This window comes from Lissotriton helveticus, chromosome 9 (assembly GCF_964261635.1).
Source record: "Lissotriton helveticus chromosome 9, aLisHel1.1, whole genome shotgun sequence".
In the NCBI taxonomy this organism is placed as follows: Eukaryota; Metazoa; Chordata; class Amphibia; order Caudata; family Salamandridae; genus Lissotriton; species Lissotriton helveticus.
Genome location: NC_136070.1, coordinates 636,579,951 through 637,684,351, shown reverse-complemented (window position 1 = coordinate 637,684,351; position 1,104,401 = coordinate 636,579,951). Strand labels below are relative to the sequence as shown.

The 1,104,401-nt window shown below is 46.0% G+C and overlaps 1 protein-coding gene across 6 annotated transcripts; it reads right to left on the bottom strand.

Moving 5' to 3' along the window:
* Nucleotides 1–200,545: 200,545 nt before the first annotated feature.
* Nucleotides 200,546–1,053,581, bottom strand: LOC144782893 (uncharacterized). 6 transcript variants are annotated; one of them, XR_013601298.1, is made up of 10 exons: nt 1,053,277–1,053,581; nt 943,968–944,001; nt 789,650–789,681; nt 695,356–695,421; nt 617,609–617,782; nt 604,609–604,674; nt 451,797–451,925; nt 425,963–426,117; nt 225,353–225,416; nt 200,546–200,865 (listed from the first exon to the last, which is right to left on the bottom strand). XR_013601298.1 is itself a non-coding variant. In XM_078662146.1 (10 exons), exons 4-9 carry the CDS (start codon nt 789,678–789,680, stop codon nt 225,382–225,384), a joined length of 501 nt encoding a protein of 166 aa, XP_078518272.1. In that variant the 5' UTR covers nt 789,681; nt 860,915–860,979; nt 943,968–944,001; nt 1,053,277–1,053,576; the 3' UTR covers nt 200,546–200,865; nt 225,353–225,381. The 6 variants fall into 6 exon arrangements, 5 of the variants coding, with proteins under 5 accessions (XP_078518272.1, XP_078518271.1, XP_078518274.1 ...); XM_078662146.1 differs by lacking the exon at nt 425,963–426,117 and adding an exon at nt 860,915–860,979 and having other exon boundaries at nt 1,053,277–1,053,576; XM_078662145.1 differs by lacking the exon at nt 425,963–426,117 and having other exon boundaries at nt 1,053,277–1,053,571.
* Between the last annotated feature and the right edge of the window lie 50,820 nt (nt 1,053,582–1,104,401).

Sequence of the window (1,104,401 nt, the reverse complement as noted above, 5' to 3'; positions counted from 1 at the left end):
AGCCCGCTTGCCACTGCTTCTCCAAATGCAGTATCCTCTTGTCTAAGAATGTCAACTTAAACTCAGAATAGAAAAGTGACAAGGAGAGTTGCTTAAGTGGTCTAGTGAAAAGCTGTTTGTTTTTACACCTCCATGTATTTCAGCATTTTGCGTTCTCCCCATTGTTTTAAGGAAATATGAGTTTGTAAAGGGGAACGGCAAATGGAAAATTGCCTTTCTACCATATGATGTTGTTTTAATTTTTACTACCAGTACTTAATATTCTAGTAAGAACCATGTAGTTTAATCTCAGAAAAAGTAAGACATAAATGCATTAAAAAATGTGCTGTAAGGCAGACAGCGCAAATATGTTTTAAAGATTGTTACGTGTTGCTTCATATGGTAACATATCAGCTTTGTGTTGTGACTAGGAAACCATTCCTACCCTGAATCTTGTCATTATCAATGCAGATTGGTGACTCTGCATCGCATTTTGTTTTTGAATAGCTGTTCAAGTCTGTCCTTGAAAGAAGATTCACAACAAAAGTGTCTTGTACATCTACTGAGACGAGAATGTTTTTCTGGAACTCTAAAAGGTCTGCATTCCCATGGAATGCAGAAGTTAATAGTCTCTTACAACGCTTAAGGAGGTCTGGATATTGGAGCTTTGCTTGGCGGTTTTCCATGAAACGGGCCCAGTAAGAGCTGAACATGTGAGGGAAGTCGTGCTGCTTTACAGATGAGCTCTCAGGTATTTTATTGTGGACTTATTCCTCTTGTACCACACCAACTATTTAACTGCTAACCCATTCAACAGATGTTACCCTACAACTAGTGCCTGCTACAAAATAGCAGAATTCTGCCATTGCTCCAATATTTGGCATAATCAGTAAGCAGTTATATGTTTGCAGGGATGAGGAAGGATTTATCTAAAGGAAGTTGTGGTGTGATGTAGCAATTTGTCATATTTTGGTTCTCTAGTCACAAGCTTCAGACATTTTTAATTGAATGTTATCTAGTCCGCTTGTTTCCTAGCTTTTATGAAAAGTGTGTGGTCTGTGGTACAGCTTAAAGAAGCACAGTGCTCTGATAATGGCAAATATTGATGCTGCCTTCTGAATGCACAATCTAGGTCCATTGGGATCCTTTACGCATTTAGATTGATGTATGGTTGCTATTTATTCTTCATACACCTGTTCCTCATGAAAGAGTATGTGATACAGGGAGGCATACCCCAGTTTCTTAAGCTGAAAATGTTCTTCAGGTTTGGTAGGATTGAAACTTCAATAATTGCTTAATTCTACTGCTTTGTACTTCTCTGGGTGCGGTGGCTCCGATCAGGAGGAACAGAATTCAGCCCTCTGCTCATCCTTATTTCCGTTATGCTGATGTGCATTGGGCACCAAGTTTTTGTTTTATTTAGATGGTGTAGAAAGCAAATGGAATCCTGGTGGTTGAGTGCTGCTTACTATATAGTTCGAAAAATGTCCTTCTGCACCCTCACTCCCACCCCTCAGTAAGACAGAACTTTAGTTTTGCAGCATGAAAATCATTTTCTGGATTCACATGCTGTTAATTATTCCCGCTATCTAGTGGTTGGGTTCCGGAATAGTCTTTGTAGGTTTTTGGGGGGGGGGGGGTAGAGGGGGGTCGCCAACCGCCATTTGGTGCTAGGTCCATCCTTTGTGTGACTTCAGACGGCGCCCGGGAAGTTCCTATGCATGGTAGCCATCTACAGATTATTTCTTCCACCATTGGGTCTGGAAGCAAAGTGAGACAATCCGAATAGCCCAGCTCGTCACGTAACATGCGGTTTCGCAAAAGTCAGCGTACGAGCGGAATTCCGCCCGCACGCATGCGGTTAAACAACAATGCACATGGATCAACAGACGGCAAGGTGGGGGCTATGGAAAATACCCCTTTTAAATGTACCCAAAATGCCACCACAAGTTTGCTCAGGCGATCCACACGACGTTTGTAACCTCTGCCTGCCGAAGGATCACAAGGATAAAGACTGCGAGGCCTGCGCAGTGTTCGTGTCAAAGACACTCAAGGTATGCCGAAAGGAAAGGGAGGGGTATTACGCATCCATGCTCCAAAGCCAGAAACAACCTTTGAGGGACTTAGGCCTCTCAAGAGACGAGGACATCAGGGAGTACCCGTAGAATCGACACACGGGGGGATCAGAAATTGAGTTACTCAAAGGGGACACCGAGAAGAGCCGTACGACCAAGAAAGTGACAAAGGACACTGAGAAGAAGACTGACAAGGTAAGAAACCCCAATCGTCGGAAACCAAGGGCCATGAAAAGAAAGTGCAAAGGCAGCCCAGACGTTGAAAAAAATGACTAACGATGGTCAGCCACAACCAAAAGAACCCCACAGACCCCACACCAGGGATACCAACGAGGGACGATCGTCAAAATCGACAATGGCAAGCACTGAGCGAGAGGCCACAAAGGGAAAGTCCACACCATTGGAGCCTGAAATCACCACACCCAAGAAGAGGATCTCCCTGGCCTAAGACGCCGAAAGAGCACTCGAGGTAGAGAGAAAGAAGGGAAATTCGGAAGCAGAAATGGCAGCACTCCTTCAAAAGAAGGAGTTCGATGAGGCGCTGAAGTAATTCCGAATTTTCATGAAGCCCACCAGCGAAAGAGGAAGATATCCTCGAATCACTGGCAACACCCGAACCGCACAAAGAGAATGTCGAAGAGGAGCTCGACGCTCAAGAAGTGGAGGAAGCCTCGGGGACTTTCAAGGAAGCATGGAGCGACTTCGAAACAGAAAGCCCAGAAAAAAAGGTCTGTAGCTATCCCTCTAAGGCTTCTCCACCAGACGACATAGCCTTCTACAACAGCCTCATCAAGAGAGCAGCTGATACCTTTAGGCTCCCCTTGGAGGAGGAAATAGACTCCTGCTTCAACCTAGAGATTTTGGCACCATCCACCAAGGGGATGCAATACCTCCCAATGCTTCCAAGCACCAGGTAAAGGAGGCTTTCAAAGAGCCTGCCTCAGCAAAAGTGGTAACACCAAGGGTGAAGAAAAAATATAAACCCTCAACAAAGGACCATAAATACATTCAGGGAAGCACAGTGGCAGACTCCATCATTGCCACCACGGCAGGAAGAAGGGGCAACGCCCACTCCTCCACTGGTCCACCTCCAGAGAGAGAAAGCAAAAGAATCAATGTGATAGGTAGAAAGATGGACAAAGAAACTGCATACAGTGCTGCATTGCAAACTCCAATGCTCTACTCAACAGGTATGGCCACCAACAATGGGATGACCTTTACGAACTGATGAACAAGCTCCCAAAGGATGATAGAAAGAGGGCAAAAGCCATCAGACAGGAGTGAAAGAACATAGCTAACACCTGCCTGAAATCAGCCCTAGACACAGCCGATACAGCCTGCAGACAAATGTGCACAGGCACATCGTTGAGAAGGCACACCTGGCTCAGAGTGTCAGGCTTCAAGCAAGTGGTCCAGACCTCCATTATTAACAGACCCTTCACAGGAGACGCCCTGTTTGGAAGTGAGGTAGATGAATCACTTCAACAAATAAAGGAGGACAATGAAACAGCCAGGGCTATGGGAGCCCTACAACAGGGGGGACCTACAAGAGAGGAGATTTTAACACCAGTAGACCCTCAGGAAGGTGATTCTTCTCAACAGGGCAACAACAACAAACTTGAGGCGGTGGACAGCAGTCAAACTAGCAGTCCGGATACCAAGCCTGGCAACAGCAACCAAGGCAGCCCTTGCGAGGCAGAGGAAGAGGTATGGGACAACCCTCAAGAGGTGGAGGAACAAATTTCAAATGACTTGCCCACAACAGAAGACCCCCACACAGCACCAGTGGGAGGCAGGATAGCACACCACCTACCTCAATGGGAAGACCTCACCAGAGACAGTTGGATTTGAACCAAGCTGACAAAAAATACCTCCGGTTCCTCCACGAGAATACTCCCTACCAATTCAGTCCTGCCTTTCGGGATAAAATCAGTAAAATCAGCACCAAGAGTCTTCACAAAGTGCCTAGCAGCGGAGGAGAGGAATCCACATCTATCCCTACCTAGATGACTGGCTGGTGAAGGCGAATTCAAAGCAAAACTGTTATACCCATGTCCATCAGGTGATCAGGACACTAGGACAATTTAGGGTTTCAGTAAACCACAAAAAATTATCTACAAAGCCAGAACAAGAAAAACCTTAGGAGCAAGATTAGACTCGAAAGTTGCACGGACATACCCGACCCAAATGAGAATGCAAGCTATCAAACAAGCAACTCACCTATACCAGAAGGGTCAGTCTCTGACAGCGAGGACTGCCATAAAACTCATGGGCATGTTTTACCTCAACAAACAGGGAGGAACAAAATTATTCACCCTAAGCAAACTAGCGCAAGAAAAATGGAAATGTACCAATTCAAGGAAAATCAGCCTACACAAAATTCACCTGCCAGAAAAAGACAACACAGAAGCGGATCTACTCAGAAGACAGAACAGCAGCTCGTATGAGTGGGGGATAAAACAAAGGACCCTGCAACAAGTCTTCAAACTCTGGGGAACCCCCGAAATAGACCTATTCATAACTATGGAGAACAAGAAATGCCAATCCTTCGCCTCCAGATTTCAACACCACCTATCAAAAGGGAATGCCCTGTCATTAACTGGTCATGGACATTTGCCTACACTTTTCCTCATATTCCTCTACTATAAAGGGTTCTAGGGAAAGCCAGACAACCAGGAACAATTCTAATCTACATAGCCCCTCAATGGGCAAGAGAAAACTATTACTCAAGCCTACTTGAACTGTCCAAGGGACAAATGATCAAGCTCAAGGCAGACACTGACCTCCTCACAATGCAAAGGGGCAAATCTTTCACCTAGAATCAGCGATGCTCAGCCGAGCAGACTGATGCCTGACACACCTTGGACGGAATCTGCACAAACTTGACCGCCCTAGATGCTTCTACCCCTGTGCCACAAATATGGACAGACCACTGCCTCATTCCCTTCTCCATCAATAACACAACCTTGCCCTCCCCCCCCATGAAACTTCCTCACACCCCCTTCCCCATTAATTGGAAAAAGGTAGCTGAGTACATCAAACTTAACCCTCAACCGGCTGTACCCCCCCCCTTCCATCACGGGTGATGCTTCATTAGATTCCACAAATTTCCACATGTGGATTGAGAGAGTAATCTCAGCCAATGCAAAACCCGTCAACCAAAAACCTGTCCGAGGAAAAAAGAAACCCAATGCTCCCTGGTATACTCCGGCCCTCGCTGACTGCCACCTTAAGTGTAGGCTTTTAGAGAGAGAATGGAGAAAAACCTACGATCTAACGTCCAGATCCACATACATTCTCCAGAGAAAGCAATATCTCTCTAATATAAAAAAAGCAAAAAAGGCATTTTTCACTCATGCAATAGACTCTGCTAAACAGAAACAACAAACGATTTTCAATATCGTAAAATCTTTTACTCACCCCAAAGCACTGGCACTTGAAATCCCCCCCTCGCAAGCCCTCTGTGATCAAATTGCTGATTTCTTTGAGGAAAAAATTAATAATATCCACAAGGACTTCCCCCCTGCTCCCAACCCCACCCAGGGGCCTCACACAACGTTTCCCTCACTAAACCAATTCAAAACAGTCTCCCTATTGCAAACGCGTAAAGCCATACTAGCCTGCAAATCTGGTGCGCCCACGGATTCCTGCCCCCCAGTCATCTTGCACCATCTTATTGAGGCCGTTAACCCTCTAATCAATGCGATCGTGAATGAATCCCTTGACTCCGGCATTGTCCCCCTTGAGTGGAAGAAGGCAACAGTTAAGCCCCTCATGAAAAAACAAAATAAATCCCCTACCGATTTGTCTAATATGCGCCCAATTTCACTTCTCCCTGCGCTAGGCAAAATCACGGAACAACTAGTCCATGAGGAATTAAAGAACTTTGTGGAAACTCACTGTATCCTGCACCCACAGCAATCTGGCTTCCGCTCCGGCCACTCCACAGAGACCGCTTTGATTGAGTTGTCAGATACCATCAAGTTCTTACAGGATGAGGGCAGGCAGGCTGTCCTCATCCTGCTCGACTTAACCGCGGCCTTCGACACCATCTCACATGCTATTCTAATTAATAGGATGCGTGAGATTGGTGTCTCGGGCCCCGCGCTTGCTTGGATAACCTCATTCCTGTCCAATCGCTCCCAAACGGTCTCCCTGGGTCCCTTCCTCTCCGGTGAACGATCCATCATCTCAGGGGTACCTCAGGGTTCCATCCTGAGCCCCCTCTTTTTCAATGTATATATGGCCCCCCTTCTCACGTTGATTGAGTCACATGGGATTCTTGTGACATCCTATGCTGACGACACCCAGCTTGTCGTCACTATTGATAAAAGACTTCCGGACGCAGCCATCAGATTTCAAAACTGTCTGTCAGAGGTTTTTTCTTGGCTTAACCGGCATCACTTAAAATGCAACAGCGCCAAAACAGAAATAATTCCCCTAGGTAAAGGCACACTCTTTTCCCCCAAAGACTGGTGGCCCCATAACTCTGAAGCACCACCAAGCGCGGTCGCCTCAGCACGCAACCTGGGCGTTCAATTTGACGCGTCCCTCAGCTTCGACGAACATGTGCGTATTACCGCAGGGCGCTGTTTCAGTTTGATTAGGCAACTAAAGAAATTTTTTAATTTTTTGCCTATCACAGCCAGGAAAGCAGTCGCGGTGGCACTTATCCTCTCCCGGCTGGATTATTGTAATGGCCTCCTTGCAGGCATCAAGAAGTCCTCTCTGAAAAAGCTGCAGAGTGTCCAACATGCGGCAGCTAGGCTTGTTTTGAAACTTCCCCGCAGGTCCTCAGCCTCTGCAGCCCTTGACACTCTCCATTGGCTACCCCTCCATAAGAGAATCTTATTCAAGCTCTTGGTCACTGTATTCAAAGCCAACAGGGGCTTGGGCCCATTCTACCTGACCAAGCGCTTCCAACGTTACACTCCAACCCGCTATTTGAGGTCATCTGGTGCCAATTTTATTTCTGAACCCCGTATAAAACTAAAATCCAAGGGTGGAAAGACCTTTTCTTTTCTGGCGGCTAAGGCATGGAACCGTCTCCCCCCAAGCCTCAGGCACGCTCCCTCAGAAAGCCTATTTAGGAAATCTCTGAAAACTTGAATCTATTCTCAGTCTGACTCCTTGGTTCTTGCAGCTATTTGATCCATGCCCCCCTAGATGACCTTCTGTGTGCCCAGCGCCAAGATGCTCCCTCCGGAGCGAAAGTTAGCGCTTTATAAATGCCAATAAATATCAAATACGCAGAGTTTGGACATTTAAACTTACTTCAAAGAACAATGGAAATACTGAAGTAGGCAAGAAAACAGACCACAAGGTAATGCTACGAAGCAAAGTGGAAATGGTGAACCATATGGTGTACAAAAAAACAATACACTAAGCTCAATTTCTACACAGGAAACCGTGCTCATATATCTGACACAGTTGCTTGACAGTAACATCAACTACTCAAGCCTCAAGATGCACCTGGCAGCAATTGCAGCTGATACTGGGTGAAATTAATGTATAAGCTTTTCCACAGCACCAATCATCAAAAGATTCCTTGAGTGGTCCAAAAGGATTGCACCCCCAAGAAAGGCTCCAGCCTCAAAGTAGAGCTTAAGCACAGTTCTACCATAACTAATGACAGGACCATTCGAGCTCATGCACAAAACCGAACTCCAATACATCACCATAAAGACTGCCTTCTTAATAGCCATAACATCTCTACGAGATAAACTACAAGCGTTAACGATTGAGTAACCATACATGCAAATCCACAAAGACCAGGTTATCCTAAGGACAAACCCTCAATTCCTACCTAACGTAGTAAGCAAATTCCACATGAACCAAAGCATACAGCAGCAGATTTCTTCCAAAACCCGCAAACACGACTAGAAAGAAGCCTTCATACCCTGGACGTAAGAAGTGCTTTATATAATATCTATAAGAGACAAAACAACTCCATAAAGGCAATCAATTGTTCGTCTCTTACTCGAGGTCCAACAAGGCAGCACCTGTGACAAAGGGCGCAATTGCACATTGGATTGTAGAGGCAATTGAAGTATGCTATTCCTCAGTAGGAAAAACTCTAAACACATGGCCAAAGGCCTACTCAGCAAGGAGAAAGGGGGCAACCCTGGCCTTCATGGCCAACGTGCCAATGGACACCATATGTGCTGCGGCGACATGGGCATCCCCACACACATTCACCAAACATTACTGTGTGGATATACAGATGACTGAGGAGGCTTAAGTGGGACTAAAGGTACCTGTTTGCAAAGTGTTTCTCATTTTACCACAGCTACCTCAAGAAGGGGCAAAACGCTACATATTCTGATGCACAGCATGTGAATCCAGAAAAGGATTCATGCTGCAAAACGCAATAGTTGCTTACCAGCAGGAGTCGTTTTGCAGCTTGAAGAGTTTTCTGGATTCACATGCGACCACTCACCTCCTCTAAAAAGGAGGAATGCTAACAGGTGGGACCACCATTTCACTGAAATCCAAAAATTAACATCTAGAGACAACAGGATTTAAGACCTTCCCTACAGAAAAAAGGGGAAAAAAGAATCCGAAGATTGCTACCAAGCACAGGAACTTGACTTGGGTCCAGGACAGACTATTCCGGACCCAACCACGAGATGGTGGAATAATGCATAACATGCAAATCCAGAAAACTCTTCAAGCTGCAAAACTACTGCTACTGGTAAGTAACCATTTCGTTATAGAAGCATGCTGCTGGTATTCTTGTCTTGTTGCAGCTGGAGCAGAGCCTATAAACTATGGGCATAGGTGTGAAAATGCCAGTTGTATTGTAATGGGTCACTGTAGAAACCAAAATTATTAGTTTTTTCAAAACCTTGGGACACTGCTATTCATTCAGTGCCTTATTTTGGATAATCGGTCTCCCTCTGACATGGAGGCACGCTATGCTTTCACTACCATTAAGAAATGGAAAATGATGCTTGTTAATGTTAAAAATGTCAGATGTGTTAGAATGATTTCATTCTTAAGTATGTGTGATTTTACGTTTTTTACTCTACATTCTGTCCTACATAGTCTGACTCCTGGCATGTGAATGTACAGTTTAAATATTCCACATAGATCACACCACTTGTCTTGCCCTTTTTTTCTATGGTGAATCCATCTACTTGCTTGTAACACAAATGAAAGTCTCCTTTGTTGAAAGGATCTGGGGTGGGTGGGAGAAGTTGTTGGAAGGATAAGAGTTGTGCTTTGGATTGGGGGTTCTTGGTATGCGTTTAAGATGCTGTTCGATCTTCTCTACTGGATTCCTTCCCAGTAGTCCTAATACTTGTCCGTCGTTTTTAGCTTCTGTGAATTATAATAAAAAACAAAAATGACCAAACGTTTTTTTTATATATCGTGGGTTGTTGCACTGCTTTAATTTTGAAAAGCTAATGGGATGTAATTTTAATGTGGCACTGTGTGTTTTAGTATGGTGTGTGCGTGTAGTGTCTGTATTCAGAAATAAAAGTACAATATATTTTATATTGTTCAGTTTGCTGTTTTAATACTAAACCGTTTTTACATTGCATACATGTGTTTTGGAATTTGATCAGGTTGTTTTCACACCTCCGTTGAAGAGCTGCGCCATCTGTTGACTACAGGTTTAAATGGGTTTCCTACTTTCCAGACTCTTTAAAATTACCAGTTATTGGACACTTGACATGTTAGTGCAGCTGCAAGGTCATTCGGTTTGTAGTATGTGCCACGATTATAAATGTATTGTAGTATGTTAATGTTGAAACAGTTATTTTCTTGCCAGTTCCTCAACATAAACTTTCTCCCCACATTGTTGGCTGGATCTGGAATCCTATTCTTCACCAAAGGCAGTTCATCTGTATGAAGGGGTGCAGTTGTACTGCCAACGTGGACTTTTATGGGTATGACAAATAAAACATATTCACATGCTGTTGATTACATAAGTTCATATTTTCAGCCACAGTCTCTAGGTTTTTTTTGAGTTCTACCATTTTCAGTCTTTGAAATTAGATTTTTTTTTCAGTACCACTCTTCCCACAAATTGAATAGTTTAAGCCCTTTCCATATTGTCACATACAAATGACTGGCTAACCTACACTTGTGTTGGCTGTAATGATTAGTCCAGACTGTAAAGCGATGAGGTAAGCTCTAGTGCTCTTTCTACCCTAACGCACCTAAAGTTGACTAGAGGAAAGCACAGTTTTTTTTTTCTTGGAACTACGAGAGGTTCAAAGCAAAATATAAAACTACCCTCTTCCCACCAACTTGCAGAGCTGATATCCTCATAGAGATTAATGCGGACTGTGGCTGCAACTCATAGTACAGAGTCCAAAGAGGTGTACTCAGTTTTCTTTTCTCTAGAGCTTACTGCCTCTGGAACACCTCCAAACTCCTATGTTGGGACTTCTGTTATCACAGCTAGTTTTCGTCCCACTGGGGCAGGTGCTTGATGTACAGGAGGTCACAATTGTTATCTTTAATCTGCATCTGCAGCTTTTAATATTTGGTTGGTGCAGAGCCATAGCATTTCCCTTTACGGCTACATTCAGTAAAACTGACCTCTATTCCGAAAATAGCCACTGGGCCAGTCTACTCTAGGCACTTTTCATCTTCTGCATAGGACATGAGTTCACTGGTGTCAGAATGACCCAATTCCAAGAGCCTATTTGGTTCTATGGTGTCTGCGAGATGATTGGTACCAGTTTTGAGGTGCTCTTCTTAAACCGCTGAATGGTTTAAGCCTTTAGACCATTAGGAAGAAGTTGTCAAATAACTTGTGGAGGAAGAGGTGATGCAAATAGTGAACATTACAAGATCAAAGGCTTTTGGGATTCCTGGATTTGTTTGGCTCATACTCTTAGGCTTTAGGGTTACTTAGCCCATCCCCGGTTTTCATGATGAGGTTTGAGTGTGGCTGGTAAGCTCCTCCCACCTGAACATTCTACATACCACCTCCACTGGAATAAAAATTGTGAGTGATGTGTCCTCTCAATTGGAACTTTATGGGCACGAGGGACCACTGTTGGAGGACTATATATATATATATATATATATATATATATATATATATATATATATATATATTAGAAACTGCAGCTGGTGCTCTATAATTGCTCTTCTCACTGGCTTTGGTGACAGTTAACAAAATGTCTATCACACACATCTCAAGATTGAGCCCCTTGTACCATTCAATGTGGTGGGCCTGGGTGCCATCAGTATGGCATGGGAAAGCCTACATTCAATTCTAGTAGCCAGGAATATTAAACCATTACCTTTAATCTTATGTGCCTCACAGCAGAGTAGTCTTCGCATCCTTGACCAGATAGAAACATAATGTACATCTTTGGGCTGCAGTGGATAGAAAATCCAAGAGACTAGAAGCTTTGAAATACAAAGTCTTTGCCTATCATGCTAGTAGTACCTCATGCCTGAGTAGCAAGCTTCTCACATTTGTTGTGGGATATTGCCTTTTGTTTGCCAGATTACTTTAGCACCCTCTCTCATCTCCTAAAAGATTGCAAGAGGGCAGGCAAACTGTATGCCATACACTGTTTGTTTGCATAGTACCGTAGACTTGCAGGCTTCTGTTGTACAGGCCAAGACAACAACCTCTGCCCCTACAGTCGGGGGTGGGGAGGGTGGGGTTAGGGGGGGGGGGGAGCTTTACTAAAGACATTATACTCCCTGTCCACTACAAAACCTCTTTAGGGCTTAATTCTTATTTTTTTGTGATAATCCTATTTTATTGGTTTTACATTATGAGAAAAAGAACAAAGTGACACACTATTGACACTTCAAGTAGGATTAAATTTGGCAAATGCAAGCAGTGACAGAAAATAAGTAAACACATAATTACATTGCGGTAACAACCCTAGCACGGCAATCCCAGAAGCATACTTCAAATGTATAAGTCCAGCCATTTCCCCCACACACAGCCGTCTTTACAGGGGTAGCCCCTAGACTCATAAAGAGGCAGCACCTGCACTGCGCACCAATCTACCCCACAGCACCACTGGGAAAGAGTGGTAGGCGCAGGGGACTTCCGGGCTGCAATGTCCCTCTTTGCGACCACAAGGCCCGTTCCCAGGAATGTTCGGTTAGTCCTCATGCCATCCAAGACCTTGAGGACCCCAAGCAAAAGCGAGAGGGGAACCTCCCATCCCAAACCCCCAAATAATTCTGCAACCAGAACCCCTGAATGACCAGGTACAACCACATGGTAAAAATCAGAGGGAGCATCAGCACACCGGGGACAGGTAGGGTCTAGGATAACCCCCACTCTGTGGAGCTGGGCCAGTGAAAGATAGGCACCATACCAGTAGTATGTTTGGATCAGGCGTAGTTCAGAGGAAGTGGTGATTGTTCTGGGTGCCATCAGTGCGTCGCACCAATCATCCTCAAGGGTACCAACCATGTTTCCCACCGAGTCCTAAGGTGGTCCAGGTTATCAGGGGTGCTAATTATCAAAGAGCAATACATTTTAGTGATTCCTCCTTTGCCCAAGCTACCCAATAACAGTTTAGCCTCCGGTGGATTAAATTAAATCTATATTCTTATAAAGTTTCTTAAGTTGTATGGGTCTGCGGTTCAGTCAAAGAGCCAGGTCTTGAGGTCTTTCCTCAATTATAGCAGCAATGGTGATTGCCTGAGGTGCAGAGGCAGGGAGTTCCAGGTCTTCGCAGCGAGGTTGGAGAAGGATCTTCCTCCAGCCGTGGTCTTGTGGATCCGTGGGATGGTGGCCAGGGCCAGTTGGGAGGAGCGGAAATGTCTGGTGGTAGTGTTGAAAGAGAGGCCGTTGTTGAGGTATGTAGGTCCGGCATTGTGAAGGGCTTTGTAGGTGTGTGTGAGAAGCTTGAAGGTGATTCTCTTGTTAACAGGTAGCCAGTGGAAGTCTCCCTGGTGGCCGGTGATGTGGTTGCGCCGTGGGATACTCAGGATGAGCTCAGAAGTGATGTGTCCAGATCGAGATGCGATTGAAGTGCATGCCTCAACTGGAGATACCCATAGAATTGTGTGTGCGGTAGGGTGTATGTAGTTTGAAGCTCCTGGTAGGAGCGCACATGGGTCCCCGACCATACGTCTCCCAGTTTTGAAATCCCAGTGATGTTCCATCTCCAGAAACCGTGCAGCGATGTCCGCTCTCCCAACCAGATGCCATGCCAAAGAGGTGTTGACTGTGTGAGTTGGGCATCCCAGTGAATGTGTCGTAGAGTAGCTCTCCACGACTGGACGGACAGCTTGGTCACCGAAGGCATGGAGTTAGGAACAGGGGAGCTGTATAACATAGATAAGATGCAGGGAACCTCAGCAGGGTGAGTTCCAGGCAGTTGGCCAGGTCCGACCACACTCCATTGAACCAGTCATGGATGACCAACAAGTGTGGCACTAAGTAACAGAGGTATAAAATCAACATACCCAGGGTCCTAAGGTCCCTGCTGGCGGTGAGCAAATGCTAGGCGTGCCCTTGAACTGTGCCAGAGAAAGGATATTGCACTATTATCTAGTGCTCTAAACCAGGTCTGCGGGATACGAAGTGGCACATTTTGAAAGACATAAGGAAAACCGTGCAGAACCATCATTTTATGAAGAGCGATGCGTCCATTACATTTGACGGAAGGGGTTGCCACTTGTCCAAGTCAGCCCTGGCCCTCTGAGTAAAGGCTCCCAATTAAGAGCCCAGGCCAGCTCAGAGTGCAGTGAAACCCAAATGCCCAGGTATTTGAACATAAGCCAAAGGCTGGGTATTGTGTCTTGCCAGTCCATGCAGTCTCAAGAGGGGCCCAAAGGTGCCAGTACAGGCTTAACCAGAATTATCTTGTCTCGATGCACCTCCAAAACATTGTAAAAGATGAAGACAGTGAAGCAGAACATCGTCCCCGTACAAGACAATGCGGTCTTCGTGACATGCAGTCCATTTCCAGCCAGTAGTCAGCGTGTCAACTCGAATGAGATGCTCCATGGGGCTTGATCGCCAATGCAAAAAAAGGAGCTGGGATAGGGAACAGCCCTGCCTCGTACCTCGACCTATGGAGAAGATGTGGAAGAGGACACCGTTAATCTGAACCCTTGCCCTTGGGTTAGAGTATAGTGCATGGACCAATCCCTTGAAGCGGGGGCCAATCCCAGCCAATGCCAACGCCATTTGGCTTTAACCCCTGATCCTCGTATCGAATGCCTTTTCAAAGTCTATTAGAAGTAAAGCTAGATTCTGGTGTAAGAGATGACTCTGGGCTAGGGCCACATGTAGGTGTCTGAGACAGTGTCCCGAGTCTGCATAAAACCACATTGATCGAAATGTACCAATGTGGGGGGACTCTCGAGCTGTGCAACTAACAGCTGCAAAGATCTTGACTTGCCCATTAATCAAGGAAATTGGACAATAATTCGTGCAGGAAGTAGATTGGGGCTGTGTCTTGGGGATCACCAATAACATGGCAGTGTCTGTCTGCAGGGAATGTACTCAGTTCACCTCTTCGTAGAGGGCAAGGAGGTATGGGCTCAGAATGTCCCGGAATGCTGGGCAGGGAACCCATCAGGTCCTCGAGTTTCCCCAGGTTAGACGCTGGACAGGGCCTCTTCCAGTTTTTCCAACAAGAAAGGTTCATCTAGAGCCTCATCTTTGGCCTGTGGAGGAGGAGGAAGGGGAACATCCGAAAGAAATGAAGTGGCTAGAGTTAGATTCCAATCAGGGGGAACCGCTTAGAGGCAGTGATATAGCGAGCAAGGGCCTGCATTATCTCTGAGAGAGACAGAAGGGAAGCACCGTGCTAGTCGGTGCCCTCCTGTATGACCCTATTCGCGTGATGGTGAGATGCCAGCCACTAAAGTATTATCCCATTCCTGTACCCTCACCCATAAATCCTAGCCATTGTGGCCTGCCACAGATGCTTGGCTGCTTCCAGGCGGGGAGGTGAATGTCCTTGTAGATTAGGGCCAAATGTAGGGAGGAACCATTGTCTTGTTCTGACTAAGTCTGGGATTTTAAACGGAGGGCACGTTCCTCCAATTGGATAATACACAAGGAACGTGCAGGCTCCTGCAAACGGATTCTTCCTTCCGCAAAGCCGCGCAGTGTAGCTTTGCTAGCAGCCGAGAGAGTACCCACTGCAGCAACTGACCCTTTATTGTTATGAAAGTAGGCTTGTAGTTAGACTTTTATGGCCTGTACAAACTCCCTATCCTGTAGATACTAGGCATTAAGATGCTACATAGGTTCGTTACCCTCCCTGGGAGAACCCAGATAAAGAAGGACCTGGGCATCGTTGGAAATACCATGGGCCAGTATCTGATTGTGACTAATACTATGACAGTCGGATGTCACTAAGAAAAAAAAGGTCTATGCGGGAGTGTGAGTGAGGCGCAGCTGAGGAATGTGTATTGAGGGACTCGTGGACGCCATGTCCTCCACGCATCGCAGAGCCCCAGGGCCGTGGCCCAATCAGAGAGACAATGGGCCCGGTGCACCGTGAACCAGATGGAGGGTCCAGTTGCATTAGAAGCAGGGACAGGGAACGCGTTAAAGTCTCTCCCATTACAGTCAATCCCTACGGTAGGTCTAGGAGTATCTTAGTAAGGTCCTAAAAAATACAGCGTGAGCTGCAGGAAGGGTGAAAACACTCTATATATTGACTGTTTGGCCGACAAGTGTCCTTGTGATTGCAAGAAAGCGTCCCTCTGTGTCACGGTTTTCCTGGGTGACCGCTAGATGAAAGGAGCACCACAACCCTATAGCCCCGAGCGTTTCTTGCATGTAAGACCCAATCATATCCTCTGTGTGCCAGGAAGGGGCAGTGATTCCCCATGAGATGAGTCTCCTGGAGCAGAATGGCTGCCGGGTGAAGGCGGTGAGCATAAGTAATGACGGCAGTGCACTTCATCTGGTCTATGAGGCCATAATATTCCGAGATAGTAAATGGAAGCACGCCATCAGGGGGAAAGGAAGATGTAAGTGCCACTAGACACAGTGGTCCCGTAGCCATGTGAGCAGGGTGGAGAACAACGGGCCAGGTACAATTAAATGCTAGCGATCTGGGTGCATTGCGCAGTATAAGAAGTGCTTGTGTCTCCGAATAGAACTGAGGAAGCAACCTTAAGGCTGGTCATGAAAAACAGTATCAATCAAACAATTAGATAACCCCACCCCCCAACTCCCCCCTGTAGGAAGCTTTCTCTGTATATACTATACCAAAGAAAGGTATAGTGTGAACAGAGTCCAGGGTGTCCCTATAGGTATATCAGATGTTAAATTAGATAAGTGCTAACAGCTTTCTTTGTGGTAGTGTGGATGAGCAGTTAGCCTATCAAGATTGTGTGTTAAGCATTTATTATATTCACTCAATCAAGGACTGATTTCACACACTCGGAGACAGAATCCAGACCAATTGGGTAAGGGGTAAGTATAAAAAAGGTATACATACGTTTTATTTCTAGAACCAAGCAGGACTTGGCACAAGTAGGTAAAATGTATTTGCAATCGTAAACCTTTACAAGGTAAGGCAATTGGGGATGGAGTCTTTACAGGTTTATGTATGCTTTGAAAGCAGTTTAAATTACAGAGAAATTACTTTTGATTACTTTTACGTTACTTTTAGGTTTACATCCACTACTTGGCGGGGGTGGTATGCCTAGATACCACACCGTGGATCCTACAATACAAGGTAAGTAAAACTTTTTCAGGGTTGCAATATAGTTACTTTTCTGTCATACGAAAAGTTCAGCTCAACAGAGCATTTTTAGGAATGAACTCGTAACATTGGTTCCTATGGAGAAAAAGGATTAATGGTTCTCAGGTAAGTAAACGGCTTATGGGAGTTTTGGGGGTTAGGACCAAGGTTTCCTAAGGTCCAGTTGGGCGCTCAAGTTGCACCACATATGGCACTGGGGCGGCCGGGCACAGAGTGCCTGGGCCCAATGTTGACCAATGGGGCTAAGGGAGCCTTCGGTCAGGGACCGCTTACGAGCAGACCACTCTGTTGTGGAAGCAAAGTTCTTGGTGTTAGGATCAGCACTACAGGGGCCAACAATCCACACAGGAGCTGCACCCCCAGCGGCACGGGGTGGCTGGGTGCAGTTCCAAGGCGTAGTTGGGACCCTGTGGATTTCAATGGAGATCTCCGGTTCCGCTAAGATGCAGCAGGCTCGAGCAGGGAGGCTTCCTAAAGGCGACCACCAGCTAGAGAGGTAAGTTCGGTTCTTGGAGGATGTCTAGACACTGTTGGTTGGTCCACTCAAGGCCTTGGAGCATCTGGTGCTGGGGTGTCTTTTGGTGTCTAGTTCTTACCAGTTCCCATTGCTGTCGGGGGAGGGGACCCTTCAGGTTGAGGCTGCAGGCGGCGTCTTGAAACTTGAGGGAGGTTGGGGATTACCAGATCAGGGTCCCTGAGGAGCCCTCATCATGGTGTTGGGCCACTGAAACTCAGGCAGTGGGCGTCTGGTGCAAAGTGGTGCAAAATCCCAAAGATGCTTGGATCCGGATTCTGTGGGTGAGTCTTTGCCTGAGAAAATCCGGTGCACATTGGAGACAGAGGGGCAGATTTACAAGCCCCTTGTGCCACTTTTGCGTCACTTTTCCCATGTTAAAAGTGATGCAAAAGTGGCGCATGGGGTTGTAAATCTGCCCCGAGTCTTTAGGTTGAGTGCAGGGCAGGTTTTCTGGAACCACCGGGGTTCTTGCTGTGGTCTGGTCGGAGTCTAGACAGGCCGATAGGCTTGGCGCAAAGCAGTTGGTGACCTCTTCTTCCTGGGTCAGCACGGCTCTTCTGTCCTTCTTTCTTGAATCCGAGGAGGCAAGGCTTGGGGTTGCCCCTCAATAGTAAATTTAGGAGCGTTACAGGGGTGTGAAGGTTGGGACCAATGAGTCCCTCCTTGGGGTGAGTACACACCTATTATGCCACCCTCCAGTGGGAGGAGGGACATGAGCCTCTTTCTAATTGGCTGTGTGCCCTCATCTTCAAGATGGAGGGGACTGAGATGTGTGCTTCACTTGGCCTCCCCTACCTGAGGTGTGGGGTTGGCAAAGGTGGGCACACCTCTCCTCCTAGCTCTGTTTTCCTGCCGATTCTCCTGCCCAAAGTGGGCATCAGAACTGGTGGGAGCTGACCGCTTACAAAGGCGGCAGGCCTTTGAAGCTTCCCTTCTTGGGCCCAACCCATTCTGGGGAGGAGGCATGGCACCCCTGCCCAGAATGGGCTTTGTTTCTGTACCCAGAGAGCAGAGGCTCTCTACCCAGGGGTCTTGAAACCGGTCTGGTAGTGGCAAATGGCAGGCAGACATTGAGGAACCACACCAAGACTGGTTGTTTTGCGTGATGCATCTTAAAGATGCCGCCTGTGTGCATTTTACATTAAACCCACACAGATGCCAGGGTGGAACTTAATGTGCTGTAACGTTTGCTACCAAACTTCTCAGTTTTCAATAATGTCATTATGAAGCTGTGGGGTTCCTAATGACCAACTCCAAGACTTTATATTTTTTATGGCTTAACTGCACTTTAAATGTCTAAGAATGGACTTAGACACTGTAGGGGTACAGTGGTCATGCAACTGTACCCTCCACTGTGGTCTAGTGCACCCTGCTAGAGGGGTGGCTTACCTAGGCCACAGGCAGTGGATTGCCGTCAAGGCACACAGGGATGTGTGCCATGTTGCCTCTTCACTTTTCTCTGCACCAAAACAAGCAGCCTGCAATGGCAGTGTGTTACGGTACAGGGCCCCTAAGGGTGGCACAATAGGTGTTGCAGCCCGTAGAGGCCTTCTCTGGTCACGGTGCCCTTGGTGTCCATGGTCCCTTTTTACAAGGGGCTTACCTGTGGCCAGAGATGTGCCAGTTGGGGTACCAAGAACGGATATCTACTTGCCATCAAATGGAAAGGGTTGCATACAATAAAGGACGTGTCTGGTACAATCGAACACCATTACACTAACAACACAGTGCAGGAGTCAACAGTAGAACAAGGTCTTGTAATGTCCCAGCTGGCAACAGGATATCTCTTTAATATCAGAACTGGGTTTGCATGAGGTGTCGATCGCTCATTTAGTAGTTAGATGCTTATTTTGTACATCAGGATTTTCGCATGTGTTGCATTCAATGGTGTTGGAGAAACACCCTATTCCCCTGATACCTGATGCTCAAAGTACGGCCCTGGGGCGGCATGCAGCCCTCCTGACCTTCACCTGCCTCCCCCAGCTAAGTGACTGCACTGAGCTGGTGTTTACTGCAGAAAGCACTAACATTCAAAAATAAGTTAAATAAACGGGAAAGCTTTTTTTTTTTTACAGGTTAACTGAAGTAAATGAATAGAACCAAATAAAGTGCCTTGAAAGACGTAATTTTAAGAACACATTCATTTTTCAATACATCTTGTAACAAACGTGTAAAAATGACAAAGTTGCTTCAAAATTGGAAAAGTGTATTTCATTGGCATGCAGAAGCGTTACACCTTAGTACATCAGAATAGATAAGTGCATTTAAAAGTATTTTATTTAAAACTGATCGTTTTAAAAAATGCGTGTAGAAATATCCACACCTCCTCACACCCTGACAACAATGTCAAAAGTCAACTAAGAGGCAAGTCAGCTGCCATGTGGAACCCTCTGGGTGTCCAGGGTGTTGTTATACATGTACAACAGTATAGTTTATTAAATCAAACAGCAGAGGTCTGTATAGCATATATCCTAAACTCGTGTATTTGAAGGTGCTCTTACTTGCCATAATGAAAAAAAGGAGGTAAAGAGAAATTAGGCAGTTGCCTAGGATCAAACAGTTGGGTCAAGTGGAGAAGCCGTGATTGATCCTAGATTTTCTGGTTACTTTTTACACTTGCATATCCCAAGCTTGCAATAGCAAGCAGAATGGCTTACCCCAAGGTGCGGTAGCGAGATAGCAATTTAGATACAGTATAACGCTGTATTATCAAATGCATGACTCTACTAGAGACAGGGGACTTAATTTAGAGGGCAGTAAGGAAAGAACCCTTCAAACCATTCCATGACTCACTGGCCACACAATGTATGTGATTTGCTTCCCTTACGTCCACCTTAATCCCCCACTCCCACCGTGCTGCCATTAATGCTAGCCTTGGGCACGCCACAGACCATAGTTGTGGCCCAGGGAAAATGTTTGAGTGTACCCATGCCCTGGTACAATCCTACGATTGGTGAACACATGCTATTTATATGAAGCACACGCCATTCAAATAATTTATAGTTTGTTCTGAAAAATGGCCAGTTCAAAGTATTTGGTTATGCAGCACAATATCCTTGGTGCAACAATGTCAACCGTTGCATGGCTAAACACTTGTAAGGTCCCAAAGGCGAGACCTATTGTCTATGCAAATGCTTGTTTTTATTGCAAACATGAGACCCTGCAGGTGATGAAAGCTTCATATTTAAGTGTCCGCTATTTTGTATATATATTCTGAGTTAATCAGAGCCAAACAGAAATGGCCTGTTTAACACAACTATAGATGCCACTGGTCAGACTTAAATGTAAATAAAATATTTACTGCAGGGTAATCTCTTTTATTATTTTTCTTTACTAATTCAGTGAACATAAAAACAAAGACAGCTTGCTTGTAAAACGAACAAAATTCCGTATTCTAGTTAAAAAAAACACATCGAAGTAAACATTGTTTTTTTTTTTATTCATTTGAATAAAATTACAAGTGCACTCATTCAGTGGATATAAATAAAAAATACTTGAAGCGCAAGTGTGCACATTTGGGAACACTCAGGATATGCGCAGTATTTAAAGGATAGACTTGGTGAAGGAAGGTGAAGCTTTTGTTCTTTACCTAAGAGATTGTTACAAAGCCTTGGGCGAGTTCTAGAGAATGGGAGACTTAAATGCTTTAAGAGCGATCTGTGAAAAAAAATCCCTCCAGAGGTAGGCTTGGCTAGAAAAAACACATTACTGCACACGCTGCCGTTTAGCTCAGAATTGCAGGAGGGGAAAGCAGTAGGTGAAGAGAAGTACGGGGAATGGTAGGAAAGAGAAAACAAGAGCTGATGCAGAATCCGGAATTAAAGGAAGAACAGTGGGGGAAGAAACGCAAGAGAAGCCTGGGAGTTCTGTGCGAAAGTGATCGCTGTGCACTTTATGAGGCCAGCAGAGTGACTAGATCTGTGGTGGGTGAGGGGGAGGGAATTGAAGTGCAGAGAGAGGCATGCAAAGCGCGCGCCCGCCCACATGCACTCAAGCTCTAGGCCGGCCATGGCAGCATTTTCTGAAGCCCTTACAAAAAGTCTCGCCTGTCCAGCTCATGCGCTGGGTCAGGCGAGACCTAAAAAACATAGCTTCCTCTTAGAATGGTGAAAAGCGGAGGACGGCTGCAGGTCTATTCCGTATTGTTGTGCGTGTAGCGGGTTAGTAAAGAATGAGGAATTGAAACCAAAATTGATCCGTTGTGTCCAGAGGCAATGTGAGAATTGCATTAAATAGATAAATTGCAGACCGGACTAGAGACAAAGTGATACTAATGTCAGGCAAGCGATGGCCATACAAATAATAACTGATGTGAAAATGCTCCGACTAAGAGCATGACGTCACAGTGTAAATGGGTGAGTGTGGGCTGTCAATGCAGTAATCAGCCTTGCCCGCCTAGAAATGGGCGCCATGTTGCGGTAAAGAGATATATGAGAATAAGAATCATGAGAGGCACTGTCATCATGAGGAAACACGTTGGAGAGGAACTAATGAAGTGCTCTCGGGGAACATAAAGTGGTAGGAATAAAATATAGTTCTAATGCCCATAATGTGCGTGTTTGATATTGAGGCCAATGTCAGGCAAGTGACTGGCTAAGAATGGTAGCATAAATCGACATGCAGTATATTAAAGGATAGTAGGCAGAAAGACCTGTTAGTATGAGCGAGTCCTGCTGAACTATAAGATAGGAAGAGACGCTAGTCACCGCCCTTGTTTTTTCATCACTAGATTACTGCAATGGTCTTCTGCTTAATGCACAAAACAGAGTTATCAAAAAATTACAGACCGTGCAGAACGCAGCGGCACGCGTGCTGTCTAAAAAACCTAAATTTGCACGCATTTCAAACACTCTGAAAAGTTACCACTGGTTAACTATCGGAAATAGGGCAAAATTCAAATCGTTGTGCATAGTTTACAAGACCCTGCAGGATCAAGGCCCGCTTTTTCTTAAAGAGCAATTAATCCCCTACAATCCATCCAGAACACTTCGTTCTTCCTCACTCAACCAACTAGTGGTCCAACGCAGTAGAACAGTTTCTTGGGGTGACCGCCGTTTTTCAATCGCGGCCCCTAAACTCTGGAACACCTTACCAAACCATATAAAAACAAGCTCTTCACTGTTGCAGTTTAGGAAAAAACTGAAAACATGGTTGTTTAATCAGTAAATCCAGCTTCTAAATTTTCTGATCAGGGAGAGATATCATCGCATATTAGCGCCGAGACGCCCACGGGTAATTGTACGCGCTCTATAAGTGTCATTAAATAAATAAATAAATATAGAACATGAGGAATACCTTGGGAGGAAGTGAACCTGTTGCTATCCGTGACAAAGTCGTCGGGATCGCTCCCATTGTACAACGGAACACGTGTTGGCTAAAAGAAGGTCACCGGGAGAAAAGAAAACACAACACTTGAAAACAAAACTGTATCTGCTTCGTTTGCTTCTTCGCCAGAAGCCAGGTTTCTGTCCGACGGCGAAGGGGACAGCTCCTGCTCCGCATTGACTGGCAATGCGGTTTCTTCTGCGCAATTTGGCCGCCAGCGTGTTTCCAGGCAGTCCCCTCATTCCACACCCCAAAATGAGGTCTCTATGTTACTTCGAAGGGGTTGGTCCTCCGTGATCTACATCCACGCTGACCCTGGAGTCTCAAAGAAATGGGATTTGTTGGTGTGGATTACTTGGAGCTTGGCTTGAAACAGGAGGCGATATTGGAGCCCCATCGCCCTGAGTTTTTAGTTTTTAGTTTTTCTCGGTGTAAGATCGGCGCCTCTGCTGCACCATGAAAACCTCTGCATCCATGCAGCGAAGTTCTGGCCTGGCGCGCACTTTCTGAAAAACCGCATCTCGGAATTTCAGCATCTGGGTGATAATAGACCTCAGAGATGCACCTGGGGGAGACTTTGGTGTCCAAGCATGGTGGGCCCTCCCTATCACAAACCAGGAGGAAAGACGTTCAGCTAGCATGCAGGTTTTCATTCATGTTTCAAGAAAGTCTGCGACTTGCTGGGGTACAACCCCTCGCGAATTCCGATCATGCACACATTATTGCGTCGAGAGTGGCTTCTGGCGTCTTCCATACGTCTGTACAGTTCGGAGGTGTGTGTGAGAAGGCTGTTGACTTGGACCTTAAGGGATATAACCTAATCTTCCACTCTAGGGATTCGCTCTTCTGCCTCTGTGATCCGCGCTGTAGCATATCTGAGGTCCTGGCGGAGCAATGCCATGTCCATGTGCACCTCACCAATTTTGTTTTCAACAGCTGCTTGGGATGTTTGTATGGCTTGGAGAATTGTGGCTAGGTCGGTGGTAGAGGGTGCACAGCTCGACCCCTCCCAGGCGTTCCGCTGTTGACTGCTCGTAGACCCAGTAGTGAACTATTCCATGTGGGCCTGCAAGATTGCTGGTCTCACAGATTTGTCTTTGCCTATGATGATATGGTTGTGTTCCTGTCAGATTCCCTTCATGTGAAAGCAATGATCTGTCTGTTCCAGCCTTGCAGCAGCCCACTTGGCTATCTGAATGCTTGGCGTAGAGCTTCACAGCGAATGGGCTGGACAGTCAGCCCAGTGTCCTCTTAAGGCTGTCATGGGCAGTCCGGATCAATCCATGCCGCAATCCCCCATGCAGGGCTAAGGCGAGTGAAGTAGGCAGAGAGCAGAGCAGGCTGCGACCCCCACGCCAGCCGCACCGCAACCGGCGGAGCAGGAGCACTCCTGAGAGAGAAGTACAGCAGGGTTTTCCGTAGCGGAGGGAGCACCGACAGCTGGACCCCGGGATACAAAAGTGTGGAGGGAGGAATCACCACAGGCCGAGGAACACAGATCATCGGCTGCCCACTGCCGCACCTGACTAGGTATGGGAATGCGGCAGCAGGCTTTGGTGGTGCAGCAGGGGGATTTTCAATCTTCAGTCAGCATTACCCATAAGACTCGCTGGTGTTTCAGACCAAGGAGTATGTCCTTAGGTCAGCGGACAGCGCCCCCTACCCCAACGGCCCATGGGGATGGGCGGGGGGAAGCCCAGGCCAAGGATGCAGTGCGATCAGGCCTGGACCCAAGCACCAGGCCCACTTCTCTTCCGATCAGTGTGTAGCTGCCAGGAGTCAGGTCAGCACCGCCTCGGCAACTCCTCGGGGTGCACGATAATATGGGGACCTGGCCCACTTCATAAGTCTGGGGTTCCGGGGGGGGGGAGGTGTCCCACCTCCACACACGGCACAGTTGTCAGGGGAGGCTCCAGGGTGACCTCGACCACGCTGCCCATGGGCCTCTGTGCCCGCAAGCAAGATGGCTGCTCGATCGATCCTCTCCAAGCCCCCTCACCTCTGTTCTTCGCTGCCCTCTGTCGGCTTCAGCAGTCTGCCACTGTGGTTCTCTCTGCCTGGCAGATACACCTCATCCTCTCCATGGGCTCCACAAGCCTGCCGCCTCCTCTCCGCGGCCCACACAGACCCATGGCATTTCTGTCGATGTGGCGGCTCCCACAAAAAGCTCCCAGTCCCGGGATATATCGCCATCTGTGCTCCACCTTCAAGGTTGTCAGGGTGAACTTGATGGGTAGTATGGCAGTTGGGAGGATGAGGATCAATACAGAGCTCTGCTAAAGAACAGCCACCTTGTTCGCTCTCCCTGGGGCTTAATTCAAACTGCTATAACTCCTGGTCACAAATGGAATGATGGCAGTCTTTGTTGAGGTGAAGTGAGATTTCCTCCAAGTGGTGAATCCAGTGTAGACATTCAAGTTGGGGGTGCTCCCTCATATTTCAGAAAAGTCCTCTACCCATTGCTCCATCTTTCTTGTACAGACTTCTTGATTGAGGACAAAGTGTTATTTAAAGAAGCGTTAATGTTACTAGTTCAATTCCTAAAAGAAGGGGAAAGATTGTTTCACCAGATGCTGCTTATTATCCATGTAATGTAGGAGTTTACCCCTAAGATTCCCAAGCTAATATCTAAGAAAGCAGTAATTAAAGCACCTCACAAAGTGGATGGGATGCTGTCCTCGGATCGTCCTCGTTTGTTTTCCAAAACATATTAACCGCTACCGCGTTTTCCCACTGTGCGCTGATTTTTGAAAAACGCGCGGTTTGTGACAAAGCCAGCTCGTCATCCGCGTAGCGCAGGTAACGCCCATGACGAGCTGGCTTTGTCATCAGCGCGGAAGGGGTTAACACCTGCCAAAGACGATACTTGAAATTTGTGATTGGAGGGGAAAACTACCAGTTTTATATCTTCCTATGTGTCGTATTTCATTGGCACCAAGTGTTCACTAAATTAGTGGAAGTAGTGATGGCAAACCATCTCCAAACACATTATGCATATCCTTAGATGCCTTGGCAATAGAGGCTAGGTTTCCGAAAAAAGTAAGCAAACCCTTCAAATTTCACTCCCTTTTTTGCATTTGGCTAGTCCATAAAAAGGAAATATGCTTCCAAACCAAAAAATGCAGTTCAATGGTGCCGTGACTTGGAAAATGCTCGTTACAGGCTTTCCTGCCAAATGGAAAGTGATGATATAGCCAGAAGATTATCCCCCATGGGCATTTAAGAATACTGTAGAATTATTGTTTTTTGGTAGCCTTATCATAAAGATCAGAATCACTTCTATGTTGGTTTGGCATCTTTAATAGTGGAGCCTGCCAAATAGTTTGAGTGGCGGGGGGGGGGGCTGTTTTTACCCCATGACCACAAAATAATTATTATGATACTCAAATGTATTGGTTTTCAAACAATGAGACACAACTTTTCATTATATTGGATAACACCCATTCGCTGCCGAACATCCACTTTACTGTGCTGTTGGCCCTTACAAAACCTTTGGAACACAGTACAATTCTTTAGTAAGATCAATATTGAAGATCCCCATGCCCCGTCCCCACCCTTTATTCCAACAATCCCAACCATTTACCCCATATTCGTTTATATTTGGTTGGGCAACCCCTTGATTCATATACAGGTTGTTCTTGTGCGGCACACCAGTCTCGTCCTCTCTGCCATTGGGTAATTGTAGGGGGGGTTGGGTCTTTACATCTGGTCGCTATGTCTCTGCCTGACTGGAATGAGGTATGCGCAGTGGAGATAATAGGTTTGGATCAATCTCAGCTGAGCTGAGAGAGTGATTACTCGGGGAGCCATAAGGGCATCCCCCAGTCCTCGTCCTCCATAGATCCTGTCCGTCTTTCCCATCTGGATCTCAGGTGATATAAGGTTTTGGGGAAATTATTACCAAGGGTTCTGTAAATCTGGGAGATCGGGAAGAGTGGTACCCCTGGTGATATGTATCGGGAGAGCGTGCCGAAGCTACAGGTATTTATAGAATTGTGTGTTGTTGAGAGAGTGTAAGTTTTGCAGGTCTTGAATTGTTCGAAGTTGCCCCCCTTTCCATATGTCGCCTATTTGAGTGATGCCAATAGGGTCCCATTTTTGGAACCCTTCTAGACGCACCACTTCTTACAACCATGTCCCCTGACACAGGGGTGTTTGCAGTGTGATTTTGGCATGCCATTGGGTTTGTTGCGAGTGCCAAGCAAGGAAGGTTGATCTGGTTACGATCAGGATGTTGTAGGGAATTGGCGAGCCATACAGCATTACTTGGATTTGTGAGAATCCCAGAGCTTCCAATTCTAGTTGGTATGCTGGTTCAGACCACCTCCCTGAAAACCAGTCGTTGATCACCAGCAGGCGCATAACTCTAATAGAGGAAGAGATTAGTTATACCCATCCTACCATCATATAAAGCTTTTTGGCAATGGACCAACGCTACTCTCGGTCATGACTTGCCCCAGAGGAACGAGGTTGTCATTTTATCCAATACGCGGAATCAGTACCGCGGGCTATGAAGAGTTGTGTTCTGCAATATATATAGGAATCGGGGAAGTATCATTTTGTATAGTGCAATTTTACCCATCAGGTTCAGTGGGATATTACTGCCATTTTGAAGGTCGTCCCTGGTCTTTTTAAGTAATGGTGTGAGAGTGAGGGACCATGTTCATTCTAGGTGAAGTGTCACCTAGATCCCCAGGTAACGAAAGTTTAACCGTCTGATCGAAATGTTAGTTGGCCAGTCTACACAGTCCTGGGAGTTGTGCAGAGGAACCAGTACGGATTTGGCTGGGTTAAGCTTCAGGCCGGAGGCCTTCTCGAAGAGTGCCAGGATTTGCTGGCATTGGGGGCCCGAGTGAGCAGGGTTGGCCATAAACAAAAGCAAGTCATCCGCGTATAGGGCGATATGCTCCTCATGGGACGCGTTCCATTACCATCACTGGATTTGGCCGTGGCATCTGATAAGACTGGCTAATGGCTCAATAGCGAGGGCAAAAAGTAGGGGGGGGGAGAGGGGCAGCCCTGCCACGTCCCTTGACCTATGTGGAATTCATCCAACAGGAGTCCGTTGGTCAGGACGCACGCAGATGGCTTGGAGTATAATACCTTTACAAGCCCTCTGAAATATGGGACAAATCCTGCACAAGTCATACAGCCGCCAGGTAGCACCAGTTCACCGTATCGAAGGCCTTTTCAAAGCTGATCAATAAGAGAGCCAGATACAGTGAAAGGAGGTGACGGTGGGCCAGGGCCACATGCAGGCATCTCGGGCAGTGTCTCGTAGTACGGCAGGGCATGAACCCGCATTGGTGTGGATGTATTAGGGTTGTAATTACTCTTTTGAGACGGGTTGCAAGAATAATGGCACATAATTTGACTTTATGCATTGATTAGGGAAATTGGACGATATTCCGAGCAAAGGTCAGAAGAAGGGTCCGTTTTAGGGATGACCACTATTATAGCCACGTCTGTGTCTCAGGGAAAGGTCCCTACTTCTTTTGCCTCCTGGTTTAGTGCCTCAAGTTGTGCTACTAGGATCTCCCTAATTCCAGGTAGTATTCAGCTGGGTAGCTGTCAGGGCCTGGGGTTTTACCTGTGACCAGTGCTGATATGGCATGAGTTATCTCTTCCTGTGAGAGGGGTTGGTTGAGCATTTGACTATCTGCTTCTAATAACTGCGGGAGCGGAGGGTCTCTTAAGAATTCAGACCCAGCATCTGAGTCCGGATTCCGTGCTGTGGAATGGAGGCGGTTGTAATAGGACACAAATGTCTGGGCTGTCGCCTCTGATGCACTCTGGGTATTCCCATCAGTGTCCACTATTTCGGGAATTATTCGAACGGCTAAGTGGCGAGATTCCTCGGACAAGCGTGTGGACATTTGCGACCAGACGGCAGTCTGGGGCAGGCATGAACAAATGGTCGATCCGCGATAGGGTATGATGGGTGGCAGAAGTGTGAGGTTATTGGCAGAGACATGGGTTCTATACTCTCCAGACATCACATAAGCCAAGCTGGAGGGCCCAGTCTGCAAATTTCTTATCATTTGCGCTCCTGTGCGGGTTGGGGGCGCCCGTAGCCTCCGTCTGCTTTCATGACAGCGTTAAAGTCCCCTCACATCAAGGTTGATGCGTTCTTGCATCCATCACATTTGGGGGCGATCGATCATATTTCTGGGCTGCGTGAAAGGTCTGAGTCTCCAGTTCCATTAAGCACCAGGGTTGGTGATCAGGTCCGGGGCGCCTCTCCACTCAAGTACCACTCTTGCGATAAGGCACCTGCTCTAACTGGTGGGGGAGAGCCGGGGGCACTTCTCATAGTCGCCTCTGGTGAGGAGGATTTCTTCCTCTGTGTTTCGCCCCCGCTGGGACCAAGTGCATCTTAGCTGCAGTTTCACCGAGCCTCCCATTGCGGTCTTCAATTTCCTGTGTGTGAGAGAGAAGGATACCATTTTGCTCCCAGCAAGGGGAACTTCCTCTGTGGCCCATGTCCACGCCACCTCCAGGGAGTCGAAGAAGTGTCTCTTGCTATTGTGGATAACCCTGAGCTGGGCTGGGAACCGTAGTCTGTATGAGAGGTTTAGGGCTCGTAGCTTCTGCTTGACTGCCATGTAGGATCTCCGCTGTGCCTGGACCTCTTTAGTATAGTCTGGGAATACCATAACTTTGGACCCTTGGTAGGAAAGCTCAGACTGCGAGTGTGATTCTTATAGAATAGTGTCTCTGTCTTTGAAGTTGAGGATGTGCGCTATAATGGGCCTGTGAGGGGCCCCCGAAGTTGGTTTAGGTGCAAGTGAGCGAAGGGCCTTCTGCACCACAAACCATGTGGAGAGGCGTTCCGCCGGCATCAAAGATTTCATCTGTGTTTCAATTAAAGTTGACACCTGAGTGGGCTCCGATATACCTCTGGAATTCCCACCAGGCAAAGGTTGTTCCGGCGGGAACAATTTCTGCGTCTTCCGCCTGCTTGTGTAGCTCGGCTGTGTGATAGAGGAGTTTTGAGACTTGATGTTTCATTGCTGATACCGCCTCCTCAACGGTGGATAGACCGGATTCAGCCTCCGAAATCCTAGTTGCAACATTACGGAGATCTTGCCTAATGAGTGCCACATACACATGCACCGCACAACTTTTGTTTCCACTGAGTCTTGTGAGGCACAGATCACTTGAAGGATAGTGGCCAGGTCACCTGCAAGCACTGGAGATCTGTGTGAGGTAGCTTTGTGAGTGTCCATGTTGCACGTGGCATACTGCTCCAATAGAGTCTGGGAGGGAGGCAGCTTTGTCTGTCTGTCCTTGCCCATGCATGGCTCTCGATCTTCTCTCCAGTCACCAAAGCCCAGTTGAACCAGCTCGGGGTGGGAGTCTCCCGGGGTTTTCCTCACGGTCTTCTATCCACCCCGTTCCGGGTGTTCTCCACCACACCGTAGTCAAGTCTCAGGCTAACAGTCTGCACCAAGCCGCGCTCCAAGTAATAACTTACTTTCTGGGTCTTCCGTCTGTCCCAGGCTGGATTCCTCTCTTCTTCTCCGGCTGTCTTGTTTTTCCAGCCGTAGTTTTCTCTGGTCGGAGCTTCGTTTTGGGGTTTCCAGTGCAATTAGGGAGGGAGTGCCAGCCTGTGTAGCAGCCGCGGGGCCACATGGAGCCCATTCAAGTCTTCTTCCTCTCGGAGTGCTTTTTGTTCATTAGGATCCTGACTCCCCACTGTGGGATCTGGGACATGCTCCCTCTAGGTGCCGCAGCTGAGGGCACAGTCACTGATCATTTCAGGTTGCTTGTGGTACAGAGAGAGAGCTCAAACCGGGGAGCTGCCAATGCCTTCACTGCTGGCCCAACGCAGTCATCTCGACACTCCTTTCAGCCCTATGGTCATTTTAACCTGGTTCACCTCCCCGAGGACCGGCGGTCCCGCCTTGTACACAGCTTTGGTATTTCCTGGGTGGATAGAGGAGTGAGATGGAGATTCCTGCTGTGACAGGGCGCCTAGCAAAGTCTTCAGTCCCCCTGAGGGGGCACCTGCCACTGCCTTGCTGCCTCACTGTCACATCGAGGCGGACTCATCCCACGTGAGCAGACCACCGGATTGGGTGTCGGCCGGAACTCTAGGCATGTGTGTGTTTGTGTGTGGGGGAGGGGGGAAGAACCTCTCCTTGACCGTCCCGGTGCTCCTACTGACCCCCTTTGTGCAGACGGCTCCAGCTCCGCAAGATAGGCATAGCCCGTCACTAGTTTTAGCTGCCCATTTCAGCCGGCCCGCTACTCCTTACCTGCAGGGGCGGTGATTCTGGAGTGGCCGGGCCTTGGTTGGTGAAATGACACTTCTCTGGTCCTCTCGTTATGGGACCTTCTTTAGTGGGCCCACCACGTCTTCTACCTCTCTCTGGGGGGGCCACGGTTGCAAGCGGTGGGTGTCGCGCCTCTGGTTTGATTCCTTCAGGGTCCCTCGTCCTTTCAGGTCTCCCTTGGGTCACTCTGATCCACTGCATTGCGGAGGGAGCCCTCATTGTCCACAGTTTAGGACCCGGCCCAGCCATGATGTCTGATCCTCGCTGCAGGCAGTTGCTCAGAATCACAGTTCACCTCTGCCTTCTGTCTGTTCTCAGGCACCTCGTTGCTCTTCTGTGTCCAGCAGTCCAAAGGTTAGGACTGCGGCGGGCTGTGGCCCCGATTAAACTTAATTACCCCACTCCCAATCCGCTGGTTGTATTCGCACCGCCTCTGGACCGGAATTTACCACAGCCCGAGCGCTGCCATTTTGTGTCCGTGTCTCGTTATTCCTCCGGAGCGGTCGCTGGACTTCCCAACCGCCAATGTGGCTTAGGATACCCCTGTGCCTGATAAGGCATTCAGAAAGGGCTGGGGACAGTTCTGGCTTCTTATCTGTGGGCTGGATTCGAGCAGATGACGGAGGGGCCCAGAGCACTCTCCGAGTGCGACCGCCATCTTGACGCTCGCGGCCACCCCCCGACTATAATTTATGAATTTGTGGTCGTGAACCGGTTTAGGCGTATCGTGACCCAGCACCTATCTGCTCATCTTATCTGAACTACTACATTTCTGCTGATGTACAGAACCGCGTTCCTTCCGTACCCCCAAAACAACCCTTTTTGCCAGATGCCTTTGATGCTGACACCGATATTGTTGCAGATTACCTCTGCGTTTTAGTTAACCTAAATATTTATTTTGATGAACTATACACAAATCAAAATCCAGAGCCTTCCTTTTGAAACTTGAAGCCCTGAGCATCTTCACACAGGTCTCTCATCCTATACATATATGTGGATAAACTCTTGATGAAGTCCTCACAATGGTCTTGCAACCCACACATACAGGTAGACAGACTCTTGGTGCAATCTTTTGCCCTGCCTGGATACAACAGTGTGAAAAAAGCCCATCATACGGAAAAATTACTAAAATTAGCTCTTGAGCAAATCTGATGGAAAACACTGACCTCTGTCCACTCAAACTTCTCTCTCGCCAGCAATTGAAGCTGATCTGGAGTAAATCTGTACTAGAAGTACTACTAACTTGCTAGGAAACCCACGCCAAGCACAACCATTAAGCAGTATCCTATATACCACTACACCCTCTTCACAGAAACTATCATCAATGAATCCATAGGGTCGGGTACGTTTCCCAACAATTTCAAGACACACATGTGATCTTAAAAACAAAAAAAGACATCAAACCAGCAAGTCCCATCCAGCTTCAGACCATTCTCTAGAAAACTGTTCCTAAGCGAGGTCATCAAAAAGAGTAGTTCTCATCAAAGACAGCAACTTTACTGGGTGATTGAAGAGTTTTCTGTCCTAAGAGAAGTATGGCCTCATTCTTGATTGTGTTTTTGGCTTATTTGATGACCCATGCCATGATACATTCTAGTCTCCACACCACTGCTCTAGAACCTGCCTTCTTTCTTTGACAAAGTGCATTACCTCACCTTAATTAAGAAACTGAACAAACTCAGTTTTCCTGGTGCCGCACTCATCTGGCTATCTTTCTATCTCACCAAAGATCTATGTTTTTAAGCTTTCCATGTTCTTAGTTCTTTTCAATTTTTAGGTCATCGCTTCGGGGGGATTCTTGGTTCTCCCCTTGAAACCAAATGTCAGCCTTCTAGTGGACCTCATCAAATCTTTATTTTTACCTGATAAAAAAAAAACTTAGAGTATACATCTGTATCTCTAAATATATATATCATCATGGAGCTTGAAAATTCCACAGGCCTCAACTCCTGCTCCTAGGCCAATGCCTGTAAAGAGTGGGCCACTGGATGCTACTCAGCCGCACCAAGTTCATCTTATCCAGAACAGCTTCTCACTTGTGGAATCTGGCCTAGTAGTTCACATACTCACCATTCGCCTAAATGCAAGGGAGGAATGTGAAGATGATCATAGAAACCAACTTGTAGCTTACACTGGAAACTCTACTGGTCAGGCTCCTGACCAGATGGAGCTATAATCCTGTGAGAACGCACCCTGACAGTCAAGCAACTGGACAGACAACGAGTAATCTGAGGGGCAGTGTTTTTTGACTAATAAAAAAAAATTCTGTTGGCACTTTGAGTGGTAGATATTTGGAAGAATACTTCCTACAGAACCATACGCTTATTATTCGGGCATCTATTACAAATTCTCACAAATTGACTAATAACAAGACAACTTGATGCCCAGAATTGCAAGAGGGCAGTTCCTTAAATAGGGAGTCTCATTATAGTCCGAGCTTAGGTATAAGGGGATAACGAGGTGAGGGGATAGAGGTTGACCCCTGGTTTTGGCCAGATAAGGAGATAAACTCCTTGGGGAAAGCTACATTGGATTACTTTCAGACCAACAGTGAGAGACACTGCTCTGAGTTTATCGCCTGGGAAGCCTATAAAACGGATTATAAAAGTCACGTAACCGCTCAGACTGCTGGGAAGAGGTGAGAATTGAGCAAATAGAAAAACTGCTGCTCCGGGTGGAAAAAGATCACCTAGAAATGGGTAATTAGAGGCCACAACTTCTCCTCAGCCTTGAGGAGTTCCAAGTGTTAAGAATGAGGCCAGGAATCCATATTTGACGCTGCTAGAGAAGCTGTATGAAGTGGGCAATAACGCTGAAAAATGATTAGCCTGGCTGGGACGGAGAGAACAGGGCAACTGATGGGACTAGATGGCATTAAAGTGAGCAGTAACAAAAACGTACAAGCCTTCAATAGCCACATTAGGTAACTGTACATCACTTAGGACAAAGGGAGCTCGGGAGACATTTGGGAATCCCTCTCTAATCTTCTACTGTCAGACTCGATAGGGAAGACTGGGAGAACCTGGAGCAGGATAACACCACAGAGAAGCTAGTGTGAATTATTAGTGGAATGCAAACAAGGAAGGCATTTGGCCCAAGCAGCCTGGCAACCGATTTTCTTTTTTAAAGAAGGCTAGCCCACTTACAATCCCGAGAGATATGTTTAGTGTGTCCGGAGATGAGGGACGTTTGTCCGAAAAGCTGAAACTTGCCAAATCGTAGTAATCCAACAATAGAGGAAACTCAAGCAAGAATGTGCTTCATGCAGGCCAATTTACCCCCTGAATATAGAAACCAAAATACTGGCCAAACGATTAGGGGACGTTTTTGTTACAATTGTGCGCCCAGATCAACCTGGGTTTACGCCCTAAAGAAGCACTGTGATGAATATTAGGCAATTGTTCGGCTGCCTGGCTGAGAGGGGCTGAAAGAACTTGTTGTAGTGCGGTCATTATACATTTGACATTCTTGATTGGCATAATGTGATGGAGGTGCTCCACACCACGGGGTTTGGTACACAGTTTACTACATGGATGTACATCCTGCCCATGGCCAGAGTGAGGGTAAATAATGTAATGTTGGGAATACTCCCCATGGGAAGGGGCTGTGACAGGCAGGGGTACCTGCTGTCACCATTGATTTCTGCACTGGCTCTAGAGCCGCTGGCAATATGGGTCAGGAGGGAAGTGTTGATTTGAGATGGGAAAAGACCTGAGAGGATTGTATTGTATTGAATGTAGATGATGTCTTCCTATATGTGATGAAGCTGGCGTTCAACTTGGACACAATACTGCGGATATTTGACCTCTTCGTAAAGTACTCTGGCTTCAGAACCTACTAGGAGAAATTGCTGCCTTTCCCCGATGGTTCCGGGGACTTGAAAGGGTCTTAAGGAGTCCCTAGAAGGACATTGGAGCGATGGTTCTTTAAGGGAGTTTCAGTATTACCATAGAGAATCAGACCAGGTGATGTATGGTTTGAAAGTATATAAACCCACGAAAGAAATAGGTCCTGAGTTTTGTGTCAATAATCACATACAGGGCAGGGCTCCTTAACACAGAAGGAAACTGCCATATCGCACACCACAAGTTACTGATATTGACATTTGGTTTACATTTTACCAAGATAAAAATTATATAAAACATAACAACGTGACTGTTTTGAACCCAAGCCCTTTGCACTGCTCCACTGCAGCATCTCTTCTGCCACATCGCTCGCCACCACAATTGAGACCCATGCAAACCATGTAATCTCTCCCCCACTCTGCATCCCATGTGTCAATTAAAATGTAAATGCTCCAGTTAAGAGCGCTGCCTCCAAGTACAGACCCCGTAGTCCGCCCATCATTTCCAAATTTTGGGGTACTTTTGCAGGCATCCCATGGCCTTAAATATCGGTATCTTTAAGCCCATACAGTCTAGTCCCTTCTTCCGGGCTGTCAAAGAAGGTGAGGCAGGTGCCTTCCATAGCCTTGCAATATCTCTTTTGGCCAGGGTGAGCCCCAGCAGCAATAAGTGCAGTTTATAGATTGTGCCCCCAATACCCTCCATGATCTGTAGAATTGCCAATCTTGGTGAAGCGGGGACCTCCCAACCTAATACTTCCGCAAGGCATGTCATAACCCCCTGCCAAAAACGTACAAGCGCCATACATTGTCAAATTGTTGGATGAGGGACCCCTCCTCCCGACCACACCGGGGATGATACCAAACCTGCCCTCCATGGCTTTAACCAGGTGTAGTAAACCCGGTGAAGATCTTGAAATTTAAGGCGCAACCGGATTGCTATTGCCGCCCCCAGTGGGGAGGCTAGCGCTTTCACCCAATCATCCCCATCTATCTGACTGAGATCGAGTGCCCCTGCCTCTCTAAGCTTGTCCAATGTGGTAGAGCTATTAGTCACAAGTGATTGATACATTTTTGTGATTTTGTGATCATTCAGGTCGCCCTTACTCACATTGGCTTCGATGGGATTGAATTCAGGAAGGGCCTCTAACTCCAAGATGCTAGGGGAGATAGCATGTATAAATTGAAGATACTTATAGAATTAGGTTCTAGGCATCTTGTATTCTTTTTGGAGATCTTGGAAAGATTTCAAGGTTGAACCCTGCATGAAATCCCCTAGTGTAGAAATCCCTATGTTATCCCGCCCACAAAACCCAGATAATGTGGCCAGTGGTGGTAGTCTTCCATTATTCCACAGTGGGGTTTTCCCCGTTAGTCTGCCTCACCACCCAATGTTGTGGAGGGATTGTTTCCAAAGCTATAATACCACCTTTGTTGCCAACGGCAGGGTTCGGCACAGGGATGGTGAGTATAAAATGGTATGAAGGGTTGCATCTCCCATCCGCCATCGCTCTACCGCATAAGCGGGGTCTTGCCTTTTTCCATACCACCATTCATTCAGCACTAGCAGATGGGATGTGGCATAGTAGGATTGAATGTCCGATGTGACCAACCCCCGCAAAACGTAGACTGAAAACAGGTCTGCAACGCGACACGGGAAGATCACCCGCCCACAAAACCTGACCCAACGCTGCATTGACCTGGCGGAACCAGGCTTGTGAAATAGGATATGGATGGTAGAGCAGACGCGGAAGAGATACCATTTTGAAAATAACCGAGCTACCATAGATAGAGAGGGGCATATGTGACCAAGTTTTCATCTCCTCGCGTACCCGTGTCCATACGGGAGCAATATTTCTGTCCCTCAAAGTACGTTGTGTATCTGACAGGAAGACTCCCAGGCACTTTACCACCCCCCATGTCTCTACCTGTACTGCCGATGCCCAGGGCCCCAGTCCACCAATCCCCCCAGCACCCAAAGGGTAGACTTAAGGGGATTCATAAAGAGACCCGAGGAATCGCCAAAGATTTGCATAATGCGGAGCAATCTCAGGCCCGTCCTATTGAGGCTGTTAAGAACAATACATTTTCTGCATATAGTGCTATGCAGTCTGAGATTCAGTGTGTCCACTCAAAGCCCTTTACCTGTGCGTCGATCCGCACCCAAGCCACCAATGGCTCCATAGCTAAAGCAAATAAGTACGGTGACAGGGGGCCTTCCAATTGGAAAAGTGCAAGAGGTGGATCCCGCGACAACGACCAAGGCCGTGAGGTCCATATATAGCAATTTTAGATATGACAAATATCGTGGCCCAATGTTGAGGAGACTCCGTAATGCGAATAAATACACCCATCTGAGGGAGTCAAACGCCCCATCCATGTCCGCTAATAGCAGGGCATCCGGTTCCCCATCTCCCTGGATGGCCACAATTGTGTTGTGGGCCCTGCGGATATTAAGACACGTAGCTCTCTGAGGCATGAAGGCAGCCTGATCAGAATGGATCAGATTTGTTATATGCGGTTAAAGGCAATTGGCCAGCGCCTTGGCCAATATTTTGGCCTCAACATTCAATAGCGAGATGGGGCGATATGATGCATGCTTTTCCGGAGGCCGACCGAGTTTGTGACAGACAATCACCTCGGCGCCCTCCACTCCCGTGGAAGGCAACCCCGATCCACTGCCTCGTCCACCACCACGAGAAAGTGGGGCCCCAATTTGGAGTAGTATTTCTAGAAGAATTTACATGGGAATCCATTGGAACCCGGCGCCTTGCGGGAAATCAAATCTCCCAATGCAGCACATAGCTCTTCCGTGGTGAGTGGGCGTCCAGGTCCACCCTTGCCTCATCCGAGAGTGCCTGAGGTGGTAAGTCGTCTATAAACGTTGTATTGTATCCTCCTGTAGGAGCTCCTTAGGGGTATAAAGCTCCGCTATCAATGAGGGGTCACTGAGAACCCTCCTATCTGGGACAGGTATGCTGGGGACCGCCTGGGGGTGCAGAGCCCCTTGGCATAGCCTGTGTAGTAGTTTACTGGATTTGTCCCCCATTGACTTATTCTGCTACGTGATGTCAGCCATGCCTCGTCCATCAATACACTAGCATGAGTCTGCTGCACGAGCAACAGCTGGCGACGCACCTCCTGAGATTTTGTTTTAACTCTCTAGTTGACAAGCTGTGGGGAAAGGTCTGATCCACGTAAATGTACCCTCTGTTCTGATGGCATGAAGAGGAACAAGCTTATCCTGACTGAAAACCTTCAGATCAAAAATGGCACTTCCAAAACCACAAGGTTCCCACAGCTAAATCTCAAAGAATGTCTCTGAAAAAGGATACAGTTGAAAACAAGGGAGTGGACACTAGCTGCCCTAGAACTTGTGGCAGAAATCACAATACCTGCCTGAATTCAAATCTCTCCTGTGCCGATAGGAGACTGAAACTTCCAATGTCATTTAAGTGAATCAGAGGTAATGAAAAATTTCCTAATAGACACAAAGGAAAGTTTCAATTCTATTAAGGACTCGGAGGCGAGGATTATGCTCTACTTTCTTTATTTTTCATCACCAGCAGTTTTTAACATTAACAGAAAAAACTCTCTTTCCCATGAAACATTGAGAAAGGTCAATCCAGGACGTCAGCCAATCAGCATCTGCACACGTCCTAAAAGGTCAGGCTGCTGGGATACTTCCTCTTTCTTGACTGCGATAAATCAGCCGTCAACAAATTCCACTAGTCTGTTTTAGTAGGTTCTGATCCTGAAAGAAGCCAAAGTATATCGAGATGAACCAGAACTTAACAACCACAAGGAACACAAATAACATAGCACCTGAGAGGATTAATTATCGGGAAACACAATGCCGATTGAGCTTTAATTCATGAAACAAGACCATGTTTACATAGAAAACTGATAGAAAAAATACTTACCATACGGAGTGCTGATCCAAAGTCGAGGGTGGGTAAAACAACTGACTGAATCCTCAGAAACTCTGGGTGGGAATAATCCTCGCCTCCGAGCCCTTAATAGAATTGAAACTTTCCTTTGTGTCTACTAGCACATTTTTCATTCTATGGCAGGACCGGAGGCGAGGATTACACTTGTTCAAAGCTTGTCCACCACCAGGGAAGCCATGTCAACGACTAGTTTAAAATAGAATCTTTTAAACATAGAGTCCGATGACCAGTCAGCGGCATTGATAATATCTTCGAGGCGTGCCCTGAGAAAAAATGTTTTGGGTACAATTGCTCCTCTGACAGAGTAGGCACCGAAGTGCGAAATGTCAATGCCTGCTTCCCGCATGACCCATCTGATGCATCTTGCTATGGTGGGAGAAGAGACAGCCTTGAAGGGTTTCCTGAGAGAGATCAGCAGTTGGTTCACGCCATGAGGGCGATATTGATCCGTCATGCTCTCATAAGCCTTGAGGCAACGCACCACACACAGCTTAGGGTGTTTATCAAAAGCCGGGTATGAGATTACCCTAGAATCCGACTTAGTGCGGCGGGAAATATGGAAAGTGACCCCTTGAGGGATAAAAATCTGACCATGGAGATCGAGGGCCCTCACAACAGAAACGCTCCGGCAGGAGACCAAGCAGAGAAGCATGGCTAACTTAGCCGAAAGCTCCTTGGGAGACAGGTACCTATTCGAATGCCAGGACTGAAAGAGGAATAACACCTTGTTGACATCCCACAATTTAGAATACTTAGGCAAAGGTGGTAGGGATAAGTGAATTCCCCTCATCACTTTACAGACATAAGGGTGTTTTCCTATGGCGTTACCCTGTATCGGATCGTGGCCTGCTGAGATTGCTGACCTGTACAAATTATTTGTGTACTACGCCAAGCCCTCCATGACCACTTCGCACCCCACAGGATCCTGATCCCAGCCAAGACACCAACCCACCCACCTGGACCAAGCCGAACGGTATCGTTTGTTGGTGCCGCCTGCCCATGCTACAGCCAAGATGTTCTGAGCTTCTCCTGATAAGCCTCCGAGTCTCCAAGGTTACCGGAAATCCGCCTAGCCATGAGGGGCCGGTTCTGCAGGACCAGTGGATAAGGCCCTCCCTGGGGATCCTAAAGAATCCTCAAATCGCGGGGTAGAAGGATTGGAGAATCCCAAGAAAGTGCCAGAAGAAATGGAAACCATACTTGAGACCTCCAATAAGGCACATTATCATGGCGAACGGGGGAAAAGCGTAACCCGTCTCCGTCGACCAATCCTGAAGGAAGGCATCCGTGGCCGCCGCTAGAGGGTCCTGCTTCCAACTGAAAATCCTGGGTATTTGGTGATCCAGGCAAGAGGCAAAGAGGTCCACCGAGAAGGGGCCCCAAAGGTCGTGGAGTCTCTGAAAGACTGGTATCTAATTGCCAGAGGCTCACATCCGACCACTCTCAGGAGTACGCTGTTCTCCAGGCAAAACGTCCAGAACTCCTTAACCATGTCCACTAGCACCTTGGATTTTGTGCCCCCAAGGTGGTTTAACTAGCGGACAGCCGACACATTGCCCATTTTGAAAAGGACATTGCAGCTGATTTTGTCCTTCGGCCAGCATTTGATGGCGACGGAACCGGCCAAAAGTTCCAAGAAATTGATGTGAAGCCGGTGTTCTTCTGCTGACCACTTTCCTCCTGAAAAAAGTCCCTGCAACGCGCTCCCTAGCCCGACCTGCTGGCTTCCGACTCTATGACGATGACCGGGACCGAGCCGAAAATGGCCCTCCCATTCCAGGCCTCCATATGTGCAGCCACCACTGCATCTCTAACCTCACCTCGTCTGTGAGAGGAACAAGCTCCGTGTACTGAAGACCCTTCCTGAGGTGAGTGCTTTCAGCCGTTGAAGGGCTCTGTAATGGAGAGGCCCCGAAAAAATAGCCTGTATGGACTATGATAGCAGACCCACCACCTGGCAACCTGCTGGACAGAGATGGTTTTGCGAGCCAGGGTTTGTCTGAGTTCTCTACAAATTTTGGAAACCTTCCTAGAGGGAAGACTCAGGGGTATATTCACAAGAACGTGTGATAACTACTGCAAGAGTAGCGTAATGCAACTTTCAACATTGCAACCTATCGCGGGAAAATAACCCTGTGGCAATGCGGAATTCACAATGCATGCGATAGTCTGCCGAACTCGCGGACGATACAACCACCTCGATGGAGACAAAAACACAAACCACAACACCAAAAAACCTGCTATGGGCCAAAGCATGATGAGGAAATCAGCGATAAGCAGCGCCAGGCCTGCAACACACACCTGGGAGGCAGTAAAAATCACCATAAAAGTAGAAAAAACACCCAAACACAAACTGACCAACACCCAAGCACCATGGAAGCAGCCGGAGCAGCCGCAGAGGACGAGCGCAACCCCACAAGCACCCCGGATGACCAGCCTATGACCTCGGGCACAGGGAAGGGCAAGGACAAGAAGAAGAGGAAGACGAAGTTCAGTCTGCAGGTGAACAGGATCATAGTCACGTAGGTGATGGAACACCATCAACAACTGCTCGTCCCCTCCAACGTGTCATTGGGCACCAAAAATGGAATCTGGCGGGACATCGTGGACAAGGTGAATACCATCGGTGAGCACAAGAAGACAATGGTCGAGATGAAGAGGCGATGGAATGACATCAAGCGGAGGACCAAGGAGAAACTCTCCGCCAACCAGAAGGCAGCAATGCAGACTGGAGGTGGGGGCCCACTGCCACAGTTCGAGCTGGATGAGATGGAGGAGCTGGTGTTGACAGTCATCAGTGTGGAGACTGTGGCCAGAGTCGGGGGATCGGACACTGCGCGACAGGACACAACCGCAATAGGGTGAGTGACCACTAGATGGGCACAATGGCACACATGCACAATCAAGCAGTGCATAGTGCACACCCACAATGACTCTGGGTCCTCGTCCAGATCTATAAACTGTCACAATGCTTTGCTGTCTGATTGTCAACATGTACCATGCAGCTACATACATGTAGACACATTGTAATACACCATCTCCCATTCACATCACAGGGGCACAGTCAACACCTCCTGCAGAGCCGTCCCAGCCACTCTTCACTGATAACGAGGAGGACAACACCAGCATCGACACCCAAACCATCCAAGACATCATTGATCTCATCAGCCACACACCTCCAGGATCAGGGCAGCCTAGCTACATCGAGGAGACCCCCCCACACTACCCAAAACACCCAGCAGGAGGCACCCATTGCCCGGCACTCCCCCAAGACCCCCAGGAACAACTCATGGCCTTCCAACGCCATGTGCTGGAGTGCCAGAGGGAGACCACAGAGCAGGTGTGGTTGGGCTTCGGCATCATAGCAACCAAACGATGCCATCCTTGGGTGTGTAGGCCCGCTCCATGGTCTCCAACGAGCCCTGACCGACAACGCTGGAGTCATGACGCAGAGAGAAGAACATCTGTCCGCTCAGAGTGGCTCCAGCAATTCCAGCCGTGAGCTGGCACACATGCGGAGGCTCGTGAAGGACATGGTGCGGATGGAGGCGGAAAGGATGGCAGCCACCGCTGCACATCAGTGGAATGTAGCTGGGATCAACCATGGCCTCCAGATCCTCATCATGACATTCCTGCCACAAAGCGTGGCGATGATGAATGCTGCTGCCCCCACACCATCCACATCTCTGCCCCCTGGTGTGCATCTGCCTCCCAGTGTGGTATGTCTATCCACTCCGGCACCTGATGTGTCAGTGGCACATAGTGCCGCAGCCAGGACTGCAACACCCCCAGGTAGGGCAGAGCACACATCCGGGGACGAGGACGTGGATGTGCCTGTGATCAGAAGGACTCAGTAGCATTCATTTCCGCCACCTGGCCTGTTTCTGCTTGATCCCGCACATAGCCTCAAGACCTTCCACTGACCCCTGATTCAAACAGATGCACTCAACTTGAACTACGACATGGACTGCCACATCCTGTTTGATGACCAATGACACGGCGACCAGCCTGCGGACTGCACCCCTCCTCTTCCGCAGTACTGGTCATCCCCGGATGGACTCTTGCTGTCCCTCCACGAGTTTTAGTGTAGTGTGTTTGCATTGCCCTGTACCGTTCCAGCTGCAGAACTGCACTGGATGTGCAATAGGCATGCAGTGACGCACTGCTGTGTCATGTCTTTCATCATTCATGTATGTATTTGTGGATGAATTTAGGGTCAGTGATTTCCTTTGCGTCAATGATGCTCATCCTGTGGGATGCCAGTTAGAGGGTGCTACATAGCAATTTGTGTTACGGGTCCCGTGGACACCACAACAGGGACACACGCATCAGCCAGTTTCTTGTCTGGACATTGACTGAACCATGACTAGAGCCCCCGAGTCATTAATGCAGACCCTTCACTGGTACAGCATATGCCAGGCCACCCCACTCCACTTGCGCTCCGAGCGGGGCCTCATTGCTACCCTTCATAGGCCTACTCCCTGGTGGTGTGCAGGTCACTGGTCTAGTTGTCAGCATGTAACAGCCAATCCCTGAGGGCAGGCTTGCACGCACACCACACCCATCCTGCACAGGTGTCACAGGCCATGTGACCCAGCAAATATAAGGGGCCAACGATGTCACATATCCCTCTGCCGCTGGTGACTGTATGACAGACCCGAGGCCTTGAGGCAGGCACGGGCCCACCAACATGTGGCCCTGACTGGGGTTGAACAGGGTTTGTGGCACACGCTGCATTGCGGCCGGCACAGGCACTACGCCACGGGACGGTGACTTTGGGTGCACGGAGTCATTGTTACCTTAAGCTGCTGAGCGGGTGTGCAGCCTGCGATGATGCCCCATCCCGGCGATCTGGACTGCTCAGAATTTGTGTGCCTTGCTGGACCGCAGTGTAGGCCGAGCCAGCGGGCTGTGTGGACCTACCGCCATGTGGATTAGCTTCCGGGATCACAAAGTTAGTGGCACCCATTGGGCTGAGCGGCTGTGCAGGCTGCGATGATGCCGGGTGCCCTGGTATGTCCTATGCCATGGTGTAATCAAGACCCAGCACCAGATGTGAGACCTGGTTGCCTGGGCTGCGTAGCTGAGTGGTGTGGAGGGTGCAATGTCTGCGGGCCCCCGGCTAGTGGCTTGCAGCTGCACATGGTGGGACCTGCTGTCTACACGCCGGTGGCGGAAGGTGAGCAGTGCGGCCCGGATGTGCATGGGCGGGCATGCTTCGATTTGCGCCAGGAGGGGCTGGGATGCCTCTGCCTCGGTGTGCATGGGCGGGCGACATTGTCTTGTCAAGTGTGTGTACTGTGCCAGTCATGTATCTGAACTCTGTTTCAGATGATGGCTCTGACTCTGATGTGTGACCTAGTGTACTGCTGTACATACCAGCAAGTGGTTGGAGACACACCGGTGGCAGCAGGTGAGCAGTGTGGCCTGGGTGCGCAGGGGCAGCACTCTCTCTCTCCCCCTCTCTTCTCTCTCTCTCCCCTTCTCCTCTCTCTCTCCTTCGCTCTGTCTCTGTTCTTTGATGTGCGCAGGACACACTCTCTCATCATGTTTTTTGTCTTGCAGGCTGTGACCAACGGATTGTCCCAAGGGGAGCCGCCATGTATCTCCATTTCATTTCTGTGTTAATTTCAATAAAGTTTCATTGGTTGCTTCGAAAGTGAATGTGTGATGCTCATTTCTGTGATGACACATGCATGTCACCAGTTGTGATTGCACAACATCAGGCGGATTATTTTGTACATGTTTAGGTGTAGCTGATATGGCATGTCTTTGGTCAGGGGTGCCAGGGAGGGGTTGGTCCGTGGTGTTGGTGGGTGTTGTGGCTCTCTTGGGTGTCCGTGCTGCATGTTCAGTTGCTCCATGGCATCTGTTTGTCTTCAGGTGTGGCTGTGGGCAGGCTCCGTTTTGTGGTGCAGGCTGTGGTCCGTCTTTAACACCAGGTCGGAGCAGGTTTTAATTTCCAGCTGCTAACGCGCCTTATCGCGTGTTTTGTGTTCTTATCGCCGATTTGGCTGGGGTTTGTGAATGTTGATGTGTCGCTTTGTCGTGGCTTTTTGCACAGGAACGCCTGCTCTGCATCTCATTAGCGATAGTTGCGGGGGTCCTCTGTGGCAATGTTTTTTGCGGCTGCTATCGCGGGAAAACTGGTGCTGTGGGCTGTTAGCACCAGCTTGTGAACGGGGCAGTACATTTATCACGATTTTGGCTGCAATAAAATCTCGTTAATTTGGCGATAGCTCCTTGTGAATATGCCCCTCAATGTCTTGTTGACGGAGTCTATGACGAAACCCAGAAATGTAGTGTGCTGGGCCGGGATGAGGAGAGATTTCTTCCCGTTGTTGACGAAGCTGAGGTTCTGCAAGAGAGTTACAGTTGTCCGCAGCTGGTCTGTAAGCACGGTTGGGGATTGAGCCCGAAGGAGAATATTGTCTCAATAAATGATGAGGTGGAAGTCTCGTGCTCTGAGATATTCCACTACCGGCTTGAGCACCTTGGTGAAGCACCAAGGTGCAGATGAGAGGCTGAAGGGCAGTGTCTTAAATTCATAAACTTGCCCTTTCCACTGAAACTGAAGGAACCTGCAGTGCGGAGAAAAAATCAGGACGGCTAAATATGCGTCCTTTAAGTCAAGTTGCACCATCCAGTCATTTGGATAAAGGAGGTTGCGCAGCTGTTGAATTCCTTCAAATTGATGACCGGGCGTTGCCCCTGTCTGTTTTATCTACAAAGAAGATATTGCTCAGAAAACCCCTTGGATGGAGGGAGGAGCACACTATCGCCCCTTTGAGAAGGAGATCCTGAACCTCATCGTCCACCAGTGCAGTCTGGGCTGACGTGAATACTAGGGGCTGTGGCCGGGAGTTCTGTATCGGGGTCCCGTGAAACTATATGAAAACCCCTGATGGTCTGAAGAACTCATGAGTCTGAAGTAATGGTCTCCCAATTGTGAGCGAATAGAGCTGGCCTATCCCCTACAAACAAATGGGGGTAAGGGGAGAGACTCAACTGATTGGTTCTGGATATGGCCTCTGCCTCTGGCTCCTCTGCCTCTGTTGTTTCTCCGCGACTGGAAGAATTCCTGCTTGGGCTGGTCGTGTGCCTTCTTGAAGCCTTTGTTAGGGGCTTGAGTGTAGACTCGGCCGGACGAGCACCCCCGGCAATGACCGACCCCATTGAAAACCTTAGGGTGGAACACTCGCTTAATGTAGGCCTACGCCTTGTCCAGGGTAGTGAAGGTAGAGACGAACTTCGTGAGCTCCTTCACAAAAGACTCTCCGAAGAGTCTCCCGTCTGCTACAGCCCCCGCCTCCGAGGTGGCCAAATCTCCGAGCCTGGGGTCCACTTTAAGTAACAAAGAGCATCTCCTCTAGGACGAGAGGGCACAATTCGCATTCCCAGGAATACGATAGTCCGCTGGGCCCAACCTGACACTGACTCTGGGGAAAGCGTAGTACCGGAGGCCTTTGCCTCCTCCGCAAGGTCTAGTATCTTGGTGAGGGGTCCGCAGGCCTCCAGGAGCTTATCCTGACAAGTTTTCCAGGACCTATCAATCCCTCTTTTGGGATTGCAAAGATGTTTCTGGAGGAAAGTGGCCATTCTGACATCTATTTCAGGAGTGACGGTCACCTTGCCCATCAGGGCGGGGCGCGGGAATGCCGCCCACAGACAGACCCTAACCTCCTTCTCTAGGGGCTTCTTCATCCGACTCACGACGAACTGCGCCACCTTGTCACCCGGGGTCCACTCAGAGGAACGAGGGTGCAAGAGGTCCTCGGGGATGAGCATGTCCGGAGGAAGTTCTGTCACATTCGTGGACGGGCGCGAGGGCCTAGAAGGGCCCGGTTCCTCAAGGGACTTGGTGAGGGAATCCTCACCATCATTGTACCCCCACCCCCGGGATAAAGGGACCACCTCTTCTACTGGTTCTACTTGTTCTAAAGGAGGGCACACCAAGAAGGCGTTTTTAAGGCGGTTCGATGGACCCCATATCCACCGCAGTGTCTGGTTTTCTCTTAGGGGGGAGCGAGCGGTTCAACGTTCCCCAGATGCACAGAGTAGGCAACCTGCATGATACGCTTCTCAAAGGGACCCATAGCTGAAGCAACTGCATGGTGGATGGAAGCATCCACCGCGTCACAAAAATCATCATCTAGGGGCAAAACCTGGACAGTTTCTTCTTCAACATAGTCCCTTTCCATGGCCACTGCAGGGCAGCAATTCGGAAAGACTTTCAGGTCAAAAAAGTTTTGCGAACCTGAGGTTCTACGAATTTTGCGGGTCTGAAACCCTAGATTTGGCCTACAAAATGCAAGAATTATGGGTAACTACCCTAGGGGCTCAACCCCAACTGATTAAAAGGGGTAGTGAAAGAAATATGGGAATAGCTGCATGGGCCAGGGCCATTGAATGGTAATGACAACCTAAACAGATCGGCTTCACGCTGAGGAGTACTCCTCTTGTGACCCGATAACGGGCGTCAGGCTGCAAGTCTACAGACCCGGGAACCGGGCATCAAGGCTTCCAGGCGTCCAGGCTTGTTGCTCGGCGGGGGACGCACTGACAGGAAAAACGCGTTCCCGTCGAGCAACGAGTGTACGAGACGTGATACTCGGGCGCCCCCCGAAAACCCTTAGGGTGAAAACCTTAGGGTGGAACACTCGCTTAATGTAGGCCTGCGCCTTGTCCAGGGTAGTGAAGGTAGAGACGAACTTCGTGAGCTCCTTCACAAAAGGCTTCACCCTAAGGCTCCTGGTGGCCGTATGTGTCACCGTGAGCCTGCAATGAAGCCACGAAAGGAGTGATGAGGAACGTTCCTGCGGCAGGGAACCACCCGGCGAACAAAGCCGCAGAGACACACTTGCGCAACCTTAACACAATCAAAGCGCTCACGCTGCAACCACAAAACCGAAATGAGCACTTTATATTAAAAGCGCTATAAAACCATAGAGGAATTAAAAGCGACTTAACTGCTGGTTGGAGCAGGAAAAGAAAGAGGAGGTATCCCAGCAGCCCGGACCTTGTAGGACGTGTGGAGATGCTGATTGACTGACCTCCTGGATTGTCCTTTCCCAATGTTTCATGGGAAAGAGAGTTTTTTTGGTAATGTTAAAAACTGCTGGTGATGGAAAATAAAGAAAGAAGAGCATAATCCTTGCCTATGGTCCTGCTATAGAATTAATAAAACTCACGTTCATATGTAAGGGGACATTGAGCAGACTATCTCTTTTATATTCTGTGCTCAATTAACAGATAACCACAATATGATACCGTCTGAATAAGATTCACCGCCCCCACGAGTTGGAATTATTGCTTCAGTTGAAGATTACTTTATAATGGGAGTCTTGTCTTTGTCAGTGCCCTAGTTGCTTTCTGGGTGGTAAATCACAAAGTGGACATAACAGATAGTTTAAAACCAATGGGTCAGGACAAAAAAAGAAATTCCACTTGTGGCTCCATTGCGTGGTGAACCACTGATTTAAAGGTAATATTGTAAGAAGCAAGAGGCGAAGAAGGATTTAAAACTAATTCTAGATGACCTGAAATATTGTAATAACCCCTAGCCTGTTGACAATGGAAACTCTATTTTGTCCAATTTTGGAGCTCCAAATATCCTGGAGATGGGTACTAGACAATTGGAACCTTAAACCACCATTGCAAAATCTGTGTAGATTGAAAAGAACAATTTACTTACCTTTGTTACGCTTTTCTGGTGGATATTCTAATTGCAGATTCCTCACCTTTTAAATCCTCTCTACTTAAATTCCTCCAGGCACCCCACTTCATCTGGATCTTGTTTCAACAATTGCTCTCATGCAGCGCTACATTGTCCCATCCCCTGAATTGACAGCCCAAAGCTATATACTTGAGACACCCCTCCACCCTTACACACCCATAGAGGTGTAGAGTCAGTAACAGACTCAGAGTAGCAATAGTGCGTAGAGCCACATGGACCCTTCTCAGCATCTAAACGTGCACTCTATAGAATAGGGTGGATGCATGTTGGTGAAAAATCTCTGGTTGGTTAGGAGTATTCCTCTCAGAGAAATAGGTTCCAACCTATTTAATCCCCCTCAATTGTTTTTTGGATTTGTTTTTCGACAATCCAGTTTAAGGACTTCTGCCGCAAGTCTCACTGTCTGAGTCTTGTTCAGGGTAAGATCTGTTAAAATAGATTGGAATAGCTTTTGGAATTAAGGTCCATTGTTGCTAGGTTAAACTCTGGCTGGTTGCACTTGAACACATGCGCGCAAGTGTATGCATACTTCGGACTTAGTCTGGTATCTGTAGATAGGTAGCATGTTGTAAGGGTAAGCTTCATGGATTGGTGCACTAAAATGTGTATGTCGTTTGCTGAATTGTTTACTACGGGAGGAAAGTTTCTAAATAGTTGGGCCTAGAATCTAGGTTGAGGCACCAATATTATGGTAAATCGGGATCCCTAGTGTGACCTGATGTTAATTCTACATATCTTCACCACTTCTGGAACTTCAACATTCATAATTTCTCTCTGCTTCAGATTCTGGACTTGAGTCACCCTACTGGGCCAAGTTAGTTTCTCTGCTGAGCAGCCAGAGGATCAAAGTTCTCTCCACACAATAGAGCCATTTAATAATGATCAGGCCTGTTCCTGCGCGAGGGACGGTCAGGATCAGGATCAGGATCAGGATCAGGATCAGGATCAGGATCAGGATCAGGATCAGGATCAGAATCAGAATATGCTTGTGCTCATTAGTTTTCAGTCTGCACCTGGCCTGGGAAGACCCTATCCTACTGAAACAAAGGAGGGTAGTCTGACCTCTGGAGCGAGTCTGAGGGTCTCTTATTTGAAGTTTTGGAGGGAAGGGACCAGGCAGCTTTTACCGTTAGGAATGGGGCTTAGGCTCCTATAGAAGGTCTTTCAACACATCACTTTTTAAGTCAATTTATTGGAAAATCCCAAACTGTTGAGCAGGAGGGTTGGGTTATGGGTGGAGTGTTGATGTGTGATTTTAGGATTGGATTGCTTACCTTCTAAAACTTTCTATCCCCATTTAAAAACTGTTGGACGGTAAAAGACTTGAACATAATCTGGACCTGGGGAAGCAACACCAGAGGAATGCCTAGCTAAAGCAGAAGCGATACCTAACCCCTGCTGCCAAGATGGACTTGACTGCTTTTGATTTCTGCTGGCATCCCAGTGGCACTGCCCTCCTCACCCTATGGGGGACAGTTGAGAGATATACCCGCTGGGGCAAAGCCTTGATCCTCTGTTGACTGGTCCTGTAGGAGATAGACCTCTAAAAAAGAGGTGCCCCTGACATCCACTGGCACAGGTGTCCTCCAAGTGGTCTAAGGAGGAGAGGAACCTGAAAGGTGTACGGAGGGAACTATGCTGTGTAGTTCAGGATGTACTGTTGAGGAAGACCTCCTTTCCAGTAGATTTGCCAGGTGCTGAGACAGGTGACCATTCCTGTGTAAGGTGCAAAACGGCACAAAAACATGCCCTGCGCTCTCCACTTCGTCAGCAAATATCTTTTGTAACTTCATATATAACCAGTGGCTGGATAGATAGCCAATGATTAGAATAAAAGTGATCAATGAAATGCCCAGGGTCCGACTTCCCCTGGTGTTGTCACACAGTGGCATCTTATAGTCTCACCTGTTCTGTAGGTGAATGCCCATCCGAGCTGATCTGGAAGCGAGTACAAAAGATTCCCCTGAAGCAGGAGGTGTTCTGCAAACCGACCGAATGCTGATTTGTTGTAGGCTGCATGGGAAGAAATGAGTGACAGTTCCTATAAAAGGAAACAGCAGACCCCTTCAATGGAACAGAGTTCAAGGCATCAGGCCCTATCAGCCATCTTTCCCAGTCAGACGGTGCTCCAATGTGCTGTTGGGTCACCACGCTCATGACATGCCTGCACTGTGGCGGGGCTGCTCTGCCTCCATGTTTGTGTGACTTATTGCATCACACCATCCCACTGACACATCCCTAGCTAGACACTCTGACAAGCCTGCAACAAGACAAGCTTCTTACCTAGCCCTGGTTGTCAGCAAATGTATCAAACACGCTTCCAGCTCACTTCCCAAACCCTTCATTTTACTATGGGATGAAGGCAGTAAATCTTGTTTTATTGAAGTTTAGAAACAAAACCTCTCACATTGAAGGTAATCTACCCTAGCAGTGAGTGCCAGCTGTTGGGAAAACTCTCTTTAGAGCTGCACAACTCGTTTTTGCAAAGGTGAATGTTATGTTATGTTATGTTAAACTTTTATATAGCGCACGGCTACTCTAAAAGAGTGTCCCGGCGCTTTCCACAGGCAGCTCAGTACCAAATAACACAACAATGAAATCAAATACAGAAAGCAAATAAAACAAAACCCGCCCGAAAGGAACTACAGATTAAAAAGCCACGTCTTCAGGTTCTTCCTAAACTGGAGCAGATTGGGGGTACTGCGTAGTGCCAGTGGCAGAGTGTTCCACAACTGGGGAGCCTTACAGCTGAAAGAACGGCCCCCTGTGCGGGCCTTCCTCACATGCGGAACCACGGCAGTAAAAAGAGATTCTGACCGTAGCGAGCGGGTTGGACGATAGAAGGCCAACCTACGCCTTAGGTACCCGGCCCCTGAGCCGAAAAGTGCTTTATGCATCAACGTCAGGGATTTGAACATAATCCGCTTCCGGATAGGTAGCTAATGGAGCATTTGCAGCAGCCCAGACGCTCGTGCTCGCCTATGCAAACCGAAGATGGCCCGGGCAGCAGAGTTTTGAGCCACCTGCAGGCGCTGGACAAGGTAATCAGGGAGGCCAAGAAAAAGGGCGTTGGCATAATCCAGCCTGGATCCGATAAGCGCCTGGACGGTTATCTGCCTGTGCTCCGCAGAAAGCAGTGGAAGAAACTTGCGGAGCATTTTCAGAATGCCGAAACAGGTGCCGGCCAGACCCAGGACATGCGCTCTCAGCGAAAGCTTATTGTCTAGTTTAACCCCAAGATTTTTTGCGACAACTGAAGACTGTGCGGGAGGGCACATTTCAGACGGCCACCATAGCCGCCACTCAGGGTCGATAGCACAGCCGAAGAATAAAACCTCCGACTTGCTGGAGTTAGCCTTCAGGCTGTTCCGCTGGAGCCAATCGAATACCATGCCAAGACAACCCCGGATATTCTCTCCATCGAATGCTAGATCTTTACCGCATGTGAAGAGAAGTTGCGTGTCATCGGCGTAAGACACGATCCGGGCCCCATGAGCCTCCACCGCCGCCGCCAGAGGGGACATATAGATGTTGAACAATGACGGGCTCAACACAGAACCCTGTGGAACCCCTACTCCCAACGGCGGCATCTCGGAGGAGCTCTGGGAGACCCAGACCGTCTGGCGGCGACCTTCCAAAAAAGATGTAAACCATTTGAACACCGTCCCCCTGATGCCGATGTCATGGAGCCTGGCAAGAAGAATGTACCCGCTTTCAATCTGTAGAAGCATACTTGGGCTACTCTACTGCATAATTTATTTTGAATAAACGCATATTTCCCAGACGTAGGGTTAAACATTGGGCACTAGTTCTTGGTCGTACATAATGATCCCCTTATTATAATGGCAAAGATGTTACAGATTTCCCGCCATTATTAATTACTTCTATAGTACCCCGTCGTAATTTCCTTTTAAATCTATTGCTTTGTAACCAAAGTGTGTTTGCTGATTAGAGAGCACTCTGCTGGGGACTTACTTGTCTTGCCTGTCGACCCACTGCTCGCGGTACCCGCTCCGCGGGTCCCGCATCGCGCTGTGTGAACTTCTACAGCCTGGAGATTGGAGGGTCAGCTGGGGGAGATTACTGACGGGGCTGCGAGCGGCGTGCGCTCACGGAGGGACTTCAACTCCCAGGAGCGCCTGCCAGCCCGGAGGACCAACACCTGGGCCGCTCTCCCCGACCCCTCCCACCCTTCCACCGACCGTTTTTAAGCAGCATTTCCCTGTGAGCGAGTGGGACGCTTTGCTGATTAGAGAGCACTCTGCTGGGGACTTACTTGTCTTGCCTGTCGACCCACTGCTCGCGGAACCCGCTCCGCGGGTCCCGCATCGCGCTGTGTGAACTTCTACAGCCTGGAGATTGGAGGGTCAGCTGGGGGAGATTACTGACGGGGCTGCGAGCGGCGTGCGCTCACGGAGGGACTTCAACTCCCAGGAGCGCCTGCCAGCCCGGAGGACCAACACCTGGGCCGCTCTCCCCGACCCCTCCCACCCCTTCCACCTCTTTCTACATTAATCCAATACTACTCCCGCAGCGCGGGAGAAGCCCAGGACAAGGGCGGGACCGTCTGTGGCCGTCCGGGGCCGCAGGAGGCCGGGCAGGGCCACCCATCTAACATTTATTCTTTCCTAACTGTGGCTTTTACTTGGTCTTAATATTTGGTATTGTATATTAATATTTTGAAGTATATATTATGTATATTTATTAATTGTTTATTGAGACCCGTGACATCTTAGATTCTTGTAATCTCTTTACAAACATGCCCCTAAGGTCAGGTAAAGAAAGACATGTTCAGGTTTCCACCTCAAATGGCACTTTTACCGGGACTATTGATCAATTTTTTACACGCTCTACTGCCGTTTTGGAAAAGGAGATAGCCTTGGTTGAAAAACGTCTTTCGCTTGATATTATTACTGGCAAGCGTTCCTCTCTTGGTAAAATTAGCGCGGTTGTCTCTCCTGTCCCACTTACATTGTTGACTACAAATAGTAACGATATTAATGTGGAGTCGTTATTGTTAACTGCTCCCGATAACTATTCTGTGGAGGTAGTGGGGACAAACCAAGAAAGTGTATTTAATACTGCACAAGGCAACCTTTCGAATGGTGGGACTACCGATTTAGATGTGGTTAGTGAGAAATCTGGCCTTTCAGATTCGCCTAATTTCAATGTCAGTACTGAACATATGGATTCCACTTTTAGTTCACAACATACATCTTCCCATAACCGTGGGAAGCGTAAAAGGGTAGATTCACCTGATACAGATGTACAAACCGAGGGTGCGGGAAATTTTATTTCATCCCCCTCGCAGCCACCTAATACTAATCTGATTGTCCATCCTGAGGAATGTAATCCCACAATTAGTATCTCAGAAGAAATTTTCCTGGCCAGGACTGAGTTACTACTCAAATCACTTCTTTTACCACTTTTCGAAAGGACTAGACTGTTAAACGATAAAATGGATGCCTTAGACAAGTTGGTTAAAGATAATATAGTGTCATCGAATAAAATCCTTGCTAGCTTAGTGCCAAAAGGATTGAATCCCCCCGCCCCTCCCACTAATTTGCCTACTACTATGGTCAATAATATAGGGGTCAATAATAATCATGGTAATAATAGCAAAAACACCTCTAAAGCGGGGTTATCTATTCCCAAATCAGCACAAAATATAACAGTACCAGTTCCCAAAAAAGTAACCTTGGAGAATTCAACTGGGCTAAAGTCTGCTGTAAACCCGCAGAATCAGAGAAACCCAACTCCTACACAGAATAAGGCTTTAAGTCATCACCCCAAATCTATCCCAAGGAAGCATTGTGTGAATCTCCCCCCAGAATCAGTGCCGTATACTATTATTTTAACTGGTGTGGCTCCCCTTAGTAGCGGCACGAGAGAAACACACAAGGATCTTTACAATAAGGTCATATTCTGGCTTAATAAAAACCGTCCGCTTCCCCCTGATCTAAAACCCGAAATCCTTAATGTAAGGAGGGTGGACTGGGTAGGCTTTGAGAAAAAAGACCTTGAGGGTGACTGTGTGGTTATTAGTTTTAGAGAACCATGGGTAACTGAATTTATTAGTAGGGAAGCAAGATTTGGAAGAGTTGGAGATGTGCAAACATTATCACTGCATTATTTTTATCCTGCTTTACACGCAACTAGACCCCAAACTCCAATTCACCACACAAGAAGGGATAGGTTTAGAGGCAGATTTCAACCCGAAACTCCGATCTACCCAATGTTTTATCCTCGCCTTGCAAATCGGTTTGCACCATTGTCAGGGCTGGAAGGTGTAGATTGACAAGATGTTGAATCTTTAGATATTGGGGTATCTGAAGATGTAGTAACCCAGCCCCTAAATAATGTGAAAACCCCTGAAATGGAGATTGCTTTAGGGTCCATTGACGTAGTACAGAGGGAGATAGAAAGGGATATACACCCTAATTGTACACATAGTCCCTTGAATACAGTAGAAACTATGAGTCCAACGGTATTTATGGGAGAGAAACCACCTCATATCCTGACAGTTTTATCATGGAATATAGCGGGATTGAGGGGGAAAATGTCAGAGGCTGAGTGGTGTTCCTTTATAGATTTATACGATATAATTGTTCTGCAGGAAAGTTGGTCAACAGAGCCCATTTATCGAGTTGGCTATCTTAACTATTATAAACTAGCCTGCAAAGGATTGAAGGGACGTCCCTCGGGTGGCCTGGTCATCTGGATAAAACAATCTTTAGCCCTTGCGATAACAGACCTCCCCACCGCAAGTACTGATATTCTGGCCCTGAAATTATGTGGTGTAAATAAACAGGTTTTTTTCCTTATTAATATTTATGCAAGAGGGCTACCAGGAGGGAAGCCCGCGAGAGTGGTAGCTGAATTAGAATCTGTATTGAATAGTATTAGTAGAGATAAATGTGTTATGGTGGCAGGAGATTTTAATTGCTCTTTTGAACCTTTTCCTAGCCTTGATGATGGGGGTTATGGGGAGATTGACCAGTTATGGAATATCCCTCATTTAACTATTCCACCAGTTAAAAAAGTCACTGAGGCTGCTATGCAGTGGTTAGGTCTGTGCCTTGATTGGAATTTGCGTGCAGCAAATGGCAGGACCAAATCAGACACAATGGGAATGGTTACATTTGACAATTCCCTGCACTCGAGTCGCATTGACTATTTCTTGTTAAGATTAGAATACTGGAAATTATTGGAGGATATGGCGGTGGTCACCAGATCTGAAAGTGATCACAACCCCCTGGCCGTAAAACTATTATTGCAGGAGGGTTTGTTTTTGGATCCTGCAACCAGCATCTTTACTGCAGATGCTGGTCTTACGAATGACTGCAGAAGGGTAAGATGGGCCAGGTTATTAGATAACCCCTCTATTTTCAACAAAGTTGCCGATGAGGTCATAACTGCAACAAACCTGATAGTACCCTTATTTGCTGAAGGAATCTCACCTGATCAAATTGGGATGATTCACGAGTCTCTTTTTAATAAAATTAAATCTTTTTTTATTGAACCAGTTAAAGGAAGGATAATAGTGCAAACTAAGTCAAAGTGGTACGACAAATCTTGTCGTGCCGCCCATAGCTCTTTGTTATCTGCTATCAAATCTAAAATAGCCAGGGATATAAGGTTGGCTAGGGCAAACTACAAGAAAGTACTTAAAGAGGCAAAAACCAAATGGGATGACCAGCGTTGGTTGGATTTAAATCAGGCAAGCACCTCATCCAACCAACAAAAATTCTGGGAGGTTGTTAAATGGGGTGGGACGGGTGATATGCATGTTCCTGTTAATTATGTTCCAGTTGAGCAATGGGTCAAGCATTTTGAGGCACAGTTTAGTGTCGCGGAACGGATCTCCCATAACAATAGGGAAGATGCCAGCGTACAGTTTCCTGTGCCATCTCATGATCACATTGTCTTTACTAAATCAGAAGCGATCACCGCCCTAAACCAAGTGCAGAATGGTAAAGCCCCAGGTATGGACTGCATCCCTGCGGACCTTTTTAAGTATGATCAATTGCATTGGGTCCCGTATATAACACTTTTGGCAAATGCAATAGCTAGAGGGACTGAGATTCCCATTTCATGGAAAGGGGCAGAGATTCTGCCCGTGTATAAAAAAGGGGACAGAACTGATGCAGGGAACTATAGACCCATCAGTCTTATTGATGCCCTTCAAAAGGTTGTAGCTCGAATGCTGTTAGGAAAAATTCACTCATGGATGTCCGAAGCTGACATTCTGTCTCCCATGCAGGCGGGTTTTAGGGAATATACTAGCACAGTTGACCAGATATTAAGATTTGTCATGATTTTCTGGAAAACTGTATTCCTGAGAGGTGGCACGATATATGCTGCATTTGTGGACCTCAAATCAGCATTTGATTTGGTCCCAAGAGCAAAGATGTGGTCAGCCCTGAGAAGGATGGGTGTGCCTGCCGCACTCCTTGATCTCACAATCAGGATGCATGAGGGAAATTTTGCCAGAGTTAGATGGGGGCGGCAGGGTCAGGTCACAGATACCTTCCCCGTGACACGTGGAGTGAGGCAGGGCTGTGTCCTGGCTCCTACCCTGTTTATACTCTTTATTAACCAGGTGGTGAAATTCCTCACAGACACTCCGACTGATGCCCCTTCATTGGGTGGGACTAAATTTCCTCTTTTAATATTTGCAGACGATACTCTTATACTGGCTAAAACACAGAAGGGTCTGCAAGTGGCTATAAATAAATTTGTGGACTTCTGTAATGAGAATGATCTGGAAATTAACATCAATAAAACTAAGTTCATGGTCTTGACAAAAAATAAACCGAAGAGGGGTCATGTTACCATGAATGGGTCTAGTTTGGAGCAGGTTGAAGCTATGACATACCTTGGTGTTTCAATAGACTATAGATTAAGATGGAAAGAACAAGTGGCTGCGCTCAGTTTGAAATTTGCTCGCTTGTCCGGTTGTTTAGTAAAGGAGCAGCGATGTTCTCTTACTAAAAGAGTTTTACCGGCTCTTAAAATCTATAGTGCCAAAATTAGTTCAGCTATTTTATATGGGGCCGATATTTGGGGCTGTGTGGATCTGTCTGTCTTAGATAGGATTCAGAGCAAATTCCTTCGAAACCTTGTCAGCCTGCCCCCTTCAACACCAGTCCTACCACTATTAATGGATATGGGCTTGCATTCTATTAAACATCAAGCCCTCTACAGGATGGTGGCACTGTGGAGGCGCATATGGTCTACTCCAGAACTTGCCATGTTTGCCCGAGAAATACAGGATGTGAGAATGCAGCAGGGGGCTGGTGACATACCGTGGTTTAAGCAAATTAAGATCGCTTTGATCAAAATGGGTCTTCCTTTGCTCTGGTCTGAGCCGGGTTCTAATACTTTCCCTACAAAAAAAGACTTCAAGCTACTTTTCTGGTCAACGGTAAAAGTAGAACATGTTGTTCTAACGGAGAAACAGAACTTGACAGGTCAGTTTCTGCTTCACAAAATAGTCCCTCACATAGAGATCTACTGGGATGTTATTCCTAAAACATTAGATAGAAAATTATACCATCAGTTTCGTGTGGGAACACTTCCACTGAGGGTTTTTACTAATGGTTGGCAGAAGACCGAATCATCCCTTTGCCCCTGTTGTACTGTCTGCAGAGAAACATTAGGTCACTTTTTATTTGTATGTACTGCTTACAGTGAACCACGACGTAAATGGTTGAAACCAGTATGCTCCAGACTTAATACCCGAGTGAGTAGCGAAGCCTTGTACATTCTGAGAACAAATACTGCTGAATGGCTATCCATTGGAATGGCTAAATTTCTTGGATGGGCTTGGCTAATCAGGATCAAGTCAGTTCGAAACTTATCGTCTTGAATAACTTTGAATAGTATGCTTTTGCATTATACCACGGTCTGATCAGAACTGATGTCCAGTTTTCTCTCATATACAAATGTATATTTGTAAGTTTTTTTTATATTTTTAGTAATTTTTGCATCTTGACGTCTATAAATGTATGTTTAATTGGGAACTTTTATCTAATTAATTACTGTTACTTTTTATTTGCTTGTTAGTATTGCTTTGATACTTCATGATTCTGTTAAATCAATTTGTACTGTTTGTTTTGTATGTGTGTCTTTTATGAATAACAATTCGCAATAAAGACGTTAAAAACTGAACTGAAAAACTGTTAAAAATTTCCAGTAAATTGCACGATTTTGCATAGTGGTCTTAATTTTCTCCTACTCACTTTGTCAAGTAGTCTTGCTTGGTTCATCAATATCAATCACTCTCTGGAACTTGCCACCAACACTACTGCTTCGCCACCTTCACGTCACCAGCCGCTTCTGCCTTTAACATTCCAGATTAAGATTTTCCTGAAAATTAGACGTGGCCCTCGATAAAACTGAGTGCAACACAAACCAAAAACAAGGGACAGAAATTCGGTTCTTTTCCTTATGGTGACTCATTCCCCTGACACCATAACATTTATTTTAGGACGTAATTTAAACATATTTTGTTCACATCGTTCTCTGTTACAAACCCCATAGATACTAACCCACCTTATCCTGATGGGACCCCCAAAGCTGTGCTGCCACTCTCCCTTCTCCGTTGAGCATATTAGAATACTGAAGGAGAGGAGCAGAACGCGGCGAGAGTACAGCGACGAAAACTACTGCAACACCGAACAGCGGATCGAGCCTGGATTGAGCCCCACAGACAGTGAACCGGGCCCCCAGCCTGGCCCCCCTTCACCAGAGGTGAGGCGAGGCGATCAGCAATTTATCACGGGGGGAGGCATTTGGAGCCGCGATGGTCTGCTGGGTCGGCACAAGAGTGTAGGCAAGCGTAATCAAGCTAAACAAGTGCTTAACCATGGCGGCAGGAGCCGTGGGGTGTGCTGCCCAGCGGAGAGAGCTACTCAGCAGGAGCAGTGAAAGCTTGCTAAACGAAGCAAGAGGTTTTCATAACGTGGACGGAACCACACACTAGAGGGCTGTCTATGCCGAAATAATCTTACCTGGTGTTGTGGAATACGCAAAAGTTGGATCAAAAACACAGGCACAGCATATTGGAAAGGCTGTTTTATCACAGTAGGAGCCGCGAGCTAACTCAAAAGGAGACGCTTCGCATTTTGGAGAAACTCACGAGCAGCAGTTGGGGGCACAACTCAAAGCCCTAGAGAGCAGCGGGGCCGTGCGAGGACCGGCAGCCCCTCCCTTTACAACACCTGTGGGTATTTAATTGTCCGCGGATTCCCGTGTCGCGGGACGCGCGCGGGCGTGTGCCAGGCTAAGCCCGGGCAAAGGGCGGGCCGTCTGTGGCAGGCTGGGCTGGGCCACCCCCCTTTCAGCGTTGAACTGGATTTATTTGGACCTGGTTAGTCTGATTGCAATATAGCTATTTTGGTTATAAGTGTACACATTAGAGTGTAACAACATTGCTATTGGGTTGTTCACTCCATCATGAGTAGGGGTACCCGCAAGACGGGAGGGGGTCCAGGGGTTGTAGGTACTTTGGATGCATTTCTTCTACGGGTTGAATCAGTCTTAAATCATGAAATACCGCTAACACAAAGGAGATTATCCATGGAACCTTGTTTTACCCTGAAAGCAGACCCCCCAATCAATCCCCCAATACCTATTGATTCAACATTAAATAGTAGTGTGCCCGATGACGAAAGGTCACTACCAATTGTTGTCGAAGTGGCAGTACACCATGATCTTAACCCTCCTTCTCCCACCCCTTCTCCTCCTAGACAGGTTTGCACCCGTAAGCAACTGCTGGTGCAGGCGAAGGAAAGGGTTTGTGTTATTCCAAGCAAAAAAAGGAAAGCGGCCACATTACCAACAGCAACTTCTCAATCTAACAAAATAGCTAAAACGAGGGGGGCGTCCAGGGCGACGAAAAATAACTCTATATTGCCAACTACAGGTAATCTTTCTAGCCACCCGGGCGACAATGTCCAGGCCCCTCTTACCCTAACAGTGGAAGATCAAGTGGTTCATTTCCTTGGTAAATTAGAGGAGAGGCTAGCGATTTTACTTGAGCCCGTACTAAACAAATTATCAGATATAGATGCAAGTTAATTGAGCAACACACTTCCCGCCCCAAACACTTACCTAGTTTAGAGGGTGGTAGGGTCCCTACTGAGACTAAACCAGCTACAGTGTGTCCCAAACCCTCTGCCTATTCGGATGTCATAGCTAGCACTACTAAAACAGTGTGTACTTCTATAGCTAATTCGACAAAATTTCAATCTACAGTAGAGAAGGCACGGAATACGACAGAGCACACAGAGGGTAGTGACCCGGTCAACTCAGGGGTGGGTTCGACACATAGGAGGGAATCCTTAAAGTTACCACCCGAATCCACACCGTATACAGTCATACTTACCAATGTCCCATCACTTAATATAAACTCTGTGGAACATTGGTCTTCCTTCAAAAACAAGGCCCTTCACCTACTATATAACAGAACTGGTTTGGGTATGCACCTCTTTCAAAAGTTCAAAATGCTACGTAGAACTCTGTGGGTAGGTTTGTCACCCAAAGGGCGTAGTGGTGATTGTGTGGTTCTGAACTTCGGGTCCACGAACCTTGTAAGGAGGATCTTGGAAAGGGCAGGGGCTAGGCATTTGAGTAGGGATGGTATTTCAATCATGCCACTCGGGTTTTTCTATCGTAAATCTATTGCACCCATTCCCAAATCGGGCAGTCAATGGAGTGATCAGCAGGCCCAGAATCACTATGATTACAATGTGCCCGTTTGCAATAGATTTGACCCATTCTCCAGTCTTGAGGAAATTGACTGACTAAGTTGTTTACCTCTATCACAGCATAATTCCCATACCGAATCTGAGCCGGGAAAGGGTGAAGTAGTGCAAGACCCAACACCTGTAGTTGCTTCCCCTTTGCGTACTTATGATGTCTATCGTTCACAACCATTCACCATTTCAGGGTTTTATGGTAACTTTGCTTAGTTCTGGTGACCCAGTGGAGTTCGGCCAAAAAAATGTTAAAAATCATCTTCCATCAGGGTGTGGTCTAAACTCTATAATAAGAGTCACTGAAAACCCATGCGCCAAATTGATCTCCTGGAACATAGCGGGCCTTGAGGTTCTGTAATTCTCGAGTCTGACTCCATTTTGTTCTGTTTCACCATTTTGTGTTGCCCTCACGTAGGCCTGTAAAGGTAGCCTGGCGAACAAAGTGGCCTGGCCTTCTTAGTTCATGTATACATTAACTAGGTTTCTTTTTGACTCTGAAATGAACTGTAAGAAACTGACCTCTTCACCTGAAACTGACCTCGTAAAGCCGATTTCCCTGATCGATCTTTGTCTGAGATTGCCAATCAATGTTCAGGACATCATTAACTTTTTAGTTTCCTTGCACATGCCTTATCTTGTTCAGCATCTGTTACTGTTTCTTTTTTTATGTTTCTTCATTACATGGGTTATGCTTTCAATTATAGGTTTGTCCGGCTTGTGGAGATTGAATTTGGGACAATCCTAATAATTAACTTTTGGGTTGGGATACTGTAAATTGAGTTTTTGCTATGTGATACTTTGTTTGAAAATGTATCTTATTGGCTAGAATTTTGTGCAGTGGGTGTACATTTATAATGTGAATATTGGGTATAAAAGGAGACGTCTCGCCTTAGTAAAATGAGCAGTCTCCTGAGAATTTACACCATGATGTATTTCTAGGATCACTGTTACTAGCTGCAGCTAATAAACTTGGTCTCTGACGCCATCCAGAAGTATTCCGTGTCTTTGAATACCAAGACAGGTGAACTCGAAGATCTTAGGCGTGCTCCTGACGCCGCTGGGTTAAATGTAAATGTAAATGTCATGGTACTTATAGAGCGCACTGTCACCAGATGGTCACCTTGCGGTGTCGCCTTTGCGGCTTCCTGGCGCTGATACTCATACCGCTGTGGAACCCCTCCTGGCTTTCCCTGTGAAGTGTCCACTCCGGGGCACCCCCAGGGTGAAGCCAGGCATCCTTAGCGCTGTTGGGGCCGGTGTGGAGGCTAAGCAAGCTATTGCCCAGAGTTGCAGCGTGGGGCCCGTGATTAGAATAGGCACCGAGGCGAGAATTAACAGGTCAGAGGAAATTGAGCCCGAGACCCCGCCGAGGCGGGAATCGAACCCTGGTCCCTGGCCTGAACTCTGCATTAGGGTCTGCCGCTCTAACCATTGAGCCACACTCCTCCATAAACCCCGGTTCTTCAACTGGCGCCCAACGTGGGGCGACTTCAGCGGTACTGGTCCAAGCCTGAAGATTGTGAGGAGCCCCGTGAGGAAATTCTGGAGGACGGCCGCCACTTCATTGACCCCTGCATGTCGACGTGGACCGAAGGTTTTTTCTGCGAGGCTTCCCCTTTCCGACGGCTGCGAAGGACTGCTGACCTGACTGTCGCCCTGTCTTGGACCCTCTTGTGATGATTTGCAAGGCGAGACGTTAGACGATCTTCTGGTGGCGTGACAGACATTTTGGTTAAGTATAAGTGGGTCGCTCCCACGACTTTGTTTTGTTTCTTGGTTTTGATTCGGCCATTGCAATAGTCGAAGCCGAGGGGTTCGTATATTTACGAGTGTATCATTTTTTGATAACCCCTTGAAGTTTGAAGCAAGACTAGTGAGCTAAAGATGTCTGGTTTTGGCAAAATTAGGAAATGGTTTTGTTGTAGTTGTAATAAGGATTCCCGATTGGAGGACTCATTTCCGATACCTCCGGTTGGAACTCCAACTTATGAGCTCTATTCAAAGCATGGTGTGGGTCCCATTACCTTTAATGAAGTATGGGTCCGTTATCCAAGGAAAGATGGTGTTTTACGATGGCCCCAACATGGTAGTTTTGAATCCGATGTTTTAGATAACCTAGAAGTTGTGCTATTTAAGAAGAAAGCCCGGCCGGCGATGTTTGACTCTTTCCGCCTTTGGTGTAAGGAAGCCAAACAGCGAGAAATTAAGCAAGCTAAGAGAGATAGGAAGGAAAGGAATATGTCGGTAATGCAAGCTGCTAGGCAGTTTAAGGAAGATGAAGAAGATCGTGCGATTGAAGTGTCAGATAGACAACATTGCATGGCCATTGACAAATGTTACCTGGCTTTGCCACCTCCCCTTTCAAATGTGACTGAAGACCCTGAAAAGGATCCTTTGATGTCACATTTACTGAGATTACCACCCCCTTATGTGCAGGGTGCTACTGCACCTCCGTTACCTCCAGTTGTTGCACCCCTTGTTGTCGTTCAACCCCCTGCAGTTGTTCAGCCATCTGTTGCTTCACAGGTGGTTCTTCCTCCCGCGGCGCAGCCCCCTCCAGGGCCGCCAGCTTTGTCACCAGCCTTGCCTCAAACTCCTTTGCCTTACACTCCTTTATCTTCGACTGCTCTTATTTCTGTCCCTACGTCTCTCTTGCCTCAAAACACTTTGTCTCCTGTCCTCATGTCAACTTCTTCTCCTTCTGCTCGGCAACGAATGACTGAGACTGTCACTAGTCTTTTGTCTCCTTTCTTTGGGTCACTGAATATGACCCCTGTTTCTGAACATAAGCAGAGACGTAGTCAGCTTCCTGGTCCCGAAGAGCGGGCAGTGTTAGATCTCCTTGCTAGTAGATGGGTTTCCAATGCCTCCAAGTACGGTCCACAAGTGGTTATGGATATCTTCCTACAGTGGGAGGCACCAAAACAAAGGTATGTTTTTGATTTCATGTGTACCTTCCTTCGTCAGGAGTGGGAAGATAATGAGTTGGGTTCAATTCCAGTGGAATTGATTAATGTTCAGTCTGAATTTGCTAAAGGAACGATAGTGGGTTCGGATGTTGAGGAAGCAGTAGAGACACAACTCACTTTTAGGTCTAGACTTCCACCTCAGTTATTGTTCAAACCTGACCCTTCTGTTCGGAGAAAAGGGAAGCAGTATCCTATGAGAGAGGTTCCCCCTGTATGGAGAGAGGCAGTTGTGGCTGATGCCGCTCATGGTATTACGGCTGCACCGGCTAATTTTGAGCAAATGTGGGTGCATATCCATTAGAAGAGACCTGAGGTCCTGGCTCTTAAGCAGACCTTGCCTGACCCCCGTAAAAATCCTGCTGGTTATTACAAGGAGTTGTCTCAGACAGTTGATGCGTGTGTTATGAATTTAGCTGACATAGATATGTTGATGGGTAATGTAGTTCCTCAACCCTTGTGGGCGAAGATCCGTCACTAGGATCATGCGCCAGAGTTAGGAGATAGGTGGGTTAATATAACTTCTGCAGATGGTCGGCAGGTAGGAGGTGCCAAACCTGAACCCTTAGTTGCAGAACTACCTGGTAGGATTATTAATTTAATGGAAACTATGATGCCTCCTTTGCGGGTGAATTGGGACAAGTTAGCAGCATGCAAACAAAAGAAAGATGAGAGTGTGTCTGATTTCTTCACTAGGTTTGAGGAAACATTCATTGATCATAGTGGTCAGGACATGAGTACAGAAGGTGGTCAGAGGTTGTTTGTAGATAAGTTTGTTTTTAATTTACTTCCTGAAATTTCTAATACGTTAAAGGACTCTGAGAGTTCATGGGCTGTTTCTTCTTTGGCCCCTATATTGGCTACTACACAATACTATGAGAATAGAGATAAAGATGAGAAAGATAAAGTAGAGAAGAAGACTAGAGAATTAAAAAAGAAAGTTCTTCTGCAGCAGGCTTATCCGGCTCGCCCTAATCAGCGTCAGTTTCAGCGACCCCCTCAGTTTCAGAAACTGTTGCAGAAGCCTGAGTCTTTTGCTTTGCGACTCCCGCTAGGCTCTAATCAGTGTGCTTATTGTAAAGAGGAAGGTCACTTCAAGAATAGTTGACCGATCTTGCTACAGCGTGCGAATGGTATGTCTGGTCTGAGAGGTCGTGGTGGTTACCAACAAGTACCTAGGGGTAGGGGACGTGGTACGTTTCCCCAGAATGAACGTTCCTTTTCCCCTCAGAATTCTATAAATTATTTTGACCAACAGAATGTTCCGACCGTCCAGTCCGTTCAGTACTACACTGATGATTATTATGTTGTAAGTGAGAGTGCTGGTTTTAATGATAGTTAGGACAGCCATGGACAAAGGGAGGGAGTAGTGTCAGTTCCAGTAGACCAGAGTGGAGCTTATGTTGAAGTGATTATATCAGGTGTGGCAGAACCTTTTCTTTTGGATACTGGTGCAGCAAAGAGTTCTGTCATGCACTCTAAACTCCCTGGCGCACTTTTGTCTGGCTTGACTAATGTTTCGGTAGGATTTTCTGGCGCCCCAGTTCGTAACCCAGTTTCTTGTCCTTTGCCCCTTTCTATTGGTCCTTGTGAATTGGAGGCTCCCCTTATTCTAACGACTGGCTGTGGCGAGAATTTCTTGGGTTTGGACTTGTTGAAAAGATTGCATGCGACATTACATTGTTCTCCTTTGGGAGTACAGCTTACAGTGGGTAAGAAAGTGATTTCCCCGATGTAGCTGTCTAAGGATCGCCTTCCACTGGAACTGCGTTCTCTCCCTGATACACTTTGGGCTGCAGGTCCTAATGATGTTGGTCTCTTGCAGATTCCACCCTACGTTGTTACCCTTAATTCGAATGCTAAATTACCTCGCATTCCTCAGTACAAAATTTCCAGTGATGGCGAAAGAGCTCTTTTAGCGATTATCTATGATTTGGTTGAGAAAGGTGTGGTTGAAGAAACGAGAGGTAATGTGTGTAATAGTCCTGTTCTGCCTGTCCTTAAGCGTACTGACTCTTCTCAGCCACCTGTGTATCGGTTTGTGATCGACCTTCGAGAGGTCAATAATATTGTTGTGCCACAGTTTCCTGTTGTCCCAGACATTACTGCTTTATTGACTATGATCCCTGCCTCAGCTGCTTGGTTTTCTGTAATTAATCTGAAGAACGCTTTCTTCAGTATCCCGATTGCTGAGGAAAGTAGGGATATTTTTGGCTTCTCTTTAGGAGGCCGCGGTTTCCGGTTTAAAAGCGCTCCTCAAGGTTATTGTGAGAGTCCCTCCATTTATAGACAGGCTTTGAAAACTCAGCTTGATACTTTTGCATTGCCTTCTGGTGCTACTCTTATCCAGTATGTTGATGATCTGTTGGTTGCCGCAGATGATGAAGAGATTTGTAAAGAGGTTACTCTTTCTTTGTTGCGACACCTGTCTGCCCTTCATCATAAAGTGTCACCTTCGAAGTTGCAGTATTGCCAAGAAGTGACCTACTTAGGTCATCTCTTGTCGAAGGAGGGAAGACGATTGACCCCAGAGCGTATTCAAGCGGTTGCCCAAATGACTGTGCCATGCACATAGAGAGAGGTGCGTGCCTTCTTAGGTATCACCTCGTATTGTAGACCTTGGATTCCGAATTTTTCTTTGCTAGCGAAACCTTTGTTGGCACTTACTCTTAAGGACACACCACACCCTCTTCCTTGGTCTGACGAATGTCAGAAGAGTTTTTCTGAATTGCGTGATGCATTGTGTTCTGCTCCGGTGTTGGGTACCCCCGACTATAGTAAACCTTTTACACTTTATGTACACGAGAGAGAAGGTTGTGCGTTGTCAGTGTTGACGCAACAATTTGGAGACAAGCAGCGCCCATGTGCGTATTTTTCAGCCACTTTAGATCCGGTAGCTAGGGCGTTGCCCCGTTGTCTAAGAGCTACAGCAGCAGCGGCTGTTTCTATCCGACAGTCTGCTGGTTTGGTATTGGATAATACATTGATTGTGATGGTTCCACATGCAGTGGATACCCTATTGAACAGAACAAAGACTCAACGTCTTACCAGTGCACGTTTGTCAGGTTATGAGTTGACGCTTTTGGCTAGCCATGTGCACATCAAGCGGTGCAACACATTGAATCCAGCTACATTGTTGCCAATTTTTGTAAAGACAGATGTTCAGGAACAGCATTACTGTTTTCTCCGGACAGAGGAGGAAACGAAGGGTAGAGTTGATCTGAAAGATACTCCTCTTTCGAATCCTGATGGTACCCTATGGGTAAAGGGTTTGTGCTTTAAGCTTCCGAATGGAGAGACGACTGCAGCATATGCTGTCACAACTTTGCACACGATTGTTGAAACAGCACGTATTGCACAGAATTCAGCACAGGCAGCGGAGTTGATAGCATTGACTAGAGCGTGTGTGTTGTCAAAAGGAAAGAGAGTGAATGTTTTTACTGATAGCCAATATGCATTTGGCGTGGCTCACAGTTTTAGTCGTTTGTGGAAATTGAGAGGATTTCTTACTTCCCATGGTACGAAAATTCAGCATGGACAATTAGTGAGTGAACTTCTTGAATCACTTACTTTGCCGACCCAAATTGCGATAGTAAAGTGTAGTGCGCATAAGAAGGTTACGGATGATGTGGGTCGAGGGAATGCGTTTGCAGATGAAGTAGCGAGAGAAACAGCGAAAGATGTGACAAGTCGGATGTATGTTGCAGGTCCTGCCAGATGGGTTGTGGAAGGAGGAATGTGTGAAGATACAACAGAAAGTGTGAAGATGATTCAGGCAGAAGCTACTGAGAAAGAATTGAGTATGTGGAGAGAGAGTACGGGAATGTTGGATTCGACAGGCTGTTGGGTTGAGTTGTCAGAGCACCGGCGATGGTTGTTGCCGGATGCATATGTGCTCCCGGTGGTTACTATGGCTCATGGGTTGGCTCACATTAGTTCAAAAGGGATATGTAAGTTGTTGGCTCCGGTATGGCAGAATGGTGGAATTCCTAAGTGTGCTGAGAATTTGGTTAAACACTGCATAATTTGCTTGATGCATAATCCTGAAAAGGGAACCCCAACTCCAGAGGGTCATTTTGCTCCTCCAACGTATCCGTTCGAGGTGCTGCAGATAGACTACATTCATATGGAAAGATGCAATAACTTGAAGTATGTCCTTGTGGTTGTTTGTGCCTTTTCCAGATGGATAGAGGCCTACCCCTAAAGGATAATACTACCTTGTCTACAGCCAAGGTTTTGCTCAAATAATTTTTTGCCAGATATGGCTTGCCGAGGATGGTATGGAGTGATAATGGAAGTGAATTTGTGGGTCAGATTATGAAGAAAGTATGTGCAGGTCTGGGTATTAAACAGAAATTTCACGCTGCGAATCACCCCCAGTTAGCAGGCCTGGTCGAGTGCTATAATGGCACTCTGAAGCTGAAGTTGGCCAAGGTGCAAGCGAGCTCATGTCTTACATGGCCCGATGCCTTACCATTGGCACTTTTGTCCACGAGAATGACAGTACATTCTCGCGTGGGACTTAGCCCATATGAGGTTGTTTTTGGACACCCGGCGAATGTCTGGGGTGTGCCGAGGCCTAAGAAGTACAGTGATATCGAGTACCCTATGTTGGTTAACTACTTACATGATTTGACTGCTAAATTGCGTGTTCTTCACCAACAGGTCCATGACACTTTGCTTTCAGTTTCTTTAGACGCAGCCCACACGATTCAACCTGGCGACTGGATTCTAGCCAGGAATTTCCAGAGGTCAAAGAGATTGGAACCAAGATGGACCGGTCCATACCAAGTCCTGTTATCAACTTGGACTGCTATTAAGGTGTTCGGCAAGAAAAACTGGGTACATGGTACCCATTGCAAGAAGATACCTTTGCCCTTACCGTACGATAAGTGGGTCCGGGAAGGTGTTGCCGATTCCGAGAGTGAAAGGGTTCCAAGATTTGTACCTTTTAGCGATGCACATCTGGAATGGACTCAGGCAGAACGTGCGGATAATGAAGTCTTGCAAGAAGCTGTGCCGCGTGTTTGAGATTTGATACTACGCATCCAGAGACACTCTTTCAGGATCAAACTGCGCCTGGTAAAGAACGCTACAACTTAAGGTCTAAAAAGAACAAATAAAATCAGATTTTTTTTTGTGAATTACACTCTTTCAGACAAGAGACTATTTTTCTTTTGCTTTTTTGAGCCACCATCCAGGTTCAGCTGCAGGGTCGCGGTATAAGACTTAAGGGGTGGCCCGCGTATTGACGAAAGGTCTGCGGTTCTCGGGACTTCTAGGACGGCTGGACCCACACTTGAGTGAAGAAGGAAAATTGCCGCGAGCAGCACGTTAGAGGATGGAGTCTGTTGTAACTGAAAGAGATGTTGAGAGAATAGATCTTAAGACAAGATTTTGTACATTGATATATAGCAAATGTTTTATAATGTGCTTTTTGATGATGTTTTTAAGTATCACATTAGCTTGTGTGGGTTGGATTGTCTATGTTACACAACAGACATCTGCACCCACCTCCCAACCTATGCTTTCTTTCACTACTGCTTCTTTGCACCAGTTTTATACGTTGCCTGAACATGAACAAACAAGGAGATCAGAATTTGTCAACAACTCGTTCATACAGTTGTTGCATCAGCATCAGTTAGTAGTAAATTCCACTAATTGTTGGGTTTGTGGTCTTATGCCTCATACGACAGATAAAGGTATGCCATATTTGGTTTTGCCTTTTTCTTTTAATGGGTCTGTGTGGGCTTTTCAGACCATGTTTATCTATGCAAATGAGGTACGCCCCTTACGTTCCCTTAAAGATAACTCCAGCAATAGTGCCTTGATAAGGGGAATAGTAGCTATGATCCGAGATATTGATGCATATAATGCTATCCCCAAGGATGGGGTGCAGGCTTATGTTGGTTGGAACGTGACTGGATATAGTACCAGCTTGACAGAGAAGGAGAGACGAAAAAGGTCTCTCCCTATTTGGATTGTACCCCACCGAGGCCATTTTTGTTTGCAAGGTACTGGTCGGAATCCGAAAGCTCAGCTAGGTAACAGTGTGTGTGCTCAAACCTATGTCTATTCATCCCGGATTTCTCCACCGTTTGTGCCAGCTAAAGGCACATATTCTGTTTGTCATGACAGCGCCTACACATGGTTGCCACCTGATTTTTCAGGAACATGTTATGTGGCGTTTTTGCTTCCCCCTACATACACTACTGCTTCAGACTATCATAGAACGAGATATGGTAGAGGTGTCTTCAATAAGGAAGATACTGCAGCACACGAAGTAGATTTCTTCAAGGGCTTCTTGCCCTTTTGGGGTCCTATGATCAATAGTAGGCATATTCGACAGCTTTTCCGCGTTGTTGAAGCTACTATTAATGAGACAGCAGGTGCTCTTAGTAATGTTACAGCTGAGCTTCAAGCGGACCGCCTTATGACTTTGCAGAATCATATGGTATTAGACATCATACTTGCAGATCGAGGAGGAGTATGTAAATTGATTGGATCCAGTTGCTGTGTTAACATACCAGATAATGTCCCTACAGTGTACCAAGCCATCTCTAGGTTGCATAAGCTCTCTGAGTCTATCCATGTAGACGAAGGAGACTGGTCATTGACGGGATGGTTTTGGGGACTGCTGTCCAAATGGGGATGGAAGATTCTGACATTCCTTGGTATGGTTTTAGCCATCCTTTTCTCTTGTTGTCTTTGCATCCAGTGTGGTCCCGCCATTTGTAGTCTTTGTGCTACTATGTGTGTTCGGAGATCTCTCCCGAGAGAAGTAGAGAATAATAAAATGATGCTACAGCAACACTTTGATGACCTAATGAATATCGATATAGACCTAGATTCAGATTAACATGAGTTTTAGGTTATTGCCTACGTAATGGCAAAAGGAGGGTCTGAGGTTCTGTAATTCTCGAGTCTGACTCCATTTTGTTCTGTGTCACCATTTTGTGTTGCCCTCACGTAGGCCTGTAAAGGTAGCCTGGCGAACAAAGTGGCCTGGCCTTCTTAGTTCATGTATACATTAACTAGGTTTCTTTTTGACTCTGAAATGAACTGTAAGAAACTGACCTCTTCACCTAAAACTGACCTCGCAAAGCCAATTTCCCTGATCGATCTTTGTCTGAGATTGCCAATCAATGTTCAAGACATCGTTAACTTTTTAGTTTCCTTGCACATGCCTTATCTTGTTCAGCATCTGTTACTGTTTCTTTTTTTATGTTTCTTCATTACATGGGTTATGCTTTTAATTATAGGTTTGTCCGGCTTGTGGAGATTGAATTTGGGACCTTCCTAATAATTAACTTTTGGGTTGGGATACTGTAAATTGAGTTTTTGCTATGTGATACTTTGTTTGAAAATGTATCTTATTGGCTAGAATTTTGTGCAGTGGGTGTACATTTATAATGTGAATATTGGGTATAAAAGGAGACGTCTCGCCTTAGTATAATGAGCAGTCTCCTGAGAATTTACACCGTGATGTATTTCTAGGATCACTGTTACTAGCTGCAGCTAATAAACTTGGTCTCTGACGCCATCCAGAAGTATTCCGTGTCTTTAAATACCTAGACAGGTGAACTCGAAGATCTTAGGCGTGCCCCTGACGCCGCTGGGTTAAACCCCAGTTCTTCAGCCTAGCGAGTAAAACGGCCAATACCGAATGGTCCGCATTTATAGAAGCGCAGGACATTGTATTTATGCAGGAGACCTGGCCCATGGAGAAACTTTTTCGTCCAGGTTATTTAAACTTTTCAAAATCTGCCAAACAGGGACAGCGAGGTTGGCCCAAAGGGGGATTGGCTATATGGGTAAGGCGGTCCCTCCAATTCAAGCTGGAGGAGATCTATATTGAATCAAGGGATATCCTTATTATTAAGCTGTTCAAGGGAAGTCTCCCAGGTATGTTACTCATTAATGTTTATTCCAGAGGAAACCAGGGTGGTAAAGCTTCGGAATCGGTTGCCATTCTAGATTCTTTGTTGACCAAGAACCAGGGGAGAGACCCAGTCCTCATAGCGGGAGATTTCAATTGTACTTTCGAACCTCTTGATATCAATGATATGTACTTCAGTGTTGAAGAGGATGGATTGTGGTCTATACCCATACTCGACCTCCCTCCTATTAAAAAATGGTCCAGCGCCGCATTACAATTGAATATTTTCGGTATGGAACATGGGGTGAGAGCAGCAAATGGGCGCACTAATTCGGATAAATCAGGGATGGTAACTTTTGTAAGTGGGCACCGTGCAAGTTGTATAGACTTTTTTTTGCTTAGCAAAGAACTTTGGCCGAGCCTAATGGACATGGAGGTAATTGTCCGTATTGAAAGCGATCACAATCCCCATCTTCTTTAATTATGCTATAATGGCTCCATGCACGCAGAGGGGTTGGTAGGTAGTCCAGTCCATGTAGAGGCTCACTTGACCAATGATACTCGTCGCCTCAAATGGTCCAAGGTGGCGTTAAACGCCAAGAGTGTGACCCATATGAATATGTTGGCTTCCAATGCTGTAGCAATTCTTCTGCCAGAGGCAGCACAAGAAGTACAAAGCGATAGAGCAGTGGATGTCCATGAGCACCTTTTTAACGATCTTAAAATGTATTTTATCACCAAAAATAAAATATCCAATAAACCGGCACGATCGAAAGCAGCAGAATGGTACAATTCATCCTGCCGGACAGCTTATGGATCGCTAGTTGCGGCTATAAGGTCTAAAGACAGGGCCTTAATAAATAAAAGTAGGTCTTTATACAAGGCAGCGCAGGTAGCAGCCAAAAGGAACTGGGATGAGGAGCATTGGGCAGCCCTGCTGGAGGCAAGTACCAGGAGAGATATGACCACATTCTGGCACTTGGTGAAGTGGGGCAATGGCGTTTCGGCTAATGTACCATCTAACCATGTGGAGCCGCAGCAGTGGGTCTCCTATTTTGGAGGTCAATTCACCTGTGATTCCGTAACCAGTGTCTACACGGGTATGCCTTCAGAAAGCCCCTTTCTTCAGATTACAAAGTTGGAAGTTGAAAATGCCTTGCTCCGGGTCCCCAAGGGTAGGGTGCCGGGGCTCAACTGTATCCCCGCTGACCTGTTCCTCCAAGATACAGGACTATGGGCTGAATACATCCAGCTCCTAGCTAATGCTATTGCCAAAGGAGCTCGCATACCCTGTACCTGGGCTGGAGCAGTGATTTTGCCCATCTATAAAAAAGGGGACAGATCCTTACTGGCTAATTATAGGCCCATCAGCCTAATAGATTGTATCCAAAAAGTAATCGCAAGGGTGGTGCTGTGCAGAATCCAGGCCTGGCTAGAGGAATCTGCCATTCTTTCGAATCTCCAGGCAGGATTCCGGCAATGCACAAGCACTGTGGACCAGGCTATGAGGTTCATTCTGTTATACTGGCGCACTGTGACAATAGGGAAGGGTACCATCTATGCAGCATTCGTGGACCTTAAGTCTGCGTTTGACTTGGTCCAGTGCAATAAGATGTGAAGCACACTACAACAAACAAATGGGCATGCCGGCCGACCTGTTGGCTTTTGTAGTGAAACTATACACTAACAACTTCGCACAGGTTAGATGGGATGAGAGGGGCAACACCACACAAAAATTCCCAGTTGACAGGGGGGTGAGACAAGGGTGTGTCCTTGCTCCCACCCTCTTTTCTATATATATAAACGGGGTGGTAAACTTTTTCAGGGATTTCCCCACAGATGCTCCAACATTAGTGGGGAACAAGATACCACTACTAATGTTCGCGGATGACACCCTCATACTTTCTAAGACCAGACAGGGCCTCCAGTGTGCCCTGGCCAGATTTGAGGAGTTTTGTCTGGAACTTGAACTTGTTGTCAATGTTGACAAGACTAAGTATATGGTACTGACGAACTTCCCCAAAGTGGTTGGTGTTGTCCGGATGAATGAGGGAATCCTTGAACAAACTGAGACCTTCTCTTACCTGGGTATCTTAATAGACAGGAAGGTTACTTGGAAACCGCAGGTTACACAACAAGCGGTTAGACATGCTCAACTTGCGGGAGCCTTATTGAAGGAACACAGACAATCCCACACGAAACCCACTGCACCGGTGTTCCAGCTCTATATATCCAAAATTGGTGCTTCGATACTCTACGGAGCTGATCTGTGGGGCTATGCTAATGTTGACAGCCTAGTCTTGGGTCAGAATACATTTCTGCGTTCTATAACTGGTCTTCCACAATCAACCCCTCTAGTCCCCTTGTTTTTGGATCTAGGATGCAACTCTTTCAGAGAAGTGGCACATTATAGGTTGGTGGCCTATTGGAGAAGATTATGGGTTAACCCAGAACTTATCCACTATGCCATAGCCTTCCAGGAATTCAAGGACTTAGATGTCAACAAGAAACTGGGGTGGTTTAGGACGGTACATAATATACTATCAGATTTGGGTTTGGTCCACTTGTGGACATCTCCAGCGGATAGTACATTTCCTTAAAAATCTGAGTTTAAAGCTGTCTACTGGGCCATGGTCAATTTGAAACGTATCCAGTCCTCCTCTGGCACCTCTCTTTCTAGTGTCTTTTTGGATGTCAAGCTGGAGCCCAAACTTGAGGAGTATTGGGATATCATTTCATCGACCCATGATAGGAAGCTGTTCCACCAGTTTAGAGTGGGGTCGCTCCCTACCAATAATTTTACAAACAAGTGGGCCAACACACAATCCAGTAGCTGCCCATTTTGCGTGGACACAGTAGAAACAATAGGTCATATTTTCTTTGCTTGTCCTGCATATAGCAAACCAAGAAAGAGGTGGCTGAAACCAACCTGTGCTAATATGGGTATTAGGTCTAGTTTTGAGGCCCTTCGAATTCTTAAAACTTCTGTGGCTGTTCCATTGTGGTAGCAGTAGCAAAGTATCTAGGGTGGGTATGGGTGCTTCGCTGGAAAGAGAAAATGCAGAAGCGAAGGCCCATCCCCAGTGAGGCCTCTTTAAATCTGAATTATCCCCCAGTACTAACCCCCTAGATTAAATGTACCTCCAGTTATTGCTTTGAGCCAAAACTTAGGCTTTGAATTATTTGCATTTTAAAACGTGTCAATGCTTTTTTAATTATTTATTAATATGAAGTTTTAGATTTTCAAATAAGGTGCTAGACTGTAGATACTGCATTCTTTAATATAACTAATTGAGCTGCCCTGTCACTGTTTTCATTATGTATTTTGTATATGTGTTTTAATTTTTATGATTTTATATAAATCGAAATAAAGTTATAAATGAAATGAAATGCATATTAGAATGAAATACTGAACACTGTGAGGAAAGAGATGATGGAACAATGAGGGTAACTCACATCGTCCTTGAAAGATTTCCTCTCTTTTTTCGAGAATTGGTTCAAGTGCACTGCAGACATATGGCAATATTTGTGATCAAAACCTTTACCTTTCCCAGAATATGAAGTAAGAAGGGGAAACTGATTTTCCTTAATCACTAAACTTCCACTTCCTTTAATTCGTTTCCTTTAATACATTTATCTGGTTGAATCAAGATTTGAGCTTTCCCTAATGGGAAAAGTTTGCAGAAAACACCTTAATTAACACCTCACGTTTCTTGGTTCTTCTTACCTTTTCGAGAAGCCTAGGTAGGCTCTATCTGTAAGTACAAAATGTCTGTCTTCAGATCGGCACAATTTTCTTTTCATTAGTACCTACCTCATCGTGCAAATTTTTTTACCACAAAATCTTTCAATGAGGTGTTAATTTCAGCCTTGCCAGAAATACCAATCAGCCATTAGTCAGTCTAGGTGAACTACTTCTCCAAATGTTCTAGAGCATTTTCATGCCAAAAACCCCCTTTCTCCTAAGAGGACAAATAATCCTTGTTTTCTTTAAATCTGCAAAAGGTGTGCTAAGTCTGAGGTTCTGAGCAGATAAAGTTACTGTTCTATCAAGTTTGAGATCTTGGCTTGCACACTACTCAATGACTTCTCAATGTTGCTTCAAATCAATTTGAGTGCCACCATGATCTCAGCCAGAAAAGCCTCTATCTTTTCCATACCAAGAGTAGTGCGGAGTTTCCTACTTGCCCTCTCAGTTTGTTCAATTTCTTCAAGGTTTCCGCATCATCCTCATCACTTTCAGCCTGGAAGTAGGAATCATACTCACGTTGGTTTTGTTTTCTAAAATTTCCACTCTTCCTACATCTAACACGTCTGATTTAAAAACTGTTTTCTGATCTAAGGTGTCTTATCAAATGAGCCTGTTAACGAGCCAGACCAAGAGCTTAGGGTCAATGAAGTTATGCCAATCAACCCCATTATAACATATATGGAGATTCCTGCATCTCCTGTATCCTTCAAACGCACTACATAAAGGGTCTGAGGGACTTTTAAAGACTCTCACGGATTAAATCCCCCTACTTCCATTAATCACAAAACAGCCAAATAATCTGTGGTCTATGAAGAACGCTGTTACCCTAGATACAATTCTAGAATCACAATACGCCAATAGTGCTATTATACTAGGTGCAAACAAAGAAGATCAAGATACAGAATAGAAATTCATGAGCGAAGTGAAAAAGAAAGAACCCATTCAGGATTATTGGTATCCCATCATTTCACTTAAAGTGCCCAGTGTCATCATCTGGGGTTCCAACCAACTCTTCTTCTTTCCTCAACAGTCATAGAGGAATAATGAATGAGTTGTAACCTCTTGTTAAGTTCTTACCAGATTAAAAAAGAGCATAAAGGGAAGTCTTTTAAGATCATTCCATTCCTTACCTTGCTGTCTGCCCCTTCCTCCTTTTTTTTATTTTACCAATTTCTAAAGGATTAGCTGCTTGCAAGACAGTTGGAGGACTCAAGGCATTACTTTTATTGGTTTTTCATTTTCAAAACAACATCCAACAACATGTTTTACCAAAATAGATATGGCACACAAGTTAGACATGGGCAGAAATGTATAACCGTTGTAACAGAAATATTAGCTTTATCACTTGCAAGGGAGGTCCAGGCTGACTGAGTCTCAAAGTCACTAAACTTTTGCAGCACTGTGTGAAAATTTGCTGCACTGTTTTGAGCAAGGATTTGAAAAAAATGTGCAGCATCGTATTTATCAATAGTGCACTGATGATGTCATTAGCAGTGCTTGCGTTTTTTTGTACTACACTAAGCATTGCACCAACATGCAAAGGTGAATGGGTAGTAGATTCGTCAACTTCTGAGTATCCTCCGGGTGGGAAACTTGGTACAGAAACTTTCCCCCTCAGCTCTCCAGCTTTGGTGCCACCATGATGTTTCAGCCCTGGATGATTTGCACCCTCAGCCCTGTAAGTGACAAGACTGGAGAACATAATACATCAATAAGCAGACGGCTGTCAGTTTCTTGCACTTTTTCTGCGCCCCATTGAAATGTGTGGCAGGAAATAGATACGTCATTTGTGGTCTATGGTGAGAGCCATGCAAACAGGAGGATCTTTCTAAGCTAGGGTATAGCAGAAGTTAATACAAAGTATAAGCCCACCGAAGCCCACAAAGAGTTCCTCCTCTCTTCAGTCCTGTTGAGTGAGGTTAGCGTAGTAGGATAACGCACGCCTGGGGTCCAGTCTAAGGAGCTGCTCTTTCTTTGCTGAGACGAAGAGGTGGGAAGAAAGATGGAAGAGTAATGTGCTGGCAATAAGAAAAGCAGATACCGCTTTTTAATAACTAAATGTTATTGTTTTAATTAATCATAAAGTCAAATTATAAAAGTTCCACCATTTTCACCAAATCTTGTGATGTTTGTGTAGGTAGCCCCTCTCTTTTTTGTTGGGTTGCTCCAGTTTTGCGCACCAGACCATTACTGCTTGCCATTTGACCATAAGCGGGGCCCAGGGGACTTCTAGTGTCAGACAATATCTTGTTTGGCTATCATCATTCTAATCCCAAACAAGGCATGTTCTCTTGTGCAGCTACCCAAATCCTCCAGGTTACTCCAGTTATTCAAGAAAGAGAAGAGGCTTTCAGATCAGTTCTTAACCACAACCGGACAATACCAGAACATATGAAAAAAATTGCATTCGCTGGCATTACATCTGGAGCATAAGGGTGAGGGAGGTTTGACTTTCTGCCATAGTCGCATGTGGAGGGTAATTATTGAGTTGTACGAGACGTAGCCTTGGGGAGATGGCAAGCTCATTGGGCACCATCTTAGTGCCCCTACGATCAGCTCAGCACTGCCATCATTCCCTAAGCACCATTAACCAGTGTGTGGCATTGATTTGTAAATGTGTGATGTACTTTTTTGCCTAATAGGCTTAGGAGGATTTTAGCTTCCAGTGCAGGCTCACTCAAGGTGGATTGGTGAACCGCCAGTAGGTGCTGCAGCTGTAAGTACCTTTAGAATTGGGTATTGCAGAGGTCAAATTCTGCTTGAAGAGTCTGGAACAATACTGATGGAGCATGATTTTTGAGAATAATTTTGCTTGATCAAGTCTGCTCATTTAGGGCCCGATGTAGGTCGCCAATTACCGGTCGGTAACGGCCGATTTCGGCTGTTACCGACCGGTATTTGTGATTTGACATGTAGGTAGGCTTAATTTACAGAATCGGTATATTTACCGATTCGGTAAATACAGATGTAGGTGGCACTGAAAACAGTGCCACAGGCCATTACCGATTTGTTATTTACCATGTAATATTATTACATGGTAAAAAACGAATTCCAGTGTACATGCACATCTGTGCATGTACACCTGTGCCATGTGGCACAAAGACATGCCCTAAGGGCATATATGTGTGTCACGTGGCACACAAGCCAGAAACAGGGGTGCAACAGGGTGTCAAAGTGACACCCTGTCCCCCTTGTAAAATCGGTAATTTTACCGATTCGGTAATTACCGAATCGGTATTTGCTATTGAATTCTATGGGCTTCAAGGCCCATAGGAATCAATGGCAAATACTGATTCGGTAATTACCGAATCAGTAATTTTACCGATTTTTTTTTCCTACATAGCAACTACCGATTAGTAAATACCGAATCGGTAAAATTCGTTATTTACCATTCGGTAATTTGCTATTACCTACATCTAGCCCCAGGTGTGAAAACTAATATGTATTTTATAGAATTACTAATAGTGTGGTATTTTTAAGAAACGTGAGTTTGGTTTAATAAAAGCACAACGCACAAATGTGCAAGAATAACATAACATTCATTTAGTGTTCGAAAAGCTGTATTGAGAGGCATGCAGAAGGGTTGCAAACTGGAGTGATGAGAGACATCTTTTTTGTCATGGGAGAGAAATTTATTAAATATACTAAAGACTATAGTGCAAATGTAAATTGCAAATGGTAATAAGAAATATGAAAATTAAAAGGCCTAATAATAACTGATTCTTGCTTATGTTTCCCCTGAACATGAAAGCCATAAATAAGTGGTTGCATACACTTATAGAAAAATGTGTATTAGACTATGCTTATAGGTTTATTTGAAAGATGTTCTTTATTATATTGTTTCTTATGTATTCACTATTTCTCATGCATTATTAATAGTGGTGTGTTCTTATTTCTTAGAAAATTATGATTTCGTGGTTTTCCCTGTTGGCCTCAAAACCTGTTAGTTTTATTTCTTTCCTAACGTAGGACTTAGAAAAATGTATTTAGTCTTTCATTATTAATAAAAAATGCTGATCTATTTGCCTCAGTTATGAATGTTTATCTTTAGAGTTTCCTTCCTATGGTTAGAGTATTTTTTTCTATGAAAATTGTGTCTACTATATTGCAAGCTAATGTGGAAGCGAGCACGTGGATATGAAAAGTTTCGATGTGCTTCCTATTTCCGAGGTGACATGACGTTGTGCGAGTGAACAAAAGCATCTTGTTAAAGTTCTGGATGAACTAGACTGGAGAACGATCACACCATGGTTTCTAACCAATGGAAACGTGTACAATTGTGAAGAAGCTACATTTGGGGGCTGGAATTGCAAACATTGAGGGGGTATAACTACTCCGTAAGAAAAAGAACTCGAGCTGGCCTGGCTGGGTGTCTCTGACTCGCTCAATGCTTTACTGGCTGCCAGCTATTTCCTTGTGACTCTGGACATGAGACTGTCAGACCGAATTTTGACTCTTTCCCAGAACTGAACTATCCTGATTTTCACTGCACTTCATCGGCTGGTGATGTTGCACAAGCTATACCTTTTCGGCTGAAGGGTTAGTTGATTCAGACTTTTGCACGCTGTGCAATAGTTCCTTGACTTTAGGTTTGTATAAATCTCGAATTGCATACTGAAATTGCAATGTGTATCTTTTGTTTGTCTCTCTCTCTCTCACCCTACCCTCATGCCAGGTATTGATTTTTGATGTATTTGCAATGATTTGTATTTTATATTGTGAATTTACCTGCCATTATTTGAAATAACAAAAATTTGGAACATACCAGTGTATTCTTGTGTATTGACCAGTCATCTTGAATCTTAGATAAAGGTACCTTGATAAATATACAGAGTTTGATTTTTATTTGCGAGTTTTAACTGACATAATATGTTTGACTGATTGTTGTTTGCTAGGGATTTTCTTCATTAAGGGTCCTCATAAAGAAATTGCATCCATCTCTAATTATCTGAGTCCCTATTAGCTCTTACGAAGATCTATCCGTCTCTAATTATCTGAGTCCCTATTAGCTCTTACAAAGATCTATCGGAGGACCTCATGATTTGTAAATGGTTATAGAGTTTCTATGTGCCCAAACTATTGGTGTGGTAAATGATTGTATAGTTTGGTTCATAGTATATTGGATATTTTGTGAATGTTTATAAAATGTACGCTGCTTCCGCTGGATCAATACTATTTGTGCACCCTGACAAACATTACCAAGCTTCAAAATTCTGAGTCATCATTCCAATGGAATCCCTATACCCAGGCTTCACAATCCACTCATACCACCAGAAGCACCTCTACTAGAGCAGAGAGGGGCAGTGGGAGAAGGTACCCCTGCCTGGTCCCTCTATAAATCAGGAATAGGAGAGACAGGGTGCCATTCACTTTCACCAGCTCTTGGGGTTAAGTATATAGCACTTTCACAAAAGACATAAAGTGAGGCCCAAATCCCATTTGAAGGATTTCTTGGAACAGGAAAGACCAATCAAGGGAGTCAACTATTCCTCTCGAAATCTATGAGCATTAAGTGCAAAGAGGTCTCTAAGCTTATGACGCTGCACCAGCGCAATGTGTACCTGCAAATGCAGTGTGGGGTATAAAATCACAGTTGTCCGGGTCAATAAGCGAGGTTATCACCTGGAAGAGTCTGTTGGCCTGGATTTTGGCCTAGATCTTGGGCTCCGCATTTATGAGGGAAATCAGGTGATACAATGGGCACTGGCCCAGGTGTCCTACTTTGTGAATGACCAAAATTGTGGCCAAGTTAAGTTCAGAAGGATTCTGGCCCTTCTCTATGGCTTCCATATATCTATGCATGAGGTGGGGAGAGAATATCGACTTGAATTTGTTAAGGTGTTCAAGCAGGAACTCATCTGGACTCAGTGTCCTTACAGACTTCATATCATCTATAGCTTTCTGATTCTCCTCCAGTGTGAGGGGTTGGTCCAGGGGGTCTCTTTGCCAGTGTTCACAGGGTCTCCAGTAGGATATCCTCAATGTGGGGGTTGGAGCACACAGAGATACGCCATGCATAGAGGTCTCTATTGTAGGAAGCAAAAGCAAAAGTGATTTCAGTTGATGTGTTGATCTGTTTCCCAAACAAGTCCCTTATTTCAGGGATCAGTCTGGAGGCAACATCTCTGGTCACCAACCAGTAGAGCAATTTTCTAGATGTATTACCCCATTCATAGACATGTCTGTTTGAGGCGATCCAGCACTGCAAGGATTCCTCTGGCAAAGCTGGCTGAGGAGGTCCCTGTCCGTCGCTAGTTGGTGCTGGATTCTCTTGTCTCTCCTAGAAATGTATTCACGCTCAATTGCCAGGGTTCTTGCCTCCAGGTCAGACACATTATGGTTTTTCCCGAGCACTCTGTTAATTAAGTCTTTGATTGCAAAAGTTCATAAAACTCTTATTTATCTTGATTGACTGATGGCACCTACATTTTCAAAGGATCTAATTGTATGAGGAATATACGGATCAAACCGGTGACCATAACGTTTACGACTAATTAAAGACCACTTTACAAGTGGATGATTTTTTTCGTTTGTCTGGTTAAGGACAATCTAAAGTTTCACATGCAATGGGTGATGCATGTAATTGGTGTAGGTTTCCTTTTCTTTTCAAAGTTTCCTCTATCTTTCCACTGGGACCTTCTGTTACTACTCATTCTTTAACCTTACTATTTGCTAAGTGTCAATGGTTGGAGAGGGGGTCCCATATATTTATGGATATTATTTCCCTTTTGGGTTGCAGCCCTGAGGAAGTCAATGTGTACAATAATCACGACGAAACACGTGTTGGTTGCATCGTTTGAAGATACCATTTGTCTATGATTAAACTTCAATGTGAAGAAATAAAAGCTGTTGGAATATACACTCCGGGATATGGAAATTTGAATTTGGACTTGGTGCTTGTGTCAATCAAGATAAATAAGAGTTTTATGAACTTTTGCAATCAAAGACTTAATTAACAGAGTGCTCGGGATGAATCTGTTTGGTTTGTGGTTCTATTGAGGTAGAGCCTTGTGGATGTTGGTAACCACATCCTTTCCCTGGAAGCACCACGTGACAGTTGAACTTTACTTACCCAGGATTTGCAGAGTGCCCTTTTTTCTGAGTGTTACCACCCTCTTCTTACATTATAGTTTTTGTCCTTATGCTTCCTTCTGAGGAAGGTCGTGGCCTTACTGTGCAGTGTGGCTTTCCCTGCAGCGCAGAGTGCCCCCGTGGACTCTATGTAATCAACTAAAAAATCAAAATAGGATATTAAACTTTCATTGCTGGGTTTAATGCTGCAGCATAGCTAATGCAAATACCAGCTCTGGATAATGGACCTGGCCCTGCTATTAGGGAAGCGGTTTATTGCACAAAATTGGATACCCATGAGTGCCACATGTGACAGAGAGCTCTATAAATGGGCAGCAGCAGAAGGGAATACTATTGCCTGGCAACAGAGGCAGAATATGGGCCATACCTCATGAATACAATAGGATGCGATGATGCTGCCACGTCTAAATGAGATGCCCCATCCTCCTAAAAATATTGTATTATCTATGGGCAGCCACCTGACCATTCTTGTTCCGCTCACAGAGAGGGTAATACTCCAAGTCCAGGAGACAGTCTTCCATTTCAAGGCGTTCTCGTATTGCTTTCACCCCTGCTTGTTGATTGTTTTACAAGTAAAGGATGCTCCTTTAAGGCTGCCATACGATATGATTTGATGATGTTGGTGAATGTCTGTAAGTGCAAGTTTATGCAGTTTTGTTTTTATGCCTTGATGTATCTCTTATGACATTGGATTTTCTCCTCCCCTACCTACGTCATGCGGTACCCATGCCTATACTTGTGCTGGACCTCGGGCCCACTCAAAAATTATCTCCAGATCAAAGATCGTCATAGCTGCATGAGAGGTACAGGGAGAAAACTATCACTTCTTAATATCTCATTACATTGTAACCAATGTGGTCACATAGTACTAGTCCACTCAACAACTTTGCACCACCTTTCCCACATCAATAAGTTGCCACTTTGTTCGTCCTTGATCATTCCTCTCCTCCTCCGTGAGAACTCGCCTCCTTGCTCGTTACAGCTCTTCTCCTTATCAACTTCATCTTCTAATACCTTGCTATCTAATGAAAACAAAAACCTTCTATGCTAACTAATGAGGCTTTGTCTATATTTGCAGTGGAAACAAAATACAAGCAAATGCATTCTGCATTGAAGGTTAAATAAGCATTATATGTTAGATATTAAACGTGAGCATGAACTGAACTTCTTTCTTGAGGCCCACTCTAGTCAACTTTAACGGTGCACAGGGTTACGGAATATGTGCACATTTTCGCCACACTCGTACATACAGTTTCTTAAGACACATACGTAGTAAAGGATTACAAAGAAGTCATTCTAAATACACCTGCATTGAAATAATTCTTGTCACACGTATAATGGTTAAACGTTCGTTTACACATACACATTCAAGTTTATTAACCTCACAATGGGACACATTTTGTTAACTTGTCCTGTCACATTAATATATAAATGTTATATAGACCTTTATTAATTACGTTCTATACACAAATTCTCCAGGAGGAGTACTTTAAATATGCAATACTTAACTCTCCATAGTAACATTAATCGCACAGTATATATTAGAGTGCTGACTACTCATGATTATGATGCACTCCTGCGGTATTTCAGATGGGATCAAGATTACACTTCTCCACTTGATACATCTCTTGGCTATTCTTTCCTGTTAACATTTCTATATAACTTGCTAAAATCGAAAAATTGGAAGTTCATTAAAAAAAGGTTCAAAGTAGCATTTCTGTTCCTACAACAAGTACTTTGAGCTTTGCACATCGACTAGGCAACATTAATTCATAAGTCACACTGGCCGGAATAACATCCTGGACTCCACTCAAATTGTAACTGGAGAGTGATCAGAGAGTCCTCAACAAAGTATGTCTGTTGCTGTCTTACACAGCACATCTGCAGCTGGAAGGAAAAGATAATGACTTGTAGACATGCTTACATGCACTACTAAGCATGGGTGTAGTCAGCCATGCGTAGAGGCCATACTCCCTAGACATCACAAAAGCACGGTTCATTCTGTCAGGCAGCACAGCATTCCTCTGTGACTTTGCTGCCTCTGCGGAATCTAGTGTGGGGTCTAACACCATGATGAAGTTCCCGCTTGTGATTGTCAGACCTTGGGGTAGGCCCAAGACTACTTCTCTATGCATTTGCCGAGGGAGGTTTTTGCTAGCTGCAGAGGAATGTACGTGCTAAAGAAGTTATATTGAAAACCAACGACAAATTGGCGCTACTGGGAGGGGGCCTTAATCTAGTGTTTGATAACTCCCTAGATAGATCGGCCCAGAGGCATGGGCAAGCTGGAGCCCTGTCTGGGGAGGGCATGAATGTATGAGGGATCTAGGGTGGGAGGACAGTTGGAGGACTAACCACCCACACACCTAGAAATATTCCTTTTACTCAAACGCACACAAGACTTATGCTAAACTAGACTACTTGCTAGGCATGAGGGAATCAGGGACTGTCACAAAGGCCACAGAAATACACACAGTGGTACTCTAAGACCATGGACCGTGACGAGCCCGCTGTCCCACCCCACCCCCCCAACGAACCCCCCTGCCAGCCATTGGCACCTACATGACACCCTGTTACATCGTCAGGAGGTTAAGACACAGATCCAGCAAGCAATCATAGACTATCTAACACACAATGACACCCCAGGGGTCTCTGGCTGTATTGTGGGAGGCACTCAAGGCAGTAATTCAGGGTGAATCAATAGCGGTTTCAGCGGTGGATAATAAAATTTGCAAGGAGAAAAGAGAAGACTTTACAAAACAAAGCAGAGAGCTGGAACGCATGCACCAGCGCACAGGCACCCCAAGAGTATGGCACCAGCTATATAACACTTGCTCCAAACTAGCAGCAATAGACTTAGACCAAGTGGAATATGCCGCTCTCCGCCTGCGTCACTCCTTTTATTTAGGAGGGGACAGATGCGGTCAGGGTTTGGCTAATAAGCTGCAAGCTAAATGACAGAAACAGGGAGTCCACTCGATTCGCACGATGACATGGCCATAGCAAACGTCTTCAAAGATTTCTATTCCCACTTATATACAGATCAACCTCTAGATCCCAAAGCCGGAGCCCAGTACCTCCAATCAGCGTGAATGATACCCCTCACCCTAGATGGGGAGATCCATATAGAGGAAGTCATATAAGCCATCTCTCTGCTGAAACTCGCAAAGTCATCTGGTCCAGATGGGTACTCCGCAGCTTGTTACAAATCCATCTATCCTATCCTTGCGCATATACTGGTGCGACTACTTAACTCTTTCGCGGACCCAGGGTTGATCCCGGCTTCAATTTTTGATGGACTCCATAATAGTGTTCCCCAAACCAGGCAAAGATAAATCGCACTGTAGCTTGTACAGACCAATCTCCCTCCTAAACATAGACCTGAAACTATTCACGAGTATTATAGCACATAGGCTCAACACAGGCGCATCCTGCATATTATTGAAAAGGCCTCCAGCACTCAATGGGAATATATGCTGCTAGTGATCGACGCACGGAAGGCCTTCGACAGGGTTCACTGGCCTTACCTTGAACAAGTTCTCACTCACTTTGACATCGGGGAAAAGTGCAAGACACGAATCCTCAACAGTTACCATGCACCCATGGTGACGGTCTGGCTCAATGGCTAAACTTCCACTCCCTTTCCAATCAATAGGTGCACACACCAGTAATGCCCCCTGTCTCCCCTACTATTCACTCTTTACATGGAGCCAGTGGCCCACAGAATACAAGACCACCCCATAATTATAGGGGTGACATTCAGAGGCGGCTGCCACTCCATCAGCTTGTACATAGATGATGTGCTCGGGACACTAGATAAACCAACCACAGCCTTGCCAGCTTTTTTGGATGAGCTCGGGTCCTGTGGAACAGCTTTGGGCTTCTAGGTTAACGTCAGAAAATCACAGGCACTTTGCCTTTCTCTGTCGACCCAACTAGTGGAACAACTGGCAAACCAAATCCCATTCAATGGGCTGCTGAGATGATCCTGTACCGGGGGATCAACCTTGCCACGACCACACAAGAAACAGCGGTCAATTACTAGTAAATATTACTCTGGCAAATTCGTAACGACTTTGGGAGGTGGAAGTGCCTCCAGATCTCCTGGCTGGGAAGGATAGGTGCAACCAAAATGACCACCCTCCCCAAGATACTGTGGGGCTTATTTATGAGCCCTTGCATCACTTTTACGCCGCCGGTGTGTCACCTTTTGTGACGCTCCGGTGGTGTAAAAAACGCACCATGTTGCGCCCTGTTTACAAAGTGGCGCATCTAGGCAGATGTGTCACTTTGTAAACCCCTGTGCCACATTATACCTGCACCAGGTATAATGTATCCAGGGTGGGCTTTCCCCCACAAAAAGCCATGTAGAAATGGCCTATTGAAATCAATGAGATTTAAGTTCGCCACTTGTAGGACGCCATTGCGTCAATATCTTACGTATGCCTCACAGCAGGCATAAGACTGACGCAGGCCCAAGCCCCATGTGAAAGGACACATTGTTGGAGTTGTGTCTGTTTTCAGACACATCCCAGCAATGCCTCACTTTTACCCCAACAGATACATCAGAAATACTGACGTATCTGTAACTCCTTGCAGCATGATGCTTCACACAGTAAATATGACGCATCCACCATGTCGCAAAGAGGGTGCAGTGAAAACTGTTGCATCGCTGTTTTCATGCAGCGATGCGTCAGATTTCATAAATGAGGCCCTTTATCTCTTTCAGACTCTCCCCCTACCACCTCCCCCGGGCACTTTCACAGTTCATTTGGCAGAGCAGGAAACCGCGCATGAAGAAGACCTTGAGCCACCTCCCCTCGGAGCCTGGGAGTTTGGGTATCCCTGACTTCCATCTCTACTGTCAGGCACTGCAACTACGCTACCTAGTCGAGTGTAGCTGAGCCGATTCCGAGAAGCACTGCTTGTTTCTGGACAGGGTGGTGACTGGAACTTACCTATGGAAGGTCCTCTCCTTGAAGTAGAAGCACAGACCACAAAATCTATAGCTATTGCCGATCACGAGGGGGACTATGACAGCCTGGGATAAGACCACCACTAGGCATGACTGACTACCTTCCCATCTCCGATTACCCCAATATTTGATAACCCAGACTTTGCTCCAGGGATGGAGGTGGAGGGGTTCGCAGAGTGGAAACAATCGACCTGCCGTTCCATGGGCCACATACTCGATTGCAAGGGTGTGCTCTCTTTCCCCCAAATGCGTGAAGAATATGGGCTCCGGGAGTCAGAAAGACTTCATTACCTAGTAATATGACATTGGATTGTACACCCACAAAATAAACCTAATGCACAGTGGCACCTCACCCAATACGAGAGATGGCTTCTCGCTAAAGATTCGGATAAAGGGTTACTATCCGAATTAAATGCTTTTTTAATCCAATACAATAAACATGAACATAATGCTGGGCAGGCTAGGGGGGAAGACAAACTGGGGAGGCTATTGAGTGCCAAGGTGTGGGGAAAGATATCATACAAATCCAGACACACGGCTAGCAGCAACGCCCTTACAGAAACCCTCACAAAAGTAGCCACATACTGATATTATACCCAGTGAGACTACACAGGGTCAAGCACACATAAAGCGTGAGTTGCTGGCGGGGGTGCGGGATGCGGGGGACACTGACGCTCATCTTGTGGGAATGCCCCCCCAAATCCAACAGTACTGGTCCCTGTTACTCGAAGACAAAGATAGGCACCTGGACACCCAATTGCCGCGTTTCCCTCATACATACTTCTGGGCCTTCCTAATCCCTTAACATACCCTCTGAAATCCAGAGGCGGGCGGCAAATAGGCATGGCATTGGGAGCTGCCATTCAAAACATTCTCAGCCACTGAGGCTCATCACAGACCCCCACTCACACCAAGTAGCTCCAAAGGCTATGGCACATCCTGGTTATGGAAAAGATCACAATGACTCAGGTCGGGAAAGAAGCCGTATTCGGGGATCTGTGGTGTCCGTACGTGTCCCTGCTTTCACAGGAATTCAGGGAATTTACATGTTCAAGATACCTCCGACTACTGCATTTAACAGAGACGAATCAACCGCCACTAACCTCAAATCACTGAGCACTCACTGCTGAACATTTCAAGATTCCCTATGTGGGGTTGTGGGGGGATGGGAAGGGTGGTGGTTCGGAGGTAGGGCTTTATCCGCTAACATGACATTAGCAACACTAGGCCTCATCAGTGGTTATGTATCTACTGTGGATTGAGAAAACTGCTGTTGACAGTTTGTTTTGCTGAAATTCTAATAAAAAGAATTGAACAATAAAGAAGTTATATTGCTTCCCTTCCAGTTGGTCATCTACAATTGCATGTGTACCAAAGACGTCTGTTGTGAGTTGGGTGATAGACAGTGGGAACGTTTTGTGCAACAGGATTGCATTGCCCCTAAAACTTGAATGGGCTCTACATTAAAGACCCTATCATATCCAAATCTTGTCAGGACGAGGCAGTGTGTACCGAGGAGGTGCGTTTCCTACAGGAGCAATGCAGCCAGGGAGAGCCATCTAAGAGTCGCACCTCTCTGTACGCGATCATTGAGGTAGCTGATTCAGATATCCCCCAAAAAATATATTGCTCTTTTCGGTGCAGTTTAGAGGTTTTAGCCAGCGGCGACAACTGCTAAGGCTAATCGAGGTGTCTCAAAACATTGTATTGTTCCCTTTGCAGCAGTGTGGAGTGTTTAGGAGATACCATCACCAGCAACAGCAGCAGCAGATCCTGTCCACACTATCTTCTGTTGGCTCTGCTGCGTCAACACCTCTCTCACTCCATTCTCCTATGCTTCTGGGGGACGGTTCGGGGAGAGAAATCCAGCTGACTTGCAAGGGCGTGCCCCCGTCATGCTGTCTTCTCTCGTCTTCCCATTTGCTCTGTCAACCTTCCATTTGAGCACATCCTCTGGCAGATGCCTCCGTTTTTTAGGCAGAGGTTCTTGCTCCGCTGAACAAAGCGGACATAGAAGTTGTGCCATTTGAAGAAAGAAGCATTGGATTCTACTTCCTGGTCCATAAGAAGGAATTAGGTGTGAAACCCACCAGCGACTTTTGTCCTGCCGAGAAAAGAGGGTCCAAGAGGAAATTTCAAGATGCTGTACATGAGCCAAGCACCTGCTTTCCCCTCAATGTGTGCAATTAACTGCCATCCTTTAACCTCCAGTACAACTGTCTCCATGTACTAATCTTCCCCGACCCTACCACAGATATTACTTGAGGATCACCAAGGGTCCCAACACTCATAAGTTCATGATCCTGCCATTTGGACAGGCAACTGCACCTCATGTTTTCACATAAGGGCCATCCAGTTGTGGCAGCTTCACTGCAAAGATTAGGAGTCGATGTATTTATGTACTTTGAGGACTGACTGACGAAGGTAGGGCCTCCAGTGCTGGTCATGGATGCCCTTCAGGGTACTCTATCTTTGTTTCTTAACTTGGACATTATGATCAATGTCAAGAAGTCGCATCATACACCCGTACAGATGAGCAAATTCATAGTGACAATGCTGGATAGGAACTGCATGAACACGTTTCCTCCTCCTCTGAGGATTGAAGATATTTGGGATATGATTCTGATGTTTATGACTTGGACACAGATCCAGGATCTGAAAGTTCTATGCCTGCTAGGTCTGCTGGCCTTGTACAGGCCGCTGTTAGTGTACCCCAGGTGGCAAATGAGAGCTCTTCTCTGGTGCCTTAGAAAACAATTGCTCCAACATCATGGGAGCTTCTTGGTTCAGGTGAAGATCTTTGTCAGTCCATCCAAATCTGCACTGTGGATCTGCCCATCAATCTGTCTGTATGTTGTCCATTCAGTTCTCTGCAGATGTAACCATCCATAAACTTGGGCACCTATGTGTTGGGCTAGCACACCATCTGGGTGACATAACAGTACATAAATTTACTGTAACTGTGGGTGTTCCATCTTACAAGAAGGCCTCCCTCTCTTCCATCTTAGAGAGCACCACAATTATATCAATAGGAAGGGCAGTTTGATGTCTTGGGCCCTCTGTGAGAAGGCAATACAACTGTGGTGGTGAACCCCAGCAATGGGTTATTTCCCAGTGGCAGCACACCTTACACGCTCCGAGAATTTAGTGGGAGCTTCACCCCGAAGTAGCAGAAATGAAGTTAATCAGATCGATGCGTCCATGTGTGGATCTCTTTGTCACCGACCAAAAATTGAAGTATCCTTGTTGTGGCATACAATTCCCTATGAACGGTGCTTTGAGGTTTACCTTCAATCAATCAATCAATCAATCAATCACTGCATTTATATAGCGCGCTACTCACCCGGGAGGGTCTCAAGGCGCTGGGGGAAGGGGTGTGATACTGCTCGAACAGCCAGGTCTTGAGTTGCTTCCTGAAGGAGAGATGGTCTTGGGTACGTCGAAGGTGAGTGGGGAGGGAGTTCCAGGTCTTGGCTGCCAGGTAGGAGAAGGATCTTCCTCCGGCGGTGGTTCTGCGGATGCGAGGTACGATGGCGAGTGCGTGGCTGGTAGATCGTAGCTGGCGCGTGGGCGTGTAGAAGGTCATTCGGTCGTTGAGGTACTTGGGTCCCAGGTCATGTAGGGCCTTGTGTGCGTGGGTGAGGTGTCTGAACGTGATTCTCTTGCTGACGGGGAGCCAGTGCAGTTCTCTCAGGTGTCCGGTGATGTGGCTGTGTCGGGGGATGTCCAGGATGAGTCGTGCGGAGGCGTTCTGGATTCGTTGGAGTCTTCTCTGGAGTTTGGCTGTAGTTCCGGCGTAGAGGGCGTTCCCGTAGTCCAGTCGGCTGGTGACGAGTGCCTGGATGACGGTCTTCCTGGTTTCAGTGGGGATCCATCTGAAGATCTTACGGAGCATGCGCAGGGTGTTGAAGCACGAGGAAGAAACGGCGTTGACTTGTCTGGTCATTGACAGGGAGGAGTCCAGGATGAAGCCCAGGTTGCGTGCGTGGTCTGTAGGTTTGGGGGCGGTGCCCAGGGCCGGGGGCCACCAGGAGTCGTCCCAGGCGGAGGGTGATGATCCCAGGATGAGGACTTCCGTCTTGTCTGAGTTCAGTTTAAGACGGCTGTTTCTCATCCAGTCGGCGACGTCATTCATCCCTTCGTGTAGGTTGGCTCTGGCGGTGGTGGGATCGTTGGTGAGGGAGAGGATCAGCTGGGTGTCGTCGGCGTAGGAGATGATGTTGAGGTTGTGTTGGCGTGCGATGGCTGCGAGGGGGCTCATGTAGACGTTGAAGAGGGTCGGGCTGAGAGAAGATCCTTGTGGTACGCCGCAGATGACTTCGGTGGCCTCGGATCTGAACGGAGGGAGGCGGACTCTCTGGGTTCTTCCGGTTTATGAACGAGATGATCTATTCCAGTGCTTTCTCTCGGATTCCGATGTTGCTGAGGCGCTTCACTAGGGTTCGGTGGCAGACTGTGTCGAACGCTGCGGAGAGGTCCAGGAGGATGAGGGCTGCTGTTTCCCCGTTGTCGATCAGGGTTCTGATGTCGTCAGTGGCTGCGATCAGGGCGGTCTCGGTGCTGTGGTTGGCCCGAAATCCGGACTGTGAGTGGTCGAGCGATCCGTTCGTCTCGAGGAAGGCGGCAAGCTGTATGTTGACGGTCTTCTCGATGACTTTGGCCGGGAAAGGAAGGAGCGAGATGGGACGGTAGTTCTTGAGGTCAGTGGGGTCCGCTGTTGGTTTCTTCAGGAGGGCGGTCAGCTCGGCGTGCTTCCAGATCTCCGGGAAGGTGGCGGTGTGGAAGGAGGCGTTGATGGTGTCTCGGAGATGGGGTGCGATAGTGGCGGCGGCCTTGTTGAAGACGTGGTGTGGGCAGGGGTCGGTTGGTGATCCGGAGTGGATGGAGTTCATCGTGCGGGTGGTGTCTTCGTTGCTGATCGGGGTCCAGTTGCAGAGGGTGGTGGTGGCGGGCGTTGGTTCGGTGGTAGGGTGCGTGGTCTGTGAGTCGAAGCTGTTGTGTATGTCGGCGATCTTGCGGTGGAAGAACGAGGCGAGGGAGTCGCAGAGGTCTTGCGTGGGAGTGATGTCGCTGGTTCCGGCGCTGGGGTTGGAGAACTCTTTGACGATGCTGAAGAGTTCTTTGCTGTCGTGGGCGTTGTTGTCCAGTCGTTCTTTGAGTGTCGTCTTCTTGGTGGCGCGGATCAGTTGATGGTGTTTGCGGGTGGCGTGCTTGAGGGCAGTCCAGTTGTCTGTGGTGCGGTTGAGCCGCCAGGCTTTCTCGAGGGTGCGGCAGTTCTTCTTGGATTCCTTGAGTTCGTCGGTGAACCAGGGGGTTTTCTTGCTGCCGGGTCCGCTGGGAGGGTTCTTGAGTGGTGCGAGGTCATCGGCGCAGGCGGTCAGCCACTTGGTGAGGTTGCTGGCTGCTACGTTGGGGTCCGTTGTGCTGGTGGGAGTGTTCTGGCTGAGGGAGGCGGTGAGTTGCTCGGCGGTGATCTTGTTCCAGCTGCGGCGGGGGACCCGTTGCGGATGGAGGTGGGTCGTAGTTCTACTGAAGCTGAAGTGGACGCAGCTGTGGTCTGTCCAGTGGAGTCCGGTGGCGTGGCTGAAGGAGACGTGCTTGCTGGATGTGAAGACAGGGTCCAGCGTGTGTCCGGCGTAGTGGGTGGGGGTGTCCACCAGTTGCTTGAGTCCGAGGTTGGCGAGGTTGTCCAGCAGGGCGGTGGTGTTTCTGTCGTTGTTGTTCTCCAGGTGGAAGTTGAGGTCCCCTAGGAGGATGTAGTCGGCGGAGGGAAGGGCGTGCGGGCTGATGAAGTCTGCGATGTCTTCGCTGAACTGCGTGCGTGGTCCCGGTGGTCTGTAGATGAGGGTGCCTCGGAGGGTGGTTTTGGGGTCGGTGTGTATCTGGAAGTGCAGGTGCTCGGCGGCGGGGAAGGTTTTGTCGGAGTTAGTCGAGATGCGGATGGTGTTCTTGTGTACGATGGCGATGCCTCCTCCGGTCTGGTTGACGCGGTCCTTCCGGGTGATCTTGTAGCCGTCCGGGAGGGCTGTGGCGATGTCGGGCGCTGAGGAGGCGTTCATCCAGGTTTGAGTGCGTTGAGAGTGGTGGCGTCGTAGGTCTGTCGTGGAGTCTTGCATCGGCGGTGGGGACCAAGGGTTCTGGCGCTGGGCGCGGTCCAGGCGCGGACAGGTATTGTTGGTCACCCGTCCTGTTGTATGCATTTCCACTGACTCTGCTTCCTTTGGGAATCCAGCGGAAGATGCAGGAAGATCAAGCCCAACTGACCCTGTTCAGCCTGCACTGCGCAACAGGGGTATTGGTATATTTATCTGTTGGCATCCAAAATTCGACCCACTTCATCTCCCGCACAGTGTGAAGCTGTCAGGAAACCCATCACAAATAATATTATGCAGCTCACTCAAACAAATTTGTTCAGTCGTTCAGGTCTGAAGACCTTAACCCATTTCATTAACACCTTACCTGTGGTCTGCGGATCACAGTTTCTCTTGTCCAGCAAGACCTAGCAGTGGCCACGTAAAAAAGTTATTTAGCTGTCCTATCCATTATCAGGTCTCTCTACTATCTTTCTCTTTTTAAGTTGCCATTAGTGGCACATTTACTGTACTTGTGTCCTCTTACTCCATTGATTATTCCTCAGTGGGAATTGAAACTTGCGTTACTTTCTAGAGAGCTGCGACACCTGACCCATAATATAGGCTCCCATCCTGCTGCTGGCATAATTCAGGAGCTATTTTGCCAAGGGAGGCCCATGGGTAGGGGGGTGCTCCAGTTGCTAGAGGCCCAGTCTTCTTCCTTGGACATTACCAGTGGCAAAAGTAGACTTGTGCAGCTGGCCCGCCCCAGGAGGAAGCTGGGCAATCGTGGCAGTGAGCTGCACCGGCCCTGAAACTGAAGATGCACCTGAGGCAGATGATACCTTGACTGGATTTGTGCCATTGCTGGCCCTGTGAGGGCCGGTTTCGTTCACCCTCACTGCTACGATTAGAGATAAGAGCCACTCCCCGGAGAGGCTGCGAGGGCCTGGAGTGGTCTGATTTTGCTGTAAACAAGCCCTGAAACGCATTGGCAGCCCCACGGAGGGGATTTCTCTGCTAGAATGTCGCCCCACTCCCAGCCTGCCCTGATCTTACCGCTGCTATCCTTGACCATGCAAGATTTACCTTTAGTACCCTGTTACCATAAATCAGTTACTGGGCCCAATGACTTAGGGCCGCCTCGGACCATCCCCAACAAGCCCAATCTGCCTGAGGAGCCCTCTGGGTCCTCAAAGAAGATAGGTGTCATATTCTTGGTTGTCAGAGTTGTAGATGTTGCCATAGTCAGAATAGAAGGGGATACCTGAGACGCCACTGTCACCGCCAATGAAGCAGTCATCGGGATAATTCTCGCTGACATTTTCCGTCAATAGCTCCTTCAATGGACTAACAGGAGCAGATAGAGGGGAGAAGGTAGAACTTCTGTGAGAGGGAGAAGGTTGAGCACGTTCCTTGCTTTTCGACCTCTCAACACTGGCCTCCGTTCTTTGGCATTTAGCCCTTGTCAGATGTGGAGGACCCCTCATTTTTCTTTTCTCTGAGGAATAGAGTCCTCTTTCTTCACACTCCGATTGAGACTGGGCTTACTTTTTCTGGAGCCAAAGAAGCAGTCTGGCCTACCAATCTTTGAGGGTCTTTGCTGAGAAAGTGCGACAATACTTGCACTCCTTCGGTTTGTGCTGTGGGTAAAGGCTGTACAAACATTCCTTGTGAGGGTGTCCTAAGAGAAGAGCCCTGATTTCCCACAGGACTTACAAGGCCTGAAAAGGCTCTTTTTGAATCCCTCAGACATGGTAAAAATAGGAAATAATACCACCTACTTGACCTCAGATATTTCCTGCAGGTTTGAAAGTCGATTGGAGCACTTTCTGGGAGCATTCAGCCGGCCGTGAGGGAAACGGCCTCCCAATCACCTCCTCACTTTCCAATCTCGCCGTGAGGGGAACGGCTCCTGCACTTGCCGCCAGCCACCCGGTGCCACACGCAGCTGGGGAACCACAACACCCAGCAGCCCCGGGGCTCGCGCGGCAGGAGTGACGCTCTTCACGCGCCAGGAGGCGGCTTATCAGCAGGAGAGCCTCTCACACCCGCGAGTCGTGCGCGGGAGCGACCGGGAGAAGCCCGGGACAAGGGCGGGGCCGTCTGCGGCCGTCCTAGGCAGACCGAGGCAGGGCAGGGCCCCCCTCCTTTCGAGTGACTTGGACATACATCAGGGCACATTAAGGTACTGTGAACAATTCATAGGTGTATACCTCATTACTGGTCCTTCCTCGTGAGTGCATCATTAGCCACTTCCGCATTAAAACATCGTCATAGCAACATGGGGAAGAGAAAAGCCATGGAGGGGGTGGGAGTCGCTGTTACTACAGTAAAAAAAAGGAAGAAGTCTAAGAAATTATCACATGCTGCTGTCAATTGTGTAATGTCAAATATAGAAAACATTGTTGCAGACTGTGAGAACATATTAGCGACCGCTACGGCCTCAAGTAATGTGGATAGAGCTGATCCTGTGGTGGAAAGTTTATTGCTTAGAAAGAGTAAAATTATTCCAGCTATTTTTACTAAAAGTGCAAAATCTAAGTCTTTACTGGATAATACTCATACTGACTCCCCTAACCCCATAGAGGTAAATGTTATTGAGGCAGAAAAAGGGGTAAATGTTAATGCTGTCATAGAAATGCCAAATGTGAATGCAGAAAAGTCCCTGTGCTCCATAAAAAAGGAAGTGGATATTACGTGTTCCAATCGATTTGCGGTGCTGGAAGGGGGGTCAAGGTAAATAGGTGAGGTCTTAATGCAAAGGTTGGGGGAGGATATGAAGGATAAGAATAGCCCAGATGGCTGTCCTAGATGCTCGAACTTTAATCATAGGCTAATGGGAAAAGTAAAAGGCCTGGAAAGGTATATAGCCCAAATCAAGGAAATGATGATGGACCTAATAAAATGTAAGGCTCCACAAAAACAAATCTCCCCACACCCAGTGCTAGCTCATAACCCTGTTAAAGCTCCCATTCCACGATTGACTCCATTACCCAAGATTGTAGAGACAACATCATCTAATCACATACCACGAACTGCTCCATTGTCAGTTGGCAAAATCGTAGGGGATTTACGCACTATGCACACAGCACAATCATCCCTTGCCAAACCCATAGACAGGAACAACACCACAGGCCGAAACCCCATAGTAGTAAAACAGAAAGATCTAACACTACAACGTAGGGAGCTCCAGGGGCACGCCACTCACTATGGAGATAGGGATAGATTATCCTCTGGGAGCAGGGTGACAAAATTCCCCAAGGGCACTGTCTACATGACTGGGGTTACTAAGCTGGAGGCTACCAGTAACTATGAGAATACTGATTCTCTACGTAACAAGGCCATACATTGGCTTTGCCACGTTAGAGGGTGCAGGTTAGTTATTAGGGAGGACATGATCAACATTAAGAGGCTCTCTATGCCTGGATCTGTAACAGACTGTATTGAGATCGTGCTTGGCAATCAAAGAATTGCTGAGAATTTAGTAGCTTTGGAGTTTAGGACTTACCCCCCCAGGAATTCCAATATTCAAATCAGATCAACGTCACTATGGTATAATTGTGGGCACAGAGATGAATCAGGCCTTGATCTTACAAATTGGCCATCAATGGCCAATTGTTTGAACAATACAGCACAAAAATATGATACACAAAGCCCTGAGCATCAGACTAACTGCTCTGAAAATACTGTAGACAAGGAGGGCAGGGCAACTGATGCTGAGGTTATGCCACATGGGGATGAAAGCCCTAATGAAGTGCCCTATGTTGGTGGGCATTTAACTACAGCCACAGGAGGAATAGCCTCAGATATAAACATCACCAACTCTAATCCAAACATGAAAACAATTAAACTGATTTCTTGGAATATAGCGGGCCTCCAGAAAAATATGTTAAATCCTGAATGGAGTGAATTTATAGATACGTTTGATATCTGTATGTTTCAAGAAACGTGGAGCATATCCCCCAATATAAATGTGGATATTCTACCCACTTTATTCTGGCTGTTAGTACAGGGAGAGGTCGCCCTTCGGGGGGTTTACATGTCTGGATTAAAGTAACGCTTAACCTGGTGGTTATTGTTCATTCCTTGCCATCTCAGGATTATTTATTATTATTATTATTTAAGGTTTTGTAGAGCGCGTAGTAACCCGTGAGCATCCCAGCGCTGAAACCCAGAAAATCCGGAGGGAGTGGCAGCCAATGAAAACGGAGAGATCAGGGGAAGAGAAGCGTTTTCAATGATTTTCTAAAAAGGAGAAGATTCGATTCCATTCTCAGTTTCCTGGGAAGAGCATTCCAGTGTTTAGCCGTATTTACAGAGAATCGTCGTCCCCCAGACCGGGCTTTCCTCACTCTATGGACAGTAATGAAGTTTCGTGGTCTGAACGGAGCGATCTAGCGGCTTTGTACGGAATGATAAGATTTCCGAGTATGGGGGGGCCTTTATTGTGAAGGAGTTTATGTGCCAGGCAGAGAGCTTTGAACACAACTCTTTCTCTGACTGGCAATATAGATATAGATACATATATATATATATATATATATATATATACAGGATATACTGTACATCTCTGTTAAGGGCAACCATTGCATAAATTCCTTCGAGTTGTTCAATGTGTATGCCCGAGGGTCCCCAGGAGGCCAAACCTCACCCACTATAGCCTTACTCGAGGGAGTGTTGACAGATATTCCTTCACAGTCCAGTGTCATCATAGGGGGTGATTTTAATTGTACCTACGAACCCCTAAGTGTTGCCGATATTGTGGACATGAATGAAGATGATTGTAAAAAATCTATCCCGCCTCTGACCCTAGCCCCAATCAAAAAATGGACCCCAAGAGCGATCCAATTAAATGCTTGACAACAGAATATAATTTACGTGCCCTCAATGGTAGGACAAATTCGGATCCAAATGGTGCCAACACCTATAATGAACTTAGCTGTCCTTCCAGAATTGATTATATTCTGCTTGACATAGGATCTTGGAGTAGACTAATTGATATGGAAATTGTACAGTCGCAGGATAGTGATCACAACCCGCTTTGTATGGAAATACAATGGGGGCTGGAGAGGGATTCCGAGGATGACTTATTAATGATAACAAAAGTTCTAGTCCCATCCAACTGCAATCGCAGGCTTAAATGGAACAGGGTGTTGTGTCAGGAAGACAGTCTATTGTGTATTAAAGACCTGGTGGAACAAGAAACCAGGGAACTTGTACCCAAAATCTGTGCTCAGCAAGTTAATCCAAATTTCAGCCTTAGAGACTCTTATAATACCCTAATAAAGAAAATTGGCTCCTTTTTTACAATAAAAAATAAAGGGGGATTAAAAAATAAGAATCCAGCAAAACCCAGTACTTTTTGGTACACGGTACAATGTAGGGAAAAGAGAAGGGCCATAGCAAATGCTATTAGGAAAAAGGATACCACAGCTGTCCGGTTGGCTAGAAGGGAATACAATCTGTGTATCAAGAGGGCCAAGAGGGAATGGGAGGAGGAATATTGGCAGGAACTTAGGGTTGTAGCCAGCTCAAAAAACACAACTCTGTTTTGGAACCTGATAAATAAATTAGACAGAGTAGGCACGGAGCCCCTTGCCAACCATATAACTGAACAGCAATGGCACTCACATTTCACAAATTTGTATTATGGTGAAGATGAGGCAGGCTCATTTGGTAGGGCACAAGTTAACCACAGTAATGAGGGGTCTGCACCCGTAGAACCATTCACAACCCGGGAAGTCCAGGATGCAATTAAAAACATAATCCCCGCAAAAGCGGCAGGCCCGGATGGGCTACCGGGTGATTTATTTATACATGATCCCAAATTATGGTCAGATTTTATTACCCCCATTATGAATCTAATTCTCAACGGTCATTCTGTACCCGACTCCTGGAAGGGTGCGGAAGTGGTCACCATACACAAGAAAGGTGACAGGGAGGACCCTGCCAACTACAGACCGATTAGTTTAATCGATGCTATGCAGAAAGTAGTTGGCAGGGTCATTGTAAATAGAATGGATAGATGGTTAGAGGAGGGGAATATTCTATCCCATTTCCAGGCGGGGTTTCGTAAAAATGTGGGTACAATGGACCAGGTTTTTAGGTTCTGGGCAATATACTGGAAAACAGTAACTATTATGAAGGGCAATCTCTATTTGGCCTTTATAGACCTTAAAATAGCATTCGACTTGGTCCCTCGTGACAAACTCTGGAGGGTGTTGCAGGACATGGGGTTCCCGGGTTACCTCCTGGAGATGATAGTCAAACTCCATGAGGGCAGTTATGCTAGGATTAGATGGGGGAGACAAGGACAGCTAACAGGGAGGGTGTCTGTAAACAGGGGGGTACGCCAGGGCTGTGTGATGGCCCCGACATTGTTCTCCCTCTTTATTAATGGGGTGGCAGACCATTTGAGGGAGTGCAGTGCCGATGCCCCAGTCCTGGCAGGGGAGAAAACACCAACTCTCCTCTTTGCGGACGACACCCTCCTGTTGGCCAAAACCCCATCTGGACTACAAAAACTATTGGATAGATTCAGCTTGTTCTGCCACGAACGTGGGTTGAATATTAATACGACCAAAACCAAGTTGATGGTTCTGCCCGTTCCAAAAAATCGAAGAAAATTGACATCACTTTTGATGGTTGATCTCTTGAGGTGGTTGAGGATTTTGACTACCTGGGGGATCAGAATCAATAGCAGAATGAAGTGGGATTCCCATGTGGCTAAGATGCTGCTAAACCTCAAGAGAGTCTCAGGTGCTATTCTTAGGAGCCAGCGGAAGTCAGTGAGTAGACCAATTGCCCCAGCCCTTGCTGTCTATGAGGGGAAGGCACTGCCCTCTGCGACTTATGGGGCGGAACTGTGGGGAGGGGAAAACGTCCCAGATTTGGTGAGAGCAGAGAATAAATTTATAAGGGACTTAGGGGCATATTATCAAGGGAGTTTATCTCCGCTTTTTTGGCTTCAAAAGCCAAGAAAGCGGAGATAAAATTATCTCCCTATTACCTAGCTGTCGCTAACACCAGTTAGCGACAGCTAGTAGGAGATAGCGACCATCTTGGGCCCCACTTTGCATGTCAGTGATATTTATCACTAATGACATGCAAAGTGGGCGTGCCAAGATGTTAGCGACTGGAAACAGTTGCTAACATCGCTATCTCCTATTACCAACTTTTGGAGATATTCGCGCTAAGCGCGAATATCTCCAAAAACTAACACCTGGCCTGAGCAGTTCTTAGCCATGTTATCCAATGGGAGGTGGATAACATGGCTAAGAGCATTAGCTCGGTAATGCATGAATATCGCTGACTTTTCAGCGATATTCATGCATTGCAGCCGTTTTTTATCGCATTTGCGATAAACCTTGATAATAGCAAGGTTTATCTGCGATAATTTCTGACGATGCTTAGCGGTAAAAAATTAGTTGCTAAGCATCGTTAGCGATAAATATCGCTTAACGTTGGTAATATGCCCCTTAGTTTCCCTCCCTACCTCAACTCCGCTTAAACCGCTCTTTCATGACATGGGCAAACGTTCTATCCTTGATATAGTTAATCTTCGACCCCTGCTGTTCTGGGTGCGCCTGAGGAGGACCCCTGAACTAGCAAACTATGCTCTGGTTATGGATGAACTTATTGCTTTGAATAGTGGGAATAAAATACAGTGGGTAAATAAACTGAGACAATCGATCATAAAATTGGGATTGGCTGAATTTTGGATTTCTCAGAAGCCCCCGCCCAAACAAGTAATTAAGAACATTTATTGGGATTGGGTAGACGCGATGGAGCAGAAGAACCAGAAATGGGGATCACTGACCACACAGTTTTTAGATCATAAGCCCACTAGGAAGTTGGAACCGTTTTTGGATTTCATTAGAATACCATGAGATAGATCGGTCTACCTAAAAATGAGGTACGGGATATTACCCCTCAACAAATTTACAGAAAGATGGAAATGTTCAAGGGCCTCAAATAGCATTTGCCCTTGTTGCCCGTGCAAATCAGAATCGTTACCCCATTTCTTGTTTGGCTGTATGGCTTATGAGAGGGCTAGGCTGGGATGGTTGAAACCAGTGTGTAGAGAGCTGGGAGTCAGATATCCGGGTTGCCCTACGTATCTTTACAACTGATACAACATCCCTCCTTACTGTATGTGGAGTGGCTAAATTTTTATCCTGCGCCTGGCTTATCCGCACTAGGATGTTAAATACTAACAAAGCATAGATTTTATATATATTGTTATTAATTCATTTCTATTTTCATACTGTTGTACTCTAGTATTGTCATCAAATTCTTTTTATAACTGTAAATAACATTTCATTGTTTTTAATGTATGAATTACATATTTTTATTAATATGCTTTTATGATATGACAATATCGAATAAAGTATTACAACAACATTACAACAACGATTGGAGAGCTGTCAGGTCAAAAGTTAAGATCTGAAATACTGTGACTGAGCAGACCTCAGGGAGACTCCCTAACACACAACGTGCAAAAAGGATATGATGGCTCTGCATGGGATGAGTTCTTCAGGGTCTCTGCTCGGATTGGTTGAAGTTTGGATGTTTTAAGAAAATGTGAATTGGCTACCAATGTCTACTGTTTTCAATTGGGACTTAATGCTGCTGCTTTAGCACTGCTTATATTACTATTACCGTTGGGCTCCCACCATGATGACGGGGAAGATTCAAGCATGTGAATCTATGAAAGATATAATACTGGAGAAACCTTTTGCCAGGCCCAAGCCTTCCCTTTTAATACATATAAGTTACCTCTAAAAAATGGCCCAGGACAGCCCAGAGGCAGGGTCAATGTGTTTAAAAAGTAGGATATGGGCTTTCAACTTTTACATGCCCCGGTAGTGAAAAACTCTGAATTTCTTGTTTCTCTACAGCAAGGCCTATATCTCCAATAGGATAACATTGGGATTACCATATTAGAGTTTCAGTGTAATTTCCAATAGGGATGATAAAACTGATTCAAGTCTGGTGTCTCTGGAATCCTAATTTAAAATCCTACCTTATGATGAAATTGGATTTCAAATTGTAATTCTGAAAATGCCGCTTTTAGAAAGTTGGTATTTTCTGCTTTAGCCATTTGGTGCCTGTAGCCTGTCTCTGATCACATGACTGGCTGTAGTTGGCAGTTGGGCTTTGTGTATTCCTCCTGGAAAACCACACACACTGGGAGTTTAGGTGTGCCTCAATGGGCCATCTCTGACAGAATAGGAGGGAGGAGCTGGGCACAGTCTCACTTACACCTGACTAGACTGTGTCCTGTCCACACACAAAGGGCTGCATACCCCCTGTAGTAAGTCTGGAGCCAGGGCAGGAATTAGGGGACATCTGTGCACTTCAAAGGCATGTCTTTAAAGTCTCCACCACTTCAAAGGCACCACTGGGTATAAGTACTGGACATTAAGACACCACCATTGAGTTCCTTTCTGGATCTATGGATACTCTGTCTGGAAGAAGAACTGATGGGAGGCTGACGGATTGCCACTCTGCTGGACTCCTGCTTTGGTGTGCTGATCTGCTGCCCTCTAGTCTGGATGAGAAGGATTGGACCTGCATCTCTTGACCCCAGAACCCAGAGTGACTCCAAGGGCTAGTTGGCTGGACTCTAAACTGAAGTCTCAGGGACATAACAAGCTTCCAAATTCTGCACCTGGACTCTGCTATCTCTGAGACTACCCTGCCAAGTGGTACCACCCCAGTCCTGGACCCTTGGAAGTGGGCCTAAGGTGCCTGCCAGTGGAATCAACACATCTTCTCTGCTGAGCAACGCATCCCTGTGCAGAACGAACGCATCTCCTTGGCCGAGTGGCACATCCCTGAGCAGAATCGATGCTGCTGTCTGGATTGGACCAGTCACAAAACACTTGCATCGACACTGCCTTCCGCATCTTGGTACGGACGTATTGCCCTAGAACTTGCGTTGCGTGGCGCCTTTTCCGGCACAAGTCCTCGCAGCCCTCATAGACGGTGTCTCGATGACTATGCCAAAACTCTGTATTGCAGCTTCTCCGCTCATCGAACTTGACTTATTTTCTCTGTTGGGCCTCGCGTCCTAGACCACGGACTTCACATTGTATGCCCCATCAGCAAGATCCTCGATGTGGCCGCATCAGAACCTCCCACTGCAGCCTCGTTGCATCTCGTGGTCGAAGATTGCTGAGAGATGCATCTTTGACCTGGATCCACGCAATGCTATGCAACCAGGATTTAAGGTACTTTGTTCAGCAGGCCTAACTGGGTCCCTATATCTGGCCCACACTCCATCGTGGTTGGCCTGAACTTGTGACTTTGTCCCGGTCCGTCGCAACCAGATATCCCCAATAGTACTTTGTGCTCTATTTTTTAGGAAGAGTTCAAAGCTGACTAGGATTGTGGTTGCTGCTTGACCAGGGCTCATACCAAGGCAACCAGTAACCCAACTTATAACAATGGCTCTAGTTAACGTGGCATTTTTGTTTGGCGAAAGAGAAATCTGCAGTAGAAAAGGAGCAGATCTAATCCTACCCTCAAGGTATTAGGCATCGGGCTCTTGGTGAACACAGCATATCCCAGGTCTATATTCCACTGTATGGGTCATCCCCTGTAGGGAAATGGACAACCTCAAAAGCTCTTGGGGTTTTCACCCTTCATCTATTTAAGCCATAAGAGCGGTGTGTGATCTGTCTAAACAATTAAGTGAGTGCCAAACAGGTTTTCGCCTCAGCTTCTTCAATGCCCTGACCACAGCAAAGGCTTTCCTCTCAATGGCTGACCAACAATTCTCCCTTGGGGTCAACCTTCTGCTGATAAAAGCAACTGGTTGAACCTGGCCCCCTACCCCTATCTCAGGGGCATCTGTCTGGACACTGAAGGTTTTAGAGTAGTCAGAACTTTGCAGGATGGGAGCAGTGCAAATGGCCTGCTTCATGTCATCAAATGCCTCTTGACAGCTTACTGTCCATTGAACTTTCTTGGGCATTTTCTTAGATGTAAGATAATTCAGGGGAGTCACTATGGACCCATATCCCTTGACACATCTTCTGTAGTACCCAGTCAGGCCCAAGAAATCTCTGACCTGAGTCTGGGTAGTGGGAGCAATCCAGTCCACATTGGTCTACATTTTGCTCGCCAATGGTTGAACCTGGTCTCCATCTACAAGGTGGCCCAAGTACACAACCTTACTCTGCCCTATCCGGCACTTGGTGGCCTTGATAGTGAGGCCTACCTTCTGCAGGGCCTCCAGAACATTACTGAAGTGGACCAGGTGATCCTACCAGCTGGAGCTAAAGACAACAATAGCATCTAGATAGGCTGCCCTATAGGTTTCCAGACATGTGAAGACTTTGGTCACTAACCTCTGAAATGTGGCAGGTGTATTCTTCAGATCAAAGGGCACCACAATACATTGATAAAGCCCACTAGGGGTTGAAAATGCTGTTTTTGGCATGTCATCCACAGCTAGTCTGTTCTGCCAGTAGCCAGCTGTCAGGTCAAATATACTCAGGAATTTGGCTGAGGCCAAAGTATCTATAAGTTCATCTGCCCTTGGAATAGGATGGGCATCAGTCCTAGTGACTGCTTTAAGGCCTCTGTAGTCTACACAAAACCTCATCTCACTTTTCCCATTCTTGGTGTGAGGTTTTGGCACAAGTACCACTGGACCAACTGAGGGGCTTTATGAAGGCTCAATCACCCCCAATTCCAGCATATTTTGGACCTCTGTCCAGATGCAATCCCTGACGTGGTCAGGATGTCTGTAGATTTTACTCTTCACAGGCAGGCTGACACCTGTGTCTACTTCATGGGTACGCCTGGTAGTTTGACTGGGTGTCAGGGAGAACATATGTCTGTACTGATTGAGGACTTGCCTACAATCAGCTTGCTGTTGGTCAGTGAGACTACCTGCCAAGGCTACTCCATCCACTGACCCATCATCACGGTTCTGAGAGAGGAGATCAGCGAGAGGGTCACTCACTTCCTCCTGTCCATCATCAGTTGCCATGAGCAAGGCCATGTGAGCCCTGTCCACAAAAGGTTTCAGGTGGTTCACATGAAGTACCCTATGGGGACTTCTTGGAGTACCTAGGTCCACAAAGTAGGTGACCTCACCTTTTTGTTCAAGAATAGTGTGGGGCCCACTCCACTTGTCTTGGAGAGCTGATGGGGCCACATGCTCCAAAACTCATACCTTCTGGCCTGGCTGGTAAACAGTCAAGACAACCTTTTGGTCATGCCACGCTTTTTGGAGTTCTTGGCTGGCCTCCAGGTTTTTACTGGCCTTCTTCATGTACTAAGTCATGAGTGAACGCAGGCCAAGTACACAGTCCACAACATCCTGTTTAGGAGGTTTGAGAGGTAGTTCCCAGCCTTCCTTCACTAGACACAATGGACCCCTAACTGGATGTCCAAACAGAAGTTCAAATGGGTTGTAGCCAACCCCCTTCTGAGGAACCTCTCTGTAGGCACAGAGAATGCAGGGTAGTAAGTCATCCCATTTACGCTTAAGCTTTTCTGGGTGTCCCATAATCCTACCCTTTAGGGTCTTGTTGAACCTTTCAACAAGCCCATTGCACTGTGGATGGTAGGATGTGGTAAACTTGTAGTACACTCCACACTCATTCTCTCATCTTCCCTGGTAACCAGTACTTAGCGCCAGGACACCCCAGGGTAACCGTGCGCTCTATAAGTAAAAATAACATAACATAACATGGGAGTGATGTAACTAGACATGACGTTTGTAACTCTTTCTGTTAAGACCTCCTTAGCAAAACCCACCCTGGAAAAGATTTCCAGGAGGGCCCTGGCCACTACAGGAGCTGTAGTGGTTCTAAGGGGAAGAGCTTCTGGGTACCTAGTGGCATGGACCACCACCACTAGGATGAAACTGTGCCCAGATTCAGTTGGAGGGTTCAAGGGACCAACAATGTCAATCCCTACCCTTTCAAATGGGACCCCAACCCCTGTAAGTGGAATTAAGGGGGCCTATGTGGTGCCACCTGACTCACCACTGGCTTGGCAAGTGGCACAGTAGCGACAAAAGTCTTTAATGTCTTCAGACATATCGGGCCAGTGAAAGTGAGGGACATGCCTGTCCCTATCTTGCTTTGCCCTAAGTGTTCTGCAAGAGGAATATCATATGCTAGGGACAGGAGGAAACCCATGAACCTCTGGAGTATTACCAACATTTTGGTGGCACCAGGCTTGGGGTCTCTACCTTCAGAGTATAGAAGCCCATCTTCCCAATGGATCCTATGGGACCCACTGATATTCCCTGCTTCCTCAGCAGCAGCTTTCTGTCTGAGGGGTTCAAGAGATGGGCAAGTCTACTGCTCCAAACTCAAGCTTGCACTGGAAGGGCCCCTTGCCCCCTCAAACCTCCGGGATAGTACCCTCACAGGGGCTGAGATCATCTCCCTCAGAAGGCTGATCTTCACTGGGAGTTTGTGAGGAGGAAAAAGCATTACCCTTCCTGCTTCTTCTCTTGGGAGGCACCTGGTCAATTTTTCCAGGATCTAGTGCCTTGTCAGTGCTGAGCTGTTTGGCCTGAGCCCTGGTGACAGCAAAAACACTGGCAAAGATGCCCATCATCTCAGCATGAGTCTTGAAATCTACTTCAGCCAAGGCTGATGTTTCTAGATCAATCTAAAGGTAGTTCTGGAGACACAACAACCTTTTTTTAGGTCCAGTTACCCCTCCCCAGCTAAGGTTCACTTCTGCCAAGGAATGGTTAGTTCTGACATTGCTAGCGTTGGTGACTTGGTACATTTGTCCAAGTATGATCTGATCAGGGGACACAAGTTTATCTGTCACCATAGTGACACTGGCCCCTGTGTCCCTGTAAGCCATTGCTTCTTTTCCATTGATGAAAGGCTGTTGTCTCGACTTTCCCAAGTTAGTGAGACTTACCAGTAAGGTGGGAAAGTCAATGCCACCATCACAGACTAGAACAGCCTGAGCTGGAGTTCTGACTCAGTCAGAACCCATCTAAGAACCCAAGGTTAACCCGATTAATCCCTTATTTGCTGTACAACCACTTGTGCTAGGGGGAGCAGGTGTCTTAGGGGCAGTGGTAGTAGGAGTTTCCTTGGCATTTGGACAATCAGCATACCTTGTCCAATGGGTCTTTTCCTTGAAAATGTAGCACCAAGGTTTCTTTTTGCCTTTCTTGGAATTTTGGGTCTCACCCCAGGTGCAGGTTTTTGGGGCCCTGGTGAAGACTCGATTTCACCTTTACCCTTGTCCCCACCCTTATCCTGGGAGTTAGAAGAATTTCTTCTTCTGGTCACCTCCATTACCATGGGTTTTCTGCTTAACCCTGGTGCGGACCCATTTGCACGCCTTCTTTCAAAATTCTTGGGGAGAGGTCAGATAAGAGTCCACCTGGTACTGATGCAAAAGTTGGTTCTCACAATTATTAAGGATGTGCCCCCTCATGATCAAATTGTACAATCCCTCATAGTCCTGTAGCTTGCTTCCATGAAGCAAGCCTTCTAGAGCCTTAATAGCACTGTCCACAAAATCTACCCAGTACTGGGTGTGTGCCTTCTGGGTGTCTCTGAACGTAATCCTATACTGTTCTGTGGTTAAAGCCAAACCCATCTATGAGAGCACTCTTCAGTACTGAGTAATTGTCAGCATCCCCTTCTTTAACAGTCAGGAGCGTATCGCTTCCTTTGTTGTTAGCAAAGGAGAACCATGGGATAGCTCCCCACTGACCTTGAGGGCCCTTCTGTACCTTAAAGGCCCTCTCTAAAGCAGAGATCCATTTGTGGATGTCATCCACCTCCTGGTAAGGAGGGACTATCCTGCTCAGGTTCCTAGTGTCAAAGGAGGGTTTCCTGATCCTAAGGACACTGGGGTTGCCACCATGGGACTTTAGTCCCAAATATTTCCTAACCTTCTGTACTTGCAGGGACTCCTTGTCAAGAGCCAACTGATCCTTCCAGAGCCTGAGTTTGTTTTTTCCAGGCAGATCCTTTGGTATTCCCTATCTATGGAGTCATCCCTCTTGTTAGAGATGGCTGTTCCTACAGAACGTTCAGAGGCAATGGACTCTGCAGAGGAGGAACTAAGCTTCCTTTGCCTACCATGTACCCTCCCAGGTGGAATAAAGGCGGACCTACTTCTAGGGACACCCTCTGTGCCATATGCACTATCCTCTGGGGGATCTGAGTTCTCCAGGGGTGGGGGGAGTCATTAGACTCTTCCTGGTTAGGGTCAGAATCTAGGTCAAAGAGGGGGTTCCCTCCTGACTCATCTTCTGTCCTTTGCCCACACACTAGGTCCTGCTCCTTAAGTTTTCTAGAGGAACACAGGGCTCTCAGTTCCTGGAACGTGAAGCCAGTGTATCTAGAAGGCAGAGAGCCACTGGCTTCTCCTACTGAAGACATACTAGGTGTAGTGTGGTGTTGCACCTACCTAACCTAGTGGGAACTAAACTCTATGCGGTTGGAGAAAGGTTTGTGCTAGCCCCTTAACTAACCAACCCTAAGTTCAGTAGAACTTACTTATTCTGAGCTGTATTATAAGTGCTTAATATTAGTGATGTTTTTTCAAATAATCCACACCAAGATCATCCGGTAAAACAATGCCGGCTTGACTCCCAACCGCGGTGCACCAATGTGAGAAGTTGGTTTAGTTTATGGTGCACACTTATGTAAGCGGGCACCCTGCGCTAATCAGGCAACCCTTATGGTGATTTTAGTGATCTTAGACAACCTTATAAAGCTCTCTAAGTGGTAGCTTTGGAAAGCTGCCTTCAGGCTTAGTCCAGGAGGAGTGTAAAGCAGCTTGTTTTAGCAGAACATAATCTTATTGGTTTAGATTAAGTGAAAAAAGAACTACACATTGTATTTAAAAAAATATGTATTTATTATAAGACACTCACTAACACATACATATATCTCCTTCCCATAGATATACACAATGCACACAATACAAAATTCTGCAACTGGCAGTGTGGGCTAAAAACAAGGGCGCACTGGTGTAATATCAGGACAATTCTATTAGCATACTCTCATGCTCAACTTTAAGTGGTCACACTGCCCCAGGGCCACGTTTATGCAAAATCCAATTTTAGAAGAAAAGGAGCGCGTAAAAGTCCATCCTTGATTTGCCTTTCCAAAATTTAAAGAATAATACTGTTCATCCCTTAATTATCACCAGTCCATTAAAAAATGAATCACTTGGGAGTTTTGTGTTTTTTAGGAAATTCTACGAATGAAGTTAGGAAGGAAAAACGGGGCAGGGGGACAATGAGAGGTAAACGCAAACACCGAAAATACCAGACTGGGTACCCGAAGTCAGAACGGGAACAAAGTATAAAGCATGGCAAGGGCGAGACAGAGGCGGACCATGATAGCCACACTAATTTATCAATTTATCAGACAGGGACCTCAGTCCAAATGAGTTGTCAGTGTTGAAAAAGGGTGTTTCTTTCTGTTTGGATATTTCATGTGATTTCATGGAGCTCCAAATTGATTTGTTTAAGTTTTCTAGACAATTGAAATTAAAACTTTTTTGCGACTATTGACAAAAGTGATGTAACTCATAAAACTGGAATAAAAAGATTAGAGCTTACGATAGCTCACATGCAAGATGTACAGTTGATTTTATCAATGTTTGATGATGACACTGTGGGGGTGGAAGAATTATCAGATATGTTGGATGTTCAAATGGATTATGATAGTACAAGTGGTCTTGCCCTGCTCTCAAAGTGTGTACCTCAAGGTAGTCAATTCGCTGCCATAGACCTTTTAAAAAAGATACAGAGGCTCTACACAGATTGGAAGATCAAAGGTTAACAAAAGCTGCTCACCAGAGTAGGAGGGCTAATATTTCAAAAGAGGAAATAAGGGGGCAATATAGTGGTGATGAGGAGAACAGTCTACAGTCATGAGATTAAAAGGCAATTGAGTGATAGCAGTGGTTATAGAAAACTGACGGCGAGCCCTTCAAGGGAAGCAGGTACACTAATCACTGAGAAGCTTTTCACATGGAAGGAATTGGGATTGTTGGACGAAAAGGAATTTAAATACCTATAGATCACACACCCTAGATTCCCTTTTATTTATACATTGCCTAAAATGTATAAATCAATGGAGAACCCCACGGGGAGGCCAATTGTTTCCAGCATAGGAAGTTTAACTGAACATCTTTCAGAATTTGTGGATGTATTATTGAAGCCACTTGTGGTTAAGATGACATCATGGATGTGCTGAACAAATTGCAGGATGTGATCTGGGACCAGAATATGAGTTTTGTCACATTAGATGTTATAGGAATGTACACGTGTATTGGGAATGATCAAGGGCAGCGAGCTTTGAGACACTTTCTGGGAAGCAGGAGTGCGAGTTTACAGGAGCACTCACGTATGTTGTTGGAGAGGAGCTATTTTATATTGAGGAACAATTTTTTTCTCTTTGAAGGGGAATAGTACCTCCGGGGAACATCCTTTACAACGCGGATGTTACCCCACAGTACCGTTACAATGCGTCTTTTACAACGCAAGTCGTAACCACGACTTGCGCTGGAGGGCGCTCAAGGATACGGAATAGTAGATTTACTATTCCAACACCTTCCCTACTGTACGTAGGCTGGTGTTGGAATAGTAAATTTAACTTTTCCTAAGTCCGCACCCCTACAGCGCAAGTCGTGGTAACGAGTTGCATTGTAAAAGACACGTTGTAACGGTACGCGTGGTAATACCACGCATTGTACCGTCATACATCTGTACCACCAAATCAGAGGAACGGCCATGGCTTCCAGGTTTGTTCCCTCTTACACAAACCTCTTTATGGGGATGTTTGTGAGGGAGCATGCCTGATCCAGGAAGGCTGCCAAATGGATGGATCTCGTCCTCTTTTGGGGTCGTTTTATTGATGACATTTTGGTAATCTGGAGAGGAACTAATAATGAGCTGTTAGAATATGTGGCGTACCTTAATAACAACAGCTTTAATGTAAATTTCACGACGCCCCATAATGCAAATGATTTTTTGGACGTGCAGTTGTTTGTAGTTAACAATGAAGTACAGAGCAGATTGTTCTATAAGGAAACAGCCACAAATAACATTTTAAGAAGGGACAGCGCGCATCCTGCTGCAGTCATCAAGGGTATCCCATATAGGGAGATGATAAGGACCCGCAGAAATTATAGTAAAGATGAAGATTTTAAAAATAATCTCATGGATTTGAGAATGAGGTTGTTAGCTCGTGGCTATTCAGGGCAGAGTCTGGAGAAAGCGGAGACCAGGGTACACAGGATTAAGAGAGAGGAAACTCTGGTTCAAAAATTGAAGAAACCACCACAGGAAAGGTTAGCCTTCATTTGTACTTATAGTACAGATCATAATAGGATTTTTAAGATATTGAATAAGAATTGGAACATCTTAAAGGGGGTAGCTGGACTAACAGTATTACTGACAGGCCATTAGTAACGTACAGAAAATGTCCCAAGATTAGGAACAGGGTCCCCAGGAATTATTTGGAGTCAAATATGGACATTGGCCACAATTGGTTACTGAACCAACCAAGTGGCGCATGTACAGTGTGACGGTTGGACACCAACAATTTGAAGGAATTCAAATACAATACTGACAAATGTTATTATGTCAAGTAATTTATTAATTGTAATAGTTGTGGTGTTGTGTATGTCATTAAATGCGAGTGTGGGAAAATGTATATCGGCAGTGCCAAGAGAACATTGAAGACTAGGATCTAGGAGCATAGGAAATCCATAGTCAATAAAGACAGCAGGTCCCCCATTTTTTAAAACATGAGGGACAGCCACCCAGACAACATCAGTTTTACATTTTATGGTATACAAAAAATTGTTCCGAACAAGAGGGGAGGGAACTGTGAACTGAGACTGAGGAAGGTGGCTAAATGGATTAGCAGATTGAGGACAGTGCAACTGGGCCTAAGTATTGAAAATTAATTCGACTACTTTTTGTAATCCTGACTCCGGCGGTATGGCAAGGTCTTAGGATATGGATGTGGCACACATTGTCCTTAGTGTTATGGGTCACATAGTGGAGTTATGCAATGGATGGGTGAATGGTTGGGGCGTGAGAATGGTACATGGATGTAGTTGAAGGAGATGCATAGGAATTTGGGCTCGGCAATACACAGTCTGATTAAAGAGAGGTCATTGTGATGCCAATAACTGTCTGATTGAAATGGCACGGGCATGTGATGGGACAAAGTGATTTCAGGAGATTTGAAGGATAAAGGTTACACAGGCCATTCAAGGCCAACAGCAGTGATCGGACTGATAGAACTTGATAGTTAGGATAGGTTTACATTTTTGGCTGGGTCCTCTTTTGACTGATAAAGTGACTGACTATGGATGATAATTGAGATGTGGAAATGAACTACTGTTGCCAGAGTAGCTAGTATTGCGGCCGACAGCAGCGACTTCATTAGAAAAATGTGGCCTTCAGAATAGGTTTATATGGGGGTCTGGTTCCCTTACGATTGGAGTGGAGACTGACCACATAGGATTATTGAAAAGTGGAAATGTTAAAAATAATTACTACTGGAGGAGTGAGCACAGGCTTCTATGTTCAGTACACGCCCTAGCGTCTCAAGGCACTTTGATTGGTCGAGCGATCAGTGATTCTTTCAGAGGACAGTTCACCTTCAGGTCCGGCTTGCAGGTGATTGGCTAACGAAATGGAGCCTAATAGTAGAGGGTAAGAATAAGAACAATGCACTGGTTGTCATCCCGTGATAATAAGTTTGGAAGGAATACTCTATATATTTGGAATGGTGGCAGACATCTGGTCTCGGCCAGACATAATACGCATTTAGTGTGGGGAGGGGTGGTTTCAGTCCCCCTAGCCTTCTAACATGGGGTTCTCTTTCCGATCCGTGTTCTATCAGCTCTAGATATTACACAGGCTGAACGGTCTGTGATTTTCTCTTCCTACGGCTCCCCCTCTGGTCCGGTTCGCAGGTGATTGACTTAGGAAATGGAAGCCCGAAAGTAAGGGCCATGATAGAGATTTTTAGCCCAGAAGGAGGATAAGTAGTTTATTCTAATGAGGGTATAGAAATCCAGACTTTCTCATTGGCCTGGGAGGTAGAGTAACAGATAGAATAAATTATATGCATATTCCCTAATGAGAGGATAGAAACCCAGATTCTGGATTGGCCCTGGAGGGAGAGGACCAGATAGGGAACTTGAGCTCAACTTTTGCTGACTAATGGATGAGGGATAGAAATACAGACTTTTTGATTTGCCCGGGAGGTAGTGTAACAGATAGGGAACATGAACATAATTTATTCTAATGAGAGGATAGAACTCCAGATTTTTGATTGACCCCATAGGGAGAGGGCCAGATAGGGAACTTGCACGCAGCTTATTCATACTAATGAATGAGGGGATAGAAATCCAGACTTTTTGATTGGCCCGGGAGGTAGAGTAACTGATAGGGAATATGCATGTAGTTCGTTCTGAGAGGATAGAAATCCAGATTTTTGATTGGCCCCAGAGGGAGAGGACCAGATAGGGAACTTGTAAGCAGCTAATGCATACAGATTCATGATTGGATAACTCAAAAGTTTAAAAAGGGACGAGTGGCAACTATGACGAGTGGCAACTATGGCTCAGCATTTAACTAGATTATACTGGATGAGCAGCAGTAAGGAGGTTTCCATGAACACGTTGTTGGGACTGACAGCTTGGTATGGGAACAGGAGGAGGGAACTGTTTGTGGGGCAATTGTGGAGGATTTGCTGGAACTTATGGTGGAGGGGAACTGGAGGGAGATTGGTAGTTTTGATGGGTTTATTTAAAGAAATAGGTACAGTTGGAGAAGAGGCAAGGAGGACACCTTTAACATGGGCATGGAGAAGGGCTTGAAGAAATTGTCTAATTGATGATTCTTTTTGGCCAAAGTAAATGGACCATTTTAGCATGTATATTTATCGACTCAGGTTAATAGACAGTGGTTGGATGTAAAAGGTAATCAACTGGGTTTGAAGTGGTGTCTCTTTTATTATAGAGAACAATGAGAACAGCATATGAAACATTTATGTGAATTGTGCTGCACCTTGATAGACACAACAGAGGAATTAACAGCGTCTTCTACCTGAATTGTGATATTGAGGTAATATTTACGTGTTTTTTGCGCACATTCGAAATTTAACTTTTGATACTTTAAAGGGAGGGAGTGAAGTATTCCAAAATACACAGATGGGAGGTTTTCTAAACATTACATGGTGGTATACAGCCATTGAGGGAGTGGCTGGAAAGGAGAAAGCATATCAATATTTAGAGATGTTGATCATGCATAAATAGGGGGGTATCTAGAGAAAATAAAAATACAAATAAAAACCTTTTTGTTATGTCACTTAGATGTTATTGGACAGACTGTCCACAGTAGAGTGTATATAGGCAGGGTGTCTTGTGGGGGGATCCTGTGAAATTTGTTGTAATAATGGGAATTATGTTGTATATTTGAAAATATGTAAATTATAAAGCCAACTTCCTATGATTGATACATATGTTTTGATTTACAGTCCTGATGATGTCCGTAGGGACGAACAGCGTTGGCTTGGTTGCGTTGACTGCTTTTGATGAAAAGCATTGATTGAATAAAAAATGTTGGATCTATTAAGCAGCACAAGATTCCCAAGGGATTATTTTTTTAATGGCTTGATAACAATTAAGGAATGAAAAGTATTATTTTTTTAATTTTTGAAAGACAAATCAAGGATGGACTTTTACACAATCCTTTTCTTCTAAAATTGGACAATGCACACAATGCTTTGCAATAGAAACAGGTAAGAAGCACTAATACACAGTGGTCGTCAGGGGGAGACCTAACCATACACTAAAATAGTGGTATGCGAACCACGACTCAAGTCAAGATAATAACCAGAAGACATAGAAGTGCTGGGGACCCAAGGAACCACCTGAAGTAAGTAACCAGGAACCCCACGGAGACCATGTGCAGAGTGGGAAAACGACCGCAGGTTCAGTACAAGTCAATGAGTAAGTCACGGTTGCAAGTTGAAAGAAGAAGGACCCGGCCGGCATCAGATCGTCGGTGGGATTCTGGAATGGCCTCCCGTTGGCCCCCGATAGGCCAGGTAGCCATAGCCAAGATGGTTCCCTGGCTGTTATACAACTTCATGAATTTGCCAGTAATTCCACCCAAGCCTTTCTTTCAGGACCTAGACTCGCTCCTCCGCTCACTTATCTGGGGAGCTAGCAGACACCGGATAGCTCTCACTAAACTGTAATTGCCCACCAGGCAAAGGGGTCTCAACTCCCCTGCCTTCGAATTGTATTTGCTGGCGGCGCAGCTCCAGTGGCTGTCTTACTGGACGGCTGGTAGGCATACTGGTGAAACATATACGGCGCGGGGCCCGCTCCCCACCCCAGAACTCTACCGTCTGCTGCTGCCGGGTACCAAACCACAAGCGGTACAAAAGGGGGTGGTGATGGACGGAGCATCTGAATCAATCAAACACTCACACCCAGTCAAAAGATCTGGGTTTAATCCATCACCGTTCTTTAGCCCACTCTGCCACCCCAGTTCAGACATGGCTATATGCAAATCAGTCTGACCCTGTGCCTCATGGGAACAGTCCAGCCCGAACTGCCAAGCCATGTCTTCCCAAACCACGGTGGACGTATCCGCTGCAAGTGTCAGTGGCCCGAAGGTGTATGCAAAGAGTTCACCGCATGTCGGCAGGGACCCCACACTACTCCTCTCGGCTGCCGCTGGTCGGCTGGCCCAAACGGGAGACATACTTCACAACCACCACGCTCCGTGCATGGATGAAACGTGAGATAACCGAGGCGGAAGCACTATTCATAGATGGGCTGCTCCGTCCCTACGAACAGCTCATGGAAGAATATGATCTCCCCGGGGACAGTTTTTAACCCACCGACAGCTCATAGAAAATTACGCCCACACTCTGACCTTACTGCTGGCGAGCCAACAACACACCATCAGTGCAACAGCAGTCACAGAGTGCTTGGTGGAAGTGTAAGGATACAGACTAGGGAATTGAAGGTATAAAATACAAGTGTGCAAGTAGATACAAGACAACATGCATAGTGCATAGGGGTTTGAATCAGTTCATGCCCTAAGGCCTAATTCGCTGCATGAGTACTTGTGTACTGACTGACTGATCAGAGTACTGTAAAGAGAGTGTCTAAGTGAATATATAAGTGCTTCAGTTTTAATGAAGTAAATGGATTAGTACCATTCACACCATCCTATATATGGGTATAGGCCGGCACCTGGTTACATGGCTGTATAAGTCCATAAGAGAACTTGCTAACAGACCACTGCATGCTCTCCGAGCCACCTGGGAAGACGAATTTGGGCGACAACTACACAACGGGGTGTGGGTAAGAGCGCTGGAATTCCCCAAAATATACAGTTTTATGTTCTGCATAGAGCGTATCAAACACCAGTGCGCCTGCAGCAGTTCTACCCAGACACCCAGTTTCTCTGCCCCAGATGTCGCACACCAGACGCGCACTTTACGACCGTACTGGTCTACATTCCTTGACACAATTAAAGAACTCACAGGACTTACAGATCTACACACATGGGAAGCAGTCGCTCTAGGAATATTCCGAAGCCTGAAAACACACAAAGTGCAAGTCCGCTTCGCGGCACTAGCCACGCTCCTAGCGAAAAGAAGTATCGCCATGAACTGGCAAGCGCATTAGGCCCCCCGATAGATGCATGGGTCGGAGCAGTACAGAAATGGGCAAAGGCAGAGGAGGAGACCCTGAGGGAGGACGAAGCAAAGGGTCTGCCAAAGCACCCCATATCATTGGAGTGGGCCATGCTATCCCACCAGTTTAAACAATTGCACACGCGAACAGATCCAAACGCCTCTCAACACGACCCCACGAACTTGGCAGCACAAACCTCGCAACAGAGCATGCATGACACAGCCCCCACTGCCACGGCCATCACGTGATGTATGAGTATTCCGCTACACGCTGCACTGTATACTGCACCTAGCGACGTCGTCCAACTGATAGCCCTTAATCGATGCTATGCCACGCCTACAGACTGTAGCTGACATGACCCAGACGTCCTCCACGATGCCCACACCCTGACTCCCCCCTCAATACACCCCCAGTTTATTCTCACCAGCTCCCTCCGACATCACGTTACAGAGAAGACAAGTGGACTACAACTTCCGGTATCCCTGCCGAGTGCAGGATGTATGTCCTTTGGATGAACAACAGCATCACTGTTGCTAAATTATGCATGACATGATGTAACGTGATTCTATTGCAAAAATGTTAATAAAAATATTTATTTTTAAAAAGAAAGAAGAAGGACCCTTCCCAGTGGAATCTGATGACACCCTGGTCAAGACAGAAGTTTGGAGAGCTACCCCACCCGTGGATCCCCTCAGAATCAGGATACCTAAAACCACTGTCGAGCACAATCGAGGACTTTAGGATGAGACAGCTGTTGTAGAAGGATGAAAGAGTCTGTTGGACCACGGGTGCGGGTTTGTGTTAAAAAGTACCTGAAAGCAGAGAGGACAGAGTCTATGCCACACTGGGTATCCAGGAGGCACGGAAGACGAAAGCCACTCAAGGTCAGTAAAACAGGTCATATGATGAAGAGGCTTCAAGTATGGGTACACCAAATAGGTAGCTCTGCCTGAGCCACAGGGATGCTAAAGATGACTAAAAACGTTCGTTCAACCAACCGCATTGGCATGGGTCAGTTATAGCGGGGACAGACTCGTCAACAGAACCTTACGATGCATGAGTTGGTCGTGGAAACCAATGCGGTTACCGTGTGATGTAGCAATGAGGCGACATGGTACACAGGGGTTTGCTTGCAGAGTATTCTACGAAGGATGCTGGCCTAAACTCGACGAGAGGACAACTCAGGCCTTGAGGGAATGCAGAACCACCACCTGTCATGCTGAGCCTTTTGGAGTCCAGGGACCCAGGTTCGGGAGACCAGTCGATCACGTTATGGTGCATGCGCATGCAGGGGAGTGACTCCTTCAACCCAAAGGAGATTTCTTTGGATGCCTTTAGATGTCCACAGGCCCATGGGGGAACCTGTATGGAGCACAGACACTGATGGTGCAGCAGGTTGCAGGACGATAAGATCAGGATCAGTCTTCTCAGTTGCAGGCTCGGTCCCAAAGCAAAGGACGATGCGATTAGTCTGGCATGCTCAGCACAACTCGGCCAGAATGTCCAGACGGTCAAAGTTGAAATGGAGTTGTAGCTGAATCAAATCCCACGACGAATCTAGGGACTCACCTACAGGTAAGCCCTTAAGTACCCTAAGGAAAGGGTTGGGACGATTCAGGGTTTCCTCCCAGGGAAGGGGTTGGACAGTGGGGAGGATACTCCCATGTCCTTTGTCCAGTTTTGCACTAGAGCTCCCTGAGCTGGCTTGAACTGAACTATGCAAGGAGGGCACCAAATGTGTCCCTCAAGCAGACTGAGTGGCGCTGGCAAGCACCTTCACCCGGCCCAATATACTAAACGCTGTCTGTGAGGGGGTCTCATCTCCCTGTGACAGGATACCTATTGTTCTGCCTTCCTCTGCTTGAGCTTGGCTCAGCAGCAGGAGGGCAGAATCGTGTCTCTGGTCGGCAGCAGCCATGTTGTGCTGTCCGGGTCTAGAAGACTTGTACCGGGCGCACGGAGGGCCTCCTGGAGGAGCTTTACAGTGCATGGAATCATATCTCCCACACTATTTGTGGTGTGTGGGTATGATTCCAACATGTTTGATACCAAACATGACAGGGTTTGTTACCGCCAGTTTAGAGATGGTCATCACATAATGACGCATTGCCACTTTATGTATCATAATGGCTGATGCACTTACAACCTGGGAGAATGGACTCCGAAGGTTGTAGGGGTGTTCTGATCATGCTGGGGCAACCTCAGACTTAGAACTGAGCACCCTGCCTTCAGGATTGAAAGGCCTGCTTTAGGGGTGACGTATAGGTTTGAAGAGTAGTGACTTTAGATATAGGGAAACCTAAATCTGTCGTAAGTGGTGCTAGCACCAGCTTACACAGGTAGCAATGGCCGGCCTGTAGTTACAGTTTGAGTGATGGGAGACCACTCTTAGTATCATATACTAGGGAATTACAGGGGTACACCAGTATGCCAATTGTGGGGTGTACAAAGTACTTACCAGTCAATCTAGAGGAAGGAGCACCAGCACTGGAGTCCTGGTTAGCAGGATCCCAGTATACTACAATCTAAACACACTGCCACCAAGCAAGAAGTGGGGGCAACCATGTCAGAAATACTCTACTTTCCTACATAACCCCCCCCAAACGAAAGATGATAAGACTAACCTTGCCCAGTTGAGTCTTCATTTTCTAAGTGGAAATATCTGGAAAGTCCATCCGCGTTGGCATCGTTACTCCCAGGTCTATGTTCCACTGAGAAGTCCATTCCCTATAAGGCAATGGACCACCTCAAAGGTTTGGGGGTTTCACCTTTCATATGTTTAAGCCATAAGAGGGGCTTGAGGTCTATCTGAACAATGAAGTAAGTGCAAAACAGGTATGACCTCATCTTCCTTGAGGCCCAGACCACAGCAAAGGCCTCTCTCTCTATGGCTGACCAGAGTTTCTCTCTGGGGGGGTCAACCTTCTGCCTATAAAAGCTACTGTTGGATCCCTTCCCTCTTCATTCAGTTGTAAGAGTACAGCTCCTATTCCTATTTCAGAGGCATCGGTCTGGAAAATGAATGATTTGGAGTAATCAGGACTCTTCGGAATTGGAGCTGAGCACATGGCCTCCTTCAGTGTATCAAAGTTAATGGTCCAATTCATCTTTTTAGGCACTCTCTTAGAGGTAAGTTTATTGAGGGGTGTCACAATGGACCCATTCCCATTCACAAATCTCCTCACCCTCTATGAACCGCCAAATCAATACTGTTTTGTCCTCCTGCTTTCATGCGCTCTGCCTGCTTCGCAAGATCTTCAAGTGGATCCCCACTGAGTCCAGGAAAACGGTCACCCATGTACTCGTCAGCAACAGACTCGACTTAGGCAACGCACTCTAAACCGGCACCACTCAGAAACTCCCCCAAAAACTGAAGAATGTCCAGAACGCCGCCACCAGACTCATCCAGGACATCCCACGTCACAGCCACATCTCCAGCCACTTGTGTGACCTTCACTGGTTATCTGTCAACAAAAGAATCACCTTCAAGCTCCTCATGTTTGCCTACAAAGTCCTCCACAACACTGGACCCACATACCTCAACCACTGACTCCTCTTCGAGCTCCCACCAGATATCTCAGCCCACCCAACTGGCCCTGGCCAGCATCCACGGATCCACAAGACCACGGCAGTAGGAAGATCTTTCTACCTCACTGCGAAGACCTGAAACTCCCTGCCTCTGCTCCTCAGGAAATCCCCATCGCTACCGCAATTCAGGAAGGACCCCAAGACGTGGCTCCTTGACTGAAGACCCCCAACCCCCGACCCCTCAGCACCTTGAGACCCTCATGGGTGAGTTGTCACGATTTATACAAATTACTGATTGATTGAATCTTCTGTAATACCCAGTCAGGCCCAGAAAAACTCTGACTTGAGTTTGAGTAGTGGGAGCAACCCAAGCCATAATAGTTTGGATTTCACTCTATAAAGGTTGAACTTGGCCTCCACCTACCAGGTGGCCCAAGTATGCAGCTTTGCTCTGCCCTATCTGGCACTTACTGGCCTTGATAGTGAGACTTGCCTTTTTCAATGCCTCAAATACACTCCTGAGGTGGACCAGGTGATTCTGCCAGGTGGAACTAAAGGCAGCAATATCATCTAGATATGCTGCACAGAAGTCTTCCAGGCCTGTCACAACTTGATTCACCAACCTCTGGACTGTGGCAGGTACATTTGTCAACCCAAAGGGCATTACAGTGAACTGATAGTGCCCATCAAGAGTTTAACTTGCTGTCTTAGGTTTAGCATAATCTGTGAGCCTGATCTGCCAATAGCCTGCAGTCAGGTCAAAGGTGCTGAGATACTTGGGGCAGTCAGAATATCCACTAGCTCATCTGCCCAAGGGATAGGATGGGCATGAGGTTTGGTGACTACATTGAGACCACTGTAAGCAACACAGAAATTAATATCTCTCTTTCCACCCTAGGTGTGAGGTGTGGGTACAAGGACTACCGGACTAGCCCATGGGATGTCTGAAGGCTTAACGACTCCCAACTCTAGCATCTTCTGGGCCTCTGTCTAACATGGTCAGGCTGCCTGTAGATTTTACTCCTCTTAACAGGCAGACCTGTGTCCAAGTGACAAGGGAGTCTGACTGGGTGCCAGAGAGAAGAGTTCTGGAAACTGACTGAGTACTTGTCTGAACCATCAACTGGGTTGTGTGAAAGGAGATCAGAGAGACCCTCTCTCTGATCTCCTTTCACCCAACCCTCATCAGTAACCATGAGTTAGCTCATATCAGTCCTGTCGAAGAAAGGCTTCAGGCGGTTCACATGAAGCATCCTATCTGGGAGTCTTAAAGTGCCTAGGTCCACTTAGTAGGTGGCCCCACCTTTCTTCTCCACAATTCTTTGGGGCCACTCCATTTGTCTTGTAGTACTCTTTGGGTCACAGGCTTCAACACCCACGCCTTCTGCCCCTGCTGGTAAACAGGCAGAACTTCCTTTTGGTCATGCCATAACTTCTGTAGTTCTTGGCTAGCCTGCCGGTTTTTAGTAGCCTTCTTTATGTACTCAGCCATGTGTGACCGGAGGCTCAGTACATAGTGTACAATGTCCTGTTAGGGAGGTTCAAGAGGCTGCTCTCAGCCCTCCGTCACCAGACAAAGTGGACCCCTAACTGGATTTCCAAACAGAAATTCAAAAGGACTCTAACCCACTCCCTTCTGTGGAAGATCTCTGTAGCAAAAAAGGTAAGGTAATAGGAGATCCCATCTCCTCCTAAGTTTGTCAGATAGTCCCATAATCATACCTTTGAAGGTTTTGTTGAATCTTTCAACTAACTCATTGCCCTATGGATGATAGGGTGTGGAGAATTCATAAATCACACCACACTCTTTCCACAGAGCTGTCAGGTTACAAGATTTGAAGTTTGACCCTCTGTTTGACACCACCTTCATAGGAAAACCCACTCTGGAAAAGATTCCTAAGAGGGCTTTGGCCACTGCAGGAGCTGTAGTGGTCCTAAGGGGAATATCTTCTGGGTATCTGGTGACGTGGTCTACCACCACCAGTATGTATCAACTCGCAGAGGGTGTTGGAGGGTCTAGTAGACCAACTATGTCAACCCCTATCCTCTCAAAAGGAACAACAACTGGTAGTGGGATTAGGGGGCCTTTGTAGGGCCACCTGACTTGCCACCGGCTTAGCAGGTGACACAGGAGTGACAAAAGTCCTTGGTGTCTCCAGACATGTGGGGCCAGTGAAAGTGTGGAACATGCTTGTCCCAAGTTTTGCTTTGCACAAGATGCCCTGCAAGGAGGATGTCATGTGCCAGGGTTGGGAAGATTTCCCTAAACGGCTAATGAACGCCCAACCTCCTGGTAGCACCAGGTATGGGGTCTCTAGCCTCAGAATAAAGGAGTTTATCTTCCCAGTAAATCTTTTGGGATCCACCCCTGCCTCTTCTGTAGCAGCTTGCTGTCTGAGGCTCTGAAGAGAGGGGCAGGATTTCTGCTCCAGACTCAATTCCTCCCTTGAGGGCTCCCCTGCTCCCAGAAGCTCTGCCATGTCAGTCTCAAGCTCTTCTGGGGCAGTTCCCTCTCAAGGGGCAGGATCATTTCCCTGACGAGACTGATCTTCACTGGAAGTGTGGGTGGAGAATCATTTCTTACCATTCTACCTCTCTTTTTAGGAGCTGTCTGGGCCATTATTTCAGGCTCCAGTGCTCCTTGCTGTCCCTACTTCTTGGCCTGTGCTTTAGTTGTCACAAAAACAGTCTTGGGAGACCCAGCATGGCTGCACGGGTCTGTAACTCCACTTCAGCTCAGGCGGGAGTCTTCAAATCATTGCCCATAAGACACTTTACAGGAATGAATGAGGATACCACAACTTTTTTTTGGGACAGTAATCACCCCCCCCATCTGGAATTAACCAATGTCATGGGGTGGCACTTAGTGATGTTATCTGCATTGGTCACTTGGTAAGTTTGCCTAAGTAGAATCTGCTCAGTTTCTCAGTCACCATGGTGACACTTGCACCTGTGTCCCTGTAAGCTTCTGCATCAATACCATTAATGAAGCGATGCTGCCTATATTTCCTCATTTTAGGAGGGCAGGCAGACACAGTGGTAAGGTCAATGCCACCTTCTGATACTAGGACAGCCTCTGTGACTTCTCTGACTAGGCCAGTGTTCACAGCAGTTCCCAAAGTGAACCTATCTACACCCTTGGAGGTAGTACTGCTGCTAGTGATACTGCTAAGGGCACTAGGGGAATATGTAGCAGTATTGGTGCTTTTCTTGGGATATATAGGGTCAGATGATGTATGGTCTTTTGTTTTACAATTAATGCACCAAGGTTTCTTATTAGATGAAGAGGAGGATTTGGATCCTCCCCCACAGAGGAAGATGTTTTTGGATCTGAAGAAGACTCTTTCTTTTTGTCTTTAGGTTTTACTCCATCTTTCTCTTGGGACTTAGAATCATTCTTTTTTGTCTGGTCACCCCCACTATGAGACTTCTTGCTCACTCAGGTGTGGACCCATTAGTCTGCCTTCTTTCCTGATTCATGGGGAGAGGTCAGCTCAAAGTCCAACGGTATTGTTGCAGAGTTTCAGACTTACAGTTATTAAGGTTGTGCTCTCTTATCATCAAATTGTACAGCCCTTCATAGTCATGTACCTTACTACCATGTAACCAGCCTTCCACAGCCTGAACTGCACAGTCAATAAAATCAACCCAGTCTTGTTAGGACTCTTTCTGAGTTTCTCTAAACGTAATCCTGTGTTCCTCATTAGTACGCCCAACCCCATCAATGAGTGCACTTTTCAAGATCTGATAGTTGTCTTCTCTGTCAAAACTTTCTCTCGGATTTTGTCTGAAAAGGAGAGCCACAAGATAGCTGTCACTGCTTCTGGGGAACCTCCTGGACATGTACAGGCCCTCTCTAGAGCAGGAACCTACTTGCGGATGTCATCCCCAACTTTGTAAGGAGGGACTATACTGTTGAGATTCCTAGAGCCAAAGTGTTCTGCCCTGACCCTGTAGTATCTATTGCTGCCACCATTGGGATCTAACCCCAAATTCTTCCTTTCTCTCTTCACCTCTAGGGCTTCCCTTTCAAGATATATAAACACAACATATATCCCGGGGTCTACCAACAAGGAACACGGATACTGTGGCTGCCCAAGACTATCTCTCAAAATAAATCCTAAAGGAATATACAAAAATTGTATGGATTCCCATCACTCACCGTTCCGGTGACATGCTTCATCATCTGGGTCTCCATTAATAGGGCTGCAACTCCACCCTATTCATGGAGGAGCCCAAGGATGTTTTTATTTTCTTAAATCATTGATATTCAGAAATGAGCTAACCTATTATAGAGTGTATGGGAAAAATGCAGTGCAAATATAAATGTGAAGTTAAAATTGAAGCGTGACCAGAGCACAATTTTATTCTTGTCTGTCACGATCAAATGTTAAAAACAGTGCAAAAGAACAGTTTCAACAGATAGCTGTCCGTAATAATCAATTGGTCAACATTTTTTAGCACATATAGGTAAATATGCACCCTGTGCTTTCATCAGGACCTATCAAGTATTAATGCTACTGCAATAGTGAGAAAATGAAATGTGAATACAAATATAGAATATACCATGCATGTATCTACTGGGAAACAATACAACCTTGTCACTTGTTTCTCACAGTTCTCAAATCTCGTATCTCTCGAAGGATCTATAAGAAATACAAAGGGAATACATGGCAATAAGACAGCCTTGGGTATCAGTATATGTGTCACAAATTTACAACCTCTGTAAAAACCAACTTGTTATCGGGTTAACCCTCATTATGGGCACTCGTCCATCAATCCTTACCTCAAGAGTATGGAGATAATACCTCACCCCACCTGGCAGCGGCTCAGGGTAAAGGAGGCACCGCTCTAGAAAGGAAGAGACAGGATACACCAATATATCAATTATGGTGCTCTTCCCTCCCTTAACATTTAAAAAAAAACTAGTATCCGAAACACAGCTTGAGCAGATACAGCACTCAACACATAAAAGGTACTATCCTTCGTAAAAAGGATGTACGATTATCTCAGCACTCAGTACTTTATGGTGCAAATTATATCAAACTTAATTACACAGAAACAAGGATCCAGCTAGGTAGCTAAACATAAATAGTGTCTTGTTGGAGATCATATTTCCAATCAGAATTCAGGAGTACGTAGGACCTGAAGTCGGTCAAGGAGAAGACGAAGATACTGAGGAGCTGTCGACCGAAGAGTGGTGGTATCCGCCGGAGGAGGCTGGAGAGCGGCCGCAACTCAGGAGAGTTGTGGCAGAGCCGGTGAGTGGTGCCGCCTCTGAGGACTCGGGAGGTGACGGCGGGAGGCGTATTATGGGTAGGGGAGGAACACGGGTCACCTTGCATATTCTTCACCGTGTTTTGGATACATATTGCAACCCTGTGCCGCGCTGCCTGTAAAACCGTACATTGATGCATGATTTAATCAGCTGCTACAGTTTAGTACAAGTGGCTGCACGTGGATGTTATTTTTCTGCCATTAATAGTGAAATATGAGCACCCAAATCTTTCTAGACCACAAACCGTATTGGACTTTACTTTTATTCCTTGTTACGTCCCAATCCCGGTCATATTTCGGCACACATCTCATCGCCGCTTGATATTGTGGGAATTGAGGTTCTCTTTCCTTTTTACCCTGTGCACATTTTTCCGACTGGCCTTTCCCTCACTTCCAGGTGTGGTGACTGGTAGAGAATAGACCACCCTAAAAACAAAGTGTCTGACAGCTCCAATTTTGTCTCTCCTTCTATGAGCCTCCGGGGAGACCCCACCAAGATTGAAGAGGAGCCCGGAACAACTTCAACAACAAGTACCTTTACCTCCCCACTCGGTGCTTCAGGAGAAGATCAAGAAGAAAGACATTCTGTATTGGAAAATAACGCTTTGACTGTTAATAAACCATCCCTTTTTAGAAAATATATACAGCCTCCTCACCTGTTTATCAAGCCCGCCCTCCCACAGCCCCTAATCAGGTAAATCGTGTTTCTATATGTGTGTCCTTGGGACCCCAAAACCAAGAAATAGTCCAGTCTAGCCAATGAACACGACGCGTTGGACGCATGTGAAAACTGTCTGTCCCCCAGGTGTAAGCCAGGCCAGAGATCCTACAACCCTAGGGCCCCCAAGAACGAACATAGTCGTGGATCCTTCCTGGGTGGTCCCCCCGTCCGCACCATATGGTCAATCTCTCCATGAAGTGTCAGGTTGATGTCACCCCCTACTAGTAGCAATGCCTCTGGGCAGTCTGTAATCTATTTCCCCGGCCCCTCCTGTCCTAGCCCCTGGAGACCGGGCAGAAAGTACCAGGAGGCCAATAATAGGTGTTCCCCAAGCCAGGAGCCACCCACCGCTGTCCAGAACCCTGACAGGTCTGTCCAGGTTTTTGTAATTAGGAATGGTGTAGACCTGGGGATCAAGATCCCCGCTACCCTGGCCCCAGTGGAGTATCCCGTGTGTAGCAGTCTTTTATTCCTGCCCCTCCCTAGGAAGTCAAAGTAAGCTCCTTCAGGTGTGTCTCCTGCAACAGAATCAAATCCGGGGAATGCTGTGCCAAACAGCGCATCACCACCCCTCTTTTCAGCTGATTCCAAAGCCCATTCACATCCCATGAGATAATTCTAAGGAAAGTGTCCCTACCTATTGGTTGAGACCCCTTCTGTACCAATGCTTGCAAGTGGTCTGAGTCGTCCCTTCATTTCTTAGCCGCAACAGTACCCCAAATCTAAGTTTTATTGCTACAGCTTCGTTAAACAGGTCCCCCATACCTCCTCATGGTGCAAATATAAAACGACCCCCCAACGCTCGAGGTGCCTGTCATCCCCTCCAGCTGTGTGTATTGCTTTCCCATTGTGTCCAACTCATTCAACAAGGAGCCAGCGAGGCTGGCCCAGCGGCTCAGACTCCATCGTAACACAAAGCACCCCATTAAAACACCACCCTGATCCCTGCAGAAGCCCATCCAGCATCCTTCTTGTGTCAGGCCACCTCGTCCGCTGCCATGGAGTTAACCCTCAGGAGCTCCAAGTCCTTGACCTCTTTACCAGTCAATCCTTCCTCCAGCTGTCCCAACTACCTGGCCAAACGTTCCCACCAGTTCACTGAGGGCTGCAGAAGGCCCTATTGCAGCTCCGCGACCACCTTGTCTCACTTCTTTTGTGCCTACGCCTTGCTGGGGGCACAAAAGAAGAGGGCACCGCCGAGGGCTCCGAGTATATGCCATCCAGGGGAACAACCTCCACTGCGGTTCTGTGGCATCAGAAGGCCCTGCCTCTCCATCCAGTCCTACACTTACTGCCCCTCAGTGAATAAGTGTGCTGAATCACTCACTGTGACTTGTAGGTGGGCCGGGAAGAGCAGGGCATATTCCAGGTTAAGATGAAGCAGATGTTTCTTGCCGCCAGGAACGTCCTACACTGGTGGTGGACCACTGTAGTATAGTTTGGGTAGACACTCACTGGACTGCCATTGATATGCCAGGGCCTGTGGGATCGAGCCAGTTGCAGTATATTATCACAGTCTCTAAAATTGAGCTGTCTTGCCACTATTGGTCTAGGCGGTGTTCCAGGCACGGGGGGGGGGGTGCCCCCGGAGTCTGTGCGCACTTTCCACTGAGAACTGTGTCAGCACCTTGCCCTCCAACATGTCTGAAGATAAGCCCTTGCTCCACAATAAGTTTTGACGAAGGTCCATCTGCCCTTCCTGGCACTCCTACCAGGCATATGTTGTTTCAGTGGAAGCGCCCTACACGTCCTCCACTTTGGCCAACAAAACGTCCACCCACCTTTGCAGTTTAGTTAACCTGTCCTCATAATCCACCATGGTGGGTTTAAGTTGGGGTGCAGTCGCCTCTGTGTCTGCCAATTTTGAATATATCTGCTCTCTGGAGGCTGCCATCATATGTTCTCTGCACATGCTTTTTCTTTATAATCAGGACATCCAGCTCCAAAATCAGGAGCCTCCACAAATGATTTGTACCCCACGAGTGGCGACACCCACATTCATGTCACACTGCCTCAAGGGCAATAAGGAAGATAAAAGTTACTTATACCTCAAGGCTGGTCACTGATTACTAACTGACTGTAGATTAAACCCATAAATTTGTTCATGGCAAATTATTATGCACCCGGATGGACTGTGATGTTTTAATATTCTATGTTTTAATACTTTTGAAATGAACTATGTATATCTTTTATGGTGATATAATTACCGAAATAAAGATTTTGATGATGATGATGAAAAAAGTTACTTACCTGTAACTGCAGTTATCCAGTATTGGTATCTTTTATATATTCACATGCCTGAATCATTCCCCCGTCGTCGTAGTGGGAGTTCCACGGTACAAATAACATAGCAGTAAGTAGTAAAAAAACCCTAGGCCTAATATATGCAAACACGCATTGAATAGCCGATTAGTCTCCTTTTGTAAAAAGGACCAAACTGAAATACACAGCCAATCAGAGAGTAGCACCCTTTAGAACCTTCCCAAGACAGGCTGGGTTCCTCAGATTTTCCAACATAAGTGTGGTAAGTACCATAGTATAGAGGAAGCCTCTCCGGGGAGGAGGATGGGTGCATAATGGAAACTTATCCATAATCATATGCACTCATATAGCTGATAAGCACTATAGTGTTGTGTTTCTATCTAGGACCCTAATTTGATATTCCCGATTTATGCCTTATAAGGTTATAATAAATAATATCCTTATAAAGGCATAAGAATCATATCCATATTTAGTAATAGCCCATGCAGTCCAAATACGGCAAGGCTACTCCCTTAGACTCCTAGAACGTACAACGCGTTCTTTAAACAAACCAAGCCTCCAGCAGCCCGGGAAATCCCCCTGCTCTTGTTTTGATTTGCACAAGAACTCCTACTAGAGTCCAGAAAGAACTGTTAGTTCTTAGTGACGTCCTTTTGTCCAACCTTACGTCAAACCCGGCACCTTTCAGGTATAAATATAGGTTAAGCAAACACACGGTGGTTTGGAGCAGAGCGGCTATCTACTTTCCCGGAAGCCCAACAGAATGACCCGAATGCTATAATCATTCCGGTAAATGTAAGAAGAACTATAACTAAAAAACGTATAGAAAATGGAGTATCACCACGAGGTGGTACAGTCATATTCGTGGTAGAAGCCCATGAATATCGGCAGACAGAGGTATTTTATTCATGGGTAAACTTTCCAGCAGCAAATGCTGTAACACACGAATTCCACTATTACAAAATAGAGGAACCTCCGGATGAATACGCTCCTTTCGAGGACGTTGAAATCCCACTAACATACCAAGAGCACCTGCTCTGGTTTAAAGGCGCCCTAAAACATCAAAATCACATCACCAGGCTCGGTCCACTAGGTAGACCAGGAGCCACGTGGCTGGTTCTAGCCAGCTACACACCAGAATCCGACATTAACAAAATGTCAAGCGAAGAACTTTTAGTTAAAATAAAAGAATTAACAGAGGCATATAGAGAATTAGTTCAATTGGCAATGGACGACATAACATACCTGCAGAAATTGAAAGTAACTGATATAGCAGAACAACCATTTGAACTTGCCAGAATCATAGAAAAATCCTATGAAGAACTAGGTAGAGATAGTTTGGGTGGGAAACCAGTAAAACCCCAACTAACTGAAAAACCTGAAAAAACATTTATTAAAAATAATCTAAATACTCCAAAAAAGAGTTGGGATGGTAATAAACAATCCACTCCCAGAGAAAAACGATTCCAGTCCAGAGGAAGGTCTCCTCAACGGAGAGAAAGATCTCCGGACCGAGGAAACAAGTCTCCCCAGAGGGAGCCCTCTGAGAAAAGATACAACCTTAGAGATAGGGATAAATTGAGAAAACCTGATAGATATCAAGATATTGATACACGTCCCTCTCGATCTTTTTAGACTTCCACACAGAAATCGGAAAGAAGAGAACGGTTAGAACACAAAAGAAGAGCACGTCAAGTCCAAAGACAAGGAACCTGCTCATCAAAGTAAAAAATTACAATTTCCAAGAAAGAAGGTAGCCAGTATTAAAATAAAACATGCTGAGGATACTGAGGACACAACTGAAAAACGGAGAGTGGGCCCAGACAATGCTAGACAGCGCAGCAGAAGTGACAATAGCTCGCAAGATCTTGATGAATCTTCTGGAGACAGTGGACATGAATGAATACATTCAGGTGGAAACTGCAGACACAAGAGTTAGCAAACCCCATAAAATATACGAAATAACATTGCGTATAGAGGGGGACAAAACTAGGAAAGTAAGGGGTCTCTTTTGGGATAACCTTTCGAAAGGCTATGACATCCTGTTAGCAGAAAAAGACTGGCCACCAGAGCTTGTCAGGGAGTGCCCTCATGGCGAAGAAATGATTATGCCTGCCTTCTCAAATCATATTCCAATTCATAAAAAATATCCATTTGCAAGAAAATGGGCAGTGGCCCAAGCCCCTGCATTATATAAAAATCATGTAGGATGGGATGAGGATTCTCCTCTCCACAAAATCCAATTAAAAAATCAACCTACTGCACAAAGGCAGTACCCAGTTAAACAAGAAGCTAAAAAGCAAGTCAGGGAGATCTTAGATCAACTTGAATACTAGGGGGTGATTGAAACATGCACCTCGCAAATTAACAATCCTTTGTTTCCTTTAAGCATGAGCGGATTTAGCGAATCTGGCGTACGCGAACTTGCGTATTTACGGATTCGCAATCCGCAAAATCCGCGAATTCTCGCGAACTTGCGGATTTTTTTGTTTTTTGTGTTCGCAAGGGTTCGCGAGGATTTGTGTACCAGTTCGCAATTGCGAACTTACTTGTCGGCTCGCAAAGGCCGCGACTATGTTGTTTCTACGTCTGGTTCATCATCACAGGTTCACAGCACCCTCTGTTTCACCACTGCCACCCTCTGGTACACCCATGCCACCCTCTGGTACATCCTCACTGCCACCCTCTGGTTGGTTTATCACTGTAGATTATGGGGGTGAAAAAAAACAAGCACACCTGCCCTGCTTCAACTGCCATGAATTAATTTGGGGTTGATTAATGTGTCAGTGATTTTGAAACTTCCAGTCTGGCTGGCACCTGCTTCCTTCCTTATCTGTAATTTGCTTTCTGTTGCAGTGCAATTTTTTTTCACAGGACCTTTATGGCCTACTTGTAGCTATTCTATGAGCCTGCTGTTTGGGTCAGAGCAGGGTCATAGAATAGTTGCAAATAGGCAACTGAACTCTGGAGGGGCCCCTCAGGAAGCACTAGAGTGAATGGTTACTAATGTTAAGATTGAACTTTTGCACCTGCTGATTGCTTTCAGTTCTGCAAAAATCGTTTTTCTGCAATTCCGTGCGATTTGCGGGGCGCGAATCCGTGCGAGATCGATTTCGGAAGCCGCGAATTCGTGCGAGTACACGATTTGTTTTTTTTGCGGCGTGTTTGTTCGCGTGATTTTTTGCGTGTTCGCAAGCCTCTTGTAGCGCTATGTTTGCGAAGTTACCCTAGCGGTCGTACATGGGCGCGGCCATCTTGTTTGCGTGACGTAATTCCGTTTCCGGCCGCTATGTGTAATCTCGCAAAGTGTGCGGCTCGCTAGTACAATTTCGCGTGTGATCGCAGGGAAAATCTTGCGCGAACTTACCCACGCGGTCGTGAACGGGCGCGGCCATCTTGTTTCTCATTCATTGCTATGGTTCTGGGCATGCTCTCTGTATACTTTCTTAATCTCTGCCATCCTTTGCTTGTTTGAAGTTTTTTTTAATCTATTTTACTTATTATCTATCCCTCTATTTTTGTAGCTCTGTATTTTTGTGTTTTCTGCTTTTTTTTTTAATTTTAAACTACTTTTTTAAACGCTTTTCTTTTCTTCTTCCCTGTTCTATTTCTTCTTTCTTATTTTGCTTCCTGTCTGCCCAGACCATGGCAAAGGGAGCCGGGAAGAAGCCCGCATAGGGGAAGGGTCCCGCACCCCGTGCCCGGCTCCCATGCGGGCGTTTGAGGGGGGAGACAGTGATAGCTCGGGAGATTTTTAGTGCGGAGGAGGTGGCCGCACTAATATTTCACGTCCAGCGCTGCCTCCCCAAGACCATCATGGGAGGCGGCAAGATCGCTACCGGCTACGGCATCCGGGAGCGCCGGAAGCGGTGGGAGAAGGTGTGCCGGGCCATGTTTAAACACTCTGGGGTCCGGCGCACCTATAACCAGGCCACCCACCGCTGGACGGATGTCATGGACCGGGAACGCGACTTGCTGGACGCGCTCGGCGTAGAGGTCCCCGGGCTTGGTGAGTAGTAGTAGCTATTTCATCACTACTCTGTTTTATCCCGCTCTGTTATTTGCAAATTTTTGTTTTTTACCAAGAGCAATAATGCTGCCGATTACATTGTAGGTAAATTATATTTCAAAATCTTCTATGCATTTCAGGTGCACTGCTCTCCTTTTCAGTAGCCTTGCTACTATGCTTATTTGTTTTGTATTTTGTGTTCATTTCATTGGCCTGAGAAATTATGTATGCGTGGAGTGTAAAGAACTGCGTAATGCTAGACACTAAGGATCATATTTTCAATTACCGGCGCATCCCTGCAAAGTAGCAGGGATGCGTCAGTAATTGTGCGCCATGCCACCACCACCCATGGGCCCAAAACGTCACAGAAGCCTTACGCATCTGTGCCGTAAAGGCGGCGCATTGCTGGAGTTGCGTGCCAACGATGGCGCAGCTCCAGCAATGCTCTGGGGTGCCCTATCTCCCCAATGCTGCATCAAGCCGTACGTCGGCTTCAAGCAGGCGCAGGGTTTGAGTCACGCATCATTGTCCTAAAAGTGACTGATTGACATCTTGTAGATTTCCCTCAGCCACTTTTAGGATTCGGTCCTGCGCAGGAACTCCCTCCCTTGCGCCAGAACGCCCCCTGATGGCGCAGGGCTTTACAACGTGATGCATCTCCCATATGCGTCACTTTGTTAATATACGCCGCACCATGGCACCTCTTTTGTTCTGCCGCTGCGTCACAAAAGTCACGCAACAATGGAGCAAAAGAGCCGCAAGGGGCTTCTAAATCAGCCCCTACAGACTCAAGTCCTGTCCTTCCTTTAGACACATGGCTATAAGAAGAAATAGTGGTGGTGGTCGGTGGATTGATAGTTTGAGTATTCACTGATCTGCAAGCACGATGGACTTTGTCTGTCACTTCGCGTGCTGCGGACTGCTGCCTGCCAGGCCTAGGCAAACCTTTTTAGTATTCTGTTTAGTGATTTACATAGGAACTTTCAAAGTCAACGGTCCGCAAATCAAGCAATAGTAATAATGTAGTAGACCACATGAGATCGGTCAATATATCCCGTGGAATAGTTGTCTATCTATTTGCTATTTCGCCAAAATATTTTGTTATTGTTCTTTTGAAATGTTTGATTTGGTTGACAAATATCATCCATGTTTTCTGGTCTTTCTTTCTTTCATGTTGTACATCAGCTCCCCCCAAGGGCAAGAGGACACAGGAGGAGGAGGAGGGTGCTGTTCAGGATGCAGGCCAGGATCGGGCAGGCGAGGGCTCCTTTGCTGGCCCCAGTAAGTTTTAATTTTAATATAGAGTACCTATTTTTTCCTAGCGTTCCTCATTCAATTTTTTTCTAAATCGTCTTTGATCTTCTTGTAGACTGGATCTAAATTCTTATCCTACCTCGACTATGACTCCCTGTGGTATTACTAGATCATTCTTATTAGTCTGTCTGTGTAGCTAACTAAGATTGCACATTTGGCAATTCCATTGGACTCCCATTCTAGTCAGCAATAGCTCTATGCACTGAGTGCAGTCCTCTGGGATTGTTCATAATGTCTTTTCAAGTCTTCTAAATGTTTATGCTTTGACAATTGCCAACAATAAAAAGGTGAATGACCACCAAGAAAGAATAAGATACTACTTTACTTTTGGTTTGGATAGTAGGACAATCCATTCTACTACTGTTGCAGGGACAAATCTGCACAAACAGAACTATGGTCACTAAATAATGCATTGCTTAGCTTATCAATTATAATAGGTGCTGTTAGACTTTCCACATACCTCAGTGATTACAGACTTTGTAGTTGAACCCCCACTCTCCTTACTGACTAGATAGTGTGGCAGAGTCATTTAGCTCCCAAAGTCACCGATGATTGATCCCCAATGATGATTAGATTATCCAACGCAGGACAAGAGTACGGAGTCAGAGTCAAGAAGTGTCAGAGGCACTCATGCTTGCAAAAATTCCAAAACCTTTAGCTCATCCACTCTAGTCTGGAGGACCAAAAACCACGGAGTCTATTTAAGTTTAAAAGCTTTATTAAAAGTAAACACATTTATTAAAATCAACTTTGTCATAAAACTAAACGTTTAACTGAAAATGGAAATGTACTTAGTGCTAACGATTAATTGGACACATTTCTTGTGGTCGAGCTGAGCTCTCACCTGGTTTGAACTTGAGCTTGACCCTGCTCGTGTTTTTAGAAGTCAAGCTTCTGTTAGGAGAAAAAGTGGTGCGTGTTAAAAATAAAAAGCAAGCATTCATCAGTTGTGCCAAAAAGTGCAGCAAGACAACAGCCTTCCCTGGAAAAAGGGACATTTTTACTTTAGAGTAGACAGTTACAAATTATTACATTGTATTCAGTTTTTTTCACATTTCTTTATTCCTCCTAGACCAAATATTATATAGTAGTGAGTGGTGTATTCTAACATTCTTAAATGTACTTTGTAGGTGGAACATCTGGTGGCGGGGCCAGCGCGGAGGTGGTGGTATTGGACGAGGGGGACAACTCTGGGGAGGAGGCGGTGCAAGTGCCGGACGTTCCTGTGAGAGTTCACACGGTGGTGGCGGGAAGAGGTAAGCTATATATTCCTTACTTAGTGAGATTGAAGACTGCATAGTGTGCTTTCTGCACGGGTGTATTATATATTTATAAATCAACCAGGTAGTAGCCTCCTCTAAATGTACTTCGACTTAGCTCTGAAGTTTTTGGCGAGAAGAATCCCAATAAGATCTGAGATGAACTTGATGGATGGGATGAACGAAAAGCGAAAGAAGGGTGTAAGTAAGTGTGGAAGGACGAGAAATTTAATGATGGCTGGCAAAGAAGAATGATATGTGTTTGCTTGGTCCCCGAGGTGGCTGGGTACTTGGGAAGGAAAGAATATGGTATGGTGCATGGCTGGGTGAATGATGAAGCAAGGATAGGTGGAAGGAGAACAGCCTGGGTGGGTGAAACAGAAACTGTATGTGTGCATATACTTTGAATGGATGGGAGAGAGTAGACGGTCACTGGATGAACTAAGTGTTACCTTGAAGAGCATGTAACACCGCACCCGCACGTCCGTTCCAGTGTAGGAAAGGCAAGGAAAAGAAGTTGTAATTTTGTCCAAATACTACCATGAATAGTAGCAGTAGTTTGTATTGCAACTGCAAGCACAGCATATAATCGGGTTATTACGGTGGACACTCCCTACCTCTCTTAATAACTTTAGTTTAGTAGTAGTACGTCATTCATGTGTGGGTGTATCACTGTTCACTCAATAATAAGCAAAGCACCTAAAGTCATCCCATATGTCATCAAATACATCCCATGTGAAGTGATAGATAATCAAATTATTTAGCTTCTTCATTTTCCTTTTCTAGTACTCATTTGCACTGTAGGGTGAAAGCTAAATTAATTAAGCAGTAGCCCTTGTAACAGAGTATTCTCAGTGCCACCCGTAATAGAAAAGTAAGAGCTTCACCACCTGCATGTACTGGACCGGTACAGTAACGCAAGTCTGTCTCACTCATCATGGTGTGCGTCTGTTTTTCTCGGGTGCAAGTTCACTGCGCTGGCATTATGCCGGCTTGCATAAGATAACGTACCAATTTTCCTAAACAGGAGAGAAGAAGAAGAATAAGACTGGTGTACTGTCATAGTCGACTGTAATGGAAGTCCATAGTGCTCGTAGAATTTGTTCCTTAAACTCCTGTGGTATATAAATAAATAATACCGGATCTATTTTTGAATGAATGAATGAATAACAGATAGCTCAATAAATAAGAGTCAAAATTCGAGGTAGTAGGAGTTTTGCAGGTTTATTACAGCATAAGGACAGGAACAGGACAACCTGCACGGAATAGGATGGCAAGCCTGGCAGCGCTGCCGTGGTCAGGGTCTAGAATGGCTCACCAACAGGATCGGGACTGGGAACACTTTTTAATAACAATACATGAGCATATATACATAACGCCAACACATAGCATTGCATTGCAATGGGCGTAGCAGTGGGTGGAGCAAGAGGCATGACGCGAAACAGTCGCGAAAGATAAGGGCTAAAGAGGGTGTAACTGGGTGTGCACATTGACATGTGATGCAAATGTAACAGAATATGTCATGAATGGGCGGAAACATTGGAGGGGGCTACCTAAGGAGCCGGGACCTCTAACCTGATGGTGCGCGCAAACTGGCAATGACGTGTTACTAGGAGAAGCTGGGGGCTATGAACTCTGTGCTAGGAGCAGAGACTAAAGTCTGGAGGGTCGGAGCGACATGTACCTAAACCCTATCTGGTATCTAATGTTTAGGGAACATGTTGATATAAACTAGAAGTCATGAGGGGAAAAGCTAACAGACTCTAAGGCTAGAGCATGCATTTATTCTACATGTAGTGCGTGATGAAGAATATTAAATGACCATTAAATACAGTATTTCTCTTAACATGGGGCCGAATAGGCTAGACAATGACGGAAACTATTGATGCAGTTCAGTAGCTTGGGAATGCAGAGAAGGAGGACTAAACTGATAGCTGGAATCATAACATAGTCTTGGCAGACTCAGAGGCAGAGCCAAGCTGCACCGGGCACTGCGAGGCAGGAAGTAAGCGAAAGGTCGAGGATACAGGTGGGGGCTGGATCGCTCCTCAGCGAGGGTTCGGGAGACAGGAGCTGAATCTGATGTCCGGGCCCTGTTGAGGCCTGGAAACGGGGACTTTATAATGAAATAACGTGCACACTGAGAAACGTGGCAACATAACTTTACATAGGCCTGATACTCATATTACTCATGAGGACTGGGAAATGACATACCAGAGGTGGACACAACTATAATTGCGTCTTGAATCGGACATGGGGAATAACATATGCATATTGGTCATGCACACATAACATATGATGGATGACACGTAGGGACATAGAACATGACAAAATTTACTTTTCCACATTCCCTCCTTGTCACTACGTTTCCATCAGGAAACATCAATATTCATGATACCATCTATCATTTCATACAGTACCATTTGTTCATCTCGAATTGTCTTGGAACGAGATTTAGAACGGGGCTTGGGACTAGGAATACAAGAGGTAGCACACATACCGCAAATCGCAGGGCCACATTGTATACAGAGGCAGCAGCTGAATATGATCGCTACTGCGATACCTAGAAAGGACAAGACTTTCCATCCCCAGGCGGAAATTATATTCCAGAACCAACCGGACCATGTCCAGGTGCCTGGATCTTGGTGTAACAGATGGGCAATTTTATGAAGTCTGGTTATAGCTGAATAAACAGACGGCGCGTTATTTGGAATGAAAATGCAGCAACTGGATCCGATGAGTCTACAGGCCCCGCCCCTATCGGCCAGTATGACGTCAAGGACGAGACGATTCTGGAGCACAACAATTCTCATAAAGGATTGCTCTTCGGTTAAGTTACCTAGAGCGGAGGCAGTCTCATCTACTACAGCTTCAAGGGTTCTTGTTAACCTACGGATTAGCTTACTATTTACAACTGTACCTAAATAAGGGAAAACACCTTTATCAATATCAATGAATTGCTCTGCAGCAGTTTCAGTATAGTCGACGAGATTTCTCTTGTGTCTAGTATGTACTAGGTAGGAATTCCTATGGTAGTCAGGTGGGGCTAGAAAAACAGGTGGCAGTAGGAAGGCAATGTAACAGGTTCCCTCCCAATCGAGGGGCAGACGAACATATGCAGTTTGACCACAAACAAAATAAGAATGACGTGAAGCTTTAAAAATAGATTTCCCACTGTCACTATACTTGACAATAGTAGTACAATCACTATGTCCTACGTGTACAGAACCATAATTTCGGACACATAATTCGCCTTTGACTGGTAATACTGAAATAGCAGGTGAGTCTGGAGTAGTATCAGACTGAACATTCAGGACCATGAAATTCGACGACGTACCTAAATTGTACACTTCATTTTCTAGATCTAAACCTGTTCTGTGGGGGGGACCATGCTTGTCTGGGAAACATGTGCTGTTAAGAAAAGACATATCTGTTGAGGATGACGTTAACGTGGACCATGCTCCACACGAACCATTATGGGAAAAAGGATAAGGAAAAAGTGGCAGAACTCCCTTTGACGTCTGGAAAGGGGGGAGTCGACCACACACCCAACAATTAGTGGCATTGCTGGTCTGGTGTGAATAATGCAACATGCGGATAAAAGTATTGTTACGCATAGCGAGGCGGTATGAATATTCATGAGGAGGCAGATCACTAAACGTGTGCTCTACTGTAACATTAGAATGCTTATTTACATGAGGAACTGGAAAACACAGATAAAATGCGTAACTAGTGCAGGAAGTCAAAAGGCTGAGAAATAATATGAAACTTAGAAAAACGATACATCGGATTGAGTTTTGACTGACTCTCTCACTATGGGGGTCTATTTTATACATGTCAGAAACAGTCTAACCGTTTCACCTAGGGGAGGACTTATACAATCAAACTGGCTGACTTATTTTACTAGACCGTAGCTTTTGCTTATACTCCTGCTGCGGAGTTTTCTCTAACAGGGGAGGGGTTGTGCCAATGTCATTTGCGGGACAGTCCTTAGGAACAATGTTTTGACAAGTTTTTAAATCCTGGGAAATGTTCTTGGAGACCGGCTTTAATCCGTAGAATTTCTTGACGTGCGAAAGGTGTACCCAGCCGCGGCGTCCTTCCAATTTCACGGCTGTACGGGTGGTGAGGAGGACCTGACGGGGCTCCTTCCAACGTGGCTCCAGCGGACTTGATCTGTCGAAGTTACGTACGAGGACCATTGAACCTGGAACGATTTCATGCGGGGCCACCTCGGTATTGTCTGGAAATGCGGCGGCAACCTGTGAACGACATGAGTTGAGGGCAGACATCAAGGAAACTAGGTAATCTGTCAGCATATTACATGAAACATCAGTAATACTTCGGGTTCTAGGAGTACCCCACATGTTAGGGGGGCGGCCGAAAACGACCTCATACGGGGACAGACCTGATCTGGAATGTGCGACCATGCGCATATAAAACAAAGCAACTGGCAGAGCTACTAGCCTGGACTTCCACTGGTACCCTAACAACAGGGAAACGTGCTTCATGAGTTCAGATGAGAATGGCTGACCGTTATCAGAATATACGACTCTAGGGAGTCCATATCGAGGGAAAAACTCACGAACCAACTGCTTGGCAGTGGTCGCGGCTGTGTAATCTGGGACTGGATATGCTTCTGTCCATCTGGACAAAGCGCATACAACTACAAGAACATACTTGAAACCTCGACATCGCTCCATCTGAATATAATCCATCTGGAGGACCTCAAAAGGGTGGTCAGGAGGCTGGAATCCCCCTTGTTCCACCGGGACACTTTTACCTGGATTAAACTGACAACATATCATACAGGTACGGACTTTCTGCTTGGCTGCAGCTCGTAAATGCTTGTTGAACCAAATGTTCTGGATACTGTCTAACATTGCTTTTTCTCCTAAATGTGCTGGACTATGTGCGGTATTAATGATAACTTGAACCATAGAGTCGGGGAGAAACCATGTGGTTCTTCCCTTCGTCACCCATCCTTGATCTGTCTGGACCCCTCCTTGTTCAGACCATTTCTTGATTTCATCGGGAGTAGCATGTAACTGGATATCTATGACATCCTGGGTGGGGTCCTTAACTGTCATACATGTAGTCAGATCTGGAGTTTGTGTCTGTGTCGGATTAACTTGAATGTCTGGAGTCTGTGCTGTAAGCTTGGCTGTGCGATCTGCTAGATCATTACCTTGGGAAATAATGTCAGTAACTTTCGTATGTGCTTTGCATTTCATAATAGCAATGGATGTCGGTAAATGTATTGCATCTAACAGAGCTTGGATAAGGAAACCATGCTGAATTTTGGTTCCATGAGAAGTCATGAAACCTCTCTCCTGCCAGAGCACTCCAAAGTCGTGAACGACTCCAAATGCGTAGCGTGAATCTGTGTAAATATTAACTTTCTTTTCCTTGGCGTGTATACAAGCTTGTGTCAGAGCAACTAGCTCTGCTGCTTGAGCGGACAGAGTGTCAATGCGGTGTGTCTCAATAACTTCAGTGTCAGTAGTCACTGCATACGCGGCAACTAAATCTCCTGTACTAGTTCTCATACATGACCCATCCACATAAAGTGTCAGGTCGGGATCTAGTAACGGAATGTCTGTCAGGTCTTGTCTTGGCTTTGTCGTAATGTTGACTACTTCCACACAATTGTGTGCGGCAGAATTTGAACTAGCTGATGGCAACAGTGTAGCAGGGTTCAGGACGTTGCAGCGTCTGATTTCTATGTGTGGCTGAAACAGTGTCAATTCATAACCCGTTAAACGTGCAATTGTCAAGTGCTGTGTTTGTGTTCTATTTAAAAGAAATTCCACGGAGTGTGGAACTTGTACTGTCAGGGAGTGTCCTAAAACTATGGAATCACTTTGTCTGATAGCTAGTGCTGTGGCTGCAACTGACTTGAGGCACGCGGGCAAAGCCTGGGCGACTGGATCTAATGTGCTAGAAAAATAAGCACACGGCTTGTACTGTCCTGCTTGATCTTGTGTGAGAACAGATAATGCTGTACCTTCGCGTTCAGTGACGAAAAGTGTAAAAGGCTTACTGTAGTTCGGTGTAGCTAGAACTGGAGCTTGACATAAAGCTTTCTTTAACTCGTTGAAACTAAGTGTATGTTCAGATGTCCAAGGGAGAACAGTCGATACGGCTGCCTCCTGTGTCGTTAACTGTATCAGTGGCTTGGCTAGAAACGCATACTGAGGAATCCATTGTCTACAATAAGAAGTAAGGCCAATAAAGGCACGTACCTCCTTCTGGGTCCTGGGCTGAGGAAGACTCGCTATCAACTGGATGCGATCGGGTGTCAACTGCCTACCCCTCTTGGACAGCAAGTGTCCTAAGTAAACCACTTGCTGGACACAGAATTGAAGCTTCGAAGGGGACACCTTGTGCCCCATCTCGGCTAGGAAATACAGAACCGTCAGTGACGCTCGCTCGCAGTCACGTTCAGAACGGGCTGTGATCAATAGATCATCGACATACTGGAGCAGGGCAGTGTCAGTTGGCATGTGAATATTGTCTAGTTGTCTCTTAAGTGCTTGACTGTAAATACTAGGGCTTTCTGTGAAACCTTGAGGAGCTCGTGTAAACATATAGCTCCTTCCATTTAAACAAAATCCGAAAAGAAACTGGCTGTCTGGATGGATGGGAACACTAAAAAATGCATTCTTAAGATCGATTACTGTAAAGAACATGGCTTCGGAATCAATGGCTGTCAATAGGGAAGAGATATCTGGGACAACTGGGTACTGAGGAATAATACATTTGTTAAGTTCTCGTAAATCAATCACTAATCGATATACTGGGGGTGCATTTGGATCAGTACGTTTCATGACTGGAATGATCGGAGAGTTACATACATTGGAGTCAGTTTCTACAACTACTCCTTGAGCCATGAGCTCGTCTATAATTTTGGATAAGGCTGCTACAGCCTCAGGTGGCAATCTATACTGCCTGATTCATGGTAACACTACACCTGGTTTGAGAGTCACACGATGGGGTGTGATTTGCATGTAACCTACATCAGTTGGACCTTGCGCCCATAAATGCTGCGGGACATTAGACAATCTCGGATCAAAATCTCGTAATACATAGTGACCCTTAAAGTCACGTAGGAACAATCGTATTCCCTCGGGGGAACAACATATAACTGCACCTAACTCTTTCAATGTCTTAATGCCTAACAGATTTTCTGGACATGACTTAGTAAGTAACAGATCAGTAGTGCGGGACAATGGACCTACTTCTAGAGTGACTGGCTTTGAAATCTCATTTACGATAGGCTTTCCTGAAAATCCAAGGGAAACATTTCTAGAGCCTGAGAGCGGAGCCCCTGGAACTTCGGCGTGACTAATTGTGGTCCTACTTGCCCCTGTATCAATCAAAAACTTTCTGTCTTTCCCTAATACTTGACTGTGAACATAGGGACCCTCTTGATCTACAGGTATCTCGATGAGAGGCAAGCCTACCTCCCTCTCTAGGCTGTTTCATGAATACTGCTGATACTCTGGATACTCAGACTGTGCATACTGGTACATCTGCGATGTAACATGCTGTGTTGCAGCAATAGGCTGCGGTGCTGTAACTGTCTGTGGTGCATTCTGTGACTGAGGAGTCTGTGAAACTTGTTCTTGTCTAGGCGGACGTGGTCTTTCTTTAGTCTTACCAGTAGCTATGTTATGTTTCAGAACTGTACACTCGTTTATGAAATGACCTGGCTGTTTACAATAATTGCAGTTCCCTTTAACGGGTGCTGCAGGATGACTGGCTTGATTCGGACCCCTCTTCTGACTGTCGTGAGGAACAGATTGTGCAACTAGCACTTTCATTTTCGTGTCTTTCATACGTTTTCTTTCGTGTTCTTGTTCTTCTCTGATTCTATTCTGGTGATACTGGAGCATCTGGAGCATCTGGGACGGAGTATTAGCTTGCCAGGTACTTTCGACTTTCAGAACTCGGTTTTTAATTGGTGGACTTGAATTCTCGACTAATTTAGTAACGAAAAGGTGAGGGTACGACTCACTACTTGTCTTGAGACCACTGTTGATACTAAAGCACTTTTCAAACCTAGAATAAAAATCACTAATGTCTTCATCTTGCTTCTGTTTACAGGCTGAGATTGCATCCCAGTCTTCCTTTTTCGTTGTTAATAATCTGGGTAAAACTTGAATCAATAATTCTGGTAATTCTTTACATTTCTCTCCTAGACCAGTACCTGGTACACGTATCTTATCTTCTGCATCTAGGACTGCCCAATCTATCTTTTTCTCTCCCACCTCCCATTCTTTCTCTTTGAGCTTTTCATACACCCCGGCGGGCAACAGAACCTTTAACATTTTAATTATATCCGGGTAAGTGTATTCTCCCATACGGAGCATATCTTTTAATTCTCTATGGTACCCTGCTGGATCTTTGTCATGACAGGGAATTAATTTCTTCATCTCTAGAAGTTCCATCTTTGTGATTGGAGTGTATACAAACACTCGCTGCATTTCGCCACCCGCTCCTCTGACTGGGTGGACTTCTCGTAACGGATTCTGTCTGTCTATGTAGAATGATTTACTTTCTGGGGGTGAGACATGAACGAAATGCGGGTTCAAGAACATTCTATATTTATGGCGTTGTTCTAGAATGACACTAATTAAATCGGTACCTAGACCTCTCCATCTGTACTGGAGTAACTCGTTCAGGATATCATGTAACGGGCCTGGATCAGAATGTTGACCCTCATACAGAGTAATGAGGTGCTGAATCATATACATACCCACCAGTCGCTGCTCGGCTGGGGGCATTTTCAGAAACATTTGTGCCACTATTTCGTCTGGAAAAGTGGTAGAATCAGTAATCCATCGGACTGCTGACCGAACTATTTCTTGTTCATGCATGGTACTTAACTCACTATAACCGATTCGTGATTTCAGAATGTGATCGGTAGCTTGGAATACTTGTTCTAGGGAACCTTGTTCTGGTGCTGAATGATGGGAAATTGGCTTGTGTTCTAGACGTAAATGGCGATCTGGAAATCTAGGTTTTCCTACATACGCTATTCTGGCGGTATTCTCATCGTCTTCTTCTTCAGGATCAGAGGTACTTTCTTTCTCGCTTACTTGTGCTGCTTTACGCTGTTCGTGTATCTTTATTATCTCTCTACGGATTTTCTTGTACATACTTTCCATGGCACCAATGGTATTGTGCTTTCCTTCGGCTATATTATCACTCCACTTTGTTAGAGTTTTCATTTCTTCCGGGTCTTTAGACGGATGATCTTGTTCTCTTATTAGACAGTTAATTAAAAACTTTAATATCATGCGCTGAATCTCGGCTTTCCTTTGAGACATGGCATCACTAATACTTTGTGGGTCATCCCCTGTACGGATGAAACGATATATCCTGTCTAGATCTTCTTTCATATTCGGTAGGGTGACTAGATACTCGGTCACTCTCCTTACGCGTACGGAATATAAAACCATATTAAACTCGCCTGGAACTGGGTCATAGACACATTCGCCAAGGGTTTGCCTGATCTCTGCAACAGACTTATTATTTTTAGGAGTACGCTGTGATGCTTGAGCATGTAATTCGAGTGCTGATAAACGCTTGTATGGCGGCGGGGTTTGAGGAAGACCTCCTCCTGCAGCCCCTAAACTAGAATCATCAACTGATGCTTTTCGTCCTGGCAGGGTGGGTAATTGTAACGTGGGCTGGACTTGTATGGCGGGCTGACCCGGGGGGGCTGTTAAGGGCACCCCGGTGTCTGGGGGAGTAGGAATTACCTGATTTACAGGGACTGGCGGAGCGCGGACAGGATTTACATATTCAGGGATTGTGTCGTCCAAATAGGACGAAATAAAAATATCAGCTGCGGTCGGTTTGTGACGTAGCTTGGTCGGAACTAGTGGTGGCGGGAAATTACTGGATGCCTCTGGGGTCGCTTTTGGCAAGCCCTCGGCAAGAAGAGGATACATACCCTTAATAAGGGCATGCCTCTGTCTGTCTGATTGCTCAGTTCTAACTCGTTCACCTATCTCGATTAATTCCCTTTCTTGGGCTCGTTCTTGGGATTCTCTACTTAGTTCTGACTTTCTGATTTCTTTTTCGGTTCTTTTATGAGCTTCTTTGCGCCATAGCTCGATGGCATCTTTCTGTGATTGTCTGGCTTTCTTTTTCCATAATGCCTCCTCTACTCGCATGATGCATTCGGCATCCCATGTACCCGATACGGGCCATCTATACTTTTCTTCTAACTGTTTGGTATACTCTACCCATAAATCTAGATACAATATGGCACTTATGCCATGTCTCTGATACATAAAGTGACCTGGACTGTCCCTAGGCGGGACGGGAACTGCTGCTTCCAGCAGACCCTTTCTAGTCTTTAACTGACGTAATTTTGAGAAGAGCGGCATGACTGGACTATAATCTGGACATAATACAATACACAATAAACACGATACTTATTCCCCATTCATACCACGACATTAAAATACATGAAGGACATTTAAAATAACAGTTCGAACAGAATACTACCTGGAAATACTGCGAACAGAACACTTGAAATTTCTCGAGAACAGAACTGACTAGAACAGAAACTAGATGCACTGCTGAAACAGTACGAAACTTACCGGTCTCTTAAAGAGACACGTCAGGACCCGCATCCACCGAAGTGGACACTTCGTTTGTGGGACTGTGTACCACCAACCCACAGACCAGAGTCAATTTAAATTGACCCTGTCTAGATACCACCCCAGTAACGGTACTCACCGGGCAGCAAGAACGGAAGGCCTCGGACTGGACTGCACTGCTACGACGATGACGACGAACTTCGGACTTCAGTTACGGGTGGACCTCCGGATACCTCGGACCTTGTACTCTTGGCTTGGGCTCTGGTCGGGACTCGCCGCGTTCCTCCACCGTCTCGTTTGGATGCTGGACCGCCTCCTCCGTCTTCTCCGTGGGTCTGAGGGATACTTGAGCAGAAATATCTGCCACTGCGCAGAAGAGTTCCGTCACGACTGCAGAGGGTCAGGGGGTCGGCGTGGCTTCACCGACGCGTGGGGAAAGGGCAAGTCCCTATTCGGGCGCCATTATGTGGTATATAAATAAATAATACCGGATCTATTTTTGAATGAATGAATGAATAACAGATAGCTCAATAAATAAGAGTCAAAATTCGAGGTAGTAGGAGTTTTGCAGGTTTATTACAGCATAAGGACAGGAACAGGACAACCTGCACGGAATAGGATGGCAAGCCTGGCAGCGCTGCCGTGGTCAGGGTCTAGAATGGCTCACCAACAGGATCGGGACTGGGAACACTTTTTAATAACAATACATGAGCATATATACATAACGCCAACACATAGCATTGCATTGCAATGGGCGTAGCAGTGGGTGGAGCAAGAGGCATGACGCGAAACAGTCGCGAAAGATAAGGGCTAAAGAGGGTGTAACTGGGTGTGCACATTGACATGTGATGCAAATGTAACAGAATATGTCATGAATGGGCGGAAACATTGGAGGGGGCTACCTAAGGAGCCGGGACCTCTAACCTGATGGTGCGCGCAAACTGGCAATGACGTGTTACTAGGAGAAGCTGGGGGCTATGAACTCTGTGCTAGGAGCAGAGACTAAAGTCTGGAGGGTCGGAGCGACATGTACCTAAACCCTATCTGGTATCTAATGTTTAGGGAACATGTTGATATAAACTAGAAGTCATGAGGGGAAAAGCTAACAGACTCTAAGGCTAGAGCATGCATTTATTCTACATGTAGTGCGTGATGAAGAATATTAAATGACCATTAAATACAGTATTTCTCTTAACATGGGGCCGAATAGGCTAGACAATGACGGAAACTATTGATGCAGTTCAGTAGCTTGGGAATGCAGAGAAGGAGGACTAAACTGATAGCTGGAATCATAACATAGTCTTGGCAGACTCAGAGGCAGAGCCAAGCTGCACCGGGCACTGCGAGGCAGGAAGTAAGCGAAAGGTCGAGGATACAGGTGGGGGCTGGATCGCTCCTCAGCGAGGGTTCGGGAGACAGGAGCTGAATCTGATGTCCGGGCCCTGTTGAGGCCTGGAAACGGGGACTTTATAATGAAATAACGTGCACACTGAGAAACGTGGCAACATAACTTTACATAGGCCTGATACTCATATTACTCATGAGGACTGGGAAATGACATACCAGAGGTGGACACAACTATAATTGCGTCTTGAATCGGACATGGGGAATAACATATGCATATTGGTCATGCACACATAACATATGATGGATGACACGTAGGGACATAGAACATGACAAAATTTACTTTTCCACACTCCCACTAATGTTAGAGCAAGGATGAAGAAGTGGGAGGTTAGATAGATACTGTCCTCAATAGTTATGTACTGTGCTTTCAATTTGCTACTTGTACTGTGACACAACTTTCTGCTCAATCACTTTGTGTTATTAATCTTAAGGAGCATTGGTTACAGACTATGTCTTTCTTTCTTCATATAGTTGCTCCTTCCAAATCAAATAGACCATCACGGAGGGAGCAGGCTCGAATGGCCCGGCAACGGAGGCTGGATGCCACTGTCGCCGAATATCGGCGGCTGGTGGCCCTGGAGGAGGAGGACACGCAGTCAACCAGTACAACAACAACAACATCCACTGGCACAGCTGCATCCTCCTCCGTGCCCCCACGGGCTGCCAGCCAGCGCAGTGGTCCAGCGGTACGGAGCCGGGCTACCAAAGCCAACCGCCGAGCAGCAAAGACACCAGCTGCCCCCCACAGGAGTTGCAAGGCACGCCAGCGCCGCTTAGGACTCAGAGTGTCCTACCTGGAGCAGGAGGTCCTTAGCTATAAGAACTTGGTGGAGGGCCTTCGCTTCGACCATGCCACCCTCCGCAAGGAGTATGATGCCCTGGCCGCTAAAGTCAACAGCACCCTCCCGTAGTGTAGTGTCCCTTGCCCCTTTTTTAGAGACTTTTGGGGGGTGGGATTTGGGAGTTGGGTTCTTTTTGGGACTTTTGAAAGACAATCGTTGGGGTTAGGGAGGGTCTTGAGGGAGATTATTTTGTTAGGGCTACATAAATATACTTTTTGAAACTTTATCTGACCATACCTGTTTTTTACTGCTTTTGAGTCTGGTGGGTGGGAGTTTAACAGTAAGTTTGTTTTCCTGAAGAGTCCTAGGACTTTAGTAGTACTACCGTCAATCTCTCGTCTAGTCCTAATAGTCCATTATACTACCTCCCACCAAACGCTTATCTTACCTGTAATTTGTGTTTGAAAGTAGGGCTAGGCCCAGGGCTGGCTCCACGGGAAATGGGGATTAAGGTTGGCAATCCTGGGCGGATGGAATGTCCTCATTGCGGTGGTACTAGTGGTGTGACACAGTGGCAGTTGCATGCCTATGGAAAAAAAGAAAATGGAACCTGGTTTGTCCTTACTGCAGCATTACAACGGTACGATAGAGAATATAGCAGGTGACAGTACACTAGAACAGTGCCACAATGTAGCCTAACAAATGGTAAAGTATTGCAAGTATAACTAGTACTTGCGTTGAATTTCTTTGACATTGGCTACTACTACAAGAAATAGTACTGAAGCGGAGTTAGTCTAGAATATATCCTCGGATTCCTTCACCAGCCTGTTGCTATGACCTTATCCTCCCCAGCAAGCAAAACCACACAGCCCGGGGGAAGAGGGTTAGGGTTAGGAAAATGGATGGGAATGGGGGTTTCTTTTTGGGTAGGTTTTGTTGAGAGAAGAAAAAAAGCACAGCATGGACAAACAATAATTGAAGATAAAGAAATCTTTGGGTACAAAGCTAACCACAAATCTTTTAAGTGACATAAAGGAAGTGCATGCCCTACTGCATGCATTGTTACTGAAAAGTAAGTAGTACTAGAATGCGACAGTACAGGGCTGCAGCGTTTTCACTTGCCTATCTCTGCACTCAGAGAAACACTTCTTACATTAAATTAGGTTTAAAAATTAGCCGAAGTAAAACCTATAGAATGGCTGTAGGGATCAATTTAGAAGCAGAGAGAGATCCAAGAAATGCAGTCACACTCATAGAAGAAAACAATGGATACTGTATCTGTATGTTGTTGTAGTTGTCCTGTTGAATTTGGTAAGTAAGTTGCATGCAGCAAACAATTCCTCTTATTAGCGGCACTCCTCCATTCCAGCTGACGCTTCGTCCATCAATGTTGGTGACCAGAAGACACCCTGTCCACTGCCTGCCTGGCGGATGTTGAATTGCGGCTCGTTAATGTGAAGCCTGACTCCATCTTTTTTCCCCATTGCACAGACTGAAACCCGGCCTGTAATTATTGAACGAAAAACAGGAAGTGCTATTACAATACCACTGATAAATAAATATAAGGTATGTACGGTGTGAGGTGCAAAAAGTCACACTTTGATTTTCCTAATAGACAGTACAATATTTTTGAAAGTGCGTACTCTGAGTCACCTTTTGAAGGATAAATAAGTATGGCCAAATTAATTTAGCGGATCTTTCCCCTCAAGCTAGGTGTACTGTAAACTGTGTTTTAGAACAAATTTAGACCTTCCCAGCAGTGCTCCCACCCAGACCCTTACTAAAGCCAGTCGCAAAAATGTAGAAGACCCCCAATCAGATCTCAAAAAATGAGGCCTAGCAGAAAACTGGTGACAAAACGTACTTTGAAAGTAAAAGTAGGCCCAAATACCCCCTTACCCACCGTGGATTGTATTCAAACCACTTGCAAGCAAGCAAAAGTATCCATAGCCAGCATCGCTCCAAGACTCGAAAACCCCCCCACCCAAACACATGCAATAGAAATACTGCTAAGTGCTAACCCTAACGAGCCCTAAGTTAAGAATAGTGGCAAAGGCTTTCTTTAACTATGCCAAATCCCCCCTTTCCCACCATGGATTTTCTTCAAATGACTTGCAACCAAAATTACACATTCTCACGAGTGCTCTAAGACCCCAGAACTCAGTTGCAAAAATCTAGAACACCCCGAAACACATGCAATCCTGCTGCTAGGGCTAACCCTAACGAACCCTAAGTTACAAAAAGTGCCAAAAGGCTTTTCCTTATGGATTTAGTCCAAACCACTTCTATCTGGTATTAGACCTTCCCAGGAATGCCCCAAGACCCGCCAACCCACCCGCAAAAAAACACAACACCCCCAAACAGCCAAAAAGGAAAATCTCATACTTACAATATTTCTCGGCCTTCGGTCCAAACGCGCTGTGCAGCTAGGTCATAACTCCCGTTTTCCACCACGGATTTCCTGAAAAGCAAATGCAATCAAGATTAGACTGTCGCAGCAGTGCTCCCAGACCCCAAAACTCACCCACAAACACCCGGAACCCCGCCAAAGAGCACCTCAAAGGCAAGCAAGTCAGCAAAAACGGCAAAAAATGTCCACCTCCGATTTGGTCCAAACCACTTTTATCCGGTATTAGAGCTTCACAGCAATGGCCCCAGAGACGTCAACCCAGGAGAAAACTAGTAAAAGGCCCCCAAACAGCCAAAAAGCAAAAGTACAAAAATGGTCACAGTCATTTTCTTGCCAATTTCCAAAATCACTCCGCGCACGCTCTGCAGCTAGGCCCTAACTCCCCTCTGCCACCATGGATTTGCTTCAAACCTCTTGCAAACTAAAGTATCCATAGCCAGCAGTGCTCCCAGGCCCCGAAACCCACCAACAAACACCAGGAAGCCCCCCAAACAGGCCCCCGAAAACGCTACATTGAGCAAAATGTCAGAAATAGCAAAAATAAAATTCTGCATGGATTTAGTCCAAACCACTTCTATCCGGTATTAGACCTTCCCAGGAATGCCCCAAGACCCGCCAACCCACCCGCAAAAAAACACAACACCCCCAAATACATCCCATGTGAAGTGATAGATAATCAAATTATTTAGCTTCTTAATTTTCCTTTTCTAGTACTCATTTGCACTGTAGGGTGAAAGCTAAATTAATTAAGCAGTAGCCCTTGTAACAGAGTATTCTCAGTGCCACCCGTAATAGAAAAGTAAGAGCTTCACCACCTGCATGTACTGGACCGGTACAGTAACGCAAGTCTGTCTCACTCATCATGGTGTGCGTCTGTTTTTCTCGGGTGCAAGTTCACTGCGCTGGCATTATGCCGGCTTGCATAAGATAACGTACCAATTTTCCTAAACAGGAGAGAAGAAGAAGAATAAGACTGGTGTACTGTCATAGTCGACTGTAATGGAAGTCCATAGTGCTCGTAGAATTTGTTCCTTAAACTCCCACTAATGTTAGAGCAAGGATGAAGAAGTGGGAGGTTAGATAGATACTGTCCTCAATAGTTATGTACTGTGCTTTCAATTTGCTACTTGTACTGTGACACAACTTTCTGCTCAATCACTTTGTGTTATTAATCTTAAGGAGCATTGGTTACAGACTATGTCTTTCTTTCTTCATATAGTTGCTCCTTCCAAATCAAATAGACCATCACGGAGGGAGCAGGCTCGAATGGCCCGGCAACGGAGGCTGGATGCCACTGTCGCCGAATATCGGCGGCTGGTGGCCCTGGAGGAGGAGGACACGCAGTCAACCAGTACAACAACAACAACATCCACTGGCACAGCTGCATCCTCCTCCGTGCCCCCACGGGCTGCCAGCCAGCGCAGTGGTCCAGCGGTACGGAGCCGGGCTACCAAAGCCAACCGCCGAGCAGCAAAGACACCAGCTGCCCCCCACAGGAGTTGCAAGGCACGCCAGCACCGCTTAGGACTCAGAGTGTCCTACCTGGAGCAGGAGGTCCTTAGCTATAAGAACTTGGTGGAGGGCCTCCGCTTCGACCATGCCACCCTCCGCAAGGAGTATGATGCCCTGGCCGCTAAAGTCAACAGCACCCTCCCGTAGTGTAGTGTCCCTTGCCCCTTTTTTAGAGACTTTTGGGGGGTGGGATTTGGGAGTTGGGTTCTTTTTGGGACTTTTGAAAGACAATCGTTGGGGTTAGGGAGGGTCTTGAGGGAGATTATTTTGTTAGGGCTACATAAATATACTTTTTGAAACTTTATCTGACCATACCTGTTTTTTACTGCTTTTGAGTCTGGTGGGTGGGAGTTTAACAGTAAGTTTGTTTTCCTGAAGAGTCCTAGGACTTTAGTAGTACTACCGTCAATCTCTCGTCTAGTCCTAATAGTCCATTATACTACCTCCCACCAAACGCTTATCTTACCTGTAATTTGTGTTTGAAAGTAGGGCTAGGCCCAGGGCTGGCTCCACGGGAAATGGGGATTAAGGTTGGCAATCCTGAGCGGATGGAATGTCCTCATTGCGGTGGTACTAGTGGTGTGACACAGTGGCAGTTGCATGCCTATGGAAAAAAAGAAAATGGAACCTGGTTTGTCCTTACTGTAGCATTACAACGGTACGATAGAGAATATAGCAGGTGACAGTACACTAGAACAGTGCCACAATGTAGCCTAACAAATGGTAAAGTATTGCAAGTATAACTAGTACTTGCGTTGAATTTCTTTGACATTGGCTACTACTACAAGAAATAGTACTGAAGCGGAGTTAGTCTAGAATATATCCTCGGATTCCTTCACCAGCCTGTTGCTATGACCTTATCCTCCCCAGCAAGCAAAACCACACAGCCCGGGGGAAGAGGGTTAGGGTTAGGAAAATGGATGGGAATGGGGGTTTCTTTTTGGGTAGGTTTTGTTGAGAGAAGAAAAAAGCACAGCATGGACAAACAATAATTGAAGATAAAGAAATCTTTGGGTACAAAGCTAACCACAAATCTTTTAAGTGACATAAAGGAAGTGCATGCCCTACTGCATGCATTGTTACTGAAAAGTAAGTAGTACTAGAATGCGACAGTACAGGGCTGCAGCGTTTTCACTTGCCTATCTCTGCACTCAGAGAAACACTTCTTACATTAAATTAGGTTTAAAAATTAGCCGAAGTAAAACCTATAGAATGGCTGTAGGGATCAATTTAGAAGCAGAGAGAGATCCAAGAAATGCAGTCACACTCATAGAAGAAAACAATGGATACTGTATCTGTATGTTGTTGTAGTTGTCCTGTTGAATTTGGTAAGTAAGTTGCATGCAGCAAACAATTCCTCTTATTAGCGGCACTCCTCCATTCCAGCTGACGCTTCGTCCATCAATGTTGGTGACCAGAAGACACCCTGTCCACTGCCTGCCTGGCGGATGTTGAATTGCGGCTCGTTAATGTGAAGCCTGACTCCATCTTTTTTCCCCATTGCACAGACTGAAACCCGGCCCGTAATTATTGAACGAAAAACAGGAAGTGCTATTACAATACCACTGATAAATAAATATAAGGTATGTACGGTGTGAGGTGCAAAAAGTCACACTTTGATTTTCCTAATAGACAGTACAATATTTTTGAAAGTGCGTACTCTGAGTCACCTTTTGAAGGATAAATAAGTATGGCCAAATTAATTTAGCGGATCTTTCCCCTCAAGCTAGGTGTACTGTAAACTGTGTTTTAGAACAAATTTAGACCTTCCCAGCAGTGCTCCCACCCAGACCCTTACTAAAGCCAGTCGCAAAAATGTAGAAGACCCCCAATCAGATCTCAAAAAATGAGGCCTAGCAGAAAACTGGTGACAAAACGTACTTTGAAAGTAAAAGTAGGCCCAAATACCCCCTTACCCACCGTGGATTGTATTCAAACCACTTGCAAGCAAGCAAAAGTATCCATAGCCAGCATCGCTCCAAGACTCGAAAACCCCCCCCACCCAAACACATGCAATAGAAATACTGCTAAGTGCTAACCCTAACGAGCCCTAAGTTAAGAATAGTGGCAAAGGCTTTCTTTAACTATGCCAAATCCCCCCTTTCCCACCATGGATTTTCTTCAAATGACTTGCAACCAAAATTACACATTCTCACGAGTGCTCTAAGACCCCAGAACTCAGTTGCAAAAATCTAGAACACCCCGAAACACATGCAATCCTGCTGCTAGGGCTAACCCTAACGAACCCTAAGTTACAAAAAGTGCCAAAAGGCTTTTCCTTATGGATTTAGTCCAAACCACTTCTATCTGGTATTAGACCTTCTCAGGAATGCCCCAAGACCCGCCAACCCACCCGCAAAAAAACACAACACCCCCAAACAGCCAAAAAGGAAAATCTCATACTTACAATATTTCTCGGCCTTCGGTCCAAACGCGCTGTGCAGCTAGGTCATAACTCCCGTTTTCCACCACGGATTTCCTGAAAAGCAAATGCAATCAAGATTAGACTGTCGCAGCAGTGCTCCCAGACCCCAAAACTCACCCACAAACACCCGGAACCCCGCCAAAGAGCACCTCAAAGGCAAGCAAGTCAGCAAAAACGGCAAAAAATTTCCACCTCCGATTTGGTCCAAACCACTTTTATCCGGTATTAGAGCTTCACAGCAATGGCCCCAGAGACGTCAACCCAGGAGAAAACTAGTAAAAGGCCCCCAAACAGCCAAAAAGCAAAAGTACAAAAATGGTCACAGTCATTTTCTTGCCAATTTCCAAAATCACTCCGCGCACGCTCTGCAGCTAGGCCCTAACTCCCCTCTGCCACCATGGATTTGCTTCAAACCTCTTGCAAACTAAAGTATCCATAGCCAGCAGTGCTCCCAGGCCCCGAAACCCACCAACAAACACCAGGAAGCCCCCCAAACAGGCCCCCGAAAACGCTACATTGAGCAAAATGTCAGAAATAGCAAAAATAAAATTCTGCATGGATTTAGTCCAAACCACTTCTATCCGGTATTAGACCTTCCCAGGAATGCCCCAAGACCCGCCAACCCACCCGCAAAAAAACACAACACCCCCAAACAGCCAAAAAGGAAAATCTCATACTTACAATATTTCTCGGCCTTCGGTCCAAACGCGCTGTGCAGCTAGGTCATAACTCCCGTTTTCCACCACGGATTTCCTGAAAAGCAAATGCAATCAAGATTAGACTGTCGCAGCAGTGCTCCCAGACCCCAAAACTCACCCACAAACACCCGGAACCCCGCCAAAGAGCACCTCAAAGGCAAGCAAGTCAGCAAAAACGGCAAAGAATTTCTGCCTCCGATTTGGTCCAAACCACTTTTATCCGGTATTAGAGCTTCACAGCAATGGCCCCAGAGACGTCAACCCAGGAGAAAACTAGTAAAAGGCCCCCAAACAGCCAAAAAGCAAAAGTACAAAAATGGTCACAGTCATTTTCTTGCCAATTTCCAAAATCACTCCGCGCGCGCTCTGCAGCTAGGCCCTAACTCCCCTCTGCCACCATGGATTTGCTTCAAACCTCTTGCAAACTAAAGTATCCATAGACAGCAGTGCTCCCAGACCCCGAAACCCACCCACAAACACCAGGAAGCCCCCCAAACAGGCCCCCGAAAACGCTACATTGAGCAAAATGTCAGAAATAGCAACAAAAAAATTCTGCATGGATTTAGTCCAAACCACTTCTATCCGGTATTAGACCTTCCCAGGAATGCCCCAAGACCCGCCAACCCACCCGCAAAAAAACACAACACCCCCAAACAGCCAAAAAGGAAAATCTCATACTTACAATATTTCTCGGCCTTCGGTCCAAACGCGCTGTGCAGCTAGGTCATAACTCCCGTTTTCCACCACGGATTTCCTGAAAAGCAAATGCAATCAAGATTAGACTGTCGCAGCAGTGCTCCCAGACCCCAAAACTCACCCACAAACACCCGGAACCCCGTCAAAGAGCACCTCAAAGGCAAGCAAGTCAGCAAAAACGGCAAAAAATTTCCGCCTCCGATTTGGTCCAAACCACGTTTATCCGTTATTAGAGCTTCACAGCAATGGCCCCAGAGCCGTCAACTTACCCGCAAAGAAGTAGAACACCCCCACAAGTGCTGAGTCTTACTTCATTGGGCGTAATCCAGCCCTCTGCTTTGAGGGAAATAGGAGTCTGGAGGAGGAGGATAGAGGAGCATGTTCTTCTGAACTTGTGAACCTGAGGAATGCAGACTGCGGCACCTTCAAATCAATAAGCAAACAAGTGAAGACAGTTCTGCTGATGGGCTTGTTTTTGTGATTAGGTGATTAAAGTTTGAATTAAATTAACTGTGCAAAACAAAGAAAGACAGACACACAGGAATAAAAGTGAATAAGGACGAAAAAGAAAGTTATTGATTCATTGTCTCATTTTCAGGGCTCGGTGTCAGGGAATAAGAATAAGAGTTTGTCATCATACTCTGCGAATTCAGGCAGGGTGAGGTGAGTGTCACCAAACAGAGAACAAATCCCCTCATCTACGTTGCTGTCCTCCTCGTCTTCATGCGGCGTGCTTTCTCGTACTTTGTAATCTGGTGGTATGAGGTGCTGATTCATCTTGATCATTGTTAACCTCTCCACATTTTTGGGTGAGAGGCGGCTCCGTTTGGGAGTTACAATGCCACCAGCAGCACTGAAAACACGTTCAGAAGACACTGCGAGTGGGTAAGACAAGTAGTTTATAGCCAGGTTGGAGAGCTGTGGCCACAAATCTTTTTTCCCATGCCAATACGCCAATGGCTCAGCATTAAGATAGACCTCTGTTGAGTCATTCAGATAGTCCTGCACCATCGACTCAAGGTCCTCAACGGTTCCTCCACTTTGCTTACTTTTTGCTGTGACCTTTTGAGAACCAAACCCAAGCCAAGTTAGCCAATCCTCTTCAGCAGCCAATGTTACTGTTGTGTCTGGTGCAGATGATCCGGTTGCCGGTGTCTTTAACGGCTGAGAGGTCACTTGTGCCACAGCCACAGGTGCAGAAGTGGATTGTTTTGACTGGGGTTGGCCTGCTGATGCTGATGCTGATGTACTGCCTTTTCCTTCAATATCCTGCCGTTCTTTTTCAAACCTCTTGGCTGACCAGGCTAGCCAACGTTTGTACTTTGTAACATCTTCACCAGCAAAAGGAAAGAATGCTTGGCCTGCCAGCGCCTTTTTGTAGCGTGGATCCAGAATAGTAGCACAAATGTAATGCTGTTCTGAGTGGATCATTTTAAGACGTTCATCACCACATAGGCGCTCTAATAATTTCTCTGCCAAAACCAAAGGCTCTTTGTTTTTCTCATCTTTTTGAAACACAGAAGACACCGCCTTCAGTTGGTGCTCCAGCATGCACAACAATGGGATAGCTTTTCCCAAATTACAGTCCTCCTTGCTGACTGCACGCGTGAAGACCTCAAAAGGACGAAGCATGTCTGTCAGGCTTTTAACTAGGTCCCATTGCGCCGCATCCATCCTCAGGTCCTTCTGAGCTGTACCCTGTTTTAAGAAATAGTGATCGAGTACCGTATACTGCTCATACAGACGCTCAAGCATATAGAAGGTTGAGTTCCAACGTGTTGCCACCTCCTGGATGAGTGCTTTCACTGGCATTCGACGTTCATGTAGCAGGCTCCTCAGATGCTTCCGGGCCTTAAAAGAATGGCTGAAATGGTTGCACATTTTTTCGGCAGGTGGCCATTACCTCGCACGCTGGATTGTCTTCATCACTCAAGAATTTTTTAACAACCAGGTTTATACAGTGCGCCAAATACGGCACTCTGAAATAGTCACCCAGCTCCATGGCCTTAACTACATTGGCGCCATTATCTGTGGAAACATAACCAATCTGGCGTTTTTTTGGGGACAGCCAGTGAAAGACCTTTGTGTTAAACTCATCCAAAATGTTTTGTGCTGTGTGACGTTTCTCCAAGCCAAACATGGCTAGTGTTGCATGTTTCCGAGCAGCTTTAAAAACTTGGTCCGGGTCAACACCTGCGTTTAGCTTTGCTTTAACCCCTGAAAAAGAGACCCAGTGTGCAGTGATGCACATGTAATCAGCGCCTGCGCCACTGGTCCACATGTCTGTTGTCAGATGTATAGTGTGAACAGCACTCTTCTGCAAAGCTGCCCCAATCACCTCCAGCACATCTTCATGTAGTGCTGGAACCGCAACTCTGGCAAAATAGAACCGGCTAGGAACCTTCCATTTAGGGCAGAGCGCTGCCACTAATTCTAGAAAACCTACCGCTTCTACAAAAGAAAAAGGGAGAAGGTCCAGAGCTAGCATTTTAGCCAGCTTAGTGTTATACAGACGCGTCAGTGGGTGGTTGCGTTCATATGGCGCGTCTGAACAAAACATGGTTCTAATGTTGCCCTGGACCAAGCATTTACGGGATGATAATGACTTCTTTGACCCAGTTATGCTCGCTGATGAACTTTTTTGCATTGGTGTCTCACTCGCTCCCACACTCTTAGTGTGCCTCACATGGGGTGTGCTGCTGACAGGGGTACTGGGTGTAAGTGAAGTGTTTGACACGTCTTCTTCCTCCTCGTCATCATCAGATGAAACATCAACGTTTTCTTGACTTCCAATTCGGGCTTCCTTGATCTCCTTTAGGTGCGCAAACCATTGGACAGCGTGCTGTCTCCTAAGATGACCTCTCTGGCCATAGTTGGTACCAAACTTACCATGACTAACTGCAAGCTTACAAATGCTACAAATGGCGAAATGTTCCCTTTTTGGGCAAACACTAAAGAAGTCCCAAACTGGGGACTTGAATTGTCTGTGGGGGCCGGAGGAGGCGGCGATACTGGTGGTGGTGGTCATGCTGCTAATGCCAGATGAAGTGGAGGATGTGGATTGCCGAACTTTAGTACGTTGTGCACTTTCACCACCACTAATTGAGGTCGAGGTGGATGGAGGTCCCTTCTGGCGAGGAAGAAATATGGAAGCGGTACGAGTTGGTGTACTAGTTAACTCCAATGATTGTGGTGTTTCCACTGCCTCCTCGTCGACAACATCATCATCATCACGCTCAGCAGCTTTTCGGGCTAGGGTCAAAATGTCTGTTTGCTGCATGCCCCCTGGGGCTGCAGTGACCTTTATGATGACTGGGTCGTCGTTGTCAGAGTCTTCATCAGCAGCAGTATCCGCCACTTCTTGTTGAGCCTCATCACACTCCATAACTCTGAGACTTTGGACGAGCTTCCTTTTACGCTTAACTACCTTTGTCAGATCATGATGTGCCTCACTCTCAGACGGCAGTGGTGCTGGTTCCCAATTTTGATCTGTATCATCAGAAGGAGGTGTGCTTGAAGAAGATGTAGACACCACCCTTGATCTCTTCCTTGCTAGGGGTGTGGAAGACAATGAATGATCATCAGGAGGAGTGGCTTCCTCAAATGATACCTCGCCTTGATTGTCGATTTCCTGATGTGCCCCTACTTCGGGAGGAACAACTATTGTGGGCACTTGTGACCCTCCATGCACCTCTGCTTGCGCATCTCCTTGCGTTGCCTCTCCTTCCACATGTACTTGGGCTTGTACTTGCACATGTGGTTTTTGTTGCGGCTGTGGTTGTTCAACATTCGTCAGATGAGTTACAACAACCTGTGTTGATTGAGGGACATTGCTGCTACTTTCTTGCGATGAGCCAACATCACTGGTCGATGGTGATTGAACAACTAGACTAAGTGCCTCTGCAGCAGTCAAGGGCTTGGACTTAAGTTGGCGTGGTGGTAGTGGTGGCACTGAGCCCAATGGAGCGGGGGTGCTGCTCCCAGCTTGGTCCCCAGCAGATCCCGCTGCTGCTGCAGGCGTACTTTTTTCTTTCCTCCCAAAAAAAGGGGCGGCCGGCACACCAGTCTCCTTGGTAACTTGCTTCTTCTGCTCCTTACTGGCAACTTTCTTGCTAGAGGAGCTACGGGGAACTTTTTTTGGGGCAGAGCAGGTCAGAACAGCAGGCCGCAGTTGCACGAGTTGCAGAGTTGTCTGTGTCCAGACGTGACGTCGCGTGACGTTATGCTGCACACACACACCGCTGCAGGACTTCTTCCTGGCACTGGTGATTCTCTTGAGTCTTGTGCACCTAAAAGCAATGGAAGACAGAGGAACATCAGTTCAGTTATACACCCCAAAAAATCGAAAAACACAGAACAATCAGCACAATCCCATGCCATCCATGTTTACATTCAAGACAAGTCCTTCTTATAATCACGATTTTTCATCCAAATCCCGTCACTGTTTTCGTTTACGTAGCTGGTTCCTGAAAGATTTTCCTCCCTTCTTGTATTGGATTATTGTGGGCACCTTCCAGTAACCTACCAGTATTAGGAGGATCATCACTATTCAGGTGATTTAAATATTATCAACACGTCATTATGTACAACTTTTAGTAATAATTCTACGACAACAGCACCTCTTATGTCCATTTTTTAATCTCTAGATTTACAGCTTACAGGCTCCTAGATTAACCTAGGGTTTCACTTGAGAGTATCGGACATCGTCCCTCAGCGACATATCACTACATAGGTATGTGACGTCATGATGATCGTAATGGGTTGATATTAGAGGTAGATTAATAGTGCTCAGTTGTGTATTATGTACAGGGTCATTTATTCATTTATTTTCAAAGTTACTTCTGATTGTTCGGTACATTTTCGCACGTTTAAGATGTTTATGTCTCTATAGCAATGTATCATAAGTAGGCTCACATTGATAAAAACTTGGGAGACACATTTATTCACTGTGTTGGTATGTTTAAATAACATGGTATCATCACATGTACTGATGAATGATATGTTTTCCGCGTTTACCTCGTGTTCCATCCGATGTACCACTACATATAGATGCATTATTGCATGAATTTATGAACTGGGTTACCTCTCTGTTCCCCCTGAAGTGTCTGTGAACTACCATTTGATTGTTAACTTCTGTGATATTAGTCTGCACCTTAACCTGACATTGATTGACTGTTTGTATATATTTTAGGATTTTCCCCTGATGAAGGGTACCTCCTGGTCCCGAAATGCATTGGGCACCATGTCGTGTGAAAATTGCATCAACAGTTTTATGAGTGATTAATAATCCTGTTTCCACATCCGACCAAGAGACGAGTCAGCAAAACATATGGTCTTCAACTTATGAACTGTGAAAAGACCAATTTTCATTTATTGTTTTTTCATTTATTGTTTGTACAAAAAGATATTTTGAAAGAATATAGATATGTCATACAGATATGCTAAATAAAACACTAAATGTGTATGTGAACATTTGTGTATAGTACTAATTACTAGTAATATGTTGTTGTAGCATTGGGAAAGGGTCTCTTTTCCCCATAGGAACAGTGCACTCTACAAGCAGGTTTTCCTGCTTGCCTTTATGAGTAAAGCCCTAGTTTGTGTCAGCCAAACACAAATCTGTAGAGTAGCACCTTTGGATTAAATTCAGATTACATTGTGATTATATTTTTGAGTGCTCCTCAATTCTCACTCTTTAGATTTTCACTTTTTGGCCTCTTGAGGTAGCACCATTTACAATATTTCGAATTTTGATTACAATTATGGCTTCTTTCGATAGCATAACTCACATCACAGAAAACAGAGCTAATACCCTCCATACACAGCAGATGAAGCAACAGACATATATGCATTGATCAATGAGATTAAATTGGTAGACACCAAAGGGGGTTCAACCACCCAACGTCTAAAACAACTAGAATATGTAACCAGAAGACAACTCAACCAGCGTCTTCATGCATCAACGCTTGTCCAATACCATCGAGCCAAAAGAATTCCAAGGGGACTGAGAATAGCATTGAGACCTATGTTATTTATATTCCATTTAAATCCACAATTCATGGACAAATGGTTTTCTATCCTTAATAAATGTTCTCTAGATCTGATTCTTCTAATTATAGAAGAACTATCACGTACCATCAAAGATTTAGATGAAGAAATCTTCAACATAAAAAAAGACCTATCAGCAGTTATTGACCCTACTATCTGGCAGACAACATTGGAAGAACTTAATGCAAAACTAGATCGCTATAATCTTGAATTACAGGAAGGCAAGATTAGGAAATACCGCAGAGACACCATAGATTATAAACTAAATGAGGTTTACACTTGGGCGGAGATATATGCCAAGAGACGTTTTATTCCACGTAAAAACATGACTTCTAGCGAAGAAAGTATCACGACTGACCAGGATGTCTCAGCATCACGACAACCATTGTCAAAAACTGGTATACCGTCCACATCAGCATCTAGTTTTGCACAAGCAGGATCTTCCATGATGGCACAGCAGCTTGACAAAACTACACCGATTCCTTTTTTAGCACAGGCCATGACACAAGGGCAACCACCTCCATCGAACACAGGAGTCTCGTCAGGACCAGCAAGCGTCCCACCAGGAGAGGCAGAGGGAAAAACATTACGCAGTGGGAAAAATCTACCCTTGTCTTAAATATCTCTTCCTGTGAACTATCCAAAAAACAAATGATGATTTTGAACAAAGGTATGTCCTTTGTGCCAACTACCAACACTACATCTTTGGAAACCAATATTGCGTTTTTCAAATTTATGCGCAAACTTAGATTATGTCATTACTTCAAGAATGTCATGGAATGTCAATCTCAAACAGATCAATCACTGGAAGAGTCCAAATTTAAACCTAAAAGCAAATACATGGCTCCCACATCCCATAAGATTCTTGATTATTTTGAGGATACAGCCAAGAAAGACTTGTCCAAGATTCGGTATAAATCCATGAGACAAAAAAACTTCACGGTTCATGATTACCATACGGTTCAATCTATCACGCAACAGTCTCAACTTACCCTTAAACCAGCTGACAAGGGAGGCGCTTTGGTGATTATGGACACCGAATATTACCACAAAAAAGTCAACGAGCATGTACAAGATCTGCAAACCTATCTACCACTGGCAAGTGACCCCACCATTTTGCTTCAAAATGTTCTATCTGAACTACTAAATGAAGCATGTCAAGAAGGGATCATTACTGAGGCACAAAAAATGTTCCTCACTACACTTAATCCACGAAGACCATCTTTGTACATGACACCCAAGATACATAAACACCCCACAGATCCTCCATTTCGTCCAATTGTATCTGGGTGTAGCTCCATTTTCGATCCCATCGGGAAATATTTGGATTATTTCTTGCAACAATTTGTACAATCGTGGTGCTCGTACATTAAGGATACGACACATTTTCTAACCAAACTAGAATCCATCCAAGAATACTGGCACAAGGACTGGATATTGTGCACGATCGACGTGACAGCGTTATACACATCCATCAATCATCATCAAGGAATGGAAGCAGCTGAATGGGCTTTACTGCAGATGAATCTCCCCCAAACCAAAAGTGTATTCATTCTTAAACTGTTATCCTTTTGTTTGCATAACAGCTACTTTCGGTGGCAAGATCAATTTTTTGGACAGATGACAGGGACAAGCATGGGATTCTCAGGGGCTCCATCGTATGCTAATATTTTCATGTCCCATTTTGAGCATGAATATATCTTGATGAAACAACAATGGAATGAAGGACTAGTCATCTATGGGCGATATATTGATGACATCTTCCTGGTATGGTCCAAGAGTCAGTCAGAACTTGAAGATCTCATTGCTGATCTTAACACGAAGAACCCAAGAATTCAGTTTACTCATTCTATTAGTTCAACATCAGTACATTACTTAGATGTCCTTGTCACTAATGATCAAACCAACAAAAAACTCACAACAGACATCTATTCTAAACCCACTGATAGGAACAATACTTTGATGTTTACAAGCTTTCATCCTAGAAGTTTAATCATGACCTTGCCATACTCTCATCTCCTGAGAATCAAAAGAATTTGTACTACACAGTCTTTATTTGAGAATCAGATCCACAAGCAATGTCAGAAATTTGAAGAATGAGGATATCCCAAAGATATCCTAAACCAAAGCCTAGACAGACTTGCAATAATTGACCATCAAACATTGTTGAACCCCAAAACTAGATCTAGTAAAAATACTTTTACATTTGTGTCTAAATTCTCAACAGCTACTAGGCAAATCAAACAGAGTATTTTAAGGAGATGGGAACTTCTTCAAAATGAGAGTGAATTCAATGGTATATTTCAAGAGAAACCTATATTTGCCCACACGAGGGGACGCAATTTGATGGATTTATTACGCTCACCTCAAAGTTCGCAAATTTCTCCTGAATATAAAGGTACCATGAAATGCAAAAACGGTGTACATTGCAATAACATTATTGTTGGCAATAGTATTACCCACCCTATGACAGGTAAAAAGATTATAGTCTAAAGCACACATCAGATTGCAATAGCACCAATCTAGTTTACTGTCAAACTTTAAGTGGGAAAAACAGAACGTAAATTTAAAATCAGACTCACAGAGCACAAGAGTAACATTAGGACTAAACAAAAGAGTTCCCCTTTAGCCACGCATTGGGATGAAAACCATCACAATATATCACAATTACGAGGACAAATTTTAGAATTAGTACCCAAGAAAGAAGGCCAAGATAACTCTGCCAAACTATTACAACGAGAAACATATTGGATAGACTTTTTATGTACAGGAATTCCTATTGGTCTGAATGATAGGCTAGATCTAGGGTGCTTTTTATGAATACGTAGTAACACTGTATTGTATCAATGTCCTATTGATGCACAGCTAGTCTTACCCTTTGTCATTCGGATGATGCATTGCTATATACTGTATTTTTTCTGTTTCAATTCTTTAAGGATGTTTTCACTACTGTACATTTCTTTTTACAAAAGGTTTCCAGGCGAGTCACTAAACTAAGGATTGCCCCGTCTAGTAAAAATATTAGACTATTTAATGTTAGGAGCCCCCCTTCAGAAATATCGTGGCAAACTTCTGAAAAATTAGGATGTATCCTAATAATATTATCATTTAAAAGTTCATCTCCCCGTGCACCAGCTTTGAAATTTGAATCGACATGTTCTGTTTTAGAGACAGCTTACAACTGTAAATGATACCCTTGTAGTCATACATTTGAGTTCAATGCCTTAAACTACATCTGGTGTAGTGACTACATTTCCCAGAGTTCATTCCCCTGGGGCGGGTCCTAAGGAACTCTTTAAATTGTTGTATGGTAACCTTGCGCGGTAAAACGGTTTCACCAGACAAGCAGATTTCCAGACAGGGCTACACTCCTAGCATACAGGTACATCATTTTAAGAATAAACAGAAAGATTCTCCTGTTGACTTTATTCTAGTTATGACTAGATTATTTTTCACGTTTTTTTCCGTAGTTTGGTAAACTCTAAGTCAAGTCTACTTTTATGTCCCCAATAGATTTGGCAACGGCACGATTACAAAACCCCATACTGCAATTGTCTATTTACGTGCAAACTCTCTGCACGTTACCAGCTAGCAACCATTAAGGTACATTCCCTTTCTTCTATACTATTTACACTAGACGTGTTTGGGCGTTTATGCTCAGGACTTAAGTGACATATTGGCATTTATTTTTACAGACTAGTAGTCTGGACGAGTTATTCCTTAAAGCTAACTGGTATCCTCAGATTGTCATCGGTGACTCCTTGAAACTTACGAAGGTATGCAATTTCTCGTTAACTTTAAGCACATGGTAGGGAACAGGGTCCTTCTTATAATCACGATTTTTCATCCAAATCCCGTCACTGTTTTCGTTTACGTAGCTGGTTCCTGAAAGATTTTCCTCCCTTCTTGTATTGGATTATTGTGGGCACCTTCCAGTAACCTACCAGTATTAGGAGGATCATCACTATTCAGGTGATTTAAATATTATCAACACGTCATTATGTACAACTTTTAGTAATATTTCTACGACAACAGCACCTCTTATGTCCATTTTTTAATCTCTAGATTTACAGCTTACAGGCTCCTAGATTAACCTAGGGTTTCACTTGAGAGTATAGGACATTGTCCCTCAGCGACATATCACCACATAGGTATGTGACGTCATGATGATCGTAATGGGTTGATATTAGAGGTAGATTAATAGTGCTCAGTTGTGTATTATGTACAGGGTCATTTATTCATTTATTTTCAAAGTTACTTCTGATTGTTGGGTACATTTTCGCACGTTTAAGATGTTTATGTCTCTATAGCAATGTATCATAAGTAGGCTCACATTGATAAAAACTTGGGAGACACATTTATTCACTGCGTTGGTATGTTTAAATAACATGGTATCATCACATGTACTGATGAATGATATGTTTTCCGCATTTACCTCGTGTTCCATCCGATGTACCACTACATATAGATGCATTATTGCATGAATTTATGAACTGGGTTACCTCTCTGTTCCCCCTGAAGTATCTGTGAACTACCATTTGATTGTTAACTTCTGTGATATTAGTCTGCACCTTAACCTGACATTGATTGACTGTTTGTATATATTTTAGGATTTTTCCCTGATGAAGGGTACCTCCTGGTCCCGAAATGCATTGGGCACCATGTCGTGTGAAAATTGCATCAACAGTTTTATGAGTGATTAATAATCCTGTTTCCACATCTGACCAAGAGACGAGTCAGCAAAACATATGGTCTTCAACTTATGAACTGTGAAAAGACCAATTTTCATTTATTGTTTTTCATTTATTGTTTGTACAAAAAGATATTTTGAAACAATATAGATATGTCATACAGATATGCTAGAATAAAACACTAAATGTGTATGTGAACATTTGTGTATAGTACTAATTACTAGTAATATGTTGTTGTAGCATTGGGAAAGGGTCTCTTTTCCCCATAGGAACAGTGCACTCTACAAGCAGGTTTTCCTGCTTGCCTTTATGAGTACATTCAAGACACCCCACAGAAAGACTAGGCCCATGCAACACTCACTACCCCTGGGCATAAAGGTTGAAAGCTAGGCAAAATGGTTGCAGACTTAAGAACACTGCCTGCATTCAAAATGGCCCCCTGCCTCCCAGCACATGGCCAGGGCCTGCCTGTAGCAGCACTCAAAATGGCCCCCACCCACATGGCCTGTCCCCATGAACACCCCAAAAAAACGAAAATCACAGAAAAATCAGCACAATCCCAAGCCATCCATGCCCTCCATGATGTTTACATTCAAGACACCCCACAGAAAGACTAGGCCCATGCAACACTCACCACCCCTGGGCAAAGGGCCCCACCAGCAGCCCCAAAAAAATGACAAAAAGCACAAAAATCAACACAATCCCAGCCCATCCATGGCCTCAATGGTGTTTAAATTCAAGAAGACACCCCACAGAAAGACTAGGCCCATGCAACACTCACCACCCCTGGGCAAAGGGCCCCACCAGCAGCCCCAAAAAAACGACAAAAAGCACAAAAACCAGCACAATCCCAGCCCATCCATGGCCTCAATGGTGTTTAAATTCAAGAAGACACCCCACAGAAAGACTAGGCCCATGCAACACTCACCATCCCTAGGCATAATGGATGAAAAGTAGGCAAAATAAGTGCAGGCCTCAGACACTGCCTCTCTTCAAAATGGCCCCTTGCACCCCAAGCACATGTTGCCTGTACCAGCAGCACTCAAGATGGCCACCACCACCAACCACATGGCCAGTCCACATCAACAGTACACCCCAAAAATAAAACGAAAAACACACAAAAATCACCACTATCCAATGCCATCCAGGATGTTTACATTAAAGAGAGTGAGACCCCACAAGCAGACTCAGTCCATGCACCACCACCCCTGGGCAAAGGGCCCCACCAGCAGCCCCAAAAAACGACAAAAAGCACAAAAATCAGCACAATCCCAGCCCATCCATGGCCTCAATGGTGTTTAAATTCAAGAAGACACCCCACAGAAAGACTAGGCCCATGCAACACTCACCACCCCTGGGCATAATGGATGAAAAGTAGGCAAAATAAGTGCAGGCCTCAGACACTGCCTCTCTTCAAAATGGCCCCTTGCACCCCCAAGCACATGTTGCCTGTACCAGCAGCACTCAAGATGGCCACCACCACCAACCACATGGCCAGTCCTCATCAACAGTACACCCCAAAAATAAAACGAAAAACACACAAAAATCACCACAATCCAATGCCATCCAGGATGTTTACATTAGAGAGTGAGACCCCACAAGCAGACTCAGTCCATGCACCACCACCCCTGGGCAAAGGGCCCCACCAGCAGCCCCACAAAAACGACAAAAGGCACAAAAATCAGCACAATCCCAGCACATCCATGGCCTCAATGGTGTTTAAATTCAAGAAGACACCCCACAGAAAGAATAGGCCCATGCAACACTCACCACCCCTGGGCAAAGGGCCCCACCAGCAGCCCCAAAAAAACGACAAAAAACACAAAATTCAGCACAATCCCAGCCCATCCATGGCCTGAATGGTGTTTAAATTCAAGAAGACACCCCACAGAAAGACTAGGCCCATGCAACACTCACCACCCCTGGGCATAATGGATGAAAAGTAGGCAAAATAAGTGCAGGCCTCAGACACTGCCTCTCTTCAAAATGGCCCCTTGCACCCCAAGCACATGTTGCCTGTACCAGCAGCACTCAAGATGGCCACCACCACCAACCACATGGCCAGTCCACATCAACAGTACACCCCAAAATAAAACTAAAAACACACAAAAATCACCACAATCCAATGCCATCCAGGATGTTTACATTAAAGAGAGTGAGACCCCACAGGCAGACTCAGTCCATGCACCACCACCCCTGGGCAAAGGGCCCCACCAGCAGCCCCAAAAAAACGACAAAAACCACAAAATTCAGCACAATCCCAGCCCATCCATGGCCTCAATGATGTTTAAATTCAACAAAACAGTTGTATCATGCACCCATAACCAACCCTGGTCCTACTGGATACTGTGGCTACCCACAATATATTTTATTAAATGTTCTGAAAAAGTTCCAAAATTGTAGTTGCAGCAACTGTAATGCCCCAAACAAACTTACTTGTGAAAGTTGATTTCTAATCCAAAAGTACAGCCCAGGATTATTCTTAACAGAGTTACTACAAATATATGATGATGAGGCATTATCTTATGTCGATGACATCTATCTCACAGATGATGACCTGGAGACACACTTGAAAAGAGTGAACACCATAATACTTGGGTTCGCAGCTGAAGGGTACAAATTCAACTTTAAAAAGTCACAAATTGCTCACCTAACTGTCCTGTTTTTAGGATATGAATTATCAAGTGAAGGCAAGAGCCTAGCAGACAACTTCTTAGAGAAGTGTGCTGTACTCCAAGCACCAAAAACGCTGAAGAACTTACAATCAATACTAGGTTTCCTGAATTTCGGCAGAACATACATTCTAAATTATGCAGAGAGGGTTAAACCTCTCTATGAATTAATAAAACCTGATTTCAAACCAATCAATTGGACTCAGAAACACACAGAAATTTTAAGATCATTGCAAACAGACATGTTAGCTAAAACAAAATTGCAAACTCGCGAAAACGTACGCAACCTTGTAATCTGAGTCATCCCAGGAAGATGCGGATTCACGTACCTGACCTCTAATGAGGGAGAAATGGTACCAATAGCTTACAAATCTCACTTGTACACACAAGCTGAAATGAAATTCAGTTCTACTGAAAAAATTCGAATAGCGGTTCAAACTGCTGTAGCAAAAGAAAGAGCCCAAGCCTAAGGCAGAAAGATAACTGTTTTAACAGCAGAATCAGCCCTTGAGGCATTAACAAGCCCACACAATTTGAATGCTGTGGCATTAGATCCAAAATGGATACAATGGGAAAATTCTCTTGCTGCAGAAGACGTGAAATACTATTTTGACCCAAAAATGAAAAAACTAGAAAATCTAGAATATGAAGAAGAATATCCTCTGCCAATCGAAATTCTGTCTCTCGAACAGTACACATGTGTAATCTACATGGACAGATTTGCACAACACTACGATGTAGAGAAAAAATCCTACAACGCAGCGTGCGCGATTGTTAAAGGTCGCCGGCGCTTTGGTAAATTCAGACCAATAATCACCAAAACTGAATCACTCAGAAACTGTTCAGCTCAGCGAGCTGAAATCAGATCTTTAAAGATGGCGCTTGACAATGCCGATCATGAATTCCCGACACTAATAGTGTGCGATTCGCATTTCTGCGTCAGGTCTTACAATAATGACTTGCAGAACTGGGTTCAAAACGGTTACAAAGATGACACAGGTGCCACAATAAAGCATAAAAAACTTTGGGAACAGGCAGTTCTTTTGCAGAAAGAACTACAAAAGACTCACATGATACATACACTGAGTCATCAACGTGATGGCGTTCACGTTGCAGGGAATTCATTGGCTCTCAGTGCCACAGCAGAAGCGGTTCAACCGGCTTCCGTAGCCACAAAAAAGCATTCTAAAAAACACATAGACGGAGAAACCATGCTGGCGGTAAAAGCTTCTTTAAAAGGCGACTATGCAGCATTACCTCTGAACTATCCACTCAGTAATACATACATAATTGATGCAAACTCCGTTCCTTTTGCTCAAATCCCTGAAGTGTGGGATAGAGTAATTCCAAACACGAACAGGAGAGTCTACTTGATTGAAGCGGCACACATGGGATTGGGTCTTAGGCACCAAGAGATTGTGAAATCTCTAAAAGAATTACAATCAGAATACTGGTGGCCAGGGATGAGCATGCAACATTACAAATTTGCAAAGGATTGTCCAGACTGCAACCGAGATCGCAGTCGTGAACCGGACCAGACTACTGCCAGGACACCTTTATTAGAAAGCATTAAGCTATCTTTACGCAGAAATCCAGTAGGAGAAATGCGTCCCTGTTGGACTCGGCCTTTCCCGAGAAATTTTTCGCTTTTGACCCCCTTGCCTAGGATGTCTCCCCCATGGTAATAAACCTGTATAGGCCATGTGTGGTAGGAGTTGCCCTGTTTTAAAATTGTAATGTCATGTAATGGTGTGAGCACTTGTAAATTTCCCCAATTGTAAAATGTACCCTGGTGAAATGTTCTGTATTTAAAATGGATGCCATGGCCATGGGTTTTGCCACCTGACTGCCGTAGGTCAGCGGTCTAGATATTATTACCCAGCCACCCCTAGCTTTTGGAGGGAAAGCCTGGCACCCAGGGTGCTCAACCCCTCCCCTTGAGCCAGTTTAGGCCAGCTTTGCCAACATTCTAGAAGGTTCTGGCACTGTCTGGGAGGAGGGTATAAGTAAGGGGGATGTGCCACCAGAGAGTCAGTCAGAGCTGGGACAGGAACATGAGGGGACCTGCTGCGAGGTGTTACCGCCACATGGGCCTGTGAGCTGGGCTCTGCACCCCTCAAAAACCCCCTCTCCTCTGCTGTCCCCTGGGCCCCTGAAGTAGGAGGGTCCACCTAGGTCCCTGGCAGTGTGGGGGACCGTGAACCACGCCGGCGCTGCACCGAAGCCCCCCCTGGAAGTAAAGAGTGTGCCCCTGAGGCTGGCTGTGGAACTGTTCGCCCCCTGTGAGGTGTGCTTGGCAGGCGCTGTGCTGCAAAAGCGCTGTTTTGGGGAGGTTGATGCCCCCAAGGAAGCTGTGGCGCTGTGAGGCACTGTCTGTGAAGCGCTAGAAACTCGAACTGTGCCCTGCATAGCGCTGTGTGCTGGAAGCGGCGAAGTTGTGTGGCCCGAGAAGAGGAGCTGGGCGCCGTGAATAGCGCTGTGGGTGCCTACCCCACGTGATTGCGCCCTCTCGGGCGGAGGAGATAGCGCCGCGTGTTGGCGCGCTGATGTGGTGTTCCAAATAATTAAATGAAAGGGAGCCTACCCCTTATTGCCGCTAATATCACCGCCGCAGCCCGAGGAGTGGTGGCGCTGCCTTGCGCCGGTTGTAAATTGTCAAAAATCACCGCCGCGGCCCGGCGCTGTCGTGGGGACCTCCCCGCTGTGGTGGGCACCGTTGCGGCGGCCCCCGGTGCCAGGAGAGGGCCGCCGAAGTGAAGAGGCCCTGAAGCCTCCCTCATCCCCATCACGTGACGGGGCCATCGGCCCGGCCTCGTCATCGGCCCGCCCCCGCCGCGCACGGATTGGCCCGTGCGGCCGTGCCCAGAAGGCCGCGCAGGGATTGGCTGCCGGCCCGGGCAGGAAGAAGCCGAGCCTAAGAGCCCCGAGTCCTCATGAGGTAGGAGGGGGAGTCCCGATTGTGCCTGTCGACCGGAGCGGGAGGTCACCCCACCGGTGAGTGCCCCCGCCGGAGGATGCCGACGGAAGCCCCGGGTCCCCGTGTGGAAGAGGAGGGGCCCGGGTGAAGCTGAGGAGACACCGGTGCGGGCCCCCCTGTGCTCTGGAGAGAGCCCCGTTTGTGCTTGCAGCCTCGCGGAGGCTGCCTTAAAGTCCCGGGCCCCTGTGAGGAAGGAGGGGCCCGGCTGTCGTTAGGGAGGAGGGGGCATTGAGGAACGTGTTCGGTGCCTGCCCCCCTCCACGGAAAAGAGCCCTGCTTCCTATTGCTGAGAGCCCCGGGTCCCCGAGAAAGAGGAGGGGCCCGGGGTAGGCCCGAAGCCAGCCGGAGGTGTTTCGCGGGGCTCCCGTAGTGGAGAGGGAGCCCCGGTTGTGCAGCATAGGCCTGAGTGAGGCCTTGCGGGCCCCGAGTGGCCTGCGCTGGATTGAGGAGCTGAGAACCAAGTGTAGTCGGTGAGTGGGGCCTTGGTAAGACTGTGAGGAGGGTAGAGGGCAACAGGGCACAGGGCCGGTGTCCGCCCCCTCCCCATGACTTGGAATATTAGAGACCTTGGGATGGAGCCCAAAGTGTGAGGGCCCCCCCCCAGTTAGCCCTGCTTGGATGGTAAACATACCCTGAACTGGGCGACGGCCTGCAGTGCGAACTGGTGTAAGCTGGAGGTCAATGCTGTGCCCCTGGGTCCCCCAAGGAATTATTAAAGCCCCAAGAGCTAGGGCCAGGACTTATGCTTATGCTGGGTTGAGGTTCAGGCCGATGGTTTCGCGCCCAGTGTGTTTATGGCCTAGTGTTAATGCCCCTGTTAGTGGTGGGCATCCCCATGCGTTATGCTGCTGAGGCCGACTGCCCCTCTAGGGAAGTGTTAGTCGCCTGAAGAGGTATTTAGGGTTGCCCTAATGAAATGTTTATTCCTGCCCAGTGACCAGGTTATAGGAAATGTTTGATTGGTTGTGACCGGTTACTACCGTTACTGATGCCAATGTATATTGATGTTTCACGCCTGTTAGGTGATCCTACGCTGATTCCAGGCTGTTATACAAATAAGGTTGTGGGCCCCTGCGGATGTTATTTACCTGCCTATGTGAGCCTAATGTACGCACTGGTGAGGTGCACAATGTGTTGGATGCCCAGGGTATTGCTCAGGAATAATGCGCCAGTGTTGATATGCTTATGATTAAATGCCTAATGTCACAGCGTAATGTGTATGCCTAAGGTTCTGTTGCTTACAAGGTGCCTACTACCCTGATGAGATGGTCATCTCCCTGGCCTAAGGTGATGAGACCGATATCTAATGTTGATGTGCCCTTTTACTGCAGGTGTCCTGCCCCTGTGCTGGCCTGACGTGTCATTCCAGGCCCCTGGTTATATCCCATGTTAATGAGCAAGCATTGCTGATTTATTACAGGTGCTCCTGTCTGTTGGGATTTACTATGATGCCATGAAGTTTTCCTTTACAGGGGTCGGGTTGGAGTTATACTGTATGGGGTGTCCTGATGCTAAAGTTGTACTTTGTAGTTACAGTCTACTGCTAAAGATGAGAGCCTGAGTTGGCCCCGACATTGCGACCCCAGGTTTAATGACAATTTAAACATTCTTCTTTATTTCAGCCATGGACTTACGGACTCAGCCCTTACTTCCCATGTAAATAATCCCCCCTGATACACTTGGCTCTGGTGCCAGTTGGTGCCGTGTTGTGATACCTCTGTTCATGTCATTTTGCTTTGCTGGTTGGAGCTACACTAAACTACTTACTAATTTTCCAACGCAAGCTGGTGTCCTGCCTCTTTTGTGGTGTGCCTGGTGTGTCGTCTGTGGGTACTGCGTGAGTGCTTCACATGTCCTCCGTAGTTTGGCCTGCCCGCTTGGTTCCGTGCTACCCCCCCTGGAGATTTGGGAACCCCATTTCTTACAGTCCCCATAATATTTAAGACTAGATTCACTTAAAATGTAGACACCAGCGCTCGGCTGACGCCAGAACTGTTTGTACAAAGAGTTGCGAGTCTTTATCGGCACATACGCAATTGGCATGCTACATTCTGACCAGGGTCCTGCGTTTAGCTCTCGGGCTTACAAGGAGGCCATGGCCAGGATGGGCATTGCATTGCGGTACTCTTCTCCATTCCATCCTGAGGGAAATGCGGTAGTGGAAAGAAAAAACCGGGACATAAAGCAATCTATAACGGCGAGGGTATTAGGTTCGGGTGATGGGTGGGTCAAACATTTAACAAGTGTCCAACGTAGTCTTAACAATCTGCCAAGAAGTTCTCTAAAAGGTCTCACTCCATACGAACTATTGTTCGGTACTAGAATGCACATTCAGGATCTAGATTGTCACACTTCAGTGGTAAAAGAAAAAACCTTTGATATCAAAGACCATTTGGCTGTTTTACAGGACTTAAATGAAACAAGAAGAAGTCTGAGTAATATAAAGTTAAAGCAACAGCCAACAGCCACTGAAGAAAAACTACCTGTCCCAGCAAGACCTGTCTGGATTCCAAAGATTGGGGATCTGGTCAGAGAAAAGATCGCGGTGAAGAAGGAATTTGGGCCTTCTTACAGAAAAGCAGTACCTGTCTTAGCTGTCAGCGGAACAAAACCAGTTGTACTACTGCCCCTTGCTGGTAAAAAGGAGAACCGAGTTGTATCCATCGACCTGGTAAAACCACAATCATGTGGCCAATAATAAGTAGTAGGCCCAGTGGACTCCCAAGAAATAGCAGAAGACCAAATCTTGCTACAATCCAAGAGGTTCAAACTGAGAGACTAATCACATTTGATAAACCTACAGTGAACAAAAAAGGACTATGCAATAAAGCCATGGAACTTGTGCCTCTTGAAACCCAAATTGCAACAGTTCGTCAAGAAACACCTGTCTACAACGATGTAGCATCAGACTATGCTAATGAAACAAAGAAAGAAACAAAGACTATTGAAAATCCGGAAGCAATTCCAACAATTGACAGAACTGCATCTGGCTACTTCATCAATTTTGATGACTTTTCTGAAGATCCAAGCGAGCATGAAGAAACGCCAGCAACAAAAACTTTCAAAGACAAAGTAACTGAACTTTTTCACCAACTAAAATAAACATATCTGATTTCACCATGGATTGAATTTTGGATTGTGTTTGGTGTACTTTTCCTCCTGCTTTGGCTCATCATGGTTCTATGTTTGGGAAAATTCATTGATGGAAAATATAGTACAATGGACACAGCAAGTCAGAACATCAACTAGGTCCTAAAGCCTCACACATCCTCTCACATCGAGTAAAGGGAACTGTCATCAGTGAACATCACAGCCAATCCAATACCCGGTGGGGTAGCATGGGACAAAACGGATTATGAAATTTATGGCCCGATTGAGCTCTTGAAATATCCACACCAGTTTGGGGTTTCCTTAAGTGACTTTGTGACACCAAGTACTTTCTCTGATGATTAGGACTTTGAAAACATTAATAATATGATGTCAGATTTAGTAATGTCAGCAAAATTTACAGGACATGATTATTTGCAGGGTTCATCAAATTATGAAGAGTTATATTGTTATAATCATTTTGGTGATCACTATTTGCATAAAACTGCTCAGCCTAGAATTTTTTTTTATTATAATCAATGGGAACATTGTCCAACTCCGCCAAAAGGCAGCTCGAAAACATTTTATGAGAAATTCCAATACTTCTCAGGGTTTAACAACAGTGATCCAGAAACGTTTTATTTCAAAATGTTAAATAAGACAGGAATGAAAACAATGTTGACAAATACTAAATTGATTTATTCTGAAAAATTTTATGACAAAATGTCTACATTTGGTTTTGAATTTTGGAAAAACAACATTGAAACAAAAACCATCTGGGGTTCAAAAGATTGGCAGGTACAAGGCCTAGAAGCATTATTTAGGGCCTGCATGATCCCAGAACAAATGATATTTCTGAATGACACAATTCAACAAACTACTTGTCTTGGCCTAGCTAAGATAAAAGACTTAAATAAACCGTCTATTCCGAAGCCAATACCTGATAGTAATAGCACTACACATGTTGAGATAGACGTATCCCATATTTTACACCAAAACAGAACAAATCCTGATTGGAAGAAATGGTTGATCTGGCCCACAGACACAAATAACTGTCAAGATAGATTCCTGAACAAAACACAGGGGTTTAAACAGAACAGGCCAGACCCTAGATATTCACAGAGACAACATCCAGGGATAGTTACAACATACAGTGTAGGGAAACTATGCCTTGAGGGGCTACAGAAATCCACACTGGCTGAAATTAAGCAACACTTCACTTTACTTAAAGACGGTGCTGACTTGCGTGATTTCATACTGGGACCACGCAAACAGCGTCAAAAACGTTTCATAGCGGCCGGTATATACGCTGCATACAACGAGGCTTGGAAAGTAACACAAATTGAAACAGCTGAAAAGATACGAGAAATTGATCGTATTAATTTGGAAAAATCACTTTCTGTAGTGGACAATGGGTTAATGACTCTGTCCTCCAGAATATATTCACTGGACAGCATTGTATCATCTGCTATTGATATAATAGAGCAAGACTTACTAATGTTACAACATGGTCAGTCTCAATTGCGTTCTATTGTACAGCTTGGCTGGACGTTGCAAAATCTGCGTTCAGGCTACGTGCCATGGCGTTTAATCAACACAACGTCATTATTCTCTATCTTTAACCTTACTGATAAACAAATCAGTTTGGCACAAAAAGGAGCAGACTATACGATTCTGAGCATTGAAAAACTTGAGAGATTACCATTGACAATGTCAGAGAGACCTGTCATTGAATGGATAATACACAGAACAATTACAATTCCGATAACAACTTTCCAGTTTAAATATTGCCAAGAGTATATACCAGCAGGCCAGTATGAAAGGTTGGGTAAAGGATACATCAAGTCAACATGGAATTTACCTTATACACACAAATGTTATAGTGAAGGGAAAAAAAGAGGTATTTCTTAGTGGTAACAATTGTAAAAAATCACTAAGCGGTACACTTCTGTGTCAAGGTATTAACTTGCATGGAGCCTGCGAAGGGTCTTCAAACAACCTTTCATGTCACCTGCATGGCACTCCTGCAAAACAGATAGAGGCATTTTTCAGACAGCTTTCCAACGGCAGTTATGTTCTAATAACTGACCACAGCTGTTGTGGCATGGTGCCAGGAAAAGCCTATCTCGTGAGCGTTACTTCCATGGCCACTTGCTGTATGCAATTATTGTATCCAAACAGCAATCCAGACATGGAGGCTGCGTTGTGGCCTTTTTTGAATATCTCTTCTATTCGAATTGATACTTTAAGCAGAATGAAGTCTATTCTTTTACAGACAACTGTGCCTTTAACCTCGTCCAAAGAGACGTATGAACTGCAAGTTGCAAGGACAGTGGCAGAGATACATTCCCTATTATCAACAAATTGCCCCGTCCATTTCGTAGAAATGTTAAGTCAAATCTTAAACATGTATTTAAGAAAGTTTTTTCGGGACTGTTAGCACCCTTTGAAACAGTTCTGGGAATCTTTCCGAATTTTGTCCATTCTGTCTTCGGCGGTCTGCCTCTACTTTTGGGACTTGTAGCAGGAATTTTATTTTTGATCCTTCTGCTTCGATATGGCAAGCCAAGCCACAGACAAGACTCCAGCAACAATGGGAGAAACGATCCTAGCTATACGCTACCGGGACCGCATCATTAAAGTCCTCGGATTTGCTCGGCTAAGAGATCTAAGTACAACTTGGTTTCTTTCATTCAGACCAATCTGGCAAGATTGCATCTTACCTGTACTTCGATGTATGCTATGCGGAGAAGAATGCGTGTTGGACGTCTGTCTTACACTACCATCAGCAGTACCAATGGATATAGATACCTTGCTAGGTCCGGTAACGACTCATGCATCGTGTTGTCCCCAGCGGTTACCTATTCTGATGACGGCATTCATTGAGACTTCACCACTACGAGTAGGTGGCGGCGGAGTACGAGGTGAAAGCAGCACCACACAGGTACAACCTTCTGTGAGCATTGCTGATCCTGACATCGATGATAGCAATCATTCTCACATATGCACAATTTCAGCAGTTTCGAACTTGGTCGAACTTAGACCTGATGTTGTAGACCAATTTTTTGCAAGTCTGTCTGATATGATGTTCTCCCCTGAACAACGAGAATAACTTTTAAAAACAACGAGCACACAGCATTCCCTGAACTCTGAATTCGGCCTTCAGTTTTGATAAACAAAAGCTACTGAAAACATTTGGAACTATTTTTTCCCCTGAAAGCGAAATTATTTTTTTTCACTTCCAAAATATTTACCCTTTTTCTGGCACATGGTACTCTGCTTAAAGTAGAACTATTCTTAGAGAACAGAGCTTCTATTTTAGGATAACTAGAGACAATATTTTACCTCAGCCTCTAGCACATGTACAGCATTTGTATAAATTTGTGATGAAATGGTCTCGACCTTCTTTTCTGTATTCAGAGCCATTTCATGTGTAATTTTCGCAATTCATTCAGCTGATATATATATGGCTTTAACTGAATGATGACACTGCTTGAAAAGCGTACAGTACCAATACTCATTTTCGTGTATTTACCATATACCATTTCAAATGCAAATGATGTATTTTGGGGTGGATTGGAAAACACACATGCATCGTTATATGTTTAATATTGCTTAGTTCTTAGTAATGATGGACATTAGTACGTGGAGTGGGTGTTGTGTTTCTATCTAGGACCCTTATTCGATATTACCAATTTATGCCCTTATATGGTTATAATAAATAATATCCTTATAAAGGCATAAGAATCATATCCATATTTAGTAATAGCCCATGCAGTCCAAATACGGCAAGGCTACTCCCCTAGACTCCTAGAAAGTACAACGCGTTCTTTAAACAAACCAAGCCTCCAGCAGCCCGGGAAATCCCCCTGCTTTTGTTTTGATTTGCACAAGAACTCCTAGAGTCCAGAAAGAACTGTTAGTTCTTAGTGACGTCCTTATGTCCAACCTTACGTCAAACCCGGCACATTTCAGGTATAAATATACCAACGTTGCCTTAAGCAAACACACAGTGGTTTGGAGCAGAGCGGCTATCTACTTGCCCGGAAGCCCAGCTGATGCGAGGAGCCGAAGGACGCCACCCCTCCCTTTTGACGCACTGAGAAAGACGCTGTCTTTTTCTCCAGCCGAGAAAATCCAGCTCCGGTGTTTCCTGTCACCCTTGCGGGTTGCTGGGAGATCGAGTCCTGAGAGAGAGATACAAGACCTCCCACATTCTATTACCAAGGTACGGAGCTGACTAAACCCTTGAGAGAATTCTTGATTCAGATTCCTTGGCAAAAACAAACTTAACTTAAACTGCAACTTACTTACTCCTTCCGACGTATTAGGCTTAGGTCAGGTACACCGGGGTAGGCGTATTTAGAAGCACCAGTTGAGTACGCTAGTCAATGTTTTTATGTATGTATATATTTTATCTATTTTAAAGTATCATATGGCTAAGAAACCATATCAATGCTTTTACAGTATTATTTCATAATACTCCTTTTACTGTACGCACTTTACTTCATGATAAGTATTGCAATTGTGGCAATTCATTTCTCTTGCATGAGACAGAAGAATGCTCAATAAATAACACCTTTTATTGAAAACGCCCGTCTCTCTATTTCTCTGACCTCTGGTGAAACTAAGTATGCACGATTGACTGAGTGAAATAACCGTCTATTGTTTTCACACGACTCTAGAGATACCCTCTTTATTCTGAGGGAGCAAAGTTGTCATGTTTATGCGGTTGTCAGAAGCTAATCCCTTCTTGTCTAAGTCCGGAGAGTTAACTCTTTCCTGAACATTCGAGAAAGTTTCTAGTGACCTCTGAGCTAGCTGGCAAAACTAATTAAGTCTAATATAGTCAGTAGAGACCTAGTCGACCTCAGTCCTACGTCTACACTGCTGTTTATATTATTCCAATGCGCAGAGGGAATATAGGAACTACACTACAATAGAGGACGGTGGGTAGTGCTAATATATATTGCATAGTAACCATACTACGTATGAGAAATGATGGACGTAACACAAACACGTTCCATTACTAAGAAACAGACAAAGATGCTATATAACACAGCAAGTGCATTTAACAAAATCTACCAGTACATGGTAACAGGAAGATACATATCTACATATACTCCTTTTTTTTTACAAAACCTCTAACAAAAAATGGTTTACCTTAGTGAAAAAAATTCCGTAGTACTGCCTGTCGCACAGCTGCATCCGCTCTGTGCAATGACTACAGGCAGTAATGCTGTGCGAACGTGTGGGTTGTCTTCTACGTTGCCGCTATGCAGATTTTGTCAACTGGCACTCCTGCAAATAGAGCAACAGAAGCGGAGACTGCTCTAGTAGAGTGTGCTCGTACAGTTTGTGATAAAGGCTTGCCAGCCTTGCGTGGTAAAATTGTATTGCATTTGCTACCCATCTAGCTATGGTAGCCTTTGTGACTGCAGTTCCCTGGCAGTTTTGACCATAAGCAACAAATAACTGATTTGATTTGTGGATCTGTTTTGTACGTTGCAAGTAAAACTTGAGAAATCTTTTTATGTCAAGAGCGTGTAAAGTTCTTTCAGCCACAGTTGACGGGTTAGGAAAGAATGTTCTGAGGATCACTGGTTCGTTCAAATGAAATTGAGATGGCACCTTCGGAATGAACTTAGGGTTTGTTCTTCGAAGGACTGTATCATTAGAAAAGCGTAAGAACGGAGGAGAGATAGTGAACGCTTTAATTTCACTAACCCTTCTTGTGGAGGTGAGAGCCTTGAGAAGGGCAACTTTCCAGGTTAAGAATTTCAGGTCCGCCTTATGTATAGGTTCGAACGGTTGCCTCATCAACTGAGATAACACTACATTCAGTTGCCATTCTGGAGGTTGAGCCTTGATGGGTGGAAAGGTTCTAAATAAGCCTTTCATCATAACAAAGGGCCTTTGGGTAATCACCTTTATCTTGATATAGCAGCCAGGTGAACCCTAACCGAAGAGTGTGTGAGACCAGATTTCGCTAAAGAGAGCAAGTAAGCTAAGACTTCCTCAGCAGCAGAGTGAAAAAGATCTACAGCTTTGCATCTGCACCATACACCAAAACGCTTCCATTTAAGTTTGTATGTTCCATTGGTGCTGTCAGTTCTTGACTTGGCTATAATTTCTTTACAGTCCTGGTCGATAATTAGGTCCTTAAGTTCAAAGAATTCAGGAACCAAGCATGTAATTGCAGTGTTCCGGGTGACACACTTGGCCACTGTTCCTGGATAACAGTGTTGGTGTTGGGAGGAGGTGAATGGGGATCACTTCTGACAACAGGAGAAGTTCTGAGTACCAGTGTTGCCTGGGCCATCTGGGGGCTATGAGCAGAATGTGACAACGTTCCCACTTGATCTTTGTGAGGACCCTGGGAATCAGGGGTATGGACTCATTGCTTGCGGCCAGAATCACGGCCCCTGTGATGTTGACCTCCTTCTAGATCCCTTCCGAGAGAAACCAGATGTGGTTGGTTGGCGGTTATATTGTTGATATCCTTGTCTTGGTTGGTAAGACTGATATGACTGGGAACGCTGGTAATTGCTCTTGTAGTTTGAGATACCCCAGCCTCGAGTTCCCCGAATGGGAACCTTGCAGAACTGAAGGGTACCTAGAGCTCTAGTCGTGTCAGTATCTTTTTTGATCGCAGTCAAAGCTTCATCAATGTGGCTGCCAAAGAGGCTATCACCATCATAAGCCATATCCAAGATTTTTGATTGCATCTCCGGGCGGAAACTTGTTGCTTTCAGCCACCCTTGATGCCTCAGAACGGCAGCACTCGTTAATGTCTAAAACAGCTCCGACGCTGCTCTTTCACCTTCAGTGATGATTTTAATGAACTCATCCTTATTTTCTTCAGGGAGGAAGGATGTCATCTCCCCTACATCAGACCATAGCTGACAATCGTATCTACTCAGGATTGCTCCAGCGTTTGCTGCCCTCACAGAAATTGCTTCCCTTGACGAGAATTTCTTCCCAATGGTGTCAAGTCGTCTACCATCCATATCAGGTGGTGAGGCAATAGGAGCAGACGGATTCTTAGAACGCAGCTGAGCTACCTGAGAGATTACAGAATCCGCCTTAGGGTGACCTGGACAAAGAGGAGAGTCCTCAGGGGCTCTATATTTTTTTATCCAGTCTAGGCAGTACAGGGATTAGAGAGGCTGGTGTTTTCATCACTTTTACCCCTTCCTGCCAAATGTGGTCGATGATAGGTATTGACCTCACACTTTTTCTGGATTGTTCCTTAAAGTCATACAGAAAGCTGTCTTCCTGAAGTACCACAGTTGGTAGGTGGAACCTCTATTTAGCCCGGTCCATAATATTATGGAAACCTCCTATATCTTCAGGAGGTGAATTCAAATGGTGATGAGGTGGTGGTGAAGGCGTTGGCCCGACGTAATCATCCCATTCATCAGCGGGTGTCGCACGGTCTGGAATCTCCCATTCTTCTTGCTCTTCGTCAGAGGTAGGTGGGTCCTCTTGTGGAGGGGGAGGGAAAACAGGAGTTGGCATGACAGGAGGCGGCAACAGTGGTGGAGCCGCTGGCTGTGGTGGAGGTACTACAGTTTCCTGTTCTTGAGGAGGGAACCTCTTTCTGTAGTCCTGCAGCATACTCTGGAGGTCTAGTAGTAACGCTGGTGAGAATTGAGCAGGTTGTTGCACAGGCTGCTCCATGTATCTATATTTTCTATAGTGAGCAGGAGGGGCTTCATACTGTTGGTAGTAATGCTCCTCCTCCGCATAGTCATCATCCTCCTGACACTTAACATTCAGTTTCCAAATTGATCCTCCTCGTCGTCAGTATCTTCAACATCTAGAAGATTGCTGGGAGGCAGAGGTAAAATCTTTGGGGTTTCAAACTCCATGCGTGCCCACTGGCGTTGAAAAAGGGGCATACATAACTGCTGGTGAAATCTTCGTCATCGACGGATCCGTCATCGACGGTGATAATATTGTCGTCGACGAGGTTATCGTCGAAGGTGGTGTCGTCGTCGACGATGGGGTCGTCGTCGACGCCTGTGCCGTCTACGATAGTGTTGTCGTGGACGCCATCGACGGTGGTGCCTTCGACTGCGATATCGTCGGTGATGGTTTCTTCGACGACTAATTCTTGCTCTTCTACGGTGCGGTCGACGTCGAAGTTTTAGGTTTGGATGCCCTCAAGGACAGAGGTGTTGTCAACGATAAAGGCAATGTCGATGAGATAGATCCTTTAATACTTGCCGTTGAATAAGTCATCGTCGTCAGTCGACGGTCTGGACCATGACATAGTTGAAGTCGTGGGGGTAACAGGTAAGGCTTTAGAACCTGAGGAGGTTTTCTTAGCAGATTTGGCTTTAGTAGTACCTGCAGACTAAGGGGATGAAATCCCTGAGGAGACTTTATGTTTTTTCTCCTGATCAAAGGATTCTTTTGCCATATGAGCGGTTTTCAGTTGTTTCCTTTTCTCCTCATGCTGACCCTAGGCGACCTCTGTCTCTTATGAGACTTAGAGGAATTATCACTTTCTGCATCTGAAGATGCATCATTCTTCTTTTTCAACCATAATAAACGCTGTCCTTCTCTATCCCTCAAGGTTTTAGTAGGGAAAGTGTGCCAGATCTTACAGTGCCTTGCTTCATGCTTTGGATAAAGGCAGAAAATACAGTCTTTGTGGGCATCATCAATGGGGACATTCTTCTTCCCACAGGATTGGCTAGGTCTAAATAGTCCTTTAGAATCCGACATATTCCTGATAAAGTATAAGATATACACTGATCTGAAATCACTGAAGAACTGAGCCAGGCTCAGGGAGACTCCCTTACACAATGAAGTGCGGTGAAAATCTGAGGAACTCAGCCTCTCATGGGAAGGTTCTAGAGGGTGCTACTCTCTGATTGGTTGTGTTTTTCAGTTTGGTCCTTTTTACAAAAGGAGACTAATAGGCTAAGCAATGCGTTTATTAGGCCTATGGTTTTTTACTACTTACTGCTATGTTATTTGTACTGTGGGACTCCCACTATGACGATGTGGGAATGATTCAGGCATGTGAATCTATGAAAGATACCCCAATACTGGATAAATCATTCTTCTCTTGTTATCTCTGCTGTTATTTCTTTGCCATGGCAGACATACTGGACACAGATTCTGGGCACTTTTCGTGTGCCCTTCATTTTCTAATAGGAATCAATTTTCTTACAGTGTGTTACTAGTGTGTTAATCAGTGTGTTGTACCCTGCTAGGACGCAGCTCTGAGAGAAGAACCCTTAACATAGTAAATAGGAAAATACCCAAATGGTATTTGGCTTTCTCCTATTACATTTTCTTTTTATATATTTTTTTGTTTTGGAAATTGGTTTATGCACAATATATGATGTAGTGAACTATCTGGGGAAACATTGGACCCTATGGAGCGGAGCCTTCCCCAACCATACTTAATTTTCTTTAAAAATAAAATAAAATTCCTAACTCTTAGTAATGGTAACATACATGTGGACCAAGATATATATATACTTATTAGCCTGGTTCTGATTTCCCCATATTACTTATTTTTAATAGAGTTCCACAACATTACTATCTTCTGGAAGCTATTGTATTGTTGTCTGGTCCTGAAGATGGTGGCTGGTCGAACTTTATGCCCACACCGAAACGTGCGTGAACCGTTCTTGGAACAGTGATCCCAACTCGCAACACCTCAACGGATAAAAATTTAATCTACTTTTTCGTTTATATCTTTCTAATATATGTGCAGTATGCTGGGATGTGGTATGAAAGTTGAGTCAAGGTGTGTTTGATTTCGGATGCATATGTGAGTGAGTGGATTTGCTATGTGGGGCATTTTTCTGAATTGTGCCATCTTTTTTATATAGTAATGACAAAAGCATATTGCTATTTGTGATACAATGATTATGTAACAGTACATGGAAATAATTGTTCAAATGTACGTGGAGACTCTAAAAACATTGCAAAGATATGTTGCTCGAGATTAACAAATATGAGACACTTTGAAAAGTAGAATAAACTTCGTTTTGTATAAAATAAAATGTATAGCTATCACATTTCCATTTGGGGAACACGAAGAGGCATATGAGAAAAAATACAGGTCATGTAGGTGTCTTTTTTTCTATTTAGTATTCTTTTTCCCCTCTGCCAAGACCTAAAATGTCTTATATAAGGGGGTACCTTTGTTTATTATGAGCGCCCCCTCCCAGAAGCCTGTTTTAATTCGCCCCAGTTCTACGAGAAAAAAGAGGGAGATAAGGGGGCAACTAACAGTGCAGACCTCTTTTGGACCCAGTAGGGTCCAGCAAAAATGTGCCCCCTAGTTGTGCCTCTCACTAGTCGGGCTGGCCAGTTCCTTACAGTATCCCCGGGGCACATGGTAGAGCAGCACCGTTATCGCTATCCATCTACACTCAAATTCTCTAGAACGCAGGCCCGCACTGATCGCGACGCCCACTTGGCTCCAGGGACATCCTTCCAAGCTGCTGTGCCCTCTGGGTAGTGAGGGGCCCCCCGCAGCAATGGCCCTACTGCAGTTTTTCTCAAGCTGCTCCACGGGTAGTGGCCGTCATTTTGTTCCTCTGCGGCTCGGTCATGCGTCCCCGATGGAGATGCCACCTGGCCGATACAATATAATGTATCAAAGCATCACAGCTCGTGACCGGGCGAGATCCGTGGGTACAAATAAAGGAGCCTAGGGCTAGGGTCGCACATGACCTTCAGCTAAAAAGCAAGCTAGTGGCCGTGTATGTGTTTCCTGAAGTGTCCCACTTATGCCTCGCACCATACCTGAAATATGAAAAGTGTGCCTGCACTCCTAGTGTGTGTGAAATTAAAGTTAAATTTGAAAAGTTCAAACAATCTTGGGCTTGTATGCGTGCTACCGCTTGAAAGAGATCAGACCCCAATCTCTCTCAATGTAATAGAACAATCACAAGAGGGCTGTGGATCACCACAACCTGAAACGGAGCACAGCATGGATGGACGGCATCTGTCGTCTCAATATATTACTCATGAAATTAACAATCTTAACTCTTTTAGCTCAAAGGTATATCAATTTAATCAGACCGGTGTGTGTGTGCTATTTTTTCAGCAACTTAATTTCGAACACGATTCCTTGTTATGTACACAAAACATCAAATATCACAATAAAGTTCATCATAGTCTTCTTTACAAATCACAAAAAGATGACCAAAATCAATCATTTGCAAGAATACATTGCCAAAACTTAAACAAGAAGATCCCAATGCATTTCAGGTTCAAACACCGAACCCTTCATCAGGGGCTATATGTCAAATATTCGTAGAGAACAGGAGGTGTCCAAGTGTTCTGTCCACAGGAACCTACAACACAATTAATATAATTTTGGTACAAAATAATGACTTTCTGATAACAAGTTACAGATGTTTCAAAATTATAACATTGCTATTTAGAATTTGCACTCTCCGAAACCTAAAAGCATAAGAAAATGTAAACGTAAAAAGTGAAACCCAACCTAACAATCTAAAACAAGTGTTTATGTGAAACTGATAAGTTAAATGCCTGCCTCTGGCTCTGCCTTCAGGTTAGGTCTCCCCCACGCCGCTGCCACCTGCTCACCCCGGTCTCCTGCTGCCTCCTTCGCCGCACTTTTCCAGCCGCTGCCTCCCTGCGGCCCCGCCCCCTGATACACCTGACACCCCATTCGCCGCCCCGCTCCCGCCACCCAGCTGCTCCTCCCTCCCGTCAGCACTCTTAAGGAGTTCGCGCAGCAGCGCAGGGAGCGACCTCTGATCCTGCCTTCAGGTTAGGGCGCCCCCACGCCGCTGCCGCCTGCTCACCCCGGTCTCCTGCTACCTCCTTCGCCGCACTTTTCCCACCATTGCCTCCCTGTGGCCCCGCCCCCTGACACCCCTGACACCCCATTCGCCGCCCCGCTCCCGCCACAAAGCTGCTCCTCCCTCCCGTCAGCACTCTTATGAAGACCACTAAGCGGCCGCACCGCTGGCGGGCCAAAGGCAAGCCAGTCTGCGTTGTCCGCGCCTGGACCACACCCAGCGCCAGGACCCCTGGCCCCCGACGATGCCAGCCCACACGACGGACTTACGACGCCGCCACCCTCCACGCACTCAACGCCGGCCGGAACCCCGCCTGCTACCGAGCCATCCCGAAACGCACCCACGGACCCTTCACCTGACAAGCATGCAAATTCACCTGCCTCCGAACCTGCACCGCTCCCGCCAAGCCAGGCTCCAGCACCACTCACCTCAAGTGCATCCTGCTCAACACCCGCTCCGTCCACAGACACGCCATCGAACTCTGGAACCTCCTCGACACAACATCACCAGACGTTGCCTTCCTCACAGAAACCTGGATGAACGCCTCCTCAGCCCCCGACATCGCCATAGCCATCCCGGATGGCCACAAGATCACCCGGAAGGCCCGCGTCAACCAAACCGGAGGAGGCATCGCCATCGTCCACAGAAACACCATCCGAATCACGACCAACTCCGACGACACCCTCACCGCCGCCGAGCACCTTCACTTTCAGACACAAACCGACCCCAAGACCACTCTCAGAGGCACTCTCATCTACAGACCCCCGGGATCACGCCCACAATTCAGCGAAGCCATCACAGACTTCGTCAGCCAGCACGCCCTAACCTCCTCAGACTACATCCTCCTAGGGGACCTCAACTTCCACCTGGAGAACAACAATGACAGCAACACTGCTGCCCTGCTGGACAATCTCGCCAACCTCGGACTCAAGCAACTGGTGAACACCCCCACCCACTACGCCGGCCACACGCTAGACCCCATCTTCTCCTCCAGCAAGCACATCTCCTTCAGCCACTCCACCGGACTACACTGGACAGATCACAGCTGCGTCCACTTCAACTGCACGAGAACCACAACCCACCACCACCCGCAACAGGTTCCCAGCAGAAGCTGGACAAGATCACCGCCGACCAACTCACCACCTCCCTCAGCCAAAACCCTCCCACCAACATGAGGGACCCCAACGAAGCAGCCCGCTACCTCAGACAGTGGCTCACCAACTGCGCCGATGACCTTGCGCCACTGAAGAACCCTCCCAGCAGACCCGGCAGCAAGAAAGCCTCGTGGTTCACCAACAACCTCAAAAACACCAAGAAAACCTGCCGCACCCTCGAGAAAGCCTGGCGCCACGACCAGACTACAGAGAACATGACGGCCCTCAAGATCGCCACCCGCAAACACCACCAGCTGCTCCGCACCACCAAAAGGACAACATTCAAAGAACGTCTGGACAACAACACCCACAACAGCAAGGAACTCTTCAGCATTGTTAAAGAGCTCTCCAACCCCAGCGCCTGCAACAACGACATCACACCCTCGCAAGACCTCTGCGACTCACTCACCTCGTTCTTTCACCGCAAGATCGCCGACATACACAACAGCTTCGGCGCACAGACCACGCTCCCAACCACCGAACCAGCACCCCCCACCACCACCCTCTGCACCTGGATCCCGGTCAGCACCGAAGACACCACCCGCACGATGAACACCATCCACTCCGGCTCCCCAACTGACCCCTGTCCACACCACATCTTCAACAAAGCCGACTCCATCATCGCACCCCAACTCCGGGACATGATTAACAGCTCCTTCGCATCCGCCACCTTCCCGGAGAGCTGGAAACATGCCGAGCTCAGCGCCCTCCTGAAGAAACCCACTGCGGACCCCACGGACCTCAAGAACTTCCGCCCCATCTCGCTCCTCCCTTTTCCTGCCAAAGTCATCGAGAAGACCGTCAACAAACAACTCTCCGCCTTCCTCGAGACAAACAGATCCCTCTACCCCTCGCAGTCTGGTTTCCGAGCAAATCACAGCACCGAGACCGCCCTCATCGCAGCTACCGACGACATCAGGTCCCTGCTCGAAAACGGGGAAACAGCTGCCCTCATCCTCCTGGACTTCTCAGCAGCCTTCAACACCGTATGTCACTGAACCCTGATACAGCGCCTCAGCCACACCGGAATCCAAGGAATGGCCTTGGAGTGGATCATCTAGTTTCTCGCCAGAAGAACCCAGAGAGTCCGCCTCTCCCCGTTCCGATCCGTGGCCACCGAAGTCATCTGCGGCGTTCCGCAAGGATCCTCGCTCAGCCCCACCCTCTTCAACGTATACATGAGCCCCCTTGCAGCCATCGTACGCCATCATAAACTAAACATCATCTTCTACGCCAACGACACCCAGCTGATCCTCTCCCTCTCCAACGACCCCGCCACCGCCAGAGCCAGCCTCCAGGAAGGAATGAAAGACGTCGCGGAATGGATGAAGCTCAGCCGTCTGAAACTGAACTCAGACAAAGCGGAAGTTCTCATCCTGGGACCATCCCCCTCTGCCTGGGATGACTCCTGGCGGCCCCCTGCCCTGGGCACCACCCCCAAGCCAACGGACCATGTACGCAACCTGGGCTTCATCCTGGACTCCTCCCTCACGATGACCAAGCAAGTCAACGTCGTCTCGTCATCCTGTTTCAACACCCTGCGCATGCTCCGAAAGATCTTCCGGTGGATCCCCACCGAAACCAGGAAGACGGTCACCCAGGCCCTCGTCACCAGCCGGCTGGACTACGGGAACACCATCTATGCTGGAACCACAGCCAAACTCCAGAAAAGACTCCAGCGCATACAGAACGCTTCTGCACGACTCATCCTGGACATCCCCCTTCACGGCCATATCTCTGCCCATCTGAGAGACCTGCACTGGCTCTCTGTCAGCAAGAGGATCACGTTCAGACTCCTCACCCACACACACAAGGCTCTCCACGACATGGGCCCCGAATACCTCAACAGCCGCCTCGCATTCTACACACCCACCCGCCAGCTCCGATCCTCCAGCCTCGCCCTCGCCACCGTCCCACGAATTCGCAGAACCACCACCGGAGGAAGATCCTTCTCCTACCTGGCGGCCAAGACATGGAACTCCCTCCCCACCCACCTACGGCTGACCCAGGACCATCTCTCCTTCAGGAAACAACTCAAGACCTGGCTGTTCGAGCAGTAGCGACTCCCCCTCCCCCCAGCGCCTTGAGACCATAGCGGGTGATCAGCGCGCTATACAAATCTGCTGATTGATTGATTGCTCTGACTCCCGCTGTTCATAGACTCAAAGCCTCTCATATTTACAAGAAACCATGCCTAGATTAATAAATTGCTGAAACAATGGAAATCTTACCGGTCAATCTATGCGGGTCTGAATGTAGCGATGTTCCATGTAAAACAGTATTCCCGATCGCACCAATATTATATAAAGTCAGTCAACCAATACACAAGTCTTTTACCAAAAGGACCTCACACGGAGTGTAAACTGTGAAAAATAAGAGTAAAAAACGCCTCATTGGACTACTATGAAACATAAAATACCCCAAATGTGTACCACCACAAGAAACAACTCTTACCACGACACTATATGAACTTTAGATGGTGACCTTCAGCCATGTGGTATTGAAATGTAATCCCAAAATCATACAGTCTTATCTGCAAAGAATCACAATACAACGTGCTTTAAAACCAAACACTCTCAAGATGTACCGAGATCGGTAATACCAAAAATAGAACTGCCCTCACCAAAAACTGTCCCGTCTCTCGAACGCCAAACAAGGTTCGCTGCCACTCATCTCTCCCTTCCGCATTCAGTGACACGCTATCCCGGCATGCTTAGCGATTTTAAAGGCGCCGTGTCGTCTTCCTCCCAAAATTCCGGGGAGTTCTACAGTGTTCGAGGCTACCCACCGTTTAAAATCAAAACGTGCAAAATGCACATGAAATTACACCGAGTGTAAAATGAAATCCTAATCTTTAACGAAAAAAATTAATCATGGGAAAATATATAAATGAAATGAAAAAAGGTCATACTAACTTGCTGCTTTGTCAACTGCAACTTTATAGATCGCCTAGCCACATACAGCGAGACGTATAGTGCTGTCCTAAAAGGTATCACTGTCAAGGAGTTCCATGAACGTTAATGCAGTTCAGGAGAAAGATTATCAAAGTGAATGAGAGAAAGTACAAATAAATCAATGCCCGAAAAACGTAAATAACAGCTAAAAAACAACTGATCCAAATCATGAAACACTGAAATCTCCTTTGAGAATCCATAGTGAAAAATATATCTCAATGTGTATACCAAATATGTTAGATTGTTAAGGCACTGTGGATGAAAGTGAATAACACCACGCTATTAAAAGAGCACTATAGATATATCACAAGAAACAGGGCAGGGAAAGAAAACAGAGTGCAAATGCTGTACCTAGTTCTGAACCTAAGCAATGTGCTTCACAGAAAACATATCATTTCGTAATGGTCATTCAACCCTCCCGGAGTCACGGTACCTAAGGTTTTTATCAAATGTGTCTCCCTGCACACTAGAGCAGTGTTTATGTCAGTCCTGATCTTGGGGTAATATGCTCAAGCACCGTGAAGCGCAGCTGTGGTATGGTATGTGATGCCTGTAACCAATGTGCAGCTAAGGGTGATGTGGTGTTCTGATTGCGTATTCTACTCTTATGTTCTACTATTCTAGTTTTGATTTTACGGCTAGTTCTCCCGACATAAACTAAGCCATATGGACATTTGATGGCATAAATGACTTTGTCTGTATTGCAATCAGACCTGTGACGCAGTTTAAGCTGTTTTCCTGTGTGTGGATGCGTAAACATGTTGCCCAAGATTACGTTACTACATTCCCCACAGTTATAACATTTGCGCATGCCTAGGTGGCTGTTTATATTTGTCTCACTTGGTTTCAACAATTCCCGTAAATTTCTGGATCGGGTGTGAGCGAATAATGGTGGACCCTTGAAGATACTTGTGAAATCGGGTTCATGGTCAATGATCTCCCACCTTTTCCTACTTTTATGTCGATGGTTACTGCAAACCATAGTCCTACTTCTAAGTCAATGACCTGTCCCCGTTTTTTCTTTTGAGAATCTGGTCACCCTACCTAGGATCGCACATGACCTTCGGCTGAAAAGCAAGCTAGTGGCCGTGTATGTGTTTCCTGAAGTGTCCCACTTATGCCTCGCACCATACCTGAACAGCCCCAACCACACTGGGGGAGAGAGATGGATCGGATCCTCGCATCTCCCTACGCCGCTGCACTGCCGTTCCGGTGGGCTGCGTGTGGCCGGTTCTGCTGCCAGTGCCTCGGTGCGGCCCGCGAGCTGGCTCCGCCTGCTGTGTACTCGCTCACCAGCAACGGTGCGCGCCGTGTCACCACGAACGACGACAGGCCGGAGCACCTAAGGCCTGAGAGAGACAGGCCCTGGTTGGGTAAAAGAGCCCGCGGCGGAGCCTCAGTGCATCAAGGTGCAGCCTGCACGAGACGCGCAACGTGAGGGCGGGGCTTTAAGGCCCAAGCAGCAACTCCCTCACTGGGCCGGTTGACAGCTCGATAAAGACCGGAGATCCCTCCCTGCTGGCAGCAAGTGCCCCAACTGAGGTACTAGCTAAGAACAGAAGAAAAAATAACAGAAAGGGAAGCGAAGAATTCAAGCACATAGTGCACACAACCAGTGCAGGTATCTGCAGTCATGCAGTCAACCCCCAGCACCAGGTGGCAGTACCATCCAGCACAGCCATCACTAGAAGGGCACTGGTGGAAGTGAGCCCCCACAGCCAGCACGTCAGTCACGGCAGCCGGGAGGGGGTACCACAAAGTCCCAGAGGGGAGCACTCCTGGCGCAAGACGAGAGGGGTCATCCTCACAGGAGGCAGGACCGCCATGAAGCATCACGCTCGGCGCACATCCGTGCACTTACCACAGAGAAAGGCCAGTCCAGGTGCCTCATGGGAGACCCTCCCCACCACAGCCTCCTGCACATGCACCAGTGGCACCATACTCGCACGCATCAATCACGCCAATACCCCTGTTCAGCCAGCTTGCGGACCCGGACACAGCTGCGCCCAAATGGAAGCTCTGGGTAGATTGACAAAACCACTATTTCACCGGGACCGGAGACACCGACGGGATGGTGAATCGCTCCCTACTGATGCACTTTGGGGGCGATGAGCTCTATGAGCTGTTTGAGACACTAACCAACACAGGAGCGGCCCATGAGTACGATGCGGCCATCGCAGCACTTAATAGGTACTTCGACCCACAGATTAAACCTGATTATGAGCAGTTCAAGCTACGCCTGGCCCGGCAAACTGAGGCAGAATGTCATGATTCGTTCCCTGTGCTCTCGTACCCACCACCAGGGGGCCACATAGTGGGATTTTCCAGTCTTCTAATACGCTTCCAGACCCTCCACTGCAAGCATATCCTGACTTCCAGACATTTGGACACTTATTGGGAAGTGACATCCATTCCCAGTCCATGCTGGGTTTTGTGAAAGCCAGCCTGCTTATACTTGAAGCCAGCCTACTCATGCCTGAAACTCCATTACCCAGAATTCCCTGCTCACTGCTTTGTCTCCACCCCTGCAGGCCAAGGATGGGTGGAGGAATTCAGCTCACCTGTGGCTGGCTGCTGCTAGCCTGCTCACACCTGATGCATGTGATCACTGTGAGCTCTTATAAGCTCCAGCTCCCTTCAGGCCAAGGTTGGTCATTGTAGCTGTTTACCGGTGAGACCGATCCTTGTTTCCATTGCTCCTAAGCTTTTGCTGTTCTTGTTTCCTGAGCTTTAGTTATGCCTTGTTCCTGACCTGCTGCTGTTTTCCATGTTCCTGAATTAGCACTGCCTGAAGTGCTACCCTGACCCATGAGCCTTAGTATTCCTTGTTCCTGAACTGCAGCAGTTTCCCTTCTCATGAATTAGCACTGTTTGCAGTGCTACCTTGTTTACTGAGTTCCTGTGCTATAGTTATTCTTTGCTCCTGTTCCTGGGCTTCGGCTATTTCTTGTTCCTGATTTGCACTGCTTGCAGTGCTCTCTTGACTCCTGAGCTGTAGCTAAGTCCTCTTTCTTGAACTAGCACTCCTGTAGTGCTACCTTGGCTCCTGAAGCTTCAGTAATTTCCCTGTACCTGAACTAGCACTGCCTGCAGTGCTACCTTGACTCCTGAAGTTGTGGTAATTTCTTGTTCCTGAACCAGCACTGCCTGCAGTGCTACCTTGACTCCTGAAGCTTTAGTAATTCCCTGTTCCTGAACCAGCACTGTCTGCAGTGCTACCTTGACTCGAGCCTTAGCTTAATTCTTGTTCCTGCCCCAGACCTGCCTTCTATGCTATTTTGTTTTCTTGATTCCTTAGCCTGCACTATTCTAGTATACCCTTGTAGCCTCCCCTTCTGTATATCCCTTTCCAGTCCCTGCATTTCTTCCCAATTCCTTGGTTCCAGTTCCTAGTTTGCTGTCTTTCTATTCTTTGTCTTGCTTCTGCTGCCTTGTATGCATGTTACCTGCTTTCTGCCAAGTGTGCCCTGTCATTTCCCTCATTTCCTGTTAAGCACTCCTCCTTGCCAGCTCCTTGTCTATAGTGCTTGTGTTTAGTTTTACCCTTTGCTTTTACTGCCATGCGTGTTCCTGTTTGATCATCAGGATCCGTGGGCACAGCTGACTACCTAGGTGGTGTTTCTTGTTCACTGTGAGTATTGTCTTTGAGTTACATTTATAACATCACCATAGGTATAAAGCTCCACAGACCCTTCCTTTGCATCCATATCCTACATGTGGGTATTTGCAGTCAGTATCTGTAACAGCAATTGTGGGTAAGAAACTTTCTTAGCTTCAGCCTTCCCGTGTGGAGCTCCTGAGAGCTTTACCCCACACCCCCCTTTATTGTTAATGTTGTTTTATATATATGTCTTGCACATTCGTCCTGGGTGTAGTTATCCTGAATGCTAAATTGCCTCAAGGGTATCCCTCCTTTCTGAGTCTTAGTCATCGTCTGGCACATGCATCAACATTGGAGTTTGCGATTCCTTAATTGCGAAAAATAAGGAATCGCAATTAAGGAATCGCAAACTGCAATGCATCAAGAAATCGCTAAATAAATTGCGATTTCTTAAAATTCTTTAATTGCTATTCTCAATTTAAGAATCGCAATTAAGGAATCCCTTCCCATTCATTCCTATGATGAATGGGAAGACATTCTCATTTTGCGAATCGCAATTAAGGAATCGCAAAATGAGAATGCAATTTCAAGGGTGCAGGGGGGTCCAAAGGACACCCTGTTGCACCCCTGAAATTTGCCATTAAGTACATTTTTCACACACACATGCCCCAAGGGCATGTGTGTGTGTAAAATGGTACTTTGAAAAATGCACTATTGTGCATTTTTCAAAGTTTTCGCAAATTACCATGAAGGTCAACTTCATGGTAATTTGCACCCCTTATTTGCGAATTCGCTAATTTTAAAAGTTTGATGCATTGCATTTAAGGAATCTCAATTTCAGATTCCTTAAATGCAATCGCAATTTAAGAAATCGCAATTTTGCGATTTATTAAATTGCGAGAACAACAAAATGCATAATGCATCCCAAAAATGGAAATTGCATTCGCAAACGGACGAATTTTGCGATTCGCACCGTTTGCTAATGCAATTTCCTTTGATGCATGTGCCCGATTGTTCCTTCGTGCAGACTTCCCCTTTGGATCTCTTTTCTCCTCTAGCTTCTTGTATGATCCTGGGCAGCGCTGTACTCCTCTTTCTGTGTACGTTTTTCTACCCAGTTCCCTGACTGTGTTCCCCAAATAGTCCCGGACAGTCCCTGACACAGAAACTGTGTATATGTTCTATGCCCGACTCAGGAAGTTGGCGTGCACGTGCACTGGAATTGGCCAAAACGAGAAGATCAGGGTGCAGATCTTCCAGGGGTGCAGATCTTCCAGGTGTGCAAGTCTGTCGCACTGCAACGACAGATGCTTCGACAACCGGGGATATCTCCTACCCTGCTGACACGAACTGTCAGACCAAAGGGCCAAAGAAATGGAAACCGTTCGAGTGAGAAATACTCCATCAGCGTCAATGCAGAAAGTAGTCCAAGTCAAGGAAGAGCGGTGGACGTCATACAAAGGTGCCCGCGCCAGGACAGAGGCGAGGCACTGGGAGCCGGCCAAGTGGCAAGTGTGGGCATTGCAGATTCAACCGCAAAGAACAAGATAGGTGCCCAGCAAGAGGACAAACCTGTTTCAAATGTGGCAAGGCCAATCATTATGCCAGCGTGTGCCCCAGAGGAGGGGGCGATCTTGAGAAGGCACTTCCAGAGGGCGCCCAATGACCCTTCGACACCTCACATTCAAAGAGCACAACAACCAGGGGGAACATCAGAACAAGGCACCACCGCATATTATGAAGACGATGACGACACGTTTGTCATCTCATTTGCCGGGAGGCCAGGACGCAAGAGGCGTCCACCTCCGATGTGCAGCATCATGGTCAATGGAACCACCATACACGCCCTGATAGATACGGGCGCATCGATAAATGTAATGGACTCAGATCAATACGAGCGGCTGTCACCCAAACCACACTTGACACCTAGCTCGGCTAAGATTTACACCTATGGAGGCACAGAGCCATTACCTCTCCGGGGAATGATGGAAGACGAAGTTTTGAGCTCCGAACACTCAGTAAGAACCAAATTCCATGTGACGGAAGGAAAGAAAGGGACGCTGCTGGGGTGCCACACCGCAGATGGATGGAGCTGGTATTTTTTGGTATGTGTTTTCTGAAGCGCCCAGCTTATGCCCAGGGCCATACTTGATCAGCCCTCACCACACCCCCCATTGCCGCCTCCGGGCTCATCGTGGGAGTCACGAATCCTTGCAGTCGTCTCTGGATGCATTCTGGCTCCCACACCATCTTCCAGAGTCACGGGAATTGAGCGTAGCCTGCACCCTGTGGTCCGGCGGCGTTGGAACTCCAGGCTACAGGCCTGACTCCTTGCCACCGTGGTCGCGTCCCTCCAATCTCACAAATATTGTAAGAAACTTGATCTTTGGTATATCACTTTTAAAGCAGCCTGGGATTGTCCCCCAAAACATTTCTGTTTTTGAGTGCAAATCCTACTATAAGTATCTGACATTGTTTCGAGGATGACATTTTCACATTTTTCTGTTGTAGTTCACTTGAAGTTCACTCATGAAATCCATGCCAGCCGCATCCACTTCTTGGACATTGAGATTGAGGAGACTGCCACAGGATTACAAACATCCGTGTTTAGGAAACCCACTGACGTAAATAATGCGTTACATTTCACAAGTGCACATCCCTATTCACTCAAAAAACATCTACCGGTGTCGCAGTTCATCAGAATTAAAAGAATAACTTCAGATCCTGTGCGCAGCTCACTACTGATTGAAGAACAATGTAACTGATACAAGGAGAGGGGCTATCCAGAGGAAGTATTAACAGAAGCTGTTAATATTGTTGCAGATAAGCAACGTGAACATCTTTTTATTAAGACCAAAGAAACATCTTCAAAACGTGGTGTTTGTCTTACAACATTCGGTACAATCAACACAGATAAAAACTATCATTTTAAAAAGATGGGATATGATTGAACAGGAATTGGATTTTATTAACGTATTCCAGCATAAACCTCTGTTTGCGCACAATAGATCCAAGAATTTGAGAGAACTATTAAAATCACGTCCTTCACTAGCTAAACAACAATTTAAAGGAATGAGGATAATGTTGGAATTGCGGACAGTGCAGCAACGTCATCCCAGGAAATACATTTTCACATGGTCACACGGGCAAACAAATTTCATTACGACACACCTCGGATTGCAACACAGAGGGGGTGATTTATGCCATCAGATGCTCGTGTAGGGTTGTGTATGTTGGCCGAACTTCAAGGAAGATCAAAACACGAATTATAGAACACAAAAGCACGATTAGAAACAAGAATTTGAATTCATGTTTGGCCACACATTGGGTGAATACCTCACATACCATTCCATACCATCCCACAGTTGAGGTTCACGGTACTTGAGAAGGTAGATTTAAAACCAGGCATTGATCACCAAACAGCCTTAGCACGTAGAGAGACCTTCTGGATTAATTTTTTGTGTACGACTATTCCAGGAGGGTTGAATGATCACTATGAACTATTATGTTTTTTATGAACATCTCATGTTACATATTCATGTTGGCATATTTTCATGTACATCTGTCATCCTTGTTATAATAGTATTTGTACAGGATTTGCACTCATTATCTAATTCACTGCACCTCTTAATTTCGTTTTTAGTTAAGGCGTTCGTCACTGCACAGGCATAGTTTGCGGATATCCTCTCTCCTAGAATACTTAGGTTGAGATAGAGAATGTTTCTTTAAAAACTTCCAGGTAACACTGCATTTAATTGGCAATATTTCACTACCTATGGCGCTTCAGAATCTGCAGTCCCCGATGACCGGGTATGATTTGCCAGATGAGTTTATATTAGTGTATATTAGTTTATATTAGTGATTTAGCATTTTTCACAATAAACATTTGAGGCATTGGGTAAGCGAGCTAGTTATATCATGGTGGAGGTTATGTTGATAAGGACATGGCTGTCCAATAGTGAAGGGAAAATGGTGATGACAGAGGTTTGACTTTCACAGTGGCACATGTACTCGAGGAGTTACGTCACATTTACATTTGCAATTTGATGCATGCGGTACGTTGGGAACTAGTCATGGTGTTTTCGAGTGCAAATTCTACTATAAGTATCTGACATTGTTTCGAGGATGACATTTTCACATTTTTGCATTTTCTGTTGTAGTTCTACACAGAGGATCTCCGCCTACTGTTTTTGATGTTCATATAATCACGTTGTTATGGAATACCCCTGAAGAAGGGTTTATAATTATCCAAAATGCATTGGGATTTATTTAAAGCTGCCCGTCTCATTGTTTATAACAATTTGGTACTGTATTTAAATGGAGTGATTTCATGAATTGATGACAAAATAATCATGTAAAGTGCAGAAGCACTAAGCTTTATTTTTATATTTACAACTGTTAATACAAGGTTACTGAGTATAACCAATAATCTTTATGAGTTTGAGTTTGAATATATTGTTTAAAGTTTTTGATTAAGAATGGTTAAATATAGGATAAGACCTGAGTGTCTTAAGCTGTGCATCCCGCAGGTTTGGGGCATACAGAAACCTCAGTTTTGTTCATTAGAACTTCCCCTTTGACATTGATGTGGGCTGCCTTTATATGAGTAGACAGTGGACCACTGCATGCACCAACACCTCACCCAACCATGTATTCCCTGGACGTCAACATCTTCAAAGAGGCAACTGTCCACTTAAGGGAGTTGTGCTAAAAAATAATCTCATTTAGGTGAAGCAAATGGAGGTCTGCGGTCACTCATAGGCCTACTTAATTGTGTTCATAGCCATTCATAAAGTGTAGGAAATGTCTCTTACTTTATTAGTAATGTGGCAGGAGGAGTTGTAACGTCTGCGAATGTACATTTTACGATGTGACTGATTAGTATATTAGTCGCCTTGGAAAATGAAGAGATGGTCACAACCATATGTTTCAGCTATCACTCTGGATTTATTTAACAAACATATCCTTTATATGATGATAGAACAATGGTACTGTTAAGGAATGGTGTGTGCAGCATCAATAAAGATAAAATATATGGTTGATGTGCTTTACTATGTTTTAATCTTCAGTACATGAAATCAGCAAGAAATGTTTCTTGATAAATAGGTATCTTACAGAGAATCACATGGCAAGCAATGATGCACACAATAGTATTTAATGCACAATATTCCTGAAAATCCTCTTAGCTCAGAACAGCTGGTAGGAACTGGATTCATGACATTTCGCTCAGTCTCCGGAGGTTGGCACAGGGTATAAGAGTGTTGAAACTGAGTACTCAGTCCTTGAGGAGATGGTGCTTTAGTGATGGACGATTGTTGACGTAGAATAATCTGCTCAAAGCGGGCCAACAATAGGCGTCAAACTATACAGAAAGAGGAGGAAAATGTGTGGTTACCAATGCTGTCTTCTCTAAACTTTCTATTTCTTAAACATTCTTTTAAAATATCTTCTCATAATTTGACCTTCCATTGCTCTCCCAGTCATCAGTATAACTGCAGGTTCAAGGTAGTCTACCATGTTGCTACTCATGTAAGGATTCTGTTCACAGTGGAAAAGCTCCTCCTAATACATCCCTGACCTGCCTGATGCATATGTTCTGACTGAAGGAAAGATAAGACTATTCATGTTCCCTAGAGAGAATTTCATACGTCAAAGAAGAGATTTTGTTGACATCTTGGGGGACATAACCACTTCAGTAATGCCTTGCTACCATTGTCTGCCCCTAGGAGGAACTTTTCCATGCTGCCTCTGATTTAAGATATTCCTAAGGAAGTGCAACCATAGAAGGCGTTGGTAGTCTGGAGCTCATATGCCATGTGATAGAGTAAATAATCATCAACCCTAGAAGAGCTTAATCTGACAGAACAATCACTATTCCTTCATCATTCAACTGCAAGACTACCAAACTGGGTACAGGTGGTACCAAGGGCTCTGCTAGCAATGGAAACGATCAATCCTTTCAGCTTATTCACACCCCAAAAGCAGGTATTTTTTAAAAGAGGGGTCAGTTGCCTGAAGTATGGAAGTATCAGTTGCTTTATGTTTCGCGTCTCTGAGTCACGGTACGGAAACCTTGCCTTTCTGTAATCCTAGTTTCCTTAATGGAATCTCAGTTGAAATCATAAACTGCGGATAGTCCTGTAGTACATGAATATCTATCTATCTATCTATCTATCTATCTATCTATCTATCTATCTATCTATCTATCTATCTATCTATCTATCTATCTATCTATCTATCTATCTATCTATCTATCTATCTATCTATCTATCTATCTATCTATCTATCTATCTATCTATCTATCTATCTATCTATCTATCTATCTATCTTTCCTGTCTGTCCACTAAAAACAAAAAACAAAGATTAAAATAAAGTTATGGATAGCTTTGGTTATAATGCCTTAGCGTGTTAAAAATATCCATTATTCATCAGAAATTCACTGAAAAACCACAGTTAACTCATTAACTGCGGGTGTTGGCCAATGGTCCTCACAAGGACTCCAATTGACCTTGGTTTGATCCGTTCCTGTACCAGGCACTAGGCCCAGCCACACAAGTGGGGCAGCATTTTTATCATCACAACTGGGTTAACGCTGGGTGGTAGGAATTTTGTGGATTCCTGCTGATTCCGTTGGTTTCCATCACAGAAATGTAAGGAAAATGTGTGATGTTAGGCAAAGTTTAAGATTTGCAGGGTATTGGGGGTAGGAAAACCTTGTGGTATTCAAGTAAGGCACGCCACCCTGGTATCCCCTGATTGTCTAGCTTTCAAAAATATCTGTGATTGGTAGGTTTGCATAGGAGGTGCCACAACATCCTCAAATACCGCAGCTACTCCTATTGCTTATTTCTCAACGTAGCGCTTCAGAGCCCTTTGTGTCATGGTCTCTTGGACCGTCTACACAAGTGGGTGTGGGAACTCAGGGTTTTGAGAAAATATGTGGCTGGCTGCAGATTACAGAACTTTCTATGACAGAAATGTAATGAATAAGTGTGTTTTTTGCCAAAGTTTGAGGTTTCCAAGGGATTCTGGTTATGAAAAGCTGATGAAAACCCCGCATGTCACCCCACCCTAGATTTCCCTAAGCGTCTAGTTTTGAAAAATGGATAGGTTGGCTAGGTTTACCTGGGTGCAAGCAGAGCTAGAGCCCAAAATCCACAGCTACCCACATTGAAAAAAAAGGCAGTTATCAATGGAACAATGTGATGTGTCCATGTTGCGTTTTGGAATGTTTCCTGTTGGGGGCACTATGCTTACCCACACAAGTGCGGTACCATTTTTATCAGGAAACTTGGGGGAATGCTGTTTAATATGAGATTTGTGGCTCCCGATAGATTCCAGAAGTTTTCCTCACATAAATGTGATGCAAATGTGTGTTTTTAGCCAAATTTGAGGTTTGCAAAGGCTTATGGGTAAGGAAACTTGGTATACGCCACACAAGTCACCCCACCCTGAAATCCCCTAGGTATCTAGTTTTTGAAAATGTACAGGTTTGCTAGGTTTTCCTAGAAGCCACCTGAGTTAGGGCCCAAAACCTACAGCTACTAACATTGCACAAATGGGCCGGTTTTCAGTGTAAAGCTGATGTGTGATGTGTCCATGTTGCGTTTTGGGCAGTTTCCTATCAGGGGCAGTAGGCCTACCCACACAAGGAGGTACCATTTGTATCGGAAGGCATGTGGAAACATTGAATAGTAGAGCATGTGCTATTACTAATTGGCTTTTGCTCCATTTGTGCCTTACAAATATAAGCCAGTGTGTAAATGAGATGTACAAATAACCACTGCTCCTAAACTCCATTTCTGGTGCCCATTTCAGAAATACATAGGCTCCTTGATGCCCATTTTAACTCTACATATTTCACCATGTGAATTGGTCTATATTAGGTACACAATAAAAATTCATTGTAAGGTACAATGCAGGGGCTGGCTCTGGGTACCTAGAGTTCTTGGACATCCTCCAAACCCTATGTAGTCCCACAAACAGAACAGTCCAGCAGATAAGAACGTTGTCACAAATTCCTATTGTTACCTACCCATTTTCAATAATTCCTTATTTCAGCAGAACGTTTCTTGAATAACCTATAGGGATCTACACACATGACCCCTTGCTGAATTCAGAATGTTGTCTACTTTTCAGAAATCTATGGTTTTCCCAGATCACTCATGGCTTTTACACAAGTTTCCACCACAAACTGCAAGCACAACAAATAGGAAAAAAGGGCAAACCCTTTCAAAAATGCCAAAACTGTGATAAAAAAAATAGTTGTTTGCTACAGCTATGCATGTTTCCTGAAAGCTAGGAAGAAGGTGACTGAAGCACAGCAATCTTTACAGAGGCAAATTTGGCATGGATACCTTATGTGGGTAAAAGTTATGGAGGCCCAAGTGTGAACTGCCCCAAATAGCCAAACAAGCATTGGAAATGCAATAGGGCTCGCATTAGGAAAGTTTGAGCTATTGGTCTTATAAATGATTTTTTTTTAATTGATGTGTTATTTTTTAAAATAGCTAAATTAATAGCTTTGTCATTTACAATGCCAGTAGTTATAACTTTCGCAAACACCTATAGCATTTGTAATGCAACATGTTTTGTATTTACGTGACTTAGATGTATTGATATTACAAATAACAATGTCTTTTCATTTTTTTAAATAATTAATACTTAAATAATTTATTTAATTTGTAATGGCAATAGCTTAAACTTTTGTAAATAACTTTTGTGAAGATTATGTTCAGTGTTTTTTATTGTGACGAAAATCCAAGAACAGAAGTGAAATATTAACATCTTTTTGTGATTTGTAATGAAGCATGAAAGCTTGAAAACAGCTTGAAACATTGAAAGAACATATTTGAACCAGTGATGCTCTGGTTGCGCTGAGTGATGCTGTGGTTGCGCTGAGTGATGCTGTGGTTGCGCTGAGTGATGCTGTGGTTGCGCTGAGTGATGCTGCTGTTGCGCTGAGTAATGCTGTGGTGGTGCTGAGTGATGCTGTGGTTGCGCTGAGTGATGCTGTGGTTGCGCTGAGTGATGCTGTGGTTGCGCTGAGTGGTGTGTGCATCGGTGGAGCTTAGTGGGTGCATTGGTGGAGCTGTGTGGTGGGTGCATTGGTGGAGCTTAGTTGGAGCATCGGTGGAGCTGTGTGGTGGGTGCATCTGTGGAGCTGTGTGGTGGGTGCATCGGTGGAGCTGTGTGGTGGGTGCTTCGGTGGAGCTGTGTGGTGGGTGCATCTGTGGAGCTGTGTGGTGGGTGCATCTGTGGAGCTGTGTGGTGGGTGCTTCGGTGGAGCTGTGTGGTGGGTGCATCGGTGGAGGTGTGTGGTGGGTGCCTTGGTGGAGCTGTATGGTGGGTGCCTCGGAGGAGCTGTGTGATGGGTGCATCGGTGGAGCTGTGTGGTGGGTGTATCGGTGGAGCTGTGTCGGTGGAGCTGTGCAGTGGGTGCATCGGTGGAGCTGGGTGGTGGGTGCATCGGTGGAGCTGTGTCGGTGGAGCTGTGTGGTGGCTGCATCGGTGGAGCTGTGTGGTGGGTGTATCGGTGGAGCTGTGTGGTGGGTCGTTCGGTGGAGCTGTGTGGTGGGTGCCTCGGTGGAGCTGTGTGGTGGGTGCATCGGTGGAGCTGTGTGGTGGGTGCATCGGTGGAGCTGTGTAGGTGGAGCTGTGTGGTGGGTGCATCGGTGGAGCTGTGTGGTGGGGGCATTTGTGGAGCTCTGTGCCTATTGCTATATTTTGGATATTAACATGGTCCTAATGAGGTGCAACCAATGCCCAGACAGTGTTACCAAGTTTAAAATTACGAAATAATGAAGTAATACTGTTACAAAATGTGGCACATTATGCTGCATTATTTGCCTTTTCTTGCCGTATAATCTACTCACCCCTACCGCATAATTTGGCCTTCTCCTGCCGCATAATTTCAGTGGCCCGGAGTATAGTGCACTTCTTGGGTGAGTTGCATGAGTTAGAATGACACAATAAAAGCAAGGTGTGGCTAGTGCTGCTTCACATAAGCATTTGGTGTAGTGGAGAATGGACATTGTGCGTGCAATCGATTATCAACTTGTTGCATAAAAATAAAAAAAATCACACAACGAGCTACGTAGTGTCCACCCATTGAAGGCAATGTTAAATCTCCAAGGAAATACTGTGCAGAGGGACAGAGCACTTTTGCCATAGCAGCGATTTGTGGAGGAACCTTGTTGTTTGAATAGTGCACGTTGTGTGGTACTCATTTTGTCAACCTTGGAAGGATGAGAGGCTAAGTGGTTCAAACAGGATTTAAATCTGGGAACGCGGCATTAAACACAGATCCGTGAATACATTAGCCCGCTGTGCTACCATAACCGGCTGTTCTGGTCTCTGCGTTGTTCCCTTCAGTTTAATCGTTTTTTATCAAACAAAAATACATCTTATTTTTTGCAGCAGTTGCTGTGGCAGTTGTTGTCATTTTTAGCACTAAAAATTACAAATTTCCATAAATTCCATGATACCTATGTTATCACTCTGAGGAGGAAATTTTGAGACACACAACCTGGGATTTAGATTTAGGGGTTACTGATAGATCACTGCAGTCAGAACAAAACTAGCACACAGACACAATCATATGCACCAATGAGAACAAGAGAATTGAATTGAAAGTGAAATGAGAATTCACCACATCATGCATTGTTTTATGAACCTCTTGAAAAAACTAAGTACAAAAGACAAACTCCTTTCAACATTTCTTTTCTAATGTCATATTCCTTGTTTACTTTCAAAGACAAACATGTTTTTCACTTGTTTCTGTAACATCACAGTGTTGATTTATTTACAATTCCACGAGAGCTTGTATTTCTGTCTTTGGTAGGACAAGGCTGCAGGGCACCCGTGCCGTTTTGATGGTTTTGTCCTCTCCCTTACACATGGTTATCTTACACGAGACAGACCAGGTCGAGTGTGGCGCAGGGGGCACAGAAAGCAAAGGCACAATAGACGCGGGAGGATTACTGCACGTGAGACTGACCTCCAGTCTGGCAGCCCAGCTGACGAGGGGGAAGGGGCGGTGCCAAAGCCCTTTTAAAAAGTTCAATGGTTGTTGCGCCCCTTGGTGTAATTAATGTAAATACTTCCGAATACTGCAAGTGGGAAGTTGACCCTTGACCTTTCAGGTGGGAAGGGTTTACTGGCGCATGCTGAGTACTGATGTCATTTAAACGTGAAGGAGTGCGGAAAAGCCGCATTCCTGTGCTTGGAATGTAGCTCTGCCGGTTCCAGTCGAAGTACGGAATTTTACAAGCGCTCTTACATAGCAACGGGGCGTTCAAATAATAAATCTGCACAAAGCGAAATGCGGGGCCAAATAAACTAAAAAACATTTCAACATCATTTGACGTAGTGAACAATTGCAAGCATCATGCGATACCTAAAATATACCTGTAGTAACCGTGCGCACAACTGCCACAAACCACTGCGATGCCATGCTAATGGCAGTGTGTGTACTATAAGAGTGCTAGTTAACGAGAACAACAAACAAGCATCAAAGAGCATAAAAGGAGACACCGGCGGCGGCCGTGAAACTGAAAGTACGGCCGGCCGGCCGTGAATAATTAGAGAAGCTGTGGGAGGGAGGCTGGGCTGCCTTTGTTGTGGTAATTCGAGGCAGGCAGGCGGTTGGTGGCATTGTGCACGCGCTTTTTAGGGCTTGCGCAATGACCTAAAAAGCACATGCACTGCATGGAATCGCCAGTGGTTAAACTCTGGATAAGCCACTATAGAGATTCGCCAGCTATGCGCATGCGCATCACCAGGCGAGCCCTAAAAAGGACTAAGCACTGGGTGGGTTGTTGCCCCAGCAGCTAAGTGGTAAAAGTTAAAAGTCTTGGCTGCATTGTTCAGTAAGAACAGTTGAATGGTTGTATATATTATTTAGATATGCTGCACTCCGTGTGATTACATACTGAGGTGAGGGTATAGGGAAGAGATGCTTTTTTTTTGTTTGATGTTGATGTATATGTTGTTGCATGTTACATGGTGATAGTGTATGAAGGTATGTGTTTATGTTTCTCGTAGTCAAATTACCATAATTTTCAATTTTGCTGCATAATATAGATAATCCAGGTTTTATGCACGCAAAGCTTACACAGCGATTGTCTCTGGATCTCTAGTAGCGTGGGTGTCAACCCGCAGCGTTTACTCTCGTTTATAAACAAAGCGTTCTAAGTCGCGTACAGCTGCAGCTCTTCATTCCAAATGAAGCGAGCGCAGGGTAAGGTCATCTTCTCATCTTACCAAATATCCTCTTCATTATTATTAACACATTTCATGTTATTTTACCTAATTAAATTTAATTTCCCATTACCGACTACTGTTGATTTTTCCACCCTGATAGTGCCCTATAAAACTAGCGAGTAAACACCAACGTTGTCGCATTTCATGTAATTTCCAATTGGGTAATGCTAGTTAAAAGCAGCAATTTTTCATTCATATATTTTTACCCTAGAGAATTACTAGGGGCTTTTTCACCATAGAGTGGTGAGTAGACCCATCCTTTACCACTGCCCTTGGTTTATTTAATTGAGTCACTTTGGACCCATTTTCATATTTATATTTCATATCACTGCCATTCAGGAGTTTTTACCCTGGCATTGGCTTATTTTGGTGAGTAGTCATGAAGCTCTTTCTTCTATTAGATTATGCTGATAACTTGTTTGGTAGTGATTACTTAACTACCCTCCAATTAACCATAGAGCAGCCTTTTAGCCCCTGTCGTAGTGATTTAATTCGCCAGTTGGACTTTCTAGTCGCTCTGGAGGTGAGTTGGTAAAAATGATATTCTGCCATTCATATACTACTAAATTATGCATATCCCTTACACGAATTCTTTGACCATGCAGGATGTATACACCTCATAATGTCCTAATGAAGATCTGGTCTACTAGAAATCAACATATAATCGGTCGAAACATCAACAATAGTTGTTAATGATGCCTGAATGTACATTTTGGTGATTCAGCAATACTTTTGTGAACAGCAACACTTGTTGAAACAAGATAGTATTCTAATACTACAAATGATTTACCTTGTGACAAATTGATACAATATATAGCCCAACTAGTGTGGATCACTTCCACTGCATGTGTACTGTATTTTCTTCTGTTGACTTAGGAATAGAACTTTCTTCAGGCCTTTGTCATAAGTCTCAACTAGTAGGTTCTCAAAATGTAGCCAACAGAATAATATTTTGATTAAAACCGTATTGCTCACCCAAATTCTGAGGAATACTGGGTTACCCCCATTACCCCCATCTTAAAATAAATATAAATATACATATATATCTATAAAAAAAAAAATATATATATATATATATATATATATAATACCTACTGGCAGTCGCCAGTAGGTAGTTATAGTTAGGACCTATTATCCATAGGAAAACCGCAACATTCTATTGCCAATAACTTTGGTGTCGATTGATGAATCTTCTTGAAATTTTCCAAACTTTTGGCCAGCTCAGTTCCGCTCATACCCTGAAAGTTTGGGGGTAATTGGTGAAGCGGGGGCCGATAAAAAAGGGGGTCCCAAAACGCGTTTTCCCCATGCAATTTCTCATAGGACCTTTAGCCACGGCTACAGCTCGAACGGCGGAACGGAATTACACCAAATTTGGCAGAGAGCTAGTCCTGAGTTCCGACGTGTGCTGGTGTCAATATGTTCAGTAGTTTTTGAGAAAATTACAGTTAAAGTCATTTATATATCTATGGACACGGAGGATCCGCGGATTGTGCGAGGATTGGCCTCGTAGGATAAGCACACCCGTAATAATACGCGCTGAATTCTAATTGGCTGTCAAGCGGTTGTAAAAATTCAAAACCAGGAACTGTTGGCAGCCATTTTGTGTCTCGGTAGAAGCGAGGGTGAAGAAGTCTGTGAAATATGTTGGCAAAACGTGAACAGGGGAAGGTTAGACACACCCTGACCCCCTAGGTCTGCTCAGGGGGTGACATAGGGACCCGTAGGGCAAAAAAAGTAAGAACAATTTTTTGCAAAAAAAGTCGCGAGATGCGCGTAGGATCCGCTCATTTGGTCGCTGAAAAAAACAAAGCATGTATTCTTGAGATATATATCAAGCTTATGTGTATAGATGTTGGGTGGTTCTAGAAAGAGCCTTTGTGTTTATTGAGAGATTTTAGTAATTACAAGTAAGTATCGATGCAGAGTCTAAAGTTCATGAGGAAGACTTGGTTTCCTTCATCTGTAAAATGTACACAATCTCTTTAATAGATGCCATGCATTTTGAAACGCAGATTGTTGTGGTATATGGACAATATTCTATAGTCTCGTAGAAAAGTAGAAAGATTTATTCACTTGTTTATTCACTTATCTGCGCAGATCAGGTGTTCCAGTCTTCCCCTATCTCGACGACTGGTTGTTGAAGGGGGGCTCACCCAGACAGTCGTCTCCCACCTCCAGGCTACGGTCGACCTCTTGCACCTGCTGGGGTTGTCCATCAACGTGCCAAAGTCGCACCTGTGCCCCTCTTAATCGGAGCGGTTCTGGACTCGGCGCAGTTTTGGGTTTTTCACTCCGAACAGCGGGTTCGAGATATTTAGGCTCTGATTCTGATCTTTCAGCTTTTATCCCGGGTCTCGGTCAGGTTGATGCTGCAGCTCCTGGGGCTGAAGGCCTCCTGTATCCTAGTGGTGCATCACGCAAGGTGGCATGTGAATAAATATAATCATAGGCTACGCAGTTTGCGTTCCGTAATACAACAATTTCAGGGGGTGGTGGTTCCCGGGGCTTGAGGGGGGTCGTTGAGGCCCACATACTTGTAATGTTATAGGGGGTGGTTGGACGCGGAAGTGGTGCAAGGGGGTTGTAAATCTGGTACACATTGTTTTGTTTTACTTTGCTTTCCTTTCTGTGATTTAGAAGATCCTGGGTAAATATAACGGTGTTGTACAGCCAGTAACATGTAACCCTACCCCCAAATGGCGTTCTGCCTGTTACCATAGTAACAGTTCATGGAACACTTACGTGAGCACAGAGGTTAAAAGTTCACCACACTATGTTGCTAATGAGTTAGCCTCAGAAATATACTTCAAATTATAAATATAATTTCTATTGATGACTGCTACCCCCACAAAAAAAACAGATGTATGTACTTTTTTAATTAACTTTTATTAAAACAATACCGGGAACTATAACTAAAAGATAACAATACAATAAATAACTAGAACTATAACTAACAAAACAATATAATAAACAACATATAATATGGAGTCCAAAAGAAGTATTGTAGTTAATCTGCAAAACAAAAACAAAATTAGTGTTTAAAATTAGACTGATGTGACTAAGTGAGGTCAAACATTACAAGTCAAAGTAACATTTGACGATATATATATTTTTTAAAATCTTTGCAGTGTGCCTGAAACGCTTCCACTGGCATTGTACATGCAGACTTTGGTCCACATTTTTTATCAATTTTTGCAGTTTGAGTTATAACGTCCTACTCTGTTATTCATCTCCTACTTTCTCCTTTCAAATTCTTTTGTAAAGAAATTAACATACATTAAAGGGAACATTTTCTGCATATTTTTAATAAAGCATTTGACACAATGCATAGTGACACCGTATTTATTGAATGTTTTGAAATTAATTTTCACAAGTCTTAAAAAAGGTGAATGCAAGAAAAGTTACTTGCCGCATATACAAGACTGCTTTCAATGGGAGACCCCAATAAAGAGGACTGGTGTGGAACTGCAAGTATGCGGAAGCACTTGCAGACTAAGAATCCGGTCAACTTTGCATGGGAAGAGTTAGGGAGATTGAGAGAGGCTCTTCCTGCTTCATGAGGAGGCCCAAGTACCAGCAGAGTAAGAAGGTTGGGAGCTCGAATGCCATCCTAAAACCTAATCATCCATTAGTTATACAGGGATCCACCCTGTATCAGAGTCATTCCTAGAAGTGTGAATTTGAGATTATCTGCCACCGAAAACCCCTCAAGTACTTATATCCGTTACTTTTTAACTTCGCCGAGTAGTCGTATTGTGAGTATTTACCTTAAACTTGTCCGTTAAAAATTTGTGAATGTGCATGGCTTCGGACAACTAGTAAATGCCATATTTGAGACATCGGTGTAATCAGCTGGAACAGGAGGATATAGTTTTCTTCAACCTCGGTAACAAACATTCTGCAAACTGAAAAAAGAGTTAAAAATGTGTATGTTGTACATATGTCCAAGATTAATTTAAATGTACATCAAAACATTTGTTCTCAATAGGATTGGGGATGAAAAGCAATTATCAGAGGTTATATTTGGCAAGCAAAATAGGAAATAGCATTGCATTATACAAATGTTAGGCCGAGATTGGTCACTCACTTTATTTACATTGCAATTTTCGGCTGATAACATATGGAGAGCAGTCAGTGGATCTGGTGTGTCGAGTTGTTCACCACCACGTGGTATAGTGTATGGGCAGGGCAGCTTGTGGCGACCAGCACGTCTCATGGTTGAGATATCTGTATAATGAGATAGAACAGGGGGAAAATGAAGTTTCAGGTTATTAAAAAACATGGAGAGCGTGCTAAAATACAACATTGACCAATCAATTACATGTGCAGTGCATAGGGAGGAAGCAGCACGTGAAGCACTACTTAAAAAATTATATGCAGCAGCATTAAGTGATTTGCTCAGAAACATCGCCTACCAAGGCAAAACATTTAAGTTATAAGAGCTGGAAACCGTGCTAAAATATACTTTTGCCGAAAACAATACTTTTGCAATGCATGGGGCACGTGACGCACTACTTACACGAGAGAAACTACATCGTATTCACTTGAACAGCACGTTAGCACACTGCTGTAGGAGCGGCCACATGGCGCTTGACAAATTAAACAAACACACCAGGATTAGGTGATTGCACAGAAACAAAAGTTACAAAGCCAACTTTAACGATATAAAAAAGCAGGAAAGCGTGCTTAAATTCAGCATTGTCAAATCGAACATAAATTTGCATTTATTTGCGGGTTTGTATAGCGCTTGATTCGACTCCTGGAGGAGTATCTCTGCGCTTTGGCAGCCACAACGGTAAGATGAATGGAAACTTAGCTATATTAGATGTTAAAGTTGATACAAATGGGTTTTAAGTTGTTTCCTAAATTGTAGGTGTTCTGGGCATAGTCTGGGGGCTCTAGGGAGACTGTTCCATAGAGAGGGTCCAGCCACAGACAGTGCCTTACCACCGTGTCTAGCCTTCTTCGTCCGAGGGACACATAGCAAATCCTGGTCACTGGACCTGCGGGAGCGTGTGGGAATATAGGGAATGAATTTGTTTTTTAGATATTCGGGTCCTGAACCGTTAAGGCATTTATGAGTAATGCAGCAAGTTTTGAATTTGGTTCTCTGTTTTATGGACAGCCAATGGAGTTTTACCAACAGAGGTTTGGAAGGGGTTCGGGTAGGGGCGTTAAGGACTAATCGAGCTGCAGTGTTCTGAACCACTTGGAGTTTTGCCAGAACTCTTTCATTAGCGTTCAGAAACAGGCCATTGCAGTAGTCTATGCGGCTTAAAACAAGAGCCTGCACCAGTGTTTTTCTGACTGAGTCGGGAAGCAGTGGGAATACTTTCCGTAGGAGACCAATTACGTGGAAGCATGAACCCACAACTTAGTTGCTATGCTGCTTTAATGAGAGTTCCTGATCTAGTCTGACTCCTAGATTTTTTACAACCTGCTTTGGCTCTGGGACTGGGCCAAGATCTTGTGGCCACCAGTCCGGAGTCCACAGAAGTTTAGCTTCTCCAAACAACATGACTTCGGTCTTACCGACATTGCATTGAAGATAGTTGGTGGACATCCAATGTGCCACAGCCTTCATACCCTGGGAAAAGGAGTTCTTGACCTCGGGAGTGAGGTGTTTAAAAGGGAAGAGGAGCTGGGTATCGTCGGCGTAGGATACCCGAATAAAGCCATACGTTCTCATGATGCTAGCCAGGGGTGCCACATAGATATTAAAGAGGGTAGGGCTCAAACAAGAGCCCTGTGGCACCCCTTTTGAGATCTCAGTCTCTTCTGACCGATAGGCCCCCAAGGTCACACGTTGGGTCCGGTTAGATAGAAAAAACCTAAGCCAGGCTAAAGCCTGTTTTCCAAGCCGATATTGGCCAGCCGAGTTGTCAGGATGTTATGAGACACGGTGTCAAACGCCGCAGACAGGTCCAATAGTACCAGGACCACGGAGAAGCCCTTGTCCTGATACATATGTAGATCGTCTGCGACTGACATCAGGGTGGTCTCGGTACTGTGCTTGGGCCGAAAACCCGATTGAGAATAGTCCAATCCACCTGCCAGCTCAACATGGTTAGATAGATGGCGGTTGACATATTTCTCAATAAGTTTGCCCAAGAACGGGAGAAGAGATATTGGCCTTAGATTGTTGAGTTCTGTCCATGGGATAGCGGTGTTTTTCCTAATAGGCCTGACCAAGGCCCTTTTCCATTCCGTGGTATTTAAAGATTGTTCAGATTAATTAATTTAATTACTCTTAAAAAAAGTGCTCACCTACGAAGAAGTGAATACAAACACTCTCAATGGCTGTGACTGCGGAATAGGAAACGTTCAAGAAGGTTGGCAGCTTATAAGTGCTTTGCAGAAGGATGATTGGTTGAGCATGATGTCACTGGGTGTGAGAGCTGTGATTGGGCATGTTGTAATTGAGCATGTGAAAATAAAATGAAATACGTTAGGGGTACATAGCCAGACGGTGGGACGTATTGTGCGCATGCGTAACATTAACACGCATGCGCTACCACAAACATGCATGCGCAAAGTGAAGGCAACTCCTATGGGGTACATACATAGATGGAGTTCGGATGTCCCCGTGGTCTTGAAGTAGCTTGAGGAGGGGTGCTTTGCAGCCTTCCTCCATAAAATAATAATATATAATTAGCCATGCCCCGGGGGCTGGGGACCCCGGTGCCCGGGATTGGGCACGGGAGGGGGGCCACGCAGCCCACTTCCCATAAAAAAATTGAATACGTATACTCCGCTTATTATCATCGTACCATAAGCGCACCCTTCCGATCACGCACTGAAGGCTAATTGGCTGTCAAGTGGTTGTCAACATTCGAAACTAGAAACTGTTGGCAGCCATTTTATGTCTCGGTACAAGGGAGACTGAAGAAGCGTGTGAAATGTGTGTTTAAAACATGAAAAGGGGGAGGGTAGACACACCCTGATCCTCTAGGTCTCCTCAGGGAGTCCCAAAAGGTCTCCCAGGGCCCCTTGATGTGATGTGGGCTTCAGCGCTTTTTTGGTAATTTGCATTCTTTCAACTGTTTAGAGAGGAGATGCAGCAGTGCTGTATCCAGGATCCACCATTGAGTAAGAAAAGGTAACAATAACACTATTTACCTGCTAAGTGAATTTCCTGCCATAGGATAACAGTGATGTACTTTTTAAGAAAGTTAAAGAAAATTATTAAAATAATAACCTCAGATAATCTCTTGTCTTAATATTTATATTAAACATATATAAAGAAGTTTTTCAACATTGAAAAAAATCGCAGAAGTCGCGCACACACCACGTCTGATATGTATATGACATCGCACTCTACGGCGCGTCCGCGCGTTATACGTACATCTCGTGTATGCGCAAGGCGGCGCGCACAAGTCGCATAGCAACCGCATGGGAAAAGTTGTACCCATCGCACACCCTTCGCGGATCCTAGACAGCGACCCTAAAATGGAGGACATGTTTAGCGCAGTAAATGAATAAGGTGTTCGTAGGGTGCGCAACTGCAAAAAAAAAGAAAAAAAATATAAAAATGATTTAAGTATATTATAAACAATATAAAATAATGGAAAAAAAATATTTTTATGTAAAATAAATTTGATAAAAAAATGTGTAATGTAATTTAAAAAATAACATCTAAAAATAAAAAGATTAAAAACAGTAGTTAGAAAATATAAAAAAAAACAATAAAAATATTTACAAATTAACATTTAAAAAATCTTTGAAATTCACTGAAAAAAACATAGGTTTCAGACATGTTATAGTTAGGAATTAACATTTAAAAAACCTTTGAAATTCACTGAAAAAAACCATAGGTTTCAGACATGTTATAGTTAGGAATTAGCATTTAAAAAACCTTTGAAATTCACTGAAAAAACCATAGGTTTCAGATAAGTTATAGTTAGGAATTAGCATTTAAAAAACCTTAGAAATTCACTGAAAAAAACCATAGGTTTCAGGGGTGTTATAGTTTGCTGGACATTTCACTCGTATAAAACCATTGAAATTCCTGCGCGCCCGCAATCCACTGCTGATGATGTCACATATTACATCATTCATGACATGGTCAGTGACATCACTGATGACATCTCAAATGACATCACTGATGACATCACTGATGACATCATCCATGTGACAAGCTGATATACCTGATCATACAGTAGCATAATCTTTTAACACACATTATAAAAGATAGAGTGATACAGGTATTCATACAGTTTAATCACTATCCCATATATTTAGTGAGACACTTAAAATTCCTCACTTAGACAGTCAATCACATTGGTACTGAATCCTCCATTCACACACTTATACATCCACTCAGTCTTCAAGGCGGATTGCTAAATATATATATCTATATATATACGTGAGGATGAAGGATCACAAGAAAACAACAGCCAGCCAGAGCAAAAATCTGGATCCCAAAGGATACAATGAGTCACAAAGAAATAAAATATCCAAGAAAGCAGTGACTCAAACAGATAGATTTACCAAAGAACAAAAATATATTTCCACTACAACGTTTCAGCTTCCGCCTTCCTCAGGTAGTTTCAAGATGGTAAGCTCAGTGGCTGCACAGATGACACAGCTGAATTTTCAAAAAGCATCATGAGTGAAGATTCCATTTGGAATGTGGAATAAATGCAGTCCTGAGAGTTCTTGAGATATGCAGTAATCAGGTTGTATTGTCAGTAATGTTCAGTCCATCTGGATGCAATGACTTTAAACGGTACATCCAGAAGTTTTCCCTGGAGTCCAGTAGTTCTTCCTTTGAGACAAGTTCCACGGGGAAAATCTTCAAATCTGATAGTGAATGATCCACAAGGTTAAAATGATTGGCTAAAGGCTGGTCAATTTTCTTATTAATTATTGCTGATTTGTGGTTCCTGAATCGTGTGCGGAGGTCATTCACTGTTTGGCCTACATATTGTTTTTTACAGCTTTGCCGTTGGCACTGAATCACATAAATAATGCATGTTGAGCGACATGTAAGATGCTGCCTTATTGCATAGGTCTTTCTGGTACCATAACTAGTAAATGATGATGTTTGTAAAAGGTATTCACACGTGATGCACCTTTTAGAGTCACAGCAATGAACCCCTGCATTTGTTACAGGTTGCTTGAGTTCAGTTTTCACAATATGAGATCGTAAATTTGGAGCTCTGCGGTAAGCAATGACTGGCGGTTTTGGAAAAATCTTTTGCAATTGTTCACAATTTTACTGTCCACTTGTGAACACTGAAAATATTTTGCACATTTATTTTTATACATTTATCAATATCCTAATTCATTGCTAGGTGGGCATTTTCCATTCTAAACATTTCATTAAGCGGGTACATATAAGGTATAAGCAGGAGTATAGAGGAAACAGAGCATTGGGTCATAATTAACATACAGATTACAGGAGAGAGTAATGACTATTATCACAAACAGAACTATCAATTTTCTAGTCCTAAGCAAATCCTAGAACCATCTAGTAAAAACATTTTCGGGGCTCCTATGCATTTCAGTGTCCATCCATTTCAATTTCAGAATAACCAACAGCACATATCCAATAAAAACATTTTCATTAGACTTTTCCAGTTTTTCTTTATGAGGGCTAGAACATCAATTTAATATATTCAAGGAATGGGCAAAGTGACATTTTTCAATTGCTCAGAATTTTTTTTTCTCGTGCAGAACAAACATAACTAATGCAAATATTAAAGCAGTCAGACACATTATTACAAAAACAATCCTGGCTCCAAGGGACCAGGAGGACCACACAGGGTCATAGGAATTAGGACAAGGAGCCACAAAGGGCTGCTCCTCCTAAAATATGGGACGACCAAAGGGGTACATTATTAACGAAAAAGAAGCCCTTGGGGAAATTGAAGCCGCTGTACAACCAGCCAGAGGGGAGTCTTCTCCCTGTGTCCATTTGAGCTTCACAGGCAGGCTCTTGTTGATCCACGGTGGAGCTGCACAACTCGCAACTCAAGAATCACGACCCAGTTTTAAAAGGAAAGTTTCTTCTTCAGGATAGGGCAATCACCCACCAGGGCAAATGCACTCAGCGATCCTGTCCAGTGTCTCAGGCAGTGCACCGGTTTTCTTCACTTAAATCTAACAGGCACCAGAGACACAGGACATGTACCCTAAACTCAAGTCCTTCCCTAACTCCTATATTACTCTATTGGCGCACTGCTCTTTTGTTAGGGCCACTTATTGCATCCAGTGTGCCCACTTATATCTTGACCAACAAACAAAGGTGCAAACTTGCATTCAATTTGGGACCAGGATTCAGAGGCATGATTCTGGGATCTCTGAAGCAACCCTTATTTCAAAAGGGGTCACCTCAAGCAAAGCCTCCTCGCCGTTCTGGTCGGTCTGTGACTCTCAGCTGGGCATCAAAAAACTTGATCCACGATTTCTCCTTTCTGATTTGTGACCCCGTCTTTCGTCCAAGACAGTGGCAGGGGTACAGCATTAACGTCCCTGGGCTTCCGCCTTCACTGAGGTCCTAGTTGCCAGCAACGCCTGTGCTGGTTACCTTCACTTTTACTTCAAGCTGGACTAATGCTGACTCCCCAAGCTGGATCTGATGTCCGTGCCGCTTTGGCAATGGGTGTAAGACAGCAAATATCTATTGGTGGACAGAACAAACAAGGCACAGAAATAATCTACCAACAGAGAGGATAGTCTCAGAATACTTCCTAGTCTTGGGGGTGGCCCATATATTAGCAAGGCATCCAAGAACCACTTCATTTATGATTTCTTTTAATAAAAGCACTTACATTGTACACTTAGGACCATGCTCTCGTGTTATAGGTACAACAGGAAAATCTAAAACTGCTAATTTACCAGGGATTCTTAGTACAAAAAGAACTAAAAAAAAACTTCAACATAGTGGGAACATTTTCTCCAGCAGAACATGTTGTGACAAACAAACCTTATAAAACAATATTTTCTTCAAAAATGTTTGCTAAGGATCACTTGGGCATCTTTCCTGCATTCTACTTTTTACAATCCAAACTAGGAACATCAGCTCTAATAAAGACTGTCAGCTTATTTATACAGATTAGCTAATAATAATGGTGTTATCACCTGAGAATTTTAGAACAAAAACTACCACATGTAGTTCCCCTTAAAGATGAAATAAGGGAACAGCAATCTAGACTACTCATCCTTTCATAATTTTATCAAACAGGAAGGGCAGTAACATAGCATATATATTTTATTCATTTTATTAATGCTAACAATGTTTAAAACAGTATTACTGAATAGCCAATTAAATGTCTCATGGCTATTTCACAGACAGCTTAGACAGGCTAAAGAAAAGTAAGAAAAAGAGTGAGAAAACACAAAGTTGCCTACCCTTAATTTGTAGAGGAGCTAGCCTCGTTCCCCCCAATTTGACAGTAGGAAACCTGAAACAGGTTTCACTTCTGTCAATATTATCAACCCCTATTTGTAGCAACTGGGCATAAACAAAGTTATAGGAGGTAAATAGCATATTGAGCTAGCTAAAAACATGAATAACCAACCACCAATCCCTTTAGCAAGTATACTAGTGATAACAAGAGGGCACATGAATTCAAACTAAATCCCATTACCTCAGCCCTTGCACAGTAATCGTCAAACTTAAAGCATTAGTGCTGTATATATGGCAAAGCTATCTGTTAATCAGAGCTCACATACACAATTATATTGCCTTGTTCATATGAGTGCATAAAAACCTGCGTTCGTAAAAAAAAAAGCAAAACATTTGCTTCACTCCTTGCGCTGCCATCTTGTCTTTCAAAAAGTTTCAGAGGTCAAAATGTTAAAGGCAAACCTTGCTCTGAGCCCTGCTAGGCTTCTAAATGTAGAACACGACCTTTAACTCTTTACCAGCTGTCCTATTTTGTGTGCAAGGCTTTCCATGCGGTTCTCCCAATTCAAAGTGACCCTGGAGACTGATTGCTGAAAAGAAGACCCACTCCATTCCTGTGTGTCAGTAATTTAGAGGTAAGGGAATAACTTCTGCTGGTTTTTATATGTATTTTCAATTGTAATCAGTGTGCAGTATACTTTTCTAGCAGTATAGAGGTCAGATGTTTGTGTTATACATAAATGTGTGCATTTACTAAAGCCTGAGAGCAGTTTAAAAGCTGCTCTGAGTGGCAGAATTGCTTTTAAACAGTGAATTTTGCCCAATTTTGACTTTGGTGTTTGGGGCAGTTAAAAATGAATATCCTACAATGTTTTTGCATAATAATCATCCCCAGAGTGTTCTCTAGATAGCCCAGAGATGGGGCATCAGAAATGTAGAAAGTATATCCTTATAAAAATGAGTTTTGTATGCCTGCGTAGTGACATTGCACATGTAAGTTTCCTCATACTGCGGTAAAGCACTGCTTAAATTCAATTTTGATGCTAGGAGTTCACAGTATGATTATTAGGCTTTATAAAGATTAAAAACGAATTTAATGCACTGATTTTTAATAACTTTTTTTTCCTTTCATATAATAATTTTTTTTTTAGTAATACCAATCATTTTGATAATTCCACATATGAAAAGCAAGCTTCATCCCTTGCCTATCATATTTCGGCGGATTCATTTATAACCCTAAGCACAGAAGCCTAACTTGAAACATGAAAAATCTGCGCCACTTTGTAAAGGCCAGTTATTATTTAACATCAGAACCACAGATGTGCTTATGTAAAAAGGCATTAAGAAAGGAAACCCCTACCGTACATTTTTCCCTGTTATCGAAAATAATTAACCTGATTTTTTGAAACTTTTTAAAAGCATGCAAGCCTCTATACCAGGTTGACACTGACTTAAAACCCCAGCTGACCAGCATCCCTTTCTCTCTGTCCTGCAGTCAAAAAGACAGCTGCTTCTCAGTGAGACAGTTAAAACACAGCTGTTGAAAAGCTTCTCTTTTAGTGTTGAAATGTAAGCACGGTGACAGTCTATTTAAAACTGAGGCATTTCAATGCAGTCAAATATATCGTTCTATAATGTGTGTTTAGTTCAGCAACAACCAATTTACTCAGATGATATGAATGCCTTTTAATATCTAACACAATGTTTCTAAGGAAAATGCTGTAACATTTTATATGTTAGTCATAATCATTACAAAGTTCACATTTTCGTTTTTGAGGCCTATTTTATTCCTATTGAATGTGAATTCTAATTTTATCTTTAGCATTGTGGCAATTTGCACATATGTATGGTGTCTTACTCTGTCAATTTAATAGTAACATGCAACTATTTAGCATATGTTATATAATTCATTTCTGGATTTTGTATTTAATATTAATTAAATTACATTTTGCGTAACAGAATGATGACAGCAAAAACACAAACACATTGAGCTCATTCCAGACATTTACAGAAGGGGTTCATACATTCAGAACACAAAATACAGCACGCTTGAGGCTAGCCATTCTTACACAAAAAGCGCAATCGCTATTTACTCAAACAAGTTCCACCAATGTCAAACCACATAGACATTTAAACTCACATTTAACCCACAAATCAACACTTAGGACAGAAACAAAAGAGAGCCCACAGACTGTACTTAAACCCAACCATTTGTAAATACTAGTTGTAAGTTATATTTACAAGAAGAGCTTCTTAATAGTAGCCCAAACGACTGCACAAAAACAGCCCAAGAACTGTTCCATTTTCAAGAAACCAAAATACACCAAATTCACTAGATTTGGCTGGCAGAACACCAAAAATCGCACTGCATATCTCCACTTATAAAAGTGTGCAGAATAGGATCCTTTTTTATGTACATATTTTAATTCCATGGGGTACTTTGTCAACAAGGAAGAAATACGTTTTTTATACCTAAACCTATTTAGGTATCACCTCTAGGGGAGCCGGCTGAGTCTATTCACATCCCATTATGGTACCTCCAAAAAGCAACACATTCTTCGATGTGCGCTTGAAACAGGCATGCCAAAAATATTTCAAAATATACAATATTAAGCGCAAAGTAGCACTTAAGTAATGTACCGTTCAAATGTTATAAAAAGTAGAGAAAAGTCTCTTCATTACCTGCCTACACAAATTGCAATTCATATATTTCCATATTGCCTAATATTGGCCAATTTCCAAAACAAATCACATGTCGACGACCTTTCCAAAGCACAAATCTCACAAATCTCCAAAGCACAAATCTCCAACCTCTCACTGCCAAGTTCTGGGTGACCTAATGGTCGTTTAAGAATACTCACTCCAAAAAGGTTCTCAGTCAGGAGCGGTAAACATTTGGAGGATCAAAATCAGGAAGACCAGAAATATACTGAGCTGCAGAGGCAGAGAATCTCAAAGCACAGGGTAACTCCCTAGTAGATTCATGTCCTGTCCTCCTCAGTAGATTCTTGTCTCCTGTCAAGACCACTCTCATGATTAGCCGCTTCTCTGATGAGGTCCACGTTGGGGCACCATTTGAAGAAAATAGAAACCTTCTCAGGGGTCTCACTGTTACACCTGGTCCTTTTAAACCAACAAAGAAGAGATCGGCACAGAAGTTGCAATATAAAAGACATCTTTATTAACCTCAGATGAGGGAGACTACGTCACACAGTACCCTCAGGTAACTGTAGGAGGCATTCTAAGAAGTACAGACAACAGAGGCCTTATATATGCTTAGGTTACATTAGTCAGCATAAAACCAAGGGGAGGTCCTGGCATTAAACAGCATGCAGAATGACTAATATGGGTATACAAGATTTGCTTGCTCAACAAAGTGGGAGGGGAGTCATTTCTCCTTACATCAGCAAGAATAGCCTGACAGTTATAACATAAGAGTAGGTGCATTCTTCTAGCTAGGCCCTTCTGACCATGTGCAAGGCTCTAAAAGAGGGAAACAGCACATGGCGAGCATATGGCTAACTAAAATGGCTGCCAAGTACAAAATGGCTTTCAGCTCATGCTAACAGATCCCTGCAATCTTTAACAACTAAAGCGGGCCATGTCTGTTCTGGCAGAGTCAACATGCCTAAGCATACATTCTATCATATATGGTAATCTCTTTTGGAATGGGGTTATATGCTCTTTATAGGCAAAGCGTACTTCCAATAAAGACATACAAATCATATCAGGGAGGAGGATCTACAGTGGCATATTTTGAGATCAGCACTGCCCCATCAGCATCTTCCATTTCAAATCATGAGTAGAATACTGCAGCAGAATACACAGGATCTGTTCTGATCACCAGTGTGATTTTGGCGACAATTGATGATAATCCCCTGACTGGCCAATGGGCAGTAGGGGCGAAGCACACATTTTCAGGTACTGTCTCCCATTCTACCTTCTCCATTTCTCCCGACATTGCTCACAAAGACCCATTAATCCGTACAGGAGACCTGGGCAGATCCATTGTAACTGTTTAGAGATAAGCGAACATATGATAAATAAGCAGAATGCCTTTCCAATTACTGAGGTGGATTTTAAAATACTTCTGGACTTCTCTAGTTGGGTTTGTGTGTACAACTTAATATTTGGAGGTCTTGCGCTCCATGTTAGGAATGAAGTACTTTTTACTCCAATGTTAATGGGTCACACCCGGTAGATCCCTTTAATCCCAAAAGGAAATGTACCTGTTTTAGAAAAAAGGAGAACTGGCAAGTGCCTCTTACTCCTCTTTTAGAAAGTTATAATATGTCAGACAGTGAGTGTTAGGAGTCTGATCAACCTGCCATCATGGCATCTTGCAGTCATATGTTTAGGTATTATGCAATATTTTGCTACAAATCATGTGTAGCAGAATTATCATAATTATAATAAGCACCACAACACATAACATGCAAATCAGGGGAACGTTAGAAAGGACCCAATCATATTTCACCCCATATGTATCAGTCTATTCCATGCCAAAAATGCCTAAAATGCTGTCATCCATCCACGTTATAAGGCTGTACTAGTTTGCTAAGTTTACATTATGCCTTTAGTGCCAATGATATATTGTGCAGTGGCTAGATGTAACCCATGCTCGCGCCTCCTTTGCTATAAAAATGGTCAAACAATGCCCCTTAGCAGAAGCATACAGAAACTAATGCTAGTATTCCCTCCTTCCATCTAAGACGGATCTCATTAAGGTCAATTTTCCTTGCAGCTGCGACTATAATGCATGTACCAGAGAAATTGAAAGTTTTGCTTCTCTGCCATGTTGGTTTGAACAGTATCATAAAACACTGAGTTGCTAAAGAGAAAGCATGGCGACTGAGCACACATTTGTTAGCATTGCAATTCTTATGCTTTCCTAGGCATTGTGCCTATTTTTAGGCACAATCTCTAATATTAAATTCCGCCATGCAACCATACAATCAGGCCTGTCCAGTATGTCCCATGCATTATCATCATACAAAAGTCCTGTCAAATACGACACCCCTATATTGTGCAACAATCCTCATCGTTAACAATCATTTGCAATTTTTGTATGTAGAATCACAATTTTGACAACTTCAGTATCTCTCTAACACCTATGGAATGTACTATGAATATTATCTTATTGGATATGACTCGTAAGCGATAGTCAGTGTGGCATTTAGAGGTGTATTCAGTACTTCAGACCAATATTTCTTCATGGTGCTATTCTACAGTGAATCAGTGGAGCGCTGAGTTCCATTCCTCGGGCACTTCTGAGGAACAGCAATTCTCAGGTCAGAAACACTCAGTTTCATTAGGCGCCGGTATTTTCAGCTGATGCGTTTGTGTTTGTGGAATGTCTTTAGCCTATTTTCAATATTTCTTGATGGAATCTATATACAGCGGTCAAATTTTGTGCAACGGGGAAGAGAGATGAGGATTGCAGGTGATGCTGGAATTTGCAATTTTTGTGTTGGTGTTCAACAAGCTGCACTAATCAGTAGACGTTAACGTAAAGATATATAGGGGACCAGTATGTTAATATCTTCCAGCTTGAAAGAATTTGTATACTTCATTGGTTTTCTTTAAGTCATAAATCTGTCTTATTTTGAACTAGTTTGTTCTGTTTTTATGTAGACATCAATTTATGCTCAGTTTTATCCTAGATACTTCCATGTTGTCAGAGATGTGTTCTATTTGGGGAGAATGGCAAGGGATGATTTAGGGCCTGTTTTAGAACATAGTGACAATAGAAATGCCTCCTCTCCTTTCAGAAGAAAGTGGAAAATACTCCACCGAAAATACCTCCAGTAGAAGAAATGTATGACCGAGTTAATTTCCTGAGACAATATTTGGCGAAGAATCCTAAAGTATCATCCACACTTTCTCCACAAATCAAAGGATTTTCAGTTACCACCCAACTACAAATCAGGCCAATTGTTGTAAACATTTAGATGTACAAGACTATGGCTTGATGGGTTTGACAGCAGTTCACGCTGTCTTCTCCCAGAGAGGAATTTGCAAAGTCGTCATTAGTGGAAAAAAGGTTTTCTTAAGTCCTTCTTCATGATGTCCATCACACTTTTTACTCCACAAACATTGGTTTCTTCCTTTCTTAGGTGCAGAGTATATTGGACATTTAACCTTTCACAACTAAAGTGCCTATTGTGCCATAATTGCCTGAGAGTTAGAAGTGAAAATACCAGTAGGTAGTCAAGATAAAATCTCTTACCTGCAGATTCAAGGAACTTGTCTTCCTAATCAGGGTGATGCTGCTCGACTTTTATACAGACGGGCTGTGGGATGAGTGAAAACGTATGTTACCATCAAACGGTAATTTGAACTTTTTTCACATTTCACTTGTGCGTGAGGCAATAACTTTCCAATTCAATCAGTATCTATATTTATTTAAGCAAAAAGGGATAAATATCTCGAGGGGCTACGAAGGAGATCTTTAGGCCTACATAAAGGATTTCAGGGAGTGTGACCTGGCGAAATGGCTGACCAGATGCTCTTGACTATGGCTCCGAGCTACTCCACATGCTCCTACATGTCTCGTGGTGAATCGATAAATACTGAGTTGATCCTGATGATTTTAGAGGTGGGGGCTCCCTACACAGACCACCGATGAAAACGCCAGCATCTGGTGGGGAGGACTACAGCCAAGACCTTTTTTGATGTGCGGTACCTTGGCCTAGGTTTGGCGCTATGTGAACTGGGGAGATGGGCGGAAAATAGAGCTGCAATCAGTTGAGGCAGCCAGAGAGCTGGGGGTGGGGCAAGTGCCTTGGCCCAGCAGCTAGGGTGACCAACTGACATGAAGGTACATTCTTGACAGGAGTGTAAAAAATTCTGGACAGAGGGTCAACATTTATAACAAAGGGTCGGAATTCAGGACAAAAACTCAGGACAAAAGATACGTTTTATGGACACATCCAAGGAGAGGCAATACCCCCTCCTTTATAGTGCATTTATTTACTAATTTCTACATAGCACTATTTATGTGGCCTTTATGTGATTACCTCTAGGTACACTACATTCAGGTGACACATTATGTCCTTGTTCAACAGTAAATTATTGACCTTGAGCACGATGTCAAAGGCATCACCCCTCTCTAGATTTACCCAAACGTTCTTGGAGGGTAGGCAACAGCAACATTTTGATTATGTTTTTAAAGATTGCAAAACCTCTGGCAAACAAATTTGGAAACATTAAGGTAAGTGACCATCTGCTAGTTTAGACAAGTTGAACAAAAACATCTGGCTCACCTCAGTCTCCAATCAATGTTAAACTTACAAAGCATTAATGAGGTAGAGCAGATGGTGTGAGCAACGTTCTCACACCCAATGTCAGGATGTGATGTACCCAGAAATTGTCTGTAGTCTCATAACACTAGAGTGTGCTTTTGGGACTCTACATTCATTTCAGAACTGGGAGCTTAGAATACCAGACAAATAGAATTAAAAAGAAGGACGAAATCAAGATCAGATGGGAGATCCACAGCAACTGATTCAAAGGGTTGTCGCTAAGAACTGGAAACATAAGGAAGAGAAAAACAAGGTGGGACAGTTCCTAAAATTAGACACAGTGGGCTGCCATGAGTATCGGAAAGTATTTTGTACCTGGGGATTTGTCTCAGCAGAGAGAAACAGAAAAGACACTGTCAAGTGGTTGAACAAGCAGCACCGACCCAACCTTGCAAACTCTGCTGTTACAATGGTCCGCTGGTTGTGCTTGTGAAGAGTGAGCAGGTGCATGACCCCTTGGAAGGTGTGCTGAGTAATTGCCAACTCTGTTTTTTTTTGTTTAAATTTCTTTATTGGGAGTTTTACTTTTCATGGTACAGAGTTACATATCTTTATTAAAACATGATGACAGGTGTATGCAGACCGTTGAATTTCATCATTGCGTCTTAGAACAACCATATCGTCGTATATGTTACTTCACATATAAAAAACAGTAAAATGAAACGGAGAGAACATTTCAGATTGACTATTACGGGCAGTAGTATGTTGCCTGGTGTCTGCCTATGTGGATTTCCGCAGGGTGTGGGTTGATATTCAGTCCCCAGCTCCATCCCTGTACACCTTTTTTGCTCTCGTCCATGAGTGTGTTCCCTACTTGGATAAGCCGACTACATGGGTGTCGGGGGGAAAACGTAGAACAGTTAACTAAGGAGGGGAGCGGAGGGGAAAGGGGGGGTCAGGGAGTTTGCAGATTGTATTGTGGCATTTGCCTAATTTGTGGCTATTGCCCACTCTGTTCATGTGTTAAAATGGTTCTCTAGTCAAACCAAGGCTGAACCAGTGATCTGGCTCATCCTTAAGTGCCAAACTACATGCAGATTCTGCAAAATTTTTGGGATGTAAATTGCACAAGCAAAATGTAAGAACATAATAAAGATTTTATAACATAAGACGTGTTTCTTTAACATATGGTAGTGTTTCCCTTTTATATACAGTTAGACCCCAGATTGACCTGGGAATTGGCTACCTTTTGTTACCTAGGGATTAACATCTACCATTGCTCCACTGACTTTCAGGATGAAAATCTGGGCAGAGCAGCATGTTCCTTCTGAGCCCAGTTTGCTTTTTGGCCTTCTCTTCCACTTTCATTAATGGGCTACGTTGAACTAGTGAAGATGGTTGTGCAGCCCCAGTTATTGTATTATTTTGCAAATCTTCACCTGTTTATCTCACATTCCTTCTTCAGACACCTTAACACACCCCACTTCTGATTTGGGGGCTGATGCACTGCCAGCAGCTCTTTCCAATTTAAAGCTAGTTGTGACTGTGGGTGGATTACCTTGTCTGGAATTAGAATGCCATTATTTAGCTGCACAGCTCCAATGTGTTTTTCACTGGCTGTCTGGCTGCCCCCTGCATAAGACAGGATTTACCTGTAAAGTGTTTAAGGATGTTTACTACACTACTCATTGTTTCCTAAGGACCATTCTATCTAATGCCAACCAGGGTTATTCTACTCAGCTTTCTCTTACCTTACTAGATAGAACCCATAAACTCACAAGAAGAATCCCTTCGCTCCTGCAATAACTTTTCTATGCCTCCCCACTCACACAGGACGGCTTCGCTCAGGGGAATTCCATCAGTGGCATGGTACAGGCCTCTCAATATTGGGAAATTTGTTTGTAGATGGTGAGCTACTAGATTTCCAAACCTTTATGGCAGACTAGAGCTTCAGCGGGGTAAGCCAATTATCTGGTGTCCCTCACATATGGCCAATATAACTGTTATGGATGGTGGAACACTTTAGGATAACAAAACATACAAGTGATTTTTTTGTACACAGACCATATTAAACTGAATTACTTGAAGGTGATCTCAGATATCACTATCAAGCAAGGCCGGACTGGCCATAGCAGGCACCGGGCAATCCTCGGTGCGCCGCATGGGTGGGGGCCGTTTTTATTACAGGGCCGTTTTTGCAGAATAGCTGCAAAATCGGCCCTGTTCCAAAATGGGCCAAAAGCCGGCCCGGCAAAGAGCTTGGCGGGACCGCAAAACCCCCCCCGAGTGGAGAGGGGGGCCGGCGGAGCACTTTGCCAGGGCCGGTTGTGGTTCCCAGTCCGGCCCTGCTATCAAGTAAATTAGACCCGTGAAGTAAATTGATTCGGCTAAGATCACACAATTTAGCTATGCAGGAAATCTTGGATTTGGACCCAAGCTTCCCATTCACACATAGTGCACTTAAGCCACTGACTAGATTAATTTATTTTTCTCAATCCCCTTTAAAACCAGAAGACAGTGTTTTTGTACAATTCTGTAAGCTGACTAGTATACTGTGTTAAATAAAATACAGATCACTGGTTAATTTGACAAAATATCTAAAACATACAAGGTCCATAATGAAGATGGGGGAAGGCAGGACACCATATCCTAATATCACTGAGTTTTTAGACTTTATATAGCTATTCTAGAGTTGGGCAAGCCACTCTAAGCTTCAGCCAGGCTTGAGCCCAAAGCCTGGTTCTGGTTCTGGCTCAGCTCGAGCTCCTGTTGAAACCTCAAACCCAAAATAAGCCAAGCTTTCATGTGGCTTCTGCCTGCCTCCTTCCATCTACCCAGGATGTGGCATTAGGGCCACGGCTACAGTCTTTGAAACTGGGCAACCAGGTTTGAGTCTCGGCATCAGTTCAACCTCCTGTGATTCTGGGCAAACCACTTAATTCTCCTCCCCATGCCTATAAATAATGAACATGACCTTATGTAATGTAATTGACGCTCATTTAAAATGCTTCAATACCTTTGGGTCGAGTTCACACTATATATAAACTGCAGAAAAATGCACAAAGAAGTGAAAACAAAGGATTAACATAAGGGAAGACAAATACCCATTTCCTGGCTGATTTGTAAAAAGTTAACTTAGAAATCAGATAAATCGCTGCTTCCCTGCTTAAATTGTGTGATCTTAGGTTTTCATGTATAATAATCAACCCCAAGGATAGGGGCAGAGGACTTATAAATGGTACTAATATGCATGAGACAACCAGTTTGGAAGGCCGCAAAGCGCAGGTTGCTCCAGAAAGGGAAACTGCTCCTGACCAAATTTTGGCCGAGAATGTCGGTGGCTCCTTTAATGAGAATGTTAATGGAAATGATATTTCTCATGAACAGTCAAATGTAGCAGAGATAGTGGGTAACTTATTGGCTAATGGAACCCCCCATCTACGAGCAGAAGACGGGGTCCCCTTGATCGATTTTGCGGCGAAGAGAACTATAGAAACCTGCAAAATACTAAGTTGGAATGTAGCAGGACTCATCTCCAAACGGAATGATAAGGAGTGGTCAAGCTTTGTTGTGGGACATAATATTATTGCCCTCCAGGAAACTTGGCATACAACTGCTAGCTTTTGGTGTGATGGGTTCACTAGCTTCGCCAAGGCGGCTATTCCTAGCCGCACTGGCAGAGCTAAGGGAGGTTTGTTGATGTTGTTTTCCTTGGAACTGAAGGGCTCCCTAAAACAGATTAGCACTGACTCACACAACATCCTCATTGTAGAGAGAGAGATTAACCCCATTAGGAGGTCCTTATACATTAATTTCTACAACTCAGGGAACAGGGACAATAGCGGTAGCAATATCGCTACCTTAGACGCTATTTAGACAAAGTTTTGAGAAATAATTATCAGCACTCCTATGAACAAATAATCATAACAATTAGGGCATAAGTTGAAGGCCCTGCCAATCTCAAATTTTTTTTTATATCAGACTCTATTAATTCTAGAGTTGTTTAAAGATATCAGCATGTGTTTTTATCAAGACAGGGAGTCCAAAAATGTATAGTCCACTTATTTGTTTTTTCTTCAATCTTTATTCTTTCAATTAAACAGGTATTTCCAGCAACAAGTAGAGATCACCAGAGATCACCAACACGTGTTTCGTCCTACACAAGGACTTTTTCAAGGCAAAATCATAAGTAGTAAGCAGGGCTGGAGATGCGGGCCGTGGAGTATGGAGCAAAAGGATCACCACGTGTAATGGCTGACCTAATTATAAGTAAAAGGTTGACAATTACGCATATAGAGTGTGCTACCGGAATCCGAATACGGACAAACGGTGCCAAGTAGTGGTTCAAACAAGCAACCATAGTAAGTTGTAACGCATAATATTTTCCGTCACGAATATAAGATGTGCTACCGGATTCCAAATGCGGACACTCGGTGCAGACTAGTAATTCAAACAACCAACCATAGTAAGTTGTAGAGCATTATAACTGTTATAGCTGCCGTCACATCTCAATACCCCAAGCCGTCTTGGTAACGCATCTCCAGCCCTGCTTACTACTTATTGAAGAAAAAACAAATAAGTGGACTATACATTTTTGGACTCCCTGTCTTGATAAAAACACATGCTGATATCTTTAAACAACTCTAGAATTAATAGAGTCTGATATAAAAAAAAAAATTGAGATTGGCAGGGCCTTCAACTTATGCCCTAATTGTTATGATTATTTGTTCATAGGAGTGCTGATAATTATTTCTCAAAACTTTGTCTAAATTTTGTGTGTATCACTCTGTGTACACTAATGGCACCTCAAGGTGGTAGGTGCTTTGAGATATTCTGGCACCCTATTTGGGTTATTTGTTAGATAAACATATATATTGTGTACGTAATTTTGGAGATATTACAAGTGTGTGTAGAGTGTGTGCGGACGTTTCCCTTTTAGGGAACACTACCACCAGTCCTTTTCTTTTTGTTTTGTGTATAACCTTAGACGCTATATTAAGGTCAGGCAGTCAGAATACTCAGCTTGATATAGAGTATATTTTATTAGGTGATTTTAATATCCATCCCTGCATGTTAGCATGCAGTTTAACTAACCAGGATTGGAGCGAAGGTCCCGAGGTACCTCACTTTGAACATACTACAGAAGGAGGGGAGCTAGAAGATCTTTTGGCAAATTTTAACTTGTACGATCCAGAGGGTGGCCCAAGAATAGCTACCTTCACTAGCACCAATCCCGGAACCATAATTGATTATATCTTTATTACTCAGGGAATCCTAAACCGGGTGATTTCCTACTGCACTGTGCCATCTCACCACAGTGACCACAACCCTGCTTCGCTTGAAGTGGCTTGGGGAGAACATATGGGGCCAAATCCGGGGAAAGTGAGGCCGTACCACACTTTGCGTACCTCTGATCAGGGTAGGAGAGTTAAGTGGGCTAAGGTGGTCCCAGAAAACTTCTACGCGGAGGTCTTCCTGAAAATCAAGGAACAGGTTGAGGTTTGCCAGAATCCCTGTGCTCCGGGGCGTGAAACTATAGGGGCCTTTGAGTCGATCTGTGGACAGGTGTCGCAGGACCTCCTGGCTAAGCCAAACAAAGGAGCACCGAATAAGAAGCGCTGGTTCGACACCGCATGTTCAAATGCACACAGGGCTCTGATGGTAGCTTTGAAAATAACACCTAGGGTAAGGGGTGAGATTGTTAGACTGAGGAAAATCTATAAGTCAGCTATAAAAACCAGACAAGAAAGTATTAAACGGGAAGCTTGGGAAAATCTCCTTTCCGTGGCTATCCTGAAGGACAGTCGGAAATTCTGGGAAATAATCAAACAGCCATTCTTTTCCGACCAAAATAACGAGGCCATGGACTGTGTCATCCCAGATGACAAGTGGTTGACTCATTTCAAAAATGTGTATGGGGATAATGATCGGGCAATCCAAGATGTGTCGTTGGCCACTTTAGACGCCACTCCAATACATTTTTATAGCACAGAAGTGGAGAAAGCTATTTTGGCTACAACTAAGCACAAGGCCCCGGGCCCCGACGGGGTGCCAGCCAATTTTTTCATACATTCCCCAAAGCTGTGGGCAGAGGTACTGGCTAATGTATTTACTGCCGTGAATAGCAACCCTACACCATCCTCCTGGGACATTTCTACCATCGTCCCCATTTTTAAAAAGGGCCAACGGGATGACCCCGGGTGTTATAGGCCCATATCCCTCTTGGACTCGTCGGTGAAGATCTTAGGCAGAGTCCTTTTGAACAGGCTGAGGGATAATGTTGAGAGTTGTGGAGGGTTGTCAGAGATCCAGTATGGGTTCAGAGAAAGCAAAGGCACAATCGAACAATGCTCTAACCTACACCTGCTCATATCAAAGTACACGGTGGCCAAGGAGGGGTCCCTGTTTCTAGCATTCATGGACCTCTCCTCGGCCTTCGATCTGGTAAACAGGGCTAAGTTATGGATGACCTTGCTTGAGATGGGAATTGATGAGGCATTAGTGAGATTCATGGCCTCCCTACACCAGGAGCTTTTTGCGGCCGTACGGGTCACAAATGAGGGTAGGTGCACGTCTCTTTTTAAATCCCTGAAGGGTGAGGAAAATGAAATTTTGCCTGACCAAGATGCCCCCTAAGTGTACCCTATGTTACATGTATGTGCATGTCACCCATGCATATTTCTCTTAGTGGCCTGAATCACAAGGCCTCTGCAATCACGTCCTGCATTAAGGTGCCTGTCATCAAGTTTCCCAAACGTTAAGCTAACATGAAGGCCCATGTATTTGCATTGTGCACTTTTAAATAAATATCGTAATGAACCCTTTTTGTGGTTCAGTCTGAGCCACTTTCTGAATCAGGGTTTTCATGACTCCTGACACACTGAAGCTGCAGTTACGTATCTCTGACCTCGCATACTTCTAGCTCAGCCGAGCAAGGGTTGCCAAGACAGTATATTTTGCTTAACAGTTATCTGCATGCCCGGTGAAAAAGGTAAACAGAACCCGTCTGCTGAGATAGGGCCCAGCTTTTCTGTCTCTGTTTAAATGAAATTACAGTACTTGCATCTGTAGAAAGCTCACAGCCCCCATGTAATGAACGAAGAAATATATGCTTTTTCTGATTCTTAGTGATGAGCAACCTTTGCTTCAGATAATACATCCCCTGACTTAAGATATCAGTTAGTACCAGACGTGCTGGTCGCCTTGACACTAAAGATCTCTCTACTAGACTGAAAGTCAGCTCTCCTCCCAGTTACACGTCAAATGCACGTCATGATCAAGTTGCGTGCACAAGTAGGGCAAAGTTCCAGCTGGCCATGTAACTCCTCCTCTATGTAGCCACCCACCTATCACCCACCTATGACTCATCAAGTGTACACCCTCATGCACGCCCACATGCTCTTATCTCTCTTTCTTTCTTGCTCTGCCTGGAGCGCTCCTCCCTATGTACAAGAATAAATGTATAAATGTATGTACTCTACAAATAATGTTAGAAGACCCTTCCTGAACCTTAGAGGTGATGGAACAGATTCTCCCTTAACTCGAGTTATTGGAATAAAGCCCTTTAATTCGGACATCACGGACTCTGCCTCTCATTTAATGCATGATGCATGTTTATGCCTAGAAATTATGAAAGGTAATATTTTATTTACCACATTAATCTGGCGCCCCGAACAGGACTATCCCTTTCCCCACGCGGCGGCGACGTAGGTCCAGCCTTTGCCCCCTTCTACAGCCGTGACGGACTTCAAAGTGCGCACGCAGCGGGACTTCCTGCTTACTCCCTCAGGCCCACGGAGGAGACGGACTGCGACCAGGCGTCCACACGAGGCGGTGAGGATCGCGGATCATCCCAACCAGAGCCCAACCCGTGAGAGAGCAAGGTCCGAGGTTTCCGGAGGCCCACCTGTTCCAAGGCGCATGCGTAGTAGCAGTATCAAGTTTCGCAGTATCAAGTTTCCGAGGCCTTCAAGTTCTGCTTCCCGGTGAGTACCATTATGGGGAACGCATAAAGTTCAAGTTCAAGTTCAAGACGGGTTCATTTTATATGAACACGGTAAAGACGGGTCCACGGTAAAACGTGGGCACGGTAAAGACGGGTCCACGGTAAAACGTGGGCACGGTAAAGACGGGTCCACGGTAAAACGTGGGCACGGTAAAGACGTGTCTCATTTTTGGGACCGGTATGGTTGTACTGTATTCCAGTGCATAAAGTTAACTGTTTTCAAGTGTGTGTTTTATTCCATGTATCAGGTTAGACTGTATCTGTTTTAGTGTTTTAATGTTGTAGTGTGAATGATTGTTGATTGTTTCAGTCTATTCTGTGTGCATTGTATTTCCATTGTGTTGGTTTCAACATGCCACTGTTTTCGAAATTACGTCAGATAGGGACCAGGAAAGGTATACTAGAAGAGTCAGTTAACATCCCGCCTAGAGACACACCTGGTCATTATATGTATAATAAGCACGGGCTAGACGCCATTTTGTTTTTAGACTTATGGGTACATTACACGAAGGATTTAGAGGAGCAGTATAGATGGCCTGTCTCGGGAACATGGGATTCTGAATGCATTATGAGAGTAGAGGAAGCGCTATGGAAAAAGAAGTCAAGACCCTCTCAGAAAGATGCCATTGAGTTATGGCGCAAAGAGTCACATAGGAGAACAGAGAAAGAATTTAATAAAGTAGAGAGAACTAAACAAGCAGCGAAAAAAAAAGCCAAAGAAAAAGACCTGCGGGAGGAGGGGGAATGGGTCAAAACAGAACAGGCTGATAGAGAAAGAAATGCCGTCGTTACTGGTATTTATCCCGTCCTCTCAGAAGAACTAGCTAGAGTGACCACCTCAGAAACACCCAGTAGGTCGCGAACGCCACCACCTGTACCATTTAGAGTATGTTGAAAGAAGCCAACAGCATCAGAGGCTTTTATTTCCTCCTATCTAGAAGAGCCCGCACCGGACTACGTAAACGCAGATTTCCCTCCGCCCCCATCGGCCATATAAGTTTACTGTGGAGTTCCTTGTAAATAGCTCCTTGTAAATATGGTTTATGAAGAGCATGTCATTATTATAGCTTGTTGAGTTTCTTGTGAATATGGCTTGTGAATAGCGCCATGTGGTTATGGTTTGTGCAGAGCATGTTATCATTACGTTAGGCAGGAGAGAGCTGGATCTCTTTCAAGTGCTTGGAGAAAACGTTTTGAAGATGTGCGTACGTGTTATGTGATAACGTGGAAAATGAGTTCATGACTTTCCCATGTACTGCAGTCATTGGGGAATGACTGTGCTTCAGCTGCCAAAGGGTTAATATCTTGTATTGAGAAGGCAGTATTTGTTTTAACATGCTGTTTAACATGCATGGTTATGTGAGCTGACACTAAAAGTCAGTGAGTGTTTAGATGAATGATGTAACCTTTTCATTGGTTGCTGGGTCTGCCTATGTGCTTTGTCAGCTTGCTGACTGAAATGGTAACATCTTGCATGGAGAGTAAAGAAGTGTTCATTTAACATTCTATCCACGTATTTGTGTGGGTTTTTCCTTGGAACACTTGATTTAATGTGTTTGACTCAGAGGTCGGTAAGTTGTAAATAAACCAGTCGGATTGAGATAAGGGTTTGCACGGAGGGTGCTTTAATGTTTTCACGGTTGAGAAGAAAATATAAAACAGACCCATCATAGAATGGGCTTTTAATTAGTGTAGTGCAACCGTGTGCTAAAATGTGTTCTACAAAATATGCATTATTATTTTTCCCAATGCAAGCTGCCCTTTAGAATAGCGTGTGACAGTTAATACACTCAATTAGAAAAGATGGTTTTTTGAAAAATGATGAATCTGGCCCTTTTAATAGGTAGAATAGAAGAGCTTGCACACTTAATTATGAAAATCTTGGTTATGCAGTGCAAAATTATGGTGTTTCACATGTTATTTTCAAAAAGTAAAATGTGGTGTGTTTCAATGCCATGTTGTTCTGTTTCTTTTTTTCCTTTGCAGCTAGTAACAATATTTTATGATATAATTATTTTAAAATGCTAGCATGTGTCTAAGTTACGAAATAATAAAAAAAAATGTCCTTATTAATTACTGATTTTAGGATGCTTTTTATCACGTTTTAAATTTGCTTCAGTTAAGTTAGAGAATGTTGGTTAGCTCTCTGGCCTGGGTACAGATATGTTTTGAATTACAAAGAATGTGTTTTTCGACCTTGAGGTGGCCTGGCTCCCAGGGAAAGATATTTTGTGAAGGGAGGGATTTTCCCTCTTGGAGCTCCGAGCAGTGCCTGTCTTGTTATTATTGGCCATACTCCAATTCCTTTCCGCGGAGAAATGTTTATATAAGGAGGGGGTCAAGTTGCTCTTCCTTACAGTCAGCACTGAAAGCTTCATTGACTTCAGATAAGGCATGCTTGCAAATGTATAGTTTTTCCCTCATAGTGTAAACAGAATAATTGGCAGGAGTTTCGCTCTTGCACTGAGTCCTAGCATTTACAGTCAAGCATTGAAGAGACAGCTGGACAGTATTTATATGCCTACCAACACTACGCTACTCCAGTACGTAGATGACATCCTAATTACAGCACGATCAGAACCAGAATGCGAGAATGCATCACTGACAGTTTTACACTTTCTGGCAGACAAGGGGCACAAAGTGTCCCCTTCGAAGTTGCAATTCTGTGAAAAGCAAGTGGTGTACCTTGGACACTTGCTTTCCAAGGAGGGTAGACAGCTAACACAAGAACGTATTCAGTTAATTGCTAACCTTTCCCAGCCCAAGACACAGAAAGAGGTACGTGCCTTTATTGGCCTCACTTCATACTGTAGGCAATGGATTCCCCAGTATGCCTATCTAGCCAAACCACTCATACAGTTAACTACACAGGAGGCAGCCACTTCGACTCCCTTGGACACAAGAACATACCTTGGCATTTGAGGAATTAAAAAGAGCATTATGTCAAGCACCAGTTTTAGCGACTCCTAGTTACAGCAAACCTTTTATGCTTTTCGTAACTGAACGGGATGGAACAGCATTATCTGTCCTCACACAAGATCAAGCAGGAAAGCACAAGCCGTGTGCTTATTTTTCTAGTACACTAGATCCAGTGGCCCAGGCTCTGCCTGCGTGCCTGAAATCGGTTGCAGCAACAGCCCTAGCCATAAGACAAAGTGACTCGATAGTGCTGGGACACCCTCTGACAGTACAGGTACCGCATGCAGTGGAAGTTCTCTTAAACAGGACACAGACACAACATTTGACTATAACAAGACTGACAAGATATGAACTGACATTATTTCAGCCACACATAGAGATCAGACGATGTAATATTCTGAACCCTGCAACACTTTTGCCCTCAAGTACAGTAAATGCACCACCACATGACTGTGTGGAAATAATGAATATAGTGACGAAACCAAGACAAGACCTGACAGATATTGCACTACCAGACCCTGACCTAACACTCTATGTAGATGGATCATGCATGAGAACGAGTGCAGGAGAGTTAGTAGCAGCATATGCCGTGACCACTGCTACTGAAGTCATAGAGACACAAAGAATAGACACACTATCAGCACAAGCAGCAGAGCTCATCGCTCTGACACAAGCCTGCATAAGAGCTAAGTACTTGAAAGTGAACATTTATACCGATTCACAATATGCCTTTGGCGTAGTTCATGATTTCGGAGTACTTTGGAGGGAGAGAGGTTTCTTGACCTCTCATGGAGCTAAAATTCAGCATGGTCCGCTTATTCAAGCCCTGTTAGAAGCAATACATTTACCTACAGCCATAGCTATCCTGAAATGCAAAGCTCACACCAAAGTTACAGACACCATTTCCCAGGGTAATGACCTGGCAGACCGAACTGCTAAACTTACAGCCCAGACACCAACAGACACGACAAGGACAGAGGTACCATTACTGACAAAATGCATGACAGTCAGGGATCCTTCTCAAGATGTACTCGACATACAGACACATGCCACTACAGATGAAATAAAGAAATGGACTGAACAAGGAGGGGTCCAGACTGACCAAGGTTGGATGACTAAGGGAAAAGGCACATGGTTTCTTCCAGATTCCATGGTACAAGTAATTATAAACACAGCACATAGTCCAGCACACTTGGGAGAGAAGGCAATGTTAGACAGCTTACAGAACATCTGGTGTAACAAGCACATGCGTGCAGCAGCGAAACAGAAAGTACGAACATGTATGATCTGTTGCCAGTTCAATCCAGGTAAAGGCATACCGGTGGAACAAGGCGGATTTCATCCTCCTGACCACCCTTTTGAGGTTCTCCAGATGGATTATATCCAAATGGACAGATGTAGAGGTTACAAGTATGTCTTGGTAGTTGTGTGTGCACTTTCTAGATGGACAGAAGCATATCCAGTTCCAGATTATACTGCTGTGACAACAGCCAGGCAATTAGTGCGCGAGTACTTCCCCAGGTATGGATTGCCTCGGGTCGTATATTCCGATAACGGTCAGCCATTCTCCTCTGAATTAATGAAACAAGTGTCTCTTCTGTTAGGATATACTTGGAAATTCCATTGTGTAAGACACCCTGAAGCAGCAGGCCTTGTAGAAAGACATAATCAGACAATCAAAACAAAGCTTGCTAAGATATGTGCAGAAAAAAGGCGTGGATTGGATGGTAGCCTTGCCGGTTGCCCTCTTTTACATGCGTATGGTAGCCCATTCCAGAACAGGCCTATCTCCGTATGAAGTAGTTTTCGGTAGACCGCCAAATATGTGGGGTACGCCTATGCCTAAAAGAATAACTGATGTTGACAGTAACATGCTGACAGATTACCTGGCTTCCTTGATGTCTGCACTACTCTCTTGTCGTTCACAGGTTGCTGCCGCCTTCCCTGACAACACCCAGGTCAAGGAGCATGCCATATCACCAGGCGATTTTGTATGTGTCCGGAATTTTGATCGTTCAAGCCCCCTCGAGCCTCGCTGGAAGACCCCGAAATTAGTGCTTCTTACAACAAGGACCGCGCTGAAGGTGGAAGGACGCAAGGGGTGGATCCACGCTCAGCATTGTAAAAAGTACTTTGGACAATCTGGAACATTGGTAACAAACACAGACACTAAAGACATTAAGGACAATACAGACTTTGCGCCGCTTGCGCCGCTTTTGCTAGAAAAGACTCCACAGCAAGAGTATAGGTCTAAGTTACGATCTAGTAAGTCAGACGTAGTTTGATTGTTTAAGCCCACTAGGTGGTGAATCGGTTAGACTAGATTTCTGACATGTATAAGATCACATACGAGAATAGTAAGAAAAGCAAGATGAGAGAAAAGTACTGCAAGTTATTACGCAGTAGATGTATAGTTTCTTTGATTATTTTATTTTTTCTGTGCATTGTTATCATCTGTGTCAGTTTATTACTACAAGTTTTCTTTCCTATTTCCTCACATATACACTCTTCCAGTAACAGCACCATAGAGCATACATTTAGTGAACTGCCACCTCATGAATTGTCATATCGACTTGCATTGCGTAACAATACCTTTATTCGAATGTTACACCATTCTCACCAGACCAGCAATGCGACTGATTGCTGGGTATGTGGCCAACTGCCTCCTTATCAAAAGACGAAGGGAGTTCTGCCCTTCTATCCTCTACCGTTCTCACACAATGGTTCATGTGGAGCATGGTTTGCCTTAATGACCTCAATAGATAGAAAGTACATAGCTTATCCAGGTGGCTGGATATATGGAAACCTGAATAAAGTAATGAATGAAGCATGTTTTCCAGACAAAGACGGATATCCCCAAAGGAAGGGAACCGATCTAGAGAATGAAGAGTACGAGCAGGGAAATGCATCCGTTAATTTTATAATGTTAAACGTTCAGCCCAAGCAAAATACAGGTCCACCGTTTATTTCAGTTCTACCAGCAAAAGGTGATTTATGTGTTAATAAGGAAGGTTCAGTACATATGGGACACAGCGAGTGTAAAGCCATAGTAGAGTTTAATGATAAAGGACAGTCTTCTTTCAAAACATCACGCCATACCTATTTCATTTGCGGTCAGACAGCCTATGTACATCTGCCCTTAGACTGGGGTGGGACATGTTATATAGCGTTCCTGCTTCCACCCGTTTTTCTAGCCCCATCCAATTATCATCGAGATTCCCGACTAGAGTATGTTAGACAAAAGAGAGAGACAGATACCTCAGGGATCGACCAGACTGAAACAGCTTGGGAGCAATATACAGATTTCAACAAAGGATTCTTTTTCTTCATAGGTCCCGTCCAAAACAGTAAACTGATACGCAAGTTAACAAGGACTCTTGAGGCAGTAGTGAATGTGACTACATCTGCCCTGGCGAACTTGACCCAGGAACAGTCTGCTATGAGACTTGTCGTTCTTCAAAATCGCCTCGTTCTAGACATCATCTTGGCGGATAGGGGCGGAGCTTGTAGCGTGATCCGATCTAGTTGTTGCATTTTCATCCCAAATAACGCGCCATCTGTGTATGCAGCGATAACAAGGCTCCACAAGATTGCTCATGTCATACATCAAGACCCAGGCACATGGACTTGGTCCAGTTGGCTCTGGGGTGTGATATCTGCTTGGGGATGGAAAGTGTTGTCCTTCCTAGGAATGATCCTACTTATGATATTTGGTTGCTGTCTCTGTCTGCAGTGTGGCCCGGCCATTTGCGGCCTGTGTGCAACTGCATGTGTTCCACATCCAAGTATACAAAGGGTTAAGGACGAACAAATGATGCTGTATGATCAACTATACGGTCTCATGAATATAGATGTATCCTGAAGGGTTAAGTAGGGGACAAGGAGGGAATGAGGAAAATGAAATTTTGCCTGACCAAGATGCCCCCTACGTGTACCCTATGTTACATGTATGTGCATGTCACCCATGCATATTTCTCTTAGTGGCCTGAATCACAAGGCCTCTGCAATCACGTCCTGCATTAAGGTGCCTGTCATCAAGTTTCCCAAACGTTAAGCTAACATGAAGGCCCATGTATTTGCATTGTGCACTTTTAAATAAATATCGTAATGAACCCTTTTTGTGGTTCAGTCTGAGCCACTTTCTGAATCAGGGTTTTCATGACTCCTGACACACTGAAGCTGCAGTTACGTATCTCTGACCTCGCATACTTCTAGCTCAGCCGAGCAAGGGTTGCCAAGACAGTATATTTTGCTTAACAGTTATCTGCATGCCCGGTGAAAAAGGTAAACAGAACCCGTCTGCTGAGATAGGGCCCAGCTTTTCTGTCTCTGTTTAAATGAAATTACAGTACTTGCATCTGTAGAAAGCTCACAGCCCCCATGTAATGAACGAAGAAATATATGCTTTTTCTGATTCTTAGTGATGAGCAACCTTTGCTTCAGATAATACATCCCCTGACTTAAGATATCAGTTAGTACCAGACGTGCTGGTCGCCTTGACACTAAAGATCTCTCTACTAGACTGAAAGTCAGCTCTCCTCCCAGTTACACGTCAATTGCACGTCATGATCAAGTTGCGTGCACAAGTAGGGCAAAGTTCCAGCTGGCCATGTAACTCCTCCTCTATGTAGCCACCCACCTATCACCCACCTATGACTCATCAAGTGTACACCCTCATGCACGCCCACATGCTCTTATCTCTCTTTCTTTCTTGCTATGCCTCGAGCGCTCCTCCCTATGTACAAGAATAAATGTATAAATGTATGTACTCTACAAATAATGTTAGAAGACCCTTCCTGAACCTTAGAGGTGATGGAACAGATTCTCCCTTAACTCGAGTTCTTGGAATAAAGCCCTTTAATTCGGACATCACGGACTCTGCCTCTGATTTAATGCATGATGCATGTTTATGCCTAGAAATTATGATAGGGTAATATTTTATTTACCACAAGGGGGTAAGGCAGGGCTGTATATTGGCCTCCCTGCTCTTCACCATTTATATTAACGGTGTGGGTGCACATTTGGAGGAGAAGGAAGTCGACATTCCGCGTGCAGGAGCAGTTAAGATCCCAGCGCTCCTGTACGCGGATGACGCCGTGCTAATTGCGCGCACGGGTGTCGGCCTTCAACGCCTCTTAAATGCCTTTGGCACATTCATGGAACAGCTTGATTTAAAAATAAATGCTAGTAAGTCGCATACCATGGTGGTGGGCCGAGAAAGCAGCAAGAGGAGAACAAAAACCTTCACGTGTAGAGGGGATATGGTTTCTAGAGTTCCCACTTTTCCCTACCTGGGGGTCCTTTTTGACCAGAGAGGAACCTGGGGTCCTCAAGTGAGGGTGAAGAAGCTGGCGGTAACTAGATCATCGTCTGCCCTCATGGGCTTTGCGGGTAGGTTAGGTGCCAGGCCCATGAAAGCGCTGTTAAAAATTTATAAGAGTAAATCTGTCGCTCTCGCGTCATATGGTTCACCACTCTGGGGCTACGTAAATGTGGAACCAATCCAGAGAGCGGAGAACAGATTCATACGGACACTCCTCTCTGTGCCGCAGTCTACACCAACTTACTCTATACACATGGAGGTGGGCTTAGATTTCCTCACTGATGGGTTGAACATGGCTCTCCTGATCTTTTGGTTAAAGACGTGGCTCAATGAAGACCTCCCACTAAACCATAAGATCATGTCCGACGTCCTGTCCCTAGACCATTTTAAAAAGATCCCTTGGCTGGCTTATCTGTTGAAGGCATTCTCAGATTTGGGACGACCAGAGCTCTTTACTTCCCCCCAAGACATCATGGTCCAAGACATTGATCTTGTTAAAAAGCACTTTATGGGGAGGGCAAGAGCATTCCATGAGGAAAGGGAATTAGTGAAACCATCAGTAAGGGGTCATTACTTACTTGTCAATTCATTTTCTTTAGCACCCTATCTTGGTTTTGTTACAATCCCATTCCATAGGTTTCTTTTAACTAAGTTTAGGCCTGGTCACCCCCACGCTCCTGTGCCTGCTGCCGCTGCCGCAGCCCCAGCCTCCCGAGGGCCGCCGAGCCCACACCAGCTTTTACCGCCGCCCCAGCCTCCCGAGGGCCGCCGAGCCCACACCAGCTTTTCCCGCCGCCCCAGCCCGTGGCCCCGCCCCCCCGACAGCCGATTGGCTCACGCTCCCGCCTACCCGCAGACCCTCCCGACCGGCTCCCTTCTTATGACGTCCCCAGAGCGACCGCGCAGCGGACGCGCGCAGCGGGAGCACCGATTGAGCGCCGAAGGTGCGCCAAAGGTAAGCCCGTCTACGCCCGTCCGCGCCTGGCCCGCGCCCAGCGCCAGGACCCCTGGCCCCCGCAGACCCCAGCCCACCCGCCGGACGTACGATGCCGCCACCCTCAACGCACTCAACGCCGGCCGAACCCCTGGATGCTACCGAGCCACCCCGAGACGCACCCACGGACCCTTCATCTGCCAGTCCTGCAAGTTCTCCTGCACCCGGACCTGCACTGCACCAGCACCCACCAAGCCGAACTCCAGCAGCACCCACCTGAAGTGCATCCTGCTCAACACCCGCTCCGTCCACAGACACGCCGTCGAGCTCTGGAACCTGCTCGACACCACAGCCCCAGACGTCGCCTTCCTCACGGAAACCTGGATGAACGCCTCCTCAGCGCTCGCCATCGCCATCCCGGACGGCTACAAGATCATCCGGAGAGACCGCGTCAACCAGACAGGAGGAGGCATCGCCATCATTCACAGGAACACCATCCGCATCACGACCAACACCGACGACACCATCGCACCCGCCGAACACCTGCACTTCCAGATCCACGTCAACCCCAAGACCACCCTCAGAGGCACCCTCATCTACAGACCCCCGGGACCACGCACACAATTCAGCGACTAACGGTTGGTGAATTCGGAGTTGGGTGCCTATTTTCCATGTTCCTGAACCACGAGAGAGAACGCACGAGTGCAGGCGGCAGCCGCTGCTTTTTCGAGCGCTTATGGAGGGACTCATGCCCGTTATTTGAAGCTCTTTCTGACCGCGGAATTGTGTATAATTCACGTGTGCCGGCACCCTTCCCAGTGACCTCTTTAGGCGCATCACTAAGGGAATTGTTCCAACCGCCCAGTCACTAAGGGACAACGACCCCCCAATCCATGTCCTGATGAGAACCCTTTAAACACACTCGGGTTCAAAACGCGTCGACGTTTTTCCTGCAAGATACCAATGTCGGAAGGCGCAATAGGAATGAAATTATGCATGTTAAATCGTGAATTGGCTTCCATGTTATTCCTATTGCTCTAGCACTTGATGTAGAAATGCACTTGGTTTTTTCTTGCAGATGCTAAACAAGTAGGCCAGTGTTCCATACTGCTAGACCACTTGTTTGTATTATATCTGGGATTGGTGCCTCATAGACTACTTACTTGTAGGCATATTATAGTTGTCCGTCCAAGAAATGTTGTTTTTTGGATCTCATTGATTGATAATTTCATTTATTTGTGTGTATTTATGTAATGTATTGTTGATGTAATTTGTTGAATGTTTTGCTGTGTCTTTTGACGCTTAAAATTTTTTTTTTCAAAAACCTTTTTATAAAATAAAAAAGTAATTCCAGACACAAGTCTGTTCCCCTTGGTAATTCATGGTACCAGGTCGTGTATCGATATTTCCACATAGGCTGTCCGGCCATTTTGTTTGTTTACTCACAATTCAGCGAGGACATCGCCGACTTCATCAGCCCGCTCGCCCTCCTTCAGCCGACTACATCCTCCTCGGGGACCTCAACTTCCACCTGGAGAACAACGACGACCGCAACACCACCACCCTGCTGGAAAACCTCGCAAACCTGGGACTCAAGCAGCTGGTGACCACCCCCACCCACCTCGCCGGACACACACTCAACGCCGTCTTCTCATCCAGCAAAGACATCGCCTTCAGCCACGCCACAGGACTCCACTGGACGGACCACAGCTGCGTCCACTTCACCTTCAGAAGAACGACGACCCACCACCACCAGCAACAGGTTGCCCGAAGAAGCTGGAACAAGATCACAGCCGACCAGCTCGCCGCTTCCCTGAGTCAGCACCCTCCCGCCAGCTCAGCGAACCCCAGCCAGGCCGCCGACAACCTCACGAAGTGGATCAGCAACTGCGCGGACGAACTCGCCCCTCTGAGGACCCCGCCCAGCAGACCCGGCAGCAAGAAAGCCCCATGGTTCACCGACGAACTCAAGAGCTCCAAGAAGAACTGCCGAGCCCTCGAGAAAGTCTGGAGAAGGGAACCAACACCGGACAACATGACCACCCTCAAGCTTGCCACCCGGAAGCACCACCAACTGATCCGCGCCACCAAGAAAACTGCATTCAAGGACCGACTGGACAACAACGCACACAACTGCAAGGAACTCTTCAACATCGTGAAAGAGCTCTCCAACCCCAACGCCGGAAACAACGACATCACCCCATCGCAAGACCTCTGCAACTCCCTCGCCTCCTACTTCCACAACAGCTTCAGCATTCAACCATCGCACACAACGACCGCAGCAACGCCGCCCACCACCACCCTCCGCGCCTGGACTCCGATCAGCACCGATGACACCGTCCGCATGATGAACTCCATCCACTCCGGATCTCCGACCGACCCCTGCCCTCACCACGTCTTCAACAAGGCCGACGCTGTCATCGCACCCCACCTGCGGGACATCGTCAACACCTCCTTCGACACCGCCACCTTCCCGGAGAGCTGGAAGCACGCCGAACTCAGCGCTCTACTAAAGAAACCAACAGCGGACCCCACCGAACTCAAGAACTACCGCCAGTTCTCGCTCCTCCCGTTTCCAGCCAAAGTCATCGAGAAGACCGTCAACAAACAGCTGGCCGCCTTCCTCGAGACGAATGGATCCCTCGACCCCTCACAGTCTGGCTTCCGAGCCAACCACAGCACCGAGACCGCCCTCATCGCTGCCACCGATGACATCCGAGCCCTGATGGACAACGGAGAAACAGCGGCCCTCATCCTCCTAGACCTCTCCGCGGCATTCGACACTGTCTGCCACCGCACCCTAGTGCAGCGCCTCAGCAACGTCGGAATTCAGGAGAAGGCACTGGAATGGATCGTCTCCTTCCTCGACGGAAGAACACAGAGAGTCCGTCTACCACCGTACAAGTCAGAGGCCACCGAAGTCATCTGCGGCGTCCCTCAAGGATCCTCGCTGAGCCCCACCCTCTTCAACGTCTACATGAGCCCCCTCGCGCCCATCGCACGCCAACACAACCTGAACATCATCTCCTACGCCGACGACACCCAGCTGATCCTCTCCCTGACCAACGACCCCGCCGCTTCCAGAGCCAACCTTCACGAAGGGATGAAAGATGTAGCCGAGTGGATGACGACCAGCCGCCTGAAACTGAACTCAGACAAGACGGAAGTCCTCATCCTGGGCTCCTCGCCCTCCGCCTGGGACGACTCCTGGTGGCCCCCCGCCCTGGGCACCGCACCCACACCGACAGACCACGCACGCAACCTGGGCTTCATCCTGGACTCCTCCCTCTCCATGACCAGACAAGTCAACGCCGTCTCCTCGTCATGCTTCAACATCCTGCGCATGCTACGGAAGATCTTCCGGTGGATCCCCACCGAGACCAGGAAGACGGTCACCCAGGCCCTCGTCACCAGCCGACTGGACTACGGCAACGCCCTCTACGCCGGAACCACCGCCAAGCTCCAGAAGAGACTCCAGCGGATCCAGAACGCCTCAGCCAGACTCATCCTCGACATCCCCCGACGCAGCCACATCTCCGGACATCTGAGAGACCTGCACTGGCTCCCCGTCAACAAGAGAATCACCTTCCGTCTCCTCACCCACGCACACAAAGCCCTACACGATCAAGGCCCGAGCTACCTCAACAACCGCATCAACTTCTACGCTCCCAAACGCCACCTCCGATCAGCCAGTCACGCCCTCGCCGCCGTCCCCCGCATCCGAAGAACGACAACAGGAGGAAGGTCCTTCTCCCACCTGGCCGCCAAGACCTGGAACTCCCTCCCGACCGACCTGCGCCTGACCCAAGACCACCTCTCCTTCAGGAAGAAACTCAAGACCTGGCTGTTCAAGCAGTAGCAGCACCCCCCCCCCCAAGCGCCTTGAGACCCTCCGGGTAAGTAGTGCGCTTTATAAATGTCCTTGATTGATTGATTGAATTTGTTACATTTTTATTTAGGCACTTTTAAAACATGGGAAAAACCGGAATTAGCTTTACCATGCAGCTGCGATCATTTCTCACCCCAAGATAATATGCATTTTGTGATGTTATGTAAGTGGAGAAGCGTGGCTCAGTGGTTAGAGGCGGCAGACCCGGAAGCTGAGATCGGCCGTGGACCAGGGTTCGATTCCCCGCCTCGGCGGGTCTCGGGCTCAAAAATTCCATGGACTCGACAATTCTCGCTCCGGTGCCTACTCGACTCACGGGGTCACACTCTGCGACTCTGGGCAATAGCTTGCTTAATCTCCACTACGGCCCCTCGCGGCGGGATGCCTGGCTTTCACCTGTGGATACCCTGCCGGGGTATCTCACAGGGGAATACCAGGACGGGTTCCCTAAGCAAGCGCCTTGATGCCTTCGGGTGATACGTGCGCTATATAAGTCGCAATACATTTACATACATACATTTACATGTTTTGTGGGTTTTATGTAGAGCCAAGGAAAAAATATCTGGTACCAGTTTTGAAGGAGGCAGGTATTACACAAGTGAGACCGGCTCTGCTCTTTTTACAATCATTGACCAACATACGTATTACTTTTTGTATAGCTAATTTCTTGGTAGCTGCAGCTAGGATGAAAAAACATACCCATTAGATCCATTGTTACCCCTTTTTAACCTTTGTATGCCTAGATTTGTTTTAATGTAAATGGTTTTATCGTCATATCTTAACATGTATGAAATGTTCCTAAATCTTTGTATGAAATGTTTTTAAATTCTTTGTATGACTTTTAATTGAGTCGAATAAAGATATTTTGACTGACTGACTGTGTGATCTTAGGCAAATATTTTACTGCACCAAAACTCATTTTTCTTCATTAATGCTATGAAAGTACTTTCAAATACGTGAGTGCTGAATAACAGTTGTACAAAAACCTATTGTATTTGATTTATTAGACTAAAGAAATACACTTCACTTGAATTTGATAACATTTTGCATGATGTTTGTTATATGATTTACATTGCAAACACATCCGGGCTTGGCTCATGCACAGGCGCCAAGATCAGAGCCAGACCTTTGGCTCGGCTCTCCTTGTTAATTTAATGGCTCACCAAGCTTGAAGGTTTTCAATGGAGCAGTTAAAGTGCATTAAAAAAAGTACGGATACTGCTGTGGGGACAGGTCCGTGAGCACAGAGGTGGAATAAAAGATGTGAATAAAAAGAGCAACATATTCTGTAACTATGTTGTGGATTCCTCACCATCAGGTAACTACATATAAAATAGTGCTCACATTACCTGAACAATAAATAAAATTTAAACTGTGGAAGATGAACTGTTTTATGTTATGTAACCTCTATTGGTTAATGCAATCATTGCAGATGTATATGTGTGCAAACAGAAGCCCACAGAATTGAATTCTGTTTGGTGCAGGAGGAAATGTGGCTTGTATACTTTTAGCGGTAGGTAGTCCCTGAAAGCACTGTGCATGTTTGTCTTTATCTTAAACATGCATTATACAGAGTATAATATAGGTTGCCACTAAATGCACACATAAATTTAGAATAAAGATAAAAAGTGCTTCCAAAGTATAGATTCCAGCAATATGCAGAGGGTACCTAATGCAAACTTTTTTTTGTAACTGTTCATTAAAAGCGTACCCCCCACTGCTCAGCTTGCAACACCCTTTCAGCACCGTCAAAATAAAATATTTTTGCCATTAGGAAGCTTCATGTGACTCCAATTAATGCCTCCCAAGCAGCCTTAACATTTGTCAATTAACCAATTGCACACATTTGCATTTCTTTGAGGAAGCAGACACCCCGACAAGAAGGCTCATTTCTTTTTATTTTAGCTGTCTGCCCCTCTCAATTGTAGAAATTAACATTTGTCCTTTAGCTAAAATTATGGACAAATGCCGTCCGTTAAGACATCAATCATGGTAGGGCTAATTTACGTACAGTACGTGAAAATTGCGGACGGTTGGTCACCCTACCAGCAGCTGTGGCTAAGGCCTAGCGATGTGGCCGCTGGGACCGCCCACCTTCCCACAGGTGTTCTTGCTGAATGTGGAATCAATGGTCACTGCACCCTATGAGGGACAACAAGACTATCTGCCAAGAACATTATGGCTGCTAATTGAACAAATGGAGTAAACTGATTAAGGCTGCAGTACTGAACCGGTTCCTGTTTATGCTGTCATGAACGTGAACCTGTATTTGGGTATGCCCCTGATCGACAAAAGCTCTGAATGAGGGCAAATGCTGAAGAGGGGCTGTCACAACAAGTCATACCAAAGATACAAACCCCACAATGAGAACTTGCAGCGATATGAAGGCTAAAAGTGGGTCCCACCATCTGAAAGTCACAACAACTAAGGAGACAGGTAACTTGGGAACACCAGAGCCACCCTCTACACAAATGGTGATGGAGAGCTAAGAAAAATCAACACATTGGGCAAAGACAGGGAGAAAACCTCACTCAGAGCCACAAGATAGTCCACTATGCCATCCGTAGAGAGGGTGAAAGCCAGTCTCTAATCAAAAGGTGGGCAAGGCAACCAGGGGCTGCAGAGAGGGCCCTCCCCATCGGATGTTATGACTGCCAAACATAACTCTAGAACAGTACAAGAGGGGAATATTGACACAGTCACCACTGGGGTCTACCTACTTCATGTAGACTTAGGAAAAGTTACAGTGCAAGTTACTGAGTACATCAACATGTTGCAACACAAAGTAAGTACTCTAAAAGTTATTTTAACTTCCCTACTCGGACGTAGTCAAGATGGAGGGAAAAACTGAACATGCCGAGGGACGCTTGCAGGGTAACAACTTCCAGTTTCTCTGATTGCTGGAAAAAGCGGAGGGGCTCTCTGCTGAACTGTTCATGGAGGAATGGATAACAGGTGCTCTGAGGCCAAAGCTCTTTAGAATGGAAAGGGCCCACAGATTGCTGGCGATGCCACCGGGCACCCTACCACAGTCACAGATTGCTAGACATATCAGGTATAGCGGCCAAGATCCCATTTTGCAACATGTACCAGTGGCTGGTGTACTGCAATTTGAAAACAGGCCTATACTCATCTTCCCTGGCTATATTAAAAATGGTGCAAGATATGCACAAAAACCTTTTGATGGTCAAGAAGTAATTGAAAGAGATGAAACTAAAACTAAAATACAGTCTAATGTTCCAAGTGAACTTAAGAATTCAGTATGATAGCAAGGCCCATTTCTGCATTTCTCAAGATGACCCATTGGGATGGATTGAGGTTATGGCGGGCATAACTTCCTAAAATGGAAATTGGCAGCAGCACAAAAAAACAGGGAGGCAGCACAGAGCAGCAGGATAATCAAGCGCTTCACTGATTGATGGAAGTCGTACTGCAACATTATTAAAGGAAGCTGGCTCTCTATATAGTGCACTAAAAAGAAGTACATTGTGTAGAGAGTCTAGTGGGTCCCCAATTAGCTTACAGAGGTAATACTAACACTCTCTTTTCTGGTAATGTGGGCAAGCAGTTAGGCTTATCAGAGGGTAGTGCTAAGCTTTTGTTGTACTTACAGAGGCAATAAATGAGACACACACTGAAAGAATAAATCCGAGATCAAATAAGAAAAATAACACTTCTTTTTATATATGTTGTAAAACCAAGAACTTCGTTTTTGTTAGCAAGCGGCTGTACAATTCATTACAGATAAGTAAATCTTTCAAACCTTTGCGCCTTTACGCACAATGCAATCCTACAGAAGGAAAAGTCATAAATGCATAACGCTAAGTACAGTCAGTTTCAGGGGGGGTTGACCTTCTGGATTTTGAGTTGTAGTGGGCCAAGGTCCAAGGACTAGCAGCAGTTCTTTTGGAACTGCCTGTGTTTCACCGGGAGCAGGGAGCTGGTGAGGTGGTAGCTGGGCGCGCTACGGTGAAGTGGTGCCACCTGAAAACAAGCTGCACACGGGGACTTCAGAACAAATCCGAGAGCTTCCAAACGGGGGCTCGGTTGCAAGATGTTTTGGAGCAAGGGGGCACAGCCGGTTCTTCAGTAACCAGGAAGAGTGGCTCTGGTGCAGAGTGATTAGCTCTGCTCCTCGCGGTTAGGGACAAAAAGCTGGGAGGGGCAAAATCAGGATAGATGGGTCACTCACAAAGTGGGTGTCAGTGATGCTGACAATCCTCGACAACTGCTCGGTCATGGTGCAGTGAGAATCCGGATTAGATTCTGGCTGTTGGTGTTTGATGCAGGGTGTCTGGTACCCCAGGGGTTGGTGCTACACAGCTCCAGTTGGTCCTGGTATCTTCACACTTGGTGGGGAGACAGATTTGACCTTCCAGAGCATGAGTACCTTCTACTGGTCGTCCGCAGCATAGGTCAGGCCAGGGAGCTGCAAGGTGGTGGACTGGACCCTACCTCGCTGTGCCTGAGGACTGAAGGGGAGTAGCTCCTCTACACCAAGGGAGACTGCAGGCAGTTTTCGAAGTGCTGGCAGGCTACCCAAGTTTATGGTGAATTTCCAGTTTGCATGACGAGTCACTGAGTCTCGACTGACAAGAGAGTTGAAAGCAAGCAAGGTTTCACACCAAAAGTTTGCAGTTCTTCTGCAGTACTCGCCAGGGAGTGACTCTTCTTCGTCCTTCTTCTCTTGTTCCGTTGAATCTGAGTTCTTTGGTTCAGGAATGCCACCTAAAAACTCAATTTAGGGGTGTTACATGGAGTGACAGGTAGTGGCCAATGGGCAACCTACCTTTACGGTGTCTAAACTCTCTATTTGACCACTTCCTGTGGGAAGTGGGCATAACCCTGACACTAGAAGCCTAATTCAATCCAAAACAAGATGGAGGAATTTGAAAAGGAGGTGTCCACATCAGCTAGTCCACCTTAGAGGGGATGCCAGCTTGATGTGGCACACCTCTTAATCTTACACATTTTCCTGCCTGTCTTGCTGTCAATACGTGGGTAAACAACAAAAGAAAGGTGCCAATACTGATACTTGATTTCAAAACAAATAACAAATAAATTCCCAATGTAAAGATCACAGTTCAATACAAGTAGGTGCTAATGAATAGCTATTTATTTCGAAAATTTTTTTTTGTTTATGCACACTTTTTTGAATTAATGCAGTGGTTCAAAAACACAGTTATATAAGAATAATCAAGATAAGGACACAAAAAGTGGGATAAAAACTTCATGCATACCGTCATTCATAATTCTTCAAACATCTCACAGTCAAACCTCTTACATTCCAACATTCAAACAGTGTACTCAACACACACTGGAGGGGCAGTAAACCAGTTTGTGAGTGTGAGAAGTTGGCCTGGTATATGCTGCTCACTAGTTCTAGTGATCACCTTGTACCATGCCAAGCAACCCTTATGATGATTGGTTGTAAGTCAACCTTATAGACCAGCTATCCTAGTGGTAGCATGGGCAAAGCAGTCTTAGGCTAAACTCTGTAAAGGCATGTGAAGCAAACTGTTTTACCATACACAATCCCCTTGAATACCAAATGAAAGGACACCACACAGATATATATTGAAAATATATATATATTTATTCACTACAAATATCCCCTATACTCTTTATGAGCACAGAAGCAAATGCGTTAAAACAAAACACAGTTTAAATACACGAAAGTTGCACAATATGGATGAGCCCTAGGAGCCACTTAAACCATATACTAAAATAGTGGTATAAGAACCACCACTCTGAAAGGGAATAGGCCTAGGGCCTGGGGAATCGCTGGAGCTGTTCGGGACTAACAGTGATGAAGTAGGGAAAGGCCCGCGGGACTCAGGTGCAGCGCTTAAAGCGCACGCATGCTCCAATGTTAAGTCAATGGTGCGTAAAAGTTACAAAGGTAGTGTTTAAGGAACCTTCCGATGGACCTAGAAGGACAAAACTTTAGACATAGGCACTAGAGGTGTGTACCAGTGTGGGAACACCGGCGTTGCTGAGTTACTTCACCCACAGGAAGCGGGTGCACAGGTGCCAAATAGTGTCGGGTTTTCGTCACGCAGGTCGATGGTGCCTGGAGATGAAGATGCTGCAGGCGGGTCGTCGAGGAGAGTTCCGGTGGATCCAAGGATGGATCTGAAGAGGTGAAGACCTGAAAGCAGAGGGGACAATGTTCAAAGTCACTAGCCAGTGACTACCGTGGAACCAGGACGGAACCAGGCGATGGCGGGTGCAAACAGGTGAAAAGGTGAAGATTGTCTCTGCAGCCACGTGGACACGAAGAGGTCAAGGACGTCCAGGTCACGAAGGCTCTAGCTGATGGCGGTGTCCGCTTCTTGATCGGAGCAAACAGGCCTTGGCTAATGCAAGCCACGCAGAAATCGATGCAAGCTTCTCACTCGGACCAGCAAGGTCAGAGCGGGTGCTCCTTTTCAGGGGAGCGAGGGCCAGTCTGGAGCAACCAGACCAGCGGTGTTGTTCGTAGTTTTCGTCGCCAAGATGGCCGCTAGCCACGTGGCAAGTGGCCGGGATGGCGCGTCGAGTGGCAAAGTGCAAAAGGGCCCCACGCAGATCGTGGAGATGCTGGGGGGCTGATCTTCGGTGCAAATGCTGCTCGGTGGTGGGGCTTCTCAAACCCCAAAGCACAGCGTGGAGGGTGCCTCGGGTGCTGCGCAGTCAACTTCTCGGGGGTCTTTCAAGGGGTCCGGTCCCACGTCTCTCGGTGCCTCCACGGGTCTCTTCTTTTCAGGGACTGTGGATCGGGCTCTGAGATGTCTGGGAGTCTGGGTCTTGTCAGGCTCTGGGCTCAGGCTCCGGCGGGAGGCCGCGCAAAGCAGACGTCGAGTTGCTGGTTGGTGCCTGTATTCACAGGGTGGTCACTCCTTGGCCACAAGGGAGATTCTCTTCAGTCTTCTGTGCAGCAGAATGTCGAAGTCCAGTTTTCTTCTTAGTTTCAAGTCGAGTTCAGGATGATCTGAAGTCTTGGGACACAGCTCCTACTCTTATTCCAAATCTAGGGGCCGGATTACCTGCTAGGTCCCTCCTCTGGGTGGGACCAGGAAGGGGGGTGGTTACACCCCCTTTCCTTTGTCCAGCTTCGCGCCAAGACTGGGGCTGGAGAGCCCCAGCACCGGTTTGAACTGGCCTATGCACAGGGACACCTTGTGTGCCCCAGGCATGTCTCATTCTATTCAGCCCTGTCCTACCCAATACACAAAATCCTGTCTGGGGTGGTGCTAGCACCTCCCAAGGCAGGAAACCCTTTGTCCAAGCCTCCCTCGCTGGAAGGACTCCCAGCAGCAGGAGGTCAGACTTGTGTCTGTGGTGGCAGCATCCATTTTGTGATGCTAAGGCTCACGTTTAACTTTAACCGGGGTTCAGGTTAGGTACATGTCGAGTCCCTCTAAAAGGGTGGAATGTTACCCCCGTCGGCAGAACTGGCGAGGAGGTAGTATTCCAATTTGTATGACACCTTACTCGACATGTTTGGATAAAGCCAAACCAAAGATAGCATTTAACCGCGAGGTTCATAATGCACTTAAGAGTATATGGTATGGCAGTATCATGGAACAGCTAAAGGACGTGGTTCCGAAAGCTGCAGACAGGCTCAGCTCATGCCAGAGCACCATCTCACATATTCCCAAGCACTCTGCCTCCAGGATTGATGAGGCCTTCCATAGGAGTGGCTGATAGGAACATATGTGTCCATTTTAGGTTAGATATAGGCATACTATACCTAAGTAAGGGGTGATTACACCGAGTTACCCCCACTGAGTGATCAGCCAGTTGTGTCAAATATGGAGGCCAGGTCAGGGGTGGCACAATACGTGCTGCAGCCCCTGGTAGGCCTTGGAAGCACCTATGCCCTGGGTACCTGGGGTACACTGTTACAGGGGCCAATAAGGTGAACCAGTTCCAATTTCGTAATGCACCTAATGTGCATTGGCATTAATTTAGAGAGAGAACAGCAGGCTGTGGGTCTGATTAGCAGGCCCACAGCCACATTAAGTCATAAACCAGTGAAGCAAAAAGCAAAAATTTGGGGTGACCATAGGATAGCAGACCCTACTCTCCTACACAACCCCCCCAAACGCAGGGACATTAGACTAACCTTGACCAGTTGTGTCTTCATGTTCTAAGTGGAAGTACCTGGAGAGACCATCTGCATTACCATGGTCAGTCCCTGGGCGGTGCTCCATCGTAAAGTCTATCCCCTGTAGGGAAATGGACCACCTGAGCAGTTTGGGGTTTTCACCCTTCATCTGATTAAGCCATAAGAGGGGCTTATGGTTGGTCTGAATCTTGAAGTGAGTGCCAAACAAGTATGGTCTCAACTTCTTCAGGGCCCACACCACAGCAAAGGCCTCCCTCTCAATGGCTGACCAACGTTTCTCTCTGGGGGTCAGCCTTCTGCTAATAAAAGCAATGGGCTGGTCTTGACCATCTACATTAAGTTGTGAAAGCACAGCTCCCACTCCCAACTCAGAAGCATCTGTTTGGACAATGAACTCTCTTGAGTAGTCAGGACTCTTCAGGATAGGTGCAGAGCACATGGCCTTCTTCAGGTCATCAAATGCCTTTTGACAGTTTACTGTCCACTGAACCTTTTTGGGCATCTTCTTGGATGTCAGATCATTAAGAGGAGTCACAATGGACCCATAGTTCTTAACAAACTTCCTGTAGTACCCAGTCAGGCCCAAGAAAGCTCTGACCTGAGTCTGGGTAGTTAGAGGGGACCAGTCCTTTATGGTCTGGATCTTACTCTCCAGGGGTTGAACTTGGCCTCCACCCACAAGGTGGCCCAAGTTTACAACTTTACTCTGCCCTTTCTGGCACTTGGTTGCCTTGATAGTGAGGCCTGCCTTTTGCAGAGCCTCTAGCACTTCCTTCAGGTGGACCAGGTGATCCTCCCAGGTGGAGCTGAAGACAGCAATATCATCCAGATATGCTGCGCAAAAGTCATCCAACCCAGTAAGGACTTGATTCACCAAACTTTGGAAGGTGGCAGGTGCATTTTTCAAACCGAAGGGCATCACCACAAATTGGTAATGACCTCCTGGGGTAGAAAATGCTGTTTTGGCTTTGGATTCCTCAGCTAACCTGATTTGCCAATAGCCAGCTGTCAGATCAAATGTGCTCAAATATTTGGCAGAAGCCAACTTGTCAATGAGCTCATCTGCCCTTGGAATAGGGTGTGCATCTGTCCTGGTGACCACATTGAGTGCTCTGTAATCCACACAGAACCTCATCTGTCTCTTCCCATCTTTGGTGTGAGGTTTGGGGACCAGAACCACTGGGCTAGCCCAGGGGCTCTCTGAAGGCTCAATAACACCTAATTCCAGCAACTTTTGCACCTCAGTCTTGATACAGTCCCTGACATGGTCAGGTTGCCTGTATTTCTTGTTTTTCACAGGAAGACTGTCACCAGTGTCCACTACATGGGTACACCAGTTAGTCTGACTGGGTGTCAAAGAGAACATATGTCGATATGACTGCAAAACTTGTCTACAGTCATTTTGCTGATGTTCAGTGAGGCTGCCATCTAAGGCCACACCATCAACTGAGCCATCCTAAGGGTTCTGAGTCAGCAGGTCTGGGAGAGGGTCACTCTCTTCCTCCTGCCCCTCATCTGTAGCCATGAGCAAGCCCATGTCTGCCCTGTCAACATATGCCTTCAGTCTGTTAACATTATTATTATTATTATTTAAAATTTTATATAGCGCGCAGTTACCCTAGGGCATCCCGGCGCTTTGGAGCACCCTGTGGGGGCTCCTGGGAGTTCCTAGGTCCACCAAGTAGGTAACCTCTCCCTTCTTTTCAATGATAGTATGGGGTCCAGACCATTTGTCCTGGAGTGCTGCTGGGGCCACTGGCTCCAACACCCATACTTTCTATCCAGGCTGGTATTCAGTCAAGACAGCCTTTTGGTCATGCCAAGCTTTCTGTAATTCTTGGCTAGCCTCAAGGTTTTTTGATGCCTTCTCTATGTACTCAGCCATCCTGGAGCGGAGACCAAGTACATAGTCCACTATGTCTTGCTTGGGTTTTTTGAGAGGTAACTCCCATCCTTCCCTCACCAAACACAGGGGTCCTCTTACAGGGTACCCAAACAACAATTCAAAGGGGCTGAAGCCAACCCCCTTTTGTGGGACCTCTCTGTAAGCAAACAGAAGGCAGGGTAGAAGGATGTCCTCTCTTCGCCTGAGCTTTTCTGGTAATCCTTTGATCATACCCTTTAGGGTCTTGTTAAATCTTTCAACAATCCCATTACATTGTGGATGATAAGGAGTGGTGAACTTGTAGTTGACACCACATTCCTTCCACATAGCTGTTAAGTATCCTGACATGAAGTTGGCACCTCTATCAGATACTACCTCCTTAGGAAACCCCACTCTGGAGAAAACTCCAAGTAAGGCCCTGGCCACAACAGGAGCTGTTGTGGTCCTAAGTGGAATTGCCTCTGGGTACCTGGTGGCATGGCCCACCACCACCAGTATGAATCTGTGCCCAGATACTGTAGGGGGATCCATTGGACCTACAATATCAATCCCCACTCTTTCAAAGGGCACCCCCACCACAGGTAGTGGTATCAGGGGGGCCTTTGTGGTACCACCTGCTTTGCCACTGGCTTGGCAGGTTACACAGGAGCGACAAAACTCCTTGGTATCTTCAGACATGTGAGGCCAGTGAAAGTGGGAGACAAGCCTGTCCCACGTCTTATTCTGGCCTAGGTGTCCTGCTAAGGGAATATCATGGGCCAAGGTAAGAAGGAAGCCCCTAAATTGCAGAGGTATAACCAACCTCCTGGTTGCACCAGGCTTGGGGTCTCTACCCTCTGAATAAAGGAGCCCATCATCCCAATATACTTTATGGGTACCTTGAGCATTCCCAGCAGCCTCAGCAGCAGCCTGCTGTCTGAGGGGTTCAAGAGAAGGGCAGGTTAACTGAGCCTGCCCCAAGTCTGCCCTAGAAGGTCCCCCTGTCCCCATAAACTCAACCTGATTAGGTTCAAGTTCTTCAGGGTCAGTTCCTTCAGGGGTCTCAAGATCATCTTCCTGTGAAGGCTGATCCTCACTTGTAGGCAGTTGGGAAGGCACAGCCTTTACCCTCCTGTCTTGGAAGGTGCTTGGTCCATTGTTCCATGATCCAAGACCTGAGGTTCAGAGAGGCACTTTTTGGCCTGTGACCTGGTCACAGCAAGGACATGTGATGATATCCCTAACATCTCTGAATGAGTCCTGTACTCAACGTCTGACCATAGAGAGCTCCCCAGGTCATTGCCCAACAAACATTCAACTGGGAGATCAGCACTAACCACAACTCTTTTTAGACGAGTTACCCCTCCCCAGGAAAAGTTAACAATTGCCACACTATGGGTAGTAGTGACATTGCTGGCATTGGTCACCAGGTAATTATCACCTGGTATGTATTGTCCAGGGTCCACAAAGCTAGGTGTCACCATGGTGACACTGGCACATGTGTCCCTGTATGCTTGAGCCACTTTTTCATTAATCAAAGGCGTCTGCCTGTACTTGCCCAGATTACTGGGACTGACAGTAGTGGACACATCTATTTCCACATCACAAATCAGAACAGCCTGTGTAGGGGTTCTGACTAGGCCAGAATCTCCCTCAGTTCCCAAGGTGATACCCACTACCCCCTTAGTTTGTGGACCAACACTGCTAACTGTACTAGTGGGTGCAGGTGCCTTAGGGGCTGCAGTGTTGGGGGCTCCACTCTTTTTACACTCACTTGTCCAGTGAGAGGTGTTTTTACATGTACTACACCAGGGTTTTCTTTGACCTTCTTTCTTCTTCTTCTTGGAAGTTTGGGACCCACCCTCAGTATTAGTTTGGGGCCATGTTGAAGACTTCTGGTCTTTAGCTTTCTGCTCCCCACCCTTCTGGTCTGTTTTCTTTTGGTCACCACCCTGATTCTGGTTCTGGTTCTTTTGCTTAACTCTGGTTCTAACCCATTTGCCTGCCATCTTTCCCAATTCTTGGGGAGAGGTTAGATCTGAGTCAACCAAATGTTGATGCAACTGCTTGTTCTGACAATTATTTAAAATGTGTTCTCTCATAAGTAAATTGTACAATCCTTCATAGTCTGTAACCTTACTTCCCAGCAACCAGCCCTCCAGAGCCTTAGTGGCACATTCAACAAATTCAGACCAGTCCTGAGTCTGTGTCTTCTGGGTGTCTCTGAACATTAACCTGTACTGTTCAGTGGTTAAGCCTAACCCATCAATCAGAGCACTCTTCAGGACCAGGTAGTTTCTAGAATCCCCATCACTAACTGTGAGGAGTCTGTCTCGGCCTCTACCTTCAAAGGAGAGCCACAAGATTGCTGCCCACTGCTCCTGAGGGATCTGCTGCACTCTGCAGGCCCTCTCAAGTGCAGTCATCCATTTGTGGATATCATCCCCAGCTTTGTAGGGGGGCACAATCTTACTCCGGTTTCTATTGTCATAGGACCTGTCTTTATCCTTAGGGATAGTGCTGCCACCAGTGGATCCTAATCCACTCTCTCTAGGCTGTCTTGCTCTAGCAAGTTTCTCTTTGGCCAGGGCAACTTCTAATTCTTGCTTCTGGATCCTAAGTTCAGCCTCTCTCATTTTGGCCTCATGTTCCCTTCTCTGAGGGCTAGTCATCACTCTTCTGGAGTGACCATGAGAACCTCTAGAAGCTTGGGAGGTATTGGATTCACCTGAGTGATTCCTCCTCCTCCTTTGCTCCTGGTTAAGTCCACTTGGGGGTCTGAATGGGTTGGACCCACTTTCAGTCCCAAATAGGCTTAAGTTAGCCTAGTTAAGCCTGCTGACTAACACCTGACTATTTCTCTCATCATCAGAATCACTTTCTTCCTCCTCCTCTTCCTCTTCTTCCTCAGGCTGAGTATCTCCAGTGGTCTAGTTTTCCTCATCTATCTGGATGACAGGGACAGGGGCATCAGTGTTATCATCTTCAGAGGGAAAGCCTCCATCTCCATTCCCTGAGGGGCCTGGTTTGGAGGTCTTTAGAGCTTCAGACTTTTCTAACAGCTCTCTGAGGTGGTCTGCTGTAGGGGTAGGGCCCGTTTTGATAACTCTTAAGGTACACAGCTGCCTCAGTTCTTTAAAGTTGAATATAGAAAATTTGGATGGTGCCCTTGGAGGGTCACTCTCAACAGGGATAGGTCCAGTGGACCCCTCTGCTCCAGACATTGCTCTAGTGTGGGTGGATATGTTGCCATCTACCTACACTGGTGTTTACCTACTAAACCTATCTAGTAGTTGTAGTCAGGGTGTGCTACTCCCTATCCTCTACAACAACTAAGTTGAGTAGAACTTAAGTATACTAGTCTTGTTTTTTAATGTACCTAACAGGTACCTGTATGATCTTTCAAATGATACTCTCAAAGATTGTAATGGTAAAACAACAGCAAACTCAAATCCCAAGTGCTGCTCACCAATGTGAGAAGTTGGCCTGGTATATGCTGCTCACTAGTTCTAGTGATCACCTTGTACCATGCCAAGCAACCCTAATGATGATTGGTTGTAAGTCAACCTTATAGACCAGCTATCCTAGTGGTAGCATGGGCAAAGCAGTCTTAGGCTAAACTCTGTAAAGGCATGTGAAGCAAGCTGTTTTACCATACACAATCCCCTTGAATACCAAATGAAAGGACACCACACAGATATATATTGAAAATATATATATATTTATTTACTACAAATATCCCCTATACTCTTTATGAGCACAGAAGCAAATGCGTTAAAACAAAACACAGTTTAAATACACGAAAGTTGCACAATATGGATGAGCCCTAGGGGCCACTTAAACCATATACTAAAATAGTGGTATAAGAACCACCACTCTGAAAGGGAATAGGCCTAGGGCCTGGGGAATCGCTGGAGCTGTTCGGGACTAACAGTGATGAAGTCGGGAAAGGCCCACGGGACTCGGGTGCAGCGCTTAAAGCGCACGCATGCTCCAATGTTAAGTCAATGGTGCGTAAAAGTTACAAAGTTAGTGTTTAAGGAACCTTCCGATGGACCTAGAAGGACAAAACTTTAGACATAGGCACTAGAGGTGTGTACCAGTGTGGGAACACCGGCGTTGCTGAGTTACCTCACCCACAGGAAGCGGGTGCACAGGTGCCAAGTAGTGTCGGGTTTTCATCACGCAGGTCGATGGTGCCTGGAGATGAAGATGCTGCAGGCGGGTCGTCGAGGAGAGTTCCGGTGGATCCAAGGATGGATCTGAAGAGGTGAAGACCTGAAAGCAGAGGGGACAATGTTCAAAGTCACTAGCCAGTGACTACCGTGGAACCAGGACGGAACCAGGCGATGTCGGGTGCAAACAGGTGAAAAGGTGAAGATTGTCTCTGCAGCCACGTGGACACGAAGAGGTCAAGGACATCCAGGCGTTGGTCATGAGCTGTCCCACGAAAGCTCTAGCTGATGGCGGTGTCGGCTTCTTGATCGGAGCAAACAGGCCTTGGCTAATGCAAGCCACGCAGAAATCGATGCAAGCTTCTCTCTCGGACCAGCAAGGTCAGAGCGGGTGCTCCTTTTCAGGGGAGCGAGGGCCAGTCTGGAGCAACCAGACCAGCGGTGTTGTTCGTAGTTTTCGTCACCAAGATGGCCGCTAGCCACGTGGCAAGTGGCCGGGATGGCGCGTCGAGTGGCAAAGTGCAAAAGGGCCCCACGCAGATCGTGGAGATGCTGGGGGGCTGATCTTCGGTGCAAATGTTGCTCGGTGGTGGGGCTTCTCAAACCCCAAAGCACAGCGTCGAGCTGGCGAGGGGGTAGTATTCCAATTCGTATGACACCTTACTCGACATGTTTTGATAAAGCCAAACCAAAGATAGCATTTAACCGCGAGGTTCATAATGCACTTAAGAGTATATGGTATGGCAGTATCATGGAACAGCTAAAGGACGTGGTTCAGAAAGCTGCAGACAGGTTCAGCTCATGCCAGAGCACCATCTCACATATTTCCAAGCACTCTGCCTCCAGGATTGATGAGGCCTTGCATAGGAGTGGCTGATAGGAACATATGTGTCCATTTTAGGTTAGATATAGGCATACTATACCTAAGTAAGGGGTGATTACACCGACTTACCCCAGCTGAGTGATCAGCCAGTTGTGTCAAATAGGGAGGCCAGGCCAGGGGTGGCACAATACGTGCTGCAGCCCCTGGTAGGCCTTGGAAGCACCTATGCCCTGGGTACCTGGGGTACACTGTTACAGGGGCCAATAAGGTGAACCAGTTCCAATTTTGTAATGCACCTAATGTGCATTGGCATTAATTTAGAGAGAGAACAGCAGGCTGTGGGTCTGATTAGCAGGCCCACAGCCACATTAAGTCATAAACCAGTGAAGCAAAAAGCAAAAATTTGGGGTGACCATAGGATAGCAGACCCTTCTCTCCTACAGTGAGGTACTAAGTCTGCTTATACAATTCAAAAGAGCTTTCCTATAATTCTGAACAATACACTACAAACAATGCAATTTTTAAATCATAAAATTCAAATCACAATTATCAACATTAGAGTGTAAAGATGCAAGTCAAGATGCGGAACCATTAGGCACCCAGACGCAAAAAGCAGACCAACAGGCCTACGTGTTTCGCATCCTTGAAGATCACAGGATTCTCATCAGGGCCAAAAAGCTCTGTAAAAACAAAAAAGACAAGTGTCTAATCTCTAGTGTCTCTAGTGTCAAAGAATCAAGAATCGTAGAGAGTGCTACTACACATTGGTACCCAGCCAGCTTACCAATTAGTCCTTTTTCCAACAGATGCCTTATTTATAGAGGTGGTCTCCTGCAGAGGGGGTGAGGGGAGGAAAGGGGGGTAAAAAGAAGAAAGGGAGAGCGAGATTTAATCAAGCAAGCACTCTTTAACACCCTAATGTCCTAGGCGTTGACGCAAATTGAGGAGGAATGACAAAACAGGTGGCTTACCTTAAGGCAAGAGCACCATAATCTACACTTGCTGGTATATAATCCTCAATTAGATGAAATTAATCTGACGTATTGAAGAACCTGCAGGGCCAAGCATTGTCACCATGAGCATAGTAATTTGCGGCGACTTGAATGTCAAAGGTATACAGAACAAACGGAGGGAAACCAACAGGTTCTTACCAATTTAGTTGAAGGACGATCATGCAAGAAGGGGCTGTGCTGAGCCGATGAATCTGGCGTGGTCCAAAACAAGGTCACCAAGGCATCGCACTAGGCGGAGAAACAAACACGCTTTAGCAAAGTCCTTAGAGCCAATGTGAGGGATAAACGGGAGGCGATATTTGAAAAATCGGGAGCACAACACTTACCGGTAGCTATACTGGGAGAGCAGCCGAGTCCTAGATTCAATCAGGGTTAGTCGTACTGCGCAGGTGCTAGCGCAGTCAGTCCTGGGTAATGTAGTCTCAGTAAAAATCGAGACTCTGGAGGCTGCGCACGCGCTTGCTAATGCGCGGAGGTCATGGGTAATGTAGTCCCCGAGGGTAGCGCTGTGACGGGACTCTAGGCTGCGATGTAAAGACTAGCGGTGGGGGTGCCCACCTCTATTGGGATGGACATGTTTGTTTATTAATCAGTGGTGGCCATATGAACTGACCCATTTCTCTTGATACTGAAAACATCAGGAGTGATGTAGGGAATGCCTTATCAAGGAGCATTTGGAGAATGCGGGTGGCGGAAAGGTAGGGGCACTCCTTTGGGGGTGGAGCCTGAATGGGCAGGATCTTGTCTAATGGCTAAGGAAAGGTATCAGTGCCACTTTAACCTAGAGAGGTGTGGCGGGCTGGCAGGTCTATGCTGATGATCCAGTTGAATCCAAGACTCTATAATTTATAGATCTCGGATAATTCATTTAGGCCTGATACAGCCGTATCAAACTTGACGATCAGAAGTGCCTCCCTTTTGGATAGTTTTAGATCCAGATCACCTCCACTTGGATCTTTTTCAACTTTGGAGATAACTGTCCATTTAAGGTCACTAATTTGGTGTTTTAATCTTGTCCAGTGATTCACAAAGGTCAATACATGGGGCCAGAACAGGGGGAGACATCCCCTCAATCTGCAGAGGCCTGGGTCACATAACAAAGGCGGCAGGGCCTTTGAAGCTTCTTGCCCTGGAATGCAGTGGAGGGGGCTTTATTCCTGGTCTCTGAGAGAGATAGCTATCACCTCAGGAGGTCAGAAACTTGTCTAGAGTGGCTGCTGGAGACCGGTCAGTCGACACGCTAGTGATCAGTTGGATTTCAGGGGCACCTCTAAGGTGCCCTCTAGGTGTATTTATTAATATATCCAACACTGGCATCAGTGTGGGTTTATTGAGTTGTTTGATACCAACATCTGGGGGTACAGTGAAGCCATAATGTAGCTGGGGAGCTCGTAATCCTGAGAGTCAATGTCCCCAGTATGGCTTCCCTGTGCACTTGTGGTATCTAAGAGTGAACTTAGATATCACAGGGACACATCCACTCATACAGATTTGCCCACACATGGGTATAGTGCACCCTGCCTTAGGGCTGTAAGGCCTGCTGTAGGTGTGACTTACCTGTATCACATGTAGTGCTTTGGAGGCAGGGCACACAGGGAGGTGTGCCATATCGACTCTTCACTTTCTCTCTGCACCAAGACACGCAGGCTGCAGTTCCAGTTTGCCTGCTCTTGGTGAGGGGTCCCTTAGGGTGCTACAGTTCATGCTGCAGCACTTAGAGACCACCTTTAGGCCCACTGCACTAGGGGTACCATTTACTAGGGACTTACATGGAGTCTAAAACAATGGTACAGTTTAGGGAAAGAACACTGGTACTGGAGAACTGCTTAGCAAGAACCAGTACACTTTTAGTCAAAGTTGCATCAGATACCAGGCAAAAAGTGGGGGGTAACCATATAACAAGAGGTACATTCCTACACAGCCCCCTACCCCAAATGAAAGAGGATGAGACTATCCTTTCCCAAGAGACTCTTCATTGTGTATGCGGAAGAACCTGGAAAGGCCAGCTGTATTGGCATGGCCAGTCCCAGGTCTGTGTTCCATTGTAAAATCCATTCCCTGTAGGGAGATGGACCACCTCAAATGTTTTGGGTTTTCACCTTTCATCTGCATTAGCCATCTGAGAGGTCTGTGGTCGGTTTGGACAGGGAAGTGTGTACCAAACAGGTATAGTCTCAGATTCTTCAGGGACCAAACCAAGGCAAAGGTTCCCCTCTCAATGGCACTCCAATGCTGTTCCCTGGGAAGTAGCCTCCTTCTAATGAAAGCAGCAGGCTGGCTATGGCTATCAATGCTGGTTTGGGCTAGTTTTGGGATAGGACCGCTCCTATCCCTTGTTCCAAGGAATAAGTCTGCACAATTAACTCTCTAGAATAAGCTGGAGTTTTGAGAATGGGTACTGAGCGCATTGCCACTTTCAGGGTGTCAAAAGCTTTTTGACAACTAACTGTCCAGTTTTTCTGTGAGGGGAGCGACAAGGGTACCATACAGCTTCACAAACCTCCTGTAATACCCAGCTAAGCCAAGGAATGCCCTGACTTAGGTCTGAGTAGTTGGAGCTTCCCAGTCCAGAATTGTCTTTATCTTGGGCTGTAAAGGTTGAACTTGTCCTCCACCTACAATGTGGCCCAAGTATACAACCGTGCTCATTTGTTTGAAATGGTATTTGAACTGCTCTTGTAGCCAGCATCTGAATAGCACCTGGCCGAGGGCATGTATGTGTTAACTGGTTGTAATAGGTGCTTGGAGATTTGCGCGTGCACTTCGCTGCTGTGTGTTAGGGCGTGCAGAATATTACATTATACAGTTGTTAAGTAGAAGTAAGAGCCATCAGGGCCAAGTGTAGTAGGGTGCACTTTTGCGTAAGGCGTGGGGGGATGCTAGCATTTTTTAAATATTTACCTTTCTAACACTTCAAGGGGAGCCTGACCTGAGTATAGCTATCAGGATTTCAAATCACATATGTGTAATCTGGCTATTTTGATAATATGAGGAAACGGAAAGCAGTTGAACCAACCCATGCAAAGAACTGCCAAATATAGTAAAGCTACTCTACGAATTGATAGCCAAACTTTAAATGAGATCGATCGGCTAATCGAGAATGTGGAGTGCACAATAGGGGCTGTTATTGCTAATATCCAAGTGAATAAAGGATGCAAAACAATCTCTAGCTACTTTAATACAACAGTGAAGCCACCCACCACCAAATTTCATAGACCTTTTCAAACAGAAGTTTCAGGGGCTACAGTGTTACCCCCAGGCACACCAATATTATGCCAAAAGCGTTTCCGTCCCTTGATGGAAGATGAGGATGGGCTCACATCTACAGCTATTACATATAGAAGTGCAATAGTATAAAACATTCTACCAATCGACTTTTGACATGGCCACCTATCGTCCTCTTATCGTGGAGTTAAAAGCTGAGGTGGGAGAGTTGAAATCATCCTTAGGTCTCCTTATGGGTAAAATGGACCAGATTCTGACTCTACATGGGACAATGACGCAGCACAGGGGCTCACAGACACCTAGGACTGGAAATGCAAGAGCTGCTACTCTAGTAGAACCAATGTACATGCCTGCCAATATTCCTAGAAGACTTTGCTTAGGCCAGCTTATTTGCCTCAAGCAACATCTAGTGAACACCAAATTCACAGATCACGACCATGTGGCATTTAAATGGGGTCTAAAAGGTGTAAACTGTTTAGGGGATTTGTTTGATCAAGGTGAACTGCTGGCATTTTCAGACTTAGAGAAAAGTTTGGGCTAGACAAGCAAGATTTTTTTAAATATTTGCAAATTTGGAGCTTCATGGGTAAAAATTTGGTGCAAGGATGGGCAAACAATTTGGGAAAATCGTGCTAATTGAGAAAATGAAGAGGAAGATAACGATAGGGCAGTACTATCAACAGCTGGTTGAAGCCCTCTCAGACGATTTAGAGGAGTGTCAAAAGAAGTGGGATCGCAAATTTGGGGTGCAGGACGTCAATATAAGTAAGTCGCTGGAGCTCGCCAATAGTGTTTTGATGACAGGAAGATCACGCAGTCAGCACTATATGGCCTTGTATGATTTATATTATTCCCCTAGGAAGGTTTCTCGGTGGGGAGGAACAGTAGGGGTTAAGTGCAATCGATGTGGATTGTTTGCGGCTGATTCAGTCCATATGTTTTCTTCATGTCCAAGATTGGTGGGATTTTTTCAAGAACTGGAGGGATTTCTAAGTATTATATTTCGAATCCCCACAGTGATTACGGGTGATCTAGTGATCATTGGGGTAGACTCGGATTCAGAGGCCATTGCAAGAAATTATGTTTCAACCACACTTTTGTTTATTATGATGGCAGTGGTTCGTGCGTGCATTACTAATGAGTGGATTAGTCCTGATCCTCCCACTTTTTTGAATTGGAGAGCCAGATTGTTGGCTATGTATAACTTTGAATCGTCAATTTATAGAACTAAAGGGACAAGGAAGAGAAGATTGGGTGTTAAAATCTGCCCCCCCATTCTGGATTGGATTTCTTAATTGTTGGGGTGATTGAGCTGGGGTGACCAAAATAATTCAACATTTAAGGGTTTAATTTAGGGCAGGCAGGGAGGTCTTATCAGAGATATAATAAGTTGCTGTATGCTATTGTTTATTGTCTTTCTTTTCTCTGTGTTTGATTTGACCCATAATTATGTTGCATAAGTTGTATGTTTCCTAATGTGCCTGGGAGAAAATGGGGATAAAAACTCAATAACAATAAATAAAAAAAAGATTCGCAGATCAATGGTTAAACCTAATACCCCTAGACCTGGCAGCAGAAGTAGGAACACTGTCCCTTTACCCACTGGGGAAAGAGATGGGGTCCATCCAGGGAGAAGAAATGGTCTAAATAGCCATCCCAAGACCGGCTTTAGACTGCTGATGATTAATGTCCCAAAACTGGCAGGCCCTAGGAATTCTGAAGACGAAGAGTTGCTAAATAAATTAGCCCATTGGTTAAGACATACCAGGGGATGTTATTCAGTTATTAGGGATGATATCATGGGAGCCTGAAGATGTTCCAATGCAGTGACACCTTTCGATACAATCAAACTTGTGTTCAGGTTTAGGCACATGGTAGAATATCTTGTCACACTAGACAGTCCTGCTAGCCCAAAAACTCAAGCATACAGTTCAAATACATAGGTTCAGTGGGAAGGGGACAGACCAGTGGTGGGTCTTTTAAATGGGCGGAGGGGCTACGCCGTCGTCCTTTGTCTGCCCCCTAATTTATGCTTTTTATTTAAAATTACAAGTCAAAACAAGTTGTGCCAGTAAACTGACTCAGGCTGTCTGGTGACTTCAGACACCGTTCGCAAGTCAGGTTTCGTTTATAGCAGGCCACAAATCATGCATTGTGAGCATGCGCCAGCAATCCTATATCTGCCGGCTGAGGCGCTCACAGCCCCGAGGCTTGTGACATCACCAGCTCGGCAAAGCCATTGAAGTCCTTGCTGAAGGACCTCCCCCGCCAATAAAGTTAGCCCTGGGCGCTCTCGGCTTCAGCTCTGCAAGGCCAGGGCTACACATCAATCATACTTCACTAAGCCTTTCTGTTAACCCCACCCCACCCCACCCTACCCTGACTGTGACTGTGAAAAGGGCAGGTTAAAGTTAAAGAAAGAAGCTGCGATTAAAGTTAAAGAAAGAAGCTGCGCCATGATTCCTCACACCTCCGGTAAGGGAAATCTCTTCGAGATATGGTAGATAACAAATGGCATTACAAACCATTTTGATAGAACTTGTCTCCATATGTGTGCCATATAATGCATTATGAATTTTATGTTTACACACAAACATGTACCTATTTTTCAATTTTTACTCTGCCAAAAGTCACGTTATAACATACGATTCATTGTGCTCTCCATTCCAGAATGTAAATGGACCGCTCAAGCACATCATTTTCTTGTACTTTATTAATTTCTAGATGTGTCGTCTAAGCAATTTATGTCCAAGTTAATTAATGTAGTTGATTACAGAGCCTTCATGTTGTTTAAATGTGTGCACTACTGAGGGCCTTTGCACGTTCTTCCTTTCTCCATTTTTGCTTGTTGTTACAGTTACGATCTTATGTGCGATGGCTTAATTGACCACGCTGGTGACTCTCTGCTAATCAGATGCAATGCGTCCTTCCTAGTGTGATCTTAGATTTCGACTATCTGTTCACAGGAATTGCAGGCACCTACAGGGTGTTGCACCCCCTGGAGTTAGAATAGTAAGTTTTACCCCTACATTATCCAACACTTACCCTACTGTTGCACCCCCCTGGAGTTAGAGTAGTCATTTTTACCCACACACTATCCAATACTTACCATACATGCAATGTAATGGTATGCGTTGTAATGCAATGCGTTGTAAAGGTAGTTTTTAAAAATGTGTTGTAATGGCATGCGTTGTAATGGAATGAGTTGTAATGGATGTTGCGTTGTAAAAAATGCGTTGTAAAGGTATGCGTTGTAAAGGTATGCGTTGTAACGTCGTACATCCACAGGGAGGAATTGCGGGCACCTAACAGTGACTTCCGCAAATACCTGTGCATTCTGTATTTTTTTTTATCCTCATTTAGCAATAATATTAGTAAAGGAGTTGTCGGGGGCCCATTTATTCTTAGTCCTGATCCGTCTCTGCCTTTGTATCTGGGTTTAGGCAGTTTCCCTGCGATTTTAAAGAAGAGGGACGCCCCTTATTTCCAATACTTTTCTGAAGGTTTTACCGAAGTAGGATTGAGCTAGCCATCCTGGCTACTCTAACAAACCTTCAATAGATTTCTTATTGCTATTGCATAATCATTGGACTGAAAGAGAGTTGAGCCGACCATTCTTGTTTTATATTTGCCAAATGTTTAGACAATATTAACTTATTTGATAGTTTTCCCATATCTCCCAAAATTTATACTTTTTGCTAGGCAGTTTCCTCTTATCCAATTTGTAAATTCTTAATATTGAAGCCAGCCATTCTCCATGGAGAGGAGGGGCTGAACTTACCCATTTCACACAGATTTCTCTTCTGGCCAATAATATCAATAAAAACTGTAAATTTTCTTGTGAATTGGATAACCTTTCTAACACATTGGAATCCATTATTCCAAAAATGACAAAGTCGATACTTACATTTAGATGTCGTCCTAGTACTTCATCTAGCGTCTTACCCACATCATTTGAGAACCCATCCAAAAGGGGACACTGCCAAACCATATGTAGTTTATCAGCTTTGTGGAGTCCACACTTTGGGCAACTCTTCACTATGGCCCGTTAAATTTGGATAGTCTTTTCGGGGGCCAGTAGGCTCTATGGACAGTGAACAGATGGTTCCTCTTTAAAGCCGCAGATGTTACAATTGACCAGCATTTATTCATAGATACTTGCCATGAGATGTGGACATCCAGCGTCGGCAGTTCTTTCCCCCATGTTTGATCTGGAATCTGGAAGTTTACCTCTCCTGCTGCAATAAGGGCCCAATACCAGTGGGAAATCTCCTTATGAAAGGGTTCTTCTTTTTGCATGTCAGTCTCTAAAGTTAGGTTTCCTTTTCTGGTTTCTTTTAATGATTTTGCCCAGTTCGAGAGTTGATAGTATTTGAATTTAGCTAATGATGTATTACTTATTAAGGATAATAATTCCCAATCAATCATTTTGTTTTGTGGCAGCAGTTGTCCCCAGTTTTTTACAATAGCTGCTTTGAGGGGGAGTGCGAGTTTATCTTTAAGGTACTCTGGTGTGCCCGGCGAGTCCCATATTGGAGCCAAATCACTATAATAAGGAATATCCAAAATGCACCTTATGTGATACCACAATTTGAGGCAGATTTCAGCGTCTTTAGTTTCACTTTTTTAAAGTACTTCGGATGACCAAATTTATATAAGAAGTGATTGTTTTTTTTGGTCATTGCTTGAAGATATGGTGGAGTATTGTCGTACGTGTTTAATAATGTTCTGCTAGCTTTAAATTGGAAGGCTCTGCAATACTCCATGAGGTCGGGGCTGGCAATTCCACCTTGCTCTTTTCTCCTTCTTATTTTGCTCCATGCAATTCGAGATCTTTTTGAAGACCATATAAAACTTATAAGTTCCCCTTGAATTTTTTTAATTATCTCTCTCTTAAATTCCAACGGAATAGCGCTAAAAACAAAGGTGAATTTTGGGATGATAGACATTTTTACTATGTTGGACTTTCCCAATAACGTCAAAGGTAAACCTCCCCATACTTTTAGCAACTTTTTTACCTCCCCTTCAATTCTATGGAGATTAGTTTGTGCTACTTTATCCAGGTCCTTAACAAGATCTATCCCTAGATATCTTATTTTATCCTTATCATAAGGGCTAGCTGTGAGATCATTCCAGCTCATAGTCTCTGTTTTGGATTGATTAATTCGGTACCCCGAGATTTTCCCAAAGTTGTAGAGAGACTCTTCTATTGCATTAAGGGACTTACTAAGGTCCTTGGTAAAGATCATAAGATCATCTGCATAAAGGACAATCTTTTTAAACCAGCCTTGGTAAGAAAAGTGGGGTATTAATGGGTGGTTTCTAAGACTTTTTGCCACAGGTTCAATATATAAATTGAAGAGAAGGGGGGAAGGGGGCACCCCTGTCTTGTTCCTCTCTTTATTTGGATGTTTTCTGTGAGGTTACCATTTATTAAAATGCTTGCCCTAGGAGAACTATAGATCTTACTCACCATATTCTGAAAGTTTTCCCCCAGATAACATTTTTTCAGTACTTCATTTAGATAGGCCCAGTTAACTCTATGGAACGCTTTGGCCGCGTCGATAGTAATTATGGATAGGGGAAGATTTTCATTAATTGCTAGGTCGATAGCCCGAATTAGCTCATGTGTTAGATCTTGTAGGTGTCTTCCTGCCACGAAGCCTTTTTGATTAATGTGGATCAGTGAGCCTGCTATTTTCCCCAGTCTTTTTGCCATAATTTGCGTATAGATTTTATAGTCGCAATTCAGGATGGAATTTGGGCGATATGATTCGCATTTTCTGGGACTTTTACCAGGTTTTAAAAGAATGGAGATTGTAGCATCATTCCATGAATCTGGAAGATCACCTTTTTCCCAAAAATGTTTATTCAGGAGAGCTGTTAAAGGGGTAAGTAATGACTCTTTCAGTTTTTTGAAGAACTCATTTGGGAGGGCATCCGGACCAGCAGCTTTGCCACTCTTAAGATTTTTTATGGCTTCCTCCACTTCCTCTTTTGTTATTTTTGCGTTTAGTTCTTTCCTCCCCTCACTAGTTAAGGCTGGAAGGTTCTGGGCGTCCAAAAACAGATTTATTTAATCTTTTTTAGGGTTACAATCTTCCGTATAAAGATCTGCGAAAAAGGCTGTAAACTCCTATCTTATTACAGCTTCTTCTGAGCTGGGACTACTGGCATTGCGAGGTTCAATGCTAGCTATTTTATTACTAGATTGATCAGTCTTGATTTTCCATGCTAGCATTTTTCCGCATCTTCCTCATATTCATAATGGGCCAGTGTGCTAACCTCCCATTTTTCTCTTACTGTTTCTTCAAATATTTCTGTTAGATATCCTTTTTGTTTTAGTCTATCCTCCTCCAAGCGCTCTCTGTTAGAGGGTATTGTTTCGGCTAAAAGCTGTAAATCAAGGGTTTTGATATTCGTTTCTAGGTTATAGATCTTCTGTCTAACCCCCTTAGATTTATATGCTGCCAAATTAAGGATTTTTCCCCTAATAACTGCTTTATATGCATCCCATGTGATCTGTACTGAGACGCCCTCCTTATTATTTTCAAAGTATAAGTCAGTTTCTTGCTTAAGCTGTTTAATAATCTCAGGATCTGAGAAGATGGTACGATCTACTGTCCACCTTGTACTTAGGGAACTAGCCCTCAGTTGTATTATAATCTGGACAGCGGAATGATCCGAAAGATGTGCTGGAATGTGTACCACCTTCAATGTTCTATCAACTAGACCTTGGTCAACCAGAAAATAGTCAATCCTTGATTGTATGCCCAGTTTTTTATTCTTGAATGTAAAACTGTGTTGCTTGTCACCCTTTTTCTTCCATATATCAGCTAGACTTAGATCCTTCATGCATAATCCTAACCAGTCCCTCATTTTTGGCAGGCTAGTTTGTCTTCCCCGAGGGAGCCGGTCCACCTTAGGGTCAATAATAATATTAAAATCCCCTCCTACAATTATTGGGGTAGTTGCTGAAAGTAATTGTGTATATAGAGATTGTAGGGGAGCTGGATCGTCTTTATTTGGACCGTAGTATCCTGCGACCATGAAAATGTCGCTAAGTATCCTTACTTCGGCTAATGCACATCTACCCTTTGGGTCAGTTTCCGCTAGCTCCACCCTTGCTTTTAGTGATTTTTTAAAATAAAATGGCAACCCCCTTGGTAACACAGTCTTGATTTGTACATATATATGTATCAACCCAGTGTAGTTTTTTTATAATCTCCTCCCATTCTTTTTTTAAAAGGTGAGTCTCTTGGAGTATTATAATTTCACTATCTATTGTCTTCAGATACTCTAATATTCTCCTCCTCCTACCTTTTGTTCGTAAACCATTGACATTCCATGATGTTATTTTCACATATTTCAGATCTTTTTTTATTTCTTTTTATTTTTTGTTTGACCTTCCCAACTCCGACTGCTGGCTCCCGATTCTCCTCTCTTTCTTTTATCATATTGAGGACATAATTTTAGTTTTTTTTTCCCTAACTTGCTCCCATCTCCTGTGCATATTTTATTTTGTCTTTCTTATTCTTTTTTATTCTATGTGAGACTTTGTTTTTAAGAAAAATATAGATTTCCCTCCCTGTAGAAGCCTCCCTCTTTCCTTCTTGGGCTTTGTTGATAGCCCACTTTGAGCTCCGTGTTCGCATTAAATTTAAAACAAGCTATTTATGTATTCTTTATGTATTCTTAATCCTGCGTTTGATCTCGTATTTGATCACGCATTTGTTCCAGGAATACTTCTACCTCTTTTGGGTCGCGGGTGTTATACATCTTGTTCCTCCACATGATCCTGAGGGAGGCCGGGAAATTCATCTGGACCGAGGCCCCTAAGGACTTTAATTCTAGCATCAACTGCCCCAGCTCCCATTGTCTATCTTGAGTAGCTTTAGCAATATCTGAGCGTATTCTGAAAGACCAGTCATCTTTATTATAAGATCCAGTTTTCAGGGCTTCACTTAGAAGCCTCTCTTTAAGAGTGTAGTGTCCAGAAGTTCACAGGCATCTTGGATCTCATTTTGATTCCCTTCTGAAATTTAGAGAATAGACCTGATTTCATCCATCATTTTCTCTAAGAAGGCATCGATAAGCTTTGGCTTTGACTTTGGTTATTTTCAACTGTCAGCTCAGATAGAGTGGGTTCTTTCGGTAGGTCTCTTAATGTTGTATTTATTAGAAGAGTAGGAGCCGGGGAGACTTCCATCCTTGCTGGACCCTGTTTTGGGGCTTTTGCTTGTTGCTTCTCTTGTTTTTGCTGTTGATTTAGATCCAGCTGTTGCACTTGTTGAATCTTGAAAAAAGACCTCAGGGAGGGGGTAGCCTTAATTTTGGATTTTTCCAAATCCTCCTCAATGTCTACTTTCCCCCCTGTCTGCACTTTTTTTTGCTTTGGTTGTGTCTTGGTTATTTTCCTAGATTTTCTTTTAGTGCTGTGCGGGGCTACGGTTTGTTTTATGGCTTGGGGTTGGTTCAGCTTAAAAAACTGCCTATTCCTCAAGCAATAGGATGACCGACCTCCCTGGCTGTACACAGATTCTTCTCAACCTCTGTATTTTTAATCAACTCTACGGGGTTAACAAGGTGTAAAGACTCAGATGGCCCCTCTAGAGGTCCCTCAGCCCCCTTCCAATCCTGTATAAGGAGCAATTTCTGTGATCTCTAACTGTTGCTCTAGGTACTGCTCTCCAATGTTACTCTGTGCTCTTACAGCTATCTCTTTTACCCCCTCCACCCTCTTGCCCAGGACCCTGCTTACTTTTCTCATGTGCTGGATGGGGGGTTCTTCCGTGAGCTTTTTCCAAAATACTTCCTCTACATGCTGTTTTGTTTGGTTTGTGGGCTTGGGGATTATTCTGTGGCTCTCCAAATCTTTCCCACCCCCGCTTGTGTGAGGGCTTGAGCTTGAGCTTGTACTGGCTCCGTCTCCCCTGCCCCAGAAAATAAAACGTAATCCTTCCCACCGCTCACCGGCAGTTCCTGTGGGCTGAGGAAGCCGCCTCCCACCAACCAACAATCGGCTGAAGCCTGGTGCTCCGCGGGCAGTTCTCCCTTACCGCCGCTGCTCTTTCCAGTAAGTTATTGTCACTTTTTATGTTTTCCAACATTTCCTGCTGAAAAATGAGTTTAGTTTCTATCAAGTGACCAACTTTCCACTTTTCCGATTTTCGAAAGAGCCTCGCCTCACCTCGCTAAATCACTGGCCGCTTTCTTGTTCCGCCCTGGGGGAGGGTCCGAGGGTCCAAGCTCGAGAATCCTTACAACGCCTCGTAATCCGGGATAACAAAGCTATAAACATTCCATGCCTTTAGATCCTTGCGGTGAAATTTTTTATCCGCGTTCATTGAGAGTTTTCCTCCTGGAATCCTCAGCGCATTCTTCCTATTTAGAGTGCATCATGCCGGAGCAAACAGGGAGCTCCCGACCGGGCTCATCATCCGGCCGCCATCTTCTCCCCCTCTGCAAATACCTGTGCATTCTGTTACTTGTAACACCAGTTGAATGACATGTGTGCTTGTGTGGCATGTGCTACGAATATAGGCAGCACTATCCATGTGTGAATCAATATGGGCACTCCCACGCATGGCCACTCCACTGTAACACAGGCAGAGGGTAGAGGGGTGCGGTTGGTTCACTCGCAGTTCTTAGTGCACATAGCTGCACTCACTCTCACTGATGATGCATTCAAGTGCCTGGCCTCTATGAGACATGTGTATAGCTGTCAGGACAGCAGTACTCGGCTGGTGCTATTCCTCTTACAGCCGGAATCCTCCCTTGGTGAACGCACCACCTGACATTTAGTACACAAGTGCGTTTTAAAGTGAAGAGGAGTAATAATTGTGATTGAACTCATGGGGGTTGTTCGAGGGAGGGGTGTACGGGCTGAGGCATCCTATCATTATATGAGTGACAACACTTAAATAATGTATTTAAAAAAAATCCCATACTACCTATTGGCAGAGGCAAAAGATGTCAATGGAGTTATCTGACCCACGAGTCTAGTATTTTGTTTCTCACCTGTACAACAATGTGTGATTCTGGGAGAATGTATTTTCGTTCCTGTGCCTCTGCTAGTGTTTCTGCATTAAAGTGTGTGTGTAGGGGGGCTAAGCATTTAAAATGGCAAAGGCAAACAAACGAGGGGCGTTTGGTTGGCATTTTAAATATAACCCTAACATATCAACTCAGGTGTCTCACATAGTTGTTTGCATTCGTGGTTGATTTTGTAATATATGTGCGTTAAAGATAAACATAGTTGTGATGACAGAGGCCAGAGAATAGGTTTATCTGCACGAGTTGCAGCCACCTGGCTTTGTTCTTTCGATGTCTGTGGGCAGATAGGGATTGATTAAGCACAAATTTTGTTTTGCTGCAGGTGAACTTGTGGCTCAATGTTATAGTATTACAAGCATTAAAAGGCACAGGGTGTCCGGTCTATGGTCAGAAAGGTAGATCCCTACCATTAATGTTTGCACACAGTATACAGGTGTGATCTTCTGCACATGGGTTCCCCGCGGATGCGGCTGAGCTGGGTGTGTTTACGAATATCAAAGAACTGAGAGACACTAGAGTTCACTCTCGGGCTGTGAACTCCAAGGCACACACTGAAACAGTTTTGATTAACAAAGCTTCTATTGGAGTATGTTTGAGTGTCCGAGAAGCAGGGATGTTGGGAATTATAATAGTGCAGTTCTGGTTCCACACTCTCATGTCCTGTATCTGCTCCTAGAAGATTGCCTCGAAAAAGTATATTCCTTCAGTACTAAGAGGTAAATAGACATTTAAAAAAAAGGAATGCTAATCTATAAGTGCATAGAATTCGACCCGTGTAACCACACAGATAGTAATAAGGGTCCCTGACTGTGCAGGGGACTTGTACAGACAGTAGCGCAGACATAACCAGGGCCACACTGGACTGCCTCGAGTCAAGAGGCCCTGGCAGGATCGTCCTTTCTTGGCTCTGACCCTTGTGAAAACATGCGCTCGTTGTGCCTGTGCTAGTGTGCTGAGGTACATGAGGCGAGAGTTATTATCTAAAAATTCACAGTTTGCTGAAATATAATTTCTGTTTGCCTGGCTACTACTAAAAAAATCAAGGATGAACTCCAATCCTGGGATGGATCTCTTTTGCCATTTAATTTTTAAAGTATATGCCATGTTCGGTATTACCAATGGTACAAGCCTTGATGACTTCATCAACCAATACAGCAAAGAGGCAGAGATGTGTTACAGGTAGAAGATAATTGGACGCCCTGTTTCCATTGGTTGTGTGTGCTTGGCTTGGGGGACATTTTGCAAGCAGACCAATTTGAGGATTGGGGACATTTTTGATTTGTTTCTAAGGTCTTCTTCACACTTGTGCTTTAAAGTGCTACATTTAGATCCCCCTTTTGCAGCAATTTGCTGTAAATATGTGGTGTTAAAAGCCACCGTTTTAATCAATTTTTTCCAAAATTTTCTGCACCCTCCTTTTGCAGGTCGGCTCGCTCGCTTCGCTCGCTCGCTATGCTTCAATACATTTTTCAGCCCCACCGCTTTCAAAATTCCACCATCTGCCACTTGGACACACATTATCAGGCTAAATCTGCTCATCTGACTGATGTCACATCCCGGCTTGATAACAATGACTGATTTTGGAATGGCATAGGCACTTCCTTTCAGCATCAACTCCAAATAAAAGGGGCATTTGAAGTTATATGTCCTTGTAATAAACATCAGGCGTTGTCATAGGGGGGGCCTAACAATATGTAGAAAAATTAGGGAAAATGACTTGTTCATTTTTGAAAGGGCAGTAGAACCTGGTGAGGATCTTACTATTTCAAGAACCAGAGATATGCAACAACAGCCCCTATCGTCTAGGAAGGGTTCACAGTGTGGTGGATTTACCATCTTCTGCTAATGCCCCACTCCATGTGTTCTAGAAAACTCCACTGAGGGCATTAACTGTCTCTTGAGTAGTGCTCAAGCAAACCACTTTCAATCAACAACTTCACTAATGTATTGGAATGTAGCACGACTTAAGGCTAAGCTGCTACTTTCCCACTGGTGCCATTTTATTGATCATTTTTATATATGTTTTGTTTAAGAAACTTGGTGTACATGTCCGGTAAACAGACTAGGCTTTCTGACATACTTTATCCTGGCAAGACCGAGCACAGGAAGGCGGCCAACAGGTAGACTGATAACATGGGTTAAATCCTCCCTAAATTGCAAAATTCGACAACTGAAAATTGATCGTGAGCATATACTAGGCATCAAAGTAAGTAGTAGTAGAAAGCTTACTGTGTCCTTTTTATAATATCTATGCGAGAGGGGAAATGGGTGGGACTGCCTTGCCAACAATCCAATCCCTGGAAGCCTTCTTGGATAGGCAGCTGCCTGGTGTAAATCTGATTCTTGCCGGTGATTTCAATACTACATGTGAGCCCCTTGATAGGGATTACATTGAAATCACAGCGGCGGAGGATGAAAGATGGGCCATCCCACAGCTGGGGGTTGCCCCAGTAAAGAGATGGACGGTGGCCACTCTCCAGCTAAAGGCACTCACCATTGAACTAGGTGTAAGAGCTACTAATGGAAGGAGCAAATATGACCTGAAGGGGCATACACGTTTAACAAGTATAAATCTAAAAGCCGCTTTGACTATGTAATGATTGATTTGAAACTGTGGCATTTAGTTAAAGACATGATTATACAAGTAAGGGAAGAGAGTGGCCATAACCCTCTATGCCTCCAGATGGAGGATTTATTTAACAAGTTTGAGGTTGATTGTTCAACTCTTAGTTGAACCAGGAACATAGAACATACAGCAGACAAATGCCGGCTAAAATGGCAGCAAGTAAGTGGGAATCCAGAGCTCCTATTTCCTATTAAGAACAACGCTCTAGATTTCCTACCTAAATTAATGAACTGCAGGGAGGCAAACAAAGGTAAACCAAGAAATTATTGAGATGCACACAAAGTTTTTATAGAATATTGACCCTTATTTTATAGCTCCTGTTCTAAGTAAAAAGTTGGCCCCAAGTGGAGGTGGTAGCAGGTTCAACAACGAATGCAGAAAGCTAAGGCGTATACTAGTTGAGGCCAGAAAAGCAAAATATTCTCCTTTAACAGCAACCACTAGGAAATCATATAAGCTGTCATTGTCTAGGGCCAAAAAAGAGTGGGATGATAAGAGATGGCAATACCTACTGGAGACATGTGCATCCAAGGATGATTTTCGGTTTTGGAGGATAGTGGCCAGAGGAGAGCACACAGCAGGGTATAAACGTCAGAATTATGTCTAATCCACAGACTGGTTCAAACATTTTTCAGCCCTATATCACAATGAAGCCATTAATGTGGGTGAAACACCCCTGAATGCCACTTTAATTACATTTAATTCGCCACCCTTCTCTAGGGAGGATGTCTCTAACTCGCTGGCCACTTTTTCCAGAGGGAGAGCTGCTGGACCAGATAGCATTCCAGTGGATGTCTATCTTGGTACACAGTCAAAATATCGAGTTTTAAATGTCGAGGTACAGAAATATTGAGTTCTAAATATCGCAGGTAAGTAATATCGATGTTTTTCATATCGAAGTTAAAAATATCGTCTTGTGTGATTGTATGTAATATCGATGTAAATAATGTCGAAGTAAGAAATATCGATGTTTTAAATATCGAAATGTTAAAATATCGTTATATGATGTATTATATTTATGTTATTTTTAACAGATATACATTTTTATATAATAGGAATAAATATTAATTATTTAAAAATGTTAGATTTTTTTAGGAGCGGGATGTTGGGTTTATAGGGGATAAGGGTGGGGAGTGTTTTAAGAATTATAAATTGTAATGTAATTTTTGTACTATACATATAAATTTCAAAACAAAAATGTGCATTTTTTAATAAATATATTTGTGTAAAATGAAATATAAATTTAAATTTGAAATTGAAATTTTAATTTAATAAATAGTATCTAATTTTTGGAGCGGGATGTTGGGTTAATAGGGGATAAGGGTGGGGAGTGTTTTAAAAAATATAAATTTAATTGTAATGTATTTAAGTGAAATTTTTATTTGAAAATTGAATTTTTTTTAAATAATTAAATTTTACTATACATTTTAAATGTAAATATGAATTATAAAAATATAATCTCCAAAATTTTAAAATACAATTTGAAATTGAAAAATATTTTATTGAAAAATTGTTAATAATTTAAGGAGCAGGATGTTGGGTTAATAGGGGATAAGTGTGGGGAATGTTTTAAAAATTATACATTTAATTGCAATGTATTTTAGTGAAATTTAAAATTGAAATTCGAAAATGTTTAAAAAAAATTGTATTAAAAATTAAAATATTCATTTAAAATATTAAATTTAAAATTTAAATGTAATGTATTTTATAAATATAAAATTTTAATAGAAATGTGTAATGTAAATAGGAAATGAAAAAATATATTTTAATAAAATCATACTAATTTGTAGAAGTGAGTTTTTGTTTTTTATAGGGGATAAGGGTGGGTAGTGGTTAACAATTTAAATAGTTTCAGTGTCCAGCACCTACCCTAATTAAATGTAGATTGGAGTTGGAATAGTAAATTAAATAGGTTCAGTGTCCAGCACCTACCCTGATTACATATAGATTGGAGTTGGAATAGTAAATTAAATAGTTTCAGTGTCCAGCACCTACCCTAATTAAATGTAGATTGGAGTTGGAATTGTAAATTAAATAGGTTCAGTGTCTAGCACCTCCCCTAATTAAATGTAGATTGGAGTTGGAATAGTAAATTAATTAGTTTTAGTGTCCGGCACCTACCTTAATTAAATGTATATTTGAGTTGGAATAGTAAATTAATTAGGTTCAGTGTCCAGCACCTACCCTAATTAAATATAGATTGGAGTTGGAATAGTAAATTAAATTGTTTCAGTATCCAGCACCTACCCTAATTAAATGTAGATTGGAGTTGGAACAGTAAATTAAATAGGTTCAGTGTCCAGCACCTACCCTAATTAAATGTAGACTGGAGTTGGAATAGTAAATAATTAAGTTAAGTGTCCAGCACCTACCCTAATTAAATGTAGATTGGAGTTGGACTAGTAAATTAAATAGTTTCAGTGTCCAGCACCTACCCTAATTAAATGTAGATTGGAGTTGGAATAGTAAATTACATAGGTTCAGTGTCCAGCACCTACCCTAATTAAATGTAGATTGGAGTGGGAATAGTAAATTAAATAGTTTTAGTGTCCAGCACCTACCTTAATTAAATGTATATTTGAGTTGGAATAGTAAATTAAATAGGTTCAGTGTCCAGCACCTACCCTAATTAAATATAGATTGGAGTTGGAATAGTAAATTAAATAGTTTCAGTATCCAGCACCTACCCTAATTAAATGTAGATTGGAGTTGGGATAGTACATTAAATAGTTTTAGTGTCCAGCACCTACTTTAATTAAATGAATATTTGAGTTGAATAGTAAACTAATTAGGTTCAGTGTCCAGCATCTACTAGAAATAAATATAGATTGGAGTTGGAATAGTAAATTAAATAGGTTCAGTGTCCAGCACCTACCCTAATTAAATGTAGATTGGAGTTGGAATAGTAAATTAAATAGGTTCAGTGTCCAGCACCTACCCTAATTAAATGTAGATTGGAGTTGGTATAGTAAATTAAATAGTTTTAGTGTCCAGCACCTACCCTAATTAAATGCAGATTGGATTTGGAATAGTAAATAATTAAGTTCAGTGTCCAGCACCTACCCTAATTAAATGTAGATTGGAGTTGGAATAGTAAATTAATTAGGTTAGGTGTTCAGCACATACCCTAATTAAATGTAGATTGGAGTTGGAATAGTAAATTAAATAGGTTCAGTGTCCAGCACCTACCCTAATACAATGTAGATTGGAGTTGGAATAATACATTAAATAGGTTCAGTGTGCAGCATCTACTCTAATTAAATGTAGATTGGAGTTGGAATAGTAAATTAATTATGCTGAGTTTCCAGCACCTACACTAATTAAATGTAGATTGGAGTTGGAATAGTAAATTAATTAGGTTCAGTGTCCAGCACCTACCTTAATTAAATGTACATTGGAGTTGGAATAGTAAATTAAATAGGTTCAGTGTCCAGCACCTACCCTAATTAAATGTGGATTGGAGTTGGAATAGTAAATTAATTAGGTTCAGCGTCCAGAACCTACCCTAATTAAATATAGATTGGAGCTGGAATAGTAAATTAAATAGGTTCAGTTTCCAGCACCTACCCTAATTAAATGTAGATTGGAGTTTGAATAGTAAATTAAATAGATTCAATGTCCAGCATCTACTAGAATTAACAGTACATTGTAGTGGGATTATTTTTTGAAAAAATACATTTAGAGAAATGGGTACATTTATTACATTTATAGTAAGTAAAAACACCATGCACTGTTTTTCATATTGTTATTATAACATTTACATAATATATTGATACTAATATTGTATACAATATTTCAAAAAAAGATTTTTTTTATTATAATGTCATTTTTATTTCTAGTAATATTAATATTAATATTGAATTATTAATATTAATATCTTTCAAATTTTAATATAAAAAGTACATAAAACGTATACATTTTTAACATTTTTTACAAACTTATATTTTTATAATTATAATATTAAATATTATATTTTAATAATATTTAATTTGATAATTTTACAATTTTTACACATTATAATATGGTTTATAATACATAAGCATACAAATGCAAATATAAAAAAATACAAGTTTTGTAATGTTTAACTAATTTTTGTTTTGTTAAATTATTTAGTCATTCATTTAACTATTTTTATGTTGTCATTATTGTTTGGGTGTTATATTTTGTAACCGCTCTTAGGGGCTGATTACGATGGAGGATTTTCCGCATCCTCCGGGCCGGGGGAAGCCACCGCCGGCCCGCAGGATGCGGAAAATCCTCTGCCGACTCACCAAAGACCCACTGCCACATTAGGATGGCTGGTGGGTCCTGGTTTCAGTCCGCCGCGGTTGGCTTACAACCGCGGCGGAAAAGGCCTAATATGGTGGCGGTGTCTCTCAGACACCGCCAGACATATTAGGATGGCTGAGAAAACATGCTTTTCCGCGGCGGCTTCTCCGCCGAGGAAAAGCATGCGGATCTTCACCTCGGGTGAAGAGGGGGTGGGGGGTGCACATTTGTATGCAGAAATCGGCAGGCACTGCACGGTGCCAGCCGCTTTCTGCATACAAATGCAATGTATGCATTTGCAGCTTGAAGCCGCACCCGCCGCAATGTTACAAATAGAGGATGTGACCGCCAGGGTGGCGGTCACATCCTAATTGGACAGGAGGGAACTCCGCATGCCCATTTGGAGGTTCCATCCTGCTCGGTGATCGCGGACGGACTCAAGTCGTCCGCGATCATAATGGGCAGCTACTTCTCGTCTGAGAAGGTAAGAGTTCTAATCTTTAAACTTAAGTATTGTAAGTATGTTTTGAAAGTAGTAGTTAGTTATTTATGGTGTGTGGACTAGGGTTTTAGGAGTTTTGATGTTTGTAGTTAGTTATTTACGTTTTAAGTGTTATCGTCGTTTGCACGTAATTAGGCCTAGTTTGAGTTGTTTGTTTTGGGTATATTTCGTTAGTTTTAGTGTTAAATATCTTATTATTGTTAGTGACTAATGTATATTTCTATATTTTGTGAGGGTGGGAGTGTTTATTTTTCTTTTACGGGTATTTGGTTACAGCGTTTTCGTTTATGGAAGTATTCCGTTTTTTAAAATAAAGGAAGTATATTTAGCTTGTTTAAAGTAATACTTTTTTTACACTTTCTTTATTATTTGGGTTTCCTGGAGCGTTTTTTATATTTTTACACATTTTCGGGTTTTTAATGGATTCAGGTTTGCCGATTTTTTAGGGAATTTTGATGGATTTGGCACAGTTGTATTTTTACATTTTCTTGGGCTTTTTATTTTAATTGAACATTTAATTGGATGTGGATTATTTTCGATCACTTGGATTTGGTATTTCAATTGCAGTGCAAGGTAAGTGGTTTTATCTTATTTTTATTGTGGGTGGGGAATGTACTATTTATATGCTGATGTTGTTTATTATATATTTATTTTGTCTATTTATTCAATTTTCCAAAATAAGTAGACACAATAAATACTTGTATTTTGTAACAGAAAAGTGTTTGTTGATATGGTAGGATTATTTTATTTAATTTTAATTGGACAGAGTTTTTATTGTTAGATTAGTGTTTTGGCAATCATTTGCAAGTATTCTAATCCTTTTGTTGTAGGATAAAGTTGTACTTGTTGCTGTAAATATTGGTACATTTGAGCTGTTTGTCTTGATACTTTTGGTTTTAATTCCAAGACTGATTGCCCCATTCTTAATTCTTGAAAACTTTGTTCTTTTTGTATTGCCATTAGCAACTTGTGTAGTTGTAGGAGTTGTACGGCTAGTTTAAGCTAGGAAGGCATTATGTCAACCCTCAACTGCATTGTTTGTTTTGGCTTCTTGATTTAATGTTGGGAGATATACATTCCACCAAGGTATTTGGAATCTAGGTTGTCGTCTGTGGCCTGACCTGTGTAGTCTCCCCACCCAGTTGTCCTCGAAATAATCTAGAAGGGGGGCTAGTTTTTGTTCGTTTTTAGTATAGTATGCACTTTCAATTAAAATGTTATAGTGTTCAGCCACGTCTGTTATTGGCACGTATGCTAGTGCTATTATGTGTTTGATTTGATATGCAAATGTTATATTGGTTGCATATTCAACACTTAGGGGCCGATTATGATGGCGGACGGACCTGAGTCCATCTGCCACCCCGGACTAGGATGGACCGTCCGCAGGGGCAGCGGAGGTCCCTCCGTGCAAATTAGGATGTGCCCTCCACCCTGGCGGTCACACCCTGTATTTTTAACATTGCGGCGGGTGCTGCTTGAAGCAGCACCCGCCACAATGTTAAAAATGTAAGCTGTGCATGCGGCAAGCGGCAGGCACCGCGCGGTGCTTGCCGCTTTGTGCACGCAAATGCAGGGGGGTACCATAGGTACCCCCCATGTGCATTCACCACCCCCCCTTCACCCCTGGGGGCCCGCAACGGGCCCCCAAACAAAAATCCGTATGCCTTTGCACGGCGGAAATGCCGCCGTGTAAAGGCATAGAACGCCAGACATCCTAATATGCCTGGCGGTGTCTGATAGACACCGCCAGCCATGTTAGTGCTTTTCCGCCGCGGACGGAAGGCCACCGCGGCGGAAAAGCTGCGGACGGAAAAAAGATCCCCCAGCTATCCTAATCTGGCGGGGGGTCTTTTTTCAGTCCGCAGCGGTTTTCCCGCATCCTCCGGGCCGGCGGTGGCTTCCGCCGTCCCGGAAGATGCGGGAAAACCGATATCATAATCGGCCCCTTAGTGTTGATTTTTGTAAGTGTCTCCAGAGACATTGGTTGAAGTGAAAGTAACATCCTTGTATGGATGTGTGAGGGTATATTTTCAGGATGGACTGTATCATGGCCTGTTCAAAGTCGATTATTATTTTCAGGGGAAAGTAGACTGTGGTTTTTTCTTTTCTTTTATTTAAAATTTTTGCATACGTTGAAGCTTGTTTGTTTGGTAATAAACAATAAATAAAAGGTATGCAAGTGTTATGGTATTGTCCATGTATAGTATATAGTTGATAGAATGGTTTAGGGCATATGCTAAATGTGCCATCCATCATCCATGTTTGGCTTTCTTTTAATTTTCTAATATTGTTTACTGTTGCAAACATTATTATCCTTTTATCTTTGTTATTATTATCGTAGAAGATAAAAGGTTCATCATTGTGGGTTATTGTAAGCTCAGGTGGAATTATTACCTCTTCAAAGGTTTTTGGTGTTGGTATTGTAGGCCTTGTGGATTTTTTTGTTCTAGCTATTGTTCTTTTTATGGAAGCAATTGTTGGTAGTTGACCTCTTGCTTCTCTAGGTATTTTAGGAAGTAATTCTTTTAATATGACACTTGTTGGTAAATCAGAGGTGCTACTTAATTCTTGAATGTTTTCTAGAGTAGATCTAACCTCTATATCAGAAATGTTAGGTGGATGGTTGTGTTCAGTTGTATTTATGACACTAGTTTCTCTAGTTGTTGCTCGCCCATAACATTTGTTAGAGTAATACTTTGTACATTTTCAGTTTACTTTAAGGTCTTTTTGTTTCTCTTGGGTATAAGTATACCCCATATAGCATAACAAAAATTTCACTTTTTGAGAAGTGATAAATTTTGCATCTTCAGTCATAGTGAATTTCTTTAATCTAGGAAAGATGTATTAAACATAATTAGAAAATGTTTTTATAAAATAGGATTAATTTATTGTATTTCTACTTTACTTATGTACTTACCAATTATCGATGTGTTGACTTTGAAAGTAGATATGTGTTTGTTTAGTTGATGCTGTTTTGTCTTTTAGTGCTCTGTGAAAATAAAGTTAAATATGTTTTAGTCAATGTTTACATATGTATGTTGGTTTAACACTTTGCAGGATAAGACATTTCATTATGGATACGTTATATTAATTAGAAAATATTTTAAACATGTTTTACAAATATAAGTTACTTAAGTGAAGTTTTACAATATGCTATTTTTCACTAGAAATATAGTACATTTCTATTTATTTTATACTTACCAAGTGTTATGTATTTGAAGATTAATGTAGATGTTTTGTTGATCTGTTGCTTTTTTTATTTTTAAGGTGGTCTGTGGAAAGAAATAAAAGAATGTTTTATTTAATGCATTATATTTAATGCAAAGTTGGAGATTTTTTGAGGCAGTTTGTCTAATATCTTTATTTTAAAAAGTTTGTACATTTTTATACATTGTGGAAATTTAACATGGACTTAGCTTGCTCCTTTTAAATTGTGAGCATGTGTTTTTGCTTTTTTTAAGTGTAGAGAAAAATAAATTAGTATACTTACTTTTGTAGTTTGTAGTTTTCGTTACTTTTAAATGTTTAGATTATTTATAAAGTTGGATCTGTTGTGGAGATATAAAAAGAAAGAAATGTTAAGTATTTTAGAATTGTTAAAGCATAGTAGTTTGGTATTAGTTATCTAGTTATTTTACCAAGTTGTGTCTACCTACTTTTTGTAATCTGGAGTAGATTTCTTTTCAGTGTAGTATGTGGTATTGTTGAAAATTGAGCAGAGTTTCTTCTTCCTGAATTTTCTTTGTAGGTGTTAGTGGTTAGAGTTTTTTGGTTTATAAAGTGTGTGTTTAATTGTTTCTTGTATTTCATTTGTTAGATCACTTTCAAAGGGTTTCTATTGGTTAGTTGAATTTTTTTGCAGTTAATTAAATGTGTTAGTTGTATGTGAACTACTAATGTTGAGGTATTTGTTTTATTCGTGTATTTCAAAGCGTTTTTATAAGTGGTTTTGCATTTAAAAATGTATTATATTATTTTTGAAATGTGTATAATTTAATTGTGTTAGTTTATAATGTTTAATTTTATATATTATTTTTAAATTATTAATGTGGGCATATTTTAATTTTAAGATGTGTTAGGTAAGTATTTTAAGTATTATATGCGTGTATTTATTATATTTTAAATTTATAGTGTTTAAAAAATATATTTTTAGGTGTTTTTGTGATGTCGATAATTTTTTATTGCGATAATATTGATGTAGGTATTTGTGTTATCGATGTTTTTGTTAGGTGCTATCTTTATTTATGATTGCCGATATATTTAAAATCGATCTGTTTGTGTACGATATTTTTTGAGTCGATATTTTTGTTTAGCGATAATGTGTCATCGATGTTTTTGTAGTTTATTAGTTAAATATAGAGTATCGATGTATTTGTTATCGATATTTAGTAGACGATTATTTTGTATGTAGATTTTTGTATGGTAATAAACAATGGTTTAGAGCATATGCTAAATGTGCCATCCATCATCCATGTTTGGCTTTCTTTTACTTTTCTAATATTGTTTACTCTTGCAAACATTATTATCCTTTTATCTTTGTTATTATTATCGTAGAAGATAAAAGGTTCATCATTGTGGGTTATGGTAAGCTCAGGTGGAATTATTACCTTTTCAAAGGTTTTTGGTGTTGGTATTGTAGGCCTTGTGGATTTTTTTGTTCTAGATATTGTTCTTTTTATGGAAGCAATCGTTGGTAGCTGACCTCTTGCTTCTCTAGGTATTTTAGGAAGTAATTCTTTTAATATTACACTTGTTATTATTATTATTATTATTACGAATTTTAATATAGCGCCTGGTTACCATTAGGCATCCCCGCGCTCATCCAGAGCAGAGCAACGTCACACCAGCACAAGAAATCAGGCAGGAAACAAAAAAGTTTTCAAAAGTTTACGAAACCGTAAAAAACTTGCTTCCGAGCGCAAGTACAGAGGGAGGGAATTCCACAGGGTGGCCACCCTTATGGAAAATCTTCTTCCACCAGTTCTTTCTTTCCTCACCCTCGTGACCTGCAACAGGTGTTGATGGTCAGAGCGGAGAGAGCGGGGGGCCTTATACGATTGGACCATATCCTCAAGGATAGGTGGCCCTTTCCCCTGTAGAAGTTTGTGGGCTATGCCAAGTGCCTTAAATTTGACCCTCTCTCTGACGGGGAGCCAATGTAACGCCTTTAGTGCGGGGCGAGCAGACTGACGCCTAGGGAGATCCGTCAGGAGCCTGGCGGCCGCATTCTGCACTTGCTGCAGTTTATTTAGTGTACCTTCCGGGGCACCCAAAAATAGGGCATTACTAAAGTCCAACCGCGAGATGATAAGCCCCTGAATGAGTAACCTTCTAGAGGCTGCTGGAAGGAGAGGTAAGATCTTCCGGGCTGAACGGAGCAGGCCAAAACACAAACCTGAGATCTTTTTCGCGTGTGTTTTAAAGGAAAGGTCCTGCTCGAGCCAGACCCCGAGGCTCTTGATCTCCTGCTTGGGGGTGGGCACAGGTCCCAAACAACTGGGCCAGCTGCTAGGAGATAAGGAAGGCGAAGAATTCCCCAGCAGCTTGTTGGTAAATCAGAGGTGCTACTTAAGTCTTTAATGTTTTCTAGAGTAGATCTAACCTCTATTTCAGAAATGTTAGGTGGATGGTTGTGTTCAGTTGTATTTATGACACAAGTTTCTCTAGTTGTTGCTCGCCCATAACATTTGTTAGAGTAATACTTTGTACATTTCCAGTTTACTTTAAGGTCTTTTTGTTTCTCTTGGGTATAAGTATACCCCATATAGCATAACAAAAATTTCCCTTTTTGAGAAGGGATACATTTTGCATCTTCAGTCATAGTGAATTTCTTTAATCTAGGAAAGATGTATTAAACATAATTAGGAAATGTTTTTATAAAATAGGATTAATTTATTGTATTTCTACTTTACTCATGTACTTACCGAGTATCGATGTGTTGACTTTGAAAGTAGATATGTTTGTTTAGTTGATGCTATTTTGTCTTTTAGTGCTCTGTGAAAATAAAGTTAAATATGTTTTAGTCAATGTTTACATATGTATGTTGGTTTAACACTTTGCAGGATAAGACATTTCATTATGGCTACGTTATATTAATTAGAAAATATTTTAAACATGTTTTACAAATATAAGTTACTTATTTAGTTTAAGTGAAGTTTTACAATATGCTATTTTTCACTAGAAATATAGTACATTTCTATTTATTTTATACTTACCAAGTGTTATGTATTTGAAGATTAATGTAGATGTTTTGTTGATCTGTTGCTTTTTTTATTTTTAAGGTGGTCTGTGGAAAGAAATAAAGAATGTTTTATTTAATGCATTATATTTAATGCAAAGTTGGAGTTTTTTTGAGGCAGTTTGTCTAATATCTTTATTTTAAAAAGTGTACATTTTTATACAGCGTGGAAATTTAACATGGACTTAGTTTGCTCCTTTTAAATTGTGAGCAAGTATTTTTGCTTTTTTTAAGTGTAGAGAAAAATAAATTAGTATACTTACTTTTGTAGTTTTCGTTAATTTTAAATGTTTAGATTATTTATAAAGTTGGATCTGTTGTGGAGATATAAAAAGAAAGAAATGTTAAGTATTTTAGAATTGTTAAAGCATAGTAGTTTGGTATTAGTTATCTAGTTATTTTACCAAGTTGTGTCTACTTACTTTTTGTAATCTGGAGTAGATTTCTTTTCAGTGTAGTATGTGGTATTGTTGAAAATTGAGCAGAGTTTCTTCTTCCTGAATTTTCTTTGTAGGTGTTAGTGGTTAGAGTTTTTTGGTTTATAAAGTGTGTATTTAATTGTTTCTTGTATTTCATTGGTTAGATCAATTTCAAACGGTTTCTATTGGTTAGTTGAATTTTTTTGCAGTTAATTAAATGTGTTTGTTGTATGTGAACTACTAATGTTGAGGTATTTGCTTTATTCGTGTATTTCGAAGCGTTTTTATAAGTGGTTTTGCATTTAAAAATGTATTATATTATTTTTGAAATGTGTATAATTTAAGTGTGTTAGTTTATAATGTTTAATTTTATATATTATTTTTTAATTATTAATGTGGCCATATTTTATTTTAAGGTGTGTTAGGTAAGTATTTTAAGTATTATATGCGTGTATTTATTATATTTTAAATTTATAGTGTTTAAAAAAATATTTTTAGGTGTTTTTGTGATGTCGATAATTTTTTATTGCGCTAATATTGATGTAGATATTTGTGTTATCGATGTTTTTGTTAGGTGCTATCTTTATTTATGATTGCCGATATATTTAAAATCGATCTGTGTGTCTACGATATTTTTTGAGTCGATATTTTTGTTTAGCGATAATGTGTCATCGATGTTTTTGTAGTTTATTAGTTAAATATAGAGTATCGATGTATTTGTTATCGATATTTAGTAGACGATTATTTTGTATGTAGATTTTTGTAGTTTCGATATTTTGTCAGTGATTCGTCTATCTTCAGGCTACAGATGTTTGGGTAAACTACATTTTAGTTTTTGCAAATGAGATAGCTATGGGGGCTCCTATTCTGGCATCTTGGCGGAGAGCGGAGGTGGTTCCTGTGTATAACAAGCATTGGCATAGCCAATAGGTCTTGCTTTTGGACCTTATATGTGTTTAGCCATACAACAGTTGATGTTGTTGCACCAAGGACATCGTGCTGCATAACGAAATACTTATAAGGTCCCAAAAGCCAGACCTATTGGCTATGCCAATGCTTGTTTTAAAAGTTATCCACCTAAGGAAAAGTATTGTGTTAGTTTCTGTTGAGGGTATATGATTGTTATGTGATGACATCTTAAAGGATTTTATCGTTTTATAAATCACATTATTTGAATTGCTTTTATTTATATATACTTTCATTGCAGTTTTTACTTGCCGATTAAAGTTCTTGAATTGAGTGGTTGAATATATCGAAAGGTATTACCAAATTTGATCTGGACATTTATTTGATTGTTTAATAGAGCCTAAAATGTTCGATATTATGTTGATTACAGACTAAAATATAGAAGTGGTACCTGACGGAAAAGGATCATTGCTGGAGATGTGGTAACATCATCACTTGTCATATGTTACTGAGATGTCGGACAGTGAGCGAGTTTTTGAGGAGAAGTTGTTTTACAAAATTTCTGTAAATCTGCGGTAAGAGAGAAGGAGAAGACCTCCAAGGTCCCCTGAAAGACCCAAGTTTGGACTGTGGATGGGGTCAGCTGCTGTCCATAAAGTAAGCTCTATTTTCATGGGGTTTAGCTTCAGGTAACAGCATCTGGATGCTGTTGAAGAGCACAGTACTCTTCTACCACAGCTTGTTTTGTGGCTGTGGCAGCCATCAGCCATGAGGATTAGTTAATTAGTGTTTGAGGTGTCTGTTAGCCATGTTCCTGTAATAAAGATTGCATCTACCTTGAGATTTAGGAGGATGTAAGTGTGCCTGATGCAAGCATGAGAGAGCATACCTGATCGTTCAGGAGAGGGAAAGTTTTGTAGGTCTCGCTGAGTCAGCGCATGCGCTGCTCGGCGAGACATTTAGTCTGCGGGCTTTCAAAAGTCCTACCAGACTCTTTTGCTGGCCACGGGCCTGCGGTTACGCATACAATGACAAGCAGAGGCACCATATGGCTTTCCTCTCTCATCAATGTGCGTGCAAATCGCACACCACTCGCCAGACGTGCAGCTGTTTTTTTTCCACTTTTTCCACAGCGCGCGCACCACTCGCATGCTTTTTTTTCTTTTAGTGCGCTCGCGCGCACACAACTCCTGGGCTTGTTTGATGTACACCACGACCAGGCATCATTGCACAGATATACTAGTTACATGGTGCGAGTATGCTGTATCCTAGATAGTTATCTACGGCGGCATCCATTTTCAATGCGACATGTCATGGGACGCGCTTTACGATATGCCATATCATGCACCTATTTTTCTCGCTTCCAGAAGGGGCATACTGGCTGTGCTGCACGCCATGACCAGGCATTATTTCACCCATATTTTAGTTACATGGGGCCAGTATGCAGTATTTTGGATGGCCCACTTGGGTGGCCATGTATATACCAAAGATATCAGTAGGTCAAAGAACGCGGTAATCTGTCTAAAACTATGTGTTTGATTAAGGGAACAGTCACGAAGTCCATTTTGAAATGATACGTGGTGACCAGCAAATAATTCCCATCAGATACCACTTGGGTGGCCTCCGGACGCAATGCGACATGTCGCGGCAAGCCTATAAAGTTGTGTGAATCATAATCTCAGGCACACATTAACATTTATCAACGTGGCGCGCTTGACATTGCAAAACAATGTTGGCAAACCTGATCCCAGTACAATGGATTATACATACCGGGCCTTGTCAAGTGCTTTTCATGAATTAAAGGAGTAGACCGCTCGCAACACCGACATGCATCAAATTAGCTAGTTTGAAATAATTGCCCAGTTTTGTACAATGTATCATTTGTTTTCCATTTTGGTTTAATTGTACATTATTGTATAGAGCCTAGAATGAATGTATTTGTATTTTACTTCACTTTGATGTCACCCGGTAGTTAGTTGAAACATAGTCTGTTCACTATGTTCTTTATGAAAGCGATTGGAAAAGCACTTGAGAAGGGGTGCTAAGCTGAAACGAATTGACATCGCAATAAACCTGTTGTGATCACTCTAGAGTGCCTCAGACTACTTTTTTTTATAATTCAACCATTGCAGCCCACCTTCTGGCACCAGAGCAATCGTGTGGATGTTTCTGCCAATTTGCGGACTTACTTGAAGGATATATATCCCAGTGAGCAGGGCGTGGAGACTCCAAAACGCATTGGGTTACTTTCAGCTTGTTGATGAATAAATCCAACATTAAATAAATTATCCTGGGATCTATCACTTTATGGACGGGAGTGGGTGTTTCCGTGCTGTTGCAGCATTAGGAGGTGAAGTGAAAATATTGGGCTCCTCAACCCTTACATGCACCAGTGCCGAGATGGGTCCCAGCCATTTGAAGATTGGTGCAGCAGGTATAAATATATATATGTAAACAAAATGTTGTTTTAATGATATTCATTGGATCTAGAACAACCTCCAATTTTTTTTAAGTATTATGAAAATCATTAAAATATTCATTCTAATGGAAGAAACAAGATGTATGGTTAGTAATCTCCAGGTATCTTTGCAGTAACAACATGGAAATGTGTTTAGTTGTTTGGTAACACCGTATCCGTATATGCACCAAATTTGGCACAAAAGATCACCATTCAGTGGAAGAGGTTACATGTTTATCAGTTTGAGCAGTGCTTGAAATGGAAAAATAGAAGTGCAGGTACTCTGTATCTGAGTACCAGCTTGTTTTGAGAAGTGCCGGTACTCTCCAATTAAAAGTACTACATTACTTTTGAGAAGTGCAGGTACTCTCCCTCTCAAAATTAAAAAGCATTGGCATAGCCAACAGGTCTCACCTTTGTGACATTATAAGTGTTTAGCCATGCAACAGTCGATGTTGCACCAAGGATATTGTGCTGCATAATTAAATACTTATAAGGTCCCAAAGGATAGACATTTAAGAACAGTTCTTACATGCACATTAGATTAAATTGTGTTAACTAAACTGCTCAAAATATAATGTGCTAGCCATGGACGCAGATTAGACCCTCATGTCAAGGGTTGTGTTCATGGGCTGCAATGTCTGACCATCAGAGCTCTCGTGCCCAGGACTACTAGTACTTATAGTGGCAGAAAAATAAATACCTGGCCCAATACAAGTCGGGCCCTCAATGTCCATTAAGAATTGAGGAAAGAATCATTCCGGGTCTGATTCCTCATTTTGACCTGAACTTTCACCCAGAAATTTCGGTTGCTTTCATCAGCGGAGCATAGCCAGAGCTGCCAATTTTGGAGCTGGGGAAGCAGGTTTGAGCCTCGGCGTCAGCTCAGTATCCTGTCATTCTGAGCAAATCTGTTCTTGTGTAACGTAACTAGTGCTCCTGTAATGTGCTCCAATACCTTTGTGTCGAGTTCGCGCTATATTAATCTGCAAAATAAAAAAGTAGGTAGCTCTGTGGCGTTCCTGTGGACCTCACAATGCTGATGGGGCTGGCGACTGTCATTAACTGCCCCTCTGTAATTAATTGGCTGCTCGTAGCGAGGGCTTTTGAGATCACCAAAGTCGCAGCCGATGCCCTTGTTGTGCCCTTTGATCTTTACGTGGCACTACCACTGGCACCCTTAGCCTCAGGGCTTGTGAAAGCAAAAAAAGTGCACATGACTTTAACTACAAGTTTGTTTACTGCCGTATCCGATTGTAATTTTCCCAAAAATCCCTCCGAGATAATACCAGTGGGATCAGAGGGTGCCAAAGAGTGTATGACATCACTTCCGGTAGCCCAGTGTATTTTTGTCAATGATTGTCTGTGTGTTAACATGATATTTTTGCATTTTCTGACTGTCTTGTAAACGGAAAACTGTTTTGCAAAATCATGGGAAAACTATTCATACAAAGTCTATCTTTTTGTGTTACTGGCACAAATGCAGGCAAAGAAAATACTGCACTTTGTAATAAGGATGCTGTTCTTTTCTTTGTTATCATGCTTTTGCTGGTCAGGCGTGCATCTCTTTTCCAAATAATCTGTGCCCTCTGTGGACCTGATTCATATTTATTGTGATTTTCGTTTTTTTGTGTGTGAAATCCATTGTGTAAACGCAGGTCACATTTCGGCCATATGTTTTCATGCTGCCCTGCCAGCAAATTGCTACAAGCAATTAAGGGTTATTCATGATACGTCATCTATACTTGGGATAAATAGTCCCTGAAACAGAAATACGACCCCCATCAACTGACCAGTCAACCCTGCACTGCTCCGTTTTGGCATGACCAAGATAGTTACTGCGCACACAGGAGGGAACGCGGGGCCTAGTAAATCTCGTCAGCATATTGCATGAAAGATATTTCCTTTGGAATTAATTATAAAAAAAGTTGTACAAATCTGCCTTTGTTTCATCACGGTAAGGGGCACTCAAGTGCAACTGTTTGGACAACGGAAACATCTATTTATTCTAATTAAATCAAATTAGGGCGAGTTCCTATAATGAATTGCTCAATTGAAAACCTTGTGAACTTTTTTGAACCACCATTTTCACTTGATCATAAAATCATGGAACTGTAAGCGCCGGAGGAGGTCATTGGACTCTCGCTGGCGCCTCCGCAGCTGCATCTTGGGTTGTTAAGCATTCATTCTTTATCGTTTCCCTTACACGTTAATATGTTCCCTTTTACATGCTTTTTGGTTTTTTTTTGCAGAAGGAGAATGATTGGTTTTATGCTGATATAATCAGCTTGTCATCCTCTCAGCATGAGGGAATACGACTACTTCAAACAAAGACGTAAACAAAAAAAAACAAGTGCTGAATCACAAACGCAGCCCCGCGAAAGTGAAACAGTACTGGGATAACAAGTGGGAGGGGTGGGGGGAGTGTGAGAGAACACACAGAGATTCCCTTGCGGGAGCGACCAAACATATGTTGCCAAAGCTCGCTCCCGCAATGGAATTGCCAAACGTGCACGCATTGCCATTAAAACTAATGCGTGCACGTTTTTGGCTGAAAAGCCAAAGCGATTTTTATAGGTCTTTTTCCAATGCAACGCATGCGCGCTGTGTAGGCGAGACCTAAAAAGGGGGATAAGAGTCTGCCAGCCAACTATAGGACCATCAGTCTAATCAACTACTTAACCCCTTGGACGCTCATGACGAGCTCAGCTCGTCATGGAGTGCCCATTCATTTCAATGGAAATTACATTGAAAGTCTAAGTAGAGGCTTAGCATCCAAGTGGTTTTAAAGAAAGTCTTTTGTCGAATAGTACCAGTAAAGATCCAAATGAGATGAAAGTAACAACATCATAAATCCGCTACAAGCAGGTTTTAGAGCCAAGACATCAACAATTGGTCAGGTCGTCAGATTTGATATAATATACTGGAAGAAGGCCCTGAACGACAAGGGTAAATTATATGTCACCTTTGTCCATCTTAAATCCGCTTTTGATCTGATGCCACGTTCAAAGCTATGGTCAGTTCTTTAAGAAATGGGGATGCGAGGAGGAGCAACGCTGGGAACCAAGATGGCCGCGTAAGCTCCCGGCTCCGCCGACCTCCGCCAGTTGCTTATAAATCCTGCTAATGATCCTGAATTCGCACCGGACTCCCGTGTGGCTGAAGTCTCGCTGAGCCTAAAGCTGCAATCCCGAGCTTTCTATCATTTCGAATGGTGATGCTACGCCGTGTTTTCATTCTCGGCTTAACCCAATGCGGAAGCCGGGGCCTTGATTTCTGACCCATCCGGGTTGGAGTAGAACAACATCGGACGCGGGACCTGGGTGACGTCCGGTCTCTCGAAGTGGAAAATATCCTGCCTGGTTTGGATGGTGGTACTGTGGTCGGGTTGATACCAAGTGTACGGCGGCCAGAAGCACCGGTAGCTGTGGACAGGGTCTGTCGCCCGAAGACCCTGCTGACCCCCCGGGGTCCACGGATTCGGATCCTCGCAGACGGCGTTGGTGTTGAGAATACGACCTTAAGGGATACACGCCGTTACCGTCTCCACCGCCTGTGCCTGTTACCCCGGAGTAGTCGACCTCCGGGGTTAATAGATCTGATTTGTCGCTTTGCGAGAGGAGATGGAACGGGCGGAATGTACGCCATCGCTGCAGACCGTAATGGCAGCCATTGGGACGTTTCACGCGCAAGTCACCGCCACCATCCATAAAATGATCGCAACAGCTGGAGATTTGTGCTTGAGACCGGACCATGACCCTTTGCCAGATTTGGAACACGCTGTGTTACCCGCAAATCTGATCCCGCCTGAGACAGAAGGCCCCGTACGGAAACTAGATCTGGTGTTTTTTGTCAGCTCCCAACCAACAGCCTACGAACTTGGAACTACCAAACACTCAGCATTCTCAATGGTGATACCGCCCAAGATGGACATAGTTGATTGTATACTCCTGAACAACACCCTCAGTGCCTAGGGGACTGATTTATTACTCTTCCCCTCCCAGTTGGTTCCGGTACGTTCTAGTGACTCTCTGTTGATGGACGGATATCCTCGTTTGGTTTGGGGACTTCGAGTACTAACACTGTGGTGTTGATTCAACTGTAAGGAGTAGTTTCTGTCCTGTAACTCCAGTTCTGTAGTAGGGGTATCTCTGTTATAGTCATAATCTAGTGAATAGTCCCGCCCATGTGCGTGGACCCCGGAGCAATCAAAAATAATCTCTTACAGTGTCAGAAAATGCAGAAATGCATAGACACTTAAGAGAGAATTTAAAGACAGATAATGCAGCCTAAAAAGGCTACACTGTCCAGTACTTCAACTAGACATTCCACCATAAAATCCACAAAACAGCAAAAGCCTGTACAGATTTCCCTTGCTTTACCAGCAAAATCCCTCAGGAATGATAGAGAGAAGAACCTGTACAGACAAGCCCCAAAGGCTGCCATTATGTGGCTCAGAACAGGATACTGTGCCTTTAAGAGAACTTTCCAGAACATCACAGTATCCCAGAATGCCCTGCAGGTCCCAGTTACTTTCAGTTCTTTTTGATGGCGTAACACGCCAGACCTGTAGCATTCCTTACATGAATATCTCTCTCCACCGGGGAGGAGGGCGGGCGCTTATGACTATAACAGAGATACCCATACTACAGAACTGGAGTTACAGGACAGAAACTACTCCTTCTGTAGTAGGGGATCTCTGTGTATAGTCATAATCTAGTGAATAGAATGGCAAGCCCATCCCCACACCAAGCGGCGGTGGAGAAAGAAGAAATAACGCCACTATTGTGCGAACAAATTCCGCAGCGAAGCCTGCCCAACCTGAGAGTCTGCCCTGGCATCAGTGTCCAGGCAGTAATGCTTAGAAAAGGTATGGACCGACTTCCAAGTGGCCGCCTTGCAGATTTCTGCAATGGGAACATTACGGAGCAATGCTGTCGTGGCAGCCTTGCCCCTGGTGGAATGAGCCTTAGGTTTGCCCCCTAAGGTCTTATTAGCTTTGTAGTAACACAATTGTATGCAGGACACAATCCACCTAGAGATGGACTGTTTAGAGGTAGCAAGACCTGTCCTGACCGATCCATAATTGATGAACAATTGGTCTGACCTACGAATATCTTTGGTTTTATCCAGATAAAATTTCAGCACCCTCCTAACATCCAGGGAATGCAAAGACCTTTCCGCTGGAGATGAAGGATTCTGAAAGAACGTAGGTAAATTTATAGTCTGGTTGATATGAAAATCAGACACAACCTTGGGAAGGAACTTAGGGTGAGTGCGCATAACAACCTTAGCAGCATGAAACACAGTATAAGGTCCTTGGCAACACAATGCCTGAATTTCACTCACCCTGCGGGCCAATGTAATGGCCACGAGGAACGCCGCCTTCCAGGACAGGTGCTGCAACGAAGCCTTATGAATAGGTTCAAAAGGCTCCTTCATCAATCTGGACAGCACCACATTCAAGTCCCACGAAGGCGAAGGAAGCCTGACAGGAGGGAACACTTTCTTCAAGCCTTCCAAAAAATCTTTGATCACAGGGATCTGGAAGAAGGAAGTCTGTGAAGGGCATTTCCTGTAGGCAGTCAAAGCAGCCAGATGAACCTTAATGGAATGAACATTAAGGCCGGACTGCGCCAGATGCAGCAGATATGGAAGGATGACATCCTCCTTGCATGTAGTCGGGTCATAGTTCTTAGACTTGCACCAGATGCAAAACCTCTTCCACTTGTAAGCATAAGAAGTCCTAGTGGAAGGTCGCTTAGGCTCCTTCAGTATGTCCATACAATCCTCAGGGAGATTCAGATGGCCATATTGCACTATTTCAGGAGCCATGCCGCCAAACTCAAAGACGAGAGGTTGGGGTGCACCATCCGCCCCCCGAAGTTCGTGAGAAGGTCCGGCCTGCACGGCAGCTTCATGTGAGGAAGGAGAGACCGGTGAAGCAGGTCCGTGAACCACCACTGTCTGGGCCATTCCGGGGCAATCAGTATCATCCGCGCCCCGGACTGGGACAGCTTGATGAGAACCGTCGGAATCAGGGGAATGGGCGGAAAAGCTTACAGAAAGCTGTTCGACCAGTTGATCCATAACGCGTTTCCCAGCGTCCCTGGCTGGTAGTACCTGGAGGCGAAGTCTCGGCAATTGCTGTTTTCGGCGGTGGCGAACAGATCTACGTCTGGCGTTCCCCACCTTGCGAAGACTTCTCCTAGTACTTCGTAGTTTATAACCCATTCGTGGTTTTCCTGAATCAGTCTGCTCAGTTCGTCTGCCTGAACATTCTGTACACCTGGCAGATGCGTGGCTGTGATCGACAGTCCTCGAGCCAGAAGCCAATGCCAGATAGCCTGCGCCTCCTGTGACAGAGTGCGTGATCTCGAGCCCCCCTGCTTGTTGAGGTAATACATCGTTGTCGTGTTGTCCGTCTGAAATAGCAGAGAGTTGGTCTGAAAGGACGGATGAAAGGCCTTCAGTGCCAAGTGAACAGCTCTGAGTTCCAGGAAATTGATGTGGTACGTGGACTCCGTCGGGGACCACGTCCCTTGAATCTGTAGGTCTCCGGAGTGCGCTCCCCAGCCCTGGAGAGAAGCATCCGTCACGATAGTCTGAGTGGGAATGTCCTTGTGAAAGGGAACCCCTCTGAGGAGATTCTCCGCTGAACACCACCACTTCAGAGACTAAAGAGCATGCAGCGACAGTCGTATCTTGTCGTCCCAAGATCCTCTCCTCTGGTCCCACTGATCCTCCAAGCACTCCTGCAGCGGTCTCATGTGCAGCCGTGCATGTGGCGTCAGGAAGATGCAAGAGGCCATCGATCCCAGTAGAGACGACACCGTCCTCACTGTTGTAGATGGAGCGGCTAGAAGAGCCTGAGCCTTCCGAAGGAGTGATAAACATCTCTCCTCCGAAGGAGACACGCTTGCTGACAGCGTATCGATGGAGGCACCCAAGTACTGGATGCACTGGACCGGAGTCGGGACAGACTTGGACATGTTGATGTGCAACCCCAGCTTGTTCAACAGAACGCACGTTTTCTGGAAGGGTGCTTGAGCTTCCGAGAAGGAGGAGGCCTTGATCAACCAGTCGCCCAGGTACGGGTAGACAAACACCTTGTTCTTCCTCAGGTGTGCCGCTACCACTGCCATGCATTTCGAGAATGTCCTGGGTGCCGACTTCAGCCCGAAGGGAAGCACCGTGTACTGATAGTGATTGGTGCCGACTTGAAATCGCAGAAACTTCCGGTGTTTGCATGCAATGGGCACATGGAAGTATGCATCCTGTAGGTCTATAGCACACATCCAATCTCCTCGTTGCAGCTGAGGGTAGATCTGATGCAACGACAGCATGCAAAACTTTTCTCTGCGAATCCACTTGTTTGCCTGTCGCAAGTCCAGAATGGGCCTGAACTCGTTCTTGTCCTTCTTGCGGACCAGAAAGAACCGGGAGTACAGACCTCTTCCTCTTTGAGACAGAGGTACGTCTTCTATCGCCCTTTTCCTTAACAGGATATCGGCCTCCGCCTGCAGCTCTCGTAGCTGGTACAGCGAGCTGACCGGAGGAATCGATGGAGGAGGGCTGATGAACCGAAGACTGTATCCATTGCAAACAATATTCAGCACCCACTTGTCCTGAGTAATTTTTCTCCACTCTGCCAGAAAAAATTGAACGCTTCCCCCCACCGGAGCGGATAACGGATGAAGGGGAAGTAACCGCTCAGGGTCGAGACCCGGCCGGGCCCTTGTTCGCGGTAGAGGACTGCTGTCCACCTCTACCCCTCTGACGTTTCTGGAAGGGTCTTCTGTATTGCTGCTGTTGTTGCTGCTGCTGCTGTTGCCCAGAAGACTGTCCTCTGCCTCTACCCTGCGACCCGAACCGTCGTTGGAACTGGCGGTAGGGTTTCTTGTCCTTGGGCTTCTCCAAGCCCACAGCCGTCAGGGTTTCAGCTTCGGCCTTCATCCGGGCCATTTCGTCATCTGCATGTTTCCCGAATAAAGTCTTGCCGGAAAACGGCAGATTCGCCACTCTCTGCTGCGCCTCAGGCTTGAGCGACGTAAGTCGGAGCCAAGCATGGCGTCGCTGATTGATACCGTGGCAGTATCCATGCGCAGCCAACAGGGAAATGTCCGCCGCAGCGCTGATAGCCTGGTTCGAGACCAGCATCCCTTCCTGGACGATTTCCATGAAGTCCTCTTTCCTGTCACGCGGAACAAGATCCGCGAACCGTTCCATGGAATCCCACAGCGCACGGTCGTACCGCCCCAGCAACGCCGAGTCGCTGGAGGCCTTCATCGTCGTGGAAGACGTCCCACACGCCTTCCTTCCAGCCGAATCAATCCAGCGGCTCTCCTTATCCGGAGGCACGGTGGAGGACGGGGAGGTAGCATGTAGTTTCCTAGCCGCCGTCACAATCACCGAATCGGGCACTGGATCCATCCGTAGGAAGGCCGGATCCGATTTGGGAGCCCTGTACTTCTTTAGAAGCCTGGAGGGAGCGGCTTTCACCACCGCTGGCGTAGGGAAGAGCTGTTCCGCAGGCTCAACCAGTCCTGGCACCAAAGGCAGTAGAGGGCGAGACAGGTGCTTCTTGTGCAAAGTCTCGAAGATCACGGACGTCGTAGGTGTAGGAGCCGTCACCGTGATCCCCAACTTCGCAGCCCCCCTCAGGAGAACCTCCTGGAACGTACCAATGTCATCGATCGGAGACACCCGCGTCTCCGGTGAATCCGACAATGTAGGTGAATATGACCGGGTCCTAGAGGTGGAACGGGACCTGGACCTATGCCTCCTATGGCGATGTCTGGATCTAGTGGAGGACCTGTGTCTGCTCCTAGATTTGTCTCTCTTCCTTGAGCGAGACCTCGACCTCCTGGGTCTGGGACGGTCTGCCGGCTTCCCCGGGATGGACGTCTTGGGCTAAGGAGGATCCTTTGACTTAGGAGTCTTCTTTGGGGGTGTCGGAAGCCTGGGCAATGACACCGATCTCGGTGGAACCGGAGGAGGAGGCGTGACAGGCACAGGGGCCCGTGGTCCCGATGGAAGGGGAGGTAGAGGAGGCAACGGCGGAGGAGTCGGAGCCCTCGGCGGAGGACCCCTGGGCAAAGGAGGAGGAGGAGTAATAGACTTCTTCGGGGTATACACCTCCGAGTACACCAATCCCGGTGACCCACCATTCTTTCCGGACTGAGGGGAGCCCCCCACAGTCCTCGGTCTGCCCTCACGACCCCTTGACTTCGAAGAATGGTGTCCAGACGTCGAGCGAATCTCCCTCGACGTCGAGCGTCCCTTCAGTGTCAACCGTTTTACATGCCTCGGCGTCGACCGGCTTCTATGCCTCGACGTCGATCCTGACCAGATAGACGATCCTCTATGCCTCGACGGCGAGTGCTTGCGCCTCGACGTCGACCTCGATCGCCGCGACGGCGACCTCTTCGACCGCCTCGACGGCGACCTCGATCACCTCGACGTCGACTTCTTCTTCGCCGGAGACCCCTTCCGCCTCGACGGCGATCTCTTCCGCTTCGACGGCGGCCTCGACGACGAGGATCCCCTCGACGCCGATGTCCTCGTCCCGGACGGCGGTGTCGCCTCGACGGTGAGCGCCGACGCCAGGCCCGTCGACGCCGTCCACTCGACGTCGACGCCGATGGCGACGACAATGACATCGTCACTGGGTTAACGGCGGCCGGTGTAAGCTCCTCGACGTCGACGGGCGACGTTTTCTCGACCCAGAGCCCTGGGGAGACCGTGAACTGGCCGTGGACCTTCCTCTCGACGTCGTGGTCGGAGCCACCGACCCAGACGGAGATAATGGATGTTTGCTGGACTTCCTGCCCCATGGGAGCCCCCCAGAGGCCACAGCATGGGCAGATGAAGCCCCAGCAGACCCACCTTGAGCCTTCAGCCTCCTTTCCTCGAGGCCCTGAAGTCTGATCTTCATCCTGTCCTTCAGGGTCCTGCCAGAGAAGCCTTTACAGATCTCACACTCCTCTGGAACATGGGAAGAGGGCAGGCAGAGGATACACACCTCATGAGGGTCTGACTTAGCCATCTTCCTGGAGCACTCAGGGCATTTGTCGAATAAAGAAGGCATATTCGACAGAAAAAGAGTGCAAACACCAAGAAGAAAAGTCACCAAGTACTTTGAAAGTACTTAAAACGAATTTGTCAATGAAAAAACACTAATAAACCCTAAAAAGGGAGAGCTCAATGCTCCAGGGTCCTGCTTGCAAGAGCCGGAAAAAGAACTGAAAGTAACTGGGACCTGCAGGGCATTCTGGGATACTGTGATGTTCTGGAAAGTTCTCTTAAAGGCACAGTATCCTGTTCTGAGCCACATAATGGCAGCCTATGGGGCTTGTCTGTCCAGGTTCTTCTCTCTATCATTCCTGAGGGATTTTGCTGGTAAAGCAAGGGAAATCTGTACAGGCTTTTGCTGTTTTGTGGATTTTATGGTGGAATTTCTAGTTGAAGTACTGGACAGTGTAGCCTTTTTAGGCTGCATTATCTGTCTTTAAATTCTCTCTTAAGTGTCTATGCATTTCTGCATTTTCTGACACTGTAAGAGATTATTTTTGATTGCTCCGGGGTCCACGCACATGGGCGGGACTATTCACTAGATTATGACTATACACAGAGATCCCCTACTACAGAATGGCTATGACTCTATTGAACGTTTTGATTCTCCCCTCAAGATGGCAGCTCGAGCAGAGAGAGTTTGCACGAAAGATCGCAGGGGCCAGGGATGAGTTATATTGTTTGGGTTTAATATAAAGACTTCATTTGAAACGGGACTTGCAGCTTATAATGTGGCGGGAGTAACCTTCCTCGGTTTGTCTGGCTTGTAATCACTGCTTACGCAATGTTTTGATTATACTTAGGGCTGGTTTGCTTCTGGCGGGGGATACGGGAGACGGGAGCCTGTATGATCTCTCCTCCTCCTACTTTTAGGTCTTTAGTTTTTGGGCGACAGGCACGCTGCTAGTGGGGTTAGGCCGTAGCCATTGCAGGGGTGCAGGGTGGGGGGAACTGGGGGGGGTTGTTTTGTCTTTGTTTTAGTTCTATGGCCTTTTTCTTTCCTTTCCCCTTATATGAGAGGTGTTTGTCTATCCTGATTTGATCCTTTCCACATTTCTGGGTGTCTACTCGAGCTTTAATTATCCTGAGTCGTGGGTGGACGGGCATTGACGTTTTCAGCTTAACGGGGTTGATGATTGTACTGTTTTCTTTACGTACCTATTAATGTTCACATTTCATACCCCTTGCTTGATTCTATCGTATTGGTTTATACGCCTGCTCACCATTGAACAGTACCTTATTGTATGATGCCCGTTATGTTTACTATTACCTCTCGTTTTTCTCTATTAATAAAAATAAATTATCAAGAAATGGGGATGCCTCCTGAGATACTATTTTTACTGGTTAGACTACACGATAACAACTTTGCCCAGGCATTGTGAGGCTCGCATTGACAGTTTACTGATAAAATCCCAGTGTTAAAGGGCATACGGCAGGGAGGTATACTGACTCCCACTTTATTTTCATTATTTGTAAATGGGTTGGTACACTATCTCTCAAAAGTTGAGGCTGATGCCGCATCCCTGGAAAAGGACAAGATACCCTTATTGTTGTTTGCAGATAACACTTTGCTGATTTCTAAAATACCTAGTTGTCTGCAAAAACTTTTAGCCAGCTTCAGTGGCTTTTGTTTGGAGGGTGCCCTAGAAATAAACAACTTACAAATGTCAGAATTTTAGTTTTTTCAGTTTCTTCACAATAAATTGTATTCACATCAGTAATGTATACAACATAGTGTATCAAATTACATCCATATTTGCTCACATATGAATTTTTACACAATACATATTAGATTTATGCTCATCTCTGGTGTAACTAGTTTGAATGCTTGCTTGCAACGTGTATTAAATTGTTTCCTTCACGCCCAATGCATTTCGGGACCTGTGTACCTTCATCAGGGGAAAATCTGTATCAATACACAATAGCAATGTACAGGGTAAAGTTATCATCCTTTTGGTATGCTAATACCCTAATGTTATGGTGTGGTAGAGTGGTTACTGTCATGCTTTTTCAGAAAAGTGAGCATGCTCTTTATTAAACTAAATGTATTCCGATATGCAAGAAATCTTCATGCAACCTTCACCTCGTGTTCGATTAGTTTGTGACTAGCATGACAATTATTTAAACATTGTGCTGTCTTTTGTACATTAACCTTATCGCCCATGATATGAAACTGATCGAGAATCAAACTTACTCAATGTCACCCTCTATAACACCAAACTCCGCTGGGTAGCTCTCTCACTGATGTATATAAACCGAAGTACAATATCTCATTAGAACCCAAATAAAAACCTTTTACAATGAATGACTCTAGGGTCTGACCGCAACTGACCTTATTAATAGATACCATTAAATGGGAGGTAAGAGCGACGTTGTTCACTGTAAAAATAGAAGGACACCAAATATCCAGTATGCTTATATTTGTGACACCACGACTTTTTGGGATCCCAATTCTTACCTTGGTACCCAGTTTTAGTTTTGAGGCCCACCCTCCTGAGCAGGTGTTTGTGGACCTCTAAGCCCTTAGGATGTTCAGCCTCTTTCGCCTGGGGAGATTTGGTAACCCCTTTCTTTTGGTCACCCCCACCAGTGGTAGTTTTGATCACCCTAGTCTTGGCCCAGTGGTGTGCCTTCTTTCCCAATTCTTTGGGAGAAGTACGACCTAGGTCCACAAAGTATTGATGCAACTGTTCTGAAACAGTGTTACTCGACAGTTATTCTTTCATAATCAAACTATACAGACCACCATGTCTTGCACCTGGCTTCCTTTTAACCAACCACCTAGTGTCTTTACTGAAACATCTACAAAATCAACCCAGGACTGACTCGAGTTCCCCTGAACTTAATTCTATACTATTCAGTGGTGAGTTCAAAGCCCTTAATCAGGGTACCCTTCATATGGTCAGTGGACTCAGCCTCTGCCTCGTTCAGTGTCAGTAGTCCATCCCTGCACTTACCAGAGAACGGTTCCCAAAGTAGAGAGTCTCAATATTTCTGGACGAGTCTCCTCATTCTACAAGCTCTCTCAAAAGCTGTAAACCATTTGGTGATATCATCACCCTCTACATATTTGGGGACAATCCCTTTTGAGATTTTAGGGTTGAAGGTTTCCTCTCCGTCCCTAGATATTATGTTGTATTGTATTTGGAATTTATAAGGTGCACTGTGAGCACAAAAGGTATCCTGGCGCTAACTAGATCACTATGTGAAAGGAGTCGCTGCGGAGAATCTGAAAGAGCTAATACCTGGCTATTAGTGAGGAAAAAGCCAGGTTTTCAAAGACCTTCTGAACTTTAGTAGGTCCGAGTGAAGTCTTAATGGGGCTGGCAATTTATTTCAGATCTGAGTTGCTTTTGCGGTGAAAGCACGTCCTCCTTGTCAGACTTTTCTAAATCTAAATTGTTCAACAAAGTTACAAGTCGCTGAACGAAGGGGTCTGCCAGGAGTGTATTTTGTTAGTTTGGCCTGTAAGGGTTTTGGTCCTTTATTGTGTAGTGCTTTGTGTACAATACAAGGAGATTTGAATATAATCCTTTCTTTGATAGGCAGCCAATAAAGATCTCTCAGGGCATTTGTGGTAGAGGAATATCGGGGTCTATGTAGTGTTAACTTTGCTGTGATTATCTGGATGCGCTCTAGCTTCTTTAGTAGAAAGCCAGGGGCTCGTAGTAACAGGGCATTACAATAATCCAACCTGCTTAATATAACACCTCTAGAAATCAGTGATCTGGCTTGAAGGTCAAGCAGTGTGAATAAGTTCCTGAAGGCACGAGTCAATGCGAAGCTAGTCAAAGTGATTCTGTTCACATGTTTTTCTATAGTGAGACCTTCGTCCATAACTACCCCTAAGTTTCGTACCACAGTTGAGTTGCTCAACAGAATGTCCGTGAGCAATGGCCAGAAGCTGGTGGATAAAGATATAGGAACTTTATTAGATGGACAACAGAGGAGATCTATTTTACTTCCATTCATCTTAAGTGAGTTTGCATTCATCTAGTTAGATATATCCAGGATGCATGCCTGAAAGTTGCACTAAAAGTCATCCTGCTCTTCGTTTAGTGATAAAATCAGCTGGGTGTCGTCCGCATAATTTTTTTTTTGTAAACTTCTTTATTTGCGACTGCATCGTATATCACAGTACATAGTATGATATTATAAACAAAGTACAGTCTTTTAACTTTTTCCACCACCCCATATTCTCCCCTCGTTTGTTTTTGCACCATTTCCATTACGCTTGCAGCCAAGAACACAAAGAACATGCACATCATTATTAAGCACCTCTCCAACGCCTCCTCCCCTGTCCCCTCCCAGCCCTCCCTATGCGTCAGTCCCCAAAGTCCAGCGCCTAAGTAGTCCCCCAGTACGAACAGCAGAGTCCATTGCATTAATATCTCCCAGCCCCAAATGTTCACTCCCTCTCTGATACCCAAGCCTGCAAGTGTCTGCGATCTCTCATAGTCCTCCATCAAGGCCGTGATAGTGTCTCCATTTGCCCCATACTCTACGGAATTTCTTCGGGCAGCCCCTCGCCCGATATGTGACCCTTTCGGCTGCCATGTATAGGTCCATGCCCCTTCTCCATTCCTCAAGCAGCGGAGCATCAGCCGCCCCCCATTTCCTAGCTATATCCCTTTTGGCCACTACCAGGGCCAGCCCTAGAAAAATTAGGAGTGGGCGTGCTAGGTCAACATCATTGGTCATTCCTAATAGTACTACTTTCGGGTCCGGCGGGATGTCTGTCTCCAGCACCTCCCCCATTTCAGCTAAGACCTCCCCCCAATACGTTTGAATGCGGGGACAGGACCAACTAGTGTGCAGGAAGTCTCCCCTATCATGGCCACAGCATAGACAGCACGAGTCTGGTATCCTCCCCATTCTATAAAGCCGTACTCTATCAAAATATGACCTATGCAGGACCTTAAATTGGATCAGACGGAGGCATGATTTGATTGCTACCTCTCTAGGGTGCATCAGTATTACCCCCCAGTCTACATCATCCATTTCTCCCACCTCCCGTACCCATGTGTTCCTGAGGCCTTCTAATTTGTTTAGTCTATTATTCATGATGGTTTTATATGTCAGGGACACAGCTTTCCCCGGGATTTGTTCCTGTAAAAGGCGGCCTTCTAGTGGGGCATATTCGGGGAGTGCCTCCAGTGATGGCCCTTCCGCCCTCCATGCATGTCTGAGTTGCATATATTTAAAGAGCTGGGCGTGGTGTAGTCCATACTCCTTTTGGAGCGACGGGAAGGATTGTAACACTCCTTTTTTAATCACATCCCCCAGAGTAGAGATACCAATGGCATCCCACTCCCGATACCCCTTCAACTTGTGTAATTCCTTCAACCAGGTGCAGTGCCACAATGGGGTTTGCTTCGTCGGTTTGTGTTCCCACTGCGTTGCCTTTGTCGCCCTCTTCCATGCTCCCAGCGTGATTCTAGTAGCCGGTAGTAATCTGGCCTGCCCCCTTCCTCCATAGATGTAATGAAGACTGCTGTGGCTGCCCATCTTGTGTCGTTCTAGTGCATAGGTGGGGTGTGTGGCGGGTGCGTGAAGCCATTCATTTATGGGTGCTAAGTGTTCTGCTCAGTAATAGGCCTCTAGGTCAGGCAAGGATATTCCACCATCGTATTGATGTCTCTGTAAGGTCGGGAAAGCTACTCTAGGCTGCTTACCCAGCCACAGGTAGGACCTCAACGCCGCATGGATGTCTTGAAATGTCTTGCATGGCAGGGGAAAGTATTCATTCTGAAATGCGTATAGAAATCTGGGGAGCGTAACCATTTTAAACATAGCTGCCCGCCCCAGAATCGTCAGTGGGAGTGATTGCCATCTGCTAGCGTCGTCAGAGAAAGTGCGTAGGACCCGGCTGATATTAAGTTTGTAGGAGAGACTACCATCAGTCGTGACAAATATTCCTAAGTACATAAACCCTTCCCTAGTTGTTTTCAGTCTCTTGGGCAGCATGGGCCAGTCCTCCCAACCTTGTGGATCGTATATCGTCGACTTGTGCCAGTTAATCTGGTACCCTGAGTTATTCCCGTAGCGGTCTAATTCTTCAAACAGTGCCGGTATGGTAGTGTCCGGGTGTGTAACATAGAGTAGTACATCGTCCGCGTACGGGGACAGCTTCTCGTCTGCTCCGTCCGCTGGCCCCATCCGGAACCCCGTAATCCCTACATTTTGTCTCACTGCACATGCCAGCACTTCAATGGATAGCGCAAACAACAGGGGGGATAAAGGGCATCTCTGTCTGGTGCCTCGTTGAATCGGGAAGGCCTCCGATAACGCCCCATTCACCCTAACCCTAGCACTGGGGCTGGTATACAAGAGACTGATCTTATGTCTATAGTTGGGTCCGAATCCCATGCGCTCCAGCACACCCTCTAGAAAGGGCCAGTGGACAGCATCAAATGACTTCTCGGCGTCTAGGGAAAGGAACCCGTGGGGCTCAGTCCTGTCCTCCACCTCCCTGAGCCATTTATGGGTCCGTCTTAGATTGTACCTGGTGGCCCGTTCCGGGATGCACCCCGTTTGATCTAGGTGGACCAACCCCGATACCACCCGTCGCATGCGGAGTGCTAAGATCGTGGCATACAGTTTGGCCTCTACATTGAGGAGGGAGATGGGACGGTAGGACGAGCAATCGTCCGCCGGCTTCCCCTGCTTGTAGATCGGGACAATTGTTGCCAGTCTGAGGTCCAGGGGGAACTGCCCCTCCTTCTCAGCATCAAGGAATAGGCCCAGCAGGTGGCGGGTCAGGAGATCCGCCGTTTTCTTAAAGAATTCTGCTGGGAAACCATTTGGGCCTGGGACCTTTCCCGGTCGGAGCTTCGTCAGTGCCACCCTTACTTCTTCCTCCGTTATGTCTACCTCTAAGTCCGCCCGGTCCGATTCTTCAAGCTCCGGAATAGTAATATGTGCCATGTGTTGCATCCTCTTTTGAGCCCAGGTCCCGCGCTTCATAGAAGGACCTATAGAATGCAGCGAATGCCTCCGCTATCTCAGCATCTTTGTCAGCCCATTTCCCCCGATCGTCCTTCACTTTATCTACCCAGCGGTCATCTCTCTCTTTCCTACTTAGCCAGGCCAGGAGCCTCCCGGACTTGTCTCCTACATCTTATAAACGATGTAGAGTAGCCAGGGTCTGTGTCTTCGCCTCACCCGTCACCAGTTGCCTATACTGAGTTTTCAGATCAGACAGTCGCCTAAGTGTTCTCGGTTCTTTGGTTTGCAGATGTTCCGTTTCAAGTGTCAGTATCTGTGATTCTAGTTCCTGTACCTCGATCTGGATTTTCTTTCTGTCTTCTGCAAGCCTACAATGGGCCCTGTCCCTAATTACCACCTTAAGTGCCTCCCAAAGAGTTACCCTGTAGTGTAGTTCCTATCTTCCCAATAGGCTCTGCGCATTGGAATAATACCTACAGCAGTAAAGGCCTAGGCCAGACGTTAACTAGGTCTACTACTGTCGATACTAGACTTAAGTTTTGGGTTTGCCAGCGTAGCTCAGAGTTCGCTAGAAACTTTCTCGAATGTTCAGGAAAGAATTAACTCCCCTGATTAGACAAGAAGGGATTTAGTTTCTGACAACCATAGAACATGACAACTTTGCTCTCCCCTAATCAAGAGTGTATCTCCAGAGTCGTGTGAGCACAAGGCAATTATTTTACTCAGTCAGTACGTGCATTCTTAGTCTCATCAGATTGTAGAGAAAAGGAAGAGACGGGCGTGTTCAATAAAAAGGTGTTATTTATTGATCAGTCTCTTTTCTCGTACAAGAGAAATGGATCGATATTATTGCAATACTTATAGTTAAGTAAAGTGCATACATTAAAAGCAATAGTATAAAATAATACTGTAAAAACATTGATATGGTTTCTGAGCCATATGATGTTTAAAATGATTAAAATATATTTACATACACATATACATTTGACTAAACGTACTCAACTGGTGTTTCTAAATACGCCTACCCCGTGTACCTGACCTAAGTCTAATGCGTGGGCGGGAATAGAAAGTTACAGTTTAAGTTAAGTTTGTTTTTGCCAAGTGAATAACTAAAGAATTCTCTGTGAGGGGTTATTCAGTTCTGTACCTGGAAGTTAGGATGAATGAGGAATGGTATCTCTTTCTCTGGTCTCGATATTCCAGGCTGCCTGCGAGGGCTGCCCGAAAGCGCCGGTGCTGGGTCTCTCGGCAAGAGATAGCAGCGCGTCTCTCAGCGCGTCAGGAAGGCGGGGCTGCTGCCAGCGGGGTCTGCTCTGCTTCTGGGCTTCGGCAAGTATGGCTGCTCCGTCTCGTCACCACGCGCGTGTTTGCATAGGGCAAGATCGGCAATATTTATACCTTAAAGGTGCCGAGATTGACGTAAGGATGGACATAGATGCGTCAATAAAGATGTCATACGACTTGCTCGTTAGCACATTCTTTTACTGAAGTTCTCTGTGAAATCAAAACAATGGCCGCACGGATTTTCCAGGTTGTCATAGGTTTGATTTGTTATGAGAACGTCGTATGCCTTATCAGGGGCTGGAGGAATGTCGCTTGTCTAATTAGATCTCAAGCGTTATGACCTAATCAGATAACACGTTCTTGTGCCGTAGTGTGACTGCGTCAGATAACGGTATCTGCATCATGGGGGCTTTTCTTGCCTCATGGGCTGACTGTTAGTTAACTTGATAGTTAGTTTAACCAGAATAGGGTCAGGAATAGGGGGATCGATTCAGAACCTATAGGAATACATGACACCCACTCCACGCTAACTATGGTCATATTTACTAATCTATGCATAGTATAACATAGTACAACATACTATAGAGTATAGTGTATACCTCACCACCCCAAAATACATAAATGCATTTTGAAATTTTCAAATATACTGAAAAATTGCAGTCATATATATTGTATGCACTTAAGCTATGAATTAAACGCTAAAGTAAACACGCATTTGAAGACATTATTGCTTATTTGGTATATGAGAAATACACATGAAATGGCTCTTAATATGGCTATACAGAAAGAAAGTTCGAGACCATTTCATCACATAATAAAATATTTGTGAACATACCATCGGGCAACTAAAGTTTATAAAGTATCTAAAAATAGAAATCTTAGTTCTCTAGGAATAGTTTCTTACTTTAAGCAGAAGATAAGTGTCCCGAAAATTTTGTAAAAAATAATTTGGGGCTGCTAAAAACTTGTTGTCCGTGCACTGATGGGAAAAATTGTTCAGGTGACTTTATTTTCAAAGTTGAAGGCCGAATTCAGGGAACGCCGTGTGCGAGCTTGCTCAAAAGTCTCTATTTCTGTTCTGGAGAGAACATCATATCATTAAGGCTTTCGAAAAAACTGTCAACAGCTTCATGGGAAAGTTCCACTAAGTCGGAAATAGGTGTAACCATGCATTCGTGCGCATGATTGTCTCCATTGACATTCTGATTCGCATTGCTGACAGAAGGTCGTACCTGATTAATGCTGCTTTCATCTTGAACTTCACTACTCTTCAATCGCAGTGGTGAAGACTCCACGAATGCCGTCATCAGGATTGGCAGCCTTTGAGGGCAGCACAAAGCGTGAACCTTGGTAGGAACCAACAATGTATCTGCATCCACTGGCGCATCCGATTGTAGCGTCAGACAGGTGTCTAACACGCATTCTTCTCCGCATAGCAGACATCTCAATACAGGTAAAACACATCTTTGCCACATTGGTCGAAATGATAGAAACCAAGTCATGTTCAGGTCTCTAAGCCGGGATAGTCCCAGGATTTTTGATATCCGGTCCCGGTATCCAATGGCTAGGATTGTATCTTCCATTGTCGCGAGAGTTTGATCTGTGACATGGGTTGCCATAACGAAAAATAAGGACTAAGAATAGGATTCCTGCAATTAGTCCCAGTATCAGGGGAAGTCCGCCAAAAATCGAATGGACGAAATCTGGAAAAATACCCAGTATGGCTTTGAATGGTGTTAATGCCATCGAAAATACTGTCTTAAATACCTTTGAGACCCCAGTGGTATCAGAAATATTTAAGATTTCGCTCAGGATTTCCGCGAAATGTACGGGGGAATTAGTCAATAATAATGTATGTATCTCAGCAGTCGTCCTTGCGACTTGTAGATCATACGTTTCTTTTGATGACGTGAGCCTTGTAGGCGTCTGAAGAAGCACTGTTTTCATTCTGCTTAAAGTATCTATTCGAATAGAAGTAATTTTCAAACTGGGCCATGCCCTTGCCTCCCTGTCTGGAAAGGAGCTGGGGAACAAAGAACGTCCACAGCACTTGACCTTCGCAGTCGTAGTGACTAGATAAGGAGTCCCGGGCATAAGACTACAACATTTGCGGTCTACAATAAGAATGTAACTCCCATTATAGAGTCTTTGAAAGAATGGTTCTATTTCGGTTGCAGGTGCGCCTTGCTGGTGACATGAAAGGTTGTATGAATTCCCTTCACAGGCTCCATGCAAACTAATTCCGTTACACAGAAGCGTGCCGCTTAGTGACATAGCACAATTGTTGCCACTAAGAAACACTTTCTGTCCTTTATTACTGACACATGCATGCGAATAGGGCAGGTTCCAAGTTGTTTTAAGGTACCCCTTTCCCAATTTCTCGTACATGCCAGCCTGTATATATTTTTGGCAGTATTGAAACCTGAAGGTTGAGATTGGAATATTTATGATTCCGTGGATTATCCATTCACTGACAGGTCGTTCTGACATTGTCATTGGTAATCTTTCTAGTTTTTCAATGCTCAAGATTGTATAATCAGCACCCTTTTGCGCCATACCGATTTGTCTATCAGTAAGGTTAAAGATTTGGAATAGTGACGTTGTGTTGATTAAACGCCAAGGCACATAGCCTGAACGCAGATTTTGTAACGTCCAGCCAAGCTGTACAATAGAACGCAATTGTGACTGACCATGTTGTAATAACAGTAAGTCTTGCGATAATATATCGATTGCTGACGACACAATGCTGTCCAAAGAAAAAATTCTGGAGGACAGAGTCATTAACCCATTGTCCACTACAGAAAGTGATTTTTCCAAATTAATACGGTCAATTTCCCGTATTCTCTCTGCTGTTTCAATTTGATTAACCTTCCAGGCCTCATTGTATGCTGCATATACAGAGGCTGCTATGAAACGCTTTTGACGCTGTTTGCGTGGTCCCATTATGAAATCACGCAAGTCAGCACCATCAGTAAGTAAAGTTAGGTGTTGCTTAATTTCAGGCAGTGTGGAAGTTTGTAGCCACTGAAGGCATAATTTGCCCACACTGTAGGTTGTTATTATCCCTGGGTGATGTCTTTGGGGATATCTAGGGTCTGGCCTGGTCATTTTGAACCCCTGTGTTTTATTCAGGAATCTGTCTTGACAGTTATTTGTATCTGTGGGCCAGATAAACCATTGTTTCCAATTAGGATGTGTTCTGTTTTGGTTTAATATATGGTTTACGTCTATCTCTTCATCTGTATCAGAGTGATTGCTAAACATTGTTGGCTTTGGAATAGACGGTTTATTTAAATCTTTGATTTTGGCTAGGTGGTTTGTTGAACAGTGTCATTTAAAAATATCATTTGTTCTGGGATCATGCAAGCTCTAAACAAAGCTTCTAAACCCTGTACTTGCCATTCTTTTGTACCCCAAACACTTTTCAAATCAACATTTTTGTCCCAATAATCAAATCCAAAAGTATTCATTTCTTCGAAGAATGAATCTGAATATATCAACTTTGTGTTGGTTATCATGGTTTTCATCCCTGTCTTGTTTGACAATTTAAAATAAAATGTTTCAGCATTACTTGTGTTAAAACCTGAAAAATATGAATATTTGTCGTAAACAGTTCTTGAGCTCCCTTTTGGAGGTGTTGCACAATGTTCCCATTGATTATAATTTAAAACATTTCTAGGTTGTGCAGATTTATGTAAAAAATGGTTACCATAGTGGTTATAGCAATACATACTATCATAATTTGTAGAACCTTGCAAATAATCATGTTTTGTAAATTTAGCAGACATTACTAAGTCAGACATCATGTTATTAATGCTTTCGAAGTCCCAATCATCAGCAAATGAGTTTGGTTTTGCAAAGTCACTCAAGGAGATCTTGATTTGGTGTGGGTATTTCAGGATCTCGACCGGACCATAAATTTCATAGTCAGTGTTGTCCCAGGCTACCCCACCAGGTATAGGATTGGCTGTGAAGTTGGCTGAAGAAAGTTCTCTTTTCTCGACGTGTGAAGATGTGTGTGGTTTGAGGACCAAGTTGATGTTCTGACTTGCTGTGTCCATTTTAGCATATTTTCCCTCAATGAAGCGTCCCAAAGTTAATACCATGATGAGCCAAAGTATGAGGATAAATGCACCAAAACCCACCCAAAATTCAATCCATGGAGAAATCAGATATGTTTCTTTCAGTTGGTTCAAAAGTTCCTTAGCTTTGTCTTTAAAGGATTTTGATGATGGCTGTGTCTTTGATTCACTGAGGCTTTCAGAGGAATCATCGAAGTTGATGAAGTAGCCGGAGCAGTTCTGTCAATTGTTCCAATTGCTTCAGGATTTTTGTTGCTTGCATTTTCACTTGGTACTTCATTATAGATTGGTGTGTCTCTGCTAAATGTTTTTATTTGGGTTTTCAGAGGTCTGAGTTCTATTGCCTTGTTGCATAGTCCTTGTTGTTCTTCTGTAGGCGTTTCGAATGTGATGAGCCTCTTTGTTAGGACCTCTGTACTGGTAGCAAACCTTGGTGTTCTGCTACTTATTGGGAGTCCACTTGGCCTACTGTTTGTTATCGGCCACATGTTGTGGTTTTACCAGGTCGATGGATACAACTCGGTTCTCCTTTTTACCAGCAAGTGGCGGTAGTACAACTGATCTTGTCCCGTTGACAGACAAGACAGGAACTGCTTTTCTGTAAGAAGGCCCAAATTCCTTCTTTACCGCGATCTTCTCCCTGACTAGATCCCCGACTTTTGGAATCCAGACAGGTCTTGCTGGGACAGGTGGTGATTCTTCAGTGGTTGTTGGCTGTTGTTTCAACTGAATGTTGCTCAGGTCTTTTCTTGTTTTGTTTAAGTCCTGCAAAATAGCCAAACGGTCTTTGACATCAAAGCTTTTTTCTTTAACCACTGAAGTCTGACTGTCGAGGTCAGAGATAATCATTCTAGTTCCAAATAATAATTCGTACGGACTGAATCCCTTCAGAGAATTTCTTGGCAAGTTATTTAGACTACGTTGGACACTTATTAGATGTTTGACCCACCCAACTCCCGAACCTAATATCCTTTCCATTATAGATTGCTTTCTGCCTTGGTTTTTTCTTTACACCATCCCGTACCCTCAGGAAGGAAGTGAGAAGATTCCCGCTGGGCTGTGCTCATTTGGCCATGTTTCCCCCCCGGCCGGAGGGCTAGAGTGAAGACTATGGTCAAACGTAACATGCTCTTAGCGTATATGCCATTTAGACTCGCAAATCTTTGTATAACAGTCCGGACGTCAGCCGAGTGCTGGTGATCTACATTATAAGTGGAAACTTAGCCTGTATATGTTAATCGCAAGCCCTGCTTTTTATTGGTCATATTATCTGCCTTGATACGACGAGGTATTAAACTGTTTCTCTCCCCACTGCGATCTCTGTTGCAGTTTGGGCAGTTTTTTACAAACATGGTGTAATGCAGGCTCATGCCTGGCCACCAGTACCGTGATTGTAATTCTTCCAGAGAATCTTTCAGTTTGAGGTGTCTGAGACCCTCGCCCATGTGTGCGTCTGCGATTAACAAGCTTCTCCTGTCCATGTTTGGAATCACTCTATCCCCCACTCCAGGGATTCGAGCAAAAGGGACGGAGTTTGCATCGATTATGTATGTATAATTGAGTGGATAGTTGATCGGTAACGCTGAGCAGTCGCCTTTTGATGACGTTTTCACCGCCAGCATTGTTTCACCGTCAATGTATTTTAATGTACGCTTTTTTCGATCTACGGGAGCCGGTTTAGTGGCTGCCGCTGCGGCTGTTTCAGCCAATGAATTCCCTACAACGTGAACGCCATCACGCTGATGACTCAGTGAGTGTGTCACGTGAGTCTTTGGTAGTTCTTTTTGTAAAAGAGCTATTTGTTCCCAGAGCAATTTCTGCTTTATTGGTGCATCTGTGTCATCTTTGTAACCGTTCTGAATCCATGTCTGCAAATCCTTGTTATATGCTTTGACGCAGTAATATGAATCTGACACTATAAGTGTCGGGAATTCGCGATCCGCATTATCTAGCGCCATTTTTAATGCTATTATTTCCGTTTTTAGTTCTGAATTAGTTTCAACTGAGTGTGTTTTTGTTAATAGAGGTCTTAGTTTACCTCCGCGCCACACTTCTTTTGTAATCTCACATGTGGGGTTGTATGCATGTTCTCCCCAAACGGAGAGTTGAGCATGTCCGTCTGTATAGATTACACAGGCGTAATGTCGTAGAGGCAGAATGTCGATTGGCAGAGGATACGTCTTTTCATATTTTAGATTTTTTAATTCTTCTAGTTCTGGATCAAAGTAGTAGTATACTTTGTCCGTTGTGATTGAATTCACCCATTGTATCCATTCCGGATTCAATGTTGTTGTTGGTAAATTACACGGTGTTGTTAGTGCCTCAAAGGCTGATTCTGCTGTTCTGACTGTGATATGTCTACCGTCAGCTATCTCTTTTTCTCTAGCTATTGCGGTTTGAACTGCACAAATCAATTTTTCTGTATTGCTGAATTTCTGTTCAGCTTCTGTGTACAAGTGTGATTTGAATGCAATTGGTACCTTTTCTCCCTCATTAGAGGTTAGGTATGTGAATCCGCATCTCCCTGGGATGACTCGAATCACAAGATTGCGTGTGTTATCACGTGTTTCTAATTTTGTTTTAATTAGCATGTCTGTTTGTAGGGATCTCAAAATTTCTGTGTGTATTTGAGTCCAATTGGATCTTTTAAAATCTGGTTTTATCAGATCATAAAGGGGTTTGACCCTTTCTGCGTAATTTGCAATGTATGTTCTTCCGAAATTTAGGAAGCCTAGAATTGACTGTAGGTTTTTTAGTGTTTTAGGAGCTTGGATTACGGCACATTTCTCTAGGAAATTGTCTGCCAGGCTTTTACCTTCACTTGATAACTCATATCCTAAGAACAGGACTGTCAGATGGGCAATTCTGGACTTTTTAAAGTTGAATTTGTAACCCTCTGCTGCGAACCCAAGTATTATGGTGTTCACTCTTTTCAAGTGAGTATCCAAGTCATCATCGGTTAAGTAAATGTCTTCGACATAAGATAATGCTTCATTATCATATAGCTGTAGTAATTCTGTTACTCTCGCTGAGAATACCCCCGGGCTGTTCTTGTACCCCTGGGCTAACCGACAGAATTGCTTTTGAGTGCCATTTACTGAGAATGCAGTTAAATATCTGCTCTCTGGTGCTATGTTTTGACAAAAGAATCCATTGGAGATGTCCAAGGTTGTTTTGTATTTTTTGCGCACTATGTTATTCATTAGTGCAGCACTGTGTGAGTTTTGCACTGCAAAGGTTTTGCAACATGTGTTAAGGTGTCGGTAATCCAAAACTAGACGATATGAATTGTCTGGTTTGGAGACCGGAAACAAAGGATTGTTCATTTGTGAGGTGCAAGTTTCAATCACCCCCTGGTATTCTAGCTGATCTAGTATTTCATTTACCTGTTTTTTTAGCTTCTTGCTTAATTGGGTACTGCCTTTGTGCAGTAGGTTGTGATTTTAACTGGATTTTGTGAGGAGGAGAATCCTCATCCCATCCTACATGATTTTTATATAAAGCAGGTGCTAAGGCCACTGCCCACTTTCTAGCAAGTGTATATTTTTTATGAATCGGGATTTGATTCGAGAAGGCAGGCATAATTACTTCTTCGCCATGAGGGCACTCCCTGACAAACTCTGGTGGCCAGTCTTTTTCAGCTATAAGGATGTCATAGCCCTTGGAGAGGTTATCCCAAAATAGTCCCCTTATTTTCCTAGTCTTATCTCCCTCTATACGTAATGTTATCTCGTATATCTTGTGGGGTTTGCTAACTCTGGTGTCTGCAGTTTCCACTTGAAGATATTCATTCGTGTCCACTGTCTCCAGATGATTCATAAGGACTTTGCGAGCTATGCTCACTTCTGCTGCGCTGTCTAGCATTGTCTGAGCCCACTCTCCGTTTTTCAGTTGTGTCCTCAGTATTCTCGGCATTGTTAACTACCTTGATACTGGCTACCTTCTTTTTTGGAAATTGTAATTTCTTTTTTTGTTGAGCAGGTTCCTTGTCTTTGGACTTGGCGTGCTCTTCTCTTTGTTCTGATCGTCCTCTTCTTTCCGATTTCTGCGAGGAAGTCTGAAAAGATTGAGAGGGACGTGTATCAATGTCTTGATATCTATCAGGTTTTTTAATATTATCCCTATTTCTAAGGTTATATCTTTTCCCAGAGGGGTCACTCTGGGGTGACCTGTGTCTCTGGTTCGGAGATTTCTCCCTTCGCCTAGGAGACCTTCCTCGGGACTGGAATTTCTTTTCTTTTGGATTGGATTGTTTGTTTCCATCCCAGTTCTTTTTTGGTGAATTATTATTAAAAAATATTTTTTCTGGACTTTCAGTCAGTTGCGGTTTTACTGGTATTCCACCTAAACTATCTCTACCTAGTTCTTCATAAGATTTTTCTATGATTCTGGCAATTTCAGCTGGTTGGTCTGCTATATCTGTCTCTTTTAACCTCTGGCGGATCGCCACGTTTGCTGCTTCACCTTTTATATTGGCTAATAATATAGCCGAGACCTGCTTGAAGTCTTTCAGTAATTTCATACCAAGAGTTAAAGCTGGTTCTGGACCGTATTCATCTTGAATTTGTTTTAGCACATCTGGTATTACCGAAATGGATGGAACACCGTGCGTTTTTGTGTAGATTGAAGCAAAGACTGTACCCCAAGTGTCACAGTCCTCTATGTGTGGTGCGATTCCCATTGGGAGACATATAGTCAGAATCCTGTGTTTTTCTAGCGGGGTGGTGTCAGGAAACACCGCCTCTATTTGGGTGATTTTCTGTGCCAACCAGAATGGTATCTGTTCCCGTTTAGCCGGAACTTTACCTAGGCAGGATTGGATGTTCTGTGGTGTGATTTTATTTGTGTTCCCCTGGTGAGGGGTCAGCTGTGGAAGTTTAATCGCTGGCTGAATTGTTGAAGTCCGCATTACATACTGGACTAATTGTCTATGAATTTTTAGTAATTGTTTTAGCTGTATTAACAGCTCTCCTGTAGACATCCCTTCGATGTCTGGGTGTGGTGTGTATCCGGCTAAGACCGGCCACGTTGCTCCTGGTCTACCTAAAGGACCGAGCCTGGTGATGTGATTATTATGTATTAGGGCGCCATCAAATAAGAGCAAATGCTCTTGGAATTTGAGTGGTACTTCCACCTCCTCGAAAGGAGTGTAAATGTCGGGTGGAACCTCTATTTTGTAATAGTGGAAGTACTTTGTTACAGCATTTGCTGCTGGAAAATGTATCCATGTATAGTATACCTCTGTCTGCCGATATTCGTGTGCCTCAATTACGAATATGACTGTGCCACCTCTAGGTGTCAGTCCATTTTCTATAAGTTTTAAGGTTATAGATTTCCTTTTGCTGACCGGAATGAGTATTATATCCGCGTCTGCATCCTTTAGTGCAGTATCTGCTGCTGCTATTTCAGCTGCTAATCTAACTGCCTCTCTTTCATCATCACTGTCTGACATTTTACCGACAGGATGGTTATTTTGTTTGTTTGCAGATCAGGTTTCTTATGGAACAAAGATTAGATGCACAATATTTTGGAACAGTGTATCCTTCAACGTTGGCTGTACCAAGAACCATACATAGGAGTTCCCTCCTGCGAGGTTTTGGAGGATATTACCTTTCACCCACTCCAGACGTCTTTGGAGTATTATGGGAAAAGGGGTCTGAGTGAGAAAGCACGACTGAGTTACTCTAAATGTCTTACGTTAGTTTTATCGCCCTTTCCAAACGCGTTGGGCGCCATGTAGTGTAGTTCCTATCTTCCCAATAGGCTCTGCGCATTGGAATAATACCTACAGCAGTAAAGGCCTAGGCCAGACGTTAACTAGGTCTACTACTGTCGATACTAGACTTAAGTTTTGGGTTTGCCAGCGTAGCTCAGAGTTCGCTAGAAACTTTCTCGAATGTTCAGGAAAGAATTAACTCCCCTGATTAGACAAGAAGGGATTTAGCTTCTGACAACCATAGAACATGACAACTTTGCTCTCCCCTAATCAAGAGTGTATCTCCAGAGTCGTGTGAGCACAAGGCAATTATTTTACTCAGTCAGTACGTGCATTCTTAGTCTCATCAGATTGTAGAGAAAAGGAAGAGACGGGCGTGTTCAATAAAAAGGTGTTATTTATTGATCAGTCTCTTTTCTCGTACAAGAGAAATGGATCGATATTATTGCAATACTTATAGTTAAGTAAAGTGCATACATTAAAAGCAATAGTATAAAATAATACTGTAAAAACATTGATATGGTTTCTGAGCCATATGATGTTTAAAATGATTAAAATATATTTACATACACATATACATTTGACTAAACGTACTCAACTGGTGTTTCTAAATACGCCTACCCCGTGTACCTGACCTAAGTCTAATGCGTGGGCGGGAATAGAAAGTTACAGTTTAAGTTAAGTTTGTTTTTGCCAAGTGAATAACTAAAGAATTCTCTGTGAGGGGTTATTCAGTTCTGTACCTGGAAGTTAGGATGAATGAGGAATGGTATCTCTTTCTCTGGTCTCGATATTCCAGGCTGCCTGCGAGGGCTGCCCGAAAGCGCCGGTGCTGGGTCTCTCGGCAAGAGATAGCAGCGCGTCTCTCAGCGCGTCAGGAAGGCGGGGCTGCTGCCAGCGGGGTCTGCTCTGCTTCTGGGCTTCGGCAAGTATGGCTGCTCCGTCTCCTCACCACGCGCGTGTTTGCATAGGGCAAGATCGGCAATATTTATACCTTAAAGGTGCCGAGATTGACGTAAGGATGGACATAGATGCGTCAATAAAGATGTCATACGACTTGCTCGTTAGCACATTCTTTTACTGAAGTTCTCTGTGAAATCAAAACAATGGCCGCACGGATTTTCCAGGTTGTCATAGGTTTGATTTGTTATGAGAACGTCGTATGCCTTATCAGGGGCTGGAGGAATGTCGCTTGTCTAATTAGATCTCAAGCGTTATGACCTAATCAGATAACACGTTCCTGTGCCGTAGTGTGACTGCGTCAGATAACGGTATCTGCATCATGGGGGCTTTTCTTGCCTCATGGGCTGACTGTTAGTTAACTTGATAGTTAGTTTAACCAGAATAGGGTCAGGAATAGGGGGATCGATTCAGAACCTATAGGAATACATGACAACCCGGGATTCTACCGTGCCAATATTTTCCGCCAAGTACACCCTTACATCTGCTCTCAGGCCCTTGAGTAGTTCTGTGTTCTGTAGGTCCCATGCTGACCGCCTGAGTATCTTGGGTCCCTCCCCCTTCTCTTGCCCACCTCTATCAATAGGGGGGAGTGATCAGACACTCCACACGCACAGTACTCCGCTGTGTCTTATACCTGCAACGCCTGTCGTAACATAAAAATGTAATCCAGGCGGGAGTACACCTTGTGGGCCCCCGAGAAAAAGGAATAGGCCTTGGTGCCCGGGTGGAGCCACCTCCACACGTCCAGTAGTCCAAGCGCGGACATAGAATTGGCCAGGGGTGTCATATGTGAAGGTGTAGCACGGTCTCCTGTCCTGTCCTGCCTAGGGTCCATTACGTCGTTAAAGTCCCCACCGAGGATCTGGGTCGTATCTGCCGTGCCAAGGAGTATATCAGAGACTCCCCGTGGTGTGCCTGCCTGGAGTTTTGGTGGGGCGTACGCTGATATGAATGTGTACTCCTTCCTTCTCCATCTACCACGCACCCCTACATAGGTTCCTTGGGAGTCCGTCCAAACCTGTGCTATTGTCATGGGTGGATGTTTTTTAATCAGGATAGCCACTCCTCTAGAGCCCGAAGTAAAGCCAGAGTGAGGCAGGACCCTATACTGTCCTTTTTCGTGGAGCTCCCGTTGTCAAGGAGCTCCGTCGCTGGCGAGTAGGGCGCTGTCCAAGGGCCCCCAGCACTTTGTCAATTTTTCGGTGCACCCCAGCCGTTGGCAGGTTCGAGGCTGGGGTGTATCTCCAGCAGCGCTCGGCACCTACATCGTGGCTCCGGCCGCCATCTTGTTAAAGTTCCCGGGCGCCACCGAGAGCCCGAACGCTGCAAGGGGCCTCTCCCCTGGTCCTTGCTGGGTATGATGGCACAGCTCCTCGTCTCCCTTACCGGAGCAGCAATTAGTAGGGTGGGGAGCCGGGCTCTACCGCACTCGATGCGTTCCACCGGCGACGGCCGACATCTTGCCACAGTCGGGTCCCCCGAGCGGTTGCTAACTGGCCAGTTTTCTTCAATTGTGCACCGCTTTTTCACAGTTTCTAGTCCCTTACGGGGTCTTGGACCTCTATAGACTGCACTCCTTACTTTTGGTGCAGCGGGACTGTGTTGAACGCCGGATCATGGAGCAGCTCATCGGGGGCTCTGCTGAAGCACATCTTAGCCGGCTATGCTGTTGGCTGTCGTCCGCATAATTAATCAACTTCATCTTGTGGGACTTAATAAGAGAGATTACGGGTTTGATATAAATGTTGAATACAATTGGGATGAGAGAAATGCCCTGGGGGATGCCATTTGAGGTCGTTCTAAATTTAGATAAAAATGAAAAATGGGGGAACAGATACAGCCTGATAGCGGCCAAGCAGCTAGGATTTTAGCCAGTTTAACGCTGGGCTGCCAACACTGACTGACAAAAGTCTAGACAGAAGAGTGCGGTGGTTCACTGTTTCAAACGCAGCTAACAAATCAAGGAGGACCAGTACAACAGATTGTCCGTTGTCTGTTATCCTCCGTATTTCATCGGTAGCGCAAAGCAGAGCAGTCTCGGTTCCATGACCGGGACGGAAGCCAAATTGCTCTTCTTCTAACCATACATTGTCCTCTAGGTATTGCGACAGGATTGTGCTTAAGCAACGCTCTCGAATTTTTATTGGAAAAGATAGGAGGGATGGCTGCCACCATTCATGGATGCTAAATCCACATCAGGTCTCTCCCTTTTTATGGCCAGTATCCTGTACTCCAAGGCTATTCTGCAAGCCAATCTCACCAGAAGAATCTCCTACTTAGTAAGATATTCCTTGTACCTTGAACAACCTGAGCCATCCTTGTTAGAGGCAGGTGCTCATGACACATTGGGTCAGTGGCTGGATTCAGGAGCTGCAACCTCTCCTTCGAGTGGAGGAAGGTTTTAGGTCCTCCTCCTTACTCATTCCACCCTGGTTTCCAGGGTTGGAGGCCTCATCGGAAGGATGGGCCAACTCATACTCTGCCAACAGCTTCTGAAGCATTGCAGCAGTAGGGTGTGAGCCATTTGTTATCTTGTACCCTTTACAGAGGGTCCTTGGCTGTCAGTATTAAGCTGCAGAAAAGGGATTAGGTTGAGCTGCTTAGCCACACTGAGGTACTCTAACAGAACTTTTGGTCCTAACTACAGTAAGTTTTACCCAAGGCTCTAACTGTTTTTTTAGAAATATAGAAAAATCGACCAGTTGAAAAAATGCAATTTAAGTAAAGGATTTTTTTTAAAATGTATTCGTCTATTGACCAAGTGGTATCAGCAAGCGCAAAGTCGTAGACACCACCGCTGATCCACCAATGTACGAAGCTGGCTCTATATAGTGCACTAAAAGAAGTACACTGAGTAGAGAGTCCAGTGGGTCCCCAATTGACTTACAGAGGCTTAAATAAATAATACTATCTCTCTCTTTTGTTGTAGTGTGGGCGAGCAGTTAGGCTTATCAGAGGGTAGTGCTAAGCATTTGTTGTACTCACAGAGGTAATAAATGAGATGCACACTGAAAGAATAAATCTGGGCCCGAATTAGAAAAATAACACTTTTTTTATATATGTGATGTAAAACTAAGAACTTCTTCAAAAGTAAGAACTATTTTGTTAACAATTTTTACAGGTAAGTAAATCTTTGAAACCTCTGCGCCTTTACGCACAATGTAATCCTATGAAAGGAAAAGTCATAAATGTATAACGGTAAGTACAGTCGGTTTCAGGGGATTACCTTTTGGGTTTTGAGTTGTAGTGGGCCAAGGTTCAAAGTATTACCACCAGTTCGTCAGGAACTGCCAATGTTTCACTGAGGGCAGGGTGCTGGTGAGATGGTAGCTGGGCGCACTATGGTGAAGGGGGACCACCAGAAAATAGGCTGCAGAGGGGGACTTGCCAAGTCCTAGAGCTCACAAACAGGGGCTCGGTCGCATGGGCTCTTGGAGCAAGGGGCACAACTGGTTGGCTCAGGTGCAGAATGGTTAGATCGGCTGGGCTGGATGCGTAAAGGGAGAGGGTGCTACTGAGCTGGATGCCCCTGCAGCCTACGCAGTCCATTCTCTTGGGTTGTCAGTGAGGCAGTCATTTACGATATATAGAGTGGCATTATGCGACCCCGTGATGACTAACGCTAAAACGACTGAAATAAACCCTACTGTGTTTGGTGTCAAACATGTTGGAATCATACCCCCACACCGGTAACCGATGTGGGAGGTATGATTCCACCCCTCAGAAGCGAGCTTTGTGCGGTCCCTGGCGTTCCTGGTACCAGCCTTCTAGTCTCAGACAGCACAAAATGGTTGCTGCCGACCAGAGATACATTTCTGCCCTCCTGCTGCTGAGCCAAGCTCACATTTGGTGTCCCTGTGCATAGTCCAGTTCAAACCAGTCCACTGAGTCTTGCCAACCCTCTTCCTTGGGTACTTAAGGGCTTACCTGGTTGTAGGACCTTAGATTCGACGTTGACAAGATTCTGAGCAAGAAACCACTGAACGACCATCTAGACTGCACTGGACTTCATTTGGGCCCGACTTGATCTCCCACTCAGGTTGCTGCATCATGTGTGCCCGTGCACCATACAGAATCCGTGCAAGACCTGTGGAGCATCAAGGACAACCGAAGATATCTCCCTTGGAGTGAAGGAGTCACTCCCCAGCATCCACAGGCCCAACAACACTGCTGTACGGTCTGCTGATCCTGAGCTCCTATGGACTCTGAAGGCTTCAGCAACACAGGAGGTGGGTTTCTACGTCCCTCGAGGCCCTAGTTGCCATCTCACCAAGTTTGAGGTCAGAATCCCTTGTGGGGGCTGCAATACCCAAATCCCTGTGCACCGCTTACATTTGCAAATGTATAAGCTTGTTGGTGTTTCCCGAACAAGTGCATTGGGCTCCGAGTAGCCCTAACCTCTGGCACCATTTCTTACCAAGAACTTTGACCTCCTCGTACTGAGTGCTCTGTGGGCTGGTATTTGGTGAAACCGCTCGAGGACCTCTCGCGACTACTGTGCCTCTGGCCTGTGGGTCCACTTGAGGGTCAACTCTGCTTTTCTTGGGCTCTCCTGATTTCTCCAGGCTCGCCCGACTCCCCTGTGTTTGGTGAGTCTCCTGGACCTTGCTGGTCCGAAACTTACACTTCCTTGACCTTCAGCATGGGTTGCCATTGTCAAGGCTTGTTGGTGCTCCCGCCGGACACCGACCACTCAGCACTTGACATCCATTGTGGGAGAGCTCGTACCCGCCCCCCCCCCCCACCCCCATAGCTGCAGAGTCAAGGACTCAATCAACCAACCTGAAGCACCCGACATCGGTGGGCTTCGTCTACCGAGCCCTTGGTCACTCCTAAGTGACCCAGACTCTGTCCCCTCTTCTTTCAGGTACTCTTCGACAAGAATCCACCTTTGGATTCCAACTGACACTTTTGTTTCTTCCAGCAGCGGCTCTTCTTCAAAGTTCTCCATTGGGTGTGACTGCGGTTTCCGACGCCAATTCAGACCAGGTAACTTGGGTACCTCGAAATCCACGGGTTGGTTGTCTCTCCAACCTCCTTTCTTCCACGGTGTTTCTTCGAAGTCCACTGGGAAGGTTCCTCATACCCTAAAACATCAACTGCGACTTTCCCATAGAATTTTACGGAGCACGTGGTTGTGTTCCCACACTGCACTCATCTTCCGTGGGGTCCCTATATATATTCACCTTGGGTGGTTTCTTCGGGTCCCAGCAATTCTAAGTCCTCTCGACACTGTCTTGACTCGAGATGTGGTTCTTATACCACTGTCTTAGTATATGGTTTGGTCCCCATCTGGGACCCACTTTGTATTAGTGCTATGTACTTTCATTTCTGTGCTTAAGTATTGTGTGCTTTGTGTTTATCTCTGGCGGACCTGGCCCTTTTGGCAGGTTAACCCCGAAACTTTTTGCTTTTTCCTAGCCTATTTCTGTAACCTGGTGTTGATGATTTTAGGCCTCTGCGCACTTTTTCACTGTGGTCCAGTGTAAAGTGCGTGCCCTCTCTGTGTATGTGTGGTGAGAGTGACCTGCCCTCCCATAGGAATGCATGGGGAATATGTGTGACCATGGTAGTTCCTGATGTGTGGGGTGTGCAGGGTCGAGTTTGGTATGTGCGAACTCGTGAGATTAAATGCTGCGCGATGATGTGTGCGGCGTTCATGTGTCTAGTGTGGAAGTGCCACTTCTAGAAGTTGGTGTGTCTGTGCAGTGAATGTGCTGGTGTGTGATTGGCTGGAGCTGGCTGGTGTGCCTGGCTCCAGGAGGCAGGATGGGTCTGCCCCGGTGGTGAATGGGAGATCTGCATGTTGATGGCTGGGGAGAAGTGCACCTGGGACCTGAATAGAGCTGGGCTTTTCCCGCACAATGCTGGCTCCGCCCCCTGTGGTGCGACTGATGACCCTAGCCTGGCCAGTGAATAGTGAGAGGGGCTGAGCATAGCAGAGTGCTCCAAAACCAGCTGCGTCAGGTTTTTCCCCCACCCTGCACCCTAGAGACAAAGGGATTTTGTGTATCAAATGAGGCTGTAACCTCATGTTCAATGTTCTTGTTTCCTGACTTGAATCTACCAGGGGCGTGCTGCTGCTGGGGCCCAGGAGAAGACTTGCCTCCCTGTGGCCCTGCTCAACCTCTGGATGCCCTGCCCTTGGACGCTGGAGGATTTCTGGGGACCCTGCTACTGGCTTAAGGAATCCCTTGACCTTGGAGAGACTTTGGGGCTGCCCCAGCACCTTGTGAGTGCTGGCTATAGTTCTTTTTGAGGCCCCTAGTTCTTCCTTCGCTGCATTTCCCTCTGGGAGCGATTCTTGCAGCGCTGGGCGCTGTTGCTGCATTATGCCCGCTTATTTTATTATTTACAGGCAGGAGCCCACCCTACCTTATGCCCGCAGTTATTTATTTATATACGGGTGGCCACCCCATTTATGTGTGCCTTAGCTAGTGCCCACCTCGCTTCGACATTTTAATTGCACCGCCGCGACCCAGAGGAAAACCGGAAGTCAGGCGTCCGGGCGCCTGACGCAGGGCTGGACTTCCGGTATTCGAAGGAAGTCCCGCCCGCCGCCGCGCTGTGATTGGCGAGCGCCGTGCCAGAGGAGGGGACTGCTGCCCCGGAGCCATGAAGGCTCCACATCCAGTCCCGGTCCCGAGATGGGGGACCGGGAGAAGACCGGGCGAGGCGGGTGAATGGTGAAGGCAGGGCTCCCATGAGGAGGGAGAGCCCCGCCGAGCGCTACCGCCGCCCCAGGAAGAGAAATCCTGCCGAGCCCGGTAAGTGAGGGCTGGGCAGGGGGAGCACGGCCGCATGAGTTCTTGAGCGGCACCCGTCTGAGAGGGGGCCGCTCCAACGAAGGGGGGCAGTATCTGAGTCCGAGTGGCCCCGTGTGCTGAGCGGGCCGCTCCAACGATGTGCACAGTGGCAGGGGGCATTTAGGGCGGCCCCGGATGGTAGTGGGCCGCCCCAACGTCCCATTATGTAAAAATCCCCCCGCGGGGGTCCCCAGGTTTGTGGCCATTTCGGGGCATGTTGTCGGCGCCGGGCGGCCCAACTTGCGAGAGGGCCGCCCCAACGTAGGGGGAATTGTTGTATTTGGCACCCCCGAGGCTCCCAGGGGCATTGTTGTGTCTAGAGCCCCGTGTGGCTCCAACGCTTTAGGGGGCATGTTTGTGTAAAGAGCCGGTGTGGCTCTAGCCTGGCCTTATTTGCTCAAAGCGCCAGCGCACTTCCTATACTGCGCCTAGCTAGTTCAGGGGCCGAGGTCCCCAAGGCAATGTTTATTTACAGAGCCCCGTGTGGCTCCAACCTGCGCATATTTGTTTTCAGTGCCAGATGGCTCAGTTTGGCGCAGTTTTATTTACTAGGGCCAGTGAGGGCCCTGTCGCAGTTTTGCTGATTCCCAGCTGCCCAGCAATTAGTGGGCAGCTGCACCGTTTAGGCGCCAAGGGAGAGAGAGCCCCTGAGAGGGACAGAAGTGGCACGAAGGTGCCAGGCCTTCTACAGCTGCGCAGCACTTAGTGCCAGCTGCAATGTTTAGGCCCTGTACTTGTTCTCAGCTGCCCAGCAAGTAGTGGGCAGCTGCAACGTTTGGTTTGCGCCGGTGGCGCACCCCTGACTGGCGTTGCATTAGCAGCGCACCCTGACATTCTGGACACAGGGCATTTGAGCCCCTCCTGGTTTGTGGATAGGGCGCAAGGCCCTAAATGTGAGTTATGTGCCCTAAATGAGGCGCAAGGTGATTGCCTACTGTATTTATACTGTTTGGGCCTAAATGTGATTTCTGCGTAATGTGCTTTGCCTTTATGCTTGTGTTATACTTCTAAATGTGCTCATGCTTAGGAGTTTGCTTTGCCTAGTATAGTTTATACTAGAGAGGTTATGTGTCCATGCGTGATCTAAGCCTATGGTTATTAATATGGCGTAGTGTATACCTATCTTTACCAGTGGTTATTTGTGGTGTGCTACAATTGTTCTAAGTACTAGTTCTAACAAGTGCTTGATCCTGACAGTGGCCCACGTGGCCCTGTCCTGTGTAAATAATCCTGTGTGAATATTGCCCGTGTCAGTTGGCACCATGTATATTGTGTGACTACTATCTGATGTGTTTTTGATAATACAATAGTTATTTTTATATGACCTTGTGTGGAGTTCCTTTTGTAGTGTGCCTGGGATGTTGTTGCTGTGTGCAAATGCTTTACACATTGCCTCCGGGATAAGCCTGTCTGCTCGTGCCAAGCTACCAAGGGGGTGAGCAGGGGTTATCTTGGCATGTGACTCCCTTGCCCTGACTAGAATGGTGGTTTCTGCCTGGCTTGGGCGTACGCCTTAGGCAACCAGAAATCCCAGTTCTAACAATCTCCATGTAGGAGATACTGTGTCGGACTAGATAGTGTTATAGCAATAAATACATATTTTTATAAATACTGTGTCGTTCTCCTTTCATTTAACCAATACTATAAGGTTGCATTCTGGTAAAACAAGCTGCTTAACATTCCTTCAAGACTAAGCCTGAAGGCTGCTCTCCACAGCTACCGCTTAGATAGCTTTCTAAGGTTATCTTTGTCGTCTTAAATCACCATAAGGGTTTTTTGGACTGGTGCAAGGTGCCCACTTTAGTTAGTGGACAGCATATACCAGGCCAACTTCTCACAGTGAGGAAATGCAAATTTTGTGTGAAAGAAGTGGAATACTTAGGGCACACTTTAAATCATGAAGGGTATGAGTTTTTCCCCTTCCTTTTTCTTATTCTTCTTCATTGAGGGTTTTCTGCTTGTCACAAGCATGGCGTTATGTTTTCGCTGCCCTTGTTGGGCCAGATGGGCCTTATGCTGCGTATAGCAGCTGGCATAATAGCTGACCCTGCATTGTTATATTTTGTATGTTGGATCTTTAATAAAGAGATTTAAACCATAAATCATGAAGGAATTAGACTCAAGCTCAATCTGATGGAGGCAATACAGAAGGTCCCCCCTCTGCAAGACAAATATCAGCGGAGGTAAGTCTTGGGACTCGTGGAGTCAAGACTTACTAAATGACACAGATAACATTGTTCTATATCATTTTCATTTTTTTCTTTATTTTTTTATATAAACACATTCTTTTATTTTTTTCCAAAAGTTGAGTATTTTCACTGTATCAAAAATTATTCCACAATTTATATAACCATTAAAAAATGCAATACATTATTCAAATGTTTGAGAAAGAACAAATCATTTGAGTGAACCCTGATACCACACATCAACCAACAATCACTCTCATTCATACATTCCACAAAACATACTACACTCAACAACTAATTTCTGCGATAGAGGTAGTCCAGATGATGCCAGTGACTAAAACGCCAGGTCAATGCGTTTCGGTGGGTTGGTACCACCTTCCTCAGGACCAACAGAATTTATCTTCCTGCATTTGTGGTTACAGGGTATCTGAAATAACAAATATATTTACATGTATCTGTGCCTATTAACTATACATGAACAACCAATTTTGAACGACCATTAATTAATTCAAGGATTACTTCTAACTGATTAGAGACATGTGCAAACAACTAACCCACACCCAAGGGTGTTGCATTAGTTGATATATTCTTATTCAAGTAGAGTTTTTGAAGTATATGGATAAATTCACAGAATATACGAACCATTTCATCATATCAATATTTTTTTTTAAAGTTCAGCACATATTATGTGTGATGTAGTTACATTTTTAAATGCTAATTCTAAGGACAGTGCTAAGAGAGCAATTCCTAGTGTTCTATAAGTTTTATAAGAGGGATAGAATTGACAGTTTTTTTGTACCTTTTTATGTCAGGCCATGCCTGAAGTACAGCTGTGGTTTGAAGATATTTGAATCAATAGGCGCAATTAATTAAAATGTGCTCTAGAAGAAAAGTATATATACATATAAGGGTCTGTTAACTATAGATGACATTTGAATTTTTGCAATAGAGTGGAACTTCTTAAAATATTACCTTTTACATCAAGAGCACTGCACAACTTCAGAGTTTGGTATTTTTTATTTTTTTTTGTCCTCATTTGCCATTACCTCCGTTTGGGAAGATACCAACCACCTTGCGAGTCCTTCCCTAGGGACCTCTCAGAAGACCCCTCGAACGATTGCCTGGACTCGAGCGTGTAATGGGTGGGAGATTGAACCCAACTAAATACGAGGTAGTCAAGTGACTCCATCTAGGTGCGTTACCACCAGTAGGACCGATGTCGGAACTAGGTTATGTCCAGTCCAGGGAGTATTATCGGCATAACCATAGGACCCGGGGAAAAAACAAACAAAAAAAAAAAAACCCGGATTCTATCTCCAATCGATAAGCATTTCCCAGAATGTCAAATTACGCCTACTGCCTGATCTATTAAGGTCTGATTTAGATGTTTCATATAATGATGTAAGCCATGCAGAGTGCAAAGGAGCAGCTTTCTCCAGCCATTGTATACATATTTGCCTTCTAGCCAGCAGGATAGCATAAAAAAGAAATGACCTTGCTTTCCCTGTGATGTTAATGTCCCAACCAAAAATGATAAGTGGTAGTGTGATTGAGAGTGATGTATTCATAATGGAATTTAAAGTTTCCTCGACTTCTGACCAAAACCGCCTTATATCAGGGCATTCGAAAAACATATGTACATCTGATGCTGCTGTTGCATTACATTTATTGCATTTTTTATCCGGAAGAAATTTGGAAAGCCTTCTTAGCCACGAGGGTTTAACAATCTTATACAAAAGTGAAAAAGAGGTTTGCCACGTCTCCTCATTGTGAACGCCCATTACTGCCCCCCACAATTGGTCTGGGAGAGAGAATTCTCCGTCAATTTCTTCAAGCAGTTGCCAATACCAAAATGCTACCTCTCTTTTCCCGATTGGTTTCTCCACTAGTTGTTGTTCTAAGGGGCTTGCTTTCCCCAGATATTTGTCTTTTTTTCTCTGGGCCCTTATCCAGCTGTCCAGCTGCATATATTTAAATCTAGACAGTCTGGGGCCGACTTGATCTTTTAACTCGTCCCATGTGGTTAGAAATCCATCGTTTAGTAGCTGACCCCATCTTATAATCCCTGCTTGTTCAAGTACAGCTGACAGACTATCTCTCATGTGTAGTGGGAGCCCGGGCGAATCCCAGATTGGGGCGAAGTTAGAGTAGTATGATAGCCCGAGTTTCTTCCTTATACTGAGCCATGTCTTACACAATGATTGGAGTATTTTAAGTTTAATTTTTTTGAAGAATTTCTGACTGGCGAATTTGGACATAAATCCATCTGATGGTAAATTTGCTCCGATTAACATGGCTTTGTACATTGATCCATTCAAGAGGTTTGTTGGGGTTTTTAAAAGCATCCTTGAATGTGTCATTTGAAATGCCCACGCATAGTACGTTAGGTCAGGCAGAGCCAGACCTCCTTTCTCCCTTTTCCTCCTGAGCTTCTTCCAAGCAATTCTTGATGACTTATAATTCCAAAGAAAGGAGTTGATTTCTTGCTGGCTTTTTTCTATTGCCTTAGGGTCGAAAGCCAAAGGGATAGTGCTAAATATAAAAGTGTATTTGGGGAGGATGCACATTTTGACTAAATTTACTCGACCTAATATCGAGAGTGGTAAGTGTGTCCAAGTTTTCAGCAGCTTTTTAGTCTCTTTATAGATTCTGTCGAGATTGGTTTGACAAATGTTGCCCACATCCTGGGTAACTCGGATTCCAAGGTACCTCATAGATGATGAAACATTAATACCCAGGTGTTGTTCTGGAATGTTCCAGGTCATAATTTCCGTCTTGCTCGAGTTGATGTCATACCCGGAAATAAGCCCAAATTCTTTCGCTCGCTGAATGACTATGGGTAATGCATTTTTTGGGTCAGATGTTAGGATCAGGATGTCGTCAGCATATAGTGCAACCCGTCTCTCCCACTCCCCAAAACGAAACGGTGTAATATTTGCTTCGACTCGCAAAACCTGAGCAAATGGCTCGATATATAGGTTAAAAAGGAGTGGGGAGAGCGGGCAGCCCTGTCTGGTACCTCTGGTGATTTGGAATGCCTCGGTCAAGATGCCGTTAACCAAGATCTTGGCTGAAGGAGCACTATATAGCTGGAATATTGCTTTACGAAATCTATTTCCAAAGAGTTTGGTTTTTATTAAAAGAACTGGTTCTCCTAGTCTTCCTAATGTGCAAGGTAGTCCTCAGATCCTACAAACAAAATTGGCGACCCGTATGATTATCTGTGTCTAGCAGTAAGTGCCAATTTGTAAATTACATTAGTACTGACACATATAGGCATTGTATCCCCATACTAACCTTATTATTGTCAGTGAAAGGGTCCGATATTGAATTACCTTACTATTCGTTGTAGTTTCCTCAAATGTTATACGGGCAATGTGACTTCCTCAGATGATCTCTTTCAGTTTTAGCTGTAAAATTTAAATATACCAATCATTGGAATATAATTGCCTAATAAAAGTGAACCTATTTCGAAAAAAGCAGCCACACTAACCTTTAAGTAATCGGAGATCACTTTCTGTCAGGCTTTCTTTTCATGTATTCTTACTTTGGTAGTTTTACTAAAAAACAAGATTTATAAAAAATCTAATTATAAAGCTGGTCTGAAATATAGGATGTTATATTGCGTTTTGTAGTTGTATTTCATATATTTATGCAATATCAAGCGTATCTCAGTCCCTAAATACGAATACCCCATTCTATCTAGTTCTACTTCCTAACGTACTGGTGCTTGAAAATGGCCATAGTTCCCAGTACCCATTTCCATATGCGGTACGAGTAAGTCTCAACATCCATATTTTACGGCGTCTCTAAAAAATATACCGTTCTGTTTCTAAGATGTCAAAAGACCCGCTTGGTATAACGAAGTAAAATCATGCCCTCATGCTTGTAGTTACGGGTATATATCCCGCAACTGTCTATATCCCTGTCATTACGTCATACAAAGCGTCTATAGCTCCTAACATGAATGTCGGAACTCGAGGTCCTGGCAAAGTACTTACAGTCCATTCATTTAGAGTTGATTTACTCGAGTCGCCTTGCTCCACGCCGTACGGTAACATTCAGGGGTGTGTTCTCTCGAAGTTACTTCTTTTAAAGGTAGCCGGTTATCGGGAAATCCGCCAAACCCTGGTGTAACCCGGAAGTGGAATACATTGTTACTTTAGACTATCCTCTTCCTCCTTTATCGCGGACGCCATTTATACGTGGTGTTTTAACACGGTTTATATCAAGCTTACTGATTTGGTACATTGTGAATGGGGTACATATCTACATGTTTGTACCATACAGAATATTGGCTTAGACCGGGAGTAATTGTAGTTGGAGTACATTAATTGCTAATAGATTTAATGTGCTGGATCTCTGTATAAAAGAGGATCATATCAGGTAATGATTTAACCCGGAAGAGGAAGGTGTTCTCAACTGATACAACGTCTACGCGTCGATTCTGGGCGCCATATATAAGATGTGTAATCTGTTCTGAGCTGTCATTGAAATAAAGCTAGTTTTATTTAGCGTGTTTGTGGTTACTACGCATATAACATAGAATTAGATAGCGATTAATTTGTATATGCTTAAGAGTCAAATATATTTGATACTGGTTGGCACATACATACAAATCATATGTATGTCCACATAATAATTCTAGCTTACATTGGTTATGATATCTAGGTATTAATAACATCATTATATTATAAGAAGAAGTGCAGAATTGATATGTCGTTCAGGTATATCAGGGTTGACCATATTAACTGATGTTTAACACCTATGTATTATTGGTGACATACCAAGCTATACTTTCATTCAATCCTTTGCGAACACTATCGAATTGAAAAATCCAAAAACACTCTCTTTTTTTCCGGGTGTTTGTCATGATTTGTTCTAACCTGTATTGTACTTTTTCTATGATGCACCATTTCAGATCTTCTTCATTATGGTTGTAATCTATACAATGTTGGACCATAGGTGCTGTGGTTCTCCCCATTCTTATTGCAGATTTATGTTCGCTAAATCTGTTCCGAAATTCGCGACCCGTCTCACCAATATAGGCAAGCCCACACGGACATAGAATTAAGTAGATAACATTGCTGCTTCTACAATTGGTGAGTTATTTTAGGGTTACATTTATGTTATTATAACTGATGGTATTAGTTGTTAATGCAGCATCACACGCATGACAGGCTCCACATTAATGATTTCCCAAAATCAAAGGGAGACCTGTAATAGATGTTTGAGTTTCATGCGGTTTAGGGTAATTCCTAGTGTGTACCAGGCGATCCCTTAGATTTCTGTTCCGTCGGTATGCCATTAATGGTTTTGAGAGCTGTGTTTCTCCATCCTCTGTCTCTAAGATTCTCCAATTCTTACTTATAATATTCTTAATCTTATAATTAAGCGTTGACTGGTTGATAACACATGTTATCCTGTCTGAGGGTTTACGTTTTGTGCCTCTGAGCAGGGCATCGCAATCAAAATATTTCGCTCTCTTAAATGCTTGGCGTATGAGTCTGTGGGGATAACCTTGTTTCATGAGTCTGTCTTTGAGTTCTTCGCCGTGTTTCTGATAAGTCTTGTAAGTTAGTACAATTTCGGCGGATTCTAAGGTATTCTCCAAATGGTATTGAGTCCTTTTGGCAATGTGGATGGTAACTGCCGAATTGAAGAATTGTGTTTTTGGCCGTAGGTTTCCTGAATAGGTTCACCTCCAAGACATTATTCCTTCCATTGATTTCCATGTCAAGAAATTCGACTTTCTCATTGCTGTAATTCGAGGTAAATTTCAGGTTTGGGTCACTTGAGATCAACCATAAAATGAAATCTTTCAGATCACTTTCCTCCCCGCGCCAAACAAAAAAAATATCGTCGATAAATCTTTTCCAATGAAAAACATTTTTAAAAAATGGGGCAGCTATGTTAAATATGTTTTTCAGCTCCCACTCTCCCATGTACGTGTTCGCTACACTGGGGGCACAAGATGCCCCGTACTGGGAACTATGGCCATTTTCAAGCACCAGTACGTTAGGAAGTCGAACTAGATAGAATGGGGTATTCGTATTTAGGGACTGAGATACGCTTGATATTGCATAAATATACGAAATACAACTACAAAACGCAATATAACATCCTATATTTCAGACCAGCTTTATAATTAGATTTTTTATAAATCTTGTTTTTTAGTAAAACTACCATAGTAAGAATACATGAAAAGAAAGCCTGACGGAAAGCGATCTCCGATTACTTAAAGGTTAGTGTGGCTGCTTTTTTCGAAATAGGTTCACTTTTATTAGGCAATTATATTCCAATGATTGGTATATTTAAATTTTACAGCTAAAACTGAAGAGATCATCTGAGGAAGTCACATTGCCCGTATAAAATTTGAGGAAACTACAACGAATAGTAAGGTCATTCAATATCGGACCCTTTCACTGACAATAATAAGGTTAGTATGGGGATACAATGCCTATATGTGTCAGTACTAATGTAATTTACAATTTGGCACTTACTGCTAGACACAGATAATCATACGGGTCGCCAATTTTGTTTGTAGGATCTGAGGACTACCTTGCACATTAGGAAGACTAGGAGAACCAGTTCTTTTAATAAAAACTGAACTCCAAATTTGTGCAGTGCTCTTGATATAAAAGGTAATATTTTAAGAAGTTCCACTCTATTGCAAAAACTCAAATGTCATCTATAGTTAACAGACCCTTATATGTATATATACTTTTCTTCTAGGGCACATTTTAATTAATTGCGCCTATTGATTCAAATATCTTCAAACCACAGCTGTACTTCAGGCATGGCCTGACATAAAAAGGTACAACAAAACTGTCAATTCTACCCCTCTTATAAAACTTATAGAACACTAGGAATTGCTCTCTTAGCACTGTCCTTAGAATTAGCATTTAAAAATGTAACTACATCACACATAATATGTGCTGAACTTTTAAAAAAATATTGATATGATGAAATGGTTCGTATATTCTGTGAATTTATCCATATACTTCAAAAACTCTACTTGAATAAGAATATATCAACTAATGCAACACCCTTGGGTGTGGGTTAGTTATTTGCACATGTCTCTAATCAGTTAGAAGTAATCCTTGAATTAATTAATGGTCGTTCAAAATTGGTTGTTCATGTATAGTTAATAGGCACAGATACATGTAAATATATTTGTTATTTCAGATACCCTGTAACCACAAATGCAGGAAGATAAATTCTGTTGGTCCTGAGGAAGGTGGTACCAACCCACCGAAACGCGTTGACCTGGCGTTTTAGTCACTGGCATCATCTGGACTACCTCTATCGGAGAAATTAGTTGTTGAGTGTAGTATGTTTTGTGGAATGTATGAATGAGAGTGATTGTTGGTTGATGTGTGGTATCAGGGTTCACTTAAATGATTTGTTCTTTCTCAAACATTTGAATAATGTATTGCATTTTTTAATGGTTATATAAATTGTGGAATAATTTTTGATACAGTGAAAAGACTCAACTTTTGGAAAAAATGAAAAGAATGTGTTAATATAAAAAAAAATGAAAAAAATGAAAAAAATGAAAATGATATAGAACAATGTTATCTGTGTCATTTAGTAAGTCTTGATTTTGAAATGCTTCTAGAACTGTGTCGAATTTAAAAGCATAAGGCCAGAGGGGAAATTCTCGTGTTTATCTCAAACCGTTTGGTCCTGAGAACAAGACTATGATTGTGACTGATGCTAGTAGCTTGGGTCTTGGAGCAGCATTGCTGCAGGAACACAAAGGCAAAAAATTGGTGGTAGCATATGCATTGTGCACCTTGAAAGGTGCAGCGTGCCTATTCCACAGTGGAGAAGGAGGCATTAGCATACTGGTGGGGAGTGAAACACTTTTGTATTTTTGAGTGGGGGGCTGCGTACCGACCACAAGCCATTGTTGAAACTGTTCTCCATGACGGGGGCTGGTAGAGCTACGCCTCATGTGACAAAATGGTTATACCATAAGTAAAAGTATCAATTCACAGTGAAATATGCGCCGGGGTCAAGAACATCAATGCTGATTGTATATAAAGACTACCCCTGGATAAGCATGTCGAAAGTGAGGAAGATAAATGGATGGTAGCTAAAGTCTCAGAAGTGTGTGAAGCATTCAAAAACAATGAGTGGAAGCAGGCTGTACTATTGGATCCATTATTAGTGAAGTTAAAGGAGATCTTGCCACATAGAAGGACATGGAAGGTGGCTGGAGAGTTGGAAGTGTTAAAAAAAGGTGTGGGAGGAAATGTCAGTTGTTGATAGTGTGGTGAGAGGATGTGAGTTACTAGTGATACCAAGGAGTTTAAGAGAGAAATTGCTGGTGTTGGTGCATGAAGGACATGGAAGGATGTCAGCTATGAAAAGGAAGGCGCGTACAGACTTTTGTTGGCCAGGGATGGACAGACATATTGAAAGGTTTGTCAGGGAGTGTATTCCCTGCACATGGAGTGACAAGTCCCATCAGTTGCAAGAGTCATCTATTTGTACGGCTGCCTTACCTGCACATGCTTGGGAGAAAGTGGCTATAGAAATTGTGGTCTGTTAAAATGTTTGGGAATGAGTGATGGGTTTGCTGTATGCTGATGGATTATTTTTCAAAATGGCCAGAGATGGCATTTATGAGAGAGATCAAGACTAGTTATGCAATTGCTTTTTGTGAGGACATTTTCCATAGGAAGAGGTGTCCTGCAGAAACAGTGAATGATAATGGACCCTCCAATTTGTGTCAGATGAATTTGGAATGTACTTGAAGAAATGGGTAATAAAACACTGCAGGACTCCTGTGTATCATCCTTGGGGAAACGGTCTAATCGAGCGCTTTAACTGTGTGCTGGGAGAAAGCATTCAGCTAGCAATATCCAGTGGTACAGGTTAGAGGAATCAAGTGCGAGATATGTTATGGAATTACAGAACTCATCATCATCATAACTTTATTTCAATGACGGAATCGTTAGTATGCCACTTATTACAGAACAATTTAGTGGGAAGGGACTTATATCCGAATTGGAGGAATAATTTACGTGCGAGGGTGGAACAATTTCATTGATTGTTTCCTCAAACAACGGAAGAGGTTTAAAGTTCATAAACTCCTGGGTCAAAGTGCCAGGGCCGGACTGGCTACCGGACGTTTTAGTGTGCTGCCAAGCTGGGGGCTGATTTCGTTGATGGGGACCTGCTTGTGCTTAAAGCCATTAGATTTGCTGTGTTTATTTATGATCACACACCGGTCCCCATCAACGTAATCAGCCCCCACTGCAGTGAAATTAGCCCCTAGCTCGGCAGCACACCAAAACGTGCCCACAGAATTTGTCTCTTTTATGGTTTTTCCTTTGTGAATAAGACGAATAAAGAACTTTATTATTATTATTATTATTTGTCTCATCTTTCACCAGGGTGGACTCCCAATAGAGGGTTTTAACCCTACTCTTCGAAATTGAACATAGATCCTCAGGACTTGACCAATAATCCCCCATCCCTAATTTCCTCAACAGATCTCTTAAAGTACTAAACCAGGGGATTGTGATTACCTTATGCTCTCGGAGAAGGTCCATAATCGCTACTCGGTGGGAGGGAAACTCCTCAATTGTCCATAGGCGATGCCAGAACATTAAATGCTTGTAGTCCAGCTTGTGGGCCAATTTTCTTTGGGATAGATCCAGGTAAATTGGGGTCAGGGGAGTACTGGCTGGTAACTTACAAAGGGATCTTATAAAGCTGTGTTCTGTGACAATACGATGATCAGTGTTCCCGCTACCCCACAGTCTTGCTCCGTATAAAACTGCTCCTAAGGCTTTGATGTTGTATGTTTCTAATGCTGGGGCCACTTTCCTAGACACCATATTTTTGTGGATATTGCTTATAAGGGCTGTCTGCTGGATCAGGGACAACTGTGTTTTCTCTATATGGGGTGCCTAGCATAAGTTTGGAGTTAAAAGGAACCCCAAATAGTCAAAGACAGGGACAAGTTCTATTGTACGGTCCCCTACATGCATACGTCTCTTAGAGGGATTCAAAATCCCCTTAGAAAATATAATATATTTGGTTTTTGCCTCATTGAGTTCCAGGCCACGCTCATCAGAGAAGAGTTTAAAATCACTTAGTAACTGTTGGAGCCCTTGTGTGGACTTTGATATTAATAGCATATTGTCAGCGAAGTGAAGTGCGGGCACTCTTCTCACCCCAACTTTTGGGCATCGCACCTGTCCTTATCGAGGAAGCCTACCAACCCATTGATAAAAAGCAAGAACAGAGTAGGTGCTAAAATGCATCCCTGGCTCACACCACGGTTTATCATAAAGGGCTCAGTTAATGACCAACTTCCCCCCCCCCCACCTAACTTGGCTTTATTTGCTGAGTGCAGACAAATTAAAATATCTAGCTAATTCCGAAGGAGTCCCAACTTTGCCACCACCCTCCTGAGGTTAGCTTGAGGGACCAGGTCAAAGGCGGTGCGCAGATCCACAAAGGCTACATACAGCTTCCCCCCCTTTGATGGCAACTTCTCTCCAATAAATACACAGAAAGTGGAAGACCTTGTCAAGGGTGCTAAAAGCCCGCCTGAAAGTCAGACAGGATATTTGACTCTAGGATACAATCCTGGATGCGGGCCAATAGCTGCTTGCAGAAGAGTTTCTGCAAAGAGTCAATTAGACTAATCGGTTTATAGCTGTCCCTGTTTCCCATATCTCCTTTCTTATAAATAGGTATGATCTCAGCTACATTCCAGGAAGTAGGAATTTCCATACCTGAAAGGATAGCATTGGTTAACCTAATAATGTATATGGGGCACAGACTTCTAAATCGTCTCTATATAGGTCACTGGGGATTCGATCTGGGCCAGAGCTCTGGCTGGGATACAGCATCTAATGGCTACTCGAATTTCCTCAAGAGACATTTCTAGGGCTATAACAGTGCCAGATGGAGCTTTCTCTCTCGTGCCTACACACTCCTCTTCCTCCATGTTACCTAGAGCATATAGACCTCCCAAACCTGGGATCTTCTGACTGGACTGTAAACTCCAGAACAGACTCTGGTCCATTAACACAGTGGGCAGCTTTGCTCAAAAAGGACTTATTATCTTTGGCTACCAATGCACTTTGTAGAAAGGACCATAAGGAAGATTCTTATTGTTTACTGGCATACTCTAGTGCCCGTCTGTATCTAGCTCTACATGCCACTATATCACGGCGGATCTTGGATTTCACTTCATGTAAAAGTTCACTCTTGGCTTTTCTGCATTCCTGGTTGTACCAGTCTGCCACAGGGGCCCGCCTTTTCCCTCCTTTTTTCATGGTAATCCTTTCCTTTTTCCCATTGGCCCAGTGTTTCCCTGATCTACCTATAAAGTATCTCATGTTGGTTACGCAGCTTCTCTGTTATTTCTGCTTTAAGGAAATTGGACAGCACCTCCACCTGGACTTTGGATTTAACTAATTCCAAAGCCCCCAGGGTTTCCTCCACTCAATCCCATCTAATTGTTCTCAAATTATTAGTGATGGACAGCTTACACAAATCGGTCCAACCCTTAACATCAGGTTCGCTCTCTCCCACTATATCACGGTGGATCTTGGATTTCACTTCATGTAAAAGTTCACTCTTGGCTTTTCTGCATTCCTGGTTGTACCAGTCTGCCACAGGGGCCCGCCTTTTCCCTCCTTTTTTTCATGGTAATCCTTTCCTTTTTCCCATTGGCCCAGTGTTTCCCTGATCTACCTATAAAGTATCTCATGCTGGTTACGCAGCTTCTCTGTTATTTCTGCTTTAAGGAAATTGGACAGCACCTCCACTTGGACTTTGGATTTAACTAATTCCAAAGCCCCCAGGGTTTCCTCCACTCAATCCCATCTAATTGTTCTCAAATTATTAGTGATGGTCAGCTTACACAAATCGGTCCAACCCTTAACATCAGGTTCGCTCTCTCCCTGATTTATTAGGGAAAGAATCTTTTGGCCACTATCATATCAGATACGATGGGCCATAGGCTAAGATCAACTAGGCAGTAGTCAATTCTGCTGGCATAGCCATGTCTATTGAAGGTCAATTCACCATTCAGATCGGATTTCGTCCTACCATTTTGGCCCTTAAATTGTGCTGTAAGGGCTAACAACTGGCCTCCTCTCTTTAAGCATCTAACCTGTGGAAGGTCCAACTGTGGGACTTTCCAAGACAATTAAAATCCCCAGCTTCCGATAGAGGGGCATTTCCAGTGCATTTGGACAGGACATAATCTAAACTACGAATAGTATTAGTTTCGTCTGAGCCCAAGGCCACTCTATTTAATGCATTAAAAATTCTCATTTTTAGTCCATTGCGCTGTGCAAGATCAATTGCTAGGATTTCATGGGATCAACAGTTACTGGTTTGACTTTCGACTTAAGTGCAGTTTTCACCCAGATTGTTAAGCCTCCGAGGGTCTTTCCCATCTATTTACTTGTTGCATTAATGCCATAAGATGAGTAGCCACACATATGGGGGATGTGCAGACTCCAAGTTTCCTGGAATAAAATCCCATCATGGGAATCCACATAGTTACCCCATTCTGGGTCGACTAGTATTTTGGCGATCCCACAACATTCCATACCAGAACTCTTAGCTGCTGGTCTGGTACAATGGTGGTAAGTAAGAAAGTTTATTATGCATGATTAATTAAAACCATTCAATACACATGATAATAAAAATTCCATATAGATTATTCAGTGGATAAAAACAATGGGTTCAATTCACAAAAGTAATCTGAGACAAAATCCTAACTTTACGACTTTCGGTATTCACAAAAGGCATTTAGGAGTAGTAAAGTTAGGATTTTGTCTTAAGTTTGTCTTAAGTTTTGGTCTTAAGACAAAATCCTAACTTAAGTTTAACTTAAGTTAGCATTTTGTCTCAGATAACTTTTGTGAATCGGGCCCAATGATAAAAAGCCTTCATTATGCATTGTGTTAAAATTCACATTTAGACATTGCGCTCTTCAACAAATCTAAAGTGCATGTGCGTCAAGGAAAGCTGAGCGAGCGAGAGCTTTGCCAAGTTAAGCAGCCATCATTATACATCCTATTCAAGTTCACGTTTTAGCGCCTACAATCTTCGTCAGATCTGATGTGCCTGTGCGACATTTGGTGCAGTAGCAAAAGCTTGCCAAGTCAAGCGACAGTAACAGCCCGGCCCGGCTATTTTTATTAAACCAATGTTCTCTTGTGATGCTTGTTTGAGTTACTTGGTTACTTTGTCAAAGAAGTTTGTGATCCGGCAGTTTAATTGTGTTTCAGCCGGATTAAAGAAGAGCTTTACAGCCTGCCTACAAGTCCTGGTGCCATTCTGCCTGAATATTGGTTGAAGTAGGGTGCTTCTTATGTCCTTTAGGTTAGGGCACATGCAGACGACGTGCACAAGATCTTCGTTTCCACTTTCGCATAGATGGCAGAACTGAGGTCCTGATCTCCTTTCCCATGACAGAAGGTGTGGGAGCACCGGTAGGATACCCAGCTGCAACTTTAGGAATTTTTCCTTTATCCTCATTTTGACTTTTACTTTCAGATAAGATTGTGGTTTGAGAACTTCGTACAAACTCAAAAAGGAAGGACTGGGGGCTATTTAGAGGTCCAGCATATGTGTCCCGACCATAGTCCATACAAAAGGGTATGTAGTTCCTAACTGTTAAAGGGGGACAAGAAGTTAGTTGGTCCAAAGTTACAGGGGGAACGGAGAGTTTCTCCTGTTGGAATTAGGGCCCTCACACACCCGGTTGGGTGTCATGCTTCCTCATAGGGCTTTCTCCTTGTCAGTACGAAGCTGCAATACCTGACAGGCACCCATTGAGGGGCTCTTTGGCAGACATGAACATAAGTTACTTACCTGTAAACTGTGGTTCTCCAGTATTGGTGTCTTTCATAGATTCACATGCTTGAATATTCCCCGTCGTCGAAGTGGGAGTCCCACGGTACATAGAATAGCAGTAATATATGCATATATACATGAAAATTACCATAATTACATATATACATACATATAATGCAATAAAATATATAAAGTTTAAAAGTACCATAGAACAGAATAGGCCCATAGAAAGCCTAAGGGAGAACTCACTTTAGTAACATATCAGTGTCATTATGTATTGGTCCACATTCTAGCCAATCAGGCTGTAGCTCCCTCTAGAACCTTCTCCTCAGAAGCCCAAGTCCTCAGATTTTCGTAGCACCAAGTAACCAAAAGTGCCTGAGGAGAAGGGAGCCTCTGAGGGGAGGAAGGGAGGGTCGTATGTGAATCTATGAAAGACACCAATACGGGAGAACCACAGTTTACAGGTAAGTAACTTATGTTCTTCTCAAATATTAGGGGTGTCTTTCATAGTTTCACATGCTTTAATAAGAGTAGAAAGCAGTAAATCATCATATAAGTCATAAAGGTAACATAAAACTCCAAGCATACAATCTCATATCATTTAAAATGCAATATATCAAAATTTAAGAGAAAATACCTTTATGACTGGAGGCGGGTAGCAACAGAGGCTCCCCTTTATTGGAAAAGATTCCGCAGCACCGCTTGTCCCACTGCCCCATCGCGGCGTCTGTTGATTGTAGACAATAGTGCTTCGTAAAAGTATGGCTGCTCGAGCACGTAGCAGCTCTGCAAATGTGTCGTAGAGGTACCCCCGCAAAGAGGGCAGAAGTTGACACAGCTCTAGTTGAATGAGCTCGTACTGGAGCAGGAAGGGGCTTGCCAGCCCGCTGGTGACAAAAAGTAATGGTAGAAGAAATCCACCTAGTAATAGTCTGTTTGGTAACAGGTTGTCCTTTGCAGATCGGGCCATAGGCCACGAATAGTTGGTCTGATTTCCTGAATGGTGTAGTACGCTGAATGTAAAACTTAAGACAGCGTTTCACATCCAATGAATGCAATGAATGTTCAGCAGGAGTTTGTGGATCAGGAAATAAAGTCTTTAGAATGACAGGTTCATTGAGATGAAAATCACTTGGAACCTTTGGGATTAATTTTGGATTAGTACGGAGCGTAACCGCCTCATTGGAGAACTGGAGAAAAGGAGGCTGAATCGTGAATGCCTGGATGTCACTAACACGTCAAGGCGAGCAGCAGAGCAACTTTCCACGTGAGGAATTTTAAGCCTGCGGAGTGGATGGGCTCGAAAGGAGGTAAGAGTTGAGACAAAACCAGATTCAGGCGCCAAGAAGGTGGAGGGCGACGAATGGGTGGAAACATCCGGAAGAGGCCTTTGAAAAACTGTTGGATGACTCTAGAGGAATACAGTGACGTGGAACCATCATGACAGAAACGGGAAAGTGCTGCCAGAAACACCTTAAGAGTGGAGTGAGAAAGTCCTGACTTTGCAAGGGATAGCAAAAAAGGCAGGATCTGTTCCGGTTTGGCGGTCATTGGATCCAAGGCTTTGGTGTGGCACCAAACACAGAAACGCTTCCACTTCAGCTGATAGGTTTTAATGGTGGATGGAGCGTGAGCTTGCGCCAACACTTCCCTGCAATCGGCGTCGATGGTTAGACGTGAAAATTCATTGTGATCAGGTTCCAGGCATGGAGCTGTAGATATGCCGGATCTGGGTGGCAAATCTGCCCTTGCTTCATCGTGAGGCGGTGAGGCAGAGGACAAAGCGATATTGGCTTGTTCTGGGAAAACAACAGAAGGTCCGAGAACCATGGGCGCAGCGGCCACTTGGGTGCGATCAGGATGACATGACAGGGTTGAAGCCTCATCCTGTGCAACAGGCGCGGAATCAGAGGAAGCGGAGGGAAAGCGTAGATTAATTCGTTCGACCAGTTGATCGAAAATGCATTTCCGCTCGACTCTCTGTAGGGATGACGACTTGCAAAGCGTTGGCATTTCCTGTTTGCGGCAGTCGCAAAGAGATCCATCTGCGGCTGGCCCCACTGGTGGAAAATGAACTCGAGAGTTGGTTGGTTGAGTTCCCACTCGTGATTGTCCGAGAGAGATCTGCTGAGTGAGTCCGCCAGAACATTGGAAACACCCGGCACATGGATGGCTGTAAGATGAACTTGATGATGAATCGCCCAGTCCCATATCTCCTGTGCTTGTCGGGAAAGCAGAAGGGACCTCGTGCCGCCCTGCTTGTTGAGGTAGTGCATGCTGGTGGTGTTGTCTGTTCTCACCAGTATAGATTGGCCCTGCACTAACCTCTGGAAAGATTTCAGGGCAAGGAAGATCGCAAGAAGCTCTAGGCGGTTTATATGCCAAGTGCGCTGGATGGCAGTCCACTTTCCTTTTATTAACATTCCTTCGAGGTGCGCTCCCCAACCCTCTAGGGACGCATCGGTTGTAAGCGTCAGAGTCGCGTCTTGAAAAGACCGACCGATGGATATGTTCGGAGGGTGAGACCACCATTTTAGTGCCACCTGAATGCGGGGCGTGAGAAGCATCCTGTCGTTGAACGATCCTGAAATCTGTTTCCACTGCTTGTCTAGTTCCTCTTGAACGACCCTCATATGTAGCCTGCAGTTGGGGACCAACTGTATGCACGAGGAAGCCATGCCGAGGAATGATTTTAACATCCGGACTGAAACGTACAGCTTTGACTGCAGGAATCGTACAATCTTGAGCATGCGGTCCTGTCTTTCCTGGGAGACGAAAACTTTTGCCAGCCGAGAATCTAGCGAGGCTCCTAGAAAATCTCGTCGCTGAGACGGGTGAAAGTGTGACTTCTGGCAATTGATGGAAAGGCCCAAGTTTTGAAAATGAGAGAGACAAACCTGAGTGTGCTGATTTGCTAGCTGGAGGGTCGGGGCCTTTATAAGACAGATGTCCAGGTATGTATAAAACTGAATGCCTTGCAGGCGCAGAAAAGCAGCTACCGGGGCCATAATCTTGGTAAAGACCCTCGGTGCTGAGCGTAGGCCAAACCGCAGAACTCTGAATTGTAAGTGGAGGTGTCCGACTGTAAAACGGAGGTACCCTCTTTGCCTGGGGTGAATCGGCACGTGAAAGTACGCGTCATGGAGGTCGATCGTAGAGAAGAACTCTCTGTGATTGAGATAATTCAAAATTTGGAGCAAGGTCAACATTTGAAAAGTTTTCGAGGTGATGAATTTGTTCAGGGCCCGTAAGTCCAAAATGGGGCGCCACTCTCCCGACTTTTTCTTGACTAAAAAGAAGCGGGAGTAAAAACCCTTGCCTCGCTGGCCTTGCGGTACCACCTCGATAGCACCTTTTCTGATCATTAATTTGACTTGAGCCAATAGTTCCTCGAAATGGGGAGGGGGCGGACCAGTAGGAGGGCGATTGGGAGGAAATTTTGTAAATTCCAGGGTATGTCCTTTTGAAATCACATCTAGGACCCATTGATCGGAGGTGATGTTTGACCAATTCAATATGTAGTTGGAGATTCGCCCTCCAATTTTTACAGTCGGTGGAAGGTTGACGCTGGGACTGTCACTGTTTCTTTGCATTTGAACCACCTCTGTATGTGGTTTTCCTCTGGTATGGTCTGGAGGAGGCCTGTCGATTTTGGGACTGGTAAGTATTCCTTTGACGGTTTTCATTGTAAGAGCAATATTGGTTTGATCCACGAAAAGTGGAAGAATTGCCGCCTCTACCACGTGCTTCTCGAAATGGCCGTTTTCTATAATGGAGAGTTGCTAAAGCCTTGGCCGTATCTGTATCCTTTTTGATTGATTCGAGGACATCGTCGACATGTTTTCCGAAGAGCGAATCACCGTCATATGGTAGATCGAGTACTCTAGCCTGAACCTCCGGGCGAAATGCTGTAGATTTTAACCAGTCTTGACGCCTCAAAACTGCAGCTCCAGCCAATTACCTGAACCCCGTAGAGGAGATATCAAGGGCGCAGTCAATGATCTCTGAATAGATCTTTTCTCCCTCCTGAATGATGGCTTGTGCTTCCGCACGGATAGCATCCGGAAATTGTGGAATGAATGCTGCAATTTCGGACCACATTTGGCGGTCATACCGTCCAAGAATAGCCAAGGAATTAGCCGCCCTTACAGTCGTGGCTGCCATGGTGGTAAACTTTTTCCCTATGGAGTCCAGCTTGCGGCTTTCCTGATCCGGGGTGATGTGAGAGGTGTGGCAGGATTGCGGGACCTTTTTTGAGCTGCCTGAGTAATGACGGAATCCGCCTTAGGCTGTGACACTAGGCATGCCGGAGAATTTGGTGGCGCTTTATACTTTTTATCCAGCCTTGGTAAGACAGCAGGGATCGAATTTGGTCGCTCCATCAATTTAAGGCCTTCCTCCCAGATATGGTCGATTATCGGAATAGTGTGAGCTTGCCGTTGAGGTAAGTCTTTGAAGTCGTATAGAAAACAATCAGTCTGTTGGACTTCTAAAGTGAGGTGAAACCTCTTCGCAGCGCGGACCATTAAGTTATGGAAACTGCCAATGTCCACAGGAGGCGAAGCTAAAGGCGACGTTGGTGGGGTCGAAGGTGTATGAGCCCTGTAATCGTCCTACTCTTGAAGGCCGTTATCATCTTCATCATTTTGATCTGGGTTGTGAGGGTCTTGATCCTCATTATCCGTATCCTGTTGGGTACATACTGGTGACCTGGGTGGAACTGGTGCAGGAATTTGAGGCTGTGGAGGAGGTTGCGGCACTGGAGAAACAGGCCTAGACGGTGGGAATCTGCGATTATAATCGTCCAGCATGTGCTGCAGACTCATTACCAAGGACAGTGGTATCTGTGTCGTTTGTTCCGTCATAGGTGCCTCTGAAGTGTCCACAGGAAATAGATCTGTCCCATCTTTGACGTTCTCTTCCTCCTCCTCATCATAATCTTGGCACTTGATGTTTAGCTCGGATGGGCTAGACGCTTGGCCAAAGACATTCTCCACCTGTGAACCATCATTCGAGTCCTCTTCAGCAGACTGAAACAATTGGTCAGGAAGAGTAGAACCACTCTTGATAGGACTCAACTGTATAAGAGGCACTTTTTTGAGCGTGGAAGCAGTGACCACTGTGAAGGTGGTAGCCGTGGCTAAAGGATGGTGCAACGTCGACGAGCCCGTCGACGTAGTGGTGGAAGATCCAAAAGCAGGTTGAGAATCCGTAATTGTAGACGGATGTGATTTTGCCTTCGTCGACGAAGATTTTTTCGCCGTCGACGACGTCGTCGACAGGGACAGAGCCTTGCTCGTGGACGAAGATGGTCCCATCGACGAAGGTTGGGCCGTCGACGGTGCGACATCTGTCGCCGAAGTCGTCGACGACGGTGCAGTACTCGTCGACGAAGTTGTCGTCGACGATGAGGGTCCCGTCGACGGACGGCGCCCGTCGACGATGCTGTGATCTTGGTCGATGACGAGGAGTGCGTCGACGGATGACGCGTCGACGGTGGCTTCTTCGTCGACGGTGTTGATTTGACAGTCGTCGACGTGATCTTTAAGATAGACGTAGTGGGTCTCACCTCATGGGTCGTCATTGAACATGTCGTCGTCGACGTGGAGACAGCATCCACGGATTTCGTCGTCGACTGAGGCGTCGACAAGCCCGTCGATGAGCCAGTGCCCTTTTTAGAGGATGATGGCATGGCTTTGGACAGTGACGCCAGAGAGCCAGGTCCCGTAGGCGTAATAGGAGGCAAATCCTGTGGGGAGACATCCATAGAGATTCCCACGAGTCTACTTATCTTGAGAAAAGGAGAAGGCATCTCCGTCTCCAACCCACGCTTCTGAGAGGTCTTTGACTGGAAAGAAGAGACACTCTCAACCTCCGAGAGCACCGTGTCAGTAGTCTTCAACATCTGTAGCCACAGAAGGAGACGGGCCTCTCTGTCCCTTAAAGTTTTAGGTGGAAAAGTACGGCAGTACTTACAGTTCTTCACTTCATGGTCCGGGTAGAGACAGTAAATACATTTACTGTGAGGATCTTCATGAAAGAGACGCAATTTTCCACACAATGGAAATGGCCTGAACAAAGATTTCCTTGAGGAAGACATCTGAGAAAAAAAACAGCTATGTAAGAAGAAAAAAACTGATCAGAGCTCAGGGAGACTCCCTTCACACGACGTGCGGTAGAAAATCTGAGGACTTGGGCTTCTGAGGAGAAGGTTCTAGAGGGAGCTACAGCCTGATTGGCTAGAATATGGACCAATACATAATGACACTGATATGTTACTAAAGTGAGTTCTCCTTTAGGCTTTCTATGGGCCTATTCTGTTCTATGGTACTTTTAAACTTTATATATTTTATTGCATTATATGTATGTATATATGTAATTATGGTAATTTTCATGTATATATGCATATATTACTGCTATTCTATGTACCGTGGGACTCCCACTTCGACGACGGGGAATATTCAAGCATGTGAATCTATGAAAGACACCCCTAATACTGGAGAACTTTTATTCCAATTAGCCATATGGCGCCGTGGGGGTGAGAGGCCTAAAAGTGTAGATGGAGGGAGTGGAGGTGAATGAACCAAGGAAAGCTAAAAGAGGATATGGAAGTACCAGAGAGAACAGATCAACAGGGCTTCCAACGTGATTAAAAACTATATGGCGCTCTTTCTGAGGTAATGTCTCAGGATTGGCGCTCTGTCAGATGGTCAACATGTTTCTCGCCTAATAGTCATACGATCTAGCCGTGATTCGTCAGGACCAATATGAACAAATCTATCTACACGAAGGTGGTTGTCTGCTGATATGTCCCTTCATAGGCAGGTCGCTCCCCATGCTGCACAGCACCACGAGTGTGTGTTGCCTTAGCCCCAGTTGCCGCTGCTGAGGAGAGTTGAGGCCCTCCTCCACCCGCAGGCTACCACCTGCACCTCATCCCTGGTGGCCAGTGGTAGGCTGTAGGTCTGTTTTACTGTATTTGTATTGCTCCTGCCTTATTTGTGGTCGTTTCTTTCCTGGCAAAAAAAACAAAGGTTTCCCTTTTCCTGGTTGTTGTGGACAGATAAGGCTGGACTTGACCAGTCTTATATGTCGAGTTGAATTACACTGATATGAGGCACCACAGTAGGTAACAAATTTACACATAGACTATTAGATACACTTGTACTTATTGCATGCAACTGTCTTATATCAAGATGATAAGAGGAAATTGAGTGCCAGAGTCATAATAAAATTCATACATTTATTTAGCTTGAGTAGTATTTAGCAAAAAACAAATTTATACAATTTAAACAATTTTCACAATTTCATTAAAAACAAACATTTAAATATGTGAGATACAATGTAATTAAAAACATGAACGTGAAAGCACAGGAATTGTCGACGCGGCGTTTCGGTGAACTGGCTTGAACACCTTCTTCAGGACTATGCTTTATACAGGTTAAAAATTTCTAAGTAAAGGATAAAAAAGAGTATTTTAATTACACATTCTGGCGTCACAACAACCTCGCATCATAGTTGCCCTCTGTCCATTTTGCTCATGGCTGATTCATTTATACTATTAGATTGATACATTTTACAAATACAGCAGTTGGAAAAACGTTCTACTATTTGTTACTCTGTAGTGCCTCATATTGCACTAATGAACTCCCTGTTGTTAACTTCAAAGGGGGGGTTTCATTGAGCATCACTGTTCCCGTGGTTTACCAAATTTTATACAGGACTCTCAGTGTCCTCCTCCCTTTTACATTATAAGGGGGCCTGTGGTGTTACTAAGAGATTCCTAAATTGCTCTCGCATCCTTGATTATTTTAAGGTATCACTCACTTCTTATTTGTTAGTATAGGAAGGATTCATAGTCTCATTCCTATTCCACTTGGGGATTAAGCACCCTGTAAAGGAAATTTATAATTCTCAGTCTGGATTGTACAAGTTATATTGGTATTACTCAAAACAGACTCACAGTTCCGTACTAACCTTTTTATTTAGGAGCGGATAAGTTCTATTACTCAAACTGTAGTAGTGGTATTTTAGTCCCAGGTTGATTTTCAATTTCTTCCTGTGGACTTTGTACTAGGATTCTGTGGGAGTGATGTAATTTTTTATAAGTATTTTAGTTTATTCTTCTTGTTTTAGATTAAGCTGTATTAACTGTAAGTTCTTACCTTAAATTAAAACCCTATGGATCCCTGGTAGGACGGGTGTACGTATTTGCTGAGTTATAGAGCTAGAAAACATAAGGGACAGGACTGTTTTATTATTCAGTTCCCCAGGTCCAATTTATTAACCAACCTTTAAGTTTTTCTATTTATTACCTTTGACTTCTATTCGTTATTCTCATCAATATTCTTGTTGGGTGCTGCTCCCTGGTAGAGTTTCTTTTCTTTTCAAGGGGATTTCTAAAAAGAACAAAATGTATCACTTCTATATTGTTCTAAAGTTTATTTCTAACTCAGGAGCTTTCTTCTTCTTGGTTTTTCTTACCTTAGATAACTGCAGACCCGCATCCACTCCGTCCTCTGCTGAGATTGTGACTGAGAGTGAGGTATCGGGTTGCTGTTTATTAATACCATTCTAAATTGGTTAATTAGTACTAATTTGCCGCCAAAAACGGGCTTGATTAGAGTTGCTTATTTTTTAATTATTTGATTATCTGACCCCGTTTTATGAGCGCGCTGGGGAAATGCTTGCGTTCCTAGGAAAGGATATAGGTTTATTTTAACTCGGATATATTTAAAATAAACCTATATCCTTTCCTAGGAACGCAAGCATTTCCCCAGCGCGCTCATCAATAACTGGTCGTTCCATGTCGGAAATACGAACAACAGTATTCCTTTTAAATTATATTCTAGGTATTGCCATAACCTCGAAAGAAAAATGAACAAAATGAGAACTTGGATAATTTTAAAATAAACCCACAACGAAGCGAAGGGTAATGTGGATACAGCCTTATCACTGAGGGGTCCTTCATTTCAAGATGGCCGACGCGGTTACGAACACCATAGAGCGGTACTAATATGAGAACCTGGCACCAGGGCCGGTAACACGTGACCAAGCCAGCAGCACCCGGCGGTATACAAAGCGAACAAACTTTCCGCAAATAAAATAGTGCTATTAGACAATATGTATCAAATCAGACCAACGCAAATAAAACGGGGTCAGATAATCAAATAATTAAAAAATAAACAATTAAAAATGAATAAGTCGCAAACCATCGTAAATGACGAGGACCACTGACAAATGGGGTTTATACATAATATAAGTCGATAGGGAAGTTAAGTATAACTACACTACATAACAGCTAGCAAAGCTTAGTCACGAGTGAGAATTGGTGGATCTCACTATGAAAATAACACACTACAAGATGGCCGACAGGTTTGATGAATACCTTTGAAGCAACTCTAATCAAGCCCGTTTTTGGCGGCAAATTAGTACTAATTAACCAATTTAGAATGGTATAAATAAACAGCAACCCGATACCTCACTCTCAGTCACGATCTCAGCAGAGGACGGAGTGGATGCGGGTCTGCAGTTATCTAAGGTAAGAAAAACCAAGAAGAAGAAAGCTCCTGAGTTAGAAATAAACTTTAGAACAATATAGAAGTGATACATTTTGTTCTTTTTAGAAATCCCCTTGAAAAGAAAAGAAACTCTACCAGGGAGCAGCACCCAACAAGAATATTGATGAGAATAACGAATAGAAGTCAAAGGTAATAAATAGAAAAACTTAAAGGTTGGTTAATAAATTGGACCTGGGGAACTGAATAATAAAACAGTCCTGTCCCTTATGTTTTCTAGCTCTATAACTCAGCAAATACGTACACCCGTCCTACCAGGGATCCATAGGGTTTTAATTTAAGGTAAGAACTTACAGTTAATACAGCTTAATCTAAAACAAGAAGAATAAACTAAAATACTTATAAAAAATTACATCACTCCCACAGAATCCTAGTACAAAGTCCACAGGAAGAAATTGAAAATCAACCTGGGACTAAAATACCACTACTACAGTTTGAGTAATAGAACTTATCCGCTCCTAAATAAAAAGGTTAGTACGGAACTGTGAGTCTGTTTTGAGTAATACCAATATAACTTGTACAATCCAGACTGAGAATTATAAATTTCCTTTACAGGGTGCTTAATCCCCAAGTGGAATAGGAATGAGACTATGAATCCTTCCTATACTAACAAATAAGAAGTGAGTGATACCTTAAAATAATTAAGGATGCGAGAGCAATTTAGGAATCTCTTAGTAACACCACAGGCCCCCTTATAATGTAAAAGGGAGGAGGACACTGAGAGTCCTGTATAAAATTTGGTAAACCACTGGAACAGTGATGCTCAATGAAACCCCCCCTTTGAAGTTAACAACAGGGAGTTCATTAGTGCAATATGAGGCACTACAGAGTAACAAATAGTAGAACGTTTTTCCAACTGCTGTATTTGTAAAATGTATCAATCTAATAGTATAAATGAATCAGCCATGAGCAAAATGGACAGAGGGCAACTATGATGCGAGGTTGTTGTGACGCCAGAATGTGTAATTAAAATACTCTTTTTTATCCTTTACTTAGAAATTTTTAACCTGTATAAAGCATAGTCCTGAAGAAGGTGTTCAAGCCAGTTCACCGAAACGCCGCGTCGACAATTCCTGTGCTTTCACGTTCATGTTTTTAATTACATTGTATCTCACATATTTAAATGTTTGTTTTTAATGAAATTGTGAAAATTGTTTAAATTGTATAAATTTGTTTTTTGCTAAATACTACTCAAGCTAAATAAATGTATGAATTTTATTATGACTCTGGCACTCAATTTCCTCTTATCATCTTGATATAAGACAGTTGCATGCAATAAGTACAAGTGTATCTAATAGTCTATGTGTAAATTTGTTACCTACTGTGGGTGCCTCATATCAGTGTAATTCAACTCGACATATAAGACTGGTCAAGTCCAGCCTTATCTGTCCACAACAACCAGGAAAAGGGAAACCTTTGTTTTTTTTGTCTGTACGAGACCCATTCCCCTTTCATTGAAGGGTGCCTCCTTAAAATCTTTATGTCGTTTCTTTCCTCCCTGCTCCTTGTGTTAATCTGTGCCCTGTGCTCTTTTACTGCATTTGTATTGCTCCTGCCTTATTTGTTATTGTTTCTTTCCTCCTTGTTCCCTGTGTCATTTCTGTGCTCTGTGCCCTTTTCCTTCTGTTTCCTCGCCGTTCCGCCCATTTTCCCGCCGCGTGTCCTTTCGCCTCCCCAGACGTCGCCTTCCTGACGGAGACCTGGTTGAACCCCTCCCCGGCACCCAACATCACCATAACCATCCCGGAAGGCTACAAGATCACCCGCAGGGACCGCACCAACGGAGAAGGAGGAGGAATCGCCATCGTTCACAGGAAGACTCTCAGAGTCTCGACCAACACAGACGACACCCTCAGCACCGCTGAACACCTGCACTTCCAGATCCACACTGATCCCAACACCACCCTCAGAGGAACCCTCATCTACAGACCCTGGCCAAAGTTCAGCGACTCCATCGCCGACCTCGTTAGCATGCACGCCCTACATCCTTCTCGGGGACCTGCACTTCCACCTCGAGAACAACAACAACCGCAACTCCACTACCCTGATCGACAATCTCGCCAACCGCGGTATTAGACAACTCGTCACTACGCCTACACAGTCCGCCGGTCACACGCTTGACCCCATCTTCTCCACAAGCTCCCACCTCTCCTTCAACCACACCACCGAACTTCACTGGACCGACCATCGCTGCATCCACTTCACATTCCGGAAACCTACCATGCACCACCGCACCCAACAGATTCCCCGCCGCTGCTGGAGCAAAGTCACCGAAGACCAGCTAACCATCACCCATGCCCGGAGCCCACCCGCCGACCCCACCGACCCCGACAATGCCGCCCGCAACCTCAGATAATGGATCGACGACTGAGCCAACACCCTCTCCCCGTTCAAGAAACCCTCCAACAGACACAACAGCAAGAAAGCCAGCTGGTTCACTGAAGACCTCAGGTCTCCAAGCAAACCTGCCGAAAGCTGGAGAAGAAATGGCACCGTGAACAGACAACGGACAGCTACGTAGCCAAGAAGAACGCCACCGCAGACACCACCACCTCATCAGATCTGCCAAAAGGGCCTCCTTCAAAGACCGCCTAAACAACAATGCACACAACAGCAAAGAGCACTTCAACATCGTGAAGGAACTCTCCAACCCCAGCTCTAACACCAACGACATCCCACCTTCGCAAGACATATGCGTTTCTCTAGCCACCTTCTTCCACCGCAAGATCGCTGACATCCATGACAGCTTCAGCGTCACGACCGCCCGACAACCACGAGACTTCCATCCCCATGGTCACCATGCGCACCGACTCCCTGCTCGCTTGGACCAAAATAAATGACGACGACACCATCAATATCATAAACACCACCCACTCCGGATCTCCGTCAGACCCATGTCCACACCACAGCTTCAACAAAGCCAGCACCACCGTCGCGCCCCATCTCCAGAAAGCCATCAACATCTCCTTCGAGACAGCGACCTTCCCGGAGAGCTGGAAGCACGCCCAGATCAAAGCCTTACTCAAGAAACCCAAGGCTGACCCCAAAGACCTCAAGAACTTCCGGCCCATTTCCCTGCTCCCGTTTCCGGCGAAGGTCATCAAGAAAACCGTCAACACACAACTGATCCGCTACCTCGAGGAGAACAGCATCCTGGACCCATCCCAGTCCGGGTTCCGCAGCAACCACAGCACCGAAACAGCCCTCATCGGCGCCACTGATTACATCAGGACCCTGCTCGACAACATAGAAACTGCGGCCCTCATCCTTCTGGACCTCTCAGCCGCCTTCGACACTGTCTGCCATCGCACCCTTGACGCTGGGATCCAAGACAAGGCTCTGGACTGGAACACATCCTTCCTCTCCGGCAGAACCCAGAGCGTCCGCCTGCCCCCTTTACGCTTCAAAGCCACCGACATCATCTGCAGCGTACCCCTGGGCTCATCCCTCAGCCCAACATTGTTCAACATCTACATGGCACCGCTCGCCCACGTCGCCCAACTGCATGACGTCAACATCATCGCCTACGCCGACGACACCTAGCTCTTCCTCTCCCTCACCAAGGACCCCCTCACCACCAAAACCAACCTCACGAAGGAATGAAAGCCACTGAGTGGATGAAGAACAGCTGACTGAAGGTAAAGTCGGACAAGATGGACGTCCTCATCCTCGGCTCCACCCCCTCGACCTGGGACGACTCCTAGTGGCCAACCGCACTGGGAACTGCTCCTACACCCACCGAACACGCAACCTAGGGTTCATCCTTGACTCTACCCTCTCCATGACAAAGCAGGTCAACGCCGTCTCATTCTCCTGCTTCAACACCCTCCGCATGCTCCACAACATCTACAGGTGGATCCCCACCGAAACAAGCAGAACGGTCACCCAGGCCCTCATCAGCAGCAGGTTGGACTACGGAAACGCCCTCTACGCAGGAGCCTTGGCATCCTGAAACTACTCCCACGCGTTCAAAACGCCTCTGCTCGCCTGATCCTCGACATCCCTCGCCGCAGCCACATCACACCCCATCAGAGACCTGAACTGGCTCCCCGATCCAAGAGGATCACCTTCAGGCTTCTCACCCATGCACACAAGGCACTCCACAACACCGGACCAGCATACCTCAACAGACGGCTCAGCTTCTACACCCCCGACCGCCAGCTCCGCTCCGCTCCGCCAACCTCGCCCTTGCCACAGCCCCCCGGATCGGAAGAACAACCTCCGGCGGCAGATAGTTCTCCCACCTCGCCGCCAAGACCTGGAACACCCTTCCCATCCTCCTACGGCAGACCCTGCTAACCTTCAGAAGACTCCTCAAGACCTGGCTATTCGAGCAGTAGCAGCTCCCCCCCCCCTCACAACCTTGAGACCCTCATGGGTAAGTAGTGCGCTTTACAAATGTTCTGATTGATTAATTGATAAACCAACCTAAACAAACCTACAGTGTAGTACCTGTAAAGGGATGACCAACCTAATGTAATAATAATAAGTATTTAGACAACAAGTTCACTAATGCAGTCAAACACAAAGCACACGTGTCCCCATAAAAATGACATGTTCAAAGCACACAGTGGTGAAAATAAAAAACAAAGTGAGAGCCAAGTGAGTGTCAATCCCTAAGATATTACATTGGCTCTTGAATAAATATGACGGAACACCCACCATAGTAGCAGAAAGAAATGACTCGCCCTAATTGGGTCGTTAATTTACAGCATCGACACCCGGTAGTTAAGACACCTGGAATTTCCTAGTGTCCTGGGCAGGGGTCATAGATAAGAAAATGTATCAGAACCCAAAATATCGACTCATTGTGAAAGTAATGCGGGCGATGTAAAGATGGTGATATTGAAGACATGGTGAACGTCTTATTTAGCATAGGCCAGGTGGTAGTAGACAGAGAAAAGTAGGCACTGCAATCAAATAGATTTTCAGGCCATTTTGTGTAGAGTAGCAAAAGAACATTGCAAGCGACTAATTCACAGAAGCCAGATGGCACTGTACGTCATGTATCAGTGCCACAAACATTTATTATGCCGAGTTTAGAGGAGGGTAGGAAACGCAGCTCTCTTGGAAGAGAAGAGTCAAATAAGGCACGGCATGTCAATGCAGGATAGTATGAGATGCGGCTCTCGAAGGAGAAGAGGAACGTAAGACACGGCATACGCCGTGTAACTAAGACAATGCATGTACTCACATTTGCTTAGTCGCAACACAGCCAGACGACCAACCCATTTGCTGCCAGGGACCGGGAGGTAGTGAGCTGATGCCAGAACCTCCTAAGTATTACCGCTGGTCCGGCCCAAGTGGGCGGGTGACCCCGCTCGCGTCTACAGTAAGCAGATGAATGTGGACAAGGGGCAATGTTCGTGGCAAAAAATGGTTGCCAACATAGCAATGCCGGCGGCGGCGGGATGGCGGGGGTGGGGGTCGCCCACAGATGTTCCCTACAGACTGTTTCACCGAAGTGACGCGGTCAAGCACTGCGACTCCTGAACATTTGGTGTGGTATTTTTAGTTGGGTTGGTTGGAGTTAGGGCAGGGGGGTAAGGTCTGATATCCGTACTTCACTGTTGCACAACTTAATGGGGTCCCTCGACAATTCCAAGAAAGGGTCCCTATACCAGCATGTGCGGCACCCATCTAAACACAGTTGCCCTACTAGGCTGGGAGTTATGCCATTACTTGGGCTCCGGCTTAGCTTTCCCCGACCACCCTGACTACAGCCATGGCAATGAAATGAAAATTAAATACCAGTATTTGTAAAGCGCACAGCTACCTCCGAAGTGGTGTCCCGGCGCTGGGGGCCGTCGGGAAGATTAAGCGAGCTATTGCCCAGAGTCACATGGTGCTGGGCTAACTTGCTGCCGGCACCGGGGATCAAACCGTGAACCCCGTAGTCCAGAGTCAGTCCCCTGGCCGCTGCGCCACACCTCTTCCACCACAATTAATGTAAAGGGGCTTAACAACCTGGTGAAGAGGCGCGCAATCCTATCCTATTTGTAAAGCGCGGAAGTTGATGTGTGTCTCTTACAAGAGACACACCTCCTCCCAAAAGATCATCACCGGATGCGCTCGAGGGTCTGCCCACATCAATACTTCTCATCAGTGGGGGAGAAAAAGGCGGGTGTGGCCATTCTTATATCTAAGCGCTGCAAGGGGGAGGTAAAGGAGAAGGTGGCAGAACTTAAGAGGAGGTTACTGGCCTATACTATTCAATTTGGCAATCAGCTTTTAGTGGTAAGCTCTGTATACGCCTCTAACACAGGTCAGGAGATATTCCTCCAAGCTGCCCTGGCTGATGTCCTGGCCCCGCATGACACTGGTGGGGGGGGGGGGGGGGGTGGCCTCAAAACTGTCATGGACTCCAATTTGGACAGATCACAGTCATCCTATTCCCTGGGGGTGGCAGATTTCGAGAGACGGGAAGGAATGGTTGAGGGAGATGGGCTTGTTAGACATCTGGAGGGTAGCTTAACCTTCTTCGAAACAATACACGTTCTACTCCCATGCACATAAGTCTTATGTCCGCCTCAACTCCTTCCTGGGAACTGGGGAAGTAAACAGCGTGGTCAGGGAGACATGCATTGAACCTATGGCACTGTCAGATCATGACACATTGACAGTACAGACACAGATGACCCAGCGGGTCTTCAGACCAGGGAGCTGGAGACTTAATGAGCATATGCATCATAATAAAGAGGTGGAACAACAACTTCTTAAATGTATCAAAGATTACATCACACTAAACGACACCCCAGACGTGACAGTCACGACACTATGGGAGGCATTGAAGGCTGTGGTAAGGGGTGAGCTTATAGCGATCGCGGAGGCCCACAACAGAGAACGCAAGGAAGTGTGATCCAACCTCTCCGCTCAGGTGCAAGAGCTCGAACGGGTGCATGGTAGGACCGGGCCCCCTAGGGTCTGGAGGTAATTGAAGGCGGCCAGGGTGCAGCTTGCCGCTCTGGATTGAATAGAGCGGAATCCGCGGTGTACGCCTAAAGCATTACTACTATATTGGGGGGACCACACAGGCCAGCTCCTGACAAACGGGTTGAGAGCTCTAAGACAGCAAACACAGGTCTCCTCGCTGCAGGGAGATGGCGAGTGGGAAATCAGCGGAGACGACGGGAAAGCCCGGGCATTCTGCGATTTCTATGTGAAGCTTTACACAGCAGATACCCAGCCTGACCGCAACATTGTGGCTTACCTGCAATCTGTTACTATGTCCACCCTGTCCTCAACTCAAGCCGAGTCCCTGGACTCCCCCATTCGCATAAAGGAGGTTGTAGCAGTGATATCTTGCCTGAAAGTGCTCAAATCACCGGGTCCGAACGGGTTCCCTTCACTCTTCTAAACAAAATGTTGCCCCATCGTAGCTCCGATTCTAACCAGGCTTTTCAAAGCCTTTAGATAATCTGCCCAGATCCCAGACACCATGCTTGCGGCTGCGTTAGTGGTCTTGCCCAAACATGGGAAATATAAACAACAATGCAGTTCGTACCGCCCAATTTCTCTACTTAACGTAGATTTTAAGATCTTCATGGGAATCCTCGCAGCCTGCATGAGCCCACATATGCCCAACCTGATTGAACCCGACCAGGCGGGGGTTCATTCAGTCCCGACAATGCAGTGATAATACGAAGAGAATACTCCATCTTGTGGATAAGGCTCACCAAGCTTGGATGGACGCCCTCCTGTTGACGATCGACACTGAAAAGGCGTTCGATGGGGTGGACTGGGGGTTCGTGGGATACACGATGGCGAAATTTGGCTTAGGTGAGAGGTTCCGGGGATGGGTGGACTGTTGCTATGCCAGGCCAATGGCTTGCATTAGGGTCAACGGGGCCTCCTCTGCGCCCTTCGCCATCCGAAGAGGGACCAGGCAAGGGTGCCCACTGTCCCAGCTGTTGTTTGCTCTCTACATAGAGCCCCTGGCGCAAAGGGTTAGGGATAACCCTGGAATGAAAGGGATCCCTTTTGGGGGGGAAACGCATCTCATCAACCTCTATGCAGATGATGTCCTGGTGGCTCTGGCGGAACCCAGACTCTCCCTCCCCGATTTCCTTGAGGATCTGGATGCATTCAGCCTGTGAAATACTTGCGTGTTTAGAGCAAGCATCATCTTTCCCTACTCGGATAGATGGCGGCGGTCAAAATGTCCTTACTGCCTAGGGCACTTTATTTGTTTCAGACCTTGCCGGTCCAGCCTCCCGCTGGAGTGCTTGCCTCACTGCAACGCAGTATCAATCAATTTGTGTGATCAGGGACACGACCAAGGCTGAGTAAGGCTCTAGGATACATGCGACCGTACAATAGAGGCCTAGGGATCCCGGACCTCCTCAGCTACTACAAAGCGCTCAGCTGAGGTATCTGGTGGAATGGGCGAGGCCGGAGTCTGAAAAATGATGGCTTTTTCAGGACAGAGCGCTGGCAGGCATCTCGCTATGGAAGGTCCCCTTCTTACGGAAGTACGGAAGTCACAGCGGCTGCGGGCCTGATTGGTTCGCTGGTCACTAAATCCATGTTGGTAGTCTGGGAATGGGTGGCGACAACCAAGAAACTTATGACTTTCTCATCCCCACTAACCCCCCTGTTTGGCAATAGCGACTTCTCTCCTGGAATATCCGACAAATCATTTGGGGGATGGCGAGACACCGCTTGTCGATCGGTGGGTCACTTATTCAATCTTTCTGGGGTGCTCCCGTTTCACCAAATGAAGTTGGAGTATGGGATCTCCGAGTCCGAGAGATTGAGATATATCTGCAGTGGAGACACTGGGTCCTTCAACCAGGGATGAGAGAACAGGGGGGCCGTAAATTGACCAAATATGAAAAATGGCTAATCACCAAGCTCACAGATAAAGGGTTGATATCTGAAATGTACGACATGATTAGGGACAGCCAACACTCACAAGCAACTCCGAGTCAGAAGCGCTGGGGGCGAGAATTGGGAGGTGATTTTTCACGGAAAGACTGGGACGGAATTTATTACAGAGCAAAGCACACTGCCCGAAATGTGGCCAGTATTGAAACCGATATGAAAATAGCAACCTATTGGTATCTAACACCTGCACGCCTCCACAGAGGCAACCCACAGAGGAGCACCACCTGCTGGAGGGGTTGTGATAACGAGGGAACCTTGCTCCATATACTGTGGGGCTGCCCAATACTGTCCTATTGGCCTAGGATACTGGATGAGATAGATCATCTTTTTGAAACTGAAATTCCGAGGCTCCCGGTATATGTGATTCTGGGCCTACCGAATCCCATTACTTTTCCCTTGAAGAGCATGCAAGGGCGCCAGATGGGGCTAGCATTAGGGGCAGCATTACAGAACGTCCTAATGCATTGGGGGTCATCCCCTCCCCTGACAAATGTAGGGTGGCTGCATAGAATATACTACATCATTGGGATGGAGCGCATTTCAGCCACACTGAGCGGCTCGGCTGACACATTCCAGAAAATATAGAGCCCCATTTCAAAATTGCTCCTGGCCAAATTCTACAAAATTACCCAGCCCAAATACCTGAGGGTGCTGAGATTTTTGGATCTGGGGACAGATTTGCAACCTTCCTTAACTGTGTAAGAGGGGATATCAAAGGGGCATGACAAGGTTGGACAGCCAGGGACTGTGGGATTTCATAAGGGGTGGGTTGGGGGGTGTTTACGATTCCTTTTTTTGTTCTTATGAAAGGCGGCATCTTTCACAATGTAATTTTCCTCTGCTCTGAGCATGTTCCAATTGCGCAATTCTATCTGTGAGCAATACGCCTCTCCGGTCATGCAAGCTTGTACGTACAATTTACTCTACTGCATCTCAATGCTTATGCCTTTGAAATGTTTTTTGCTTTTAAAAATGCCAATAAAAACATTTAAACTTAAAACGAATACCATTTTTGTTACCTTTGTCACAGTCTTTTTAAAGTTTTGGTGGTCTGTGGATGTTCCCCAAAGGTCAGACAGTCCCAGTAGGCTTAGGAAGTTAAACAAGGACTCCCTGGCAGGTGATTTTTCATGGCAACACAGCTCGATCCAAAAGTGCAAGTTTAGGGAACCCACCTCGGCGCTTCGGATCTGGTGCCAGCTTTCTGTATATGCGCCCCTCCCATACACTGATTGCTTTTGAAGCCCAAATTCTAAGTGTTTTTGGGCGGGTGAGATATATTTTGGGAGATGAAAAATTGCTCTGTAGGTGTTGGCTATTACTTTGTCCAAGGCCAAGCATCTATCCCTTTTAGCGATTTGCTCCCATACATTAGCGCTGTTTGTAGTTTAGCACGTGTCACCTGTAATACGGGGTCGAGAGTTAGATCAGGCAGCATTTTTTTCAGCAGCTTCACTGCTATGTAGCTCATGGTGCCCTTCATATGTAAGGACTCCAGCTGGGGTTTAAAAGAGCCTTTGTGATCCAGCAGGTTTCCTAGGTATTTGCAGCTGGTTTTCTGGTCCAGACATTGCCCTTCTAAGTACCAGTAGATTTTTTCCCTTTTGATAGTGTATTGCCATGATTTTAGTTTTCTTAAGGTTTAATTTTAGGGCATTGCGTTGGGAGAAGCTGTTGGTGGTGTTCAAGAGATGTTGTAGGCCGATGGGGGTCTGAAATATCCACACTAGGTCGTCGGCATATAACAAATTAGACAATGAGATTTTTCCCAATTTCGGGGCGTGTAAACTACTTTTGTCCAATTCCCCCGGGAGATCAGCTAGGAAGAGGTTTAAGAGTAAGGGTGCTGAGACAAACCCTAGCTTTAGCCCGTTAGAAGTGGTGATTCGCCTTGAGAGATGCGTCCCTGTTCATAGTTTAATCCTGATCCAGGTATCAGTGTGCAACAATATCAGCTGGTCTAAAAAGGGGTTTAGGTAGCCCCCAGCTGTCCACTTTTTGCTATAGTTTTGCGTGATCTACATGGTCAAAGGCTGCGATATAATCTATAAAGCATAAAAATAAGGGATACTTTGCCACTTTGGCCACATCCATCAGCAGGGCTAGCGCCATGATGTTAGTAGTTGTTCCTTTTCCAGGGCAGAACTCAGTTTGGTTTATTGGGATGATGGAGTTTTCTGATGCCAAGGATGTTAGTTCTTCCAAGATTGTTCCCGCATAGTACTTTGCCTCAGTATCGATTAGGGCAATTTATCGATAGTTGTTTGGAGCTTTCCTGTCACCCTGTTTAAAGATGGGGCTGAATATCGATCCTTTCCAGGACTCCGGGATTGTGAGAGTGCCTTTTATGTCCTTAAAACTTGTACTAATGCTTTACTCCAGTATTCCACATCGTGCTTATACAGCGTTGGAGGAATTCCGTTTGGGCCTGGGGCTCCTACGAGTCTACCCCTAGCTATTTGTCTCCTGATCTGCAGTGCAGTTATTTCATAGCACTCTTCGTTGTTGAACGATGATGAGTCAGGGTCTACTACAGTTTCTACTCTCGGGTATTTTTGTCTACTCCGGGGGAGTCGTTATGCATTGCTTCTCTGGGGTTTTGCGTCATTTTTCCCATGTAGGTGGTGCCTCTGCCTTTTTTACAATCCAGGGTTCTTTAACTACCTCATCCTCCTTTTGCACATTGTTGTTGAAGTGGCTGAAAAGGTATTCTGCTCAAACAGCCTCTGTTGTGTTGGAGTTTATCCCTGGGTGGTTTGGTTGTGGAATTCTGTTGATCGTTTGCCAGAACTTGGCACTGTTCTTTTGTTTGGCATCACGGAGAATCTAAGCCCATAATTCATCGTTCTTTAATCTTTTTTATCCCATTTCTTTCTTCTTATTAGTTCCTTCAGTTTCCGCAGATCGCTTTCCAGATCTAGGTTTTGAGGGGTTTTGCGAAGCCGCCTTAACGTTTGGTTAATTGTGCGTTTCAGATTCTTTAATTCTGGGCTACTTGCTGCCCTAGATGGGGTGGCCGCAGATTTTCCTGGTTTCTTTCCTGTCCCAGTGGCAAATTTCTCCCCAAGAGTTGTTATTAAGTTATTCCATGCTTTCTCAGGTTGGATTGGCATGTATTTTCTTGGCAGTGAAGTATTTTTGAGGTGGCTGATATTTCCTCAATGGTGTTAGTTTTGCACCTTATTCGTTTAATATCTGAGGTTGCTTCTGTGCCAATTGTTTTGCGTGCCTCTAATAAATGAACTGTATTTGGTTTTAGTATCACCTCCTGGAGTAGATGGTCACTATATTTATTGTCGCCTATTCTGTAAGAATCGATTTTGTTGAAGATAGGTAAGGTTATGAAGGTAAAGTCTAGGTAAGAGGAGGCTTTTGTTGAATAGAATGTAGCAGCCGGCTGGTGGTCCTCCTTAAAGCAGCCATTCAGTGCTCTCATATTTATATGTTCAAGTTCTTGGGGCAGATGCTTCTAACATCTTGTTGGTTTCCCAACGTTTGCTAGGCCCCGATTCGTTATTCCCCACGCCAATACATTGAGAAACTGTACAGTAATAATAATGTGCAAGTACAAATGGTGGATTTCAATGATGTTTCATCTGTATTTGATTGTCCTTCTGAAAAGGAAATTGAATCTGCTATTATGAACATGCGTTCCTCGGGTGCGATGGGGCCAGATAAAGTCCCTATCTCAGTATTAAAACAACAGAGTGAACTCTGGAGCAAGATCTTATTTCCAGTTTTTAAATTTTGTTTTTTTAGTGGAACAGTCCCCCCCTCCTGGAAAGGAAGTATCATTGTCCCCTTATATAAAAAGGGGGCAAGAGACCTTCCTCAAAATTATCGTCAAATCGCTTTGCTTGATGCCATAGGTAAAGTTTTCGCAAAATGTATCCTAATTCTAATGAATCAATGGGTAACTGATTCTAAAATTCTACCTATTGAACAAACAGGTTTCAGACAGAATCATGGAACTCTAGATAACCTGTCGGCTTTACAAGTCCTTACAGAAAAATATGTTAAAGTTTGTGGCGGGCAGGTTTATGGGGCTTTTATTGATTTCTCCACCGCTTTTGATAAAGTGGATAGGATATTATTGTGGAGAAAGTTATCTGATTTGGGCATGCCCTTATATTTAATTAAGTTAATTCGTGCACTTTATTCTGATACTTGGTGCAGAGTTCTATTGGGAGGTGAACGTGACTTATCCAAATTAATTTTTACCTCCAATGGGTTAAAGCACGGTTGCCTTTTGGCTCCCTTGCTGTTTTCCCTCTATACAGTCGATTTACCTGTTGCACTTTCAGCGTGCGCTGGTATTGCTCCGTCCTTGGGGGGGGGTTCCAATTGCATGCCTCATGTATGCAGATGACATCCTGATTTTGGACCTTACCCCGAAGGGTTTAAATAACCGCTTACAGGCACTGTCTGAATATGCCGAAAACCATTACCTATTGATAAACGCGGCAAAAAGCAAAGTGATGTGTTTCTCCGGCAGGAAGAAACCTAAATTTCTGAATTTTCCATGGTTTGTGGGGGAGAAAAAATTGGAAACTGTGAAATCTTATACCTTCCTTGGTAAAATTGTCACAGCTAATTTAAGTGACAAAGCTCATACAGATAATAACTCCCGAAAGGCTATTTCTCAGGGAAAGAGTTTAGTAGCCTTGTATAAAGCTACAGGTAGAAGGCATTTCTCAATTCTCTTAGATGTCTTTAGAGCAAAAGTCCCTGCCTCCCTGTTATATGGCTTAGAATTAATAGAACAAAATCAATGGAGTTTTTTATCTTCAACGGAAGGGAAAATCTTGCGTAGCTTACTATCGGTTAGTTCAGCAAGTTCGACTGTTTCTATGAGACAGGAACTTGGCCTGCGTAGCAGCTGGGCCCAAGGTTTGGCTGGCTCCATTCGTTGGGTAGTAGGCATAGTAAAAAGCGAACCTAATACTTTGAGATTCCTTATAAAAAGTGAATTGTTAGGAAGTCTAAATGAACATTCTTTGATTGTAAAATTTTTTAGATTTGCTGTGGCCCAACTGAAATTGGATGAAGAAACCTTATTTTTATTATCCTCTTTCCAATTAAAATCTATATTGAAGATTTCTTCATGGGAATTGGGGTTTTGTCATGACAGAGAGTCCCGTCTGTTAAAAAAAGGTTGTACTCCTGTCATTGAATCATGTCTTTTGCGGAAAGCGCAACCTTATATGTACTGGAACATCCCTCATGGCGTTCGTCGCTTAGTGTACTTATTAAGACAAAACCTGCTTCCGCTAAAAGTTCTTTATGGAAGATGGTATGGTCACTCTCCACTTTGTGATCTATGTCAAAAGCATGTTCAGGACTTAAATCATGTTATGTTTGTTTGTCCGGCCCTGATGTCTTACAGGCGCAGATGGTTACGTCCAATTTGCTTACAACTTAATATTCTTTCTGCACAGTCATTTCAGATGGCCTTGATTAACCCTCCTAATGAAATGTTTTGTTTTAAATTGTATGGCTTCTTTAAATGTTTCTTGGATCTTTATTAATATGTTATTTTTCGTTTGTGTTTAGTTTTAAAATGACATTTTATGTATTTTCTTGTATATATTTTCTGGTTTTTTGTGTGGACCTCGAAAGAGTTCCTTATCATAATAAATAAAACTTGAAACTTATTCCCCACGCAGTGGTTAGGTCCTCTGGCCCAGACCTGATACAATGTAAATTAAAGTTGCCTGCCAGGATGATGTGGTCTGCGTCCTACTCTTCCATAACCCTTTTCAGCTCGTTGACCAGCTCTTTTACAGCTTTTGATTTTTGTTTGGGGTGCACCTAGGTGTTAATTATTAGGATTTCCTGGCATTCCATGTTATACTTGAGTATTATCATCACTGCCTGGATGGCACTTGGAGCTTCGATTTGTGCCTCTATTGATAAGATATCTTCTATTGTGGTTATTGAGGCAAGTGCCATCAGTCCCCCCGAGTGGTGACCAAAATCGGATCCTTTTTTGTTGGAACAAATTGTGACGTATACCCCTGGAGCTCAAATGCCTTGTCCGCCCAGGTTTCCTGGAGTAAAATCACATTGAATGTTTTTAAGTAGTTTAATACCTCGAGGTCCTACTTCTTATTCGCTAGGCTATTAATGTTCCAAATGCACATAAAGATTTTGCTTTGCTATGCCAGGGCTGTTGGTAAGCAGGGCATTCCTTGTCAATGGGATTGCTCTATTGCTATTGTTCGCTTTACTTGCATCCAGCTCAGATCTGCTGACGTGAGGTTAAACCTTTATGCTCGAGGCCTGTGTTCAAGTTAGTGAAAAAACACCACTGGGTTTGGGCTCCCAACAGTAAGGCCAAGCCACTGACCAACAAGAAACAAAACTACTGAGTGCACAACGGGGAAACATGGCGGCAGCCGCTTGAGCTGCTGCGGCGCTCTGCTCGTGGGCTCCCGTTTGGAGTGAATTAAAGCGTAACCAGGTCGGATTGTTATGCGGTTTTCAATTATGTGAGCCCTGTAGTTAAAACTTTGCGCTCCAGATGCCTAACAACTAAATTCACCGTATTTAAAATCGGCGTTTATTTCCTCCTTGTCTGCTCTCCCACTCGTTGTTACTTCATGGGTCTGGAGAGGGCGTGTCTATCCACGAACGCTGCCGTGGTGGAGAGGATCCCTGCTGCTGAATTCGTCTGCCGGCAAGAGATTGTGACCGCACGCCGGGGGTATACACAGTTATCAGCTGGTTTTTCGGTGTGGTGCCTGGCCGCCCTGGAGCTCCGACGAGAGCGCCGTACCCGAAGCCTTCTCCCTGGACGCCGAGGGGCTGCTGCTGTGCGTACGGTTTCAGAAGTGGAGGCGACTGGGACCACCACTAGGAAGACGTCGAAGGTGGGGGAGTCGACATCGGAGCAAGAGCAGAGAGAAGGTGGAGGCTGCGATAATGGCGGTAATGGGCTAGAGATAGCTTATAATTTGAGAGGTAACAAATATAAGGCTCGCAAGGGGGAAGCCAGTAAGGATAAGAACAACAAAACTTTGCCTCTAGACATTAGGCTGTCTCCGGATGCCGGTTCAAGTTTACCCACGGCAATATGTTTAGACAAGGCTGAGTCTGTAAATAAAGCGGTGGAGTTTGTGGGGGCTGGTAATTCTATTCCTGATCACCCCAGTGTAAGCAGCAAAAAGAAGCCCTCTTCATATCTGACGGGCCAGGTTAAAGCAAAGCGTGCTTATACCAGCAAATCAGCTAAAGGGTCTAAAGGTAAAAACTCCGGCTCTGTGTCAAAAATAACGCCGTCACTGAGGTCATTTTTTAAGGTGATTCCTCAAGTAGTATTACTACCAGACAGACTTGAAAAGCCATTAGCAGAGGATACAGGTTTCGAGGGAGAAATGAGCTCTGAGGATTTGCTTGATAAATCTGTTACCCCGGTAGAAATGGCGACAGGGGGCGCAGAAAGCCCTGTAAACCTCGGAGCGGGAGTAGAAGTTGGAAATGACCAAACTGAGGATACAGAGAGTGGGATTAGTGATTCAATTGTTGGTACATCAGGTCACCTCTCACCTCTTGCTTTGGTTTTGGCGCCCCCATTGGCTCCACCTTTTATGTTGGCCCCTCTGGCCGTAACAGCTGGCTTAGGCTTACAGGAATCTATGCAAGGAGTTACAGCAACTACATCAGCTACTTCCGTTCCCCTGTCTAGTGCTATCTTATCTAGTAGCACAAATACAGATTTGGTTGCCACCTTGCAGGCTTCTTTTCAGGGAATGTTTGCCTCTTTATCGGCTGATATCAAAAAGGGATTCGAAACCTCTGCAGCTAATCAAGCGGATATTAGGTGTTTTTATGAAATTCTAAACAAAAAACTAAGTGACCTAACAATGAGAACAGAAGCACTTGAGGATAGGGTAACAGGTTTGTCCTTACACCTAGATGAAGACAAATTAAATATCACCACACTTAGGAAAGAAGATCAAATCCTCGCAGATAGGATGGAGATGCTGGAGAACAATGCCCGAAGGAATAATCTTCGTATAATGAATATTCCTGAGGATAAGGAAGGCTCAGACATCAAGCAGTATGTTATCTCGCTGTTGAAGGAGGCGTTGAGATTAGATCAGTCAGAGGAAGAATTAGCCTTAGACATCCAACGCATTCACAGAGAGCCTTTTAGGAAGAATCCTCAAAGAACCAAGCCCAGAAAAGTTTTGGTCAAATTTCTCACATATTCCCTTAAGGAAACTATTTTAAATCTAGCTTTAAAGCAGAAATCTGTCAGTGCGAAGGGTTTCAACTTTCAAGTTCGATCAGACTTGTCCAGGATTACTCTGGACAAACAATGGGAATTTGGAAAAAGGCTTGAGGCCTTCAGAAGTTATGGCGCAGTGGCTCAATTAGTTTTTCCAGCTGCATTGAGAGTCATGTATAATAACAGCATGCACAATATTAGATCAGTGCAGGCAGCGGATGAGCTACTTCTGACTATAGGCAAAGAAAAAGGAGCGGGTAACTAGATGAAGTTTTCTGGGGTAGTTAAGCTAATTTGTTTGGCATTCAAAAAAAAGAAAAGGGGTGAGAAGAAGGGAAAGAGAAAGCACATAAGGAAAAAAAATATATATATAAAAAGGGAATCTATAGGTATGAAGAGGGGAAGAAAATTATAAGTGAAGGAAAAGAAGAAATTGGAAAAAAAATGTTTGGGGTTAAAGTAGTGAAATGTACAACACAAGTAACGCACCCCACATACCCTTTAATACAACAGGGTTTAGGTAGAAGGTATAGGTCATGCAGGCCAGATTTACCTCTTTCCACTCATATTTCCTGACGTTTCTCTTTTTCTTTTCACTCTTTATCCTCCGGCTATAAATAGGATGGGAGTCCATAACAGAGTGATATCTTCTGGTTTTCCAGATAGATAGAACAAGGGTTGCAGGGGAAAAAATTAAAAAAGAGTCCTCATTTTCGCGGCAGTTTGGTTTTATGCGTGAAGTGGTCATTGTTAAGATATGTCTCAGTTCAACTTTTTCTTTACAGGGGCATATTGCGTACCGATTCCCTTAACTCCGGGGGTGTGAAAAAAGTAAAGAAGTGGAAACACGATTTTAATGAGTAAATTGGCTATTCTCTCCTGGAATAATAATGGTTTGCGAACTAGCCCGAGGAAAAATAATATTATGCAATATCTCCGAGATTCAAGTGCGCAGATCATAGTACTTCAGGAGACACATTTGACCGAGCCGGAAATGCATACATTGGTTAAGAGGAATAGATGGATTGATGTTTGTATAACAACGTCACAAGCAACACACACTAGAGGTGTGGCAATCCTATTTAGAAAATCCATTAAAGCGAGACTGGTTTTTAAACTCGTAGACCCTGGAGGTCGATGGGCAATAGTCTCAGTTATAATATATGGGTCTCCAATCACCATAGTGGGATACTATGGCCCTAATCAGGACGATCCATCGGAATTGAAGGTTCTCTTCTCACATTTGTATTTGTTTCCTGAACCAGTTATCTTAGCATGTGATTTCAACATAGTCCTGGATCCCTTAGTGGATAAATCACCTTCTAATAGAGCTAAAGTTCTGTCCAAAACTAGGTCTTACCTGCAAGATAACATGAAGCAGTTAGGATATAATGACATCTGGAGAACAATGCACGGACTACAAAGAGGAATCACATTTCGAAACTATAGATTTCATCATCAGTCTCGAATTGATTTTATTCTGATTAGTCAATCCTTAGTCCACCTGGTTAAATTGGTATCTCATCTACCATTTCATCTTTCAGACCATGCGGCGATTCTTTTAGATCTGGAAGGGTTTCCTAAGAATCGATCAAGTAATTGGTCATTTGATCGATCACTATTGTCCTCAACTAATATCATTGATGCTCTCAAGGTAGAGGTCCAGCTTTTCCTGGATGAAAATATAGGGTCCGCCTCTCCAGGTGTTACATGGGATGCATTTAAGGCATTCTTAAGGGGTCAGATAAACAACAAAGCTTCATATAAGAATAAAATATATAGAGAAGCAGTGGCCTCCTTAGAATTGGAGTTGGCTAATCTTCAAACAGACATTGCTAGGCACCCGGATGCCCGCTCATCCACAGTACATGAGTGGCAGAATAAAGTGACCATCTTGAAAGGAGAGCTAAGCACAGTATTAAATGCTAGGGTCTTAGAGAGATGGGAAGCCAGTAAACTGGCACATTTTGAGTATGGCGAAGGTGCCAGTAAATTGCTGGCATGGAAAACGAAGACCGAGCTAGTTCGTAATAATATTAACTCAATTACGACTGGTGGAATAATATTCTCTACCGATGTTGACATTAGGAGAGTGCTCCGTGACTTCTTCAGTGAAATATACTGTGAAGATAATAACGTTGAGCCAAAGCAGGCTGAAGATTGGTTGGCGGGCGTCGCTCTTCCTGCTCTGACATTAGAACAAAGTAACAAATTAGAAGATCCTATTTCACAGGAGGAGGTCAGGTTAGCTGTAGCTAGTAGTAAAAAAGGTAGGGCATCAGGCCCGGATGGTCTGCCGTCTGAAATTTATAAAGCTCTGATTTCAACTATTCTTCCTTTCCTGACTGAGCTGTTTAACAAGATCCTCCTTGAAGGGATGCCCCCTCCTATATCGTGGGATAGTGCTTCAATCACATTGATTCTAAAACCTGGAAAATCAGCAACAAGTTGTGGGTCTTACAGACCAATTTCTATTTTAAATACAGATTATAAAATCTTTACATCTGTACTCGCAAATAGGTTGGGGGCAGTAGCAACAAACATCTTGCATACAGACCAAAAAAGCTTTGTAAGGGGGCGTCAGCTGTATGAGTTGACCTATGATCTTATAGGTGCCATAGATATGGCGACGGTGGCATCACTTCCTCTTGCAGTGATGACCTTGGATGCCACCAAGGCCTTCTATAGAGTTAATTGGGCTTACCTATCGGAGGTCTTGGGAAAATTTAACTTCGGCAAATATTTTAGGCGCATAGTCAAACTCTTGTGTAAGAATCGGTCAGCTTCTATACTCGTCAACGGAGAACTATCAGACCCATTTAACATCACTCGGGGTACCCGCCAAGGCTGCCCCCTCTCCCCCCTCTTATTTGATCTGTATATAGAGCCTTTTGCTCAAAAGATCCGAGTCAATAGTAACATCATGTCTTTTGTGTTTGAGGGATGGGAGAGGAAGGTAGCCTTATATGCGGATGATGTTCTCATTTTTACATCCGAGTTACGGTCAGCATTTCCGTCTGTAATCGCGTTGGCTAAGGAGTTTGGAGCCGTATCAGGTTACGAAGCTAATGCTGCCAAGACGGATATAATGGTCTGGAATGACCCTGAGCCCGTGGCAGGGGCACATATAAGTCCAGTCCTTCGGTATTTGGGTCTAAATATATACAAAGATATAGACGAGATAGTTCCAGCAAATTTCTCGCTTATTGCCAAAGAATGTCGTAGGCTAATGAAATCATGGTCTTCACTTCCACTATCTCTTCTGGGTAGATCTAATATAGTTAAAATAACGATCCTACCAAAGGTTACATTCTTATTCAACACCATTCCCCTTTTTTTGATCCTACAATGATAGCGAAGCTCCAAAGCAATATTCGTTCTTTTATTTGGAACAATCGCAACCTGAGAATTGCTTGGAAGAAGATCAGGCGGCGTAGAGAGAAGGGAGGTTTGGCGGCGCCCGATTTACAGCTTTATGGGTGGGCCTTTCAGATGTCCCATGTTAGGATGTTGTTAAAATCCCCGATAAACTTGGGCTGTGGGCACATGTTTGCTGCATTACTCAGAGGGAAAAAGGTTGCAGATCATGAATTTTTGTTTAAGTTTGGGGATCCCAAGTTTTTTAAGAAAATAAAACTGAAGGTGCTTAGAGATTCATGTAGAACATGGGCTAAACTTAGGCGTACAATTAGAATTGACTACTATTCCTGTAAGGCTCCATTCTGGAACTCACCTGGTTCCCCGAGCTGGCTCTTGGATAGCCTTGCAGTACCACTACGAGAGGCAGGATTGGTAACTTGGGGGGATCTCTTTGTTGATGGTAGCCTACTTCCGTGGGAGATATTGAGTTTAAAAATAGGGACTCGGTTCTCCAGGTTCAAATATCTTCAAATACAAAGCTGGGCACACTCACAGATTTCTGTTAAAGGCAGATTTCAGCTGGGAGGGGACAAAACATTAGTGTCCCTCCTAACAGACAAGCCTCTATTCAAGAAAGAGGTTTCACTCTGGTACAATCTCTTACTGGATGAAGCAGAGGGTGAGTTCCAGCTACCGGATCTGCTGTGGTCCACACATATTACTAACATTAGCGTGGAGAATCTTTTAAGATCATGTGGAACATTGTGAAACCATCTTGGCTACGCCGAAACCATTTGTTCCCATTACATAGGGCCTACTATTCGCCCCAACGCTTGTCGAAGTTTTCGGACAACTCGCCTGTTTTATGCCCCAAATGTGGCTTGGCAGAAGCTTCGGATTTACACATGTTCTTGGACTGCCCACTCTTATCACCGTTCTGGAATTCAGTTTGCCTATCATTATCCACCTCCCTGGGATCCCAAGTAATATTATGTTCTGCTCTTGTTATTTTTGGTATTTCTCCAGAGTTTCATGGGCCAGCAAAAGATCTACTTTTTTTTGGTATTTTGTTGGCTAGGAGGGAAATATGTAAGAAATGGAAAGATCCCTTACCCACTACCTTGTTTGATTGGCACACGTCTGTGCTACAAACATCAAAGTTGGACCTCTTAAGATCAGGAAACCTAAGCAAGAGAAACTTCTGGAGACTATTAAAAATGGTAATGGGCTTTAACTTGATCTTGCCCCCCCCCCCCCCCCCCCCCCAAGGTCCAATGATTACGCTGCTTGGCACCTTCTCTCACCCTTGACTATACCCAATAAAGTTGAAATCGGTATAAGAATGGGTATATGAATGCAGCATGTGTCCCGGACGGTTGTTCCAAGGTGGCTTAGTTGGATTATGGCACTACTTACTGTGGGGCAATTAGGGCGGCCCCTCTTGGAGCTCCATCCAGTTTATCTGAGACAGTAAGGTCATCTCCACATGCTACTAGTTGGTCACCAAGGGCGAAATACGAGGACAAAAAAAAAAAAGAAAAGAAACAAAACTACTGCCAATACTGTTATCCTACTTACTTTTAATTCAACATCAACATATTGGATTTCAACACAACATGGGTCAGAGACTTATTGTTCAGTCTGAATAAATCTTTTTATTTTATTTTTGGTTTTTAACACATTTCAATTTAGTTTTTTGTCGTCTTAACATTCATTACATCTACATCACAATCCAAAAATGTATGATTTTTTTATTTTTGGATTGTGATGTTGATGTAATGAATGTTAAAACGACAAAAACTAAATTGAAATAATGTGTTAAAAACTAAAAATAAAATAGAAAGATTTATTCAGACTGAACAATAAGTCTCTGACCCATGCTGTGTTGAAATCCAATATGTTGATGTTGAATTAAAAGTAAGTAGGATAACAGTATTGGCAGTAGTTTTGTTTCTTGTTGTGTTCAAGTTAGTGGCCTTTGTTAGGATCGAGTGGGCTCCTGGGGTACTACTGCGGTTCCTTTTAGTACTGATGTGGTGGTTTTGAGTAATCCATTGGTGGGAACATATAGGAAGGGTGTTGGGTAGGGTGGGCTTAATTCAGCTTTTAGTTTTATCTCCCATTGTAAAAACGTGTTTTGTTCTTTCATGATTTTGTTACCTGTCTCATTAGTATTACATTTTGTTTAGTTGCTTCTGGACATTGCAAGTTGTTGGTTGGTTGAAATTCAATCAAGAGCACATCTGCTGAACTTAGGTTTTCCAGACTAATGATGGAGTGTAGGAGCCGCAATATGTTGCCTCTATTTAATATGTCTGCTCTTCCCCGAGTTTCGTATTCAGGAAGAAATATGATGGTGTCCATTCCCTTTGCACCTTTAGCCTCGGTGTCCTGGGGAGGCATTGCTTCATGATATTGGGGCCTTGGTGGAGCATGGTTGCTCTTGCTGGCTTCTTGTTTAGCATTGGTGTGGCAAATTTGTCAGGGTTCAACTGATGTCTGGTCTTTATCCGATGTGTTGGTTCTATGCTCGTTCTCCCTCTATGACCTTAGTGGTGACTCCCTCGAGTTGTTCAATGCGCCCTCTCTCAGTTTGAACCTTGGGGTTTGTACCATGCTGGTGACCTTGCTGGGTTCCTGCGTCATTATGACTAGTTGCACTTGTTCGATTGTTGCCCTGTTTGTTGTCATCTCTTGAGATGCTTTGTGGTAATGGTCTTAATAGTGGGCCCGCGGTTAGTGCCTGGGTGGCGTTGAGTCTTGTGGTAGGGTGGTCTGGCCTGCCATCCAAGGTGGGGGTTGGGGCGCACCTGGTGTCCTCGAATTCTGCAAGGGTTGCCAGAGGCTAGTTTTTGCCACAAAGGCCCAAGGCGGCTATCTTCCGATTCCTTCCCTTCCTACTTTGTTTGCGACGTGCTCTCTGGAGCGAACAATTTCTGCTGGCTGCGCTCTCTTTAATTAGAGTTGTTGCTTTGCTGCCTCCTGGGGAGTGGTGTAAGCTAATCGGCATGTTCACCGTTTTATGGTGTCCAGGTATCATTGTGTCTATTCTGGGTGGTCCATCAGTGCCTGGGTGGCGTTGAGTCTTGTGGTAGGGTGGCCTGGCCTCTCATCCAACGTGGGGATTGGGGCGCACCTGGTGTCCTCGAATTCTGCAAGAGTTGCCCAAGGCGGCTATCTTCCAATTCCTTCCCTTCCTATTTTGTTTGCGACATGCTCTCTGGAGCGAACAATTTTTGCTGGCTGCGCTCTCTTTAATTAGAGTTGTTGCTTTGCTGCATCCTGGGGAGTGGTGAAAGCTAATCGACATGTTCACCGTTTTATGGTGTTCAGGTATCATTGTGTCTATTCTGGGTGGTCCATCAGTTAAGTGGTTGTGCGGTGTGGTGTTTGTTTTTAAGTCTGATAGTAGGTCTCCTAGTATTGATGGCAATGTGAATAGTTTGTCAATTATTGGGGTGCAGGTGCATTCAGGGTGTAGTATTTGAGTTCCTTGTGCAGCTTCTTGTCTTCGCTTTCTGAGACCATTAAGTTCTTCTAGTTTCCTATCTATCCCTGAAGTAAAATCTGCTAAAGTTTGAAGAACCGTAACCTGCAGGTCCAATTTATGGGATTAATATTGAAGCGCAGTGGCTGAGTATTGCATAGTGCTTAATATGGTTGCCCCTATGGATTCTGTGTATGTTGGTCCTGTGGAGTTGCTTCTTTCTGCCCTAGACGCAATTGGCAGTATGAACAACAAGGGAACCCGTATAGGTAGTTGAGGACCTCGGGTAGTTAATGGAATTTCAAAACAACAAAGGTCCTAAACTTATATCAATGAGATTGAAGGCAATAACCATAGACTTCAATAAGAACTATGTCTTTTTGTTCCAATGCCCAGCCGGACAAAGGAATATTTATTTTACGAAATAAAGGGAAAATTCAAGGATACGTGGATCACAAAACAATTCATAAACTGGGCACAAGCCTGTACCAAGTAAGAAAGGGAAAAGGACAATACACGGGGAAAATAACAGGCAAACAAAGTGGAGCAAAAGGTGGCTTACAATGCAATGCAATCTTGTGTAAGCACAAGCCAACAGGAACCGCAATACATAGTATACAAATGAAAGTTGCAGTACTGTTACAACAGTCGACGTTTCGATCCCTATCTCCAATAATAAACTGGGATCATCTTCAGGACTACATGAAATGCTATTGCCTGAGTTTGTTTATAGAAAGCCTGTGGGAATAAACAGGAAGCAAAAGGGAAAGAGACACACATTTAACCTCAAGGAAAGTACAAGTTTAAAAACCAGCATGTCAAATATTTTGAACATCTGTGACAAGTGTTCAAAAACAACAGTGCAAGGTGCAGTCATGATGACTGATGTAAAATGGCGTCTATTGTACACAAGGGGAGTGACAGACAATAGAATTGACTACTGGAAAGGGCATTGGAGTAATTGTGCTCATATTTCTGGTAGTTTTTTCCAGTGTCTATAGTGCAATTGTGATTTGAACAAGGTTTAGGGGCCATCGACGGTTTGTGGTGCGACCGGGTGCGGAAAAGGTGTTCACATCGGCGACGCATGGTTTGGTGACCCGTTGGGGTGTGGAGCGGGTCGTATCTTAGTGTGCAATTACCGTTTTAGCGCACTGAACGATGGACGACGATAGTGGTGTTGGTGCAGAGAAGCCATACTGACCTACTGAGCAGGCAGTGGGGAGCCGTTGGCGTCTTAATCTGGAGCCTCGAGGTTGGTGCTGTACACCTGAGGGCAGCAGATGGCAAGTTAGAAACTTAGGGAGAATCACGTTTGCTGTTAAAGTTAGGAGCCATGATCAGAAGCAGGGGAATTACCTGATATGGTAAGAAGGGGAACCTGATGAGGCTTTGATGGTTGGTGGCAGGGTGCCAGAGACGCGTTCCTGACCCAGTATGGGTGACATGCAGAAAAAGGGGATGCTTAGTTGGGGGTGCCAGCATTCAGAGTGAAAACAGTGAGTGGCATGCAGCGAAGTGAAATACCTATCACGACTGGCGAGGTAGCCAGGCAGAGGGATTTTAATAATACAGGCCTAGAAGGCTGGCGGCAGGGGGCGGCTACTAGGTGTTGCAGTCCGTATTCTGCGGAGCCTGTAGAAATAAAAAATAGATAAGGGGATCAGGTCAATTGTCGCGCTGGGAACGGGGTTTCCAAACGCACGGGTGGAGTGAAATCAATAAGCGACGTGCATTAGAGTAGGTTACCTATCCGCACTGGCGGTTAGCCAGGCAGTGGGAGTTCGATAGTGCAGGCCTGGAGGGCTGTCGGCAAGGGGCGGCTGCTAAGTGTTTCAGTCCGTTTCCAGTTGATCCTGTAAAAATAATCATTACGGGAATCAGGTCCGTTTACAAGCTGAAAGCAGAATAACAAAGCGGACTGCGTTGTCACGCTAGAGGCAAGGTCTGATTGCGGACAATAGCGGGCATAGAGCAGTCTTACCTCAATGGGATCCCGAGGGCGGGCTACACTGAGTCCCGTCCGGTGAAGCGGAATGGCTGATTGCGAATGGCTCTGTGGGATCGAGATAATAATAATAATAAAAGATTTATAAAGCGCATGGCTGCACAACTGTGTATCCCCGCGCTAATTGCCAACAAAACTCACAGAGAATAGATAAGGGGCAGTCAGAGAAAGCAATTATTGAGGAAAGAGGTGGGTTTTAAGTTTAGCTCTGAACAGAGTCTCTGAGGGTTCCATTCTTAAATGAACAGGTAGAGCATTCCAATGTTTTACTCCAAGATAACGAAAGGAGCGGCCGCCTATTTTTGCTCTGTGGACACGTGGGATTTTGAATTGTGACATTCCTGAGGACCTAAGGTCTCTGGTTGGACGGTGGATAGTCAGCAGATCTCTTAGATAGGTGGGACCTTTGTTATGGGCAATTTTATGGGCATAGCAAAGGCTCTTGAATTCGATTCTTTCCCTAACAGGGAGCCAGTGCAATTTGGACAAGGCCGCCTTGGCAGATGTTCTTTTGGGAAGACCCAGTACCATGCGTGCGGCCGCATTTTGTAAGCATTGAAGCTGGTGAAGGTGTTTTTGATTCAGTCCTAATAGGAGAACATTCCCATAGTCCAAATGAGGTGTGATAAGCGCATGTACGATGGTTTTTCTAGCTTCAATAGGGATGAGATCAATGATTTTTCTTAAAATTCTTAGCGTACCAATGCATTTGCCTATTATTTTGTTAACTTGGGAGTTTCCTGACAAATCAGAGTCGATCATAATCCCAAGGTTTTTCACCTTTTCAACAGGGTGTGGGAAATCGCCCAATGTTGTGGGCCACCACGCCTGCGACCATAGAGAGGTTTTATTTCCTACTACCAATACCTCTGTTTTATCTCCATTCAGCCGGAGGCAGCTGTTATCCATCCACATGGCGACAGCAGCCATGCATTCCGAGAAATTGGAGGCATATTTCTCGGTATCCGGAGTGAGCTTAAACATGAGCTGGGTGTCATCGGCGTAACTGACAATGCCCACCCCAAAACTCTCTACGATCTGAGCCAGGGGCTCCATATAGATATTAAACAGTGTGGGGCTCAAACTGGAGCCCTGTGGCACCCCATAGCTCACGTCTCGAGAAGATGATTTAAAGGGTGGGCAGTGTATCTGAAAAGATCTTTTCGTAAGAAAAGATTTAATCCACGCCAGAGCATGGTCTTTCACTCCGATGTCTGAGAGTCGGGACAGCAGCGTGGCATGTAGCACAGTATCAAAAGCTGCGCTTAGAACTAGCATGACCAACGCTGCTGTCTCACCCTCGTCCACCATTTTGCGGATGTATTCCGTGGAATTCAAAACAGCTGATTCCGTAGAAGAGTTAGATCTAAAGCCGGATTGAGTAGGGTGGAGTACGTTTTCTGATTCTAAAAAATCCATCAGTTGTTTATTTACTACTTTTTCAATTATCTTGGCACATTGTGGCAGGAGGGAAATTGGCCTAAGATTTTGAAATTGGGTAACCGGGATGTTGGGCTTTTTTTTGAGAGGGATAACTTGAGCAGTTTTCCAAGTTTCCGGAACATAGCATTCTATAAAAGAGAGGGTTATCATCTGGCTTATTTGATCCATAAGGGTGTGGTCCATGATATCCTTGCTTTTTTCTATAGGGCACACATCGTTAGGGGAGCCAGAGTGGATACTATTAATTATGCTAGACAGGTTTTCTTTGTCAGGTGTGTTAAATTGGGTGAGGAAGGTTTTTTGAGAGGGGGACATTTCCTTTCCGGATGTGGAGGGGATGGGAAAGGTAGCGTGAATTTTCTCTACTTTTTGGACAAAGAAATCCGCTATTTGTTCGCATAAATTGTTTGAGTATGTGTCCTGGATATCTAGTCTGGAGGTGTCTGTAAGTTCCTTATAGAGCCGGAATATTTCTTTTGTTGGATTGGTGGCTTCTTCGATTCTGCTTTGGTAAAAGAGACTTTTTTCCTCTCTTATTAATTTCTGGTAAGATTTTAATTCCAGTTTATAGGTTTCCTTAAGTTCAGTAGAATAATTTTTAACTGTCATGCATTGTGAAACGGTCGAACTATCGAACTCCCACTGCCTGGCTAACCGCCAGTGCTGATAGGTAACCTACCCTGCTGCACGTCGCTTATTGATTTCACTCCACCCGTGCGTTTGGAAACCCCGTTCCCAGCGCGACAATTGACCTGATCCCCTTATCTATTTTTTATTTCTACAGGCTCCGCAGAATACGGACTGCAACACCTAGCAGCCGCCCCCTGCCGCCAGCCTTCTAGGCCTGTATTATTAAAATCCCACTGCCTGGCTACCTCGCCAGTCGTGATAGGTATTTCACTTCCCTGCATGTCACTCACTGTTTTCACTCTGAATGCTGGCACCCCCAACTAAGCATCCACTTTTTTCTGCAGGTCACCCATACTGGGTCAGAAACGCGTCTCTGGCACCCTGCCACCAACAATCAAAGCCTCATCAGGTTCTCCTTTTTACCATATCAGGTAATTCCCCTGCTTCTGATCATGGCTCCTAACTTTAACAGCAAACGTGATTTTCCCTAAGTTTCTAACTTGCTATCTGCTGCCCTCAGGTGTACAGCACCAACCTCGAGGCTCCAGATTAAGACGCCGATGGCTCCCCACTGCCTGCTCAGTAGGTCAGTATGGCTTCTCTGCACCAAAACCACTATCGCCGTCCATCGTTCACTGCGCTAAAACGGTAATTGCACAGTAAGATACAACCCGCTCCACACCCTAACGGGTCACCAAACCATGCCTCGCCGATGTGAACACCTTTTCGGCACCCGGTCGCACCACAAACCGTCGATGGCCCCTAAACCTTGTTCAAATCACAATTGCACTATAGACACTGGAAAAAACTACCAGAAATATGAGCACAATTACTCCAATGCCCTTTCCAGTAGTCAATTCTATTGTCTGTCACTCCCCTTGTGTACAATAGACGCCGTTTTACATCAGTCATCATGACTGCACCTTGCACTGTTGTTTTTGAACACTTGTCACAGATTTTCAAAATGTTTGACATGTTGGTTTTTAAACTTGTACTTTCCTTGAGGTTAAATTTGTGTCTCTTCCCCTTTTGCTTCCTGTTTATTCCCACTGGCTTTCTATAAACAAACTCAGGCAATAGCATTTCATGTAGTCCTGAAGATGATCCCAGTTTATTATTGGAGATAGGGATCGAAACGTCGACTGTTGTAACAGTACTGCAACTTTCATTTGTATACTATGTATTGCGGTTACTGTTGGCTTGTGCTTACACAAGATTGCATTGCATTGTAAGCCACCTTTTGCTCCACTTTGTTTGCCTGTTATTTTCCCAGTGTATTGTCCTTTTCCCTTTCTTACTTGGTACAGGCTTGTGCCCAGTTTATGAATTGTTTTGTGCTCCACGTATCCTTGAATTTTCCCTTTATTTCGTAAAATAAATATTCCTTTGTCCGGCTGGGCATTGGAACAAAAAGACATAGTTCTTATTGAAGTCTATGGTTATTGCCTTCAATCTCATTGATATAAGTTTAGGACCTTTGTTGTTTTGAAATTCTAGACGCAATTGGGGCAACGTGGTGAAGTGAAATGAAGCATGCTTAAACCTGTACATAGCAACAAATTCGTCCCATTTCTGCGAGGCAAAGAAGGTCATGTCTCCGTCCGTTGAGTGGGAGTCTTCATAATGAAGCAGCAAGCAGCGCACGGATGGTGTGTTGTTTAATTGTTCATTGAGAGGTGACAAGGTGTCAGCTTGTATGATTGATTTCTGTAAGGGAGAGCTGTTTTTTTGGCTGTGATAATGTGACCCAGGCATTTTGTTCTGTCTGTTGGCTCTGCTCTGGAGAGAAGGCTTGGGGGTCCTTGGGGCCCGTTCGTTCATTAATTTCCCCTTGTTTTAACGTATTTGTAGGGTCTGTGCCCAGCTGGCTCTTGTTTTCCAATATGGAATTTTTTCAACCTTAGGGTTTCTTTTTGGACTGTCTTTTATGCTTCTAGATATCTCTAGGGCGGGCTCTCCACCGGCTTTATTCCCCTAATGGATTGTTGGCTTCACTATTTATCCTGGTTTCTGTAAGTATTTTGTCAATGTCCATTTCCATGTCGTGCCTTGTTCTTTTCGTGGGGTTTGTCCTTTGCAGGTGATGGTGATCCAACCGGGTTAGCAAAAATCTGCGGGGTGTGTTCGAATCTCCCTGGTTGTAGAGGGTTTGTAACCCCTTAATATCCTGGTTTTTAGAGTAAATAACTGTTCTAGGGTCTTTCAGAAAAGAACATTTTGTATAGATTGTTGGCTGAATGGTACATGGGTTTCCCTTTGAGATGCCCCCTCAATGCTTATGAGCTCTTTTGGCTCCTCACGTTTTGATGCCAGCTTCAGGTGAATAGTAGGTTGGAGATTTTTTATAGACGGTGGACTGCAGGTTTCACTAGCTTCTATATCGCTGAGGGTAGAGAAGAAGCTGATGTCCCTATTGTCCCTGTTTAGGGGATTAATAGTTGTGTTGCTTGCCACATTTTATGTCGAATTCAGGGGCGTCCTCACCTTTGGCTTTTCTTTGCTTTGGTTTAGGCCACGGTTTTGTTGGGGAGCTCCTTACTCTGCCTGACCTCATATTTTTCTCGTTTCCTGATTTACTTGTTTCCCCTTGGGGTATTCTTTGACTTCCCCTTTAGTCCCTCTAGGCCACTGACCATTGGTTTGCCACCAGTTGGTGCTCCTGGAATGTTTATTGTGTTTAACTCCTTGTTTGTCTGCTAACTCCTCAAGAATGGTGCTGGAGCAGGTGTATGCGGGTTCCCAGTTGATTGGCGTCTCCCTGTTTTCACTCTGTGAGGGAAGACTATGCGGTGCAATGCGCTGGGAAGTTGTAGTGAGAGTCATGGCACCGTTTAGAGACTACTCCCTGTCCTCAATTGGCCCCCACGTTGGGTCGCTCCCAATTACCTGCAATACGGGATCTGCAGGTATTTGTCTAGTCAGGTGGAGTGGAATGAAATAGGATGCTAGGGGGTAGTCTTGACTAATATAGGGCTCCAGCAGTTCCTCCGCTACCTTATGGTGTTCCTGGGGTACATCTGGCACTCTGTGCCTGAGGTGGGCTATGGCACCCCTGGTAAAGTTAGTCTTTTGGCTTGCTTGATGTCTTCCCTTATGATGGAGTAACAGTGCAGTGTTAACCTGAACCAATAGGTTACCCTATTCTTGAGTGAGTCAAGGTCCTCTTGTCTGTCACTGCGGAGCTTAGGATCCTCCCCAAGATAGATTACCACTTCTTCTTTCTGGTCATGAGTTTGAGTGTAAAGGCCATCCTTAATTACCCCTCTTTCAAATGATTGAACAAGGCTAGGCATAGGCGAGCACCCCTCATCTAGTACCACCTCTCTTCTATAGGGCTCTTTACCCACCCCCCTAGCCTAGGGTATTCCTCAGTATGCTACCGGATTGTCATTATAGCCAAAGCGGCATTGTTCAGTCTGAATAAATCTTTTTATTTTATTTTTAGTTTTTAACACATTTCAATTTAGTTTTTTGTCGTCTTAACATTCATTACATCTACATCACAATCCAAAAATGTATGATTTTTTTTATTTTTGGATTGTGATGTTGATGTAATGAATGTTAAAACGACAAAAACTAAATTGAAATAATGTGTTAAAAACTAAAAATAAAATAGAAAGATTTATTCAGACTGAACAATAAGTCTCTGACCCATGCTGTGTTGAAATCCAATATGTTGATGTTGAATTAAAAGTAAGTAGGATAACAGTATTGGCAGTAGTTTTGTTTCTTGTTGTGTTCAAGTTAGTGGCCTTTGTTAGGATTGAGTGGGCTCCTGGGGTACTACTGCGGTTCCTTTTAGTACTGATGTGGTGGTTTTGAGTAATCCATTGGTGGGAACATATAGGAAGGGCGTTGGGTAGGGTGGGCTTAATTCAGCTTTTAGTTTTATCTCCCATTGTAAAAACGTGTTTTGTTCTTTCATGATTTTGTTACCTGTCTCATTAGTATTACATTTTGTTTAGTTGCTTCTGGACATTGCAAGTTGTTGGTTGGTTGAAATTCAATCAAGAGCACATCTGCTGAACTTAGGTTTTCCAGACTAATGATGGAGTGTAGGAGCCGCAATATGTTGCCTCTATTTAATATGTCTGCTCTTCCCCGAGTTTCGTATTCAGGAAGAAATATGATGGTGTCCATTCCCTTTGCACCTTTAGCCTCGGTGTCCTGGGGAGGCATTGCTTCATGATATTGGGGCCTTGGTGGAGCATGGTTGCTCTTGCTGGCTTCTTGTTTAGCATTGGTGTGGCAAATTTGTCAGGGTTCAACTGATGTCTGGTCTTTATCCGATGTGTTGGTTCTATGCTCGTTCTCCCTCTATGACCTTAGTGGTGACTCCCTCGAGTTGTTCAATGCGCCCTCTCTCAGTTTGAACCTTGGGGTTTGTACCATGCTGGTGACCTTGCTCGGTTCCTGCGTCATTATGACTAGTTGCACTTGTTCGATTGTTGCCCTGTTTGTTGTCATCTCTTGTGATGCTTTGTGGTAATGGTCTTAATAGTGGGCCCGCGGTTAGTGCCTGGGTGGCGTTGAGTCTTGTGGTAGGGTGGTCTGGCCTGCCATCCAAGGTGGGGGTTGGGGCGCACCTGGTGTCCTCGAATTCTGCAAGGGTTGCCGGAGGCTAGTTTTGCCACAAAGGCCCAAGGCGGCTATCTTCCGATTCCTTCCCTTCCTACTTTGTTTGCGACGTGCTCTCTGGAGCGAACGATTTCTGCTGGCTGCGCTCTCTTTAATTAGAGTTGTTGCTTTGCTGCCTCCTGGGGAGTGGTGTAAGCTAATCGGCATGTTCACCGTTTTATGGTGTCCAGGTATCATTGTGTCTATTCTGGGTGGTCCATCAGTGCCTGGGTGGCGTTGAGTCTTGTGGTAGGGTGGCCTGGCCTCTCATCCAACGTGGGGATTGGGGCGCACCTGGTGTCCTCGAATTCTGCAAGAGTTGCCGGAGGCTAGTTTTTGCCACAAAGGCCCAAGGCGGCTATCTTCCAATTCCTTCCCTTCCTATTTTGTTTGCGACATGCTCTCTGGAGCGAACGATTTTTGCTGGCTGCGCTCTCTTTAATTAGAGTTGTTGCTTTGCTGCATCCTGGGGAATGGTGAAAGCGAATCGACGTGTTCACCGTTTTATGGTGTTCAGGTATCATTGTGTCTATTCTGGGTGGTCCATCAGTTAAGTGGTTGTGCTGTTTGTTTTTAAGTCTGATAGTAGGTCTCCTAGTATTGATGGCAATGTGAATAGTTTGTCAATTATTGGGGCGCAGGTGCATTCAGGGTGTAGTATTTGAGTTCCTTGTGCAGCTTCTTGTCTTCGCTTTATGAGACCATTAAGTTCTTCTAGTTTCCTATCTATCCCTGAAGTAAAATCTGCTAAAGTTTGAAGAACTGTAACCTGCAGGTCCAATTTATGGGATTAATATTGAAGCGCAGTGGCTGAGTATTGCATAGTGCTTAATATGGTTGCCCCTATGGATTCTGTGTATGTTGGTCCTGTGGAGTTGCTTCTTTCTGCCCTAGACGCAATTGGCAGTATGAACAACAAGGGAACCCGTATAGGTAGTTGAGGACCTCGGGTAGTTAATGGAATTTCAAAACAACAAAGGTCCTAAACTTATATCAATGAGATTGAAGGCAATAACCATAGACTTCAATAAGAACTATGTCTTTTTGTTCCAATGCCCAGCCGGACAAAGGAATATTTATTTTACGAAATAAAGGGAAAATTCAAGGATACGTGGATCACAAAACAATTCATAAACTGGGCACAAGCCTGTACCAAGTAAGAAAGGGAAAAGGACAATACACGGGGAAAATAACAGGCAAACAAAGTGGAGCAAAAGGTGGCTTACAATGCAATGCAATCTTGTGTAAGCACAAGCCAACAGGAACCGCAATACATAGTATACAAATGAAAGTTGCAGTACTGTTACAACAGTCGACGTTTCGATCCCTATCTCCAATAATAAACTGGGATCATCTTCAGGACTACATGAAATGCTAATGCCTGAGTTTGTTTATAGAAAGCCTGTGGGAATAAACAGGAAGCAAAAGGGGAAGAGACACAAATTTAACCTCAAGGAAAGTACAAGTTTAAAAACCAGCATGTCAAACATTTTGAACATCTGTGACAAGTGTTCAAAAACAACAGTGCAAGGTGCAGTCATGATGACTGATGTAAAATGGCGTCTATTGTACACAAGGGGAGTGACAGACAATAGAATTGACTACTGGAAAGGGCATTGGAGTAATTGTGCTCATATTTCTGGTAGTTTTTTCCAGTGTCTATAGTGCAATTGTGATTTGAACAAGGTTTAGGGGCCATCGACGGTTTGTGGTGCGACCGGGTGCGGAAAAGGTGTTCACATCGGCGACGCATGGTTTGGTGACCCGTTAGGGTGTGGAGCGGGTCGTATCTTAGTGTGCAATTAACGTTTTAGCGCACTGAACGATGGACGGCGATAGTGGTGTTGGTGCAGAGAAGCCATACTGACCTACTGAGCAGGCAGTGGGGAGCCGTTGGCGTCTTAATCTGGAGCCTCGAAGTTGGTGCTGTACACCTGAGGGCAGCAGATGGCAAGTTAGAAACTTAGGGAGAATCACGTTTGCTGTTAAAGTTAGGAGCCATGATCAGAAGCAGGGGAATTACCTGATATGGTAAAAAGGGGAACCTGATGAGGCTTTGATGGTTGGTGGCAGGGTGCCAGAGACGCGTTCCTGACCCAGTATGGGTGACATGCAGAAAAAGGGGATGCTTAGTTGGGGGTGCCAGCATTCAGAGTGAAAACAGTGAGTGACATGCAGCGAAGTGAAATACCTATCACGACTGGCGAGGTAGCCAGGCAGAGGGATTTTAATAATACAGGCCTAGAAGGCTGGCGGCAGGGGGCGGCTACTAGGTGTTGCAGTCCGTATTCTGCGGAGCCTGTAGAAATAAAAAATAGATAAGGGGATCAGGTCAATTGTCGCGCTGGGAACGGGGTTTCCAAACGCACGGGTGGAGTGAAATCAATAAGCGAAGTGCAGCAGAGTAGGTTACCTATCCGCACTGGCGGTTAGCCAGGCAGTGGGAGTTCGATAGTGCAGGCCTGGAGGGCTGTCGGCAAGGGGCGGCTGCTAAGTGTTGCAGTCCGTTTCCAGTTGATCCTGTAAAAATAATCATTACGGGAATCAGGTCCGTTTACAAGCTGAAAGCAGAATAACAAAGCGGACTGCGTTGTCACGCTGAAGGCAAGGTCTGATTGCGGACAATAGCGGGCATAGAGCAGTCTTACCTCAATGGGATCCCGAGGGCGGGCTACACTGAGTCCCGTCCGGTGAAGCGGAATGGCTGATTGCGAATGGCTCTGTGGGATCGAGATAACTGTCATGCATTGTGAAACGGTCGAACTATCGAACTCCCACTGCCTGGCTAACCGGCAGTGCTGATAGGTAACCTACCCTGCTGCACGTCGCTTATTGATTTCACTCCACCCGTGCGTTTGGAAACCCCGTTCCCAGCGCGACAATTGACCTGATCCCCTTATCTATTTTTTATTTCTACAGGCTCCGCAGAATACGGACTGCAACACCTAGCAGCCGCCCCCTGCCGCCAGCCTTCTAGGCCTGTATTATTAAAATCCCGCTGCCTGGCTACCTCGCCAGTTGTGATAGGTATTTCACTTCCCTGCATGTCACTCACTGTTTTCACTCTGAATGCTGGCACCCCCAACTAAGCATCCCCTTTTTTCTGAAGGTCACCCATACTGGGTCAGAAACGCGTCTCTGGCACCCTGCCACCAACCATCAAAGCCTCATCAGGTTCTCCTTTTTACCATATCAGGTAATTCCCCTGCTTCTGATCATGGCTCCTAACTTTAACAGCAAACGTGATTCTCCCTAAGTTTCTAACTTGCTATCTGCTGCCCTCAGGTGTACAGCACCAACCTCGAGGCTCCAGATTAAGACGCCGACGGCTCCCCACTGCCTGCTCAGTAGGTCAGTATGGCTTCTCTGCACCAACACCACTATCGCCGTCCATCGTTCACTGCGCTAAAACGGTAATTGCACAGTAAGATACAACCCGCTCCACACCCTAACGGGTCACCAAACCATGCCTCGCCGATGTGAACACCTTTTCGGCACCCGGTCGCACCACAAACCGTCGCTGGCCCCTAAACCTTGTTCAAATCACAATTGCACTATAGACACTGGAAAAAACGACCAGAAATATGAGCACAATTACTCCAATGCCCTTTCCAGTAGTCAATTCTATTGTCTGTCACTCCCCTTGTGTACAATAGACGCCGTTTTACATCAGTCATCATGACTGCACCTTGCACTGTTGTTTTTGAACACTTGTCACAGATTTTCAAAATGTTTGACATGTTGGTTTTTAAACTTGTACTTTCCTTGAGGTTAAATTTGTGTCTCTTCCCCTTTTGCTTCCTGTTTATTCCCACTGGCTTTCTATAAACAAACTCAGGCAATAGCATTTCATGTAGTCCTGAAGATGATCCCAGTTTATTATTGGAGATAGGGATCGAAACGTCGACTGTTGTAACAGTACTGCAACTTTCATTTGTATACTATGTATTGCGGTTACTGTTGGCTTGTGCTTACACAAGATTGCATTGCATTGTAAGCCACCTTTTGCTCCACTTTGTTTGCCTGTTATATTCCCAGTGTATTGTCCTTTTCCCTTTCTTACTTGGTACAGGCTTGTGCCCAGTTTATAAATTGTTTTGTGCTCCACGTATCCTTGAATTTTCCCTTTAATTTCGTAAAATAAATATTCCTTTGTCCGGCTGGGCATTGGAACAAAAAGACATAGTTCTTATTGAAGTCTATGGTTATTGCCTTCAATCTCATTGATATAAGTTTAGGACCTTTGTTGTTTTGAAATTCTAGACGCAATTGGGGCAACGTGGTGAAGTGAAATGAAGCATGCTTAAACCTGTACATAGCAACAAATTCGTCCCATTTCTGCGAGGCAAAGAAGGTCATGTCTCCGTCCGTTGAGTGGGAGTCTTCATAATGAAGCAGCAAGCAGCGCACGGATGGTGTGTTGTTTAATTGTTCATTGAGAGGTGACAAGGTGTCAGCTTGTATGATTGATTTCTGTAAGGGAGAGCTGTTTTTTTGGCTGTGATAATGTGACCCAGGCATTTTGTTCTGTCTGTTGGCTCTGCTCTGGAGAGAAGGCTTGGGGGTCCTTGGGGCCCGTTCGTTCATTAATTTCCCCTTGTTTTAACGTATTTGTAGGGTCTGTGCCCAGCTGGCTCTTGTTTTCCAATATGGAATTTTTTCAACGTTAGGGTTTCTTTTTGGACTGTCTTTTATGCTTCTAGATATCTCTAGGGCGTGCTCTCCACCGGCTTTATTCCCCTAATGGATTGTTGGCTTCACTATTTATCCTGGTTTCTGTAAGTATTTTGTCAATGTCCATTTCCATGTCGTGCCCTTGTTCTTTTCGTGGGGTTTGTCCTTTGCAGGTGATGGTGATCCAACCGGGTTAGCAAAAATCTGCGGGGTGTGTTCGAATCTCCCTGGTTGTAGAGGGTTTGTAACCCCTTAATATCCTGTTTTTTAGAGTAAATAACTGTTCTAGGGTCTTTCAGAAAAGAACATTTTGTATAGATTGTTGGCTGAATGGTACATGGGTTTCCCTCTGAGATGCCCCCTCAATGCTTATGAGCTCTTTTGGCTCCTCACGTTTTGATGCCAGCTTCAGGTGAATAGTAGGTTGGAGATTTTTTATAGACGGTGGACTGCAGGTTTCACTAGCTTCTATATCGCTGAGGGTAGAGAAGAAGCTGATGTCCCTATTGTCCCTGTTTAGGGGATTAATAGTTGTGTTGCTTTTTTTGCCACATTTTATGTCGAATTCAGGGGCGTCCTCACCTTTGGCTTTTCTTTGCTTTGGTTTAGGCCACGGTTTTGTTGGGGAGCTCCTTACTCTGCCTGACCTCATATTTTTCTCGTTTCCTGATTTACTTGTTTCCCCTTGGGGTATTCTTTGACTTCCCCTTTAGTCCCTCTAGGCCACTGACCATTCGTTTGCCACCAGTTGGTGCTCCTGGAATGTTTATTGTGTTTAACTCCTTGTTTGTCTGCTAACTCCTCAAGAATGGTGCTGGAGCAGGTGTATGCGGGTTCCCAGTTGATTGGCGTCTCCCTGTTTTCACTCTGTGAGGGAAGACTATGCGGTGCAATGCGCTGGGAAGTTGTAGTGAGAGTCATGGCACCGTTTAGAGACTACTCCCTGTCCTCAATTGGCCCCCACGTTATGTCGCTCCCAATTACCTGCAATACGGGATCTGCAGGTATTTGTCTAGTCAGGTGGAGTGGAATGAAATAGGATGCTAGGGGGTAGTCTTGACTAATATAGGGCTCCAGCAGTTCCTCAGCTACCTTATGGTGTTCCTAGAGTACTTCTGGCACTCCGTGCCTGAGGTGGGCTATGGCACCCCTGGTAAAGTTAGTCTTTTGGCTTGCTTGATGTCTTCCCTTATGATGGAGTAACAGTGCAGTGTTAACCTGAACCAATAGGTTACCCTATTCTTGAGTGAGTCAAAGTCCTCTTGTCTGTCACTGCGGAGCTTAGGATCCTCCCCAAGATAGATTACCACTTCTTCTTTCTGGTCATGAGTTTGAGTGTAAAAGCCATCCTTAATTACCCCTCTTTCAAATGATTGAACAAGGCTAGGCATAGGCGAGCACCCCTCATCTAGTACCACCTCTCTTCTATAGGGCTCTTTACCCACCCCCCTAGCCTAGGGTATTCCTCAGTATGCCACCGGATTGTCATTATAGTCAAAGCGGCATCCTGTAGGTTGGTAAGTGCGCAGCTGAAACAGACAAACATGGAGCACAGTAGGGCTGATGGGTACTGGCAGAGGCTATACCACAATCAAGCTTCCTTGCTAAACCAGGGTGAGTAAGTGGAAGGGCCTCGTGGTCACTAACTAGTGATTTTGTTTGTGTCCCTATCGATTTAGCCTTTCCACTGCATACCCTCCCCTCCAAATCAGCAACCACCATTCTTAAAGATGCAACCTCATCCCTAGGAGACTCGATAGTGACCTTCAGGCTCCGCAATAAGGAGGAGCCTTCATTGCTCCTATCATTAAAACCAGTATATACTCGCCACGCGACTCCATTAGCCTCCTCTGAGAGCGCCTCGTATCTGTTGTGGCAGTCAACTTGGACTACCTGTACTTCTACAGGAATGTCTAAGTGCTCAGTAGAGCCCTCTAGAGGTTCAGGTTCTGGGTTCCTACATCCTAACCCTTTCCACTACTCTTTTGAGGTTTTTTTGAACATCTGTGCAATACTTCTAGGGGGCTTCTTGGTGGGGGAGGGACAGGAGAAAGCTCTAATGGTATCTGAGTTACTGGGATTAACATAGGAGGGGAGGTGGAGTAGCCCCTACATGCGCAATTTCATGGCATTCCGTATGTAGGGTCTCTATCCTATCCATTGCTTCAGAGCAGATAGCACCCGTGGACTTTTCTTTAGAAAGAGAAATACCCTGGGCTTTGTCCTGAACTTTCCTTTTTCCCATAGCTCAACAATAACAGTTAACGCCAAAGATAAAGGGGCGGCGTAATAGTTTCAGGGCTATGGCAAAGAAAAGTACCTTTCAACTGGGTGCAGTGCCCAGAACTGGTATCGACGAGCGCAGGAAGGGCGCAGGACGGGCCAGCCCTTGGCCCGGGCTTGGCACGCGCTGCAGGACCGCTCCTGATTTTATGGCGCTCCTGCCCTGAAAACGAAATTGCGGCTCCTCCTCTGACCGGTGGCAAGCTGGGAGCTGTAGTCTCTCAAATATGGCTGGTGAGGTACGGGGGTCCCACGCTGCGGGATGGCTCCAGTGATTTTAGGGTGCTCCTTCGCCAAAAACAACGTTGTGGCTCCTCCTACAGCACTAATCCACACTCAGACAGGGGAAACACTGTTTTGTTTGCTGAAGCCTAGGGTAGGGTGCCATGCACTGTGGCCCTGCTAGCATGGATGGCAAGGTTGGGTCACCAAAGGTTGATCGTGATAAGATGAAAGAGAAAGTTGAAAAGTATCAAACATTGTATGAGGAAAGGCACAATGACAGAGTTAAGGTGAATCGGGTGAGGTTTGAGGAAAGAATGTTGGTGAGAGTTTGCTTAGGAAACATGGTTTAGAAGGGAAACTCCAAATAGTTCGAAAGGACTACGGTAGAGGAGGTGAAAGGCAATGTTTTGAAGTTATCAGACGACAAGTGGTGAAATATAAGGAACGTTTCTGTGTGTAGGGCTGTGGAGAGACAGAAATGGTTGAAGACTAAAGATGAAAGGAGAGGGGTGAGCTCCGGTGCAAAAGGTGCTCCAGAATAAAATAATTTGAGCAAAGTGGCTTCGGGTCTTGGAGGCGGTGTGAGGGAACCAAGCACCTGTGTGAGGTCGAAACCTCAATGCTTAAAGGATTATATTTGTTCTTGAATAATAAATATTGTAATCTGTTGAATCAACATATAAGGAATGTTTAAGATGCATAGTGGAGTGTATTTTAACTAGTACATGTTGCGTTAAAGTTGTATGTTTGAATTTGGTTTAAATAATTTGTAAGGTAAGGGGATGTGTTGTAATCTTTTGTTGGAAAGTGGATTATTAGTAGTGGTAAATATGCATCTACCACTGGCCACAAGGCCACTAACACAGTTTAGGGCTCAGAATGGGTCTCAGAAAATTATTCCCATGCTTTGTTGATAGCAAGAAGGATTAACTTAAGAGACTGGTATGTAAAGCATTTAAAAACACCAATTCAGTAAATATTTAGGACACAACACACAATACAAATCCAACACTAATTTATAAACATAGAAAATATTTTTATCTTTAAAATTACACCAAAACGAAAAGAATCCAAGGTAGGGAACTGGCGATATGAATGTTTAAAGATTTAGCACTATATAGCACATAGAAACCTGGTCGCGCTAGACCGAGAAAAAGTCAAAGTTTCAGTCTGACCGCGATGTAGCCCTGCGTGACTACCCTTCACTGTAGGCTTCGGTCAAAGTTTTACCTTTGTTCATAGAAACTTTTCTGGAGCTTTTTCTGCAGGGGTCCCTCGATGCTCTTCTTCAGTCCAGGTTCGGTGAGGGCTCGGCGGGCTAGCTTTCCAGGGAGCTCCCAGTCAAACTCTGAAAGTCAGACCTCTGGAGCTTTTCAGCGGGACGAACCAACAGGGCAGGCTGGCTCACGGTTGAAGGCTTGGCTCTCGCGGTTGAGTCGGTCCATCTCTGTCACTATTTTTAAAGTTGCTCCAAAGTTCTCCAAACTTCTGGAACTTCAGAGGCTCTCCTCCTCTCAGATACTTATTCAGTGTACTCTGGGGGTCAAGCGGAAGAGCACTCCGGTTCAATGAGGTGCAGGGCAATACCCGAGCACATAACCACTTCCTCCAAAGTTAATCATAATGGTCTCCCAGAAAGCACTATTCCTCCAAAATCCAATATGGCTGAAGCCTCAGAAGAGGAGCAAGAAATAGTTAAACCAATCTCCTGTATGGTTCATTTCCATAGCTCTCCTCCCCTGACATCTGCAAATTCCTTCCTTAAGCCTGCCATCTGGCTGGGTCAGAGGGGGTAGATAGACCTGACCTTCTCTACCTGTCCCATTCTTCCTTTAAAGATCATGCTTTACAACCCCTATCCCCTGCTCTGGCATTCCTGTGTAGCAGAACCCTCTCCCACTAGATAGCCTCTCTCCCTGGTTGCCACTTATCACTTCATCAAAGCAGCCAGGTTAATCAGGGAAAAGGGCAGGAAGGCTGAATTTTGGCTTACAGACTAAAAAGTATTAGAACTTCTTTTCAGTAGAATTTAGACTAAATTCAACAATAGCATGTGGTTGGCTTTATCAATACCATTTTCCTAAGTCTTTGAATTATATTTCTTGGTAATCCCTAATGATAGTTATGAGTTAATGAACTATTGCAACCCACCGTTCTGGACGTGAGCCACGGAGGACGCTTCTCGCAACATAGGAATTACCGGTAGCAGACACACACCCGTGTCTTCTTGTGTTATCCCCATATCTCTTAGATTTACGTTAACTGGGGGATACACTCTGTCACGCCGACTTGAATCATTGAATTACCCCAATCTTACCCGTATACATAGCCGTGGGCCTTTGAATTGTCTTAACCATTTCGACCAGACCATGCCATAGAACCTTCGTTGCTCTACTTACCCTTCAGTTTCTTGCTGCCGGGTTTGAATTATCACAGGCAACTCGATTACACCGCCTTAATTCCAGTATCTCAGCCCTGAAGAAGTCAAGGGAGTACTCTCCTAGACGAAACACGTGTTGGCTGGTTGTTTTAAAGCTGATTACTGTCTACTTGAAATAAATGAAAAAGGACAAAGAACAACTCTTCTGTGAACTTTTTTGAATACTGAACTTTCTTATGGACTTACGTAACACGATTGTTCTCCAAACAACTCGTTATTTGTGTGACCAGGACTAAAGAGTACAATTTTAGTGTAGGTGTTCCTACGCTCACATAGGGGTTACAGGGGTCTCCCCAACCTGGTTAACACCATATTTACTTGAACTTTTTTCACACATATACGCAAATACAGTAGAGCGCCACTACTTCCTATCTACTGAAAACCCTCCCCCATGAGTATGTTTTAAAAAAAAAAACTTTTATTACGTTTCGCACATGTTATACAGCTGTGCGCCTACAACCCTGGGGGCCGGCAGCAATCCAACACCTTGCTTGATCTGATATTACACAGCCGTATGGCCGACAACCTGGGGGTCCGGCGGCAAGTTCGTATAAAACATAGGAAATATGTAGCGCTTATGTTATGCGGTAGTGATGCAAAAAACTTCCAGTGCGTTATAACTTTTGTATTAACCCCGTCCCACCCACCATGCCAACGATTTGAAGCATTGCGTTCGTATCTGTACAGCTTGCTAGTGAAATAAGTTTCTATGAGGGCGGCCCTTTGGCTCCACCACTTTAAGTGCCCATACTCATCATTGGTACCCACTAATTTGATTCATTTCTGTGTATGTCTCGCCCAGTCATACATAGATCAGAGCCACCCTGCTCCCACCATGTTACCAGAGGGTGCCATATGTCGGAAGGTCTAGAGCTGTTAGGAAGCAGTCCCCAGTAGGTTGTCAATTGATCCTTACAGTATATTACTGTATTCAACCAGCCCACCACTGTAGGGGGATTTAATGTTTTCCAATGCACTGCCACTTTACGTTTGCCCAATATCAATAGCATTGCCGCTAACTTGCGAGATGCAGTGGGTATCTCCAGAACAAAACCCAGGAGCACCACCAGTGGGTCAGCCCTCAATTAATATTTCCCCAATGTGTTGTATAATGTCCAACCAATAGTCTGCAATCAACCTGCACTCCCAAGCCAGATGCAATAATGAAGCCTTCGGTGTCCCGCATCTCCAGCAGCACGTGTCCTGTCGTAGGCCCATGCGGTGCAATTGTATTGGTGTACGGTATGTTCTATGTAAGTAATTGGAGTGTATGAGTCTCAATCTATAGTTGGGTGATAGTTTTTCCAACTGGGAACAGCAAAATTTCCGCTGGTTATCTGTGATTGTAATATCTGCCTCCTTCACCCATTCCTCTCTAGATGTGTTAAGAACCACTGGGGATGTCTCCTGTGTCACGCTGTAGATACGAGTAATCAGGTTCCTGGGGGAATTATTAGTCAGAAAGTTTTCTAATGCTGGCAACTGGGCCGGAGCCTTAGGGAAGTCCGGGTATCTGGCTTTGCACGCTGCCCTTAATTGATAATAGAGCAGCATGTCAGAAACCGCGGGCGCCTCCGCTCCACAAATTTTCTGGATTGACAAGAACACATCGTCTGGATATAGGTCGCTACCCACCAAGAGGCCACGTCTCTTGGTGCGCTCAGACACCGCCCTATCTGTTAATGGGCCAAATAGTGGATTGCCTCCCGAAGGCATGGATGGTGCGTATAATTATTTGTGTCCTGCACGCTTTGCAAGCTTGTTCCACGCCCAGCGTGTAGTTTCGACCGTGTTTATGTCAGTGTGAGAGCGTTTATATGGATGATATACCGCCGCATGTAGTGTAGCAGGCGCGACCACATCTAATTCGATTGCGACATGCGGTTGGTAGGGAATAGGATGCTGCCAATAATGCAGATACTGCGCCTGTGCACTGTACGCATATAATTCAAAATCAGGGGCCCCCCTGCGAAAAATGGGAGCGTCAATAGTGCCCAAGCAACCCGGGGTTGACATCCTGCCCACACCAAATCCAATATCCCAGTCCGTAGTCGCCTGAAGAAGTGAGTTTTTAACGGCATGGGAATATTAACAAATAGATACAATAATTTCGGTAAAATGACCATTTTCAGGTCGAGCCTGTCCCATTTCACAGGAATGGATAGGGGAGAATTTTAGTGTTGCATCAGGAAAGCTAAACCAGCCGGCGGATTTCCACAAGTGCATGTGATCGTGAACGCGCATCCGCCTACTGGTTTAGCTTTCCTGATGCAACTCTAGGGATCCGCTCCGCCCCCTGCTGCACGCGCTTTCCATCCGCCTGCCTCGAGCGCGTCCACTTCAAAGCCATCTGTTGCTCGGCCTCACTTCTCCACTTCTCCCCCCCCCCCCCTAATTACATCCCTGTTCACGGCCGCGAGGCCGTGCTTCAAAGGGATCCGCAGTCCCGCCCCTAAAAGCTTCTTACCTGACTCCACTCTTCCCCTCCTCTTTACTTTCCTGGTTTTCTTTCCGTTCTCTCTTCGTATCCCCCCTCACCCCCTCCTCTCTCTTTCTCTCTCTCTCGCTCTTTCTCCCTCATTTCTCTCCAACTCTAGCCCTTCGTATCCCTTTCTCCCTCTATTTCTCTCCCCGACTCTATGGTCTCAGCTCTTTTCTACCACTCGACCTTTCTTTCTCTAATGTTCTCCTCTCTCTCTCTTTTCTGTTTTCTTTCTTTCTCTGTCTCTTTCCTCTCTCTCCCGGCCTTCTCCTTCTCTATTCTTTATCTCCGTGCTTGTCTGTCTTTCACTCTCTTCCCTACCTCTGTCTCCTGCATTTCTCCACGCAGCATGCCGAAGCACCTTTATTTATTTCATAGCAGCTGTGCTTTCAGCCCCCTCAGCCACCCCACACAGTATGCCCACCCCTCCCGCCTCCTCCACACAGCATGCCGAAGCGACTTTATTTCATATCGGCGGCACTTTCAGACCTTGGTAAAGCACCTTTATTGTTGCAGCAGACCTCTTGCAAAACTTTCTTAGCTTTTCACGTCTTTCCCTTTCTGTTTTTGTTACCAGCTTGTTTGATATAGCACTTGCTGTCACACTTTTACCTTTTAATGTTAGCACGCAACTCATCGATACTTTATTGTCATTGAAACCAGTAACACAGTCCTGACCCTTACAATTCTCTTCCTATGATGTTCCCAATCAGTAGCAAATTTGCTGCAGGGAGAGCCATGGCCCGTCTACCACCTCCCCGTCAGTGTGGGGTCCACGCCACTCCCGAGCTGCGCTCCTAAGAGCTCTTAGACACTTGACGGTCCTCTCTGCTAATGCATTCACTCACCGCACATCTGAGAGGAAAGGGCAGGCAACCTGTGTTTAGAGTCGATCCGTTCCTAAAATGTACAGAAGTAGTGTTTGTACTTCAGCGTTGCCAAAAGGCCAGCACGTGCTTGGCTTCACTCTTTCCTGCATTCCTTTGTGGCCATCTGCTTTTCCTGCCTCTCACACCTGCCCCTCCCTCTCCCCCACCACAGAGCAGCCTCAGGCTCAAAGTACAGTCGCATGCCACCACCTTCCCGACCCCTCCACACTCTGACTCACTGTCTTCCGACCTTTTCATTTCTAAACTTCACAATCTCCTTTCGCGTTTTTTGAATCCACAACTGCAATTACTCTCACTCTCTCTCTCAGTCTCTATCTCTCTCTCAGTCTCAGTCTCTCTCTCAGTCTCAGTCTCTCTCTCTCAGTCTCAGTCTCTCTCAGTCTCTGTCCCAGTCTCAGTCTTAGTCTCTCTCCAAGTCTCAGTCTCTCTCTGTCTCAGTCTCTCTCTCAGTCTCAGTCTCTCTCTCAGTCTCAGTCTCAGTCTCTCTCTCAGTCTCTGTCTCAGTCTCTCTCACAGTCTCAGTCTCTCTCTCAGTCTCAGTCTCTCTCTCTCAGTCTCGGTCACAGTCTCTCTCTCTCAGTCTCAGTCTCTCTCTCAGTCTCAGTCTCTCTCTCAGTCTCAGTCTCTCTCTCTCAGTCTCTCTCTCAGTCTCAGTCTTAGTCTCTCTCTCAGTCTCAGTCTCTCTCTCTCTCAGTCTCGGTCACAGTCTCTCTCTCTCAGTCTCAGTCTCTCTCTCAGTCTCAGTCTCTCTCTCTCTCAGTCTCTCTCAGTCTCTGTCTCAATCTCTCTCTCAGTCTCAGTCTCAGTCTTAGTCTGTCTCTCAGTCTCTCTGTCTCAGTCTCTCTCAGTCTCAGTCTCTCTCAGTCTCAGTCTCTCTCTGTCTCAGTCTCTCTCTGTCTCAGTCTCTCTCTGTCTCAGTCTCTCTCGCAGTCTCAGTCTCTCTCGCAGTCTCAGTCTCTCTCGCAGTCTCAGTCTCTGTCTCAGTCTCCCTCACATTCTCAGTCTCTCTCTCAGTCTCAGTCTCTCTCTCAGTCTCAGTCTCTCTCAGTCTCTCTCTCAGTCTCAGTCTTAGTCTCAGTCACTCTCTCAGTCTCAGTCTCAGTCTCTCTCTCAGTCTCTCAAAGTCTCACTCTGTCTCAGTCTCTCTCACAGTCTCAGTCTCTCTCTCTCAGTCTCTCTCTCTCAGTCTCAGTCTCTCTCTCAGTCTCAGTCTCTCTCTCAGTCTCAGTCTTTCACAGTTACAGTCTCTCTCGTAGTCTCAGTCTCTCTCTGTCTCAGTCTCTCTCTGTCTCAGTCTCTCTCTCTGTCTCAGTCTCTCTCTCTGTCTCAGTCTCTCTCTAAGTCTCAGTCTCTCTCTCTCAGTCTCAGTCTCAGTCTCTCTCTCAGTCTCTCTCTCAGTCTCAGTCTCTCTCTCAGTCTCTCTCTCAGTCTCTGTCTCAGTCTCTCTCTCAGTCTCAGTCTCTCTCACAGTCCCAGTCTCTCTCTCAGTCTCTCTCTCAGTCTCACTCTCAGTCTCAGTCTCTCTCTCAGTCTCTCACAGTCTCAGTCTCTCTCTGGCTCAGTCTCTCTCTGGCTCAGTCTCTCTCTGGCTCAGTCTCTCTCTCAGTCTCAGTCTCTCTCTCTCAGTCTCAGTCTTTCTCACAGTCTCAGTCTCTCTCACAGTCCCTCTCTCAGTCTCAGTCCCACTCTCAGTCTCACTCTCAGTCTCTCTCTCAGTCTCAGTCTCTCTCTCAGTCTCTGTCTCTCTCTCAGTCTCTGTCTCTCTCTCAGTCTCAGTCTCTCTCTCAGTCTCAGTCACTCTCTCAGTCTCAGTCACTCTCTCAGTCTCATTCTCTCTGTCTCAGTCTCAGTCTCTCCAAGTCTCACTCTGTCTCAGTCTCTCTCTCAGTCTCTGTCTCTCTCACAGTCTCAGTCTCTCTCTCTCAGTCTCAGTCTCTCTCTAAGTCTCAGTCTCTCTCTCAGTCTCAGTCTTTCACAGTTACAGTCTCTCTCGTAGTCTCAGTCTCTCTCTGTCTCAGTCTCTCTCTAAGTCTCAGTCTCTCTCTCAGTCTCAGTCTCTCTCACAGTGTCAGTCTCAGTCTCTCTCTGTCTCAGTCTCTCTCTCAGTCTCTGTCTCAGTCTCTCTCTCAGTCTCTGTCTCAGTCTCTCTCTCAGTCTCTGTCTCTCTCTCAGTCTCTCTCTCAGTCTCTGTCTCAGTCTCTCTCACAGTCTCAGTCTCTCTCACAGTCTCAGTCTCTCTCTCAGTCTCAGTCTCTCTCTCAGTCTCTCACAGTCTCAGTCTCTCTCTGGCTCAGTCTCTCTCTGGCTCAGTCTCTCTCTCAGTCTCAGTCTCTCCAAGTCTCACTCTGTCTCAGTCTCTCTCTCAGTCTCTCTCACAGTCTCAGTCTCTCTCTCTCAGTCTCTCTCTAAGTCTCAGTCTCTCTCTCAGTCTCAGTCTCTCTCTAAGTCTCAGTCTTTCACAGTTACAGTCTCTCTCGAAGTCTCAGTCTCTCTCTGTCTCAGTCTCTCTCTAAGTCTCAGTCTCTCTCTCAGTCTCAGTCTCTCTCACAGTCTCAGTCTCTCTCTCAGTCTCAGTCTCTCTCTCAGTCTCAGTCTCTCTCTCAGTCTCAGTCTCTCTCTCAGTCTCAGTCACTCTCTCAGTCTCAGTCACTCTCTCAGTCTCATTCTCTCTGTCTCAGTCTCAGTCTCTCCAAGTCTCACTCTGTCTCAGTCTCTCTCTCAGTCTCTGTCTCTCTCACAGTCTCAGTCTCTCTCTCTCAGTCTCAGTCTCTCTCTTAGTCTCAGTCTCTCTCTCAGTCTCAGTCTCTCTCTCAGTCTCAGTCTTTCACAGTTACAGTCTCTCTCGTAGTCTCAGTCTCTCTCTGTCTCAGTCTCTCTCTAAGTCTCAGTCTCTCTCTCAGTCTCAGTCTCTCTCACAGTGTCAGTCTCAGTCTCTCTCTCAGTCTCAGTCTCTCTCTCAGTCTCTGTCTCAGTCTCTCTCTCAGTCTCTGTCTCAGTCTCTCTCTCAGTCTCTGTCTCTCTCTCAGTCTCTCTCTCAGTCTCTGTCTCAGTCTCTCTCACAGTCTCAGTCTCTCTCACAGTCTCAGTCTCTCTCTCAGTCTCTCTCTCAGTCTCTCACAGTCTCAGTCTCTCTCTGGCTCAGTCTCTCTCTGGCTCAGTCTCTCTCTCAGTCTCAGTCTCTCCAAGTCTCACTCTGTCTCAGTCTCTCTCTCAGTCTCTCTCACAGTCTCAGTCTCTCTCTCTCAGTCTCTCTCTAAGTCTCAGTCTCTCTCTCAGTCTCAGTCTCTCTCTAAGTCTCAGTCTTTCACAGTTACAGTCTCTCTCGTAGTCTCAGTCTCTCTCTGTCTCAGTCTCTCTCTAAGTCTCAGTCTCTCTCTCAGTCTCAGTCTCTCTCACAGTCTCAGTCTCTCTCTCAGTCTCAGTCTCTCTCTCAGTCTCAGTCTCTCTCTCAGTCTCTGTCTCAGTCTCTCTCTCAGTCTCTGTCTCAGTCTCTCTCTCAGTCTCTCTCTCAGTCTCAGTCTCTCTCTCAGTCTCTGTCTCAGTCTCTCTCACAGTCTCAGTCTCTCTCTCAGTCTCTCTCTCAGTCTCAGTCTCTCTCTGTCTCAGTCTCTCTCTGTCTCAGTCTCTCTCTGTCTCAGTCTCTCTCGCAGTCTCAGTCTCTCTCGCAGTCTCAGTCTCTGTATCAGTCTCTCTCACATTCTCAGTCTCTCTCTCAGTCTCAGTCTCTCTATCAGTCTCAGTCTCTCTCTCAGTCTCTGTCTCTCTCTCAGTCTCAGTCTCTCTCTCAGTCTCTCTCAGTCTCAGTCTCACCACAGCATCACTCAGCACCACAGCATCACTCAGCACCACCACAGCACCACTCAGCACCACCACAACATCACTCAGCGCCATCCCAGCATCACTCAGCACCACCACAGCACCACTCAGCGCCACCCCAGCATCACTCAGCACCACTCACCATCACCACATCATCACTCAGCGCTACCCCAGCATCACTCAGCACCATCACATTATCACTCAGCACCACCACATTATCACTCAGCAACACCACAGCATCACTCAGCATCACTACAGTATCACTCAGCACCACCACAGCATCACTCAGCACCACCACAGCATCACTCTGGAACACTGCAGCATCACTCTGGAACACCACAGCATCACTATGCGCTACCACAGCATTATTATGTGCTACCACAGCATTATTATGCGCCACCACAGCATCACTCAGGGCCTCCACAGCATCACTCAGGGCATCCGCAGCATCACTCAGGGCTTTCCACAGCATCACTCAGGGCCTCCACAGCATCACTCAGGGCCTCCACAGCATCACTCGAGGCCTCCACAGCATCACTCAGGGCCTCCACAGCATCACTCGGGGCTTCCACAGCATCACTCGGGGCTTCCACAGCATCACTCAGGGCCCCCACAGCATCCCTCACGGCTTCCACAGCATCACTCACGGCCTCCACAGCATCACTCACGGTCTCCACAGCATCACTCACGGCCTCCACAGCATCACTCACGGCCTCCACAGCATCACTCAGAGCCACAACAGCATCACTCAGGGGCACCACAACATCACTATGCGCTACCACAGCATCACTGAACGCCACAGCATCACTCATCGCCACCACAACATCACTCCGCGCCATCACATCATCAATCTATGCAACCATTCAACAACTGGTTCAAATATTTTCTCTCAATGTTTCAAGCTTTATTACAAAAAAAGTTAATATTTCACTTCTGTTCTTGCATTTTCGTCACAATAAAATACACTGAACATAATCTTCACAAAAGTTATTTACAAAAGTTTAAGCTATTGCCATTATAAATTACAATCACTTTTATTTAAGTATTAATTAATAAAAATAAGTAAAAGCCATTGTTATTTGTAATATCAATACATCCAAGTCACGTAAATACAAAACATGTTGCATTACAAATGCTATAGGTGTCACATTTGCAAAAGTTATAACTATTGGCATTGTAAATGACAAAGCTATTAATTTAGCTATTTTCAAAACCAACACATAAATAAAAAAATTGTCATTTACAAGACCAATAGCTCAAACTTTCCTAATGCGAGACCTATTGCATTGCAAATGCTTGTTGTAATAGCTATCTTCTCTGTTAATGAGAGGGGCAAACGTTTCCAGCGCTGAATCTTGTCCTCCAACCAGTCAATTACCAGTCAATTACCCTACCATAGTTAGCTAACCATAGTTCCTGAATGGATATATTGATCCATATACCCAAATACTTCACATTTCCACTTGTCCACTGGATGGGGAATTCAGTGTCCCACCTCTCAGTATCATCAGTTAAGGGGATCAATACTGATTTAGTCCAATTAAATTGTATGCCCGTTAGTCCACCATATCTAATGAACTCCCTCATGACTATATCAAATTTATCCTTGGGGTTAGTCAAATAAATTGTCATGTCATCCGCATACATGGATATCAGCAGCCCTCTAGAGGTGAAGCCTATACTACGTTGTGTGTGGTGTTGTCGTAATCTCGCAGCTAGCGGTTCAGTTGCTATCGCAAACAACAGTGGTGAAAGTGGACACTCCTGTCTTGTGCCTCTCGTTATAGCATAGGTGTCAGATACTTGGCCATTCACTTTTACTCTCGCTACTGGACTTGAGTTAAATGCCTCCGTGGCATCCAATAACGCCGCCACCACGTAAACATGAGGGGTCAGATAATGTAAGAGCCCAAATAATACTCGAAGATTATGGGAGGTGGATCTGCCTGGTATAAAGCCAGATTGATCTTTTAATGCAATTTGTGGGAGCATGGGTTTTAATCTGTCAGCTAATAATTTAGCATCAATTTTGGCATCCAAATTTATTAATGAGAGAGGACGATATGAGTCAGGTTTTGTAGGGTCCTTATCAGGTTTCAATAGGGTGATTATCACTGCTTCTCTCAGAGTAGGGGGGAGCACTCCAGTTTCCATTGCCTCCAGGTAAACTTGGAGCAGCCTGGGTGCCACAATGTCTACTTCTTCTTTATAGAAGGCCTCAGTGAGCCCGTCTGCTCCAGGAGCTTTATCAGCCGGCATTCCAGATATTACCTGTTTCACATCTTCCAACGTAATGGGAAGCTCCATATACGGCCTCGCCCCATTATTGAACCAAGCTAACGCTATAGTGTCCAAATAATCTGTGATGTCTGCTGGAGATGGTTTGGTGTGGGAGGTGTAAAACTTACAATAAAAATCTGTCATGGTCCGAAGTATGTCGTGCGGTGTCCTCACTGCCTCCCCGACCTCTGTCTGAAGTTCAGTTATGTATACAGCCCCCCTTGGAGTGCGCAATAAACCAGCCAGCGTTTTCCACGCCCGATCCCCTTCTCCGTATCGTCTCGCCTGTGCATATTTATGTAAGTAAGCCGTTTCTCTTTCGGCCTCCTCCTGGAATTCAGTGAGCTTAGCGCGCAGTGTAGCCTGAATAGCCGGGGAAGGTTGCTCCCTATACTTTGCCTCCAGTGTAGCTATATCACGTTCCAACGTCTTTAACGTAGTTTGAATGGCTCTAAGCACACCTACCTTCAGTGCCATACAGTGACCCCTCGCCACCACCTTAAATGCTTCCCATAATGTCCCCGGTGAGTATACTGACCCCTCGTTTGTCTCAAAGTATTCTGTCAGTTTTCCTCTAAGTTCTTCACGGAACACCTGATCCAACAAAGCTCGAGACGGGAATCGCCAACTAAATGGCTGCACATACCGTGGGGGAATTTGCATAGTTATCCGAGTAGGTGCATGATCCGAAAACGTACGTGGAAGGTGTGAGGCCCCTACCACTAGAGCGTTTAAGTCTTTGGAAAGCAACCAATAATCCAGCCTCGACCATGGATTCCTGTGTGCCGTCACCACCGTACCTACTCTGGCCATTGGGTGTAGTAACCTCCAGGTGTCCACTAAATGACCCTCCTCTAATATATCCCGTAGGACCACTGCTGCCTTGGGATGGTGTTCGCGTGCCGCACCCTGCTTATCCGCCGTAGGGGATAGCACCACATTAAAGTCTCCACCCCACATTACCGCTGTCTGCCCTAACGAGTTGATCTTATGCCAGATGTGTTGAAAAAAGAGAGGGCTATCCATATTCGGACCATATGTGTTCACAATAAGCACTGGAGTGTTGAACAAAGCACCCCGTATAATTATGTATCTCCCTTCTTTGTCGAGGATCGTGGCATGTGTCTTCCAGTGCAACCCTTTACGAATCAAAATAGCTACACCCCTGGAGTAATTTGAGTATGGAGCTTCAACTATCTCACCCCATCTACTGTGTCGCAGCAAGTTCATGTGCGCTGGGCTTAAATGCGTTTCCTGCAATAGACAAATATCCACCCCATGACGGGTCAAATATGAATGGATCAAACGGACCTTCCTTCTATCATTGAGCCCCTTTACATTCCATGATAAACATGTAATGGTCGTCACAGTTGCAAGGAGAGATGTATATGTCCATAAGCCTTGTTACACATGGGTGTACCCTGTGGCATGTACGCAAGTCCAAGCATAAGTACTAGTGGTAAAACAAAGCAGAGCAATCGCACACCAGAGACATTTCCCCGTCCCGTGGTAATGCCCAATCGTGTCAGAAGGCATGGTAGGTAATAGAACATAACAAATACCCCTGTCCCCCTCCACCCATACCAACCCCCCAATTAGGTTGTGCATTTCCCCCCCTCGCTCCAACAAAGAGAAAATAGAACTTAAAGGGAATCATCCCATGAGGGAACATGAGGATGCTGGCAAACTACCCCCACTCATTTGGTGGGGTGGCCGACACAGCAGTTGACTGCCACTGTCCATGCCCACAACAGATGCCCCCCCTGACTAATCAACGCATACTTTCAGGGTTCACAGCCGCAACCCGGGACGACTGTTTACCCACACACAACTGTTCCCAAAGTGTAATGTAGGAGAAACATTCCCCGTGTCGTTGCATATACTTTCAAACTTATCTGCTCATCAAGCGATCATGTCAAATTCTTCAGTCATTATCACTCAGGTTTCCTTCCTGCCTCGGATCAGTCGATGCAGCCGATTGTTTGTGTTCTTCGCGAACTGTTTTGCAAAGGCCAGGGCTGCCTTGGCGTCTGTAAAAAAAAAGGCAGGCTTTCCGCGTTCCTGTACACGCAACTTAGCCGGATAAATCAAAGCATATCTAGTCCCAATTTGTTGAAAAATCTTCTTAGTTGGAAGAAATTCTCTACGGGCTGCCTGGACCTGCAAAGTAAAGTCCGGATAAAATGTGATGCGGTTTCCTTTATATTGGACCTCACCTTTCTCTCGAGCGAGCCGGAGATTAGTGTCTCTGTCTCTGTAGTTAAGGACTCTGGCTATTATTGGTCTCGCCGGTGCCCCTGGCTTCGGCCTCGGCCCCAACGAGTGATAAGCCCATTCAATCAGGAACATAGCAGAGAGCTCAGGGCCAAACAGCTCACTCATCATCTCTTCCACATATTTTTCCATGTTTTGAATGTCAGTCGATTCTGCCACTGCCGTGATTCGTACGTTGTTGTACCTTGACCGCCCCTCCAAATCCTCATTCTTCTGTCAGATCAGCTGTAACACTCCATCCATCCCACGCAGTTTCTTGTCTATTTCCGTTTGACCCTCTTCCGTCTCTGCTACTCTCGATTCCAGTACAGACATAGGGCCCTCTTGCTTCTCAACACGCTGTGTTATTCTATCCATCTGTTCCGCCAAGGAGTCCATTTTGGAGTCAATACCTTGGAGGCTTGATTTGAGCTCCTTGAACATTTCCCTTATGTCCTCTGCAGGGGGGTTTTCCGCAACGCCGCCACCTGGCAGGTCCTGCTGTCCCACATCGCAGACCGTCGATTTACTGGATTTTTTATCAAAGTAAATTTTTGGTTGTCTCGTTTCCGGCTTTCCCATTTTGATATCTCTGACGCAAGGCAAAGAGCGGCACTATGTGGTGGAGACCCGTCTGTGTTTAAGAAGTCCGTACACGCCCTTTACTCTCAGCCCAGCGAAGCCGATAAGCACACCACGTTTTCCACAAAATGGGCGCTACCTGGGCAATATAGGATCAGCACACTGTCAGCCACCAACTCCCTGCTGCGTCGCTGGTCAATTCACGCTATAGCGATGTGTCGCGGGTGACCAGCGTCGTCAAAATGCGCTGTCCGCTATGTAGCATTCAGCAATTTACAGCTGGGCGTCGCAGAAGTGGAATGGCGCTCATTAGCCCACTGCGCACTCAATAGACAGATTCACGACCACACTGAGAGGTTCCTGCTGTGAATATATTGGCTTGTAATATATCATTCAATAGCAGTGACGTCCGCACCTATAAACGAGGCGGGGGGAAGACCGCCAATCTTCCTGTATCAGTGGCCAACTCCTCACAATATAGTCACTTAACCTGAAGTATTTATTTCGTTATCCACCCATAGTCATAATATCTGCAATCTAGTAACTTATCCATGCAACCACAAGACATCAGTCATTTGGGAGCGTTTGCTGCTTCTACTTATTATCCATGTCGAGTGTAACCACTCGTATATACTTAGTCTCCTTCTCCGCTCCACAAGATGGCGGCCCCTCAGCAATGTCGGATCTACTGCAGCCAATTCGTATCGCCGCCCTGTGATTCCTACTTGCAGGCGGAGGTGCCAGAGCCAAATTTCACCACCTCGGCCAGTCCGCTTGTAGCAGCGTCTGCCTCGTCTCCCCCGCACACTCCTCTGCTCCCCCAACCCGTACCTCGCCTCCTCTGGCCCGCAACAGCTCTTGGTCCAGGCCCTCGCCGTCAGCTGGGTCTACCAGCCTCAGCCTCCGGTAGCGCGCTGTCGCTCAGTCTTCGAGGCGGGCCGGGGTGGGTCGGGGCTCCAATCCTGAGCACATTTCACTGCATCAATCCGGCCCCTCCGGCAAGTGACACACTCCCTCCAGGCTCGGTGCGGCAGCCGCGGCTCACGGGTACGCGATGTCGCGGCTTCACCTGCAGGCCTCACACGCCCGCCTCAGTTCCGGGGAAAGCCGCTTCCGATATCACAGCGTTGCGTCCTTGCCCGTGTTCACATAGGGTGCCTCCGGGGGGTGAGCATCTCCCACAGCACAGCAAGGACCAGTTTGGCATGCCTCTGAAGGATTTATTACGGATTTCGTTGTCTGAGCCGGCGGAGCCGAGCTAAAACGCGGCCATTCTGCTGCACAGCGTAGCCACGCCCCCTCCCCCTTGAGTATGTTAACCTATGTAGCTGGGGATCTTCAATGGGGAAAATGAAATGTGTAATTTCTCCAACACCGGCGCTTATAAAACATCTTTAAAAAAAAAAAAATTATAACTTAATTCATCAAGTTTCGAATACGTAACAAACACCACTTTCTGTGATACATTGCATAGTTTTACGATTCTATGAACATGAAAAGATAGCACAGTAAAAAGAAATCAGAGTCTGCCAGGTTGCTGTAGAATAAGAAATGCATTGTATGTCTGAGGGCAGAGCGTATCATGTTTACCTAGGCAGGTGTGTCCATGTGAGGGGTCAGGGTAACAGTTGTGTAGTGTGGCTGGAAGGGAAGGTGCCTGCATGTTGTGGCGATAAAGGGCAGGGCCTGGCAGTGGTGGAGGACTATGTAGCTTGGGATACTATTGTTCCGAAATGGTCATGCCTGTGAGTCTGCCTCCATACGCTGCAGGTAATCATGGAGAGGTTGCCAGATGTTCAGTGGGCGGGATGAGGGAGGTTGCATCAGGGCATGGAGTTCACATGTTGTATCGCAAAAGGTGAGACTCTTGAGCCACTGTGTTGCCGTAGGGTGCCGGCTACTCCCCCAGCACAGTGCGATCTCCTGCCTTGCCAGTAACAAAACCAATGCGGCAAATCTACTGGATACCTTCGGAATGCCGTGCACATATCCCAATACTGCGAGCAGTGGGTCTGGGGCCACCTCCAGCATTTGGTAAAGCCATTCAAATATCTCGGATCAGTATCGGTGGCTATAAGGGCATACTATGCTAAGTGAAAGAAATCAGTGTCTTCGAAGCAGCATTTGGGGCACGTAGAGGAACGGGAGGGGTCCACCCTGGCCATGAGCTTGGGGGTCATGTAGGCACGTCTGAAGAATTTAAAGTGCAATAACTTGTGCTTGTGGTTGGGGTTGGGGTAGGCCAACTTGGTCTGAAGGCAGCAGTAATACCAGATGTCGTCTGGTAATGGGTGCTGTAGGTCAGCACTGCACACATCACACAGTTTGTTATCTGCAGCAGCGACCATGTCCAACCACTTGTGGTATAGCCGGGATACAAGGTGGTCTCCACACTCATCATCGATAAGACAGGAGAGGAGGACAAAGTCATCGGGAGCGATGGGATAAAAAGGAATCTGGGCTCGGAGGGAATTTTGAATATTGTGTAGAGGAAACCTCTCCAGCAGTGTAGCAGTATCAAAGCATGTGTCCTCTGCCCATGTGATAGCATGGCCTCTGGGGAACAGATAGCCTATGGTGTGCAGTGCTTAGTGGTCGAGGGTACGCTTGATGACAAACTTGCCCATCGGGGGGGAGCCAACGGTTGTCTACCAGTGGCATGGAAGGGGAGTATAGCATTACTGGCCCTGACATGCACAATCAAGCGGCGCCACACCCAACAGGTAGTGGCAAGCAGCTGAATGCCGTTTGAATCCAGCGGCTGCCCCACAGGCAGGATGGCATTCAGTGGTACACCCCCTACCAGCTCCTGGTCAACGCAGATATAGGGCAATCGGGCATCAGCGTGGTACCAGTGGTATGCATACTGACACTGTGTCACCAGGTTGTAGGGATGAAAGTTTGGTACTCCGAAAACAACCCCTCCCATATGGGAGTATCAGCGTTTTCCACCCAACTCGCAGTCTACGTCCTGCCCAGATCACGTGTAGCATTAAGCTGCGCAGGGTATCAAAGAAGGCATTAGTGAGGGGAATGGGGATATTTAAGAAATAGGTAGAGGAACCGGGGAAGCACCACCATTTTAATGATGGCCACTCATTGGGCCAGCAACAATGGCAGTTTGATCCATGATTCGACCATTGCGGTGAGCCTGTCCATAGCTGGCCCATAATTCAATTGGATAACCTGTTCCCGATCATAATGTATTTTGATACTGAGATATTTAACAGTGTTACTGTATGGGGTATAACACAACTTTTATAAGGACCCTGCTTATAAGTACATGACCCCTCACCCCTAGGACACATAGGGGAGACTATAGGGCTCGTGAATATGCAAAAATAGTGCAGATCCCTACTTCCCAGTGCTCCTAGCACAAAACTCAATTTTGGGAAGCCCTTTACTAAAGTGGGGGAAAGTGAAATGTGCAATTTCTCTATCCCCAGGGCACATCAAACCTCTTTTAAAACGGTCCTTCTTATCAGTACCTGACCCCCACCCCTTGGACACCTGGGGGAGACCCTGGGGTGCCCAATGAGCCAAAACATTTTTAAGTGCCCATACCACCAATGTCAGGTTTAGGCATACTTTACATCTAAAAGCTGTGCAGCAACTTAGGGATACATTTTTTTTAATGAATTCAGGCTCTCAGCAGTGCACACATGCAAGTGCAGAAATGGCTGCTGGCCTCTACACTGCCGTATCCTAATATATTCTAAGGCCTTAAAGGTAGTTTTAATCCCCTTGCCCTGTTATGTACTAGGGACTTATAGGGTAGGTCAGGCCAATCATAGGGGTATCCTAACACATAGTATACCCTAATGTGCGTGTGTTTGCACTATGTTTTCATTGCTGCACTGGCCATAGGCCTGGTTAGGCAGAGCCCAGGGACAGTCAGAGTCAGTTACCACCAGTACCAGTCAGCAAACAATGGGGGAACCCAGGCCACAGGAGGACTGTGCAACATCTGTGTATTCCCTCCCTGAAGGATAAGTTACTTACCTGTAATCCTAGTTCTCTTCCAGGGGTATCCTCATCAAAGTCATAAGCACTGAATATTCCCGCCCATGTGCGGGACCCCGGAAACAATATAAAAATATATATGTATAAAACACATATATCTCGCTCCACATATATGTATGTACATATATCATTTTTCTCACATCAATGCAGCCCCAAAACTGAGGCTAAACAATGCAAACACATATACATGAACTGCAATTAGTAAGGAATCAAAAAACACATTAGGTCAAAAAATCCTTGAACTTTGTGTTTTAATGAGTCAAACCACTCATAAATCCTGAAAATTGCTTATAAATAGACATTGTTAGCCCTCAGGCTGCATTGTAAAACAATATCATAGAAAATGAAACAATTTTCACAATAACTGGCACCGTGCCTTTAAGGCAGCCATGACCCCAGGCTTCCCATCATGCCTCAGGGGTGACAGTTAGGTCAGTTGTTCTTTGCATAACCCTGAAGACAGGGCTCAACCACAAGATTGAAAACAAAACAGTACCAAATCTCATTTACCTGGGGAGGCGGGTGGGTTGCTTATGACTTTGATGAGGATACCCCTGGAAGAGAACTAGGATTACAGGTAAGTAACTTATCCTTCTCTTCCAGGGGATCCTCATCAATAGTCATAAGCACTGAATAGAATAGCAGGCCCATCAACCACCTGCAGGTAAATGAGAAGTACATGACCCAACCAATCATAACAGCCAAAAGAAATTCTAGCTGTTAAACAGATTCCTCAGGGAGGCCTGGCCCACCTGGGTATCTGCTCTCGTGTCAGAATCTAGACAGTAATGTCTGGTAAATGTATGGACAGACCTCCAGGTCGCCGCTTTACAAATCTCAGACATGGGCACATCCTGTAGGTAAGCCGCCGTGGCTGCTCTACCTCTAGTAGAATGCGCCTTAGGGGAACCCCCTAAAGTCTTCTGTGCCAATTGGTAAGCAAGCTTGATACACGAAACGATCCACCTGGAGATAGAACGTTTCGAGGCTGCATGACCAGTCCTGATCGAACCGTAGTTAACAAACAATTGATCAGAATGTCGAATAGACTTGGACCTGTCCAGATAGAACTTTAAAACCCTTTTCAGGTCCAGAGAGTGTAATGCCCTCTCAGCTGGAGTAGAGGGATTAGGAAAGAAAGTGGGTAAAGAGATAGACTGATTGACATGAAAATCTGATACCACTTTAGGCAGGAAAGAAGGATGCGTTCTAAGCACCACTCTGTTCAGATGAAAAACCGTATACGGTTCTTTAGTACATAGGGCCTGAATTTCGCTCACCCTACGGGCTGACGTAATCGCTATCAAAAAAGCCGCTTTCCAGGAAATATGCTGTAAAGAAGCTTTATGAATAGGCTCAAAAGGTGAACCCATCAATTTTGATAGGACTAGGTTCAGCTCCCAAGGCGGAGCAGGAGGCCGAACAGGAGGGTACACTTTCTTTAGACCCTGCAGGAAATCTTTTACTGCAGGAAGCTGAAAAAAAGAAGTTTGTGAAGGTGATCGCCTATAAGCTGTAATAGCGGCTAAATGCACCTTAATGGAGTTAAACTTCAAACCTGCTTTAGTCAGGTACAACAAGTATGGGAGAACTGCTTCTTCCTGACTTTTTACCGGATTGTGACCATTCTGCATGCACCACATATAGAATCTCTTCCACTTGCATGCATACGAATGTCTAGTGGAAGGGCGTCGTGCTTCTTTCAGAATGGCCATGCAGTCCTGTGGCAGCCCTAGATGGCCGTACTGTATGACCTCAGGAGCCAAGCTGCCAAGTTCAGTGACGGAAGGTTGGGATGGTGAATCCTCCCGTTCATCTTCGACAACAGGTCCTGCCTGCATGGAAGCCTCTTGTGAGGAGACACTGATAGGTGAAGTAGGTCTGTGTACCACCATTGTCTCGGCCAGTCTGGGGCAATCAGGATCATCGTTGTGCACGAGTGGTTCAGCTTGCTCACCACCTTCGGGATCAGCGGAAGGGGTGGGAAGGCGTACACAAACTGCCCCGACCAGTCCATTAACAGAGCATTCCCTCTCGTTCCTGGTCGATAGAACCTGGAGGCGAAGCTTGGGCATTTGGTGTTTTCGTCGTCTGCGAAGAGATCTATTGAAGGACGACCCCAAGACTGGAAAATGTCGTCTAGCACTTCGTCGTTGAGAACCCAGTCTTCTCTGTCTTCGAAGTGCCGACTTAGAGCGTCCGCCCTCACGTTCTGCTCTCCTGGGAGGTGGACTGCCTGAACAGACAACTTGCGAGCTAGAAGCCAATGCCAGATGCGCTGCGCTTCCAGAGACAGAGTCCTTGAGTGTGTTCCTCCCTGCTTGTTTAAATAGTACATCGTGGTGGTGTTGTCCGTCTGTACTAGAATCATTTTCTCCTGAAGCGAGGGAAGGAACGCTTTGAGAGCCAGGTGAACCGCTCTCAACTCCAGCAAGTTGATATGATAAGTGCTTTCCTTGGGAGACCACAGACCCTGCACTTGTAGGGGTCCCATGTGCGCTCCCCATCCTTGCAATGATGCATCTGTGATGATCGTTTGTGTTGGAGGCGGTTGATGGAAGAGAACCCCCATCTGCATGTTCTGTCTCTTTGTCCCCCACTGGAGGGAAGATTGAGCAACCTCCGACAAAGTGATCCGATCGTCCCACTGATCTGAGTGTTGGTCCCATTTGTCCTCCAGATCCTGCTGAAGAGGACGCATCCGAAGTCTGGCGTTCGGCACTAGGAAGATGCAGGAAGCCATCGACCCCAAGAGCGAGGCTATCTTCCGCACCTTCTGGGACCTGTGGAGAAGAACTTGTTGGCACTTGAGGGCTATCGAAAACTGTCTCTCCTCCGAAGGAAACACTTTTCCTACTTCGGAGTCTAGCAGAGCTCCTAGGAAGTGGATCCTCTGAGTTGGTTGTGATACAGACTTGTTGAAATTGACATGTAGACCTAGACGTTGACAAAGTTCTATGCATGTCTTGAATTGATTCCTTACATTGCCTGGAGTTGGACCTTTCAACAGCCAATCGTCTAAGTATGGGTATACGAAGACTCCCCTGCGGCGTAGAGCTGCCGCCACCACTGCGACACACTTGGTGAACACTCTGGGAGCCGACTTCAACCCAAACGGGAGGACTTTGAACTGGTAGTGAGAGGTCCCCACCCGGAACCGAAGGAATCTTCTGTGATCTTGCCGTATTGGAATATGGAAGTACGCATCTTGAAGGTCCATCGAACACATCCAATCCCCCTGCCTGAGATGTGGATATATCTGATGAAGCGCCAACATGCGAAACTTTTCTTTTCGTACATGCAGATTGAGTGTTCTCAAGTACAGAATGGGCCTGTATTCTTCCTTCTGGCCCTTTTTTCTGACCAGAAAATACCTCGAGTACACTCCTTTCCCCCTTTGGGACACCGGAACTCTCTCGATGGCTTCTTTCTCGAGGAGTGTAGCTACTTCTGCTTTTAACCTTTGTAGCTGGTGACTTGATGTTGACATCGGGGAAACGTGCGGAGGTAGACGATGGAAACGAAGACAGTACCCATTCTGCAGCGTAGACAACACCCATTGATCTTTGGTGATGGCCTGCCACTCCGTCCTGTGATGCGCAATGCTTCCCCCCACTGGAGTGGGTAACGGCGCTGGGGGAAGTGAAGACTCATTGCTTCTGCTGCGCTTTATTGAAGTTGTTGCCTTGGCGCTGATTTCCATTTCCCTTGGAATTGCCCTTGCCTTTGTACTGTGTCTTTTGCTGGCCCTGCTGGTTCTGGCCTTTCTGCCATTGAGGGGTTTGAACCCTCTGCTTCGAATAACCCTTGTTGTTCGAACGGAATTTCTTCTTAAATTCCTTTTTCTTCTCGAGTCCCACCGCTTTGAGAGTGTCCAACTCGGTCTTCATCCGCTGCATTTCCTCATCCGCACTTGCTCCAAAGAGAGATGTGCCTGAAAAAGGAAGGTTCAGGATTCTTGCTTGAGCCTCCGGTTTTAATGCTGTGAGGCGTAACCAAGATGTTCTCCTTGCTGTAACTCCGTGCACATAGCCATGTGCCGCCAGAGTTGCCCCATCTGCTGCCGATCCTATAATCTGGTTGGAGACTTGACTGCCCTCCATCAGAACCTCCTCAAAGTCCTTTCTGTCTTCTTCAGGGAGCTTTGCGGTAAATCTCTGAAGTGAGTCCCACAGAGACCTGTCATACCTGCCGAGCAGGGCGTCCGCGTTAGAAACCTTGAGGAAAGAGGCTGAGGTGTTACACACCCTTCTCCCCCATGAGTCCTGCACCTTGCTATCCTTATCCGGAGGTACCGTGGATGAGGAAGCCACCGCATTGGATTTTCTTGCCGCCGTAATGATCACTGAATCTGGCGGGGGATCAGCTTTGAGGAACAGAGGATCCTCTTCCGGAGGACGATACTTTTTGAGAATCCTCGCTGGAACGGACTTCACCGTTGCCGGAGTGAGGAAGACTTCATTCACATGTTCCATTATACCCGGAACCAACGGCAACAACGGTTTGGGTGCTGATCTATGTTGCAGGGTTTCGAATATGACAGTCGTCTTGACTTGTGGAGCTGTCATCGGTACTCCCAGTTTCAGGGCTCCCCTGCCCAAGATATCTTGGAACGAGAAAATATCCTCAGTTGGAGACACTCTTGAGCGTGGACTGTTAGTAAGAGTCGGGGAGTAATCCCTGTGAGATCGTGTTCTCGACGAACTTGAAGAACTACTTGTCCTCCTGGACCTAGTTCTTCTGCTAGAACGCGTCTTGGAACGAGATCTCTCTCTGTGACGAGAATGTCTCTTGCTTGAGTGTTTAGAACGAGACCTTTCTCTGCGAAGAGGTTGGTCTCGATATCGCTTTAGGCGCTCCGCCGTCTCCTTGTCCTTTGCCCAGTGGTGAAGAGGTCTATTCCACCTTGGGGAAAGATGAACAGAAGGAGACTTGTGGATGGGATCCTTCTCAGGTGTACGCGACCGTTGAGGTCGTTCCGTTCGATCCTGTTGCGATCTTGCAGGGGATTCGGACCTCCCCCTATTAGATGCGCCGCCCCGTCCATCCGAGGATCTGCCACTCCGAGATGATGAGGATGATGAGGAAAGACTCACCAGAGATCCAGAGGGAGACCTTGAGCGAGATCTTTCTTCTGCAAGTCTCCGTCTCTTGGCGGGGGGATCCTGCACTGGAGATTGTTCCCCCTCCGCAGCCGATGCTGAACCTGGAGAACCCAACTGTGGCTCTAGGGCATGAGTCTGGACTAACAAGTCACTTCCCTTGTCCCGAACCACCTCCTTTGATTTTGTAGGAGTAACGTTCTTTGTTTGCGAAGAACTTCTCTCCCTGGATCTTTGTTGATCCCTCGACAGTGGTTGTATCGACGCCGAGCGCCGAGCAGGAAGACGCTCCCTCGACGTCGACCGTGATTTCTCCGTCGACCTCGGGTGGCAATGGCTGTCCTTCGACGTTGAAGGCTGTCTGTTCGACGTCGATGGAGGCTGTTTCGACGCCGATCGCCGTTGACTTGATGGCGACTGGGCGTGCCTCGACTCCAAATGCCGCTCCGACGTCGAACGCTCTCGTCCAGGCGTCGACGTTGGCTGCATCGACGTCGACCGATGATGTGTCGACAGAGGCTCCCTCGACGTCGAACGACCATGGCTAGTCGTCGACCGAGGATGGCTCGACGTCGAACGTCGATGGACCGACGTCGACGGAGAATGCCTCGACGTCACAGCATGACGATGCTGTTTCGACGTCACACGGCTCGCCGTCGAGCTCTTCCGCTTCGACGGCGACCTGTCCCTCGACGCTGACTGAAGCGGAGGTACCTTCCATGTAGACGCTGAAGACATCTTCTTCGTCGCCGTCGACTGCTTCTCCAACGCCGATCCCGACGTCGAATGTGAACCAGTCGGGGCTCCTCTCGACCGCGTCTTCCGACTTTTCTGCTTCTTGGGAGATCTTCCTCTCTCAGAAAGCCCATAAGCTCTAATCCTCTCTCGATCCTTAAGAGTCCTGGAAGATAAAACCTGGCAGTGTTCACAGGTTTTAGAGGAATGAGAGTCTGGTAGGCACAGGATACAGACTGAATGAGAGTCAGTCTTTGCCTTTTTCCTTCCACATGAAGGACAGTTGTTGAAGAGAGAAGGCATCTTTGACAGGAAAAATACCTTTTTTAAGCACAAAAAGTGTTCAAACAGCACTCTATGTCTAAAAGACGTCGAGTGAAGTCAAAAATTCTAGTAAAAGCTGAATATTTTTTGACAGAAAGTCAAAAAGAAAAGGAGCTGTTTCACCAGGGTCCTGACTGAAGGAGCCGGAAAGAACAACTGACCTAACTGTCACCCCTGAGGCATGATGGGAAGCCTGGGGTCATGGCTGCCTTAAAGGCACGGTGCCAGTTATTGTGAAAATGGTTTCATTTTCTATGATATTGTTTTACAATGCAGCCTGAGGGCTAACAATGTCTATTTATAAGCAATTTTCAGGATTTATGAGTGGTTTGACTCATTAAAACACAAAGTTCAAGGATTTTTTGACCTAATGTGTTTTTTGATTCCTTACTAATTGCAGTTCATGTATATGTGTTTGCATTGTTTAGCCTCAGTTTTGGGGCTGCATTGATGTGAGAAAAATGATATATGTACATACATATATGTGGAGCGAGATATATGCGTTTTATACATATATATTTTTATATTGTTTCCGGGGTCCCGCACATGGGCGGGAATATTCAGTGCTTATGACTATTGATGAGGATCCCCTGGAAGAGAACTGGGATGTTATTTCCTAGCAACTCAGGCTACCACTTCTAGAATCCGGCTTGTGGATTCTTGTAAAGCTGGAGCTGTGGCAGTTGCTGGGAAGGAAGACAGATCAGGGGTCATTAGTATCTGTCTTAATAAATCCTTCTACTACAACCTCACTGTGTCGTGTGATCTCCACAAGCAACCCCCATAATCAGGCTCACAAGTATGGAAACACTGAACCAGGAGACAAGACTATGCTATCTGAGACAGACATAAGCACCGGAAGAATTTGCCTATGGCAGATTTTGCACTTCATAAACACTATCCAACACAGAAATCCACCTACTGGACCACTTACTGCTTTGCTAAACATTGTACAAATGTACAAGGTATGGCCGTAAGACTGTAAAGAAGTATCATGTTTAGGTATTGATGGTTTACAGCAACCCTCTTGGCCCCCGGAGCTCTTTTCTCAATGTTTTAACCATTCTGGGTGTGGCCAAGCTGCCAAACAAAATGGCCACGTAGCTCTGAAGCTCCGCCGGCATCCCTGTAATCCTAAACAATCCTGAGCTCCTACACGAGCATCCTCATGGTATAGCCCCGAATAGCTTTGCGGGCCACAGCGGAAAGTCGATCACCGAGGCAGAGGATACATAAATGCAATTACTATGGCTGTGATGCAGCCATCATACTACAACCCATCTGAGGCCGAGCGGGACATGAGTGCGGCCTGTTGCTGAGACGCTGATGAGAGGGCCCACCCTAAGCGGCGTAGCAGAGCGGTGCTTTCGTGTGTGAGGCCGAGATGCTATGTTGCTGGGCCTGGACCCCATTGGAGGCCAGTTGAGGCAAGGAGGAGGACGCCTTGCCCTGCAGTGGGTGAGGGCCGCTGAAGCACAAGCAGTGAAGTGGCAAGACCTGGGCCTGCGGTGGGCCATCCTTCGAGCAGGGGGAACCACGTGGTCCGCCGCAGCACTGCAGTGCAAAGCTCCTGCTGAAGATCACTGGGGATAGAGGTGAGTCTGGCTTGTACTCTCTCTGGAGGCCCTGTGGTGACAGGGGCCGCAGGTGAGCCTGGGGACGGCTGCCTCATTGCAATCTTGCTCCCCGTTGCTACCTACCAAACATAACATAACATAACAGGTGTATTTCTAAAGCGCACGATTACCCGTAGGTGTCTTGGCGCTGAATAACAGATGTTTATTGTTACCCAACTCAATGGTACTTATTTTATCGACCTCAGATGGATGAAAGGCTGAGTGGACCCGCCGGGATTTGAAACCTGTGACCATGAGGTCGAACACAGGCCCCTGTAATGGACGCATTAGTCCACTGAGCCACCAGACTCGACCTGATGCACCCTGCTCTGCAGACACTGCCTGGTACCGGGGCAGATGCTGTGACCAGTGTCTGCACCGGACCCGATGAGCTGCGGATGGGCACAGCCTTGGTGGGGCTCATCTCCCTGGCTGCACAGCCTAGGTGTGGTGCGGTCCTGGGGTATAGCTATTGACGTCTGCACCCGTGCCGCCTGCTAGTACTACAGTGATATTGGTGATCACCCCGGTGGGTGACCCCCCAGTAATACGGACCCATGTGCCCTAAAATGGTGACCAGCATACTCCCTAGCCGCCTGCATTCATTACTCAGCCACATTACCTCACACTCAGGGGTGTAGTCCAGCGGTGAGAAGACCAGTGACACATAACCCTTAGCGGCTGACGGGCAGGGGGGTCGCCGCCAGGGAGAGGTGACAGTGGGGAATCTGGGGACAAAGGGGGGCCCTGCTGTGGACATACTGAGAGGAGACTCGGTTGCTTGTAACACTACAGACAAATTCCCATCCTTGTGCATCTGAGCTGCACGATATCCCTTACACATTTCACTGTCCCTCATGCTGACCCCCCCACCCACTGGGCCCAGAATATCGTGCACGGGACCAGTGCTAATTGACCTTCGATAAAACTAGAGCCTTGAGTGCCACTCCGGTGCTCACAATTGCAGATTAGGAGGGGAGCCCATGGCCTCTGTGGCGCTGCCGACTGGAATGGATGTCATTATGGCTGAATTACAGTCAGGATTCCGAGCAATGGACGCCCACATCAGTGTCCTAGACAGGAGACTGGATGCAATGGGTGAGCTCCTAGACTTCCATGAGCACAGATTGGGCACTGCTGAGGGCAGGATATCTTATCTGGAGGATGGGGCGACATGCTGCGAGGAAGGTGGAACATCTAGAAAAAGTCTTGAAAGCAATGGCTCTAATAAATGAAGATTTGGAAGCCAGGGGCAGATGGAATAATATCCGAATTATAGGAGTACCCAAGTCTACAAACACCGGCCTCCTGGATCAGTTCATGGAGAATCTACTGACGGACCTCTTCGGGAGAGAATCCTTCACATATACATTTGTGGTGGAGAGTGCTCACCGCACTCCAGGATCAAGGCTGAATCTCGGATGCCCGCTGACACCGCTCATCGCCCGCCTATTGAATTTCATAGACCAAGACACAGCCCTGCAACTGGTGTGAGAAAAGGGTCTGCTCAACTGGCAGTGCTCCACGTTGGCCCAATTCCCTGACTTCATGACAATGGTCCAAGAGGCCCAGCAGAAATACACAGGAGTTAAGGATGTACTCCGGAACTTGGGCCTACGCTACGGGATGATAGACCCAGCCCTTCTCCATGTGGATGTGAATGGCAAACCACATATCTTTGATAATCCCATGGATGTGCAGATTTTCTGTGGCAGTATTCTGTGGATAGTCCCCCCACTGGGGCGTGGATCACCTGGGGTCAAACCTCCGGATGCCCACTCCTGTGTTAGTGTGGACCTCATCTCGAAAACGTAATGGTCCATAATGCAGGAGGGACTATTCCGGACTGATGCCCAGGGTGATGAACAAAATATGCCGGAACCTGGACTAAATATACTATGTAACACACTACTGGACTCAGGATATGGCGAAACATGTTGCTTCTCTTTCGAACACCACTCCGTTACACTGTGGGGACCCAGTGCAGCGTTGCCACCCCTATGTGTGATATACACAGAACCAGATTGGTCACGTTTGTTTTGTTATAAAGGATAATGTTTCTATTGCTTCTATTTGGGGGGGTCCTCAGAATATGGAGTCGGGGAACGGGAAGGGGGGTGGGAATGGATTAAGAATCAACCTTGTAATGATAGCCAACTCTGCTCACCATTAAAACCCTTATGATCTCAGACCAGGGCAAGAATACCTAAGTCCGCAAGCTAACCTTTATCATTATAGTGGCACACAATCAAGGCCAGGGGTGTAGGAGCCCGTATGACCCTCAGAGGGCGACATTGTCCACCAACATTGATATCCTCCCAGGAAACCTAGACAAACATGAAATACTGACCACACTGAGGGTACTATTCTCGAACGTTGCTGGCCTAAAAAATAAATTGGACTCCTCAGATTGGGGTCTTTTGAAGACCAACACGATGTATGTTTGTTCCAGCAAACCTGGGATAGGGAGGATATATTGAATGGGATTTGCTACCTTCACAATGGCTGCGCACGGCAATGACGTCAGACGCGTGAAGAGGGAGAGCGATTGAGCGAGAAAAGAGCCCCAAGGAAGAGACAACATCAAGAAAACCAGTACAACAAAGAAATTGAATGGACACTCCACTATACAGAATCACAGACATAAATCGCCCCACCACAGAAGAAAGGACCTATTGAAACTAAGATAAACGCTGGAATTGAACGCAGCACACCGGAACGAAGGACAGTGGATCAGTAAAAATGTGACCCTAACCCCTTTTTTGAACATCAATAGAATCAGAAAATTGTCCTACGTGATACATCGTGCCCTGAGGAAGACCTCATATACAATAAGTGGTCCATATTCCATCGAGGTCGAAACACGTTCATCAATAGAATCAGAAAATTGTCCTACGTGATACATCGTGCCCTGAGGAAGACCTCATATACAATAAGTGGTCCATATTCCATCGAGGTCGAAATGCGTTGGCATTAATTATAGAGTATCAGAGCGAAATATTTTTGGATTGAAAACGTTAAAATTAATGCAGTGGAGCTAGATCACTCAACTCACTTACCTTTAAGAAAAGGCTCTGAACTCTACAAGGACCAAAATAGTAAAAATTACCAAGAGAAATTGACTCTAACTCTGATAGTACAGTAGGACTTTGACCTGAGAATCTGTAATAGGGTCATGTTTTTGTAACTTATTGTATTGTTTGTTTGTTTTTTATAAATGAAAGTAATCACATTGATGTTTGTCTATATGTATAAATTTGCACTTACGTGTTGTTGAGAAAGCAAGATACTCTGTATATATCTTTGTGCAAAAATTAAGACATGAAATGTAAAGGTATCCCATGTATATAGAGTGAAAACAAGCCTACCCTAAGAGAAATAATGGAATAAAGAAAACAAAAAAGTAATAAAAACAACAGAGTCAATAAAAGGGACTTCTGTGCTCAAAAATAAGCGTGTATGATCAATGGTGTCAGAGGTAAAACTTTTGTTAAAATTTACCACCAGGGGGAAGGGCATACCATCCGGAGGTTTTTGTAAATTAGTAGGTACACACCTGGGATGCACGGTCAAGCAGATGGAGTTCTCCACCAATGATATTCAGTGTATCATTCCTACCTTTACCCCTAAGTTCAAAATAGCATTGGTCAATGTCTATTCTAGACCCCTAAGGACTGGTCAAGTATCTCCGACCATGGACCAACTGGCCTCTCTTATGTCCGATATACCGAAGAGAGCCTTTATGGTGATAGGAGGTGACTTTAACTGTCCATTTGAGCCCCTGGGCAAACTCAATGGTTGGAGCTGTTTGTGAATAAGGTATGTTCTGGGATATTCCTGAGCTGAATATTCCACCAATCAGGGCATGGAACTCATTGAGGCTCCAGATCAAATAACTCACTCTAAACCATTTATTAAGGGGCTGTAATGCGAGCACAAAATCTGAACCTCCGGGGAAGCATACCTTCAATAGAGTTTGTCACTCTTCCATGATAGACTACATCCTGGTAGAAAACAGCATGTGGCATAGGGTTGTTGACTTTGCTGTCCTGCCACTGTATGACAGCGACCACAACTCATTGATCCTGGAGATGGAGCTACGGGTTCCTCGAAATGGTCCTGTAACAAAAACATCCCTAGATGAAAGATTAATATTCACCAACAATAGGAGAAGAATACGTTTGTCGGTGATGCAACAATCTCCTGGTAGGATGGCTTCCCTATACGAGGCTATTACTTTGTCCCTACAGGATGTGAATAAGTTTATAACAACAGAAGAAGGTATTATCACCTCCCTATTAGGGGTTGCAGAGACTCATAAAGCACTGACTTCCAAATTGGCCGATTTATTCTTTCCAAAATGACATCCCAGCACAAAAGGAAGCCCCTGTAATCCTGGTTTGATGGCAGATGTCGGGAGGCCAAATCAGCACTGATAGAAGCCATTAAATCTAAAGACAGGCTACAAATTAAATCAAAGAAGCCCTTATATAGGGAAGTCATTGCTCTAGCAAACAAAAATTGGGAGTTGGACAAACGGGATTCTCTAAGAATGGCCCTATCAGTTAATGATCTGAAGGCCTTTTGGAATATAGTCAACAAATGCTGCAGTGAAGGTAAAGAGGATCAGGAGCCCAATATTGCAGCAAAATCCTGGAAAGCCCTTTATCAGGCCTTATATACCACTTCTGAGGCCGAGGGAACTACAGTAAACTCAATAAAAGACCCACAGCAGAATGCACCCAGGGAGATCCCAGAGATAACCCTGACTGAAAAACTAAGTGTTATAAGTAAAGTAGCCCTGCAAAAAGCACCAGGGCTAGACAAAATACCGGGGAAACTCGCTCGCTCAGAATTGTCAATCTGGGGGCCATATCTGTGGGCTTTATTTAATGCAGTACTGCAGGGAATGCCAATCCCCATAAGCTGTGCTGGAGCAGAAATTCTTCCTGTCTCTAAGAAGTGTTCCCCTTCTACTTGCTAATGACAGACCTATCAGCTTAATCAACGTAACACAGAAAGTCTTTGCCCGGGAACTATTAGCACGCCTCCAGGTCTGAATGAGGGTTCACAACATCGTGAGTCCTTTTCAAGCTGGATTCAGGAAAAACACCTCTACTGTTGATCAATTGTTTTGGCTCTAGCTTCTGTACTGGAAAATGGTGATCTTAGAGGGAGGCAGTCTCTATTTAATATTTGTCGATTTAAAAACTGCATTTGACCTCGTACCATGGGACAAGCTTTGGTCTGTATTAAGCAATATAGGGGTCCCTACATATCTCTGCCACATGATCAGGAGATTGCATGAAGGTAATTATGCCAACATGGGGAGCTCACCATGCCTCTCATAGTAAACAGAGGAGTCAGACAGGAAAGTGTGCTAGCCCTCACCCCTGTTTTGTCTATATATTAATGCACTAGTTGACATATTGAATGAGGAGAAAGATATAAATGCACCAAGTTGGCGCAACATAAAATATCGGCAATTATGTTTGTTGATGACACTCTCCTGCTGTCCAAGTCACCAATGAGAATACAGAGGATCCAGTGCTTTTTTAACAATAGAGGGCTGGAGACCAACACTCAGAAGACCAAATACATGGTCTACAACCCAGTAAGTACAACACACCCTCATCCTTGTGTGAATGGCACCCTGCTTGAGAGGATATTTGTGTTTGAATATCTCGGGGTCACCCTAAAGGAAATAATGGAATGGACAACACAAATAGACAAAACGAGTCTTAAGTTAGCACAGACATTTGGGGGGTTGGCAAAGGTATATAGGAATTCACTTTACAAACCTGTTGGTCCAATTACTGAGATTTATACAGTACAAACCACGAGCGCCGCTATGTATGGGGCTGAACTCTGGGGGCTTTGTCCTACAAAAAATATAACGAAGATTGAGAATAATTTCATTAGGCATCTAATTGGACTCCCTCTATTGACAAGAATTATATGATGCTAGTAAAAGTAGAAACATGGCAGGATTTTGGGATTTGGTGAAAAGGGGCAAGGGGTGTCCCAGAGCCCAGCCGCAAAATAATGTCTCTCCAGAAACGTGGGTGTCGCATTTTAAGAACCAGTTTGCATGCCCGGTTTCGGATTTGGGGACAAGTTTCAATATTTCCCCCGTTAACGTAACTTCCACGCCACTACAATTTAGTTTAAAAGAAGTTGAACATGCTTTAAAATCTGTCCCAAAAGGCAGAGCACCAGGGCTAGAGACCATACCCGCGGATCTTTTTATTCACGGGAAAGAGGTATGGGCAAAAGGCTCCCCAATTCCAGAAACCTGGAAGGGCGCCGAAATAATCCCTATTTTTAAGAACGGGGATCGTTCTGACCCCGCTAACTATAGGCCTATCAGCCTGATAGACTGTATCCAGAAGGTGGTTGCCAGGCTCGTGTGGTCTAGGATCCAGAACTGGATAGACGACGCTGATGCCTTGTCACCTCTACAAGCTGGTTTTCGCCCACACACGAGCACGGTGGAACAGGTTTTTAGATTTGTTGTTATTTATTGGAGGTGGGTAGTTCTTGGAGGTGGCACACTATACGCGGCATTTGTCGACCTAAAATCGGCCTTTGATTTAGTACCGCGTATGAAGATGTGGCGAGTCTTCCAGGAACAAGGTATGCCACCGGAACTTCTCGCATTTTTAATCAAACTCCATTAAAATAATTTTGTTCAGGTCCGGTGGGGTCAACAAGGCCAGGTCACAGATAGGTTTCCAACCCTGAGAGGTGTAAGACAAGTATGTGACTTGGCCCCAACATTGTTTTCCCTGTACATCAACAGGGTTATCGACTACTTCAAGGATTTTCTGACTGATGCTCCAAAGCTCAGTGGTGTGTCGATACCTCTGTTGATGTTTGCAGGCGACACCCTCCTAATTTCCAAAACTCAACAAGGGCTTCAGAGAGCAATCGGCGTTTTGAGACCTTCTGTACTGATTATGGCCTTACTGTTAATGTTACAAAAACAAAATGTATGGTCATGCACAGGCACAAGTTTGTGAAAGGAAGCGCGAAAATGAACGGGGAGTCGCTCGAGCAGACACAATCCTTTACATATTTGGGAATTACATTGGGCACAAGGCTTGAATGGAAACCCCACATTAATCAACTAGATACTAGACATGCCCAGTTGGCAGGAGTACTTCTAAGAGAACTGCGTTCCTCGGCCATTCAACGCATAGCTCCAGCGCTAAAAATCTATGATACATCGGGTGGGTTCCGGGTGGGATCGGGGAGTTGGGTGGGTAGGTAGCAATATAAGGTGAAGGTGGGGTGACTGTTTTCCGGTATCCTTAATTGCATCATCTCCTTGCTTGGACACTTGGTTAAGTGCTGTGATTGTATCGTAATGTTTGGTGGTGTAGTCCTGACTGTGGGCTGCCACTATATTTCATATGCTCATCTTCACCAATAAACTAGTTGTGAAAAAAAAATCTATGATACAAAAATACGGGCTTCCGTATTGTATGGGGCTGAACTATGGGGGTCATGTAATATCTCTGATCTGGCAATTTCCCAAAACAAGTTCATGAGGGGAATAGTGAGGCTCCCTCCATCTTCCCCGCTTCTACCCCTATATTTAGATTTGGGATGTCAGAGAGTAGAGGACGTAGCACGATTTAGACCGGTTGCTTACTGGCGGAGGATCTGGGTTACCCCGGAACTCTCCCAATATACTCGGGCACTCCTTGAAGTCAGGGAAATGGATACAGCAAACAGAATAAATTGGTTCAGAGAATCTAAGGCGACCTATAATGCCATGGGTCTGGGTGAATTATGGGATAATCCCGTACAAAATGCTTTCCCCTCACGCAAGACATTAAAGTGGAGTAGTGTGGCTCACTGGTTAGAGGCGGCAGACCCGAGAGCAGAGGACGGCCCGGGACCAGGGTTCGATTCCCGACGCGGCAGGTTTCTGGACCAGGGTCAGCGGACTCGATAATTCTCTCGCCTCGGTGCCCACTCTGATCAGCGATCACACTCGGCAACTCTGGGCACTAGCTTGCCTCATCTTCACTAACGGCCCCACCAGACCGCCGGGGATGCCTGGTCTCACCCTGGAGATACCCATTAAGGGACCATCTCTCAGGGAAGCCAGGAAGGGTTTCGCAGCGGTCGAAGCGCGGAGGTACCCCTTCGGGAGTGATTCCAGCGCTATATAAGCACATAATTAATTAATTAATTAAGGAGCTTTATTGGTCTATGGTATCATTACGAGATTTCCAAAGATGTACTGTTCCTTCAATACAAAGTGTCTTTTTGGAGCTTAAGCACTTACCAGCTTATGAACCATATTGGGATTTTATTACAATCCCCGAGGATTGGAAACGGTTCCACCAGTATAGGGTGGGCACCCTCCCAATTAATACTTTTACTTGTAAATGGTCAACCGGCAGGGGTGTTATGTGTCCCTTTTGTACCCCCCGACCGGAAAGCTTAGCTCACATTTTGTTTATATGCCCTGTGTACAAATCTCCGCGCCACAGATGGCTAAGGCCAATCTGTATCCAGATGGGCATCAAAAAAGGAACAGAGGCACTAAGGATTCTTAAAACGGATTGCTCTGAAAGCTTAATAATTGCTGTGTCTAAATTCCTTAACTGGATGTGGGCAATTCGAAGGAAAAAATTAAAATCACTCGATGCCCGAATTGAATAAATGTTCCTTTTTTCTTACCTATGACTTTTTATTAGGATTTATGAATTGTAAATAGGGTTTTAGATTAATTTGTTTTTCTTTTTAAAATATTTATGATCTTAAAGTAATTTTTAAATGATAGGAAGTGAACAACCAGAAGACAGAATTAGTCAGTAGGACCATTGTGAATGCCCCCTCTATTTTGCACAATTGTTAATGAATTACTGTTGCTTATTGTATTACCATGGTACTGTTGATGTTTTTTTTATTCATTTTTAACATGTTCGTCTTTTGTGACATGATGTCGAAATAAAGACTTATTTGAATTTGAATTTGACTCCCTCTTAGTACCCCACTCGTCCTTCTGCGTTTGGATCTTGGTGTGAGACCGATCACAGAGGAAATAGGTCTCAGACCGCTAACCTACTGGCGACACATATGGGCGACCCTGGAATCGGTAGCATGCAGATCTGAGCTAAAACCTAGGCTCCTGAAATACAACACCAAACAGCTTATTGTATTTGTAGTTTTGCGCTTCCTATTTTCTATATGGTGTGCGCGGAAGTCTCTCCTGAACTCTAATTCTTAGATATAAGCCAGTACACTTTACATTCTGGAGTAAGACCAGGCCTCTTAATTAGGGGGCAGGAATTCAAACTGGAGATAAGAGGTGGTCAAGCGGACCTATTCCAAACCAGCTAAGGACTAGCCTGCCGACATTGGAGGGCCATGCCCCCCTTTCTAAGTGTTTCATCTTATCGGCGATCAGATGGCTATCCCTTTCCTGGTGGGCTTTAATTAGAATGTATCATGGACCTCCCTGTATTAGCAGGGGTAAGCTACAGCAACGGGCAGGATTTTTAGTCAGAGGCATTTGGAGTTCTTTGGAATACCATCTTGACATATTGCAACCATACAATGGTTAAACTGTTACAAGGGGTCCTGAAGTCTCTGTCCAAAACTCAATACTATAACTCCAAGGTCCCCTGCACACGCTAGTGGTACATAGATATAAGTTAGTACAGTAATGAGTGTAGGAAAGAAAGAAACACTGTTCATCCAATGCTCGGTGTGGTTCCAGGATTTATTGTCCTTGTTGTGACATACACATACAGACCGCAGTTCTTTATACTTCCACTGTATCGTCAGCAGCCAAGTGCAGGACTCAATACTTGGAAGAGATCGCAATGGTGTGGCTTCCCATCACGCACCAACAGTTTCTTGCTGAGTCTTTTAAAGTGGAGGAGATCCAACAGACTATTGACTCCATGGACAGCTCCAAAGCGTCGGTCTTAGACGGATACTGTAGGAGGCTGGCTTAGTATAAGGTGCTCACTTATGTATGTGTAGCACCCTGCACTAATCCAGACAACCCTTATGGAGATTTTAGTGCTCTTAGACAACTTTAGAAAGCTTTTTAAGTGGTAGCTGTGGAGAACAGTCTTCAGGCTTAGTCCAGAAGGAGTGTAAAGCAACTTGTTTTACCAGATCTTAATCTTATTGGTATAGGTTAAGTGAAAAAGAAACACACAATGTAGTTATAAAAATAGGAATTTATTATAAGACACCCACTAACACATAATAATATCTCCTACCCGGAGATATAACACAATGCACAAAATACTTTGCAATAAAAACAGGTAAGTAGCACGAATACACTGTGGTCGCTAGGGGGGGGGGAGACCAAACCATATACTAAACTAAACTAGAGGGGTGCAAATCGTGACTCAAGTCAAGACTGTACCCAGAAGACGTAGAAATGCTGGGGACTCAAGAAACCACCCAAGGTAAGTACCCAGGAACCCCACGGAGGCAGAGTGAGAACACAACTGCATGCTCAATTCAAGTCAATGAGTAAGTTGCAGTTGTAAATTTAAAGAAGAAGGACCCTTCCCAGTGGACCCTGAAGAAACCCCACGGAAGACAAAAGGTTGGAGAGCCACCCACCAGTGGATACTCTGGGAACTAGGATACCTACACCAGGGTAACCGGGTGCATAGTTGTGAAGTGGTGTCGGAAACCGCGTCAAACTCATTTGAGGACTTCAGGAAGATGCCGCTGTCAGACAAGGGATACTGGCCTCAAACTCAGTGAGAAGACAGTGCAGACCTCGAGGGAGTTTTAGAACTACCACCTGTGTTGCTGAGCCTTTTGGAGTTTGTGGGAGCCCAGGAGCAGCAGCCAGTTAGCTTGGTTGCGGTGCCTGCAAATGCAGGGAAGTGACTCCTTCACTTCAAGGGAGATTCCTTCAGGTGTCTTGGATGTCCACAGAACCTAGAAAGATCCTGTATGAGCAAAGGCAAAGACGTTGCAGCAGACAAGCAGGATGACGAGAAAGGTAGCAGCAGCAGTCTTCCCTATAGCAGTCTAGTGCCCAGAGCAAAGTCTAGAGTGCCCAGATGATCGAAGACAAAGTGGTATCTTGATCTCAATTTTGTACCATGACGAATCTAGGGACCCACCCACAGGTAAGCTCTTAAGTACCCTAAGGAAAGGGCTGGTACGATTCAGGGGTCCCTCCCAAAGTAGGATACTCCCATGTCCTTTGTCCAGTTTCGTGCCAGAGTGGGAGTCAACGGCTCGCTGAACTGGTTTGAACTGGAGTGTGCAAGGAGGGCAGCAAATATGCCCTTAAAGCTGTCTCACTGGTGCGGGCAAGCGCCCTCACCTGGCCCCAATACACTAAACCCTGTCTGGGAGGTGTGGCAGGAGATCTATTGTTCTGCCTTCCCCTGCTCAGGCTGGGCATAACAGCTGGAGGGCAGAAACATGTCTCTGGTCGGCTGCAGCCCTAGCTTGCTATCCAGTTCTTGAAGACTGATACTGGGAGCACTGAGGGCCTCCCGGAGGAGCTTTACAGTGCATGGAAGCATACCTGGGAGGGATGACTCCAACATGTTTCATACCAAACAGCCAGTTTAGAGATGGTCATTGCGTAATGATGCATGGCCACTCTATATGTCGTAATGGCTGATGCACTTACAACCCTGGAGAATGGACTCCGAAGGTTGTAGGGGCGCCCTGATTATACAGGGGCACCCTCACTCTTCGAACAGAGCACCCTACCTTCAGGATTGAAAGGTCTGCCATAGGAGTGACTTATAGGTTTTAAGTGTAGTGACCTCAGATATAGGGAAACCTATATCTATATTTGTCATAAGTGGTTCTAGCACCAGCTTACACAGGCTGCAATGGCAGGCTGGAGTCACAATTTGAGACGTCTCTGGGTGGCATAATGCATGATTCAGCCCATGTGTGACCCCTGGTGTACCTATGCCCTGGGTACCTTGGTACAATATACTAGAGACTTATGAGGGTATACCGGTAGTCAACCTGGGGTGTACCTACCTACTTACCATAGGCAATTTAGGGAATAAAGCACTGAGACTGGGGTCCAGATTAGCAGGATCCCAGTCAGACTAGTCAGAAACACTATAACACCAGGCAAAAAGTGGGGGTAAACATAAAAGCGGATCCTACTTTCGTACACAACACCCCCTCCCCATACGAAAGGAGATGAGACTAACATTGCCCAGTTGAGTCTTCGTTTTTTAAATGGAAATATCTGGAGAGTCCATCTGCATTGGCATGGTTACTCCCAGGTCTATGTCCCACTGTAAAGTCCTTCCCCTGTAGGGAAACGGACTACCTTAAAAGTTTAGGGTTTTCACCCTTCTTCTGTTTAAGCCATAAGAGGGGCTTGTGGTCAGTCTGAACAATGAAGTGAGTGCCAAACAGGTATGGCCTCAGCTTCTTCAAGGCCCAGACCACAGGAAAGGCCTCCCTCTCAATGGCTGACCAACGTTTGTTCCTGGGGTCAATTTTCTGCTGATAATAGTTACTGGTTGATCCTGGCCTTCTGGATTAAGTTGTGATAACGCAGCCCCTACCCCTATCTCAGATGCATCTGTCTGGACAGTGAAAGTTTTTGAGTAGTCAGAATGGTAGCAGTGCACATGGACTGCTTCTGGTCATCAATTGCCTTTTGACAGCTAACTGTCCACTGAACTTTGTTTGGCATTTTTTTGGGATGTGAGATCATTCAGGGGAGTCACAATGGACCCATATCTCTTGACAAATCTTCTGTGGTACCCAGTCAGGCGCAAGAAAGCTCTGACCTGAGCCTGGCTAGTGGGAGCAAACCAGTCCATAATGGTCTGGATTTTACTCTCCAATGGTTGAACCTGGCCTCCAACTACCAGATGGCCTAAGTACACAACCTTCCTCTGCCCTATCTGGCACTTGGTGGCCTTGATAGTGAGGCGTGCCTTTTACAGGGCCTCAAGAACATTTCTGAGGTGGACTAGGTGATCCTCCCAGGTGGAGCTAAAGCCAGCTATATCATCTAGATATACTGCATTACTGGCTTCCAGACCTGTAAGGACTTTGTTCACCATTCCCCGAAATGTTGCACGTGCATTTTTCAGACCAAAGGGCATTACTATAAACTGATAGTGCCCACTAGGGGTTGAAATGGCTGTCTTGGGTTTGGAATCCTCAGTTAGTCTGATTTGCCAGTAGCCTGCTGTCAGGTCTGATGTGCTCAGATATTTGGCTGAGAGCAATTTATCTATAAGCTCATCTGCCCTTGGACTTGGATGGGCATCAGTCCTAGTGACTGCACTGAGACCACTGTAGTCCACACAAAACCTCATCTCTCTTTTTCCACCCTTGGTGTGAGGTTTTGGGACCAGGACTACTGGTCTAGCCCAGGGGCTATCTGAAGGCTCAATGACCTCCAATTCCAGTATCATTTGGACTTCTGTCCTGATGCAATCCCCGACAAGGTCAAGCTGTCTGCAGATTTTACTCTTTACAGGCAGACTGTCACCTGTGTCTACTTCATGGGTACGCAAGGTGGTCTGACTAGGCGTCAGGGAGAACATTTGCTTGTACTAATTGAGGGCTTGCCTGCAATCAGTTTGCTGCTGGTCAGTGAGGCTGCCTGCCAGGGCTACTCCATCTACTGACCCATCAACAGGGTTCTGAGACAGGAGATCAGAGAGAGGGTCACTTTCTTCCTCCTGTCCCTCATCAGTGGCCATGAGAAAGCTCATGTCAGCCCTGTCCACAAAAGGTTTTAGGCGGTTCACACTTCTGGGAGTGCCTAGGTCCACCAAGTAGGTGACCTCAACTTTTTGTTCAAGGATGGTGTGGGGGCCACTCCATTTGTCTTGGAGGGCTGTTGGGGCCATAGGCTAAAACACCCACACTTTCTAGCCTGGCTGGTAAACCGTCAGGACAGCCTTTTGGTAATGCCAGGCTTTCTGAAGCTCTGGCCTCAAGGTGTTTAGATGCCTTTTTCATGTACTCAGCTATACGTGAACACAGGCCAAGGGCAAAGTCCACCATATCCTGTTTAGGAGGTTTGAGAGGTTGTTCCCATCCCTCCTTAACTAGACGCAATGGACCCCTAACTGGATGTCCACACAGAAGATCAAATGGGCTGTAGCCAACCTTCTTCAGGCAGTTTAGTAAGACATCCTATTTTCGCCTAAGCTTTGCTCGGGGTCCCATAATCATACCCTTTAGGGTCTTGTTGAACCTTTCAACAAGCCCATTGCACTGTGGAAGGTAAGGTGTGGTAAAATTGTGGTTTACTCCACACTCTTTCTACATGGCAGTGATGTAACTAGACATGAAGTTTGTACCGGGAAATCCACCCTGGAAAAGATTTCCAGGAGGGCCCTAGCCACTACAGGAGCTGTAGTGGTTCTAAGGGGAATTGCATCTGGATACCTAGTGGCATGGTCCACCATAACTAGGATGTAATGGTGCCCAGATACAGTTTGAGGGTTCAAGGGACCAACAATTTCAATCCCTACCCTCTCAAATGGGACCCCAACCACTGGAAGTGAAATTAAGGGGGTCTTTGTAGTGCCACCTGACTTACCACTGGCTTGGCAAGTGACACAGGAGCAACGAAACTCCTTGGTGTCTTCTGACATATGGGGTCAGTGAAAAGTAGGGACAAGTCTGTCCCAAGTCTTGCTTTGCCTTAAGTGTCCTGCCAGAGGAATATCATGTGCTAGGGAGAGGAATAAACCTCTGATCTTCCGGGGTATTACCAACCTCCTGGTGGTACCAGGTGTAAAGTCTCTAACTTCAAAATACAGAAGCCCATCTTCACAATAGATCCTATGGGACACATTCCTATTCCCTGTTTCCTCAGCAGCAGCCTGCTGTCTGAGGGGGTTCAAGAGAGAGGCAGGTCTGCTTCTCCAAACTCAAATCTGCCCTGGAAGGGCCCCGTGCCCCTAAGAACTCTGCCTGGTCAGGCCCAAGTTCCTCTGGGACAGTTCCTTCACAGGGACTGAGATAACCTCCCCTGGAGGCTGATCTTCACTGGGAGTTTGAGAGGAGGATAATTCCTTACTCTTCCTGCTCCTTCTATTAGGAGGCACCAGGTCCATTTTTCCGGGATCCAGTGTTCCTTCAGTGCTAAGCTGTTTGGCCTGAGCCCTGGTGACAGCAAATATCACTAGCAGAGATGCCCATATGATGTCCCTCTTTGTCTGGAGGAGTGGTAATCGATGTTGCCCTGCTTTTTGAATGCCACTGTGCAGCCTGAGATATGGCCGAATCTGGTCTCGGGTGACCCACGAGGCAAGATGGATTGTTCTCTGGAGCGCTGTATTTTTTTCTCTACATGAGGTAGCACCGCCGTTATGGATGCTGGCGTCTTCATGATTTTCACTCCTTCCTGCCAGATGTAATCGATGATTGGAGTAGAGCGTATGATCTTTCTACTATCCTCCTTGAAGTCATGTAAATAACAGTCCGTTTGTTTGACAGTAATAGTGGCTGCTCTCTGCATCAAATTATGAAATCCTCCAATGTCTTCTGAAGGAGAATCAGAGGGTAAATGCGGAGGCGGAGATGGTGTTTTGATGATATAATCGTCCCAAGGATCTGGAGCATTTGCCTGGTTAGGTAATTTGCCTTGCTCAACTTCTTCATCCGAGGAGGAAGTGTCTTGGTGTCCAGTGTCAGGTGGACCTTGTACAGGAGCTGGTGTACTAGGTAGAGTAGGCTCTGGAATTGGAACAGGAACCTCTACTTGCAGAAGTGGGTTCTCTGTTGGAAGTTGTTGAGGGGGAAATCTCTGACAATAATCCGCCAACATAGCTTGTAGGTCTTGAATAAGTGTCGGAGGAAGATGAGCCATTTCTCTATGACGAAATTCCTGCCTGTGATGGAACTGATAGGTATGACGTGGAGCCATATATTGCTCATGATAATAATGCAGATGTACGTTGTTACAACGCATGCTTTTAGCACGCATGCTGTAACAATGCGGTTTTTATAACGCATTCTTTTTCAACGCGTAACAGAAAGGGGTGTTGGATAGTGAATATTTTAATTTACTATTCCAACACCAGTCCCCGTTGACACTAGGGAAGGTGTTGGATAGTAAATTAAAAGTATTCCCTATCCTTGAGAGCCCCCCAGAGTCATGCGTTGTAATAGAATGCGATTTAAAGACCGCGTTGTAATAGCACTGCGTGCTAAAAGTTGCGTCGTAAACGACGTTCCCCTAATAATGCTCCTCCTGGTAATGATTGTCCTCATCAGTGTCTTGGCACTTAACGTTGAGCTCAGATGGACTATGAGCCACTCTGTACGGATCCTCCTCCTCCTCCTCATCATAATCCTTGTCTCCTATGAAGCTCTCTAAGAGGTGGGATGGTGGTAGAGGCAACATTTTACTATAGTCCTGAAAAGGCTGTTGAAAAGGCCTCTGAAATGTCTTTAATTGAGAAACTCTCGTCGACTGGGGCGTCAACATTGCTGAAATACGAAATTGTAGGAAGGTCTCCGGTCGGCGGTCCTGTCGCCAACGGTGGAATCATCTGAAAGCTCGTCGTCGACGGGCCCGCCATCGACAATGTAGTCGTCAACGGTGTTGTTGGAATTTTCGTCGACGGTAGCCTCGTCGACAGACTTCGACGATGGTCTTGTAATAGTGATTCTCGTCAACGAGGTAGGAGATGAAATCGCCATCGTCGTAACAGTCACCATCAAGGATGGCGTCGACGACGTAACACATATCGTCGACGATGAGGTAACAGTAGTCGTCGCCACAGATTTCTTGATGTGTTTTCTACTTACAGAGTCCATGGAAGATGATCTTAAACGCTCTGTGAGTGGAGTAGAAGGCGAAGACAACGCTGGCTAAGAGGATTGTTTAGAACTCCTCTCTTTAGGAACAGGTTTATCCTGGGAAGTTCTAGGATGTTTCCTCCGCTCACCTGAGGAGCCTTCTTGAAATCTAGCCCTCTTGCTAGATGTGAAAGCTCGGTCCTCTTCCTCAGCCGAAGAAGGAAGACATTCTTTAGACTTGAGCCATAAGAGTAATTTTGCCTCTCTGTCCCTTACAGTCTTGCTGGGAAAGGTACGGCAGATTTTACAGTCTTTAGTCTCTTGTTTGGGGTAGAGGCAATAAAGACAATCTTTATAAAGATCATCAACGTGGCCCCTCTTCCCACAGGTCCTCAGGAGTGGAAGAGGTCTTTCTTGTCAGACATACTTGCTTGAAGAGCTGAAGAGGAGAAAACTGAGTAGCACTCAGGGAGACTCCCTTCCACACGACGTGCGGTGAAAATCTAAGGAGAAGTGCTTCTGTTGGGAGTGCTCTAGAGGGTGCGGATGGCTGATTGGTTGGAGAAGACTTTTGGTCCTTTTCCTATAAGGACGTAGATAGGCTACTAAGATATGGCCTTTGGCCTCTTTTGGCCTATTTATTATTTATGGCACTACTTTTGCATTTTCCCGTGAGACACCCATCTCGGCGACAGGGAATGATTCAGGCATGTGAATCTATGAAAGATACCCCAATACTGGATAACTTGCCATACACTGGGGCAGTAAACACCAGCCCAATAAACAAACACAGATTAACAGCCTGATTCACTGCGACACTAATAGCGAGCTGTATGCAGCTTTACAACCCTCCCCTCAACCTGGACTCCTTCACTAATGCGCACACAAGGCAAGTGCCATCACTCCAGGAGACGGGAACACCATTGATGCGCTATTGCCGCTATGGTGAGCTATGTTTCTCCTCAGACCCCTTGTAATCTCTGTACGTTGTATATACCGCTCTGTTGAATATGTGTGATACACAAATGTATTCATACCATCTGAAAGAGACAGTTAATTGTAGATTCCTTACCTTAGAATTTCCCCTAGGTGTCAGACTTGATCCGGAGATTTTTCTTAACAGTACCTCTGCGTGTCGGTAGGTGATGTGGTTGACTCACCGCCCATCGTCGTGGTCGCCTGGATGACATTGTGGTGCCTACTAAGACGCCGCCCCTACGCACTGACATCATTTCTTTCTTTTTCCGCCAGCTTACCGCAGATCAGGAGAGAGCTAGCCCTTAGCCACTTTTTGGCTAGCCTTTTTGCGACGTTTTGTCAACTTCTTTTCAAATCTATCGACTCCTAGTGCGCAAGGGATATCCCAATGTCAGACCGATTTCAAGCCTTGCTGGTTCTGTCACAAGATGATGTCAGTGACAGAAACGCACATGGTGTGCTTGTGGTGTCTGGAGCGGGACCACGACCCGAAGTCGTGCTCCGCCTGCTTGGACATGCATCCAAAGACTTTCTGGAGCGGTATCGAAAGTTGTTGAAGGCCTAGCTGTCGGCTCTGCGTCGTTCCAGGTCTTTGTTTTAGAGGTAGGTATCAAAGACGTTCACGGAGCCCCCACTCCACATCGCATTCCAAGTTGTCGAGGTCTTCGGGTAAGTCCAAACACAGGAAGAGGACAAAGAAGAAAACGAGTTACTTACCTGTAACTACGGTTCTCCAGTATTGGTATCTTTCATAGATTCACATGCCTGAATCATTCCCCGTCGTCGAGGCGGGAGTCCCACGGTAAATAAAATATATAATAGCAGTGCCTAAAATTTCTTGTAGTAGGCTGGAAAAGCCTAAAGGCCTAACTAGGCCTCAAAACTTAGCAGCCTATCTACATCATTATGTAAAAAGACCTGAAATATTAGCCTCAGCCAATCAGCTGTCCTCACCCTCTAGAACCTTCCCTGCTCAGGCAGTTCTCCTCAGATTTTCCCAGCACAAGTGAGAAGTAGTATCCATAGCCAGAACTGCCCTACCGGGGAGGAGGGTGGGTGCATGTGAATCTATGAAAGATACCAATACTGGATAACCGTAGTTACAGGTAAGTAACTCGTTTTCTTATCCAGTATTAGGGTATCTTTCATAGATTCACATGCCTGAATCAGAATAGCAAGCAGTAACATCATGTCTGTCGATAGAGGAAGGTGGGAGACAAAGAAAATATAAATCAATCCCCACACAACCAGGAAGGTAATAGAGTACAAAACATGTCAACATAACATATGCATCAAAACCTTCGAATATAACAGATAGGACAGCATTATAAATATGTAAAGTTTAAAATATATAATATTTCCAACCTTAGTGAAGAAGATGCTGCAGCACTGCATCACCAACAGCTGTGTCATCTTGAACTGCCGACTGCAGACAGTAATGTTCGGTAAAAGTGTGCACACTTTTCCAAGTAGCAGCTCGGCAAATGTTCTCTAGAGTCACTCCAGCGAAAAGGGCCGTAGAGGTCGACACTGTTCTCGTGGAATGAGCTTTAACCTTCCTTGATAAAGGTCTATTGGCCTTGTCGTGACAGAAGGTAATTGTGGAGGACAACCACCTGGCAATAGTTGCTTTTGTGACAGCTTGACCGAAGGTGGGTCTTCCATAGGCAACAAACAGTTGTGTAGATTTACGCATGTCTTTTGTCTTTTGCAGATAGAATTTCAGACATCTTTTGACATCTAGAGAATGTAAAACCCTTTCTGCAGGAGTTTTCGGATCCGGGAAAAAGGTTCTAAGCTTGACCGGTTGATTAATGTGGAATTGAGTTGGCACTTTAGGAATGAATTTAGGGTTGGTCCTAAGTGTAACAAAGTCCTTAGAGAACTGCAGAAAAGGTGGAGTAATAGTGAACGCCTGTATTTCACTAACTCTGCGAGCAGAAGTAAGAGCCAACAGAATTGCAACTTTCCAAGTCAGAAATTTCAGTTCCGCTTTATGGATTGGTTCAAAGGGCCTTTTAAGAAGTTGGGAAAGGACTATATTAAGATCCCATTCCGGAGGAGGAGGACGAACTGGAGGAAAAACTCTGAAGAGACCTTTAAGGAATTGTTTGATCAAGGAGGAAGAACATAAGGAAGGTTTGTTGGAGTGCTTCCTGAATCTGGAGATTGCTGCCAAATGTACTTTAATGGAAGAAAAAGCTAGACCTGATTTAGCCAGAGAAAGCAGGTATGGAAGGATGGCTTCAGGAGGAGCCTGCAGCGGATGAACATCATTATCTCCACACCATGAACAAAACCTCTTCCACTTGAAACGGTATGTTTTGATGGTACTTTGTGCACGTGCTTGCGACAATATTTTCCTGCATTCCGAGGGAATGTTTAGGTCTTTGAACTCTAGGAAATCAGGAGCCAAGCGTGCAAGTGCAGCGATTGAGGATCTGGATGTTGAATCTGACCGTCCTCTCTTGTCAGCATCGACATAGTCGGTTTGAGCCGAAACGGAGGCTGTTGAGACAGCAGGAGAAGTTCTTGAAACCAATATTGTCTCGGCCAACGTGGAGCAATGAGAATGAGAGTGCAGTGTTCTCTCTTCATCTTTTGCAGGACTTTCGGAATGAGCGGAATCGGAGGATAAGCGTACGCAAACATTCCGGTCCATCTCATGAGGAGGGCGTTTCCTCTTGACCCCCGTACTGGGAACCTGCTGGCATAAAACAGGCACTTGCTGTTTTGCTGCGTGGCAAACAAATCCAGCGTTGGTCTCCCCCAAAGGCGAAAGACTGTGTCTACTTGATGTTGTTCGAGTTCCCATTCGTGACAGTCCACAAAAGTTCTGCTGAGACTGTCTGCTAGAGAGTTTCGAATCCCTTGAACATGCTCTGCTTTGAGGGATATGTTGTGCTGTAAGGCCCATTCCCACATTTCCTGAGCTTGCAGTGACAGGGTAAGAGATTTCGTTCCTCCCTGTTTGTTTATGTAGAACATGCTGGTGGTATTGTCCGTGCGCACCAGGACGGACGAATTCACGATCCTTGGTAGGAAAGCTTGCAGGGAAAGAAAAATGGCCCTGAGTTCCAATATGTTGATGTGCATCTGTTGGTACTGATGAGACCATCTTCCCTGGATTTGAAGGTCCTGAAGGTGACCTCCCCAACCTTCCATGGACGCATCCGTAGTCAGAGTGTAGTCCGGAATCTCTTGGAGGAAGGTGAGACCCTGCGACAAGTTGTGTGTCTTCGACCACCAGAGAAGAGCCTGTTTCATTTTGACAGTGACCTTGATGCGGTCGTCGAATGATCCTTCGACCTGCTTCCACTGACGAAGCAACTCTTCCTGCAACGGTCTCATTCTGAGTATTGCCATAGGAATGAGATTGATCGCAGCTGAACACATCCCCAGAAGGGAAGCATACATCCGAACTGAAAGTGACTTTTTTGCGGATATTTGTTTTGCCAGTTTGACGAGCTTGTTTTGACGCTCCTGTGTCAAGTATGCCTTGCACTGGCATGTGTCCAAGACTGCACCCAGAAAAGTTAGTCGTTGATGAGGGTGGAGCTGAGATTTTTGAGAATTGAGGGTCAATCCTAGGTTCGAGAACAGTGAAAGTGTTTTGTTGACTGCCTCCATGGTCGAATGACTGGTGGGACCCTTTAACAGCCAATCGTCGAGGTATGGGAACACCTGGAGTCCCAGGGACCTCAACATTGCAGCCACTGGGGCTAGACATTTCGTGAAGATTCTGGGGGCCGATTTGAGGCCGAATGGGAGGACTTTGAATTGGAAATGGACGCCGGCCACTTGAAATCTCAGGAATTTGCGGTGGTTGGGGTGAATAGGGATGTGAAAATATGCGTCTTGCATATCCAGAGAAGCCAGAAAGTCTCCTTCGTTCAGACAATTCAGAATGTCCTTCAACGTTACCATGCGGAAACTCTGTTTCTTTAGATATTTGTTGAGTTTGCGCAGGTCCAATATTGGACGCCACTCTTCTGAATTTTTCTCCACAAGGAAGAAACGTGAATAAAAGCCCAGCCCTTTCTGAGAAGGATGGACTAGTTCTATTGCATTCTTGTGTAGCATCTTTAAGGCTTCTTTGAAGAGTAAGCGCAGACGAGGGGGAGGGGGACCCCTGGGCGGCGTTGTGGGAGGTTTTTGTAAAAACTCCAAAGTGTGTCCCTTGCTGACCAAATCCAGGACCCACTGATCTGAAGTTATTTTCCTCCATTGATGGTAAAAGGCGGAAATCTTGGCGCCCACGGGAAGGGGAAAAGGAGTGGCCGACATCCGGCAAAGCTCATTGGCGCTTGTTAGAATCTCTCCTTTGATTACCTGAGCGCCGTTGTCCTCCCTGCCGAGAGAAAGAACCAGAAGCAGGCTGCCGGTTAGAAGATTGATAGTATGGTTTGTTGTAGGATGATTGATACTGTCGATTTTGTTGGTTTGAATAATTTCCTCTGGAGGAGTAACCACGACCTCTTGCACCTCTAAAGGACCCCCTCTTGTATTGCAGGGTTCCCAGAGATTTCGCTGTATCGGTATCGGTTTTAATAGCCAATAAAGCGTCATCAATGTGCTTTCCAAACAAGGACTCACCATCGAAAGACATGTCCAAGATCTTGGTTTGGACCTCAGGTCTAAAGGTGGTAGCCTTGAGCCAACCTTGACGTCTAAGGACAATTGCTCCAGCCAGTTGTCGAAAGTTGGTATTAGAAATGTCTAGGGCGCAATCAATAATTTCTGAGGCCGCCCTTTCACCTTCCTGCACAATTCTGCGTACATCCATCTGATGATCCTCCGGGATCAGCTCAAGATATTCCGAGAGCTCCGACCACATCTGCCTGTCATATCGAGCCAGGATAGCTAAGGAATTAGCTGCTTTAATGGATGCTGCTGCGTTTGCAGAAAATTTCTTCCCAATGGCGTCAAGCCTTCTTCCCTCCTTGTCAGGTGGCGTTGAGATGGGAGCAGAAGGATTCTTGGACTTTTGCTGCGCCGCCTGAGAAATGACCGAATCCGGTCGAGGATGGCCGATCAAACAAGCAGGTGTATCGGATGGTGCTCGATACTTTTTATCAATCCTTTGTAAAACTGCTGGAATGGAGGCTGGTGTTTTCATAATATTGAGGCCTTCCTTCCAGATATAGTCAATAATAGGTATGGCTCTGATCACTCTCCGATACCCTTCCTTAAAGTCATGTAAAAAGCAGTCCGACTGCTCAACTGTGACGACCAATTGAAATCTATTAGCAGCTCTCTGCATAATATTGTGAAAACCCCCAATATCTTCAGGTGGAGAGTCTGAAGGACGGGGAGGAGGCGGAGAAGGTGTAGGGATGACATAATCCTCCCAAGGGTCCACTGGAATGTTATCCGGTAATTCTCCCTCCTCTCTACTTTCGTCACCATCAGAGGACGAACAGTCCAAAACCTGAGGAATTGGTGAAGTACGTGGCTGTGGAGACAAAGGAGCTCTTGGCGACTGAGGTCGTGGCACAGTAGCCGGAGCAGATGACCCAGCGGGCGCACCCTCAGTTGGAGGAAATCTCTGTCGATAATCTGCCAACATAGCTTGCAAGTCCTGTATTAAGGAAGTAGGTAAATGTGTTGTGTCCTCAGACCGAGGAAGTCTAGAACGAGGTGACTGATATGGAGTGGAGTAGACGTCATGCGTATATTGCTCCTGAAACTCTTCTTCATCATCCTCTTGAAGTTTAATATGCAATTGAGAAGGGTGACAGGCAATCCCAAAGGGGTCATCATCCTCTTCTCCTTCTTCTGACTCTCCTTGCATGTATGTCTCCAAAATGTGTGATGGCAAGAGCGGAGATATATGTGAATAATCCTGCCTTTTGTAAGTTTTCATTTGGAAATGAGTGAATTGTATCTTTGCAGGTGGGGAACCGTGCAGCCGATGAGCAGAAGCCCCAGTAAACGGATTCTCCGTCGACGGCGCTGCCAACGCCAAAGATTTTGTCGTCGACGAGGCCGTCAAAGGTATTGTCAATGACGAGTCCTTCGATGTTGAGAGTGTCGATAACGCCGTCATCGACGAGGCCGTCATCGGCGGGTCCCTCGTCGTCGAGACCGTCGCCGGCGTCTTCGTCGACGGGTCCCTCGTCGACGGGACCGTCGATGGTATCTTCGTCGACGGGTCCCTCGTCGACGGGGCCGTCGATGGTATCTTCGTCGACGGGTCCCTCGTCGACGGGGCCGTCGATGGTGTCTTCGTCGACGAGTCCCTCGTCGACGGGGTCGTCGATGGTGTCTTCGTCGACGGGTCCCTCGTCGACGGGGCCGTCGATGGTGTCTTCGTCGACGATCCCTTCGTCGTCGGGGTCGTCGATGGTGTTCTCGTCAACGACGCCGTCGTCGACGTGTCCGATGGTGGCGTCTTCGTCGACGAGATCTTCGTCGACGAGGTCGTCGATGATGTCTTTGAAGACATTGTTTTCGTCGACGACGGCCGTGCGGTCGTCGACGGAGTAGACGTTTTAGTCGATGGAGCCTTCGCAGAGAAGGATTTCAAAGACTGTGACTTGGTTTTTGATGTTAAAGGTGGCACAGACATCAAAGGTGACGTGATAGCTGAAGTGGTAACCACAGAAGTAGAAGAGGAGGTAGAAGTCCAAGTAGTAGTTGGTACAGACACCAGAGTTAAAGTTTTGGTCTGGGTAGTACTCACATGTGAAGAAGCCGATGCACTCTGAGAGGGTTCTGAAGCTTTCTGAGAGGATTTCAACAATTTCTTTCTCTCAGGAGAAGCATTGTCCGTGGATCTAGCTCTCTTGCTAGAAGTTGAGGCTTTGTCCTCCTCATCAGCAGATGAAGACTTCAGCCACAAAAGAACCCTTGCCTCCCTATCCCTGATGGTTTTCTGAGGGAAGGTACGGCAAATTCTACAGTCCTTCACCACATGTGAAGGGTGTAAGCAATAAATACAATCCGAGTGCTTGTCATCCACATGGACTCTCTTCTTGAAGCAGGTTCCACAGGGTTTGAAAAGAGCTTTCCTTTCAGACATTTTAAGCTAGAAAATCCAAAAAACTGAGTAGGCACTCAGGGAGACTCCCTTACACACGAAGTGCGGTGAAAATCTGAGGAGAACTGCCTGAGCAGGGAAGGTTCTAGAGGGTGAGGACAGCTGATTGGCTGAGGCTAATATTTCAGGTCTTTTTACATAATGATGTAGATAGGCTGCTAAGTTTTGAGGCCTAGTTAGGCCTTTAGGCTTTTCCAGCCTACTACAAGAAATTTTAGGCACTGCTATTATATATTTTATTTACCGTGGGACTCCCGCCTCGACGACGGGGAATGATTCAGGCATGTGAATCTATGAAAGATACCCTAATACTGGATAAGCACAAGCGCTCTTCACCTTCTCCGCCTCGGTCAACAGACGCAACACGGAATTCTGAGCATTGTCGCTCAAAGGCTCCGTCTCTGGTGCCAGATTCATGGACAACTCCACGCCTCCCGCATTTCTGGGAGCCGGAGCATCCTCTACCCAACTTCGACAATTGTACGAGGCCTTACACCTCATCTTTGGGAAGCCTGACTCCGCTGGCGCGCCTTCGGGTCGGGAGACCTGGCTATTTGGTGCCGGAAGCTCCAGCCCTGGCGCCGGAGGAGACCCGCGGATCCAGTCCTGGATCTGAATTGTCACAGGTCGATCTCACTTGACCTTCCCTGGTGCCGATCCCAATGACGACGCCTGCGGTGCTGGTCGTGTGCCCGCATGACGCCATCCCCACCCTCATCCCCGAGTTGGACCCGGACCGACGTAGGCCAACGTAAGAACCAACGCCGGAGAGTATTTTTGTTCCCCTGTTCATCCTTGGAGTTCCCTAGCAACAAGATGGTGGCGATGAGCACTGGGAGGGGTCGCTGGACCCTTTAACTGACCAGCTGGAAGAACCGGACTGGTGAGAGGACCTGGGTGATGCTAGTGGTCTGGACACTTCTCCAGACACTTGCTTGTTTTCTCCCCCTACCGTGGCTACAGAGGGGGGAGCGTCCTATGCTGTGGTAGTGAGAAGGGCAGCCGAGGTCTTAGGCCTTTAGCTCTTTTCAGTGGTGGTCAGGACTAACCTTCTGACAGAGGTGCTTCAACCTAGGGCGTCCACTTTGGAACCCCTATTGTCGTTTAACAAAGCCCTCACTGACGTCCTCCTGGGCACCTGGTCCAAGCCCAGCACGGGGGTTTCTGTGGAGAGGACGATTGTTGCCGCCACTGCCCACCCCAAGCGACGCAGTGTTCCTAACCCAAAACCCTTCCCCTGAAAGCTTGGTGGTCCAAGCCTCTTCTACAAAGGGCGCATTCCCTTCTGCTCCTCAAGATAGGGAATCCAAGAAGCTGGACCTTCTTGGGAAGCGTATGTTCTCTTCCTCTAGCTTGGCACTGTGGTCTGTAAATACCATGTGCCTCTTGGGCCGATACTCCCATACCACCAGGGACCTCGCGTGTCTGGGAGTCAGCTGTCGGGCCATTCCTCCCTTTCCTCCACTGCCGCAGCCTCCAAACCTTTCTAGTCTGACTTTTCAGGATCATCAAAAGCCAGTGGGAGGCAAGATTCACCATCCCCTCCTCCACTAGCAATCCATCAAGTCAGACAGGTGGGTTTGGCTACTCCCTTTCGCGACTACCCCTCCCTCCATGCCACCATCTTTCGATCGCATGTCAGAGCATCACTTTGCACCTCTCCGCCAGGAGGTTTCAGCGCTCTTGGTGCAGGGGGCTATAGAGAGGGTCCCTGCACTAGAAGTAGATCATGGTTGCTATTCCCACTACTTTCTGGTGCCCAAGAAGAACAAAGGCCTGCGTCCTATTCAAGACCTCAGGGTCCTCAACTGCTTCTTCCGGAAGGAGAAGTTCAAAATGCTCACGTTGGCTCAGGTGGTGTCTGCCCTCGATCACTGAGACTGGATGGTGGTATTGGACTTGCAGGACGCCTATTTCCATATTCCTGTCTTGCCCGCCCACAGATGCTATCTACGGTTCACGGTAGGCCACAAGAAATTTCAGTTCACCGTGCTACCCTTTGGTCTTACCAAGGTGATGGCAATGGTTGCAGCTCATCTGCACAGATCAGGGGTTCCAGTCTTCCCCTATCTCGACGACTGGCTGTTGAAGGTGAGTTCGCCGTAGGCTGACGTCTCCTATCTCCAGACTACGGCAGACCTCTTGCACTCGCTGGGTATCGCTATAAAAGTGCAGAGGTCACACTTGGCTCCCTCTCAGACGCTCCCTTTCATCTGGAGCTGTTCTGGACACAGTGCAGTCTCAGACCTATCCTCCGGAGTCCAGGATATTCGGGCTATGATTCCAATGTTTTTGCCACTATCCCAGATTTCGGTGAGAATGAACGAGAGGCTGCTGGGCCTTATGGCCTCCTGCATCCTGCTGGTGGATCATGCCAGATGGCCTATGCAGGCTCTGCAGTGGGACCTGAAGTTCCGGTGGGCGCGGCTTCAGGGGAATCTTTCAGACTATGTTCAGATCTCAGAGGGATCTGTACAACAATTGCAGTGCTGGATAACGAGCCAAGCTTGGGCCAGCAGCAGATCTCTCTACCTTCCCCAACCGGATCTAACAGTGGAGGCAGATGCGTCACTCCTGGGATGGGGTGGCCATCTGGGAGAGGCGGAGATCAGAGGCGTCTTGTCTCCGGCAGAGTCCGGGCTCCATATCATTTTGCTGGAGCTCCGGCACTTCCTTTCCTCTCTCAAAGGGAAAGTGGTGCAGGTGTTTACAGACAACACCACCGCCATTTGGTACTGAAACAAACAGGGCGGGGGGTTGTGGACCCTATGTCAGGAGGCTTCTCACCTCTTGACATGGCTAGAACATCAGGGCATGAGCCTAGTGGTTCAACACCTGGTGGGTTCTCTGAATGCCAGGGTGGACTAAATCAGACATCAGTGCTTGGTCGATCACGAAAGGCATCGTTGTTCGAAGGTGGTGCAAGGTCTCTTTCAGTGGTGGGGAAGCCTTGGTTTGATCTGAGAAGCGCAATGTCAGCAGTATTGCACGTTTGAGTTTCCAAGGCGGCACTCGCTCGGCGACGCTTTTCAACCCGAGTGGACATGCGGCCTACTGTACGTCTTTGCACCTGTACCACTTCTGCCCAGAGTGCTGAAGAAGATCAAGCGCAACCGGACCCAAGTTATTCTTGTGGCTCCAGACTGGGCACGAAGAGTTTGGTACCCTGAGCTCCTGAGCATGGCCATCGATCCTCTGATCAGACTGCCCCTTCGGGAGGATCTTCTGTTGCAGCAGTAGGAGATGATTCTTTACCCGAACCTGTACAGTCTCCATCTCCTTGCTTGGAGATTGAGCGGCGACAGTTGACAGCTTTCGACCTTCCGCGTGATGTCTGTAATGTCATCTTGGCAGCCATGTGTCCCTCCACTAAATCGGCATACGCCTGTAGATGGAACAAGTTTGTGGCATGGTGCATAGCAAAGGCTGTGGATCCCCTTTCTGCCCCGCTTTCAGAGATCCTCTTGTACAACTTTCTTTGGCCCAGCAAGGTTCTGCTCTGAGCACTCTCAAAGGCTATCTTGCTGCTATCTCTGCTTTTCTTCAGTTGCCAGATCAGCTATCCTTGTTCAAGTCTCCTATAGTAAATAGATTCTTTAAGGGCATTGCTCATATATTTCCTCCATCTCCTTTCATAATGCCCCAGTGGGGCTTGAATCTTGTTCTAACATATCTTAGGTGCGCTCCCGTTGAGCCTCTTCATAACTGTCCTCTTAGGCTCCTTACTCTGAAAACTGCCTTCCTTGGGGCCTTCACCTCTGCTCACAGGGTGAGTGAGCTGCAAGCTTTGTCTTCCAAGCCCCCTTTCTTCTCTATGCATCCAGACAAAGTGGTGTTTAGCACGAGGCCTTTGTTCCTACCTAAAGTGGTTACACCATTTCATGTAGGACAATCTTTTACCTTGCCCACCCACCTTTTTCCCACCTTCGTACCCTTCCAAGGAGGAGTGAATCCACTGTCTGGACCCTTAAACATGCGCTGTCATTCTACCTTGACCACACCAAAGATTTCCGGGTGGATGGTCAGCTTTTTATTGGATATGTGGGTGCCAAGAAAGGCCGGGCCGTTCAAAAACGTACCATCTCTCGATGAGTTGTCCTTTGCATAAAGATCTGTTACGCTTTAGCAAGGAAGGATCCTCCAGTGGGGCTGTGTTCTAATTTTACTAGGGCTACGGCAGCAACCACTGCATTGGCACGTGGAGTCCCACTCCTTGACATCTGTCAGGCGGCAACGTGGGCATCTCTGCACACGTTCACCAGACATTACTGCTTGGCCAGTCAAGTACAGAGGGACGGCTATTTTGCCCATACGGTCCTCCAGGACTTTTTAGTCTGAACTTGGTTCGCAGACCCTCCTCCCGGGACTGTATTGCTGAAGTATCTAATCTAATGTAAGGAATCTACAACTAACTGTCTCTTTCATATGAACTAGTTGCTTACCTTCGGTAACAAAGTATCTGTAAGATACATAGGTTATTTGTAGATTCCTTATCGCCCCACCCATCCTCCCTATTCTGCAAACTGATTTCTAGGGCTAGGGACTCCCTTACAGGGCCCTAGTTGTGGCGCACCAGTGGTCAGTGTCTTTCATGGAACTGTGCTTCTGGTGTTGAAAGTCGTGTCAGAACTGACGTCAGCGTGCAGGGGCGGCGTCTAAGTAGACACTGCAACATCATCCCAGTGACCACGACACCGACGATGGATGCGGAGTTGACCAACGCCACCTACCAATGCGCAGGGGTACTGCTAAGAAAAATCTCTCGATCCAGTCTGAGGCCTGGCAGAATTTCTAAGGTAAGGAATCTGCAACTAATCAATGTCTCTTACAGATACATCGTTACTGAAGGTAAGTAAATTATTCTTTAGTAATTCGTGTGTATGACATTGGCTTTGTAGACATGACTCCATTTCTGAAAATGAAAAACAAAGTTAAAAAAAAGTTTTAACCATTATGAAACAATGTAATCACTTACGCAACACACTGAAGGGAAGAAAAACAAGGAGCATATACTTACATAGTGTGTAGATAAACAGCATGATCAGGAAGGCATACTGAATGATCAGACTTGCAAACGTTACCAGGTAAAGAGTGTTGTTGCACTTTCCGTAATAAGTGCTGAAATGTGGAAAGGCCCAAACGCTGCCTGCGCAGAGAAACAAGAGAGTAATAAGGTGACAATAGTTTTGGAGCACTAGCAATGGCTAAGGAACATATAATTGTGTTTGCAGTGCGGCTTGACATGCAGTTTCAGCTTTTAATTAGTTTGAGAAAAATCATTATTGGTCCACTATAACTACATCCCAGAAGGTATTTGGTTCTCTCACACACTTCTCTTACTCCAGCTAACACTCTTTTCTGGTATGTGTTAAATATAGATACTAACCACCATTTGTAGTTGCCTATGATTTATTTTGAGTCCCAAACATTAAACTCTGACTGGTGTTCAGATTTCAGCTAAACAACATGTACACAGTCTTGGGATAATCTGCACGGTTTTTGAATACCAAAACAAGGGAGAGGGAGCACATTGCCTGGCATGCCAGCCCACAATTTGCTGAAGTGCATTGTGGTTAATGCACTGCTTGACAACACTCACTTCAGTTGAAAGTCTTTAGTTTTCACCATTGTTGGTGAGCCAGTGCTGTGTATCTCTAGACACGTGTTTCAGGATGGCTGTCCTTCTTCAGTAGAGAGTAACACTTTAAATGTGGGTTTGCTGGCAATGCTGCTCATAGTCTTTTCAGGTTTGTATTTCACTCCCAGAGCGCAGATGTATGCCAACGGGATCGACAGCCCCAGGACTCAGCAAGGAGCCAATCAAAGCAGTGGGGTTGGGGGAAGCACACATCCCGCGAGGGCTCTCTTATCTTTGAGGCTCGTTACTGTCAGTGTAAATACCATCAACTTCCCTCGTTATTAATGTCCCAACCGTCTCATCCAGTTCTCCCAAAAATTTGGGAGCGTTTGGATGAAATTCTTGGATTAATTCTCGGAAAATGATATTATAAACATGCCGGCTCATGCCAGAGGATTTTTAGATCATCAATGGCTTTCCTTACCACTGACAATTTCAAAACAGTTGCCCATGTGAACAGCACTTGTTGCAGGGGTGGCTTCTCCACTAGGGCGGAGGAGCGTCACCCCACTGCTTTCTCGCAGTGTGAGAAAGCCAAAACATGAAATGGTAATAACTTTTGGTAATTACCATTTTATGTTTCTTTCCGTATTGCGGGCGGGTGGGCAGAGCTGCCAGGCAGAGCAGGAGTGGTTTGCCCACTCCTGAGTATGCATAACTTGTTTGGTTGGCCCTCCTGGGCCACCCAAAACAGTCATGCGTACTCTGCACTTCTCCATGCAGGCTGCATTGCAGCCTACATGGAGAACACGCAATCCCCTACAGCCCCTGGTTGGGTGGTGTTCTGACCAATCACAATGCTTAACTGGAGCATTGTGATTGACTTAGGGGAGGGGACGAGAAAATAGCATTTTAAATTTTCTCAAATTATAAGGATATACAACATCAATGTTTCAAGCCGAATGTACTCCACTTTTCTGGCCACTTATTTTACATGACTCATGCATGAGTCAGTCTACCTGACGTCTCCTGGCAAATTGTACTCTTGCAAGAACTTCCTCTTTGGTGGTTCATTATCTACAATTTATGCAGCAATATTGTCAATAATGGTGCAAATAAACCACAACTCTACAACTGAAGCTGACATCAACCAGAAAATGTTTGGTAATTACCCCCTTCTCATTTTTTTAAACATATTTTTATTGATTTTTACAACAATACAAATCTTATAGCCAGTGGTTCCTATCGGAAACATAGCATTTATTGCCTGTGTATTATGACCAATCCTTCACCACAGATATGCGTGTTCCAATTCTACGGTTGTAATTCCAACATTGCATTCCATTCTAACGAAATAGGTATCTTTCGCATCCCTCTTTGTTCTTCTCGAGGACCAAACCATGAAAAGAAACATAACAATAACTCTGAAGTTTCCATAATCAAGTGCATTCGCCTTAGGGGGAGTGGCCACCACCCACCTCATATAGCACTGCACACAAAACTCAATGTTCAGTTACATCAGAGCTCCAGCCAGAGCCCCATCCTAGAACCTGTGATATAGACATCAAGACTATCCAGTGATAAAACTGGCATAAGTGCTCACACATCTAACGTAATCAGCATAACTTATATAGATTTATACAATCCATTCCAGCGGCAGAGGAAGAGCACTGTAGTCAACCCAAATAGTCATTGAGAGTCTGTGGAGTGACCAGAGGGGACAGAGCCACACTACTCTCAGAGTCAGACTGGGCATTAGCATCTTCCGAAGAGTCCACAGTTTCTGCCACTGACTGCGTAACATGTGCTGCCAATGCTACTGCTGTCAGTATAGCGTCCCTTTGACTGTCCGAGATCTGCTCCCGCGATGGGTTTCCTCCACTTCCAGGTCCCGTCTGGCGCCTCTTGTCAGTTCTGTCGCGTTGAACGGCTGTTGTCGTTGGCTGTATTGGGAAGAGTACTGTGATGTTGGTGGTGACAGGGTAATTTCTATCCAATCCGCCGCCTCTTCCGGACTGTCAAAGAACAGGGCCTTTTAATCATAGATAGCTCTGAGGCGAGCTGGGAATAACAATGCATATTTCAAGTTATGGCGCCAGAGTTTCTTTTTGACTTCTTGAAACGTTGCTCTCGCCCTCTACACCGCCAGAGTGAAACCTGGATAGAGACAAATTGTTTTGTTCTCAAATGTTATTGGAGCATTCTCTCTGGCTGTGTGCAATATCGTGTCCTGGTCTTTATAGTTCAAGATCCACGCTATAAGCGGCCTAAGTGGTGCCCCAGGAAGGGGGGGGGGTGGCCTAGGTGGAACTCTGAGCACGTTCCACACTGTAATGTTCCGTGAGACCCACCGGTCCACCCGCTCTCGCAGCCATTGTTTGATAAATTGGGTGGGGTTGGATCCTTCGCTCCTCTCCAGTATTCCCAGTATACGTACATTGTTGCGTCTCGATCTCCCTTCCGCATCATTCACCCTTTCCTGTAGTCCTTTCAATTGGCGCTGTAGTAGTTCTATCTGAGAAGAGTGTGTTGTATGCTGGGGTATGAGGTCATCCAGTGCTATTATGTTAGATTTGACTTTGTGCACCAGCTTCGTGTGATCTGCTTTCAGTAAATTAAAACTGGTAGTTAGTGTACCAATTTGAGTTTCAATAGCAGTACGAGAGTCTCGTATTTCCCTTATTTTCAAATCCAGTTTGTCCTTGCTTCGAGTGGGCTCCGTAGGCTCCCTAGGCGAAATCATATCCAGGTCAGGGGTTTGCATCTGGGTATCCTGTACCGTTCCCAGTGGGCCAGGCGGAGGGTCCGCTTGTTTGGCCCTGGGACGCCCCATGAAGCTGAGGATATAGGGTAGGCGGCACCGCCTCGCACACACTACAACACCACTTGTTGGGCGTTAGTTGACAGCCCTCAGTATTCCCACGTCAGGTCACTGCGTGATTTACATCTTCCCATCACAGGGGCTATTTTGTGCACACTGCAGTGTATCAAACTCTATTTCAGTCCAGTCCAACGCACTGATGCCAGCTAGTGTCCGTTTCGTCCTCAACTTGGCCCCACCTCACTATACCAGCACCGCAAAGGCTCTGTGCGTAATCAAGGCAAAGACCGTGTCAGCGTTCAGTTAGTTCTAATACTGGCTCAGCTGGAAATCCTGATCCGAGGCCTGAAAGAAACTTTATCTAACCTGGTCACGAACGAAAAACCCACCCAGCCCCCTACCGCACCGCCTAATAACACCCAACCCTGGCGTGCCAAGGTACTGCCATCCAACGAGCCCCCAGCACCTGTCATGTCCTGGTTATCTGTTTGTCCTCTCCGCACTGCTCTTCTTGTAGTGCACTTCCGATACTTCCACACTCCCGGGTTTTTGCTGACGGTACCTACCTCGTTCTGAGACCATCCCAAAACAGGACAGTCAACCTTACCACCTTCTGTTCTTCTTTCCTCTCGGTACCCTGGGGAAGTCCAGCCACCACACATCTGGAAGAAGACCGGAAGGAAAAAAGGATACCATCCAGCGGGAGGACCCAAAGACACTTCCTTTATGAGCTGTTCTGTGACTCCGCCTAACAATAAAAGACGCCATCAATGAGCCCATACTAAAGCCTCCTCGATTTTTATTCTGACCTTCCCTCTCACAGTCACAAGTTGCCAGCTACAAAGAAATTAGAGACAGGCTTTTAACACAGGGACTGCAGAATTCCATGTACTATTATCAACTACGTTGCATAAGGAAGACCTCAGGGTACCTTCCTAACTCTCCATTTATCAAAGTCGTAGGGGTGTGGATGCCTTGCCCATGCAAAAGTTCAAATACTTCTGTAGCACCTCCACATACATATGAAGAGGCATGGCAGGGCGACATCACATGGTCACAGTTTCTTTTTTTGCTCAAAACATCCACCATGTTCTTGAAAATGTTAACTCTCTCATCAAGACAGTTCATTTGTGGGAGGCATGAAATAGAAAACATGTATATAAAACCAGCCTCTTCCACATGGCCTTAATGTAGGTCAACATGACTTTAGTTTAATTGTTGAAGACTGCATACTCGTGGAAGGCAACCACTGAAAATAGGGCAATTCGAACAACCACAGAGTGCCCCTCACCTCTACTTTTGTTTGCCAAATAAATAAAAGTCATTAAGTTGGGAAATCTCTTAGATTGTTCCTTCTCAAGCATGTGGTTTGATTTCGAATTAAACATTAATATAAGCATTAAAGAGAATCTCAAAGGGTCCTACGTGGTGTATGTGATATACATGGTTAATGGATTACTGATGGCCTTGATTCCTACACCTACTATACATTTTAGCTTCACTCAAAATCAGAACTGTTGAACATTTGTCATTCTCTATCCCCAGGTTTTGATCAATGCCATCTATAATCTCACAGATGACTTTTCAAATATTATCTCTTGCCTGCGTGCAATGAGGAAAGGAGAACTTAACAGCATTGCTACAGGATCCAGTGACAATGGAGTAGATTGCCCAGGGTTGCTATTTGTCACCCAGTCTGCTCAACACGTCCCAAAAACAGTAGGGCATATTTACAAGAAAGTGATGTAGCGCAGCACCGCAAGCCATTTAGCTGTGCCACGCCACTTTCAAAGCACAGGGATGCGTCATATTTACAACAATATGTTGCATCCCTGTGCTTTCACTTGCATGCCGCACATATGGGTGCCATGCACCAACGCAGGCACCCTTGCACCATGGTGCAATGGTGTCTGCGTTTTAGGGTAGATTGTTTTTGTGCAGGAAGGGACACCACATGAGGTGTTTTCTTCTTTCTATGTGTGCTCCAGAATGCAGCACGCATTGAAAGAGGAAAACATGAGGAGACATTTAAGTATTTCTTCTAGCTGTGACTCCCTAAGCATAGGATACTGACGCATTCCCAGGTTTACGAAATATTGTAAATCTGGGAATACGTCAGAATCTGGGTGTTGCGTGGAAACACCCAAAGCAACACCCTGGAGCCCTACACACTTTGATTGATTGTTTTTTTCAGCCTTAATTCTCCAATGTGCCTTCTCCCAGGTAGTCAATAGTTGTTGTTGGGACACAACTATCCTCTGCATGGTAATGGACATGCACCCCAGCCAAGTGCACTGTACTGATGTCTGAATTCCTATTGCTGATTTTGGTGGTTATAGGCAAACACTGATTATGCAGGTGCACCATGATGAACACGTTACTTACCTTCGATAACGCTTTTTCTGGTAGATACAGTATCTGCCTGTGCATTCCTCACCTTGTGAATATCCCCCTTGCATCAGCAACATTCGGAAATTCCTTTCGTAGCCTCGCGCCGACGTGGACTTGGACGTCATAGAGACACGGCATCGCACGCGACTCCGCTGACGTCACCGACGCCTATAATAGGCCCACGCCGGCGTGATGACATCAGTTCTGCCCTTTTTTCCGTGCCTTCGAGGCACACGGACGGACCAATGATAGTAGAAATATACATAGCATACACAGTACACGATAGTCAAAGTAACACACACAGTGCGAAGTCAATGCAAGAAAACATTAGAAATAACACATTTTCCTTTGACCATAAAACAAATATAATACAGATAATCTGGTATAGAAGACTGGACAACGGGGAGGCGGGTGGGTCAGTGAGGAATCCACAGGCAGATACTGTATCTACCAGAAAAAGCGAAAAGCGTTACCGAAGGTAAGTAACTTGTTCTTCTGATAGATACATCTGCCAGTGGATTCCTCACCTTGTGAATAGATTACCACAGCAGTCCCCACTCCCGGAGTAGGGTGTACACTCTCCTAAATCAGAAAATCCTGGAGGACAGAGCGCGCAAAGTGTCCGTCCCTCCTCACCTCAGAGTCCAAGCAGTAATGCTTCGCAAAAGTGTGGAGGTAGGACCAAGTTGCGTCCCTACAAATATCCTCTACAGGAACACCACTAGACAAAGCCGAGGTTGACGACTTAGCTCTTGTAGAATGAGCCCTTGTACCCTCTGGAGGTTCCTTACCAGCCAAAGAGTAGCAGATCTTTATACAGAGGATGATCCATCTTGAAAGAGTTCTTTTATGAACCGCTCTTCCTTTCTTGCAGACAGGAAACCCAATGAAGAGCTTGTCATCCACACGACAGTCTTTAGTTCTGTCCAGGTAAAAAGACACCGCCCTCCTAGTGTCCAGACGGTGTAACCTCTCCTCCTCCTTGGAAGGGTGAGGGGGAGGATAAAAGGTAGGGAGGGTAATGGATTGTCCTAGGTGAAAGGGAGTCACCACCTTAGGGAGAATAGCAGCCCTGGTCCTAAGAACCATTCGATCAGCATGAATGGTCAAGAAAGGGGAGTTGGAACTAAGAGCTTGAAGCTCACTTGCCCTCCTTGCCGAGGTAATTGCAACCAGGAAGACTGTCTTAAAAGTCAAAAGCCTCATAGGACACTTGTGTAGGGGCTCGAAGGGAGCACCCATCAAGTATGTTAAAACAAGATTTAAGTCCCATTGAGGCACAATAAAGGGAGTAGGAGGGAATTTATTAGTGAGACCCTTCAAAAACCTTAAAACTACAGGAGATTTGAAAAGAGAAGGCTGGTCCGGCAAACATAAAAACGCCGACAAAGCCGAGAGATAACCCTTGACTGTAGCAACGGCAAGACCTTGCCGCGCTAAAGAGAGAGCAAACTGGAGAATATCAGACAAATGGGCTTTCAAAGGGTCTACAGACTTCTCTCCACACCAGGTGATAAATCTAGACCACCTATATGAATAGATGGACTTAGTGGAGTCACGTCTAGCTGAAAGAATGACATCCACCACATCTTGTCGGAGAGAAAAAGAGTTCAGGTTGCCCCGTTCAATCTCCAGGCATGAAGGTGTAATGTCTGGAGGTGGGGGTGTAGAACCTGCCCCTCCATCTGAGAGAGGAGGTCTGCCCTGTGAGGGAGACGGAGCAACGGGTGAGAGGAGAGGTGGAGAAGATCCGAGTGCCACACCCTTCTTGGCCAATCCGGGGCGACCAATATGACTTGGGCCGGTCTTGGCGAATCTTCCTCAGAACCCGAGGAATCAAGGGTATGGGAGGAGATGCGTAAAGGAGTTGACTTCCCCAACTCAACTGAAACACATCCCCCAAGGCTCATTGCATCGGATACTGGAGACTGCAGAATGACTGGCAGTGAGCATTCTCGCGAGTGGCAAACAGGTCCACCTGAGGAGTCCCCCACGTCCGAAAGACGTGACGAACCACCTCTGGGTGAAGCCTCCACTCGTGGTCGGCCGAGAACTGCAGACTGAGACTGTCCGCTCGCACGTTTAGAACTCCGGCCAGATGATTTGCCATCAGACAAATCTGGTGGTCCTGAACCCAGGACCAGAGACGCAGAGCCTCTCTGCAGAGACACTGCGACCCCACTCCTCCCTGCTTGTTGATATACCACATCGCGGTCGTGTTGTCCGTCAGGACTTGAACCGACCGACCGCGAAGGGAAGGGAGGAAGGCCTTGAGCGCCAAACGTATCACCCGCAATTCCAGAAGGTTGATATGAAGCAACCTTTCCTCTGGAGACCAAAGACCCTTGACCTCCAGGTCCCCCAGATGAGCACCCCATCCTAGAGGGGAAGCATCCGTTATCACTGTGGCCACCGGAGGAGGCAGTTGAAAAGGCTTCCCCTGAGACAGGTTGCCTTCCACGCCCCACCAAGTCAGATTCTTGTCCTCCAGGTCCCCCAGATGAGCACCCCACCCTAGAGTGGAAGCATCCGTTATCACTGTGGTCACCTTGGTAAAGACTTGAGGCGCAGTAGTAACTCCAAAAGGAAGGGCCGCAAACTGATAGTGTTGCGATCCCACCGTAAAACGGAGATACTTCCTATGCGACTTCAGGATTGGGATGTGAAAGTATGCATCCTGCAAGTCGAGAGACACCATCCAGTCTTCTTCCATCAGCGCTTGAAGAACCTGAGCAAGGGTGAGCATCTTGAATTTCTCTTGTTTTAGGTAGAGATTCAAGACCCTGAAATCCAGGATTGGACGAAGTCTGCCATCCTTCTTGGGAATCAGGAAATACCGGGAGTAGCATCCCTGACCCCTTTCCTGCTCTGGGACCACCTGTATCGCACCCTTTCGTAACAGTGTCAGCACTTCCTCCTGCAGAAGTAACAGATGTTCCTCGGTGCAAAAACCCTGGCAAGGCGGGTAATTGGGAGGGAATTCCCGAAAGGGAAGGGCATACCCATTTTCTACGAGATTGAGAACCCAAAGATCTGATGTAACCGATTCCCAATCCCGTAGAAAATGGGTAAGCCGACCCCCCACCGGACCCACATGATCCTGAATGGCAGATCTAGGGCTGCTTTTCTGTGGCTGGAGGGTTGGAGGAGGAGGAGGAGGAAGAGGCCTGACGTCCACGAGGACGCGCTCTTTGCTTTCCCCTGTAAGATCTTTACATGGAATTTTGCTGCTGCTGTTGTTGTTGCTGCTGCTGACTTTGTCGGTAATTCCGAAAGGAAGAGCGACCAAAACCTCTGAATCTCCTGGCCGAAGAACCCTTGATCTGGAGACCTAAAGATTTAGCAGTGGCCCTACTGTCTTTAAATCTCTCCAGGGCCGTATCAGCCTTCTTGCCAACGAGGCCAGATCCATCAAACTGCAGATCCAGCAAAGCCGCCTGAACATCTGCCGAAAAGTCTGAGGATTTCAGCCAAGCTGATCTTCTAGTGGCAACCGCAGTGCCCATGATACGTGCCACCAAGTCCGCAGTGTCCAGACTACTCTGTATCACCTGGCGTGCCGCAGCCTGTGCATCCGATATCACCTCCTCAAAATCATTCCTGTTGGCATCAGGAATCTTAGGAGCTAAAGTACGCATAGTATCCATAAGGGCATGCACATACCTCCCCATCAGGCAAGTGGCATTTGTTGACTTCAACGCCATACTTGCAGAGGAGAAGGTCTTTTTAGCCACCTGATCCTGTTTCTTTGCCTCTTTATCCCCGGGGACCTGAGGAAAGGCACTCACATTCTTTTTGGAACAGGCTGCTTGAATGACTAGACTCTGTGGTGATGGATGAGACGTCAAAAAAGCAGGGTCTTCAGGTGCAACCCTGTAACTTCTCGCCACACTCTTGGATACTGCAGGAGCTGACAGTGGTTTTTTCCACACTTCCAAAATGGGTTCCTAAACGGCAACAATGGTTCTACCACAGAGCTAGGCGAATGCAAAACTTCTGTAAGAAGATTGGACTTAAACTCCACTGTTGGTAATGTCAATTGCAGAAGATCTGCCGCCTTCCTCATCAATACATGATAAGGCTGGACGTCCTTAGAAGGTGTATCTGAGCCTGATGGCAAATCCCACTCTGGAGAGAAATCCAGGCTACCAGCGTCAGCCAGATCCTCAAAACAGTCCTCCTCCAATTCACCCTCCTCCATATCAGGATGTAACTCTATATACCTTTGCTCTTCCAAAAGGCGTTGTGCTTCCCTTCTGGACTTCTCCTTTTCACGCTTCGCAGCCGGATCCACCAACGGATCCGACGGAGTCGGGATAGACGCCGGTATCGAATCCGATGGCACAGAAGGATGCCCTCGAGGTCGAACTGGAGCGAGCGACGCCGGAACCGGCGTCGACGACCTCGGCGGAGCCGGATATTGCCATGGCGGCGGCGGAGCCGGCATATAGGCATGAATTGAGCAGGAGGATAGGAGTGAGGGACTCCTAAATTGAAGGCCAGAGGACCCATGGGACCCGAAGGTGCGCCAGAGGGGTACCACGTCCTTGAAAAGACGCCATACATAGCGTTCAAAAACGCCAATGGGTCCTGGCCTGGGGCTGGAAAGGGTGGCAGGAAACCCTCAAGCTGGTCTTGCGGAGGGTTCGGATTCAGCTCTTCGGCAGGCGCAGAATCCACATCCACCTGAACCTCTTCCTCATCTCGGGCCGGGGACGGCGCCGGAGACGGATTCGAAGCTGGAGTCGGCGACTGAACCTACGACTCCGAAGGCGAGGCCTCACCTTCATGTTCAGAGACATCCAGCGTAACCACCTTAGAACGAACCTTCTTCGGTGACCTCGACCTCGAGCCCGACTCCTTAACGGAACGACGTTGGGACTCATGCCTCTTCTTCTTATGCTTCCTTCTCGACTTCGAAGCATGGTCTGAAGCGGACCTCGAAGACGACTCCTCTCGAGATCTGGATCCTGACCTCGACCTCGATCTCGACCTTCGAGAACGAGACCTCGAAGATTTTCCTTTCACTTCAAGGGACAGAGGCATATGAATTCAATAGGGAGAGTAAATGACTCTCCGAAAGCGGATTGGTGCTTCTAATTGGCCGACATGAATTGTTGTAGAAAGGGACTGAGGGCCAATTGGGGTGGTAGGGATTTATGTTCGTTGTAGGTTGGATTCTGGGCCAACTAGTTTTGGGATGTCTTGTTGCTCTAATTCCCCAAGGTTGTTTCAAGAAACAGTCCTTGAGTGCTTGGAGTTCTTCTTTGATTTGATTCAATGATACTATGATCTCATCAGGTTTGTCGTTTTGTGCAGGCGGGCGAGTAGAAAGTGGCTGTGTTGTGGGTGTGGATATGGACGCATGCAGTGGAGTCAGGCCTGGTGTGTAATTTGTTGTATGTGAGAGTGAGGATAGGAGGGGTGCAGCAGGTGGGAGTGTGAGTGTTGGGAGACCTGTGGGTGTGGCTACGAGTGAGGAATGGGTCTGTGTTAAGGGTGTGGATGTAGGATCTGGGTGCTGGTCTGGATTGCGGTTTGGGGCCTCTGTATGCAGGGGCGGTGAGGGTGTTGCAGGTGTGAGTGTGTGTGTTAGTTAGTTAGTGTTAGTACATGAAGGATGTAGTGCTGCGCAGTATGTGTATGTTGTGTACATGTGATGGGTGTATGTGTGCCTGTGAATGGCACAATACGGGGATAATGCGGTTCGTGCATGTTACAATCATGTGCGGGTGTATGTGTGCCTGTGAGTGGTACAATACATGGCGGACTCTGGGTTCCATTTTAGGAGACCCACAGCTGCATGGTGAAATATGAGGAGAGGAGGTAGAGGAATCCCCCAAGACAGATTTGCATGTTGCTGCATTCCTGTACACTAAATGGGATACACTAAAGAGAGGGCAAGCACCAGCGCCTGCTTGTTTGCTTGCCAAGACTAGTGTGTCCTGTGAGGAGAGGAGAGCGTTAGAGCTAGCGAAGTTCAGTGGGGAATCCTGTGGAGTGGATTTCTTTAGCGAGGTGTGAGGATTCAGCTGCTGCACCACTTTCGACAGGAAAGCAGCTTTGATTCCCAACACCAATTTGTCAGGATAAAAGGTGGTGAAGAGTGGCGAGATCTGAGAAATTACAACCACCTTAGTTGTCTGGCTGAGGTAATTGCCACTAAAAATACTGTCTTTAAAGTCAACATTGTAAAAGAACAACTGCGCTCGGCAAGGGAACGTGTGAACTGCCAGACCTGGATCACTTAGACTGTAAGAGGTACATGTAGTTGTTGTCCGCGCACCAAGCAACGAAGTTGATCTAATTTCCAGAGTAAGAGTACTAAGTGGAGTTATGACACACAGGTAGTATGATGTCTACCCTCCGGTAGCAGTTGAAAGGAGTTCAGATGTCCCTGCTAAATCTCCAGGCATGAAAGTGAAGGCCTTTGCAGATTGAGGTGCAGAACCATCTCTCTTGACTGGGAGAGAAGGTCCAATCTGACTGGCAGTTTGAGTGGGGATAAAAGGAGAAGCGCTGAAGGTTTACTTACCACACCCACATTGGCCAATCCAGAACGATGAGATTAGTTGGGCCCTGTCTTAGTGCATCTTTAGTAGAACTCGAGGAATCACAAGCAATGAGGGGAAACGCTTTGTGCAGCTGAAAGTTCCACCTCAACTAAAACCTCCCAAGGATTACCTCAAAGGATCTGGAGGGCATAGAACTGCAGGCATTGAGCATTTTCCAAATAGGCAAAAAAGTCCACTCCAGGAGTGCCTCACTGCGTGAAAATGCACTGGACTACCTTCAGCAGGAGACGCCACTCATGATAGGGAACATAACACCGGCTCAGGCTGTCGGCTCTGACATCCAGAGAACCCAGTAGCAGATTTGCTGTTAAGCTGCAGATCTCTTGTCGGTGTGCCCAAGAACAAAGTCTCCACGCTTTTCAGGCAAAGGAGGAGAGAACCTCCTCTTCCTTGCTTGTTGATATATCACATCACTGTTGTGTTGTACATCAAGATCTCGACAGATCGAACTTGGGTGAAGGAGGAGAAGGCCTTGAGCACCATCCAAATTGCCTGCAGTTCCAACAGGCTTATGTAGAGAATCTGTTTATCCGGAGACCAGAGGCCGCTGATCGCCAGATTCTCCAGATGAGGTGGAAGCATCGGTTATTACTGCAGCCAAGGCTGGAGGGGAAACGAAGGCCAGTCTGCAATTGAGGTTTGCCTCATTCTCCTTCCAAGCCATTTCAGTAGTAGCGTTGGGGGAGAATAGGTCTCCCTGTATTGTAGCCACTGTTTGTGGAGGCACTATCGCAGGGCCCTCATGTGGCAATGTGTATGCGTGACTAGGAGAATACAGGAAGCCATAAGAGCCAAGAGTTGAAGGACCTTCAGAACTGGGACTTTTGTGCCGTGTTGGAAAGAGGGAACCATTTCACGAATGTCGGCATTGCTCAGAGGTGGAGGAGAGGTGCAGAGTAGAGTAATGTCTAGTTCTGCCTCTATGAACTGGAGTTGTTGGGTTGGATTTAGTCTTGTTGATCAAAAAATTCAGGTCAAACAGTAGGGATATCGTTGACTGCAGATGGAAAGATACCATCTCTGGCGATCAGGTTTTGATTAGCCAGTTATCTGGGTATGGGAAAATCGGTATGCCTGGCCTTCTTACATGTGCTGTACCACTGCCATAACCTTTGTGAAAACTCAAGTTGCCAAAGTAAACCCAAATTGGAGAACTTCAAATTCGTAGTAAGTAGAACCCACTGTGAAACACAAATACCTCCGATGTGACTGCCTGATCAGGATGTGGAAGTATGCATCCTGCAGGTCTAGTGACACCATCCAGCCTCCAGAACTAGCAGTACTTGAACTTTTCCATTTTGAGTACCATGATAACTTCTCTGAAATACAGGATCAGGTGCAAACTGCTGGAAGTAACGGAGTAGCATCCTTGACCCCATTCCTGCTTTGGCACTAACTCCACAGATCCTTTCTGTAGGAGTACTGCCACCTCTTGCTGAAGTATGGCAAGATGGTACACAGGGGGGTTTACGAAGTGGAGCTTGAAAAAGGGAAAGGTTTAACCTCTTTCTACAATTTAGAGGACCTACTTCTCCAGAGTAGGAACTTTCCATGTTGGGTGTAAGGAGGACACTCACCTCCCCAGTGGGGAAACAAACTAGGCCTGCTTTCCTGCTGGTGCAGGGGAGGAGGAGAAAGAGGAGACTTGCTAGGTGGATCCATGTCCCTTTCTTTTGGCTCTGGCTCTGCCACTGTTTGCCCAGAAGAATTTGCTGGTGCTGATGGGATAGGGATCTGGGAAGGCTGTTATTGGCAAAAGGCAAATCCTCTCAAGAAGCCATGAAAATGTCAAAATCGGGAATAATACGTCATAAGAAGGGGCATTTGAAGTTCTAGGGAGCGACCTGTAGCGTTCCTGGCCTTGAACTTTTACAATGCTGAATACACCTCATCTCTAAACAGGCGTGCCTCCTCAACTAGACTATGCATGGTGAAAGGATGTATGACTGGCATTTTGGCATGTATGTTTTTTCCTGAATAAGTCTTTTGATTTAAATTGCTTGCAGTGGCTTAAAGGCTTAAAGAACATGCTTTCACAAGATCATTTAGTTTTACCATTTTTATATGGGGTCTGTTGTCAAGCTGATGCTTGCTTCGCATCTACATTTCCTTGCTTGCAAGGTAGCTTTTTTGATGGGTAACACATCAGCCGGAAGAGTAAGTGAACTTTAATCTCTTTCTAACTGGACCTCCCCTTCATTAGTAATCAAAATGACATGTTGTTCCTCATTTGAAACCATCTACCAAAAGTGATGTAGGGAGTAGCATCCAGGGGGTGGGGCGGTGGGGGGTTGCACCCCTCAATAAATGCCTTCTTGGCTTGCCAGTCGAGTATGTGGGCCCTGAACAGAGTCTACTGTGCCTGTGTTGGTATTTTTCATCATTCTGATTTCACTTAGAGGTTTTAATTTGTTTATTTTTTGGATCTGAAACTTAAATATATATAGTGACCATCAAGTCAAGTTAAGATTATTATGTTTGATTAATTAAAACCATTGCATATACAAAACATATAAAATGCTTAATAGAACAGGTTAAAATTTGTTAAAAAGTCCTTAATTTTAATTAGAGTGGATATGATTGAGTGGACCCACAGGAGAATGTCCCTTGTTTCAGTTGCTTCTTGCTATCAGCTGTATGTGTTGCTATATGCAGGAGCTTCTCCACTGTATTAAGGAGTTTTGTGAAGTGGCAGATCAGTTGTGTAGAATCCGATTCAAAGCAGGTGAGCACCGCCTGTCTGCAGGTACGTATCCCTGCTTGATAGAAGAAAGGACAAAGTAGTAAATGTCTACCTTTTCCCATGCTTGGGCACATGCAGATAATATGGACGAGATCTTCCAGTCCTTTATTGCATAGACAGCGGTTGTTGTCACCGGGCAACCTCTTTCAAGGTGGAAGGTGTGGCAGAATTGGCATTGAGCCTAGCTGATACCTGTAAGTATTTCTCTTTCAGCGTGGTGTTAAATCCTGCTCTCAAATATGATTGTGGTTTAGCTACGACATAGTCATTGAGTACAAGCCAGCTGGGAGTCCTTTTTGTAAGTGCAGCATTATTTTCTACGATTGACAGTGCTTTGATCGATTTACAGACCACTTTCTTAAAACTGGTATGTGTCGCAGATTATTCCCATTCAATTTCCAGCCCTAGCTGTTTTAGGGAGCCTCTGAGGTATACCGCAGCAGGCATTGTTCCTTTTTGTTTCAGGTTGGCCTAGAGGTGCCAGTTCAGTGTGTTTTCCTCTGCTGTTCTGATTTTCTGCCAGCATGGAGCCCAAACTCTAACCTTATTTGTGCAGGAGAGGTGTATTTTGGGATGCAGAAGATCGCTCTGTATGTTCAGGTAGTTCGTCTTTCCACAGTAATTGCGTTTCTTCCTCGCATTGCCTCACTCCCATATGTTATTGTAGGGATGAGCTTGATTTGAATGACCTCGAGTAGGGGTGTCAGTAAAGGCCCACAGAGTGATTTCTTTAGGGACTTCATGGCAAAGGTCATGGTGTTTAATTTCCGTTGTAGTGCTTCTTTCTCAGGTGTGAAAGAGCCTTTGTTGTCAAGCAGAACTCCTAGATATTTATATTCCTATGTCATTTCTAGTCATTGTGTATCCATGAGCCATTGGAATGTTTTCTTCTTTAAAAAGTTTATTGCCATTGTTTTTGTCTTCCCTAAGTTTATTCTCAGTGCATTTTTTTTAGAGTATTCTTGTGTTACGTTTAATGGATGTTGTAAACCGATTGGTGTTCGCTTACTAACACTAGGACATCGACGCATAAGAGGATGAAAATAGTCGTCTTGCCAAGCTTTGGGGCGTGCGAGTTGCTTTTGTCCAGGCTTGCAGACAGGTCTGCCATAAAGACCGGCCAGGACGCACCCTTTTTTCAGACCTTTGGTGGTTGGGATTCGCCTTGATAGACGTGACCCTGCCCCGAATTTTATATATTTCACCCATGTGTCTGTGTGTAGTAGTTCAAGTTATTTAGGAGTGCCGGTGGACTGCTCCATTTTTTCAGCTTCCGCCATAGTTTTGCTCGATCAATATGGTCAAAGGGGGAGCTGTAGTCGATAAAACATAGAATTAGCAGTTGCCTAGTTTGTTTTACGCTGTCAATCAGTAGGGTTAGGGCTATAATGTTGGTGAGTGTTCCCATGTTTTTGCAAAAGCCAGTCTGGTTTAGTGGGATGATGGATGCGGAGGAGGCCCAACGTTTCAATTCTTCCAGGATTAGTCCTGCATAGTATTCACGTTGTTGTCGATCAGGGCAACAAGACAATAGTTTTTCACATTGCCCTTGTCCCCCTGCATATGAATTGGTGAAATTAGCAAGCCTTTCCATGGATCTTTGTTTGATCCTCTAGCCATAATCTGATTGAATACTGGTTCCAGAGTTATGTTGTTCTCTGTTTTCAGGTGTTGCTTTACCTGCCTCCGTGGTGTTTTTACTGTTTCTTGCGCCTTGAGACCCTTACGGGTGAGTAGTCGCGCTTTAACAAACTCCTGATTGATTGATGTTTGTATTTTGTCTCCTGACATAGGTTGAAGCTCTGACCCTTGTTCGTTTCTCTCTATAGTGACCGGTTTACCAAATAGTAATACGTCAGCACCCATGTAAGTATTTCCCGAATCAATGCATATGTACTACTTTTTGAAATCCACATACATCGGCAGTAGTAGGCTTGGAAAGCTGCAGTTGTTTCAGGTTTCCAGGCAGACTACTAATCAAACACCCAAAGGGTAATAGGACCAATGTTTGCAAATCGTCTAACCACTGGCAATCACTTGGGATAGCATTCAAAATTATTGTTTTTCCCCCCACTGTGCTACTCTAGAAAGAGGGTCTGAAATAGAGTTTGGTGGAAAAGAGTAAAGGCAGATACACTGGTAGAGGACTTTACATCAGGCACCTGCTTTTACTCCACCCACAAAAATTTGAGATGTCCGCTGGTCCCTAGGATATCTCCTTGCATTGGTAGGAACTGCTATCATGTCTGTGTAGGAAAAGTTTGATGGACAGCTCCGCCAAACGATGAAGTTTTTTATTTTTCAAAAACAAACTCCTACAGCGGGAGTGTGTTTTTGAAAAATAAAAAAGTAATGACTGTCACTCCATGGAAATTATCTTCCATGGTGGGGGGGGGGGGGGTCGTTTTTCTGTTTCTTTACTGTCCCTCTAGCAGTAAACGAAATAAAAATAAAAAAATAAAAAAATCCATCTTTCCACTAAATAGGGCATGTTAGAAATGGGGTCTTCTGGTTGGCTAAAGTATGCATGCACAACAAGAACCTGTTCACATGGTGAATCTAATGCTCAAATCCCTTCCAATCCATTATGGTTTCTCAAAAAATCTATTGGACCAGCGGTTAATCATATACCGTCTGTACTGATGGGATCTGGGTCACCATTTTTTTAAATTAAAAATTGGATGTTGCGTTAGTTCTGACTGATGTCTCCCACGGTCAAAACCATGTGATAAGACCAAGCTCAAGTGAGCAAAGAGAAAATAGAAAAATGTAGGAATGAAAAAAGTTTGGGAGGGGGTTGGCAGTGCCTCACGGGAGTAACACCATGGGAGTCAGCAGGAAGGTACTCGCTTGCTTCCTCAGGTTCTCATCATCAGCGACCACCAACCCATAACAAAACTGTGATTAGGTGAATGAAAGAAATGTGGACAAGGTGCTAGGGAGTGGTATTGAATACTGCCTGTACACCAGACAGTTTATCTCAGTGTGCGGCAGAGCCAACCCAAAAATTGGGACTGCGGGGTCCAAACCATAGCTCCGCCTGTCCCAGTTAAAACTGAGCTAGATCACACTGGCTGTTTTAATTTTATTTGATGCTGTGTGTCTGCTCATTTAAAAGCCGACATGTTTCATTGCCAGGGAAAAACTCACAGCAATTTCTTCAGGGCGTGGGTCAATCACTCCACCCTGCACCAATACTTGTCTGTTTTAGTGTTCCGGGCAATTGCCCCACATGGGCATACCTGTACCCTTATGGACATGTGAGTGTGTGCGTGTTCACTGTCTCACTGGCTCTCGCAGTCACTGCCACCGTCGAACTCTGAATCTTCCTGCTATTCCACTTACCAGATTGTTTGCTGTCCTGTTGGTCTAGGCTGCCATTTGTGGGGGACTTCAGCAGCTCTTGCGGACGCTGCCGCTTTCACTGCCAGTACCGCCATCACCGCGCAACAGAGAGGAACTACACAGCCCAGACAGAGGTCCTCAGTGGCGCAGGTACAGTGCGCGTCACTGTGCAGCGCCTGGAGGCGCTTAAAATCGAAGGGGGCCCCACGCAGCGCGGGACGTAGGTCGGGCCCGTCCGCGCCGTTCGTAGCCAGGAGGAGGAAGGGCGGGGCAACCCCCTTTTCAACGTCGTATCGGTGCTCCCAAGGACTTGGTTAGTGACTTTGGAATTTTATCTGGTGACTTTATTTTATACTCATAAAGTTTGGATATATTCTTACGTTTCTATTGGGCAGCCTTTGTTTTAGGGGAACTCAGAGTTAAATTTGTTGCATGATATTTATTTCCTGTGGCTTTACTTTCTTAAGGCAAGATTAGGACATTATTTTAGTGCTGTAATTATGGGGAGGCGTAAGATCCAGTCAAATCAGGACCGGGTTTAGGTAATGTAAAAGCAACTGTAACTACCATGGATGCCTTCCTGTCTAGAGCTGCTACTTTGATAGACAAGGAGATTGACATGGTACATAGACGCCTATCTAGATCACCTACTAGTGGCCTTTTATCTCTTTTGGATGGGGCTAATAATCAGTCAAAAAATTGTTCCGATGAGGTTGGAAGCACCATACTTACACAGGGGGTGGGTAGTGACATTCAAGATATGGTTGTGCTCTCCCCTGTTTTGGAGTCTCAACAGGATGTCCTAGCTATGCCCTTGTCTCCTGCTGTTAATGTGGCAAATAGGCAGGGGGTTGTCCCTGCAGCTCTTAGTAGAAAGGGTGGGGAAGGAAGGGCAACCTCTACTACTCATATTGAGGCTACCGGCGACATTAATCTGCCGCATCAATTGGGGGGTGCATGCTCATCAAACGGTAGTACGAAGAGAAAAGGCAAAGCAATGGGCAGTCAAGCCAAAAAGAGTAAATCCAATGCACTGTTAATACCAGCACCAGAAATCAGGGCATCATCGTCAGCAGTTTCTGCTGCGACTGATCTCCCTTTGATGGAAGTGTTTAAATCCACACTATGCAGTATATTGGAAGATAAACTCCGCCCAATTATGATTAAATTACATAACATTGAGCAAAATGTAGCAGATCAGCACAATATTATACAAACCGTTCAAAATCGAAGTTGTGCTGTGTCAGCCCCTTCTTCTTTAACCCCTTCGATGCTCATGACGGAACAGTTCCGTCATGAGCATCGGTTGAGCTGTGCTCATGACGGAACCGTTCCGTCATGAGCCCATAGGCTCATTAGAACCTTCAGCACAGCGCGAAAATTCGCGCCGCGCTGAAGGGATTAAATAAAGAACTGTCGAAGGTACACATAGAGGGGATGTCTGGAGCCCCTTGCCCTCGAACTAATTGTGCTCCTGCTGTTACAGATATGAGTCTTAGCTGTTCAGAAGGGTTGAATGACAAGGCTCCTGATTGTTTGATAACGGATGGAGCTCAGGCAACAAAGCAACACGGTGCAGCTCTTAGTGTTGTGGGCATGTCGCAGGGGTACACTAATGATGTACAGCAGAACTTACCTGTAATTGATCTACCGCTGCAATCAACACCGTTGGTGGCTATTCTAAGGAATGTGCCGTCTCTTCCAATGGGCTCAAAGGAGGACTTTTTTCAGCTTAAAAATAAGGTTACTCATTGGCTGTCCTGTAACATTGATGCTGGCCCTGCGATTGCACGCAATATTATTATGGTTCGTTGAGTTGCTTGTCTGGGAAGCTCTAGGAAAACAAGGGAGGTGGACTGTATTGTTGTGAATTTTAATAACCCATTGCCCGCAGAGAGAATTTTCTGGGAGGTAAATGCTAGTTCAGCAAAAAGGGGCCAAGGCATTCAGATACTGCCCTAGGGATATTTTTATAAGGAGATGAACCAAAGGCAGACTCATTTGAATTTAGCACGCCATACCTGGCCTCAAGAGTTGGTAGAGCCGACTAGGACCGGTTCATTTAACCCTTGGGTAGAAAGGTATAATCTACGGAGGGATTGTTATTTCTCTTCTATTGCACAGGGGCCAAATAGATTCGCAGTTCTGTCAGAGTTGAATGACTGCGATTGACTGAGTAACAGCTCAGAGCTTTTAGAATCAACAGTCCAGATGCCTGCATCTGTTGACCCTATTCCTCCCGATGCAGGTTATCCAGACCAAACGCTACTAGAGATACTTATAGCAGAGTCATCAGAGGCTTTAATTGGTGCAGGGCCAATAGCTCAGGAGCAGCGAGAAATATGAATCCCCGTGCTATTGGAGGATTTACCTATTGTACTTTCTGTGGACCAACCCAAGATAGAGGACTATAATGTTCTATCTTGGAATATTGCTGGGTTGGCAGAGAAAATTGTAGACCCACTATGGGTGCAGTTCATCAGGCACTTCTCCGTGATTTGTCTTCAGGAGACTTGGATGGTGAACTGTAACCTATTTTTGGAGGGGTATAAAGCTTTTTTTGTCCCTGCATCCCCAGCAACTAGTGGAAGAGCCAGGGGTGGTTTGGTTATTTTTACATCCTTGTCCCTGAAATGTAGGATTAAGGATATCTCCTCTGCCCATAGCGATTTTCAAGCGATTGTTTTAAGGCGAGGAAATTCCAGTATATGTCTGATTAATTTCTATAATGCAGTGTACAGACAGGGGGTTTGTAAGATAATCCAGCTGAACAGCTTTGTCAAACAGTATTGTGGCCCTTTTAGAAACAGCCTTATGATAGCAGGCGATTTTAATGTTCACCCGTGTGGGGACCCTGAATCCACTAGTATGGGTGATAGGGGTTGTGCAAGGATCCAGGGTCTTCACTTCGAGCATTCGCCACAGGGAGAAATACTTAACTATCTGCTTAATGAATATGATCTATTTTCTTCCATGCGTTTTGTAGCAACATCCAGTAAACAGATGGTTCCGTCTTTTAAAGGTCGCAGTGGTGGATCTTTTCAGTCCCTTTTATTGGGATTTACAATATTAGAGAGTGCCTTCAGCGACCATAATCCTGTGTTGCGTGCATTTGGGGGGAAGCATATTAATAAGGCAGGACAGGGTGGTAGAACCAGGTACGCTGAAGCTTACTGATGGTAGGCGTCGCCTTAAATGGGCCCAAGTAACCCCATCCCTTTTTCAAGAAAAGGTTCATGAATCTTGTGCGGTAGAACTTATTTATTGTGTGGAACCTGACTCTACTGCCAAGGGTATTCTTAATGCTTTTAAAGGGATTGTTTCCAAGTTGGGGGCATTGTTATGAGTATATATAAAACTAAACTTCACAGTGGGTCAAAGGGGAAACAAATATATTTAAAAACCTAGTTGCATCCTATCCCCCAATCCATTTATACCAAAACATACATGGATACTACTGGTCTATTAACATGTGGCTAAGAATGGTGATGCAGTGGTGCAACGTGTGTTATCAAAGTTGAATGTGTTGTTTCGCAGATGGAAATAAAACCCATCAGCCCACCCAATGGCGGAGCATCATCATCTGGGATTTTATATGAAAAACTGGTATCTGCTAGGTATCTCACTTGTTGGTATCGTGAGAACAAACCTAGTATAGATCCACCAGTGATGAAAAGCCAGAGGAAGTAGTATGGTGGTGCTGATTTTTTTTTTGCAGTGCTTAAATTGTGATATTAAATCATAAATGTGAAACTAAAATTTACTATTATGATGCAAAAACAAATTTTATTATGGGGTCATCATGATGTCAAGACTAAAAACAGCGTGTGGATAGTATGGAAAATAGTAACTATCATCTGGTGAAAAAAGGGGTCGACATGTTTCAGCCATGCAAGGTCGAAAAGTAGACCTGTGGCTTTCTTCAGGACCGAATAGACAACACTACTGCAAAAAATGTGAATAAATTAACAAAAATTCATCCTACCATGTATCGAATTCCAAGGGGTAGGAGAGTTGTCTCTAGGAATAGATTTCTTTCCTGAAAAGATAAACATGTATATACATATATACAAACACAGACAGTACGTTAAAACACTACAAAGACATATAATAGCCACAGTAAATTTACTGTAAATTTTAATCAATTGAACTCACCCAAAATTGCTTGGGGAAAAGCCTCACCTCTCCTGGCACTCGCTCAGGTAATGAGGCCCGCTCTATGAAAATGAAAATAAATGGTATGGAGCACATATTATCCCTCCATCATTTATCATCTTAACATATTGCCTTGGTGCTGTGATTTGTGGAAAAGAAAGCAGTCTGTAGCAGACCCTGTGACGTCCGGTGAAGACTCTGTAATCATACGAATATATAATCAATGAACCAAACAGATTGTACTTGGCTCGGTTTTGCTTAGAGTGCCATTAGTGAAACTCTATGAAGAGAACGTGAATATTTACTTGTATGGCAAACATAAGTACAAGGACAAGACATATAATGGAAATGCCTTCATAATTTCAAAGTGAACTGGTCACCAAGTGCAAGAAGCTGTCAGTGATGCACCCGGTGAACAGAAAAACCCTCTTGTGAAGGTCGACTCGACGAGAGCCCAAAGCGCCCCAGATGTATGGACCGGCGTGACAAAAATGGTGGTGGTCGGAAAGCCAAAAAAAGCCAGAAGAGTCCATTGTTGTGCAGCGTGGCCCTACCTGTCCGTCGGTACCCAAGGCTTAATCCTAAACTGAGGGGGAGGTACCCTACGAGACAGGAAGGCTTCCTTTTATATCCTGTGTTCGTGCCAATATCTGAGGGCATGCGGACCAGAAAGGAAACTGTCGGCAAAACCGGAAACTAAAGGAGTTTCCTCTCAGTGCACAAGGTGATTGGTTGAATAATGAAAGGTGAACAATGCCGTAATGCTGGATAAAGCATCGGACCAGACAGAGACACGTATATGTGAATTTCGTGGCCAATCACACGCTCCTTGAAATAAAGAGAGTTTCCTGTTAGCGCGCAAAGTTGCAAAGTGTCGGTCCGGGGGAGAGCTGGATCAGAGACTAACTCTGATCCTCTTCTATTGGTTGTGTACGTATGCCTCTATTAGCCAATCCCGATTAGTTTATGTACGGGAAAGGCCACCATAGTTACTATAGTTACTAGGACTGGTGAAGCGCCGCAATAGAACTGAACAATGCCGGACACACAGGTATCTCTTAACCGAAACCGCGATCAATGCATGACCATACTGTGCGGCTCCTATAGGCAAGGCAGAATATGTCCAAGCAATTTCAGATCCCATTGATGTATTTAGAATGGACACGCATGCGCACTCGAAAATTACACAAAGTTACGTGGAGGGTAAAACCAGTAGTCTCCATTGTATTTCTCCCGCGCGTCTCTTTGTTTGCATGTATGGTTATTAAATCTCTATGAAGAAAGGATAATTAATTGAGTGTCATGTCACTCGGGGTGTATAGCCCCTAACACTGGGGGGGAGTTAGGGGAAAGAAATCTACTCCTAGAGACAACTCTCCTACCCCTTGGAATTCGATACATGGTAGGATGAATTTTTGTTAATTTATTCACATTGTTTTGCAGTAGTGTTGTCTATTCGGTCCTGAAGAAAGCCACAGGTCTACTTTTCGACCTTGCATGGCTGAAACATGTCGACCCCTTTTTTCACCAGATGATAGTTACTATTTTCCATACTATCCACACTCTGTTTTTAGTCTTGACATCATGATGACCCCATAATAAAATTTGTTTTTGGCATCATAATAGTCAATTTTAGTTTCACATTTCTGATTTAATATCACAATTTAAGCACTGCAAAAAAAAATTCAGCACCACCATACTACTTCCTCTGGCTTTTCATCACTGGTGGATCTATACTAGGTTTGTTCTCACGATACCAACAAGTGAGATACCTAGCAGATACCAGTTTTTCATATAAAATCCCAGATGATGATGCTCCGCCATTGGGTGGGCTGATGGGTTTTATTTCCATCTGCGAAACAACACATTCAACTTTGATAACACACGTTGCACCACTGCATCACCATTCTTAGCCACATGTTAATAGACCAGTAGTATCCATGTATGTTTTGGTATAAATGGATTGGGGGATAGGATGCAACTAGGTTTTTAAATATATTTGTTTCCCCTTTAGTGAAACTCTATGAAGAGAACGTGAATATTTACTTGTATGGCAAACATAAGTACAAGGACAAGACATATAATGGAAATGCCTTCATAATTTCAAAGTGAACTGGTCACCAAGTGCAAGAAGCTGTCAGTGATGCACCCGGTGAACAGAAAAACCCTCTTGTGAAGGTCGACTCGACGAGAGCCCAAAGCGCCCCAGATGTATGGACCGGCGTGACAAAAATGGTGGTGGTCGGAAAGCCAAAAAAAGCCAGAAGAGTCCATTGTTGTGCAGCGTGGCCCTACCTGTCCGTCGGTACCCAAGGCTTAATCCTAAACTGAGGGGGAGGTACCCTACGAGACAGGAAGGCTTCCTTTTATATCCTGTGTTCGTGCCAATATCTGAGGGCATGCGGACCAGAAAGGAAACTGTCGGCAAAACCGGAAACTAAAGGAGTTTCCTCTCAGTGCACAAGGTGATTGGTTGAATAATGAAAGGTGAACAATGCCGTAATGCTGTATAAAGCATCGGACCAGACAGAGACACGTATATGTGAATTTCGTGGCCAATCACACGCTCCTTGAAATAAAGAGAGTTTCCTGTTAGCGCGCAAAGTTGCAAAGTGTCGGTCCGGGGGAGAGCTGGATCAGAGACTAACTCTGATCCTCTTCTATTGGTTGTGTACGTATGCCTCTATTAGCCAATCCCGATTAGTTTATGTACGGGAAAGGCCACCATAGTTACTATAGTTACTAGGACTGGTGAAGCGCCGCAATAGAACTGAACAATGCCGGACACACAGGTATCTCTTAACCGAAACCGCGATCAATGCATGACCATACTGTGCGGCTCCTATAGGCAAGGCAGAATATGTCCAAGCAATTTCAGATCCCATTGATGTATTTAGAATGGACACGCATGCGCACTCGAAAATTACACGAAGTTACGTGGAGGGTAAAACCAGTAGTCTCCATCGTATTTCTCCCGCGCGTCTCTTTGTTTGCATGTATGGTTATTAAATCTCTATGAAGAAAGGATAATTAATTGAGTGTCATGTCACTCGGGGTGTATAGCCCCTAACACTGGGGGGGAGTTAGGGGAAAGAAATCTACTCCTAGAGACAACTCTCCTACCCCTTGGAATTCGATACATGGTAGGATGAATTTTTGTTAATTTATTCACATTGTTTTGCAGTAGTGTTGTCTATTCGGTCCTGAAGAAAGCCACAGGTCTACTTTTCGACCTTGCATGGCTGAAACATGTCGACCCCTTTTTTCACAAGATGATAGTTACTATTTTCCATACTATCCACACTCTGTTTTTAGTCTTGACATCATGATGACCCCATAATAAAATTTGTTTTTGGCATCATAATAGTCAATTTTAGTTTCACATTTATGATTTAATATCACAATTTAAGCACTGCAAAAAAAAATTCAGCACCACCATACTACTTCCTTTGGCTTTTCATCACTGGTGGATCTATACTAGGTTTGTTCTCACGATACCAACAAGTGAGATACCTAGCAGATACCAGTTTTTCATATAAAATCCCAGATGATGATGCTCCGACATTGGGTGGGCTGATGGGTTTTCTTTCCATCTGCGAAACAACACATTCAACTTTGATTAACACACGTTGCACCACTGCATCACCTTTCTTAGGCATTGTTATCAGTCCTGGCACAAAGAAGGTTGGTCGACGATCCTAAGTGGTTTAATCCATTATGCTCCAAATCTGCTAGAGAATTAAAGGCCGCTCTGAAAGCAAATCTTAGGAATCAATCTCAGATTCGTATTCTCCGAACTAACTATAAAAAGAAACTGGCTAATCGTAAAACGGAATTGAAGGAGGCCACTTGGCGGGAACGTTTAGACTCTTCCACATTATGTAGCAGCTCTAGATTTTGAAGCATTGTTAATAGACCTCTCTTTGAAAGGGACAGAGCCGAGGATTTGCGCACTAATATAACAGAAGAGAAATGGGTGTCTCACTTCAGCTGTATTTTTAAATTTGCCTCAACCTTACCCTGGTTGCAACAGAGAATTCAGAAAAAATTACGTGGTTGTATTCACTCAAAGAGAAGTGGAGGAAGGTATTGCCAGTCTTTTGTGTGATAAGGCACCTGGCCCGGACGGTATTCCACCTGACCTTTTTAAATCTAATCCCTTCTCTCTGGGCATCGATTCTGGGGGCTGTGTTTAATGCCGCGGCGAAGGAAGGGTGTCCAGAGTTATGGGCTATCTCCACAATAGGACCTGTTTTTAAAAAGGGTGATCGTACCAGCACTATGAATTATAGACCAATTTCCCTTATCGACTCTGTGGTTAAGGTAGTCGATTTAAATAGATTGGCGGCCTGGACGGAAGAAAATAGGATTCTTTCTGATATTCAGTATGGGTTCCGCCCAGGTCACTCTACTCTGGCACAATGCCTTAACCTCTATTTGATCCTCGGAAAGTACACTGTGGCCCGCCAGGGGACAATCTATATGGATCTTTCCTCCGCTTTTGACTGTGTCAATCGGGGGAAGATGTGGCAGTCCATGAGGGCCATGGGGGTGGAGGCAAATTTGGTGGACTTTCTGATGGATTTGCATAGAGACACTAAGGCAAACATCAGATTTGCTCAGGACCTGAGGGTCTCTAGGGACTTTAGCACAGAAAGGGGTGTACAGCAGGGATGCATCCTAGCCCTGTTTTTTTTAAATCTTTATATCAATGATTTAGATAAGACCTTGATAGAAACGGGGGCTGACTTCCCATTTGTGGGACGCAGGGGACTGCCCGTCTTGCTTTATGCAGACGAAGCAGTTCTCCTGGCCCGCACCCCAAAAAGCTTACAGACTTTGCTCAACACCTTTCGTAGGTTTATGGCCGAACGAGATCTGGCCATAAACAATTCTAAATCCTACGTAATGCAAGTTGGGCTGTGCCCCAAGAGGCAGTACTCCTTTAAGGTGAACGGAGAAAAAGTACCTTTAACATCAACTTTCTCCTACTTGGGTGTCCTATTGGATGACCTAGGGTCCTCTACTTAGGAAGAAAAGGGGGGAAGTGTCTAGGACTAATGCAGTGATTTTTAACTTTGCTACAAAAATGGGCAAGCGCCCGATAGCGGCGATGTTAAAAATTTATCAAGCAAAGAGTGTAGCGATTGCCAGTTATGGTAGCGAATTGTAGGGGTATACAGGTCTGGAGGGTATTCAGGTGGTAGAAAATAACTTTCTAAAACAGTTGTTGGGCGTTTCTAAAGGGATTTCAAACTTAATAGTTCACGAAGAGACTGGACTAACATTCATCTGTGATATTCTGGCTATGCACCCATTGCTTTTTGGCTCAATTGTTGGCTGAATGAGGCTCTCGGCCTCACTCAAGAGCTAATGAAAGAAATTTTTAGCCTGGATCACATGATTGAAACACCATGGTTAAAATACCTAAAGGACTGCTTTGGAGAGCTGGGACGTCCTGACCTTTTTTAAAAACCTGATCGTATCACTAGAGCAGATGTGGCTTTTGTGAAGCAATTTTTTATTTTGCAAACAAAACTAAAGAGAGACAGAACGGAATTGTCTAAAAACAGCGTCTGTAAGTATGTGATGCTCAAATCCACCCCAGATATGGAGTAATACCTTTCATGGCCTTTGTCGGCTCACAAGCGGTTTTTACTAATCAGGTTTCGATTGGATTATTTCCATCTTTTACTTGCTGTACCGAAGGGGTGTCACAAAGGACAAGTGTTAGCACCCTGTGGCTGCGACAGTGTGTCTCCACAGGATCTGCTACACTTTGTGTTTTTTTGCAGTTTTTATGAAGCCCCTCGGAGGCTCTTTTTAAAATCATTTTTAAAAAAGTAAAATTTTAGCCAGGTTTGCCCCGTTCTCTATTTTTTGCAATTATGAAAGCCAGAGTGTATTGCATTTGTGGTTGGTTTTCTGAAAACTTCTTTAAGGTACAGAAACGATGTGGATCCCTAAAAGTCGGCTGCTGTATTTTATGAAGTAACTTTTTAAATTTCAATGCTGTTGTGTCCATATCTTTTCATATTTGTCGTATGTATTGGGATATTTGTATAGTATGTCTGGATATGTATATTTGTGTTTTGTATTTTAAGATGAATTGCAAACTTTTTATGGTTTTCTATTATGTAAACCGAATAAAGTATATTCGGAACACACTGCCTCCGTCAATCGTGACAGCGTCGGTGTCTGCCGTTGACTCAGCACCACCCTGCTGAGTCAACGCCAGACACATGCTGTATGTGTATTGGTCAAGTAAAAACCGTTCTCGTGGTGAAAGAACAAAACTTACGAAGTCTTTGAAAACTTTCAATAATCCGGTCCCGTGTGACGCTTTTAGGTAAAGTGTAACCTATTAGAATATGCAAACGTTTAGTACAGAACCAATGTTTCTATATGAAAAATAGTTACGACTCTCGTGTAGAGAGTTTCGCTTACCTTGACGAACAAAAAAAAAGAAAGAATCATCAAGTTTTCAGCGATTTCGTCCTGCGTGTTATTGAACGAGAAAGTGAGCTACATATTTAACCCTGATGTCCCGTAAAGTTCTTTGTCACGTGTGTGTGTTGCTGTAATAAAAGTGGAAACCAGACTGCATGTGAATAAACACGATTGTCATTGTGAAAACAAAAAAGTCTATTCAAGTATTTTTTAACGTAATGTGAAAAAATGCGATGATGCAATATAAATTCGGAGTGAATGATGTGAATTTGAAAGATGTACAGAATGTGTTAATAAAGTCAAAGATTGTTCACGTGTATATATTGAGATAATGAAAATAGAAAATGGACAGCATTAGAGTGAACACGATTGCCGTGATGAAATTGAAAAAAGACTATTAAAGTTTTTCTTAAACGTGATACAGTATAAAATCGGGGTGCGCAATGTAAATGTAGAGGAGGATAAATAAACAGCGCTAATAAAATCTAAACTGAAGATTAATAGAAAACTAATTTCTATGCTAATGAATTGGCCTGATCTTTTAATTCTGGTATTGAAAACTTCAAACATTCGTTGGGAAGCATAAATGGTACACGTGTGTATATTGTATTATACATAAGTATTTGTATGAGTGCCAATGATGACACTTGATTTACTAATGGAAAATTAAGCCTAATTAAAAATTATAACAAAAAAATATGAATAAAATTGTACTGGTGACGTCGAATAATGTTCATTTATACAAAAAACAACTTAAGTCCAACCGTTCATCTCTGACCTGGCCTCACCTCTTTGCAGTCCTACAGGAAATACAGATTGGCCCCATACTAACAGCATATACCAAACTTCTGTACAGGGGCCTCACCTCTAGGGTGAGAATCGGGAAACTTATTTCAGCCTCATTAACGGTGGAGAGGGGAACCAGACAGGGATGTCCCCTCTCCCCCCTCCTGTTCGCATTGGCGGTGGAGCCCTTGGCCATACGGTTGCAGCGGGAGGGGGAGGGATGGGAAATCCCAATTGCGGACATGCTACATTGTATTTCATTATACGCAGATGATCTGCTTGTTTATGTTCGGGACGTAACGGGACATCTCACCTCGATTTGGCAAACCTTACAGGAGTTTGGAGACACGTTAGGTCTCAAGGTCAATTGGGGGAAATCGACAATCTACCCACTCAGTCCTCAACTGGCACCACACAACATACTGATAGGCACGCAACATTGAAATGGAGCGAGGCAGCCCCAGATACCTAGGAGTGCGACTATATCATTCCCCGGGGGACCTTTACGAAGAAAACCATCGCGGAGTGCTAGCGAGCCTTCACTCCGCGGTGAGCTTCTGGAAGACACTCCCCCTGGCACCCATCAGACGAGTGGCCATAGCTAAAATGATAATGGTACCCAGAATGCTGTATCACTTTACGAATCTCCCAGTGATCCCACCTCGGTCCTTCTTCTGAGAGTTGGATATGCTCCTCACAAAGCTGATATGGGGGGATGGACAGCAAAGAATAGCCCTGCGCACTCTACAGTTGCCTACCACGCGTGGAGTTCTGGGTGCCCCGGCCTTTGAATCATATTTCCTAGCCGCACAGCTTCAGTGGCTGTCCCACTAGACGGCCGAGAGGCACATGGGAGAGACGATTACTGAAAGTGGTGGGCTGCCCCTTCCCGCCATGAGAAGAATGCTCTTACCAGGCACCAAACCGGCCCGCACACACCCGATACAGGTCACCATAGCCCACAAATGCATGATGCGAATACTCAGAATGTCGAAAGGGCAACTGTTATACTCTCCATCGATCCCATTGGTGGGCTTCCCCTGGAAGGAAGACTATTACACCGAGAGGGACCTGCAGGTGTGGACCGACAACGGGGTGACGGAAGTGGAAGCCCTGTTCCACGAGGGGCCGCTGAAAACATATGAGCAGCTAGTCGAATGGTACGATCTTCCACAGGGACAATTTTTAACACACAGGCAACTAGTAGATAGCGGTCGTACCTATTGGGCCTTGTGAAGCGGGGAACCCCCAACACACCCAGTACTGCACACGATGTTATGGAAGGGGGCAGGCAGACACCTAGTGACATGGCACTACAAGGCAATCCGGGAATTAACTATGATTTCTCTGGACAGACTGCGACAGTCATGGGAGGACGACGTAGGCCGAGTATTCCATGATAAAGAGTGGACCCAAACGCTAGTATACCCTAAAAAAGTCTCCCGAAACGCACAATTAAAAAATATACAGTTTAATGTCCTGCACCGTGCTTATCTTACACCGGATAAGCTGCATAGGTACTACCCAGACACAGAATTCAAATGCCCCCGGTGTCAGACACTAAATGCGACCTTCACGCACATGTTCTGGGACCGCCCGTCCTTGCAACCATACTGGAACAAAATACACGACACACTACAAGCAATAATACACCTGCCACACATTACCACATGGGAGACGTGCACCCTAGGAATCTACAAGAAAAAGAAGTCTGAGAAACTGCAGTGGCGGTTCGCATCCCTAGCTATTCCTCTGGCCAAAAGAAACATAGCCATACACTGGAGGGCGCCTACAGGTCCACCAGAAGCAGCTTGGATAGGAGCAGTGAACAAGTGGGGAGCAGCGGAGGAAGAAACCCTGAGGGAGGAAGAAGTAAAAGGTACACGCAAACACCCAATCTCTATGGAATGGGCGCATCTTTTTAATACAATTTAAGCAAGAGACAACCCCTGAGCCGACACAACCCCTGCCCTGCGACCCCACTCGAAACCCTAGCCCACAGGCCCAACCACTGAGTGCGTAACACCCCCGGTGCGAGGCTAGAATGGGATGGGTAGTCAGCGCTGCTGAGCCTATCACCTACCAGCGCTGCGGATCCCTCTTCCTCCCCCGAGACACACACAGCCCAACTCCACCGGCCGACAGCCGGCCCACACGCCAACCACGTCTACAGCTCACCCCCGCCCACCCAATGCGCTCCCCCCCTCCACTTTTTCCTTTAAGGAGGTATTCCCTCCCACGGTTACCAGTTCAGTTCAAGTCGGCAGTTCGGAATCCGACTTATTTACATAAAAGTTAACGATTACACACGCCATAAAGGGTAGCATACTGACGGAGGGGAAGCACTTACACCTGACCCCATCATCATACCACCCAAGGGACCAGGCACAACCAGACACGGCATCATGCGGCACAATAGCCCAGTGGCAAATTCAGGGGGCATGATGTATGACCATCGTATTCGGAAGAATGGAACCAAACTGTTGATATTGAATCATAATTGTAATTGATGTGTAACACTTACACATGTGTTGACTGATCTGTGACCTGTCTAATGTCCCACATGGAAATTTAAAAAATGTAAAACCCTAATAAAAAGATTTAACCCCTTCCATGCTCATGACGAGCTGAGCTCATCATGAGTTGCGCCGCTCGCATGCTCATGACGAGCTCAGCTCGTCATGTAACGCGGTATTTCGAAAAAAGCCGCACAGCGCAAAAATTACCGCGGCACGCATGCGGTTAAACAAAAAAAAAGTCCAACCGTTCATTTAATCCTTTTGGGTTGACTGTGTTCAAATGATGAATCCAAAATGTATATATTTGTAATAAGTATTGTGTATTGTCTCTTCCTGGGAGAATCAGCACTTGTTACAATACCAAAAATCTTAACTGACATGTGTTGTGATTGTGAGAATTAAAGTGGCATGCCACTGTAGATTTAGGGTGTTTTAAACATGTTACTTTTGTGTTCGTTCAATTGAATCTTAATTTTTCTTTCCATTTTCCCCACGAAGGCATGTCCGCATGGGCACTTTAACATGTACACTACGTTGCTGCTGTTGCAAGTGGCTGTTACTTGTAACTTCACATTTGTTCCTCGTGTGCGATGTGGAATCATATTCCCTTTGATAATTGCGTTGCAATTTCCACAATTAAGACAGGGAAGGGTTCCCCTGTAATTTAATTCAGCATTCTCTATTTTTTATTGTTGAGTATCTCCTTTAAGTTCCGTGCTCGCTGATATGCAAATCTCGGGTTGCTGTTTGAAGATTCCATTAAAATCTTCTTCCAGTGCTAACATGGGCCAATGTTTTAATATAGAATTTATATTCTGATACTTCTGGATGAAAATTTAGACACGAATACCGCTCAGCCTTCATCCTGGTTGACCCTGCGTAATTTGTCTTGTGTCTCCTTGTGTGCTTTGCTGATTGCTTCCTGTAAAACATTTCCGGGTATCCTCTTTGTTGGAATTTCATGACTGTTGTATTCATGCTTTCCGTGTATAGTTCCTCGGTTGATGAAAATGCTCTTTAATCTCATTAGTTGTGAAGAAGGTAAATGTTTCTTTAGAGATGGTTGATGAAAACTTATGAAATGTAAAAGATTGTTACGATCAGTGGGCTTTGTATATACACTTGTAATCAATTGCCCTTGTTGATTTCGAATCAAGACGTCATGAAATGTATTCTCTTTTTCATGAATAGTGCTTGTAAAGCCAATTCTTTCATTTATTTATTTCAGTTATTGTATCAAGTTTTTTATTTCTTTTATCAGATTCTGTTGTGTTCCTTTTCCAAAGGATAAAAATATTGTCAATGTATCTCTTGTACAGTATTAGATTCTTGTTTGCTGAGTATATGTCAAATTCAAATCTATGCATGAATATATTCACATACGCTGGGGCTGCGCAGTTTCCCATAGATGTTCCTGATGATTGAATAAAAATACTGCTTTGCCTTTCAAGTAACTGTGTAATAATGTGAAATGTAATAGTTCCATAGGAAATATTTCCAGGTCTTCTTCTTTCTCAGTCTCCATTAGGAAAGATTCCACCGTTTGTAATCCCAAATTGTGTGGGATTGAGATGTAGAGTGATTTTACATTTACGGTACACACCATTGTATTAACAGTACAATCTGATTTTACTGTCCCCAGTATTTATGCAACATACACAGCAACACAATGAACACACCACTAAACGACTCCACACAGGGTTATTTAAAAATAGGTTTCTCTATTATGCACAAAACAAGACCAAAACACTGAAAATCACATAAGTACTTTGCAAGTTATTCTGGTTTCAAAATAATGCTAGTACCGATCAAGCTTTCCCGGTACTAACACACAGTAAACCGAGTGCTCAACTCCATACTTGGCGCATTCCATACTGTGAGTCACACTCGACTGGGTTGGAGTGACCCTCCCCTGACCTAGAGAGAGTTCCTGGCACTCGCTTCTCAGTCTCATGGCCCAAAAACAGTGCCTAAAGCAGTCTCAAGTATGTGGATAGTTTCAGCCACCTGCAGCAGGGACCACGCAAGTCCAATGACCAAGACGCAGTACCTTTGTTGCTCTGAAAAGAAGCGGTGATGCATTGAGAGGCCACGCAACCGGTTCTGGAGTAATCTGGCAGGCTTGGCGGTCCACTGAAAACAAAGGAACACTGATGCGGCGATTCTTATCCCATGTAGGGTTTCTCTGGCAGGGATTACGCAGCTTCAGGGCCGCGGCTGTACCACATTCAATTCTGCTCCCTAGAGGGGTGGGATGAGGCGCTGCTGACGTCATCTAGGGCCTCGCTGTTGCCTAGGCAAAACATCTCAGAAGGAATGTAGCTTGTCGGCTCGGCACTCACAGCGTCTGCACCGCAAGTCAGAAGGGGGGCACACTGGTCCTGGGTGCTGCACTTTGCCTTTCAGAGCACTCGTGGGCTTGTACACTTTGCCAGAGTAACACCAGTTAGACCAGGGTAGGGCCAGTCCTTCATGAGACATTTGACCGTGCAGTGCAGACAACGCTTACTCCTAAAACAAATTGTGTATCATTCATGTGCTGATCGTGCCAACGCCCAGCTTCCGGACTCACCAGTTGCAGAGTCTCGCTGCAAGGGCAGGCAGGGGGAATCTTTGATGTCCCTGAGATTCCAAAAGAGCAGGTGGCATGCCAACAAGCCCTTGGAGAACACTCACAGTGGGGCACAAAATAAGGTAGCAGGCCAGCATAACAAGGAAAATTGAAAGGTGGCAGTCTCTCCTGCAGCCCAGCAATCGGCAGGCAGCAGGCAAACACAGCAAAGCAGTTAGCAAAGTGGCAGTCCCTCCTGGCAGCTCAGCAGTCCTTCTGGCAGTGTGCAGATGTAGAGCAAGCAGCTTCTGGTACAAGTCCCACGTAGTGTAAGATTTTAGGGGGTCAAAGCTGCAGGACTTATACCCAAAAGTGCCTTTGATGTAGGGGGTGAGTTCAAAGAAATTCTCGGAAGTGCATACGGTCCCTTTCAACCCAGTCCTGTCTGCCAGACTATCATTGCAGAGTTATCAGTACCTTGTGTGTGGGCAGGACACTACCTATTCTAGTGGAGGGCGAACCCCTCTCACACCTCTCAGCCCAGGGAGACCCATCAGAAGGCAGATGACTGCAGATGCAGTTGAGTGACCTGTGTTGTGGCTGTCTAGAGGGAATGCACAAATGTAGCGGTCACCCAGCCCAACACATACGTGTATTGAAGACAGTCTGTCAGGCGCATAAAGCAATAAGTGCAGAGAAATGTCCACTTTCTAAAAGTGTAATTTCTAAAATAGTAAAGTTGAATCCAACCTCGTCATTAAGGATTTATCAATACCATACGAAACATCAAAATGCTACCTCTCTCTGATCAGGAATTATCACTTTAAAATTATGAGGGAATTCAAAATGCTAACACATGAGAGGGGTAGGCCTCACAGTAGTGAAAAACAAAATAGGCTGTTTGTCACTACTAGGACATGCAAACCAATACAGTACATGTCCTACCTTGTATTTACATAGCATCCTGCCCTTAGGACTGCATAGGGCCTACCTTAGGGGTGACTTATATGTGAGATGAGGGGTGTTTGAGTCTTGGCAAGTAGTTTTGAGGCCAAATCGAAGTGGCATTAGACTGCACACACAGGCCCTGCAATCTCAGGCTTGAGACTGGTTTGAAAGGCTACTTCTGTGGGTAGGGGCATAGCTTAGTCAGTATGATTGTAGGGAGTGAGCTTCAGATTTCCCAATAATCACGCTGAGGCATCTTATTAAAACACCTTATATGAGAAGCAGGACATGAGGGGGCTTAAGGGGCGTGCAGATTGTTGAGGGAACTTAAATCACAATATTTTTCTAATCATCATTTTATAAGGCCTTCAAAACATAGACAAGAGAGAGTGTTATATTTTTGTCAGTGTGGGCATGTAAAACCCAGGTGAAATCCGACAGACACTTCAACTTATCCGACTGAAAGTCCATGTACCCAAATGTTTAATACAGAATACATTTTCTGTGGGGGTGTAACACCCCAAAGACCCCCACCCACCCACCCCCGGATCTACGCCACTGTCTATGTGTGATATAATCAGTGCTGCAGGCCCACCAGTAGCATTTGAAGTACATGCCTTGGGTATATATTGTAAACCACCTTACAAGGGACTTACGAGTAAATCCAATGTGCCAAACAGGTGTAAATCCATTATATTATGTTTAGAGTGGAAGGCACATTCACTTTGGCACCGATTAGTACTGGTAAAGTGGCCAGAGTCCCAAAGCCAACAGAAAGAAGGTCAGACAAATAGGAAAGTGAAGGCAAAACGTTTGGAGTAAATCCACAAGAAGAGCCATTTCTAACACAACCCCCCTCCAGTCTAAAGCCATGGTAGCCCAATCAATACCTTGATGGACTTAGATGCTTAGGGCGATAGAAATGGATAGTAGCCCACTACTGCAGGGGTGCTGGCAAGGTCTACGCCTCTCCGAACCCTGTCAGCCATCCTCCCAGTTTCTCGTGAAAGTATGGGGCTTCCCTCAGTGGGTGGACTCTCTACAGACTAGACTCCCCTACTAGTGCTCCCTCTGGGAACTATTCAAGCTGTGGGTCGGGGAATAGGGTACCCTGGACCTCTGCCCAACCCACCTCTACTTAGAAGAGACTTGGGACCCTTTACCCCCCTGCCCCCTAACCCCCCCCCCAATACTGGTACCTGTCTGGGTTACTGTGAACTTCTCCCGCCCTCGGTTGGGGGAAATCTAAGCAAATTCCTTTATGAACACTCCCAGATTCCTTTCTCAACACTCTGGTACTCACCCAGAGGTCTGCCTCCTTTGCAAGTTCCCTGGGGTCAGGTAACTTACACTCCACCAATGAATATAGGCGTTTACAAAGCATGCGATTACAACGCTGTTGTTACGACCACGATGTTACATCGCAGTACCATTACAACTCAAGTCGTTACAACGACTTGCTGTAGGGGGCACACTGGACTTAGGAATAGTATAATTTACTATTCCAACTCCAGTGTGTGCAGCAGTAGGGAAAGTGTTGGAATAGTAAATTATACTATTCCTTAGTTTAGAGCGCCCCTACACCAAGTTGTAATGACTTGCGTTGTAATGGTAGTGCAATGTAACAACGTGGTTGTTGTAACAACCGCGTTTTAATCGCATGCGTTGTAACTCATGCAGTGTTATGGCTGTTTCCCCCACCAAGTGTTGGCGTAACTCTGGAAAACAATCACTAAGCATGTGCTCCCTGGCAATCAAATTGTACAGCCCTTCAAAAGTGTTTACCATGCTACCCTTCACCCATCCATCCAGTGCTCTGAAAAAGTACTCCACAAAATCCCCCAGGACTGGTGAAACAGTTTCTGACTGCCCTTGAATTCAAACTGCACTCTTCTGGCCTGAATACATACTTCTTAACCTGAGTCTCCTTCATGGGGGTATACTTCAACCTGTACCCGTCATTTAGGGCCAGTAGGGTGTCCCTTTCACCACCAGGAATACGAGTCCATATGCCAGCTTCCCAATCCTCCTTAGGGAGCCTGTGCACCTCCAGCTACCTCATATGCCTGAAACCACTGGTGTATGTCAACCCCTCCTTGAAGCTAGGCACCAAGAATCTGGGTATGTAGACCGTATCTTTAACACTGAGCACAATAATTTTGCTGCCACCACTGGACTCTACTTGCTGTGCTTGTAAGTCTAGTTCTTTCAAACTACTATCATGAGCCAATTTTCTCTCTTCAAGAGCAGGTTTTTCCCTGGCTAAGGCCCTTTCCACCTCCGCCATCCTCTCCTCAGCCAGGGCTTGGCCAGCCTCATCTCTTCTCTTTTTATTGACAGCTGAGACAGCTGTAGCCTCAGGTTCCTCTCAGCCTGTCTGTCCTCAAGCTCCTCAGGCGACATGGTCAGCCTCATCTCTTCTCTTCTCTGCTGACAGCTGGTCCAGCTGCAGCCTCAGGTTCCTCTCAGCCTGTCTGTCCTCAAGCTCCTCAGGGGACATGGTTTGGGTGGAGACACTGCTCCTGGCAATAGATCCAGCAAGGGACTTCCTCTCCATGAGGTCCCCTCTCTACATTGGAGCCTTTGCCAAGTCATTTATTTCCTCCGCCACATCCTTCTCAGGGCCTCTATCCTCTTGGGGTTCAGTTATGGAATCCTCCAGGAAATTCCAGGGTTTGTATCCTTCAAACTTCCAAAGGGGTTCTCTCCCTCAGTGTGCTCCCAAGAATCATCACCCTCCTGGTCCTCTTTTGAAGCCTTTCCCCAGATCGCTTCCTCAGAAGCATACAGAGCTTCCTGAAGATCCAACCTTGTGGATCTCCCACACATAATCAGCCCCCTCTGCCTGCAGAAGTCTTTCAGCTCACTCCTAGTGTAGTATGTCAAGAGATTGGAATCAAGGATCAACCCTATTCTGCTAAGGCACTACTAATGCAAGAACAAGAGTCTCAGGTGCAAGAAGATGAAGCAGTAGTAACTTAAAAATAAAACGACCAATGTGAGAGAACAGGAGAAAACCATGTAATGGTCTAAGTGCAGAGTTATGGTGAACAATTAGTTATTATGGTACATTAAATCCAATTATAACGTGGAAAGTGCTGCCGTCATAGCTAGGGAGCCGACCCTGAGCCAAGCACGTACTGAGGGTGAAGACCACAGCAGCTTAATCATTGGACCGGGAAAAATAAATAAATAAATAAACCCGGTTAGTTAATTCCATTTAAGCATGTGCCAAAAAGCCCTTTTATTCGGTTCCCGGATCTGACCAAGTCAAGTTTGGCTACTTGTAGAACGGAGGCTCTCCAATCTGAAAGTGTAGGTGGATGGTGATCCTTCCACTTTTTACATATTTCTCTCCTAGCCAATAAAATTGAGTAAAAGAGAAGATTTTTCGCAGGGCTCAGCTCTTCATTCATAACACCCATGATTGCTAGAGGAAGATCAATCGAGATTTGCAGACCCAGAGATGATGTAAGTACTTTACTAATGGCGTCCCAAAAAGCACTGATAGAGGGGCATTCAAAGAACATATGGGCGTCATCGGCATTTACTAAGCCGCATCTGGCAAATGCCACAGAGGAACCTTGAACAAATTTTGCCAACCTATATGGAGAATAGTATGCTCTGTGAAGGGTGTACAGATGATTTCTGCGCAACCATGCGGGCTTCACAATATCCCACAGGACCTTGAATGAGATGGACGATAAATCTACCAGATTGCCACAGACTAAAGAGGGACCCCACAGCAACACGGGTAGTCGGAATTCCCCTTCAGACTCCTCTAGTATCAGATTATACCACAGCGATACTTCTTTCTTGCCTGGCGGTTTGTCCAAAAGTAAAATTTCCAGTTGGTTGCCACCCCCAACTGGAGCTACCCTTCGACCTGAGGCCTGCATCGACTAGGACTGTGCCCAACTGGCTATCTGGATGTACTTAAATTTAGAGAGATTAGATCCTATTTTGTCATTTAGGGTTTCCCAAGGTAATAAATTACCCTCCACAAAGATGTCACCCCATGTCTCGAGCCCACCATCTCGCAAGGGTGCTGCTAGACTATCTTCCAGCCAACCAGGATTCCCAGGGGAACCCCATAATGGGGCTCTACTAGAAAAATATCCAAGATTTGTTAGATTCCTCACCTTACACCATACTCTTGCCTTCCCCTGTAGAACCTCCAATTTTATTTATTTTTTTAAACTTCGGGTCCATTGGCACTGTATTGTGCCCGGGCAAGGTCCAGGGCCACCTGTGCTTCTTATCAAAAGACCAGATTTATGGCCCTATGACTAGGCCAGGATTTTTGTCCCCAAAGGAATGTACAACTGTTATATGACACCTCATGTAATGTATACAATGACTGCTGAAACCAATGTGCTTTGAAACAGTTGTCAGACCCCAACTGTATTGCCTGTTCTCCTGGTCACCTTATTCCTGTTTTGCCAAATGCCTCTTGTCATTAATTGTTTTCAAAAAGTAAATTCTTATTCGAGCAAAATTTTGGATAGCCAGACAGCAGAGATTGGTTCTTCGAGTCAGACTGCAGCCGAAGGAAAAAGACCCCACCCAGACAGATTCACATATGCGCAACAAGAACGGTGAGCAGACAACATAATTAATTGGGAGTTCTGCTGAATCCGCAGGGCGGAGGTCCGTCCTTAAGCCGCCGTCAGTGGGTAAGAGACTACATCTGATCCTTAGTCCCAGCATTTGGTGTATGGCAAACTAGGAAAGGTGAGAATTGTTTGCAACTTGGACCGATGGGTGTGGCACAGAGGCTACGCTTGTCTCTGGGTGTAATACATGGACCGCTTGGACCACTGGACGAGACACAGAGGGTACACTTGTCTCTGGATCTGATAAAAGGAGCGCTTGGACTGCTGCGCAAGACACAAAGGGTACGCTTAATCCCTGGGTGTGATACAGGGCTGGGGACTCACCGCTTGGACCACTGAGCGTGACACAGAAGGTAGGCATAGGCTCTGGGTGTGATATAAAGCCAGCAACTTAATCTTATTTTTTAGTCTAAAGGGGTTTCATCAGTATCACCATGTAACAGAGGGGCCCTGGAGTCTTGTGGCAGGAGCCCTGGGGGAACGGCAAAGCCCTGCTTGTCAGTCTCAACGTAGTGAGACATGTCCTCACTTCCGAGTCCGCATGTATGTGAGCTGGTGTCAGAAGCAATAGAGGAGGACGGGAGCGGTTTCAAGAGGCGAGATACATCGGCATCGGAGGCAGAAGCACAACGGGAGAAGGCGGGAGAGGAGGAAAGTGACGGTAATGTCGGGGACGGAGAAGGCGTGGTTCTGGCGCAGCCCACTCCGGTTTCAGGGGTGGAGAAGATGTGGAGTGGAGCAGAAAGTCTGGATACCCAGTGGGAAGGATAGACAGGCAGGGCAGCCGTGGCTCAATAACAGAGCCACGGCTGCCTCAGGCAAGTAACACAAACAACCTCCCACTACGTGAGCGAGTGGGTTTTGACTGACGCTTACCTCATGGGCTTGTGAGGGTGTTGAAAGGGGGCACTTTAGGAGTCCTGGGAGCGTGATCTCTTTGAGGCGGTGGTCTTGTTTATTTTGTTTACAATGTGTAACCTGCACGTTTATGTGGGAACTAAGTGTAAGGGAAGGCCTGGATTTCTTGTTTTCATCTCCCTCATGACTTAATTTCCCCTTCTGTGGGTAACACCCTTGAAAATCTTCCATCACACGATAACAGTGTTGACTTGGTGAAGGACCTAACAATTCCCCTTTCTGCCTGGATATTACCAGCCTGTGCCTTTGTTTTCCCAAGGGTACTCCGCTCCGGAGAATAGAGGAACAAGGGGAAAATCAAGACAATCCCAACAGTGAAGAAACTTGAAGGACAAAGTGAAGGGGAAGACCTGAAGAGCCCATAAAAGAACAACCTGGAGTACTTGGGACTGTTCATTCAGTGGATACCTCAAATAATACGTTGTATTGAGCAAATAATATCCGGCCTGCTGCCTCGTCCTGTAACACACCAGTCACTTCAACACTTGTGGTGTCTCAAAGAAGTGAGAGATGTTATTCGCTTGGATCACTGGGCGTGACATGGAAGGTAGGCTAAGCCCCTCGGTGTGCAACAGGGTGCAATTCTGATGTTAGGTAAAAATGTGGACCATGGAGAGTAAGGTGCAGCTTGTGTCTGCCAAGGAGGGCCTGTAGTTGTCAAGTTGCTCCTTCTTCTCCTCGTAAATTGTTGCAATTTTTGTCCTTGACCCGATACTGACAGACTATCTGGGTCCTTTAGTTCCGTGTACCGTGCAGAGCTACCCCTTGTCATTCAACGGCCTGAGCTAGGAGCAGGCTAAGGTTTTTTGGACAAAGTCATCATTTTTTCTACTGTCACTTATTTACTTCTATTTTCATTGTGGTTTTCAATTGATGCAAGTTTTGATGTTGTGGTGCTGGTAGAATAGTGCATACTTTGTTTTATGTTAAATGTAATGTCTTTAACAATGGAATTAACTTTGCCTGTTTGCAACGACTAGGCACTGTGGCTAAACAAATTGACTTATTCAAGAGCTGTTTTAAAAATAGTTTGATAGCATCACAATTAGAGACCTGGATGTGAGGGGGACAGAGGTCATCTGGAGACTCAGATCTTAGAGCAAGAGCAGAATCCTCCAGCAAAATGAGGAAAAATCCTGCAAACGTTGTCACTCAAAAGGCAACAGAACCTCCAGCTGAGCTAAAGGGCCATGAGTACTCAGTGGAACCTTATTCATCAGGAGAAGGGAGTCAACAATAGTTTTAAGTTTAATATAAAAAAAGTCAAGAGTTTAGAGCAGAGTTTAGGCGAAGATGTTAAAGGCTGAAGGAGGGCGTCTGAATGGGTGAATTTCTATACAAGTTTGAAAAGCTCACCAGGTTTATTATCTGAATCATCTATTTGAGCTGTAAGAAATTCAGATTGAGTTTTTAATAGCTTTATGATAGTCATTTAAGGCCATCTTATATCTTATGCGACGTGTTTAGTTTTACAGCTTTATCACGGTGCGGTCAAAACCTCCATGCTGCCTAATTTACATACGTGATCAACGATATGGAGAAGGGACAACATTTAATCTACGTTATTCCCTTCTTCCACCAGCGCCATATTTGAATGTCTCGCTCAAAGTCAATTATCACTTTGCATATGCCAAAACACGTTTAATTCAAATATTTTTTACACTACATACATTGGCTTATATCATACTTTTTTAAATAAAATATTTTTTAACATCGTCATAATTATATGAAAAAACTTGATATATTTAATAGTAGGCATATCACGTGCTATTCGCCCCTAACTCTTTGCCCCCCCCCCCCCTCTTCCCACCACAAAAGCACCATACAAGTGGTTGGTCTTCACTGCGTAGTCTTTATTAATTCTATGGCAGGACCGGAGGCTTCAGATTATGCCTTACTTTCTTCACTTTATTTTTCACAGCAGCAAGAAAAAACATGTAAAAACTACTTTTCCCATGAACACGCGGGAAAAAACACAGGAAACTGAATCATAAGTCCTTCGTTAGTCTCTACACTCCGGCAGCATCCATCATGCATTGCAGCTGCTTCCTCTTCCTCTTTCTTCGCTGCTCAGCAGCAAGTGAAGTGCTTTTTTCACTCTCTCCTGGGTTTTGGGGATTTCTGTGGGTAGCGTTTGGCTTTGTTGTTTAGCGCTGGTGTTTTTTCGACCCCTACAGGTCCCCTGATCATCGCGGGACGCTTTTGCGATCCTAACGCGATTTGCTGGCCCAGCGGAGTGCGGTGTGCCTCAGGCGCCGCTAGGGGGCAGTGTTCTCTCTGCCTGTAGGCGCGCTAGAATTCGCGTTTTAAACGCGTTTTTTACCGCGTTTTACACAGTTTCGGCACTGTCCCTGGCCACCCGGTGCTGACACCCTGCGGGGTCGTACATTAGGTTTTTCCCAGTTGTGTGACGCCCAGAGTGGGTTTTATACTGTGACGAACACCCTGAAAGGGTCGTAATTAGCGCTGGTGTGTAGCACAAGGGGACGCTTGACCGGGTGGTGCCCTAGTACATAGAGGGCTGTTGCGTTCCCTGGGCTAGTCCCGAAATTCGTGCCTCTGTGCCACCATATCCTCTGGGTTGCCCCAGTCCCACAGTGTGCCCTCAGGGGTTTTGCAAGTAGCTGTGCTGTACCTCCCTTATCTGTAGAGCCCAACTTACCTCAGTATGCAGGGGGAGTCAGGCCAGTACACGGAGGAAGACCCTCTAAATTATACCTCCCGGGATGATGACTTCTACCAGGCGGTTGATGACTCCATCTACAAGGCGGTGGATCAGGCGATAGTGCCCCTGGAGCAACGCCTGGCGGCGCGTTTGGAAGAGGCGTATGCAAAAATTGCGGCCCTCATTCCAGCGCCTGTCCCGGCATCGGATCCTTCCCTGTCAACGGTCCCCCCCCCACCTAAGAAACCTTGTACTGAGGGGATTGATCCGGTGGCCTTTGATAGGGTTAGGCACGCCTTTAAGGCGCTTGAGGATCCTCTAACCGCTCCCACCCCACCTGTGGGTGCCCCACCTCCTACTCCCCGCACTATGTCCCCGGAGCCACAGCAGGATGACGATTCTCCGGACTCGGAGGAAGAGACCTGCTCTTCTAGGTCGTGGCTCCCTTCCCAGCCGCCCACCTCCGCGGGCCCTTCGGACATGTTGGACCCGGACGATATTGTCCACCCACGGTCCTCAGAATGGGTCCCGGAGGATAAGGTGGCCCTCTATGTGGCGAACCGTCTCCGAAAACCGGTGGACAAGGATGCTCGTAGCCGCCTTAGGGCGGAGTGCCCGCCCTTCCCTGGAAGGGAAAGTGGCAATGACCCCCGGACATTAACCCTAAAACGGCCACTTTCCTCGCTAAGTTTGTTAAAGATCCCCGGAAGGGTATAGATCGGTCCTGGCGTACTTGCCAGGACAAACTTCTGGACGCTGTAGGCCCCATGACCAAAATCCTCGACATGGCAGAGGAGGCCAAGGTGTCGGGGGACCTAATTTCTCCGGAAGTCTTATCTAATTGGGCACCACGTGCCATTATTTTCCTAGGCAATGCCAACTGTGCCCTCTATGCGGAGAGGAGGAGGTCACTGCTAATTAAAATTGACCCTAAATTGGGTGACCTCGCCTCTTTGGAGGCTGGCGCAGGGCGGTTTATTCGGAGATCATTTTATTAAGGAGCTCGGTAAATTTGTGGCTACGTTTACGTCACTGGACCGGGCCCAGTCCAATATTAAGAAAGTTTTTGCCCCTCTGGTTTTTGAAGGGGCCGGACGAGGCAGGAGCCGCTCGTTCGGTCGAGGCAACCCCTCCGACAGAGGACAAGGCTCTGGACGCGGGCATGGTCAGGAACACAGCTCCCGCTTCAATAATTTTTACCCCACGAGAGGTCAGAAGTTCCGAGGACGTGCGGTCTACCGAGGTCAGCAACAGGGTGGACGAGGTGAGTGTGCTACCCTCTGCGAGTTTGCGGGTAGGGGGGCGCCTGGCGCAGTCTTTCCCAGCATGGCTTTCCCTTACCAAGGACGCCTGGGTACAACAGACGGTTCAGGGCTTCCAGCTGGAGTTCCATGGCCGTCCGCGGCAGCCCCAGTGTCTTCGTCCCATTACGTTCTCTCAGCATGATGCGGAATTGGTGCGCGACGACGTTTCCGCCCTCCTTCACAAAGGGGCGATTTGCTGCGCGTGCGAGCATCCGGACGGCTTCCTCAGCAACATCTTTTTGGTCGACAAGGTCGATGAAGGCCGCCGTCGGGTATCAATCTAAAGGAGTTCAACGAGTGGCTGGTTTACCGCCATTTCAAAATGGAGGAAATCCACCTCCTGAGGGATGTGCTGCGACCGTCCGACTGGATGGCCAGGCTCGACTTAAAAGACGCCTATCTGGAGGTCCCGATTTTCCCTCCGCACCGTCGTTTCCTGCAGTTCAGGTGGGACAGGCAGGTCTACGAGTTCACCACGCTGCCCTTCGGGCTCTCCTCAGCGCCGTGGTGTTTCTCAAAGGTGCTGCGCCCAGCGTAGGAGACCTTGCTGGCGCGCGGTGTCCGAATGATAGTGTACTTGGACGATATGCTCTTCATGGACCAGTGTCCGAGGCGCTTAGCGTCCCAGCTGCAGTTCGCGGTGAACCTACTGCAGGGTCTAGGGTTCGTTATCAACGAGAAGAAGTCTCTCCTAGTCCCAACTCAGTGCACAACCTTTCTCGGGTTCAGCATTGACTCGGTTTCAGCCTCCTTGAGTCTTCCCGCCCGGAAAATTTCGAAAATTCGACACGAATTGCGCCAGACCCTGGCGAAGCCACTGATATCATTGCGTCATCTAGCGAGGATAGTGGGCCTGTTGTCGTCTTCGATTCGGGCCATCTTCCCGGGCCCGCTTCACTACCGGGACATGCAGCGGTTGAAAGGGTATCATCTCAGGAAAGGTCTGACGTACTCTCAGCTAATTCCGCTGACGTGAGGGACGAAATGCGATGGTGGCTGACGTACATGGAGGCCTGGAATGGTCGTGCGATATTTGGCTCCGCCCCAGACATAGTGATAGAGTTGGACGCCAGTCGTTCGAGTTGGGGAGCCAGGTGCGGAGATTTCTCCATGGGCGGCGCCTGGTCTGCCCTCGAGCAGTCGTTACATATCAACTGTTTGGAGTTGCTGGCAGGTTCCTTCGCGGTCCAGTGTTGGACCAAGGATCGGGTCCAATCGTGTGTCCTTCTGCGGATGGACGTGTCCGCGGTCCGCTATATCAACCATCTGGGTGGCACCAGATCCAAGATGTTGGCGGATCTCGCGCGGGACTTTTGGCACTTCTGCCTAGACCATCAGGTCTCGGTCACGGCGGAGTATTTGCCGGGCCGTCAGAACGAGGTGGCCGACTGGCGCTCCCGGTACCTCCTGGATGCCAGCGTATGGAAGCTGGACCCGCTGGTGTTTTCCCAGCTGATGGACCGTTGGGGTCCGTTTTCGGTGGACCTGTTCGCCTCGCGGCTGGACCACCAGTTACCGAGGTATTTCAGTTGTCGCCCGGACCCGTCGGCGGAGGCGACAGATGCGTTCCTCCAAGACTGGTCGGGCGAGCAGGGTTATGCGTTTCCACCATTCTCAATGATAACGCGAGTGTCAGCGTTGCTGCGCCGTCAGTCAGCGCAGGTGGTGATGATCACGCCATGGTGGAGGTCTCAAGTTTGGTTTCCGGTTCTTCTGGAACTTTCCTGGGATTTTCCAGTCCTACTCCCCCACTCTCCTCACATTCTCCTGAATCCGGACGGGAATCCCCACCGGTTGGTTCAGGAGGGCTCGTTGAAACTGATGGCATGGAGGATCTCCGGCGTCGCTGGTCTCTCCCAGGCCTTTCGGGAAAGGCAGAGGATCTTCTCTCTAAGGCCTGGGCGGACAGCACCTCCAGGAGATACCGTTCAGCGTGGCATAGGTGGCGTCGCTGGTGTGTGCGACGGAGTTTCAATCCCGTGGGGCGGATGTAGTCCATGTCCTTAACTTCCTTGCCTCCTTGGCGGAAGAGGGTTTAGCCTATAGGTCTATCAATACTTTCCGATCAGCCATATCGGCGGGGCACGACCTGGTGCAGGGTTCCCCGATCGGGGAGCACCCTTTGGTTTGCAGACTGTTGAGGGGGATTCGCCTCTCGCTGTCGCCCGAGCCGCGGTATTCAGTCCTGTGGGACGTAAACAGGGTTGTGAATTTGTTTCTTTCTTGGCAGCCGAACAGGTTTTTGTCTCGCAAAGAGCTTACGGCTAAGTTAGCGATGCTATTATGCTTGGTTTCCTGCAGGCGGGTCTCAGACGTACGAGCGCTCGATGTTACAGCCCGGGTGTTTTCCCCGGAAGGGTGTCCTTTACAGTGAGCAGGAGAACTAAGACCCTTACGAGGGTTATTTCATATCCGGCCTTCCCGGATTCCCCCAAGCTGTGTGTGGTGCAGTGCCTCTGTGCATATGAGGATATGACTGATGACACTCGCCCTCCGGGTGAGAGACAACTTCTTATTGCCCTACGGAAACCATACAAGGCTGTTTCTTCCCCAACAATCGCCAGATGGGTGCGTTGGGTGATGCAGGAGGCGGGGATTGATACGAAGAAATTTGGTGCTCACTCAGCACGGGGAGCTATGGCCTCGAAGGCTTTTGCCCTAGGGGCTCGGTTGGAGGACCTGATGAGGGCTGCGGATTGGTCCACGGACTCCACGTTCAAGAGGTTCTACTTTAAGCCAATAACAGAAGTGGCTTGGCTAGTTGTCGATAAGCTTTGAACTGGCATAATCTGAAGCCTCCGGTCCTGCCATAGAATGAGAATTTGCCTAGCTTTAGTGCTGGTAAGTTCCAATTCTATTAAGGACTCGGAGGCGAGGATTATCCCCCCCAAGGACTTCATCGAAGTGGACCCTCCCCGTACAGAATGTAAGTAACCTGTTTACGGAATTCATGATGTTGGCAATGCTATTGTTCTGTATGCATTGATGCTAAGTACCTTGTTATATTCAAGACGGTCAGAGTCTGATTGTGAGGTTTCTTGCAGGGAATGATGGTCCAAAACAGGATGCGTGAGATTGCCGGAACATGGGCTTCGCGAGAAGAAAAAGCAGCTGCAATGCATGATGGATGCTGCCGGAGTGTAGAGACTAACGAAGGACTTATGATTCAGTTTCCTGTTTTTTTTCCCGAGTGTTCATGGGAAAAGTAGTTTTTACATGTTTTTTCTAGCTGCTGTGAGAAATAAAGTGAAGAAAGTAAGGCATAATCCTCGCCTCCGAGTCCTTAATAGAATTAGAACTTACCAGCACTAAAGCTAGGCAAATTCTCATTCTCAGATAATGCCATCTTTATTTGCTGATGAACTGTCGTCATTAGACCAACTTTTATTCAAACCAACACACATTGATAAGCATAGGGTTGCACAGTATTCATTTCAGTCACAGTTTACAGTTACAATTGTATTTACAAATCTAGATCTCCAGAGCCACACTTGATGCAGGTTGTACCAGTAGGCCACAACGCCACACTTGTTGCGGGTTGTACCAGCAGGCCACAACCCATCTCCATTGCTTCCAATTTGAGGTAACTACCAAGCGTCTACCTCTAGACGCGGCCACCAAGGCACTGCTTTGCGCCTTTCTTGCGCACCAGTTCTCACAAAGTTGCTTCTTACCAAGCACCGGCATCTCGGGTAGGGCCGAAGAGTCCAGGACCACCAGCAGGACGGCCCACTCTCCCGCCAGCCCGGAGCCCCATTGACTGCCTCCCTGTTCCAGGATCAGGCAGTCCCCGCTAAAAAGGAGTCCATGCCATTTCCTTGCCTGGGACCCCGCCAATTCTACCTTTAAAATTAGGGTTGGGTGGGTGGGCAACTCGTTTACGACTGCACCCGCTGGGCACCCGAGGCAAGAGGACCAAGAGGGCTTCTCCCTCGTGTCCGGTGTTTTTATCTCCTTCTTGAGGAGGGGTCGCCTGCGTCTCTTAATGACGCGCTAGGTGCCTCCCTGAATTCTCACATTTCCTTGCGACCCCTCCCACTCCCCTTGACCAGCTGTAATCTGATCCAGCTTGCCTCTAGCACGAAAATGCCACTAAAGGCACCCCTTCCCTAGACGTGGGGGGTGCCTCTCAGTTCCATCATTGCGAGACTGTAGAGGACAGCAAATTATATACAGATGCACAGTGGACAACAATAATGATGTCCCAATTTTCATAACATGACGCCATTATGGCCCGGTAATTCTAGTGAGGAGATGGTGGTATGTAACATTGCATCCTACCCAGGAGAACAGCACAGGTTTTTATCAACGTTATTCAGGATCGCAATAACGTTTAATAAATCTATAGTCCCACAACCATAGATGTTAGGTACTTGTGTACCCATTCTATCCTCTTCAGTGTTAAACCTTCTCCATACTAACCCGAAAAAATTAAAAAAGTGAAAGAATACCTTATGCGTACATAATCTCTTTTGTGTGCGCATGATAATGTGTAAATGCCTGTTATTAATAATGATATGCCTTGTTATACTCTATATGCACCATAGGGTAAGCACCATTTAATAAGTACACTCACACTTAATTGCTTCAATGCTTCTTAATGGAACTATTTGATCCTATTTAATTCAGTGCTCCTCTATATGATATCTGGAACCACTTCTATTTACTTCTTTGCGATTGTGTTTCTGAAAGAACATAATATCACCATTTATGGGGGGCGGAGCTTGTCTGACTCGAAAATGGCCACGAGTTAGTCCGGCTCCCCGGATTGCCACCAATAATCCAGCAAAATCCTGCTATAAATCCTACCTGGGACCCCCGCAAGAGAGGTTGCTAGTTTACTGTCAATAAGGGCTGTCGGAGAAACTACGTAGATCTGAGAGCGAAGCCATGTGATTAGAGCCTCCAGTGGAAACCGCTGCGGCGCCATATGTGAGAGCAGGACCTTCGCACTACACAGCAATCACTTTCCTCCCGAGCTTGGGCGAAGAGAGTACTGACGGTCCCTGGCGCGCTGTGGATTGAGGTGCGTGGGTGCAGCACTACATTGGACCAAGTGGCAGCTTGCTGGGCTGTGGACCTCGAAGGGGGCAGTAGCCTGGTACCTGTGGCGGAGACTGGAGTCGACGGCGTGGCGCCTGTGGGTGAGAGCCGTCGATGCTGCAGGCGGTTTCATTCCTCCGGCCGGTGGGGGCCCTCACTTCCTGGGGAACAGCCTCCGACAATACTCGAGGCACGGAGATCGTGCGCCTGGTGAGATTGCATCAGCATGGGGACCTGCTAAATTAATAGAGCGGGAATCGGCGATCTGGTGAGGTGGGCGGCGTCCTCTGGGCCTGCATTTGAGATTCCCTACGCGGCCCCTTCTTGGATTGTGTAATTGAGCTTCTCCCTTCTGAGGCTGCTACTCGTTGCCACATGCTCCCATGCCTGCACTGCATGCTAGTAATCCAAAGTGAACATATGGCATGCATGTGCTGGTGGTGGGGCCCTGGGGAGCTCTGTGCCTACATAACACTGCTGCTCACTGCCGGAAAGACCCTTGATTGATATAGAGTCTCTTGGGTACTTGCCTGATGTTGCGAGAACTGAGATCTAAATTGCCACAAGTGAGCAGCTGATGCAGTGATGTGGTGAGTTGCTCAGTTGAGCTGCCTCAGAGCACATAGCACTGCTGGCAGGTTGATCGCCTCTCCCCTGCGAAGACCTTGTGAGGTACCAACGCAATAGTCCAGAAGGAGTATCCCTTCTCTGAGTTCTCCCACTGTAGAATGGGTAAATCAGACAAACTCCAGTCAAAATTGCCATGGCTGCCGAACAGGAATCTGCATCCGATGACCAAGACACAACAGCATAGATGTGAAACAGGCGTTCCGTACTATCCGGCAAAGTCTCTCTAAAATAGATAGCAAAATCGACCTACTGTCGTTCCGTATGCATAGGATGCCAAAGCGTCTGGACAAACATCGGGACAGGCTCAACTCGGCGGCAGCAAATATCTGACATGGAGGATGTCTTAAGGGCGGACGCTGAGACCGACAAGGAAAGAGATAAGATCCTGCAGACGCTACAGGCCATGGCGGAGGATCTCGAAGCGAGATCGAGATGGAACAATATTCCTATTTTGGGAGTGCCGGAGACATCTAACATTGGAAACATGGAACATTATGTGGAGCAACTGCTCATCACGATTCTAGGCCGGGACACATTTTAAGACATATTCGTTGTTGAGCAGGCACATCGATCCCTAGCACCTTGCCCGGTCCCTGGGGTACCCCTCAGACCTATAATTGCAAGGTTGTTAAACTAGAGGGACCGGGATGCAGCTTTGCGAAAGGTGAGAGAACTGGGGACCCTCTGACATGAGGGCATGGACTTATCGCTTTTCCCGGACTTCATGATGCAAGTGCTGGAGGCAAGACGGCTCTTCCTTCCTGCCAAAAAGAGATTACGAGAGCTGAACCTGGAGTACAGTATGCAATATCCTGCCAAACTTAGGGTCAGAATTGACGGTAAGGTACACTTCATCACAGCCCCCAAAGCAGTCCTGCGTTTTCTTAAAGACAAGGGGCAGCGTTTGAAGCACCGAGGTTCACCGATCACTTTGCAGCTCCGCATGGACGACCCTCCTAGTACAGATGGAGAAGGTGAAGACTGAGAGACACCAAAATGGACTCTTATGAGTAATGACATAGACAATGAAGAGTGAGCGTGTTCAGTATGCAGCTAAAATCCCATGGGAATCCTGGATAGGGAGAATAGTAGACTACTAATGTGGATGGAAGGTATACTTCAGGCGTAGCTCTCCACTATCCAGGTGTAGAGTATCACTGCGAGTACTATAGGGCTGTTAATTATGTGTCAAACTCAATGTCTATAATGATTCTGTATCAATGGGCAGAGTATTAGGCCGAGATTACCACATTACTTTCGCCAAATGATTGTGTCGTAGTGACCCTCACAGCATTGTATATTTGGGCAATAGCTCTTGAGAGTGTAGATATGGTGGTGAGGGACTTCAGAAAAAGATGGCAACATCTGCCCCCAAGTGTATCACACTATCTTGTTTGCTTTGTAGGGTGTTTTGTGTTGTTAAAGGGGTAAGGGGTGAAGGACTGGACTATTTAAGGCCCAGCGGTGCCAGGGGACAACACCTGAAACCTTCGTGGGTTACCTGTTCTGGCGCACAAATGACAGAGACACGGGAGACTTCCTTCGGCGTCAAAGTTCAGCGTTTATTACTGCAGGGATACAGAAATCGCAAGAAGTACAACAACGTGTAGGTTCTGAGAGTCTGCTTCAAATTGCAAATGTGGATCGCTCCTTTTATACACTTTTTCGTCATTGCACAACATACGAACAAAAGGTTACAACTCAGTTCCCACAATAAACTTCAAAAGGACTTCTTGAAACCCGGAACATAATTACAGTAACATTGCCGGTTCCCAACTGTAAAAGCACATCTTCTCACCGTTAGGCACATTCCACTCTAGTTGTAAACGAACGAAAGAAAGAGACAAGAACAGCTGCAAGGAAGACAGACAACAGTAGAGAAAAGAGTGTGAGGGTAATATCGGAAGCATGATCACAGGATCAAAGGATTCGATCCTAACACATGCACGGCTGAAACAATAGACCTGCACGGCAAGATTACCCTCGAGCGGAGCCATCTGCCTTTGCAGAGTCATCCCCCTTGCCATAAAAGGACGCACAAAAGGAATATGCATCTTCCTTAAGGCTTGGGAACTAAAGGTCATGACGCGGACAGTTGCCTGCTCGCTGACTACGTGAGGGCAAGAAACAAAATGGATGCCGTATCTAAAATGGAACCCGAGGGTTCAGATGAAGAAACGCGTAAATAAGGCGAACCCTTCCAAGTAGTGTAGCGAAAACGCGTACACTTACTAAACTCGTCATTTACGGTTCATAGATACCAAACTTGCCCATATTCGATCATGCCCAAAACATCATAACGATTCTCACGGAACCTCAGGGGGAGGGGGTGGGGTGCAAAATAGCCACGGAAGTTGTGGGTTTACATGGCGTGGGAGGGATGCTTATTTTTGTGGACAGGGCTATATGCTGTTCTACAAACGAGCTGTGGCATTTCAGCAATAGGCGTGATGTAGGCATATTGGTCCATCTTTCATGGTTGTTAGGCTCAAAAATGACACCTGAGGGCGGGAAGGCACAATTCTTACATCTCTTGACCTGCTAAACGACAGCAGGAAAGTTCAGAGAGTGGCAGCCTACTTAAAGAGACACTCGGTGGCTATTGCCATGTACAGGAGACAAACTTGGCGCTGAAAAGTTGCGAGAAGGTCTACTGCAAATTAAAAGGGCAATGTTACTCTGCAGAATATACCTTGCGTGCCACTGGAGTCCTGATGTGGGTAGATAAGAGATCAGGGGCGATAATGACTGGACTATGAAAAGACCTTTGCAGTAAGGGAGACCTTAAATTCCTCGCTGTCGGCGTATATGGACCGAACCATGACGATCCTCATTTTTATCGCTCATTAACAGCACAGCTGGCACAGTGGGAGGGTATCCCACAGGTGTGGGATGGGGATTTTAATTGCATTCTTAATCCAGACATTGCTAGATTTCAAGGCGATTTCCTCCCTATTCTTTACTAAACACGGTTTTTAAAGCTGGGTTAGTGACTGCCATAGAAGATTTCTTTGCAAACAATTTAGGCTATGTCCCAGTATTCGCTACAGTTTGGGATCCGATTATTCTGGAATACTGCGTTCCAAGAGCTAGGGACTATTTTCAGTGCAGATTTGAGAGCCAGATCCCAAGATGGCATTGCTAGGGTGGGAATTATCTGTGGAAAAAACACTGTGTTAAAACGAAGTATGGAAGCTCAGAGATACTTGTAGATGGTAACAGTAGATTTATTCACGTAATAATTCCCAGGTATGTAGTTACAAGAAGATCCTTAATAATATCTGGTAATCTCTGGTAATGTCTAGAAATGCCCCACCAGGAGCAAGGTCCTCTCTGCTCAGCCCATCACACCAACTGATTCCCAGCTACATACAAACCAACCCCAACATTCCAAGTGACCTCACCACTGGCTGAGCAGACAGGCAGAGAACCACAGTGGGGAGACTGCACTAGTAAATAGCACATTACAACACATCTCCCTTTTTAATAATCAAAACATTCAAAAGAAACAGAAGAAGATAAAATCACGAAATAGAAGAAGATAAAATAAAGGAGTCTGGAATGGAAATACAAAAGTACAAGTCAGGAAAGAGAATACACAAATCAGGAATAGAAGCAGATAAAATACAGAAAATATAGAAGTCAGAAAAAGAAGAATGCATTAAAACAATATATAACACATCTTTTCCCCACATAAGTCAGGATAAGAAGAATGCATTAAAACAATATATAACACATCTTTCCCCTTTAATAACGATCATTAACACAACACAAAAATGCATCAAGATGGTAAATACACTTTTGACAGAGAGAAGAAGAGGACGCACCACCAAAACATTGTAATACATCTTTACATTCTTCTCCTAAAAATGATCAAAACAAAAATTATAGCAAAAAAACAAAACCGCACCCATTTCCTAAAGTGCTGCACAAATCTCAAAAACCAAGGGTAAAATATAATAGCAAAACTGATAGAGGAAGTTACACACATCAGAAGTAATCCCCCACGTGTGTACCCGTCACACACAGTCTAAGTAATGTGTAAGTAACACATTACAAAACTTGAAAATTTAGGGTAACCCTTAACCCAAAACAAAACTAGGGTATCCTTTTTTTTCCAAAACGCACTAGGGTAACTTTTTAACCCAAAATACTCTTGAATCATTCAAAGAGTACTAATAAACTCAGAAATCCTAAAAACTAAGGGTAAATCTAAACTGATAAGAGAAGTGTGTACCCGTCACACACAGTCTATCTAATCTGTTTAAATATAGAACATAGCAAATCTAAGTAAATCTAAATCCAAAACAATAAGAAATACATTCATGCATTCCAAAAAGTCGTCAAAATAAATGTGTGAAACAAACTAAGCAGATAGTGACCTTCTAAAGTTACGAAAACATAAAGCATTGGACACACCTGCCTCAAAAGATACAACCCTATATGCACACGAAAAGAAAACTGTGTAGGTAATTTTTTTTAAAATAAATCTCCTTTGCCCCGGTGAACTCAAGAATTGCACGACCACAGCAGACTGAACTTGAAAAACATTAAAGCCAAAACAATTGTGTTAGACCTGGCATCATTGGCATGAGTCTCTCCTCCATTTTTTCTGTTTGCCTCCTCTGTTTACGATGTTTTTGCTGGTATATTGCTTTGGGCACTGTGCCACTGCTGATCAGTGCCACAGTGCAAGTGCTCCCTATGTGAAATTGCTGTATTGATTGAATTCCATGTTTGGCTATTTGGTTTACTGTCAGTCCCTAGTAGAGTGCAACAGGAGTGCCAGGGCTTGTAAATACAAATGCTGCTAGTGGGCTTGCAGCACGTGTTGTGCCACCCACAGAAGCGGCCTAGTAAAAGTATGTCTACAGGTCTGCCATTGGTAGACCTACGTGCAGTCTGGTACTGGCACGCCGACTGCGCAAGTACACCTACTTGCCAGTCCCTAAACCTTCCCTTAACTTCATGTTAGTCACCCCTATGGTAGGCCCAAGGGCAGGGTGCATTGTAAGCATAAGGTAGGACAAGCCTGACAAGGTTGGCATGTCCTAATAGTGAATTACAGCCAGATTCGTTTTCACTATTGTAAGGTTACCTGTTCTCAATCAGTTAGAATGGGCTGCCAGGATTATTAAGGCTATAATCCTAGCGGGCTCGGGGAGCATGGTGCAATGTCGAGTTTGGTATCCCTGAACTCAGGGTTTAATAACGCATCCGTTTGGGTGGATGGTTTTTGGACTCTGTGTTTGAAAATAGCACTTTTAGAAAGTAGCAATTTTCTTGTCTAACTGTCTACCGGTCTCTGCTGGTTCTGGTGTGCGTGTGACAGGAGCTGGGTGGCTCCAGAGGTCTGAATGAGTCAGTGTGGGGTGAGTGGAGCATTTGCATTGAGAGTAGGGGAAGAGTAGCTCCTGATAGCCTGCCCTGCCTGATACAATGCTGGCTCCACCCCCCTGCCAGGCGACGGATGACTCTGTGCCTGCCAGGGACTTTCCTGGCCCCACCTCTTACCTGGCGACTGATGGCCCTGCCCCTGCCAGTGACAATGCTGGCTCCGCTCCTGCTGGGCGGCTGAAGACTCTGCCCTGCACAGTGAATAGGCCAGGTGCCTCGGCCTGGCAACAAACAAACCCAAGATGGGGGGAAATTCCCCTGCATGGACAAAGGGATCAAAGCCAAAAAGGGGTATAAGAGAAGGACCCCTGAACCAAGAATTCAGATCACTTCTGACAAGGAAACCTGAACCAAGGACAAGAAGCCTGCTGATCCAAGGACTTGCCTACCCCTTCTGCCAGTGTGCTGTTTGTTGGGTGAATCCTACAGTTGCTTCTTTATTTTTGCCAAGAAACCAGGAGAGAGGAACTGAGTGTGTACTCTCAAACTTTGCCAAGGAAAATCTCCAAGGGCTGGAAGAGTGCCAGCCTCCTGTTGAAGTCACAGGGCCAAAAGACTTCATTTATTTGCTGAAAGTGCTTGTTGCTGGAACCTGAAAATCCAGCACCTCTGAAGAATCCAGCAATCTCGACGCCGACGGATGCCGCCGAATCCAGCTCGACGTCGTGAGTGCAGCTCCCGTGTCCCGCACCTTCGACACTGGCCGCCGGGCCCGATTGACGCCAGTAGCGACGCCAGTGAGTAGCGAGTTCGGCTCCAGCTCCAAGTGACCCTGTGTCGACGCCGCTGCTGATCGCATCGACGCCGAGCCCTCTCGACGCCGTGAGCGCTGCTGACTCTTGCAACCTCGACATCGACGAGACGCCGTATCCTGCTTCATCTCGTGAGCGCTGCTCCTGCCTGACATCTGTCGACGCCGCTGCAGATCGCCCCGACTCCGAGGCCCGATCGACACCGAAGATGCGACGCCGGACACCTTGACGCCGCTGATCATCGAGTGCTTCACTTTTCCACGGTACTGTATTGTGGGGGTCTGTGCGACTCCGGGCTCGACGTAGCGCTCCTCGCGGTCGACACCGAACCTTTGGATTAACTTTGCCTCGACGTCGTGTGACTCCCGTGTGGGTTACATTGTTGCCAAGAACTGTGTTTTAAAGAAGAAGAGTTGCTTTTGTTACTAAAGACTTTGTGCTAAGAAGAAACTACGCTTGAACTATTATTTTTCCTTCCAAGAGTATTTATTAAGATTGTGGTATATTTTTGTCGTTATTTGGTCTTGTGCTAAGCCTTATATAAACATCCTTATTTTTATAAATACTACTGTGTCGTGTCCATTTGTAGTGTATTCACTTTATTACTGTATGTGGTCATAAATGCTTAATGCACTGCCTCTGAGATAAGCCTGTCTGCTTTGCCAAGCTACCAAGGGGGTGAGCAGGGGTTATCTAAGTGTGTGATCCCCTTGCCCTGACTAGAAAAGGTGTGTCCCTATTTGTCAGAAGTGTATACCTTTGCCAACTAGAGACAGCCGCTTCCAACATTGGTGGGTCCGCGGTGAGGATTTGAACTTTGCATTTATGACCCATGTGCAGTGATTAGTGTGCGCTACATAGTGAAAGCAGACCATAGCGCAGCCACAATCTGTTTTGGTTGGATATCCTATTTTTGTTCTCCGCTTTCCTGGAGCTTGATTTTTTAAACTGCCAGTTTTTGACCATGAGTGATGCCGGAGTCACTACCCCTGTTGTTGTGGAGGAGTTTGATAAGAGTAAGATAAAGGATTACAAGTTACAGGATCTGAAATCCTTTTGCAAGCAATTTAAAGTTCCTACCACAGGCTGCAAAAACAAACCAGAATATCTCAAAGCATTGGAGGCCTGGTTAGAGGCCAGAGATCCTTCTAATGTGGTGGTGGTACCGCTTGTGGAAGGGGAGGAGGAGGTGCCAGTGAATGGGCCCACATCCCCTCCCGGCAGCAGTGTTTCCTCCAAAGGTCTTTCTCCTGAAGAAAGAGAAGAAAGGGTGAAGGCGCGAGCATACACCATGGAAATGGCAAAACTTAAGATAGATGGGCAGTTGGAGATAGAGAATGCAAGAGGCAGGAGAGAAGCTGATATGGAGATCAAAAGGTTGGAGTTTGAAAGAAAAAAGTTAGCTTTTGAGCGTGAGAAAATGGTGAGGGACATGGAGCTCAAAGCTAAGAATTTAGAATTGAATCCCTCTGGTGGCAGCATCCCATCTGTGCCTGCAGAAAGTAGGTTTTATTTTCCCAAAGATGTGATCAAAGATTTTCAGAAGCATGAGGATATTGGTCAATGGTTTAAAGCATATGAGTTAGCATTGTTGGCCCACCGGGTCCCTGAGAAGGATTGGGGTTGTGGGGTCGCTTTGTGAATGAGGGACGAGATACCCTGTTAGACATTCCTGTGGAGGATAGGATGTCTTATACTCATATGAAAGATGCTTTAATGTTTAGGTATGGCCTAACCCCAGAAAAGTACAGACAGACCTTTAGAGAATATAAGAAGTTGCCTGGTACTACGTGGGTTGAATATGTGTCATTTTTTTGCAGAGCCATGGATGGTTGGGTAAAGGGCAGCAACGGGGAAAGTTATGATGCTCTTTATGATTTGTTTGCTTGGGAGCACTTGTCTAATAACTGTTTTCCAGAGCTGCGCCAGCACCTTATTGATAGCAAGATATCTAACCCTAGAAAACTTGCTGAGGAGGCGGACCGCTGGGTCAGTACCAGGGTCCACAAGGGTCCAGTGGGAGACTCAGCCAAAGGTGGGCAGGGTCCCCAGCAGAAGAGTGGGGGGGACAAGGGTAAACAGAGGGAGTTCCAGAAAGGGCCCCAAAGTAATCCCCAAGGGAACCAAGGGAAGGGTTCCCAGCCTCCCCCAGTGAAGAAGTCAGAGGCCCGACAGGTAAACCTGTTCATAGGGGCCCAATGACCTGCTACGCTTGTAAGCAGGTGGGACACCGTTATTATGATCCCCAGTGTCCCTTGAAGAACTCTAATGCACCACCACGTGCACCCCCCGTCAGTTGGCGAGTGTAGCCCTGGGAGGGGAGGAGATGGTTGGCCATGGTGGGTAGGGTCCCGCAGAGATGTCCCTGGTCTCTTTAGGAGACATGGAAATGGTCCCTCCACCCCCTCTGCCTAGTAACACTAAGAAATATAGGCAGTGGGTGACCATTAATGGCCATAGAGTGGAAGCTCTCAGAGACACCGGAGCGAGTGTGACAGCTGTCAAGTGTCACTTGGTGTCCAGAGAGCAGGTGGTTCCCCACGCATTCTACCCTGTGATAGCTGCTGACAACTCCCAGAGAGAGTGTGAGGTAGCTCAGGTTTCCTTTGAATGGGGGGGAGTTTCAGGTACACTTCAGGTTGCTGTAAGGCCCGCCATGCCTGTTGATTGTCTCCTGGGCAATGATTTGGAAGACTCCCCTTGGGCTAAGGTGGAGAGGGAGACACATTTGAAAATGTTGGGTGTGCCAGAGTGGGTGGGTGCAACCACTCGATCGATGACAGCAAGTAAGGGTGTTGATGGGGTTCTGGAGCCTGAAAGTATGGCCCAGGACCCAGCTGTGAAGAGAAGAGGCAGGGGGCGCGGGAAACCGTCCCCCGTAGTTCCCGTGGTCCAGGAGGAAGCAGACCTTGAGGGGGATGCCCTGGAACCCACAGGCGAACAAGTTGCTGAACTGGGAGACCTGCCCGAGCAGACCCACTGGCAGCAGGATGGTGGTCCCTCCAGGGAAGAATTTTGTGCAGAACAGAAAGTGTGCCCTTCTCTTGTGGGTATGAGGCAGCAGGCCTCAGCCCAGACAACAGGTGATCAGTCAGGGTCACATTTGGTCAACTGGGAGAACGATCTCCTGTATAGCGAGCCTAAGGCTGCTGAGCCTGGGTCAGCCCGTGTGCTGGTGGTGCCCCAGCGCTTCAGAGCCTTCCTACTGGGTTTGGCTCATGACGTTCCGTTAGCTGGACATCTGGGGCAGGACAAGACCTATGACAGGCTTGTCACCCATTTTTATTGGCCTCAGATGAGAAGGGATACAGATATCTATTGCAAGACCTGTCAAACTTGCCAGGCAAGTGGGAAAAGCGGGCGGAAGCAGAAGGCTCCCCTCCAACCTTTTCCCGTGGTCAGTATCCCCTTTGACCGGGTGGGGATTGACATTGTTGGGCCCCTGGACCCCAAGACAGCCATGGGCAACAGGTTCATCCTGGTCTTGGTGGACCATGCCACACGGTACTCGGAAGCCATCCCTCTCAGAACAGTGACGGCCCCCGTGGTGGGACGGGCACTGATGGGTGTTTTCTCCCGCATGGGGTTCCCCAGAGAGGTGGTGTCAGACCGGGGCACCAACTTCATTTCCAACTATATGAAGTCTCTATGGAAGGAGTGTGGGGTAACCTATACGTTCACCACTCCTTACCACCCCCAAGGTAATGGGTTGGTTGAGAGATTCAACCGTACCCTTAAAGGCATGATTATGGGTCTTGAAGAACCAATGAGGCGTAAATGGGACGTCCTCTTGCCATGCCTGCTGTTTGCTTACCGTGAGGTGCCACAGAAGTCTCTGGGGTTCAGCCCCTTTGAGCTTTTGTATGGACACCCGGTAAGAGGACCTTTGAGTCTGGTCAAAGAAGGCTGGGAGCAATCTCCCAGGAAACCTCCCCAGGATGTATACAGTTACATGCTGGCCTTTAGGAACCAGACTAGGCGCTTCAGAGATCTTGCTCAGGCAAATCTGGAGGCCAGCCAGGAAGAGATGAAGCGGTGGTACGACCGGAATGCCACTCTGGTGGAGCTTCAGCCTGGTCAGAAAGTTTGGCTCATGTCCCCTGTGGAACCTTGTGCGCTCAAGGACAGGTGGACTGGACCATTTGAGGTTGTGGAGAAAAAGAGCGATGTCACCTACATGGTTGGCTTGAAGTCTCCCAGGAACCCCTTGCGGGTCCTGCATGTCAACCGTTTGAAGCCCCACTTAGAAAGGTCCGAAGTGGGCATGCTCCTAGCTACAGATGCTGGAATGGAGGAGGAGAGTGAGCCTCTTCCTGACCTCCTGTCTGCAAAAGAGCAAGATGGGTCAGTGGATGGTGTTGTCCTCTCTGACACACTGACCCCTGAGCAGCAGCAGGATTGTCGCCAACTGTTGGGACAATTCCCTGATCTGTTCTCCTTGATTCCCGGTGTCACTCAGTGGTGTGTCCATGATGTGGACACCGGGGACAGCACTCCTGTGAAGCACAAGGCTTACAGAGTGACTGACAAGGTCAGAGCATACATCAAGGAGGAGGTCTCCATAATGTTTGCCTTAGGGGTGGTTGAGTCCTCTAGCAGTCCTTGGGCTAGCCCAGTGGTCTTGGTCCCAAAGGCTGCAGCGCCTGGTGCTTTACCGGAACTTCGGTTTTGTGTGGATTACCGAGGACTCAATTCAGTCACCAAGACTGACGCGCACCCCATCCCCAGAGCTGATGAGCTCATAGATTGGTTGGGGGCTGCCCGGTACCTTAGTACGTTTGATCTAACGTCTGGGTACTGGCAGATCGCCTTGACTGATGGGGCAAAAGAGAGGTCAGCATTCTCCACACCAGATGGGCACTACCAGCTCCGGGTTATGCCCTTTGGGATGAAGAATGCCCCTGCCACCTTCCAGAGGTTGGTCAACCAGGTCTTGGCTGGACTGGAGGATTTCAGTGCCGCCTACCTGGACGACATCGCAGTGTTCAGCGCCAGCTGGGAGGAACACTTGCGCCACCTCCAGGAAGTGTTGTTGGCCCTGCGCAGAGCAGGCCTCACAATCAAAGCCAGTAAGTGCCAGATTGGGCAGGGCTCAGTGGTGTACTTGGGGCACCAAGTAGGGAGCGGCAAGGTGGCCCCCCTGCAACCCAAGATTGATACCATCCTGGCATGGGCACGGCCCAAAACCCAGACTCAGGTGAGAGCCTTCTTGGGTCTCACGAGTTACTACAGGAGGTTCGTCAAGGATTATGGTAACATTGTGCACCCCTTGACTTCGCTGACTTCCAGGAAGCAGCCACGACTTGTGATCTGGACTGACGCCTGTCAGACGGCCTTTGACACCCTGAAAACTGCAATGTGCACAGCACCCATACTCCAGGCACCCGACTTTTCTAAAGAATTTGTTGTCCAGACGGACGCTTCAGAGCATGGCGTGGGGGCTGTTCTAGCTCAGGTGAATGAAGAGGGCCGAGACTTACCTGTAGCCTTCATCAGTAGGAGGTTACTTCCCAGGGAACAGAGGTGGAGTGCGATAGAGAGAGAAGCATTTGCTGTGGTCTGGGCGCTGAAGAAGCTAAGACCCTACCTGTTTGGGACTCACTTCCGGGTTCAGACAGACCACAGGCCCCCAGATGGTTGATGCAGATGAGGGGTGAGAATCCAAAACTGTTGAGGTGGTCCATTTCCCTATAGGGGATGGACTTCACGGTGGAACACCGCCCTGGCACAGATCACGCCAATGCGGATGGTCTGTCCAGATTTTTCCGCCTTAGTGATGAGGACTCCCTAGGGTAAGGGTAGTTCTCCCCACATTTCAGCAGGAGGGGACACGTGTTAGACCTGGCATCATTGGCATGAGTCTCTCCTCCATGTTTTCTGTTTGCCTCCTCTGTTTACGATGTTTTTGCTGGTATATTGCTTTGGGCACTGTGCCACTGCTGATCAGTGCCACAGTGCAAGTGCTCCCTATATGAAATTGCTGTATTGATTGAATTCCATGTTTGGCTATTTGGTTTACTGTCAGTCCCTAGTAGAGTGCAACAGGAGTGCCAGGGCTTGTAAATACAAATGCTGCTAGTGGGCTTGCAGCACGTGTTGTGCCACCCACAGAAGCGGCCTAGTAAAAGTATGTCTACAGGTCTGCCATTGCTAGACCTACGTGCAGTCTGGTACTGGCACGCCGATTTCGCAAGTACACCTACTTGCCAGTCCCTAAACCTTCCCTTAACTTCATGTTAGTCAGCCCTATGGTAGGCCCAAGGGCAGGGTGCATTGTAAGCATAAGGTAGGACAAGCCTGACAAGGTTGGCATGTCCTAATAGTGAATTACAGCCAGATTCGTTTTCACTATTGTAAGGTTACCTGCTCTCCATCAGTTAGAATGGGCTGCCAGGATTATTAAGGCTATAATCCTAGCGGGCTCGGGGAGCATGGTGCAATGTCGAGTTTGGTATCCCTGAACTCAGGATTTAATAACGCATCCGTTTGGGTGGATGGTTTTTGGACTCTGTGTTTGAAAATAGCACTTTTAGAAAGTAGCTATTTTCTTGTCTAACTGTCTACCGGTCTCTGCTGGTTCTGGTGTGCGTGTGACAGGAGCTGGGTGGCTCCAGAGGTCTGAATGAGTCAGTGTGGGGTGAGTGGGGCATTTGCATTGAGAGTAGGGGAAGAGTATCTCCTGATAGCCTGCTCTGCCTGATACAATGCTGGCTCCACCCCCCTGCCAGGCGACTAATGACTCTGTGCCTGCCAGGGACTTTCCTGGCCCCACCTCCTACCGGGCGACTGATGGCCCTGCCCCTGCCAGTGACAATGCTGGCTCCGCTCCTGCTGGGCGGCTGAAGACTCTGCCCTGCACAGTGAATAGGCCAGGTGCCTCGGCCTGGCAACACCCACAACAAACCCAAGATGGGGGGAAATTCCCCTGCATGGACAAAGGGATCAAAGCCAAAAAGGGGTATAAGAGAAGGACCCCTGAACCAAGAATTCACATCACTTCTGACAAGGAAACCTGAACCAATGACAAGAAGCCTGCTGATCCAAGGACTTGCCTACCCCTTCTGCCAGTGTGCTGTTTGTTGGGGGAATCCTGCAGTTGCTTCTTTATTTTTGCCAAGGAACCAGGAGAGAGGAACTGAGTGTGTACTCTCAAACTTTGCCAAGGAAAATCTCCAAGGGCTGGAAGAGTGCCAGCCTCCTGTTGAAGTCACAGGGACAAAAGACTTCATTTATTTGCTGAAAGTGCTTGTTGCTGGAACCTGAAAATCCAGCACCTCTGAAGAACCCAGCAATCTCGACGCCGACGGACGTCGCCGAATCCAGCTCGACATCGTGAGTGCAGCTCCCGTGTCCCGCACCTTCGACGCCGGCCACCGGGCCCGATCGACGCCAGTAGCGACGCCAGTGAGTAGCGAGTTCGGCTCCAGCTCCAAGTGACCCTGTGTCGACGCCGCTGCTGATCGCATCGACGCCGAGCCCTCTCGACGCCGTGAGCGCTGCTCACTCTTATAACCTCGACATCGACGCCGTATCCTGCTTCACCTCGTGAGCGCTGCTCCTGCCTGACATCTGTCGACGCCGCTGCAGATCGCCCCGACTCCGAGGCCCGATCGACACCGAAGACGCGACGCCGGACAGCTCGACGCCGCTGATCATCGAGTGCTTCACTTTTCCAAGGTACTGTATTGTGGGGGTCTGTGCGACTCCGGGCTCGACGTAGCGCTCCTCGCGGTCGACGCCGAACCTTTGGATTAACTTTGCCTCGACGTCGTGTGACTCCGATGTGGGTTACATTGTTGCCAAGAACTGTGATTTAAAGAAGAAGAGTTGCTTTTGTTACTAAAGACTTTGTGCTAAGAAGAAACTACGCTTGAACTATTATTTTTCCTTCCAAGAGTATTTATTAAGATTGTGGTATATTTTTGTCGTTATTTGGTCTTGTGCTAAGCCTTATATAAACATCCTTATTTTTATAAATACTACTGTGTCGTGTCCATTTGTAGTGTATTCACTTTATTACTGTATGTGGTCATAAATGCTTAACGCACTGCCTCTGAGATAAGCTTGTCTGCTTTGCCAAGCTACCAAGGGGGTGAGCAGGGGTTATCTAAGTGTGTGATCCCCTTGCCCTGACTAGAAAAGGTGTGTCCCTATTTGTCAGAAGTGTATACTTCTGCCAACTAGAGACAGCCGCTTCTAACAAATTGCAAATAGATAAAGTAATGTCATTGCGGCATTTCTAGATTACAAGTTATTATTCTCATCAACATTCTTTCATGCACCGGAGCCCGATGCCTGCTCCCGAGTAATATATCCCCACTAAATTCCGCTGCAGTGTTAGTTTGAGAAAATTGTAAATAAAGGCGAAAAAAAAAGATTTTTACTTGCAAAACTCCAATAACTTCAGATGACTATTTCTCCGTGTGAACTTTCTTTCCATGTTTAAGTGTCAATGTATTGCAAAACCACTGTTAAAACGATGTAATAGCGCAGACATGTCTTGTGGAAGGTATAATAGATTTATTCACGAAGTAATCCATAGGTATACAGTTACAAGAAGATCTTTAGTAATATCTGGTAATACCTAGAAATGCCCCACCAGGAGCAAGGTCTTCTCTGCTCAGCCCATCACACCAACTGATTCCCAGCTACATACAAACCAACCCTAACATTCTAGATGACCTCACTACAGGCTGAGCAGACTGGCAGAGAACTACAGTGGGGAGACAGCATTAGTAATTAGCACATTACAACACATATCCCTTTTTAATAATCAAAACATTCAAAAGAAACAGAAGAAGATAAATTCTCTAAATAGAAGAAGATAAAATACACATAGTAATACATCCTTTCATCCTACTCCTTGAAAATGATCAGAACAAAAAATTTGCAAGAACCAAAACCGCAACAAATTCCTCAAGTGCTGCACAAATCCTAAAACCAAGGGTAAAAACAAAACTGATAGGGGAAGTCACACACACCAGAAGTAACCCCCCCACGTGTGTACTCGTAACACACAGACTAAGTAATGTGAATATAACACAAGATAACACCTGAAAATCTAGGGTATCCCTTAACCCAAAACACTTTAAAATCATACAATAACTCAGAAAACCCAAAAACTAAGGGTAAATCAAAACTGATATGAGAAGTTACACTACATCAGAGGTAACTCTTCACGTGTGTATCCGTCACACACAATCCATGTAGCGTATAAACATACGACAATGCAAACCAAAAACCTAGGGTATCCCTTAACCCACATGTGTAGCCAATACATGCAACAAGCATACATACATAACTCAGGGTAACCCAAAAACCTAGGGTATCTCTTAACTCAAAACACTCTCGCTAAACTAAAGGTAACTTTAAACCCATGACACCCCAAAAGAAAATAGACCCCAGTCACACACAGTCCAAACCAAAAATAAACAAAACTCTCCCTCCCCCACACAAGGGTAAAAACTAATAAACCAATACAGAGGGTAGTCTCTCTGTTGTGCGTACCAGTATCGCACAAAGTATGTAAGCCAAAATACAACCCACACTCCCCTTTAACATACAACTTGTGAGGTGAATATACAAAAAAATCAAAAAGTCTACAAGAAAATAAAAAGTTAAAACAAAAAACGTAGTCACCGTAGTCTCAAAGGCATACAACAGGATGAAACACCTTGTCAAACTCACAAACTGCGTTGGTATGGTGAGCGATATCTCACCCGAGGTCAACAAAAATCCAAGTCATACTGTAATAAGAACCGGAGCTCGATTTATGCTCCCGAATAAAGTAAGACACAAAGTGAACGACAGTATCTTCAAGCTCCACAAAACACAAAAGTCCATGAGTAAGGCTCGGGCAGGAAGTAATTAGTTCCCATGGTGACAATCTTAGAATGATGTAAAGTTTTCTCAACACAGAAACTAAAAAAATAAAAAAACTACCAGCTCTCCGTGTACGATGTTGTGGCTGTCCAGTAACCATGGATACCAAAAATGGCGGCATGCGTGCGCGATGATGCTTATGCGAGATGACATCATACGCATATCGCACCACAAGCCAGTCAAACAGAATGAGGAAAAGGAATGACAGCGCAAGAAGCGCTTCTGCTTCACGACTGCCCACGAGGATTCTATGACGCTCAGGATCGCCAACACTGCCAGAAGATTCTGTGACATCATCAGTCACAAACTGAGGCGGCAGGGGAAATGACGACTCCGGACATAAACCGCCAACTGTCACCTCAAAGGAAAGAAAGCGGTAAGACTTGGTTTTCTCCGATAGCTATCGAAAATTACATTGAAGAAAAGGAAAAAAAAAAAAACAAGACATCAGCACCACCCAGTGGCTGAAAATAAGTACTTTCCTTCCCGAGGTTTGATTTTTTCTCCGGATATAAACAAAGTATGCAGAAGCTGATTTCCAATTAGCTTAACAATGCAAGGCTCGATTTTTTCACAGGACCACACATAAGCTTGTAATAATCCTTGACTTTACACAGAGGTTCAGATTTCAGTTCCCAACCACAAATACAAATTTTATCTCTTGTTGTTATTGAGGGATTTAGCACAGCTGTAGACAAAAATGTCATTCCAAAGATTAAGAGCAGAGCAGAAACAAAACTTCTGAATTTACACCAAGATTGTCCCAAATCAGTAATTAAATTTTTTTTATACTGGGAACTGAGAGTCAGTTGATAGCCATTAATAATCATGTGAAACTGGCAGATTTCAATTCGGGGCGACTGTTGACAGGGTCACTGGTGGGGCAATTGGGTGCCTAGTTTCATCAAATCCATAAGTCTAAGTTCACTTACTTGAGTCTTTTAAGTCCCATAATTTCCAAACAGTAGGAACATTTCTTAAATTCTTTACTTCTTCAAAGCGGCTTTATTTACTTCAGTTTTAGAAGTTAAATCCAATCCAAGGTAGTTCCATGGGTTCTTTGAATCGTCGCCAGTGTTAAAACGAAGTATGGAAGCTCAGAGATACTTGTAGATGGTAACAGTAGATTTATTCACGTAATAATTCACAGGTATATAGTTACAAGAAGATCCTTAATAATATCTGGTAATCTCTGGTAATGTCTAGAAATGCCCCACCAGGAGCAAGGTCCTCTCTGCTCAGCCCATCACACCAACTGATTCCCAGCTACATACAAACCAACCCCAACATTCCAAGTGACCTCACCACTGGCTGACCAGACAGGCAGAGAACCACAGTGGGGAGACTGCATTAGTAAATAGCACATTACAACACACTGCGTCCTCTATTAGCTATTGGACGTGTGGCAATTCACTGGGCTGGTGGCCCGGTACCAACCTTACAAGAATGGCATGCCATATTGTTGTATTGCAATACAAACATGGATGTATATCACAAACTGCTCCCTCCCACGAGCCGGACCAAAAGTTGTTGAGGTCCATATCAGTACAAAAGGGGATGGTGAGGACAGAGCATCTGAACCAATCAAACACTCACACCCAGTCAACAGATCTGGGTTTGATCCATCACCGTTCTTTAGCCCACTCTGCCACCCCAGTTCATACATGGCCATATGCAAATCAGTCTGACCCTGTGCCTCATGGGAACAGTCCAGCCCGAACTGCCAAGCCATTCCTTCCCTGGACCGGAAACAAGCTTCCGAGGAACGTTTTCGGGCATTTCAGCCACCTTCAGCCCGGCTTGCTTGAATCCAGTGGCAAAGTGAGCAAGGGAATCATGTCTGAGTATACCCTGCCAAATTTATGGCGAACAAAGCAGTACAAAAGGGTATGGTGATGGACGGAGCATCTGAACCAATCAAACACCCACACCCAGTCAACAGATCTGGGTTTGATCCATCACCGTTCTTTAGCCCACTCTGCCACCCCAGTTCAGACATGGCCATATGCAAATCAGTCTGACCCTGTGCCTCATGGGAACAGTCCAGCCCGAACTGCCAAGCCATGCCTTCCCTGGACCGGATTCAAGCTTCCTAGGACCGGTTTCTGGCATTACAGCCGTCTTCAGCCAGGCTTGCTTGAATCCAGTGGCAAAGTGAGCAAGGGACTCACGTCTGAGCATACCCTGCCAAACTTATGGCGAACAAAGTGGTACAAAAGGGGATGGTGATGGACGGAGCATCTGAACCAATCAAACACTCACACCCAGTCAACAGATCTGGGTTTGATCCATCACCGTTCTTTAGCCCACTCTGCCACCCCAGTTCAGACATGGCCATATGCAAATCAGTCTGACCCTGTGCCTCATGGGAACAGTCCAGCCCGAACTGCCAAGCCATGCCTTCCCTGGACTGGATTCAAGCTTCCTAGGACCGGTTTCTGGCATTACAGCCGTCTTCAGCCAGGCTTGCTTGAATCCAGTGGCAAAGTGAGCAAGGGACTCACGTCTGAGCATACCCTGCCAAACTTATGGCGAACAAAGCGGTACAAAAGGGGTTGGTGATGAACGGAGCATCTGAACCAATCAAACACTCACACCCAGTCAACAGATCTGGGTTTGATCCATCACCGTTCTTTAGCCCACTCTGCCACCCCAGTTCAGACATGGCCATATGCAAATCAGTCTGACCCTGTGCCTCATGGGAACAGTCCAGCCCGAACTGCCAAGCCATGCCTTCCCTGGACCGGATTCAAGCTTCCTAGGACCGGTTTCTGGCATTACAGCCGTCTTCAGCCAGGCTTGCTTGAATCCAGTGGCAAAGTGAGCAAGGGACTCACGTCTGAGCATACCCTGCCAAACTTATGGCAAACAAAGAGGTACAAAAGGGGATGGTGATGGACGGAGCACCGGAACCAATCAAACACTCACATCCAGTCAACAGATCTTGGTTTGATCCATCACCGTTCTTTAGCCCACTCTGCCACCCCAGTTCAGACATGGCCATATGCAAATCAGTCTGACCCTGTGCCTCATGGGAACAGTCCAGCCCGAACTGCCAAGCCATGCCTTCCCTGGACCGGATTCAAGTTTCCTAGGACCGGTTTCTGGCATTACAGCCGTCTTCAGCCAGGCTTGCTTGAATCCAGTGGCAAAGTGAGCAAGGGACTCACGTCTGAGCATACCCAGCCAAACTTATGGCGAACAAAGTGGTACAAAAGGGGATGGTGATGGACGGAGCATCTGAACCAATCAAACACTCACACCAAGTCAACAGATCTGGGTTTGATCCATCACCGTTCTTTAGCCCACTCTGCGACCCCAGTTCAGACATGGCCATATGCAAATCAGTCTGACCCTGTGCCTCATGGGAACAGTCCAGCCCGAACTGCCAAGCCATGCCTTCCCTGGACCAGATTCAAGCTTCCTAGGACCGGTTTCTGGCATTACAGCCGTCTTCAGCCAGGCTTGCTTGAATCCAGTGGCAAAGTGAGCAAGGGACTCACGTCTGAGCATACCCTGCCAAACTTATGGCGAACAAAGCGGTACAAAAGGGGATGGTGATGGACGGAGCATCTGAACCAATCAAACACTCACACCCAGTCAACAGATCTGGGTTTGATCCATCACCGTTCTTTAGCCCACTCTGCCACCCCAGTTCAGACATGGCCATATGCAAATCAGTCTGACCCTGTGCCTCATGGGAACAGTCCAGCCCGAACTGCCAAGCCATGCCTTCCCTGGACCGGATTCAAGCTTCCTATGACCGGTTTCTGGCATTACTGCTGTCTTCAGCCAGGCTTGCTTGAATCCAGTGGCAAAGTGAGCAAGGGACTCATGTCTGAGCATACCCTGCCAAACTTATGGCGAACAAAGCGGTACAAAAGGGGATGGTGATGGACGGAGCATCTGAACCAATCAAACACTCACAACCAGTCAACAGATCTGGGTTTGATCCATCACCGTTCTTTAGCCCACTCTGCCACCCCAGTTCAGACATGGCCAAATGCAAATCAGTCTGACCCTGTGCCTCATGGGAACAGTCCAGCCCGAACTGCCAAGCCATGCCTTCACTGGACCGGATTCAAGCTTCCTAGGACCGGTTTCTGGCATTACAGCCGTCTTCAGCCAGGCTTGCTTGAATCCAGTGGCAAAGTGAGCAAGGGACGACATGGCTTGGCAGTTCGGGCTGGACTGTTCCCATGAGGCACAGGGTCAGACTGATTTGCATATGGCCATGTCTGAACTGGGGTGGCTGAGTGAGCTAAAGAATTGTGATGGATTAAATCCAGATCAGTTGACTGGGGGTGAGTGTTTGATTTGCTCAAACGCTCCGTCCATCATCCCCTTTTGTATCACTTTGTTCGCCCTAAGTTGGCAGGGTATGCTCAGACGTGATTCCCTTGCTCACTTGGCCACTGGATTCAAGATAGCCTGGCTGATGATGATTATGAATCCGAAACCGGTCCCAGGATGCTTGTTTCCGGTCCAGGGAAGACATGGCTTGGCAGTTCGGGCTGGACTGTTCTCATGAGGCACAGAGTCAGACTGATTTGCATTTGGCCATGTCTGAACTGGGGTGGCTGAGTGAGCTAAAGAATTGTGATGGATTAAACCCAGATCAGTTGACTGGGGGAGAGTGTTTGATTTGTCAAACGCTCCGTCCATCATCCCCCCCCCCTTTGTATCACTTTGTTCACTCTAAGTTGGCAGGGTATGCTCAGACGTGAGTCCCTTGCTCACTTGGCCACTGGATTCAAGATAGCCTGGCTGATGATGATTATGAATCCGAAACCGGTCCCAGGATGCTTGTTTCCGGTCCAGGGAAGACATGGCTTGGCAGTTCGGGCTGGACTGTTCCCATGAGGCACAGTGTCAGACTGATTTGCATATGGCCATGTCTGAACTGGGGTGGCTGAGTGAGCTAAAGAATTGTGATGGATTAAACCCAGATCAGTTGACTGGTGGGGAGTGTTTGATTTGCTTAAATGCTCCGTCCATCCTCCCCCTTTTGTATCACTGGGGTCCATATCAAACATATCTCCTGAGTAAAACTGTGAGTACAGAGGTAGACTCCAATGGCAACGCTACCAGGACCTCATCTCAGGAGTCGCATGTCTAGGAGACCACGGTACATGGGGGCTGCAATACAGCCCAGTAGATAGTGCTATTTAGTAATTGATTGACCTTGGATGGGTTCTCACATAACGGAAGTAGTTGGGGGATAGTGCGTGGGTGCACGATTTGTTCCAGGTGTACCACATGTATAAAGTACACCCCTCAGATGCCTGCATTGTTAAGTGTTAGATTGTAACAGGTATTATGCACGGTCATGCTGTTACGCCCGCACATGATACAACAGGTTTTGTTAAGTTGTTTGTATTATGTAAAACAATAAAATATCACCATTTATCACAACTAAAAGGCAAAGTCCACTGCCTAACTAGTTCAAAAATTCTTTCAAATCAGTACTCCCTCTCCTTTAAATTATTGGTATTAACCTCTGAGGTCATGTTGCCTTTTGGGATGTATGGCGTTACAACGCATACAATTACAACACATGCTTTTACAACGCAATTTTTTACATCGCAAGTACTTTTACAATGCAAGTTTTAACAACGCATACCATTACAACGCAAAAATATGTAATCCATTAAATGTGCCATTACAACGCAAAACAACACAACAGATACTTTTATAACACATTTTTTTTAAAAGTATAATAATCTCCTGGAACGGGATGCAGGGAAAATAGGGGGTTTGGGTGGGGAAGTGTATTAAAATGTGGTAAAAAAATAACAGCACCATTGAAGAAAAAACATAATTGTGTAATAAAGTAATACTCGGGCACTAATTTTAATACTCAAGTACTTAAATCAATAATCGTACATTTTAAAACTTGTTAATATACAACACAAAATAATTTCAATAAAAGTTTCAACAAAATATATGCAAGGGAGATAAAACGCAAATCAGAAAAAGGCAAACTACAGGAAGGTAAACAAAGGAACCACCATTTTAAAAACTCACAGAGGCTTAAGTCCTACAACACTTTCAATTAAATTTACTTGACCCTCATGTAGACAAAATGGAGGACAAAACAAACTGTACCACAGGTAACTGATTAAAACGTAAACATAAATTAAATTAATGTTTTACACAGCAAATGAATGCCAGAAAAAAATATACACAAAACATATTTTTCTGAAAATTAAGGTGCAACACAAAAAAACGTAGAAAGGAGCCGACCACCATTTTAAATTCAGTGCTCACCTGACTACCAGAGGTACCACACGCATTTTGCTGCCAGACAGTGTCACATTGCAAATTTACCAAATCAATAATAAAAGTAAGTTTTATAGATCAATTATATTAGTAATATATCTGTTACCAAAAAAAGAATTAGAACACAAAATACGTACATTTTTTACAGGATCTTGTCAGCGCTTTCTTGAAGTTGGTGAAGGTGGCTCACCTTTTTTGGACGTTACATTTTAAAAGTAAATGAAAAAATCAAGTAACGGTAATAATACTAATAACAATCAATATAAAATATATTATTTTAAAAAGGATATTTGATCAAATCCATTTTTTTTAAATTACTTTAGTAATTGGTTTTTAAAAAGTATTTACTTCATGGAAATAACTAGTGGTTAGTTGTGATATATAAAAAAGTGATTTTTTTAAAAATCTTAAAACACCAAAATGGTTCCTGCCTCCGGAAAAATGTAAAATACTTTTTGGGTTATAAATACTCTTCCTACTAAAAGAGTTGACAGCGTCAGAATAAACACTGGATAGTTGTCGGATTATAATTACGATTACTCTTCATCATTCAAACTGTGCATTCAAAATAATAAGCAAATGTAATATCTGTATTTAATTGCTAATCATTTTCAAAAATATCACAATATTGATTTATAACTAATAACAAGTTTTGTTTTTCAAATTAATTAAACCTTTGTTTACGTAATATTATACTGTATTTTCTATTCTCCACAGATAGCAAGATATTTCAATCAATCAATCAATCATGCAATTTGTATAGCGCACTACTCACCCGGGAGGGTCTCAAGGCGCTTGGGGGGAGGGGTATGCTACTGCTCGAACAGCCAGGTCTTGAGTTGTTTCCTGAAGGCGAGATGGTCCTGGGTCAGCCGAAGGTGGATGGGGAGGGAGTTCCAAGTCTTGGCAGCCAGGTAAGAGAAGGATCTTCCTCCGGCGGTGGCTCTTCGGATGCGTGGTACGGCTGCGAGGGCGAGGCTGGTGGACCGTAGCTGGCGGGTGGGCGTGTAGAAGGTCAGGCGGTCGTTGAGGTACTTGGGGCCCAGGTCGTGGAGAGACTTGTGTGCGTGGGTGAGGAGCCGGAACGTGATCCTCTTGTCGACGGGGAGCCAGTGCAGGTTCCTCAGGTGGCTGGAGATGTGGCTGCGTCGGGGGACATCCAGGATGAGTCGGGCGGAGGCGTTCTGGATGCGCTGGAGTCTTTTCTGTAGCTTGGCTGTGGTTCCGGCGTAGAGGGCGTTTCCGTAGTCCAGTCGGCTGGTGACGAGTGCCTGGGTGACAGTCTTCCTGGTCTCGGTCGGGATCCAGCGGAAGATCTTGCGAAGCATACGCAGGGTGTTGACGCACGATGAGGAGACGGCGTTGACTTGTCTGGTCATCGAGAGGGAGGGGTCCAGGATGAAGCCCAGGTTGCGTGCGTGGTCGGTTGGCTTGGGTGCGGTGCCCAGGGCTGGGGGCCACCAGGAGTCATCCCAGGCGGAGGGCGAAGATCCCAGGATGAGGACTTCCGTCTTGTCCGAGTTCAGTATCTGGCGGCTGTCCTTCATCCACTCGGCGACGTCTTTCATCCCTTCGTGTAGGCAGGTTCTGGCGGTGTCGGGGTCTCTGGTGAGGGAGAGGATCAGCTGGGTGTCGTCGGCGTAAGAGATGATGTTGAGGTTGTGCTGGCGTGCGATGGCTGCGAGAGGTTTCATGTAGATGTTGAAGAGGGTGGGGCTGAGTGAAGATCCTTGCGGGACGCCGCAGATGACTTCGGTGGCCTCGGAGCGAAACGGGGGGAGGTGGATTCTTTGTGTTCTTCCGGCGAGGAACGAGATGATCCACTCCAGTGCCTTCTCTTGGATACCGATGTTGCTGAGGCGCTGGACTAGGGTGCGGTGGCAGACCGTGTCGAACGCAGCGGAGAGGTCCAGGAGGATGAGGGCCACTGTTTCCCCCTTGTCGAGCAGGGTCCGGATGTCGTCGGTGGCTGCGATGAGGGCGGTCTCAGTGCTGTGGTTGGCTCTGAAGCCGGACTGCGAGGGGTCGAGGGATCCGTTCATCTCGAGGAAGGCGGTCAGCTGTCTGTTGACGATCTTCTCGATGACTTTAGCAGGAAAAGGGAGGAGCGAGATGGGGCGGACGTTTTTGAGATCGGTGGGGTCCGCTGTAGGTTTCTTCAGGAGGGCGCTGATCTCGGCGTGCTTCCAGCTCTCCGGGAAGGTGGCGGTGTTGAAGGAGGCGTTGATGGATGTTCCGGAGTTGGGGTGCGATGGTGGAGTCGGCCTTGTTGAAGACGTGGTGTGGGCAGGGGTCGGTCGGTGATCCGGAGTGGATGGTGTTCATCGTGCGGGCTGTGTCTTCGGTGGTCACCGTGGTCCAGGTGCGAAGGGTGGCGGAGGGGGGCGTTGGTTTGACGGTTGGGTGCGTGGGTGGGGCGCCGAAGCTGTTGTGGATGTCGGCGATCTTGCTGTGAAAGAACGAGGCGAGGGAGTCGCTGAGGTCTTGTGACGGAGTGATGTCGTTGGTGCCGGTGCTGGGGTTGGAGAACTCCTTGACGATAGTGAAGAGCTCTTTGCTGTCGTGGGCGTTGTTGTCCAGTCGTTCCTTCAGGGATTTCTTCTTGGTGGTGCGGATGAGCTGGTGGTGCTTGCGGGTAGCGTGTTTGAGGGCGGTCATGTTGTCGGTGGTCCGGTCGAGGAGCCAGGCTTTCTCGAGGGTGCGGCAGGTCTTCTTGGAGTCCTTGAGGTCGTCGGTGAACCAGTATGCCTTCTTGCTTCTGGGTCTGCTGGGAGGGTTCTTTAGTGGCGCGAGGTCGTCGGCGCAGGCGGTCAGCCACTGTGTGAAGTTGCGGGCTGCTTCGTTGGGGTCCGTTGTGTTGGCGGGTGGGCTCTGGCTGAGGGAGGTGGTGAGCTGGTCTGCGATGATCTTGCTCCAATTCCTGTGAGGTACCTGTTGCGGGTGGTGGTGGGTCGTGGATCTTTTGAAGCTGAAGTGGACGCAGCTGTGGTCGGTCCAGTGGAGTCCGGTGGCGTGGCTGAAGGTGATGTACTTGCTGGAAGAGAAGACGGGATCAAGCGTGTGGCCGGCGTAGTGGGTGGGGGTGTTGACCAGTTGCTTGAGTCCGAGGTTGGCGAGGTTTTCCAGCAGGGCGGTGGTGTTGCGTTCCTTGTTGTTCTCCAGGTGGAAGTTGAGGTCCCCGAGGAGGATGTAGTCAGTGGAGGGGAGGGCGTGCGGGCTGATGAAGTCTGTGATGTCTTCGCTGAATTGTGTGCGTGGTCCCGGGGGTCTGTAGACGAGGGTGCCTCTGAGGGTCGTCTTAGGGTCGGTGTGAATCTGGAAGTGGAGATGTTCGGCTGCGGCGAGGAGTCGTTGGCGTCGGTCGTGATGCGGATGGTGTTCCTGTGGACGATGGCGATGCCACCTCCGGTCTGGTTGATGCGGTCCCTCCTGATGATCTTGTACCCGTCCGGGATGGCGATGGCGATGTCGGGTGCAGAGGAGGCGTTCATCCAGGTTTCCGTGAGGATGGCGACATCCGGTGATGTAGCATCGAGGAGGTTCCAGAGTTCCACGGCGTGTCTGTGGACGGAGCGGGTGTTGATCAGGATGCACTTGAGGCGGTTGCTGCTGGTGTTTGTCTTGGCGGGTGCGGGGCAGGTTCGTAGGCAGGAGAACTTGCAGGTGCAGCAGGTGAAGGGTCCGTGGGTGCGTCTCGGGGTGGCTCAGCAGCAGGCGTGGGTCCGGCCGGCATTGAGTGCGTTGAGAGTGGCGGCATCGTAGGTCAGTCGGGTCATCTTGCCTCGGCGGGGAGGGCCAGGGGTCCTGGCGCTGGGCGCGGGCCAGGCGCGGACGGGCGCAGACGGGCTTACCTTTGGCGCACCTTCGGCGCTCAATCGGCGCTCCCGCTGCGCGCGTCCACTGCGCGGTCGCTCTGGGGGCGTCATAAGTAAGGAGCCGGGAGGGAGGAGCAGCTGGGTGGCGGGAGCGGGGCAGCGAATGGAATCACAGGGGGCGGGGCCGCAGGTAGGCAGCGGCGGGAAATTCCAAGAAGCAGCGGGCAGCGGGAAATTCCCAGGAGCAGCGGGCAGCGAGCGAAGGAATCTGCAGGAGGCGGCAAAGGCAGGCAGGAGCGGCAGCAGTGAGTGGGGCGACCAAGCCCTGTGGAGGGCTGAGCGGTAAAATCAACTTGTATAAACCTGTGTAAGAACACCTAAAAAAGAGCAGATTTAATAATAAAAGGTAAAAGATCATTCTAAATTTTCAAAAGAACAATTTCAAAATTAATAAAACCTGTCCAAGGTGTGCATGCATCATTTTAAAATTTGGTCAGTGGTGGTGTTTAAAATTACTATTCCAACTCCAAAGGGGTGCTTGCCTCAGGCAAAATGCTGGATAGTGCTGGTGTTTAAAATTACTATTCCAAATCCAAAGGGGTGCTTGCCTCATTGATAATGCTAGATAGTGGTGGTGTTTAAAATTACTATTCCAACTCCAGGGAAATGGATAGTGGTGGGGTAATCTTTAGCACGCCCCATAATCTTGTTAGGTTGGAGAGTAGTGATATTTGGATGATGGATGGTACGTTTAAAAGCACACCCCATCCATTCACCCAAATATACACTATTCATGCACAAATTAACAACACAGTAGTCACCTTGGTTTTCGGTTTGCTACCAGATAAACAAGCCTCAACATACACTGAACTTTTAACAGTGGTAAAATCTAAAACATCAAACAAAAGTCCTCAAAAAGTAATAATTGATTTTGAATTTGCAATGATTAATACTATTACCAAAATGTACACGGATACCCAAATTCAAGGATGTTTTTTCCACTTTTCCTAGGCGTGTTGGCGTAAAATACAAAAAACATCCTTACTTGAGGACTATATGTCTGATAGCAAACTTCAATTTCAACTCAAAAAACAAACTGCACATTGTTTTGTTCCTCCTGATAGTGTAGATGAGTTCTACACTTCCATTACTGAATCTGACTACTTTACTACAAAAGAGGAAAAATTAGCACCACTACTAAATTATTTTGAAGACACATGGATTGGCCATCTAAGCAGGTCGGGTCGCAGAAGGAAGCCAATGTTCCATATGGAGTGGTGGAACTGCTACTCAACCTGCTTAGAAGGAGGAGCAAAAACAAACAATGACATAGAGGGATGGCACATCTCCTTCAATCATACAATTGGCAAACATCATCCTAATTTCTATAATTTTGAGGGAAATTTTGAGGAAGGAGCAAAGTTTCCAAGAAATGAGATTAGCACAAGCATTAACAGGTAGTCTGAATCCACGTATTTCCAAAAGATCAAAGGAAATGTCGAGAAGACTATTGGTTGCACTACAACAGTTTACGTTGTGTGTGGCTTCAGACTACCTCGATAATCTTGCCCACATCCTACATTACTAACTCACTCTACCCTATTACTAGCCTGTTTTGCCCTAAAAAACATTCACTATACAATTTGGAATTCCTTTTAAAATGTAAACTTAAAGTCGGGTTACCTTACCTTGTGATGTTTTCTTTTTTCAACTCCTGGGGTCAATTAGGATGTCGGGCGGTGGCACCACCGTGGTGCTGGTGGGGCGGAAAAATGCCTTTTTCCGCATGCGAGCAGCGGGAAACACATCCGCCATATTAGTATTGCAAAACATAGGTCAATTCCCGCCCGCCGCGGACCGACACGCACCGCAAACAAAGTGTGCCCGCCACTGCGGCAGTGGGAGCCAATGGAGACTCTCCGCCGTGAGGAATGACGTCCGCCCCGCTCCACAAATTAGGATGGCCCAAACAAGCATACGCACCGCAGCGGAGACACCGCCCAACCCAAGAAGGAGGAAAATCGACAGCGGAGCAGGATACCACAGTCCTGGTCCTCTCCACCCGGTCACGACCACCATGGACCCTGCCCTACACGTATTTCCCGGTGCTGTACCTGCTACAGCACTATCATCTCATGGGCCGCCGCGGACGCCGCCGCAGGTACGCAACTACACAAATACAACACACAACACACGGGCTGACACAGGGTCCAAATCCACAACAGACACCCTTCTGGGGGCAACAACGCATCCACTAGGGCACCCACACATGACCCACCTGCCACCAAGTCACCCCACTGCATCCTGGACACACATCTACCACGAACTTGCAGCAACGTCCCGGTCACCGCAAAAGTCAATACATGCGCACAAGGCAGAAGGCTGGGCCAGCCCAAGACATGGGCAGGGCACAAACACCCCAAAGACACACCTCCTCCACCACACATTAACACACCCCATGAAGGCACAGGCCTGGTGCCTATCCTGTGCACCCCCATGCACAGCAACAAGCACAGCAACAAGCAAGCCCAATCCACACCCTGAACAACACAACAAACAACCAGCGAGACAGCCACTGCAGGAGTGGCTGCCCAGGAACACACAACACCAGTGCCACACACACTGAAGGCTGCCAATACTTGCCAGTACATACACACACAGACAAACACACACCCTGGGTGTAGCCACAAACATAACAGACACACAGGGATGCCTGAACAGATGTCTGCCCAAAAACAACACACAAACACAAAACACTACAGAAACACACACAGAAACCCATCAGAAACTGACATACCCTGTCAGCAAAACTGATGAAAGGGAATGGGAGCACAGACACCACAGGAGTGCACAACCTCATCACTCAGGAACAAAACACACACAACATACCACAAATCACACAAGAAGTGCACTATCACAGAAATACATTGCCACATGAAACCAACTACAGGTGCACATGAACTCAAAAATGAACAAACACTACAGGACATCAGGGGATGCACATCAGGCAATGCCAAGGCCACATACACACAGGACTGTATGCACAACAAGCAGTGTGCACACTAAGCAGAACAGTCACACGCAAACATGACTGATACAACACAAATCAGCACAGCACAAACACAACAGCACACCCAGGAAGTGAAGGAACATCACAGCCAACACACATACATCCAACACAACAACAACAGATGCGCCACTCTGGGATACAAAAGCAGAACCATCTTGACCAGAGCACTGGGTAGCACACACAGCTGAAGTGCACATGAGCAATCCTAACTGATTAATAGCACAAGGACGTCACACATAAATCATTGGGGCAATGTCCATACTGGAACATCACACTTGGCTCAAGAACTGCATCACAAAGCACAGTGTCACAAATGAAGTGATGGGGAGGCACACACACATGTAAATCAAGGGGACAGCTGACATCAAAGTGAACTGTCTTGCATGTCAGTATTCAACATGTAAGGGTTGTACCATACTCAGATAGAGGGAATGTAGACTCACAATGGGCAGGCATAAGTGGCACATATAGGGGATGGCATAGTACCACACACACCATGCCATACAGGAGGATAAAAGGCACCATGTGCCTGCAATGCATGAGAACCACAACCATAATGGTAGTGTGGAGCAGTAGGACTGCACAGTCTACACAAACACTATCAAGACACAAGGATGATCCAACAAACACAACACTGATGTGCAAATCACACATTTTGCACACTCTTAAGTGACACGAAAACAAGGAGTCAGATAGAACAGCACAGACACACCAACACACTGCACAGTGCACAACAGACAACTCACACATGTGCATACAGCCACATCCACAGGGCAGAACAATCCAAACAACAGGCACACACGGTGGGGTGACATATGCATGTCTTTCACAATCCAGGGGCACACACACATCCACACCCTTCACACTACACACCTCTTGACTACCCAAGAGCACACATCTCATGTAGGCCACGGGACCAGGATTAAGGGCCAACACAAGATGACCATACACATACACCGCTGGGCACACATAAAGGAATAACACACCTACATGATGACATTGCCCAGCCTGCATGCAAACCTGTGCACAGCATCCACACTGTGCTGGCAGTGTACCCCAACCTGACATCTGAACAATGTAGCCAACAATAGCAAACCACAAAAAAGAGAATTGCATTATAGGTCAAATAGACATCACAGATAACACAAGTATCAGTGTCTGAATGGACTGAAGACCCTGTAACCCCTGTTAAGAAATGTGATGCGGGCAAAGAGCTTGGCAATGTTGAAGTGACAAATAGAGTATGGGGCACAGTCAACCAAATGCACACACCAAAATAACTTTAATCAGCAAGGACACTGACAAAACAGACAACAGGAGTAACTGTCTTTATTCACATATTGCACAGATGTGACAGTAGAACAACAGTAGACAAGAGCAAGGCACACAATGCTGATCATATGCAAGATAATCTACACAGGCAAACTCTAAACAGGAAGGCCAGTGTCCATGGCAGGTGGCACAGCAAGTACATGAGAGGCTGCACAGGGGAGAGCAAAACACAGCAGAGCAACAGGGCCAGTGTCCATGGCAGGTGGCAGAGCAAGTACATGAGAGGCTGCACAGGAGAGATTACAACACAGCAGAACAACAGGGCCAGTGTCCATGGCTGGTGGCACAGCAGAGCAACAGGGCCAGTCTCCATGGCAGGTGGCACAGCAAGTACATGAGAGGCTGCACATGGGAGAGTACAACACAGCAGAGCAACAGGGCCAGGGTCCATGGCACTGGGCACAGCAAGTACATGAGAGGCTGCACAGGGAAGAGCACAACACAACAGAGCAACAGGGCCAGTGTCCATGGCAGGTGGCACAGCAAGTACATGAGAGGCTGCACAGGGGAGAGTACAACACAGCAGAGCAAAAGGGTCAGTGTCCATGGCAGGGGGCACAGCAAGTACATGAGAGGCTGCACAGGGGACAGTACAACACAGCAGAGCAACAGGGCCAGTGCCCATGGCATGTGGCACAGCAAGTACAAGAGAGGCTGCACAGGCAAGGGCAGAACAGCAGTGAATGACAAGGCCAGTGGGCATGGCAAAGTGCAGAGTCAGGACATGAGAAGCTGCAAAGGCAAGGGCAGAACAACAGTAAATGACAAGGCCAGTGGGCATGGCAAGGTGCAGAGTCAGGAAATGAGAAGCTGCACAGGCAAGGGCAGAACAGCAGTGAATGACAAGGCCAGTGGGCATGGCAAAGTGCAGAGTCAGGACATGAGAAGCTACACAGTGAGTGTGTTTGACTGTATCCTTCCATGGCTAGCAACACACCCAGGTGGTAAACAATGGGCAGAACTAGCACACCTGTATGAGAGACAGGTGTGTGAGGGGGACTACCACTCTCTTGGCTGTCAGGCGGACTTGGAGCTGGCTGTGTGTCGGTGACAGCAGGACCACTTGACTGGGGAGAGAGAGGCCCAGGTGATATAGGGCTATCAGTCGCTTGGCAAGCTGGAGGGCTATTTGGACCAGGTGATGTAGTGGCACAAGGAGGTGGAGTCATGCAGACCTGTGACACAGTGTGGGTGGGAGAGTTTTGAGGGGTGCCTTTCACTTCTTGGGAATTCAAAATGCCTTCCCTGTACTGGGGTCAACGGGAACTGGTGATGACACAACAGGCACACACACCAACAGACCCGCATCAGGTGCAGACACTGGCACTCCCTCTGGTGAGGTGCTGGATCCTGCGGAATGCTTTGTCTGACTACGCCTCTGGACCACATTCCCCTGTTTGCCAGGTATCCCCCCTACAGTGCCCTCCAACCCCTGTTTGCCAGGTGTCCCCCATACAGTGCACTCCTTCGCCTGTTTGCCAGGGGTAGCCTCTACAGTGCCCTCCTTCGCCTGTTTGCCAGGGGTAGCCCCTACAGTGCACTCCTTCACCTGCTTCACTGGGCTTGGAATTGTTGATGTGGCGAGGGAGTGTGGCCCTGAGCCCGTCCTAGGTGTACCCTTGCCATACAACACCTCCTCAGTGGGCATAGACACTGCACGCCAAGCTCAGCGTGAAGTTTTAGGGACAGGAGAGTCCTTCGCTGGTGATGCCTCTGAGGCATGTGAGCCTGATGTCTGTTTCATTGCTTTTTCGGCCTTGCCCTTCCCTGACGGGCTCTTGTCTTTGCATTCTGGGGTGCCTCTGTTCTTCTGTGGGGATGGTGTCTGCGGGCGGGCAAGCTTGGGTTGTCTCTGCTGGGTGCTTTTTGTGCTGAATCGTGACTGTGACGCATGGGAACCGTGGTCCCTATCATCCGATGTGGCCACTGACTGGGGGTGGACAAAGGCCCTGGAGCAGGAATGGGAGTATGTGCCTGTTGAAGGCCAGACGTCACTGTGGACGACAAAGCATGGACAGTACAGTGTAGCACACCCACGTCAGAGTGTATGCCCTACATGTAGGCAATCACCTGGCCTCATTTTTTGTCATGGTCACTGAAGGCATTGAGCAGGGCTGTCTGGCCCACACAAAGCTGGCGCAGGAGCTCAACAGACTCAGCACTGAGGGCAGCAGGGGGGGACAGGTGCAGGCTCAGCAGTGCCAGGTGTGAATGTAACTCGTCCCCTCTTACTGACACCGAGACGGGCTTCACCAGAGGAAGTGGATGGGAGGGTGGGCACTGGCCGCCGTGTGGTAGAAGATGATGCAGAGGCCCCATTCCCTGTGCCTGCCAACATTGATGCATCCCCGCTGGCATCAGATGATGTAGTACTTTGTGTCTCAGGCAGGGATTCCTCCTGCATACTACGGTCCCCCTCTGATGTGCTGGTGACCTCTGTGCTACTGGACTCCTGTGCAGCTGTAGTGCTACTCTTGCCACCACTGGTTTCCGGCTCCTGTCTCTCCGTGTCCACTGGCGAATCTACATGAAAGAGAGATGTAGGGTTGGGTTAGTGTCCTCAACAGGACAAAGCAATTCAATCAATGCAGTACAGAAGATGACCAAATCTACATGTTGACCACCACACTCTGCAATCACATTGCAGCAACTCACTACATAGACCACAATAGTGCCTGTATCCCTGAATATCTGCCATGACTGAGCCATTTTAAGGCCACACAGCACAACACCCTGCCCGTGGATGAAGTCTACCAGACACACAACTTGCTCTGCCCACACCTAGGAAAATGATTTGGGCACACCACTTGTTGTCACTGACAGACCTTGAGGGAACAGGAGGGGACAACACAGACACCTATTAGGACATGACAGTCCACAATGGCAAGTAGCCCAAGCCAAACACCATGTTGTACTCTGTGGCGCATTGTTGTCAGATGTGTGCGACTCAACGATCAAGGTGCATGCAAAGTACGCATACATGACGTCACACTCAGATAGTGGACACTGTTGTTCACCCCCAAATAGATTCCCCACACTATCCCAATGCTGAATGACCATGTAGATCCTAACACATGGGAATGCACGGCAGGGAGGATCACCTTTGTAAGGCCAGTTTGGGCCAATGCATGACACTGGCACCCATCCCAGCAGCCACTCACATGACACAGCACAGCACCACCCCACGAACATCACATAGGCCACCGCTGCCACAGGCTCTGTACACATGCATCTGCCAAAGGCACCCTCCCCAAATACCTACCCCTGCCTTGCTGCTGATGCTCCTTCAGACGTGCATCCAGCTCAGGATGAGTCACTGCCAAGATGCGGCCCATCGATAGTGTCATGATGCGCCGTGCCAAACGCCCAGTGCGTGGTAGCAGCCCCAAGGTCATCTCTGCCACGTTCTTTGCCAGCTGGCTGATGTCGTCCCACCTCTTGTGGCAGTGGGTGCATCTTCAGTTAGATACCCCCAGGGCTCGCACCTTTGCTGCAATGGCCCTCCACACGGCCTTACGCTGGTGTACCTTGAGCTGCAGGCATACGAGAAAAGAGGGGGAAATGATCAGTGACACAGTGTCATGTACCAACTTCTATCAGTACAGTAGCAAGACACAGACTCATTACCAAATGTAATCTCTGTCCATCCCACTCTGGGGTACACCTCACATGGGCACTCTGCATGGGCCAAGCGGATGTGATTGCATGAATTTATGAGGGCGTACAGGGTCCCTGATAATCTCACACACATGCAGGATGAATGCACTGAACCCCCTCTGTGGCTTGCACACATCTCCAGTACTATGCATGTCTGGCCACTACATACACCACATATCCACCTGTGTCTGTGTGTAGACTCACTGTGTGCATGACTGGGCAGCATTCAATGAGCATGTATTGTGAACATATCTGTATGTAATGTGTGTGGCATCGGGGTACATGGACTCACCAACAAAATATACATCAACACAAGTGTGGTTGTGTGCAATTATACAGGGCTGAGATGGTGTATATTTGGATTTCAGTGTGAATGAACAAGAGTAAGGATACAGTAAGTGCAGTGATGTCATCTCGTCTTGGTGGGCGGGCACTGTGCAGAGCATCTGGGTTCACACTGAGTCGGACAACAGGGGCACACAGAGACAATCAGCCAAGCAATTACTGTCCTGGAACCTGCATGTCCAACATCCTGTGGCTCTGTATGGCTGACAATGTAACACACTCCACTCAGACATACAACTGCATGCAGGGAAAACCGTGACATTGGGACACACACTCCTTCCCCCTGGAGACAGCATGTTTGTCAGTTTATGACACAACCCCATACCCTCAGGCATATACTGCAGCAGTCCAACTACATGTCTGCCCCCCTGCCCTACACCTCCCTTTACAATGACTTACCACGACATTTGGGGCACCATACAGCCTTGGGTACTGAGAGAGCACCTCGCCCACCAGGACCTTCAGCTCCTCGCTTATGAATGGACTGGCATGGATCTACTCTGTCCTTGCCATCCCTGTGGACATGGAACACCTGAGGTGGAATTGGGTGGTGAGGGGTCCCCGGCAGCAGGCTATGGAGGCAGCAGCAGATGTGGGTCTCTGGCAGCAGGCTCTGGACACAGCAGCAGATGAGGGTCTCGGGCAGCAGGCTCTGGAGGCAGAAGCAGATGAGGGTCCCAGGCAGCAGGCTCTGGAGGCAGCAGCAGATGAGGGTTCCAGGCAGCAGGCTCAGCAGATGAGGGTCTCTGGCAGCAGGCTCTGGAGGAAGCAGCAGGTGAGGGTCTCTGGCAGCAGGCTCTGGAGGCAGCAGCAGGCGAGGGTCCCAGGAAGCAGGCTCTGGAGGCAGCAGCAGATGAGGGTCTCTGGCAGCAGGCTCTGGAGGCATCAGCAGATGAGGGTCTCTGGCAGAAGGCTCTGGAGGCAGCGGCAGGTGAGGGTCCCAGGCAGCAGGCTCTGGAGGGAGCAGCAGATGAGGTTCTCTGGCAGCAGGCTCTGGACGCAGCAGCAGGTGAGGGTCCCAGGTAGCAGGCTCTGTGAGCAGTGGAAATGAGAGGCTCAATCCCACACATTTGTAGCCCCCGGGGTTGTTTCTAAGGTGGCAAGCTGCAACAATCGGTTGTCCAGGCCTGCCTCTTTCAAAAGCATCCAATGACCGCCTCCCCAGTGGCGGAGCACGCCTACTGCGATCCTCAAAATTGCAATATGCCACCGCAATCATCGCTCCCATTGGCTGTAGTAAATGCTCCATGGCGGTGATGCACCGCAGGGGCCCGCGGTGCGCTACCGCGATGGTGCATCTTTCAAAAGCATCCAATGTCCGCCTCCGTGGTGACGGAGCACGCCTACCGCGATCTTCAAAATTGCATCATGCCACCGCAATCATCGCTCCCATTGGCTGTAGGCAATGCCCCATGGCGGTGACACACCTCCGGGGCCAGGCGGTAGCTACCATGAGTAGGGTGGCGGACCATGCCCACCGCCATTTGGGCATGTGTCCATGCCAATGACTACTGCACTTGTGTAAGGGGTGGTACTGGTGACACACTGCCGGGGCCAGGCGGTAGCTACAGCGAGTTGGGTGGCAGAGAATGCCCACCGCCATGTCTCTATGGCTAGCACTACCGCACTCGTGTGAGGGTTTGTGCTGGTGACACACCGCCGGGGCCAGGCGGTAGCTACCACGAGTTGGGTGGCGGAGCATGCCCACTGCCATTTGGGCATGTCTCTATGGCTAGCACTACTGCACTCGTGTAAGGGGTGGTGCTGGTGACACACCGCCGAGGCCAGGCAGTAGCTACCGCGAGTTGGGTGGCGGAGCATGTCCACTGCCATTTGGGCATGTCTCTATGGCTAGCACTACCACACTCGTGTGAGGGGGGGTGCTGGTGACACACCGTCGGGGCCAGGTGGTATCTACCGCGATTTGTGGCACATACAATGTCAATGTCCATCAGGAACACGTCAACAGTACACAGTGGCCACATGGTGAAGTGCACATCAATTGCACACAATGTCAATGTTCCATTGACTCTACAGGTGCCTACAAGGGTCATGGTTGTGTATGTGTGACATACATTGGTCTGTAGTCCCTAACATGTCACAAATGCATTAGATGGTTGGTGAGGTAGGACAGGGTTGTAGAGGACTCTACAATATGTACATATATGAATGTGTTGTGGGGTAGTGATGACCACAGGCAAGGCTTGTCTCATTGTATGATGTTGTTACTTACTTGTGCTTATCTATGTGCTCATAAAAGCAAATGTCAATTCACCGCCAACTATGATCATTGTGTTGCGGATGTGTGCCAAGTTTGAATGATGCATTGAGGTGTGACAGGTACAGCAGATGAGTGTGAGACAGTTGTGTTGATTTGTTGCACAATGGCTGGATGACACGCTCCCAGGCGTGAACATGTGGAATGTGGCCTTGAAAATATGTGCATTCACATTGACCTATGTGGTGTTTTACGCAATGGTGTATTGTAAATGGAGAGGTGTGCCCTCTGTGTGGCTCAAACTTACAGCCATGTAACATGGTGTGTCATACATCCCTCAAGTCAGTGTTTGTTCATTCTGTTCCATCCTGAACGTGATATGCTGTGACCATCTCATGATGGATATCATTGACATGTGTCCAATTTCATCTCAACTAGGAGGAGGCCGAATCTGATACGTCACTTGACACTGCTGGAGGAGATGTAGGATATAGCGATCATTCGCAAGTTCCGTCTCGACAGAGCCACCCTGAAGGTGATGGCAGCCCTCCATTATTTTACCACTGGATCCTTCCAGGAGACCATGGCCAGCGCTGCTGTGATGTCTCAACCCATGTTCAGCATGGTGCTGCGGGATGTTCTTACAGCCATGATGATCTACAAGGACAGATACATACATTTCCCAGAAATTGGCAGGTGTGATGGGAGACTTCTAACCCCTTGGGCACATCCCCCATGTTGTTGGGGCGATTGATTACACACGTTGGTCTTGTGCCACCACAGGCGAGTGAGCACATTTTCCGTAATAGAAAACATTTTCACTCGATCAATGTGCAAGTGGTGTGCCTGGCCGATATGACCATCTCGCATGTGTGTGTCAGATTCCCCGGCGCAGTCCATGACTCCTACATCCTGAGGAACAGCATTGTGCCCAGGCTGATGGCTATTCTGCTTCCCGAGCGTGCTTGGATTGTGGGTGAGTATACCTAGTCGTATGGCGTGCTGGGTGTGTGACTTGCTGCCCTCTGCCTGTGCAACATTGCAATGTGTGTTTGTCATTCCTAGGTGACTCTGCATATCCCAGCCGTTCATGGCTGCTGAGCCCACTGCATAATCCCAGGACCCCGGCTGATATCAGATACAATGAGGCCCATGGCAGGACACGTTGTGTGGTTGGGCGTACTTTTGGCATGCTCAGGTCACATTTCCGCTGCCTTGACAAAACTGGAGGTGCACTGTCATACTCGCCTGGGAAGGTGTGTAAGATCGTAGTGGCATGCTGCATGCTCCACAACCTGGTCATTCGCAAGCAGATTCCCCTGCTCCTGGATGATGATGAGGACCCAAGGACCCCGCCTGCACAAGAACCTGAGTCCAGTGATAAGGACAGTGGAGAGGAGGAAGGAGGTGACATGCATCAACAGCTCATCACCCGCTACTTCACTTGAAGGTGGGTGACAAAGTACAAAATGTACATTGTCTGGGTGTGATTGCTGTTGTCGTGAAGGCCTATGTGCAAATGGTACAGACAGCGAGATGTAACGTCACCTGTGTGTGGATGTGTGACAGTGACATGTAATCTGTGAACGTATACAGGACATGTTTGTTGACACTTGTTGCCCATTGTGACATCTGCATGTTGGGTTATGTAGATGGTTTATGTAGTGTAATGTCTGTGACATGTGAGGGGGCGGGCAGATAAACATGAAGGTGGTGATGGAGCAGCGAGGTGACAGTCATGGTAAATGATATGAATGAGTGGACACCACATCGATGTGGTGACCCAGTCCAACAGACAGGTGCCATTCCCAAGGCAGTGTGGCAAGGACAGTCCAAACAGTGAATGCAGTGGGGAAGAGGGTTGCCATCAGGGCTGGCTCCGTGACTGGCGTTTGGCTGGTGCTTTGCCTCCAGAGACTTCCAGGCTCTTCTTTGAACGGCCCCTTGGTTGTTTCACTGGGGTGGGCTCTGCTGTGGTGCCAGCGGCGTCTGAGCACTCACCCTTCTCAGTGGCCACAGGGGAGGATGGTGAACTATCATCCTGCAGCACACCAGAGAGGGGTGGAGGTGTTGGTTGGGACGCAGGCCTGTCCCTCAGTAACGCCACTTGCTGGCCCATGAGGTCCACCATTTTACCGGTGCGGGTGTCGATGGACCTCATCAGCAGGACGATCTTGCGTAAGGGTTCGGCAGACCGGCCACTTTGTCCCTGGACCTGTTCGTAGGCCCGATGACTCTGGTGAAGTGGTCCAGGGATGGGGTTCCCAACCTCCTGATGTCTGGGGGTGACCCTGGCCCTCACACCTGCCCTGCTGCCACGGACCTGTTGCCTCACCACTGTGGGTCCACGCACATTCTCCCTGCCATCCACAGTTGTTGGCGTGGGCTGGTTATCCCCTGGGACAGGGAGGGTGTTGCAGGTGGCACTGGTGGTGGTGGCGATGGACGCACAGGCTGTAACAGCAGGGCTCTGCTGTGCAGTTGTTGTTGCATCAGACGTGGTGATGGGGAGGAAGGGGTCCTGGGACCTGGTGCTCCCTGGCACACCAGATAGGCCGGCCTCAAGCTCATTGTCCTGAAAATCCTGGGAGTCTACATCCGAGAGTCCATGTACCGGGGGTGGAGACTGGCTCTGCTGGTCATTGATGTGGTCCTCAGCAGTGACTACTTGGTCACCTGTGGATTAGATGGGGAATGGTCAGTGTTGTGCACTCACCAATAATTCTGTTAGCTGTTTGTCATCCAGTGTCTGTACACTACACAATTGACTGATCTTCACATCTTTTGCTATATGCAATACTGTGCCTCATGACATGATGCAGAGGTACATACATTACTCGTCAGATGTCGATGCATTGCATGCAAATATTGCTGTGATCATGTTCACAGGGACCAGTTGCCATGTAGGGACCAGCACAAATGATTTTAATGGTTCTCTCAATGTTGATTAGTATGCCCTGGCTGACGTCACATCTGGCCATGGAGTGGCCATTGTATCGTACTGCATGACTTTGTCCTGTAATGTACATATTTGTATTTATGAGCCCACACATGCTTCCTGTGATTTTACATGCTCCTTGATGATTGAGCCACATGGCAATGCACTCATCAGTGTGTGCTGTGCATTGTTGTGCACGGTCTTCCTTGTGCATGTCCATTGGTGTGTGACTCTTTGTTATCTGTGACCGTTCCCTCTGCTTACCTGTGTGCACACTGTATGTCAAGCGGAGTTGGTGTGCATATTTGTGCATGGAGAGGGCTGGTGTTGGCACATGGCACATGTTAGGTGAAGCAGAACAATGCAATGACTGCCACATGCTTGTGGGTGGGAGGGAGTGATCCATCCTGCTGGGGCGTGGGACAGGGGGCATGGTGGGAGTAGTGGTACAGGCCTCCCTCCCCCACACTGACCTCCCAGGCAAGATGGCTACCTACCTGTTAGGTGAAGGTGAACAATGCAATGGCTGCAAACTGCTTCTGGGTTGGTGTGGTGTGCTACTTCCTGCTTAGGGGTGGGACATGGGGCATGGTGGGGGTGTAGTGGTACAGGCCTCCCTACCCCATACAGACCTCGCAGGCAAGATGGCTACCTACCTGTTAGGTAAAGGTGAACAATGCAATGGCTGCAAGCTGCTTCTGGGTTGGTGTGGTGTGTTACGCTACTTCCTGCTTAGGGGTGGGACAGGGGGCATGGTGGGAGTAGTAGTGCAGACCTCCCACCCACAAACACCCTGCCTGTAAAGATGCCTACCTACCTGTAAGTTTGATGAGGGTGATGCAATGGCTCCCAAGTGCTTCTGGATGGGGTGGAGTGCTATAGCCTGCTTAGGGGTGGGACAGTAGGTATGGTGGGAGTAGTGGTACAGGCCTCTCTCCCCCAAACAGGCTTCTCAGGCAAGATGGCTACCTACCTGTCGGGTGAAGGTGAACAATGCACTGGTGTTTGGGTTGTGCAAGAAAGTACATATCAGTTTGTTGGTTAACATTTGTTTGTACTTACAAGCCTCCACTCTCCCGGATACTCCTGTGAGACTCTCCGGATGCAGTATGGCAAGCACCTTCTCCTCCCATGGTGTGAATGTTTTAGGTGGAATGGGAGGGCCGCCGCCAGTCCTGTCAGCCAGCTCCCGGTTCTTGCTTCTCCTCTCTTTGACAACCCTCTTGAGATCATGCCACTGTTTCATGATCTCCTTCTTGGATCGCGGGGGGTGTTCCCTACTGCACTGACTCTTTGGACTATCCTTTGCCACATTTGTGTCTTTGTGGCTAATGGTGTCTGTTGCATCAGGCTACCAAACAGTTGTGGTTCCACTCGATCTATCTCATTTACCATGACTGTCAACTCACTCTCTATGAATTTGAGCATTTTCTGTGATGCCATGGTGTGTAGTTTGCAATGTGTTTGTGGCTGCAAGGGTGTGGGTGGTGGGTGTGGTGTTTGTGTGTGAGGTGTGTTATGTGCTGGGGGATTGTTGGTGCTGGTGTGAGGGTGGTGTTGGTGGTGGTGTGGGTGCTGTGTTCTCTTGCCTCTCCTGTCAGGTCTGGTGTATGCCCTTCTCTTCTGGAGTGTTGCAAAGGATTGTGGTCAGTGAAAGGGCTGGTTTTATACTCAGCTATGTGGGTGTGTCCCAATGGTGTTTTGCTGTCAGGTGTGTTGTGGGAGTTGTCCTGGAAATTGTATGTTCCTGTTTGGCATTTATTTGTTTGATTGGGATGTGTTTGGTGTATTGGGGGGGGCATGGCTATTTTTTTGAGCAATGTTTGCCTTTGTTGTGGTGTTTTTGCATCATCCGCCATGTTTTGTGAGGATCGTCCGCTGTAGTGGATCTGCTGCAGCTCTTCCGCTGGCTCTGCCATTCACTCCAGTGTGCGACCGTGGTGGTCGGAAACAGCGGATCGTACCGCGGGACCTCGGGGATATCCTCATTTCCCATGCGGTGTCTCCACTATTCTTGCGGCGGGTTGTTGTTTTTCCGCTGCGCTTCCGACCGCCGCAGTCGGTTTTTGATCGTCACCGCACGCGTCGGGCAGTTTTTATTCACCCGCTACCGCCGGGGTAGTTTTTTTTTGGGCGGGTGATCCTAATTTGACCGCTGGTTTATCCACGGTCCCGACGGGTGGGTTTTTCCCGCGTCCGTGGCGGTTGGGGTGGTTTTCCGCCCGCCATCCTAATGGGGCCCTTGGTCTTTTCTTCTTTTCATCTCTTCACCAAGAGTCCTTTTTTAAAATGTGTAATCCATAAACAATAATCCACAAGTTTTTTTCAAATCCAAAACCTTTTTTTTAAACAAATCTATTTGCACAAAGTTATTACTTCCGAACTTGCATTTTTTTCAAAAAGGCCAATTCTTGTAAAAAAAAAAAAAAAAAAAGAAACTCTTTCAGCCACATGCATCAAGCTGTTTTGCATTCGCAAACGGTGCAAATCGCAAAATTCGGCCGTTTGCGAATGCAAAAAGCTTTTTTGGGATGCATCATTTTTTAAATTTTTTCGCAATTTAAGAAGTCGCAATTTTTTGCGATTTCTCAAATTGCGATAGCATTTAAGAAATCGCAAAATTCGCGATTTCTTAAATGCTATGTATGATTTTTTTAACTTTGCGAATTCACAATTTATAAGGAAAAAATTACCATGAAGTTTCAAAAGTGCAAATAAATGCATTTGTCAAACTGATATTTTACACACACACCTGCCCTTGGGACATGTGTGTGAGTAAAATGTACTTACATGACATTTCAGAGGTGCAGGGGGGGGTCCTTTGGACCCCCCACTGCACCCTTGAAATTGCATTCCTATTTTGCGATTCCTTAATTGCGAATTCGCAAAATGAGAATGCCTTCCCATTGATTCCTTAATTGCGATTCGCAATTAAGGAATCGCAAATAAAGAATATTAAGAAATCGCAAAAAACTTTGCAATTTCTTGATGCATAGTATTTTGCAATTCCTAAATTGCGATTCCTTAATTTTCGCAATTTAGGAATCGCAAAATCCTACAATGATGCATGTACCTGTTTGTTCCAAAATAATACATACAAATCCATCATTGCAATCCAGTCTGATACTTGAACCATCTGAAGTCTTTTTTTAAACAAAATTTTTAACAAAGTGATTTTTTCTTCTTTTTTTCAAAAATTACTAAATTTCCAAAACCAAAAATATAGACATCCATTTGAAAATTCCCGATAAAAATCTTTTGCGATTCCAAAAAAGCAAAAAAACAAGCACAATCCCAAATCCATAAACGCGACGATCCTCAAATTATCTTCTTTTTCTTATCAATTCGCAATGAAAATGAGGCATACATTTCAAACTATTACTGTTTATTTAATACATACATCTAGTTATTAATCTCCCATGCTTCTGCTCTGTCCCGCGATGATCCTCGTAATGAGTTAACTCACGTTCATGCTTCAACTTCATCTCATGCTGTAAAAATATAAAAAGGACAATTACTCGCATTATATGTTTTAATTTATATTTAATGTATAATGTACATAATAAACACTGTGCTTTTTTTAAAAACATTACTTTTTATTATGAATGTTAATATATATGTTTCTCTTTATTACAACTAAACGGCTTTTAATATTTAATTTATGTTTTATAAATGGTCTTACCTTTCAGCAGCTCTCCCTTCCTTCTGCTCTGTCCCGTGATGATCCTCTTTCTCAATTCAATTACGTAGACACTTAAACGTGTTCACATACTGTTGAAATAGAAAAAGGAATTTTTTTCCAAATAACTACTATGTAAAAGCGTGGGAAAGTTTACAAACACATCTTTTCATTATATTTCTTGTACATATTATAATATATAATTATTTTTAAAATACTTTTATATTTAGCCCCTTTTTTAAATGCTGTTCTTTTTTTTAAAATTTAAACATAAAACATATTTACTATATTATTATAACATTTACTATTTATTTAAATTACCTGTACCTTTAACATTTATTTTCATCCTATTTTAGAATATTTAAATAAATCCTGGTGAAAACATTTAAAAAAAATATTTAATACCTGAATAATATTTTAATTATGCATTCGTTTTTTAAATATATATATATATATATATATATATATATATATATATATATATATATATATATATATATTGCAAACTCACACTCCCGATGTCCGGCCAGTACCTGCTCGCGAGCGGGTCGTCGTTGGGGCTCCGGCGGCCCAAATATCAAATACGAAGAATCTCCCATGTATCAGGAAATGCACGACGACACACCAAGGGTTGCTGTGCTTCAAAAGTTTAATTCAGGCAGCAAAAACAAACAACGCGTTTCACCAACAGGCTTGATCACGTTTGTAATGGATTTCAAAATGATAGTCCTATTTACAACAAACAAAGTATTGACATAGAAAAAGGACTGCTGTGCACTCACCCCCCAGTGTAAAATACATGGCAGACATATTGGAAAGGTGTTGTATTCAGAACGAAATCAATATGATATACAATTGTTGCCTCAAAAACGATAAATGAAACAAATCATTTAATTGTCAAATGACAAAGCAAATAAGGGAACATAGTAATGTAAGATCAAATTCAATAATCTTGACCAGAAAATCCAAATGGACAAACCCTGTTCACATATATTCACAGAGTGAGGAATAATTGTCTTAATGTCTCATAGTACCGCCCCAGTGGGCATAGTCAATCACTAACAAAACTTGTTTGGCCACATGCGAGTGTAAAATCAAATTAGTGATGACAAAGAATCCAAATGGACCGACCCTCTTCACAAGTAATCACAGTGTGAAAATTTGTTATCTCGGTGTCTCACAATACCGCCCATGTGGGCATATTTGATCCTACAACCAACATGTTGATTTATCCAAAGCAGCCCAATAAGCGTCATACCAGTATGTTCATGATAAATTGTATCTTCAGAAATTCATATTCGGCATATATCATATCGACAGTTCATCTTATGTTTTCTACTGTTGGGCTGCTTTGGATAAATCAACATGTTGGTTGTAGGATCAAATATGCCCACATGGGCGGTATTGTGAGACACCGAGATAACAAATTTTCACACTGTGATTACTTGTGAAGAGGGTCGGTCCATTTGGATTCTTTGTCATCACTAATTTGATTTTACACTCGCATGTGGCCAAACAAGTTTTGTTAGTGATTGACTATGCCCACTGGGGCGGTACTATGAGACATTAAGACAATTATTCCTCACTCTGTGAATATATGTGAACAGGGTTTGTCCATTTGGATTTTCTGGTCAAGATTATTGAATTTGATCTTACATTACTATGTGGCCTTATTTGCTTTGTCATTTGACAATTAAATGATTTGTTTCATTTATCGTTTTTGAGGCAACAATTGTATATCATATTGATTTCGTTCTGAATACAACACCTTTCCAATATGTCTGCCATGTATTTTACACTGGGGGGTGAGTGCACAGCAGTCCTTTTTCTATGTCAATACTTTGTTTGTTGTAAATAGGACTATCATTTTGAAATCCATTACAAACGTGATCAAGCCTGTTGGTGAAACGCGTTGTTTGTTTTTGCTGCCTGAATTAAACTTTTGAAGCACAGCAACCCTTGGTGTGTCGTCGTGCATTTCCTGATACATGGGAGATTCTTCGTATTTGATATATATATATATATATATATTTTAAATAGGTACCATTTTCAAATTTATTTTTAAAAAGAGTATGTTAATATAATATTGCTAAATATTACAGAGTAATTCTTTAGTAGTATTTTTTAAATTATTTGCACATATCCTAAACAGTATATTTTAAAAAGTAATATCAAATATCTTTAACAGTTTTATTTTATACAAAATGCAAATGTAATTCTATTTTAAAAATAATACCTTACTAAAACATTAAATTATATTTTGAATTAATACCTGAATAATAATTTAATTATTCATTAGATTATATATATTAATACATTTTTTTAATTAGGTTACGTTTTCTTTTTTTTTTTAAATGGTATTTAATTTGAATATAACTATATAATACAGAGAAATACATTAGTAGTATTTATTAAAAGTATTTATATTATTTTTAAATTAATTTATATATATTTTTAAATACCGGAGTTAAACATTAAAATATATACTTAAATGAATACCTGAGTAATAGTTAATACCGGAGTAATAATTAAATTATGCATTCATTTATATATATTTTTAATAGTATTTAAAAAAGATAACATTACTATTAAATTATATTTTTTAATACCTGAGTAATAATTAATATCTAAGTAATAATTTATGTATGCATTTGTTTATATATAATTCATAGCACAATTTAAAATAAGTAACATTTTCATTTTTTTGTATAAAAGGGTATTTAATTAGAATATTACTATATATTACAGAGTAATACCTTAGAAGTATTTATTACGATCATTTGCACATATCATCAAAAGTATATTTTAAAAAAGTAATAACATATATCTTTTACAGTTTATTTTAAAATAAAATAAAACAGTATTACATAATTATAGAATTTTATAAAAAATAAACTTACCATGCAATGCGTTGTAATGGCATTCGTTGTAATAGCATTTGCGTTGTAATAGTATTCGTTGTAATGGAATGCGTTGTAATAGTATTTGCGTTGTAAAAGTTGCATTGTAATGGCATTACGTTGTAATGCCTGCGTTGTAATGGCTGCTCCCCTGCCTTTTGTATTATACTTACCAACATTTGTGGGGTACCAATGTACTGAGAGTAAATCGCTGGGCATTATTCCTGATTCTCACTGTCATTGTATTATTTATTATCAAAGGGGCAATGTGCTGAATTGAAATTAATCTGTAAAAGATGTTGAGGCACTATGACAAAAGAGAGGCACTAGCCAACATCATTTTCTTGGGAGTAACTTCCAATGAGACTAATACGAATACATGTTTAAAGAGTTTAAATTAAATATGTCTCCCTCTGTAGAAGACCTAGATGACATTTCAGCAGACATATGAGAAAGAAGACTTAACAAAACGTCCAGAGACTTAATGGAAATGCTTATCAAATTCTCTGATAGTCAAAGAGAGCTACTATTAAAATAAATAGATTATATAAAAAAGAAATGGAAAGCATAAATAGTCCTGAAAATGCATTAAAGAAATATGAGACACTAGAGAATGTCAAGGATAAACATCAATAATAATTGCAAGAAAAAAATAAAATAAAGTTTTTTAAGAGATGAGAGGGACTATAAGTATGGGAAAGTCTATACATATGCAAGGAAAGTTGATGGTGCAATAAGGAAAGATACTAAGGGGCCCATTAGGATAGCGGGTGGAAAACCACCAGCAGCATGGAGGCCTCCCCCACCCAGGAGCATGTGTCAGCCATTGCACTGTTTAACAAACAGACTTACAGGTTGGTAGTCATCTTGTATTGGAGCACTGTTTTGGGGGGGGAGGCCAGTCTCACTGCTCCCACCATTCCCCCTGGCCCACACCCCAGCAGCATGCACCCACCCCCACCCAGGAGCAACTGTCAGCCATTGCACCCTGCACACTCACCTAACAGGTACGTACCTACCGAAATTCTTCATGAAGTCTGTGTGGGGGACCTGCATCTAGAAAAACACAGGGGGTATGCTGGGAGTTGTTGTACAGACCTCCCTCCCTGTTGGACTGGGTCACCACATCCATGTGGTGTCTACTCTTGCATCTCATTGAACAGGACTGTCAACTCACTGCTCATTCCACACCTTCATGTAAATATTACCGCACCAATCACATGTCCACTCCCAAAATAAAATACCTGACGCACCAGTTTTTGTGTAGTGAATTCTTTAGTGCAGTATTTACATTGTTGATAATGTCCATGATGTGTACAAATGATGTAGAGTATGCAGGGCAGGAACCCTCTGTAGCACCAATGGAGACACAACAGAACAAATGTCACTGGTCTCATTGTGGCAACACACACAGATCACTGCACAAAAAATATCCAAGACATCACAGGCATACTACACAATGTCTAGCAGATGTGCACAAAAGCATACATCTCCGTACGGAACGTCAATTTCACCAATACCACACATAGGGGACAGAACACGTGCCTATCGGTTACATCCCCGCATAGCCATTCACAACAAAAGCAACCACACCAGACAATGTACACGTTGTACCTCGTCACCCACCTTCAAGTGAAGTAGCGTTCGATGAGCTGCTGGCGCAGGTCAACTCCTTCCTCCTCTCCACTGTCCTCATCACTGGATTCAGGTCCCTGAGCAGGTGGCCTTGGTAACTCACCATCGTCCAGGAGCAGGGGGACCCCCTTGTGGATGGCCAGGTTGTGCAGCATACAGCATGCCACAACGATCTTGCACACCTTCCCAGGCGAGTATGCCAGTGCGCCTCCGGTCCTGTCAAGGCACCGGAACCTTGACTTCAGCAGGCCGAAAGTCCGCTCGATTACCCGTCGGGCCCTGCCATGGGCCTCATTGTAGCAGATGTCTGCTGGTGTCCGGGGATTCCGGAGTGGGCTTAACAGCCATGGCCGACTGGGATATGCTGAGTCACCTGTGAATGACAAACACACATTGCAATGTTGTACAGCCAGAGTGCAGCAAGTGACACACAGCACGCCATAGCAGTAGTGATACTCACCCACAATCCAGGCACGTCCGGGATGCAGATTCTCCATCATCCGTGGCACCATGCTGTTCCTCATGATGTACGAATCATGGGCCGAACCGGGATACTTTGCACACACATGTGATATGGTCATGTCCGCAAGGCACACCACCTGCACATTCATAGAGTGGTAGTGTTTGTGGTTCCGATAAATGTGCTCCGTCGCCTGCGGTGGCACCAGACCTACATGTGTGCAATCGATGGCACCGACTACATGTGGGATGCGCCCAAGGGGATAGAAGTCACCCTTCACGGCCAATTCACGTCCCTTGGGGAAATGTATGTAGCGATTGCGATATAGCATAATGGCCGCAAGAACATCCCTCAGCACCATGCTGAACATGGGCTGCGACATCCCCCCAGCGTTAGCCACGGTCTCCTGGAAGGAACCAGTTCAAAGAAGTGAAGTGCTGCCATCACCTTGTAGGTGGGTGTGAATGCCGTAGGATAGTGACGGCAAGGCTGCAGGTGGGGCTCCAATAGATCACACACGATCTTCAATGTTGGTCTGTCCAGCCTGAATTTCCTGATGATTGCCTCATTCTCCATGTCCTCCAGCACGGTCTGGTGACGTAGGAGATTCGGCCTCCTCCTAGCTGAGGAGTGAAATTAATATGTCAGTGACAAGCATCATGAGATGGGCATAGCACAAAGCATCAATGATGTCATGGGAAAACAACGAGTGCCAGAGAGATGCATGGCAGATCAGGTTACATGGCTGGCCAATAGCTACACACAGAGGGCACGCCTCTCCAGTGACAATACACAAGTGCCACAAACACATATGGGACTGTGAATGCGGATATAATGGCTGAAAAATTCACATGTGCAGACATGGTGCAGCAAGATCCGCCAATGTATTGTGACTTACCATGTCTATCATACTCATCTGCGGTACCTGCCACACCTCAATGCATCATGTAAAGTCGGAACACATTCATCAACACAATGATCACAGTAGCAGGGACACTTCCGGTTGTGTGCATGAGCAGTTGTGAATGCACAAGTCTGGTCCGATACAATGCAGTGACACCAGCCAGGTCAAGGTCTGCACTGACCCACAACACATTCAACGTCACGACATCATTTACACCAGCTGAAGTCTGTAAATCATCATCAGCCATCAAATTTCTTACTAAAATGGCTGAACCACAGGCCAAAGTGTCTCACACTGAACGTGCGCCCACCTGTGGATGACATGGCTGTGTGGCATCGTGTGCGCAATGATGTGCCCTTCACCATGTTGCTGCAGGGTGCTGATACAGTGTCCTTGATTGACATACACAGCAATGGGTACGAAAATGGCAGTACCTACCGCCGGTCCCCTGCGGTGTGACCCCAGCACCACCCCCTTCACAAGTGCGGTAGCCATTGGCATATGGGCATGTGTATATGGCGGTGGGTATGCTCGGGTCCCCTGCGGTGTGACCCCAGCACCACCCCCTTCACAAGTGCGGTAGCCATTGGCATATGGACATGTGTATATGGCGGTGGGTATGCTCCACTGCATGGGTCGCGGTACCTACCGCCGGTCCCCTGCGGTGTGACCCCAGCACCACCCCCTTCACAAGTGCGGTAGCCATTGCCATATGGACATGTGTATATGGAGGTGGGTATGCTCCGCCGCATAAGTCGCGGTACCTACCGCCGGTCCCCTGCGGTGTGACCCCAGCACCACCCCCTTCACAAGTGCGGTAGCCATTGGCATATGGACATGTGTATATGGCGGTGGGTATGCTCCGCCGCATGGGTCGCGGTACCTACCGCCGATCCCCTGCGGTGTGACCCCAGCACCACCCCCTTCACAAGTGCGGTAGCCATTGGCATATGGACATGTGTATATGGCGGTGGGTATGCTCCGCCGCATGGGTCACGGTACCTACCGCCTGGCCCCGGCGGTGCATCACCGCCAAGGGGCATTGCATTCAGCCAATGGCATCGATGATCGCGGGGGCATGATGCAGATTCGAAAATAGTGGAAGGTGTGCTCCGCTACCGCGGAGGTGGTCATTGGATGCTTTTGAATGATGTACCATCGCGGTAGCGCACCTCGGGCACCCGCGGTGCGTCACCGCCGTGGAGCATTGCATACAGCCAATGGCATCGATGATCGCGGTGGCATGATGCAGATTTGAAAATCGCAGAAGGTGTGCTCCGCTACCGCTGAGGCGGTCATTGGATGCTTTTGAATGATGCACCATCGCAGTAGCGCACCCCGGGCACCCGCGGTGCGTCACCGCCGTAGAGCATTGCATACAGCCAATGGCAGCGATGATCGCAGTGGCATGATGCAGATTTGAAAATCGCGGAAGGTGTGCTCCGCTACCGGGGAGGCGGTCATTGGATGCTTTTGAATAAGGCAGACCCGGACAACCAATTGTAGCAGCTTTTTAGCTTCCGAACGACCCCAGGGGGCTAAAAATCTGTGGGAGTGAGCCTCACATTTCCACTGCTCACATAGCCTGCTGCCTGGGACCATCTCCTGCTGCTTCAAGAGCCTGCTGCCTGGGACCCTGTCCTGTTGCTTTAAGAGCCTGCTGCCTGGGACCCTGTCCTGCTGCCCCAAGAGCCTGCTGCCTGGGACCCTGTCCTGCTGCTTCAAGAGCCTGCTGCCTGGGACCCTGTCCTGCTGCTTCAAGAGCCTGCTGCCTGGGACCCTGTCCTGCTGCTTCAAGAGCCTGCTGCCTGGGACCCCTCACAACTCACTTCCACCACAGGTCTGCCATATCCACAGGGATGTCAAGAACAGATAAGATTGTGCCAGTCCATTCACGAGTGAGGAGCTGGATGTCCTTCTGGACGAGGTGCTGGCACAGTACCCACGGCTGTTTGGTGGTCCCAATGTTGTGGTAAGTCACCATGAAGGGAGCTGTAGGGCAGGGTGGTGTCAGACGTGTAGTCGTGATGCTGCAGTATATGCTTGGGGATGTGGGGTGATGACAAACACTGACAGACAAGCTGTTTCTAGGTCGAGGGAATGTCTGTGTTGCAATGTGACTCTTTCCTAGGCCTGTACTCGTATGTGTGAGTGGGATGTGTTACATTGTCAGGCATACAGAACCAACGGTTGTTAGCCTTTTAGATGCCAGGACAGTGAACGCTTGTGAGGACATTTCAGGGTGCCCCTGTAGTCAGAGTCAGTGTGACCCACAGAGTAGGTTCAGTGGCTGCACAGCCAAACGTTGAACATCAGCCAACTTACATGCTACAGTTGCTTCACACTGATTAGTAGATATGCCCCATCAGTGCCCTGTACAATTTCTGAATTACACACTGCTGTCGATGCATTTGTGTTGAGGCATCATGCATTTGTGTTGAGGCATCATGCATTTGTGTGAATATCATGGAGACTAGGAACCACAATGTGTTCATGCATTCACTAATGTTTATGCCATGCAGAGTGCCCTTGTGAGGGTACCCCCAGTTCTGGAGGGAGGGAGGGAGGTTACTGTGAGTCCTGAGTCAGTGTCTGGCTGATGTACTGATAGATGCTGACATCTGACATTGTGTAATTGTTCATTTGCCCTTCTTTACTCTCATACCTGCAGTTCAAGGTACACCAACGTAAGGCCGTGTGGAGAGCCATAGCAGCAAAGGTGCGAGCCCTGGGGGTATCATACAGACGACACACACACTGTCACAAGAGGTGGGACGACATCAGCCGGCTGGCTAAACAAGTGGCAGACATGACCTTGGGGATGGTACCACGCACAGGGCGTTTGGCACGGCGCACTATGACTCCGCTGATGGGACGCATACTGGCAGTGACCAATCCAGACCTGGATGCACGTCTGAAGGGGCATCAGCAGCAAGACAGAGATGGTGAGTATCTCGGGAGGGAGAGTTTGTCTGGGAATGGATGCATGTGTACAGGGCCTGTGGCAGCGGTGACACATGTGATGTGCGTGTGTTGCCATGCTGTGATATGTGATGTGAGTGGCGACTGTGATGTGTGCCTGGATGAGGCATTGGGCCACCATGGCCTTACTGTGCTGCTCCTGCCTGCAGTTCTCAGTCCTTGACAGATTTTTGGTGTCCACATGGTCACTCTTCTTTGGGATGGTGTGGGGAGTCCATATTGTGCCGAACTGCAGTGTCCACTTAATGAGTGTGACACCATGTCTGTCTACTTTGCATGCACCATGATGGTTGAGGCCCACACATCCGACGACAATGTGAACCCTGATTGGCACATGGTGAATGCTATGGCCTAGTTGGCATTGTGGCATGTGTAGTCAATACAGGTGTGTGTGGTCCCCCCTGGTTCCCTTTTGGGCTGTAAGTGGTGATGTGTGTTGTGTCTACATCATGTCCATGGGGCAGGTCTATGTGGGCTGGGGGAACACCATCCATGGGCAGGGTGTAGTGCTGTGTGGCATCGACATGCCTCACTCCTGGCAGTTTGTCTGCATGACAGGCACTGTTGTGGTCTATATAGGGTGTAGCTGCACAGTGATTGCAGGGTGTGGTGGTTACCATGTAGCTCTAGGCCTCTACTGTGCTGCATTGATCTGAAATCCTGTGACCAGACGATGACACTTACACAACCCTGTTTCTCTCACTAATGCATATTCGCAAGACACCACGGCGGTACATGATCCTGAAACAAGTGGTGGCGAGACCAGCACGACAGCGGCAGTGGAGGCAAGTGAGACTGAGCCAGTGACACTGAGCACACCAGGGCTCCTGAGGGTGACAGGAGTATGCATGAGGAATCTGTGGCACAGAGTACCACTTCATCTGATGCCAGCGGGGATGCGTCCCTGTTAGCAGGCACAGAGGATGGGGAGTCTGCTGCAGCATCTGACAACCAGCGGCCACTGCCCAGCCTCCCATCCACTTCCTCTGGGGCTGGCCGTATCCGTGTTACTAAGAGGGGACGTGTAACATTCACACATGGCACCGCTGCCCCTGTCCCCCCGGCTGCCCTCAGTGCAGAGTGCGTAGAGCTCCTGCGCTAACTTTGCGTGGGCCAGACCGCCCTGCTCAATGCCTTCAGTGCCCACGAGAACAAATTAGGCCAGGTTCTAGCATTCATGGAGGGCATACACTCTGACGTGGGTGGGCTACACCATACAGTCCAGTCATTGTCAGCCACAGTCACGTCAGCCCTCCAACAGGCACATGCTCCCATTGTAGCTCAGGTGCCTGTGACGTCCACCCATTCAGTGGCCACATCAGATGACAGTGACCACTTGGGACCTACGTCAACTAAACGATACATCACTAGGAGCACAGGTCAGACCCAAACCAAACAATCCTGTCCACAGACTCCATCCCCAAAGAAGAGCAGGGCCCCCCCAATATGCACAGACAAGGTGAAGTCACAGAAGAGCAAGGCCAGAAGATCATTGTGGCAGACATCAGGCTCACATGCTGCAGAGGCATCACCAGAAATTGACTCACCTATGCCCACAGAGGATGTCTGGCATGTCATGGCTACACCTGGGGAGAGCACAGGGACACAACCACCCACCACATCAACCCCAAAACAAGGTACATCGAGGCAGGTGGAGGAGAGCCCTGTTGTGACCAGCCCAGTCATTGAGGCAGAGGAGAGCCCTGTTGTGACCAGCCCAGTGATTAAGGCAGGGGAGGGCAGTGTTGTGTCCAGGCCAGTGATTCAGGAAAAGGAGGGCAGTGTTGTGTCCAGGCCAGTGATTCAGGAAAAGGAGGCCACTTGTGGGACACCCCCGCGCCGCACGGCCACCAGCTGCTGCGTGTGCCCCTTGCCTGCCCTCTGCCTCGCTGCTGCCTCGTTTGCCGGTTGCCGGCTGCCTCCGCTGCGGTTGTTTTTGCCCTTGTTTTGTCGTTAAATTGTGCCTGTTTTGTTTTATTTTCATTTTGCCCTTGTTTTGTCGTTAAATTGTGCCTGTTTGCTTTTATTCCATTTTCCCCGTGTTTTGGTGTTTCCTTCCTTGTTGCCTGCCTACCTCGCCGCCCTCCGCCCTCCCTTCCCGCCACCGCCGCTTTTCCCCGCCCCTTTTTCCATTCTGTACCCTCCCCGCTCCTGCTTCCCAGCTGCTCCGCCCACCCGCGCACTTGGCCTTAAATGGCGACCGTGCGACGCAGGTGAGTGTGACCCACTTGTGGGACACCCCCGCGCCGCACGGCCACCAGCTGCTGCGTGTGCCCCTTGCCTGCCCTCTGCCTCGCTGCTGCCTCGTTTGCCGGTTGCCGGCTGCCTCCGCTGCGGTTGTTTTTGCCCTTGTTTTGTCGTTAAATTGTGCCTGTTTTGTTTTATTTTCATTTTGCCCTTGTTTTGTCGTTAAATTGTGCCTGTTTGCTTTTATTCCATTTTCCCCGTGTTTTGGTGTTTCCTTCCTTGTTGTCCGCCTACCTCGCCGCCCTCTGCCCTCCCTTCCCGCCACCGCCGCTTTTCCCCGCCCCTTTTTCCATTCTGTACCCTCCCCGCTCCCGCCTCCCAGCTGCTCCGCCCACCCGCGCACTTCGCCTTAAATGGCGACCGTGCGAACGCGCAGCGGTCACGCGCAGCGGGCGCGCCGATTGTGCGCCAAAGGTAAGCCCGTCTGCGCCCGTCCGCGCCTGGACCGCGCCCAGCGCCAGGACCCCTGGCCCACGAAGACCCCGACCGACCCGCCTGACGTACTCCGCCGCCACCCTCACCGCTCTCAACACCGGCCGACTCCCAGATTGCCATCAAGCCACTCCACGACGTACCCACGGACCTTTCAGCTGCCACGCCTGCAAGTTCACCTGCATCCGGACCAGCCTCGCACCAGCACCCGCCAAGTCGAACACCAGCAGCACCCACCTCAAGTGCATCCTGCTCAACACCCGCTCCGTCCACAGACACGCCATCGAGCTCTGGAACCTGCTCGACACCACAGCCCCTGACGTTGCCTTCCTCACGGAGACCTGGATGAACGCCTCTTCAGCTCCCGACATCGCCATCGCCATCCCGGAGGGCTACAAGATCGTCCGGAGGGACCGAAACGCCAACCAGATGGGAGGAGGCATCGCCATCATCCACAGGAGCACCATCCGTCTCACGACCAGCACCGACAACACCCTGACCAGCGCCGAACACCAGCATTTCCAGATCCACACCAACCCGAACACCACCCTCAGAGGCACCCTGATCTACCGACCCCCGGGACCACGCACGCAATTCAGCGAGGACATCGCCGACTTCGTCAGCCCGCATGCCCTCCCCTCCGCTGACTACATCCTCCTGGGAGACCTCAACTTCCATCTGGAGAACAACAACGACCGCAACACCAGCACCCTGCTCGACAACCTCGCCAACCTGGGACTCAAGCAACTGGTGTCCACCCCCACCCACCTCGCCGGACACACACTCGACGCAGTCTTCTCCTCCAGCACAGACATCGACTTCAGCCACGCCACAGAGCTTCAATGGACGGACCACAGCTGCGTCCACTTCACCTTCAAGAGAACGACGACCCACCACCAACACCAGCAACAGGCCGCCCGCAGAAGCTGGAACAAGATCACAGCAGACCAGCTCGCCACCGCCCTGAGCCAGCACCCTCCTGCCAGCTCTGCGAACCCCAGCCAGGCCGCCGACAACCTCACGAAGTGGATCAGCAACTGCGCGGACGAACTCGCCCCACTGAGGACCCCGCCTAGCAGACCCGGCAGCAAGAAGGCCCCATGGTTCACCGACGAACTCAAGAGCTCCAAGAAGAACTGCCGAGCCCTCGAGAAAGTCTGGAGAAGGGAACCAACACCGGACAACAGGACCTCCTTCAAACTTGCCACCCGGAAACACCACCAGCTGATCCGCGCCGCCAAGAAAACAGCATTCAAGGACCGGCTGGACAACAACGCACACAACTGCAAGGAACTCTTCAACATCGTGAAAGAGCTTTCCAACCCCAGCGCAGGAAACAACGACATCACCCCATCGCAAGACCTCTGCAACTCCCTCGCTTCATACTTCCACAACAAGATCGCGGACATACACAACAGCTTCAACAACCAACCAACGCACACCATGACCGAGCAACCACCCCCCACCACCACCCTCCACGCCTGGACCCCGATCAGCACCGAAGACACCATCCGCACGATGAACTCCATCCACTCCGGATCACCGACCGACCCCTGCCCTCACCACGTCTTCAACAAAGCCGACGCTGTCATCGCACCCCACCTGCGGGACATCATCAACACATCCTTCGACACCACCATCTTCCCTGAGAGCTGGAAACACGCCGAACTCAGCGCTCTACTCAAGAAACCAACAGCGGACCCCACCGACCTCAAGAATTACCGCCCCATCTCGCTCCTCCCGTTTCCAGCCAAAGTCATCGAGAAGACCGTCAACAAGCAGATGGCCGCCTTCCTCGAGACGAACGGATCCCTCGACCCATCACAGTCCGGCTTCCGAGCCAATCACAGCACCGAGACCGCCCTCATCGCCGCCACCGATGACATCCGAGCCCTGATGGACAATGGAGAAACAGCGGCCCTCATCCTCCTTGACCTCTCCGCGGCATTCGACACGGTCTGCCACCGCACCCTAGTACGGCGCCTCAGCAACATCGGAATCCAGGACAAGGCGCTGGAGTGGATCATCTCCTTCCTCGACGGAAGAACGCAGAGAGTCCGCCTACCACCGTACAAGTCAGAGGCCTCCGAAGTCATCTGCGGCGTCCCCCAAGGATCATCTCTGAGCCCCACCCTCTTCAACGTCTACATGAGCCCCCTCGCGGCCATCGTACGCAAACACAACCTCAGCATAATCTCCTACGCCGACGACACCCAGCTGATCCTCTCCCTGACCAACGACCCCGCCGCCGCCAGAGCCAACCTGCACGAAGGGATGAAAGAGGTAGCCGAGTGGATGACGACCAGCCGCCTGAAACTGAACTCGGACAAGACGGAGGTCCTCATCCTGGGCTCCTCACCCTCCGCCTGGGACGACTCCTGGTGGCCTCCCGCCCTGGGCACCGCACCCAAACCGACAGACCATGCACGCAACCTGGGCTTCATCCTGGACTCCTCCCTCTCCATGACCAGGCAAGTTAACAACGTCTCCTCGGCGTGCTTCAACATCCTACGCATGCTACGGAAGATCTTCTGGTGGATCCCCACCGAGACCAGGAAGACCGTCACCCAGGCCCTCGTCACCAGCCGACTGGACTACGGCAACGCACTCTACGCCGGTACCACCGCCAAGCTCCAGAAGAGACTCCAGCGGATCCAGAACGCCTCAGCCAGACTCATCCTCGACATCCCACGAACCAGCCACATCTCCGGACATCTGAGAGACCTTCACTGGTTCCCCGTCAACAAAAGAATCACCTTCCGCCTCCTCACCCACGCACACAAAGCCCTACACGACCAAGGCCCGAGCTACCTCAACAGCCGAATCAACTTCTACGCTCCCAAACGCCACCTCCGATCAGCCAACCACGCCCTCGCCGCCGTCCCCCGCATCCGAAGAGCGACTACGGGAGGAAGGTCCTTCTCCTACCTGGCCGCCAAGACCTGGAACTCCCTCCCGACCGACCTGCGCCTGACCCAAGACCACCTCTCCTTCAGGAAGAAGCTGAAGACCTGGCTGTTCGAGCAGTAGCGGCACCCCCCCCCCCCCAGCGCCTTGAGACCCTACGGGTATGTAGCGCGCTTTATAAGTGTCACTGATTGATTGATTGAGGCCAGTGTTGTGACCAGCCCTGGCAAGAAGGGACAGGAGGGCACTGTAGACACCACCCCTGGGGGAAGTGGGAAGGTCGTCACTGTAGGGGGTACAGCTTCCAGAGAGGGTAAGGTGGTCCGGAGGCGTAGCCAGCCCAAGCATTCTGCAGGATCAAGCACATCACCAGAGGGAGTGCCAGTATCTGCCCCTGATGTGGGACAGTTGGTGTGTGTGCCTGTTGTGTCACCAACACTTCCGATCAACTCCAAGACAGGGAAGCCATTTCATGTTCCCAAAAAGTGGAAGGGCACCCCTCCAACCTCTCCCACCCACACTGTGTTAGGGGTGTGCATGACTCCACCTCCACGTGCCCCTGTGCCACCTGCTCCACACAGCCCTCCACCTTGCCGGCCCTCTGTTATTACCACATCACATGGGCCTCTGTCACCCCAGTCAAGTGGGCCTGCTGTCCCTGACACACAGCCAGGTCCCAGTCCGCATGACAGCCAGGAGTGAGTTGTAAACACCCTCATACGCCTGTGCCCCACACAGGTGTGCTAGTCAAGACCATTGTTTGCGACCTGGGTGTGTTGCTGACCCTGTTGCTCTGATGTGCTGTACTCTCCCCTGCCAAGGACTCTGGGCCTGTTGCTCTAATGTGCTGTACTCTCCCCTGTGCAGCCTCTCATGTACTTGCTGTCTCCCCTGCCAAGGACTCTGGGCCTGTTGCTCTAATGTGCTGTACTCTCCCCGTGCAGTCTCTCATGTACTTGCTGTCTCCCCTCCCAAGGACTCTGGGCCCCTGTTGCTCTGATGTGCTGTACTCTCCCCTGCCAAGGACTCCGGGCCTGTTGCTCAAATGTGCTGTACTCTCCCCTGTGCAGCCTCTCATGTACTTGCTGTCTCCCCTGTCAAGGACTCTGGGCCTGTTGCTCTGATGTACTGTGCTCTCCCCTGCCATGGACTCTTGGCCTGTTGGTCTGCTGTGCTGTGCTCTCCCCTGCTAAGGACTCTGGGCCTGTTGCTCTGATGTGCTGTACTCTCCCCTGCCAAGGACTCTGGGCCTGTTGCTCAAATGTGCTGTACTCTCCCCTGTGCAGCCTCTCATTTACTTGCTGTCTCCCCTGCCAAGGACTCTGGGCCTGTTGCTCAAATGTGCTGTACTCCCCCTGTGCAGCCTCTCATGTACTTGCTGTCTCCTCTGCCAAGGACTCTGGGCCTGTTGCTCTGATGTGCTGTACTCTCCCCTGCCAATGACTCTGGGCCTGTTGCTCTGATGTGCTGTGCTCTCCCCTGCCATGGACTCTGGGCCTGTTGGTCTGCTGTGCTGTGCTCTCCCCTGCCAAGGACTCTGGGCCTGTTGCTCTGATGTGCTGTACTCTCCCCTGCCAAGGACTCTGGGCCTGTTGCTCAAATGTGCTGTACTCTCCCCTGCCATGGACTCTGGGCCTGTTGCTCTGATGTGCTGTGCTCTCCCTGCCAAGGACTCTGGGCCTGTTGGTCTGCTGTGCTCTCCCCTGCCAAGGACACTGGGCCTGTTGCTCTGATGTGCTGTACTCTCCCCTGCCAAGGACTCTGGGTCTGTTGCTCAAATGTGCTGTACTCTCCCCTGTCATGGACTCTGGGCCTGTTGCCCAAATGTGCTGTACTCTCCCCTGCCATGGACTCTGGGCCTGTTGCTTTGATGTGCTGTGCTCTCCCCTGCCATGGACTCTGGGCCTGTTGGTCTGCTGTGCTCTCCCCTGCCAAGGACTCTGGGCCTGTTGGTCTGATGTGCTGTGCTCTCCCCTGCCATGGACTCTGGGCCTGTTGGTCTGCTGTGCTGTGCTCTCCCCTGCCAAGGACTCTGGGCCTGTTGGTCTTATGTGCTGTGTTCTCCCCTGTGCAGCCTCTCATGTACTTGCTGTGTCACCTGCCATGGACTCTGGCCTTCCTGTTTGTGTTTCACCTGTGAATAGTCTTTACCATTTGTACATGATTTTGTGGCTTGCTGTTGTCTACTAATGTTGTATTGCTACATCTGTGCAATATGTGAATAAATACAGTTACTTCTGGTGTGTGTTTTATCAGTCTCCTTGCTGATTAAAGTCCTTTTCTTGTTTGCATTTGCTTGACTGTGTACCATGCTCTATTTCTCAGTTCAACATTGCAAGGGTCTTTGTAGCCATCTGATTTTTAGACAGGGGTGACAGGGTCTTCAGTCCATTTGGCCCTGCTGATGTTGTACTCTGTGATGGCTATTTTACTGGCCATGCAGTTATCTTGTTGGTGATTTGCTATTGTTGCATACACTGTTCACAGGTAATGTTGGGGGACACTGGCAGCACAGGGTGTGCTGCTGTTCAGAGGTTTTGTAGCTGGCTGTGATGTCATGAGGTATGTGTGTAATTTCCTTTCTGTATGCCCAGGCGTGTATGTGTATGGTCATCTTGTGTTGGCCCTTGGTCCTGGTGGCATGGCTTACATGACATGTGTGGTGTTGGGTGTAGCAGAGGTGTGCAGTGTGAAGGGTGTAAGTTTGTAGTGTATGTATGTGTGCCCCTGTATAGTGTGAGACACATGTGTCAGCCAGGAGTTGTATGCCTGTTGTTTGTTTTGTCTTGCCCTGTGTGGATGATTGTATGCAATTGTGTGGGCTGTGGGGAGTGCACTGGTGTTGTGTGTTCCTTGTCAGCCAATCCTGCAGTGCCTGTGTCCCTGGTTGTGTGTTGTGTGTTGCAGTGTGTGTGTATTGTGCTTGTTGTTACAGTGCTTGTTGGTGTGCATGGGGGTGCACGGGATAAGCACCTGGCCTGTGACTAGCTCGGGTGGGGTGCAGTGTCGTTTGGGGTGGTGTGTCCCTGTGATGTTTGTGCCCTGCCCATGCCTTGGTGTGGCCCTGCCTTCTGCATAGTGCGCATGTGTTGACCGCAGCGGTGACGTGACCGTGAACGGGACTTTGCCGCTGGTTGGCGGACCTTGTGTGTTCCGGATGCTGTGGGGTGCCTTGTTGTGAGGTGGGTGATGTGTGGGTGCCCATGTGGATGTGTTATGCCCCCCAGCAGGATGCCTGTGTGGTGCTTCGGCCCTGTGTCGGCATGTGTGTTGTGTGGTGCAAATGTGTAGTTGCGTACCTGCGGCGGCATCCGCGGCGGCCCATCTGGCGATAGTGTTGCAGTAGGTACATGACCTGGATGCATGTGGAGGGCTGGGTCCAAGGGGTCATGTCGGGTCTCGGCGTTCGTGCTCCGCTGTCGACTTTCCGCCTGCTTCAGCTGTGCGGTGTCTCCGCTGCGGTGCGTCTGCTTGTTTGGGCCATCCTAATTTGTCGAGCGTGGCGGACGTCATCGGGCGCGGCGGAGGGTCTCGATTGGCTCCCGCTGCCGGGCGCACTTTGATGGCGGTGCGCCCCGCTCAGCGGCAGACGGGAAATGACCTGTGTTTACCTATCCTAATGTTGCGGACGCGAGTTCCGCTGCTCGCGGGCGGTAAATGCTGTTTTTCCGCCCCGCCACCACCGCGGTGGTGCCACCGCCCGTCATCCTAATGGACCACTAAGAGTAGAAGCTTCTCAGAGAAATATTTGAGTCAAAGTGAAGCACGGAGCATGGGTCTAAGCAGCAGTAAATCCAATATAGTCAGACCTAGTACCTACAAAAAATTTGTGAGAGAAAGATCATCTTCTTCTTTAATAGAAGTGAAAAATATTTTGCATGCTACAAATGCAAATAGGTGAAAGACCTTGGGAGGGATGAATATAGACGAGAGATAGAGGGCACAAATGAGGGAGATCCAGAGCCCTCCGCAGGAAACAGAGACAAGGGGGGTCATTAGGATGAAAGTCCGCCCGCCATCCTAGCGGGAAACGGGACAGCCCGCCATAAGGGCAGGGGTCCCGTGGGGGCAATTAGGATGCGCTAGCCACAGTGGTGGGCGCATCCTGCATTCCTGTAATTGTGGCGGGCGGTGCACTCAGCACCCCCCGCCACAATGCAAGGAAGGCATGTTGTGCACTTCCATGCACAACATGGCAGGCACCGTGCTGTGCCTGCCATGTTGTGCATGACACTGCTGGGGGGTACCATAGGTACCCCCATGTGCACCCCCACCCGCCAGAGTCCCTGGGGGCCCGCAACTGGCCCCCGCAGTCTATTCCTGCATGCCTTTCCATGGCGGCAATGCCGCCACGGAAAGGCATGTTACCGCACCCATGGTAATATGGCTGGCGGTGTCTGACAGACACCGCCACCTTATTTAACCCTTTTCCGCCCGGTCAACTCGTTGACCAGGCGGAAAAGCGGCGGACGGTCTTTCCGTCCGCCGCGGTCCCCCGCCATAGTAATATGGCCGGGGGAAATGGGTGGCGGGCGAGGTGGGATCACGGGTGGAACGCCACCGCCATGCAGGCGGTGTCGATCCGCCCGTGATCCTAATGAGCCCCAAGGTGTGAAGACGAGGACAAACATTCAAAGAGACTGTAACCCTGAAATAGACCATCTAGTTGTGAATTTTGACAAAGTACTAACAAAAGTTTATATAAATGTCCTCAACACAGGTCTTAGTTTCGCTCCAACCAATAGATGGAATGATTTATCTGCCAAAGTGGACTCGATGAGGTTTGTTCGACAACTAAAATGAAATGGATATGCTACTTACCAGTATGCATCTGTTCTTGGCATGTAGGGCTGCTGACATTCATATCTATAGCATAGATCGCCGCCTAGTGTTGGGTCAGGATGATTGCACATTGTTGTCCTGGAAGAGTCTTCAAAGTATCACGAGATAGGTGGCTCCTCCCCTGGACTACAGTGCGCATGGGCATCGACTCCATCCTCAGATTGTTTTTAGCCATTGTGGCAAAGATGGAGTGTAATAGTGTAAGCGATGGCCATGCCTAAGAGTAAATGCAAGAAAAGTCTGCAGCCGCTACAGGCGCCGGGGAGGAGGGCGGGCGATATGAATGTCAGCAGCCCTACATGCCAAGAACAGATGCATACTGGTAAGTAGCATATTCAGTTCGAGGCATGTGGGCTGCTGAATTCATATCTATAGCATAGAATACATAGAAGTCCCTCCATTAACGGCGGCCGCCCGTGCCAGCTGCAGAAGTCTGAAATAGTGTCTTAAGAACAGCCTGCCCTACAGCTGCCTGCTGCTTGGAGTGCACATCTACACAGTAATGTTTGGTAAAGGTATGTGGTGTAGACCATGTGGCTGCTCTACAAATATCTTCCAAAGGGATATTACCAAGGAAAGCCATAGAGGCCCCCAACTTGCGGGTGGAGTGGGCTCTGGGAGGGACTGTTAAAGTGCGCTTAGCCTTGTGATAGCAAATTTGAATACACTTAACGATCCACCTGGCTATACCTGCTTTGGAAATGGGGTTGCCTTTGTGCTGGGCTGAGAAGGCAACAAAGAACTGTTGTGTTTTTCTAAAGTCTTTTGTCCTATCGATGTAGTACATCAACGCTCTTTTGACATCAAGAGTGTGGAGCATCCTTTCTGCTACTGTTTCAGGGTTCTGAAAGAATGCGGGCAGTTCGATGGTTTGATTAACATGAAACTGCGAAACCACCTTAGGAAGGAATTTAGGGTTAGTGCGCAGCACCACCCTGTTGGAATGAATTTGAATAAATGGCTCTTGTACTGTGAGCGCCTGTAGCTCACTAACACGTCGTAGAGAGGTAATGGCAATGAGAAAAGCCACTTTCCATGTTAAGAATTGAATCTCACAGGAATGGAGAGGCTCAAAAGGCGGGCCCATCAACCTGGTGAGGACCACGTTGAGGTTCCACACAGGAGCTGGCGGGTTCCTGGGAGGGATGACCCGCTTCATCCCTTCTAGGAAGGCCTTAATGGCAGGCACCCTGAAAACAGAGAGGTGCTGCCTGTTTTGGAGATAAGCCGCTATGGCGGACAAGTGTATCCGAATGGAAGCATATGCAAGATTGCATTTGTAGAGATGTAACAAATAACATATGATGTTGGGAATGGATGCATCAAGCGGGTTGATGTGGCGTTCAGTACAGTAAACGACAAACCACTTCCATTTCGCTGCATAGCAGGCTCTAGTGGTGGGCTTTCTCGCCTCCCGAATGATATCCATGCATTCTGGAGGCAAGTCAAGGTAGCCAAACTCTAAGACCTCAGGAGCCAGATCGCCAGATTGAGCTGTTGCGGATCTGGATGCTGAATGTCGCCATGGCTCTGCGTCAAAAGCCTGGGTGTGAGGTGCAGCCTTTGATGCGGTACCACGGAGAGTTCTAGAAACGTGGTGTACCATGGTTGGCGTGCCCACGTTGGAGCAACCAGGATGAGTGTCATCGAGTGTTGCTTTAGCTTTCTTGCCACCAGCGGTATGAGAGGTGCTGGGGGAAAAGGGAATGCAAATCTGCCTGACCAGTTCATCCATATCGCATTGCCCTGCGACTGTGGGTGAGGGAACCTGGCGGCAAAGCTTTGGCATTTTGCGTTTTCCCTTGTGGCAAACAGGTCTATCTCTGGATGACCCCACTGCTGGAAGTACGGTTGGAGTACTGATGGGTGTAACTCCCACTCGTGCATCTGGTGGCTGTACCTGCTGAGCAGATCCGCCATCTCATTGTCCTTGCCCGGGAGGTGTTCCGCCATGAGGAAGATGTTCCTCTGAATGGCCCACTTCCACATGCTCTGAGCCAGGTGAGACAGCTGTGGAGAGTGTGTACCTCCCTGCTTCTGGATATAGTACATTGCCGTCACGTTGTCCGTCCGGATCAACACGACCTTGTTGCAGAGATGTACTTTGAAGGACTTCAATGCCATGAAGATTGCCATCAGTTCCAAGTAGTTGATGTGCATCCTCTTTTGCTGCGTCGACCATAGTCCCTGCACCGTGTAGTGGGGTACATGAGCTCCCCATCCCTGGAGAGATGCGTCCGTCGTCATGATAATCTGTGGCACAGGGTCTTGGAACGGTCGGCCCTTGCAAAGGTTGTGTGGATTCCACCAATGCAGAGAGTTGTACGCCCGACCGGTCACCAACACTAGGTCTTTCAACTGTCCCTGAGCCTGAGTCCACTGATGTGCCAAGCATTCTTGGAGCGGACGCATATGTAACCTCGCATGCGGGACTATGAAGATGCAGGAGGCCATTATGCCTATCAACTGCATGAACACTCTCGCTGGAAGGGAGTGTTGCGGTCTGAACTTTTGTATCAGCGACTGGATGTTGTCGATCCTCACTGAATTTGGCTGAGCCGTGGCTGCCAGAGTATCTATCGTCGCACCCAGATACTGCCGCACATGGGCTGGCTGAAGGTGCGACTTCGGATAGTTTAGTGAGAACCCCAGACCGTGAAGGAGATGAATGGTGTGGGACATGTCGGCGGCGCACTGCTGGGCCGACTTTGCCTGAACCAGCCAGTCGTCCAGATAAGGATAGACATGGACATTTTGTCTCCTGAGGTGCGCCGCCACTGTCGCCAGACATTTCGTGAACACTCTGGGGGCTGTGGTCACCCCGAAAGGAAGGACCTTGAATTGGTAATGCCGATTTTGGATGGTGAACCTGAGGTATTTCCTGTGGGATGGATGGAGTGGGATGTGAAAGTAGGCATCCTTGAGATCCAAGGTTGCGAGGAAGTCTCTCTGATTGAGCAATGGAATAACCTGCTGCAGTGTTAGCATGTGGAAGTGTTCTGAGAGAATGTACTGGTTTAGGGGCCTTAGGTCCAGAATAGGTCTGAGGGACCCGTCCTTCTTTGGGATTAAGTAGTACAGGGAATACACCCCTGTGCCTTCTTCCTCCACTGGCATGAGCTCTATTGCGCCGTTTTGCAGCATGACAAGAACCTCCTGCTGCAATAAGTGCAAATGCTCTGTTGACATAGGACGGTGCTTTGGTGGTATGTTGGGTGGAGTGGATGTTAGCTCCAAACAATAGCCGAACTGGATAAGTTTCCTGACCCACCTGTCTGTGGTGATGGATTTCCAGAGTGGCAGGAACTGCTGGAGTCTCCCCCCGACAGGTGTTGGATGGTCGGGGGCAGTGACACGGAGTCACTGTTTGTTGGAGGCAGAGGAACGGGAGTTGTTGTTGCCTCTGCCTCTGCCCTTGGCGCTGTTGCCCCGGTATCCTCCTCTACTCTGCTTGGTGTATGAGGATTGTCTGCTGTGACATCTGGCCTCTGTTAACACCTCGATTGCCTGAGCGACGAAAAGTGTTCCCTCGAAACTGTTGGGACTGGAGAGCGCCTATGGACTTGGCAGTCTCAGTATCTTTCTTTATTTTTTCCAGGGTGGTATCCACCTCTGGACCAAATAACCTGTCAGGGTTTACTGGCTGGTTAAGGATGGTAGTTTGGATTTCTGGTTTAAAACCTGAGATTCTGAGCCATGCTTGCCGTCTGAGCATTACACTGGTATTAATTGCTCTGGCCGCAGTGTCCGCAACGTCCAGTGCGCACTTAATGGAAGCGTTTGTGATGAGCTTCCCTTCCTGGATAAGCATCTCCCCTGCCTCTTTATATTGGTCTGGTAAATGTTGCAATAGGGTCTCTAGTGTGTCGTAGTGTGCCCTGTCGTAACGTGCCAAGAGCGCCTGCGTGTTTGATATACGCCAGATATTGGCAGCTTGAGCTGCTACTCTCTTCCCTGATGCCTCCAGCACTTTCCATTCTTTGTCTGGGGGAGGAGCTTCACCGGTGGTCTGCGAATTCGCCCTTTTGCGGGCATTAGAAACTACCAAAGAGTCCAATGGCAACTGGCCCTTGATATAGGTAGGATCGCCAGGTGCCGCTCTGTATTTCTTCTCGATTCTAGGGTTGACTACCCTTGACCGTGTGGGCTCCTTAAAGATGTCCGCAGCATGTTTCAGGACCCCCTTTAGCATAGGAAGAGTCTTGACAGTCTTTTCAGCAGCGGAGAAAGTGTCAAAAAGGAAGTCTACATCCACAGGGTCAGCATGCAGTTCCACATCGTGGTTCTTGGCAGCCCTTTCAATTAAGGCATTAAATGCCGCAGAATCCTCCGTGGGAGAGGTCTTAACATTGTACACCTGAGGGTCCTGGACGGTGTGCTGATCCCCTTGGTCACCTGTCCCTATCCAGGAGTCCTGTTGCTCATCAGGCTCTGTGTTGGCTGGGAAATCATATTCCTCGTCCTGCTCTCCTGCATCCTCTCCATCAGAATAAGTGGGTGAGGGTGTCGCAATTCTTGGAGACCGTGAAGCAATTGGTTCGACCAAGACCATGGAATCCGGAGCAGGCCTTTTGCGCTTCAGAGGAATGCTATACGACTCCAAAGGTTGCGTTGCCGTGACTTTCCTCTTGTAAAGCGTAAGCTTCCCGGTGTCGGCATCGATGAAATGCTCTGTGTGCTCCTCTGGCAAGTGTTGTTGAGGCAGCAAACTCCCAGCCGGGCGGGTCGGCTTCGATACCACAGAGTCCTTGGGCACCGAGCGGGGTGCGAAGGCCTTCGGCGCCACCTTTGGCGGCAGCGTGACGAGGATCGGCGTCGAAGTCTTCGGTGTCGAGACAACGGGCGTGGGGGCGGAAGGTGTCTTCGGAACCGACGTTGAAGCCTTGTCCCTAATTCGCTTCAGGGAGTCTGAGACCTACTTCGTAAAGGAAGCGGACGGTTTCGTCGACCCGACAGTCGACCTCTGTCCACCCCCAGGGGAAGACCCGAGCGTCGATGACTTCTGCTTCTCGAAGCGAGGCGTCGGAGCATCCTCCTTAGGTGCGCCACGACCCTTGTCCTTGGCCGCAGACGGCAACGGCTTCGGATCGGCGGCCTTGACCTTTGGCGTCGGGGTTCCGGTTTTCGGCTCGACGCCCTTGCCTGATGTCGGCTCGATGGCCTTCTTGGGCTTCGGCTCGACGGTCTTTCTCGGCTCCGAGTCGGTGGCCTTCTTTGGCTTCGGCTCGACGACCTGACCACTTTCGGCACCTTGACCGGGTCGACAGCTTTTTTCGGCGTCGACCGCTTCGACACCTCGGAAGATGCCTGCGTCGATGGGGGAGCAGACGTCTTCGGTTTCGATGGTGCTTCGGCCATTTTAGTAGTTGTCGACACCGATGGTTTCAGTTTCGGTTTCGTGTTCGACAATGGCGGCTCCGCCGAGGTGTCCGTAGCCGGGCCAGAAGGCGGGGCCGTGGATGCTGGTATAAGGTCTTGGGTAAGGCCGAGTGGCGATCCCTCGACCTGAGCCTTTGTAAATGTTCGAACGGGGCATAGCTCTTCCTCTGAGCTATCTTCCATGGCCCCATAGGCCTCATCGTCGTCTCCTACCTCGTCGACGACTTCTTCAACATCGAGGCCTCCGACATCCGCGTCGTATTCGCATTTAACGTCCACCGTTGGAGGTGAAATCTGCATTCGAACCTCTTGTTCGCCTGCTTCTTCGTCGTCGAAGATGTCCACCGGTTCCGGGGCCAACTGCAGGGCCTCCATGCGCGCCACGCACCGAAGCCGAAGAGTTTTCGTCGAACGAAACTTTGAACAAGCCATACAGCTGGCTTCATTGTGGTCCGGCGACAGGCACTTGTTGCACACCGGGTGGACGTCGATGTGTGGGTACTTCGAACCACACACGGGACACTTCTTGAACGGGCTCCGTTCCATGTCGTTGTCGTCGAGGGTCTTGCTGCGTCGACTGGGCCTCGATCACCGAAGAGTCACTCGACTCCCTGGAAATCCAACTCGGGAACTGAGTCGGAAACAGAACCGGGGCACCGAACGCAAACAATACCGACGTATAGAAAAAGGCCTTAGGGCCTCGAAAAGTTTAAGTTGATTCCGAACTGGAGATAACGAAATGACATCCGAACCCAATGGCGGAAAAAAACAATCTGAGGATGGAGTCGATGTCCATGCGCACTGTAGTCCAGGGGAGGAGCCACCTATCTCGTGATACTTCGAAGACTCTTCCAGGACAACAATGTGCAATCATCCGGACCCAACACTAGGCGGCGATCTATGCTATAGATATGAATTCAGCAGCCCACATGCCTAAAACACAATACTTCATAAATAAACCTAAGACTAAGGACCGTGTTTGCATTAGTAAGGATGCCAGTCTTATGTCTATAAAAGAACTGCAAACTATTGGTGTATTAATGAGCCTTAAGGAACAAACCGAGTGTGACATTGAGAATCTATCAAAAGAACTGCAAATTGATACAGACTTAGGTGAGACTAGTTTTCTGAAACCCCAATCTAACTGTATACCTCCCACAAAAGCATAAAATATAATAGATATTTTTCATAACATAGTGTAAGTGATTTTGATACCCGTGTACTGTCTAATCATGATTAAAATCTTAATAAAGGAGAATTGAAAGGACATTTTAAGGGATTATTCCTCCCTTGACCATGTTAATCGAATCCGCTGGTTAAAGTATGTTAGAGAAGCCCTATGCAGTCTAGTAAGGGCAGATCTATTTGATAACCCGAAAGGGATATGTCAGAGGGACTTCACATTGCTGAGAGTGCTTTTTCAAAAGGCGCGGTTGGGTTAGAGAGGAAATAGAGCTGAGAAAGCCCAGTGTGCACAGGTATATCGCACTGAAAAGCGTGCCAACCATTGAACCGTATCTCCTAGGTGTTCAAAGAAACCATAATCACTTCCTATTTACCAGATTTTAGCTTGATCTTTTTCATTACCTTTTGGCCCAACCATGTGGTGCTCATAGAGGGCAGTGTCTCATACCATGTGGCTGCGATGACCAGTCTCCTCAGGATATGATGCACTTATTACTGTTTTGTAGTTTTTAGGAGGCTCCCAGAAAGTCTTTTATTATTCCAATTCTTTTTTTTAACTGTTCTTTTTATTAAAAACAATTGCACACACAACATAACATATTACAGACAATATGCACCATGCTGCAAACGGCCCCTATCCATGTTGGAAATATATCTTCCGCTGGGACAGAATCATGAAACAGTACATTAATCGGATGGCCACTACTCCATGTCCACGACCGACATGCCTCTCAGGCGGCTCACAGATGTCCCCCCGTAGGTGTTCCATTTTTGCCAAATCTGCAACCATTGTTAGGGCATCCTCGCGACACATATACAGTTTTTCAGTGAACATACAGTGGTCCATGTGATATTCCCAGAGCCTAAGGGATGGTTGTTCTCTCACCCCTCCACAATTTTGCAATGTTTCGTTGGGCGACCATCATTCCCAATGACACCCATAAATTATCTTTGACACTTAGGTCCGTAGGGCACAAGATATTTAAAAGACACAACTTAATATTGCCAGCAGTAGTTACCCCCATGACTTCTGACGTACAGTTCGTCACTCTCTCCCAATATCTTTGGATTAATGGACATTCCCAGAGTGAATGTATGAAGGTACCCTCCAGCCCACATCCCCTGATACAGACTGCGTCTTCCCTAAAGCCCATCTTCATCAACATTGGCCCGGAATAATATATTCTATGTAATATCTTAAGTTGAACAAGCCTCACTCTGGATGAGACTGCAGTTTCTTTTGGAGATGCTAGCACTTCTAGCCATTCCCCATCGTCCAGCCCAACTACGTCGTGATCCCAATGCTCACGAAGTCGGAGTAGGGGATTGGGAAAATTATTTATACGTTTTTTTTATATATCATGGAGATTGCCTTCTCCGGAAGATGGCCGTCTAATATTCTGTCCTCTAGCAGTGAGGACTCCGGTCGATTGTCACCCCTAGGTATTACCACTTGTTGCGCATGTTTGAGCTGGCGATATCTGTAGTGTTCCGAAGCAGCTAGATCATATTCGTCTCTCAACTGATCAAAGTAGAGTACTCCTCCGTCCTTCCACAGGTCCCCAACTGGGGATAAGCCAATTAGGTCCCATTTGTCAAACCCTTTTGTGACTCTCAGGTGTCCCAACTGGATTATTCCAATTCTTAAAAAAGCCTGCTTCAGGAGGGTGAGACCAGCTTTTATTTTTTTACAACTTCTTTCAAACGATTCTGTATTGTATACGCTTAGGGCCCCATTAGGATGGCAGTCGGAAAACCACCCCGACCGCCGTGGAGGCAGGAAACAACCGCCCGCCGGGACCGCGGATAAACCGGCGGTCCAATTGGGAACAACCGCCAGAAAAGACCGACCAGCAACAGAAAAGCTACAACCCGCCGCAAACAAAGCGGAGACACCGCACGTGAAATTAGTATATCCCCGATGGTCCCGCGGTACGAAATGCTGTTTCCGACCGTCGCGGTCGCACACTGCAGTGAATGGGAGAGCCAGCGGGAGAGCTGCAGCATGGCCACCGCAGCGGACAATCCTCATAAAACATGGCGGACGATGCAAAAACACCACAACAAAGGCAAACTTTGCACAGAAAAAATGCAGCCATGTCCCCCAAATACACAAAACACTTCCAAATGAAATAAACCTATGAATGCCAAACAAAAACATACATATTACAGGACAACTCCCACAACACACCTGACAGCAAAACCCCATTATGACACACCCGCACAGCTGAGAATAAAACCAGCCCCATCATTGACAACAATTTTTTGCAACACTCCAGAAGCGAAGGGCACACACAAGACCTGACAGGAGAGGCAAGACAACACAGAACACCCACAACCACCATCACACCAGCACCAACAATCCCCCAGCACATAACGCACCTCACACAAAAACACCACACCCACCACCTACACCCCTAAACACTTCAAACACCACACACCATGGCATCACTGAAAATGCCCAAATTCACAGAGAGTGAGTTGACAGTCATGGTAAATGCGATAGTCAGAGTGGAATCAAAACTGTTTGGGCGCCTGGTCCAACAGACACCACTAGCCACAAGGACATAAATGTGAGAAAGGATTGTACAAAGGGTCAATGCAGTAGGGACCACCCCACGATCCAAGAAGGAGATCATGAAGCGGTGGCATGATCTCAAGAGGGTTGTCAAAGAGAGGAGAAGCAAGAACCGGGAGCTGGCTGACAGGACTGGCGGTGACCCTCCCATTCCACCAAGAACATACACACCATGGGAGGAGAAGGTGCTTGCCATACTGCATCCTGAGAGTCTCACAGGAGTATCCTGGGGAGTGGAGGCTGGTAAGTATAAACAAATGTTAAACAACACATTGATATGTACTGTATTGCACATCCAAAAGCACACACCACACCAGACAAATCACATCCATCTGCACCACACACCCAAATAAACCTGTCCCACAGATCCAACAGACACCCACTCCCATGTACCCTAAACATCTTTTGAAATGTAACCATGGGAGCATGAGCACAGTCAGCCTGCACTACCACTTCCACCATGCCCCCTGTCCCACACCCCAACAAGATGGAGCCCTCCCTCCCACCCACAAGCATGTGGCAGCCATTGCATCACCCTCATCAAACTTACAGGTAGGTAGCCATCTTCCCTGGGAGGCCTGTATGGGGGAGGGAGACCTGCACTACTACTCCCACCATGCCTCCTGTCCCACACCCCAGCAGGATAGAGCCCTCCCTCCCACCCACAAGCATGTGGCAGCCATTGCATCACCCTAATCAAACTTACAGGTAGGTAGCCATCTTCCCTGGGAGGCCTGTATGGGGGAAGGAAGCCCGGACTCCTACTCCTACCATGCCCCCTTGTCCCACATCCCAGCAGGATGGAGCCCTCCCCCACACCACCACGGAGCACATGGAAGCCATTGCATTGTCCACCCTCACCTTACAGGTAGGTAGCCATCTTGCTTGGGAGAGCTGTTTGGGGAGGGAGGCCTGCACTACTCCTCCCACCATGCCCTCTGTCCCACAACCCAGCAGGATGGAGCCCTCCCCCTACACTACCCAGGAGCACATGGAAGCCATTGCATTGTCCAACCTCACCTTACAGGTAGGTAGCCATCTTGCTTGGGAGGCCTGTTTGGAGGAAGGAGGCCTGTACCACTACTTGCACCATGCCCTCTGTCCCACACCTGAGCAGGATAGAGCCCTCCCCCTCCCAGGAGCACATGGAAGCCATTGCATTGTCCACCATCACCTTACAGGTAGGTAGCCATCTTGCTTGGGAGGCCTGTTTGGGGGAAGGAGGCCTGCACTACTACTCCCACCATGCCCTCTGTCCCACACCCCATCAGAATGGAGCCCTCCCCCCACCCCACCCAGGAGCACATGGAAGCCATTGCATTGTCCACCCTCACCTTACAGGTAGGTAGCCATCTTGCTTGGGAGGCCTGTTTGGGGAGGGAGGCCTGTACCACTACTCCCACCATGCCCTCTGTCCCACACCTGAGCAGGATAGAGCCCTCCAATGAGCACATGGAAGCCATTGCATTATCCACCCTCATCTTACAGGTAGGTAGCCATCTTGCTTGGGAGGCCTGTTTGGGGGAGGGAGGCCTGCACTTTTACTACCACCATGCCCTCTGTCGCACACCCCAGCAGGATGGAGCCCTCCTTCCACACCACCCAGGAGCTCATGGAAGCCATTGCATTGTACACCCTCACCTTACAAGTAGGTAGCCGTCTTGCTTGGGAGGCCTGTTTGGGGGAGGGAGGCTTGTACCACTGCTCCCACCATGCCCTCTGTCCCACACTTTAGCAGGATAGAGCCCTCCCCCTCCCAGGAGTACTTGGAAGCCATTGCATTGTTCACCAAACAAAATTACAGGTAGGTAGCCATCTTCACTGGGCTGGCTGTTTGTGCGCGGGAGACCTGCATCACTACACACAGCACCAATTGCATGCAATGCGTAGATACCCGACATGTATGAGTAATTGATGTACCTCTGCACCATGTAATGAGGCACAGTATTGCACTTAATAATAATAGTGAAGATCTCATAATTGTGTAGTGTACAGACAGTAGATGACACGCAGCTAACAGAATACTTGCACAGTGCCCAACACTGACCATTCCCCAACTAATCCACAGGTGATGACGAACTCACTGCTGAGGACAACAACAACGACCAGCAGAGCCAGTCTCCACCCCCGGTGCATGGACTCTCGGATGTAGACTCCCAGGATACTTTGGACGATGAGCTCCAGGCAGGCCTATCTGGTGTGCCAGGGAGCAACAGGTCCCATGCCCCCATCCTCCCCACCCCCACGTCTGCTACAACAACAACTGCACAGCAGAATCTTGCAGTCACGGCCTGTGCCTCCACCGCTGCCTCCTCCACCACCATCACCACCAGTGCCACCTGCAGCACCCTCCCTGTTCCAGGGGATGACCAGGTCACACCAACAACTGTGGACGGCAGGGAGAGGTTGCGGGGACCCACAGTGGTGAGGCAATAGGTCAGTGGCAGCAGGGCAGGGGGTAGGGTCAGGGTCACCCCCAGACCTCAGGAGGTTGGCACACCATCCCTGGACCACTTCAACAGAGTCATCGGGCCTATGAACAGGTCCAGGGACAAAGTGGCCAGTCCGACAAACTATTACGTGAGCCCATCATGCTGAGGAGGTCCATCGACACACACATTGGACAAATGGTGGACCTCATGGGCCAGCAAGTGGCGGTACTGAGGGACAGGCCTGTGTCCCAAACAACACCTCTGCCCCCCTCTGTTGTGCTGCAGGATGACAGTGCACCATCCTCCCCTGCGGCCACAGAGAGGGGTGAATTCTCAGATGCCGCTGGCCATGCAGCAGGCCCTTCCCGCCCAAGCGATCAAGGGCGCGTCCAAAGAAGAGCCTGGGAGTCTCTGGAGGCAAAGCACATGCTAAACGCCAGTCACAGAGCCAGCCCTGATGGCAACCCTCTTCCCCACTGCATTGACTGTTTCGACTGTCCTTCCCCACACTGCCTTGTCAATGGCACCTGTCTGTTGGACTGGGTCACCACATCCATGTGGTGTCTACTCTTGCATCTCATTTACCATGACTGTCAACTCACTGCTCCATCACCACCTTCATGTAAATCTGCCCGCACCCCTCACATATCAACTTTGCAAATAAAATACCTTACACTCTTCAATTGGTGCAGCTTTGTCTTTAGTGCAATATTTAAATTTTCAAAATGTCCATGATGTATCCAAAAGATGTACAGTATGTAGGCCTGGATAATTTTGAGGCACCTAGGGAGACACAACAGAACAACAGTCACTGGCGTTAGAGTGGCATCACAGACATAACACTACACCAACTATCTACATAAGTCAACAGGCAGACAACACAATGTGCAACAAGTGTCAAACAGAGTCCTGTATACGTTCACAGGTGAACTGTCACTGCCACATTTCCACACACAGGTGACCCAACATGTGCCTGTCTGTACCATCCGCACATAGCCCTTCACGACAACAGCTATCACACCAGACAATGTACAAGATGTACCTCGTCACCCACCTTCAAGTGAAGTAGCGGGTGATGAGCTGTTGACGCATGTCATCTCCTCCCTCCTCTCCACTGTCCTCATCACTGTCCTCAGGTCCCTGAACAGACGGGGGCCTTGGGTCCTCACCATCATCCAGGAGCAGGGGAATCCCCTTGTGAATGGCCATGTTGTGGAGCATACAGCATGCCACAATGATCTTGCAGACCTTCCCAGGCGAGTATGACAGTGCACCTCCAGTCCTGTCAAGGGAGCAGAATCTTGACTTGAGCAGGCCAAAAGTCCGCTCAATGACACGACGGGTTCTGCATGGGCCTCACTGTACCTGATGTCAGCATGTCCTGGGATTCCGTAGTGGGCTCAGCAGCCATGGACCGCTGGGATATGCAGAGTCACCTGTGAATGAGTTCCCCAGTGGATAGTAGTCTCCCTTCACAACAGCAAATTCTGCTCCCCTGGGAAAATGTATGTATCTATCATTATAGATCATCATGGCTGCAAGTACATCCCTCAGCACCAGGCTGAACATGGGTTGCGACATCCCTGCAGCGCTGGCCACAGTCTCCTGGAAGGAACCAGTTGCAAAAAAATGGAGGGCTGCCATCACTTTGTACGTTGGTGTGAAAGCTGTTGGGTAGTGGCGATGAGGGTGCAGGTGGGGCTCCAACAGATCACAAAGGGTCTTCAGGGTGGGTCTGTCGAGGCGGAATTTGCGAATGATCGCAACATCCTCCATGTCCTCCAGCAGTGTCAAGTAACGTAGGAGATTAGGCCTCCTCCTAGTTGAGAAGAAAATGGACACATGTCAATGACAACCTTCATGAGATGCCCATAGGACATCCCGTCAAGGATGCCACGGAAAAAGAAAGACTGCCATGTGAAAAGCGTGATACTCCGGGTTACATGGGTGTACATTTGAGACATACAGAGGGCACACGTCTCCATTTACCATGCAAAAGTGCCACAAACAACACATAGGTCAATGTGAATGCACACATACTGAACCCCACATTTCACATGTGCACGCCTTGTAGCGTACCATCCAGCCAATGTGTGTAAAATTAACATGACTGTCTCATATTAATCTGCTATACTTGTCACACCTCCGTTGTTAATCTGGCCTTCCCGCCGGAATACTCGGTATTTACTTTAAACCGAGCTTCTAGAGGCGGAGGAATAGCTCTCGCTGTCAAATCCTGCTATTCTTGTACGTGGCAGGGTCAAAAAATTCCGGGCTGCGAAAGTGCAATGTTCAAGGTAGCTATTACACCTAACTTCACCCTGTCGGGGCTATTGATTTATCGGCCACCGGGAAGTGAAGTGGCCTTTAGAGCGGCGCTACCTGACGCCATTAGTGAACTGGCTACGGGGTGCTCCAATTTCTCCATCATTGGAGATTTAAATCTGCACTTCGACAACTCAATCAGCCCCTCGGTGTCCAGTTTTGTGGCAGATCTTGAGGCGCTCCAGCTGATTCAGCTGGTGGCACAGCCCACCCACTCAGGGGGTCATACCCTTGATCCGTTTTTTACTAATCTTACGGAAGCCTGCATTACCAGCTACACACCTCTAGCATGGACTGATCATTACTTGATACAGATCCAGTGCCCTTTTCCGGCTATTCAACCCAAGCCAGTGGTGTGTTCGATTCCAAGACGACGCTGGAATAAACTTAAGCTGGATGAGTTTTTCCATCTCCTATCGGCTGACCCATTTGTCATCACGGGGTCACCTGATCAGGTTTATGACAGGTTTTGTAATTGGGTATCTAGGGCGTTGGACACTCTTATTCCCTTGGTTGGCTGCAAAACTGGGACCGGTAAAGCCAGCCCCTGGTATGACGACTCACTGCGTGCTCTGAAGGTCTCTTGTAGGCGTGCAGAGCGGGCATGGTGTAAAGCCTACAACAGCACGAAGAAAGTTCTCTACCTGTCTACTGTCAAAGTGTATCATCGGGCGGTATGTAGAACTCGTGCCGCATTCTATGCTGCACAATTCAGGACTAGCTCGAACCCGTCCAAGGCTATTTTTAAGGTATTAAAAGATCTCACTGCTAAAAAGGTAACAACGACGCACCAGAGCTCCGTCGAGCACTGTGAAAAATTGGCAGAGTTCTTCCTGGAAAAGGTGAATGCTATTTATCGGGCCTTTCCTTTGGCCACTCCCTCGGCTAATCCATCTGCTAAGCCTCTACCATCTGAGGGACTGCATTCCTTTCCGATTTTAACATCTGATAGCCTAGACACATTGGCCCGTCAAGTGAAGTCTGGGTCCCCAGAGGATCCACTTTGCCCAGATGTGTTCAAAGACCTAGCGGTACATGATATCTCGCCGCTATGCTCTCTGATCAATTCGTCATTAACATCTGGCGAGGTTCCACTGAAGTGGAAGCGAGCCATGGTCCGGCCTATCCTTAAGAAACCCAGCCTGGACGGTAGCAAGCCGGAGAGCTATCGGCCGATTTCACTCTTGCCGTGGCCGGCTAAGGTTACGGAGGCACACGTAAACGCTGTCCTCTCGGAACATCTCCGCCGTGCAGATATCCTCGACGCGACGCAGAATGGGTTTAGGGCTGGTCACAGCACGGAGACGGCTCTGCTTTATATGGTGGAGCACCTTCGCTCCGTGCTTGACGCGGGACAAACGGCAGAGCTTGTGCTATTAGATCTGAGCGCTGCCTTTGACACCGTCTCGCACCCGATCCTTCTGCTGCGCCTAGAGGAGGCTGGTGTGACCGGCATCGCTCTCCAGTGGTTCCGGTCGTTTTTAGCCAACCGGGCCTTTAGCGTGACCGTCCCACCTCACCAGTCCAAATTCCATCCGTTGAACCTGGGGGTTCCCCAAGGCTCCTCGCTGAGTCCTACGTTGTTTAATCTGTACGTAAGGCCGCTAGCTGAGGTTGTCAGGCAATGGGGTATGACGATGGTGTCATATGCCGATGACACCCAGCTAGCGGTTACGATCAGCGGGGACGCCGAAGTAGATGCCCCCAGGTTTCAACAAGGACTGCGGGCGGTCGCCAGCTGGATGACGTCCAACTGTCTCCAGCTGAACGCTAGCAAGACCGAGGTCATGGTTTTTGGCAGACAGCCGGATCTTTGGGGAGAGAGATGGTGGCCTGGGGATTTGGGTCCTGCTCCCATCCCAGTCGCCGAGCTTAAGAACCTCGGGGTCTGGCTGGACCCTTCCCTTACGTTTGTGTGTCATACCAAATGCACGGCGGCCTGCTGCTTTGGCATCCTGCGCGGGCTCCGTCCAGTGCTTAAATTCTTCGATGCCCCTACCAGGCAACTCATGATCCAAGCCACAGTCATCTCGAGGCTGGATTATGCGAGCTCCTTACTAGGTGGCCTGAACCAAGCGGAGATTGGGCGCTTACAACGGATCCAGAACGCCGCTGCAAGAGCGGTGGTAGGCCTCCCAAGATTCTGTCCTACCTCCAGTACCCTGCGGTCATTGCATTGGCTACCGGTGGCCCAGCGGATCCAGTTTAAGGTCCTCTGTGTCGCCTACAAAATTCTGAAGGTGTCCTCAGCAACGATTCTTTTGGCCCTTCTCGCCCATTATACCCCAGCTCGACTCTTAAGATCTGCGGACCTAGAACTAGCTGTCGTGCCGCGCTTCAAGCGGAGTCGAGCTGGAGGACGCTCGTTTCGAGTGCGTGCGGCGGTCCTATGGAACTCCCTGCCCCCGGCGATCCGCGCTATGAGGGATTTGCTTTCCTTTCGCCGTGCGGTGAAAACCTTTTTATTCCCTTGGTTTGTGTACATTGCTTGTTTATTGTTTAGTTGTGTTGTGCAGCTGCCTTGTCGGGCGCCAGGACGCTCCTTAGCTGGAGCATCTGTGCGCCAAATAAAAACGCATAACATAACATAACATAACATAACCTCAATGCATCATGTAAATTTGGCACACATCCACAACACAATGGTCACAGTAGGTGGCGAACTGTAATTTGTGTGCATGATCAGATATGAAAGCACAAGTAAGTAACAACACCATACAGCCATCAAATGCATAATTGACATGGCAGGGACCACAGACCAATGCACGTCTTATATAGCCAACCATGGCATGTGCGTCCACCTGTGGATTTAATGGATTAATGGCATTGTGTGCACGATGATGTGCCCTTAACCATGTTTCCGCTGTGTACTGTAGAAGTGTTCATGATGGACATTGCCATTGCATGTGTCCCAAATCGTGGTAGCTGCCGCCTGGCCACGGCGATGTGACACCAGCACCACCCCCTTCACAAATGCGGTAGTCATTGGCGTGGAGACATGGGTAGATGGTGGTGGGCATGCTCCGCCACCCAAATCGCGGTAGCTACCGCCTGGCCACAGCGGTGTGACACCAGCACCACCCCCTTCACAAGTGCAGTAGTCATTAGCATGGAGACATGGGTAGATGGCGGTGGGCATGCTCCGCCACCCAAATCGCGGTAGCTACCACCTGGCCATGGCAGTGTGACACCAGCACCACCCCCTTCACAAGTGCGGTAGTCATTGGCATGGAGACATGGGTAGATGGCGGTGGGCATGCTCCGCGAGTGACACCGCCATGGGGCATTGCCTGCAGCCAATGGGAGCGATGATTGCGGTGGCAGGATGCAGTTTTGAAAATCGCAGAAGGCGTGCTCCGCCACCGCGGAGGCGGTCATTGGATGGGTTTGAAAGATGCACCATCGCGGTAGCGCACACCGGGCCCCGGCGGTGCATCACCGCCATGGACCATTGCCTACAGCCAATGGGAGCGATGATTACGGTAGCAGGATGCAGTTTTGTAAATCGCAGAAGGCGTGCTCAGCCACCACGGAGGCGGTCATTGGATGGGTTTGAAAGATGCACCATCGCGGAAGCGCACACCGGGCCCCGGAGGTGCATCACCGCCATGGACCATTGCCTACAGCCAATGGGAGCGATGATTGCGGTAGCAGGATGCAGTTTTGTAACTCGCAGAAGGCGTGCTCAGCCACCACAGAGGCGGTCATTGGATGGGTTTGAAAGATGCACCATCGTGGTAGCGCACACCGGGCCCCTGCGGTGCATCACCGCCATGGAGCATTGCCTACAGCCAATGGGAGCGATGATTGCGGTGGCAGGATGCAGTTTTGAAAATCACGGAAGGCGTGCTCCGCCACCTCGGAGGCGGTCATTGGATGGGTTTGTAAAAGGCAGACCTGGACAACCAATTGTTGCAGCATGGCACCAAAGAAACGATCCCAGGGGGCTATAAATCTGTGGGAGTGAGCCTCACATTTCCACTGCTCACAGAGCCTGCTGCCTGGGACCCTCTCCTGCTGCTGCCTCCGGAGGCTGCTGCCTGGGGCCCCTCATCACCCACTTCCACCACAGGTGTTCCATGTCCACAGGGATGGCAAGGACAGAGAAGATCCGTGCCACTCCATTCACAAGCGAGGAGCTGGAGGTCCTTGTGGAAGAGGTGCTGGCACAGTACCCAAGGCTGTATGGTGCACCCAATGTTGTGGTAAATCATCGTAAAGGGAGGTGTATGGCGGGGGGTCAGAGATGTAGTTGTACTGCTACAGTATATGCCTGAGTGTGTGGGGTTGTGTTATACACTGACAAACATGCTGTCTTCAGGGCGAGGGAGTGTGTGTGTCCCAATGTCACGGTTTACCCTGCCTGCAGTTGTATGTCTCAGTGGAGTGTGTTACATTGTCAGCCATACAGAGACACAGGATGTTGGACCTGCAGGTGCCAGGACAGTAATTGCTTGGGTGATTGTCTCTGTGTGCCCCTGTTGTCCGACTCAGTGTGAACCCAGATACTATGCCCAGTGCCCAACCACCAAGACGGGATGACATCACTGTACTTTCTGTGTCCTTACTCTTGTTCATTCACACTGAAATAAAGATATGCACCATCTCAGCCCTGTATAATTGCACAAGACCACACTTGTGTAGATGGCTATTTTGTTGGTGAGTCCATTTACACCGATGCCACACACAGTACATACACATATGTTCACAGGACATGCTCATTGAATGCTGCCCAGTCATGCACACAGTGATTCTACACACAGACACAGGTAGATATGTAATGTATATAGTGGCCAGACATGCATCGGACTAGATATGTGTGCAAGCCACAGAGGGGGTTCAGTGCAGTCATCCTGCATGTGTGTGAGATACGCCCTCATAAATGCATGCAATCACATTTGTTTGGCCCAGGCAGAGTGCCCCTGTGAGGTGTTCCCCAGTTTTGGATGGAAGGAGGTTACAATTGGTAATGAGTCTGTGTCTTGCTACTGTACTGATAGATGTTGGTCCATGACACTGTGTCACTGATCATTTCCCCTTCTTTTCTCCCATGCCTGCAGCTCAAGGTACACCAGCGTAAGGCCGTGTGAGGGGCCATTGCAGGAAAGGTGCGAGCCCTGGGGGTATCCAACCGACGACGCACCCACTGCCACAAGAGGTGGGAAGACATCAGCCGGCTGGCAAAGAATGTGGCAGAGATGATATTGCGGCTGCTACCAGGCACTGGGCCTTTGGCGCTGCGCAACATGACACCACTGATGGGTCGCATTTTGGCAGTGACTTATCCTGAGCTGGATGCACGTCTGAAGGAGCACTAGCAGCAAGGCAGGGGTGAGTATTTGGGGAGGATGACTTTGTCTGGGAGCGGATGCATGTGTACAGGGCCTGTGGCAGAAGTGGCCCATGTGATGTTCGTGGGGTGGTGCTGTGCTGTGTCATGTGAGTGGCTGCTGGGATGGGTGCCAGTGTCATGCATTGACCCAAACTGCTCTTACAAGGGTGAGCCTCCCTGCTGTGCTTTCTCATTGTCAGATGTGTTAGGATCTACATGGTCATTCAGCATTGGGATGGTGTGGGGAATCTATTAGGGAGTGAACAGCAGTGTCCACTATCTGAGTGTGACTGCATGTATGCCTACTTTGCATGCACGATGATCGGTGAGGCACACACATCAGACAACAATGTGCCCCAGAGTACCACATGGTCTTTGGTATGGCCTACTTGCCAATGTGGACTGTCCTGTCCTATTAGGTGTGTGTGTTGTCCCCTCCTGTTCCCTCAAGGTCTGTCAGTGGTAATAAGTGGTGTCCCCACATCATGTCCCTAGGTGTAGACAGAGCAATTTGTGTGCCTGGTAAACTTCATCCACAGGCAGGGTGTTGTCCTGTGTGGCCTCAACAGGGCTCAGTCATAGCAGATATTCATGGTTACAGGCACTGCTGTGGTCTATGTAGTGTGTTGTTGCAATGTGATTGCAGGGTGTGGTGGTCACCATGTAGATTTAAGCGTGGAAGGGTATACTCAGACATGAGTCCCTTGCTCATTGCACCATCATGATTCAAGCAAGCCGGGCTGAAGACGGCTGTAATGCCAGAAACCGGTCCCCGGAAGCTTGTTTCCTTCCCAGTGTAAGAATTGGCTTTTGTAGTTTGGTTTGCCCTGTTCCCATCATGCACTGGGACAGGAACAGACTAATTTGCATACAGCCGGGTTCCTAAACTGGGATGGTGCAATGAGCTAAAAAACGGTGTTGGATCTAGCCCTGATCTTTGGACTGGGTGAGAGTATTCTGCTTAATTCAGAGACTCTGTCCCTCACCACCCCTTATTGTAAATTATTGTCCACCCTAAGCGTGGAAGGGTATACTCAGACATGAGTCCCTTGCTCATTGCACCATCATGATTCAAGCAAGCCGGGCTGAAGACGGCTGTAATGCCAGAAACCGGTCCCCGGAAGCTTGTTTCCTTCCCAGTGTAAGAATTGGCTTTTGTAGTTTGGTTTGCCCTGTTCCCATCATGCACTGGGACAGGAACAGACTAATTTGCATACAGCCGGGTTCCTAAACTGGGATGGTGCAATGAGCTAAAAAACGGTGTTGGATCTAGCCCTGATCTTTGGACTGGGTGAGAGTATTCTGCTTAATTCAGAGACTCTGTCCCTCACCACCCCTTATTGTAAATTATTTTGTCCACCCTAAGCGTGGAAGGGTATACTCAGACATGAGTCCCTTGCTCATTGCACCATCATGATTCAAGCAAGCCGGGCTGAAGACGGCTGTAATGCCAGAAACCGGTCCCCGGAAGCTTGTTTCCTTCCCAGTGTAAGAATTGGCTTTTGTAGTTTGGTTTGCCCTGTTCCCATCATGCACTGGGACAGGAACAGACTAATTTGCATACAGCCGGGTTCCTAAACTGGGATGGTGCAATGAGCTAAAAAACGGTGTTGGATCTAGCCCTGATCTTTGGACTGGGTGAGAGTATTCTGCTTAATTCAGAGACTCTGTCCCTCACCACCCCTTATTGTAAATTATTTTGTCCACCCTAAGCGTGGAAGGGTATACTCAGACATGAGTCCCTTGCTCATTGCACCATCATGATTCAAGCAAGCCGGGCTGAAGACGGCTGTAATGCCAGAAACCGGTCCCCGGAAGCTTGTTTCCTTCCCAGTGTAAGAATTGGCTTTTGTAGTTTGGTTTGCCCTGTTCCCATCATGCACTGGGACAGGAACAGACTAATTTGCATACAGCCGGGTTCCTAAACTGGGATGGTGCAATGAGCTAAAAAACGGTGTTGGATCTAGCCCTGATCTTTGGACTGGGTGAGAGTATTCTGCTTAATTCAGAGACTCTGTCCCTCACCACCCCTTATTGTAAATTATTTTGTCCACCCTAAGCGTGGAAGGGTATACTCAGACATGAGTCCCTTGCTCATTGCACCATCATGATTCAAGCAAGCCGGGCTGAAGACGGCTGTAATGCCAGAAACCGGTCCCCGGAAGCTTGTTTCCTTCCCAGTGTAAGAATTGGCTTTTGTAGTTTGGTTTGCCCTGTTCCCATCATGCACTGGGACAGGAACAGACTAATTTGCATACAGCCGGGTTCCTAAACTGGGATGGTGCAATGAGCTAAAAAACGGTGTTGGATCTAGCCCTGATCTTTGGACTGGGTGAGAGTATTCTGCTTAATTCAGAGACTCTGTCCCTCACCACCCCTTATTGTAAATTATTTTGTCCACCCTAAGCGTGGAAGGGTATACTCAGACATGAGTCCCTTGCTCATTGCACCATCATGATTCAAGCAAGCCGGGCTGAAGACGGCTGTAATGCCAGAAACCGGTCCCCGGAAGCTTGTTTCCTTCCCAGTGTAAGAATTGGCTTTTGTAGTTTGGTTTGCCCTGTTCCCATCATGCACTGGGACAGGAACAGACTAATTTGCATACAGCCGGGTTCCTAAACTGGGATGGTGCAATGAGCTAAAAAACGGTGTTGGATCTAGCCCTGATCTTTGGACTGGGTGAGAGTATTCTGCTTAATTCAGAGACTCTGTCCCTCACCACCCCTTATTGTAAATTATTTTGTCCACCCTAAGCGTGGAAGGGTATACTCAGACATGAGTCCCTTGCTCATTGCACCATCATGATTCAAGCAAGCCGGGCTGAAGACGGCTGTAATGCCAGAAACCGGTCCCCGGAAGCTTGTTTCCTTCCCAGTGTAAGAATTGGCTTTTGTAGTTTGGTTTGCCCTGTTCCCATCATGCACTGGGACAGGAACAGACTAATTTGCATACAGCCGGGTTCCTAAACTGGGATGGTGCAATGAGCTAAAAAACGGTGTTGGATCTAGCCCTGATCTTTGGACTGGGTGAGAGTATTCTGCTTAATTCAGAGACTCTGTCCCTCACCACCCCTTATTGTAAATTATTTTGTCCACCCTAAGCGTGGAAGGGTATACTCAGACATGAGTCCCTTGCTCATTGCACCATCATGATTCAAGCAAGCCGGGCTGAAGACGGCTGTAATGCCAGAAACCGGTCCCCGGAAGCTTGTTTCCTTCCCAGTGTAAGAATTGGCTTTTGTAGTTTGGTTTGCCCTGTTCCCATCATGCACTGGGACAGGAACAGACTAATTTGCATACAGCCGGGTTCCTAAACTGGGATGGTGCAATGAGCTAAAAAACGGTGTTGGATCTAGCCCTGATCTTTGGACTGGGTGAGAGTATTCTGCTTAATTCAGAGACTCTGTCCCTCACCACCCCTTATTGTAAATTATTTTGTCCACCCTAAGCGTGGAAGGGTATACTCAGACATGAGTCCCTTGCTCATTGCACCATCATGATTCAAGCAAGCCGGGCTGAAGACGGCTGTAATGCCAGAAACCGGTCCCCGGAAGCTTGTTTCCTTCCCAGTGTAAGAATTGGCTTTTGTAGTTTGGTTTGCCCTGTTCCCATCATGCACTGGGACAGGAACAGACTAATTTGCATACAGCCGGGTTCCTAAACTGGGATGGTGCAATGAGCTAAAAAACGGTGTTGGATCTAGCCCTGATCTTTGGACTGGGTGAGAGTATTCTGCTTAATTCAGAGACTCTGTCCCTCACCACCCCTTATTGTAAATTATTTTGTCCACCCTAAGCGTGGAAGGGTATACTCAGACATGAGTCCCTTGCTCATTGCACCATCATGATTCAAGCAAGCCGGGCTGAAGACGGCTGTAATGCCAGAAACCGGTCCCCGGAAGCTTGTTTCCTTCCCAGTGTAAGAATTGGCTTTTGTAGTTTGGTTTGCCCTGTTCCCATCATGCACTGGGACAGGAACAGACTAATTTGCATACAGCCGGGTTCCTAAACTGGGATGGTGCAATGAGCTAAAAAACGGTGTTGGATCTAGACCTGATCTTTGGACTGGGTGAGAGTATTCTGCTTAATTCAGAGACTCTGTCCCTCACCACCCCTTATTGTAAATTATTTTGTCCACCCTAAGCGTGGAAGGGTATACTCAGACATGAGTCCCTTGCTCATTGCACCATCATGATTCAAGCAAGCCGGGCTGAAGACGGCTGTAATGCCAGAAACCGGTCCCCGGAAGCTTGTTTCCTTCCCAGTGTAAGAATTGGCTTTTGTAGTTTGGTTTGCCCTGTTCCCATCATGCACTGGGACAGGAACAGACTAATTTGCATACAGCCGGGTTCCTAAACTGGGATGGTGCAATGAGCTAAAAAACGGTGTTGGATCTAGCCCTGATCTTTGGACTGGGTGAGAGTATTCTGCTTAATTCAGAGACTCTGTCCCTCACCACCCCTTATTGTAAATTATTACCATGTAGATTTGGGCATCTCCTGTACTACATTTATTGGTTTGCTTTGTCCTGATGATGACACTAACACAACCCTGCATCTCTCTCTCATGCAGAATCGACAGTGGACATGGAGGAACAGGAGCCGGAAACCAGTGGTGGCGAGGGTAGCACTACAGCTGCACTGGAGGCCAGAGACACAGAGCCCACCAGCGCATCTGAGGGGGACCGGAGTATGCAGGAGGAATCCGTGCCTGAGACACAAAGTACTACATCCTCTGATGCCAGCGGAGATGCATCCATGTTGGCAGGCACAGGGAAATGGGACTCTGCATTATCCTCTACCACACAGTGGCCAGTGGTCAGTGGCCAGGCTCCCATCCTCTTCCTCTGGTGCTGCCCGTGTCAGTAAGAGGGGACGAGTTAGATTCACACCTGGCACTGCTGAGCCTGCACCTGTCCCCCCTGCTGCCATCAGTGCCGAGTCTTTAGAGCTCCTGCGCCAGCTTTGTGTGGGCCAGACAGCCCTGCTCAATGCCTTCAGTGACCATGACAAAAAATTAGGCCAGGTGGTTGCCTACATGAAGGGCATACACTCGGACGTGGGTGGGCTACACCATACAGTCCAGGCTTTGTCATCCACAGTGACGTCTGCCCTTCAACAGGCACATACTCCCGTTCCTGCTCCAGGGCCTTTGTCCACCCCCCAGTGAGGAGCCACATTGGATGATAGTGACTACGGTTCCCAGTCACGATACAGCACCAGAAGCACCCAGCAGAAGCAACCCAAGTGGTCCCGCCCACAGACACCATCCACACAGAAGAGCAGAGCCAGCCCAGAATGCAAAGACAAGAGCCCGTCAGGGAAGAGAAAGGCCAATAAAGCAAAGAAGAAATGCGTTACTTACCTGTAACTGCAGTTATCCAGTATTGGTATCTTTCATAGATTCACATAAAATAGTAATGTCCTAAAGACATATATATACTAATAGGCCGGAGGCCTCACATTAGTAACCTATCTGAGTCCTTTTGTAAAACAGGACCAAACTTTGGCCAGGAGCCAATCAGCTACTACCACCCTCTAGAACCTTCCTGGAAGGAGCCCTAGTCCCTCAGATTTTCGTAAGCACAGTGCTAAGTAGTACCTACTGAGAGAACCAAGGTGAGCCCTTCCAGGGGAGGCGGGTGGGTTGCATGTTAATCTATGAAAGATACCAATACTGGATAACTGCAGTTACAGGTAAGTAACGCATTTCTTATCCAGTATTATGGGTATCTTTCATAGATTCACATGCCTGAATCAGAGTAGCGAGTAGTAGGCAGCACATTTCGCATAACATAGTATGTAAGACACCTGATAATAACTTATCAATAGTGCAACAAAATAAACTGCAAACAGAAGCAGGATAAGAAATGTGCAATCAGGAAATTGGAAAGGTGGGATGAAAGGAAGAAGGCTCACCTCTAATGGAATAGATGACGGAGTACCGCCTGTCCCACTGCTGCATCCTTCATAAGTTCAGAATCCAAGCAGTAGTGCTTGGTGAACGTATGTGGTGTCTTCCATGTCGCCGCTCTGCAAATGTCGACAATGGGCACCCCAGAAAAGAGCGCCATGGAGGTGGAAACCGCTCTAGTGGAATGAGCCCGAACTTTGGCGGGCAGAGGATGACCCGCCTGTTGGTGGCAGAAGGCGATAGCTGCAGAGATCCATCTTGAAATGCTCTGCTCTGTCAATGGTAGGCCTTTCCTGGGCCTGCTGAAGGCAATAAATAATTGGTTGAATTTGCAAAATTGTTCTGTTCTATGAAGGTAGAATTTCAGACATCTTTTCAGATCCAAGGAATGTAGAGATCTTTCCGCTGTTGAAGATGGATTAGGGAAGAAAGATCTCAGGACAATAGGTTCGTTTAGATGAAAAGCAGACGGAACCTTTGGTATGAATTTGGGGTTAGTCCGTAGAATGACTCTGTCCCGTTTGAACTGAAGGAAAGGGTCCTGAATACAGAAAGCCTGTAGCTCACTCACCCTCCTTACTGACGTGAGAGCCAGCAAGAGAGCTGTTTTCCATGACAAATATTTGAGATCCGCTTTATGTATCGGCTCAAAGGGGTGTTTCATCAACTGTGCCAGGACAATATTGAGCTGCCATGTAGGGGGTAAAGGTCTCACTGGCGGATAAGTCCTGAATAAGCCTTTCAGAAACTGCTTGATCAGTCTATTGGACCATAGAGAAGCACCAGACGAAGAGTGTCTGAATAGAGATATGGCTGCCAGGTGGACCTTGATTGAGGCATGGGCCAATCCCGAGTTGGCTAGGTGAAGCAGGTAGGGCAGCAGTTGTGTCGGAGATGACGAGAACGGGTGCAGTTTGTTCGCTTTACACCATAAACAGAATCTCTTCCACTTAAGGGAATAGGTCTTATTGGTACTGTCAGCCCGGGCCCGGGCTAGGACGACCCTGCAGTCCTAAGGGATATCTAAGTCCTGGAACTCTCTGAACTCAGGAGCCAAGCCGATAATCTGAGAGATGTCAGATCTGGATGTAAATGTACAGGAATGTACAGGAATTTATATAGCGCAAATCACCAAGCGGTTTCTAAGCGCTTGCTTAGGGAACCCGTCCTGGTATTCCCCTGTGAGATAACCCCGGCAGGGTATCCGCAAGGTGAAAGCCAGGCATCCCGCCGCGAGGGGCCGTTGTGGAGATTAAGCAAGCTATTGCCCAGAGTCGCAGAGTGTGAAACCGTGAATCGAGTAGGCACCGGCGCGAGAATTGTCGAGTCCATGGACATTTTAGGACTCAAGACCCCGCCGAGCCGGGAATTGAACCCTGGTCCCGGGCTGACCTCTGCTTCCAGGTCTGCCTCCTCTAACCAGTGAGCCACACTTCTCCACTGGATGCTGGACTTGCCCCTGGTTCATAGTGAGGAGATGCGGGTAAGGCCTGAAAGGAATCGGAGGCTCCAGCGATAGAAGGTGAAGTTCTGTGAACCAGTGTTGGCGTGGCCACGCCGGGGCTACCAGGATCAGGGTGCAATGCTCTGCTTTCAGTTTCCGAAGGACCCTGGGGATCAGCGGAAATGGTGGGAAAGCGTAGGCAAAGACGTTGCACCATGTCATCGAAAATGCATCCCCGAGAGACCCTTTCTGGGGAAGCCAGCTTGCGTAATGTTGGCATTTTGCGTTGATCTTCGTTGCAAACAGATCCAGGAGAGGTCTGCCCCATCGGGAGAACACTGTGTCGAGGGCATGTTGGTCGAGCTCCCACAGATGGAGCGTTGCCTGCTTAGAGAGTCCGCCAGGGTGTTGTCTGCTCCTGGGACGTATTCTGCCCTCAGCGAAATGTTGTGTTGGAGTAGCCACTTCCAAATCCGCTGCGATTCTTGAGACAACGTCATGGATCAAGTTCCCCCTTGCTTGTTTAAGTAGTGCATTGTGGTGGTGTTGTCCGTCCTCACAAGCACTGGGAAGTTCCTGATTCTGGGCAGGAAAGCTCGAAGAGCCAGGTATACTGCCCTCAATTCTAACAGTCTGATGTGGAGCAGTTTCTCGGCTGCCAACCACTGACCATGTATCTGAAGTTCCTGCAGGAACGCACCCCATCTTTCCAATGATGCATCTGTTGTTATCACGTGTGGGGAGATTGGAAGCAGAAATGGAAGGCCCTGGTTCAGGTTTTTTATTTGAAGCCATCAGTGTAGGGCCTTCACCATGAACGGGGTGATCCTGAGTCGATCGTCGAAGGATCCCGTACTTTGAATCCACTGAGCTGATAACGCCTCCTGTAAGGGACGCATACGGAGGCGGCAGTGTGGAATTAGGAGGATGTTGGATGACATCATTCCTAGCAGTGACTTGAAAAGTCGCACTTTGATGGTCTTTTTGAGCTGAATGTGTGCTGCCAGCGACCTTAGTTTGTCCTGACGTTCCTGTGACGGAAAGGCCTTTTCCTGACGTGTGTCCAGAATTGCTCCCAGGAAAGTGAGGCGTTGAGAGGGCCGCAGTACTGACTTTTCCTGATTGAGTGTAAGTCCTAGACTCTCGAAGAGCTGAAGATAGGCGTTGGAGGACCGCAGTACTGACTTTTCCTGATTGAGTGTAAGTCCTAGACTCTCGAAGAGCTGAAGACAGGCGTTGGAGGACCTGTTCACACCTTCTAGAGTGGGAGACTTGATGAGCCAGTCGTCCAGGTAGGGGAATACCTGGTGATGCTGCTGGCGAAGGTAGGCTGCCACTGGGGATAGGCATTTTGTAAAAATGCATGGCGCCGACTTTAGGCCAAATGGCAACACTCTGAACTGGTAATGTCTGCCCGCCACAGTGAACCTTAAGAACTGGCGGTGACTTTTGTGGATGAGTATGTGGAAATAGGCGTCCTGGAGGTCTAAGGACACCATGAAATCCCTGGAATTGAGTAGTTGTAACACCTCTTGAATGGATACCATACGGAACGATTGCTTTTTGAGGTATGTATTGAGGTTCCGTAAATCCAGTATAGGTCTCCATTTCTTCTCCTTCTTTCGTGTCACGAAGAACCGTGAGTAGATTCCTTTCCCCCTCTAACCTCTGGGAACTCTTTCTACGGCTCCTTTTTGAAGCATTAGTGAGAGTTCCGCTTGAAGAAGATGAAGATTCTTGTGTGGCATGGGGCATGGAGGGTTCGAAGGAGGAGTGTCCACAAACTCCAGCGTGTGCCCGAACCGAACCAGTTGGAGAACCCAACGATCCGTAGTTATTTTTTGCCATTGTGGAAGAAGTTGGAAATTTTTCCTCCAACTACGTAACGTGGAGAAGAAGCGGAGGCCTGTTGGAGAAAGAAGTCACTGTCTTCTAGGGGGATTTTTCTTTCCTCCTCTCCCTCGAAAGGAGGACTTATTGTAAGAAGACTGGCCTGGTTGCTGCCTCTGTTGGTATTGAGGCTTGTATTGGTGGGACGATCCATAGGAGGATTTGTATCCTTGGTATCCACCTCTTGTTTGCTGGCCTCTTCCTCTGGAGCCCCGAAAGGAAGTATTCTTGTACTGGAGTGTTCCCAGGGATCTTGCTTTTTCGGTATCTTTCTTGATACCCTGGAGCATCTCGTCGATATGCTTCCAGAAGAGAAGCTCGCCGTCGAACGGCATGTCCAGCACCTTGGCTTGGACTTCTGGCCGGAAAGATGTAGCTTTCAGCCAGCCTTGGCGCCTAAGGACAGGCGCTCCCGCCAGCTGGCGAAATCCTGTTGAGGCGATATCCATCGCCACATCAATAATCTCTGAGGCGGACCGCTCTCCTTCAAGGAGGATTTTCTTGACCTCTTCTTTCTGGTCCTCTGGCAGTGTGCCTAGGTATGGGGCTACATCTGCCCACATCTGGCGATTGTAGCGTCCCAAGAGCGCAAGCAAGTTTGCCGCTCTGACATTAATGGCCGACATCGACGAAAACCTTTTCCCGATGTTATCAAGTTTACGGCCTTCCTTGTCCGATGGCGCAGTCAGTGCGGCAGCTGGGTTGTTGGATTTCCGCTGCGCGGCCTGTGTGATCACGGAGTCCGGTTTAGTATGGCCTGTAAGGCATGCCGGTGTCTTCTCCGGGGCCTTGTATTTCTTATCAAGCCTGGACGGCACTGGAAGTAGAGATGAGGGGTTTTGCATTATCTTTACTCCCTGGTCCCAGATGTGGTCAATAATCGGGATTGACCGGACCGTCTTCTTGAATGGCTCCTTAAAGTCGTATAAGAAGCAGTCCTGAGGTTGAGTGGTAATCTCTATTTTGAACCTAGCTGCTGCTCGTTCTATAATATTGTGAAACCCCCCGATGTCTTCTGGAGGGGAGTCCGCCTGTGCCTGGTCTGGGGAAGCTGGATGTGAGATGACGTATTCGTTCCACTCGTCAACCTGTATTTCTTCCTCTTCCTGTTGACCCTCCTCATCTTCCTCCACTGCTTCCTCTTCATCCGAAGATTGTTGCGGAGGCAGAGATACTGGATCTGGGGTAATCACCAGTGGAGGTGGTCTATGGCGAGGAGGAGGAGCTGATGACACGGTTTGAGGTGGCACCACTGGAGGAGGCGGAGTAGGTGGGAACCGCTGTTTGTAGTCCGCTATAAGGAATTAGAGGTCCGTTACAATTGCAGCCGGAAGGCACACCATAGGCTGTGAAGGAGGAGGAGTCGAATGATATTCCTCTTGATATGGAATTTCTTCCTGATCCATATCTTCGTAGTCCGAACTCTCGTGTACCTTAACCAGTAGCTGAGATGGGCTTGTTGCAGTTGGGAACATGTCGCCATCATCATAGTCCTCAGTCTCCAGTAAATTGGCTGGCGGCAGTGGCTGGACTCTGCTAGGAGATGTCGCTTCTGGCATCAGCGTATGCGTTGATACCCTGAAGTGTGTATAAGTATACTTTAGCTTGGGAGAGCCCTCCGTCGACGGGCCCGTCGAGGGGGTGGTCGTCGATTGTGAGAAATTGACAGCCACCGTGGACTTCTCTGTCGTCTTCACCGACGACGATGTCGTCGACGGTATCGTCGTCGACGGTGATTTCTTCGTCGACGGCAGTGTTGACGTCTTCGTCGACGGCTTCGTCGATGCTGGTGTCGACGTCGGTGGCTTCGTTGTCGATGACCTCGTCGACGAGGTGGTCGTCGATGGGAATTTCGTCGACGGCGATGGCTTCGGCTTCGTCGGTGAAGGAGCTGTCGTCGACGGAGGCGTTATCGACGATCTTTTGACAGGAATAATAGATGTTATAGACCTACCCGACGACGATGAAGATGAAGTAGATGTCGTCAAGGTGGTGAAGGCAGAAACTGTCGACGTAGAGATGGTGAAGGTCGACGGTGTTACAGGCATGGCAGAAGACACTAGCGCGGGCTTTTTGAAGGTGGTTTCCTGAGTAGAAGTCTTCACTGCCATGGTTTTAGGACAACCCTCTGAAGACTTAGGCGTCTTCTTTTGAGGAGGCATATTAGACGGACTTGGAGATGTCTGTCTCGGCCTTTTAGAAGAGGAGTGTAAGCTCCTAAAGGAACACTCGCTCTCACCTGAGGAGACTACTTGATCCTTGTCCTTCAGCCTCTGAAGCCATAGAAGCAGGCGTCCCTCTCTGTCTTTTAGAGTCTTGACAGAGAAAGTGCGGCAGACCTTACAGTCCTTGGCAGAATGGTCAGGGTAGAGACAGTAGAGGCAGTCTTCATGTTTGTCATCTACATGCAGTCTCAGCTTCTTACACGAGGCACAAGGTCTAAAGAGCCCTTTTTTAGGAGTGGTAGACATAGTAGACTCTAGCCCTCCTTCACAAGAGTAAGTAACAAGAGAAAAATATGGATTAAATCCAGAAATACCAGAAACCTGAGCAGAGCTCAGTGGAGACTCCCTTAGCACGACGTGCGGTAGAAAATCTGAGGGACTAGGGCTCCTTCCAGGAAGGTTCTAGAGGGTGGTAGTAGCTGATTGGCTCCTGGCCAAAGTTTGGTCCATTTTTACAAAAGGACTCAGATAGGTTACTAATGTGAGGCCTCCGGCCTATTAGTATATATATGTCTTTAGGACATTACTATTTTATATACCGGGGACTCCCACCCCGACGACGGGGAATGATTCAGGCATGTGAATCTATGAAAGATACCCATAATACTGGATAAGCAGGCATCAGGCTCCCATGCCTCAGAGGCATCACAAGTGAAGGACTCTCCAGGCCCTAAAACTTCACGCAGAGCTAGGCGTGCAGTGTCTATGCCCACTGAGGGGGTGTTGTCTGGCAAGGGTACACCTAGGATGGGCTCAGGGCCACATTCCTCAGCCACATCAACTCCAATTCCAAGCCCAGTGAGCAAGTGAAGGAGGGCACTGTGGGGGCTACCCCTGACAAACAGGCAAAGGATGGCACTGTAGGGGGGCACCTTGCAAACAGGGGAAGGTGGTCCAGAGGCGTAGCCAGACAAAAGCGTTCCGCAGGATCCAGCACGTCACCAGAGGGAGTGTCAGTGTCTGCACCTGAAGCGGCTTTGTTGGTGTGTGTGCCTGTTGTGTCCACACCAATTCCCATTAACCCCAGTACAGGAAAGCCATTTTGCATTCCCAAGAAGTGGAAAGGCACCCCTCCAACCTCTCCCATCCACACTGTGTCACAGGTCTGCATGTCTCCACCTCCACGTGCAACTACGCCACCTGTTCCAAAAAGCCCTCCAGCTTGCCAAGCCACTGATAGGCCTACATCACCTGGGCCTCTGTCTCCCCAGTCAAGTGGTCCTGCTGTCCCTGACACACAGCCAGCTCCAAGTCCGCCTGACAGCCAAGAGTGAGTGTTAGTCCCCCTCATACACCTGTCTCTCATACAGGTGTGCTAGTCCTGCCCATTTTTTACAACCTGGGTGTGTTGCTGGCCATGGAAGGGTACGGTCAAACACACTCACTGTGCAGCTTCTCATGTCCTGACTGTGCACTTTGCCATGCCCACTGGCCTTGTCATTCACTGCTGTTCTGGCCTTGCCATTGCAGCTTCTCATGTCCTTACTCTGCACTTTGCCATGCCCACTGGATTTGTCATTCACTGCTATTCTGGCCTTGCCTGTGCAGCTTCTCATGTACTTGCTGTGCCGCCTGCCCTGGACACTGGCCCTGTTGCTCTGCTGTGTTGGACTCCCACCTGTGCAGCCTCTCATGTACTTGCTGTGCCACCTGCCCTGGACACTGGCCCTGTTGCTCTGCTGTGATGGACTCTCCCCTGTGCCATGGACACTGACCCTATTGCTCTGCTGTGTTGAACACTCCCCTGTGCCATGGACACTGGCCCTGTTGCTCTGCTGTGTTGGACTCTCACCTGTGCAGCCTCTCATGTACTTGCTGCACCACCTGCCCTGGACACTGGCCCTGTTGCTCTGCTGTGTTGGACTCTTACCTGTGCAGCCTCTCATGTACTTGCTGTGCCGCCTGCCCAGGACACTGGCCTTGTTGCTCTGCTGTGTTGGACTCTCACCTGTGCAGCCTCTCATGTACTTGCTGTGCCACCTGCTCTGGACACTGGCCTTCCTGCTTGGAGTTTGCCTGTGCAGATTATCTTGCATATGATCAGCATTTTGTGCCTTGCTCTTGTCTATGGTTGTTCGAGTGTCACATCTGTGCAATATGTGAATAAAGACAGTTACTCCTGTTGTCTGTCTTGTCAGTGTCCTTGCTGATTAAAGTTATTTTGGTGTGTGCCTTTGGTTGCCTGTGCCCCATGCTCAATGTGTCACTTCAACATTGCCAAGATCTTTGCCTGCATCACATTTTTATACAGGGGTGACAGGGTCTTCAGGCCATTCAGACACCGATACTAGCGTTATCTGTGATGGCTCTTTTACCTGTCATGCAGTTCTCTTTTAGTGGTTTGCTATTGTTGGGTACATTGTTCACATGTCATGTTGGGGTACACTGTCAGCACAGGGTGTGATGCTGTGCACAGTTTTGCATGCAGGCTGGGCACTGTCATGATGTATGTGTGTTATTCCTTTATGTGTGCCCAGCTGTGTATGTGTATGGCCATCCTGTGTTGGCCCTTAGTCCTGGTCCCATGGCCTACATGAGATGTGTGCTATTGGGTAGTAAAGAGGTGTGCAGTGTGAAGGGTGTGACTTTGTACTGGGTGTGGATGTGTGTGTGTGTGCCCCTGGATTGTGAAAGACACACATGTTTCACCCAGGAGTTATGTGCCTGTTGTTTGTATTGTTGTGCCCTGTGGATATGGTGGTATGTACATATGTGAGTTGTCTGTTGTGCACTGTGCAGTGTGCTGGTGTGTCCGTGCTGTTCTGTTTGACTCCTCCTTGTTGTTTTGGTCACTTATGAGTGTGCAAAGTGTGTGACTTGCACATCAGTGTTGTGTTTGTTTGATCATCAATGTGCCTTGAGTGGGTTTGTGTGGACTGTGTTGCCCTGCTGCTCCACACTGCCATTGTGGTTGTGTTTCTCATGCATTGCATGCACATGGTGCCTTTTCTCCTCCTGGGTGGCATGGTGTGTGTGGTGTGATGCTATCCCCTATGTGTGCCGGTTATGGCTACCCATTGTGGGTCTGCACACCCTCTTTTTGTGTATGGTACACCCCTTCCATGTCTACTACTGACAAGCAAGTGAGTTCACTTTGATGTCAGATGTCCACTTGGTTTACATGTGTGTGTGCCTCCCCATCACTTCATTTGTGACACTGTGCTTTGTGGTGCAGTTCTTGGGCCAGGGCAAATGTTCAACTCTGGACATTGCCCCAATGGTTTAGGTGTGGTGTGCTTGTGCTATTAATCAGTGAGGATTGCTCATGTGCACTTCAGCTGTGTGTGCTGCCCAGTGCTCTGGTCAAAATGGTTCTGCTTTCGTGCCCCAGAGTGGTGCATCTTTTGTTGTTGTGTTGGCTGTGGTATTGCTTCACTTCCTGGGCGTGCTGTTGTGTTTGTGCTGTGCTGATTTGTGGTGTGTGTGTTGAGTTGTGTCAGTCATGTCTGTATGTGGCTGTCCTGCTTGTTGTGCACACACTGCTTGTTGTGCATACAGTGCTGTGTGTATCTGGCCTTGGCATTACCTGATGTGCATCCCCTGATGTCCTGTGGTGCTTGTTCATTTTTTATTTCATGTGCATCTGTGGTTGGTTTCATGTGGCAGTGTTGTTCTGTGCTGGTGCTCGTCTTGTGTGATTTGTGGTATGTTGTGTGTGTTTTGCTCCTTTGTGATGAGGTTGTGCACTCCTGTTGTGTCTGTGCTCCCATTGCCTTTCCGAAGTTTGGCTGACTGGGTATGTCTGTTTCTGATGTGGTTCTGTGTATGTTCCTGGAGTGTTTGTGTGTGGTTTTTTTGATTGAAATACCTCAGTGCTATGCTGCAAGTTTATCAAGCCAAAAGCTTGGCCATAGCTACCTATGGTAATGAAATCTGGGGACATACTGCTGTAGATTCCCTCCAGGTAGCAGAGAATGACTTTTTGAAACGCTTATTATGTGTGCCGCGTGGAACTTCTAATTTAGCGATCCACAGGAAACTAGGGGTCCCCTATCTAAGTGATGCGCTTGCTTTGAGACCACTGATCTTCTGTTTAAAGTATGCCCCTTGAAAACTCGGCCCGTATCCCCTAGCTTAGATATATTAAAAGAAGTTTTGAAGGGATAGGGCAGGGTGATCTATTTTCCAAACCTGATGTCATCACCAAGAAGGATGTGGAATTAAGTAAGATAGCCTTTTTGACTTTAAAGAAAACGGACAGGGGAGCTGAGGAGGGGCTGAAACCTAGTGTTCGGATGTATTTAATGCTTAAGACAACTCAGATGACGGAACCTTATCTTATGGGGCCTCTGTCAACACATGAGAAGTTTTTGTTAACCAGGTTTTGGAAGAACCTCTTCCACCTCTTGCTCACCAGACCTAAGGGTTTTGACATAGGTCAAGTGCTAGCTCCCTGCGGCTGCGACGGACAGTCTCCGCAGGATCTGCTGCACTTCCTGTTTTTATGCAGACTATATGAAATAATAAAATTATAAAATTCCCCGTAAGCACTTTCCGGTTCCTATTTTAAAAAGAATGAATTTTAGACAGGTTTGTCCGGCTCTTGTGTATCTTCAGCTGCTGAAAGAGGACTGTATTTTCATTATAGTAGGGTTTTTAAAAGTTTCTGTGAAATCTAGGATCTGTATGGATGTGTACAATTTGTTTACTTAGGCATATTTATTTATTTAATTAGCTAATTCAGCTTGCTGTACAGGATATCTTTTAAAATTATGTATTATCACTTAACTGTTTTTACGTATTTGTATTTGTGTAACTTTTATGGTTTTTCAAACAAAAACCGAATAAAGTTTTTCTGATTGATTGATTGAAATACCTCAGTGCTTCAGTCCTGAACCTCTGTGACCCATGTGGGTCTTAAATCTGAGTGGAGCACCACTCATTATCAGACTCTGCTATCTGCAGCCTGATAGCAATGTAAAATAAACATAGCCTTTCCTTAACATTAAAAGGAAAACCCAACACCTATTTATTGCAGTTCTTAATTAAAAATGTACTCAAAGCTGAGAGCTACTCTATAAGCTACTGGTGGCTCGCGATCGACTGGTAGAGACACCTGCTCTACAATATCTAAGTCCATTCTTGTATATTGTAAGTGCACAGGGAAGCCATAGAGAGTACATGGGCTGGACACCCGTCATTATGCGTTCCCCAGCACCATGAATGCTTCACTGTACCCAGGCATGTTTGGTAACAAACATCTTGTCTGGTCCCAGTGTTGGATTTATTGAAAAATGAACACAAGACACAGTAGAGTTTCTTCTGAAAACCTAGCAGAAGCTGGTGTGGTCTCTGTCTAGTCTTAGCCAGCCTTCCACCAACAGACACGTCTGACCTCATGGGTTGAGAGCCTGCACACTCAGAGGCCAGGAGCAAAGCCTGCTATAGGCAGAGGTACTTCACATCTCCTCCTCTAGACCAGAAAGGCTTCCCAAGGCTGGAAGCGTAAAATCTGATGCTGCCTTTGAAATGCAACCAAGTCATCTCCAGATAGTGGAGGATGTCAACCCCTGTCCTGCTCCACATTTGGGGGGAGGACAGGCGGGAAAATTAATTAAATTAGGAGGTGGATCCACATTCAGCCAGCACGACCCCTAAGGTGGGGCAGGTGTTGTGGAGCCCACTTTTCATTTTCCTCCTTCTTGTTTTGAGAGGTACTTAGCAAATTAGGGTCAGGGTTGTGCCCACTCCCCAAAGGAAGTGCTCACATAGAGGGTGTAGACACCTTAAAAGTAGGTACCCCATTAGCTACTACCGATCTCCCCTTGTAAAAGCCCCTAAAGTTTGCATTTAGGTGGCAACCCATGACCCTGAATTTTAGATTTGACTGACCTAAGAAGACAACTGACAAAGAAGAGCTGCTGACCCAAGAACAGGGTACTTGCTGCAGAATATTCTGGGTATGAAATCCAGCCTGCTGCATCAAGGACGCGACCATCATGGTGTGCTGTCTCGTCCTGCTACTGTCAGGCCTCCAAAAACCCTGGAGCACCTTCAGCCCTTCACAAAATAACTCCCTTGGAGTAGTGGAACTACTCCTCTGCAGTCCGAAGGCACCAAACCTGCAGAGTCCGGTCTACCGACCTGCTGCTCCCCAGCAACTCTGACGCAGCACCCAAGCAAGATGAGGTGCACCAGCTTCAGAGGGCTAGATCTGCCCCCCACCAAGTGAGAGGACACCAGGATCTACTGGCACCATGACGTAGCAATACCCGAGGCACCGGATCACCTAAAATGTACACCAAGATGAAGAATCCAATCCGGACTCCAACTGCCCATGAAGCAAGCTCCCATTGAAGGACATTGATACCCCTGAGGTCCAGTTTGTGAGTGACTCAGATGTCCAGAAATCATCCCAGCAACCTGCCTGCCCCTGACTGCGAAGACCATCTTGACGCACAGAGCCTGGCTGACTTATCTGCTCTTCACCCAACCCACCTGGCATGGGTACAGACGGACCAGCTGAGCTCCCATGGTCCTGAGGCCCTTGTAACCAGATCCTTCACTTGGGGTCGCCAGACTTACTGTAAGTCCCCTTGTGCAGCCTATTTTGGGGTGGCCCCCTTCTTCGAAGTGCATCAGCTACCAATGACCTCCGCACCCTGCTCCCAGTTGAATCCGGGACGCTCCTATCTATCTTCTGGTGGAATATTGGACCTTGGCCTGCTGCTACCCTAAACCTCGAAGGTGAAACTGTAGAACCGGGAGTATGATTTTATAAGCATTTTTTGCTTTTGTCCATAGCCTTTTTATTGTGCATAATTGCGCACAATAGTGAGCTATTTTCTAAACTTCAGAAATTCATAACTAAAAAGTACTTACCTGTGAACGAAATTCCTGGTCTTGACCATTATATAAAAATCTGTGTTATTTTTGCAAATTGGTCACGGATTTATTCTTGAGTGTGTGCCTCATTTATTGCCTCTGTGAATACAACAAATGCTTAGCACTCCCCTCTGATAAGCCTAACTGCTCCCCCACACCACCACAAATAGAGTGTTAGTAGTATCCACTTTTACCTCTGTATACAAATGGGGACCCACTGTACTCTCTGCACAGTACAGTGTACTTCTTTTTATTGCATTATATAGAGAGCCAGCTTCCTACATTAAAGACAGGAAAAACATTAAGATAATTTTTTATAGAAACATTTTTATTCACTTACAATTTTACCTATTTAAAAGAAAATAACAGTTTTTTCAGTTGTAAATATGACACTGTATCTACCAGTCACTGGAAGCAAGATGCCTGCTGTTTGTAAATGTGACATTTTGAAAAAGGAGAACATTGAAATGAAGAGTTAATTTAACCATTAATTAGCACTTCATTTCAATTTTTTCTCATTAAAAAGCATTCAGAAATATCATTGTGTTCTCATTGAGTTGAGAACAACTTTTTAGAGTTAAATACCTCAGTGCTTCAGTTCTGAACCTCGGTGACCCACATGGGTCATAAGTCTGAGTGGAGAACTGCTCATTATCACACTCTGCTATCTGCAGTATGATAAAAATGTAAAATAAACATAGCCTTTCCTTAACTTTGAAAGGAAAACCCAACACTTATTTGTGGCAGTTCTCAGTTAATAATTAACTCAAGGGTGGGAGCTACTTCGAAGGTTTCTGTGAGCTACTTCTGGCTCCCGATCGAATGGTTGGAGACACCTGTTCTAGATCGAGAGGATATAGTTCTTAATAACAATATTTTCCTGCATAGAAATGGCCTCTATCACAAGAGGCAAGGTACTGCAATGGGATCTAGGTTAGTTCCTCTTTTGCGAACCTGTTCATGGGCTTGTATGAGAGGGAGCATGCCTGGATCTGGAGGGACAATATAGAAGTGAATCTGATATGATTGGGGTTGCTAAACAGGCTATATTTTTTTTCAAATTTGGAAAGGAAGTAAAAGATCATTGAAACACGTAAACAAATTTCTATATAATAGCAGGTACATCACATTGAGACTCGACTACAACAGAATTTTAATTTGTGTTTCAGAACTAGAAATATATATAACAGAAGGGAAGCTTGAATCCAGACTTTACAAAAAATCAACATCTGTCAATTCAATACTACATGCAGATTCACGTCACCTGAGCAGACACATAGATAACATCTCATTTGGGGAATTATTTTGCGCATAGCGAAACTGCAGTAATCTACTTGAATTTGAGAAGAGACAAAATACATTTCTGAAAGATTCATGAGACAAGGATATGACACAAGTTATAAACAAAGCAAACGGAAAGTACAAAACATATCAAGGGATGAACTTCTTATAGACGGAATTCAAAATAAAACCACTGAGAGTAGAACTTTGAGATTCATTACCACGTGAGGGTAACAAAAAAGTATGCTACAGTTTAAACAAGTATTGAGGTATCCTTAGTCTGGACACAGATATCAAAGAAATTCTACCTTTGAAGCCAGTAATAGTATATGGAAAGGCATCTACGCTCAGAAGACTTCTGGGTCCTAGTGACGCTGCAAAAGGAGACAAAGTGGAAGATAAATTGCTCACTACTCTTCCTTAAAGGCTCATACAGATGCAGTAAATGTGTCTGTTGTAAATATGTAGCAGATCATACCAAACCGATTTCAGATAGCAAAAGTCGAGCACAGTATAATAGTGCTTCATTTATCAACTATAATACATGCAGTTGCATATATGCAATGATTTGCATTTGTGGCAAATTGTATATAGGCTCCACTGTGAGAAAATTAAAAACCAGATCGATGGAACACATAAGGGCAATTTAGAATTGTGATAACAAGTATCCCATGGCCATACACTTTCGAGATGCACACAAAATATCGGAAATGAAAGGAATTTATTTGATCAGATTAGAGCTTGCCACACTAGATAAGAGAGGAGGTGACTTAGAAAAAAAGATGCGGGCAAGAGAAACATTTTGGATTAATAAATAGCAGACGGTACAGTATGGACTTAACATAGACCAAGACCTGTAAACACTCTTGTAGAAGAGATGAACTCTAGTACAGGATACACAGCTATATACGAAATTTAGCCCTGCGGCACCTGATCATTACCATGAAATTAGAGGGAATAATACTCCACAAATCTAGTTCATTTGATTTGCCAGTTGCTCCAAAATATCCAGAGGCACATAAGTATATGGAAGCAGGATAATAATCTGAGTTTAACTTTTAGGATATGCATATAAGATGAGTTGTAGCACAATTGCAAAGATATAGGGACACAATAAGGAACTCATCCGGGTTCAAGACTAGAATGATGGAAGAAGAAACATTTTTGGAATGATAAATTCCTGTTTACATAATTATGTACCATGGCATTAGATAAAATATTTCTCTACATAAACAAAAAAAGTATATTTTTTTAAGGCTAATTTAGTTTAGCCAGATATTACGCATTGTTTGCGGCATGTGCTTCGAAGCAGAGAGAGAGCAGAATGTTGGCACTTGAGGCTTTCGATAGACATCTCTGCACTTTCATGGGTTTGAGACTGCAGTGGGAGTTAAAAAAAAAAAAAGAAAATCTCTGAATTGTTTTTTGTGTATTGTAAATGATTGAATTATCGAATTGCAGCATACATTGAGTTTTTCTTACATCACAGTATTCAAAATCATGTTTTTAGTGCAAATGAGGTCCAGACCTATCTCTACTAGAGAGCATACAATACCACTTTAAGGACACAAGAAAAAGCAAAGGTTATTCAAAAATACCGAGACCGGTGCAGATGCTTCCAATTGCTAATTAGTCTGCTTCATATAGACCAAGTGAATACATACTTTAAGGATGAAAAGGAATGTGGATAAGAGAGGAAGTAGAGGCAGACAGAAGGCATGTGGTAAGTCGAATGAATGCCAGAAGCAAAGCTGCCAAGGTTTCAGATTGCTGTGTTTCACATTTTCATAATTTTAGTGTCATTTTGAATGACATTTCAATGACTATGAGTGACACTTTCTCGTGAGCAAAATCAAGCAATGAAGACGAGGGAAACATTTAAATAACAGAAACTACACCCATTTGAGCAACAAGAAATTCTAAGACCATCTTAAAACTGCTGCAAAGCACCGGAAATGGAAGTGCAATATTCTGCTGACTCGGGGATTTGACAGCCGGCCCGCTGGAGACACACAGCATTGGGCAAGTGGATGCACAAGTGGGTGACGTCAGACATCGCAGCAGACCCTGTGGAAACACCAGAAGGTGATGCCTTTCAAAGACCCGGGGGTGGAGGATTATATCCCGGATGGAATTACTGCAAAAGAGACCAAATTTGGAGCTGCTCTATGTTCTAATCAGCAAGTTTTTTAGGGTATGCTATGTCATCTGTCGAAAGGGAGAATGTGCGTTCACGCTAGATTTAGTAAACCGCTCGGATCCCTCTGACCACCGGTTCAGGGAGTTGTGAGTTTTCCTCAACGACAAAATGTTTTGTTCTAACTAGTGCAGTACCATATCTCTTCTCAAGAGATCGTGATTCAAACCTTGTTGGTACTGTGAAGGACAGGTGTCCATTACAGATCCCCATTTCATCCACCTCAGGTGCCTCTGTTTGGACCATGACTTCCAATACCGGGACTCCTGCCAGACCATGCACCTAAACCCCAGCAAGTAGCGTGAAGCGAAATTCGTCATTGCTAGGGACAAGAAGCACAGTCAACGCCGCTCTAGTCCTCCCTCCAAGTTGCCATTGTCATACTCCTCAGGTAATAAGAGAAGAAAGCACAAAAAAGCTTAAGAAACATTCTAAAGGTAACTCACTTCAATGCCCTTTGACACTCACATGCTTTTCGTCCTTGGAACCGGAGTTGGTTGCCATTGAACTGTAGTGTAGTACCTATATTCCCAATAGGCTCTGGGCTTTGGAATACTATATCCTATAGTTAAGACGTAGGACTGAGGTCGACTTAGACTTCATTGTGAGTGCCAGCTAGCTCAGAGTTCACTAGAAATGTTCTCGAATTCACAAGAAGGGATTAGTTGCTGACAACCGAATAAACATGACAACTCTGTTTCCCCCAAGATAAAACTGATCTTCAGAGTCGTGGGAACAATAGATAGCTATTTCACTCAGTCAATCGTGCATACTTCGTTTCACTAGAGTTGCAGAGAAATAGATAGACGGGCGTTTTCAATAAAAGGATTTATTGAACAGTCTTCTTTCTCAAGCATAAGAAATGAACTGCTACAATCATAAAACTGGTTGTAAAATATAATGCATACAGTATAAAGAGTAGGATAAAATAATACTGTAAGAGCATTGTATGGTTCCTAAACCATAGTTAAATACATACATAAATAACAGAGGCTAAATGTACTCAACTGGTGCTTCTAAAATACGCCTACCCCGATGTACTTAACCTTAGCTTAGTACGAGGGAAGAAGTAAGTGAGGTGTAGCATAAATGTAGTATTCTTTGCGCCAAGAATCTGTCCAAGATTTCTCTTAGGGTCTAATCAGCTCCGTACCTTAGTTTAGAATGGAGAAGGTCAGTCTCGGGACTCGATTTCCCAACAACCCACAAGGGTAACTTGGAAACACTGGAGCTGGATTATTCGGCAGGAGAAAAGACAGTGTCTCTCTCAGTGCGTTTGCTGGAGGGTCGGCTTCCTTCGGCACTTGCTGAAGCAGGATGCATCGGGCCAGTAGATAGTCGAACTGCTCCAAACCACCGGGTGTTTGCTAAGGCAAGTGTGGGCATATTTATACCTTGAAGTTGCAGAGTTTGACGTAAAGGTGGACATAGTAACGTCATCAAACAGTCTTAGTTCTTTGAAAACTCCATGAGTTCTTGGACAAGTCAGTTCTCGAGCAAGGGAAAGTCCCTAGCTGCTGAAGCCGAGTTTTCCAAGAAATCGTTGTAGATTTTGAGAACTAGTGAAGTAGCCCTGCCGTATTTGGACTGCATGAGCTATGCCTAAATATGGTTATGATGGATCACTGACATAATATCGAGGGACAGAATATCGACTAGCAAAAATATTGATGACAAAATATCGACAGACAGAACATCGAGTTTGTATCTACAAACCGGTAAGTACAAAAATATCGAGTTAAAAATATCGTTTACAAAAATATAGTTTCGAAAAATAACAATGTTAAATTAAATTAATATTAAAAATTAGTTACTAAAATATACTTAAAAATACTTAAATTAACTTATAATAATTAAATAATTAATGAAAGTTATCAAAAAAAATTACAATCATATTTGTTAAAACATATATATATAGTAACATAATATAATTAAATAATATCCAATATTATTACCGAACGATAGCAGAAGTGTAAAAAATACTATTCCCACTCCAGAGAGTGCAACAGTAGGGAAAGCGTTGGATAGCGTAGAGGTAAAAATTAATATTCCCACTCCAGTGGGTGCAACAGTGGGGAAAGCGTTGGATAGCGTAGGGGTAAAAATTACTATTCTCACTCCAAAGTGTGCAACAGTAGGGAAAGCGTTGGATAGTGTAGGGGTAAAAATTACTATTCCCACTCCAAATAGTGCAACAGTAGGGAAAGCGTTGGATAGCGTAGGGGTTAAAATTACTATTCCCACTCCAGTGGGTGCAACAGTAGGGAAAGCGTTGGATAGCGTAGGGATAAAAATTACTATTCCCACTCCAGTGGGTGCAACAGTAGGGAAAGCGTTGGATAGCGTAGGGGTAAAAATTAGTATTCCCACTCCAAATAGTGCAACAGTAGGGAAAGCGTTGGATAGCGTAGGGGTTAAAATTACTATTCCCACTCCAAAGAGTGCAACAGTAGGGAAAGCAGTGGATAGCGTAGAGGTAAAAATTACTATTCCGACTCCAGTGGGTGCAACAGTGGGGAAAGCGTTGGATAGCGTAGGGGTAAAAATTACTATCCTCACTCCAGTGAGTGCAACAGTAGGGAAAGCGTTGGATAGCAAAGAGGTAAAAATTACTATTCCCACTCCAAAGAGTGCAACAGTAGGGAAAGCGTTGGATAGTGTAGGGGTAAAAATTACTATTCCCACTCCAAATAGTGCAACAGTAGGGAAAGCGTTGGATAGCGTAGGGGTTAAAATTACTATTCCCACTACAGTGGGTGCAACAGTAGGGAAAGCGCTGGATAGCGTAGGGATAAAAATTAGTATTCCCACTCCAGTGGGTGCAACAGTAGGGAAAGCGTTGGATAGCGTAGGGGTAAAAATTAGTATTCCCACTCCAAATAGTGCAACAGTAGGGAAAGCGTTGGATAGCGTAGGGGTTAAAATTACTATTCCCACTCCAAAGAGTGCAACAGTAGGGAAAGCAGTGGATAGCGTAGGGGTAAATGGGGAAAGCGTTGGATAGCGTAGGGGTAAAAATTACTATTCTCACTCCAAAGTGTGCAACAGTAGGGAAAGCGTTGGATAGTGTAGGGGTAAAAATTACTATTCCCACTCCAAATAGTGCAACAGTAGGGAAAGCGTTGGATAGCGTAGGGGTTAAAATTACTATTCCCACTCCAGTGGGTGCAACAGTAGGGAAAGCGTTGGATAGCGTAGGGATAAAAATTACTATTCCCACTCCAGTGGGTGCAACAGTAGGGAAAGCGTTGGATAGCGTAGGGGTAAAAATTAGTATTCCCACTCCAAATAGTGCAACAGTAGGGAAAGCGTTGGATAGCGTAGGGGTTAAAATTACTATTCCCACTCCAAAGAGTGCAACAGTAGGGAAAGCAGTGGATAGCGTAGAGGTAAAAATTACTATTCCGACTCCAGTGGGTGCAACAGTGGGGAAAGCGTTGGATAGCGTAGGGGTAAAAATTACTATCCTCACTCCAGTGAGTGCAACAGTAGGGAAAGCGTTGGATAGCAAAGAGGTAAAAATTACTATTCCCACTCCAAAGAGTGCAACAGTAGGGAAAGCGTTGGATAGTGTAGGGGTAAAAATTACTATTCCCTCTCCAAATAGTGCAACAGTAGGGAAAGCGTTGGATAGCGTAGGGGTTAAAATTACTATTCCCACTACAGTGGGTGCAACAGTAGGGAAAGCGCTGGATAGCGTAGGGATAAAAATTAGTATTCCCACTCCAGTGGGTGCAACAGTAGGGAAAGCGTTGGATAGCGTAGGGGTAAAAATTAGTATTCCCACTCCAAATAGTGCAACAGTAGGGAAAGCGTTGGATAGCGTAGGGGTTAAAATTACTATTCCCACTCCAAAGAGTGCAACAGTAGGGAAAGCAGTGGATAGCGTAGGGGTAAAAATTACTATTCCCACTCCAGTGAGTGCAACAGTAGGGAAAGCGTTGGATAGCGTAGGGGTAAAAATTACTATTCCCACTCCAGTGGGTGCAACAGTAGGGAAAGCGTTGGATAGCGTAGGGGTAAAAATTACTATTCCAACTCCAAAGAGTGCAACAGTAGGGAAAGCGGTGGATAGCGTAGGGGTAAAAATTACTATTCCCACTCCAAAAAGTGCAACAGTAGGGAAAGCGTTGGATAGCGTAGGGGTTAAAATTACTATTCCCACTCCAAAGAGTGCAACAGTAGGGAAAGCGTCGGATAGCGTAGGGGTAAAAATTACTATTCCCACTTCAGTGAGTGCAACAGTAGGGAAAGCGTTGGATAGCGTAGAGGTAAAAATTACTATTCCCATTCCAGTGGGTGCAACAGTGAGGAAAACGTTGGTTAGCGTAGGGGTAAAAATTACTATTCCCACTCCAGTGAGTGCAACAGTAGGGAAAGCGGTGGATAGCGTAGAGGTAAAAATTACTATTCCCACTCCAGTGGGTGCAACAGTGGGGAAAGCGTTGGATAGCGTAGGGGTAAAAATTACTATTACCACTCCAGTGAGTGCAACAGTAGGGAAAACGTTGGATAGCGTAGAGGTAAAAATTACTATTCCCACTCCAAAGAGTGCAACAGTAGGGAAAGCGTTGGATGGCGTAGGGGTTACAATTACTATTCCCACTCCAGAGAGTGCAACAGTAGGGAAATTAAATACTTCATATATTATTTCAATAAATATTAATTAATATCTCTAAAAAATTAATTACAAGTAATTACCAATTTAATTTAATATAATAATTAATCAATTAAAATTACAAATTTAAAATTAATTATCACAATTATTTACCTATTATTACAAATTAATTACAAATTAACAATTAATAATTTAACATTTAAAAATTAAATAACAATTAATTCAAATTAAATACAATTACAATTATTTATTTAATTAATTATAAATAAATTACTTTCCACCCTATTCCCCTATAAACCCACAACCCACTACAGAACATAAATTAGTAAAATTAACATAATTAGCAATTAATCAATTAAATAAAATTAATTGGCATTTCAAATTTAATTACCCATAAAAAATTAATTAACAATTAATTCTAAATAAATACCAATAAATAATTTTACATATTTAATTAATTATAAATAAATTACTTCCCACCCAATTCCCCTATAAACCCACAACCCGCTACAGAAAATAAATTAGTAAAATTAACATAATTAGCAATTAATCAATTAATTAAAATTAATTGCCAATTAAAAATTTATTAATTACCAAATATAAATTAATTAACAAATAATTAAAAAGGAATACCAATAAATACATTTACATATTTAATTAATTATAATTAAATTACTTCCCACCCTATTCCCCTATACACCCACAACCCGCTACAGAAATAAATTACGCAAAAATTAAAAATACAGAAATCATTAATTAAAATAAATTATAACATAAATACACACTTTTCACACATATAATAACATAAAAAACACTATAAAAAATTAGATATTAAAAATTCGATAATTTTAATAACCTATATTATATACTTCGATATTTTAACTATCTATATTTTTAACATTCTATATTACATTACTTACCTTAAAAACAATATTTTTGATGTCTATATTCTGTCCATTCGATATTTTGTCCATTCTATATTTTAAACTCGATATTATGTCCATTCGATATTTTGTAGTCGATATTTTGACTGTTTACCGGTTATGATTTCTATGCCAATATAAGGATATGGTGATTTCTACCTATATAAGGGCATGAATCAGGAAAATTACAATAGGGTCCTATAATGATACATAACAGAACCAATTGACCCTTCTTCGACTAGCCCCGCTACAGTGACTCCACTGGACCTGATACAGGAACTGTTTCAACCTCCACCAGAAGCATCCTCAAACATCTTGCCTCCATCGGCGTCAGGGCGTTTCTCCTGGCAATTCCAACACCGGCCTTTCCTGCTCCCCGTTGTGATTCGGCAGCATTTCTTAACCCCTTCGATGCGGATGACAAAGCCAGCTCGTCATGGGCGTTACCTGCGCTACGCGCATGACGAGCTGGCTTTGTCACGTAACGCGGGTTTTTAGAATTTTCAGCGTCCAGCGGGAAAACCCGCTAGCCGCATGCGGTTAATACCATGTACTCTATCTTTGCCAGGACATCGACGCCGAATGGTCTCCCTGTTAATGCCATTTGGCTCCTCCCTTTCTGGACCTACGCTGACTCGTCTAACCTTTAATGTTGCTCTCAGATACTTCACGCCGCATCCCGTTGCCCCATCTTCACTAACCCTGCTGCCACCTCCACCTCTGCTCCTTCTCCCTGAAGTTGCGCCCCTGAACAAGTTGTACAGCGAAACTCAAAGACTGTTGGAGAAAAAGAGTACCGAAATAGGATTCATGACCTATTTGGATTGGATTGATTTAATACACCTGAGCGGCAATTATGGCAATGACCAGGGGCAAGAATTTGTGGGCATGTGTTCTGAAAGTGGGCTAGATATCTCTCCATAGATGGAAATGGACAAACCAGCTGGGCCCCCACGTTGGAAGTGATGTTCTTCCGTTTAGTAGTAAAGAGGTCAACTGTGGTCCCAGCGCTGCAGCTCCCTACAGTGGAAGTTAACAATAAAATCCATAACAAGTTCCTCTAGCCAGAAGTGTTTACTGCCTTTAAATTAGGCTCTGCTGGACTCAGTCCTGGTGGCCTGGGAGAGACCAATCTCCACCACAGTGGTCAACTGACTTGTGGCACAATGCTATTGCCCTGCCCTGGGAGATCCTCCATTTATCTATTGCCATCCCACGCCTAAAAGCCTGGTTATCCAGACATCATGCTCATCCGAACCGTCAGCTTGGACCTTCACAACAGGTCACTCAGACATAGAGTCTAAGCACCTGAAGGCCTAAGCAAAAAAGCCTTTTTATGCTTGAAACATGGTATTTAAGTCCCTCAATGCAACTTGCTTCCTAGAACACTACACCCATGCCCTATTGGATATTGCTCAAGTAGTTGTGCCTCACGTACCAGAGGAGATGAGGGCACACTTCTAAGAGGTGATCCAGGATGGTCAGAATTCTGCACTCCATATAATAATATTTGGACTGGGCACCCTCTATTCGGTAGCCAGGGCCATGGATACTTCTATCTTTATTTGCAGAAATGTCTACCTACACATTTCTGTTTTCTCGCCTGATGTCCATACCAGCTTCATGTACCCCCTAGTAAGGCATTTCTTCATAAGAAAATGGCAAATTGTAGGATATCGCAAACACAAGGACATGATGGACGGAGCACTGAACCTTTTCAGACACTCACACCAAGTCACAGATCTGGGTTGAATCCATCCTCGTTCTTTAGCTCACTTCGCCACCCCAGTTCAGACACAGCTATATGCAAATCAGTCTTGACCCTGTGCCTCATGGGAACAGTCCAGCCCGAACTGGCAAGCCATGTCTTCCCTGGATTTAATGTGATTTTTTTCTGAATTTAATGTGATCTTTTTACAGGAAGCACACTTAAAATCATGTAATCTGAAATTAGTTATCCCTAGATATTTTTCCCACACTATTATTGCCTCTTTGGGGGCAGCGGTGAGTGGAAAAACCTAAAACTGCAGCACTATGGCTCCACTTTCAGCAAAATTATGCCTTGATTGATCTGTGGAGAATAGATATTCTTGGTATATTGTATAGTGAATGGCTGCCTGTGGGCCACCCAGCGCTTTCCCAGTTATCGTAGAATAGCCCAGGAATGAGATTGCTCCCTGAATAGCCAGGTCTTTAAAGCTTTGCGGAAGGGGAGTTCCTGCTCCAAAGGACAAAGTTTGAGGGGGAGGGAGTTCCAAAGCTTTGACGGCAGAATAGACTTGGAGGGGTCTCGCCAGCGCAATCTCCTAATCCTAGGAACCTTGAGTAGGTGGGCAGATGCTGATCTCAGAGACCTGCTGGACACATACAGAGAGGCTACTTACCGTAGCAACTGAGGACCTCTACTGTTTATTGCCCTATAGAGGATGCTTAGGGACTTAAACTGGATCCAGTTCACCCCCGGAAGCCAGTGGAGATGCTTGAGGGCCTTAGCAGGTTACTGACATTTAGAAGTGCCTGTATGAAGTCAAACGGCCGCGTTCTGCACAATCTGCAGTCTTTTGACCACATAGCACGGAGAACCGAGGTATTCCTATAGTCTAGGCGTGCCAGCACCAGGGCCTGAACAATCACTCTTCTATCTGTAAAAGGGAGGAGTTAAAGACTTTTAGTCAATAATCTCAGAATGCCAAAGAAGCTTGTCTTGACTTGGTGTTCCATTGTGAGTCCATAGTCTAGCCATACACCCAGGCGCTTTATTAGGCCTATGGGGGTCAGTGGCTTGCTTGGACAGTCTGGAATGGGCATCTGGACACTGCTCCAGGAGCTTTTGCCCCACAACATGACTTCCGTCTTGTCCTCGTTGAGTTTTAGTTTGCAGCCAGCCATCCAGTTGGCTACTTCTCAAAGGCATGGCGTTAGGGATAGATGGTTTGAGATATGGTATAGGGAAATAGACATAACCAACTAGGTGTCATCAGCATAGGAAACCAGTGAGAGTCCATACGATTGCACAATGTCAGCTAGGGGGAGCATGTACTAATTAAAAAGTGTAGGGCTCATGTAAGATCCCTCAGGGACCCCACAATTGAGGGAAAGATTTGTTGAATAGTGAGTCGGATCTAAAACCTGAAAGGTTTGGCCCTTCAGAAAAGAGGAGAGCCATTCAAGTGCTCCAACCTTAAGGCCGACATTTGACACTCTGAATGAGCGTAGAATGATCCACAGTGTCGAAGGCAACACCTAGATCGAGGAGGTTAATAGCTGCATATACTTTTTTACCTTTCTTGTTTTTGAGAAAAAGAGCAACTTGTTTTTAGGCCAACTTCTTTTCAGATCATACAATACTTTCGTTGGTAATAGAGATAGATGTTTATACTAGGCCTAAACTCAGATGACGATTCAATAAACTACTTCTTTTAGACCAGACCTTGAAACAAGAAACTAGATCATTAAGTAATGATTTTTTTCAAATCCTCCCTAATTCAGCATAATTTTTTTCAGCGTGGATCGCCAAGGCAAGGTTTAGGGGATATGTGATTGTTTATAAGTTGAGGGTATATAAAGAAAGTTTGAGGAAAGGTATGGGGATTGCAAAAGGCTGTTGACTCTGCAGTAAAACAACTTGCCAAGCAAGGTGCAACAGAAGATGAAAAAATTATGTCCGAAGCAAGTCAGAACCTTAGGGACTTTTTATGGCGGTATGAAATATGCAAGAAAAAGTCCTTTCAACAGAAATTATAAGAGGTCAGGAGGCAGGCCAACTCCTTGTATGGTATTCCAAAATAGGAGCTAAAACAACTTGTAACACTTGATAGTCAATCCCAAGACGAATGAAGAAGTTACTCATAGTGAAGATATTAATTTTAAAAAATCCAGCATTATTAAGAAGTTTATCAGATGTCATATTGGTCTCTCACTGAAACGTTGACTAATTTCTTAGTTTCTTTGATCTACTTAAACTCGTAGAAGCCAGAAATATCTCTCATAGCAAAAGTGATTTCTAAAAAGGTATAATGTCGCTTATGCCATTGGCGGCAGGACCAAGAACTTTGATTGGCTAGCTACAACATGAAAAGTAATGCTGTAGCCACTTTTACAATTGAAAAATTATTTGAAAAACCAAATAGGCAGGGAAGGGATATCCCGACCCCTTTATTTTTGTAGGGGGCGGGCCAAACTGAATAAAAATATTTTTTGGGTTCATCGCGGACTTGCAATACTCCTGCAAAAAGCCAGCGTAGTGGCCCTCCTGTGTTCCCACTGGAGTACTATGGGACCATCAAATTGTTTTAAAAAAAAAGTTAATATGGAGTTGGGGTCTTTAGGGTGCTGTCTGCACACGGAAGGTTGGCTGACCATGGGGGTTGGGCATAAGGCTGGCCACAGGCAGTGGTAGTCTTGGGGGTGGGCACAGACATATTGTAATCACACTATTCATTTAAAAATACATAGAAAGTCATCCAATGAACCAAAGGTTAAAGTAGAGTTTCACGTAACTAAGGTAGGAACATTTTTACTGACATAAAAAAAACCTTAGAAATTCACTGAAAAAAACAAAGGTCAAAGTGGAGTTATAAGTAGATCTACTAATAATAAAAAAACTATCCTTCAAAAAAGCAAAAGAACAACAGAAATTCACCAGTTATACGTAACTGACCTACATATAACTTGAATCGCTATGAAGTACATCACATATTGCATCATTGATGCCATCTGAAATCTATAGCAGTGCAAGTCATAAGTAGGTAAGTTATGTATGATTGGCATGTTTCAGTGTTTTATTTTGCTTTTTACAGGGTAATTGTTTATTATTAGAAGACCTACTTATACCCTCACTTGAACCTTTGTTTTTTTCAGCTACACAAAGAAAAAAATCGAAATCACTGAGGTTACCACTATTTCCAAGTGGTTCTAATTAACAAGTTTATTATTTAAGCACGAAAAAATATTTTTATTTGTGTTTCAGTGACGAACGTTTTACCTTAGCCACTAATATACCACACCTATTGCTTCTCTGTTTTTTAATTATTTCACAGCAGTGCAAAATCTTGTGACTAACATTTCCTGTTCATCCATCATCTTGTAGCCTTCACGTTAATGACCCCGGTATTCAAGTGTCTACATAGTATGGGTACATTCTATCTTGCAGGTATGCATTGGTGACCAGTTCTCTCCAGGTCATTACGGGCACTGATTCCAGTCCAGTGCTTTCGTGTGATAACGTGATGCACAAAGGATACCAAAGCCTTGTTTGGCTTTCACTGACCTACATAGGCTAACACACGTGAACACTATGATTTGTAGGTGAAAGGTTCTGGAAAGGACACAACGTCCGTAATGACCTTGTTTAACCACCAACATAAAAAGACAATTGATGCTCACATTCACTGCCCACCTGCCTTCTACAAAAATGCACTTAATGCTCAGCAACTATAGTGAGGAGCTCATGTGCTCATGTTATGCATCTCCCACTTTCAAATATTGCTCGATGTATAGCCACCTTCTTGTGCTCACTCGTCATACAGTTTTCCAACTCACCGCATAAAGCCGTAGCGAAAAGAAATTACCTGCGATTAACCAGCCGAATGAGAAAGCAACGAGCATCCTCATGAGCGTATAAACCATCAAATGTGGGCCAAGGAAATATCCGATTAAGACGATAAGTATGTTAACAGGCCCATTAACAAGAAGGTATATGGGTATGCGGTGTTCCAAGTTGCAGTCATATAAATAGATTGCACCTGTGGGTGAACAAACACAAGAGATGAAGCATAGTGATAAGGTGCTGCATTCGTAAAATTGGTAGATAGCACAGGTGTGAATGTGTTTTTTTTATAAACAAACTTTATTAGATTTCTTATTTCGGTTCACAACAGCCAACATGAAGCACAGGGAGCCATTGTAAGTATATGCACAGCATACAACATGGCGTACATAAAAGAGTCACATTCTCATATATCCATTGAGTGAACCACCGAAAAGAAAGAAACTTAAAGGAACCATGCTACTGTTGGGGAAACGGCCATTACAACGAGGCCGTTTCAACGAAAACCATAACCACGCATGCATTACAACGCATGCGTGGTTACAACGACAGCTTTTACCACGCATACTTTTACTACGATGTACGTAGTAAAGGCATGTGTGGTAAAGGGTAAAAATTAAAAAAGGGGGTTTGGGGGGGCTTGCCCCCCCAAAAATAAACCACTAACCTTTAGAGGAGATGTGCAGGAAATCGGCGGCGCAGGGGAAGGAAACGGCCGTTTTTTTTTTCATTTATGACGTCACCACGGAAAAAACGTGGAGAAGGAAAAGCGTGAAAATAGTATTCCGTTGTAACGCATGCGTGGTAAAGGCATGCGTTACAACGGAGTTCGTTGTAAGATCATACAACCCTACTGTTGAGCAGCAAAGAGGATAAAATCTAGGTAGCATGTTTATGTCCCTGGATACTCGCCCCGCCCTCTTCTGTTTCATCAACTACATGTCCACTGGTACTCAACGCAGGCTATACACGAGGCAGCACCTCCTGAACAAGAGCGCGGTCTGTGCAGTCGGCCGTGCCAAGACAATTTATTTTATCTATTTATTTGAAAAGTTTTACATAGCGCTACTAGACCCGGAGGTATCAGAGCGCTTTACATGAGTTTATACAGTTTTGCTCTCGCAACTACAATACGGTATCACATAAACAGTACAATGACTGGTGAGTATTCAAGGAAACAGAAGCAGATTCTTTAGTGTGTTCTTGGTCACAGCAAGAAGATGGTTTATTCTCTCCAGACTTGAGGAATGTCATACAAAGCCGACACGTGTTTCGTCGTGTACAGTTGAGTCAACACGACTCTTCAGGGCTGGTGATACAAGAATGACATATGCAAATTCAGTAATGCGTCTTATCGTTGTGACATACTGCAAATGGTGACAAGATGTGCAACCAACATGCAGTTGTGGCGTGCGTCTGAGTTCGCACATGGTGGTCGTGTATGGTGATGACGCTGAAAATCTGGGAAGTGTGCCACCCCAAGGATGTGGGTGGTGACCCTAGGGTGGCGGTGCACAGACGTGAGGTCCTGTGACATAACGCTTGGGTGTGTGGTCACACTTAACACATACACGGTGATCTTGCACTCCGAAGGTTCGTGCGGTGGTGAAGCATCCAATAGAAAATTATAATAGTGAACTATTGTGTGGGGATGTTGGTGATGGACTATAACGGTAACGTGATGTGGTTTGGAAAGGGTGTTATCTGTAATATATAAAAGCAAACAAAAATTAAGTTACGGCGCAAAGAAATCTCTCTCTACATGATGGATTAATTACCTTAGGGCTCGATTCAATCGTAATAATTGACATTAGGTCTGGACTTATATTCATGTGCTGTATGGTTATATAGGAGAGAGACTAAAGGAGAAAACACAAAAAGGATCATTAGGAAAGCATTCCAAAGGGGGATGGCATCTATTCAGTATAATAGATGGCGGACAGCGGATGCGGTATTCTTACCACTGGTTAATCCATATGTGACTAATTAGAAACGATATGTTCCATAAAAATGATCACGTAAAAGGCACTTATGTCTTAGTAATCTGCCTTCTTGATTGCGAGATATCTTCGAATTTAGATACTCTATTTGAGACAAGGCAACAAAAAGAAAGGAAAAAAAGTCACATTGGTTCAAACGGCTAAAGCGCGGTGTGACACAGTGCTTTAAAAGACATTACATCTCGTGTTGACGATGAGCCTAAAGAGGCTTAAACTAACGGAATACCTGACTACTGGTGTGTGTCAGGCGGTAACCGGGAGGGGATCCATCTGATAAAAGGCTCGCTAGAAACGGGTGCGTTTCTTAAGTGGCGGTGCGCTGTAAGGGATAAAGGAAAAGTAAGCGCACGTGTTAGCTCTAAGAAAGCCCAGTTCTGTGGGCTTTAAAACGTACATTTCTAAAGGAAGAAAAATGACTTGTACAGTGTCTTTCATTCTCGCTTACCCGTATTACGGTATCCCTCCTCCTGTGGTTCCCGGGCGTCGTCTCACGGGTACGGACGCGGGACCAAATGGGAGGGGTCGCTTTGTAAAAATAATAGACATCAAAGATGTCAAAGTGATCGGTGGCGAGAAAAAGATGCGCCATCTTTGAAAGGAAAAAGTGTATGGCGATATATCCAGTTCTGAGATATTATCGTCTCATCAGGACGAGAAGAAAATAGTTTAAAGAAAGGAACCCACAGTATATGAACCAGCACAAAATGCATGTCTGGAAAGTATGGGTAAACTGGTCGCAGGGGTTGCTAGTTAGGACTCGTGGATGTAGAAGATGTCGGGGTGTGGGAGGACTAGAAATCGACGCCATCTTCGAAAGGAAAAAAGTACAAGGAGATGTATATTGGCTGAGAAATAGTTCTTCTCACCAAGGATAAAGTGGTGAAAGCGAAACAGTAAACAGTAAAAGGTCTATAGTGGGGGGCGCGTCAAAAATGACTATATGGGCGTAAAGATTCCGATCGCAGTACCTAAACGAGGTGATGATCGAAAATTGAGTAATATCAGCAATTATGTTGACGCATGGTCAGTGGCTAGTTGTGCTGTGAGGTGAGCTGAATGAAAGTTCTGATGGCCCCTAGAGTGAAGGTGCCCCACTATCACCACTTATTAGTGAGCTTTTCATTTTTTTATGATTCAAAAAACATTTATGGTCTAGGTTCTTACATAGTATGGTTATTTAACAACATTAGATCATAGTATGGGTCAAAACATTACATGGTACAGTATCTCATGAAATCATGTGTCAACACAGTACAGACAGTCGGTAAACTAATTATCTTCCTAGAGCATTGTGAGCATATCTAGCGGTGTCTGTGTTTAACACTGTGAGTTCCTAGCTGATCATACAGCAAAGATTCAGTTAGTCTTTGTAAAAGAAGGGTCCCCAGGACGGCTGATTAGTCGCCCAAGAAGAATTGAAGCTCAGGATCGTAGTTGAGCCCATGTTCCACGCATTGTAAACGCATGATCCATGTGGCCTCCCTACGTCTGAGCTTCAGTTCGCGGTTGCCCCCTCTGATATCGAGGGGAATCATGTCTATCCCGAAAACACGTACTTTGATATCATCTTCCAGAGGTTGACATTCCGCTACATGTAATGCTACCGGGTATTTGGGGTCTCTCTTCTGAATAGCTCTTATGTGTTCCGAAATTCTTTCCTTGAAAGTCCTGATGGTGCTGCCTACATAGAACTTGCCACAATGGCATTCTATAATGTATACTACGAATTTGGTCAGACAAGTGATGTTATGTTTGATTTTGTAGATAGCTCCATCAGGGCCTGTAAACGTTTTAGTGCCATGTTTACCCCAGATGCACATGGAGCAAAACCCACATTTGTGGAAGCCAAGACCTCGTGTGGACAACCAGTCCCGCACTGTTGTGTTGTGGGGAACTGTTGGGCTCAATTTGTTTCTCAGGGTGAAGCCCTTTCTGTATGTGATGGATGGTCTGCTTGGAAGAAATTCTTTAAGTACAGGATCATCTGTTAGGATTTTCCAATGTTTATTGAAACTCTTTTTGATGTAGTAGTTGAGTGCATTGAATTCTGTGATGAGTCTGATTTGTTGACTGGAGGACTCAACCTCCGTACGTGTCTTCAGACAGTCTGGTCTAGGGATGACTCTGGTTTTTCGTTCTGCCTTTTGGAGGGATGAGCTCGAGTAACCTCTCACGTAAAACCTGTTTTTCATGTTTGTAATGCAGTTGTCGAATTCAGTTGCTTCACTACAGTTACGTTTTGCTCTTAAGAATTCTCCATATGGGATGGATCGTAACTGGTGCTCAGGGTGAAAGCTGGAAGCATGGAGTAAAGAGTTACAGGAGGTGGGTTTCCTGAATAGTTTAGAATGCAATTGGTTATCCTTCACATAAAATTCTAGATCTAAGAATTCCATATTGGTAAGGCTGTGGCGCATAGTGAAGCTGATTTCCCACAAATTGTTATTCAGATACTCAAAGAAGGAAAGAAGAAGTTCCTCAGATCCTGACCACAAGAGAAAACAGTCGTCAATGTATCGCCCCCAATAGACTATGGAGTCGATATATGGTTTACCTTTGGTGCCCCAGATTAAGTCAGCTTCCAAGGCCCCCATAAAGAGATTGGCGAAGGAGGGTGAAAATTTCGAGCCCATGGCTACTCCCTTCTTCTGTCTGTACCAATTCCGATCAAAAATGAAAAAGTTGTTCTCTAAGATAATCTTCATCATGTGTAGCAGCATGTTGGTATGTGCCCATAGTGAAGCCGGTCTGTTAGAAAGAAGTTTGGTAATAGCATTGATGCCTAGTTCAGGATTGATGCTGGTGTACAGGGACACCACATCCAAGGTTACCAGTCTGGTATCTTGTTGCCACTCTATGTCTGACATGATGTTTAATATGTGTTTCGAGTCTTGTATAAAAGACGGAAGGTTCTTGACTAGAGGTCCCAAGAAAAGATCCACATATTCTGCGATTCTTTCGGTGGGGCCCCCAATCCCCGATACTATCGGTCTGCCTGGTGGAAACGGTAAATTCTTGTGGACTTTGGGTAAAGTATATAGCCAAGGATACGTAGGTCTGAAGACTTTGAGGTACATGTATTCATTGTCATCCAGAAGACCAGATTGTTTCCAGTTCAGTAGGTGTCCATTAAGTAGTATTGTTAGTGGACCCATCGGGTTATGGTTGACTGGCTCATAGCAAGAGTCGTCACTTAGTTGGCCAAGGACCTCACTGTTGTAGTCAGTCAGATCCATGACCACCACGTTACCCCCTTTGTCCGCTTCCCTGATGATAATGTTGGGGTTGTCGCTAAGAGTAGAGAGTGCTAACCGTTCCCCCTTGGTCAGGTTGTCTCTATATTTGAATTTGGTGTTCAGGTTTCTGATGTTGGTGCTGTTGAGATCCTCAAGTACGTGTCTGTGGAATTTGTCAATATTATTACCCCCCGCCAGTGTGGGAGTCCATTTGGATCTACTCTTTAGGCCACTCGTTATACTGTAATCGGTTTCGACATCAAGCTCCTCAAGGAGCCTTTCCATTTCAAGTGGACTGTCTTCCCTGTCTGTCAAAGAAAGAAGCAGGTGTGTGGATTGCACATCTTTAATGGTCAAAGGTACATTGTCAAAAACATTAGGAATGTGTCTAGGCTGTTTCTGCATATCTTGTGATCCAGCAAAATGTTTCTTAAGTTTAAGATTACGTATGAACTTAAAAACATCAATTTTGGTTTGACATATGTCCCCGGTGGCATAAGGATTAAAGTTCAAGCCTCTACTGAGTAAGGATATCATGTCTGGTGTCAATGGAAGTGAGGAAAGGTTAATGACTTGTACTGTGTCAACTGGTATAGTTAGTTCCTCTGTGTTCCTGACCTTAGTTTCCTGCGATATTCCTCGCTTGTCCCTGCGTTTCCCCCTGTGGGGTTTGGGTCTACAGCGGCCCTTGGTGGCTGTGTCCTGTTGCCTCTCCTTACTCGTTGCATCTCTAAAAAAAAGGTTGAATTATTAGGTTCTGCGTTGGCTAGAATCTCGTTCTCTATGTCGCTGAGTCCAGTAGAACTCAGAGAGGTGGTGCTGGAATTGGCGGAATTGGTGGTGGTAGATCTGCCAGTCTGTGAGCCTGCCTTCGGTTTAGGAATCAGGGAATCATATTTGCGATCAAAAGTGTAGATTCTGCCATTTTTGTAGTCTGCCTCATCCCTTTTGATTTGACGTGCCTTTCTGCTCTGGATTTCGGATTGATGTTTAAGAAGAATCTCATCCAGTAGGGTGTAATTCTTCACGGTGGCCTCAGGTTTATTCAAGTCTTTAATCTCTTGTTCTACAACAGAGATTTCTGATTGTAGTAAGGCGGTCTTCCGATCAGCACTCTCAATGAGAATATCCATTAATGTAATAGAATTCTGATTCAATGAGTCTTCCCATTTGATCATGAGATCCCGGTCTAGGTCATCATAGGTCGGGAAGATATTGGACCGTAGTCCTCTGGGAACTAGTTTGAGTTTCAAATAGTGTTTCAGGGTTGCTCCATCCCACCAACGGGAGTTTTCCTGTTTCTTTAGTTTTTCAAGTTTAAGGAACTTGTCTCTTAAACCCTCTATACGTGCAGGACCTACCGTGGCTGATGCCTGGTGTGTGGGCATGCCTCTGGCCAGGTTCTCAAAGAGATCTGCCGCTGCTTTGTCTCTGTCCATGGTGTGGTGGACAGATATGCGAACACAATTAGGGTCTGGTAGTGCAAAATGTAACGTGGAGGCACCCAATCTGCCAACTTTGAGAAAAACTTGAAAGGGGTTTTTAGAATTTCAGATCTCTCGGGCGCACTGCCTCAGTTAATACGTTACAGAGTGTGGAGTGACAGGTTAGTGTGTAGTGCGTGAAGAGCAGGCGGAAAAACACCCTTAACCGTCTAAAAAAGTCAAAGGACTAAACAGGTATATACAGTTTTGCTCTCGCAACTACAATACGGTATCACATAAACAGTACAATGACTGGTGAGTATTCAAGGAAACAGAAGCAGATTCTTTAGTGTGTTCTTGGTCACAGCAAGAAGATGGTTTATTCTCTCCAGACTTGAGGAATGTCATACAAAGCCGACACGTGTTTCGTCGTGTACAGTTGAGTCAACACGACTCTTCAGGGCTGGTGATACAAGAATGACATATGCAAATTCAGTAATGCGTCTTATCGTTGTGACATACTGCAAATGGTGACAAGATGTGCAACCAACATGCAGTTGTGGCGTGCGTCTGAGTTCGCACATGGTGGTCGTGTATGGTGATGACGCTGAAAATCTGGGAAGTGTGCCACCCCAAGGATGTGGGTGGTGACCCTTGGGTGGCGGTGCACAGACGTGAGGTCCTGTGACATAACGCTTGGGTGTGTGGTCACACTTAACACATACACGGTGATCTTGCACTCCGAAGGTTCGTGCGGTGGTGAAGCATCCAATAGAAAATTATAATAGTGAACTATTGTGTGGGGATGTTGGTGATGGACTATAACGGTAACGTGATGTGGTTTGGAAAGGGTGTTATCTGTAATATATAAAAGCAAACAAAAATTAAGTTACGGCGCAAAGAAATCTCTCTCTACATGATGGATTAATTACCTTAGGGCTCGATTCAATCGTAATAATTGACATTAGGTCTGGACTTATATTCATGTGCTGTATGGTTATATAGGAGAGAGACTAAAGGAGAAAACACAAAAAGGATCATTAGGAAAGCATTCCAAAGGGGGATGGCATCTATTCAGTATAATAGATGGCGGACAGCGGATGCGGTATTCTTACCACTGGTTAATCCATATGTGACTAATTAGAAACGATATGTTCCATAAAAATGATCACGTAAAAGGCACTTATGTCTTAGTAATCTGCCTTCTTGATTGCGAGATATCTTCGAATTTAGATACTCTATTTGAGACAAGGCAACAAAAAGAAAGGAAAAAAAGTCACATTGGTTCAAACGGCTAAAGCGCGGTGTGACACAGTGCTTTAAAAGACATTACATCTCGTGTTGACGATGAGCCTAAAGAGGCTTAAACTAACGGAATACCTGACTACTGGTGTGTGTCAGGCGGTAACCGGGAGGGGATCCATCTGATAAAAGGCTCGCTAGAAACGGGTGCGTTTCTTAAGTGGCGGTGCGCTGTAAGGGATAAAGGAAAAGTAAGCGCACGTGTTAGCTCTAAGAAAACCCAGTTCTGTGGGCTTTAAAACGTACATTTCTAAAGGAAGGAAAATGACTTGTACAGTGTCTTTCATTCTCGCTTACCCGTATTACGGTATCCCTCCTCCTGTGGTTCCCGGGCGTCGTCTCACGGGTACGGACGCGGGACCAAATGGGAGGGGTCGCTTTGTAAAAATAATAGACATCAAAGATGTCAAAGTGATCGGTGGCGAGAAAAAGATGCGCCATCTTTGAAAGGAAAAAGTGTATGGCGATATATCCAGTTCTGAGATATTATCGTCTCATCAGGACGAGAAGAAAATAGTTTAAAGAAAGGAACCCACAGTATATGAACCAGCACAAAATGCATGTCTGGAAAGTATGGGTAAACTGGTCGCAGGGGTTGCTAGTTAGGACTCGTGGATGTAGAAGATGTCGGGGTGTGGGAGGACTAGAAATCGACGCCATCTTCGAAAGGAAAAAAGTACAAGGAGATGTATATTGGCTGAGAAATAGTTCTTCTCACCAAGGATAAAGTGGTGAAAGCGAAACAGTAAACAGTAAAAGGTCTATAGTGGGGGGCGCGTCAAAAATGACTATATGGGCGTAAAGATTCCGATCGCAGTACCTAAACGAGGTGATGATCGAAAATTGAGTAATATCAGCAATTATGTTGACGCATGGTCAGTGGCTAGTTGTGCTGTGAGGTGAGCTGAATGAAAGTTCTGATGGCCCCTAGAGTGAAGGTGCCCCACTATCACCACTTATTAGTGAGCTTTTCATTTTTTTATGATTCAAAAAACATTTATGGTCTAGGTTCTTACATAGTATGGTTATTTAACAACATTAGATCATAGTATGGGTCAAAACATTACATGGTACAGTATCTCATGAAATCATGTGTCAACACAGTACAGACAGTCGGTAAACTAATTATCTTCCTAGAGCCTTGTGAGCATATCTAGCGGTGTCTGTGTTTAACACTGTGAGTTCCTAGCTGATCATACAGCAAAGATTCAGTTAGTCTTTGTAAAAGAAGGGTCCCCAGGACGGCTGATTAGTCGCCCAAGAAGAATTGAAGCTCAGGATCGTAGTTGAGCCCATGTTCCACGCATTGTAAACGCATGATCCATGTGGCCTCCCTACGTCTGAGCTTCAGTTCGCGGTTGCCCCCTCTGATATCGAGGGGAATCATGTCTATCCCGAAAACACGTACTTTGATATCATCTTCCAGAGGTTGACATTCCGCTACATGTAATGCTACCGGGTATTTGGGGTCTCTCTTCTGAATAGCTCTTATGTGTTCCGAAATTCTTTCCTTGAAAGTCCTGATGGTGCTGCCTACATAGAACTTGCCACAATGGCATTCTATAATGTATACTACGAATTTGGTCAGACAAGTGATGTTATGTTTGATTTTGTAGATAGCTCCATCAGGGCCTGTAAACGTTTTAGTGCCATGTTTACCCCAGATGCACATGGAGCAAAACCCACATTTGTGGAAGCCAAGACCTCGTGTGGACAACCAGTCCCGCACTGTTGTGTTGTGGGGAACTGTTGGGCTCAATTTGTTTCTCAGGGTGAAGCCCTTTCTGTATGTGATGGATGGTCTGCTTGGAAGAAATTCTTTAAGTACAGGATCATCTGTTAGGATTTTCCAATGTTTATTGAAACTCTTTTTGATGTAGTAGTTGAGTGCATTGAATTCTGTGATGAGTCTGATTTGTTGACTGGAGGACTCAACCTCCGTACGTGTCTTCAGACAGTCTGGTCTAGGGATGACTCTGGTTTTTCGTTCTGCCTTTTGGAGGGATGAGCTCGAGTAACCTCTCACGTAAAACCTGTTTTTCATGTTTGTAATGCAGTTGTCGAATTCAGTTGCTTCACTACAGTTACGTTTTGCTCTTAAGAATTCTCCATATGGGATGGATCGTAACTGGTGCTCAGGGTGAAAGCTGGAAGCATGGAGTAAAGAGTTACAGGAGGTGGGTTTCCTGAATAGTTTAGAATGCAATTGGTTATCCTTCACATAAAATTCTAGATCTAAGAATTCCATATTGGTAAGGCTGTGGCGCATAGTGAAGCTGATTTCCCACAAATTGTTATTCAGATACTCAAAGAAGGAAAGAAGAAGTTCCTCAGATCCTGACCACAAGAGAAAACAGTCGTCAATGTATCGCCCCCAATAGACTATGGAGTCGATATATGGTTTACCTTTGGTGCCCCAGATTAAGTCAGCTTCCAAGGCCCCCATAAAGAGATTGGCGAAGGAGGGTGAAAATTTCGAGCCCATGGCTACTCCCTTCTTCTGTCTGTACCAATTCCGATCAAAAATGAAAAAGTTGTTCTCTAAGATAATCTTCATCATGTGTAGCAGCATGTTGGTATGTGCCCATAGTGAAGCCGGTCTGTTAGAAAGAAGTTTGGTAATAGCATTGATGCCTAGTTCAGGATTGATGCTGGTGTACAGGGACACCACATCCAAGGTTACCAGTCTGGTATCTTGTTGCCACTCTATGTCTGACATGATGTTTAATATGTGTTTCGAGTCTTGTATAAAAGACGGAAGGTTCTTGACTAGAGGTCCCAAGAAAAGATCCACATATTCTGCGATTCTTTCGGTGGGGCCCCCAATCCCCGATACTATCGGTCTGCCTGGTGGAAACGGTAAATTCTTGTGGACTTTGGGTAAAGTATATAGCCAAGGATACGTAGGTCTGAAGACTTTGAGGTACATGTATTCATTGTCATCCAGAAGACCAGATTGTTTCCAGTTCAGTAGGTGTCCATTAAGTAGTATTGTTAGTGGACCCATCGGGTTATGGTTGACTGGCTCATAGCAAGAGTCGTCACTTAGTTGGCCAAGGACCTCACTGTTGTAGTCAGTCAGATCCATGACCACCACGTTACCCCCTTTGTCCGCTTCCCTGATGATAATGTTGGGGTTGTCGCTAAGAGTAGAGAGTGCTAACCGTTCCCCCTTGGTCAGGTTGTCTCTATATTTGAATTTGGTGTTCAGGTTTCTGATGTTGGTGCTGTTGAGATCCTCAAGTACGTGTCTGTGGAATTTGTCAATATTATTACCCCCCGCCAGTGTGGGAGTCCATTTGGATCTACTCTTTAGGCCACTCGTTATACTGTAATCGGTTTCGACATCAAGCTCCTCAAGGAGCCTTTCCATTTCAAGTGGACTGTCTTCCCTGTCTGTCAAAGAAAGAAGCAGGTGTGTGGATTGCACATCTTTAATGGTCAAAGGTACATTGTCAAAAACATTAGGAATGTGTCTAGGCTGTTTCTGCATATCTTGTGATCCAGCAAAATGTTTCTTAAGTTTAAGATTACGTATGAACTTAAAAACATCAATTTTGGTTTGACATATGTCCCCGGTGGCATAAGGATTAAAGTTCAAGCCTCTACTGAGTAAGGATATCATGTCTGGTGTCAATGGAAGTGAGGAAAGGTTAATGACTTGTACTGTGTCAACTGGTATAGTTAGTTCCTCTGTGTTCCTGACCTTAGTTTCCTGCGATATTCCTCGCTTGTCCCTGCGTTTCCCCCTGTGGGGTTTGGGTCTACAGCGGCCCTTGGTGGCTGTGTCCTGTTGCCTCTCCTTACTCGTTGCATCTCTAAAAAAAAGGTTGAATTATTAGGTTCTGCGTTGGCTAGAATCTCGTTCTCTATGTCGCTGAGTCCAGTAGAACTCAGAGAGGTGGTGCTGGAATTGGCGGAATTGGTGGTGGTAGATCTGCCAGTCTGTGAGCCTGCCTTCGGTTTAGGAATCAGGGAATCATATTTGCGATCAAAAGTGTAGATTCTGCCATTTTTGTAGTCTGCCTCATCCCTTTTGATTTGACGTGCCTTTCTGCTCTGGATTTCGGATTGATGTTTAAGAAGAATCTCATCCAGTAGGGTGTAATTCTTCACGGTGGCCTCAGGTTTATTCAAGTCTTTAATCTCTTGTTCTACAACAGAGATTTCTGATTGTAGTAAGGCGGTCTTCCGATCAGCACTCTCAATGAGAATATCCATTAATGTAATATAATTCTGATTCAATGAGTCTTCCCATTTGATCATGAGATCCCGGTCTAGGTCATCATAGGTCGGGAAGATATTGGACCGTAGTCCTCTGGGAACTAGTTTGAGTTTCAAATAGTGTTTCAGGGTTGCTCCATCCCACCAACGGGAGTTTTCCTGTTTCTTTAGTTTTTCAAGTTTAAGGAACTTGTCTCTTAAACCCTCTATACGTGCAGGACCTGCCGTGGCTGATGCCTGGTGTGTGGGCATGCCTCTGGCCAGGTTCTCAAAGAGATCTGCCGCTGCTTTGTCTCTGTCCATGGTGTGGTGGACAGATATGCGAACACAATTAGGGTCTGGTAGTGCAAAATGTAACGTGGAGGCACCCAATCTGCCAACTTTGAGAAAAACTTGAAAGGGGTTTTTAGAATTTCAGATCTCTCGGGCGCACTGCCTCAGTTAATACGTTACAGAGTGTGGAGTGACAGGTTAGTGTGTAGTGCGTGAAGAGCAGGCGGAAAAACACCCTTAACCGTCTAAAAAAGTCAAAGGACTAAACAGGTATATACAGTTTTGCTCTCGCAACTACAATACGGTATCACATAAACAGTACAATGGTGAGTATTCAAGGAAACAGAAGCAGATTCTTTAGTGTGTTACATTTTGCACTACCAGACCCTAATTGTGTTCGCATATCTGTCCACCACACCATGGACAGAGACAAAGCAGCGGCAGATCTCTTTGAGAACCTGGCCAGAGGCATGCCCACACACCAGGCATCAGCCACGGCAGGTCCTGCACGTATAGAGGGTTTAAGAGACAAGTTCCTTAAACTTGAAAAACTAAAGAAACAGGAAAACTCCCGTTGGTGGGATGGAGCAACCCTGAAACACTATTTGAAACTCAAACTAGTTCCCAGAGGACTACGGTCCAATATCTTCCCGACCTATGATGACCTAGACCGGGATCTCATGATCAAATGGGAAGACTCATTGAATCAGAATTCTATTACATTAATGGATATTCTCATTGAGAGTGCTGATCGGAAGACCGCCTTACTACAATCAGAAATCTCTGTTGTAGAACAAGAGATTAAAGACTTGAATAAACCTGAGGCCACCGTGAAGAATTACACCCTACTGGATGAGATTCTTCTTAAACATCAATCCGAAATCCAGAGCAGAAAGGCACGTCAAATCAAAAGGGATGAGGCAGACTACAAAAATGGCAGAATCTACACTTTTGATCGCAAATATGATTCCCTGATTCCTAAACCGAAGGCAGGCTCACAGACTGGCAGATCTACCACCACCAATTCCGCCAATTCCAGCACCACCTCTCTGAGTTCTACTGGACTCAGCGACATAGAGAACGAGATTCTAGCCAACGCAGAACCTAATAATTCAACCTTTTTTTTAGAGATGCAACGAGTAAGGAGAGGCAACAGGACACAGCCACCAAGGGCCGCTGTAGACCCAAACCCCACAGGGGGAAACGCAGGGACAAGCGAGGAATATCGCAGGAAACTAAGGTCAGGAACACAGAGGAACTAACTATACCAGTTGACACAGTACAAGTCATTAACCTTTCCTCACTTCCATTGACACCAGACATGATATCCTTACTCAGTAGAGGCTTGAACTTTAATCCTTATGCCACCGGGGACATATGTCAAACCAAAATTGATGTTTTTAAGTTCATACGTAATCTTAAACTTAAGAAACATTTTGCTGGATCACAAGATATGCAGAAACAGCCTAGACACATTCCTAATGTTTTTGACAATGTACCTTTGACCATTAAAGATGTGCAATCCACACACCTGCTTCTTTCTTTGACAGACAGGGAAGACAGTCCACTTGAAATGGAAAGGCTCCTTGAGGAGCTTGATGTCGAAACCGATTACAGTATAACGAGTGGCCTAAAGAGTAGATCCAAATGGACTCCCACACTGGCGGGGGGTAATAATATTGACAAATTCCACAGACACGTACTTGAGGATCTCAACAGCACCAACATCAGAAACCTGAACACCAAATTCAAATATAGAGACAACCTGACCAAGGGGGAACGGTTAGCACTCTCTACTCTTAGCGACAACCCCAACATTATCATCAGGGAAGCGGACAAAGGGGGTAACGTGGTGGTCATGGATCTGACTGACTACAACATTGAGGTCCTTGGCCAACTAAGTGACGACTCTTGCTATGAGCCAGTCAACCATAACCCGATGGGTCCACTAACAATACTACTTAATGGACACCTACTGAACTGGAAACAATCTGGTCTTCTGGATGACAATGAATACATGTACCTCAAAGTCTTCAGACCTACGTATCCTTGGCTATATACTTTACCCAAAGTCCACAAGAATTTACCGTTTCCACCAGGCAGACCGATAGTATCGGGGATTGGGGGCCCCACCGAAAGAATCGCAGAATATGTGGATCTTTTCTTGGGACCTCTAGTCAAGAACCTTCCGTCTTTTATACAAGACTCGAAACACATATTAAACATCATGTCAGACATAGAGTGGCAACAAGATACCAGACTGGTAACCTTGGATGTGGTGTCCCTGTACACCAGCATCAATCCTGAACTAGGCATCAATGCTATTACCAAACTTCTTTCTAACAGACCGGCTTCACTATGGGCACATACCAACATGCTGCTACACATGATGAAGATTATCTTAGAGAACAACTTTTTCATTTTTGATCGGAATTGGTACAGACAGAAGAAGGGAGTAGCCATGGGCTCGAAATTTTCACCCTCCTTCGCCAATCTCTTTATGGGGGCCTTGGAAGCTGACTTAATCTGGGGCACCAAAGGTAAACCATATATCGACTCCATAGTCTATTGGGGGCGATACATTGACGACTGTTTTCTCTTGTGGTCAGGATCTGAGGAACTTCTTCTTTCCTTCTTTGAGTATCTGAATAACAATTTGTGGGAAATCAGCTTCACTATGCGCCACAGCCTTACCAATATGGAATTCTTAGATCTAGAATTTTATGTGAAGGATAACCAATTGCATTCTAAACTATTCAGGAAACCCACCTCCTGTAACTCTTTACTCCATGCTTCCAGCTTTCACCCTGAGCACCAGTTACGATCCATCCCATATGGAGAATTCTTAAGAGCAAAACGTAACTGTAGTGAAGCAACTGAATTCGACAACTGCATTACAAACATGAAAAACAGGTTTTACGTGAGAGGTTACTCGAGCTCATCCCTCCAAAAGGCAGAACGAAAAACCAGAGTCATCCCTAGACCAGACTGTCTGAAGACACGTACGGAGGTTGAGTCCTCCAGTCAACAAATCAGACTCATCACAGAATTCAATGCACTCAACTACTACATCAAAAAGAGTTTCAATAAACATTGGAAAATCCTAACAGATGATCCTGTACTTAAAGAATTTCTTCCAAGCAGACCATCCATCACATACAGAAAGGGCTTCACCCTGAGAAACAAATTGAGCCCAACAGTTCCCCACAACACAACAGTGCGGGACTGGTTGTCCACACGAGGTCTTGGCTTCCACAAATGTGGGTTTTGCTCCATGTGCATCTGGGGTAAACATGGCACTAAAACGTTTACAGGCCCTGATGGAGCTATCTACAAAATCAAACATAACATCACTTGTCTGACCAAATTCGTAGTATACATTATAGAATGCCATTGTGGCAAGTTCTATGTAGGCAGCACCATCAGGACTTTCAAGGAAAGAATTTCGGAACACATAAGAGCTATTCAGAAGAGAGACCCCAAATACCCGGTAGCATTACATGTAGCGGAATGTCAACCTCTGGAAGATGATATCAAAGTACGTGTTTTCGGGATAGACATGATTCCCCTCGATATCAGAGGGGGCAACCGCGAACTGAAGCTCAGACGTAGGGAGGCCACATGGATCATGCGTTTACAATGCGTGGAACATGGGCTCAACTACGATCCTGAGCTTCAATTCTTCTTGGGCGACTAATCAGCCGTCCTGGGGACCCTTCTTTTACAAAGACTAACTGAATCTTTGCTGTATGATCAGCTAGGAACTCACAGTGTTAAACACAGACACCGCTAGATATGCTCACAATGCTCTAGGAAGATAATTAGTTTACCGACTGTCTGTACTGTGTTGACACATGATTTCATGAGATACTGTACCATGTAATGTTTTGACCCATACTATGATCCAATGTTGTTAAATAACCATACTATGTAAGAACCTAGACCATAAATGTTTTTTGAATCATAAAAAAATGAAAAGCTCACTAATAAGTGGTGATAGTGGGGCACCTTCACTCTAGGGGCCATCAGAACTTTCATTCAGCTCACCTCACAGCACAACTAGCCACTGAGCATGCGTCAACATAATTGCTGATATTACTCAATTTTCGATCATCACCTCGTTAAGGTACTGCGATCGGAATCTTTACGCCCATATAGTCATTTTTGACGCGCCCCCCACTATAGACCTTTTACTGTTTACTGTTTCGCTTTCACCACTTTATCCTTGGTGAGAAGAACTATTTCTCAGCCAATATACATCTCCTTGTACTTTTTTCCTTTCGAAGATGGCGTCGATTTCTAGTCCTCCCACACCCCGACATCGTCTACATCCACGAGTTCTAACTAGCAACCCCTGCGACCAGTTTACCCATACTTTCCAGACATGCATTTTGTGCTGGTTCATATACTGTGGGTTCCTTTCTTTAAACTATTTTCTTCTCGTCCTGATGAGACGATAATATCTCAGAACTGGATATATCGCCATACACTTTTTCCTTTCAAAGATGGCGCATCTTTTTCTCGCCACCGATCACTTTGACATCTTTGATGTCTATTATTTTTACAAAGCGACCCCTCCCATTTGGTCCCGCGTCCGTACCCGTGAGACGACGCCCGGGAACCACAGGAGGAGGGATACCGTAATACGGGTAAGCGAGAATGAAAGACACTGTACAAGTCATTTTCCTTCCTTTAGAAATGTACGTTTTAAAGCCCACAGAACTGGGCTTTCTTAGAGCTAACACGTGCGCTTACTTTTCCTTTATCCCTTACAGCGCACCGCCACTTAAGAAACGCACCCGTTTCTAGCGAGCCTTTTATCAGATGGATCCCCTCCCGGTTACCGCCTGACACACACCAGTAGTCAGGTATTCCGTTAGTTTAAGCCTCTTTAGGCTCATCGTCAACACGAGATGTAATGTCTTTTAAAGCACTGTGTCACACCGCGCTTTAGCCGTTTGAACCAATGTGACTTTTTTTCCTTTCTTTTTGTTGCCTTGTCTCAAATAGAGTATCTAAATTCGAAGATATCTCGCAATCAAGAAGGCAGATTACTAAGACATAAGTGCCTTTTACGTGATCATTTTTATGGAACATATCGTTTCTAATTAGTCACATATGGATTAACCAGTGGTAAGAATACCGCATCCGCTGTCCGCCATCTATTATACTGAATAGATGCCATCCCCCTTTGGAATGCTTTCCTAATGATCCTTTTTGTGTTTTCTCCTTTAGTCTCTCTCCTATATAACCATACAGCACATGAATATAAGTCCAGACCTAATGTCAATTATTACGATTGAATCGAGCCCTAAGGTAATTAATCCATCATGTAGAGAGAGATTTCTTTGCGCCGTAACTTAATTTTTGTTTGCTTTTATATATTACAGATAACACCCTTTCCAAACCACATCACGTTACCATTATAGTCCATCACCAACATCCCCACACAATAGTTCACTATTATAATTTTCTATTGGATGCTTCACCACCGCACGAACCTTCGGAGTGCAAGATCACCGTGTATGTGTTAAGTGTGACCACACACCCAAGCGTTATGTCACAGGACCTCACGTCTGTGCACCGCCACCCAAGGGTCACCACCCACATCCTTGGGGTGGCACACTTCCCAGATTTTCAGCGTCATCACCATACACGACCACCATGTGCGAACTCAGACGCACGCCACAACTGCATGTTGGTTGCACATCTTGTCACCATTTGCAGTATGTCACAACGATAAGACGCATTACTGAATTTGCATATGTCATTCTTGTATCACCAGCCCTGAAGAGTCGTGTTGACTCAACTGTACACGACGAAACACGTGTCGGCTTTGTATGACATTCCTCAAGTCTGGAGAGAATAAACCATCTTCTTGCTGTGACCAAGAACACACTAAAGAATCTGCTTCTGTTTCCTTGAATACTCACCAGTCATTGTACTGTTTATGTGATACCGTATTGTAGTTGCGAGAGCAAAACTGTATATACCTGTTTAGTCCTTTGACTTTTTTAGACGGTTAAGGGTGTTTTTCCGCCTGCTCTTCACGCACTACACACTAAACTGTCACTCCACACTCTGTAACGTATTAACTGAGGCAGTGCGCCCGAGAGATCTGAAATTCTAAAAACCCCTTTCAAGTTTTTCGCTTTACATGAGTTACAGCGAGTTACAGGTTACATAGTTACATCACTTAAATCAAAGAGTCACAGGGGGAGGGGGAGGGGGAGGGAGGGAATACACAACGGGAAAAACGAGGAAAACAATGTCAGATGTCCGGCTGGGTAGGTGAAGGCAGAGGGGGTGAAACTAGGGCCAGACTCCTCTTTTAGCTGCATATGACAGCTCCACCGGGCATCAGCCAAGGTTGCTCGTGTATCGAGGTGAGTACAAACAGTTTTGACGCCCATGGACAGCGTCAAAGATCCAACAGAAGTTCCGCGGGACGTTATTTATGAGTTATATATAGTGCTGGTTAGACCCGTAGGTATCAGAGCACTTTACATTAGGCTACACAGTGTTACAGAGAATGGAAAAAAAATACACATTACATCAAAAATTAAGCAACACATTGGGAGAGGAAAGACAGGTGAAACAAATAGAGAGGAGGGGGGAAGGGGGAAGTGTGAAGGGGGAGTTTGAAGGAAAAGACGGCAGGAGAGACGAAAGGAAGTATGTCCAAAGACCGACTGGGTAGGTGAGGTCCGAGGAGAGAATCCACAGCCCAACACCCCAATAGCTAAACAGATAGCTCCATCGGGCATCAGTCAGATTGCTAGGTCTCAATTGACGGGGGAAAGTTACCAGAAGAAAGTCCACTGGATAGACAGGGTGGGAACTATGAGCAAGGATGGGTGAGGGCAAACTTCAATAGCTGGAAAGAGGAGAAGAGTAGAGAGGCGGGGGTAGGGGGTATGGTGAAGAGGGGGAGGGAGAAAAGTCCAATAGAGATACGCAGGAGAGTTTGCCCAAAAGCCCAGCTAGATCTGAGATAGAGATCTGCGGACTGGGTCTTCAGTGGTCGCATGTGCTCTTCCAGGTCTTGGTGTTTGGCTTCAAGGTCGAGGGTGCGGCTCCCACTGAGTCCACATCCGTCCGTAGGGCCAGCAGTCGCTCCCCTGTTTCCGACTTGAATGCGTCAAGGAAGGCCCCAAAGTCCGATTTGATGTGGTCATGCAGCTCCTGCTTGAACTTCCTGAGTGTGGCCAGCAGTTCCTCTCTGGAGATCGTCATGGAGCCTTGGGGTGTTTTGGGATCGTCCATCGATGTCCCCTTGGGTGCTGAAGAGAAGAAGTTGGAGGCCCCAGGCGACTGGGATTTTTTGGGTGGCATGGGGGCCTTCCCTCGCTGCTTACGAGGGGCCTCCTGAACGCGGCGGGCTTTGTGAGGGCCCGGATCTGCGGTGAAGAGCTAGTCGTCAGCGGCAGGGGTTCAATTAGATGGCGCCCAGGAGATCCAGTGAGCTGGAAGCTTCCAGGCCGGCAGGGTCGCTCAGGGAACCAGTCATCTCTATGCGTGGCCAGCATCTCCAATTCCAACGTGCTGTGCGTGGGTGGGCTTGGGCCCCTTCTCAGGCGTAGGGATCGGCCTGCCAAATAGGGTCAGCCTTAGGGTCAACTGCAGCTGTAGACCTCTCCAGGTCGCAAAGGAGCGTAGGTACTTTTTAACTCTGGTTAACCCCTCTCAGGTACTGGCGTGTCACCCACAATGACTAATTCACATGGCTGGTATCAGAGCCCCCCTCGGAGCTCCCACGTTGCTGCAAGGTTGCTCAGGCTCAGCCCCCTGTGAATCTCTATTAGGCCGCAAACTGGAGGTCGCGCGCCACCATCTTAAGGTCAGGCAGCGTTGGTTATGAAATAGAGGACGCAGATCTCAACAGGGGAAGGGAGGCCCCACCACTCCTTACCGGCCTTCCTTGTATGTTGTATGGTTGGTTCCGCTCTGTGCACCACGCCGGGCTCTACATTGGCATGCCAAAACCTGCTGGCGCTGCATTTGCGCGCTTCTCTTCAGCACCCGACGGCCGCCATGTTGAAGACAGGCAGGGATGGCGCACTCCAGGACTACAAACAATCTCCGACATTTGTGCTCCCCGGTGGAGGCTCCTTTCCGCCGCGAGACCTCAGGATTTGGCTCTGCTGTGTGGGTGCAGGAGGAGGCGGCCGTGAACCTGGTCCACTGTCGTCCAGGCAGGTACGGACCACAGGCAGTAGTTTGTGCAGTTTTGCAGGGGCAGCCCCCTGTCTCCCAGCTCCACTGCAGTCCACGACTGCAACCCCCATATTGTAGCTGGACCCCCCAAATTTGCACGTTGAAGCAAGTTTCCTTAGACTAGTTATGTATTCTTCTACTGTTTCCTCTCCACCTTGCTCTCTTAACACAAAATGATATCCCTCCATAATGGTGCTTACTCTTGGTAAATAATGCTTGTCAAGCTGCATTTAACATATTTCATACTCATTTAGTCCCCTTTGTTCTTCAGCGCTTACATCAGGAAGGTTATCTAGCACCTCCTGTCCCTCACCACCTAAACAGTGCATCAACAATGAATACCTTCTTTCTGCACTTAAATTAGTCCCACAAACTAGCGCATAGTGCCTAAAAATCTTTTTCCACTTGCTACACATTATCGCCGGTTCTTCCGGGCTGCTAAAAAAATGGTGGCGCTGTCACATTCTGCAGGTTGTATCTTTCCCGCTAAACAAACTTTTCCACCTCTATGTCTATCTGAATCAACACAGATCTATCTATACAGTGTTATTATATATATTTGCTGCACTAAAGAAAGAAATCATTTTACATTTACTTATTTTCCTATATATATTGACCACAGTCAAGTCAAGTCAAATTACTTTATTCGTATTTCATTTGAAAAACATAAAAGCACAAATAAAAATACATTTCCAGAGCAATAAATAGGGGAGTACGGTTACTTTACAAACTGATTGTCTTTCTAAATCTGATCACACATTTTAAAATAACTTACTACACACCCCATCGTCAAGTCATCTTCCATACATTGTATGTTTAGGTATGCCACTCTGCAATGTCTTAAACCATACTGTTTTAAAATCGGTAATAAAAACAACCTCCTTGGCGACGTATAAAACCTGCAGAATAGAGTTACATGCAATGTTGACTGTGTCGCGCTACCGTCACAAGGACATAGTGCTAAGGTATGTGACCAATCGTTCATCATTGGGTATGTAATAATCCTGTGCACAATACCTAATCGGAAACGTGTCAGTAACATCCGATCAAAGGGGCGTGTCACATATGACAGATATGGCTGAATCCCAGTGCATACTAGCATCATGTGATTTTCCATGACAGAATGTTTTTCTTTCTCCACGGACCAGCGCTTTTCCTCCAGATAGGACAAGTATTCCTTTTTTAATAACTTCCTGGAGGTGATCTTCATACAATCTGGACTTGAAAATAAATCTGGTTGACCAATTTCGTCTGTCATTTCCTTAATATGTCTTAACCATGGGATGCAATGTACATTATCCAGTTTTTTTTTGTTCAAATGTATTTTTGTTTTCATTTAGGTACAACAATGCAACAATCAGACAGTTATAGCCCCAGATGCGTCCGTAGCCCCATGGTCTGTGTTCAGTGTTCGGAGGCTGATCCCTGGAGCAGGGTGCCATGAGTCCATGCAAGAGGGCTTGAGCCCTACCCTGCAACCAACTGCCACTAAGAGCTCTCGTACCCACCCTCCCAACTAAACCCCCCCTAACCCCAACCACCCCTTCCCTGGAACAGCCCCCCTCCCACCCTCCCACCCTTTCCGGTGTGTCATGCTGTGTAGGTGTGTGGCCCATGAATGGACCCATATCAGACTTTTCGTGACTTGTCTCCCGGTGGCCTGTGGAACTCATCAGCTAGTCTAAGGACTTTGAGATATTTTGGGCAAGTGAGCTCATGGAATTCGCGTGACAAAAGGGAGATTAGAGGTGCCCAAGTTTCCCTAAAGGCGTCTGAAGTCTGCGTGAGAGACGCTTGTATCCGCTCCATTCCCAATATGTACCATAGCCGGTGAAGCCACCCTATGTGTGTGGGCTTCCGTGGAGTGCCCCAAAGTGAGAGGGTATGTTGTGTCGCCGCCCCTATTGCTAGCCCCATTTGACGCCCTGGAATGGACTTAAGTGGGAAAGTGAGTTTGTTGGGCAGGCCCAGGATCGTGTATGCAGGGAAGCGGGGAATTTCCGTTTCAAAACAGCTATCTATGTCCTGAAGGACTTCCTCCCAGTATTCCTGCACCATCGGGCTGTCCCAGAGCAGGTGGAGCATGGTCCCTGTGTGTCCGCAGCCCCTCCAGCACAGGGGGTCCAGACTGAGGTTGCTTCTGTGTAGTCTTTCAGGCGCCAGGTGCCAATAATATGCCACCTTGACTGCTGATTCCCAGCTGGCTACGTTGCGAGCCGTGTGGTGGGCCCGGTAGTAGACGTCCTGCTATTCCTTGTGCGAGAGCTCGCGACCCAACTCCCGCTCCCACCGTTGCTGTCCCGCAGATTTAGCTGTTGGCAGGGGGGGGGGAATGGGTGGTCAATAACTTATACAGTTCCGTAATCGCCCGTTTATCCGAGGATTTGGAGAGGAGCCATTTCTCGAATGGCTTAAGAACACGGCCTACGTGTGGTATGACATCCTAACTGGTAAGCCAGTGCCGTAGTTGAAAATATTGTAAGTGTTGCGGTTTGTCAGCTCGCCACCCAGGCCCTGAACCTTTTGCCTGCTCCAAATCTCGCCAGCGTCCGGTCGAGGTGGATCCAGTCAACCCGGTCGAACGCTTTTTCGGCGTCGACTGACAGAAGGGCCGCGTCTGTGGCGTTGTAGTGTGCTTTATCAATCACATGCAACAGGCGCTTGGTGTTGTCTGCGCTTTGGCGGGAGGGTATAAAGCCCACCTGGTCTGGCTCTATTATACCTGGGAGACATCAGCCCAGCCTCACGGCTAGGATCCCCGTAAAGAGTTTTAAGTCTAGGTTGAGGAGAGAGATCGGCCGGTATGCCGCGCATTGGGCCTTGTCCTTGCCCGGTTTCGGTAGGACAATAATGTCGGCCTCCAACATTTCCGGCGGAATCGATCCTGGCCCTTCAAAGGAATTGAACAGCTTCGTCAACACCGGTGCCAGGAGGGGGCAGAAGGATTTATAAAAGCCCGCGGAAAATCCGTCTGGGCCGGGCGCTTTAAGCGGCTTGAGGCGCGCAATAGCAGAGACCACTTTGTCTAGTCTTATGGGGGCATCGAGCGCTAGGGCGTTTACCTCATTGAGGGCGGTTACCTTAGCTTCTTCTAGGTATGTTTCTCCCGCCTCAGCATCAGAGGCTGGATCAGCCCTGTAGAGTTTGGCGTAAAATGTCTTGAATGCCTCCACAATGTGGTCATCTTCCCTAAGCTCCCGGCCCCATTCCTCGCAGATGAGCGGTATTTTAGATCGGACGATTTTCGCTTTGAGTTTGTTGGTGAGCAAGCGGCCCGTTCTGTCCCCCCCTACGTAGTACGTGTGTTTGAGGCGCAGTGCCGCGTATTCTGCCCGATCCAGGTCGAGGCTCGCTAGCTGCGCCCTGGCTGCCTTTAGCTTACGCAATATCCTAGGGGCCCCTGTCTGGCTGTGCGCCCGCTCCAGGTCCAGCACTTGGGCCGTCAGCTCCTGGCGGCGTTCCTTCCTTTCCCTATTGTCTGCAGCCGATAGTGCAATCAGCTCTCCCCTGATGACCGCCTTGAGCGCCCCCCAGACCGCTGTCAACTCCACCTCCCCCGTGTCGTTCTGGCCCAAGTAATCTTTGATGCTCGGGGAGAGCTGCTGTGTGACCCCCTTGCGGGTGAGCAGGTTTTCTCGGAGGTGCCAACTACCCTTGTGTGATTGCTGCCGTGGAACCTGTGCATTACTACTGCATCGTGGTCTGATAGAGCCGCTGGGGTAACTTCCAAATCCTGTGCCATAGGGGCCAGGTCAGTAGAGCTAAGAAAATGATCTATTCTGGCATATGTACGGTGCACATGAGAGTAAAATGTGTATCCTCGGGCTGTGTGGTGGGATTCCCTCCATGTGTCTAAGAATCCCCTGCTGGCGAGCCATCGCTTCCCCTCAGTAGAGAGGGCCCCGGAATCGCCGAATCTCCAACCTGACCGATCCCTCTCGTTGTCCATTACCAAATTTATGTCCCCGCCAATCAGTATGTGCCTCGCGCCAGTACTCATGACCTCCGAGAGTGCCCCTGTAAGAAACGCCTCCTGCTTGGTGTTGGGGGCATATATGGACCCCACCGTGATCGACAGGGTCCCGATATGAACCGTGTGGGCTAATAGCCTGCCTTTGATTTCCGCCACTTTGTCCCCCACCCAGCCTTTGAAATGTTTAGCAAAGAGCAGGGCCACTCCTGCTTTTTTCTCTGTGGTGGATGAGTAGAGTTGGGTCGGGAACGCCCTGGACTTCATGCGGTGCCAATCCTTGGCCAGTAAGTGCGTCTCCTGTAGGAGGCACACCGCCGCCCCAGAGCTCTCCAGGTAGGAGAGCACCGCTCTCCTCTTAATGGGGTTATTTAGCCCTTTAACATTAAGGGTGAGGACTTGGATAGACTCTTCAGCCATGGGGGGGTATGTATCTGCACACTCTCTTCCCACGTTCTAATGCGAAAGCACCCAACCTTCCTGATCTCGCCGTCTGAGTGGATGGGACACACCTGGGCTCGCCCCGGAAACCTCCCCATCCCGCTCCATCCCCACCCCCACCCCCCCCTCTCCCAACATGAAACCCCAACTGGTGAACATTGGCCCAGGCCTATGTAACTTCTGTCCAGGCCTGTGGTAGATTGGTAGATGTATGGGTTGAGTGGCAGTGGCGGCTCGAGGCCCCCCGTCCCGCCCCCCAACCGTGTCGCCACAACTTAGCTGTGTATCACCATCGCCTCAGTCTCTCATGAATCAGCGCCGGTGTCCTTGGAGACCTCTTGAATCGCTGCGGCCTTTTCTTGTGCCATTGTCTCTGGATTTGGCTTAAGGCCTTTCCTGGAGGAAAGTCCACGTCGCACCTTCTGCCAGCCGTCACCAGTCGACCGTGGGGATCTGGAGGAGGCCTCGGAGGATCGCCTCTCCCCGTCGTCATCTGGCTGGTCCCCTTTGTGTGGAATGCCCAGTAGGGCGCAAGTGTCTCTCAGGGATGTTAGCTGATGGAGGGCCCCGTTCCATTTGAAGATTAGCGGAAAGGGGTGCCCCCAGGAGTATGGGACCCCCTTGTCGCGGAGGAAGGTGGTGGCCGATTTGAAGGCCCTCCGCTTCTGTAGGGTGATTGCCGATAAGTCCTGAAATAGTTCCACCGAGTGGCCCTGAAAGCGAAGAGGCTGTTGTAGACGTACCGCCTTCAGTATGCGTTCTTTGAGGGGGAAGTCCGGCAGGAAAGCCAGGATGTCAGGTGGGGGACCCTGAGTGCAACGGGCCAGACCCACCCGATGGGCTCTATCAATAGGAATCTCAAAGTCCTCTTTTTCGTCGAGCACTGTTCGGAATAGGCTTTGTAGGTACCCTGTCACATCGTCCCCCTCCGCCTTGGAAGGCACATTGTGGACTCGAATGTTGTTGCGCCTTGAGCGATTTTCAAGGTCTTCCGTGTGGGATTGGAGGTCCGTTTGTTGCTCGTTGAGCCTGATGATTTCCTGCTGTAGGAGTTCTACCTCTTCGCTCCTGGCCTGCCCCGCGAGTTCAGTCGCGGCCACCCGCTCCCCAAGGTCATCGACGTCACGGCGGAGCTCTTTGTAGTCCCCTGCCATTTCTTGTCAGGGGGTCTGGATGTCTTCTTTGAGGGAGGTGAAGAGGGCCTCCATAAACGCTTGAGTCGCCGGGGCCTACCCCTCATCTCGATCCTTTCCTTTAGGAGGAGGAAGCGACTGTGTCGGTTTGTCAGGGCTTTTGTCGGTCTTAGACGTCCCTTTGGCCAGCATTTCTGTGATCGTACGGCTCCCTTTACGATTGGTAGAAGCCATAGTCCACTCCCTTATGGGCCCGGTTGTCTCCCAGGCGTGCCGCGCTCCTCCACGAGACTACAATTAAGCAATGGCAGACGCACGAGGGGGGGAGGGGGAGTAGTGCGTCGGAATGGCGCTGCGTCGCATCGAGGGTCTTGCGCCTCTCGGCCCCGGGTCTTGGCCTGTGCTGTCCTGGGGCTCTCCGGAGCAATCTTCTCCCTTGTACCTCGGTGGCTGCATCCCGCACTCTCGGTCTCAGGCCCCCTCCAAACACAGAGGGCCCGTGTTATGCCCCCCCGAGCTGCCCCGGCGGCAGGGTCTGTCCTCACCTCGTGCCCCGTCGGTGGCTCCCAAGGGCTCCTTCTATCTTCCACCCCCTGGTGCTGTCCGGGGGCGGCCGCCTCGTCGTGCGGCCGGCGCTCTTGAAGCGGGCCCCTCACTGCGCCGCAGTGTGGAGCAGTTGTCTGCCTGAAGTCACTCTCCGAGGGCTCGTTTGGTGCCCCCCGATCTCTCTCGTCCCTGTGGCGGTCCCCTCGGGCCCCCTCTGCCCTCCGCTTCCAGCTTGTGGTCACGGGGCGATTATGTCGGCGTGTGTCCGGTATCCGCGATGCGGGTCCCCCCGCTGCGGGGCAGTGTGAAGCCTAGGGCACCCCCGGAGGCTCGTGTAACGCCCCCTGATTTCTTGCCTTCCGCTCCTGAGGCCGACTCTGCTGCGCTCCCTTGCAGGCGAATCCGCTGCCCCCTGTGGGCGGCCTAGCTGTTGCAGGCCTCGTGGTAGGCCTCGCGTTGCCGTTATTCAGATCTCCGCCGGGCCCAGTGGCGGCAGGCCAGGCTCAATGAGCACCGGGGGCTTGAGTGTCTGCCCCCCGGGTTGGTGCCCCCTGGTCCGCCGTGCCGCGCTCCTCACCTCTGCCTGCGGCCGCTGCGTCCCCGTCCGGTAGGCCCAAGCCGGGGCCTCAGGTAGTTCTCGCGCCGTCTTGGTCAGCGCCTCGAGTCGCGGGCCGCACCCTCAGGGCCCGCAGTCGGATCTTCAGCGGTCGCCGCCCGTGACCTCCCGCTCCAGTTTGGGAAACCTCTGGCGTGGCAGTATAGCCTCCCGGTTGCCGTGAGAGGCCCGTCCGTTCTCGTCACCTCCAGAGTGGCCCGCTGTTTCCGCGCCTTTGGTCGGCGGCCGCCGGCGTTGCTGTCTTGCGGGTCGCGCCTCCGCTCCCGAGCCCCACCGGGACTCCCGGGTGCTCAGTCGATGTCCCGCACACCGTCTGCTGTCGGGTAGGAGGTTTGGAGGCAAGGTGGTCTGCTTTTAGGCCCGGTCTGGGGATCGGGGACGGGGAGCCTCCGCAAAACACGTCCTCCTAAGCCGCCATCTTGGCCACGCCCCCCACATTATCCAATTTTAAACAGTCCGTGATGACATCCCGGTTAAAAACTGCTTCGGGGGAGTTCCATACCTTGTGATCAAGTATATTACTAAAGATCCCTCAAAATAATGAAATTAAATGAAATGCTCCCCCCTCTGGTGTGCCTAACACCGGTGTAAACACAGGTGTGCCTATCACCTTGATTTTCAAAATGTCTTTATTATCTTGTGACCTCCATCCACCGGTTCTTTAGCCAGAAATGCTTTCTTCTTTTTTCCTATTTATTGGTGTGCGTATCGCCGTAAGCTTTCCAAATCAACAACAGCATGTACGGGATACACCCGCCCCATCTGCTCTAATTGGATTTCCTCTAGCCTCTGTGTGACGCACACTGGGACTGACTCACATGCACAGCCTCACGCAGACAAATCACACTTAAGCAAGACGCTCGCACAGCTCACGTGCCACACCAACAGAACAGTCTCTGGCGAACCGCTGGCAAGCGTGCATGCCAGCTGTTGCCAACTATCAATCGATAAACTTTTAACTTGAGTTCAACCAGTACCACTGCGGGTCGGATCCACCCGCCACCAGTAGATTATGTTCTGTGCCAATCACAGGTATTGTAAACAAATACTGTGCGTCCGGCTTCGTCCTCTGGTCACGACCGCCGCACACTGATCTGGTCTCAGCGTTGAGGTATCCTCCTTCCACCATATCCCTCGCTCATTGCCAGTGTAATGTTCAGAATGAAGATATAACGTCAAGGTAAGATGCAGTACCCATCAGCCACCGCTGCTTCATATCAAACTCCACTAAATTCTATTTTCCAAGTTCTATAGAATCTTTTACGCAAAAACCACCCATGGCTAGATATCACAAGACTAGCCTCCTGCAGATTGGGACACTGCAGGAGTTGTTTTACGGAGGGGGACTCCAAGCCCCAGAATCCACAGTGCCTATAGGCGGTTCAGCAGTGAACTGGGAGGCACGATTTTGCCCTATAAAGTGCAGGCTTTCCTCCTGCCGCGCGGGACATCACAGCAGTTGTTTGCCGGAGAGGGACTCCAATCCCCAGAATCCAACACTCCTGGAGGCAGCCTCAGCAGTTGTTATGTTCCCAGGCTAGGCTCATGTAGTGAAGCTGTTCATTTCTGACATTGTCCTATTTTTCACAATAACATTCTGCTGTGAACCTCTGCACATATTTACACGCATGACAATGTTGGATTAGTTTCTCTACAAATACTTTGTTTACACATCTAAATTCGCACAACATTATCACCATGCCTCGTACCTCATATACTTGGCTTCTTTACGCACTATTTACAAATGGCATTCCATCTTCATTCACTGGGCAACAGAGCTATCTACATAGCCATAACATCGCTAATCTACAACGTACGTTGCAAGGCTGCTTTCCATTATAAATAATGAGCATCTCGATAGATTAGCGGAGAAGGCACTACAACTGACACCGAAGGTCCCTGCATACTGAGACTTCACCATGCAGCAGTCTAAAATCTCTGTGAGGGTGTCCAGTTTGTGACCAAGATGGGCTCCTTCATTCTCTCCCGCTAGGTAATGGGGTTGGATCGTCCCTTGGGGAGATTCTTGGCTCGGCACCTACATACACTTTAGGTACAGAGTATTGTAATTGCATTTATAGAGCGCTTACTTCCCCTGACGAGGTGTTGCAGTGCTTTTTTGGCGAGTAGCACGCTACTCCAGAACCCATAAAGCATTATTGTTGAATTAGTATAGTGAAATATGAAAGTAATTTGAGTGATGGATAGGTTAGTCAGTTATTTGGCTCCAGAAGGATAGCAGAAGGACAGAAGAGGGACAGAAGAGGGAAAAACTTTGCATTTATGTAGCACTTCTTACCCCTGATTGGGTGTTGAAGTGCTTTTCTTGAGAGTAGCATGCTACTCGGAACACATAAAGGATAAGTGGTGAATTAGTATAGTGAAATATGGAAGTAATTTGAGTGGGGGATATTAGTCAGTTATTTGGATGGAGGAGGATAGCGGAGGGATAGATCAGGGAAATGGTTTGCATTTATACAAAGCTTGTTACTCCTGATGGGGTGTTGAAGCACTTTTTTGGCAAGTAGCACGCTACTCCAGAACACATAAAGGATTAGTGCTGAATTACTATAATGTAATATGAAAGTAATTTGAGAGGTGGATATGTTATTCAGGTATTTGGATGGAGAAGGGCAGCGGATGGACAGAAGAGGGAACAAGGTTTGCATTTATATAGTGCTTTCTCCCCCTGATGAGGAGTTGAAGCGCTTCTTCGATGAGTAGCACACTATTCTGGAACCCACAAAGGATTAGAGTAGGGTTTGCATAGTAGGAGTATGCTTGATTACTGCCTTGTTTATATGCCTGCATATACACACTGTTTAAGGACCATGGTAGAGCTCTACCTACTATTGACTCTTTTGGTGCTCGTAATCACTTTCATTTGCTTCTGTCTACTGATTATTGCAGCACAGGTATTCTTTATAAGAATAACATTGGTTCAATAAATACATTGAAAATGTCCCACTGCCTATTCTCTGTATATTTCTCTGAGCACAGGTAAGCACGAGGGATTGAGTGAAAGGTTCTGATCTGTTTCCACGATCCTCGAGGGGTCAGGGTTGTCATGTTCAGTAGTTGTCAGAAACTATTCGTTCCCTGGTAAGGTTAGGGGGGCTTATAGTGGCACTGTGAGCTAGCTGGTCTCTAGGCTAACATATCCTTCGGGGTGCCCGGAATCATTCGAGGCACCTTGCCCAAAGTTTATGTTGTCCACACAAACGCACAGGCCCTACGGATTAGAGGGAACTACATGACAACGTTGGTTGGGCTCTTATTTGACAGTCTATCGGAGTAGTTCAGTTGTGCTTTTCTCAGAGACTCTTACTCACCTCTAAAACGGGGACATCTGTGTTAGGAAGGAAAAATACGCCCAGCTGAGTAGGTATACCCTATGTATTGGCTGTAAAGTTATTCAATCTAGTAGGATTAAAATGTCCCCATATTGTGCTACTCTATCTCTATAAATTAATTTAATTAATTTTCTTTTTCTTTCAACAACGACTGACCAAGCAGATGATGTTGAAGAAAAGTAGTTAGAATAAATATTACAGAAAATTGCAGACATGCAGTTACTATGACATTACTGCAGTACCGCCTCCCAGCAAAGGGTGGTAAAGTTACCTACATGGTTGAGGCACACAAGCGTTCAGAACAGAGGTATTCTACTCTTGGGTTATATTCCCGCCTGCAGATCCTCTCACAAAATTGTTTCACACTTACATTGCAGATAAAACACCAGAGGAATACTTTTCATATGCGGATATAGAAATTCTATTATATTACCATGAACATGTAAATTGATTTAAAGGCGCCCTCCCTATACCGTACAAAATGTGTGACTCGGTACACTCAGTAAAGAAAGAGCGACTTGGCCGGTCCTAGCTGTTAATACACCACATCCTAATCTTGCTAATTTAAATGTAGCAGAAATAACACTATACAAAGATTTGGTAAAACTTTACAGAAACCTAACAAAATTCATTATGCGACCACTGGCAGTTGATACTGCATGGACGGCTCAAGCTGCACAACCTCAATTGTCTGCTACAGGTATCAGCCCTCAAACACAGAATGCCGTTAAAAGAAAAGTTCCCACCAGCCGGGAGTAAATTCCATTCTAGATAGCACAGAAAACAAGCCAGCTTGAAGCGGTTTTTCCCCATATGGGACTGCAGGATAAACATAGACTATTAACAATATGCTTGCCAATAGGGATGGCCCCCTCAGTGGAAGATTGTGCTTCTTGGGGCAAAGTCTTCGCTGTAGTCTACACCAGAACTCATGTTACACCTTCAATAGCAGTTTTACCTGATGTACTGAAACAAGTACAGAATGAGTAAGGGCGGGACCTGCCCTAGACCAACACCTGAGGGAGTTTCCAGCACAGCAGGAGTGGGAATTACCTAGACTTACCGCGGAAACCTATGCTACACTAGGCAGAGATAAATTGGGAACCAGACCTGGGAAACCACAGGTTACGGCTAATTCTGAAAAGGATAACTCTAAGCAAGCATCTGATTCTTCCAAGAAGAAATGGGACAATAAACAAAAATAAATGTAAAAAAATTAAACACAATCAATGGGTGGGTTTCCTCAGCAGGTATCAACTGACAAAAAATACAATCTGAGAAACCTTGATAATATTAGAAAGCCTGGCAGGTATCAGGATACTGATACACGTTCCTCTTGTTCCTTTCAGGATTCATTCAGTAGAGGTTCCGAGACAGGTGGCCAGTCAGAGCGCAAATCAAAAGACCACGTGAAACCGAAAAGGGAAACACATCGCACTTCAGACTACATCCTAAAGAGGACAAACAAAAAACTCAGAAACCTCAATTAAAAAAGAAGGTAGCAGGAATTAAAATAAGACGTGCCCAGACCACTGAGGACTCTGCTTCTGAATGGGGAGTGGGCATTGACAATGCTGGACAGCGCGGCAGAAGTCACATTAGCTCGCCGGAACCTGATGGATTATCTGGTGGTAGTAGCGCTGAATGAGCAAAATTTAAGGCTACTGTTCGACAGGTTGTGCAGGGCCCGGGCATATGCATGGTGGTAGTCAGCAGGACTGTTTCATGTTGCACTCACACATCCCAAAGGGATGTCATGCTTTATTATAGGGCTATTGCTCCTCGTTGGGTTGGCGCTGCAATGTCCTATGGGTTCCTCAAAGGGTCACTTTGGCGGAGATCTTTTATTGGTATGCCATATGATGAATGCAAGGGAGAGTCTAGGAGGGGTAGTATCTCATGTGTGATGATGTGGGTTAAAACTGGGTCCAGAAACAAAGCCAATCCTGGGCAGAGGTGTCATGCCTCCTCCCCCAGGATGGCCGGTGCCACTAAAGAGAAGCTTCAAAGGCCTGCCTCCTTTGTAAGCTGACTCTGCCTTTTGCTGACCCCAGCAAATGGCTTCCATCGGTTCTGACCCCCACTTTGGGTGGGAGAATCGGCCGGGAAACCAAGTTAGGAGGAGAGGTGTGCCCACCTTTGACAACCCCAGCCCCAGCCCTCAGCCGGGGAGGCAATGTGAAGCACACATCTCAGTCCCCTCCATCTTGAAGATGAAGGGACCCAGCCAATTAGGCAGAGGCTCAACCCCCTTTCCCACTGGAGGATGGCATAATAGGGGGTGTACTCAACCAAAGGAAGGGGCCCATTGGTCCGGATTTACACACCCCTAAATTTAGTATTTAGGGGTGACCCTGAACACGGCCTCCTCAGATTCGAGGAAGAAATAAGGACCGAAGAGCAGTGCTAACCCAGGAAGCAGAAGACACCAACTTCTTTGTCCCTAGCCCTACCGTTGTGTTCCGACTCCGACCTGACTACAGCAGAACCCCTGGCGTGTCAAGCAGCGCCCCAGAGCCCGAAGGACCTGCCCTGCACCCCTCTTAAAGATTCTGTCTCCCGTGAGCACCGGACTTGCTCAACAAATACTCACCCACAGAATCTGGATCAAGGCGGATATGCGATTTTGCCCCATTCTGCACCCAACAGCCAAGGCCTGAGTTCGAATGGCACAACACCACCAGGAGGTCTCCCCAGCGATCCTAATTTGGGATCTGGTGATTCCCGACCACCCTCAAGCCGACGCCTGCAGCCTTAACCTGAAGGGTCTTCCCGACTGCGACTGGAGATGGTATGAAGACCCGTCGCCAAAAGACACCCCTGCACCGACGCCCCATGACCTTGGGTGGCTCAACCGATGGTGTCCAGGCACCCCCCAAAGAAGCCAACTTACCTTTCCAGCTGGTGGTCGCCTCCAGTAAGCCTCCCTGACCAAGCCGGCACCATCTTTTCTAAACTGGAGAGCTCCATTGCAATCCACAGGCTCCTGACATTCCCTTGGCACTCTGCACATGGCTCCATGTCACTGGTGGTGCAGCTCCTGTGCTAATTTTCGCCCTGCAGTGTTGATCCTAATCCCTGGAGCTTTGCTCCCACAGCTGAGTGGCCTGCTCGAAAGCAGCACCTGACCAAATGCCCCCTCAGCCTGATTAGAAAAATCTGGGTGCAAACGAGGAGCTAGTGCTGGAGAAATTGTGGGAGATGCAAATCATGCTATAATACCAAATGTAGGAGAGATACTGAATGACGTTAAGATTAGAAAGGTATCTACTGTAGCTTATCCACTAATAAGGTATTCAGACAATGTATCGTCATACTAAAATATTGAGTCTAAAATATCGTGACATAGAAATATCGTCTGCAAGAATACCGTTATCAAGAATATCGAATATATCCCCTTCCCTGCTCGGCCTCGTCCCCCTTTGCTAAGCCTTTTTTGGCTATTTGGGGTAGTTCGCACTTAGGCACCAGTAACATTTTGTCCACATAAGGTATCCACGTAATATGTGCGTCCTTTCCGTTTGTGGATTGCCCTGGATGGGACTGACAAATTAGCCAAAATACAGCAAAATGTTGGTTTCTGAAGGAAAAATTGGGAAAAAGTGCTGCAGAAGAAAGCATCTGTTTTTTACCTGCAAATGGTATCACCAAAGGGTTTGTGGTGCTACAATCACAATCTTCCTAGCTTTCAGGAACAGGCAGACCTTTGTCAGAAAACCTACATTTTCTACACAGTTTTGCCATTTTACTCGGACATAGCCTATTTTTCCGATGTTTTGTGCTTTTAACTTCCTTCCCTTTAGCGGTAGAAATAGGTATGAAACCAATAATGGATACCGAAAACCTATACATTTCTGAAAAGTAGACACAATTCTGAATTCAGCAAGGGGTCATTTTTGTAGATCTTTCAAAGTTTTCCTGTAGGAACTAACAGTTGAAATAAAAAAAATGGAAATTGAGTTTAAAAAACAGCCATTTGTGCCAATATTTTCACCTGTAACTTCTTCCAAGTATGGCAGATGTTTTAAAGCAATATTCCCTCCCATCGGCTGGACCCTTCTTGTGGTGATATATAGGACTTGAAGGTTCACTGAGAACCCGAGGTAACCAGAGCCAATAACTGAGCTGCGCCTTGCAATGGTTTTTCATTGAGTACCAGGTATATAGCAATTCATTTTGTAAAATATAAAGATGGAAAAATAGGTATCAAGGACACCTGAAATGGGAACAAAACATAGAATTTGGAAGCAATAGTTATTTGCACATCCCGCAAATTGAGAGTATCCATACTAGCATGTGAATTAGAGGACGTTTTTCAAAATGACTTCTTTTTTACACATTGTCTTAATTTGGAATCCAGGATGGACAACATTTTCTTCACATTTCTGTGATGGAAAGTTCTGGAATCTGCGTGGTGCCACAAACTTCCACTCAGCATTCCCCCAAGAGTCCCGATACAAATGGTACCTCACGTGTGTGGGTAGGCCTAGTGCACGTGAAAGGAAACTGCCCTAAAAGCAACATGGGCACATCACATTTTCCCAGGAAAAACTGACCCTTTTTTTCGCAATGTGCGTAGTTGTGAATTTAGGACCATACCTCAGCCAGCACCTAAGGAAACCTAGTAAACCTGTACATTTTTTTAAAACTAGATACTAGGGGAATCCAGGATGGGGTGACTTGTGTGGCTCTCACCTGGTTCTGTTACGCAGAATCTCTTGCAAACCTCAAACTTGGTAAAAAAATAAATATACTTTTTCCTCATATTTCTGTGATTGAACATTCTGGAATCTGGAGGGAGACACAAACTTCCACCCACCCAGCATTCTTCCAAGTCGCCTTATAAAAATGGTGCCTCATTTGTGTGGGTAGGCCTAGAGCCCGTGACAGGAAACAGCCCTAAAGCAACGTGGACACATCACATTTTTCCAGTGAAAACCGGCCCTTTTTTCGCAATGTGCCTAGCTGTGGATTTTGGACCCTAGCTCAGCCAGCACATAAGGCCACCTAGTAAACCTGTGCATTTATGAGAACTAGACACCCAGGTGAATCCAGGAGAGGGTGACTTGTGTGGCTCTCACCAGGTTCTGTTGCAAACCTCAAACTAGCATTCCTTCAAGTCTCCTGATAAAAATGGTACCTCACTTGTATGGGTAGGCCCAGTGCCCGCAACAGGAAACACCCCAAAACGTACTGTGGACACCTCAAAATTATCGATCACAAAACTATCTGGTTTGGTGAGGGAGTCACCTGCATTTTTGGACCCGGGCTCGGCAGCCATCAAGGGAAACTGCCAAATCCAGTCAGTTCTGAAAACCAGACAGCCGGTAGGGTGCAGGGAGGTGTGGCTTGCATTGATTCCCCAATGTTTTCCTACCCAGAATCCCATGCAAACCTCAAATTTAGCTAAAAGAAATCACATTTGTCTCACATTTCTTTGTGGGATCAACGCGCCGGCACAGATTTTCTACCACTCCTGATAAAAATGATGCCTCACTTGTGTGGGTGTTCAATGCAAAGCCAGCCTACAACAGATATATACAAATTATATATAGCACTTAGAGCTCACTGTGCTATCTCCTCAATTGCTATGTTTTTGGCCCTTCTCAATCGCAAGCTCTAGGTCCACCCACACAAATGTGGTATCATTTTACTTGGGAGACCAAGGGGAACGCTTTGTGGTAGAAAAGTGGTGACAACGCAGTGATCCCACACAGAAAAGTGAGGGAGATATGATTTTTTTAGCTAAATTTGAGGTTTGCAGTGGATTCTGGGTTGGGAGAGCCACGCAAGCGGCACTTCCCTTGACTCCCCTGGGTGTCTAGTTTTCAGAAATGTCTGAGTTTGGTAGGTTTCCGTAGATGGCTGCCGATCCCGGGAGCAAAAAAGTAGGTGACTCTCTCGCAAAACCTGGTAGTTTGGTGATCAATAATTTTGAAGTCTCCACAGTACGTTCTGAGCCATTTCCTGTCGCAGGCACTAGACCTACCCACAGAAGTGAGGTACAATTTGTATCAGGAGACCTGGGGGAACGCTGGGGGTAGGAAATGTGTAGTGGCCCGGTGATCGCACAACTTTACCACCCAGACAAGTGTGGAAACCTTGTTTTTTTAGTTCAATTTGAGGTTTGTAGGGGATTCTGGGTGGGAAAATATTGGGAGATCCACACAAGCCGCACCTCCCTGGACTCCCCTGAGTGTCTAGTCTTCAGAACTGTCTGGGTTTGGTAGGCTTCCCTAGATGGCCGCTGAGTCTGGGACCAAACACCCAGGTGACGACTTTGCAAATTCACACATAGTAATAAGGGGTAGGAGGAGCACCCCACTTGGAACCTCCTGTAACAAGACTTTCCACACACAGAGAAGAGGGGCGAAAAAAGGTATGTCGATAGTCAAAAGAGATGAGTAGACAAGACACACACAAATTGGTGGCATGCATCATCATAGGGCTGCTACGACAACTTCATGCAAACCACCAACAGAGGTGGAGTAATAGGGTGGGGGAGAGAAGACAAGCATAAAGAAAAAAATGCAGGATCAGAGAAAAGGTGCAAAAAACAATGTTAAAACTAACACAGGGCGGGGGCGTGGCTTAGCGCGACAGCATGGCGGACGTGGCTTAGAACAGCTCCGTCCCGCCGATCAGAGATCCTGCATTGATCCTTCCTTTCCCCCATCCCCAAAAGCCCCAAAGACGGGTCTCCTGACTGGGGGACTGGCGCGGTGCTCCACGGTGACTCTGAGGGGTTGGCGAGCACTGGGAGCGGTGATCCGGAGCTCCGAACGGCGCGGCCTACGTGATCTTTGGGAGCCGGGACCTCGATTTTGGCGGTCCCGGTGGACGTAAGGGCCCCTACGGAGGCGCTGCCCGGACCCGGGAGCAGCGCGATCATCCGACAGGAGAGAGGCGGACCCGGTGTGTGGGAGCCCGGTGCTGTGTCGCGCGACCGGCCAGCTGAGTGCGACGACCCTGAGTGGCGCCGGGGCATTGAGCTCCAGGCGGTGAGGCCTGTAAGACTGCAAGAGCCGGGACCTGGATTTTGGCGTCCCGGAGGCCGGGTGAGGCCTTGTGTGAGTGCCGGCCCCTGGACGTGACGAGCTGAGGGGCCGTCTGGCAGACGGGCTCGGCGGGGCCCCTGGCCCGCTCTCGGCATCCTGCGGAGTCCTCGTGGGACGCAGCTCAGTGAAGCGGATTTCCGGTGCCCCGGACCGGGGCCTCGCCGGGGACGCACGCCCGTGGATGGGCTGGGGCATCGGCCCGGAGTGGCGCTCTCCCCCCCACCTCCCCCCCTCTCCTCCTCTCTGGTGGAGTCATCCTGAGACACTGTGTCTTGGACGCAGCGGGACACGCAGCCAAAGGGGTGAGTGGGGAGCTGATATCTGTTGGAGGTGGGGAGTGTGGATCCTCCCGGACAGTGGACCGCCATTGCCATGCTCCAGGCTGAGGGACGTCTGTGAGGTCCTTGACCACGGTTCATCGTGTTCTCAGCAGGTCATCCGACGGTTGGAGGGAGTAGCGCCTGTGTCGACGGCTGTGTCGGGCCGTAGTGGAGGATCGGGTGGTGGGGGGTCCTGAGTGTTGACGGTCCCCTCCCCCCCCCCCCGGCAGCTGGATTGAGCCGCGGAGACAACTGGAAGCAAACAGGGGGCCCTCTCCTGTGGGGCGGTCTGGTCCCCATTGGCTGACTGAGACTGTGCAGAGGCGGCTGGCAACGGAGGAGCGCCGGACCCGGGGGTGAGCCGTGGCTGTGGCGGAAGCCTCTCACTGCCCATCAGTGGAGACTGGCCATGCTGGCATTGGACCACTGGGATATGATAAATTGGGACCGTGACGCCATTTTGTGACTGCTGCGGAGGGACTGCGTTGCACCGAAAGAGTGGCTGACTGGCTTTGGCAAGGTACTTGTGGAGGCAGTGAGCCGTGGGTGTGACTTGACCGTCGGACTGCAGCCGCACTTGGAGTACCTGAACAACACGACCACCCAGGGACGTGGCCCCCTTCCGGCGACGCAGCAAAGGCCGAGCGACACGCCTGGTGGGACAGGGGCTGATCATGACCAGAGGGGGTACCAGTGGTGGGTCATCGAAACAGGGGCCCATGGACAAATTTGCGGGCCTGAGCGGGGGAGCGTGAGCCTCCGGGGGCCCCCCGACATCGGGGCCAGATAATGCGGCCAGAACAAAGACCTATTGCACACCAATAATAAACAGTACAGTCAAGATGTCCCAATGGACATATTATTTCCCAGTATCGACAAACGTAGAAAAGGACAACGATGGTGACGGTATTCCTCTTTTAATGTAAGGATGGCCAGCCGACACGTGTTTCGTCGTCAAGCGGTAACAGTGCTTGTACGACTCATCAGGGCTGTAGCGCGAAGAAGTTGGGCCACAGGTCGCTTAGCCGGTGATAATTCCGACCCGGCCTCCGCTCGAGACCAGGTTTACTTAAACGTGAAACTCAGGTGTGGCTCCAGTTTCTTAAAAAGGTTTGTTCATCAAATATGGCTTTACGACTATGTAAAAAGTGCTCCGGACGTCTGTGCGTCGTCGATGTCACCAATGGGTGAAGAGCATCCACTTAGAGTCGGTAGAGGCGAGGAAGAGTAGAATCCGTGTGAGTGACAGCGGATAATGCAGTCACTTTCCGGATTAGGGTCCGTTTCTTAGGCGATAGGCGGCAGGACGAGTACTCCTGCGTGAAGGTTCCGGGTGCGCCCGGAAAGTGACTGCATTATCCGCTGTCACTCACACGGATTCTACTCTTCCTCGCCTCTACCGACTCTAAGTGGATGCTCTTCACCCATTGGTGACATCGACGACGCACAGACGTCCGGAGCACTTTTTACATAGTCGTAAAGCCATATTTGATGAACAAACCTTTTTAAGAAACTGGAGCCACACCTGAGTTTCACGTTTAAGTAAACCTGGTCTCGAGCGGAGGCCGGGTCGGAATTATCACCGGCTAAGCGACCTGTGGCCCAACTTCTTCGCGCTACAGCCCTGATGAGTCGTACAAGCACTGTTACCGCTTGACGACGAAACACGTGTCGGCTGGCCATCCTTACATTAAAAGAGGAATACCGTCACCATCGTTGTCCTTTTCTACGTTTGTCGATACTGGGAAATATTATGTCCATTGGGACATCTTGACTGTACTGTTTATTATTGGTGTGCAATAGGTCTTTGTTCTTGCCTTTGTATGTTGTGTGCTTTGCATACACCTGGAGGGGTTTAGGGCTTTTTCCCCTCACCTTCCTGCACCCAGACCCATTAGCATCTTACACTACCGTGTGCTGTGCGCCTAGCATTTCCCTAACCCTTAAAAAAAAAAACAGTTCTCTTTAGGTCCAGATAATGCGGCCCTCATGGCGGCGATCACGCAGTTGGACGCAAAGATTGGGGCGGTGGGCTGGACGTTACCCTCCTGCGCCAGGATCTACGTAATGCGGTGACCCGCATCACTGAAGCCGAGTCCAGAATATCGGAGGTAGAAGATGGTGTGGCGACCTTAAAGAAAAAAGTGGCTTATATGGAGGGGATTAAAAAAGGCCTAGTGCTCCAAGCCGAAGATGCAAAAGGACGAGCTCGGCGCAACAACCTGCGATTTGTTGGCTTTCCGGAAGACTGCGAGAAAGACAACATGGAGGCCTTCTTGACCCAGTGGCTGGAGGGATGGATGCCAGCGGACTCCCTCTCCCGCTGCTTCATAATCGAGCGAGCACATAGAGCGCTCCTCAAGAAGCCTCCGGTGGGCGCTCGCCCAAGACCTGTGATAGCTCTGCTACTCAACTACCATGACCGGGACGCTGTCCTGCGGCAAGCACGTGCAAAAGAGCCCCTCATGTTTGACAATCAGAAGATCCTTATATTCCCGGACTATACTAAACAAGTCCAACAGCAGCGGCAATCCTTTACAGCAGCCAAGGCGCGTCTCCGAGATCTGAAGATTCAATATGCCTTGCTCTTCCCGGCCCGATTGCGGGTGGTGTACCGATCTCGTACCCTTTTCTTCAACACGCCAGAGGAAGTGTTTACCTGGACCGATGAAACTGTGAGGGTCCGAGTGCACACACCACAGGATCATGATTCAGATTCATCCTCGACGGCGGCGTCGCGACAGTCTTCCCAGAGATCGCGGAGTGCGAGTAACTGGAGGTCCCGGGCCAAGAAAAGTCCTCCTCCTCAAGAGGGGCGAGATGAGGGGCCTGATACGTCAAACATTCGGAAGCCAGATGCTTGAAATACCGAGATGGACCTGAGGACACTGTTTACAACAATTTGTATGTGGTAGGCGAGTGGCACTTCCTAGAGCCTACTGGTGGCAATGGAATGATGGGGAAATAGCCACATCAGATACGGCGCTGTTTTGAATAAGCTGAGATGGGGTGGGGATGGGTGGGGTGGCAATGATCTGGCTGGCGGACACGCTCCTCGAGTTCAGAGACGTTTATTGCCCCTAAGGGGCTAGTTGGGGGTTGAGTGTGTGGTTCCTGGGGATCCATTGGAGTGGGTGGCATTCGGCCTCCCGTTGGGGGTCGGAGCGCTCCTACACCGCGACAGGTACTTCAACGTTGCTGAGGTATAGGGGTGGGGGGAGGCTGTAAGTTGGGGAGTTGTGGGGTTGGGGATTGGTGGGGGGTTGGGGGGGCGGGGAGGCGCAAGAGTTTGGGGAGAGGAGGGGCAGCTCTGTACAGCACGATGGTCCACCAGGTTCTATTATGGATATATATGCAGCTACAATTCCCTACACCCGGGCAACTAGAGTTTCACCCGATAGATGGCGGCTAGAGGTCCCGATTCAGAGCTCCCCAGGGCAGCGCTATGAATAGTGAGCTGGAATGTAAGGGGCATGCTGGATAAAATTAAGAGGGGCGCTGTGCTGCGACAGGGGAAAAGAGAGAAGGCAGATGTCCTACTGTTGCAAGAGACTCACCTCCTAGGTACCAAAACCCTTAGTTTGCAGCGCTATGGATATAAACAGGTGTTCCACGCCGGTTTTGTCAGGGGCTTCCGGGGAGTGGCGGTAATGATTCACCGCAGGGTGTCTTACGTCCACTCCACACAGTGGGTGGATGCCCAGGGCAGATACGTATTTGTCAAGGGAATGATTGGTGGTGAACCAGTGGTCTTTGGAAGTGTGTATGCTCCTCCCCCGCTGCAATGGTCACTTGTTGAGCAACTGTTCACCATCTGGGCCGAGATTCCAGACGTGATGGCTGTCATCGGGGGTGACTGAAACGATGTTATGGATAGTCAGATAGATCGCTGCAGACCAGGTAGTGGGCAGAAGGTGAGTGCTCCAACTAGATTGAATGACATGGTGAGGGGCATGGGCTGGATGGATGCATGGCGCTATCAACATACACATAGTCGGGAATACACATATGTTTCTGCAGTCCATAAATCATTCTCAAGATTAGATTACCTGTTTGTCCCCTGCACTAGGATTGGGAGGGTGAAATCGACGGATATACTGCCGCGCGGGCTCTCTGACCATTCCCTCATTACGATTAATATACTTTTAGATAAGAAGCGGCAGCCATTTCGATGGCGCCTCTCTACCTGCACCTGCAACAAGACGATTACCAGTCTTACATGCGAGAGGCCATAGCCCACTACTGGGAAGATAATGAGGCATCCGGGACGGACGATGTGACCCTCTGGGAGTCTCTGAAGCCCACACTCCGGGGAGTGGATATAGCCTGGTGTGCGAAGGCCCGTAGGACGCGCAGGGAGGGTCTGGAGAGGGCGGCGGATCGGGTCCGCGCCCTGGAGGAACGGTGCACGGCGACAGGGGAGGATCGGGACGTACGAAGGCTGCTGCAGGCGCAGCGGGATTCTGCATCCTTACACCTTGAGGAGTCACGTCAGGTGTGGCTCGCTACGCAGAGCAGAATCTACCAATGGGGAGATAAGTCCAGCACGATGCTGTACAGACTCTGCCAGGGCACTTTTCAGGCACAGACACTGCCGGCTCTTCGAAATGAGGCCGGGGATTCTTTGTCAGCCCCCGAGGAGATTGCAGACAGCTTTGCGCGCTATTATGCGGCACTATATGCCCCTAGGGAATCCCTCCCAGCGGACGCTGTTGATAAATTTCTTGCGGATCTCCCGCCACAGGTGATATCAGAAGAGGAGCGCAATCGCCTCGAGCTTCCGCTGTCCACAGAAGAATTAGGGAAGGCCCTCGGAGAATTGAACGCAGGGAAAGCCCCAGGACCCAACGCGTTCTCGTGCGAGTTCTTTCAGAAATACCACCTCCAGTTAGGGGCGCATTACAAGAAAGCGTTGGATGCGGCTAGGGAGTCTGGTCGCCTACCGGCGGATTGGAGGCATGCCGAAATAGTGGTCTTTTGCAAGCCAGGGAGACCCCCCGAACGTCATGAATCATATAGACCTATCTCGCTTCTGAATGTTGAGGCGAAGATACTGGCCAAGGCCCTCGCCAATCGCCTCCTTCCGTTAATCAATACCTTGGTCCATTCGGACCAGGCGGGCTTTATGCCACATAGAGCAACAAGACACAACATCAGGCGGGCTCAGGTGGCATTGGGGATGATGCGAGCCACGGGAACCCAGGCGGCGCTTCTGCTGGCTGATATAGATAGAGCCTTTGACTCGTTGAGTTGGGTTTATTTACATGCACTCCTGTCTCGCTTGAATCTTGGACCCCAGTATCTATCGTACATACGGCTGCTGTATACAGACTTGACGGCGTCTGTGAGAGTGGCTGGGGCCGTCTCAGGCACCTTTCCTATCGGACGGGGCACCCGACAGGGTGTCCCCTCTCGCAGTACCTGTTCGCCCTTGCCATGGAGCCTTTGGCGGCGTGGGTGCGCATAGACGCGCAGATGAAGGGCTTCGAATGGGAGGCCGGGCCGTCTGACAGGATCGCGCTCTATGCTGATGACGTGCTTTTCTTCCTCACGGACCTCAATAGGTCAGGACCGAGGGTCCTTGAAATTATGCGGGTGTTTGGGGAGGTTTCGGGGCTCCATCTAAATGTGCGGAAATCCACACTATGGACCCTGGGGGACGGTACAGAGCTGGGTAACTAGGGCATCGGCTCTGCAGGGGGCGAACGGGGGTATTAAGTACCTCGGGGTGTTCCTAACGGACATACCTGGAGTCTCGTGGGAACGCAATGTCATTCCTGTCTGGGACCGGGTCCGGTCGGACATGAAAACATGGTCCCGTATGCCCTTGAATCTATATGGACGCTCGGCCATTTTCAAGATGGTGGCCCTCCCTCGTTTGCTCTATCAACTGCAGAACCACCCCTACCCTATATCGCCGCAGTGGGTTCGCCAGGTCAATTCGGCACTAGGCCAGTTCCTCTGGGTCGGGGGTGCCGTGAGAGTGGCGCTCCGCACCTGTTTCCTCTCCACATATTGCGGCGGCTTAGCATCATCGGATATCCTTTCATATTATCAGGCATCTCACTTGTTAGTATTGAATGGGTGGTGGTATGGAGATCGGGGTGACCCGGCTTACGCCCGGGAGAGGTTTTTGATGGAGCCAGACACTCTATATACGTTATTATACTCAGCAGGGAAGAGGAAGAGGCTCCCAGTGGTTACACAGGTGGTCTTTCAGATCTGGCGACGGGCGCTTTGCCGCATGGGATGGTGGAACAGGCTGACTGAGGAGACCCCGTTGTGGCAGAATGGTCGCTTACCGGCTTTGGCGGCCTTACAAGGGTTCCGCGGCTGGGACGCAATAGGGATCTCGGCGTTGGGCCATGTAATGAAAGGCACGACCCTTAAATCATTCCAGGAACTGAGGGACAAATATGACATACCCCAAACCCAGTTCTTCAAATACTTGCAGTTCCGGGATGCCATCTCCCCTGCCCTGGAGGGTCTAGACTCCTTACCTGAATTCAGCCCTCTGGAAGCGAAGTTATTTATGGGAGAATTAGAGGAAAAGAAAATATCCCGCATCTATCAGTCGTTGGTTACCCATTGCTCCTCCTCTCTAGACAAATTGCGGGCCACATGGGAGGCAGATGTGGGAGAGCTGGAAGAAGAAGATTGGAGGGAGGCTCTCGCTGCTCCTAGGGAGGCGGCCGTCGCTGTACGATTGCGCTTCATCCAATTTAAATATTTACATAGAGCTTACTACACTAGAGAGAGACTGTGGCGGGCCGGTTTGATTGCATTCCCCGACTGTCTGAGATGTGGCCGGGAGGTGGGCACTTTCCTACATACGGTATGGTCTTGTGGGGCACTGGAGAGATTCTGGATGAGTGTTTGGGACTGCTTAGATGAGGTGTTGGGCTGGAAGCTCCCCTGTACATCGCAGCTGGACCTTCTCCATGTAATGGAACAAGTGGGTGGCAACATCTACAAATGACACTTACTGCTCCTTGGCCTTACCGTGGCCAAGAGGGATGTGGCCCGCGCCTGGAAGGACCCTAGGGCCCCCCAGTAGGAGTGTGGAAACAGGGATTAGATTACTGTATGGGACTAGAGCGTCCAGTGTTTGAGGCCCAAGGTTGCCCCAGGAAGCACTACAAAATATGGAAGAGATGGGCGGAGTACAGGGGATTGTGGCTGGTGCCGCCAGCACAGCGGGATGTCGCTGCTGAACAATTGTTTTGAGAACCAGGGTGAGGGAAAGTGTGCATCATCAGTTTCATAATGACTGTTTTTCTTGGACCTGTGCGGACATCGTGAAAGGGGCTAGGGCGGGATCCGGGAGGGGGTAGTTATTACGGGGCAGGGGGGGTGGGAGAATTCCGACAATTATGTTTTTTTTTACTGCTGTATTGATTTCTATTCTTTGCATTTTGATCTTAAACTCACAGCCCCTCCGGTGTTCGGAGTACTGTGGTTGCCTTGCAATCTTACTCAAGAAAACAATAACATTTTGTTTTGAAAAAAAAACTAACACAGGGCTATTCTATCTTTCCTTTATTAGTGGACTCCCTGGTTAGGATAAGAAGGTTCTAATTACCCCATCGATGGTGGCATGCTGGTTCATAATGAGCCCGCTACTCCTCCACTCTGCTAAATATCAACATGTTTCTGCCAGCTACTGTGTCTTCCCCGGCTTTCATCAGGACTAAAAAACAAGATCCCTTAGAAACTGTCCCTATCTCTTACCTTGAGGAGTAGAATGTTGTCACAGCCTGTATAAATGCTAAGGTTGTGAAGGTGTTGTAACTCACTCAGTGGAAAATATCCTGCAACCAATGGAAAAGTTTAAAAATAAACACATAACATACTTTAACATTAGTGGTGCATGGATAAAAAACATTAATGAAGTGAAAAAGTGGTCTCGTCCCTCTTGATTACTTACATGCGATCCGGTTTATGCTAATGTAGATCAAGAAACCACCTGTGGGTAGGACAAATCGTCCTCTTTGAACGTGGAAACATCGCTCTTAAGGTAAAATGATCTTGGGTTATCATTACTCAGTACTCCATCAAATAGCGTGCACTCGGTGTACCTTCCCAAGTTTACTTTGTACTTGTGTTCGAACTGGTGGGGGAGTGAGGATGGCTCCCTGTTGTCACACACTACATTGGTGAAGATAAAAAAAAGATTATGATTATGTAAATTGTAGTCGACATGTACTCTGGTCGGAGTATTCAGCCGCAATCTCACCGTACTCTGTGACCCATTCAAAACATCGTAGTCGACATGTAGCAACGTTCGATCAGGCGGTCATTTATGAGGTAGAAACATTGACAAGGAAGGAGTCCCTCCCTTTCAGAAACCTCACTAAATGTTTAAAGGAAGCCTTGGACCAACTGAGGAACAAACCTGATATTGTGATAAAACCAGCAGACAAAGGGGGAGCCATAGTTATCCAAACAAAAACAACCTATGAAGCAGAATGCTTGAGACTGCTCTCAGATGCGAGGAACTACAGTGTTCTCCCAAGAGACCCTACCCCAGATCTGAAAAGGGAAATAGCCTCTGTGGTAGAGGAAGGAATGAGCAACGACTGGAAAACAGAGAAGGAAAGTAATTTCCTATGCCAAGGAGACCGAATCATACCGTATTTTTATACCTTACCAAAGGTACACAAACCAACCAGACCACCTCTAGGCAGACCGATCATGTCCGGGATAGGCTCGATCCTGGAATCTTTATCGCAGTTCTGTGACTTCTACCTGAAACCTCTAGTACAGAACATGATGGCCTACCTTAAGGATACTATGGATGTTCTTAATCTGCTGAAGGACCTCACATTTGACCCAACCAAGGAGATTGTGGTGGGATTAGACATAGAGCCTCTCTACACAACATACCCCAGAGGGAAACACCATGGGTGGTAGAAGAAATTCTATTAGTCCAAGAGTGGTCCTTCTGCACACCGAGACCATTCATTCTGCAACTCGCAGAAATTGCACTCATGAGGATTTTTTTTTAATTTCTAGGCACTTTCTACCTCCAGACCCTTGGTACTTCTATGGGGAGTACGTTAGCTCCAAGAATGGCTGGACTCTACGTGGCGTCATTTGAAGAACAGTTTATCTACACTCCCACCACTGCATGGAGTGGAAATATTAAACTGTGGAAACGATTCATCGATGATGTGCTACTGATTTGGGAGGGTTATGTCCAGGCCATTACTGACCTTTTACACTGGCTTAACAACTGCAATCCCCTTCTACACTTCACTTCAACTATAAAAACGGAAGATTTGCCTTTCTTGGACCTGGCAATGCTCCAGAAGGAGGGCAAACTAAAAAACACGGATATTTCATAAACCTACAGACAGAAACAGCCTCCTCCTGTTTGACAGCTTCCACACGAGAACACTGAGGGAGAACCTCCCGGTGGGCGAGTTCTTACGCCTCCAGAGAAATTGTTCTGATTTAGGTGATTTCAGGAAGAAAACTAACACCCTAGCGGGAAAACTGCGGAACAGGAAATACCCACGGAGGATCATCAAACGGGCACAGAAGAGGGTTCTCAACTGCAACCATGCACACGAGGTGCGGATCATGTGATGTGGGTCACCTGGCCCATAAACACGAAAAGCATTGACATAGGGCTCACATACCCCTGGGAACAACGTAGGCATACAAACTGTAACACCAGCAATGTCATTTATATGATTAGAAGCCCTGGCGGCCTTTTATACATAGGAATGATGACAAGCAGAGTCAAAATAAGAATCATGAAACACAGATCCACAATCAGATGTCTAAAAACAACTACACGCCTAACCATGCATTACAGTCAGTAATAGGTACAACACACAGCCTATTAACATGTAGTCCCCATTTAGATTGAAAAAATAACTGTATTGTGAGGGTCCAGGGGATAATATTTACCGACCTCTCTAGTCAAAACCCCACTCAGAACGTGAATAACAAGAAAAAAACTAGGAGGTCCTTAGAATGAAGGAAAGAGACCACAATCAATTGACCAACACTTCTATCACAACTAACGGTGAGGGTCCATCAGTAATGAAAGAGTCCTATCAGCCCACCCATTTGGCGGAACCTCGTCATCTAGGACCTTATCAGCAGGTGTTCATATGGCCGAGCTCAGTTGTATTTGCTCGGTGCCAACAGTTCCCATGCTGAAAGAAGATGAGTCCTCACTGCGAGTGGTACTGATAGGGTGCAGTGCTCGAGAGAGAAGTGCATAATTAAAATGGCGGTCAAGGTAGAAAAAATTATTTATTAGTGTCTCCCTGGACGCCAAAGGGAGACACTAATAAATAATTTTTTCTACCTTGACCGCCATTTTAATTATGCACTTTTCTCTCGAGCACTGCACCCTATCAGTACCACTCGCAGTGAGGACTCATCTTCTTTCAGCATGGGAACTGTTGGCACCGAGCAAATACAACTGAGCTCGGCCATATGAACACCTGCTGATAAGGTCCTAGATGACGAGGTTCCGAAAAAAAATGGGTGGGCTGATAGGACTCTTTCATTACTGATGGACCCTCACCGTTAGTTGTGATAGAAGTGTTGGTCAATTGATTGTGGTCTCTTTCCTTCATTCTAAGGACCTCCTAGTCCCCATTTAGATACCAGAAACATCACAAAAGACTTACCTGAGCTGGGGACTAGATGCCCAAAAGTGGGACCATACTGAGTATTCCTTAAAGGAAGGGTTAATAAAGCCCTTAATGAAATCAAAGACAATTTTGATAGAGATTCCCACTTTTGTTTGAATATTTAAATATAAAACATACTTACCGAAATTAATCATTTAAAATGCTTTGACGAATCTACACTAGACACCATTAAAGTGTGCCTAAACTGAAGCCATCTGACAGCGGAACTCCAAGATGGAGAGACCCGGTCAGCATACTAGTCATTCGAGGCATCTGGGACGCTCCTCATACATGCATACCACGTCCATGGTCACATGGCGGGACACCCAGCCTGTGATAACCCAGCTGCAAGGCACTGCTCAGAGTACCTAGAATGTGCCGGGAGGGACGCAAGGTCCGTCACAAACTCACCTTGACGAAGTAAGTGGTGGTCGTTTTTTGGGGGGTCACACAACAAGAACCGAGTGAACAGAGCTGTTGTCCGATTCAACCCAGACACGTTCTTTGGCCATCCTAACCCCGTTTACCCCCAGGGTATGATGTGAATCAGTGAGACACATGAGTCTACGATGTTTTGAATGGGTCACAGAGTATGGTGAGATTGCGGCTGAATACTCCGACCAGAGTACATGACGGGTACCATTTACATAATCATCATCAATTTTTATCTTCAACAATGCAGTGTGTGACTACAGGGAGCCGTCCTCACTCCCCCGCCAGTTCGAACAAGAGTACAAAGTCAACTCTGTAAGGTACACCGAGTGCACGCTATTTGATGGAGTACTGAGTAATGATAACCCAAGTTCATTTTACCTTAAGAGCGATGTTCCCACGTTCAAAGAGGACGAATTGTCCTACCCACCGGTGGCTTCTAGATTTACGTTAACATAAACCGGTTCTCATGTAAATAATCAAGAGGGATGAGACCACTTTTTCACTTCATTAATGTTTTTTAACCATGCACCACTGTTAAAGTATGTTATGTGTATATTTATAAACTTTTCCGTTGGACTTGCAACTGAAAGCAGTCCTGGCAAATTTTACCAGAGCAGCCCCCATCTGGCGCATAGCGAACAGGAGCAGCGAGCGACCCCGACCAGTACTAGGGGGTGGTGAAATTTTGGAAAAAGACAGACCAAAATGTTGCATTTTACAGCACATTTTTCATTACAAATTTAAATGTGTTCACTTTTAAAGCACAGAAAATAGTACACAATGACCTTAAAGAGCACAAGGTTGTCCAGTCATTATGCCCACAATTAGGGCAGGTCAGGTGCCTCAGTGCCTGCCTGGTCACGAGGGGTGGTGGTAGACAGCGGGTGTGGCACAGAAAGTAAGTGTGCGCGGGCTGCAGCCTGCACACACCAGCTGCACGGCACCCTGTCCCTGCACCCGCACAGTGCAGTAGCTGGGTGGACTGGTATGGTAACTTTGGTTGAATTTAGTAGAGCGTGTTTGAGTCACACAACCTATTAAATTCAACCCAACTACTGCACCGCAGCACCTCTGTCTGTCTGTATGGGTAAAAAGCACCACTGCCATTCGTGAGTGAGAGGTCACCTCACCAATGGCAGTTGTGCTTTTTCTCCGCAGAGCAGAGGCAGGAGTGCACACTGCACTGTGCAAAGCTGCCAAGGTTTCAGATTGCTATGTGTGACATTTTCATAAATTCAGTTGAAACGCAGATGGGGGTGTGCATACTTGTCCATATATTCTAATTATGCTAGAGGGGTGACTATTCTGATCAGGCAGGGGATGAACTGGCAGGAGGGGGAGGTGCACGGGACCCTGAGGGCCGATATGCAATTGTGCGTCGGGTGCTGGAAGGCATGCCCCTTGTGATCGCTGCCATTTATGGCCCTAATACAGATTCACCTGATTTCTTCTATGACGTCTGGGCTCGGATTAAGATGACAGGCTATGACACTGTACTGTGGGGTGGAAATTACAATGCTATACTTAATGATGCCATGGACAGGAGGGGGGAGCTAGGGCCTTACATCCGGCCGTGAGCCATGCCTTGCAGTCCATTGTTGCAGAAGGGAACCTAGTCGACATCTGGCGCAATAGACACACATTGACACAGGAAGGCACATGCATTTCAGACCCTCACAGTGCATGGTCTCATTTGGATTTTTGGATAATTACTAGGGATGCCGCAGCCTTGACTGCGGATATTTTGCATCTGCCCGCACACTTTCCGACCATGCACCATGTAGGTTACAGCTGTTGCTCCCGGGATCCCTGCCTGTGCGTTCACCTGGAGACTCCCGCCAAACGCATCGCTGGACGAGGCCTTTAAGGAGGAGCTAAGGGGGGATATAGTAGATTACTTTGCGAACAACGAGGGCTCTGTTGCTACTGAAGCCTCGCTTTGGGCGGCCTTTAAGGTAGTGATCAGGGGCCAATGCATTGCACGACAGGCGGGAGTATTAAAGGCGATTCGAGGTACGCTGACCTCTTAAGAAGCTGAGATTAAAGCACTGGAGGGCACATTTTACTCTACGAATGATCCCCAAACCGCGCAAACACTAAAACTGTTGCTGTTAGTCTATGCGGAAGAGGCACAGCGCGAAGCAAAATTCTTGGGCAAGTACGCGGAGGCTCGTAGATATGGCGAGGGGGACAGGCCGGGACGCACACTGGCAGGCATGATTCGACCATCTAGATCGGCATCCTTTGTACATGAAGTGTGCGGCGCGCAGGTAGACATGGTTCGAGGTCATGAGGGAGTTTCTGGTGAACTTTTTGCTTTCTATTCCAAGTAGTATGAGACTACGCAGGGGACCTGTACTGACGAACTTAAAGCATTCCTTGACACAATAGAGCAGTTTGGTTTAACGATACCCACAGGGTATACATGGACCTCCCTTATACGGTGGAGGATGTGGTTCAATTTATTAAAAGCTTACCCCTAGGGAAGGCTCCAGGCCCTGATGGCCTAACTACTGCCTTCTATAAGGTGTATGCTGAAGAATTGGCACCTAGGCTGCTGACTGTCTATGAAGAAGCATTGGAAGAAGGGGTGCTACCACAGACCATGAGGGAGGCAACGATTTTAACACTCCTTAAACCTGGGAAGCCTGAGGAGGAACTGGACTCCTATTGCCCCTTGTCCATGATAAATGTGGACGTCAAGATATTGGCGAAGCTGCTTGCCAATAGATTACAACCGCTCCTCACCATGATTGCGCTGCCGGATCAATCCGGATTTATTCCGGGAAGATCCACGTCTCATAATTTAAGGACCATCTTTTCGGTGCTACATTATTTACATCCTAGCAAGAAGGCCGCAGTGGTCTTCTTAGATGCAACAAAAGCGTTGGATATGCTCTAATGGTCTTACCTATTCTCCATACTAGGACAAATGGGGTTCAGTCTGCTCTTTTTGAGCCGCATCAAACTGCTGTACTCCGCGCCTACGGCGCACCTGCAGGTGAATGGCCTAATGTTCGACCCATTCCCAATTTTTCGTGGCACCAGGCAGGGATGTCCACTGTCCCCTCTACTTTTTGCTATAGCCATGGAGCCTCTAGCTGCCCGGGACAGACAACATCATACCGCACATGGCATTGGTCTCAGCTCTCGTAGTTTGCTTATCTCATTATATGCGGATGATGTCACGCTTTACATAATGAACCCAGAGGAGAAATTAGATCCATTGGTGAGAGAGCTTATCCAGTTTGTGGGCTTTCGAGTGTCTTTATCAACTGGACCAAATCTGTGGTCTTTCCGCTGACTGATAGCACTTCCCCTGTGGTGTCGGAATTCCCTTTGCGCTGGGAAGCTGATGAAGTCAAATATTTGGGGATATGGATCAGCCGGGACACGCAGCAAGTGTGCCGACTTAATTATGGTAGAACAATGACATGGTTGGAAGATAAAATATTGGTATGGGCTAAGTTGCCGTTATCACTGGCTGGTAGGATATCGTTGGCTAAGATGGTTATCCTGCCAAAGTTCCTGTATCTTTTTGTAAATATTCCGGTCCCCCTCACTACGCATTTTTTTGACACTTTGAGGTCTCACCTAATCACGCTAGCATGGGCCGGAAAACAAGAGCTTTGTGGGAATTTTTGACTCTCCCTCAGCGACAGGGGGGATTAGGAGCCCCGGATATGCGTTTATACGCATTGTGTGCTCAGGCACAATTTTTGCATTATTGGGTGCATCCGACCCCCTACCAACCGCATGTTGCGGTCGAGATTGATGCTATGGCCCCAATCCAGTTGAAGGTCGCCCTATATCAGAAGCCACTTGGACCCCGGGGCGATATAGACTCAGCTGGGACCTTGTGCTGGGCATGGGATGAGCTGCGTAAGAGGGCGGGAGTCCCGCTACTATTCACTCCCCCCATTCCTCTAGCACAGAATCCAATGATGCCCTACATACGAGATACTATGGGTAAGTCCCTTGCCCAGAAAATGAAGCTCCACACGTTCGAGGACTTATATCTCGATGACGAATTTTGACTCCCTCCTGAGCCGTCTGAGGGACAGGAGGTGCCATTTACCAAACTTTCCTTGTATCATAGAATTCGCACGGCGTGTCGCTCCCTTGGGGAGGATTTCCCGAAAGCGCAGCCGACTCTACATGCGCTACAAAACGTGCTAAAGTTCCAGTCCCCACGCAAGCTGGTCACGCGTCTATATACTTGCATGCAGGACACCGCCCCGGCACTCATAACACCCTCTTTACGACACTGGAATGAGGAGCTTGATCCACGGCTGACTGACCCGCAGTGGGACTACTGCTGGGGGCAACTCTCTGAGCTTTCTCCAAATTATAAACTCAGGCTGATTCACTTCAAGTATCTGCATAGATATTATAGAACGCTGGTCAGTCTGCCTCGGATGGGTCTACGGGCTGATAGCAAATGCCGAAGATGTGGCTATGCCCCGGCCACATTTCTGCACGTGGCGTGGCACTGGCCCAGACTTGCGGACTTCTGGGCGAAGGTTTTCGTGTCAATACACAGTATGTTGGGGGGTCAATAGAGCCGTCCCCCATTCTCGGTATATTGGGATATGTACGCGACACTGCGCCCAAACTGCTCAAGCTCCATGCTCTTCTTCTCCTGTTTGCGAAACGTCAGGTCGCAGTTCACTGGGGTAGAAAACGAGTGCCCTCTATTGGGGATTGGGTTAGAGATGTTACATATGGACACACACAACTTACTACTTTCTGGGAATTACTGCTACCCTCTTCTGGACCACAGGATATTTGGGGGCCGTTCGTTACTTGGAATACTAGGGATGAATCAGAAGTTGAAGACCTAATGGTGTGAAGCCCACAGAACTCAGAGTAGATCTGCTGTCTGTATATTCCCTAGTCATATGCCTCGACAGTGGGCGAGGGAGGCTGTATTTGGTATGTTGATTGAGCAGGAGACAGTGCTGTTGGTTTCCTTGAAGTCATGAATGTATAACATTGTACCCTCTGTAATTGCTTTGATATAGCATACGTGTATGAGAATGTAATTTATGTATCCTGTCAGATATTTGAGAGGAGGTAGACGTGGGAACGATTGCTCCAAGAAATATGCTTTGAAATGTAACTATGACTAATTGCTCATTTTTGTATGGTCTGTACCAGGCTGGTTGGTCGAATGTACCGAAGTTGTTTGTTGGAAAAACAATAAAGAAAAATTAAAACATTTTTAAAAAAGTGGGAAGGGGAGGGGGAGATTGGCTAAGAGATAAAGCAATTTGGTTAAGACTACCATTTTTGCACTGGGAAGCTGACCCGTCAGCGACAGCAGCATTCTCATCCAGCCCTTTAAGCAATTCTCCAGCCAGTCCATCAGTCGACCATAGTTGGAGCACCACAGTTCCTCAATGTTGCGACGTAGCCAGATACCCAGGTACTTCACAGGGCCCTCTGTCCATTGCAGTGGGAATTTCGATTGGACTTGTACTGTGGCCTTCGTCAGCGGGAAGATTACTGACTTTGCCCAGTTGATAAGTATTCCAGAAAGGCCACAAAATGTGAGAAACTCTCTGATCAGAGGGTCCCGGTTCTCACCTGGGCATTTTACGTATAATGGGACATCGCTCGTGTATAAAGAGACAAATATCACCCGAGGAGTGAACGCCAGTCCACGGTGTGCATGGTGCTGTCGCAGGCATGCCGCAAGGGGCCCCATGGCTATGACAAAAAGCAGAGGCGACAGATCGCACCCCTGCCGCGTGCCGCGGGAGACTGGAAATGGAGTGGATATCATGCCATTAACCCTCATCCATGCAGAAGGGCAGGAATACAGGAGGGTAATACGTTTAATACATTTAGTGATGAGCCCTATGCAGGCAAGAAGCGCTAAGAGGTATGGCCACTCTAGCAAATCAAACACTTTGGTGGCGTCCAAGAGAATCGCCACCACTTGCAGCTGTGGGTCCAACTCCTGCATTGTGGCAAAGAGCGTTCGTAAATTAAGCAATGTGGCTCTACCTGGAACGAACAGTAAATATTGGGTTGTACTGCGCACTCAAATCTTGATGATTATCGCTAGTTTCAAAAGTTTAAATAGTTTCAAACAGGGCGTGCGGGTTGGGAGGAGGGCACTACTCTCCTGTAAGTAAAGAGAAAGTAATAGGTGATGGGTTATCACCGAACCCTTCCTGCACTGCAAATGCTAACCATTTAGGCTCGCTACTTAATTATATCATTGAGTATACTCTTTTACACACAAAATATTAATTCTTTATCAACCTTTTGTTGCATATTCTTGATATTTTCATGATCGCAAACATGGTCGACCTTATTTTTCGTAGCACCACAGTCCTTTTTCCAGCTCTTTTATCCTTACGCTATAAACACACCCGGCACGAATCCCTTCGTGTTCCGGGCACAGAACCGTTATCGAGAGGGCGTATTTTGCAATCAATCAGGTAAAACACATCGCCGCGAGTAATTTGCTTAGAATTTAACTTTGTCAATACCAGAAAGTTTCAGATATTTTCTTCGATTTTCTTCGGTTTTTACAGATAGCAGTTTTCTTCTCATCCAACAAGTCCGAACTATGTTTATGGTCTTCTGAACCTCAGGCACTTTTTTAATATTCGTAGATTATGTTCTTCTTTAGCACTCTATAGCTTGGAAATAGTATCACAGCCATCGTGCATTTGTCTTATTTCTACAAACACCGTTTTACACAGCTGAAGTACCTTAGCGTTGCAGCATTGTATCTATAGCGTTTTCTTCTTTTTTGTTTCAGGATTACCGTTGTTTACAGCTGAAACATTGTCGCATCCCTCTGTGTATTTTACAGGTATGCCCAGTTGTATTCTTTTGTAGCTAGTACAGTGTGTTATAGTCACCGTTTCTAAACACTACCTTCTTCATGACAGTAGGTTTATATTACTGTTTCTCATTTCCCAGTTATTTGCGATCCAAACTAGAGAGGTCCTTGGACCGCATGAGTTCAGTTAGGACTATAACCCGAGTCGTTGGTAAGCTTCTTTATTTGTTCACTACATGTGTGCAGTTTCTTTTATTTTACACTAGCAACTAACAACTTTGCCTGAAACTCTGCATGTCATAACTTTGTCAATGTTTGTCGCACAAATCTTCTTATTATGCCATAAATTTGTAAATATACATTATCGATCCTCTTTATTTGATTCTAAATGATGTACACGAAATTGATATGAATTTTTTTTACATTGCAGTTCCCCTGAAGAAGAGATCATGAGATCTCGAAATGCATTGGGATTTACAACAGCATTAGTCAATGATGTAGAGTGAAATTATATGTATTGTTTATTGTGAAGTGTTTTGAACTAATTTTCATGTGGATACAAAACGAATGTATAAAAAATTTGTTTGTGTAAATAAATCATGAAAATATCGAGAATATGCAACAAAAGGTTGATAAAGAATTATTATTTTGTGTGTAAAAGAGTATAAACAATGATATAATTAAGTAGCGAACCTAAAGGGTTAGCATTTGCAGTGCAGGAAGGGTTCGGTGATAACCCATCACCTATTACTTTCTCTACCTGGAACGAAGCCACACTGATCTGGTTGTAGCACCAGAGACAGCAATGGAAGGAGCCTTTGATGCTATAAGCTTATCCAGTATCTTATTGTTCAAATTAATCATGGATACCGGCATGTGTGAATCGCACCTCTGGGGTCTTTATCCGGTTTCAGGATTGTGAAAATGGTTGCTTTTCTACGCGAGCGGGGAGCATCTCTTGTTCTATGGATTCTTCGTACATATTTATGAGGTGTGGGGGCAGTAGTGCTGCCTATTCCTTGTAAAATGCTGCTGGGTTTGACATCTGGCAAAGCCTGAATCGTTCTGACCACCTCTTCCTCCGTGAATGGCTCATCCAGGTAAGATCTATGACCACCCTCCAGCCACAGCAGTAGTATGGAGTCAGAGTTCCTCTACTTCAGGGGGAGATGTCACTTGTTGTGTACTGTAGAAGGAAAAATAGAAGGAAACGATTTCTGATTGAACAGCTGCCTGTCCCACTGCCAGATCATTCTCAGGGGTGTGTAGTTCTGATATGTAGTCGCTGGCCCAAGGATTCCTAGGAGGCCCGCCAGTGTCTTGCCCGCATGGTTTCCCTCTCCAAATTTTCAGGCCCTAGTCTTCCTACTGAGATATTGGGTTTCGTGTGTGGCTGCCTCCTCAAAATTACTTATTTTCTCTCTGATTTGACGCAGTGAGTACACATTTTTAGTATTGAAAAAGTTTTCTTCTAGGGCCTGTATTTCTTTTTCCAATCGCCTAAGGTCCACTCGCAGCAAGGGCAAAACTCCAGCCTGCTTGCCAATGCATTTCCCCCGTATGACGCTTTTGAACGCTTCCCATAAGGTCGAGAGAGAGTGGACTGTGCCCTGGTTAAGCACAAAACTTTCAATTATTGCCTTTCTAATGGTTTCCCGAAACACCTGGTAGCGTAAAGCTCCAGGTGGTAGCCTCCAGCTGAATGCTCTGGTCAGGTACTCAGGTAGGTCCAGTGCGCACAGCACCAGGTAATGATTGGACAGGGTCTGGGGAAGGTGCGCCACCGCAGCAACCCAAACTATTGCATCAGCCAATAGTCAATTCTCTACCAGTTTGGCCCGGCCAAGGACATGCAGGTGCCCTGTTTACTGCCAAAAGCCTACCAGATTATTATAGGCCATAATGGAATGCAATTAAGCGAGTACGCATCATTGCCAGTGAAGCGGCATCAACACACATAAGCTAACATTCAAATGAAAAGAGAAGGTAGTTACATTCCTGCCGTTTGACTCTTATTGCCATGGAGAGGCTGTCACTGACAACCATTGTATTGAAATTGAATTGATTTCTTATATAGCGCAGCTGCCACCCTACGGGTATCCTGGCGCTCAGACCTGAGAAGCCAACCTAAACATCAACCGATAGGATAAAGGGGAATAGAGGAGGGCTAGAAATCGTGCCTAGGAAAGAGCCAAGTTCTCAGGCTCTTTCTAAACTCAGCCAAAGAGTTGGCTTGTCTAATGTTCTGAGGCAGCTCATTCCATAGATGAGCGGCTACAACACTGAGAGCCCTCCCCCCATCCTAGAGCGTCTAAACCTGGTAGTCATCATGAAGCGATAGCGTTCCTCATGTTCAATTATTGCCACTGGTGTGGCCCCTCTCCTCCAAGTCTTTTTCAGATTGTGATGTCTGCCTGGCCGGACAAAGGTCTCTCACGAATTTGGCTGCACTCTTCGGGTCTGTGAAGTACAAGGTCCTTCCAGGATGGAATATGTGGGAGCTTCGCCGGGTATAGTAGGGAGTATTTGACATCCAGTTTCTAAAAGGAGCATTTAACCGCCAAGAATTCTCTTATGGCCGCCTGCACAACTAAAGTGAAATCTGGATAAAAGGATATAGTGTTCCCTCTGTACACACATTCTGCTGGTCTCTTGCTAGCCTTAGCACTGTGCCTCTATCCCGATAATGTAATAGTTGTGTGGTAATCAGTCTGGCAGGCGTGCCCGGCGGAGGTCTGGGGCCCAGCGATCGGTGTGCTCTTTCCACGATGCACACGGGTGACGAGTCCCCAAAGAGAACCCTCAGCATTTCTTCTACACAGAATTTCACTCAAGCCATTGCGGAGGATTCCAGACCTCCACAATCCGCAGGTTGCTGCGGCGAGGCCTGGCTTCCAAGTCCTCATTCTTATTTATGATCACCTCCAGCACCTTTTCCATACTGAGGAGTTTTACTAGTGCCGCCCCACTCTCACCCGCCAACATGGAGGTGTGTTGTTCGACCTGCCCAATACGTTGATCGTGGCTGTCCTCCACAGTTATTGAACCCTTGGGAGGCTTCCCTTGTCCAAAGACCAGTTTTGATTGCCTCGTATCATATTTCCCCATTCTACCGACTTGCCCCTATCCGGAGCGGGCCGTGCTCTCTTCTCCTCAAAAGCTCTAGGTCTTGAGGCGCTGCCACTGATCAGCTACCCGGACGCCCAAGTCTAGAGAGTTGCCTGCTGGTCCTGAATCAGTTTTCCCTGGCTCCTGACCGATCACAAGAGGTACATTTCACAGGTCCTCATGGTGGGGCAAAGGGGACCTCCCTTCACCAGCTGGGCTCAGTCTCTAGGTGTCTTGTTAGTGGCGCGCCCAGATGCAACCCGGGGGCCAGGGTATGGTCAGCGCGTCGTCTTTATGGGCTAGTGCGCCCATGGTCTACTTCCCAGTCCTTGTTTCTAGGCAGCCGGCAGGTCGTCTTTCCCCACCACGCTACAGCCACTGTGGATAAGTGCCTGTTCAGTTGCCTGGGTAGACTCTCAGCCTCTTTGACCTGGCTGGAATTCTCAACACTTTCGGTTGCGTCCCAGTGACGGCCCGCAGTGCTCTTACATTCTGCGGCGGCAGCAGCTGGATGGTTCAGGCAGGCCTCTCCTGTAGAGCCCTTGGTAATCACCTGAAGTCAGCTGCTGTTGCTCTGCCATGCCTCAGACTGAGTTAACCCAGACACGGCCCTTCTCTCCAGCGGGGGTGGGGGGGGGGGGCACTCCAACCCTTGTACACAGCAAATGTAGGACTCCGGTTCACTTTGCTTTGTACAGGTTTATTTATTTATTTATAAAGTTTTATATAGTTTTATAATCTCAAAGGATATTAGAGCGCTTTACAATTGAGGGAATGAGGTAACATAACAGTACGAGGGTCAAATAGGGAATATACATAAACAATACAATAGTTGTGCACATAAAAGAACCAAAATAGACCTTGGCTAGGAGTATAATGTGCTAGGCATTGAAACATAACGACAAAGGGGAGCCAATACAACAGTAAAGTACCAGAATGACGTCCTTTCTTTTAGTGTGAGCGATGCGCTAAGAGCTGACAATCGCTACTCTTATGAAGGTAAGAACTTGTTCATGAGGAATCTTTTTGCTTCCAATTCGAAAGCAACCTTGGAGGAGATTCTCCGGATGTCCGGTGGAAGAGAGTTCCAAATGTTTGGAGCAGAGCCCGAGAAGGCTTGTTCACATGTTCTCTTTTTGCGGAAGGTCTGGGGTTTCAGGAGGAAGGATTAGCGCTCCTCGACAGTCTGCCCACTCCGGATGGAATTAACTTTTGTGCCAGGTAATTGGGGGTTTTGAAGTGGAAGGCATTGTGCGATAAGCATTCAATCTTTCGTTGAATTCTAGCTTCGTAGGGCAGCCAGTTTAGAGATTTTAGGATCGGGGAGATGTGGGCATTTCACTTGGTGCCCATAATCAGTCTGGCCGCAGCATTCAATGATGCCTTTAGAGGAGCCAAAGTGTTTTTGGGGAGGCCGCATAGTGTAGCACTGCCATAGTCAAGGCTCGGTTGAACAAGCGCTTGGACCACCTGCTTGAGATCGGCTTGAGGTAGAAAAGGTTTGAGATTCCTGAGTGTTCTCAGAAGGTGGTTAGCTCCCTTGCTTACGTTGCTGATATGGATCTTCATATTCAGATGTTTGTCCAGTGAGATTCCTAGAGATTTAGCTGAGTCAATAATGCGGGGGGAGCAGTTGAAGGCTGTGAGTTGGTTCATCCAGAGGTCAATATTAGGATTGTTTTTCGGGGGAGAGATGAGGAGGAATTCTGTTTTGGAGGTGTTTAGCAGGAGGTGGTTCTTAGTTAGCCAATTTTGGGTAGTCAGTAGGGTGGAGTTGAGTGAAGTGATGTTGTCCGGGGAGGAGATTTTCAAGTAGAGTTCGGTGTCGTCTGCATACATATGGAAGCGAATGTCCATGGATTTTAGTACATTAGCTAATGGATCCAGAAACAGATGGAATAGAATGGGAGATAAGGAGGATCCTTGGGGAACCCCCATGGATGTCAGGGAGTGGCTGGGAGAGAGAATGATTCGCCTTAACTCTTTGTAATCTATGCTGAAGGAAGGACAAGAACCATTGCAGCACCTGCCCAGAGAGGCCATTCTTTGCTCGAGAATAACTAGGAGGTTGTCGTGATTGACAGTGTCAAAAGCTGAGAAAGGTCGAGTAGGATAAGGAGGCAAGATTCATTTCTGTCAAGCATTATTAGGATGTCATCCATGACGTGAGTGAGAGCCGATTCTGTGCTGTGCCCACTACGAAAGCCCAATTGGTGTTGGTCCAGGAGATGGAAATTTTCAATGTGCGTACATTATTGAGACTGGACGCATTTTTCCAAGAGTTTGGCTAGTGTGGGGATGCTGGAGATAGGGCGGAAGTTGTTAAGATCCGTACTGTCTGCTGTAGGTTTTTAAAAAATAAGTTTTACCTGGGCCTCTTTTAGGCAGTCTGGGATCGTACCCTGTGAGAGAAAAGCATTGACGATCTCTGTCCAGATGGGGAGATTGAATCTTTAATTGCTTTGAAGATGGTAGGTGGTAAAGGGTCACTGAAGTGGTTAGATGGGTTGATACTCCGAAGGATCTTATTGATTTTGTTTTTGTTTAGGATGGTAAAGGTGTCTCACGAAGCGTTGTGCTTGTTACCGTTGCTATGTGTAGCAACCTTGTCTGGTGTGACCTGGGAGGGTGCCGGGCCGTTGGATGTTATTAGAGACCTCCTGATTTCTAGATCATTGTTAATAAGTCTTGTTTTCTCAGTAAAAAAGTCCACCAAGTCAAAACAAGAGGGAGGACTGACATCCGAGGCTGATTGGTTAGGGGCTATGACAGATTGTTGTTTAACCAGTTCGAACAGGTTGCGCCGCAGCATCTCAGGTCTCGGCCGGGCCACGTCTCCGCTCTATGGTCGCCGGGCCTATCTCTATCCCCAGGCTTTTTGAGCACTGCTCCTTATACAGGCAGCATCATTCGGGTCCCCCGTTAGTGTCTGGGTTCCCCTGCTCAGTTGTGTCGATGCCTGCCACATGTGCCAGATAATTGGCGGATTGTCCTGCGCGCAGAGCCTCACCAAATGGCAGCCATATTGCTACTAGGTTCACTAGCGCCCCCCTAGGTGTCCGCTTTGAAGTCATAAACAAATCTACTTCCTTCCTGACTTCTTTTTATGGATGGAAATATCTAATATGATGGGGATCTATTCACGCCAATTAAAACTAACAGATTTAAATGTTGGCAGAAAGGGTTCCTGTTCCTACAGCGACAACTTGAAGCTCTGACTGCCTGATTTACAGACGAGTGGACCATCAGTGTGTAGACGGTGGAGACTATTCCATCTCCGTTGTTAAAATACCCCTCTGTTAGCCCGACAGAGTAAAGGCCATCCAAGGTTTAGCCATGTGTCCACCTGCTCGATTAAGAGTGGGCAGACACATGCCATTTCTTTTTTTATAAACAGCCACCTAAAACGTGGCAGTAACTAAAAGTAAAAACTTTTTTATTACACACACACCCCTCCCTCAAAAGAAGAGATGGGTAAATGTAGAAATTACAAAAAGGATTCTTTTTGCCTCAAGAAGTGTTGTGGGAGACTGAGAATTAATGGAAAAACGTAGCCCGCCGTAGGGGGAGCCCCTGATTGCAATTGTTCTCTGAATGTTACAACACACTGCAGCTTTCACTGAGGAAAAAGGACTCCTTTACCAGATCTGACTTGTGATTCTCTAACACGATGGAAAGTCTGAATGGAGTTAGAGCCATGGTGACTGGCCTGAAGAGGTTGGTTAAGAAACGTAAGGATTCGTGAGAAATCCCTACAGGACTTTAAAACATGTGCGATACAGCCATGCTACAACTACAATCCCAACTTTAATTCCTAGAGGACTGTAAACAGGGCTTCCAATGTGGGTACACTGGACAATATTCATCGGTATGATAAAGGCACGTCCTTTTATACAGAAATACAGAGTTAGCTAGAAAAGTAGGTTTTTACCTCTCCCCTTCTCCAATGTGATGGTGAAGGGTGAACAGTAGAATAGGTTAGTTACCTTCTGTAACACTCTTTCTGGTGGATATTTGCAGATTTCTCTCCTTTACAATATTCCGAGGTGTCAGAAGTAGGTGGGATCATGTGGTTCTGCGCCAACTACTCCCTGAAAGTGATGACTGCAGCTGCATAAAAAGCACCACTCCAGTGAACTGACGTCTGCTTCTTTCTAAACATCTTCCACACCCTCTGGCGTGAAGAACTAAAAATAATTGTTAGTACCAGTATGTAGATCTCTAAATTTCGACCTTTTAAAATGGAAACTAGTCCATTCCACAGAATGGGGAGGTAGAGTGGCACTGAGGAATCTAGGGTTAGATAGATTATCCACCAGCAAGTGTGCTATCTAAGGTAAGTAACTTCTTTTGATGGATACTTCTAACAGCAGATTCCTCACTATTACAATAGATACCAAAGTAGTACCTCCCCTGATGGTGGGTCTGTGGCATGATTCAAACCAAAAAGTCCTAAAGGAGCAAAATACCTAAACACCGTTCTGTCAGACCTGGCTGTCAAGGCAGCAGCGCATCGTAAACATGTGCACTGATGCATACGCAGCAGCCTGGAAAGGCACTCTACATGCTAACATGGTGGTAGCAGCCTTGGCCCTGGAGGAATGGGCCCACAACCCTTTCAGAATCTGCATTTTGGCCATCGCACAGCAGATCATAATACAGAGGACTGTTTGATACAATCGATGTAAAAATGCAATATTTTTTTGTGGTTCAAGCAAGGAAGTCACTCTTTCTCTTTTGAGTAAGTAAGTGTGTGGAAAACAATGTCAGATGAGTGATGGATTGCCTAATGTGGAAGGAAGTGATAACGTTGAGAAGAAAGGCGGTATAGTCCTCAGCATCAGTATTGTCAGAAGAAGGTGGTGTGGTGTGGATGGACTTATCACCTGATAGACGCCTGGAGGAATACACATCCCCACAAGTTGGAGGGCACACATTACACCGTGCAAGCAGCATCCTGGGCACGATTGGATTACTGTTTTTTGTCCCGAGGGCTGGGCCCAGCTATAGTTAAGGTGAGACACTTGGCCAGGACCGACTCGGACCACGCCCCGGTTAAACTCATACTATCCTCATCAGATTATGGCCCTCCACACAACAGCTGGAGATTGCATGCTCCTATCCTACTAGACATGGTCTTTCAGGCAGAGTTGGAGGTAGCAGTAGGGGATTTTTTTATACGAAATAAAGACTCAGTAGACAGTGTGGAGATTATTTGGGAGGCATTCAAAGTCACACTCCAGGGGTTCTGCATATCAAAAGGTTCCGGCGTTCTCAAAGACAACACTAACACACTGCGCAAACTAGCAACAGAGCTTAAAACACTAGAAGCGAAATTGGCCTCAGAACAGGACGGTCCCACTCAGCTTAAATTCAGAGAGATATTCACAGATTATATGGACACAGCAAAGAGAGAAAAACGATTCAGGGGTAAATACTGGGTGGCCCGCCGCTATGGGGAGGGAGAACGTCCGGGCAAGGCATTGGCAGACACAATTAGAAAACCACGTTATTCCAACTATGTACTAGAGCTTGATGGGCCGGGCGATATGGTCTACCGAGACACCACAAATATACTTAATGCATTTACAAGCCATTATGCACAACTCTACACTACGAACAGGGAAGATGGTTAGGATCTGGAGATTTATCTGGGAGATGTGGCTTTGGGATGGCTGAGTGATGTGCAGAGGGAGTTCTTATGCGCCCCTTTCGAACTGGATGAGGTTAGGGAGGCCATCATGCACATGCAATCTGGGAAGGCTACTGGAATGGACGGCATTCCTATAGAGTTCTACAAAATGAATAAACCTGATGGCCCCTATACTATGCGAGGTGTACGAGGATTCACTGGAAACTGGATGCATCGTGCCATCCATGAGGGAGGCACTCATCATCTCCCTTCTAAAACACGGGAAGTCACTTGGTCAGTGCGATTCCTATAGACCACTGTCCCTCCTTAATTGTGATGCAAAAATACTAGCCAAACTAATAGCAAACCGCTCCCTTCTACTAAAGGAAAATCTGATTCTCCCAGACCAATCAGGTTTTGTACCCAGGAGAGCCACCTCTCACAATTCAAGGACCCTCTTTACATTTTAAATAACCTATCCCCTGAGCTACCCTTGGCGGCGTTTTTTTAAGATGCCACTAAGGCTTTTGATTCAGTTGAGTGGGACTATATCTACGGGGTGATGCTACGAATATGCTTCCCACCCATCTTTCTCTCCTGGATCCGGCTATTATACCAATTACCAATTGCTACGGTTCAATAAACGGACGCATATCCCAGGCTTTTCCGATCACCAGAGGCACCCGGCAGGGGTGCCCCCTATCCCCCTTACTCTTCGCGCTTGCGACTGAACCATTGGCGGCAAAACTGATTCAACATCATAATGATAAAGCCCTACGTTGCAATATGAGGCAGATACTTATATCTCTATATGCCGATGATATCGCTTTATATATTCGCGATCCACAAAAGAATTTAAATCCGGTCCTCAGAGAATTCATTGTCTTTGGGAAACTCTTGGGATTCAAATTAACTGGGGAAAGTCCTGTGTCTTTCCCTAACAAATGCGACAACCCGATTCCCTCTGGATTACCCCTTAAAGTGGTGCGATGAGGATCTGCGTTACTTGGGCATTCGTATTACTAGGGATAGAGACGAACTGATGCGCCTTAACTATGGCACAGCTCTGAATCCCATAACAGAATACGTTACCCGTTGGATTACTCTACCCCTCTCAATGGCGGGGAGGGCATCCCTAATTAAAATGGTGATACTCCCCCAACTACTCTACCTCTTTTTAAATATTCCATTCCACCCAGGGGGATATTTCTTTAAAACACTTAGGTCAGAGTTGATATGCTTGATATGGGGAGGTGAGCAGCCGAGACTACAGTGGAATATACTCACCATACCACATTCACAAGGATGGTTTGACATACCATACTTTGAATTGTACTATATAAGTGCACAGGCCCATACGCATACTACTGGGTGCATCAGCCACGATATATGCTGCAAGTGGCGGCGGAGCACTGGCTTGCGAACCCCATCCCCATTGACGTCGCATTATATGACACCCCTAGTGCAGGGAAAAGACACCAACCACTGTCACATGTACCATCACAGCATGGCAGCGAATAGGTCGCATGCTGGAGCCCCCCTGCTTTATTCCTCACTGCTGCCCCTCACGTATCATCCCAAAATGTCCCTTCTCCAGGAGACAGCATTTCATAAATTCAAGGAACTAACTCACATCAAAACCTGGGGGGACCTATACCACAATGGCAAATTCCGAATGGCCGAGCATATATTTCAGGGACTTCCACAAACTCCACTGGATGTCTTTTTATATATATACGCCTCAGACAAGGAATCCGCTCTCTAACCCCGGAGTTTCCAGCTGAACCCCCAGTGCTTACTCCATTACAGTTGATACTAAAAAGTATGACAGCAGGCCACCTTGTTTCCATGATATACCACACAGTACACACACAAAGGGTGGAACCAACTACATTATCACGCACATGCCGGAGAACAGAGATAGGTTTTGAATTGACGGATGAGCAATGGGAATATTGCTGTTCGCAGACTGAACATGTTTCAGCCAGCAGCAGACTACGTATAACACACTACAAATTCTCCATCGGTTATACTACACTCAAGCCAAGATGCACAGATACACATTACGAGACTCCGACAGATGTGACAGATGCCAGGTATCGGGAGCTGACTTTATGCACCTGTCCTGGGAGTGTCCAGGAGTGCATGACTACTGGAATCAAGACTTGGCAGCCTTGGAACTGATGACAGGCACCCAAATTGAGCGTACACCGTTGCTGGTCCTGCTGGGCTACGTTAAGCCAATACAGGCAGCACACCGCATGTATGTAGCTCTCGCACTGCTAATGGCCAAGAGGCGGGTGGGAGTGTCGCTGGGGCAGAGGGAGGGCACCCAAATTCAAGGTTTGGCTTAAGGACTTACAGTCACATGCATCATTGTAGGAATTTGCGATTCCTAAATTGCTAAAATTAAGGAATCGCAATTTAGGAATCGCAAATTCCTATGCATCAAGAAATCGCAAACGTTTTTGCGAGTTCTTAATTTTCCTTATTTGCGATTCCTTAATTGCGAATCGCAATTAAGGAATCGCTTTACATTGATTCCTATGGGCCTAGAGGCCCATAGGAATCAATGGGAAGGCATTCTCATTTTGCGAATTCGCAATTAAGGAATCGCAAAAAGAGAATGCAATTTCAAGGGTGCAGGGGGGTGCCCAAAGGACCCCCCCCTGCACCCCTGAAATGTCACGTAAGTACATTTTACCCACACACATGTCCAAAGGGCATGTGTGTGTGTGTAAAATATAAGTTTCAAAAATGCACTTTAGTGCATTTTTGAAACTTTTCGCAAATTACCACGAAGGTTTACTTCATGGTAATTTTCCCCTTCCGAATTGCGAATTCGCAATTTAAAAAAAATCATGCATAGCATTTAAGAAAACGCAAAATTTGCGATTTCTTAAATGCTATTGCAATTGAAGAAATCGCAAAATATTGCGAATTCTTAAATTGCGAAACATGAAAAAAATGATGCATCCCAAAAAGGGTTTTTGCATTCGCAAAAGGCCGAATTTTGCGATTCGCACCGTTTGCGAATGCAAAAAAGCTTGATGCATGTGGCTGTTTATATTTTGTCAGGAACAACTCACTAGTTATGCAGAACTGTTACCCAGGACTTCTAGGCCTAGAGATATTGGGGGGCCCCTGAAGTGCTACCTTTTGGAGCACCCGCGCGGGAACCAAGTTGCTGAGGCGTCGCACCCTAGGGTGACACGAGGGAATGTACCACTGCCCTGTATGTAACTTCCTTATGAATAAGGGGTTATGCTATCCCTAAATACATATATTTCATTCTAGAACGCCCTGACATGCCATGACCCACGTGCGTTTGGAAACAATCGTAACAGCGAAAACACAGCATAGTTAAGTTCAAATGACTAGCACTGCCTGATATCCGATGTCATATGTAATGCTCTAATGTAATGTCAATTATTCGCAGGTTTATGAATGGATACCGTTTTGTGTCTTACTGTATTACACTGTTGTGGACCAATAGACATGGAACTCTGCGAGCTTACTATACTGGTAATGTGCCGACTGTTTATGTATAAATACTTCCATTGGCTTTTAACACCAAGCAAAATGCCTGCAACTACATCAGGTTGATGTGGAGACAGGTCCGTACTGTAGACAAAGTCGACTGATCTCCAACTCTCTCCGATAACATCTCCAGTCCAGCAGTAATGCATCTGTCATCACTGTTAATTCTGCATGGGGTAGAGAGAGAGGTCTGCCGCAGGTCCAATTAAACAGCAGACACCACTGCAGATTTTTTGCAGTTTTATCTGAAACCTGGAAGGAGTCTGGCAGGTTCCCTGTTACTTGGCCCTTGGCCCCCTGAGATTTCCAAGCCCTCTGCAAGCCTGCATGTGCCACCTGGTTATTGACCACCACGATGCAGGAGGCCAATAGGCCAAGAAGCCTCTGAGTCATCCTCACTGAGACAAAGGACTGTGACCGAACCACTGGAATCATAGCCCAAATGTCCTGGACTTGTTCCAGGGGAAAGTCCCAAAAGTGTACCATATCGAAGAGGGCTACAATGAAAGGAAGCCTCTGACGAGTAAGGTGTGACTCTGGAATGTTGATAGTGAACCTCAATAATGTTAGGAAATTCGAATTTTTGTAGAGGTTTACCGTGACTAGCTGTGGCGAGCCTGTCTTCAACAGCTAGTTGTTGAGGAAGGGGAAGACTGGTAACTCTGACCTCATGGCCGTCATCACCTTCCAGAACATCTGGGGGCACTGGTGAGGCCAAAAGGGGGCACGACAAACTGCAAATGTTCATGGCCCACCTTGAACAACGGGTTGTGCCTGTGGGCCTGCAGATGAGAATATGCACATAAGCATCCTACAGGTTCAAATCCACCATCTAGTCTCCTAGATCCAGGGCAGCTATCACTTGGGCCAGGGTAAGCATCTTGAATGTGTCCTTCTACAGGAAAAAGCAGAGGGGTCGAAAACCTAAAATAAAGCGAAGGATGCCACACTTTTTCAAAACCAGGAAATAACTGGCCTAACATCCAGTTCCAGTCTCTGAGGCTGGGACGTTCTTTATGGCTCTTTTTTCTCCAAATGAGAGCAACGTCCTGCTGCAAAATGGACAAACTTTCCTCTGAAAAGTGCTCTGATGTGGGTGGAATAGGATGCGAGCATAAAGGAATAATAGGGTGTAGCTTCGTTGGACTAGGAGCAGGGCCCACCTGTCAGAGGTTATGGCTTGCTGCCCATGGAAAAAATGAGTGATCCTGCTTCCGACTGGGTGGTCGTGTGCTTGTGCTGTTAAGTACAGACTAAAATGCCTTACAGGCTGTTGCCGGAGGAGCTGGGGACTGAGATGTTTGTTGTCCCTGTTGACCTGGACATTGTCTGCCTTATCCCGTACCCTGAACCGAAAGAACTAGGAAGCCTATTGTTGAGGTGGTGGGCCTGCAAAGCCCTTAGCAATGCTGCAAATGGGACGAAATTATTGAAGAAGCTGCTTTGTAGGTGTTGAAGGACTAAGGAAGAGCGCAGTAACTCTATTCTATTTAAAGAGCTAGGCAGGGGAGTTGGCATCATCAAAGCATTAAAAAAAATGTTTTACCTTTGAAATAAATATATAAAATAATTTAGAGTAATACGTAACTTAAAATATTTTATTTTTACCTATATGCTACCATAGGATGTTTCGGGGCATAAAGTATGGGGAAAAGTAAAAAAGTTTATTAAACTTGGAAAAAGTTACTACAAATATTTTTTATGTTAAATAGTATTGTAAATAATGTTATATATTTATTTTTAAAGCGTCCATCCGGGCACACCAACACCAGTTCTCTTTTCCTTTCTTCTGTGATTTTCCAGGCTTAGAAAAGCGTTAACATCAACTGAACACAGTACAGAGATATGTAACCTGCCAACTTATTATTATTGTTAGTATTTACAGCTATATTTGATCATCTTTCAAAACGAGGAGGGTAAGGTTGGTGAGGAATCTGCACAATATCCACCACAATGATTGTTACTGAGGTTAAGAAACTGCTTCTTCTGATGGACACTTATCTGCTGGCTCCTCAACTGTTGAACAGATTCAAAAGAAGTACTTCCCCTAGACGGAGGGTCTGAAGGATCGGTGAAACCAAGAAACCTTTCAGCACTGAACATACGAAATGGACATCCGTTCAAACCATGAATCCTGGCAATAATGCTTGGTGAAGGTGTGAAAAGAAGCCCATGTCTCTTCTCAACAGATGTCAGCAAAAAGTAAATCCCTGGCCAGGGTAGAGGTAGAAGCCGTAGACCTTTTGGTGTTTCTTGCTTAGCTTTGGGCATAACCGATCTTAATGCAAAGAATTATCCAATCAATCAATCAATCAAGTCATTTATAAAGCGCACTACATAGCCATAAGGGTCTCAAGGCGCTGGGGGGTGGGGGTGGGGGGGGGGGGGGGGGGGGGGACAGGTGCAGCTACTGATCGAAGAGCCAGGTCTTGAGGAGACTTCTAAAGGCCAGTAGGTCTTGGGTCTGCCGTAGTTTAGTGGGGAGGGTGTTCCAGGTCTTGGCGGCAAGGTGGGAGAAGGATCTGCCGCTGGCGGTCATTCTTCGGATGCGAGGGACTGTGGCGAGGGCGAGGCCTGCGGAGCGGAGTTGGCGGGTGGGGGTCTAGAAGCTGAGACGTCTGTTGAGGTATGCTGGGCCGGTGTTGTGGAGAGCCTTGTGTGCGTGGAGGAGGAGCTTGAAGGTGACCCTCTTGTTGACGGGGAGCCAGTGTAGATATCTCAGGTGGGGGGTGATGTGGCTGCGGCGGGGGATGTCGAGGATCAGGCGTGCCGAGGCATTCTGGATGCGTTGCAGCCGTCTCAGGAGCTTGGCCGACGTTCCTGCGTAGAGGGCATTTCCGTTGTCCAGCCTGCTGGTGACGAGGGCCTGGGTGACTGCTTTTCTCGTTTTGGTGGAGATCCACTTGAAGATCCTGCGGAGCATACGGAGGGTGTTGAAGCAGGATGAGGAGTCGGCGTTGACCTGCTTGGTCATGGAGAGGGTGGCGTCGAGGGTGACTCCTGGGTTGCGTGCGTGGTCGGTGGGTGTTGGTGCTGTTCCCAGTGATGTCGGCCACCAGGAGTCTTCACAGGCTGAGGGGGTGGGGCCAAGGGTGAGGACCTCCGTCTTGTCTGATTTCAGCTTCAGTCAGCTGTTCTTCATCCATTCGGCGACGTCCTTCATTCCTTCGTGGAGGTTGGTTTTGGTGGTGTGGGGGTCTTTGGTGAGGGAGATGATCAGCTGGGTGGTGTCGGCCTAGATGATGTTGAGGTCGTGCTGTCCGGTGACGTGGGCGAGGGGTGCCATGTAGATGTTGAACAGCGTCAGGCTGAGGGAAGAGTCCTGGGGTACGCCGCAGATGATCTCGGTGGCTTTGGAGCGGAAGGGGGGGGGAGGCAGACGCTCTGGGTTCTGCCGGAGAGGAGCGATGTGGTCCAGTCCAGGGCCTTCCCTTGGATCCCGGCGTTGTGTAGGCGAATTCGTAGTGTGCTGTTGCAGACTGTGTCGAAGGTGGCTGACAGGTCCAGGAGGATGAGGGCCGCTGTTTCTCCATTGCCAAGTAGGCTCCTGATGTCATCGGTGGCGGCGATGAGGCCGGTCTCGGTGCTGTAGTTGCTGCGGAAACCGGACTGGGATGTGTCCAAGATGTTGTTCTCCTCGAGGTAGCGGGATAGTTGTTTGTTGACGATTTTTTCGTTGACCTTCGCTGGGAACGGAAGCAGGGAGATGGGTCGGAAGTTCTTGAGGTCTTTGGGGTCCGCCTTGGGTTTGTTGAGTAGGGCATTGATCTCGGCATGCTTCCAGCTCTCTGGGAAGGTTGTTGTCTCGAAGGAGATGTTGATTACTCTCCGGAGATGGGGTGCGATGGCTGTGCTGGTTTTGTTGAAGATGTGGTGTGGGCATGGGTCCAATGGTGATCCGGAGTTAATGGTGTTCATGATCTTGCTAGTGTCCTCGTCGTTGACGCTGATCCAGGACAGCAGGTGGTTGGTGCTGCTGGTGGTCGTGGGGGTGGTAGTTGTCGGGGCGGTCGTGGCGTGGACGGGCGCAGACGGGCTGGGTGGGGGCGACGGACGAATGGGAGCGAGGGGCGGGGCCGCAGGGGACGCAGCGGCGGGAAGCGGGACCGGTGAGGGGGCGCGAGGAGGGAAAAAACACACAATCAGGGAGCACAAAAATACAATATCTACTAGAAATACACGGCAGTGAGCACAGTTTATAAAAAACAAACACCGGGATAACAATGGAAGAAAGACACAGTTGGGAGAATTACCGCAGTAAGCACAAGGCAGTGAGCACAAATTACAAAAACTCCGGGGCAACAGTAGAGGGAAAAAATACAGCTGAGAAAGTTACGGGCAGTCCAAGGCCTAACAGGCGGGCCTCGAACTCGGCAGAAGCAGGGGGTAGCACGGGCGCAGTCAGGTGGAGGTACGCGGCGTGGGGAGCGACCTGCCTGGAAACAGGGTCAAGGGTCGCTCTCACTGCCGCGTAGCAGCCGCCATAAGAAGGGGAGGTGGGAGGGAGGAGCAGCTAGGTGGGGGGTGATAGACATATGGGAGCGGGGGGGGGATGGGGCCGCTGCGGCGGGAAGCAGGACCGGCGAGGGGGCGCGGGGAGGGAAAAAAACACAATCAGGGAGAACAAAAATACAATACCTACCAGAAATACTGGGCAGTGAGCACATGTTATAAAAAACAAACACCGGGCTAACAATGGAAGAAAGGCACAGTTGGGAGAATTACTGCAGTAAGCACAAGGCAGTGAGCACAAATTACAAAAAACACCGGAGCAACAGTAGAGGGAAAAAACACAGCTGAGAAAGTTACAGGCAGTCCAAGGCCTACCAGGCGTGCCTCGAACACGGCAGAAGCAGGGAGGTAGCAAGGGCGCAGTCAGATGGAGCTACGCGGCGTGGGGAGCGACCTGCCTGGAAACAGGGTCAAGGGTCGCTCTCACTGCCACGGTCCCAATGGGATAACGTCATCTTTTATACAGCTTTCCCTTTCTTACAGACAGTATAGCCCTCAAAGAAATGACCAACTGCTCTGAAACTGATAACATGTCAGGGATCGAATCAATGCAGTCTCTTCTTGTCTTTGGTGGGATGATGTTCAGGGTAGAAAGAGTTATGGCCTGTCCCAGATGGAAAGGAGATACGACCTTGGGAAGAAAAGCAGATCTTGTACGGAGAACCAGCTTGTGCGGGAACAAGAATGTGAATGGTGCCGGTACCCTCAGAGCTTGCAACTCACTGAGGCATCTCACGAAAAAATTCCCATCAGAAAGACTGTCTTACAGGTCAAAATACGTAACTAGACATTGTGAAAAGGCTCAACAGGAGCCCCATTAAAAAGGACAACACAAAGTTTAGCTACGAACGAGGTATGATAAAACATGTGGGAGAATTATTTTTTTTAATCCTTTTAGAAAGCTAATTACTATCGGTGATTTAAACAGGGATGGCTGATTTGAAAGGCAGGGGAAAGACAACAATGTTGCCATATGAACCTTAACAGTCCCCACTCCACAGCCTTGATTTGCCGACAAGTGCGCAGATCAAAGGGTATCAGAAAGAAAGACTTTTAAAGGGTTCACATTCAGCGCCATACACCATGCGAAAAACCTTTTCTATTCCCAGAATAGACTACCTTTGTGGAACGATGACAAACAGAAAGGATCCTGTTGATCACTTACTGTGGCATCGAAAAAGCAGGGGTGGAGTACATGTCACAGGAGGATGTCCTTCAGCCCTTCGCCAGCTGTGGCCATGGTTGTGACGGATACATCCACCCTCGGTAATAGTGCTCATCTGGAGAGGCTAGAGATCAGAGGCCTTTAGACTCCTGAGGAGCGAATGTTTCACATCAACCTACTAGAGCTAAGGGAGGTTCAGTAGGTGCTCAAGGATTTCCTCTCTTCCATTTAGTCAGTGTGTTCAGATCTTGATGGATAATACAACTACGATATGGTATATAAACAGCTGGGAGCTGCAGAGAAGCAATGAGGCTTCCGAGACCACTGTCCTTCTTGGAACACAGGAAGTACAGAGAGTAGCACCCCTGCCCAATTTCTTGCTCTAGCAGCAGCTCCCCAGTTCCTTTCTGCAACAGGACTGATATCTCCTACTGATGAATGCACAAATATCCTGCAAAGGCGAGGGCTGCTGGGGGAATGTGGACATGGGCACCTCGAAGGGCAGGGAATACCCCTCTTCTACCACTTTAAGGAACCACTGGTCCAATGTTCAGCCTTTCTAGGGGGGTAAAATGAGAGAGATCCCTTTTCCTCCAAGGACAAGATAAAGTGACTTCACAGGAGGTGCAAACGTTAAACATGAAGAGGTTTACGAAAGATGCTCTTACTGATGGCCTTAACCTTTTCCATTGCACCTGTATTGCCTGATCAGAGGATTTAGCTGTTGTAGGATCTGCATTGTCTGATGCTGTCTGAACATGGCTCTGGTGACCAAGTCTGCTTTTTCAAGACCAGCTTTTATTATGTGTCACCAGGAGTCCGGCTATTCTTAAAAACTTCTGAGAAATGATCTTGCAGGTGAACCTGTAAACTAGGTGACACCTGGGCCTCCATTACCCACAAGGTATGAAGAGATAGGAATGACTGATCCTCTTCAGTAGGCCAGTATCCCTGAGCTCAAGCCCTGTTAATGGCAGGAGTTGATGTTTGTGTGGACCATGTCTCTCTAATAGGGTTCAGGAAAACCTCAATGGAAGGCAGGAGTGGGTCTGCTGAAACAGTTGCTGATTGGAGAACTTTGGTCAGTATATTTGATTAAGATTCCACAGATTGCAGAAATAACTTTAGAAGGAGTTTTCCAATCCACTAGCGTTCTGGAGCAGCAATAGATCTGCCGCATACAAGGTTTGGGCGGTGGGATGGAAAAGATGCATGACATCTCCCACAGGGACAGGATCCGAATCAGTGCCAAAGATATCCATCTTCCTCTGGATATAAGCCTGTAGGAATTTGAGCCAGTATAACATCTCTCTTCAAATAGTCTTTGAGAGCCCCGCCTGGGATATTGAGTTTTCACTGGGACAGCTGGAGGTTCAGGTACCAAAGTTGGTGGAAGAGGCAGCGCCAATGAAGCAAATAGAGTTGGCTCTAGTGGTGACCACAGATTCGTCGGTGAGAGTTTAGAAGCTAGGATGATGTCAGCAGGTCCCGGGTGAGGCACAATCTGCATTAGTGGAATGTCTGGGCCTGGGTAGATACACCAGCAGGGTGTAAGTCAAGAGCAGCTCAACATGGTCTTTTCAGGCCTGAAGTTGCCCCAGAGGGGAATCGTTGCTTGTTGAAATATGTCCCAGATAGTCTGCAGAAAAGAAGTGGGATCAACACCAGAAACTCGGGGTAAACCGGCATCGAGGCAGTGGAAAATGGCTGCAGACCCAGAGGAGCCGGATGCTGGGCCGACAGATGGTGGGGTATTCTGTGGAGGAGGAACAACCACCAATTTTTGCTCTGATATATGGGCCTCATGTGGATGTGGATTTAGTGGCTTACCTCGGGATCAAGAGTGTTTTGGGGACCTGAGTGCTTCTTTTTCTTTTGTCATCTTTTCTCCCAGTACAACTTGAAGGACGGTGAAGAGCGAGACCTGGAGCGGGACCAAGTCCTGGAACAAAAGTGACAACAGGATTGCAGATCATCCTGGGCCTTGGTCATAAACAACTTGGCTTCTTATTCTTTAGTGGCCTTGAGCATTGTACTGTGCCACTGTGAGCAAGAGTGGGGATCATGCCTGGTGCCAATCATCAGACACACTCCTCGTGAGGATCAGTTATAGACATTTGCTTGTCGATGGTTAAAAAAAAGAGGTTTAAAACTTAATCTCTTAGGGCCTGACATATTCCCTAAACTCGCAGTGTTTTAAGCAACAATTCTGTGAGGAGAGCCTCTTGGGAAATCTCTGAAAAGATGGGAGCTCTGGATCTGCATCAAAAATCATAGGAAAATAGGAATTATTGTCTGTTGCGCTTTATGGTGCCAGTGACATTGATGTGATGCTTTATGAGGAGCCAGTACTCCCCTACTGGTGCCAATGCGGTATGGAAATTTTTCATATACTGTCGAGCCTGGGGCTATTAAATAGGTTAGGAACCTGCAGGCAGAAGTGACAATCAGAAATAGGGAGTGTTATCGCACAGAATTTATGGTACTCATTTACAGTAGCATGGGGAGCAAATCCAGCTTTTCCGGAATGCAACAAACTCAAACCTGCAAATCGCATATGTTAACAGTGAACAAATAATCACCAATCATCAGTGCCAGCTTGTGATGCGGGCCCCCTGAGATTGCACCAAAGGGATTCTTCTCTTGCATTAGCAAACCTTTTAAACGAGAATGAGACTGGTGAAGTCTTTTCTTCTTGCTTTAGCTGATCTATAATGACTGTTTTATTGAAATACTCAATTAACTGTGACATTAAAATAGAGAACATGTACACGAGAAGAGGGGCAGAGCAATAATCCTAGAAGAGAGGAACAATGGGTGTTGTGCACCAAAGATGAAATGTGCAAAATGGAGATAGGAGATATTTGAAGGGAAAGCAGGGGAGAGAGGGGTTGTTCTGAATGGAGAAACAAGGAGTACTGAAAGCTATATAGGAATCAACAAGAGAGGAAGGGAAAACAACTCGGGAGCACTCCTACTCCCCTTGCATTATATCATGAAATCAACAGAGGAGGGTACCCTCAAAGTAAGAGAAGAGCAAACATGTTTGAAAGTCACAGTGAAAATCTACTGTGGAAAAAGACCCATTAGGTTTCTAGAAAACCCTCACTCACAACCTAGTTGGTGACATGCTTTCTCATTGGGCCCCACCAGGAGTGCCCAAATGCTACCCAAGTGTGCTGCGACGCCAGTTTACTGTGGTGCTGGTAATGAGTGTTCAGTGAAGAGTGAATTGTGAGTTTAAAAATATCTAGATCGTGTCCAAAAAATTATTTATTGGTTTTGCTAATCAGACATGGATAAAATATCTATTGTGTGGGATAAAGAGCTAAATAAAAAGTTCAGTTTTATCCCTGGGGGTGTGGTCAACATGTTTCTGCCTATGTGTGATCGTTAATCAGGCTTTCTTCAGGACCAAGGTGTAGTGGTGAACCCCGGCCGTATGGGAGTGCTAAGGCCCACCCAGACCAGGGGTTGCTAGTGTCAAAAATATTAAAAAACACTAGGAGTACAGATTCTCTCAAGAATAGAGAGGAACCGAGTTTATTAAACTGTACAATCGTTCATTGTGCCATGGGTCACGGGAGGGGGGGTGGGGGAGGTATGGCACACCGCCCGCGACGCCAGGCACCCGCTAGGAACCTGAGAGCACCCTCTTTCAACCGGACCCCGACAAACTGAAAGCTAGCCCAGCAGCCCCAAATGGAATGACTCAGGAAAGGAATGATGAAACAGTTAACTTAAGAGAGAAGTGGATCAGAACGGGAGGTAAAGAATATGCCACATTCAGCTTATTTTATTTCTTACCAACGACTATTTGGCCAATGCTGATCACCATAAATGTCGTAATTTGGACAACCTCGCTGCATGTTTCTGAAAGAGAAAGGTATCGTAAGCAATAATATTGCAAATTAAAAGCATATTTCACCACCCCTTTTTTCAAATTAGTAAAGGACACTAGGAAAACCCTTTGCACAACCATTTTAGAATTGGGACTGTGTCGAATTCAGTCCTCCTATTCATGTTATTTCTCAATATCTGCATGGATAACAATTTAGTGGGTTCCCTTACTGCACAAGCGAAGTTGAGAAAGAGTGAAGCTATCAGCACGGATTAGTCCTCACATACAATTCCTTTGCTGATATTTTTAAGGAATCTGAGGATGACTTTACTCTTATTTGACCTACCTGCAATTAAAAAAAATTCTCTTTATTGGCATTTAACTTATAAAAAGTACAACACAATAACAATTATCTGTATCAGAAGGGGGAGAAACAGGGAGGTGGGAAAGTGGGGAGGGATGGGATGTCGGGGGCAGGGTCTAAGGGTAGTGCCACCATAAAAAATCCAAAATTAAGCAGATGATATCGTCAATTTTTACAGTGCACATTGGTAAACCTAGTAATAGGTACAGATAGGCAGACCCCTAGGATATCGCGGCAAGGATTTGCAAATTTAAGAGGCAACACAATTAAAATTTAGCGGCACAAAAATGAAACATTTGCAGCATTATACTGGCACTTTATTTTACTCAGAATCATTCCTTTTTAGCATTATATGAATAGAACCTGTTTTAGTTGAGTATTCCACTTTGAAATAGGCATGTTTAAGTTTCTACTGCTGTACAGAAGCACAGCTCCAATCCTAATCTTGTGGGAGGGGGTTGTATTTCTCCCTGGGGTGTTCTAGCACTCATATATGCACCCCTGCCGGGAACCACTGCCTCTCGGAACCAAAAGGCATGACACCTTCTCAGGCAACCTAGACGCAGGACTGTAGTGGGTGGAGCAACTTGTGGTAGTGTAGTACGTTTTCCACAGTCAAGTAGGCATAAGGTAAAGCTTATACAAATATTACTTAGCGATGGTCTGACCAGAAATCACAACTCTGCCCCAGTCATCATAAAGGAATGCATAATGATATCCCTGAAAAGAAACTCTCACGCATCCAAATATATATTTCTTTTCAGTGAAGTAGCTGAGAAATGAATCCTTTATAGGAGTTGTGCAGTCCCTCATGGTGTTCTCCTGGGTTGTGTTTTACATTAGAGGGTGGACCGGGAGCCCAGCTCATTTGGAGAAGTTGCCTCAATAAACATATATTTCTCTGTTCCCTTATCTGAAAATAACTAGAAAACAAGTTATAAAAGGAAATAAGAAACAACTTGTTATGTATGCTAACGATATCTTTAGCTGCCTGGCAGAGGTCATGTCAACACCACACACAAAGTTCATTATATAATTTGCAGAGATGGGCTTTGGAATAGCCCCATTGAGTCACTGGCTTATTTTTGCAAGTCCCCCTTCAGTCAGTGGCTTGATCATGTGCTGATACCAGTCCATGGGTTTTTGTAAATGTCTTAGTGTGTCTGTTCACTGACTGTTGAGATCTCAACTCTTGCCCTCTGCACTACCTTCATGAGAAACCTTGGGCTTTTGAGCCGACCTTGAGAGTCAAGTATTGTCAAATGGTTGTTCTTGTCCCAGTTTGAAAAGCCATACTAGGATGGAATTCAGGACACTAAAAGCAAATGACCCCAAGCATCACGATCAGAGCCCATCTCTGCTCTGTATCCCCCCCCCAATTGGGTCTGATGCCCACGAATCAGCATTTCTCTTGAGGCCTATACTGGTGTGTCTATAAACCTGGATAAGTTTGCACTGAGAGAAAACTGCTGTCGTTTGTGTATAGTAAGTACACAGAACCTTATGATGGATACAGGGACAATTAATCATTCTACTAAAAAGGCCTAGTGCACTGCCTGGTTTTTCTTTGTTCGCCATAAGTTGGCAGGGTATGCTCAGACGCGAGTCCCTTGCTCACTTTGCCACTGGATTCAAGCAAGCCGGGCTAAAGAAGGCTGAAATGCCAGAAACTGGTCCTTGATAGCTTGTTTCCGGTCCAGGGAAGGCATGGCTTGGCAGTTCGGGCTGGACTGTTCCCATGAGGCACAGGGTCAGACTGATTTGCATATGGCCATGTCTGAACTGGGGTGGCAGAGTGGGCTAAAGAACGGTGATGGATTAAACCCAGATCAGTTGACAGGGGGTGAGTGCTTGTATTGTCAACGCTCCGTCCATCATTTCCTTTGGTTTTTCTTTGTTCGCCATAAGTTGGCAGGGTGTGCTCAGACGTGAGTCCCTTGCTCACTTTGCCACTGGATTCAAGCAAGCCGGGCTGAAGAAGGCTGAAATGCCAGAAACTGGTCCTCGATAGCTTGTTTCCGGTCCAGGGAAGGCATGGCTTGGCAGTTCGGGCTGGACTGTTCCCATGAGGCACAGGGTCAGACTGATTTGCATATGGCCATGTCTGAACTGGGGTGGCAGAGTGGGCTAAAGAACGGTGATGGATTAAACCCAGATCATTTGACTGGGGGTGAGTGCTTGTATTGTCAACGCTCCGTCCATCATTTCCTTTGGTTTTTCTTTACAAACAGCTAAAGGCATACAATCATATTGCAAAGTGCTTATATGGAAGAAAGAAAAGATGTTGATGGGGGTTCAACATTAAGTTAGAGTATCAGTGGAGAAGAGGAATGACCATTATCAGGGACCTTTGGACGGTTGACAATTTGATGTCCTTCCGGAAAATAAATTGTGAATATAGTCTAAACAACTCTTAATCGTGGAAATACAAACAATTCCCAAACTGTATAAAATAAATGTGAGACTCAGCAACATTCTCTTTGCAAATCTTCTCCCCTTTGCATATATTTATGAATATGGGGACAACTGTCTCAACAACTACCGTGGCTGTACTCAGGTCGTGTTGGCGAGAAAAACTTTCAGTTCAATTGAATACTAACGATTGTTCTGCCCTTACAACTTTTCATAATAAAGGACTCAGAGAAGCACAATTACAATACAGATATTTTATGATGTTACATACATGGCACTGGACACTATATAGAAAAGTCTTCCAATCTTAGCACCAATTGCTGTTGTTGGAGAGGTCACCTAATAGAGTGCAATATAGGATATATTTACTTTGCCACTGCCATGCATCGATCGGTTACTGGTCCTAGATATGGTCCATGACAAGATAGTCTAGGGGGTTTCATTTCCAGATCAAGCTCTCCTTGATAATTGAGTGGTTTATGCTTATTGCCTGGTGTGGGCACTCATAGGATGAGCTGGTTTACTAAAGCATTGGGTTTTGCAAAACGTTGCTGTTGGACCTGGCCCTTTTGGCAGGTTCACCCCGAAACTTTTTTGCTTTTTCCTAGCCTGTCTCTGGAACCTGGTGTTGGTGATTTTAGGCCTTTGCGCACTTTTTCACTGTGGTACAGTGTAAAGTGCGTGAGCTCTCTGTGTATGTGTGGGGAGTGACCTGCCCTCCCATAGGAATGAATGGGGAATATGTATTCCAATGGTAGTTCCTGATGTGTGGGGAGTGCAGGGTCGAGTTTGATATGTGCGAACTCGTGAGATTGAATGCTGCGTAATGATGTATGCGGCATGATTGTGTCTAGTGTAGAAGTGCCACTTTTAGAAGTTGGCATATTTGTGTAATTTGTGTCTGGCGTGTGATTGGCTGAGGCTGGCTGGTGAGCCTGGCTCCAAGAGTCTGGGAGGGTCTGCCCCGGTGGTGAATGGAGTGTTTAGCATGCTGATGTGAGGGGAGGAGTGAGCCTGGGCCTGCTTGTGGACTGTCTGGTCTGAGGGTCCTGAGAGAGGCTGGGTTTTCCCCACACAATGCTGGCTCCACCCCCTGGGGTGCGTCTGATGTCCCTAGCCTGGTCAGTGAAAGGAATTCCCTATAACCAGTTCTAGCTGGTTCTCACACTGCCTGCACCCTACTAGACAAAGGATTTCCCTGTATAAAAAGGGGCTGTGTCCCCTTCCAAAATGTTCTTGTTTCTAACTTGAATCCTGCCAGGGGCGTGCTGCTGCTTGGGCCCAGGGGAATCCCTGGGCCCTACCCAGCCCCTGGATACCTGATGGACTTTTCTTTCCTGGGAGCTACTGTGCTCCACCTAATGTCTTGGACTGTTGAGGTCCTGAAGCACTTTGTTGCTTTATTATTGCCACTAGCGCTTTGGAGCGCTTTATTTCTCCCCCAGCGCCCTATTTTGGCCAGGAAGCGCTTTTTGATTTGATTTCCTAGAGAAGGGAGAGGGGCGTGGGCTGTGCAGCGCGATGCTGCAGGTCCCTGACAAAGGATTCCCCCGAGATTGCATTGGGGGTCATTGCGAGAACCCACCTCGCTTATTTTTAAATTGAGAAATCGTTGTCCTCAGCCCGGAGCCGCGGACGGAGAACCAGAGCGCCGCACTGTCATTGACGGGCTGCGGGAGGCTCGTCCTCTGAGCCGCGAGGTGATTGGGCCAACGTTAGAGGCTGATCCCGGGGAGCCGCGCTCTGGTTGGCGGGTCCCCTGGAAGAAGCTGCCACATCACGAGGGGCTCGACTTGGGAGCCGTGCTCTGATTGGCGAGGAGCTGCCGTGTGACGAGGGGGCGAGGGTGAAGCAGAGATGGCGGAGGTAGTAGGGCTCCCATGTGAGGAGAGAGCCCTGCCGGTTGAGGGAGGCCCCGGGTCCAAGGAGAGGCCCGGGGGGAGAGCGAGCGCAGCAACGGCCCGCCGAAGAACAGCCCGGTGAGTAGACAGGGCTTGTGGGGGCTCCGTGAGGCTGCTGTTGGTGCCGGTTGGAGGCACCTTGTCAGAGCGGCCCCGTGTGTCAGTGGGCCGCTCCAACGTAGATAGATTGAAGAGGACCCCCGTGGGGGTCCCAAGACCTCGAGAGCACCTTCAGAGTGCAGGGGGCTCCAGAGTTCTAGGGGGTCAGAGTGCCCCCGTGGGCCAGGTGTTTTCCGAGCCCAGATGGCTCCAACGACAGGGCCATATTTGTTTTAGAAGCCTGAAAGGCTCAAGGGCATATTTTGTTTCAGAGCCCCTGAGGCTCCAGCGTGATTTAGGGGGCCATTGTTCTTTCCTAGAGGACCCCTGGGGACACATCGTTTCAGAGCCTGTGGGCTCCAACAGATGGCACAGATTTGCTCCTAATGGCCAGTGAGGGCCCGATCGCAGTTTGCTATTTCCCAGCTGCCCAGCAATTAGTGGGCAGCTGCACCGTTTAGGCGCAATTGAAGAGAGTCCCTGAGAGGGACCGAGATGGCACAGTGGTGCCAGTCCTGCTACAGCTGCGCAGCACTTAGTGCCAGCTGCAACGTTTAGGCCCTGTTGGTGTTCCCAGGTGCCCAGCAAGTAGTGGGCACCTGCAACGTTTCGGTTTTGCGCTGGTGGCGCACCCCTGACTGGCGCTGCATTGGTAGCGCGCCCTGACATTCTGGACACAGGGTTTTTGAGTCCCCTTGTTGGATGGCCAGTTGGCCAGGGGGCTGGTATGTGATTTCTGCGCATTGTGATTTCTATGTTTTGATAGTAATTGCTAAGGTGATGTTTGCGCAATGTGGTTACCTGCTATGTTTATGATGGTAAGTGGCTAATGTGAGTTTTGCGCAATGTGATGTGGTGCTAGGAAATGTAATGCATTTAATATGATTACGCACCTTGATTTTACACCTCTGAATGTTTTTATGCATCATGTGTCTTCCTTGTCCTTGCACCTCTGAATGTGTTTTGATGCATCATGTGCCTTGTTCTTACACCGCTGAATGTATGTTTTATGCATCATGTGTTTTTCCTTCCCTACACCTCTGAATGTTGTGATGCATCATGTGCAATGTGTTCTTGCTTATACCCCTAGATGTATTTTATACTTAGGTGGTTGTTCTTTTTAGTACAGGTGGTCCTAGTGAGGTCCTGGTCCCCTGCGTGAACATTCTCCTAAGGTGGTTAGGGTTGCGTAGGTGGTACTTACCTGTTACCAGTAGTTACTGGTTGTGTGCTATATTTGCTAATTTGTGCTACAGTGATTTTATATCCTATATTCTATGATCTACAAAGTGCTAGTTCTGACAGTATTTCTATTTCTGCTAAGTGCTGATTCCTGACAGTGGTCCAGGTGGCCCTGTCCTGTACATAATCCCTTGTGAATATTGCCCGTGCCAGTTGGCACAATGTACATGTGTGATTTCTATCTGATGTGTTTTGACAATACAAAAGTTATTTTTATATAACCTTGTGTGGAGTTCCTTTTGTGGTGTGCCTAGGATGTTGCTGCTGTTGTGTGCTGGCGCAAATGCTTTACACATTGCCTGCGAGTTTAGCCTTACTGCTCGTGCCAAGCTACCAAGGGGGTGAGCAGGGGTTATCTTGGCGTGTGACTCCCTTGCCCTGACTAGAATGGTGTTTTCTGCCTGGCTTTGGCGTCAGTCTTAGCCTACCAGAAATAGCCAGTTCTAACATTGTTGGACAGCGGTGAGGATTAGGACTTGTGTTTGCGCAGTACCACAGCGACAGGTGGCTACATTACAAAACTCTGCATTTCTAGATAGTCACATGTTTGGGATTATTGTTTATGATTTTGTTTTTCCTCAAGAGTGTCATTTTCAAATGGTGTTCCTGCGCTTTTATGTTTAGTGGCAGATGAGAGAAAATGACAGGGTGAGGTTCCCATAGATAAGGAATCCCTTGCTAGGTCCAGTGCCCAATCCCTGTTCCTGTCCCTGTGTGGGTAGATGGAAGAGGGGGAGTGTGTGGATGAGTGGTGTGTTGAACTGGAGGAGTTGGTGTGAGGTTTTTTTTTCTGTGATAAAAGAAGCTTGCACGGGAAGTGTACCTCTGGTGGTGTGCAGGAGGTCCTGCAGAGGCACTGGACAAGAAGGTGGATGTCTGGCAGTGTGCTAGATGTCTTGCAGAGGCATTAGGGAGTGATTTTAAAAGTATTGACTTGTGTATCTGATGATCCTGTGTAGGGGAAGAGGTTCATGTGTAGCCCAGCTAGGTCCCATTAGGATGGTAGGGGTGTAGGGACTTACGTCCTGTCTCAGTGGAGGCAGAGTGAGTGTGGGACGGTGTGTCCCACGTTGGCCCGAAACCCTATCTCAGGGCCCGGAGGGTTCCCTAAGGGAGCGCCAGGTCAGGGGCCTAGGCTGTACTTACAGGTCATTTGAGGAGGATCTTCCTGTGTCTAGAGGACGGGGAGAGTCTGTAACCAGAACTCCGGCGGTCCTGGTTTTGGCTTCCAGGGGTACCGCTCCAAGGTGGGAGGGTGCAGAACTCTGGAAGGGGGTGCAGAGGGACGGTGTACTTCTGACCGCGGTGCAACCTGAGGGTTTCGATCCTAGGTTGGGAGATTAGGAAGCTTCCAGGTCAAGAGGAAAGGGGACTTTGCTGTGTGCTGTGTCCCCCCACCTGCTTGAAGAGGAACTGTGCTGTGTGCTTTGTACCTCAGAAGTGAAATAGTTTCCAGATTCCAGGTGGTAGACCAGTGATGGAGTGAGGTCCTGATCTGGTAGGAGAATTGTGTTCTGGTGGGTGCTTCCCTGGGAGGGTGCAGAACCCCAGAAGTAGAGGTAGGGTGGGGCATTCTTGCCCGTGACCTCTGGTCAGCCTGAGGGTGTGGTCCCTGGGTTGAAGGATCAGTGGTAGTTGTAGCTATACTGAGAGGGAGAGTGGAGAATGGCTATTGTGTGCCAGGGGTTACTGCCCCCCACTCTGTGGATTAGTCAGGACCTGTGATTTGGATGGCCTGGGGCCTGGTCCTGGCCGTGGATGACTAGAGAGTACCAGTGGGGTATCCTAGTTGTGCCAGAGAGCTTTTGTTGAGAGAAATCTATGTGGGTTCAGAGTGGCGAAAAAACGGAGGGTGTCCCTGCCGTGCGGGCCCGTGTCCGTGTTTTGTCGCCCAAAGCAAGGATGCCTATCAGTGGAGTGATTGGTCTACCCTGCGTTTTGGCTGGAAGGGGGTTGTGTTGGACCTGGCCCTTTTCGCAGGTTCACCCCGAAACTTTTTTGCTTTTTCCTAGCCTGTTTCTGGAACCTGGTGTTGGTGATTTTAGCCCTTTGTGCACTTTTTCACTGTGGTACAGTGTAAAGTGCGTGAGCTCTCTGTGTATGTGTGGTGAGTGACCTGCCCTCCCATAGGAATGAATGGGGAATATGTATGTCCATGGTAGTTCCTGATGTGTGGGGAGTGCAGGGTCGAGTTTGATATGTGCGAACTCGTGAGATTGAATGCTGCGTAATGATGTATGCGTCATGATTGTGTCTAGTGTAGAAGTGCCACTTCTAGAAGTTGGCATATTTGTGTAATTTGTGTCTGGCGTGTGATTGGCTGAGGCTGGCTGGTGAACCTGGCTCCAAGAGTCTGGGAGGGTCTGCCCCGGTGGTGAATGGAGTGTTTAGCATGCTGATGTGAGGGGAGGAGTGAGCCTGGGCCTGCTTGTGGATTGAATGTCTGGTCGGAGGGTCCTGAGAGAGGCTAGGTTTTCCCCACACAATGCTGGCTCCACCCCCTGGGGTGCGTCTGATGTCCCTAGCCTGGTCAGTGAAAGGAATTCCCTATAACCAGTTCTAGCTGGTTCTCACACTGCCTGCACCCTGCTAGACAAAGGATTTCTCTGTATAAAAAGGGGATGTGTCCCCTTCCAAAATGTTCTTGTTTCTAACTTGTATCCTGCCAGGGGCGTGCTGCTGCTTGGGCCCAGGGGAATCCCTGGGCCCTGCCCAGCCCCTGGATACCTGATGGACTTTTCTTTCCTGGGAGCTACTGTGCTCCACCTAATGTCCTGGACTGTTGAGGTCCTGAAGGACTTTGTTGCTTTATTATTGCCTCTAGCGCTTTGGAGCGCTTTATTTCTCCCCCAGCGCCCTATTTTGGCCAGGAAGCGCTTTTTGATTTGATTTCCTAGAGAAGGGAGAGGGGCGTGGGCTGTGCAGCGCGATGCTGCAGGTCCCTGACAAAGGATTCCCCTGAGATTGCATTGGGGGCCATTGCGAGAGCCCACCTCGCTTATTTTTAAATTGAGAAATCGTTGTCCTCAGCCCGGAGCCGCGGACGGAGAACCGGAGCACCGCGCTGTCATTGGCGAGAGGCTCGTCCTCTGAGCCGCGAGGTTATTGGGCCAACGTTGGAGGCTGGTCCTGGGGAGCCACGCTCTGATTGGCGGGTCCCCGGGAAGAAGCTGCCACATCACGAGGGGCTCGACTTGGGAGCCACGCTCTGATTGGCGAGGAGCTGCCGTGTGACGAGGGGGCGAGGGTGAAGCGGAGATGGCGGCGGTAGCAGGGCTCCCATGTGAGGAGAGAGCCCTGCCGGTGGAGCGAGGTCCCGGGTCCCAGGAGGGGGCCCGGGGGGAGAGCGAGCGCAGCAACGGCCCGCCGAAGAACAGCCCGGTGAGTAGACAGGGCTGGGGGTGCTCCGTGAGGCTGCTGTTGGTGCCGGTTGAAGGCACCTTGTCAGAGCGGCCCCGTGTGTCAGTGGGCCGCTCCAACGTGGATAGATTGAAGAGGACCCCGTGGGGGTCCCAAGACCTCGAGAGCACCTTCAGAGTGCAGGGGGCTCCAGAGTTCGAGGGGGTCAGAGTGCCCCCGTGGGCCAGGTGTTTTCCGAGCCCAGATGGCTCCAACGACGGGGCCATATTTGTTTTAGAAGCCTGAAAGGCTCAAGGGCATATTTTGTTTCAGAGCCCCTGCGGCTCCAGCGTGATTTAGGGGGCCATTGTTCTTTCCTAGAGGGCCCCTAGGGACACATAGTTTCAGAGCCTGTGGGCTCCAACAGATGACGCAGATTTGCTCCTAAGGGCCAGTGAGGGCCCCGGTCGCAGTTTGCTATTTCCCAGCTGCCCAGCAATTAATGGGCAGCTGCACCGCTTAGGCGCAATTGAAGAGAGTCCCTGAGAGGGACCGAGATGGCACAGTGGTGCCAGGCCTGCTACAGCTGCGCAGCACTTAGTGCCAGCTGCAACGTTTAGGCCCTGTTGGTGTTCCCAGGTGCCCTGCAAGTAGTGGGCACCTGCAACGTTTCGGTTTTGCGCCGGTGGCGCACCCCTGACTGGCACTGCATTGGTAGCGCGCCCTGACATTCTGGACACAGGGTTTTTGAGTCCCCTTGTTGGATGGCCAGTTGGTCAGGGGGCTGGTATGTGATTTCTGCGCATTGTGATTTCTATGTTTTTGATAGTAATTGCTAAGGTGATGTTTGCGCAATGTGGTTACCTGCTATGTTTATGATGGTAAGTGGCTAATGTGAGTTTTGCGCAATGTGATGTGGTGCTAGGAAATGTAATGCATTTAATATGATTACGCACCTTGATTTTACACCTCTGAATGTTTTTAGGCATCATGTGTTTTTGCGCTATTGAGTTGTGTTCTGGCACCTCTGAATGTTTTTATGCATCATGTGTCTTCCTTGTCCTTGCACCTCTGAATGTGTTTTGATGCATCATGTTTTGGAAAAGGGTGGTGGTGATGGACAGAGTTTCTGAATGATGCAGAATACTCTTACCAAGTCAAGAGATCATGGTTTTAATCCATCACTGTTTTTTAGCTCACCGCACCATCCCAGCTCAGAACCTGGCTATATGCAAATTAGTCTGTTCCTGTCCCAGTGCATGATGGGAACAGGGCAAACCAAACTACCAAGCCAATTCTTATACTGGGAAGGAAACAAGCTTCCGGGGTCCGGTTTCTGGCATCACAGCCTTCTTCGGCCCGGCTTGCTTGAATCCTGATGGTGCAATGAGCAAGGGACTCACGTCTGAGTATACCCTCCCACACATAGTGTGGATAAAACCGATTTTGGAAAAGGGGGGTGGTGATGGACAGAGCTTCTGAATGATGCAGAATACTCTTACCAAGTCAAGAGATCATGGTTTTAATCCATCACCGTTTTTTAGCTCACTGCACCATCCCAGCTCAGAACCTGGCTATATGCAAATTAGTCTGTTCCTGTCCCAGTGCATGATGGGAACAGGGCAAACCAAACTACCAAGCTAATTCTTATAAGATATGATGGGAACAGGGCAAACCAAACTACCAAGCCAATTCTTATAAGTTATTTTTATATAACCTTGTGTGGAGTTCCTTTTGTGGTGTGCCTAGGATGTTGTTGCTGTTGTGTGCTGGCGCAAATGCTTTACACATTGCCTCCGAGTTTAGCCTTACTGCTCGTGCCAAGCTACCAAGGGGGTGAGCAGGGGTTATCTTGGCGTGTGACTCCCTTGCCCTGACTAGAATGGTGTTTTCTGCCTGGCTTTGGCGTCAGCCTTAGCCTACCAGAAATAGCCAGTTCTAACAGTTGCAATCTGAGACTTTGGAAAACTCAGATCCAACACATTCAGACTGGTTTAAAGAAATGCTGGTTACTGCAGAAAGTGAACGCTGTACTTACAAACTTAACTGGATGGACATTATTTGTTATAGTCTAATGTCACTTTCTCAAAGGTTTACTCCGTTAGATCTGATGATTAACACAACTACTCACACAATTGCTTGATATATCTATAACTCCAAACGATATGGAATAAATGTATGATTTGTTTTTTCCAATCCCGAAGCTTGATAGATCCCAGTAGAAAAGTGGAGGTCGTCGAGAACCGATCAATACAAATGTTGGCCGTTCAGAATCTCCCCAACCCGCATGAGGGTCTTTCTTATTTATATAATTATATAATATATTATCCTTCTGGCTTTTGATCGGCCTGCCCGCTGTTCGCAGCATAAGTAACTATTCCTTATGGAATATGTATCAGATACTAATGAGGTGACTGATGTATCATGATATTATGTTTGAAACATGTGCCCCCTTTGGAGGATGGAACAGCAATGGAGTGGGTACTTGTTTTTTAATAGCATTGAACTGAAAACATGAAGGGGCCCAATTTTCCTGTTGTGCTTTTAAGAAACCAAATTTGCGTGATGTAGCTACAAGGGAGGTCCATTATTGTCCCATTCTAAGACTACCACTTCTCTCCTTCTCCTCTTTTGAGTCTCACTGCCCAAACCAAAGCTAGTCCTCTAGGGCCTCGCGACATATAACAGAGTTGCAAACCAGGTGTCCAGCCTCAGCTTGTGTGGGTGTACACCAACAAAATGACCTTGGGCCATATGTATCAAGCCAAATTGCGATCGCAAACTCTGAAATTCACAGAATTTCACCATTTGTGATCGCAATTTAGCAGTGTGCAATGTCTCACGCAAAAATTGCGATTCTCTATTTTGCGAATGCATTTAAGGAATCGAAAAATTGCGAGAGAACAAATCAGACCCTGGAACAGTTTCTCCGATATTTAATAAGCACCACTACTAGCGATTGGGTCCAAGCCCTTCCCTTGGCAGAATTCGCCTTTAATAACTCCACACACTCTGCTTCCAAGAAATCACCCTTTTACTTTCCTAGGGGGTATAATCCTAGATTTCTCCCTATTCATCTTCCTCCCACTGTCTCTGACGTTCCAGCAGTCGCAGAAGACCATAGTCATCTCTTGTCCATATGGTAACAGGCTAAACATGAACTACATGAAGGCAAACAATACATACCTACCTACCTACATCTATCTGGCCCTCGAAAATACAACCCAGATACGTTGGACCATTTACAATAACACAGGTAATCAATCAGCAATCAATCAGCAATTTTTGTATAGCGCGCTACTCACCCAGAAGGGTCTCAAGGCGCTGGGGGGAGGGGTCAGTTACTGCTCGAAAAGCCAGGTCTTGAGTTGTTTCCTGAAGGAGAGGTGGTCCTAGGTCAGCCGTAGGTGGATGGGGAGGGAGTTCCATGTCTTGGCCGCCAGGTAGGAGAAGGATCTTCCTCCAGCGGTGGCTCTGCAAATGCGTAGTACGGCGGCGAGGCTGGCTGATCTTAGCTGGTGGGTGGGTGTGTAGAAAGTGAGGCGGCTGTTGAGGTACTTCGGGCCTATGTCGTGGAGAGCCTTGTGTGCGTGGGTGAGGAGTCTGAACGTGATCCTCTTGTCAACGGGGAGCCAGTGCAGGTCTCTCAGGTGGGTCGAGATGTGGCTGTGGCGAGGGATGAGTCGTGCGGAGGCGTTCTGTATGCGCTGGAGTCTTTTCTGTAGTTTGGCTGTGGTTCCCGCGTAGAGGGTGTTCCCGTAGTCCAGTCGGCTGGTGACGAGTGCCTGGGTGACTGTCTTCCTGGTTTCGGTGGGGATCCATCGGAAGATCTTGCGGAGCATGCGCAGGGTGATGAAACACGATGACGATACGGCGTTGACTTGTCTGGTCTTCGAGAGGGAGTCCACGATGAAGCCCAGGTTTCGTGCGTCGTCCGTTGGCTTGGGGTGGTGCCCTGGGCAGGGGGCCACCAGGAGTCGTCCTATGCGGAGGGCGATGATCCCAGGATGAGGACTTCCGTCTTGTCTGAGTTCAGTTTCAGGCGGCTGTTCTTCATCCACTCGCCGACATCTTTCATCCCTTCGTGTAGGCTGGCTCTGGCGGTGGCGGGGTCGTTGGTGAGGGAGAGAATCAGCTGGGTGTCGTCGGCGTAGGAGATGAGGTTGAGGTTGTGTTGGAGTGGGATGGCTGCGAGGGGGCTCATGTAGACGTTGAAGAGGGTGGGGCTGAGTGAGGATCCTTGTGGTACGCAGCAGATGACTTCGGTGGCCTCGGATCTGAACGGGGGGAGGTGGACTCTCTGGGTTCTTCCGGCGAGGAACGAGATTGATCCACTCCAGGGCCTTTCCTTGGATTCCGATGTTGTTGAGGCGCTGAACTAGGGTGCGGTGGCAGACAGTGTCGAACGCCGCAGATAGGTCCAGGAGGATGAGGGCCGCTGTTTCCCCGTTGTCGAGCAGGGATCTGATGTTGTCGGTGGCTGCGATGAGGGCTGTCTCGGTGCTGTGGTTGGCTCGGAAGCCAGACTGCGAAGGGTCGAGGGATCCGTTTGTTTCGAGGAAGGCGGCGAGCTGTCTGTTGACGGTCTTCTCGGTGACTTTGGCAGGAAAAGGGAGGAGCGAGATGGGGCGGAAGTTCTTGAGGTCGGTGGGGTCCGCTGTGGGTTTCTTCAGGAGGGCGCTGAGCTCGGCGTGCTTCCAGCTCTCCGGGAAGGTGGCGGTGTTGAAGGAGATGTTGATGATGTCCCGGAGTTGGGGTGCGATGATGGAGTCGGCCTTGTTGAAGACGTGGTGGGGGCAGGTGTGGAAAAGTAAATTTTGCCATGTTCTGTGTCCCTACGCCCCATCCATCATATGTTATGTGTGCATGACCAATATGCATATGTTATTCCCCATTCTGATTAAAGACGCAATTATAGTTGTGTCCACCTCTGGTATGCTATTTTCCAGTCCTCGTGAATACTACGAATATCAGGCCTATGTAAGTAATGTTGCCGCGTTTCTCAGTGTGCACGTTATTCAATTATAAAGTCCCCGTTTCTAGGCCTCAAAAGGGCCCGGACCACAGATTCAGCTCCTGTCTCCTGAAAGCCTCGCTGAGGAGCGATACAGCCCCCACCTGTATCCTCGACCTTTCACTTACTTCCTGCCTAGCAGTGCCCGGTGCACCCCGGCTCTGCCTCTGAGTCTGCCAAAAGTATGTTATAGTTCCTGCTATCAGTTCAGTCCTCCTCTTCTGCATTCCTAAGCTACTGAACTGCATCAATAGTTTCCGTCATTGTCTAGCCTTCTCGTCTCCACGTTAGAGAAATACTGTATTTAATGGTCATTTTATATTCTTCACGTACTACATGTAGAATAATGCATGGTTCAGTCTTAGAATCAGGTTAGCTTTTCCCCTCATGACTTCTAGTTTATATCAACATGTTCCCTAAACATTAGATACCAGATAGGATTAGGTACATGTCGCTCCGACCCTCCAGACTTTAGTCTCTGCTCCTAGCACAGAGTTCGTAGCCCCCAGCTTCTCCTAGTAACACGTCATTGCCAGTTTTCGCGTACCATTAGGTTAGAGGTCCCGGCTCCTTAGGTAGCCCCCTCCTATGTGTCCGCCCATTCATGACATATTCTGTTACGTTCGCATCACATGTCTATGTATACTCCCAGTTACACCCACTTTTACTGTTATCTTTCGCGACTGTTACACGTCACGCCTTCTATTCCACCCACTGTTACGCCTACTGCAATGTAATGCTATGTGTTTGCGCTATGTATATATGCCTGTGTCTTATTATTGAATGTTAGCGCGCTCATCCCAGACCTAGCCCCAGCAGCTGCTGGGCCTCTTTTTCCCCTATTGGGTCCCAGTTGTCCTGCTGGGCCCTGTCATTCTGCTCATCCTATGCAGGTTGTCCTGATCCTGTCCTTATGCTGTAATAAACCTGCAGAAACTCCTACTACCTCGAATCTTGACTCTTATTTATTGAGCTATCTGTTATTCATTCAAGCATTCAAAAATAGGGTATTATTTATTTATTTACCACATAATGGCGCCCGAACAGGGACTTGCCCTTTCCCCACGCGTCGGTGAAGCCACGCCGACCCCCTGACCCTCTGCAGTCGTGACGGAACTCTTCTGGCCAAGTGCAGATATTTCTGCTTCAAGTATCCCTCAGGCCCACGGAGGAGACGGAGGAGGCGGTCCAGCATCCGAACGAGACGGTGGAGGAACGCGGCGAGTCCCGACCAGAGCCCAAGCCGAGAGTCCAAGGTCCGAGGTATCCGGAGGTCCACCCGTAACTGAAGTCCGAAGTCCGAAGTTCGTCGTCGTAGTCCAGCCCCGTCCGAGGCCTTCCGTTCCGTGCTGCCCGGTGAGTACCATTGCTGGGGTAGTGTCTAGACAGGGTCAGTCTAAATTGACTCTGGTCCGTGGGTTGGTGGTACCCAAGCCCGCAAACGAAGTGTTCACCTAGGTGGATACGGGTCTTGATGTGTTCCTTTATGGGACCGGTATGTTCCGTACTGTTACAGCAGTGCATCCAGTAACTCTAGTCTGTTCCGTTCTCGAGAATTCTGTTCTGTTTCTGTTTTCAGTATTTTCAGGTAGTATTCTGTTCGAACTGTTATGTTATGATATTGTTTAATGTATTCCTAATGTCGTGGTATGCCTGAATTGTTTTCCCAATTGTTATTGTTTTCCGTGTATTGTATTGTGTTCCGATTTAAGTTTAGAATGCCGCTCTTTTCAAAGTTACGTCAGTTAAAAACTAGAAAGGGTCTGCTGGAAGCAGCAGTTCCTGTTCCGCCAAGGGACAGTCCAGGTCACTTTATGTATCAGAAACATGGCATAAGCGCCATATTGTATTTAGATTTATGGGTAGAGTATACCAAACAGTTAGAAGAAAAGTATAGATGGCCCGTATCGGGTACATGGGATGCCGAATGTATCATGCGAGTAGAAGAAGCATTATGGAAAAAGAAAGCCAGACAGTCACAGAAAGATGCCATCGAGTTATGGCGTAAGGAAGCGCATAGAAGAACGGAAAAGGAAGTCAGAAAGTCAGAGTTAAGTAGAGAATCCCAAGAACGAGCCCAAGAAAGAGAATTAATCGAGATAGGTGAACAAGTCAAAGCAGAACAGTCAGACAGACAGAGGCATGCCCTTATTAAGGGTATGTATCCTCTTCTTGCCGAAGGTGTGCCAAAAGCGACCCCGGAGGCATCCAGTAATTTCCCGCCACCATTAGTTCCGACCAAGCTACGTCACAAACCGACCGCAGCTGATATTTTTATTTCGTCCTATTTGGATGACACAGTTCCAGAATATGCAAATCTAGTTCGCGCTCCACCTGTCCCTGTAAATCAGGCACTTCCCGCTCTTCCAGGCACCGGAGTACCTGTTACGGTACCTCCGGGTCAGCCCGCCATACAAGTTCAGCCCACGTTACAATTACCGACCCTGCAAGCACGAAGAATGTCAGTCGACGATTCTAGTCTAGGGGCCGCAGGAGGAGGTCCTCCTCAAACCCCGCCGCCACACAAGCGTTTATCAGCACTCGAATTACATGCTCAAGCATCACAGCGTACTCCCAAGAGTAATAAGTCTGTCGCAGAAATCAGGCAAGCCCTTAATGAATGTAGTTATGATCCAGTTCCAGGCGAAAATACTATGGTTTTATATTCCTTGCGTGTAAGAAGAGTGACCGAGTATCTAGTCACCTTGCCGAATATGAAAGAAGATCTAGACAGAATATATCGTTTCATCCGTACAGGGGATGATCCAGAAAGTATTGGCGAAATTATGTCCCAAAGGAAAGCCGAGATTCAGCTCATGATATTAAAGTTCCTGATTAATTGTCTAATAAGAGAACAAGATTACCCGACTAAAGATCCCGCCGACATGAGAATCCTAACAAGGTGGAGTGATAATATAGCCGAGGGTAAGCACAAGACCATTAGTGCCATGGAAAGTATGTACAAGAAAAATTCGTAAAGAAATAATAAAGTTACACGAACAGCGTAAAGCAGCACAAGTAAGCGAGAAAGAAAGTGCCTCTGATCCTGAAGAGGAAGACGAGAATCCCGTCAGAATAGCGTATGTAGGAAAATCCAGATTTCCAGATCGCCATTTACGTCCAGAACCTAAGTCTATTTTTCATCATTCAGCACGAGAGCCTTGCTCTCTAGAACAAGTATTTCAAGCTACCGATCACATTCTGAAATCACGAGTCGGTTATAGCGAACTAAGTACTATGCATGAACAAGAACTAGCCCGATCAGCAGTCCGATGGATTACTGATTCGACCACTTTTCCAGACGAAATAGTGGCACAAATGTTTCTGAAACTGCCCCCAGCCGAGCAACGACTGGTGGGTATGTATATGATCCAGCACCTCATTACCCTGTATGAGGGTCAACATTCTGATCCAGGCCCGTTACATGATATCCTGAACGAGTTACTCCAGTATAGATGGAGAGGTCTAGGTACCGATTTAATTAGTGTCATTCTAGAACAGCGCCACAAGTATAGAACGTTCCTGAACCCGCATTTTGTTCATGTCTCACCCCCAGAAAGTAAACCGTTTTACATAGACAGACAGAATCCGTTACGAGAAGTCCACCCAGTCCAAGGGGCGGGTGGCGACATGCAACGAGTGTTTGTATACACTCCGATATCAAAGATGGAACTCCTCGAGATGAAGAAATTAATTCCCTGTCATGACAAAGATCCAGCAGGGTTCCATCGAGAATTAAAAGACATGCTCCGTATGGGAGAATACACCTACCCAGATATCATTAAAATGTTAAAAGTCCTGCTACCCGCAGGGGTGTATGAAAAGCTAAAGGAAAAAGAATGGGAGGTGGGAGAGAAAAAGATCGATTGGACAGCTCTAGAAGCTGAAGACAAGGCACGAGTACCAGGTACCGGTCTTGGAGATAAATGTAAAGAATTACCAGAATTATTGATTCAAGTTTTACCCAGATTATTGACAACTAGGAAAGAAGACTGGGATGCAATCTCAGCCTGCAAACAGAAACAAGAAGAAGATATTAGTGATTTCTATTCTAGATTCGAGAAATGTTTCAGTATTAATAGTGGTCTCAAGACAAGTAGTGAGTCATACCCTCATCTTTTCGTTACCAAATTGGTCGAGAATTCAAGTCCACAGATTAAAAACCGAGTTTTGAAAGTCGAAAGCACCTGGCAAGCAAATAGTCCGTCCCAGATGCTCCAGATGCTCCAGTATCACCAGAATAGAATCAGAGAAGAGCAAGAACACGAAAGAAAACGTATGAAAGACACGAAAATGAAAGTACTAGTTGCACAATCTATTCCTCAAGATAGTCAGAAGAGGGGTCCGAATCAAGCCAGTCATCCTGCGGCTCCCGTTAAAGGGAACTGTAATTATTGTAAACAGCCAGGTCATTTTATAAACGAGTGTGCAGTTCTGAAACACAATATAGCTACTGGTAAGACTAAAGAAAGACCACGTCCGCCTAGACAAGAACAAGTTTCACAGATTCCTCAGTCACAGAATGCACAACAGACAGTTACAGTACCGCAGCCTATTGCTGCAACACAGCACGTTACATCGCAGATGTACCAGTATGCACAGTCTGAGTATCCAGAGTATCAGTCATATTCATGAAACAGCCTAGAGAGGGAGATAGGCTTGCCTCTCATCGAGATACCTGTAGACCAAGAAGGTCCCTATGTTCATAGTCAAGTATTAGGGAAAGACAGAAAATTTCTGATCGATACAGGGGCAAGTAGGACCACAATTAGTCATGCCGAAGTTCCAGGGGCTCCGCTCTCAGGCTCAAGAAATGTTTCCCTTGGATTTTCAGGAAAACCCATAGTTAATGAAATATCTCAGCCAGTTACTCTAGAAGTAGGTCCATTGTCCCGTACTACTGATCTGTTACTTACTAAGTCATGTCCAGAAAATCTGTTAGGTATTAAAACACTGAAAGAGTTAGGTGCAGTTATTTGTTGTTCCCCAGAGGGAATACGTCTGTTCCTACGTGACTTTAAGGGTCACTATGTATTACGAGATTTTGATTCAAGATTGTCTAATGTTCCGCAGCATTTATGGGCGCAAGGTCCAACTGATGTAGGTTACATGCAAATCACACCCTATCGTGTGACTCTCAAACCAGGTGTAGTGTTACCCCGAATCAGACAGTACAGATTGCCACCTGAGGCTGTAGCAGCCTTATCCAAAATTATTGACGAGCTCATGGCTCAAGGAGTAGTTGTAGAAACTGACTCAAATGTATGCAATTCTCCGATCATTCCAGTCATGAAACGTACTGATCCGAATGCACCCCCAGTATATCGATTAGTGATTGATTTACGAGAGCTTAATAAATGTATTATTCCTCAGTATCCAGTTGTTCCAGACATTTCTTCCCTGTTAACAGCCATTGATTCCGAAGCCATGTTTTTCACTGTTATTGACCTCAAGAATGCATTTTTTAGTGTTCCAATTCATCCAGACAGCCAGTTTCTTTTCGGATTCTGTTTAAATGGAAGGAGCTATATGTTTACACGCGCTCCTCAAGGTTTCACAGAAAGCCCTAGTATTTACAGTCAAGCACTCAAGAGACAACTAGACAACATTCACATGCCAACTGACACTGCCCTGCTCCAGTATGTCGATGATCTCCTGATCACAGCCCGTTCTGAACGTGCTTGCGAGCGAGCATCACTTACAGTTCTGTATTTTCTTGCCGAGATGGGGCACAAGGTGTCACCTTCGAAGCTTCAATTCTGTGTCCAGCAAGTGGTATACTTAGGACACTTGCTGTCCAAGAGGGGTAGGCAGTTGACACCCGACCGTATCCAGTTAATAGCGAGTCTTCCCCAGCCCAGAACCCAGAAGGAGGTACGTGCCTTTATCGGCCTTACTTCCTATTGTAGACAATGGATTCCCCAGTATGCATTTCTAGCCAAGCCATTGATACAGTTAACGACACAGGAGGCAGCCGTATCGACTGTCCTCCCTTGGACATCTGAACATACACTTAGTTTCAACGAGTTAAAGAAAGCCCTATGTCAAGCTCCAGTTCTAGCTACACCGAACTACAGTAAGCCTTTCACACTTTTCGTTACAGAACGCGAAGGTACAGCATTATCTGTTCTCACACAAGATCAAGCAGGTCAATACAAGCCCTGTGCTTATTTTTCGAGCACATTGGATCCAGTCGCCCAGGCGTTACCTGCGTGCCTCAAGTCAGTTGCAGCCACAGCACTAGCTATCAGACAAAGTGATTCCATAGTTTTAGGACATTCCCTGACAGTACAAGTTCCACATTCAGTAGAAGTTCTTTTAAACCGAACACAGACTCAGCACTTGACAATTGCACGTTTAACAGGTTATGAATTGACACTGTTCCAGCCACACATAGAAATTAGACGCTGCAACGTCCTGAATCCTGCTACACTGTTACCATCAGTTAATTCAAATCCAGACCCACATGATTGTGTGGAAGTAGTTAACATTACGACAAAGCCCAGACAAGACCTGACAGACATTCCGTTACTAGATCCTGACCTGACACTTTATGTGGATGGTTCATGTATGAGAACTAGTACAGGAGAACTAGTCGCCGCGTATGCAGTGACTACTGACACTGAAGTGATTGAAACACACCGTATTGATACCCTGTCCGCTCAAGCAGCAGAGCTGGTCGCTCTGACACAAGCCTGTATACATGCCAAGAACCTGAAGGTTAATGTTTACACAGATTCACGTTACGCATTCGGAGTTGTACACGACTTCGGAGTGCTCTGGCAGGAGAGAGGTTTTATGACTTCTCATGGAACCAAGATTCAGCATGGTCTCCTTATTCAAGCCCTGTTAGATGCCATACATTTACCGACATCTATTGCTATCATGAAGTGCAAAGCACATACGAAAGTTACTGACATTATTTCCCAAGGTAATGATCTAGCAGACCGCACAGCCAAGCTTACAGCACAGACTCCAGACGTTCCAGTTAATCAGACACATACTCCAGATCTGATTACATGCATGACAGTTAAGGACCCTACACAAGATGTCATAGATATCCAGTTACATGCTACTCCCGATGAAATCAAGAAATGGTCTGTACAAGGAGGGGTCCAGACAGATCAAGGATGGTTAACGAAGGGTAGAGCCACATGGTTTCTCCCCGATTCTATGGTTCAAGTCATTATCAATACCGCACATAGTCCAGCACATTTAGGAGAAAAAGCTATGTTAGACAGTATCCAGAACATTTGGTTCAACAAGCATTTACGAGCTGCAGCCAAGCAGAAAGTCCGTACCTGTATGATATGTTGTCAGTTTAATCCAGGTAAAAGTGTCCCGGTGGAACAAGGTGGTTTCCAACCCCCTGACCACCCTTTTGAGGTCCTCCAGATGGATTATATTCAAATGGAGCGATGTCGAGGTTTCAAGTATGTCCTTGTAGTTGTATGCGCTTTGTCCAGATGGACAGAAGCATATCCAGTCCCAGATTACACAGCCGCGACCACTGCCAAGCAGTTGGTTCGTGAATTCTTCCCTAGATATGGACTCCCTAGAGTCGTATATTCTGATAACGGTCAGCCATTCTCATCCGAACTCATGAGACATGTTTCCCTGTTGTTAGGGTACCAGTGGAAGTTTCATTGTGTACGCCATCCAGAAGCAGCTGGACTAGTCGAGAGACATAATCAGACTCTGAAAATCCGTATAGCAAAAATCTGTAAAGACAAAGGTGTAGACTGGTTAGTAGCTTTGCCAGTCGCTCTGTTTTACATGCGTATGGTCGCACATTCCAGATCAGGTCTGTCCCCGTATGAGGTCGTATTCGGCCGCCCCCCTAACATGTGGGGTACTCCTAGACCCCGAAGTATTACCGATGTTTCATGTAATATGCTGACAGATTACCTAGCTTCCTTGATGTCTGCCCTCAACTCATGTCGTTCACAGGTTGCCGCCGCATTTCCAGACAATACCGAGGTGGCACCGCATGAAATCGTTCCAGGTTCGATGGTCCTCGTCCGCAACTTTGACAGATCAAGTCCGCTGGAACCACGTTGGAAAGAGCCACGTCAAGTCCTCTTGACCACCCGAACTGCCGTCAAGTTAGAAGGCAGGAAGGGGTGGGTCCACCTTTCTCATGTAAAACTTTTTAAAGGACCAAAGTCAGTCGTCAAAGACATTGCCAAGAACATTTCCCAGGATTCGAAGGATTGCCAGAACATCGTTTTAAAGGACTGTCCCGCACCAGACTTTGTTACAAACCCTCCCTTGTTAGAGAAAACTCCGCAACAGGAGTATAAGTTAAAGCTCAGGTCTAATAAGTCAGCCAGTTTGATTGTATAAGTCCTCCCCTAGGTGAAACGGTTAGACTGTTTCTGACATGTATAAAATAGACCCCCATAGTGAGAGAGTCAGTCGCAGTTCACTACAATGCATCGTTTTTCTGAGTTTCATATTATTTCTCAGCCTAATGATTTCCTGCACCAGCTACGCATTTTTCCTGTATTTACCAGTTCCTCATGTAAATATGTCTACTAATGCTACAGTAGAGCACACGTTTAGTGATCTGCCTCCTCACGAATATGCATACCGCCTTGCCATGCGTAATAACACATTCATCCGTATGTTACATTATTCACACCAGACCAGCAATGCCACTAATTGTTGGGTGTGTGGTCGACTCCCCCCTTTCCAGACATCGAAGGGAGTTCTGCCACTGTTTCCTTATCCATTCTCACACAATGGTTCGTGTGGAGCATGGTCCACGTTAACGTCATCCTCAACAGATATGTCTTTTCTTAACAGTACATGTTTTCCAGACAAGCAAGGTTTCCCCCACAGAACAGGTTTAGATTTAGAAAATGAGGTATATAATTTAGGAAATTATTCGTCGAATTTCATGGTCCTGAATGTTCAGTCTGATACTACTCCAGACTTGCCTGCTATTTCAGTACTACCAGTCAAAGGCGAATTATGTATCCGTAGTTATGGTTCTGTACAAATAGGTCATAGTGAATGTACTACTGTTGTCCAGTATAGTGACAGTGGGAAATCTATTTTCAAAGCTTCACGTCATTCTTATTTTGTTTGTGGTCAAACTGCATATGTCCGTCTGCCCCTCGATTGGGAGGGAACCTGTTACATTGCCTTCCTACTGCCACCTGTTTTTCTAGCCCCACCTGATTATCATAGGAATTCTTTCTTAGTACACACTAGACATAGAAGGGAGTCCCCAATTGTCGATCAAACTGAAACTACTCTAGAACAGTATACAGATTTCAATAAAGGTTTCTTTTTCTTCATAGGTCCTGTCCAGAATAGTAAGTTAATACGTAGGCTAACCAGAACCCTTGAAGCAGTAGTAAATGAAACTGCCTCTGCTCTAGGTAACCTAACCGAAGAACAATCTGCTATGAGATTTGTCGTTTTACAGAATCGTCTCGTCCTTGACGTCATACTGGCCGATAGGGGCGGGGCCTGTAGAATTCTCGGATCCAGTTGTTGCATTTTCATTCCAAATAACGCGCCGTCTGTTTATTCAGCTATAACCCGACTCCATAAAATTGCCCATCTGTTACACCAAGATCCAGGCACCTGGACATGGTCCGGTTGGTTCTGGAATGTAATTTCCGCATGGGGATGGAAAGTCCTGTCCTTCCTAGGTATTGCAGTAGCGATCATATTTAGCTGCTGCCTCTGTATACAATGTGGCCCTGCGATTTGCAGCATGTGTGCTACCTCTTGTATTCCTAGTCCCAAGCCCCGTTCTAAATCCCGTTCCAAGACAATTCGAGACGAGCAAATGGTACTGTATGAAATGATAGACGGTATCATGAATATTGATGTTTCCTGATGGAAACGTAGTGACAAGGAGGGAATGTGGAAAAGTAAATTTTGCCATGTTCTGTGTCCCTACGCCCCATCCATCATATGTTATGTGTGCATGACCAATATGCATATGTTATTCCCCATTCTGATTAAAGACGCAATTATAGTTGTGTCCACCTCTGGTATGCTATTTTCCAGTCCTCGTGAATACTACGAATATCAGGCCTATGTAAGTAATGTTGCCGCGTTTCTCAGTGTGCACGTTATTCAATTATAAAGTCCCCGTTTCTAGGCCTCAAAAGGGCCCGGACCACAGATTCAGCTCCTGTCTCCTGAAAGCCTCGCTGAGGAGCGATACAGCCCCCACCTGTATCCTCGACCTTTCACTTACTTCCTGCCTAGCAGTGCCCGGTGCACCCCGGCTCTGCCTCTGAGTCTGCCAAAAGTATGTTATAGTTCCTGCTATCAGTTCAGTCCTCCTCTTCTGCATTCCTAAGCTACTGAACTGCATCAATAGTTTCCGTCATTGTCTAGCCTTCTCGTCTCCACGTTAGAGAAATACTGTATTTAATGGTCATTTTATATTCTTCACGTACTACATGTAGAATAATGCATGGTTCAGTCTTAGAATCAGGTTAGCTTTTCCCCTCATGACTTCTAGTTTATATCAACATGTTCCCTAAACATTAGATACCAGATAGGATTAGGTACATGTCGCTCCGACCCTCCAGACTTTAGTCTCTGCTCCTAGCACAGAGTTCGTAGCCCCCAGCTTCTCCTAGTAACACGTCATTGCCAGTTTTCGCGTACCATTAGGTTAGAGGTCCCGGCTCCTTAGGTAGCCCCCTCCTATGTGTCCGCCCATTCATGACATATTCTGTTACGTTCGCATCACATGTCTATGTATACTCCCAGTTACACCCACTTTTACTGTTATCTTTCGCGACTGTTACACGTCACGCCTTCTATTCCACCCACTGTTACGCCTACTGCAATGTAATGCTATGTGTTTGCGCTATGTATATATGCCTGTGTCTTATTATTGAATGTTAGCGCGCTCATCCCAGACCTAGCCCCAGCAGCTGCTGGGCCTCTTTTTCCCCTATTGGGTCCCAGTTGTCCTGCTGGGCCCTGTCATTCTGCTCATCCTATGCAGGTTGTCCTGATCCTGTCCTTATGCTGTAATAAACCTGCAGAAACTCCTACTACCTCGAATCTTGACTCTTATTTATTGAGCTATCTGTTATTCATTCAAGCATTCAAAAATAGGGTATTATTTATTTATTTACCACACAGGGGTCGGTTGGTGATCCGGAGTGAATGGTGTTCATCGTGCGGGTGGTGTCTTCGGTGCTGACCGGGGTCCAGGTGCAGAGGGTGGTGGTGGGGGGCACTGGTTCAGCGGTTGGGTGCGTGGTTTGTGCGCCGAAGCTGTTGTGTATGTCGGCGATCTTGCGGTGGAAGAAGGTGGCGAGTGAGTCGCAGAGGTCTTGCGAGGGTGTGATGTTGTTGTTTCCGGGGTTGGGGTAGGAGAACCCTTTGACGATGCTGGAGAGTTCCTTGCTGTTGTGGGTGTTGTTGTCCAGTCGTTCTTTGAATGTTGTCCTTTTGGTGGTGCGGATAAGCTGGTGGTGTTTGCGGGTGGCGTTCTTGAGGGCAGTCATGTTTTCTGTGGTCTGGTCATGGCGCCTGGCTTTTTCAAGGGTGCAGCAGTTTTTCTTGGATGTTTTGAGTTAGTCGGTGAACCACGAGGCTTTCTTGCTGCCAGGTCTGCTGGGAGGGTTCTTCAGTGGTGCGAGGTCGTCGGCGCAGTTGGTGAGCCACTGTGTGAAGGTGCGGGCTGCTTCGTTGGGGTCTGTTGCGCTGGCGGGAGGGTTCAGGCTGAGGGAGGTGGTGAGCTGGTCGGCGGTGATCTTGCTCCAGCTCCTGCGAGGAACCTGTTGCGGGTGGTGGTGGGTTGTGGTTCTTCTGAAGCTGAAGTGGACGCAGCTGTGATCCGTCCAATGAAGTCCGGTGGAGTGGCTGAAGGAGATGTGCTTGCTCAAGCGTGTGGCAGGCGTAGTGGGTGGGGGTGTTCACTAGTTGCTTGAGTCCGAGGTTGGCGAGGTTGTCCAGCAGGGTGGTGGTGTTGGTGTCGTTGTTTTTCTCCAGGTGGAAGTTGAGGTCCCCTAGGAGGATGTAGTCGGCGGAGGGGAGGGCATGCGGGCTGATGAAGTCTGCGATGTCTTCGCTGAATTGGGTGCGTGGTCCCGTGGGTCTGTAGATGAGGGTGCCTCTGAGGGTGGTCTTGGGGTCGGTGTGTATCTGGAAGTGGAGGTGCTCGGCGGCGGTGAGGGTGTTGTCGGAGTTGGTCGTGATGCGGATGGTGTTCCCTGTGAACGATGGCGATGCCTCCTCCGTTCTGGTTGACGCGGTCCCTCCGGGTGATCTTGTATCCGTCCGGGATGGCTATGGCGATGTCGGGCGCTGAGGAGGCGTTCATCCAGGTTTTCGTGAGGAAGGCGATGTCTGGTGCTGTTGTGTCGAGCAGGTTCCAGAGTTCGACGGCGTGTCTATGGACGGATCGGGTGTTGAGCAGGATGCACTTGAGGTGGTTGTTGCTGGTGCCCGGTCTTTTGGGTGCAGTGCAGGTCCGGAGGCAGGTGAACTTGCAGGCTTGGCAGCTGAAGCGTCCGTGGGTGCTTTTCAGGGTGGCTCGGTGGCAGGCGGGGTTCCGGTCGGGATTGAGTGCGCTGAGGGTGGCGGCATCGTAGGTCCGTCGTGTGAGCTGGCATCGTCGGGGGCCAAGGGTCCTGGCGCTGGGCACGGTCCAGGCGCAGACGGGCGCAGACGGGCTTGCCTTTGGCGCGGCTTCCACGCACAATCGGCACGACCGCTGCGCGTGAACGCTGCGTGTACGTGCAGACTCTGCCATAAATGGAGAGTGGGAGGGAGGAGCAGCTGGGAGGCGGGAGCAGGGTGGCGAATAGGAGGGGTCGAGGGTACAGAACAAAGAAGGGGGGCTGGGCCGCGGGGGAGCAGCGGCGGGGAGCGGGGAAAAACAGCAGGAAACAGGCGGCAGAGAGGCACAAAAAATCGGGCAAATACAGGGGCACAACGGTCAAACAATAAACACAAAATGGCTCAAAAGCAGAGAAACACAACCAAGGGGCACCTAAGTCCAGGGGGCAGCGGCGAACAGGCGTCAGCAGCAGGGGGAACCAGCGCAATCAGGAAGAGCCACGCGGTGGGTGGAGCGACCGGCTCTGACAACCGGGTAGTTAATCCGGTTGCAGTAAAATTGGATCTTCCACCAGACATGCAACTACATCCTGTGTTTCATACTTTTTTGCTTAAGACATATACTCCTCCTTCATGCCCGAGCCTCCGCCTCCTCCTGTTACCATAGAAGGGGAACTAGAATATGAAGTCAGACGCATCATTGACTCACGACGCCATAGGGGTAAATTACAGTACCTCATAGATTAGCTGGTGTAAGTCCCTGAAGATAGAACTTGGGAACCTGCTGAGAATGTACTTGCTCCCTTGTTGGTGAGGAAATTCCACGCAGTACATCCCTCTAAACTCAGACTTGTGAATAGACCTTTAGGGAGAGAACTGTTAGGCGCCGGGCTTAATGTACCCTGTCTCTATCTCATAATAGCAATACTACAACTCCCATCATGCAGTAGGATGGGTGCCAGGTTGTATGCATTCCCATGCTGTACTGGTTTAAGGTTAGGTGACTATGATAGCTTATAAGCTCTCAGTGCCCATTCCTAAGTGCTTGGCTTTCTTTCCGTAAGGACCACGCCCTTCCCTTAGGCTGGATTGTGCCCGCTATTCTTCTCCTGAGAGGTATTCAGTGTACGATTCTCTCCTGTACTATATCTGCTGCACAAGAGCGCTTTGGACCTTGGAACCTTTGGAAAGCGGCTACTTGCTGGACTGTAGCTACCTTCATCCCGCCATCTGAGCGCGAGGTTGCGCTCTTGTCTTCCTCGATTCACTGATTCAGCGCTTGGACACTTTACGTTTTTTTGTATTCTGCCATTACAGCGCGAGGACGCTCTGTGTTTGATTTCCTTTTTTTTTTGCCATGTGAGCGCGAGGACTTGTTGATCTCGTCTTCCTTTTTTTACCTCGGAGAGTCCTCTGCTCTATTCCGAGTCAATTGCTTTCAGAAGCGCGAGGTTGCGCTAGTGCCTCTTTTTAGGTCTCGTCTAAGGCATTGCTTTAGCAATGCTTGTTGGTGAGATTATAGTAAGGTTTTCAAAAGTCTACCCAAACTGCGGATCGGGTACAGTGCATGTGAGCACAACCACGCGCACTTCGTGCGCGCGTGCCGCGCTCCGCCTCAACTGCCACTTCAGCTCACCAGGCTGCACACCCACTCACCCCTCCCTCGCCAATGTCCCTCCCACCCTTCCTTTGATCTCGCCGCGAGTTCTCTCAGGCTAATGTCCCTCGCCCTCCACCTCCCCAGCACCGAGCGTGCATCGCTTGTCTGTTTTTATCGCGTGTGCCTTTTTTGATCTTTTCCCTTCCTTATTTTCCTCTCGTCCCTCTGCATTTCCCTTTTGTTTGTTTCCCATTCTCCTTTAGCTCTAATTTCTTCTCCATTCCTTCTTTCATCTTTACCGATTTTGCTTTTATCTTTGGTGCCAATCGTGTGCATCAGATGTGTGGAAAATCGCTATTTTTTGTTTTTACCTCTCCCTCCCCCCTCAATTTGCAGCCCGATCAGTGCTCCCTTTACACCTCGCCATAGCCTTGTGCCCCAAAACGCTTGTATTGATCATCACGGGTTCAAACTGTGTGATCCTGGACACATCGCCCACCCCTCCTTTTTCCCCGTTCTCTGGCAAAGGTGGGAGCGCTTAGAAGCAAGCCGTATACCCGTGTTAAGCGGCATATACGGAACTGGCCGTTACGTTGGCAGCTTCGGCTAGCTCCCCCCTCCAACACCCCCACAGCGCCCCCCATCCCAGATGTAAGTCTCCGGCGCCCAGTATTGGCTACTTTACATGTCTCTGCCTGTGAGTTCACTCCATAGGGACCCGGGCTCACTTAGCTGACGTCTCAGGGCAGGGAAGGATGTGCGCTGCCACAGTACCACCCACTCCCCCCCCTGCTCTCATATAACACATGTATTACGTGCCTGCGGATGGCCCTGTCTTTGCATTCCTATTTGCATATGGTGCTCTTGCAAGGACATTTCATACTCCCACAATTTAAATCATCACTCAATTCAATTCATGAAGCTTTATTCGGCACATAAAAATGACCATAAAAGCACAAAACATATACAATTAAAATATTGCAATATCCAGCACACGTAAAATACAGAACACGTAAAATACAGACAGAGTTCCTAAAATAGCATACCTTTACGTGCTTTGATAGAACAATTTAAGAAGGTGGCAGTAAAAAAGCAAATATCAGCAGACTCCATGTTAAATAGCAAATTCATCGCCTCATTAGCAGTACATACACCATATTTGATAAACATGGGTTTCAAATAAAGTAATCGGAAATTCATATATAATTTACAGATCAATAGAAAGTGCATAGTGCTTTGTTTGGTAACGCCATCACATAGGCAAGGCCCAATTGGATGTTTTTTCAGGTTTGGCAAAGCCACTAAATGATGAGCCATGCCAAACCTTAGCCTGGTTAACACAAACTTATGGGATGGCCTATTTACCATGACTAAATACCCTGGAAAGCCTTCATTAATGTTATATTTGTTGTAAGACATGACTGTGGACATGGATCCATACAATGAGGCCCGTTTTCTTACTTTCTGGGCCAGAATGTAGTTCTCAATTCAACTTTGGATATCTTAGATGCGGCACTGGGGTCGGTCAAAACATCAATATTAAATATTTCTAGATAACAGTCGGCGACATATTTTAACCACGGGATATTACGGGATTTATCCATTGATAAACAATCCTCTATAATAGATCTATTCGTCCTGAAGCCATATCGACCGCCATAACACTAATGGCCTCATTGACAGTAGATCATCTAAAAAATGGATATCCAGTTCCCGATGGATCAACTCAGTCGGGGCGGAAGAAGGTAAACATAAGAGTTTTTTTAAAAAGGAATTCTCCTCCGATTGCAAATTATGAGGACGCGTGTGTCCCCAGACCCCAGCACCGTACATTGCAATGGAGACACACCTTGCTTGATAAATGTGGAGCACATCCCTTGTGCGTCTGTCGCCCACTTTTGTCGCAAATCTAAAAACACCATGTGCATTTTTCGCCATTTTGTTACTGACATTATTGAATTCATTTGTCCACTTTTTGTTTTTCGAGAAGGTTATGCCAAGGTAGCAGAATTTATCTACTTCCAGCACCTTTACACACTCAATAAAAAAGGCATTAGAAGTCCTTCTTCTGGCCCCATAGGTCATAGTATGTGTTTTTCCCTTATTGATAGACAATTTTCGATCCTTAATAAAGATAGAGAATCTATCGATCAGACGCTGTAGTCCGCATGGTGTTCTTGAAAGCAAGACAGCGTGGTCGGCATACAGTAACACTGGTACCGAAGCGCCTTTAATTTTAGGGGCATCAGCGTTTACGTTTTTTAAAATGGAGTCAATTTCATTAATAAATAATATAAAAAGTAGGGGGGCTAATACGCAGCCCTGCCTGATTCCTCGTTTAACCCTGAATTTCGGGGTGCATTCACCGTTAGTGTCATAACGGACACAGGTTTCTAACTTTTCGTATAATCTGGCGAGGAAGAATATTATCCCCTCAGGTGCTCCTAGTTGTAACAAGGTCGGCCACAATATAGTGTGGTCGACCATATCAAAGGCACTACTGAGATCTGCGAAGCAGAGATATAATGGGCCCTGTTTGGCTTCAGTGTATTTGCCTATCAATAAATCAAAGTTGATACACAGATCAAGTGTCCCCTGACCCTTTCTAAACCCAAACTGGCTGTCAGCCAGGACATCCTCCTGCTCAACCCACTCTTCTAATCTCGCCAACATAACTCTACTCATGATCTTGATTGAGGAGTCTAGAAGAGAAATGGGCCGATAATTTCCTACATCGGATCTGTTGCCTTTTTTGTGAATCGGGATAATGATGGATTCCCCCCAGGCTTTTGGTGCCACAGTGCATACAGCAGCATTAAAAACAATTGCCAGGAGAGGGCTCCACAACTCTGGGGCTGCTTTATAAACGTCTATAGGGACCCCATCAGGACCCTGGGCTTTGGCCCCCTTACTCGCATCGATGCCAAGCTCAACCTCTTTCACACTTATATCCAATGGGATAATGGGCCATCTACTAGAATATTTATCAGCAGGGTTGGATAGTCCAAATATTTGGGAGAAATGTGAGACCCAGTCATCGCTAGATACATTAGCGGTTAGCTCAGGGGTGTTTTCCTCTCTGAGAAAGGCAGAGTTAACTGTTGCCCAAAACAATGTGTTATTAGATAGCTCCGCAGCTTCATTAAGTGAGTCCCATGCCTGCTGCTGCATCTCACCCTTCCTCCTCTTTAATGCTTGCTTGTACTCCAGTCTTCAATTAACAATTTCACCTGGGGCCCTAGGCTTTTTTGCAAGAGCATGTTTTAGCTTGGTTAATAAACTGGTACACGTATGGTCAAACCAACCCAGTCCATTTCCACATTGTATTTTCTTAGGTCTGGTGAACCTGGCATCAATAGATTTATTAATGTCATTAAAAGCAGTTAAAACCCGCCCGTGATCTACAATTGTGTCAAGAATAAGGATAATATCAGACAAACTTTCTTTAACGATGGAACTTAGCAGGTCTTTAGCCTTTTCCCCACCCCATCTTATTCTTACACCGTTAGGTCTGTATGGCTGTACGTTGGTAATTGTAGTACCCGCAACCCCAGTGCTTTTCCCCCACAGTGTACATTTCAGAATTATACAATTATGGTCACTTAAAGATGAGACATCACTCAAGGTAGAGCTTTGTGAGTTTATCAGGAAGCCGGGAAAGGGTACCAGAATGCTACAATAGGAGTTGGACAACTCAGTGGGTCGAGTGCCTGCTACAGAGATCTGAGTAACCTGAAGGGCTAAGATTCGAATATAGACAGGGTCAACTTAGACTTTAATCCTTTGGAAGTTGATGATATAAGAGTCGTTAGATTTTACAATAGAAAAAACCCTTTTTTAGCAGAACTGCAACAATGGCAAGTTGTGCGGCAGCAGGGGTTCTATGAACGAACACTTTGTTGCTGTTACAACCACAGAAAGACTGCGGGGGTTCTCGCAGAGTGAACGCCGATGTGGCCATGTTTAACTGTGTATTTCGCAGCACATTTCACTGTTGTAACCCATGTGTGCAGCACCAGTACTATGAGCCTCTGGTGCTCAGTGCCACAAAGGCTGCAGCACAGTAACTTGCTACAGTAAAGAAATCCAAGCTTGTGAGCACGATGCTGCGGTTCAGTCCTAGATATTCTTACCAGCCTGCCAGTACTCATCAGACTGCAGCTCCTTTCCTCCTCCACTGGAGATCTAATGTAAGTATTGCGCCTGCCACTGTCCATGGACTTCCGGCTGCGCTTGCCTTCACCCCTGCCCTCTAGCCCCACTGGCAAACCTGTTAATTACCCTTTACACATACAAATCTGACCCCCTGGCAAGCAAACGCCTGAGTAATTCATCGCACCAGCCCCCTGCTTGGAATTCGCGCCCCTCCCCGCGCAGGCACATTTAAATGCTTATTGCCTGTGGAGCTCGCGGCCATGAGTGAACTCCTCACTAAAGTAAAACCCTCCCTCAAACTTCAGAGGTCTCCAGGGTCGGTGCACCATCTCCCTGATGAAAAATTGTAGTCCGAAATCACATCCTAATATTGACAAGAGTACACAATGAACAGGGATGTGGAATTCCTATAGCCCGACGCCCAGGACAAATTGTTTGGGGTCAAGGGCAAGAAGTTTTAATGTGTATTTTGTCCTTGGGAGAAGTAGGCCCAACCCCCTGCAGCACAAACCCTTTGACTGTCAGTTTGAAGTACCACATTAGGGATCAGGGAAGGGTACTGCCTGTAGTGAAGTGAATATTTGTGTGCATGTGTTAATGCTGTTCAAACTTGTATTCATGGTTCATTAATTAAAAGTCTTTATTATTAGGGTGAGCGCTCTAAGTAAATGTACGTTCTGACTGCACTACTGACAGTAAGTAAAGTAAAGTAAAGTCCACATTTGTAAAGCGCACAATCACCCGTAAGGGTCTCTAGGCGCTGGGGGCCGTCGGGAAGATTAAGCGAGCTATTGCCCAGAGTCACATGGTGCTGGGCTAAACTGCCGCCGGAGCCGGGGATCGAACCGTGGTCCCCAGATTCCAGCGTCAGTCGGTGGTACAGTGGTTCCAGTATGAAAATATGTACACACGATTTCAAAATTTAGCAACTTCAGGCTATGCATGATGCTCACAGAATGCTCTCTGATTAGATGCAAATATTTGCAGAAGCTTGAAAGCAAGATTAATGTTTCTTTGCTTGCAATATAAAATGTTCCTAAAAAATGAAAGTAGGGAAAAAAACATTTTGCTAAACTACTGTAAAATTTCAGGTACCATTTCTTTGCAGCATTATTTAGTAAAATGTGTAGATGCATACTAGTATTTCCCAAAAATATTCATATTGGAAAATTTATGTAACCAGTTTCAATAAGCTTATGGGAAACACAAATAAACAAGCCTTGGCAAAGCCAGTAGGCCTGACATTGGTGGTCAGTGTTTTAGTTTTTGCAATGCGTGACATGTTTTGGCATGGCTTTTGTAAAACCTTATTGATGTGAGAGCTGCCTGGCCCTCACCCTTATAACAAACATTGGCCAACGCAAAAATTGTTTTTGGTCACAAAAAAGTACACACTGCCACATTAGTTACTGGCACTGAACAAAACTACTTTGTGTACCGATTTGCTCCTTGTGAAAGAGCAGAATGCTGTCACTCACAGTGAAGCCAGCCGATTGAGAGAGAGAGAGAGAGAGAGAGAGAGAGAGAGAGAGAGAGAGAGAGAGAGAGAGAGAGAGAGAGAGAGAGAGAGAGAGAGAGAGAATTTTAATGAACACAAAAGGTCATGGTTAACGGCAGACCAAATTAGGGGCCCAATTATTAAAGAAAGTCTCAAAAGTGCACCCTTGGTATTTGGCTTTCTTGAATTCACAAGAATTTACATTAGTAGGGCAAGAAATTGTACTTCTACAAAATATTTGTGAACTGCATTTTAGCATGAGCAAATGTGCATGTGTAGATTTGCTCATGTGAAAACCTGGATGTTTGAAAGTTCATTTTCCCTCCAACTGCTTTTTTCCCAACTCTGAAAGAAGGTGTACGTCCGCCACTCTCAGGAGTAAATTTCCAACATTTCTTAGTATGTCAAAGATTAGAGAAGATTTGTTGAAAAGCCTTAAAACATGCAAGTTAGTAGGTTTGCACAGACTCAAAAGGGCATTTCAACCCTAGAACTACTGCTTACCACCATCTTCAGTCCCAGAATGTAGATCTGTGGAAACGTGGCAACATAAAATGATTTCTAGTATTCAAACACTACTAGGGTATGTGCCCTGGCATAATCAGAGAGGCTATATAAGAGCTCTTATATAATGAGATTGCTGCCATAATTTGTGGCAGCAATATATGGCACCAAAGGGACAAGTGGATTTTGTTACAGGACAAGTAGATTTATGAAGCAACCTGCCCCATGGACAAGTAGATATTTTAATAAAATCCACACCCCTGAATGAAAGTGAGTTTTAACACTGACAAAACTGCCCATTGTTATAGCGCTCACCGCCCTCTTGGCGCTTGAGTAATGCACGTCATTTGCGCCCGCTGGTATGTGCCTTGCAGTGAACTCAGAAGGATGCTTGCACCCATTTAAATAGTTGTTCATGTTCCATTGACCCCCACTTCATTTCCCCCTCCCCATTAGCCACCCATCCAATCTCCTCCGCTCTCTCTGTCCCTGCTTTACCACCCCGATTGTTTGCCCCTACCACCTCCTCCTGCTGCCCTGCTCCACTGTCATAATACCTCCTAAATACTGCTCCTCTCCTCTCCTCTCTCTTCTCCATCTCCCTCTCCTCTCTCTTCTCCATCTCCTCCTCCTCCTCCCTTACCCCTCCCCTTCCTCCTCCATCTTCTTCTGCCTCTTCTCTTCTACCCCACTGCTACCATGCCCTCTCCACTCCTGCCCCACTTCTGCTCTTCACTGTACTCTCCCCTGGTACACTGCCCCTAAGATCCCTCCCCATCTACCCCGATGTTGCTATGTCCTCAGATCCCTCTTCTCCTGACTTGCTCCCCTGTTCTCCCCCCTGTCCTGCTCCACTGATGCACTGCTCCCTCCTCTCCTTCCGCCTATTTGCTCTCACTAACTAACTTACGTCCACCACCACCACAACTCCCACCACTACGTCCACCACCACTACGTCCACCACCACCATGTCCACCACCACCACGTCCACCACCACCACGTCCACCACATCCACATCCACCACCATCACGTCCAAAACCACCACCACCAAGTCCACCACCACTACCTCCACCACGTCCACCAACACCATGTCCACCAACACCATGTCCACCACCACCACGTCTACCACCACCACGTCTACCACCACCACCACACCCACCTCCACCACCACCACATCTACCACCACCATGTTCACCACATCCACCACCACGTCCACCACCACCATGTCCACCACCATGTCCACCACCACGGCCACCACGAGGCCACTACCACGTCCACCACTACCACTTCTACCTCCACCACGCTCCACTACCACCACCATGTCCACTACCAAGTCCACCACCACATCCACCACTACATCCTCCACCACCACATCCATCACCACCAAGTCCACCACGTCCACCACCACCACGTCCCACCACATCCACCACCACCACGTCCACCTCCACCACCACCACCACGTCCACCACCACCAAGTCCACCACCACCACGTCCACCACCATCACGTCCACAACCACCACCACCACATCCACCACCACTACGTCCATCAACACCATGTCCACCACCACCACCACGTCCACCACCCCCACCACGTCCACCACCACCACCACACCCACCTCCACCACCACCATGTCCACCAACACCACCACATCCACCACCACCATGTCCACCACATCCACCACCACCATGTCCACCACCACCATGTCCACCACCACCACCATGGCCATCACCACCACCACGGCCACCACCCTGTCCACCACCACGAGGCCACTACCACATCCACCACGTCTACCTCCACCACCACCACATCCACTACCACCACCACGTCTACCACCAAGTCCACCACATCCACCACCAAGTCCACCACCAAGTCCACCACCACCACCACGTCCACCACCAGCACCACCACGTCCACCTACACGTCCACCCCCAACACGTCCACCACCACCACCACCAGGTCCACCTCCACCACCACGTCCACCTCCACATCCACCACCACTACCACCATGTCCACCACCACCACGTCCACCACCACCACCACGTCCACCACCACCACCACATCCACCACCACCATGTCCACCTCCACGTCCGCCACCACGTCCACCACCACGTCCACCACTACCACATCCACCACTACCACGTCCACCACCACCACCACCACGTCCACCACCACCACCGCGTCCACCACATCCACCACCACCACCATGTCCACTACCAACACCACCACATCCACCTCCACCGTGTCCACCACCACCACCACGTCCACCACATCCACCACCATGTCCACCACCACCACCACGGCCACCACCATGTCCACAACGAGGCCACTACCACGTCCACCACCACCACGTCTACCTCCACCACCACCACATCCACTACCACCACCACGTCCACCACCACAACATCCACCACGTCCACCACGACCACATCCACCATGTCCACCACCACCTCGTCCACCACAACGTCCACCACCACCACATCCACCACGACCGCGTCCACCACCATCGCGTCCACCACCACACCCACCACATCCACCACCACTACGTCCACCACCATGCCCACCACCACCACGTCCTTCACCATCACCACGTCCACCCCCACCTCCAAGTCCACCACCACCACCACGGCCACCACCACAAGGCCACCTCACTCTATCTATCTATCGCCCTCACTCTATCTATCTATCGCCCTCACTCTATCGCCCTCACTCTATCTATCGCCCTCACTCTATCTATCTATCGCCCTCACTCTATCACCCTCACTCTATCTATCGCCCTCACTCTATCGCCCTCAGTCTATCTATCGCCCTCAGTCTATCTATCGCGCTCAGTCTATCACCCTCACTCTATCTATCGCCCTCACTCTATGGCCCTCACTCTATCTATCGCCCTCACTCTATCGCCCTAACTCTATCTATCTATCGCCCTCACTCTATCTATTGCCCTCACTTTATCTATCACCCTCACTCTATCTATCTATTGCCCCTCTATCTATCTATCTATCGCCCTCACTCTCTCTATCTGTCTATCTATCGTCCTCACTCTCTCTATCTGTCTATCTATCGTCCTCACTCTCTCTATCTGTCTATCTATTGTCCTCACTCTATCGCCCTCACTCTATCTATCGCCCTCACTCTATCAATCGCCATCCCTCTATCTATCGCCCTCACTCTATCTATCGCCCTCACTCTATCTATTGCCCTCACTCTATCTATTGCCCTCACTCTATCTAACTATCGCCCTCACTCTACCTATCTATTGCCCTCACTCTATCTATCGCCCTCACTCACTTTATCTGTCTATCTATCGCCCTCACTCTATCTATCTGTCTATCTATTGCCCTCACTCTATCTATCGCACTCACTCTATCGCCATCACTCTATCTATCGATCGCCCTCACTCCTGTCTATCTATATATCGCCCTCACTCTATCTGTCTATCTATCTATCGCCCTCACTCTATCTATCTATCGTCCTCACTCTATTTATCGCATCACCACAGCATCACTCAGCACCACCACAGCATCACTCAAGGGCACCACAACATCACTATGTACTACCACAGCATCATTGAGCGCTACAGCATCACTCGTCGCTACCACAACATCACTCAGCGCCACCAAAGCATCAATCTGTGCAACCATTCAACAACAACTGGTTCAAATATGTTCTCTCAATGTTTCAAGCTTTATTACAAATGTCACAAAAAGATGTTAATATTTTACTTCAGTTCTTGTATTTTCGTCACAATAAAATACACTGAACATAATCTTCACAAAAGTTATTAATAAAAGTTTAAGCTATTGCCATTATAAATTACAATAGCTTTTATTTAAGTATTAATTATAAAAAAAGCCATTGTTATTTGTAATATCAATACATCTAAGTCACGTAAATACAACACATGGTGCATTACAAATGCTATAGGTGTCACATTTGCGAAAGTTAAAACTATTAGCATTGTAAATGACAAAGCTATTAATTTTGCTATTTTCAAATCCAACACATAAATATAAAATGTGTCATTTACAATACCAATAGCTCAAACTTTCCCAATGCGAGACCTATTGCAGTGCAAATGCTTGTTATTTTTCTCGCTGCTATTGAGCAGTACGATATTTCACTTCTGCAACTCACGAAGGACACAACAGAAGCGGATACATCATTGCAGTCTTCCTTGAATTCTCGTCTGTGCGCATTGTGTAATTGTGTGGAAAACAGAAGCAGATGTGCCCTCTTACCTCCTGTATGGACTCCGGCCACAATCATTACTACAAGAGGAAGTCTGCCCTGGTGCTTCCATCTCCTTATTTAGAGGACTCTAACTTTGGCAGACGAATGCCTTTGGAGCACTTGTTTGAACAACCATAATATCTGTTGGAGACCTATTCCTTTTTTTGTTATTTTTTTGGTCCTCTCTTTTTTATTGCTTTTTTATTTGAAGAGACTTCATTGAAAACTACTACATGCACGGACATCAGTGAGTATGCGGGGTATACAACCTGGGTTGCTGAGTAATATATATATACTGTGTACTCTTGTTTTATGAGGAGGGTTCCCTTTACTGCTCTCATTCTGCCTCAGTATTGTTTGTTCCTGCAGGGTCCTATTGCCTACAGGGCGTCCCTCATCTGTGGAAAAGTAAATTTTGCCATGTTCTGTGTCCCTACGTGTCATCCATCATATGTTATGTGTGCATGATTAAATATGCATATGTATTCCCTATGTTCGATTCAAGACGCAATTATAGTTGTGTCCACCTCTAGTATGCCAGTTTCCAGTTCTCGTGAATACTACGAATATCAGGTCTATGTAAAGCTACGTTGCCACGTTTCTCAGTGTGCACGTTATTCCATTATAAAGTCCCCGTTTCTAGGCCTCAAAAGGGCCTGGACACCAGATTCAGCTCCTGTCTCCTGAAACCTCGCTGAGGAGCGATACAGCCCCCACCTGTATCCTCGACCCTTCACTTACTTCCTGCCACGCCGTGCCCGGTTCAGCCTGGCTCTGCCTCTGAGTCTGCCAAAAGTATGTTATAGTTCCAGTTATCAGTTCAGTCCTCCTTCTCTGCATTCCTAAGCTACTGAATCGCATCAATAGTTTCCGTCATTGTCTAGCCTTCACGTCTCCATGTAAGAGAAATGCTGCATTTAATGGTCATTTAATATTCTTCATCACGCACTATATGTAGAATAATGCATGGTCCAGTCTAGAATCAAGTTAGCCTTTCCCCTCCTGACTTCTAGTTTATATCAACATGTTCTCTAAACATCAGATACTAGATACTGCTTAGGTACATGTCGCCCTGACTCTCCAGACTTCAGTCTCTGCTCCTAGCACAGAGTTCATAGCCCCCAGCTTCTCCTAGTGATACGTCATTGCCAGCTTGCGCGCACCACCAGGTTAGAGGTCCCGGCTCCTCAGGTAGCCCCCTCCATGGTTTCCGCCCCATTCATGACATATTCCGTTACGTTTGCATCACATGTCTATGTATACGCCCTGTTACACCTCTTTTCACCCTTATCTTTCGCGACTGCTACACGTCACGCCTTTTTGCTCCACCCACTGCTACGCCTATTGCAATGTAATGCTATGTGTTTGCGTTATGTATATATGCTCATGCACTGTTATTAAAAAAGTCATCCTTTCCCTTGTCCCGATCCTGACCCCGGCAGCGCTGCTGGGCCCTGCCATCCTATTCCTATGCAGGTTGTCCTGTTCCTGTCCTTTATGCTGTAATAAACCTGCGAAACTCCTACTACCTCGAATCTCGACTCTTATTTATTGAGCTATCTGTTATTCATTTATACATTCAAAAATAGGGTATTATTTATTTATTTACCACATAATGGCGCCCGAACAGGGACTTGCCCTTTCCCCACGCGTCGGTGAAGCCACGCCGACCCCCTGACCCTCTGCAGTCGTGACGGAACTCTTCTGCGCACCGGCAGATATTTCTGCTTCAAGTATCCCTCAGGCCCACGGAGGAGACGGAGGAGGCGGTCCAGCATCCAAACGAGACGGTGGAGGAACGCGGCGAGTCCCGACCAGAGCCCAAGCCGAGAGTCCAAGGTCCGAGGTATCCGGAGGCCCACCCGTAACTGAAGTCCGAAGTTCGTCGTCCGTCGTCGTAGCAGTCCAGTCCAGTCCGAGGCCTTCCGTTCTTGCTGCCCGGTGAGTACCGTTACTGGGGTGGTATCTAGACAGGGTCAATCTAATTGACTCTGGTCCGTGGGTTGGTGGTACACAGACCCACAAACGAAGTGTCCACTTCGGTGGATGCGGGTCCTGACGTGTCTCTTTATGAGACCGGTAAGTTTCGTACTGTTTCAGCAGTGCATCTAGTTCCTGTTCTAGTCAGTTCTGTTCTCGAGAAAATTCATGTATTCTGTGTTCCGTATTCCAGGTAGTATTCTGTTCGAACTGTTATTTTTAAATGTTCTTCATGTATTTTAATGTCGTGGTATGAATGGGGAATAAGTATCGTGTTTATTGTGTATCGTATTGTGTCTAGATTATAGTTCAGTCATGCCGCTCTTTTCGAAATTACGTCAGTTAAAAACCAGAAAGGGTCTGCTGGAAGCAGCAGTTCCAGTTCCGCCTAGGGACAGTCCAGGTCATTTTATGTATCAGAAGCATGGCATAAGTGCCATATTATATCTAGATTTATGGGTAGAGTATACCAAACAGTTAGAAGAAAAGTATAGATGGCCCGTATCGGGTACATGGGATGCCGAATGCATCATGCGAGTAGAAGAAGCATTATGGAAAAAGAAAGCCAGACAGTCACAGAAAGATGCCATCGAGTTATGGCGCAAAGAAGCTCATAAAAGAACTGAAAAGGAAATCAGAAAGTCAGAATTAAGTAGAGAATCCTTAGAACGAGCACAAGAAAAAGAACTAATCGAGATAGGTGAACAAGTCAAAGCCGAACAGTCAGACAGACAGAGGCATGCCCTTATTAGGGGTATGTATCCTCTCTTTGCCGAGGGCTTGCCAAAAGCGACCCCAGAGGCATCCAGTAATTTCCCGCCACCATTAGTTCCGACCAAGCTACGTCACAAACAGACCGCAGCTGATATTTTTATTTCGTCCTATTTGGACGACACAGTCCCAGAATATGCAAATCCTGTTCGCGCTCCGCCAGTCCCTGTAAATCAGGCACTTCCCGCTCCTCCAGACACCGGAGTACCTGTTACGGTACCCCCGGTCCAGCCCGCCATACAAGTCCAGCCTACATTTCCATTTCCCACTCTGCCAGGACGAAGAGCCTCAGTAGACGACTCTAGTTTAGGGGCCGCAGGGGGAGGTACTCCTCAAACCCCGCCGCCACACAAGCGTTTAACGACAGCCGAATTACATGCACAAGCGTCACAGCGTACGCCCAGACATCAGACTGTAGCAGAAATAAGAAAATCCCTTGCCGAATGCGGCTATGATCCAGTCCCAGGCGAGGATAATATGGTTTTATATTCATTCCGCGTAAGAAAGGTGGCCGAGTATCTAGTCACCTTACCGAATATGAAAGAAGATCTAGACAGAATATATCGTTTCATCCGTACAGGGGATGATCCAGAAAGCATTAGCGAGGCCATGTCTCAAAGGAAAGCCGAGATCCAGCTCATGATATTAAAGTTTCTGATTAACTGTCTAATAAGAGAACAAGATTACCCGTCTAAAGATCAAGCCGAAATGAGAACCCTGACAAGGTGGAGTGATAATATAGCCGAGGGTAAGCACAAGACCGTCGGTGCTATGGAGAGTATGTACAAGAAAATCCGTAAAGAAATAATAAAATTACACGAACAGCGTAAAGCAGCACAAGTAAGCGAGAAAGAAAGTAACTCTGATCCTGAAGAGTTAGACGACGAGAATTCCGCCAGAATAGCGTATGTAGGAAAATCTAGATTTCCAGATCGCCATTTACGCCTAGAACACAAGTCTATTTTTCATCATCCAGCACCAGAACAAGGTTCTCTAGAACAAGTGTTTCAAGCTACCGATCACATTCTGAAATCACGAATCGGTTACAGTGAGTTAAGTACCATGCATGAACAAGAACTAGCCCGATCAGCAGTCCGATGGATTACTGATTCTACCACTTTTCCAGACGAAATAGTGGCACAAATGTTTCTGAAAATGCCCCCAGCCGAGCAACGACTGGTGGGTATGTATATGATCCAGCACCTCATTACATTGTATGAGGGTCAGCACTCTGATCCAGGCCCGTTACATGATGTCCTGAACGAGTTACTCCAGTATAGATGGAAAGGTCTAGGTACCGATTTAATTAGTGTCATTCTAGAACAGCGTCACAAATATAGAACGTTTCTGAACCCGCATTTTGTTCATGTCTCACCCCCAGAAGGTAAACCATTTTACATGGAGAGACAGAATCCGTTACGAGAAGTCCACCCAGTTAGAGGAACGGGTGGCGAACTAGAACGAGTGTTTGTTTACACTCCGATTACAAAGATGGAACTCCTAGAGATGAAGAAATTAATTCCCTGTCATGACAAAGATCCAGCAGGGTTCCATAGAGAATTAAAAGACATGCTCCGTATGGGAGAATACACGTATCCAGATATAATTAAAATGTTAAAGGTTCTGCTGCCCGCAGGGGTGTATGAAAAGCTCAAGGAAAAAGAATGGGAGGTGGGAGAGAAAAAGATCGATTGGGCAGTTCTAGAAGCTGAAGACAAGGCACGAGTACCAGGTACCGGTCTTGGAGCGAAATGTAAAGAATTACCGGAATTATTAATACAAGTTTTACCCAGATTATTGACAACTAGAAAAGAAGACTGGGATGCAATCTCAGCCTGTAAACAGAAGCAAGATGAGGATATTAGTGATTTTTATTCTAGATTTGAGAAATGTTTTAGCATCAACAGTGGCCTCAAGACAAGTAGTGAGTCATACCCTCACCTTTTTGTTACTAAATTAGTCGAGAATTCAAGTCCACAAATTAAAAATCGAGTTCTGAAAGTCGAAAGTACCTGGCAAGCTAATACCCCGTCCCAGATGTTGCAGATGCTCCAATACCACCAGAACAGAATCAGAGAAGAGCAAGAACACGAGAGAAAACGTATGAAAGACACGAAAATGAAAGTACTAGTTGCACAATCTGTTCCTCAAGACAGTCAGAAGAGGGGTCCAAATCAAGCCAGTCATCCTGCAGCTCCCGTTAAAGGGAACTGCAATTATTGTAAACAGCCAGGTCATTTTATAAATGAGTGTGCAGTTCTGAAACACAACATAGCTACTGGTAAGACTAAAGAAAGACCACGTCCGCCTAGACAAGAACAAGTTTCACAGATTCCTCAGCCACAGAATGCGCCACAGACAATTACAGCTCCGCAGCCTATCGCTGCAACACAGCACGTCACACAGCAGATGTACCAGTATGCACAGTCTGAGTATCCAGAGTACCAGCAGTATTCATGAAACAGCCTAGAGAGGGAGGTAGGCTTGCCTCTCATCGAGATACCTGTAGATCAAGAAGGTCCCTATGTTCATAGTCAAGTATTAGGGAAAGACAGAAAGTTTTTGATTGATACAGGGGCAAGTAGGACCACAATTAGTCACGCCGAAGTTCCAGGGGCTCCGCTCTCAGGCTCAAGAAATGTTTCCCTTGGATTTTCAGGAAAGCCTATCGTAAATGAGATTTCAAAGCCAGTTACTCTAGAAGTAGGTCCATTGTCCCGCACTACTGATCTGTTACTTACTAAGTCATGTCCAGAAAACCTATTAGGCATTAAGACACTGAAAGAGTTAGGTGCAGTTATATGCTGTTCCCCAGAGGGAATACGATTGTTCCTACGTGACTTCAAGGGTCACTATGTATTACGAGATTTTGATTCAAGACTGTCTAATGTTCCGCAGCACTTATGGGCGCAAGGTCCAACTGATGTTGGTTATATGCAAATCACACCCTATCGTGTGACTCTCAAGCCAGGTGTAGTGTTACCACGGATCAGACAGTACAGATTGCCACCAGAGGCTGTAGCAGCCTTATCCAAAATTATTGACGAGCTCATGGCTCAAGGAGTGGTTGTAGAAACTGACTCCAATGTATGTAATTCTCCGATCATTCCAGTCATGAAACGCACTGATCCAAATGCACCCCCAGTATATCGATTAGTGATTGACCTACGAGAACTTAATAAATGTATTATTCCTCAGTACCCAGTCGTTCCAGATATCTCTTCCCTATTGACAGCCATTGATTCCGAAGCCACGTTCTTCACTGTCATAGACCTCAAGAACGCATTTTTCAGTGTCCCCATTCATCCAGACAGCCAGTTCCTTTTCGGATTTTGTTTAAATGGAAGGAGCTATATGTTCACACGCGCTCCTCAAGGTTTCACAGAAAGTCCTAGTATTTACAGTCAAGCACTCAAGAGACAACTAGACAACATTCACATGCCAACTGACACTGCCCTGCTCCAGTATGTCGATGATCTACTGATCACAGCCCGTTCTGAACGTGCTTGCGAGCGAGCATCCCTTACAGTCTTGTATTTCCTAGCCGAGATGGGGCACAAGGTGTCCCCTTCGAAGCTTCAATTCTGTGTCCAGCAAGTGGTATACTTAGGACACTTGCTGTCCAAGAGGGGTAGGCAGTTGACACCAGACCGTATCCAGTTAATAGCGAGTCTTCCTCAGCCCAAGACCCAGAAGGAGGTACGTGCTTTTATTGGCCTTACTTCTTACTGCAGACAATGGATTCCTCAGTATGCATTTCTAGCCAAGCCACTGATACAGTTAACGACACAGGAGGCAGCCGTATCGACTGTCCTCCCTTGGACATCTGAACATACACTTAGTTTCAATGAGTTAAAGAAAGCCCTATGCCAAGCTCCAGTTCTAGCTACACCGAACTACAGTAAGCCTTTTACACTTTTTGTCACAGAACGTGAAGGTACAGCATTATCTGTTCTCACACAAGATCAAGCAGGACAATACAAGCCCTGTGCTTATTTTTCGAGCACATTAGATCCTGTAGCCCAGGCTCTGCCTGCGTGCCTCAAGTCAGTTGCAGCCACAGCCCTAGCTATCAGACAAAGTGATTCCATAGTCTTAGGACATACCTTGACAGTACAAGTTCCACACTCTGTGGAAGTTCTTTTAAACCGAACACAAAGCCAGCACTTGACAATTGCACGTTTAACAGGTTATGAATTGACACTGTTCCAGCCACACATAGAAATCAGACGCTGCAACATTTTAAATCCTGCTACATTGTTACCATCAGTTACTTCGAATTCTGCCACACATGACTGTGTGGAAGTAGTTAACATTACGACAAAGCCAAGACAAGATCTGACAGATACTCCGTTACCAGACCCCGACCTGACACTTTATGTGGATGGTTCATGTATGAGAACAAGTACAGGAGAACTAGTCGCCGCGTATGCAGTGACTACTGACACCGAAGTTATTGAAACACACCGTATTGACACCCTGTCCGCTCAAGCAGCAGAGCTAGTTGCTCTGACACAAGCCTGCATACACGCCAAGAACTTGAAAGTTAATGTTTACACAGATTCACGCTACGCATTTGGAGTTGTACACGACTTCGGAGTGCTCTGGCAGGAGAGAGGTTTCATGACTTCTCATGGAACCAAGATTCAGCATGGTCTCCTTATTCAAGCTCTGTTAGATGCCATACATTTACCGACATCTATCGCTATCATGAAGTGCAAAGCACATACGAAAGTTACTGACATTATTTCTCAAGGTAACGATTTAGCAGATCGCACAGCCAAGTTTACAGCACAGACTCCAGACATTCCAGTTAACATGACACACACTCCAGATCCGATTACATGTATGACAGTTAAAGACCCTACACAAGATGTCATAGACATACAGTTACACGCTACTCCCGAAGAAATCAAGAAATGGTCCGAACAAGGAGGGGTCCAGACAGATCAAGGATGGTTAACGAAGGGTAGAGCCACCTGGTTTCTCCCCGACTCTATGGTTCAAGTCATTATTAATACCGCACATAGTCCAGCACATTTAGGAGAAAAAGCTATGTTAGACAGTATCCAGAACATTTGGTTCAACAAGCATTTACGAGCTGCAGCCAAGCAGAAAGTCCGTACCTGTATGATATGTTGTCAGTTTAATCCAGGTAAAAGTGTCCCTGTGGAACAAGGTGGATTCCAGCCCCCTGACCACCCTTTTGAAGTCCTCCAGATGGATTATATTCAGATGGAGCGATGTCGAGGTTTCAAGTATGTCCTTGTAGTTGTATGCGCTTTGTCCAGGTGGACAGAAGCATATCCAGTCCCAGATTACACAGCCGCGACCACTGCCAAGCAGTTGGTTCGTGAGTTCTTCCCTCGTTATGGACTCCCTAGAGTCGTATATTCTGATAACGGTCAGCCATTCTCATCTGAACTCATGAAGCATGTTTCCCTGTTGTTAGGGTACCAGTGGAAGTTTCATTGTGTACGCCATCCTGAAGCAGCCGGTCTCGTAGAGAGACATAATCAGACTCTGAAAATCCGTATTGCTAAAGTATGCAAAGAAAAAGGTGTGGACTGGCTGGTAGCTCTGCCAGTTGCTTTATTTTATATGCGCATGGTCGCACATTCCAGATCAGGACTGTCCCCGTATGAGGTCGTATTCGGCCGCCCCCCAAATATGTGGGGTACTCCTAGACCCCGAAGTATTACCGATGTTTCAAGTAATATGCTGACAGATTACCTAGCTTCCTTGATGTCTGCCCTCAACTCATGTCGTTCACAGGTTGCCGCCGCATTTCCAGACAATACCGAGGTGGCACCGCATGAAATCGTTCCAGGATCCATGGTATTGGTGAGGAATTTCGACAGATCAAGTCCGCTGGAGCCTCGCTGGAAAGAGCCCCGACAGGTCCTCCTCACCACCCGTACAGCCGTGAAGTTGGAGGGTCGCAAAGGCTGGGTGCACCTTTCTCATGTAAAACAATTTAATGGACTGAAACCCGTCTTAAAGAACATTTCCCAGGATTTGAAGGATTGCCAAAGCACCATTTTTAAGGACTGTCCCGCAAAAGACAATGTTACTACACCCCCCCTGTTAGAGAAAACTCCGCAACAGGAGTATAAGTTAAAACTCCGGTCTAGTAAAATAAGTCAGTCAGTTTGATTGTCTAAGTCCTCCCCTAGGTGAAACGGTTAGACTGTTTCTGACATGTATAAAATAGACCCCCATAGTGAGAGAGTCAGTCAAAACTCAATTCGATGTATCGTTTTTCTATGTTTCATATTGTTTCTCAGCATTATGATTTCCTGCACCAGTTATGCATTTTTCTTGTATTTCCCAGTTCTTCATGTAAATAAGTCTGCTAATGCTACAGTAGAGCACATGTTTAGTGATCTGCCTCCTCATGAACTCTCTTACCGCCTCGCTATGCGAAATAATTCCTTTATCCGCATGTTACATTACTCACATCAGACCAGCAATGCCACTAATTGTTGGGTGTGTGGTCGACTCCCCCCTTTCCAGACACCGAAGGGAGTTCTGCCACTTTTTCCTTATCCATTTTCACATAATGGTTCGTGTGGAGCATGGTCCACGTTAACGTCATCCTCAACAGATATGTCTTTTCTTAACAGTACATGTTTCCCAGACAAGCAAGGTCTCCCCCACAGAACAGGTTTAGTTCTAGAAAATGAAGTGTATAATTTGGGTAATTATTCGTCGAATTTCATGGTCCTGAATGTTCAGTCTGATACTACTCCAGACTTACCTGCTATTTCAGTATTACCAGTCAAAGGCGAATTATGTGTCCGAAATTATGGTTCCGTACATGTAGGACATAGTGATTGTACTACTATTGTCAAGTATAGTGACAGTGGGAAATCCATTTTCAAAGCTTCACGTCATTCTTATTTTATTTGTGGTCAAACTGCATATGTTCGTCTGCCCCTCGATTGGGAGGGAACCTGTTACATTGCCTTCCTACTGCCACCAGTTTTTCTAGCCCCACCTGATTATCATAGAAACACACATCTAGTACACATTAGACATAGAAGGGAGTCCCCAATTGTCGATTATACTGAAACTGCTCTAGAACAGTATACAGATTTCAATAGAGGTTTCTTCTTCTTTATAGGACCTATCCAGAATAGTAAGCTAATCCGTAGGTTAACAAGAACTCTTGAAGCTGTGGTAAATGAGACTGCCTCTGCTCTAGGTAACTTAACCGAAGAGCAATCTGCTATGAGATTTGTCGTTTTACAGAATCGTCTCGTCCTTGACGTCATACTGGCCGATAGGGGCGGGGCCTGTAGAGTCATCGGATCTAGTTGCTGCATTTTCATTCCAAATAACGCACCGTCTGTTTATTCAGCTATAACCAGACTCCATAAAATTGCCCATCTGATACACCAAGATCCAGGCACCTGGACATGGTCCGGTTGGTTCTGGAATATAATTTCCGCCTGGGGATGGAAAGTCTTGTCCTTTCTAGGTATTGCAGTAGCGATCATATTCAGCTGCTGCCTCTGTATACAATGTGGCCCTGCGATTTGCGGCATTTGTGCTACCTCTTGTATTCCTAGTCCCAAGCCCCGTTCTAAATCCCGTTCCAGGATTATTCGAGACGAGCAAATGATACTGTATGAAATGATAGATGGTATCATGAATATTGATGTTTCCTGATGGAAACGTAGTGACAAGGAGGGAATGTGGAAAAGTAAATTTTGCCATGTTCTGTGTCCCTACGTGTCATCCATCATATGTTATGTGTGCATGATTAAATATGCATATGTATTCCCTATGTTCGATTCAAGACGCAATTATAGTTGTGTCCACCTCTAGTATGCCAGTTTCCAGTTCTCGTGAATACTACGAATATCAGGTCTATGTAAAGCTACGTTGCCACGTTTCTCAGTGTGCACGTTATTCCATTATAAAGTCCCCGTTTCTAGGCCTCAAAAGGGCCTGGACACCAGATTCAGCTCCTGTCTCCTGAAACCTCGCTGAGGAGCGATACAGCCCCCACCTGTATCCTCGACCCTTCACTTACTTCCTGCCACGCCGTGCCCGGTTCAGCCTGGCTCTGCCTCTGAGTCTGCCAAAAGTATGTTATAGTTCCAGTTATCAGTTCAGTCCTCCTTCTCTGCATTCCTAAGCTACTGAATCGCATCAATAGTTTCCGTCATTGTCTAGCCTTCACGTCTCCATGTAAGAGAAATGCTGCATTTAATGGTCATTTAATATTCTTCATCACGCACTATATGTAGAATAATGCATGGTCCAGTCTAGAATCAAGTTAGCCTTTCCCCTCCTGACTTCTAGTTTATATCAACATGTTCTCTAAACATCAGATACTAGATACTGCTTAGGTACATGTCGCCCTGACTCTCCAGACTTCAGTCTCTGCTCCTAGCACAGAGTTCATAGCCCCCAGCTTCTCCTAGTGATACGTCATTGCCAGCTTGCGCGCACCACCAGGTTAGAGGTCCCGGCTCCTCAGGTAGCCCCCTCCATGGTTTCCGCCCCATTCATGACATATTCCGTTACGTTTGCATCACATGTCTATGTATACGCCCTGTTACACCTCTTTTCACCCTTATCTTTCGCGACTGCTACACGTCACGCCTTTTTGCTCCACCCACTGCTACGCCTATTGCAATGTAATGCTATGTGTTTGCGTTATGTATATATGCTCATGCACTGTTATTAAAAAAGTCATCCTTTCCCTTGTCCCGATCCTGACCCCGGCAGCGCTGCTGGGCCCTGCCATCCTATTCCTATGCAGGTTGTCCTGTTCCTGTCCTTTATGCTGTAATAAACCTGCGAAACTCCTACTACCTCGAATCTCGACTCTTATTTATTGAGCTATCTGTTATTCATTTATACATTCAAAAATAGGGTATTATTTATTTATTTACCACACATCTCTGCTGGTTTGACTTGAAGATCCCACGGTGGTCCTAGGACGTCTCTTCACTCCCTAGGGGTACCATTCCGCCTTGGTGTGTCTAGCTTGACATAGGGTGACGGTACCTCAGGGGAGAGGAAAGGCTCACTCTTTGCTCCTGTGCTTCTCTGCTTCGGGACCTGTTCCCCGCAGACACGTAGAGCAGTGGAGTCCCATAAACATTCCCAGTCCCAACAAAGGGTTTCAACTGTATTTATTTTGTTGACAGATCTGTGATATGGTTTGTATACAGCCAAGTGTAGAGGCGTGGGATCAGCAAATCTGTTTCAATGGCCATGCGCGGCTGGAACGGGAAGGGGTGTATCCAGCAATGAAGGAATTGGGCTTGTGCACATAATACATAGAGTTCAAAATCAGGAGTGCCTATTCCACCCCCGGACAGCGGTAGTGTTAGCAGGTCCCAGCTCACCTGAGGTTGTCCAGACCAAACTGAGGCAATCATGAAAAGAGCACAGGGAATTAAAAAAGGCTTTCGTTAAAGGTATGGGTATGTTAACAAATAGGTATAAGAATTTAGGAATAACTATCATTTTGGTTATAGCGATTCTTCCAGCCAGTGACAAAGGCAGAGCAGCCCAGAATTTCGATTTGTGCTCCAACCAGTCCAATAACTTGCCAAAGTTAATTCGACATATGTCCTGTAAGCCTCTATTTAGCCACACTCCCAGGTACTTGATAGCACCATCTGGCAGTTCGGGCTGGACTGTTCCCATGAGGCACAGGGTCAAGGCTGATTTGCATATGGCCATGTCTGAACTGGGGTGGTGTGGAGTGCAAAAAAACGATGGATTTAGGTCCAGATCTCTGTACTGGGGTGAATATATGACATTGTTCTGCATTCTGTCCATCAACTGTTATTTTTGCATTTGTCACCCCGAGTGGTATGTGTATGCTCAGACGTGAGTCCCATGCTCTCCACACCACTGGAGTTAAGCTATCCTGGCTTATGACGGCTAATAGCCAGAAACCGGTCCTAGGATGCTTGATTCCGGTCGAGGAAAGACATGGCTTGGCAGTTCGGGCTGGACTGTTCCCATGAGGCACAGGGTCAAGGCTGATTTGCATATGGCCATGTCTGAACTGGGGTGGTGTGGAATGCTAAAAAACAATGGATTTAGGCCCAGATCTCTGTATTGGGGTGAATGTATGACATTGTTCTGCATTCTGTCCATCAACTGTTGTTTTTGCATTTGTCACCCCGAGTGGGATGGGTATGCTCAGACATGAGTCCCATGCTCTCCACACCACTGGAGTCAAGCTATCCTGGCTGATGACGGCTGATAGCCAGAAACCGGTCCTAGGATGCTTGATTCCGGTCCAGGAAAGACATGGCTTGGCAGTTCGGGCTGGACTGTTCCCATGAGGCACAGGGTCAAGGCTGATTTGCATATGGCCATGTCTGAACTGAGGTGGTGTGGAGTGCAAAATAACGATGGATTTAGGCCCAGATCTCTGTACTTGGGTGAATGTATGACATTGTTCTGCATTCTGTCCATCAACTGTTGTTTTTGCATTGGTCACCCTGAGTGGGATGGGTATGCTCAGGCGTGAGTCCCATGCTCTCCACGCCACTGAAGTCAAGCTATCCTGGCTGATGACGGCTGATAGTCAGAAACCAGTCCTAGGATGCTTGATTCTGGTCCAGGAAAGACATGGCTTGGCAGTTCGGGCTGGACTATTCCCATGAGCCACAGGGTCAAGGCTGATTTGCATATGGCCATGTCTGAACTGGGGTGGTGTGGAGTGCAAAAAAACAATGGATTTAGGTCCAGATCTCTGTACTGGGGTGAATATATGACATTGTTCTGCAATCTGTCCATCAACTGTTATTTTTGCATTTGTCACCCCGAGTGGGATGGGTATGCTCAGACGTGACACCCATGCTCTCCACACCACTGGAGTCAAGCTATCCTGGCTGATGACGGCTGATAGCCAGAAACCGGTCCTAGGATGTTTGATTCCGGTCCAGGAAAGACATGGCTTGGCAGTTCGGGCTGGACTTTTCCCAAGAGGCATATGTCATGGTCCGGTCCGGTACTGTAGCTCACTGTGTGCCTGAGGGAGGGCGGCGGGTCCGTTTCTTTGGATGGCATGGTATGCCCGACTTCCAGTCTGGAGGGGTTAGCAGTCTAGCTACTCTCCAGACGCGGACATGATCACAAGCACTTCCGGGGGAAACCACATAAGGACCATGGTTTTCGCCCGCTCTGTGCTTAGAATTCCAGAACCTGCGGTACGCTTACCGCCTTAACCAGATTCCTGTAAACGGCTTCCCTGCTACATGCCGTATCTCGTTGCCTTCTACGCTGTTCGCACTGACCCTTGACGGCCGCGACGCGCTGAGAGCGTCCCTACCTGTTTGCCGGTAAGGTAAAAGAGACGCTATTTCTTCGTGCCTGACACGCGCTGGGAGCGTCCTTGCCTTTGTTTCGCAAACGCTCTGGGGGCACATCATTCCTGCCATTGAGTCGCCTGTACAGTCTTGCCACCGCGCTGGAGCGCATTTGTTTATTTTTGATAATTTATCGCGCTGGTAGCGCGTTTGATGATTTTGGTTTCCAAGCACTGGGAGCGCCCTTGTCTATGTTCCTGCCACACCGCGCTGGAGCGCATTTGTTTATTTTTGATACCTTATCGCGCTGGTAGCGCGTTTGATGATGATTTTGGTTTCTATGTAGTAGGAGCGCCCTGCCTAAGTTCCTACCACACCACGCTGGAGCGCATTTGTTTATTTTGAATTGCCTTAATGGGCCAGAAGCGCATTTGCTGATTTTGGTTATCTACACCAGGGGTCTCCAAACCGGTCCTGGAGGGCCGGATCCATGCCAGATTTTTTAAATAACTACATGTATCTCAATGGGAATATCCAAATAATCTGGCATGGATCCGGCCCTCCAGGACCGGTTTGGAGAACCCTGATCTACACTAAAGCACCCTTGCTGATTTTTGTTACCTAACAGTGGATTCCCCACAGTTGGATTATCCCTTCATCACGCTGGAGCACTGTTACCTGAGGACAACCTCTACAGGTACTGTAACCTTCCACACGTGTACTAGGAGAGGTAGAAGGGGGTGATTGTGTGTTTGTGTCCAGCACTAAGGGGCCTTTCTTTCTCCTCTACAGCTGTCAGGTATACCCAGTGGGTCCCCAACCTGAGAGAGGTTCTCTACAAGCAGTCAAGACCATCTCATGTCCTCTTGCTCCTTCCCCGTGCCCATCATCATCCTAACCTGTCTACAAGTCAGTTTGGGGGTAAGGTGGGTTCGGTGGTGGTGGCTCATGTCGTCTCTGCAAGAATACTTCACGGATCACAGGTAAGATTTGTGAGGTCCCGGACAGCACAGGGTCAAGGCTGATTTGCATATGGCCATGTTTGAACTGGGGTGGTGTGGAGTGCAAAAAAACGATAGATTTAGGCCCAGATCTCTGTACTGGGGTGAATGTAAGACATTGTTCTGCATTCTGTCCATCAACTGTTGTTTTTGCATTTGTCACCCCGAGTGGGATGGGTATGCTGAGACGCGAGTCCCATGCTCTCCACACCACTGGAGTCAAGCTATCCTGGCTGATGACGGCTGATAGCCAGAATCCGGTCCTAGGATGCTTGATTCCGGTCCAGGAAAGACATGGCTTGGCATTTCGGGCTGGACTGTTCCCATGAGGCACAGGGCCAAGGCTGATTTGTATATGGCCATGTCTGAACCGGGGTGGTGTGGAGCTAAAAAAAACGATGGATTTAGGCCCAGATCTCTGTACTGGGGTGAATGTATGACATTGTTCTGCATTCTGTCCATCAACTGTTGTTTTTGCGTGAGTTTAGTATAGAGCAGGCTTATTAGTTTGATAAAGTTAGGACTGAATCCCATTCTAGGTAGAATAGTAAACAAAAAAGGCCACTCTAAGGAATCAAACGCTTTGGTTGCGTCAAGAAACACTGTAATGGCAGGTAATTGGGGGTCAATCTGGTGTACCGTGGCGAAGAATGTGTGCAAATTGTGGGCTATTGACCAGCACGGGATGAATCCTGATTGTTCTGGCCTAGCGCTGAGCTGTAAAAGCAGCTGCAGTCTGTTTGCTATTAGTTTGGCTAGGATCTTTGCATCCACATTGATTAACGACAGGGGTCTGTATGAATCACAAAGATTAGATGCTTTATCTGGTTTTAGAAGGGAAATGATTACTGCCTCGCGCATAGATGGTGGAAGGATTCCTACCCCCCTAACGATTCCTAATATACATCTAACAGCCGGGACGCCAGCTCTTCTGCATAAGTCTTATAAAATGCAGTGGGCAGACCATCTAGCCCAGGTGCTTTTTCGCCAGGTAAGCTGCTAATAACTTGTGTGATGTCTGCTATTGAAAAAGGTTCGTCCAGGTAAGCTCTGTGGGAGTCACTTAACCAGAGTAGTTCGATTCAGTCTAAATATTCACCAAGTTCGGGGTGTGGTGCATTTTGCGTGGCTGTATATAATGAGGAATATTTAGTAAGATACTCATGCGTAGCCTCTTGCCCTCTAATTAGGGATGAGTCCTCATCTAATAACTCGGCTATAAAGGCAGGAGATGTGCATGGTCTGAGTGCATTTGTAAGGGTTTTACCAGGCCTATCACCCTCCCCATAGCTGCGTGCTCTTGTATGTTTCCCCAAGAAACGGGTCTCCCTATCTGCCTCTTCCTCAAATTCTGAGACTTTCCCTCTTATGGTTGCCATATGGTCAACGGATTTGAGGTCCTGCTCAAGTTCAGCTATGGAAGATCGAATAGATCCCAATATCCCTTATTGCCTGGAGATGCAAGCCCCTCTGATCACCACCTTGAATGATTCCCACAGCGTCGAGGAAGAGTCCACCGACCCTTCATTAGTGGAAAAATACAGTGTAATGTCAGTTCTTATCTCTTCCCTGAATGCGGCGTCCAGGAGCGCGTGTGGAGGTAGGTGCCAGCTGAACACGTGGGTTAATGTTTGAGGTATGTTCCAGTGCAGTACCACTGGGGCATGGTCGGATAGCGTGCGTGCGATGTGTAGTGTGTCTATGGTCCATGATGCAACATTGCATGTGATAAGCCCATAGTCTATTCTGGACCAGGCATTATGGTGCGAGGTAATACATGTTGCCTCCCTTGTGGTTGGATTCCTTCTGCGCCAGATATTAGTAAGACCGTGCTCAAGAATATTTTTATTTAGTTGTAGGGTTGCCTTGAGATGTGGGTTGCGAGGGGCACTGACTATCCCAGTCATTTTTAAGAGTGACAATGAAGTCCCCGGCCCAAAATATTGTGTCTCCTCCTATTGTCATTATCTTAGCCCATACAATAAAACAGAATTGTAGGTCATTCACATTAGGACCGTAGAGTGCTATTAAGGTGATCTTCGTTGTCATAAGGGTACCAGTTAAAATAATATAACGCCCATCTGAGTCTATCTGTATATGTGTGGTTGACCAGCTAAGGCCACGCCTGATCAATATCGGAACCCCCCTAGCGTAGTTAGAGTACGGACCAAGTGTATCTCTCCCCAATATCTATTTTTTAGTTTAGGGTCAGAGTCGTGTTTCAGGGGAGTTCCTTGGAGGAAACACGTGTCTATGCGGTGCCTACTTAAGTATACATGTATCAATCGTGCTTTCCTGAAATCATTAAGCCCTCTAACGTTCCATGCGAGAAATTTGGTCTCAGTCAATTCTCAATATATATGATGTGCAATATGTGTATGAGTAGGACTAGCACACTTTAGAGCATCATAAAATACAAAATAGTGAATATGCTACTTACCAGTATGCATCTGTTCTTGGCATGTAGGGCTGCTAACATTCATATCTTAGCATTAGATCGCCGCCTAGTGTTGGGTCCGGATGATCGCACATTGTTGTCCTGGAAGAGTCTTCGAAGTATCCTGAGATAGGTGGCTCCTCCCCTGGACTACAGTGCGCATGGGCATCGGCTCCATCCCCAGATTGTTTTTCGCCATTGTGGCAGAAGATGGAGTGAAAAGTGTAAAGGATGTCCATGCTAATGATTGAATACAATAGTATATCTGCAGCTGCGACAGGCACCGGGGAGGAGGGTGGGCGATATGAATGTTAGCAGCCCTACATGCCAAGAACAGATGCATACTGGTAAGTAGCATATTCAGTTCGAGGCATGTGGGCTGCTAAATTCATATCTTAGCATAGAATACATAGCAGTCCCTCCATTAGCGGCGGTTGCCCGTGCCACCTGCAGAAACCTGAAAAAGTGTCTTGAGAACAGCCTGTCCTACAGCAGCTTGCTGCTTTGAATGCACATCCACACAGTAGTGTTTTGTAAAGGTATGTGGGGTAACCCACGTGGCTGCTCTGCAAATGTCTTCTAAAGGAATGTTCCCCAGGAAAGCCATGGATGCCCCCAATTTGCGTGTGGAGTGCGCCCTTGGGGGTATCGTTAAAGTGCGCTTGGCCTTTTGATAACAGATTTGGATGCACTTAACAATCCACCTGGCTATTCCTGCTTTGGAAATAGGGTTGCCTTTGTGCTGTGGTGAGAAGGCAACAAAAAGTTGTTTTGTTTTCCTAAAGTGTTGTGTTCTGTCTATGTAGTACATCAACGCCCTCCGTACGTCTAACGTATGGAGCATTCTTTCCGCTACCGTTTGTGGGTTTTGGAAGAATGCCGGCAAGTCAATAGTTTGGTTGAGATGAAACTGTGACACCACCTTCGGAAGGAATTTGGGGTTAGTACGTAGCACTACCCTATTTGGATGAATCTGAATGAATGGCTCTTGGATTGTGAGCGCTTGTAGCTCACTAACACGCCTCAGTGACGTAATAGCAATGAGGAAAGCTACTTTCCACGTTAGGAACTGGAGTTCACACGAGTGCAGTGGCTCAAAGGGTGGTCCCATCAGTCTGGTGAGGACCACATTGAGGTTCCACACCGGAGCTGGCGGTGTTCTTGGGGGAATGACTCGTTTCAGACCTTCAAGGAAAGCTTTAATGGCAGGCACCCTGAAGACAGAGAGATGCTGCCTATTCTGAAGATAAGCTGCGATGGCGGATAGATGTATCCGAATAGAAGTGAACGCTAGATTGCACTTGTAAAGATGTAGCAGATAGCAAATGATGTTAGGGATAGATGCATCTAGCGGGTTGATGTCATTGGCTGTACAGTAAATGACAAAACGCTTCCGTTTTGCAGCATAGCATGCTCTGGTAGTAGGCTTCCTTGCCTCCTTGATGATGTCCATGCATTCTGGAGGTAGGTGGAGGTATCCAAACTCTAGGACTTCAGGAGCCAGATCGCCAGGTTGAGCTGTTGCGGATCTGGATGCTGAATGTCTCCATGGTTCTGCGTCAAAAGTCTGGGCGTGAGGCGCAGTCTTTGATGCGGCACCACTGAGAGTTCGAGGAACGTGGTGTACCATGCTTGGCGCGCCCACGTTGGAGCAACCAGGATGAGAGTCATCGAGTGCTGCCTTAGCTTTCTTGCCACCAGCGGTATCAGAGGGGCTGGCGGAAAAGCGTACGCAAATTTGCCTGACCAGTTCATCCATATCGCATTCCCCTGCGACTGTGGGTGAGGGAACCTGGCGGCAAAGTGTTGGCATTTTGCGTTTTCTTTTGTTGCAAACAGGTCTATCTCCGGATGACCCCACTGCTGGAAGTACGGGTGGAGTACAGATGGGTGTAACTCCCACTCGTGCATTTGATGGCTGTATCTGCTGAGCAGATCCGCCATCTGATTGTCCTTGCCCGGGAGGTGTTCTGCCATGAGGAAGATGTTCCTCTGAATGGCCCACCGCCACATGCCCTGAGCCAGATGAGACAGCTGTGGCGAGTGGGTGCCCCCCTGCTTTTGAATGTAGTACATCACGGTCATGTTGTCTGTCCGGACTAACACTACCTTGTTGCACAGATGTACAATGAAGGACTTGAGCGCCATGAAGATTGCCATCAGTTCCAGATAGTTGATGTGCATCTTCTGTTGCTGCGTCGTCCATAGTCCCTGCACTGTGTAAGTGAGCAGATGAGCTCCCCATCCCTGGAGAGATGCGTCCGTTGTCAGGGTAATCTGTGGCACTGGCTCCTGGAACAGTCGGCCCTTGCAAAGGTTGTGTGGAGTCCACCAATGCAGAGAGTCGTATGCCCGACTGGTAACCAACACTAGGTCTGTTAATTGGCCTTGAGCCTGTGTCCACTGATTTGCTAAGCACTCCTGGAGCGGGCGCATATGCAACCGTGCGTGAGGGACTATGAAGATGCAGGAGGCCATCATGCCTATCAACTGCATGAACACTCTCGCTGGAAGTGAGTGTTGTGGTCTGAACTTCTGGATCAGAGACTGCATGCTGTCTATCCTGACTTGGTTTGGTTGAGCCATGGCCGTCAGGGTATTGATCGTCGCACCTAGAAACTGCCGGACATGTGCCGGCTGAAGATGCGACTTTGGGTAGTTCAACGAGAAACCTAGATCGTGAAGGAGGTGAATGGTAGTTGACATGTCCGCGGCGCACTGTTGTTCCGACTTGGCTTGAACGAGCCAGTCGTCCAGGTAGGGGTAGACATGTATGTTCTGCCTCCTGAGATGCGCTGCTACTGTCGCCAGACACTTGGTAAACACTCTTGGGGCTGTGGTCACTCCGAAGGGTAGGACCTTGAACTGATAATGCCTGCCTTGGATAGTGAACCTGAGGTATCTTCTGTGGGACGGGTGTAGTGGTATGTGGAAATAAGCATCCTTGAGGTCTAAGGTTGCTAAGAAGTCCCCTTGGTTTAACAAGGGAAGAATCTGTTGCAGTGTGAGCATATGGAAATGTTCTGACAGTATATACAGGTTGAGGGGACGTAGATCTAGAATGGGTCTGAGAGATCCGTCCTTCTTCGGAATAAGGAAGTACAGGGAATATACCCCTGTGCCTTCCTCCTCTACTGGCACGAGCTCGATTGCGCCTTTTTGCAGCATCACCACTACTTCCTGCTGCAATAAGTGCAAGTGCTCTGCGGACATAGGCCGTTGCCTTGGTGGGATGTTGGGTGGAGTGGATTTTAACTCTAGACAATAACCGTACTGGACAAGTTGTCGCACCCACCTGTCTGTGGTGATGTTTCTCCAGACGGGCAGGAACTGCTGTAGTCTCCCCCCGACAGGTGTTAAGTGGTCGGGGGGCAGTGACAGAGAGTCACTGTTTGCTTGGGGCAGAGGAGCGGGAGTTGTTGTTCCCTCTGCCACGTCCTCTGGTGCTGTTTCCTCGGTAACCCCCCTTGTTCTGTTTGGGGTACGAGGATTGTGCTCCACCTCTAGAGAATTGTGATTGTTGACCCATTTGTCCTCTGGTGACTCCACGTGCACCTGAGCGACGAAAATTGTTGCCACGAAACTGTTGTGATTGTAGGGCCCCCATAGACTTAGCAGTTTCGGTGTCCTTCTTAATTTTTTCTAGGGTGGTGTCCACATCTGGACCAAACAGTCTATCAGGATTGACTGGCTGATTAAGTATGGTTGTCTGAATGTCAGGTTTAAACCCCGATATGCGGAGCCACGCCTGTCGTCTCAGCATGACGCTAGTGTTAATGGCCCTAGCTGCTGTGTCTGCGGCATCAAGTGCACACTTTATGGCTGCGTTGGAGATTAGTTTTCCCTCTTCTATAAGCAGTTTGGTGCCCTCTTGAAACTGCGAAGGCAGGTGTTCTAAAACCCGCTCTAGGGTGTCGTAATGCGCCCTATCATAACGTGCCAAGAGTGCCTGTGTATTTGCAATACGCCAAAAATTGGCAGCCTGTGCAGCTACCCTTTTGCCTCCTGCCTCTAGCACCTTGGACTCCTTATCCGGGGGAGGAGCTTCACCCGTTGTTTGGGAGTTGGCCCTTTTGCGGGCATTTGCGACCACCAGGGAGTCAAGCGGCAACTGTCCCCGAATGTATGCAGGGTCTGCAGGTGCTGGTCTGTACTTCTTTTCGATACGTGGATTGACCACTCTCGCCCTGGTAGGTTCCTTAAAGATGTCCGCAGCATGTTTGAGGACCCCTTTGAGCATAGGCAGTGTCTTTACTGTCCTTTCAGAGACTGAAAAAGTGTCAAATAGAAAGTCTTCTTCCACTGGGTCAGCATGCATGTCCACATCATGATTAGCAGCTGCCCTTTCAATGAGTGCATGAAAACCTGCAGAATCTTCTGTTGGGGATGCACGTGCAGTGAAAGGCTGTGGGTCTTGCCCCACATCTTGGGTGCCTTGGTCACCAATGTCATCATATGAATCCGGCTGTGCATCTGGTTCATTGATGGGGAAAGTGTATTGGTCATCTTCAACATATCCCTCACCCTCAGAGTGTTCTGGGGAAGGAGTTGGGCTCCTTCTTGGAAGAGGCTGGATAGGTTCCATGAGGCCTGAAGCGTCTTGAGGAAGCCTTTTTTTCTTCAGGGGGATGACATAGGAGTCCACTGGCTGTGAAGTGATCCTCCTCTTGTAAAGGGTCAATTTGCCCGTGTCTGCGTCGATAAAACGCTCAGAATCCTCTTCAGAGTCGAGTACCCGACTTGAAAGTGCCCCTGCCGTTGAAGAATCCGACTTCTTTGGCGTCGATTTTGTTGAAAAGGCCTTCGGCGTCTCTTTTGGCGGCAGAAGGAAGAGAAGTTTACCCGCAGGCTTCACCGGAATGTCCATCGGCTTCTGTGGCGATGGCATCGGAGCCGGCGTAGCAGAGGCCTTCTCCCTGATTCTCTGTAGTGAAGAGGCGATGGGGGACGCGTCACTTACAGTGGCCTTTGGCGCCGACGAGGAGGTCTTGACCTTGCCCTCGGATCCGACGTCCTGTTGGCCCTTCTGAGTTTTGGACGATGATGCCGCAGCCGCCGACCCAGAGTCCTTGGACCGATGCGCAGATGTGCCAGTCTTCGATCCGTGTGATTTTGTCGGCTCCGTCTCCACCACGCGTCCGACTAACGGAGTCCCAGTCGGAACCGGAGCCGTGTCGCTGGCTTTGGCGGGCTTTGACGGCGTCGCAGCGGTTGACCCGTGCCGACCACCCTTCTTAGAGGATCCCTCCTCTGGCGCCGATTTCGACCCTGTGGAATCGACAGATTTCTTCGACTTTTGTGGACCGGAGGTCGACGGAGTCGATGAAGCAGCGGGTGTAGTCGTTTTTGGTGGTACGGCCGCCATCTTAGGGTCGCTCGAAACGATAAGTTTCGGTTTCGTTTTCGGGTCGGCCATTTTAGGTGTAGTCGATACCGTAGGTTTCAGTTTCGGTTTCGATACGGGCTGCGCAGCAAGTATGTCCGTGGCCGGGCCTGAAGGCGGGGCCGTGGCTTGCGGTACGGGGTCTTGGGTAAGGCCGACAGGCGATCCCGTGACCCGATCTTCGTAACCTTCAGGGCATAGCTCGTCCCCTGAGCTATCTTCCGCGGCCCCATAAATCTCTTCGACGTCCCCTACCTCGTCGACGTATTCAAGGCCTTGATCCACGACTCCGTCGTCGTCTTCCGGATCTGCCTCGACCTCCGTCTCGGGCGGGGAGATTTGAAGATGATGGCTCTGGTCCTCCTCTTCTTGGTCGCCGAAGATGTTTTCTGGATCCGGGGCCGCTTGTCTGGCCTCAAGGCGCACCGCGCGCCGAAGCTTGAGTGTCTTCTTTGACCTGAATCTTGCGCAGGCCCTGCAGTTGTCTTCGTTATGGTCTGGTGAAAGGCATTTGTTACAGACCGGGTGCACGTCGATATGTGGGTATTTGGACCCACAGAGCGGACAGTACTTAAACGGACTCCGCTCCATGCTGGAAAGTTGCGTCGTGTCGCGATGAGAAGGCCTCGATGTCCGAAGAGTGCAAGCACTCCGTTGATTCCGACTCCAAGAGACAGAAGAACTCAAGACCGTGCGCAAACAATACCGACGCAAAGAATACAAGGCCTTTTGGCCGTAAAAAGTTTGTTTTTCTCGGTTCCGACAGAGAGACGTCGAGACCGCATCCGAACCCAATGGCGGAAAAAAACAATCTGGGGATGGAGCCGATGCCCATGCGCACTGTAGTCCAGGGGAGGAGCCACCTATCTCAGGATACTTCGAAGACTCTTCCAGGACAACAATGTGCGATCATCCGGACCCAACACTAGGCGGCGATCTAATGCTAAGATATGAATTTAGCAGCCCACATGCCTCGAACACAATATTACCATGCCTTTCTCTTTGCGGAGAGTAGAAGCTAAAATGACCTTTAGAAAAAAACAAAGTGCTATTCACTTCGTTCAAATACTGTGCAGTTAATGACCATGCAGCTGAATATACTGTGAACACCTATCTCTCCCACCACCCATATCAACCTCCCAATTAGGTTGTGACTTATGGCCTCCCTCCCACCCCTGAAACACCCCTTTAACAATGCAAAGTCACATGGGAGTTCTCCCTGTGGGGCTTGAGACACCGGCTATAGCCTGCCATGTGACAGGGTGACCAGGCTTTGGCGTGTGATACGAAATCTGCCAAAAGAAAAGCTTGTACCTCTATATAACTATTAACAGTGGACCACATTCTGCTATGGCGGAATAACTAACAACATTATCGTAATTAATGCAATTATAGACAACGTTTATAATTAGATGCATAACTACTTAATAAGCATATCAATCTTTATTGCTTAAGTTCTGTTCCGAAGCAGTTTGTTGTGAGGAATACAAGGGCGACTTCCTTGCGCATATGTTTTTGGTGTACTTACGGGCTGATTTAGTGTCTATGAAAAATTGTGCCTTTCCTTCATATGTGATTTTGAGCTTGGCTGGATATAGCATAGCGTATGGAATGGAGGCATTCTGCAGGATGAGTTTCGCTGGTATGAATTAACCGGCGTGCTGCTTGGACAGTAGGTGTTTAGTCTGGAAAAAAGGAAAGGGAGTTTCCTTGATGAGTTATAGGGTTTTTGTCCCTGGCTGCCCTGAGAATTGCATCCTTGTACTGAAGTGTAGTTCCTATACTCTCAATAGGCTCTGTGCATTGGAATAATATACACTATTGATTTGACATAGGACTGAGGTCAGTATGTCTCTATTGAGTATACTAAACTTAATTGTGTGTGCCAGCTAACTCAGAGGTCACTAGAAACTTTCTTGAATAAACAAGAAGGGATTCGTTTCTGACAACCGCATAAACATGACAACTTTGTTTCCCCAGAGTCAGAGTCGTGGAAACAATAGATAACTATTTCACTCAGTCAATCGTGTATGCTTCGTTTTCTACAGAGTTGCATAGAAAATAGAGAGACGGGCGTTTCAATAAAAGGGGTTTACTGAACAGTCTTCTTTCTCATGCAAGAGAGGTGAACTGTTACAATCGTTAGACAGAATACAAAGTATAATGCGTACAGCGTAAACAGTAATATAAAATAAGACTGTAATAGCATTGTCTGTTGCTATGACATGTAAAAATAGATACATAAACAACATAGGCTAAAATGCTCAACTGGTGCTTCTAAAATACGCCTACCCGAATGTGCCTAACCTAGGTCTAGTACGAGGGAAGAAGTAAGTGTTGTCTTTAGCATAGGTTTAGTTTTTGCCAAGAATTGCCAAGGGTTTCTCTAGGTTCTAATCAGCTCCATACCTTAGAATGAAAGAGGTTGGTATCTCTTTCACGGACTCGATTTCCCAACACCCCGCAAGGGGAGTCAGAAACACTGGAGCTGGATTCTCGACAGGAGGATGACAGCTTCTGGTCAGTGCGTCAGCTGGAGAGTTGGCTTCCTTCGGCACTTTCTGTAGCGAGCTACATCGGGCAAGTAGGTAGTCAAACTGCACCCAACCACACCGTTCTTTGCCATAGCAAGTGAAGGTATATTTATACCTTGAAGGTGTTTAGGAATGCAAGCTTTGACGTAAAGTCGGGCATATGAACGTAATGAATGAACCCCTAAGGAATAGTTATTCATGCATAATATATGAGTTCTTGGAGGAATTAATATTCAAGCAAGGGGAAGTCCCTAATGGCTTAAGAGTCTGGTTTTCCAAGAAATCGTAGTGACCTAGATGAACGGATGGAAGTAGCCATGCCTGTATTTGGGTAGCATGGGCTATGCCTAAATAAGGACTGGATTTCTATGCCTATATAAGGGCAACACGAATTGTACCTATATAAAGCATGATTCGGGAAAAGAATTCGGAATCTAAAATCGAACACAACACCCACTCCACTTTCTTATGTACAACGTTACTAAATTCTAAACATGTTTAACATATCTAAAACATATCTACAAATGAAGAGGTGAAAAACCCACCCAAAATACATAAAAATGCATTGGTAGTGTTCGTACGCATAAAAGAAGCATTGGTGCTGTACACATTTAAAGCAATGTACCATTCAAAGCATAGTTGTTGACATTTAAATGCTAACTGAATGAATCCTTAAAATATACATTTATGAAATGGCACCTACTACTGAAGAAAAAGTGCCGAAACCATTTCATGTCAGATTAAATAAAAACAGTTTGTATGTGGACAAGGTCAAATATTGTCTCTGGAAGTTTTTCATAGAATTCTTGTTCTCTATGAATAGTTCTACTTTAAGCAGATTACTTGTGCCCAAAAAATATGAAAGATACAAATTTGGAAGAATTAATCATAGGAAAAAGAGTTCAAAGTTAGAACCTTGTTTTGAAAAATGAAGGTCAAATCATAGTCTCTCAGAACACTGAGTGCCAAGATCAAAAGTCAGTGTTAGGGCTTGGAGAAAACATGAAATCTTCTAGGTTTGTTGACAAAAAATAATCCACCACTGTAGGCGAAAGTTGGATTACCTCGTTTAGAAAATTAACCGCACATAGATGTGAAGCATCGCCGTCAGCATTGGTCAAATTAGCAATGTTCGTACTGGATGGTACCTGCGCGCCTGTTTCCTCCCGTACCTCAGCAGTTACAATTTGCGTCTGTGAGATCTCAATGCCGTCATCAGAATTGGTAGCCGCTGGGGACAACACAGTGCATGGGCCGTTATTGGTTCAAGAAATGTATCAACATCCGTTGACATGACTGATGGGAGTGTGAGACATGTGTCTAACAGGCATTCTTCTCTGCATAGCAGGCAGCGTAGAACAGGTAAGATGCAATTGTGCCAAATTGGTCTGAATGACAGAAACCATGTGGTATTTAATTCTTGTAGACGAGGTGGCTCCAAAATTTGGATGATGCACTCACGACACTTCATCACTAGTAGAGTTGTTTCCATGGAGAACTGGGCGTCGCTGGTGAATTGGCTTGCCATATCGCAGCAGGAGCAAAAATAGTATCCCTGCAGCGAGTCCCAAAATGAGGGGCAGTCCGCAAAACACAGAGTGCACGAAGCTTGGAAATATTCCTAGGACTGCTTGAAAAGGTGCTAACACTACAGAAAATACGGTCTTAAATACAAGTAAAATACCCCTCGTATCAGACATGTTTAAGATACGACTTAACATTTCTGAGGAATGTATAGGGCAGTTTGTAGTTAAGAGGGCATGTATCTTGGCAGAAGTCCTTGTGACTTGAAGATCATAGGTTTCTTTGGCCGAGGTCAGTGGCACAGTTTTTTGCAAAAGAATGGCTTTCATTCTGCTTAAAGTATCAATTAGTATAGAAGAGATGTTCAGTGAAGGCCATAAAGGAGACTCCCTGTCTGTCTTGGTTTTAGGAAACAATACTTGCATACAGCAAGTGACCCTGGCTGACACAGTTACTAGATATGGTGTGCCTGGCAACATGCCACAGCAGCCGTCATCATTCAACATGAGGTAACTCCCATTAGAAAGCTGTCCAAAAATTGGATCAATCGCTGCAGCTGGTGAACCTTGCAGGTGGCAGGATAAATTGTTAGAGGAACCATCCCAGGCCCCGTGTACGTTTATACCCTGACAAGGGAGAGAACCGCTTAGTGCGTTTTCACATTTTTTCCCACTAAGAAACACTTCACTTCCCCCACTCCAACATCTATGTGTGTACGGTAATTCCCAGGATGTCTTGATGTATTCTTTACCCAACCTTTTATATGTGCCTGCTGGTATGTGTTTTAGGCAATACTGAAAATGGAAAATTGTAACAGGCAGAGTGATTGTTCCATGTATTATCCATTCAATAGCTGTTTTATCTGCTACCGTAAATGGCAATCTTTCCAGTTTTTCAATGCTCAACACCGTATAGTCTGCTCCCCTTTGTGCCAATTGGATCTGTTTATCAGTGAGATTGAATTCTTAAAACAGTGACGTAGTATTGATTAAACGCAAAGGCACATACCCTGAACGAAGGTTTTGCAACGTCCAGCCTAATAGCATGATAGAATGTAGTTGCGACTGACCATGTTGCAACGTGACCAAGCCCTGTTCAAGGATGTCTATGGCAGAAGACACTATGCTGTCCAATTAATATATTCTGGACGACAAAGTCGTTAACCCATTGGCAACCACATAGAGTTTTCTCTAAATTAATACGATCAATTTCTCGTATTCTTTCTGCAGTCTCTGCTTGTGTAATCTTTCATGCTTCATTATAAGCAGCATAGATACCGGCATATATAAAACGTTTATGACGCGGTGTTCTTGGTCCTAGCAAGAATTCCCTAAGATCAGCGCCATGCTTAAGTAAAGATAAGTGTTGTTTTAAATCCTTAAGTGTAGATCTATGTAGCCAATCAAGGCAAAGTTTCCATACACTATATGTTGTTACTATTCCAGAAATCTGTCTTTGAACATATCTTGGGTCTGGCCTATTGAATGTGAAACCCTGTGTTTTGTTCAGGAATCTATCTTGACAGCTGTTTGTGTCTGTGGGCCGGATCAACCATTTTTTCCAATCTGGTTCTGTTCTGTTGTGATGCAAAATAGTATGTACATCGACCTCCCCCTCTGAAGTGCTATCACTATCAAGTGTAGGTCTAGGCATGGACGGGTTGTTCTTGTCTTATCTTGACTAACCCAAGGCAAGACGTCTGTTGGACAGTGTCATTCAAAAACATAATTTGCTCAGGGATGATGTAGGCTCCAAATAAAGCTTCTATCCCCTGTACCTGCCAATCTTTTGTACCCCAGACAGTTTTCGTCTCAATATTATCTTTCCAAAAGTCGATACCTAGTTTAGACAGTCGGGCATAAAAAGCTGCAGAATAAATTTGTTTGGTATTTGTCAACATCATTTTCATGTCTGTTTTCTTTACATTTCTAAAGTAAAACGATTCTGGAATGGATACATTGAACACTGAAAAGTACGGAAATTTCATTGCAAATGTTTTTGAGCTACCCGTTGGTGGCGTAGGACAATGTTCCCATTGGTTATACATAAATACATTTCTAGGATTTGCAGATTTGTGCAAGAAATTATGACCATAATGATTATAACAATACATTTGTACATACTCTGATGATCCTTCTAAATGTTCATGATTTGTGAATACTGCAGACATTTCTAGGTCTGACATCATATTATTAACAGTCTCGAAGTCCCAATAATCAGAAAAAGTACTTGATGAAACAAAGTCATTTAATGAAACCTTGAATAAGTGTGAAATCCTCAACAGCTCCGACGGGCCAAAAATATCATAATCCGTTTTGTCCTAAGCTATACCCCCAGGTATAGGAACGGCTGTGATAGTCACTGATGACAAGTCTCTTTGTTCACGATGGGATGATTTGTGTGGCTTGAGTAGTAAGTTGACGTTCTTACTTGCTGTGCCCATTTTGACATATCTTCCATTTATCAGCAGTCCCAGAGTTATTACCAGAGTCAACCAAAGTAGAAGAAAAAATACACCCAACACAATCCAAAGTTCAATCCATGGTGAGACCAAATAAGTCTTTTCCAGGTGATGAAAAAGGTCTGTTGCTTGTTCTTTCAAAGTTCTTTTGACTGGCGTGTTAGGCTCGCTGGGATCCTCAGAAAACCTATCAAAGTTAATGAAATAGCCAGAGGCAGTTCTGTCAATTGTAGGGATTGCATCAGGATTCTTTGAAATGGCTGGAACCACAGGTTCACTTGTTACTTTTGTATAGTCAGATGCTACTTCATTGTAGACAGGTGTTTCTTGACGAACTGTTATTTGGGTCTCAAGAGGTACAAGTTCCATAGCTTTTTTGCATAGTCCTTCATTTCGCATTGCAGATTCCTCAAAGGTGATGAGTCTCTCAGTTTGAGCCTCTTGAATAGTAGCTAGAGCAGGGCGTCTGCTACATTGGGGGAGTCCACTTGTCCTCCTGCTTAATATCGGCCACATAATGTGGTTTGACCAGGTCGATAGACACAAACCTGTTCTCCATTTTACCAGCAAGGGGAGGCAGTAATACTGTTCTTGATCTGTGGATTGCTAGGATAGGTACTGGTTGTCTGTAAGAAGGCCAAAATTCCTTCTTTCTAGTTCCAAAAAGGACTTCATATGGAGTGATACCCCCTAGAAAACTTCTTGACAAGTTGTTAAAACCACGTTGGACACTTATTAGATGTTTGACCCACCCGTCACCCGAACCTAATACCCTAGCTGTTATAGATTGCTTTATGTCCCGATTTTTCTCTCCTCAACCAAATTTCCCTCAGGATGGAATGGACTAGAGTACCACAATGCAACGCCCAAATTGGCCATGGCCTCCTTGTAAGCTCTAGAGCTAAACGCAGGACCATGATCAGAATGTTGCGTGCCGACTGCGTATATGCCAATAAAGACTCGCAAATCTTTCATAACAGTTCGAGCGTCAGCTGAGCGCTGAGGCCACATCCTAATGAACCTTGAACACTAATCCACTGCGACCATGATATATTTATAGTTACCATCCCTTTGTAAGGGACCGCAGTGGTCCAGGTAAACGCAAGCTAATGGTTTATCTGAAATTAACAGGGGCATCTGCGCAGGATGTTTCACATTAGAGACTTTTATCTTCTGGCATATTTCACATTCCAAAACATAGTTTCTGGTTTGTTTCTTCATGCGTGGCCACCAGTATCTCTATTTTAATAATGATATTGTGGGGGAAACACCTGCATGTGCAGAGGCGAGCCCTTCATGTGCTGCTAGGATTAGTCCTAATCTATGTTTCATATTTGGTATTACCCTATCCCCTACTCCAGGGATTCGAGCAAACAGAACATTGTTCGCATCAGTTATATATGTGTATATTGAGTTGAAACCCTTTAGGTAATGTTTTACCACTGTCTTTACTTGAAGCATTGACAGCCACCATTATTTCACTGTCTATTTTCGTTTTTGAACAAGTGATTGCAGCTACAGAAGCCGTTTGCACAGCTGCCTTGCGGCTTCTTCAGCCAATGAATTCCCTTCAACATGAACGCCATCACATTGATGACTCAGCGTGTGTATCACGTGAGTGTTTTGTAGTCCTTGTCGTAACTGAACTACTTGTTCCCAAAGCATTTTATGCTTGATTGTGCCACCTTTTGCATCTTTGTAACCGTTTTGAAGCCAGTTTTGCAATTATTCATTGTAAGATTGAACACAATAATAGCAATCGCACATTATGAGTGTGGGGAATTCGCGGTCCGTATTCTCAAGCGCCATCCTAAATTCTTGTAGTTCAGCTCGCTGAGCTGTACAATCTCCTAGAGATTGCGTTTTAGTGACCATTGGTTGGAATTTGCCATTGCGCCAATGACCTTTAACAATCGCGCACGCCACACTATAGGCTTGTTTGCCCCCCCCCCCCGTAGAGGGTTGAGCTGATCTGTCAGTATAGATTATACATTCATATTGATCTAGAGGCAGAATTTTAGTAGGCAGAGGACATTCTTGTTCGTATTGTAGAAATTCTTGTGTTTTCAAATAAGGGTCAAAAACGTATTCAACATCAGTTGCAGTAAGGGAATTAAACCATTGTATCCATCTTGGATGTAAAGCTTTAGCATTTGGAATGCTGGCTTTTGTCACTGCCTCTAAGGCAGGTGCAACTACCATAATGCGCTTACCCTGTGCGAGGGCTCTCTCTTTCGCTACAGCAGTTTGAACAGCTGTCAGAATTTTTTCTCTAGAAGTGAATTTCATTTCTGCTTGTGTGTACAAGTGTGATTTGTAAGTTATTGGTACTTTTTCACCTTCGTTAAAATTTAAGTACGTGAATGATTCGGATCACTAAGTTGAGCACGTTTACTCGTGTTTGCAAATATTTTGTTGCTAACATGTCTGTTTGGAGTGAATGCAAAATGTCAGTATGTTTTTGTGTCCAATTTACTGTTTTAAAATCAGGTTTAAGTAATTTGTAGAGAGGTTTAACCCTTTCTGTGTAATTTAGAATGTAAGTTCTTCCGAAATTCAGGAAACCCAGAATAGACTAAGTTTTTCAGCATTTTTGGAGGTTGGAGCTGCGCACATTTTACTAAAAAGTTGGCTGCCAGGCTTTTGCCTTCACTTGATAGCTCATATCCTATAAAAAGGACGTTGAGGTGGGCAATTCTTGATTTCTTAAAATTGAATTTGTACCCTTCAGAGTCGAAGCCCAATTTTATGGTGTTCACCCTGTTCAAGTGCCTGTCCAAGTCATCGTCTGTCAGATAGATGTCATCGACATATGACAATGCTTCATCATCATATATTAGTAGTAACTCTGTTACCCTTGCTGAGAATAACCCAGGACTATTCTTGAATCCCTGAGGGAGACGAAAGAAGTGAAGTGTGTCCCCATTATTGAGAAAGCAGTCAAATACCTACTTTCTGGTGCAATGTTTTGACAGAAGAAACCATTTGAAATATCTAAAGTTGTTTTATATTGTTTACGCACAATGTTATTCATTAACGCCGTACTGTGTGCATTTTGCACTGCAAATGTTTTGCAACAAGAGTTTAGATGTCTGTAATCCAATACTAGACAATATGTATTGTCTGGTTTGGAGACAGGAAACAAAGGATTGTTCATTGATGAGGTGCATGTTTCAATCACCCCTTGGTATTCAACTTGATCTAAGATCTCCCTGGTCTGTTTTTTAGCTTCTTGCTTAACTGGATACTGCCTTTGTGCAGTTGGTTGATTTTTAACTGGATTTTGTGGTGAGGGGAATCCTCATCCCATCCTACATGATTTTTGTATGATGCCGGAGCTTGGGCGACTGCCCATTTCCTGGGATAGCTATATTTCAAATGAATTGGAATGTGGTTGGAGAAGGCTGGGATAATGATGTCTTCGCCCTGTGGGCACTCCCTGACAAATTCTGGTGGCCAGTCTTGTTCAGCTAGAAGAATATCATAACCCTTAGAAAGTCGTTCCCAAAAGAGTGCTCTCACTTTTCTTGGTATGTCTCCCTCCATCCGGAGTGTTACTTCATATAACGTATGAGGAGAACTAACCCTGGTATCTGCAGTTTCAACTTGAATAAATTCATTCAAGTCCACTGTCTCCAGATGATCCTTCAGGTTCTGATGAGCTATTGTGATCTCTGCTGTGCTGTCCAACATTGTCTGAGCCCATTCTCCGTTCTTGAGTTGTGTCCTCGGCAGGTCTGATTTTTAGACCTGCTACCTTCTTTTTGGTGAATTGAGTTTTCTTGTTTTTCTGAACATGTTGATCGTCTTTGGACTTCATGTGTTCTTCCTTGTTTTCTGACCGTCGTCTTCTTTCAAATTTCTGTGACGAAGTCTGAAAGGTACGAGTGGAATGTGTATCAGTATCTTGATATCTATCAGGTTTTCTCACATTGTCCCTATTCCAGAGATTGTACCTCCTTTCAGAGGGCTCCTTTTGAGGAGACCTACCTCTGGAATGAGAACGCTTCTCTTTAGAAGTTTGTTTAGTGTTTTCCCACTTCTTTTTAGAAGGAGTAGGAGTGTTTTTAGAAAATACATTTTCAGGACTTTCAGCTATATAATTCTATTAAATTTTGTATGTTACTAAGTAATTCCTTGTCCGACACTGATTCAATGTCAGGGTCAGGTGTGCAGGCGGCTAGAGCCGACCATATTGTTCCTGGTCTACCTAGTGGACCGAGCCTGGTAATGTGATTTACATTTTTTAGGGCCCCTTTAAACCAGAGCTCATGCTCCTGGTATGTGAGTGGAATTTCAATATCCTCGAAAGGAATGTATTGCTCTGGTAGATCATCTTCTTTGTAGAAGTGAAACACGTGTTATTGGATTTGCTTCAGGGAAGACTATCCATGAATAGAATACCTCTGTCTGGTGATATTTATGTGCCTCTATCACAAAAACTGCCCTACCACCTCTTGATGTTAGGCCATGTTTTATACGTTTTATAGTGATGGCTTTCCTTAAATTTAGAGGAATGCTTCTAGTATTCTCGTCAATTTCTTGGAAACCTGTATAGCTTAAAGCTGCTGCGGCTATGTCCCCTGCAGCTCTACCGGTTTCGGTATTATCGTCGCAACCTGTCATTTTGTTGACTGAAAGTTTGCAGAGCAAGTTTCAGGGGGACAAAGATAAGGTGCACAATATTTTGGAACACTGTATCCTTCAACGTTGAACAAACCAAAAAGCTAATACATTGGATTTTTCGTCCTACTCAGCTATAGTGGATATTATCCTTTATCCACTTCAGACGTCTATTGGAGTATTACGGAAAAAGGGGTCTCCGAGAAAAGCACGACTGAGTTACTCCAGTATCTAGCATTAAATTAGTGCCTTACCACAACGTTGGGCGCCATGTAGTGTAGTTCCTATATTCCCAATAGGCTCTGCACATTGGAATAATATACACTATAGATTTGATATAGGACTGAGGTCAGTATGTCTCAATTGAGTATACTATTTAATTGTGTGTGCCAGGTAACTCAGAGGTCATTAGAAACTTTCTCGAATAAACAAGAAGGGATTAGTTTCTGACAACCGCATAAACATGAAAACTTTGTTTCCCCAAGAATCGAAACGTATCTTCAGAGTCGTGGAAACAATAGATAACTATTTCACTCAGTCAATCGTGCATGCTTCGTTTCTACAGAGTTGCATAGAAAATAGAGAGACAGGCGTTTCAATAAAAGGGGTTTATTGAACTGTCTTCTTTCTCATGTAAGAAAGGTGAACTGCTACAATCGTTAGACAGAATGCAAAGTATAATGCGTACAGCGTAAAGAGCAATATAAAATAATACTGTAATAGCATTGTCTGTTGCTATGACACGTAAAAATACATACATAAATAACACAGGATAAAATACTCAACTGGTGCTTCTAAAATACGCCTACTCCAATGTACCTAACCTAGGTCTAGTATGAGGGAAGAAGTAAGTGTTGTCTTTAGCATAGGTTTAGTTTTTGCCAAGAATTGCCAAAGCTTTCTCTAGGTTCTAATCTTTCACGGACTCGATTTCCCAACACCCCGCAAGGGGAGTCAGAAACACTGGAGCTGGATTCTCGGCTGGAAGATTACAGCTTCTGGTTAGTGCGTCAGCTGGAGAGTTGGCTTCCTTCGGCACCTGCTGCAGCTGCGTCGTGCAAGTAGGTAGTCTAACTGCACGAACCACACCATGCTTTGCCATAGCAAGTGAAAGTATATTTATACCTTGAAGGTGTTTAGGAATGCCAGCTTTGACGTAAAGTCGGGCACCCCTAAGGAATAGTTGTTCATGCATAATAAATGAGTTCTTGGAGAAATCAATATTCAAGCAAGGGGAAGTCCCTAACGGCTTAAGAGTCTGGTTTTCCAAGAAATCATTGTGACGTAGATGAGCGGATGGAAGTAGCCATGCCTGTATTTGGGTAGCGTGGGCTATGCCTAAATAAGGACTGGATTTCTATGCCTATATAAGGGCAATGCGAATTGTACCTATATAAGGGCATGAATCTGGAAAATCATTCGGAATCTAAAATCGAACACAACAGTCCCTATAGTTCAAAGGATGTGCAATTATTGGACGCGTCTTTGCTCCAGGCGGGGGTCTAGGGCCTAGTGAGCAATGTGCCCGCACAAACGATCATGACTTGCGAGAGTACTGGCCCAAATAAATCACGTAGTAAGTCTTCTATGAATGAATGAATGAATGAATGAATGAATGAATGAATTTTATTTTTGCATAATTACTTAAAATCTTTGCAAAATTGCTGTCAATTATCCAAAATTGTGGTTGAGATATACATGGATGATTAGGAGTTCTTTTCTAGTTTACCCGTCCCATAAACCATTGATCACAATGCACTGTGCAGTGTCCGCTGATCTTCCAGTCTCTTTGATTGAGACCTCTACTGCGTGATTCACATAGATTGAAAGGCCTCTCGAGGGCCTACCAAACAAAATTTGTTTCCTGGCTGGTACATGAGTACCGACAAACCCTTGCAGGTGGTTGTCCTCTGTGGCTGTGTTTCCTGCAGGCAAAGAATGTCCCCCTTCTGGATCTTTTCCATTGCAGAAATGCTATTTCTTGTGTTTAGAATTCCTGCTACATTCCATGTTATGAGTCTCAGGCTTGTCATGTGGTCTCTTTTTGCCAGACCCCCAACGTTTTTTGTGGTGGAATTACAGCATATAGCTTATTTTGTGCTGCAAGCCTAGGAGTACTGCAAAGTGTGGCCTCCGCACAGTGAGGTGGCTTTGCTAGGTGTCCTTCGTATCAGAGGTCTATGCCAGCCTTAATCGCCAATGTTTCTTTTGAGTATTTTCCTCTGACTGTGACCTTTTTTTTCCGTTGATTTCAATTGTGAAAATTCAACTGGGTGTCGACGGGGTGAGTCCCTTTTAGGAAGGTTTGTATCTTTTGATTGTTTCTATATTGTTTGATCAAGCCACCACCTTGTGTGGCTAGCACATCTGGGTATTTTTCTTCTTCTAGTTCCTGGACCACCGAGCCCCATTTATCAAAAGTAATCTTTTCTCTTAGGACCATATCAGAAAGGGATGGTGACTTCCATGTTGTTAATGTATTTTCTATTTTGGGTTGCTTTTCGTCCACCTTAAATTGTATACTGAGGAGGTCTTTGTTCGTTATTTGAACTAGCGAAGGGAGGTGATGAAACAGCTTCAAAATATTACCCCTGTTAAGGATGTCTGTCCTTCCCCATGACCTTTACTGGGGGCAGAACACTACATTCGGTGAGGTCGATGCCTGTACTCTTTGATGTTCAAATGTGCTCCTGGGGCTCTATTCTCTATTAGATACATTTGAGTATGCTCAATTGTTGCGTTTCTCTCCGTCCTTGCTCCCTCTGTTGTCTTTTCCTTTCCATCCATCCATCCTCTCTACCTGCAATGCCTGACTGACAACGTCTGTGCCATGAGATTTTGTTTGTCTTGAACTTCCACTGTTCTCCTCAGGCTTGGCCATATGAATAGATTTCGAGCTGCTCCCCACTACCCTTTGGGTTGACCCTGACTCTGCGTTCTCATACAATTGTTTGGGAATTGAATTCCTGCATGCTTTGTCGGTTTCCAATAATATTGGAACATGGACTAGTGTATTCCTCATAGCGGTCCTCCTCTGTTTTTCAAAGATAGGGTAAAGCTTCCTGCTTGGCGGTTTTCCAATTATGGGAGTTATCTTCCCTTCTGTGGTTGAATGCTACCAGGCCTTTTGAGCTTGAGTTTGCCTATTCATTTTTTGTCTCTTCTTAAATTTTTTGTCTCTTCTTTAATCTTTTTTTCTCTCGTCTAGACAGGGGCTTGTTATCCTTTATGGCGGAGGTAGCTGGCTTTGGGCTACTGATGCACCTGATCTTGAGGTGCTCCTCTGATGTATCCACCTGTAGATTCTGACTACTACTGTTCTATTTAGGCCGATTGTGCGAGTTTGTGGGGTTCAAGTTAGCAGTGAAATTGGTACTGGAACTGTTGGTTTTTTTGCCTTATTTATTGCCTTACATGGGCTATGTTGAGGGTTGGCAATTACTGGGGCTGCATCTGGACTAGCCTCTTTACTCTGAGTTATTAAACTAAGTTGTATCCCTCGTACCTCTATATTTTCTGCTGTGAGCCTGATTTCGGCCCTTGTTTCTGAGTTATTTCCTCTGTTACTTAAACTAAGTTTTTTCAAATCCATAATTAGCATAGTCAAGACTTCCGGAAGAGTTGAACGTTTTTCTATAATGCAGTAGCAGTCCTCGGTATTCACATGTTTTTCTAGTGCTTCTAGCTTGAGGCTTATATTTGCTATGGCTAAGGCTATAGTTTGCACTGTGTCCTTTTGGACCTCAAGTTTATGTGACTGCCAATTGAGGGCATTCATGGCTGTCCTGAGTGTATCATTGATCGCACAGAGCCAATTCATTTGTTAGTTGGAATAAACCTCAAACTCACTTATCTCGGTGTCTTCCTCCTTCGTATTTTCGGATGACCTGTTAGTTGTGACCCTCCTGGCCTCCGACAGGGTAGCTTGATCATACTTTTCCAGTGTGTTGTATCTTAGGGCTGTCTTTGCTGGTATCTTTCCATTCATTTGAGTTCTGTGTGTTAATTGGGGCAGATCCAACTCTGATGTGTTGTAGGCCCCCGTGTCGGCTTTGATTCGCAAGAACTTTTTTCTGTCCGCTGGGCCCTATCTATTGTGTGGGACAGACTTGAACTCAAGATCTTAATTGATGAGTTTTTAGATTGTTCCCACTCAATGCTGGGCGTGGCTGTCAGCACTGAAGAGAGCTTGATCACACTGTTCTCTTCCCCACTCGACTATAGGGAAATGCTGTAAGTTTGCCCTTTGGGGATGATTTCTGCTTTATGTGTACTGTGTAGGCCCCACGCTATGCCGACGTCGGCATCGATGACTAACCTCTAGAGAGAGCGTTGAAATTGAGTCTTCGCTGTCCTTACCGGCCGGAGACTGTTGTTGTGCGTTCCCTCTTCTTAGATCTGTTAATCTATATCTTTTCCGTGAGTGGTATTCCCGGTGTTCCAGGCGGTTATCCAGATTGTTTATTTACTGCACATGGGGACTGAATAGGGTCCAGTGATTGGACCTCCGGTATCCTCAGAGCCCTTATAGTGTCTAATTTGGCCAAGCTGCTATGTTGTTGTACTTGATTGTTAGTCTGAATTGGCTTGGGTGCTGGCTGGGAGAGGATGCAAGCCTTGGCAACTGGCTCCTAAGCCTCCTGTTCCTGCTGCTGTTGCTGCCAGGGGGAGAGCCTCCTCTCCTCTTCTCTGTGCCACTAGTGCTATATGGGTCCTACTTGGAGAAAAGAAGAAAAAAATAATGCGATTCCCCAGAGCAGACACGTACTGCCGGTGTGACTGTGAAACGGCCGAAGTGAGCAGTGCGGGGTCCGAGCTATGGGCAGGGGGGCATGCCGAGGCTGAGCTGGGAAAGGCGCTTATAATAATAATAATAAACAAATTTATAAAGTGCATGGCTACACTAACTAGTGTGTCCCTGCACTGCGGCAACCAGTTCCAGGCAGTACGGTAAGAACAGAAGGGATCAGGCAGAAGGATTAACAGATGGAAAAAGCCACATCTTAAGCTTTCTCCAGAAGATGATCTCCGAGGATTCCAGCCGGAGCCCTATCTGGAGTTTATTCCAATGTCTGGCAGCTAAAAAGCGAAAGGAGCGCCCTCCCATCCTAGCTCTTCTGATGGTCGGAATGCTAACCTCTCCCGTCCCACTTGATCTCAAACTGCGGGTGGGAATATACGGGGTAAGAAGGTCATGCAGGTAGGAGGTCTTCTTCCTTTACAGGATGCAGTGGCTAACACACATTGCTTTAAAAAGAATTTGTTCCCTCACCGGGAGCCAATGAAAGGAAGCCAGGGCCTTGTTGGATGAGGCTCTCCTCGGGAGCATTAAAACGAGACGAGCTGCAGCATTCTGAATGCATTGGAGTCTCTGTACACATTTAATATTTGCTCCTAGGTAGAGAACATTCCTGTAGTCCACACGTGATGTCACTAGGACGTGGACCATCATTTTCCTCGCTGAAACTGGGAGTACATCTAAGGTCTTCTGGAGTCTTCGCAGGACCCCAAAACAGTTTCCTGCCACCCACCTGGTGTGTGTTTCATAGAAAAGTTTGGTATCCAACCACACCCCCAGGTTTTTTACCTGATCCCTAGTTGGAGGGGTTGGTCCCAACGTCTGAGACCACCATGCAGAGGAACAGATTGAGGGAGCCTTGCCTATCACTAGCACCTCTGTTTTATTACTTTTGAGTTTAAGGTAGTTATAGGCCATCCATGATGCCAGTTCTTGTAGGCACGTTGAAAAATTGATGGCGGCCTTATCAGAATCTTGACTTAGTGTCACCACCAGTTGTGTGTCATGGACGTATTGATGAAGCAAGATTTCGCACATTTACGCGACTTGCTGAAATCAAGAACCTCGATTTATGTATAACTCTGTAATCAAAATTGTACGTTTTACTAATTTCCTTTATTTTTACTATGTACATGTATCCTAGCGATGCTTGCCTATGTGTTTTACTAATACGATTAATTTGTGTTTCTAAAATGGCCGCCGTTTAGAAGATTGCTTCTGCGCATGCGTTAGTCACACTCATGTGACGTGACGTAGTTGTGATTTTGGAGGGAAAGGGTGCGCATGCGTAATAGCCACAAGATGGCTGCTTGTGTAATAATATGATGAAGCTTGTGCAGATGCTCTCGTGTTATTGTGTATTGCACTAATAAATAATTGCATAGTATATTTTTTATAGTGATAATTCATAAGTACACAATCATGTTATGTAGTTTATTCATTTATTTCTATGTTTTAATTTGTTTTCGCTTACTTTTCATGCATCCTCGGTACGGAGGGGTGATGGGGTGCTTGGGAGGCCGTGCTGGAGTGCAGTACCGCGCAGAATCAGAAGTAGCTGGTGGCATTGACAAGGTGCCAACTGAAGGTCCCTGCCAAGATGTGCCTGGGAAGATGCACCTTCACCCAGCCGGAGAAACAGAATTTGTACTACACTTGCAACAAATGTATACTCTGCCATTGTATTCTGTAGAATAGGTCATGGGAACCCAAAATTCACTAGGCGGTTCCTTAACATGATAATTTAGGCTTACAGTAGTCTGTTCTGATTGGTGTGTTAACCTAGCCTACTTTGGGACCAATCGAAATTGTGGATTCTGACACTTTGCAACATTGGGGGGTGGTACACTGACCCGAAAACAGTACATCTAGCCTAGGTTTAGCTATAGAATTTGTCCGACTTGTCTGAATAGCTGACCTGTCACTGACCCAACGCACTCAATAGGTGACTGAATACAGAGCGCTGCGGAGCACTCTGTCCGAATTTGACCATAGACTTTTGAAGGTTTTACTAAACCTTAAGTGCTGGCGGAGCACTTTGCTGGGGAGTTCGCTAACCCAATCGGGGTTCTGACTGATAGCTGCAGAGAGGGTGGAGCGCAGGCGTTGGTTCCGAACTGCGGGTGCTGGTCGTGCCTTGGTGGTCCTGTCCTGATCCTAATCTGGTTTTCCTGTCCTGTCCTGGGGTGTCCATTCTGCACCTGCTGTCCCATTGATGACTGCTATTCCTTGGGGTATTTCCTGTCCTTGACTGATCCGTGGCCAGGCTTGGTTTTCACACCATTCTAGGTAAATATATAGATAGGGCTGAGAACTCTATACTGCACCTTTCTATTTTCTGTCTTTGCTTCAATAAAGACATACCCTTGCACATGTTATAATTTCCATGCTTTCCGCAATCTACTATATGAATGACCATTGAATTTTTCATAGCATGTTCCTATGTTACCTTACCTTTTAGAGCACAATTCTCTCCATACTGTTTACGAATTTAGATGTGGTTTATATTTTTCTCCTGAATTCTATTCTTAAACCATAATATTAGAATTATAGCGTGTTCCACTTTCCACCCTTTAATAGATGTATAGGATTCCTAATTTTCCACCCATTTTCATGAAGTACGTTCCAATAGTATAATTCCAGTACATGCAAATAGCTTGCTCATTTATAGATGTCTATTCTTGAATTTCAGTTTAAGTCTACTTAGCTTGTTCCCTGTCACTCTATTTACAAACTTAAATGATTACCCGTACACTTTTCTTGTATGGTTATGTGTTTTTTGTTATCTTGATTATTGATTGCCTTTTAACTGTAAGCCTAATACTCGCAGATACTGATTACTAGATAAAACCTTTAAAACTTTCAGTTGTCCGTGGTCATTTTATGAATGTCAAAGGTATTTTTAAAAGTTGGGTTTTGTATTTTTGTCTGCCTTTCTTCACAGCTAGCTCCCTGATCCATTGTGGTCATAGGTACCCGTAACGGTGGATGGTAAGTCGGGTACACTAGAATACAACAGGAAGGAATCAGGGTGCTGATGGTAGATTGTGAGGTCGCCTGATTAATGTATATGGTGAATTGAAATTTATGGGCCCGAAAACTATATGGTGAAATTATTGGTCAGGTGACCCCCGATCTCTATCAGTATTTTCTGGTAGCAGAGGTAATGGTTAGGGACTAGTTAAAGTTAGGTAGGACTAGATAAGCTAGATAAGTTAGATGCTGCTAAGCAACAAACCTTGTTGCTGCTAAGAGGGTAGGCAGTTCGGGTGAATTGATCGCTCACTTGAAATGTTTGCTTTGAAAAATTATGAAATGTTTTAAAATCGTTATTCTTGTTATTATACTGTTATATGTATTTATCCATTCGCTCGTAAAACGGCTTTTATGTTGTTGGGAATCCCCGGGGAATTGAATAGCGAGTGGTGAAGAGAATCCACTTGCTTTGAGGTCACTTACTCCAGGAAGGTTAGTGCAGGTTAGGTAGAACTGGAAGCACTAACTAGGGTTTTCTGAATATATGATTGAATAAATGTTAGCAACGAGGTTCATTGGCAAAATTCCTATTGTGGCATAACCTAGTGAGGGTCACACCGGAAAAGTAGCAAGTTCATCGGAGCTTGGGTGAAAGCAAAGGGGCTCGCTGGTGAAACTTTAGACTTGGATATATCCCGGAAAGGTGGATGAGTCTAGGGAAGTAGCAGGTTCTCCAATGCTTGTGTGAAGGGTAGGCAGAAGAGATCTATCCGTAGTGTGTGAAAAGTAAATGGAAGTAGTTTACTTGCAGTGAAACAAATCTTTCCTATCTAGACACTTGAGTACAGTGGCGAATGTGTATTCGTTGTAAAATAACCAAGCACTAGCACTTTAGAAAGAAATAAAGTTTCCGTTACCTTGTAAAGGAGGGAGTCAGTCGCGAAGCTGCTCTGACGTCACTCTGTGCCGCGCTGGGATTGGTAGACGCAGCGGGTGCGTAGCGGAGCTGGAATTTTAAAGGAGGGGTGAGTGCCGAAGCGTGAGAACCTGTCTTGCGAAAGGCCGCGCACCCATTGGTCGAGAATATTTGAATTCGTGCATTGCATTGGTCGCACGAAAATAAGAGACGCACTAGGATTGGGAGCGACTTGTAAACAAAGCCGCTCGCAAAAATCGTATGTGGCATTCGTACAGACCACATACTAGACCTGATCCACGACATATGGGATTTGAGAACGATCAGTGGAAAGGTGTTAAAAACGACATTATGTACGGAAACAAAAGAAAAGTGTCCCTTGTAAAGAAAGTAAAGAATTACTTCAAGAAGGACAAACCAATTAGAACCAGAGAAGGTGTTGTCATTCCGCCACCAAATACTCCCGCATCTTTCATGATGTTTGACAAAGGGTACCATACCTGCGTATGGTTGGAAAATTGGGTGGAGTACACCAAGGATGACGGAGTATTGGCTTTTCCGTTAGACGGTACATTTAATGGCAGAATTTTATTTAATTTGAGAACCCGAATGAATGACTTACATCCCAGACCTAGATTAACGCAGTATGAAGCACTAGAATTGTAGGAGATTGAAGCTTTTGAAAGGGATAAGCCACAAATGGATAAAGGGTTAACTAAATTTTATCCGAAACTGAAACAAGAGACCCGTGACAAAAAGATGAAACAGTGGAGACAGAATATGATTGTAGAGGGACTGTTTCCAATGATGCCAGCGGGTGGTCCTCCTGCAGGGGAAAAGAAAACAGAAAAGTGTAAACATTGGGTGCCTATTGGAGAGTCGGATGATGAATTGTTAGATGACCTGTTTTTAAGAAGTCCACCTCCTTATAATGAAGGACACCGACCTTCTAGTGAAGGGGATAATTCTCGAAGACCTCAGCCCCAGGAAGAGGCCAGATCTGCCAGTGTGGGAGGGGGTTGCTTCATGCCTCCCTATACCGAGAGTTTAGGTCCCGTAGATGCAAGGGATATTTATCCAAGAATGCCAGCTAGTGGGGACGCAAGATACTCCCGGGAAAGAGAATTTTGCCCTAGATCCCCCTATGAAGGTGAGGCAAGACCATCCGGTTCAGGAATACCGTTCCTAAACCCTCCATATGAGGAAGAACCAAGATCCCTAGGCACAGGTACTTTGCACCCTAGACCTAGTTATGGTGAAAGACCCAGAGAGACACCTCCCACTGCCCCGAGTTGTGCTCCGACTTTAACCCCACAAGTATTACATGACAATTCCGTTGAAAGGATATTGGAGGACAGGGAACGAGAAGCACTAGCTAAGCAGAGAGCTGAAATAGTTCAGAGGATTTCTCAGTTAAATGCAAGTCCTGAGTCTTTAACAATTCCGGTTACTATTGGACCAGTGGTTCCATTGTATGGGGACCGACAGGGAAGTCCGAGAACTCCAGTTATTACCCCAGTTGTAGCCCAACCGAGATCAGAGCCCTTAATTGTAGACGACTTAACAAGTGAATGTGAGTCTGAGGTTTCACTAATGGATCTGCCCAGTAGGGAACCAGGGAAGAGGATGCAGAAAAGACATAATCCTTTTAATGTGAGGGAGATTCAAATGGAATCAACTTCGGGTACTAAGAGTGTCACGGTAGTAACTCCTGAAGAAATTGAAAGATGGAGTCGAGAATTAGAAAAACAAACTCTTCAGTCAAAACCTCTAGATCTCTACAAACTGAGAGTAGAAATAGAAGAACTTATGGCAGGAAATGTAGGATTAGATCGATTAAATACCTACACAGAAGAAGAGCTGTTGTTTATCTGCAAGAGCCTTACTCGAAATGCCAGGGTACTCCATGAAAATCTAACTGACACTGCAGCTTGTATGGGAATAGATATCTCAAAATCAAAGCCTTTGCAAAGGCCCTACAGAGCAGATTTCTCAGACAAGGATCTGGAAAACCTGAACATGTCAGGGAAGAAGGCACAGGTCAAGGAGTTATTGACAGTATTGCAGAAATGGGGAAATGTGGACAGATGGAAAGCCAGGTGGGCCAAAAAGAAAGATGAGGCTAGATCCAAACAAGTGACTCCTCAGTTCGTTCTAAAAGAAGCTAATAAACCCGAACAGTTATGTCCTATGTGTGAAGTGCCAGGTGGAAAATACGTACATGTTCCATGGTCCAGACAGGATATTGTGTCCTTTACAAATGATTTCCCAAAATTACGAGAGAAGCCTGTGGACTGGTACAGGCAGGTGGAAAGGTTTGTAAAGGTTCAGAAATGCCTGTGGAAAGATTTGGATGGGTTCTTTGATATCGTAGTTCCGGTAGACTTATGGACCGAGTGCAAAATAGCCATAGCATGGCCTAGTGAGGAATACCCGAGGGACTCTAGAACAGGAGAACCCTCTAAAGAAGTGATGAGAAAATATGATCAAGTGATTCAACATTTGAAGCTAAAAGTGCCCGCAAAGGAAACTGATTGGACAAAAATAGATAGAACCACGCAGGAAAGGGACGAGACTGTGCACTCCTTTTATGAAAGACTGTTACAGGTGTTTAAAACGTACAGCGGTATAGATAACATCGAGATGAAAGACATGACCCACTTCATTTACAGGTTTGTAAACGGTTTAAGACCCGAAATTTGTCAGTGGATCAAAGATAACAAAATCTGTTGGCAGTCCAAGAAAATAGACGAGGTCCTACGGTATGCAAAATACTGTGAGGACGAGATGGCAGATAAGAAAAAGGCCCTCAAGGAAAAGGTGATGTGGGCACAAGTAAAGCTCGCAGAACAGCAGGAAAAGCAATTAAGTAAATTGAGTAAGAATACCCAACGTCAAGGCCCAGGGGGTGGGGGAAAGCCCAAAGTAAAAATGAGCAGAGAAGAAGCTAAAAAGAAATTCCCCTGCCACCAGTGCGGGGAAATTGGACATTGGCGGGACGAGTGTCCGTATTTACAGCATGATAATACCCAAACCCCTGATTTAATTCCACAGACGCAGAATGAAAGACCAAGGAAGACTCAGCAGCAGGTAAAAATAATCCAAGTGCCCTGAGCGCCAAAACCTAATTTTAAGGGAAAATCACCGCAGGGTGACGACATAGAAATCTGGGGAGGTAATGAGAACAGAAATGCAGCAACTTCGCAGTATTTATTAAATGACACTTTTCTCTGTGACGACGAGTACTGACGGGGCCTGAGAGGGGAGGACAAGGAGTGTGTACTTGGCGCCTCCTTGCCGGTAGACCAGTCAGGGCCATACATTGAAGGAAGGGTTGATGGAAATGATGTCACCTTTCTGTTGGACACTGGTGCTACCCGTTCTACTGTGAGAACAGCGGACGTTCCAAACCTACCCCTCTCGGGAGAAGCAATCCAGGTAGTAGGTGTATCTAATCAATTGATTAGTACCCCAGTTACTGAGCCCATGGAAATTACAATAGGGAACTTTAAAGAAATGCATAGATTTGTCGTTTGTGACACTAGTCCAGTAAACTTACTGGGACGTGATTTGTTGTGCAAAATGAACTGTACTATCTTGTGCACACCAAAAGGCGTCGAAATTCAGACCCCAGACTAAGATGGCATCTACAAGTTAATGTTAATCAGACCTGACTCAGAAATTAAACGAATGACTGTACAAGACTTACCCTAAGAACTTCAAAAGACAGTGAAATCAGAAGTGTGGGACTTTACTGGAAAGGATGTAGGATTAATGGCAAATGTAGATCCCATACAACTAGCCATGAAAGAAAATGCAGTTTACCCCAATACCAAGCCTTACAGAATGAGTGCCGAAGTGAGAGCAGGAGTTGCTATTGAAATACAGAAATTGTTAGAAGCAAACATCATACAAGAAGTGATGAGCAGCCCGTGTAATTCTCCCATAATTGGAATCAAGAAACCTAGTGGCAAGTACAGAGTAGTGCAGGACCTGAGAAAGGTAAACAAGATCGTTGTTCCTTGCTGTCCTATTGTCCCGAACCCCGCAGTGATCCTGTATCAGATTCCTTGGGATGCTGAGTGGTTCACTGTGATTGACCTATGTCATGCATTCTTTTCGATCCCATTGCATCCAGATAGCAAATTTCTTTTCTCATTTGCTTTCAATAGTCACGTGTACGTTTGGAATAGGGTCCCCCAAGGGTACACAGAAAGCCCCTCTATCTTTAATCAGATCCTGAAAAAATGCCTCGAATCTTTAGTCTTACCTGGAAAGTCTGTTTTGGTACAATAAATAGATGACCTTTTGGTGGCATCTAAAAGTCATAGGGATTGTGTGATTGACACCATTGCCTTGCTGAATCACCTAGGTGAAAAGGGACATAAAGTAGCCCCTGAGAAATTGCAGTTCTGTTCCAAATCAGTGAAATATCTGGGACACCAGATAGAAAAAGGCATCAGAAAAGTCACTTCAGAGAGAGTCAGTATAATTCAAAAGATGCAGTTGCCCCGTACTCCGAAAGAGATCAGAATGTTCCTTGGGGTTGTAGGTTACTGCAGGCAATGGATTGTGGGATTCGCAGTCCTAGCAAAGCCTTTGATAAATATGACCAAAAAGGGAGCGAAGGACCCAGTTGAATGGGATGATGAAAGTTTGACAGCATTCACTAAATTACGAGACTGCCTGTGTACAGCTCCTGCTTTAGGAATGCCGGACTATTCTAAGGAGTTTGCCCTGTTCTGTGACACACGAGACAATTGTGCATTGTCAGTCTTAACCCAGGAGCATGGGTTGATTAGACGCCCAGTGGCATATTTTTCTGCCACTTTGGATCCAGTGGCTGCTGGATTACCTGGATGTCTGAAAGCAGTAGCTGCCACTTGCACAAGCTTAGAGCAGAGTGAATCAATTGTAATGGGACATCCTGTAACTGTGTATGTTCCACATGCAGTTGTAATTTTACGGACCCGAACCAAGACTCAGTATCTCACCCCTAGTCGGCTGACTAAATACGAGAGGATTCTCGTGGGTGCTGCAAATGTAGTTATTACTCGGTGTAATATACTGAACCCAGCCACCCTACTCCCTGACTCAATGGTTGTAGAAGACCAGGGAGAGAACGAGCATGACTGCATTGACCTGACAGAATTCAGTACTAAACCCCGCCCAGACATTAAAGAAACCCCTTTGCCTGTACATGATGAGCAATGGTTTGTGGATGGCTCATGTATGAGACACGAACTGGTGGGCCTAAGTGCTGCTTATGCTGTAGTTTCTTTAGACAGCATTAAAGAAGCATCATGTTTATTTGGAGTAAAGTCTGCACAAGTAGCCGAATTGATAGCATTGATAAGAGCTTGCAAATTGGGAAAAGACAAAAAGATAACAGTGTATACTGACAGTCAGTACTGTTATGGGGCTGTGCATGACTTTGGCCAATTATGGCTACAAAGAGAATTCCTGACTTCATCAGGTACCCCCATTCGGAATGGAAGGATTGTACAAAATTTACTGGAGGCAATCCAATTACCAAAAGAATTGGCAGTAGTCAAATGTGTTGCCCATAAAAGAGGCCTTGACGCTGTATCTATGGGAAATGATTTTGCTGATCGAGTGGCAAAACAATGTGCTATGGATCGCATGTCAATAAATATCAAACTGGGAGGGACTGGAAACAGCTGCCAACTTATGGTGTTTGAAGAAGTGCCTACCTGGGATGAGGTGAGAGAATGGCAGCATGCTGTGCCTTGGGAAGAGAAAGAGAAGTGGAAGGAACTTGGTTGTCGACCAAGGAGTGAGGATGGTGTCATTGTGGGCCCAAAGGGTATGCCTGTGTTACCTAGACACCTGCTCTCCTCTATGGCAAGATTGATACATGGCAGTTCACACACTGGCAGGGATGCCATGGTTCTGGTGTTTCAGCAGACCTGGTATAACCCGAAGTTCAGGAAAGTAGCAGAATCACTCTGCCAGAGGTGCTTAACATGTCAGCAGTTCAATGCTGGTAAAAGAACAGTAGTTGAACTGGGGAAAATTGGAAGATCAGGGGGTCCCTTTGTAAGAATTCAGATTGACTTCATCACCATGCCTCGTTGTGAGGGAAAAAGATATGTCCTTGTCATTGTCTGCCTGTTTTCAAAATGGGTGGAGGCTTACCCTGCCACACAGAATGATGCTATAACCGTAGCCAAACTGTTACTGAAAGAATTAATACCTAGGTTTGGGGTTCCAGTCATGATTGAATCAGATAGAGGCGGACATTTTCAGAATGAGATATTGGCTCAGCTCTGTAAAGCATTTGGAATTACACAAAAGCTGCACTGTGCACATCGTCCAGAGGCTTCTGGAGTAGTCGAGCAAATAAATGGCACTATAAAATCGAGATTAGCAAAATTGTGTGATTCTACTGGCATGAATTGGATTACTGCCTTGCCTCTTGTTCTGATGGGACTCAGAAGTATTCCAGATCGGAAAACAGGCCTGAGCCCCCATGAGATCCTGATGGGAAGAGTGATGAGACAAGCATGGGTACCAGGATACAAACTGTTAAGCATTACTGATGATTTGGTACTTGAATACTGCAAGCAACTGGGTGACCAAGTGCGTTCTATCTCTCGCCAGATTGGGGAAGACGCCGTCGCCAACCCGACAACTCCAGTTCACAAATTGGTTCCTGGTGACTGGGTTAGAATCAAGAAGCATACTCGTTCGAGTTGCCTTGCACCAAGGTGGGGAGAAAAGCGCCAGATAATACTGGTGACCACGACAGCAGTGAAGTGTGCAGGCGTTCCTAAGTGGATCCATGCCAGCCATACACAGAAAGTAGTTCCGGACAAGGAACCTGGAGCTGAAGGTTGTCCAGCTGAGGGGTCTGCAGATACCGGTCCTGAAGTAGCTGATGACGAACAACCGAGCACCAGCCAAGATGATTGGATACCCATAATCGACCTAACTGAAGACCCAATCAGAACAAGAGAGCGGAACCAAGAAGATAGAGAGTGGAATAGAGAGGAAGAGATAGGCACAGGCGAAGACCCTCAGATCATTGAGATTCACATCAAATCTGAGGACGAAGAGGGAGGTCAGACAGGGACAGAACAAGTGATCGATACTCCTCCACTGATTCCTGAAATTGAAAAGGGACAGACTAGAACTAGTACAAAAGTTCGAGCAGAAGAAAATCAAGAGATCGAAGTGCTTGAACAGGATCAGATAGAATTAGAAGAACGTGTTCAGGACACAGAAACCGAGACATTCGAAAGCCAAAATCAAAACTCACCTGAACTAGGCCACCTTAGTAACCAGGCAGAAGAAATAGATACAAGACCTGGGATTAGTCAGATAGGAAGGGAAGAGACAGAAACAGAAGTGCCACAAACAAACGAAAATAAAAGAGTATTAGAAGAAAGCCAAATCACAGTGCCAGCTAAAAGACTCAAGAAAAAGAAAAATATTGAACCGGGATTTATTAAGAAACTGAGACTGAGAATAAAAACAGTAGAAGAAAAACTTGCAGAAAGAAGAAAAAGTCCTCGAGTTGCAGAACAAGCTGGAGAAAGCTCCAAGAGAAGGAGTGATCGAATAAAAAGACTGAACGAGAAATACCAAGATTCTGAATGGACCTTTTTAATTTTGGAAGATTTTGTGGAGCTTGATTTAACTGACGAAAGTGACGGAGAACCGATTGCTGATCCGTCTACAGAAGAGGAAGACGAATTAACCTGAAGTTGCACAAAGTAAGCTAACTGTGCAAAGTTACGGAGAGGGGTTGAGAAATCTTCTTCTGAACGAAAATTTCTGATTCAAACGTGAATGGAAGGCCTAGACGCAGTTGTTGCAAAACATGCTGCAAAGTATGTATATGTAGTATAGCTATAGTGATAATAATTTGGATAGGACTAACAGTTTTCATTCCTTTTATGGTAAGCAAAAATACTAATATTGACCCTACTCAGACTGTGACTACTGACACTGAAGAACTGACAACACGAAGTGTAGAAAGACGGAAAAAAGCACTCAGACAAACAAAACGAGACTTAGAAGCATCGGATGAGGAAGGACTACATTACCATGGAGTTAGAAACCAGACACAATTAAATGTTTTCGCTAATCTTTTAGTGCACTATGTAGAAACTATGGAAATAGAAGACTGCTATGTCTGCATGAAGTTACCTACTGTAGCTGAAGGCGTGACTTATCATCACCTACCTTTGACCTATGGAATTTCCTGTAGCATATTAGCTAGCTTATTTTACAAAAGAGGACCATTACAGTATTACTATTCTAATTCAGACGTGATATTTTCTGAACTTCCTATACGTGGAAATCTGAATCCTGTACATACCAAAAGTGAAGTTACACGTTATATGGGAGAATACTTTCTGACAATAGGTACCATAGACTTGAATGAAGCACACAGAGATAACTTGACCTGTTCTTTACATGAACAAGAAAAATTATTTTTTAACATGGCAGAGAAAAGAAGGGAGAGTTTCCAAAGAAAGGCAAATGACAAGAGACAGAAAACTCCTAAATGGGCTGAAAATATGGAAGGCACCTCAAATGGTGGGAGTGGTCCTGCTTTGTTGCTGGATTTCGAAAGGAAAGGGAAACTTTGTCTTCATCGCGAGAAGACTAGTTATTATAATAACATTTTCATTGGTTCCAGTCAATGTGAACACAATTACAAGGTAATTGGAGGTTGGGGTTTCAAAAATGGGTCAGAACCTGTGTTTCCCGGAATTTATTATATATGCGGGAACAAGGCTTATTTTAAATTGCCGGATCACTGGTATGGAAGCTGCTACTTTGGTATTGTTTTCCCGAAAATATACCATGTGAAAGAAATTGCTGGAAGCAATGAAAACACTAATGGCTTAGTGCGTAGTAGAAGAGAAAGTGTAGGTGAAATAATGGGTAGTATTTTTAGTGCACTGATACCTGGAGTGGGAGTGGTTCTGAACACTCACAGAATTTGCAAATTGTCCACAATAGTGGATGTGTTGTCTACTGACACAGCTCATGGATTCCTGCTGGTCAATACCGAAATGGTTGCGATCAGATCAATGGTTTTGCAGAACAGACTTGCGCTGGACACCTTATTAGCAAAAGAGGGCGGAGTCTGCCGGATGCTGAAGGCGCAACATTGTTGCACTTACATACCGGACAAAAGTGTACAGATCAAAAGATATGTGAAAAACATTACTAATTTGGAAAAGGAACTCAAACCACTAGAGGTTGACAGTGCCTGGAAGAGACTTGTAGATGGTCTCTCCAATGTAGGTCATTGGTTTGCAAATTTAGGTAGAAGTTTATTGTTTAAGGTGCTGATGCCAATTGGAGTGATAGGTCTCGTCATTCTCCTCATATTCATCTGTTGCAAATGTCGCAAACACACAAAGAAATACACTGTGAATAGAAGGGGTGTGAAACGGAGTGTGGATGAGCTTGAATTAGAAGAAATGAATAATCAGATTTACAAAAAGGTGAAAAATTCTCACCCTGATAAAGATGTGAAAGAGAAATTGAATCGCTTGTTGGAAGAGATTGAGATGCATAAAGTGTGAAAAGTTGGCATCTGGTTCCATTTGTATTTGTGATGATAGTAAATATCATCAAAGAGGGGATTGATGAAGCAAGATTTCGCACATTTACGCGACTTGCTGAAATCAAGAACCTCGATTTATGTATAACTCTGTAATCAAAATTGTACGTTTTACTAATTTCCTTTATTTTTACTATGTACATGTATCCTAGCGATGCTTGCCTATGTGTTTTACTAATACGATTAATTTGTGTTTCTAAAATGGCCGCCGTTTAGAAGATTGCTTCTGCGCATGCGTTAGTCACACTCATGTGACGTGACGTAGTTGTGATTTTGGAGGGAAAGGGTGCGCATGCGTAATAGCCACAAGATGGCTGCTTGTGTAATAATATGATGAAGCTTGTGCAGATGCTCTCGTGTTATTGTGTATTGCACTAATAAATAATTGCATAGTATATTTTTTATAGTGATAATTCATAAGTACACAATCATGTTATGTAGTTTATTCATTTATTTCTATGTTTTAATTTGTTTTTGCTTACTTTTCATGTATCCTCGGTACGGAGGGGTGATGGGGTGCTTGGGAGGCCGTGCTGGAGTGCAGTACCGCGCAGAATCAGAAGTAGCTGGTGGCATTGACAAGGTGCCAACTGAAGGTGCCTGGGAAGATGCACCTTCACCCAGTCGGAGAAACAGAATTTGTACTACACTTGCAACAAATGTATACTCTTCCATTGTATTCTGTAGAATAGGTCATGGGAACCCAAAATTCACTAGGCGGTTCCTTAACATGATAATTTAGGCTTACAGTAGTCTGTTCTGATTGGTGTGTTAACCTAGCCTACTTTGGGACCAATCGAAATTGTGGATTCTGACACTTTGCAACATTGGGGGGTGGTATATCTAGCCTAGGTTTAGCTATAGAATTTGTCCGACTTGTCTGAATAGCTGACCTGTCACTGACCCAACGCACTCAATAGGTGACTGAATACAGAGCGCTGCGGAGCACTCTGTCCGAATTTGACCATAGACTTTTGAAGGTTTTACTAAACCTTAAGTGCTGGCGGAGCACTTTGCTGGGGAGTTCGCTAACCCAATCGGGGTTCTGACTGATAGCTGCAGAGAGGGTGGAGCGCAGGCGTTGCTTCCGAACTGCGGGTGCTGGTCGTGCCTTGGTGGTCCTGTCCTGATCCTAATCTGGTTTTCCTGTCCTGTCCTGGGGTGTCCATTCTGCACCTGCTGTCCCATTGCAGAGAGCTGTTTGGAGGTATACCTATGTGCTGATCCTGACCGGGGAGGGGTTCTGGCCCCGGGTCCAAACTGGGCGCGTACGGGCGCAGACCGACTTGCCTTTGGCATACCGGTGGCGCGCCCGCTGCGCGCGTCCGCTGCGTGTCCGTTGTGACATGCGCAATATGGAGCCTTGCTTCCCCCCCAGACTACACCGATAAACAGTGGCGGCTCCTCTATTGGGGCGTTTGGGCGCCGCCCCCTGCTTTCTCGGCATGCGAGAAGGCAGAAACAAATGGTAGTTATTACCATAATAACTACCATGTGTTTCTGCCATCTTGCACGGCGAGAAATCAGAAGTTCCTGGTTGGGGGTGGGCGGTGTTTCTCGAGGGCAGGGGGGAGTGGCTTGCCCACGGTTGTTAATACTGACTGTTTGGGCAGTCTGAGGCCGCCCAAACAGTCAGTATGAACAACAGAGGGCAAGCCACTCCCCCCTGCCCTCTCTCCCTGTTCTCTATGTATGCACATAGAGAAAATGACGGGGGTGGGGCAGCGGCTTCACCAATCACAAGGCTGCGGTGGATGGGAGGGAGGCTGCCTGCAGCCTCCCTGATGACGAGCATGCAGGATTCAAAACCAGGACGGCGGGAGTCGGGAGTCTCCGGGAGGGTAAGTTTTACTAATTATTTTATCTCTTTCTTTTTCCCTTAAACCCCTCCCGCCTCCCCCTCATCCCCTCCGGGGCGCGACGACCCCTTTTCCACCTCCCCCCACCCGCCCGCAATGCTGGCCGCGACTGTAGGCCCATCATGTGGTCTTAGCACTTACATGCTTGATAAAATCAGCTCGCACAGTGGAATGCCATATTTGTCATATGGCTCGAGGTGATTTCTCTTCGTGCACACACCCTTCAAAGCTTTTGGTATGGTAATTGTTTAAAGAAATGAAGGCCGCTTTTTTTAGTTGCGCTATAACAATGCTTTCCCGACACTATGAAGTCTATTCCTGGCACGTTTGTAGTCTCACGCGTCTCTACTCTGTACCTCTTGTAAATGACCCGGAACTGCGCCTTTCTTGCTGATGTGAAGACCCGCCACGGGTGCGCAGTGCATCCAGAGCTAATCCGCGCGCGCCTTGTCTCTGTGCACCAATTGCAGTTTGAGCAGACTTGAGTTAGCCGCTCTTCTCATTCAAATACTTTGTCAGGCCCGAGGCAATGGTGCCCTGGTTGTCATGCTGCATCTAGACACTTCAAGGGAACACACATGCATGGGCGTCCGCAAAAAACCCTTTATTTTAGGCGGAGGGGACATCTGAATATATGTGAATTAGTGATGTGTGCTGTGATAGGGTGTGTGCATGGGTATGTGCTAGCGAATGATGGGTGTATGTGTGCGCGCTTGCGAATGGATGGGTGTGAGTGCACATGCAGATGGGTGTGAGTGTGTGTGGGTGCTTGTGAGGGATGGGAGGAAGGGAGTGTGCTTGTGCATGCCCTTTCCACTGCTCGTCGACATTACGAGCCGCCACTGATAAAGTGTCCAATAGGCATTTAAAATCTGTTTCGCTCTTGCAGTTACTATCAACATTGGTCCTTCCTACTGGCAACACACAAGTTTGAAGTACCGGTGAAATAATTCTAATATGAATTTTTGCTTAATCACAAAAGATATATTGTCAATCTCAGGACTTTCAGCTAACACAAATACTGCACCCACGGTACAGAACTATTTACTCATCACAGTACTACAGTATGTGCCAGCTCTGCAATACGATAAAGATATTCAGCTCTCTGGCTGCAACCTTACAACACAAGCAATTTGCTTTAAGATTTAAATTTGCTGAGTAAATCCTTTACTAGGTTATAATACTTACGTGCACGTATGAATCCGCCCCTTTCTGGCATACTGAAAGAGAAAATATATTTGTGATTTAACATCACAGATAGACATATTCGTGGGTTTCAGTATTAAAGAATGGCGAAAAGGAAACAATTATCACAGGAGACAACACATGCTTTGACTAGCATGCTAAACTGACAACAGTATGCATTTGGAAGACTACATTTTTTATTTGATAACATAATTAAAATATGAAGCATATGTAAAGGAGGATACATATTACCTTAATAGGTATGTCCTAAAGTATAGCTCATCCCGATCTTTTCCTCACAGTGCAGAGAAGGCAGCTGTAAATATCTATTGTGTAACATCACAACCTGACCAGATTGTCACTGCTACCATTTCATTTAGGTTTGCATTATAACACTCATCCTCCTACCATCATCAAACAAACATAAACGAGGTTAGCTGCAGGCACCGTGCCTGCAACACTTGCAGGTCATGTTTTTAGGTCGAGCAGACCTGCATTCAATGCGAAGCATTGATTGCTGTCTGCTTCAACAACTATTGTGAGCCGTTTTGGGGAATGTAGACACGAGTCAGACGCGCGCTTTTGCAGTCAGTTTTGACCGCGGGAGCGCGCTTCTGAGACGCGCTTGCGCAGACGAACTCACAGCCCCTGCTTTCGCTTCGCTCGCACTCACATGCATTAACGGCGCACACACACAGACACAGCCAGCCCCCACCCCTCTACACGCACGCACACACACACACAGGCGCGCGCACACATACACACGCTGCCGCCCCCCACCCCCTGCACACACACAGACACGCACGCATACACACGCCGCCGCCCTCTACCCTCCCCTACACCGCCCCCCTTACAACTAAGCCCCATTCACCGCATCGCCGCCACTCCTGACTTCTGCAGCCACCGCGGGGCATCAACTCTGTGGGCGCGGGCTTCGCGGAAAACGGAAGTCCCGCCCCACGACAGGCGTGACGCTCCCGAACCTCCGTTTTCAGGATGTGCACGCTCGCGGCTTGTTTTCTTTTCTTGTCAGATTGGCGAGAGCTGGAAATCCTTCCAGTGGCTCGGAGGGTGAGTCGCTTGTGTGTGGCTCTAGTGAGCGATTGTTGTTGGTATCTCTTGAATAATCGTTTGAACTTAATCGGGGCCCGAGGAGGCCGTACCCGACCACAGTAGAATCTTAGAACTCCAAAAGAATGCACATTCCTAATAAGAACACACAAAACAGCGCAGCCGCTTAGCTTCAGCACGGTCGAATATACAATGTCGAGTTTTTCAGTCTCTCTTCGATCCGTTTTGTCCATGTTGGTAGCACTTTTTGTAGCGCTTAACTCTAGAGCGCTCAGAGCGCTGAAAATCGTATCGTTTGGACAGGCTGTTTTTTTTATCCACCCACACCCCAACCCTGTCGGTATCTGATGACGAAACATTTATTTAGTAGCGCCTAAATTGGCACCAATTTGATGCATCATCAGGGAACGAGTCCTAATTTGTGTGCGCCCTTGAACAACGCTCTTACGTGTCCAACCTCCATCAGAGGCTCACAACTCGGCCACAGCCCCAATGTATTTGTTATCAAACAGCCAGAGAGCGAGCTGCACAGTACTGATGATTGGTCCGTTCTTCGTCCATTATGCCTTGTACTGAGTGCTAGGATTGGCCCCTGTCTTCTCATGTTCACCTAGCGAGACTTAACTTTAGAATCTGTGACTCGAGCAGGGCTTGCATATTAGTTTACTTTAGGGAATGTTTAAAATGCTGTGGTGATGAGTTTGGCCCAATTGCTTGTTCTTAGAGATGTCACAGAGAGGATGCCTGCAGCCACCAAAATCAGCAGGTTTGCCTTGAGATCTAAGCTTACATTAACACAAATAGCACAGGTACAAAATGGAAAGCTACAGAGCTGTCTGCTGTAATGCAGTGTTCGTGCAGGAAAGACACTCTTGTTCTCCTCCCAATGCACATATCCATGGGTGGGCACAGGTTGAGTAGTGTGTAGATCAGTGTATATACATATTTAGAATTTGTCCGTTGAAATACCAAGTGTAGTTAGATGGCAGAGTGAGTGTAGTGAGAATGTCAGCAGTTGGATATTTCAGAGTGAGTCTATGATGGTGTATGTGATGATGGGGGAGTGTGTGCTTGCCTCGATTTTACTTATTTCGCAAAAATGCACTTATGTGTTCACTCCCTCGTTTATTGACTTGGGCTTCCTTAACAGCCCAAGATGCATGCAACCCAAGACCAACCTCTGCTAAGAATCAATCGATTAAATCTTGCCCACAGCCTTTTACCCCTAAAAAATCATGGAGTTGGAGCAGATAGGCTACTTCACCAACAATCCCCCAAGCATCCTAAAACGCGAGTTCTGTTCTTTGCTGACCTAAGAGCGCGGTAGCCTCACACGAGCAGCTAGTCAGATCGGCGCTGCGGGCGTGAACCCGGAGTGGCTGCACACCGGCACTGATGAAGATATGGGCCTAACTGCAGCCACGAGCGAACCTGCCAGCGTGGACAGAGTCAAGGCGCAGGTAACCTCCTTAGGGCCCGATCGTGCTCCAGGGAAACACTTGCACAGGGTCCTCAGCCTGAAGGCGTGAGAAGCCGTGGGAAACCATGTTGTGAGGTGACAAAGCCGGGGGATGCCACAACTTCAACTGCTTGCGACAAGACTTACTGCTGGACGTAGATGAGTGTCGATGTCCATGGGAACGGCTCAGTGAAGGGACCAGAGAGCGGGAAAGAAACAGATCGGATGGTTGCGACAACCATGCTGACAGGGTTTCAGGCTGTCGCTCCCGCAGCGCCTTTGGCTTCAGTTGTTAATCGGCATCGCACTTCTCAGTCGTGGTGCTTGGCCAAGCACCATATACAGTCAGAATGAGGGTAGAAAACGAGGTTTAAAACCAGAAAGCATAGAAAACAAGCATTGGCATAGCCAATAAGTTTCGTCTTTGGGACCTTTCAAGTGTTTTGTCACATCTGCTGCTTAATCTGTCACACACAATTTTAGCAGAGGCAGCAGGAGTGCTTGGTTATTTCAAGGAACCTACTGCTTGAAGCTGAACATCTTGATAGACAGCAGGCAGCCATAACACCCACCATATATGGTGCGAACTGCTTCTCCTCTGGCAACTGCTGGTGCAGAGTCTGCTCTGGGAGTCAGTGGGGTCAAAGCAGGCAGAGTTCGAATAGAGTTGGATCTGCTGGATTCCCAATCCAGCATCTAGCTATTCATGAGTCAAAACCAGGTCCACACCAACCAATGTGAATTGTTGGGACTGCGCCATAGTTGTGTCTGCTTCAGGACATATACACCGGCGCAGACATACATTCTGCCTGTGCGTCTGATCAGTACAACAGCGTGCAGGGCAGGGGGAATGGGAGACTTTCCTTTCCCGCTTGCAGGCCTCAATTCACGGGCAGGGAGAAATTATCCATTTAATGATGTCATTCTATTCTCCTAAATTTATGCCGCACATGGTTACCCAGAAGGGCCTCTCAGCGATCAAGATGTAACCTTGCGGAAACTCAAGCTTGTGACCTTTAGATCACAGCACTGTCCAGGGTGAGCGTTTAGCTCACTAAACCATCTTTTCTACTCAATCAGTTAACCTCACATTTAGAAAGTGCTTTATGCCACTTTACTGGTTCCTTAAATCTTTGAAGGAGCACAGGAGATTTGAAAATGCAGAACCAGGAGACAGGCAGGGACAAGATATGGAGAACGAGGATGGAGATGCCACAGCACATTAACTCAATGGCCAATATTTTTGTGGGAGTTATTGAATTGGTACTGAGAGGTAAGGTAGGGAGAGGTGAAGCAGCATAGGAGATGGTGGGATGCAGGAAGGAATAATGTAAGAAGGGAATAGAATCCAGGCTCTGATGGGACATTAGATCAAGCCAGAGAGTGCGCTCGCGAGGCAGGAGAATGTTCATTTGTCTCCAAACTGCCACCTCCCTCTCAAAATTCTACTGTCAGTTCTCTCGTGCAGCCTCACCTTCAGCTGAAAAGGGACTTGTGCAGTTCAACTCATTTCCCTATGATCTCAGGTTTCAGGGAGGGAAGAGAAGTCAGGGTGAGTAAAGGATTTTTCAACAGGGTGCAATAGGCTTAGTCCTAGCAAGTGTCTAACCATGAGTGGTCTCAACTATGTTTTACAAATTCACAATTTCACCCTAGACGATGTGACCACCACATCACTCAGGGAGACCACCACATCACTCAGGGACACCACCACATCACTCGGGGACACCACCACATCACTCAGGGACACGACCACATCACTCAGGGACACACCCACATCACTCAGGGGCACCACCACATCACTCGGGGGCACCACTACATCACTCGGGGGCACCACCACATCACTCACGGGCACCACCACATCACTCGGGAGCACCACCACATCACTCGGGAGCACCACCACATCACTCGGGAGCACCACCACATCACTCAGGGGCACCACCACATCACTCAAGGTCACCACCACAACACTCGGGGACACCACCACATCACTCGGGGACACCACCACATCACTCGGGGACACCACCACATCACTCTGGGACACCACCACATCACTCTGGGACACCACCACATCACTCTGGGACACCACCACATTACTCTGGGACACAACAACATTACTTTGGGACACAACCACATCACTCTGGGACACAACGACATCACTCAGCACCACAACAGCACTGTCCTTGCTTGCTACCAAAAAGCATTGCCATAGCCAATAGGACTCGCATTAGGAAAGTGTAAGCTATTGGCTATGTGAATAACAATGCTATTAATTTATATATTTTCAAAGCCAACACATATTTAAAAAAATTGTCATTTACAATACCAATAGCTCACACATTCCTAATGCGAGAACTATTGCATTGCAAATGCTTGTTTTAGTTGTGTTTTTTTAATAAGAGTTTTCTAGTGCACAAAGTAGACCCGAAGATATCAGGTATCAGAGCGCTTTACACGAGCACCAGTTTTGTTACAAATAAATACATTCATTTTTGATAGGCACGGGGAGATTAAGTGATTTGCCCAGAATCACAGGATGTTGAGCGTTGATGCCGAGACTCGAACACGGTTCCCCAGCTTCGAGGTCGACTGGTAAGGCTACATCCTCTCTCCAATGTTGGATCACATGTGGCAAACCCCAGGCACTGGCAACAGTAAGCCCTTTCCCAGCTTAGCCAAACGTTTAAGTGCTATTGTGTAGTGGTCCCATATCACAGAGCTTATGAGTCCAACACCTCTATCTCTCTGGAGTCCTGTTAGTCTCACCTCACTCCATGTCTTTCAAGGTGTCTCTGTATCAAGTGATGTGAATGCCTCTTTCTGCACACCTTCAGATATAACTTGCTCTAAGGTTAGGATGTAAACTATGCTTACCAATGTATAGTGTCCGGACACTAGCAATAAGAAGATTTAAATCACCATGAACCATACAAGTCCTTAACAACTTCTATGAAAGCTTGCTAGCAATAAGGTAAACAATTGTATTCTGTTGTTTGCATCTTCTTTTAGTTGGAATTCACAGAGGGCGATGGATCTCAAACCATCCCACTCTCTTTCATAAAGAATCATCAACTGGGCATAATGATTAGTCTTCCTAAATGGTGCATAACACTTTCTGACATGACCTGTTCAGTAATGACAATAGGTTCTGGTTCCTGATGGACAGGTTGCCTGCAGGTCATCAGTAGCCCTGCAACCTCTACACTGGACAGAAATTTTTTCAGGTGCCTCTCAACCACGTGGTTTTAAATGTCATCCAATTCCATGTTGTGGAAATGTCAAGTCAAAGGTCTACTTTGCCACAGATAGAGCAGATTGGGCACATAATTCACCCAAGACCGGTTTTGGAGCTTCAAACATCTTTAAACCTTTGTGGAGAACAAAATAGGAGTTGCCTCATGTAACTTACTGCACTTTCTGGTCAATATCACCATCAGGCTATCTAAAATCCTCACACTCACACTATCCCTTGTACTCTGAGGAACCTTAACACTTGAGAACTGCAGAAAAAAAACAGACTACCTCCTATCTGCCACTTGCCTCAGTATGTTTTCTATTTCACACTTGAAAAATGAGGAGCTGGCAAATGTAACACAAAGCTTTGCTCACAACTGGAAATGTCTGGAGTAGTGCATCTATAATCTTTATGGGCCAGCCTACAAGCTGCATTGAAGGGGTGCCGAAAATATTAGGTCTGGAACCGTGTACTGCAGTACCCCCTCACCTTGCACTGCAACTCATAAATGGGTCATTAAGCCTGTGGAGAGGCATTACTCGAGATGTTTCCAACCGTGAATTATTTGTCCCTGAATGGGTAACAACATGCAAACCAAATTTCACCAGGTAAAAGTATGGCTGGGGATTTCTATTCCGGCCAAATAACGGATTCTCTTTTTGCTTTGATTTGCCAAATGGGAGTGGGAGTAAGAGTATCGCTCTGAGTCGAAGGGGGGGGGGGGGGTAGGGGGGGGGGGAGGGCGCTCTGCAGATGGGGAATATATGCAGCGAAGGGAAGATGTGCAGGCGGGGGTGGGGTGGTGGGGGAGTGTGCCTTTGCCACGACCCTCCCGGTGCCCAGGAGGTGGTTTCAGCAGTGCCCAGATTGCACTTGTGCACTGGCCCTACCCGGACCTGCAATTGATGTTACACGGCCCCCAGTGTTCCCACACTGGGTAATCCATGCCCCAGACCAACTAATAGGACTCTTGGTGTAACCATCTCCTTAATATTTTCAAATACATTTTCACAGGAAAGAAGTGGTAATATGTGCGCGCTGCACATGAAAGCTCACAAATTAAATGTTCCATAGACAAATAGATTCTCCCACCAGCAAACATTTTTAGGAATCTCAGTCACAAACTAAATAATGCATTTTCATGATATTAATTACATATTTAGCAATAATTGCTGCATAAAAGTTCCACCCCCACTTACATATAACTTAGATCTCGCCAAATTAAATCCTAATTCTTTGATAAATAGGAGGATCAATAACACAGCAAAAGCTGGATACTCCACTAATATTAGGCTCAAAGCTTGCCTAATCTAGTGTACTGCGACGAATACACCGTCCTTGCGAACTGAAATATTTTACTTTGATTACAAAAATAGGAATTAAATACATAGGCTGTTTCTAACAAGACAGAAAATATTTATTCTCAAAATCAGTCATCTTCACCAAACTATTACGTACAGAGTGGTCTATTACCTGATTCAATGCTGGCACACACTGTAGACCCAGATCGGATGCGTCAATGCATGGTTCATAATAACTTTAATCATTCATGATCCAGCCACTATAACTATATATATATATATATATATATATATATATATATATATATATATATATATATCCAATACCAAAAAAATTAAATCGCGGCACACTTCTTGGTTGTTTTAGCAGTTATTTATTTCCAAACGTGACAACTCCTACGCGTTTCGAACCGTAGTTCCTGTTCACGGCAGTGTTTGGTCACTAGTCCCTTTTCGATTTTCATTTTTATATCAAGGCATGCAAGCATTTTACTAGTGCATCCTGGACCTAGTAGTTTACAAACTTTGTACATTGCCTGGGATTGCAATTTCTATTGCTTTGTATGGTGGGCATTTTATCCAACAGGGTGTGTAATTTGTTACTGCACTTTAAGCGATGTGCATTGTTATGAAACGATCGCTTATATTTGTTCGTGATTTACACGAACATCATAGATCAGACGTCCATTTACCTGGCGGGTGATCGTGCAAATAACTTCAGACTTAGTGTCATCTACAATAAAGGGCCGAGTGCCCTGGGTCCCCGTTGTTATTTCAACCCACCTGTACATTTTTTATTTCAAATCTCCCAATATAGGTTACTAGAGTGAGGGTATTCCTTACAATCGATATCAACAATCATGCACAATATTACTAGAATTTTCATATAGTTCAAGATTTTCAACTTTACAGGCTCTTAGTGTCTCTCAGCATTATATCATAGATGAACATATAGTTCTTCATCTCCATTCAAGCCAGCCGGCTGTTTGGTTTTGAACCTTATTATTAGTTTCGATTCAAGTCGTCTCAGTTTTTGTGTCCGATTGCCCCCTCTTTCATGCAGTTGGATACTTGCCAGTCCAAAGTATTTTACGTCCAGCCAGATTTTTCCTTCATGACTGGCCATATGTTTGGCTATCGCATATGTAAAGTCCCCATTCTGAATGGCACGGATATGTTGCAAAATCCGTATTTTGAGGGGGCACGTGGTACTGCCAATGTAGGCCTTTCCACAAAAGCATTGTAGCATATAAACGACATACGAAGATTCACATGTGATGGTCGTTTTGATTTCAAAGTTTTTGCCACCTGGATCTGGGAGATTCTTGATGTTCCGGCCTATTTTGCAGGCTTTGCATGTCATACATTTACTGAAGCCTCTTTTCCTGATATCAAACCAAGATTCTGTTTTTTTCAATTCAAAGTGGCTTCGAACTAAATGGTCAGAAAGGTTTGGCGCTCTTCGATACGAGATCAGAGGACGATTCCCAATGCTTTGCCCTATATCTGGATCTTTTTGAATTACGTGCCAGAATTTTGTCATGGTCTTTTGTATTCTGTAGCTCTCCTTACTGAATGTCATTACCATCCGTGGTTGTTCATCCGTATCACTTTTTTGTGTAGTTCCCTTTATTGGCTCCTTATCTGTCTTTGCTGTTTCCGTTTTTTCTTTCTTGCTGAGAAGAGTGTCCGCTCTGGTTTTTGTTCTCGCTTTTCTTTCACTTCTATTGAGATCAGTTGTTTTGTAGCCTCTTTGTTTGAAACGTTCTTTAGTTTCCACAAATTTCCTCTCCATTTCAACATCCTCAGAACAATTTCTTCGCATACGAAGTAACTCCCCGTATGGTATGTTTTTCTTTAATTTCTGGGGATGAAAGCTCGATCTGTGCAGGAGACTATTGGTGGCTGTTTTCTTCCTATAGACAGTCGTCTGTAATTTATTTTCAGCAATGTATATTTTGGTGTCCAGGAAATCTATCTCTTTTGTGTTCACATTACAAGTAAATTTTAAGCCGACTTGATTATCATTAAGGATTGCAAAAAACTCATAGAATTCTTTTTCTGTACCCTTCCATAAAAGGAACAGGTCATCGATAAATCGAAGCCATAGCGCTACCTTTGACATGTGATGTTCGTTTTCCTCTCTCCAAGCCACGCACCTCTCCCACCACCCCATCATGAGATTAGCGTATCTTGGAGAGAAGGACACGCCCATCGCTGTTCCACAGCGTTGCTTGTAGATCTTTTTGTTGAAGATGAACACATTATTATATAGGCACATGGAGATCATCTCTATCAGCATTTTGGAATGTTCTCTTTCACTGATGGGTCGTTGTTGCAAATAGTACTGAATGGCCTGTAACCCCAATTCGTGGTTTATAGAGGTGTACAGTGATGTTACGTCGATGGTCACCAATAGATAGTTCAATTGCCATTCTGTATTCATTAGTATGCGTAAGAAGTCCCCCGTGTCTTTTATGTAGGAGCTATATCTGATGGGTTTAAACTGATTTACTAATAGTGGTGCAATATGATTAACCTTATTTGGTTCCATTAAACACTAAATTCACACAGGGGCAGTCCGTAAGGCTCGCGGGTGGCGATGCGGGGGAAGGGGGTGTAGGCGTTCACGGGGGTAAGGGGTGTGCAGGTCACAACAATTAAAAAAAAACACTATCCTTCCCGCCGGGTCCCAAGCATCTCTGCTGCTGCTCTCGTGTTCCAGGAACAGGAAGCAGGCAGCCAGGCTCCCTCCCCTGACCAATGATTGGTCTGAGCGCCGGTGGGTATGTTCTCCATGCAAGCTGAAATGCAGCCTGAATGGAGAACAAGGAAACTCTCAATTCACAATCACACCTATAATGGTAGACATGGCACTAGTAGCCTTATCAACCTGATAACCATTATCTGTTTGGTAGCTGTCGACTTTCGACAATAAACACACTATCATTTCACATTGTGTCATCATGGCCTCCGGGTCCGTCCACACCTCTGTCCTTCTTTCATTTTTTGCTTCAACACTTCATGAAACTTTACTCATTTTTTTTTTATTAACACTCGCATTTGACATGCATTTAACTTTGACACTGTTACAAGATGGCCACCGTAAACACCAGTACGATAGTCCGCTTTCTATCTTCATCAAACAACAGGGAAGCATGCATATCGGGTTCTATTTAAACTTTCCCTCGGCACATACGCGCGACCTATCAGCCGTGCAAACAGCTACCAAGTCCATCTTGAGTAAGCTTCGAGTAAGTACTAGCTTTGTTTGTTCAAGCTGATACGGCAGCGTGTACACTGGTGCTTTATTACGTCTTGGGTTATACTGCACTTAACTTGTTGCCTTAATTCTCGACACACACTCGTGCACCTCTTTTTCCTGAACGCTATCACCAGATTTGGTCACACACTCTGTTACATGAATACACTGAGACATAACGTTTCACTTGATACCCTGAAAACCAACTTTTGGAACACCTTGCAGTGTTACAGATCCCAGCACAATATACAATGTTAAAATTGATGGGAACAAATGAACGTTGTGTTTGAATGATTTTAATTTTTTTGATCACGTACACTGTTTCAACCAGTAAATCTAGTACTCTCTGTTTTGAATTATCGTGATTTAGGATATTCAGAGATGTCCCTGATAATCATTCCGATTATTTATTTTGTTTACAGAGATTTCCCCTGACGAAGGGCCAACATGGCCCGAAATGCATAGGGAATGAGGATGAAGCATTTTGGATATATTCATTGATTTATTTTGGAACTCATTTTTGATGTACAAATGGAAAATACAATTTGATAAAAAGAAAACCGTCATGAAGTAAAAACTTGAATGAACTTAACCTGGTGTTAACAAACGTTATAATACCATTGGGTAACTGACACGCGGTGCGCAGGGGGACAACTCCGATTGGGATTTGCGATTACTTATTTGCCTTCAACGCTCTGTGGTTCAGAGAGCGAAACCCCAGCTTGCACGCGACAAACTTTTCACCTTTTCAAACTCTACTTGATTTTGTGGTGAGTGTCCTACCTCCTTTTTTGTGATTCACGTGTCTGACTCAGGACACTGCACGCTCGTTCAACATGAACTACGATAACATTACCAATTTGACAGATTCAAAAGCTGACACCTTCGCCTTCACCAGTGAGGATGCTACTAAAATTTACGGACTGATTAGAGAGGATACATCTCCTTTATCCAATAAAAAAAGCAAAGAGAGTAATATCAGACAACTTCTGTATCTTTTAAAGAAAGAAACTAACCAACGACTTCATGCCAGTACCCTGGTGAGGTATCACCGTGCCCAACGGATTCCCAGGGGCCTATGGGTCCCACTGAAACCGTTACTCTGCAAAAATAATGTACGCTTTGTTGAAAGATGGTACGCTATCTTAAATAAATGCTCCCTTGATCTTATCTTGTTGATAATAGAAGAGCTATCCAAAACCCTAGAAGAACTCAGTTCAGAAATTGATAACATCAAAATCGAACTCACTGATTCAATGGAAACAACAGACTATAGTAAAATGTTGGAAGACCTCAACAGTCAACTTGACAAATATGCCCAGGATATTCAGGAACGCAAAATACGGAAGTACAAAAGAGATACCATAGATTATAAGCTCGGCGAAGAATACACTTGGGCAGAAGTGTATGCCCGCCGATGCCAACCCAAAGCGTATAATCCGTACTCCGCCACTGAAACCTCATCATCTGATAGTGAGGCACAAACACAGAAACAACCTCCACGGTCTACCCCAACTACTGAAAAAGCCACTACTGCAGAATCTGCGGTCTCTTTTTTAGAAGCAGGCCCAGAGGGGCAGGAAGACCCCGGCGGGGCAAAAACAGTAGAAAAAACAAAAGAACCAGAGAAAAAGAAGGGGAAGAAGAGAACTGAATTCAACAACTTAGTGATAAATATATCGTCACATGAACTATCTGAACTGGAGACAAAAACGCTACAAAAAGGCCAATCCTTTGTTCCCACCACCAATTTTAATACCCTGGAGTTAGAGGTCAGCCTTTTCAAGCTGACAAGAAATATCAGATTACGACATTACTTTGAAAACCTGATACCAACCAGTGTACAACAAGATGACATCCTTCTAGGTCTGCGCCCTCGCAATACTTTTCTAGCTCCCGTAAGTCACAAGATAATTGACACATTTGAGAACTTGGTCAAACAAGACATAACATCTATGCATTTTCAACCAAAATTAAAACATTGCAACCTAACCATGAAAGAACGAAACATACTAAAGAAACTGTCTGAAAATCCCAACATCATTTGTCAAAACGCCGACAAAGGTGGTGCTCTCGTGATCATGGACAGCACATTTTACTATCAACAAGTTCAGTTACACTGATGAAGCAAAGCTTCGCATATTTTGCGGACTTGCTGTACTCATGAACCTCGTTTATGTGTAACAAGGTAACAAGTGTACGTCTTACTAACATTTATATTAAGTTTGAATAAGGGATAAGAAGCTTGCCTATGTGTATTCCTAACTATTTTAATCCGTGTCTGTAAAATGGCCACCGCTTGTATTTAGTTACTGCGCATGCGTCAGCCACACTCACGTGTCCTGACGCGTCTGCAGAGTTGGAGGGAAAATTATGCGCATGCGTAATACATAGCTTGGCCCAATGTGGTACTGCTCGTGCCACTGCTTTTGTCACCGTTTCTATGTAGCTAACATTTAGACTGCATAAGTATATTTTTATGATGATAAGTTGAAAGTACAACCCTGTGATGTGATTTCATAATGTTATTTCTATGTATTAATTTGTTCTCGCTTACTTTTCATGTACCGCGGGGAATGGGGGTCCGAACTGATTGGGAGCCATATTGACGGTCTCTTCTGCGCATGCCCATGGAGCATTGAAAGGTGGCCACTTTGGACAGTGGAACTCAGCCAGCTGGCAGCCACAGTCAAGATGCGCCTGGGAAAGCCACCTCTGCGCTACGAGAACGGCGAATGTTGCTCCTCATGTGTTACATTGTTAACTTGCCATTGTATTTCTGCACAGTTTCTCATGGGAAACCCAATCTTGCTAGGCGGTACCCAAATATGTAAAGTAGGCATACAAATCTTGTATTCTGATTGGTGTGTTACCCAAAGCCTACCTTAGGACCAATCGAAATTGGGGATTCTGACACTTTGCAACATTTGGGGGGTGGTACCCTGTCCCAAAACAGTATATCTACCCTGGGTGCACCTAGGGAATTGTCCGACTTGTCTGGTTTAGCTGACCTGTCACTGACCCATCATACTCAATAGGCGACTGAAGATACAGAGAGCTGCGGAGCACTCTGTCCGAAATTGACCATAGACTAAGGTTTTACTGAACCTTAAAGTGCTGGCGAAGCACTTTGCTGGGAGTTCGTTGACCCAATCGGGGTCTTGATCGATAGCTGCAGAGAGGGTGGAGCGCAGGCGTTGCTTCCAAACTGCGGGTGCGGTCCTGTCCTGAGAGGTCCTGTCCTGAGCGGTCCTGTCCTGAGGGTTTGCTGTCCTGTCCTGAGGTCCTGTCCTAATTCCTAATCTGAGGGTATCCTGTCCTGTTCGGGGTGTCCATTCTGCACCTGCTGTCCTTTGAGGGGTATCCTTCCTTGAGGGTTTCCTGTACTTAACTGACCCGTGGCCAGGGTTTGGTTTCCACACCAGTCTAGGTAAATACTGCTCTAAGTTCTTTAAACTTGCACCTTTCTATATTTCTGTCTTTTGCTTAAATAAAGACACACCTTTGCACATGTTGATTTTTCCATGCTTTTGCCGCAAACTATTGAAAACGTAAAGTCATTTGCATAATTTTCTTGATATGTTCTCATGTCACCCTACCTTTTAGAAATTATATTTTGCATTGCAGTTTGTCATTTTCTGATATGGTCTAGAACCTCCTTACCTAGACTGTTTAAAGGTCCCTTCACTTTAAGTTTAGCGTGTTACTCCTTGTAGGCTCTCCTATAGTTACCCATGCATAGTCTGTCCATGCTTAAACATTTCTGAGATTATATAGTATTTTTCCATTTGCATTTTCATAACAGTATTTCGATGATTACTCTGTCTTTATTTCTCTATAGTTATATCATTTACATCATCCTAGTTATTGAATGTCTTGTTCTTGTATATCTCATGCACAACGAAAACGAACTTTAGATAAACATTTTAAACTTCCAGTTGTCCGTGGTCATTTAAACAATATTGAATGTCATTTGAAATTGCATTTGCTGCCTTTCCTTTTACAGCTAGGCCCCTGATCCATTGAAGTCATAGGTACCCGTGTCGGTGGATGGTAAGTCGGGTACACTGAGTCATAACGATAGGGAACACGCACACAATTGGTAGCAGCCCGTGAAGTCGCCTGGTCAATGAATAGTGTGAATTGAAAGTATATGGGGCCGGAAACGGCGTAATCATTGGCTGGGTGACCTCGCGCGCTCTATCAGTTTTCTGGTAGATCAGAGGATGGTTAGGGACTAGCTAAAGGTTAGGCAGGATTAGTTAGACTAGTTGAGTCGGAAGCTGCTAGTACATTAATGCTGCTAAAAGAGCGGCTGTTCAGAGAGAGCTGATCATTCTCTTGTGAATACGCTGCTGAAATTCATGAATTGCTGTATTGTTATTATTCTTGTTCTTATATTGTTATATGTATTAATCCATGCATTTGTAAACCGTCTCGTATTGTGTTGTCCGAACTCCCCGGGGAATTGAAAGGGCAAGTGGTGAATAGAATCCATTGTCCTGAGGTCACAGGCTTAAAGGAAAGTTAGGTGCAGGTTAGGATAACCGGGAAGCACTAACTAGGGTTTTCTGAATACATGTGTGAATAAATGTCAGTAACGAGGTTCATTGGCAAAATTCCCATAGTGGCGTAACCTAGTAAGGGTCACATCGGAAAAGTAGCAGGTTCCTCGGAGCTTGGGTGAAAGCAAAGGGGTCCGCTGAGAAACCTTAGACTCGGAACATATCCCGGAAAGAAGTGGATGAGTTTAGGGGAATAACAGGTTCACTGATGCTAGAGTGAAGGGTAGGCGGAAGAGATCTGCCCGCAGTGCGTGAAAAGTAAATGGAAGTAGTTTACTTGCAGCGAAACAAAGCTATCCTGTCTAGACACTTGAGCACTGTGGCGAATGTGTATTTGTTGTAAAATAACCAAGCACTGAGCACTTTAAAAGGAAAGAAAGTTTCCGTTACCTTGTGAAGGGAGGGAGTCAGTCGCGAAGCGTCTCTGACGTCACTCCGTGCCGCGCTGGGATTGGTAGAAACAGCGGGCGGGTAGCGGGGCTGGAATTGTAAAGGAGGGGTGAAGCGCCGAGGAGTGAGAACTGTCTCACGAAGGGGCCGCGCACCCATTGGCCGAAATTATTTGAACGCGCGCACCTCATTGGTTGCACGCAATTGCAAGGCGCGTTCTGATTAGAAGTAGCTTTGTAAACAAAGTTAAGCGTAGAAATCGTATGTGGCACTCGTATTGTCCAGAGACTAGACCCGATCCAAGAAACCAAGGGTTTGAGAGGGATCAGTGGAAAGCCAATAGATACGATATTATGTACGGAGGAAAGAGAAAGATGTCCTTTGTAAGTCGGGTAAAGAATTATTTCAAAACGGACAAACCGATTAAATCTAGAGAAGGCGTTATTGTCCCGCCACCGAATACTCCTGCCTCATTCATGATGTTTGACCGAGGGTACAACACCTGTGTGTGGTTGGAGAATTGGGTGAAGTACACAAAAGATGACGGAGTATTGGCTTTTCCGTTAGACGGTACTTTTAATGGTAGAATTTTATTCAATTTGAGAACCCGCATGAATGAATTACATCCCAGACCGAGACTAACGCAGTATGAGGCATTAGAAGAATGGGAGATTGAGGCTTTTGAAAGGGAGAAACCCCGAATGGACAAAGTTCTGACTAAATGGTACCCCAGGCTGAAACAAGAGACCAGGGATAAGAGGATGAAACAGTGGAGGCAGAGCATGATTGTTGAGGGTCTGTTTCCTATGATGCCAGCATGTACCCCGTCGGGGGGAGAAAAAAGGACAGAAAAGTGTAAGCATTGGGGAGCCCTTGGAGAGTCAGATGATGAATTGTTAGATGACATTTTTACGAGAAGTCCGCCCCCTTATAATGAGGGAGCCCGAACTTCCAGTGCAGGAGAGAACCACCAGCGTCCATCTATTAAGGAGGAGGACAGATCCCTATGTAGGGGGGGAGGGGGCCAGGTAGTGCCCTATTTTGAGAAGCCCGAGCCCCCGGAGGTACGCAATATATATCCTAGAATGCCCGAGAGCTCAGAGGAAAAATGTTCGCGTGAAAGAACATTTTTCCCCAGACCTCTGTATGAAAACGAAGAAAAGCCAGTAAGTTCAGGAGTACCCTTTTTGCAGCCTCCATATGGGGAAGAGCGTAGGTCATTTGGCACAGGAACTTTGTTCCCGAAACCAAATTATGGTGGGGGACCAAGTGAGACGCATCCTACTGCCCCGAGTTTTACGCCTCAACTGACCCCACAGATGATACCTGACCGAACATTAGGAAGAGTGTTAGATGAAAGAGAGCAAGAGGCCATAGCTAAACAGAGGTCAGAAATAATTCAGAAAATTTCCCAGTTAAATACCAGTCCTGAAGCTTTGACTATTCCGGTAACAATCGGACCAGTGGTTCCGTTGTACGGGAATAATCAAGGAGGTCTGAACCCTCCAGTTATGAACCCGATAATGGCCCCACCGAGGCAAGAGCCCCTATTGATAGACGATCAGTCCAGTGAGTGCGAGTCTGAAGTTGTGTTCTTGGATCTACCAAACAAACAGACCGGAAAGGGAGTGCAGAAGAGGCATAATCCTTTTGATACGAAAGAAATTAAATTAGAGTCAGCAACGGGTACCAGGAGTGTCTCTTTGGTAACGCCGGAAGAAATTGAAAATTGGAGTCGGGAATTAGAAAAACAGGCTCCACAAACGAAACCTTTAGACCTCTACAAACTGAGAGTAGAAATAGAGGAATTAATGGCAGGAAATGTGGGGCTAGATAGACTGAACACCTATTCTGAAGAAGAGTTGCTGTTCATGTGTAAAAGCCTTACCCGGAGTACTAGGGTGCTCCACGAAAAACTGACAGACACCGCAGCTAGTATGGGAATAGATATATCCAGATCAAAGCCCTTGCAGAAACCATACCGAGCTGAGTTCTCAGACAAAGATTTAGAAAATTTGAATGTGTCAGGAAGAAAGTCGCAGATTAAAGAGTTGCTTGCAGTTTTGCAAAAATGGGGAGACGTGGAAAAATGGAAAACGAGGTGGGCACATAAGAAAGAGGAGGCCCGCTCCAGACAAGCTACCCCTGAGTTCCCTCTGAGAGAAGTAGACAAGCCCGAAACTTTATGCCCCATGCGCGAAGTACCCGGTGGGAGGTATGTGCACGTTCCATGGTCCAGACAGGATATTGTGTCCTTTACTAACGATTTCCCGAAACTGCGGGAGAAGCCAGTTGAATGGTACCGGCAAGTGGAAAGGTTTGTAAAGGTGCAGAAATGCCTGTGGAAAGACCTGGATGGGTTTTTCGACATTGTGGTCCCGATCGATCTATGGACCGAGTGTAAAATAGCCATAGCCTGGCCTAGTGAGGAGTATACAAGAGATAAAGAAACAGGGGAACCTTCGAAGGAAGTCATGAGAAAGTATGAACAAGTAATTCAGCACTTGAAACTAAAGGTGCCAGCTAAAGAAACTGATTTGACCAGGATAGATAGAACAACGCAGGAAAGAGAGGAGACAGTGCACTCCTATTATGAAAGGCTGTTACAGGTGTTTAAAACATACAGTGGTATAGATAACATCGAGATGAAGGACATGACGCACTTCATTTACAGGTTTGTAAACGGTTTAAGACCTGAAATCTGTCAGTGGATAAAGGATAACAAAATCTGTTGGCACTCCAAAAAAGTAGATGAGGTCCTGCGGTACGCAAAGTACTGCGAGGACGAGATGGCAGAAAAGAAAAAGGCTCTCAAGGAAAAAGTGATGTGGGCTCAGGTGAAGCTCGCAGAACAGCAGGAAAAGCAGTTGAGTAACATGGTCAAAAATGCAAAGAACGAAGGCCCAGGGGGAGGGGGAGGAGGCAAGCCCCGGCCCAAAATGAGCAGGGAGGAGGCTATGAAGAAATTTCCCTGCCATCAGTGCGGCGAAATTGGACACTGGCGTAACGAGTGTCCTTACTTGCCCGAAGATAACCCCAAAACTCCTGATTTAACTCCACAGACGCAGAAAGAGAGACCAAGAAAGACTCAACCACAGGTAAAAACAGTTCAGGTGCCCCGAGCACCAAAGCAAGTATACAGGGGAAAACAGGCAGAGGGAGATGAGATAGAAGTCTGGGAAAGCAATGAGAACAGAAATGCAGCAACTTCGCAGTATCTTCTAAATGATACCTTCCTTTGTGATGACCAGTACTGACGGGGCCTGAGAGGGGAGGACGAGGAGTGCGTACTTGGCGCCTCCTTGCCGGTAGACCAGTCCGGACCATACATTGAAGGAAAGGTTGACGGAAACGATGTCACCTTTCTGTTGGACACTGGCGCTACCCGTTCTACTGTGAGAACAGTGGACGTTCCAAACCTACCCCTCTCGGGAGAAGCCATCCAGGGCTTAATTTGAGCCGGAGCTTGCCGGTGCTCAGCACCGGCACTTAATTATGGGGGCCGGGTCTATCACTCGGCATTAAGTGCACCTGTTCTCCTGCCTTATTTTGATTTTTTAAAGTCGTGCGTGTCTCTGTCTGCGCACTGACTGGTGGTGACTCTGGCAGGCACACACAGAGTGTGGCTGTGTGGTGCTGCTGTGTTACTGCTGTCACTGTTGCCAACTTGCCGACTCTGACTGACCAGGTCGTCGACGTAGATGATGCATGCAGCATACAGCTGAGCTGCCCTGCTCTCTGCTCCGGGTCCCACCAGTTAACTTACTCTCTATCAGAATTCCACTTCCCGGCCGCGGCACGGATCAGGGCCCCAGTGGGCGGGAGTCCGGGACTTGTTGTTTTGTAACTTTTGTTACTTGTTGCAGGGGCAGGCACTGGGCAGGGCTTTGCTGCGGGGGTTGGGGCTGTGCGCGCCAGAGGAAGCGACGCGTGCGCAGATTGCATGCAATTGAATGCATTGCACCCGCATTTTCTCTGCCCGCCCCAGCATACCCGCACCTCTTCCCTCGCCCGCCCAAAGTTGCTGGTGGACTCGACTCGGAGTTGGGAGCGGCGAGTGCTCAGCAGGTGAGGGCGAGGTGCGAGCGAGGCAGGGCAGGGGGCCTGGCAGTGGCGTGAACGTGATGAATTTACTGGTGGTGGCCAGACCAGTCAGGTTTTTTAAATCATTCCTGATTGGTCTACCTACCACTGCTACAGCAGCGCCTGGACAAGATGGCCTGGGCCCTGGGGGTAGGCCGGCGCCGGCCGAATTTCCGAAATAAGGCAGGCAGGCAGCAGGTGAGGTGAGGCGAGGCGAGGCAGGCAGGGCTGGCAGGGCCTGGGGGCGGCGGGGGCCGCAGGCGCAGGATTACGTTTTTTTTTAAAATTAATTAATTATCATTGTAGTTGGGTTATCATTACATTACACATACATTTATTATCACATGAAGATTGGCCTGGACGGAGGCTGGGAATGATAGGCGGCGTAGGCCTGGCCAGCAGACATCATGAATTAACAAAATAATCTGCGCAGGTGAGGCCTACAGAATAGATTAACTTTTTTATGTTCGACGTGACGGTCACACTGCTTAAATGTTGTTTTGTTTCTGATGCCCTGGCTAAGGCTAGTTTGATCATCACGAATCGATGGGATGCGCGATCATGTTTAGTGTGCACTCAGTCACTGGCTATTTGTTACGCAGTTGTGGGCTGCCTGTAATCAGTAGAGGATGCAGGCCCAGGGCAGGATTCGGTTTCGTTTTCAGGCCGGGCACGCTCATAAAATCTGTGGGGTAGTGGAAACAGAGAGCTGAGCTGTATTTTAATGGCTCTCTGTGGTGACCTCGGCGTGGAATTGTGGCAAACTAGAGAAATTCATGTCCGAGTCCCGCTCCTGGAACCGACCATAAGAAAGGTTAGTGTGTGTAACCTCGAAAATATTAATTTTGTTCTTTACAAATACAAAAAAAACCTGCAGTAGTGGTACAAATGTCCTGCCGGGTGAGGCAGAGAGGGGTCTGTCGAAGTTGGGGAGCACAGCCTGGCTCGTTCCCGAGAATTTCACAGTTAATTATTATCCTAGCACTACAGAGTCGGCATGCCAGAGCCAGGTGGGCCTCGGCGTGCTATCGTGCACACTGTAAGAATTCTCAAGAACAAGACGTGGTAAAGATGTTTTACTTTTTACTTGGTTCTCAGCTCTGCTAACCATCAAGGAATGGTTTACAACTGGGAGGTGCTAGCCGAAGCTGGGTAGTAGAAGGGAGGTGATTGAAACAGGGATCCCGCATTTGCATGGACAGTCCTGGTTTTTGGACATATATCCGGGTGTCCAGATAGCTTTCTCCAAATTAAATACATGTCCCGGTTTTGAGACGAGGTTAAGCCAGCTAGAGCTCTGCACTTGAATGCTGCTTATAGAGATGAACCTCTCCTGATAATTCTTTCAGCGCCTTAATTTGCCTGTTGTTTTTATTCTGGTACCAATGATGAGCAGAGGATTCTATGGCCAAATCTGTGAGTTATTGTTATCTCTTGTGCGGCGGCGCCACCAGAGTGGAGCTCTGGCGTATCCAGGGTCCATTCGGTGCATTCGTGGGCGTGCAGCACCACCGCAGCCATCTGCCTTCTTCCCGCTTGATATAAGGATATGGTTCAGCAGGATGTTTTTATTTAAATACTGCGTGCCCGCCCCTCGGGAAAAAATTGCAACTGCCAAGTCCCCCATGCCGGAATGCCAGTGGACAACTTAATTTATGGCCTTCTCGACATGTGCTGCCCTGTTTGTGTGTGTGTGTGTGTGGAAGGTCACCTCTTTGTGTCCAGTGGTCGGTGAGAGCTTGCTGTATCTTTAAAAGGCACGGGCCTGCCCTGAACTCCAGTGTGCAAAGACACAAGCTCTCAGGATAACTTCTACAGTACTTCAGACAGAGATGAGAATCCGCAACTGAACGCTCCTATCTTCATCAGCAATTGGCCTGAGCATCTGTTGGCTGTGAGCATGTGCGAGTCCACAGACTGCTGCTTGGATAGCATCAGTACGATGCAGTAATTATTTTTCAAAGCACTGCCTTTGCTGAGGGAGTTGGTAAGTGAAAGGAAACTCATGATTCATGTTCTCGCTTTTGTCTAGTAGCAGTTGCCATAAAGTAGCTCAGAGGATTAATGTAGGTGCTGCAAAGAACGTGTACTATGCATATAATGTGGGTAGCTCAATGGGTTACTGCTTTTGTCACAGAAATCCTTTTATTGCTTGGTGTTCAGCCCCACCGGACGCTGAGCTGGGGTGAGGTGCTGTGCTTACAATATATGGGTTTAAAAGCACCTGCTGCATAGTTACTTATGTGTCTATTTTCTAGGCAACAATAAACATGTCAAAGATAACTGATGATAAATGTGCCTGTTGGAAAGAAATCAGAGTTTGGTCCACTGGCAGTTTGACTCCTCATAAAGCAGCACAGAGGGTTAATATGCCTGCTGCAAAGAAAGTGTACCACTAACTAATATGGATAATTTCATGGGTTACTGCTTTTATCACAATCGACTAAGTTAGTGCCCTTCCATTTTAGCTGCTTTGCAACAGCTTTAAGATATATTTAGAGTTTCTTGTTGCCCAAATGGGTGTTATTTCTGATATGTATCTTATTTCCATTGCTTGATTTTGCTTGTGCGAGAGTGTCACTTTAAGTGTCACACATTTGGTCTTGAATGTCACTCATAAGTACACTAAACCATGAAAATGTCACACATAAACAATCTGAAACCTTGGCAGCTATGTTACTGTTTTTGCTGCCCTTTGTTCAGTGTTGCTGCTGGGCGGGACACTGATTGGGCAATTTGGAAACTTCAAACCTCAATGGAGATCTACATGAAGTGCTGACATTCTGTGAAGCAAAGAGATCGCCCTTTCAAGTGGGGATAGCATGTAATCCTGACCTAAAAAGTTAAAAGGCAGCTCCTTTTCAACATTGTCTCTCTTAACATTCCTTTGTGATAGGGACTGTAGAGCACCCAGTACTTGTAACTGTCATGCTGCTTCACTTCAGCCACCATCTTGCAGTGAAGCTCCCATATTGCATCTGTCCAGGGTCCACTAAATGAACCTTTGCTACCATGTGCTAATTTTCTGGTACATGAGTCAGAAGTGCCCGTTGAGGATGTGGGTGGGGCATCTAGAGTAAGTGGGTGGAGCTGAGGGAAGTGGGTGTGGCCTTCTAAAAAAATTTGAGCACCTGCACTTCATATTTTACAAATTAAGCACTGAAGCCATCCAAGTAGTGGGTGTATCTAATCAATTGATTAGTACTCCTGTTACCAAGCCCATGGAGATCTCAATTGGAAACTTTAAGGAAATGCATAGATTTGTCGTTTGCGACACCAGTCCAATAAACTTACTGGGACGTGACTTGCTGTGCAAAATGAACTGTACCATCTTTTGCACACCAAAGGGTGTTGAAATTCAGACCCCAGATGAAGACGGCATTTATAAATTAATGTTAGTCCGCCCTGACTCGGAAATTAAACAAATGACCATGCAGGATTTACACCAAGAACTCCAAGAAGCAGTGAAGCCAGAGGTGTGGGACTTTACTGGGAAAGATGTAGGGTTAATGAAAATTGTGGACCCCATACAGATAGCAATAAAGGACAATGCGGTATACCCCAATACTAAACCCTACAGGATGAATGCAGAAGTGAAAGCTGGTGTTGCTGTGGAAATAAAGAAATTGTTAGAAGGGAACATCATACAGGAGGTGATGAGTAGCCCATGTAACTCTCCGATTATGGGCATTAAAAAGCCTAGTGGCAAATACAGAGTAGTACAGGATTTACGAAAAGTTAACAAGATAGTAGTTCCCTGTTGCCCTATTGTCCCGAACCCAGCAGTGATTCTGTATCAGATTCCCTGGGATGCTGAATGGTTCACTGTGATAGACCTGTGTCATGCATTCTTTTCCATTCCTTTGCATCCAGATAGCAAATTTCTTTTCTCATTTGCCTTCGAAGGTCACGTGTATTGCTGGAACCGGGTCCCTCAAGGGTATACAGAGAGCCCCTCTATCTTTAATCAGATCTTGAAAAAATGTTTGGAAACTTTGGTCTTACCTGGGAACTCTGTCTTAGTGCAATACATAGACGACCTCTTGGTGGCGTCTAAAAGTCATAAGGATTGTGTGATTGACACCATTGCCCTACTGAATCATCTGTGTGAAAAGGGACATAAAGTGTCCCCTGACAAGTTACAGTTTTGTGCAAAATCGGTGAAATATCTGGGGCACCAGATAGAAAAAGGTGTCAGAAAAGTGACATCGGAAAGAGTGAGGATAATTCAAAAGATGCAGTTACCCCGTACTCAAAAAGAGATCAGAATGTTCCTGGGCGTGATAGGATACTGCAGGCAGTGGATTCTGGGATTTGCAGTCCTAGCCAGGCCCTTGATAAAAATGACCAAGAGAGGAACACCCGAAATTGTAGAATGGGATGATGAAAGCTTAACAGCCTTAACCAAACTGCGAAATTGTCTGTGCACAGCCCCTGCACTGGGAATGCCAGACTACTCCAAAGAGTTTGCCCTGTTCTGTGACACTCGCGATAATTGCGCATTGTCAGTCCTAACTCAAGAACATGGCACAACGAAAAGGCCTGTGGCATACTTCTCTGCCACCTTAGATCCAGTGGCTGCTGGATTACCAGGTTGTCTGAAAGCAGTAGCTGCTACCTGTGCCAGTTTAGAACAGAGTGAGTCAATTATCATGGGACATCCGGTAACTGTGTATGTTCCGCATGGAGTGGTAATTTTGTTGACCAGAACCAAAACTCAGTATCTCACCCCTAGTCGGCTGACTAAATATGAGAGGATTCTTGTGGGTGCTGCAAATGTAAACATTGTTAGGTGCAGTATTCTGAACCCAGCCACCTTACTTCCCGACCCAAAGGATATGGAAGGGGGGGTGGATGATGAACACGATTGCATAGACTTAACAGAATTCAACACCAAGCCACGCCCAGACATAAAAGAAACGCCCTTGCCTGAGCATGACAAAGAATTATTTGTAGATGGTTCATGTCTAAGGCATGAACGAGGAGGCCTGAGTGCTGCGTATGCGGTAGTATCCTTAGAGAAAATCGAGGAAGCAGGTTACCTATATCATATCAAGTCTGCACAAGTAGCCGAATTGATTGCTATGATAAAAGCTTGCCAAATTGGGAAGAACATACGCATAACAGTGTATACTGACAGTCAGTACTGTTATGGGGTTGTGCATGACTTTGGCCAGTTGTGGTTACAGAGGGAGTTCCTGACTTCATCAGGTACCCCCATTCGAAATGGAAAGGTTGTTCAGGACCTTTTAGAGGCAATCCAGTTACCAAAGGAACTGGCAGTGGTAAAATGTGCTGCTCATAAGAAGAGCATGGACAAGGTATCACTGGGAAATGATTATGCTGATCGAGTGGCCCAATGGTGCGCAAGAGATCGGTATATTGTAAATCCGAAACGAGGGGGGCCAGGAACCAGCTGCCAGCTTCAGGTGTTTGAGGAAGTGCCTACATGGGATGAGGTGAAAGAGTGGCAGCAGGCGGCACCTTGGCAAGAAAGAGAGAAGTGGAAGGATGATGGGTGTCGACCAAGGCGTGTGGATGGTGTCATTATAGGTCCAACTGGTATGCCTGTGTTACCTAGACACCTACTTAGCACAATGGCAAGGTTGATACATGAAGGATCACACATTGGTAGGGACGCCATGATTCTAGTGTTCCAACAGACTTGGTACAGTAAAAAGTTCAGGAAAGTAGCAGAGTCCCTCTGCCAGAGGTGCCTGACATGTCAAAAGATGAACCCAGGGAAAAAGACTGTAGTGGAACTGGGAAAAATTGGGAGGTCCGGGGGTCCCTTTGTAAGGATACAGGTTGATTTCATCACCATGCCCCGTTGTGAAGGGAAAAGATATGTCCTTGTCATGGTCTGTTTATTTTCCAAGTGGGTGGAAGCTTTCCCTACTCCCCAAAATGACGCAAAGACAGTAGCTAAGTGTTTACTAAAAGAACTGATACCTAGGTTCGGGGTGCCAGTCACTATTGAATCAGATCAAGGCTCACATTTTCATAATGACGTCATCGATGAACTCTGTAAGGCCTTTGGAATTGCACAAAAGCTACACTGTGCCTACCGTCCAGAGGCTTCTGGAGTGGTGGAACAAATAAATGGAACTATCAAAAACAGACTAGCAAAACTGTGTGATGCAACTAAACTGAACTGGGTGAAGGCCCTGCCCTTGGTCCTGATGGGACTCAGAAGTATTCCTGATCGCAAAACAGGCCTAAGTCCCCATGAAATCATTATGGGAAGAGTGATGAGACAAGCATGGGTGCCAGGAAGCAAACTGTTGAGTATTACTGATGATTTGGTGCTTGAATACTGCAAGAGATTGGGTGACCAAGTGCGTTCTATCTCTCGCCAGATCGGAGAAGACGCCATCCTCAATCCAACGACTCCTCTCCACAAACTGGTCCCGGGGGACTGGGTGAAGATAAAGAAGCACACTCGGAAGACCTGCCTGGAGCCAAGGTGGGGAGAAAAACGTCAGGTGATTCTGGTTACTACCACAGCAGTCAAGTGTGCCGGGGTTCCGCGTTGGATACACGCCAGCCACACCCAGAAGGTACCACCAGACGAAGTGCCTGAAGCAGAAGGACGTCCAGCAGAGGACTCTGCAGGAGCCAGACCAGAAGTAGCTGACAGCGTACAGCCCAGTACCAGTCAAGCTGCAGAATCAGCAGATGTTGGCCCAAGAATAGTTGACAACGAACTACCAGGAGCCCAGCCTGCTGAAGGAGTCCCAGGAGCTGAGCCAGAAGTAGCTGAAGACGAGCTGCCAAGCATATGGCCAGAAGAGTGGATTCCATTGATTGACCTCACTGAAGACCCTATTCGAACAAATGAAAGACTTTGGGAAGGTAGAGAGTGGACTAGTCAGGAAAAGCAAGGCATAGGCGAAGAGCCTCAGAATCTTGAGCTTCACATCAAAACTGAGGAAGGAGAAGGTCAGACAGGGACAGAGCACGTGATTGGTACAGAACCAGTGAATAAGACTGAACAAGTGCCCGATACTGAACAAGTGAAGGATCTTGAACAAGAGAGGAATACAGAACAAGTGATTGATACTCCTCCACTGACACCTGATATCGGGAAGGGACAGACTAGACATAGTGTAATAGTTCGAGCAGAAGAAAGTCCAGAGATCGAAGTGCTTGAACAGGATCAGATAGAATTAGAAGAACGTGTTCAGGAAACAGAATCAGAGACACTTGAAGAACAAATATACAATATACCTGAACAAGGTCAGATTAGTACCCAGGCAGAAGAAACAGATACTAGCCCTGGAATTAGTCAGATAGAAGAAGAAATTGGTTCAGAATTGCCACAAGCTAATGAGAATAAGAGGGCAAGAGAAGGAAACGAAGTCCAAGTACCAACCAAAAGACTTAAGAAAAGAAAGCACCTTGAGCCTAAATACATAAAGAAATTGAGATTGAGAATAAAAACAGTAGAAGAAAAACGTGCAGAAGAAAGGAGAAGTGCTCGTATAGCAGAACAACCAGAAGACTCTTCCAAAAGAAGGAGTGATCGGATAAAGAGACAAAACAAAAAGTACAAGTCACCTGAATGGACACTTGTGTTAGAAGAGCTTGAAGATCTCGATATCACTGACGTAAGCGACGGAGAGCCCGTCCCTGAGTACTCTGACGTAGAGGAAGAAGAGCCACCGTGAATTTGCACAAAGTAAGATACTCGTGTAAAGTCACAAAGAGGGGTCGAGGAACTTCTTCTGAGCCAAAATGTCTGATTCAAACGTGAGTGGTAGACCTAGTCGCAGCTGTTGCAAAACTTGCTGCAAGGTATGTGTCTGTAGTGTAGTTGTCCTGATATTACTCTGGATAGGACTAACAATCTTTATACCCTTTGCTGTTGTGGTATATAAATAAATAATACCGGATCTATTTTTGACTGGATATAGTAATAACAGATAGCTCAATAAATAAGAGTCAAAATTCGAGGTAGTAGGAGTTTGCAGGTTTAATACAGCATAAGGACAGGAACAGGACAACCTGCACAGGAATAGGATGGCAGCGCTGCACGGGGGCAGGATCGGCGATGGCGTAACTTTTAATGACAGTGCACAAGTATATATACTAAAACAAATGCATTACAGTACATACAATAGGCGGAGCAGTGGGTGGGGTCAGTAACAGTCGCGAAAGATAAGGGTGAAAGTAGGTGTAACAGGAGGCGTGTACATAGACATGTGATGTAAACGTAACAGAATATGTCATAAATGGGGCGGAAACATGGAGGGGGCTACCTGAGCAGCTGGGACCTCTAACCTAGTGGTGCGCGCAAACTGACAATGACGTGTGACTAGGGAGAACTGGGGGGCTATGACTTCTGCGCTAGAAGCAGAGACTGAAGTCTGGAGAGTCAGGGCGACATGTACCTAAACACTATCTAGTATCTGATGTTTAGAGAACATGTTGATATAAACTAAAAGTTATCGGGGTAAAGGCTAACAGACTCTAAGACTGGTGCATGCATTATTCTACATGTAGTGCGTGTTGAAGAATATGAAATGACCATTAATACAGTATTTCTCTTACATGGAGACGTAAAGGCTAGACCATGACTGAAACTATTGATGCGATTCAGTAGCTTAGGAATGCAGAGGAGGAGGGCTGGACTGATAACTAGAATCATAACATACTCTTGGCAGACTGGGAGGCAGAGCCAGGCCGAGCCGGGCACTGTGAGGCAGGAAGTAAGTGAAGGGTCAGGAATACAGGTGGGGGCTGTATCGCTCCTCAGCGAGGGCTCAGGAGACAGGAGCTGAATCTGGTGTCCGGGCCCTTTTGAGGCCTAGAAACGGGGACTTTTCGATGAAATAACGTGCACACTGAGAAACGTGGCAACGTAACTTTACATAGGCCTGATACTCGTAGCTTTCACGAGAACTGGAAACTGGCATACTAGAGATGGACACAACTGTAATTGCGTCTTTAATCAAACATGGGGGATACATATGCATATTAATCATGCACATGCAACATAAGATGGGGAACACGTAGGGACACAGAACATGGCAAAATTTTACTTTTCCACATTCCCTCCTTGTCACTACGTTTCCATCAGGAAACATCAATATTCATGATACCATCTATCATCTCATACAGTATCATTTGCTCGTCTCGAACTGTCTTGGAACGGGATTTGGAACGGGACTTGGGACTAGGAATACAAGAGGTAGCACAAATGCCGCAAATCGCAGGGTCACATTGTATACATAGGCAGCAACTGAATATGATCGCTACTGCAATACCTAGAAAGAACAATACTTTCCATCCCCAGGCGGAAATTATATTCCAGAACCAACCGGACCATGTCCAGGTGCCTGGATTTTGGTGTAACAGATGGGCAATTTTATGGAGTCTGGTTATAGCTGAATAAACAGACGGCGCGTTATTTGGAATGAAAATGCAGCAACTAGATCCGATGACTCTACATGCCCCGCCCCTATCGGCCAGTATGACGTCAAGGACGAGACGATTCTGGAGCACAACAATTCTCATAAAAGATTGCTCTTCGGTTAAGTTACCTAGAGCGGAGGTAGTCTCAATCACTACTGCTTCAAGTGTTCTGGTTAATCTACGTATCAGTTTACTATTCACGACAGTACCTAAGTAGGGGAAGACACCTTTATTGATATCTATGTATTGCTCTAGAGCAGTTTCAGTATAATCGACAATCGGGAGGTCTCTCTTGTGTCTAGTATGTACTAGGTGGGAGTTCCTATGATAGTCAGGTGGGGCTAGAAAAACTGGTGGCAGTAGGAATGCAATGTAACAGGTTCCCTCCCAATCGAGGGGCAGACGAACATATGCGGTCTGACCACAAACAAAATAAGAATGACGTGAAGCTTTGAAAATAGATTTCCCACTGTCACTATACTTGACAATAGTAGTACAATCACTATGTCCTACATGTACGGAACCATTCTTTCTGACACATAATTCACCTTTGACTGGTAGTACTGACATAGCAGGTAAGTCTGGAGTAGTATCAGACTGAACATTCAGGACCATGAAATTCGAAGAATAATTACCCAAATTATAAACTTCATTTTCTAGATCTAACCCTGTTCTGTGGGGAAGACCTTGCTTGTCTGGAAAACATGTACTGTTCAGAAAGGACATATCATTTGAGAATGACGTTAACGTGGACCATGCTCCACATGAACCGTTATGTGAAAATGGATAAGGAAAGAGTGGCAGAACTCCCTTCGATGTCTGAAAAGGGGGGAGTCGACCACACACCCAACAATTTGTGGCATTGCTGGTCTGGTGTGAATAATGTAACATGCGGATAAAGGAATTATTTCGCATAGCAAGACGATAAGATAGTTCATGAGGAGGCAGATCACTAAACGTATGCTCTACTGTAGTATTAGGAGACTTATTTACATGAGAAACTGGAAAATATAAATACAATGCATAACTCGTGCAGGTAATCATAAGGCTGAGATATAACAGAAAACATAAAATAATAATGCAACTTTTAGAGTTCTCACTAACTCTCTCTCTATGGGGGTCTATTTTATACATGTCAGAAACCGGTCTAACCGTTTCACCTAGGGGAGGACTTAGACAATCAAACTGGCTGACTTATTTTACTAGACCTTAATTTTAACTTATACTCCTGCTGCGGAGTTTTCTCTAACAGGGAGGGGTTTGTATCAATGTCTTTTGCGGGACAGTCCTTGAGAATAGTACTTTGGCAGTCTTTAAAATCCTCGGAAATGTTCTTGGAAACAGTCTTTAGTCCATAAAACTTCTTTACATGCGACAAATGCACCCAGCCCTTCCTGCCTTCCAGTTTGACGGCAGTACGGGTGGCCAGGAGGACTTGCTTGGGCTCCTTCCAGCGGGGCTCCAGCGGACTTGAACGATCAAAGTTCCTTACGAGGACCAGACTTCCGGGAACGATTTCATGCGGTGCCACCTCGGTATTGTCTGGAAATGCGGCGGCAACCTGTGAACGACAAGAGTGTAGGGCAGACATCAAGGAAGCTAGGTAATCTGTCAGCATATTACTTGAAACATCTGTAATACTTCGGGGTCTAGGTGTACCCCACATATTCGGGGGGCGGCCGAATACGACCTCGTACGGGGACAGACCTGATCTGGAATGTGCGACCATGCGCATATAAAACAGAGCGACTGGCAGAGCTACTAGCCAGTTTACACCTTTTTCTTGACATACTTTAGCAATGCGTATTTTCAGGGTCTGGTTACGTCTCTCTACTAGACCGGCTGCTTCAGGATGGCGTACACAATGGAACTTCCACTGGTATCCTAACAAAAGGGAAACGTGTTTCATCAATTCAGATGAGAATGGCTGGCCGTTATCAGAATATACGACCCTAGGGAGTCCGTAGCGGGGGAAAAATTCACAAACCAACTGCTTGGCAGTGGTCGCGGCTGTGTAATCTGGGACTGGATATGCTTCTGTCCACCTGGACAAAGCGCATACAACTACAAGGACATACTTGAAACCTCGACATCGCTCCATCTGAATATAATCCATCTGGAGGACCTCAAAAGGGTGGTCAGGGGGCTGAAATCCACCTTGTTCCACCGGGACACTTTTACCTGGATTGAACTGGCAACATATCATACAGGTACGGACTTTCTGCTTGGCTGCAGCTCGTAAATGCTTGTTAAACCAAATATTCTGGATACTGTCTAACATAGCTTTTTCTCCTAAATGTGCTGGACTATGTGCGGTATTGATAATGACTTGAACCATAGAGTCGGGGAGAAACCATGTGGCTTTTCCCTTCGTTACCCATCCCTGATCTGTCTGGACCCCTCCTTGTTCGGACCATTTCTTGATTTCATCAGGAGTAGCATGTAACTGGATATCTATGACATCTTGAGTAGGGTCCTTAACTGTCATACAGGTAGTCGGATCTGGAGTATGTGTCTGTGTCGGATTAACTGACATGTCTGGAGTCTGTGCTGTAAGCTTGGCTGTTCGATCTGCTAGATCATTACCTTGGGAAACAATGTCTGTAACTTTCGTATGTGCTTTGCATTTCATGATAGCAATAGATGTCGGTAAATGGATTGCATCTAACAGAGCTTGAATAAGGAGACCATGCTGAATCTTGGTTCCATGAGAAGTCATGAAACCTCTCTCCTGCCAGAGCACTCCGAAGTCGTGTACAACTCCGAATGCGTAGCGTGAATCTGTGTAAATATTAACTTTCAGGTTCTTGGCGTGTATGCAGGCTTCGGTCAGAGCAACTAGCTCTGCTGCTTGAGCAGACAGGGTGTCAATACGGTGTGTTTCTATAACTTCAGTGTCAGTAGTCACTGCATACGCGGCTACTAGTTCTCCTGTACTTGTTCTCATACATGAACCATCCACATAAAGTGTCAGGTCAGGATCTGGTAATGGAATATCTGTCAGATCTTGTCTTGGCTTAGTCATAGTATTAACTACTTCCACACAGTCGTGTGTGGCAGGATTCGAATTAACTGACGGTAACAGTGTAGCAGGATTTAGAACGTTGCAGCGTCTGATTTCTATGTGTGGCTGGAACAGTGTCAATTCATAACCTGTCAAACGTGCAATTGTCAAGTGCTGGGTCTGTGTTCGGTTTAAAAGAACTTCCACGGAGTGTGGAACTTGTACTGTCAAGGAATGACCTAATACTATAGAATCACTTTGTCTGATAGCTAGTGCTGTGGCTGCAACTGACTTGAGGCACGCAGGCAGAGCCTGGGCTACTGGATCTAATGTGCTCGAAAAATAAGCACAGGGCTTGTATTGTCCTGCTTGATCTTGCGTGAGAACAGATAATGCTGTACCATCACGTTCTGTAACAAAAAGTATAAAAGGCTTACTGTAGTTCGGTGTAGCTAGAACAGGAGCTTGGCATAAAGCTTTCTTTAACTCATTGAAACTAAGTGTATGTTCAGATGTCCAAGGGAGGACAGTCGATACGGCTGCCTCCTGTGTCGTTAACTGTATCAGTGGCTTGGCTAGAAATGCATACTGAGGAATCCATTGTCTGCAATAAGAAGTAAGGCCGATAAAAGCACGTACCTCCTTCTGGGTCTTGGGCTGAGGAAGACTCGCTATTAACTGGATACGGTCTGGTGTCAACTGCCTACCCCACTTGGACAGTAAGTGGCCTAAGTAGATCACTTGCTGGACACAGAATTGAAGCTTTGAAGGGGACACCTTGTGCCCCATCTCGGCAAGGAAATACAAGACTGTAAGTGATGCTCGCTCGCAAGCACGTTCAGAACGGGCTGTGATCAGTAGATCATCGACATACTGGAGCAGGGCAGTGTCAGCTGGCATGTGAATGTTGTCTAGTTGTCTCTTAAGTGCTTGACTATAAATACTAGGACTTTCTGTGAAACCTTGAGGAGCTCGTGTGAATTTATAGCTCCTTCCATTTAAACAAAATCCGAAAAGAAACTGGCTGTCTGGATGAATGGGGACACTAAAAAACGCGTTCTTGAGGTCTATGACTGTGAAAAATGTGGCTTCAGAATCAATGGCTGTCAATAAGGAAGAAATATCTGGAACAACTGGATACTGGGGAATAATACATTTATTGAGTTCTCGAAGGTCAATCACTAATCGATATACTGGGGGTGCATTTGGATCAGTACGTTTCATGACTGGAATGATCGGAGAATTACATACATTGGAGTCAGTTTCTACAACTACTCCTTGAGCAATGAGCTCGTCAATAATTTTGGATAAGGCTGCTACAGCCTCAGGTGGCAATCGGTACTGTCTGATTCGTGGTAACACTACACCTTGCTTGAGAGTCACACGATGGGGTGTGATTTGCATGAAGCCAACATCAGTTGGACCTTGCGCCCATAGATGCTGCGGAACATTAGACAATCTTGGATCAAAATCTCGTAATACATAGTGACCCTTGAAGTCACGTAAAAACAAACGTATTCCCTCGGGGGAACAGCAAATAACTGCACCTAATTCTTTCAGTGTCTTAATGCCTAACAAATTTTCTGGACATGATTTCGTAAGTAATAGATCAGTAGTGCGGGACAATGGACCTACTTCTAGAGTAACTGGCTCAGATATCTCGTTTACAATAGGCTTTCCTGAAAATCCAAGGGAAACATTTCTAGAGCCTGAGAGCGGAGCCCCTGGAACTTCGGCGTGACTTATGGTAGTCCTACTTGCCCCTGTATCAATCAGAAACTTTCTGTCTTTCCCTAGTACTTGACTATGAATATAGGGACCTTCTTGATCTACAGGAATCTCGATGAGAGGCAAGCCTACCTCCCTCTCTAGGCTGTTTCATGAGTATGCTTGATACTCTGGATACTCGGACTGAGCATACTGATACATCTGCTGTGTAACATGCTGTGTTGCAGCAATAGGCTGCGGTGCTGTAACTGTCTGTTGTGCATTCTGTGGCTGAGAAGTCTGTGAAACTTGTTCTTGTCTAGGCGGACGTGGTCTTTCTTTAGTTTTACCGGTAGCTATATTATGTTTCAGAACTGCACACTCGTTTATGAAATGACCTGGCTGTTTACAATAATTGCATGTCCCTTTAACGGGAGCTGCAGGGTGACTGGCTTGATTCGGACCCCTCTTCTGACTGTTTTGAGGAATAGATTGTGCAACTAGTACTTTCATTTTCGTGTCTTTCATACGTCTTCTCTCGTGTTCTTGCTCTTCTCTGATTCTATTCTGGTGGTACTGGAGCATCTGTAACATCTGGGACGGGGTACTAGCTTGCCATGTACTTTCGATTTTCAAAACTCGATTCTTAACTTGTGGACTTGAATTCTCGACTAGTTTAGTAACAAAAAGATGAGGGTATGACTCGCTACTCGTCTTCAATCCACTGTTTATAATGAAACATTTTTCAAATCTAGAATAAAAATCACTAGTGTCTTCATCTTGTTTCTGTTTACAGGCTGAGATTGCATCCCAGTCTTCCTTTTTAGTGGCTAATAATCTGGGCAAAACTTGTATTAACAGTTCTGGTAATTCTTTACATTTCTCTCCAAGACCGGTACCTGGTACTCGTATCTTATCTTCAGCTTCTAGAACTGCCCAATCGATCTTTTTCTCTCCCACCTCCCATTCTTTTTCCTTGAGTTTTTCATATACGCCCGCAGGCAACAGGACCTTTAGCATTTTAATAATATCTGGATACGTATATTCTCCCATACGGAGCATGTCTTTTAACTCTCGGTGGAATCCTGCTGGATCTTTGTCGTGACAGGGAATTAATTTCTTCATCTCTAAGAGTTCCATCTTTGTAATCGGGGTGTAAACAAATACTCGTTGCATTTCACCATCTGCTGTCCTGACTGGGTGTACTTCTCGTAACGGATTCTGTCTATCTATGTAAAACGGTTTACTTTCTGGAGGTGATACATGAACAAAATGCGGGTTCAAAAACATACTATATTTGTGGCGCTGTTCTAGAATGACACTAATTAAATCGGTACCTAAACCTTTCCATCTATACTGGAGTAACTCGTTCAGGACATCATGTAACGGACCTGGATCAGAATGTTGACCCTCATATAATGTGATGAGGTACTGAATCATATACATACCCACCAGTCGTTGCTCGGCTGGGGGCAATTTCAGAAACATTTGTGCCACTATTTCGTCTGGAAAAGTGGTAGAATCAGTAATCCATCGGACTGCTGATCGGGCTAGTTCTTGTTCATGCATAGTACTTAACTCACTATAACCGATTCGTGATTTCAAAATGTGATCGGTAGCTTGAAATACTTGTTCTAGAGAGCCTTGTTCTGGTGCTGGATGATGAAAGACTTTCTTGTGTTCTGGGCGTAAATGTCGGTCGGAAAGTCTAGTTCTACCTACATACGCTATTCTGGCGGTATTCTCGTCCTCTACCTCTTCCGTAGGAGAGTCATTCTCTTTCTCGCTTACTTGTGCTGTTTTACGTTGCTCGTGTAACCTTATTATTTCCTTACGAATTTTCTTGTACATACTCTCTATACTACTGATGGTTCTGTGCTTACCCTCGGCTATATTATCACTCCACCTTGTCAGGGTTCTCATTTCGGCCGGATCTTTGGTCGGATAATCTTGTTCCCTTATTAAACAATTAATCAGAAACTTTAATATCATGAGCTGGATCTCAGCTTTCCTTTGAGACATGGCTTCACCAATACTTTCTGGATCATCCCCTGTACGGATGAAACGATATATTCTGTCTAGATCTTCTTTCATATCTGGTAGGGTGTCCAAATACCCGGTCACCCGTCTTACACGTATGGAATATATAACCGTACTATCATCGCCTGTGACTGGATCATAGCGGCATTCAGTAAGAGCTCGTCGGATGTCTGCAACGGACTTATATTTGGGCGTACGCTGTAACGCACGTTCATGTAACTCGACTAACGTTACACGTTGGTGTGGCGGCGGGGTACCAGGAGGACCTCCTCCTGCGGCCCCTAAACTGGAATCGTCGACTGATACTCTTCGTGCTGGCAGAGTGACTGATGTGGCGGGAAGTTGTACTACGGGCTGGACCGGGGGTACCGTAGCAGGTACTGCAAAGGGTGCCCCGGTGTCTGGGGGAGCAGGGATTACATGATTTACAGGAACTGGTGGAACAGGATTTGTATATTCTGGGACTGTGTCGTCCAAATAGGACGAGATAAAAATATCAGCTGCGGTCGGTTTGTGACGTAGCTTGGTCGGAACTAATGGTGGCGGAAAATTACTGGATGCCTCCGGGGTCGCTTTTGGCAAGCCCTCGGCAAGGAGAGGATACATACCCTTAATGAGGGCATTCCTCTGTCTGTCTGACTGTTCGGTTTTAACTCGTTCACCTATCTCGATTAGTTCCCTTTCTTGCGCTCTTTCTAAGGATTCTCTACTTAATTCTGACTTTCTGATTTCTTTTTCGGTTCTCTTATGAGATTCTTTGCGCCATAACTCGATGGCATCTTTCTGCGACTGTCTGGCTTTCTTTTTCCATAATGCTTCTTCTACTCGCATGATGCACTCGGCATCCCACGTACCTGATACGGGCCATCTATACTTCTCTTCTAACTCTTTGGTGTACTCCACCCATAAATCTAGATATAATATGGCACTTATGCCATGCTTTTGATACATAAAATGACCTGGACTGTCCCTAGGCGGGACAGGAACTGCTTCTTCTAACAGACCTTTTCTAGTTCTTAACTGACGTAGTTTGGAAAACAAAGGCATGACTGAACTGTAATCTAGACACAATACAATACACAATGAACACGATAATTACACCACTTTCATACCACGACATTAAAATACATGAAGAACATTTAAAATAACAGTTTTGACAAAATACTACCTGGAATACTGAAAACAGAATACATGAATTTTCTCGAGAACAGAACTGACTAGAACAGAAACTAGATGCACTGCTGAAACAGTACGAAACTTACCGGTCTCATAAAGAGACACGTCAGGACCCGCATCCACCGGAGTGGACACTTCGTGTTGGGTCTGTGTACCACCAAAACCCACGGACCAGAGTCAATTAGATTGACCCTGTCTAGATACTACCCCAGCAACAGTACTCACCGGGCAGCAAGAACGGAAGGCCTCGGACTGGACTGGACTGCTTCGACGCCGGACGGACACGGACTTCGGACTTCTGTTACGGGTGGGCCTCCGGATACCTCGGACCTTGGACTCTCGGCTTGGGCTCTGGTCGGGACTCGCCGCGTTCCTCCACCGCCTCGTCTGGATGCTGGACCGCAACCTCCGTCTCCTCCGTGGGCCTGAGGGATACTTGAAGCAGAAATATCTGCACGTGCACGGTATGGTTCCGTCACGGCTGCAGAGGATCAGGGGGCTTGCGTGGCTTCTCCGGCGCGTGGGGAAAGGGCAGGTCCCTATTCGGGCGCCATTATGTGGTATATAAATAAATAATACCGGATCTATTTTTGACTGGATATAGTAATAACAGATAGCTCAATAAATAAGAGTCAAAATTCGAGGTAGTAGGAGTTTGCAGGTTTAATACAGCATAAGGACAGGAACAGGACAACCTGCACAGGAATAGGATGGCAGCGCTGCACGGGGGCAGGATCGGCGATGGCGTAACTTTTAATGACAGTGCACAAGTATATATACTAAAACAAATGCATTACAGTACATACAATAGGCGGAGCAGTGGGTGGGGTCAGTAACAGTCGCGAAAGATAAGGGTGAAAGTAGGTGTAACAGGAGGCGTGTACATAGACATGTGATGTAAACGTAACAGAATATGTCATAAATGGGGCGGAAACATGGAGGGGGCTACCTGAGCAGCTGGGACCTCTAACCTAGTGGTGCGCGCAAACTGACAATGACGTGTGACTAGGGAGAACTGGGGGGCTATGACTTCTGCGCTAGAAGCAGAGACTGAAGTCTGGAGAGTCAGGGCGACATGTACCTAAACACTATCTAGTATCTGATGTTTAGAGAACATGTTGATATAAACTAAAAGTTATCGGGGTAAAGGCTAACAGACTCTAAGACTGGTGCATGCATTATTCTACATGTAGTGCGTGTTGAAGAATATGAAATGACCATTAATACAGTATTTCTCTTACATGGAGACGTAAAGGCTAGACCATGACTGAAACTATTGATGCGATTCAGTAGCTTAGGAATGCAGAGGAGGAGGGCTGGACTGATAACTAGAATCATAACATACTCTTGGCAGACTGGGAGGCAGAGCCAGGCCGAGCCGGGCACTGTGAGGCAGGAAGTAAGTGAAGGGTCAGGAATACAGGTGGGGGCTGTATCGCTCCTCAGCGAGGGCTCAGGAGACAGGAGCTGAATCTGGTGTCCGGGCCCTTTTGAGGCCTAGAAACGGGGACTTTTCGATGAAATAACGTGCACACTGAGAAACGTGGCAACGTAACTTTACATAGGCCTGATACTCGTAGCTTTCACGAGAACTGGAAACTGGCATACTAGAGATGGACACAACTGTAATTGCGTCTTTAATCAAACATGGGGGATACATATGCATATTAATCATGCACATGCAACATAAGATGGGGAACACGTAGGGACACAGAACATGGCAAAATTTTACTTTTCCACACTGTGAGTAAAGATACTAACATTGTCCCTACTGAAATTGTAAATACTGACAGTGAAGAGCTGACAACACAGAGTGTAGCTAGACATGAAAGAGCACTGAGACAAACAAAACAAGACTTAGAAGCATCAGATGAGGAACTACATTATCATAGAATCAAAAACAGGACACGCTTAAATGTTTTCGCAAACTTGTTAATACACTATGTAGAGACTATGGAAATTGAAGATTGCTATGTCTGCATGAAGCTACCTACTTCTGTAGCTGAAGGCGTGACATACCATCACTTGCCACTGACATACGGAATTTCCTGTAGCATTTTAGCTAGTTTATTTTACAAAAGAGGACCGTTACAGTACTATTACTCTAACAATGACGTGATCTTTTCTGAGCTTCCTATACGTGGGAACTTGAATCCTGTACATACCAAAAGTGACGCAATACGATACATGGGAGATTATTTCCTGACTATAGGTAACATTGACATAGCGGACGCACACAGAGATAACTTGACTTGTTCTTTGCATGAGCAGGAAAAGATGTTCCTAAACATGGCAGAGAAAAGGAGAATTAAAATACAAAAGAAGGCTAATGACGAAAGTCAGAAAAAGCCAAAGTGGGCAGAGAACATGGAAGGCACCTCAACTGGTGGGGCGGGTCCTGCTCTGTTGCTGGATTTTGAAAAGAAAGGCAAGCTATGTCTTCACCGCGAGAAGACTAGCTATTATAATAACATTTTCATTGGTTCCAGTGAATGCGAACATAATTACAAGGTAATTGGAGGTTGGGGTTTCAAAAATGGGTCAGAGCCTGTGTTTCCTGGAATTTATTATATTTGTGGGGACAAGGCTTATTTCAAATTGCCGGATCACTGGTATGGAAGTTGCTATTTTGGCATTGTCTTCCCGAAAATATACCATGTGAATGGGGGTGCTGGAAGCAGTGAAAATACTAATGGCTTAGTGCGTAGTAAAAGAGAAAGCATAGGTGAAATATTGGGTAGTATTTTCAGTGCACTGATACCTGGAGTGGGAGTGGTTCTGAACACTCACAGAATTTGTAAATTGTCTACTATAGTGGATGTATTGTCTACTGAGACAGCTCATGGATTTCTGCTGGTCAACACCGAAATGGTTGCGATCAGATCAATGGTTTTGCAGAATCGACTTGCTCTTGACACCTTATTAGCGAAAGAGGGCGGAGTCTGCCGGATGTTGAAGGCGCAACATTGTTGCACTTATATTCCGGATAAAAGTGTGCAGCTCAAAAGATATGTGAGAAACATTACTAATTTGGCAAAGGAACTCAGACCACTCGAGGTTGATAGTGCCTGGAAGAGACTGGTAGATGGTCTCTCAAATGTAGGTCATTGGTTCGCTAGTATAGGTAAAGGCTTATTGCTCAAGGTACTGATGCCAATTGGAATTATAGGTCTCATCCTATTTTTCATATTTGTCTGTTGCAAATGCCGCAAGCACACAAAGAAGTATGAAGTGAATGCGAGAGAAGAAAATACAAGAGGAGTGAAACGGAGTGTGGATGAGCTTGAATTAGAAGAGATGAATAATCAGATCTATAAAAAGGTGAAGAATTCTCACCCTACCAAAAATGAACGAGAAAAGTTGGAACGCTTGCTGGAAGAGATTGAATTGTATAAAGTGTGAAAGAAAGTTGGCATCTGGTTCCATTTATTTTGTGATGATAGTAAATATCATCAAAGAGGGGATTGACGAAGCAAAGCTTCGCATATTTTGCGGACTTGCTGTACTCATGAACCTCGTTTATGTGTAACAAGGTAACAAGTGTACGTCTTACTAACATTTATATTAAGTTTGAATAAGGGATAAGAAGCTTGCCTATGTGTATTCCTAACTATTTTAATCCGTGTCTGTAAAATGGCCGCCGCTTGTATTTAGTTACTGCGCATGCGTCAGCCACACTCACGTGTCCTGACGCGTCTGCAGAGTTGGAGGGAAAATTATGCGCATGCGTAATACATAGCTTGGCCCAATGTGGTACTGCTCGTGCCACTGCTTTTGTCACCGTTTCTATGTAGCTAACATTTAGACTGCATAAGTATATTTTTATGATGATAAGTTGAAAGTACAACCCTGTGATGTGATTTCATAATGTTATTTCTATGTATTAATTTGTTCTCGCTTACTTTTCATGTACCGCGGGGAATGGGGGTCCGAACTGATTGGGAGCCATATTGACGGTCTCTTCTGCGCATGCCCATGGAGCATTGAAAGGTGGCCACTTTGGACAGTGGAACTCAGCCAGCTGGCAGCCACAGTCAAGATGCGCCTGGGAAAGCCACCTCTGCGCTACGAGAACGGCGAATGTTGCTCCTCATGTGTTACATTGTTAACTTGCCATTGTATTTCTGCACAGTTTCTCATGGGAACCCCAATCTTGCTAGGCGGTACCCAAATATGTAAAGTAGGCATACAAATCTTGTATTCTGATTGGTGTGTTACCCAAAGCCTACCTTAGGACCAATCGAAATTGGGGATTCTGACACTTTGCAACATTTGGGGGGTGGTACCCTGTCCCAAAACAGTATATCTACCCTGGGTGCACCTAGGTAATTGTCCGACTTGTCTGGTTTAGCTGACCTGTCACTGACCCATCATACTCAATAGGCGACTGAAGATACAGAGAGCTGCGGAGCACTCTGTCCGAAATTGACCATAGACTAAGGTTTTACTGAACCTTAAAGTGCTGGCGAAGCACTTTGCTGGGAGTTCGTTGACCCAATCGGGGTCTTGATCGATAGCTGCAGAGAGGGTGGAGCGCAGGCGTTGCTTCCAAACTGCGGGTGCGGTCCTGTCCTGAGAGGTCCTGTCCTGAGCGGTCCTGTCCTGAGGGTTTGCTGTCCTGTCCTGAGGTCCTGTCCTAATTCCTAATCTGAGGGTATCCTGTCCTGTTCGGGGTGTCCATTCTGCACCTGCTGTCCTTTGAGGGGTATCCTTCCTTGAGGGTTTCCTGTACTTAACTGACCCGTGGCCAGGGTTTGGTTTCCACACCAGTCTAGGTAAATACTGCTCTAAGTTCTTTAAACTTGCACCTTTCTATATTTCTGTCTTTTGCTTAAATAAAGACACACCTTTGCACATGTTGATTTTTCCATGCTTTTGCCGCAAACTATTGAAAACGTAAAGTCATTTGCATAATTTTCTTGATATGTTCTCATGTCACCCTACCTTTTAGAAATTATATTTTGCATTGCAGTTTGTCATTTTCTGATATGGTCTAGAACCTCCTTACCTAGACTGTTTAAAGGTCCCTTCACTTTAAGTTTAGCTTGTTACTCCTTGTAGGCTCTCCTATAGTTACCCATGCATAGTCTGTCCATGCTTAAACATTTCTGAGATTATATAGTATTTTTCCATTTGCATTTTCATAACAGTATTTCGATGATTACTCTGTCTTTATTTCTCTATAGTTATATCATTTACATCATCCTAGTTATTGAATGTCTTGTTCTTGTATATCTCATGCACAACGAAAACGAACTTTAGATAAACATTTTAAACTTCCAGTTGTCCGTGGTCATTTAAACAATATTGAATGTCATTTGAAATTGCATTTGCTGCCTTTCCTTTTACAGCTAGGCCCCTGATCCATTGAAGTCATAGGTACCCGTGTCGGTGGATGGTAAGTCGGGTACACTGAGTCATAACGATAGGGAACACGCACACAATTGGTAGCAGCCCGTGAAGTCGCCTGGTCAATGAATAGTGTGAATTGAAAGTATATGGGCCCTGAAGCCGGAAACGGCGTAATCATTGGCTGGGTGACCTCGCGCGCTCTATCAACACGTGATGGATACCAGCACCTATGTTGCACTAGAATACAATCCCACAGCTGAATTTAAAGCCACTCTTGAAACCATTCTTCAAAGAGCCTTGGAGCAGGAAGTCATCACGGAGAAAACTAAAAGATTTTTAACACTGGAATACCCAAAAACTCCATCATTATACATGCTTCCCAAGGTACATAAGGACCTACAAAGACCTCCATTCAGACCAATAGTGTCCACAAGAGGTAGTATACATGAGCCCGTGGGGAAATTACTGGACAAACACCTGCAACCTTTGGTCACCAAAAATCCGACCTATGTTCGAGACACCACTGATTTTTTTAAAGAAATTGGATAATTCACTGATTTCAACAAAGGATGAGTATTGGCTATGTACTGTTGACGTATACTTCCATCCCCCATAACCTTGGTTTAGAGGCCATTGAAAATGCTATTCTGAACTCGGATATAAACACTGACCTACAACCGTTTCTAATGGAGCTACTTGGATTTATACTCTATCAAAGCTATTTCACCTGGCAAGATGTGTGCTACTTGCAACTCAGCGGTACATCAATGGGCAATTGTGCCGCCCCAGTATATGCCAACCTGTTCATGCATTACTTCGAACAAAGTCATATTCTCAACCAATCAACGTGGGCGCAATATGGAAAACTGTTCCTACGTTATATTGATGACATTTTTATTTTGTGGTCCGGCCCTGAAATCAAATTACTTGAATTTTTACAATACCTCAACACAATCAATGATCGGATCCAGTTCACATGGACATGTGACCCTAGATCCATCAACTATTTGGACGTCCAAGTTAAACTGATGGACAATCAATTTCACACCACCCTTTTTCAAAAGGACACGGACCGTAACAGTACCCTACACTACTCCAGTTTCCACCGTCCTAACCTTAAGAATAATCTACCTTTGTCTCAACTGATGGGAGTGAAACAAATTTTATCCGATCCCACAGATTGCACCAAACAAATTGACGTGATATGTAAGAGATTTCAAGATCGAGGATATCCTGATGATGTCCTGGAGAATGCTAAAACCAAATGTGAGACACTCAACAGAAAAAACCTACTTCGCCCTAAAATAAAAAGTGAAAATGAACGCATGACTGTGGTGTCTAAATACTCCACACTGAGTAACAGATATAGAAAAATTGTATTGACACATTGGCAATTGTTAAGTAGGGAACCAGATTTCATGGGTCTATTTGAACAACCTCCCATCTTCTCTTACACCAGAGGTCCTAACCTCAAAGAACTGCTGAAACATCCACAATCCATTGCATCTGTCGTCAAGTACAAAGGTCTTCAACCATGCTACAACTGTAGCAATTGCAATAACATTATAAAAGGACACACCTTCCACCACCCCATGAAAGGTTATGATATCAAACTAAAAGTGAACGCAACATGCAATACAGCGAACGTAATTTACTTGTTGAAGTGTCCTTGTGGCCTTTGTTATGTTGGCCACACAGAATGGAAAATAAGGACCAGAATTCTGGAACACAAGAGCAATAACAGGACTGGCAACTTGAAGTCCACTGTGGCAAAACATTTTGTGGAATACTGACACAACGTTGCTCAACTGCAATTCACAGTTCTGGAAAATGTATTGAACACAGAGGGAGTGAACCCTAAGAACAAACTACTCCAGAGAGAGAACTTTTGGATCCGATATTTGTGCACGATACAACCCACTGGTTTGAATGATAGAATGGAATTTCTTTGTTATTTATGATTTGCATCCGAACATATTATGGTTCTTTTCTAGCTGTTTCCAAATTATGTGTTTCCTATTGTTAGTTAAATATAACTCTCAATTCACAATCACACCTATAATGGTGGACATGGGACTAGTAGCCTTATCAACCTGGTGCAATATGATTAACCTTATTTGGTTCCATTAAACACTAAATTCACACAGGGGCAGTCCGTAAGGCTCGCGGGTGGCGATGCGGGGGAAGGGGGTGTAGGCGTTCACGGGGGTAAGGGGTGTGCAGGTCACAACAATTAAAAAAAAAAACACTATCCTTCCCGCCGGGTCCCAAGCATCTCTGCTGCTGCTCTCGTGTTCCAGGAACAGGAAGCAGGCAGCCAGGCTCCCTCCCCTGACCAATGATTGGTCTGAGCGCCGGTGGGTATGTTCTCCATGCAAGCTGAAATGCAGCCTGAATGGAGAACAAGGAAACTCTCAATTCACAATCACACCTATAATGGTAGACATGGCACTAGTAGCCTTATCAACCTGATAACCATTATCTATTTGGTAGCTGTCGACTTTCGACAATAAACACACTATCATTTCACATTGTGTCATCATGGCCTCCGGGTCCGTCCACACCACTGTCCTTCTTTCATTTTTTGCTTCAACACTTGGTGAAACTTTACTCATTTTTTATTAATTAACACTCGCATTTGACATGCATTTAAATTTGACACTGTTACAAGATGGCCACCGTAAACACCAGTACGATAGTCCGCTTTCTATCTTTATCAAACAACAGGGAAGCACGCATATCGCGTTCTATTTAAACTTTCCTTCGGCACATACGCGCGAACTATCAGCCGTGCAAACAGCTACCAAGTCCATCTTGAGTAAGCTTCGAGTAAGTACTAGCTTTGTTTGTTCAACCCGATACGACAGCATGTACACTGGCGCTTTATTACGTGTTGGGTTATACTGCACTTAACTCGTTGCCTTAATTCTCGACACACACTCGTACACCTCTTTTTCCTGAATGCTATCACCAGATTTGGTCACACAATCTGTTACATGAATACACTGACACATAACGTTTCACTTGATACCCTGAACCCCAACTTTTGGAACACCTTGCAGTGTTACAGATCCCAGCACATTATACGATGTTGAAATTGATGGGAACAAATGAACGTTGTGTTTGAATGATTTTAATTTTTTGATCACGTACACTGTTTGTAGTATTTTTTGCATGACCAGTGAATTCAACCAGTAAATCTAGTACTGTCTGTTTTGAATTATCGTGATTTAGGATATTCAGAGATGTCCCTGATAATCATTCCGATTATTTATTTTGTTTACAGAGATTTCCCCTGACAAAGGGCCAACATGGCCCGAAATGCATAGGGAATGATGATGAAGCATTTTGGATATATTCATTGATTTATTTTGGAACTCATTTTTGATGTACAAATGGAAAATACAATTTGATAAAAAGAAAACCATCATGAAGTAAAAACTTGAATGAACTTAACCTGGTGTTAACAAACTTTATTATACCAGTGGGTAACTGACACGCAATGCGCAGGGGGACAACTCCCATCGGGATTTGCGATTACTTATTTGCCTTCAACGCTCTGTGGTTCAGAGAGCGAAACCCCAGCTTGCAAGCGACAAACTTTTCACCTTTTCAAACTCTACTTGATTTTGTGGTGCGTGTCCTACCTCTTTTTTTGTGAACAAGGAAAGTGTGCATAACTGGTTTCAAACAGTCATTGCGCACTTAGGAGGGTTGTACGCTCCTCTTCTGATCTTCATCCCCGTCCCCTCACGCAAGCTGCCGCAGTTGGAGGAAAAAAATAAAACGATAATAACATTACTTTATTATCATTTTATTTTTTCCTTTTTTCTCCTGCGTGAAGGCAGTGGGGCGTCGCAGAATTCATCAAAGGTTAGTAACACTTAATTAAACACCACGTGTACTAAAAGTTTTATAGTTGCAAATACTCCAAATTGGAGTTTGCGACTGTAAAATGTTTTGTGCTATGTACTGAACCCATTTTGGGAATTAGTTATTAGGATAAAGTTTGACTAACTTTTAAAGTGTTTTTAGAAATGTAAGTCAATTTGAAGGGGCGTGTTGGAGGTGTCCCTTTAACATAGTGATTACTATCCATATGTATGAACAATTTGCAGCCATAAATCAGATCGCAAACTATTTGAAAGTGATTGACCCCGAAGTTAGGGTGGTAACTAATTCCCAAATTTTGAGAAATAAAAAAACATGTTTAAAAAAGTTTCTGGGGCAGCAGACTGTGGTCCAAGGGGACCATGGCAACTTATATATATCAACACGGGATTCGGCTGATCCCAAGCCTCTATGTCGGCGGGCTCACGGCAGGGGTAGCCACCCCCTTAACATAAACACACTGGACCGGCGTATTCTTCCCTTTGATCACGGAAAAATAATCACACAGGAGCCGTGGCCACTATTCTCTGGTGCAGAAATAAATCTGCACCAGAGAATAGTGGCCACGGCTCCTGTGTGATTCTTTTTCCGTGATCGAAGGGAAGAATACGCCGGTCCAGTGTGTTTATATATATATATATATATATATATATATATATATATATATATATATATATATATATATATATATATATATAACCTACTGGCGGTCGCCAGTAGTTATATATAGTTAGGACCTAGTTACCATAGGAAATTCCGAACATTCTATTGGGAATAACTTTGGCGCCGATTGAGGGATATGCCTGTAATTTTCCTTAAATTTGCCTTGCTGCGCTCGGCTCCTTCCCTGAAAGTTTTGGGGGGATTCGTCAAGCGGGGGCCGAGAAAAAAGGGGAGTCCCAAAACGTGTTTTCCCCATGTTAATTTCCATAGGGACATTCTGACAAGGCTACAGCTCGAACGGCTGAACGGAATTATACCAGATTTGGCAAAATGGTAGGGACTGGTATGCAGCAGTGCCTGTGTATATTTGGTGTAAATACCTCCACTAGTTCTTGAGAAAATTGAATTTGAAATTTTTCAAATGGAATTTTCTATGGGACCTTTAGACACGGCCACAGCCCGAACGACTGAACGGAATTACACCAAACTTGGCAAAATGGTAGGGACAGGTATGCAGTAGTGCCTTTTTCTATATTCGGTGAAAATCCCTCCAGTAGTTGTTGAGAAAATGAATTTGAGCAAATTATATATCTATATGCGCTCAACATTCTATTGGGAATAACTTTGGCGCCGATTGAGGAATCTGTGTGTCATTTTCAAGAATTTTGGCCAGCTCCACGCCACTCCTTCCCTAAAAGTTTCGGGGGGATTCGTCAAGCGGGGGCCAAAAGGGGTCCCAAAACGTGTTTTCCCCATGTTAATTTCCATAGGGACCTTTAGACACGGCTACAGCCCGAACGGCTGAATGGAATTACACCAAACTTGGCAAAATGGTAGGGCCTGGTATGCAGATGTGCCTTTGCTATATTTGGTGAAAATCCCTCCAGTAGTTCTTGAGAAAATTGAATTTGAAAATTTTCAAATGGCATTTTCTATGGGACCTTTAGACACGGCTAAAGCCCGAACGGCTGAACGGAATTACACCAAACTTGACAAAATGGTAGGGACAGGTATGCAGTAGTGCCTTTTCTATATTTGGTGAAAATCCCTCCAGTAGTTGTTGAGAAAATTGAATTTGATCAAATTATATATCCATATGCGCTCACCGTACGTGCACCGTACGCGTACGGTACGGGTACTGTACGCGTACGTGCGCGTACCCTTACGTGCGCGAGCGAGTTTCTGATTGGCTGGCAGTCGACTGTCAACATTTCAAACTGTCCAAACCAGGAAGTGTTAGCGACCATCTTGTTTTTCAGGAGAACTAAGGCACAAGAGAGCCCAAAACAAGAGTGGAAAACACAAAAAGGGGGCAGGGTAGAGACCCCCAACCCTCTAGCCCTTCTCAGCGGGTCCCAAAAGGACCCCCAAGGGCAAAAAATAAATAAAACGCGGGGTACGCGCACCGTACGCGTAGGGTACACGTACCGTGTGCGTACCCCGCGATATTTGTGCTCTCTTGTGCATCACTTCTCCTGAGAAACAAGATGGCTGCTCAGGTGGTCCCAGAAGGATAATAACATATATAAACGTTATCCGCTAATAGAATTAGCATTTACAAAACCTTTGACATTTTTTGAAAAAAAATATAGGTTTCACGCCTGATATAGTTAGGAATTAGCATTTAAAAAACCTTGCAAATTCACTGAAAAAACCATAGGTTTCAAGTCTTATATAGTTAGGAATTAGCATTTAAAAAACCTTGCAAATTCACTTACAAAACCATAGGTTTCAGGACTTATATAGTTAGGAGTTAGCATTTAAAAAACCTTGCAAATTCACTTAAAAAACCATAGGTTTCAGGCCTTATATAGTTAGGAATTAGCATTTTAAAAACCTTGCAAATTCACTTAAAAAACCATAGGTTTCAGGCCTTATATAGTTAGGAATTAGCATTTAAAAAACCATTGAAATTGCTCCTATATAGTTGGTTGTATTAACTATATTTCGCGCACCCGCAATCCACTGCTGATGATGTCACATATTACATCATTCATGACATGGTCAGTGACATCACTGATGACATCACTGATGACATCTCAAATGACATCACTGATGACATCACTGATGACATCACTGATGATATCATTCATGTGATAATACAATGCACCTCCTCACACTCTAATATAACCTTTGATACACCCAGTGTTAAATACAGACTACCATTCTTGAAACCATTGACATACCAACACCAGTTACTACATACGCACTCACTGATTCCTAGGTCTACACACACATTCACTCATTCATCCATAGAATCACTCATACATACAGTCACTCATCAATACAACACTATCATGTGCACTCATACACCTCTATACAGACACACACACTGCCACTCATCCATGGAGTTACTCACACACCTAGTCAGTCATGCAAAGAATCAATCACACTTCCATTTCCTCAACTATACAGTAATACACACAACACCTTACTTATTCAAACATATACTAACACATACTTACTCTCTTATACAATCACTGATACAAGTACACAATAATCCATATAGCCACTCGCACATTCACTGGCTCTCATGTATAGTCATTTATATATGCCAACTCTCACATTCCCCGTAGGGAATACTTTTAATAAGTTTCTTGGGATGATAACTTGTTGCGTGTAATGTACAGTTCCCTGCTGTGTCCTTACGATACAGCTTTGTATGCAGTGTATCCTCTTCCACAAAAATGGTCAAGTCTAGAAAGTTTACCTCTGAGTCACTTATTTCACCACTGAATCTCAGATTCAAGTTATTCTCATTTAAAACCCCCACATAGGTTTTAGCTTCCTCTATTGTCCCATCAAATATAATCAACAGATCGTCGATGTAACGATTCCATGATTTGATTTTCCCATTCCATGTATCATTATTGTCATTCAAGGCTATCTGTTCCCTCCCATGCCATCACTGTGACGATTGCATTGTGTGTGTTTTAAAAGTAATGGCGGCGCGTTCCAAGTTGCAATTGACGAAGGCTCATCGCCGAAACGCGTCTTGTGTGTGCTGGTAGCCAAATAAAGAATCTTTGGCTTTGTACCCCCCTGTGAGTGCCGTTTCTAATTTCACAAGACTGTGTATTGGATTTTGCAGCAAGAATATATATATATATATATATATATATATATATATATATATATATATATATATATATATATATATATATATATATATATAACCAAAACCGATTTCCTTCCGTTGAAGTAACCAGGAGGGACACAGCGGGGATACCAGGAAACAGAACTTTATTTAAAAGCAATTGCATGATGCGTTTCGGCATAATGCCTTTATCAAATGCCATCAAACAACCAGTTCCCTCACCAGCTGCTTTTAAATGTTCACGGCTCATGCGCACTCCTTAGGAACTGTTGAGGAAGCAGCAACGACCTATGCAAACTGGATAGACTCAGCATGTATGCAACTAGCACCCCCAAAAACCTACCATTCTACACGCTCCAGTCCATCGGCCCCCTGGTTCTCTGAACAGATTAGGGATCACAAAGTTATATGTAAAAAATTGGAAAGAAACTGGCGGAAAAATTACCGGGAGGATGACAAAAAGCTACTCAATGCAGAGCTGGGAATCTACAAAGAGATGATCAGATTGGCCAAACGGGCCTTCTTTACCAATCGCATTAAGGAAGCTAGTAATTCCTCTAAAGAACTATTCCGCACAGTGTCCTCCCTAGCAGCCCCCAAACCAGTGGAGGCTCCCCCGAGTCGGGAACTATGTGAAGATCTGGCCAAATTCTTTCAGGGTAAGGTCGAGAAGATTTTCTATTCCCTGGATCACTTAGCTAAGGTCAATCCTCCTGAGACTAATCCAGAGATCTCAGAGACCGACAGGAATACGGAAAGGTTACTTAACTTCTCCCCTATTACTGAGGAGGAGGTTAGGAACCGGCTACAGAGGATTAAATCAAGCTCCCCTTGTGATCCCTGCCCAGCCACCATTGCAAAAGCAGCCCCATCCATCATAGGAGCGGGACTTACCCCACTCTTCAATAACATGCTGGAAAGTGGTGAGTTCCCTATACGTTGGAAACAAGCATCCATTCTACCCCTTCTAAAAAATCTAACCTAGATGTGGCCGATTTGAACAACTATCGGCCCATCGCCAGGTTACCGATACCAGCTAAAATCATAGAGGGTATAATGAACACTCAGCTGAGCGCTTTTCTGGGGACAGGACAACGTCTGGATTCGTCTCAGCATGGATTCCGGGCAGGGCACAGTACAGAATCGGCCCTGATAAAATCTGTCGAAGATATAAGACAAGTGATGGATGCAGGAGACAGAGCCGCCCTGATCCTGCTGGACCTGTCCGCGGCCTTCGATACGGTCCACCACAGGTTGTTGGTGGACCGGTTGGGGGCCTGCGGGATTCAAGGAAAGGCCCTCAAGATCTTGCAGGCCTTTCTTTCCAGCAGGACGAAGGTGGTGGCACTGGGAGACTTTGAATCGGCCCCTTTTGTACTCCTTTGTGGAGTCCCTCAGGTTTCAATCCTGAGTCCGACTCTTTTTAATGTGTACGTCTCCACCCTGGCGCCAGTTAAAAAATCTTTCGGCTTTAACTTAACATCGTACGCAGACGACACGCAGATTGTAGTGTCGCTGCTACCGGGTGGAGTGGAAGACACAGCCGGTAGGTTTAAGGACTGCATGCGCGAGGTCAGCAGCTGGATGGCAGAAAACTGTCTTAAGTTGAACTCAACAAAGACTGAAGTCTTGCTGTTCGGGGCTAAAGATAATTTCTGGTCCCCAAGATGGTGGCCTGAGGAAATGGGGATAGTCCCCTCTCCAGTTACAAAGGTAAAAAACCTGGGGGTACTGATGGACGATACACTATCCTTCAGACCTCAAGTTAACGCCCTGTCCTCATCCACCTACTATGTGTTAAAAACAATACGAAAAGTTCTGCCCTTTCTCCCTGATGAACACAGAAAAACAGTGGTAACGGGATTAGTAATATCCCAGTTAGACTACTGTAATAGCTTGCTGCTAAATACCCAACAGGGGCTGCTAAACAAACTTCAAATCCTACAGAACGCAGCTGCCCGCCTTATCACGGGCACACCTAAGTTTGCTTCGGTAGCACAAGATCTGGTAAAGCTACACTGGTGACCAGTAAGCAAAAGAATAGCTTTTAAGACATTAAAAGGGTTGGGCCCCCACTGCATGACCCCGTTCTTCCAGTGGTACAAACCGACAAGATCATTAAGGTCTGCCGATCAAGGACTTATTGTAGTCCCTAGAGTCAGGAAGGCTCGTTGGGGGGGAAGGAGTTTCTCCCTTGGAGCAGCTAAGGCCTGGAACGCTCTGCCACTGGCCCTTAGGCAGACTTCAGACCTGCTGCCCTTTAGGAGGGCCCTGAAGACATGGTTATTCCCACATTAATCTTTCTGTCATGCACACCAGTGGTCATACAGCGCCAGGACACCGTTTGGTAACAGTGCGCTTTACAAATGTGAAAAATAAATAAAATAAATGCGTCGGTAGCGACAGTCCAGCTGAGCCGCATTGATTTAATGAGATTCCACTGCAGTCTGCATCGGCATGCTGCAGTTCCCAGCAAGCACTTCCCTGGCTTGCTCGGCGGGTTTCCCTCGTGGCTCAATCCCGTAGTGAGTGCTAGAAGGTGACAGGTAAGCAGAGCGTGGAAAACATGCTTTAGGTGAAAAAACAAAGTTGCTGCTAAAACAAAGTCTCTTTTTTGGTCCCCAACGCCCAGCCGCATAAGCCATTGTCCATAGTGCCCTGAGACGTCGAAACAGTGTTCTTGGCCTCTCTGTGGAGTCACAGACTGTGTCTACAGCGGGGCAAAAATGTCCTCGGTTGCGGCGGTCTGGAGATATCCAGTACCCTGGAAACGCCACAAAAGTTGCCCTTGTTGCTCCAGACGCTTGTTGGGCGGGTCCCCCTAGCGAGCCATGGCAAGCGCGCAAAATATCACCAAAACCGATTTCCTTCTGTTAAAGTAACCAGGAGGGACACAGCGGGGATACCAGGAAACAGAACTTTATTTAAAAGCAATGGCATGACACGTTTTGGCGTAATGCCTTTATCAAATGCCATCAAACAACCAGTTCCCTCACCAGCTGCTTTTAAATGTTCACGGCTCATGCGTCGGTAGCGACAGTCCAGCTGAGCCGCATTGATTTAATGAGATTCCACTGCAGTCTGCATCGGCATGCTGCAGTTCCCAGAAAGCACTTCCCTGGCTTGCTCGGCGGGTTTCCCTCGCGGCTCAATCCCGTAGTGAGTGCTGGAAGGTGACAGGTAAGCAGAGCGTGGAAAACATGCTTTAGGTTAAATATATATATTACTTACTGGCGGTCGCCAGTAGGTAGTTATAGTTAGGACCTATTATCCATAGGAAAAGTGTTTTTTGATTTGCCAATATCTTTAGCGCCGTTTGACGAATCTTTGCAAAATTTTCCCAAAAAAAGGTTCACTCAGGTCAGCTCCTGGCTTGAAAGTTTCGGGGTGATTCATCAAGCGGGGACTGAGAAAAAAGTGGAGTTTTCTCCATGTTCATTTCCATAGTAAACTTAATCCAAGGCTATAGCCCGAACTGCAGAACGGAATTACACCAAATTTGGCAAAAAGGTAGCGATTGGTTCAGAAAGCGACCATTTTTTCAAATGGTGTAAATCCGTTCAGTAGTTCCTGAGAAATAAAAAAATAAAAACTTTTGATATCTGGGCAGAGTCTAACCACACATCTCTTGCCTCTGATTGGCTGTCAACACTTCAAACCAGGAAGTGTTAGCAGCTATCTTGTGCCGCGGACCAAGGGAGAAAGAAAAAGGTGAGGGAAAGATAAACAAAACAAGAAAAGGGGGCTGGTTAAAAACATCCTGAACCCCCAGGCCTGCTCAGGGGTCCCACAGGAACGCCCAGGCCCCCCAAAAACATTTCCCACTTTTCAGGTGGAGCCCTCGATGGCCCTGGGGACCACCATCCCCCAGGGCCGGCTCCTGCAGTGTCCCAGTACACTGCTGTTAGCTACGGCAGGGCGGGAGCATGGCTCCAGCCTTGCCAGAGCAAACTCTGCTTTGCTTCCTTGAAGCGAGAGCAGGGAAACCTGCTCTCAGCAGCTCCCCTTTCTCAAAAGCAATGCCGGCTCCCGCAGGAGTCGGGGAGCCGGCGGGACCGTGGGGGCATTGGGGTCCCCCACAGTCCCCAACATGAGGCCAGGCCCCAGGGGATGGGGTCCCCCGGGCCAGAAGCGGCCCGGGAAGGGGGGCAATGTGGCCCTCCCTCCGTCAATAAAATATTAAATAATAAAATGTAATAAAGAGGCCCAGCTCCGGGGAATGGGGTCTCCGGGGCCAATAGAGGCCTTTTTAAAAAAAGTTAATATGTGGCTAAACCCCGGGGATGGGGCCTCGGTGGCTGAAATTGTTATTGTAAAAGAAGGAGGGCCACACAGTCCCCCTTCTAAAAAAAATGAAATTAAAAAAAAGCTGGCATCTCGCCGGAGGCCCTGCCCCTCCCTGCATCACTCTGCAAACGCACCTCCTGGTGCGTTGTAACTTGGGGAATTAATTTCCCTTGAATACTGAGGGTCCCTGGGGGCCATCTAGCCCACCAGATACCTCCATAATGCGCCACAGAGCTGCGTTGCAGAGAGGTGGTCCGAGGCCACGCCCCTTTTTACACCACTCTGTAAACATGCCTCTTAGTGCACTGGTGGTGGGGTGATGAGGTCCTCTTGTGTCCTGAGGATCTCAGGACACAAGTGGACTTCATCCCCCGAGCAGCAGTGCGCCAGGAGCTACTTTTGCAGAGTGGTGTGGAAAGGGGGCCTGTCTTGCTTCTTTCTGCACCCCTGTTGTCTTTTTATGTATCTCTTTTGCCTCCTTCTGCACTTTTCTTGCCTTTTTCTGCACCTCTCTTCCCTCTTTCTGCACGCCTGTTGCCTCTTTCTGCAGCTCATTTGCTTCTTCCTGCACCCCGGTTGTCTCTTTCTGCACTCGTCTTCGCTCTTTCTGTACCTTTTTCTGCCTGTTTTTGCATCTCACTTGCCTCTTTCTGCACACCTGTTGCCTCTTTCGGCAGCTCATTTGCTTCTTTCTGCACCCCGGTTGTCTCTTTCTGCACTCGTGTTCGCTGTTGCTGTACGTTTTTCTGCCTGTCTTTGCATCTCACTTGCCTCTTTCTGCACTTTTCTTGCTTCTTTCTACACCTCTGCTTCTTTTTTCAGCAATTCTCTTGCCTCATTGTGAACTTCTCTCGCCTCTTTTTGCACGTCTGTTGGCTCTTTCTGTGCCTCACTTGCTCCTTTCCACCCTTCTCTTGCCTCTTTCTGCACCCCTGTTGCTTCATTCTGCACTTTCCATGCTTCTTTCTGCATCCGTCTTGCTTCTTTCTGCACCCCTGTTCTATTTTTGTGTACCTCTCTCTGCACTTTTCTTGCCATTTTCTGCACCTCTCTTCCCTCTTTCTGCACGTCTGTTGCCTCTTTCTGTACCCAATTTGCTTCTTTCTGCACCCTTGTTGTCTCTTTCTGCACTCGTCTTCCCTCTTTCTGTACCTTTCCTGCCTGTTTTTGCATCTCACTTGCCTCTTTCTTCACTTTTCTTGCTTCTTTCTACACCTCTGTTGCTTCTTTCAGCAATTCTCTTGCCTCTGTGTACTTCTCTTGCCTGTTTTTGCACCTCTCTAGTCTCTATCTGCACCCCTCTTTCCGCACATTTCCTGCCTGTTTCTGCACCTCTTTTGCTTCCTTCTGTACCAGTTGCCTTTTTCTGCACTTCTCTTGCTCTTTCAGCACATGTTACTTAGTTCTGCACTTCTCTTCCTTCTTTCTGCACCCCTCCTGCCTCTTTCTGTCCCTTTTTTGCCTGTTTGTGCACACTACTACCTTGTTCTGCACCCTTCTTTCCTCCCTCTACACCGCTTTTCCCTCTTCCTGCACCGGTTGGTTCTTTCTGCACTGCTCTTGCTTCTTACTTGCCTCTTTCTGCACTTTTCTTGCTTCTTTCTACACCTCTGTTGCTTCTTTCAGCAATTCTTTCCCCTTTCTGTACTTCTCTTCCTTCTTTCTGCACCCGTCCTGCCTCTTTCTGCACCTCTCTTGCCTCTTTCTGTACGTCTCCAACCCTTTCTGCACCCCTTTTGCCTCTTTTTACACCTCTGTTGGTTCTTTCTGTACTGCTCATGCTTCTTTCTGCACCTAACTTGCCTCTTTCTGCACTTCACTTGTTTTTTTCTGCACCTCTCCTGCCTCTTTCGGCACCTCTGTTGCTTCTTTCGGCACTTCTCTTACCTCCTTCTGCACCTCTTAGTTAGAGGTATTTTAATCCCCCTGACCTATTATGTACTAGGGCCATACAGGGGCGGTCATGCCAATCACAGGGGTACCCCAACCCATAGTGTTCCCTAGTGTATGTAGGTGTTTTCACTGTATTCTAAGTGTCTTTCAGCATAGCTATGGCTCCATGCCTGGCTAGTCAGAGTCAGTTAACTCCAGTACCAGTCAGCAAAAAGTTGGGGGCACATGATGACTTTGCAACGAGGCCTCTTTCTGTTCTTTTGTTGGTTCTTTGCGTACATCTCTTGCTTCTTTCTGCACCTTTCTTCATCTTTCTGCACATGTCCTACCTCTGTAGGCATAGTTAGAAATTAACGTTTTTAAAAAACCTTAGAAATTCACTGAAAAAACACAGGGTTCAGGGACGTTATAGTTAGAACTAGCATTTTAAAAAAACCTTTGAAATTCACTGAAAAAAATCACAGGTTTCAGGGGCGTTATAGTTAGTTGGACATTTCACTCGTACAAAAAAAGAGAAATTTGGCAGTTATAGTTAGTTCAGCTAACTATAACTCACCCCCCGCAATGCACTGCTGATGACGTCACATATTAAATCATTCTTGACATGGCCAGTGACATCACTGATGACACCACTGATAACATCTCAAATAAAATCACTGATGTCATCACTTATGACATCATCCATGTGATAATCTGATGCACCTCCTCATACCCTAATATAACCTTTGATACACCCACTCTAAAATACAGACTACCATTTTCAAAACCATAGACACACCAATACCAGTTAGTAAATACCCACTCACTAATTCCTAGGTCTACAAACACATCCACTCATTCACCCATACAGTCACTCATACATGAGGTCAACAATCAATACAGCATTATCATATGCTGTAAACATATCTATAACGACACAGACCGCCACTCATCCATAGTTACTCACACACCTCTTCAGCCATGCAAAAAATCAATCACACTCCCACTTACTCACCTATACAGTTATACACACACCACCTCACTTATTCAAACATACTTACACATACTTGCACGCATACACAATAACTAATACAAGCAAACACTCATCCATACAGCCACTCTCACAATCACTCACTCTCACATGTAGTCATGTATGTACTCAAACACTCACTTATACTGCCTTTCACATATGCAGTTACTCACACATGTACCACTGAGACATACATTCACTCACCAACATACCCATACACACACTCATCCACCCATACAGCCCTTCACAGATGCACTCTTGAATACATACACCCAATGAATCACCCACTCACACATCTATGCACAGAGTCACACCCCCCACCCACCCACACAGACACTCAGGCATCCATACAGATAATCAGACAACCAATCAATAACCCATATAGACCCTCATTTAGCTACTCACCAACCCATGCAAACGTTTACACACCAACTGACAAACTAAACTGTGTGAATGTCCATATCAGTCACTAACCTATGCATTCAGTAAGACACATTTAATCACTCACTTATACAGTCAGTCACACACCTACTAAATCATCCATTCAGACACCCACTCATTCTTCAATACACCTTGGCCTACATATATATAAAACGTATTTAAACTTTACAGAAACACACAGTCACTGGATGATGTAATCAGTGATGTCATTTGAGATGTCATCAGAGACGTCATCAGTGATGTCACTGACCATGTCATGAATGATGTAATATGTGAGGTCATCACCGAGTTATAGTTAACTGAACTAACTATAACGGCGGAATTACTCTGGTTTTGTACGAGTGAAATGTCCAACTAACTATAACGTCCCTGAAACCTGTGGTTTTTTTCAGTGAATTTCTAAGGTTTTTCTAAATGCTAATATCTATCTATAACTTCCCTGAAACCTATGTTTTTTTCTGTGAATATATATATATATATATATATATATATATATATATATATATATATATATATATATATATATATATATATATATATATATACACCAGCTCCAGCGCACGCACATACTGCATACGAAGGCACTCTGGGGCAATGATTTCGAACACCTTTATTCAGCAGACGCGTTTCAGCATTTAGCTTTCTTCAGTGCTTTAAGGTGTCAGCAGCTTGATTTATGCACAGCGTTACGTTTTTAAATGGGAAAATGTCTCTCCTGATTGGCGCTCATGCAATGTGGCAATTAAAACAGGACTTACGATGTAAACTCCATAAGGCCGCCATACTTTAGAGGTAAAGTCTAATTTTTAAAGATGTTCTGCATTACCATTGGAGTGTTGATGCTGTTCGTTTTTTGGCGTTTCTTATGGTATTTCGGTCCGTGACCACTCGAACGCTGTACTCGATTTTCCCCTCACCAAGCCTCATTTCCATCAGGATGCAGCCGCAGGTAGCGGTATATGACGGCAAACCTTAAATTTGGATAATTCATGACCTCCGGTCAGCGGTGGCACCCTGTAGAGACGATTCGGCTTCTGTATGTGAACATAGCTCCAGTTCCCATCAGAAAACAGACTGTTGCCGAACTCCTGGTGGGTGCCTTTGAAAGGTGAGGATGGGACTCACTTAAACATGCCAGCTCCAGCGCACGCACATACTACATACAAAGGCACTCCGGGGCAATGATTTCAAACACCTTTATTCAGCAGACGCGTTTCAGCATTTAGCTTTCTTCAGTGCTTTAAGGTGTCAGCAGCTTGATTTATGCATAGCCTTACGTTTTTGAATGGGAAAATGTCTCTCCTGATTGGCGCTCATGCAATGTGGCAATTAAAACAGGACTTACGATGTAAACTCCATAAAGCCGCCATACTTTAGAGGTAATGTCTAATTTTTAAAGATGTTCTGCATTACCATTAGAGTCTTGATGCTGTTCATTTTTTGGTGTTTCTTATGGTATTTCGGTCCGCCAGTTCGCTACATTGAGAAGCACTCTCCGGAGCTTGGTAAGTGTGGAATAGAGCGTGTATTTTTAAAGATTAAAATGGCACGTTGTGGTAGGAATGGCATAGAGTGGTGGCATGATTGGTCTCCGTGGATAGGAGCCTTTGGAGAGTGTATATGACTCCTTTGTATTTGGGATGTTATGACAAGGATGTAAAATGATAGCGCCAAGCATGTAGTACGTTTGAATATATGAATATTATTCGTAGTAGATATGAGTCTTTGCGACGTATATATGACTCCCTTTTGAATGATGTGGCATGGAAGTCCAATACTAACGCGAAGCATTTGGCACGGATGAATAGATATTGTCTAAATCCATATTCATGGGAGTATAAAACGCTAGAACCGTAGGAGATTGAAGTCTCATATTATATGGTGGAAATGGGAAGAAACCTTATGGAACATATTTATCATTTACAGGATATATACTGATAGAACGAGTGAATCTTTTTCTTTCTACTTGGATAACTAATGGGATACTGAGCGGTAAGACTGCCTTTTAATTGACTACCATTGCAGTTTGATATGATACAATACTGTACAACATGCCTATTGTTTGACCAGTGATACTGGGTATTTATTACCTACAGAGCAGGATTATTACTAGATACAGTGCGACTTTCTTCTTGTGAGACAGATTAGGTGATAACATTTTGGATTTGAGAGATCATCCAGATAGTTGAGCATTAATTGGAACATCAGCGTGGGGTTTTTCACTCAGGGTTTTTTGGACTTTTACTCTTTTCATTTCGAGGTGTTACACTGTTCTTATATTCTATTTTGGATTTAGCTTAACTGATTTTGACCCTTCGCAACATAATGTACCTCCAATAACGGAGTATAATATGTTTTTCTATTCAGAAATGATTCCTTCACCTTTGATTCACTATTTAATTTTATAATTTTTATCACATGGGTGGTATGGTGGTGGCATTTTTTTTAAATGTACATGATGATACAGTATGGTTTTTAAGTCTAATTTTAGCCCTGAAGAAGTCATAGATGCGGGTGCATCGTTGTTGACGAAACACGTGCTGGCTTTGGATGAATTTTTGAAGATTGCAATATATGACTGAAAAGAAGATTTTTTCTGATTTGACTATTAAAATCACCACAAAAGAAGATTAATTGGACTTCTTTTTACTCGGAGTAAAGTTGTGCTCAGGACATTGTTTCACAATTTTAGTTTGGACTGGTTTTACTGGTCCACATCAGGGGATACAAGTGGCTGTCCCTTTCCTTGGGAGCACACTGTGGTACTTTTTTTTGATTTGGGGTATAAATATTGTCTTTTGCGCAAGGTTGCCACTTTTCCATTGTTTCTGGTAAACTGGCTATGGTGTGACGAGGATGGAAACTCTTGGCATGCAGTACCGAGTTTCCTAAAGTGGGCTTTTTGTAGAGGCTTGTTTCAATTTTGCCCTGTGTGACTTGGACACTAATATCTAAAAAGCTGGCCCTTATTTGATCAATGTGGGCAGTGAACTGTAAATTGAGACTATTGATATGTCATTAACATTTCTGGGCCTGATCTTTGGTTCCCCTCCAAATGACAAAAATATCATCAATATATATATATATTCACTGAAAAAACCATAGGTTTTCTGGGGCGGTATAATTAATTGAACATTTCACTTGTACAAAAACCATAGAAATTCCCCCATAATAGTTAGATCAGCTAACTATAACTCGCGCGCCCACAATGCACTGCTGATGACGTCACATATTACATCACTCATGACATGGTCAGTGACATCACTCATGACATCACTCATGACATCTCAAATGACATCACTGATGACATCATCCAGCGAATGTGTATTTTTCTGAAAATTAAATATGTTTTATATATGTATATCTCAAGGTCGATGGAAGATTAAATGGGTATATAAGTGTCTAAATGGATGTTTTTTTGTAAAATTGATGGCATAACTGACTGATTAAGTGTATCTTAGTGAATGCATGGGTTAGTGAGTAATGTTTAAATATGTAAATATTTGTATCAGTCTCTCACTATGTGTATAAGTGGCTGCACGGGTGGGGAGTAGCTACACGAGTGTCTATAGGGGTTATTAATTGGCTTTTTGAGTATCATTAGGAGTGTCTGAGTGTCTGTATGGTTCGGTGGGAGTATTACTTAGTGCATAGATGCATGAATGAGTGACTCACTGTATGTGTTGAAGACAGCATGTGTGCAGGACTGTATGGGTGGATGAGTGTGTATATGGGTGTGTTAGTGAGTGAATGACTGTCTCAATAATGTCTTTATGAGTAACTACATATATTTTAAACTAGTATATGTGAGTATTGGTGTATGTGAGAGTGAGAGATTGGAACAGTTCCTGTATAAATAAGTAGGTGTCTGTATAAGTGATTGTTTAAGAGAGTAAGTATGTGTACATTTCTGTAGAAGTAAGTGTGCTGGTGTGTGTATAACTGTATATGCAAGTAAATGGATGTTTGATACTTTGCATGTGTGACTATGTGTGTGAGTAACTCTATGGATGAGTGTTGGTGTGTAACCGGATGTATAAGTGTATGAGAGCATATGATGAGTGAGTACATGTATGAGTGACTGTATAGGACTGTTAGTGAATGAGTGGATGTGTGTGTAGATCTTGGAATTACTGAATAGGTTGTTGAAAATAGTATTTGTATGTCCATTGTTTTGAAAATGTTGATTTCTATTTTTGAGTGTGTGTATCAAAGGTTATATTAGGGTAAGAGGAGGTCTGTCACTATCACAAGGATGATGTCATCAGTGATGTCATTTGAGATGTCATCAGTGATGTCATCAGTGATGTCACTGACCATGTCATGAGTGATGTAAAATGTGACTTCATCAGCAGTGCATTGCGGGCGCGCAAGTTATAGTTAGCTGAACTAACTATAACCGGGGAATTTCTATGGTTTTGTACGAGTGAAATGTCCAACTAACTATAACGCCCCTGAAACCTATGTTTTTTTCAGTGAATTTCTACGTTTTTTAAATGCTAATTTCTAACTATACCGTGCCTGAAACCTATGTATTTTTAAGTGAATTTCTAAGGTTATTTAAATGCTAGTTTCTAACTATGCCTACAGAGGTAGGACATGTGAAGAAAGAAGAAAAAACACACAGAAAGAAGCAAAAGAAATGCAGAAAGAAGCAACAGAAGTCCAGAAAGACAAAGAAAAGTGCAGGAAGAAGAAAGACGTGCAGAAATAACAAACAGCGGGGTAGAAAGAGGCCTTGTTGCAAAATCATACTGTGCCCTCAACTTTCTCAGACGGGTACTGGTGGTAACTGACTGACTAACCAGGCCTAGAGCCAGTGCTATGCTAAAAGACACTTAGAATACAGTGAAAACACCTACATACACTAGGGAACACTAGGCGTTGGGGTACCCCTGTGATTAGCATGACCTCCTCTGTGAGGTCCTAATACATAATAGGACAGGGGGATTTAAACTACCTCCAAATCAGAGGTGCAGAAAGGCACCGCCCCCTCCCTTCATCACTTTGCAAACGGGTCCCGTGGCGCATTTTAAGTTGAGGGACTAAGTCTCCTTGAATCCTGAGGATCCCTGGGGTCCAACTAGTCCACCAAGTACCTCCAGTAAGCGCCACAGAGCTGCGTTGCAGAGAGGCGTAGAAAGCGGCGTGGCCTGGACCACCTCTCTACAACGCAGGCCTCTGGCACTTAACAGAGGTACCTGGTGGGCTAGTTGGCCCCAGGGGCCCTCAGGATTGAAGGGGAATTAGTTCCCCAAAGTAAAACGCGCCACAGGGAGTGTTTGTACACATGTCACCTCAGCCCCCTCTTCACCACTGTGCAAACGCGCCCCGTGGTACGTTTTAAGTGAGGGGATTAAGTCCCCTTGAAGCCTGAGGGTCCCTGGGGTCCAAATAGCCCATCAGGTACCTCCAGTAAGTCCCACAGAACTGCATTGCAGAGAAGTGTAAAAAGGGGCGTGGCCTGGACCACCTCTCTGCAAGGCAGGCCTCTGGCACTTTTTGGAGGTACCTGATGGGCTAGTTGGCCCCCAGGGCCCTCAGGATTGAAGGGGAATTAATTCCCCAACATAAAATGCTCCACCAGGTGTATTTGCACACATCTCACATCAGGCCCTGCCCCCTCCCTTCACATCTGTGCAAACGCGCCCTGTGGCACGTTTTAAGTTGGGGAATTAAGTCCCTATGAATCCAACTAGCCCACCAGGTACCTCCAGTAAGCGCCACATAGCTGCATTGCAGAGAGGTGTAAAAAGGGGCGTGGCCTGGACAACCTCTCTGCAACGCAGCCCTGTGACGCTTACTGGAGGTACCTGGTGGGTTAGTTGGTCCCAGGGCACCCAGTATTGAAGGGGAATTCATTCCCCATTGTAAAACGCACCACAGGTCACGTTTGCAGACTGTTGCTGTGAGAGGGCGGGGCCTCCGACATGATCCCAGGTTTTCTTTTATTTATTTTTTATTTATTTTTTTAGAACGGGGACTGTGTGGCCACTTTATTTTAATTTTTTGTGCCCTGGGTACCCCATCCCCCAGGGCCTTACCCATATTTAAAAAAAACACAAAATTGACCAGGAAGGGGGCCGTGTGTGCCCCCCTCCCGTGGCCAATTCCAGCCACAGGGACCCCATCCCCGGGGTATGGCCACATAAATGTAATAGTTTTCTTATAGAGGGGGGCTGCATGGCTCCCCTCATGAGGCCTCTATTGGCCCTGGGGCCACTTTTATTTATAAAAAAAAAATGCTGAGGAGGGGGACCGCGTGGCCCCCCTCCCGGACCACTTCTAGCCCCGCGGACCCCACCCCCCTCCATTGGGGACCGTGGGGGGAGCCCCAATGCCCCCTCGGTCCCTGCCGGCGCACTGCGTCCTGCGGGAGCCGGCATTGATTTTTCGCACGCGGAGCTTCTGACATGCAGCTCCCCATGTGGAAAAGCAATCTCGTTTGCAAGTTCCAAAATTCAAACCAAGTTTGCTATGGCAGGGCGGCAGTCGCGAGGCTCCCGCCCTTGCATAGCAAACAGCAGGGTCCCAGGGGTGGGCACCCTGGGACACTGCAGGAGCCGGCCCTGGGGGATGGCGGTCCCCAGGGCCATCACAGGCTCCAGGAGGGGCCCCAGTCCCAACATCTACACAGCCGGGGGAGGGGTGGTCACCGGGGCTCCATTACAGACCCCAAAATTTGATTAATTAGTGCCCAGGGGCGAGTGGGGGGGGCTCGAGCCCCCCCACAGGTTTTTTTTTTTTTTTAAATAGAAGCCCGGGGGATGACGGACCATGTGCGGGAGCCTAAGCTTTGTTTTTTTTATTTTATCGTCCGGATTCGCAGATCCACCATGGATTTTGCAGGTTTTTTTTTCATTAAAAATGCTTTTTTTGGCCCTGGGCGTCCTTATGGGACCCCCTGAGCAGGCTTAGGGGGTCAGGGTGTTTCTACCTTGCCCCCTTTTCTTGTTCGCGCCTTTTTTTCTGTTTTCTTTTGCCTCAGTTTTACTGAGGCACAAGATGGCTGGCAACACTTCCTGGTTTGAAGTGTTGGCAGCCAATTAGACTGCAGCTCGTGCTCGGCAGGGTGCGCAGATCCACCACGCCTTTATATATCAATATTTTTATTTCTTGATTTTCTCAGCAACTACTGAACGGATTTACACCATTTAAGAAAAAGAGTTCTTTCTGAGGCAAGGGCTACCTTTATGCCAAATTTGGTGTAATTCCATTCAGCAGTTCGAGCTGTAGCCGTGTCTAAACTTTGCTTTAGGAAATGCAATTTTATACCGCTTTTTTAAAATTTTCTCAGGAACTACTGAACGGATTTACACCATTTAACAACAAGCATTTGCATAGCCAATAGGTCTCGCTTTCGTGACCTTATAAGAACACAAAAAGTGTTTTTTAAAGCTAATGTGGGCATGGTAGTGACACGGGGTGCAAGATGAACAACGGAAGTAGAAAGGAAGGGGGTGGAGATGGTTTTTTAAAGCAAGTAGGAGGAAGCAACCAATGATGGAAGCAAAGTAATGGTGTGGGTGGGGGCAGAAGCAACACTGAGGATGAGGTGCGGAAGGAACTTAGGACATAGTTGGGGGAAAAAGCAATACAGGGCACAGAAGGGAAGCTGCAATATAGGATTGCGGGTGGGAGGATCATATGGGCAAAAGACAGCAACATGGAGATGGCGGGGACCAAGCACACAAAGAGAAGCCAGCATTGGTGAGTGGGGAGAAGCATACGGGCGAGAGAGAGGAAGCAGAGAGGTGGGAAAGAGTCACACGAGGAAGATAGTAGGACAATGCATGCACTTTGCATAAACAAAAAGCATTTGCAATGCAATAGGTCTCGCAGAGTTTAAGTTATTGGCATTTTAACCCCTTCACTGCTAGGCCTTTCCCCCTCCTGTGCTATGCCTTTTTTTGGCGATTTGGGGTAGTGCGCGCTTAGGCCCCTGTAACTTTTTGACCACATAAGGTATCCACGCCAAATTTGCGTCCTTTTCTTCCAACATCATGTGGATTCTAAAGGTGCCCAGGGTTTGTGGATTCCCTTTGAGGGGTCCCAGAAAGTAAGCAAAATACAGTAAAATGTTTGCTTTTTTCAGAAAAATGGGAAAAACTGGTTGCAAATGAAAGCCTCTGGGTTTTTCCCTGCAAATGGTATCAAAAAAGGGTTTGTTGGGCTGAAATCAGCATTTCCCCAGCTTTTAGGGAATGACAGTCGTTTGTCAGAGAACTAACATTTTTCACACAGTTTTGGCATTTTTCTGGGACATAGCCTATTTTTGCTTTTTTTAGTGCTTTCAACCTCCTTCCAGTTAATGGTAGAAATGAGTTTGAAAGCAATAATGGATCCTGGAAAGCTATACATTTTAGAAAAGTAGACACAATTCTGAATTCAGAAAGGGGTAATTTCTCTAAATCCATGAAGGTTTCTTTATAGAAACTAACAGTTAAATATTGGAAAAATGGAAAATGAGTTGGAAAAAACAGCCTTTTGTTTCAACGTTTTCACCTGTAACTTCTTGTAATTTTGACAGCTCTTTGAAAGCAATATACCGTTACATCCGTTAGACTTTCCTGGTTGTGGGGATATATAGGACGTGTAGTTTCGCCAAGAACCCGACGAACCCAGAGCCAAAAACTGAGCAGCAACTTGCAATGGTATTTTATTATGTACCGGGTATAGAGCAATTATTCTGGGAAAATGTATACATGGAAAAATCGGTAATGAAAGACACCTATGTATTTCTGAATTCGGTACAAATTATAGAGTTTAGAAACAGTATATATTTCCACATTTTCAAAATGGGGAATACTCATACTAGCATGAGAATTATTGGTCATTTTTCAAAATGATTTTTTTTTTACACAATGTCTTTCATTTTGAAGGGAGAAATGCGTGAAAACTCAATAGGTAATAACAGTTGATTTACAAATCTGAAGTACCCTAAGTCTCCTGATAAAAACGGTACCTCACTTGCGTGGATCTGCCTAGTGCCTGCGACAGGAAACTGTGCAAAACGCAACGTGGTCACACCTCAATTTCACAGGGAAAATTTACCATGTTTTGGCAAAGTGACTAGCTGTAGTTTTTGAACCCTAGCTCGGTATACCCTAGTGAGGTATCATTTTACTCAGGAGAACAAGGGGAACGCTGGGTGGTATGACATTTGTGTCGGCACAGAGATCCCACGCAAAAATGTATGGAAAAGTGTTATTTTTTTACTAATTTTAAGGTTTGCAGGGAATTCTTGGTAGGAAAACGTTGGGGGACCCACGCATGCCATACCTTGCTGGACTCCCCCGGGTGTCTAGTTTTCAGAACTGTTTGGGTTTGGTATGGCTGCCGAGCCCGGGGCAAAAAACTCAGGTGCCCCCCCCCCAAAATAAGGTAGTTTTGCTATAGGTAATTTGTAAGTCTCCACCGTACGATTTGATCCTTTTCCAATTGCAGCCACTATGCATACCCACGCAAGTGAGTTACCATTTTTATCGGGAGACCTGGGGGAATGCTGGGTGGGAGGAAATTTGAGGAGCCACGCAGATTCCACAACTTTACCACACAGAAATGTGAGAAAAAAGCGATTTTTTTTGCAAAATTTGACGTTTGCAGTGGAGTCTGGGTAGGAGGATGATGAGGGACCCACGCAAGCCATATCTCGCTGGACTCCCCTGGGTGTATAGATTCCAGAAATGTATGGGTTAGGTAGGTTTCCCTACATTGCCGCCGAGCCCCGGGCCAAAAACTCATGGGAACCCCTTTGCAAAACCAGGTTGGTTTGTGATAGGTAATTTAGATGTCGCCTCATTAGGTTTTGGGCCCTTGCCTGTTGCGGGTCCTTGAGCCACCCACGCAAGTGAGGTACCATTTTTATCGGGAGACCTGGGGAAACCCTGGTGGGAGGAAATTTGTGTGAGCCCAGTGATGCCATGCTTTCACACACAAAAATGTGTGAAAAAACTAATTTTTTCAGCTAAATTTGAGGTTTGCTAGGGATTCTGGGTAAAGGAACGTTGGAGGATCCACGCAAGCCATACCTCCTTGGAAGCCCCCGGGTGTCTTCTTTCCAGAAATGTGTGGGTTTGATAGGTTTCCTTAGATGGCAACCGAGCTAGGAGTGAAAAACCCATGTAACCCCCTAGGCTAAACCAAATAGTGTTGACAAAATTAGTTGTTCAGTTCTGCAGTGTGATAATTTGGGCGCAATATTGCAAGGAAAATATGACAGACATTGTGAGTTTTGCAGGATATTGTGGATACAATTAATTGTTATATTTCACCAGAGAGACATCACCATGTACTCCCATGGGTTTTCAACAATATCTACAATTGGTAGGTTATTCGTAGGTGGAATGTACACCTTGGCAGAGAGACTAAATAGACCAAGATCCCTGCACAGCCATCTATTCCTGAAAAACACACACATACTGGTTGGATTTGGCATGAGGGCGAGTGATGGTTCAGTATATATCATTTTATTAACAAGAGATTTCACAAAAATGAAATGCACTGTCAATTACATGGACAAAAAAACTGAACCAATGACTCGCAGCTCGTGAGCTGTAAAGCCACTTCAAGGCATCAACCGCTTTACAGGCCATTCACACACCTTTCATACCTGATACACAGAAGACCATTCACACCACCAGGCACGAAAGCAACTCATCACAACATTTACAAAAAAGTGACAAGGTGCACCCTGCTTCAAACATAAAAAAAAATCAATTACTACACAGACATCAAGTCCTCAAACACACACACATACTGGTTGGATTTGGCATGAGGGTGAGTGATGGTTCAGTATATACAATTGGTATTAGCAAGTGATTTCACAAAAAATGAAATGCACTGTTAATACTTGAAAGGACGAGAAACTGAACCATTGACTCACAGCTCGTGAGCTATAAAGCCACGACAAGGCACCAACCTCTTTACAGGCCATTCATACACCTTTCATACGTGTGACACATACAAAACATTCACACCGCCAGCCGCGGACCCATCACATTACTACACTTCCACCAGCAGACAGCGCCATTCAAGGACCCATCACTTTCAGACGTCCACATTCCTGACACAGCAATTACACAAACTCATGGATTACATGGAGTGGCGCTCAGCTAGCACTGTGTGTAGTAACCAGCATTAAGTCACTTCCCACACACCGCCAGCCGAGCGCCAGTCCATGCAAACCACCAGCCAAGCACCAGACCACACACACCAACAGCCAAGCACCAGACCACGCACACCGCCAGCCAAGCACCAGTCCACACACACAGCCAGGCAAGCGCCACTCCACACACACCACCAGCCAAGCACCAGTCCAGGCACACCACCAGCCAAGCACCAATCCAAACACACCATCTGGCAAGCGCAAGACCAGGCACACTGCCAGCCAAGCACCAGATCATGCACACCGCCAGCCAAGCACCAGTCCACACACACCGCCAGGCAAGCTCTACTCCACACACACCGCCAGCCAAGCACCAGTCCAGGCACACCACCAGCCAAGCACCAATCCAAACACACCACCAGGCAAGCGCAAGACCACGCACACCGCCAACCAAGCACCAGACCACGCACACCCCCAGCCAAGCACCAGTCCACACACACCGCCAGCCAAGCACCAGTCCACAGACACCGCCAGCCAAGCACCAGTCCACAGACACCGCCAGCCAAGCGCCAGACCATGCACACCGTCAGACAATCGACACTACATGCAAACCAACATCATATTTTATAATTTTTTTAATATAAATATAAAAATACAAACAAATTGAAAATTGATACAAATATACTAACACAACAACTAAAACTAAATATACTACACAAATGCCAACTTTGAAACTGAACAATAAGTATTAAAGAATAGAGGCCAGGCAGTTTACTTTACCACTCATGGATGCTCCCAAAAATTATTTTGCGTGTGGTACATTCTAAAACAAGCAGGTACGCACAGCCCAGAGTTAGAAGGACAGTTGGGGCAGTACATACGAACCTCCTTCCGCAAACCTCTTCGCCAACAGACTCTACATCTCCGACTGTGAAAATCTTTTGAGGATGTAGGAGGAATTTGATCAGGAAAGGGGCGATCTTTCAATCTGGCAACATCCTCCTCCACTCCAACTCTAGGAACACTTGCCTGTTCCACTAAAACAAGGCTGCCTATTACAGACTCCTGAAACTTTACAAAAGTCATCTTTGACTGAGGAGAAGATTGTTGGAACACAACAAAAGCATTAAAGGTTGCCAAGTGGAAAAGATGGATAGCCAACATCTTATACCAAATGTAAGCCTTACGAAGAGCAGCATACGGTTCCAACCTCTGATCTACTCTGTCAACACCACCCATGTGCCTATTATAGTCTAAAATGCACACAGGTTTGCGCGCTTCTGCAACCTGACCGCAAACAGTCACCGGTTCAGTGCTTTCATCATGTATGGTAGTCAACATGTAGACATCTCTCCTGTCTCAAAACTTCACAGCTAGCAGCTCCTCGCAACGCAATGCACTGCACCATCCCCGGGCAAGCTTTTGACAAACAAGTTATTTTGGGAAACCTTTACGGTTAGAGCGGATTGTGCCACAAGCATCAGTGTCCACTTTGGCCGATTCCCTGAACAACCGCACACCAGTGTAGAAGTTATCTACATATAAATGATAGACTTTGTTAAAAATTTCTCTACCAAGTTCCCACACAATTTTCTCAGTCACTCCAAAAGTGGACGGACAACCAGGAGGGTTAATCCTGGATTCCTTACCGGTGTACACCCTGAAATTAGAGACATATCCAGTCCGACTGTCACACAGCATATACAGCTTAATTCCATAGCGTGCCCTCTTACTAGGAATGTATTGCCTAAAAACCAAGCAGCCCTTGAACAACACCAAAGACTCATCCACTGCAATTTCTTTCCCAGGAGCAAAGATCTCAGGAAATCGATCAATAAAGTGATCAATGACAGGCCGAATCTTGAAAACACGGTCACAATCAGGGTGATCTCGTGGCAAAGCTAAACTATCGACAAAATGCATCATCCAAAGCAGAAGCAAATACCTATCACGACTCATGACTGACGGAAATATAGCAGTTGCCATCAAGGGACTATAGTAGACCAATATGAAGCCATTGATGGTTTCCTAAGCAAGCCCATCAAAAAAGTTAAACCCAATAACTTTTTCATCTCTTCCAAATTTGTGGGAGTCCACCGGGAAGCTCTAGCGTGGGGCTTAAGGCTGGCACTGTTCTCCCTCAAAAACTGTTCTGCATACAAATTAGTCTGCTCAACAATCTCTGCCAAAAACACATCATCCATAAACAACTGAAAAAAATCAATCGGCAAAATGTTTTCAGTGTTCACCCTACACCCTGGAACACCAGGGCAACCCAGAGGTCAGAACTTTCAACGGGAAGACTTGCAGCCCCCTGCTGCTGCCCAGCTGCCTCTTGCCTCACTATACCAACAGGAAGTCTTTCAGCCCCAGGCTGCTGCCCAGTTTTCTCTTGTCTCACTATACCAACGGGAAGTCTAGCAGCCCCAGGCTGCATCCCAGATGCCTCTTGCCGCACTATCGGCACAGCAATGTCCTCCTCTAACACAGGCACTTCATCCTCACCAAAGGTAGCTTCATCAGCACTCAGAGTATCTTCAGCATCAGACGATGCCATGTGGAGAGAAAACTCACTGCCAGAATCTTAACCTCCCACCTCTGCCTCAGAATCAGAGTCAGTCTCTGGACCATGGTCAGAGGAAGAATCAAAAAGAATTCCAACAACTTGCTGAGCAGTAATCTGGCGGCTAGCCATTATCCTTACTAAGAAAGGAGATTGCACAAACAACTCAACAACCAACACTGTGCAAAGTAGGTAAAAAAATGTAAGCCTTTATCACAAAGATCTATATACTGAAAAACTATACAATTCACTTACAAGAGACAGCTACACTCACCAGCACCTACTCTGCAAAGACACAGCAAATAGGCAACGATATCCCACTAGAAAGAAGAAAAAAAAAACATAAATCTACTGAAAACAAAATACACATCAAGCACAAATGCAAAACATGTTTTACAATCACAAAAAACAGAAACCAAACATACTGGTATTATTACACACTTTGCAAAAAACACATTTACATTGAAATAGTACAAATAAGGTCTCTTACCAAACACATGCAACTACACAAACAGCAGAACCACCAGTAACGAAACCGCACACTCCAACAGTCTAAGGAGCAAAAGCCTTGAACAAAAACAAAAAAGGGGAAAATAAAACATTACACTTTACAAGAAAAACAATACACATTATAACAGGCTATGTCACAGGGTATGTCACAAATGGGGCAGAAACAGCTGAATACACATAAACAAATATATGTCCCCTGGAAGCAAGCACAATCTTCATTTTTACATCCCTGGCACTTGTGGGCTGGGGCCAGAAATGCCCAAAATATCATGCTGTCTGTCCCCAGGGGGCACAGAATATAATTTTTTTAACAATTGGGCCCCCAAGAAGCGACCCTTGACATAGGGGTCGCTTTAATTTAAAAATAAAAGAATTCCCTAGTGTCTAGTGGGAGTTTTCTGGGGGCAGAAAGGCCAAATAAAAAAACGATCTACACCCACAGGGGGCAGAATATATATTTTTTTAAATGTGGGCCCAAGGAAGCGACCCTTGCCCAAGGGGTTACTTCCAATGTAACTAAAAACAATTCCCTGGTTCTAGTGGGCTTTTCTGGATGAGCAGTGTGCGACATCATGTGGAATTACTATTTATACAGGCTCCCTTGAGCCGGTGGAGGGGACGACCTCGAGATAACGCACCTTCGCACCATTAAGAGGTATCTGGACCTACGAATATTTTCGGCAGCCCACGCAGCAACCCCGTGCACACGCCTAATCCCTGATGACGAGCGGTAATGACAGCGAAACATGTGTCCAGGGATGGCAAGCACACCAAGTGAATACCCTCAAGATTCAAGACTCGGGTAGAAGCGCACCCGCTGATACCTACTACATCGACCATCATGCTCCGGGGTCACACGCTGATGGGATGAGCAGTGTGCGACATCATTTGGAATTACTATTTATACAGGCTCCCTTGAGCCGGTGGAGGTGACGACCTCGAGATAACGCACCTGCGCGCCATAAAGAGGTATCTGGACTTACGAATATTTTAGGCAGCCCACGCAGCAACCCCGTGCACACGCCTAATCCCTGCTGACGAGCGGTAATGACCGCGAAACACGTGTCCAGGGATGGCAAGCACACCAAGTGAATACCCTCAAGACTCGGGTAGAAGCGCACCCGCTGATACCTACTACATCGACCATCATGCTCCGGGGTCACACGCTGATGGGATGAGCAGTGTGCGACATCATTTGGAATTACTATTTATACAGGCTCCCTTGAGCCGGTGGAGGTGACGACCTTGAGATAACGCAACTGCGCGCCATAAAGAGGTATCTGGACCTACGAATATTTTCGGCAGCCCGTGCACATGCCTAATCCCTGCTGACGAGCGGTAATGACAGCGAAACACGTGTCCAGGGATGGCAAGCACACCAAGTGAATACCCTCAAGACTCGGGTAGAAGCGCACCCGCTGATACCTACTACGTCGACCATCATGCTCCGGGGTCACACGCTGATGGGATGAGCAGTGTGCGACATCATTTGGAATTACTATTTATACAGGCTCCCTTGAGCCGGTGGAGGTGCCGACCTCGAGATAACGCACCTGCGCGCCATAAAGAGATATTTGGACCTACGAATATTTTCGGCAGCCCACGCAGCAACCCCGTGCACACGCCTAATCCCTGCTGACGAGCGGTAATGACCGCAAAACACGTGTCCAGGGATGGCAAGCACACCAAGTGAATACCCTCAAGACTCGGGTAGAAGCGCACCCGCTGATACCTACTACATCGACCATCATGCTCCGGGGTCACACGCTGATGGGATGAGCAGTGTGCGACATCATTTGGAATTACTATTTATACAGGCTCCCTTGAGCCGGTGGAGGTGACGACCTCGAGATAACGCACCTGCGCGCCATAAAGAGGTATCTGGACCTACGAATATTTTCGGCAGCCCATGCAGCAACCCCGTGCACACGCCTAATCCCTGCTGACGAGCGGTAATGACCGCGAAACACGTGTCCAGGGATGGCAAGCACACCAAATGAATACCCTCAAGACTCAAGACTCGGGTAGAAGCGCACCCGCTGATACCTACTACATCGACCATCATGCTCCGGGGTCACACGCTGATGGGATGAGCAGTGTGCGACATCATTTGGAAGCGCACCATATCTGTTTGCAGACTTCGAGCCGCAGAGGGAGCCAACATACTTTGGCGCGAACGTGCAAGGACCCATTAACTTTCTGCGGGCTGGAGCGCCCCTCTGCCTAGAGTACTCTGGACGATTATGAAGACTCCTTGGGCGTCTTTACCGACATTCAGTGAGTATTTAATGTAATGCTGACTGAAGACCAATATGTACACGTCAGCCATGACAGACTCTGATCAGCAGAGCGCTCTGGGGATGAAGCAATCAATTGTTTTATGTTCTTCATAACATCGTTTTGTTAATGCATAATTTGGGCTAGGAAAAGCGTGGTAACCTGTAAGCAGCATCCTGTCTACCAAAGAGAGCAGGCGAGTCCCTCCTCGCTCTATTGACCACCACATATGACAAGCACAAGCGCGGCAGGCTGCCAGGAGCAGGGGGAGGCGCGCGCGTCAGCAGGGCAGAGGAGGGGGCTGCGAGATTCACTAGCGGGAGAGATAATTGCTGCCATTTGGCAGCGCACACTCCCACAAGTGAATCTCCTGACGTGCACCGGTTGCCATTGAAGGCAATTGAACGCGTGCACGTGCTTGGCTGAAAAGTCAAAGCGATCCCAAAAGGTCTTTTTGCCTTCGCAGTGCATGCACGCTGCATAGGCGAGACCTAAAAAGGGCTCTTTCTGAAACAAGGGCTACCTTTTTGCCAAATTTGGTGAAATTCTGTTCAGCAGTTCGGGCTGTAGCCGTGTCTAAAGTTTCCTAAGGGAATTAACATGGAGAAAACACGTTTGGGACCCCCCTTTTTTCTTGCCCCCCGCTTGCTGAATCACTCCGAAACTTTCAAGATAGGAGCGGGCCATAAGTTTTGAAAATTCTGCGAACATTCATCAACCGGCACCAAAGTTATTGGGAAAATAATTTTTTTTTTTTAATAGAAACACGGTCATAACTATAACTACCTACTGGCGACCGCCAGTAGGATATATATATATATATTACCTACTGGCGGTCGCCAGTAGGTATATATAGTTAGGATTTTTTCTCTATGGGTTTTTTGAAAATTCTATGTCTAATAACTTTGGCGTTTGTGGACGGAATTGGCTGAAATTTTCAGGAAAATGGCACATTTTGTTTCTGAGCAGCCCTTGAAAATTTGGGGGGGGTTCGTCCAGTGGGGGCCGAGAAAAAAGGGGGGTCCCAAAACGTGTTTTTAACATTGAGTTTTCCATAGGGCGGTTGGCCTCACTTTTAGCCCGAACGGCTGAATGGATTTGCACGAAACTTGGCAAAATTGTAGGGACTGGTAGCCCGATGTGCCTTTTGTAGGTCTCAATATATGTGCTCCAGTGGATTTTGAGAAATTAACGTTTAAAAAAAGATATATATCTGTAAGCGCGGACCAGGCAGCGCTCTGGTTCGCGGACTTTTCGCGCAACGGAGCTTTGTGAAGCGAAGCTGATTGGTTCTCCGGCGTCTGTCAACATTCCAAACAGTCCGTAGCGGCCGCCATCTTGTCTCTCGGTAGGATCGAGAGACAAGAGGAGGTCAAAACAAAGGGGGAAATAACTATAAGGGGGAATAGTAGATCCTCGCTGACCCCCTAGGTTTGATGTGGAGGTTTTAAAAGGGCCCCGCGGGGCAAAAAAAAATAATAAAAATAATAATTGAACGGCTGAATGGATTTGCACGAAACTTGGCAAAATATTAGGGACTGGTAGCCCGATGTGCCTTTGCTAGGTCTCAATATATGTGCTCCAGTGGATTTTGAGAAATTAACGTTCAAAAAAAGATATATATCTGTAACAGCGCTCCGCTTCGCGTACTTTTCGCGTTACGGAGCTTTGCGAAGCTGATTGGTTCTCCGGCGTCTGTCAACATTCCAAACAGTCCGTAGCGGCCGCCATCTTGTCTCTCGGTAGGATTGAGAGACAAGAGGAGGCCAAAGCGAAGGGGGAAATGACCATAAGGGGGCATAGTAGATCCTTCCTGACCTCTTAGGTTTGATGTACCATTTTGCCAAGTTTGGTGTAATTCCGTTCAGCCATTCAGGCTGTAGACGTATGTAAATGTCCTATGGAAAATTGCATGGGGAAAACACATTTGAAAGTGTTGAAATTTAGAACCAATTAAAATGTTACTTTGGTTTTGTATTTGTGTGTGATGAAAGTTAATTGGTTATGTATATATGTCAAATGAGAGGAAACCACAGTCATTTTGTGATACTACTGTCTGAGGTACATTTGTGAGGAATTTTTGGTGGTGAATTTCTGGTGTTTGATTTACACAGTACTAACACTTCTGCTACTTTTAAAAAGGTGAGTTGTTAATTTGTAAGGGGAACTATGTTGTACACTTGAAGATAATTTGAAAAATGTTTTCTGTTATTTATTTGCAGTCCTTCTGTTATACTAAATACTTGATGAAGTTAGTTTTATATTATGTATTACTAAAAACGATAAATGAAAGTGATTATTTTTTTCTGCAATTTACAGCAAGCAATTTCAAAATAAAATGGCTCACAATGAAGAGACCGTGGCAATTTCTTTTGAATTGTCCACTACATTGATTGAAATTGAGAGCACCAATAATGAAATATTGTCACAAGGAGGACATGACTTGTATGATTCCATTAGATTGATTGAAATGGACAGCACCAAGAATGAAATATTGTCACAAGGAGATGACTTGAATGATTCCACTACATTGATTGAAATTGAGAGCACCAATAATGAAATATTGTCACAAGGAGGAGATGGCTTGTATGATTCCATTAGATTGATTGAAATGGACAGGACCAATAATGAAATATTGTCACAAGGAGGAGATGACTTGAATGATTCCACTACATTGATTGAAATTGAGAGCACCAATAATGAAATATTGTCACGAGGAGATGACTTGAATGATTCCACTACATTGATTGAAATGGACAGCACCAATAATGAAATATTGTCAGAAGGAGGAGATGACTTGAATGATTTTTTTGATCAATCTCTTGATGGCGAATTTATCGAGTGTTTGGAGACCATAGAGTTACAAGAATCATCATTGCAGACTTTTAATGAGGAGATTCCAGATGAGATGATTGAAGAGGAAATTACTGATGAGGACATGTTACTAGTTGTTTCAAATTTAGAAAATTCTGAAGAATAAATTTATATTTAGAAATCAAAAATTGTTTGAGACATTATTTATTTTTATTTTTAATTTATGAGGTTGTAGCGAAGTGATTGTAGTATAAAATGAGACTTATAGTATAGAGTGCAACATTTTTATGTTACATGGTAAGTTTACTCATATTTACTTCCCTTCTGCCACTATATTATCTCCAATGTGTATTTGACATGTCTTCTTCATCTCCGGCCTCCTTTCTCTCACTGTGTGTCTCCGATGCATCTTATCGCTGGTATTTTGTGTAATTACAGAAGAGAGTAAAATAAAATAGTTCGGAACGTGAAAAGGGGGCAAAGTAGAGTACTCCTCACCCCCTAGGCCTTTTTAGGCGGTCCCAAAAGGATCAGTTTCTGCTTTCCTGAGAGATTATGGTATGAGTTCCATATACCACAATAACTTGCATTACAACATGCAAGATATCTATCTCCTATTACCAACTTTTGGAGATATTCGCGCTAAGCGCGAATATCTCCAAAAAGTAACACCTGCCCTGAGCAGTTCTTAGCCATGTTATCCAATGGGAGGTGGATAACATGGCTAAGAGTATTAGCTCGGTAATGCATGAATATCGCTGAGTTTTTAGCGATATTCATGCATTGCGGCCGTTTATTATCGCATTTGCGATAAACCTTGATAATAGTAAGGTTTATCTTCGATAATTTCTGACGATGCTTAGTGGTAAAAAATTGGTTGGTAAGCATCGTTAGCGATAAATATCGCTTAACTTTGGTAATATGCCCCAACGTCTGTTAACGTTCGATTCGAAGGAAATGAGGAAGTGTTGAAAAACATTGTCTGCGCCATCTTGCCTTTTTTGAAATGCCACACTTTTGTCGTGCACGGCAGCCATTTTAGATGTCTTGACCAGACCCACTCTCTGCACGCTGTCGATTCGTAGCATGGCTCCTCACCCTCGTAAGCATCTCCCCCAGGCACTGGTCACCACCGCTCTCTGTCTTATGCATGGGCAATAAACCTCCCCCCATCTGCGCTGCTCTTCCCTGAGAATCACACTGTGCCCGCCCGACACCTCCCTTTCGCCCTATTCACTACCGCACCCTGTGACACTCCTCTTCCTCTGTGTCCGATTGTCCAGGCTATCAGCTAGCCCTGCAGATGTAGTTTATGGCCCCAGCTGTAAAGAATCACCCCTCTTCAAAGGAGTTATAGTAGATCAAGGCCCACACCCGATGAGATCCGTCACACCACACGTGTTCCTACTATCTGAAAACTATCCTGTATTGTGATTGGGGAGGGGACCGAGCCTGAAGCGGAAGATTCCAGGAATGACTCTTTGTACATCAAAGTTTTTACAATTATGTGTCACATAAAAAATATATAGCACTCCAACAAAGTAGTAGGAATATAAAACTTTAATAACATATAAATATATACAACAAAACAAAAACAGTAAAAACATTTAAACAACGAAGAGACCGTGGCAATTTCTTTTGAATTATCCAATAGATTTATTGAAATTGACAGCACCAATAATCAAATATTCTTGTCAGTAGCGGTCTGTTGTGCGAATAGTTCCAAGGCAGCAGAACGCGCTGAAATCTGGATGTCACGAAGGTGATGTCTAGCAAGTTGCCGCCCAGCAAATAACGGCGTGGGGCGCCGCGGGGGTGAGTGAGTCCAGTAGGCACCACAGCTATTCTTACCGGCATTGCAGAATTACTGCTGGGGACAATGCCTGTGCTGGAGCAGGGTCACAGCAGAAACAAAAAGGATTCTGTTGAAGATGTTGTTGGTTTTCAATTTGAAAACAGTTCTGGTGTCAACTGCTATGCTAATGTAGTGGTTAATGTTTTGTTTTCTCTAGAAAATGTAAAAGAGGGGGAGGCAGTCCAAAGTTCCGTTAAAAGGGCAAAGGAAAGGATCGGTGGTTTGAACTATCAGTCAAAAAGGGGAGGGGGTGCAACAATTTTTCCTACCGGGTCACACTGTGCTTTCACCGGAAGTGAGGTCTGCAGGATTCTAGTAATTCAAAGTGAGGCTGGCGCCGACGTCCCGCGGATACAGTTTCGTCACTCCACGGGTGATCATGGCAGTCATTCCCCATCGGGGGTGGGAGACTCCCGCGGCTCCTCTAGAATCTTCAAGGTCGTGGAGGACTACGGTGGTGGAGTCAACCAGTGACCGGGCCATTTCTTTATGCTGGGCCCGCTCTTGCCAGGTCGACCGCCATTTTGAGAGTTCGGTAGCTACTGGCGATCGCGGGGTCAAATGAGCGGACGGGCTCCACCCTGCCGGGAGAGACGTTGCAGCATGGCCACAGTGGAAGAACTCTTTTCCGGGCGCCTGGACCGCTGAGGGTGCAGCTGGGAAGCCTCCACTGGGGAGGCGGGAGAGGCCTGTTCGCACCGTCTCTCCCTCCCAGTGCACCGCACGGCGTCTCGCTTGAGATTTGTTATGGTCGGACCAGGCGATGAGGACGAGGGGGGGGTCGGAGGCATGTGCAAGACATCCCCCCCCAGTGTTGTCGCAGCCATTATAAAAGAAAGAAGTGTCCCGTCCGTCTTCGGGCCGGGCTTCCGGTGGATGTCGGCCGGACGCCCCTGGCTCTGGCTCCATGAACGGGTTTCTTGGTTTATCGGCTGCAGCCGGATTCCGTCGGCCTCGGCCCCCCGACCGTTGGTGGCCGGACCGGAAGAGCATGTGGCGGGACTACCTGCAACTCTCAAGGGCCACCGCGGCCGGACTGGGAGAGAGAGGGGAGGGTCGAGGAGACATTCCCCCCCCCTGCAACTGTTCAGCGTTGTAAAGGCAATCCCCTGGCCGGGTCCCGCTGGTCTCGGCCTCTCCTCCGGCTACACCCTACGTTAGGATCTCCTGGCCGAGGCGTGGCAGCAGGACCTGCCTTATATGGGCTGCTCCCGGCTGGGCGTAGCCGGAACCCTGCCCCACCTTGGAAGTTTCCAGAGTGGGGGCGGATGTTCTACTGACTTGCATTTTCCCTAGTCTATCGATTTTTTTGGCGTGGCAGGCGGTGGGACAGCGAGGGGTGATTTGGTTTCTGTTACTGTTTTTCTGGTCTCTCACCACTGGCATATTTTAACGTTTTCTTGTTTCTAGGACATTAATAGGTTTTATCATTACGTTATGTTATCGTTTCTTTGTTCGTTGTTTAATAAAAGTTCATGTTCATCAGTGGCCTACTGATTTTCGTTTTCCTATTCTTTTCTTTCCAGGTTGTTTCATGCTAAAGTTTCTGTTAACAGGATACAGTGATCACTTCGTTATTATTGCATATGTCCTTTTCACTAGGGGTGCTCTCTGGTCGGGCCAGATGACGTATGTCTAGTAAATGGTCCGGGTGAAACAGGTGCATCAATCAGTGGGGAGTAGATAGGCATGACAGATTACAACGGGGGAGAAAGGTCCGCATTACGTACCCTTTCACTACTTGCAAAGATTTTCCTACGTTTATTTGCAAACAGGGAATACCTCCAAAAAGAACTAATTCCCAAACAGTCAATGTTCGGACAATCAATCAATCAATGAGGAATGAAATAGGTACGACGTGTTAAAGGCTTGCGTTACCTACCCTTCACTATCTGCAAAGGGAGAGAGAATATTCCTATTCTCCCTCGTTTGCAGGCAGAGAAGATCCTTAAGAGAATTAACATCGAACAATTCAATGCTCGATTGAAACAATCAACAAGGGGTACTGTGAACACAAATGAACGCCGCTTATGTACATACGCATTGCTATTTTCAACAGGTTGTTCCTAATGTTTCTATTTTAGCGAGGTCAAAAAGAGATCCCATTAGTGGCCTACTGATTTTGCTCGATTCCTTTTGTTTTTTTACACGATTTTTCGCTATCTGCAAAGACTAAACAGAGTATTGCGACTCTGTGCTTGTTTGTAAATAGAGAATGAACCAAAGAGAACAATCAATCAAATGGAGAGAGAAGCAGGCACGACGGATTACAAAGGGGGAAAGGGCTGCGTTAACTACCCTTCACTATCTGCAAAGAGAGAGTACTCCTAATAGAAATGAGGGGTGGGGGGCAGCAATCAAAGCAGATCAGTGTGCATAAACACGAAAAAAAAAATTCTTACCACGTACTTGACATTCGACAGCTTATGATATTTGCTATTAAAAAACCATTGAAATTCACTGAAAAAACCATAGGTTATAGACCATATATAGTTAGGAATTAGCATTTACAAAACCTTGAAAATTCACTGAAAAAACCATAGGTTATAGACCATATATAGTTAGGAATTAGCATTTAAAAAACCTTATTTTACTCACACAAAACCATTGAAATTCCATATATAGTTAGTTGCACTAACTATATATTGCGCACCCGCAATCCACTGCTGATGATGTCACATATTACATCATTCATGACATGGTCAGTGACATCACTGATGACATCACTGATGACATCTCAAATGACATCACTGATGACATCTCATTTGACATCAATGACCACATCACTGATGATATCATTCATGTGACAATACAATGCATCTCCTCACATTTTAATATAACCTCTGTTTCACCCAGTGTTAAAAACAGAGTATAATTTTTGAAACCATTGACACACCAATACTAGTTACTACATACGTACTCACTGATTCCTACGTCTACACACACATTCACTCATTCACCCATACAATCATTCATACATACAATCACTCATGTTTACAACACAATCATATGCACTCATACACCTATACAGACACTCACACTCTGCCACTCATCCATGGAGTTACTCACACACCTAGTCAGTCCTGTAAAGAATCAATCACACTTCCATTTTCTACTCTATACAGTTAAACATAGAGCACCTTACGTTTTCAACCATATACTAACACATACTTACTCTCTTATACAATCATTGATACAAGTACACATTGATCTGTACAGAGTCACACACCTCCCATCCAGCCACACACACACTCAGTCTCCCATGCAAATACTTGGGCAATCAATCAATAACCCATATAGTTACTCATATAGCTACTGATCAACACATGCAGCAGTTTACAGAACAACAGACATAATGATGCACAAATTAAGACAGTTTAGTCACTAACCCATGCACTCAGTGAGACACATTTAATCACTCACTCATACATTCAGTCATGCACCTACTAAATCCTTCGTCCAGACACTTATACATCCACTCATTCTTCAATATGTAAGACATATTTTAACTTTACAGAAACATAGTCACTGGATGTTGTCATCAGTGATGTCACTGACCATGTCATGAATGATGTAATATGTGACATCATCAGCAGTGGATTGCGGGTGCGCAATATATAGTTAGTGCAACTAACTATATATGGAATTTCAATGGTTTTGTGTGAGTAAAATAAGGTTTTTTAAATGCTAATTCCTAACTATATATGGTCTATAACCTATGGTTTTTTCAGTGAATATATATATATATATATATATATATATATATATATATATATATATATACATATACATATACACATATCACTCTGGTAACTGGGCACCGCATGGGCATTTCCCAATAATGGGGAGGCTTGTGGTGCTTATCAATCTTGGTATGGGGATGCCCCTCGACCCTGCTGTAAGATTCACGTGGGTTGCTGTACATTGGGAGTATTCCGATTGGACCGCCTGTAATGCCTGGGATCTGCCTTCACTTAAGCAGCATTTGCTGAACGATGGAACTTTCATTTGTTGTCTACCATGGAACTTTGCAGTAGCTTGGTGACATTAATGTTTATTTAAGCTGTGCAATAAGTCCATACTGCTACAATATTTGGAAACGCTTAGGTTTTCTATTTTCCATATCTTTGGACATCTGGCATAGAGTGCCACACTATGGCATTATGGGATAGGTAGTTTCATGTTAATCCTTTCCGTAGATACGGCACTGTTGATACGCAAGTTTGGTGTTAAGCGTTATTGGGAAAACTTATATCATTGCACTTGGACTAAATTGGTATTATTTATCCATTTAAGTGGTTTCTGCTTTAAGTAATTTTGACTGCCTTTAGTAGTCACTGTGTAAGACAAAGGCACGTGATCATATCATTCGGCAGACATGAATCGAGCAGAATTCTGTTTTTTTTTTTTTTTTTTAAATTCCAAATTTTAGTTTCAACAGTTACAAAAGGAAGATCCCCCCAATTGGCATTGTGACAACACATGTATACAAATCAACCTTCTCATTATGGCACTTGTGGATATAGGCTTCACCTGGATATACTTGTACACATGAGGAATAACAGAATAGCAGGTAAATAAATAGATAACATCGTGAGGATACAACCAGGCCTCGCACCACGCCCCACAATAAATAGGAAGCCCACCCACCCTCTCCATCAGATCCCGATCCCTGTGGCGAGAATAATTCGTCACTTGGCCCTTCAGACTCGCTTTGGGAAGACTGCCCTCTCTCTGCCAGGCCCGAGATACACATGCTTCGCCAGGCAAGTAAGTCCTCCTGCAGTTTCTCATCTCTCCTGGTGAGCGGCATATGTGTTTCTTCGGCTAGGGACCACTCTTTAACATCTCTAAGCCATGTGTGAATCTCTGGGGCCCTCTGTCCCATCCAAGTAATCACCACCCTGCGCCTGGCAAATACCAACATCAGTTGCAGTAGTTTATAGGAGAGTTTCCATTTCTTGGGCCTAGGGACCAACGCCAATAAGCAATGCAAGGGTTTCAGTGCAATCTGGAGGCCTGTAGTGGGAACTATGATCTACCACGCCCGCCCAAAAGCTCTTGATCAACGGACAGTCCCAAGCTAAATGTAAGAAGCCCGCCCCCTCTGCACTGCATCTGGGGCAGCTGTCCCCCCTGTCATCAGATAAACGCCTCAACGAGATCGGGGTTAGGTATGTGCGGTGCAGGAAGTTAAAGTGTATCAGTTTGAATCGAGACCTTACGCATGAGAGCCCCTATTCGTTTGTGCTGCCACTGTTCCACCGGGGCGTCAAGATCCGCCTCCCAGGCCGCCCAAGCCGGTGGCACCGGTGGGGCAGAGTCCTGTTTCATAGCTGCATATAGCAGGGAGATTAGTCTGCGCCCCCTGCCGCAGGACAGAAGAATGTGTAAGGCGTGAGTCAGTGGGGGTGCATCCGGACACTGAGGCCAGGTCGTCAGCAGCACATCGTGCACTCCCTGATAGTGTAGATACTGCCCTCTTCCGAGGCCGAAGGTCTCCTCCACCTGCTCATACGTCAAGTAGGACTCGTTGGGGTATAGATCGGCCAGAACCTTACAGCCCCCCTCCCGCCAGTTACGGAAGGACATTTGTTGTTCCATTGCCACCAGAGGGGCCAGTATCCAGACCAGGAGTTCTCTATGGAAGGGTGCTCTTCGCAGGACCCTCTCTACAAATCGCTGCCAGACGCACAAGTGTGATGCACAATGTAGGGCAAATTTTCGTTCGCCCCCCTTCCCTGCATCAATGCGACCGGTAGCTCCTGCACACTCGCTCTGCCCACCAAGAGGCTCGTCTCCCAATTATCCGCGTCTGCGAACCACCTGGCCGCAGGTTGCAGCTGCGCCGCGTAATAATATAAGTCCAAGCGCGGGGCCTCTAGCCTTCCCTCCTCATATGTGCGCACGACAGTGTGAAGAGCTACCCTACTGCGCCAGCCCGCCCAAAGCAGGGATGTGAGCAGCATGTTTAGGGTACAAAAGACTCTAGGGGGAAGGACACAACGTATTTTGGAGGACGTATAGCGTCCTGGGCAGCATTACCATCTTATCGACGGCCAGCCGACCCATTAAGGATAGCGGCAGGGAATTCCAAAAGGACACAGATTGTTGCAGGGACTGGATTACCCGATCAATATTTCGGGCCAGCAATTGTGAGTCTGCCGAGGCCACTTGAATACAGAGATAACGGAAGCCCTTCCGTTCCCAGCACAGCCCAAGCTCCGGCAAGTCCTCCAGGGGCACTGAGTCAAGGCCTGACAGCGGGAAGATCAGAGACTTGTCGCGGTTGAGCCTTAGTCCCGATGCCTCACCGAATCGATCCAGGTGGTACAACAATATCAGGAGTGCTTCCCTCGGGGTTTTCAAATAAAACAAGGCGTCATCTGCATGCAGAGAGAAGACATTGCATGTGTCTCCCACCGGAATGCCCCATTGTGACATCTCCGTGCGGACCTGAACAGCAAAGGGCTCTATGGCCAGGGCAAAGAGGAGTGGTGAGAGGGGACACCCCTGTCGTGTACCCCGTCCCAGCTGTCACTCCTCCGATCGCGCAGCTCCATGTCGTATCCTGGCCCGAGGGGACTTATATGCGGATCCATTGTCAAAAGTTGGGGCCCAAGCCCACCGCTCGAAGGACCTCCTGCAGATACCCCCAATCAACTGTATCAAACGCTTTAGCGAGGTCGATAGATACCAGAACCATCTGCTCCTCGCTGCCCTGTACCTCATGTTTAATGTGATTCAAGCATCGTAGGTTCATGGCTGTATTACGCCCAGGAATAAACCCACATTGGTCCGTGTGGACCAGATGGGGCATATACGGTGCCAGGCGGGTGGCCAGCAGCTTGATCAAGATCTTCACGTCAGTATTAATCATAGTGATTGGACGATACGAAGAAGGGTCATGCTTGTCCCCTCCTGGTTTCAGGATCATACAAATTTCCCCCGTGTCATACTCAGTGGGAGAGTTCCGCTCTCAAACGCTTCGAGAAATACCTGCAAGAGGAGGCGGGAAAGTGTACCCCCGAACTCCTGATAGAATTCAGGAGGGAACCCATCGCTCCCGGGGGACTTAGCGCCCGGCAGGCGGCCCAAAACTGTATGCACCTCCCCCAGCGTTAGGGCCTCATCCAGCTCCTCCCGTGCCACCTCGGAAAGCGTCTGCAGGGTCAGTCCTTGAAGGTAAGGGAGATAAGAGGCCTCGGTGATAGCGGGGTCCGCGGTATATACCCGTTGTAAATGGGACTGGAGAACTCCGAGGATTCCCCGTTCCGAGTGAACTATGGCCCCGGTTGGGTCCCGCAAGGCCACAATACGCTCCGGGGCCCGCTCCTTCCGGAGGATCCAAGCCAAAAGATGCCCTGAGAGCTGTCTCCACATGAGCTTTCCCCACCTGGTCCTGAAGGATATCCGCCGGCAACCTCCAAGTCCGGGGGTTGGAAACCGGGGTTCCCCATTGCACCATGCACGCTACCGGGGAGTGAGCAGATACGAACCGAGCCTGGTGGGTAACCTCAAGGGACATATTGGACTCTGCGTTCGCCACCAATACCCTATCTAAGCGACTGTGCGTGTTGTGAGTGGGGGAAAAACAGGTATACACTTTCTGTGTCGGGTTTCTCTGGCGCCAAACATCAACAGCTCCTATATTCTCCATGACCTCCCTAAGCTGTACAGTCATAGGGGGCTTTGTGCCCTCTCGGGCGAAAACCTATCCAGAATAGGATCAAGGACACAATTAAAATCCCCAAACCAAAGCACTGGCGCCTCTAGGTCATGGATCAGGACCTCCTGGAGGGTCTGGATAAAGACCGTGTCGGGTGCATATGTGTTTAGTATAATGACTTCCCTCCCATCCAGTTTCGCCCGAAGAAGCAGGTATATACTGTGGATATCCGCCTCCACATATTGGTTAGCGAACGGGACACCGGGTGCCACCCAAATCAGTACCCCTCTAGCGTATGTGGAAAATGATGAGTGGAATACTTGACCCCGCCACTTTTTTCTCAATTTCTGAGCTCCCTCATCTGCAAGGTGGGTCTCTTGGAGGCACGCAATGGAGACCCTATGTCTGCGAAGGAAAGAAAGGACCCTATATCTCTTAGTGCATGTGTCCAGCCCCCTCACGTTCCAGCTCATAAACTTATACCCCATGTCTGATGATGTAGCCAAACCAGCCATAGCGCTCTACCCATGATGTCACTCCAACCCCGTGCCCGAAATGTAATACATACGATGCCTGAAACATTCCCCCTCAACAACCTCTCCCAAATTCCCCTCCACCCCCCACCCACGAGCAATATACTTGCAACAACAAAACTTGCCAATATGCCCTTCCCCTGCTGGTGCCAGGATGTGCACAGCCACCCCATTCGCCCAACAGCGCTAAATCACCCAAAAAATAAAAAATAAAACTCCCCTCCCCCCACCCAGCTCCCGGCAAGGCCAGCTATCTCAGCATTAATATAGGGTTCGGACCGTCACAGTTGAAATACACACAATTTGTCAGACCCTCCGCACCCCGACGATCAGCTTCTCCCCCCCCCCCAATACAAATAACCTGAAAACATTCTCCCCCTTGCGAGAGGGCCTAGGTAGGCCGGCCCCAGTCACGGTGTCGAACAAGCAATACACTGCCATACCCGTCCCTCAAGACGGGACCGCAGAGGCAACCAACTGGTCCCCCGCTGTCTCAGGAATCATGGTAGTGATAGGCGGGAGAGTATCTGTGGTGGGCTGCTGGGTGTCTGGGACCAGTACCTCCCCCCGAAGGGCAGTCATCGATGTCGCCGGCAAGCCTTCAGACTCAGTCGGTTCTAGGCGGAGGGCCCCATCATCTCCCACGTTGACACGCCACCTCTCCTCGCGCTCAACAGTATCTGAGAGACGTCTTCGTCTGCTTGTGCACCTCCTCGATGGTCAGTCCCCAAAGTACTTCTGGCTCCTCCCAGTTCACCCGGGGGGAGGGCATCCCCTCTGATCTCTAGCCACTCCCATACTTCTTCCGGGGCTTCAAAAAAATGCGCCTTTCCCTGGGATATAACCGTAAGCTTATCCGGGTAGAGCAGCATGTACTGTAGGTGTAGCTCCCGGAGCTTCTGTTTGACTGCCAGGAAGGACTTCCGCTGCTCCTGCACCTGTTGGTGATAATCCGGATAGATGGAGACTCTGGCACTTTCAAATGTGAGGTTTGCAGTCTCCCTCGCCGCCCTCATGATGCAGTCCCTCTCCCGATAATTGAGGATCTTGGCAATGAGGGCTCGCGGAGGGGCTCCCGGTCTCAGCGGCGGAACCAACGTTCTATGGGCCCGCTCAATCACAAAGACCTCAGACAGACCCGTGGGGCATAGTGTTGTACGAATCCAGTGCTCCAGAAAGCGCTCCGCGTTGCCCGCCTCCGCCCGTTCGGAATGCCGAGAACCCTAATGTTGCTGCGGTGGGCCCTCCCTTCCGCGTCTTCTGCCCTCCATTCCAGTGCCCCCGTCGTGGCAGTAAGCTGTGAGACTGTTTTTTTGAGGGATGCCACCTCTCCCTGCAGTTGGACGATATTCCCCTCCGCATCGGAAAACCTTATGCCACCTTTCGAAGATCTGTCCGTAGTAAATTCACATCTATGGACACCGTTTCAATTTGTCGCTCCAGGGTGGAATGGTACCCCTGGATCGCCTTCAGCAGCTCCGCCCAGGAGGGTTCGTCAAGACCTTCACCCCCTCGTCCTGCTCCGACTTGCGCGCGATCCGCTGCGAGGGGTGTCGCTGAGTGGTGTATTGCGTTATGGTGTTTGGCTGCGAGGCACGGGGCATCCTATCCTTACGCATTGCAGGTATCAAAAAGGGCCACCCCTGGGATTCTGGATAGCAAAGAAGTCTCTAAGCAGTTTCACTCGAGGCCTGCGTGGATGTGGGTGATTCACGACCGACTCCCCAGCCGCAGCCCCCGACAACATCCGCACCAACTCCCCGTTGCGTTGTTCTTATGCGACTCAGTCCATGGAAGGAATTCCCTCTGTCCTGGGCCACAATGTCCAAAGCTCAGCTGGGGCCAGTCTCAGCACAATCGTGGCGGACCCCGCAGGAGAGTGGGGACCGCCGTCAATGCTGCAGGTAGACCAGGACCACTTGCCAGCCCCAGGCGTTGCCGTCTCTCCCCCGCAGCTCAACAGGGTAGCCGTGTGATCAAGGGGGCCCAATTACCTATTCCATGAGGACCTGACCCTCACCGCACTACCGGGCCCTTGTCACAAATGTTCGCCGGTGCCCACTTGCCGCAACCCTGCTTCGGTCCTATGGCTCTCCAGAGACGGCATCAGGTCCAGCTCCACCGGTCAGATCAGGTCTAGTCTTGCAGTGTGTCGACTGGTTGGGGGCCCAGCGGACTGCCCGGTAGTCTTCAGATGGTAGCAGGTGCCCCCTCGCCGTCCCTCCAGCCCTCCCGGGGCCGACCACACTGGGCACCCAGATCTCGGGACGCCTCCGCCCCGGCAGCGCAGGCCGCAGCCCCGGCCCAGGCTGTCTGCACAGATGATCACCTGTGGGCCCCAGCAGCACGCGTAGGTTCCCCAGTCCTCCGGAGGCCCCCAATAGCAGAGGGAGCCTCCCCCGCCGGCCAACCTCTCCTCAGGGTCAGCGCAGGAGGGCCGGGAGCATTCCCACCGCCACAATGCAGGCCGCAGGCCCTACCTCCCATGCCGGCTGAGTCTGCCGCCAGGCCCGACATGGCCTCGAAGCTCCCGCTCACACGGGAGGCCCCCCGATGGCAGTGGGCGCCTCCCGAACCGGATCGCTTCTCCGATGGCGTAGGTCCATGGAGCGCCAGCAGCGTGCGTCGCTCCCTCCACTCCGGCGCAGGCCGCTGCGGTGATTATGCCGGGCTCCCTCCGCGGGGTCCGCAGGCGATCCTCTCCACGCTGGGGCTCCGGATGGCAGTGGGCCCCTCTCCTGCGGCAATGTTCTCCTCGTCTCAGGGGCCACGAAGTCTGTGGGCGCTCAAAGCGCGGGCCGCCACCGTCACGCTAGGGTAGGCCGCAGTCCCCGGCATCGCGTGATTTCGGCCCCGCGGCCACCCAGCCCAGGTTGTCGCCTCCGCTCTCCGTCCAGCAGGCAGTCGAAGCTCTTGCCAGGATGTGCCACTAGATACACGGGACTCGTAGACCCCTTATCCTCGGTCCGAGAAACTTCGGGGAGGATATTATACAGGATTTCTGTGCCGGCCTGCCGGGAGCCGAAGGAGCTTACGTCCTGTCGGCCATACTGCTTGGCCACCCCCCAGAATTCTGTTTATTTAACTTGGAATTTCAGGTCAACAGTATGACCCAAATGCACTTAACCCTCAGTGTACTTTTTAAATTAATGAGAGGTGGTTGACGCCATGTGATATTTATTAGTAATGGATGCATTGTATTAAGAGCTACTTTTTGATTTTATGTTTTTCATTTATTTTGAGGATTTGTACAATTGCACACTTTGCAAGTTATTCCTGTTTATATGAACAGTTATTTAAATGTATAATCTGGGGGAGGAGCCGCGTCAGCGACCATGATGGCCGCTTAAGGACCGGCACCGCCGACCGTTCGCTCCTGACTCGCCATGCTGTCAGCTATCCTGTGCCCAAACCACACTCTCGGGTGGGAGAACCGCTGCGGTGCCGGGGTCGAGGTCGGGAGCCCCAGGAAAGCCGCCCGGAAGACTGCGGCCTGCCTGCAAGGGAGGCCGGGACCTCGAGTGAAGACCTACCCGCCCCGGAGTGCAACAACATCGGGCACTGAGGCCGGGTGGGGTCGGTCCGGTCGGAGGTCGGCCCGGAATTTAGCCGCGGGCTCCCTGAGGGGCTCGGCGGCTGTTGTGCGCCTCCGCTGCCTCGGGACACCGGCATAAAGATGGCCTGCAGGGGGGAGCACCCTGCCGTCGCCCGGGGCCGGACCGATTGTTGGAGGCCGGCCCGCTGGGGCTACAGACTGCGGGTGTGTAGCGGTACGGAGGCATCTGAGGAGCCCCATGAGAAGATTTAGCCCACATGGTTGGCAGTGTGGCTGGAGCCCTTGTATCTGTGCAGACTACAGGATACCATTGGCATAGGACGGCGGTGGGAAGAGGAGATACCGGGGCCCATTGCCTCTGCCCCCGGGTCTGTCGAGTGGAGGTGGAGTGGTGCCGCCTGGGGGAGAGTGGGCCCTGCAACGCAGTTATTGGCGAGATTGTGGAGATGCGACGCTAGTGGACCATTGCTCATCGGGGCTGACCGGGGGCCACTCGCTGAGACACATTGCACGCACTATTGTTCATAGCATTGCCCCATGGGTGCTTGAGTTGGGGATAGAGGCGGGGTCTAGCCATTCCTGTGGAGCGGACGGAGACAGTGGTTACGTCGCTGTGCTGCACACCTAATCAGGCAGCTGGGGGAGTCTGCCCCTGGGCGCGGATGGAGCTTCTCCTTCCCAGACGGAGCCTGAGTGGAGGCCTGGAGTGATCGCCTGGTGTGGACCGGACAGAGACGAGAGGGGTTACCTTGGGCGCATTCTGTTGCTGGCCACCCGGGTCGGCGGAGACACTGCAATTTCAGCGGCGGAAAAGGGACGGCGCACTGGTCATCGAGGGGCGAGATGGCGGTGAGAGCGGACTCGGATAAACCAGTGACTGAAATCCACGAGAGGGGCCAGGCAAGTCCAATCTAATAAACTAGATCGCTATACCTTGCCTAAGGGGTCTCCGATTGAGACAAAAAGGGGGGCGACGGGTGGTTCGGAGGACTATCCTGCGAGTGAAGAGACCACAATGGCGGATCTCATGGCCGCAATCACGGGAGTTCAGACGTCCCTGGGCCAGAAAATGGAGACTATGGAAGGCAAACTGGACACCGTCACAATTGAAATGGGGCTGCTACGGGCAGACCTCACAATGACCAGCGAGAAAGTCAAATCGCTGGAGGTCAAGACAACAAGCCTCATTGACGATGTTAATTTGCTGCAGCAGGAGGTGCAGGATCTTAAGAAGTCCAGGGAATTTACCGATCGGAAGCTTGGAAACTATGAAGGGCGGGCACATCGCAATAACATTCGCATTTTAGGAGTGCCAGAGAAATCGGAGGGTCCAACGCCGGATCTCTTCGTAGAAAATCTCATTCTCAAACATCTTAAACCCAAAGGTCTGAGTAACTTCTTTACGGTTGAGCGGGCACATAGGGTACCGGGTGGTAGACCTAGGCCGGGGGCAAACCCCCGTCCTATGATCGCCAGAGTCCTTAACTTCCGAGACAGGGATGTTATCCTTCAACCGGCTCGAGCCTCGGCCCCTTTGGCATTTGAAAATGCTTCCCTTCTATTCTTTCCGGATTTCACCCAGCTGGTGCAGAAGCAACGGCATGGTTTTTTGGCGGTCAAAAGGAGACTGAGGGACAAGGGTGTCAAATACCCAATGAGGTTTCTGGCCCGCCTGCGTGTGGAGCTTGATTGCAGAGCCTGGTTTTTTGACAATCCTGAAGTGGCTGCGGACTGGCTGGACAGTGCCCAATGGCCGGGATCTGGGACTCGTGACCAGGTGGAGGCGGATGAACATTGACTTTGTAAATATGGGGCCGTAGGGGAACTATTATGAGTCCTGTGTTAGCTGTAGGTTTGAATATAGCAAGTATTCGACCCCCCTGCTTGGTCGAGCTTAATTACTCCTTTCTTTTTGAGTTGAAATATAGGGGTGGTTGTGATGAGTCGGGAGGGGGCGGCAGACCTGTTAGTAGGTCCTCCTCTGTTTACTACTTTTAGTTATTTCTAGATAAGATTGGGGCAACAGGCACACTGCTAGTTGGGGATGGAGCGTAAGCTACGTTCAGGGGTGCAGGGAGGGGGGAGGGGGGTTTCACATTTTGAATTGTTCTCAGTTTCAGGTTTGGTTTTTTTTGGGTTAAATTTGGCATTGGGTGTCGAGGCAATGATGTACCAATTACATGTCTTCTAATATGTTAGGGGTGGGGGTTGACACGCTCAGCTGGAATGTCAATGGACTAGGGGACAAGGTCAAGAGGGGAATGTTATCTCAGTTGATTAGGAGGCACTCCACAGATGTTGTGTTGTTGCAGGAGACCCACCTGGTGGGTAACCGTTGTATGGCGCTGCATAAGGGTGGATACAAACTGGTTGCTCATGCGGGGTTCACCACGGGATCTAGAGGGGTACGAATATTGGTCAGGAATTCATTGGCGTTGACTATACAGGCCACTTGGGAAGATACTAGAGGCAGATATAGTGGCGTTTCGGGGCAGTGGGAGGGAAGAACGGTCACCTTCCTGTCAATATACGTCTCCCCGGCCCTTCAGGCTGACACCTTTCGGGATTTGTGCAGAATCTTTTTTACGTTACCCATGGGGTTGTTGATAATGGGAGGAGACTTTAATTCAGTGGTGGATGGCGAATTGGATAGGCATCCTGCTAGGACCCTCCCGATGTTGCGACGGTGGTTGTCAGATCTCATGGAAACCACGGGGCTCACGGACGGATGGCGCCATCGTCACCTGGGGGAAAGATCCTACACTCACGCCTCAGCTGCCCATCATTCCTTATCAAGGTTAGATTATATCCTGGTGCCGAAGTCGTAGCTGGCAGACATTCGGGAGGTGAGACACCTGGGCAGGGGATATTGGATCATTCACCGCTTTGGCTTAGAATAGAGGTGGGTCGGAGAGACGTGGGTCGGATAGCTCCCATAAGCGCATGGCATTTCAGAGACCCCGCCACTAAAAAAGAAATAGTGCAGATCACGGATCAGTATTTTCAAAATAATGTAGGAACGGTGGAGTCCGGTGGTTCCCTGTGGGAGGCGTATAAAACTGTGATCCGGGCAGAGGTGCTATCATTAATTGCCGAAAAGAAGAGGAGGGGCCACGCGGAGGTGGACAAGATCGAGACAGAGTTGGCAACACTGGAAGGGGAGTAGTCGGGAGATGGTGCCCCGGAGGAGAAACACCTACTGAGTCTCCTGAGAGATGAGTACAGGAGCCTGGCACATGGGAGGGCCCGGGAGCAGCATTCGCACACCCAAAGTAGGGTGTATGAACACGGAGATAGGGCGGGGAAGTTGATCGCGTGGTTGGAGAGGGGAAAGTGGTGCCAGAGTTGCAGACGGAGAGTTCGGGAAGTATTACAGAACCGCAACAGATAGCGGAGGAGTTCGCGACATATTACGGTTCGGTGTACACGGCCACGGGTACCTACACTGAGGCGGATAACAAGGCCATGCAGCGAGACATACAGATGTCCGCACTCTCTGAGGACGACAGGAAGTACCTGGACTCTCCTATTACTAATGATGAGGTTGCCCAGGCTATTAGAGCGGTGCATTCCGGGAAGGCCACGGGCCCTAACGGGATCCCGATAGAACTCTATAAACTGAATGCCAATAGACTAGTGCCGTTTCACCGAGAGATGTTTGAAGAAAGTCATGAGAAAGGCTGCCTCAAGGAATGATCAACGATTCGCCAACATAGTTGTCATACATAAAGACGGTAAGCCTCGGACCCTGCGCTCTTCCTATCGGCCGATCTCCCTGCTGAATGCCGAGCCGAAGATACTGGCCAAATTGTTGGCTACGCGGCTGGTCAAAGTGATCACGACCATTGTGCATCCGGATCAACCGGGCTTTATGCATCGCCGCAATACAGCCCTTAATATTCGGAGGTTGCATGGAATTATAGCCCAGATACATGAACCAGCAGTCTTGCTCTCATTAGACGCCACTATGGCGTTTGATAGAGTGGAATGGCCCTATCTGTACGCGGTCTTGGGCAAGATGGGTATAGGGCCAGAATTCATCGATTGGGTCCGCCTTCTGTACTCGGGCCCTCTCGCCAGAGGGGTGGTGAATATTCATAGATCAGAGGATTTCCCTTTGGGAAGGGGCACGCAGCAGGGATTTCCCCTCTCCCCGCTTCTGTTCGCATTGGCTCTGGAGCCTCTCGTGGCATGGGTTCGCTGGGATAGGACGATTCGTGGATTGAGATGGACCTCCGATTGGGAGGATAAAATCTCTCTCTATGCGGATGATGTTTTGCTCTACCTTACGTCCCCAAGGGAGTCCTTGATCGGTTTTCTTGATATATTGGCTATATTTAGTAGGTATTCAGGCTTTGCCATTAATTGGGGGAAATCAGTATTGTTTGTTCTTAGCGGAGAACCTCCAGTTGTCCCGGAATCCTGCCCATTGCAGATGGAGTCGGTGGGATTTCGGTACCTAGTCATTTATGTAACTAAGGACTTAAGGCTGCGTTTTGATAACAACCTTGGGCCGCCGCTGGACAGACTCCGTAGAGATGTAGCACGGTGGAGGGCGTTGCCGCTTTTCCCACTGGGTCGCGCTGTATTGTTCAAGATGATGGCTTTCTATATGTTCTCCAGAATGCACTGGACCTCGTGCATCCCTCTTATTTCAGAGAAATAGAGTCTCTCCAGAGGCAGCTCCTTTGGGAAGGCAGACCGCGGATCGCATTCAACAAACTTACCTTGCCCTGGTATGACGGAAGGATCGGACTTCCGGACCTCAGGAAGTATTATTGGGCCTCCCAGCTCGCGGCGATTAATCATGTGATCTACGGATCTCCGGGAGATCCTGGATATGCGATGGACAGGGGTCAGTTACCCGGTGGAGATTACACAAGGGCATTGTATGCTAGGAAAAAACTGCCCGCTTTGTGGGACCGGCAGCGCATGCGGTTCAAGTGTGGCACTCGGCCAATCGGCACCTCCAGTGGGATAATAAGATCACGCTTGCCACCCCATTACGGAGTTCGGAGGACCTCGGGAGTCTATGGAAATCAAAGGGGTTTGATAGATGGGATCTTATCGGGATCTCCCAGGTCAAAGATATGTGGGGAAAGGATGGAATTCTCATGTTTGAAGCATTGCGAGACAGGCACCAGTTACGGGAGAGTGAAAGATTCCGTTATTTGCAGATTAGACATGCTTTAGTGGCGAAGATTCCCCTGGGGACCGAGCTTCCAGAGGCCTCCCCGTTGGAGGATCGAGTGTTGGACGGTCACCTCCCTATTAAGACTATCTCACTGATCTACAAAAAGCTGATTAACCACACGGAGGACCCATTGGTGCAACTTAGAGGTCAATGGAGTGAAGATGGCATTGTGTTGGACGATGACGATTGGAGAGAGGCGTTGTCTTCCCCCAGGATGGTCGCGGTCCCAATGAGGCTAAGGCTAGTTCAATTGAAGATCCTACACCGCTCATATGTAACGGGTCCCCGGCTTGTCAAGATCGGTTTGGCAACTGATGGGGGGTGTCGTAGAGGCTGTGGGGAGACGGGTTCCTTTATGCATATCCTATGGCATTGCACAAAAATACAGGACTATTGGGGCCAAATACATGGCAAGATATGTGAGGTGATGGGGGCGGACGTGCAGAAAGAGGCCCGACGATGTATCCTTAATGTATGGGAGCCGACCGACCTCAACACACACGGGAAACAATGGGTGACACTGGCATGCATGATAGCCACGCGTAATATCGCACAATTATGGGGGGCTAACCAGGTGCCACAGATAGGGAAATGAATGGAAGATCTTGATTAGTGCATGTTTAGAGAGAGGTCTGTGTTTGTGGCTAGGGGTCGACCCCAAAAATGGGGGAAAATCTGGGGGGTGTGGAACTCATATAGGGGAGATATTTGTACTCCCCCGCATACGGTGGAAGGAGTCACCTGACTCGGTGTAAAATCCTAGATAGTATGTTGGACATGGAAAAGTATGTATTAATGTTATGCTTGAATACCCATCACCCAGTGCCTTTTATGTTGTGTTAAAAGTTAATAAAAAGATTTTTTTTGAAAATGTATAATCTGATTTTAAAGTGTCTGCAGCTTGTGCAGTATTTTAACCATTTATTTGCACTGAGCAATATAAATGTGGGAAACAAATGGCGTCCATTAGATTGATAAAGGCTGTTGAACAGCCGAAAACGTTCTCTCTTTCATCTGCCTGGTCACGAAAGAGCCTTTTCATTAAAAGAAGCCGTAATCTTACAAGCTTCTTGAACGTGGCTTTTATCTGCTGGAGCAAAGGGTTTTTGTGTTTGTATGTACGTATGTATGTTTGTAAATGTAGGCTCACCCCAAGCCGAAACGCGTCAGGACCGCAGCACGCAATAAAAGAGTTTTAATGTACAAATCCAGTAGTCCGTCTCGGTCTGTGCAACGAAGCCAGGAGCGACGTATGTTATAGTTAGCTGGACATTTCACTCGTACGAAACCATTGAAATTGCCCCGTTATAGTTAGTTGTACTAACTATAACTCACGCATCCGCAATCCACTGCTGATGTCACATATTCCATCATTGTGGGACCCCCTGAGCAGGCCTAGAGGATCAGGGTGTGTCTACCTCCCCTTTTTCACGTTTGAAACACACATTTCACACGCTTCTTCAGCCTCCCTTGTACCGAGGCATAAAATGGCTGCCAACAGTTCTAGTTTCGAATCTTGACAACCACTTGACAGCCAATTAGCCTTCAGCGCATGATCAGAAGGGTGCGCTTATGGTATGATGACAATAAGCAGAGTATCCGTATTAAATTTTTTTTATGGGCAGGAGGCCGCGTGGCCCCCCTCCCATGGCTAATTCCGGGCACCGGGATCCCCAGCCCCGGGGGCATGGCTAATTATATATTATTATTTTATGGAGGAGGGCTGCATAGCCCCCCTCCTGAAGCCACTTCAAGGCCCCGGGGACCCCATTCCCCAGGGACGGCCTTTTTCTTTTATTTATTTTGGCCGTCACCGTTGGGGACTGTAGGAGGGTCTTCAATTACCTCACTGTCCTGCCGGCTCCCCGCCTCCTGTGGGAGCCGGTGTTCTATCGACATCCGAACTCAGCATCGGATTGGTAACGCGGGCACTCGGGCAATGCCCGAGGGTCCGATGTCCAGTTCCAGCTGTGGGCTGCTTTTTTGAGCAGCCTTGGGACGTTTTGGCGGTTTCTGCTTTATTCAGATGCCACCAGCCTGAGTGGCCTTTCTGGAGGCAGATCAGCCTCAATTACTTCTCTTTAATCAATGAGCAGAGGTGTCATTCCCTTTCCCTCGCTGGTGCCGGCCCATTAACAGAGGCTTATTGAGGGAGGGCAGGGAGCCTGACCAATAGCGGCCTCACTTGTATACAGGTGTGTTTTACCAGTGCAACCTAATCCGTGCATTTTTCTTAAACTCCCTTTTTTAATAAAATTTCGCCGAAGCAGTGTTTTGCAAAGGCAATATGCAAATGTGGGCCACTTTTTTTTTTAATCGTGCCCGGGCCCATTTTTAATCCCAATCCAACCCTGTCCGAACTCCATCTGTGTATGTACCCCCTAGGAGTTGCCTTCACTTTGCGCATGCATATTTGGGCTAGTGCATGCGTGTTAATGTTACGCATGCGCACAATACGTCCCACCGTCTGGCTATGTACCCCTAACGTATTTCATTTTATTTGCGCATGCTCAATTACAACATGCCCAATCACAGCTCTCACACCCAGTGACATCATGCTCAACCAATCATCCTTCTGCAAAGCATTTATAACCTGCCAACATTCTTGAACTTTTCCTATTCCGCAGTCACAGCCATTGATAGTGTTCGTATTCACGTCTTCGTAGGTGAGCATTTTTTTTTATTATCAGTAATTACATTAATTAATCTGAACGATCTTTAAATACCACATAAATGGAAATTTTTGTTCGAATTGACAATACTCTTTTTAAGCACGCTTTCCTGCTTTTTTATATCGTTAAAGTTCACTTCGTAACTTTTGTTTCTGGGCAAATCACTTAATCCTGACGCGTTTCTTTAATTTGGCAAGCGCCACGTGGCCGTTCCCGCACCAGTGTGCTATGTGCTGTTCAAGTTAATGCGATGTAGTTTTTCTCGTGTAAGTAGTGCGTCACGTGCCCCATGCATTGCAAAAGTAATGTTTTCGGCAATAGTGTATTTTAGCACGATTTCCAGCTCTTATACCTCCAATATCTTGCCTTGGTAGGCGATGTTTCTGGGCAAATCACTTAATCCTGCCGCCTTTAATTTATGAAAGTAGTGTGCTACGTGCTGCTTCCCTCCCATGCACTGAACATGTAATCAATTGGTCAATGTTGTATTTTAGCACGCCCTCCATGTTTTTTAATAATGTTAAACTTGATTTGCTATCCTTTGTTCTGTGCAAATCACTTAATCCTGCCACGTTTCATTAATTTGCCAAGTGCGACTAGGCCGTTCCCGCAGCTGTGTCCTACGTGCTGTTCAACGTAATGCGATGTAGCTTTTCTCGTGCAAGTAGTGCGTCACGTGCCCCATGCATTGCAAAAGTAATGTTTTTGGCAATGCTATATTTTAGCACGATTTCCAGCTCTTATGCCTCTAATATCTTGCCTTGGTAGGTGATATTTCTGGACAAATCACTTAATCCTGCCGCCTTTAATTTTTGAAAGTAGTGCACCACGTGCTACTTCCTCCACATGCACTGTACATGTAATCGATTAGCCAATGTTGTATTTTAGCACGTTCTCAAGTTTTTTAATAACCTTAAACTTGATTTGTCCCCTGTTCTATCTCATTATACAGATATCTCAACCATGGGACGTACTGGTCGCCACAAGCTGTTTATTCCTGCCCGTGCACTATACCAGATGGTGGTCACCCACTCGACATACCAGATCCACTGACTGCTCTCCATATACTATCAGCCGAAAATTGCAATGGACCTAATGGAGTTATCAGGTTAGACTTTAACATTTCATGATAGAAAAGCATTCTGAGATAAGCATTTGTGTATTTCATGTGTTTGCAGACAGATAACTGTGCTGTTCTCATGTTTTGGTAGAATTAGTGGGCATTCTGGTATCAAGAAAACAAATAAAAACATGTCCTCCCGATTTTATTGGCCAAATAGGTCATTTGAAATTGAACAATGTGTTATAATTTTTCTTGCTTCTATAAATATATTTTATAAAATGTAAATCTCCATTGTGATAGTCTTATAGACGTTTGTTTCTGAAACCCATATGTGTCTAATTTAAATGCTTGTTACACGTTTTCAGCATGCACTTGAGATACAAAGTGAAAATGTTGTTTTGAATTTTTTTATTTGAAGACGTGTCTTTCAATTTTTCTTGATGTTTATTTCTCAATTTCTAGATCATGGGAGTCCAAAAAGGGTTCTATCAGATCAAGGCCAGGAGTTTGTAAATGAAGTGAGTGACCAATCTCGGCCTAATATTTGTATAATGCAATGCTATTTCCTATTTTGCTTGCCAAATGTAACCTCTGATGATTGCTTTTCAACCCCAATCCTATTGAGAACAAATGTTTTTATGTACACTAAAATTTATCTTAGACATATGTACAACATATACATTTTTAACTCTTTTTTCAGTTTGCAGAATGTTACATAAGTCAGCAGCAAATTGCCGAGGTTGAAGAAAGTATATCCTCCTGTTCCAGCTGATTACACAGATGTCTCAAATATGGCAGGAACTAGTTGTCTGAAGCCATACAGATTCACAAATTTTTAACAGAGAACGTTAAGGTAAATACTCTCAATATGAGTAGTCGACGAAGTTAAAAAGTAACAGATACAAGTACTTGAGGGGTTTTTGGTGGCAGATAATGTCCAATTCACACTTTTATGGATGGGTCTGATACAGGTGGATCCCTGTGTAACTAATGGATGATTAGGTATTAGGATGGCATACAAAGCTCCCAACCTTCTTACTTTTTCCTCTTAAAGAGTTCCAAATTGGGGACGAATATTAGGCTGTGCAGTAGAGGTTCACGGTGTTGCTCCACTGGTACTTGGGCCTTCTCATGAAGCAGAAGGAGCCTCTCTCAATATCCTTAACTCTTCCCTTCCAAAGTTGACCGGAATCTTAGTCTGCAAGTCCTTCCGCATACTTGCAGCTCCACACCAGTACTCTTTATTGGGGTCTCCTCTTGAAAGCAGTCTTGCATATCCGGCAAGTAACCAAATAAAGCGGAGTTCAAGTTGTGAACTCTGTTGGCCATAGTCTTTACACAAGGTAAGCAGAGTGGCCTAGATATACAATACCTCAATTAAATGCATCAGAAATAAAAGAGCTTATTTACAAACCCCTTGCACCACTTTTGCGTCACTTTCAACATGAGAAAAGTAACAAAAAAGTGGCACAAGAGTTTTGTAAATAAGCCCTAAAAAATATTGTCCTGCATAACGACTTCATCTCTCACCTAATTCTGTCTCATCTCTGAATCATTTTAAAGACCTGTTCATCTGTAACATAAATATGACGCATTAGGCACTTCTATAAGACACCGTTTGAATATATATGAAGATAAGTGAAATCTATCAGGTACACTGCACACATTAAAAAAATAGAAAATATCGTCAAGTGTTACTTTGACTTGTAATGTGTGACCTCATTTAGTCACATTGATCTAATTTTAAACACTAATTTTCTTTTTTGTTTTGCAGATTAACTACAGTACTTCTATCGGAGTCCATATTATATGCTGTTTGTTATATTGTTTTGTTAAAGTAATGGTTCTAGTTATTTATTGTATTGTTATCATTTAGTTATATTTCCAGTTGATTATTGTTTAATAAAAAAAGTCCATAAGTCTTTTTTTTTGTGGGGGTAGCAGTCGACAATAGAAATTATATTTATAATTTGAAGTATAATTCTGAGGCTAGCTCTTCACCAGATCTTTACTAGAGTGTATAGCTACAACTTACGGTTCCAATTTAAAAGTTTTAAAAGTACAACGGCATTAGCAACATAGTGTGGTGAACTTCTAACCTCTGTGCTCACATAAGTGTTACATGAACTGTTACTATAGTAACAGGCAGAAAACCGTTAGGGGGTAGGGTTAAAAGTTACTGGCTGTACGGAAACAATTATATTTACCCTGGATCCTCTACATGACAGAAAGGAAAGCAAAGTAAAACAAAACACTGTGTACCAGATTTACAACTCCCTTGCACCTCTTTCGCATCCAACCCCCCCATACAAAATTACAAGTATGTGGGTCTCAACGAAGCCCTCAAGCTCCGGGAATCACCACCCCCGGGAATTTGTGTATTACGGGAGGCAGACTGCGTGGCTCTCCGCCTGGTGCCCTCGAGGGCCCTGGAAACTACTACGACCGGCTCCTGCAGTGTCCCGGGGTGCCTACCCCGGTATACTGCTGTTTGCTTTGACAGAGCGGGACTCTGACGACTCCCGTCCTCCCATAGCACACATAGTTTGCATTTTGAAAGACAGATCAGTGAAATCTGTTCTCACTTTCAAAATCCAAAGCAGATTGCATTTCCATATACAAATTAGCATCTACCCATGCAAAAAAGCAATACTGGCTCCCAAAGAACGCAAATGTTCATCTCACAATGTTGCTAAAAAAAACCAGCAAGTGTGCTTGACTTCTCAATATACTACCTTATCCTACGTAATGTTATTTTCAATCACGTTCTGATAACCAATCATGCTTTTAAAAAACAGAAACATGCACCCTAGTTTTCTGTGTAGAATGTTGTCAAACAACCAATCATTTCTTTTCTGTTTTAATTTCACTTTTCCCCCAAATTCCCTTTGTCTATTCTAACATATGCCAAAGGCAGAAATGGAACTACTCCAATCTATTTTGTCCACAGATTGAGAAAGCTAGGAAAAATGTGAATAAATCTGTTTCTACTTTTCTCCGAGACTATAGAATGGTGTCCATATACAACAATCTGCGTTTCAATATGCATGGTATCTATAGGAGAGATGCTGTACATTTTACAGATGAAGGGAACAGAGTCTTACTCATGAACTTTAGACTCTGCATCGGTACTTACTTGCAAGTACTAAAATCTCTGCATAAACACAAGCCACCCAAACATCTATTCACATAAGCTTGATATATATCTCAAAAATACATGCTTCGTTTTTTTCAGCAGCGAAATACATGGATCCTACGCGCATCCCGCGGCTTTTTTTGGTAAAAAAAAAATTCTTACTTTTTTTGCTCTACGGGACCCTGAGGAGGCCTAGGGGTTCAGGGTGTTTCTACCCTGCCCCTGTTCACGTTTTGCACACATATTTCACTGACTTCAGCAGCTTCGCTTCTACCAAGGCACAAAATGGCTGCCAACAGTTCCTGGTTTCGAATGTTTACAACCGCTTGACAGCCAATTAAAATTAAGCACGTGATCGGGGCGGTTCGCTTATCCTACGAGGCCAATCCTCGCACAATCCGCGGATCCACCGCACCCATAGATATATAAATGACTTTAACCGTAATTTTCTCTGAAACTACTGAACACATTGACACCAGATATGCGAAAGGCACAAGTCGGAACTGAGGACTACCTCTTTGCCAAATGTGGTGTAATTCCGTTCAGCCGTTCGGGCTGTAGCCGTGGCTAAAGGTCCTATAGGAAATTGCATGGGGAAAACACGTTTTTTTTCTCGGCACCCGCTTCACCAATTACCCCCAAACGTTCGGGGAAGAAGCAGAACTGAGCTGGCCAAAAGTTTGGAAAATTTCAAGAAGAGTCATCAATCGACGCCAAAGTTATTGCCAATAGAATGTTGCGGTTTTCCTATGGATAATAGGTCCTACCTATAACTACCGACTGGCCTCCTCCGACCCAGTATATATACTGGGTCGGTTCCAAAAGTAAAAGCCAGCACTCGCGGGGGGTTAAATCCTGATAGGATTTATTGGGCACAAAAGAAATATGCACAAACGCGTTTCAACGGTACGCCTTCGTTAGTGTAAGGCAGCTGCCATGACGCTTATCATTAAATGCACAAAGTAAACATCATAAAGTCACGTGAGATATGTCACTCTAAAGCGCCATCTTAGAGTCAGGTATAACGTGTATTACACATAAACAATTAAATAAAGCAATGTTGATAAAGAAAAAGTGGCGTGCTGTGTCAGCGTTAATACATAACTTAAACCAGAGTTCATGACACGTGATCAAAGCACAAAAAAGAATTATTGCCAACTGGAAAAATTAATAGTTGTCCGTTTCAGTCGCATGATGAAATTATAGCTAGATAGCAAAAATTTATTATTTTCAAATTCATCCTTAAATAAGACACAACTTGATTGCAATCAGGGTGCTTCGCTCTATTCATAATAGTCCCTGTGGGTCTGGCACTCGATGTTATAATGTAGCCCTTAGATGGGCACCTTCTCACGGAGAGAGCTGGTAGCTCCCCTCAATCCGACCAAACATTCAATAAGGCATTTGGATGGGCAATATTATGGAACGGAAAGGAAACCACATGGTTGTGAACATCACACGCTAGAACTGTACAAATATGATAAATCTAAGCTGAAACGCTAACTGAATTCATTGCTTGGTGATCTAAAATCCCACTATTGACTGCTAAACCCAAATTTTGATATATACAGTATTTACAAGTGTACCCTGAGTTCCTCCCCCATGTTCAGTCCTAAAGGTATTTTCGTTGCCAGATCTATAATATAACGAGACTCCAATCTCCTCAGGCGTTTCTCCCCATCACTGCCTCTTGGGTCTCGAGCCACATGATCTAAACAAAAGTATCTCACAAGTCTGCAATTACAATTGTGGTAAACTAGGAAATGGCGTGCTACTGGATAGTTACTGTCATTATTTTGGATGGCCCTCTGATGTTCTAATATGCGGATTTTAGCTGGGTGGATCGTACTGCTTACATACCTAAGGCCACATGGGCAGCTTAGGCAGTAGACCACATACGGTGTCAGGCAATTCATGAACTTATTGATGGCTATCGGATCTCTTTTCCCTGGTATTGAGTAGCATGTGGTCTTTTTACTGTCAGCACATGCCTTGCATTTGCTGCATGGGTAAAATCCTTTGAGTCCCTGTATGCCTCTACTCGTAGATGGTAAGTGGCTTTGTACCAGATGATCTCTAAGTGATCTGGTCTTGCGGAAGGTCACAGATGGGTGTGTAGGGATATCACGGGCAATGATAGGATCGGATTTCAATATACTCCAATTGGAATACATGATTTTCTTTAGACTCTTAGCCGCATTGGAAAAATTGGTGATGAGTCTAAGATTACTAGTACCCACACTCCTCTCTCTAGGGACATCTTTTATCAAGTCAGTTCTATTCTTTGACTGTGTTTTTTTCCATGCTTCACTCAAGACCTTTTCTTTGTACCCATGCTCCCGAAATCTGTTAAGACACTCTGCTCCAGCCTCCAAGAAATTTTCGGACCTAGAGCATTTATACGCAAGAGTTCCCCATAGGGGATGCTGGTTTTGAGACTGGTTGGGTGGCTACTACGTGCATGAAGCACTGAGTTGCCGGCTGTGGGCTTCTTGAATAGTGATGTTTGCATCCTGCCATCGGCTATAAAAATCCTGACATCCAAGTAGTTGACCTCAGTAGCACTAATTTCACCGGAAAACCTTAAATTCAAGTTGTTGCTATTTAAGTATCTGATGTATTCTTGGAATGACTCTTTACTGCCTCGCCAGACAAGAAAGAGATTGTCAATGTATCGTCTCCAAATAATGGTTTTCTCAACCCAATGGTCACAGGAGTCCGACCATGCCGTCCGCTTCTCCCACCAGCCAACGAACAAGTTTGCATAGCTGGGGGCGAATCAGGCTCCCATGGCCGTCCCCCGTTTTTGTCAGTCGATCTGATCCTGAAAAATAAAAATAATATTAAACAGGCAAAAACGTAAAAAGTCTATCAGCATTTCACTGTGATCTGTGAATCTCGACGGTCGTTGTTGCAGAGTCTGATAAATATCATCAATACCTTGTTTATGTGAGATACTAGTATATAGACTAGCTATATCTAGAGTCACCATAAGGAAGTTAGGTTCCCATGGACTTCCTTCAATGTACCGTAAAAAATCTTTTGTATCTCTGGTGTAGGGGGGGTAATTCTTCGACAAAAGGAAGTCAATGAACCTGGACATATTCTCCAGTAAGCCACCAATGGAGGAGATTATTGGACGTCCTGGCGGTTTCTCCGCATCCTTATGCACCCTAGGCAGGTGATAAAAAGTGGGTAATCTTGGATGGGGAACTTGAAGAAATCTGTACTCTTCCACAGAAAGCATGCCTTTGTTGTGCCATTTTAGAATCAGTGCCTCATATTGGGTAATACTCTCCAGATAGTCTTTCATGGTGATAGGCACATAGTTGTCCCAATTGCTAAGTTGGAAAAGGGCTTCATTGCAATAATTGACACGTGTTTGTAAAACCACATTTCCGCCCTTATCAGAGGGTTTAATTATAATGCTCTTGTCTCATTCGAGGTCTTTCACTGCTCTCCTTTGTTCGTACATAAGATTCCACATAGGTTTGTTGTTGCCTCCTTCATTCTCTCTGAGTTGCCGAAGATCTAGCATTACTTTCTCATGGAAAACATCGATCGTATCCAGAGGTGTCTGTGGGACAAATGTGGACACTGGTTTAAATGGACTAGCCTCTCTGCTTTGTGAAGTGATGGGACTCGTTCCAGTGTTTGTAGTCATTGGATCGCCAGTGTTGACTGTGGAGCCTTCCATGTTGAGATCCTCTAATATTGCTAGTAGCTCCAATTGTTGATCATTGATTGGACTACTATCTGATGGTTGAGGGGGGGAATCCGGACTGCCACCTTTCAATTTGAAGAACTTATAAAGTTTGAATTTTCGTACCAGTTTGAAGATATCTATGCACGTTTGGACAAATGCTTGTTGAGCAAAAAGTTAGTCCTAACTGCAGGACTGATTTCTCAGAGGGTGTCAGCGTTTTGGGAGTCAGGTTGATGATTGTCAAATTATCAGCATTAGTGACCTGTGTTGTCGGCATTACTTGTAGTGAGTGGTTCTCTTGGGTTTGGTGTAGGTGTGTATATATATATATATATATATATATATATATATATATATATATATATATATATCATCCCAAAAGCCTCCGCGCTTTAGAAAATGCACTCCACAGGAAACTGTTCACATGAACTTTTAATGCAGGAAACGTTTCAACCAGCCTGACAATTGATATCCCCTACGCGTTTCGGTGCCCTGCACCTTAATCATGGGGTTAAAGGCAAGTTAAAAAACACAGTCAATGGCATACCACATATTTTACCCTATAGGCATGTGTCCTCCAGTGAACAGCATGCCGGGAGTGGTAGTCCCGATTTTTCCTCTCTGGTGAGGTCCGTTTTTTTAACATTAATTATTTCTGCCAATGTAGAAAGTCTCACCAGCCCTCCAGTGGGCCTCATGCCAGTTGCATCGTTTCCCAAATAGCTTCTTTTCCCCTGCTGGAACAGGCCGTGGCAATGCACAGCCACACAGACCTTTCTTCGGTAATGTCGGCGGTGCATTCTCTCACAGCTGGATCTGCCGTGTAAAACTGTCATCCCAAAAGCCTCCGCGCTTTAGAAAATGCACTCCACAGGAAACTGTTCACATGAACTTTTAATGCAGGAAACGTTTCAACCAGCCTGACAATTGATATCCCCTACGCGTTTCGGTGCCCTGCACCTTAATCATGGGGTTAAAGGCAAGTTAAAAAACACAGTCAATGGCATACCACATATTTTACCCTATAGGCATGTGTCCTCCAGTGAACAGCATGCCGGGAGTGGTAGTCCCAATTTTTCCTCTCTGGTGAGGTCCGTTTTTTTAACATTAATTATTTCTGCCAATGTAGAAAGTCTCACCAGCCCTCCAGTGGGCCTCATGCCAGTTGCATCGTTTCCCAAATAGCTTTTTTTCCCGTGCTGGAACAGGCCGTGGCAATGCACAACCACACAGACCTTTCTTCGGTAATGTCGGCGGTGCATTCTCTCACGGCTGGAGCTGCCGTGTAAAACTGTCATCCCAAAAGCCTCCGCGCTTTAGAAAATGCACTCCACAGGAAACTGTTCACATGAACTTTTAATGCAGGAAACGTTTCAACCAGCCTGACAATTGATATCCCCTACGCGTTTCGGTGCCCTGCACCTTAATCATGGGGTTAAAGGCAAGTTAAAAAACACAGTCAATGGCATACCATATATTTTACCCTATAGGCATGTGTCCTCCAGTGAACAGCATGCCGGGAGTGGTAGTCCCGATTTTTCCTCTCTGGTGAGGTCCGTTTTTTTAACATTAATTATTTCTGCCAATGTAGAAAGTCTCACCAGCCCTCCAGTGGGCCTCATGCCAGTTGCATCGTTTCCCAAATAGCTTATTTTCCCGTGCTGGAACAGGCCGTGGCAATGCACAGCCACACAGACCTTTCTTCGGTAATGTCGGCGGTGCATTCTCTCACGGTTGGAGCTGCCGTGTAAAACTGTCATCCCAAAAGCCTCCGCGCTTTAGAAAATGCACTCCACAGGAAACTGTTCACATGAACTTTTAATGCAGGAAACGTTTCAACCAGCCTGACAATTGATTTCCCTACGCGTTTCGGTGCCCTGCACCTTAATCATGGGGTTAAAGGCAAGTTAAAAAACACAGTCAATGGCATACCACATATTTTACCCTATAGGCATGTGTCCTCCAGTGAACAGCATGCCGGGAGTGGTGGACTACCACTCCCGGCATGCTGTTCACTGGAGGACACATGCCTATAGGGTAAAATATGTGGTATGCCATTGACTGTGTTTTTTAACTTGCCTTTAACCCCATGATTAAGGTGCAGGGCACCGAAACGCGTAGGGGATATCAATTGTCAGGCTGGTTGAAACGTTTCCTGCATTAAAAGTTCATGTGAACAGTTTCCTGTGGAGTGCATTTTCTAAAGCGCGGAGGCTTTTGGGATGACAGTTTTACACGGCAGCTCCAGCCGTGAGAGAATGCACCGCCGACATTACCGAAGAAAGGTCTGTGTGGCTGTGCATTGCCACGGCCTGTTCCAGCACGGGAAAAGAAGCTATTTGGGAAACGATGCAACTGGCATGAGGCCCACTGGAGGGCTGGTGAGACTTTCTACATTGGCAGAAATAATTAATGTTAAAAAAACGGACCTCACCAGAGAGGAAAAATCGGGACTACCACTCCCCGCATGCTGTTCACTGGAGGACACATGCCTATAGGGTAAAATATGTGGTATGCCATTGACTGTGTTTTTTAACTTGCCTTTAACCCCATGATTAAGGTGCAGGGCACCGAAACGCGTAGGGGATATCAATTGTCAGGCTGGTTGAAACGTTTCCTGCATTAAAAGTTCATGTGAACAGTTTCCTGTGGAGTGCATTTTCTAAAGCGCGGAGGCTTTTGGGATGACAGTTTTACACGGCAGCTCCAGCCGTGAGAGAATGCACCGCCGACATTACCGAAGAAAGGTCTGTGTGGCTGTGCATTGCCATGGCCTGTTCCAGCACGGGAAAAGAAGCTATTTGGGAAACGATGCAACTGGCATGAGGCCCACTGGAGGGCTGGTGAGACTTTCTACATTGGCAGAAATAATTAATGTTAAAAAAACGGACCTCACCAGAGAGGAAAAATCGGGACTACCACTCCCGGCATGCTGTTCACTGGAGGACACATGCCTATAGGGTAAAATATGTGGTATGCCATTGACTGTGTTTTTTAACTTGCCTTTAACCCCATGATTAAGGTGCAGGGCACCGAAACGCGTAGGGGATATCAATTGTCAGGCTGTTTGAAACGTTTCCTGCATTAAAAGTTCATGTGAACAGTTTCCTGTGGAGTGCATTTTCTAAAGCGCGGAGGCTTTTGGGATGACGATATATATATATATATATATATATATATATATATATATATATAAAAAATCCATCCTGGGTGGGGAACTTCGCTTCGTAATTTGCAGTTTTTTCACCGCTCGCAAACCCGTTCGCGGGCTGCCACTCGAATAGAATTTCCACCTTAGCAGCAGGAATACCAGCACAAACTGCAGTTGGCACTGCACTCCGCCACTCGCGGAACTTCGCTGAGTTTTCTTGTAACTTCGCGGAGTTCCGCATAGCGGAACGCTGCAAACTACGCCCAGGAGATATATATATATATCGTCGAGTGAACAAGCGGCGTTCGCGCTGCGAAACGCGTCTCTGACTCTTGGGTAAATAAAATCCTAAGCACGAATTTTTGGGTCCGTGTCCTGTTTGCCGGCGTGCGTGAGTGAAGACGTGGTGGCCGAGCAGAGAGGATTCCGTGATATATATATATATATATATATATCTCTCAACACTCCTCGTTCCTGCCATCTGCCCATGCACTCAGTAGCGAGTGCTTTGTACGCGATAGCAGTCTCACGTATAATCTCCACGCTCAAATCCTCAGTCCGGATTCAATGGCACAAAGTCAAAAACAACAAGCACGTTTCAGCGGTACGCCTTCCTCAGTGTTGGCGGCTGCTGCGCACAGACCTCGTAATTTATACGTCATTACTTGGTGACCAATTGAGAGTCATACAGTTATTCAACATTGCGGCGCCAGGCAATTGATCACATTTCATAATGTTACCGTAAAGCAAATAATGACACATTCTAATTCATTAATCATATAGCAAGGCAACATTGATTATCAGGACAATTTCACAGTATTTTCGAGCAGCTAACACAGTATTACGTGCGCAGACCTGTCTTTCATTCAGACTGCCTTAAGGTTGTTGCTCTATAGAACGTGCGCCCTGTTTGCATATTATCTCCCTACATGGGCCAAGCAATGTTCAGTGATGCGCCTTCTTCTTAGCTGAATCCCGCCCTGTATGGGCTATGCGCCTGTGCAACAATACATAGGCTCATTCAGCACAGTGTAACTCGCGTGCACCTCTCCGTCATTCACATTGCTATAAAACCACTGTTTCTCAATTTGCGCGCCAAGCTGCCACAATCATTGCCTCAATGGGTAAATTCATCTTTGTGCACACACTACTCACACAATTGAGCCTTGAATGGGCTTCTACATCTGCATGATCTCTGGATTTGGCACCTCACAATAATAAAAATACTGAAGTGGCAGAATGTATAACTGCTCCCTCCCTATCCAAACCCTCAACTTCCTCTAAATGAAATGTGCTTTATCTATTTACAAGTGTACCTCCAGTTCCCCCCCCATGTTCAATCCTGTTGGAACCATGGTGGCCATGTCGAGAATATATCGTAATTCTAGTCTTCGCAAACATTTCTCTCTATCCCCTCCTCTGGGATCACGAGCCACATGGTCTAAGCAAAAGTATTTCACTAGCTTCCGGTTGCTATTATGATGTGACTGAAAATGTCTAGCAACCGGATAGCTATTGTCATTGTTCTGAATGGCTCTTTGGTGTACTAAGACACAAACCTTAGCTGGGTGTATGGTACAGCCCACGTCCCTTAAGCCAGGGGCAGACCAAACAGTAGACTATAAAGGCTGCATTGCAGTTCATGAATTTAGAAATACTTATCGGGTCTCTACGACCTTCAATCGTATATGTTGTACGTTTGTTACAATTGGAACAAGCCTTGCATTTACCACAAGGGTAAAAACCTGCAATGCCAATGACAACTCAATGTAAGAGTGGCAAATGGCTTTTTACCGAATTGTCTTTGAGGGAGAGTGTCTTCCTAAAGGTTAGTAAGGGATGTGTTGGTAAGTCTCCACCTATAATGACATCTGATTTCAGAATACTCCAGTTGGTTTGTAGTATTTTTCTAACTCTGTTTGCCACAATGGAGTAGTTGGTAATCAACCTGAAATTCTGTGTCGTCCCTTTATCTGCCTTTTTGGGAACATCATTAAGTAGGTTGGTTCAGTTTTTACCCATGCCTCTTTCCCATTCTCTTCTTGTACCCCCCCTCACTTGAAATCTCTTAATGCTTTCAACAGCTGCCTGTTCGTAATCCACCCGCCTAGTGCTATTACGTTTAATACGCAATAGTTCCCCATAGGAGATGCTGTTTTTTAGGTTCTCCGGGTGGCTGCTTCTGGCGTGCAGCATTGAATTTCCGGCTGTGGGCTTTCTGAATAGAGCTGTCTCAATTTTACCATCTGCCACAAAGACTCTCAGGTATAGGTAGGTAACCTCTTTCAAACTAATGTCACTTGTAAGCTGGAGGTTGAGATCATTCCTGTTTAAGTAATCAATGCACTGGATTGATGATTCCTTGCTGCCTCACCAAATCAAAAAGAGATCGTCTATGTAACGCCTCTAACTAATGGTTCTTTCTACCCAGTAATCACATGTATTTGCCCATGCGGCCTGCTTCTTCCACCAGCCAACAAAAAGGTTCGCATAGCTGGGGGTGAAGCAGGCTTCCAAGGCAGTACCGCGTTTTTGTCTATAAATCTGGTCCTGGAATATAAACATATTGTTATACAAACAAAATTTCAAGAATTCAACCAGCATTTCCGTCATTCACATTGCTAAAAAAATTTCCAGCTAAACATTGTGCAAACCATCAGTGGTGAAATGTGGACACTACAATGCCCATAATGCTCCACGAGATCGCGGCGGAGCGCTCCATCTAGGGCGTGAATCTGAGCAATCATATTTAAGGGGATGGAGTCCAGCTTGCTTTCTTATTGCCAAAGCCTCTGAGGAAGGAGTAAAAGACACTCTGAAATGCGTCAGGCATTGCTGGCAAGAGACATGCTAAATGGTATTGATGTGCTGTGCCCGTGCATACCTAATAAAGCTTTGAAATGAGCAATTGGGACCTGTGTAGCTGTGATTGATATATATATATATATATAAAAAATATATATATATATATATATATATATATATATATATATATAGACACGTCAGCTCCTCTCGGCTCTCACAGCGTCTCGCAGCAGGCAAGCGAACGCACACGCCGGCAAACGAGAGAGACGGACCACCAGGTACAGCAGAATGTTGTTTTATTGCGTTTACACAGAGAACAGCTCGCGTTTCGGGCCAAGTCGCCCTTGTTCACACTGACATATATATATATATATATTTGACACTTTTTTTGAGAAGACTAATATTTTAACCAGATACTGCTGAAAATGTTTTATTTTTTCACAATTAGTAGATGTTTCTTCTTATATTCATTAGTAAAAAAAAAAAAGGCAGTCACCGCATAACAGAGTGAGGCCTATTCACAAAGTGAAGTTAATAACCTTTATTGTGTGGTCAATTATAAACAATTACAATTTTGATGAAAACAGTGGGATAAAAACAACATACCGAATGGGAACACAGGTATTTAGCATCGTGGCAAGGAGGCCAATGTCCAAAATAAATAGGTCTGCCAACCAAAATGTAAAAACACAGACAGCCAGGGCAAGTCTCTGCAGGCATTTAGAACAAACATCAAGTTAAAAAGGTAAGTAGGAGTAATATATAGATTTGCTTCAAAGTGCTAATAAGCAGGTTGATAACAGCACATTTTTCACAGTCAATCTAGGTCATTCAGACTTCATAAAAAGTTGACACCGGCATAAAAAGGCAGCCGGGGCAATAGTAGTGCTTTGCAGGCATTGAAAAATGCTAGTGCGAGGTCAGGGTGATCGCACCAATTTTTCACAGTCAATCTAACATGTTCAGCGTGAACGGAAACAGGGTATTGGCAGCAAATTTTCAAAGTCAATCTGGGGCATCCAACCAGTGGGCAGTGCCACGGAGAAATACGTGTACTTAACATCCACTAGACAAGAGACGTACATAAAACAAACTCGTAAAGAGGACAAAATGAAAAGGGAGCAAGCCAGACAAGGGTTTACCTGGTACCATTAGACAGGAGGCAATAATGTTCAAAAAAGAAATAACTAATGGCAGACGCAGACCTTCTCTATTAATGCACCCAGGAACTGCAACACCATTCCTTTATCTATATGGGCCAATACAAACCCTACTCAGTAACAAGCTAAAGACACACCTCTTTAAAGAGCACTATATCACAATGGAGTAACTTTCCACTTCTCCAAAAATGCCTCCAAACAGTCGTTAACACTGCACAGGGCTCTGCAGTGGACTGGAACGGATTACCTCAATGATTATAATATCTTCATCAGCTTCATCCCACCTATTTTCAGGGAGAAAAATGGGAGTACTCCAGAGGCTGACCCTACAACCCCACCCGCCAAAAATAAGTAACATAATGGGGAATCGCGGCCACCAGCAAATAAGTCAAGGTAGAAGCGGATCAAAAAGGTCTGGGAACCACTGCCCTACTGTATTCTATACAACCTCCTCAAATAGAGTCTAGTACTTCTATATGGCATGAAGCCCAACTGACCCGGATGGTTCAGAGACGATATAATATGGTGCATGCGCAACGTCAATACTTTACAAGGATGTGCCAATGTTGAGTCATGGTACATCCTATGTCCCCGGAAGGGAGACTTATTGGATGAAAAGTTTTATCTTATTTCGCTTTCGAAGGAAAAATGCTTCAGTTTTTACTGAGCTTTGCTTTTAGAAATGTAGTAGACATACGAGCTGGACATTACCACTACCGCCGCCAGTCATTCGGGGGTAAACGCTGTGCCCGAGAGAGGAGGTCAGCACAGGACCACAACCCCCAGCAGCTTCAGCGGCGCTAACGCCGCACACGCCGGTTGCAAGCGGCCCGAGGCGCTCATTAGGAATACAGGGCTCCCGCAGCGTGGGAACTTTTACTCACTTGAGATCTTTTGCCTTGCCTGTAGCTGGACATTGCCACTACCACCGCCACTGCCACAAGAGTCATTTAGGGGTAAAAGCTTTGCCCAAGAGAGGAGGCCAGCACAGGACCATAACCCCCAGCAGCCCCAGCGGAGTGAACGCCGCCCACACCGCTTGCAAGCGCCCAGAGGTGCTTATAAGGAATACAGGGCTCCCGCATCGCAGTACGCGCCCGGGCGAACGGCGGGCACGTACGAGCCCGTCCGAGACTGAAAGAGGCTGGGCTGGGTCATATTAATACCATTTCGGACCTGGTTCAATCAACATTAATGAAAAGTTTGTGTTCAATCTTACGACTGTCATTCTAACTATATAGATTTACAAAATGAGCAAACGCAAGTACAGCACAGGGCAGGGGGTAGTGGGGACATTAGATGCATTTCATTCTGAGGGCGGAATCTGCTTTGATATATGAGACTGAGCTAACAGAGCGTAGGCTATCCACCTTCACATAAAACAACATATGAAGGGCTCTCTTTGCTCCCCCTGCAACATAACATCGAAAATGTCCCCCCCCCAAGAGAATCAGACATCAACCTCAGAGATAGAATCCACTACATCCCCCGAGCCAGTAAATGGAACAAATAAGTGTACTGTAACCACCAGGTGTCAGAAGGCTGCTATAAGCGGAAATAATAGCCTCAAATCGCCTTCTAGGAAGAGGAAGGGAAGGGGCTTACAGAGACAAAAACAACAAAAATACTCCCCAAAGGCCACGAGACGCAAAACTAGAAATAATGATAGAGATTGTAGCCAGGGGCCCAACTCAACCCAGATGCCTGCAGTAATAAATGGCTCATCTTCATGTCTACAGGAGGATGCTTTTTGGAAGAGGTTGGAGACAATGGTGTCTGTCCTGTTAGACCCACTGGCACAAAAGCTATCTTTAATTGAGGGTAGACTCATTAAACGGGAGGGGCTCGCCACTAGTAATACCACAGCTGATCATAATACGGCTAGAGGGGGGAATACCCTGCCCACTAGGGGAAATAGGGGCAATAGACCAGTGGCAAGTAAACACATAGATGTTCTATCTAGTGGCCAAGGACAAATACAATGCCCTAGTTCGTATGCTAGTATGTTTGGAGACCCATCCCAGATCAATCCCCTTATTCAAAGACTTATACCATCCACACCGGATCAGTTAAGGCCTTGGCTACAATCGTATGGCTCAACTTTTGGGAGTATGCAGGGCTCAAAACTCTTAAACGTGCCGCCAATTGCTACAGGGGGTATTTCACTGGCAGAGGAGGCAAGAGCAACCATACCTCAGCATCCACATATACAATCAGGGAGATCCTAGCAACAAAAATGTGAACTAAAATCTTCCCCCTGAAGCCACTGCCTATATGATAGTGTTGGCAAATGTTCCGTCTCTTCCACACAATGTTTCAGAACATTGGTCAACCCTGAGGCACAAGTCGTTACACCTATTGAGTGTTAGGACTGGTATGACCAATGTTCTTTTCTCGGAGTTTAAAATGGTGCGCAGAATACCTTCGGTAGGCAAGTCAAATACGTCATTAGCAGGAGATTGTGTGGTTTTAACCTTTAGATCTCCAAGTTTGGTGCAGTCTATTCTTGATACGTCCGGAAACCAGCTCATTCTACCCCAGAGCACAAATATCTTGCCACTGGGGTATTTTTATCAACCCCGGAGCCTTGAGATACAATCCTATAGGGGAGTTACCCTTAGGGAATGAATGGCCCAGATATATTATTCCAGTGAGTAACCGTTATGGAATTTTTAATTCACTAGAAGACCTAGATTGACTTGCTTCCTCTCTAGTCACTCCCCAATTAAGAACTCTGTTGAAAACTGACAGAGGGGATAATGGACATAAAGATAAAAATTAAGTTGTTTAGGAGTAAAACATTTCTAGCAAACTGTCCACAATCCCCTATTCCCCACGCTCAGAAGGTACAGGATATGGTAATTATAAATACAACTTTGGATGACACCCACGAACTTACAGTGATTACTACTCTAAAACAGTTACCATCTAGAAGAGAAGGTGTATTAGCTAGTATAGTAGAGCCAGCTACCCCTCAAGAGATGGTCGACAAAGCCTATTGTAAATTAGTATCCTGGAACATTGCTGGCTTGCTGTCAAAACAGATGAATCCCATTTTGGGGGAATTTGTATTGACTCATAATATACTATGTTTCCAGGAAACGTGGGCAAAGGAGACAATCCACATCAATGAATTTAAAACATTCCATACTCCAGCCGTTGAAGGCCTAAGTGGAAGAGCAATGGGGGGACTTTGTACGTATATATCGAATAGGCTGGAAGTAAAAAGATAGAGCTCCATGCAGAGGAAATATATTATCAACTGATCTTAATTGATGTTGATGGAAACCATTGTATAGCACTGAAACCTTTACAACAATATTCCCCCAGTTAAAGCTAGGGACGTAGTAACAAAATTATGCAACAATCTGTAATCCCGATGCAGTAAAAAACGCAGAGACACAATGTTAATTATGGTGGGAGATTTCAACGGTGCCTTGTGCCCAAATAAGGGAGGTAAAACTTGTGGTATCGCAAACGGAGAAGGCATCAGTAATACCCACTTTCGACACTCATCACTGGGGGAACTGTACAGTGATTTGGCTTATAGTTTCGATTTGGGCTTTGCAAATGAGTTAGGTATTAAACCTGTCCCTATGCCCCATACCTTTAATGGTAGGGGCTGTTATTCCACTATAGCCTATAGTCCAATATCGAATAGTCATGCCTATAGATTAAATTCTTTCCATGTGGATGATAACCCATTGAGTGATCACTTTCCACTATGCCTTTCAGTCTTAATGCCATCTAGTAAGTTGCCAGTCATGATAAAGTTGGCCAGGTTTTATCAGACATTTCTATCAATAAGATAAATGGCTATAGCCTGCGTTGGTCGATGGTGGATCCTGTAGCGATCACGAAACATGTGATTGACAATGACAAAAGTAGACCAGCCTTTGATACCTGATTGAGCGAGGTAGCTATCTCAGCAAGTATCCTCCCCTCCTTTCAGTTAATATCAGAGGCCATAAGGAAGTCACTATTTGTCTCATCGCAGAATAAAAGAAAATCTTGCTGATGGTTTGACTCCAAGTGTACGTGGGCCTATTCCAACTTAAAAAAGGAATTACATAAGACCCCGAAAAACATTGAGGAGATAAGAAAGGCAAGAGGGGAATACAGACAGGCCCTTAGGGAAAGAAAAATTACAATAAGAAACGAAGCCTGTGAATCCCTGCATGAGGCCTCTAAACATGGAGACAGCTCATTCTTCTGGAAGGTGGTAAAAGCACCTTTTCTGAATTCCAGGGAAGGCCGGTCAATAGAAGTCGCCATATCTGAGAAACTGTGGATCGACTACTTCTCTGGTGTATACACTGATGAGGGAAAATCTGACACACATATAGAAAACGCTCACGGGGAAACTTCCACCAATCCTGTGGCCCATTACTTTGACCTCTGGTTCACACTGGAGCAAGTGAAACACGCACTCTCTGTAAGTCTGGGTGGGAAGGCTCCTGGACCGGATGCCCGTAGATCTTTTCAAATCTAACAAGGAATTAGGGGGGCCAATTATTACCCAGGTATTAACTGCCAGCTGCCTTGTCCATTTTTTAACAACTTGGGTTGAATCTACAATCGTCCCAATATTTAAAAAGGGAGACCAGGAACCGAGGAGCTACAGGCACATTTCATTATTGGATTCCTTGACTAAAGTAGCTGGACACATAATTTTGGAACGTTTACATGACTGGGCAGAGGAAAATAAAGTTCTGTCCGACATCCAATACGGTTTCCGTGAGGGCCTAGGGACAGTCGAGCAGAGCTTAAATTTAGCTATTTTAGTTGGGAAGTACACGCGGGTGAAGAAAGGCAGATTGTTTTTAGATCTTACTGGCGCTTTCAACTCTGTGAGACATGGAGAGCTGTGGGCTATCCTTGAGTTGAAAGGGGTGGACATGCAAATTATCCACTTTCTTAGACACCTATATAGTGACGCCAAGGCGCGAGTCCGATTTGGCCTGAGTGGAGACTGTACGGCCTCATTTCCAATTAGAAGGGGGGACAGGCAAGGATGTGTCTTGGCCCCCTTTCTTTTTAATCTTTATATTAATGGCTTAAGTGAGGCATTGCTTAAGGGTAACCAAGACTTCCCACAAACAGCTGGACGCCCAGTTCCAGCACTCCTTTATGCAGAGAATGTGGTTTTAATGTCCCATACCCAACTAGGTTTACAAAGGGCTTTAGACATTGGACCTTAAGGTGAACATCTCAAAAACATATATAATGAGGTGCGGCCGTGGGAGCCACAAGTGTAGGGATATGTTTGTGGAAGGACAGAAAATAGGGCACACAAAAAGATTTGCATATTTGGGAATACGTTTTGACCATAGTGATTCATGGACACAGGCTATAATGGCAACAACATTGACATTTGCAAGATCAAGAATGGCCCTTGCTAATTTGTCATGAAAATTAGGGAGAAGACCGCCATTGGAGCTCATACAGATTTACAAAGCAAAATGTAGCTCAACTGCTACGTATGGAGCAGGGGTTGGGGTTTCGCTGACACGCATCCGCTGCAAACTGTGGAAAAATGTTTGGGAGATAAATCTTAGCTGTTCCCAGCAGTTTATCTGCTTATGTTTGCCATACCGAGTTGGGTTTACCATATATTTCTGATTTAATGAAAATGGAGCCTATTTTCCTATGGCACAGGATTTGGACAAAACCTGAGACAAAGTTAAACCAGGATATTTTAGCAGATAGTCTGAAAATAGAAGGAGCTTTACGATTCCCTGGCTGAGGTTTACCAGAAATTTTATGTCCGATCTGGGTAATTTAGAATATTATAACAACCCAACAACCATGCAATCAATTAGCAGAAAAGAACTAAAAAAAGAGGACCTTTTGCTCTTGTATTCCATAAGATTGTCAACAGAGATTCTAAAGCCTACTGTCCAGCATAATCAACTGACTTTATCTTCTTTGAGTATCCAATCTTATTTATTAGCTGTACCTGGTGGCTATGATAGGTTTTTATTAACAAGATTTAGGTGCGATATTTTGCACAGGCTTGTGAGCTTTCCAAAAATGAACTACTGGTCTTGAGTATTAGGACTGTGTCCTTGTGATAATCACTCTGAACAATCCACTATACACGTCCTTCTATTCTGTAGACTTTATAGGAACTTAAGGAAAGCTTGGATTGTGCCAATCTTAAAGGAACTGGGGCTAAGACAATGTCGCCCAGCACTTCTTGCGTTACAGCTCTTGGATGATGTACATAGAGTTGAAGTCTTTTTTTAAAAAAGTATTTAGCCACAGGAAATCTATTATGCTGTAATTGTTTAGATTAGAACGATTGCTTTGGTGAAAAAGTTTTTTAACATTGAATCTTATATTGTACTTGTTAGATCTGGAGGTCTCTAGTTGGCAATGGTATTCACCTCTGTCCAACTAGGGACCCTTACTTCTAAGTCAGGATAAGGGGATTACATTCCTTAATAACCCCTGCTCACCTCCTTGGTAGCTTGGTACGAGCAGACAGGCTTATCTCAGAGGCAGTGTGTTAAGCATTTGTGAATATATACAGTAATACAGTGAAAACACTACAGATTGACACAACACAGGTTTTATAAAAATAAGTATTCCTTATATAGACTTACCCACAAGGCCACAAAAGACAAAAATCCACAATACTACACTTAAGATTGCTTAAAAGATGATTAAAGTTGCTTAGTTCAAGTTGATGGTAAATGTGACAAAGTTCTCAACAAAGTAACTGGATGCGTAACGCAAAGTAAACAAAAGGCTCGCAAAAGGGGAGATGCGTCGGTTCCGCGACCCGGGGGAACGATTGCGTCCTGCCTCAATGCTTGCGCAGAGTAGGGGACTCGTCGTGAGCCTTACCGGTGCGGAGGTGATGCGTAGATTCTTGGCCTGGGGGCCCGTTGCGGTGAGCAAGATGGCGCCTTGATGCAATGCGATGATCCGGTTACAATGCGAGAAGATGGCGCCCTTGATGTGACGATGCGATGACGCCCGGGCAGCCTTGTGACGACTCTGTACTTTGGAGCTGCGACAGGCCCTGCGACACGCTTTTCCGGTGATGCGATGGAGTCACGCTTCTCTGGTGATGCGACAGCTGGCAGCTTCAATGAACACACGCTTCCAGGGAGGTGCGGCGAAGGCTCGCTTCTCCGGCGTTGCGATGATTTCAGCTGCGGCGGCGACACGCTTTTTCTCAATGCGTCGCGCTTCCAGCTCCCAGCGGCACGCAAGTGACTGGAGTCAGAATTCACAGCAAGGAAATTCAGGAGGGAGCTGTAGGTGAAGTCTTTTGTCCCTGAGACTTCAGCAGGAGGAAAGCACAGTTCAAGCCCTTGGAGAATATTCTGTAGATGAAAGTCCTTACAAAGTTCCTTCTCCTTTCCCTTGGCAATGAAGCAACCACTGCAGGCCAACCCAGCAAACAGCACACTGACAGAGGGGCAGTCTAAACTCTTGCAGCTTCCTAGGCAGAAAGGTTTCTTGTCCAGAAGTGATCTTATTTCTTGGGATCAGGGTTCCAATATTTATACCCCAAAATCTGTTGTTCTCTGAAGGCAGACTCTGCCTAGTCCAAACAAGTTCCTGAGCACTTTGTTTACATGACTCTCTTCTTTCTTTCATTGTGCAGGGCAGAGACATCAGCCGCCCCACAGGAGGTGGAGCCAGCACAGGGAGGGAAGATACAGCTCTGGAGTACTCTGTTGACACGAGTCTCTTCTTCCTTTCACTGTGCAGGGCAGAGACATCAGACGGGCCACAGGGGGTGGAGCCAGCATTGTAGAGGGAAGGCCCAGCCCTATTCTGGTCCCAGGTGCAACTCCTCCCTTGCATTTAGATGCATATCTCTCTATTCACCACCGGACTGCCCCAGCCTGTCTCCTAGAATCCCTCAGCCCTGTCACTCACAAACCCAGACAAGGAATACACAACCCAGCAGAGGCAGGCCTGGATAGTTAAGCAAGAAAATACCTACTTTCCAAAAGTGGTATTTTCAAACACAGAATATTAAAACCAACTTTACTAAAAGATGTATTTTATTATTCTGAGTTCAGGCATACTAAATTTGAATTTCTACCATGTTCCCTGAGTCAGTTAGGATTATAAGAATGTAATAATCTAACTGCCCATTCTGGCCTATGAGAACAGGTAGCCTTCAATAGTGAAAAACGAAAATAGCTGTAATTCACTATTAGAACATGCTACACACATCAGAGCATGTCCAAACTTATACTTACAATGCACCCTGTCCTTGGGCCTACCATAGGGGTGTCTAATATGAAGCAAAGGGAAGGTTTAGGGACTGGCAAGTGGGTGCACTTGGCCAAGTCGACATGGCAGTGCTAGACTGCACACAGGCCTTGCAATGGCAGGCCTAAGACACACTTTACAAGCTGCTTCTGTGGGTGGAACAACCAGTGCTGCAAGCCCACCAGCAGCATTTGATTGACAAGCCCTGGGCACACATGGTACACTGTACTAGGGGCTGACAGATAAATCAAATAACCCAATCATGGTATAACCAATTAGTATATTAATTTAACATAGGGAGCACTTGCACTGTGGCACTGATTAGCAGTGGCACAGTGCCCAAAGCATAAAACCAGCAAAAACATATCAAAACAGAGGCAATCCGTCAAAATTGGAAGGGAGACTCAGCCAATGATGTCAGGTCTAACATGTGTCCCCTCCAGCTGAAATGGGGGGAGAACTACCCTTCCCCTTGGGAGTTCCCTTCACTAAGGCAGAAAAATCTGGACAGACCATCAGCGTTGGCGTGTTCTATACCAGGGCGGTGTTCCACCGTAAAGTCCATACCCTGTAGGGAAATGGACCACCGCAACAACTTTGGGTTCTCACCCCTCATCTGCATCAGCCATCTGAGGGGCCTGTTGTCGGTCTGAACCCAGAAGTGAGTCCCAAACAAGTATGATCTCAACTTCTTCAGCGCCCAGACCACAGTAAATGCCTCACGCTCAATTGCACTCCACCTCTGTTCCCGTGGAAGTAACCTACTGATGAAGGCTACAGGTTGGTCTAGGCCCTCTTCATTAATCTGTGATAGAACAGCCCCCACACCATGCTCTGAAGCGTCTGTCTGTACAATGAACTCTTTTGAGAAGTTGGGCACCTGAAGCACAGGTGCTGTGCACATGGCAGTCTTCAGGGCGTCAAAAGCCTTCTGACAGGTGTCAGTCCAGTTCACTTTCTTGGGCTGCTTCCTGGAAGTCAGCTCAGTCAAGGGTGCAACAATGTTGCCATACCCCTTGACAAACCTCCTGTAGTACCCCGTGAGTCCTAAAAAGGCTCTCACCTGTGTGAGTCTTTGGGGGTTCCCATGCCAGGATGGTATCAATCTTGGGTTGTAGGGGCGCCACCTGGCCGCTTCCTACCTGGTGACGCAAGTATACTACGGAACCCGGGCCAATCTGGCACTTACTTGCCTTGATCGCGAGGCCAGCCCTGTGCAGTGCCATCAATACTTCCCAGAGGTGCTGCAGGTGTTCTTCCCAACTGGCTCTGAACACTGCAATGTCAACCAGGTAGGCAGCACTGAAATCCTCCAGCCCAGCCAACACCTGGTTGACCAACCTCTGAAAGGTGGCAGGTACATTCTTCATCCCAAAGGACATAACTCGGAATTGGTAGTGCCCATCTGGTGTGGAGAATGCTGACCTCTCCTTAGCCCCATCAGTCAAGGCGATCTGCCAATACCCAGACGTCAAATCGAACGTGCTGAGGTACCGTGCAGCCCCATACCGGTCAATGAGCTCATCAGCTCTGGGGATGGGGTGTGCATCAGTCCTGGTGACTGAATTGAGCCCTCTGTAGTCCACACAGAATCTGAGTTCAGGTGTGGCACCTGGCGAGGCAGCCTTTGGGACCAAGACCACTGGGCTGGCCCAAGGACTGTTTGAAGACTCAATGACCCCTAAAGCAAACATCTTGGAGATTTCCTCCTTAATGTAAACCCTAACCTTGTCAGTCACTCTGTAAGCCTTGTGCTTCACAGGAGGACTGTCGCCAGTGTCCACATCATGGACGCACCACTTTGTGACACCAGGAACCAAGGAAAATAGATCATAGAATTGCCCCAACAGCTGACGACAATCTTGCTGCTGATCAGGGGTCAGTGTGCAGAGAGGCTGACACCATCCACTGACCCATCTTGCTCTGTTGCAGACAGGAGGTCATGAAGAGGCTCGGTCTCCTACTCCATTCCATCATCTGTCGCTAGGAGCATGCCCACTTCGGACCTTTCTAAGTGGGGCATCAAGTGGTTCACATGCAGGACCCGCAAGGGGTTTCTGGGAGTCCGCAAGTTCACCAGATAGGTGACATCACTCCTGGGCTCCACCACCTCATATGGACCGGTCCACCTGTCTTGGAGCGCACAAGGCTCCACAGGGGCCATGGCCCAAACTTTCTGTCCAGGCTGAAGCTCAATCAGAGTAGCATTCTGATCGTACCACCGCTTCATTTCCTCCTAGTTGGCTTCCAGATTCGCCTGAGTTAGATCTCTGAAACGCAGAGTCTGGTTCCTGAAGGCCAGCATGTAGCTATATACATCCTGGGGAGTTTTCCTGGGAGATTGCTCCCAGCCTTCCTTGACCAAACACAAAGGTCCTCTTACCGGGTGACCATACAAAAGCTCAAAGGGGCTGAACCCTAGGGACTTTTGTGGCACCTCTCGGTAGGCAAACAGAAGGCATGGCAAGAGGACGTCCCACTTACGCCTCATTGGTTCTTCAAGACCCATGATCATGCCCTTAAGGGTCCGGTTGAATCTTTCAACCAGTCCATTACCTTGTGGGTGGTAAGGAGTGATGAACTTGTAGGTAACACCACACTCCTTCCACAGAGACTTCATATAATTGGAAATGAAGTTTGTACCACGGTTAGACACCACCTCTCTCCGGAACCCCACGCGGGACAAGATCCCCATCAGTGCACTTCCCACCACGGGGGCCGTCACTGTCCTGAGCGGAATGGCTTCCGGGTACCGGGTAGCATGGTCCACCAAGACCAGGATAAACCTGTTGCCCATGGCTGTCTTGGGGTCCAGTGGCCCCACGATGTCAATCCCACCCGTTCAAAGGGGGTACTGACTACAAGAAAAGGTTGGAGAGGGGCCTTGTGCCTCCTCCCACTTTTCCCACTTGCCTGGCAAGTTTGACAGGTCCTACAATGAGTATCTGAACTCTTCCGCATCTGGGGCCAATAAAAGTGGGAGACAAAGGTCTTGTTCTGCCCCCAGATGACCAGCTAAAGGAACATCATGAGACAAACCCAGTAGGAAGGCTCTGAAGCGCTGGGGTACCACCAGCACACGTGCTTACCCAGGTTCATCAACCTTAGGCTCGCTATACAGGAGACCATTCTCCCAGTAGATCCAATGTGATCCAGACTGATCACCTGCTGCCTGGTTTGTGGCCTGTTGCCTCAAACCCACAAGAGAAGGACACTTATGCTGCTCTTCACAAAATTCCTCCCTGGAGGGACCCCCTTCTTGCTGCCAATGGGACAGCTCAGGCAGGTTCCCCAGTTCAGAAACTTGCTCCCTGTAGGTTCCGGGCATCCCCCTCAAGGTCTGCCTCCTCCTGGACCGCGGGAACAATGGGGGCTGGTTTCCCGTGCCCCTACCTCTTCTCTTTAAGGCAGGTGCCTGGGCCATACTTTCAGGCTCCAGGGTCTCCTGAACACCCTTAGCTGTCATAGACAGAGTGGTCACACATGCCCACTCAGGCAGACCCAACATCTCTAAATGCGCCTTCCTTTCCCTATTTTAGACCAAGGGGAGCTTTCTAAATCATTGCCTAACGGACAATCAACAGGCATGGATGGCCTCACAGCTACTTGAAGAGTACCAGCGACCCCCCCCCCCCACACTCAAAGGGAACTTGAGCCAGTTTGCAATGGCTCTCTATGTTGTCAGCGGCAACAACTGGGAAGAATGCATTGGGGACTACCTGTTCTTCAGACTCCAAGTGACACTTGGCAAAAACAACAGGTGATGGACAGAATGCAGAACATTGTCATACATTCACCCCAGTACAGAGATCTGGGCCTAAATCCATTGTTTTTTTGCACTCCACACCACCCCAGGTCAGACATGGCCATATGCAAATCAACCTTGACCCTGTGTCTCATGGGAACAGTCCAGCCCGAACTGCCAAGCCATGTCTTTCCTGGACCGGAATCAAGCATCCAAGGACCAGTTTCTGGCTATCAGCCTTCATCAGCCTGGATAGCTTGACTCCAGTGGTGTGGAGAGCATGGGACTCACGTCTGAGCATACCCATCCCACTCGGGGCGACAAAGGCAAAAACAAAAGGTGATGGGACAGAATGCAGAACATTGTCATACATTCACCCCAGTACAGAGATCTGGGCCTAAATCCATCGTTTTTTTGCACTCCACACCACCCCAGGTCAGACATGGCCATATGCAAATCAGCCTTGACCCTGTGCCTCATGGGAACAGTCCAGCCCGAACTGCCAAGCCATGTCTTTCCTGGACCAGAATCAAGCATCCAAGGACACTTGACAGCTGTCACACTTGGTCCTGTGTCTCTCAGAGCCTCCACTCTACTGCCATTGATGGTCACACACTGCTTGTATTTTTTAGTTTTATCAGGCAGCTGAGTTCTAGGGACCATCTCAAAGTCTCCTAATGAGACAAGGGACATTTCTGCGGGACCCCACCCACCTTGGACACCCATCTCCTCCCCACCCAGGGCTACACTGGCAATCTGACAGGGTGGTGCACAGGGTGCCACATACTGACCCTTTTGAGGGCACTGGGGATCATACCAAAGGTGTCCCACCTGCTTACACTGAAAGCAGGTAACAGGTCCCCTCTGAACAGGTTTACCTGTCGGGGGTCCTGACTTCTTCTCAGGGGGAGGCTGGGAACCCTTACCTTGGTTCCCTTGGGAATTACTTTAGGGACCTTTTTGAAACTTCCTCGGTTTACCTTTGTCCCCCCCACTCTTCTGCTGGGGACCCTGCCCACCTTTGGCGGAGTCTCCCACAAGACCCTTGTGGACCCTGGTACTGACCCAGCGGTCCACCTCTTCAGCAAGCTTTCAAGGGTTAGTCAACTTGCTATCAATAAGGTGCTGGCGTAGCTCTGGAAAACAATTTGCAGACAAGTGCTCCCTAGCAATCAAATCATAGAGCGCTTGAAAATTATCAACATTGCTACCCCTCACCCAACCATCCATAGCTCTGCAAAAGAAAGACACGTATTCTACCCAAGTTGTTCCCTTCAGTTTCTTACAATTCCTGAACCTCTGTCTATAGAGCTCTGGAGTTAACCCATACCTTGTCATCAGTGCTTCCTTCATGTGGCATAAGACATCCTATGATCACTGGGAAAGTCTAACAAAGTATCCCTACCTTCAGTTAAAAAGCGGCCCCACAACCCCGCTCCCCAATCCTTGTTAGGTACCCGGTGGGCCAACATTGCTATCTCATAGGTGGCAAACCACTGCCCAATATCTTCATTCTTGTGAAAATCTTTGATGACATCCTTGGGAATATGTACTCTGCTTTCTGAAGGCACAGATGGTGAGCTGCCACCAGAGGAATTGATATCTAGGCCCTTGGCCTTGATCTCGAACTCCCTCAACATTCTCTCATGCTCCATTCTCAGTCTCCCCCTTTCCAATGACAACCTATTATTCTCCGTTTTCCTCAGACTCTCCATTTTAAGCTTAGCCAACTCCAGCTTCAGTGCCCTATTTCTCTCCCTGTCTTCCAATTGTCTGGGGGACAGGTCTTTGGAAGAGATGCTGCTGCCAGGTGGGGACGTCACCCCTCCCCTGGCTGGAATCTCTGGCCCATCAATTTGCCCATCTGCATCACCAACTGGCTCCACCACAAGATATGGGGCATTTCTGGCTTCTACCCAGGCCCTCTGCGCCTTTTGGTAGTCTTCCTTTTTAGAAATGCCGGATGTAGCAACTTTCAATTTCCTGCAGAGATTCTTGAGCTGTTTCACAGTGTGGGTTTCCAACCTCTCTTCCTCAAAATCAAGATCGATAGATGCAACAAATGCTGGTTTACTCATGGTAGTAAACATTGGGAGTTCAGGAAAAACTAACAGTCCAAGGAAAAAGGATTCTAAAAAAAGTATGTGGTCGTGTTTGATCTGCACTCACTAGTAGTATACACCAATCACTGTATATGAAACACAAATGCAAGGTCCAAATCCTCACCGCTGACCAGCAATGTAAGATCTGGGGGTCTCTAGTTGGTAGTGGTATTCACCTCCGTCCAAATAGGGACCCTTACTTCTAAGTCAGGATAAGGGGATTACACTCCTTAATAACCCCTGCTCACCCCCTTGGTAGCTTGGCACGAGCAGACAGGCTTATCTCAGAGGCAGTGTGTTAAGCAGTTGTGAATATATACAGCAATGCAGTGAAAACACTACAGATGGACACAACACAGGTTTTATAAAAATAAGTATTCTTTTTTATTTCTTTTTCAAACTTCTGTTTATTGTTTTTATTGCAAACAAACCATACATATTCACCAATGGCTCAAATTAGTGTACATTAAGGCACATATCAGTTTAGTACATAACACAGTTTCCACTATAATGTGATACAAATGCTACTGGATGAAAGTCAATATATCACCAGATGTTACTTACATAGGAGCAGAGACGCACAATCCACAACATGTCATGGCGATACATAAGTGCATCAGCAAAGGGCACTACTTGCAACTTCATTTCAACATTCCATCGTTAATTAGTCAGCAGCGCAGGCCTTAGTCATTCTATTATTCCTGCCACCACAATTCAATTCTGAGGTTTAAACCATCTCTTATGTATGCTGTGCAGAATGTGTTTCGCAACCTGGGTACTCCTTCTATGCTACTGTAGAATCCGCCCGCGTGTGTGTCAGCAAGTACCCCTGCAGGGGGGCCCAAATGTCCTTGGGTTTCGAAGTCACAGGTAACAGTTCAGCATATGTGGATAGCTGCTCCTGACAATACACCAAATCATCTAGCCAAACTTTGAACTTTGGTGCCCTTCCCCTGCCCCATCGGCATGCCACCCTCCTCTTTGCCATCAATAGCGCGAGGGCTACGTATCTGGGGTGCACCGCACGTATCGGTTTGTTGTATCCCAACAGAGGTAGTAATTGTGTTGGTTCAATGTGTTTGTCTACCATAATGCTCAAGGCGCTGAAAACTTGTCTTGTAGCCCTGTACTCACGAGCAGTCCCAGGCTAGGTGTAGGAAATCCGCTCCCGGGGCTTTGCATCTGTCACACCTATTATTCTCCATCAGTTTGTACCTATACATTTGTGCTGGGGTGTAGTATATCCTGTGGAGAAATTTGTAGTGAGTTATGCGGAGTCTACAACTGGCTGAAACCTGTTCTGTCTGCGCAGAGCAATATTCCCATTGTTCATCTGTCAACTCAATGCCCAATTCTGAACTCCAGCGCCCTCTAGCTAATGCGGGCAGTTCCTTTGTCTGTGTGTGCACTGTACGGTATATAATTGATAGTAAGCGCTTGGCCCCGGGGCATTGGAGGATAAGTTGTAGTGGGGCTAGGGCCGTGGGTTCAGTCGGGAAATCCGATGTTATGGAGCGGACTTCTTGTCTAAGTTGAATGTATAAAAATACGTCGAGCGGCGTCTGCTGCATGCCCTGAAGGACATGCTCCATCGTTCTAAACTGACCATCATAGTACATGTCGCCCCACGTTTTGATGTGTGTGCGCTCCTGGAATTTGCAAAAGACTGCTTCCTTTAAAAGGGGCATGCAGGGATGATATGCAAGTGGCAACAGTGGTGAATATAATAAAGGAGCGTTTAACAGGTATCCTATTCGTGTCCAGGCCATAGTTGTGCACGTAACTGTGGTAGATATGTCTCCCCTCCTCCCAATGGGCTCTGCGTACAGCAAATCGGGACTGGATGTGCGAGCCAATGCTCCGCTGCTACCTGTGGCATATATCTCGGCTGGTGTACCCAAAAATAATCGTAATGAGCTTGGGCGCTAAAATAATACAATTCAAAATTGGGTATCCCAAAACCCCCTTGCGAGTACGGTCTGGTGAGTGCACTCCATTTCAACCTCGGATGTTTGCCCCCCCATACTAATCGTATCAGTGGCGAAAAAGGCACCCGAGTTAAAAGGTATGTTCAAAAATAAGTAAAGCAGTTGGGGAAGTATCACCATTTTAATGAGTGATGCACGTCCCTCTATCGAGAGTGGGAGAGAGATCTATTGGTCGACGTTATCTGAGATGCCAGTTATTGCCGTGCCATAATTGATGCGCATTAATTCATCTCTGTCCCTGGTAATTCGGACGCTCAGATATTTCAGTTCGTCGACACACCATTCCAGAGGAAAGTCCAGCGGGAAGTAGGCAACTGCTTCTGTAAGAGGGAAAAGGCAGGATTTGCTCCAATTAACCCCAGAGAGTCTCTCAAACACTACGAACTCCCAAACAATCGGGTTAAGATTATCTTGCGGATCTCGAATATACAAAGTAATATCGTCCGCATACAAGGATACTAGGATCTGTCCCAGTTGGCATCACAATGCCTTAACCTTATGGTGCTGTCGCAGTTTCGCCGCCAGTGGCTCAACTGCAAGCGCAAATAGTAGAGGGGAGAGCGGGCATCCCTGTCGGGTGCCTCTCGTAATCGGGAAAGCATCAGCAGTGCGCCTGTTTATAAGCACCTTGGCAACCGGGAAGTGGTATAAAAGCTGTATCCAGGAGAGGAAGAGTGGTGGAAAGCCCATTTGTAGCAGCACCCCAAATAAATAATGCCATTCGAGAGTATCAAAAGCCTTTGTGGCATCCCAAAAAATTGCAGCCAACGGCAAGTCTGGTGAGACATTATTTAATATAGTGAAGAGAGCCCGCAGGTTTTGAGACGTGGCTCTCCCGGGCACAAAACCAGACTGGTCAGGAAGGATTAAATATTCCATCAGCAAACTAAGTCTGGTGGCTATGAGTTTGGCTAGAATTTTAACATCACAGTTGAGAAGAGATAATGGTCTGTAGGACACTGCTGGGGCGGTTTTCCGGGTTTTAACACCTTGGCTGCTAAGGCAATTCCCGCTGGGTGCTGATTATCGTGGATTCCCATTGTTCATGACAAGGTCAGCTCGTCATAAGCACAGCTCCAGTGTACTGCATGACGAGCTGACCTTGTCATGAGCATCCAAGAGGTTAAAAGCGAAACTATGAGGTCTTCCCTCATGGAGGGTGGAAGGCACCCTGTATCCAAAGCATCTTCATATACTTCCCTCAAAATGGGAGCCATTTGATCAATATAAGTTTTATAAAACTCTATAGGGATACCATCCGTGCCAGTGGCCTTCCCAGATTGCATATGCATAATTGCATCTCTGACCTCATCCAGTTCGAGCGGTGCACATAAAAACTTCATCTGCACATCGCTCAACCATCCCAACGATACGTCCCCTAGGTATTCTTCCAAGTTGAGCGCGCCTATTCCTCGTGTGGTGTATAGTCGAGCGTAGTGTGCAGTAAACGCATTGAGTATGTGTGCAGTGTCTCTGTACACCACTCCTCCAGTCTCTTCTAGTTCCAACACGTGATTGGAGTAACGTGGTTTCCGGATCGTGTCTGCCAGGGTCTCTCTCCCTCTCCATAACGCCTGGCCACCCAGTAGCGCCCTCTAAAGCACGCCTCCCTGTGCGCCGAGTCTGTGTACTCGGTAAGCTTTCCCTAATCTTGAGTCGTGTGGGAATATCCGGATGAGTAGTCAGCTGTACCTCTAATGCCCTGATATCCACCTCCAGATTTTGCAATGTGTTCATTATGTCCTTAAGCACCCCAGGCCCTTTGGCTATGCAGAATCCCCTAATTGTGACCTTAATGGCCTCCCAAATGGTTTCGACCAGGTCTACTGAATCTTTATTCCGCTCAAAGAAGTCTCTCACTTCTTCCCTTAGCTCTTCTTGAAAAACTGGATCTAGTAGGATAGGGGGATGAAACCTCCAACTGTGCTATGATGGGCCATAGTCTGCCGAGGTCAGTGTGAGCTTGACTGGTGCGTGGTCTGAGTACGTGCAGGCCAGATGCTGCGCCTGGGAAATGGCGGGGCCCAGCCCTCGGGACACAAATAAATAATCTAGTCGCGCCCATGATGCTGCCTGTGCGGTGTAATGTGTGCCCTCCAACTTGTGGGGATGTGCAAACCTCCACTCATCTACTAAGTTGTAGGCCTCAACTGTGCTCTGCAGAGCCGCTCTAGCCTTTGTATAGTGATGAGGTGCGGGGTAGATCTATCAACATCCGGGCTATATGCCAAATTGAAATCCCCCACCCATATGATATGATTAGATCCTATGTCAAACATTTTAGCCCACAATCAGTGAAAAAATCGGATCGTCCACATTAGGACCGTAGCACAAGCTAGAGTAACAGAGTCAGAGCTCAGCCGGCCCAATGCCAAACAATATCTGCCCTGTGTGTCCCATGTGGCCCCAGCTGGATGAAAGGGCGTGTTCTTAACTAGAATAGCTGTACCTCTTCTATGTTCCGCCCATCTGCTGGCAAAAGTGGTAGTTCCCTGAGGACCAATATGTGTCGCTTGTAACATTGCTATATGTACCTGATGTCTGTCCAAATAGGCCAGCATGTGACGCTTTTTGCGCGGGTCTCCTAACCCCCTGACATTCCATGTGAGGATGTTCAGTTTTTCAGGCCTGGTGTCATTCACTGGTGTGTATGGGTATCGATTGCACAACCTCCCCGGAGCTGAGGCAGATCAGCCCCGTAAGCAGTGCATTGCGCGCCTGTGTACACGGGGTGCGCAGCTCAATGCCTACTCTGTCTGTCATTAGTGCCAAATCAAAATGTAGAACACTCTTTGCCATGATGAACATGCATAACTGTGAACCTTCACCCCCTAATCCCGCCCCCCCACTGAAGCAACCCGAACTTGCCAGAATTGTTTACCCACACCCCTCCCATCTCTCCCAATACCCAAAAACAAAGAAGAGAGAAACATTGCAGTCATATACTGTATGCTCCATGCAGTAGACAGTAGTGGGGGAATACCCATTGGGAGCGTTCCTAGATGGCTTCACAGGTGTACCTCGTTCCAGAGCCCACCATGGGTGGAGGAGGGTTGGGTTCGTATGACCCGAGGGTGCCCTGCGCGTGCCTGAGACAGTCTAGAGCTCCCCGACAGCTTCTCAATTGAAAGGATACATGGTAGTAGTCAGTAGTCAGTAGTCAATAAGTCTTTATTTTCGAATAAAATTCATAAAAGACAACCAAATACATGTAAATATAAACATTTCCCAAATTTGGTAAAATTGTGCATTAATACCCCCAATACATAAGCAGATAAAAGGGAAATGACTTGAATATAACAGTTTGGTAACATTAAAACAAATAAGAAGAACAATTTACAATTTCTTGATGCGAATAAGCCACAGCCAGCCCAAAAATTTCGCTATGCAAATCACTGATTTTGTAGTGCGTAAATCTCTTAATTTAAGCAGGGCTGCCTGACTACTTCTGCAGTTGAGTGTTTCGCAAATTGGCTTCAACCATTTAAGTCTAGGTGATCTGTACACAGGACATGCAAAAAATATATGGCCTAGACTTTCTACCTGATCGGGACAAAAGGGGCATTTGTTACTTTGGTTCTTTGCCCACTTTGCTGTAAAAGATTTGATAGGCAAAGTTCCCACTCGGAACTGGTGGAACAATTTGCGATCAAGTGTTTTGCCTATCAAGTCCCAGTAAGGTTCGAGAAATGGGGATATCTTATGCATTAAAAACTGACCTGTTAGGTTGGTGGCAGAAGAAAGTGTAATCAAAGCAGATTTTTTATCAGCCCAGTACAGGTCTCTAAGTTCCACTTTCGATGGGAAGATAGAGCTTTCTGGGTGCAACCATAGCTCTGGGAGGCCCATAGAGTATAATATTCGTTTAACCTCCCGTAGCCAAGGAATGTTCTGTGCACCCCATAGAGCCCTAACCTCACCTAGTTCTTGGGCAAACAAGATAAGCTCTTGGCTCGTCCAGAGGCGGCGCCAAAGAGCTATAAGGCGATATTGAGCCATCTCGTCCAGAGGTCTACAACCCAAGTCTAAGAGCAATGGTGTTATGGGGGAAGATTGGGGGAGCCCCACTAGATTCCTAAGAAACTTATTCTGAGCACTAATAAGAGCCGGCAACCCTTTGTGTCCCCAAATATCCGCACCATAAAGGGTGGCAGCATTCACCTTAGCCTCATATATTTTTAGCACCGGTGCGATGCGTTTTGTCAGGGTTTTTTTCTGCTCCTTTAACAGACATCCTGTGAGGCGGACAAATTTAAGAGTCAGCACCTCTAGCTGGGGTTTCCAGGTTAATTGATGGTCCAAGGTCACGCCCAAATAGGACATGACTTTAACCTGTTCTATTGGGACACCCTCTAATGTAAATGAACTGGAGATGGGTTTATTCTTGTTAAAAATCATAAATTTAGTCTTATCAGCATTGATCTGGAGGTCGTTTGTGGCACAGAATTCAGAAAATCTATTTAAAGCAGCCTGTAGGCCGCTTCGAGTCCTTGAAAGGAGCAGGGTGTCATCAGCGAATATTAACATGGGATACTTTGACCCCCCCAAGATAGGTGCATCAGTATTAGTATCTTTAAAAAATGCGACTACCCGGTTGATAAACAGGAGAAACAAGGTAGGGGCCAGCACACAACCCTGCCGGACACCCCGTTCGACAGGGAAGCTAGTGGTCACCTGACCCTGATTGCCCCATCTTACACGTGCAAAGTTGTCCTCATGAAGGCGCCTGACCAGATCTAATAGCTCAGGAGGAAATTCCATATCTCTCAAGGCATCCCAGAGTTTAGCTCTGGGAACCAGGTCGAACGCCGACCGAAGGTCGACAAAAGCAGCTTAAATGATTCCACCGCCCAGAAGGACTACCTTCCAATAGATCATGGTCAGACGAAATACCTGATCAAGGGTACTGGTGCCTGATCTAAACCCCGCCTGCATGGGGGAGAGTATGTTGTTTTGCTCCATCCACCCCTGGATTCTAGCAAGGGCCATTCGTGAGACCACTTTCTGCATGGTGTCGATCAAGCTAATAGGACGATAGTTTTTAGGTGAAGATCGATCCCCTTTCTTAAAAACCGGAATGATCTCAGCCCCTTTCCAGGACTGAGGTATCCTTTCCCCGGCAGTAATAGAGTTTGCTAAAATAGTTATGTAGGGGACCCACAGATCTAAGTTCAATTTAAAAAGGTCAGCTGGGATGGCATCAATACCAGGTGCTTTCCCAGACTGAATCAAGCCTAGTGCATGCTCCGTGTCCGATCTACTAAAGATAAGTTTATCCCCATGTGAGGCTGATATGGACCCAGATAAGGGGCTTTCTGCCAATTGAGGGGCATTTAGGTTAATGAATTGGGCAGAGAAAAATTTAACCCAATCTGCTGCAGAGACATGGTTTTCAGGAGATAGTGTGTCCGTACCCCTGCCCCGCCTAACTATCTCCCAGAACTTAGTTTGGTTGGAATTCTCACATGCATGGAGGAGGTCCAACCAATATGAGTCATCCCAGTCTCTTTTTGCCTCCCAGATGGTACGTTTATATACCTGCCTTGCTGCCCTAATATCAAGTGTGTTTCTAGATTTGACAGCTGCAATAAGGGTGCCATGGGATTCTCTACATTTTTTGTTATACCAGCCCTTTGGTTGGATTGCCTTCTTTTTACGGCACGGCCTGGTAAGTAGTTCTTTAATGGCCGCAAAGCATGCCTCATGGAGGTCAACATTGCTGGAATTGGGCATGGCAATGGCGGTAGGTGCTATCATTTTATCTTTGGTTTGTAGGACCAGTTCTTCAATCTGATTAACAAGCTCATGGTCAGCTGTCACTCTGGACCATTTGACCCGCCTTCTGTTGTCACATAAGGTGAGGTCAGATGTGAGGCAATCAGATTCCACCTGAGGGGGCCCTAGTCCTGGGACCATAAGTGATAATGAGAGAGGATTATGATCACTCTCCGGCCTGGTGTCAATAGTCATGTCTGTTACTGAAGCCCAAGCTTCGATATTGATTAATATGTAATCAATACGACTAGTACAGGACCCATTATCAAAGGTTGGCTTTCCCTCCTTATCAGAAATGCTACGACCATTAACTGCACGGAGGCCCCATTCTAGGCAGAACCCAAACCAGTTAAGGGCAGCCTCTGTTCCCTTAACGCCCTTAGTAATTGATAACGGGGGGATCTTCCAAATAAGATCTTCTTCTAAGCAGACATCCTCGGCAAGGTTTAAGATCGGTTCAAATGAGCAGTTCAAGTCCCCAGCTATTATTGTAAGCTGGTCGTTTTTGTGCTCATTTAAAAGATCTTCCAGATCATTAATGATAGGTTGTTTCCGACCACCCTGACAGCCTCTAGCATAGATATTGATAATGATTAGATCCGTGCAGTTCTCTTTGCTTAAGGATATGCAAAGAAGGTCTGGATTCGTCACCTCTAATTCTTTAACAGTGAAACCCAAGTTTTTCATCAGCCATATGGTGAGACCACCCGAAGCCCTGCCCTTCATTCCCTGTACAGCAGGTTTATAGAAGTTTAGGTAGCCAGATCTAAACAATGGGGCAACTGACCAGGTTTCCTGAAAGAGGATGATATCATGGGATAAGATATAATCTACCCAATCATCATCCTCAAGGCGGCCCCGAAGCCCTGCTATATTCCATGAAGCTATTTTGATTTCATTTACAGAATTATTAATATTGCAGGTTACAGGATTATTGGTGTTACAAGTTACTGGTGAAACTGAGATCGCAACCTCAGCCAGGGGGGGGGGGTAGTGGCATTATCAGGTGTTATCTGTTGTACAACTGGTAGCGTGGAACAAGCTACACTAGTTCCTTTTGTGGAGTTCATCTTAGGGTCTACCATCTTCCTTATTGGAGTCGCCACCCCGAGTCAGTCGACCTCCTCAAGGCAACCAAACATATTAGATGTCGGAGCACCCTGCCACCAAGCACTATGACTGGGTCCCCCAATTCCAAAACCCCTATTCCCAGACTTTTGTACCGTTGTCCATGCCCCACCCAACCTATGCTGATTCCTAGGGGGGTAAAAAAAAGTGAGGGGTCTGACTACAACAGTATGATCGTCTTTGCTAGGGACCCATGAGGAAAGGTGGCGTGCAGTGTGGGGATCCGCAAAAGTCACCACAATGCAGTCACCCATGATAGATTTGTGGCTCGGTCCAACCCATGGTACTCTGCGCACCATGAGTACATGGCTTCTCTGGTGGTTAGGGAGCTGTCTATTTGTTTCAAGCCAGTGTATTACTTTGTTCTTAAGGGACCAATGGTCCTCTTTCGCTAATGGGCCAAGGACAGGTACACCGGCCAAAACTATAACATAAGGAGTAGCCTCCGGTGGTAAGTCGATATAGCCCCCGCGGAAGTTGGGTCTATTTGGATCAGGAGCAGGAGGTGGCTGGGTATTAAGGGTTTGCAAGTTGGATTGCAGATCAGCTAGGGGCACAGGTTTAGAACATATAGTGGTCTGCTGGGAATATGAGTCAGCCCCAGCACGAGAGATAGTGTGCTTAGGTTTGACTAGCGCTGGAGCATCTTTAGCAGGGCCAGACCTAGCTTTTGGGGTGGGGATGATAATATTCCCGATTTGAGTGCGAGGTTTAGGTATAGGTACAGGTTTGGGCCCTAAGGAGGGAGGATCAGATGCTCCTACTTCTAACGGTTGTGGGGGTGCCTCTCCCTGTGAAAATCTTGCTTCCATCTGCTTGAGACTAAGGCTGGCCAGTGTAACAATAGTCCTATCCATTTCAAGCAGGTGATTTTCCATTCTGGAAAGTTTAAGTTCCAGGGGGGTAAGTAACTTCTTAAGAGTATCCCAAACCGCTTGTACGAATTCCTCATCGCCCCTCTTGTCCCTCCCGTCCTCACTCAATCTTCCCTCCCTTACGCCATCTTTGCTTAAGCCAGATAGGCTTCCAACCCGTTCAACCCCCCCTTTTCCCTCCAGAACATGGTTAGTGACACTTGTATGCAGATCTATATTGGAGTTATCTGTGAGGGGTTTATCACTTGCTGCCACAGGAACAGGAGCACCCAATTGTCGGCGGCAATTAAAAAACTGGGCTCTCGCAATTTTTGCCTTTCTACGGGCAAATGCAGATCTAGCCAGGTTTTTCTTTTGCCGCAGTGCCATTTTTTTTACATTTTTGTTATCCTTCGTAACCGCCCTAGGCGTCTTACTTATTTCTTGCGGCCTAACACCGGCTACCCAATTGGGTGGCACTTCCTCCTCCGGGGGGTTTGGTGAAAGATCCTCTACTCGATCGCATGGTGACAAAGATGGGCGGTGATGTATATCTGCCTGTGTGAGCAAGGAGCGAGGGCCTACTATACGCTCTGGGGTGAGTGCAGAGGCAAATTTGCCTAATGAAGATTTCTTCGAGGAAGCAATAGTTAGGGACAATTTCCGAGCAGCATCCAACTCCAGTGAAACCCTATGTTGCATTTTTGTAATTTCGGCATCTATAGCCAAATTAGTCTTTGTTAAAAAGTCATCCAAAGTCCCATTAGATTTACTGGCCCCCCTAGCAGTGTTGCTGCGTGTTACGCGTGTACACATAGTGGACAAGGTGAAAATAATAAAACACAATTAGCAGTATACGCGCTCACCGCTGGTTAAGGAGGTAGCAAAGGTGCAGCTAAGGGACGTGGCCCAGCCCAGCCCTCTAAGACCTCGAACGGCCTCAAACGGCCCGCTCTTAGCCCGGTCTTCGCCCCCGGTCTTCGCCCCCGGTCTTCGCTCCCGCGCGCTCCCGCGCAGCGGAGGCGCTGCTTCTTAAATTGAAATAGGGCAATGGGCGTTGCCGGCAGGGAGAGCGGCCACAGGTGTTGCACGCAGGGACTCCTGGGCAATGGAGTCCCTGCTCGCCTGCTCGCAGCCCTGCCGGATGACCAAGGTGGCTGATGGCTTTTTGTGCTCCCCCAGAGACCCTCGCAGAGTGTCCTTCACCGCAGCGGGACCCGCGCAGCGGGTCCGGCAAGTCGTAGTCCGTTGATCCTGAGCCTGGTGCTGGCGGTAAAAGCAGTGGGACTGAGTCGCCTCCTTCAATCCTCCGCAGGCCGTTCTGTGCAAAGGTTTCCCGATTCAGCACGGGAAGTGCTGCAGGTTTGAGTAGTCATAACGTCCAATTCTTGCATACAGTACATTTCGTAACTCGGTGTGGGGGAATTCACGGTGTGCCGGCGTATCAATTACTGTTCATCATTCTCTTCGACATCCATGGAAGACGGTTGTTGCGATGACTTTGCGGCGCCGGCATTTTGATTGCTGCGTTTCAGATGCTTCAGGAACTCTTTCACCTGCTGTGGCTTGGTGAAGAACCGCTGTTTGCCCTGATGCGTTACGCGAAGGCGAGCCGGGTACAGCAGCGGATAGTCTATTTGTGCAGCTCTCAATTTGATCTTTGTATCTGTAAACTTGCGCCTTTCCTCTTGCACTACTGGCGTGAAGTCTGGGTAAATGGAGAAAGTATTTCCGTCATAGGTCAGTTGCGGTTTGCTTCGAGCCACGCGGAGCGCGACATCGCGGTCTCTATAGTTTAAGAGCCTTGCTAATATTGGTCTAGGCGTGTTCCCAGGAGCTGGGCGTGGACCCAGCGTACGGTGTGCGTGCACCCCGGCCGCAGATCGAGACCTTTCCTGGCTCTTGGAACCCCTGTACCGGCTCCTTGCTCAAGCTTTGAACCACTCCTGCACCTCTGACCTGCTGCACGCGCTGCCAGTCTTTTCCACTGCGAATCTGCTGAGGGGCCCTATGGAGGACACTGTGGACCCACCTCCGGACCTGCCATGACGGTGCCCGTACCACAACCGCTACAGTGTGTGTACTAGAGGGGCCCCAGGCCTGCTCAATGCCATGACGCCAAAGACCACTGACGGTGGGTCCCGGTGGCCGCTTTTGACCGTGCGGCCATTGTACTCCGACACAATTAGAAGGCCACAGACTATATTACCCTCTGCCGGTCTTTCAGCACTGCGTGTCTACCTACCGGGCTTTAATGGCGGCGGCTGACCGCGATACATGTCACACGAGGCCTGCCTAGATGGGAGAACAAATAGCCTTCCTGAGTACGACACCTGGAGGTCTAGCAGGTGCGCATCTCAACTTTGATGTGTCCCTGCGTGTACCCCACCCCTGCTGGGAGATCCAATGCTGCAAACACATCTAGGTTGCACGCAAAGATCCACTCCAGCCTGCAAAATGGGGTAACCAAAAATCACGTAGAACCTGACTGTACCTGTGGTTGCACAGGAGAATCAGCCGAGTACCCGCACATTGGCTAAGCTGGCAACTATTGCCCACCAGATCCATGGGAACTTCTTGCCGAACTACCTTCCCCCTACCCCTCCTCGCGCTACTCCTCTCCACTTTCCTGCTATTGACCTCTGCCTTCACCTGTCCTGGCCCTAGTCCTCACCCGGTTTATCTCCTCGCTCTACTCCTCTCCACTTTCCTGCTGCTGACCTCTGCCTTCACCGGTCCTGGCCCCTAGTCCCCACCCTGTCTATCTGCGAACTTTCCCTCGTCCAATGAGATCTAGCTATTTTGTCTGATGCCCGAGGGAGCTACCTGGTTTAGCTATAGGGAAGACAGGTTGGGGATTCCCTCCTTGGACATCACCTACCCAGTCGGTCTTCAGCCAGACTTCCTTTGGTCTCTCCTGTCATCGCTTCCCGCATCCTCCCTCTATTTTTGTCTCTCCTTCTCTCCTCTCTCAATGTATTGAGACTGAACTATTTTGTCGAATGCCCGATGGAGCTACCTGGTTTAGCTATAGGGGAGATGGGCCGTGGACTCCCTCCTTGGTCGTCACCTACCCCGTCGGCCTTTAGACAGACTTATTTAGTCTCTCCCTGTTGTCTCTTCCCCTATCCCACTCTTCTCTCCTTCCATGCCCCCTCCCCTCTACGCTCCATTTATTTTGCCCTCCATGTTTTTTTAATTGTTTTTCCCATTGAGACCAAGCTTTTTGGCCAATGCCCGGTGGAGCTACCGGATAGCTATAGAGCAGATGGGTTTTGGGACTTCCCCTCAACCGACACCTACCCAGCCGGACTTTGGACTGACTTTCCGTTCGTCTCTCTGTCGTATCTCCCTCTTAGCCCTTTACCCTTACCCCTTCCCCTCTACACTTCAATTATCTTGTCTTTTATGCTCTTGCAATTGTTTTGTCTAGCAACTGATGTAAATTGGAACTGATTTAATCTTGTAATGTAACTTTTGTTGAACCTCATATAAAGCGCTCCGATACCTCCGGGTCTAGCCAGCGCTATATAAAACTCTTGAATAAATAAATAAATAAATAAATAAATAAATAAATAAATAGTTTCTCCACGTACTCCTCCATCCGCCCTGTGTTTGTTGTCTCCGGAATACCTAGGATACGGATGTTATTGCAGCGGCTCCTCGCTTCTAAGTCCTCATTCTTCGCAGCCACCATTTGCAGCAGTCTGCCCATGTGGGCAGTTTGCGCAGTGACCCTCGCCGTCGCATCTTCAGTCTCCGATATGCGTCTCTCCGTTTCCGCTATGCGGTCCTCATGTCCTTCCAGTTTATGCGCAATGGCATCCATGCGCGTAGACATCCTGTCCACTTTGTCAACTATGGTGGCAAATCCCTGCCGCACTTCCTGCAGGATACTTTGTACATCCGTGTTTAGCGCAGCTGAGCTGTTCTGCGGCCCCTCTCCGCCATCCGAGACGCGATCTTCCTGTGTGCCGCGACTGCCGCGCTTCGCCGCCTCAAAATTTAGTTTGGGTTGCCGGGTGTCCGGTTTCCCCATGCTGTCTGTGATATGATGTCCGTACGCCAGCCGCTAAAAACAGCGAAACACCCAATGTCTGTGCTCCAGGGCTTATAGGACTGAGTAGCGGTCAATAGTGCAAGTTCCCCGCTGTGCCAGTGCTATGTCAAGTGGATCTTGGTTTACATTAGGTACATTTGCTATATGTGGCAGCCAATTGGTGTCCTGAGTCTCCAAGGATTAGGGTCTGTTCACCCCCTCATATGCGAGCAGGCAAAGCAAGGAATGGGGGGCAGCAGCCGCCCTGGCCCTCCTCCTGGTATTTCTGTATTTCTGAGCCAAAGGGGGCAGGAATTGCCACAGGGAACCAGTGGGCTACCACTAAGTGCAGCCGTTCCCCACCGCTGCACACGAGACTGTGTAAAGCCCAGCAGCCACTCCCCCAGCCAACACTTCTTTCAAGACCCCGGGGGGGGGGGGGGGGGGGGGGGTGGTCTTATGCGGGCCCGCTTCTTCCCGCTCCAGATCCCGCAATAGGGCTCAATTAGTAGCGCGTGATGTACGCTCTCTGCGATCGGGGGCCGGAGGGGCAGCGCGACGCCGCTCAGGACCCCCACTTTCCAGCGGCGCTTTACCTTGCGCTGGGCCAACGTTGCTGCCGGGATGTCAGTTGAGGCAAAGGCAGTGAGCCCGCACCCGCCACAGTACCTCACAGTGCCGCTGCCCAGTAACGGGCTCTCCGCTCACCCCCGTCTGTGTCTGCGTCCTCACAGAAGCTGCAGCCGGTACGTGGGCAGGGTACCTGTGCCTCACTCCGCCTCACGCTACAGGCATCAGGCTCCGTCCTCCGTGGAGCACTCCGCCAGCCGCACCTTCCGCGCCGGGAGGCCTGGGCGCCTCGTGGCCAGCAGCGGGCTCGCGTGAACAAGGGAGCCAGGTCAGCAGATCCGCCCCTCTTCACCTTCGCACCGGCCAGCGTCTCTCAGCATTGCAGCTGGGGTAAAATTGCCCCACTTTGCCCAGAATTTCCACCGAGTCTCCCAATATAGCAGAGCTGCTGCTGGACAACAGTTTTAGGCTGCCGAGTTGCACTTAAGCAGGATAATTGTTGGATGAACCCGCAGGGCTGCAGGAGCCTCACCTAGGTGCGGCCATCTTGCTTGTGCGCCACCTAGCGCCCCCAAAAATAAGTATTCTTTATATAGACTTAAACACAAGACCACAAACAACAAAAATTCACAATACTACACTTAAGATTGCTTAAAATATGATTAAAGTTGCTTAGTTCAAGTTGATGGTAAATGCGAGAAAGTTCTCAACAAAGTACCTGGATGCGTAACGCAAACTAAACAAAAGGCTCGCAAAAGAGGTGATGCGTCGGTTCCGCGGTCCGGGGGAACGGTTGAGTGCTGCCTCAATGCTTGCGCAGAGTAGAGGACTCGTCGTGAGCCTTACCGGTGCAGAGGTGATGCGTAGATTCTCGGCCTACGGGCCCGTTGCGGTGCGCAAGATGGCGCCTTGATGCAATGCGACGATCCGGTTACGATGCGAGAAGATGGCGCCCTTGATGCGGTGATGCGATGACGATGCGATGACACCCGGGCAGCCTTGCGACGGCTCTGTACTTTGGACCTGCGATAGGCCCTGCGACACGCTTCTCCAGTGATGCGATGGCGACTCTCACGATGGCGTCACGCTTCTCCAGTGATGCGACAGCAGGCAGCTTCGATGAACACATGCTTCCAGGGAGATGCGGCGAAGGCTCGCTTCACCGGCGTTGTAATGATTTCAGCTGCGGCAGCGACACGCTTCTTTTCGATGCGTCGCGCTTCCAGCTTCCAGCAGTACGCAGGTGACTTGAGTCAGAATTCCCAGCAAGCAAATTCAGGAGGGAGCTGGAGGTGAAGTATTTTGTCCCTGAGACTTCAGCATGAGGCAAGCACAGTTCAAGCCCCTGGAGAATATTCTGTAGATGAAAGTACTCACAAAGTTCCTTCTCCTTTCCCTTGGCAATGAGGCAACCACTGCAGGCCAACCCAACAAACAGCACACTGGCAGAGGGGAAGTCCAAACTCCTGCAGCTTCCTTGGTTCTTCTCCTTGGCAGAAAGGTTTCTCGTCTAGAAGTGATCTCATTTCCTGGGATCAGGGTACCAATATTTATACCCCAAAATCCTTTGTTCTCTGACGGCAGAGAGGCCTCTGCCTAGTCCAAACCAGTTCCTGAGCACTTTGTTTACAGGACTCTCTTTTTCCTTTCACTGTGCAGGGCAGAGACATCAGCCGCCCCACAGGAGGTGGAGCCGGAACAGGGGAGAGAAGATACAGCTCTGGAGCACTCTGTTGACATGATTCTCTTCTTCCTTTCACTGTGCAGGGTAGAGACATCAGACAAGCCACAGGGGGTGGAGCCAGCATTGTAGAGGGAAGGACCAGCCCTATTCAGGTCCCAGGTGCAACTCCTCCCTCCCATCTAGATGCAGATCTCTCTATTTACCACCAGGCTGCCTCAGCCTGTCTCCTGGAATACCCCAGCCCTGTCACTCACAAACCCAGACAAGGAATACACAACCCAGCAGAGGCAGGCCTGGATAGTTAGGCAAGAAAATACCTACTTTCTAAAAGTGGTATTTTCTAACACAGAATATTAAAACCAACTTTACTAAAAGATGTATTTTATTATTCTGAGTTCAGGCATGCTAAATTCGAATGTTCCCTGAGTCAGTTAGGATTATAAGAATGTAATAATCTAACTGCCCATTCTGGCCTATGAAAACAGGTACCCTTCAATAGCGAAAAACGAAAATGGCTGTAATTCACTATCAGAACATGCTACACACATCAGACCATGTCCTACCTTATAGTTACAATGCACCCTGCACTTGGGCCTACCATAGGGGTGTCTAATATAAAGCAAAGGGAAGGTTTAGGGACTGGTAAGTGGGTGTAAATGGCCAAGTCGACATGGCAGTGCTAGACTGCACAGGCCTTGCAATGGCAGGCCTGTGACACACTTTACAAGCTGCTTCTGTGGGTGGCACAACCAGTGCTGCAAGCCCACCAGCAGCATTTGATTTACAAGCCCTGGGCACACATGGTGCACTGTACTAGGGGCTGACCGATAAATCAAATAACCCAATCATGGAATAACCAATTAGTACATTAATTTAAAATAGCGAGCACTTGCACTGTGGCACTGATCAGCAGCGGCACAGTGCCCAAATCATAAAACCAGCAAAAACATGTCAAAACAGAGGAGGCAATCCGTCAAAAATGGAAGGGAGACTCACGCCAATGATGTCAGGTCTAATAGTACTGTATATAATATTTCTTTCGTTTTTATTATGTGTAATGAATGAATTGTTGTTATATACTTTTATGATTGTCTGAAAAAGCAAATCGAATAAAGTCTTTTTGAATTGAATTGAGTCATGGTCACACAAATAATGCTGAATCACCTAAACAGCCTATTTCTGATCTTTAATATAATATGATAGAACTTAAAAGAACTGTTGCTTTCCTGAATACTTTAAATTGCCTGGAGGGACAGGTCAAATATGTGAAATGGAGGGTACAACATAATAGCACCCGCTTGTAGACTTTCCAAAAGTTGTAGAAGGAAACCACATTGAGTAATTCCTAAAACACTACCTTCATTCTTGCATCCGTGTACCCCCTATTGCCTTTGGCAAAATGCTGTCAACCGTCTGTCGAAGGGGGGGATAGCCATTCCAGACATGCTCCTATACTACTGGGGGGCGCATCTGCTGGTTGTGAATGTGTTGTGATTCAGGCTTTGTGGATCCTGCAAACACAGTGGAGAGCTGCTTGATGGGCGGCTGGGACCTTCCACACTTGCTATACGAAGGGAGGGTCTCTGCGCCTCTTCCTTCCACCACCCGCGTCCTGGTTGGGATATGGAATGCAGCCCTGAAATCTGTGGGGTGGGCTGATCATCTCACAATGGAGACCCCGTTGTGGCAGGGCACCAGACTTCCGCAGGTGACGGACCTGAGGGGATTCTCTACCTGGAACATTATAGGCTTTTGACCGATGAGGGATATGTTGCATAATGGAAATGCTTAAGTCTTTTCAAGGTCTGCAGGAGAAGTATGGCATACACCATGCACAGTTCTTTACATATCTGCAGCTCCGTCACACCCTCCTACCTATTATACAACCTGTGGAGGCTATCCCAAAATTTCCCCGATAACGGACAAAATCCTTCTCACAAAACTCAAAAAGCATAAATTGCCAAAAATACATAAAATGCTACTGTGTAATGTGCCAAACCTGATGGTGGGAAGTGCAGCAGGCATGGGAGGGAGAACAGGGCCACCTGGATGATGACCATTGGAGAGAGGCGGTGGATGCCCCAAGAGAGGCAGTGCTAGCCGCCTAGTTTAGATTAATTCCACTAAAGGTACTTCACAGAGTGTATCTCACTGGGGCCAGGCTCCACTACATGGGCTTGAGATCAACGGGAAACTGCGTTCTGATGATCCAAGGGGGGGATTTGCCTCACACGTTCTGCCACGGCCCGAGGTTGGCCCATTTCTGGGATGGTATGTGTGGATGGCTGAAGAGGGTGCTAGGATGGAATATTCCCCGAGACCCTAAATTCATTCTTCTGCATATCACAGATGATTTGAGTGGAAGAATAAGTTTAGGGTCTCTAGGAATATTACATCCTAGCACCCTCTTGATGCGTCCCAGCTTAGGAGACTGATGCCCCTCATGTGGATACTAGGGCCAAGGGCATTGATCATTGTATGGCACTGGAACGTCTGAACTACTTTTCACTGGGCTGCCCCCAGAAACATTTAAAGATTTGGAAGGACTGGGCAGAGTACGGAGGGATATGGATATAATTGTGCACAGATAGGTTGGGCTGATGATAGGGATATGGGATTATATGATGTGGGCCATCTCTATGTAGTAACCTGATGACTGGGCCATGATTTTCCTGCCTTTTCTTTGTAGTGTACTGTATTCTTGTGTTTTACACTGGCACTGCGCTCGCTGTGCTGTTCTTTCTTTCAAAGCTGTAAAATCAACATATTGTTTAAAAGAAATATAAATACCTATGAAGTCGCTATAAAATTCAAATCACACTTCTTTGAGTACCCAGAGGCTACGTGTGATTGGGCGGTAGAGTACAAAACTATGACAATGGCCTTGAAAGTTGTAAGAAGCTGAATGTTCTGTGGTCCCTGTGAAGGCTAGACCAAATAACAAATGCCTTAGATGTAGACAACAGCCGAAAGTTGGAATCACCAAGGGAGACTCAGGTGAGATTACTTATTTGGGACATAGTCATGTTAGATGTTAGTTATATACACATACATAGACAACTACTGGTGTCTATATGGTTTAGGGCCCCAGAAAGTAACAATCACACCATCACTTTACCAGGTTGTGGTTGGAATCAGTTAACTGGGATATTATGAAGGAATTCATTTTACTGTCCATTCCCTCGCTTTAAAGGAAAGTTTTGTATTTAGTGTTGTTAAATCAAAGGAGAGAGTGAGGACTAGGTAAGCTAGTCCGAATCCCCAGTATTATATATCAAAATCAAAGAAGGACTAGCTAGGTTTAGAGGAGAAAAGGGACTCAATGAAGTACGTATGTCGGCAAACCAGTTGGTTTGTTCAAGAAGCCCTCACCCACCAACCTAGTTGGTGGCATGCTTCATCATCGGGCCCACCACAGTGACACCGAATGTGTCCCGGGTGTGCTTCAACGCCAGTTTACTGCGGAGCTGGTATATTCGCTGAGTGTGCAGTGTAGTGAGTGAGAAGGTGAAAGTTAAAAAACCATACAGTGGGTCCCAGTACCCTAGGGTGATGAAATACTTTAATTTGCTGGGCCCCTGTTGGTTATTTAAAAGGCAGACGGACGTGTTGGAGTATGGATTATGACCTCCAGCGTCCTGTGTGGTCTACATGTTTCAGCCTGGCCTTTTTTAATTTGAAACAGGCTTTCCTCAGGACCAAGTAAGTATGAGAATAAAGTGCAATTTAAATAAATAAACTAAATTATAGTGGTTGTGTTGTTTTTGGCTATGTGTAGCACTCTCTAAGGTGCTATATGGGTGAGAGGGGGATTCCCTCTCGCTTTGCTACACATAACATATAGGGGACATAGACAGACGTACAAAGTAGAGTCATGTTAGCATTATATGACAAGTTGCGCATCATTCAGCCGGCTTGTAAGGTGAGTGATCGAACTATGTTTTGGCTAGGGTGTGGTCGTGTCAGTGACAGGACCTGCGTGGGTTCTCTGCCAGGTGACCCAAGGAAGCTTTGTACAGCAAATAGCCTGTGTGAGGATAATGTTTATTTACTTACCTGCTCCTCACCATGCAAAAATCCGCTGTCCTAGCTCACCACTACAATCGGTTTCTAGATAAAACCCACGCAGGTCCTGTCACTGACACGACCACACCCTAGCCAAAACATAGTTCGATCACTCACCTTACAAGCCGGCTGAATGATGCGCAACTTGTCATATAATGCTAACATGACTCTACTTTGTACGTCTGTCTATGTCCCCAATATGTTATGTGTAGCAAAGCGAGAGGGAATCCCCCTCTCACCCATATAGCACCTTAGAGAGTGCTACACATAGCCCAAAACAACACAACCACTATAATTTAGTTTATTTATTTAAATTGCACTTTATTCACATACTCACTTGGTCCTGAGGAAAGCCTGTTTCAAATTAAAAAAGGCCAGGCTGAAACATGTAGACCACACAGGACGCTGGAGGTCCTAATCCATACTCCAACACGTCCGTCTGCCTTTTAAATAACCAACAGGGGCCCAGCAAATTAAAGTATTTCATCACCCTCGGGTACTGGGACCCACTGTATGGTTTTTTAACTTTCACCTTCTCACTCACTACACTGCACACTCAGCGAATATACCAGCTCCGCAGTAAACTGGCGTTGAAGCACACCCGGGACACATTCGGTGTCACTGTGGTGGGCCCGATGATGAAGCATGCCACCAACTAGGTTGGTGGGTGAGGGCTTCTTGAACAAACCAACTGGTTTGCCGACATACGTACTTCATTGAGTCCCTTTTTCTCCTCTAAACCTAGCTAGTCCTTCTTTGATTTTGATAAGTTTTGTATTTAGACATACGCAAAATATACTTGTGAAGTGAACGAGTAGAGGGCGTGTTTTTCTCTTTAATGATCGATTGCTTTGAATTTTGGGACCTTATGCCAGCTAGATTTCGCCCACTCGACATATGGGGCCCCCCCGAGTGTCTTACCTCCTGGGTCATACCCCCTAAAGCCCAGCGACCTCTCCCGCGCTCCCCGTTTGACACTCCGCCCGCGGCAGTCGCCGTTGTAGGTCAGTAATCGGCTTTCCTCCTGTCCCTATTCCCTTCAGTTTGGCCCGTCCCTTCTCCCGCAGCTTCGGCGCCTCTCATCAATTATTGTTCACTGTCCTGGTGTGCCTAAGTAATATCTGCCATGTTGTCGCTTTCTGACGTTTAGTACTACTGGTCAACCTAGTCATATTCAATCGTATTCATGTGTATGGTGCTTTTATTCGGTGCAAGTATGTAACCTTTCTATGTAATCTTGTCAATAAAGGTTTTTGGGAGAAAAAAAAATGAGAGTTTGCATAATTGTCTAAATTTTCATGTTTTAAAATATGTTTTGCTCAATAGCAAACTCAAAATCAGAAGCTCCTCCCCCAAGAACTTCAGAATAAAGTCAATTATCACTAAAGACAGGAGACGTATCCCCACCCATTCCTTATCCTCATGTGGAATTGGAATGGAATACTCTACAAGACAAAAAGAGAAATATTCCGTAAAAACTGTGAATAAATATTCCCTTAACATACATTATGGGGATCCAAATGTGACTTCCAGTAACATGTGAATTTTCTTAAGTGTTGCATGCGGCTTTCATAGGAGAGTTCAGCAGCATCATGTTCTCCCTTAAGAGAAATCCCTTTATAGGCCCAGAAAGCATGACACGATGAATACAGCTGGTACCTCATGGTCACAGATCTTCCGAAGCAGAATGAACTAACAATACTAAATGTCTATGCAACCTGTAGCCTTTCAAAAACATTTCTAACAACAGACAACTTTGTCCTTACACAACCTTCCTTTGGCATGTAAGTGGTGGGTGAGGATTTCACTTCATTTATAGATTTGTCCCTTGGTTAGATATAAGACACACTCAACAAAATGTGAAGTGCAGGTCAGACAGTAAAGTGAAGAGAGCACCCAAACAGAATGCTGGAATGTCTGCTCAGAGACCATTCAAAAAGCAGTATTATTTCAAGTGTGAGGAATGTGAAAGTGTTACTTCAGCTGAAATACTGGAAAATAGTAGTATTCCAGTCTAATACTTAGATGATATTGCTGTGGCCTGGCTGGACATTGAGGGTAGACTAATGCTAAATGAGCCAGACCATGGATGAGATCTTAGACGCCAACGTGAGCTTACTTAATGGTAAAGCCCTGGGATCTGACAGCCTCCCAGCTGAATTCTAAATAGCTTTTACAGATTTCCTCTGTTCAAATGTACTGGAGGACTATAATTAGGCATATCATATAAACAGATTACCTTCGTCCTCATGAGAAGCTATAATCATCACAATAATGAAGCCCTCGAAAGATCCACAGCTTGCAAAATTCTATAGCCCTTTGTCTCTCCACCACAAAGATAGTAAGATCATGGCCAGTATTACTGCCAATAGATTGGTGCGTGTGATAAAGGAACTAGCCATGCCAGACCAGACTGGGGTTATACCCTCCAGTTATAAAGTGTACCATATATGGGAAATTATTTACATGAATGTATCAGATAAACCTTGAGATCTTTGCTGTAAAGAAATTGTTCTTTTCTGCATGTTAACCCCTGTATTTTTGGACTGATGCTGACGGTTTTTCGACTATGAGAGTGCACTGAGGCTTGCATACCAGACCCCACTGCCACTGTTCTAACCCTATGCCAATTTATGTTGAATACACCCAATTGGCAAGGATTGAGTTACTTATAAGTCCCTAGTATATTGTAATGCAGGTGCGCAGGGCATGCAAGACAGAGTGTTCACTCTGTAGCACTGGTTGGGCCAGCCTGCATGTGACAAAGACAAAACGGCCCCCAGTCTTCCACTGCAGACTGACAGGACAATATGTGACACTGTCAGTTCGACTTTGCCACTAAAACTAACGCAAAATAAATAATTGATGGACGGAATGCTGGACAATGCAAACATTCACCCCCAGTCACAAGGATCTGGGTTTAACCCATAATTCTTTTGCTCACCACACCACCCCAGTTTGGACCCAGCCATATGCAAATCAGTCTTGACCCTGTTCCTTGTGGGAACAGTCCAGCCCGAACTGCCAAGCCAGGTCCTCCCTGGACCGGAAACAAGCATCCTCGAACCGGTTTCAGGGCATCACCCTTCATCAGCCAGGCTAGCTTGAATCCAGTAGTGTAGTGAGCACTTTCTCTGTACTGGGGTGAATGTATGACATTGTTCTGCAGTCTGTCCATCAATTGTTCTTTTTGCATTTGTCACCCTGAGTGTGGCGGGTATGCCCAGACGTGGGTCCCTTGCTCTCCATGCCACTGGACTCAAGCCATCCTGGCTGAAAGCTCGAAACCGGTCCTAGGATGCGTGTTTCCAATCCAGGGAGGACCTGGAATGGCAGTTCAGGCTGGACTGTTCCCATGGGACACAGAGTCAAGACTGATTTGCATATGGCTGAGTCGAAACTGGAATGGCATGGTAAGCAAAAAAACAATGGATTTAGGCCCAGATCTCCGTACTGGGGTGAATGTATGACATTGTTCAGCATTTTGTCCATCAATTGTTCTTTTTGTACTAAACCTAATGGCAAAGCCACTATTTCCCTTATGTGATATAAGTAAAACTCTCCTAAGGAAGTCCTATAGAGTTCACAGGCAAGGAGCTGTATAATACTAAGTAAGACATATGATTTTCTACATGTCTTAGCAGCAACATCTCCAAATTGTTTTGCTGTGGAAGGGTTAGGAGCTCCATTGGCTAACACAGGGAGAAACAATTAGCAACCCAACCCATCTACCTCCTCAACGGGACCACCTAAAAGAGTTAAGTAAGGTATCAAATTAATTGGGACATTTAATCTGACCTGATTTCCAGGTCAGATTTAAAAGTCACTATTAAACTGAAGCAACTTTTAGAAAGTTGCCACTCTGCACTTCAGCTTATCCAGTGACCTTACAAAGGCACATACACATAGATGGGTTTCTGACCTCCTGGAGAGAGGTTTGAACGACTCCCAGGTCCGGGAACAAAGGCAGTTGCCGCAGAGTGTAGTGGCACATCCTCTACCATAATGGCCACTCAGGGTGTTCGCCCAAAAGGTGAGGCAGCCTTTGAAGGGCAGCTTGTGACAACATCCCTGAGCAGGAGGCCTTTTGTTCCTGGAGACCATTAGGAGACAGAGCTAAGGGAAGAAAACCTGTGTCGAAACCGGCTTTCCCATGGGAATTTAGCCCACTGATAGCCCCACCTCAAGGGTGGGCTACACTACTACTGACGATTGAGGAAAGCTAATGCCATCTTGAAGTGGGCTAAAATAGGGGCTCTGGGATAGCCAAATGCCACACATCACAGGAATTTTATCACTAGAGAGGAGGGGCCCCAGTAGCCCACTGGCTAGTAACCGTGTGGTCCCCTTGGGCACTTTTCTGGGATAAGTAAGGAACCCCTGACACCCTGCCCCTCAGTTCAGATTGGAGAAGAGAGGACCAAAGAAGGACTGCCCTGCTGACCTTGAACCATACAAAAAAGACTGCACCATCGAGAGGACTGCACCTGCTGCACTTTTGGGCTAGAAAGACTGAGTCTGTGCCTGCAGCTCCTGACCCCGGAAAAGTTCATTTCTCAGCTTCACCAAGACGATTGACTCTGAGGATCAGTCTGCTGATCTCCTGGAACCAGCTCCAGGACAACATGAGCTGTCAAAGGACAGATCCGAGATAGCCAAAACCTGCACCCGAGTCTGTCGGAGCTGGGTATGTAGTCCAGGTTCGGATTTGTCATACTTAAAAGACACCAGCTCCAACCAAACATTTTGCATCCAACCATGGTGCAGCGTGATCAGTAGTTCAGCATCAGCTGTCCGACTACTTCAACATAGAGGACTTCGAGGGACCCCAATTTTCGTGGCCAAAGTCACCCCACATCATCTGTGGACTGAGAAACACCACGAGATACCCCAGAGACCGCACCAGAAGCAGAGCAGCCTTTTGAGGATCTTTGCCTGCATCCCTAAGCACCAGGGCCACTCCATTGACTTCTATAGTGGTTGTCCTGTAAAAATGCTCTGGTGGCCAGGTAACTGTCCAAAGTATCCTTTCTGGCCTCTACACCCAATCCCTACTGGATTTGGTCACCCAAGTCGGTCTTGAATACTCGCACTAACTTTTCTCAAGTTTTCTAACTTTACATTTGTCAATGCTCGTTTGTGGTCGCATTTAAAAGGGATAACAAGTTCTGTAGAATCTGTATCTCTGAAACCCTCCGGTCCCTACACAAATCATAAAAATACGCCCTATTTTTATAAATTGCTGTTATGTCTTTTTATTGGTATGCAATATTCTTAATTCATTGATTGGTGCTGTTAAATGCTTCACACCAAGTTCCTTTGCCAAGCCGTGCTGCTTGCAGCCACAGCTATCCAGGTTTGAGCTAAGATTAAGTAAACAATACTGACTGGACCGAAGACGATATCTGTAAGTGTACTCCATGATAAGACCCCACAGCTATATCACATAGTTCACCCAGATCCTTACATTTGCCATAGCTGTGTTCATGGATCAAGAGGAGGCCTTTGATTTGCTAGTGACCTTTTATATAAGCTACATTGAAAAGAAGGGGTGTAGGGGCATAACATCTCCAAATGAGAACACTAATATAAACATAGTGAACTACTCTTATCATAGTCCATTTCCAGCACTAAAGGCATGAGACAAGGCTGCCCCTTGTCTTTGCTTCTATTTACCATGGTAATGGAATCACTGGTATATACACTTCAACATCATGCACACAGCAGATTGACATTCACAAACAGATGATTGATATTATCAGTGTATGAGCATGACAGTGTTATTCTTAAAAAATACGGACACAGATCTTGTGCTAGTGCTCAGTGAAATCACAAAATGGTATATGGGTATAGCAGTGAACGTGAGTAAATCGGAGAGGTATTAACGGAGGCCAGTCACTAGAGGGTCTAGCTTAGACTGCCCATCGCTCTAGAAAGACTAAGCAATATGGTATCTGGGTATATGAATCTCAGACTTGGTATGGGGCCTGATAGATGGTTGAAATATGCGCTCAACAAGAATCATTCCATAGACATAGATCAGTAACCCATAAGTGTTATGAGAAACGTAGTAGGTTTGCTACTGTTGTCTAATACAAGCTGCTGTATCAGAATAAAATAAAATGGTATAACTCTCATCCCTTTGTCCTTAATAGAATTGAAACTTTCCTTCACAATAGCTAGCAACATTTTTATTAACTCCGAAAATAGTTATATTAAACATAGCTTAAGATGTGTGCTTCAATATCACTGAAGAAATGCAGCTGTAGTAGAGATTGAGTCTAGTTATTGGTATGTGGGATATTGCCAAAAATTGGATAAAACTCAGATTTCCCTAGTGCCAACTGATTGAAGGCCAATATAGACACATGCTTAACTTTTGAGAAGCCAGAATATTGGGAACATGGATGTCCCCAGAAGTGGGAAAACTGGCTTCCAATCAGAGGAGAAACTGTCATAATATTATGGGGGAACTAAATGAGGATGAAACGGGGAGAGGTTGTAGCCTAACGGTTAGGAGGGGGTCGACTTCAAATCTGGGGAACCGGGTTCGAGTCTTGGCAAAGACGCTCAACATCCTGTGATTCTGGTCAAATCACTTAATCTTTCCGTGCCTAACAAAAATGAATGTGTCCTCATGCAATAAAATTAGTGCTCATGTAAAGCACACTGATACCTAATGATGGGTGAAGTTTGCGTTATATAAAACTTTGAAAAAAATGCTTGTTTACTCAAAAGCGACAAAAGATTTTACTCAAAAGCGACTAAAGATTAACTGAGATCGACATCTGTGAAAGTGTGACGAGTGCGAAGAACATGTTGAGCTACCTGTAATGTCTGTTTTGAAGATACCAATAAAATGATCGATTACATTTTTTCAGTCCCAATCTCCCTAAAATGTTTATAAAAACTACACCAATTTAAAATCTCTGGTAAAGTCAACACAACACATTATCTTTACTGATATCAAATTCCCTCAAAAACACATTCGGTGATAAAAGAAATATACATCTCACCTTCAAAGAATACAGGTAACGAGACTGATGAATCCTAAACAAATGAAAATATTTTTAGTCATGTAGAATTAAAACTTCCCTTCTAAATTGGTAAATTACACAATTTGGGATTTATATAAGTCACTGTATTATCACTTCTACACTTTACAAGATTGAACATTCTGATTCTAGTTGTTTTAATGTGAAATTTAAATTCCTCCCCTATGTGCGGTTATGATGATTACCATACCATAGTAATATTTACACAATCTCAGGTATAGGAGTTTGATTTGAGACAAACAATTCAGGTTTCGAGGGCCGCCCCTAAGTTCAGTGTGCTCAGTACTATTCTGCTAAAGATTTGAATCAACAAGGTGACCAACAGCATTGGTCTAATAAGAAAATTCTTACCTTCTCAGACACCTCTGAGTCAGATAATGAAGGGGGATCCAGTTCTTCGGACAATTTTTCCAATAGACGTGCTCAATTTGATGGTCCCCAACGATATAATTGTTTTTTAGGGAACCGCCGGGGCACAACAGCGGTCTGATTCAGACCACAGGAAAGGGGTCGTTACCAACAGTCAGAAAATCACTCTCGTTTTCTGGAAACAAGAAGGAACCAGTATTGGAGGGAGTGAAATCCTCTAGTGACTCTGATCTTATTCCTATTTTCAATTTGTCCAAGAAACCACTTGATGAAAACACAATTGATCTTCTACCTCGTGGGTTATCTTTTGTACCGAGTACACCTTTTAATGCATTTGAACTGAATAAAGATGTGCAGGCCTTTTTTCGGAAGGTTAGATTACGCAAATTCTTCTCTGGCCAGGACATGTTACCTAATAATAATGTGCCTGGTTTCCGACCTACTTCTGTATTTACTCCCACGCTTGATCAGGTGGGTCCTGAAGTTGGTATTTTTGGAAAGAGTGTTTATGCCAAGATTCAAAGCATGACCAAATTTGTTCCGAAACCGGCCTACAACTTGAAGTATGAGAAATACCAGGCCCTTAAAAGGCTGTCTTCTGATCACACCCTCACTATTAAACCTAGTGACAAGGGGGGTGGAATTGCGGTCTTAGACAGTCAAGATTATAAAGAACAAATTCTTCTTATGCTTAATCACCCTGAACACTATCGACGGGTGACGTCCTATCCTTCCAGAAGAATTCTAACTGAGATTTTTTAAATGTGACACATGGTGCACTTGAGCAAGGATCTATCTGCAACCAGGAATTCGATTTTTTTAACAAAACCTTTTTTTAAATTCCGGTTCTGTATGGATTGCCTAAAATGCATAAAAATGTACATACTCCTCCATATAGACCAATTGTCTCCACCATCGGTTCACTAACTGAACCCTTGTCGAAATTTGTGGATTCCTGCCTTTCCCCCCATCATCTGCTGTCTTCCTGCTTATCTCCGTGATACGGGCCATCTTATCACAAACATTGAGGGTCTCCGTTTCAATGCGAATAAAGACATTCTTGTCTCAATGGATATTGAGGCCCTTTATACGAATATTCCTTAGGAGGGTGCCTTGGAGGCAGTTAAAAAATTGCTTGATGGTTCAGACTGCCCATCTGAAAAGCTATTCATAGTTGAGTGTCTGGCTATTGTTCGTAAGGAATTTTTTTTGAGTTTGTTAATATTATCTATCAACAGGTCCTAGGAATCAGCATGGGCGCGGCCTGTGCCCCTAATGTTGCCAATGCATATATGGGTGTTTTTGAGGAAAGGTTTATCTATAACGAAATTGCCCCCTTTTATGAGAACGTTACCAGCTATGATCGTTTTATTGACTATATTTTCTTTATTTGGAGGGGCCCAGAGGAACAGCTCAATGAATTTATTTTGTGGATAAACCTATGTGATCCACATCTTAAATTTAGTGTGAATACCAGTTCCTCCAGAATCGAATTTTTGGATGTTTGGATACAGGCCACCAACCAGTCTATTGAGGTCTCCCTTTATACGAAGCAGACTGCACGTAATACTCTCCTTTACGATAGTTTCCATCTGCGTAGTCAGAGGAACAGTATACCGTTTAGCCAGTTTTTGAGACTTCGCTGCAATTGTACGGAGACGAGCAATTTTGAGTTACATGCATCTCAACTTAAGACCAAGGGCCAGATGTAGGAAAAGCCTATTTACCGATTCATAAATACCGAATTTTACCGATTCGGTATTTATGAATCGGTAAATATGAAGGTAGGAGATGTAGGAAGATACGGTAATTGAATTACCGAATCTGTAAAAATCGGTATTTACCGAATCGGTAAATACCGATTCGGTATTGCCCATTAATTCCTATGGGCCTTGAAGCCCATAGGAATCAATGGGCAATACCAAATCGGTATTTACCGATTCGGTAAATACCGATTTTTGCAAGGGTGCAGGGGGTGTCACTTTGACAACCTCTGGCACCCCGAATACAGGCATGTGTGCCATGTGGCACACAGACATGCCCTAAGGGCATGTCTGTCTGTCACATGGCATAGGTGTGGATGCACACATGTGCATGCACACCTGGATTCGGTATTTTACCACCCAATTAAATTGGGTGGTAAAATACCAAATCTGTATGGCCTTTGGGACTCAGAAGAGTCCCACCTACATTTGGATTTACCGAAATCGGTAAAATTACCGATTCCGTATTTTACAGATTCGGTAAATTTACCGATTCGGTAAATTTACCGAATCTGTAAAATAAATGCCCCTACATGCCGATTCTTAAATACCGGTCGGTAACGGCCGAAATCGGCCGTTACCGACCGGTATTTAGGCTCCTACATCTGGCCCCAAGTTTCTTGAGAGGAGTTACCCTCATAGATTGGTGAGGGATTCATATAAGAGGGCCAAATATTTTAACCGTGATGCCCTGTTGAGTCCAAAAGAGAAAAAGAATGATCAGAAACTAGTGGTAGTGACTACTCACTCTAACTTTAATGATAAATTGAGATATATCATTAACTCTCAATGGCATATTCTTAACACTGACAAGTCAACTGAAAAACTGACCAAACCTATTTTTGCGTTTAGACGTAAAAAGATTTTGAGGAATGTTCTAGTTAGAGCCTCTATACCAGTGGAGCGCGGTCTAACACAGAGAACCATCACTGGTACCAATCCAATCATTGGTAGTCACAGATGTGGCAGCTGCCACGCATGTGATGCCGTCATGACCACCCCGGAACTTGTGTGGGGCAATAGAAAGTTCCAGCTAAGGGGGGGCGGAGCTAGCCGGCAGCCGAGATGGCCGCCTGATCCCAGAGCTCCGCTCAGCGCCACTAATTATCCTCACTCTATCCTAACTGGACCGGCCGTAGACGACTCTGCTCTCCCTCCCCTGACGGCGGAATACCTGGCGGGTGTAGCGGCCCCGGTGCGGCGAAGATCCGACGTGTGAGGTGCGGACCCGGACACCGTCGTGATCAGGTGGTTTAGAGGCCGCAAGCCGCGGTCTCCAGTGTCTCCTTGGGCCGGGCTGCGTGCTCCGACGTGCGGACACGGGGAGCGGGTCGACCCCGGAGGTCGTGGACGGCTCCTCCCCCATCGGAATTGGAACGTAGAGGTGAGGCTGCGCTGGAGGCTGCTGCCAGCTTTCTTTTGAACGCTGCGGAGGTGCGTCTGCCAGGGACCGAGGCGGGAGCTCTGAGGAGCGGAGGAGAGACGTGAGACGCCATTCGCGAGCGGCGCCATTTTCGGTATTGGGCCCTGTTGGGGACGGGCCTAGGCATTGCTGGGCCTGGGAGTGTGGCACTCGGCTGGCGTACCAATTACCTTGAGATCCTGAGCGGTGGTGAGCCTCTACGCAGTCAGCCACCGTAACGAGGGGGGCACTCCTTTATTTAGTGACTGCTTGCTGTGCCCTTACACCCAGACTGTACCTGCCTACACTTCGACCTACCTCCTGGACACGTGGAATCCTTGGTGGTCTCTGTCTTTGTTTTTCTGGCAGTGCACATTGATGAGCCGAGCCGAGCCTTGCATGTGCAAGATTGCTGATTCACGGAGCACTTACACGACAGTGTGGTGAGTTCAGATACTGCCTGCTTTACATCGCTCATAGTGTCCTGCCTCGGATAGCGGTGGAACCTGGTGGTGCCAAGTGGGGCTGACGGTGCGGGGTTGGTGCCGGCCGCAGACGTCGTGTTGCCGTCTATACCCCTAGTATACTGCGGCGATTCTCGGACGATACTGCCGACTGCCATACCCAGTGGTGGGTAGTCTGGTCACCTCTGCCTAACCCACGGTGAGGTCCACTCTGCGTTTCTCACTGCTTGGGGGACGCTCAACGACAGCGATGGGGAAGGGAGACAGGACACAGAGCAAGCTCCCCTTTGCGCATCGTAGACTTCCCACACAGGTCTCTCCTGCGCAGCACAGAGAGAGCCCACCACAGGAAGACGAGCAGTCAGTGGACTCCGACCTCAAGACCATGCTCCGGTCCATGGAGCAGAGCCTACAGTCCAGTATCTCAGCTCTAGGCACAAAAATGGACGCCATGACGTACAGGATGGACCGCATGGCGGAACGTCTGGACAAACACACCGAGAGGCACGACATGGCGGAAAGGAGAATGATTGAGGTCGAGGAAGCGCAGACGGAGCTAGATACTGCCAACAAGCGGATGCAGCACCTGATGAGAACCCTTCAGGACAAGACAGAGGATTTAGAGGCGCGTTCGCGACGCTGCAACCTCCGCATAACGGGCCTGCCGGAGTCCACACAGACTGGCAAGATGGAGCTCTTCATCGAGAAATTGCTCACTACTCTCTTGGGCGACGATGTGTTCTCGCCGATGTTCGTGGTAGAATGGGCGCATAGATCGTTAGCTCCCCAAACGCGCCCTGGGAAGCCCCCACGACCAATCATAGCTAAACTACTCAATTACCGGGATAGAGACACGGCACTTCGGCTGGCCCGTGCCAAAACGGACCTGCAGTATGAAGGATCGGCGATTTCTTTATTTCCTGACTTCACAGCCAGAGTGCAGGAGGCACGAAAACACTTTGCCCCACACAAGAAGAACTGGGGCTGGACTATGCAATGTTGTACCCTGCTAAACTCTGTGTCAACAGGCAGGGCCATTCCCACATCTTTACTGACCCTAACGAACTGCAGCAAGCATTGAAAACATGGTCCCGAGAAAAACGGAATGCTACTCCGGAGCGTCTGGCCGAGGGGGAGCATAGTCGACTTGATGAACAAGAGTGACTCGGACCATTCTCCACTGGAAGGTTTTGCCCTGTGGGTGTCCACTTGTTGTTTGCTGCGACTTGCTGTTGACCGGCGGAGCTGATGATGCTACAACTGTCTGTCCCGAGAACCATCGCCTTCCTGCAGATAAGTTGTAGTGCTCATGCCGGATGGGACTTGGCCCTTAAAAGTAGACTGCTGTGGGTGAACTGGCACGCTGTTTTTGGTGTACTACTGGGGCGTTGTGCGCTGCCGATTGGGGGGGGGAGGGACGTGTCCATCACTGGAGTGGGGACAAAGTAGATGTATAACTGTCCCGGTCATACTGCATGTGGCGACTGGCGGGGATGGGAGGGTGGCCTGATGTAACGCACTGATAACATAGTGAGTCAGGTGTTGTTTGGCGACTCTGGTCCCTGTGCACTATGCCTTATTGAAGTTCCGGTTCTCATGCTTAGTTGTAGGATCTTGGGTGGGAATGGGTGGGGAATGGATCGGCAAGGCCAAGTTGGGGAGGGTCTGCTGTGGGAGGGGGGTGGTGGATTGGGGAATGTTTTTGATGTAATGTTCTGTTCTATGCCTGCCAATAATGCCTGTGCTGAGATTGAGCCCACAGTCACTGCTTGCAGATCTCCCTTACCGTTCAAGTTTCTATCATGTGCCGGGCGCCTGGCGCCCCTAGGCCCCCCTTGTCCTACCTTTCCCGCGTTGATTATTCTAGTCACTGATTCGTGCCATGGGACATGTGATGTTACCTGATGTCTACACGCTCTGGCAACTGGGATGTCTGATTCTGTTATGCAAACTGGTGATAACTGTGTAAATTCCCTGAGAATGTTGTCATGGAATGTGAGAGGGCTAAATGATTATCGGAAGCTTAGAAAAGTATTGAATTACCTCCGCAGGCAACACATAGATCTTGCCCTTATTCAAGAGACACACCTGCCACTTACGAGTAAAATGTTGACTTCCAAGGGTCTTATGGGTAATAGTACGGCCGCAGGATTTACGACGCATTCGAGAGGGGTGATCACATGGGTCAATCCCAAGTCTAATTTACGATTGACGCCTCTCGAGGCAGACCCCGATGGCCGTTATTTAATTTCTAGATGCGTTGGGAAGGGACACGATCTCATTGTGGTGAATGTCTACGGCCCAAACTATGATGCCCCAGACTTTTATAGCGCTCTGGCTGCCCGATGCAGGTCTCACATACATTCCACGATGCTCTGGGGGGGTGACTTTAACTTTGTGTTCGCCCCGGAGTTGGATAGATCCCGTGGTCCCGCCAGACGACCATCGAACGCTGCCTTGACCATGCAGGCGGAACTTATCAAGCTTGATCTTATAGATGTCTGGAGAAGCAGAAATCCGGGGAGAGGTGGATTCTCGCACTACTCGGCCTATCATAATATTCACACCAGAATCGATTACTGGCTGGCTTCCCAAGCGGTCCTCCGCAGCATACGGGGGTGCGCAATTCTACCACGTACCCTTTCGGACCACTCGCCACTGCTCCTGATAATGGAAACACCTGTAAAGAGAATCCCTCCTTTTACATGGCGGTTCCCCCCGTACTCTTTACTGGACGAGGTATTCAGAGGGGAATTGGCAGAGGAAATTGACAACTTCTTTGACACGAATGTTGGCTCTGTCGATAGTTCGCACTGGAAGGGATGCGCTCTGGTAGTGCCCCGGGTGCGGACGGGCTCACGGTGTGCTTTTATAAGGCTTTTAAAGACAAACTTGTCCCATACTTATTGGCCCTCTTCGATGACATTTGCTTGGAGGGCTGCATGCCTGACTCTATGCGTGAAGCTCTGCTTGTCACGCTTCTCAAATCGCCTAGGGAGTGCGGATCTTACAGGCCGTTGTCCCTGATTAATGTTGATGCCAAATTATACGCGAAGGTATTAGCCACCCGCCTAGCATTACCAGCACCTGCGCTGGTTGCACCAGAGCAGGCCGGGTTTATCCCCAACCGCAACCTTACCTATAACATTCGCACGGTACTGGGGACAATGCAGCATGTTCGTCAGGAGTCTAAAGCAATGGCCATCTTCCTAGACATGGAGAAAGCCTTTGACTCTGTGGAGTGGCCCTTCATGCTGCGAGTTCTCCGGAAATTAGGGCTGGGCGAACCCTATCTACAGATGATTGAAGCGTTATACTACCTGCCCACGGCTAGATTGCGCATAGGTGATCGAGTCACGGATGCCTTTCCAATCAGTAGAGGTACTAGACAGGGCTGCCCACTCTCCCCTTTGCTGTACGCTTTGGTGGCAGAACCCTTGGCCTGCGCACTACGGGAGTACCATAGCCATGAATGCATTAACTTTCCCACATATAAGATCGGTATTTCTACATACGCCGACGACACCCTCTTGTACATCCGGGACCCGGAAGTTAACCTCTCTTCAGTGTTGAGGGAGGTGGTTCGATTCGGTGCCCTCTCGGGATTGAAGATGAATTGGGTCAAGTCCGTGGCGTTCCCGTTGACTCCGGTTACACTGCCATTTGACATGGAGTACCCGCTGCAATGGACGACGGAGCCGGTCCGATATTTGGGAATCCAGCTCCATACAGACCCCGATGTTTTGATACGGGAGAATTATGGAGTTGCCTACGCTAAACTAGTGGAAGATGTGGATACATGGTGCAAACTTCCGCTGACATTAATGGGGCGGATTGCCCTCATGAAAATGGTGGTCCTACCCAGGTTCCTTTTCTTTTTCAGTACCATCCCTGTGGTCTTATCAAAGGCCTTTTTCAAAACTCTCACACAGACTCTTGTTAGGCTTGCATGGGGTGGAAAACAGCCCAGAGTGCGATGGCAGGTTCTGATGCTCCCATATGAGCAGGGGGGGCTGGGCGCGCCAGACATGGAGCGATATTACAGAGTCGCCCAGGCTGCGCACTTACATACATGGATACATGGAGACCCTGATATCCCACATGTGATCCTAGAGCGCTTGTTCACTGACCCTTACCCTCCCCCCGCCACGGTGTTTCAGCCAGTGGACCGCAGGGTGGGCATTCTGGACTCTATTAAGACCACGAACCATGCGTGGCACGCGCCGCTCTTACGGGAACGGGGGCATGTGTTGCTGTATTCCCCTTTGATGCCGATAGAGTGGGCAGAGTGGCTCGCCCCGTTGACGGAGAAAGGGGCTGAACGCGCGCTGTCTCAGCTAGGGATCCAAACGATGGGAGATCTGTTTAAAGACGGAGTGCTGAAAACCTGGGAACAAACTGCTCCCCTCGATATCGGTACCACACTTCTGCAACGCTTTCAGTTTCATAGGGTACGTTCCGCGTTGAAGGACCTTTTGGGTCCAAACCAGGCGGAACCCCCAGAGATCCCGGAGCTAACGTATGTGATTAAATCGGCATCGTCACACAAATTGATTACCAATTTATTTAAAGCAGGAGCCGCACTTAACGACCCTTCTCCCTCGAAGGCCAGACTTGCGTGGCAGAGTGATCTGCGATTGCAGATTGGGGATGAAATGTGGCTGTACTGCTGTAACAGTACGAAGAAAATCTCTCTTAATGGTAGACACAGATTGATAAACTTCAAATTTCTGCAACGTGTGTACTACACACCAGAACGATTGCATAGATATGGACTCCGGCAGTCTGCTGAATGCGAACGTTGTCGTACACCGGTGGCAGACTTCATGCACATGGCGTGGCATTGCCCCGGCATTCACAAGTTTTGGATCGATGTGTTTATAGAAATGAGCCGGATACTGGATACGGAAATTCAAATTAGTCCTACACTGGCGTTGCTGGGATACTCCAAGCCACTCCCTGTGGCAATACGTCGCTTGGCAGATATGGGTTTTTTGATGGCCAGACGGGTTGTGGCCCTGTGCTGGATGAGAGGTCCGTTGCCTACTAGGAACAGATGGGCAAGAGATGTGATGTACTGTTGCACACAATCGCAGACTTACAGTGAACTTCTTCCCCCTGTGAGCAGACCGAAGAACTTCTGGGGGTTGTATCAGGCTTATATGAACACGGGGGTGGTGTGGAGGTGGAGCGGGAGGGGTCCGATCATGACCAAGTTCCTCTGGAGGAGGTGTTGGGCACTGACAGGTTAGTGTCTTCCTAAGGTGACCACATTGCATATAGAGGAGGAGGGAACAGCTACAGTTACATACTAGGAGTGGTGAGAGGACAGATCCCTTTACACTTTGCCCTGTTCACCCTAGCTCGTGGGTGGGGCGGCACGGGGGGGCTATGGGAGGATGTGCACTGGTGGAGTTAGGTGGCTGCTATAATGGAGAGGGTGCGGCAGTCTGGGGGAGGGTGTCTGCATTGGTACTGTGTGGAGATCTACTTACGACGTTGTAGGGCAGGATAATGGGCAGGGAGGGGGGGGGGGTCTTTTTCATCTAGTTGGGTTGGGGGGGAAGTTTTTGGGGTTAGTTCAGGGACTATTTGGCAGGAAGGGCTCATGCTGGTATACCTACAGGTCCCGATCTCACAACAGTGACTTGCAAAGAGAGATTGCCTCGGGTACTGGGAGGCGGGATGTGAAGAGGACAACGGAGATACATGGACTTTACACTGTCCCAATAACATTATGTTATTGCTTGCCGCCGGACCTCCGGGTTACCGGTAGATTGGCTGTGTCTATCTCATACTATTAACATGCTTTGATTGTTTATATTCTGCTGCCGGCCCCAGGGTTGTAGGCTACAAGCTGTGTGAGATGTATGTGCCCTAATAAAGGTTTTTGAAATTCAAAAAAAAAAAAAAAGAAAGTTCCAGCTAAAGGAGATGACTAATTGTCGTACCACTAATGTCATCTTTCTCCTACTTTGCCCCGGTCACAAGGGCTATGTTGGCGAGACAGGTAGACAGTTCAATATGCGGTTTTCCGAACATAAATCGGATTTACCGTATGGGGGCTCCTTTAGTTGCCCACTGGAAGGATCTCAAGCATTCTATTGAAAACCTAAATTGGCTCATCCTTGAACATATTAGCTGTCCCAAGGATGGTAATGTTGATGCCCTTAGAGGCAAAAGGGAGGTGTTTTGGATCTTCACCCTTCAGACGGCTGTCTCAGGTCTGAATGAATGCCTACCATGTGAGAATGCTATTACTTAATGATATTCTGAGGTCTATATATATGATTCTTGCCGTGCCTGTGTTAGAACCAATCAGAGCCAAAAAGCACCAATCCCTGGGGTTCCAGAGCCCCTGCGGGAGAGGTGTTTTGGCTCTTCACCCTTCAGACGGCTGTCTTGGGTCTGAATGATTGCCTACCGTGGTAGAATGCCATTACTTAATGATATTCTGAGGTCTATACATATGATTTTTTAGTTTATGAATTCGCTCTGTTTTCCTTCTTTCCCGCAGTTCTTTATGATCGTGTTCAGTAATTTTTTGGTAATTTTTTTGTTATTTATACCTTTTCTATTTTGCGTTATTGCTCGTGAGGTAGTTTCTTTAATTTCCACTTATATTTTTCTGAGTGCAAGGGTTAATATGTTCCGTGCCTTGTTAAGATGGCCGACATCTTTTTTTTTTTTTTTTTCTGGCGCTAGTACGTTTTCTATGTCTATAGCGCTTGTGTCCTGTTTTTTGTTTTATCGAAGGGCAGTTTATCTTACTCCTCTGCGGACCTTTAATTCTTGCCACACCTTCATATGCATTTGGATGTGTGAGGGGTCCGTCTGCGTTAGGATTACGAGGTTGCCTATGATTGGACATATTTCTACTAGTAGAAATGGCGCCCGTATGGTCCCACAGCCTCATTCACGGTAGCGGTCTAGTTCCATCCCTTGCTGGCTCAGGTGTAGCGCTTTACCGAGCCTAATTGGAATTCGTGTGGGATTTAAAACAAGGACCGCTTTTCTGGTCTTTTCATTACCTATCGTATTTGGACGAAGGCATCGCGTTATGGATATCGGCTAAGGAACCAGTCTTTTCATGTACGTAGGACTGGAGGCTTTGTAGGGAAGTGCAGTGGAAGTTTTATTTTTTCCCCCTGTCTGGCATCCTGATTCTAATATAGCGGCTGTAATGTTTTTTCCTTTGTTTAGGACTCCGTCTTTTGTGGAGGGAGGCACCTTGACTACTCGGTCCTTCCCCGTTTCTCCCCTCTTTTAAAATACAGAATAGAACATCTCAAAAGACCCATCTTTGGTAAGCCATTTACGAGGGGTTCGGGCTTTGGATTCCTGTTTTTTTTAGTAATTACCGGATATATACACTGTTTAGTCTTTGATGGGTTAGGATTAGCCTCTCTTTTTTACTTTTTAAAAAAAAAACTTTATTTATTATTTTCCAAAAGAAATACAAAAATAAAGGTAAGCATACATGTCTAAAATATACTGATGAGTCGTAGGGTGTCACTCTAGTCACATATACATAGTGCATAAAAGTCCGAACATACTCAAATATCATTTTTGAGACAGGGTTAAAGGCCCGCAGTGGAACAACACACCAATAGCAACCTCCTAAGGCAGCATAACCCCGCATTGAACCCAAAAGGATATGTACAGCACTCGACTCCCCGAGCCATTGGAAAACATGGACAGAGGAACAGGGGTACCACACCATGTGTTCTATAAATCAAGTGTCTAAGATCGGGACTCCTCACCACTCTTCAACCAATTCCCTCGGGGACCACCACATGAGTAGGAGTGGGTTGGCCTCCATCAATGGCACCAGCGATATATGTGCGGTACAGGCCCCAAATGTCGACGGGTCTGGATGTAGAGGGGACCATGGTGGATTATTCAGTAGTATTAGCATTGCAGTGCGCCATGCTCCGGAGCCAGGAGCTGTGAAGCGGGGGACGTCGGTCACACCACCGTAGTGCCACCTCGTGTTTAGCCAGTAAAAAACTCAGCGCTGCCAGTCTGCGCACTGCCCTCGGAAATTCAGCCACATATCCCAGAAGGGCAATCTCAGGGATGGGAACCAGAGTTAAGTGCAGCATGTCACTGAGTGTGCTGTGTACTCGGGACCAATAATCATGTAACTCAGGGCAGGACCACGAAAGGTGTGCAAAGTCTGCGAATGGACCGCCGCACTTCGGACACGTGTGGGATCTTGATGGGTCTATTCTATGCAGTCGCGCTGGAGTGAAGTACAGTCTACGTAAGAATTTAAAGTGTAGAAGTTTATGTTTACTATTGAGAGAGATGTCTTTCGTCGCTTTACAGCACCACTGCCACTGGTCATCTGAAATGGTGTATCCCAAATCCGCCTCCCATGTAGCACGCACTACTTGATCCAGAGAAGGGAGAAGGTCGCAGCACATTTTATATAACTTAGAGACTAAATGAGTGCCTGATGGGTGTTGTATAATAAAGGTGAGGGGAGCCATCTCCTTGGGAGGGAGGGGGAACGAAGAGAATGATGCGCGCAATGAGGAGCGCAGTCTGGTTAGAACAAATGAGTCCATGAACGCTCTCTCCGTAAAGCGGTGATCCTCTGTAAGCGAGCATGCATGTCCGTCAGGGAACAAATCTCCGATGGTGGCAATGTGGAACTTGGTCAACGTTTGCCGTACCACAGATTCTATGTCAGGACCGGAGGCTTCAGATTATGCTTTTTACCTTCTTCGCTGATTTATTAACAAACTGACAGCAGCCAAAAAGCACATAACAACAGCCCTACCTTAACAAAGGATAAGGGCAAACAAAGAAAAATGTCCATAAACTACAACTCCCATGAGCAACATAAGGCAGTCCATAATGTAGTCCTTTCTCGGTATCCACTGCAGCTAGGTAGGAAGTCCCCTTCATGACCACTTCCTCTTTCTTCGCTGCTTCGCAGCCAGTTAAGTGGTTTTTCTCCCTTTCTCCTCAATTTGTTACTAGATTGCGGATTATTTGGGTTTCTTGACTCTTTTAGTGAATGGTTGCAACTGTGGGGTTTGTTTTGGTGCTCCGGTTTTCTTTTCAGAGCCCATTGTAGTCGCGGGAGCATTTCGGCCCCTACGCGACTTTGCCCGTTTTCGTCCGCCTCCGGCCACCAGGGGGAGCCAGTGCGTCTCGTTCTCCTCGGCGCGGTTTCTCGTCAGGGAGCCGCGCTGAGGAGAACGTTTTTCTGCCAGTGCTTGCCGGTCGCCTCACCCAGACGCTCATCTGAGCCAGTATTTTGCCCCACATTTGTAATTCTGACGCCCCGGTTGGGGTCCGTATTGTGGTTCAACCGCGCTGCCGCCTGCGGGCGTTCTGGGCACTTGGTTGTTTCGGCTTCCTTTTGAAAGCTACCTGGCGCGCAGGGAGGTGACAAGGCCCGGTCTTGCTGAGAGGGCCATCGCGCTAGTGGGGTGAGTGCCCCCCCTCTATTCCCAGTTCCACTGGGCACCATCTGTTGGCAGGCTCCTTCTGCCCCAAATTCTGATACAGGCTATAGCGTGCTGCCCTGTCCTTCGGGCTGTCTTTGGCCCTTCCTAAACGTAGGGCATTCTGGTAGTGTTGGGCCCTTGGTGGAGATGGGGGATGATTATTACGAGGAGTCGTCGTCGCAGGGCTACCTCATTGATGATGAATTCTACCAGGCTGTAGATAGTTCTATTTATAGATGCGTCACAGAAATTGTGGGGCCTATGGAGGAGCGCCTCTCTGCACGTATCATCCAGGAGTGCGAGAGGGTTACCCAGGCACATCTAGGGGTCCCTACTAATCCTACGGCCCGACGGGGAGTACTCCCTCGGCCCCTAAGAAACCATGTAGGGATGGGGGGTCGAGTGGGGCGCATGGTGTGGACAAAGACGCCTTCGAGAGGTTGCGCGATGCATTCCTAGCTAAGGCGATGGACCCCACCCCGGCGTCCTCCCCAACCCCGGGCCCCTCGGGGGCCGCCACTGCGGCTCCATTGTCACCGGCGCCAACCTCCCCGGCGGACACCGACGATGATGAAGGGTCGGAGCGTTCTTGGCGGCCTTCGGGCTCCGCCGTCGAACTCCCACAGGACAGTTCGGGTATGCTCGACCCGGATGAGATCATGCATCCGAGGTCAGCGGCCTGGGCCACTGGGGAGAAGGTGGCGAAGTTTGTCGCAGGCCGCCTCCGCAAACCCTTAGAAAAGGAGGCGAGGAGCTGTTTGCGTGGGGAGTGCCCCAGGCCTACGCTGGAGGGGAAGGTTGCCATGACCCCTGAGTTGGACCCAAAAATGGCCACTTTTTTAGCAAAGTTTGTTAAGGACCCTAGGAAAGGCATTGATCGCTCCTGGCGGGCTTGCCAGGATAAGCTATTAGATGCCATCGGCCCCATAACGAAGATTCTGGACATGGCGGAGGAGGCCAAGGTGTCCGGGGCGGCCATCTCCCCTGAGGTCCTCTCCAACTGGGCACAGAGAGTGGTGGTTTTCCTAGGGAACGCGAACTGCGCGCTGTCCACAGAACGCAGAAGATCCCTCCTGATCAAGCTAGACCCTAAGTTGGGGGATCTGGCCTCTTCCGAGGCAGGGGCAGTGGCCCAGGGTGGCCTCTTTGGAGAGCCTTTTATCAGGGAACTGGGGAAGTTCGTTAGTACCTTTACGTCCCTAGATAGGGCCCAGTCAAACATCAAAAGAGTCTTCCACCAGCGTTTCTCCAGGGGGGCCGGTCGCGGAGGGGGCCGCGCGACCGGCCGTGATGGTCAGCAGGCGACCAACGGGAATCAAGGCTCCGGGCGAGGGCAGTATAACTCCTCGCAAAATTACAACACATTCTACCCTACCAGAGGACAACGCTTCCGTGGCCGTGGTGGCTTCAAGAATGCGGCTGGAAACTCCTCCAACGGTGAGTGTAATCTCAGCGGACCAGGTCCGCGTGGGGGGATGACTGGCCCTGTTTCCAGAGGCCTGGGCCGCGATCACGACGGATGCCTGGGTTTTGCAGACTATCCGGGGGTTCCACGTGGAATTTTATGATCAACCCCGGCAGGTCAGGCCTCCTCATCCTATCGTGTTCTCTTGTGCGGACGCACGACTAGTCGACAACGAAGTCTCAGACCTGCTTGGCAAGGGCGCCATCTGCCTTTCCACTCAACACCCGGCGGGGTTTTTGAGCAATTTGTTCTTGGTGGACAAGGCAGATGGCGGGAAGCGGCCGGTGATCAACCTCAAGGAATTCAACGGATGGTTGGTCTACCGGCACTTCAAGATGGAGGGTATCCATCTTTTGAGAGATGTGCTGCTTCCACAAGATTGGATGGTGCGCCTGGACCTCAAGGATGCGTACCTTGTGGTTCCCATTCATCCCCCACACCGTCGCTTCCTACAGTTCCGGTGGAGGGGTCAGGTGTTCGAGTTTACCGCCCTTCCTTTCGGTCTTTCTTCGGCCCCTTGGTGTTTCACCAAGCTCCTTCGGCCAGCGGTGGAGGTTTTACGGAGCCAGGGTATCCGAATGATAGTCTATCTGGACGATATCCTGCTGATGGCTCAATGCCCCGAGCAGTTGGATCTTCAGCTGCGCCAAACAATTTCCTTGCTACAGGGTCTGGGGTTTGTGATCAACAGCGAAAAGTCTGTCCTGGTTCCCTCCCAGTCGGTCGTGTTTCTCGGTTTTACCGTGGATTCGGTGCAATGCACCCCGAGTCTCCCTTCCAAGAAACTAGGGAAGATCCGCCACATCCTCCGACAGACGATCTCACGATCACACACGTCTCTCCGTCAGATTGCCCGGGTGGTGGGTCTACTATCCTCCTCCATTCAGGCAATCTTTCCGGGGCCCCTGCACTACCGAGCCCTTCAGCGCCTCAAAGTGCATCATCTCCGGCGAGGCCTGACGTACGATCAGGTGGTCCCCCTATCGGACGAAGTGAAGGAGGAGATGAACTGGTGGCTTGCACATATGGAGGCCTGGAACGGCCGGGCAATTTTCGGTCCGGTCCCGGACTTGGTGATAGAGTCCGACGCCAGCCGTGCTGGCTGGGGCGCTCGCTGTGGAGAGTTTTCCACAGGCGGCGCCTGGTCATCCGAGGAGCAAGAGCTCCATATCAACTGTCTGGAACTGTTGGCCGGGTCCTTCGCGGTCCGCTGCTGGACCAAGGACACAGTCCGTTCTTGCGTCTTGCTTCGCATGGACAATATCTCGGCCGTGCGCTATGTAAACCATTTGGGTGGCCCTCGCTCCAAAGCGCTTTCGGACTTGGCGAAGGTCTTTTGGAATTACTGCCTGGCGCACCAGGTGTCGGTGACGGCAGAATACTTGCCGGGTCAGGACAATCAGGTAGCGGATTGGTATTCCCGATATCTGCAGGATTCCAGTCAGTGGAAACTCGATCCACAAGTGTTCAGATGGCTGGACGATACCTGGGGCCCATTCTCGGTGGACCTTTTTGCATCCCGTCTAGACTTCCAGCTCCCACGTTTCTTCAGCTGGAGGCCGGACCCTCTAGCGGAGGCCACGGACGCCTTCCTCCAGGATTGGAGTCGGGAAAGGTTGTACGCGTTCCCTCCGTTCTCAATGATTCTGAGAGCAGCGGCCCATCTGCGCCGCCAGCGGGCGGATGTGGTGATGGTGACTCCCTGGTGGAGGTCTCAAGTATGGTTTCCAGTTCTGCTGGAACTTTCTTGGGATTCTCCAATCCTACTCCCCCGGTTTCCACGGCTTCTTCTCAGCGCGGACGGGGAACTCCATCACCTGCTCACTCAGAGCTCCCTTCACCTCATGGCGTGGAGGCTTTCGGGCGACGTTGGTCGCTCCCGGGCCTTTCGAGACCGGCTGAGGATTTCCTCTCGAAAGCCTGGGCAGGCAGCACGACAAAGCGTTATCGATCTGCCTGGAATAAGTGGTCCCGTTGCTGTCTACGACGAAACCTGGATCCCTTGGTCGCAGGAGTCGTTCCTGCGTTAAACTATTTGGCGGAATCCGCCGCGGCCGGTCTGGCCTATCGTACTATCAATGCAATGAGGTCAGCGATCTCGGCGGGCCACCAGCCGGTGGCGGGGGCACCGCTAGGAGAACATCCCTTTGTTTGTCGCCTCCTGCGGGGCATTCGACTTTCTTTACCTCCGGAACGGCGTTATTCGGTTCTTTGTGATGTTAACCTGGTGCTTAACCTCTTTTTATCATGGCCGCAGAATAAGTATTTGTCCTTGAAGGAACTTTCGGCGAAGTTGGCGATGCTCTTGTGTCTGGTTTCATGCAGGTGGGTGTCAGATGTACGCGCCTTGGATGTCACGGCGAGAGTTTTTTCCCCGGAGGGGGTGGTCTTCACATTGGGGCGTCGCACGAAGTGTGCTTCAAAGTCAATTTCTTATCCATGCTTCGTGGACTCCCCCAAGCTGTGTGTGGTTCAGTGTTTGAGGGTGTACGAGGATCTAACCTTAGAACTTCGCCCTCCGGGCGAACGACAGCTACTAATCGCGCTGCGAAAGCCGCACAAGGCTGTCTCTTCTCCCACCATCGCCAGATGGGTACGGTGGATCATGCAGGAAGCAGGCATTGACACGAAACAGTTCGGTGCTCACTCGGCCAGAGGGCCCATGGCCTCGAAGGCGTTCTCCTTGGGAGCCAGATTAGAAGATCTGATGAGAGCTGCAGATTGGTCTTCGGACTCTACCTTTAAAAGGTTTTACTTCAAACCGGTTGTTGATATTGCTCATGTGGTGGTGAGTAAGCTTTAAACTAGCATAATCTGAAGCCTCCGGTCCTGACATAGAATCGAAATTTGCCTAGCAGTGTAACGGTAAGTTTCAATTCTATTAAGGACACGGAGGCGAGGATTATCCCTCCCGTTCCGCCTACGGAGATTTCCCTCCCGTACTGCAGTAAGTACTTAGGTTTTCCAGTTCGATGGTTGTGTGACTTGACTGTCTTGCATTTTGGGTTCTTTGGTCACTGATAAGTGTCCCTTTCACTGCTGACGCTGTGATCTTTGTTGTAGGAAATGATGGCGCCAAGCAGGACCAATAGTGGAATAGCGTACCTCGGGCAAAGAAAGAGGAAGTGGTCATGAAGGGGACGTCCTACCTAGCTGCAGTGGATACTGAGAAAGGACTACATTATGGACTGCCTTATGTTGCTCATGGGAGTTGTAGTTTATGGACATTTTTCTTTGTTTGCCCTTATCCTTTGTTAAGGTAGGGCTGTTGTTATGTGCTTTTTGGCTGCTGTCAGTTTGTTAATAAATCAGCGAAGAAGGTAAAAAGCATAATCCTCGCCTCAGTGTCCTTAATAGAATTGAAACGTACCGTTACACTGCTAGGCAAATTTCGATTCCCCAGTTATTGGGAGCCAAGTGGGATTGGGCAACAGAAGGGTCGGGGAATACAGCTGTGGAAGGCCGACAAGGCGGCCCAGCCTTCCCCACACCCAGCAGGTCGATGAAACAGTTTGAATGGCTCGTGGATCTCTAGGAAAGCCCGATGGTAGAGTGGTGGACAACGATCCCGGCAAAACCAAGTCGGCTTCTGGTTTCAGGTAAGGGATCCGGGCGTCAGGGTGGAACCATGGGTATGCATAGGAGCACTGTGCCACCAAAAAGTAAAGGTAAAAATCAGGGACACCAAGTCCACCTCGCTCATACCGGAGCGTCAACACGCGCCAAGATACCCGTGGAGTCTTGTTACCCCACACCAGCCTCAATAATAGGGAGCGTAGCTGTGCGAAAAATTTTTTGGGGAGGGGTACAGGTATATTATTGAACAAGTATAGAAACCGTGGTAATACTATCATTTTGATGATAGCGACACGTCCGGCCATGGATAATGGGAGTCGATTCCATCATTCAACCTGTCCCTCTAGGGCAGTCAGCGCAGTTCCATAATTTAATCTAATAATGGATTCTGTTTCTAAATGTACATGAATGCCCAAATATTTCACAGATTCTCGGCTCCACGCGAGGGGGAAAGGGTTGGGCCATTCGACTGTACTGGGCGTGAGTGGGAAGACAACAGACTTATGCCAATTTATACGGAGGCTCGAGTACTTGCCAAACCGGGTTATTTCCAAGAGTAATGGTTCGAGGTTGATCTGGGGCTGCCGGACATAGAGGATGGTGTCATCCGCATAAAGCGAAATCAAGAGTGGGCCCGTGCGGAATTGGAGGCCTCGGTGTAAATGCCTCTCCTGAAAATGTCGGACCAATGGGTCCCTCGCTAAAATGTACAATAGCGGTCACAGAAGGGGAACCCTGTCACGTACCTTGCGCCAGGCGGAACTGGGCAGTGATTGTACCATTCAGGCGCAGTCGGGCCACGGGAAGAGTATACAATAACTCCACTGTATTTACTAAGCATTCAGGTATCCCCATATGGCGCATCACAGACACAAGGAAAGGCCACTCTAAAGAGTCAAACGCCTTTTCGGCATCTAGCAGTATCGCCGCCGCCGGGGTAGCAGGGTCAACACGGTGCAGAATGGAGAAAAGGGTGCGGTGGTTGAGGGAGGTGGAGCGATGTGGGACAAAGCCAGATTGGGCAGGAGAAATTATGGATTCCATTAGGAGCGAAAGGCGGATGGCAAGGACTTTCGCCAGGATCTTGTAATCCAGGTTCAGTAAAGACAGAGGACGATAAGATTCACAGAGAGTAGCCTTTACCCGGCTTGGGTAACAGCACAATGACCGCCTCCCTAACAGTAGGGGGCAGACAACCCGTTTCAAGGGCCTCGGCATACACTGCCACCAAGCGGGGAACCAACAGATCTTTATAGGCCTTGTAAAAATCGGCCGAAAACCCATCCAGCCCAGGGGCCGAAGATCCTTTCATGGAGTCTATGGCCTCCACTACATTGTCCGGCGTAATGGGATCAGCCAAAAAGTCTATCATCCATTTATCTAAGTACACCATTGCGATCTCATTGAGGTAATTCCCTCGGTCAGTGGTGTCGTCAGTTAACGTAGATGTGTACAAAGAAGTGTAGTAAGACAAAAAGGCATCACAGATCTCAGGCGTGGTGCGTAGCAAGTCCCCTGTCGGCCCTCTAAGTTCTGTGATGTAGGAAGAGGTGTACGGGGGGCGAAGTAAGTGTGCCAACAACTTGCCTGGCCGATCGCCCTCTCCATGCTGCCTAGCCGTGTATGATCTAGCCAGAAATCCGAGTTCCCTCTCAGCCTCCTCCCTAAACTCCACCATCAATTGTAAGCGCCTAAGTTCCCTCTCCTCTGTATGGTGTCAAAGTTGTTCCGCATCTAGTGCCGCTATGTCACGCTCTATCCGAGAGAGGGTCGCCCGTACGCCGCGTAGTACTCCAGTATGTTTAGCGATGCACACTCCCCTGATGGTCGCCTTAAATCCCTCCCAGAGGACAGGCCAGGTGTCAACCGTACCCGTGTTCAGGTCAAAATATTCTTCAATGGCCCCTCTGATTTCTTCCGTGAAAACTGGATCTGATAAAGCTTTCCCAGGGAAGCGCCACCTTCTTTCATAACCACCCGCCCGGGGGACCTGCAACCTCAGCACTTCCGGAGAGATCAGCCAATAGTCGATCCTCGTCCATGTGTCATGATACCCGGAGTAGTGCGAGTAAGCCGATGTAGAGGTATGCAACTGTGCCTCGATGTCTATGAGGAAAAGTGTGAGCATATGTCTTGCAGGACTGAGCGTGAATGGGGTCTGGTGTCTGGGGTAGCCGCGGTGCTGTCCCTTGACGGGTTAAGTAGCAGATTAAAATCACCACCGATTAGTAACAAGCCAGGTTCCGAGTTCAGCAAGTGTATCTGTAAATCATTAAAAAAAAGTAGGGGTGTCAGTGTTGGGGCCATATACTCCGACGAGCGTGACCTTGTGGCTCATGAGGGTCCCCGTGATGATTACATATCTGCCCTCTTTGTCAATGACAGTGTGAGTTAGCACAAAGGGTATCCGTTTGTGTATACAAATAGCCACCCCCCTGGAATATCTGTTATAGTGGGAGAAGAAGCGGTGCGTACTCCAACTTCTGGCAACTTGTGAAGCGGCATCTGTAGTCAAATGAGTTTCTTGCAGGAAGACTATGTCTATCCTATGCCTAGCAATGTAATTAAACACCTGCTTACACTTCCTGGCGTTGTTCAGTCCCCTAACATTCCAGGACATCAATGATAGTTCCAAGGGGCCCGACTGTAACCCTAATCTGGCCATGAGAACAGGGTGAGTAAATGACCTATGACATGAGCAGCTCAGCACAGAAAATGTAATTGCGAAGACTTCGTGACACATTCTAAAATAACAGAACCAAACAAACCCCCAATCCCAATGGATATTCCTCTTTGGGGTTTGTGAGAGGTTGGGTGGGGGGTGGGAATGGGGGTTTGTTTGGTTCTGTTATTTTAGAATGTGTCACGAAGTCCGATTTTGGCCGAGGACCCAGAGACCGGTGGGCCCGCTCCACCACAAATCCTGGAGTAAACTGATCCCTGCCGAACAGATCTATAAGAAGCTTTTCCACGAAGACGTCCATCCGGCCAGTTTGGGTCGACTCCGCCACACCCAAAATGCGAATGTTACTGCGTCGTCCGCGTGCCTCTAAGTCTTCATTTCTTATGGCCACCTCCTTTAGGATCTTTTCAACTTGTTCAAGATGTTTCAGCGTTTTGGCGCCTGCGTCGTCAATATCCGAAATGCGAGACTCAGCAACATCCAGTCGGCGATCATGTGCTTGCACTTTAGAGCCCATGTCAGTTTTTTTAGTTCCAATGTGTCAAATCTGTTGTCCAGTGACTTGAACCCAGCCCTCATTTCGGACATCATGGCCGTGACCAGTGTAGTGGTACTGTCTTGAGGAGGAGGCATCGCTTCCGTTGAGGAGCCAGTGGCAGGGTCTGCATTTAGCATTGAGGCCTTGTCAAAACTAAGCTTTCATTGGTTAGGGTCTCTTTTCCCCATGTTGGCCGGTGCTCCGTCTGGTGTGGGCGGCAGATAGCAATCCAAGTGTGGGGTGGTCTCTGTGGTCGTGAGCGGGTGATCCAGGAGGGGAGTGTAGCGTCACCATGTCCCTGCAATTTCCTCCACGACGTAGAGGGGTCTCGCGGTGTGCAGGCCGTTTCAGGCAATGGAGTGGCGGCTATTCAATCCGGGGCTTAGTGGTATCGAGGGCAGCTAGCGCACAAGGAATGATTCCCCCGACACTCCGCTACTGGCAAAGCAAATGCGCCGCATCCAGGCGCCAGAACACCCAGGGCGACCCTGGCCAGACTCTCCGACAAGATGGCGGACCAGGGTTGAAGGTATCTGGCCGTCGTCACGCTCCAGCCAGCAGGTAGCTACGGGGGGAGCCACCAAGGGAAGGCGGGGCCACCCGGCCTCGCAGCAGCTCCGGCCTTTAGGACGCTCACCACCGCCCACGCGTCCTCCCGCGGCACCCGGGTCAGACTACCCCCCCCGAGCCCCGCTCGGGGCAGCCGCTACTCGAGTCCCCGGCTCCGGCCCACGACCTAGGCCCTAAGGCTGCCGTGCGCCCCGGAGCCACGGGGCCAGCGCGGACAAACCCCCAGGCCGGACCGCAAGGAGCGAGTCCAAGCCCCCGGCACCCCAAGCGGACGCGGGTAGACAGGCGATGCGCCCCCGGCGCAGTACTCACCAGCAAGCCAGGCGCAGTGAGAGCGGACGCCGGTGGGGTTGCGCTCCTGCTCCTCCGCCAGTCAAACCCTTCCGGGGCACCCCCGAGCCCAAAACAGGTGTCAAACGGCAGCGAATCGCCGCGGCTGCAGGATGGCGATGTAGAGCGGGGTCAGAGCAGTCTCAGGACCGCAGGATGGTGTGGATTGGCCGCCCGGCCATCTTGGTCGCCTCCGTGGCCACGCCCCCTCTTTTTTACTTAGCATTTGACATTATTTTTCGTCTAGGAGTTTTTACCCCGACTCTGCACCCTATGAATGGTGACTCTTCCTTGCTCTTCTGGCCGCATAATTGTAGAAAACAGATCCTGCGTGTACTCTCTTGTGTCAGACGCTATTTAGGTGAGCAGATTACTTTCTCTTATTCTCCTATGTTCTAAATTTCGTAGAGAAAAGGATGTCTCTCGACTCGTGTGTCTGGAATTTGGAGGAAATAATAGACTTTGAAATGTCTGTGTGATATCCTGCCCATGGTTCTACTGGCATTATTATTTATTGTTTGTTTAAATGAGACTTATTCTTCACCTTTTTTAGAACCGTATATTGTCTGGTCTCATCCACCTTATAGCTGCTGTTCGTTGTAGGATTTTTAACCAATATATTTCGGACCACTAACGAGAGCCTAGTTCTACTGCTTGAAGGTTGGTAATAATAGGTTCTAAACTGATTTAAACCTCTGTGCACTGGGGTATCCTTTCTTTTTGAGAGGGTTATAAGGTGTCACAAATGATAATGTATGAATGAGTTACTTTTTATGTGCATTTAGTATGTAATCCTCTTTTTGTGTGATTGTCTTGCTCAATGTTTGACCTGGACTTTTTTGCTATTTTGACTACTACCATTACATTATTATTCCTTTCGCCCACAGATATGCTTCTTCAGTCCTGATGCTCATACTGGTTTATATCACAACCTTATGATGACAGAATTTTGGGTCACTAAAGATTTATTAAATTGAAATTGTGCGCCCTGATGAAGGAATTTTTAATGGTTTTGGTACTTTCCGAAACACGCGTCAGCGCTTCTCTTTTGTGTATGATTAGGTTGTTTTTTGTCTGATATGTGCTAAGTCTTTTTTCATATATTTTTTAATTGAGTGAGTGTTTTATATGAATGGGTTGCTAGTTGTTGGAATGAGAAAGTGTTTACTGTTATTCACATTGAATTGTATATTTTGTTGTTGGACTGTGGTGTCTGTCTTTTTTAATGTCTTTTGGAATTTTATATGTTATGAAATTATCAATATGAACTGTTTTATATATTTTTTCTTTTGCTTATCTAATAAAAAATAAAAATAAAAAATAAAGATTGAAAACAAATTAGCTGTTCTGTGGGCGTTTGGCTTTATATTTTGGAACTTTTGTCCTATTTTCATTGTGGGGACACCCCTTTTTCATGTTATGAATACTCAGTTGACTGTGTTCCAAAGATTTTCAAATTTCTTAATCTCTCTTCCGTATCACTATCCTACCGCAGAGATAAGAAGCTTTGTCTTTTAAATGTTTCTGTCTTTGGAATATACCTTACCTCTAGTTTTTTCTATCTACTTGGAGAGACAGGTTCACGCCCTAACCCTAGCGGATCAGTTAAGTTGCTTAATGGCCAATTTTTGGAGAAAATAAAAGTAATGCAAGTTTCAGTTCAGTTTATTTATTTATGATTACGGAACTCTCATGAGATCCACATAAAAAGACATGATTTACATTCAGAAGATCATGGGAAAAAATAAAGAAAATACATAATAAAACATGAATACCGTCAGATATACAGAGTAAATCAAAGACACTAAATTACCACCTAATACAAATTCAAAAAATATTTTAAAAAACTGTACAATATAAAACAAAACATTTCATTAGGGGGATTATTCATGGCAGAAGTGAAATCAGAAGCAGACAAAATATTCAATTGCAGACAGATGGGTCTTAGCCATTTACGCCTGAACGGCATTAAAGCCGGGCAAACAAAAATAACATGCAGCAGGTTTTGAACTTTCATGTGACAAAGGTCACAAACAGCTGATGAACCATACCATCTGGATAAGAGCAATTTCAAAGGAAGTAAATCCTGTCTTACTAAAAACATTAAACGCCTGGCACCATGAGGGATGTTCCAATGAACATAGGGTTGTGCTTTCCTCACCAGACAGGAGTCAATAGTTGGAGTAATGCCCTTTTTCAGAGTGCAGAGCTCTCTATCCAGTCTAAACTCTAGTTCCCAAGAAGTAGATTTCAAAAGGGTTTTTAACTGATATGGCAATAAAGAAAATAAGACCGCTTTATCTAATTGTAGTTGACTCACTGCATATCTAAAATTTTTTAGAATTAAAGAATAATCATTAAAATTTCCCAGCAACTCATTTTTTATTAAATGTCTTAACGTGCCTGGCTCACTCATTGCTAGGCTAAAAACCCAACGCACATTCCCTGCTAGACCTTGAACCCAGCTACTACGTAAGCCAAATTCCTGTCTAAGAGCAGCTGTTGAACTGGCTGTGTTGACAGATAAAAGGCTACGTAAAATTTTTCCTTCAGAGGAGTTCAGAAAACTCCAATTTTTTATGTCAATTAACTCTATTCCATAGAGTAAGGAAGCTGGGATTTTTGCTCGATATACATCCAGCAGTATCGAAAAATGCCTGCCTTCCGCCTGTGGCCTTATATAAGGACACCAAGCTCTTGCCCTGAACAATAGCTTTCCGGATGTTGTTAGCTATGTGGGCTTTTTCACTTAGATTACTCATAACAATTTTGCCAAGAAAGGTATAAGATTGCACAGTTTCCAATTCTTGGCCCCCCACTGTCCAAAGGAAATTCGCAAATTTAGCTTTCTTCCTACCAGACATACACATCACTTTACTTTTAGCAATATTTATCAATAGATAATGCTTTCCTGCAAATTTATGTAAGGCGTGCAGGCCATTATTCAGCCCTTTAGGCGTTAGGTCAAGAATCAAAATGTCATAAGCATACATGAGACACACAATTGGGGAACCCCCCAGAATCGGAGCAATACCTGTGCTTGCAGAGAGAACCTGGGGTAAGTCAGCTATATAAAGGGAAAACAGCAGAGGAGCCAATAGGCAACCCTGCTTTAACCCGTTAGCGGTGGGAATGATTCTAGATAATCCTCTTTCCCCACCCAGCAGCACTCTGCACCAATTATCCGAGTGCAGGGCGTGAACTAATCTAATAAGAAAGGGTGGCATCCCTAAATCAAATAACTTTCCCCACAGTAATGTTCTGTCCACTTTATCAAAAGGTGTGAAGTCAATAAAGGCGCCATATACTCGCTCTGCACGAACTTTAACATATTTCTCCATTATAACCTGGAGTGCGGTCAAATTATCTAAGGTACCATGCTTTTGTCTAAAACCTGTTTGTTCAAAAGGCAAAATTTCGGCCCTAGACACCCAATCGTTAATTAAATTAAGGAGACATTTTGCAAAGACCTTGCCAATGGCATCTAGTAAAGCGATTTGTCGATAATTTTGAGGAAGATCTCTGGCCCCTTTTTTAAATAGTGGAACCAAGATGCTCCCTTTCCAAGATGAAGGGACAGAACCGCTGAGAAAGCAAAATTTAAACACTGGATGAAGAATTTTACTCCATAATTTACTCTGATGTTTTAGGACAGAAATGGGAACCTCGTCCGGACCCATTGCGCCAGAAGAGCGCATACCCTTGATGGCTAATTCAATAACTTTTTCGGACGGAGGGTCATATGGGATGATGTCTGCAAAAATGATGACATTATCCCGTTGCAGGTCATTACTGCTGTATAAATGCTCAATATAATTAACCCAAATCTGCTCATCAATGGCAACTGGCATGGGACAGGATCTTGTGCCACAACCTTTGCCAATTAGTGACCAGAATAACCTCGCTTGACCCTTATAAGATGATTCCCGGAGTTTAATCCATAGGGAATCCTCCTTGTCTCTTTTCAATCTAGCCTTCAACCTTGATCTCCTTCTTTTTAACAATGTTAGTTTGCGGTACCTTTCCTTATTAAATGATAAGTATTGGCCCCTGATCAATTTATTTATTTCAATATTTAATTTCCGAAGTGATTCGGGGAATACTGTTGATTTTTTAATGGAAGGGACTTTCCTTGAGATTGAGGTTACCAATTCTAAGAAATCTGCAAAACCTAGAAGTTCCCTCCCATCCCATTGGGCCAAATTCTCAATAGTAGAGATTAAAGTACTCAACAAACCTTCAAAAGCCCGAGGGTTCCAGTAACATTTCCCTGAACTGGCTCCAAAGTTCACCAAATCAGTATCTATGTGCCAGGAATCCGACGGGGGAGGGCTGAGAGCAGCTGTAACGATCAGCACCTTGTGGTCGCTTAGATCAGCATTAGCAACCAAAACATCCTTCATAAGAGAGAAAAAGGAACAATCTGCCACTACATAATCAATAATTGAATCTCCATTTTTTGATTTATGTGTGAAAGCTGCAGGAGTATCAGAGGGAAGTCTACCATTTATTATTAGACAATCCATCTTAGAAATACCTTCCAAGATTAGTTTGCCTCTTTTATTGGATTTAATATTCATTGGGAACTGAGCTTGAGGAATATGGAGAGATTCTTCCCTAAGCTTATTTCTAAACATATCAAGGCCACAATTGGAGATCTTACAGTTGAGGTCCCCTAGTAACAGTATATATGGAGGGGGAGAGACATCCATAAGTTTAGATATAAAGGAAAAGAGCAACTTTAAGCCATCATTAAAACGGGTGTCAGGGGGAATGTAGATATTTATTAAAATAAGCAATTTATTTGGACAATCTTTAAACAGATTTTTCAAAGTTAGTGCCTGAAACAGTTTATTAGGCTCTAGATGGTAAGAGAAATTCCAATTAATTTTATTAGAAAGTAAGCAAGCTATTCCACCCTTCGCGTGACCTCTCCTAGAGGGAATTGCACTGCCATCAAAAACCAAATACTCTTTTTCCAACATTAATGTTCCCTCCACCCAAGTTTCCTGAAGACAAATTATTTCAGCTTCTAAAGAAAGTAAAGAAGACAATTTTTCCTGGCTATTCTTAAAACCTGCAATATTCCAAGAGATTATTTTCAAATCAGGGCTAAAGACTTGGATGTGGTTTGAGAAGAGGGGTAGATTTACTAGAGAGAACGCCAGGCAACCAACTCCATTTAGAATTGTCATCCGATAAAACTTGTTTAGGAGGAGGTGGATTTTTATAGAGAACTTGACGTTCATTTTTAGATACCCATATTTTTAAATCCTCGGTTTTAGCTGAGGACCAATTTCTGGAATTCGGATTGACACCACAGATTGTTGGTAGGTTAGTGGATAAATTGTCACTCCGTTCCTCAACGAAGAATGGGGAAACATCTATCCCTCTAATTTGCAATTCCTCTGCCCAATGTAAGATATGGTTCAGAACTAATTTAGAATGAAATTTGACCCTTGCAGTTTTCCCCAGAGTGGAATTCAGCAAAAGTACCGAGTCCAAATCCGAGGTTTGAATTAGTTTTAAGCTTTCAATCTCACAGAAGCATTTCAGGAGAGCAGATCTATTTAAGAGAATGTCGGTATCAAAAAGAGGAAGAAAATCTAGAAAAACAGTATCTACATTATCTTTCTCCAGAATGGACATGCAAGCGGCGGGTCCAATTAAAGGCGAATCCTGAAATGGCCCAGCCAAGGGGTTAAGAGTAGATGATTGAACTTTTACTGGTAATAACGGTTCAATGGGGCAAGATTGATTCGTAGATCCTACAGAGTCAGTAATAATAATCGCTTGGACCTCTGTAGGTGGATCAATTATGTCATCAGGTAGATTGAGATACAACTCATTTAGGCCAGATTTTTCTAACGAAGCTTCCAAATTATTTTCAAAGGTGAGTTTCCTCTGCCTTTTTTTAGAGAACCTTCGGACAGGTTTCCTTTTTTTTTAACCTATTCTTTTTATGCTTAATAGCAACTACCTTTTCACCATTAATTGGGAGATCAATGCGAGCCTCTTCATCTTTTTTTATATGTGTGGTAAATATAGGAAATACAGAAGGTACTTCTAAATTTTGCGTATCAAAAGAGGCAGCCAAAGGTACTATCTCCTCGTCAAGGATAGCGATACAATTGCCACCAGCAGATGATACGTTATCAGCGATGGGGTCCACTGGAATGGTCAGAAGCTTATTTACATTCCGACCTTCGGGAATGAGGAGATGCTCCATTTGGGCTGAGTCTAAGGTCTCTATTTCATTTGATAGCCTCTTAACTTCACTCGAGTGTACCAATAAATTGTCGGGCTCAAGATGACACCCGGGAGTGGACCCACCTTGGTTATGTAAAAGCACTCTTAAGGGTTTGGGTTACCGTATCCAGGACGCAATTAGAACCTCCAACAAATTTTTCCAATAAACATAAAATTGAAGATAACAAAAATTCCAAAGAAAACAAAGATTTGGAGATTAGATTATCGCTAACACTCGGGGGGCTCACAGGAATATCATTCAAATTAGTGCCAGAGCACGAGGTGAGGTTTAGCTGGGCTAGAGAAAAATCAGATTTATTAGAGGGGGTACTGTTATGAGGGTGAAGGTTGGAAATTAGAGGGGCTTCATTAGGATTTATATTAACCATGGCGTTGGCAAAAATGGATTCCGAATGCCTCTTTTGGGACACTAAATCAATATCGGGTAAAGTAAAGTCTCCCACCGGAATTACCGGGGTAAAGGATAAGTCAGGAGAGACCGTAGATTTCTCCTTGGTTGGATGTGGTGGTTTAGGCATTATAGGATCAGGCAATTTTAAGATGACATTAGGAGTATTTAAGGTAATACAGCCAGAAGCCACAGGGGGGAGTTCCATTTGCCTCTGCGAATCTAACAGAGTAAGAGGCAGGCCCTCCATTGTTGCGGAGGAGAAATTCCCAAGATGGAGCGAGACAGGAACTTCTATCAGGTTGATATTATCCTTAACAGGAGAAAAAACTGCCTTAGACACTTTACCCTCTAGAGCAGTGGTTCCCAAACTTTTGACTCCTGAGGACCCCCATTGAGTCACCACTGGAAGTCGGGGACCCCCAAGCAATTTGTATGAGTTAAATTTCAAATCTTAAAAGAGTAATTGGAAAAAAATACACACGTGTGCACACAAAACAAATACTCAAAGTACTTAGGGGCAGATTTACAATAAGTGACGCATCCATGCATGCGCCGCATTTACAATGCTGCGCCTCATGGGGCAAAAAAAGCACAGGTGCATGACGCATCTGTGCCATAAAGGTGGCGCATTGCTGGAGTTGCGTCGCAAGCATGACACAGCTCCAGCAATGCTCTGGGGGGCCGAATCTTGTTAATGCTGCATCAATCCTTACGCCTGCTTCAAGCAGGCGCAGGGTTTTGACGCAGCATGGGCCCCAAAGTGACTGAGTGAAATCTTGTAGATTTCACTCAGCCACTTTTAGGAGGCATTCCGGCGCAGGACTTTACAATGTGGCGCATCTCTCAGATGCGTCACGTTGTAAATACCCTGCACCATGGCGCATCTTTTGCGTCGCCGCTGCATCACGAAATTGACGCAACGGTGGCATAAAAGAGGAGCAAGGGGCTTGTAAATCTGCCCCTAAGGATTTTGGGACCAGATGTACGACCATTTCATTTAGCGCCTCGCAATTGGCGACACATTGCGAGTGGCAAATTGCGAGTCGCTAAATGAAATGTACAACAGTGTGTTTAACACTGTTTCGGATTCCCAATGGGGTCGCAAATTGCGAGGTTCATTAATATTAATGAGCCTCTCGCAATTTGCGAGCCTATTGGGAATGCCAGCCCTCCTTGGTATGGTGCCTGCTGGGCTCTGCAGGCCACCATGCTGGGACTGCTTTTAAATAAAGCAGGTTTCTTTTTAAAAATGCAGCTCGTTTTCCATGCATGTAAAAAAAAAAAAAAAGAAAATGAAACGTTTTCCTTTCATTTTCTAAGGGCAGGCAGAGGTCCCTGGAACCACTGCCTGCCCTTAAAAAATAATTTTGCATGCATTTGCAAAGGGGAAGGGGTCCCCTAGGGACCCCTTCCTTTTTGCGAATGCATTACCATCTACTTGAAGTAAGTGGTAATTGCGAGTGTTTTGCGACCGCAAAACATTTGTACATGGTTTTAAGACTCGCTATTTAGAAGGAATGCCCCTTCCAAATAGCAAGTTGCAAAACCTATTTAGCGAGTCGCAAACAAATTGCGACTCGCGAAATAGGCAATGTACATGGCCCAATACGTTTTTGCACGTGAAAGCGGGTTCACGAACCAGTTTGCGCATATAAAAACGGATCGTACATCTGGCCCTTAGTATTTTATATTGAAGTAATAGCCCCTCTGTCACATGTATTTCATTTGTTTGATAGCATCTCTCATACCATTGTAGGATGTCAGAGCACTTTACGTCACACACATATAGAGACATTGAATCGTACATGAGTGTGTATATAAAATGTTTAAAGAGTTCTTGGTCTGAAAAAGCACAAACTCAGGATTCAGAACATAACACAGTGGCTAGCACTGACTTTAACATTAAAAATGTATTTCCACCCAAATAAATCTTTTTAGCAGCATCAGGATAATGAATAACTGGGAAAAAACAAAAGTTACTAACTGGTACCATGCAGTTTGCAAGCAGCTCTTTGATGACAGTTTATAGGTCCCTCTGCTACATTACGATTGTCACTTAGGAAGTGCACAGTAACAAAAGAATCTTTGTGACAAAAGCAGTAACCACAAACCTATGCACATAAAATGCTGCTTTTTAAAATTCATGTTACACGTTCTTTGCAGTAGGCACATTAACCCTCTGTGCTACATTAGTTAAGTCAAAGCTGCCACTAAACAAAACTCTCTTCACGCTCCAGCAGGTACATTAATCACTGGCTTTATCTTGACACTTTTATTGCAGCTGGAAAGCTGCTAATTATACAAGAAACTTTTCTGTGCTTTTAAAACTGTTGCCTGCGGACCCCCTGGGAATGTGTCACGGACCCCTGGGGGTCCGCGGACCACAGTTTGGGAAACACTGCTCTAGAGTATCAGAGTTTGGGGCCTCCAACACAACTTTATCCTTTCCCCTTTCCCATAAGCTGAATAATTGACATTGCCCTTTCAGTTGCAGAGAGGAATTAATTTTGTTCCGCAGGGGATTCGATTTTGTTTTTGAGCCTGACCTCCCCACTAATAATCGACCGGAGCGGAGTTTTTTTGCCGTCATAATTATTTGGATATATAGAAACACAGTTTAATAAGCAAAGCGATACAATAACACTCTTAAACAAAAATGACGAACAGTTTCAAAATTAGCAGAATAAAAGGCGACAAAAGGCAAAGGGACAAGGCCCAGCCCAGCCTACTTCAGCCTCTGACGGCCGCAGACGGTCCCGCCCTTGTCCCGGGCTTCTCCCGGCGCGCTCCCGGGCGGCGGTAGCAGAAGATTCTAATTATAGAAGAGATAATTGGTGGGGCGGAGCGAGCAGGGAGAGCGGGCCAGGTGACAGGTGTTAGGACTAGCAAGGGCTCCTGGGAACTGGAGTCCTGGTCTCACCGATCGCAGCCCTGCTCCGCAACACGCACCCACAGCAGCCACGGAAAGTACCCCGCACTATAAAATCAGAGTCCTGGGATCAAAGTTTGCAACGATGCGGGACCCGCGGAGCGGGTTCCACGAGGAGTAGGCTGAGGTGTAGAAGCACAAGAACGCAGAACAGCAGCCAGATATTCCTGCTTGCTCTATATATAATCTACCGCGCAGCGTACGCCATCCGTATCTGAAAGAATAAAAAAAGTAATGCAAATTTTAGCTAGCATTACCCTTATTCAGAAAGCAATTATGCAGACCCTGTATCTGTGACGATGTAGCTTTGCCGAATGTGAGGTGTGGGAGGGGTCTCGGCTGCCTCTTTTACCCATCAACTTATGGGAAATTAACTACTATCCCTAAGACTTCTCATTTGCTCTATCTCCAGTGAGCTTAGAGAGGACATGTTTCCAGCGTCTGGTAGCAGTGTGGTGGTAATAGATTGAAGTACTGTGTGAAAAAGCTTCATGGGAGTGCCCTTCAGACTTGTGCCAACAGTAAGGGCACCCAATCTGGTCATTGTCTCCTACATGGTTGCTAGTGAATACTTCTATATTACTCTTGTGCTGCCTGACCACAAAATAAAAAGTGTCCTGAGGGTTATAAAAAGGTTATTTGACTCTGACTAATTCCAACATGACTGTGGTCTTGTATTAGTACTGTAGTCAGGGGATGTGCTAATGAATAAAGTCTGCTGCAGTCTGACACAGAGTAGCGGGCCGCTGAAGCACAGACGCCTCCATAATCACAAAGGTTGTCACTTACACAACTGGTCCCACTGCAGCCGTTGCGTAGGAGGATGAGCTGCTCAGGGAGACACAGGTCTCGTCTTTTACTCATCAACTCATTAGTTACCAGCAGCCTTCTTTCTTAAAACAAATGATTGATCAAGTTGAGGTTGCAGTGCTCCAAGACGGGGAAGAAGCTCTAGGTGCCAAGAGGCACAGAGCTCTACAGAAAGAAGTAGACTCAAAAAGGAAGATGTGACCAGGTAGCAGAACCTTCTGATGTCCTGCAATACCTCAAGTAAAATCTGGAGTTTCTTAAACCGTCAACAGCTTTGGAAAATAAAGAGTCCTTTGAAAACTAGCAGCAAGCCAACTTAAAAAAATAAGTATTGAAGAGGAGGTATTTCTAAGTATTGTGCGGCAGTGATAGCTTCACAGTTTGCTGTAGCAGACTGCAGTCATATCTAAATGCATTCTCTCTCAATTGATTATATATTCACAGGATTGAAACAGGATCAATTCAAAGATTCTGTGTATACCAGGAAAATGAAGTTGCTGGCTAAGTTTCTTTCTGGCAGACATTGTGTCTTCTTCACCAGGCTTGTCTCTGGTCCTGTTAGTGCAAATCAAGCGCCCTTTCATTGAAGGCATTGTGGCAACATGGTCCCCTCTAGTAGTGAATTCAGGCCCCAGAACCCTTCCAGAACCCTTCCTCCCACTGCATAACTATGCCATCAATCCGCAGCTGGATTTTTTCAAGTGCCAGAATGCTTTTACTTTGCTATCCAACAGGACAATTCTGTCATGGATTACTCCTGGGTGGAGCTTGTTTGGAATAGTTAACCTATTGATGTTCTTTTTATTCAGTTCTCTCAATTCCAGTCATCTCCTATGCATTTGCATCCTTTCAAGCAACGTATGCTTCAATATGGTATTCTGGTTTAGTTCAAGAATGCCATGCTAGTTTGACTGCATGTTTAAGAGATGGAGCAGGGTACTTATACAATTCTTTTCACTGTACAAAAAATGTCAAGTAAGATCTGCAAATGAATAGCCCCAAGATGGGGAAGTAATAATACTAGCTCCACCAAGAGTTTTCTGGTGGAGCTGGACCTCAAGACATTTACCTGCAATCATTGCAAAACTCATGGTGGTCACTGTAGAAAAATCTAAATGTTCAGTTGTCTTTTCTTCACTTTGATCTAGCCTCCTCTCTAACAGTTTTCACAAAGGTCTTAGCTCTTTTAGAGGGAAAGTGGCAGCCACAGAGAATTCAAATTTTACAAACCTGCCATAATTAGCTAATGTATACCTCATCTTTCTCAAATACTGAGTAAGATATTAGTAAAGTATGCTATATTTTGCAAGCCCTTAAGGTCAACAGTTCATCTTGGCTAAATCTCACACTATGCTTTCCTAGAGATTGGACTTTATCTTGCCCTACAAGAGGTTGTGCTTCCTCATACAAGAAAAGTCGATCTTCAATCATTGCTATCCAATTTCCAAAGACCTAGGCTCAGATTTACAAAAGTGTCATGCATCACAGCACAGCAGTCAAAAATGCTGCACTGCATTGTGTGACAGGGAGAGAGCAGTAGAGCACCATATCTACAGAGATAAGGCACTCTCCCCCTATCTTTCTAGTGGAGGCACAGAATTCTGCTGCTCATTGCCATGCACACACCTTTGCACCATAATGAATGGGTGTGTGCGTGAGTCTAGCATGGGATTTGAACTGGAAGGATTACCTTCCAGTACAAAATAAAATGCCTAGAAAACTTTTTAATTTCAAAATATTTTATTGGGAGTTTCAGTATCAAACAATAATACAAATAATACATTACAATAGTATATAAGAGTAGAGTAGTACAAAATAATACATAATAATTCAGAATGATACATGTGTGAAGCCGACATAGGAGCAGGTCTGAAGGGGTCAGGGCTTAGTTCACATGCACATTTGGATGGCAACTATGGAGGCACATGTAACTATCTTCAGCAACTGAACATGAAGTAATACAACACAAAAGTGAATAACGGCAGTATACAGTAGTATCAATAATGTCATGAGATTGGAGTTCAGGTACACAGATTGCACAAAGCTAGTAGAATAGCGTCAAGCACACGATACCCTGCAGTGTCAGCGTGGTTTGATTGTGTAGGGGGCGGTATAGGTATCTAAGGCGGTTTATGGGTGGTAAAATAACTGTCAAGGGTAGACCACATCCTTCTCTTAGGGGGGCGCCATGGTGACTGTTGGAGCGCTATGTTATCAGCTCCTCGGAGGTTAATTACCCAATTGAGCCAGCAGGCAAAGTTTGCTTTGCTCGTATCCTTCCAGTTGTTTATGACTACTTTGACCGCGGCTATGAGCAGAAGATCTAGTAGCGCCCTGTCATCGGCACTAAGGGAGGGATCTTGTAAAAAGCCGAAGACCAGCTCTCTGGACGGAGAGATGGGGAAGACTTTACTAATGAACTCGAAGATCTTGTCCCAAAAGGGGACCACACAATCGCAATGGAGAATGAGGTGTGCCCGTTTACAGTTCCAGCAAAAGGCATCTGGGCTTATGTTATGAGCATAGAGACGCGCCAGTGTCCAAAAGGCTTTATGAAGGAGCCAAAATTTGGTCTGGGATAAAGTAGGGCTAACTTTGTGACGCATACAGGATTCCCAGATATTGACCCAATAAGCCTCCGAAATCGGCACAGAGGAAAGTGAGGACCAGAACTGCGTGAGTGGTGTGGTTAGGTTGGAATGCTGGGGTCGTAGGAGTCTGTATAGTGAGGACACCTGGTGGCCTATATTGTTATTTAATCTAGAGACGTACAATGGGAGAGATGGAGGTGAAAGTGAAAACTTTGCTTTTGTGATTGCTGCCTTTATGTTTAAAAAGGTGTAAAACTCTATTGGTTCGAGATTGTAAGTGGATTGAAGGTCTTTAAACGGGATAGAGTATGACCCTTTGAACAGTTGGTGTGGGAAGAGGATGCCTTTTTTTATCCAGTGTGGATTGTACAGTGGCTTGCCCTTGTGAAGTACTGATCAATTATGCCATAAGGACTCCCATCCCGAGCGACGAATGCTATGTTCGAGAAATTTATCGATTTTAAGAAGGGCTACTTTCATATTTCGGAAAATTGGTTTCGAGTAGGTTAGTATGTTCAAATTGGTAGAGAGGGCAGCAGCAAGGGCGATGCCTCCTAGGTTAGCTTGTTCGACCTCCAGCCAGACAGGAGTGTAGTCTGCCGTGGGGGCTGTCCAGTGGGAGCCTTGCTTTGCCAAGAAAGCGGTTTCGTATCGTCTAAAGTCTGGGAGGTTAACCCCTTCTACTGATTTGTCTAGCCGTAGTTTTTTTTATGCTGATCCACGCTTTTTTCCCTTTCCATAGGAAGGTGATGAGTGCATTGTCCAGTTTGTAATAGAAGTCTCGGGTAAGAGATAGTGGTAGCATGGTAATAAGGTAATTCACCAGAGGTGAGATCATCATCTTGATGGTCTCAACTCTACCCTACCAAGTGATGAAGCGAGGGGACCATCCTTCCAGTTGGTTTTTGATTTTAGTCAAGGTCGTTTTCTCGTTTTGCTGAAGGGTTTCAATAAGGGAGTCTCCAAACTCTATTCCCAGGTATTTGATGAACCCTGACTGCCAGCAGAGGCCAGAGTTGCTTAACATATCTTTGGTAGCTAGAATATTTAAGGGTTTGACCTCAGATTTTTCCCGATTAAGTTTATACCCCGAGTGGGTGGAATACGTTTCAATGGTGGACATCAAGGCTGCAATGGAAGGTTCCTGGGTTTCAGTGACTACCAGGATGTCATCCACATAGGCGGCTAGTTTAACACAGGTATCTCCAAAATGAGCTCCCTTAATATTATCATTCTTTTTAATGTCGGAGATGAGGGGTTCCATCGCCAGGAGGAAGAGCGCTGGGGAGAGAGGGCAGCCCTGCCTGGTTCCTTGCTCAAGTTTAAACGGTTCCGAAAGGGAGCCATTTATGGCAATACGGGCGGATGGGGAGAGGTATAGAGCCATTACCTTGTCTATGAAGGTGTTCCCTAGGTTGAAGTTGGACATGCAGTGTTTAAGAAAGAGCCATGAGACCCTATCGAACGCTTTCTCCGCGTCCAGTGTAATGGCAACGGAGGGAGCGGCAGTTGACTTGGCTTTTTCTATAACATGGCGTAGTAACCTTGTGTTGTCATTAGACATGCGGTGTTTTAGGAAACCCACTTGTGAGCTACTGATCAGCTTAGGGAGAAGCGAGTTCAGTCTGGTCGCGAGAATTTTAGCGTAGATCTTACAGTCCAGATTTATTAATGATATTGGCCGATAGTTCTTTGTCAATAGTGGGTCTTTCCCTTCTTTAGGGATGATGATGATGGTAGCCTCACTCATTGAGTTCGTTACCCCTTTCTTTGAAGCGAAGGATTGGAATAGTTTTAGCAGAGTTGGGCTAATAGGGTTCGCAAATTCTTTATAGAAGCCGGCTGAGAAGCTGTCAGGGCCTGGTGCTTTATTGCTTTTGAGTGTCTTAATGGAGGCCGAGATTTCCTGTAATGTGAGGGGGGAATTTAGTTTGGACTTATCTACTTCATTAAGTTTTGGGAGACCTAAGGAGTTCAGGTAGTTAGTGCACGCTTGGGGGTCAAAGTCTAATTTATTTTTGTAGAGGTCTTCATAGAATGATTTGAAGGCTTGTAGAATGTGGTGTTGCTTGGTTTGGACAACGTTATTCTGATCTTTAATTGAGGCAATGTTAAATTGCTTTTTCTTTTGCTTGAGGTAGGATGCCAGTAATTTTCCGGCTTCGTTGCCCTCGCATAATTTCAAGGCTTTAAATTTATTAATCCAAACCCCAGCTCTTCTGCTAAGTATCGCGTTGTACTCTTATTTCTTTTTAGTGAGGTCATTCAGAATTGGTGTGTTATGAAGATCAGCTGCATGAGATAATTCCAGAGCTTTAATGCCCTTCTCCAGGTTAACAAGTTCGAGGTTTAATTTCTTATTTGTTTGTGCTCGGATGCCAATAATCACCCCTCTTATAGTGGCCTTAAGTGCATCCCAGACATTTGATATATCCGAGCCTGGAGTATCGTTTAAAGTGAGGTAATCATGTATGGCGGTCTCAATCTTTTTTTTGTTATCAGTTTCGGTTAGAATGTCATCATTAAAGCGCCATCTTTTCGGGGGAAGAATGGAGCGCGAGCCCGCTAATTTGGTTTGTATGCTGGAGTGGTCGGAGACCAGTTTGGGTGCTATGTTGGTTTCTTCTATGAGGTGTGTGAAGGGGCTGTTGACAAGGATGTAATCGATTCTTGAGTAAGAGTTGTGGGGAGTAGAGTAAAATGTATAGTCCCTACCATCTGGGTGATGTAAGCGCCATGAATCTTGTAGGTCGAATTTGGAGCATAGACGTTTTAAGCTATCATGGGATCGTGTGGAGTGGTAAGCACAATTAGACTGGCGATCGATTATTGGGTCTAAAGGTAGGTTAAAGTCCCCTCCAACAATTATTAATTCATCCTGTGGGATGTTCTCTAGTGTAGGTGAGATTGAGTCCCAAAAGACCGGGTCATCTCCATTTGGGCCATAGATATTCAAGACATGAATGGGGTCGTCATCCCTCAATAGATGTGCCATAATTAGCCTACCATCGTTATCCTGAGTGTAGGATACCAGGGAGATGTTGGATTTTCTCGCAATGAGGGTGATTACCCCCCTTTTTTTGTGTACTGCCGGGGAACAAAGAGTATGCGAGATCCAATGTTGTTTGATGAAATCAGCGTCATCGCTTGACAGTTTGGTCTCTTGGAGGGGGAAGATGTCACCCTTGGATTTAGCTAAATATTCCAGGATTTTCCTACGTTTAACCGGGTGGTTAAGCCCTTTGACGTTTAGTGAGACTATGTTGAGGCCGTCTAACAGAGACTTTGTGTGGGTCATAGGGCTGCTATGTGTCGTTTCTGATGTGGCCAGCGTACTATAGTGAAGTTAGTGGAGGTTGTGTACCTGGGAGACTGTATAAGGATTAGTTACTTACCTGTAATCCTAGTTCTCTTCCAGGGGTATACTCATCAAAGTCATAAGCACTGAATAGTCCCGCCCATGTGCGGGACCCCGGAGCAATAGCCAATAATATGCATATATCTACATATATATATATATATACACATATAAATACGCATAAAATAACCATATATATATAGATAATGCATATACATATACATATGCAGCCCAATATAACCATACTAGGCTCAAAAAACTGCCACAATAGCCTGTAAAATCTTTACATTTGCTAAATAAAGACATATAAAACACATTATATGATAATGTAAAGAAGAAAACACTGCCTAGGTTTTCTTTGAAACACACAACCTTTATTTTCAAAGGTAAAAACAGGCAGGATCATAGAGGCAGCTTTAGCCTAGATAGGCTGCATAGTAACAACAGAAAAATCTGGCGCCGTGCCTTTAAGACCTCTGTGAGCCTCCAGGCTCCCATCATGCACCAGGTGACAGTTAGGTCAGTTCTTTTGGACGGCGTATAACAGTGTGAAACTGCATGGGTAACATGTAAAAGAGATCGTTCTGATATTAGTCCGGGGAGGCGGGTGGGTGTGCTTATGACTTTGATGAGTATACCCCTGGAAGAGAACTAGGATTACAGGTAAGTAACTAATCCTTCTCTTCCAGGGGATAACCATCAATAGTCATAAGCACTGAATAGAGTAGCAAGCCCATCCCATACCCTGCGGACTAATATCAAGCTCTCTAAACGGTACACTCATAAAAGTATTACCCAAACAAATTCCTCAGGGATGCTTGACCAACCTGAGCATCCGCCTGAGTATCAGAATCAAGGCAGTAATGGCGAGAAAAGGTGTGAACCGAACGCCATGTAGCTGCCTTACAAATTTCATGAACAGGAACATTTTTAAGCTTTGCTATAGTAGCAGCCTTTCCTCTAGTGGAATGAGCTCTCGGTCTACCCGGGAGTTGTTTACGTGCCAATTGATAACATAACAAAATGCATGACACAATCCATCTAGAAATGGACCTCTTGGATGCAGGCAAGCCTGTATTCAGAGGACCGTAGTTTACAAACAAATGATCAGTCTTTCTAATACTTTTAGTTTTATCCAGGTAAAACTTTAAAACTCTTTTCAAATCCAAAGAATGTAGAGCTTTTTCAGCTGAAGAGCTCGGATTAGCAAAAAACTTAGGTAGTGTCACTGATTGGTTAATGTGAAAATCCGAGACTACTTTAGGAAGGAATCTGGGATGCGTCCGAAGCACCACTCTATTCGCATGGAAAACGAGATAGGGTTCTGAAGCACAAAAGGCCTGAATCTCGCTCACCATGCGCGCAGAAGTGATCGCCACAAGGAAGGACACCTTCCACGACAGATGTTGAAGGGAAGCCTTGTGTATAGGTTCAAAAGGAGGACCCATCAATTTAGACAAAACCACATTAGTAAGCTCCCAAGGAGGTGAAGGAGCCCTCACGGGAGGATACACTTTTCTGAGACCCTCCAGAAAATCCTTCACAACTGGCATTTGAAAGAAAGAAACCTGAGTAGGGGACTTTCGATATGCAGTAATCGCTGCCAAATGGACCTTAATAGAGGAATACTGCAAACCTGCTTTGGCCAAAGAAAGTAAGTATGGTAACAGTACCTGTTCCTGACCACGAATCGGGTCATGTCCTTCAGCAGCACACCACATGAAAAACCGCTTCCACTTGAAAGCATACGTCTTTCTTGTAGAAGCTCTCCGTGCCTCTCGTAAAATGTGCATACAGTCCTGGGAAAGGCCTAGATGTCCGTACTGGACGAACTCAGGAACCATACTGCTAGCTTCAGGGACGGCAGGTTGGGATGGAACACTCTGCCGTTCTCCCTCGTCAGCAGATCCGGACAGCAGGGAAGCCTCCTGTGCGGCACTTTGGATAGATGAAGGAGATCCGGGTACCACCATTGGCGAGCCCAATCCGGAGCTACAAGAATCATGTCTGTCTGCGACTTGTACAGTTTCTTGATCACCAAGGGAATGAGTGGAATCGGTGGAAAGGCGTAAAGTAATGTCTCTGACCAGTCCATCCATAGAGCATTCCCCTTAGACCCTCGTTGTGGGTACCTGGACGCGAAGACGCGGCTTTTTGCGTTGTCGGCGTCCGCGAAGAGATCGATTTCTGGAGATCCCCAGGCCTGGAAGACATCTCTTATCACTTCGTCTTTTAAGACCCAGTCGTGCCTGCTGAGGTCGTCTGATTGGACATTGAGAACGCCGGGCAGATGGACAGCTGAAATTGTCATACCCCGAGCCAGAAGCCACTTCCAGATTGCTTGCGCTTCCAGTGACAGAGGTCTGGATCTCGTTCCGCCCTGCTTGTTCAGATAGTACATTGTGGTTGTATTGTCCGTCTGAACAAGCAGAGAGGATGATTTGAGAGCTGGAAAGAAAGCTTTGAGAGCCAGATGTACCGCTCTGAGTTCCAACATGTTTATGTGATACAGTCTTTCTTTCTCTGACCACACTCCTTGAACTTGAAGGGACCCCAGATGGGCTCCCCATCCTTGCAGGGACGCATCTGTCACCAGTGATCGTCTGGGCATGTCTTCTTGAAAAGGCACTCCCACTATCAGATGACTCCGCTGCATCCACCATCGGATGGAGATCCGCACTGACAGAGGTAGTGACAGTTTGTCTTCCCAACGGTCTGAAAACTGGGACCACTGATCCTCCAGTGACTGCTGTAGAGGTCTCATGTGCAGCCTGGCGTTCGGAACAAGGAAAATGCAAGACGCCATGGATCCTAGCAGAGACGAGATCTGTCTGGCCGTTGGTCGAGGATTCTTTAGTAAAGTTTGACACTTGAGGAGAATAGAGGACAGTCTCTCCTCCGAAGGAAACGCTTTTGCGTCCTTTGAATCTAGAAGTGCGCCCAGATAATGTATCCTCTGTGTGGGGTTGAGGATAGACTTTTTGAAGTTCCCGTGAAGGCCTAGCCTCCGCAGTTGATGTATGCAAAACGTGAGATGTTGTTGCAGCAGACTCGGAGACGCACTCTTTAGCAGCTAATCGTCTAGATAGGGATAGACGAAAATATGCCTCTTCCTTAGGAAAGCCGCTACGACTGCCATGCACTTTGAGAAGGTGCGAGGAGCTGACTTTAGCCCGAAGGGCAAGACTGTGTACTGGTAATGACTGGTTTGTATGCAAAACCTTAGAAATTTCCGATGCTTTGGGGCGATGGAGATGTGGAAATAAGCATCTTGAAGGTCTATGGAGCACATCCAGTCCTTTTGATGCAGAAGTGGAACTATTTGATGTAACGCCAGCATTCTGAACTTTTCTCGCCGAATGAACTGATTGAGGCGCCTGAGATCTAGTATGGGCCTGAACTCCTTGTTTGGACCTTTCTTTGGAACTAGAAAGTATCGGGAGTAGACGCCTTGACGACGCTGTGCCTTCGGGACCTCCTCGATAGCTTTCTTCAAGACTAACGTAGACACCTCCTGTTTTAAAAGATGAAGGTGATGGAACACCGACTTTTGAGGAGGAATGGAGGGTGGAGGAGCTTTGAATCTGATTGCATATCCATTTTGCACAATATTCAGCACCCATTTGTCGTTTGTGATGTTTTTCCACTCGTCCAGGTAAAAACGAACACTTCCCCCCACCGGAGTGGGTAACGGGATCAGGGGAAGCAAGCACTCACTGTTTTTGTTGTTGCTGCTTGTTTCCAGGTGCAGACTGCCTGGAAATACCACCTCTTCCTCTACCAGGACGACGCTGGGAGAATTGGGATCTTCCCTGATTCTGCTGTGACGACCATTGAGGGGTTTGAACCCTCTGCTGGTTCTGTCTGCGATCATAAGGGCGGTATTTCTTCTTGAAGTTGTCCTTTCTCTTTTCGAGACCAACCGCTCTTACAGTATCGAGCTCTGTCTTCATCCTTGACATCTCATCGTCAGCATGAGACCCAAAGAGCGATTTTTCATTGAAGGGTAAATTCAGAATCCGGTGTTGCGCTTCAGGCTTAAGACGCGTAAGCCTCAGCCAAGCTGTTCTTCTCGCACAGATTCCATGGGCATTGCCATGCGTCGACAAATCGGAAGCATCTGCAGCTGCGCTAATCACCTGGTTAGCCACTAGCCCACCTTCATGAAGGATTTCCAGAAAATCCTGCTTGTCTTCTTTCGGAAGTTTTTCTGTAAAGCGAGACAAGGAATCCCATAAAGAACGGTCATAGCGGCCCAGTAAAGCAGAGGCGCTGGCAACCTTCATATAGGAAGCAGAAGTGGCACACATCTTCTTTCCTAATGAGTCCATACCTTTACTGTCCTTATCAGGGGGTACAGATGATGAAGACGCTCCTGTTTGATTCTTACGAGCTGCTGAAACGATGACTGAATCAGGCAGTGGCTCAGACCTCAGAAATAAAGGGTCATTGTCCGGAGCTTTATATTTCTTTGCGATCCGCGAAGGAACCGCACCTAAGGATGCCGGTGTTAAGAATTTATGCTCCGCAGGTTCCAATAGGCCTGGAACCAGGGGGAGTAAAGGCCTCGATGATAATTTTTGATGCAAAGTCTCGAAAATTACCGTTGTCTTGGCAGTAGAGACAGGCATATCGATATGAAGTTTCGCTGCACCCCGACAGAGAACCTCATTAAACGTAATCACGTCATCAATTGGTGAAATCCTACTTGGAGGAGTTGATGACAGTGTTGGAGAATAGTTCCTTTTTGAATCGGTAGACCTTGTGGACGACCTAGTATCACGTCTTCTAGACGATCGATGATGAGAAGACTTAGGAGATGGTGAAGCTCGCCTCCTCTCAGATGGAGACTTTCTCGGAGGAGTACGTTCACGTCGTATTGCAGAGTGCACCACCCGTATCAAAGGTGACCTTGATCTAGCCGACACCGGAGACTTGGAACGAGATTTTGGAACGTTAACTTTCCTTATCTTCCAGTCTCTGAGCTCCCCCAGCCATCGCGGCGAGATATTAGCTGCTGTAGGTGAAGGGGCTCTTGAAGGCTCTGGAGAGATTTGCACAATCCGCAACTCAGGTGAGGAAGAGGACCTCCCAGAGGAACCAGATCTCTTAGAGCAGTCTTTGGACACCGTTCTAGGTCTTTTTGCAGCAGGAGACGTCGACGAAATTCTCTTAGACGTCGATTTTCTCGGCGGCGATCTCCTCGGCGTCGATTTCTCCCTCGACGGCGATCCCCTTGACGGCGATCTCCTCGGCGGCGATCTCCTCGGCGGCGATCTCCTCGGCGGCGATCTTGTCGACGACGAGTGCCTTTTCGGCGTCGACGCCAGGCGTTTCGACGACGATGCTTTTCTCGGCGTCGTGTGCCTCGACGTTGCATGACTGGGGCTCTTCGACGTCGAAACCTCTACTGCACGGTTCGACGTCGGCGTCATGGCACCTCTAGACGGCCACCTAGACTGATGCTTAGAGCCTCTCGGCGACGACCGTCGACGTCGATGAGACGACGTCGAGTCCCGCTCTCTTGCAATCATACGATACAGAAAAGGGGGTGGTGATGAACAGAGTGTCTGAATTAAGCAGACCACTCTTACCCAGTCCAAAGATCAGGGCTTGATCCATCACCGTTATTTATCTCACTGCCCCATCCCAGCTCAGAACCTGGCTATATGCAAATTAGTCTGTCCCTGGCCCAGTGCACCATGGGAACAGGGCAGACCAAACTACCAAGCCAATTCTTCACCAGAAAGGAGACAAGCTACCGGGGACCGGTTTCTGGCATTTCAGCCTCTTCGGCCCGGCTTGCTTGAATCCTGATGGAGCAGTGAGAAAGGGACTCATGTCTGAGTATACCCTGCCACACCTATAGTGGCCAAAAACGATACAGAAAAGGGGGTGGTGATGAACAGAGTGTCTGAATTAAGCAGACCACTCTTACCCAGTCCAAAGATCAGGGCTTGATCCATCACCGTTATTTATCTCACTGCCCCATCCCAGCTCAGAACCTGGCTATATGCAAATTAGTCTGTCCCTGGCCCAGTGCACCATGGGAACAGGGCAGACCAAACTACCAAGCCAATTCTTCACCAGAAAGGAGACAAGCTACCGGGGACCGGTTTCTGGCATTTCAGCCTCTTCGGCCCGGCTTGCTTGAATCCTGATGGAGCAGTGAGAAAGGGACTCATGTCTGAGTATACCCTGCCACACCTATAGTGGCCAAAAACGATACAGAAAAGGGGGTGGTGATGAACAGAGTGTCTGAATTAAGCAGACCACTCTTACCCAGTCCAAAGATCAGGGCTTGATCCATCACCGTTATTTATCTCACTGCCCCATCCCAGCTCAGAACCTGGCTATATGCAAATTAGTCTGTCCCTGGCCCAGTGCACCATGGGAACAGGGCAGACCAAACTACCAAGCCAATTCTTCACCAGAAAGGAGACAAGCTACCGGGGACCGGTTTCTGGCATTTCAGCCTCTTCGGCCCGGCTTGCTTGAATCCTGATGGAGCAGTGAGAAAGGGACTCATGTCTGAGTATACCCTGCCACACCTATAGTGGCCAAAAACGATACAGAAAAGGGGGCGGTGATGAACAGAGTGTCTGAATTAAGCAGACCACTCTTACCCAGTCCAAAGATCAGGGCTTGATCCATCACCGTTATTTATCTCACTGCCCCATCCCAGCTCAGAACCTGGCTATATGCAAATTAGTCTGTCCCTGGCCCAGTGCACCATGGGAACAGGGCAGACCAAACTACCAAGCCAATTCTTCACCAAAAAGGAGACAAGCTACCGGGGACCGGTTTCTGGCATTTCAGCCTCTTCGGCCCGGCTTGCTTGAATCCTGATGGAGCAGTGAGAAAGGGACTCATGTCTGAGTATACCCTGCCACACCTATAGTGGCCAAAAACGATACAGAAAAGGGGGTGGTGATGAACAGAGTGTCTGAATTAAGCAGACCACTCTTACCCAGTCCAAAGATCAGGGCTTGATCCATCACCGTTATTTATCTCACTGCCCCATCCCAGCTCAGAACCTGGCTATATGCAAATTAGTCTGTCCCTGGCCCAGTGCACCATGGGAACAGGGCAGACCAAACTACCAAGCCAATTCTTCACCAGAAAGGAGACAAGCTACCGGGGACCGGTTTCTGGCATTTCAGCCTCTTCGGCCCGGCTTGCTTGAATCCTGATGGAGCAGTGAGAAAGGGACTCATGTCTGAGTATACCCTGCCACACTTATAGTGGCCAAAAACGATACAGAAAAGGGGGTGGTGATGAACAGAGTGTCTGAATTAAGCAGACCACTCTTACCCAGTCCAAAGATCAGGGCTTGATCCATCACCGTTATTTATCTCACTGCCCCATCCCAGCTCAGAACCTGGCTATATGCAAATTAGTCTGTCCCTGGCCCAGTGCACCATGGGAACAGGGCAGACCAAACTACCAAGCCAATTCTTCACCAGAAAGGAGACAAGCTACCGGGGACCGGTTTCTGGCATTTCAGCCTCTTCGGCCCGGCTTGCTTGAATCCTGATGGAGCAGTGAGAAAGGGACTCATGTCTGAGTATACCCTGCCACACCTATAGTGGCCAAAAACAATACAGAAAAGGGGGTGGTGATGAACAGAGTGTCTGAATTAAGCAGACCACTCTTACCCAGTCCAAAGATCAGGGCTTGATCCATCACCGTTATTTATCTCACTGCCCCATCCCAGCTCAGAACCTGGCTATATGCAAATTAGTCTGTCCCTGGCCCAGTGCACCATGGGAATAGGGCAGACCAAACTACCAAGCCAATTCTTCACCAGAAAGGAGACAAGCTACCGGGGACCGGTTTCTGGCATTTCAGCCTCTTCGGCCCGGCTTGCTTGAATCCTGATGGAGCAGTGAGAAAGGGACTCATGTCTGAGTATACCCTGCCACACCTATAGTGGCCAAAAACGATACAGAAAAGGGGGTGGTGATGAACAGAGTGTCTGAATTAAGCAGACCACTCTTACCCAGTCCAAAGATCAGGGCTTGATCCATCACCGTTATTTATCTCACTGCCCCATCCCAGCTCAGAACCTAGCTATATGCAAATTAGTCTGTCCCTGGCCCAGTGCACCATGGGAACAGGGCAGACCAAACTACCAAGCCAATTCTTCACCAGAAAGGAGACAAGCTACCGGGGACCGGTTTCTGGCATTTCAGCCTCTTCGGCCCGGCTTGCTTGAATCCTGATGGAGCAGTTGTAGTGTAGTTCCTATCTTCCCAATAGGCTCTGCGCATTGGAATAATACCTACAGCAGTAAAGGCCTAGGCCAGACGTTAACTAGGTCTACTACTGTCGATACTAGACTTAAGTTTTGGGTTTGCCAGCGTAGCTCAGAGTTCGCTAGAAACTTTCTCGAATGTTCAAGGAGGAATTAACTTCCCTGATTAGACAAGAAGGGATTTAGTTTCTGACAACCATAGAACATGACAACTTTGCTCTCCCCTAATCAAGAGTCAATCTCGAGAGTCGTGTGAACAAAAGGCAAATTATTTTACTCAGTCAGTACGTGCATTCTTAGTCTCATCAGAATGTAGAGAAAAGGAAAAGACGGGCGTGTTCAATAAAAAGGTGTTATTTATTGATCAGTCTCTTTTCTCATACAAGAGAAATGGATCGATATTATTGCAATACTTATAGTTAAGTAAAGTGCATACATTAAAAGCAATAGTATAAAGTAATACTGTAAAAACATTGATATGGTTTCTAAGCCATATGATGTTTAAAATGAATAAAATATATTTACATACACATATACATTTGACTAAACGTACTCAACTGGTGTTTCTAAATACGCCTACCCCGTGTACCTGACCTAAGCCTAATACGTGGGCGGGAATAGAAAGTTACAGTTTAAGTTAAGTTTGTTTTTGCCAAGTGAATAACTAAAGAATTCTCTGTGAGGGGTTATTCAGTTCTGTACCTGGAAGTTAGGATGAATGAGGAATGGTATCTCTCTCTCTGGTCTCGATATTCCAGGCTGCCTGCGAGGGCTACCCGGAAACGCCGGTGCTGGATTCTCGGCAGGAGAAAGCAGCTTCTCTCAGCGCGTCAGGAAGGCGGGGCTGCTGCCAGCGGGGTCTGCTCTGCTCTCGGCTTCGGCAAGTATGGCTGCTCCGTCTCGTCACCACGCGTGTGTTTGCATAGGGCAAGATCGGTAATATTTATACCTTTAAGGTGCCGAGATTGACGTAAGGATGGACATAGATACGTCAATAAAGATGTCATACGATTTGCTCGTTAGCACATTCTTTTACTAAAGTTCTCGGTGAAATCAAAACAATGGCCGCAGGGTTTTGCCCAGGTTGTCATAGGTTTGATTTGTTATGAGAACTCCGTATGCCTTATCAGGGGCTGGAGGAATATCGCTTGTCTAATTAGATCGCAAGCGTTATGACCTAATCAGATAACACGTTCCTGTGCCGTAGTGTGACTGCGTCAGATAACGGTATCTGCATCATGGGGAATTTCTGCCTCATGGGCTGACTGCTAGTTAACTTGTTGGTTTGTTTAACTAGAATAGGGTCAGGAATAGGGGGATCGATTCAGAACCGATAGGAATACATGACACCCACTCCACGCTAACTATGGACATATTCACTAATCTAGGCATAGTATAACATAGTACAACATACTATAGAGTAGTGTGTATACCTTACCACCCCAAAATACATAAATGCATTTTGAAATTTTCAAATATACTGAAAAAAATTGCAGACATATATATATGGTATGCACTCAAGCTGTACAAAAATGCCAAAGTAATCGCATTTGTATACATTATTGCTTATTTGGTATATGAGAATTACACATGAAATGATTTCTGACAGAAAAAAGTTTCGAGACCATTCCATCACAGAATAAAATATCTTTATGAACATGCCAGCGGGCAGCTAATGTCTATAAGCTATCTAAAAAAAAATGTTTGTATTAGAAACCTTAGTTCTTTAAGAATAGTTCTTACTTTAAGCAGAAGATAGTGTCCCGAAAAATATGCAAAAATATTTTGGGGCTGCTGGAAAAACTGCTGTCCGTGAACTGGAGCGAAAATGTTCATGTGACTTTATTTTTAAAGTTGAAGGCCGAATTCAGGGAACGCCGTGTGCGAGCTTGCTCAAAAGTTTCTATTTCTGTTCGGGTGAGAACATCATATCATTTAGGCTTTCGAAAAAACTGTCAACAGCTTCCTGGGAAAGTTCCACTAACTCGGAAATAGGTGTAATCATGCATTCTTGCGCATGATTGTCTCCATTGACATTCTGATTTGCATTACTGACAGAAGGTCGTACCTGTTCGATGCTGCTTTCATCTTGAACTTCACTACCCATCAATCGTAGTGGTGAAGCTTCCACGAATGCCGTCATCAGGATTGGTAGCCTTTGAGGGCAGCACAAAGCATGAACCTTAATCGGGCTCAACAATGTTTCTGCATCCATCGGCGCATCCGATTGTAGCGTCAGACAGGTGTCTAACACGCATTCTTCTCCGCATAGCAGACACCTCAATACAGGTAAAACACATCTTTGCCACATTGGTCGAAATGATAGAAACCAAGTCATGTTCAGGTCTCTAAGCCGGGAGAGTCCCAGGATTTTTGACATCCGGTCCCGGTATCCAATGGCTAGGATTGTTTCTTCCCTTGTCGCAAGAGTTTTGTCTGTGACATGGGTTGCCATAACGAAAAATAAGGACTAAGAATAGGATTCCTGCAATTAGTCCCAGGATCAGGGGAAGTCCGCCAAAAATCGAATGGACGAAATCTGGAAAAATACCCAGTATGGCTTTGAATGGTGTTAATGCCATCGAAAATACTGTCTTAAATACCTTTGAGACCCCATTGGTATCAGAAATATTTAAGATTTCATTCAGGATTTCCGCGAAATGTACGGGGGAATTAGTTGATAATAATGTATGTATCTCTGCAGTCGTCCTTGCGACTTGTAGATCATACGTTTCTTTTGATGACGAGAGCCTGGTAGGCGTCTAAAGAAGGACTGTTTTCATTCTGCTTAAAGTATCTATTCGAATAGAAGTAATTTTCAAATCGGGCCATGCCCTTGCCTCCCTGTCTGGGAAGGAGCTGGGGAACAATGTGCGTCCACAGCACTTGACCTTCGCAGTAGTAGTTACTAGATAAGGAGTCCCGGGCATAAGACTACAACATCTGCGGTCTACAATAAGAATGTAACTCCCATTATAGAGTCTTTGAAAGAATGGTTCTATTTCTGTTGCAGGTGCGCCTTGCTGGTGACATGAAAGGTTGTATGAATTCCCTTCACAGGCTCCATGCAAACTAATTCCGTTACACAGAAGCGTGCCGCTTAGTGACATCTCACAATTGTTGCCACTAAGAAACACTTTCTGTCCTTTATTACTGACACATGCATGTGAATAGGGCAGGTTCCATGTTGTTTTAAGGTATCCTTTTCCCAATTTCTCGTACATGCCAGCCTGTATATATTTTTGGCAGTATTGAAACCTGAAGGTTGAGATTGGAATATTTATGATTCCGTGTATTATCCATTCACTGACAGGTCGTTCTGACATTGTCATTGTTAATCTTTCTAGTTTTTCAATGCTCAAGATTGTATAATCAGCACCCTTTTGTGCCATACCGATTTGTCTATCAGTAAGGTTAAAGATTTGGAATAGTGACGTTGTGTTGATTAAACGCCAAGGCACATAGCCTGAACGCAGATTTTGTAACGTCCAGCCAAGCTGTACAATAGAACGCAATTGTGACTGACCATGTTGTAATAACAGTAAGTCTTGCGATAATATATCGATTGCTGACGACACAATGCTGTCCAATGAAAAAATTCTGGAGGACAGAGTCATTAACCCATTGTCCACTACAGAAAGTGATTTTTCCAAATTAATACGGTCAATTTCCCGTATTCTCTCTGCTGTTTCAATTTGAGTAACCTTCCAGGCCTCATTGTATGCTGCATATACAGAGGCTGCTATGAAACGTTTTTGACGCTGTTTGCGTGGTCCCAAAGTGAAATCACGCAAGTCAGCACCATCAGTAAGTAAAGTTAGGTGTTGCTTAATTTCAGCCAGTGTGGAAGTTTGTAGCCATTGAAGGCATAATTTGCCCACACTGTAGGTGGTAATTATCCCTGGGTGATGTCTTTGGGGATATCTAGGGTCTGGCCTGTTCATTTTGAAACCCTGTGTTTTGTTCAGGAATCTGTCTTGACAGTTATTAGTATCTGTGGGCCAGATCAACCACTGTTTCCAATTTAGATGTGTTCTGTTTTGGTTTAATATATGGTTTACGTCTATCTCTTCATCTGTATCAGAGTTATTGCTAAACATTGTTGGCTTTGGAATAGACGGTTTAATTAAATCTTTGATTTTGGCTAGACCAAGACAGGTGGTTTGTTGAACAGTGTCATTTAAAAATATCATTTGTTCTGGGATCATGCAGGCTCTAAACAAAGCTTCTATACCCTGTACTTGCCAATCTTTTGTACCCCAAACACTTTTCAATTCAACATTTTTGTCCCAATAATCAAAACCAAAAGTATTCATTTGTTCGAAAAATGAGTCTGAATATAACAATTTTGTGTTGGTTATCATGGTTTTGGTTCCTGTCTTGTTTGACAATTTAAAATAAAATGTTTCAGCATTACTTGTGTTAAAACCTGAAAAATATGAATATTTGTCGTAAACGGTTCTTGAGTTCCCTTTTGGAGGTGTTGCACAATGTTCCCATTGATTATAATTTAAAACATTTCTAGGTTGTGCAGATCTATGTAAAAAGTGGTTACCATAGTGGTTATAACAATACATACTGTCATAATTTGTAGAACCCTGCAAATAATCATGTTTGGTAAATTTAGCAGACATTACTAAGTCAGACATCATGTTATTAATGCTTTCGAAGTCCCAATCATCAGCAAATGAGTTTGGTTTTGCAAAGTCACTCAATGAGATCTTAATTTGGTGTGGATATTTCAGGATCTCGACCGGACCATAAATTTCATAGTCAGTGTTGTCCCAGGCTACCCCGCCAGGTATTGGATTGGCTGTGAAGTTGGCTGAAGAAAGTTCTCTTTTCTCGACGTGTGAAGATGTGTGTGGTTTGAGGATCAAGTTGATTTTCTGACTTGCTGTGTCCATTTTAGCATATTTTCCCTCAATGAAGCGTCCCAAAGTAAGTACCATGATGAGCCAAAGTATGAGGATAAATGCACCAAAACCCACCCAAAATTCAATCCATGGAGAAATCAGATATGTTTCTTTCAGTTGTTTCAAAAGTTCCTTAGCTTTGTCTTTAAAGGATTTTGATGATGGCTGTGTCTTTGATTCACTGAAGCCTTCAGAGGAATCATCGAAGTTTATGAAGTAGCCGGATGCAGTTCTGTCAATTGTTCCAATTGGTTCAGGATTTTTGTTTCTTGCATTGTCACTTGGTACTTCATTATAGAGTGGTGTGTCTCTGCTAAATGTTTTTATTTGGGTATTCAGAGGTCTTAGTTCTATTGCATTGTTGCATAGTCCTTGTTGTTCTTCTGTAGGCGTTTCGAATGTGATGAGCCTCTTCGTTAGGACCTCTGTACTGGTAGCAAACCTTGGTGTTCTGCTACTTATTGGGAGTCCACTTGGCCTACTGTTTGTTATCGGCCACATGTTGTGGTTTTACCAGGTCGATGGATACAACTCGGTTCTCCTTTTTACCAGCAAGTGGCGGTAGTACAACTGATCTTGTCCCGTTGACAGACAAGACAGGAACTGCTTTTCTGTAAGAAGGCCCAAATTCCTTCTTTACCGCGATCTTTTCCCTGACTAGATTCCCGACTTTTGGAATCCAGACAGGTCTTGCTGGGACAGGTGGTGGTTCTTCAGTGGTTGTTGGCTGTTGTTTCAACTTTATGTTGCTCAGGTCTTTTCTTGTTTTGTTTAAGTCCTGCAAAATAGCCAAACGGTCTTTGATATCAAAGCTTTTTTCTTTCACCACTGAAGTCTGACTATCAATGTCAGAGATCATCATCCTAGTTCCAAATAATAATTCGTACGCACTGAATCCCTTCAGAGAATTTCTTGGCAAGTTATTGAGACTACGTTGGACACTTATTAGATGTTTGACCCACCCAGCTCCCGAACCTAATACCTTTGCCGTTATAGATTGCTTTATGTCACGGTTTTTTCTTTCAACAATTCCGTTCCCCTCAGGGTGAAATGGACAAGAGTACCGCAATTGCACGCCCATGCTGACCATGGCCTCCTTATAAGCCCGAGAGCTAAAAGCAGGACCATTGTCCGAATGCAGCATGCCAATTGCGTATGTGCCGATAAAGACTCGCAAATCTTTTATAACAGTTCTGGCGTCAGCCGTTCGCTGGGGCCACATCCATATGAATCTCGTGCATGAATCCACTGCGACCAAGATATATTTATAGTTACCATCCCTTTGTAAGGGACCGCAGTGGTCTAGATAAACACAGGCTAATGGTTTATCCGAGATTAGAAGGGGCGTCTGCGCTGGACGTCTCACCGTTGATACTTTCATTTTTTGACATATTTCACATTCTAGAACATAGTTCCTTGTTTGTCTTCTCATTTGTGGCCACCAGTACCTCTGTTTTAATAATGATACTGTGGCTGAGACGCCAGCATGAATAGAAGCAAGCCCTTCATGTGCCGCTATTATTAGTCCTAACCTATGTTCCATGTTTGGAATTGCCCTATCCCCCACTCCAGGGATTCGAGCAAAAGGAACATTGTTTGCATCAGTTATGTATGAGTATTTTACTGGAAAGCCTTTAGGGAGTGGTTCTATCGAATCCTTTTCTGAAGCGCTGACAGCTTGTAATATTTCGCTGTCTATTTTTGTTTTTGACCGGGTGACGGCAGCTACGGAAGCCGTTTGCACAGCTGCCTTCGCGGCCTCATCAGCCAATGAATTCCCTGCAACGTGAACGCCATCACGTTGATGACTCAGTGTATGTATCACGTGAGTCTTTGGTAGTTCTTTTTGTAAAAGAACTACTTGTTCCCAGAGCAGTTTCTGCTTTATTGGTGCATCTGTGTCATCTTTGTAACCGTTTTGAATCCATGTCTGCAAATCGCTGTTATATGATTTGACGCAGTAATATGAATCTGACACTATAAGTGTCGGGAATTCGCGATCCGCATTATCTAGCGCTATTTTCAATGCTATTATTTCAGTTTGTTGTTCTGAATTACTTTCTACTGAGTGTGTCTTTGTTAATAGAGGTTTTAGTTTACCTCCGCGCCACACTTCTTTTGTAATCTCACATGTGGGGTTGTATGCTTGTTCTCCCCAAACGGACGGTTGAGCATGTCCGTCTGTATAGATTACACAGGCGTAATGTCGTAGAGGCAGAATGTCGATTGGCAGAGGATATGTTTCTTCATATTCTAGATTTTTTAATTCTTCTAGTTCTGGATCAAAGTAGTAGTACACTTTGTCCGTTGTGATAGAATTCACCCATTGTATCCATTCCGGATTCAATGCTGTTGTTGGTAAATTCCACGGTGTTGTTAGTGCCTCAAAGGCTGATTTTGCTGTTCTGACTGTGATATGTCTACCGTCCGCTTGATCTTTCTCTCTAGCTATTGCGGTTTGAACTGCATGAACAATTTTTTCTTTGTTGCTGAATTTCTGTTCAGCTTCTGTGTACAAGTGTGATTTGAATGCAATTGGTACCTTTTCCCCCTCATTAGAGGTTAGGTATGTGAATCCGCATCTCCCTGGGATGACTCGAATCACAAGATTGCGTGTGTTATCACGTGTTTCTAATTTTGTTTTAATTAGCATGTCTGTTTATAAGGATCTCAGAATTTCTGTGTGTATTTGAGTCCAATTGGATTTTTTTAAATCTGGTTTAATTAGATCATAAAGGGGTTTGACCCTTTCTGCGTAATTTGCATTGTATGTTCTTCCGAAATTTAGGAAGCCTAGAATTGACTGTAGGTTTTTTTAGTGTTCTAGGTGCTTGGAGTACGGCACATTTCTCTAGGAAATTGTCAGCCAGGCTTTTGCCTTCACTTGATAATTCATATCCTAAGAACAGGACTGTCAGATGGGCAATTCTGGATTTTTTAAAGTTGAATTTGTAACCCTCTGCAGCGAACCCAAGTATTATGGTGTTCACTCTTTTCAAGTGAGTCTCCAAGTCATCATCTGTTAAGTAAATGTCATCGACATAAGATAATGCTTCATCATCATATAGATGAAGTAATTCTGTTACTCTCGCTGAGAATACCCCCGGGCTGTTCTTGTACCCCTGGGCTAACCGACAGAATTGTTTTTGAGTGCCATTTACTGAGAATGCAGTTAAATATCTGCTCTCTGGTGCTATGTTTTGACAAAAGAATCCATTGGAGATGTCCAAGGTTGTTTTGTATTTTTTGAGCACTATGTTATTCATTAGTGCAGCACTGTGTGAGTTTTGCACTGCAAAAGTTTTGCAACATGTGTTAAGGTGTCGGTAATCCAAAACTAGACGATATGAATTGTCTGGTTTGGAGACCGGAAACAAAGGGTTGTTCATTTGTGAGGTGCAAGTTTCAATCACCCCCTGGTATTCTAGCTGATCTAGTATTTCATTTACCTGTTTTTTAGCTTCTTGCTTAATTGGGTACTGCCTTTGTGCAGTAGGTTGTGATTTTAACTGGATTTTGTGAGGAGGGGAGTCCTCATCCCATCCTACATGATTTTTATATAAAGCAGGTGCTAGAGCCACTGCCCACTTTCTAGCAAGTGTGTATTTTTTATGAACTGGGATATGATTCGAGAAGGCCGGCATAATTACTTCTTCGCCATGAGGGCACTCCCTGACAAACTCTGGTGGCCAGTCTTTTTCAGCTAGAAGGATATCATAGCCCTTGGAGAGATTATCCCAAAATAGTCCCCTTATTTTCCTAGTCTTATCTCCCTCTATACGTAATGTTATCTCGTATATCTTGTGAGGTTTGCTAACCCTGGTGTCTGCAGTTTCCACTTGAAGATATTCATTCGTGTCCACTGTCTCCAGATGATTCATAAGGACTTTGCGAGCTATGCTCACTTCTGCTGCGCTGTCTAGCATTGTCTGAGCCCATTCTCCGTTTTTCAGTTGTGTCCTCAGTATTCTCGGCATTGTTAACTACCTTGATACTGGCTACCTTCTTTTTTGGAAATTGTAATTTCTTTTTTAGCTGAGCAGGTTCCTTGTCTTTGGACTTGGTGTGCTCTTCTCTTTGTTCTGATCGTCCTCTTCTTTCCGATTTCTGCGAGGAATTCTGAAAAGATTGAGAGGGACGTGTATCAATGTCTTGATATCTATCAGGCTTCTTTATATTATCCCTATTTCTAAGGGTATATCTTTTCCCAGAGGGGTCACTCTGGGGTGACCTGTGTCTCTGGTTCAGAGATTTCTCCCTTCGCCTAGGAGACCTTCCTCGGGACTGGAATTTCTTTTCTTTTGGATTGGATTGTTTGTTTCCATCCCAGTTCTTTTTTGGTGAATTATTATTAAAAAATATTTTTTCTGGACTTTCAGTCAGTTGCGGTTTTACTGGTATTCCACCTAAACTATCTCTACCTAGTTCCTCATAGGATTTTTCTATGATTCTGGCAATTTCAGCTGGTTGGTCTGCTATATCTGTCTCTTTTAACCTCTGGCGGATCGCCACGTTGGCTGCTTCACCTTTTATGTTGGCTAATAATATAGCCGAGACCTGCTTGAAGTCTTTCAGTAATTTCATACCAAGAGTTAAAGCGGGCTCTGGACCGTATACGTCTTGAATTTGTTTTAGCACATCTGGTATCACCGAAATGGATGGAACACCGTGCGTTTTTGTGTAGATGGAAGCAAAGACTGTACCCCAAGTGTCACAGTCCTCAATGTGTGGTGCGATTCCCATTGGGAAACAGATAGTCAGAATCCTGTGTTTTTCTAATGGGGTGGTGTCAGGAAACACCGCCTCTATTTGGGTAATTTTCTGTGCCAACCAGAATGGTATTTGTTCCCGTTTAGCCGGTACTTTACCTAGGCAAGACTGGATGTTCTGTGGTGTAATTTTATTTGTGTTCCCCTGGTGAGGGGTCAGCTGTGGAAGTTTAATCGCTGGCTGAATTGTTGAAGTCCACATCACATACTGAACTAATTGTCTATGAATTTTTATTAATTGTTTTAGCTGTGTTAACAGCTCTGCTGCAGACATCCCATTGATGTCTGGATGTGGTGTGTATCCGGCTAGGACCGGCCACGTTGCTCCTGGTCTACCTAAAGGACCGAGCCTGGTGATGTGATTATTATGTTTTAGGGCGCCATCAAATAAGAGCAAATGCTCTTGGAATTTGAGTGGTACTTCCACCTCCTCAAAAGGAGTGTACTCATTAGGAGGTTCCTCTATTTTGTAATAGTGGAAGTACTTTGTTACAGCATTAGCTGCTGGAAAATGTATCCATGAATAATATACCTCTGTCTGCCGATATTCGTGTGCCTCAATTACGAATATGACTGTGCCACCTCTAGGTGTCAGTCCATTTTCTATAAGTTTTAGAGTTATAGATCTCCTTTTGATGACCGGAATGAGTATTATATCCGCGTCTGCTGCTTGCATGGTAGCATCAGCTGCTGCGAGTTCAGTTGCTAATCTAACTGCCTCTCTTTCTTCTTCATTTTCTGACATTTTACTGTCCTGAAGGTTATTTTGTTTGTTTGCAGATCAGGTTTCTTATGGAAACAGAGATTAGATGCACAATATTTTGGAACTGTTTATCCTTCAACGTTGACTATACCAAGAACCATACATAGGAGTTCCCTCCTGCGAGGTTTTGGAGGATATTACCTTTCACCCACTCCAGACGTCTTTGGAGTATTGTGGGAAAAGGGGTCTGAGTGAGAAAGCACGACTGAGTTACTCTAAATGTCTTACGTTAGTTTTATCGCCCTTTCCAAACGCGTTGGGCGCCATGTAGTGTAGTTCCTATCTTCCCAATAGGCTCTGCGCATTGGAATAATACCTACAGCAGTAAAGGCCTAGGCCAGACGTTAACTAGGTCTACTACTGTCGATACTAGACTTAAGTTTTGGGTTTGCCAGCGTAGCTCAGAGTTCGCTAGAAACTTTCTCGAATGTTCAAGGAGGAATTAACTTCCCTGATTAGACAAGAAGGGATTTAGTTTCTGACAACCATAGAACATGACAACTTTGCTCTCCCCTAATCAAGAGTCAATCTCGAGAGTCGTGTGAACAAAAGGCAAATTATTTTACTCAGTCAGTACGTGCATTCTTAGTCTCATCAGAATGTAGAGAAAAGGAAGAGACGGGCGTGTTCAATAAAAAGGTGTTATTTATTGATCAGTCTCTTTTCTCATACAAGAGAAATGGATCGATATTATTGCAATACTTATAGTTAAGTAAAGTGCATACATTAAAAGCAATAGTATAAAGTAATACTGTAAAAACATTGATATGGTTTCTAAGCCATATGATGTTTAAAATGAATAAAATATATTTACATACACATATACATTTGACTAAACGTACTCAACTGGTGTTTCTAAATACGCCTACCCCGTGTACCTGACCTAAGCCTAATACGTGGGCGGGAATAGAAAGTTACAGTTTAAGTTAAGTTTGTTTTTGCCAAGTGAATAACTAAAGAATTCTCTGTGAGGGGTTATTCAGTTCTGTACCTGGAAGTTAGGATGAATGAGGAATGGTATCTCTCTCTCTGGTCTCGATATTCCAGGCTGCCTGCGAGGGCTACCCGGAAACGCCGGTGCTGGATTCTCGGCAGGAGAAAGCAGCTTCTCTCAGCGCGTCAGGAAGGCGGGGCTGCTGCCAGCGGGGTCTGCTCTGCTCTCGGCTTCGGCAAGTATGGCTGCTCCGTCTCGTCACCACGCGTGTGTTTGCATAGGGCAAGATCGGTAATATTTATACCTTTAAGGTGCCGAGATTGACGTAAGGATGGACATAGATACGTCAATAAAGATGTCATACGATTTGCTCGTTAGCACATTCTTTTACTAAAGTTCTCGGTGAAATCAAAACAATGGCCGCAGGGTTTTGCCCAGGTTGTCATAGGTTTGATTTGTTATGAGAACTCCGTATGCCTTATCAGGGGCTGGAGGAATATCGCTTGTCTAATTAGATCGCAAGCGTTATGACCTAATCAGATAACACGTTCCTGTGCCGTAGTGTGACTGCGTCAGATAACGGTATCTGCATCATGGGGAATTTCTGCCTCATGGGCTGACTGCTAGTTAACTTGTTGGTTTGTTTAACTAGAATAGGGTCAGGAATAGGGGGATCGATTCAGAACCGATAGGAATACATGACACAGTGAGAAAGGGACTCATGTCTGAGTATACCCTGCCACACCTATAGTGGCCAAAAACGATACAGAAAAGGGGGTGGTGATGAACAGAGTGTCTGAATTAAGCAGACCACTCTTACCCAGTCCAAAGATCAGGGCTTGATCCATCACCGTTATTTATCTCACTGCCCCATCCCAGCTCAGAACCTGGCTATATGCAAATTAGTCTGTCCCTGGCCCAGTGCACCATGGGAACAGGGCAGACCAAACTAACAAGCCAATTCTTCACCAGAAAGGAGACAAGCTACCGGGGACCGGTCTCTGGCATTTCAGCCTCTTCGGCCCGGCTTGCTTTAATCCTGATGGAGCAGTGAGAAAGGGACTCATGTCTGAGTATACCCTGCCACACCTATAGTGGCCAAAAACGATACAGAAAAGGGGGTGGTGATGAACAGAGTGTCTGAATTAAGCAGACCACTCTTACCCAGTCCAAAGATCAGGGCTTGATCCATCACCGTTATTTATCTCACTGCCCCATCCCAGCTCAGAACCTGGCTATATGCAAATTAGTCTGTCCCTGGCCCAGTGCACCATGGGAACAGGGCAGACCAAACTACCAAGCCAATTCTTCACCAGAAAGGAGACAAGCTACCGGGGACCGGTTTCTGGCATTTCAGCCTCTTCGGCCCGGCTTGCTTGAATCCTGATGGAGCAGTGAGAAAGGGACTCATGTCTGAGTATACCCTGCCACACCTATAGTGGCCAAAAACGATACAGAAAAGGGGGTGGTGATGAACAGAGTGTCTGAATTAAGCAGACCACTCTTACCCAGTCCAAAGATCAGGGCTTGATCCATCACCGTGATTTATCTCACTGCCCCATCCCAGCTCAGAACCTGGCTATATGCAAATTAGTCTGTCCCTGGCCCAGCGCACCATGGGAACAGGGCAGACCAAACAACCAAGCCAATTCTTCACCAGAAAGGAGACAAGCTACCGGGGACCGGTTTCTGGCATTTCAGCCTCTTCGGCCCGGCTTGCTTGAATCCTGATGGAGCAGTGAGAAAGGGACTCATGTCTGAGTATACCCTGCCACACCTATAGTGGCCAAAAACGATACAGAAAAGGGGGTGGTGATGAACAGAGTGTCTGAATTAAGCAGACCACTCTTACCCAGTCCAAAGATCAGGGCTTGATCCATCACCGTTATTTATCTCACTGCCCCATCCCAGCTCAGAACCTGGCTATATGCAAATTAGTCTGTCCCTGGCCCAGCGCACCATGGGAACAGGGCAGACCAAACTACCAAGCCAATTCTTCACCAGAAAGGAGACAAGCTACCGGGGACCGGTTTCTGGCATTTCAGCCTCTTCGGCCCGGCTTGCTTGAATCCTGATGGAGCAGTGAGAAAGGGACTCATGTCGGAGTATACCCTGCCACACCTATAGTGGCCAAAAACGATACAGAAAAGGGGGTGGTGATGAACAGAGTGTCTGAATTAAGCAGACCACTCTTACCCAGTCCAAAGATCAGGGCTTGATCCATCACCGTTATTTATCTCACTGCCCCATCCCAGCTCAGAACCTGAACCAAGAATTGGCTTGGTAGTTTGGTTTGCCCTGTTCCCATCATGCACTGGGACAGGAACAGACTAATTTGCATATAGCCAAGTTCTGAGCTGGGATGGTGCAGTGAGCTAAAAAACGGTGATGGATCAAGCCCTGATCTTTGGACTGGGTAAGAGTGGTCTGCTTAATTCAGGCACTCTGTTCATCACCACCCCCTTTTCTGAATCATTTTGTCCACCATAAGCGTGGAAGGGTATACTCAGATGTGAGTCCCTTGTTCATTGCACCATCAGGATTCAAGCAAGCCGGGCCGACGACGCCTGAAATGTCAGAAACCGGTCCCCGGAAGCTTGTTTCCTTCCCAGTACAAGAATTGGCTTGGTAGTTTGGTTTGCCCTGTTCCCATCATGCACTGGGACAGGAACAGACTAATTTGCATATAGCCAAGTTCTGAGCTGGGATGGTGCAGTGAGCTAAAAAACGGTGATGGATCAAGCCCTGATCTTTGGACTGGGTAAGAGTGGTCTGCTTAATTCAGGCACTCTGTTCATCACCACCCCCTTTTCTGAATCATTTTGTCCACCATAAGCGTGGAAGGGTATACTCAGATGTGAGTCCCTTGTTCATTGCACCATCAGGATTCAAGCAAGCCGGGCCGACGACGCCTGAAATGGCAGAAACCGGTCCCCGGAAGCTTGTTTCCTTCCCAGTACAAGAATTGGCTTGGTAATTTGGTTTGCCCTGTTCCCATCATGCACTGGGACAGGAACAGACTAATTTGCATATAGCCAAGTTCTGAGCTGGGATGGTGCAGTGAGCTAAAAAACGGTGATGGATCAAGCCCTGATCTTTGGACTGGGTAAGAGTGGTCTGCTTAATTCAGGCACTCTGTTCATCACCACCCCCTTTTCTGAATCATTTTGTCCACCATAAGCGTGGAAGGGTATACTCAGATGTGAGTCCCTTGTTCATTGCACCATCAGGATTCAAGCAAGCCGGGCCGACGACGCCTGAAATGGCAGAAACCGGTCCCCGGAAGCTTGTTTCCTTCCCAGTACAAGAATTGGCTTGGTAGTTTGGTTTGCCCTGTTCCCATCATGCACTGGGACAGGAACAGACTAATTTGCATATAGCCAAGTTCTGAGCTGGGATGGTGCAGTGAGCTAAAAAACGGTGATGGATCAAGCCCTGATCTTTGGACTGGGTAAGAGTGGTCTGCTTAATTCAGGCACTCTGTTCATCACCACCCCCTTTTCTGAATCATTTTGTCCACCATAAGCGTGGAAGGGTATACTCAGATGTGAGTCCCTTGTTCATTGCACCATCAGGATTCAAGCAAGCCGGGCCGACGACGCCTGAAATGGCAGAAACCGGTCCCCGGAAGCTTGTTTCCTTCCCAGTACAAGAATTGGCTTGGTAGTTTGGTTTGCCCTGTTCCCACCATGCACTGGGACAGGAACAGACTAATTTGCATATAGCCAAGTTCTGAGCTGGGATGGTGCAGTGAGCTAAAAAACGGTGATGGATCAAGCCCTGATCTTTGGACTGGGTAAGAGTGGTCTGCTTAATTCAGGCACTCTGTTCATCACCACCCCCTTTTCTGAATCCTCTTGCAGTCATAGGCGAGCCAGACCGGGACCGCCTATGCTCATGTCGTTTCTCACCTTGCTTCGACGACGACTTCTTCGACGGCGAGGGATGCTTCGACGTCGACGTATGCCGAGACGGTGATTTCGATGTCGATTTTGAGCACGCAGGTACCTTGGAAGAAGATCTGTCCCTCGAAGTGGAAGGGGACCGATGTTTTCTATTCTCCCCTTTGTCCTTGCGCTGAGAAGAAGGCTTCCTAGAGTGAACATCTTCTTTTCCACTCACGGTTTCTCCTCTGTCATGCAGGGACTGAAGCCTGCTCTTCTCTCTCTCTCTCAAAGTCCTACTTGAAAGTTTGCTGCAGTGGTAGCAAAGTTCTGGCTTATGAGAAGAAGGTAGACAAGCTACACAGACCGAATGAGGGTCTGTCTTGGCCATTTTTTTACCACAGGCCGGACACTTAGCAAATAAGGCCGGCATTGTGACTGAAAAAATAGTCCAAAAACAGTAAAAGATTATTGGATTAGTCAGATAATGACTAAAGACGTCGTGTAATGACGAAAAAATTAGAGAAAAACCAGAAGAAAGTGAAAAAATATCACCAACTGGCGAGATCAATGCTCCAGGATCCTCACAGAAGGAGCCGGAAAAAAGAACTGACCTAACTGTCACCTGTGGTGCATGATGGGAGCCTGGAGGCTCACAGAGGTCTTAAAGGCACGGCGCCAGATTTTTCTGTTGTTACTATGCAGCCTATCTAGGCTAAAGCTGCCTCTATGATCCTGCCTGTTTTTACCTTTGAAAATAAAGGTTGTGTGTTTCAAAGAAAACCTAGGCAGTGTTTTCTTCTTTACATTATCATATAATGTGTTTTATATGTCTTTATTTAGCAAATGTAAAGATTTTACAGGCTATTGTGGCAGTTTTTTGAGCCTAGTATGGTTATATTGGGCTGTATATGTATATGCATTATCTATATATATATGGTTATTTTATGCGTATTTATATGTGTATATATATATATATATATATATATATATATATGTAGATATATGCATATTATTGGCTATTGCTCCGGGGTCCCGCACATGGGCGGGACTATTCAGTGCTTATGACTATTGATGAGTATCCCCTGGAAGAGAACAGGGCTATAAGGCTCGTGCACTTCAGAAAAGGGCTGTGGGTGTACGTGTCGAGCATCTACTGAGAGATAAGACGGGCTTATTGAAATCTGTACTACTGTATAGAAAAAGACATCATGAAAGGAAAGAAAAGATAACAGAAAACATACTGAAACAATCCAAAAAGGAAATTCCCCCCCCTCCCTCCTCTCTCTCCCCGCTACCCACCTCGCCCCCCTTCCCGCCCTCCCCCCTCCCTCCTCCCCTAGAAATAGAACTTAGGAGCAGCGACGGCAGTACCGTCCAAGCTCAACGTAGGATGAATCATTAGGTGTTGACATAACAGGAGATATCAGACATCCCTAGTTAGTGTTTTCTAACTGTGCATAACTGTGCAGTGAGTAGTATAACGGTACATCAAATAATGAGACTGAAATTCTGAAGTAACATTCTATGAATCTATAGATAACATAACAGAGCGCTGATTTGCAGCACATTAACTATAATTGAGTCCTCTTTTCTAGAGCGAAAGTAACGACAGTGTTATTGTGAGTCATCTCAACAGTGGTACTTAATAAACATTGGAACATATTAGGTATTCATCTACAAATAGAGCTTAGAGTGCTGGTATGAAACAGGCATATACGGTTGCAAACCTCGCCGTGATACTGAGGATTAATAATCGTTACAATTTAACATTGACCGCAAATGAGGATAAAAGATGTTCATACCTGGTGCTGATGCGAGACTTGGTCAGTGATAAAAGGATAGCAGAACAGAAACGGAATTTTACACTTATTGGTTAGGTGGACTTAAAGGACAGACGACCCACACTAAAGTGGGGACAAGCGGGAGCACGCCATTGACCGGCTGACGGTGCAGGTAGGCCTAAGGACAGCGAACATGTGAAAAATAATGATTACACGCAGATGCAATAACGTCCAGCTCAACCCTGTCCTGTGCTGGGGTTAGAAAATTCTTGAGCGTCTGTCTTCCGTTTGTTCGAGGAGCTACTCGAGGAATCCATTGATTGTGGAGGAGGGTCTTCCAGGTATTGGGCGAGATCACCTGGGTCAGAGAAGAAGCGAGGCTTGCCGTGGACAATGATCTTGAATTTCGCTGGACCTGCGAATGAGAATTGTATTCCCTTCGATTTCAACCTTTATCTTTGAGTTAGAAAGCCTTTACGGATCTCAACAGTGTCTTTTGAGTAGTCCTGAGTAAAGGTAATACAGTGACCCTCCCAGGTGACATAGTGATTGTTTCTGGCGTATTGCAGGATGACTTCGGTGTGCTGGAAGCGCAGTGGTTTGCAGATCAAGGGACGAGGGCCCTTTCTCCTATGAGGGACGAAGGTCGGTATCCTGTGAGCCCGGTCGAGCTCTAGCCCATGATTAAAAGTAATACCATTGACTGCCGGGATCCATGCTTCCAAGAAAGCAACGCAAGATTCAGCGTCCTTCTCCGTGTTTTCAGGCACCCCAAAAATGCAAACATTTCCCATCCTGTTCCTAGCTTCCAATTCCGCGTTCTGGCCTTTGAGGGTGTCGGTCGTCCTTTGAAGTTGTAGTATAGTCTTGGATGAAAGGTTTGCTTTGTCCTCAACATCGCTTATTCTTTGTTCAGCCTCACCGATGCTTTTGTGTACTGAGTTCATGTCCGCCCTTATCGCAGTGAGTTCGAGATGCATGGTGTCGGTATTACCTTTGTAGATTTAGCTAGGTCATGAACCTCTGCCAATTTTTTGAGGATCATGTCTAATGTGCTGTTGAGGTCTGCTCTTGCTTTGATGGGTAATTCCGACAAGGAAGGTTCAGCCCGCACTTTCTTGTTGTTCTTTTTGTCTTCCCTCTCCGCCATTTTATCAGGTTTGTGTGACGGACTAGTGATAGAGCGGAATTCTCCCATTTGACGGTAGTAACAGGTCCAGAGAGTGTGGTTAGACCGTGGGAGAGACTGGGTTTAGTCGATGCGCAGGGTGTAAGTTCAAGAGATGACGCAGGTTGGGTGTACTTTGCGGCAGGGTGTTGCCGATTAGTGCAGAATATCGCCTTACAGTGCTTCAGGATTCAGGTTGGTTACAGGGTTCTCTCTCCACTGCCTCACTATTCTAATGACAGTGGTAGTGGTAGTGGCACAGTCCCTTGGCAGAAGATGGCGTCTCCCGGATATCGCAAGCGCCTCAGCAGACTCCGCAGTCCTATTGCGCAAATTTACAGTTTTCCTGGGTTAGAACCACCCTATTGCTGGGATGACAGTTATACTTTCACTCTTTTGCATGACCTATCAGTAACAGTGGTAGTGGCAGTGTTCAGTGCTACAGTGTGCATTGATTGGTTTCAATGGCTAAATTAGCAATAGTGCCAATAAATTATCAGATCCAGTGGCAACGGCTAGGCCTAATGGTTATAGGCAGGCAGGCTCCCTTCCCCGGCGCTGTATTCCCCTTCCTCGCGCTATTGGGGTGTCCGAATTGCCGCCATTTTAAGGTCAGGCGAGTCGAAGAGGAGATCCGAGTGTTGTGGGGGCCAGGGTATAGGCAAACAAAGTTGTCCCTTGTAGCGCTGGTGGGCAGGCTCACTTTAGGTGCTGTGAAGTAGGGGTGTCATCCGCATTTTGCTTGGAGCCCCGGAACGCGCCGATAGAATGCAGGCACTACGCCATTACTGGGACAGGCATGGCGGCGCGGAGACACGGGAGCAGACAAAGCGGCAAAGAAAGCACCGGAGCACTTGTGGTTGGCGTCGCGGGGAACGGCTCACCTTGGCAGAGTCAGTGAGGTGGTGTAGGCACTGCTAGACGGTGATGGGCAGATCTAGGCAGGCATAACCCCGGGTTTCCGTACCTAGCGCCATATTAGGGCGACATGAGGTGGTTGCCATTGTGCTTCAACTCGGGGCCTGAAAGGAGCATTTCTCCGATATTTCCAGCTCCGGTTTTTGCCCCATGAGCTCCCTGATGTGACGGGAGGCCGAATCGGTTATCGGTTGATCTGGAGACTTGGAGGTGATCTCCTGGGGAGAATGAAGTCGCACTCCTATGCGGCAAGGAACAGATTAGGCGGCCATTTCCACTGCCGTCCAAGCCACGCCACCCGCCTAGAAAACGTTAAAATCTTTTCCTATTGTGTATGTGTGCTGTACAAAGCAGCACACATTCAAAATCGGAAAGAACTGAGAAATATAACATTTCTCCTTTTTACGCCTGCTTTCAAGTGGCGTTAATTTTTGGCACATAATACCTGTTCACTATTATTAGGAGACAGGGTTTTGCATCAGAAACCAATGGGTGGTTGCATGGAAATGCCCATGTACCACCCATGGAACAGCCCCTTGACGCAGGATAACTAACGTAAAGCAGCGTTTAGCGCTGGTCTGCGTTACTTCCATACAATTTTGCAGTGCAAAGCAAGTTTTGCACTGAAAAGTAAATCACTAAAATCAATTTAAAGCTGGTTTGCGTCACTTTTGTGACGGAAACCCAGAGTAAAATGTTTGTAATTCCACCAACTAGTGTGTGAGCTTAAGATGGGTTTTGGGTTCAAGAGAAACAGCTGCATACTGCCAGGGGTGTGTCGGCCTCTATCTGAAGTCCCTGCACTACATTTCTGCATCAGAGGAGCCTCTTTAGAGTATCACAGAGCTTCAGTAGCCCCAGAGAGCTGATAAGTCGCAATCTGGTGGCTTACACTCCTTTATCTGGAAAGAAAATCTTGCTGTCTATCACTCCACCCTTTGTTCTGGTTATGGATAACAGCCTCAATGGATAAATGAAGTAACCTTGAAGAGTTTTCCTTTCAGCAGCTCCACTTCCTGGAGGAATCAAGGCTTTCTTGTCACAGTCCTGGCTTTCCTTCCTTTCTGAGCGCAGATGAATCTTGACCTCAGGTGGAAGCTTGAAATACTTCCGGATGTAGGGAGAGTTCAGAATTCTTTTATGTTCCGACAAATTCTTCCATAAAGTGTATCACACACCTGCACATGGTTATTTACGGTCCGCTGTGCCCCCCCCTACTTTCTTGCACTTAGCCTGTTAATGTCTCGCAGTTGAAGGCTTCTGGTTGAAGGTGTTTGATACCATTGCCTTGATTACAGACCACGAGTTCCACCGGTCTCCACTACTAGCTTTACGTGGCTATGTGAAAGCTGTCCCCTCCTAGTCCCGCAAATTGTCCACCATCTTGCTTTTGTTGGCAAAGGGCAGGGTTACAGTCCACTGGGACCCTGCACCCCGCCCTGACCATTTATTTATTTATTTGAGGAGATTTATGTAGCGCGAACATGACCCATCAGGGTATCAGAGCGCTGAACAGATAGCAGACAAGTCATACATATAGAATAAGAAAGCATTTGTTACAAATAAGCAACATAACAACTACAAATAACCTTCGATTAGGCAGATTCATGATCCAGAGAAGTCTTCATGAGAGTAGTCAGCCGAGTTCCTAAGGGTTGGAATGATTTATTCATCAGAAGCCTTTTGACTTCTGTTTTGAAGGAGATTATCAAGGGGATAGACAATATTGCGGGTGGCAGTTCCTTCCCTGTTCTTAGGGCTAAGCCTGAAAAGGAGCAGTTGTAAGTTTTCTTTTTCTTGAGCTTCTGCGATTTCAGCAATATGGAGTTGGCACTTCTTAAGGAAAGACAGTTCAAGTATAAGAGTCAGGTAGACAGGAGTATTGTGGTGAGGGCCTTATGTGTCATACAGGCTATTTTCAGCTGGATCCAGGGGGTTGATTGACTCTTATTCTTTGAGTTCTGTTTTGTAGGAATGATGCTAATCAGTTTGCGACAGGAGTAGATAGCGCCATCCTTGACTCCAGGATGTCAATCATGCTGCTATGTTTGACCGTGTCAAACGCAAAGGAGACATGAAGAAGTATAGCATTCACAATTTGTTCTGGTCAAGCAATTTCTGGGTACAATCTACAATGTGGGTTAGAGCTGCTTCAGAGCTATGTCCCGTTCTAAAGCCAAATTAATAATGGTCCAGGTGATTCAACTTTTCAATGTGGTCACAGCGTTGAATGTGTAAGATCTTTAACATTCTTCATGCTCGGTTAGGTTGATATTTCTGAGGTCTCTGAACCTTCTGTGGAAATCACTGTTGTGGCCAAGACTCTTGTGGGCATAATTGAATATTGAGAGCCGAGCGGAGGGGAAGGCAAGGGACAGCGGATCCGGACGCCGCTAGCTGAACAGCGTCTCGGACATTCCGGGACCACAACTCCCAGCGGACCAAGCGTTACGCTCACCAAACGCGTCACTGTAAGCGCCCGGAGGTGCTTAAAACCAACCAGCGCCTCCCGCAGCGAGGACGCGTACGGGCGTGCCCGGGCCAAGGGCGGGCCCGTCCGCGCCCGGGCTGGGCCATCCCTCTGATATCTACCACCGGGGGCAGCCATCACAAGGTACTGAAGCCAAAATTTTATTTTGCCAACAGTAATCTATCTGTCACTAACTGCATTATCAGCACTAATACATCATGACAAAGCGCAAGGGAGCGGTGAGCACCTTGGACGCCTTTATTGTCAGGGCCGAGAGTTTACTCACCCATGAGATTGAGCTCACTGAAAGACGCTTGTCTTTAGATCTTTTAACTGCTGAAAGACGAGCATCCCTGGATGCGCTTAATCAGGGTGACATCATTCATCACCGCCTTTCTTTGACACCTAATTTGCAGACTCTATCTGAGGTTGCGCCCCCCTCATCGCCAACGTTGCTGATAACCGATTCCCCTTCTATCGGGTCACCTGTTGGCCATAAAATTACAACTCGGGCGCTAGCCTCTAAAACTTTGGCCCAAAATAAATCATCAGAACCCGCGGCAAAACGAAAACGGGTTGCCCCCCCTAAACTTAAACCTAAAAACGTTTCCAAAACCTTAAGAAACACGGCTCTTCCAACATATGCAGTGAACACCTGCTCCACGGGCACTCAGACTGATGACGTCCTATTTACACCCAATAAAGATAATGTTATGGATGCCTTGGAGTCTAGTATAAGAACCATGATGAGCTATACTAAGGCCCTTTTTGAGAAGAACCTCAGCTCTTTGCTAGACAGATTCGAACGATTGGATCGTTTGGTCAGCCCAGATTTTCCCACAGAGAGATTTAGAGGTCGCCCCTCCACCTTACCTATTAATGATGTTATGGAGGCTGACAGTTGTCATACCTGCTCCAAAATTCAGGACCTTATTGCCTTAAACTCTGCTGTTACCATTGGTTCTACTTCAGAGGCTCGCACTGAGCAGCCTCCACCCAGGCATCATAAGTCTTTGGAATCTGGTAACCATCTTACTAATGTTACTGGGCACAAGGACATCCCAGTCAATGCAAGATCGGTGACCCCTAATGAACTTCCCAGAACTGATGTTTTGAATCTCCCTCCTGCTTCCTGTCCTTATGTTTTGATTCTGGCAGGTGTTCAGTGTTTGAAAAGTAATGTTAAGGAGGCATGGGTAGATTTGTGGAATAAGTGTGTGGACTGGCTTAAGAAATATAAAGGTTTTAATCCATCTAACCTACATGATATCTTAATGGTGCGCAGAGTGGGGTGGGTCGGCCACTCTTTTAAAAACATTATGGGAGATTGCATTGTCATTAATTTTCGTAGCCCTCATTTGGTTCGTAACATTTTATCATCCAGGGAGCACACATTTACTGTACATACTGACATATGCACCCTCCCTCTGGGTTATTTTTATAAACCCCTGGCATGCCCCCACCCCAAGGCACCTGTAGCTGTATCTTTAGCGAATCGCTTTTCTGCATTGTCAGACCTGGATATTCCTGACTGACAATTACACCCACGAAGTCATAATGCCCAACTATTAGGAAACACAAGAGATTTTCCTTCTCTATCCCAACTGCCAGAAAATACAAGTGATCTCCCTTCCCTATCCCCCCAACCGTTTATGCAGATCAACCTATACTTAATAGGATAGCGGCACCTAATCATTTTAATGTTTTGTCCTGGAACATAGCAGGCCTAGAGTCAAGGCTAGAAGATCCAGAGTGGCTTAGTTTAATAAACCAGCAGGATATTGTAATGTTTCAGGAGACCTGGGCCACCAGGGAGCTGCATCTTAATGGGTTCCACTGTTTTAACTCCCTAGCTGTTAAATCAAGCTTCGGACGCCCGTCTGGGGACTCTCTATTTGGATCAACATCGCCGCCGGCGGGAGTTTTGAGCACATGCCTACAGATAATTTACATCTCCTAGCCTTATTTTTTAAAATGAAGGTTTCTTTTTTTCTGATCAATTTTTATAATAATGATTTTAACACGATTCCAAATAGGAATTTTATTGCTTTATTTACATTTATTGTTAAATCAGAAACTATGCAAGACTATGGGAAAGCTCATGGCATTTTGCTGGGTGGGGACTTCAATGCTAGGCTCAATAACGCCCCCTCGCATATTAGGAGTAAAGAGCAAGGCACTTCCCATCGAAGGGGTCTCGAGTTGCGTTCTTTCTTGAGCTCCCGCAACTTGGAAAATGCCCTGGATACAGCTGCTAAATCTTTATCAAATGCTCAGTTTGTGCCAACTTTTAGAGGCAGGGGGTGTTCGTCAACTATAGATTATATTTTTTATCTCACCTCGCCTTGCCGATCGTCTAATTGAGGGCATTGTTATCCCAATGAGCCAGGGGGACCATAACCCCATCAAGGTCACTATGAGACTGGAATCACGACCAATCATTGAATGGGAATGTGGCGCCAGGAACTTATCACCCTCAACTGATAACCTTAGACTCAGATGGCGGGGTATTAATATAAAGGAAGTGTTTGGAGTTCTAGTAAGAGACAACTTATGCCTCTTCAGTTCATGCTTGTCAGATATGGCCCCCCCATCCCAAGGCTGTCAGTGATTTTGTTAAGATTTGTTCAGCCTCAAAGTCTCTACTATCAGTACCACAAAGGGAAATTAATTTAGACCCGAGATGGTTTAACTCTTAGTGCTCAGCAGCAAATAGAGAATTACGTAGGGCACTGTCCTTTAAACCTATTTGTCCTATTGCTGTGAGAGAAGCAAGAAAAAGGTATAAGACAACAATTATTAAAAGGAAAAATGACATCCTTGAAGATCGTTGGGATGCATTAGCCACAGCAGCCGACCTAAGAAAGGGTGACGACTTCTGGGCCGCTGTTAAGGACCTACGTAGTTCAAGTCAATTCTTGACCCCGATTTGCTGTACTATTACAGGTGAAGCATGGGTGGATCATTTTACTACCATCTATGCTGCACCAATTTCTAGGCTAGTCCCAGTGTCCTTCTCCAAACCACTGAGGGTCGATATAACCCTAGCAGAGGTAGAAGACGGCATCATTCAGAGCGCAGGGAATAAGGCACCTGGCCCTGACGGTCTACCAATTGATATTATTAAATTAAACTTGGAAATCTGGGCCCCACTCCTTTTAAATGTTTTTAATAACCTCACGTTCTTCCCACCTGATCATCAAGTATTATCGTTCCTATTTTCAAGAAGAGAGATCGCTCTCAACCGAGCTGTTATAGACCTATCTCCCTTACTAAAAATTCTTGGTAGGATTTTATATAACAAGATTTTAAGCTGGGCCGAGGACAATGGCATTTTGGAACGCTGTCAATTGGGCTTCCGTAATAAAGTTGGAACCATTGAACAGTGCCTTAATCTAAACCTTCTCCTTGGCAAATATAATATTGCACGTAAATCAGCACTTTATCTTGCCTTTATGGATCGGTCCTCTACCTTTGATCTTGTGAATAGATCGAAGCTCTGGACAGCCCTTTTAAATTATGGTTTGGACGAATCTCTTGTGCATTTTTTAGCTTATTTGCACAAAGATCTTAATGCCTATGTGAGGATTGGCCAGGGGGATGAAGTGACTAAAGCAATAAAAGCCCACAGGGGGGTAAGACAGGGTTGCGTGCTGGCTCCTCTTCTTTTTATTATCTATATTAACGGGCTGCACAAAACCCTAACTGAAATCACACATGACGTTCCCAAAATAATGGGTAAACCCCTCCCTGTTTTATTATATGCGGACGATGCGGTGATCATGGGCCGCACTCCAAATGCTTTACGCGCACTGATCAAGGGGTTTGCTGACTATATGGAGTCCCTTGATTTAAAAACTAATTTAAAAAAATCTTTTATTATGTCCTGTGGCCCCAAAAAACGACAGCTAGGCTGCATTTCTGTGGGCTCCGATAAGCTATGGTCTACTAATAGTTTCCCGTATTTAGGGATGGTCTTTGCTGCGAACAACTCCTGGACTGAACACATTGCCTATTCCAGGGGCAGGTTCTCAAAGGCCATTAATTCTATCCTCAGCTTACCGCCCCAAAAAAACACAGGTTCCTTAGTGGCAACTTTAAAGATTTATAAAGCTCAATGTATCCCGGTCGCCACATATGGAGCAGAGGTTTGGGGCATCGCCAAGATCCCACCCATACAGTATGAGGAGAACAGGTTTCTGAGGAAGACACTTTGTGTTCCTATTTCTACTCCCCAATATGTCTGCACGAAGAACTGGGCGTAACTTTATTGAAGACTTTTTCTGCGCACGCCCTGCTCTCTTCTGGCTTTCTATTTGGAAGAATCCTGCGGCACTACTCACAAAAGATATTATCACCGATTGTTTGAACTGTGATAAGTGCATGGTCATTCCCTGGCTGTCGGGAGTGTATTATAGTCTTAGCAGCATTAATCAAGGGAGTATTTTCAATAACCATACTGCTAATGTCCTCCCATCTAAAAACGACTTGCGACATTCTTTATACACACTGTACGTCAGGGAAAGATCCCACAGGGAATCTCTGAAGAAAACTGTCTCATCTTACTTGTCTTATGCTTTTTTGATTCCACCATTGCCCCGCTATCTGACACTCCCGATGAGTCACTGGGAGCGTGGCTTATTATTTCGCCTCAGGGCTGGAACTATTAAATTTGCACTTTGTTTCCCCCTCGGCCATCATAATGAACTTGATTCCCTGCCTTGCCCGTGTGATGGCATGAGCGGACAATCCGTATTACACTTTTTATTCTTTTGCAAATTTTACATGAAATATATTAAATGGCTTTTAATTCCGTATTTTAGAAAATGTAAATCCATTAGCTTGGAAAATGCTTATTTGATGATATTAACTCTGTATGAGGATGAAATTATCTTTCGCACTAGCACTTTTTTGCGTATAGCTGTTCGAGCAAGACAGACGATGTTTGATCCATAATTTTGGCCTTTTTTGTATATGTATCATGGTGATCCTTTTATTTTATTATTATGGTGTTTTTAATGTACTGTTTTTGGTTTTTTATGTATTGTACTTTTGTGGATACCTGGATATCCGAATAAAGTTTTCTGAAAATGTTTGGTTTTAAATGGTTGGTCCTGTCTAATCAGGTTCTTTTCCAAGATGATTAAGGAGATTAGATATTGGTCTGACAAGTTGAAATGGGATATGGATTCAAATTGTATGACATTGTCTTTGGAGATGGTAAGGTTGAGGCTGGAGCTTTTATTACGTGTTGGGCCCTTACATGATTGGGTGAGGTTTAGGTCCAAAAGGAAGGTTTGAAGTTGCTCAGTATGGGATAATTAGAACTGTTCCAGTGAATGTTGAAATCCCCAAGGAAGACCTGGTTGGTGTGTTGGTCTGAGTTAGACAAGATGGTCTCTATTAGTTGTTCAATGAAAAGTAGGTTGTTGCCCGGGGGTGGTAGAGACTGTGGAGAGTGCACACAATCTTATCATTGTTGCATATATTGATACCTAGGTATTCACAAGAAGCCACTGGAGCAGTTTGTGCATGTTTCATTGTGAGTGAGGAGCGGAAAATGCATGCTTAGCACCACCGATCTTTCCAGATCTATCTTATATGATGATGGCATAGTTGGGTGGAACTAGAATATCCATAATGGGTGAGGAGGTATCATTGAGCCAAGTGTGCATTAAGATTAGGAGGCCATAGTCTTGTGAAAGGATGAGATCGGCGCACGTCCACAGCATGTTTGGCAGCTGACCTGCAGTTGAGAACAATAGACTTGATATGAGATTTGGTCATTAGTGTCTCTTGATGTGTTTTGGGGACGTGTAAAAGATTGCACTTGTTCATAGTTCTAAGGTTGAGACTAGGATCTCAGAAAGTGTTGGAGATGGTCTGATTAGTGATTTGTGAGGGTGGCAAATCCACAAGAGTAATGTTGTATGATAGTAGAAGGGAGTGAATGTCATCCTTATACAGATTTTTTTGTAACCCTCGGAGGTCTAGTAGAAGGATTGGGGTGGGGTCTAGATCTCCAGCATATGATAGTAGGGTTCTCAATTATCGATGTCTCATGCCAGGAGTCTATTGGCCTTCCCACAGTGAGTGAGTTGCATTGATTAGAGTGCGGAGTTCTGTTGATCTTAGTGGCCATGATGGGGATCCAGAGCTTCTCAAGCTTTGAGGTGGTGAGTAGAAGATTCTGGAGATCAACTTTGACTATCTGGAGGTCTCTATTGAGGGCATCACGTTTGTCCTCCAGGGTAGGGGGACCAATAATAAGTGTGAGAGTTGATTGGTCTGGGGATAGAAGACGTGAGGAGTCTCTCTGGGATGGGGTGCCAGCCGGAAGGATCATGGTTGTTAACGGAAGCAAAAGGGGAAGTGAAGGGAGGGTGGGGAGCTTGGAGTGATGATAGGTGGTGGAGTAGGAATAGGTCTCCTAGGTTTGTCAGTGGTGAGGCGTGTTCTGCTGGGAGTCCTTGTGGAGAGGTATGGGGAAGTAGGTGACCACTGGTTGCACAAAGCAGACAATTGCCAAAAAGAACTTGAGGCATATTGGGAACCACTGCCCATGCAATCATGACCCAGGGACATTTGGGTCACAATGGTTGCTTACCTGACAATTCAGTGAGATGCCGCATTACATCAGAAACTGAATTGGTCTCAAGACGGAGACTCCTCAACTGCATCGAACATACCTGATGACGGTCATGGTCCTGACTAATGAAGACAATTTAGGTTTGGCTCACGGATTTCATCTGTGCAACTCAGTATTTTCCTCCTATTGATGTGCTGCACAATGATTCTAGTGAACTGCACACTGATGAGATGAGGAACTGGGACATGTGACTGTACCTGTATGAAGATGGGAAGTAGCCACTCCAAGGCTTGTGAAAGGGAGGAATATGTCTAAAATACCTTTTTAGGCTAAAGGCAGGTACCCTTGAATGATGGACAAGATTTCACCTCCATCTGTTAGGACTGTCAAGAGGAAGAACTACGCTTAGAGTAATGATTAGGATTCTTACAAAATCCATTTGCTGCATGAGTCTTTAATATACTTATTGTGAGAAGGTGGCCTGGTACATGCTGTCCACTAATTAAAGTGAGCACCCTGTACCAGTCCACACGACCCTTATGATGTATGAGGTCAAAGATAACCTTTAGAAAGCTATCCTAGTGGTAGCTGTGGAGAGCAGCCTTCAGGCTTAATCTTGAAGGAATGGAAAGCAGCTTGTTTTACCAGAATATCACCTCCTAAATGAAAGGAGAACCACACAGTAGTTATATAAAAATATGTATTTATTAATATAACACCCTCTACTAGTCTCTATACGAGGCTAGGGCACAAAGTACATAATAGCAAATTACACAGTGGGCTCCAAGGGGAAGACCGAACCATATACTAAACAAATGGTATAACAAGAACGACTTGACTAGACACAGTGCCTAGAGCACGTAGAATCGCTGGGACCCAAAGGAACCACCCAGAGGAGTGACACAGGGATCCCACGGAGGACGGGTGCAGTGAGGAAACACGACCACGTGCTCCGTACAACTCTATGGGAAAGTCACGGTTGCAAAGTTACAAATTAAGGACACTTCTACGAGGACTTCGAGCAAACCCTTTGGAACATAGGAGGTTTTAAGGCCAACCCACCAGTGAGTGCTGAGGTACCCGTGTTACCTATCCTAGAGGAGCAGGGTGCATAGGGGTCAAGTGCAGTTGGAAACCTTCGTCGTTTTCAACGGAGAGTTGCAAATAAGTACTGCTGCCAGGAGGGCGAAGAGTGTCCGGTGGAATCCAAGCCTGGATTCGAAGTGAGAAGAACCCAAAAGCAGAGGGGACAGAGTCTGGGTTACTTCAGGTGACCAAGGGCTCGGCAGTCAAATGCCCACCGATGTCGGATGCTTCAGGTGTGAAGAAAGGTTGCTTGACTCTGCAGCCACGGGGACCAGGAGACGTCGAGGACGACCAGGAACCGGAGGTGAGCAGTCCCACGAAGGATGTTAAGTGCTGAGGGGTCAGTGTCTGTCTGGAGCACCAACAAGCCTTGGCAAATGCACCCCACACTGTCAGAGGAAACAGGTTACGGTGTGGACCAGCAAAGTCCAGGGGACTCTCCAAGCAATGGAGAGTCAGGGCACATCTGGCGCAACCAGGTAACAAACAACGTGACCCTCGCCAGGACCCACAGGCCAACCCACCAGGGATCGCAGGGAGACCTCAAGCTAGTTTGCAACTTACCAGCCCTCGGTGAGTGGAGGCCGGAAATCTTCAGTGCAATTACTGTTCGGGGTTAGGACTACACGGAGTCCAATGCACAAGCTTGGGAATCGTCAACAAGCATATGCAACTGCAAATGTACCCTGTGCACAAGGGTTCGGGTTGCCCGGTCCCCACGAGGGATATGGGTCTCAAAATTGCTGAGAGGGAAGATCGACCTCAGGGACCTTTGGAAACCCATCTCCTGTGATGCTGAAATCTTCGGAGTCCTCAGGAGCTCGGGAGAAGCAAACCGGTTAGATGCATTTAGGTGCCTGCTTTTACAGGGGAGTAACTCCTTTACTCCAAGGGAGATTCTTCAGTCGTCCAGCGTCATGCAGGCAGTCGAAGTACTTGATTTCTTCTTAGCAGAATCTTGTCCAGGTAAAATCTAAAGTCCTGTAGTCAGGTAACCCACTTTATACCCATGGGAAGGGGTTGGACGGATTCTGTGGACCCTCCTAGAGTAGTGGCAGGACAGAGGGGTGAGTACACCCAGGTCCTTTGTCCAGTTTTGCCCCAGAGCAGGAGCCAATGGCTCCCAGAACTGGTTTGAACTCGACCATGCACAGGGACACCATATGTGCCCCCAGAGCAGACTTTCTGGCACTCTCAGAGTGCACCCAACCAGTCCAATTACACTAAACCCTGTCTGGGAGGTGGTCACACCTCCCTGTGACAGGATGTCTATTGTCATGCCGTCCTCTGCTCGAGCTTGGCTCAGCAGATTGAGAATAGAATCGTGTCTGTGGCTGGCAGCATCTATTTTGTGCTGCCCAGGTCGTGAAAGCTGGCACCGGGTAGACCGGTGACCCACAGTAGTGGTTCTAGAAGGGTGGAATCATACCCCCCACACCAGTTACTGGTGTGGAGGTATGATTCCAAGGTGTTTGACACCAAACACAACCTGTTTCTAAGCAGCTGTTTTAAAGTTAGCATTTACCGCGAGATTATAATGCACTTAAACATATGTCTGGCTGCACCACAGACAACCCCGGAGAATGGTCTCCGAAGGCTGCAGAGGGGTTCTGCTCATGCAGGGGCACCCCCCTCACGTAAAGCCCAGCACCCTGCCTTCAGGATCGATAAGGCCTGCCATGGGGGTGACTGATAGGTTTTTAAGTGTAGTGATTTAGATAGATATAGTAAACCTATATCTTAAGTAAGTGGTGAACGCACCAGCTTACACAGTCTGCTGTAGCAGGCTTGTCGGGTCAATTTGAATGGACTCTCAGTGCTGGCATAATACATGCTTCGCCCATGGGAGGCCTCTGGGGTACCTATGCCCTGGGTACATGGTGTACCATATACTACGGACTGATAAGGGTACCCCAGTATCCAACCTGAGGTGTACCTAAAGTACATACATACAATTTAAGGCAGAAAGCAGATAGACTAGGGTCATGGATAGCAGGATCCCAGACAGACTAGGCCAAAAACAGTGATACATCAGCAAACAGTGGGGTAACCATAAGAAGCAGATCCTACTTTCCTCTACTTATATCTTTGAATCCTATCTAAAAAAAAGGGGGCACACTACAGCTGACCAAAGCTTCAGCACTTCAATCCCTGTTGCTTACTGAGTAAGTGTCCTGTGCATCTACTTCCGGCACTCGCCGTCGTTGAGTGCCACTGTCACAAAAAGATACTTTGGAATGGAAGGAGCACCAGAAAAGTATTCAGGAGAACAGATGAAGTCCATCAATCTTCTTTATTCAAAAACATGTGTTAAAACCAGTACTCAGCTTGTGCAGAAGGAACTTCATCAGGGCTGAAAAAAAATCACATAAGTCCACAAAGTAAATTGAAACATTAAAATGCAAACAGACATAACAGAAAAAATAATATACATTGAAATGTACATATACACACCATAGTATTTACACATAAATCACTCTGAAACGACATGGAGATGGCGCATAACTTAAGTTATAGTTGAAGGGTCACACTAGACATGATCAAGTCGCTAAACAGCCCACATAACATATATCCACAATTATTTAATAAAGACACTACAAAAAACACAACACTAAGAACGCACATATATAAAATGTATGGAATTGTATGTACAACCTAAGAGTAACAGTGATTTCCTAATAGTAAAATGAATTGAAATGTCCTCAGGTGGGAAAGAGAATAAATATAGGTGAGGGAATACCATGTAAAGATTTATTAGCGATAAGGGGGAAGTACCTAAATTATACACAAAAGAATAAGCTTATTTATCCCCGAGTAAATCACTCGATAAAATCTCACAATAAGTCCTAATAATGTGCAGGAATACTGAACAGGTATTCGATTCACATCAAACGAAAATGAATCAGATCCCAACTCGAATTCTATTATAAATAATAAATCAATTAGTAGTAGTCATAAAGTGAAAAGGATCCAGGTACGAAAAGTATCGACGAAAAAATAATCAGTGTCCTGGTGCTATTCACGTGATTAAAGAAATGAAGGTCCGGTATATGACCTAACGAGGTATAAGTAAATTGCAAAGTCCAAATGAGGCTTGGAGGATTATTAGGCATAGAACCAGATACTGCGTGCCTGAGTACGCAGGGAGAAAATTGCAAGCTTAACCCCAAAACAATTAAACAATTGGGTCTCACCCTAATACATAACATAGAGTAATCACAGTAGATCCATGTAGTAAGTAAAAAAGTCGTCCGAGTGGAAGACTCTTAATGAGGGGAAAATAAATCCGATCCCAGCTCACATTCTAATGTAAATAATATGTCAATTAATAATAGTTGTAAAGTGACAGAATATACAGGTACATAGTGTGTCAACTGAAGAGAAATAAGTGCACAGGTGTCAGTCACATCAATGTTAACCCTTAGAGATACTGGATTACCACAGTACGATTAAGTGGATGCAAGCCATGGAAAAATAACCCAAAAGCTGCAGCTACACGATAGTCACCAGGGTATGGAATGCATGCATAAAAACCTCGGGTTCTTAAATATTGTAATTCGGTGGCTCCCTATGTAAAATATAGTGATCATTGGCCACCTACATATGGTGCGTCTGAACCAAAAAGGGAAAGAACAGATAGATAATTGGCAGATAGATTACGGAAAGTCCTAAATACTTTAGCGTTTCTGGTAGAACAATTAAAAGGGGCAGTGAACGCAAGCGTAAAGGGAAAGCCCCAAGTAACATGGCCCTCACCCCTCCCCCCCACACCAGGGAGGCATCCCTTGCAGACCGTAACTGTGGTAGCAAGTCTATAACACAAATAAAAATATTAAGTATGGGATAAGGAAATCAAGAGGGACCAATGGGTCGTGAGATGCCAATGCCATGGCCCAAGAGAACCCCCCACTCACCTCTACCCCCCACATACAAGTGGTTTTGAAATCGCACTCACCTGTTCAAAAGGAAGATCCCATTAACAACATGATGGCCGGCAGAAAACCAGTCTGTCTTGGCACGCCATTTGTGAAAACTTTATAGAAAAAAACAGAGGCATTGTCAGCGTCATGATGCGCGTGTGGACGCGATCCCAAATAGAAAGACGCGCCATCTTTGAAGAGCCTAAGGGCGATGGTGAAGTATATCAGTAAGCAAAGAGGGATCGTCAGCGTCATGACAATATGATAGTCAAATATTTCCGCCAGCAAAAGGGTCAAGTAAAAAAACACCTGATTTAAAAGTCTGCTTAACATAGGAACTAGATTTGCACCAATCGTATGTGGTGCTGCAAACGCCGTGTAAATAAGGCAACATGGAATAAAAACGTCCTCACACGTGAATTAACGTGTTGACGCGGGCGCAGTCCACTAATGGTCCATCTTGAAAGGCCTGATCTAGGGATAAATATGTGTATTCGTAACAGAAAAGTCAAGAACAGTACTCTAAATTATAGTGCAGATTGGCACAAGAAATTACATATCAATTTAGCGTATAAGGTACCCAAGAGCAAGGTATAAATTCAGCAAAAAAGAAGTGGCGTATGAAGCGTACGTAATAATGCAGGATGAGGTGCAATCATGCACCATCTTTTAAAAACTTGACAAAAGGATCAATAGGTATACCGACCAAGGAGAAAAAAGAAGAAAAAGCAAAATGCAAGGTCAAAAATGCCTAACCAATTGAGTGTGCATAAAACACCAAATCAGTTTGATAAGTTACATATATGGTAATTACAGAACAAAGTGTAGAATCAGCAAACTAGAAAGATAGAGTCATCAAAAATGGGGATGACAAGCCATACAGAATACCTATAAACAAAAATTAAAATTGGAACAGATCAGAAACAAAAGTAAGCAAAAAATTGGTGGAAGAAAAGATATAGACTGAAAGTATATGTCTATTTAGGAGAGCAAAATCCACAGCTCAAGGTGTATGACCAGCACGTAAGAAGTATTACAACATAGATATATACATCAAAGAAGTGGGAAAAATTATATCAAGAGCCAATATTGGATAAAGTGATCTATATGGATGAACCCACAATCATATCAATGACAAAGCCAGCTCAATTGTATCCACCAGAAGGTTTGAAAAACAGAAACGGAAGGAAAATAATATTCCCATTTAGAGGGGCTGCGTTAAGAATGGGAACAGTAGTCAGAATGGCAGATGTAAAGAGCTGTGTCTAAATTTGAATGTAAGGCTGGTAGAGACTGATTGGCACATGTACTTTCAGTGCAAAAGGAGGCAAAGAGCACAGTTGGGTGACACTGTGAGATGTTATCTAAAAGAACATACTGTATTCATATGAACATACATAGTTAACATAGCTACGTGGGGTGATTACATGTATAACATTGGAATGAAAACAGAGGTACAGAGATGGGACCATTGCAAGTACAATTTACACCAAAAATAATGCAACTCCCTATCTGTATTGTGACCTTTAGGTGTTGCCTTTAAGCGACAAATCCATTACAGGGCTCGAAAATTCCACTCGACCGCTCGCATAGTAGAGCTAAATTTAACAAGGTCGAGCTGTTTTTAGGTCCTACTCGCCCTTTCTGGCGAGTAGGAAAACAAACCAACTTTTGTCCTCTGTCTGTGAAAACGAAGCAAATGTGACAAGATAACAAGATTTAAAGGCATTTTTATAGCTCACAAAGTTAATGAACAATAATGATGCCTTTAAATCTTATCTTGTCACATTTGCTCCGCTTTCAGGGACGGAGGTCAAGTAGGTTGCAGTTAGGTCGAGGACTTTTTTACTAGTCCTGCAGGACTAGTACCATTTTTTGGATTTTCCGAGCCCTGCATTAGGCCTCTTTTTGCCTAACCAGGAGTTCCCTGTTGCCGCCTCTTTCTCCTACAGGTACATGGACAATACCACGTAACCAGAAGGGGATATCGTCGGGGTGTATAGCTCTGTAGTGATCTGTTATGGGGTATCTGCTGTCCTTGTTTATTATTGCCCTCCGGTGCTCCTGTATTCTGTTCTTAAGGAAGCGTATTGTGCTGCCCACATATATCATACCACATTTACATCCCAACACATATATGACATGAGTGGGGTTGCAATTAATGAAGTGTCTAATGCTATGTGGTCTGAACGTATTGGAAGTGAAAATCTTGGTTTTGTTTTTGCCAAACGGACAGATGTTACATATGCCACAGATAAAAAAGCCCTCAGGTTTCAATGGTAACCATGTTTCAGTCCTACTGGTGACAAAGCTCAGACATAGGGTATTCCGCAGGGATACCCCCCTTCTGTATGTTATTGATGGCATGCTGGTAAGAGAATTTTTCAGACCAGGTACTTCTGTAAGGAGGCCACAGTATTTTCTGAGAATGACAAATATCTTGTTGCTGTTTGTCGTGTATTGGGTCACAAACCTAACTGTGCTCTTGGCTGAGACCTCCTTACTCCCTTTAGGTTTGTCCTCAAGGGTGGCCTCCCTATCAGTGTGTTATATTCAGGATAGGGCTCTGTCTAACACTTGCTTCTCATATCCTCTTTTTAGGAATCTTTTTTTTATAGATTCCATAATGTTGGTTTGATCTTTTTCCTCCTCAATGCAATTGCTTCTAATTTGCGTCTTCTCCCCATAGGGGATATTGTTGATGATTGAGCTTGAGTGAGCACCAGAAGCATGCAGGACACCATTCACCTTCTCTACCTCAGTCCCTATCACTCCGTTAACAGAGACTCTATCTAACATCGAAAGCTATCTCCTTACCTTGTCGTCTGAACTTTCCCAGTTCAGGAAAGATCTTACCTTGTCGTCCAAGCTCTCTCAACTCAGGAAAGATTTTAACTCCCTCTCCTCTGAACTCCTATACTGCTTGATCTCCCCAAGCCGTGACTCACAAAACACCTTTAACAGTGGAGAACCTTACCCTGCTGCAACTGTTCCCACAGACCCCCCTGTGCCTCGAGCCATCTTTCCCTTTCAGACATCCTCGACCTTAGTAACTCCCACCTCCCTAACTATCCAATTGACCCTGCCACCCCCATTCTACCATTCCCGTGATCCTGGGGTCAAGCAGAATCCCTTCCTCCCCAGTCTCCCCTAGACCTCCAACACAACTTACCGCCATCCAATCATGCCCTCCCCCGTAAACAACCCGAAACCCCTCACATGCATGCTGGTTAACTGTCGCTCAGCTGACCGGTATGCGACTTAAATAGCTGAAACCATTCTTTGCGAAGACATTGACATTGCCTTCCTTACGGAAACTTGGCTCAATATCCACTCTACATCTATCCTTGACCTACACTCCCCCTCAGCCGGTTACTCCATACTCAGAAAAGATAGACTAGATAGAATTGGAGGTGGTCTAGCCATCATCTTTAAAAACAAACTTCAACTGTCGCTTGTTAAGAACTCTGACCCTACCACCTTTGAATACCTCAGAGCACAACTAAAAATTCAGGGCGCCCCAACTATTCGCCTACATAATATCTACCATCCTCCTGGCGAATGCCTTCCCTTCGCAGAGGAACTTTCCGACCTCCTCACCCAATCCTCACTTTCCAACTCTAAAAATCTCTTCCTTGGAGACTTCAACCTCCACTGGAATGATATCAAAGACCCTGCAGTTAATCTCCTCACGAATCTTCTGGAGATTTGTCACTTTCCAACTCACATCAAAGGGGCAACTCTTGATGCCATCATCACTAATAATGATATTGCCTCCCTTACCAACATCATCCCCATCGACTGGTCTGACCATCATTTCATGCTCTTCACGATCACCACTTTGGCCCCCCCTCCAAGCCAAAAGCATCAAACACAAGAAATTGACCAGAAACCTTCATCTAATCCCCCCGTCAAACTAGAAACGAAACTCAAAGCCCAATTCCCGCTCGCTCCCCTCTCCCAAAACGCTAACGCCCTCACAGAGCACTATAATAAATCAGTTACCGAGTTCTTAGACCAAGTGGCCCCTCCCAAACTAAAAGCCCAAAGAAGCATACCTTCTAAATCCTGGTTCAACTCTGATCTCAACAACGAAAGACACTGTCTTAGACAGTCTGAAAGAACCTGGAGGCAACACCCGTCCCCCTCCCATCTAGCTCTCCTCCGATCTGCTAGGTCCAACCACAAAAAAACATCCTCAATGAAAAGGCCTCCTTCTTCCGCACACAACTTGATAGGGCCAAACATAGACCTAGAGAATTATTCAGCATCGTCAAAAACCAAGCATCCTCTGCCCCCCAAAAGCTGACGGCCACAAACGAGAAATGCGAAGAAATTCCTAATTTTTTCTCTTTTAAAATCATCAATCCTTCCTCTTAAAAACCCTCTCTCCCAGCCCACTATTTTCTTATGACATTTCTCCTGAATCTCCATCCCCATCAAATAATCCCCAGGTCCCTTCCCATCTCTCGTCCGTTACCTTCCCACCTGAATCCAACCCTTTTCTCCCCCAGCAACAAAAAAACACACTGCGTCCTGGCATAATTTTCACCTTGTCACTGAACACAAAGTCTATAACATCATCTCTATGTTTAAACCATCCTCTCAAGACCCTATGCCCTCTAACCTTGTCCAAGACCTAAAACATATCATTGGCCCATTCTGGACCACCATTATAAACTCAACCCTGACCACAGGGTGTGTTCTCGCCTCCCTCCAACTGGGTCAAATCACACCCATTCCCAAAAATCCCAAAGCAGATCCCAACAACCCAAATAACCTCTGACCTATCTCTAACCTCTCTTCTCTCTAAAGCTCTTTACAAATACACCCTGCTCCAACTGGATACTCACATCAACACTTTCGACCTCTTTGACTCACTGCAATCTGGCTTCAGAAAATGATGCAGCACAGAATCTGCTATGCTCAATATAGTGGAAAACATACATCCCTCACTTGACAATGGCGAGTCTTGCCTACACATTCTCCTCGACCTATCCGCTGCTTTTGATACAGTTAACTACACTGCCTTACTTAACACTCTTAAAGTCCGCTTTGGCCTCAATGGCCATGTCCTCAAATGGTTCACCTCCTTTCTCCAACACAATCCAACAAACCAAAATCGAGAACTGCCTTTCCAACCCCACTCCAATCTCCCTCTGTGTCACCCAGGGATCCATCCTCTCTCCTGCTCAACTTTACTATAAGATTAAATACCACTCTGATGTCCTACACCTCCAAGACACCCTGACCAAGATCCAATCATGGTTCCATCACAATCATCTCAAACTCAACCCTACAATAAACAAAATCATTCTCTTCTTCGCTAAAAACAACCACCTTCCCATAAAATACTGGATGTCCGACCTTAATGCTCTCGACTGCTCGCTCACTACTTCCAACTCCATTAAATCTCTAGGCATCACCATTGATAATAGCCTTGCCCTTACAGCATACATAAAAACCTCAGCCAAAGGAGCACTCTTCCCTCTCCGTCACCTCAAGACAATTAATCCCTTCATCGCGGCCGATGACTTCAAATTTGTTGTCCAATCACCGGTCCTGTCAAGAATCGACTATGGTAGCGCTATCCTCACTGGAACACCTAAAGTCCACCTTGCACCACTCAAATCTGTGCTCAACCTAGCTGCTAGACTTATCTCGGACTACAAATGTTTCAACCACATCTCCCCCACCCTTAAAACTCTCAAATAGCTACCCATCGAAGGCAGATCCACCTATAAGATTGCATGTATCACGCACAAAGCCCTTCACAAAAACACCCCACGTTACCGCTCAGACAAACTCCACAGAGCGGGCTGCACCAGGCCGACGAGGAGCACCAACGCCTTCACTCATATTACCCTCTATTAAAGAAGAAATGCACACAAGCTTGCTCCTTCTCTGGAAACGCTACTTCCATTTTGAACTCCCTGCCTAAAGACCTACGCTGTAACCCTTCCTACTTCAACTTCAAAAAAGATCTCAAATTGTACCTCATCAACAAATATTGGGGTCAATAATACCTACCTCTGACACTGTCTCCGGCTCTGTGCCCCATCAGGCTCCCCTCTATTGCCCTCCAATTCTCTCCCCTCCCCATTCTTCCTCCTAACTCCCCTCCCTGACGCTACTCTTTCCCCTCCCCTTAAAACCCTCTCCCTGCCTCTATCTTTAATTAGGACATCTAGACTTATGCACAGCCTCCCAATGATCTCCTATTCCCCTAACTCCCAGTCTCTTCATCCCCCTCTTTTATCTTCTCTTCTTCACTTTCACCCACCCACCCTAGCATAATTACTCTATACCCACATGAGCTTAATATAGTACTTCTGTAAATAGCATTTGTATTTATCTGCTTTCCTTGTTATATTGGTTCTTATTACAATGTTTCTGACCAAATGTTTCGAGTACCGTACCTCCTCACACTCCTGTAAAGCACTCCGATACCCCTGGGTCTAGTCAGCGCTATATAAAACCTTTCAAATAAATAAATAAACTATTGCATGTTGTTTTCTTCCTATACAGGGTACTTTATATGATTCCACTCTTAACATAGAACTGTATGTCTAGAAAGGTTATTTTCTCCTTGTGGGATGTCATGGTGAGCTTGACATTGTACTCATTGGTATTGAGATAGGCAAAATACTGGTGTAATAGTTCTTTGGATCCTGACCATAGACAAATAATATTGTCTGTGTACCTCCCCCAGAACACAATGTACTGGATACGCTAAAGTATTTAGGAATTCGCATAATCTATTTGCCAATTATCTATCCGTTCTTTCCCTTTTGGGTTGACGCACATATGTAGGTGGCCAATGACCACCTTATTTTAGGTAGCCAGCGAATTACAATATTTTAGAACCCTATGTTTTGATGCATGCATACCATACCCCGGTGACTATCGTTTAGCTGCAACTTTGGAGGTATTTTTCCATGGCTTGCATCTACTTAATCGTACTGTGGTCATCAAGTATCTCTAAGGGTTAGCATTTTTACACCTTATATGGGTTCAGGCCTACAAATATTGTATACGTTACCTCTGATCTTCCGGTCAAATATATTGCAGATTCAATTGTATATAGGACCGCCACTTGATAACAACGTGACTGACACCTGGGCACTGAAGGGTCTCCGGTTGACACAATATGTACCTGTATGTTCTGTCACTTTACGACTATTATTAATTGACATATTATTTGCATTAGAATGTGAGCTGGGATTGGATTTATTTTCCCATCGTTAAGGGTCTAACACTCGGACGAATTTTCTACTTACTACATGGATCTACTGTAATTACTCTACGTTATACATTATTGTTAGACCCAATTGTTTAATTGGTTTTGGGGTTAAGTTTGCAATTTTCTTCCTGCGTACTCAGGCACGCTGTATGTGGTTCTATGCCTATTAATCCACCTGAGGAAAATTGAATTTTGCCTTGTTATATGTGCCTACGTGTTCCCCATCCTATGTTATATGTGCATGATCAATATGCATATATCCCCCTATGATCGATTTAAGACGCAATTATAGTTGTGTCCAACTCTAGTATGCCAGTATCCAGTTCTCGTGAAAGCAACGAGTATTAGGCCTATGTTGCCACGTTTTACATTATACACGTTAATTCACCGCATTGTCCCCGTTTCTAGGCCTCAAAAGGGCCCGGACACCAGATTCAAGCTCCAGTCTCCTGAACCCACTCCGAGGAGCGATGCAGCCCCCACCTGCATCCCTGACCCTTCACTTACTTCCTGCCGCGCAGCGCGGTGCCCGGCCTGGCTCTGCCTGCCTGTCTGCCAAGAATATGTTATGCCTCCAGTTATCAGTTCAGCTCTCCGTCTTCACATTCCTAAGCTAACGAACCGCATAAACAGCTTCAGCTATAGTCTAGTCTTTCTGTCTCCATGCAAGAGAATTACTGTATTAATATTCATAGAAGATTCATAGCGCACGCAATACATGTAGAATATATGCATGCACCAGTCTGTGTCAAGTAGCCTTTGCCCTGATAACTTTTAGATTCTATCAACATGTACTCCAAACACCAGATATGCTATAGGTACATGTCGTCCTGACACCGCAGACTTTAGTCTCCTCTTCTAGTGCAGAAGCCATAGCCCCCAGTTCTCCCCGGTAACACGTCATTGCCCGTTTGCGCGCACCACTAGGTTAAAGGTCCCAGCTACTCAGGTAGCCCCCTCCATGTTTCCACCCACTTTATGACACTTCTATGACGTTCACATCACATGTCTATGTACACGCCCTGTGCACGCCTTCTTTTCACGCCCATGTGTTCTTATCTTACGTTTGTCATAAGTTACGCCTACTGTATGTAATGTAATAGAAATGTCTTACTATATATATGTTGAATTGTGATGAAACAGGTGCAGCTGCCTTCCTTCCTTCCTATTTTATTTCAGGCTGTCCCGTTCCAGTCCCTTCCCCTTTGCCTGAATAAAGCCTGTTCAACTCGGATACATCGGATCCTGCCTCTTATTTATTGAGCTATCTGTTATTGTTAATATATTCAAAAATAGTACCGGTAATTAATTATTTATTTACCACATAAATGGCGCCCGAACAGGGACGTGCCCCTTCCTCACGCGCTGGCGATGTACGCAGGTCCCCTGACCCTCTGCAGCCGTGACGGAACTCTACTGCGCACCGGCAGATATTTCTGCTTCAAGTCTCCCTCAGGCCCACGGAGGAGACGGAGACTGCGGTCCGGCATCCAGACGAAGCGGTGTGGAATGCGGTTCGTCCCGACCAGAGCCCAAGCCGAGAGTCAAGGTCCGAAGTATCCGGAGGCCCACCTGTTTCTGAAGTCCGAAATTCGTAGTCCGACGTCGTAGCAGTCCAGTCCAGTCCGAGGCCTTCCAGTTTCTGCTTCCCGGTGAGTACCGTCGCGGGGGAAGTATCTAGACAGGATCATTAGTTTGTTCCTGGTCCGTTGGGTTTGGGTACACAGATCCAGTCCGAAGTATTCACCTAGGTGGGTACGGTATGACGTGTCTCTTTATGGGACCGGTATGTTCTGTACTGTTTTAGCAGTGCATCCAGTAATTCTAGTAAGTTTCGTTCTCGAGAAATTCATGTGTTCTGTTTTCAGTGTACCAGGTAGTATTTCTGTTCGAACTGTTATTAATGTATTTCTATGTCGTGGTATGAGTGATTTGTTTGCCATATTATTACTGTGATTATTGTGTATTGTGTTCCAAGTGTATTACCGAAATGCCTCTGTTCTCGAAATTACGTCAGTTAAAGACCAGAAAAGGGTTACTCGAAGAAGCAGTTCCTGTCCCTCCTAGGGACAGTCCAGGACATTTTATGTATCACAAGCATGGCTTAGATGCCATAATATATCTAGACTTATGGGCGGACTATACCAAGGAACTAGAAGAGAAATATAGATGGCCCGTATCAGGTACATGGGATGCCGAGTGCATCATGAGAGTAGAAGAAGCATTATGGAAAAAGAAAGCCAGACAGTCCCAGAAAGATGCCATCGAGTTATGGCGCAAAGAATCTCATAAAAGAACCGAAAAAGAATTCAGAAAAACAGAATTAAGTAGGGAATCCTCAGAAAGAGCCCAAGAAAGGGAATTAATAGAAGGTGAACGAGTTAGAGCAGAACAGTCAGACAGACAGAGAAATGCCCTTATTAAAGGTATGTATCCTCTTCTTGCCGAGGGCTTGCCGAAGGCAACCCCGGAAGCACCCTGTAATTTACCGCCACCATTGGTCCCGATTAAGCTACGTCATAAACCGACCGCAGCTGACATATTTCTTTCGTCCTATTTGGACGACACCGTCCCAGCCTATGCAAATCCTGTTCCGCCTGCTCCCGTTAATAATGTAATTCCTGTCCCGCCAACTACTGTTCCGGGGGTCAAGTTCATATTCCAGCACCCCCGGACCAGCCCACAGTAAATGTACCCGTTTTACCAGTCACTCTGCCAGCCCGTACAGTATTAACTGACGATTCCAGCTCAGGAGGGGCTGAAGGAGGTGCTCCTATCACCCCGCCTCAAGTTAGACGACTGACGCTGCATGACGTAGCGTTACAGCGTACGCCAAAAGTGGCGACATACACAGATCTCAAGCGACTTCTTACTGACTGTATATATGATCCAGTTCCAGGCGAAGATCACGTGATCTTATATTCAGTACGTTTAAGACGGGTGGCCAGCTTTTTGATCACCCTGCCTGATATGAAGGAACATCTAAACAGAATATATCGTTTTATCCGTACAGGAGAGAATCCAGGAAGTATTCACGAAGCTATGTCACAAAGGAAAGCCGAGGTTCAACTTATGATTTTAAAGTTCTTGATTAACTGTTTAATAAGAGAACAAGATTATCCAGATAAAGACCAAGACGAGATGAAAGTCCTGACCAGGTGGAGTGACAATATAGCCGATGGAAAACACAAGACACAAGGTAGTGTAGAGAGTATGTAGAAGAAAATTCGTAAGGAAATAATACGTATACATCAGAAAGAGGAAGCAAAACGAGCAACCGAGAAAGAGAATGACTCTTCCAGTGAAGAGGTAGACAGCGAGAATCCCTCCAGAATAGCGTATGTAGGTAGAACTAGACTTTCCGACCGACATTCACGCCTAGATTACAAGAAAGCTTTTCCTCCTCCAGTACCAGAACAGTGTTCTCTTGAGCAAGTATTCCAAGCCACCGATCACATTCTGAAATTACGAATAGGGTATAGCGAGCTTAGTACAATGCATGAACAAGAACTAGCCCGATCAGCAGTCCGATGGACTAGTGATTCTATCACATTTCCAGATGAAATAGTGGCCCAAATGTTCCTGAAACTGCCCCCAGCCGAGCAACGTCTGGTGGGCACATATATGATTCAACACCTCATTACACTGTATGAGGAACAGCATTCTGATCCAGGTCCGCTACATGATGTACTGAACGAGTTACTCCAAAACAAATGGAAAGGTCTAGGTACCGATTTAATTAGTGTCATATTAGAACAGCGCCACAAGTACCGAACATTTCTGAATCCACATTTTGTTCATGTCTCACCCCCAGAAAATAAATCATTCTACATAGACAGACAGAATCCGTTACGAGAAGTACATCCAGTTAAGGTAGAGGGGGGTGGTCTAGAACGAGTATTTGTTTACACCCCTATCACGAAAATAGAACTCTTGGAAATGAAAAAGTTAATTCCCTGTCACGATAAAGATCCAGCAGGGTTTCACCATGAATTAAAGGACATGCTCCGTATGGGAGAATACACGTATCCTGATATCATTAAAATGTTAAAGGTCCTGTTGCCTGCGGGCATATATGAAAAACTCAAAGAAAAAGAATGGGAGGTGGGAGAGAAAAAGATAGATTGGACAGCATTAGAAACTGAAGATAATACACGAGTACCAGGTACCGGTCTTGGGGATAAAGCTAAAGCTTTGCCCGAATTGTTAATACAAGTCTTGCCAAGATTACTAGCCACGAAAAAGGAAGATTGGGATGCCATCTCAGCCTGTAAACAGAAACAAGATGAAGATACTAGTGATTTTTATTCTAGATTTGAGAAATGTTTCATTATTAATAGTGGTCTGAAAACAAGTAGTGAGTCGTATCCCCATCTTTTTGTTACCAAACTAGTCGAAAATTCAAGTCCACAAGTTAGAAATAGAGTACTGAAAGTCGAAAGTACCTGGCAAGCTAATACTCCGTCACAAATGCTCCAGATGCTCCAGTATCACCAGAACAGAATCAGGGAAGAGCAAGAACACGAAAAGAGACGTATGAAAGACACGAAAATGAAAGTATTAGTTGAACAATCTGTTCCACAAGACAGTCAGAAGAGGGGTCCGAATCAAGCCAGTCATCCGACAGCTCCCGTTAAAGGGACATGCAATTACTGTAAACAGCCAGGTCATTATATAAACGAATGTGCAGTTCTGAAACACAACATAGCTACTGGTAAGACAAAAGAGAGACCACGTCCGCATAGACAAGAACAAGTTTCACAGACTTCCCAGCCACCGCAGAATGCACAACAGACAGCTACAGTACCGCAGCCTATCGCTGCAACACAACACGTTACACAGCAGATGTACCAGTATGCACAGTCAGAGTATCCAGATTATCAGCCGTATTCATGAAACAGCCTAGAGAGGGAGGTAGGTTTGCCTCTCATCGAGATTCCTGTAGATCAAGAGGGTCCCTATGTACACAGTCAAGTATTAGGGAAAGACAGAAAGTTTCTGATTGGTACAGGGGCAAGTAGGACTACCATCAGTCATGACGAGGTTCCAGGGGCTCCGCTCTCAGGCTCTAGAAATGTTTCCCTTGGATTTTCAGGAAAGCCTATTGTTAATGAAATATCGAAACCAGTTACTCTAGAAGTCGGTCCATTGTCCCGAACTACAGACTTGTTACTCACGAAATCATGTCCAGAAAATTTATTAGGCATCAGGACCCTGAAAGAATTAGGAGCAGTAATATGCTGCTCCCCAGAAGGGGTGCGATTGTTCCTGAGAGATTTTAAAGGTCATTATGTATTACGTGATTTTGATCCAAGATTATTGAATGTACCGCAGCATTTATGGGCGCAAGGTCCAACTGATGTAGGTTGTATGCATATCACACCCCATCGTGTTACCCTGAAGCCAGGTGTTGTATTACCACGAATCCGACAGTACAAATTGCCACCTGAGGCTGTAGCAGCCTTATCTAAAATTATTGACGAGCTTATTGTTCAAGGAGTGGTTGTAGAGACTGACTCCAATATATGTAATTCTCCTATCATTCCGATTCTGAAACGTACTGATCCAAATGCACCTCCAGTTTATCGATTAGTGATTGACCTTCGAGAACTTAATAAATGTATCATACCCCAGTACCCAGTGGTTCCAGATATTTCTTCCCTATTGACAGCAATTGATTCTGAAGTTACGTTCTTTACAGTTATCGATCTCAAGAACGCATTCTTTAGTGTCCCCATTCATCCAGACAGCCAGTTCCTTTTCGGATTCTGTTTAAATGGAAAAAGCTATAAATTTACACGAGCTCCTCAAGGTTTCACAGAAAGTCCTAGTATTTATAGTCAAGCACTTAAAAGACAACTAGACAATATTCACATGCCAACTGACACTGCCCTGCTCCAGTATGTCGATGATCTACTGATCACAGCCCGTTCTGAACGTGACTGCGAACGTGCGTCACTTACAGTCTTGTATTTCTTGGCCGAGATGGGGCACAAGGTGTCCCCTTCCAAATTGCAATTCTGTGTCCAGCAAGTGGTCTACTTAGGACACTTACTGTCCAAGAGGGGTAGGCAGTTGACACCTGACCGTATCCAGTTAATAGCACGTCTTCCACAGCCCAAGACACAGAAGGAGGTACGAGCTTTTATCGGCCTCACTTCTTACTGCAGACAATGGATTCCTCAATATGCATTTCTAGCCAAGCCACTGATACAGTTAACGACACAGGAGGCAGCCGTACCGACTGTCCTCCCTTGGACCCAGGAACATACACTTGTTTTCAATGAGTTAAAGAAAGCCTTATGTAATGCACCTGTTCTAGCAACACCGAACTACAGTAAGTCTTTTACACTTTTTGTTACTGAACGTGATGGTACTGCATTATCTGTTCTCACACAAGATCAAGCAGGACAATACAAGCCCTGTGCTTATTTTTCTAGCACATTAGACCCAGTAGCCCAGGCTCTGCCTGCATGCCTCAAGTCAGTTGCAGCCACAGCACTAGCTATCAGACAAAGTGATTCCATAGTGTTAGGACATTCCCTGACAGTACAAGTTCCACACTCCGTGGAAGTTCTTTTAAACCGAACACAGACCCAGCACTTGACAATTGCACGTTTAACAGGTTATGAACTGACACTGTTTCAGCCACACATAGAAATCAGACGCTGCAACATTTTAAATCCAGCTACATTGTTACCGTCAGTTACTTCAAATCCTGCCACACATGACTGTGTGGAAGTTGTTAACACTACGACAAAGCCAAGACAAGACTTGACAGACATTGCATTACCTAATCCCGACCTGACACTTTATGTGGATGGTTCATGTATGAGAACAAGTACAGGAGAACTAGTAGCCGCGTATGCAGTGACTACTGAAACTGAAGTTATAGAAACACATCGTATTGACACCCTGTCTGCTCAAGCAGCAGAGCTTGTCGCTCTGACCCAAGCCTGCATACGTGCCAAGAACCTGAAAGTTAATATATACACAGATTCACGTTATGCATTCGGAGTCGTACACGACTTTGGAGTGCTCTGGCAAGAAAGAGGTTTTATGACTTCTCATGGAACCAAGATTCAGCATGGCCCCCTCATTCAAGCTCTGTTAGATGCAATACATTTACCGACAGCTATCGCTATCATGAAGTGCAAGGCATATACGAAAGTCACTGACATCATTTCCCAGGGTAACGATCTAGCAGATCGAACAGCCAAGCTTACAGCTCAGACTTCAGACATTCCAGTTAACACGACACAGACAGACATTCCAGATCAGACTACTTGTATGACCGTTAAGGACCCAACACAAGATGTGATAGATATACAGTTACATGCCACTCCAGATGAAATCAAGAATTGGTCTGAACAAGGAGGGGTCCAGACAGATCAAGGATGGTTGACGAAGGGAAAAGCCACATGGTTTCTCCCCGACTCTATGGTTCAAGTCATTATTAACACCGCACATAGTCCAGCACACTTAGGAGAAAAAGCCATGTTAGACAGTATCCAGAACCTCTGGTTCAACAAGCATTTACGAGCAGCAGCCAAACAGAAAGTGCGTACCTGCATGATCTGTTGTCAGTTCAATCCAGGTAAAGGTGTCCCGGTGGAACAAGGTGGATTCCATCCTCCTGACCACCCTTTTGAAGTCCTCCAGATGGATTATATTCAGATGGAGCGATGTCGAGGTTTCAAGTATGTTCTCGTAGTTGTATGCGCTTTGTCCAGGTGGACAGAAGCATATCCAGTTCCAGATTACACAGCTGCGGCCACTGCCAGGCAGTTGGTTCGTGAGTATTTCCGCCGCTATGGATTACCTAGGGTCGTGTATTCAGATAACGGCCAGCCATTCTCATCCGAGCTCATGAAACAAGTTTCCCTTCTGTTAGGGTACCAGTGGAAGTTCCATTGTGTATGCCATCCTGAAGCAGCCGGTCTCGTAGAGAGACATAACCAGACTCTGAAAATCTGCATCGCCAAAGTATGCGCAGAGAAAGGCGTAGATCGGATGGTCGCCCTGCCAGTCGCCCTTTTTTATATGAGAATGGTCGCTCATTCCTGTTCAGGTCTATCTCCATATGAGATAGTGTTTGGTCTACCCCCAAATATGTGGGGTACACCTAGACCACGTACAATTACCGATGTTGACAGTAATATGCGGACAGATTATTTGTCCGCCTTGATGTCTGCACTACAATCTTGTCGTTCACAGGTTGCCGCTGCATTTCCAGACAACACCGAAGTGAAACCGCACGAGGTCGTTCCAGGTGACTTCGTCCTTGTGAGAAATTTTGATCGTTCAAGTCCGCTGGAGCCCCGTTGGAAGGAGCCCCGCCTTGTTCTTCTCACCACCCGGACAGCAGTGAAAGTAGAAAACAGAAAAGGGTGGCTACACGTGAGCCACGTCAAGAAATTCCATGGACTTAAAGCAAAAACTTTTCTCAAAGACTGCCCCGTTCTCAAGGACTGCCCAGACACTGAATCTAAACTTCCCTTGTTAGAAAAAACTCCGCAGCAGGAGTATAAAACAAAGTTGAGGTCTAGTAAGTCAGCCAGTTTAATTGTCTAAGTCCCTCTCGGGTGAAACGGTTAGACAGGTTCCTGACATGTATGAGATAGACCCACACAGTGAGAGAGTTAGTCAAAACTCTAAGAGATGTATCATTACTCTGTTTTTTCTATTTATTCTGAGTCTTATGGTTACTTGCATAAGTTATGCTTTACATGTATGTTTTCCTATTTCACATGTACATATGTTTTCTAATGTTACAGTAGAGCACACATTTAGTGACCTGCCTCCTCACGAGTTATCATATCGTCTTGCTATGCGTAATAATACTTTTATCCGAATGCTGCACTATTCACACCAGACCAGCAATGCCACTAATTGTTGGGTGTGTGGTCGACTCCCCCCTTTCCAGACATCGAAGGGAGTTCTGCCACTCTTTCCCTATCCATTTTCACACAATGGTTCGTGTGGAGCATGGTCCACGTTAACGTCATCCTCAAATGATATGTCCTTTCTGAATCGAACATGTTTCCCAGACAAGCAAGGTCTTTCCCATAGAACAGGGTTAGATCTAGAAAATGAAGTATATGATTTAGGTAATTATTCCTTGTGATGGAACGGCCCGTAAACCCCTCCCCGAGGACCAAAACCCCCCTATCATGCCTTGTCCGACACCCCCGGGACTGAGTTTAACTCACCGACACGCCACCGCCGAGAGAGGACGCCGAGCAACCTCCATCACCAACGAAACCCGGCCCTTCTCTCTCCCACAGGAGCCAACCCGAGCAACAGGAAGGGAGGAACCATACCAAGCTGACCCCGGAAGTCCCGCCCCCCTGGCAGAGTCAGCACAGGATAAAAGCCCGGATTCAGCACAACAAGGCGTCGGAGTTTCGTGGCAGGACCCTCTGGCTGGAGACGGAGAAGGTGACCAGACGTGCGAGGAAGAAGTGTGGACGGAGGAGTGGTGGAGTCCCTTGGAGGTGGCTGGAGAGCGGCCGTAACTCAAAGGAGAGTTACGGCGGACCGCGTGAGTGCCTTTTTGCCTCCTTTATCCCTACTCACTAGGAGTTCGTGTTAAAGCCCCTGTATATATACCCCCTCTCCATAGTCACACTCCCCATGCACTGTATTATAGTCACACTACCCGTGCACTGTATTATACGTATATAGCACTTCACTGTAGAAAGCCCTTTCGTTACTCGCACACCCCACCCCAGCACCCTCTCTATTACCCTGACCTGTGTTCCTTATTCCCGGTACCGTCCTTCCCCCACTGTCCGTTTCCGACCCCGCTCTTGCACTACCCGGGTGACGGTGTACAGTTGAGACTCTCTGTCTACTCGATCAGACTAACGGTCCCTTGTTTGTTTCCTCTCTTCCGGTCCTCCTGGGAGCCTCCCCGTCATCGGAATATATCCGGACCGTCCGAGGACATCACGAGGAGAAGAAGCAGCGCCTCTGTCTTCACCGCCTGGTGCTACCCCTTTGACCTGTTGGGACTATCTGTGCTGTATATCAGTAATAAAGACCGAATATTGCCAACTATATACGGCCTCCTCGCCTGCTTTTCCGGCCCGCTACACTCACTCCACGACATTTGGTGTCAGAAGTGGGATCTGCTGGAGGTATGGAGGCCGTAATAAAGAAGATGGCCGAGTCCCAAGAGCACTTCGGGAAACTTATGGAGCAATTCCTGAAGACTGCCGAAGACGACAGAGGTCAGCTCCATGATGTTCTGAAAGGCCAGGGGGCGACCCATGAAGATACCATGACCAAGTTAGCAGACGCCCTGGGCCAGCAAAGACCGATGACCTCTCTTCCCTCTGTCGTTCTTCAGAAATATGTCCCCGGAGAAGACCCGGACTATTTTTTCACAAACTTTGAGAGGATAGCACAAGCCGCCATTTGGCCTGCCGATCGTTGGGGACAGTATTTGGGTCCACTCCTCACCGGTGATCTCCAAGCGGCCTACCAACAGGCCAATATCCAGGGCAACACTCCCTATGCTGACATTAAAAGGTGCATCCTTGAACGCCTTGGCATCGATGATGATACCTACAGGGTGAAACTTCGTCAGGCCAGGGAAAAGCCCCAAGAGAACCCGAGAGCCCTCTCCTTTCGGATCCGCGATCTCGCCAACCGATGGTTGCGTCCCGAAACCTCTACCAAGGAGAACATAATGGAGAAGATCTATCTGGAACAGTTTCTTAACTCCTTACACCCGGCTACCCAACGCTGGGTGAGGCAGCACTCCCGCCTCACCCTTGAGACTGCTATAGAGATAGCATCTGCCTATAGCAGGGCACAAGAACTGCAGCGGGGTAAGGACGACCACCCCCACAGGCCCCTGCCTACTACGTCCACTCGCCCAACCCGGCCTCCCCAAGGCCGTCGACCAGAACCACCACCGCTGTTTCCCTCCCCCGTAGTGTTCCGAACCCCGACTCCCGGACCCCAGTGTTATTCCTGTGGTGGGTTCGGACACATTGCACGGATGTGTCCACAAAAGGAGGAACCGATGGAGGTCGGTTTCGTCAGGAACTACCTGTGTAACCCTCCCGGTTACACGCCACCGCCGTTCTATTGTCCAGTGTCCATAAATGGACAGCCCCTGAGGGCTCTCGCCGATACTGGATGTCGACAGAGTGTTCTACGACCACAAGACCTTGCCCAACCCCTCAGCAATCCTACTGGGGTTGTAGCTATACAATGCGTGCATGGAGACACTAAACAATATCCCACCACTCAGGTACGAGTCCAACATTCCCAAGACCCCGGGACCTCTCTCACCGTGGGCCTTGTACCCGCATTGCCAGAACAAGCTATCCTAGGGAGTGATTATCTGGGTCTACCAAAGCTCCTACAAAAGACTTCCGACTCCCTGACTCAGTGGTGGAAAGAGGCTCCCTATCCCGAGTGTTCCGACCCAGTGCCCGATCCCAAACCCCACAAACCTAGGAGTCAAAAGAGAAGAGAAAAGAAGGAACACCACAGCGCTTATCCTGCCATTATTGACGAGCACCCCTGGCAGACAGACCAAGAGTTCAGGGCCGCCCAACGAGAAGATCCTCTGCTACAGGAGGCCTGGGGAAAAGCACTCGATCAAGAAGATCCCTTACAAGTAGGTCCTTACTTCTTTAAGAAAAATGGATTGTTATATCGAAAGGGGGGGCCCCAACAGAATGCTCAGTTGCTTGTCCCCGGCCCCTTTCAAGACAAAGTCCTTTTTTTGGCACATAGTCACCTGTTGGGGGGTCATTTCGGGGACGAGAAAACCAGCCAAGCCATCTTGGAGAAATTCTACTGGCCGGGGGTGTATCAAAGGATCAAGACTTACTGCCGCGAATGCATAACATGCCAAAAAAATAGCCGACACAGACCACCCCGTGTCCCTTTGCAACCCCTCCCTGTCATAGATGTTCCCTTCAGCCGCATCGGGATGGACCTAATCGGTCCCCTCTTGCCCTCCCGCAGCGGGTGTCGCTATGCCCTGGTCATAGTGGACTATGCCACCCGCTTCCCGGAGGCTATACCACTCCGCCAACCCACCACACAGGCAATAGCGAAAGCCCTGATCGCCTTGTTTTCGCGGGTTGGCTTCCCGCGGGAAATCCTCACCGACCAGGGCACCCCCTTCGTTTCAGCCCTTATGAAACGGGTATGTGCGGAGTTGGGAATTAAACAAATCCGGACCTCTGCGTATCACCCGCAAACAGACGGACTCGTAGAACGATACAACGCCACGTTGAAGCAAACGTTAAAAAAACTCTTAGGCCTCGAAGCGAAGAGATGGGAAGACATGCTTCCTTTGGCCTTGTTTGCGATCCGTTGTAAAAACCAGAGCAGCACGGGGTACTCCCCATATGAATTACTGTACGGTCGAGCGCCCCGTACCCTCCTAGACATGGCCCAGGAGGCCTGGGAAGCTGAACCGGATCGGACACGTCCACTCCCAGAATATATGCAAAACCTCAAGACACATCTATCTATGATTCGTGATATTGTCCGGCAAAACTTAGAGACCGCTCAGAATAACCAAAAGAGACAATATGACAAGGGCACTCGCAGTCGGGTCTTTGCGGTCAACGACCTAGTGCTCCTTATGATGCCCTCGTCCGACCACAAATTATTGGGCCAATGGCAAGGACCCTACCCCATCCTTCGGCAAGTAACACCCGTCACGTACGAAATAGAACTGGATCCTACCCGAGGCACCTCTCAAATCTTCCATGTTAACCTGCTTAAAAAGTGGGAAGGACCCCGTCCGGTGCTGTCTGGAACCCAGAAGAACCACATCCTCTCTTTCGACCCTTGTCTAGATTCCGACCTTAACCCGGTTCAAATCCAGGAGCTACGCCACACCTTGGAACCCTTGAAAGGCGTCTTCTCGACCTCCCCCGGTCGAACCACGGTCACCGAACACAGGATTGAAACCGAACGTGGGAAAGTGGTTCGCCTGAGGCCGTATAGAGTACCAGAGGCCCGTAGAGATGTCATCCGTCAGGAAGTGGAAGTCATGCAACAAATGGGAGTAATTGAACCCTCAGTCAGCGAGTGGAACTCCCCTATCGTTTTGGTACCAAAACCGGACGGCTCGGTCCGTTTCTGCATCGACTTCCGGGAGGTCAACAAGGTCTCCAAGTTCGACACCTACCCCTTACCCAGGGTGGACGAAATGATCGAAAAAATAGGACAAGCAAAATTCATTTCCACGCTCGATCTCTGCAAGGGGTACTGGCAGATACCCCTCCGGGAACAAGATAGAAGAAAAACGGCCTTTTCTACCCCGGACGGGTTATATCAATTCCTTGTCATGCCCTTTGGACTTCATGGCGCCCCCGCCACCTTCCAAAGGGCCATGAACCAGGTTCTGCGACCCCATACAGCTTACGCAGGCGCGTATCTAGATGACATCGTCATCTTTAGCGACAGCTGACCCCAACACCTACAGCACTTATCCAGTGTTATCAGCTCCTTAGGCTCATACGGGTTTGCCATCAATCCGGCCAAAACCACGTTGGACGCAAAAACAGTTAAATATTTGGGGTTTCTTCTGGGGGACGGCCTGATTAGACCCCAAGAGAGCAAAACGGCAGCCATCCGATCCCTCCCGTTTCCACAAACAAAAAAAGACCTCCGAGCCTTCCTAGGACTCCTGGGGTATTATCGGCGCTTTGTGCCCAACTTTTCTCAAAGAGCAGCAGCCCTCACGGACCTGTTGAAAAAAAAAAAACGCTCAGATGAACAACTCAGGAATCCCTCCTCGGAAGCCTGGCATGCCTTTATAGACCTCAAAGAAGCCTTGACCTCGGGTCCTGTATTGGTCCCCCCCAATTATTCAGCCCCTTTCATCCTACAGACAGATGCATCGGACTACGGCTTAGGAGCCGTATTGTCCCAGAAGGATGCCGTGGGAAATGAACGACCCATTCTATTTGTGAGCCGCAAACTCTTCCCCCGGGAAAAACAATATGCGGTGGTTGAAAAAGAAGCCTTAGCCATCAAGTGGGCGGTAGAAAGTCTTCGTTATTACCTTGAGGGCAGAGACTTCATACTCTATACAGATCACGCCCCTTTGGAGTGGATGGCCAGGAACAAAGGGCAGAACGACCGGGTCCTGCGTTGGTTTTTGTCTCTCCAACCCTTTCATTTTCAAACCAAACATAGAAAGGGTTCCGATCAAGGAAATGCGGATTTTCTGTCCCGGTATCCGCATTCTCCTCCCATTACAAGAAGGACAGCTAGGGGAAGGGGATGTGATGGAACGGCCCGTAAACCCCTCCCCGAGGACCAAAACCCCCCTATCATGCCTTGTCCGACACCCCCGGGACTGAGTTTAACTCACCGACACGCCACCGCCGAGAGAGGACGCCGAGCAACCTCCATCACCAACGAAACCCCGCCCTTCTCTCTCCCACAGGAGCCAACCCGAGCAACAGGAAGGGAGGAACCATACCAAGCTGACCCCGGAAGTCCCGCCCCCCTGGCAGAGTCAGCACAGGATAAAAGCCCGGATTCAGCACAACAAGGCGTCGGAGTTTCGTGGCAGGACCCTCTGGCTGGAGACGGAGAAGGTGACCAGACGTGCGAGGAAGAAGTGTGGACGGAGGAGTGGTGGAGTCCCTTGGAGGTGGCTGGAGAGCGGCCGTAACTCAAAGGAGAGTTACGGCGGACCGCGTGAGTGCCTTTTTGCCTCCTTTATCCCTACTCACTAGGAGTTCGTGTTAAAGCCCCTGTATATATACCCCCTCTCCATAGTCACACTCCCCATGCACTGTATTATAGTCACACTACCCGTGCACTGTATTATACGTATATAGCACTTCACTGTAGAAAGCCCTTTCGTTACTCGCACACCCCACCCCAGCACCCTCTCTATTACCCTGACCTGTGTTCCTTATTCCCGGTACCGTCCTTCCCCCACTGTCCGTTTCCGACCCCGCTCTTGCACTACCCGGGTGACGGTGTACAGTTGAGACTCTCTGTCTACTCGATCAGACTAACGGTCCCTTGTTTGTTTCCTCTCTTCCGGTCCTCCTGGGAGCCTCCCCGTCATCGGAATATATCCGGACCGTCCGAGGACATCACGAGGAGAAGAAGCAGCGCCTCTGTCTTCATCGCCTGGTGCTACCCCTTTGACCTGTTGGGACTATCTGTGCTGTATATCAGTAATAAAGACCGAATATTGCCAACTATATACGGCCTCCTCGCCTGCTTTTCCGGCCCGCTACACTCACTCCACGACATTCCTCGAATTTCATGGTTCTGAATGTTCAGTCCGAGACTACTCCAGATTTGCCTGCTATTTCAGTTCTACCAGTTAAAGGCGAATTATGTGTCAGAAAGAATGGTTCTACACATGTAGGACATAGTGATTGTACTACTATGGTCGAGTATAGTGACAGTGGGAAATCTATTTTCAAAGCCTCACGTCATTCTTATTTTGTGTGTGGTCAGACCGCATATGTACGTCTGCCCCTAGATTGGGATGGAACATGTTATATTGCCTTCCTACTGCCACCAGTTTTCCTAGCCCCATCCGATTATCACAGAAACACACATCTAGTACACGTTAGACATAGAAGGGAGATCGAGTCCCCAATTGTCGATCAAACTGAAACTGCCTTAGAACAATATCAAGACTTCAATAAAGGTTTCTTTTTCTTCATAGGTCCTGTCCAGAATAGTAAGTTAATACGTAGGCTAACCAGAACCCTTGAAGCAGTAGTGAATGAGACTACTTCCGCTCTAGGTAACTTAACTGAAGAACAATCTGCTATTAGATTTGTCGTGCTCCAGAATCGTCTCGTCCTTGACGTCATACTGGCCGATAGGGGAGGAGGTTGTAGAGTCATCGGATCTAGTTGCTGCATTTTCATTCCTAATAACGCGCCGTCTGTTTATTCAGCTATAACCAGACTTCATAAAATTGCCCATCAGTTACACCAGAATCCAGGCACCTGGACATGGTCCGGTTGGCTCTGGAGTATAATATCTGCCTGGGGATGGAAAGTATTGTCATTCCTGGGTATAGCAGTAATGATCATATTCAGTTGCTGCCTCTGTTTACAATGTGGCCCTGCGATTTGCGGCTTGTGTGCTACCTCTTGTATTCCTAGTCCTAAATCTCGTTCCAAGACAATTCGAGACGAGCAAATGATGCTATATGAACAGATAGATGGAATCATGAATATTGATGTTTCCTGATGGAAACGTAGGGCACAAGGAGGGAATGAGGAAAATTGAATTTTGCCTTGTTATATGTGCCTACGTGTTCCCCATCCTATGTTATATGTGCATGATCGATATGCATATATCCCCCTATGATCGATTTAAGACGCAATTATAGTTGTGTCCAACTCTAGTATGCCAGTATCCAGTTCTCGTGAAAGCAACGAGTATTAGGCCTATGTTGCCACGTTTTACATTATACACGTTAATTCACCGCATTGTCCCCGTTTCTAGGCCTCAAAAGGGCCCGGACACCAGATTCAAGCTCCAGTCTCCTGAACCCACTCCGAGGAGCGATGCAGCCCCCACCTGCATCCCTGACCCTTCACTTACTTCCTGCCGCGCAGCGCGGTGCCCGGCCTGGCTCTGCCTGCCTGTCTGCCAAGAATATGTTATGCCTCCAGTTATCAGTTCAGCTCTCCGTCTTCACATTCCTAAGCTAACGAACCGCATAAACAGCTTCAGCTATAGTCTAGTCTTTCTGTCTCCATGCAAGAGAATTACTGTATTAATATTCATAGAAGATTCATAGCGCACGCAATACATGTAGAATATATGCATGCACCAGTCTTTGTGTCAAGTAGCCTTTGCCCTGATAACTTTTAGATTCTATCAACATGTACTCCAAACACCAGATACCAGATATGCTATAGGTACATGTCGTCCTGACACCGCAGACTTTAGTCTCCTCTTCTAGTGCAGAAGCCATAGCCCCCAGTTCTTCCCGGTAACACGTCATTGCCCGTTTGCGCGCACCACTAGGTTAAAGGTCCCAGCTACTCAGGTAGCCCCCTCCATGTTTCCACCCACTTTATGACACTTCTATGACGTTCACATCACATGTCTATGTACACGCCCTGTGCACGCCTTCTTTTCACGCCCATGTGTTCTTATCTTACGTTTGTCATAAGTTACGCCTACTGTATGTAATGTAATAGAAATGTCTTACTATATATATATGTTGAATTGTGATGAAATGGGTGCAGCTGCCTTCCTTCCTTCCTATTTTATTTCAGGCTGTCCCGTTCCAGTCCCTTCCCCTTTGCCTGAATAAAGCCTGTTCAACTCGGATACATCGGATCCTGCCTCTTATTTATTGAGCTATCTGTTATTGTTAATATATTCAAAAATAGTACCGGTAATTAATTATTTATTTACCACACACCAAGCGTCATTTGGACCTTGTATTTTACTATATACCTGGTTAGGTCATATACAGGACCTTTATTTCTTTAATCATGTGAATAGCACCAGGACACTGATTACTTTTTCGTCGATACTTTTTATACCTGGATCCTTTTTTTACCTGGATCCTTTTTACCTTATGACTACTACTAATTGATGTATTATTTATAATAGAATTCGAGCTGGGATCAGATTCATTTTTTCTTGATGTGAGTTGAATACCTGCACAATATTACTGCACAATATCAGGACTTATTGTGAACACCCTACATTACTTATTAAGGTGTGATTTTATCGAGTTATTTACTCAGGGATAAATAAGCTTACTCTTTTGTGTATAATTTAGGTACTTCCCCCTTATCACTAATACATCTTTACTGGGTATTCCCTCACCTATATTTCTACGCTTTTCATTCTCTTTCCCACCTGAGCACATTTCAATTCATTTTTCTTTTAGGATATCACTGTTACTCTTAGGTTGTACATAAAATTCCATACATTTTATATATGTGCGATCTCAGTGTTGTTTTTTTTGTAGTCTTTATTAAATAATTGTGGATATATGTTATGAGGGCTGTTTAGCGACTTGATCATAGTGTAACCCTTTAACTACAACTTAAGTTATGCGTCATCTCCATGTCATTTCAGAGTGATTTATGTGTAAATACTATGGTGTGTATATGTACATTTCAATGTATAATATATTTTCTGTGATGTCTGTTTGCATTTTTATTTTTGTGTGTCAATTTACTTTGTGTCCTTATGCGATTGCTTCAACCCTGACGAAGTTCGTTCTGCACAAGGAACGAAAGCCAGTTTTAACATGTTTTTGAATGAAGTTTGACGGACTTAATCTGTTCTCCTGAATACTTTTGTGGTACTCCCTCCATTCCAAAGTATCTTTGAATTTTATCATTAGCTCCACTATTCTGTGCCGATGACTTCATTCTAACTGTAAATGGGAAACCAAAATGTTCTTTATCTTGTTTCGACAGATACTGCTCACAAAGATTTTGCAAATACATACTGTCAATGGTCCCGTATCTACAAATTAACTGGGTTGCGTTAATTTTTTTCTAACTAAATTGCATTACCCACACTGTCACTGATCACCAGTGACTCCACTGCCTATATAGCTTATTGCACTCCCTGACATTCACCATTCTTACTGTATTGTTCTGAAATAAACTAATATGAATAACTTTGCTGAGAATTAATTAATCTTTTAGTGTTGGAAGCTTGCCTAATCCATAATTAATACTTATTGTTGCTTGATGCACCATAATACAACTTTGTAGATTTCAATGAAAGATCTCTGTGGGTCCACTCTCTTTGTTAAATTAAATAACAAGTTTTATTATGGTATATCAAGTATCCCTTTCCTTTGAAAGAAATATCCAAATTCATTTTAAAATCAAGTAATGATCAAGTAATGATAAAAAAAATTCACCCTGAACACCACAGCGACAAGTGACATGGAAAATAAAAGTATATATTATGGTAGTATTTAAGACCCCATCTTCAGCCATACTTGATTCCCTTATTTAAACTGAAAGTAGTATAGACAGTGGAAAATATATAAAGCTTTCAAAACATGTTCAAAGAAGCATATCAATTTCAAACCATGCACAAATCTGTCCCACTGGCTTCATTCCGACACATGCTTTTGCCTGCCACTTCATTAAAACTTGTTGGAGGTTAATGAAGTATCTTACATTACACTTACAGCAAAGTCAGTCACGCATAGGCACTCCCAATAAGTGAAACTGCCAAAGCTCACAGAAACTGGGACCCAGATGAAGATCTCTTTATGCTTCAGTCTTCCGCTTAGTCACTGGAATACAGGAATTCTGACCCACAATCACATTTGTTTACCTAATTGAGTAAACCTAAGATCAACAAGTCCAGTGTGTGTGTGTGTGTTTGATAGATGCATACATTATACTTAAGAGAACAAGCTTGCAAGGGCACTGCCCCTCTAACAACGACATATATGTTGCAAATGTTTTTAACAAAATTATTTTTTGGTCGTATTAATGGCGGTATGAGTTCTGGGAACGTGATTTATGTAAACGTGGTTTAACTGGATATCCGTAAGGTATAAGTATAAGATTTACAAGTTTAAATGTTGTGAATTGCATTATTGCACATTCGACTTGACAATCTATGTACATTATGGAGGTCGTACCTTGTGTGGACAGCCTAGCGATATGCATGATTATTTTCCCAGATTCTGATGCAACCAACGGAAATGAAGAAATGTACTGGATAGCTTCAGACGCACTCAAGAAAGATGACGTGGTCTAAGAGACCTTGCTTATGAGGACATGACCTAGATGCTGACTGGTTGAACTTTGTTTTGTAGTCCGTTCCGGGTGTTGGTTGGAAAAGGTAATTTTAAAGTTGAAATCTTCTGCAAGTAATAGATAGAAAGTTTGAGCGTAATCCTCACCTCTATGTCCTTAATAGAAATGAAACTTTCCGTTACAAAAGCTTGAACATTTTTCATTCTGGGAATTTCATTTAGCAAGGATGCTCCAGCGGTGATAGAGCACTTACAGCACTCTAATTTGTATGGGTGCATCATACTCATGGTTCAAACGCACTCACATATATTTGTATTGTTTGCAGTGTAATATGTTTCTTAAATGCATTTACACAACATCTTAAGCATGGAAATGTAATGTGTGCCTTTAAGTAGAATGTTTATGAATTAGAGACACTAGCATTCCTGTATGTATAATGTGCAAGATGACATTATATTCACATCAATGTAACTATGTGTTGTTTAAGTTGCCTGCATTGTAGGCCCAGATTTGCAAGCTGATGAGGGTTTAAAATCCTTGGTTGTGAAAGAAATATTTAAATAAATCTCTTGTGTGTGCTAGGACAGTAGGCTCTCATCTCCCTGCAGGTACAGGAATTCGACCTTGTTATTCTTAGTTTAAGGAAATAACCGGAATGTAATTGAAGAGTCTGAGAAGCGGGAAGGGAGGATACCTTCCGTGCCTGGCCTATCTGAACCACAAGGCCACTGGAAGACAAGAAGAATTTAATTAAAGAAGTAGCGGAAAGCTACTGGGGAACTTTGCAAGTGAAATAATTAGTCATGTGATACGTTTAAGAGTGGCTGCGTTTTGTCTTTTTGTATTATGCGCAGGGACAGAAGATCAGACTTCTATATTTTAGGAGGAGAAGGAGCATCTCAAGAGCGAGCTCCATAGCCTTAAGCGTTTTTGACCCATTTGACGCGAGTACTTCTTAGGAAGTCTACACTTGCTGACACCTATGGGAAAAAAGCTAGGAAATATAGCCAGGAACATTAATGAGAGTAGCGTAGGAAAAGATAACTTATGCTTACCTTCCTAATGAATAGGGATCTAGACTCAGCCTCCATTCTATGTTGTATTTTAATTCTGGAATTTGTCACATTATGCCTTTTATGCAGAATTAATTATATTTGTCGGTTTGGCTCTGTGTTGATTTTTATGTACCTGTATTCACTGATTCTTAGATGTGTATACATCCAAATATTTTTGGCCTTATAATTAAATCCATAAACTGGAATTCGGAGTCTGTGGTCTTTTAAATTGTAAGTATACATTTGAAGTGTTTACTCCCTTCAACCACTTTCAGCAGGCAAGACCATCAGTGCTAACTTTGGAAGGGAAGGCAAGGACTAAATTTAGCGTAATCAACTGCAAACCTAAACTTTCAAACAAATACACATGACAGTCTGGTTGGCATCTTTCAACGAGAAAAACATGGACTACGTTTTAATATTGCCCAAAGGTCCGACATGATTCTGAATTACAACATTATACGGACTTTATTTAATTCCTAGCTTGGCCTTTCTGCGTTTGTTTCTTTTAACTATCAGTCAGCGCTCATTAGGCAGCTGTAGAACGCGTTTCAGTTTTCTTCTAAAATTTACTGCTTAAAGTATGTTACCGGTAGGGGAAAAAATACCGTCTTTAAGTAAAAAAAATGTTTGTACTAGAAGGACATTAAAATACCAGTCATACCGTTAAAACACAGTTTAGATGGTAGTGGTAATGGCAGCATGTTCGGGGTGTCTCAAAAGACACACCTGAGAGATTCGCAAAGGAGCAGCGGTGCTCACACGCAGCCCACCCTTAGGCGTAGGCCCGATCCTCACTCACCTCAGCAGCTTACTTGCTCCTACTCCTCGGATACTTCAGCAGCAGACCTCAGCCTCTCCTCCTTCAGCAGCTGCCTCGGAGACTCGCATTCCGACAGGAGCCACCTTCAGACTGGCAGCCTCAATCCCCAGGTCGGACTCATACAGCAGCCGGGCCAATGTTTGCATTTGCAGCCGATTTGCGCGTCACCGAAGAGGCCTAACCTTTCACCCAGAAGCAGTCGTCGGAGATTCGCCAACACAATTACGGCCACTACGTACAAATACGTCCAGTACGTAGTAGAGGTCACAGACGTTCATTCCAAACGCAGATTAATATACAATACCAACACCACAAAACCGGCCCTAAATATAGCAGAAAACCTCGAATTCTCACGGAATTAGCCCCTATGCCGAAAACAGCAGATCTCAGAAACGAAGGCCTGAGTACCAGCAGCAGGGCTCGAAGACCCTTAATGGGGAGGTATTAATGTAAGGTAAAGTTTAGCAGTAGCAACCGCAGGCCTTGGTTAAATCGCGTAACTTACTAAGTAACTAGGTAGCTGGCAGTTAAAGAAAGACAACGGAATAACTTTATTGTGAAGAGAAATGGAACTGATAATAGAAAACATACAAGTGGTGAACTGTCCGAGTCTTTGAGAGCTCTGTTTACTAAAACGAAAGCAATGATAGTAAAAAATTCCATAGGCAATGTGTTGGCTCTCTAATAAGGGGTGAGGCAAGGTGTTTAAGAGTCACCAGTAAGAATTCCCCCCAAATCTAAATATCTTAATTTGATTGGAATGAATAGAAAAAATCGTTAGGAATGAAATTTGCTCGTATTTCTTATTTTGACTCCATGAGAAACAAAAAGAATTGCGGCCCAAAATGCCTGTAACTAAAACACATTTTTAGGGAGACGTGGAACTAGGGTTACCACCTTTAAAGAGAAAAATACCAACCATTTGCTGTTGTTTTAAGAGTCTGCAAAGGGTCCTAAATAGGACTTTAAACAAAATACTCTGTATGTGACTTGTGTAATAAGACTTTTCTGCCTTTGTTTACTTTAATTATTAGTCTGGGATCAGTAAGGCAGCTCCAGAACACATTTAAAAGTGCGTTTGTATTTATATTTGCTTGTTTACAAATGTACATACGAGGACTAAAAATACCTGCTATAAGAGGTCCTCTTATTTTTGTACCAGGCTGAACATTAAATTACCAGTGGTGCCAGTAGGATACCAGCCCGGTGGCAACCCTCCATGCCGCCCACATTTACTTGTTTTCCAAAAGGAAACTCAGAACCCCGAGACAAATTAAATCTGTAATGTAGGATAAATGTAGAGGGGGAAGACCAAATGGCTGAGCTACAAATTGGGGAGAGGACGTGGCCTTGGACAGAGTGTTTGACCCTGGAGCAGGGGAACTGGGTTTGAGCCTAGGCAGTGACGATCAACATCCTGTGATTCTGGGCAAATCACGTAATATCCCAGTGCCTAACAAAAATGTATGTGTCTGTCTGCAAAGCAACAGGTGCTCCGGTAAAGAGCTCTGATACCTTCAGGTCGAATTTGCGCTATATGAAACTCCCCCCCCCCCCCCCCCCCCCCCCAAAAAAAATAAACCACTCTACCCAAGAGGCCACCATATGTCTAGTAAAGTGAGCTTTAATTCTGTCAGAGATGTCTTTACCAGCAACCCAGACATGTAAATGTAAATGTACAGGAATTTATATAGCGCAAATCACCAAGCGGTTTCTAAGCGCTTGCTTAGGGAACCCGTCCTGGTATTCCCCTGTGAGATAACCCCGGCAGGGTATCCGCAAGGTGAAAGCCAGGCATCCTGCCGCGAGGGGCCGTTGTGGAGATTAAGCAAGCTATTGCCCAGAGTCGCAGAGTGTGAACCCGTGAATCGAGTAGGCACCGGAGCGAGAATTGTCGAGTCCATGGACATTTTAGGTCTCAAGACCCTGCCGAGCCGGGAATTGAACCCTGGTCCCGGGCTGACCTCTGCTTCCAGGTCTGCCTCCTCTAACCAGTGAGCCACACTTCCACATGGGAAGAGAAAAAACAGGAAGTGGTGGGGGAAGTTGGGGGTGTTATGGGTAGATCGTCTACCTGTTAATAGAAAGTGGTGGGGGAAGTTGGGAGTGGTATGGGTAGATCTACTGGTTAATAGAAATCTTAAGCAGCTTGGAAGGGGTGATAAATAGGTTTTGAATGGGCTCTCTCATCTCATACAGTAAGTAATGGGACGAGGAAGAAATGGAAGCAATGAGAATTTGCAACGTGGAAGTTCATCGGAGCATGTTGGGTTTTGAGAGGGGAAATATAATTTAAAAGAGGGTTTCCCCTGCCAAATGAGGGGTAGTTGACTGGTACAGGTTTACATTTTTCCCCAGATTGCTTTCCAAGCTCAACTTGCTTATTGAATTTATCTTAGGCAAACTGGCACAGGCACTATAAGGGTAATTCAAACTTGAACTTCATTATTAGATGGTTTAAATCTCAGCAGTAGGCTGAGATACATCAGCACACAAAGTACCCTGAGAACTAGGATTTCCCTGTTCAAAATCCTATTTCATGATCCTTTCAGTACTTTGTGTTTTTAAATCAGTTCACCACACTTTTTTGATCGGCACTCTTCAGAGAGCATGTATGTTAGCAGACAATTCAGTGACCACACTACATCTTTCCTGTACTTAAATGGCAACTTCCTTTAGCTAGTCTGTGACAGTGATAAGTGTTTGAGTTTTCTTTATAGCAAGGGCAAGTGAGGCTAGAAGGGATAAAGGTATATAATTAGGAGCAGAGTTCAGTAAGAGGGATTGTGTATGTATAAATAAGTATTTGTAGAGTGCATACGTAGTGAGCAGAGGAGCACAGAGCAGTAGAGCTTAGTTGAGATTTAGGATTGTTTACTCTAAAGCATAATGTTTGTGTGTGGGAAATCCTATCGTTATGCAGTGGCAGGGCTTTATCTCCTTTCTGAATTGCAGATGTGTTGAGGCTGTTAGTTCTGTTGATGCTAGGTTTGTGAGTTATTGGCGCAATATCACAATCAAAGTACTCCAAGTACCTGTTGGCGTCGCTTGAACCCTTCAGTTTTGTTTACATCTTTTTTAGGTGACAAGAATGATCGATGCCCGTTGATTGTTTGTATCTAAGGCAAATTTCTCAATATCACAATCAAAGTACTCCAAGTACCTGTTGGCGTCGCTTGAACCCTTCAGTTTTGTTTACATCTTTTTTAGGTGACAAGAATGATTGATGCCCGTTGATTGTTTGTATCTAAGGCAAATTTCTCATCATGGTAGGACCATCTCTCCCTACTGTGGGATATAGCCTTACATAGCATTAATTAGATAAGGGTGACGGTCAAATGGATCATTTTTATGAAACATTTTTCTTTCTGCCAGTACCATGTCCTTCTGGCAGAAGGTAGAAGACGAACCACTTTTCCTGTCTGCATTAGTTTTTATGCTGTTTTACTGAACTGTTACTTTTTTTTTTACATCAACCTACAAAAATATTAAACCAGAAATATCAACTGCCACTTTATTGCCCAAAATGTGAATATGTAGGTAAGTAAAGAATTACATCCAGGTATTGTGAGAAATTGGGTTACTGGTTGGAGTGAGGGGGTTAAAACCCTACTCAAGCAGCAACCACAATATTTGTCAGGGTGAGGCACTAGCAAACACCAAATTAACCTGTTCTCAAGCCGCATTGTCTAAAGTGCTAGCTTTCCCTGTTTGTACCATTTCACACCTTTTACTAGATGCTTCACCTGCAAACAGGGAGAGTATGCCCTATTACAGAGAATGTGTGGCCACAGGACAGCCGCAAACTCACGGCTGCCTTTGAGTTTGCCATTAATGAAATGTAAATCGACTATTTGAATCAGCAAATCACTATTTAACTGCACAAGCAGCATGTGACCTGCCTTACAAATGTGGGTGTAGTGAGTGTTGCACCCACTTGCACTGGGATTTATGAGGGGGTCAAGGGGACCTACTTTACCCCTTTCAGAAGGCATCCTCGGGGGTGCACCACCATTCACCACTTCTTTGTGGTCCACAGTAAGTTTACCCACTGACGGTCTCTTTACTTTTCCGCCTGTGTCCATAATATGGCACGGGTGCACAGACAAAATGTTTTCTTTATTAGAGGCTTTTCCTCTACACTAATGAAGGAACACCCCCTTACAATCGGGCCGGCACTATATATACACCAGCGCAATCTGTATTACTGAAGAGGCTCTTCGGTAGTACTATAGTGCCCTTCGGGTGCAGAAAGTTGGAGCAATTTATGTAATATGGCCCATGGGCCACTCTAATGCTGATTGTGGTCCTTTGCCTCTGGTGTCCTAGGGACTGTCTTGTTTCAGATGGCAAACTGGGCTAAGTACACCCCTTCAGCATTTCTACTCCGCTCAGGGTGGCAAAGAACTAACAACAAAGGGTTGTGGCTCTTAATCAGTAAGGCTGAACCCTTAATCCACAAAACTAACCATCCAAAATGCCAAAACTGATATTGATTTCTCTATCCTTTCTTTATTATGGCACATTTAATGATTTGATGCTACCAAGGGACTTTTATTTCCTCAACTTTTTGTTTATTTTTTCAAGAGCCTTATTTGTCTTTTTTGTACAAAAATTCATCAAAGTAATTTTTTCAAAATCAGACAAACATGAATGTAACAATAAATGACAACATTCAAAGACATGGACATTGAAACAACATTTATGACACAACATGAATTTTGCCCTGTGCGGTTCTATAAACCTTATCAAATTACTTATAACCTTTTCATTTAGGCAATTACCAAACAGAACTTTTTATTTTTCACTTTTAACTCCCCTTTACGATCACCAATTGAATTCTTATACTTTATATCTTTTGTTCTAATCAAAACGCAACCACAGGTACTTTTAATTTGTGGCTAAGCACTTGTTTGGGTTATCCAAAGTCGACGCGTTTCGAACCCTCCTTTCATTCAGGGGCTTCTATTCAGGACCAAAAATACTGTGGACACAAGAACAAATATCCTAATGTTAGAATCTACTCTACTTGAAAAGCACACTGCACCTCCTTCATAACCATTTCTAACTTTTCAAATAACTTTGACCTTTTCTTTGAGATCAGCTGATCTCCTCTGTGCGCAGTTCCTCATCATGCGATGAATTCTGACAATATCAGAAAAACAAAAGGAAGGAAGAAAAGAAAAGGATAGTTCAATTCTAAGACGTCCGTAATCTCTGTGAGTTAAACTTAGCATGTTGGTGCTACAAAATTGTAAATAAGTGGTGTTTTCATATTGTCTCTCAATTTCTGTAGAAGATCACGGTAGTGTCTGAATGGGGTAAAGAACAAGCAGTCAAAGGCTTTTCAGGTAGGTAGTCTAGAAAGGCACTTTATTGACACAGCACATCATAATACCACATGTAGGAATGGGGTTAGTTGCAGGATTTATTTAATGCTGTGGGTTGCAGCCTCTTCGCAATGCTCTTGCACCCACCCGGAGTTCTAGGCTAGAGCTGGTAATTCCTGCCCTGCTACATCGATCTGAACTATCGCTGCAGTTTTCTCCCGCCTTAGGAGGACAGACACAAGAAAAAACAAGGGAACCCTACTCACTGAGGAACCAGGGTGCGTACTTTATATAAGAAACAAAGGTTCCAGTGGTGTAATCAATGTACGGTCATAAATCAGTACATAACATAGCATCAATCATAGATAGAGGGATTTAAGAGGGATGTAGAAAGGAAAAACAAGGCTCATGACACTGAATTTCATATCATCAATGACTTTGTAATATTTCAAGGAAAGATCAATCAAATGTATATGTTGTACACATAGTGTTTTATGAAAGGTGCACGGTGTCCCAAGTGTAACGTGACAACCAAAAAAGCAGTTGAGTGACATCAAGTGAATTCTGTACAAGGTTTGTGGAAGGGTTTTTTTTCCCAAGGAAAAGGGGAAAACGACCATGAAAGCAATAATTATAAACAAAAATGTTACAATGACTATCTTAAATCATCGACACTGTTTGTATGGTTCATTTCCATAATGCGTCGACTGCGTTTCGATCCGGAAGTGGATGAGGGGTCTCGTGAGGACCTGGGGGATGTGGTACATCTATGGGAGTGAAAACCAGTATGTAAGGGCATGAACACTATGTGTAAGAGAATATATGCGGACCACTATGAAGGCCTGATTACCTGGGTGAAGTGAGCTCAATTACTGGGTGGTGAGTGCCAACCATGCGTGAATTTGGAGGTTAAAATACTTACAGTGAACCCAGCCGGGTACTGTGGCATGGCATGAGGGAGGGAAGGGAGAGAAGGTCTGATCAAAAAAGGACTTTTATGCATAAACCAGGTAAGCATTACCTATGATGTGAATGTACTTACCACTGTGTGTGCTAAAATCACGATCGATGAAGATATGCACCGCTCGATGTGCAGGTGCAAAAGCGGTAGCTGCGGGGTGGCTGGGGTCTATTCGAGCGACCAGTGGGTGCAGTGTTTCTTGCTCGATAGTTGTGGCCGAGGATAATGCCTAAGGAGGGTAAAAGTGTAGACCGGTTTACCAGTATTGGCAAGGATAGGGTGGGACGTCTTACCTGGCAATGCGATCGCTGCTATCAGTCTGTCGGGATCCGACTGATGGAGCCCGGGGTAGCGCATGAGTCAGCGTACACGAGCAAGTACCGTGTAGCGTGTAATACGTGCGCAGGCCAAACAAAGAGAGCGGAGAGCTCGATCTTTGTTGGTGTGCGGGGCGGGAAGGGAAAAAGGTTGGCACAGAGATAAGGATGAGCTCAAGGGAAGGACTCCAATAATGTGGCGGGTGTGTAAAAGGAAGCACAGCATTTTTTATAACAAATAAATTGGGGCAAAGGAGCGAGCATATTGTCGCCAGCTTAACAAAACACATATATATAAGAACATGAGCATTTCAAGGACTGGTATTAAAAAGGTACAGTATTGCGCATGTTTCAGTTACGTGAGTAAATGCATACATTATGTATAGTGTTGTATAGACATGAGTTCAGTTTCGAGTATACAACCATTATTTACCTAACAAAGAGATATGAAGAAAATGCACACCATAACAAGTCGCAAATACAATTGTAGTGCTAGGAGCTGCGATTCCTATACAGGGGAGGAGCCTGTTATTGCCACACTACGCATGTAAATACATACAAAAACATATTACGGACTCGTAGCATGGGGAGAGAGGTCACCCTGGTAGTAGCTTGGCCGCTAAAATAAAAGAACCATGGGCGCACATACATATTGTTGAAATTGAATCCTAAAATGGTGTCATGATACGCCAGCTATCCTGGCGCAATTTGTAGAGTTCTATACACAGCTGTATGAGTTCCGTGATTCTGTGACATGAGCAGAGACAACAAAATATTTAGATGATGTGGTCCTGGCATGGCTCACACCAAAGCAAAGAGAACTTTTAGTACACCTGTCACTGTAGATAAGATGAGGGAGTCTATCCATACGTTCCCTAATGGGAAAGCTTCAGGCTGCTACGGGCTCCCAAGTGAGTTTTACAAAGAATATGCAGACATATTAGTACCTCACCTCCATGAAATGTACACAGAAGCCTATGATAAACAAGTACTGCCACAGTCCCTAAGGGTAGCTCTAATAATAACATTGATATGCGAATCCTATCAGCCACTATCTTTAATTAACACAGAAGTCAAAATGTTGGCAAAAATACTAGCCTCTAGACTTCAGACACCACTCCCCACGCTGGTCTTACCTGAGCAGTCAAGTTTTATCCCCACCTGTTCCACTGCGCAAAATCTATACACACTATGGGGCCGATTAGGATGGCGGTTTTTCCGTCGCCGTCCGCCGGCCTGGAGGATGCGGAAAAACCGCGGCGGAGACTCCAAAGACCCACCGCCAAATTAGGATGGCTGGTGGGTCTGATAATCTGTCCGCCGCTTTTCCGCCGCGGTCGGAAGGCGACCGCGGCGGAAAAGCACTAACATGTCTGGCGGTGTCTATCAGACACCGCCAGGCATATTAGGATGTCTGAAAATATATGCTTTTCCGCGGCGGCTTTACCGCTGTGGAAAAGCATACGGACCTTCACTTTGGGGGCCCGTTGCGGGCCCCCTGGGTGAAGGTGGGGTGGGGGGTGCACATGGGGGGTACCTATGGTACCCCCCTGCATTTGCGTGCACAATGCAGCAGGCACCGCGCGGTGCCTGCCGCTTTGTGCACGCAAATGCTGTGCATGGATTTTTTACATTGCGGCGGATGCAGCTTGAAGCTGCACCCGCCGCAATGTTAGTGATAGAGGATGTGACCGCCACCCTGGCGGTCACATCCTAATTTGATCGGAGGGAACGCCGCAGCCCATGCGGACGCTCCCTCCTCCTCAGGGATCGACCCCTATTTGTGGTGCTGCACCTGCTAGACCCATCGGTCCGGGCAGCAGCGATTCTATTGGGCACCGCCAAAGTGTTTGACTCTATAGAGTTGGCTTACATGCTCATGGTTTTCTACCATATGGGAATACCACAGGCTTTCCTCTGGGATGGACCTGATTGCTATACTATGACCCGACAGCAAGAATACATATCAATGTTAACACATCGGACACACTAAAAATGCACAGTAGAATACAACAAGGGTTAGTCATTAGACAGAACTATGGCAGTGCGGTCTCGAATTTGGCAGATAAGGTGGTCTGGTGATCATGGCTGCCCTTGTCACGTGCTGACAGAGTGATGATCATGAAAATGATAGTGTTGGCCAAGTTTTTTTTCATGTTGATCAATTTTCCACTCATTTTGACGCAGGTCTTCTTTAAAACCCCAAGATCCTACATGATAACCCTAGCCTGGCAGGTAAGCAGCCTAGAATTAGCTGGAGCACACCCACTCAACAATATGAACAAGCTGGATTTGGTGCCCCAGATCTGCACCTCAATTACGGTAAACAACCTTTACAACGAAACCTTTACAACGCACTACCATTACAACGCGGTCATTACAACGCAAACCATTACAACGCATTGCGCTGGGGGGCGCTCTAGGATAGGGAATACGTTTAATTTACTATCCAACACCTTCCCTAGTGTCCACGGGGACTGGAGTTGGAATAGTAAATTAAACTATTCACTATCCAACACCCAAAGCACTATGCGTTGTAATGGATTGCGATGTAAAAACCGCGTTGTAAAGGCAGGCGTTGTAATAGCCTGCGTTGTAACGTCATACATCCCTCAATTACTTATGTGCACAAGTGCAATTTGCCCACTACTGGTATTACCCACCAAAATCCATGCCGCATCTTGCTATAAAAAGTGATGATGCACACCTCATACCTCTCAAGGCCATTCTTCCGCATGCGCGTATTTGCATAACACAGCCGGAAATCAACACTACACATAACACCACATGGCCTGGTGTGCACTTGGTGTTCGGGTGAACAAGTCCCCTCTATACACACCATTATTGACCACCCGTTAATCTTAGTTATATAGGAGATCAAGGCACTGACCATACTTGCGGAGGCAGGGATGAGGACAATGGAAGATATCTACACAGATCTATAGAGCTAGATGACATATTGCAAACTCAGCGTCAGACCCTCTTGCTGAAACCATAGTAATGAACATGTCAAAATGCAAGCTAACTGCCTTCCAGACTAAAACCTTTCAAAAAAGGAATGTCATTTGTACCGCAGTATCACTCAAATGAACTGGAAATTCAAGTCAGTTTCTACAAATTCATGAGAAATTTACGTCTAAGACACTTTTTCACAACATCATGGAGCCAGGACCAAACCGAGAAGAAGGAACCTTATTAGGATTAAGATACAAGAGTTCATATACAGTACCTACCAGCCATAAGGTTCTAGACTCGTTCAAAACAGTAGTACAACAAGAACTACTTGAAGTATACAGAAATAAAAAATCAAGAATTTCGAACTTTACTCGAAAAGAGCAGGGAGCTATAACACAGATACCTTCCAATAGAGCCATAACTTGCTGCAAGGCTGGCAAAGGGGGAGCCCTAATGAATGTAGATTCAGAAATCTATCAGGAAAGTGTCAACACCCATTTTCAAGATTCCTCCACAAGTCTAATCCAACAAGAGAATTCAGTCGAATGCTGCTTCTAATTATTGACACAGCCAAAACAATGGGGACCATTACAGAACAGGACAAAATGTATTTAATTAAGGAACATATTACCGAAAATCCACAAAAGCTTAACGAAACCTCGGTTCAGACCTATTGTCTCCACTACTAATTCCATCCATGAACCTAGAGGAAAGTCCTTGGACCGTCATCCACAACCTTTAGTCTGAGGAATGTCTACGTATCTGCAGCATACGTCTGACTTTCAGAATAAAATAATCCACATTGAATTTGATGAGCACGCACAACCGATTTTGTGCACCATTGACGTCAAATCCCTATACACCTCCATCCCACACGACTTGGGATTACAGGCAACATAATCATTCCTTATCCATGCAGACTTGGAAGAGAACTTGAAAATATTTATATGGGAGTTGCTACACTTTTCATGATATCATAGCTACTTTGAATGGAACGACAAATACTATATCCAACTATCTGGAATTTCCTGTCATGCCCCGAGGTCCCAATTGCTGTACCCGGTGTTCCCTGCGAGGCTCCGATAGCTGTGGTTGGTATAAAAGACGCACCACTTTAGCAGAACAGCGCTTTGCGTTCTAGCGTCTAGCTTCCTATCCGTCTGTTTCCGTCCCCGTACGGTAGCCTGACTTCCGGTTTTCCCTAGTTGTTGTTTCCTGATCCGGTGGTCAGCGTCCTCCGTGCAGGCGTTCAGCTCTCCTAATTCTCTTGCGGTTTCGTTACCGCGTTGACTCTTTCATCCTTGGGGCATTTCTGATTCCCTTTGTTTTATTTTGTTCACTGACACGTTTGGAGCAATTTGTGTTTGGCTTTTGGGTTTATCCCCGTTTTCTCCTGTTCCTGGTGCTTCGACTCGACGGCCGGTCTTGTCCCGTCGTCCGGCCGGGTACTGCCTGTCATATATTACTACTCGGTTCACTGGCCGGAGCTGTCTCCCATCGGGTGAACTACCCAATCAGCCTTCTCCTTGGCAGTTTGAGATAATCTTTGTTTTGGGGCACTTGCGTGGACCAGTGTATGGTGTGTTTTGCTGCTCAGCTACTAGAATCACGGTAACAGCGCGTTTGCGCTGCCTCTATTATATTCTTGTATGTGGTTAAGGTTGAATGTGACAGGTTTTTGATAACTTCTTGGCAGATTACACCTTGTGCATACGTCAGAAGAAAGGCACGCATCACTCACATTCTTCCCTGGAATAGAGTGGGGTACGAATCAAGTATTCCTCATAATTCTCGATAAGAATAGGGTGGTGAGATTCACCTACCATTTTTCTTGTACATACTGGCATATTTTGGGGTATAGTGCTCATAATCTTTGTCCTTCTGTTGCACAGGGAGACGACACCAATTTTACCTACCATTTGTATCCCAAAGCCCAGACTGTTAGCTGTGGTAGGTTATATATATATATATATATATGCGTTGTGTATTTACACTGTTGTGTAGCAAAGTATAGGTTGTAACGTCTTCCTTCCTTTACAGCCTGCCTACTCATCAAGTATACACGCTGAGGTTCCACAGACAGGACCTGCTATTTCCCCCGTCTTTCCTTGTTTTGTTTCCCTGTTTTCCCCTGGCGTGCCATTCGATACTCTAGAGTCTGATAGAGTCGGAAGGCCATAGGGGAAGACTGAGGACTACTCTCCAAGTTCCTGACGCTCCTGTGGAACGAGCCTGGCAATCATTACACTTCCATGGAAAATTGTGCCACATCGGCATATGCTAACCTCTTCATGCATCAGTTCAAATTAGACAACGTCAATCTAAACAAAATTGGCGAGAAAATATGATTGTTTATCGTGATACATTGATGATATTTTCCTGATTCGAAAAGAAGACCATACTAGTTTAACCAATGTTATTGATGCTTTAAACACCATCAATGAAAGAATTGAGTTCACTTTCGCCATAAGCACTGAGACAATCAAGTTTTTGGATATGGAAGTAACTATGCAAAACCAACGAATAGTAACTAATGTCTTCACTAAGCCCACGGACGGAAACAATCTATTGCACTACATGAGTTTCCATCAAATGGCTTTGAAGAAACATTTACCCTACTCCCAACTGCTCAGATTAAAACGAATATCTTCCAGAAAACAATAGTACAAAATTAGTCAAGCAAAGATGGTCACTAAGTTCAAACAACGAGGATACCCGAATCACGTCATACAAGCAGCACTTGACAGAGTGGACAACAAGGATTGAATGAGTCTACTAAAAAGAAGAGAGAACCTCAAAAATCAGGGTGCCAGATCAGTTTTTGTATCAAAATTGTCTACTAGAAGCCAAAAAGTAAAAAGCATCATTCTAAAATGCTGGCCAATGTTAAAACTGAGATTGAATTTAATGGTATATTCAAGCACCAACCACTCTTTGCGTTCAAAGGACAAGGAGTTTAAAACAACTACTTAGCAAAACTAGTGATCATAATAACCAGACATATAGGGGAACCATACCCTGTTTGAATTGTGGAAGCTGTAATTACATAATCAAAGGTACCACAAGTATGCACCCCATTCAGGGGACCCGATAAAATTACAAACCACAGCAACTTGTGAAAAAAAGTAATGTAATTTATTTACTAAAGTGCCCCTGCAAACTGGCATATGTGGGAAATCTGAACAAAAAATAAAAACCAGATTGATTGAACATAAAAGTAATATACGCTCAAAAAAATTCAAAATCTACAATCTCAGTACATTTCAATACTCACAATTATAATATTAGTCAACTTATATTCTTGATACTAGAACACGTACCACTTCAAGAAGGTAGAGACAACAATAAGTACATTCTTCAAAGGGAAATTTACTGGATGAATCACCTGGACTTGAGTAGTCTGAAGGGACTCGAACTTATGGACTTCAATTGCTATTTATAATATTAACACGTAGGAAGCTCCTTTTCTGGTCTACCAATACTGCAGATTCAAGTGTTTCAACGTCCTGCGCATGCTACGTAAGATCTTGCTTCAACGTCCTGCGCATGCTACGTAAGATCTTCCGATGGATCCCCACCGAGACCAGGAAGACAGTCACCCAGGCCCTCGTCACTAGCCGTCTGGACTACGGCAACTCCCTCTACGCCAGAACCACCGCCAAACTCCAGCAGAGACTCCAGCGGATCCAGAACACCTCAGCACGACTCATCCTGGACATCCCCCGCCGCAGCCACATCTCCGGACACCTGAGAGACCTGCACTGGCTCCCGGTCAACAAGAGAATCACCTTCCGGCTCCTCACCCACGCACACAAAGCCCTACACAACCAAGGCCCAGGATACCTCAACAGCCGCCTCAACTTCTACGCTCCCAAACGCCAGCTTCGATCGACCAGCCACGCCCTCGCCGCCGTCCCCCGCATCCGAAGAGCCACCACAGGAGGAAGGTCCTTCTCCTACCTGGCCGCCAAGACTTGGAACTCCCTTCCGACCCACCTCCGCCTGACCCAAGACCACCTCGCCTTCAGGAAGCAGCTCAAGACCTGGCTGTTCGAGCAGTAGCGGACCCCCTCCCCCAGCGCCTTGAGACCCTCCGGGTGAGTAGTGCGCTATATAAATGCTTTGATTGATTGATTGATTGATTTGAAATTCCCTTTATTTAACCATAGTGATCGAAACTGTGACATTTTTATGTTTAATCATTAGTAAGTTTTATTATTATTATTTTTTAGTTTACTTTCAATTTTTGACAATTCCATCTATATTTAGCCATCCGATCGGTTTAAAAAACAGCATACCATCTGGAGAATTATTAAGGTTAGAACGTAACTGTTCAAGAGACTGTGACTTTAAAGTGGCAGTGAGGGAGAGCATAGGCAGGTTCATTGTTAGAGGATACGACACTGAATTGTTAGAGAAAACTCTGAAGAAGGTGGAGAATGTAAAAAGAGACAGCTTAATAACAGTCAAAGAGCATGACAAGAAAACCCATAAGATGAATGATGGCAAATTCTAACTAATTACAACTTATTAGGAAAATGCGGGTATGCTAAGAAATATCTTACGCACGAACTGGCATGTATTAAAAACTGACATGATTATAGGAATGGACATGCCTCCAGTTCCACAGATTACATACACGAAGGCAAGATCACTTAGAGACAAATTAGTCCAGAGTCACCTTGAAGTAACATCTAAGAAACATGGTACTCTACGGGAGATGAAAGGATTTTATCCTTGTGGAAAATGCAAGGCCTGCGCGAATAGTAAGAGAGTGTTGACCTATGAGATAAAAGGATTTGAGAAACGCAAGGCCATTACTAAATTCATGACATGTCAGAACACCCATTCTGTCTATTGCTTTTTCCCCTGTAGCCTCAAGTATATAGGCAGCACCATACACAGTGTTAATATACGTGTACTGGGACACATGCTCACTATCACTAATAAAGATCTAAGCTATCCTGTTGCTTGACATTTTGCCATCAAACATAAAAATAACAGAGAATTACCACGGTTCTTTAGCACTGACCACATCCCAATTCACAGCAGAGGAGGGGACAGAGTATTGAAACTTAGAAGACTGGAATTCCAGTATATTATTGATCTACAGACAAAGACTCCAAATGGTTTGAATAGTGGGGAGGAATTGTCGATACATCTGGGCACCTAAGAACATTCACACGAGTACTGATATGAAGTTGAACCTGATTGATTTAGTTTTTATCTGGGTGGAGCATTACATAGGGAGGGCAAGCCAATCCACGGCAAGATATTACCTGAGCTATAAATGGGTCTGTGTATATTACCTACTGGCGGTCGCCAGTAGGTATATATAGTTAGGATTTTTTCTCTATGGGATTTTTGAAAATTCTATGTCTAATAACTTTGGCGTTTGTGGACGGAATTGGCTGAAATTTTCAGGAAAATGGCACATTTTGTTTCTGAGCAGCCCTTGAAAATTTGGGGGGGGTTCGTCAAGGGGGGGCCGAGAAAAAAGGGGGGTCCCAAAACGTGTTTTTAACATTGAGTTTTCCATAGGGCGGTTGGCCTCACTTTTAGCCCGAACGGCTGAATGGATTTGCACGAAACTTGGCAAAATTGTAGGGACTGGTAGCCCGATGTGCCTTTTGTAGGTCTCAATATATGTGCTCCAGTGGATTTTGAGAAATTAACGTTTAAAAAAAGATATATATCTGTAACAGCGGACCTGGCAGCGTCCCAGGACGCGTACTTTTCGCGCAACGGAGCTTTGTGAAGCGAAGCTGATTGGTTCTCCGGCGTCTGTCAACATTCCAAAAAGTCCGTAGCGGCCGCCATCTTGTCTCTCGGTAGGATCGAGAGACAAGAGGAGGTCAAAACAAAGGGGGAAATAACTATAAGGGGGCATAGTAGATCCTCGCTGACCCCCTAGGTTTGATGTGGAGGTTTTAAAAGGGCCCCGCGGGGCAAAAAAAAAAAAAAATAATAATAATCGAACGGCTGAATGGATTTGCACGAAACTTGGCAAAATATTAGGGACTGGTAGCCCGATGTGCCTTTGCTAGGTCTCAATATATGTGCTCCAGTGGATTTTGAGAAATTAACGTTCAAAAAAAGATATATATCTGTAACAGCGCTCCGCTTCGCGTAACGGAGGTTTGCGAAGCTGATTGGTCATTCTGTCACTGGGCTATAGTTGGGCTACATCTGGCTGATATTTGGGCTACATTTGTTTTTTTGTGTGTCTGGCGGCCATCTTTGGGCTACATTGGGCTACATTGGGCTTCATTGGGCTACATTGGGCTACATTTGGGCTCCAACATATATATAGGCCAATGTAGCCCAATATATATTTTTCAAAGTTAATTTTCGTAAAAACCACTGGAGCATATATCTTGAGACATAGCAAAGGCACATCGGGCTACCAGTCCCTACAATTTTGCCAAGTTTCGTGGAAATCCATTCAGCCGTTCGAGCTAAAAGTGAGTCCAACCGCCCTATGGAAATGAAGGAAATGAATGGGTAATTTGTAATTAGCAAATAGCTAATCGCAAACTAGGAATGGTAAAGAATCGCTATTTATTCCTTAAAGTTCGCTATTTAGGAAATGCAAAAAACTTTGATGATACATATGGCGGTTCATCTCTAACAAGATAAGAAGCATAGGGATACATTTATGATGACTGGCGCATCACCAGGGATGTGTTAGTCATTCTGTGCCGCTGTTCCGTCACCTATGGTGTGCTGCATTTACAATGCGGCGCATCATGGGGCAAAAACAGCACAGATGCGTGATGTATCTGTGCCGTAAAGGTGGCGCATTGCTGGAGTTGTATCGCAAGTGTGATGAAGCTCCAGCAAGGGTCGGGGGTGCCCCTGTCGCAGGGTTTCTGTTCTCACACAGAACTGTGGACAGAGGATTGGAACCTCGGCGAATTAGGGTGTCCCAAAACTCACGTTAGTAATCAAAAACTCCTTAGCAAGCTAGGTACAGTGTCACATTGGATATAACAAACTCTCAATGTTTAGACAATCCAGAATATGAACTTATAGTACCTCAGGATACGTGGAACTCATGAACAGTCGGTCGTTATATATTTCTTAGAAACCAGAACATGGAGTTAAGAAGAACACATGTGTATTTGAAATGTTTATTTACTAATGCCGTCTTCTCAGGCGTAGTATCTTAGATAATACAAGTACACATATTATCAGTAGCAAAATTACCAGCATAGTTACTAGTACATAAAAAGCGAATGGTGATAGTATGTTAACATGCTGTAAATGAATAAGAGTTAGCAACACTTATAAGCAGCCGCGGGCCGTGGAGGGAGTTACGGTGAGGCAGGGAGGCGGGGAGGGGGAGAAGCAGGGTGGAGAATACAAGTACACATATTATCAGTAGCAAAATTACCAGCATAGTTACTAGTATATAAAAAGCGAATGGTGACAGTATGTTAACATGCTGTAAATGAATAAGAGTTAGCAACACTTATAAGCAGCCGCGGGCCGTGGAGGGAGTTACGGTGGGGCAGGGAGGCGGGGAGGGGGAGGGGCAAGGTAGAGAGGGCTCCACCCTGCTTCTCCCCCTCCCCGCCTCCCTGCCTCATCGTAACTCCCTCCACGGCCCGCGGCTGCTTATATCTCACCCTCCCTAATACACATATTATATTATTTGCTAAGAAGGTCTCTTTGTGTTGGTTTAGGGCGTGCCCATACTTTAGTGTCTTAGATTTGAAGGAATCACATCAGCATACACCAGCTCTCTCTTCATGTGAACCGCATCAACTGTTGTGTATGTGTGTTCGGCAAAGCAATATAAAACCCGCCTCATGCCCAGAATTGGCAGAAGTTGCACTTATGTTATGAGTATGAAGTCGTGGAGATCAGACCTCATAACAATTCTGTATCGTGTTGTTCTTGAAACTTTAGCACTCGCTGTACAGATATAGTTTAACAAGCAAAGCAGATAGTAGAGCAATAACATATTATTCTCATGTAAACCACGATGAACTACTAGGTGGAAAGCTAAAGCAACAACTAAGTGTCGTGTGCAGAAGTTGCAAAAAAGGAAAAATGGCGTTTAAACCGGTAATGAGCCCATGCTAACTTAACACGGTGTAAAGATATCCAGGACCTAGATGACACCTCCCCATGATCCGGAAACGAACTGAATAAGATAATAGAAGTGCCATCTCATGAGAGCAGATTGCAAGTTTATATGTGGACGGTCCGCAAGGTAAAGCATTAAAAACTAGGAAAATTTAATGCTAAAGAAAAATAAAACAGCCAAGTACTTTATCGAGTCTTAAGCCAATAGGCAAGGTAAATAATAAAAACTTGACAAATAAGTCAATGAATTGTCAATGAAATGCTAGTACTCAGCATATCAAACATGAAAAAGGTCTATGACATAACTGTGTATGCAAAATAAGCTGCAACAGCCTCCAATAGGAAGTCACCGTCTTCATCCGAAAACAGTTCAGCCATCCAATTTAAAAGCGGAAAAGAACATACGTGCTCTCCCAGCACCGGATCCTCTATCACCATCAGAGGACAGCTCGGTGGGTTTTCAAGAAAGCTCTGTTCCAAGAAAGACTGTGCTGCCGCCAGTAAATTCCAGGGACCAAGTAGTCCATGCATCAATGCCACAGCCATAATCCTTTCGCCAGGACAAACCAACTCGTGAGTAATGATAGGAGTCATCAGCTGATTAAAGTCGACGTCAGGAGAAACCGGTCCGCAGAGACACAAATCAATGGCCCAATCGAAATCACAGGTCAGGCAGTGAAATACAGGCTGGACACAGGTGAAGTAGGAGAATCGAAAAGATAATCCATATGCCGTGCTTAATATCGCCAACGGCATTGTGCCATAATATTCTAGCATGCGATTGCGGAACAGTGTCAGCAGCTGCAGGGTGGGAGGTTGCATAGGAGGGACATCCATATTTAAAAATGTAAAAAAGCACAAGAGCGTCCGCTGGTAATGCAAGTAAAAATGCCAATCCACGAAGCAGAGTGGAGAAAATAGAATGAAAGGAAGCAGGGATGACTCCAAAGATTTTCTCAAATGAAGTCACGAGACCACTGGTAACAACTTTAAAAAAGTGCGCCAGGGCCTTTGTGGAGGATGCGTTAAAGATAGTCGGAACCATCTTGCTGAAATTGAAAGGCAAATCTGAATTGAAAAGGGTCTGCACCTCTGTACGGGTGTTCGCTATGTGAAGCACGAAAGTTTCACGGGCCGAACTCAAGGCCACCTCTCTCTGAGACAAAAGAGCTCTTATTCTTGCCATGCCGTTGAAATCTGTCCCAAGGTTGGTATTTGTGGCCAGATTGAAAACTCCCTATGTTCATGTGTGGGAGGAAATAGAACATTTCTGCAGCAAATAACCCGTTCACTTACTGTTACGATAAAAGGAATACTTTTAATTAACTCAGAACAATCTTCATTATTGAGCATCAAATAACTACCATTTTCCAACAACTTGAACGTGGGGATGATAGCAGGAACTGGCGTGCCTTGCAACACGCAAGCCATATTTGGTCGGTGTTTGTTGCATGAACCGTGTAACTGTATGTGCCTACACATTAGTGAATGATCTGGCGTCTCAGTGCATTCCTCTCCATTCAGATAAACTTCTTGATCATCTTTGAAACATCTGTATGTGTATGGAAGCGACCAGACCTCATGAAGAAAAGCACTACCTAAAGGTTCATAACGACCTATTGGTATATATTTCATACAATTTGAAAACTTATATAAAGCAAAAGGCAGCGTTATTAAACCGTGGATAAGGCACGTTGCCAAAAAACCCGCAATCCTCTGCTGATGATGTCACTGAGCATGTCATGAATGATGTAATATGTGACATCATCAGCAGTGGATTACGGGTAATAGTATCTCTAGTTTACTCCCCTATAGCTGTCTTTCTTTTAACATAAGTGTCTGTTTCCTTCCCTTATACTTACTGTTTTTGGTTCGCTTCCGGTTCGCGTACCGGCGAGCGAACTGGGAAGCGAACTAAGAGAAATAGAGGTTGGCACAGTTCCAAATATTGTACCAATTTTTTAATAACGGGGAGGTAGTTCTGAAAAGAACTTTTTTTTTTTATTGTTTTTGTTGTTTTATATTTTTTTTATTATTTTTCGGAACATTTTTTTACTTTTTTTGAATTTTTCTGAACAGTTTTATATTTTTTTGGGTTTTTCTTGGAGGGGGCAATGAAAACGATTCATTGTAAAGGGCTCAACAGGAGCAACAAAACAAAAAAAAAAGTATTTATTATTTTGGGCGTTTCGTACAAACTTGCATATGATAGTCAATAGCTCTGTTGATCAGAGTGATGCTTCTTTCTCCGTAGGAAATGAATCCATCGCAAAATACGCAGATGTGTTTTACTTCACCAAATTTCATTTGTATATTTGGCACCATCTCCCTGCCCTCTGGTCCCGTTACTTCCGGTACAACAGATCTTCTGGCCATAATAGGGAGATTATCTAGGTCGTTCCGAAACTGTGCAGCACTGTAGTTGTTAGGATGCCACCTAGTCATATGGCGATGCATTGTGTAGTTTCCGAAACTGTATTTTTTCTCGGTTCCTCTGGACAGTCTATCTTGACATATAAGGCAAGTTACGTATCTTGCATTTACTTTTTTCTGACCTTTGGGAATTTAAAAAAATTGCCAAATGAAGTTTTCTTTCCGGTGAGACGTCCTGGGCTGCTCAGGCAAAAACTGCCTCTCTTCGTGCTCGTCGTCCTGTTCCTCTTCTTCCTCTTCTTGTTGAATTATAACTTGAGCAGGTGGTCCACTCTTCCTTGGATGTGGTGGAGGTGGTGGGGAAGCACCAGCTGAAGCTACTAAAGAAGCCATTGCTCAGTGATCACAAAGGGTCTTTCTCTCACAATGATGAAAGTCAGAGTGAGGAAAGAAGGAGGGATTTTCATCATTTGGGAAAAACAAGAGTTCTCAACCAATCAAAAGTGTTCATTTTAGATTATATGACCTAGTCTTACATCATTAGGAAACCAAAAGTGAAATGAACCAATGAAAAGTGTTATTACCAAGTCACATGACTTGCTGTGTTTACGTTAAGCGCTTTGCAGGGCCTCCCGGTTTGCTTCCAGAAACCTGCGCTTTGCGACTCGCTTCGCGTACCAGTTCGCTAACGTAGCACGTCATATGACGTATCACGCGACAACGTGAAACGTCATGCGGACGGGAGGCGTCACGATGTTGTTTTCTAACGCGGCACTTGCGGTAAAGAAACGTTTACCGGCTCGCGGTCTATTTCGCGGCATCAAGGTCAGCTAACGGGAAGCTTCCCGATTCGCGAAGCGGGAACGAAGAAAAAAAAATATTTTAAAAAAAAATTATTCATAAACATATAAAATATATTTTTGGATTTAAAGAAGAATACATTTTACAGCTACAGATATTAGCTGTTAAAAAACCAATGAAATTCACAGAAAAAACCATAGGTTATAGACCATATATAGTTAGGAATTAGCATTTACAAAACCTTGAAAATTCACTGAAAAAACCATAGGTTATAGACCATATATAGTTAGGAATTAGCATTTAGAAAACCTTATTTTACTCACACAAAACCATTGAAATTCCATATATAGTTAGTTGCACTAACTATATATCGCGCACCCGCAATCCACTGCTGATGATGTCACATATTACATCATTCATGACATGGTCAGTGACATCACTGATGACATCACTGATGACATCTCAAATGACATCACTGATGACATCATCTAGTGTCTGTGTGTTTTTGTAAAGTTTAAATACGTTTTACATATTGAAGAATGACTGGATGTATGGAAGACTGAGTGTGTGTGTGGCTGGCTGGGAGGTGTGTGACTCTGTGCATATCAATGTGTACTTGTATCAGTGATTGTATAAGAGAGTAAGTATGTGTTAGTATATGTGTGAAAAGTATGGTGTTCTGTGTTTAACTATAGATGAGGAAATCGAAGTGTGATTGATTCTTCACAGGACTGACTAGGTGTATGAGTGCATATGATAGTGTTCTAATAATAACTGACTGTATGTATGAGTAATTGTATGGGTGAATGAGTGAATGTGTGTGTAGACGTACGAATCAGTGAGTGCGTATGTAGTAACTGGTATTGGTGTGTCATGATGTCATCAGTGATGTCATTTGAGATGTCATCAGTGATGTCATTTCAGATGTCATTAGTGATGTCATCAGTGATGTCACTGAAGTATGGTGTTCTGTGTTAACTGTATAGATGAAGAAATGGAAGTGTGATTGATTCTTTACAGGACTGACTTGGTGTGTGAGTAACTCCATGGATGAGTGGCAGTGTGTGACTGTCTGCATAGGTGTATGAGTGCATATGATAGTGTTGTAATAATGAGTGACTGTATGTATGAGTGATTGTATGGGTGAATGAGTGAATGTGTGTGTAGACGTAGGAATCAGTGAGTGCGTATGTAGTAACTGGTATTGGTGTGTCATGATGTCATCAGTGATGTCATTTGAGATGTCATCAGTGATGTCATCAGTGATGTCATTTGAGATGTCATCAGTGATGTCATCAGTGATGTCACTGACCATGTCATGAATGATGTAATATGTGACATCATCAGCAGTGGATTGCGGGTGCGCGATATATAGTTAGTGCAACTAACTATATATGGAATTTCAATGGTTTTGTGTGAGTAAAATAAGGTTTTCCAAATGCTAATTCATAACTATATATGGTCTATAACCTATGGTTTTTTCAATGAATATATATATATTTATACAACGCACCAGATAAGACTACCTTGTAGAGCAGGACATATGCCATAGCCTAACACAATCTACACTGAACCCTTGAACACAGCACCCGAAGCTCTGGACAAGATCATAATGCCCACTACAAAATGGCCACCCTGTGAACAGTCCCCATCATGTGACCTCTTGGATCACGATCGGCATCACCATCGTGCCACGGTGAGGCACTTTTACCCGCCCCCCACTAGCATACCCTTCCAGCTTATGGGGACTGATATCTTTTCACCTCCATCAGCGATGTAATTGATACTAAAATGCCATCGATACAAACGGCCTGTTTTCACGCTGAGAATCCCCATGGCAAGATAAATAACGCCACTCATGGAATTGTTTTTTACTACCATCTAACCCTTAAAATTATACATCATCCAGTCGACATCACTAAACACTGGATGCATATGCCTGTAACTCGTCTAGCCCGATTCCACCGTTTTAAGATGGCCGATACGCTCACTATGAAACTCAGGTGACACACAGAGCCAACACTCCCCCACACGGTGGCCACGCCTTATGCACTTTATAATGGCGGCCGCATACGTATTCCCGCATCGACCCGATCCCGGCGGTGATGGGTAGGACGGTAGCCTACTACACAGGCGAATTGAGGTGAGTGATATCCTGATAGAGTAACTTAGAGGACCCGCATCCCACACGAGCTCTAGCGCTCGCGCCCCCTACTCTTTACTCACTCACCCGCCCCCTTTCAAAACCCCCCCTTTAAACCTCTACTCGTACCAGCCCACCGGGCGAGATCCTAACACATACGGGGATCTGGGGGCCTGTTTGGAGCGTTATATAATGGGTTGCCACCCCGAGTTCACGGACACTAAGCTCCGAGTAGACCCACCTTCCACATACGCCCATATAAATATTTGACTACATCACTGTATAAGCATATGAGGATTACTGGCGCCAAGCAACCACTTACCCAGGCATAATCTGGAAGCTTGCTATTTAAACAAGACTACACACGCCCACCAAGAATGGATATGGGGAATAGGCAGGATACCGACACCACCGTCCTATGCACAGGGAGTTAATGGTCGGATGTAGGTAATAGACTCCATCTACAGGGAGATTGAAACCTACCCCGCCCACTCAACAAACTTACGTATACAATAACCATGACCTACAACTAAAGTGTTAAATTAGGTTTTACCATGTCCTGTTTTTACTCCTGAACTTCTAGCCCCGCACACAGAGGCCCCATCCCTGTTGTACGACCCGCCGGGTATTGATGTTGCATATAATACTTGACTATTAGGTGAGTGTTGGTTCCCCCACCATGGGAACAATCAGAATGCTGCTACATGGTTTTAGTTTTAATTTTAATTTTAATTCTGAGGTGCACTGGTTGTCCACTTATCGCTGTGTATGAAAGTGCTGGACCGCACAAGAGCATGCCACCCGGTCCACCGACTACCCTCACACACACTAGCGTTAATTCACAATTCAGCATGTTATACTGTGTGCACCTGGTCACTGAATGTTGAGGACAACATGATACATATGCTCATAACCTTTTTTTGTTACCCAATCTAGGCAGGGAACAGTGCATTAGAGGTAACACATTCCCGTAACTGGTAATGAGTATAGATTCTTGATTTAGATAACTTTGTTTGTAGACACTATCCCTAGGTCCTGACGAATCGCGTGTCAATGCACCAAAGTGAGAAACATGTTGACCAACCTTTTTAAACACCCCTTAGTCTAGTCTAGAGCCAGGAAACATTAAATTCCAGCGAACTCAGACTAGCCCTGCTTTTAATTGAAGCAAGGGACCACCCGAATAAAGTTGTCTCTGGTACCCTTTGCTCCATTTTAATTCACGCACTGTCTACAACCCCCTGGCCCCACATCCGCACTTCACCCATAGGCAGTTGGACGAAAAGATCTCCGCCAAAGAGCCCCTCTTTTAGGTGAGCCCGTTGGGCATTGCACCGCCTGCCCAACGAGGAGCAAACGCCTATGATGAAGCATGACACCTGCAAAGGTGTGTGAGGCAACCATATCCAACACAGTGGATACCCAGTGGTTGGATTGCATATGCTAAACCACCACACTCTCCCTCTCGTCTTCTTAGTGACCAGCACACCACCCCTTTCCAGGAACAGCCTTGTCCAACCTTTTTTGATCAATCTGTGTATATATACTCTTTTAGGCTTACCATGGTGTGTGCCGATACACGGCTTGATGTATTTTGATTGCATGTGATGAATTTCATGCTAAATATTATGATGTTTAAATAGACAGCGACTAACAGGTGCACAGCTTATTCAATTCACATTGAAGAATACTGTCCCAAAATGGCGCTGGTCTGTAGGACTTATTCTATGAGTCGGTTTTTGATTAAATGGCGGCGCCAAGCAAGGTAGTTGCCGATACACGGCTTGATTACATTGCCTTTAGGAGTCATATCCGATATGCTTGGCATGAAATACCATCATGAGTGGGTAATTTTTATTTTTACGGAACGTATTTGTGATTCTCTTTACTGACGCAAAATATATGCTATGAACTAGAATGAGCTTAATAATTGCGTGTTGAATAGAGGTACAATGGTACTATAAATCATGCGTTTCCATAAAGTTGTGAATAAGCACTTTAGAGAAATTGTTCGGTGTTAACTAAATGTATGACCCAAAGATGGCGATGATTTGTGACAAGAAGAATGTGTCCCTTCTCTATGGCAATGCTCTGAGTGATTTACATGTTGCGCCTTCCATTGTGAGATGTAAACACTGAGGAAGGACTTTTCCGAAACGCGTCTGTTGTTACGATAATAAATCTGGTAAACCACCCCGCGAGTTCTGTTACTCTCTATTCTGAGTGTGGACGAGAGTTTTGGAGCAATATATTGGACCGAACACCATCAGCATACAAGCACCCTCCTTCGGAGTGATCTGCGACTTTTTGGTGCAAACTGGAGCAAGTATATATATATATGTATATTTATTTATTCATATTTTTCACGCTCAAGTTGCCTAACAGGCGGAACCTCACTCGAACACAGGCGGGTCTCACAACATTTCTGCAGGTCCCTTTATTGTAGATAAACCAGCGTGCACTAATAAATAAAACTGCGCCCTATGCGTTTCGGAGATTCTTCTCCTTGATCACGGCCATGTTAATGGCTGATTTGAATAAAACAAAGTCACATGGAATTTATACATCACGCCTTCTTATGGGCCTCCTGGGACTTGTAGTTTCAATAATCATTGCCCTCGATGGGTTCCGCTATATTAACAGTCATTCAGATGTGCCCAGCTTCAATGAGCCTTGAGTTGCATTGCTGGTAAGTTCATTCATACCTGTACTCTGCCTGGCTTCCCGTATATTCGAAAGCAGCAGTCCACCTGTTATTGGTGGCGGTGCGGTCCCACGACCTTGGTTGGGCCAGACAATATTCACGCTCAAGTTGCCCAACAGGCGGAACCTCACTCGAACACAGGCGGGTCTCAACATTTCTACAGGTCCCTTTATTGTAGAAACACGTAGGGCGCAGTTTTATATATTAGTGAACGCTGGTTTATCTACAATAAAGGGACCTGCAGAAATGTTGTGAGACCTGCCTGTGTTCGAGTGAGGTTCTGCCGGTCGGGCAACTTGAGCGTGAATATATATAATTAAATGACCCAAACTGCTACCGACACTGTGATGTGGGTTCACTTAAAAAAGCACAAATAGACTTCCATTCACTATTGATGGGATGGCGATCCAGTGGACTCATAAGTATGGATGAACTTAAATGTCTAAAGAATGATCACCCTATCACCCCCGTGTTGTACCTAATTCCTAAGGTGCATAAGGATACAACCAAGCCGCCGGGAAGACCAATTATTTCGGCGTGTGGGGGGTTACTAGAAAAAGCCACTGCGTACATTGATTTGTTTCTTCAAGAACATGTGTTGGCACTTCCTTCTTATGTTCAAGATTCTAGTGACCTCCTAAGGAAGCTGGATGAATTGCAATGGCGCAGTGACTATTGGTTGATTACTTTAGATGTGTCATCACTCTATACCAGTATTGTGCATGCAGATGGATTAAGGGCTGTTGAGTTCTTTTTGGGGAAGCGGCCAATAGAATTGGTCGAACATAACAAAATGCTGCTTTAATATGATCAGTTTTTGCTTGCACCACAATTATTTCATGTTTCTGAATCAATATTATCAGCAGGTCAGGGGTGTCGCCATGGGGGCCTGTTTCTCTCCCAGTTACGCCTGTCTCCATATGGGATACTGGGAGAGACAGGTCCTCAATGGTATTCACCATGAAATGTGCTCTCGCAATATCATACGATGGTATAGATACATCGATGATATTTTGATGATCTGGCGGGGAACACAGGAAGAAGCTGAAAATTTCATTGTTGCCTTGAACACTAATGATTTCAATCTGTCTTTCACATCTCATATCAGTCAAAAGGAAGCCCACTTTTTGGATATAACCTTGGAGGTCAGTCAGGACAGGCTTGAAACAAAGCTCTTTAGAAAGCCGACTGCAGGAAATACTATCCTGCATGCAGGAAGCCACCATCCGCCACATTTAATTCGGAGCATCCCCTATGGGGAGATGCTTAGAATTCGGCGGGTGTGTAGCACAGACATCCATTGCAAAACAGCACAGGCAGCCAGCAAAAGAAGGTTTCTGGCTAGGGGCTATGCAGAAAACCTTATTGATACAGCTATAAGGAAAGCCAATGGCCTGTCCCGCAGCAATGCACTGATCCACAAGAAGAAAAAAGAAAGGGCTGGAAAAACTGAGGCCAACCAACCAGTCAGACTTATCTGGACTTACAATAGTCAACACATGGCACTACGTAAAATAATCAACCACCATTGGAATCTGGTTAAACTAGATCCAGTGATAGGAGAACGCATGCCTAACAAGCCAATTATTACCTACCGCAAAGCATATTCATTGAATGATGCTTTAGTCAAATCGAGTCCGGAGGTAATTCCACCTAAAAACTGGCTAGCAGCAAGTCGGGGCTTTAAAAAGTGCTCCAGCTGCAAGGCATGTTCGCAGGGGCTCAATAAAACTGAGTACCTAACAGCATTCTCCACAGTGCCAAGAAAAATCAACAAACAGTTGACATGTAAGACAGAATATGTGGTTTATGTGCTGGAGTGCCCATGTGGTCTGCAATATATTGGTAGTACCAAATTGCAGGTGCATAAGCGGGTACTCCAGCACATTAGGGCCATTAACACCAATGACACCGCATATCCAGTGGCTAGGCATTTTAGGGAGTTCCACAATAATGAAAGTGGACTCCTCAGATACTTTGCCATAGACTGTGTTAGTCCTCTCAGGAGAGGTGGTAATAGAGAGGGTATCTTAAGAGCACTGGAGACTAGATATATCCTAGAAATGGATAGTAAGGCTCCTAATGGTCTCAATTCCACTGAGGATATTTATACATGCCTCTAGTTCTCAGATTATCCTCTTCCATCTCTTCGATCTGTATATTGGCTTCCGTAATTTTTGACCTTTATAAAGTTTAACTGTAGTTGGCCAAGACAAACATACATGAAAGAAAGAACTTACATGTTTGGTCCACATCTGTTAAAAAACTTTGTTCCATACCCGGAGGTATAGCTGGTTATTATATAAAGCAAAAAAACTAACTGAGCGAAACTATTTGTTTTTAATCACTTGTTTTAAAAATGCATTCTAATCTAACAACGTTTAGGGGTTTTGTTGAAATGTGCTAACCTTTGATTGTGTAATGACATTTCTCAGGTTTAACCAATGGGTTCCCAGTATGTCAGGTTTAGCACAAGCCGATAATACAGTAAACAGCGTATTTTTGCACATATATCCGAACAATTGAGGTAATGAATTGTACACATTAACTTATTTCGCAAAAGTAATCATTACTTGTACACTATGTAAATAGCTGTAAATATATGAAATACTTTGTACAGATATATATATATATATTTTTTTACTATAAGAGTATATTTTTATTCTGTAAATAATTGTTTGGTGTGTCGGATATACAAATTGTATTTAAAACATTTATCAATGCAATAGCTGATATAAAAGATAAATTTGCAGCTCAATAGAGAATGCACTACGCCGTGTATGGCTTTAAGGACACTCCCCTATGATGAAAATAACTATCCAATCAAATTGCTGTTTGTTGAATGCATTAGCACTTTAAATTTCACGCAACTCTGTCAGTGCGCCATGTGACCAAGGCCTCTGTGTAGGCTGAAACGTTATGCTGCCGTGGCGTGCTAAGAAAATAAAGTAACTCACCTGCATCTGGGTCTTCCGTTTTTCCTCTGGTGTGATGGCTCTGGACTCCGGGCGCGTCGTTGTGAGGATAACGAGTATGCAATATATATATATATATATATATATCAGAGGAGGGATTACTGGCAGGCACAGACCACAGCAGAATATACTTCAAAAAGGTACATGAGCAGGTTTCAAGGTTCCATCGTATAGTTTATTCTTCACCCATATTGATACAGACAAGTGTCCGCCTCAGATGCGTTTCGATCTCCTCCGTGATCTTGATCACCTGACACGCTGAGACCGGACCACCATTTTAAATAGTGTGTAACCAATCATACAAAAGCAAATACGGTGATGTGCAATAGATATAGAAGACATATATTATCAAGAGAGGAGCACTGAATTGAAAAACAGACTGTTTCCTAAACGAGCAAATTCACTTTAAATATTATAAAAGCAAGCCTACAAATGTCTGTATAATACATAGCGTCAGCAAGTCCATATAATTAGTAATGGCAGCATAATATTGGAGCACATATGAATATTGCAGGACACATCTATGGCTAAAATTATGGCAAGTGCCTAATAGTGCCATGTGGTCATACTTGGTAAGCCAGATGGCTATGATGTAATGAACCACTTCTCTGAACCATTATCAGTAAAGACCTACGACAAAAGGCATAAAATAGTTATAGGCTGCCAATAAATGGATAAACAAATACAGAAACTGCTCCTAAAAGACAAGTGTCAAATGATGTGCAAAAAGAGATACTTAAAACCACCAAAATAAAAATTGATAAAAACTCCTACAGTGGGGCTAGTGCAAATGACGGCTGGACAACGTAAACAATTTGCAATAAAGTGCAAATGCTGGCAAAAGTTCTACCAAATAGGAAGTCAGAGATAAGTGCAAATTTGCAATATCAGTAATAGCTCAAATCAGAAAATATTAAGTCTAAAAATATCATTCAATAACTCACGTTATATGTAATCATAAACCAATTTGATTTCAGAATAATTGACATGGAGATACAGTTTCACAAAGAGATTAAGTACAGACTAAGGCAAAAAAGTTCCCCATAAACAATATTTTACAAACAATTATGGAGAACTTCGCTGGTGTTTAATCCGTTAGGTATTCTAGTAACTAATGACAGAATAAAGGAAGACTCCAGCTGGTGTCGTTTTTTTTCCCGACTACCCCACGGGTGCATGGAGGGACAGCTCCTATTACAAAGTAATTGAGATCACTGACTTTGTTGGAATGGACGGCTTTAAAGTGTCGAGAAACTGGGTAATTTGAATCTGAGTTAATAATTGCACGTAGATGTTGTAGTATGCCATTAAAAACTGGTAGCTTAGTGCTGCCAATGTATTTGAGATCGCAAGTGCACTCAAGACGGACACTGCAAAGTCTGTACGACATGTAAAATGGCTTTTGATAGGAACCGGAATGTTATTAAAATCTGTGCAATACTCAGAAACATTTCTCCAGAATTTACAAGCTCGACAGGATGAGCATTTAAAAAAGCCACATCTAGCTAGCCATGTAGATTTACAGGTAGGCTCTGGACTGGATTTCACTCAGGCGTCCCTCATGGAGGGTGCTCTCCTAAAAGTTATAGCAGGGAAAGTAGGTAACAAAAATGTAAGAGTTATGTCAGTTAAAATAATTGGGCAGTGTTTGTAAATAATCTTGCGAACAATTTTATCCTGTTTACAGTAGGTGGTAATAAGTCTGGTGGGTTGCAATTCTTCTGTTGAATTTTAACAAGTACTGGTTATATTATGTTGTTGTTTGGTCATTAAGCTTAATTCACGGGAACAGGCATTTGCTTTTTTCAATGCTGTCTCTAAATCACACATTTTGTAACCTCGAGCTAAGAAACGATAGAGTGCTTCTTTCTGACAATTTTCAAGATCAGTCTCACGGCTGCAAATGTGCCGCAAACGAAGGAATTCGCCATAAGGAATACTGGGAATCAAGTGGGGTGGGTGGGCACTGCTGGCATGCAGTATAGAGTTGCCAGCAGTGGACTTGCGGTGTAATTTCGTTTCCATGTTGTCACCCAAGATGTACACTTCCACATCCAAAAACTCTACCCTCTGAGAGATGATGGTGGCAGTAAACTGTAAGTTCATGGCATTGTTGTTGAGCGAAGTTACAAATAGCAGTGCCTCTTGTTCAGTACCCTCCCATATGATGAAAATATCATCTATGTACCTGCCATAGTATTTGATGTTTAGATCCCAAACTGTCTTGTGGGTCACTCTGAGGACGTGCTCCTCCCACCATCCCACCAAAAGGCAGGCATTGGTAGGAGAAAAGCACGTCCTCATCGCAACCCCCCTTAGTTGCCGATACAGAATTCTGTCAAATAAAAAGACATTGTTGTGCAGGCAAAGGTCAATCATCTGGAGAAGCATCTCATTGTGGTTATAGAGGTTGATGGCTCGTGAATTTAGGAAGTGTTTAACAGCTTCCGATCCTTGTGTGTGAATAATGCTAGTGTATAAGGAGATTATGTCAAGAGTGACCAAAAGGTAGTTGGCTTTCCACTCTATAGTTTTTATTTTGTTCAAAAACTCTCCTGTGTCTTTAATAAAAGAAGGCAGGGACATCATGTGAGGCTGGAGAAAATAATCAACATATTTCGACATGGCCTCCAAAAGATTGTTTCTAGCAGATATTATAGGTCTGCCAGGTACCGGGGAGGTACCCTTATGGAACTTCGGAATGAAATATATAACAGCCGTCGTAGGAAAATCATTTTTAAGAAAGAGAAATTCATTTTTTGACAAAAGACCCTTTATTTCTCATTGAGACAGATGACTCATAACGGTGGATTTAACCTGGTTTAAATATTCACGACCAACCCTGCAATAGCAATTGGAATCAGTAAGATGGTGTTGTGCCTCTAAGAGATAATAACATTTAGGCCACAAAACAATGTTTCCCCCCTTATCAGCACTCATCACAACAATGTCATTTCTATCACATAGTTTTTTAATCAGCGCCCAATAACTTCTCATTCTGTATGATTGTTTACGACATTGGGATCGAACTGACACATTGAGTTTCTTTAAGTCTTCAGTGACCATATCATTGAATACATTCACAGAGTCTTTAGGCATCATGGGATAGAATGAGGAGGGGGACGAAATGGACTGGCAGCCTCCATTCCCATATTAATTTCTTCAGGGCCCCCTGAAATCGTGTCTGATACGTCACGGTCCAGACTTTCTTTTGCCAGTGAATGTAAGGTTTGTAACCCAACAAGATCACGAACTTGTAAACTGTCATGTGGGGTTTCTTCAACGTGGGTGGCATTTTTGGTTTTATTCAGTTGGAAAAACTTTCTAGTTTGATCTTCCGTATAAATTTGTAAATGTCGATGCGTGACTGTTCATAGGAAAAGTTGGACGTTGGACAAAAGGACAAACCTAAGGTTAACAGTTGGTTCTCTGCTTTAGTTAATGTTGTGTCAGTTAGGTTGATAAAAATTGTTGTCCTGTGTGTGTCTAACGATTCCATCTTCGCCTCCCTTTTCCTCTTTTTGATGGATTTGAGCCGTTGTCTGTGCCTATCTCTCCGGCGCTGGCTGCTACTGTGCTCATTGGGTTTTGAGGGTTTCTGGGGCGAAGAGTGGCACGCCTGTCCATGGTTAAAAAATGTAGCTCCTCCCCTAAGGTATCTTTGATTGTTGTCCTGTTCGGATTAATCATTGGGGGGCCCCTTCCATCATCTGAATCACCATTTGTTAATGAATTTACGTCAGAGTCCTCTTGGACAGTGCTTGTACTGACACCATTAGTTGTGGTCTTGGGTGATAGCTGACTGGTCAAAGCTTTTTTTTACATTGTCATATTAGCGTGAAAAGGTAAAAACCCTTCCTGCTGCATAATCATCGCGATTTCTGGCGAATTTAAAAGCTTTGCGGGTCTTGATAGTTTCCTCATGCTGTTTTAGTCTAGTCAGAATATCCTCTTGCCCCTTGGCAATCAGATCCTTTTGATCACTGGCATTAATAGTACAATTCAATTAATCAATTTCTTTGATAATTCTGTCTCTGTCAATATTTGCCTATTTGATGAGGATGTTAACCATATTCATGGGCGATTGAAGATTGTTGGTGGCCCATTCTGAAAGCGTGTCGGGGTGTGGGTTTTCGTATGAAGGTGCAATCATCACTCTTAAACCCTGAGGCACTCTACCCACATCGCGATATTTTTCTAACGATTTGCTTTCCCACCACTTGCTGAGTTCGTTTTTTTGTAGCTTTTCCAATTTTCTTAAAAGACTTCTGATATCATTGGTATTGCTGTTATTTGCTTGTTTCTCGACTTTGTTGTTGGTGGTAGGCAAATTATCAAACAGCGCGTCATCTGCAGCCTCCCGGTCACGCAGCACGTCATGGGCTGACATAGTGAAAGGGGAAAACTAGTGGAGTACATGGAAACCTGCTTCTCAAAAGAGCTTGTAAAACAATATATATATTTTTTTCCATTTGTAAAAGATTTATCCTCTTACGTTAGGGACACCCAGGACTTCCTAAGGCTGATTAACGACATCACATGGGAGTCAGACATGCTTCTAATAACCTTGGATGTAGCCAATTTATATACATGCATAGGCCACAAGGATGACATTTCAGCTGTTACCTGGTTTCTGAGCAGCAAACCCTTAAAGTACCATCAACACAACCGTATGCTCATAACGATGACAGAATTCTGCCTTGAAAATAATATTTTTCTATTCTCAGGGACTCTGTACAGACAAACACGTGGGACAGCCATGGGCACGTGCTTCGCCCCCAGTTACGCAAACCTTTTTGTTGGCTGGTGGGAGAAGCACGTGGCCTGGGGCGAGGCCAATGAAGGCTGGTTGGACAAGATTATGATTTGGGAAAGGTACATTGACCTCTGCTGAGGAATATGTTGCCGCGCTGAACGACAATGAGTTCAATTTGAGATTTACCAGCACCATAAGCAACACCTCAGTGAACTATCTGGACTTAGAGGTTTACATGACAGGGAATACTCTACAGACAGGACTATACAGAAAGCCCACAGCGGGAAACGCTGTGATGCATGCAGCAAGTCACCATCCTAAAAGTTTGATACGAAATATACCTTTTGGAGAACTGCTCCGTCTTAAGCGTAACTGCTCAGTCGGGGGGGACTTCAAAAAAGCCAAGGATGAGGCCCCTGCCAGGTTCCAAGAAAGGGGCTATTCGAAAGCAATATTCACTGATGCTGCCGAAAGGGTAGAGAAAATAGACAGGAAAGATCTACTGGTGGACAAAGTGAAACAGGAAATGGAGGGTCCTACACGGATGATTACCAATTTTAACATCAGATCAGGGGAACTAGTACAAGTGTGCAATAAAAATTGGCATATCTTACAAACAGATGCCACCCTGAAAAGAGTCTTACCAGCATATCCGCCCATAACATATAGACGTTGTCAATCACTGGGTGATCACCTTGTACAAAGCCACTTTGAGAGTCCAGCCAAACCAACAGCGATGAAAAATATAAAAGGTTTTTATCCATGCCTTCGCTGTAAGGCCTGTAAACACAGCAAAAAAGATTCTAATATGAGGGAAGACTGAACGATCCACGTCCCACGAGAGAAGTTTCTAAATTGCTCAACTGCAATTCAGACTTCACCGTGTACTGCTTGGAATGCCCATACTCCAAGAGATACATCGGGAGTACTATCCACCCAACGAAGAAACGCATATTAGAGCACATGCGTGCCATAACAAATCGGGACAAAACATATCCCGTGGCATGCCACTTTGAGAAACATCACAAAAGTGACAGGGACCTTCTTACATTCTTCTGTCTGGACCAGGTAGACAAAAGAGAAAGAGGGGGTGATCGTGTGAACGCTCTAAGGGTGTTAGAATCAAAATACATCATTGATTTGCAGACTAAATGGCCCATAGGGCTTAATAATGATGAAGAGCTTTGGATTCATCTGTAAATGGGCTCCAATGAACAAAGAAAATTAGGATGCTAGTACAGAAAGGAGGAGAGGACAACTACAGTAGAAGGGACCATAATATAACAGAATCAGAAAAAGTAGAAACAACTTCCCTCTACTCCAAGTGTGGCTGCGCTCTTAGAAGTGATTAATTAATATCTCTCTTCTGCACAATATGCAAATATGAGAAAGCCCATACAGGGCGAGAAAACAGTTGAGTAAGCCCATACAGGGCGAGATATTATGTGGGGAACGGACTGCTGACAAGCATTTATATATATATATATATATAGATGTATTTAACATCAGCAATGGTATCTATACTTTTGCTAACTTAGGGGTCGATTAGGATGGCGGACGGACAAAGTCCGTCCGCCATCCTGTCTGGGGCAGGGACCGTCTGCCACAAGGGCGGAGGTACGGTGACCCGAATTAGGATGCACCCACCACAGTGGCGGATGCATCCCGCATTTTTAACATTGCAGCCGACTGTGCTGAAAGCACCGTCTGCCGCAATGTCAAAAATGCATGTTGTGCGTTTCACAGCACAACATGACAGGCACCGCGCGGTGCACCCCCCTTCACCCTGGGGGCCCGCAACGGGCCCCCAAAGCAAAGCCCGTATGCCATTCCGTGGCGGCAAAGGCATCTGCATCCGGCCATCGTAATATGGCTGGCGGTGTCTGGTTAGCACAGTGCTATCCTTATATACATATGTACATGCATGTAATGCATACAATACCTTCGCAAAAAAAATTACCCTCTGGTATTTTTCGTTGTATTATTGCAAGGATATTATCGTGTTTAGACTGAAGCATCTTTTCTTTCTTCTACTTGTATTCTTTAACTTTATCTTGCATATGTTGTGGAGTTTGTGTGTATTTTATTGCAGTTTTGTCAGAGGGTAAATATAAGAATGAGTCAATAAATAGATGCGTGAGTTTAACACCTTCAATGCTACATTAATTCCCCCCTGGTGCTGAACTCTGCAGATCCCCATTGAGCATGACGAGCTCAGCTCGTCATGAGCACACGAGCAGTGTACTGCATGAGGAGCTGAGCTCGTCATGAGCATGGAAGGGGTTAAAGATGAGTGACAGAGTGCATGCGTGATGAATTATTGAGTGTCTAACCCTATCACAGACTCTAATGGCACTTTTATTTATTTCCTTAATGAGCCAGAGCTATTGGCATTACCAATACTTGTTTTTTGAGGAGCCTGGTTTATAGTATTTACTAGTACCTTTGTGCCCCATTTTTTTGTTCAGGTAACTTTATTATTTCACTACAGACCCCCGCCCTACTAACTGAGCTATCGAAGGCTTCTCATATTTTTTTCTTTAATTAGGTTTTTAGTCAGTATGATAAATTCTGTAAAATATGAGTTAAATATTGTTTTGTTTAAGTGGCATGGGTTAAGTTGGTTTTTAATCAGCATAAGGTAGATACTTGTATGTACCTAAGGCATCATATGGATGTTTCTCATCTTGCGGGATTTTTGCAGCAACTTTTTTCCGAACATGAACTCTAGCATCAATCAATAATCTGTGACCTGAACGTCTTTTCACAGTTGTATGTTTTGAATTGAGCATGTTGGTGGTTTCACTGGACTTCTAATGAGTGAAGTGGATTTATATTGCACTCATCATCTACATTTTTTTGGGCGGGAAATAGGTCATGAGTCATCATTCTGTATCTCATACATACCAGAGTCACTGTCAGCATATTAAAATACAATGTCCTATTTACCTGGTCCTACCTCATGAGGATGTCAGCTAATTGTTCCAATGCCCAACCTACCTGTTTAAATTTCAAAGTTCTTGATCCAGAAACTACACTCGTGCTCCAAAATTTTGGCGTCATACTGACTGCAGAGCGGTGACAGGCCAAGAATGTGAGAGTCCGAAGCAATTGTGACAGTGCCTGCACCAGGCAGATAGCGATGGCTTCTGGTCTACCTGCCCTTGATCAGTGAACGAAAATATTGAGTATCAGCCATTGACCTGTGCCATTATTTTGAGGGTGAAGAAGCTGATTGTGCCAGAAATCATTGATTCCTAATGGTGGAAAGCAACAGCTGCTTACCAGCAATTCCGTGTTATACGCCCTTAGCTTTTTGAGGTGTGCAGTTAGGCTCAGATCAAGCTGCAATTAGCCTATTGCTTAGTGTCCTTAAAGACAAGCTGTGTCCATTTTACATGTTTTTCCCGGCCTATGACATGGCTGGTTCCTTATCTTGGTATCTTATTGGGCCAGTGTTGAGGAGCCGTATGGTTATATTTACATTATGTGGCTTTTAATCAACTATACCTTTGTCACTTTATTATTGCATATCCGGTATATATTCTTAAACGACGATTAGTGATTTTGAGTGGAACCAGGGTAGATTGAAATGGACAGCAGATTGCTAACTGAGATCTTCACTTTTCTCTCATCTGCTCGGATTTTAATTGTAACTGTATACACTTTTTCCAACTTTTTAATGCACTGGAAATCACTTTATAGTTTTGTATTGTATTGTAATTTTTTTTCTGCACTTTTATGGTCTATCTCGATCGATCGAATAAAGTTTATTATTGATTGATTAATTGAGAGTCAGAAGCAATTGTGACAGTGCCTGCACCAGCCCAGGGGCGGCTCTAGGCTCATGGTGGCCCTGGGCAGGGAGCGTAGGTAGGGGGCCCCGGAAGAGGGGGTCAGGGTGTTTGGAAGTGGACTTTATTATGGCTTTTAAGTAACCTGGGACGGAGACAAAGACATCCAAAGAGAAGGTCATTGCTTAAAGTAGGCTGTTTGGTCTCTAAAAGTTCACAGTTTGGGCTGCCTACCACAAACGAAGAACATATGTGCAGAATCCCTAATGTAGGAAACTGAGTATGCATTCACGTATATTCTGCTCAAAATGTGCAGTAACACAGAGCGAAATGACCCTACACTCCGTGATGGCGCCGCCAGATTCAGAACGGGCTCCCACTGCCTAGCACACAGCACTTTATGGTGCTAAACATGCATTCTAACATTGCAGAAAATTAAAAGGGATTATTATATTTCCCGTTGATTTGCACTGGAATTATTGATAATTTATGGAGAGAGTTTTTTTCTGTAACAGTCCTCATCGCCTCAAGCAGCGTGTTTTGTAGATCTAGCCTATGTAGAGACAGATAACATACCAGCCAAGGGGTGCTGTGTGTATAACGGGGAATTAATCTATCACCATTCTGATGTATATTCTCAGTGCTGCAGGTAATTGGGGTCGAGCAAACGGTATTTACAAGTCTCCCACTGGTGCAATGCCAGCATGTATGGTATGCTGCATAACATCTTCCTGGAATTTTTGTTGTTGTGTATGCACCTGTCCCAGTAAATTATAAGCAGCTTAGCTTATCTGCTTTCCAAGATTCGCTTAACAGCCAGGTAAATTCATAGAATCTCATATGAACTGTACCCTGCTTGCTTTGCAGCTTAAATTCACTCAAGTGGGGTGAAGTTCCTGAATTCTCTCAGTTCCTAGAAGATCATCATCCAAAGATTTTCTGTATACATTTTTGGCCAGCAGCCCAATAAGTAGTAAAGAGAGAACATGCACACAGGTGTGAAACAGTCTCTACTCACGGACTAAATATTGTCTTTGCTTAAGGTCTAGGTCATGCACGCTTTCCTGCCATGATCACCTTGCTCTCCTCCCACTAGATGAATGGAGGACTCAACAAAGTTTTCTAGGCACTTCCAGCCCTTACATACTAGCCACGTCCGCACCAATGAGTACACTGCCGTCTTTTACTCTCTGGAGTCAGTTCCGTACTTCCTTCCTGATCATAGATGCAATGCTGCACTTCTGGGATTGAAAACAGAGCATCCATTGTAATTATTCTCTGCACTCTGTGTTCACACTTCACATTCGCTTCAGAGAAGGTAGCCATATACTATCCTCCCTCAACCCTGGGTCAGCTCAGACATATACTATCCTCCCCCAACCCTGGGTCAGCCCCTTTAACCAGTGATGGAGTTCGCCATCACACATGTGGATACCAGCACTTTACCTGGCCTTGCATGTGGCGTGCATATGGTGTGATCTGTGGTGTGATGCACATACGGTGTGCTGTATGGTGCATGTGAAATGCATATGGTGTGAAGTATGGCCTCGCATGTGGTGATGTATGTGATGATCGGTGATGCATGCGAGTGGTGATGCAACAACCAAAGTCAATATTAAAGTTAATAGCTAAATAGGATAAAAGCCCCAAACTAGTCTAATTAAAAAGAGTGAAAATTGAAGAATATAGCGGGATCAAAATAAATAAAATCCTAGCTAGGAATCAGAAGCTGGCAAAACAAAAATAATCTCATGAGAATCAGTGGGAACTCAAAATGAATGTAAGTTACATGGCTAAGATGAACTGCGACCTAACCAACCTCTGAGGCCATGCTTTGATGAAGCATAGTCAGAAACAAGTTGTTGGCTATATCCCGTCAAGGATAATGTCCAACTGGGACATAGGCACCAATTGTTGTCACGAAGTGATACAGAGAGGTCTAGGAAGTGGTTGTGCTTCGTTCCAATCAACGTTTTACCTATCAGGTTTTTTTTTAGGTCGAAAATGTTCAGTGCTATAATGCTAGAAACTGTCACTGAACAGGGCTCCACGAGGCAGGATCCAAATTGACTACAGGAAGGCCCTCTCCTAATCCCACACCCCATCTCCCTGACAAAATAAGTTAAAACAAATACTGCCTTTCTATAGAAGTGTTTCTCCAGGTAAAAACGAACCCTTTCCAGCATGAGGTGTAGGGCAGCTTGTTCCCGGAGGGGCGGGTTTGTCCCTTAATACGGACAGCAGTGTTTTGGCCGTGTATAGAGTTTGGGGAGAGCTGGAGAGGAGCTTGGGGTGAAATGGGGCTACCATTTTGGTTTGCTGTCTCACTCAACCTCTGGGATTGCCATTAAAAGAAAGCACTTTGTTGAAATAGGAATTACGTCACACTGTTGTAAACTTAGATGGGGAAACTGCAAGAACTAAGGCAACGATTCTTAACCTTTTGACTTCGGTGGACCCACACTTAATTACTACTGGAAGACTAGTACCCCAGCTTAAGCAGCAGCAATGATTCAAACTTCAAAATAATGCACAAAAATACTAAAAGAATTTTCAATTGAACAAATATACAAAATATGAAATATTTGCAAATACAAAATGTACAAAAGTCAAATTTTCAATTTTTATGTGAAGGCTCAAGTTTTTCCAAATGTAATTTCACTTCTAAAAGATGAACCGATATGCTAGACTCTAACATATTACTTTGTCTTTTTTTTATTTCCCTAAATCATCTTGTCGTCGGCGCATACACATACTTCAGGCCAACTGCTGTCCACACTATTCAATGGATGCTTGTGCTGCGGGTCTCTTCCGCCCACTGCACACGCTTCCATTGAATAATGAATGTTTCCAAATTGGGATGCCGGAACTGCCGACCTATGGTGAGGCGGTTCCTTTCTCGCAACGGTGTTGGATGACGACATCATAATAAGCTCCTCTATTTTAAGCCACCAATTTAAAATTCCTTGACACTTAAAGAGCATATTAAATTTTCAATTATGCTTTTTATGTGTATACTTTATTGGTCTGCTAATATTAAACGTCTCACCCATCGTTAATCCCCTGAGTGAGTGTTGCAGGCCCCTAGGCGTCCACAGACCACAGACCACACTTTGAGAACCATACCTCTGGCTTGCGGGTTGTTACTAATTACTGACTTAACTCATCTTATAAAAACCTACAGGGATTGAGCAGACTTGAAGGGAAAAAGAAAAGAAAACCTTTTTAATTCCTGCTGAGGATCTTAAGTATACTTGATAGAGAACTGCAGAGAGTATTGCATGCAGCCTTATCTTGAATGTTAAGAATAGACAGCTGGATCCTGGGGTAAGGATGTTTTAACAGTGACTCAGTAATAAGGTACACTGTCCTTAAATTATCAAGCATGAGGGAAAAGGGTACATTACTTTTTCTAGGAAAAATGTTACATCATGTTTCCTAAATGGTGGAACCTAATGGTAAGGACAGAAGCCTTTTGACGATTCACAAGGACAAAAGAGTGCAGGTCCTGTCCAGGGAAGCCTGGCTGTCTGTTAGACTTTCCTAGAAACCGAGGAAGCTGTGTCGGCCTGGAAGAGAACCAATAGACAAGGAGGAGCTGGATCTTTCTTCAGCCAATGTGAATGTTCTCTAATGTCTGTAAGTGGAGAAGACTCTGCAGAGGGAGGGTGCTGAAGATGTTGCAGTAGTAATCCAAGATCATTTGCAACTAGGTATTTGGCAGAGAACATACCTGGGAATTGTGAGAATTCTTACCACAACTTAAACACAGGAACTGTTGTCCGGAAAGATTTGTTTAGAACGTTTGGAGATGTCTGGATCACCAGGGAAGTAGGACGTTTTCTATTTGTTGAGACTTAAAGTTCAAGGCTACTGTGGGACCATGAAAAACACGTGGGTATCAAAAACTGATAGATGTGTGTTTGGTTCACCAGCCTTATTGAGACGTCAGGGGAACATCGGTTTTCTGATGGTGAGCTGCCCCCATGTCTGCTACTGGGGTAACCTATTCTTGGAACTGATTGGCTGCCCAATTTAGAACAGTGCTACTGATTTTAATATCCTTCACGCCACTATCTTTCCTGCATGGGGCTACTATGTCAGACAGAAAAATTCTATACATTTCTGCATATGAGGGGAGATAATCCCTAGCACATGATGGTTATCTTTTTCAATGAAAGGCAACTGCTATGATGGGGTTGGTATTTTGAAAAAACTGAATTTTTAACAAGTCTACCATGCTCCCATTATCTATTTCACCGAAGCATCTACAGACATGGAGGTAAAAGCTGCATTGGAGAACAAAGTATTTACAACCTGGTTGTAAATGCTGGGTTTAGCAAGCTTCGATGGCTAGAAATGCAGAGGGAGAACTACCCCTTCGGCGGCTGGTTAGTTAAACATCAAATGAGCCCTAGAGCCTCATAGGGCTGAGATGGCAGTAATACCATTGTTCGTGAAGTTTGTACTTATGATCCTCCAATCGTATTTTTCAGATAGCTAAAAATAATCTTGTGGTACAGTGTTCCTGATTGTGTCACTAATTTTGGTGCATAATAAGGTCACTATTCCAGTCCGTTGGTGCCAGATGCTTTGTATTAGTAGTCACTTCTGTCTCTCTGTTCCTAGGATGCTCAAAACTTTCACTTTCGAGAATAACTGTTCATAATCCAAGGTATGGCAATTGATAGTAATGTCAGAATTGTTCTCCATCCTGTGACCACAAGCGCTTCCTTCCCCTTCTCAAGGGAGTGATCCCTAGCTCCTCTCAGGACTAAGGCCCTGATTTATATCTTGGTGGATCTGGTCCCCCGTCAAAGGTAAGCTACTTTTTTACTTGTTTTTTTATGAATTGTCTGTTTACATTGACTCTGGACAGATGCAGCAGCTAAACTACTAAACAAGCAAAACTAATAATGACCGATTTCGGGATATGGATGTGAACAATAAAATCGAGTGGTTTAGGGGTGTCAAAAACATTCTCAGTGAGTTGGGATTGAATCGGTTGTGGACCTCCCCAGAGGAAAGTGTCTTTCCCAGTAAATCAGAGCTCAAGACAGCTTATTGGCACTAGATCTATTCCCGACAGTTTACATCTTCCGAAAGACTTACACTGTCAAGCACCTTCTTACATATTAAATCCGAACCTAATTACGAACAGTACTGGAATCTAATCTCCTCGACTCGTGATCGAAAACTATTCCATCAGTTCAGAGTGGGAACTCTACCCACCAAGGCCTTCACCTCAAAGTGGTCTAACTTGCATGCCAACCATAGCAAATGTCCTTTTTGCCCAGATAGGGATGAAACTGTGACCCATATGCTATTTGCATGTCCAGCGTATCATATCCCGAGGAGATGTTGGCTAAAACCACTGTGTCTTTCTATGGGGACCAGGGCCCACAGCGAGGCATTCAGATTATTTAAAACCGCAGTGGATGGCCCTTATGTGATTGCCCTAGCTAAGTTTTTGGGCTGGGTGTGGGTGATTCACTGGTCTGTAGGGAGGCGCACGTAATCTTCCTCCCCCTTCTGTCTTTTTAACAATGTGTTACTTCCTTGTATATGAATTCTATTGTACTTTTTTATGCTCTTTTTAAAGGTGAACTGTTCTTGGCCCACTACATAGGCGGGTTTTAGTGTTGTATTCAATTATTTATAGTTTTAACAAAGTGTATTATAGGATATAGTCACAATCATGTGTGTCGGGATAGTGTAACGTAATGTTTATTGATGATTTTTAGACCATGTGTATGTACTGTGTTGACTATTGTGATTTCTTTTAAATCGAAATAAAGTTTATAAAATGAAAAATGACCGATAGTGATGCACTAGCCTTGAAAAATCTAAGCCTAGGAAGTTGGGCGTCAAAACTTTATAATAGCAGGGGCTTGCCATACTACCAGTCATCTCCTTTTAAGCCAATAACAAAGCTCCAACTAATAAGACTATGGTTCTGATTAATTCTACTGCTGGCATATAAGTACGGGCAAAGGTATAAGGAAGATATAGCCACACAGTGCCGACTCTGCGGGAAAGAGGAGGAAACACTAGTTCATGTACTGTGTATCTGTGAGAAACCACCCACCCTGAGAATTTACTGTCCTCGCCCTATTTGGCGTATTCTAAACGTACGGACATGTCAAAAAGCTTTGGTAGAGTGTATGAAAGGCAGCTCAGTGCAACTGACCACATGTTTTATGAAAGGCATGACAGCTGTAAAATCCATGATAGACTCTGATAAATGTACAGAACTATAATCATCTCACGCACGAGCCCAGCAGACCTTTAAAGCTGATAAAATCGTGAACCAAGTTATAATTTTAAGAATAACAGGATTATACATTGCTAAAAGTTTTTTATATAATCTTGGAAAAGTATGTTTTCTCAACTCGATTTTAACTAATCAATTGCTATGATTTTATGTAATTGTGCAATAAAACTATCTGTTCTTATCTTGGCTATGAACTCGTGCATTTTTAAATTGGTCTTACTTGCAATTTATTTCTCATGTGTAATGGAAATGTGTTTATTTGTTCACTTATTAAGAAAAAAAAACACCTGTATTAATACTTAATAAACCAATTTCAATTGTAAAATTAAATATATGTAAAAATAATTGAGAGAATTCTCTCGTACTTTTTTACAACTACAAAAATAAAACGTAATAAAAAAGGAGTAAGGGTAGGAGTGCCGTGTAGTTCCTATAAATCTATATAGGATCTGCGAGTTTAGACAACATAAACTAAGGGATTAGTGTTCAGACTGATTCCGCACACTCCCAAAGGATTTGTAAGCCTGTAGAGCAGCTAGCTCACAGTGCCACTATAAGCCCCCCAACCTTACCAAGAAGTGAATAGTTTCTGGCAACTATCGAACATGACAACCCTGACCCCTCAGGGATCGTGGAAACACTGCAGTACTTTTTGCTCAGTCACTCGTGCTCACTTCGTCTCAGAGAGATACACAGAATAAACAGTGGGGACGTTTTCAATAAGTATTTATTGAACCAGCGCCATTCTAGTATAAAATACATGTGCTGCAACAACCAGTAGACAGAAACAGATATCTACGATTACAAGCACCAACAGAGTAAATAAAAGGTAGAATTCTACCATGGTGCTAAAACAGTGAATATATGCAGGCATATAGATACATGGCAGTTATCAGGCGTACTCCTAAGATGCTAACCCTTGCTAAATGTCCCTAAGTGTACCTAGCATGTGTGTGGGTGGAAAGCCAAGAATCCCCCAAGGAAAGAGCCAACCCCATTTCCTGATAAAACAGAATGAAGGACCCCGTCTTGGTCTTGAGTTGGACACCCCACAAGGGATGTCAGACCACTGCGTGCTGGAGTGTTTGCATGCAGGGACTTTGGCATCTCGTGTCAGCATGGAAGCTTTTCCTCTGGTTTGCCCAGCGAAGATGTGGTACTTATATACTCGAAAGGTTCCATCAGGGATTCTGTCTAGATTTGTCATGGTACTGTGGGCCTGTCGTCCAAGGATGACGATAGCGGTGACTTTTGCACAGAGTTATTAAGCAGAAGATGGTAATCTTGCTGTGTTACTAAGAATCCTTATGCATAAAAAATGAGGCTAGTTTTCAAAGAAAACCACACAATATTTATTCAGCACCTAACTAAGTAAAAGGTCAGTGCCAGATCCGTTGAGTAAGGTAGAACAAATGGTTGTAAAAGGTTGTGTATCTACCTAGGCCTATATTGGGGTACATTGGGGCTCATAACACCCACTACTCAACCGAAGGACGTTAGATAAATAAATGATAAGATATGCCTGTCTAAAAAGCATAAAAACATTGTTTAAAAAAAAACCTTAAAAACATGGTACATGTTAAACAATGTAAAATGGTAAAAAAAAGCTCTAGAAGTCCTATAGAAAGGCAATATATTGTTCAGACCAACGGGGCACATTGAAAGAAATGGTGCCCGGTGAGAGCAAAAAAAAATTAATAAATTATGTTTTCGAATTCCACTTAAGATTGATTGTTTTGGAAAAAGGCACATAGTAGTGCAGGTTGCATTTTTCCGGTCCTGGTGAATTGCCGGTAGACCCCTCATGGGCTAGACTAGGCAAGAAACATGTTGACCTCGCTTTTTACAAAATGATTACGCCTGCATTTTAGGACCATTGAATCCCACATAAGCATCATTGTTTTAGTTAGGTTAGTGAGCTTCACTAGTAAAGTTTATTTAAAGGAAAAAAGCAATGTTTTCCTTTGAAAGCCCTCACCCACCGACCTAGTCGGTGGCATGCTTCATCATCGGGCCCACCACAGTGGCACCGAATGTGCCCCGGGTGTGCTGCAACGCCAGGTGACTGCGGAGCTGGTATATTGCTGCGTGTGCAGTGAAGGAGTGAGAAGTGAAAGTTTAAAAAGCTATACAAGGGGTCCCAGCACCCGAGGGTTAACAAGTATTTAATAAACTGGGCCTCTGTTAGCTGTTTAAAAAGGTAAAAGGACAAAGTGGAGTAAATGATGATCTCCCATGTCCAGTGTGGTCTACATGTTTCTGCCAGTGCCTTTTATATTATAAGCTGGCTTTCCTCAGGACCGAAAAGTAAAGTGATAAAGTGCAATTCAATAATAAACTAATAAACTATATTAAGTGTTTGTGTTATTTCTTTGGCTATGTGTCGCGCTCGCTAAGGCGCTGTAGCTGTTAGAGGGGGATTCCCTCAAGCTTTTCTACATAAAACACATAGGACAAGGACAAGACGTACAGGGGAGAGTCATGTTAGGATGGCATTTCTTAGAACTCATGGTGGCCGGCTTTTAGGGTGGTGTACGGCTTAAATCCGGCTAGGGTGAGCTCATAACTCTTGTATGAGACTAGTGAGAGTATAGAAACAACCGTTAGTGGGTGGTGGTGGGCTAAAAAACGAAATCACAAGGTGAGGTACAGGAAAGTACTAGTACTGGGTCCTCACTCTGTTATTTCTTGGTAAAAAGCCTCATGGGTCGCCTGGCAGAGAAAGAGACCCTGTGGAGATAAACGAGGTTCACAAGACTATCTAACCTGTAAGGAGAGAAGAGTTTTGGCTTACCCCATGTTGCTGGACAAGTGGTTTTACTCACGAGTAGTTCGGTCTGGTTCCTCCTTGGACCTATTCGTCCTTCTGCGGCGCCCGGTGTGAGGTGAGTGGGCCGCCTGCCTTTGTATTTATATTGTTTGTTAAACTCGATGCACCTGTTCAGGTTAGAAAGAGGGAGGGGTGCGCGATAAACGCTGTCTCATGGTGGGTCTCGCTGCGCATGTGCAGAGGAGTAGTGCGCGTTTCTAGCGCATGCGCGTTGGGCTGCCGTAGCGTTCTGTATTGGGCGCATGCGCAGGAGGATACGCGCGTGTGAACTGGTTCTCAGGTTGCCGGTAATCAGTAGTTTGACAAGGTCTGTTACATGGACGGTGGGTTGAGAACATAGATCACGTGACAATGTCAGCATATGTGCGTTCTGCCGCATTGGGCGGAATTGGAAGGAGAAGAATGGACTGAGAAGGGGGCGCTCATGCAGGAGCATGATGGCACTGCTACCCGAAGGGTTTAGCAAGGGTGTCTATGTGGCCAGACTGTTCCATGGGATGGAATCGTTAAGGCCTTGGGTATGGGTGGAAAGACGGTAAATCCAGCGTTGTTCTTTTTGCAGTAGGAGTTTCTCATCCCTGAGGTTGTCAAATTTCTCAATGACGGTCCACGTGAAGTCATTGGGTGTGTGGTTATGGGTTAGAAAGTGGTCTGTGAGCTTACTGATGTTTTTCCCACATCTTATGGTACTTCTGTGTTCTGTCATTCTTGTGCGTACTCTTCTGGTTGTCATGCCAACGTACCTGAGGCCACATCTGCAGGTAATCAAGTATACTAGATTGGAGGAGTTGCAGTTTGTGAATTGTCGTTGTGTCCAGGTCTTACCTGGTTCCAAACTAAGTGTTTTTGACGGGGATGTTAGGTGGCATACACTGCAGTTATTACAGGGTTGGTGGCCAGTGATTTTTGGCAAACCCCATGCATTGATGATGGTGTTGTCTTTGTCCTGATTTTTAAGACGGGGTCTAGTGTTCACCAGTTGGTCTCTTAAATTGGTGGCTCTTCTGTAGGCGAAGCGAGGCTTTTCCCACTGCCTGGTGCCAGAGTTTATGATTTTCCAATTGCGGTTGATGATGTTAGACACTTGGTTAGATGCTGTGTTGTACGTTGTGACGCAAGTTAGTACAGGGTCTTCTTCCGGTTTTTGGACTGTTTCTAGGAGAGCCTCCCTGTTTTGATTCCTGGCTTTTTTGCAGGTTTTGTTGATTATCCTGGAGGGATAACCACGGTCCCTTAGTTTGTGCACCAACTCGCTAGATTGTTGTTTATAGGCCTTTATGCTGCTGCAGTTACTTGACAACCTCAGGGATGAGAAACTCCTACTGCAAAAAGAACAACGCTGGATTTACCGTCTTTCCACCCATACCCAAGGCCTTAACGATTCCATCCCATGGAACAGTCTGGCCACATAGACACCCTTGCTAAACCCTTCGGGTAGCAGTGCCATCATGCTCCTGCATGAGCGCCCCCTTCTCAGTCCATTCTTCTCCTTCCAATTCCGCCCAATGCGGCAGAACGCACATATGCTGACATTGTCACGTGATCTATGTTCTCAACCCACCGTCCATGTAACAGACCTTGTCAAACTACTGATTACCGGCAACCTGAGAACCAGTTCACACGCGCGTATCCTCCTGCGCATGCGCCCAATACAGAACGCTACGGCAGCCCAATGCGCATGCGCTAGAAACGCGCACTACTCCTCTGCACATGCGCAGCGAGACCCACCATGAGACAGCGTTTATCGCGCACCCCTCCCTCTTTCTAACCTGAACAGGTGCATCGAGTTTAACAAACAATATAAATACAAAGGCAGGCGGCCCACTCACCTCACACCGGGCGCCGCAGAAGGACGAATAGGTCCAAGGAGGAACCAGACCGAACTACTCGTGAGTAAAACCATCTGTCCAGCAACATGGGGTAAGCCAAAACTCTTCTCTCCTTACAGGTTAGATAGCCTTGTGAACCTCGTTTATCCCCACAGGGTCTCTTTCTCTGCCAGGCGACCCATGAGGCTTTTTACCAAGAAATAACAGAGTGAGGACCCAGTACTAGTACTTTCCTGTACCTCACCTTGTGATTTCGTTTTTTAGCCCACCACCACCCACTAACGGTTGTTTCTATACTCTCACTAGTCTCATACAAGAGTTATGAGCTCACCCTAGCCGGATTTAAGCCGTACACCACCCTAAAAGCCGGCCACCATGAGTTCTAAGAAATGCCATCCTAACATGACTCTCCCCTGTACGTCTTGTCCTTGTCCTATGTGTTTTATGTAGAAAAGCTTGAGGGAATACCCCTCTAACAGCTACAGCGCCTTAGCGAGCGCGACACATAGCCAAAGAAATAACACAAACACTTAATATAGTTTATTAGTTTATTATTGAATTGCACTTTATCACTTTACTTTTCGGTCCTGAGGAAAGCCAGCTTATAATATAAAAGGCACTGGCAGAAACATGTAGACCACACTGGACATGGGAGATCATCATTTACTCCACTTTGTCCTTTTGCCTTTTTAAACAGCTAACAGAGGCCCAGTTTATTAAATACTTGTTAACCCTCGGGTGCTGGGACCCCTTGTATAGCTTTTTAAACTTTCACTTCTCACTCCTTCACTGCACACGCAGCAATATACCAGCTCCGCAGTCACCTGGCGTTGCAGCACACCCAGGGCACATTCGGTGCCACTGTGGTGGGCCCGATGATGAAGCATGCCACCGACTAGGTCGGTGGGTGAGGGCTTTCAAAGGAAAACATTGCTTTTTTCCTTTTTATTGTCTGACGTACCTGAGTCACTTAATATTCCCCCCTCCCCTTAAACTTAGCTAGTCCTCATTGATACCTACATATAACACAGGGGATACGGGCTAGCGTACCTAGTCCTCTCTCTCTCTTTGATCTGTATAAAGTTTATTTAAACCCAGCATCACTAGACCTATTTTAAATTGCTTTGGTCCACCACAGTACACACACTTCACATCCCATAAACCCACACCTCCTAATTTTTTTGTTTAAATCTGTTTTTATTGATTTTAATTATTGCATAGTTATGATAGGCAACATACATTTGGATGTACATTTATACATAAGACCATCTGCCAACAATTTGGTGTACAGTTCCCTTTTTTTGTGTGGATGCTGGGCATACCATGAGCGCCTAGAGCATCGTTCGTACAGGATCAAGTTTGACCTTGGTGCTCGATCCGTATTACAAATTGCAGAGATTGCAACTCAGTAACAATGTATTATCATAATACCATTGTGTGAAGTCCTTTCAGTTAATTCACTTAGGGCTTCTAAACAGATGGTGTGATTAAGAACAAAGAAAACAATAACAACCGCAGCATTAATCAGTACATGTACATTTATCCCCTCCACCCCTTCCCCGCACCCCACTCAAACCCATACCTCCTCATACGGCAAAATGAAAAGATCTCTGTCAAAGACCTCCTTTGCGAGTGCCCATTGGGCTTCGCAGCGCCGGTCTGACGAAGAGCATGCCCACATTATGAAGCATGACACCTTTCGGAGTGTGTGATGGCACTTGCTCCTATTGGAGCATATTCCACTGATCTGGCATACCATTAGTACTGAACCCTTCTGTCTCCTAACTTTGTCTAAGGAACTGCACACTCTTGAATTTAAGTAATTATTGAAGGGAGCACATGTGCTGTACCTATCTACAAGCTCCTGGTTCCTTCAGTGTCCCCATTCCTGCATCTAAATCTGTACGGTAATTCCCAAGATTCATGGATGTAGCCCTCTCCCATTGCTTCGTATCGGCCTACCTGGTGATACTATAGACAGTATTGAAATGGGAATGTTGTGACTGGCAGTGTAATGTGGCCATGGATTAACCATTCTGTGGAAGGTGACTCAGCCACAGTAAAAGGTAATTGGTCCAATTTTTCAATGTGCAGCATTGTATATTTTGCATCTCTTTGTGACATAGTTGTCTGTCTTTCTGTGAGATTGTATGCAAAAAACAGAGACGTACGGTTGATATACTGCCAGGGCCTATTACCAGAGTGCAATGAGTGTAGCTTCCAGCTTAATAATAGAATGGATCACAACTGCGATTGCCCATGTTGAAGAATTGACAAATCCTGTTATATTATATCTATTGCAGAAGACACAATGTTGCCTAGTGAATAAATCCTGGATGTCAGTGTGGCATACCATTGTCAACCACTGCTAAAACCTTTTCTAGATTAACCCTGTCAATTTCACGCAATCTTTCCGCAACCTCTTGTTGAGAGATCTTCCATACTTCATTATAGACACCGTATTGGACGTGCTTCTGACGTGGTTTCTGGGGACCTAACAAAAAATGCCTAGGATCCATATCATCTGAGATTATGGACAAGAGTTGTTTCACCTGGGACAGTGTTGAGGTTCTAGGCATAACTTCCCAACACTGTAGGATGTCACCACCCCAAGTGTTCTCGTTGTACGTATTGTTGGTCAGGACTATGGATATTAACCCTTTCTGTGGTACCCCTAAATCTTGACTGACACCTGTTTGTGTTGATAGGCCAAGCTAACCATCCCTTCCTATCGGGGGTCTGAAGAATTGTACCAACCATCATGTAGAATGTCATTCAGTGTATCCTCACTATGTTGTGTGTAATTTTGCCACCCCTCAAATTGTGTAGGTGAGGGAATCTGAGGTGCGTTCAAGTCCTTGATCTTGGCTACCCCAAGACAGGAAGTCTGTTGCACAGTGTCGTTCAGGAAGATAATTTGCTGTGGAATGAGGCCTGCTCTAAATAAGGCCTCAGTCCCCTGAATTTG

Coding starts and splice junctions, on each gene's coding strand:
- LOC144782893 (XM_078662146.1), bottom strand. CDS start 789,680: ATGCCAGAAAGGGGCGGATTCATACGTGCAC. Junction 617,783..695,355: donor CATTGGCCAAATAGTCGTTG/GTAAGAAATAAA, acceptor GTTCACCCACAG/GTGCAATCTATTTATATGAC. Junction 451,926..604,608: donor TACTATTACTGGCTTCAAAG/GTAGAATTTCTT, acceptor TTCTCTGCGCAG/GCAGCGTTTGGGCCTTTCCA.